Source organism: Alosa pseudoharengus, unplaced genomic scaffold, assembly GCF_046254945.1.
Source record: "Alosa pseudoharengus isolate Yale_2024_CS ecotype anadromous, Long Island Sound unplaced genomic scaffold, YU_APseudo_1.1 YU_APseudo_1.1_scf_15, whole genome shotgun sequence".
Taxonomy (NCBI): Eukaryota; Metazoa; Chordata; class Actinopteri; order Clupeiformes; family Clupeidae; genus Alosa; species Alosa pseudoharengus.
The window spans coordinates 534010-1687442 of NW_027468620.1; the positions used below are offsets into that span (position 1 = coordinate 534010).

The following is a 1153433-nucleotide window of genomic DNA, read 5'->3' on the forward strand; positions in this document are numbered from 1 at the left end:
CTCAAAGCACTTCATGATGATGGGTGTCAGTGCCACAGGGCGGTAGTCATTGAAGCAGGATGGAGCAGTTTTCTTCGGCACAGGTATGATGGTGGCAGCTTTGAAACAAGATGGGACGATGGCTTGCTTCAGGGAAGTGTTAAAGATGTCTGTGAAGACATCCTTAAGCTCCCCTGCGCAGTCCTTCAGCGCACGACCAGGGATGTTGTCTGGACCTGTTGCTTTACGGGTGTTGATAGCAGCAAGTGTCCTCTTCACGCTGTCGGCAGAGAGGCACAGGGGCTGCTCATGTAGAGGGGGATGGGTCTTCTGTGGGCAGGTGCTGTTTTGTGCTTCAAAGCGAGCAAAGAAGCGGTTCAGGTTGTTGAGCAGAGGGATGTTGCTCTCGCAGCTCTGTGGCGCGGGCTTGTAGTCCGTGAGGGCCTGAATGCCCTGCCATAGGCTTTGTGCGTTCCTGCTGTCTTTGAAGTGGGTGGTTATCTTGTGAGTGTATTCCTTTTTTGCTTCCTTGATGCCACGGGACAGGTTGGCTCTCGCTGTTCTCATGCCAGCTTCATCCCCAGCTCTGTAGGCTTTGTCTCTGGCCCTCAGCAGCCTGAGGACATCCCCTGTCAGCCATGGCTTCCAGTTAGCCCGAGTGATGATGTCTTTTGTGTGGGTCACATCATCAATGCACTTGGTGATGTAAGAGGTTACAGTGTCTGTATACTCCTCTATGTCTGTCTGGTTGTTGTAAGTGGCTGCCTGCTTAAACATTTCCCAGTCTGTTGTGTCAAAGCAGTCTTGAAGAGCATCGGAGGCTCCCTCAGGCCACACTTTTACCTGCTTACGAACCGGTTTGTTCACTTTTACCCTTTGTCTGTATGCGGGCATTAGCATAACAGTGATATGGTCTGAAAGTCCAATGTGGGGGAGGGGGGTGGCTTTGTATGCTCCTTTGTGTGTAGTGTAGACCAGGTCCAGGATGTTATCTCCTCTTGTTGGAAAATCAACATGCTGGTGAAGCTTTGGAAGTACAGTTTAAGGTTAGCATGGTTAAAATCTCCAGTGAAGATGGTGAAACCGTCTGGGTGTGCCGTCTGTTGTTCACTGACAGCCTGGTACAGTTCACTAAGAGCCGCGTTCTTATCGTTGTTGTTGTTGGTAGGCGGGATGTATACTGCGACTAGCAGAATCGCAGTAATTTCCCTTGGCAGGTAAAAAGGACGGCACTTTATGATCATAAACTCTGCCAGTGGTGAGCAGTGTTTGCATACTACTACAGTGTCTCGGCACCATTCATCACGGATGTAAACACAGATTCCTCCTCCTCGTGATTTACCTCCCTTTACAATGGCCCGGTCTGCTCGATAGCATGCTAGCTGCTCCAGTTGTACAGCAGAGTCCGGAATGTTGTCATTTAACCAAGTCTCAGTGAAGACAAGCACACAGCAGTTACTTACTGTCCGGTTCGTTGATCTCAGCAGTCGTATGTGATCCATTTTGTTGTCCAGTGATCGTACATTTGCCAGGAGAATGGATGGTATGGCTGGGCGAGTTGGGCTGGCCGCTAGCCTGGCCCGGACGCCTCCGCGCTTGCCCCTCTTCTGCTTCCTCGCACACCGCTTCCGACGCTTTCTTTCCGGGGGAGGAGTAGCAGGCGAGTCCGGTGTTGTTGCAGGCCGGAGTAGTCCGAGTTCCTTTAGCGTCTCTGTTGCAAAGTCCAGAACGCTGCAAAACTTGCTTTTGCAGATGTCAATTAAAAACTGTCTGCTGTACTTGTAGTACGACGTAGTAAGACGAGACAAACACGTAAAACTTTCGGACAAACACTTTTTAAACGAACAAAACACCGTACGGTTGGGACAGAGAGAGGTCGCTGCGTGTGTACGCGCCGCCATCTTGGATCTAAAGTGTCACACTTCCATGGCACATGGTAATTATTGTCTATTAGCTGCGTAAAGACCTGACAGCACACATAAAATCACCCCTACTCTCTATTTTTTTTATTTGATATGTTTGCAAACACAGTTACTCAAATGTTGTATGTATGAATTCAAGGTATCTTTGAGGATGGGGCATTCACAAAGAAAATTACCTTTTTCCATGGAAAATGTAATATTTAACTAAACTGAGGGTTGTGCAACTCTGAACTGTATATATCAATATATAACACTTCCATAATGTTGGTACATAATCTTTTATCTTCATAATTACAAGAAAGGGTGGGTTGTTGTCCATATTTACAAAACTAAATATTCTCCAAATACTGTATGGTACATTATCAGAACAGAGGTAAGATGTTTGAGGTAAAGTTTAATCTCAAATGAAAAGAAACTTCCACTCATTTACAAATATAAGAACAACTTGAGAGAACAGTGCCCCCCCCCTCTACACACACACACACACACACAAATACAGAAACACTACCCCCACCCCCACACACACATGCTGGGAATTAGCCACATTGTTTATAAACCACAGTGTTTTATGCAATATATTGTTGCTAAAATAAGTGCTCAGTTTGATGAACCTATAAGGAGGGCTTTGCCTTGTGTTAGTATGACAGCATCATTTGACTCTTTCTCTCCTCTTGATGAGGAAGCAGTCTCTCAATTGCTTCAGCGAAGTCGTCCAACAACATGCCCACTGGATCCTGTCCCGTCCACTCTTCTACAGTCTATTGCACCCGCTGTTCTACCAGCAGTCACACATGTATTTAATGCTTCACTCAGTTCTGGAATAGTTCCTTATTCTTTTAAACAGGCTAGGGTCACACCTCTGCTAAAGAAAAGTACACTTAATCCAACTGAGGTGAAGAACTACAGACCTGTCTCCCTTCTTCATTTCTTGTCAAAGGTTTTGGAGAAGGTGGTCTTCAAGCAAGTACTGTATGTGACTTTCTTCATCAGAATAATCTACTAGACCCTATGCAGTCTGGTTTCAAGAGTGGTCATTCTACCGAAACTGCTCTTCTGTCTGTGACTGAAGCATTGAGAGTACAGTAGCTCTGCTCAGTCATCAGTATTAATTCTACTAGATTTATTTACAGCCTTTGATACTGTTAACCATGACATTCTATACTATCTGAACTGGGAATTTCTGGAAAAGCTCTTGACTGGTTTGAATCTTACCTTAAAGGGCGTTCTTTCAAACGTGTCTTGGCAGGGACAGATATGTAAGTCTCATGACCTTACCACAGGTGTGCCTCAGGGATCAGTATTAGGACCCTTGCTTTTCTCTATTTACACCACTTCCTTAGGTGAGACCATTCGCTCCCATGGATTTGACTATCACTGTTACGCAGATGACACTCAACTGAGTTTTTGGTGTTTCCAGCTAAAACAACTATTCCCCAACAGATTAACATCCAGCTTGACTAAACTTCACTGACCCCAACTAGATCGGCACGTAACTAGGGCGTTGTAATTGAAGACCGACTTAACTTCTCTGAGCATGTAGCTTCTATTGCAAAATCATGTCGGTTTATGCTTTACAACATTAGGAAGATCAGACCTTATCTGACACAAAATTCCACACAACTTCTTGTTCAAACCATGGTCATCTCCAAGCTGGACTATTGTAATTCACTATTAGCTGGCTTACCCGCTTGTGTAATAAGATCATTACAGCTGATTCAGAATGCTGGAGCACGCCTGGTCTTCAATCAGCCAAAGAGGACACAACTCCTCTCCTAGTTACCCTCCATTGGCTCCCTATAGTAGCTAAAATTAAATGTAAATTTCTCACTTTGGCCTATAGGACACTGACTGGATCTGCTCATAGTTATTTTAACTCAATAATCAAGGCGTACATCCCTAACCGCCCACTGCGGTCTTCTGATGAGCGTCTGTTATGTCGACCAGTCTTAAACACTAGGTCTAATTCAAGACTCTTTTCATCAGTGGTTCCATGTTGGTGGAATGAGTTGCCCAGTGCTCTCCGTTTCTTTGGTAGTTTTGTGTCGTTTAATAGGGGTCTAAAGACATTCCTGTTCAATATGCACTTAGTTCTTTACGCTTATGGTTTTTATAATATTGTTTTATTTCCATTAGGCTGTTGATTAATTTGACATTATTGTTTATTATTATGACCGCCGCGAAATCATGTTTTTTCTTTTTCGCATGCCCAAATTTCCGTCAATGATTCCCGGGACACTGAAAGACCGGGGTACACGAAACTTGATGGGCATGTAACCCCACATGGATAGCATGGAACCATCATTTTTCGTTTTGATCTGTAGCCCCCCCCGCTGGACTGGACCCCCCAAAAGGAGGGTAGGGCAGACACAGTTTTCTGTGAATATCTCGAGAACCGTAGGGTTTAGGAGGACCTTTTTTTTTTGTATGTTGATCTCAAGGGGCCATGTCAACCCATTCCATAACCACTCATTTCATGTATAGCGCCACCTAGTTAAAGGGGTGGTTCAGGATTTTGGACATAAGACCTCATTTCCAAGTAAGCAAGTGTGATATTTATCAGTGGAGACCGTTTTCAACACGTTTCATCCAGTCCTTCTAATTGCAGAGTTCGCAGGTGCTAGGCTAGCGCAAGTCAACGGTATGTGCTAGCCTGCCACTAAAGACAGTCTTACCCACTCTAAACTACACCTGAGGCAAATTCCAGACAATCGATGTAAATGTCTGTGTTGATAGAATAGTGTAAGAAATACAACTACCCTTGCATCGCGTTGCAATAGTTATACTTTGGTCCCTGAAGTTGTTAGTAGTCATTTTGCAACTCAGCGGCGGACTGCTATTACCAAGGCTACTACTAGGTATCCCCATTGGAGTGCGCTTTATTGTTTACTTTTCGGCGCAGTACTACTAACCGGAGAAGTATAATTCCGCCGCTGCTAAGAAACTAGTCCCTCAAAATGTAATGCGATCGTTGAAATGCAAGGATAGAATAACGTTAGAAATAACACTATCAATACAGACATTTACATCGATAGTCTGGCGTTATAATTTGTTTGCCTCGGGTGTACTTTGGAGTGGGTAAGACTGTTTTTAGTGGCAGGCTAGCACATACCGTTGACTTGCGCTAGCCTAGCACCTGCGAACTCTGCAATTAGAAGGACTGAATGAAACGTGTTGAAAACGGTCTCCACTGATAAATATCACACTTGCTTACTTGGAAATGAGGTCCTATGTCCAAAATCCTGAACCACCCCTTTAAACACAAAAAAGTAAAAATGAGGTGTTGTAATTGAAGGTATCTGTGACCTAACATAGTCAAAACTACACGAAATTGGAAGTGTAGGATCATTATGACACCCTCTGTATGCACGCCAAGTTTTGTGGAATTCCGTTCATGGGGGGCCACACAAAAAATTAATTTATGTTACTATATACCAACTGGCCTGTAGGTGGCCGGAGACAGTTTTCTGTGAATATCTCGAGAACCGTAGGGCCTAGGAGGTCCATCTTTTTTATGTATGTTGGTCTTAAGGGGGCATGTCAACCCATCCCATTACCACTTATTTCATGTATAGCGCCACCTAGTTAAAAATTAAAAAGCAAAAAATTAGGTGTTTTCATCACAATATCTCTGGCTGACAAGGTTAAAACTGCACGAAATTAAAAGTGTAGGATCATTATGACACCCTCCGAATGCATGCCAAGTTTTGTGTACTTTCGTTCATGGGGGGCCTTACAATAAAATAATTTATGTGTACATTTAGTGACGTACACCAACAAGGATTCCCGGGACACTGAAAGACCGGGGTACACGAAACTTGGTGGGCATGTACCCCCACATGGATAGCATGGAACCGTCATTTTTCGTTTTGATCTGTAGCCCCCCCCGCTGGACTGGACCCCCCGAAAGGAGGGTAGGGCAGACACAGTTCTCTGTGAATATCTTGAGAACTGTAGGGCCTAGGATGACCATTTTTTTCCGTATATTTGCCTCCAGGGGTCATGTTAACCCATTTCATGTGCACACATGTGCACAAACAGATACACACACACACACACATTCACAGTAATCATACGTATGACACATACTCACACAGTAGACATATGTACGCTTGCTTGCACAGGCACATACGCAGGCACACACACAAGCACGCACACACACACACACACACACACACACACACATAACATAAACATAACACAAACAATCAAGAATTTCTCAGAATTATGAACAGGCAAGATGGAGGTGGGGTTGTAAAAAATGAATTTTACATGTGAAATCTATGAAATCTATCATGTTTTGGTATTTGTTGTCTAGCAGATACCAGTGAGAATATAGTGTGGATAATGCAATTTAGTGAGACAGTTAGAATCATATAGGCCTTTCAGCGTGATTTCTTTTTGTGGAAAAAATGTGCTGGACTGGGCGGCGGTCATATTTTGTACCGCTCTGCGGTACATCTAGTTGATATTCTCCTTAAAGGGATATTCCACCATTTGGGGAATTACACTCATTTTCCACCTCCCTTTGAGTTAAAGAATTGATTTTTACCTTTCTCCAGTTCATCCAGCCGTTCTCTGAGTCTGGCGACAGTGTTGTGCCTGAATGCGTTCATTGAACTCGTTCATATTTTGGGCGAACGTGAACTGAACGGACTGTATTACTGCCTGATGAACGTTATTGTGAACTTGTTCATTCTGGTGTCTGTGAACGGCACGCTCTCTCAGTTCAACTTCGTTCAATAGGTTGCCAAATTTCTATAGAGCCCTCCAGGCGAAACCCCGGTTAAATCACACCGTAAACAGGCCTTAATATGTAACAGGAAAAACACCCAATCTGCCAACACCAGCTACCAGTGTCGTAGCCTACAGCCGCATGCGTCATCAAAACAAAATGCAGCATGGAAGCCACAGCAGCATAGCCTGGCGAGCCAGACCCACATTAAAATGTAGGGTCTGGGCACTCACCGTTCGCAGTGCTCAGTCCGAGGGGCTGGATAATCAGTTGTCTTTCAAATTCCCTCTGCACGCAATAGGACTCAATAGGATATTTGTTTTCAAGTAGCAGGGAATTCAAGCCAAACCTTTGCAACTCTGCCATCAATCATTATGTTAAGCCCACCAAACGACTCTATACACGATTTCAATTATTTCTGAAATCTTCCCCGTAATGCTGACAACATAATTGGACATGATTGGTTAAGGGGTTTATGGCGCGAAATGTTTTGGATACTTGAAGATAAGTCGTGAAAAAAACTTTTCACTTCAGTCGTACATTTTGACATGGACCGCCAGATGCCACCTGCACTTCGTTGGAGTTTACCTCGACTGGAAACCACACAGCTGGATAAACTGAGGTAATATATGTTTTTACATAGTTTCTAGTTATGGTTAATCTTAATTTGTAGTCATAAAATCATGTTATTTGACATCAATATGCTTTCTCATCAGCGTCAACATTATGGCATAGCGGGGGCTAAGTGCATCGTCATGTAACTTTAGCTAGCTGCATTACTCTGAACTGCTTGCAGTATTCTCGTTTGCTTTTGATATCAGTTATTTTCATTTGACAATTTCATTTAAAAACCTGTTAGTATATAACCTGTAAGTAAGTTTGTTTTCTAGTACCACTTTGCTTGTTAGATAAGCATTATATTGGCAAGTCAGTATAGCATACCAAAGCTGAATAAATCAATGGGCGCCGCGTTTCTAAGTTGCGTTCTCTTACATGAAATAAGTTGAGCGATATTTTTACTCCTCTCAATATGTAGTTGTAGAAAACAAGATGTGAAATCACGGATTCTGTCAGAAATGTAGTGCTAATTAACGTATTGCCTCTCCTCGGGTTGTTACCTCGCTAGGCAGTTTGTAGTGAACTGTTTTACCTTGCTAACTTCTAAATGACAAACATCAGACGTGCTTGTCTCAACATTTTCTAAGATGGCATGACTTGATATTCTACTCTTCTCAATATGTAGCAGCTAGTTATAGAAAACATGATGTGAAATCACATATTACTGTATGTCAGAAATGTCATTATTGCATTTCAGCAGTTAGTTACTAGGTGAAATGTAATCTGTCTTTATCTTAATGCCAGCCAGGCAATCAGATTTAGGGTAGCTAAACCCATGTGTAATAAAATGACTTTTCATACTTCTAAATATTTTTGAGTTACTCAGAATGCTTCAATAGTTTAGGCTACCTCTTCTTGTGTATGTATGTGCACACACGCACGCATCTGTAGTTTTGTGATTTTATTTTTTTAATTAATAAAGGTATTCCATTTGTATGATTTTACTGTTTCAGATGGAGGATGACAAGACCTACACAGACCTCCTTGCAGGCCTGAAGAGGTAGCTGACTGCTGATGAGCTTGCGCTCACAATGTGAGGATGGAGGAAGAAGGTATAGATTTAGGTGGCGTGCGTAGGGTGGTGTAGACTGCCACTAAAATACTGTGAAATAGACTTGTTATGTTGTTTTTTTATATGTTGTTGTCCCAGGCATATGTGGTTTTACCAACCGGAACGGGTGGGAGGTTGTGCTTAGTAGGCCGTCGTATGCAAGAGTTTCAAAGTTTTCTGGGATTGATCATTGACATGGGACTTCACTTCCCTCCCTAATATCCATTGCTACTGGGGAACCAAGTCTCTGAAGGGATCAGGGAGCGTTGACCAAATGAGAAATACATATTGTGTACACTTTTTCTCCATTGACATTGCCGTTGTCAGTAGTTTCTTATTATTTCAAGTAGGGCTGCACAATATCTAAAATCTATCGTTATCGCGATATCAACATTTGCGATGGACATACCGCAAAGATTACTTCATTTTCGATAAATATCGATACATTTTCTGTGCCGTGCGCATTCCATACAGTCTATGGTGTATTCACATTCTGAATGTCAACATATTTTACCAAACCGATGCTGTCATGCTGCGCTAGAAGCCCGTCCCCTACCAGTTTAGGTGTGTGGTGTTTTAGGTGTTGAGGCGGGAGCTAATGTCGTGATGGCTGAAGATCAAGCGAGGTAGGTTACACTTAGGTGAAGAGGAATTGGTGACTAAAAGGAAAAGCATGTCTGTTCTATGGAAATATTTTGGTTTTATTAAGGATGACGTGTTACAAACATAACGCCAAATGCGTCCTTCTCCACTGTGTTAAAATAAACAATTTCTTTCGTTATCGTTATAGGATCAGAAGATATCTGTCTTTCACTGTAAGGCTTGTATTTCATGATTTGCATTTAGCAAAAGCCCCAGGCAGCAGCAGAGAGGTAATCAGGATTCGTTATTTGTAAAAGTTGTTTAGCCTACTTTGTTGGACTGTGCGATGTGCCCCTTACTTTCACTTTCCGCTGCACTTGGCATGCCGGTAGCCTAATAACGTGGGATGCGCAGCGTATGAGGTTGGAGAAAAACATAAAATATTTAAATATCGCAAGTTATATCGTTATCGCAGTACTCAATAATGTTATCGCATACCGCATGTTTTCCTAATATCGTGCAGCCCTAATTTCAAGTTTGGCAATGCAGGATCTGGTGTTGAACCTAGGTTTGGTAGCTACAGCCAGAAAGACTTTGGAGAAAATCTATCACAACAGCTGGCAGGCATTTCCGTCAAAATTTCAGCCTCGCCTTCAGCTGCTCCAACTACTACTTTGTCGTCTTTTCATCAAGTACATATTCCTGTACAGCAGGAGCCAAAGAAAAATTGTTGCCTTTGTTATAAAAACAATACACAATAACAAGTAGCTTGTATGGCCTGGAGTTTAGCGGTAGGTGACTTTGTTTTTTTGGTAAACAAAATTGCTGTCAGATTTGGCATTCTACAGAAGGGGATGCGTTTCGTTATGAGTCATAGGTCTTATGTGTTCAACCTTCAGGTTCCCCACCCCACCTTTCCCTATCCTCCTCTGCGTGTGTGTGTGTTTGTGTGTATATGTGGCAGGCTTGTTCTATGTAATCCACTTTCAAATGTTTAGAACACATTGATTTTTGAGTGTTGTTGAAGTTGATTGTATTCCTAGCTTTTCATAAATAATACATTTTATAGATGTGTATCATTTTCATATTACACTAATTTATATAAGGAAGTTGTATCTGTTGAATCAAATGTATTTTATGTCTCTATTCAGAATTGATCTTCAATAAATATACAGTATACTTACTTCCTGTATTACTGGTAAGGTACATGTTTTTCTTTTATATATCATTATTATTGACTGTAGCATTTGCTTATATACAAATAAATGGTTTATTCTTATGGACCAAATAAATCTAAACCATTGTGTCTGACTTCATTATTAGTTTTTATGCATACTTTTATGTTTTTGGTGAGAAAGAGAATGTGAATTCTGTCAACATTCTAAATCCCGTTTCCTGCATTTTTTTACACTGATTACTAAATTTATCATAACTTTTGAAAGGTTAATGATATTTAAATTCAGTCTTTTTTGTTAAATAGCCCACAACTTGCTGAACATGTCATACACTCTATATTTTTTCTCTATCTCGTATAGAAATATGATGAAAATAATTTTTTATGTGAATGAAATTAAATTTTAACAAATTTCGGTATACATTTGGAGAGGATTTTCAAAGACTGTTCATTACTGTATCAACATTACCATATGTATTTTACATCATTTGATAGAACTGATCCTTCTGATTACAATGGTATGTATATCCCATTGATGGTATGTATTATACTCAAGTAATAAGGTTTTTTGTGTAAGGAGGTCATCCAGCACCAAAAATGGAATGTTCGGCACGGGCACGAAAGGGTTAAAACAGTTTTATGACCAGGTGGTCGGTGAGGATGATTGGAACAATCTTACATTTCTCTGCAAACTTTGCCCGCCGGCTTTCAGTAAAAAAATCCGCACTTCAGTAACATCCAAAGAAAATCTGAAACAGCCTATAGAACTAAAGCACCCGACCAGCCTCTCAAGGTATGTGCAAGCAACTAAAAAAACAAAAGACAGTCAGAACAGATCCTCGAGCCAAATTCCAATAACTGCGTACAGTAGCGGCTCCGTTGTCATCTCCCAGCCGCAGCTGAACAACCTGGTGGTACAGTTTATTGTTGGAGACCTGCAGCCTTTGAGCAAAGTGGAAAGCCCAGCGTTCATAAACTTAGTTAAGGGGTTGCAGCCATCCAGACAGGTGCCATCAAGAAAACAAGTACTGTATGAGTGTGAATGTTATATATTCCACCCCCTAATTCTGTTTTACTGGTTTATTTGACAAATAATCTACATGGATTTGCTCTATAAAGACCTTATCTCTGTTTAGGATTGTTTTGAGAGCCTATTGATGTATCTCAGAATAAAGTAATGTCCACAACATTAGTGATGTTTTTTTTGTGTGTGAATGTATTTTACTTAACTCATTAAATGTAGATGAATACTCATGAACGCATGTCTCTAATAGCCACAATAGGAGTAATTTTAGCAACACCGTATTTTGTGTGGCCCATAACGACCCAGTGGATCATGAAAACGTGCCAAAATTCACATTCCTTGCTTGATGTTGGTACATTAATCCCATTCAGATTGCCACTTATCTGTGATGTAAGAGTTCAGTATAGGTTTAAGGTCTGGGGCACGGATTTGTCTTTCTGTGACTTCTTCATTGAGGACTTGCTTAGCAGCACTGTCCGCTTTCTCATTTCCCCTCAGACCAACATGGCCTGGGACCCAGCAAAAAACTACACTGAAGTTCTGGTTCTTTAGACATTGTAGTTGATCAAGCTCAGCTTTGGTTGTACTTTTTGCGTGACATTAAAGCCTACTGGAAAGATTTAATTTAATGCAATTTACTTTTACGATTAAATAAAATTAATTTATCCTTCTCACCCATAGTTTTCTATTTATTTACAAATGTACATAGGCCTACTGTAATTACATTAATACATAGTTATTCTACTGATCTTCATACTATTCATCCTGCACATTATTCTTACTACTCTTATGATGTTGTTTCTGCACTACAATGACACTGTTTCCACACTGCACATAGCTGTATGTTATGTACATATCTGTTATATATTTGTCATATTGAATATCCATAATTATTCTGTTTTATTATATTCTGTTAATAAACTGCATATATCTATATTATTATTTCTACTATTATACAGTTACTGCTACATCTACATACATTATTCTACTTATTGTATGAGGTAACTGCTAATACACTGCACATATTTATATTTAATTCATATTACTCTAAACCACCTTCTGTAAATCAACTGTATACCACTGTCTACATTGCACTATATTTCTTGACCTGTCTCTGTATATTTCATCACCTTTCTATACTTTGCATCACATTGAATGCATAGGCTACTGTACTGTAGGCTACATGAATCACAGCTAAGATCTTTGGTTGCTTTGAAGGCCAGTCGTTCTAAATGGATGGTTGCTATGACCAAAGGCCAGTTCTATCTCTGCCGTTGTCAAGCGGGCATATCCTAACCTTATCTTATTTGAAGCATCTCTATTTTACGTAGCCTACTTCCATACAGCGAGTCCCATTAAGAAGTGGCCACTTCATTCACACTTACCGTGATCCACGCAGCAACATTATTAAATTAATCTATCACCATATGCCTATGCCAACATTTGCAAGGAGAACATTTTAATTTGATTCACAATGAAACGTTACATTTAATGTACATGTTGACAATGAGTATGCTAGTTTTGGTTGTTGTTGGTGGGGTTACTGCATCCCTTAGTTATGCCTACAATGCAAAATTGTTCCCTCGCGATTGTTAGCTCCTGCAGACGCATTTCAAAACATCGCGACGTGAAATGCCACCACAAAAAATTGTTCGGTCTTAGTGAGTTAGGAGTCTTCGCGACTTCTTTTAAGCTGTCACAGACTCAGGCGCTACTTTTAGGGCTAAAATGCTTCCTGAATTACTCTTAGTAAAAAAAAAATAGGAGTCCTAAAGTTACTAGTACAAGCATCTCATATCAAATGACCATGCATCACACTAAGCAACATAAATCCCATACAGCAACATCTCCTCATAGCTTCTAGCCACACAAGAAATGAATAATGTTAAATCTCTGCTTAGCATGCTTCTCCGCTTAGCATTCTAATAACAGAAGGGGCACATTTATGTTGACCACTACCATATGACTCATTATATCTGTAACTGTATAAAACACTTACTTTCATAAAGGACGCACACCATCCAGCACATACAGATGGAAACCGATATTTTAGGCACTTGGCCACAAACTCAAAACGTGTCTCTCTGAAGCTCTGTTCTAGAATCTTTGCTCTGTTGTTCCCAGAGTTGCTAGGCAACAACAAATAAACGAAATACCAATGGTATCAAAAGTGTACGAGTGATTACGAATGGATGTGTGTGGTTTGCAATTAGAATAAACAAGAAATAACATTTCCAATAATTTCCCATGATAAATTACATATTTGCACCTTCCTTACTTATGAAGCTCACTAATGCCACCGTATTTAGTAAAATGTAATACAACGTTGCCACCTATAGCGTTCAGATGTTTTTTAACATTAACGTGACATTGCTTGCATATTCTTTCGTCAACTCCATGCTTTTAGGAAAACAATCTTTTTATCATAGTTCCCTCTTCAATGAGCGATTACCAGCTCGTTTTTGTAACAGAGATAGCTGTTTATTGTCCCTAGGTTTACAGAAACACCTATTCATATTAATACGTAGCCTATAGTGCTGCCGACCACTGTTCATTACGGCTCAGAATGCCTTGCATGTCTTTACAACAAAACAACACAGTAAAACCTAAATGCCCGTAAACATATGCATTTGCATACTTGCAGTGTTGGGAGTAATGCATTACAAAAGTAATGTAATTACTGTAATATATTGTAACGATCTGCAAGGTTGTCTCAAAATGGTCTTTATTGGTTATGCACCAAAAACACACGAACACATAATTCCGGGCCAGACCTGACCCTTATGCTCCAGCACTAAACATCTATATTAGGCTGTATCTAAAACACACACCAATCAACCCTAGTTATGAACAATGTGAACAGGTGCAAACATAAATACAACAGACAGAACATACAACGTTGTCAACCCACCTGGTTTAGAACATAAACATTACACACATACACACACCGCACAGCATCATGGGAGCACAGTCCTGAACAGCTAGGCTCAGATCATTACACATCAGAAAGCTTCTCTAAGACATCGCACGGCCCGACCCACTGGCTAGTGAGTTTCGGGGAAATGCCTTTCTTTCTCTCCGGGCAGTACACCCACACTTTATCGCCGGTCTGGAACTCCTGGCCGCGACAGCGCGTATCGTAAGCTCGCTTTTGACGTATTCCAGCTTTACTTATAGCCTGCCGGGCCAACTCATGTACTCCTTTCAGTCTCTCGCGTAGCTGCTTGTAGTATTCCAGCCCTGGCTTACCTCCAATCTCCGCTTCCGGAGGCGAACCGAACACCAAGTCCACCGGCGTGCGTAGCTCTCGCCCGAACATCAGAGCTGCCGGTGTGCATTTCGTTGACTCTTGCACCGCTGTGCGATATGCCCAGAGCACCAGGGGCAAGTGTAAGTCCCAGTCCTTTTGTCGGCGGTCGGCCAATATGGCCAGCTGCACTGCTAGCGTCCGGTTAAATCGTTCCACCAGCCCGTCGCTTTGTGGATGCAGAGGTGTTGTTCTCGTTTTCCGGATGCCCATGCGCTGGCAAACCTCAGCAAACACCTCTGCCTCGAAATTCCGCCCTTGGTCGCTGTGGAGCTCTTCTGGTGCCCCGAACCGGCAGAACATCTCAGTGACCAGTCTGTCCGCTGTCGTGTGGGCGTCTTTGCAATGCCGAAATGAGCCGCCCCCACTGCCCCATGCACATATTCCAGTACACAGGCTCGTAATCTAGCAGGAACCAGCAACTGGAAAATGTCAGATTGTCTATCGGGAGCTCGCCAGTGTCTATACAACAGTCCTTGACGTGCTACTATTCCCGGCCACTGTGAATAAATCGCTTTGGTCTCTGGATCGAGTGCTGATACATCAGTCCATGGCGGTCGCTGACCGGCTTCGATCCATGACCACACCCGGCCGAGCGTGGCGTCTTCTGATTGCGCCTTCCGGATCTCCTCCCTCGACATCACGTCCACCGGCGACTGCGCGTCTGTGACCCCAGCTGCCGCTCTGCAGTGCTGCGTTGTGGTGTTGGGCTGCGGTGCGTTGTCTCCGGTCTCTCGATCACTGTAGCTGGTAGCGGAAGGCGGCGAGACGACCTCGGGGTGCTGCTGGCGAGCGTTGACTCTCTCGCTGGCGTGAAGCTGGCGAGCGGTGGCTCTCTTGATGGCGCGGCGCTGGCGAGCGCTGAGTCTCTCACTGGCGTGCTGCTGACGAGTGTTGGCTCCCTCACTGGCGTGCTGTTGGCGAGCGTTGACCCTCTCGTTGGCGCGACGCTGGCTAGCGTTGAAAACAGCGACTCTCTCTCTCTCTGTCAGCGGTGATGCAGCCTGTAGCCGACGAGCGGGCTCCGTTTGAGCCGCGGCCAAGCTCCTCTCCTCCCTCCGGTGGCAGTGTTGGCACTGGTCTGCTGCACACGGACGCCTGGACAGGGCGTCCGCGTTGCCGTGAAGGCGACCCGCTCGGTGTCGAATCTCCATGTCGTAGTCCTGGAGCGCCTCCAACCAGCGAGCCAGCTGGCCCTCTGGTTCTTTGAAGTTCAGCAGCCAGGTGAGCGATGCATGGTCCGTTCTCAGCAGGAACCGTTTGCCGTAGAGGTAGGTTCGGAAATGGCGCACTGCCACCACCACAGCCAACAGTTCTCTGCGGGTCACGCAGTAATTCTTCTCCGCTCGGTCCAGTGAGCGGCTGAAGTATGCGACCACTTGCTCGCCCTGCTCGCCTGCTTGTGAGAGGACGGCGCCGACGCCCACGTCGCTGGCGTCGGTGTCCAGGATAAACGGCAGTCCAGGGTCAGGGAAAGCGAGCACTGGGGCCTCACATAGCGCCCTCCGCAGCCGCCGGAATGCCGCGTCGCACTCCCGTGTCCACTCGAAGAGTTGGCCTTTGTGCGTCAATCGATGCAGCGGGCTGGCGACTGTAGCAAAGTCCCGAATGAAGCGCCGGTAATATGACGCCAGGCCCAGGAAGCTCCGCAGCTCAGCACCATCGCGTGGAACAGGCCAACGTCTCACCTTCTCCACCTTAGCTGGGTCGGTGGCCACTCCGGCAGCCCCCACGACATGGCCCAGGAACCCGGTTTGCCTCCGGAACAGGTGGCACACCTTCTCCAGATGTCCTATGGCACCGGTGAAGTCCGTTGCATGACACAGGATGTCGTCCAGGTAAACCACGCAGCATGTTCGTGGAATGCCCGCCAGGACACGCTCCATCAGCCGCTCGAAGTTCGCTGGCCCGTTGCATAGGCCGAACGGAAGTACCCGGAACTGCCACAGCCCTTGCCCGATGGTGAAAGCTGTCTTCGGCCGAGCTTCCGGGGCTAGCTCAATCTGCCAGTAGCCACTGCGCAAGTCCAGCGAGCTAAACCAGCAGGAGCCGGCAATGCTGTCCAGCGCATCGTCAATGCGGGGGAGCGGGTAGGAGTCTTTCCGGGTTACCTGGTTGAGGCGCCTGTAGTCAACACAGAACCGCCACGAGCCGTCCTTCTTCCGGACGAGTACAGCTGGCGCAGCCCAGAGACTACGGCTTGGCTCTATTACTCCTGCCGCGGCCATCTCCTTTATCTTTTTTTCAGCTGCTTGTCGTTTGGCGAACGGTAAACGATGAGGTTGAAGTCGGATGGGCCGGGCATTTCCGGTGTCGCTATCGTGTTGGACCAGGCTCGTTCGGGTGCAGTCCTCATCTCTTGCTGCAAAGATGTCGGTGTACGCTGCTAGTAGCCTCCGCACCTGGCTACCCTGTGCTTCACTCAGCCCCTCACAGCTACGAGTGCAGAGTTCATTTACGGCTTGCTTTGTCTCTACAGAGGGCCGCGCTCTCTGAGCGGAGAGTGGTGATTGCTCAACCTGCTCTCCTGGCTCCTCTCTAGTGGGCGTGAGCTGAGCAGTGGCGGACTCAGCAAGCGGACCTGGATGAGGCCTGTTGTTTTCGCGGGCTTGAGTTTCGCGGGCTTGTGTGGGGAGGGGCGGAGACTCAGCAAGCGGACCTGGATGAGACCTGTTGTTTTCGCGGGCTTGAGTTTCGCGGGCTCGTGTGGGGAGGGGCGGAGTCTTGGATGGCGAGCACTCTTTGCGAGTTGGCTTTCTGCGGGCTTGTGTGGAGCGAGTTGGAGGGTTCTTCGTCGCGCCAGCTCTCCGCACTTCGTGCTCTTTCCCGCCGTGTGCAAAACTACGCTGCTCGTCCCTAAGTGTAGTGTGGACCGGGAAATGTCCACCACAGCCCCCCATTTCTCTAGCACGTCCAGGCCGAGAATGCAATCATCCTGAATGCTAGCCAACCAAAGCCGGCGGCTCGCCGTCTCACCGTTGATGCACACGCACACCACTTTTTGTCCATACAGTTCCGCTCGCTCTCCGGTAACTGTTGTGATGCGTGTTTTTGTCTCTTCCCAGCCTCTGGGTCTGGCTACCAGGGTGCCGGGTAAGAGACCGGGGCGCACCAGCGAGATGGTGGAGCCAGTATCGATCAAGGCACGACACTGAGTCCCGTCTAGCGTACAGTCCACATAGAGTCCTCTTGTTTGGCCGAGCCGGCCCAGTCGTATGCAGTCCATAGCCAGGGAGGTAGTGAAACTTGAAGGTGGCATCCCTCCCGCCGTGCCACCCCCCTCTAGTTTGACTGGGGCGCGCGCGTGAGGGGTGCTGGGGCGGGACAGTACCTCGCGATGTGCCCCGGTTCGCCACACCGGTAGCATCCGTCTCCGCTAGCCGGCCTCTTCCACTCGCGTGGGCGGCGTTGTGGTGGCTGTGCTGTGGTCTGTCGCGTCGTCTCCAACTCCTCCCCGTCTTCCTCCATCGATGTCTGGCGTACGCAATGCCTCGACTCCGTTGTGTGGAAGATGTTTTCCACCCGTTCGGCCTCCGCGAGCGCCACGGCCAGCGAGCTGGGGGCGCTCAGGCGAAGATGTTCTCTCAGCCGCTCCGGGTGGATGCCTCGCACAAACGCTTCCAGTGCCATTTCTTCATGTAGACTCTGGCTGTACGTTGGGTAGCCCCGCCGGGCATACAGCTGCAGGTCAGCCGCGAACTTGCCCAGTCTCTCGCCCTTGTGCCGCCGTCTGGACGCGAGTTGTTCTCGAGCATCGCTGGTGAAGATCCTCTGGCCGAATCGTCGTTGCAGAGCGGCCTCGATGGCAGTCCAGCTTGCTTGCTCTGCCGGTGGCAGGTCTTCTAATACTTGTAGCGCTTCTCCCTCCAGGGCCAACGCCACCTGTACGCCCGTTCTCTCCGCCGACCAGCCATTCAGCTCGGCTGCCAGCCGGACCTGCACCAGGTATGTCGCCAGCGGCCTTTCACCATTGTAGCGGGGCAATTTGGCGTTGGAGCGCCCTTCTGCCGCCGTCGCACCGGGGACCAGCCGATTTCCATCGCTCCCGTGTGGAGCGGGTTCCAGTGGCGGGATGCTGCCATTAGCCCGGTTCGTCTCCTCCTGTGGCCGGGGGCGGGTTTCTTCGTTACGGTCACGCTGCAGGCTGGCTCCGTCTGCTGGGCCCAGCAGGTGGCCATGGGCGAGCGCACTGTCGAAGAGCCGTCTTGGCAGGAAACTCATCATCGCCGGGGTATCGGTCGCAGCTTTCTCCTCCCGTCCAGTAGGGGTCGGCATCCCACTTCTGACACCAATGTAACAATCTGCAAGGTTGTCTCAAAATGGTCTTTATTGGTTATGCACCAAAAACACACAAACACATAATTCCGGGCCAGACCTGACCCTTATGCTCCAGCACTAAACATCTATATTAGGCTGTATCTAAAACACACACCAATCAACCCTAGTTATGAACAATGTGAACAGGTGCAAACATAAATACAACAGACAGAACATACAACGTTGTCAACCCACCTGGTTTAGAACATAAACATTACACACATACACACACCGCACAGCATCATGGGAGCACAGTCCTGAACAGCTAGGCTCAGATCATTACAATATTGCTGTTTGCGGTAACGCGGTAATGTAAGGCATTAAAAAAAAAAAATTGGGTAATATTTACTCGGTACAAACTTCAGTAACGCGCGTTACAATGCAGTTTAACCCAAAATTAAGTGCTTGTTTTGTTTTGATACATATTCGCAAACACCACGCGAGAACAAAAGAGGAGAAAAAATCCGCGCAAAATAGTAGAACGTTATCTCCTGATCAGGCCCGTCGCTAGAAGGCAAGCAAACCAAGCAATTGCTTGGGGCCCCGAGCTGGACAGGGGCCCCAAGACAACGACTGGTTAAAAATAAAATGCAACGACAAACTGTGAGCGCCCCTTTGATAGTCAATGCAGTAAAGTGCAACGACACTGATCCCCCTCAAGGGGGCCCCTCTCAGTAGTCGCTGACAGCAGCCAGCCAGCCAGGTTTGTGGTCTCTGCTGCTGCCGCAAAAATATAAAACAGGCAGTCATGATGAAGCGGAGTTATGCGTCCGGAAGCCAGAAGAGAAAGGAAGAGGATGACAAGAAAAAACAAGATAGTGGTAAGTGATAAATTACACTGGATAAAATAACTCTACTTGTCTTGTACAAATGGTGTAATGTCGCAGCAGGAAGGCTAGCCTAGCAAAAAATGTTTATGTTAACTACCTGCCTGACGGCCCATGCTGCTTGTAACAAACTAGAACAGTTAGCGCAACTTTTTTTCCCGAACGGACGGAATATGGTTACACAGTGGCGCAAAAAGTGGGTATGCCCTATATGCGGCGCATAGTGGCGCCAAAGTGATGGTAAAAAAATATATATATATATATATTTGGTATTTTCTATATGTAGCTACTGCTGTCCGTTTCTAAATCATTTCAACATTTTATCAATGTTCTATAACATTTTAGGGGACTAACAGGCTAGAGTAGGCGCCCTATCTCATAAGATTCCATCATAGAATTTTGACATAGAAGAGGGAGTGGGGGCGCGGTGAGCGCTGGGCGAGCAGATAGGCCTACAAATAGTGAGTTGCCGTCTATGGAAAAAGATGGATACAGCAAGAAAGAGTGAAAAAGAGATGGCATGTCAAGGGATGCAACAGCAGGCAAATAAGTGGACGGTGAAAGGCAACAGGTAGGATTTAAAGTGATGACGTCTGTACTTGGAGGCTTGCAAATATGAATGTTAACAGACTAAGTAGCGTTTGTTAAGCAATGCCGATTGAAACATAGCCTATTCCATTCAGATAGCTAGGTGGCTACCATGCTCATACTGCACTTTTAATGGCCAACTGCAAACAGAAATGTCATGCTCGCAGCAACTCATTACATGTTTCCATATCCTAACAATTAAGGCTCCTTGTAATAACTTAATATTGTGTTGTCAATGTGGTGCAAACAAACAAGGCTACAGTGCCTATCAGCCTTATCCATTGTGAGCCATAGCTGGCAAAAGGACGTTATGAGAACCGTTTAGACTCTCCTAAAGTGACAATGCACCATTTATCAATACTTATCAAGTATAACATCAAGTTAAACATTGGCAGCATTTCTTTAAAAACATATTCAATAGACACTAATGCACATTAATAGTGTAAATTATTGGCCCTTTGTTTTGCTTTAGTTGTTTGTGTTTTTTTGGGGGGGGGGGCGCCAATATTGTTGTTGCATACCCCTCAAAAATCTGTAGCTGCGCCCCTGTGGTTACATACTGTAATATGTTTATTAACAGGATAAGGAAGACGCAGATCTGTTCCAGAATCACTGTTTATCGTATTTAATGACATAACATTGCTATAGCTTTGTAATAGGTTTTGATGAAAGTGGCATAGCTTCTCTGCTATACTAACTATTCGACCGTGATAATCTATTTACCACATGAGGGTTAGGAAAACCACACGATAAATTTCGTGCATCAAAGCAGACTGGAACATTCATATCTAGTAGTATTCATGCACGCCAGCTGTTTACTGTCTTTAAAGCATCAGGTGCGTCTGTCTAATTCTCAAACAGCAGAATGCTTAAATGCTATGTTAAGCTACAAGTAGGCCTAGGTCAATGTATAACATTAGCTTGGGATGTTTTTACAGTAAGCATTGGTAGTTGTGAAAGCAGCTGCATCCCTTCTAAATATCAAAATATGGAAATGCTAACATATCTTTTCTTTCTCCTAAATTTCTCAGCCCTCAGGCTCTTCCTAAGGATACCTCCACTGATGAAGATGGCCTGAAAGGTTAATCTTATGTGTGTGTGTGTGTGTGTGTGTGTGTACTTGTATTTATGTTGGATTTTCAAATTGCTATACAACCTGCACTCTTTATAGTTTGAACAATGCATCCTTTTTCTGCATAAGATGGCAGTGTTTTATTTTCTCACTTTGTGAGAACTGAAAAATGTTAATGTGTGTGTGTGTGTGTGTGTGTTTAAGTATGTTGGATGTAGTTATTGTGCACTTTTTTACATTTATATTGGATTTTACGGTGGTGTTTTTGCAAATGTTCAAAACTAATGCACAGTATATATATATATATATATATATATATATATATATATGCAGCTGCAGTATTGCACTGTCAAAATTTTGTATTTATATAAACTGTGGGTGAACTTAAACTGTATGGCTATGCGGTGGTTCCTGTAGGCTTTGGGGGAGGGGGGGGCCTCCATATCCATTTTGCTTGGGGCCCCCAAATTCCTTGAAACGGCCCTGCTCCTGATACTGGTTGAATATGACTGTGGCTGCAGCAGACTCGCAGGCGGACTCTATTTGCTGGATGGACATAAGCCTACGCTCATTATTTTCAGCTTGTCAGAGACAAGGCTATGAAGAACATAATAGTTAGTGCACTTTGTGTGCGAAACCGAAAGATCTCTCAGCTCGCGAAATAGCACAAGTAAATTAATGAAACATCTAAAGTAGTGCCACGCTAATCTTTTTGATTCTTGATAAAACACAAACTATGCTGTTGTGCATGCCAGCTTTGTGCTGTGAACTTGAATTGAAGAGAATAAAGGGATAGAAATGCAGAAAAAGATTGTGTAGCCTGGCAGTGCCACCGCTCCCACCACGCGCATCACGCACTTTGCGTTGGGCACCAAAGGACAGAGGGGGCACCCAAATGTAACCAATGAATAGTAGCTTTACTGCAAACTGCGTTTCACTCTTCATCAATAACGTTTACAATGTCAAAATGCACTAACACGATGTTACATGCAATTTTGATACCTTTTGGGTTCTCTCAATCACCACGTAGTACTAGAATTGGTGGGTCTTCAATCATTCGTTTTCCAAGCATTTAGGCTTCAGTCGACTGAAACGCATTCCATTCAGATAGCTAGGTGGATACCAGGCTCATAATTCACTTGTATTCATGAAATGTGAAGCCACATGTCATCGCATACTTCCATTTCCAAAGCAATGAAGGTTGCTTAAAACAACTTAACATTGTGCATATTATTGTTAATATTGTGCTATCAATGTAACTCAAACAAATAAGGCTTGTAAACAAGAGCTAGCAAAAGGGCATTATGACAACGTAAAGATCAATGCTCTTAAAGTGACAGTGCACCATTTATAAGTAAAACAGCATTTCTTCAGAAATTAATGTTTAAAAATACACAGTAATGGTCTGTAAATAATAGGCCTTTTATTTTACTTTAGGTCTTTAAGTTATCATTTAAATGTCACTCACTCAAAGCCACTCACTTAGGGCACCGAAATGGCCAGCAGGCCACCATCTTGACATGTCTTTATTAAAGGAACCGTATGTAAAAAATGTATTTCAATTAATCATAAAATTGCCCTGATATGTCACTAGACATTAAGAAATCATGTTCATTTCAAATACTTATATCACTGACAACAGTAGTCTGGCCAGGATATTGTCATTTAAAAAGTGAAGTTGCAGCCCTCAACTGATGTTGATGTTGTTATGTTGTGTTTTGGCCTAATGCGCCACCCTCCACCTATCTACTAATCACAAAGTCAGTAGTGTTTCGTCATCCGGTTGCCAACACTGCCAGTCAGAGGGGAGGGGAAGGGGATACACTGCTCTACAGTAATTTGAAAGTGATTGTAGTACCTGTTTTGGCCACAATCTTACATACGGTTCCTTTAAGCTTTGATTTACAATATAGTAGGCTCTCTATTGATTTTAATGAGTAGGCCTAGGCCTTAAAGTTACAGTATTTCTATCACAATTTACCAGACTTTGACCTTTTGTCGGTTTTTAACAAAATTCTGACTATGATTGTTCCTTGTATTGCATTATGAGCACTGCGCCTATTGCATTCTACTGTTGCCTTAAGCCTAGCTCAGTCATTATGCTATACCACATCTCCCTCCATTGGAAGAGCAAGCTGCATTGAGTGTAATAAACTGCATTTAGAATGGCAAATCCATATTTCTAGATATTTTGGTGAAAGTAACTTAAAAGTAATGCAATAGTAGTGTAATGCCTTACAATTCAGAGACAGTAATATTATAATGTAACAAATTACTTTGAAATTACAGTAATAAGAAATGCATAGTACATTACGATTTTGAAGTAACTTGCCCAACACTGCATACTTGTAACATTTTTAATAATACTCTCCCATCATGATATTTAACAATAATGAAAAATTTAATTTGAATACCGTCAATGTGAAAACAACTCTATTATGTAAGCTATATATAGCTACTGTTCTCCTTGCTATTTCAGTTCGTAAGTCCATACTATCCCATGGCAGAGCAAGGATTTCATGATTGGGCAAGGTTGCCCGGAGACATTGTGGCTGCCCAGAGACATTGATGTAGGTTACATTTTATGTGTAGGGACCCTGAGCAAGCTACTGATGAGGTTTGGTGATGTTTTGAACAATATTACTGGTTAAAAAATGCTATTTGGGGAGCGTTTTGCTCACCGCCCCTAGCTGTTCCACTGTTTGCAATTTGGGGCAATAGCGTATACTGGGGAAGGCTCAACAATGTGGAGTGTAGTGGATCAACGATGATCAATGAAAAATACTGTCTTTATGGCTTATTTGATGTGTTTTCATGCAGAAAAAGACCCTGGGGTCAATTTTTTAAGCTTTACTACTGGGCCACCAATTTGAATGTACTACTTTACTGGCGTAATGGTTTGCCAATGGCCCACTACAATCAAGATGTACCCTCTTGGCCTCAGATTAAATTATCTACATGTGGTGCTACCACCCTCCCAGCACTCCTTAATAACCCAGCAAAAAAAGACACCTTTATATATATTTAAAAAAAATCAATTATACTTCACTCCTTAAGAATGATGGATCCAGTTTCCATCTGGAAAGCCAAAAATATTTTTCATACAGGACCTGTACCTTGAAGGAAACCATAATGTCATTTCAACACCTCCAACAGACATACATTATGACTTACCATCCACACACTTATTCAGGTTCTTACAGATTAGGCATTTCATCAGCACTCATAATAATACAATTTAAAGTTGTCCACAGGCTTCATTACTCTAAAGCCAGGCTCCATGGCATACTCGTTATAAGTTAACTCTTTTCTGATCTCTTATATTTCACTATATTTCAAAGGCCTTTCACAAAAGTATTGCACCTGACCCACTCCTTGCCATCTTTGGTTCAGTGGTGTTTAATCCCAATATCACAAACTATAAAGGGCAAGCCATGTCCCTCTGTAGCCTACTCTATTGGCCAGACACCTCACAGTGGAAATCAGCAGTGGCTGAGAGAGTTAGGCAATGTATTACACATGGAAAGACTCAGCTATAAGATTTCTAACAAAGAAAGAATCTTCCAAAAATATGACAACCTCTGCTGGTCAAATGGGCAGAAGCGTGTGAGACAAATAATGCCCAGGGTGACACCCCTAGCATTGAGTGTGCGGCTTTTCTCTCTCTCTTTCCTGAATTTATCTTGTGCACAGTATGTTGACTGTCATTATTTAATTATTCTCTCTGGCTGGCTTTTCTTTTTTAGTTTTTTGTTTTCTGAGAGGGGTGGGGGGTGGATGTGGCATAGGCTTGGTAGGCTTTTGTTGTTCTGTTGCTGAAAATTTCAGAAAAACCCTGAGGGAAAGCTCTTGTATTGTTATCCTGTATAACTGCATTGATTCCTTCAATAAATATATATATAAAAAAAACTTGACCCTAAAATGGAGAAATTCTAGGCCTGGGAACAACACAGAAAATTATTGTTTACAATTATTTGCATAGGACACTTCCCGCCTGTAAACTAAACTGTTACACTTATTTGTGATATCATTAGGCTACATTGTATTGGTGGTCTAATTCCCTGCCACTTTAAGACTGTGAGAGAGGCTAATTGAGCGCCTGTTACTTTAAGATTGTCTGTGAAAGGGCTGAGTCTCACAGTTTTAGGCAACTGATATGTGGATGCAGTTCATTATGTCTTCTATGTCATTAGTTAAAATACAAGTTCAAAAACCTGGATATAACATCTATTTTGGATCATAGGAGATAATTCTCTTGCAATGAGATGGATAGTTGCATAGCCCATTGCGACGGCACATATTCTAGCAGCGGCGGAAACACTGTGCAGGATTCGGTTTGGTTGATAAAACAAGGTTCAGGAGAATCCGAACCCCATCAAAAGGTTGAAGATTCGCCTGAAACCGAACCTTGATCAAATCACATAAACTAGTGGAAAACCTTAATTTTTTAATGTTGAATGTCTTGTATTATGTCTTCATATGTTAGGACCATGTTTGGGATGAAAGTGAAAGTACTTTCCACTTTAACATGTTATCACTTGGATTTTGCTCCATTTCAAATCTGACAATAATATTAATGAGAACAACAACAACAACAACAACAATAACAATAATAATAATAATAATAATAATAATAATAATGATGAGAAACAATTGCCCCACATGTTACGAAAAAATGACATGGGCAAGTAATTAATGGCACACCAGCTGGATATCATAAAAAAGTTGTTAAATAATTTATTTGTGATACAAAGCTCTAGCCTGTTACTTTTTCTATTCAACAATCCATATGCAGTCCTGTTGTGGAGTTGGCACATTGCAGGCTTGAAATGAGAGTAGAATTCACTTCTGTGAAAACTAACCTTGTTAAAATACTTATACACATTATTTAGCTTAGCACAGCCAAGGATTTCAAATAGTCAAGAGGCAGGCTACGGATAACCCATGTTAGACAGACAACATGACTAGACTCTTACAGATAGCCTAGCTCTTTTGGTTTTAGAATTATCTCATTGCCTATGGGCTGCTGGTAATGAAGACCTACAAGAAGCATCATCGTAAAAAACTGTACACATGTATTCACATTCTCTCTCTCTCCCTCTCTCTCTCTCTCTCTCTCTCTATATATATATATATATATATATATATATATATATATATATATATATATATATATATATATATATAGGCTATATATATAAACACACATACATATTTCTGTATATTTTAGCCTATAGCCTACCCTGTTGAAATCGGATTATTCAGGACGTTGCTATCACGTTTTCGAGTTATTGCGGCATGGGCTGATGCGAGGTAGTCTTGTGTTTTTTCAGCAGTCTAGTAATTTTCTCATCATCTGAGTTTGGGTCCAGAGGCTTGTTGTACTCATCATCGTCCTCGATGTCCGAAGTCTCATTCATTTTCTCCGTTTCAGAGTCCTGTTTCTTTTTGGCAGTTGCCATTTCTGCAGCATGTCTTTTTCGCCATTTGGTTCTCCTGTTTTGAAACCAAACCTGATACAGAAATAGTGTTATTAGCGCAGGCATTCGCTGCAAAGTGAATGACACCTTAAATAACTGAAAGTGAAATTAATGCTAGTTCTAAGAAATGGGTGAAAAAGTGGAGGCGTTCATGTGGCTGTAGGCTAGACTATGTAATGTTAAGGTCTTCTCGGTTCTCAGTTTTCTCGGAGTGTTTAAGGCCTAGGCTACATGAAACGCTACGTCCGTGCATGTAGCCTAACTATTGCCCTATTTGTCCCAAGACATATGATAGCCTATGTGGTTATTCACAAAATAATGGCTTGTGTTGTTCGTCCAGACACTCCCATATTCATTATCATTATTGATGTGACTTAATGCCTAAATAGCATGGCAATCATTGTTAGGCTATATGTTACGTAGGCCTTAAATGTCCATAGCCCATCCATATTTTTACAATTAACCCATGAATCAACGCCATACAAAATGTCCAAAAGTCCAATTCTGACTAAAATTCGGACATAGGCTATAGGTTATCCCTAACATTTGAAATAATATTAAGGGGTTTTATAATCAAATGTCTTTAGGCCTACTTTCGTTTAGATGTAAATTTCAAAATTAGCCTAGGCTACTCTATTTAAAAAAAAAAAAAAACACTTGTTGATGGTTTGGTAGGCTATGCTCGATATTTTCAGGGGGAAATGGTAGGCTATGGGTTAAGTTAGGCTGCATTATGTTTCATAGGCTCATGGGGGTTCAGAAAATATGCGTAGGCTAGCAGCTTCTTTAAAACAAGTCTCAGGTTTTCTCCAACATATAGAATAGCCAAAAGCAGGAAAAGTCACATAGCCTAGGCTACTACTGTTCAAAAGTTTGGGGTCACGGAGGAATTTCTTTGTTTCGAATAAAAATATAGCCTAGGCCTGCGTTTGAATAGCAAAACATAGCAACATTAACATGACATGTTGAAAAAGTTATCGAACATGTTTAGGCTACTTGAAATTAATTAGCTAAAATAACCAGTCCTTGAAATATTGCGTCAAAGAATCCTCTAATCTCTTTTCTTTAAATAAATATAAATACATAAATAAATAAATGATAAGATAGACAATTATATTCTAAGTGTCCTGAAACTTGTGAATGTATTTGCCATACCTACCTACACAAAGAATGTGTAGCATAATGTTAATAATAATCGTACTATTTTCACCTTGACTTGACTTTCTGTCATGCCCAGGGAATAAGCGAGACGAGCCCTCTCTGGACCGGCAAGGTACTTTGTCTGTTCGAAAGTTTTCTCCAAAGCAAATATCTGTTGTCCTGAAAATGTTGGTCTTGAGTGCTTCTTCTTGCCATCCTTGTCCAGCAGCATATTAGCTTGAGCTAAAAAGACATTTTAATGTTGAGTCAGATGTGTTCTAGTAGCAGGGCAATTCACAAAATAAAAAAACGCTCCATTTAGGAAAGGCTTAGTTCACCTTACCCTAGGCTACTCAGTTATTTGGGCATTGACCAGTTTTCACCGTAAATTTATTCATCACAACTCCATGTAATTAAGGGCCAATCAACAGGTTGGGCTGTCTAGGCTACTTAACAATGTAGGTAGGCTATGATGACAAAATAAAAGTAGCATGTTTCCAAACTGAGAGCCGCAATACACAATATCCATATTAATTAAATATGAGAAGTATAGGCATAATGACTTTTAAAGACTAACATTAAGGGGCAAATCTGAAAGACATTTATCAGATGTTTTTTTCCTTTATATGGCCAAGAACGCAAACACATATTACAAAGAAATTAAGGTCAGTCTATAGCCTAAAGCATTATAAAGGATTACATTAAGGGGTTCGGTTGCATAGTAGACCTACACTACATGTGGAAGGCTATATTGATCTTAATGCGTTTTACAATTTGAGATCAAAGTAGGCCTATGATTGTGGTTTTGTCAAGGTCTTTCTTGACATTATAAAACCCTACAGACAAGGAAACTCAAATGTATGCACACATTTAGCCAACATTATCTTTCTAAAAAACTAGGCTATAGGCACTGGCATCTTGACCTCAAGTAGCCTATTCACATGATGTCGGCTCCGCTACTTTCAGGGAATACAATTTACCTGGGCATGTCACCCGTGAATCCCTCCAAGGGGTGTTCTGCATGACTCCTGACCAGAAGATGGGTGCTCTTCCTGGTAGCTCCGTCAGTGGTTTCGTATAACGAGACACGGGATTAAAGTACATTCCAGCAGAGGTGGCCAATCCATTTATCCTTGGAAAACCCGATAGCAGTTGCCCTGCTGCGGTGATGGGTCTTCCCAGGATGTCACTAATTCCATGTGGTGTTCCCAGGGCAATCTGGGCGTTCATGCTGGTGAGCGGGGGTGCTTTAAACCCCGTGGGATTTTGTAAGGAGTAGGGGAATAAAGAAGTCTTCATCTCGGTCATGTTATGCAGCGCTGCCAGTGGCGTACTGCCTACTACGAAAGCAGTCTGTCGATTAGCTTCCATCTGCCCAACAGATAACATTTGTAAGTAGGTTATTAAGGAGATTTCCTTTATGAACAAAGTCAAAGAAAAACGCTTTGAATGTAGGCTACATAGGCTACGCAAAGTGAACTATTGGGCTATTTAGGCTACCCCATATGCCTAAGACTATCTGAAACACCAGAACGGAAAAAGTAAAACAAATAAACTTTTTGTGCTCATATCACAGCCTGACCAATGGCTGGCGGTTTGCGAAAGTATCCGAGATCATGAGAGCAGCACAGGAATGCATTGCAGTAGCCTATAGGTAAGACGATGCCTAATGTCGGGTGTTGTGGTTGAGCAGAACTGCGTGCTAAATCGTCTATTGCTATGAATGAGTCGGGAGAGAGTAGGCTACAGTGATATCGGTCCAGCCTGCATGTGCTTACTCTCCATTGGATAATGTTAAGTTATAGTGGCCTTTGATTGGCCGGTAAATACTGGGACGCTCTAGACATAGGGTAGGTTTATGGAAGCGATATCAGGTGTTGTTTAAGTGCTGATAATAACTGATCTTTTTATGGAAAATTGCCTATTTTCATTAACCTACTAGTGTATTCACCCAGATCTTTGTGGAACAGCCATGACGCACCTACAGTAGCGTTGGAATAACAAATTTGACCCATCACTGCTCTTAATTTCCTTGAGTGCTTTGAGCGTCAGCGCATTCTGTTCAAAAGGCCTGATTCTGATACGAAAATCCTCGTGAAAAGTGCATGGAGGACTGCCATCGATAAGGATAGCCTATGCGAACACGTGAGTTCGTCTTGAAACTAGTTATTTTGTTGTTGTTTGGACAAATGAAACGAACCATGAATATTTCTTGATGGCACCTGCCCAGTAGGCTAGAAGAGCGACAATAATCCGATAGAAGGACTATGGGCATATTTTGATCGGGCTTCTTTGACCATGGGGAATAGACTGTTTCAACGTTGTAGCCTACGTGTTTTTGGTCAGTCTGTTTGTAGACTACAATCATAACTTGTTATTGTCACGTTGCCAGGTGTGGTTGTGGGTTAAGAGATACCAGCAATGCAGTATAGGCCTACCAAACAGTCTGCTGCATGGCTACAGAAAAGACAGTAGCCAACGTGCAACTAAGACATAAAACACAAATAGGCTAAATATCGTAATAAACAGCTAGAATAAAATATAGTTATGCATTGCTTATTAAATACTCTACACTGTCTTCGGTAGTTTCTTTGAGTCGGCTATTTCCCTTGGCAAGGAGGGAGCAAAGTTCGACCTATTTGGTTTCTGCGCGCAGATAAAAAAAATCCTATAGGAGAATTCGTTAAAAGCTCTTAATCCTTCTCTTGTTCGTCTTCTTAATAATAACAAAAATGTAGTTTCCTAATAACACAGTGAAACGTTGAAGTAACATTGACGGTATAAAGCATGTCAAATGGACCTAGGCAATGGGCTCTGTCAGAGAAATTAAGTGTGTCTCTACAAAATAGCCTAGGCCTAACCACATAGGCCTAAGCCTAAACTCAAAAATAAAACTTTATTTATACACAATAAGACGGAGAGATTCAAGAGACTTTTTTTTAACAATTGAGTCTTTCCAGCTAGGGCAGTGTAGGAACCATTTATCTGTGTTTTTTTTTGTTGTTGTATGAAGTTACATTAAATCATAGGCTTAACGCATCTACCACAAACAACGGAATTTCTGGTTGGGCAAACTTGAAAAATATTTTGAAGTTCTCAGTTGAATAGCCTATAGGCCTATCGTGTGCATAAGCTTTTATAGCTAAGAAAGCAAACAAACAAAAACACAACCAGAGTTTCATTTTTTGTTCCTGTTTAGGGCAAAGATGAGAACTTATCAAAATAATTATTTTGGCATTCAAATAAAAAGGCTATGAAACTATGACGTTAAGGACGGGCATAATGCTGTAGTCTACTTTTTCGAGGTAAAAAAAAATATAGAAACCAAAGCCTATTGGGACATAGCCTAGTCTTTGGGAGACATCTGGTGGACATAAGCTACAATATTTAAACCATGAGATGACGTGTTAACCTACGCACTATTCTTTATAGTTATGCCTACTATTGTACGAGGATAATTTTGTATAGCGCGAAATCTTTACGTGAACATCGAGCTAAAACGTGCATAGACCAAATATTTTTCTAAGATACAAAGATATTATCCTAAGCCTCATTTTAGCCTATGTAACCCCGTGGCATTCTTAGAACGACAGAATCAAACAAACATTTTAGAAAACATATGTCAAAATATAGGAATGTGCGAAAGAGATCGAAGTAGATTTGTCAGACTAGTTCAACTAAAGGATCAGAGATAGGCTTAAGGAAATAGCGGTTTGTTTAAGAAGTGTTTTGACACCAATTAGAAGAACTCTAAGTGCTTGTTAAACTTTATAATCGAGTGTTAGCCTAAATAGGCATACAGCATTGAACATTCGAACGTGAAAGTGGAAATAAGGAATAAGGAAAGTGTTTACTTCACGCTGTCAATTTACACCTTAATGTTAACCAACGCAAACACATTCTAAATAAGTTTTGAATTGGCTACAACGTTTAACAGGCCAAATGGGAGGCATCTATGTTTTATGGAGGAATAATAATAGAATGCATTTTAACAACAATAACCCTCATCTGTTTAATTTATATTACTGATATTATTTATATTATTAATTCAACTATTTTCCTTTGTTAATACATGTATGTAGGCCTACATATTACATTATATGGGTAAGATTGTGGGGTTTTATGCTTTTTAGCTCATCAAACATTCTTTTAAATGTTGTAAATGTAGGCAACATAAAGGGCAGCTGTCAGGACCACTTGCCACAATCATTATAGGCTACTTATTTCCTGTGTCACAACCACAGTATGTAAAAATCACAGCAGATTTCTGAGGGATTATTTGTATTTGTATTTTTAGGATAACTTCAATTACTTACAAAGAAAGCTGGGAGGGTTTATCAACACATACTGTGGCCTCCACATTTATAGACACCTCTGGTAAATTTGAATGAAAAGAGATATAAAAACAATCCTTTGGAAATGTCTGACCATGAGGAAACAAGGAAAGGAAGCAAATGTATTCTTCTTCTTCTTCTTCTTCTTCTTCTTCTTCTTATTATAACAAAAATAGCTCATAAAGAATTATCCAATGACATTCCATCAAATTGGACAAAGACAAAAAAAGACAATAAATAAAATAAAAAGACAAAGCAAGGGCAAAGCAAGGGATTTGACACTTTCTCTTCAGATCACCCTGGGCTGAGTATCCTGAACACATTATAAGTTCAAGTAGTTGGTAAAGTCCCTCTTACAAATGTTTTACACTTTTGGACCATTTAAATGATTATTAAGAACGTTGTGAAAACACTTCTAAATGTATGTCTGCTCTAGACTCGTAGACAGCTAACAGATCCCTAACACAAATGACTCAGTGGAGTTATCAGTTGGGTGTTAAGACAACACATTTATGTTGACCTAATGTAGTGGGCAATTATTGTATTGTTGGTTGGTGCAGGCTGTAGCCTTGTTAAATAAAAAAACTTAACTAATTATAGTAGGCTTAGTGGTTTAGAGTAATTTGCAATGGGGCCAGGGAACAATAAAAGCAAAGTTATAAGGCGACCCCTCTATAAAGCATGGAGAAAAAAAAGTGTGCTGAGATTTGTCCAGAGACAGGAAGGGGAAAATTGTTTGAGGAGCAGGCAATAAAGGGGCCAAAAGTGGCAGGATGAATAAAGTGATGATTGGTGACACTTAGAGGGGCAATCAAAAACTTCGCCCCTGTTACCCATGGGCCTTCTTTTCTTTTCTTCCTTTGTTTTCTTTTTTTTCTCTGATTGTCTACACTCTGTAAAACGCCATGATATATGTGGAATGTTTTGGCGCTCTATAAGCACAATAAATTGAAATTGAATTGAATTAAAAAGAAATGGGTGACACTTTAGTAATGGGCCAACAATATAATCATGTTAATGTAATAAATCCAATAATGTAATAACTTGCCAATAATGTCATAACATATCTGAACCAATAACGTAATATTTTTTTGCCAATAATGTAATACGTTTTTACATTATTGGATAGTTATTACGTTATCGGCTGGGTTAACAAATTGTAAAAAGTAATAATCACCTTATTGGAGGCCAAGCAGCGAAGGTACCCATTGTATTAAAAAAACCAGGGGGCTACTCAGACTGAGCTGAATCTTGTGTATGTGTGCGTGTGTGTTGGGGGGGGGGGGTGTTGAACCTGTGGCAGTGTATGAATGTGTGATGTGTGTCTGTGTGTGGAGGGTGGTGTGTGTGTTTGTGTGTAAGGGTAAGTTGTAATGTTTGTGTGTGTGTGTGTGGGTGAGGTGATAATGGGGTGTGGTATATGTGTGTGTGTGTGGGGGGGGGGGGGTACCTGTGGCAGTTTACGAGTGTGTGTGTGTGTGTGTGGAAGGGGGGGTTAGTGAGGAGGTGTAATGGTGTGTGTGTGTGGGGGGGGGGGGTACATTTCAACATCCACAACATCCCTTACCAGCAACCCTTCACTCAACACCACCATCTACAGGCCGAGGGGTGTACAGTCACTAAATGTACAAATAAATGAATTTATTGTATGGCCCCCCATAGATGGAATTCCATGAAACTTGGCATACCCCCAAAAGACCTCTTAAATACAGACTACATTTACACAATTCAAATATTCTTTTTGCAATCAGTGCAGATTGTATGGTCTTTTATTTCAGATGAATCCGTTCCGCAAGCAAGAAAGCATTCCAGGATGGTGTGTGTGCCTGGAAGCCCTGTCTGTAAGTTAACATTTATACATGTATTTAAGAAACTAGTTGAGTCATATTTCCTACCATGGAACTACTGACATTCATGTTTATTAACCTAGTGCATATCATGTGACTGTTCTGATGTATTTGTCTCTTCCTGCCTTTTTTTAGGTCAGCAGATGTCACTGCCTCCACCACCTGCATGTGAGTTTTTCTTTTTAGCGATTGTTTAATGTAACAGCATAGGTTTATCTTTTGCAAATGTCATGTGCAAGAAACCTACCATAAATGAACTGATTCATATTTACTTTCTTTTTAGATGAGTCAACACCACACAGGCAACCAGCTCATTGCCCAGAGCTGGATGGGTCTATTATAACACCTGCCACTTCATCTTGGGACCCAGTTGAAGGTACAGTGTCTTTGAATTTTCCATTTCCAAGTAAATACAATTTCATGACCAGGAACTTGAGAGTAACTAACTTTTTTTTGTTGTAAACAGCACAAGTGACTCATCACACAAAGGGAGGTGGCTTGGCCATGGTGATGGAAATAAGAGGTAAGAAGACTCACTTAATTTGTTCACATATGCAAGTATATAATGTATTTAACAACTAAAACTAACACCATCCATTTTTCCATAGCAATAAGGACAACCATTACCGTATGTCACAGCGAATGGACGCATTTGAGGAGAAGATGGATGAGCTGCTCATGGTCTTAAGGAGCTCCCAGTCACCTCCCTCTGTTCCAATCGATGACATGTTGCTGTCGTCCTGCTCGACAGTCACTGAGCTGCAGGAGAGGAGGAACAAAATGCCCTCCCTCCAGGGCCCAGTTCCCCGAAAGCATCTTAAGCCTAAGAGCGTCGTAAAGTCCCTCTTACGAACGTCTTAAGATTTGCAGACTGTTTCCCGAAACCATTGTAGCTTAAGAGCATCGTGAAAACACTCGTAGATCTACGAGTGCTCCAGAGTACTCGTTACCGGCTAAGAGCGTCTTAACAGTACTTCTCACTGAGGTCACCAACAGGACATACAGAGGAATTACAACTTAGAATACATAATCCAACTTACGTTCCCATTCTTTATTGTGTTTACCTGTGATGAATCAGATTTTAGCCAGAATAGTTTGACATTATCTTTGTTAAGTGAAGGCTATATTTTATTAGGCCTATGAGGTAAAAAGCAGAGAAAGCAACATGTGGTTTAGTCTGTAGCCTACTGCATCAAAATCTAAGCCTACACATTTCCTCTCTTTCTTACTCGACTTCTTTCTTATCTTCAAACGTGTTTTTAAGTTACACCGCGAAAAATTATTGCATGGTGCAACAATCTAATCTTAAAATAATTACAATTATTTATGTCTCTGTGTGGTATATAACCTACTTGGGATGCTTACATGCAGATGTCAAAGTGTTTCTATTTTCGTACTGATGTGAATTAATGTGTAGATCCGAAGTTTAAATGGTAGGCCTATAGCTGTGACGTGCAGTCACCTGACATCACCGTCAAATCAGAAGATATTTCAGAACTATTAACGTGGACAGCTCCCCTTAAGAGCATCTTAAGAGCAGTGCACGCGCGTTCAAGCTACGAGCATGTTCGGGAAACAGTCGGAAAAACCAAACGAACGATCGTAAGATGAATCGTAGAAAACCCTCGTAAGAGCGTGTCTCCGTCGTTATCGGGAAACTGGGCCCAGGACTTGTACTCTGGGACCTAAGTGGGCAGAGACCATTACCAAAGACTCCACATATCCTGCACACACACTCTTTAACTTCCTCCCCTCTGGCAAGCGCTACAGATCCCTGCACACAAAAACAACCAGACACAAGAACAACTCTTTTCCCACTGCCGTCACTCTCCTGAACTGCAGATAAGTGGGGTCATCCCACTTTGACCATGCACCTGACCATTACATACTTTATCATTCCAATATGTGTCTTGCACACTACATTTGCACTATTACTTTGCACTCTACATCACACTCCATGTGTACTTATATTGGTATAATGTCTTATTTGTATAGTTGTTTTGTATATTGTGTTGGTATCTGCCACAATGTATATTGTTGTCTCTATTGTACAGTATGTCTGTCTATTTGTTAAATGTATAGAGCACCTACCAAAGTCAAATTCCTTGTTTTAGTATACTTGGGTAACATGGAGTCTGATGTTTATATATATTTTTAGACCTTTTATATTTTTTTGTATTTTGATTATTTTATATTAAAGTTATAAATCCCATCAATTTGCCTGTTTATTCATATTTTCAAAAGCCTGATATTTTCTACATTTTTTACCAAAACACCTGACTCTAAATAGTATTTTCTAATGTATGTCCCTTCACAGGCCCTTCTTTAAAGGATCCATATGTAAGAAAAATATTTCAATTAATCATAAAATGGCCCTGATATGTCACTAGACATTAAGAAATCATGTTCATTTCAAATACTTATATCACTGACAACAGTAGTCCGGCCAGGATATTGTCATTTAAAAAGTGAAGTTGCAGCCCTCAACTGATGATGATGTTGTGTTTTGTCATGTCATGTTGTGTTTTGGCCTGATGCGCCATCCTCCACCTATCTACTAATCACAAAGTCAGTAGTGTTTCGCCATCCGGGTTGGCAACCTCGAGTCAGGGGGGAGGGGGAGGGGATACACCGCTCTTCAGTATTTTGAAAGTGATTGCAGTACCAGTTTTGGCCACAATCTTACATATGGTTCCTTTAATCTTGTATTTCTGTATTGTCTCAACCAGAGTTTCCGCTTGAAGAAAATGGTGCTGGTCAAAGTGACCGGCAGAGCTTTCGTTTTCCGGACATTTTGATGATATGCTGTTCAAATATCCTATTATCACTTCTTAATTAGTCAAGTTGAGGAAAACTGGAGACAGGCTATGTAACTTAAAGAATAACATAATCAGGCCGCATAGAATGCAACATGTTCATTAGCCTAACTTAAACATGCTTAACTAGTGTCAATTTAAAGATCTAGCCAGTCTCTATGCTGTTTTCTTGGACGTGAGTGGGGTATACTACGAAGCACATTAGACATACAGTATCTAGGCTATCTAGATATATCCAGGCTACACAAAGCCTTGACTCAGGGGTATAAGTTAAGTGATAACATGATAGCAGTTACGTACATGTTACATGATATATTTGTCAAACTAGGCTTTCATTTCAGATCTGTGCGCATTCTCAGTGTCTAGCCTATAACATCAAATAAATCGATTGTCATCAGATGTTGTATGGTATGCACGTCCATAGTGGCATATTTGCACGCACAACACTATTAAAGCGCATTTGAGATCCAAAATGTTTGTAGAGACGGAGCTCCACCTATAAGATATATGACAAAATCCTACACGTGAGAACTTCGTTTTTCAAGGTAATTGATTGGTCAGTGGGCGGTAGTTTTACACGATTTGAGCTATAACTTGCACATACTAAGAACATAACCTGCTCCCGACCAGGTTTGGTTGACAGCATAAGACACCATGGTGATACAGCGACACTGAAACAGAGCCACTTTTGTGTCACAGTTCCGGTTCCGGCACCGACAAGAGTGGCAGCATGTCGATGTAGCTCCGTGTCTTTGTGTTTTTTTTACCGTCTTTTGTTTACTTTTTACTAAGCAACTTTTTTGGATTACGCACTTTGAGGAGTGTTTTCATTCTATCCTATGGATATGGATCTATTACAATGCTCCAGTGGCAGCAAACTTGTGTACACAAGGAATCAGCTGCTTGCAATACGACGAAATGCTGGTAGGGTTCACGTAAACATCCCGGAGGAGCTGTGGTGCTTTCGGGGGTGCAGAGCAGGAGTTAAAGTGAGGACTAGGCGTCGGGAGAAGAAGTGGCAACACAAGCCCTCAGTTCCTTCGATGGTTATGGGAAACGTGAACTCACTGGCCAACAAGACTGACGATCTGGCTGCCCTGGTAAGAAATCAGAAGTTGTACAAGGATTGTAGTTTGCTATGCTTTACGGAGACGTGGCTAACAAGCACGGCTAACCCCGGCTAACGTTGAGCTGCCCGGCTTCAGTGTAGACAATAAACTTTCTGGCAAAAAGAAGGGAGGCGGACTGGTGCTATACATAAACAACAGATGGTGCAATCCCGGACATGTTACAGTGAAGGAGACTGTATGCTGTAAGGATGTGGAGTTACTAGCGGTCAGTCTACGACCATACTACATGCCGAGGGAGTTCTTGCATGCCATTGTTGTTTGTGTTTACATTCCGTCTCAAGCCCTCCCGGACACAGCGTGTGACGTCATTCACTCTACAGTCGCTAGGCTCCAAACTCAGCACAGTGATGCCTTCTTTGGATTACATGCTGCTATTCCGACATGCCGCTACTTAGACATTGGCGTCTAATTGTCGAAGTGGCAGCATTAAAGGGGTGGTTCAGGATTTTGGACATAGGACCTCATTTCCAAGTAAGCAAGTATGATATTTATCAGTGGAGACCGTTTTCAACACGTTTCATCCAGTCCTTCTAATTGCAGAGTTCGCAGGTGCTAGGCTAGCGCAAGTCAACGGTATGTGCTAGCCTGCCACTAAAAACAGTCTTACCCACTCCAAAGTACCCCCGAGGCAAATAAATTATAACGCCAGACTATCGATGTAAATGTCTGTTTTGATAGTGTTATTTCTAACGTTATTCTATCCTTGCATTTCAACGATCGCATTACATTTTGAGGGACTAGTTTCTTAGCAGCGGCGGAATTATACTTGCTCCGGTTAGTAGTACTGCGCCGAAAAGTAAACAGTAAAGCGCACTCCAATGGGGATACCTAGTAGTAGCCTTGGTAATATCAGTCCGCCGCTGAGATGCAAAATGACTACTACCAACTTCAGGGACCAAAGTATAACTATTGCAACGCGATGCGAGGGTAGTTGTATTTCTCACACTATTCTATCAACACAGACATTTACATCGATTGTCTGGAATTTGCCTCGGGTGTACTTTGGAGTGAGTAAGACTGTCTTTAGTGGCAGGCTAGCACATACCGTTGACTTGCGCTAGCCTAGCACCTGCGAACTCTGCAATTCGAAGGACTGGATGAAACGTGTTGAAAATGGTCTCCACTGATAAATATCACACTTGCTTACTTGGAAATGAGGTCTTATGTCCAAAATCCTGAACCACCCCTTTAACATTAATTTTCAGGCGTCCCACTACTGCGACATTTTTTTTTTCATTGTCGGAGTAGCGGCACTTGACCTTTTTTCAAGCGTCCTGCCATTCCGACACGAGGTCATTAACAGTGCCATAGCCAGGATTTTTCAACGGAGTGGACTTTTGCGAAGTAGGCCTAGGGTGGGAGTATTTTTTTTATTCCAATATGGGCAGTATAGCCTAGGCCTACAGTAATCCAACTTTAAACAACACACGATTTCATCACAGCTCAGACGATTCATGGCAATAAAACAATAAAAGGCTACATTGATAAATAGCAGGGGCATCGACAGAATTGGATTCTATAATAGCCTACGCACAAGAACTTTAACCGAATGAAACCAAAAGGTTAGTCGCGTCTTTAAGAGTGCGCCTCACACACACCAGCTCCGTTTACATTGTATTTTTCTTGTTTAAGAGCTAAAACAAGTTGATTAGAGAGTCACATTTGAAATGTCGGGTAGTCTAAATTATAGCCTATAGCGCGTGCATCTCAGAGGAAGAGATTTTGGAGAGAGAGAGAAGATTTAACCTAGGTGATGATTATTTGTGTCTGGTGGTAATTAGACTTGAGTATAGACACCTACGAATTGTTTTGAATAAAAAAAGATAAGACAACAAATGAAATGTGACCCTGCAAGGCGAAACCAGTCGTTTTGGTAAAATTTACAAAATTAAGTTATTGTACTCACACGAACGGCCATAAACTAAACTTTCCAATAATATGCATATCGAGGGTATTGCAAATAGTATTGGGTATTGGATAGTCGCCGACCCTCATTAGATGTGGGTATTTGGAGGTTAGGATAGCCTTCAAGAAACAAGGTTATCGCAGTTGCTGTGAGACATACGGCCCTTCTCCAGTCTCTCTCAAAATCAAAACACACCCAATTCACGCTTGGACTTTTCGATTATGTTTCTAAATGTTGGGACTGATGGACACTGAACTCTGGGGGTTATTTGAACGTTCGTTGTGAAGTGGTTTACTGTAAAAGGAGCGTCGGATATCCCGCCTGTCGTTGCACAATTATAGGGCCATGATAATGCATGCGCTAGCCTAGAGTCGAGAGAAAGAAGACTAAACTAGATGTACCGCGTAGCGGTACAAAATATGACCGCCGCTCAGTCCTGCACATCCATTCCGCGAAAATAAATCATATTAATGAATTTGTCTCCATCTTCTACTCCATCCCCCACTCTTGAAACTTTTGTGTATGCTTGTTTGGAATGTGTGTTTGCACACATTCCGCACACAAAGTAGCCTACTGGCGCTGCAAAGGTGAATAGATTTGTTTCTGGGCCAAAAAATCTGTAACATTGTTATAAAACCTTTAAAATCTCTAAACAATCACAAGTAGGGCAGTTCATCATAGTCCATCCATTGCAACTGGACTGATGAAAGGTACACCTGTAGGCTACATTGTATTTGGGAAAAGCAGAAGGTAGCAGCATAATGTATTTATTTATTTATTATTAAACTAAAACAATCCCTGTCAGTTCCATGCAGTTTTCAACAGCTATCAAGAAGAGAGGTCATGTCATGGATTTTTGTGAATGTTTCTTCTTCTACATATGCATAGGTTTAGTCATCTAGTTCAAATTATATTCAGCTTTATTGTCAATGCACAAATTAAATACCAGTAGTCTAAAACAAAATGCCGTTTTACCCAGTGGTGCAAATAACTGACATGTCCAAAAGGGCCTTCATGAAATGCGTTGCGAGACTGTTCATACACATTTTAACGGGCAAAGTTGAAGAGCTACTCTCCGTTATTGTTTGTGCAAATAATATGCTGATTCATGTTCCCTTGCATTTTGCAACCATGAGGTCCATGGTTAAGCTCAATCTTTTGACGCAATCTTTTGATTTTCACCCAGCCTAGTCCATGGTAGGCGCCCGATAGAAATATTGTTTAATTTTGCGATTGAGATATCCACGCACTGGCGCCCCCCCTGCGACGTGTTCGCCCCCCGGTTTTAGAGCTATTCTAAATGCAAAAATGCATAGACATTGCATGACAAAACCGTGACTGTTAACAAACTATAAGCTATATAAGGTAGGCCCTATGCTAGGCCTATTACACAACACAAATTGTCACCAGGCTATGCTGGCGACCCAAATAAAATCTCCGTTGGAACCAATGGCTTACACCTTACAGTATCAAGCTGCCACCTCTTGGCGAAAAGTTAATAGTTTTGCATATCAGTAGTAATAAATTTCACGTAGCTGTGAATCACGGAAAGGGCGAATGAAGTGGACACTTCTAAATGGAACCCAACCCACTGTACAGTAACTCAAGGTCTGTGGCTAAAGCAGCCATAATGAAAGCGTTATCATTGTTTGGATACTTCACACACACGTGTTTTTTAATCGCATAGACTACAACTACCAAGCTGGAATCAAAGCACATCGACTCCCCTCTCACACCCTAAACACGCACTTCGAACAAACAAAAAGCGCCTCAGTCTCACGGAATAGCCATAGGCAAAACTGTATCTGACCGGTGTAACGTTGGTACTAAATCATCCATCGCAAAGAATGATTTTTGTAGCACGTGCAACAAATATGTGTAGGTACAGCCCTGCCCTGAATACATCTCAACGTGCGCTCTAAAACATCTGGTTTAAATGGAGATGTAGATCATCACAGGATCATAGACAGGTTATCTTTCAGGTAGCCTAGGCCTATATATTTTCCATTAAAAAACCATCACGTAGCGAACGTGTTGTGGCTAACTCACTTAGCTCCTGTTAGTAGCCTAGGTTATGGTCATAAGCAAATGAGATGACAGTCGAAAGATACAATTAGTGCTGTTATCGATTTGCTTGGTAGCCTATAAACGCATTTATGGTTTTCTACAAATACATCAATAATCAAATTGGCCTCCATCACTCAACCATGCTAACGGTAACATTATTTTACCTACGTTCTGCTATTGATAGGATTAACGTAGCCTACCTGCAGTAAAAAACAAGCATGTCCGATAAACATTCTCAGATTTATTTCGGCTTCAAGAGGAAATGGGAATTACATTTCATGCAGAAATCATCCTACCCTTAGACGTTCTCTGCGGTAAACTACTGTAGCCTACAGTCTTGTCCTTGTAGGAAGCATAGTGTCTTTCTAACCCACTTTAGATTAACTTCCAACAAAATTACGTCTCACTGCAACGATGCGCCATCTAGTGGACAAACGACTACTTATCGCCAATACTGGAAATGCAGCCATGATGATGATGATGAATATTTATTTTGGCTTTCTTTTAATCCTACTGAATTTGTAATTATGTATCAGCCGTTCTAATACCGATAGTATGTGGGTGCCTGTGTGTGTGTGTGCATGTGTATATGTGTGCACCACCATCTACAGGCCAATGAGTGTAGAGTCACTAAATGTACACATAACTTAATTTTTTAGACCCCCCCATGGATGAAATTCTACGAAACTTGGCATACCCCCAGAGAATGTCAGGTTAATCATACACATAAAATTTGGTGCAGTTCTGAACGTCTTTACTGAAGAGAGGGGCGATTAAAGCAGAATGATATTGCATTTTCATTTTTTACCGGGGGGGTGCAAATCACAAATGAGTGATTATGGGCTAAGTTGATGTGGGCCCTTGAGACCAACATACCATAAAAATTTCTTCATCCTCGGTGCCACGGTTCAGGTAGTTATTTAGGAAAAACTGCATTTTTTGGGTTTCGGGGGGCCCAGCGCGGAGGGGGAGTGGCCCCCGGGGACCAAACGAAATTTTTCCGTAAAAGTCTAGTGGGGCTACATACCCACCAAATTTCATGTGCCCCGGTGTTTCGGTGCCCCGGGTATCGTTGACCAAAATTTCAGGAAGTAGATGACGGGAAAAAAATAAAAAATAAAAAAAATAAAAAAAACTTTGACAATCCCTATATGACCGCTTCGCTAGCTTCGCTAGCGGCGGTCATAATAAATATGCAGACATGTTATGTGCAATTCAACAACTGCACGCATGACATATAAAATATATATGAACTCTGGGGGTTAGGCTATTTGAACGTTCACTGAAGTGGTTTAGGCTACTGGAGCAAGAATTCCGCCCGTCTTTGCGCAATTGGCCATTGATTGACTGCCATTAATGAATTAATATAGGTGGCCTCCACGCACAGTTTGTTTGATGCATGGAGTTTCCGACCGTTTTCCCCTGAGAGCTTAGAGAATAACATGAGGAGAGCTACCTGTGTTTTACATATAATGTGTAAAATTTATTCACATGGCCAGTTCAAAATCACCTAAGGTTTTGACTGAAATGTGTGCCGATATTATTGGGAAAAACATTGTTTGGAGTGGATGGCGGGTGGATTGTTGATGTAGCTGCAGGTGCAGATGACATGACTACAGCTCATCCATGCATCTAGGATTTTGGAATTTGATGGAGTAGGGGCATGGAGTAGGGGCATGTCTAAATAGAGGCATGTCGTAATAACTGTATGTCGGAATAGAGGGTTGTCGTAATAACGGGATGTCGTAATAAAGAGTGAACCCCCCTTCTTTGCGATCTCTGGTGATTTCAACCACATTACACTGGATTCCACCCTCACAAACTTTTACCAGTTTGTTGACTGCCCAACTAGGAAAAACAGGACAATAGACCTCATGTATGCAAACGTGAGGGATGCTTACAGTGCCACCCCCCTTCCCCGACTGGGGAAGTTGGACCATAACAAGTTGGTAAACTAGTTATTAGCCGTAGTGGGTAGTGGTAGTTGATATCAGGGCCGTTTCAAGGAATTTGGGGGCCCCAAGCAAAATGGATATGGAGGCCCCCCCCTCCCCCAAAGCCTACAGGAACCACCGCATAGCCATACAGTTTAAGTTCACCCACAGTTTATATAAATACAAAATTTTGACAGTGCAATACTGCAGCTGCATATATATATATATATATATATATATATATATATATATATATATATATACTGTGCATTAGTTTTGAACATTTGCAAAAACACCACCGTAAAATCCAATATAAATGTAAAAAAGTGCACAATAACTACATCGAACATACTTAAACACACACACACACACACACACACACACACACATTAACATTTTTCAGTTCTCACAAAGTGAGAAAATAAAACACTGCCATCTTATGCAGAAAAAGGATGCATTGTTCAAACTATAAAGAGTGCAGGATGTATAGCAATTTGAAAATCCAACATAAATACAAGTACACACACACACACACACACACACACACACACACATAAGATTAACCTTTCAGGCCATCTTCATCAGTGGAGGTATCCTTAGGAAGAGCCTGAGGGCTGAAAAATTTAAGCAAAGCACCTTGAGGGAGAAAGAAAAGATATGTTAGCATTTCCATATTTTGATATTTAGAAGGGATGCAGCTGCTTTCACAACTACCAATGCTTACTGTAAAAACATCCCAAGCTAATGTTATACATTGACCTAGGCCTACTTGTAGCTTAACATAGCATTTAAGCATTCTGCTGTTTGAGAATTAGACAGACGCACCTGATGCTTTAAAGACAGTAAACAGCTGGCGTGCATGAATACTACTAGATATGAATGTTCCAGTCTGCTTTGATGCACGAAATTTATCGTGTGGTTTTCCTAACCCTCATGTGGTAAATAGATTATCACGGTCGAATAGTTAGTATAGCAGAGAAGCTATGCCACTTTCATCAAAACCTATTACAAAGCTATAGCAATGTTATGTCATTAAATACGATAAACAGTGATTCTGGAACAGATCTGCGTCTTCCTTATCCTGTTAATAAACATATTACAGTATGTAACCACAGGGGCGCAGCTACAGATTTTTGAGGGGTATGCAACAACAATATTGGCGCCCCCCCCCCCCCCAAAAAACACAAACAACTAAAGCAAAACAAAGGGCCAATAATTTACACTATTAATGTGCATTAGTGTCTATTGAATATGTTTTTAAAGAAATGCTGCCAATGTTTAACTTGATGTTATACTTGATAAGTATTGATAAATGGTGCATTGTCACTTTAGGAGAGTCTAAATGGTTCTCATAACGTCCTTTTGCCAGCTATGGCTCACAATGGATAAGGCTGATAGGCACTGTAGCCTTGTTTGTTTGCACCACATTGACAACACAATATTAAGTTATTACAAGGAGCCTTAATTGTTAGGATATGGAAACATGTAATGAGTTGCTGCGAGCATGACATTTCTGTTTGCAGTTGGCCATTAAAAGTGCAGTATGAGCATGGTAGCCACCTAGCTATCTGAATGGAATAGGCTATGTTTCAATCGGCATTGCTTAACAAACGCTACTTAGTCTGTTAACATTCATATTTGCAAGCCTCCAAGTACAGACGTCATCACTTTAAATCCTACCTGTTGCCTTTCACCGTCCACTTATTTGCCTGCTATTGCATCCCTTGACATGCCATCTCCTTTTCACTCTTTCTTGCTGTATCCATCTTTTTCCACTATTTGTAGGCCTATCTGCTCGCCCAGCGCTCACCGCGCCCCCACTCCCTCTTCTATGTCAAAATTCTATGATGGAATCTTATGAGATAGGGCGCCTACTCTAGCCTGTTAGTCCTCTAAAATGTTATAGAACATTGATAAAATGTTGAAATGATTTAGAAACGGACAGCAGTAGCTACATATAGAAAATACCAAATATATATATATATTTTTTTTTTTTACCATCACTTTGGCGCCCCTATGCGCCGCATATAGCGCATACCCACTTTTTGCTCCACTGTGTAACCATATTCCGTCCGTTCGGGAAAAAAAGTTGCGCTAACTGTTCTAGTTTGTTACAAGCAGCATGGGCCGTCAGGCAGGTAGTTAACATAAACATTTTTTGCTAGGCTAGCCTTCCTGCTGCGACATTACACCATTTGTACAAGACAAGTAGAGTTATTTTATCCAGTGTAATTTATCACTTACCACTATCTTGTTTTTTCTTGTCATCCTCTTCCTTTCTCTTCTGGCTTCCGGACGCATAACTCCGCTTCATCATGACTGCCTGTTTTATATTTTTGCGGCAGCAGCAGAGACCACAAACCTGGCTGGCTGGCTGCTGTCAGCGACTACTGAGAGGGGCCCCCTTGAGGGGGATCAGTGTCGTTGCACTTTACTGCATTGACTATCAAAGGGGCGCTCACAGTTTGTCGTTGCATTTTATTTTTAACCAGTCGTTGTCTTGGGGCCCCTGTCCAGCTCGGGGCCCCAAGCAATTGCTTGGTTTGCTTGCCTTCTAGCGACGGGCCTGGTTGATATTGTTTTCATTACGGCTGTCTGTTTAATTGCGCTTAGACTGGCCTTGGTGTCGTGAGTTTTTAGAGGGGGTGGTGTTTTGAAGTGTAGCTGGACTAAGTAGATTCTTAACGTTAGCTTTACTGAACTCAACTCGTGTTTTTTCTGGAGCTGCGTCCACACTTGCTGTAAGTTTTATAGTAATTGTATGGGAGTCTCGTGTTGTTAAGGGATTTGTTTATGTAGTTGTCATAGTTACAAGTTGGTAAACTAGTTATTAGCCGTAGTGGGTAGTGGTAGTTGATATTGTTTTCATTACGGATGTCTGTTTAATTGTGCTTAGACTGGCCTTGGTGTCGTGAGTTTTTAGAGGGGGTGGTTTTCCGCGTGATCAATTAGGAGTAGCATTTAAAGTGGTTATTGTGCTGGAGCGTCAGCGGAGGCGTCAGCGCTCGTGTGCAGCTGTCCTCGTGTGAAGACTTACTCGTGTACTACCTGCGACGAGTCCACCGAGCAAGGACACAAGCAAGGCACCTCTCAGATAAGTTTCACTCTTGTCTCCCCTTTGTCTTGTTAGCTGACAATCCTTCTAATAATGTGCCTTCAACATATCCCTGTATCCGGTCAGGGCCCAGTTTCCCGATAACGACGGAGACACGCTCTTAAGAGGGTTTTCTACGATTCATCTTACGATCGTTCGTTTGGTTTTTCCGACTGTTTCCCGAACATGCTTGTAGCGTGAACGCGCGTGCACTGATCTTAAGACACTCTTAAGGGGAACTGTCCACCGTGCTGAATATATCGCGACTCGTGTTCGTAGGCGGAAGACACGTGTCTACGGAAGAAAGTGTCCTAAATAAAACAGTAATTTCCTTCTGAAATGAATACATATCTCCGTTATCACATGTCCTTTCACAACAGCATGCTAAAATAAAACATTATTTTGGGATTAAATGTAGGTGATTTAATTAACCTTCGTTGTAATTGCTCACGTGGGATGACTTGTCTATATAATGGCCACAATCAACACGGACGGTGTTGGAGACGAGAAAATGGAAAGGAGACGTAAACAGAGCTTCAGGCCCGATGAGGTGCGTCTCCTCATAGAGGAGATAGAGGCGCACAAAGGAGTCATCTTTGACCGCTTCAAAGGTGCCCACACCAACCTGCAAAAGCAGAAGGTGTGGGCACAAATAGCGGAGAAGATGGCCGCTGTGTCGGGGACCAGGCGATCTGGAGCAGACCTCCGGAAAAAGTGGCAGGACTTTGCCAGTTTGAGCAAAAAAAAGGCAGCTGCGATCCGACAACAAATAACAGCAACAGGTGGAGGCAGCAGCTCTGCACCACCCCTTACCCCCGAGGAGGAGATGGCCCTTGGTATCCTGGGGACAACTGCGTCATCAGGCATCCCTGGGGGGGTCGATGTAATGGAGGGCATAGACCCACAGCCAGGGACCTCGACGGAGCCACTACCCCCATCCCAGGAACCCAGGAGCCCCCTCACTCCTGCTGCTGCTCCTGCTGCTGCTGCTGCTGCTGCTCCTGCTGCTACCAGCTGCCAGTGCAGCCAGGACCTGGTGCAGCTGGAGAGGGAGAAGCTGGGCCTGCTGAGGGAGGTGTGTGGCCTGACCAGGGAGGCATCAAAGAGGGATGCTGAGTACCAGCAGCAGGTCCTATATATAAAGAGGGCCAAGTTGGACCTGCTGGCTCGACAGGTGGCACTGGAGGAGGAAAAGTTGGCTCGACCCACTATTTCTGTGCCCATCATCCTCCCTGATCAGCAAGGTGATACGTAATTATGTAATGTATTGAGAATGTGTGAATGACACATCAGACATGAGCAAACTGTTTGGAGTAATTGGTCTTTACTTTGTGAATGTAATTTCACATGCATACTCTTCATCTTTTTCCAGGTGGTCCCAGTGAGCCCCAGTAGGCCTAATACATTTTGTCTTGCACCACACACTGTGCCTTCCATGTCATCATTCTATATTCCAGAATATTACATAGTTGTTATGAACCTACAAGGTGTAAGGACATCAGTGTGGAATTTTATGACTAAATCACATTGAAATGTCGAAATGCTTAAACTGTGCCAAATGCTTGCCCATTTCCACTGTGTCACATCTATCTATAAAGCAAGAAGCGTCTGTGTGTCCGTGTGTGTGTGTGTGTGTCTGTGGCATGCATATCTCGCTGACCGTTTGTCAGACTGACCTAAGATTTCGTATGTGGCTCGCTCGTGGCACTAAGGTGTGCACTCTCGATTTTGAAGATTTTTGAATGCATATTACAAAATATGCTTATTTACGTAGGACGTTTATCGCTGCACTGCACTGTTTCCAAGGGGACCAGTTTCAGGGGAGCTCCACCCCATGGATCGTGTACTGACAGTAGCTAGGTCCAGAGAACGGGCTCCGCTAGGTCTCACTTTGATTATAGCAGAGAATGTCTAATAAGGGGAGAACTGCCACTCTCGGAAAACTTCCGGTTTCTGAACTGGTTGCAGTTCCTTCTGTGGTTCCACATGAGGGCGCTCGTCCACGAGTGCAGAATGCATGGAGGTCTATGGAGCTGTACCCCTCAAAATCCACTTTTCTCTGGATATAATTTTTTTCCAAGTTATTTGAATATTGTTTTCGAAAGGGGAGGCAAAGAAAATACACTTGGTTGAGTATTATATTTTTTAAAGTCACTTAATTGTTCTAAAAAGCCTTTCAAACGTGTCAATGACGTCATTCATAAACTATCTGCTACTACAGGTTCCAAGATGGCGGCGCGTACACACGCAGCGACCTCTCTCTGTCCCAACCGTACGGTGTTTTGTTCGTTTAAAAAGTGTTTGTCCGAAAGTTTTACGTGTTCGTCTTGTCTTACTACGTCGTACTACAAGTACAGCAGACAGTTTTTAATTGACATCTGCAAAAGCAAGTTTTGCAGCGTTCTGGACTTTGCAACAGAGACGCTAAAGGAACTCGGACTACTCCGGCCTGCAACAACACCGGACTCGCCTGCTACTCCTCCCCCGGAAAGAAAGCGTCGGAAGCGGTGTGCGAGGAAGCAGAAGAGGGGCAAGCGCGGAGGCGTCCGGGCCAGGCTAGCGGCCAGCCCAACTCGCCCAGCCATACCATCCATTCTCCTGGCAAATGTACGATCACTGGACAACAAAATGGATCACATACGACTGCTGAGATCAACGAACCGGACAGTAAGTAACTGCTGTGTGCTTGTCTTCACTGAGACTTGGTTAAATGACAACATTCCGGACTCTGCTGTACAACTGGAGCAGCTAGCATGCTATCGAGCAGACCGGGCCATTGTAAAGGGAGGTAAATCACGAGGAGGAGGAATCTGTGTTTACATCCGTGAGGAATGGTGCCGGGACACTGTAGTAGTATGCAAACACTGCTCACCACTGGCAGAGTTTATGATCATAAAGTGCCGTCCTTTTTACCTGCCAAGGGAAATTACTGCGATTCTGCTAGTCGCAGTATACATCCCGCCTACCAACAACAACAACGATAAGAACGCGGCTCTTAGTGAACTGTACCAGGCTGTCAGTGAACAACAGACGGCACACCCAGACGGTTTCACCATCTTCACTGGAGATTTTAACCATGCTAACCTTAAAACTGTACTTCCAAAGCTACACCAGCATGTTGATTTTCCAACAAGAGGAGATAACATCCTGGACCTGGTCTACACTACACACAAAGGAGCATACAAAGCCACCCCCCTCCCCCACATTGGACTTTCAGACCATATCACTGTTATGCTAATGCCCGCATACAGACAAAGGGTAAAAGTGAACAAACCGGTTCGTAAGCAGGTAAAAGTGTGGCCTGAGGGAGCCTCCGATGCTCTTCAAGACTGCTTTGACACAACAGACTGGGAAATGTTTAAGCAGGCAGCCACTTACAACAACCAGACAGACATAGAGGAGTATACAGACACTGTAACCTCTTACATCACCAAGTGCATTGATGATGTGACCCACACAAAAGACATCATCACTCGGGCTAACTGGAAGCCATGGCTGACAGGGGATGTCCTCAGGCTGCTGAGGGCCAGAGACAAAGCCTACAGAGCTGGGGATGAAGCTGGCATGAGAACAGCGAGAGCCAACCTGTCCCGTGGCATCAAGGAAGCAAAAAAGGAATACACTCACAAGATAACCACCCACTTCAAAGACAGCAGGAACGCACAAAGCCTATGGCAGGGCATTCAGGCCCTCACGGACTACAAGCCCGCGCCACAGAGCTGCGAGAGCAACATCCCTCTGCTCAACAACCTGAACCGCTTCTTTGCTCGCTTTGAAGCACAAAACAGCACCTACCCACAGAAGACCCATCCCCCTCTACATGAGCAGCCCCTGTGCCTCTCTGCCGACAGCGTGAAGAGGACACTTGCTGCTATCAACACCCGTAAGGCAACAGGTCCAGACAACATCCCTGGTCGTGCGCTGAAGGACTGCGCAGGGGAGCTTAAGGATGTCTTCACAGACATCTTTAACACTTCCCTGAAGCAAGCCATCGTCCCATCTTGTTTCAAAGCTGCCACCATCATACCTGTGCCGAAGAAAACTGCTCCATCCTGCTTCAATGACTACCGCCCTGTGGCACTGACACCCATCATCATGAAGTGCTTTGAGCGGCTTGTCATGTCACATATCAAATCCATTCTCCCCCCCACCCTGGACCCCTTCCAGTTTGCATACCGAGCCAAACGGTCTACAGAGGATGCAATCTGCTCTGCCCTCCACCCAGCCCTCACCCACCTGGAAAAAAGAGACTCATATGTGAGATTGCTGTTTATAGACTTCAGTTCTGCATTCAACACCATAATACCACAACAACTCATCTGCAAACTTGACAAACTGGGACTCAGTACCTACCTCTGCAACTGGCTACTGGACTTCCTCTGTCAGAGGCCTCAAGTAGTACGTGTTGGCAACAATACCTCAAGCAGCATCACACTGAGCACAGGGGCCCCCCAAGGCTGCGTGCTCAGTCCGCTGCTCTTCACCCTGCTGACGCATGACTGCACTGCAACCTACAGCAACAATCACATAGTGAAATTTGCTGACGACACAACTCTGGTGGGTCTCATCACCAAGGGCGACGAGACTCAATACAGGTTGGAGGTCGACCATCTGACCACGTGGTGCAGGGACAACAACCTCCTGCTGAACGTCAGCAAGACCAAAGAGATTGTTGTTGACTTCCGGAGAGGTCACACCCAACACCTGCCACTGACCATCGACGGTGCTGTGGTGGAGAGAGCGAGCAGCACCAAATTCCTGGGGGTGCACATCAGTGAAGACCTCTCCTGGACCACCAACACAGCATCACTGGTGAAGAGAGCTCAGCGCCGCCTGTACTTCCTGCGGAAACTCAGGCGAGCAAGTGCTCCACCAGCCATCATGACCACATTCTACCGAGGCACCATTGAGAGCATCCTCTCCAGCTGTATCGCTGTGTGGGGCGGAAGCTGCACTGAATACAACAGGAAAGCCCTGCAGCGCATAGTGAACACAGCTGGAAGGATTATTGGTGCTTCACTCCCCTCCCTGAAGGACATTTACACCACCCACCTCACCCGCAAGGCGACCAAAATTGTGAGTGATGCAAGTCACCCCGCTCACAATCTGTTTGATCTACTGCCCTCTGGGAAGAGGTACAGAAGCCTGCGCTCCCGCACTACCAGACTCACCAACAGCTTCATACACCAAGCTGTTAGGATGCTGAACTCTCTCCCTCCTCTCCCCCCTCCACCCTCAGCTACATAACATCCTGGACATTGGACCCACAATGGCCGCCTGCACCACTCCACTTGCACACTTGTACACTTTGCAACTTGTTGCTGTTGTCCTGAAAACACAACACTTCTGCTGCTCTTACATAACTTGCACCACTATGCCACTTTATTTCTTACTTAGGTCAAACAGAACTACCTCAGCCTCTTATTGGCCTGACTTTGCACTAGTATTTTATTTTATTGACTGTCTATGCACAATTTCAACCAAATTTTGCTGCTCTTATTTTTTCATTATATGTGCCCTCTTATTTACTTATTTACTTACTTTTTTGTTTACTTGAATGTTATGTTTGTCTGTGGACTTAAAATTGGTAAAATATGTCTTGTCTCCACCGTGGGATAGTGAGAAACGTAATTTCGATCTCTTTGTATGTCTGGAACATGTGAAGAAATTGACAATAATGCTGACTTTGACTTTGACTTTGATTCATTAGCACAATGCTAGCGTGTTATGGGCAACAACTACCCAACCTGTAAGAAATCAAAAGGACATAAGTACTCGTTCATTCAACTTTTGACCTATAACCCATGTTGAAGTTATACAAACTACAATCAAATCTGAGATTTGTCAACGACAATCAGGTGAAAGAGGCAAATTTAGCCGTCTAGCTCCATTGACTCCCATTCATTCTGAACTCATGGCGATCGCCCCCAGTGGAAATCTAGTGGAACTGCAACCAAAATTCGGTACAATGGGACTTAATACGGAGTGGCAAGGCTCTCCGTAGACGGGCTCTGATTATAGTCAGTCGCAATTTAAACGGATTACTCGGGAACCGCTTGTGGGTTAAGATGCAAGATGATTCTCATGTCTCTCCTCAACAATAAAGACTCCCTGTATGCAGTTTGCTTGCATAAGATGATTACTTGCAAAAACACGACAACAAACACGGGTATGTAGTGACCACTCGAATAGCCCAGGCTACTTTGGACTTTCAAGAGACTTTGACTAAAACGACAATTCCGACTGCAAGGTCCCAAATTGAAACAAGCGATAGGCTAATGCCACATAGCTAACGTTAGACAAGTTGCAGACTGAGCGACGGCACTTATCACGCCATCAAACACGGGTATGTAGTGACCACTCAAAATAAAAGTATGTGCAAGCTTCGAATAGCATTAGGAAGTTATTCAGTAAGCTATACACATTTAGCCTTAACTCAAAACAGTTGTCATTATGTCATTCTGATCTGTAGAAATGTCACATGCAGCCATGCCTAAATTTATTAGAGGCCACATTAATTATAGGCTAATATATTATAATATTCAGTATTAATTATTGAATGCTTAGCTGGAATGATGTTTCCCTATCATCCTATTTTTTAAAGCAGGCATACCTGTGGGCATGTAATTGAGCTACGGGTTTTCTTTAGGAATGGCATGTTTGAACGGGCACTGCACTAGTGTGATCAATCAGTCCTGAACAATCAGCTGTAGACATGAACCCTCACATATAAGGCAGTGTGTGTAATTACTCCTAATTGTTGTGTATCTGATGACATCCATGTGATGCATCACAGCCTCAACATCAATCATCGTTAATCATCCACATGTTTTGCTGATTACAATATGGACCTATATATACTTACAGTCAATGTAGGCTGGCAGAGCAAACCATGGCTGCGAGACAGCGAGTGCTCGCGCTCCGTGCGCAAGAGAGACAGAGAGAGAGAGAGAGAGAGAGAGAGAGGCAGAGGCGTCCCCGGAGTGGCCTTGTGCTACTTAACGCCGCACTTCGGGTGAACCACGATCCCCTCAAGGTGTACAATGATCGGACGATCATCGAGAGGTACAGGCTGCCGAGGGAGGTCATCCAGCAGCTCCTTGAGACCGCCAGCGAGGACCTGAGGCGCGCAACCAGGAGGAACTTTGCGCTCACAGCGCAAACGCTACTCCTGGCCACCCACAGGTTCTATGCAACAGGGAGCTTCCTGCAGGTCGTCGGCGATGGGCATGGCTTATCCAAGGCGTCCGTATCACGGGCTGTGCAGGCAGTGACGGACTGCCTGCTGTGACTGGTGCCTCTACACATCGGCTTCCCTACCAGAGAGGAGATGACGGCGATCCAGGGGCATTTCTTCAGAGAGCATCACATTCCTCAGGTGGCCGGAGTGGTGGATGGCACGTTAGTGCCCATACTGACACCCCACGATGATGGTCACATATATATCTGCAGAAAGGGGTACGCGGCCATCAATTGCCAGCTGGTGTGTGACCACCGGGGCAGGCCCGGAGTGGGTAATCGGGAGAATCGGGAGAATTCCCGGTGGGCCACTTCACTTTTGGGCCGGTCGAGGGAAAAATATTGGCATTTGTCACGTTAATCTATCTTCTCTTAAAGTTGGCTACACACGTTCGCATTCTACAGTATGCCTAACACCGCAACCTCTGCATGGGTTGTTCTCCCCTCCCAAGAAGAGTTAATTGGTTGGGTCCATATAGCCCGTCTTTCCTAAAAAGTTTTCTCAGATACCAGCCGGGCCGGCCCTACCGTAGTGATAAGCGTCAGGGAGGATGGATAGTAGAAAGATGCCATGAGGGACTGAAAAGGCCAGGTAAAAAAGACGAAAAGTATTGGAGGGAAATGCTGCCAAATGTGCCATGCTTCCAATTTTTTTTGAAGAGGACAGACATAAGTGGCAACTGGTAAAGAGAGATAGCCATGATTATAACGGCGTAATTGGGCTAATAACCTACTGGACGTTTTAGCGTTGTCAACCTATTCGCAAGTAACATATTAAATGAATTAAAATATTAGCATTTTGGTATCATCCAATATGGCTATTCATAGACTAGAAATATGCAAATATTGATAACAAAACTCAAGCTTGATCTGTGTATGCAGTAGCCTATAGGCCTAAAAACAAAAGTAGCCTGAGCAGCAGATAAGCCAGTCCCCCGCTGAAAATGATGAGCCCGAAATTAACTATGACTATAGGGACAAGTAGAAAGGATAATAGAGTTAACCATATGAATTAAAGTTATTTTATGGAAGAAAGAACAGTAGGCTATGACAGCAGTAGGCTACATGATCAACCTATATGGCTTGTTTGCTCAGAAGTGGATGTAGTAAAGGAGCAAATCACCAAACAACATGATAGCTGACCCATGCAGAAAAAAACATGTAAACAATACAGTAGTTCAATATGCCTCTTAGTGGAATTGTGGGATACATTTCAAATGCTTTATTTCTTCCTTCCTGTTTTTGTTAACTTATCAACCTATCCTTGTGGAATAGTGGAATATTAGCCTATAATAAAAACTACAGGATAGTAAGAGCTGAAATGTTGCCTTATTTATCCAATTTCCACCACCACTAAAAAAGTGGGCCGGTCTTGGGCCTGAAACTCCCGGGCTGAAAAGTGGCCCCACTCCGGCCCTGCACCGGGGTATCATCCTTGACGTTGTGGCGAGATGGCCGGGCAGCACGCACGACTCCTTTGTTTTCAGGGAGTCCCCTGTTGGTCTGGAGGCAACTGCGTCCAGGGGTGAGTGGCGACTTCTGGGCGACAGTGGGTACCCCCTCCGGCCATACCTCTTCACACCTGTGGCCAACCCTGAGGACAACCATGAACGTGCCTACAATGAGGCCCATCGTCTGGCCAGAAGTGTGGTCGAGCGCACCATCGGGTGGTGGAAGTTGCGCTTCCGGTGTGTGCATAAATGTGCCGGGGGACTCCTCTTCAGTCCGGCAAAGGCCTGCGTGGTGATCTGTGTCACTGCAATGTTACACAATATTGCAGTGCGGGCAGGGCTTCAGCCGGATGGGCCAGACGAGGAGGAGGAGGAGGCTGATGCTGATGAGGGGGGCCGTGGTCCGGACGACCAACCTCAGCACTACATGGCTGGTTTTGAGGCTCCCCGTGACGTGATCCAGGACTTTTTTTTAATGTTTTGGGTTGCTCCTTTCCCCACAGTCACAGTGTCACCAATCACCACCAGCACACTTTGCATCCTCCCTATGTTGCTTTTGCCACTGCCCCTCCAACTTCTCTCCTACACCGTCTGCACAAATCTCTCCCTTCATATTTGGTTCTCCGTGACATTCTCCTGTTGCCTGTTTTGTGTTTTTTTTTCCTTTTTTTTTTACATATATAAAATTATATATATTGGCCGATCGGAATATAGGCCAGCGTTTTTTTCCCTGCAACACACTATGACTTTAACAACATTGGTATGAATGATTTCTGCACCAACCACCTAGGCCTACCTAAGAAGAACATATATTAGGTCACACAAGTGAAGTCAGTTTAGTTATGCAGCGGATTTTATTTCAATTTCAATTTAATTCAATTTATTGTGCTTATATAGCGCCAAAACATTACACATGTATCATGGCGCTTTACAGAATGTAGGCAATCAGAGAAAAAGAAAAGAGGGAGAAAAGAAAAGGAAGTAAGAAAGAAGGAAGGAAGGAAGGCCCATGGGTAACAGGGGCGAGGAAAAACTCCCTAGAATTGGAGATACATATAGGAAGAAACCTCGAGCAGATCCACAACTCAAGGGCCTGACCCATCTGCCTAGGGTCAATACGGATAGTAAGGTCTATAAACAATGACAAATGCATATGACAGTCAGGTGTGGAGAGAAGGACATGGTGTTTAAAGCACCTGAGGTGAAGGTTACAGAAGGTGGGATGATTACGTGTCCGGTATGATAAAGCATAATCATGATTTAGTGAGAGAAGGTGCAATTGTCCGGCGTCGGAATTGTCCAGGAAAGAAAGTTGTGATGGGGCCAGTGGTGGGTCAGCAGACAGGCCAGAATCCGGGCAGAGTTGTCATAGGCAGGTGATGGGGCTGTACGGGCCAGGAATCCAGGTAGGGGGACAGTAATACAGCAGTCAAGGATGGGACTTCAGGTGGGATGGGTAAGAGGAGGGCCAGGCACACGGATGGTTGATGACTGGTGATGATATACCTCACAAGTGAGGTACAGTAAGGGAGAAGAAAGAGAAATGTAGAATGGGTTAGTATTACTTGAAATCAATGTGGTTAATGTCAAGAAGTGATCAGTAGTGCTATATATTGTTACAGTAAATCATAGTGAGAATGGGCAAGAGAGGGAGAGTTGAGAGAAAGAGGGTAGGAGAGAGAGGAGAGGGGAGGGGGTTGTATATGCGTTAAGACGCTCTTAGCCAGTAACGAGTACTCTGGAGCACTTGTAGATCTACGAGTGTTTTCACAATGCTCTTACGCTACGACGGTTTCGGGAAACAGGCGGCAAATCTTAAGACATTCGGAGGGACTTTATGACGCTCTTAGGCTTAAGATGCTTTCGGGAAACTGGGCCCAGGTTAATAAGTGCACTGGTGTTGAAAGGCAACAATCAGTTCAGCAGGCTTGTCCTACTTTTTCTGTAGGGTTGTGGAATTGCCAATCTGCAGTGAATAAAGCTGACTTCATTCCTGCTCTGGCCTCACAGTTATCGCTTCAATTGCTTGCACTTACAGAGACGTGGATTAGGCCACACCTGAATAGAATACTGCCACACCTGCAGCGTTGTCGACCAATTATGCTTTTTCGCATACCAGTCGTTCGTCTGGTAGAGGAGGCGGGACAGGCTTTCTCGTCTCTGATGATTGGAGGTTTACACAGTTGCTGCCTGCTCAGGTCCACAACTCGTTTGAATATCATGCCATCATGATAACTGAGCCATACAAATTATACTTGGTGGTTATTTATCGCCCTCCAGGACAACTTGGGAACTTTGTGAATGAGTTGGACATTCTACTGTCTGCTATTCCAATGGATGCATGCCCATTATTAATCCTTGGCGATTTTAATATTCATTTGGATAACTCGTCTTCAATTGACTTCCTGTCCTTACTCTCCTCATTTAATATCACACGTGTCCACAGTCCTCCTACTCACAAGGCTGGTAAAGATCTTGATTTAATTCTGATACGTAACTATAATACAGACAACGTTTTGGTTAATCCATTACATGTATCGGATCATCACTTTATCAATAGCAAAAGCAAGATTGAGAGCGCCACTGACAGTAGAAAACTTTTTTCTACTTTCAAATCTCTTCTCAATCCTCCACCACCACCATCAACTACTTCACTGTCAGCAGATGACTTTGCAACATTTTTCACTGAAAAAGTTGCTAAAATTAGTGCTCAGTTTGGAGGGCTTTGCCTTGTGTTAGTATGACCGCATCATTGGACTCTTTCTCTCCTCTTGATGAGGAAGCAGTCTCTCAATTGCTTCAGCGAAGTTGTCCAACAACATGCCCATTAGATCCTGTCCCGTCCACTCTTCTACAGTCTATCTCACCCGCTGTTCTACCAGCAATCACACATGTATTTAATGTTTCACTCAGTTCTGGAATAGTTCCTTATTCTTTTAAACAGGCTAGGGTTACACCTCTGCTAAAGAAAAGTACACTTAATCCAACTGAGGTGAAGAACTACAGGCCTGTCTCCCTTCTTCCTTTCTTGTCAAAGGTTTTGGAGAAAGTGGTCTTCAAGCAAGTTTGTGACTTTCTTCATCATAATAATCTAATAGACCCTATGCAGTCTGGTTTCAAGAGTGGTCATTCTACTGAAACTGCTCTTCTGTGTGTGACTGAAGCATTGAGAGTAGCTAAGTCCTCTGCTCAGTCATCAGTATTAATTCTACTAGATTTATCTGCAGCCTTTGATACTGTTAACCATGACATTCTCCTATCTATACTATCTGAACTGGGAATTTCTGGAAAAGCTCTTGATTGGTTTGAATCTTACCTTAAAGGGCGTTCTTTCAACGTGTCTTGGCAGGGACAGGTATCTAAGTCTCATGACCTCACCACAGGTGTGCCTCAGGGATCAGTATTAGGACCCTTGTTTTTCTCTATTTACACCACTTCCTTAGGTGATACCATTCGCTCCCATGGATTTGACTATCACTGTTATGCAGACAACACTCAACTTTACCTGTCTTTCCCACCTGATGACTTTAGTGTTTCCCACCGGATTTCTGCATGCCTTAAGGATATTTCAGCCTGGATGAAAGATCGGCACCTTCAGCTTAATCTCTCAAAAACAGAGTTTTTGGTGTTTCCAGCTAAAACAGCTATTCCCCAACAGATTAACATCCAGCTTGACTCAACTTCACTGACCCCAACTAGATCGGCACGAAACTTGGGCGTTGTAATTGATGACCGACTTAACTTCTCTGAGCATACAGCTTCTATTGCAAAATCATGTCGGTTTATGCTTTACAACATTAGGAAGATCAGACATTATCTGACACAAGATTCCACACAACTTCTTGTTCAGACCATGGTCATTTCTAAGCTGGACTATTGTAATTCACTATTAGGCTTACCCGCTTGTGTAACAAGATCATTACAGCTGATTCAGAATGCTGGAGCACGCCTGGTCTTCAATCAGCCAAAGAGGACACATGTAACTCCTCTCCTAGTTACTCTCCATTGGCTCCCTATGGTAGCCAGAATTAAATGTAAATCTCTCACTTTGGCCTATAGACCTCTCCAGAATATATCCCACCTCCTAACTTCCGTATCCATCCAACTTCCGGGCGTGGATTGTCTATGGGAAATAACATGGCGTTTTGAAAGATCGTACCTGTCAAACTCTGTAGGTGACAAAGTAGAAAAACTGCTGGGCAGATTGGCCTACACACTTCTGCCATCTAGTTTCCACTGGATTTTTTGATTTTCGGTGCCGTTTGAGTAGTATAGTCTATAGTATACTACTTAAACGGCACCGACAATCAAAAAATCCAGTGGAAACTATATGGCAGAAGTGTGTAGGCCAATCTGCCCACCAGCTTTTTCAACTTCGCTACCTACAGATGTTTTACCGGTATGATATTTTGAAACGCCATGTTATTCCCCATAGACAATCCACGCCCGGAAGTTGGATGGATACGGAAGTTATGGAGGCGGGACTTATTCTGGAGAGGTCTATTCACCCCTTGCAGACACGTGACTTAAGTCACGTGACCGCTCCATGCTGGACGGCAAAAAGATAGGAGACGGACGGCAAATTACATTATGTCATAACGATTATCATGAACTGAACACCATTACTATAACATCTTTGTAGTTCAATGTATTGCTGTTTGGAGTCTGATAGTCAAAGAAAGATGCCAGTGGTGTTGTTAGATGAAATGGGTCATGATCGCAAATGTAAAGTTATTAAAACTGGTGGTAACAGCAAGGGGAGATAACGTTAGGTCGTAACGTTAGGCTACTGTAATTAACATTATGGTAAATGAACACCCATAAGTATTTCTGGACTAAAATATTGCAAAGCGATTTGGTTACTTTATTTGTCTTGCTTTTATCAGTTGTAACATAGTGAAAATGTTAAGAATGTCATATCAGAACATGAAATAATAACTTAGCTGCCACACTTAGAAGCTAGAATGCTAGCTATTCTAGCTAACGTTTATCGTTGCTCAGGGCTAATGTAACTCGTCAGTTTGTACGTTGCCCAGCGAATAAACTTACTTCTTACATGTCTTAAGTTAAAGAATTGAAAGAAATAGGAAATTAAAAAAAACTTGAACGGTATTATCTGTTTACATTCAGATCTTGCCAAAGACTTTGCCTAAGTGCTATCTGCCGTCCTGTTCAGAGTCTATGGTTGCTATTGCAACCGCTGCTGTGCTTCATACACTGAGGAGATAAGCATGCAATTGTGGTTGAAATACTCCCGAAACACAAAGAAAACAAACCAAAATATATCAACCGTAAAACTTCAAATAATCGCTGAGTCCCTAAGAGACGCCTGTCTCTTTACGAGGCTGAACTTGGCACCACATTCATTTCCGCGGGGTAAGACCACTTTCAGATCGCGGGGGAGTTAAGTTTCCGTTCCACCATAAATAATGCAATTTTCTACCTCGTCCACAAGGGGCCAGTGTTGACCGCAAATCCGCGATAACACAGGCATGTGCCTGTTGCAGATGAACAGGCATTGTTCACAGACGTTCAAAAGCCTGTATATCTTTTTTCTGTTAACTCTACTGCCGAATGTTTTGAGAAATGTTGCCTTTTGTGTTCTATTAAATAATTTGGTCATTTAGAGGGGGGGTTTATGTAGAGGGTGGCAGATTATGTAGTTTTTTCTTTATTTTCTGTGCTGGATCTTTTGATACATGTTGTGTTATGTTTTTTTCTATTAAACAATTTTGTTCATTTTACACTGGGGGGGGGGGGGGGGGGGGTGGTGGTATATAGTTGGTAGCAGATTTTGAAGTTTTTCTACAGTAAATGTATTCCCTACGGCCTACATGTCATTTTGCATCGGACTTTTCAACACATTCTGAAACTACACTCTCTCCTCTTTCCAATGACACCCCACTTGTGAAATTCTATGGTTGAAAATGCCCTTTTTTGCCCCTCTGAAAATATAATATGTATTTGTGAAATTGCAGAATCTCAGCACTTGAACAGGGACAGATAGCCCATGAAGGATTTTGCAAGGGATATTTCACCACATTCTATATCTACACTTCCTCCCCTTTCCAATGACACCCCACTTGTGAAATTCTATGGTAGAAAATGCCCTTTTTTGCCCCTCTGAAAATACAGTATATATTTGTGAAATTGCAGAATTTCAACACTAGAACAGGGACAGATAGCCCATGAAGGATTTTGCAAGGGATGTTTCACCACATTCTATATCTACACTTCCTCCCCTTTCCAATGACACCCCACTTGTGAAATTCTATGGTAGAAAATGCCCTTTTTTGCCCCTCTGAAAATATAATATGTATTTGTGAAATTGCAGAATTTCAACACTTGAACAGGGACAGATAGCCCATGAAGGATTTTGCAAGGGATATTTTACCACATTCTATATCTACACTTCCTCCCCTTTCCTATGACACCCCACTTGTGAAATTCTATGGTGGAAAATTGGATATTTAGCCCCTCTGAAAACATAATATGTATTTGTGAAATTGCAGAATTTCAGCACTTGAACAGGGACAGATAGCCCATGAAGGATTTTGCAAGGGATGTTTCACCACATTCTGAAACTACACCTCCTCCTCTTTCCAATGACACCCCACTTGTGAAATTCTATGGTGAAAAATGGGATATTTAGCCCCTCTGAAAATACAGTATATATTTTGTGAATTTGCAGAATTTCAGCACTTGAACAGGGACAGATAGCCTATGAAGGATTTTGCAAGGGATATTTCACCACATTCTAAAACTACACCTCCTCCCCTTTCCAATGACACCCCACTTGTGAAATTCTATGGTGGAAAATTGGATATTTAGCCCCTCTAAAAACAGTATATATTTTGTGAAATTGCAGAATTTCAGCACTTGAACAGGGACAGATAGCCCATGAAGGATTTTGCAAGGGATATTTCACCACATTCTATATCTACACTTCCTCCCCTTTCCAATGACACCCCACTTGTGAAATTCTATGGTGAAAATGCCCTTTTTTGCCCCTCTGAAAATACAGTATATATTTTGTGAATTTGCAGAATTTCAGCACTTGAACAGGGACAGATAGCCTATGAAGGATTTTGCAAGGGATATTTCACCACATTCTATAACTACACTTCCTCCCATTTCCAATGACACCCCACTTGTGAAATTCTATGGTTGAAAATGCCCTTTTTTGCCCCTCTGAAAATATAATATGTATTTGTGAAATTGCAGAATCTCAGCACTTGAACAGGGACAGATAGCCCATGAAGGATTTTGCAAGGGATATTTCACCACATTCTATATCTACACTTCCTCCCCTTTCCAATGACACCCCACTTGTGAAATTCTATGGTAGAAAATGCCCTTTTTTGCCCCTCTGAAAATACAGTATATATTTGTGAAATTGCAGAATTTCAACACTAGAACAGGGACAGATAGCCCATGAAGGATTTTGCAAGGGATGTTTCACCACATTCTATATCTACACTTCCTCCCCTTTCCAATGACACCCCACTTGTGAAATTCTATGGTAGAAAATGCCCTTTTTTGCCCCTCTGAAAATATAATATGTATTTGTGAAATTGCAGAATTTCAACACTTGAACAGGGACAGATAGCCCATGAAGGATTTTGCAAGGGATATTTTACCACATTCTATATCTACACTTCCTCCCCTTTCCTATGACACCCCACTTGTGAAATTCTATGGTGGAAAATTGGATATTTAGCCCCTCTGAAAACATATGTATTTGTGAAATTGCAGAATTTCAGCACTTGAACAGGGACAGATAGCCCATGAAGGATTTTGCAAGGGATGTTTCACCACATTCTGAAACTACACCTCCTCCTCTTTCCAATGACACCCCACTTGTGAAATTCTATGGTGAAAAATGGGATATTTAGCCCCTCTGAAAATACAGTATATATTTTGTGAATTTGCAGAATTTCAGCACTTGAACAGGGACAGATAGCCTATGAAGGATTTTGCAAGGGATATTTCACCACATTCTAAAACTACACCTCCTCCCCTTTCCAATGACACCCCACTTGTGAAATTCTATGGTGGAAAATTGGATATTTAGCCCCTCTAAAAACAGTATATATTTTGTGAAATTGCAGAATTTCAGCACTTGAACAGGGACAGATAGCCCATGAAGGATTTTGCAAGGGATATTTCACCACATTCTATATCTACACTTCCTCCCCTTTCCAATGACACCCCACTTGTGAAATTCTATGGTGAAAATGCCCTTTTTTGCCCCTCTGAAAATACAGTATATATTTTGTGAATTTGCAGAATTTCAGCACTTGAACAGGGACAGATAGCCTATGAAGGATTTTGCAAGGGATATTTCACCACATTCTATAACTACACTTCCTCCCATTTCCAATGACACCCCACTTGTGAAATTCTATGGTTGAAAATGCCCTTTTTTGCCCCACTGAAAATACAGTATATATTTTGTGAAATTGCAGAATTTCAGCACTCGAACAGGGACAGATAGCCTATGAAGGATTTTGCAAGGGATATTTCACCACATTCTGAAACTACACCTCATCCCCTTTCCAATGACACCCCACTTGTGAAATTCTATGGTAGAAAATGCCCTTTTTTGCCCCTCTGAAAATATAATATGTATTTGTGAAATTGCAGAATTTCAACACTTGAACAGGGACAGATAGCCCATGAAGGATTTTGCAAGGGATATTTTATCACATTCTATATCTACACTTCCTCCCCTTTCCTATGACACCCCACTTTTTTGAAATTCTATGGTGGAAAATTGGATATTTAGCCCCTCTGAAAATATAATATGTATTTGTGAAATTGCAGAATTTCAGCACTTGAACAGGGACAGATAGCCCATGAAGGATTTTGCAAGGGATGTTTCACCACATTCTGAAACTACACCTCCTCCTCTTTCCAATGACACCCCACTTGTGAAATTCTATGGTGAAAAATTGCATATTTAGCCCCTCTGAAAATACAGTATATATTTTGTGAAATTGCATAATTTCAACACTTGAACAGGGACACATAGCCCATGAAGGATTTTGCAAGGGATGTTTCACCACATTCTGAAACTACACCTCCTCCCCTTTCCAATGACACCCCACTTGTGAAATTCTATGGTGAAAAATGCCCTTTTTTGCCCCTCTGAAAATACAGTATATATTGGTGAAATTGCAGAATTTCAACACTAGAACAGGGACAGATAGCCCATGAAGGATTTTGCAAGGGATGTTTCACCACATTCTGAAACTATACCTCCTCCCCTTTCCAATGACACCCCACTTGTGAAATTCTATGGTAGAAAATGCCCTTTTTTGCCCCTCTGAAAATATAATATGTATTTGTGAAATTGCAGAATTTCAACACTTGAACAGGGACAGATAGCCCATGAAGGATTTTGCAAGGGATATTTCACCACATTCTATATCTACACTTCCTCCCCATTCCAATGACACCCCAATTGTGAAATTCTATGGTGGAAAATTGGATATTTAGCCCCTCTAAAAACAGTATATATTTTGTGAAATTGCAGAATTTCAGCACTTGAACAGGGACAGATAGCCCATGAAGGATTTTGCAAGGGATATTTCACCACATTCTATATCTACACTTTCTCCCCTTTCCAATGACACCCCACTTGTGAAATTCTATGGTGAAAAATTTGATATTTTGACCCTCTGAAAATACAGTATATATTGGTGAAATTGCAGAATTTCAGCACTAGAACAGCGACTGATGTCCCATGAAGGATTTTGCAAGGGATGTTTCACCACATTCTGAAACTACACCTCCTCCCCTTTCCAATGACACCCCACTTGTGAAATTCTATGGTGAAAAATGCCCTTTTTTGCCCCTCTGAAAATACAGTATATATTGGTGAAATTGCAGAATTTCAACACTAGAACAGGGACAGATAGCCCATGAAGGATTTTCCAAGGGATGTTTCACCACATTCTGAAACTATACCTCCTCCCCTTTCCAATGACACCCCACTTGTGAAATTCTATGGTAGAAAATGCCCTTTTTTGCCCCTCTGACAATATAATATGTATTTGTGAAATTGCAGAATTTCAACACTTGAACAGGGACAGATAGCCCATGAAGGATTTTGCAAGGGATATTTCACCACATTCTATATCTACACTTCCTCCCCATTCCAATGACACCCCACTTGTGAAATTCTATGGTGGAAAATTGGATATTTAGCCCCTCTAAAAACAGTATATATTTTGTGAAATTGCAGAATTTCAGCACTTGAACAGGGACAGATAGCCCATAAAGGATTTTGCAAGGGATATTTCACCACATTCTATATCTACACTTCCTCCCCTTTCCAATGACACCCCACTTGTGAAATTCTATGGTGAAAAATTGGATATTTTGACCCTCTGAAAATACAGTATATATTGGTGAAATTGCAGAATTTCAACACTAGAACAGGGACAGATAGCCCATGAAGGATTTTTCATGAGCAATTCCATCCAAGAAAATAGGCTTTTTTAATTTCAAAATCCTCAAGCTATTATTCTGATTGTGGCTTTCAACACTACATTTTCTCCCTATCACTCAAGTCATTTGGCACATTTCGGTCATTTTGGGGGCCAAGCAGTGAAGCTGCTAAGCATCATTACTGTTTCTACCTTTTCTTATTGGGGGCCAGTAGCAAAGCCCAATTGTATATTTACGCTTTCCTATTATTCGGGACCAAGCAGTGTAGGCACCCATTGTGTTTGTACATTTTCCTATTATTGGGGGCCAAGCATCGAAGCTGCAAGGCACCCACTGTGTTTATATGTTTTCCCATCCTAAGAACACACAATAAATGTGGACTCTTTTTACCACTGTGGGGGCGCTATAATCACAGGATGTAGGCTCATATATCAGCAATGCTTTCGCGTACCGAAACAAAACTTGGTATATGGACTTAGGACCCCATCCCGAGGACACACAATATATTTGGTGACCTTGGACCACTAGGAGGTACTAAAGTTACAGGAAATGAGCTCATATCTTGGCAATGCTTTCTCGTACCGAAACCAGACTTGGGTCATGGATTCGCCTCACAATAATGTTGGTGATGTTTGGTCACTAGGGATAGATTAGATTAGATTGGACTCAACTTTATTGTCATTGTGCAGAGTACAAAGTCAACTAAATTCAGACACTGCTCTTGCTTGCTTGCCTGCCAGTTCACACTTCACCCCTCACTCTCAGTGCAACATGCACCTCCACCATCAAAGGCTGATGCACCCCTCCCCCACAACGTGATCATGAACAATGCGACTACACTAACGCTGTTCACAAGCCACCAGTCTACAGCCACCAAATACCCCTCATCCCCCCTCCTCTGGACAAGGGGAAGAGTGCTGTGAGTATCATGTTCCTTGACTTCTCCAGTGCTTTTAACACCATCCAACCCCTCAGACTGGGTGAAAAACTCCTGCAGATGATTGTGGATGCTCATCTGGTATCCTGGATTGCAGACTACCTGATAGAGCAGCCACAATTCGTCAGACTGAAGAACTGCCTCTCCGACACCGTGATCAACAGCACTGGAGCTCCACAGGGAGCAGTGCTCTCTTCAGTCCTTTTCAACCTGTACATGTCTGACTTCTGCTACAACACAGAGTCATGCCACATGCAGAAATTTTCAGACGATACTGCAATTGTGGGGTGTATCAGGGATGGGCAGGAGGAGGAATATAGGAGCCTGGTGAAGGACTTTGTGCAATGTCCGGAGGTCCAAGCCCGCTCTGCTCCCAGTTACCATTGAGGGGGTGAATGTGGAGGTGGTAAGTACTTACAAGTATCTGGGGATACATCTGTACAATACACTGGACTGGTCAGTCAACACTGAAGCACTCACAAAAAATATGAACACAATTCCCCCATCCTAGCATCTTTACACTGGCTACCTGTTAAAAGTCTCATTGACTTAAAAATATTACTTCTAACATACAAAGCCATAAATGGCTGGGCACCTATATTAAAGATCTTTTAGTACCATATTACCCACCTAGACTGCTACGATCACAGAATACTAGACTTCTTGTAATCCCAACAGTAGAGGCAGAGCTTTCTGCTACAGCGCACCCCTCCTCTGGAAATAACTCTCTCCATCAATTTTATTAGCAGACACCCTCCCTATTTCCAAGTCTAGACTTAAAACATACATCTTTAGTGCCTCCCATAGTTAGGTATGGTGTAGTGTGGAACTTCCGCGTTTTTATTGGAATGGACCACCTCTGCTGTGTCCTCATGTGACTGGCGCCCTAGTCATGCGTGTCATGGTGGCAACTGACTACCCTTCACCATGCCTTAGGTATGCTGCTGTAGCATAGCGCTGTCATGGACTTTTCATGTGTCACGCCGTACAACTCTGCTTCTTTCTCTCTCTCAACTCCCCCTCTTACCTCTTGTCTTTGTCTTGCCATTCAACTCCCTCTTCTCTCCTAGGCAAGTTCAACTCCCTCTTCTCTCCCTCTCTTGCCTTTTGTCTCTATAATATAACACTATATAATACCATTGATATACTTATTAATACTAACCATCATGACTTATAGTAATACCTACTATTTATCTCTCTTTCTTCCCTCTTACCTCACTTGTGAGATAAACTATTACCAGTCATCAGCCATCCTTGTGTTTGGCCCTCATCGCACCTGAAGTCCCATCCCTATGATGACTGCCCTATGTGATGACCCTGTGCCCCTTCAGGCCTTCTCCTGTCAGTGCAAGGGCAGGGCTGGGCTTGGTTGGGCTAATACCCTCATTGATTACACCTATGGTTAGGGTGGGGCTATATTAGGGGTTCCCTATCTTTCTGATTAGGCATTTTTCTTACTTCTTGCAGGCACTCACTTTGATTCTCTCACACTTTGCTCTCTCCCCTCATTTTTAACTCTACATCTCTTTCTCTTTCTTTGTCTTTAGGCCTACTTCACTAGCTTCTTTGCATCCATACATCCATACACTCATAAACGCACGCCACCACTCCCATTCATTTCCCCCTAGACATTTTGCTATTGGTAACCTTGTGCTTTACTTTAATAAATTAATATATTTGGTTTGAACCTTGTTGTCCGTGTCCCTCTTTATGTTTCGGTCTGGGAACGAGCTGGCCGTAACACTTACCATTGCCTATTGCAGTCCCCTTGTCTGGATTCCTGGCCCGTGCAGCCTAGCTACCCAGTACTTGACATATGACAATTCCTAATCCCTATGGACAATACATGCCCTACATTGGACTATTTGAATTTCCTGACACTAAATAGGATTCATGCATACATCATACTGGTTATGTAACCATTTTAACTCTTTGTAACATACCTCAGGTTGTTGTGTTCTATTCTGTACACCTAACTAACCTATTCATTTATTATGTATACAGTACAGACCTTACTGCCCTGTAACTGATCCTAGGCAGATGGGTCAGGCCCTTGAGTCTTGTATCCACTCAAGGTTTCTTCCTATATGTATCTCCAATTGTGGAGATACATATAGGTGTGAAAAGTGGCCTGAAGTGAATAAGTGGCCTGAGTAGAATAAGTGTGCAAAGTTTGAGCATTTTACTATGTACATTTGTATGTGCTGCCATGGACTCCCATGGCACTAGAAAGAAGCATAATAACAAATCCTACTAGCCCTATAGGGTCCCTATGCAGCTTCAATGCTTGCCCCCCAATAAGACAAGGTAAAAACACTAATGGCCCAAAAAATGACAGAAATGTGGCAAATGACTTTTGGACCAAATGTAGTGCTGAAAATGTATAATCAGAAAAATAGGCCAAAATAAATTTCTAGACCAAATCTAGTGCTGAAAATAATACATTTCTCAAATACATTTTATTTTCAAGGGCCATTTTTAACGATAGAATTTCATATAGGGGGTGTCATTGGAAAGAGGAGAGGGTGTAGTTTCAGAATGTGGAGAAACATCTCTTGCAAAATCCTTCCTGAGATGAGTATGGCTGTTCAAGTGCTGAAATTCATCAATTTCACAAAATATATACTATATTTTCAGAGGGGCAAAAGAGGCCATTTTCCACCATAGAATTTCACAAGTGGGGTGTCATTGGAAAGGGGAGGAAGTGTAGCTTCAGAATGTGGTGAAATATCCCTTGCAAAATCCTTCATGGGACATCAGTCGCTGTTCTAGTGCTGAAATTCTGCAATTTCACAAAATATATACTGTATTTTCAGAGGGGCAAAAAAGGGCATTTTCAAACATAGAATTTCACAAGTGGGGTGTCATTGGAAAGGGGAGGAAGTGTAGTTATAGAATGTGGTGAAAGATCCCTTGCAAAATCCTTCATGGGCTATCTGTCCCTGTTCAAGTGTTGAAATTCTGCAATTTCACAAAATATATACTGTTTTTAGAGGGGCTAAATATCCAATTTTCCACCATAGAATTTCACAAGTGGGGTGTCATTGGAAAGGGGAGGAAGTGTAGATATAGAATGTGGTGAAATATCCCTTGCAAAATCCTTCATGGGATATCTGTCCCTGTTCAAGTGTTGAAATTCTGCAATTTCCACAAATATATACTGTATTTTCAGAGGGGCAAAAAAGGGCATTTTCAAACATAGAATTTCACAAGTGGGGTGTCATTGGAAAGGGGAGGAAGTGTAGTTATAGAATGTGGTGAAAGATCCCTTGCAAAATCCTTCATGGGCTATCTGTCCCTGTTCAAGTGTTGAAATTCTGCAATTTCACAAAATATATACTGTTTTTAGAGGGGCTAAATATCCAATTTTCCACCATAGAATTTCACAAGTGGGGTGTCATTGGAAAGGGGAGGAAGTGTAGATATAGAATGTGGTGAAATATCCCTTGCAAAATCCTTCATGGGACATCAGTCGCTGTTCTAGTGCTGAAAATCTACAATTTCCACAAATATATACTGTATTTTCAGAGGGGCAAAAAAGGGCATTTTCAAACATAGAATTTCACAAGTGGGGTGTCATTGGAAAGGGGAGGAAGTGTAGTTATAGAATGTGGTGAAAGATCCCTTGCAAAATCCTTCATGGGCTATCTGTCCCTGTTCAAGTGTTGAAATTCTGCAATTTCACAAAATATATACTGTTTTTAGAGGGGCTAAATATCCAATTTTCCACCATAGAATTTCACAAGTGGGGTGTCATTGGAAAGGGGAGGAAGTGTAGATATAGAATGTGGTGAAATATCCCTTGCAAAATCCTTCATGGGACATCAGTCGCTGTTCTAGTGCTGAAAATCTACAATTTCCACAAATATATACTGTATTTTCAGAGGGGCAAAAAAGGGCATTTTCAACCATAGAATTTCACAAGTGGGGTGTCATTGGAAAGAGGAGAGCGTGTAGTTTCAGAATGTGGTGAAATATCCCTTGCAAAATCCTTCATGGGACATCAGTCGCTGTTCTAGTGCTGAAATTCTGCAATTTCACAAAATATATACTGTATTTTCAGAGGGGCAAAAAAGGGCATTTTCAACCATAGAATTTCACAAGTGGGATGTCATTGGAAAGGGGAGGAGGTGTAGTTTCAGAATGTAGTGAAACATCCCTTGCAAAATCCTTCATAGGCTATCTGTCCCTGTTCAAGTGCTGAAATTCTGCAATTTCACAAAATATATACTGTTTTTAGAGGGGCAAAAAAGGGTATTTTCAACCATAGAATTTCACAAGTGGGATGTCATTGGAAAGGGGAGGAGGTGTAGTTTCAGAATGTAGTGAAACATCCCTTGCAAAATCCTTCATGGGCTATCTGTCCCTGGTCAAGTGCTGAAATTCTGCAATTTCACAAAATATATACTGTATTTTCAGAGGGGCAAAAAAGGGCATTTTCAACCATAGAATTTCACAAGTGCGGTGTCATTGGAAAGGGGAGGAAGTGTAGTTTCAGAATGTGGTGAAATATCCCTTGCAAAATCCTTCATGGGACATCAGTCGCTGTTCTAGTGCTGAAATTCTGCTATTTCACAAAATATATACTGTTTTTAAAGGGGCCAAATATCCAATTTTCCACCATAGAATTTCATACGTGGGGTGTCATTGGAAAGGGGAGGAGGTGTAGTTTCAGAATGTGGTGAAACATCCCTTGCAAAATCCTTCATGGGCTATGTGTCCCTGTTCAAGTGTTGAAATTATGCAATTTCACAAAATATATACTGTATTTTCAGAGGGGCTAAATATGCAATTTTTCACCATAGAATTTCACAAGTGGGGTGTCATTGGAAAGAGGAGGAGGTGTAGTTTCAGAATGTGGTGAAACATCCCTTGCGATATCCTTCATGGGCTATCTGTCCCTGTTCAAGTGCTGAAATTCTGCAATTTCACAAATACATATTATATTTTCAGAGGGGCTAAATATCCAATTTTCCACCATAGAATTTCACAAGTGGGGTGTCATTGGAAAGGGGAGGAAGTGTAGATATAGAATGTGGTGAAATATCCCTTGCAAAATCCTTCATGGGCTATCTGTCCCTGTTCAAGTGTTGAAATTCTGCAATTTCACAAATACATATTATATTTTGAGAGGGGCAAAAAAGGGCATTTTCTACCATAGAATTTCACAAGTGGGGTGTCATTGGAAAGGGGAGGAGGTGTAGTTTCAGAATGTGGTGAAACATCCCTTGCAAAATCCTTCATTGGCTATCTGTCCCTGTTCTAGTGTTGAAATTCTGCAATTTCACCAATATATACTGTATTTTCAGAGGGGCAAAAAAGGGCATTTTTCACCATAGAATTTCACAAGTGGGTGTCATTGGAAAGGGGAGGAGGTGTAGTTTCAGAATGTGGTGAAACATCCCTTGCAAAATCCTTCATGGGACATCAGTCGCTGTTCTAGTGTTGAAATTCTGCAATTGCACAAAATATATACTGTTTTTAGAGGGGCTAAATATCCAATTTTCCAACATAGAATTTCACAAGTGGGGTGTCATTGGAAAGGGGAGGAGGTGTAGTTTCAGAATGTGGTGAAAGATCCCTTGCAAAATCCTTCATGGGCTATCTGTCCCTGTTCAAGTGCTGAAATTCTGCAATTTCACAAAATATATACTGTTTTTAGAGGGGCTAAATATCCGATTTTCCACCATAGAATTTCACAAGTGGGGTGTCATTGGAAAGGGGAGGAAGTGTAGATATAGAATGTGGTGAAACATCCCTTGCAAAATCCTTCTTGGGCTATCTGTCCCTGTTCTAGTGTTGAAATTCTGCAATTTCACAAATATATACTGTATTTTCAGAGGGGCAAAAAAGGGCATTTTCTACCATAGAATTTCACAAGTGGGGTGTCATTGGAAAGGGGAGGAGGTGTAGTTTCAGAATGTGGTGAAACATCCCTTGCAAAATCCTTCATGGGCTATCTGTCCCTGTTCAAGTGCTGAAATTCTGCAATTTCACAAAATATATACTGTATTTTCAGAGGGGCAAAAAAGGGCATTTTCAACCATAGAATTTCACAAGTGCGGTGTCATTGGAAAGGGGAGGAAGTGTAGTTTCAGAATGTGGTGAAATATCCCTTGCAAAATCCTTCATGGGCTATGTGTCCCTGTTCAAGTGTTGAAATTCTGCAATTTCACAAAATATATACTGTATTTTCAGAGGGGCTAAATATCCAATTTTCTACCATAGAATTTCACAAGTGGGGTGTCATTGGAAAGGGGAGGAAGTGTAGATATAGAATGTGGTGAAATATCCCTTGCAAAATCCTTCATGGGCTATCTGTCCCTGTTCAAGTGTTGAAATTCTGCAATTTCACAAATATATACTGTATTTTCAGAGGGGCAAAAAAGGGCATTTTCTACCATAGAATTTCACAAGTGGGGTGTCATTGGAAAGGGGAGGAGGTGTAGTTTCAGAATGTGGTGAAACATCCCTTGCAAAATCCTTCATGGGCTATCTGTCCCTGTTCAAGTGCTGAAATTCTGCAATTTCACAAAATATATACTGTTTTTAGAGGGGCTAAATATCCAATTTTCCAACATAGAATTTCACAAGTGGGGTGTCATTGGAAAGGGGAGGAGGTGTAGTTTCAGAATGTGGTGAAAGATCCCTTGCAAAATCCTTCATGGGCTATCTGTCCCTGTTCAAGTGCTGAAATTCTGCAATTTCACAAAATATATACTGTTTTTAGAGGGGCTAAATATCCGATTTTCCACCATAGAATTTCACAAGTGGGGTGTCATTGGAAAGGGGAGGAAGTGTAGATATAGAATGTGGTGAAACATCCCTTGCAAAATCCTTCTTGGGCTATCTGTCCCTGTTCTAGTGTTGAAATTCTGCAATTTCACAAATATATACTGTATTTTCAGAGGGGCAAAAAAGGGCATTTTCTACCATAGAATTTCACAAGTGGGGTGTCATTGGAAAGGGGAGGAGGTGTAGTTTCAGAATGTGGTGAAACATCCCTTGCAAAATCCTTCATGGGCTATCTGTCCCTGTTCAAGTGCTGAAATTCTGCAATTTCACAAAATATATACTGTATTTTCAGAGGGGCAAAAAAGGGCATTTTCAACCATAGAATTTCACAAGTGCGGTGTCATTGGAAAGGGGAGGAAGTGTAGTTTCAGAATGTGGTGAAATATCCCTTGCAAAATCCTTCATGGGCTATGTGTCCCTGTTCAAGTGTTGAAATTCTGCAATTTCACAAAATATATACTGTATTTTCAGAGGGGCTAAATATCCAATTTTCTACCATAGAATTTCACAAGTGGGGTGTCATTGGAAAGGGGAGGAAGTGTAGATATAGAATGTGGTGAAATATCCCTTGCAAAATCCTTCATGGGCTATCTGTCCCTGTTCAAGTGTTGAAATTCTGCAATTTCACAAATATATACTGTATTTTCAGAGGGGCAAAAAAGGGCATTTTCTACCATAGAATTTCACAAGTGGGGTGTCATTGGAAAGGGGAGGAGGTGTAGTTTCAGAATGTGGTGAAACATCCCTTGCAAAATCCTTCATGGGCTATCTGTCCCTGTTCAAGTGCTGAAATTCTGCAATTTCACAAAATATATACTGTATTTTCAGAGGGGCAAAAAAGGGCATTTTCAACCATAGAATTTCACAAGTGCGGTGTCATTGGAAAGGGGAGGAAGTGTAGTTTCAGAATGTGGTGAAATATCCCTTGCAAAATCCTTCATGGGCTATGTGTCCCTGTTCAAGTGTTGAAATTCTGCAATTTCACAAAATATATACTGTATTTTCAGAGGGGCTAAATATCCAATTTTCTACCATAGAATTTCACAAGTGGGGTGTCATTGGAAAGGGGAGGAAGTGTAGATACAGAATGTGGTGAAATATCCCTTGCAAAATCCTTCATGGGCCATCCGTCCCTGTTCAAGTGCTGAAATTCTGCAATTTCACAAATATATACTGTATTTTCAGAGGGGCAAAAAAGGGCATTTTCTACCATAGAATTTCACAAGTGGGGTGTCATTGGAAAGGGGAGGAGGTGTAGTTTCAGAATGTGGTGAAACATCCCTTGCAAAATCCTTCATGGGCTATCTGTCCCTGGTCAAGTGCTGAAATTCTGCAATTTCACAAAATATATACTGTATTTTCAGAGGGGCAAAAAAGGGCATTTTCAACCATAGAATTTCACAAGTGCGGTGTCATTGGAAAGGGGAGGAAGTGTAGTTTCAGAATGTGGTGAAATATCCCTTGCAAAATCCTTCATGGGACATCAGTCGCTGTTCTAGTGCTGAAATTCTGCTATTTCACAAAATATATACTGTTTTTAAAGGGGCCAAATATCCAATTTTCCACCATAGAATTTCATACGTGGGGTGTCATTGGAAAGGGGAGGAGGTGTAGTTTCAGAATGTGGTGAAACATCCCTTGCAAAATCCTTCATGGGCTATGTGTCCCTGTTCAAGTGTTGAAATTATGCAATTTCACAAAATATATACTGTATTTTCAGAGGGGCTAAATATCCCATTTTTCACCATAGAATTTCACAAGTGGGGTGTCATTGGAAAGAGGAGGAGGTGTAGTTTCAGAATGTGGTGAAACATCCCTTGCGATATCCTTCATGGGCTATCTGTCCCTGTTCAAGTGCTGAAATTCTGCAATTTCACAAATACATATTATATTTTCAGAGGGGCTAAATATCCAATTTTCCACCATAGAATTTCACAAGTGGGGTGTCATTGGAAAGGGGAGGAAGTGTAGATATAGAATGTGGTGAAATATCCCTTGCAAAATCCTTCATGGGCTATCTGTCCCTGTTCAAGTGTTGAAATTCTGCAATTTCACAAATACATATTATATTTTGAGAGGGGCAAAAAAGGGCATTTTCTACCATAGAATTTCACAAGTGGGGTGTCATTGGAAAGGGGAGGAGGTGTAGTTTCAGAATGTGGTGAAACATCCCTTGCAAAATCCTTCATTGGCTATCTGTCCCTGTTCTAGTGTTGAAATTCTGCAATTTCACCAATATATACTGTATTTTCAGAGGGGCAAAAAAGGGCATTTTTCACCATAGAATTTCACAAGTGGGTGTCATTGGAAAGGGGAGGAGGTGTAGTTTCAGAATGTGGTGAAACATCCCTTGCAAAATCCTTCATGGGACATCAGTCGCTGTTCTAGTGTTGAAATTCTGCAATTGCACAAAATATATACTGTTTTTAGAGGGGCTAAATATCCAATTTTCCAACATAGAATTTCACAAGTGGGGTGTCATTGGAAAGGGGAGGAGGTGTAGTTTCAGAATGTGGTGAAAGATCCCTTGCAAAATCCTTCATGGGCTATCTGTCCCTGTTCAAGTGCTGAAATTCTGCAATTTCACAAAATATATACTGTTTTTAGAGGGGCTAAATATCCGATTTTCCACCATAGAATTTCACAAGTGGGGTGTCATTGGAAAGGGGAGGAAGTGTAGATATAGAATGTGGTGAAACATCCCTTGCAAAATCCTTCTTGGGCTATCTGTCCCTGTTCTAGTGTTGAAATTCTGCAATTTCACAAATATATACTGTATTTTCAGAGGGGCAAAAAAGGGCATTTTCTACCATAGAATTTCACAAGTGGGGTGTCATTGGAAAGGGGAGGAGGTGTAGTTTCAGAATGTGGTGAAACATCCCTTGCAAAATCCTTCATGGGCTATCTGTCCCTGTTCAAGTGCTGAAATTCTGCAATTTCACAAAATATATACTGTATTTTCAGAGGGGCAAAAAAGGGCATTTTCAACCATAGAATTTCACAAGTGCGGTGTCATTGGAAAGGGGAGGAAGTGTAGTTTCAGAATGTGGTGAAATATCCCTTGCAAAATCCTTCATGGGCTATGTGTCCCTGTTCAAGTGTTGAAATTCTGCAATTTCACAAAATATATACTGTATTTTCAGAGGGGCTAAATATCCAATTTTCTACCATAGAATTTCACAAGTGGGGTGTCATTGGAAAGGGGAGGAAGTGTAGATATAGAATGTGGTGAAATATCCCTTGCAAAATCCTTCATGGGCTATCTGTCCCTGTTCAAGTGTTGAAATTCTGCAATTTCACAAATATATACTGTATTTTCAGAGGGGCAAAAAAGGGCATTTTCTACCATAGAATTTCACAAGTGGGGTGTCATTGGAAAGGGGAGGAGGTGTAGTTTCAGAATGTGGTGAAACATCCCTTGCAAAATCCTTCATGGGCTATCTGTCCCTGTTCAAGTGCTGAAATTCTGCAATTTCACAAAATATATACTGTTTTTAGAGGGGCTAAATATCCAATTTTCCAACATAGAATTTCACAAGTGGGGTGTCATTGGAAAGGGGAGGAGGTGTAGTTTCAGAATGTGGTGAAAGATCCCTTGCAAAATCCTTCATGGGCTATCTGTCCCTGTTCAAGTGCTGAAATTCTGCAATTTCACAAAATATATACTGTTTTTAGAGGGGCTAAATATCCGATTTTCCACCATAGAATTTCACAAGTGGGGTGTCATTGGAAAGGGGAGGAAGTGTAGATATAGAATGTGGTGAAACATCCCTTGCAAAATCCTTCTTGGGCTATCTGTCCCTGTTCTAGTGTTGAAATTCTGCAATTTCACAAATATATACTGTATTTTCAGAGGGGCAAAAAAGGGCATTTTCTACCATAGAATTTCACAAGTGGGGTGTCATTGGAAAGGGGAGGAGGTGTAGTTTCAGAATGTGGTGAAACATCCCTTGCAAAATCCTTCATGGGCTATCTGTCCCTGTTCAAGTGCTGAAATTCTGCAATTTCACAAAATATATACTGTATTTTCAGAGGGGCAAAAAAGGGCATTTTCAACCATAGAATTTCACAAGTGCGGTGTCATTGGAAAGGGGAGGAAGTGTAGTTTCAGAATGTGGTGAAATATCCCTTGCAAAATCCTTCATGGGCTATGTGTCCCTGTTCAAGTGTTGAAATTCTGCAATTTCACAAAATATATACTGTATTTTCAGAGGGGCTAAATATCCAATTTTCTACCATAGAATTTCACAAGTGGGGTGTCATTGGAAAGGGGAGGAAGTGTAGATATAGAATGTGGTGAAATATCCCTTGCAAAATCCTTCATGGGCTATCTGTCCCTGTTCAAGTGTTGAAATTCTGCAATTTCACAAATATATACTGTATTTTCAGAGGGGCAAAAAAGGGCATTTTCTACCATAGAATTTCACAAGTGGGGTGTCATTGGAAAGGGGAGGAGGTGTAGTTTCAGAATGTGGTGAAACATCCCTTGCAAAATCCTTCATGGGCTATCTGTCCCTGTTCAAGTGCTGAAATTCTGCAATTTCACAAAATATATACTGTATTTTCAGAGGGGCAAAAAAGGGCATTTTCAACCATAGAATTTCACAAGTGCGGTGTCATTGGAAAGGGGAGGAAGTGTAGTTTCAGAATGTGGTGAAATATCCCTTGCAAAATCCTTCATGGGCTATGTGTCCCTGTTCAAGTGTTGAAATTCTGCAATTTCACAAAATATATACTGTATTTTCAGAGGGGCTAAATATCCAATTTTCTACCATAGAATTTCACAAGTGGGGTGTCATTGGAAAGGGGAGGAAGTGTAGATATAGAATGTGGTGAAATATCCCTTGCAAAATCCTTCATGGGCTATCTGTCCCTGTTCAAGTGTTGAAATTCTGCAATTTCACAAATATATACTGTATTTTCAGAGGGGCAAAAAAGGGCATTTTCTACCATAGAATTTCACAAGTGGGGTGTCATTGGAAAGGGGAGGAGGTGTAGTTTCAGAATATGGTGAAACATCCCTTGCAAAATCCTTCATGGGCTATCTGTCCCTGTTCAAGTGCTGAAATTCTGCAATTTCACAAAATATATACTGTATTTTCAGAGGGGCAAAAAAGGGCATTTTCAACCATAGAATTTCACAAGTGCGGTGTCATTGGAAAGGGGAGGAAGTGTAGTTTCAGAATGTGGTGAAACATCCCTTGCAAAATCCTTCATGGGCTATCTGTCCCTGTTCAAGTGCTGAAATTCTGCAATTTCACAAAATATATACTGTATTTTCAGAGGGGCAAAAAAGGGCATTTTCAACCATAGAATTTCACAAGTGCGGTGTCATTGGAAAGGGGAGGAAGTGTAGTTTCAGAATGTGGTGAAACATCCCTTGCAAAATCCTTCATGGGCTATGTGTCCCTGTTCAAGTGTTGAAATTCTGCAATTTCACAAAATATATACTGTATTTTCAGAGGGGCTAAATATCCAATTTTCTACCATAGAATTTCACAAGTGGGGTGTCATTGGAAAGGGGAGGAAGTGTAGATATAGAATGTGGTGAAATATCCCTTGCAAAATCCTTCATGGGCTATCTGTCCCTGTTCAAGTGTTGAAATTCTGCAATTTCACAAATATATACTGTATTTTCAGAGGGGCAAAAAAGGGCATTTTCTACCATAGAATTTCACAAGTGGGGTGTCATTGGAAAGGGGAGGAGGTGTAGTTTCAGAATGTGGTGAAACATCCCTTGCAAAATCCTTCATGGGCTATCTGTCCCTGTTCAAGTGCTGAAATTCTGCAATTTCACAAAATATATACTGTATTTTCAGAGGGGCAAAAAAGGGCATTTTCAACCATAGAATTTCACAAGTGCGGTGTCATTGGAAAGGGGAGGAAGTGTAGTTTCAGAATGTGGTGAAATATCCCTTGCAAAATCCTTCATGGGCTATGTGTCCCTGTTCAAGTGTTGAAATTCTGCAATTTCACAAAATATATACTGTATTTTCAGAGGGGCTAAATATCCAATTTTCTACCATAGAATTTCACAAGTGGGGTGTCATTGGAAAGGGGAGGAAGTGTAGATATAGAATGTGGTGAAATATCCCTTGCAAAATCCTTCATGGGCTATCTGTCCCTGTTCAAGTGTTGAAATTCTGCAATTTCACAAATATATACTGTATTTTCAGAGGGGCAAAAAAGGGCATTTTCTACCATAGAATTTCACAAGTGGGGTGTCATTGGAAAGGGGAGGAGGTGTAGTTTCAGAATGTGGTGAAACATCCCTTGCAAAATCCTTCATGGGCTATCTGTCCCTGTTCAAGTGCTGAAATTCTGCAATTTCACAAAATATATACTGTATTTTCAGAGGGGCAAAAAAGGGCATTTTCAACCATAGAATTTCACAAGTGCGGTGTCATTGGAAAGGGGAGGAAGTGTAGTTTCAGAATGTGGTGAAATATCCCTTGCAAAATCCTTCATGGGCTATGTGTCCCTGTTCAAGTGTTGAAATTCTGCAATTTCACAAAATATATACTGTATTTTCAGAGGGGCTAAATATCCAATTTTCTACCATAGAATTTCACAAGTGGGGTGTCATTGGAAAGGGGAGGAAGTGTAGATATAGAATGTGGTGAAATATCCCTTGCAAAATCCTTCATGGGCTATCTGTCCCTGTTCAAGTGTTGAAATTCTGCAATTTCACAAATACATATTATATTTTCAGAGGGGCAAAATATCCAATTTTCCACCATAGAATTTCACAAGTGGGGTGTCATTGGAAAGGGGAGGAAGTGTAGATATAGAATGTGGTGAAACATCCCTTGCAAAATCCTTCATGGGCTATCTGTCCCTGTTCTAGTGTTGAAATTCTGCAATTTCACAAATATATACTGTATTTTCAGAGGGGCAAAAAAGGGCATTTTCTACCATAGAATTTCACAAGTGGGGTGTCATTGGAAAGAGGAGAGAGTGTAGTTTCAGAATGTGTTGAAAAGTCATGTAGGCCGTAGGGAATACATTTACTGTAGAAAAACTTCAAAATCTGCTACCAACTACATACCACCCCCCCCTCCCCCCCCAGTGGAAAATGAACAAAATTGTTTAATAGAAAAAAAAATAACACAACATGTATCAAAAGATCCAGCACAGAAAATAAAGAAAAAACTACATAATCTGCCACCCTCTACATAACCCCCCCCCCCCCCCCCTCTAAATTACCAAATTATTTAATAGAACACAAAAGGCAACATTTCTCAAAACATTCGGCAGTAGAGTTAACAGAAAAAAGATATACAGGCTTTTGAACGTCTGTGAACAATGCCTGTTCATCTGCAACAGGCACATGCCTGTGTTATCGCGGATTTGCGGTCAACACTGGCCCCTTGTGGACGAGGTAGAAAATTGCATTATTTATGGTGGAACGGAAACTTAACTCCCCCGCGATCTGAAAGTGGTCTTCCCCCGCGGAAATGAATGTGGTGCCAAGTTCAGCCTCGTTGTCTCTTTCAACGCCTGGCGTGGCTACAGGTTTGGGTTAAAGGCCGGTCTCAAGTAGATGCCTGGTCTGTTTTTTAGTTTCGGGTTGTATTTAATCTTCTAAAACCCGTCAGATCGTCTGTTTAAAGATTCGCAATGACACCAAACCGTTACAGAAAGGAGGTTACAGCAGTGTGAATTAGATGTTGCACGCAAATTGTATAACTTTTTTCCCAATATGAACTATGCCTATATGTCCGACTTCGTCATCGTTCAATTAATCCCTTGTGTTTAAAATTTGCGGATAGGCAGATGGTAAGCTTGTTTTTATGCTGGCAACAAAACCAGAACGGTTCGTGAACGTTATTCTTTATTCTAAATGCCATGGCGATAAAGAGAAAGAAGTCCGAAAAGGAATTTACCTTAGACTAGGCTATATCAGAGCCCGTCTACGGACATTCTCTGGCTATATAACCTACTGAAATAGGTTTATGATGTAAAGTCAAGTGCGCTTCTAGGGACTGGTGTGTGCGCGCACAGTTTTTATTGATGAGTCAGAGTGGCAAGTGCTGCTATTCACCGTCTGCTCGAAAATATTTCTCAGGACAGCTAGCCTCTGCGAGAGATCTGCCGCTGCCGCGACCAAGGAACTGCTGCTGACCTGCGAGCTGCCATGATAGCAGCCTGCCCTGCAGTCTGGATTGAGTAGCCTAGCTAACGTCGAAGAACTCTCACGAAACAACAAACTGTCGCTGTCGAAGTCCACTGACCTGCTGATCTGCAGGATCGCCCAACTGTTCTGTGCTTTCAGTGCTCACCAGACTGCCAGTAATCTTCCTCCGACACAGCTGAGCGCCATCGTCATCATCATCGGGACATCAGCCGGTTAGATGCAACGGACTATGTTAACATGACATTTTCTTTCAGTGCGTTTAGCGGAGTTTGTTTATCAACATAAGCCTTATATTTCACATATTGGTTTGTGTTATGTTGTAGGCCTAGGCCTAAGCTTAGGCTAGCTGACACAGTGTTCTCTTTTGCCTTTTTAAAATAAAAAACTATTTTGAAAATTACAAATTGTGTGGGTCTTAATTCTCTGATAGCTTAAATATGAATCACAGACCAGGGCCAGATGAGCCCCAGATGTAGAATATGAGTCTGGGCCAGATCCGCACCAAATGCCATGGCAATATTAACTGTACTGGGCCAGTTCTGGCCCAGATCTGTCTCTGATCCGTAATTCCAACCTGTTCCGGTATTGGCCCGTTGGAAGAAATGACCCCGGGGCAGGTCCGTTTAGTAGATCTGCGCCAAATGCTAATGACGATCTGGACCAAATCTGGCCCAAATATATTTTGCTGTCTGGGTTGTATAATGTTGTTTTATTTCAATTGGGCTGTTAATTAATTTGACATTATTGTTTATTATTGATATTCTCCTTAATGTAATCTTAGCATGTCATTGTTTTTATATTATTGATTGAATGGACATTATTGTTTTATTATTGCCTTTCCCCTTTTTTCCATTGCTTTTTATTAGGCTATTGATTGAATTTATATTATTGTGTATTATAACTATTCTCCTTATTATATTTGACCTACATTCTAATCTGTTCCCTGTTCAATTTTAAATATTATTATGTTGTTTGTATTTATGTGTCGCTTTGGACAAAGGCGTCTGCTAAATCCATAACCATAACCATAACCATAACCTCATTTATCTTCAGCCAATGTACAAGCCAAAAGTTCAGAGGCTACCAGTTGCCACGCGCACCTTCAGGAAGTGGACACCAGAAGTGGATGAGGCTTTGAGAGACTGCTTTGAGTCCACTGACTGGAGTGTGCTACTGAATGTAGAGGACTTAGAGGAGGTCACACATTGCACTACTGACTATCTGAACTTCTGTATGGACATTGTTGTTCCCACAAGGACTGTACGCTGCTATCCAAATAACAAGCCTTGGATAACCAGTAATGTCAAGACCCTTCTCAATAGGAAAAAGATGGCGTTTAAAGAGGGAGACATGGCAGAGCTGAGGCGAGTACAGGGGGAACTCAAGAATAAGCTGAAAGAGGCTAAGGAGGACTACAGAAGGAAGATGGAACAGAAGTTGCAAGAAAACAACATTAAGGAGGTGTGGGACTGTATGAAATCCATCACTGGCCTTAAGAAGAGCAGCAGCTCTGTGGAGGGAGACCTGGACAGGGCGAACCAGCTGAACCACTTTTACAACAGATTCTATTGCATTGCACCAGCTCCAAGTACTGCTCTCCCAGTCTCTCCAGCTTTGTATCTCGGGGACATCCAGCGACCTAGCCCCCTTCACCCCCCCTGCCCCCGCCTGATGCCTCCTTGCCTGTGCCTGTTGAGCTGTCCAAGACTCTGGCAACCTTGACAGTAATATCAAGGAGGTGGTCATCCCCCAGCCCCCACCCCACCTCATTACCAGTGCAACACTCACCCCCACCATCACTGGATATTGCACCCCTCCCCCACATGGCGACCACGAACAATGAGGTGACAACGACTTCAGTCAACAGCCATCAGACACACAGACCCCAGATGCACTCCCCCTCCCCTCCCCCCCTCCACCATCACTGCAGATCAGGCACCTCTCCCCCACATGGTGACCACGAGCAGTGCGGCAACAATGGCCTCAGCCAACGGCCATCAGTCTCTAGCCACACGACAACCCTCTCAACCCTCTCAGTTTGCATACCAGGAGAAAGTGGGCGTGGACGATGCCATCACTTATCTTCTACACAGAACACATTCTCACCTAGACAAGGGGAAAAGTGCTGTGAGAATCATGTTCTTTGATTTCTCAAGTGCTTTTAACACCATCCAACCCCTCAGACTGGGAGACAAGCTCTTGCAGATGGGTGTGGACGCTCACCTGGTAACCTGGATTACAGACTACCTGACTGAACGACCACAGTTCGTCAGACTGAAAAACTGTCTATCTGACACTGTGATCAGCAGCACCGGAGCACCACAGGGAACTGTGCTCTCTCCAGTCCTGTTCACCCTGTACACATCTGACTTCTGCTACAACACCGAGTCATGCCACATGCAGAAGTTTTCTGATGATACTGCAATTGTGGGGTGTATCAGGGATGAGCAAGAGGAGGACTACAGGAGCCTGGTGGAGGATTTTATGCAATGGTGCAAACTCAATCACCTTCAACTCAACACTTCAAAGACCAAGGAGATGGTGATAGATTTCCGCAGGTCTAAGCCCGCTCTGCTACCAGTCTCCATTGATGGGGTCAATGTGGAGGTGGTAATCACCTACAAGTATCTGGGTCTCCACCTGGACAATAAACTGGACTGGTCAGCCAACACTGACACACTCTACAAGAAAGGGCAGAGCAGGCTGTACTTCCTGAGGAGGCTGCGGTCCTTCAATGTGTGCAGCATGCTCCTCAGGATGTTCTACCAGTCTGTTGTGGCCAGCGTCCTCTTCTATGCAGTGGTATGCTGGGGAGGAAGCACAAAGAAGAAGGATGCTGGGTGACTTGACAGGCTGGTAAGGAAGGCTGGCTCTGTAGTGGGAGCTGAACTGGAGTGCATCACTTCAATATCTGACAAAAGGACCCTGAACAAACTGATCAACATCTTGGACAATGAATGCCATCCACTCTACAGCACTATTAAAAAGCAAAAGAGCTTGATCAGCTGGAGACTTCACTCACTGCCATGCACAACTGAAAGGCTGAGGAAGTCTTTTGTCCCCAGGGCCATTGAACTGTTTAATGCTTCACTAAAGGGAAGAGGAGAGATACACTTCTCTGCTTAGTCTGTCTGCCTCTCCACCCTCTCCATGTTTGAGTACTGACTGCCCACTACTGCTTTATTACACTTACTTGACGGGTGAGTTTATAACACATTCATAGCAGCTGTCACATTTATAACACATTCATAGCAGCACATAAAGCATTCATGACTGTTTCATGAGACATGACTCAACATTCATACCAAACCTTTCATGAATGTGGAAGACAGAACAACGAGAGCTTGTCAAAATAAAAGTCAAAAGTCGCAAAGCAGCATTGTCGTTTTTGGTCCAAACCTCTTACCTGATCACGTCACATCTGAGTCAATGGTCTACCCCAGTGCCAAAAAGACAGAACATGGTCAAGCAAATCGTTTTTGTTTCAGAAAAATTTATTTGTTTTATGATGTAACCTTTGCAGATGATTTCTCATCTTTTGCTACTGGGAATGTCCAACCGAATACGGGTCAGCTGAATGTAGGCTAGTTTACCTCCCAGTGTTAAACTCAGTGATTATGAATGCTTCACAACTTTTATAGAAAAGTGACATTCGATATAGACTTCATAAGATACTCATGAAATATTTACAAAGGCTGGAGAGATTAAATTAATGGTATCCAGGTAACACAAATACGATGTTGGACTTTTATTTATTTTATTAAGTTGTCGTCGTTCTGTCTACCACATTCATAAAAGGTTTGGGATGAATGTTGAGTCACGTCTCATGAAACATTCATGAATGCTTTATGTGCAGTTTATGACAGCTGCTATGAATGTGTTATGAACTCACCCGTCAAATAAAGTGTTACCCTGTTTTACTACTGTTTTACTAATGTCCACAGCCTAATGTTTTTACTACTGTTTTCATGCTACACTGTTTTTCATGCTATATTAGCACACATGATCAATGGCTTCTGCTACAATACTGAATGGTTGTAACCCTATTACCTCAACCTGTTCTTGCACTGACATAGTTTTTTATAGTTTTTTTTATATTACCTTGTCTACATTATACTTTACTCTCCTATTTGTCCATATTATTTATGCTGGTCTCTAGACCTTATTATTGCACTGTTGGACTAATGTTGGATTACTTTTTGCACCTTCACCATGACACTCACTCTCTTGAGCACCTTACCATACACACAGAACTACAGGACTACTGTTGGACTACTTTTGCACCCTCACCATGACACTCACTCTCTTGAGCACCTCACCATGCACACAGAACTACAGGACCTGTCACTACAAGCGTCTCATGCTTGATCACCCTCAAGCACACTAGATTTTTTTTATATTTAATTTATATAGTATATTTAGTATTTAGTTTTGTTAGTTTTTCTTATCTCCTACTGTCTCTATTGTACAGTGGAGTTTGGTTATATGTTTATACTTATACTTATATTTACCATTTCTGCTGTAAGTGCATGTTGTGTGTGATGTCTGTATGCTACTGAGACCCTTGAATTTCCCCTTGGGGATCAATAAAGTATCTATCTATCTATCTATCTATCTATACCCTGGCTCTGAGCGCAACATACCTCGCTAACCCACTAATCGAGATTCGTAGTATAGCCCACAAGAATCCGCTTTGTTCGTTGATTTAAATAGGCTTGTTTGTTGCTCCCACGTTATCTCCAGTGGTTCAACAGTTTCACTAGCGCAGATGCGCTCACACATTAAATGAGCACTCGCACCATTACTCCCTAATAGTAATAGTCAAGTTTATTTATATAGCAAAATTTAAAACAACCTGTGGTTGACCAAAGTGCTCAAAATAAATAAATAAATAAATAATAGAAGACAAAATGAATAAAGACACAACAAAAAAGCACAACAGGAAAATAAAACTAAAATAATATGTACATATATATACGGTGCTTTAAGCAATGCTGGGTAACGTCACTTCTTTTGACTTTCAAACAAAACAGAGAGGTAGCTCACTACTTCCTTCCCCTCCCTGCCGTGCTGCTCTCGTGCAATTGAAACTCTCCTAAACGCGCATCTCGTCTGTGATTTGCTGGAACAGTTTGATATGTTTTATGGGCAAGGTTTGCTCAGGTTGTTTTTGTTGCCGTTTTTTGTGGAACACCATAAGATAAGGGGGCAGATGAAGATGAAGTATTATTGAAAGAAACTGAAAAGGCTTTTCCCTCTAAGATGGAAGCAAAACATTTCAGTGCAGTACCTGAATTTTACCGCATTATGTAATAAGTTATTACAGTTCATGAAAATGCACTGTACTGTTCATCATTGGAGAATTCATTGGAGGAGAATTCCGGTGTGACATTGACCTAAAGTGTGTTGAAACATGATACCGAGTGTGACTCATGTCTCATAACTAATCTCGGCTTGTCCCCTGCACTCAGAAATCTGGCGCTAGTTAGCCAATGCTACCAACAGTTTTTCAATGGGGGTGCCTCGGGCATCGGCCTAGCCATGCAAATAAATCACTGTTTTACACCATTTACGAAGCTTAAAGTAGCTCCATACATCATTGGTAGACTTCCGAGGGCCTTGGCATTTAAAACGAGACATTGAGAACTTTGAAAAAGCACTAGGGTATCCAAAGTATTCTTATTACAGTGCATGGTAATGCACCAGGCGCGCGGGAACCTATTTTTGACCAGGGGTGCTGAATAACAAAAATAATAGATGTCCGACGATCCCCCCCCCCCCCCCCCCCTCCCCTCCCCTGGGCATGTTTTGGATTTTGACTGCTAAATAGCCTACGTCATTTTAGTGCGGTGTGCGGCGAATAGCGAGAAGTTTTAGAAAAGTCCTGGGCAGCCACAAATTCCAATGTTCCGCGACAGCACTCCGAGTCCACTGCGCCCACCCTAACCCCACAGAAGCGCACTTGACATCATTAGCTAAGGAAAATGGAAGGAAAATTACTTTTCTGATCGTCAAAACCACACCAGAGATGTTAGGTAAGGGATAATGCCCGACGAGGTGTCCATTATCAGAAATAAATGGACGACGCGGAGGCGTGAACTGTCCGACGCGAAGCGCAGGACTGTTGCTTCTGCGAAGTCCATTTATTTCTGATAATGGACGCATCGAAGGGCATTATCCCGTTTATACTACTACTAAATGAGTTTTAGAGTTAAAATCGTTCGTTTTTTCAGCTGTTTTTGCAATGCTGTGGAATGTTGATAAGTCACAGCTGAGCGGACTAACTCAGGCGTTGTTAAGCAACGTCATAATAATTTTATAGGTGTAGTATATCACTTTTTAAATGACACCCTTTTCAACCTAGACCATGGTATAAGCTTTAAATATAGGCTAATAATCAGGCTGCAATGATCTCGCAAATAATTTCTGAATAGCCTAAAGTGTGTCGTCTCCACAGCAAGTATGTGTCCTAATAATTTCTATCTTAGCGACTAGGATAGTGAAATGATTTCACTAGCTATACATTTATTAGTTTCTTTCAGCTTATCCATGTTTTTTTGAACGTGTAAATCGCATAGAATATGTAGGCCTATATCAACCGTAGGCCTACACACTTGATCGCTATCACATAGCTGAAACCACGCTACGGTTCTTACAGTAATTGACTCACGTTCACGTTGATCTCTATAACTGTAGCCTATATTCGAACCTATCCATAACCCTTTTTTGCTATTTGACTCATCATTTCACATACAAAAATATAAATAATGTCAGACAGCGAATTAGTAATTATTTAAAAAAAAATATAATCATTTTTAAAAATCTATCTCCTGCCAGCAGGGGGTGCTGCAGCACCCCCCTTCCCGCGCCCTTGAAATGCACTGTACTGTTCTTCCTAGGCTTCTTCTTCTTCTAACGCACTTAATGCAGCTTCAACCGTTTAACGTAGAAACTTCATTCAAACTGCGTTACGTAGGTCTTATTTGTGACATCTGGGCTTTGTATTTTTCATCTTTGTAACTTTTATAGTTTTTAAAATAGTAATTAAAAACTAGTAAAAATTTCCCCATAGACTTAACATTGGGCTGATGACAATAGGGCCATTACGCAATTAGAATCCTGGGCCAGGTATTCTGGCCACCAGCACCAACTGTCAGTTTCTCAGGCTTTAAGCATACGATCTCATTCTCTTAAGACTACACATCCTGTTCCACTGCTTCCTCTGTCCACAACTGTTTCAAAACCACAATCCTCACCACAATAATTCACTGTTCAACTATCCACTTATTTAACTGTTCAGCCATTCCAACTATATTAAACCACCACCTACCTAGCAACCAACATAGCAACCACCTTAAGTACCCTAGCAACAGCCTAGCAACCATGTCAAATACTCTAGCAACCACTTCCACAGTTACAACCTAGCAACCAATATAGCAACCAATGAGTTTAACCTAGAAACCAGCATAGCAACCACCACAACTAACCTAGCAACAGCCTAGCAACCATCTCAAGTGCCCTAGCAACAGCATAGCACCCATGTCAAATACCCTAGCAACAGCCTAGCAACCATGTCAAATACCCTAGCAACAGCCTAGCAACCACCTCAACTACCCTAGCAACAGCCTAGCAACCATGTCAAATACCCTAGCAACAGCCTAGCAACCACCTCAACTACCCTAGCAACAGCCTAGCAACCATGTCAAATACCCTAGCAACAGCCTAGCAACCACTTTCATAGTTACAACCTAGCAAACAATATAGCAACCAATGAGATAAACATAGTAACCAGCATAGCAACCACCACAACTAAGTTAGCAACAGCCTAGCAGGTGAATGGAAGGGGTGTGTTTTTATACTAAATTACAAAGAGTGCCCTCTACTGGCATGTAACAAAAAACAGACGACAGAATGTTAACCCAAAATATACATAAGGCAAAATACAGTTACTTGGCTCATACATTTCTGGCCCCTAATTGTTTATCACAAAACACTAAATAAACAATTACATTCAATTTGGCTCAATACAAGTTTTTTTTCTTTCTTTCTTACTTTCAGTCTTTACAGCCCCAGGGCTGCTCAACCAGCAGGCAGACCTTTGAAATAGGCCTGAGGAGCTCACTGGTTTTAGTCTTTACTTTAACGCTTCTTATGAGACCATGTTCGTCTGTACCGACCTGGGTGATTCTGCCAACGACCCAGGAGTTTCGGGGCGCCGACTCATCCACCAGCAGGACGATGTCACCAAGAGAAAAGTTTCTTTTGATCTTGGACCACCTTTGTCGTGTTTGGAGCTCCGGCAAGTACTCCCTAAGCCACCTCTTCCAGAAGAGATCCGCCATGTATTGGACCTGCCTCCATCTGCGGCGAGCATAGAGATCTTCTTCTTGAAACACGCCAGGGGGTAATGATGGTTTTGAAAAGACTATTGAGAAAGACTAGGCAATCAAGGACATGGGTAGATAGATGGAGGAGAAATCAAAAATAATAAATAAAAAGTTCTATGGAGATGTGCAAAAGTTGGAGAAAGTCAGATATGTGTGTGTGTGTGTGTGTGTGTGTGTGTGTGTATGTGTGTGTGTTTGTGTGTGTTTTGACGTGTGATGAAATAAGAAAATTAAAAAAGGTCTGTAGCATAGGGAGAGGGATGTAAAACTAAGTGCTAAAAGTCATGTAAGTGTGTGTGTGGTGGGGGGGTCATGAGTGCTGAGGAGTGAATGAGTGCAAAGTCAGTCTAGTGTGAGTTCAGAGTTGGGAAATGTTTGAGAGTGCTGAGGAGTGAATGTGTGCAAAGTCAGTATAGTGTGAGTTCAGAGTTCGGATGGCCTGGGGGTCATTCCGTGTCAAATCACCCAGTGGCTGGCAGGTCACCCTCTCCCAAAAAATCTGAAAAAAATCACAGGTGTTTGTAGACCAAACCTATGCATAAATCTTAAATAGTATATCTGTATCACTAATGATTCCAAAACTACAGCCATTTGAAGTTTCAAGTCATTTTAAGCATCGTGGTGAACAATTATTTTTGTTCAACTTCCAACATTATTGGCTCTTTTGGTATTTCACACACATTAGTGAAACTATGTGAATAGAAGTACATTTTCCTGTTGAATTAAACAATCCAATCAAATCAGGTGTATCTTGTGTAATTTCCCCTCTGCAAAGCTCTGAAAATGGCTATAAAATCATTATGTGAAAAAACATCACCACCTTTGAGGGCTTGTCATTCAAAAAGTATGTGACACAAATTCATCAGATTTTTTTCCCACTCATGTATGGATTATAAGGTCATGTCCATGCATTAACTTTGGTTGTTAACATTATCATATTGTCAGAGCATTTTTATTAAATTGGGCTTGATTTTCAAAAAGCCCGTTTTCATCTTCTCATTTCACCACGTGGACAGTTAACAGGATTTCTTTTTATTTTACCATATATCATTCTGTATGTGAGGATCATCTGCCCAAAATTTGGGCTTGTTGCTGAGTTTCTTCATTGAGATAAGATTTTTTACAAATATTGTCTATAAATCCACTGAATTTGTATTTTATCTGCAGTATCACTTTGCACCACATGTGGTGCTCTTTTAATACAATCAAGTATTACTACAGATATACAATACAGATATACTATTTAAGATCTATGCATGGATTTGGTCTACAAACACTTGTGATTTTTTTCAGATTTTTTCAGAGAGGGTCACCTGCCAAATTGTGCTGAAATTGGGTGATTTCACACGGAATGACCCCTGGGGATAAAAACTTCTCCTGAGTCTCTCAGTTCTGGCTTTGTGACTACATAGGCGTCTTCTTGATTTCAGCGGTAGGAATAATCCATTGTTAGGATGAGAAGAGTCCTTCAGAATCTTTTGGGCTCTTAGGAGTACTCTTCTGGAATAGATATCTTGTAGAGCAGGGAGTTGAGTTCTTATAGTATGTTCAGCTGAGCGCACTACTCTCTGCAGAGTACTACAATCTCTAACTGTAGAGTTCCCATACCAGGTGATGATGCTACCAGTTAGAACACTCTCAACCGCTGAAGGGTAGAAGGCCTTCATGATGGATGTAGAAACTTTGAATTTCCTTAGCTGACGAAGGAAGTAGAGACGTTGTCTGGACTTCTTCAGAACATATTGAGTGTTAACAGTCCATGTTAGTCTTCAGTAATGTGGACACCAAGGTATTTAAAACGTGTGACTCTCTCTACAGGTTGCCCGCTGATCATTTGTGGGGTGTAACTGTAGTTCTGCTGCTTCCTTCTGTAATCCACTACCATTTCCTTGGTTTTATTGATATTATATAGGTTTAACCTAACAGTTTTGTTACGATAACCCAAGGTTTGGGTTAGACTATCAACCCAACTCATTGGATTGACCGAACAACCCAATTTTCGGGGATAATATAACTCAGTGCTGGGCTCGACCACTATTTACCCAGTGGTTGGGTTGAAATTGGGTTGTTTTTAACCCAATGTTTTTTAGAGTGGAGGTACCGAAAACGCAGTGATTCCTTGTGAAGGCCTGATGCGGGCCTTAACAAGGGAATACATGCGATTGGATAAAAATGTATCGCACGCCCTCACTATTTGTTCACACAATCTGTCAATCAAATATAGCGGACAGCGGTAGGATGTGGTAGTAGCCTAGTCGAGAACGATCGGGAAGGAGAAGAAGAAGCGAATAATAAATGGTAAAGTAAATTGTTATTAAAGACACTATTATTTTTCATTCGTTTGAAGGCCCTGACGGTCCGCCACTGCCGCACATTCCATACAACTTTATCTATTTATCCTCTTCAAACCATTCACTCATCCACCCATTAAACTATCTATCAACATCCATTAAACAATCTGCTTATCAACATCCATTCAACTTTCTGTCTATCAACATCCATTACACTATCTACATTCAACTTTTAAACTACAGTACACTACAGGCTCTGTCTCAGGCTTTGAGCATACAATCTGGCTCTCTTAAGACTACAGATCCTGTTCAACTATTTCCTCTGCCCACAACTGTTTCAAAATAAATGTCCTCACTACAATAATTCTCTGTTAAACAATTTAACTATTTAAACTACTCAACTATTTAACTGTTCAGCCATTTCAAACTATCTGTCTATCAACATCCATTAAACTATCTACCTATGCACATCCATTAATTCACTATTAAATAACTGAACTATTTAAACCTCAATTACTCAATAGTGTTGCACGGGTTAAGGTTTTTTAACATGCGCACCCACCCGACCCATCAGGAGAGTCGATCCGCACCCACCCGACCCTCAAAAATATGCGCTGATTAACGACCCGAACCTGACCCGACAAAAAAAAAAAACAATGTGCCTTTAGCCTAGGCTATCCTTTGTAGTTCATACTGAGGTAGAGACAATGCTTTCTTATTAACTAAACACTGAAACAAGAAGAATTTGCACTGTAGGCTATATGCTTCAACAAAGAGTTGTTGCTCTAGGCTGGGCTCAATAGCATGTTGGATTAATTGAATCTGAATCTAGCTTCATGGACATAGGCCAGGCCTACTAAATAAATAAACAAACTGAAAGATCCTTAATTGTTTATTGATGTATTTAAAGGTAAAACACAAGTAATAGGCTACATCATGCCCACGGCTGCTTGTTGCGGGAATGCAGGTTGCAGCGCACCCTCTGTCACGCGCCTGTGTGAGAGGGAGAAGGGAAGAGAAGATGGAAGGTCTTGTAGACTAATCATATCTTACCTACCTGTTTTATGCAGTTAAGAGAGAATGCAAGAAGGTTTGTTGCACTTCATTTTCTGTAGCCTACAATATTAATAACTAAGTGAGAACTTTGTGAGAAGAAGTGCTTTGTCAATTTGTGACCCGCCCACACCCGCAATATTTTCCGATCAAGCTTACCCGCACACCCGCCCGGGTGTCCGCGGGTAACGGGTTGACCCACGCAACACCACTACTCAACTGAACAGTTCAGCCATTCCAACTGTCACTTGTCATCAACTATGACTCCTGCCAACTGTTTTCTCTGCCTAAAACTGTTTCAAAATAAAAGTCCTCACTACAATAATTCCCTATTAAATAGTTTAACAATGTAAACTATCCAACTGTTTAACTGGTCAGCCATTCAAACTGTCAGTTGTCATCAAGTGTGACTCTTGCCAACTTTTTTCATCTGCCCACAATTGTTTCAAAAGTTCTCACTACAATAATTCACTATTTAAGTAATTTAAAACTATTTAAACTACTCAACTATTTGACTGTTTAGCCATTCAAACTGTCAGTTGTCATCAAATATGACTGCCCCCGACTGTATGCATTTTATGTTAATATATTTGCATTGTCATGCACTGTTAATTCCTCGGAATTACATTTTCTAGTTTAGTCTCAGTTTTCAGTGTTTGGGCCAGGTTTTGGCTAAGGACCCAGCAAGAAGTGGGCCATAACTGAAGTGTGCAGCCAAGTGTGGGGCTGGCTATATTTGCAGTCACACAAAAATATGAGCAGTGAGCAGGTGCTTCAGGATTAGGCTACATGTAGGTTTAAGGTTTAGATTATGTAGGCCTTGCTGAAACTGTAGATCAGCCAACTTCCTCCAATTTTGGTGATTGTCATTTGGCTATATTTGTTATAGACTTTTCCTCGTTTTATTCGTATTATTTTCGAAATATTCTAATGATAGGCATTTTGACTCGATCTAATGGCAATTATATAAAAATCGTGACCCAAGGCTTAGTCAGTTACACAGTGTTTTTAACTGATGTAATATGTGGTAGAGACAAAATAGGCTACTTTCGCGACTGGCACTTCATTACTCGTGGAGGGGCGGCGGCAAAGTGTGTTGCAACGCATGGTAAGCAGAGACCTACTTCTCGCAGAAGTCAGCCAAGCGAATCAAGGACACGGGAGCCAAACTCGTATGTGAAAGTCGAGTTTGCACCATCGATGCAAATTTTGTTGGATGAAAATGAATTCATGAAAGCACAATCAGAGCAAGAAATGATACAATGCCGACACTGGGCGTGCGGCGTTAAGTAACAATCGTGCCATATTTTGCGAGGAATGCTATCTCATCTTGTGCGCAAATGTTTCATTGGGGAAAGTGGAAGAAGAGGATGGGGGCTAGTGCTTCTGCCAAAAGGCCAGTGTTCGATGATAAGGAAGATGGTGAGTATTTCTCGCTGTCACTGTTGTTACACTATTGTATCGATCATGTGCTAGTTTCACTGGTCGATCAGCTTAAGGTTTCAACCATATGCGCGTGATTGTGGCAATTACGCGAGGAAGGATATCATATCACGTCTTTTTAAAAGCTACCGTCTAGATCGACACAGCAATAGTTTATTTGTCTAAAGCCTGCGGTCTTTTTACGGGATGTTGAAACCATTGTGGACTATTTCGCTTGCACGAATGCGCTTGCACGTCAGTTTCACCCGTCTGCGTAGCCTGCAGTAGCCTAAAAGTAACATTGAAATATTTATGGGGTGTAGTATACTGTATTTGCAGTAGCCTACAGTGGCTATTGGAGCTCACTCCAACGTTCTTTGCCCAAATTGCTCGTTGGCTAGAACTACTTGTAATTGAAACTCTGGTAGCCTACGCAGCCTATGAACAGTTAATTTGCTTGTCAGTTCTTGTTTTTGTGCAGAAATTCCTTGCACAGAAATTCTAAATTTGATGCAGCTGTCATTCCTGTTCATCCCTCACTGACAGTTTTATTTAGCAGGTTTTTATTTATTTATTTTAGCTTAATTTGTATCGTTGGGAGGTTGGGGCACCTTCTTATCTATCTGTAGCGTAGACCTATCTGTAGCGTATAGGTCTAGTTACAACAGTTTTACATTTAGTGTAGGATGATTTAAAATGCATCTTCACCTTATACCTTTCTAATTAATGAGAGCCATAAAAATAGGCTGCTTTAACCTGTCAGTTTAAGCAGATTAAGTTGTGCTTCATAAAATAAAAATAAAACCCCCCACAAAAGTGAAAAAATATATTATTAGATTTGAACTTTGTGTTATAGGCCGATATATGATTGATTGCTTGCCAGTGTTACGTGGTATTCTATTGACTAACTGATTAAATCATACACAAACAGTGGTCCCTACTGGTGAAACATGTGCTTTGGGCTCTGTTTCTTTATAATGGGTGTACATTTGATTGGTCAACTGGCCACTGGTTTGGGGTTTTGAAGCACTGCAATATAAACATATTGGTGATTGACAGAAGGTCTGACAAATTATAGGGCAGGGACAAAAGAAACACTGAGGATTTTAAGCGATCATACTAGATTGCGGTATTTTGTGATGTACAACCTACATCTCTCCTCATTTCCGTTATTGCATTCAAAGACATGTATGTATGTATGTAATGTTCAAGTATAATCTGAAGAACAGTTGATCAACAGCAGTAATAGGGTGGATGAAACATCCAGGATGAATGAACATAGTTTAAACTCTGTAAACCTTTCTGCCATGAGTGTTTAAAACATGTTGTGAGAGAGTACTGTTGGGCTTTATTTCTTACAGTGGTTCTCAAAGTCTGAGGCGGGCCCCACTAGTGGACAATACAGACATGACAAGTGGGGTGTGACAAACAGGAGGAAATAAGTCTTTTTGCGCATATCTTTATAACGCCTTTATTTTTTGACAAGGAAGATCATCCATTCAAAACAAAATAGCTACTGTACACAAACACAGGCGTGATAAACAGGCCTAAATATAATATAAATGAAAACAACATCAGATCTAGAGGGCCGAGACAGGAAATGTAAAGTGTAACCAAAATATGAAAATAATATTTTCGGAAAAAGTTTGAGAACCATTGTCTTAGTGTATGTCTGCACAGATTTAACAGTCTCCACATTTGTATTATGTTTCCATTTTGCAAAATGTTACACATCAAAATAGGTGCACACTATGACTGTTACATCCTCCTGCGTCCACGGCAGCCTGACCTAGTGTGCTTTTACTGCAGAAAGCCTGGTCACAGCCGGGGCTACACCGGGTGCACAGCTAATATGTTTTGTTCATTGAGCGTAAACATAGAAGACTGGTGTAATTTATTTGAATGTGTGCACTGCGATCACATGCTGTGCCAGTTCCATTAATTAACCTCAGTGTGATGGCCTGGTAGGAAGCATAGATATTCATGGGTTGAAATGTGGTATTGAGAAGACTGTGTATTCCCGGAGGTACAGCATATTTTTGGTGGATGTTTGTGTCTGTCTAGGCTTGAGGTGGAGTTTTTACTGGGGAATTACTTGACTAGGGCAAATGTGTGAGAACACTCTGTTTGCTCCATCACCACTGCCAGTTGTAGTAACTGCCCAACTGTCTTCTAAAGGGGAAAGACATTTCCTCATGCTTTTTGTGTTCCTCTGGTGTTACTAGAGTTTGGACGGAAGGAAGAGTTACGGGAAAGTGTGGCCAAGAATTATTATTCAATTATCAATAAGTTTGATAAGTTCGATATCGACTTGCTTATCGTACGATAGGGGTATCACAATTTTCCAAATCCTTGATTCGGTTTAATTTTTTATTTTAGTCATGATTCCATTCCATCTTTTTTCGATCTTTTTTTAAATTATATTACTATTTCTTAAGTTGTTTACTACAAACTTGACTTAGGTTAGTTCCTACTGTGACTAAACAGAACATAGACATGAATGAGACACAATGAGGGCAGATGGCATACATATATTAAATATATTATAGGATCCATACATATATTAAATACATCCATCTAGACAATACAGTAATAAAAACAATATCTAAGCCATTTTTTCAGTGCCAGCTTAAAACCTCCTCAACTTCTGACCATCTTTATATTTCCTGGCAACCTGTTCCAAAGGCTTGTTGTTACATACAAAAAGGACTCCTTAAAGATGAACTGAACTGGAATTTGAAGTAAAGGTGATATAACAGATGTATTTTATTTCTTCTCATTGGTACAATGATTAAAATGGCTGAATTTATTAAAAGGGATAAAATTGTACGTTGAAAGTGTTGTTGTTGTTACACGGGCGCCGCCATGTTGGATTTCGGCTACGTCACTGGCATGGTAAGCTACTCCGCACTAGCACTAGCAGCCATAGCAGATAATGAGTCTGAGGCTAGCTGACATGGCTGAGGAAACATTAGGCCTAGCTGAGTTACATATTGGCCATAAGCCGTTTATCATAGGCTAGCCTACATCACAAAAAATCTAATACAAAATGAAACCAAACTAGTGAAACAAAGGTGAACACTTTAACAGGGGAAACTAGAAAAGCATTTCCTGAAGGAAATACAGTGCATGAAAATGCAAAAATTATGATGTAAAATATCATACAGAGTAAAAACAAACTATATTGGTTGCTAGGTAGATGAGGTTTAATATAGTTGGAATGACTGAACAGTTAAAAAGGTGGATAGTTTAAAAGGTTAAACTATGTGCTAGATAGATGAGGTTTAATATTGTTGTAATGACTGAACAGTTAAATAGGTGGATAGTTTAAAAGGTTAAATTATTTACTAGGTAGATGAGGTTTAATGTAGTTGTGTAACGGATGCCAGCTAGCTTAGCTGTGCTTGTGGAACGTTGGTAAACCTCACTCCCCGTTAAATTATTTGCTAGGTAGATGAGGTTTAATATAGTTTGAATGACTGAACTAGGTAGATGAGGTTTAATATATTTGGAATGACTGAACTAGGTAGCCTAGATGAGGTTTAATATAGTTGGAATGACTGAACTGGGTAGATGAGGTTTAATATAGTTGGAATGACTGAACAGTTAAATAGGTGGATAGTTTAAAAGGTTAAATTATTTGCTAGGTAGATGAGGTTTAATATAGTTGGAATGACTGAACTAGGTAGATGAGGTTTCATATAGTTGGAATGACTGAACATTTAAATAGGTGGATAGTTTAAAAGGTTAAATTATTTGCTAGGTAGATGATGTTTAATATAGTTGGAATGACTGAACAGTTAAATAGGTGGATAGTTTAAAAGGTTAAATTATTTGCGAGGTAGGCCTAGATGAGGTTTAATATAGTTGGAATGACTGAACAGTTAAATAGGTGGATAGTTTAATATAGTTGGAATGACTGAACAGTTAAATAGGTGGATAGTTTAAATAGTTAAATTATGTTGTGGATAGAGGAAACAGTTGAACAAGGTGTGTAGTCTTATTAGAGTGCATGAAAATGCAATCTACTGTTATCCGATTTCTTCTTATTACAGTGCATGAAAATGCACTGTACTGTTATTCCAAATCTTTTTCTTCTTCTTCTTCTGATTATTCTTCTTCTTCTAACGCATTTAATGCAGCTTCAACCGTTTAACGTAGAAACTTCATTCAAACTATGTTACGTAGGTCTTACTTAGGACATGTGGGTTATGTATTTTTCATCTTTGTAACTTTTATACTTTTTAAACTATTAATTAAAAACTGTTCAAAATGTCCCCATAGACTTAACATGGGCTGATGACATCACAATAGAGCCGTTAAGCAATTAGAATCCTTTGGCAGGTGTTCGGGCCAGCTGCATCAACTGCCAGTCTCAGGCTTTAAGCATACAAACTGGCCCTATTAAGACTACACATCCTGTTCAACTGCTTCCTCTGCCAAAAACTGTTTCAAAATAAAAGTCCTCACTACAACACACTTTTTAACTGTTCAGCCATTGTAACTGTTACTTGTCATCAACTATGACTCCTACCCACTGTAGCTAGTTAGCTAAGTTAGCTAAGTAACTTGGTTAGCATAGTTAGCATGCTAGCATATTAGCATGCTAGTTAGCATTTTTAGCAAAACTGCTAAAAATGATTAGCTAAGTTAGCTAAGTCACGTGGTTAGCATAGTTAGCATGCTAACATGTTAGCATGCTAGTTAGCATTTTTAGCAAAACTGCTAAAAATGATTAGCTAAGTTAGCTAAGTAATGTGGTTAGCATAGTTAGCATGCTAGCGTGTTAACATGCTAGTTAGCATTTTTAGCAAAACTATTAAAAATGATTAGCTAAGTTAGCTAAGTAACATGGTTAACATAGTTAACATGCTAGCATGTTAGCATGCTAGTTAGCATAGTTAGCATAACTGCTAAAAATGATTAGCTAGGTTAGCTAAGTCACATGGTTAGCATAGTTAGCATTTTAACATTGTTAGCCTACTAGTTAGCATAGTAACTTGGTTACCATTATTATCTTTGTTAACATAGTTAGCATAACTGCTAGCAAACATTGGAGCCATTCCAACTGTTAGTTATCGTCAACTATCTACCTAAATAATTTAACCATTTAAATTATCAACCTATTTAACTGTTCAGTCATTCCAACTATATTAAACCTTATCTACCAAGCAAATAATTTAACCATATAAACTCATCATATTTTTGCATTTTCATGCACTGTATTTCCTTCAGGAAATGCTTTTCTAGTGTTAACTGTTAGCCTACCTTAAAACCTTGTTGATATCCTATCCACCACCACAGATCTTATAATCCAAGAGTCCACATAAATATAAAAGTCATGTTATGCTGTTTTGGCTGACTAACTAATTATTAACTAAAAAAAAAAAAAACATTACAATGATATATTGAGAGGAAAGGGCCCTTTCCATAAGTGTGTTAATCAAGCACCATGCAGTCTGCATTCATAATCTAGGTGCTTGATTTTATGCACCTGTGTAAAGGGGCCTGATGAAACCTATGAATAATCTTGCTAAATTACAAAATTAATATAATTTAGAAACGCCTATGTCAAGATGTTAATGCATTCCTTCTAAAATACCCTTGTATCATGATGACTGGCCATACTGTAATTATATCATAATATTATGTATATTATAGTATAAGATATTCTATATATTTGTCACACAGATGAGATCAGGGAAGAGGAAGGAGAATAGCAATAATAAACAATAATGTCATATCAAACAATAGCCTAATGAAAATAAACAAATACTATAATATACAAACCATAAGAAACGCTTAATTAACTAAGTACATGCTAAACAGATATGAACAGATATTGCCTCTTGAAAGACCCAAAACTATAATTTTACACAGTGTTGTGCCAGTCAGATACCTTGAATCTGTTGAATGTTAGTTTCACATTTTTTAAGTCTCAATGTGTCCATTAGTTTACACAAAATTCACTAGAAGTCATTATTTAGGGGGTTATTTAAAAAAAAATTAAATGGGCTAAGCCCCGAATGTTTACAATGTCTGGCTCCGCCCCTGCTCCTGAACTCGGCTTACTGCCCTTTCTAGTACACAAAGCTTATTTTTCCCTAAAACCTACTCTTTGATTTTATACAATTTTTAATGTTAAATGTTTCAAATCTATTATGCGGCTTGCCCTTTTGACCTACCCATGTCAAAACACATCTGGTGAACTCGGATTACTGCTCTATATAGTACACAAAGCTTCTTTTTCCCAAAAATCCATTCTTTGATTTTATAAATATTTTTAATGTAAAAAAAATGCTTTAAATGCTTTAAATCTATTATGCGGCTTGACCTTTTGACCTAACCATGTCAAAACACATCTGTTGCACTCAGCTAACTGCCCTTCATAGTGCACAACGCTTATTTTTTCCAGAAACTCACTCTTTGATTTTATATTAATTTTTTACTATTAAAAAATGCTATAAATCTATTATGCGGCTTGACCTTTTGACCTACCCATGTCAAAACACATCTGCTGCACTCGGCTAACTGCCCTACATGGTACACAAAGCTTCTTTTTTCCAAAAATGCACCCTTTGATAAATAAATCTATTATGCTATAAAGCTTATTTCTTTCCAAAGCCCACTCTTTGATTTTATAGATGTTTTATTATCAAAAAATGCTATAAATCTATATTATACATTTATTGAAAATCTAAAAAAATCCAGTTGATTTACACAGCCAAATGGAACTTTGGATGGAAAACAAAATATAGTTAACTTAATAAATATAAATGATGTATGTCTACCTACAAAGAGGTAGCTTGTTTTTTTTGCATTTTTGAATAGTAAAAAAATAATATAAAATCAAAGAAAGAGTTTTTGAAAAAAATAAGCCTTGTGTACTATGTAGGGCAGTTACCTGAGTGCAGCAGATGTGTTTTGACATGGGTAGGTCAAAAGGTCGATTCGCATAATAGATTTATAGCATTTTTATAAAGTAAAACATTTATATAAAATCAAAGAGTGAGTTTTTGGAAAAAATAAGCTTTGTGTACTATGAAGGCCAGTTAGCTGAGTGCAACAGATGTGTTTTGACATGGGTAAGTCGAAAGGGGAAGTCGCATAATAGATTTATAGCATTTTTTAATAGTAAAAAATTAATATAAAATCAAAGAGTAAGTTTTTGGAAAAAATAAGCTTTGTGTATTATGTAGGGCAGTTAGCTGAGTGCAGCAGATGTGTTTTGACATGGGTAGGTCAAAAGATCGATTCGCATAATAGATTTATAGCATTTTTGAATAGTAAAAAAATTATATAAAATCAAAGAGTGAGTTTTTGGAAAAAAGAAGCTTTGTGTATTATGTAGGGCAGCTGAGTGCAACAGATGTGTTTTGACATGGGTAGGTCAAAAGGTCAAGCCGCATAATAGATTTATAGTATTTTTGAATAGTACAAAATGTATATAAAATCAAAGAGTGAGTTTCTGGAAAAAAGAAGCGTTGTGCACTATGAAGGGCAGTTAGCTGAGTGTAACAGATGTGTTTTGACATGGTTAGGTCAAAAGGTCAAGCCGCATAATAGATTTAAAGCATTTAAAGCATTTATTTTACATTAAAAAATATTTATAAAATCAAAGAGTAGGTTTTAGGGAAAAAGAAACTTTGTGTACTAGAAAGGGCAGTAAGCCGAGTTCAGGAGATGTGTTTTAGTATGGGTAAGTCAAAAGGTGAAGCCGCATAATAGATTGAAATCTTTTATCAGCCTAAAAAATTCATAAAATCAAAACATGGGTTTTTGGACAAAAGAAGCTTTGTGTAATAGAGCTGCACAGTCCCGCCCACAGCCGATGCCGGATGTAAAAAGTCAATGCAATTTCTCCATTGACAATTGCGGTGTAAGCCATAAAAACTTAACTGCACGTGGTAGACTTAAAACCAGCTACGGTTTTACTAAGCGATTGTATATGCTCCTATAGACACCAAGAGTTCGTGGGGCACTAACCTTGTTTTGAGATAAATGCCTTTTATTCGCGATCTCTTGGATAAGTACTTCATTACCCACAATCCTGAACAATCCCACAATCCCACAGTGATGCCTCTGATTGGTGGAAAGGCCGTTATGGTCATAGTTTGAAACTTTCTCAGCGGAAAAATATTGACAAAGATGGAGGAGTTTTTTACTGCCTATGGCGAAAATCTTAATGTGATTAAAAACTTTCTTGACGAATATTGGTACTTGTATCAACAAGGATTGGGGTTTATACATCACACAAACTTAGTCAGGGCCAATACACTATCAAATAGACCACTGTAAATGTTAGTTTAAACACTCAAACTTTTCAGGTAGGCTAGCACTAGCCGACAGGCTAACCTTTAGCATTTCCGACATTGTATGTCATTACATAATGCAGCTAACATTAGCCAACATGCTGCAACACAGGTATGAATATTATGTTTTAGTGAGTGTCCAAAGGGGTGAAAGCCACTTTAAATCGGGTCACATTATTGACTGTTGTGTGTCCGAGAGTCAGTTTGTGGGTTTTGTAAGGGTCAGCAGCATGAGGGACAAGACCTACAAAGTTGTGGTGAGTTAGCTAAGCAGGGAGGTTGTAATGTTAATGCTGCTAGCAGTGCTAGTTAACATTAGCTAGGCTACTGTAGCCTTCATACTGTATGATTCATATTAATCATTAACCTAGGAATACTTCGTGCATTTAATGAACATTTTGTGTAATAATTGACGGCAAATTAATAAACTGAATATGGTGGTCCAAGAGCAGACCATGCATCAGCCCGACTGAGCAGTGATGACAGCATAGGATGAGTCAGGTAACGTTACGAAGCACTGCCGTTAACGTTAACCGCTTTCACACACACGATATAAAATACACGATGATAAATATAAAATTCAATATCAAAACACTATTATTTACACGATTACTCCTGAAATAACTGCTATTAACTGCACATTCACTATATAAAAATCACTGTTTGGAGGAAAGGGTTCGCTGCTGTCGCCGGTTGGAAATGAACGATTTCGCGCTGGTTCGTGCTGCTTATATATTTTTAAGTGAGGCCCGGTGGTTTATGGGATGAGTAGTTCCTTCGCTCGGAAATGAAAATATGTACACAGTCTTGTACCTTTGACTTTTTTTGGATTTTCTCTTCGTTTTTTCACTCGAAATGATATGTTGTATGCTTATGAGTTATGCCGTAGCTGGTTAGCCTAAGACATGCTGTAAAACTCTTTAGATACGGATTTTTCCAAACGTCAATGGGACAAATGAATGGGAATCTTACATCCGGCACCTAACCGCGTTTTGGCTGTGGGCGGGACTGTGCAGCTCTATATAGGCAGGCCTTGTTTAAACACATTAAAGTTGGTTTGACACAAACTCGACCCTCGTAGTCAGTGCTAAATAGATTTTTCGAATGTGTCAAATATCCAACGTCCAATATAAAACCAACTTTACCACGGTTGCAAAACCACTTTCTAACTGTAGGCAGTGAGTGTGGTCGAAATGATTGGAACACAGAACTAATGTTGCACTACTTCGGTCGTGGTGTTCCAACGATAAATCCGAACCATTTCTTCCTCAACTCTTGTTTCTAAGGCAAGACATGCAACATTGATGTGTTATTGCCACAAATAACACAGGCACGATTTTTTTCCGCCATGTTAGCAACTTGCTGTTAGCTCCTACTAGCTGCAGAGAGACAATCCCCTAGCCGCAAAATCTTCCAGTCTTCCTGTAGGCGGTCACAAGCCAAGGTGGGCGAGGCCATGAATAATCAGTTTCCCTTCGGTGTCATTGGGAAGGGCTCTTTCTGATTCACTTGTTTTTCCGTGTATTTTCTTTCATTGGCTAATGCGGGCAATGGGGATAGAAGATCATTTTCACGTGCAGCATGCATATGCAACTTGGAGTGAGCTATAGTATTTCGAAAGTAACAAATATTAAACGGTTTCTCAGTGAATGACACCTTTAACCATTCAATCATTCCAACTATATTAAACCTTATCTACCAAGCAAATCATTTAACTATATAAACTATCCACCTATTTAACTGTTCAGTCATTCCGACTATATTAAACCTCATCTACCTAGCAACCAATATAGTTTGTTTTTACTCTGTATGATATCTTACATCATATTTTTTGCATTTTCATGCACTGTATTTCCTTCAGGAAATGCTTTTCTAGTTATTCTTCTTCTTCTAACGCTTTTTCTGCGTTTAATGCGGCTTCAACTGTTTAATGTAGAAACTTCATTCAAACTGTGTTACGTAGGTCTTACTTAGGACAGGTGGGGAATGTATTTTTCATATTTGTAACTTTTATACTTTTTGAACTATTAATTAAAAACTATAAAAATTTTCCCCATAGACTTAACACTGGCGATTATGGCATCACAATAGGGCTCTTAGAATCCTATGCCAAGTGTTCCGGCCAGAGCCATTTGGTTCCGGCCACCTCCAGCAACTGTCTGTCTCAGGCTTTAAGCATACAATCTGGCTCTCTTAAGACTACAGATCCTGTTCAACTGTTTCCTCTGCCCACAACTGTTTAAAAATAAAAGTCTCCACTACAATAATTCCCTATTAAATAATTTAACCATTTAAACTATCCAACTATTTAACTGTTCAACTATTCCAACTGTCAGTTATCATCAACTATGCCTCTAGCCTACTATATTAAACCACCACCTACCTAGCAACCAATTTAGCAACCATTGAAATTAAGCATCTATGTCAGTTTCCATAGCAACCAAGATGATTATACAAGCAAACCACTGTAGTAACTCCTTTATTTCTGATAGTAGCCACCATGGACACCCTAGCAACAACCTAGCAACGACTTCAAGTACCCTAGCAACAGCCTAGCAACCACATTCCATTAAAACCTAGCAACCAACATCATTAACCTAGCAACCAGCATAGCAACCACCATAACTACTCTAGCAACAGTCAGTTGTCATCAACTTTGACTCCCGTCAACTGTTTCCTCTGCCCAAAGCTGTTTCAAAATAAAAGTCCTCACTACAATAATTCCCTATGAAATATTTGAACCATTTAAACTATCCAACTATTTAACTGTTCAGCCAATCCAACTGTCATCATCAGCTATGACTCCCGCCAATTGTGTCCTCTGCCCACAACTGTTTGGCAGCCTGGGCTTTTCAGTCAACTAGTGTGATCAACTCCCAATCTACATTCAACTTTTAAACTGTCTACTTTTAAACTATCAACTTTTATTAAGCTGTGCAACCACCATGTCTGTCCTAGCGTCATTTTCATGCACTTGTAATTCCCTGGAATTACATTCTCTAGTTAACCCTTAGAACCCTAAGCTGTTTTTAGGGCATTTTCACTACCTTTATTCATAAGGATTTATTCTGGTCATTGTAAGTGCCACACACATATATTATATATTGTTTGTTTCAGGAGAGTTTAGGCTATTCAGATCTGCCATCATTTCATGTATTAATACTAGCATTGATTTTATTTAGATTTTTAAAAAATTTAAATATAAATAAAGTATTATAAAAATTCTTATATTTCGACATGTATCTCACCACTGCAAGCTCACAGCTCTACATGCATTTCATGTGTGTGTAGAGCAGACTGTCCTGAATCAGGCAATATAATTGCCATGTTGGAGGGATACTCTGGGGCTGAGCAATTTACAGAAATATTTGCTGTGTGATTTACGGAAATAAATGCCATTTTTTATTTAGTGATGAAAAATGACCTTTCTGCGCTCCATATCTGTGACACGAACTGGTCTGACCTGACTTGACCCGAGGTTGCGTGTTAGCCTGCGTGCCTGTGTGTATGCAGTCATAATAATTCTCAACTCTTTACTGCATTGCCATGAACAAAGTAAAGGCAAAAAAGGTGTTTATTTGTTGAACAAATTGGGATGCAATGTGAGCCTTGAATTGGATGCCATGCATGAATTTGCTAGGATCTCAAAACCGGAATATGAACATGCTTTGCCATAGAGAAACACATGATAGCATTGGATTATAAACATGCTTTGCCACAAGAACAGACACAAACGTGGGGTAAGTCCAGCTATATGAAGTTATTATTTTGCTGTCACTTCGTCTGTTTTATAACCCAGAAGGATGTACTTGGTATCAAATGATAGCTCTGAGTCTCCTCTTTCATCTGACATGCGTGGCATATCTATGCGATCACGGGTCCGCGAGTAATTCAAACGAGAGTAATGAGTGTGCAGCGTTGGTTTGTGTACATGACGTTATTATTTTGCAGTCACTTCGTCTGGTTTTATAAGCCAGAAGGATCGATAAACATGGTACCAATGGATAGCCCTGTGCCCCCTCTTTCATCTGATATGCTTGCCATATCGATGCGATCACGGGTTCGCGAGTAATTCAAACTAGAGTAATGTGTGTGCAGGTGAACGCAGAGAAGTATAGACTGTAAATATGATGCAATTTGATTTAATTTCATGATTTTTTTTAATTTTCATACTTGATCGTACAGACAAGTGTGTAGTCTCGTTGGAAAGCCTCACTTCTGCTCTGTCGTGCAATAAAGGTTTCATCTCGCTGCGATGAACCGTTCCGGAGCAATGTAACAGAGAAGAAAGGGTGTGTTTTTTGACGCACTTTACGTCAATCGGGTTCTAAGGGTTAAGAGAATGAGACTGTATGTTTAAAGCCTGAGAAACTGACAGTTGATGCAGGTGGCCGGAACACCTGGCCTAGGATTCTAATTGCTTAAGTGCTCTATTATGATGTCATCAGCCAATGTTAAGTCTATGGGGAAATTTTGAGTAGTTTTTAATTAATAGTTTAAAAAGTATAAAAGTTACAAAGATGAAAAATACAAAGCCCACATGTCCTAAGTAAGACCTACGTAACATAGTTTGAATGAAGTTTCTATGTTAAACGGTTGAAGCTACAAAAATGCAAGAAATATGATGTAAAATATCATACAGAGTAAAAACAAACTATATTGGTTGCTAGGTAGATGAGGTTTAATATAGTTAGAATGACTGAACAGTTAAATAGGTGGATAGTTTAAATGGGTAAATTATTTGCTAGGTAGATGAGGTTTAATATAGTTGGAATGACTGAACAGTTAAATAGGTGGATAGTTTAAATTGTTAAATTATTTGCTAGGTATGAGGTTTAATATAGTTGGAATGACTGAACAGTTAAATAGGTGGATAGTTTAAATGGTTAAATTATTTGCTAGGTAGATGAGGTTTAATATAGGTGGATAGTTTAAATGGTCAAATTATTTGCTAGGTAGATGAGGTTTAATATAGTTGGAATGACTGAACAGTTGAAACAGTTGAACAGGATGTGTAGTAAGAGAATGAGGCTGTATGCTTAAAGCCTGAGAAACTGACAGTTGAGGCCTGGCCACCTGGCACAAGATTCTAATTGCTGTGATGTCATAAAGGCCTAATAGATTTTTAATTAATAGTGTAATCAATCAATCAATCAGTTTAACTGGCTCTTTGATGGGGCTTAGTTAAGCAGCTGGAAGTTTATACTGGTGCAAATCAAGTTAATTAGCCCATTGTGATGTCATTAGCCCAATGTTAAGTCAATGGGAAAATTTTGAATAGTTTTTTATTAATAGTTTAAAAAGTATAAAAGTTACAAAGATGAAAAATACAAATCCCACATGTGCTAAGTAAGACCTACGTAACATAGTTTGAATGAAGTTTCTACGTTAAATGGTTGAAGATGCATTAGCTGCGTTAAAAGAATAACTAGATGTACCGCATAGCGGTACAAAATATGACCGCCGCTCAGTCCTGTACAGCTGTTCCGCGAAAATAAATCACACTTCAATTTGTCTCCATATTTTACTCCATCCCCCACTCTTGAAACTTTTGTGTATGCTTGTTTGGCATGCCTGAGTGTGTGTGTGCGGCTGCACAGAAAGTAGCCTACTGGTGCTGAAAAGTTGAATAGATTGTAGAATAGCCAAAGAAGATGTAGCATTGTTATAAAACCTTTAAAATCTCTAAACAATCACAAGTAGGGCAGTTCATCACAGTTCATCCATTGCAACTGATTGATTAAAGGTCATTTACACCTGTAGGCTACATTGTATTTGGGAAAAGCAAAAGGTATCAGCATAATGTTATTTATGTATTTATTTGTTTGTTTGTTTGTTTGTTTATGAACAAAAACATCTCTGTCAGTTCCATGCCGTTTTCAACAGCTATCAAAAACAAAGGTCATTTTTGGATGGATGGATTTTTTGTGAATGTTTCTTCTTCTACATAAGATTTTAGTCATCTTTAGTTCATGTAATACTTCATTGTCAATGCACAAATTAAGTAACAGTAGTCTGAAACGTTATTGTTAATGCACAAATTAAGTAACAGTAGTAGAAATGCTGTTTTACATGTAACCAGTGGTGCAAATAACTGACATGTCCAAATGGGCCTTGATGAAATGCGTCGCTAGACTGTTCATACACATTTTAACGGGCCAAAGTTGAAGAACTGTTGTCCGTTATTGTTCGTGCAAATATAGGCTGATTCATGTTCCCTTGCATTGTGTAACTGAGGTCCATGGCTAGTCTGGCTTTCACCAGACCAAGCTCAATCTTTTAAGAAATCAAAAAATAAATAGCGGGCAGATCAGGCTGGGTTCACCTGGCACCCGATATTGTTTAATTTTCCGATTGAGATATCCACGCTCTGGCTATTCTAAATGCAAAAATGCATCAGGGAGTTATGACAAAACTGTAACTAACAAACTAGATCCTAATAGAAAGCTGTTAGCTTCCCTAAGCTACAGGTAGGCTTATAAGGTAGGCCTATTTACAACATAAATTGTCAATAGGCTATGCTGGGGACACAAATAAAATCTCCTTTGGAAACCAATGGCTTACGCCTTACAGTATCAAGCGGACTTAAACTGCCATATTGTGGCGAAAAGTTGTAATAAAATTCATGCAGCTCCATGAGTTAAGGAAAGCGCGAATGAAGTAGCCACTTCTAAATGGGACCCACTACACAGTAGCTTAAGGTGTGTTGCTAAAGCAACCATAATGAAATGAAGGTGTCATTGTTTGGATACTTCACACACACGTGCTTTTTAATTTCACAGACTACAACTACCAAGCTGGAATCAGAGCACATCGATTCCCCTCTCACCCACCCTGCACGCACTTAAAACAAAATAAACAGGCGTCTTAGTCTCACGCATGTATAGGCAAAACTGTATCAGTAACGTTGGTAAATCTTCCATTGCACAGAATGATTTTTGTAGCACGTGCAACAAATGACAGTCGAAAGATACAATTACAGTGCTGCTATCAATTTGCTTTGTATATCCGCATTTCTAGTTTTCTACAAATGCAATCAATCAAATTGGCCTCCATCACTCAACCAACGCTAACGGTAACATTAGGTCCTTATTGATATTATAAGATTAACGTACCTGCAGTAAAAACCATCCTCAGATTTATGTCGGCTTCAAGAAGAAATGGGAATTACATTTCATGTGAACATCATCCTATCCTTATTAGACGTTCTCTGCGGTAAATTACAGTCCTTGTAGGAAGCGTCCATTGTTTTTTTCAACCCACTTTTAACTTCCAACAAAATTACGTCTCACTGCAACGATGCGCCATCTAGTGGACAAACGACTACTTATCGCCAATACTGGAAATGCAGCCATGAGGATGGTGATGAATATTTATTATGGCTTTCTTTTAATCCTACTGAATTTGTAATTATGTATCGGCCGTTCTAATACCGATAGTATGTGGGTGCCTGTGTGTGTGTGCATGTGTATATGTGTGCACCGCCATCTACAGGCCAATGAGTGTACAGTCACTAAATGTACATATAACCTAATTTTTTTAAGACCCCCCCATGGATGAAATTCTACGAAACTTGGCATACCCCCAGAGAATGCCAGGTCAATCATACACATACAATTTGGTGCAGTTCTAAACATCTTAATTGAAGATAGGGGCAATTAAAGCAGAATAATATTGCATTTTCATTTTTTACCGGGGGGGGGGTGCAAATCACAAATGAGTGATTATGGGCCAGGTTGATGTGGGCCCTTGAGACCAACATACCATAAAAGATTCTTCATCCTCAGTGCCACGGTTCAGGTAGTTATTTAGGAAAAACTGCTTTTTTTGCGGTTCGGGGGGCTCAGCACGGGGGTGGAGTGGCCCCCGGGGACGAAACAAAATTTTTCCGTAAAAGTCTAGTGGGGCTACATACCCACCAAATTTCATGTGCCCCGGTGGTTCGGTGTCCCGGGTATCATTGACCAAAAATTCAGGAAGTAGATGACGGGGAAAAAAAAAAAAAAAAAAAACTTTGACAATCCCTATATGACCGCTTCGCTAGCGGCGGTCATAATAATAAGAACTAGAAAAGCATTTCCTGAAGGAAATACAGTGCATGAAAATTCTAAAATATGATGTAAAATATCATACAGAGTAAAAACAAACTATATTGGTTGCTAGGTAGATGAGGTTTGATATAGTTGGAATGACTGAACAGTTAAATAGGTGGATAGTTTATATGGTTAAATTATTTGCTAGGTAGATGAGGTTTAATATAGTTGGAATGACTGAACAGTTAAATAGGTGGATAGTTTAAATGGTTAAATTATTTAGGTAGATAGTTGACAATAACTGACAGTTGGAATGGCTCTAATGTTTGCTAGTAGTTATGCTAACTATTTTTCTAATCGTTTTGTCAAAAATGATAACTATGCTAACAATGCTAACTAGCATGCTAACTATGCTAACCATGTGACTTAGCTAACTTAGCTTATCATTTTTAGTAGTTATGTTAACTATGCTAAATATCATGCTAACAATGTTAAAATGCTAACTATGCTAACCATGTGACTTGTAACAGTTACAATGGCTGAACAGTTAAAAAGTTCAGTAGTTTAAAGAGTTAAACAGTGAAATGTTGAACAGGATGTGTAGTCTTAATAGGGCCAGTTTGTATGCTTAAAGCCTGAGACTGGCAGTTGATCCAGGTGGCCTGACCACATATGTATAACACACAACATAAGTACAAGTTACCAGTCACAAATGAAAAGCATGAAAATATTCTTTACACAAAGAAACAAACATAGGGGGTAAATTATGCATCATATATACACAGTATATACCCACACAGAAACCAGACAAGACCACGACAAAAATAAAATAAAAGTAAAATAACAACAGCAACAACAAAAATAAAAAAACATAGGGAGGAGGCCTGCGCTAGATGTGAAGAGAAGCTCTTGTATGGTGTGAGGAGGGGGCTAAGCCTGCAGTTCACCCCTGAGGGTCCTTTATAAATTGAAGAAAGTTTTGCCATTTGAAGTAGTACCAATCTAACCTATCCAGCAGGGTAAATGATACTCGTTCATATGCAGCGACTGTAGTCAAAGCATTGTACCAATCTGTGATTGATGGGGCATGGGCTGACTTCCACTGTTGGACAAGTAGTTTCCTACCAATCATAATAGCTGTCTGGACCCATTCTGCATAGACAGACGCAATGCCATCTTTTAGTGTAGATGGGTCTCCTAATAGATATAATCGAATGCAAAAGGGAACCTCTGGGCCCACGACTTTCTGAATGCACTCATGAATTGATGACCAGAAGTCTTGCACTTTTGGGCAGTGCCACAACATATGGGTTAGTGTGCCATCATCTGAGCACTTCCAGCACCCTGGGTTAGCAGTAAGCTTAAGCCTGTACAATTTAGAGGGAGTCCAGTACATTCTATGTATTATCTTGAACTGAATAAGTCTAGTGCGAAGATCACGTGCCATTTTCTTTAAGTTGCGAATTATATTGGTCCATTCTTCCTCTGTTAGCGTAGTTTCAAGGTCTCTGTCCCATACTTTCTTTAATGAGGCCATGGTGCCGTGTCTCTGCAGCAGCATTGAGTAATAAAGAGATGCCTCATGACCCCTTCCATATGTTTTTATAATGAGGGAAGGAGTCTCTGCGCTAAGTGGAGCTGTGGGAGGTTGAAATGTTTTCTTTAAGAGACTATGAATTTGTATGTATCGCCAGTAATTGTTCTTATGCAAGTGGAATTCCGCCTGTAGATCATTGAAAGTTTTGAGGTCTCTTCCTTCATAGAGATTGCCTAGTGTTAAAATTCCTCTCTGTACACATTGTTTCCAATAGAAAGAAGATTTCCCAATTTTCAAGCAAGGATTGTACCATATGCTAGATGTCATATTTAAGAAGGGGTCAAAATTTAAATTGTTTGCAGTTTTTCTCCAGATTCCCCTAAGACATGAGAGAACAGGATGGTCCTGCGCAGCGGGGGGAAGTGTGGCTGTAAGATGTGCAGCCAATGGGAGATCAGGGCAATAATGACCCTCTGCAGTGAACCATGGTGGAGCCCGTTCTGGGGGGAGGTACCACTGTGCCAGGTGTCGTAGACAAAATGCGTAGTGGTATAGCAGTAGATTTGGAATTCCTAAGCCTCCCTGATCACATTTTTGTTGAAGTTTTTAAGGTGAATTCTTGCTCGCTTTCACATTCCATTCCACAGGAACAGGTTACATAATTTATCAAACCTTCGAAAAAAATTCACAGGCACATCTACTGGAAGGGACTGCAAGATATAATTGAATTTAGGGGCTACACTCATCTTCAAAACATTAGCCTTAGCCCATAAGGACAGGTGAAGGGGTGACCACCTTTCTATGTCTAATTTAAATGTTTCAAGTAATGGTTCTATATTTACTTTCATAATATCTGACAAGTTAAATGGAAACAATACCCCAAGATACCTAATGCCTTGAACTGGCCACCTGAAGTTGCCTGATTGGAATAGCGTTTTTGGACAGTATGTTGTTAATGCCAGGGCTTCACACTTGGACCAATTTATCTTATATCCTGAGAGTTTGGCAAAAGAGCTGATCAGGGATAACAGCGCTGGGATGGAGGTATCAGGGCGGCTAACAAAGGTCAAGATATCATCTGCATAGCATCACCTTATGTGTAATGGGCCCCACACGTATGCCAGTGAAGTTAGGGTCTAAGCGAATGGCAGCCGCCCCAAGGGCTCTAGAGCTAAGGCAAAAATGGCTGGGGAGGCAGGGTCACCCTGGCGGGTGCCTCTGTGCAATTTAAAATATGGGGAGGTGAGACCATTAGTTGTCACAGCTGCAGTGGGCTCCTTATAAATTAAGCGTAGCAGATCCAGAAAAACTCCCCCAAAACCCAGATGTTCGAGAACCAGAAATAAATACTCCCACTCGACCCTGTCAAAGGCCTTTTCAGCATCCAACGACAATGATGCAGCGGGAGCTGCATCATTCCTGACCGCCCATATTATGTCTATCAGACGGCGTAGATTATCTGAGGAGTGTCGATTTCGTATGAACCCAACCTGGTCGGGGTGAACCAGGGAGGGCACGACCTTATTCAGTCTACTAGCAAGGATTTTAGAGAAGATGCGGCTGTCATAATTAGTTAAGGATATAGGTCTATAGCTACGACAATCTGTGGGTTCCTTATCTGTCTTCAGAATGAGTGTAATGACAGCCTGTGAGAGTGTAGGTGGTAATGTTCCCCTTTTAAGAGAATCCATATACATTTCTAGCATCAATGGAGCTAGTTCGGGAGCAAAGCACTTGTAGAAGTCTGCAGTAAAACCGTCAGGGCCAGGTGCCTTGCCTGTGGTCAGGGACCTAATAACTTCCTGAATTTCTAAAGCAGTTATTGGTCTATTGAGCTGTTGTTTTTGTTCAGGTGACAAAGTTGGGAGATCTAAGTTTTGTAGAAAAGCCTCAGTCTCAGCCTTACTCGCCACTGATTCTGAGCTGTATAGATTCTCATAAAAAGCCTTAAAAGTGCTGTTAATGTCTGCAGGGCTCGTATGCAGCACACCCTGTTGGTCATATACTGCTGGAATAGCCATATGTTCTTCTTGCTTTTTAATATAGTTGGCTAGCATACGCCCAGCCTTATCACCTCCTTCAAAAAAACGTTGTCTAGCCCTAAAAAGTGAGAATTCTACTCTCTCAGATAATAAGGTGTTGTATTTGTATTTGAGCTGGGAAAGTTTGCGCAAGTTGTTTTCAGACATATTAGCTTTAAAAAGCTCTTCTGCCTCCTTAACCTCTTTTTCTAGATTTAGGAATTCTGCTGCTTTTTCTTTCTTTTTACGGGAGGCATATTGAATTATGAATAGGGCTGTCACTTTACGTTCGAAAATCGATTGCACAATCGATTGGACCAAACAACACAAGTTTCGAAAACTAAAACACTGGAATCGATTTTAACCAAATATGAACACTATTAATTTTAAACGAATTAAACAAAATTCACAAACAAGAATATAAGAATATAAAAGAATTCCGAAGTGCAGTAAGCATTGCGAAAGCTAAAAAGAAAATTCCCACCAATTTTACGCACCGGAAACAGCTGTTTCAATCAGCTGCTGTGCTGCTCCGGTTTTGCCAAAAATGGAGGACAACGCGATCAACCTGTGCGACATGAGAGAGAGGAGTGATAGGCCCTAATAACTTGAGGAGTTCGGTGTGGAAGTACTTCGGATTTTTGGTATATCAAACTATGGAGAAGAACAAAGCGGTAGGCTATGCAAACTGTGCAATGGAGTTCTACGTAGGCGAAATTTGTTTGACATTTCTAATCGTAAACACAGCTACGTTGAAGCCTGCAGTAATGTTTGTCACTGATGTAATGGCAGGATACTCGGCTTATTGTTTTTCGAAAATGTAGCACTCCTGTTTGTCATTGTGCACGAATCTTCACGCCAATAAATCATCAGAAATATTGCTGGCTTGCGTCTACAAGCACCCTCTTTACGTTCGTCCTAATGCCTGTTATTTTTTTGTGGATTGGCCTATATTTGGCGTTGAAAATGGAAACGTCTTTAGACATGAAAAATCGATTTTACAATCGATTCCATGAACACTTATGTCTCAATAATCGAACAGGATTTTTTCACAAAAGTGACAGCCCTAATTATGAATCCCCTCAAAAAAGCCTTCAACGCTTCCCAGGCTACCCCTGGAGAGGGGGCTGTTGGAATATTGGTGTCTTTAAACAGTGCAATCTGTTCCTGTAATAATGATCTGAAATTAGAATCTTTAAGTAAGGAGGAGTTTAAATGCCATCTTCGTGATTTGTTTGTATTGGTTGGATGCTGCATGCGGAGGGCAATCTCTGCATGATCTGACACCAAAATAGACCCTATGGTACATGAGCTCACATATGGGATTAAGGGAATGAGACATCAAGAAGTAGTCAATCCTAGTATAGATGTGGTGACAAGCAGAGTAAAAAGTGTAGTCCCTGCCATTAGGATTCAGTAATCGCCATATATCCACCAGGCCCAAGTCTTTACAGATGTTTATTAAGATCTCCACAGATCTGCGCTGCTTGAAATTAGAGTGGCGGCTACGATCTAGAACCATATAAAATACTTGATTAAAATCCCCTCCAATTATAATAGGGTAATTCTGACCATTTTGAATTTCAGCTATTTTGCATTCCATAGCGCTAAAGAAAGAGGGCTCATCTAAGTTGGGGGCATATATGTTAACAAGAATGTATGGATGACCTTCAATTTCAGTCTGTAGAACAATCATTCTCCCATTATTGTCTGTGTAAAGTTTGTTTGTCTTAAATTGTAAATGCTTATGAACTAAAATTGATACACCCCTACTGGCAGTGGAGCCCACTGAGTAGTAAACATGGCCCACCCAATCTCGACGTAGCCTCTTATTGTCTAGCTCTGAGAGGTGAGTCTCCTGGAGGAAAACTGTCATATTTCTTAACTTTCAATGTACTGAGTATTTTCTTCCTTTTAACGAGCTGACCCATCCCTTTTGTGTTCCAACTACAGACCCTCATCCCCCTGCCACGGTCACTTCTGCTCATGTAGGTTTAAACTTTGGTATAGCACAGCCTCCAAATAAAACAAAAAACTAAACAAACCATACAAATAATATACTCCCTCATAGGAGTACTCAAAAACAAAACTGGAGTTAAAGTACTCCATCAAGAGTGCTAAGCGAATCACACTCTAAACACTAAGTTATATGTCCGTGAACCACTCACTTTCAAGGCTACACAGCGACACCATCGAAAAGACGCCTGCTATGCATTCTACATCTACAACATTAAGTTTCGCAACTTGTCAACTGCTATCATATGAAATGAAACTAAAATACCTCATACATTTAGAACAAACAACCCTGATAGCACAGGGGCGTTGAATCCACGTTGAATCAACCTCCGCCGCTTCAAACAAACGTGGATTCAACGCCCCTCAACGCCCCTTTGCTATCTGGGAAGTAGCCTAACAATGGGAACTCTGCAAACGTAGCCACATTTTTTTCCGATTTCTTAAAGTTAAACAGAATTTACACCACACGTCAAAGAAAGAAGACTCAGAATGGCTCGACCCTTCATAGAAGTCACTCAGTTAAAGTCCAGAAAATGAAACGTAAGGGTCTTTGTATTACTGACTGATCGGCTATACGTCCTTTCAGTGTCCAAAAAAAACAGTATGGCTTAGCTACAATCATTATCAGTTAGCTTTAAGTGAAAAATACAACCACTTCGTGCAGTCTATTCACTTCCATCCAGAATCTTACAGCTTGTTGATGAATTCCAAGGCTTTGTCCGCATCACTGAAGCGACGCTCCGGTCCATTGTCAGTGCGAACTTCATGTGCCGGTCGTTCAATTTTTTCTTACATTCCTTAAACTTCTGACGCTGCGCTTCTACCATTTTGGCGTAGTCAGGGAAGATGCTAATTTTGTTGTTATCCCATAGAATCTCCCCCTTAGTTCTAGCGGCACGTTGAATCTGTGACACGTCCTGAAAGCACAGGAACTTTGCCACGATAGCTCTCGGCGGGCGACCCTCCTGGTGTGGTGCCAGAGTGCGATGTGCACGTTCAATGACAAGCCCTCTTGTAAACTCCACTTCCAAGAGCTCAGGTAGTACACTCTCCAAAAATTCAACAGGATTCCTCCCCTCGCATCCTTCAGGAAAGCCACGAATTCTCAGGTTGTTACGTCTGCTCCTAGCCTCTAGATCATCAACCCATGTTTGCATTCTCGCTAGCTCAGACATTGGAGCAGGGGGCAGTGGCGTAACTATAGTAGGTGCAGCAAGTGCAGTCGCACCAGGGCCCGTGACCTCCCGGGGCCTGTCGCTACCCCCGCCCTGCCTCCTTTTTTTTTTTAGAACTTTAGAATGTTAGAGCACAGAGAGTGAAGCGTCACTTTGACGATCTATCGGAAGATGAGCGCTTAACCGATGCAGAGAGATACTTCAAAGTGCAGGTATTTAATGCAACTGTGGACATCATAATCAGTCAGCTCTCCCAAAGATTTGCAAGTATGCGGGAAACTTGTCATGTGCTTGAGTCTTTACCTCCTATGACCCTTCAACTCGCAGGTGATTGCACCGACATTCCCAACACAACTCCTCTCATTCAGGTCTTGCTTTAAAGCAGAGATTTCACAGAAGTCATCTATTTTTCAACTTGCCAAAATGCTGGTGGTAGATTATGACAGTGTAACATCCACATTCGGGGAAGTGTGTACTCATGTTGTTTCTGACAATGCCTGTGACTGTGGCAACAGCTAAGCGATCTTTTTCCAAACTCAAATTTATTAAGACCTATACCTAAGGAGCAGCATGGGGCAGGAGAGGCTCCATGGGTTAGCTATCCTGTCCATTGAAAATACGAGAGCCAGAGCATTAAATATTGGGAACATCGTTGACGATTTTGCACAACGAAAGGCTCGTAAGATGGCTTTCTTCTAATGGCCTAATTCACGCATATTGGGGATTGTATGCATATGAATGATTTTATTTGGTTTCTGGACGGTTAAATAAGTTAGGTTACATTAAGTTTTGTTTCTGCGCAGTGCGAGTTTATAAGCAAGCAATTTACGCTTGCAGTTTCAGCAGAGGGTTGAAGAGGCGCATTGAGTGTTCCCATAATTCCATGCGAGTTGATGTTAATGCAGTAATATTAGATTACCCTGGCCTGCAGGCTGTTAATAAAATAATTTTTTAATGTTTTCACATGTAATGGATATGTAGTCGTGTGTTTCTTATTTGAAATTGTAATCTGTAACTACTAAACTACTTCGGTGCCTCAGGCCCTTTGCATAAACAATTGAAGTCACCCTTAATGTGTATTGCATGTATCAGAGCTAATTCATCCTGGGCCAAAGTTCGTCGATATGGGGCCCGCGTAGCGCTCTCGCACCTGGGCCCACCATTGGCTTGTTACGCCACTGGCAGGGGGGTTAGCCCTTGCTTCTTCCATAGCTTCCTCAAGCATGGCAGTGTGAGTCTCTACATTTTCTAGTCGTTCCGAAAACCCATCCAGTTTCTCGCTTATTGCTGTAGTTGCCTGTTTGATTTCAGCCAGGGCTGCCTTCTGGCTCGCATCCAACTGCTTCAGAAGTTGGTGCATGCTCGCTACTTCGTTAGCAAGTGGATCAGTGATGGGAGCGCCATCTTTATCGCTAGCTATCTTCTCAGCAGCATGGTCAGTGTTTTTAGCCTTGGCGTTTTGTCGTCGCGTCTCTTTTGCTGGTTGAAGTGACATGATAGATGTCAGAAGTTGGTCAAAGTATATTGCCGTCGAGAAATTATCAGGAATTAAACTTTAACAAGTAATTTGCAGGATGGTGTCAGGAGCTCACGGTCTAAGCAGCCATTCCCCAGCGAGCGTCACGTGACCCCCGCCATATCCTGACTTCTTGCTTAGCTACTTTATCGCAAACTTGGTGGGGCAGCTTGTAGTCTTTTTCAATTCATAGAAGGGCGAGCCCACAGTCTATGTGCCATGGAGCCTAAGTTTCAACTTCGGCTTCGTTTACCCAATGCAGTCAGTGGTCGCAATTACAAAGTCCGGGAAGGTTCATTCAATCTTTTAAAGTTTTAAGTGCAGTGGCCTATCTGTCCCCTTTGGAATAATATCTCGAAGTAGCCTCAGATGAGGTCCAGTGTTAGATAGGCTACCATACGATCCAACCTAGAAAAGGGCTAGCAGCTAGCTGCTAAACACCTTGGAAACACTCTTATGTCAAACTCCACAAGCTAGCACTCCGACCATAGAGAGTATAAACCATGACTCCGACGATATCACAGATCGATAATAATGCGTTTACTAGCTGGTAACTAAACCACAGCGGGTCTGTAAACAGAATCCAATGTCCCTTTCTACTCACCATGAAGCCAGTTGTTAACCGTCTCAGGGCAGATTGTTGAACCGTGGTAAAGTTGGTTTTATATTGGACGTTGGATATTCGACACATTCGAAAAATCTATTTAGCACTGACTATGAGGGTCGAGTTTGTGTCAAACCAACTTTAATGTGTTTGAACAAGGCCTGCCTATATTACACAAAGCGTATTTTGTCCAAAAACCCATGTTTTGATTTTATAAATTTTTTATGCTGATAAAAGATTTCAATCTATTATGCGGCTTCACCTTTTGACTTACTAATACTAATACCCATACTAAAACACATCTCCTGAACTCGGCTTACTGCCCTTTTTAGTACACAAAGCTTCTTTTTCACTAAAACCTACTCTTTGATTTTATAAAATTTTTAATGTTAAATGTTTCAAATCTATTATGGGGCTTTCCCTTTTGACCTACCCATGTCAAAACTCATCTGGTGAACTCGGATTACTGCTCTATATAGTGCACAAAGCATCTTTTTTCCAAAAACCCTCTTTGATTTTATATAAATTTTTTACTGTACAAAATGTTATAAATGTATTATGTGCCTTCCCCTTTTGACCCACCCATCTCAAAACACATCTGCTGCACTCATCTAACTGCCCTACATAGTTCACAAAGCTTCTTTTTTCCAAAAACTCACTCTTTGATTTTATATAAATATTTTACTATTCAAAAATTCTATAAATCTATTATGCGGCTTGACCTTTTGACCTACCCATGTCAAAACACATCTGTTGTACTCAGCTAACTGCCCTACATAGTACACAAAGCTTATTTTTTTTTAAAAACTCATTCTTTGATTTTATATAAATTTTTTACTATTCAAAAATTCTATAAATCTATTATGCGACTTCCACTTTCGACCTAGCCATGTTAAAACACATCTCTTCCACTCCGCTAACTGCCCTTCATATTACACAAAGCTTCTTTTTCCCAAAAACTCCCTCTTTGATTTTATATAAATTTGTTACTGTAAAAAAATGTATAAATGTAAAAGAGTGAGTTTTTGGAAACTATATAAGCTTTGTGTGTTATGTAGGGCATTTAGCTGAGTGCAGCAGATGTATTTTGACATGAGTAGGTCGAAAGGGGAAGTCGCATAATAGATTTATAACATTTTTAATAGTAAAAAATTAATGTAAAATCAAAGAGTGAGTTTTTGGAAAAAAGATCCATGCAAAGCTTATTTGTATGCACCGTAGCCTTCGCATAGGCCTAATGTAGTGGTGGTGAGTGAGTATGCAGATGTGTGCAGGATGTACAGTAGGCAATGTGTGTGTGTGAGGGATGGAGGGAGACAGAGAGACAGCGTGCATGTTGCTGTCTCAAGCGCCCCTCGTCCAGTTTTCTACATGACCTGTAGGCTAGGTCTACTGTAGCCTATGTTGTGCCGCTATACATTGCACAAAATATACCCCCGAAATAAACACATACATAAATAAACATATTTTTCCCGTCACTTTGGCTTCCTCGAACATTTTCCCTACGTTTCGCCACTGCTTTGCAACAGATAGATTCCAGTGTCCATCCATGCTCCGGCAGCGCCCACACAGTCATTTTCACCCAAATGATCCTACTGAAGATTGAGCTGGAGCCTGAAACCGATCGTCCCCCATCTAGTGGTAGTCAAGACACTACAGGCCTGTCCCTCACAGGCTCAAATGTGCAACCCATGCCATTAAAATTACAAATTTTCGTGTATACATAATATGCTGCAGCTGTTGCCTATAGAACTTCTCAGGTCCTACCATGCCAGTGACGTCATTGAAACTGGCAGCATTCTAATACTAACAAACGCAATTTTGGTGTTGCTTAAAAAAGGCTACGTATTGATTTTTTTTAATACATTTTTTTAGTGTAATTTATTTTTAATTGTCATAATCAACACATTATCAATGTTGATTCTTTCAGTTCAGTTCATCTTTAACTCTAGGGCAGGGGTGTCCAAAATGTTTCTCTCAAGGGCCACATTGGGTTTTGAAAATTGGCTGGCGGGCCACACAAAAAAAAAAAGTGTCACTGCTTCTAGTGTTCTATTTTATTCTAATATATTTTAGCTCTCCTTAGTGTTGTTGTCTCTGACTCTGTGTCCTCTGTGTTAGTGTGTTGTTGTTAGTGTGCGTTGTTGTCTCTGACTCTGTGTCCTCTGTGTTAGTGTGCTGTTGATGTCTTTGCTCTGTACCTATGTCCCATGTTGTATTTTCTTTGTCTTTCAAATAATTGCTGCCATCTTGACCAGGACTCCCTGGCAGAAGAGACATTGTGTCTCAATGGAACCTTCCTGGTAAAATAAAGGTTTAAATAAAAACAAATAAAAAAGGCCTTCTGTAGGTCTAGCATGACCATACCACAAAAATTACCTTTATCTACTTCCCTCCTGATCTAGTCGGTTAGATACAGTAAACAAGTGTCGGTGGAATGTGATTTACGAAAGCCAGACTGGACAGAATAGAAACAAGTCTATAGTTTCCATGGTCTAGTTTACTTCCTTTCTTATAAAGTGGAATCACTCTGGCAAGCTTGAGATCATTTGGGAAACGTCCTTGCACTATAGACATGTTTATGATATGGATGATACATGGGGTGATAACCTCAGCAGCATCTCTTAAGAATCTAGATGGAATATTGTCAAAGCCAGTGGCTTTAGAGATATTTAGGTTTTTAAGCTTCTCGAGTACAACTGCCTCTGACACCTTTTCAAAAGAGAAGCCTTCTACTCTGACCTCTTGCTGAGAATAAAAGTCAATGATGTGACTTTCACCGTACTGCCCTGACTGGTCAGGTAGTTTTTCCACCAGTTTACTAGCAACTGATGAGAAGTAGTTGTTAAAACTATCTGTCACTGTCACCTTTTCTACTGTAACATTATTCCCCAGATCAAGAGTTATGTTACTGGTTTTTCTTTTCAACCTGTTACTGTAGCCAAGCTGCTTGAGGGACTTCCATAACTTACTTGGATCATTTTTATATTCCACAATTTTCTCATTGAAATAGGCCTTTTTAGCAATGACCACTAATCTGCCCACTTCATTTCTCACCTTTTTGTACTCTGACAAATTCTGATCATCCTTATTTCTCTTAAATGTGTCATACTTCTTATTTCTCATCCTAATTGCCTCAAGAATATCATCATTTATCCAGGGTTCTGTCCTCTGTTTAATTATTTACTACTTTAAATGGGGCTAATTTGTCTACAACTTTTAAAAACAAACATTTAAAAGAGCACCATGCTTTATCCACATCCATCATAATCTCCAAAAGGATATTCTCCTTCAGATTTAGAATAGGTGAATAACATACCCTACCTAAGACTTCATCACACATAAACATTTTTCAACATTTGGTGTAGGCCTATTTCTGCTTCAATTTATGCAACACTATGGCCTGCATCGCTTCCGCGTCATTACAAATGCACGTCTTTGTGTTTCTCGCGTGTAATACAAGTATTTCCTGAAATAACTTTAGCCTAACACCTGTTTTGAGTCCGTGACCCCGACCACAACATCCACGTCCACTAGTGAGGATTCTGCCTGTTGCTAATATGCCTGATGACTGCACTACGAGAGATACCTTCTCAGTGTCTGGTGAGAGATAACATCTGTGGGACCTGACTGCGAGCTTTTGAGTGTTTAGTTGAGCTGAACTCTCATCCAACGTCTGGATGTCGACATAGTGATGCTAGCTAGCTAACCAACTAGCTAACCACTAACGTCAACCATCAACAGACGTCAACGCACGAGCTGTGCAAGGATTTCACCTTGAGAAGTTGCTGGTATGAACTTTTACATCGTCTGCCAAGGGAACTCAACTCACCGTCTGCCACCGCCTGCTAACTTTCACACCTCTGCCATCTAGCTGCAGGCCTACGTTTTGCCACTGGACTGTCCAGGAGCAACATACGGGAACATCATGCAAGCGACTTTTTAATCACCATGCTGGAGAGAAGAGAGAGCCGCCAACCGCCACGGCCACCGCCCCCTAATCTGCTGGCTGATCTGCTCACCGGAGCCGAAAGGGGACTTGTGGACTAAACTGCTGGCGAAGCACTATCACCTGCCTGTGGACTTATTGAGTGTTTTTTTGTTTGTCTTTGTCTGCGTGAGCGCTGAGTCTGTTTGTTTTATGTCTGGGCTTGTTCTGTAAGCCTACTGTCTTTGTAAAGACAGGCTTGCTTTACTGTCACTGTCTATTTGTCTGTCTGTTTATTTGTGTCTTGGTGTGATGTCACAGGTACGCTGGCGATTACGCCGCTCTGTCCAGCATCGTTTGTCTTTGTGTCAATGTCTTGTGTGTGGAGCGATTTGGATTGTACTAAGTACATGTTAAATGCGCTTTATAAATAAAAATGACTTGACTTGACTTGACTTGACTTTAACTTTGATACTTGAATGGAACGGAATGGCAATATTTTACTTCACATATTTTAAAAAGAATAAAGGCCCATTCACACCAAGAACGATAACGATAAATAAATATCGTTCTCGTTAATATGAATGACGACGTTCACACATAAACTGGGCTAGCCTCCAGAGTCCAGAAGATGGCCAGATCCTCTGAGCTATTCATCTATTCAACTGGTGTGAGCATAGTGTAAAGAATATGTTCTTCTTCATTCCAAATGAGTTAATGCCTTATGAAAGGAGCAAAATGCTATGTTGTGTTTCACCTGAGGGGGCGCTATTTTTTTTTTATTATTATTGTAAATGCTTATTTTGGTGTTCTCAAAACACCTGTAACTACATGCATGCATTCTGTGAATGGGACTTGGGACAATATTGGTACTTTACACACTAAATGTCCATATACCTATTTCCACAATATTTTTATGGTCCTACCAGCTACTCCACATACCATTTCAGTTGCTTGAAAATGACACAAAAATATAAACACGCCTTGTTTTATCGTTATTATTGTCATGGTCATTTGATGTGAAGACTTTAAATTGTGGGAAAACATTAATAAACTGATGTATTTGAAGAGGAAATAGTGACTGATACCAAATTTGGGGCAGCTATGGCCTACTGGTTAGTACGGAGCCCGGATATGTCATGGGGAAAAAAAATAATAAGTTGTGGCCACGAAATAGCAATTCGTTCCCACAAAATAATAAGTTGTGGCCACAAAATAGCAATTCGTTCCCACAAAGTACTAATTTGTGGCCACGAAATATTAATTCGTTCCCACGAAATAGTAATTCGTTCCCACGAAATAGGTAATTTGTGGCCACGAAATATGTATAGTCTAACGTGCACTGGACAGCAAATCGAGCGCCAGTAGAAGCCTGTCGTGTCTTTTCTCATCACTCCCCACCAGCTCTCAATTCTCTGGTTTGCAGTATAGGGTACAACCGGGACGATTGAAACGAAACACCCAGTTTTCTCCGAGTGCAACGATGATAGACAGACATCATTTGGACAAAACATAGAGCATATTAACCTCCGTTGCTCAGCCAAATGCCATCCTGTTACGTCCTGTTATCACGGAGTTACAGGCGATAAACGATTTCTGATGGTCACCAGTTTACTTCATTAGCGTTTTATTTTTTTGATTATTAAAGAGTGTTTTTCATTTAAAGTTTTGACTTCATGCTTATTCAGTAGAGCATTAGTGCTCTCCCCAATCCCAGACGTTCACATTGCATGTTTGTTTGTAATGGATGCAAAACAGCCTATAATGCTAAATGTCTATGGGGGGACGATTGAAACACCTATTTCATTTGTCCCGACCAGGCAGTAAACCCCATTTATTCTAAGTCAATGCACACGTATCTGTGTTTATACTATATTTTATGCAGGTGAGACATGGAAAAGCAGTTTTAGAAAGATGCAAATATATTTGGGGCTATCAGGTAGGGGGTCGAGTTTTGCCATGTTAACCTATGGAGACTGACGGCCTGTGGTTCATGGAGGGCACTTATTTGGATGTGTGGTGGCTTTAACCACATAAAAACAGAGTAATAACATTTTGTACTATAGAAACATTATATAATTCGAAACATGCATTATTCTAGCTATATTAATGGCATAGTGCATGCTATTTCCATAACCGTGAAATACGCGAATCACCATGACGGCAATGAGTTGTTAACCCATAGAACCCGATTGACGCAAAGTGCGTCAAAAAACACACCCCTTCTTCTCTGTTACATTGCTTCGGAACGGTTCATCGCAGCGAGATGAAACCTTTATTGCACGACAGAGCAGAAGTGGGGCTTTCCAACGAGACTACACACTTGTCTGTACGATCAAGTATGAAAATTAAAAAAAATCATGAAATTAAATCAAATTGCATCATATTTACAGTCTATACTTCTCTGCGTTCACCTGCACACACATTACTCTAGTTTGAATTACTCGCGAACCCGTGATCGCATCGATATGGCAAGCATATCAGATGAAAGAGGAGGCACAGGGCTATCCATTGGTACCATGTTTATCGATCCTTCGGGCTTATAAAACCAGACGAAGTGACTGCAAAATAATAACGTCATGTACACAAACCAACGCTGCACACTCATTACTCTCGTTTGAATTACTCGCGGACCCGTGATGCATAGATATGCCACGCATGTCAGATGAAAGAGGAGACTCAGAGCTATCATTTGATACCAAGTACATCCTTCTGGGTTATAAAACAGATGAAGTGACAGCAAAATAATAACTTCATATAGCTGGACTTACCCCACGTTTTTGTCTGTTCTTGTGGCAAAGCATGTTTATAATCCAATGCTATCATGTGTTTCTCTATGGCAAAGCATGTTCATATTCCGGTTTTGAGATCCTAGCAAATTCCTGCATGGCATCCAATTCAAGGCTCACATTGCATCCCAATTTGTTCAACAAATAAACACCTTTTTTGCCTTTACTTTGTTCATGGCAATGCAGTAAAAAGTTGAGAATTATTATGACAGCATACACACAGGCACGCAGGCTAACACATAACCTCGGGTCAAGTCAGGTCAGATCAGTTCGTGTCACAGATATGGAGCTCAGAAAGGTCACTATAAAAAATGGCATTTATTTCCGTAAATCACACAGCAAATATTTCTGTAAATTGCTCAGCCCCAGAGTATCCCTCCAACATGGCAATTATATTGCCCGATTCAGGACAGTCTGCCCTACAACCACATGAAATGCATGTAGAGCTGTGAGCTTGCTATGGTGAGATACATGTCAAAATATAAGAATTTTTATAATACACTTTTTATATTTTAATTCTTTAAAAATCAAAATAAAATCAATGCTAGTATTAATACATGAAATTAGCCTAGACTCTCCTGAAAAAAACAATATATAATATATGTGTGTGGCACTTACAATGACCAGAATAAATCCTTATGAATAAAGGTAGTGAAAATGCCCTAAAAACAGCTTAGGGTTGTAAGGGTTAACAGACATGAACCAAGACATATAACCCAGCAGCAATCTATCTAAAACTAGATGTACCGCAGAGCGGTACAAAATATGACCGCCGCCCAGTCCAGCACATTTTTTCCACAAAAATAAATCACGCTGAAAGGCCTATATGATTCTAACTGTCTCACTAAATTGCATTATCCACACTCAATTCTCACTGGTATCTGCTAGACAACAAGTACCAAAACATGATTAGTGCATAGATTTCACATGTAAAATTCATTTTATACAACCCCACCTCCATCTTGCCTGTTCATAATTCTGAGAAATTCTTGAATTGTGTGCATGTGTGCATGTACATGTTTATGTTATGTGTGTGGGTGTGTGTGTATGTGTGTGTGTCTGTGTGTGTGTGTGTGCTTGTGTGTGTGCCTGTGTATGTGCCTGTGCATGCAAGCGTACATATGTCTACTGTGTGAGTATGTGTCATACGTATGATTACTGTGAATGTATGTGTGTGTGTGTGTATCTGTTTGTGCACATGTGTGCACATGAAATGGGTTAACATGACCCCTGGAGGCAAACATACGGAAAAAATGGTCATCCTAGGCCCTACAGTTCTCAAGATATTCACAGAGAACTGTGTCTGCCCTACCCTCCTTTCGGGGGGTCCAGTCCAGCGGGGGGGCTACAGATCAAAACGAAAAACGACGGTTCCATGCTATCCATGTGGGGTTACATGCCCACCAAGTTTTTTGTACCCCGGTCTTTCAGTGTCCCGGGAATCCCTGTTGGTGTACGTCACTAAATGTACACATAAATTATTTTATTGTAAGGCCCCCCATGAACGAAAGTACACAAAACTTGGCATGCATTCGGAGGGTGTCATAATGATCCTACACTTATCCTATCCTATTTTCGTGCAGTTTTAACCTTGTCAGCCAGAGATATTGTGATGAAAACACCTGATATTTTGCTTTTTAATTTTTAACTAGGTGGTGCTATACATGAAATAAGTGGTAATGGGATGGGTTGACATGCCCCCGTAAGACCAACATACATAAAAAAGGTGGACCTCCTAGGCCCTACGGTTCTCGAGATATTCACAGAAAACTGTCTCCGGCCACCTACAGGCCAGTTGGTGTATAGTAACATAAATTAATTTATTGTGTGGCCCCCCATGAACGGAATTCCACAAAACTTGGCGTGCATACAGAGGGTGTCATAATGATCCTACACTTCCAATTTCGTGCAGTTTTGACTATGTTAGGTCACAGATACCTGCGATTACAACACCTCATTTTTACTTTTTTGTGTTTAACTAGGTGGCGCTATACATGAAATGAGTGGTTATGTAATGGGTTGACATGGCCCCTTGAGATCAACATACAAAAAAAAATGGTCCTCCTAAACCCTACAGTTCTCGAGATATTCACAGAAAACTGTGTCTGCCCTACCCTCCTTTCGGGGGGTCCAGTCCAGCGGGGGGGCTACAGATCAAAACGAAAAACGATGGTTCCATGCTATCCATGTGGGGTTACATGCCCACCAAGTTTCGTGTACCCCGGTCTTTCAGTGTCCCGGGAATCATTGACGGAAATTTGGGCATGCGAAAAAGAAAAAAAAGAAAAATTCTGACTAAACCTATATGACCGCCGCTTCGCTGCGCGGCGGTCATAATAACACATACTTGAAGTACCATTCATGGTATGTTGTCAAATATTTAAGTTGTGGGAAGTTTACATAATTTAAGCTGTATGTTTCATTCATCCCATGCTGTTTGTCCCAGCCAGGAGGGACGAATGAAACATAACGCACGTTCGACTTCTCCTTAAATAACTCTTGAACGGTTTTGTTCAGAGCTGTAAATGTAACTGTATTTGACAGAGGACAGATGTAGGTTGCTAGTGACAAAATATTTACTTTCAGTGTTTTACAATGTCTTTGTAAATTACGTTTCATTAAAAAGTGTTTCATTTGTCCCGGTTCTCCATCAGCCTCGGCGTTGCTGCTGACCGTCCATCTATCTCGGCACAGGTCCTCGGGTCAGCGCACCTCTGTGACGCGACGTTTTACAAAAGATAGAAGTGCCAGAGATGCAAATAATAACAAAGAAATGGAACAGTGGGGTGTGTGGGTAGAAGGCGTGAGATGAGATGAGGATGGGGAAAAAGTGAGAGTGAGGAGGGGGCTAGCTATCTGATTCATGTTTTAATGGAAATGTTCACGGCCGCCTTATAAAAAAACGCATACGAGAGAGACACGTTCAAGTCGTACCTACGCCGGTGCAGCGACCTGGCTCTTAATAGTCTGTGGAGATGCCTCTCGCTAATAATGAATCTCTCCAATGCCAGGCTTTTCAAAATGTCTTTGTATTTCATTCCCAGCCTAAAATAGCACTCTACCATACTATCCCTGTCCATTGTGTGACAGCGACTGTTCCTGATTGAGGAGTTGCGCTTGATTTGCTCATCCAGCTGTCCAGTGCACAGCCTATAGGCCTACCTATTTCGTGGCCACAAATTACTATTTCGTGGGAACGAATTAATATTTCGTGGCCACAAATTACCTATGTCGTGGGAACTAATTAATATTTCGTGGCCACAAATTAGTACTTTGTGGGAACGAATTGCTATTTCGTGGCCACAACTTATTATTTTGTGGGAACGAATTGCTATTTCGTGGCCACAACTTATTATTTTTTTTCCCCATGACATATCCGGGGCTCCGTAGGTTAGGGCTTGTAACCGAAGGGTTGCCGGTCAAAAGCATCGTTGCTAACTACATTATCAACTAACATGGTTGAAACTATGTAAGTACGACACAACTGTTTCCCAAAACGATAGTTTGAACTATGGTGGTAGAACTTACATAGTCTGATGCATCGCTACACTACGTTAGTGTTTCCCAAAAGCCTAGTAGTAAGGAACATTCGCAACCACTATCGTAAAGTTGTGTAGTTACAACTACACCTCTCGACCTGTGGTAGAATGATAGTAGAAGCATAGTTCCGGCGACATTGTCACTGACGCCAGTTATTTGTTTGCAAATTAATAATTATAAATAGATTTAGGTTTCTAATTGATATTTACACTTCTAACCACCATACATACTTTAAAATACTTAAAGCAGAACAGTTAAAAGTCAATTTGCATGTAACTTGCCTGTAAGTCAAAGTCACACACCTGCAGATAATAAGGTGCACACTTTTTGACTAGTCAGTTGAGCATATGTAGCCTTTGATTTTCATGGAGTGGGGACTTCCTTGTTAGTTTACGCAAACCAGGCCAAAAAGGCTGATTCTGATTCTGATAATATGATCTGCACAAAAGATAAACTTAGGTAAACAACAATGTGTACGACAGTTTTGGGAAACAGTTGTAACTTACATGTTGGTTAGTTGAACGATGCATCGTACTACGTTAGTAAAAAGCTAACCTCCGTAGTTGTACGGGAAACACACTCCAGTAGGAAAAATGTGGGCAGGGGAAGGGCTCCCATGGCCACTTCCATGGCTGAAGTGCTCTTGAGCAAGGCATCTAACCCCTCACTCTTCCGGGTTAGTGTGTGCTTCACCTCACTGTGGGCCAGATGTGCTAACGCTTTTGCGCCCACTTAAGGCGTATTTGTTTCGCAATGTGCGTGTAAAATCATTGCGAGGTATGTACAAACAGGCCGCAATGATGTAAAAGCGCAAACTGCCTGTCGCGGGAGCTGAAAGTGGCAGATTGCGTTTTTCATGTCATGCATATGCATTCATGGGAGGATCCAGGGGAGAGTTTAGCGTAAAAATATGGGAGGGGAAGAGTAAAGAGCGCCTAATTATGTATTCCGCGGTATGTACAAAGACTGCTCCTGAAAGCGCACGTCTATTCTGTGCCTAAATACTTCCGCCTTGTAAAAGCAGGTGTTAATCCAAATTGCAGTTCAATGCGTCAATAAGAGAGAAATCTTCCATAGCCTACGTGCACAAGTAGTTAGAGTATAACTACTGATCTTCATTATCTCCCTGCTTGTTCACATCTTATCATGTATGGTATTATTTCATGATCGCGAAACGTTTGATTCTTTTTAATGTTGTCATCAGTTAACTTCATTTAACTGCGTTTGTATGTAGGCGCTGCCATTCAGTTGTGGACGTTCGTAAATTGCGTTTATGGGCGGAGAAAGGCAGAGAAAGGCACAGTTTACACTAAGGATTGAACGATTGATAAATACGACGGAAACTTGGGTCTGACAGCGTTCACAATCTGCTGTTTGTCCATGACGCTACGTTCGCAAATGTACGTACATCTGGCCCTGAGTGTTCACTGTGTGCTGTTTGTGTTTCACTAATTTACGGATTGGGATAAATGCACAGACCAAATTTCCCTCACGGGATCAAAAGAGTATATATACTTTTATACTTATACTTATACTAAACTTATACTGTACTCTTGCTCGTCCCTGATACAAAACTATTTTTAATACCCTTAATATCACACTTAATGCACATTTTTCCGAAATCTAGGGACTTTTTAAAAGTCAGGAAATATTTAGTACATGCATTAAATTGTTTACACATGCTTTTTATGAGTTGGTCCACCCTAGAAAATGTGAGGAGGCTAGGGAAAATATTTGTCAAAATATTAATGCCCAAACATGGCACATGTTTTCAAGCTGTAAAAATTAATGAATTTCGAGGTCTGAAAAAGATAAGCGGACATAAGATTTGCACAAAAATATTTCACAGGCCTTGGTTTAGGACCCATTGATGATATGGGCAAGGTTTGAACAAAATCTGAGACAGTGCAGCATAATTTTGAATATTTGATAGTCCTAGACTAGGCCTAGATATTGCACAACAGTGTTCACTTTCACAGCATTGGTCTTCATCATACATTGTAGATGTGCGTGTTTAAGATGTGTCTTAAATCTCAACAAACCATTCATGCACCATGCCATGACATCTCTCTGCAGTCACGGTAATTGAGGGTCCTCTGCTTTCAGTTTGTGCTGTGTTGACATAATCAGCCATTCCATGGCCCCACAGGTAGCTTGTGAATCTCCACACAGAACGATCAGTGACGTGAAGACGTGTTGCTTGAGATTGTTTTGCCATGATTGCATGATTTCAGCCAGAAGGTTTGGAAGAATAAGGCTGAATGAAGTTGGTTTCAATGCTCAATTGCACAGCTCTGGTGTGTGAATATTTTGGCTTTAAGCCAAATGAGAGAGAACACATGAACGTCAATGAAGCGGTATGTCAACTTTGTTAAAGGAACACGCCACCCAAAATCAGTAGTGATATATGTTCTTACCGTAACTTTCACGAGTTGAGTCGTACCTCTCCCGCGTCGGTAGGTGCACTCAAACGCTCTGTCGCGCGGCGCGAATGTGTTAGCATGTTGCTATGCTAGCGGGCTCTGCCGTGGCCGTAGAGAGAGGCACATAGCAGTATTCAAACACCTCCACGTTTTACCTACTTAAATACAGTTGCAGGAGTAGTTGATGAAAAATGTTAGGGCACACAACATGAAACGTGACGATTTTCCAAGCGAATAAACATGAGAACTACAATGTGTGGCGCAATAGCACTTGGGAGTACTTCGACCTAGCGTGGTAATATTATTAACACCTAATTGTAGATCCTATCCACCACAGAGTTTAGAATCCATGCTGGATCGACCCTCAGCCTCTCCCTCCCCTCTGAGCGAGAGAGGCACACACACTAGAGGTGGTGGCTGGTTGTTTTAATGTAGGCTATATGGGTGATGCAGCGCTGCTGACGTGAGGCTAGAAAGCCCTTGCCTGTTCTAGAAAGACTGATCTAATGCAGCAAATATATTAAAAGGCAAAAGTCGTACATTGGCTAGGCCTATCCCCAGAATATCAGCAGCAAACTCAGTCTCTGTCGCGCAAAACAGTCTCCAAATAAAACGCACATCGGCCTGTTGCCTATTCTGCCAGCTAGTGACAATATATCGTCCAAAATGCTTGATTGCATTGCATTCTCCACATTTTTAGCTACATTTTCATGTACCACATCAGCATTTTTGTTCAGTGAATCTTTTGTAAATTGCTTTACAATTACCGTCGGGCCTATAGGCCTATTGCCTGGCTTGCCTCAGCTTCGGTCACGTCCTTTTACAATTTTATCATTGTAATAAAAAACGCAATTTGCCACATAATTTCAGCATGCTCCTGGCCTACTAATTAATGCCTATTGTACTTTATTTTTTGCAAAAAGAAAGAAATCCTTGATAAAATAACAAGTCATTCACATTATAGGCTACTTTACACACTGTTATGTCAGGTTGACTGACAAGCCTGTTCTGAAGACTCCCATTCATTTTGACTGCACGAGCGCGTCTTTTTCAGACAGACATCGCAATTAATTTTATAGCAGGCCATCGGACAAATATGACGCCTCGATATTAAAGAAACTCCGACTCCATTCATTCTGAAAGTCCACCGCACAACAATGCAACGTGCATGTTCACATTTTTAGTAACAACCGCCAAACTTGCTTGCTTGCCTTACACATCTAAGTTTTCCGACTATTTTTCTTACCTTCTTTTTCCGCTGTGGATGTTAGTGAGTTTGTAGAAGTTTTAGCTCTTACGTTCTGAACATCTCGCACTGCCATCGCCCGATGTCATTTCTTAGTCATATCACTCTCTGTCTCTCTTTTAAATGCCTATTCCCTGAATGGTAGGCTACAATTATGTGTTTTATATATATAGGCTAATATCTAAACAAAATAACCCAGGCAGTCTCATCTAGGATATAACACAGGTTGAAGTTGGTTCTATTTAGGGAGGTGAACATCTGTAGATGACTCAGAAATGACATCGGAAGACAAGGAGTGAATATGGCAAGAGGCAAGCCGAAGTCTGCTGACAAGGGCCCGACGGTAATTGTAAAGCAATTTACAAAAGATTCACTGAACAAAAATGCTGATGTGGTACATGAAAATGTAGCTAAAAATGTGGAGAATGCAATGCAATCAAGCATTTTGGACGATATATTGTCACAAGCTGGCAGAATAGGCAACAGGCCGATGTGCGTTTTATTTGGAGACTGTTTTGCGCGACAGAGACTGAGTTTGCTGCTGATATTCTGGGGATAGGCCTAGCCAATGTACGACTTTTGCCTTTTAATATATTTGCTGCATTAGATCAGTCTTTCTAGAACAGGCAAGGGCTTTCTAGCCTCACGTCAGCAGCGCTGCATCACCCATATAGCCTACATTAAAACAACCAGCCACCACCTCTAGTGTGTGTGCCTCTCGCTCAGAGGGGAGGGAGAGGCTGAGGGTCGATCCAGCATGGATTCTAAACTCTGTGGTGGATAGGATCTACAATTAGGTGTTAATAATATTACCACGCTAGGTCGAAGTACTCCCAAGTGCTATTGCGCCACACATCGTAGTTCTCATGTTTATTCGCTTGGAAAATCGTCACGTTTCATGTTGTGTGCCCTAACATTTTTCATCAACTACTTGTGCAACTGTATTTAAGTAGGTAAAACGTGGAGGTGTTTGAATACTGCTATGTGCCTCTCTCTACGGCCACGGCAGAGCCCGCTAGCATAGCAACATGCTAACACATTCGCGCCGCGCGACAGACCGTTTGAGTGCACCTACCGACGCGGGAGAGGTACGACTCAACTCGTGAAAGTTACGGTAAGAACATATATCACTACTGATTTTGGGTGGCGTGTTCCTTTAAAAAAGAATTGGCAGCGAGGCAATATGACCAACTTAAGAGTTAATTTGAGACATAACCATCCCATGCAGCCTTCCGTGCTAAGAACAAAAACTGCAGTTGCAGGTGGAGAGGGACCTGATGAAATTGAAATGTAAGGAAATTTAGAAATATGCTGTTCACTTTTGACAGGCAGTATGAATTGCCAAAAAAGATGTACATTTCACAAACTGCCTTTTTAGATTTACAACAAATGACAACATTTTGAACACAATAAAAAATTCAGGACCCAAGTTTGAGAACGAAATATATCCCTGCGGTAATAGGAGCGCATGCACACTCTGGCCAGAAGTGAGCAGAGCCAGGCTGAACATTGTTTATTACTCGCTAGATTTTGACAAATCTAAGCAAAACAATTGCAAACAAATGACATTTCAGCACAATCAAAAGCTGTTACGAGTGTCATCCGCCATTTTTTGTTTACTTTTGACAGCTGTTTCAGATGTTGCCGCATAGATTTGTGGGAATTAGGCAGCTTCATCGATGCTGCCTTCAAATATGACTGTTATGGGGGTAGTTCTAAGATTCAAAAAGCGTTATTGTCTAATATGTTGCCATGTTAGAAAATGTGCCGTCACACAAGATATCTTGTATACGGTAGCCACGATGCCCATGACAGCCAGAAGACAAGGCAAGAAATGTAGGTATTAGGTAACTTTGGGAAGCAATAGTTTAATGTCAGCTGAAAATGATCCATTCCCTTGTGTTGCTGTAGTGAAGTAATGTTTTCTGTGACTTGATAATGTGTTGTTGGTAATGTTAACGTTAATTTACCCGATTCTCTCACATTAATCCGAGAAGTAATTCATTAAACACTACCCTAGCGTAGTGTAAATGTTATGATGAGATAGCCTTGCCTAACGCTAGAGTTAAAACCAAATTAGTTTGCCATAGTTTACATAGGCCTATGGGATGATTAATTTGCTAACAGATTGGGACCCGGCTGCATACTACTACATCTACAGGAACATCTACATTGACATCTTCACGGAACACTGTGATGCTGCTATTTAGCACTGTAGGGCAGATAGATACAAAGTGCGTCCAAATTCACCCATTCTTTTCTGTTGAACTACTGGTGAAGTAGCTTACTAATCACACAGACAACACTTATAGCCTATCACATCACATGAAAAAGGCTGTAAACAGTTCGCAAGAAAAGTAACTTTCATTTAATCATATTATCAGAGCCCGTCTACGGAGAGCCTCCCCACTCTCTATTAATCCCGTACAAACCGAATTTGGCTGCAGTTCACCAGAGTTCACCTAGATGGCGATCGCGGGCGAGTCCAAAATACATGGGGTCCTATGGAGCTACATGGCTACATTTGTTGTTTTCACCTATTTAACAACTGAAACCCTCAGATTTTATTTTATTTTTCGCAAAATGGATATGGATTATCAATCAAAAGTGAAATAATCCGGGAGTCATGTCCTTTCGTTTTCTTACAGGTTGGGTCGTTGTTGCCCATAACACGCTAGCATTGATGCTATGCTATGCTATGATCATGCTAATGAATGACGTCATTGTCGCCCGCGAGCGCCCTTAGATGCAGTACCACACCGGAAGCGTTCCGAGAGTGAAGGTTCTCCCCTTATTAGACATTCTCTGATATTATTCTACATACAGTTATGCGCCCATCTCCCCACACATTCATCTTGGTGGAATATTTCACGAACTCTTCACTCAACACATGACAAACCAAATATCAGAATAAACAACCGACCTTACCGAACACAAAGGAGTAAAGCATTCCCTTGTACAATTAGTTCCGGAGTAATCTGGTTTTGAATTTCCAGCAAATTTCTACATGCCTCCAACTTTTGGCTTTAAGTTTTACAATTTGTTTAAATTGTGTAAGTCTGCTGTGGCGTTCCACGGTCGAACCTGACGGAGCGTTCGAAAGCAAGGGCTGTGATTGGCCGAGTTTTCAGTGTGTTGTTTCTCTGTGTTTTTAGCAGCCCCTGCAACATGCTAGTCCACTGTAGCCTATAAGCTTTGTACATAATGTCAAACATAGTTTTGGATTCAGTGGCAGGATTTCATGATTGTGCAGTGCCTCTGTCTCTCAGTAATTAAGTTCTCAGTTTTAAAATGAGAGCTTCGTCAGCTGGCAGTAGGCTACTTTGTCGGCAGTCATGAGTCAGTCAAGTTTGCTTGCTAACCGAACATAAATATGCTGCCCAGAAACCTCGTGAATAGTTCTGAATTTTTTTTACTACACTAACAAGGTTGAAATATAGCCTTTGCCTACAGCATCTCCTTAACAGTAATGTTAACAAAATGACAGCATTCATATGCAGTGGCGCAAAAAGTGGGTATGCGCTATATGCGGCGCATAGGGGCGCAGAACCATGGGGGCGCCAAAGCGATGGTAAAAATAATAATAATAATAATAATAATATATTTGGTGTATTCTATATGTAGCTACTGTTGTACGTTTCTAAATCATTTCTGCATTTCCCCAATGTTAAATAACATTTTAGAGGACTAACAGGCAGGCTAGAGTAGGCGCCCTATCTCATAAGATTCCATCATAGAATTTTGACATAGAAGAGGGAGTGGGGGCGCCGTGAGCGCTGAGTGAGCAGGTACGAGTAGTGAGTTTTCGTCTATGGAAAAAGATGGATAAAGCAAAAAAGCTGTCGGGGGCTAAAATAGAAAAAGAAAGGGAAAATGAGATGGCATGTCAAGGGATGTGACAGTAGTTAAATAAGTGGATGGTGAAAAGCAACAGGTAGGATTTAAAGTGTGACGTCTTTGCTTAGAAGCACACGTTTCATGTTCATGTTATTCATGTTACCAGACTAACTAGCGTTTGCTAAGCATATGCCGATTGAAACAGCCTATATTCCATTCAGATAGCTAGGTGGCTACCATGCTCATACTGCACTTTTAATGGCAAACTGCAAAAAGAAATGTCACACTAGCAACAACTCATTACATGATTCCATTTCCTAACAATGAAGACTCCTTGTAATAAATTAATATTGTGCTGTCAATGTGGCGGATAAGGCTAGAGTTGAATCAATCAGCCTTATCATTTGTGAGCAAGAGCTGGCAAAAGGACATTATGAGAACCGTTTAGACTCTCTTAAAGTGACTGCGACATGTAACAATACTTCAAGTTCAAATCGGCAGAATTTCTTAAAATATGTAATACATTATTGGCCTTTTGTTTTACTTGTTTTACTTTTACTACTTTTTTTGGGGTGGGGGGGCGCCAATTTGTTGTTGCATACCCCTCAAAAAATGGGTAGCTGCACCCCTGTTCATATGACAAAGGAAAACGAATTCGGTCACTCAAGGCTGTGCCAAAGCAACCAGTGTACAGTCCTACCCAATACTCAATGCACGTTTCTCCAGAGCAGGTCTGGTCTCTCAGGCAGTACTGAGTTTGAATCCAGGAAGGACTAATGATGCGACGTTTTTCTTTAGAAATCTTTTTATTGAATCATAGTTGTAGCCTACTACAGACAGTCGATGAGGTGTTCTGAATAGGCTTAGGCTGGGTGTAGGCTACTTTGAAACTTCTGCGGGGTAACGGGAGCATTTGTTTTTAAAACATAACTTGCATCTTTCCATTCCAACCATTATTAGGCCTAGGCCTATTATAATTTTTTGCAAGGTGTTGCTCCTGGCAAGACTTGTTTATAAGACGTTTGGTGATTAATTGATAGCTGTTTTTGGGACACGTTAAACATTCTTTATAATGAGCGCATACGGGGAGTAAAACGACTTGTTACCGTTTTGGGACATAAGCTACGTTAAGCTTTTTCACGTTAAGGTGGTATTTGTTGTTACATTAGCTTCAGAAACACCGCTTCAGAAAGCTGCAGGGGAGCGCGGGGCACAAAGTAACGCGGGGTTAAATGTAACATGGACTTTTTTCCTAGTTGCAGAGGGTTGATCGGGGCATGCTATTGGTCAGTTAACCACATTACTATGAGACAGTGTTCCACAAATTTTCAGTCAGTATGGACGTGATTTCACGTAGATCTACAGCAAAGCGTCTTTTGAAGGCATCAAAGTAAATAGGTGGTAGGCTACTTGTCTTTCGATTACTGATCTTATCTTGTATCATCTAATAATCGTCTTGTAGGCTATAAATGAACACTTTCACTTTTGATTGATAATCCATATCCATTTTGCGAAAAATAAAATAAAATCTGAGGGTTTCAGTTGTTAAATAGGTGAAAACAACAAATGTAGCCATGTAGCTCCATAGGACCCCATGTATTTTGGACTCGCCCGCGATCGCCATCTAGGTGAACTCTGGTGAACTGCAGCCAAATTCGGTTTGTACGGGATTAATAGAGAGTGGGGAGGCTCTCCGTAGACGGGCTCTGATAATATGATTAAATGAAAGTTACTTTTCTTGCGAACTGTTTACAGCCTTTTTCATGTGATGTGATAGGCTATAAGTGATGTCTGTGTGATTAGTAACATCTAGTCAACACATAGCAGGAGCTATCTTATCTTATAACAAATGTTGCTTGTTAAAACATATGACTAGTGAAACTCAAATGATTTTAGAAATATTTAGCCAAAGCCAAAAAGTGTTAGGCCTACTTTGTGCCCCGCGCTCTCCCACTGCTTGTGAAAGAAGTTCCTGACACAAGGAAAAGTGCGTGGTCCACCATGAAAGCCTTATCCCTCACCCGCGCATCCTAAATGGAAAACAGACTATACCATTATGTCATCATAAGACTTAGTTTTCTGTCTTTGACAGCCTATTTTATGGAAACGATTGGGAAGAACATTTGTGCTATTTAGAAAGCATATCTTCTATCGTCTTTCCAGGCACACAGCTCGTTACCATATAGCCTACCGACTGATATATTTTTAGTTGTCGTTTGAACATCGGCAAGCAGACATGTTGCGGTTGCAATTTAAGTGAAATTTCTACAATATCCCAACTTATCCCACTCTGATATTTAGAGTTGTTTCGTTCAATTTTAGGTTCGGCAAAGGACGTTTTTTGCCTTTTTTATTCATGCCCTTTATCTGCCCTGGCAAACTTTGGCCACTGCTTGATGATACTCCTTTTATTACACAACTGAGAAATAGGCGATTGGGCTCGTCCTTTACAGCAACAGGACACAATATATACCTCCAACTCTAGCCTCGCCCGCCACTTTTGTTGCCTTCATATTTTTCCTTTCAAATTTGTGATATCACTCAAGTCTTGCTTTAGTTAATTAGCAAGTTACTACCAGAAGCCAAAAATCTGACTCTCTCACTAGCTCAAAAATGCCGTCATGTAGGCTACTTTCTAAATATTCAACAATCAGAAGCAGCTGTAATTGTAACAGGACATTTTGAATGAGACCTTTATAGAAGCGCTGCTGCCCAGCTCGCGCACCCTCCTTCACAATGTTGAATGGTGACACGCACACAACTTGCAAAACATTGAACTGCTTTGAGTGAAGTGCGCTTGCGAGTTGCGTTCCTTCTGTAATTAATTATACTAGATGCTCTTCTTCACACTGAAAACAGTGGCAGTCCTAGCTTGTAGCCTATAGCCTAACATATTTTTTGGAATCAATTCGTGGTGTGATTGACATCAGACTAGTCATTAGCTAGTTAGTTGTGCACTGTTTCCCACTCAGTAGTAAGGTAACAAACAGCCTACTCCGATGAATTCTATTTTTTTGCCAATATTCTTGTCGCCCTCCCAGAATTCTGAATATCTTCGCTCGCACACTGTAGGAACTGTAACGTGATTAATGACATGTTACACCCAACTCTGCTCAGCTACAACTAGAGAAAGAATCTCCCGTGTGTAAGTTCACTCCAAGTTGGCTTACCCCATAAACTGCATGACAGTAGGCTATTTCTATTTATCTATAAAATTACCACATGTGTTTGTTCAACTTTATGAAGCAGAATTACGCAGGCTATTTGCACACATTTTGTTTGCGCAAGAAAGAAAAAATAAAGCGCATGCGATTTTGGGTTGCACTTTGAAACTCGTTCTGGCGCCCCTGCCTTGTTGCCTTTATGATTTCCTTATAACTTTCTTATACTAAATAGGAAATGCAAACAATGACATGCCCAACCCTGGAACTGACTGACTCTGTCTCTCTCTCTCTCTCTCTCTCGTGCATGTGCGCGCTCTAAGCAGCCTACATTTCAAATGATGGTAGCCTAAAGTAACGTTCAAGTTAGATCTGCTGCATGAAGGAGAGTGAGAGGAAACCCGTGTCCTGCTTTTATATATGATAAATAGGTCCATCTCTTCTCACAGTTCCAATACATGATCCGAAAAATGGTTTTATATGTGTTAGTCAACTTTGCAAAATACATTCGGGGCTACACTTGAAACATTCGGGGCTGAAGCCCTGGCAAAATCGGCTGGCGACGCCCCTGATAAGATATATAAACTCACGCTATTGTATTATCATATATGTTTGGTAATGGCTCAACTGTCTCTGATTGTTCTACTGACTTGGAAACTGGATGCGTCATGGAAGCAGTAAGTCAAGTCGCATCAAAAATAGTAGTGGCAGAACTCCCAAGAGCCACCTGGTGGTTGTTTGGGTCAACTGCAGTTTGTGCCATTTCTGCGAGAAAATGGGGTGCGTGATTCATGCAGGAACCAGTCCAAACTTAACTGATACCCACTACATGATTACATGAGTACATGATTTCATAACAGGCCAAATACGAAATAAATGTTACAAATATCGCTTAGATATCTGTAAATATAAAAATCAGTGGATATACAGCTCATGACTAATTTGTCAAAAGTAGCCTATATGTATCTACTTTGTAGGCTATATATTTCATGTTCAGGGTCATACACACACACTGTTCCCCTGATCTGGAAGTAATGTCTGTACAGTGTAGACCCTTTTACTTGCCCAGAGAGCTCACAACGGTGATCATCACTGCTGTGTATATCCCACCAGATGTTAATGTTAGCACAGCACTCTCTCAGCTGTACGCAACCATAAACAATGCAGAACATCTGGCCTGAAGGAACTCTCTCTCAGCTTCAAGATTGCTTTGAGCGCACTGAGTGGAGCATATTTGAACATCTTGATTTACAGGAGCACACAGAGACTGTTCGTTTCTACATCAAGAATTGCACTGACAGTGTTACTGTGGAGAAGCGCATCCATATTTACCCCAACCAAAAACCTTGGATGACCTCGGATGTCAGGACACTCCTGAGAACCCGGAACTCTGCCTTCAAGTCAGGTGACAAAGAACAGTACAGCGTGGCGAGGGCAGAGCTGCGGAGAGGCGTCAAAACTGCCAAGGCGGCTTATAAGAGGAAAGTGGAGGACCATTTCACCAACAGAAACCCGGGGCTGGTGTGGCAGGGGCTAAGAGCATCACCAACTACAAAGGCTCCACACCCGTCACTACCGTCGCTGACACATCGCTGGCTGAAGAATTGAACACTTTCTTTTCCCGCTTCGAGACAAAGGCTTCACACACAGCCGCACGGCCACCACAGACCTCCAGTCACAGGCCACTCACACTCCAGGAACATCAGGTGAGGCATGTGCTAAAGACTGTGAACACCAGGAAAGTAGCCAGTCCGGATGGTGTACTCGGGAAAGTACTCTGCACCTGTGCTCACCAGCTAGTGGGAGTCGTGACCAGGTTGTTCAACCTCTCACTGTCACAGGCTACCATCCTCAGCTACTGTGCCATCATCCCTGTCCCAAAGACTCCTGCCCCAAAGTGCCCCAATGACTACAGACCTATTGCCTTAACATCAGTAGTCATGAAATGCTTTGAGAGGCTCATCCTACACCACATCAAGTCCTATCTCCCCTCAAACCTGGACCCACATCAGTTTGCCTACAGAGCTACAGAGGACACCGTCGCTACAGCTCTTCACACAGCACTCAGCCACCTCGAGCAGCCAGGGAGCTACGTCAGGATGCTGTTCATAGACTACAGCTCGGCATTCAACACCATTATCCCTGACATCCTGATGGACAAGCTGACCAACATTGCTCTCCCCCCTCCATCGGTGCCTGGATCAAGAACTTCTTGACTGACCGCCCTCTAACGGTAAAGGTAGGCACCATCTGCTCCTCCACCCTGACCCTCAGCACAGGTTCTCCCCAGGGCTGTGTGCTGAGCCCTCTCCTGCACTCCCTGTACACGCATGACTGCACACCCATCCACCCCTCCAATACCATCATTAAATTTGCCGATGACACTACGGTCATCGGCCTCATCAGTGGAGGGAATGAGACTGCATACAAAGATGAGGTCAATAAGCTGGCAGGTTGGTCCTCTGACCACAACCTGCTGCTCAACACCAGCAAAACTAAGGAGATGGTCATAGACTTCAGGAAACACAGGGGGGAACCAGCCCCACTGAGCATTAATGGGGACTGTGTTCAACGGGTGTCCTTCTTTAAATTCCTTGCGACACACTTAGTCGAGGACCTCTCATGGACTGTCAACACATCCGCGGTGGTAAAAAAAGGCCCAACAGCGACTCCACTTCCTGAGGATACTCAGAAAGAACCATGTGTAGGAGAAACTGTTAGTGGCATTTTACCGCAGCACTATTGAGAGTGTCCTTACGTACTGCATTACAGCTTGGTATGCCAACTGCACTGTGGCGGACAGAAAGAACCTGCAGAGGGTCATAAAGATGGCACAACACTTCACTGGAAGTCCCCTACCCTCACTAGAAGACATCGGCAGCATGTGGTGTCTCAGGAGAGCTGGGGCAATCACTGCCGACCCCTCACACCCAGGACAGCACCTGTTCAACCTCCTGCCCTCTGGCAAGAGATACAGGTGCTTCAAGAGCAGGACAAATAGACGTATAAACAGTTTCTTTCCCTGGGCCATCAGGTCCCTGAATTCATAAAGTGTGTGTGCGCTATGAGGGCAAATGGTGTAATATTGCTTATTTCTCTCCTTTTATTCTCCACTATTTATTTAAAGAAGCACTATGCAACAATTTTAGCAAAAATGACCTTAATTATGCAGGTTAAGAGTCGTTTTGATGGTTCTACAACACTTTCTGGGTCATTTGGTGGGTGCTTCGTCTCCCCCTATCGCTTCTCCGTGGAAATCCGGATGTGACTCAGCGGAAGTATCCAATCGCGTCAAATCAAATGTAGTCAGATTATAGTTTCGAAAATGCTTTACGGCAGACACACCCCCAAACATGGGACCGGCTAGATATAAACAGCCAGTTGCAAGGCAATTGTTGCATTCATCATGGATCAATCGACAAATAAGAGACTCAAGAATTGACTGTCGGAGGAACAGAAGAAGAAGAAAAGGGAGTTTGACAAAAAAAGACACCAGACACAAGTGAACATAGGACGAGCTTTTGAGGAATGGCGTCAAAGTGAGAGACTCTGAAGACTGCCAAACGGACGACGACTTGGCTTTGTTGCTGTTGAAATTGTAAGTAGCCTACCCTTAGGTAAACTTTGTCTTTGTAATGTGGTTTGATAGTCTCTTGAACCATGTGTTTGCTCGACCATTTTATTGTGAGCCCTGTATGTGTTTAGCTTGGTTTCTTGATGGCTAGCTCGCTAGCTAGTGGGGGTTTAGCGTAGCAGTCACTTGCTACCGAAGCTGCAGGGGGAGCTGTGTAGTGAAAAATGCGAGCCTAAATCCGTCAAAAACTCAGAAACAGCAAAGGAATAACCAAGGATACAACAAGGATTCAAGGAGGTTTATTTGTCACATACATAGCAATACTAACGTAAAGCATGTAGTGAAATTTCGTTTGGTGTTCAGCTTTTTCTGTGCAAGTGTGAAGAAAGAAAGATCAAGAAATATTTGAATAAATAGCAAGAGAAAATAAAAAGTGCAGTGTGTACAGTCCATGTGCAAGTGTGTAAGAAAACAAAACAAAAAAAGTTTATATAGTCTTGTGTGTGTTCAGGATACGGATTGCTTGAGGATAGAAGCTCCTCCTCAGTCTCTCTGTTCTGGTCTTGTAGCAGCAGAGATGTTTGCCTGACCTCAGTCTTTTGAAAAGTCCATGATCAGGATGTGACGAGTCCTTTGGGCCCTGGTACATAGTCTTTTCTTGTAGGTCTCCTGCAGGGTAGGGAGAGGTGCTCTGATGGTACGTTCGGCAGATCGCACCACTCTCTGTAGGGCACGTCAGTCACGGGCTGTACAGTTCCCATACCAAGTGATGATGCTACTTGTCAGGACACTCCACAACTGAGGAGTAAAAGGCCTTCAAGATGGGTGCTGATACTTTGAACTTCCTCAGCTGACGTAGGAAGTACAGTCTTTGCCTAGATTTCCTCAGTGTGTGCTGGGTGTTAACAGTCCATGTTAGATCGTCAGTGAGGTGTACTCTCTCCACTGGCAGCCCACTGATCTTAAGTGAAGTGTAAGCTCTGTTCTGTTGTTTCCTGTAGTCCACTACCATTTCCTTTGTTTTGCTGACATTCAAAGTGAGTGGTAAAGATGAGCAAATGAAATTCTTCACAAGCTTTTCAAAGCACTTCATCACTGTTGATGTCAGGGCCACTGGGCGGTAGTCATTTAGGCATGATGGGCCTTCCTGCACTTCGCCTTCTTAACCTGTTGAGGAGTACGGTCACAAATATGTGATCAGATGCAGCTGGGCCCCTGGAAGTACGATCACAAATATGACATTAGAACGTTTTCAAAAAAGGTTCTATAACATGACGCAACAATTACCCTCAGGGACTTTTCTGCCATTAAACAATTTTAAGAACACTGAAACTATAGAACGTTCTCGTAGAATTCTAGAAGGAGCCAGGAAAATAATTCACTCTCTGGGGAATGGCATTGTCTTAAAGAATTCACTCCTCAACAGGTTAAACATGTTTCTCACATCATACTCGGAGACAGTGAATGGAGTTTCCTCACTATTGTTCTCATCCGCTTCTATAGTAAGGGTGCATGAGTCTTCAAATCGTGCATAAAAAGCATTTAACTCATTGGCAAGGGAGTTACTCACTTTCATCACTGAAGGAGACTTGCTGTCAAAGCCTGTGATGGTTCTCAGTCCTTTCCCTACATGAGCTGGATCACCCTCACTGAAGTCGGCTTCCACTCTGTCCATATAGCGCCGCTTGGCCTCTTTAATGGTCTTCCGTAGGTTGTATGATGCTGCCTTGTAGTCTGACATTTCGCCCGTGATAAGTCCTGCATTCTATGCGGTGGTACGCGTTGTTAATGTGCGGACTTGTCTATCGACCCATGGTTTCTGGTTCGGAAAGATCTTAATCTTCACAGTTGGAATGATGTTGTCAGTAAGCAGATTGATGTAGCTCAATGCTATTTCAGTAAACTCGTTGACGTCAGATGACGACGAGCAAAACATTTCCCAGTCCACGTTGCTATGGGCATCCTGCAGCAGGGCTTCGGATTGGTCAGTCCAGCGCTTGACCTCCTTCGTCATAGGGGGCTCCCTCTGACTTCTCTGTAGATACTTGGGGAGGAGAAAAACAGCGGCATGGTCCGATTTGCCAAAAGCCGGTAAAGATGGTGAACCAGACCTGCATAGTGCTTTTTTAATTAATTTATGCGTTTTACTTTTTTTTTATTATTCTGCTATGCACTGGCTGAAAAAGCACGCGGAATAGGGAATCCGAACTTCCGGTCGTTGCTAGTACTCTTCTGGTGACGATAACAACAATGGCCGCCTCCAAACGCAGTTGTTCTTGCAGTGTACCGGGTTGCTCTACATCAGGACGTAGAAAGCCATATCTCAGCTTCCACGCTTTCCCGAAGGAAGAAACACTCTGCAAGTCTTGGGTGAGATTAATAAGGAGAGATGAGGGGCCTTCTTTTAATATTCTCCGGGGCAGCACTTTCGTTTGCAGTTTGCATTTAGATAAGGAGAGCATCTACGTCTTGGAAAGTGGTCGAAAGAAACTGAAAGCCAATGCAACACCAACCCGGTTTCCCTGGAATAACTGGGGGGATAATCAGCCCCGTCGCCGGTCAGTTTATGACCATGTAAACACACGTCTAGGAGTAGCGGAGGGCGTTCAGGCTGGGGCTGTTTGCGGTGGATAATAATAAGCTTTATTTGTATAGCACCTTTCATACACAGAATGCAGCTCAAAGTGCTTTACATTTGAAGCATGTAACACAATAATAGTCAGTCAGTCATTATCAATCACTTTTGTTCATTGCTGGGGCCGTTTATGATCCACTCAGCAACATATCAAAAATATAGAAAACTAGATGTACCGCAGAGCGGTACAAAATATGACCGCTGCCCAGTCCAGCAAATTTTTTCCACAAAAAGAAATCACGCTGAAAGGCCTATATGATTCTAACTGTCTCACTAAATTGCATTATCCACACTCAATTCTCACTGGTATCTGCTAGACAACAAGTACCAAAACATGATTAGTTCATTAGTTCATTTCACATGTAAAATTCATTTTATACAACCCCACCTCCATCTTGCCTGTTCATAATTCTGAGAAATTCTTGATTGTTTGTGTTATGTTTATGTTATGTGTGTGGGTGTGTGTGTGTGTGTGAGTGTGTGTGTGTGCCTGCGTATGTGCCTGTGCATGCAAGCGTACATATGTCTACTGTGTGAGTATGTGTCATACATATGATTACTGTGAATGTATGTGTGTGTGTGTGTGTGTGTATCTGTTTGCACATGTGTGCACATGAAATGGGTTAACATGACCCCTGGAGGCAAAAAAAATGGTCATCCTAGGGCCTACAGTTCTCAAGATATTCACAGAGAACTGTGTCTGCCCTACCCTCCTTTCGGGGGGTCCAGTCCAGCGGGGGGGCTACAGATCAAAACGAAAAATGACGGTTCCATGCTATCCATGTGGGGGTACATGCCCACCAAGTTTTGTGTACCCCGGTCTTTCAGTGTCCCGGGAATCCTTGTTGGTGTACGTCACTAAATGTACACATAAATTATTTTATTTACAAAACTTGGCATGCATTCGGAGGGTGTCATAATGATCCTACACTTTTAATTTCATGCAGTTTTGACCTTGTCAGCCAGAGATATTGTGATGAAAACACCAAATTTTTTGCTTTTTAATTTTTAACTAAGTGGCGCTATACATGAAATAAGTGGTAATGGGATGGGTTGACATGCCCCCCTTAAGACCAACATACATAAAAAAGGTGGACCTCCTAGGCCCTACGGTTCTCGAGATATTCACAGAAAACTGTCTCCGGCCACCTACAGGCCAGTTGGTGTATAGTAACATAAATTAATTTATTGTGTGGCCCCCCATGAACGGAATTCCACAAAACTTGGCGTGCATACAGAGGGTGTCATAATGATCCTACACTTCCAATTTCGTGCAGTTTTGACTATGTTAGGTCACAGATACCTTCAATTACAACACCTCATTTTTACTTTTTTGTGTTTAACTAGGTGGCGCTATACATGAAATGGAATGGGTTGACATGGCCCCTTGAGATCAACATACAAAAAAAAATGGTCCTCCTAAACCCTACGGTTTTCGAGATAGTCACAGAAAACTGTGTCTGCCCTACCCTCCTTTCGGGGGGTCCAGTCCAGCGGGGGGGGCTACAGATCAAAACGAAAAACGATGGTTCCATGCTATCCATGTGGGGTTACATGCCCACCAAGTTTTGTGTACCCCGGTCTTTCAGTGTCCCGGGAATCATTGACGGAAATTTGGGCATGCGAAAAAAAAAAAAAAAAAAAAAATTCTGACTAAACCTATATGACCGCCGCTTCGCTGCGCGGTGGTCATAATGACATGTCATAAGACTGGCAGCCTTAACCCTCTTACCCCCCACAAGCACGCCATATGGCAACTGTGGCAAGGAAAAACTCCCATATTCCAGGAAGAAACCTTGAGCAGAACCTGACTTAATAGGGGGAGCCCATCTGCTTCTGGCTGGCTGCGCCCTCCAATAGCAGCAGATGTAGAATAATCTGAAAAATTAGTCTACAGGATAAGCTGAGTTAACTAAAAGCTTTCCTGTACATAAGGAAAAGGATAAGGACATACAGTCTGACGTAATCACGAACCTGCCGCTGCCGGTAATCACGCACCTGTCTCAGACCACAACTATGCCTGCGCGGGTGTGAGAGTGAGAGATTTAGAAAGGCAACTAAGGTACCTGTCCTGTACACTCAACATTAACAGGTACTGTGCGACGGATGACGAATTCCGGTTCTATACCCACTTTCCGTCTGAGAAAGTGTTTTGGTCATTTTGGAAATCCGTCCCCCCCTCAGCTTCCAGGTTAGTCTACTGGAGTAAAGCCCAGAGGGCAGCTGATGTCATGGCACTGGAGAAACCCAGCCCTAACAGGAGACTGCAACTGGTTGATGAACTCTTTCTGTACTGCTGTCGCGTTGCTGTTGGGATGAAAGAGAAGGTGATAGCAGACATATTTGGCATCAGCACCACCACTGTGAGCAGAGTGATCATCACATGGGCCAACTATCTGTTCCTTGTCTTGGGGTCAGGGCCAATTTGGATGACAAAGGAACGAGTGCAAGCAACAATGCCATCAAAGTTTGCCTAGTACTGTCCTAACGTGAGAGTGATTATAGACTGCACAAAAATCAGGTGTGAGGCACCATCATCACTCACCCTCCAGTCTGAAATATTCTCCAATTACAAGAACACCAACACCCTCAAAGGACTGATTGGCATTGCCCCATGTGGAGTTATCACCTTCGTCTCAAAGTTGTACACTGGTTCCATATCAGACAAAGATATCACACAGCAGTCAGGAATCCTTTGTCTACTTCAGCCTGGAGATGCATGCATGGCTGACAAAGGCTTTGTCATCGACAACATTCTTTCAGAAGTTGGGGCCACCCTCATAATCCCCCCATTTAAAAGAGGTGGCAGGTTCAGCAGAGAGGACACCGAAAAAACACAAAGTATCGCCCGACTTAGTTAGCTAACGTAGTTAGCTTTTGGGAAACGCACCTCTGATGTGTGATCAGTGGAATATGGGGAGGGAAGTTTTTTTGCGCGTCTGCAGAAGTCAGCCAAATATGAATGTAATTCTGCGGCATAAAGCAGATGTATCGAAAAACAAGTCCATCATGTCTGAATGACTACCGCCCAGTAGCCCTGACGTCTACAGTGATGAAGTGTTTTGAGAAGCTTGTGAAAAACATTATCTGCTCATCCCTCCCTGCCTCCTTCGACCCCCTCCAATTTGCTTACAGAGCCAACAGGTCTACAGAGGATGCCATCTCAAACCTCATGTACACCACCTTAACTCACCTGGAGGAGGGGAATGGGAATTATGTGAGGATGCTGTTCATTGACTTTAGTTCAGCATTCAACACGATAGTACCTCTCACCTTGGTCACAAAGATGAAGGCCTTAGGACTGAACACCACCCTGTGTCACTGGATATTTGACTTCCTCACCAACCGTTCACAAGTGGTTAGAGTCGGGGGTCTGACATCTGACTCATTAACCATCAGCACTGGTGCTCCCCAAGGCTGTATTTTGAGTCCACTGCTGTACAACATCTACACACATGACTGCAAAGCCAACAGTAGTCTTACCTCCATCATCAAGTTTGCAGATGACACAGTGATCTTGGGCCTGATTAGTAACAGCAATGAACAGCTCTACTTGGATCAGGTTGATGAGGTGGCACAGTGGTGTCAATCTAACAGCTTGACACTGAATATCAATAAAACCAAGGAAATGGTAGTGGATTACAGAAGGCAGCAGCAGAACTACAGTTACACCCCACTAATGATCAGCGGGCAACCTGTAGAGAGAGTCACAAGTTTTAAATACCTTGGTGTCCACATTACTGAAGACTTAACATGGACTGTTAACACTCAATATGTTCTGAAGAAGTCCAGACAACGACTCTACTTCCTTCGTCAGCTAAGGAAATTCAAATTTTCTACATCCATCATGAAGGCCTTCTACACTTCAGCGGTTGAGAGTGTTCTAACTGGTAGCATCATCACCTGGTATGGGAACTCCACAGTTAGAGATTGTAGTACTCTGCAGAGAGTAGTGCGCTCAGCTGAACGTACTATAAGAACTCAACTCCCTGCTCTACAAGATATCTATTCCAGAAGAGTACTCCTAAGAGCCCAAAAGATTCTGATCCTAACAATGGATTATTCCTACCGCTGAAATCAAGAAGACGCCTATGTAGTCACAAAGCCAGAACTGAGAGACTCAGGAGAAGTTTTTATCCCCAGGCCATCCGAACTCTGAACTCACACTATACTGACTTTGCACACATTCACTCCTCAGCACTCTCAAACATTTCCCAACTCTGAACTCACACTATACTGACTTTGCACTCATTCACTACTCAGCACTCATGACACCCCCCCCCCCCCACACACACACACCTACAAGACTTTTAGCACTTTTACATCCCTCTCCCTATTCTACAGACCTTTTATTTATTTTCTTATTTTATCACACGTCAAAACACACAAACACACACACACATATCTGACTTTCTCCAACTTTTGCACATCTCCATAGAACTTTTTATTTATTATTTTTGATTTCTCCTCCATCTACCCATGTCCTTGATTGCCTAGCCTTTCTGCCCCCCCCACCCCCATCCCCAACACACACACTTACATCATCACTGTCATCACTTCACATACATACAGCACACTGCTTGCTACAGTAAGCCTCCTCTACATACTTGCTGCACACTGCCCCCCCACCCTACATACACAGCACATTGTCTTCAGGATCTTCTCCAACACACATCCTCTACATACAGTGTGACAATAAACTTCCTTGTATCCTTGTATCCTTGTATTTGTTTATTGTACAGAAAAATAAAAATGACATGTCAAGCAGTTGACATGTCACTTGACATTGCAGTCAAGAAGTAGGGCAAATTAATTTACGAAACCAAAATGTGGGTCATAGTTGTCTAAGCCTCTATAGTGCCTGTTAAAAACGTCGCTAGATAGTATTAAATCGCCAACAACATTGTTTTCTGCAGAAGCCTACCCAAGGCTACAGATTAATTCTGAACAGTTATTTCTCTACTGGCTCAATTATCACACAAGACACTGTTTTGATTTCCGTAGTTGCATTACCCCCAACCCTGACAATAATGTAGACAGCAAATTAAGATATTTTTTCGTTTTGTGGAGCGGCACCGGTAGGCTATCAAAAGCAGTTTTTGATTTTCGTTACCACCGTGTAGTCAAGCCTTAAGCCAGGGGTTTCCAAACTTTTCAACCCGCGACCCCCAAAATAACCGTGCCAGAGACTGGCGACCCCCACTATCCCTGGATGGGACTCAAAAAATAAAATAAAATGTGCACACCGGCCATACGCACTAGGCTTATCCAAACACGGGCTTAACGACAACACAAAAGAACAGAGCAGCCTGTTATGATTTTACATATAGAAATTTACTATATGATAAAAGCAGAATACCTTAGTCAAAAAATAATATCCATGTAACATGAGTGCACATTATTGCTGTCGTGCAAACTTAACTTAAACATTACTTTAATTTCCATTAGAATATCTCAGTCAGGGTAATATCCACAAACTGTTGTAAACATATGTACATTGTTGCTGCGCAAATTTACATTTAGGCAACTATGTTTCAGCATTAATCTCATATAATGAGATGGATGCGCCCTATGCGCGGAACACAGCAAGTCCATTCTTGGTTTAATTGTGGAGACGGCCACACATCATCCTCCACATTTAGATGCGATCTGTATTTGTTTTTAATATATGTCAATGCAGAGAAAGTCTTTTCGCACAGGTATGTGGAGCCAAACGGCGTCAGTACGTCCATTGCGGCCTTGAATAGCTGTGGATATTCCCTCTCGACTGAAATCCAGAACTCAGCAAGCGTCTTGGAATTAAAATCTGTCTTTAAAGTGCGGTCAAGTGACAGCTCTCACCCCCCCCCAAATTTATTTGATTTATGGAAATCATTTCGCGACCCACTCCTCGGCGTCCGGCGACCCCCCGGGGGGTCCCGACCCCCACTTTGGGAACCCATGCCTTAAGCCATACCCAAGTAGCCTAAATCGAGGTTATGTTTAATTATGCATGATTTATTTTGTTATTGAATTCGTAGACTGGGATTCCTCTCGGCAACAATTATGTTTAATGGTAGCCTCCTGCTTTTTCAGAGGGGGCGGCAGGCAGGCTGACAGTGGTACTAGCGATGTACAGTGGCAGAGCAACGCACAGTGGCTGAAAGTGGTACTAAAGGTTCACGCAGCTTCACGCCGCGTAATGCGCGACTGAAGTGGCCATTTGAAAGCTACGCCCACTGTATGTGTCCATGTATGTGTTGAAGTAAAACAGATCAAGTTTATCCTTCATTGCAGTGATTAAGGATTCATCCTGCCAGATTCTTTCCACTGTCAAGTCACTTTTTGTTGAGGTTATAAAATCACACCATAACAAACCAGTGATGGTTATATCCAACCTTGCTATTATCATTAGAATGTTAAAGTGAAGAATACAAAACAACAGGTTTATTCCCTGTGTTGCAAGGTAAGACTTTCACAACAGAGTCCAGGTATGGGGATAATGATGAGACCTCATTCTATACTAATAGCCTCCCTTGCATTTGCAGTACTTGCAACAACAGATACCAGCTACCCGAGTTCGACAGGGACACCCAGTCTTGTGTGCACACTTGCCACATGAGCAGGGATCTGGTAAACCTTCAGGTTTTCAATCTCAGGGACTAATAAACTGCCCTTTCTTACAAAACCATAAGCATCTGCATTTAAGATCAAGGTGGTATCTGTAAATGGTGTTTGGACCCAAAGCTGCTGTTGAATAGGCTCTTTGTATATGTTTTCTTGCATTAGTTGAGGTGCAAGCGGCTTAAGGGCATTACTATCGAACGCAGCAATGCGGAGGTTGTCAAATGTCTCCATTTCCGTTGATGGTTTGAGATATTTGACCAAGAATGTTTCTGCCATTTGTATTGCACTCTGTTAGCTGTGGACAGTTGACATTGAGAATCAGAAAAGAGTTGTCTGGTTTGTGGACAGTTTTCAGAGCTGCAAGTTTGGTTGATATTTTGCTGGTTATATCGCACCCAGTCAGCACATGTAGTGCTGGGAGACACTGTGTGAGCTTGTTTCCCAGCGCTATGCAGATATCACATGAAGTGGTAATATTGATCTTTTCACTCCTGAGTTGCGGATGAGCTAGAACAATTGTTATGTGGTAAAATAGGCACACAAAGACATCTGTGTCACCTGATGACAGTGTCAGTGATGTAGATCCATAAGTTGTTCTCTCACTTTCTCCAGATCTTTTCCCCACACTGCCTCTACGTTCCCCCCTAACTATCCTATGAGCACTTCGACCTCGTCTAACATACCCAGTGGCATTAGACAAAGGCTCCACCACGTTACTGTCGCCGCGATTGCGGAGAAGCACACGGTCAGAAGACAGAAGCTAGCGCTACATGGACATTACCTCCAGCCTCGTTCGCCACACCACTAACACCCTGCTAACTTCCCGATGAACACTCCAACCCCGTGAAACATTATTCCCACCACTGACATTGGGCAAACGATTCAACGTTTGTGCTTGGTGTAAGCTAAACTCTCACTTTGTCCAGCTGCATCATTGCAAGGCAGGGACGCATCTGAAGCCTCACTAAACGAATCACCGTCATTTTCTGAAGGCAGATATTCCCCTTCAGAATCAGGGTCCGCGAATAGAAGATCCAACACTTCATTTCGGGTAAACTTTTTTGATGCCATTAGACGATAATCTAATGCAAATACTCGCTGACGTTGACAATATCGCTGTGATAAAGTGGCTCACACGCACACTAGCTCCGGTATTGCACGCACTGATTCAATGCGCTGTAGCTAGAAAGTTTTGTTTAAAGCATGACCTTTTTTGGACTCGGGGATGACGTATGACATGTCTGCCATCTAGTGGAGTGGAGGTCGAACGAAATATGACACCCTATTTGACTAAATCGGCTGTTTTATTCAGTACCGCATCTTGTCGAGTAAACTCGACCGTGGCGCCTAGAGAGTTTAAAGATTCAAGATTGTGGGCCCTATCATGACATTCTAAAGTGCATCGTCACTCGTCAAGTCTATTCAAATTTAGTAGGATGTCCAGTTCACATTGGGAGGGGTTTCGTTATCAAACGTGGTGCGCATGGCGCAACAAGGTGTTCCTAGGTTTTTTAATCAGTCATATGGGTGTGTTTTGGGCGTAACATCATTTTAAACCAATGAGAATGACATCTGTCATTACCTTTAACGGCGCAACACGCGATATGTCAAATAAATGCATCGGTATTTTGGCATTCAACGGCGCATTTGAAGGGGGCTGCTTGCGAGACCGTATTGAATAGTCATTCTTAAACCATGCTTTACTAAAACCTAGCATAGCCTTTACGCATTTGCACTCGTCTATTATTTGAACTCATTGGCAAAGTGAAACTAACTTCACCATGGAGTCAGTCAACGACAAGACAGTTATATGCAGTTACTTTCACTATTGACTGACAATGGGTTACCACCGAAAACATAGGCTGGAAAAAGCAACACTTACCCTAATATTGCTCAAATGACTGAATAAAACAACATTTATCCTGCAGAGGAGTTGCTTATATCTCGTGACAGTGCGTCTTCAGATGTGCTCCATACGTGTCTCTCGCCTCTCCCCTAATCACTTTTAACCGTCATTACCAATTTGCAAATTATGGTGAATAACTACTCATCATGAGATGTACAGTATTTCGTAATATATTTATTCTAATTATGTTTCCCATTGTAATCGTGCAATTTGTAATGCTTTGCATGGACGTGCGCTGGTGTGCGTTCATGAATGATAGAAGGATGGTGCGTGCACCTGCCAATATGACTGTTGACATGCGCTCTTAAAATAGCATATGAACAACTCGCCATTGACTTCTGACAACGCGCCAGGCCCCTCCCTAGGTTGTTAATTGCCACAACCCTGGTCGCAATGTTTAAAAAATAAACGTGCAAAAAACCGAATTAAGCTTTGCACGGGTGAATAATGAGCTTTACGCCATGCGCTGGAGCCCAAAATACAGCCCTGTGTCTTTAGTTTATTATGGTTTTATTTCCCAGTATTTTTTCAATGCTTCCAGGGACTTTGAAAGATGTATGCATGTAGCCCCATAAAGATGACACGGAACCATTGATTTTGATTCATCACCCGTCCGTGATCGGACACATACACACACAAATGCACATAAACACACACACACATATAAACGCACTCACACATATGCACACCCCATTATCCCCCCCCCCCCCCACACACACACTCACAAGGAACACGCACGCACAACACATACATACACACACACACACACACACACACACACACACACACACACACACACACACACACACACACACACAGAAGCACAAACACAAAAGCATATATCATATATCATATATCATATATCCACACACTCATATACATGCAAAAGCTGCAAGAGTAGGGGACATAATATTGACTAGTGTCATTTATTTTTGCGGAGAGAATGTGCAGGACTGAGTGTTGGTCATATTTTGTACCGCTATGTGGTACATCTAGTTTTGATTTAGTTTATTCATTCGAGGTTCCAAAAAAAATAGTTTCAACTGGAGTATTTTCCGTCAAATGCTGCCAATCAATGGATACTGTTACTTTCAACTCTCAAATTTAAAAAGGCTATTTGTGCACATGAATTTGTGCACTTACCTGTCTTTGCATCTTCATCACTCACATTTTAATGCAGGCCCGGATCTAAGCTGCTCAGATTGGGGGGGGCAAATAGAAATTTGGGGTGGGCACAATGAATAGCCCGCTCAGTTTCACCTACAAATGCATTACCTTTCACCTTAAAACCCTTATTTAATAGCTTTTAAGTACAAGTGGTACTGTCACTGCACATACTGTATCTGTAAATGTTGTTCATACATTGTTCATATTACATAGCCATATTTATTCTGGTAAGGTAACTGCTAATAGGAACACTGCATATATTTGTATTTCATTTATTACTCTAAACTACGGCTGTCAAAATTAATGCATTATCGCCGTGATTCATTTTGAAATACATAATGCGTTATAAAAATATTAACACAATCAACACATTTGTGGTGTACCGATTTCCTTTGTGGGGGGCTGATGTCATATAACAGAAGCCACCAAACCTGAAGTCGCAAGCCTGAGAGTTTATTTTACTGTCTGGAGTTAACTGAAGATGGAGAGGAACCGTGAGCTTGTAGGCGAAAAGGTCCAGTTTAATAAGTTGCCTGATGTTAAAAGGACAGTGAGTGTCAAATGCTATGCTTATAACCAGGCTTGGAATTTCGTAATTTTAGGGGCAGGCCACCTGGCCTTCAGTTGGGCATATTTGGTTGGGGGCACAAAGGCCACACATCAGGCCACTAAGGCCAAAGTTAACTAGGCTACATAAAATGATAAAAGTTATATTTAGCCTATTCACAGCAGTAAACCTGCATCAAAGTATGAAACATGACATATTACATAGAACTGTAAATCATAGAACTGATTTTAATCAGATATCTAGACTACAGTTAACATTTATTTTCTATTTGGCCTGTTATGAAATCATGTATTGGTGAACAATTTAAGCACAGTTCAGCTTTAAGAAACTCAAATAGTCTACATGTTTAGCAGTTTGTGATCATTAAAGGAACACGCCACCCAATGTCAGTAGTAATATTCTTACCTTAACTTTCACAAGTTGAGTCATACCTCAACCGTGTCGGTAAGTGCACTCAAACGTTCTGGTGCACGGCTGGACTGTGTTAGCATGTTGCTATGCTAGCGGGCTTTGACGGGGACTAAGCGTAGAAGTAATCAAAAACATCCACGTTTTCCCGACTTAAATACAGTTGCACGAGTAGTTGATAGAAATGCTACGGCCACACCACGTGAAACGTGGCGATTTTCCAAGCGAATAAACCGGAGAACTACAATGTGTGGCGCAATAGCACTTGGGAGTACTTCGACCTAGCGTAGTAGTATTGTTAACACCTAATTGTAGATCCTATCCACTACAGAGTTTAGAATCCATGCTGGATCGACCCTCAGCCTCTCCCTCCCCTCTGAGCGAGAGAGAGGCACACACACTAGAGATGCGCTAATGGGCTATTATTTCAACCATAACTGCATAGCAAAACTTATCATCCATCAGCACCAAAGTTTTTTGACCAATTTTCAAAACCGCACCCGCCCACCATCCGCTGGTTGTTTTAATGTAGCCTAGGCTATAGGCTATGGGTGATGCAGCGCTGCACTCAAACGCTCTGGTGCACGGCTGGACTGTGTTAGCATGTTGCTATGCTAGCGGGCTTTGACGGGGACTAAGCGTAGAAGTAATCAAAAACATCCACGTTTTCCCGACTTAAATACAGTTGCACGAGTAGTTGATAGAAATGCTACGGCCACACCACGTGAAACGTGGCGATTTTCCAAGCGAATAAACCGGAGAACTACAATGTGTGGCGCAATAGCACTTGGGAGTACTTCGACCTAGCGTAGTAGTATTGTTAACACCTAATTGTAGATCCTATCCACCACAGAGTTTAGAATCCATGCTGGATCGACCCTCAGCCTCTCCCTCCCCTCTGAGCGAGAGAGAGGCACACACACTAGAGATGCGCTGATGGGCTATTATTTCAACCATAACTGCATAGCAAAACTTATCATCCATCAGCACCAAAGTTTTTTGACCAATTTTCAAAACCGCACCCGCCCACCATCTGCTGGTTGTTTTAATGTAGCTTAGGCTATAGGCTATGGGTGATGCAGCGCTGCTGACGTGAGGCTAGAAAGCCCTTGCCTGTTCTAGAAAGACTGATCTAATGCAGCAAATATATTAAAAGGCTAAAGTCGTACATTGGCTATGTTGTAGCCTATCCCCGGAATATCAGCAGCAAACTCTCTGTCTCGCAAAACAGTCTCCAAATAAAACGCACATCGGCCTGTTGCCTATTCTGCCAGCTTGTGACAATATATCGTCCAAAATGCTTGATTGCATTGCATTCTCCACATTTTTAGCTAAATTTTCATGTACCACATCAGCATTTTTGTTCAGTGAATCTTTTGTAAATTGCTTTACAATAGCGTCGGGCCCTTGTCAGCAGCCTTCGGCTTGCCTCTTGCCACTATTCACTCCTTTGTCTTCCGATGTCATTTCTGAGTCATCTACAGATGTTTACACACATTCACCTCCCTAAATAGAACCAACTTGACATTGACTTCAACCTGTGTTATATCCTAGATGAGACTGCCTGGGTTATTTTGTTTCGATATTAGCCTATATATAAAACACATAATTGTAGCCTACCATTCAGGGAATAGGCATTTAAAAGAGAGACAGAGAGTGATATGACTCAGAAATGACATCGGGCGATGGCAGTGCGAGATGTTCAGAACATAAGAGCTAAAACTTCTACAAACTCAATAACATCCACAGCGGAAAAAGAAGGTAAGAAAAATAGTCGGAAAACTTAGATGTGTAGCAAGCAAGCAAGTTTGGCGGTTGTTACTAAAAATGTGAACATGCACGTTGCACTGTTGTTCGGTGGACTTGCAGAATGAATGGAGTCGGAGTTTCTTTAATATCGAGGCGTCATATTTGTCCGATGGCCTGCTATAAAATGAATTGCGCTGTCTGTCTGAAAAAGACGCGCTCGTGCAGTCAAAATGAATGGGTGTCTTCAGAACAGGCTTGTCAGTCAACCTGACATAACAGTGTGTAAAGTAGCCTATAATGTGAATTACTTGTTATTTTATCAAGGATTTCTTTCTTTTTGCAATAAATAAAGTACAATAGGCATTAATTAGTAGGCCAGGAGAATGCTGAAATTATGTGGCAAATTGCGTTTTTTATTTTACAATGATAAAATTGTAAAAGGACGTGACCGAAGCTGAGGCAAGCCAGGCAATAGGCCTATAGGCCCGACGGTAATTGTAAAGCAATTTACAAAAGATTCACTGAACAAAAATGCTGATGTGGTACATGAAAATTTAGCTAAAAATGTGGAGAATACAATGCAATCAAGCATTTTGGACGATATATTGTCACAAGCTGGCAGAATAGGCAACAGGCCGATGTGCGTTTTATTTGGAGACTGTTTTTGCGAGACAGAGACTGAGTTTGCTGCTGATATTCTGGGGATAGGCTACAACATAGCCAATGTACGACTTTAGCCTTTTAATATATTTGCTGCATTAGATCAGTCTTTCTAGAACAGGCAAGGGCTTTCTAGCCTCACGTCAGCAGCGCTGCATCACCCATGTAGCCTAGCCTACATTAAAACAACCAGCAGATGGTGGGCGGGTGCGGTTTTGAAAATTGGTCAAAAAACTTTGGTGCTGATGGATAAGTTTTGCTATGCAGTTATGGTTGAAATAATAGCCCATCAGCGCATCTCCAGTGTGTGCCTCTGTCTCGCTCAGAGGGGAGGGAGAGGCTGAGAGTCGATCCAGCATGGATTCTTAACTCTGTGGTGGATAGGATCTACAATTAGGTGTTAACAATACTACTGAGCTAGGTCGAAGTACTCCCAAGTGCTATTGCGCAACACATTGTAGTTCTCCGGTTTATTCGCTTGGAAAATCGCCACGTTTCACGTTGCGTGGCCGTAGCATTTCTATCAACTACTCGTGCAACTGTATTGAAGTCGGGAAAACGTAGATGTTTTTGATTACTTCTACACTTAGTCCACGTCAAAGCCCGCTAGCATAGCAACATGCTAACACAGTCCAGCCGCGCACCAGAGCGTTTGAGTGCACGTACCGACACGGGAGAGGTATGACTCAACTCGTGAAAGTTAAGGTAAGAACATATATTACTACTAACATTGGGTGGCGTGTTCCTTTAAGGTTACTTTGACAAACTCTTAGTCAGCTGATTTTAATATTTACAGATATAGGATCGAGGTGATATTTGTAACATTTATTTGGCCTGTTATGAAATCATGTATTGAACAATTTAAACACACTGTGAAACCTGAAGCCCAAAGTTGGAGACATGTATAGACATTGCTGCAAATGTAAAACCGGATTACTCTGGAATGGCTAACTGTACAGGGGAATGCACCTTGTGTTCGGTAAGGTCTGCTGTTTCTTCTGATATATGGTTTGTCATGTGTTGAGGGAAAAGTTTGTGAAGTATTCCACCGAGATGAATGGGTAGGGAGATGGCGGGGAATGTAATATGATTAAATTAAGTTACTTTTCTCGCGAACCGTTTACCACAACAACAACATCGGTTAAAAGCTGAGAAAAAGCTCTTTCGTGTGATGTGATACATGTGATATCTGTGTGAGGAGTAGTCTACTTCGGGAGTAGTTCAGCAAAGAATGGGTGAATTTGGACGCGCTTTCTTTCTTGCCGTGCGCTGTCACTTTCTCCACTGCGTAAAAGACTTAAATTAATTTGCGTTGTGAACGCTAAGCTTAATTTGACAGGCCATAGGCTAAATAAAAATCGCTAGTCGGACACAAAGCAGAATATCGAAAGGGGCACCAAGGCCACAGTGGCCTTACTATCTATGACAGTGGCCTGTGAACCTCCGTTTTTCAAAATAGCAATGACGTGGCCGCCGTAAAATTCCCACCCTGCTTATAACACGGGATGACCAATGTTAACAAACTAACTGGCTTAGAAAGCTAAAATGCACATTAGCTAAAAAACGAACCTTATTCAAAACAAGAATTATACAAACAGTAACACTACAGTTAAAACCAGTAAGAATCTATATTATAGCCTATCTAGTAGGGTCTATAACCTCTATGGAAATATGATAACCCTCTCTACTGAAGTATGTAACAGCAAGTGTTATGCACGCAGTGTGGAATAGGGTACGTTGCTGCTCCAATATTTATACCATCCAACCAGCAAATCAGCAGCCTCAAAATTCAGCCTGGGCTAATTAGAAAAGTGCCAGATTCAATAGCTGTCAAATAAAATTGACCAATTAGCTGGGGCAGAAGAAATATTTGGGGGGGGGGGGGGGGCATTGTCCCTCCCAGCCCTATTCTAGATCCGGCCATGTTTTAATGTGTACATTTCTGAAACTCCATTTGCTCCCCTGCCTCACTTGAAACTTGTTAAATGTAAAGTTTTAAAATGGCCTACCTGACATTATGCTCTCTCACATTGAATAATTGGAATATTTACATTAGTTATTACTTGCGGTGATGGTGGGGTTGTGATATCTTTACTTCTATAATGTCTCTTGTCCAATCAAAAATTAATAAATCCTTCGACCAGACCTAACTCTTACATTTTATTAACTGCATAATGCTGCTATTGCAGAAGTAGGGGATGGGGGACTTAGGAGACGTGCTTTAATTTCTTAAATTGGTAGATGGCAACACCACGTGGCATGCATAATATATACCCTTCTATGCGGTACATCTTATTTGTTGTCCATATCCTGTTTGATTTTCAAGCCCATATGACCTGTTCCACAATGACCAGCTTTATCTCTGAGCAGATGTTGACCACACATATTGAGTAAAAACTCAAAACTGAGAGTGTCAGGTCAGAGAACTACAATAAAGCATGGATAGACAGTATTTAGCAAATCACCAAATGTGTGTCTGCATTGGATAACAGCCTCTCCTTTTTTCTTTGCAGTGAATTTTGACCATTTTCAAATTCTCCGTGCCATTGGGAAAGGGAGCTTTGGAAAGGTGAGAAAGGAATCATAATCACTCCAACTCTTATTTTAATTAAACCTTACTTTACTGACATAGTGCCCTTAATTTGACTGCAGTCTTAGTGGCTTCTCTCCATTCGCATATGCCAAAACACACATGCCACCAATTAAAGCTGATTCTACTCTTCCATGCTTCCATTAACAAAAAATATACATATGATATAGGTTAATTTGTCTTTAATTAGCTGTTTTGTGCTGATGAATTGGCATGACACCAGCTCTGTCTTCTGTACTGCTTGCTCAAAACTTCTTGAATACAAATGCAGAATGAGGTCTAACTGAATGTGCTCTGTAGGACTTTTGTCCATTCACCTGTGAGTACTGGGCCATCAGCACAAGCTCATATAGCGTACAAATGTGCACACATTTGTTGATACACTTCCCCACAAAAGAAGAACCTACAATTTTCTCAGAAATATCTTGAAACTGTCAAGTAATTGATATCCATAATCAGTTTCTCCACATGTAATACAGATCTTTCTCTTTGACCTTTCATTCATGATATTGTGGGGGAGCATAACTATATTCCCAGGTTCCTATCTTCCTAGGGTCCTATGTTCCCAAGGTCCTATGTTCCCAGGGTCCTACTGTATGTTCTCAAAGAGTGGATTGTCCGCACACATGCTCCCATCAGGAATTTTTATTGATTTTCACCCGTGTGTAACGTTTCGAGCTAAACGCTCTTCATCAGACTTGAATATCAGACAGAGCCACAAGAGCACTCAAAACCAGGATAACAAAACACAGATCCGCAATTCGTAATCAGGATATGAAAAGTTCAGTGGCAGTTCACTTCAAAGAGGCTAGACATAATGTGGCTTCTCTAAAATACATCGGAATAGAATCTATTAAGAGTCCCCGGAGGGGGGGGCATATTGACACTCTACTTCTTAAACGTGAACTGTATTGGATTTACACACTGGATACAATGGCACCTAAAGGTTTAAATTAAATGAAGACTTCAGTATTAGGCCTTTTCTGTAACTGATTTTGTGATGTTGTGTCTCAACTCGACGGTGTGAAGTGCTCTTTGGATATGGTTATTTTCTAAATGTGAATGTAGTCTCCTTTATAGAAATGTATGATTAGTAACCTGTAGACTGAATAGACGCCAATATCATGTTTACTTATTATGACAGCCTAATGCGGCCTGATACACAGCCAAGTACTCTGATAGGGTGGAAGCTTGTACTTATTTAAAAAAAAAAAAAAAAAATTGATTTTACAAAGTATAGTATATAAATGTTTTTCTATAAGTGCATGTTTTTTGTAGATATTATGACGTTGTGTATATATAAGTGTTTTGTAAATCTATTTAAATCTATCACTCTGATGGGTCATGTGACCTTTTGTACTTGTTTAAATATGGTGACTGTCTGTCTGATATTCAAGTCTGATGAAGAGCGTTTAGCTCGAAACGTTACACATGGGTGAAAATCAATAAAAATTCCTGATGGGAGCATGTGTGCGGACAATCCACTCTTTGATAGCCTAGCACTTTTTGTCCAGCACCTGCCTTGGATGTGCGCACCAACATACTACTTTTCCTACTGTATGTTCCCCAGTTAAATTTTCTGCTTACACAGAGTGGCTGAATCTCAATGTCCCCCCTCACAGACTTTGATGTGCATTCCCATGAAAGTCTTTGAGGGCTTAGTGCTGTCCCAATGTATAATTGTGAAGTGCATGAGGGCTCACTCTCACCCTTTCCATGCCCTTTCCATAAGTCGGGATTTATGCACTTTACCCAAGAAAATTAATAACAAATCATAATTTTGTGACGTGAAACACACAGTTATCCAAAGGGAGGCTACACATTTTTGGTGTTGTCAATTTAACAATATGTCATTCAAGATATCTGTAACGTAATTGTGACTAGGCGAAACGTCAGATAGAGATATCTGTAATTTAGTTTTGACTAGGCAAAACTAAATTACAGATATCTGTCATCACGTCATTGAAAACAACATTCAACTCGTCACACATCTTAAATGGCAATTGCAGATATCTTTAATTCAGTTTTGACTAGGCAGAATGAAAGGTGAAGATATCTCAAACGTCATTATGACTAGTGCAAATTATTGTGCAAGACGTTGCTCTTTAGTTCCGTAGCAGAGCCCATCTACTTATTAGACGTTCTCTGTCAGCTAATTTCCCCTCCCCAACATAATCGAAGAAAAAGTGGGCTTATTTCCTTATTTCTATGAATGGAAGAAGAATAAGCAGGCTGTAATGTCTTGTTGACATCTAAAATAACTAAAACTCAGGGACACCGTGCAGGTTTATTAGACTCTCACGTTATCAACTGGCTTGATCTCTGTTTCGTAGCCTACATAAATTAGTAGGCCTAGGCTACTAAATGCACCAGCACCATCTACAGGAAATTCCATTCATAATGGTGTTGGCTGTAATCGAAAAAATCAAAGCAACATTGAATCATCAATTCTTGCTGCCAGCTCCTGTCTTGCATAGGCTGCAGCATTAAAAAGACGATTAAAAACTCCTTCGCCCTCTGGCTGCTCTGACATGGTGCTAATTAGTGCTAATTACAAAGTTAACAGGTGCTATGTGATTTGATGATTTGAACAACAACATGCTCTTCTCCCGCCTAAAGTGGGATGCGGGCCTAATTTGCATAGCAATACAGATATCTCTAACGTAATTTCGCCTAGTCAAAACTCTAATTCAAGATATCTATAATTACATTTTGAATAGGCAGAATGAAAGTTATAGATATCTCCAATTTCAGATATCTCTAATCAAAACTCATTCAAGATATCTATAACTTGATAATAGATATCTACAATCAAATTATGACTATCCCTAACTCCAGTTTGAAATATCTACAACGTCATTTTGACTAGTCAAAATTCCATTTACAGATATCTACAATGTCATTTCGCCTAGTCAAAACTTAATTCAAGATATCTGAAAAGGAACATGTAGATATCTTGAATTGAAGTGAATTAAATATATCTTCAACTGGAGTTATGACTAGTCAGAATCAAATTGTAGATATCTCTAACTGGAATTACAGATATCTACAATTCAATTGCAGATATCCGTAATTCACATAGTGGATATCTGCAACTGAATTGTAGATATCCGTAATGATAAACCCCATAGAAATGAATGGCAAATGTGGCGTCATTTGTCCTAGGAAGAATGTCTTTGTGGATATCTGAAATGACAATTATGGATAGGAAGAATTCAATTGCGGATATCTAAAATGTTCGTTTTGACTAGGCAAAACTGAATTACAGATATCTGCAATACATATCCAGTTTAGCGGGTAAATGTTAAAATCGCTTGCCATAGCGGGCTCCCTGGCAACAACACAAGAGGCAAGTCTCACTCTCATTACAAAAAGGCAAGGTAATTTATCACAAAATTAACACTACAGAAAGAAACATTCGCTGAGACATTTTCCTTATTCCTCAACCATAGTAAGCAATTCTTATAACTTATTTATGCGTTTCCTGTATTTGTTTTCCGACCTGATGTCATGAACACACTTTTTTCGGAGGTCAGGATTTTTGAAGTCGGGTCCTCTGAGTTTACAGTCAGCGTGAAGGTAGTATTATAAATGGATATCAGTTAACCCTTTGCAGACTGCACACTCTAGATTCAGTACCCCACCGATGACGTTCAGTCTAATAACTCTGCCATACCCCAAGCAATTTTATCAATTGAACTTCCTCAAAAACGTCACATCATAGGCTTTCTGGCGATATGATTGGTTAAGGGATTTGTGCCTGAATTTCTTTTACTACATGAAGGAAAAATTAAGAGTTCACGTCTCCCTCTACTAGAGGAAAAACAGCAGGAAGCACTATGCATCATTCATCTTGATGTCGTCTAAAGGAGAAACTACTGGATCATCTGAGGTAAAAACAAGTCTTTTTATGTTATAATTACTTGTTATCCATGTTATTACTTCAAAGTCGTTTTTAAAAGTTATTTTTGATGGTAATTACACCGTGTATGCATGGCCGTAATATAATGTGTGTGTGTGTGTGTTCAGCTGACAAAGATAAGCTGGAATTTTAGCACACTGTAATCTAGTAAACGCATTATTTTCAGTCATTTTTGGGGGGTTACTATATGTCAACCAATATTACAGACCTACTAGGACTGACACTTTAACGATTTGTTCTATTTTGAACGATGTTGCTTGCTTGTCATGTGATGATACAGAAAACTAGCTGAAAGTTAGGTAGTGCTAATGTTAGCACCAGAAAAGGCTGCAACATGTCCTTGACGCATACATGGATTTCTATGGAACGTCACGAAAACATGCGTGCACAACCAAGAGGCAGAAAGCACCACAGAACAGCATACATGGATTTCTATGGAACGTCAGGAAAACATGCGTGCGCAACCAAGAGGCAGAAAGCACCACAGAACAGCATAGAGCAATGCAAAAGAGCAAAAGAATAAAATGAGTTTTTGTGCTGAAAACTGCACCAATTCGAAATCACGATGGCTAGAGAATGTTAAATATGTTCAATATCCCTAACGGAATGCATGTCTTCGCCAAAAATGACAAAATACGATGTTATATTAATAATCCAAATGAACGTCAAACTTTGAAATATAGTCTGAAATGAGATGTTATTATCATTGAGACAACAGGGGTATACAAAAAAATCCGATTGTAGCTTACATCAGCCGACTATTTAGGTTAAGTTTATAACGTTGTGGACGGCCACCAAGCGTCTTCTGCCTCGCGGCTGCGCGCGCATCTAGTTTTGTTGGTAAACGGGAAACCCGTGTATAGAGCAATGCAAAAGAGCAAAAGAATAAAATGAGTTTTTGTGCTGAAAACTGCACCAATTCGAAATCATGATGGCTAGAGAATGTTAAATATGTTCAATATCCCTAACGGAATGCATGTCTTCGCCAAAAATGACAAAATACGATGTTATATTAATAATCCAAATGAACGTCAAACTTTGAAATATAGTCTGAAATGAGATGTTATTATCATTGAGACAACAGGGGTATACAAAAAAATCCGATTGTAGCTTACAGCAGCCAACTATTTAGGTTAAGTTTATAACGTTGTGGACGGCCACCAAGCGTCTTCTGCCTCGCGGCTGCGCGCGCATCTAGTTTTGTTGGTAAACGGGAAACCCGTGTATAGTCCTGTCATTACGTCGAAATATGTAGCACAATTTACAGTTGTTTGTAGCCAAACTAGAAACACCTGACATGAATGACAACATTAATGTTACATTACCGACGTGAAGATTGTGTTGATCACCGATGGTGTAACGTGTAAGGATTTTATTAATTGACTGCTGTTTTCATGAATACATGACTAAAGATTTGTTATAAATGTCTTAGTATTGTTTAGTTTTTAGGCTGTCAGGTTGTCTGCTAAGATTATGAGGTTTTTTTTTGAGGGTTACTAACTATGATGGGAGCTCATATACCCAAGTCTACTCGTCGACACATTATTTTCTAAGGGGGTGTTTTGTCTTCACGCAACTGCAGTAAAATGCACGGTGTGTATGTGTTTGCATATGCTGTTTAGATGTTTTCTGTCATATCTCCTGACTAATGTTCATGAATCAATGTTTGCTTGTAAGCTGGTATTCTATGTATGGTTTAGCCAAGGCAATAACACTTAGTAGTGAGCTCTGAGACTAATGTTACCTCTCCAAGCAATATTGGAGTCCTCCAGTGACCATACTTTTAGTGAAAAGAGTCATAATTTGTGGTGATTTAAGAGTATGTGGAAGTAATGTCAAATAAAACTAAACAATCTATTCACTATCAGACCTGTGATTTTTGTTATTTTAGATGGAGGGAGAGAAGTACGTGCAACTGGGGTGAAAGCAGTCAACTGCTGATGGCAAACCTGACCCCAAGGACCACGATGGCATGGACATGGAACATGGATGGGTAGCTTCTGGATGAAGAGGAAGACAATGATGTGCTAGAGGAGGAGAGTAATCTCCCATCATCCTCAGCTGGGTAAGCATGTTTGTGTGTGTGCGCGCCCAACTGGGCGCATGGACATTTCTGGTTGTGATAAGAGTGTTGCTAAATAACAATAATGACAGGGATTATAGCGATATAGTTTGGTTAGATTTGTAATTCAATTTCTACTTTTTTATCTGACAATTTCTTTATTTTGAGTTTGGTCAAGTCCCATGTCAGGTAGAAAGCATACACTTTGCCTATCCTTCTAACACAGACACAGACAGAGACACCAACTCCAATAGCATTTACACCTCATCGTCTGCTAGGCTTAGATGGACACACATACACACACACACACACACACACACACACACAACCATGCCACAGCTGTGACAACACACACACCACGGATTTGGTGTGAATGTGCCATTAGTGTATCACCTTATGTGTAGGGAAAATGATATCGATGAATTCTATATTGTATCAAATTATATGCTGTATGGTTGTTAAATGTACTGAATTTCTTCTAATGTTTTAATTGTTTATACTGTATGTGTGTGAATGTTAATATGAATGGATGTTTTAGTTCACCATGTTACATTATTTTGTTGATCTTTGTTATGCTGTGTCTTGTCATTCTTGTAGTTCTAATAGTTACTGCTTGTTTGTAAACATATGTTTATGTGTTGATATTAGCAAACAGGCAAAGACATTTGTGGAGCACAACATAAATTACTGTTTGCTCAACTACAACGTTTTTTTGTGCTCGAGTTTCATTTTTCCTCAAAATATAATCTGTGTGCTCGCTCAAAATATTTTTCTGAGCTCAAATTGTGCTACTGCTCGCTCATAAAAGTGGAACAAATGTAACTCCATAGTTATTTACCTGAAATTGTTGTTCCTGGTTATTTAATTAAATTGCTAAAAAGACTTTTCTAAATAAACACGTGCCAGTCACTCTATATTCTTGTTTTCATAGTAGAATTAAGCACACGGAGAAGCAGTTGCCATCAGCTAGTCTGTATTTCAGCCTTTACCTGTCCTTCCCACAATTGATTTAGCCTCTTCAGAGTACAGTAAGACATCCCATATTGAGCTATGCATCTTGTTTTGATGGTAAAACATCTTATTTGTGTTACATGACCATTATATCTGTGTATTTTTGGGTCAGATGTCAAACCAGGAAATGAAAAAATCCTACTCTTTAAAAATTTTACTTGTTACTGCGACTTGCAGTTATAAGTAAATTAATCATAACTTCTGAACCAAAGGTGATAAATTGATTGTTTTTTTTTCACTGAGGAGAACACAACACTGTCTGTCTTTCACATACTATATCTACGATAGACATTAGGTGAAAAGTAAGATTCATCTTGACAAATTGATATGAATGAGTCAATTTGTCATCGAGTATGAAAAAATTGAATGTTTGGCGCGGTCTGCTGTGAGGTTAATATATATTATGATTATGATGACACCCAAAGGGCCTTTGCATTGTGCCCCCACCTGGCCAAGCAAGTAAATGTGCCAGAAAATAGAATGCAAAAATGAATAGCACACGCATCAAATATGTACATTTCACAAACGCATCACGTTGGTGCTTTGTTGGATTCCGAAATGTCACGGGTTCCGGCCCGCATGTGCTCGGGCCCGCCATTGCCGCTTACGGCTATATTTCATACTTGGTCTTTACAAAAAGTTGCTGTGAAATAAGGCATTTTCAGCCAATTTGAAAAAAACCCGCGACAATCTGAAAATGGCCCGCGAGACACCCCCGAACCCCCTGTAATATGATCAGCACCACCTCTCACAAAATACTATCAACGTCCTTGCTACCGGTCCGTCAGAAATATGACAACTGTTGTCCGGTCCGTTTAATGAAAAATGTTGGGAACCCTTGCTGTAATCTCCCAGCAAAGGGAGATTACAGCCTAATAATAAAAACAGCTGCTGAAATTAATTTCTGTATATGACATAATGACATAATGTACTACATTTTCATTGTGTGAAATTGTGTATATTGTGTGAATTAATTTCTGTATATGACATAATGACATAATGTACTACATTTTCATTGTGTGAAATTGTGTATATTGTGTGAATTAATTTCTGTATATGACATAATGACATAATGTACTACATTTTCATTGTGTGAAATTGTGCACCATGCAGCCTGCACAGCGACAGCAAATAGAGACGCGCTGGCACGTGCGCATCGCAGTCAGGGGGGGGGGGGGGGTGGCGGGGCTTTTTTGATATTGTGCACAGGGGGTCATATCTGTTTAATCCGTCCTTGCATACACACATAAAGACACACATGCAGGCAAGCAGGCGCACACACATTTTTTGGAAGTCCAAGTCAAGTCTCAAGTCTTTGAGGGGCAAGTTCAAGTCAAGTCTCAAGTCTTTTGTCACGAGTCCAAGACAAGTCTCAAGTCTTTGCCCATCTGATTTCTCCCTAGAACTGTATTGTTAAATCTTATGTAGCTACCATCCAGACAGTACAGTATCAAAATCAGTTGTAGGATCGGGACGGTTACCACCTTCCCCCAACATTCTAAATCAATTGAATGCACCATATTGCTATGTAGCATAGTAATGTTATACACCATTTTAAAGCTTTGACTCTTGGGAATCTAAAAATTACAACTTTTTTCATGTACAATCTGTATAGTGCTTTACATTCTCAGATTAATTTTATTATGTCTCAATTAAATTTGATTCAAAATGCCCCCTCCTCCGCTTTTGGTGATACCCTGACTTCTGGCTGCAATGTAGCTGCAGCACAATAAGTAGATGCCTCATATTGGGTACTGAAATATTCACAAGAATCCATAGAAATTGAATCTTCATGTTGTATTATCCAATATTAATTGTACAGATGTATAGTATATCTTATACACACTCATTGGACCAACAAAGTAAATGCAAAAATAGAGACTTTTTTGTAATTATTCCATATTTTGTGTAGTCAGTCTATATCAGAACACCTGACATACAAGAAACCTCAAAGTGTTACCTTTCATTTGAGACAAGGATTATGCTTCTACACAAAGGGGTTCATGTGCAGTAAGCATTTGATTGTCAGTATGCATTTTGGATAACAAAAAGTCCTATGGGGAGTATCCATAGGCATTTTACAAAACGCATGGGCATACCTTGGCAAATAATAGTCTAAAGCACTCATATTTTCATTCTATATGGATCAACTTTTGCACACAGCTTCACAAGACCTGGTGCTAGGGCTCAGTTGTGTTTCTAAGGGATATCAAGTGACCTAGAGGGCTGAAATGTGGTCAGTTCAGAGATGCTTGTAATCCGGCAGAAAGAAAAAACTATATTCTAGCCTCTGTAGCTCTTTGTCAGTACATCACACAGTTATCTTGACTGCTTCCTATGAAAGCTACAGGTTCTCAGCTTTCTATAGAGGTCCAGCACTTGATGGTTGACCCCAAAAGAGGTGGGAACAATGCCCTTGTAAATAGGCACAGTGCAATTTCAGGCAAAAACTGAGAACTATGTGGTTAAGAACTCTGTTTATTTTGCTTGCCACTCATAAAATCTGCATGATACAACTGACATATGTGTAGTGTTCTGTGGGGAAATTATTCTAATACTGCAATGTGCAAGCTTGGAATTTCATAATTTTATGGGCAAGGCCTGTAGCCTACATGCATGCTTAACATTTTGTGATCATTGGCTACTTTGACAAACTCTTAGTCAGCTGTATATCCTCTGATTTGAATATTTACAGATATCTAGGCGATATTTGTAACATTTGTTTTGTATTTGGCCAGTTATGAAATAATGTACTGAACAATTTAAACACATTGTGCCTGTGAAATTTAAAGCCCAAAGTTGGAGACATGCATGTAGAAATTTGCTGCAAATTCAAAACTGGATTACTCTGGAATGGCTAACTGTACTGGGGAATGCTTTACATGTAATGCCTGTGTGATGAGTAGGCTACTTCGCGAGTAGTTCAACAGAGAAGAATGGGTGAATTTGGACGCACTTTCTTGTGTACGCTGTCACTTTCTCCATTGCGTAAAAGACTAAATTAATTTGCACTGTGAATGCTAAGATTATTTTGACAGGCCATAGGCTAAATAAAAATTGCTATTAGTCGGATGCAAAGCATAATATTGAAAGAAAGGGACACCAAGGACACATTGACCTCCGAACGTCCGAGGGGCATCATGGACAATGCAAGGGGCAATGACGGCCATGGCCGTCGTGAAATTCCAACCCTGGCAACATCTATTATATTTTTTCCTGAAATAAAATGTGTGCAGCCAAGAGTGGGTGTGAAGCTGAAAATATCACGTATGCTTTAATGGAGTTAGCTTAATTTTCTTTACATCCAGAACTAACATTGGGTCTCCAATTTAGGACATTGTATAGTCTAATGCTAACACATCCCTCTAGCCCTCGGACCTGGTGAAATATTAACCTAAGTCTGTCACATCATATGGCCAACTATAAATATGCAATCTTGCTGTTCCCAGCATTAGCATAACACTTTGTGATTTTTAGCTTGTCACGTGTTACGATATTTGCTAAGTTTAACGTCTCTTTCACATCAGTAAGTGACTGACCTATCTGGGTGCATATTGAGATGATGGCTGATGAAATAGTTGTTAAGGAGTTACAGTTGTCATTGTAGGCTACAGTTCTTTGTCAGAAACAACAGGTAAAATAGTCCTTCAAAAAGGCTAGGATACTATTTACTTTTAAACTTTAAGTACATTTCAGAGCCTGTACTTTGTTACTTTTACTTGAGTAAAGAAGTTGAATCACTACTTATACTTTTACTAGAGTCTTTTTTACAGAGGTATCTGTACTTCTACTTGAATATGGAAAGTGTGTAATTTTACTATCTCTGGTAAGGACACAGGGATACAGGTGGATGCTATCCTTTGTTGAAATATAATATCCCTATGCATATATATATATTATCGTTATGACCTGCTGCGTCTGAGGTTTAAGGCAGAGTTGTAATTGAAGAACTACCTGTCCATTGATGCATGCTGCCAATAAGTCGGTTGTCAGTGCTTCATCTCACCGAGCCTGCCTGTGGTTGGCAGTTGATTGAGAGAAAGGCGGTCCTGGCACTCTGAGATACTTTGTGATACAGTGGGATTACACTGGATGGAGAAGTGACTGTACCTCAGAGGTGAAGGAAGAAAAAAAACAGAGGAATACAAGCTGCGGCTCCAAATAGACACACAGGCTCCAAATAGCACACAGGCCTCCTCTGCCTACCACCCTCCAATGTCCAGTCTTTTGAGAATAAGATGGATGATCTGGAACAGTACTGGACTGTCGAGTCACTCCAGCTGAGTTCTTCTCTACTGCCCGTTCTGACAGGATGGAGGAGTCAGGCAAATCTATAGTCTGAGGAGTCTGCCTCATGATGGATATGACGGTGCTTACCAAAGGAAAATTATTGTTCTCTCCCTGTCCTGCTCACCTCACCTGGAACATCTGACCATCACGTGTCAACCTTTCTACCTGCCCCGTGAGTTCAATCATCACAGTTGTCTACATCCCTCCACAAGCCAGTACAGACATTGCTGTATTGGAGCTGCAGGAAGTGATAAATAGGCAACAACACCAGCACCTGGGGGCTACCCTTATTGTGGCTGGAGATTTCAACAATTTATACCTCACTCAGATCATGCCTGAATTTATTCAACATATCCACTTACCCAGAAGAGGAAAGCACACACTAGATCACTGCTATACATAGTTCAATGAGATCTATATCTCTATATCTCATATAACACTCTTAGGCCCCTATTTTAACGATCTGAAACACAAGTATCAAACACAAACGCAAGTAGCTTTGTAGGCGGATCTCTGGTGCAGTTGCTGTTATACTGCCGGGATAAATGACACTTGCACCTGACACAAATCTAAAATGGGTCGGTCTGAAGTAGCTACATTACTCATAGGTGTCAGGATCTGGACTGGACTAAGGATTTTGTGCCACCCTGGTGGCCATTTTGTGTTGTGTCCTGTGTTTTGGTCTTGCCTGTTCCCCATGTGCTTTGTGTTTACCTGCCTGTCACCTCTCTTTGTCTCCGCCCCATCTCCTTATTTGGTCTGTGCTTCCTGTCTTGTTAGTTTTCCCTCCGTTTCTGCCTCCTCACCTGTTCCCTGTTATTGTCTTGTTGGTTTCGTCCAGTCCTCTGTCTTTCTGTTAATTGGTATGTGTATTTCTATCCTCCTGTTTCTCTGTTCCTTGTCGGCTTGTCTCCCTGTTTCACCAGGGGTCCGTTGCACAAAAGCAGAATTAAGACATCCGGGATAAGTTACTGAGCTGCGCTCAATGAATCCAAAACAAGAGCGTACAGGCTTAATTGGTTGCACAACGAGCAAGCCAGGATGAGCAGACACGGATTCACCAAGCCAGGTGAAACCTATCCTGGATAAGTGCGCGCTCACGGCTCCCTCAAATAGACCCCGCCACCGATCACAGATTCACCATGGCAACTAGAGGGGCTTCATTGCTTCTACGATGTGAAGTAGGTAGCGATAGCCTTTTCACCACAGCAACAAACAGCAACACCTCTGTTTAGGAGAATATTGCAACTAGTGCCACGACCACCACGCGCAAAATGGTTAGGCACTCCTGTGACGTCACATTGTCGCATGACAGGTCGGGAATGGCGAGTATGTAAAAGTTATTTAATGATCACAAACGTTTAAATAATGACAGTGGGTCTAGGTATATGTGATAACAATGTGTAGTGGGCAGTGGAATAACTATTGGTTTCCGTTTGTGGTGACTGCTGACTGAGATAAGGGATGAGATTAAATAGATCCTGGAACTTAGCCTGGTCTGGAGCAGGCTAGCTCCACAGAATAAATCGCCATAGTAACTTATACCATAACATATCCTGCTGCCCCCTATCCCGCTTTTGTGCAACTGGATCACGGATAAATTGAGCCAGGATAACCAAGATATCCCGGCTTAATCCCTTATCCTAGTTTTGTGCAATAGGCCCCTGGTCTAGCCCAAGTCCTGTTTGTATGTAAGTAAGTCTTTGTAAGTTTGTGTTAAAATAAATTGTTTTGGTCCGTTATACTGCCTGGTGGAGTCTTGCATTTGGGTCCTACTGCACATCCCTGACAATAGGTGTAGTTTTGGGGCGTAACATGCAGTAAACCAATCAGGGGGTCGTTTCTAGAAAAGTTAGCAACGACGTTGCTCAACCACCATGGTACGACGCAACTTGCGACCAAACAACGACATTGTTACACCTGTTTCCAGAAAGCATCGTACCTGTGTCGCAATTCGCTACCTCCGACGTTCGAACAGTGTAGTTCCAACAACGTTGTTGATGATGCAGCGATAGATATCATTGGTGGAAACAGTGGCAACGTGTAATACCCCACCCCCTAGAAATTCTCTGGCACAGCCTATGTTGACATTTTTCTCATTTAGCCCTTAAGAACGTAGGTTTTATTTAAACCAACGTACTCCACTGGGTGAGTTTTTTGGGCTGCGTCACTAGCGTTCTACACTGACATTCTATAGTCATTATTAGGTGGCCTACAATCTATGCAGTGCAGCATGGCCTGATCTGTTTTATTTCACGTGAATATTGCAAAGTACCACACACACACATGCTTTCATCATGTGATCACATCATAGCTGTCAACCCTCCCGTTTTTTCCGGGTTTCTCACGTATTTTAACTTTTTTCCCGCTGTCTTCCCGTTTTAATATTTTCCCGTAAATATCCCGTATTTTAACAATCTCATAACATTAGCTCTACCATCGGACTTGTCAGTCTCTGTACTGTTGTCCTGTTGCTACACCCTTGCCCTTCCAACGAAACAGATGTTTTCAAAGCATCGTTTTGCTTGCTTGAAGGCGACAGTGAGACTATTTAAGATGCACGAGAGCACGATTCAGTGGCATCTGCATAGGCTACGGCCGAACGCTGTGTGTATCGGCCTACCACTCAGCTACGAGTAGGGAAAGAATTCCCCTGTTTGTATATTCACTCCAAGTTGGCCTACCATAACTTCCCAACTCTGCACTAAAGCCCATAAACTGCATGACAGGCTATTTATATTTTCTCTCTAAAATATCTAAAATAACCAAATGCATTTGTTCAACTTTATGAAGAAGAATTACGCACTATAGGCTACTTGGAACGCACACATTTTGTTTGCGCAGGAGAGAGAATGACAGTGCACAGGGCCATCGATTAGGCTACAGAACTTTAGCCTTGCTAGGGCTGTATAAAGTTGACCAAATTAATATAGGGGGACGAATGTTGACATTTTCCCGTATTCTGCGTGAGAAACCCGGGAAATCTCCCTTATTTTCAAAGCTCAATGTTGACAGCTATGGATCACATGTGTTGCATGCATGCACCTGATTACGCAAATGAAGTCGCGCTGACAACGTGTTACAATTGTCACGAGGATAACAGGACACGCGAATATCTCTGCTCTTACCTCAGACGGATGTTCAATGTCCACACCAGAGTCGTCATTAGATGTAAAAATAACCCTGATCTCTTCATCAGTAAACTGACGCCTTTTCAAATGTGCCATGACTAATATTATCGATGAAATTGTATAGCGTCTGTAAATACTACGATTGTTTTCTGAATGAATGAACTTCGAGATGCCGGTCGCTGTAATGTTTTGCATTGACGGACTTGATGGATGCACTGCTATTGCGCAAATAAAGCTGTGATTATAATGGGACAAGATAAAGATGTATGCGCATTTCTTGTGCGAGTTTTAATGTCATGAATGTAGCAAACTATGTTTCCTGAGCCGCGTGCGTTACTCAAAGCTACATAGCTCGTGAATGAACGATGTTTGTTTCCAGCATTCCGTACATTTCGCGGTCATTTTGATTTTCTTCTTATCAGTGGCCATGAGATTTGACTAAACACTGAATAACATCATCATTTATTTTTTTAAAAAGCACTAATTTTGCTTGTTTTATTGTGCTTGGTGTAATGACTGACATTCAGAAATATGGCAATAAATGGCAGTGAAGCTAGCAACATTTGTAGCCTCCTGTAAATAAACGTCTTCCCAATACTTGCCACTTCCGTGGATTTTGTCATGTATAGCCCGACCACACAATCATAATATAAACTAGATCTGCAAAATGTGGACATAACCAAATGGTAGTGGCAAAGTGATTTGCGAGAGATCTTTGACTTTGAGAATGTACAATGTCAGCCCATGTTAGCCAACAAGTGGTAGCCCATTGTTAAGCAGCAATTAGAATACTTATGTAGCAACATTCCAAACACAAAAGTGTGACGGTACGCTTTTACGGATAGTTAACGGCCGTCACACCAGTGTGACGGTACGTTCTTAAGGGTTAGGGACCGTTCGTTATTTATAAACGGGATCACCGGAGGGATTTTAAGTGCTTCGATCAAAAGTTGCATGACCCTCCCCTGCCTGCAATATAATTTTCAACGTCCCTCCAGCAGCATATTCAAAAATGACATGACGGATGTCTTCCGCCCACGCTCTTACGCGCTATGATAACACATCAACATATGCTACCGTCCTAATATCAACCTCTGCTTTCTGATCTTACACATCACACTTCACCAAGATGGTGGCCATTTCAGTAGATTTACTCCCTAACATTGTTGTGGAAACACAATAAGCATGGAAACTAAATGCACACTTCCTGCAACTGCATTAGCCTACTTGAAAAGTTACTCCTCTAGTAAGTAGGCTATTCACATGAAATAAAACAATAAAGCAAGACCATTCAACAAAGCACACTAGGTAATAACAAATTCAACACATGAACTTGTTGCTATGGACTCGTCTCTAGGCTTCCTCAGTCATTGTATAGCTGCCGAAGCTGAACATTATCCAAAACTCAATTTCTCAGATGAGCGTCAATTTGGGAGCTTATCATTTTAACGTTTCCCTGCTGTCTTGCCGTTTTAATATTTTCCCGTAGAATATCCCATATTACTGTAATACTCATAACATTAGTCCTGCATTCTGGCCTGTCTCTGTGTTGTCCTGTTGTTACCCCTTGCCCTTCCAGTGAAACAGATGTATTCAAATCATCGTTTTGCTTGCTTGAATGCGAACTCAGAGTGATGTTAACCTAGGCCTATTTAAGTTAACGACGTGGTTGTCGTGAGAGCAAGATTCATTAGCGCTTACGGTGTTTGGCCGTAGGCTATGCCTACGTGCGCACCCGCCAGGCTACTCAGCTAGACAAAGAATTCCCCCTGTATATTCACTCCAAGTTGGCCTACCATAACTTACCAACTACACTGTAGACCATAAACTGGCTATTTATATGACCAAATGTATTTGTTCAACTTTATGAAGCAGAATTACGCACTAGGCCTAACACGTTTTTGTTGGCAGGAGAGAGAATGACGGCGATTAACAAATTGCACTTGTTGCTGGTTACCAATAAATACTATATATTTTTTTGCAAACAACAAAAACAGAAAGGATGGAGACAGCAAAGCTAGAGATGGGCAGGAACAAGGTCAATTGGTAGAAATGCTTGTCAAAACGTTTGGAGCTGGATGTGTGGATGAATGAAGCACAAGTATGCTTTGTGTTAAGCATGCACACTGTTTAAAGTTAGGCTACACGGTAAACTACAAGTAAACCAAAGTTAAATTTAGCTTTTTTAGGGCTGGATAAAGTTGACCAAATGGATATAGGCTGTTTGGCGTGAATAAAGTAGGCTACTTTGTTGCTCCAACCCTTCCAACGTTAATGGGGACGAATGTTGACATTTTCCGTATTTTGCGTGAGAAACCCGGGAAATCTCCCTCATTTTCATTGTTCAATGTTGACAGAGCTATGGAACGAAAGAGAACGTTATATGGCGACAGAAATCAACAATCAAACAAGCCACTTTGATTTTTTGCTGTTTTCATTAATACAAAAGATGGGTGACCCTCCCTCCTAGACAAAAAAAAGTTAGGTGACCCTCCCCTCAACAATGAATAAAAAGACATGACCCTCCCCTATTTTCCTCCGGTGACCCCGTTTATAAATAACGAACGGTCCCTTAAACCGAGTGATTATTGCTGGCATTGCCATTATAATCTGCAAAAATCTAAACCTATTAATATAGTATAAGTATATAAGACATTTTACTGAAGCCGACCAATATGTGCCATTATTTGTGTTAAATATCTATGTTGGAAAAAATATATAGCCTGACGAATGTCTGGGTATCCCATAGATTATCAACTGTCCCGTGGCTTAACGGCAGCGCGTCGGTGCACTGCGCGCTCGGCCGGAGTTCGCATTCTATCTCTTCTTTTCATCTCTAAGTAAGAGTAGGCCGACGAGACAATAGGTTTTGACCATACATATTTATGTATATAATTACTCTACATCGAGAGACCATAGGTACAATATATCAGTCAAAAACAATTGAATCTACGTGTCACACCAGTTCACCTGCAGGTAGCGAGAAGCAAGAGGAAAATCTCACATCAGAAAATCGAACGTTGGGATAATAAGTCATCTGCTTTAGCCACTACACCATTTAGCACTGCTGATATAAGGGTCTGTGAAGATTATAATACTAAAAGCAAGGCAATACTTAAATTAACACAAATAGCAAGAATGACCCAAGTAGGGGAGTCCGTGTCTTAATCAAAATTAAGCTACAGGATAGATCACTCATTGAGTCACAAGATAAACATCCACTTCGCAAATTTTGGTTAGGCGGTTGTGATTTTTGGTTAGGCGCTCCGGACATCAACAGGAACTACCAAGGAATGACACAAGTGCGACTGCCTAGGGGCAGTAATTCAAACGACCAAACTTTGCGTCCTTTTTTGCGATTGAGAGTTCGAACTACCTTTTCTAGAAACACCAAATCCAAGAACGATGGAGCGTACTACCAAGGTTGCGACGCAAGTTAGCAAACGATGCTTTCTAGAAACGACCCCCAGAGCGTCATCTCACATTCCCTTTAAAAGCAGGCACACTTGTTCCATGGCAGATTGCTATTATAATGGTGGATTTGCCAGGCGCACGCCAGGAGCTTCACAGCCGAGGAGACCGACGTTCTCGTCAGTGCCGCAAGCGCTACAATGACGTCAGAAGACAGGGAAGGCTAAGCTTGCTGGCAACAAATAAATACAGAAATGTCACAAAGACATACTTTCCAATGTTTTGGGCTCACTCTCACTGAATCATGAAGTTATGAATGCATGGTGATATTCTTGCAATGTAGTCCAACATTAGACCGAGATTACTTTGCTTACCTCACTATAGACGATGCATCTTGGGGATCTATCTATCTATCTAGATAGATGGATAGATGGATGGATGGATGGATGGATATACGTTATTCATCTCCAAAGGGAAATTACAGTGTTCCAGCAGCACAGACAAACACAGTATTCTCAAGCATAGGCCTACATACATACATACATACATACATACATAAATTATTCAAAAAATATTATTGCTCTCTCTCTGCTCAGGGGGGAGTCATTATTAAGTGCTATTGGTGTGGGTAAAAAAGTATTTCTGTATCTGTCCTTCTTACAGCTTAGTTGGCGTAGCCTCCAACTGGAAAACACTTTTTTGTTTGACCAGTAAGTTGTATAGTGGATGTGAGGTATTGTCCAATATAATTGACAGTTTGTGCAGCATTCTTCTCTCCACCACCAACTCCAGGGGCTCTAGAGCTTTCCCCAACAGAAAGCCAGCCTTCCTTATGATTTTATCCAGTTTCTTAGTGTCCCTGGCTGTAAAGCTATTGCCCCAACAGATGGCAGAAAATAAAATTGCACTTGCAACAACACTTTGATAAAACATCTGCAACATTTTGCTGCACACATTAAGTCTGCTCTGACCCTTCTTGTATACAGCCTCAGTGTTGTACATCCAATTCAGTTTATTGTCTACAGTATAACAACCCCGCAAATATTTGTAGTTTTCAACAACTTCTACTTGCTCACCCAGTATTGAAATGGTATTTAGCTCAGGCCTGGCCCTGCTAAAGTCCACCACCATTTCCCTTGTCTTAGCCACATTCAAGACAAGGTGTTTTTTTCTTCACCATGTCACAAAGTGGTCCACCACTTGCCTGTACTCCGTCTCCTCACCATCACTGACACACCCCACAACTGCAGGTGACATGACTCAGAGTTGTACTGGAAGTCTGAGGTGTACAGTGTGAAAAGAAAAGGAGACAGCACACACCACAACTTGTGGTCTGTCAGTCAGGTAATCAGTAATCCATGAAGTTATGGAGGTGTCTTCCTGCATCCTTCGCAGCTTCTCATGTAGCAGCATAGGCTGTATGGTGTTAAAAGCACTTGAGAAATCAAAGAACATGATCTGCACAATGCTGCCAGCCCTGTCCAGGTGAGAGTGTGTTCTATGAAGCAGGTAGATTAAGGCATCCTCCACACCCACCTCTGGATGGTATGCAAATGTCAGAAGATGACCAACAACAGTGCTTAGCCAACTACTTCCTTTCCTACCAACTTCCTTCTTAACCAGGTGTACTTTTTTCTACAAGTGTTCTTGTTCTTATGACTACAATTGTGAGAGAAACCATGAGAATGAGAATTCATGAGAGAGACCATGACAATTCACTGTTGTATTTTTATGTTATTGCTGTTTTTTTGTAATGCTAAGCAAACCTTTAAGAGTTTTGGACAAATTGACTATATTATTATTTTAACAATTTGACATAATATAAATATTGCCTTGCAATAATAATTTTGTCTTATTCTTTCTTATATGATTACACTTCAAAATGTATTCACCTGTGGTACACTGAAAGCATTTTACTTTTATAAGGAAATTAATCTACATTGAGAACAACCTTCAAAGTTGTGGTAAAAAAAGGATTTTCAACCAGTCTTGAAAAGAAAACAGGTTCCAGACTTACATAAGCATACATATAAATATGCCAAAGGACTTCCTGTGGTCAATTAACATAAAATAGACACAGCATCCTCATTTGTAGCGCATTTGGTTAAAAATTTGTAGCCAAAACTCTTTTTCGGACAGCAGCCATATTGAATTTAGGGAATTTGGGGGGGGGGGTCCTGATATGTTTTCCAAGACTTTGGAAAAATTTGACATGGAACTATACTCTCATTTAGGCATAATAATCCAGTCACTAACCAATTTGTCTGCTGCAGCTCAACCTTGTTGCTGGAAGTTAGCCTACGGGGATCATTGTGCTGCTGCGCCCATGGTGTTCTTTGATTATTACACTGGAATGAGAGTATAGTTCCATGTCAAATCAGCCTAGAAAATCGCCACATTTCATTTTCCTTTGGTCTTATTACACTTTCTAACTTGAGAGGAGACAAGTTTTAAATAGGAAAATTACCGGAAATCTCAGTCACTTTTAAACGTGATGCTAGCAGGCGAGATGCTAATGGTCTTATCCGATTCAATGATCTATGCTAGGCTGGACCTAAAAGTAGTATCACCAGAAACAGAGAACGGCTGGATGAACTGGAGAAAGGTAAAAATCAATTGTTTAACTCAAGAGGATGTGGAAAATGAGTTTAATTCCCCAAATGGTGGAATATCCCTTTAACAATGCATATATAAGTTGCACCACCATAGTTCAAACTATCATATCAACTATCAAACAGTTGTCATACTTACATACGGTACTTCCAACCATGTAAGTTGCTAACATAAATCCCTTTTGAACCAGAGGGATTTTTGCAGTTCCTAGAAGATTAACGTTCCTAGAACCCATTTTTTATCGGTTTCGGAACCGACCAATTTGGGGATTATTAAGTTCCTCTGACCGCAGTTCCTAACTCTTTCAGCTCCTAACTCAGGGCAGAGTCTTTTCCCTTTTCTCGCATAAGAACCCTTAGTGACCTAGGTCTACGTGATTGGTCCAACTCATAAGACAAACCCACTTTCAAACCGTACCGTATTTAAAATCTGCGTTGCCTGTGTAAGCAAAATACAGAAATATACTACTGTCAGAGACTTTATTAATGAGAATGGACGGCATGCAGAACGCATTCTGCTCCAGTCCAGACGCAAATGGATGGTGAACAGTCTTGTGCAATGACATAACATCATTGTAGAGCCACTGGCTCATTTTCTTTAACCTTTATTTACTTACTGGCACTGTACCTAAAATGACAAAAATGTATAAGATAATTCCAATTTTTAAATCGGGTGACAGAAATTATATGAGCAACTACCGGCCCATATCAATCCTACCCACTTTCTCTAAAGTAATGGAGAAAGTAGTATACAATAGACTCAGTGGCTATCTTCTTGTTCCCCAGCGTCAAGGCAAGGGCGGGCCTTAGGGGCCCAGGCCCGCCCAAACAGGCCAGTGTGCCCCCCCAACTGAGTTCTCTCCCTCACATGAAAAAAATCTAAATATTATTATGCCTATGATTGAAATTGAATCCATATTGAACACTGATGTTGAACACTTAGCCTAATCAAAATGAAACATGACACGGACTGACAGGTGTGTCAACTGATTGTGTGTGCAAAATGCGCGATGAAGAGAGATTCTGCACACTCGGATACCGTTGCAGTGAGTGCCACCGATACATTTACCACCACTCCTGCAACGCCAAATAAGCATAAATCTCGACCAGTAGGGTTTTTAGGAACTGCTGCATAAGGAATTCAGTAAAATGTCTCAAGATAGATCTGGGAAGATAATGGAAAATACAAGGTTTCCTGTCAGTGCTCATAGCCCCCCCACCCGCTGCTCTCTGGCGCCGACCCTGTTGTTCCCTCTCAATACGGTTTTAGAAAAAACAGCACAACCTGTATGGCAATACTTGACTTAATAGAACAAATTAATGGCTGCACTGAAGAGAGAAAATGTGGTGTTGGTATTTTCTTGGACCTGACTTTGATACCATTGACTTTGATATTTTGTTGGATAAATTGCATCACTATGGTGTCAGAGGTCTAGTACTTGAATGGTACAGAAGTTATCTATACGAGAGGGAACAGTATGTCCATGTCAATGGTCATAACTCTACCTGTAAATGATTTTGGAAATTTCTCCAAAATATTTCATAAAATTATTTTTGCTGGCAACATGAATTTGTTCACATCAGGAACCCACTTATTCTACAAGACATAGTAAACTCAGAGTTAACCAAAGTGGACTCCTGGTTTAAATGTAACAAACTGTCATTAAATGTCAGCAAAACAAATTTCATCTTATTCAAATCGAACAAAAACACTGATCACTGCCTGATTAAAATTAATGGACAGGAAATAAAAAGAGTGCATGCCACTAAATTCCTAGGGGTCCACATTGACGACTCTCTCAACTTTAAATGTCATATTGACCATCTTGTAAACAAACTGTCCAAGTATGTTGGCTTGTTCTATAAGATCAGGCATTTCCTTCCTCTGTGTGCCCTTCTCAAGTTGCACAAAACTCTCTTTGAACCTCAACTTAACTACTGTAATGTGATAGGGTGCAACACCTTCACCAGCCATCTTAAAAAACTTGTATCCTTGGAATGTTGTATCCTCTATTTCACCGCTTTGAGTTACTAAGAGTGGGTGAGCTAAATGATTATCATAATGCCTGCCTTATATTTCAAATTGTCGATAGGCTCAACCCTAGATTGAATAGTCTTGTTCCCATCTCCAGCCCCCAGCACACATACGAAATGAGAATCAAACCACTCATATCAGAAAAATTTCGCCGACATGTGCACGCCAGTTATGAGTGTTGCCTGTAGGGGGTCGCAGATTTGGAACAGGATTGATGATGGCCTCAAGGTGTTGCCCTCTATCTCCAACTTCAAAAGACAACTAAAAAATAATTTCCTACTACCCTATATCTAATATAAAACTGTTTCCTCGTGGACTATTGGGATGTATGTGTATGATTGTATGTGTATGTAATGTTAAGTATATACACTGTATGTTATGTGTTTTGATGCGCTTTGCGTGCATTTATTCATCAGCATCTGGTTACAGGTGGTAACTGTGTATACCATTGTCTGTACCACTACCCTTTCATGAACCATGGGCCGAGGCCCCCACATATAAGCTTTCATAGCTTCCTTGGGGGACCCATTCACTCTACCCAATTGATTCTGTACCCATACTGGATTATTGTAATGTTTAAAGTGGTATTGTGAATAAACTCAAATCAAACATAACCACGCAAACGATACATCACTTTCTGTTGCAATTCACCTGAACGTGGGCCTATACTACACACGAATGCAACATGCTAATGTTAGAGCTAGTTAAACTTCTCCATCGTTTCAGTTTCATTTGCCCTTGAATTGAATACATGGGAACACTTCCTGTTATAGTTATACAAATAGCAAAATCATTCATATGCATGATATTTCCACTCACTAAAACGTATAACCCAACAGCAATCTATCTCAAATAAAAAAAATTAAGTACCATTCATTATTACAATATATTACTTATTGTAAAATATTGAAGTTGTGAGACACTGCTGGCTTCATTAGTCCATCATGCCTGTTACATTCGTCCCGACCGCGGAATGCTTGAAGCGACAGTAGACCGTGAGGGTCATTCAAATCATTTCGAAATGTAGGCTAGTTAGTTAATCTACTCACATTTGGCAAGGCGAGTGGGTGCCTATTTTAAACCCTGTAGCAAGTGACGACGTGTCACTCCTTACGCCCTCCTATCAGTTCCTATGGCCACTTGGCCAGTGCGAATACAAATGAAAAAACAGTTTTTAGAAGTGGACTGTTCCTATAACTACGTTCCTGTAACTACGAAACAGACTATAGTTGCTACTATGCTTTTGGGTAACCCAGCCCTGTACCACAGAGCTGACAACATGCTTGTGTGAATAGAGGGTAAATGACGATAAAGTGCACAACTGTTTCACTGCACATTTAAAGCAGCACCAATGTAGTGCAGTGTTCCTACCCAAACAGCAACTTCATATGGCTATTTTTCAAGCAATAAGACCTACCGGTACTCTGAGTGATGTTTGCCCTATTAAAAGTTTGTGCCATCAAAATGTTTTTGGAAACGTTATTTTAAGGTAAATATAAATACTCTTTAGGGGGGCTTTAAATGACACATACATGTTAATTCAAGCCAGTCATCAGGCTGTAAATGCTATTAGAGCTGGTGTCTCCCTATGTCGGTGTAGAAGTAATAGGACAGTGTCAGAGAAGCACCTACACTTTCGATCTGTCAGGGACCTGAAATGTGCATGTGCACTCATGCACACACATACACAAACATTTTTACCCAGTTGAGGTTGATGGGAGATCACTTTCCGCATCTTCTTTCTGTAGCCTGTAACTGCCTATCCAGGTATTTCTTTTCAATGTCCATCCCTTCATGGTCCTTGAGGTCATGTTTGCCAATATCCTGGAGCTCATCAGGTTGCCTCATTATGTGTCTCCACCAGCTGTGCTTAATCATTATTCTCTCTTTCCTTCTAAAATAATGAAGATTAGATTAGATTCAACTTTATTGTCATTGTGCAGAGCACATACAGGTACAGTGCAGTGTAGACAGTAGTATACAGTTAAGAAAGTGGTATGGTTTACAGTAATATAAATTAAATATAAATGTGTGCAGTGTATTAGTAGTAGCCTTATAAGAGCAGAATAGATATGGATATACAGTGTGAATTGTGTATGAACAACGTACGGATATGTGCAGTGCAGTTGCAGTAACATTATATGAGTAGCGAAAATAATATAGATATACAGTATTCAGTGTATTAACAGTTATATTATAAAAACATAATAAATTTGAATATTCAGTATGAACAGATATATAGACAGAGATGTACAGTACAGATATGTGCAGTGTAGTAACAGTCAACATTATAAGTAAGTGTATGCACATTAAGAACAGTAAGGAGCTGTAGAATATAGATGTATAAGTGCAATTACAGTATGTACATTTATAAGTATAAATAGAATACTATGGATGGTATAGGGTAGTGTAATTGAAGATAAAAACATAATGTTAATAAATCATAGGGCTTAATTATACCACATATAATATTATTATAATATATTCCACATCCACATAATCTTAATTTACACCATAAGACTTCTCACGAAAAGCATGCTCACTTGAGGACTGATGGCATGAGGCATGAGCTCACTTAGCAAGTGTGTGATAAAAAACTTAGCTAAGATTAAATGTAAGGCATACCAGCTTGCAAGCCAGCATTGATTATGGGCAGTCTGGATGGATAGATAGATGGATGGACAGACAGATACTTTATTCATCCCGAGGGAATTTTAACTATTTCATTCAAAATCAATCTTTGCCCTTTCTTGTTTGTCAAATAGTCTAGTAACACGAACTAAGAAACTTTATTTCTTATTCAAATAGTTTAGATTGTCTTAAAAACAGACTAACATTAACCTATCAACACGACTAGCAAACAACAAAAGTCACCAAGTAACAAGCATGGCAAATGTTACGGTCAAATGCACACATTGTGGAATTGCTGATAGGCCTAATAACGCCGTAATAACCAGAATAATTTGCAATAGCAACAAATAAAATGACTTTTTTAACTGAGCTGATCCACGAACATGATGTTATGTCTATGAAGACATTTTCAAATATAAAATCGGTGCCTGAACGGCAGAAGTATTACACTGAACCTAGGTAGGTAGGCCTTCTCCTGTAACGCAAAGCGTGCTGCCAAGCAAGCCATGCAACCCCTTTTTGCTGAAGGACTCCTTCACGCGTTTACCTCAGTAGGATTCGGTAGTCACAAAGGGGTAAATGGATCATCCCGTGACAGCAGCCGTCATAGCAACAACACCAATATTCTATGAGAAACATTTAGGCGAATTAGCCAGCGGCAAGCGGCAGCGGCAAACAACGCAACGCTCAGACCATAATAAGTTTTGTCTCGTTCCTAAGCAACACAAACGGTTTGTCAATTGAATACTTTGAAAGTTGAACCAAGTTCAACGCTCAGCTTGCTCAATGCTAGTGTTTCGCCAGCGTTGCCACCGTTCCGCTGCCGAACCGTAGAGAACAATAGGAAACCTGCCGCTTGCCGCTAGCTAATGTGATCCCCGCCTTAATGTGAGAATATAATTATTACGTCATCCGGAACTTTTTTGCAAGCCGGAACAAATTGTTCATGACAGAGCCACACATGCTCCCGCCCGTCTGATGGCTTCTTAAGAAACTACAGGGTATCAGCTTTCCAAAGAGGTCAAGCATTTGATTATAGGCCACAGTGCAATTTTGGGCAAAAGCCTAGAAATTGGTTTACTAGCCATGTTGATATTACTTTCAGTAATTACCCAATAATGCTTTATATTACATGGGTAATAGTTGAGATGTTTCTTAGGATTTCACATAGTTTTCCTGTATTTACCTTCATGTTACCTGTGGTAATTACAAATAAATATACTGTAATTTACCACATATTTACTAGATAAATACTTAGTAATTAGTGGATGTCAAAGGAGGGGTTACCCATTTCTTCACAATTCTCTGAAACAGATTAATCAACTATGAAAAATAATTGTGTTGCAGCCCTAGTTAATGGACTAACTGTTAATTGACAGATGAGCTTGCAGTTAAGCACACAGACTAGCCAAATTTGTTTGCTAGTTCCTCTTTAATGACTCACATCTTTAGGTACAAAGTGGTGTGAGAAAAGATAGCTGCCTTGCTAACTTTAGCAGCCTATCTTGGCCATAGAATACCATATCATGTGGGTTGTGATTTTAATGCCACTTTTATGTCTTCTTTACAGGTATGCATTGTTCAGAAGAAGGACACAGAGAAGATGTATGCCATGAAGTATATGAACAAACACCAGTGCATAGAGCGAGATGAGGTCCGAAACGTCTTTAGAGAGCTAGAGATCCTACAGGAAATTGAACATGTTTTTTTAGTAAATCTCTGGTGACTATCTTGTGTTTTTCACTTAATACTTTTTGTGTTCTGCATGTGTTGTAAAACAGATTGTGGAAGAAGTATGCATGTATCAGAGGTAGGAGAAGTAACTACTGAGCATGGACTGATACATTCATTCCTGTCTTTGCATGTCTTTTTAGGGAGTATACTTGTAGCACATTATTTCAAAAAGGCTTTTTCCAGACTAGATCAGCCTCAATTGATCGCAAGCCCTGTTCTGATTGTTTCTGTTAGTGTTTAAATGATGCGCGGCGCGCAAGGAACACCTCCTATTATGTTGACTACGGGTTAAATAAAAAAATAATGATTACAATCTGTTAATATTTTAGAAAAATATTATATAATATATTACATAAATTTAAATATTTTTACATATTATTACAATGGATAAAACTCACTGGGTTACGCCATAGTCAGCTGACTATGATCTGTGTAACAATTAGCCCCTCGAGGCCATAGGTTCCAATGATTTCAGAACAGTAAACCTTTACTAAAATCACTGGAATCTATGGATTCTTTTGAATTATTACTTAAATGCAGGGTTAAATGCAGAGACCAAATTTCCCTCACGGGATCAAAAGTACTTATACAGTGTTCTGATTAGCCCGGGAACTACTCTGGGAGCTTAACGAGCGCAGCTGGCTTTAATGACATCACAGCCAATCAAGTCTAATTGCTTCTCAAAACAACAGCAATTATATGGGTGCTGTTGTTTTGGGATGTTTCCCTCATACAAGCATCATACACTGATAGAATATATATGCTATTTAATTATATTTCATTTGAATGCCTGAATGTAAGAATTCAGGAAACACAATACCAGCTTTTGTGAATGGTAAATGGCGGATCAGATCATGCGTAAATCAATGATCTGGAGACCTTTAAAGGTGCCCTGCCACACAAAACCGTTTTTACTTGATTTTTTTTTTTAACATAATAGGTCCATATGTGTTTGTGCTATGTTGTGAATGTGAACATAAACAGCTACCTCCTCTGTCAGCTCTAGCCACTGAAAAGAAATAAGCAGAGAAATTAGGCCAATTTCAAAAGCTCTTCAGATTGACGTGGAATTGATGAGCTCATTACTATTCATGAGCTTGCCCAGTTGGGGCCATGCCCACAAAATTTGTTTGCCTCTGTGACAGTTTTAGTAGGCCTATGCAAGGATGGCTAAATGTGAACGGACTTGTGCGCTATGCACGAATAGAACTTCAACAATGCATTTTGACCAAGAACCCAGACTTAAGGATCAAATGGCTTCAGTTTATTTTTTGGAACAATGCTACAGGCTTTGCAAAAAGCCTGAAGCAGTATAGGCTACCATCGCAGCAGTCTACGACCAGTGCCCGTAAGTAAAACTCAAGGAAGGGCTATGTTATACAGGTTTAATGAACTCGCTAGCCTAGCAGGTTTTATTTATGCACATTTGGACAATGCTAGCACTCGGTAGCCAAGCTAAGTTCATGCCATGAAGCTAAAATTAGTTGATAACGGCTGTCATGTTATGGACGAAACCTAGCTGTTAGCCAATCAGAGTCAAGCAGTTGAATATTAATGAGAACTGGTGCAAATCGAGCTGAGTCTTCATGCAGGCTTTCAATACCAAGCTAGAATGGCTTGAAACAAGGTAACCAAGGCATGTTTTCCACAAAAAATGTTACAGAGTCCATGGTAGAACTTCAGACATTACCACAAAGTAATGAAATACGTGTGGCAGGGCATCTTTAACTATCTTTAACTAAGACTATAATAGCTTTTGGCTGACTTTAATACTTAATGCTAGACAGTGTTTTATATAGTCTGTTCTCTGTTTTTATGGAAGTTGCATAAATCTACGTTGTTCTATTAAATGTAGTTTCATAATTAAATAGCCTTCCAATAAGTTGAAGCTTAGCTTTGCTACCAACGTGCACACGCATGCATTGAATAAACGCTCATACCACGACTTAATTCTATGCCTCTATGTTTGATGACAACAAATTAACAAGTATTTCCTACTAATTGCAGAAACGTTTGTTTTCTTAATACAGTAGACTACGTTCAGTTCACGTTCGCTCAAAATATGAATGAGTTCATGAACCGTTCAATGAACGCGTTCAGGCACAACACTGGTTATCCGGTGTTCCAGTTTAGATGGTGAGCAGATTAACTGATGATATTTGCATAAAATCAGTGAATATTCAACAAGACCCTGCCTACTTCTTAAGAGCGTTCTGCTCTGCCTCCGCCTAGTGCAGGTTCACATTTTCACGAAGTGTTTGCAAGTGAGACAATATAACAGATATCGCTGAAAACATCACCAGTGTATGTCTAATACATGTCTCCATTATCCACACAAATATGACATATACTGAATGAATGGACAAAAATAAAACTAGCGATCTAGCTGGGATTCGAACCACGCATGGACAAGAAAGTTGATTGGATTAGCTTCTACATCAGCTTCTACATACCACTATACTATGAGCCGCTGAAATTGATGCCAGATTTCTATGTATATATTGAACTGTTAGTCAAAGTTAACACAGGTTAACATATGTGAGAAATATACGCCCATGTTAACTGGTGCTATCACAATTTAACATGGGCATATGCAAGCCTCAAAACAACAAAATAGGTTCATAGGCCTCACATACCAAAACCTAACTGATGTACAACAAACTGGCATGTCCCACTAACACTTTATTCCGTTTTGGGGGTTAATAATATGAAACACGTGAGTCATGTGCAAAAATTATCATACCTTAGTGTCATGTCTCGGTAAAGTTATGCAGTGAGCTGTCTAGTGATTTGAAGTGAACACATGAAACTTATTTTCTCCGAGTTAAATATTATTAAATTTGTTGGTCCTAATTTGACGACACAAAATGGTTATCATGGTAGCATACAGGGGCGTCGCTAGCTATTGAAAACATTCGGGGCTAGAGTCCAGAAGTTGGAGACCTTTTTGTCCGGGGGTTCAGGGGTTTCTCCCCCTGAGAGATTTTGAAAATCGGGCTGATGAACATGCAATTTTAACCTACTTTGAGAATGAAAAGGAAGGCTTATTCAGAATTGTAGTGACTCACGTCACGGCATTCTGAATATTTTGATGTTTAAATACCGTGTAAGGAGAACGTCTCTTCTGCCAAAGTGCACCACATACAACACCCAAAATATGACATTAAAATAGCCTGTAGAATAAACATCGTCATGCACCTCTGTCAAGTGCACAGGTGTGAGCGTTCGTCTCGGGATAAACATTTGGACGTCATTCCCTTCAATTAATGGGCTATGGGTGCCTTGAAAGCAATGCATTTGGGTTGTGTATCACAAACTTTTGCCCCAAAAAAAAATTCCATTCTGTCAAAATCAAGCCCAACATGCATTGCTTGGAAGCCCCCTCAAACGAGGTCAGGTTTACTATATTTACTGCGCATGTGATTCAATAGTAAATCACGATATATTGAAACTGAGCTGATCGAAATGTCCTCCTGGGTTGCGGGAGATGATGACACACTGTTAGTTTCCACTTCTTGTCCCTGCTCTGCCCTTATTTTCTCTAAAGAAACGTCTAATATCCATTTGTCCTTCTGTACACTTATTTCGCTAAGGCTAGTTAGTAGGCTAGAAGAATGAAACAGCAATGCGTAATAGCGTAGAGGAGAATTGAAATTGCAACATTTTGCAACAAATGATTCTAAACCTGCCCAGATCACGTCAGATTTTCTTGCGCTGCTGTTAATGCACACAATGGACACAAAACACAAAAGTCTCTTCTACAGGGCTATTTATTTCATTCACGATTAGAGTTTTTGTTGTTGTTGTTGTTGTTGACGACGGCCTATACAGTGGGCAGTGCTTCGACTTGGCCAGCTTCACTTGCGGTCCGCGCGTGGGATCACGCGGTATCACGCGACTTTAATTTGTATTTTCCCAGCTAGACGCTGCAACAACCCAAACAACCAGTAGATGGCTCAAGTGAGCAGGGTGTCTCGTAAAAAGAAATGGAGCCTGGAAAACCCTACACAGACTTCACTACAGACTTTAGCAGACTGGTTTAGAAATAATTTAATAGCCAGAAATATGCCTGCCCTGCCCTAATAAAGAAATATTTGGTTAACTGCGAGTGAATCCCGTTTGCAGCCGTAGAAGAAACGCAGGACAAATGAAACATTCTGGTTCATCATTTGGACAAAATATAGAGCATATTAACCTCCGTTGCTCAGCCAAATGCCTTCCTGTTACGTCCTGTTATCACGGAGTTACAGGCGATAAACGATTTTTTAAGGTCACAAGTTTACTTCATTAGCGGTTTATTTTTTTGATTATTAAAGAGTGTTTTGTCATTTAAAGGTTTGACTTCGTGCTTATTCAGTAGAGCATTTAGTGCTCTTCCCAATCCCAGACGTTCACATTGCATGTTTGTTTGTAATGGATGCAACCGCGAGATAGGCTACGCGTTTGACGGCAATGAGTTGTGAACGGACATAAACCAAGACATATAGCCCAGCAGCAATCTAGGGACTGTTCGTTATTTATTGAAGGGGCCACCGGAGGAATTTTGAGTGCTTCAGTCAAAAGTTGCATGACCCTCCCTTGCCTGCTAGAAACTGTTCAATGACCCTCCGACAGAATTGTTAAAAAAAGACATGACCCTGACATGATGATGTCTTCCGCCCGCGCTGCTTTGCGCCACAGCCACACACTGTGATAACGTTCTTAAATCAATCTTTTGTGAGCTTGCATGCTACCAGTCCTTCCTTTTCAAATGTGTTGCGCCTGTTTGCACAATTTCACAAATAATCATGATTAATAATATGACAAATAATCCCTGTGCATGGGGACCGAAACAATGCATGCCAACTTTCCCCCGCTGTCTTGCCATAGAATAGGCTATCCCAGATTTTAATACTCTCATAACAACCCTGCCATCGGGCCTGTCTCTGTGTTGCCCTGTTGCTACCCCTTGCCCTTCCAACGAAACAGATGTCTTCAAATCATCGTTTTCCTTGCTTGAATGTCATAAACATACAACTTTATGCAGCAGAATTACGCATAGGCTACTTGGAACATAACACATTTGACAAAGGACAGATGTATCGTAACACCCCCAATTATCACCACTTTTGTTCAGAAATTCTAAAACAACGATGTTTTTTAACACTTCAAAATAACATTTGCTAAATTAATCTTACATTTTTCAGTAGCCATAGGTGTGTAGATTTGAACAAAATCTGGTTTGGTTCTTAACGGCACATGGACGGTTAGACCGAGAATTCTTGTCGTGAAATTAAAATTCCACTGGAGCTCCTAGCGGTTGTGTACACGCAGCCTTACAACACTGTTTACAGCTCTTTGAGTCATGGTAAAATGTCATTTTTGGTACATAGCTAATTTAGATACACCTATGGTGTGGGTGGTTGCGTCTCTTTAGGAGTCCGCTGTCTTGGTTTGTATAGAAATGGATATAAGTGACACGTACACGCAAGACGGTGGAAATACGGGACCGACGGTAATAGGGGGAGTTCCGATATGTTGCTAGTGACAAAATATTAACTTTCAGTGTTTTACGATGTCTTTGTCATGGGGAAGTGTTTTTCCCCATGCATTTATTCTAGGCTACTGTCAGTGACTGACGCGAGAGAAGCGGTGTCTGTATTGTGTTGCATTGCGTTGCGTTAACTAAAGCAGTTTAATTAAATGGAATGTTAGTTGTGAACAAACAAGCTACTTGGTGAGGCTTGGCCTCACAGATGCGCTCGTGCCTTAGATCAGGGTCCCCAACCTTTTACGTACCATGGACCGGTTTGATTCCCATTTTTTTTTCACGGACCGTGGGGGGGGTTGGGGGTTCCATGTTCCATATGTGTTGTGCATGCATTACTTGAAAAGAACTAGCTCCAGTTATGTATGAACAGTGACTGTAACAAACTCTTAAAACGTGAAAAACGTGCTTGAAGAAGTGAAAATGGAACAATATGAACTATGAAAATTTAACAATTTGAAGCTACATCTATCAAGTGTGAACATGCTTAACAAAATATGGGAACAAAACATGGGAACTAAACGTGCATTACGAATATAATCAGTGGGAGCCCTGTGCTTGTTTCCCTGCAACAAGACAGTGACACCCTCTAAGACCACCGTCATTTGCAATTTCGATCAACTGCTCTTCCTCCTGCGCTGACATGTTAGGACTATTCGGGATATTGAAAAATGGGTTGCGGACCCACTCATTGGTTTGCCGTGGATCTTTGGAGGATGGGAAGTAGCCTAACGCTCAAACTCATTTGAAAGCGCAACAAGGTGATCGCGCACCAGCTGCAAGAGAAAGGGCCCTGCCTCAGTCTCTCCCAAAACCCCCACTACTGTTTGGAACATATCAAATACACCCCGTCCCCATTTGTCCCCACAAATCAAGCTTGGCTTTAAATGCAGCGACTTTATCTGTCGTCATTCTCCCCTGGAGAGGCAGGTTGAGGTCATTAAGCAACCCGAATATGCCACATAGGTATAGCGAGTTTTGACACCCAGTCCTCATCACTAAAATGTGCAGCTAACGGTGACTTTTTTTCTGTAAGAAATCTCTGCAGCGGCTCTCGACACTTAAACACCCTGGCCAGTGTCTGCTAAAAGATGCTTGTTTTTTGTTGCTCATTCTAGCAGTTTAGCTAACTTCGTGTGACACTACCGTTAGCCAAGAACTGATCAAGTGAAGTGAGCTGACCTGAGGCTGCGCAGCGCTGAAGGCAATATGTAAAGTGTTGAAGGCGGGACAGACGTAAGAAAATAGACCTTGCCAAATGCAAACATGCGTGCAATCAAACAACTGCATATAGGCCTATGCCATGTAAAAACGTGACATTATTGCGAATTAAATTGAGTTTAGTTTGCATGCATTTTTTTAAAACTCATGTCGTAGGCTACGCCCGGTTAGGAATGTACGGGCCGCGGCCCGGTGGTTGGGGACCGCTGCCTTAGATGGCAGGAAAAATCTTCAGCCTATTAACTGACCACCCGATTCACGTTGGCTGGGGGGGAAGGGGGGCCATCAGACATTTGTGACCAGTTAATCCGGCCCTTCCCCCCAACAAATCACACCTTCCCACCTCTGACAGTTTAAAAGAACTCACAGACCTATTCACAAACCTGCGGCATTTTGCCGTGTTTTGAAATCCTATGCAGCTTTCAATAGTGAGGAAGCAATTTTGCATTGTAGGCATAACTAACATGCAATAACGCCACCAACAACAACCAAAACTAGGCTAATCATTGTCAAAATGTAAATTAAATGTAACATTATTGTGCATCAAATTAAAATGTTCTCTTTTGCTAATAATGTTACAAAGATACTACATCAATCCGTATGTTTCATTAGGCTACTAGGCTATTTGTTTTGCCTTATTCTTGATTCATTTAGGCTAGGCCTTTTTATTCAGGGGCCGTATTCACAAAGAATTTTAAGGCTAAAAGTAGCTCCTAACTGGCGAATTTAGGAGCCACTCCTAAAAATAATGGGCGTATCACTCCTAACTTTAGGACTCCTAATTTTTTTCACAAAAAAGTAATTCACGAAGTATTTTAGACCTAAAAGTAGCACCTAAAAGTCTGGGACAGCTTAAAAGAATTCGAGAGGACTCCTAACTCACTAAGACCTATTCATAAACAGCTTTTTGTGGCATTTTACGCTGCGATGTTTTGAAATGCGCTATGCGGCAACATGAGCTTCCAATCGCAAGGGAACAATTTTGCATTCATAAAAGGAATGCAATAACGCCACCAACAACAACCAAAATGTTAACATGTAAATTAAATGTAACATTTCATTGTGAATCAAATTAAAATGTTCTCTTTGCAAACGTAGCCTAGGCATATGGTGACAGATTAATTTAATAATGTTGCAAAGGTACTGCATCAATCCATAGGCCTATGTTTCATTAGGCTACTACGCTATTTGTTTTGCCTTACTCTTTATTCATTTAGGCTAGGCCTTTTTATTCAGTTATTAATCATCTTCCGTCCTTCTCACTACTTGTGTAGCGCACGCATTCTCCGGCCTGTCACCTGTCACTCATCATCGGAAGGGAGGTGTTTGGAATCATTCCCGCGTTACAATCGTCAGCCAATCAAGGTGGTCACTTCAGTCAAGCTCGTGCATGAGTAATGACGTCATCTATAGCAACGAAGACTCACTCCTAGTTTAGGAGTTGTCTGAAAGGCTTTGTGAATAACTTTTAAGAGAACTCCAAGCTAAAATCTTTTAGTGCGATTTAAGCCCTCCTTACACTGACAGACTTTGGAAAGATTTGCAAAGATTTGGAAAAGATTTTTGAAAGACTACAGTCTCAGACCCTCTCACATCTAAAGACAAGTAGTAGAGGTTTTAAGTCACAGACTATGATTTTGCAATGACTAGGGATCTTGCAGGGTCACTATTTACAAGACTGCAACTAGATTCCTTTAAATTATTACCCATCGTGCAATAGATAAACAGGAACTGAAATGATAGCCTACTAAACTCAAAGTTGTATTTTCGTGTTTCTGCAGTATTGTTTCATGCGTGACATCCCTAACCGATATAGAGTTGTTCTGTCACGTGGAAGAGCCAAATAAAAATGTATAAGAAATGACAAATATTGTAAGAATAACAAATAATTATAGGCTACAGCTGTCGCCTATATTTGCCCCTTCCTGTTTGGTGTTGGAGAGAGGTCACTATTGGTTTTTATAGTTCACGTCACTATTTGCATGAGCCACGACTAGAAAGACTTGCGATAATATCAAACATGTTTGATATTGTCGTAACGGCAAAACTAGAAAAGGACTGACTCCGACTGACTTAAAACCGCTAAGATTGGCACCTTACACTTAACGATCTAGTTGACGGGAGCGAGCCGCGATTCCAGTACAACTCCCATGATTTCTGTACGACTTTGGAAATTTAGTCGCCGACTGTGAAAACAGGCCAAAATCGTACAATGTAAGGCCGCCATAAGGAGTAGCCTACTCCTAGTGGTAAGATAAAAGCCTTTCTGAATAGCCTACGGCCCCAGTTATTCATCATCTTCCGTTCTTGTGTAGCGCACGCAGGGCTTAATTTGAGCCGGAACACGCCGGAACATGTTCCGGCACCTCCGACGTTGGATCCGGAACCTTTTTTTATTGGATCCGTCAACTCTTACGTCAATATAAAAAATAAATCGCCTAAAATAAATAAATAAATAAATTACTGTTTGTGTAGTGTTCAATGTTAATATCTTTCTTATTAGTCTTTAGAAATAGGGGAAAGACCAAACAGGATACAACAAGCTAATCGAGGATTAGAAAGTGCTTTATCCACAATATTGGCCACAGGAGGGTGACGCGCTGTTCGGGGAGAGAGAAGTTGAGATGCTATGCCAGCAGTTTTGCATCGATAGCCCGCGGAATGTCATCAGGGCTTTCAGGGAATACCACCTCTACCATCTCCTCCCCATTTGCCTTGTCGGCCCACCGCTTGCCCGGTTCAACCCCTTTCCTTACGTGAGGTCATGGGTGTCAAGGACATAGGTGTAGAGAAAGAAGCAGGGTAATGGAGGCCGGGGGTCTGGATGCTGTATGGGCCATTTTGGACAAGTAGGCCTAGGCTACAGTAGGAAGAAATTGCGCTTCCACGCTGTATCTAGTTGATCATTGATTAGGCCTACTGGGTGTGGGTGGTCATGATTGCAATATATAGCATACTTTATCGCCGAGGCTATTGGCCCCTTGTTGGACTGTTTTGTTGGTTCCCCTGTATCTCCTGTTTTCCCGGTCTGTGTGCGCGCTTGTGTGTGCGCGCGAGTGTTTGTGTCTCCCGCTCCCTCTCTGTGTCATATTATGTGTCAGTTCCGATGTGTTTTGATTAGGGGGAGGTGTCCGGGGGGGAATAGGGGTTCAGATAGGTATTCAGATGTGTCAATCAGAAATTATTAATCATTCCACGCTGTATCTAGTTGATTATTGATTACTGGGTTTTCATCATTGCAATATATAGCATACTGTAGCCCATATGTTTTTATTTCGGCCTATGCGTAGAATGTTTGTCTAGTTTTTTCCGATAATTTGATAATGGATAATTGCTGTTTTTTTATTTAAATTTTTTACATTTTACACCCATGAAGTGCAGTGTTGCAAGTTCTGAAGTTAATAAACATTGCCCTGGTGTACACACCGCGTTGTTTAGTTTTTTTTAGTCAGAGCTATGTACGCAGGTTTTTTTGTTGTTGGTCCATAACCTCAAATCCCCGTTTTGAGTCGCCGGATCCACCCCCCCTATGCGCTCCGGCACCTCCCACTTTAAAAATTAAGCACTGAGCGCACGCATTCTGAGACCTGTCACCTGTCACTCATTATCGTAAGGGAGGTGTTTGGAATCAAGCCCGCGTTACAATCATCAGCCAATCAAGGTGGTCACGCTTGCCCATTTACACAAATGAATGGTCGAATATTACTGATGATCATTGTTATTTAAGAACATGCAGTGTGCGTAGGGCACCAAAAACATCTTGCTCGTAAAAAAGCATCATACCGCACATTGTGGCGGGTCTGTTATTTACTGTAGGCTGCGCAAACCACAGGGCAAGCCTGCATTCGAGGCCTTCTGTTGAAGAATTTTATATAAAGCCTGCGCTAACAGTAATCCTCCTGCCCCTGATAGGCCTACCACAGCTGTGGATATGTGTGGAATGTTCAAGTAATAACACAATCCAATGTGTGTCTCAATTGTCCCCCGCTGACCACCTCACACATTTCTCTAGATTTTGCAACGAATTTAGATGACACAATGCCATACAATATGCCAGTTTTAGGACACAGAATAATGTTTGTAATGATACCAGTTAGGCCTACGTTTAACAGTAACAAGTGTAATGAGCTATTCATTGTCGAAGGTGCATGGTCAAGTGAAATTCTTACTTTGGAAAACAAACATTTGCCAATATCATCGCCGATCATCAGAATATTGCTCTGGACTGCAGGTAACTTGTTAAGCCAGTGGTTCTCAAACTTTTATTTAATTCCCCACTTTGATCAAGGGGCATGACTGATGATAGTGGAGATAACGTGTTATCCCGAGGCCTTTGCCAGTCAGCATCTCCGACGGTAGTCTACCCTATTAAAAATATAAGTTTTCGATGTCCCAAACGGAGAGACATAGGCTACTTTATTGTTTTTAACGATCTCTATGCTACTCACAAAAATGTAGGCATGGGGACATGATGAAGTAGGCTATCCAACTGTCGTGTGTTAAATTATTGTGATTACGAGCCAGTGGTTTTCAAACATGCGTGACTCGGACATCTAACTAAATGCAACAGGCTCATATCGTCCTCGCATTCGCAAAATGAGGACCAGTGTTTTGTCAAATTGCAAATAGCTATTCGTTTTAACGAATTTTTTATGATAGTATGCTTTTTGTATAGGCTACTATCTTAATCTTGGAATATCGGGAGGGAAGTGGCGCGTCTGCAGTCAGCCAAATATGAATGTAATTCTGCGGCATAAAGCAGATGTATTTGTTTATTGTACAGAAAAATAAAAATGACATGTCAAGCAGTCAATTGACTACATTGCAGTCAAGAAGTAGGGCAAATTAAGACACTGTTTTGATTTGCGTAGTTGCATTGCCCCCAACACTGACAATAACATAGCAGATTTCGATTTTCGCTACCACCGTGTAGTCAAGCCTTAAGCCATACCCAAGTAGCCTTAATCGAGGAAATGTTTAATTATGCATGATTTATTTTGCTATTGAATTTGTAGGCTGGGATTCCTCTCGGTAACAATTATGTTTGGTAGCCTCCTGCTTTTTCAGAGGGGGCGGCAGTCAGGCTACTGACAGAGCGATGTATAGTGGCAGAGCGACGCACAGTGGCTGAAAGTGGTACTAAAGCATCACGCAGCTTCACGCCTCGTAATGCGCGACTGAAGTGGCCATTTGAAAGTGATGCCCACTGTAGATCCGGGGCTATTCCCAGAGGATCCGGGGCTATAGCCCAGAATGCCCAGGTCTAACGACGCCACTGGTAGCATATATTACAAAACTTCGATGTAGCCTAGCTAGAGAGTTTGATGACAGATGTTGCTGTTTCAGATTCCCACGTAGCCTAAATTAGAAAAAGCAGCCTGTTGCAAAACATTCACTTAGCCTAGATGTTTGCTATAATGAATATCTTGATTCATTGACAAATAAGCTGTCACAAGACAACATAGACCTACATTCATTTAATAGGAACACCATGCTATTGCATAGATACAAAATAACCAGTGGTGCAATTGGTTAGCAGGGTGGACTACTACTGCAAGCTTGCTATTTTAGTGAGCAGTTCGAGGCCCAAGTGATCTTCATAATTTTTGCGCATTATAATCACGATGTGTGTTTCTGCACAAAAAACGAGCAACGTTACTGTTACTGTTGTTACTGTTTGTGATGCAAAATTACTGAGGCAAAATTCATCTGCATTATTCAAGGCATGCATTCGCTGTGTTTGCTCATGTTATAGGCTATCACCAGTTAACATGGACATCAGGATAGCTAGTAAGCTAGTAGACTATTTTACTAGACTAATGATAAGCGTTGCTCTCTGTGGTAGTGGTGATAGTGCTTACTGCTTGGAACATTTTGCCTCAGTGAGACTCATGTTCGAAACCCAACAAAACCTTCGCTGATTTATTTTGACACATTTCCTGTTTGCACAGCATTTTGATGCTTAAGCAGACATGCATTATACATAGCGATTCCCGCGTGTTTTCGGCAAGATCTTGCTTCATATTCTGTCGTGCACTGTAGGCTTGTGAAAATGTGAATCTCCAGCACTGGAAGGGCGGAGGCAGAGCAAAGCGTTGTTAACAAGTAGGCAGGGTCTTGTTGAATATTCACGGATTTTATGCAAATATCACAAGTTAACCTGCTCACCATCTAAACTGGAACACCGGTCATACAAAGCAGATGCTATTGCTAACTCATTCATTTTTAATGCTTAGCATGTTAGCTAACATTAATAGGTTTGTATGTGCTAACACTTACTTGAATGTTCCCACTGTGGCTTGTGGGGTAGAATCTAACTTGATGACACGTTTAACATTTCTGTTGTTTACTAGTTTATGTAAATCACATAACACATGAACTGTTTACATACTACTGATAGCCCATTACTGTACACAATAATACTGTGCCCATTCAGTAGCGTACATTAAACATCAGGCGTCCTGTTTACACATTTAACATGTTATTAAGCACTAGTAAGCGAGACTATGTTGCGCATAAAGCATGAAGTGGGCATATTGACAGATATAAGCGAACGTCCCGACCCGGTGGACTTTTTTCTTCGACGTTTTAGATCTGAATGGTGTTGTTTGGATACTAAGTTGTTCGTTTTAAACTGAACTAAAAGTACAAAGCATGTGTTATTTTCCATTTTCGAAATGGTGGCTGCATGGGCTCTGGCTCCAGTCATTATTGTGGCTAGGCTGGCTATTATTGGCTTGATTTGGTCATGAGCACTGGATCATAGAGCACTGGATGAGATGGCAAACAATAAAATAAAATAAAAAAACTACCGTAAAACTTCAAATAATAGCCGAGTTCCAAATGGACGCCTGTCTCTTTTAAACGCCTGGCGTGGGTACAGGTTTTGGGTTAAAGGCCGGTCTCCAATAGACGCCTGGTCTGTTTTTTAGTTCCGGGTTGTATTAAAACCCGTCAGATCGTCTGTTTAAAGCCCGTTGCAGAAAGGAGTTCCCAGTCAGCACACATACCTCTCCAAGACGCATGGAAAATAACTGAACAGCTTAATTACATCGCGTTCCATTTAGAACGTCTTATTTTGATCTTACAAACAGCGGCGGCATCTCTCTGTCAATGCGTGTCGTAGTTTTACATCTACTGGAGATCTTCTTGTCTTAATTATGATCGCGTTCCATTTAGAACGTCTTATTGGGTGTGAATTAGATGCTGCACGTCGTTGCAAGCTGTCGCAAAGCATTCACCATGTCTGGTCACATTTGCAAGGTTTTAGAATGTTGCATCAAGTTGCTGTAATAGAATGTTGCAGCTCATCTCGTTGCTAATCTTTGGTGTGATTTGGGCTTGAGTATGGTGTAGACTGCGCACGCTAACGTTATGATTAGATGCAATTAAAAGACTGCGGTGGGAAAAAAGCTAGGGTTCCAAATTTTATAACTTTTTTCAATATGAGCTATGCCTATATGCAGGGGCGGAGCCAGACATTGTAAACATTCGGGGCTTAGCCCATTTAATTTTTTTTAAATAACCCCTTAAATAATGACTTTAAGGTGAAAGTGAATTTTGTGTAAACTAATGGACACATTGAGACTTAAAAAATGTGAAACTAACATTCAACAGATTCAAGGTATCTGACTGGCACTACACTGTGTAAAATTATAGTTTTGGGTCTTTCAAGAGGCAATATCTGTTCATATCTGTTTAGCATGTACTTAGTTAATTAAGCGTTTCTTATGGTTTGTATATTATAGTATTTGTTTATTTTCATTAGGCTATTGTTTGATATGACACAGTGTTTCCCACAGAATTTGATTCAATTTGTGGCGGTAGCTGACTTGGACAACGGGGGGGGGGGGGGGGGCTATTAAGATCGTCTTGGTAGTGTATAAACTAGGTCTAATTGAGTGCCTGTCACTTTAAGATGTTCGTGATTAACACAGTTAACGTTAAAAGGCTGCTTGATGTGTGGATCGATGCAATTCATAACGTTTTCTACAAAGTTAAAATAAAGGTTCCTACCTTTCCTTGGGACAAGCACTTTTGAATTTTGGAAAACATTTTCCATTTACATCAAGATTTTGCAAACATTCAGAGTCAATAAAATGAGCCCTTCAACGAAATTGACAAGCAGCTGTAAGTAGGCTAAGCATGCTAAATTCTACATCCAAACAGTATTCTAACGTTAGCTTTGAGATACTGCCTGATTGCATAACTTAACTTTAAGTTTAGTCTCTTCAATGTAGCCTGCTATGTTGTGATAAGACCTTAGCAGAGTTAACTTCAATGCAGCAGTTTTGAACAAATTTGCGCAGCATGGTCACGATGCTAAGCGGATTTAATAGCAATTTAGCCAGACGTCTTCTATGCAATGCTTCAACAATCGTGATTATTTTGTTAAATGCACATGCAGAGGAGGGGCAGCAGGCTACGACAGAGAGCGGGGCGGGGTAAGGAAAGGCTGCGTGCGTAAAAAGCGCAGCTCAATGGCAATGCAAGGATTTGATCTTATATTTAAATTAAATTAAACATAGAATATTCATCTGTGGCGGCCGATTTTGATTTTGTGGCGCCCCGCCACAGATTAGTCAATGTATGGGAAGCACTGTGACATTATTGTTTATTATTGCTATTCTCCTTCTTCCTCTTCCCTGATCTCATCTGTGTGACAAATATATAGAATATGTTATACTATAATATACATAATATTATGATATATTTTACAGTATGGCCAGTCATCATGATACAAGGGTATTTTAGAAGGAATGCATTATCATCTTGACATAGGCGTTTCTAAATTATATTAATTTTGTAATTTAGCAAGATTATTCATAGGTTTCATCAGGTCCCTTTACACAGGTGCATAACATAACACACTTATGGAAAGGGCCCTTTCCTCTCAATATATCATTGTAATGGGTTTTTTTTTAGTTAATAATTAGTTAGGCAGCCAAAACAACATAACATGACTTATATTTATGTGGACTCTTGGATTATAAGATCTGTGGTGGTGGATAGGATATCAACAAGGTTTTAAGGTAGGCTAACAGTTAACATTCTTTTGTGCAACATAGGAAAAAGTTGACATGGGCAGATAACTGTTAATGGGTTTTTCTGACATTTCAACACAGTGTAGCCTAATTTATTACAAGACGAGGATCACTTTGTTTTGGGAGCTGGAATTTCTTATTCTGCAGTAGGCTTAGCTAGCCAATGAGAGTACTGAATTTGCCTTTTCCGCCGACGAACGAGGACATTTAACGTTAACGTTAAGCATTTAGGGAGCTAGCCAAGTAGCCTAACGTTAGCCTGCCTAACTGACTGAAAGCTCTTAACGTGAAATCACCAACCTGAAACAACACTATCCGTCAGTTCACTGGGCGATGCTGTTGCTTGAACGGAGCTGGGTGGTCTTTTGAAAAACTTTAAACTCTAATATCCATAACGTTTCAACAACATGTACACAAAGTGTTTTATCACAGACTGTAAAAGTGACAGACTTCTGACAGAGGCTTTTTGGAACACCGAAGCCATGACGTAGCGTTGTCAAGGCAGCATTTTCACTGGATCTAAACAAATCAATCTAACCATTGAAATCACCATAGCGGATAGCCCAGAGACCTGGCATAGATCGTGTAGCAAGTCAAATTATTTTTCAATATTGGGCTTTGAAAATAAGTGATATATTTCCTCAGTAATAGAGCATTTTGTGACATTTATAGAGAAACCGAGGGGAAGTTATATTGGAAATAAGAATTGCCGGGAATTTAAAACACTAAAAAAAGATTAAGCCCCCTAAGCCATAGCCTCGTGAGACCATCCTGATCTCGCGAGCTTCAGGGTTTCACTCGCAGATCAGTCTGGATACTTTCCGTTAAAGAAAATTTGGAGCAGTTCACCAAACGAACGTCCAATCAGCGTTGGCTTTGAGGCGGGTTGAGGTGTGACGCAACGAACAACATGACTGCATCCACAGAGATGAGCATAGCTATCGCGCAAGTTTTATTCAAATTAGAAAGTATTCCTGGGTAAACTGTGAAGCTATGAGTCTCAGCCATGCACCTGGGAAGAATGAACGACACAGACATCCTCCACGGCTGATTCCAGTTCATAATGGAGGAATATACTATCTTCAGAAGTGTAGGGCCTACCGTGAAAACTTGATGGGAATTGTCGTTGATTAGGTTCATAAATGGTAAGTTAAAACATCTTAACGTTTGTCACGTTACCTAACTTAATTGTATGTTAAACGGCATTAGAAGAATACTTTGTTCATCTAATTGGTTGATTTGGCCCGTCGATAACCAACAAAGGTGGTGATAGACAGATGGTTTATCCAATCAGCTAACCAGTATGTCCGCCCCTTCCCAAAAGTTCTTCAATGAAAAGTTCCCAGATGGATATAGAGCTGCACAGTCCCGCCCACAGCCAAAACGCGGTTAGGTGCCGGATGTAAGATTCCCATTCATTTGTCCCATTGACGTTTGGAAAATCCGTATCTAAAGAGGTTTACAGCATGTCTTAGGCTAACCAGCTACGGCATAACTTATAAGCATACAACATATCATTTCGAGTGAAAAAACGAAGAGAAAATCCAAAAAAAGTCAAAGGTACAAGACTGTGTACATATTTTCATTTCCGAGCGAAGGAACTACTCATCCCATAAACCACCGGGCCTCACTGAAAAATATATAAGCAGCACGAACCAGCGCGAAATCGTTCATTTCCAACCGGCGACAGCAGCGAACCCTTTCCTCCAAACAGTGATTTTTATATAGTGAATGTGCAGTTAATAGCAGTTATTTCAGGAGTAATCGTGTAAATAATAGTGTTTTGATGTTGAATTTTATATTTATCATCGTGTATTTTATATCGTGTGTGTGAAAGTGGTTAACGTTAACGGCAGTGCTTCGTAACGTTACCTGACTCATCCTATGCTCTCATCACTGCTCAGTCGGGCTGATGCATGGTCTGCTCTTGGACCACCATATTCAGTTTATTAATTTGCCGTGAATTATTACACAAAATGTTCATTAAATGCACGAAGTATTCCTAGGTTAATGATTCATATGAATCATACAGTATGAAGGCCTAGCTAATGTTAACTAGCACTGCTAGCAGCATTAACATTACAACCTTCCTGCTTAGCTAACTCACCACAACTTTGTAGGTCTTGTCCCTCATGCTGCTGACCCTTACAAAACCCACAAACTGACTCTCGGACACACAACAGTCAATAATGTGACCCGATTTAAAGTGGCTTTCACCCCTTTGGACACTCACTAAAACATAATATTCATACCTGTGTTGCAGCATGTAGGCTAATGTTAGCTGCATTATGTAATGACATACAATGTCGGAAATGCTAAAGGTTAGCCTGTCGGCTAGTGCTAGCCTATCTGAAAAGTTTGAGTGTTTAAACTAACATTTACAGTGGTCTATTTGATAGTGTATTGACCCTGACTAAGTTCGTGTGATGTATAAACCCCAATCCTTGTTGATACAAGTACCAATATTCGTCAAGAAAGTTTTTAATCACATTAAGATTTTCGCCATAGGCAGTAAAAAACTCCTCCATCTTTGTCAATATTTTTCCGCTGAGAAAGTTTCAAACTATGACCATAACGGCCTTCCCACCAATCAGAGGCATCACTGTGGGATTGTTCAGGATTGTGGGTAATGAAGTACTTATCCAAGAGATCGCGAATAAAAGGCATTTATCTCAAAACAAGGTTAGTGCCCCACAAACTCTTGGTGTCTATAGGAGCATATACAATCGCTTAGTACAACCGTAGCTGGTTTTAAGTCTACCACGTGCAGTTAAGTTTTTATGGCTTACACCGCAATTGTCAATGGAGAAATTGCATTGACTTTTTACATCCGGCATCGGCTGTGGGCGGGACTGTGCAGCTCTATGCGGAGCAAATCCATCTGGCGGAGTCAGGTTACCTAAGCCACCCCCTAGCTCCGCCACTGCCTATATGTCCGACTTCGTCATCGTCAGGCCCGTCGCTAGAAGGCAAGCAAACCAAGCAATTGCTTGGGGCACCGAGCTGGCCAGGGGCCCCAAGACAATGACTGGTTAAAAATAAAATGCAACGACAAACTGTGAGCGCCCCTTTGATAGTCAATGCAGTAAAGTGCAACGACACTGTTACTGGCAATACCGGGATCCCCCTCAAGGGGGCCCCTCTCAGTAGTCGCTGACAGCAGCCAGCCAGCCAGCCAGGTTTGTGGTCTCTGCTGCTGCCGCGAAAATATAAAACAGGCAGTCATGATGAAGCGGAGTTATGTGTCCGGAAGCCAGAAGAGAAAGGAAGAGGATGACAAGAAAAAACAAGATAGTGGTAAGTGATAAATTACACTGGATAAAATAGCTCTACTTGTCTTGTACAAATGGTGTAATGTCGCAGCAGGAAGGCTAGCCTAGCAAAACATTTTTATGTTAACTACCTGCCTGACGGCCCATGCTGCTTGTAACAAACTAGAACAGTTAGCTCAACTTTTTTTTCCGAATGGACGGAATATGGTTACATTCTATATTATATCGCATAGCCATACAAGAATGATTTCATTCGAGTTATCCCTCTATACCCCGTAGCGGCCGTCGACGGCCGTTCTGTATTCTCCTGTAACGGCCGCAATTCTTAAAGAGACATCTGCTACAGTATAACCTTTATACATGAAATAATACAGCGTTAGTGGATAAATAAACACCAGACTTTTATTTTGACACACTTAAATGGCTAGGTCGCTATTGACATTTCTCCGGTATTTTTGAGTTTAGCCTGTTGACTGACCGGCTGAGGACTTACGGTGCCTCTGGAGTTATGGCTTCTAACAAGCGTCCGCGTCTTTTCTCATTAGATGAGATAGTATTGATGTGCATCCACCATGTTTTGATGTAAGTGACGATCATATTGATGTAAGAAAATGACAAAATAAAAACATGAAAGTGTAATAAATTTAACGTTAGCATCCTCCCGTTTGTCATGACTGACTTAGCTGCCTCTCTGGCATAAAAAAAATCGTATGGCTGTCACTGTGAAAGTCAGTTTGAGTTTAGCTAGCACCAGCAAAATATAGTCATAATTCAATGATGGGTCATGGCCAGGCTTGGAATTTCACCATTCTGGGGGCAAGGCCACTTGGCCTTCAGTTGGGCATATTTGGTGGGGGGCACAAAGGCCACATGTCAGGGCACCAAGGCCAAAGTTAACTATACAGTAGTAGGCTATACAAATGATCAAAGTTTCACTGCAGTAGACCTGCATCACTGTATGAAACATTACAAAAACATGAAACATGACATATTACATATAACTGTAACTCATCTGATCATCTAATATTTACAGATATCTAGGCTATATTTAACATTTATTTTATATTTGGCCTGTTATGAAATCATGTATTGAATTTAAGCACAGCTCAGCTTTAAGAAACTCAAATAGCCTAGATGCATCCTTAGCATTTTGTGATCATTAAGGCTACTTTCACAAACTCTTAGTCAGCTGTCCTCTGATTAACCTATATCTAGGCGACATTTGCAATATTTATTTTGTATTTGGCCCGTTATGAAACAATGTGGAACAATTTAAACACAGTGTAAAACTCCAATCCCAAATTTGGAGACATCCATGTATGTTGAAATTTACTGCAAATTCAAAACGGGATTACTCTGGAACGGCTAACTGTACAGGGGACTGCTTTGCACCTTTCTGTTCGGTAAAGTCTGCTGTTTATTCTGATATATGGTTTGTCATATGTTAAACGAAGGGTTCGTGAAGTATTCCACCGAGATGAATGGGTAGGGAGATGGACGCAAAACCTTCAGTAGAATTTATGATTAAATTGAATATTATTTACTTTTCTCGCGAACCGTTCATCACAGCAATTAGCGGCTAACATCGTTTAAAAGCTGAGAAAAAGCTCTTTCATGTGATACTTGTGATGTCTGTGTGATGAGGCTACTTCGCGAGTAGTTCAACTGAGACGAATGGGTGAATTTGGACGCACTCTTTCTTGCGCTGTCACTTTCTCCACTGCGTAATTTGCGCTGTGAATGCTAAGATTGTTTTGACAGGCCATAGGTTTAATATATATCGCTATTAGTAGGACGCAAAGCAGAATATTTAAAGGGGGCACCAAGGCCACCGTGGCCTGTGCACCTCTGATTTTCAAAGGGGCGTCACGGCCAACGCAAGGGGCTACGACGGCCATGGCCGTCGTGGCCGCCGTGAAATTCCTACCCTGGTCATGGCCTAATTAACAATAAAGTTTATGATAAACCCATGCCAGGTTTATTTGCAGTTATATCTTAACACATAACATTAACATTACCCCTTTCTGGCATGTATAGTAAAGCTAACATTATCGTTATCCCACTTACATATAGTTATTGCAAACTACTACATGTATGTCTCTCTATGAGTTTTTGTTGACTAATAACCAAAGCGGGAACCACCGTTGTGTTTTCTGCTTATGGATGTCAGGAAAATGTATTTGTATACAAGTAGGCCAATGTCTCGTCATCTTCGTGATTACAAAAAAGCCTGCTAATTTGCTACCTTCACTGATGTAACGTTAACGTTAGTCTGACGGTGTGTTTCCACACAACGAAATTTCGCGTCGCTCTCATTGAGGTTGAATGGAGACGAAATTCGCCCTAGTTGGGCGAAATGAAAGCGAATCGCAGAGGCAGGCGAAACAAAGTTGGCCAAAGTTTAACTTTATTTAAATGAGGACCATTCGAGAACCAATCAGGTCCGCGTCTTTGTGTTTGGAGGCGGGAGTTACAAAAAAGTCTGACCAAGATGGCGGAGACTACCTGAGCTGTAACACGAACATTTGTATGTGATTAAAATGTTTCTACACGAACATTGGCACTTGTATCAACACGAATTGTGGTTTATATGCCACACGAACTTAGTCAGAGCACATACACCACTAAATAGACCACTATATATGTTAGTTTAAGCACTCGATCTTTTTTAGCTAGCTGACAGGCGAAATGCTAGTATTTTAGGACATTGGATTGCATTGTAAACCTAGCTAGACAGCTAGGCTACATGCTGCAACACAGGTATGAAATATATTATGTCTTATAGAGTGGTGCCCCGCCCCTTCCGTTTGCCTCCATGGGACCTATCTTTCAAAAAAATTTGAACGGCAGTCTATGGCGAAAAATAAATTATTTTCTGGTCCCGGTTGACTTGTGCCTTGAATTACCCATATGATGTTTGTCAATTTTAAAGAAAATTTTTCATGTAAAGACATTTGCAGTTTGTTTCGTAACTATTGAATTACAACATTGTGAAAGATCGTAATTCCAACGACTACAAACCCATAAGTCGCGCTAGTGACGTTAGCTCATTCACAGCCACACTAGATTGTACAAGCATACCAGCAACAGGTCTTAATTGGGCTTTCCTTGCCGAAGAAAATACCATGAGTCAGAGGATTAAACACATCAGGTAAGTTGTATTCGTCCATAGACTGTACATTACATACTGTTAAGTGACATAGCAGGCAGCAAGATGCAACCGTTAACTAGCATAACAGCTCTTATCGTTTCATTACGTTGGTGACGTACATCGTTCGAGACGAGAGATGTAGTCCACTGAGTGAATTTGCACAAAACCAACATAACTTTTGAAGTCTATCGAACAACAGTACTTTCTTGACGTGAAAAATTATCTTTTAAATTCACACACATCATATGTGAAATTTGTGGCACAATTCAAACTGGACCAAAAAATAATTGTTATCTCTCCATTAACTCCCGTTCATAATTTTTTGAAAGATGGACCGGAAGTAGAAGGGGCGGGACTTCACCACTCTATTGACCTTGTTGTTTCTATGAACATGAATTGTTGTTTATAGGCAACATCAACTTAGTCGAGGCATAAAGACCCCTGGATATCTTCATTAAGTACTTAAACGTTTGAATTAGCTGATTAGCCTAATTAGCTCGCTTGCCACCACTGGCTAGACACTGCAGTCAAAAGGTTAGCGGTTTCGCTGTCACGCCCCCGAGGCGAAATTTCGCTGGCCGAAAATCGCGAGGTGTTTCGCTGTGTGGAAACACACCGTGAGACTCGTAATGTTAGCACAGGATAGGTTGAAGGTTAGTGAACGAGTGCAACAGGTTCATTATCATCAACTGATTAAGTTTAGATAAATTATATAACATGATGTGCATATAAAACAAAACGTATATCCATGTCAGGATTAACAGTCCCTGTTGTTGGTGACATGCTTATCAAATGAGTCATGATTTCATGCGCTATGCTTCATGGCCTACGTTAGTTCATATCCTCATCATTTTTTAGCTGTAAGGCTCACTGTCCAGCTAAATCCCAAATAAGTGCAAGATATGCCAGTCTATTTCAATGAAATCAGTACTCATATAGTATCTTGTTTCCCAGCTTCTAATACAGAAATATGTGAACCATATTTATAACTTTTTGTTAGTGAAAAACTTTGAGACTGTAAGTGAGTAGGCCTATGGCCGTCTATGGGAAACATGAATATATAATTCTTAATGGATCATATATCATTTGAAAGAGCAGTTTCTAATCTTTAAACTGAAAGAAACTTACAATTGACACTTTTCATTAGATTTTTAGTTATTCTTGGTTATTTGAAATGTTTCTCAAATTGCCCTTTTCTCTTAGAATTCCCAGGAATCTGGGGCATTGTTGTAGCATTCCACTGGGGTATAGAGGGTTATTTTGTAACATTTATTTTAACTAATGACAGAAGACATCCCGAATTGCATCCACATATCGCAATGCACTAACGCAAAAAGTTATTTACACTCGTAGCCGAACACAGTGAGATGCAAGCCTTCCAATCCACTCAGAAATGTAGGCTGATTATACTCTCACGTAGGCTACTTAAAGTGGCAGGCAGTCAATTAGACACACCACCAATGTAATGACATTAAATGGCGTTTGTAACAAACGGAAGTTCGGGAGTAGCATGATGGAATTTGCCACGCCTCCTTCAATCAGACAGGTTATTTATTCGCAGTCTGCCTCTATCTGCCGAAGTTGCCCCTCTTTCCCTGGATTGGTGCCACCACCCTATAGGCTACCGTATCGGTATCTCATCTGAGACCATGTCTACATTAAATAGTAATACAATTTAATCTATGTGGTGATCACAAAATGTATTTAAGGGAGCATCGCTTTAACTCAATGCCGGCGTTGGCCGTAAGACAGCTGATACACAGGAGCTGTTGCTCTGTCGCTTATTGCCAAGAGGGCAAGGAAGGAATTTTTCTCCTTTAAATGTCTGAGTTTTTCGCCTTCCTCTGTGTTCATTGAGTGTCAGCATATTAAAGCCCTTCCCTATCTGACCAAGGGAGCACCTGCACCTGCGTGTAGCTCTGCCCTGTTCCTCGGAATCCTCTCTAATAATGTGTTGCTGCTCATCACTTCTCTTGCCGTTATAGCTACCGCAGTTAGCTACAGCAGCCTATTTTAATTGCTTAAGCCTTACTAGCCTACTAAACATTGGGGTGCATTAGATGTTGAACTTCACACCGCGCGTGTTTGGGCTGTCATTTTCAACATCTACTCTCTCCTGCAGCCCTATACAATTTGGCAAATTAGTTTTTCCATCGCATGGAAAGATCCCCCCTCCAGACTACGGACGCTCCGTTACTCGCTTTCAAACGCAGCTCAACGCTGTTCTAACGCAAATCGGAATCCCAGCAGGCCGTTACATATTTTATGGTGCAGCCACCAACGCGGCAAATAACGGCCTGTCCGATCAAGCGCTCAAAATTCTCGCCCGTGGTCCTCCGACGCCTATCACTCTTATATCAGATCAAGTCTCTCTGATCTGAGGGAATTAGCGCACCTCGCGCTCTCACGTCGAATTTGTTTGCCTGGTCCTGGCTATAGGGTCCCTCTTCTTTAACACATTTTTTGGGGTGTATTGCGGAATCCTGCACGACTCCTGCCTGCGCAGTTGACTCCTGCACGATCCCGCAAATCACTTCAGGACCCTGGCCAGAGACTTCGCCAAACATGCTTTTCTATTATGCTATTATATCTGTTTGCAAATTACGGATGTGAACTAGTGAAATGGCGTTTGTAACAAACGGAAGTTCGTGAGGAGCATGACGGAATTTGCCACGCCTCCTTCAATCAGACAGGTTATTTATTCGCAGTCTGCCTCTATCTGCCGAAGTTGCAGCATCGGCGTCACTCCGCTTGCAACCCACCACCTCCCCTTACGCCTCCCGTCTTCCATAGTTCAAGAATAAGGGGGTGTATTGTGGAATCCTGCACGACTCCTGCCTGCGCAGTTGACTCCTGCACGATCCCGCAAATCACTTCAGGACCCTGGCCAGAGACTTCGCCAAACATGCTTTTCTATTATGCTATTATATCTGTTTGCAAATTACGGATGTGAACTAGTGAAAGAGAAGTGTAGTCAAATAGTTTAAATCAATATGAAATTACTAGATACTTACTTGGCTATTAGTAATTATGCAGGTCACAGACTATGCAATATTAAAAAGATATGAACATGAATTACCAAATACTTTACTACTTTGATTTTCTGTAATCCTTATTATTTACCTTTTTTTATCCTTTTTAATAAGCATCAAGATGATCAGTGTGATTTTGGTCGTACTAACCTTAATTGCTCTCAATTAAAAAAAAAAATCGCAACTATTTTTGGAATTTTCACTTTCTCCGCAACAAACAGCTAAAAACACCGCAACTTCCATCGCAATTTTTTAGAAAAGTTTCCACAAAATCAGGCATTTTAGGTCGCAACAATCTCAAAAAATCCTCGCGAAATCCTGGAGGGACTGAAAGATAAGGGGTTTGCTAGACCCCAAACCATCATGGCTAAGGTGCCATCTACACCTCATAAACAGGGATACATTAAACCTGCGAACACAAAGTCCAGTACAATAGACTGAAAATACTGAAACTTCTCCCCCTTAAAGGGAAGTATACAGTATGATGAGGGATATACTTGTAGAAAGGAAACTTATCAAACAGACTGTATAACGAGAGCTTGCTGACTAAAGAAAACTTGAAAAACTTGAAAAAATGCCTACACAGTAAATATACGGTAAGTAATATACAAAAAAAAAAACTCTAGTGGTCTCCTCTAAAAAAAAAGACTCCGCACCCACTGAGCAGACATAGTCTGTATAAGTCTTTTCACTGGTTTAATCACTCTACCACGCCTTGTGCGTACGCCACCCCTATGGCGACCAGGAGATGCAGCCATACCAGTGTGGGAAGAAGAATCGAAATCGAAGTGTCTCGCCAGCACACATGTCCGACACAACACACACAGGACTGTTACAGACTGAGGGCGCTGAGGCACTCTCTAATTCCACTCTGACTGAGTGGAATTATTACATTCCCTCCGTCTACAGTCACCGTCCCAAAATCCCCTGAGTGACCACTATGCGTGTCCGAGCAACCAGAAAGACCAGCAACCCATCTAACCGTCCTGTCATCAGTATCATCGTCCAGGCTAGACTGTAGGCTGCCAGCCACACTAATACTACCTCCAGAGAAAGACAGGTGTTCGTCAGTGTCAATTGTGTCATCCACTGGCAAAAAATTCACTGGCATGATTAGGTTTCTGTGCACTGTTTTTATACTACCAGCTAGGCTCTTGATTTGAAAAGTATGGATGGTGTCATTCTTAGCCACAACCGTGTACAGTGTGCCCTCCCACCTATCTGCCAGCTTTTTCTTCCCTCGTTCCCCTTTGTTGGCCAGTAAGACCCTATCACCAACATTAACAGGTAGACCCTTTGCTCTCCTGTTCTAGACCTCTGTCTGCCTACACTGCTGTCTCTCAGCGTTCGACTGCGCTATGGCCATGGCTTCTCTTAAGTCCCTCCCCAAAGACTCAACATATGCATCCATGTCCACTGTATCCCCATCTAGCAGAACAGTCTTAAACATTAAATCTACGGGCAACCTGGGAGCACGGCCATACATTAAAAAGAACGCGGCGAAACCCGTGGTCTCATGCACCGTGCAATTGTATGCAAAGGTGAGGTTGTTCAGCATCTGAGGCCACTTGACCTTTGACCTGGGCGGCAGGGCTCTAATCATGTTTCCTAGGGTGCGGTTCATTCTCTCTGCTTGGCCATTCCCCATGGGGTGATACGGAGTGGTATGAGACTTCTCCACCCCAGCTAACAAAAGCAGCGGGCAGAGGGCAGAGCTTTCTCCTCTGCACAGGTCTACTCACACCTTTACCCCTGCGTGGTCGCTTAGACCCACCTGTGAGTGCAAAAAGTGGCCTGCAATCACAGAACAGTTTTCAATAAAATGCTGGTAGTAAACCACCATGCCTAAAAAGGAGCGGATCTTGCTTGCAGACGGTGTGACGCCATCAGCCTCCATCAAATCTGACTGTGAAACATTCACAATAGTCTCAACCTTATCTGGATCACTAGCCACGCCATCCTGAGAAATGATATGCCACGTCACAGATCTCCAAGAAAATTGCACTTAGCAGGCGACAGCTTCAAGTTGTGCTCTTTCAGCCGTTCAAACACCATAAGCGCTGCAAACTTTCCCCTTCAGACCTGCCAAATACAAGGACATCATCCAAATAGCACAGGAGACTTAAGAAATTTGGATCACCAAAGACAGAGAGCATCATCCTCATAAATGTAGCTGGGCTATTGCAAAGGCCCTGAGGGAGCCGGTTATATTCATGCAACCCTAATGGCGATGAAAAGGCTGTATATTTCTGGTCATCCTCATGTAACGGCACATTGTAATAACCCGACGTGAGATCCATGGTGGAGAAAAACACATTGCCACCTAAAGCTGCAAGGACATCAGCCTGGTGGGGGAGTGGGTGGGCGTCTTTCACAGTGCGCGCATTAAGCCACCTGAAGTCAGTGCATATCCGCAGATCTCCGTTTTTCTTCCACACCAGCACCAGTGAAGAAGCGTACTCACTACTAGACTTTCTAATAATTTCCTTCTCCTCCATCTCATCCAAAGTCTCTTTCAACTTCTGGTAGTGGGCCGGGGACAATCTGCGATATGGCAATCTGAATGGACGGTCATCAGTCAACCTAATCCTGTGGCAGAACCCATGCGCCTCACCACAGTCAAGATGGTGACGAGAAAAGACAGACTCATATTCTTTTATTAGGTCAACTAACTTATCCTTCCAATAAGAGGAGACCTGACAACTGTCAATGGGTATAGAGCACCCAGTCCAAGACCCTGCAGCGAAGAGTCACCATTAGCAACACTGCTGCCAAGATCACTCAACAGATAAGCTGCCATGAGAGCCACCTGCACTCACTTTAGCTGCATGCTGCGAAACAAAGTCCTGATCAAAATCCTCCAGTGCAACGCATGGATATACATCAGCTACCTTCGCATTTTTGCGTAAGGTTACTGCAGCTGACGTGGGATTAAAAACCTTGACTGGAAGCCACCCATCTCCCCACATAGGAGAGACAACACGCCCTACTAGCATCTGCCTATTAATACAGCGCGACGTGCTGGGCTCCACAGCAACCGTGCTGCCGACAGAGATGCGCGTCTTAGGTGGTAACCTACCCCACACAAGGTGTTCAGTCATGGGCTGTAGCGTGACTGCACTTCTCAGCCTCAGTGTGCCCACTTTATCTGGGATGGACCCCCCCTCTCCATCTCTCCAGACTGGATAACAGACGCAAAAACTGACTATCATCATTCTGACCTGCAACATCAGGCTGGCTCACAACCCGCCAGAAAGCATCACTGGATTTAAACTGCCTGATCAAAGGCTTCAAAACATTTGTGCCGACAATCAAGGGATCCACCTGTCCCTCAACAATTAACACTGGGACCTCAAAACTGAATCCATACATCTCAATAGCCAAATCGCATACACCCAGAGGACTAGTCTGCTTACCCCCACAGCCAACCAATACAATATCAACAGGGGCTGGAGACTCGCCTGGCAACACACCGGCTTCCCTCAGACGCGGTACAATGTCTGCACTAAGCGTGGTCGCCATTGACCCAGTATCCAACATCACCTTCAATTCAACTTTGCCCTGCACCAACACAGACGTGTAAAACAGACTGTCACTCTGCGCAGCTTTCATGGTGTTTTGCATGACTATTTTACTTGATTTTGGCAATTTCTCACACAAATATGAATACACAGACTCAATATCATCATTTAAGTTGGAGGGTAAACTCAGATGCCTGCCACTGCCCTCCTCCGAATGGAGGCTCTCTAGTTTCCCTGAGGTGGCCTTGGCTTCTGCGCAGTCCCCTCTACAGCAGGACCAACAGCTCGCCTCACATTCTGAGACCTTCCCTGACACTGTGAGCGTGTGTGCTCCAGACTGAAACACAAAAAGCACAATTTATGCAACCTACAGTGTGCATGGGTGGAATGATCAGCACTCTGACACACATCGCATTGGAAACTGCGCTTCAAACTCTGCTTAACCCGGCCCTGCTGAGTAGCTTGAGCATTACACACTAATGCCTTCTCCAGCATGCCCATTAGCCTGTCCAGTGTGGTACCCTCTGCAGCTGCGTTATCTGGCTTGCCCACCCCCACTGAAGAGTCACCAATGGACATATTGCAATTATCAGCCTCAACTACAGGCATACAGTAGAAACAGTGTGCTGCAATACATGGCCCCTCTGTACCTTGTGATTTCTTAAATACTCATCCAGCGGCGCCTGGACGTCACAGGCAGTCGACTCACTCTGAGGTTTACTTCTACAGTCTTCTACTTCTACAGTCTGCAGCCGCAATGCCCTTCCGTCATTCATCATGGACTGCTCCGTTACCTCAGCCGCTTTATTCAGCCGTATCCAGTAGTCAAGAGGCTGCTCCTTGACATATGGTGTAGTAGCATAGAAATCAGCAAGTGGCATGCCTGAATGCACAACAGCGGTCTAAGTATGCGAAAGACCGCATCCACATCACCTGAGTCAGACACTTGGATATTACTGCGAAGCCAGATTTGTATCACATCTCTAGCAATGCCCATCAGTCTGCTAACCAGCTCTTCCACACACTCCCTCCCAATGTAGCCACTCTTATTCAAATACGTCCGCATTAACCCTCTAGGCGCCACTGTCGAGTTTACTCGACAAGATGCGGTTCTGAATAAAACGGCCGATTTAGTCAAATAGGGTGTCATATTTCGTTCGACCTCCACTCCACTAGATGGCAGACATGTCATACGTCATCCCCGAGTCCGAAAAAGTTCATGCTTTAAACAAAACTTGAGCTACAGCTCATTGAATCAGTGCGTGCCGATTCATACCGGAGCTAGTGTGCGTGTGAGCCACTTTGTCAGAGCGATATTGTCAACGTCAGCGAGTATTTGCATTAGATTATTGTCTAATGGCATCAAAAAAGTTTACCTGAAATGAAGTGTTGGGTCTTCTATTCGCGGACCCTGATTCTGAAGGGGAATATCTGCCTTCAGAAAATGACGGTGATTTGTTTAGTGAGGCTTCAGATGCGTCCCTGCCTTGCAATGATGCAGCTGGACAAAGTGAGAGTTTACTCCATAGTTTAGCTTACACCAAGCACAAACGTTGAATCGTTTGCCCAATGTCACTGGTGGGAATAATGTTTCACGGGTTCGGAGTGTTCATCGTGAAGTTAGCAGGGTGTTAGTGGTGTGGCGAACGAGGCTGGAGGTAGCCTAATATCCATAGCTCTAGCTTCTGTCTTCTGAATGTGTGCCTCTCCACAATCGCGGCGACAGTAACGTGTTGGAGCCTTTGTCTAATGCTACTGGGTATGTAGACAAGGTCGAAGTGCTCATAGGACAGTTAGGGGGGAACGTAGTGGCAGTGTGGGGAGTCGCAATGAGAATGACAGTAGGCCTAGTCCGAGCTGCGCAAATTCTCTCCACTCGGCGCGCGCGAGGCAGATCTGGCCATGCTGCTCGCATGGTGGAGGTGGTGACACGCTCTCTCCCTCTCCTCCCCCCCCCCCCCCCCACACACACACACATTAGGTCATGCATAGTCTATCACAAGATGATGGGAATGCCGGCCCTGTATGGATAGGGATAGGGAGTCATTATCTCTACAGCAAAAGGCCTGCTACATAAAAAAAAAATGTCAGCCATTTATTAGTAATGATTTACACTGTTGATTTGCTATCTATTTCCCTGATCATTTAGGACATACACTATGTGTTCCTTTTTGTGTGTTCATGTCCTTGTGATGTGTGTGTCTGTCAGCTAAGAAAAGAAAACAAAAAAACATCAACAAAAACAACAAAAAGAAAAAGAATACTAACATTGTCTCTTGTCTTGTCTCGTCATCTCACTCCTGATCTGTGCCTTGCCGTGGCAAATGAGCTTTTGAACTAAACAGGTCTTGTCTACTTGTGTTTGTGTGTCATCTGAATAATATATATGTGCCCCATACATGGAATCAGAGTGCCAACTGTATCTAGTAAATGGAAAATCTCTACAGCAAAAGGCCAGTCTACCGCTACATGCATTTGGTTTGTTTCTGCCATTTATTAGTAATGATTTACACAGTTTGTTCACTACTTACTATTTACCTGAGCATTCAGTATTGTGCAATATAGCATACAGAAGGTGAGGGACATTTTGGGGGGAAAGAAGTGGTGCATTTTATCATTCAAACATGCGACTTTTCATGAAAATTCTATAATCCAAGATGGCCGCCACCATATGACGTCATAATATGCAAATTAGATATAAACATTTAATCTCTACATAAACTTTAGGTCATCCTTAATATTTCTCTAATTTACAGAAAGTCTTTATCTCTTATCACTTTTAAGATATAGCCTTTTGAAATGAAGATGTCAAAATTGATCGTTTCGGAAAAAAACCTCTGGCGCCTAAACATAACTTTCAGTGTCCCGCCGGCGGGACGGTTACCCCCCTCCCCCACCTCCCCCCAACATTCTAAATCAATTGTATGCACCATATTGCTATGTAGCATAGTAATGTTATCCACCATTTCAAAGCTTTGACTCTTGGGAATCCAAAAATGACAACTTTTTTATGTACAATCTGTATAGTGCTTTATATTCTCAGATTAATCTTATTATGTCTCAATTAAATTTGATCCAAAATGCCCCCCTCCCCCCCTTCCGCTTTTGGTGCTACCCTGACTTCTGGCTGCAGTGTAGCTGCAGCACAATAAGTAGATGCAACATATTGGGTACTGAAATATTCACAAGAATCCATAGAAATTGAATCTTCATGTTGTGTTATCCAATATTAGTTGTACAGATGTATAGTCTATTTTATACACACTCATTGAACCAACAAAGTAAATGCAAAAATAGAGACATTTTTGTAATCATTACATATTTAGTGTAGTCATTCCATATCAGAACCCCTGAAGTATTATCCAAATACAAGCATGAAACCTCAAAGTGTTACCTTTCATTTGAGACCAGGATTATGCTTCTACACAAAGGGGTTCATGTGCAGTAAGCATTTGATTGTCAGTATGCATTTTGGATAACAAAAAGTCCTATGGGGAGTATCCATAGGCATTTTACAAAACGCATGGGCATACCTTGGCAAATAATAGTCTAAAGCACTCATATTTTCATTCTATATTGATCTACTTTTGCACACAACTTCACAAGACCTGGTGCTAGGGCTCAGTTGTGTTTCTAAGGGATATCAAGAGACCTAGAGGGCTGAAATGTGGTCAGTTCAGAGATGCTTGTAATCCGGCAGAAAGAAAAAACTATATTCTAGCCTCTGTAACTCTTAGTGAGTACATCACACATTTATTTTGACTGTTTCCTACGAAAGCTAGAGGTTCTCAGCTTTCTATAGAGGTCCAACATTTGATGGTAGGCCCCAGAAGAGGTGGGAACAATGCCCTTGTAAATAGGCACAGTGCAATTTCAGGCAAAAACTTGAAATTCTTTTTGATAGTTAAGCTGATAACCATGGCCAGTAAAATCCATGATAACGGTCTCTTACTAATAGCTAAAATGTCGAGAAATGTAAAAAAAAACTGAAAGCAACAAAAACGAAATCTAAACATACAGTGATACACAGTGTTTACATACAAGCTGTTGCATTACTGACAGCATAGCCTACACATAGAAAAAGACCATTAGTTCATGCAAAAGATACATAGCTCAGGGAGAGCTGTAGGGACCCGATGACGACTGCAGCAGCAGGGAGACAGGATCTGGTAAACGCAGACGCCCACGCAGGTTCCAGGTTCATGCACTCAGTCCATGCAAAGTCCAAGCACATTGACGAAGTTCCACAGAGAACGCACGTTGGAGACAGTCACAGAAGGCAACGAGAAGCAGTGCACGCTAGCACTCCAGTGGTAAGCTAGCATTCCATAACCTCAAGCCCAAACTACGCATGCAAATTTCACACTGCATTCCGGATGACAGGCCGCAGACATCAAAGTTCATGCGAAAAGCCCACTAGACTCTGAAGCTAAAAATAATGTAAAAAAATATATATGCTACTACCAAAAATTCCAAAAACTCACACAGGTGATGACATGCAAGCGAGTAGCCCGTGTAAGTCCAGCAGTCCAGATAGCCACGTCGAGCCGAGCAACTCCGGTGTTCGAGATGCACTCAAACTGACGATGGGTCACGGCACCAGTTGTAACGGGAGTGTTTCGACCTCCCTTAAATCTACTCTGCGTTGTGTTTTGTTGTTAAATCAATATAAAAGGCTATGTGACAACTGAATTGGATCTTACAGCATTTATTGCTCAGTGTAACATGCGTGCTCTCCAGATGCACAATCCAAAAAGCCAGAGCGGGGGGGGGGGGGGGGCGGACTGCCCCAAGTTCAAGTTCATTTTCCCGGGCCTGAGCCCCACGTCACTTTTACTCCACACCCCCTTCTCCCAACACAACCGTTGGAAAATATAGCAGAACAGAGACACACAGAAATCATGGGGGAAATTCAGGGAAACACAATCACTCATGCTACATCTGCATAAAGAGGCGTGTCGATGACGTATTGACGAGCGTAAGTTGCAACCTGCCAACAGCAGCGGCATAAATAACCGCTGCACACCTGATATAAGGTTGATTTTGTCCAGACTGGATTGCTCAAAAATGCTAAAAATGTACCTGAAATGTTCAGAAGGGTTTGAGGATCATGAAAATGTGCCCGAAATTCACATTCCTAACTCTATAGAACCAAGACCTTAGGATATGTGGTGAAATTCTGAGCTATGCCCATAGACTTCAATGGAGCAGTCGCTGCCTCTGCTCTGCATAAAGGGGGATTTTGACCCCCCCTCGTGTGATCCGGGTTCCCGGAAGTGGCTCCTGATGAAATATCTTGCTCCGCCTTAACAATCTTTGTCCCACGTTCTTCTTTTCTTCAGGCTTCTTTGGTGGTTGTGTCCTACTTTCAGGCTCGACGTACCGCCCCCAGTTGGTGGGGCAGAGTATCACAGTTAATCCGTAGTGCGCAGGCGCTAACCTTAATGATTTAACGTGCATTCAGAACAACATAAATTGGAGTATGCTTCGTGTAAGCGTCAAAAATGACGCACGTCTTCCACACGCGCAAATGTAACGGAAGAGCCGTTATCACAGCCTTAAGCATTCAGTGAACAGAGTAGGCTACCCAATATATTGCGGACACGCACCTGAACAGCAGTCGTTTTGGATGCGTATAGCCTAGTTCCAAGCCTATTTAAAAAAATACTTAATCTCAAAAATTTTGGGAGCACCAAAATAATGTGCTGTTGTACCTACCTTAAAAACTGTTTCAGATGGGAGCCACCAACCCCAGTGCTGGAGCCTACCATCCCCCAAGAGCAGCTTGTGGGCCATTAGCAATCTTTTTTTATATATACTGCTGCATAAATATATTATGCAGTATATCACCTGCCATAGACATTCTTTTTTGGCATAAAAAAAAAATTTCTTGGGTTCCGGTTTCCGACCGACCCTGTCAATTTATGTGCGACCCAAATTTATTTTATGAGCTTGGGGAAGAAATAACACTAAATATATTAAATAAATCCACAAATAAAAGGCGAACTATAATTACATTAATTACCCCTTGCGTTATGTATAGGGATGAGCGTATTCTCTCTTTTACAAAGTAGCCTATGCACAGCTGTTCACGAAGACGATTGACCACACTTCACTGAAAGCAGTTCCAATTTATACAAGTTGTCTGTGTGACTAGAACAGCCATTTCTCATACTATTTTACCAGTGAGCCATAATGGGGATTTGCTTTCAATTTTTGTCAAGCAGACATGCTGTTTTATCAAAATGTTTTGTTGGTCTTTCAGATCTGATCTTGTCTTTGACAGTTTTAAATTACATTTAAATAACTTCATTTAGATCCTCTTTGTTGAGAGGAACCCATGATTGTTAACTATTACCACAGTCAGAGGACTTATCATCCTGTGAAATTTCTATAAGTTCTGAAAAGTTAAAGAACATTGAATCATCACATTGATCTGCATGTACAGTTTTTATACTTCAGAGTTTGAATGATTCCACTAAAGGTAGAAATAGTCCCAGTTTCCAGCAACTTTGCCAAAATTCAAGGTCAGAAAGTGTGAACCTGCAAAAATAAGGCCAGCAGAGAGATGATGCTGTGTGTGTGTGTGTGTGTGTGAGAGAGAGAGAGAGAGGGGTGGGGGGGTATGTGGAATGGGGATTGGGTTTTACAGATACATACACAGCAAGAGATGGAGATAAACACTGATGGGAATTAGATGTGTCTTGTGATAAAGTCCAGTTTCAAAGTCTATGTAGGGCACTGTCAACTTTCAAACAAATATCCAGTCTCCCCCTTTTTTCTCACCTTACCTCTATTTCCCTGAGATAATTTGTCATCCTGGCCTGATTATTTCAGTACAGCTCTACGCAGCTCTTTAGGTTACACAGTACCAAGTGACCTCTACCTGTAGTCTGACTTTCCATGTTTTCTAAAAATCAGATCACATTGGCATTGTATGCCTTTCCTAAGTCATTAGTTGTGTATGTTTAAAGTAGGTTAGGTAGGTTTTTATTCATATAATACATTTAAAACCAAGGTGCAACGATAGAGAAGGCACAGTTCTCTTTTTGTAAGCCAAGACCATAGGACAGTCAAAACAGTCATTAAGGCACAGACATTAAAGATTTCGAGAGAGTGTATGCGCACCTGCTGGAGCATGATCACTTAAAGCTTTAAAAAGCATGTATGCCACTGGATTCTGTAATGCACTGGGAGCCAGTGCAAGGCTGTTAACACTGGGGTGATGTGCTCTTTCTTTCTCATCCTGGTCAGTAATCTGGTAGTTGCAATCTGCACTAGCTGTACATTTTAATTAATTTGTTAATTGTAAATGTAAAATTACAGTAATCCAGTCTAGATGTATGACTTTCTCAAGATCTGATGCATTTGCCAGTAATGATACCCAATTGTGCTTTCCCCTCGCACTTTACTCTGTTGTAATCGGTGACAGTAGTGGGCAGCTTGTGACCAGAGAAATTGATGGGGCTACTAAGTTTAGTCAAACACAATTTTATATGTTGCAATACTTGCTGCAGATGCAAATGTGCAGACAAAATGCTGTTATGACTTATTTTCACAAAAAACTCAGCCAGGACTGTTAAACTGAGGGGGGGGGGGGGGGCTATTAAGATCGTCTTGGTAGTGTATAAACTTAGGTCTAATTGAGTGCCTGTCACTTTAAGATGTTCGTGATTAACACAGTTAAAGCCTGTGTTGCAGGTTAAACACCACTGTTAATGGGTACATAAAGCACTCAATATATGTATATCATTTTAAAAATGTCTCCAAATGGTGTTAAATGCCAGTTTTGGATGTTTTTAGCATTAGCGGGTTTTTTGTACGCAATTCGGTGATGACGTCACTTTGGGGACTACTTGATCTGCGCTTCATTAATTTCAATGCATTTCAATGGACATCGCGGTTACACTTTCAACATAAAGTTTGTATATTTACACTTCGAATTTCGTCACAGCATTTATATCACAGCTACCCTATGATCTACCAATGGTAATAACGGTGCCTGATATCAATTTAGTATTTTTTCTGAATTTCGGGAGGTGTCGTTTTGGAGGGTATTACATTCATTCCAATGGGAAACGGTCACGGTTACACTTTCAACATAAAGTTTGTATATTTACACTTCGAATTTCGTCACAGCATTTATATCACAGCTACCCTATGATCTACCAATGGTAATAACGGTGCCTGATATCAATTTAGTAATTTTTCTGAATTTCGGGAGGGCTCGTTTTGGAGGGTATGTTTTACATTCATTCCTATGGGAAACGGTCGCGGTTACACTTTCAACATAGTTTGTATATTTACACTTCGAATTTCGTTACAGCATTTATATGACAACGACCCTATGGTCTAACAAAGATAACAATGTCTTCCGATTTTAGTTTAATGCAATTTTCTGAATTTGAGAGGCCTCGTTATGAGGCTACATAATGCACCTATTCAGTTCAATGTATTATGCTTATAACGTTACGACACTTTTTTTGTTACTGTCAGTGAACAGCACCGAATGAGTCAACATGTTCTTTATATCTAGTGATAGTGATCATGTCGTTAGTTCAGATAAGTAGGCTACTGGGCAAACTTAGTCAGAAGATCAGAATATGAAGCATCATGATAGCTAGCTGGGCTAACTTTTTAGTCCCACCTGTGAGTAGGGTTACCAACTTTCTGATATGAAAATAAGGAACGGGGGGGGGGGGTAATACACTTCAGTACACCGGCATCTACTTCAGTTAGTGAGGGGGGGGGGGGGGGGTATTGAAATTATGTATGTATTATTGTACTAAATAGTGCATCATTTTACAAAATTGTGAGCCATTATTTACTAAAATGCGTACATAATATACTACATTTTATCCACAATCTAGTAAAATGAGATCATAATTGAGTAAAACAAGTGCACAATTTGGTCAAATGAGCGCACATTCTCATAATATATTTAAAAAAAAAATCTTGCAATGACGCCTCCAGGGCTCCATATTGAATTAATGTAACCTACTAGCCTACTCATTTTCTATCTGGTGCAAAACAAGAATAATTTCGATGCTAAAACACTTGATAAAAAATAACTGTTTGTAGCCTATTATACTCAAACCAAACAACTCTGAAAACTGAACTGGCAGATATGCTGTCATAGAAAAAAATATATTTTGAACATCACAAGCAGCTGTAGAAGCTCTGAATTTGGTGAAGCCTTATTTTATTTCTGGCTTTTTTCTGTCTCTGCAGCAAGTAGGCTAGCCTATCTTGCACAGATGCACTGTAAACCTCTGAGCAAGACATGTCATCTCATGCTATTACTATATACTAGGCTATTAGCGTAATATACGTGACTCACAGTGGCTCAAACGAAAAGTGCATTCTCTGTTGGGATAGTGATGACAGACAAACTGAGAGGGATAAATAACAGCAGCAAAGTTTCCCTTTATCACATACAAATCGTGAATTTTTCATTCAGTCTAACTTATAATACTGATCTGTCCAGTGGCGGAACAAGCCAATGATGGGCCCAGGTGCGAGAGCGCTTCGCGGGCCCCATACCAACAATCTTTGACCCAGGATGAATTAACTCTGATACATGCAATACACATTAAGGGTGACTTCAATTGTTTATGCAAAGGGCCTGAGGCACCGAAGTAGTTTAGTAGTAGTAACACACGACTACATAGTAGTAACACACGACTACATAGGATCCATTACATGTGAAAACATTAAAAATAATTTTATTAACGGCCTGCAGGCCAGGGTAATCTAATATTACTGCATTAACATCAACTCGCATGGAATTATGGGAACACTCAATGCGCTCAATGCGCCTATTCAATCCTCTGCTGAAACTGCAAGCTTAGGTTGCTTGCTTATAAACTCACACTGAGCAGAAACAAAAGTTAATGTAGCCTAACTTATTTAACCGCGCAGAAACCAAATAAAAGCATTCATATGCATACAATCCCCAATATGCGTCTTCTTACGAGCCTTTCGTTGTGCAAAATCGTTAACGATGTTCCCAATATTTAATGCTCTGGCTCTCGTATTTTCAATGGACAGGATAGCTAACCCACTGAGCCTATCCTGCCCCATGCTGCTCCTTAGGTAGGTCTTAATAAGTTTGAGTTTGGGAAAAGATCGCTCAGCTGTTGCCACAGTCACAGCCGATGTCAGAAACAACATGAGAGCAGTACACACTTCCCCGAATGTGGATGTTACACTGTAATAATCTACCACCAGCATTTTGGCAAGTGGAAAAATAGATGACTTCTGTGAAATCTCTGCTTTAAAGCAAGACCTGAGAGGAGTTGTGTTGGGAATGTCGGTGCAATGTCCCTACTATAATGGTCTGACAAACGTCTTGCCTTTTCAAGCAGTTCATCATCACCTGCGAGTTAAAGGGTCATAGGACGTAAAGACTCAAACACATGACAAGTTTCCCGCATACTTGCAAATCTTTGGGAGAGCTGACTGTGATGTCCAGAGTTAAATATATACCTGCACTTTGAAGTATCTCTCTGCATCGGTTAAGCGCTCATCTTCCGATAGGCTAGTTCGTCAAAGTGACGCTTCACTCTCCGTGCTCTAACATTTTCAAATGTACTCTGAACCCCCCATTTATTTGCGAGCGTCTGCGCTGTAGCCTTGGCCTGGTCAAAGGCACGCCGGTAGTCAGAAAGGACCTGTATAGAATTTTCCAACAATTGCATTGCGGGGGTAGCGACGGGCCCCGGGAGGTCACGGGCCCTGGTGCGACTGCACTTGCTGCACCTACTATAGTTACGCCACTGGATCTGTCATGGATTTGCACCAGTTGATTCTCAATAATACGGAACAAAATGCGTTCCGTATCAGTTCAATACGGAACACATCTTTTTCCTTGCAAATACGGGACGATTCCGTATTTTACGGAACGGTTGGCAACCCTACCTGTGAGCCACCCCAGTTACTGCTACTTAACTTCTAGCCGCCGCCGATTAGGCTGGTCGTGTCTTCAGCATGAATATTTTCGATAACTACTGCTCGTGATTGATTGCCATTGACATCGTCAGGGTACGGCTTACCAAAGAGGGAGATAATATGGGCAAGTCGCAGTTTTGCAGGTGCTTGTGTGGGCTGTGCCGTCCCGATGGAAACTGTGGTGGAGAGCTGCAGTAACTACTGTAGGGAAGCGAGTGCATTTTGGCCGCTGGTCGAGGAGCTCCCCTGTGACCAGCATAATGACATGATCTATCTAGCTATCTACCTGTCTATATACATATCTAGGCTAGCCTATCTATTTATCTATAATCTGCGCTATCTACTGCTGAACAATCCCTTACTCGTCTCTCTTTACTCCTCTCTCGTTACTCTCAAGGGTCTCAAGGTGGGCTTTGGTCTGTAGTCTCCCCAAGGTGACGTAATGCAATGCATTGTGGGGGAAAGGAGAATCACTTCAAATGCTGTGAAATAGTACCTGCTTTTTCGTATTATATTCCGTTTTGTGATACCCAACAACATCAAATACAATGGATAACAGTTTAAATGTTTATTATCAACAAGCAAATTGTGCAAATTCGTTGGAAAATGAACCCTGCAACACGGCCTTTAACGTTAAAAGGCTGCTGATGTGTGGATGCAATTCATAACGTTTTCTACAAAGTTAAAATAAAGGTTCCTACCTTTCCTTGGGACAAGCACTTTTGAATTTTGGAAAACATTTTCCATTTACATCGGGATTTTGCAAACATTCAGAGTCAATAAAATGAGCCCTTCAACGAAATTGACAAGCAGCTGTAAGTAGGCTAAGCATGCTAAATTCTACATCCAAACAGTATTCTAACGTTAGCTTTGAGATACTGCCTGATTGCATAACTTAACTTTAAGTTTAGTCTCTTCAATGTAGCCTGCTATGTTGTGATAAGACCTTAGCAGAGTTAACTTCAATGCAGCAGTTTTGAACAAATTTGCGCAGCATGGTCACGATGCTAAGCGGATTTAATAGCAATTTAGCCAGACGTCTGCTATGCAATGCTTAATGTGACAACAACAATCCTTCAACAATCGTGATTATTTTGTTAAATGCACATGCAGAGGAGGGGCAGCAGGCTACGACAGAGAGCAGGGCGGGGTAAGGAAAGGCTGTGTGCGTAAAAAGCGCAGCTCAATGGCAATGCAAGGATTTGATCTTATATTTAAATTAAATTAAATTAAACATAGAATATTCATCTGTGGCGGCCGATTTTGATTTTGTGGCGCCCCGCCACAGATTAGTCAATGTATGGGAAGCACTGGGCATAGGTGGTGAACAGGTGAATGTGGTGGAGTTAATTTTATCCAGGAGAGTGTTCTAGAGGAATGCTCTATCACTCTATCTTAAGTTTGCAGGTGGGTACAGGGAGTGGAGAACAAACCAATGACTATGCTTCCATACACACCATTTTCCGGTTTATTTTGGAATAATGGCAATATTCCGATTATGGATGAGTCATGTAAACACCTTATTCCAGATGCCATAACCCGAATAAGGTCATTTATCACCCGGAGAAGAAATACTCTTTTCTGATTGGCTGACGGGGTGGCTTTAAATTCTGAATAACGGGACACCTATGAAGTAGATCTGGTAAAAAAAAAGTTTAATCGCCGTTCCAAATCAATGCTTATGAATGGTAACTATAACAACGATAGTAGGACAATGGTTGAGCCTGGAGGGAGGCTTCACAACAATGGAATCAACTGTAAACAATGCTCCATGCTATCGCTGTTATAGGGAAAACGAAAGTTGTAGCCTACAACAAGCTGAACTAGTGAGCTTCTTTTTAAATGGAACCATGTGTTTCCTTTGCTTTACAGTGGCAACCGGGTGATAAGCGGGATAACGGCCTTCGAGGTGTGTCCAGTTATACAGAATTAATTGACTTGGGCGGAGGCAACTCCCCTCCGCTGTGAGGCGGCCGTTATCCCTTACAGACACCCAGACACATGATGACATTGAACTGTCTACAATGGCATAAACAAAAGCTATGTTGTTTGATCAGTCAGAGAGCTAGACAGAGTAATTTGTTGAGAAATCAAGACCTGTTTACCCCCATCTCAAAGTACAGGCCACACATGAGGTGTAGTAGGCCTACAGTAATACTGGACAAGACAGTAAACAAGGTTTATGTATTATTATTATTATTATTATAAGTTTGCATATTTTTGTTAGACATATTGCTTGCAAAGACTAGGCTATCTATGGTCATGCCCCCAAAAAAGAGCATCTCCACTTTAGCACTAATTAGTGACAAGGTAAGTCTCTATACTGAAAACAATACCAACTTTATTTTCTGATCATGATATAAGATGAATAACATTTGGTTAGACTGTATTAGATAAGCAGTTTTTGCAGTGTATTAATGACAAGTTGTTGATGTCCACAACATCTTGAAACAACAACCTGGGCAGCCGTGGCCCACTGGTTAGCACTCCGGACCTATAACCGCAGGGTTGCTGGTTCGAGCCCCGACGAGTGGGAACGGCTGAAGTGCCCTTGAGCAAGGCACCTAACCCCTCACTGCTCCCCGAGCGCAGCTGTTGTAGTAGGCAGCTCACTGCGTTGGGATTAGTGTGTGCTTCACCTCACCGTGTGTTCACTGTGTGCTGAATGTGTGCTGAATGTGTTTCACTAATTCACGGATTGGGATAAATGCAGAGACCAAATTTCCCTCACGGCATCAAAAGAGTATATATATATTAAAAAAAACTTCCAATATTCTAAGCTACTAATTATGCCACATAAGGCATAGTGCAGGCTCTAAGCAATGTCAAATTCAGTAGCCTATTACAGTAAGAGATACATTCTTGCCTTTGGGATACCAGCTCCTTGACACTAGATTGAACCGTTATGCATACAACAAAGAATAAACTGTGCAGCGTTCACTTAAGAAATTCACATTAAGAAATTATACCATGACTGCTGCTCTGGCATTTAACTTTTGACCAACCAGTTTGTTTCTGCCACTGCCTTCCTTCTCTGCAAAACTAAAAATCCACTTGGCATTTGCTTCATGGGTGGGACCAATAAGGAACCCAATAAGGATTGAACCAATTGAAACAGGAAAAATCAACGAGCCGCCTGGGGTTTCACTCCATTGAAGTCAATGGGGAAAGATATCTATGGTAGTGAAGCAAAACGAAAAGTTGGTGAAGCAGTCTGATTCACTGTAATTCCAAACTAATCCAAACTAACTGATGACCTCAAAAACTACCAGACACTCCTGGCCTCCTTCTCAGCCAGCATCACTGCTGCTAAGACGGCTTTCTACAATGACAAAATCAACAGTGCTACAGACACTCGAAAACTTTTTTCAACCTTCAAATCGCTACTCAACCCTCAGATGCCTCCTCCTCCATCCAGCCTTACTGCAGATACCCTCGCCTCATTTTTTACAAACAAAGTGGCGGCAATCAGCAGTCAATTCTCTACAGGCCCACTCAACGCATCGGACTCAGATACCGCACTCCTACAACCTCTACGGACTGCTAGATCATCTTTTTCAGCATTCACGCCTCTCTCCGAGAATGAAGTATCTAGACTCCTGACATGCAGCCGTCCTACCACATGCTCGCTGGACCCTATACCTACGAGCCTACTTCAGTCCATCAGCCCGACCATCGCACCAGCTATCACACACGTGATCAATGCCTCGCTAACCTCCGGCACATTTCCAACAGCGTTCAAAACGGCCCGGGTAACACCGTTACTTAAGAAAGCTTCTCTCAACCCTGCTCAAGTCGAGAACTACCGCCCTGTCTCACTCCTGCCTTTCTTATCCAAAGGCATTGAACGAGCAGTCTCCAAACAGGTCTCTGACTTCCTTTCACAGAACAACCTTCTGGATCCAAATCAGTCTGGGTTCAAAAGCGGCCACTCTACCGAAACGGCTCTGCTGTCTGTAACAGAAGCCTTAAAAGAAGCCAGGGCGACCGCTCGGTCATCAGTACTCATTCTGCTTGACTTATCGGCTGCCTTTGACACGGTTAATCACCGCATCCTTCTCTCTATACTCGCTAACATGGGAATCTCCGGTTCTGCTCTCTCCTGGTTTGAATCCTACCTCACAGGACGCTCATTTAACGTATCATGGCTTGGTCAGCTATCTGCACCTCACCATCTCACCACAGGGGTCCCCCAGGGTTCAGTACTGGGCCCCCTTCTCTTTGCTATCTACACCACCTCCTTGGGACAGATTATCCGTTCGCATGGCTTCTCATACCACTGCTATGCAGACGACACACAGCTCTATCTGTCCTTTCCACCTGATGACCCCTTGGTTTCAGCACGGATCTCGGATTGCCTCTCAGACATAGCTACATGGATGAAGGCACACCACCTCCAGCTGAACCTCTCAAAGACTGAACTGCTGGTCCTCCCAGCTAAACCTACCATACACCCCGACATCAACATCAAATTTGACTCTCTGTCTGTTTCACCTACCAGGACTGCAAGAAATCTAGGAGTTGTTCTCGACAACCAACTAAACTTCTCAGATCATGTTGCCTCAGTCGCCCGGTCATGCCGTTTCGCACTCTACAATATACGGAAAATCAGGACTTACTTAAATCAAGATGCCACCCAACTTCTGGTTCAGGCAATAGTCATCTCACGACTCGACTACTGCAACGCCCTCCTGACAGGTCTCCCAGCCTGCGCAGTGAAACCACTTCAGATGATCCAGAACGCGGCGGCGCGCCTGGTCTACAACCAACCCAAGAGGGCACATGTTACCCCGCTACTCATCCAGCTACATTGGCTACCTATGGCGGCCCGCATCAAATTCAAGGCTCTAACGCTTGCCTACAAAGTAGTCTCCGGTTCTGCTCCCACCTACTTGAATGCCTTCATACAGACATACGCTACCTCCAGACCACTGCGCTCCTCAGACGAACGATGTCTAGCTCCACCTCCGGTACGCTCAGGCCAATCCAAACTTTTCTCATCTGTTGTTCCTCGCTGGTGGAACACACTGCCAGTTCCTACAGGGGCAGGGACATCCCTCTCCATTTTCAAAAAACTCCTGAAGACCCAGCTCTTTAGAGAACATCTCCTCTCATAGCAACACTTACAACAAGTCTTGCTGATCCTAGCACTCACCAGCCGTCTTAAACTGACACGTAACTGTTAAAAACTGCACTCACTGATGCACTTATTCTTACTGTACTCTAATGTTTTTTAAATTGTCCTAATATTGTTGAGAATTGCTCTAAACTTAAACTGTTTACCATGTTGTTAGTCGCTTTGGCTAAAAATGCGTCAGCCAAATGTAATGTAATGTAATGTAATGTAATGTAATTCTCTGTTCCACCACGGGTGATTGATGGCGCTGTTGTCACTCACAGAATTGATTTCAGGAACAGCTCGTGTTAGTGACTGTATTTCTTTTTCAAAGGAGTAAAATTGGGATTATTGTAAGATTTTTTTTGTGTTTTGTTTTTTACTTTTTTTGGTGAAGCACTGCTGTAGTCTTATAGAAGCCTCCTCTGCCACATACACACCATTTCATCCCCCCCCTCCCACACACCCCATTACCCTTGATCTAGCAAGCCCACTATTGTTCTTCTTAAAGGGATATTCCACCATTTGGGGAAATACACTCATTTTCCACCTCCCCTTGAGTTAAACAATTGTTTTACCTTTCCCCAGTTCATCCAGCCGTTCTCTCTCTCCTATAAGCTAACAGTCTAATCTGATTCAATGAGCTGGAGCTAAAAGTGTTACTGTCAGACTCGGAGAACGGCTGGATGAACTGGGGAAAGGTAAAACTCAATTGTTTAACTCAAGGGGAGGTGGAAAACAAGTGTATTTCCCCAAATGGTGGAATATCCCTTTAAGTTTTCTTATTTATTTATTCCCGTTCACCCACTTTTTGGAGCGACTACTGCTGATCCTAGAGCATTTGAGCTATCAATGCGGTTCCAACTCTAAAAATAAAAAAAAAACCCAAGCCGGTGTATTCTGCTTGTCAATTTCGTGTGTCTGCCACTTGTCCTTTTTGTGTTATTCCTGTTTTTTGTTGTTTTTTAGCCCCATTGAAATGAATGGCGGAACCTTCGGTCACAGGTCTAACTGCCTCTAAAGGCCTACGCACACGGCCGGTGACCCGACGGCAATTTATGGCAGGCGACCGGCAAAATGGAATAGAATCTATTGAAGTGAATGGTGCAACGCACACGGCAAGTGGAATGACAGGGCAACCGTCGCCGTTGTTCAACCTCTTTCTTTTTTCAGGGCGATTTTTATGCCGTAATAGAAAACAGCTGTCTGGTGAGTGTATCTCCACTGAATCGATGGGTGATCGCGTCGCCAACAATGTATGTAAAGTAGGGCACTCAATCGATTAGAAAAAATTATCTAATTAATTACATACTCTGTGATTAATCTAAATTAATTGCATATATAATTTTTGCTGTGAAAGTATTTTAAATATTTAAATTCAAATGAATCATTGAATAATCAGCATTAGTGACATTAAAGTTAAAAAACTCTTTTATTATTATTTTAATAAAGGCCATAATAATCTATGATATGACCTAATATGCTGAGGAAATAAATTCAAAAGTGCTTCAGGAAGAAGTTTTTTTCACATACAAGGTATTTCCGGCCACAGATATAACCTAGGGGACACAATGAAAATAAATAAACACTCCCCTCAATGTCAACACTATTTCTTTGCATTGATGTGTGACTTTAGAGTTGATGAACCCAGGTGATATGCAAATTTTTATCAACACCATCAGGCTCTTTTTTAAATGTTCCAATCAATGATCTAGGCAGCAATTTTCTTCTCTCTTCTTAATTTTACAGTCTAATGCAGGGGTCTCAAACACCCGGCCCGCGGGCCAAATCCGGCCCGCGACGTATGTCAAAATAATAATGTAATCCGGCCCTTGAGACTATTTTTAATTGCGACAAACAACGATACTGATTAAAATAGACAATAGTTCCAAGTACGGTGACAAACCTCATTTGTACTCTGCTCCACTATGTGCTAGACATCCAGAGCTTCATTCAAACCCAAAATTGCTGCGCAAAGTTTTCAGGAAATACTTGTATTACACGCGAGAAACACAAAGACGTGCATTTGTAATGACGCGGAAGCGATGCAGGCCATAGTGTTGCATAAATTGAAGCAGAAATAGGCCTACACCAAATGTTGAAAAATGTTTATGTGTGATGAAGTCTTAGGTAGGCTATGTTATTCACCTATTCTAAATCTGAAGGAGAATATCCTTTTGGAGATTATGATCGATCATCTATTGAATGGAGGTGCGTCTGCGTGTATACGACGGTGTCCACTAAGCATACCATGCTTATTTCGACCCTCTGCCCAACATAGCTTGGAGGTTGCAGTGGTAATCGTGATGATAGTGTCCGTAATGGACGTGGTACAGACAGCAGGGCTAGTAGAAATAGGGCTCTAAACTACAAACTAAAGTCACCCGCAATATGATGCGAACTTCTGGGTACTCAGATTACCCGCGATAGGAACTGATTTGACCAGAATACTTTATTGTAGGCCTTGTGGTTTAGAAACCATATAGGTGTTGGTATACATCTTAGGTGTTTTCCTGTTAATTTATTATGTGGGTGAATATGAAAAAAGGAAAGTAAACCTGCTCAAATATGTTCATCCAGTATTTACTGAAAGGTGCATAATTTGAGGTGCTTGCCATCCAGTGGTAGCCTGGCTAGCGCCACCACTTCTCAATGAGACGTGGTCTGGGAACCAAACGTTAATTTTCTCGTATTTGAAAAAAATGCCCAGATCCGTTTATTGGGTGCCACGGATGTCTATCAAATGCGTATGTGCATAGCTCATCATCGTCTTGCTTTACCCCTTGTTCTGTGATTGGTTCCCTATCTGAGGCAAAAATTAGTGCGGTAGTTTCCAGGCTGCCTTAACAGCGTGAATCAAATCGCGCGCAAGGCAGCATGGGAACACCCAGGCTAATCCAGTGGCAAATTAGATGGGTAAATTTACCCCCTTCATAAACTTGTTTTACTCAAAGATTTTTACATTTACAGTAGGACTTTATCTCTGACCACTTTCAAGCCATGGCCTTTTGAAATTTTGATATAAAAATCCAATGGTGTTGCTTTCTTAACCCTGACACCTATAGTTTGCCAGGTTTAAAAAAGTTATGAGGAAAATATTTTTATATTTTAGCTGAGACTCGTAGCAGCAGATTCAAGCAGTTGTATTGATTGACTTGTGCTCGTGTAAGAAAATGATCATAGCAATCTATATAATTTACGTGTGAGAAAATATTTCACAGATGTGCATTAGTTCACACATTTGGTTTTACGAATGCACACATTTTGTGCATGTTTTATCTTGTGTGGGTTGTGGCAAAGTCCTTTAAATAAATGGAGGTTGACAGGCAGGGGGATCATATGCCCCGTAAATTAGAAGATGTAACAGAGTGGAAATATAGTCTCTTCACAAGGCTACGAAGCAGGGACGTGCACAGGAATTTTGAGGGACAGTTGCTCTGACCTGAAAAAAACCCCACCAATTTTTTCCGACAACGTTGAGACAATCTCCTTCTAGGGCCGCTCATGCAGGCTCAGCTCAGGTGCCGGTGTCGCGTGCAGCCACGTAAACAGAGTGCCCTTCCCCTTTCACTTTCGGTGCCTGAATGGAAGTGAATGAGGCTTTGCGATTTTTTTTAAATCTAGGCCTACGTGAAATTCTGCATCCTTTGTACGATTTATTTATTTATTTTCCCCTCGGAAGGGCAACGTGAGTCGAGAAGGGCATATGGGCAGTTGCCCGGGCAACCTGAGCAACCCCCCTGTGCACGTCCCTGCTACGAAGTAACCAACCATTCAATTGAGCCCTTTTTGTGTGGTTATGTGTTAAAGGATCATGAAAAATCTTGTTTAAATGCATGTTCATGACTGAAAGTTTTTTGGTGTGTCTGTGTTTGTCTTTGTACACATGCATGAATGTGTGGGTGCTTTGCCATGGTCCTCTGTCACAGGTACTCATTTCAAGATGAAGAAGATATGTTCATGGTGGTGGATTTACTGCTGGGTGGGGATTTGCGCTACCATCTGCAGCAGAATGTGCAGTTCAGTGAGGATGCAGTGAAGGTCTACCTCTGTGAGATGACACTAGCCCTTGATTATCTGCAGAGCCAACACATCATCCACAGGTATATGCACTTACTGTACATTTTCATTTCTTGGAAGTTGATAATTCTTTAATAAAGTCAAAGTAAAGTATGTATAAAAAGAGGTTATCTGACCTACGTCAAGTCAAGTGAACTTTTATTTGTATTTCTAGGTACAGTGTTTCCCCTAGAAAAATTTCCAGCAGTGGTGCTGTTGATCATAGGAAGCCCCCCCCCCCCCCCCAAAAAAAAAGAGAAAAATGTGAAAAAATTATTCCTGAAATGGTGACTTCTGGTGGATTTTGTGAAAGAAATGGACATTGACATAACCATCATTTACAAAGCATGATTATTGCAGTACTTGAACAGGATTATTCATGTTTTTCTTTCACCTTTTTCATTTACATTATTAGTAATTAGCCACTGTACAACGGTACACTGTAGGCCACTGTACAAACTATTACTATTTAGAATATACAGTGCTGTGCATAAGTTGACATTTATTTATATAATAACATTTGTTTATTTATGATACATGATACATTAAAAAATAATTGATGTCCTATTTTTTTTTTAATTAAGGCATTAAGACAAAAGGCAAAGTATTTTTTTATTCCTCCCTTTAGTCAATTTCAGCATGGGTGTCTTAACTTTTGCACAGCACTGTATAAACTATATAGACTTCTCTTTCATGTCAGGTGCTGTGCAAGTCGAATTGAGTGCCTGTCACTTTAATGCCGTGACGGCTTGCTTGATTCTCAAGGTTTTAAGCTAACTTAGTAGTGTTGTTGTGCATGGTGCATATGTGGATTAAATTAATTATGTTTCCCATGTCATTTGGTAAAATAAATGCTCAAAAACTCGAAGAAAATCTATCTTGGATTATAGAAGATAAGTGTCTTGTATCATATCTATAATTTTGGTGAGCTGTACAGGAATTACAAACTATCTCAGATGTAAATGGTTGCGTATCCTATTACTCAAATTCAATTAAACCCACCAGTAGGCTAGCTAGACCTTAGTTTCACAGCCTAGGTATTAGCAACACGGCTTGAAATCATTGCCTGTATCACAAACAAAAACGAAACAATGCGTGGAACTTATCTGGGAATAGGCTACTGAAGGTAGGGGCAGCTATTTCGCTGGCGTGTTTAATTTGGTTCTTGGTTAACATAATGTAGGCTACGTTTTCTTGCACAAAAATGCGTCTGCTAATAAACTTAAACAAGCGTGATCTCCTGTGGAATCCTGACTGCGCCTTCAACGTTAGCCTACTATTATTTGTTGACATGAAACCTGAACGAACGGCAGCTGTTCCTGAAGTTCACTTGCGTCTTTTTTTTTTTTTTTTTTAATTAGCCAACTTTTTTTTGCAGTGGCGCTTGATTTCCAGCAGCGGCGCTGGAATTGTTTGTATTGTAGGGGAAACACTGAGGTAAATACATTGTGATATGGACAAGACTGAAAGGAATTAAAAGGGTAAAAGAAGTAAAACTAACTAGACTGAATTTCCGGCGGGAACTGCGAAAGTGTGCTTGCCCTGGTCCGGTCACCAACGTGAGCAGACAGTGACATACGCTATGCTGAACCTGGCTTGATCCAAGCATTCTAACAGTGCCTTTCAGTGTTGGAGCAGTGGCAATACCTCAAAAGCTCTATTCAACTATTGCCTTGCGGGCTGAATGCGGTTCGTTGGATTTTACCTGTGGCCTGCCTTCGAATTTAGCTTCTATGACTAAAATCAAATCAATAAAATAAAACAACAGCCGTGATTGGCTGCAAAAATAAATAATGTCACTCGTCTTGCACCTCTCAAACTGGGCTATCAGGTAACCTACAGAGGAATTGAAATTATGAAATATGACTAAGGCATTAAAAAGCTGCTTGTTTGTCAGGATACTTTTTCACTGATTTATTTTAAAAAAATATGAGCTATGAGTGTGAATGTTATATATTCCATCCCACAAATTATGTTTTACTGGTTTATTTGACAAATAATCTATATGGATTTGCTCTATAAAGACCTTATGTCTGTTTGGGATTGTTTTGTGAGCCTGGGGTTGTTTTGAGAGCCTATTGATGTAGCCTATCTCAGAATAAAGGAATACTTCATATTACTCTAAACCACCGTCTGTAAATCAACTGTATACTACTGTCTACATTGCACTATATTTCTTGACCTGTCTCTGTATGTTTCATCACCTTTCTATACTTTGCCTCACATTGCAACACAGCTCAGATCTTTGGTTGCTATGAAGGCCAGTCGTTCTAAATGGATGGTTGCTATGGCCAAAGGCCAGTTCTTTCTCTGCCGTTGTCAAGCGGGCTTATCGTAGAATTCTGATTAACCTTATCTTATTTAAAACATCTCTATTTTACTTAGCCCACTTCCATACAGTGGGTCCCATTAAGAAGTGGCCACTTCATTCACGCTTACCGTGATTCACACAGCAGCATTATTAAACTAGAAATGCAATTCCAAGGAATTACCAGTGCATGAAAATGCTAAAGTTGTGATGTAAAATATCATGTATAGTTAAAACAGATAATACAGAGATGCTAGGATAGACATGGTGGTTGCATAGCTTAATAAAAGTTGATAGTTTAAAAGTAGACTGTTTAAAAGCTGAATGTAGATAGTTTAAAAGTTGTTGATAGACAGTAGATAGTTTAAAAGTTGTTGATAGACAGCTAGTTTAATAGATAGTTTAATGATAGTTTAAAAGTAGACAGTTTAAAAGTTGAAGGTAAATAGTTTTAAAGTTGTTGACAGACTGGAAGTTGAATGAATGTTGATATTCAAATAGTTTAATGGCTGTGTATAGGTAGATATTTGACGATGCTAACCATGCTACTTAGCTAATGTTTTATAGCAGTACTAGCAATGCTAACCTGCTAACCATGGTACTTAGCTAACATTTTCTAGCAGTTTAATGAATGTTGATATTTAAATAGTTTAATGGCTGTGTATAGGTAGATATTTGACGATAACAGAAAGTTGGAATGGCTCTAATGTTTACTAGCAGTTATGCTAAGATTTTAATTCTGCTAACCATGTTACTTAGCTAATGTTTTATAGCAGTGCTAGCAATGCTAACATGCTAACCATGCTACTTAGCTAAGTTAACTAATATTTTCTAGCAGTTTTGCTAAACATGCTAACTATGTTAGCAATGCTAACTATGTTGACCATGTGACTTAGCTAACCAAGCTTATCATTTTGGTAGTTATGCTAACTATGCTAATTAGCATGCTAACTATGTTAACCATGTTACTTAGCTAACTTAGCTAATCACTTTTAGCAGTTATGTGAACTATGCTAACTAGCATGTTAGCATGCTAACTATGCTAACCATGTTACTTAGCTAACCTAGCTAATCATTTTTAGCAGTTTTGCTAAAAATGCTAACTAGCATGCTAACATGCTAACTATGCTAACCATGTGACTTAGCTAACCTAGCTAATCATTTTTAGCAGTTTTGTTAAAAATGCTAACTTTGCTAACCATGCTAACTAGCTACAGTGGGTAGGAGTCATAGTTGATGAAAAGTGTTGACATAGTTGATGACAAGTTAAAAGTTGTTGATAGACAGCTACTGAATGTATATAGTTTAAAAGTTTAAAAGTTGAATGTAGATAGTTTAAAAGTTGTTGATAGACAGCTAGTTTAATAGATAGATAGTTTAATGATAGTTTAAAAGTAGACCGTTTAAAAGTTGAATGTAAAAAGTTCAGTAGTTTAATGGGTTACATTGTTTAACAGTGGATTATTGTAGTGAGGACTTTTATTTTGAAACAGTTTTGGGCAGAGGAAACAGTTGAATAGGATGTGTAGTCTTAATTGACCCAGATTGTATGCTTAAAGCCTGAGGCTGCAGGTGGCCTGAACACCTGCCATAGGATTCTAATTGCTTAACGGCCGTATTATGATGTCACAATCGGCAATGTTAAGTCTATGGGGATTTTTTAAAAGTTTTTCTTTAATAGTTTAAAAAGTATAAAAGTTTCAAAGTTGAAAAGACATACCAACCCGATCTGTTTGAAGACCTACGTTACAAAGTTTGAATGAAGTTTCTAAGTTAAACTGTTCAAGAGAAATTGCGTACGGAAAAAGTGGTAAGCGGAATAATAAGAAGTAGAAGTTGCCTAGGAAGAACAGTACAGTGCATTTTAATGCACTGTAATTAATCTGTCACCATATGCCTATGCTTATGTTTGCAAAGAAAACATTTTAATTTGATTCACATGAAACGTTACATTTCATGTACATGTTGACAATGAGTAGGCTAGTTTTGGTTGTTGGTGGTGTTATTGCATCCCTTAGTTATGCCTACAATGCAAGTTCCCTCGCGATTGGAAGCTCCTGTATACAATAGTAGACGCATTTCAAAACATCGCGTTAGGAGTCCTTGCCACTTCTTTTAAGCTGTCACAGACTTAGGTGCTACTTTTAGGGCTAAAGTGCTTCGTGAATTACTGTTAGTAAAAAAAATAGCAGTCCTAAAGTTACAAGTGACGAAGTTACGAGTGCAAGCATCTCATATCAAATGACCATGGCATTACGCTAAACAACATAAATCCCAATTAGCAACATACATCTCCTCCCTATAGCTAGCCACACAAGAAATTAATGATACTAAATCTCTGCTTAGCATGCTTCTCCCATAGCTTCTCCGCTTAGCACAACATGACTCATTATGTCTGTAACGTTAACTGTATAAAACACTTACTTTCATAAAGGACGCACACCATCCAGCACATACACATGGAAAGCGATATTTTAGGTTTTTGGCCACAAACTCAAAACGTGTCTCTCTGAAGCCCTGTTCTAGAATCTTTGCTCTGAATGCTGTGTTGCTAGGCAACATCAAATAAACAAAACCAGGGCCATATAAAGGTTACCTTTATATGGCTCTGAACGAAATGATAGTCTTTCAGTATTAAATGTGTACGTGTGCTTCCGACTGGATGTGTGTGGTTTGCAATTAGAATAAACAAGAAATAACATTTCCAATAATTTCCCATGATAAATTACATAATATTTGCACCTTCCTTACTTGTGAATCTCACACCGTATTTCAAGTAGGCTACACTAGTGAAATGTAATACAACGTTGCCACCTAGCGTCCAGATGTAGGCTATTTAACATTAACGTGACATTGCTTGTTTATTCTTTCGTCAACTCCATGCTTTTAGGAAAACAATCTTTTTATCATAGTTCTCTCTTCAATGAGCGATTACCAGCTCGTTTTTGTAACAGAGATAACTGTTTATTGTCCCTAGGTTTACAGAAACACCTATTCATATTAATACGTAGCCTATGGAGTGCTGCCGACCACTGTTCATTACATGGCCCAGAATGCCTTGCATGTCTTTACAACACAGTAAAACCTAAATGCCCGTAAACATATGCATTTGCATACTTGCAACATTTTTAATAATACTCTCCCATCATGATATTTAACAATAATGAAAAATGAATACCAACTCTAATAATATGAGTTAATAATGTGAATAATGTGAAAACAACTCTATTATGTAAGCTATATATAGCTACTGTTCTCCTTGCTATTTCAGTTCGTAAGTCCATACTATCCCATGGCAGAGCAAGGATTTCATGAGTGGGCAAGGTTGCCCGGAGACATTGTGGCTGCCCAGAGACATTGAGCATACTTGGAAGGCATTGTGATAGAAGGTGAATGGTGAGAGTTACCGAATACCTGTGGGTGGTTTGCCAAATGATGGAAACTTTTGGAATGTTTTCTTTTTTTTTTTAGCTTATGCACCCTCACATTGGAGTCCCGAGTTCAAATACAAAATTTGGTATCGATATGTGACAGTGTTCCTGAGATATGGACGACTTCCTGTTTCGGAATGTATGCAAATTAGTGCATATTTAATTAGATAATGCCTAATTTGCATATGTAAACATTAAATTACAGCAAACTTGTAATACATTTTTTCTCATATTAATGTAAGTAATCAACTGGGGAAGTTTCATAGTGATATCTGCTTGTTAAAAATTTTACCCTATTCACCTGTAGTGTCTCGCCTTAATTACAGTAATAAAAGACCATGCCCGGTTGCATATACCACCTGAAGTTTTCCGCTTAAGTGTGACACGTATGCAGGGGTGGGAAGTAATGCACTGCTTGCAGAGGCGGGTGGTCATGGGCCAACAGCCTTACAGAGCAAAGTTAACACATAGTAACATACTAACATAGCAGCCATTGAACTACCAAACATATCATTGCATAAGACAACGTCCTTATAACAAGTGAACACCAAATAGGCCTACTCACATCAGGCAGCATCCTTTAAAAACAGCAATTTTCTTACAGCAACAACATAAAACAAAACCACATGATATCATATGTTAGCAGTTTATAATTATCAACATCAAATGCAATAATGCCACAGCAGTTATGAACATAGCCTAGGCTACATATTCCTCCTTTAGAGGCTTTTCTTCTCAGAGAGAAAAATCCAATCCAGTCACAGTTTTGAAAAAGAGCGCTCCCTGCTAGTATTGGTTACAGACAAAGTCATCTCCTTGGAATGAGCTGAATTTGAGGCATGAACATTGTCGCTGTCGTTGGCACGGCTAGTGTTCTTACCAGATTATGAACATGAACATTAATATTCTGACTGTTGACCTTTTTCAGAATAATACAATATTGTGATTATGGAGTTTATGGGATGCATCCCTTAAACTCTTGCCTTGTTAGCATCCCTTGCATGACAGTTCTCTGTCTCTTTCTCATATGGTCTACTCAAACACTGTGTTGAAGCAGTGTTGAAATATCCTGCCAATTTAGGAATCTTTTTAAGTATATTTTGGTGCTGTGCCCTTTGTCTTCGTACTTTTCTTTTTTGTGTTTCTTTCATGGGCTATTATCTTTCCAACATTTTGCTGTGGTAACCTACCTACCAGGCATATAATTTGGAAACCAATTTACCTCATGAACTTTGCCATTTCTATCCAATCAGCTGCTTAATAGTTCATTCATTGCTTTTTTTCCATTGATGACCAATCCAGGGGCCCTGGCACAGGTGGGGCCCCTAGACTGCAGCTTTTAATGCCTGTGCGTGAATCCATGCCTGACTATTTGTAATGCACATTATTAGTGAGAACTCCTCAAATTCCCTTTTTAAGCCTACCTGCTTACACATGCTAGGGATACTAGCTAGCTACATAGCAGAGCACATAGGCACCATTTCTGTGGGACATTCTTCACAAAAAAGGCTATTTAAAAACATACTGCTACATAGGGGTGGGCGATATAGCCTATATCGTCTGCGATAATATCGTGATTGTTATTTTAACGATGTGCAAATTGACATTATCGAGTATTTAAATTACTTATGGGGAAAAAACATTCGAAATCACGCACTGAAGACTTATACATTCCCAGGAGGTGTATGCGGGAGAAGTGCAGCAGAGCAAGTGTCACGTGATCACTAGTGGGTCACAATGTTGTCCCACGCACGCCTAATGTTTATTTTATGCAGCGAAAGTAGCCTACTTGGGATTTTATGCGGCTACTTCTGTTCAAGTAGCATTGATGAGACAGTCACGTTTTTTCCTACACGGTATTATATGGAGAGAAAACATTAGCCTTTGAGTATTTTAATAGTCAGTTGTAAACAAATAACTATTCTCATGTAACTCTTCAGGGCTCCAGACTAACTTTTTGCACTGGTTGCACTGGTGCGCCTAACTTTTTTTCTTAGGTGCACCAGCACATAAGTTAGGTGCACCCAAATTTTCAACCACATCGCATTTAACACCGCAGCAGGTTCACTTTTTTCCCTTTATTACTGTCCTATATAGGTTGTCCTATGACTTATGATTTACAATACAAGAAAAGTAACTTAATGAAGTGTTGGTGCTTTAAGAGCTTCACTGAGCTGAAATGTAAACTTAAAACATCTCAAGATTAAATAAAAATAACAGTGAGTAAATTAACAGTGCATGTCTTTTATTGCTTGGCTTCAAATCTCATGGCTCAATGTCTTACATACTATCCTTCATGATCTTTAGGCCTTGGCTAAACCAGCTTGCCATGCTAGCATCTTCCATAGAAATGTATTTGAGCACAATTTAAAGAGATGTTCCAAGTAGCCTGGGGGATTTTTATGTGATTTTGCAATGATGATTGCAATAATCATTTGACAGCCCCACAATGCAATTTACTTTTTAATTTTAGTATTTTTAATATTTCAATAAGAACATCACTATGGTTAATGCAGTAACGAAATGGTAGGCCTATTATTATAGGCTATTGCAATGACTTGCCATGCTCGATCTAAATGTGTCCATTCGATTCACCGTACACAATGACCACAGTTATACATGCAGGGAATATTCGGGCTTTAAATGTAGCAGCGATATTCGGTTTGCGCCAAATACCGGATTGAATTGATTGGTGCCATCAGAATGAGTTTACACAACTCGCGCGCAAAACGAATATTGCTGTTGAAAACCGGGTTACTCCCTGCATGTAACTGCGGTCAATGACGCACTCCTTTTCGGCGATATCTGTATCTCTCTCGTTCGGGAAGGCCTTGTATGCATTGTTCGCAATTTTAAGACGTCTTTTCATCTGCAATGACTCCTATAAATTTGGCGCAAGTGGCATTCCTGTACGTTGGGTTTACGTGCAAACTATTTTTCTGATGAATAATTATTTCGGACTGAACTTGGTGAAGGGAAGTTTCATTAGGCCTATCGTAGGCAATGATAAACTTGACCATCATCTCGGGCTCGTCTGATCGGTTTGCTGCTGCCAGCCGCCGAAAGGCAGTGGGGAGAGGGTACATTTATCTCGGCCTATGTGACCACACTGTAATGCACATATACAACTACATCCACACTGTTTATCTGACGGGTCACTGACCTCTCTCTTTCGCTCTCTCTCTCTCTCTCTCTCTCTCTGCAGCACACGCATTTTCAAATTTACACACAGGCACTGGGCCACGGCCAATCAGAGGGGAGGTCCCGCCCTTCTCTATCTGTGATTTGTTTAAACCACGATATTGGCCAAATATGTGTCTGTTATTGAACCAAAGGTAGAGAGTTTCAATGCAGACACGTTTTCCTCTCTCGAATAGCTGATCGCACCGGTGCGACCTCCGATTTTTTTTAGTCGCACTTTTGAAAAATTAGGTCGCATATGCGACCAAATTGGTCGCACTCTGGAGCCCTGCTCTTTTGTAAATGGACTTAAGTTCGCTCTAAATATCTACGTTTACCGATTATTCTAACCGTTAGCATGTCTATGGGATTTCTCATATACATCGGCCATAAGCTAACGCATTAGTTTCTATTCTGTAACTTGGAATGCTAGCCTACGTGATAGCTCTTAAACAAAACATAGAAGGAAATAACTGAGATGTACTCTGTTGATCTGCTCTTAGTTTTACAGTGAATCCTATTTAAAGGTTTGAAAGGAACTTCAGCTTCAGACTTTCTCTTGGGAAACTGTTAGGCCTATTCATCTTCTCTAATGTAGCTGGCTAGACCATGTCATTGCCACACACACAAGTGGGGGCAGAATTGGAAATGTGTCATAGAGTGACAATGCATTGGTTGATTTGGTTAAAAATTCACAGATTAGGTTATTGGTTATTATTGTAATGATGCTATATTAATAAATAATGATCTGTAAAGTAACTCAGACTTTAACAAAAACAATTTTTTAAAGGATATCGACTAATTATCGTTATCGTCAAAATCACAAAAAATATCGAGATATTATTTTTTGTCCATATCGCCCACCCCTACTGATACATTGTAGAGCCATAACTTTCAGACAAGCAGCTTGTTGGTCGAAGACATATGGCACATTGTCAGCATTTAAAGCATCTAGGCGACCAATAATAATAAAATAATAATAAAAACATATTGACAATTGCTCTCAGATCATGACAGCATTTGCACATACAGTATTTATTACAGGTACAGTAGGTTGTTTGCAATTTTAATTTATGGGGTGTCTATTTGCACCCCTGGTACGAATAGCCTTGGCCACACAGCTGAGCTATTCACACCCTGTGACATAACAACAAAATCACGTTCCTCGCGTGCACAAAATAATGGTGGACATTATTTTTTTTTCGTCAGCAGAAAGTAAAGAATTCTGAAAGGTTTCTGTACTAATATCTGTTCAAATTCAGTTTCAGGTGGAAAGTTGTATTATATTTGCATAATCTTTGTTAATACATACCACCATCAGTTTGTTAGTTAACAGAAATTTTGTGATTATGACGCTCAGGCCTATGAACGATACAGTAAGTTCGCCTGCAAACTCTTATCTGGGCATGGAAGTAGATAGGTCAGTGGTGAATGTCATGGTTTAATACGTGGGAGACCGGGGTTCGATTCCTGTGTAAAGCATTTTGGCAGAGATAAGTAGAAGTGTAAGTGTGCATGTGTACCAACGTCTCTAATAATAATAACACAAAATTTTATTTAAAGCGCCTTTCAAGTCACCCAAGGACACTGTACAATAAGACAAGAGGACATACACATAAGAGTAGCATAAAAACATCAAACAGAGAGAGTATACAAGAGAACATAGACATAAAAACAACATATACAGGGACAATACAAGTAGACAGTACACTTAGTAAAACACACTATACATTCAGCAGGAGACAGACATTGCCAACATTGCTCTACAGAGAAGGCGCACAATTTGAAGAAGAAATCAGTTCTCAAATGGAAGTTTTGATTGCAACAATTAGCTAGTTCACACACCAGGGTGTAAATAGCACACATTACTATATACACCAGGGTACAAATAGCATCCACTTCTAATTATACAGTGATGCAAACAGCATAGCTTATTCAGGGTGTCTATTTGCACCCCTGGTACAAATAGCATAGTCCACACAGCTGAGCTATTCACACCCTCAGGAGTTTCTCAGGCATTTGTCATGGCAGAGCCAGCGAAAAGAAGCAGAACGCGAATAAACCGTTGTTGGAGGAACAGGGAAAGAGGGAACGGCAGACTGACCAATTGATTAATGTCGTAAAATATATACTCTGAAACTGTAGAGGGAGCTCTGCAGAGAAACCTGTGAGCAAAAAGCGAGAAAACAGCGAAGAAATTGCCAAAACTGCATAGTTTCTCTTTAATAGAACACATTGCTCTTGGCACAGCATGGAGGTATTATATATAACTGGAGAGAGTGACTAAGTCCCGCCCCCATTCATTTCAATGGCCCATGCTAGGCTAGCTACTTCAGCCAAAAAAGCATGAAATTGACCACAGCCATCTTTACGAAAATGGCGTTTCATGGGTGTTCGTTTCTGGCACCAGCTAGAATTAGCCTATTAGATTCCTCGTTACAGACGGAGACAACGTAAGGTACAACGGTATGTCGTTGATGAAGATTGGACATTCCCTCAGAGGAAAAGAAGTTGTTCGGGAACGCGCTTCACCTCGTTATAAGCGCAAATTCATTTAATTGGTTGGGATAACATTTTGCGAATGGTGGTAAAGTTTGCCCTGTCTCTGAAGTCCTAGGTTATTTAATGTGATGTTCATATGTGATAATAAACGATGCGAATCAATATTGTGTCACTTTAGGCTTCACAAATAATAATCCCTAAATACTATATTTGGACAGGTTGTAGGCCTATTACGCAATAGGCTATCCAACGAAAATTACTATTAATTAAGTAGACATGGTATGTAAGAAACGTGTGGATAGCTGGGATTTTTGCTGCACCCAGTGTGAATTTGCAGCTTGTTAAGCCTAGGCTACATTTGCAGGCAGACGAAATGATGCCAACGCAAGTTAAACTTCCGATAGAAGCGCACATCCCTCGGGTATTGTGGTTCGAGCAGGCATAGAGTCTGCAACTGTTGTTGGACATTTGGCTTTTGCCTCGACTGGCAGCCTGAACATTTAAATCAAATGCATAGCCTAATCATGTCAATGTTGCAAGAAAACAAACGAAATAAGTCATTGACATTTATTTCGTTTTAAATCACTTGGGGAGACAGGTTATATGATCCAGATGTTGCGTTCTACAGAACTACAGCCTGTGCTTAAAATAGTCTTCATACACAACGCAATGAGTAGGCTAATAATTGGATATAGGTCATTGCTATGCATCTGCCAAAGTGTATGGTCATAGTCAGTTACTTTAAGGTAATTACTTGGCATATACGGCAAATATAGCCTAATATGACAACATTAACATTTTTCTTTTATTTACCAAAAAGTCCGGTAATACAGCCTAAACCATGTAGGCATTAAGTCAAGTATCAGTAGCTTAATCCCAAGTAGTTAGTTGTTTTATTTGTCGTCTTCCAGAAATGCAAACCAACATGGACGCGCGAGGACGCTCGTGCCCAACACTAAACTCGTGCATGAGCTGTCATCTACCAATCAGCATGTAAAAACTGGTGCCGGAAGTTGCAACCATGTAACGCCATGTTTCCAAAAATGTCGGCGGCCAAATGCCATGCTAAGTGGCTGAAGCTAACCGATCAAATCCTGACCCCCTGGTGCACAGGTGTACAAATAGCATTCACTTCTAATTGCAGACAGAGACTGAGTTTGCTGCTGATATTCTGGGGATAGACTACAGCATAGCCAGTGTAGGACTTTAGCCTTTTAATATATTTGCTGCATTGGATCAGTCTTTCTAGAACAGGCATAAGCTTTCTAGCCTCACGTCGGCAGCGCTGCATCACCCATATACATTAAAACAACCAGCGGAGGGTGGGCGGGTGCGGTTTTGAAAATTGGTTAAAAATCTTTGGTGCTGATGGATGATAAGTTTTGCTATGCAGTTATGGTTGAAATAATAGCCCATCAGCGCATCTCTAGTGTGTGTGCCTCTCTCTCGCTCAGAGGGGAGGGGGAGGCTGAGGGGTCGATCAAGCATGGATTCTAAACTCTGTGGTGGATAGGATCTACAATTATGTGTTAATTAATATTACTACGCTAGGTCGAAGTACTCCCAAGTGCTATTGCGCCACACATTGTAGTTCTCCTGTTTATTCGCTTGGAAAATCGCCACGTTTCATGTTGTATGACCGTAGACATTTTTATCAACTACTCGTGCAACTGTATTTAAGTCAGGAAAACGTGGATGTTTTTGATTACTTCTACGTCTGGCTACGTCTGAGCCCGCTAGCATAGCAACATGATAACACATTCGCGCCGTGCACCAGAGCGTTTGAGTGCACGTACCACACGGGAGAGGTATGACTCAACTCGTGAAAGTTAAGGTAAGAACATATATTACTACTGACATTGGGTGGCGTGTTCCTTTAAGTATTTTTTGCTTGAAACTAGGCTATATGCATCCAAAACGACTGCTGTTCGGGTGCGCGTCTGCAATATATTGGGTAGCCTACTCTGTTCACTGAATGCTTAGACAGCACTGTGCAAAGAATTACACAAATAGGCCTACATAAATTGGCTTTATTACTGCTTCTTCATAAAAATTCTTCATTAAAATGTAGGGTCTGGGCACTCACCGTTCACAGTGCTCAAACTGAGGGGCGGGATAATCAGTTGTCTTTCAAATTCCCTCTGCACGCAATAGGACAGCGGCAGCGCTATGAGTCCCATGCGTTTCCCACCAGCTGAGCTAGTTGGCTAGTTCAAACGTTTGCCAACTTAATAAAAGCTTAACTTGTGTCACACTGTTCGCCAACAGCAACATCCATCTTATTTGTTTTCAAGTAGCAGGGAATTCAAGCCAAACCGTTGCAACTCTGCCATCAATCATTATGTTAAGCCCACCTAACGACTCTATACACGATTTCATTGGCCTGATTGAGTTTCGATTTCTGGAGCTCACAAGCCAACGGAGAGTTGCTAGACTAGCCCTGGCAGCGAATGTAATTTGCTGCCGCTAGGGGCGCGTCTAGATTTCTAGGCTAGCTTCTTCAGCTTCTCTGTTCAGGATATAGAGTGAACATAGTGGCAAATATTAAATAGGCTAAAACTTGGCTGTTTGTAAAACAATGTCCACAAACATCACTCAGTAACACGCACAAAGCCAAGGCAAAAGAAGGTAAGAGTTTGAAGAAGGCACCATGGTCATTAGGCTATGTTATTTTGTGCGCAACTGACGCTATAGCTAATGCATGGGCATAACATTGTTCAATCAGCCAATATTTCAGGTGGCCTAGCGATTTTTGGGATTAATTAGAAAGCTTGCTGATCACCACAGCTTGCATCTAAATCTGTAGGTATTTTGGTAGGCCTATTGAGTCGGGCATCCTGCTTGACAAATTATGCACTCAATCTCCCAAAATAAACACAGGCAGGAGGACATGAACGGACCGAGATACGGGAGCGAGAGAAACAGATGTGCACTACACCTGCTTGTCATCCTCACAGCAAAATCGTAGCCTTGAATGGAAAAGACTGACTCTATATCAGGAATGTTAATTGTTTTTTTTTTCTGACCAATCGCACCCTGCATGCATTTGGATAAAGACGGTGAATGATTCATGACGTTTTTCCTAGCGTATTAGAGGTGCATTTAACTGTGCTCATATGTTTAGCCTGTGCTTCAGCCCTGCACTTTATTCATGTGAGTAGTCTGAGATGGTAAAATTGCTGCTCTTTCCTTCTCACGATTGCGTATTCAACAGCTCATTTTTTTAGATATACTCGGGGAGAAACCCTCAATTTATAGTCCTACAACTTGACACTTCTGGCCTAAAAAAATGTAAAAACCCCCCCCCTTCAAAGCAATAGGGTGTGGTGTGTGAGTCAGTGACCTGGGCGGTTTTTCCGAGTGAAAACATCATCATTCCGCGTCATTCACATCACCTAATGTGAGTCAGAGGTCGATTTTGCTAACAGAGTTGCCCAGTTAGGGGCTCGTCATCACTTTTGTCGTCACGTTGTAGTTCGTTTGTAGTCCATGTGGCCTTTCATGTCCAACAGTAAGTTAATGTGAACTTGGGAATTTGCCGTTTTTGTCATTTGAAAGCTGCATATCTTTCTTTCACAAGCGTCCTACACTATATTTTAAGCAAATACAGTTGTTTATTTAGGACTAGTGAGTGTATGTTTTAAGCTTTGTTATGGCATCTGTGTTTGTCACACATTCCGACGGCAAAGCACATGAACACTTGCTGTGGGAAAAACAAAGTAGCCACGGGGGCGGTCCTTGTCATTCTGAAGTGCCATGAAAGCACCATGAGTGTGTGAATGGATTGAAATGCGTGTATCTCACGCATAGAACATCACAGTCCCGCCCACAGCCGAAATGCGGTTAGGTGCCGGAAGTAAGATTCCCATTGACGTTTTGGAAAAATCCGTATCTAAAGAGTTTAACAGCATGTCTAGGCTAACCAGCTACGGCATAACTCATAAGCATACAACATATCATTTCGAGTGAAAAAATGAAGAGAAAATCCAAAAAAAGTCAAAGGTACAAGACTATGTACATATTTTCATTTCCGAGCGATGGAACTACTCATCCCATAAACCACCGCGCATCATTGACTAATATAATGGCATGCAATTGCCATTTGAACAATTTCCAACCGGCGACAGCACGTGAACCCTTTCCTCCAAACAGTGATTTTGATATAGTGAATGTGCAGTTAATAGCAGTTATTTCAGGAGTAATCGTGTAAATAATAGTGTTTTGATATTGAATTTTATATTTATCATCGTGTATTTTATATTGTGTGTGTGTGAAAGCGGTTAACGTTAACGTTAGCAACATGGTGCAGTGCTTCATACCTGACTGTCATTCTATGCTGTCATCACTGCTCAGTCAGGCTGATGCATGGACCGGTACATGGTCTGCTCTTGGACCACCATATTCAGTTTATTAATTTGCCGTGAATTATTACACAAAATGATCATTTAAATGCACAAAGTATTCCTAGGTTAGTGATTGATATAAATCATACAGTATGAAGGCTACATTAGCCTAGCTAATGTTAACTAGCAGCATTAACGTTTCCAACCTCCCTGCTTAACTCACCACAACTGTGTAGGTCTTGTCCCTCATGCTGGCCCTTACAAAACCCACAAGCTGACTCTCGGACACACAACAGTCAATAATGTGACCTGATTTAAAGTGGCTTTCACCCCTTTGGACACTCACTAAAATATAATATATTTCATACCTGTGTTGCAGCATGTAGGCTAATGTTAGCTGCATTATGTAATAACATACAATGTCGGAAATGCTAAAGGTTAGCCTGTCGGCTACCTGAAAAGTTAAAGAGTATTTAAACTAATATTTACAGTGGTCTATTTGATAGTGTATTGGCCCTGACTAAGTTTGTGTGATGTATAAACCACAATCCTTGTTGATACAAGTACCAATATTCGTCAAGAAAGTTTTTAATCACATTAAGATTTTCGCCATAAGCAGTAAAAGACTCCACCATCTTTGTCAATAATTTTTTGCTGAGAAAGTTTCAAACTATGACCATAACGGCCGTTCCACCAATCAGAGGCATCACTGTGGAATTGTGGGATTGTTCAGGATTGTGGGTAATGAAGTACTTATCCAAGACATCGCGATTAAAAGACATTTATCTCAAAACAAGGTTAGTGCCCCATGAACTTTTGGCGTCTATTAGTGTTGTCACGATACCAAAATTATGACTTCGATACGATACCTGCCATAAATATCACGATGCTCGATACTAAAACGATACTACGGCGAAATCCTAAGATATCTGGAGAAGAAAGGACTCATACCTCCTCCAAGTGTATTGAGTCATTTGTGTTGAATTTGGTGCACTTTTGTAGTGTGTAGGTCAATTCTGGGTTCTAAACTTCTAAACTTCCTACATAATGATTATTTTTTTATAGTCAGTAAAATAGTAGGCCTACTTTCTGTGATTAAGTCCTTTATTGTTTGTTATAGTTAATTTACATTGTGTTGTGTTTTGGCAATAAAGTAGCTTTCAATAGCCAAACTAGGCTAGATCAAGGTCAGTGTTCAAATTACTGCATGCAAATCACTGAATGCTATGCAGAGGGGCCTAATCTTTAGGCCATCTGATGTACAGTATAGGCTACCCTAGGCCTTCCCGTGTTCATGGGATTTCTTTGACAGTTGCAAAGGGGAAAATGTGAGGATAGTCTTCTTTGCGCCCAGTGTACAAGTACGACGTTCCAACCACTCAGGTCTTCGTCAGATAGGCCTACACCATTACCTGTTGCAATATATCTGTGTGCATTACTACATTACGTCTATTTCTTTGATAACATGATTTGCTAGCACGTACTGTAACAATACGCCGCTATTATTATTAGGACTCAACACGCTTATTATGCTGTGGGCTTTAATTAGCGCATTTCGGGTAGCCTATCCTACATCTGGGCAATAATTATTGAACAAATTGCAGTCTACATGCCATGACAAATATTACCAGTAGTAGGCTACTGACCGAACATGAAATAGATTGTTTACAAGTTATGGTAATGTTATTCTGGCGTGAACATTGCGCTTTCATCACGTTAGCACCCTATGATTACAGCTCGTTATGTCTCGTCAAAATGATTACAGCTCGTTATGTCTCGTCAAAATTCATTGATGAAGGAAGGTTCGCTTTATCCCAGAGAACCATACTCGTTTCACGTAGGCTAGACTAAAACATAAGAGAAGAACTTGGCACTAACCATCTAGTCGTGTTTTCTATAGCATATTCGTTAACCTGTCGTTCTTTGAACTCTTTAAAAATGTTGGGATATGTCTGCGAGGTGTTTTGCCAAGTTCTATGCGTAGCAGGGGCGCAGGAGGCACGGGAGACGTGGGGGATATGTCCCACGCAGTTCTGAAGAGACAGCCGTCGTCCCCCTCACTTTTGATAAGGAAAAAAAGCCTTATAGGTACGCTAAATAAATAATAACATATAGGATTTGCGCTAACTGTAAAACTCCCCATTAACAGCATCACATCACTAACCACAGCCATCTACAGCACTGTAAGACTGCACAATCTCATATTCACTCTGTTGGATATCTGAAGCCAGTTTGTCTACTAACAATCATAAAATAATCCAGGCTACTTGCTTAGCATAAATCATTTATCATAATCTTTATTTGAGGCAGGCTGGTATTCGAGGCAGGCTTTTTTAAATATGTCTAACCTGCATTTAGACATGCATTTCGTTTGGAGCGGCATGCATACCGGTAGGCTATCAAAAGCATTTTCGGTTTGGTTTGGGATTTAATTTACTTTTGGACTGTTTGATTATATTGCTAAATGTTGGGACTGATGGGCACTGAAATCTGGGAGATATTTGATGGTTCACTGTTAAGTTTCATGCAGTTGAAAAAGTGTCGGGATTTCCACTGCTGTTTATTGCGAGACAAGGCAGCCCTTCATTGAATAGGGGTTGTGCTGTAATGGAAACCTTTTTGCGTAGACAAGTAGCCTAAATTGAGTTATTGTTTAATTATGCATGATTTAGTAATTTTTTTAAATAAAATTCGTAGGCTGGAATGCCTTGAGTCGCAACAATTGTGTTTAATAGGCTTCAGCCTCTGGCAATTAGCTCGAAAGGGGCGGCAAGAGAATGAGCTTGAGAACGTGTGTTGTAGAGATGCGCGGATGGGCTATTATTTCAACCGTAACCGCATAGCAAAACTTATCATCCATCCGCCATCCATCCGCACCAAAGTTTTTTGACCAATTTTCAAATCCGCACCCGCCCGCCATCCGCTGGTTGTTTTAATGTATATGGGTGATGCGGTGCTGCTGACGTGAGGCTAGAAAGCTCTTGCAGAAAGACTGATCCAATGCAGCAAATATATTAAAAGGCTAAAGTCCTACATTGGCTATGTTGTAGCCTATCCCCAGAATATCAGCAGCAAACTCAGTCTCTGTCTCGCAAAAGTCTCCAAATAAAACGCAATTTAGCACATAATTTCAACATGCTGCTATGTAGCCTACTAATTAATGCCTATTGTACTTTATTTTTTGCAAAAAGAAAGAAATCCTTAATAAAATAACAAGTCATTCACATTATAGGCTACTTTACGCACTGTAACCCACCGCACAGCAGTGCAACGTGCATGTTTACATTTTTAGTAACAACTTGCTTGCTTGCCTTACACATCTAAGTTTTCCGACTATTTTTCTTACCTTCTTTTTTCAGCTGTGGATGTGACTGAGCTTGTATAAGTTTTAGCTCTTACGTTCTGAATATCTCGCACTGCCATTGCCCGATGTCAGTTCTGAGTCATATCACACCATAATCTGTCTCCCTTTTAAATGCCTATTCCCTGAATGGTAGGCTAAAATGACTATGTGTTTTATATATAATATCGAAACAAAATAACCCAGTCAGTCTCATCTACGAGATGTTTAGGCCTCCTCCAATACTGGCAGCTGGGCTCATAGGTTGCAGATTTGCTTAGTGGCCTACCAAGGCTCTGCAACGAGACGCGACATGGGAGATGAATCATCGGTCAACTTGCACTGTAGCCTATTCTACTTTCTTATTGCACACTGGAGAGAAAAACAGGCTGGTAGGCTACGATAGGCTACTTAATTTAAACTTTGTTACCTTTAGTGTGTGTGTGTGTGTGTGTGCGTGCGTGAGGGGTTGCTCAGTGAAACATCGGAATACACCAATTCCGCAACACCGTCTCTGATAGATAAACAAAGCAGCATGCATAGAAGCAACTAGGCCAAACTGCCTGATGAAAATTTGACTATTTTAAAGTGTGCTCGTTTTTTTCGGATGTAGGTAACACAATTTAACAATGTAGGCCTATAGGCTATATTTTTTTCATTTGATTGGTTCAACCGCCACCCGCCCGAATTTAATTAAAATATTATATTTCTTCACGTCATCCGCCCGATCCGCGGTTTAACCGCGGAGTCCGCGGCTGTAACCGCGAACCGCGCATCTCTAGTGTGTTGGAGACCCATGGTAGGAAAACGACTTTTCTTTGCCAACCGTAGGCTATTAATCCAACCAACATAATACAATACAATACAACATATAATAAAATATTAAGAAGAGGTTATTTAATTGACTTAAATCGAACAATGTCTTCTAGTGGACTAATGGCAATTGTTGGTATGGTAGGCAATTTTTACCCCGTCTTGTATGGGAACCTGCCTTTATTTGTCCTGCTATAAACAGAATCAATCCCGGGCATGAGGATTTATGGTAGCCTAGTGCTCAACTTCTCCTGCTCAACATGACGTTAGCTGTTATGTTTATGATAACAAACTTAACTAGCCTATACTTATCAACTCGTTTTCACTACCTAGTCTATCAACGTTTTTGTTCTAAGACATTTATTTCAAACATAATTTCAAGACACAAATTGGATACTTCAGTTACCTTGGTGCATAAATCCCAGAGAGTAGGCTACCACACCCCATAGTGATAGGCCTAGCGTTCTTATACGTTCAGTGTGGGGTATAAACAAGCTGAGAATTTAGCGGTGTCATGTCTGCCCGTCACAGACGTGGGGAGCTCTTTGAAGCATGGGATAATGTGATACAGTCACTACAGTACCAGTATTTTATTTATACAGTAGTATATTATATGTATTTTTTTTTCCAATTTTATAAATTCTTTGTTTAAATGCTGTTGGTACAAATAGTTGATTATAAAGGCAACTTTCTGTTGCAATTTTCTGTGTGTTCTGGACTGGTAAACCAACACTTGTTAAGTTCTAACATTGCATAAATATTAACTGCAAACACACAGTGGAGAGTTGATTTGGTTTATACCAGACAATTTAAGTAGGCCTAACTAGGCTATTTGATCATGTAGTCTATGTTTGGATCATAGGCATGATGATCTGGAAATCTGATCTCACTATGGGTTTGTGTTCACAATTTGGTCCCCCTCACTTTCAAAATATCTCCTGCGCCCCTGATGCGTAGCCTACTGCTTTTAAATGACTTTGTGTACCTGATGGCTTGCCTTAATTCGCGATGTATCCGAAATAGTTGCAGATTTCACTGCACCTTTTGTTTTATCCACAAGGCCTAGAACTGTCGGCAAAGAACTATGACGTTGGCTGCGCACTCACTCACTGTGAGAACAGCCGTTCACACAGACACAGAACGTTATTATTTTAATAAAGTATCGATTCTAAAAACGTCTGAAATCGTATCGTTTTTTGCGTGAAGGCATCGCGATACCTTTTTAGTATCGATACACCGTGCAACACTAGCGTCTATATGAGCATATAATCACTTAGTACAGCCCTAGCTGGTTTTAAGTCTACCATGTGCAGTTACGTTTTTATGGCTTATACCCCAATTGTCAATGGAGAAATTGTATTGAATTCTTACTTCCGGCATCGGCTGTGGGCGGGATTGTGATGATCTATTGGGCGCCCTGTTTATGCCTATCAATATCTTCATATAGATAGATAGATAGATAGATAGATACTTTATTGATCCCCAGGGGAAATTCAAGGTCTCAGTAGCATACAGACAACACACACACATTCACTAATAGCAGAAAAAGTAATTAAAAGTATATAATATAAAAACACAACTAAGCAATAAGGACAGTAGAAGATAAAGAATATACTAAATATACTAAAATACAAATTATACTAACACTTAATCTAAATCAATTCTAAAAACAGTATCCACATAGTGGTAATTAATCAATCAAGAGGCGCTTGCAATGACTGAGGCAGGGACTGAGCCCAGGGGCGGAGCTACGTGGTGGCCAGGGGGGGCCACGGCCACCACTGGTCAAAGCTTGGCCACCCTGCTGGCCCCCCCAGCTCCGTTCAGTGAAAAGTAAAAAAAAAAACACTTTGCAAAGCAGGGACTGAACCAATTACTGCACTCTATCTACGACCATTGGCCCAGTCAGGAAGTGTAGCCCACGGTTGTGATCAAATCGTGAGTAGGCCTAGTGCAGCAGCAGCACCGGGACAATTCAAGTCATCTGTTAAAAAACACTTGACAGTAGACTACTACTTAACCTCAGTAACAACAGGTGAGTTGATGATGAGTTGGAACATTAATGCTAATAAGATGTTAGAATGTGTCACGAATCATAGCCAAGTGAGCTGCGTTAGGCTGTCCTTGTTAGGTAGGCTCTGACATTGACTTGTGGGGCTGATCAGAAATAATTGGATGCCCGCGGTAACGCTGTTACAAAAATATTTCGATAAAATTTGGGTGAAATGCAAGCATATTAGGCACATATCTCCGGATGGCTCCAATAAAAGTAGCCTAATAGGGCCTAGCCTAGGCTACTTTATAAAAAACATAATTGGCTGACTGCGTGGTTCTTGCCATACAGTAGCTGGTCAGGCAGAGGCAGGCTGCTTTGCCTGAGTTCTTTGTTACATTGCTCCAGAACTGTTCATCGCAGCGAGATGAAACCTTAATTGCGTGACAGAGCAGAAGTGGGGCTTTCCAACGAGACACAACACTTGCCTGTGCGATCAAGTATGAAAAAAAAAATCATTCAAATTCATATTTACAGTTCACCTGCGCACCCATTACTCTCGTTTGAATAACTCGCGAACCCGTGATCGCATAGATATGGCAAGCATATCAGAAGAAAGAGGAGACACAGGGCTATCTATTGGTACAAAGTATATCGATGCTTCCTGGCTATAAAAACAGACAACGTGACTACAAAATAACATCATGTACAAAAAACAACGCTGCACACTCATTACTCTCGTTTGAATTAGGTTCTACTCACGAACCCGTGATCCGATCGGATAGATAGGCCTATGCCACGCATGTCAGATGAAAGAGGAGACACATAGCTATCATTTGATACCAAGTACATAATTCTGGGTTAAAAAACAGACGAAATGACATCAAAATAATAACTTCATATAGCTCGACTTACCCCACGTTTTTGTACGTATGTTCATAATCCAACGCTATCATGTATTTCTCTATCGCAAAGTATGTTCATAATCCGGTTTTGAGATCCTAGCAAATTTCTGCATGGCATCTAATTCGAGACTCACATTGCAACCTAATTTATTCGACAAAGAAACACCTTTTTGCCTTCACTTTGTTCATGACAATGCAGTAAAAAGTTGTTTTAGAATCATCATGAGTGTACACACAGAACATGCAAACTCGGGTTCAGTCAGGTAAGATCAGTTCGTGTCACAGATATGGAGCGCAGAAAAGTCATTTTTCATTACTAAATAAAAAAAATGGCATTTATTTCTGTAAGGCGCACACCACATGTCTGTAAATTGTCAGCCCCAAAGCCCCCCTCCACCATGGTTCTTATATTGCCAGATTCAGGACAGTCTGCCCTACACATACATGAAAGTCATGTCCAGCTGACAGACATTTCAAAATAAGAATGGTATAATACACTTTTTGTCTTTGTATTATTTAAAAATCAAAACCAAATCAATGCAAGTATTAATATGAATTGGTGGCAGATTTGGGTAGCCTAGACTGTTCTGAAAAATATAGCATGTGTAAATGGCACTTACAATGACCATGCTTAACTAAAGGTAGTGAGAATGGCCAAAAATAGAGTAGGGCTCATAGGGCTAAATAAAAAAAATGGCATTTATTTCCGTAAGGCACACACCACATATTTTTCACATTTGCTCAGCCCCAGAGAATGATATTGCCAGATTCAGGACAGTCTGCTCTACACACACATGTGCCAGCTGACAGTTTGCAGTGGTGAGATACATGTCAAAATATAAGAATTTTTATAATACACTTTTTGTATTTTGATTATTTAAAAATCAAAATGAAATCAATGCATGTATTAATACATGAAATTGTGGCAGGTCTGGGTAGCCTAGACTCTGCTGAAAAAAACAATGTATAGCATGTGTGTATGGCACTTACATTGACCAGGATAAATGCTTCTAACTAAAGGTAGTGAAAAAGCCCTTATCAGGTCTAGGGTTCTAAGGGTTAATTTCTTATTTCAGAGCCATGTTACTTACAGCCAAGTACTTGGAGTGGATATCAGAAAGAAATATAGTTTGGCCATCAGTATAAGATTAAATATCTGCATACAATATTTGTAGTAGTTTAGTATTGTTCTTTAACATCATTTGAATAAGACTGATTAAGTAAGGTGCATTATCATAATGTACTTTTTTATAGCATTGGCCTATTTATGGAACATGTGTTGGAGTGGACAACAAACTGACCTGTGTATCAGTGTTGGCTTTACACAATTTATTGCCATTATTAAAATAGGCTATCCAAATCTTCAAAACTGTTTGAGTAGTTTTCAAATAGTAGTTTTGATTTCCAAGTGCCACCCCAATAAAAAGTCTGGACCCAGCTGGCCCCCCCTATAAAATAATCCTGGCTACGCCCCTGACTGAGCCTGTGATTCTCTGTGCGTAAGGTAAGGTAAGGTGCTCTGTGTGAGTGAGTGTCATGGTGATAGTGCAAATGAGTAAGTCCAACAGTGCAAGAATAAAGTCTATATATCTATATATATATATAACTATTTTAAGAAAAGGTATAAGTGTGGCCACAGTTCGGCTGTGGCATGGAGCGAGGGGATATGCTATCCCTTAAGTGAAGCATTGAACAGTTCAATGGCCCTGGGGACAAATGACTTCCTCAGTCTGTCTTTTGTGCAAGGCAGTGAGTGAAGTCTCAAAATATCAGAAAATGGTTTTGCATTAGGCTTGTAGCCTAGCATAAGACTACAAGAAAACTGCATGCGTCTTTCTTTCCTCCGATTGGGATGAATGCAATTACTGGAAAGGAAAAAAAGTGTGAGATTTCGCCAAAATTGGTTTCATTTTGAGTAGGCCTAAACTGTTTGCCAAAGGCCATCATCTCTGGCCCCAGCTTGATAAAAAAAAGTAGGCTCTGATTTAGCCTAGTCTACTGTATGACTTCAACGAGGTGATCTTTAGTATCGTTCTGTGGGGTTCCCAACCATTTTCATTACACGGACCGGACAACAGTTGCCATATTTCTGACGGACCGGTAGCAGGAACGTTGATAGTATTTTGTGAGAGGTGGTGCTGATCATATTATCGGGGGTTCAGGGGTGTCCGTGAAATTTTCAAAATTCTGGCACCATTTTAACGCAGTTTGGAAGAGGCAGAAATTACAACCCCCAAACAGAAAAAGTTGGGACGTTGTGTAAAATGAATAAAAACAATGTAATAATCTGCAAATCTCATATTTACTTGCAAAAAGGACACAGACAACATATCAAATGTTGAAAATGACAAATTTGACTATTTCATGGAAAATATAATATTATGTGAATTTGATACCAGCAACATGTTTAAAAAAAGTTGGGACAGGGATGCTGGAAAAATGCTGGAAAAGGTGTGTAATTATAAGTATAAGTATATATACTCTTTTGATCCCGTGAGGGAAATTTGGTCTCTGCATTTATCCCAATTCCAATGAGGAACCTGCTGATCCGTCAGAGCTGGGCTGCTCTGCCCATCCACTCCCGATAAACTTGATTTTATGTGCCAACAGGGATCTCTCTGCCCCTGAGATCTTGGTCTTAGGAGACTGTATTATAAGAGATGTCCAACTCCCTGCTGCCATCTGTTACTGTGTTAATGATGGTAAGGTTGGGGATTTCATTAACATCATTCCCCTGCTTATAGATCAACACCCCTCAGTTAAACATGTCATTATTCATGCTGGGGTAAATGACGTCATGGATACAGTCTGAAAAGCTGCACCAGGACTTTGAAATGCTTTGTTGTACCATCCAGACCTTAGGAAAGAGTTGTATAATCTCTGGTCCCATTCCATCTCCGTCAAAAGGCTCAGAATGTTTCAGCCGTCTCTTCAGCCTCCACCAGTGGCTGCGTACTTTTTGTCTGGCAGCTGGTTATAATTTTATAGGAAATTTTGATTATTTTTGGACCCGACCTGATCTGTATGAGCGAGATGGTATTCGTCTGAGTAAGGCAGGTGTCATGCAATTACTGTCAAATTTGATACATTTTATAGCCTTTGGCTTATGACTCACTCCACTTGTGCCCCCCTTCTCTCCCCCTTATCACTACCAGTTAAAAGATATGAATAAATGTGACCATAGCCATATATCTACTATTGAGGTTTTAATTCGTAACCCATGCTCTTACCTTCATGCTCACCGCTCATTTCAGAGTGGGGCTAATCTATCAAATCTCATTCACATCCCTTGTCGCACATCACTCAACAACTTTCCTGCACCTCTTTCAAACTCCTCTTATCAGCCTCCTGACTCTCCCTTAATTAACCCTCTGGCATTTAGTGCTAGAAAAGGCCTTGGTCTTATTTAGGGATGTAACGGTATTAAAATTTAACCTCACGGTTATAGTGACCAAAATTTTCACGGTTTTCGGTATTATCACGGTATTTTAAAAAGTGTGTTCAATATGTTCAGAAAGCACTGATAGGCCTACACAAGCTGAAATAGTTTCAAAAAGTGTCCCGTTCATGTTTAATTGGCTATGTGCTTATAGCTTCACTTACCCTAACATTACTTGGAGGTTGCTATTACTGTTATTTGGATCCAATGAGTGAGACCAGGCTTGGAATTTCACCATTCTGGAGGCAAGGCCACTTGGCCTTCAGTTGGGCATATTTGGTGGAGGGCACAAAGGCCACATGTTAGGGCACCAAGGCCAAAGTTAACTATACAGTAGTAGGCTATAAAAATGATCAAAGTTGTAGCCTATTCACTGCAGTAGACCTGCATCACTGTATGAAACATTACAAAAACATGAAACATGACATATTACATAGAACTGCAAATTATCTGATCATCTAATATTTACAGATATCTAGGCTATATTTAACATTTATTTTATATTTGGCCTGTTATGAAATCATGTATTGAACAATTTAAGCACAGTTCAGCTTTAAGAAACTCAAATAGCCTAGATGCATGCTTAGCATTTTGTGATCTACTTTCACAAACTCTTAGTCAGCTGTCCTCTGATTTACCGATATCTAGGCGATATTTGTAACATTTATTTTGTATTTGGCCCGTTATGAAATCATGTGGAACAATTTAAACACATTGTAAAACTTAAAGCCCAAATTTGGAGACATCCATGCATGTCGAAATTTACTGCAAATTCAAAACTGGATTACTCTGGAACGGCTAACTGTACAGGGGACTGCTTTACACCTTTGTGTTCGGTAAGGTCTGCTGTTTATATTGATATATGGTTTGTCGTGTGTTAAACGAAAGGTTCGTGAAGTATTGCACCGAGAGGAATGGGTAGGGAGATGGACGCAAAACCTTCAGTAGAATTTCTGATTAAATTGAATTATATTATTTACTTTTCTCGCGAACCGTTCACCACAGCAATTTGCTGCTAACATTGTTTAAAAGCTGAGAAAAAGCTCTTTCATGTGATAGGATACTTGTGATGTCTGTGTGATGAGTAGGCTACTTCGCGAGTAGTTCAACTGAGAAGAATGGGTGAATTTAGACGCACTTTCTTTCTCCACTGCGTAAAAGACTAAATTAATTTGCGCTGTGAATATTTTGACAGGCCATAGGCTAAATAAAAATCGCTATTAGTAGGACGCAAAGCAGAATATTGAAAGAAGGGCACCAAGGCCACCGTGGCCTGTAAACCTCTGATTTTCAAAGGGACATCACGGCCAACGCAAGGGGCAATGACGTGGCCGTAGTGAAATTCCTACCCTGAGTGAGACCAAATTAAGTGTTCGAAATAAAACTTTAGGCTACTGTGTTCTTCTGATAACGTGAGTGGAATGGATTTAATGTGGACGTGAACATAAAAAGACGCAGAGTGGCTAAATGATACAGTGCAAGTTTTGCGGTGAAAATGTTCCGCCTTTTAAAATCAGTTGTAGCCTAATCCAAATAGCAGTTAAAACCATCAATTAGACAACAGAATCAGTAGGGTACCAATTTTGCTTCATTGTACCAGGCCTACTGTATGTCAAAAGCAGGCTCGGATGAAGCTGGGAAGGATTAAACACACGGTTTCAACACTGTGGTAATCAACCGTGATAATTATGATATTTCAAAAGAAAACGGTAATTGTTATCGTCAACATCCTTGGTCTTATTCATTGGAACATTAGAAGCCTAGCCTAGAAATCTAGACGCACCCTAGCAGCAGCAAATTACATTTGCTGCCAGGGCTAGTCTAGCAACTCTCCGTTGGCTTGTGAGCTCGAAAAATTAAACTTCTATCAGGCCAATCAAATCGTGTATAGAGTCATTAGGCGGGATTAACATAATGATTGATCGCAACGGTTTGGCTTGAATTCCCTGCTACTTGAAAACAAATAAGATAATGTTGCTGTTGGCGAACAGTGTGACACAAGTTTAGCTTTTATTAAGTTGGCAAAAGTTTGAACTAGCCAACTAGCTCCGCTGGTGGGAAACGCATGGGACTAGCGCTGTCCTATTGCGTGCAGAGGGAATTTGAAAGACAACCGATTATCCCGCCCCTCGGACTGAGTACTGCGAACGGTGAGTGCCCAGACCCTACATTTTAATGTGGGTCTGGCTTGTCAGGCTATTAGAAGCCTGCTTAACCCACAGAAACTGGACCATGTAAAGCTTCTTGTCTCCCAAGCTGCTCCTGATATCTTGGTCCTCTCCGAGACCTGGCTGAAGAGCGACATAAATGACTCAGAGGTGGCATTGAATTATTTTAATATTTTTAGAATTGATAGACCTTGTAGAGGTGGTGGTGTTGCTGTCTATACGAAGTCTTGTTTTAGTTCACATTCCCTTTATTCAGTCTCAGTGAAAAATAACTTTGAGTTTATTGCTTCTTACAGTCTTATATGGGCAGAATAACAATGCCTTGGTTATTATAGGGGTTTATAGACCACCCTCAGCCACTATCAAGTCACTTGATCAGTTGGCTGACCTAATATCCTCCTATGCTGAAAGTGAAACTATTATTTTAGGGGATTTTAATATTGACTGGTCCTCGGCTGCCTCAGGACACTTGAAAGAGGTCGTCACTAGACTTAATCTCACCCAACTCATCTCTGAACCTACAAGACCTAACCTCCTAAACCCCTCCAAGTCAACTACTATAGACTTAATTTTCTCTAATAGACCTGATAAAATTACTGCAGGTTCTACAGGTTCTTTATGGTTTATGGTTCAGTCCACATCAACGGGACGGACCGACCTAGCCAACGTAGACCATGCCTGGGCTGGTTAAGAGTATTTTGAGTATTGGATATTTCAATGTGGTAATATGGTGGTAGCATGGAGGGGAGTGTCTCCAGGACGCTGGTTTCACTGTTAAGCCTTCATGAGGTGTCGTGGGCCTAACTTAACGAAACATCGGTGAATGAGGGTGCCCACTTGATAACCCCAATGACATGCCGCATACTATATAGGCTACTGCTGTTGGATAGGCCATTTGCATTGTGCTTGTGACCATTTGTTGGCGGATTTGTGGGTAGTGTGCTTTTTAAAGTTAAACTTGAGCAGGGGCTTCTGAATGTGTTTTTACCTTGGATTTTGGCACAAGGGATTTTAACATCTAATCCTGTGTATTAATGTAATGCTGAAGCTGGCGTAGGCTAGTGACTGCTGTGAATAGGGCAGCTGGCAACTAGGGAAAGACCTTGTGACAGCACGGAAAGACGGCTGACAGGAGGGAATAGACCCCGCCGGGGCTACAATGGGTTAGCAGCTCATTGTGGCAGTAGCCCAGGCTTCACTAAGCTATGGGCTGCACCCTACTAAGCTACAGTACGACATAATGAAAAAATACCCCTAGAGTCAGCGAGAGCAGGGGCGGAAGACTCACTTGTGATAGACATGGTTACTGACCCTGGAACGAATTTGATTACGAGTAAGGAAAACATGTTTGTGGAAGCCACTAGTTCAGAGAAAACTGAGAAAAAGCTGCAGATGTGTGTGTGTGGTTGGCAGAAGGTTACAAGTCTAAAGGGCCTGAAAATTCATCAAGGGAAAAAGAAGTGCTTGGTAGAGGGAACACAGGGTCCCCGCATTGATAGCTATTTCTTAAGAAGTGCATCAAGTCAGTCGGTTGAAGTCCAGCGACAGGAAGAAACCCACAGTTCGCAGGACATCAGTACCCCTGTTGTTGAGGTAAGTTCTAGCACTGAGGCAGAGAGAGAGGCCAGTCAGCCAAGGAGGGAGAAGATTAATGGTCATAGGCCTGGGGTTAGATGGCCAGGCGCAGTAGAATGTGGGAAGATGTTAATAGTGATTTGGTCAGTATCCTGGGTCAGCTCAAGGGGACGGCTGAAAGCAAATTAGAGAAAATGGGAGACATTATTTATAGCTATGGTAAGGAAAGATTTGGGACTATTGAGAGAAGGACAAAACGGCTACATGAGGTAGTTAAATCTAGGCGCCAACAGGAGATAGATAAACTTATCAAGGAGAGGAGGCAGCTTAAGAAGCAGTGGAGAAAAGCTACAGATGATGAGAAGGAAGGTATTGACTGTCTACAGGCAGATGTGAGGGAGCGGTTAGTAGTGCTAAGAAGAGCTGAAAATATTAGGAAAAATAGGAAGAAGAAATCACGAGACCGACTAGCATTCTATAAAGACCCATTTAAGTTTGTTAAGTCTTTATTCGTAATGCAGAAGAGTGGTAGTCTTTTGGAACCTAAGCAGAAGCTTGAGGAGTATTTAGAGGGAGTGCACAAAGATAGGGAGAGGTTCAGGGAGATGGTACTTCCTGCTGATATCCCACCTATTGGTGAATTAAGTAGCCAATGCGACGATAGTCCACCAAGGTGGAAAGAGGTGCAAGAAGTAATAAAACGTGCAAGGGCCTCTTCAGCCCCGGGACCTAATGGAGTGCCCTACCGGTTGTATAAGAGTGCACCAGATGTTTTAAGATTTTTATGGCAATTAATGAAGATAGTTTGGAAAAAGCAGAGTATTCCCAAGGCTTGGCGGAGGGCTGGGGGAATATTTATTCCCAAAGAAAAGGACGCAGTGGAGATTAATCAATTTAGGCCAATTAGTCTACTGAATGTTGAAGGGAAGGTTTTCTTTAGTGTGGTGGCACGGAGACTGACAAATTACCTTGAAAGGAATAAACTAATTGATACCACGGTGCAAAAAGCTGGAATTCCTGGCTTCTCCGGGTGCTTAGAGCATACCAGCATGATTTGGCACCAAATTCAATTAGCAAAGCGTGAGAAGAGAGACCTGCACGTTGTGTTCTTGGATTTGGCTAATGCTTTTGGGTCTGTGCCGCATAGTCTGTTGTGGGAGGCCTTTGATTATTTCAGAATCCCAGGTAGCATTAAAAGCCTAGTAAAAGCATACTTTCTGGATATTCAATTATGTTTTACTACAGCTGATTACACCACAGGTTGGCAACAACTTGAGATAGGAATCATGGCCGGATGTACCATCTCCCCACTTGCTTTTACAATGGTAATGGAGGTCATTATTAGGGCCTCAAAATGGGTAGTGGGCGGGGAGAAGTTGCAGGGAGGGCCACGCCTCCCCCCGATTCGGGCTTTCATGGACGACATGACAACCTTGACGACAACCGTTCCATGCACCAACAGGTTGCTGGGTAAGTTAAATAGTAATCTGCAATGGGCCAGAATGAAGGTGAAACCAAGTAAGTCTAGGAGTCTCTCAATTATTAAAGGGAAGGTAACAGATAAGAAGTTTGCTATAAATAAGGAGGTGATTCCCACAGTTCTGGAGAAACCAGTGAAGAGCCTGGGAAGGTGGTATGATGCAAGCCTTAGTGATAAATCACAGGTTGAAGACTTGATACAGGTCACTAGGCAAGGTATTGCAAAAATTGACAAGTCGGGGCTGCCAGGTAAGCTCAAGCTGTGGTGTTTGCAGTTTGGTTTGTTGCCTCGGCTAATGTGGCCATTGACAGTTTATGAAGTTCCTCTGTCAAAGGTAGAGAGGTTGGAAAAAATGATCGATCAACTCCTTTGTCAGAAAATGGCTCGGAGTCCCACGCTGCTTAAGCAGTGTAGCCTTGTATGGGAAGGGTATTGTAGAGTTGCCAATATCTAGTCTGACAGAGGAATTTAAGTGTGCTAAGGCTAGATTGGAATTGACTCTTACTCAGTCCAAGGACCCAGTGGTGAGGAAAGTTGCACCCTCAGTTAATGCAGGGAGGAAGTGGAACCCAGAGCAGGCAGTTAAGCAAGCTCAATCAGCATTGAAGCATAGAGATATAATGGGCCATGTGCAGCACGGGCGGGGGGGTCTAGGGGTGGGTGCAAGTAAACCCTTGTGGAGTAAGGCTTCTGCAGGAGAAAAGAGGAAAATGGTAGTGGAGGAAATGCATAGACAGGAGGAGGCTGTAAGATGTACTAAGGCAGTGTCGCAGGCAAAACAAGGGCAGTGGGTGAACTGGGAAGGGGTGGAAAAAAGACAGATTAAATGGAAAGATCTATGGGGCATGGAAGCTAGTAAGATCAGATTTATGTTAGGTGCTACATATGATGTGCTCCCATCTCCCAAGAATTTAAGTCAATGGTTTGGTGAGGATGATAAATGCATACTTTGCTCGTGTGTGGGCAGTCTCCACCATATCCTATCAGGATGCAAGGTAAGTCTCACCCAGGGGCGGTATACGTGGCGTCATAACCAGGTATTGAAATGTGTGGCAGCGGCAATAGAGGATAAAAGAAGAGAAGTCAATTCATTAGCAGCTAGTAAAGGGGTAAGGCAAATTAACTTTGTACGTCAGGGGGATAAAGGCCAGGTGCAAAACCGGCCAGTTGAAAAATGGGGCGGGCTGGGAAATGAAGGTTGATCTTGGCCAGCAGATGGCGGTACCTCCACATATAGTGAGTACTAAGCTACGTCCTGACGTAATTCTATGGTCGGATTCAGAGAAGATAGTTTACTTCATTGAACTCACTGTTCCTTAGGAAGACAGAGTGGAAGTGGCCAATGAGCTGAAGAGAGCTAAATATACTGAAATAGCAGAGGAGGCAGCTAAGCGAGGTTGGAGTGCACGATTAAGGCCTATTGAAATCGGTGCACGTGGGTTTGTGGCCAGATCTGCTATTGGCTTGCTGTCTGAATTGGGCATTTGTGGTCGAAGTCTAAGGCAGGTGGTTAGTAACATGTCCTTAGCAGCAGAACGGGCAAGCGAATGGTTGTGGGTAAGGAGAAGTTACCCTTCCTGGGGCGCAAGCTAAGGTAAGCTAACTGGCTCATTTGTTTTGGTCGTGGGTAAGGAGAAGTTACCCTTCCTGGGGCGCAAGCTAAGGTAAGCTAACTGGCTCATTTGTTTTGTGTTTGTGATGGACTGTGCCTAGGTTGATGGTACTTGGCTAAGGTTCTTTATGGTTTATGGTTCAGTCCACATCAACGGGACGGACCGACCTAGCCAACTTAAACCATGCCTAGGTTGGTTAAGGGTATTTGGATGCTTGTTGTGGTAATATGGGGCAGCATGGGGCGTAAGCTAACTGCTAACTACTGGCTAATTTGTTTTGTGTTTGGGATGGGGCCTAAGATAATGGGCTAAGCTAACTGGCTAATTTGTTTTGTGTTTGTGATGGGCTGTGCCTAGGGTGATGGTACTTGGCTAAGGTTCTTTATGGTTTATGGTTCAGTCCACATCAACGGGACGGACCGACCTAGCCAACTTAGACCATGCCTGGGCTGGTTAAGAGTATTTTGAGTATTGGATATTTCAATGTGGTAATATGGTGGTAGCATGGAGGGGAGTGTCTCCAGGACGCTGGTTTCACTGTTAAGCCTTCATGAGGTGTCGTGGGCCTAACTTAACGAAACATCGGTGAATGAGGGTGCCCACTTGATAACCCCAATGACATGCCGCATACTATATAGGCTACTGCTGTTGGATAGGCCATTTGCATTGTGCTTGTGACCATTTGTTGGCGGATTTGTGGGTAGTGTGCTTTTTAAAGTTAAACTTGAGCAGGGGCTTCTGAATGTGTTTTTACCTTGGATTTTGGCACAAGGGATTTTAACATCTAATCCTGTGTATTAATGTAATGCAACTGGGGTCTTTGACCCAGGGGTCAGTGATCACTGCCCCATTATTTGCATCAGAGATACCCATCTCAAAAAAGCACCATCTCGTTTTGTCATTAAAAGGTCCCTGAGACACTTCAATGAACAGGCTTTTATAAATTACCTGTATAATAGCAATATCAATTGCATAACTGAGTTCATGGATGTTGACCTAGCTCTGGATTGTTTTATAACTACTTTTAACTCTATTGCCAATACTCATGCCCCCCTTAAAAAGTTTAGGGTAAAGAACAGATCCTTGGTTTACATCAGAACTATCTATCTTGCTTATTGCCAGGAATAAAGCTTGGGCACACGCAAGGCGCACTAATGGCTAATCGCACTAGGCAAATTAGAAATAAATTCTCAGCTATGGTGAGACAAGCTAAATCTAATTACCATCTTAGTATGCTCTCCAGTTCCTCCTCAAATCCTAAGCTTTTCTGGAAATCATTCAAGTCTTTAAATGGTAGTACAATCTCTATTTCCACCTCTGTGATCTCTGATACCTGTACTCTTGTTGACCCTATTGATATTTGCTCAGCCTTTAACAAGCACTTTTCAGTAGCTGGGCTCATTTTTAATGAGAATTTATCTGGGCCTTTTAACCTTCATCCCAGCTCTGATGATGCCCTCTCTCTCAATATCAACCCCTTAGACTTCTCCTTATTAGTGGGTTTGATCCAGCAAGCCCACTATTGTTCTTCTTAAGTTTACTTTATTTATTAGTGGGTTTGATCCAGCAAGCCCGCTATTGTTCTTCTTAAGTTTACTTTATTTATTATTCCTTTTCACCCACTTTTTGGCCGAACTACTGCTCCTAGACCGTTTGAGCTATCGACGCGGTTCGAACTCCAAAAATTCAGGCCCGAACCGGTGTAACTTGCTTGTTAATTTCGTGTCGCTGGCCCTTGTCGTTTTCGCGGTATTCCCGTTTTTCTGCGTTTTTCGGCCCCATTGAAATGAATGGCGGAATGTTCAAGGATTCTAATTCGATTGTGACATCACAGCTCTAATTGCTTAAGCTTGCACCTGGAAGAGTTCTAAGCCACCTGGCAGAGCTCTAATGGGCTGGGCTGGGCTGTCTGTGTATATGAAGGTGTGTGCATGTAACTTTTGACCCGTATGTCCGATTTTCATGAATGAGGTACCGTTGGAATCCTTGAATGAAGCCCAGTTCAATGCCTTGCCAGCACTAAGTGTAAAGGTAATGTAAAAAAAGATGAGACAGCGCGAAGCGCTGTCTCATCTTTTTTTTAAAGCCAAACCATGTTGATACAGGTCATTAAAAAAAATAAATATATATATTTTCCAAATCCATTCAGCCCAGTTCAATGCCTTGCCAGCACTAAGTGTAAAGGTCATGTAAAAAAAAATTTTACATGATTTTTTTAAAGCCAAACCATGTTCATATAGGTCAGTAAAAAATAAATAAATAAAGTATTTCACCAATCCATTCAGCCCAGTCCTATACCCAGCTAGCTCCATTTGAACTTAGTCATGTGTACAGTTGTATAGATTATTACATTGAGAAACACACTTTCATACAGATATCATGCATATCCACGCAGCATTACTAATCAAGTTACTCATCGTTGCCCAGCAAGAAGTCCACAATCAATTCAATTGTCTTCCCACGATCTGTGGAGCTTACAGACAACGTTATATTACTATTGGTTCTGTATGCTATTTAAAGCCGACCTAACGCTGAGTCCCTTCTAGACGGTGTGTTGCAATGCATTCTGGGTGCTGTGCTGTGATTCGACGGCTCGTCACCTGACCCACCAAACAACAACTCTCTGGGATGTGGCGTAAATATCGCGTAAAAACCTTGTTGCCGGTGTTGTGTGCCTTCTGGTTTCTCCACCTACTGGTTTCCTTGCGCGTGCATGCGCTGCAGCAGTTGTAAGACATTCACAAACAAGTTGTTTTTAGGCGGTTTGAAGTCGCTTTTCATATACGCCATGAGCGCTCGGCTACATTACAGCCACTCGGACAAAAGACGTAAAAAAATATATGTTTTGAAAACTAGCATTAAACTGGATTCGATACCGCAAAAGCAATACATGCACGACTCTCTCCAGCCTGATTTCCTACTCCTTGAGCCAACTAATACCTGGCTGTTACGCGATACAATTAACTATTGTAGGCTACCATCAATTAAGAACGTAGGCAACACAGGTAACATGTTGTCCAGGCTATCTGAAACAAGTGGTTGCCTTTCATCTAAAACAACTGGTTACCTTAGGCTGCTACGGCCGTCAGTGCACTGTGCACAGTAGCCTATGCTACTCTTTGTGGTTGATCAAATAAAAATAAAATATGTATTTGGTGATGACGTTATTGTAGGTCTAGTAGTAGTAGTAGTAGTCTAGTAGACCTAAATTCTTAGAAATTAAATGGTAGCCTACGACAGAAGAAACGATCTACATTTTAGCGCACCAGACCGCGATGTCTTCAAGGGTTGAATGAAGGGAGTTTGCAAAAAATAGCGTATTTTTCAAGTCAATAAACATTCTTACGAATGTCTTTGTCAGGGAACATTTGACTTTTCAAAACCATAGGCCTGATAGTCGCTCAGACAAGGAGTTATAAGATAAAGGCAATACCATTTGTGTCACCTAATGCAAGACAAAATGTTGCTTGTGTGGTTAATTAATAGGTGATTGATGACGGTTTTCAGCGAATTGGAGTGGCTCAAAGAGATAATGCGCTGAATAGGTCGGTCTGGTTCATAGGTGTGCGTATTTATTGCAGGTTCGAATCCATTTTAATGCTATAGCCTAAAGTGCAAAATTATAGCCTTTATTTTACATGTATTTTGTACGAGTGATTGTAGTGTAATGATAATGGGATAGATATGAAATGCGACTTCAAATCCGCCGAAAACAACTTGTTTGCGAATGTTTGACAACTCCTGCAGCTGTGGTGAGCAACGCGAGCACGCGCAAGGAAACCAGTAGGTGGGAAAAACCAGAAGGCACACAACACCGGAACAACAGGGAAGAGGCAACAGGATAGCAGCACGAAAGATACACAGGATACACACGGAATTTTGATGGACGTCCTTATCAGTCTATGGTCTAACTTATAAACGTGTCGGGTCAACGTCAACGATAAGTAAGTTAGGCTAACGTAAACGTTAGCTATTTGCTGTTGTCATATGCTAGTGCTATATGCTTTAGGCTACGTGATGGCCATTTATCACACTCATTTTAGGTACTACTTTTACGAGGTCTGTAGTTCTGTCAAAATGTATCTTATCGTTGAACAGACTACAAGGTTATCTTCCTTAGACATCGTAGATGTAGTTACTACAATTTGGAAGCGAATTTCGAAGTGTAAATATGGTTTTAGTGTGTAAACAGACCAACCGCGATTTTGCAATGAAGTTAATGGAGCCTTTTATGTAGGGCTTCTAGGCTACTTTCACGAAGTCTGTAGTTCTGTCTAAATGTATCTTATCTATGAACAGACTACATGATTATCTTCCTTAGACTTCGTAGATGTAGTTTTCGCAGGGCACAAATTTCAGCGGATCCTTACCAAAATTGGCAGAGACCATCTTCAGACCATGCCTTATCAGTGCATTGCTTTCTGGACCAATTGACAGAAGCATTCGGCTGTAACAGCCAATCGAAATTTGCGGCGAAGCCGCCAAACAGGAAGTGAGCTCATATCTCAGCAACCCATTGATCTATCATAACCAAACTTTGTACATGGACTCAGGACCCCATCAGGGGGACGCTCAAGAAATCTGGTGACCTTTGACCTGTAGGGGGTGCTGCAATTAGCAATTGCCTTTTGATCAGTAGTTGCTGATGTGTTTTATCAATCTTTTATTTTTTGATGTGAAACTGATGACAACATGTTCCATCCAGTTCATTCTAATGTGTCCGTGCAACAGCGGGGCGGGGCGGGACGGGGTGGGACTGGCAGGGGTGATTAGGTGGGGGGGCTGGCTGGCGGAGGCGGCAGCGGCAATACTCAGCCCTGTTTCAGCCCTACAAAGTCAGTTATATTTTGATGTGACACTTGTTGAAAGTGTTGATGGCGGGTATCTGCTGAGTTTAATCTTGTCACCGTGGCTACTCTGGCCTATTCTGCTTGGCCCCCTCATTGCTGCTTGCAGCTATATTTGGGGGCCAAGCAGCGAAGCTGCGAGGCAACAATTGTGTTTCTATCTTTTCCTATTATTGGGGGCCAAGCAGCGAAGCTGCGAAGGCACCCATTGTGTTTCTATCTTTTCCTATTATTGGGGGCCAAGCAGCGAAGCTGCGAAGGCACCCATTGTGTTTCTATGATTTCTTATTATTGGGGGCCAAGCAGCGAAGCTGCGAGGCAACCATTGTGTTTGTTAGTTTTCTTATTATTGGGGGCCAAGCAGCGAAGCTGCGAGGCAACCATTGTGTTTCTATGATTTCTTATTATTATTATTATTATTATTTAACATCTTTCTTCCGCCATTGAAGTCAATGGCAGCCCATAGAACCGTCTGGTGAAAAGTTGTGAAATTTGGCACACTGATTGGGGACAGTCCAATGATTAATTTCACCAAGTTTCATGTTGGCACCTTGACCGCTCTAGCGCCACCAACAGGCCGAAGTTGGACGTGCGTTCACGCAAGTAACTTTTGACCCGTTAACCCGATTGTCAAAAATGAGGTATCGTTGGATTCCTTGGGCCAAGCCGAGTTCAACGCACCCTATGACATCATTTTCCGCCATGATGGATTTTCCGCCATTTTGGATTTTATCAAAAACACTAAAACGTCTTCTCTGGTCACAAATTTTGTCCAATCGACACCAAACTTAACACACATCATCTACAGAACACGCTACATTATGAAATTACTTTTTGTCTTCGGAAATAAAACCGTTCGCCCGTAACAGCCAATCAAAATTTGTGGCGAAGCCGCCAAACAGGAAGTGAACTCATATCTCAGCAACCCTTTCTTGTATTATAACCAAACGTAGTAGATAGACTACTGACCCCATCAGGAGGACGCCCAAACATTTTAGTGACCTTTGACCTCTAGGGGACGCTGCAATTAAGAAATATGCCTTTTGGCCTGTAGCTGCTGTTGTGTTTAGAATTAAAACGCACTAGTGGTGTCTGACAATACTGTGGAAGGTCCTTTGGTCAACAGAGGACAACTTGTGACATCAACATAATTGATTTGGCCGCCATATTGGATTTAATCAAAAACACGAATAAGTATTCGCAAGTCACAAATTTCAGCTGATCCTCACCAAAATTGGCAGAGACCATCTTCAGACCATGCCTTATCAGTGTATTTTTTTCTGGAACAATTGACAGAAGCATTCGCCTGTAACAGCCAATCGAAATTTGCGGCGAAGCCGCCAAACAGGAAGTGAGCTCATATCTCAGCAACGCTATCATGTATCAAAACCAAACTTAGTACATGGTCCTCAGGACCCATCAGGAGGACGCTCAAGAAATTTGGTGACCTTTGACCTCAAGGGGGTTCTGTAATTGGCAAAAATTTATTTTGGCCTGTAGTTGCTGCATTATTCTGCAATTGAGGTCAATGGCAGCCCATAGAACTGTCTGATTAATCCTGATGATGCACAAATAATTTGGTGACCTTTGACCTCTATGGGGGCATTGAAATCACAGCAAGCATGATCATATCTCAATCGATCTTTTATTTTTGATGTAAAACTGATGACAGCGAGTTCCATCCAGTTAATTCTAATGCGTGCGTGCAAGGGTGGGGCGGGGTGGGACGGGCAGGGGCGATTGCGGCGGTGGGTTGGCTGGGTGAGGGGGCGGCAACACTCAGCCCTGGTTCAGCCACACAAAATCAGTTATGTTTTGATGTGAAACTTGACCTTGTAAATCAGCCAATCTTTTGTTGTTTGACATGGAAATTGCTGTGACTGCTTAATGCTATATGCCTAATGCCACAGCATTGAGTTGCATGGCAAATCTGGCCTGCTGAACTGCCTGCTTGGCCCCCACATTGCTGCTTGCAGCTATATTTATTATTATTATTCCGCCATGGAAGTCTATGGCAGCCCATAGAACCGTCTGGTGAAAAGTTGTGAATTTTGGCACACTGATTGGGGACAGTCCAATAATTAATCTCACCAAGTTTCATGCCGGCACCTCCAGCGCTCTAGCGCCACCAACAGGCCAAAGTTGGACTTGCGTTCACACACGTAACTTCTGACCCGTATGGCCGATTGTCAAAAATGAGGTATCGTTGGAATCCTTGGGCCAAGCCGAGTTCAACGCACCCTATGACGTCATTTTCCGCCATGATGGATTTTCCGCCATTTTGGATTTGATCAAAAACACTATAACGTCTTCTCTGGTCACAAATTTTGTCCAAACGACACCAAACTTCACACACATCATCTACAGAACACGATACTTTCAGGAATTACTTTTTGTCTTCGGAAATAAAACCGTTCGCCCGTAACAGCCAATCAAAATTTGCGGCGAAGCCGCCAAACAGGAAGTGAACTCATATCTCAGCAACCCTTTCATGTATCATAACCAAACGTAGTATATGGACTACTGACCCCATCAGGAGGATGCTCAAAAATGTTGGTAACCTTTGACCTCTAGGGGGCGCTGCAATTAAGACACATGCCTTTTGGCCTGTAGCTGCTGTTGTGCTTAGAATTAAAACCCACTATTGGTGTCTGACAATACTGTGGAAGGTGCTTAGGTCAACAAAAGACAACTTGTGACATCAACATAACTGATTTGGCCGCCATATTGGATTTAATCAAAAAAATTAATAAGTATTCGCAAGTCACAAATTTCAGCTGATCCTCACCAAAATTGGCAGAGACCATCTTCAGACCATGCCTTATCATTGTATTTTTTTCTGGAACAATTGACAGAAGCGTTCGCCTGTAACAGCCAATCGAAATTTATGGCGAAGACGCCAAACAGGAAGTGAGCTCATATCTCAGCAACGCTTTCATGTATCAAAACCAAACTTAGTACATGGCCCTCAGGACCAACCAGGAGGATGCTCAATAAATTTGGTGACCTTTGACCTCTAGGGGGCTCTGTAATTGGCAAAAATGTATTTTGGCCTGTAGTTGCTGCATTATTCTGCAATGGAGGTCAATGGCAGCCCATAGAACCGTCTGGTTCATCCTGATGATGCACAAATAATTTGGTGACCTTTGACCTCTATGGGGGCATTGAAATCACAGCAAGCATGATAATATCTCAATTGATCTTTTATTTTTGATGTGAAACTGATGACAGCGAGTTCCATCCAGTTAATTCTAAAGCGTGCGCGTGCAAGGGTGGGGCAGGGTGGGACGGGCACGGGCGATTGCGGCGGTGGGTTGGCTGGGTGAGGGGGCGGCAACACTCAGCCCTGGTTCAGCCACACAAAATCAGTTTTGTTTTGATGTGAAACTTGACCTTGTAACTCAGCCAATCTTGGGTTGTTTGACATGGAACTTGCTGTGACTGCTTAATGCTATATGCCTGATGCCACGGCATTGAGTTGCATGGCAAATCTGGACTGCTGAACTGACTGCTTGGCCCCCACATTGCTGCTTGCAGCTATATTTGGGGGCCAAGCAGCGAAGCTGCGAAGGCACCCATTGTGTTTCTATTTGTTCTTATTATTATTATTATTGGGGGCCAAGCAGCGAAGCTGCGAAGGCACCCATTGTGTTTCTATTTGTTCTTATTATTATTATTATTGGGGGCCAAGCAGCGAAGCTGCGAAGGCACCCATTGTGTTTCTAGCTTTTCCTATTATTGGGGGCCAAGCAGCGAAGCTGCGAAGGCACCCATTGTGTTTCTATTTGTTCTTATTATTATTATTATTATTATTCCGCCATTAAAGTCAATGGCAGCCCATAGAACCGTCTGGTGAAAAGTTGTGAAATTTGGCACACTGATTAGGGACAGTCCCATGATTAATGTCACCAAGTTTCATGATGGCACCTAGAGCACTCTAGCGCCACCAACAGGCCAAAGTTGGACGTGCGTTCACGCACGTAACTTTTGACCCGTATTGCCGATTGTCAAAAATGAGGTATCGTTGGAATCCTTGGACCAAGCCGAGTTCAACGCACCCTATGACGTCAATTTCCGCCATGATGGATTTTCCGCCATATTGGATTTCATCAAAAACACTAAAAAGTCCTCTCAGGTCACATATTTTGTCCGATCGACACCAAACTTCACAGATATCATTTACAGACCATGCCTCATTAATGCATTGCTTTTTGTCTTAGGAACTAAAACCGTTCGCGCGTAACAGCCAATCGAAGTTTGCGGCGAAGCCGCCAAACAGGAAGTGAGCTCATATCTCAGCAACCCATTCACCTATCATAACCAATCTTAGTACATGGACTCAGGACCCAATCAGGGGGACGCCCAAGAAATCTGGTGACCTTTGACCTGTAGGGGGCGCTGTAATTAAGAAACATGCCTTTTGGCCTGTAGCTGCAGTTGTGCTTAGAATTAAAACGCACTAGTGGTGTCTGGTAATACTGTTGGAGGTCCTTAGGCCGACCCAAGTCAACTTGTGATGTCATCGTAATTAATTCGGCCGCTATATTGGATTTAATCAAAAAGACGTACAAATTTTCGCAGGTCACAAATTTCAGCGGATCCTCACCAAAATTGGCAGAGACCATCTTCAGACCATGCCTTATCAGTGCGTTGCTTTTTGGAACAATTGACAGTAGCATTCGGCTATAACAGCCAATCGAAATTTGCGGCAAAGCCGCCAAACAGGAAGTGAGCTCATATCTCAGCAACCCTTGCATGTATCAAAGCCAAACTTGGTGCATGGACTCGGGACCCAATCAGGGGGACGCTCAAGAAATCTGGTGACCTTTGACCTCTAGGGGGCGCTGTAATTAAGAAACATGCCTTTTGCCCTGTAGCTGCTGTTGTGTTTGGAATTCAAATGTACTAGTGGTGTCTGGTAATACTGTTGGAGGTCCTTAGGCCGACCCAGGCCAACTTGTGATGTCATCGTAATTGATTAGGCCGCCATGTTAGATTTAATCAAAAACATCAAAAAGTTTTCACAGGTCGGAAATTTCATCTGATCTTCACCAACATTGGCACAGACCATCTTCAGACCATAACCTATTAATATATTGCTCTCTGGAACAATTGACAAAAGCATTCGCCCGTAACAGCCAATCGAAATTGGTGGCGAAGCCGCCAAACAGGAAGTGAGCTCATATCTCAGCAACCCTGCCATGTATCATAACCAAACTTACTACATATATTCATGACCCCATTAGGAGGACGCTCAAAAAATTTGGTGACCTTTGACCTGTAGGGGGTGCTGCAATTAGCAATATTGCATTTTGATGTGTAGTTGCTGTGATTTATCAATCTTTTATTTTTTGATGTGAAACTGATGACAACATGTTCCATCCAGTTAATTCTAATGCGTGCATGCAAGAGCAGGGCAGGGCAGGACGGGGTGGGACGGGCTGGGGTGATTAGGTGGGGGGGGGCTGGCTGGCGGAGGCGGTGGCAATACTCAGCCCTATTTCAGCCGTGTTGATCCCGGGTGTCTGCTGAGTTCTATCTTGTCACCGTGGCTACTCCGGCCTAACCTGCTTGGCCCCCTCATTGCTGCTTGCAGCTATATTTGGGGGCCAAGCAGCGAAGCTGCAGGGCAACCCTTAGTGATTCTATGTTTTCTTCCCTATTATTATTACGCTTCCGCCATTGAAGTCTATGGCAGCCTATAGAACCGACTGGTGAAAAGTTGTGAAATTTGGCACACTGATTGGGGATATGCCAATAATTAATTGCACCAAGTTTCATGCCGGCACCACCAGCGCTCTAGCGCCACCAACAGGCCAAAGTTGGACGTGCGTTCACGCACGTAACATTTGACTCGTATGCCCAATTGCCATTAATGAGGTATCTTTGGAATCCTTGGACCAAGCCGAGTTCAACGCACCCTATGACGTCATTTTCCGCCATGATGGATTTTCCGCCATTTTGGATTTTGTAAAAAACCTTTAAAAAGTTTCACGCCTCACATAGTTTGTCCGATTTTAACGAAACTTAGTACATATGATCTTCAGACCAATCCGCACAAAAGTTATCGATTTTTGTCTTCGGAACTAAAACCGTTCGCCCGTAACAGCCAATCGAAATTTGCGGCGAAGCCGCCAAACAGGAAGTGAGCTCATATCTCAGCAACCCATTCATCTATCATAACCAAACTTAGTACATGGACTTATAACCCCATCAGTAGGGCACTCAAAAAATCTGGTGACCTTTGACCTCTAGGGGGCGCTGTAATTAAGAAATATGCCTATTGGCCTGTAGCTGCAGTTGTGCTTAGAATTAAAACGCACTAGTGGTGTCTGACAATACTGTGGAAGGTCCTTAGGCCGACCCAAGCCAACTTGTGATGTCATCGTAATTGATTTGGTCGCCATATTGGATTTAATCAAAAACATGAATAAGTATTCGCAAGTCACAAATTTCAGCTGATTCTCACCAAAATTGGCAGAGACCATCCTCAGACCATGCCTTATCAGTGTATTTTTTTCTGGAACAATTGACCGAAGCGTTTGCCTGTAACAGCCAATCGAAATTTGCGGCGAGGCCGCCAAACAGGAAGTGAGCTCATATCTCAGCAATGCTTTCATGTATCAAAACCAAACTTAGTACATGGTCCTCAGGACCCACCAGGAGGACGCTCAAGAAATTTGGTGACCTTTGACCTCTAGGGGGCTCTGTAATTGGCAAAAATGTATTTTGGCCTGTAGTTGCTGCATTATTCTGCAATGGAGGTCAATGGCAGCCCATAGAACCGTCTGGTTCATCCTGATGATGCACAAATAATTTGGTGACCTTTGACCTCTATGGGGGCATTGAAATCACAGCAAGCATGATAATATCTCAATCGATCTTTTATTTTTGATGTGAAACTGATGACAGCGAGGTTCCATCCAGTTAATTCTAAAGCGTGCGTGCAAAGGTGGGGTAGGGTGGGACGGGCAGGGGCGATTGCGGCGCTGGGTTGGCTGGGTGAGGGGGCGGCGACACTCAGCCCTGGTTCAGCCAAACAAAATCAGTTATGTTTTGATGTGAAACTTGACCTTGTAACTCAGCCAATCTTGGGTTGTTTGACATGGAACTTGCTGTGACTGCTTAATGCTATATGCCTGATGCCACGGCATTGAGTTGCATGGCAAATCTGGCCTGCTGAACTGCCTGCTTGGCCCCCACATTGCTGCTTGCAGCTATATTTATTACACATCTTTCCTCTGCCATTGAAGTCTATGGCAGCCCATAGAACCGTCTGGTGAAAAGTTGTGAAATTTGGCACACTAATTAGGCAGTGCCCCCTGATTCATTTCACCAAGTTTCAAGTCCGCACCCCAAGCGCTCTAGCGCCACCAACAGGCCAAAGTTGGACATACATTCACGCACGTAACTTCTGACCCGTTAGCTCGATTTTGAAAAATGAGGTATCGTTGGAATCCTTGGACCAAGCCGAGTTAAACGCACCCTATGACGTCATTTTCCGCCATGATGGATTTTCCGCCATTTTGGATTTCATCAAAATCACTTAAAACGTATCAGAGGTCACAAATTTTGTCCGATCGACACCAAACTTCACAGATATCATCTACAGACCATGGCTCATTAATGCATTGCTTTTTGTCTTCGGAACTATAACCGTTCGCGTGTAACAGCCAATCGAAATTTGCGGCGAAGCCGCCAAACAGGAAGTGAGCTCATATCTCAGCAACCCATTGATCTATCATAACCAAACTTAGTCCATGGACTCAGGACCCAATCAAAGGGACGCTCAAGAAATCTGGTGACCTTTGACCTCTAGGGGGCGCTGTAATTAAGAAACATGCCTTTTGGCCTGAAGCTGCAGTTGTGCTTAGAATTAAAATGCACTAGTGGGTTCAGGTAATACTGTTGGACGTCCTTAGGCCAACCCAGGCCAACTTGTGATGTCATCATAATTGATTCGGTCGTCATGTTGGATTTAATCAAAAACATCAAAAAGTTTTCGCACTTCGCAAATTTCATCTGATCTTCACCAACATTGGCACAGACCATCTTCAGACCATAACCTATCAATATATTGCTCTCTGGAACAATTGACAAAAGCATTCGCCCGTAACAGCCAATCGAAATTGGTGGCGAAGCCGCCAAACAGGAAGTGAGCTCATATCTCAGCAACCCTGCCATGTATTATAACCAAACTTACTACATATATTCATGACCCCATTAGGAGGACGCTCAAAAAAATTGGTGACCTTTGACCTGTAGGGGGTGCTGCAATTAGCAATATTGCATTTTGATGTGTAGTTGTGTTTTATCAATCTTTTATTTTTTGATGTGAAACTGATGAAAACATGTTCCATCCAGTTAATTCTAATTCGTGCGTGCAAGAGCAGGGTAGGGCAGGGCGGGGTAGGACGGGCTGGGGTGATTAGGTGGGGGGGGGCTGGCTGGTGGAGGCGGTGGCAATACTCAGCCCTGTTTCAGCCCTACAAAGTCAGTTATGTTTTGATGTGAAAGTTGTTGAAAGTGTTAATCGCGGATGCCTGCTGAGTTCTATCTTGTCGCCGTAGCTACTCCGGCCTAATCTGCTTGGCCCCCTCATTGCTGCTTGCAGCTATATTTATTATTATTATTGGGGGCCAAGCAGCAAAGCTGCGAAGGCACCCATTGTGTTTCTATTTTTTCTTATTATTATTGGGGGCCAAGCAGCGAAGCTGCGAAGGCACCCATTGTGTTTCTATGATTGGGGGCCAAGCAGCGAAGCTGCGAAGGCACCCATTGTGTTTCTAGCTTTTCCTATTATTGGGGGCCAAGCAGCGAAGCTGCAGGGCAACCCTTAGTGATTCTATGTTTTCTTCCCTATTATTATTATTATTATTATTATTATTATTACGCTTCCGCCATTGAAGTCTATGGCAGCCCATAGAACCGACTGGTCAAAAGTTCTGAAATTTGGCACACTTATTGGGGACAGTCCAAAGATTAATTTCACCAAGTTTCCTGTCGGCAACTCGAACCCTCTAGCGCCACCAACAGGCCAAAGTTGGACGTGCGTTCACGCACGTAACTTTTGACCCGTTTGCCCGATTGTCAAAAATGTGGTATCGTTGGAATCCTTGGACCAAGCCGAGTTCAACGCACTCTATGACGTCAATTTCCGCCATGATGGATTTTCCGCCATTTTGGATTTTGTCAAAAACCTTTAAAAAGTTTCATGCCTCACATAGTTTGTCCGATTTTCACGAAACTTAGCACATAACATCTTCAGACCAAGCCGCACAAAATGTATCGATTTTCATCTTCGGAACTAAAACTGTTTGCCCGTAACAGCCAAACGAAATATGCGGCGAAGCCGCCAAACAGGAAGTGAGCTCATATCTCAGCAACCCTTTCATCTGTCATAACCAAACTTAGTACATGGACTTATAACCCCATCAGTAGGGCACTCAAAAAATCTGGTGACCTTTGACCTCTAGGGGGCGCTGTAATTAAGAAATATGCCTATTGGCCTGTAGCTGCTGTTGTGCTTAGAATTAAAACGCACTAGTGGTGCCTGACAATACTGTGGAAGGTCCTTAGGCCGACCCAAGCCAACTTGTGATGTCATCGTAATTGATTTGGTCGCCATATTGGATTTAATCAAAAACATGAATAAGTATTCGCAAGTCACAAATTTCAGCTGATCCACACCAAAATTGGCAGAGACCATCATCAGACCATGTCTTATGAGTGTATTTTTTTCTGGAACAATTGACCGAAGCGTTCGCCTGTAACAGCCAATCGAAATTTGCGGTGAAGCCGCCAAACAGGAAGTGAGCTCATATCTCAGCAACCCTTGCATGTATCAAAGCCAAACTGGGTGCATGGATTCAGGACCCAATCAGGGGGACACTCAATAAATCTGGTGACCTTTGACCTCTAGGGGGCGCTGTAATTAAGAAACATGCCTTTTGGCCTGTAGCTGCTGTTGTGTTTGGAATTAAAATGTACTAGTGGTGTCTGGTAATACTGTTGGAGGTCCTTAGGCCGACCCAAGCCAACTTGTGATGTCATCGTAATTGATTCGGCCGCCATATTGGATTTAATCAAAAACACGTACAAGTTTTCGCAGGTCACAAATTTCAGCGGATCCTCACCAAAATTGGCAGAGACAATCTTCAGACCATGCCCTATCAGTGTATTGCTTTCTGGAACAATTGACAGAAGCATTCGCCCGTAACAGCCAATCAAAATTGGTGGCGAAGCCGCCAAACAGGAAGTGAGGTCATATCTCAGCAACCCTGCCATGTATCATAACCAAACTTACTACATAGATTCATGACCCCATTAGGAGGACGCACAAAACATTTGGTGACCTTTGACCTGTAGGCAGTTCTGCAATTAGCAATATTGTATTTTGATCGATCTGTAGTTGCTTGTGTTTTAGCAATCTTTTATTTTTTGATGTGAAACTGATGACAACATGTTCCATCCAGTTAATTCTAATGCGTGCGTGCAACGGCGGGGCGGGACGTGGTGGGGGGGGGATAGGGGTGATTAGGTGGGGGGGCTGGCTGGCGGAGGCGGCAGCGGCAATACTCAGCCCTGTTTCAGCCCAGAAAGAACGTTTTGATGTGAAAGTTGTTGAAAGTGTTGATCGCGGGTGTCTGCTGAGTTCTATCTTGTCGCCGTAGCTACTCCGGCCTATTCTGCTTGGCCCCCTCATTGCTGCTTGCAGCTATATTTGGGGGCCAAGCAGCGAAGCTGCGAAGGCACCCATTGTTTTTCTATTTGTTCTTATTATTATTATTATTATTATTATTATTATTATTCCGCCATTGAAGTCAATGGCAGCCCATAGAACCGTCTGGTGAAAAGTTGTGAAATTTGGCACACTGATTAGGGACAGTCCCATGATTAATGTCACCAAGTTTCATGATGGCACCTAGAGCACTCTAGCGCCACCAACAGGCCAAAGTTGGACGTGCGTTAACGCACGTAACTTTTGACCAGTATTGCCGATTGTCAAAAATGAGATATCGTTGGAATCCTTGGACCAAGCCGAGTTCAACGCACCCTATGACGTCAATTTCCGCCATGATGGATTTTCCGCCATATTGGATTTCATCAAAAACACTAAAAAGTCTTCAAAGGTCACAAATTTTGTCCGATCGACACCAAACCTGACACACTTGATCTTCAGACGAAGCCTCACAAAAGTTATTCCTTTTCGTCTTCGGAACTCAAACCGTTCGCGCGTAACAGCCAATCGAAGTTTGCGGCGAAGCCGCCAAACAGGAAGTGAGCACATATCTCAGCAACCCATTCACCTATCAAAGCCAAACTTGGTGCATGGACTCAGGACCCAATCAGGGGGACGCTCAAGAAATCTGGTGACCTTTGACCTGTAGGGGGCGCTGTAATTAAGAAACATGCCTTTTGGCCTGTAGCTGCAGTTGTGCTTAGAATTAAAACGCACTAGTGGTGTCTGGTAATACTGTTGGAGGTCCTTAGGCCGACCCAAGTCAACTTGTGATGTCATCATAATTAATTCGGCCGCTATATTGGATTTAATCAAAAACACGTACAAATTTTCGCAGGTCACAAATTTCAGCGGATCCTCACCAAAATTGGCAGAGACCATCTTCAGACCATGCCTTATCAGTGCGTTGCTTTTTGGAACAATTGACAGTAGCATTCGGCTATAACAGCCAATCGAAACTTGCGGCAAAGCCGCCAAACAGGAAGTGAGCTCATATCTCAGCAACCCTTGCATGTATCAAAGCCAAACTTGGTGCATGGACTCAGGACCCAATCAGGGGGACGCTCAAGAAATCTGGTGACCTTTGACCTCTAGGGGGCGCTGTAATTAAGAAACATGCCTTTTGGCCTGTAGCTGCTCTTGTGCTTAGAATTAAAATGTACTAGTGGTGTCTGGTAATACTGTTGGAGGTCCTTAGGCCGACCCAGGCCAACTTGTGATGTCATCGTAATTGATTCGGCCGCCATGTTAGATTTAATCAAAAACATCAAAAAGTTATCACAGGTCGCAAATTTCATCTGATCTTCACCAACATTGGCAAAAACCATCTTCAGACCATAACCTATCAATATCTTGCTCTCTATAACAATTGACAAAAGCATTCGCCCATAACAGCCAATCGAAATTGGTGGCGAAGCCGCCAAACAGGAAGTGAGCTCATATCTCAGCAACCCTGCCATGTATCATAACCAAACTTACTACATATATTCATGACCCCATTAGGAGGACGCTCAAAACATTTGGTGACCTTTGACCTGTAGGGGGTGCTGCAATTAGCAATATTGCATTTTGATGTGTAGTTGCTGATGTGTTTTATCAATCTTTTATTTTTTGATGTGAAACTGATGACAACATGTTCCATCCAGTTAATTCTAATGCGTGCGTGCAAGGGCAGGGCAGGGCAGGGCAGGGCAGGGCAGGGCAGGGCAGGACGGGGTGGGACGGGCTGGGGTGATTAGGTGGGGGGGCTGGCTGGCGGAGGCGTTGGCAATACTCAGCCCTGTTTCAGCCCTGTTGATCCCGGGTGTCTGCTGAGTTCTATCTTGTCACCGTGGCTACTCCGGCCTATTCTGCTTGGCCCCCTCATTGCTGCTTGCAGCTATATTTATTGGGGGCCAAGCAGCGAAGCTGCGAAGGCACCCATTGTGTTTCTATTTGTTCTTATTATTATTATTATTATTATTATTATTATTATTCCGCCATTGAAGTCAATGGCAGCCCATAGAACCGTCTGGTGAAAAGTTGTGAAATTTGGCACACTGATTAGGGACAGTCCCATGATTAATGTCACCAAGTTTCATGATGGCACCTCAAGCACTCTAGCGCCACCAACAGGCCAAAGTTGGACGTGCGTTCACGCACGTAACCTTTGACCCGTATGGCCGATTGTCAAAAATGAGGTATCGCTGGAATCCTTTGACCAAGCTGAGTTCAACGCACCCTATGACGTCAATTTCCGCCATGATGGATTTTCCGCCATTTTGGATTTCATCAGAAACACTAAAAAGTCTTCACAGGTCACAAATTTTGTCCGATCGACACCAAACCTGACACACTTGATCTTCAGACCAAGCCTCACAAAAGTTATTCCTTTTCGTCTTCGGAACTCAAACCGTTCGCCCGTAACAGCCAATCGAAGTTTGCGGCGAAGCCGCCAAACAGGAAGTGAGCACATATCTCAGCAACCCATTCACCTATCATAACCAAACTTAGTACATGGACTAAGGACCCAATCAGGGGGACGCTCAAGAAATCTGGTGACCTTTGACCTCTAGGGGGCGCTGTAATTAAGAAACATGCCTTTTGGCCTGTAGCTGCAGTTGTGCTTAGAATTGAAACGCACTAGTGGTCTCTGGTAATACTGTTGGAGGTCCTTAGGCCGACCCATGTCGACTTGTGATGTCATCGTAATTGATTCGGCCGCCATATTGGATTTAATCAAAAGCAAGTATAAGTTTTCGCAGGTCACAAATTTCAGCGGATCCTCACCAAAATTGGCAAAGACCATCTTCAGACCATGCCTTATAAGTGCCTTGCTTTCTGGAACAATTGACAGTAGCATGTGGCTGTAACAGCCAACCGAAACTTGCGGCGAAGCCGCCAAACAGGAAGTGAGCTCATATTTCAGCAACCCTTGCATGTATCAAAGCCAAACTTGGTGCATGGACTCAGGACCCAATCAGGGGGACGCTCAGGGAATCTGGTGACCTTTGACCTCTAGGGGGCGCTGTAATTAAGAAACATGCCTTTTGGCCTGTAGCTGCAGTTGTGCTTAGAATTAAAACGCACTAGTGGTGTCTGGTAATACTGTTGGAGGTCCTTAGGCCGACCCATGTCGACTTGTGATGTCATCGTAATTGATCCGGCCGCCATATTTGATTTAATCAAAAGCACGTACAAGTTTTCGCAGGTCACAAATTTCAGCGGATCCTCACCAAAATGGGCAGAGACTATCTTCAGACCATAACCTATCAATATATTGCTTTCTGGAACAATTGACAAAAGCATTCGCCCGTAACAGCCAATCGAAATTGGTGGCGAAGCCGCCAAACAGGAAGTGAGCTCATATCTCAGCAACCCTGCCATGTATTATATCCAAACTTACTACATATATTCATGACCCCATTAGGAGGACGCTCAAAAAAATTGGTGACCTTTGACCTGTAGGGGATGCTGCAATTAGCAATATTGCATTTTGATGTGTAGTTGCTGATGTGTTTTATTGATGTTTTACTTTTTGATGTGAAACTGATGACAACATGTTCCATCCAGTTCATTCTAATGCGTGCGTGCATGCAAGGGCGGGGCAGGACGGGGTGGGACGGGCAGGGGTGATTAGGTGAGGGGGGCTGGCTGGCGGAGGCGGTGGCAATACTCAGCCCTGTTTCAGCCCTACAAAATCAGCTATGTTTTGATGTGACACTTGTTGAAAGTGTGGATTGCGGGTGTCTGCTGAGTTCTATCTTGTCGCCGTGGCTACTCCGGCCTATTCTGCTTGGCCCCCTCATTGCTGCTTGCAGCTATATTTATTACAGTGCATGAAAATGCACTGTACTGTTATTCCAAGGCATTTTATTATTATTATTCTTCTTCTAACGCACTTAATGCAGCTTCAACCGTTTAACGTAGAAACTTCATTCAAACTATGTTACGTAGGTCTTACTTAGGACATGTGAGCTTTGTATTTTTCAACTTTGTAACTTTTATACTTTTTAAACTATTAATTAAAAACTAATCAAAATTTCCCCATTGACTTAACATTATGATTATGACATCACAATACGGCAGTTAAGCAATTAGAATCCTATGGCAGGTGTTCGGGCCACCTGGACCAACTGCCATTCTCAGGCTTTAAGCATACAAACTGGCCCTATTAAGACTACACATCCTGTCCAACTGCTTCCTCTGCCAAAAACTGTTTCAAAATAAAAGTCATCACTACAATATTTCACTGTTAAACAATTTAACCCTTTAAACTAATAACCTTTTTAACTGTTCAACCATTGTAACTGTTACTTGTCATCAACTATGACTCCCACCCACTGTAGCTAGTTAGCATGGTTAGCATGTTAGCATGCTAGCATGTTAGCATGCTAGTTAGCATTTTTTACAAAACTGCTAAAAATGATTAGCTAAGTTAGCTAAGTCACATGGTTAGCATAGTTAGCATGCTAACATGTTAGCATGCTAGTTAGCATTTTTTACAAAACTGCTAAAAATGATTAGCTAAGTTAGCTAAGTCACATGGTTAGCATAGTTAGCATGCTAACATGTTAGCATGCTAGTTAGCATTTTTTACAAAACTGCTAAAAATGATTAGCTAAGTTAGCTAAGTCATATGGTTAGCATAGTTAGCATGTTAGCATGCTAGTTAGCATAACTGTTAAAAATGTTTAGTGAAGTTAGCTAAGTCACATGGTTAATATAATTAGCATGTTAGCATGCTAATTAACATAGTTATCATAACTAATAACAATGATTAGCTAGGTTAGCTAAGTCATATGGTTAGCATAGTTAACATTTTAACATTGTTAGCATGCTAGTTAGCATGGTTACTTGGTTAACATTATTATCTTTGTTAACATAGTTAGCATAACTACTAGCAAACATTGGAGCCATTCCAACTGTTAGTTATCGTCAACTATCTGCCTAAATAATTTAACCATTTAAATTATCAACCTATTTAACTGTTCAGTCATTCCAACTATAGTAAACCTTATCTACCAAGCAAATAATTTAACCATATGAACTCATCATATTTTTGCGTTTTCATGCACTGTATTTCCTTCAGGAAATGCTTTTCTAGTTATTATTATTATTATTATTCCGCCATTGAAGTCAATGGCAGCCCATAGAACCGTCTGGTGAAAAGTTGTGAAATTTGGCACACTGATTAGGGACAGTCCCATGATTAATGTCACCAAGTTTCATGATGGCACCTAGAGCACTCTAGCGCCACCAACAGGCCAAAGTTGGACGTGCGTTCACGCACGTAACTTTTGACCCGTATTGCCGATTGTCAAAAATGAGATATCGTTGGAATCCTTGGACCAAGCCGAGTTCAACGCACCCTATGACGTCAATTTCCGCCATGATGGATTTTCCGCCATATTGGATTTGATCAAAAACACTAAAAAGTCTTCAAAGGTCACAAATTTTGTCCGATCGACACCAAACCTGACACATTTGATCTTCAGACCAAGCCTCACAAAAGTTATTCCTTTTCGTCTTCGGAACTCAAACCGTTCGCCCGTAACAGCCAATCGAAGTTTGCGGCGAAGCCGCCAAACAGGAAGTGAGCACATATCTCAGGAACCCATTCACCTATCATAACCAAACTTAGTACATGGACTCAGGACCCAATCAGGGGGACGCTCAAGAAATCTGGTGACCTTTGACCTCTAGGGGGCGCTGTAATTAAGAAAAATGCCTTTTGGCCTGTAGCTGCAGTTGTGCTTAGAATTAAAATGCACTTGTGGTGTCTGGTAATACTGTTGGAGGTCCTTAAGCCGACCCAAGTCAACTTGTGATGTCATCATAATTGATTCGGCCGCCATATTGGATTTAATCAAAAACACGTACAAATTTTTGCAGGTCACAAATTTCAGCGGATCCTCACCAAAATTGGCAGAGACCATCTTCAGACCATGCCTTATCAGTGCTTTGCTTTTTGGAACAATTGACAGTAGCATTCGGCTGTAACAGCCAATCGAAACTTGCGGCAAAGCCGCCAAACAGGAAGTGAGCTCATATCTCAGCAACCCTTGCATGTATCAAAGCCAAACTTGGTGCATGGACTCGGGACCCAATCAGGGGGACGCTCAAGAAATCTGGTGACCTTTGACCTCTAGGGGGCGCTGTAATTAAGAAACATGCCTTTTGCCCTGTAGCTGCTGTTGTGTTTGGAATTAAAATGTACTAGTGGTGTCTGGTAATACTGTTGGAGTTCCTTAGGCCGACCCAGGCCAACTTGTGATGTCATCGTAATTGATTCGGCAGCCATGTTGGATTTAATCAAAAACATCAAAAAGTTTTCACATGTCGCAAATTTCATCTGATCTTCACCAACATTGGCACAGACCATCTTCAGACCATAACCTATCAATATGTTGCTCTCTGGAACAATTGACAAAAGCATTCGCCCGTAACAGCCAATCGAAATTGGTGGCGAAGCCGCCAAACTGGAAGTGAGCTCATATCTCAGCAACCCTGCCATGCATCATAACCAAAGTTACTACATATATTCATGACCCCATTAAGAGGACGCTCAAAACATTTGGTGACATTTGACCTGTAGGGGGTGCTGCCATTAGCAATATTGCATTTTGATGTGTAGTTGCTGATGTGTTTTATCAATCTTTTATTTTTTGATGTGAAACTGATGACAACATGTTCCATCCAGTTAATTCTAATGCGTGCGTGCAAGGGCAGGGCAGGGCAGGACGGGGTGGGACGGGCAGGGGTGATTAGGTGGGGGGGGCTGGCTGGCGGAGGCGGTGGCAATACTCAGCCCTGTTTCAGCCCTACAAAATCAGTTATGTTTTGATGTGACACTTGTTGAAAGTGTTGATCGCGGGTGTCTGCTGAGTTCTATCTTGTCGCCGTGGCTACTCCGGCCCATTCTGCTTGGCCCCCTCATTGCTGCTTGCAGCTATATTTATTATTATTATTACGCTTCCGTCATTGAAGTCAATGGCAGCCCATAGAACCGTCTGGTGAAAAGTTCTGAAATTTGGCACACCGATTAAGGACAGTCTCATGATTAATTTCACCAAGTTTCATACCGGCACCTTGAGCGCTCTAGCGCCACCAACAGGCCAAAGTTGGATGTGCGTTCACGCACGTAACTTTTGATCCGTTGATCCGATTGTCAAAAATTAGGTATTGTTAGAATCCTTGGACCAAGCCGAGTTCAACGCACCCTGTGACGTCATTTTCCGCCATGATGGATTTTCCGCCATTTTGGATTTCATCAAAAACACTTAAAAGTCTTCACAGGTCACAAATTTTGTCCGATCAAAACCAAACCTGACACACATAATCTTCAGACAAAGCCTCACATAAGTTATTCCTTTTTGTCTTTGGAACTAAACCCGTTCTCCCGTAACAGCCAATCAAAGTTTGCGGCGAAGCCGCCAAACAGGAAGTGAGCTCATATCTCAACAACCCTTGCATGTATCAAAGCCAAACTTGGTACATGGACTCAGGACCCAATCAGGGGGACGCTCAAGAAATCTGGTGACCTTTGACCTCTAGGGGGCGCTGTAATTAAGAAACATGCCTTTTGGCCTGTAGCTGCAGTTGTGCTTAGAATTAAAATGCACTAGTGGTGTCTGGTAATACTGTTGGAGGTCCTTAGGCCGACCCAAGCCAATTTGTGATGTCATCGTAATTGATTCGGCCGCCATATTGGATTTAATCAAAAACACTAAAAATTTTCGCAGGTCACAAATTTCAGTGGATCCTCACCAAAATTGGCAGACATCATCTTCAGACCATGCATTATCAGTGCTTTGCTTTCTGGAACAATTGACAGAAGCATTCGGCTGTAACAGCCAATCGAATCTTGCGGCGAAGCTGCCAAACAGGAAGTGAGCTCATATCTCAGCAACCCTTGCATGTATCAAAGCCAAACTTGGTGCATGGCCTCAGGACCCAATCAGGGAGACACTCAAGAAATCTGGTGACCTTTGACCTCTAGGGGGCGCTGTAATTAAGAAACATGCCTTTTGGCCTGTAGCTGAAGTTGTGCTTAGAATTAAAACGCACTAGTGGTGTCTGGTAATACTGTTGGAGGTCCTTAGGCTGACCCAAGCCAACTTGTGATGTCATCGTAATTGATTCGGCCGCCATATTGGATTTAATCAAAAACACGTAAAAATTTTCGCAGGTCACAAATTTCAGTGGATCCTCACTAAAATTGGCAGACATCATCTTCAGACCATGCATTATCATTGCTTTGCTTTCTGGAACAATTGACAGAAGCATTCGGCTGTAACAGCCAATCGAATCTTGCGGCGAAGCCGCCAAACAGGAAGTGAGCTCATATCTCAGCAACCCTTGCATGTATCAAAGCCAAACTTGGTGCATGGCCTCAGGACCCAATCAGGGAGACACTCAAGAAATCTGGTGACCTTTGACCTCTAGGGGGCGCTGTAATTAAGAAACATGCCTTTTGGCCTGTAGCTGAAGTTGTGCTTAGAATTAAAACGCACTAGTGGTGTCTGGTAATACTGTTGGAGGTCCTTAGGCTCACCCAAGCCAACTTGTGATGTCATCGTAATTGATTCGGCCGCCATATTGGATTTAATCAAAAAAACATATAAGTGTTCGCAGTTCACAAATTTCAGCGGATCCTCACCAAAATTGGCAGAGACCATCTTCAGACCATAACCTTTCAATATATTGCTCTCTGGAACAATTGACAAAAGCATTCGCCCGTAACAGCCAATCGAAATTGGTGGCGAAGCCGCCAAACAGGAAGTGAGCTCATATCTCAGCAACCCTGCCATGTATCATAACCAAACTTACTACATATATTTGTGACCCCATTAGGAGGACGCTCCAAAAATTCGGTGACCTTTGACCTGTAGGGGGTGCTGCAATTAGCAATATTGCATTTTGATGTGTAGTTGCTGATGTGTTTTATCAATCTTTTATTTTTTGATGTGAAACTGATGACAACATGTTCCATCCAGTTAATTCTAATGCGTGCGTGCAAGAGCAGGGCAGGGCAGGATGGGGTGGGACGGGCTGGGGTGATTAGGTGGGGGGGGCTGGCTGGCGGAGGCGGTGGCAATACTCATCCCTGTTTCAGCCCTGTTGATCCCGGGTGTCTGCTGAGTTCTATCTTGTCACCGTGGCTACTCCGGCCTATTCTGCTTGGCCCCCTCATTGCTGCTTGCAGCTATATTTATTATTGGGGGCCAAGCAGCGAAGCTGCGAAGGCACCCATTGTGTTTCTAGCTTTTCCTATTATTATTATTACACACTCTTTCCTCTGCCATTGAAGTCTATGGCAGCCCATAGAACCGTCTGGTGAAAAGTTGTGAAATTTGGCACACTAATTAGGCAGTGCCCCATGATTAATTTCACCAAGTTTCAAGTCCGCACCTCCCGCGCTCTAGCGCCACCAACAGGCCAAAATTGGACTTGCGTTCACGCACGTAACTTCTGACTTGTTGACCCGATTGTCAAAAATTAGGTATTGTTGAAATCCTTGGACCAAGCCGAGTTCAACGCATCCTATGACGTCATTTTCCGCCATGATGGATTTTCCGCCATTTTGGATTTCATCAAAATCACTTAAAACGTATCAGAGGTCACAAATTTTGTCCGATCGACACCAAACTTCACAGATATCATCTACAGACCATGCCTCATTAATGCATTGCTTTTTGTCTTCGGAACTAAAACCGTTCGCGCGTAACAGCCAATCGAAATTTGCGGCGAAGCCGCCAAACAGGAAGTGAGCTCATATCTCAACAACCTATTCATCTATCATAACCAAACTTAGTCCATGGACTCAGGACCCGATCAGGGGGACGCTCAAGAAATCTGGTGACCTTTGACCTCTAGGGGGCGCTGTAATTAAGAAACATGCCTTTTGGCCTGTAGCTGCAGTTGTGCTTAGAATTAAAATGCACTAGTGGTGTCTGGTAATACTGTTGGAGGACCAAAGGCTAACCCAAGCCAACTTGTGATGTCATCGTAATTGATTCGGCCGCCATATTGGGTTCAATCAAAAAAACGTACAAATTTTCGCAGGTCACAAATTACAGCGGATCCTCACCAAAATTGGCAGAGACCATCTTCAGACCATGCCTTATCAGTGCATTGCTTTCTGGAACAATTGACAGAAGCATTTGGCTGTAACAGCCAATCGAAATTTGTGGCGAAGCCGCCAAACAGGAAGTGAGCTCATATCTCAGCAACCCTTGCATGTATCAAAGCCAAACTGGGTGCATGGGCTCAGGACCCAATCAGGGGGACACTCAATAAATCTGGTGACCTTTGACCTCTAGGGGGCGCTGTAATTGAGAAACATGCCTTTTGGCCTGTAGCTGCTGATGCGCATTATTTTGCAATGTAGGTCAATGGCAGCCCATAGAACCGTCTGGCAAAAAGTTCTGACATTTGGCACACTGATTTAAGACAGTCCATTGATTCATGTCACCAAGTTTCATGTCGGCGCCTCCCGCGCTCTAGCGCCACCAACAGGCCAAAGTTGGACTTTCGTTCACGCACGTAACTTCTGACCTGTTGACCCGATTGTCAAAAATGAGGTATCATTGGAATCCTTCGACCAAGCCGAGTTCAACGTACCCTATGTCGTCATTTTCCGCTATGATGGATTTTCTGCCATTTTGGATTTCATCAAAATCCCTTAAAACGTATCAGAGGTCACAAATTTTGTCCGATCGACACCAAACTTCAAAGATATCATCTACACACCATGCCTCATTAATGAATGGCTTTTTGTCTCCGGAACTAAACCCGTTCGCGCGTAACAGCCAATCGAAATTTGTGGCGAAGCCGCCAAACAGGAAGTGAGCTCATATCTCAGCAACCTATTCATCTATCATAACCAAACTTAGTCCATGGACTCAGGACACGATCAGGGGGACGCTCAAGAAATCTGGTGACCTTTGACCTCTAGGGGGCGCTGTAATTAAGAAACATGCCTTTTGGCCTGTAGCTGCAGTTGTGCTTAGAATTAAAATGCACTAGTGGTGTCTGGTAATACTGTTGGAGGTCCAAAGGCTAACCCAAGCCAACTTGTGATGTCATCGTAATTGATTCGGCCGCCATATTGGGTTCAATCAAAAAAACGTACAAATTTTCGCAGGTCACAAATTACAGCGGATCCTCACCAAAATTGGCAGAGACCATCTTCAGACCATGCCTTATCAGTGCATTGCTTTCTGGAACAATTGACAGAAGCATTTGGCTGTAACAGCCAATCGAAATTTGTGGCGAAGCCGCCAAACAGGAAGTGAGCTCATATCTCAGCAACCCTTGCATGTATCAAAGCCAAACTGGGTGCATGGGCTCAGGACCCAATCAGGGGGACACTCAATAAATCTGGTGACCTTTGACCTCTAGGGGGCGCTGTAATTGAGAAACATGCCTTTTGGCCTGTAGCTGCTGATGCGCATTATTTTGCAATGTAGGTCAATGGCAGCCCATAGAACCGTCTGGCAAAAAGTTCTGACATTTGGCACACTGATTTAAGACAGTCCATTGATTCATGTCACCAAGTTTCATGTCGGCGCCTCCCGCGCTCTAGCGCCACCAACAGGCCAAAGTTGGACTTTCGTTCACGCACGTAACTTCTGACCTGTTGACCCGATTGTCAAAAATGAGGTATCATTGGAATCCTTCGACCAAGCCGAGTTCAACGTACCCTATGTCGTCATTTTCCGCTATGATGGATTTTCCGCCATTTTGGATTTCATCAAAATCCCTTAAAACGTATCAGAGGTCACAAATTTTGTCCGATCGACACCAAACTTCAAAGATATCATCTACACACCATGCCTCATTAATGAATGGCTTTTTGTCTCCGGAACTAAACCCGTTCGCGCGTAACAGCCAATCGAAATTTGTGGCGAAGCCGCCAAACAGGAAGTGAGCTCATATCTCAGCAACCCATTGATCTATCATAACCAAACTAAGTACATGGACTCAGGACCCAATCAGGGGGACGCTCAAGAAATCTGGTGACCTTTGACCTCTAGGGGGCGCTGTAATTAAGAAACATGCCTTTTGGCCTGTAGCTGCAGTTGTGCTTAGAATTAAAATGCACTAGTGGTGTCTGGTAATACTGTTGGAGGTCCAAAGGCTAACCCAAGCCAACTTGTGATGTCATCGTAATTGATTCGGCCGTCATGTTGGATTTAATCAAAAACATCAAAAAGTTTTCGCGGGTCGCAAATTTCATCTAATCTTCACCAAAATTGGCACAGACCATTTTTAGACAATAACCTATCAATAAATTGCTCTCTGGAACAATTGACAAAAGCATTCGCCCGTAACAGCCAATCGAAATTGGTGGCGAAGCCGCCAAACAGGAAGTGAGCTCATATCTCAGCAACCCTGCCATATATTATAACCAAACTTGCTACATATATTCATGACCCCATTAGGAGGACGCTCAAAAAATTTGGTGACCTTTAACCTGTAGGGGGTGCTGCAATTAGCAATATTGCATTTTGATGTGTAGTTGCTGATGTGTTATATCAATCTTTTATTTTTTGATGTGAAACTGATGACAGCATGTTCCATCCAGTTAATTCTAATGCGTGCGTGCAAGGGCAGGGCAGGGCAGGACGGGGTGAGACGGGCTGGGGTGATTAGGTGGGGGGGGGCTGGCTGGCGGAAACGGTGGCAATACTCAGCCCTGTTTCAGCCCTGTTCATCCCGGGTGTCTGCTGAGTTCTATCTTGTCACCGTGGCTACTCCGGCCTAATCTGCTTGGCCCCCTCATTGCTGCTTGCAGCTATATTTATTACACACTCTTTCCTCTGCCATTGAAGTCTATAAATTTGGCACACTAATTAGGCAGTGCCCCATGATTAATTTCACCAAGTTTCAAGTCTGCACCTCCCGCGCTCTAGCGCCACCAACAGGCCAAAATTGGACTTGCGTTCACGCACGTAACTTCTGACTTGTTGACCCGATTGTCAAAAATTAGGTATCGTTGGAATCCTTGGACCAAGGCGAGTTCAACGAACCCTATGACGTCATTTTCCGCCATGATGGATTTTCCGCCATTTTCGATTTCATCAAAATCACTTAAAACGTATCAGAGGTCACAAATTTTGTCCGATCGACACCAAACTTCACAGATATCATCTACAGACCATGCCTCATTAATGCATTGCTTTTTGTCTTCGGAACTAAAACCGTTTGCGCGTAACAGCCAATCGAAATTTGCGGCGAAGCCGCCAAACAGGAAGTGAGCTCATATCTCAACAACCTATTCATCTATCATAACCAAACTTAGTCCATGGACTCAGGACCCGATCAGGGGGACGCTCAAGAAATCTGGTGACCTTTGACCTCTAGGGGGCGCTGTAATTAAGAAACATGCCTTTTGGCCTGTAGCTGCTGTTGTGCTTAGAATTAAAAGACACTAGTGGTGTCTGGTAATACTGTTGGAGGTTCTTAGTCCGACCAAAGCAAACTTGTAATGTCATCGTAATTGATTCGGCCGCCATATTGGATTTAATCAAAAACACGTACAAGTTTTCGCAGGTCACAAATTTCAGCGGATCCTCACCAACATTGGCAGAGATCATCTTCAGACCATGCCTTATCAGTGCATTGCTTTCTGGAACAATTGACAGAAGCATTCGGCTGTAACAGCCAATCGAAATTTGCGGCGAAACCGCCAAACAGGAAGTTAGCTCATATCTCAGCAACCCTGCTATGTATCATAACCAAACTTACTACATGGATTCACAACCCAATTAGGAGGACGCTCAAAAACTTTGGTGACTTTTGACCTGTAGAGGTTGCTGCAATTAGCAATATTGCATTTTGATCTGTAGTTGCTGATGTGTTTTATCGATCTTTTATTTTTTGATGTGAAACTGATGACAACATGTTCCATGCAGTTCATTCTAATGCGTGCGTGCAAGAGCGGGGTGGGACGGGCTGGGGTGATTAGGTCGGGGGGGCTGGCTGGCGGAGGCGGTGGCAATACTCAGCCCTGTTTCAGCCCTGTTGATCCCGGGTGTCTGCTGAGATCTATCTTGTCACCGTGGCTACTCCGGCCTATTCTGCTTGGCCCCCTCATTGCTGCTTGCAGCTATATTTTTCGAATGTCTTTGTCAGGGAACATCTGAGTTTTAAAAACCATAGGCCTGGTAGTCGCTCAGACAAGGAGTAATAAGATAAAGGCAATACCATTTGTGTCACCTAATGCAGTTCAGTGAATTAGCAAGATACCATCAGAAGCCAACAATCATAAAGCACAGTGCGCGCGCGCGCGCTCTCTTCCCTGCGCATGAAGCTGTCTGCGTGTTGTAGGCTAGATTTGCGTGAGTTCTTTCTATCTGCTTTACTTTTGTGAGTTGCGGCCACCTAGGCGATGTTATAGACGTTCTATGAGGGGGAGACCGGGTATGGTTGTAACACATTTTTCTTCAGCACCTAAAACTACCATTTCTTTTAACCCTTTCGTGCCCGTGCCGAACATTCCATTTTTGGTGCTGGATGACCTCCTCACACAAAAAAACTTATTTCTTGAGTATAATACATACCATCAATGGGATATACATACCATTGTAATCAGAAGGATCCGTTCTATGAAATGATGTAAAATACATATGGTAATGTTGATATAGTAATGAACAGTATTTGAAAATCCTCTCCAAATGTATATCCGGAATTTGTCAAAATTTAATTTCATTCACATAAAAATGAATTTTCATCATATTTCTCTACAAGATAGAGAAAAATATAGAGTGTATGAAATGTTCAGCAAGTTGTGGGCTATTTAACAATAAAAACTGTATTGGAATATCATTAACCTTTCAAAAGTTATGATATTTTTAGTGATCAGTGTAAAAAAAATGCAGGAAACGGGATTTAGAATGTTGACAGAATTCACATTCACTTTCTCACCAACAACATAAAAGTATGCATAAAAACTAATAATCAAGTCAGAAACAATGGTTTAGATGTATTTGGTCTATAAGAATAAACCATTTATTTGTATATAAGCAAATGCTACAGTCAATAGGAATGACATTAAAAAAAAAAACATACTGTACCTTACCAGTAATACAGGAAGTAAGTATACTGTATTCATTGAAGACCATTTCGGAAAAGAGACATAAAATACATTTGATTCAACAAATACAACTTCCTTATATAAATCAGTATAATATGAAAATTATATACATATATAAAATGTATTATTATTCATAAAAAGCTAGGAATACAATCAACATCACTCAAAACTCAATGTGTTCTAAACATTTGAAAGTGGATTACATACTTAGAACAAGCCTGTAGAGAATAAACACATACACACATATACACACAAACTCATACCCACACACACACACACTTACAGAGGAGGATAGGGAAAGGTGGGGTGGGGAACCTGAAGGTTGAACACAGAAGAGCTATGACTCATTACTAAACGCATCCCCTTTTGCAGAATGCCAAATCTGACAGCAATTTGTTTATCAATAAAACAAATTCGCCTACCGTTACACTCCAGGGCCATACAAGCTACTTTAGTTTTATTATGTACTTTGTTTTATAACAAGCTCCTGCTGTACAGGAATACAGTATGTACTTGATGGAAAGACGACAGAGTAGTAGTTGGAGCAGCTGAAGGTGAGGCTGAAATTTCAACGGAAATGCCTACCAGCTGTTGTGATAGATTTCCTCCAAATTCTTTCTGGTTGTAGCTACCAAACCTAGGTAGATTCTGCATTGCATTGTCAAACTTGAAATAACAAGAAGCTACTGACAACGGCAATGGAGAAAAAGTGCTTTCTGGTATTCTACGTTTTTTGGAGTACACAATATGTATTCATCATTTGGTCAATGTCCCCTGATCCCTGCCCAGACTTGGTTCCCCAGTAGCAATGGATTTTAGGGAGGGAAGTGAACCCCATGTAAATGATCAATCCCAGAAACCTGTGAAACTCTTCTGGGGTCTTTGTCCCATGCCCCTGCACTGTTTGCATACGATGGCCTACTAAGCACAAGCTCCCATTCCTTCCGGTTGGTAAAACCACATATGCCTGGGACAACAATGTGAGTAAAAAAGAACATAACAAGTCTATTTCACACAGTTTTTTAGTCTGCACCATCCTACGCATGGCACATAAATCTATACCTTCTTCCTCCATCCCCTCATGGTCTTCAGCATTGTGAGCGCAAGCTCATGAGCAGTCAGCTACCTCTTCAGGCTTGCGAGAAGGTCTGTGTAGGTCTTGTCATCCTCCATCTGAAACAAGAGCGAAATCATACAAATACCTTTATTAATGTAAAAAATAAAATTACAAAACTACAGATTTGTGCATGTATGCACACAAAAGAAGAGGTAGCCTAAACTATTGAAGCATCCTCAGAATATACTCGAAATATTTCTAAGTAGGCCTATGAAAAGTCATTGTATTACACATGGGTTTAGCTACCCTAAATCTGATTGCCTGGCTGGCATCAAGATAAAGACAGATTACATTTCACCTAGTAACAAACTGCTGAAATGCAATAATGACATTTCTGACAGAATATGTGATTTCACATCATGTTTTCTATAACTAAATATTGAGGAGTTGTGCTTCATCTATTTCAAGTCATGCCATCTTAGAAAATGTTGAGACAAGCACGTCTGATGTTTGTCATTTAGAAGTTAGCAAGCTAAAATAGTTCACTACAGACTGCACTACAGATAACAACCGGAGGAAAGGCAATAAGTTAATTACATTTCTGACAGAATATGTGATTTCACATCTTATTTTCTACAACTAACGTTACATATTGAGAGGAGTAAAAATATCGCTCAACTTATTTCATGTAAGAGAACGCAACTTAGAAACGCGGCGCCCATTGATTTATTCAGCTTTGGTTTGCTATACTGTCTTGCCAATATAATGCTTACCTAACAAGCAAATTGGTACTAGAAAACAAACTTACCTACAGGTTATATACTAACAGGTTTTTAAATGAAACTGTCAAATGAAAATAACTGACATCAAAAGCAAACGATAATATTGCAAGCAGTTCAGAATTATACAGTTAGCTAAAGTTACGTGATGATGCACTAGCCCCCCGCTAAGCCATAATGTTGACGCTGATGAGAAAGCATATTACTGTCAAATAACATGATTTAAGGACTTAAAATTAAGATAAACCATAACTAGAACCGATGTAAAAACAATATTACCTCAGTTTATCCAGCTTTGTGGTTTCCAGTCGAAGTAAACTCCAACTTAAGTGCAGGTGGCATCCAGCTGTCCATTTTAAATGCACCGACTCAAGTGAAAATATTTTTTCAAGACTCATCTTCAAGTATCCAAAACATTTCGCGCCATAAACCCCTTAACCAATCATATCAAATTGAAGCTTATGTTGTCAGCATTACGGGGAAGATTTCAGAAATAAAATCAGTCATTGGACAGCTGAGATATTAGATGATTGGTCATCGTTAAAATTTTAACGAAATTAGAACGGTCAGGCTTGTAAGGGTTAAAGCTACAGTTCTGGAACTTTTTGGCAAAGTACCCACATTTGTCTACTACAAGTTGCAACCATTTAAATCTCTTCAACTATATTACAGAATTTGTGAGATTATGACAAATACAGTGTGTACCTTTGTTACAACCTACCCCACTACTGGGGTAGATTGTAACACCTATTGGGGTAGATTAACAGGTAAAAAAAAAATGCAGAATAACAATGGAATTCCATTTGATATACTGATTTATTGCATAAACAGGGTACACAGGGTGTGAAAATAGATTCACCAACATTGTATACCATACAATACGTTCTTCACATAGAGAATGGAGATCATATTAACGTTTTAAACTAAATATAAAAACCACAATGTTTATACTTTTGTGTGTGTATGTATTTGTGTCTCTCATGGAAAGAGAGAGAGGGCTGAACAGTCACACACACAAAGATGAAATTAAACAGACATAAAATGGGTCTACTAGCCCCATTCCACATGTTGTAACATATTCAAAAAATGTGTTACAACCTACCCCACCACTGTCATCCATTGTTTAGCTAGCTGTATTAGCATGGTGCTTTGACATTAGCAAGAGAGAGCTACACCATTCTTTACTAGAGAAACTATAGTTTGACCTGATGTAACTCATACAACTGTATCTACAAAGGTAAAAGCACTAGAAAAAAAATAAATCTAAAAAAAAAAAGTTACTTTCTTACCTCAGATGTTGAATTTTTCTCCTTACTCCGGGATAAATGGCACTAACAACTTGAAAATGTCCATGTGTGATCGTTAAGGAAGTATGAGGAGTCAGAAACTGTCACATGGCTCATATCTTATCCCTAATTGGTGGAATTGGTGATGTTACAACTCCCCCCATGTTACAACCATACCCGGTCTCCCCTACCAGTGTTTAGCTGTGTCACAAAACAATAAGCTTTGTCAGACTACTTTTAAAATGATATTCAGGGCTATATACATTTTAAACATTCGGGGCTGAAGACCCGACAAAGCCTTGCGTTAATTCTTCAGGTAGGAAGTGTCAGGAATTTTCATACGAGAGACGCTCTCATTGGTGTTTAGTATATGGAGTAAGGAATTGACAGCAACATATCCAATCACATTATGAGAGATGCTGAATTTAACATAAACTGCGATGTTTGATTTTAAATTAATGTAAATTTAGCCTGGACTGTAAGCTGGCACACGTGGGTGCTCGATGTTTTCAGTGGGTGCCCGAGAGATGGAGCACCCATGGTATCGGCGCCTATGACGAGTATATCTCGCGGTTGCATCCATTACAAACAAACATGCAATGTGAACGTCTGGGATTGGGGAGAGCACTAAATGCTCTTCTGAATAAGCACAAAGTCAAGCCTTTAAATTAAAAACACTCTTTAATAATCAAAAAAATAAACCCTAATGAAGTAAACTTGTGACCATCAAAAATCGTTTATCGCGTAACTCCGTGATAACAGGACTTATTATACGGCTCTTCACAATGCTAGTAGAATGCTCCATTGACTTGAATGGGATTTCCCAAAGTTCTAGCGGTAAGATATATTCATGTAATAGAGCTGGTAAGTCCCGCCCATCCGCTAAACCCCCAGTGGACCTCTAGATTGAAAAATCGTCAATGCAAGTGAATGTGAGAAAATAATTATTTTCTGGTCCCGTTTGAATTGTGCCATGAATGTGAACATATGTTGTCTGTGAATTTTTAATATAATTTTTCATGTTACGAGTTTGACAGTATATTATATGATTCTTCGGCTATCAGTTGTGGAAAAGACATAACGAGAAAGACTACATGTCGCCTGTGACGTGAGCTAGCTCTAATCGCTAACATTAACTGAGATGCTAGTTTTTGTAACGGCAGGAATAAACACACATGGTAACAAAAATATTCGAAATATGTCTAGCTTCACTCAACACATTAACACTATGATACAGTGTGATTGTAAAGTTGTATGGTTCACTGTGTTCAAAGTCGATCTTAATAACCCTCTACATCTCGACCAACTGATGGTTGTTATGGGAAACTAGTTAGCTGTCGTCTAGCGGAAAGTTGTAGTCCACAAAGTGCTCTCATACAAAGTTTAACCGCATCAAACTTCTACCCGCTCAATTGTAGCATTCTTTACACGAAAAATTATATTAAAAATTCACAGACAACAGACAACAGACAACACATGGCAAAATTCAAACGGGACCAGAAAATAATTATTTTCTCACATTCACTTGCATTAACAATTTTTCAATCTAGAGGTCCAGCGGGGATAGCGGAAAGGGCGGGACTTACCAGCTCTATTACCGCTGCAAACATATAATTACCGCTGTCAATGGCAATGGGTTTTGTGCTTCTGATACGTCTTTCATATCACTACGCAACGACTGGAACTTCATTCAAACGTGAAAGCAGTCGGTTGATCAGCTGTGTTCTAAAGAATGTTTGATTCAAGTTCAGCAGCGTGTGTTGTTGCGAACTATTTGTTTCTCAGCAAATGCCACGATGAACGGTAACAATTAGGCTAGGTTATGTAGGCTAAAGTGATGTGGGGAGTTTATTATTTCGTTTTGGCAAGTAGCCGTATAATAAGCGGGATAATGTATAGAACACCGGTCATTACTGTGAAAATAAGTCCCTTCAGGGCGGAACAAGACCCCTCCGCTGCGCGTCGGGGTCCGGTTCGCCCTGTCGGGACTTATCTTCCCAGTAATGACCAGCGTTCTATACATTATCCCTTACGTAACAGGAAGGCATTTGGCTGAGCAACGGAGGTTAATATGCTCTATATTTTGTCCAAATGATGTCTGTCTATCATCGTTGCACTCGGAGAAAACCAGAATGTTTAATTTGTCCTGCGTTTTTTCTAGGCTGCAAACATATTCACTCGCCGTTAACCAAATAGGCCTATTTCTTTATTAGGGCAGGGCAGGCATATGCGATCAGTGTGCCAGATTGTATGCTATGCCGGCTTATTTTTCATTTATTTATTTAAATTGCTTACATGCTTTATTTTTGAGTTATTAAAAAGTAGTTTTACATAGTGTCTTTTTAAATGAATACAAACTAGTGCCTTTTCAGAACATGCTATTCCTGTAGAAAATCTGTAGCCCAATTGTATTCCTGTAGGTAGGCCCGCTTAAAAGTAGGACGATAGGGACAACATTCCAGATAAGTATTTTTATTCATGTTTGCTGAAAGATTTAATAAGTATAATCCCTTTTTCATTCCCTACGTCGATGCAGCGCCATAGGTTTCCATTCAATCCAACTGTCTGCTTTCCCCCCAAAAGGGGGCGGAAACGTACTGCAAAGTTCCCGGATGTGCCGGTGATGCATTTATCATTTGAATTCAATAAAAAACGAATTATAGCATTGCTATTGGTTGGCGTGACAGTGTTTCAATGTTGCAAATCCTCTTTTTATAAGAGGCAATGCAAAGTATCCCACTTTGACCAACTGTTCGTTCAGACATTGCATGATGTAAAACATTGTTTTTCAAGGCTGCTCTTATATATTGTATAATAATTCTATTTTTGTTGACGTTGTTCATTAAAGACATCCTTGTCGCTGAACATGACCATAAACCAGATGCAAACCTAAACTAAAGTAGGCTTTACCAACCTTACCCCAAATTTAAAGATTTGAATGATCTAAATATACACTATAGCTTCTGTGATAATTATTCTACTACTTCATCTAAAGAGGCGTTGCGAAATCCATGGCGAAAGCCGCAAATGCCCATGTCTGCGACGACGACGCTGCATTCTTGTGACATAACATGAGGCACGTATATTTTTTCTTCTGACCATATCAATGTGTATTTCTGTCGTATTACCAGCTGTGGCTCCCATTACATTCCATGGACTCGATTCCTCCTCTTGCCCTCCACTAGGCTATTTTGCTGTGGTGAGAAAAAAAAAAAAACATGAAACACAAAACTTAGGCGTCTTTATACATACATTTTTTACAGAATTTGGCTTGGAGGGCTTCTAATGTTTGTCCCTTCTGTCAAAACCCAATATTTCACTTCTATATAAAATAATAGGTAAAATTCCGATGTCAGATATTTTGGACCAGATATTAAAGGAGAAATACGGCAACTCGGGGGGCATGTGGATGGGGGCTCATGGACATGCCCCTAGAGTGAATTCGAGAAGCAGATCTAGGTGAAAATTCACCAGATTTCTCCTTTAACTGGGATTTCAATATGATCAATATTAAATTCTTCATAATTGAATAAAATTGTGTCCTTGTTTTTTTCCTTCCATCTTTTAGTGTGTGATCAAACTTTCCAGAAACATTAGTTTTTAAACTAAGATAGTTTAGATCTTTGGACATAACAATGCATATGAGGTATAGCTAAAACAGTTTTTTACAATTGGACTACAGATTGGACAAGAGCATGTTAGTGATGAAAAGTTCAGCCAGTTTAGTGATCTCTCAGAATGGCCTATATTTCAAATACTTAATTTCCAGTTAAAATTACACCTATTCAATATTGGTGAAAATGTAACATTTGAAAGGGAGGAAGCACACTGTATTCATCCTGACACTACATATCTCTTTCTTTCAGGGATATCAAACCTGATAATATCCTACTGGATGAACAAGGTAAGGCTGTCCAAATCCAAGCTGAAAGTGTTTGCAGTCTGTTTGTAAACTGTATTGGAATCACAATCCAGATCTGTAATGCAATGTGTGACAAATGTTGTAATTGTATGTTCTTTTATCATTGTCAGTGGTGTGCACAGACATTTTGGGGGGCAGGTGCTCAGGAGGGGGGGGGGGGGGATGGGCACTTTTTAGCGCACATGGAACACTTAATTATAAAAAAAAAATTACACGCACATGTTGAATGAAATTAGTAAATCAATATACAATTAAGACCCCGTTTACACGAGCATGTGTATTTTTATAAACGAAGACATTTCCCTACGTTTGAGCCTTTCATTTAGACGCAAACGGAGAATTTGCCCCGTAAAACGGTTATCCAAAAAAACTCCGGCCAAAGTGTTTTTTTGGGAAAACTCTGTTTATGCAGTTTTATTTGCAAACGTAGATGGCTCGATATTCGTTTAGGAAAATACCCTGCTTCGTGTAAACGTAGTCTAAGACAATAAAGAGACCAAAATGTGTTAATTTATGTTACCTAACAAAACCTATACAACAGAAAACGTTCGTCTTAACACATAGATTTGCAATTGCAAACTCTACCGAAATTATTTGTAGCCTATGTGGTTGTCCTCACGTTATCTGTCATTGACTTGGGCTACAGCGTAAAACTTTATCAGGTGACCAGTCGGCTAAAAATGCTTAGTTGTTTGATGCTGTATGAGACATTTTACTGCACAACAAAATGATTACACGTTGGGCTTAGAGGGCAAACTGTACGATTTTACTTGATCTGTAAAACAATAGAGACCAAACAGTGCGAGAAGGAGTTATAGTGGGCTACTGACTGTTGTCATTACATGAATGCAGATGGGCATTTTTCACAGGTAATGGGGAACTTCCCGTTTCTTCTGTCACAAATGAATGTGTTAATACATGTTGCCTAACAAAACATATACAACAGAAAACGTTCTTCTTAACTAGTGCTGTCAAACGATTAAGTCCATATTAACAATAAAGCAATTATTGTGTATCTTGATTGGGATTCAAATGAAAGCAAAGCAAGTTACTTTATTTACTGAACGTTAAGACGGTAGGTCTATTTGATTATTTCAAATCAAATTTCAAAAGATGTGCAGCAGACCTGAGGCAACACAATATATTCTTCAGAAATATAGCTGATATAAACTGAAATAAATGCTACCGCAGAAGTGCATGCACAAAATGTAGGTCTACACACATTATAAAGGGCATACCAAACAGAAAATATTATATTCATACTATATTCATTATCTTTGAGATCAGTTGAAAATAAGGAACTTTTCAACATGAGTGCATTGCCATTTTATAGGCCTACAGTCTATGGTGCACTGTCACTTGCCACACACATCAACGCCGAAGTTTTTTGTTGTATATAATGCATGTCTGCTTAAGCATCCACACAAAATGTTGTGCAAACAGGAAATGTGTCAAAGTAAATCAGCGAAGGTTTTGTTGGGTTTCAAACATGAGTCTCACTGAGGCAAAATGCTCCAAGTAGTAAGCACTATCACCACTACGCCACAGAGCAACACTTGTCATTAGTCTAGTACAGTGTTTTTCAAACTTTTTCAGATGAAGGACCACTTAACCAATAAAAAAGAAACTCACGGACCACCTAGCTAAAAAAAAAAACTTCAATAGTATTAGCCTACACGATAGGCCTGCTCACTGAGCCACCTTGCTTATTGTCTTTGCAATTTGCTATTGTGTCAGAGGGTTCATATGATTTAAACTGGCATATCTTACATAGATAGTGTTGCAAAACTGTTCGGATTTACATACAAGTTGGTTCAATATTGCAAACATCTCATATATATTATATTTTACCACATCTGCTCGCGGACCACTTGGGATAGCTTGCGGACCACCAGTGGTCCCCGGACCACACTTTGAGAAACACTGGTCTAGTAGACTAGTCTACTAGCTTACTAGCTATCCTGATGTCCATGTTAACTGGTGATAGCCTATAACATGAGCAAACACAGCGAATGCATGCCTTGAATAATGCAGATGAATTTTGCCTCAGTAATTTTGCATCACAAACAGTAACAAATGACCCCATCAGACGTTGCTCGTTTTTTGTGCAGAAACACACATCGTGATTATAATGCGCAAAAATTATGAAGATCACTTGGGCCTCGAACTGCTCACTAAAATAGCAAGCTTGCAGTAGTAGTCCACCCTGCTAACCAATTGCACCACTGGTTATTTTGTATCTATGCAATAGCATGGTGTTCCTATTAAATGAATGTAGGTCTATGTTGTCTTGTGACAGCTTATTTGTCAATGGATCAAGATATTCATTATAGCAAACATCTAGGCTAAGTGAATGTTTTGCAACAGGCTGCTGAACGAGCAGTAAGTAGGCTAAACTATTTTCTAATTTAGGCTACGTGGGAATCTGAAACAGCAACTCTCTAGCTACATCGAAGTTTTGTAATATATGCCACCATGATAACCATTTTGTGTCGTCAAATTAGGACCAACAAATTAAATAATATTTAACTCTGAGAAAATAAGTTTCATGTGTTCACTTCAAATCACTAGACAGCTCACTGCATAACTTCACCGAGACATGACACTAAGTTATGATAATTTTTGCACATGACTGACGTGTTTCATATTATTAACCCCCAAAACGGATAAGTGTTAGTGGGACATGCCAGTTTGTTGTACATCAGTTAGGTTTTGGTATGTGAGGCAAAGATGAACCTATTTTGTTGTTTTGAGGCTTGCATATGCCCATGTTAAATTGTGATAGCACCAGTTAACATGGGCGTATATTTCTCACATATGTTAACCTGTGTTAACTTTGACTAACAGTTCAATATATAGGCCTACATAGAAATCTGGCATTGATTTCAGCGGCTCGTAGTGTAGTGGTATAGACGATGTACAAGCTAATCCAATCTACTTTCTTGTCCATGCGTGGTTTTATTTTTGTCCATTCATTCAGTATGTGTCATATTTGTGCGGATAATGCTTAAACAGACATGTATTAGACATACACTGGTGATGTTTTCAGCGATATCTGTTATATTGTCTCACTTGCAAACACTTCGTGAAAATGTGAACCTGCACTAGGCTGAGGCAGAGCAGAACACTCTTAAGAAGTAGGCAGGGTCTTGTTGAATATTCACTGATTTTATGCAAATATCACCAGTTAATCTGCTCACCATCTTAACTGGAACACCGGCTCGTAAGCCCAACCAAGTGTGTGCAACATGCCTTTACGTAGCCTACTAACGGCGCATCATCATAAAGATACATTTAATCTGCATCACGCCCCATTTTAGCGGAAAACATGTTCACATTATATCATTGATTCCAATGGGAAAGTAATCACACGTTGACGTTACATCTAGTTATTAATTCACAGGACATTCAATCGTTTTACGTTTAAGAATTAAGAATTATGTTTATGTAACTTACTCCTGTACATTACCAACCTAATTCGTTTGCAATGCCCCATGTATTGTACAAATGTTGCTACACTTACCATAATATCAGTTAGCTTGCTAGCTAGCTAACTGTGGAATAGCCAACTGTAACATAGCCAATTATCTCACCTAGTTGTGGGAAATAGGCTACGTTCATATTACAAGTGATAGAATGAATGTGTGACTTATGTTTAGTTGATGTTATGACATGTAAAGTTAAGCTTGCTGAACTTAATTATAGTCAGCCATAGGCAGTTTGACTGTGCCTATCGATACATTCTTGACACTCACTCCTGTTAGTAAACTGGAAAGAGCAAAACATAGGAACATGGTCACATTAATCCCATAAACACACAGATAACTCTTACACCAACCTTATTTTGTGCCTTTTATTCACGTTTGTTTCAAGATTAAGTAAGTATACTATAAGCCCTTTTCGCTCCCCACTTTGATGCAGCATAGGTATCCATTAAATCAGTCAACTTTCCCTTAAAAGGGGGCGTGTATGTGCAGCACATACAACGTTCCATTCCATTCGTCAGTGCATATTGTTTAGTTTCTGGTCTAGCGAGATCTGGTGTGGTGTTGTAGTTGTTCTAACGTTACTAGTTGTTGCAACAGCATGTGAAAAAACGACAAAGTTTGTTACACCAAAAAGAACGTTAATCTCGCGATAAAAAAATTTACGCCGTTAAAATAGGTTTACGTTAACGCCGTTAATAACGCGTTTAACTGACAGCACTATTCTTAACACATAAATTTGCAAAATCTACCAAAATTATTTGTATGTCGTCGTCACATTATCTGTCATTGATTTGGGCTACAGCGTAAAACTTGATCTAGCTTTATCTAACTAGTTTATCAGGTGACCAGTTGGCAAAAATGCTTGTTTGGTGCTGAATGAGACATTTTACTGCACAACAAAATTATTACATGTTGGGCTTAGAGGGCAAACTGTAAGATTTTGCTTGATCTGTATGTTACCTGGCTGATGGGGCACGGGATAAGCAGCCTGTCAGCGACCATGCCTGCTATCTGAAGACGCTTACTGAACTGCTATGGTGCTGCGCATTTGGCGTGCCCTGCGCGCGATCGCGCGAGTTCACGTGACAAAGGAAGAGAGATAGGCTGGTCGGGTGTGCGCAAGGAGGTGGCTCATTTCGGGGCATTGTTTCAGTCGTTTTTAATGGCTCAGGTTTTCAAAAGATCATTTCAAAACCGACCTCAGGAAAATCTTAATAATATTAATAATTAAACAAAAAAAAAAACAAGTTTCAAAAGGGCATTTTCGTTGATAAAGGGCAAACTTTTCTTAGTGCTTTAGCACCACTTAGTGTCTATTTATGCACGCCTATGATCATTCTAAATAGCTGTCAACTTAATAATTAGACAACAACAACTAGAATGCATTCTATACATAAATGCGCCGCAAACTTTATGGACACCGCCATCTTGCCTGCCGCCATTACTGTGTGCCTGCGGAATGTGACGGTGTGACACTTGCCGGTGCCCTCTAATGGCTTTTCAATGGAAGCATCCTGTCAGAGAATGTCTAATAGGAGATCTTGCTCATGAAAGAAAATGTCAGGCTGTGGCCAAAACTTACCGATGAAGGTAATTTATTGACAACATAATGTATTAAGAGTGTATTAATTGATGACAACAATAAAACCGAACGCTGCCATTACTAGCTGTGTTGCTAATATGTTCACAAGCTTCACAAGTTACAAATAACTATTAGCCACGACCAGTTGTAGTAGTAAAATACATGTTCTTACAGGTATTCAGGATTATTTTATTAATCGTATGGCATGTGATGAGCTTCAGAACGCAAACTACAGGGCACTGATTGAAGGTCAGAAAAACATGAGCTCTGGATGGATTAGCCAGATACTGCATGCCATCGCAGATGAGCTCATCACACTAAAAGGTGTTGTGAGGCTTTCACAGGCAGTGAACTCGTACTATAATGTGTCAGTAATTCTTGTTTGGCTTGAAGCCATCTCGGTTTATGTTTTTCATCCACTTTTGACGCACATCTTGGTACCATATTTTCCGGATTATAAGTCACACTTTTTTTCATAGTTTGCCTGGTCCTGCGACTTATTAGTCAGGTGCGACTTATATGTGAAAATATATGTAATTGAACATGTTTTTAAATGTTAATTCATATTAACTGACTTGAACCCTACATGAAACATTACCATCTACAGCCGCAAGAGAGCACTCTCAAATGCACAAGTTCTGTGCATTTTCAGTCAGAGATTAGTGCTTGCACTATGCCTGAAACACACGTGCATACCTAAATCCTCAGGTTATGGCCAGGATTCTATTTATAGCCGGGCCTCAGATTCGGACAAATAAAGGGCAGTACCGGTAATAATTGTACCGGTAATAATTGCCTACAGCTCTTCTTAATATTTTATATTGTTGGTTGGTTTAATATTGTTGCCAATGAAAAGTCATTGTCCTACACCATGAGTCTCCAACACGTTGCTCTCAAGCTACCAGTCGCTTGCCGCCCCCTTCTGAGCTTGGCTGAAGCAGTAACCTACATTTAAACACAATTGTTGCTGCATCAGCAATATGCATCAGCCTATGAATTTTATAAAAAAGTAAATCATGCATAATAATAACAAATAATTAAATTTAGGCTATCGTAGACCTCTTTGGCTATACGGAATAAGGTTTCCATTACAGCACAGTACACGTTCTATGAATGAATGAAAGCGGATGAAAGCTGCACAGAAAGTAGCCTGGCGCTGCAAAGGTGAATAGATTTGTAGCACTAGCCAAAAAATGTGTAGCATTGTTATAAAACCTTTAAAATCTCTAAACAATCAGAAGTAGGGCAGTTCATCACAGTTCATCCATCGCAACTGGACTGATGAAAGTTCATGTACATCTGTAGGCTACATTGTATTTGGGAAAAGCAGAAGGTATCAGCATAATGTTTTATTTATTTATTTATCTATTTATTTATTGATGTATTAATAAACAAAACAATCCCTGTCAGTTCCATGCGGTTTTCAACAGAAGAGAGGTGAATTTCTTCTAAATATGCAAGATTTTAGTCATCTTTAGTTCATATGATATTCAATTGTATTGTCAATGCACAAATGAAGTACCAGTAGTCTAAAACGAAATGCAGTTTTACATCTAACCAGTAGTGCAAATAACTGACATCAGTAGCGGCTCCTGGGTTGACAAATAGGCGGGGCAGAGTCTGATGATCAAGTTTAGAAAAAAAATGTGGCATAATTCCTGGTCACCGGCAGCTGGACGCACACTAAGGGCGGTCCACGGAGATTTTGTTCATTTGTACGGCTCTTTCTTTCTATGGCTAGGCTATGAGCGAAATCTGGAATGGAATCCCATAATGTTACCACTTGCGGTCAAAATACCGCTTTGTTAATGCATTATTAACATATGGTTAGCCTACTTAATGTTATTTTATTCATAAAATTTTGAGATTCCAGACAAATAAAAGCTACAATGTAGGTACCGTAATCAGCTCATTAGCTCAGATCAGTGGAGAACTACTTTGGGGGGAAAACTCAAGAGGGAAACAATTTAACCGAGAATTCGTTGCGAAATCAAAATTCCACTGGAGCTCCAAGCATAGGCTTCACGCCGCCTTACACCACTCAGCTCTCATAGTCAAGTTCACGTTGTTTATTGTCATGTAGGCCTACTCATAAAATAAATTATAAGTAACAAAATGATTGTGTTCAAGAGCCAGCTCAACTTTAAAGAGTAAATTAAAAGTAGGCTATTCATTAAAAAGGTAAATATTCTGTGTGTATGGGGGGGGGGGGTATACCATGGAATGAGTGCTTGCGTGTCCACCGTGGTTTGTATAGAAATTAATATTAAGTGACACATACACGTAAAGGGCAGTTTTTTTCAAGAGCTCCTTGGGGAATGATTTGGAAAATTTGAGGAAGCTTGAACTATCAAATAGGATGGCGGCAGAAAAATGGCTAGTGAATGAAAATCTGTCGGTGGCGGTAACTATGATTGTCACACACTTCATAGGCAATTTGAGCAAAGTTAGAAGCGGTCCTGCGCTTATCCTGGACACCGGTATGTTTTGCACAAAGGCACGGGACATCACGTAGGCCTATCGTTCTCATGTTGGCCACAGACTTGTCTGTAACCCTGTGTGCCTCCACTGCATCAATTGCTCTTTTCTGCAGCTGTGCATAGAGCACATCTGCACGGGGCATGATCTTGTAGAACAGGCAGAGCCGGACAGTAACGGAGTACATTTACTTGAGTACAGTACTTAAGTACAATTTTGAGGGATCTGTACTTTACTTGAGTATCATTTTTGGGGAGTACTCATGACTTTACTCAAGTACATTTGAGAGGCAAATATTGTACTCTTTACTCCACTACATTTCTTTCCATAACCGTGAGTACCCGTTACTACTTCTAAAAAAAAAGGAAAAAAGAAAAATCTCGGAAACCCTCAATTTGTTGTTTCCCTCTCAAACGTGATTGGATTGTGCAGGCGCCACTGATTGGGACAGCCTATCAGCAATCACCTTCAGCTTTCCGCCAAAGTCAACTCCATGGTCAGATTTAGATAAGAGACGAAACCATGGATGAAGACGCAGCAGGTCCATCCCGGGAACGTGCCAACCTGTGGCCCCACCTCGCCAGACTATTTCAATTTTCTGAACAAGTTAATGATAGTTTTCGCTTCAAGTGTTTCAATTACAAAATAGCATTTTGTATTTGAAAAATGTATTTTAAATACATGTATTAGAAATACTGCCCATCCCTGGCAACATGGTAAAAAGATGAAAATGACTTTACTTTTGACTTGATTTTCCTTTTTCATTCTCCAAGGTATTAACATTAACATTTTTCATAACTCCATGTAGGACGTTTCTGTACATAAATGTAAGCACTGTGGCAGTAGTAATGCAATATTTAGAAAATGTAGGCTACTCTTGTACTCTTGATACTCAAGTACTTTTAAAAACAAGTACTTCAGTACTTTTACTTAAGTAGACATCTGATTGTTGTACTTTTACTTGTACTTGAGTAAAATTTAGCAAAGGGTATCTGTACTTTTACTCAAGTAATGAAGCTGTGTACTCTGTCCGCCTCTGAGAACAGGTCTAAGGAATAAAAACTCGGGATCTAAGAGCATTCAAGAAAACCCTTTAGCCTCTCTAACTGAGATTGTATTAATATCTCCAGATGTTTCAATTATTTCGAAACACTTCAAAATAAGCTTTTAAATCTTTTCGGAGATCTTGTGAAAAAAGCGGAGAATCCGAGAAGACACGCACTGAGGATGCGGCTGACGCAGCCTTTTCCATCACCTGGTTCAATTGATGTGCATAGCAATTAGGGTACATGTCTTGCACTTTCTTGCGCACTCCACGCGATGCTCCTCTCATGACACTAGCCCCATCAAATGTCTGTGCAATCAGCCTTACTTTATCACTCAGGTGAACTCGTACACAATTTCACACTTACACTGTAGCCCTCATCGAGTTGTGCTGCATTTAGCTTTCCCCAGCATGGCTAATTTGCATAACTTAGATGCTAGCCTCATGTTTTTTGCCTTCTCTGATAAATGTTTCATGTCACACACACCTACACTAGCCTACTCCAAACATCCCCTTGTCCCCCAGAAGATCGTAAAAGCAAGCATGGAAAACAGAACATTTTATTGTGTTCAGGACAATCAGAGCTTCTTATCAGAAATATGGCCTACCACAAACGTGAAAATGTCCGATTAAATGACTGACTTTTGTCCTTTGTTTGTTGGTATACGATGTTAATGTCGGGCTGATCAGGTCCTAGGTATTTGATAGCTAATTTAACTACAAACTCAAGTCTTTCGAATGAGTTCTTTAAGAGAAACTCCACACTATTGCACACACGCTGTTCACTCGCCATTTTTCAACTGTCTGCCTGACCTCATCAAACTTTGTGCGAACTAATACAGTAGGCATAGGCTACTACAGTACAGTAGGCAGTAAGTTCTGACGTCGTATAGGGTGGGCAGTGGCATGATCTGCCCACCCGACCTTCTACTAACCGCGCTCTAGCTGCAGTTCCATTATCGGTCGACAGATTTACATAGACAAACAGCAGGCGCTGTTCAATTTCTTTAGGGCAGTGACGTCACTGCCCTACCAGAAATTAAATGTAACGTTACAGTAGGCCTACAACAACTACGGATATGATCAACGAGATCTTTGCGATCTTTGCGAAATTTCTTTGCAAATCATACAAAAATGTAACATGTTTGAGTACTTTGCCACTGATTACAATAATGAACAAACAACATTTTATTTAAAAAAAATATTTTGTGGATCTACTTTTCTATTGGATGAATCTTTAGTAGGGCTCTGCCCCTCCTGCCCAAGTGAACGAGCCACGTCTGACTGACATGTCCAAAAGGGCCTTCATGAAATGCGTCGCTAGACTGTTCATACACATTTTAACGGGCCAAGTTGAGCTGTTGTCCGTTATTGTTCATGCAAATAGGCTGATTCATGTTCCCTTGCATTTTTCAACTGAGGTCCATGGTTAGTCTGGCTTTCACCACACCAAGCTCAATCTTTTAATTAATCGAAAAAGAAATCGCAGGCAGATCAGGCTGGGTTCACCCAGCCTAGTCTATGGTAGGCGCCCAATATAAATATTGTTTAATTTTGCGATTGAGATATCCACGCTCTGGCGTACCCTTTGCGACGTGTTCGTCCCCCCAGTTTCAGAGCTATTCTAAATGCAAAGATGCATAGAGGGAGTTATGACAAAACCGTGACTGTTAACAAAGATCCTAATAGAAAGCTGTTAGCTTTTCTAAGCTACATAAGGTAGATAGATAGATAGATACTTTATTGATCCCTAGGGGAAATTCAAGGTCACAGTAGCATACAGACAACATACACACACATTCACCAACAGCAGAAAAAGTAATTAAAAGTATATAATATAAAAAACACAACTAAGCAATAAGGACTGTAGAAGATAAAGAATATACTAAATAAACTAAAATACAAATTGCAATGACTGAAGCAGGGACTGAGCCTGTGGTCCTCTGTGCATAAGGTAAGGTAAGGTGCTCTTTTTGAATGAGTGTCATGGTGATGGTGCAAATGAGTAAGTCAAACGAGTAAGTCAAACAGTGCAACGGTGCAAGAATAAAGTCTATATATCTATGTATAAATAACTATATTAAAAACGGTATAAGTGTGGTCACAGTTCGGCTGTGGCATAGAGGGAGGGGTTGTGCATATGTGCTAATAAAGCATGCAAACAGTGATGCAGAAAACAATGGTAAAGTGGCTAGTGGACAGACAGTTTAAGACATGGTGGTGAAGAGGCAGACAGACTATGCGGAGGTCTATTTCTCCTCTTCCCTTAAGTGATGCATTGAACAGTTCAATGGCCCTGGGGATGAATTACTTCCTCAGTCTGTCTGTTGCGCAAGGCAGAGAGCGAAGTCTCCAGCTGATCAGGCTCTTCTGCTTAACAATAGTGCTGTGGAGTGGATGACACTCAGGGCCAGATGTACGTACATTTGCGAACGTAACGTTATCAGCGCCATGGACAAACCGCAGACTGCGAACGCTGACAGACCCAAGTTTCCGTCGTATTTATCAATCGTTCAATCCTTGGTGTAAACTGCGCCTTTCTCTGCCTCTCTCCGCCCATAAACGCAATTTACGAACGTCCACAACTGAATGGCAGAGCCTACAAGCGCAGTTGAATGAAGTTAACTGATGACAACATTAAAAAGAATCAAACGTTTAGCGATCATGAAATAATACCATAGATGATAAGATGTCAACGAGCAGGGAGATAATGAAGATCAGTAGTTCTACTCAAACTACTTGTGAACGTAGGCTATGGAAAATTGGTCAAATCTAGCAAGTAGGAAAGTTTAAGTGAATGACGTGAAAGTGAAAGTAAGACATTCGAAAGGCCAACGAAAGTTAATGTTGCTTTTGATAGTAGCCTACAAAGACTTGCAAAACTGGTGCTCTAAATAGCGATTCTGTTGTCTTTGAAAGGTTCTCTTATTGAAGCATTGAACTTCAATTTGGATTAACACCTGCTTTTACAAGGCGCAAGTATTTAGGCACAGAATAGACGTGCGCTTTCAGGAGCAGTCTTTGTACATACCGTGGAATACATAATTAGGCGCTCTTTACTCTTCCCCTCCCATCTTTTTACGCTAAACTCCCACTTTCCCCTGGATCCTCCCATGAATGCATATGCATGACATGACAATCGCAATCTGCCACTTTCAGCTCCCGCGACAGGCAGTTTGCGCTTTTACATCATTGCGGCCTGTTTGTACATACCTCGCCATGATTTTACATGCATGTTGCGAAACAAATACGCCTGAAGTGGGCGCAAAAGCGTTAGTACATCTGGCCCTCATTGTCCAAGATGTTGATCAGTTTGTTCAGGGTCCTTTTGTCAGATATTGAAGTGATGCACTCCAGTTCAGCTCACACTACAGAGCCAGCTTTCCTTACCAGCCAAGTCGCCCCACATCCTTCTTCTTTGTGCTTCCTCCCCAACATACCACTGCATAGAAGAGGACGCTGGCAACAACAGACTGGTAGAACATCCTGAGGAGCTTGCTGCACACATTGGAGGAGCGCAGCCTCCTCAGGAAGTACAGCCTGCTCTGCCCTTTCTTGTAGAGTGCATCAGTGTTGGCTGACCAGTCCAGTTTATTGTCCAGGTGGACACCCAGATACTTGTAGGTGCTTACCACCTCGACATTGACCCCATCAATGGAGACTGGTAGCAGAGTGATCCACCACCATCTCCTTGGTCTTTGAAGTGTTGAGTTGGAGATGATTGAGTTTGCACCATTGCACAAAGTCCTCCACCAGGCTCCTATACTCCTCCTCCTGCCCGTTCCTGATACACCCCACAATTGCAGTATCGTCAGAAAACTTCTGCATGTGGCATGACTCAGTGTTGTAGCAGAAGTCAGATGTGTACAAGGTGAACAGGACTGGAGAGAGCGCAGAGAGCTCCGGTGCTGCTGATCACAGTGTCAGAGAGACAGTTCTTCAGTCTGACAAACTGTGGTCGCTCCGTCAGGTAATCTGTGATCCAGGTTACCAGATGAGCGTCCACACCCATCTGCAAGTGCCCAGTCTGAGGGGTTGGATGGTGTTAAAAGCACTTGAGAAATCAAAGAACATGATTCTCACAGCACTTTTCCCCTTGTCCAGGTGAGAATGTGTCCTGTGTAAAAGATAAGTGATGGCATCGTCCACGCCCATTTTCTCGTGGTATGCAAATTGTAACAGGTCTAGTGCATGGCGTACCTGGGGTCTGAGCATACCTAAGACGAGTCGCTCCATTGTCTTCATCACATGTGATGTTAGAGCGACAGGTCTATAGTCATTAAGCTCACTAGGATGTGGCTTTTTAGGGACAGGGGTGAGACATGATGTCTTCCACAGTGTTGGAACTTGTCCAAGGCGTAGACTTAGATTGAAGATGTGCTTCAGTGGCTCCCCCAGCTCAGCAGCACAGGCCTTGAGTAGCCTTGGACACAGTCTGTCAGGCCCCGCTGCCTTTCTCGTGTTCAGTTTCTTTAGTGATAGCCTGTGATGGTGGAGGTGAGTGTTGCACTGGTATTGAGGGGGTGTGGGGGTGGGGGCTTGGGGATGACCACCTCCTTGATGTCCCTGTCCCTGTCAAGGTCGCCAGAGTCATGGACGCCTCAGCAGGCACAGGCAGGGCGTGAGGTGGTGATGGTCGTTGATTTAGGTCGTTGGGTGTCACCAGGATGCAGAGCTGGAGAGACTAGGAGGCTGGGAGGTGGGGATAGGGCAGGCACGCAAACAAGAGCAGTGCCTGAGTCTGCAGGGGGTGGTGGACAGACCACTCCCATTGGAGCTGGAGCAGGGCAGTCAAACCTGTTCTAGAAGTGGTTCAACTGGTTCGCCCTGTCCAGGTCCCCTTCCACAGAGCTGCTGCTCTTCTTCAGGCCAGTTATAATTTTCATGCCATCCCATGACTCCTTCATGTTGTTTTCCTGCAACTTCTGTTCCATCTTCCTTCTGTAGTCCTCCTTAGCCTCCTTCAGCTTGACTTTGAGTTCCCCTTGCACGCGCCTCAGCTCTGCCATGTCCCCCTCTCTGTATGCCACCTTTTTCCTATTAAGAAGGGTCTTGACATTGCTGGTATAAGCTAGGCCTATTACAGGGTCTGCGCCAGAGAGCAACGGGGGGGGGGGGGGGGGCCCTCCCTTTTATTAGTTATTTTTTTCCCAAAATTGCCATATAAAGAGCATCCTTCAAGCCTTTTGGATAACTGAAACAATATGATCATGGGGGAAAATAGTGCAAGAACATAGCGGTCATAGCCTATAGACCGGTTTCAGGTCCCTAACAACCGTCGTTAAGGACGAACTCGGAGGACAAGCAAACCCAGAGCCGTATAGCAATACATTGAGAGAAAGTCGCAAGGAGCTTGAAAATTGTTAACTTTTGGCAGAGAAAAGCAGACGGAAATTCCCCTGTGTGGTACAGGAGACATTTCATTTTTTTGTGATGTGTCCGTTCAAAGCTAAAAATGTTTAAAACGCCAATAAAGTAGGCAGGCCTAGGTGCTGGACATTTGGATACGAAGCATGCATTATGAAGCTACGAAGTTATGCCACAAATGTTATCTTCATGCTCAAGAGGAAAAACTCAAGTCATGTAGGCTAAATAACATAGGGGAGTGACGTTAACAAAGTGTTTTTTTTTTAATCATATTCCTCAGCATATCATTTTAATGAGAGACTTATGATCCATGAGAACGGAGGCTAACGTTAGCCTATATTTCACGCAAATGACAATATGCAGGGTAGCTTCTAGCCTAAAGTTAAAGTTGACACTCCATTTGAGTTGTTTGTTTTAAAAAAGAAGACATGGGCTTGCAAGTAACGTTATTGCATAGGCCTACTATAAGGTAGCCTAACTTATAGCTAATCCGTCATAGGCTCCTGTCCTGTCAGTTAACATCCAGCACAATGCATTTTGTGCATTCTAACGTTATTTCAGTCAATCGTTCAATGTGTGGCCAGCATAGGCTACTTTATCAAAGTAATTATCCTCTGACCTCAGGGGGAAATGATTGTCCACCCCTGTCATTATGTACCCTTTGAGTAGGTAATATTTTCACTAAATCTAAACTAATTGTTTGTGCAGTCGAAGCCCTAACGCTAACATTAGCTTAAGCCTAACCTAACTTTACAGTGACTGGCCACATGTTTACCTTTCGTAAAATCCGCTACACCTCTAGATGAAAACAATCCAGACTCGGCTACACCGAAATATTTCGGCAATATGTTTTTATTCTTCATCTTATATCAAGTTCAGCCAGCTTGTTTTCCATGCGCTGTCAGTGTAAACAACTAGTGCTTGTCCTCCGAGTTCGTTCTTGACTTAGGTTGTTAGGGACCTGAAACCGGTCTATAGTGTTGAATAGACTAGCACACAACATTTGGAATAATAGAATTTTAATAGAATAGCGTAGGCTACAATCCAAGTAGCCTAAATAGGCTATTACAGACCATCACCACTAGCAAGCCTAGGCTACACTAGGCTTCACTGTGCAAGAGCATAGCGGTCATAGCCTATAGCATTGAATAGACTAGCACACAACATTTAGAATAATAGAATAGCGTTGCATAGGCTACAATACAAGTAGCCTAGCCTGACGAGCCAGACCCACATTAAAATGTAGGGTCTGGGCACTCACCGTTCGCAGTGCTCAGTCCGAGGGGTGGGAAAATCAGTTGTTTTTCAAATTCCCTCTGCACGCAATAGGACAGCGGCAACGCTATGAGTCCCATGCGTTTCCCACCAGCGGAGCTAGTTGGCTAGTTCAAACGTTTGCCAACTTAATAAAAGCTTAACTCGTGTCACACTGTTCGCCAACAGCAACATCCATCTTATTTGTTTTCAAGTAGCAGGGAATTCAAGCCAAACCGTTGCAACTCTGCCATCAATCATTATGTTAAGCCTACCTAATGACTCTATACACGATTTCATTGGCCTGATTGAGTTTCGATTTCTGGAGCTCACAAGCCAACGGAGAGTTGCTAGACTAGCCCTGGCAGCAAATGTAATTTTCTGCTGCTAGGGGCGTGTCTAGATTTCTAGGCTACGAGTAGCCTAAATAGGCTTACAGACCATCACCAATAGCAAGCCGGAATGTTCTTGTAAGATCCTGCTCAAAAGCAAATCAAAGTGCACATACTGTTAATATCGCAACATTGCACGTAGGCTATGTGATTGCTCAAAATGTTCTTTAAAGTACAAATTACAAATACAAAACACATTTACGAAGTGGCTAGGTAGACGCTCCAACTGAGGGAAAGTTTAAGAGCGAACAGGACACTCGCCATGGCTTTAATGTTGTGCTGCTCTGACAGTCCACTTTAATTGACTGTTAGTCTACTGTTTTTTAGTTTGAAGATGTACTGTTTTGCAGCATCAGGCGAATGCCGACTCCTGTTAGAAAGGCCACTGACAGCGACAGAAGGCCCTGCAGTTGCGCATGTGCACGACGTGCAAGTTCATATGTTCACGGGTGATTCAGCAAGTGGAGGATCTCTGAAGTTGTTCCTGGCCATTAAGTCTTCATAGTAATAAATTAGCCTAGCAGTTTATAACATTATCATTTACTTACCTTTCATTCCAAATCGATATTGTGCCTCCATGACGAACTGTAAGTTGATTTCGTTGGTCTTTGAAAGCATTCCATGCTGTAGAAAGTTCGTTTGTAATATAATCCTGTTGGTTAGCCCATAGCCATGTGTAAATGGAGATGATGCCTATATCTGCTTAATCGAATTGTATTAGAAGTCTAACTTTAATAATTTGCATCCAAATGCTTCCAATTTCTATAGTAGATGGGTAATCCCATTAATATGTTAATGTAGTAGCTGTTATCTTCGTGAATCATTTCTTTGTAAGCATGATGTTGCCCATTAGCACCTTAAGTGTACGACTAGCAATGTGCATTTAAAGGGACACCAGGCAAGCTTGATGCTTTTTCTCTACGAAACTCCCCCTCTCTCAGGCTGAAGCTCTTTTACTTTTCTTTGTGTCTTCCGTCAAGGGTTTTCGCTGCTTCTTCGCCGGCTCTGCCATTATACACACGTTTGCAACAATCTCTAGCGTTTCGTTAGCCTGCCTCTGTGCTGTAAACTGATCCTGCTTCGGCCGGCGGGTAGGATACACCGAACTTGCAAGTGGGATATTCTTCCTACAGGCAGTAGGGGCGGGTGAGAGAGCCTTCATTCTCCCCGTAATGAGTCATTTAACCATATACCGACTTACGAAGATGATTAATTAACACGAAAACGTTGCCTGGTGTCCCTTTAATCCTGCATACGTAAATTACTTGTGTTTGACCTGTAGAGGGCAGTATGGTAACAGAGTTAGAGTTCTCAACGGGTCGGGTCGGCCCGACAAACCCGACGGGACCCGCAGGTTCGGGCCGGGTTCGGGTCGAAAATATAAGCAAATGACTCGGGTCGTGTCGGACCTCGGGCTTAATCTTTTCTGCTCAGTGAAAACATTTTTTTTATTAATCATCGCAGCTGTTCACCGTGAAGAAAGTCTGCTGCTGCGTGCAACGTGCATCATGGAGAGGGGCATGGGCAGACGCTGCGTGCACGCCTTTAGCCTGGAGAAGAAGATGGAGTTGGTGAAAAGTAGGCTGAACTTGCCGCAGGTGAATTCACCGTCGCTACTACAGGAGTGGGGAAATCAGAGGTCTGGAAAGTGTTTGGAGTGGTGCTGGATTCTGATGAAAATTCTGCAGGTTATGTGCAATGCTCAAAATGCAAGGTGCTAATTTAAATATGTGACCCTGCAAGGCGAAACCAGTCGCTTTGGTAACATTTACACAATTAAGTTATTGTGCTCACATGAACGGCCATGAACTAAGCTTTCCAACGAGGGTAGGCCTATTGCAAAAAGTATCGCTAAGATAACCGCATCCAAAGTTGGCATGGTTCTTCCGTCACGATACGCCAGAAGAGGAGAAAATAACCGTTTTAAGTAAATTGTCACGCTAATGTGTTGAATCTTCACCTAAATAAAGTCAGGGTTTAACAGTCAAAACGTAGCCTATGTTTACGTCGGGCCGCGGGCCGGGTTCGGGCAGATAATTCATGTTGATGTGTCGGGTTACATCGGGTCCGGGCTTTAAAAGCCACGGGCCGGGTCGAGTCGGGTTGTAATTTTCAGGCCCGTTGAGAACTCTAAACAGAGTCTTGCCTGAGAATTTGTTGAGTTGAGGAAATATTTAGTACTAGTAGTAGTTTTATTACACAGAGATGTCATATGTATGCATATTTGTGTAAAGTAAGTGATTTGTGTTATTTATGTTACACAATATGTTTGTGTAATTTATGCCAACCAGGTTATTATGACCGCCACTAGCGAAGCGGTCATATAGGGATTGTCAAAGTTTTTTTTTTTTTTCCTGTCATCTACTTCCTGAATTTTTGGTCAACGATACCAGGGACACCGAACCACCGGGGCACATGAAATTTGGTGGGCATGTAGCCCAACTAGACTTTTACGGAAAAATTTTGTTTCGTCCCCGGGGGCCACTCCCTCCCCGTGCTGGGACCCCCGAACCGCAAAAAAAGCAGTTTTTCCTAAATAACTACCTGAACCGTGGCACTGAGGATGAAGAATCTTTTATGGTATGTTGGTTTCAAGGGCCCACATCAACCTGGCCCATAATCACTCATTTGTGATTTGCACCCCCCCGGTAAAAAATGAAAATGCAATATTAATATTATCATCATGGGTGCATTTCCAGTATTGGCGATAAGTAGTCGTTTGTCCACTAGATGGCGCATCGTTGCAGTGAGACGTAATTTTGTTGGAAGTTAAAAGTGGGTTGGAAAAACAATGGACGCTTCCTACAAGGACTGTTTACCGCAGAGAACGTCTAATAAGGATAGGACAATGTTCACATGAAATGTAATTCCCATTTCTTCTTGAAGCCGAAATAAATCTGAGGATGTTTATCGGACATGCTTGATTTTTACTGCAGGTACGTTAATCTTATAATATCAATAAGGACCTAGGTAATGTTACCGTTAGCGTTGGTTGAGTGATGAAGGCCAATTTGATTGATTGCATTTGTAGAAAACTATTAATGCGGTTATACCAAGCAAATTGATAGCAGCACTGTAATTGTATCTTTCGACTGTCATTTGTTGCACGTGCTACAAAAATCATTCTGTGCAATGGAAGATTTACCGACGTTACACCGGTCTGATACAGTTTTGCCTATACATGCGTGAGACTGAGACGCCTGTTTATTTTGTTTTAAGTGCGTGCAGGGTGTGAGAGGGGAATCGATGTGCTTTGATTCCAGCTTGGTAGTTGTAGTCTGTGAAATTAAAAAGCATGTGTGTGTGAAGTATCCAAACAATGACACCTTCATTTCATTATGGCTGCTTTAGCAACAAACCTTAAGCTACTGTGTAGAGGGTCCCATTTAGAAGTGGCTACTTCATTCGCGCTTTCCTTGACTCATGGAGCTGCGTGAATTTTATTACAACTTTTCGCCACGATATGGCAGTTTAAGTCTGCTTGATACTGTAAGGCGTAAGCCATTGGTTTCCAAAGGAGATTTTATTTGTGTCGCCAGCATAGCCTATTGACAATTTATGTTGTAAATAGGCCTACCTTATAAGCCTACCTGTAGCTTAGGGAAGCTAACAGCTTTCTATTAGGATCTAGTTTGTTAGTTACAGTTACAACTCCCTGAAGCATTTTTGCATTTAGAATAGCCAGAGCGTGGATATCTCAATCGGAAAATGAAACAATATCGGGTGCCTATGGACTAGGCTGGGTGAACCCAGCCTGATCTGCCCGCTATTTATTTTTTGATTTCTTAAAAGATTGAGCTTGGTCTGGTGAAAGCCAGACTAGCCATGGACCTCAGTTACACAATGCAAGGGAACATGAATCAGCCTATATTTGCACGAACAATAACGGACAACAGTTCTTCAACTTTGGCCCGTTAAAATGTGTATGAACAGTCTAGCGACGCATTTCATCAAGGCCCATTTGGACATGTCAGTTATTTGCACCACTGGTTACATGTAAAACAGCATTTCTACTACTGTTACTTAATTTGTGCATTAACAATAACGTTTCAGACTACTGTTACTTAATTTGTCCATTGACAATAACATTATGCTGATACCTTTTGCTTTTCCCAAATACAATGTAGCCTACAGGTGTAAGTGACCTTTCATCAATCCAGTTACAATGGATGAACTGTGATGAACTGCCCTACTTGTGATTGTTTAGAGATTTTAAAGGTTTAATAACAATGCTACATCTTCTTTGGCTATTCTACAATCTATTCACCTTTTCAGTACCAGTAGGCTACTTTCTGTGCAGCTGCACACACACACTCAGGCATGCCAAACAAGCATACACAAAAGTTTCAAGAGTGGGGGATGGAGTAAAATATGGAGACAAATTGAAATGTGATTTATTTTTGCGGAACGGATGTACAGGACTGAGCGGCGGTCATATTTTGTACCGCTATGCGGTACATCTAGTTATTTCTATCTTTCCTTTTAACCAGGTTATTAAGTGTGCTTGCAAAGCAGCACACTTATTGTTCTTCTTAAGTTTTATTATTAAGTGTGCTTGCTGCAAAGCAGCACACTTATTGTTCTTCTTAAGTTTTATTAAGTGTGCTTGCAAGCAAGAGATGGTCCGCCGAGATGGTCCTGATGATAAATTGTGAAGCGTTTTTTTGATATGTTGTAATTTGACAAAATGGCGAAATTATTAATTTTAATACCTTTCCACATAAACAATAAATGTGTCATAATTCACCATGCATGGCATGAAATGTTTTAAATTTCACAGGTCATGGAAGACCATGTTAATGATGGTATTCACATGCCCATAATGCATGTTTGGCATAGCGCCACCAACTGGCAACAGAAAGAATGACAATTATACTGATGTCATATGATCAATTTGAACATACTCCTCCTAGACGGTTTGTCAGATTCATTTGAAATTTGGCAAATATTATGCCAAGATGTCGCTGATGTTAAATTGTGAAGGGATTTTTGATAACTTATATATTTGATATGATTTTAATATCTCACCACATAAACAGGAAATGTGTCATAAATCACAGTGCATTGAATGAATGGTCTGAAACTTCTCAGGTTAATAGATATCATGATTATGATGATATCCAGACACCCAATGGGCCTGCCTGACATAGCGCCACCACCTGGCCAAGCAGGAAATGTGCCAGAAATGGACAATGCCTTAAGTGATTGATCTGAAACTTTATAAAATATCAGACATTATTATTGTGATGATATTCACATTCGTATTTCACAGGCCTAGCATTGCGCCACCATCTGGCCAAGCAGGAAATGTGCCAGAAATGCTTTATGCTTTGAATAAATAGTCTGAAACTTCTCATGTTAATAGATATTATAATTATGATGATATCCAGACACCAAATGGGCCTGCCTGGCATAGCGCCACCACCTGGTGAAGCAGGAAATGTGCCAGAAAATGGACAATGCCTTAAGTGATTGATCTGAACGTTTACAAAAAATATGGATATCATTATTGTGATGATACTCACATGTGTAATTTCCATGCCTAACATAGCGCCACCATCTGGCCAACCAAAAATTGTATCAGAAATGTTCTTTGCTGAAAATGAATGGTCTGAAATTTCTCAGGTTAACATATTATGATTATGATGACACCAAATGGGCCTGCCTTGCATTACGCCCCCACCTGGCCAAGCGAGTAAATGTGGCAGAAAATAAAATACAAAAGCAAATAGCACACGCATCAAATATGTACATTTCACAAACGCACCACGTCGGTGCTTTGTTGGATTCCGACATGTCACGGGTTGCGGCCCACAGGTGCTCGGGCCCGCCATTGCCGCTTGCGGCTATATTTATTATTAGGGCCCGAGCACCGAAGGGCGCAAGGCCCTATTGTTTTTGTAAGGATTATTATTAGGGCCCGAGCACCGAAGGGCGCAAGGCCCTATTGTTTTTGTAAGGATTATTATTATTGGGGGCCTAGCAGCGAAGCTGCGAAGGCACCCATTGAGTTAGTAGTTTTTCCTATTATTGGGGGCCTAGCAGCGAAGCTGCGAAGGCACCCATTGAGTTAGTAGTTTTTCCTATTATTAGGGGTCCGAGCAGCGTAGCTGCAGGAACCCTATTGTTTCTGTACCGTTCATTTTTTGGCCAAAATTCTGTAAAAGTCATACTGCAGCCTAAACCGTAACTCCAAAACTCTTGAAATTTTCAGGTATGGTTACCAGTACCCGCCTCTACCCATAACCCAAAATTTGGGGTACTGCACCCAAAGGTGGCGCTATTGAAAAAAAAAGTTAATTATGCTTATTTCTCCTTACCAGATTCACCTAGACTCAAAATTCTTTCAGAATATTAATCTCTAAACTCAGATGCATCTTTTTGGCCCTGGTCTTATGGTCTACAAATGTTTACTTTTTCCACAATTTCATGGAAAAGCCAAACATTATAAAAAGTTTCACACTCTTCAAAAATAATCGAATCTTCACCAAAATTCTCACAGACAATGTTTAGACCAAGCCTCACAAAAGTTATCGCTCAGAATTTTGATATTTTGTTCCATTTCAGAGATATAGGCCAATAAAGTTAGACCACTTAGGCCTTTTTTCCTAGATCACCTATATTCCTATAAACCGTAAGTCCTAGAAACTTGACATTTTCAAGTATTGTTACCAGTACCCCCCACTACCCATAACCCAAATTTGGGGTACTGCACCCAAAGGTGGCGCTCTTGTCAAAAACGCTTATTTCTCCTTACCAGATTCACCTAGACTCAAAATTCTTTCATCATATTAATCTCTACATTCAGATGCATCTTTTTCACCCTGGTCTTATGCTCTAAAAATTTTTACTTTTGCCACAATTTCAGAGAAAAGCCAAACATCATAAAAAGTTTCACAGGCTTCAAAAATTATCAAATCTTCACCAAAATTCTCACAGACAATGTTTAGACTAAGCCTCACAAAAGTTATCAAAAGAATTTGGATACGTTGTTCCATTTCAGAGATATAGGCCAATAAAGTTCGACCACTCAGCCCATTTCTCCTATATTCCTATATGAGTAATTTTTTTTCTTGGATAACAACCATACAACCATCATTAGGTGGATACCATTAACAGTGCACATTTTCAGATATGTACTCTTTTTTATAAAGCCCTTAATTCTATTGTCAAATGTATGCTAGGAATTTTCTTGATGTTGTGTGTTTGCCAACACACATTTTCACCCTGTGAATGTGACTGCTCAATGTGTATGATTGTCAGTGGCTGAGTGGGATAATGCCTAGTGCTGGTGTTTGTTAGGTTGAGAGTTCGAATCCTGCTAGAGCTTTAGGCTCAAGATGCACATGCTATTGGTTATTGAAGATTCACACTATTGAACAGCACCTGAATGACATCAGACAATTAACATTCACACTCATTAGTTGCCAAGAATCAGAATGCCGACACACTCTATGACATATAGGGGAACTTCTTTGTTTACTATTTTTCCTTCATCATTAAGTCTATCATATTTATATTTCATCCATTACTGTTCTTCTCTATAAATGTCTAATTGCCCCAGAATATCCAAAAGTTTTCAGGTGTACTCTTTCAGGAAAGCCCTTCATTTTATTGTCAAATATATACTTGGAGTTTTTCTTGTGTGTTTACCAACACACATTTTCACCCTGTGAATGTGACTACCCAATATGTAGGATTGTCAGTGGCTCAGTGGGATAATGTCTAGTGCTGGTGTTTGTTAGGTTGAGAGTTTGAATCCTGCTAGAGCTTTAGGCTCAAGATGCACATGCTATTGGTTATTGAAGATTCACACTATTGAACAGCACCTGAATGACATCAGACAATTAACATTCACACTCATTAGTTGCCAAGAATCAGAATGCCGACACACTCTATGACATATAGGGGAACTTCTTTGTTTACTATTTTTCCTTCATCATTAAGTCTATCATATTTATATTTCATCCATTACTGTTCTTCTCTATAAATGTCTATTTGCCCCAGAATATCCAAAAGTTTTCAGGTGTATTTTTTCAGGAAAGCCCTTCATTTTATTGTCAAATATATACTTGGAGTTTTTCTTGTGTGTTTACCAACACACATTTTCACCATGTGAATGTGACTACCCAATATGTAGGATTGTCAGTGGCTCAGTGGGATAATGCCTAGTGCTGGTGTTTGTTAGGTTGAGGGTTCGAATCCCCGGTAGTGCTTTAGGCTCTAGCTCGAATACTATTGGTTATTGAAGATTCACACCATTGAACAGCACCTGAATGACATCAGGCAATCAACATTCACACTCATCAGTTGCCAAGAATCAGAATGCCGAGACACTCTATGACATTCAGGGGAACTTCTTTGTTTACTATTTTTCCTTCATCATTAAGTCTATCATATTTATATTTAATCTATTAGTGTTCATCTCTACAAATGTCTAATCGCCCCTCCATGCTTGGAGTTTTTCTTGTGTGTTTACCAATACACATTTTCACCATGTGAATGTGACTGGCCAACATGTAGGATTGACAGTGGCTCAGTGGGATAATGCCTTGTACTGGTGATCCTTAGGTTGAGAGTTCAAATCCCACTTGAAGCATTAGTGGGTTGTGGATGTTAGCATACTACAATAGAATGCTGTTGGGTTGTGGAGGATAACACACTATAACATTACAGCTACTTGTCAATATGGACTTGTAGTGCAAGGCAAGTATTACTGTATAATTATAAGCTGTAGCCTATAATTATTTGTTATTCTTATAATATTTGTCATTTCTTATACATATTTAGTCGGCTCTTCCACTTGACAGAACAACTCTATATTGGTTAAGGATGTCACGCATGAAACAATGCTGCAGAAACATGAAAATACGACTTTGAGTTTAGTAGGCTATAATTTTCAGTTCCTGTTTATCTATTGCACAATGGGTAATAATTTAAAGGAATCATGTTGCAGTCTTGTAAATAGTGACCCTGCAAGATCCCTAGTCATTGCAAAATCATAGTCTGTGACTTAAAACTCTACTACTTGTCTTTAGATGTGAGAGGGTCTGAGACTGTAGTCTTTCAAAAATCTTTTCCAAATCTTTGCAAATCTTTCCAAAGTTTACCCGCTGGGAAACCCTGTAGCTCCGGAGCAGGGGCTCAGACCAGGATAAATTGTTTGCTCGCCCTCAGTTCGCTCTTTTGTTCATCTCAACCCAGCACTCCAGTGTGTCCTGCTCTGTGTGCGTCTTTGAGTTAACGTAAGTCATCACTTTAATCACCCTCACTATGACTTTTGTGATGTTTATCAGTTTGTAGAGTAGCTCTGCCATCATGTGTAAAGTTAAGGTCTTTGTTTGTTGGTTTGGTGTGTTGGAGTCCCATGTGAGAGATGATTAGGTGATGTTGGTTGACTTGGGATGTCAAGTATTGTTTAGTTGTACCTTATATAGCCTTATGATTTCAGTTTATTGTTCAAATGTCAATTGGTTTGTTTGTGAGTTGGGATCTGTACTGATTTACCCCATTTCACTGATTACTCCATTTTCTGTTTGTTTCCTCTTTGATGCAGCACACATACAAGTCATCACTCCATACCATTGAGCCTTCTGAGTCACACCATTGAACAGCACCTGAATGACATCAGGCAATTAACATTCACACTCATTACACACTGCTGGTGTTTGTTAGGTTGAGAGTTCGAATCCTGCTAGAGCTCGAAGCTCAAGATGCACATGCTATTGGTTATTGAAGATTGACACCATTGAACAGCACCTGAATGACATCAGGCAATTAACATTCACACTCATTAGTTGCCAAGAATCAGAATGCTGAAAGTAATTGTAGGTGACTAATTACTTAATATTAATCTTAGACTGGCGAACTTCAGGAAAAACTCAGGAATCAAGTTTATTCTATTACAAGCAGAGAGGGTACAAAAAAGGTCTATATGTAGGCCTAGCCCAGGCCTGAAAGGCCTAGGTTGGCCTGTAGCCAACTCCTCTCTTCCGCTCTACATCCTTAGTCTGACAATCCAAAATCTGATCTCACAAACATTGCAGTTTAGTTACTTTTAAATGGTTTAAACAAAGAACAAAAATGGCGCCAAGAACAAGCCCACTTGATTGGTTCTACAGTTGGTATCAGACACACCTACTCACACCCACTTCACACCTATGAATTCTTGTCAGAATAGCATGAGGAGAGATATCTTATATATCAGAAATATCACTTATAGAATGTTCCAAACATTCCCACAATCACATCATTACAATCCTTGTAATGAGACTATCAAAATGATACCAGACATGAATACATTTACATTTCATGATACATGGATACATTATATCAAGGAAGCATCCTTTGTCTTGTGTAAGTGATAGGCCTTAAACCAGCACATTAGCATTCCATTGGGGGAGGGGATAGTGTCTTTGTTTAAAACCAAGATGGGTTACATGGCTAACTAAAAGTAGTCTTGAAGTTAAATTATTATCCATTTTAACCATACATTTTATTGCTATCAATTCCCCCTTTTCAAGTCTGAATGACTTGAAGTTTAAAATAAGATTCCATAACATGAGCCTTCTTGAACAATTTTACAATTTTTTTTTTTTTTTTTTTTTTTTTTTATAAAGTCCATAATCAGTCCATAATCAATGTAAGTGTGTGCGTGAGCAAGGAAAGCAGCGTTCAGCATACATCCTTTCTTGCGTTTCTCTTCCGTTGAAGAAGGGTCCTCTTATGAAACTTGAATGTGTCTGCATTGTTTCAGTGTAAGTGTATGCGAGTGCAAAGGGTGTGCATGCAGGCCGCGTTCGGCGTGCACCCTTGTGTCAGTCCAAACAGTCCATGAACAATGGGCCATGAGTGTCTTTGATGATGCGGAGTGCGAGGCTGCTTTCGGCACCCCCTTTCGTTGCTTTCAGTCAGTCCAGTTTTGTTGCTTCCAGAGTCATGGCAGTTGCTTCTGCCAGAGGTTCCGTTGGACCTGTGGTTCCTGAGCCTCGTCCAGTTTCGTCTCATGACTGGCCTGGCCCCCACCGCTGCTGCTGGCTGTACCTGAGCCCAGGGCAGAGTTGTCTGGTCCACCAATCTCGTCCAGTGGCATGGCCTGGTCTCCACGGCTGCTGCTCTGGCGTGGTAGCTGAGCCTGGTTGGTGGAGCCATTCGCCATCTTGAAAGGATCTTCTTGAGATGTTTGCGTAGTGGTAGTCGAAGACAAAGGCATGTCACACCTCCCTTTGTCCCTTCTGGCATGAAAGAGATTCTGGAGAGTGGATTCACAACAACTTTGAGAGACATTAGCATGAGTGTAAACAGAGTCAAACAGTGTCTCGTGAATGCAGATTCACAAGTCAACAACAGTATGCTAATGTATTCAGTTTCTCAATTGGAGACAGTCACACCTACAGTATGGGTCTTCTAACATAGCAGGGCTATTTATCTCCAAACAGAGACTACACATTTGCATCTATTGGCAAAAGGCCAATATAAAGAAAATAAATAAACTTTGGTTAAGTTTAGATGTTTAAAAGAAAAATAATCCACAGACTCACGTGGGTAGGGTACCCCTGCATGTCTTTTAAAGAGATTTTGCATTAGAAGTGAGGGACAGTAAAACAAAACAGTAGGCATTTAAAAAAATGACCATTTGAGCAATAAAACCAGTAAACTTAAAGAAAGTATTTCAAGTCCATCTATCCATCTCCCCCTTTTTATAGTTTCTTAACTATAACAGATTGTGATCCCAATATGAATGAAGAAAAGAAAATACACCACTAAAAACAAATAAAAAGTAATTTCAAACATAAAGAAACTCAAGTTGTGGGTATGAATCCATTCAATTGAACATTTGCCCACATCAAACAAGGCGTAAACATGTAGCAAACATTTCCCATTGGCATACAAGCAAAAATAAAAAAAAAATATGTCTTAACATGTTAAACCCCAAAATGTGTCCCTTAAAAGATAAATTAAATGAAAGAAAGAAAATGGTTGAAATCAACAATGGTTTCCCATTATCACTCCTCTTAGGTTCATATCTCCCCAGTGAAGTTCCTTTTGTGTCCATGGGGGAGAAGCTGGGGGGTTGGTTATAGAATACAGTGCTGCTAGAACAAAGGCAGTGAGATAAGATAGCAAAAGGTGTGAAAACTTTTGACCCAAGAAAACAAAGAAGGACTTGAAACAAAAAATGGAAACAAACACATATAACGAAATAAACAAATTTCACACACACAGGGCCGGCCCACACGCGCATTCATTCATACTGGACACACAGACACACACAGCTCCATGGAGCTGGAGGACAACTTTAAACGGGCTGCAGGAAGAATTTCCTGCTTAAAAGAACAAAAGAAGTTTAGTCAAGCCTTTTCAGTTAGCTCATATTAGCTCACAAAGACATCTAGACGCCCCTAGCGGCAGCTAGTTAGCTCAGGCGTACTTAAAAGAGGCCTAACCATGCTCCCTTGAGCTTAGGCCTATGCTGTTTGAGCTTATGCTGTTTTCACACTTGAAAAATATTACGACATGAAATCCTGGATTCAGATGTAAAACAAAACACCACATCTATTCAAAAACAAAACAAGACTAGTGTTAGCTTAACACTTTGGATTCTAGCCGCTCATACGCTCTTGGTGATAAAAACAAAAACAGCAGTGCCAAGTTCTGTCTAATATTCTGTTTTGGTAATGAAGGAATAAAAATGTTCTGTAAACAAAGAGGGGCATAAGCTACGTAGCTTCTTAGGACCTGACGTCCCTAAAATCGCGGAAAATAGATCGCTCACTATACCACAGTGATTAATATTGAGTTGCCTAGCACACTCGCTAATCTATTTACTCTTTATATACAATAAAGAGGCACCATTGGACTTCAATCCAACACATATATCGACGCTTTACAAAATATGGATCAATTCGTCTTGTGCGACGTTTTGCCAAAATCGGGGAAGCACAAATTTATGTCCACTATTAAATTACGGTTTTGCCAAAATATTGCCAAAATCGGGGAAGCACAATTTTGTGTCCACTATTAAGTTACGGTTTTGCCAAAATGTCTACTCACTCAGAATGCCTTTTCCGATATCTTAACGCCCGTTCCAAACTGTGGTTAGCAGGAACCGCCCGGGTTTACAGATCCACCTTCGTTCATCACCAAAGAAGAAATGCAGATAAAAAGCGTCCTTACCTGGGAGCTGACACCAAAGCGATGAGAAAAAGAAAAAAAACAAAAAAAAACTGCGGCATCTTAGAATCAGCGACAAAAGTATATTATCTCTGCGGTTGGAACCTCCATGAAAGTAATTGTAGGTGACTAATTACTTAATATTAATCTTAGACTGGCGAACTTCAGGAAAAACTCAGGAATCAAGTTTATTCTATTACAAGCAGAGAGGGTACAAAAAAGGTCTATATGTAGGCCTAGCCCAGGCCTGAAAGGCCTAGGTTGGCCTGTAGCCAACTCCTCTCTTCCGCTCTACATCCTTAGTCTGACAATCCAAAATCTGATCTCACAAACATTGCAGTTTAGTTACTTTTAAATGGTTTAAACAAAGAACAAAAATGGCGCCAAGAACAAGCCCACTTGATTGGTTCTACAGTTGGTATCAGACACACCTACTCACACCCACTTCACACCTATGAATTCTTGTCAGAATAGCATGAGGAGAGATATCTTATATATCAGAAATATCACTTATAGAATGTTCCAAACATTCTCACAATCACATCATTACAATCCTTGTAATGAGACTATCAAAATTATACCAGACATGAATACATTTACATTTCATGATACATGGATACATTATATCAAGGAAGCATCCTTTGTCTTGTGTAAGTGATAGGCCTTAAACCAGCACATTAGCATTCCATTGGGGGAGGGGATAGTGTCTTTGTTTAAAACCAAGATGGGTTACATGGCTAACTAAAAGTAGTCTTGAAGTTAAATTATTATCCATTTTAACCATACATTTTATTGCTATCAATGCCGACACACTCTATGACATATAGGGGAACTTCTTTGTTTACTATTTTTCCTTCATCATTAAGTCTATCATATTTATATTTCATCCATTACTGTTCTTCTCTATAAATGTCTAATTGCCACAGAATATCCAAAAGTTTTCAGGTGTACTCTTTCAGGAAAGCCCTTCATTTTATTGTCAAATGTATACTTGGAGTTTTTCTTGTGTGTTTACCAACACACATTTTCACCATGTGAATGTGACTGCCTAATATGTCGGATTGTTAGTGGCTCAGAGGGATAATGCCTAGTGCTGGTGTTTGTTAGGTTGAGAGTTTGAATCCTGCTAGAGCTTTAGGCTCAAGATGCACATGCTATTGGTTATTGAAGATTCACACCATTGAACAGCACCTGAATGACATCAGGCAATCAACATTCACACTCATTAGTTGCCAAGAATCAGAATGCCGACACACTCGAAGACATATAGGGGAACTTCTTTGTTTACTATTTTTCCTTCATCATTAAGTCTATCATATTTATATTTCATCCATTACTGTTCTTCTCTACAAATGTCTAATTGTCCCAGAATTTCCAAACGTTTTCAGGTGTTCTCTTTCAGGAAAGCCCTTCATTTAATCTATTAGTGTTCATCTCTACAAATGTCTAATCGCCCCTCCATGCTTGGAGTTTTTCTTGTGTGTTTACCAATACACATTTTCACCATGTGAATGTGACTGGCCAACATGTAGGATTGACAGTGGCTCAGTGGGATAATGCCTTGTACTGGTTTGTTGAGTGTTCAAATCCCACCTGAAGCATTAGTGTTAAAATACTGTTGGGTTGTGGAGGTTAGCATACTAGAATAGAATGCTGTTGGGTTGTGGAGGTTAGCACACTATAACATTACAGCATTACAGCTACTTGTCAATATGGACTTGTAGTGCAAGGCAAGTATAACTGTATAATTATACGCTGTTTATCTTATTGACTCCGACACAGAACCCACCACCACAAATACAATTCAATTCTGTGGGAAACACTGCCTTCCATTATCAAACCCTTCATCTTATCCACAACAAATAAATAGTCCTGTAGAATCAAGTATTGTTAGAATACTGTTGGGTTGTGGAGGTTAGCACACTATAATGTTACAGCACAGGGTAATCCTAATTTTATGCATCAAATTTATTCCAATCCAACTCAAAAGTTTTGAACGACACAAAGTGAAGGTTTTATCCAGATCAAAACCAAGAATAGATTATGTGATCTAATCCAATTTCAGGATCCTTGTTTCCCTTTGAACAACCCATTTTCAAGATTTGATCCAATCCGATAGCTGAAATCCGGTAACTGAAATCCGATAACCGAAATCCGATCACGTTTCTTTTGAACAATTGTGCCCAAACAATCAAAGCATATGTAAAACTAAAAAGCTATGCCATCATGTTCGTTTTGCTCGGACCCCGTAAATCACCGCTTGCGGTTATATTTGGGGGCCTAGCAGCGAAGCTGCGAAGGCACCCATTGAGTTAGTAGTTTTTCCTATTATTGGGGGCCAAGCAGCGAAGCTGCGAAGGCACCCATTGAGTTACTAGCTTTTCCTATTATTGGGGGCCTAGCAGCGAAGCTGCGAAGGCACCCATTGAGTTAGTAGTTTTTCCTATTATTATTATTATTATAAAACTTCTGCCATTGGAGTCTATGGCAGCCCATAGAACGCCTGGCTAAAAAGTTCAGATTTTTTGGCAGAAAGTTTCGGGACACTCCACTGACCATTAACACTCATTTACGGACCTCTAAACCCAGCCATCTAGTGCCACCAACAGGTCAAAATCTGGCCGAAAATTGAACCGCTGGGTCTAAAGTTATGAAATTAGGCACACTGATTCAGCACTGTCCCATGATCACTCTCACCAATTTCCAGAACTCTATGCCCAACACTCTAGCGCCACCAATGGGTCGAACCTGGATTGCATTCATGCATGTGACCATTGAATGGTGCGTCCGATTTTCACATATCAGGCACCGTTGGAATCCCTGGACCGACCTAATTTCAATGACCCCTATCCCATCACTTTCCGCCATATTGGACCTCCGCCATATTGGATTTAGTCCAAACTCTACGAAAAGTTTCAGCGGTTACAAATTTCATCCGATTTTCACAGAACTTGGCGGAGATGATCTTCAGACCGAGCCGCACAAACGATACTGGTCAGATTTTTTAATTTCATTTTTGTTTGCTCGTGACAGCCAATCCAATATGGCAATGAAGCCACCAAACAGGAAGTGGTAAAACATCTCGGCTACGCTTTAATGTATGAAGTCCAAACTTAGTACAGGGACTTGGTATCTGATTGTGAGGACGCCCTAGGAAATTGGCATCATTTGGCCTCTATAGGGGGCGCTGCAATACAGGAAGTGAGCTTGTATCTCAGCAACGCTTTGATGTACGAAGTCCAAACTTGGTATAGAGACTTGGTACCTGATTGTGGGGATGCACTAGGAAACTGGCGTCATTTGGCCTCTACAGGGGGCGCTGCAATACAGGATGTGAGCTTGTATCTCAGCAATTCTTTGATGTATGAAGTCCACACTTGGTACAGGGACTTGGTATCTGATTGTGAGGACACAGTAGGAAATTGGCATCATTTGGCCTCTATAGGGGGCGCTGTAATACAGGAAGTGGGCTCAAATCTCAGCAACGCTTCGTTGTATGAAGTCCAAACTTGATACATGGACATATTAGCTGATTGTGAGGACATGTAAGGAAAGTGGTCTCATTTGACCTCTAGGGGTGCTGTAATAAAGAATGTGAGCTCACATCTCAGCAACACTTTGGTGTATGAAGTCCAAACTTGGTAGAGGGACATGGTAGCTGATTGTGAGAACACACAAGGACATTGGTGTAATTTGGCATCTAGGGGCGCTCTAACAAAGTAAATGAGCTTATTTCTCAGCCGTTCTTTATCCAATTGCAATCAAACTTGCTGTGAGTGCTTGCTCCTGCCATGGCAACGTCATTCCTGCTATAGCGCACTGCTTGGCCCCCGCATTGCTGCTTGCAGCTATATTTATTATTGGGGGCCTAGCAGCGAAGCTGCGAAGGCACCCATTGTTTTAGTAGTTTTTCCTATTATTATTATTGGGGGCCTAGCAGCGAAGCTGCGAAGGCACCCATTGTTTTAGTAGTTTTTCCTATTATTAGGGGTCCGAGCAGCATAGCTGCAGGAACCCTATTGTTTCTGTACCGTTCATTTTTTGGCCAAAATTCTGTAAAAGTCATACTGCAGCCTAAACCGTAACTCCAAAACTCTTGAAATTTTCAGGTATGGTTACCAGTACCCCCCTCTACCCATAACCCAAAATTTGGGGTACTGCACCCAAAGGTGGCGCTATTGAAAAAAAAAGTTAATTATGCTTATTTCTCCTTACCAGATTCACCTAGACTCAAAATTCTTTCAGAATATTAATCTCTAAACTCAGATGCATCTTTTTGGCCCTGGTCTTATGGTCTACAAATGTTTACTTTTTCCACAATTTCATGGAAAAGCCAAACATTATAAAAAGTTTCACACTCTTCAAAAATAATCGAATCTTCACCAAAATTCTCACAGACAATGTTTAGACCAAGCCTCACAAAAGTTATCGCTCAGAATTTTGATATTTTGTTCCATTTCAGAGATATAGGCCAATAAAGTTAGACCACTTAGGCCTTTTTTCCTAGATCACCTATATTCCTATAAACCGTAAGTCCTAGAAACTTGACATTTTCAAGTATTGTTACCAGTACCCCCCACTACCCATAACCCAAATTTGGGGTACTGCACCCAAAGGTGGCGCTCTTGTCAAAAACGCTTATTTCTCCTTACCAGATTCACCTAGACTCAAAATTCTTTCATCATATTAATCTCTACATTCAGATGCATCTTTTTCACCCTGGTCTTATGCTCTAAAAATTTTTACTTTTGCCACAATTTCAGAGAAAAGCCAAACATCATAAAAAGTTTCACAGGCTTCAAAAATTATCAAATCTTCACCAAAATTCTCACAGACAATGTTTAGACAAAGCCTCACAAAAGTTATCAAAAGAATTTGGATACGTTGTTCCATTTCAGAGATATAGGCCAATAAAGTTCGACCACTCAGCCCATTTCTCCTATATCACCTATATTCCTATATGAGTAATTTTTTTTTCTTGGATAACAACCATACAACCATCATTAGGTGGATACCATTAACAGTGCACATTTTCAGATATGTACTCTTTTTTATAAAGCCCTTAATTCTATTGTCAAATGTATGCTAGGAATTTTCTTGATGTTGTGTGTTTGCCAACACACATTTTCACCATTTGAATGTGACTGCTCAATGTGTATGATTGTCAGTGGCTGAGTGGGATAATGCCTAGTGCTGGTGTTTGTTAGGTTGAGAGTTCGAATCCTGCTAGAGCTTTAGGCTCAAGATGCACATGCTATTGGTTATTGAAGATTCACACTATTGAACAGCACCTGAATGACATCAGACAATTAACATTCACACTCATTAGTTGCCAAGAATCAGAATGCCGACACACTCTATGACATATAGGGGAACTTCTTTGTTTACTATTTTTCCTTCATCATTAAGTCTATCATATTTATATTTCATCCATTACTGTTCTTCTCTATAAATGTCTAATTGCCCCAGAATATCCAAAAGTTTTCAGGTGTACTCTTTCAGGAAAGCCCTTCATTTTATTGTCAAATGTATACTTGGAGTTTTTCTTGTGTGTTTACCAACACACATTTTCACCATTTGAATGTGACTGCTGAATGTGTATGATTGTCAGTGGCAGAGTGGGATAATGCCTAGTGCTGGTGTTTGTTAGGTTGAGAGTTCGAATCCTACTAGAGCTTTAGGCTCAAGATACACATGCTATTGGTTATTGAAGATTCACACTATTGAACAGCACCTGAATGACATCAGACAATTAACATTCACACTCATTAGTTGCCAAGAATCAGAATGCCGACACACTCTATGACATATAGGGGAACTTCTTTGTTTACTATTTTTCCTTCATCATTAAGTCTATCATATTTATATTTCATCCATTACTGTTCTTTTCTATAAATGTCTAATTGCCCCAGAATATCCAAAAGTTTTCAGGTGTACTCTTTCAGCAAAGCCCTTCATTTTATTGTCAAATGTATACTTGGAGTTTTTCTTGTGTGTTTACCAACACACATTTTCACCATGTGAATGTGACTGCCTATTATGTCGGATTGTTAGTGGCTCAGAGGGATAATGCCTAGTGCTGGTGTTTGTTAGGTTGAGAGTTCGAATCCTGCTAGAGCTTTAGGCTCAAGATGCACATGCTATTGGTTATTGAAGAGTCACACCATTGTACAGCACCTGAATGACATCAGGCAATCAACATTCACACTCATTAGTTGCCAAGAATCAGAATGCCGACACACTCGAAGACATATAGGGGAACTTCTTTTTTACTATTTTTCCTTCATCATTAAGTCTATCATATTTATATTTCATCCATTACTGTTCTTCTCTACAAATGTCTAATTGTCCCAGAATTTCCAAACGTTTTCAGGTGTTCTCTTTCAGGAAAGCCCTTCATTTTATTGTCAAATGTATACTTGGAGTTTTTCTTGTGTGTTTACCAACACACATTTTCACCATGTGAATGTGACTACCCAATATGTAGGATTGACAGTGGCTCAGTGGGATAATGCCTAGTGCTGGTGTTTGTTAGGTTGAGGGTTTGAATCCCCCGTAGTGCTTTAGGCTCTAGCTCGAATACTATTGGTTATTGAAGATTCACACCATTGAACAGCACCTGAATGACATCAGGCAATCAACATTCACACTCATCAGTTGCCAAGAATCAGAATGCCGAGACACTCTATGACATTCAGGGGAACTTCTTTGTTTACTATTTTTCCTTCATCATTAAGTCTATCATATTTATATTTAATCTATTAGTGTTCATCTCTACAAATGTCTAATCGCCCCTCCATGCTTGGAGTTTTTCTTGTGTGTTTACCAATACACATTTTCACCATGTGAATGTGACTGGCCAACATGAGGATTGACAGTGGCTCAGTGGGATAATGCCTTGTACTGGTGATCTTTAGGTTGAGAGTTCAAATCCCACTTGAAGCATTAGTGGGTTGTGGATGTTAGCATACTACAATAGAATGCTGTTGGGTTGTGGAGGTTAACACACTATAACATTACAGCTACTTGTCAATATGGACTTGTAGTGCAAGGCAAGTATTACTGTATAATTATAAGCTGTAGCCTATAATTATTTGTTATTCTTATAATATTTGTCATTTCTTATACATATTTAGTCGGCTCTTCCACTTGACAGAACAACTCTATATCGGTTAAGGATGTCACGCATGAAACAATGCTGCAGAAACACGAAAATACGACTTTGAGTTTAGTAGGCTATAATTTTCAGTTCCTGTTTATCTATTGCACAATGGGTAATAATTTAAAGGAATCGTGTTGCAGTCTTGTAAATAGTGACCCTGCAAGATCCCTAGTCATTGCAAAATCATAGTCTGTGACTTAAAACTCTACTACTTGTCTTTAGATGTGAGAGGGTCTGAGACTGTAGTCTTTCAAAAATCTTTTCCAAATCTTTCCAAAGTTTACCTGCTGGGAAACCCTGTAGCTCCGGAGCAGGGGCTCAGACCAGGATAAATTGTTTGCTCGCCCTCAGTTCGCTCTTTTGTTCATCTCAACCCAGCACTCCAGTGTGTCCTGCTCTGTGTGCGTCTTTGAGTTAAAGTAAGTCATCACTTTAATCACCCTCACTATGACTTTTGTGATGTTTATCAGTTTGTAGAGTAGCTCTGCCATCATGTGTAAAGTTAAGGTCTTTGTTTGTTGGTTTGGTGTGTTGGAGTCCCATGTGAGAGATGATTAGGTGATGTTGGTTGACTTGGGATGTCAAGTATTGTTTAGTTGTACCTTATATAGCCATATGATTTCAGTTTATTGTTCAAATGTCAATTGGTGTGTTTGTGAGTTGGGATCTGTACTGATTTACCCCATTTCACTGATTACTCCATTTTCTGTTTGTTTCCTCTTTGATGCAGCACACATACAAGTAAAGAACAAAAGAACAGATGAATTGAAACTCAAATAAAGTTAACTTGTGTTGCACCGAAACCTGCCATCTCCGTGTCATCACTCCATACCATTGAGCCTTCTGAGTCACACCATTGAACAGCACCTGAATGACATCAGGCAATTAACATTCACACTCATTACACACTGCTGGTGTTTGTTAGGTTGAGAGTTCGAATCCTGCTAGAGCTTGAAGCTCAAGATGCACATGCTATTGGTTATTGAAGATTGACACCATTGAACAGCACCTGAATGACATCAGGCAATTAACATTCACACTCATTAGTTGCCAAGAATCAGAATGCCGACACACTCTATGACATATAGGGGAACTTCTTTGTTTACTATTTTTCCTTCATCATTAAGTCTATCATATTTATATTTCATCCATTACTGTTCTTTTCTATAAATGTCTAATTGCCCCAGAATATCCAAAAGTTTTCAGGTGTACTCTTTCAGCAAAGCCCTTCATTTTATTGTCAAATGTATACTTGGAGTTTTTCTTGTGTGTTTACCAACACACATTTTCACCATGTGAATGTGACTGCCTATTATGTCGGATTGTTAGTGGCTCAGAGGGATAATGCCTAGTGCTGGTGTTTGTTAGGTTGAGAGTTCGAATCCTGCTAGAGCTTTAGGCTCAAGATGCACATGCTATTGGTTATTGAAGAGTCACACCATTGTACAGCACCTGAATGACATCAGGCAATCAACATTCACACTCATTAGTTCCCAAGAATCAGAATGCCGACACACTCGAAGACATATAGGGGAACTTCTTTTTTACTATTTTTCCTTCATCATTAAGTCTATCATATTTATATTTCATCCATTACTGTTCTTCTCTACAAATGTCTAATTGTCCCAGAATTTCCAAACGTTTTCAGGTGTTCTCTTTCAGGAAAGCCCTTCATTTTATTGTCAAATGTATACTTGGAGTTTTTTTTGTGTGTTTACCAATACACATTTTCACCATGTGAATGTGACTGGCAAAGATGTAGGATTGACAGTGGCTTAGTGGGATAATGCCTTGTACTGGTCATCCTTATGTTGAGAGTTCAAATCCCACCTGAAGCATTAGTGTTAAAATACTGTTGGGTTGTGGAGGTTAGCACACTATAACATTACAGCATTACAGCTACTTGTCAATATGGACTTGTAGTGCAAGGCAAGTATAACTGTATAATTATACGCTGTTTATCTTATTGACTCCGACACAGAACCCACCACCACAAATACAATTCAATTCTGTGGGAAACACTGCCTTCCATTATCAAACCCTTCATCTTATCCACAACAAATAAATAGTCCTGTAGAATCAAGTATTGTTAGAATACTGTTGGGTTGTGGAGGTTAGCACACTATAATGTTACAGCACAGGGTAATCCTAATTTTATGCATCAAATTTATTCCAATCCAACACAAAAGTTTTGAACGACACAAAGTGAAGGTTTTATCCAGATCAAAACCAAGAATAGATTATGTGATCTAATCCAATTTCAGGATCCTTGTTTCCCTTTGAACAACCCATTTTCAAGATTTGATCCAATCCGATAGCTGAAATCCGGTAACTGAAATCCGATAACCGAAATCCGATCACGTTTCTTTTGAACAATTGTGCCCAAACAATCAAAGCATATGTAAAACTAAAAAGCTATGCCATCATGTTCGTTTTGCTCGGACCCCGTAAATCACCGCTTGCGGTTATATTTATTATTGGGGGCCAAGCAGCGAAGCTGCGAAGGCACCCATTGAGTTACTAGCTTTTCCTATTATTATTACACTTCCGCCATTGGAGTCTATGGCAGCCCATAGAACGCCTGGCTAAAAAGTGCAGATTTTTTGGCAGAAAGTTTCTGGACACTCCACTGATCACTCACACTCATTTACGGACCTGTAAACCCAGCCATCTAGCGCCACCAACAGGTCAAAATCTGGCCGAAAATTGAACCGCTGGGTCTATTCGGCACACTGATTCAGCACTGTCCCATGATCACTTTCACCAATTTACAGAACTCTATGCCCAACACTCTAGCGCCACCAATGGGTCAAACCTGGATTGCATTCACGCATGTGACCATTGAACGGTGCGTCCGATTTTCACATATCAGGCACCGTTGGAATCCCTGGAACGACCTAAGTTCAATGACCCCTATTACGTCACTTTCCGGCATATTGGACCCCCGCCATATTGGATTTAGTCCAAACTCTATGAAAAGTTTCAGCGGTCACAAATGTCATCCAATTTTCACGGAACTTGGCGGAGATGATCTTCTGCCCGAGCCGCACAAACGATACTTGCCAGATTTTTCAATTTCATTGTTGTTTGCCCGTGACAGCCAATCAAATATGGCGATGAAGCCGCCAAACAGGAAGTGGACTAACATCTCTGTGACGCTTTGAGTTAACATAACAAAACTCGCTACCATTAGTCAGGACACAGTCCCAATCTCTCACAGCAATTTTTATGCATATACATTGAACACTCTAGCGCCACCACCAGTTCAATGCTGGACATGCGTTCATGCGTGTGATCCTTGACTCTTTTGTCTGATTTTCACAATTGAGGTAGCGCCTGAATCCTTGGACCATCCCGAGTTCATCGACCCCTATCCCGTCACTTTCCGCCATATTGGATCTACGAAAAGTTTCAGCGGTTACAAATTTCATCCGATTTTCAAGGAACTTGGCGGAGATGATCTTCTGACCGAGCCGCACAAACGGTACTTGTCAGATTTTTTAATTTCAGGTTTATTTGCCCGTGACAGCCAATCACACATGGCCTTGATGCCGCCTAACAGGAAGTGGGCTAACATCTCGGCTACGCTTTAATGTATGAAGTCCAAACTTGGTACAGGGACTTGGTATCTGATTGTGATGATGCAATAGGAAATTGCCATCATTTGGCCTCTATAGGGGGCGCTGCAATACAGGAAGTGAACTCGTATCTCAGCAACGCTTTGATGTATGAAGTCCAAACTTGGTATAGAGACTTGGTACCTGATTGTGGGGACGCACTAGGAAATTGGCATTATTTGGCCTCTATAGGGGGCGCTGCAATACAGGAAGTGAGCTTGTATCTCAGCAACGCTTTGATTTATGAAGTCCAAACTTAATACAGAGACAAAGTAGCTGATTGTGAGGACATGCAAGGAAAGTGGTCTCATTTGGCCTCTAGGGGTGCTGTAATAGAAAAATTGAGCTCACATCTCAGCAACTCTTTGGTGTATGAGGTCCAGGGACATGGTAGCTGATTGTGAGAACGCACAAGGACATTGGTTTAATTTGCGCCTCTAGGGGCACTATAACAAAGTAAATGAGCTTATTTCTCAGCCATTCTTTATCCAATTGCAATCAAACTTGCTGTGTGGTTGCTTATGCCATGGCAACACCATTCCTGCTATAGGGCACTGCTTGGCCCCCACATTGCTGCTTGCAGCTATATTTGGGGGCCTAGCAGCGAAGCTGCGAAGGCACCCATTGAGTTAGTAGTTTTTCCTATTATTATTATTATTATTATTATTATTACACTTCTGCCATTGGAGTCTATGGCAGCCCATAGAACGCCTGGCTAAAAAGTGCAGATTTTTTGCCTGAAAGTTTCGGGACACTCCACTGACCACTCACACTCATTTACGGACCTCTAAACCCAGCCGTCTAGCGCCACCAACAGGTCAAAGTTTGGCTGAAAGTTGAAAAGCTGGGTTGAAAGGTATTTGCAAGTCATTATTATTATGAAATTTAGCGCCCTGATTCAGGAATGTCCCATGATCACTCTCACCAATTTACAGCACTCTATGCCGAACACTCTAGCGCCACCAATGGGTCGAATCTGGACTCACATTCACGCATGTAACAATTGAACGGTGTGTTCGATTTTCACAAATCAAGCACCGTTGGAATCCCTGGACTGACTTGAGTTGAATGACCCCTACTACGTCACTTTCCGCCATACTGGACCTCCGCCATATTGGATTTAGTCCAAACTCTACGAAAATGTTCAGCGTTTATACATTTCTTCCGATTTTCATGACACTTGGCTGAGATGATCATCAGACCGAGCCGCACAAAAGATACTTGGCAGATTTGTCAATTTCAAGTTTGTTTTCCCGTGACAGCCAATCAAATATGGTGACGAAGCCGCCAAACAGGAAGTGGACAAACATCTAGGTGACGCTTTGAGTTAACATAACAAAACTCGAGACCATTAGTCAGGACACTGTCCCAATCACTCACACCAATTTTCATGCATATACATTGGACACACTAGCGCCACCACCAGTTTAATGCTGGACATGCGTTCATGCGCGTGATCCTTGACTCTTTTGTCTGATTTTCACAATTGAGGTAGCGTCTGAATCCTTGGACCATCCCGAGTTCATCGACTCCTATCCCATCACTTTCCGCCATATTGGACCTCCGCCATATTGGAATTGGTCTAAACTCTACGAAAAGTTTCAGCGGTCCCAAATTTCATTTGATTTTCACAGAACTTGGCAGAGATGATCTTCAGACCGAGCCGCACAAACGATACTTGTCAGATTTTTTAATTTCATTTTTGTTTGCCCGTGACAGACAATCAAATATGGCGATGAAGCCACCAAACAGGAAGTGGGCTAACATCTCGGCTATGCTTTAATGTATGAAGTCCAAACTTGGTACAGGGACTTTGTATCTGATTGTGAGGACACGGTAAGAAATTCACATCATTTGGCCTCTATAGGGGGCGCTGTAATACAGGAAGTGTATCTCAGCAACAGTTCGGTGTATGAAGTCCAAACTTGGTACAGGGACTTCGTATCTGATCGTGAGGACACAGCAAGAAAATTGGCATCATTTGGCCTCTATAGGGGGCGCTGTATTACAGGAAGTGAGCTCGTATCTCAGCAACACTTCGGTGTATGAAGTCCAAACTTGGTATAGGGACATATTAGCTGATTGTGAGGACATGAAGGAAAGTTGTCTCATTTGGCCTCTAGGGGTGCTGTAATAAAGAAAGTGAGCTCACATCTCAGCAACACTTTGGTGTATGAAGTCCAAACTTGGTAGAGGGACATGGTAGCTGATTGTGAGAACGCACAGACATTGGTGTAATTTGGCCTCTTGCTGTAAGTGCTTGCTCATGCCATGGCAACGCCATTCCTGCTATAGCGCTCTGCTAGGCCCCCGCATTGCTGCTTGCAGCTATATTTGGGGGCCAAGCAGCGAAGCTGCGAAGGCACCCATTGAGTTACTAGCTTTTCCTATTATACTTCTGCCATTGGAGTCTATGGCAGCCCATAGAACGCCTGGCTAAAAAGTGCAGATTTTTTGGCAGAAAGTTTCGGGACACTCCACTGACCACTCACGCTCATTTACGGATCTCTAAACCCAGCCGTCTAGCGCCACCAACGGGTCAAAATTTGGCCGAAAATAGAACCGCTGGGTCTAAAGTTATGAAATTCGGCGCACTGATTCAGAACCATCCCATGATCACTCTCACCAATTTACAGAACTCTATGGCCAACACTCTAGCGCCACCAATGGGTCGAACCTGGATTGCATTCACGCATGTGACCATTGAACGGTGGGTCCGATTTTCACAAATCAGGCACTGCTGTAATCCCTGGACCGACCTGAATTCAATGACTCCTATTACGTCACTTTCCGCCATATTGGACCTCCGCCATATTGGATTTAGTCCAAACTCTACGAAAAGTTTCAGCGGTTACAAATTTCTTCTGATTTTCACGAAACTTGATAGAGATGATCTTCTGCCCGAGCCGCACAAACGATACTAGTCAGATTTTTCAATTTCATTTTTATTTGCCCATGACAGCCAATCAAATATGGTGACGAAGCCGCCAAACAGGAAGTGGACAAACATCTAGGTGACGCTTTGAGTTAACATAACAAAACTCGATACCATTAGTCAGGACACTGTCCCAATCACTCACACCAATTTTCATGCATATACATTGAACACACTAGCGCCACCACCAGTTTAATGCTGGACATGCGTTCATGCGCGTGATCCTTGACTCTTTTGTCTGATTTTCAAAATTGAGGTAACGTCTGAATCCTTGGACCATCCCGAGTTCATCGACCCCTATCCCGTCACTTTCCGCCATATTGGACCTCCGCCATATTGCATTTGGTCCAAACACTACGAAAAGTTTCAGCGGTTACAAATTTCATCCGATTTTCACAGAACTTGGCGGAGATGATTTTCAGACCGAGCCTCAAAAACGATACTTGTCAGATTTTTTAATTTCAAGTTTATTTGCCCGTGACAGCCAATCACACATGGCGACGATGCCGCCTAACAGGAAGTGGGCTAACATCTCGGCTATGCTTTAATGTATGAAGTCCAAACTTGGTATAAGGACCTGTTACCTGATTATGATGACGCACTAGGAAATTGGAATAATTTGGCCTCTATAGGGGGCGCTGCAATAGAGGAAGTGAGCTCCTATCTTAGCAACGCTCAGATGTATGAAGTCCAAACTTGGTACAGGGACTTGGTACCTCATTGTGAGGACACAGTAGGAAATTGGCATCATTTGGCCTCTACAGGGGGCGCTGTAATACAAGAAGTGGGCTCATATCTCAGCAACGCTTCGTTGTATGAAGTCCAAACTTGATACATGGACATATTAGCTGATTGTGAGGACATGCAAGGAAAGTGGTCTCATTTGACCTCTAGGGGTGCTGTAATAAAGAAAGTGAGATCACATCTCAGCAACACTTTGGTGTATGAAGTCCAAACTTGGTAGAGGGACATGGTAGCTTATTGTGAGAACGCACAAGGACATTGGTGTAATTTGGCCTCTAGGGGCGCTGTAACAAAGTAAATGAGCTTATTTCTTAGTCATTCTTTATCCAATTGCAATCAAACTTGCTGTGAGTGCTTGCTCATGGCATGGCAATGCCATTCCTGCTATAGCGCACTGCTTGGCCCCCGCATTGCTGCTTGCAGCTATATTTATTATTATTATTACACTTCTGCCATTGGAGTCTATGGCAGCCCATAGAACGCCTGGCTAAAAAGTTCAGATTTTTTCGTCGAAAGTTTCGGGACACTCCACTGACCACTCACACTCATTTACGGACCTCTAAACCCAGCCGTCTAGCGCCACCAACAGGTCAAAGTTTGGCTGAAAGTTGAAAAGCTGGGTTGAAAGGTATTTGCAAGTCATTATTATTATGAAATTTAGCGCCCTGATTCAGGACCGTCCCATGATCACTCTCACGAATTTACAAAGCTCTATGCCGAACACTCTAGCGCCACCAATAGGTCGAATCTGGACTCACATTTACGCATGTAACAATTGAACGGTGTGTTCGATTTTCACAAATTAAGCACCGTTGGAATCCCTGGACTGACTTGAGTTGATTGACCCCTATTACGTCACTTTTGGCCATACTGGACCTCCGCCATATTGGATTTAGTCCAAACTCTACGAAAAGTTTCAGCGGTTACAAATTTCCTCAGATTTTCACGAAACTTGTTGGAGATGATCTTCTGCCCGAGCCGCACAAACGATACTGGTCAGATTTTTCAATTTCATTTTTGTTTGCCCGTGACAGCCAATCAAATATGGTGACGAGGACGCCAAACAGGAAGTGGACAAACATCTAGGTGATGCTTTGAGTTAACATAACAAAACTCGAGACCATTAGTCGGGACACTGTCCCAATCACTCACACCAATTTTCATGCATATACATTGAACACAGTAGCGCCACCACCAGTTTAGTGCTGCACATGCGTTCATGCGCGTGATCCTTGACTCTTTTGTCTGATTTTCACAATTGAGGTAGCATCTGAATCCTTGGACCATCCCGAGTTCATCGACTCCTATCCCATCACTTTCCGCCATATTGGACCTCCGCCATATTGGAATTGGTCTAAACTCTACGAAAAGTTTCAGCGGTCCCAGATTTCATTTGATTTTCACAGAACTTGGCAGAGATGATCTTCAGACCGAGCCGCACAAACGATACTTGTCAGATTTTTTTATTTCATTTTTGTTTGCCCGTGACAGACAATCAAATATGGCGATGAAGCCACCAAACAGGAAGTGGGCTAACATCTCGGCTATGCTTTAATGTATGAAGTCCAAACTTGGTACAGGGACTTTGTATCTGATTGTGAGGACACGGTAAGAAATTGGCATCATTTGGCCTCTATAGGGGGCGCTGTAATACAGGAAGTGAGCTTGTATCTCAGCAACGCTTTGGTGTACAAAGTCCAAACTTAGTATAAGGACCTGTTACCTGATTATGATGATGCACTAGGAAATTGGAATCATTTGGCCTCCATAGGGGGCGCTGTAATACAGGAAGTGAGCTCGTATCTCAGCAACACTTTGGTGTATGAAGTCCAAACTTGGTACAGGGACATATTAGCTGATTGTGAGGACATGAAGGAAAGTGTTCTCATTTGGCCTCTAGGGGTGCTGTAATAATGAAAGTGAGCTCACATCTCAGCAACACTTTGGTGTATGAAGTCCAAACTTGGTAGAGGGACATGGTAGCTGATTGTGAGACCGCACAAAGACATTGGTGTAATTTGGCCTCTTGCTGTAAGTGCTTGCTGATGCCGTGGCAACGCCATTTCTGCTATAGCGCTCTGCTAGGCCCCCGCATTGCTGCTTGCAGCTATATTTGGGGGCCAAGCAGCGAAGCTGCGAAGGCACCCATTGAGTTACTAGCTTTTCCTATTATTACACTTCTGCCATTGGAGTCTATGGCAGCCCATAGAACGCCTGGCTAAAAAGTTCAGATTTTTTGGCAGAAAGTTTCGGGACACTCCACTGACCACTCACACTCATTTACGGACCTCTAAACCCAGCCATCTAGCGCCACCAACAGGTCAAAATCTGGCCGAAAATTGAACCGCTGGGTCTAAAGTTATGACATTTGGCACACTGATTCAGCACTGTCCCATGATGACTCTCACCAATTTACAGAACTCTATGCCCAACACTCTAGCGCCACCAATGGGTCGAACCTGGATTGCATTCACGCATGTGACCATTGAACGGTGCGTCCGATTTTCACATATCAGGCACCGTTGGAATCCCTGGACCGACCTAATTTCAATGAACCCTATTACGTCACTTTCCGCCATATTGGACCTCCGTCATATTGGATTTAGTCCAAACTCTACAAAAAGTTTCAGCGGTCAGAAATTTCATCCGATTTTCATGGAACTTGGCGGAGATGATCTTCTTCCCGAGCCGCACAAAAGATACTTGTCAGATTTTTCAATTTCATTTTTGTTTGCCCGTGACAGCCAATCAAATATGGCGATGAAGCTGCCAAACAGGAAGTGGACTAACATCTCTGTGGCATTTTGAGCTAACATAACAAAACTCGGTACCATTAGTCAGGACACTGTCCCAATCTCTCACAGCAATTTTTATGCATACATTGAATACTCTAGCGCCACCACCAGTTTAATGCTGGACATGCGTTCATGCGCGTATTCCTTGACTCTTTTGTCTGATTTTCACAATTGAGGTAGCGTCTGAATCCCTGGACCATCCCGAGTTCATCGACTCCTATCCCGTCACTTTCTGCAATATTGGACCTCCGACATATTGGATTTAGTCCAAACTCTACGAAAAGTTTCAGCGGTTACAAATTTCATCCGATTTTCACAGAACTTGGCGGAGATGATCTTCTGCCCGAGCCGCAAAAACGATACTTGTCAGATTTTTCAATTTCATTTTTGTTTGCCTGTAACAGCCAATCAAATATGGTGATGAAGCCGCCAAACAGGAAGTGGACTAACATCTCCGTGACGCTTTGAGTTAACATAACAAAACTCGATACCATTAGTCAGGACACTGTCCCAATCACTCACAGCAATTTTTATGCATATACATTGAACACTCTAGCGCCACCACCAGTTCAATGCTGGACATGCGTTCATGCGCGTGATCCTTGACTCTTTTGTCTGATTTTCACAATTGAGGTAGCGTCTTAATCCTTGGAACATCCCAAGTTCATCGACCCCTATCCCGTCACTTTCCGCCATATTGGACCTCCGCCATGTTGGATTTAGTCCAAACTCTACGAAAAGTTTCAGCGGTTACAAATTTCTTCCGATTTTCTCAGAACTTGGCGGAGATGATCTTCAGACCGAGCCGCACAAACGATACTTGTCAGATTTTTTAATTTTAAGTTTATTTGCCCGTGACAGCAAATCACACATGGCGACGATGCCGCCTAACAGGAAGTGGGCTAACATCTCGGCTACGCTTTAATGTATGAAGTCCAAACTTGGTACAGGGACTTGGTATCTGATTGTGAGGACGCACTAGGAAATTGGCATCATTTGGCCTCTATAGGGGGCGCTGCAATACAGGAAGTGAGCTTGTATCTCAGCAATGCTTTGATGTACGAAGTCCAAACTTGGTATAGAGACTTGGTACCTGATTGTGGGGATGCACTAGGAAATTGGCGTCATTTGGCCTCTACAGGGGGCGCTGCAATACAGGAAGTGAGCTTGTATCTCAGCAACGCTTTGATGTATGAAGTCCAAACTTGGTACAGGGACTTGGTATCTGATTGTGAGGACACAGTAGGAAATTGGCATCATTTGGCCTCTATAGGGGGCGCTGTAATACAGGAAGTGGGCTCATATCTCAGCAACGCTTCGTTGTATGAAGTCCAAACTTGATACATGGACATATTAGCTGATTGTGAGGATATGCAAGGAAAGTGGTCTCATTTGGCCTCTAGGGGTGTTGCAATAAAGAAAGTGAGCTCACATCTCAGCAACACTTTGGTGTATGAAGTCCAAACTTGGTAGACGGATATGGGAGCTGATTGTAAGAACGCACAAGGACATTGGTGTAATTTGGCCTCTAGTTGTGCTTTAACAAAGTAAATTAGCTTATTTCTCAGCCGTTCTTTATCCAATTGCCATCAAACTTGCTGTGAGTGCTTGCTCATCCCATGGCAACGCCATTCCTGCTATAGCGCACTGCTTGGCCCCCGCATTGCTGCTTGCAGCTATATTTGGGGGCCAAGCAGCGAAGCTGCGAAGGCACCCATTGAGTTACTAGCTTTTCCTATTATTATTATTACACATCTGCCATTGGAGTCTATGGCAGCCCATAGAACGCCTGGCTAAAAAGTGCAGATTTTTTGGCAGAAAGTTTCGGGACACTCCACTGACCACTCACACTCATTTACGGACCTCTAAACCCAGCCGTCTAGCGCCACCAACAGGTCAAAGTTTGGCCGAAAGTTGATAAGCTGGGTTGAAAGGTATTTGCAAGTCATTATTATTATGAAATTTAGCACCCTGATTCAGGACCGTCCCATGATCACTCTCACCAATTTACAGAACTCTATGCCGAACACTCTAGCGCCACCAATGGGTCGAATCTGGACTCACATTCACGCATGTAACAATTGAACGGTGTGTTCGATTTTCACAAATCATGCACCGTTGGAATCCCTGGACTGACTTGAGTTGAATGACCCCTACTACGTCACTTTCGGCCATACTGGACCTCCGCCATATTGGATTTAGTCCAAACTCTACGAAAAGGTTCAGCGGTTACAAATTTCATCCGATTTTCACGAAACTTGTTGGAGATGATCTTCTGCCCGAGCCGCACAAACGATACTGGTCAGATTTTTCAATTTCATTTTTATTTGCCCGTGACAGCCAATCAAATATGGTGATGAAGCCGCCATACAGGAAGTGGACAAACATCTAGGTGACGCTTTGAGTTAACATAACAAGACTTGATACCATTAGTCAGGACACTGTCCCAATCCCTCACAGCAATTTTCATGCATATACATTGAACACTCTAGCGCCACCACCAGTTCAAAGCTGGACATGCGTTCATGTGCGTGATCCTTGACTCTTTTGTCTGATTTTCACAATTGAGGTAGCGTCTGAATCCTTGAACAATCTCGAGTTCATCGACCCCTATCCCGTCACTTTCCGCCATATTGGACCTCCGCCATATTGGATTTAGTCCAAACTCTACGAAAAGTTTCAGCGGTTACAAATTTCATCCGATTTTCACAGAACTTGGCGGGGATGATCTTCAGACCGAGCCGCACAAACGATACTTGTCAGATTTTTTATTTTCAAGTTTGTTTGCCTGTGACAGCCAATTACACATGGCGACGATGCCGCCTAACAGGAAATGGGCTAACATCTCGGCTACTCTTTAATGTATGAAGTCCAAACGTGGTACAGGGACTTGGTATCTGATTGTGAGGACGCCCTAGGAAATTGGCGTCATTTGGCCTCTATAGGGGGCGCTGCAATACAGGAAGTGAGCTTGTATCTCAGCAACGCTTTGATGTACGAAGTCCAAATTTGGTATAGAGACTTGGTATCTGATTGTGAGGACACAGTAGGAAATTGACATCATTTGGCCTCTATAGGGGGCGCTGCAATACAGGAAGTGAGCTTGTATCTCAGCAACGCTTTGATGTACGAAGTCCAAATTTGGTATAGAGACTTGGTATCTGATTGTGAGGACACAGTAGGAAATTGGCATCATTTGGCCTCTATAGGGGGCGCTGTAATACATGAAGTGGGCTCAAATCTCAGCAACGCTTCGTTGTATGAAGTCCAAACGTGATACATGGGCATATTATCTGATTGTGAGGACATGCAAGGAAAGTGGTCTCATTTGGCCTCTAGGGGTGTTGCAATAAAGAAAATGAGCTCACATCTCAGCAACACTTTGGTGTATGAAGTCCAAACTTGGTAGACGGACATGGGAGCTGATTGTAAGAACGCACAAGGACATTGGTGTAATTTGGCCTCTAGGGGCGCTGTAACAAAGTAAATGAGCTTATTTCTCAGCCGTTCTTTATCCAAACTTGCTGTGAGTGGTTGCTCATGCCATGGCAACGCCATTCCTGCTATAGCGCACTGCTTGGCCCCCGCATTGCTGCTTGCAGCTATATTTGGGGGCCAAGCAGCGAAGCTGCGAAGGCACCCATTGAGTTACTAGCTTTTCCTATTATTATTATTATTACACATCTGCCATTGGAGTCTATGGCAGCCCATAGAACGCCTGGCTAAAAAGTGCAGATTTTTGGCAGAAAGTTTCGGGACACTCCACTGACCACTCACACTCATTTACGGACCTCTAAACCCAACCGTCTAGCGCCACCAACAGGTCAAAGTTTGGCCGAAAGTTTAAAAGCTGGGTTGAAAGGTATTTGCAAGTCATTATTATTATGAAATTTAGCGCCCTGATTCAGGAATGTCCCATGATCACTCTCACCAATTTACAGAACTCTATGCCGAACACTCTAGCGCCACCAATGGGTCGAATCTGGACTAACATTCACGCATGTAACAATTGAACGGTGTGTTCGATTTTCACAAATCAAGCACCGTTGGAATCACTGGAGTGACTTGAGTTGAATGACCCCTACTACGTCACTTTCCGCCATACTGGACCTCCGCCATATTGGATTTAGTCCAAACTCTACGAAAATGTTCAGCGTTCGTAAATTTCCTCCGATTTTCATGACACTTGGCTGAGATGATCATCAGACCGAGCCGCACAAAAGATACTTGGCAGATTTTTCAATTTCAAGTTTGTTTGCCCGTGACAGCCAATCAAATATGGTGACGAAGCCGCCAAACAGGAAGTGGACAAACATCTAGGTGACGCTTTGAGTTAACATAACAAAACTCGAGACCATTAGTCAGGACACTGTCCCAATCACTCACACCAATTTTCATGCATATACATTGAACACACTAGCGCCACCACCAGTTTAATGCTGGACATGCGTTTATGCGCGTGATCCTCTTTTGTCTAATATTCACAATTGAGGTAGTGTCTGAATCCTTGTACCATCCCGAGTTCATCGACCCCTATCCCGTCACTTTCTGCCATATTGGACCTCCGCCATATTGGATTTGGTCCAAACTCTACGGAAAGTTTCAGCGGTCACAAACTTCATTTGATTTTCAGGGAACTTGGCGGAGATGATCTTCAGACCGAGCCGCACAAACGATACTAGTCAGATTTTTTTATTTCATTTTTGTTTGCCCGTGACAGCCAATCAAATATGGCGACGATGCCGCCTAACAGGAAGTGGGCAAACATCTCGGCTACGCTTTCATGTATGAAGTCCAAACTTGGTACAGGGACTTGGTATCTGATTGTGAGGACGCACTAGGAAATTGGCATCATTTGGCCTCTATAGGGGGCGCTGCAATACAGGAAGTGAGCTTGTATCTCAGCAACGCTTTGATGTACGAAGTCCAAACTTGGTATAGAGACTTGGTACCTGATTGTGGGGATGCACTAGGAAATTGGTGTCATTTGGCCTCTACAGGGGGCGCTGCAATACAGGAAGTGAGCTTGTATCTCAGCAACGCTTTGATGTATGAAGTCCAAACTTGGTACAGGGACTTGGTATCTGATTGTGAGGACACAGTAGGAAATTGGCATCATTTGGCCTCTATAGGGGGCGCTGTAATACAGGAAGTGGGCTCAAATCTCAGCAACGCTTCGTTGTATGAAGTCCAAACTTGATACATGGACATATTAGCTGATTGTGAGGACATGCAAGGAAAGTGGTCTCATTTGACCTCTAGGGGTGCTGTAATAAAGAATGTGAGCTCACATCAAAGCAACACTTTGGTGTATGAAGTCCAAACTTGGTAGACGGACATGGGAGCTGATTGTAAGAACGCACAAGGACATTGGTGTAATTTGGCCTCTAGGGGCGCTGTAACAAAGTAAATGAGCTTATTTCTCAGCCGTTCTTTATCCAATTGCCATCAAACTTGCTGTGAGTGCTTGCTCATGCCATGGCAACGCCATTCCTGCTATAGCGCACTGCTTGGCCCCCGCATTGCTGCTTGCAGCTATATTTGGGGGCCAAGCAGCGAAGCTGCGAGGCAACCCATAGTGATTCTACGTATTCTTATTATTATTATTATTATAACGAAACGCTAATTTGCCATTAAACCATACAGTAAAAAGTTGGGATATTCGGCACATTGATTCGGTTCAGTCATATCTTTAATTTATCAAAGTTTCAAGTCTGCACTTTGAGTGCTCTAGCGCCACCAACATTTCAAATTTTTTATTACATCTATGCACATAACGTTTGAATGGTACACCACATTTTGAACATTAAGGTATATTTGGAATCCTTGGATGAGACCGAACTCAACGCAGATGTCAATTTATGGGGTAAACGTAATTGATCAGGCTGCCATATTGGATTTAATCAAAAACACCTAAAAGGCATCAAAGTTCGCAAAGTTTGTCCGATTTTCACGAAACTTGACGCAGATGATCTTCAGACTATGACTCACAAATGTTATTGCTTTTCGGAGCCATATTCAAAACCCATCGCCCGTCGTGACCAATCAAGTTTGGCGGCGAAGCCGCCAAACAGGAATTGAAGTGATCTCAGCAAGGCTTTCGCGTATCAACACCAAACTCAGTACAGGGTCTCAGGACCCAATTAGGAGGAGGCTCAATAAATTTGGTGACTTTTGACCTATAGGTGGCGCTATAATTACCAAAATTACGTTTTAGCCTGTAACGGGTCATGTGTTTGGAATTAAAGCATATTAGTGATATCTGTTAATACCTTGAGAGGTCCTTAGGCCGCCACATGCCAACATGTGACGTCAACATAAATGATCCAACCGCCATATTGGATGTCATCAAAAACACTTAAAAGGCATCAAAGGTCACAAAGTTTCTCCGATTTTCACGAAACTTGACGCAGATGATCGTCAGACCATGTCTCATAAATGCATTGCTTTCTGGAACCATATTCAAAACCTGTTGCCCGTGACAACCAATCAAGTTTGGCGGCGAAGCCGCCAAACAGGAAGTGAAGTGATATCTCAGCAATGCTTTCACATATCAAAACCAAACTAGGTATATAGGTTCAGGACTCAATCAGGAGGACACTCAAGAAATGTGGTAAATTTTGACCACTATGTGGCGCTATAATCACAGGAAGTGGGCTCATATTTCTGCAATGCTTTCACGTATCGAAACCAAACTTGGCTCATTGACTCGGGACCACATCCTGAGGACATACAATAATTTTAGCGACCTTTGACCACTAGGGGTGCTATAATTTGCAACACTTTCTCGTATCAACACCAAACTTGATATATGGACTCGTGACTACAACCTGAGGACGCACAATAAATGTGGTGACTTTTGACCACTAGGGGTGCTATAATTATCAACACTTTCTCGTATCGACACCAAACTTGGTATGTGGACTTGTGACTACAACCTGACTATGCACAATACATTTGGTGATGTTTGAGGTATGCATATGTATGGGGGGTTATTGGGGTGTGTGGGAGAGGAAGTTTATCTTTGTATATGTGTGTGTGTGGGACGGGTGGTTAATTGGGTGTGTGTATAATGTAGCAACATTGGGTTGCCATGACAACTCCTGCTCAACTGCTTGGCCCCCACATTGCTGCTTGCAGCTATATTTATTATTATTATTACACTTCTGCCATTGGAGTCTATGGCAGCCCATAGAACGCCTGGCTAAAAAGTTCAGATTTTTTGCCAGAAAGTTTCGGGACACTCCACTGACCAGTAACGCTAATTTACAGATCTCTAAACCCAGCCATCTAGCGCCACCAACAGGTCAAAGTTTGGCCGAAAGTTGAAAAGCTGGGTTGAAAGGTATTCACAAGTCATTATTATTATGAAATTTAGCGCCCTGATTCAGGACCGTCCCTTGATCACTCTCACCAATTTACAGCACTCTATGCCGAACACTCTAGCGCCACCAATAGGTCGAATCTGGACTCACATTTACGCATGTAACAATTGAACGGTGTGTTCGATTTTCACAAATTAAGCACCGTTGGAATCCCTGGACTGACTTGAGTTGATTGACCCCTATTACGTCACTTTTGGCCATACTGGACCTCCGCCATATTGGATTTAGTCCAAACTCTACGAAAAGTTTCAGCGGTTACAAATTTCCTTCGATTTTCACGAAACTTGTTGGAGATGATCTTCTGCCCGAGCCGCACAAACGATACTGGTCAGATTTTTCAATTTCATTTTTGTTTGCCCGTGACAGCCAATCAAATATGGTGACGAGGACGCCAAACAGGAAGTGGACAAACATCTAGGTGACGCTTTGAGTTAACATAACAAAACTCGAGACCATTAGTCAGGACACTGTCCCAATCACTCACACCAATTTTCATGCATATACATTGAACACACTAGCGCCACCACCAGTTTAATGCTGCACATGCGTTCATGCGCGTGACTCTTTTGTCTGATTTTCACAATTGAGGTAGCATCTGAATCCTTGGACCATCCCGAGTTCATCGACTCCTACCCCATCACTTTCCGCCATATTGGACCTCCGCCATATTGGAATTGGTCTAAACTCTACGAAAAGTTTCAGCGGTCCCAAATTTCATTTGATTTTCACAGAACTTGGCAGAGATGATCTTCAGACCGAGCCGCACAAACGATACTTGTCAGATTTTTTAATTTCATTTTTGTTTGCCCGTGACAGACAATCAAATATGGCGATGAAGCCACCAAACAGGAAGTGGGCTAACATCTCGGCTATGCTTTAATGTATGAAGTCCAAACTTGGTACAGGGACTTTGTATCTGATTGTGAGGACACGGTAAGAAATTGGCATCATTTGGCCTCTATAGGGGGCGCTGTAATACAGGAAGTGAGCTTGTATCTCAGCAACGCTTTGGTGTACAAAGTCCAAACTTAGTATAAGGACCTGTTACCTGATTATGATGATGCACTAGGAAATTGGAATCATTTGGCCTCTATAGGGGGCGCTGTAATACAGGAAGTGAGCTCGTATCTCAGCAACACTTCGGTGTATGAAGTCCAAACTTGGTACAGGGACATATTAGCTGATTGTGAGGACATGAAGGAAAGTGTTCTCATTTGGCCTCTAGGGGTGCTGTAATAATGAAAGTGAGCTCACATCTCAGCAACACTTTGGTGTATGAAGTCCAAACTTGGTAGAGGGACATGGTAGCTGATTGTGAGACCGCACAAAGACATTGGTGTAATTTGGCCTCTTGCTGTAAGTGCTTGCTCATGCCGTGGCAACGCCATTTCTGCTATAGCGCTCTGCTAGGCCCCCGCATTGCTGCTTGCAGCTATATTTATTATAAAACTTCTGCCATTGGAGTCTATGGCAGCCCATAGAACGCCTGGCTAAAAAGTGCAGATTTTTTGGCAGAAAGTTTCGGGACACTCCACTGACCATTCACACTCATTTACGGACCTCTAAACCCAGCCATCTAGCGCCACCAACAGGTCAAAATCTGGCCGAAAATTGAACCGCTGGGTCTAAAGTTATGAAATTAGGCACACTGATTCAGCACTGTCCCATGATCACTCTCACCAATTTCGAGAACTCTATGCCCAACACTCTAGCGCCACCAATGGGTTGAATCTGGATTGCATTCATGCATGTGACCATTGAATGGTGCGTCCGATTTTCACATATCAGGCACCGTTGGAATCCATGGACCGACCTAAGTTCAATGACCCCTATCCCATCACTTTCCGCCATATTGGACCTCCGCCATATTGGATTTAGTCCAAACTCTACGAAAAGTTTCAGCGGTTACAAATTTCATCCGATTTTCACAGAACTTGGAGGAGATGATCTTCAGACCGAGCCGCACAAACGATACTGGTCAGATTTTTTAATTTAATTTTTGTTTGCTCGTGACAGCCAATCCAATATGGCAATGAAGCCACCAAACAGGAAGTGGACAAACATCTAGGTGACGCTTTGAGTTAACATAACAAGACTTGATACCATTAGTCAGGACACTGTCCCAATCACTCGCACCAATTTTCATGCATATACATTGAACACTCTAGCGCCACCACCAGTTCAAAGCTGGACATGCGTTCATGCTCGTGATCCTTGACTCTTTTGTCTAATTTTCACAATTGAGGTAGCGTCTGAATCCTTGAACAATCTTGAGTTCATCGACCCCTATCCCGTCACTTTCCGCCATATTGGACCTCCGCCATATTGGATTTAGTCCAAACTCTATGAAAAGTTTCAGCGGTTACAAATTTCATCCGATTTTCACAGAACTTGGCGGAGATGATCTTCAGACCGAGCCACACAAACAATACTTGTCAGATTTTTTAATTTCAAGTTTATTTGCCCGTGACAGTCAATCACACATGGCGACGATGCCGCCAAACAGGAAGTGGGCTAACATCTCGGCTACGCTTTAATGTATGAAGTCCAAACTTAGTACAGGGACTTGGTATCTGATTGTGAGGACGCCCTAGGAAATTGGCATCATTTGGCCTCTATACGGGGCGCTGCAATACAGGAAGTGAGCTTGTATCTCAGCAACGCTTTGATGTACGAAGTCCAAACTTGGTATAGAGACTTGGTACCTGATTGTGGGGATGCACTAGGAAACTGGCGTCATTTGGCCTCTACAGGGGGCGCTGCAATACAGGATGTGAGCTTGTATCTCAGCAATTCTTTGATGTATGAAGTCCAAACTTGGTACAGGGACTTGGTATCTGATTGTGAGGACACAGTAGGAAATTGGCATCATTTGGCCTCTATAGGGGGCGCTGTAATACAGGAAGTGGGCTCAAATCTCAGCAACGCTTCGTTGTATGAAGTCCAAACTTGATACATGGACATATTAGCTGATTGTGAGGACATGTAAGGAAAGTGGTCTCATTTGACCTCTAGGGGTGCTGTAATAAAGAATGTGAGCTCACATCTCAGCAACACTTTGGTGTATGAAGTCCAAACTTGGTAGAGGGACATGGTAACTGATTGTGAGAACACACAAGGACATTGGTGTAATTTGGCATCTAGGGGCGCTCTAACAAAGTAAATGAGCTTATTTCTCAGCCGTTCTTTATCCAATTGCAATCAAACTTGCTGTGAGTGCTTGCTCCTGCCATGGCAACGCCATTCCTGCTATAGCGCTCTGCTAGGCCCCCGCATTGCTGCTTGCAGCTATATTTGGGGGCCAAGCAGCGAAGCTGCGAAGGCACCCATTGAGTTACTAGCTTTTCCTATTATTATTACACTTCTGCCATTGGAGTCTATGGCAGCCCATAGAACGCCTGGCTAAAAAGTTCAGATTTTTTGGCAGAAAGTTTCGGGACACTCCACTGACCACTCACACTTATTTACGGACCTCTAAACCCAGCCGTCTAGCGCCACCAACAGGTCAAAATCTGGTCGAAAATTGAATCGCTGGGTCTAAAGTTATGAAATTTGGTACACTGATTCAGCACTGTCCCATGATCACTCTCACCAATTTACAGAACTCTATGCCCAACACTCTAGCGCCACCAATGGGTCAAAACTGGATTGCATTAACGCATGTGAAGATTGAACGGTGCATCCGATTTTCACAAATCAGGCACTGTTGGAATCCCTGGACCGACCTAAGTTCAATGACTTCTATTACGTCACTTTCCGCCATATTGGACCTCCGCCATATTGGATTTAGTCCAAACTCTACGAAAAGTTTCAGCGTTCACAAATTTCATCCGATTTTCACGGAACTTGGCAGAGATGATCTTCTGCCCGAGCCGCACAAACGATACTTGTCAGATTTTTCAATTTCATTTTTGTTTGCCCGTGACAGCCAATCAAATATGGCGATGATGGGCCAAACAGGAAGTGGACTAACATCTCTGTGCCACTTTGAGTTAACATAACAAAACTCGAAACCATTAGTCAGGACACTGTCCCAATCACTCACAGCAATTTATATGCATATACATTGAACACTCTAGCGCCACCACCAGTTCAATGCTGGACATGCGTTCATGCGCGTGATCCTTGACTCTTTTGTCTGATTTTCACAATTGAGGTAGCGTCTGAATCCTTGAACGATCTCGAGTTCATCGACCCCTATCCCATCACTTTCCGCCATATTGAACCTCCGCCATATTGGATTTAGTCCAAACTCTACGAAAAGTTTCAGCGGTTACAAATTTCATCCAATTTTCACAGAACTTGGCGGAGATGATCTTCAGACCGAGCCGCACAAACGATACTTGTCAGATTTTTTGTTTTCAAGTTTGTTTGCCTGTGACAGCCAATCACACATGGCGACAATGCCGCCTAACAGGAAGTGGGCTAAATCTCGGCTACGCTTTAATGTATGAAGTCCAAACTTGGTACAGGGACTTGGTATCTGATTGTGAGGACGCACTAGGAAATTGGCATTATTTGGCCTCTATAGGGGGCGCTGCAATACAGGAAGTGAGCTTGTATCTCAGCAACGCTTTGATGTATGAAGTCCAAACTTGGTACTGGGACTTGGTATCTGATTGTGAGGACGCACTAGGAAATTGGCATTATTTGGCCTCTATAGGGGGCGCTGCAATACAGGAAGTGAGCTTGTATCTCAGCAACGCTTCGTTGTATGAAGTCCAAACTTGATACATGGACATATTAGCTGATTGTGAGGACATGCAAGGAAAGTGGTCTCATTTGGCCTCTAGGGGTGCTGTAATAGACAAATTGAGCTCACATCTCAGGAAATCTTTGATGTATGAAGTCCAAACTTGGTACAGGGACTTGGAATCTGATTGTGAGGACACAGTAGGAAATTGGCATCATTTGGCCTCTATAGGGGGCACTGTAATACAGGAAGTGGGCTCATATCTCAGCAACGCTTCATTGTATGAAGTCCAAACGTGATACATGGACATATTAGCTGATTATGAGGACATGCAAGGAAAGTGGTCTCATTTGGCCTCTAGGGGTGCTGTAATAAAGAAAGTGAGCTCACATCTCAGCAACACTTTGGTGTATGAAGTCCAAACTTGGTAGAGGGACATGGTAGCTGATTGTGAGAACGCACAAAGACATTGGTGTAATTTGGCTTCTTGCTGTGAGTGCTTGCTCATGCCATGGCAACGCCATTCCTGCTATAGTGCACTGCTTGGCCCCCGCATTGCTGCTTGCAGCTATATTTGGGGGCCTAGCAGCGAAGCTGCGAAGGCACCCATTGAGTTAGTAGTTTTTCCTATTATTGGGGGCCAAGCAGCGAAGCTGCGAAGGCACCCATTGAGTTACTAGCTTTTCCTATTATTATTATTATTACACATCTGCCATTGGAGTCTATGGCAGCCCATAGAACGCCTGGCTAAAAAGTTCAGATTTTTTGGCAGAAAGTTTCGGGACACTCCACTGACCATTCACACTTATTTACGGACCTCTAAACCCAGCCATCTAGCGCCACCAACAGGTCAAAATCTGGCCGAAAATAGAATCGCTGGGTCTAAAGTTATGATATTTGGTACACTGATTCAGCACTGTCCCATGATCACTCTCACCAATTTACAGAACTCTATGCCCAACACTCTAGCGCCACCAATGGGTCAAAACTGGATTGCATTAACGCATGTGACCATTGAACGGTGCATCCGATTTTTACAAATCAGGCACTGTTGGAATGCCTGGACTGACCTAAGTTCAATGACCCCTATTACGTCACTTTCCGCAATATTGGACCTCCGCCATATTGGATTTAGTCCAAACTCTACGAAAAGTTTCAGCGTTCACAAATTTCATCCGATTTTCACGGAACTTGGCGGAGATGATCGATCTTCTGCCCGAGCCGCACAAACGATACTTGTCAGATTTTTCAATTTCATTTTTGTTTGCCCGTGACAGCCAATCAAATATGGCGATGATGCGCCAAACAGGAAGTGGACTAACATCTCTGTGCCACTTTGAGTTAACATAACAAAACTCGAAACCATTAGTCAGGACACTGTCCCAATCACTCACAGCAATTTATATGCATATACATTGAACACTCTAGCGCCACCACCAGTTCAATGCTGGACATGCGTTCATGCGCGTGATCCTTGACTCTTTTGTCTGATTTTCACAATTGAGGTAGAGTCTGAATCCTTGGACCATACAGAGTTCATCGACCCCTATCCTATCACTTTCTGCCATATTGGACCTCCGCCATATTGGATTTAGTCCAAACTCTACGAAAAGTTTCAGCGGTTACAAATTTCATCCGATTTTCACAGAACTTGTCGGAGATGATCTTCAGACCGAGCCGCACAAACGATACTTGTCAGATTTTTTAATTTCATTTTTGTTTGCCCGTGACAGCCAATCAAATATGGCGATGAAGCCACCAAACAGGAAGTGGGCTAACATCTCGGCTATGCTTTAATGTATGAAGTCCAAACTTGGTACAGGGACTTTGTATCTGATTGTGAGGACACGGTAAGAAATTGGCATCATTTGGCCTCTATAGGGGGCGCTGTAATACAGGAAGTGAGCTTGTATCTCAGCAACAGTTCGGTGTATGAAGTCCAAACTTGGTACAGGGACTTCGTATCTGATTGTGAGGACACAGCAAGAAAATTGGCATCATTTGGCCTCTATAGGGGGTGCTGTATTACAGGAAGTGAGCTCGTATCTCAGCAACACTTCGGTGTATGAAGTCCAAACTTGGTATAGGGACATATTAGCTGATTGTGAGGACATGAAGGAAAGTGGTCTCATTTGGCCTCTAGGGATGCTGTAATAAAGAAAGTGAGCTCACATCTCAGCAACACTTTGGTGTATGAAGTCCAAACTTGGTAGAGGGACATGGTAGCTGATTGTGAGAACGCACAAAGACATTGGTGTAATTTGGCCTCTTGCTGTAAGTGCTTGCTCATGCCATGGCAACGCCATTCCTGCTATAGCGCTCTGCTAGGCCCCCGCATTGCTGCTTGCAGCTATATTTGGGGGCCAAGCAGCGAAGCTGCGAAGGCACCCATTGTGTTTCTATTTGGGGGCCAAGCAGCGAAGCTGCGAAGGCACCCATTGTGTTTCTATGATTTCTTATTATTATTTAACATCTTTCCTCTGCCATTGGAGTCTATGGCAGCCCATAGAACCGTCTGGTGAAAAGTTGTGAAATTTGGCACACTGATTGGGGACAGGCCAATGATTCATTTCACCGAGATTCATGCCGGCAGCTTGAGGGCTCTAGCGCCACCAACAGGCCAAAGTTGGACGTGCATTCACGCACGTAACTTTTGACCCGTTGACCCGATTGTCAAAAATGATGTATTGTTAGAATCCTTGGGCCAAGCCGAGTTCAACGCACCCTATGACGTCATTTTCCGCCATGATGGATTTTCCGCCATTTTGGATTTAATCAAAAACACTAAAAAGTTTTCACAGGTCACAAATTTTGTCCGATCGACACCAAACCTGACACACATGATCTTCAGACCAAGCCTCATAAAAGATACTCCTTTTCGTCTTCGGAACTAAAACCGTTCGCCCGTAACAGCCAATGGAAATTTGCGGCGAAGCCGCCAAACAGGAAGTGAGGTCATATCTCAGCAACCCTTGCATGTATCAAAGCCAAACTGGGTACATGGACTCAGGACCAAATCAGGGGGACACTCAATAAATCTGGTGACCTTTGACCTCTAGGGGGCGCTGTAATTAAGAAACATGCCTTTTGGCCTGTAGCTGCTGTTGTGTTTGGAATTAAAATGTACTAGTGGTGTCTGGTAATACTGCTGGAGATCCTTAGGCCGACCCAGGCCAACTTGTGATGTCATCGTAATTGATTCGGCCGCCATATTGGATTTAATCAAAAACATGTACAAGTTTTCGCAGGTCACAAATTTCAGTGGATCCTCACCAAAATTGGCAGAGACCATCTTTAGACCATGCCTTATCAGTGCATCGCTTTTCGGAACGATTGACAGTAGCATTCGGCTGTAACAGCCAATCGAAATTTGCGGCGAAGCCGCCAAACAGGAAGTGAGCTCATAGCTCAGCAACCCTGCCATGTATCATAACCAAACTTACTACATATGTTCAGAACCCCATTAGGAAGACGCTCAAAAATATGTTGACCTTTGACCTGTAGGGGGTGCTGCAATTAGCAATATTGCATTTTGATCTGTAGTTGCGATGTGTTTTAACGATCTTTTATTTTTGGATGTGAAACTGATGACAACATGTTCCATCTAGTTCATTCTAATGAGTGCGTGGTAGGGCGAGGCGGGGCGGGACGGGGTGGGACGGGCAGGGGTGATTAGGTGGGGGGGCTGGCTGGCGGAGGCGGTGGCAATACTCAGCCCTGTTTCATCCCTACAAAATCAGCTATGTTATGATGTGACACTTGTTGAAAGTGTTGATCACGGGTGTCTGCTTAGTTCTATCTTGTCGCCGTGGCTACTCCGGCCTAAACTGCTTGGCCCCCTCATTGCTGCTTGCAGCTATATTTGGGGGCCAAGCAGCGAAGCTGCGAAGGCACCCATTGTGTTTCTATGTTTTCTTATTATTATTACGCTTCCGTCATTGAAGTCAATGGCAGCCCATAGAACCGTCTGGTGAAAAGTTGTGAAATTTGGCACACTGATTGGGGACAGTCTCATGATTAATTTCACCAAGTTTCATACCGGCACCTTGAGCGCTCTAGCACCACCAACAGGCCAAAGTTGGACGTGCGTTCACGCACGTAACTTTTGACCCGTTGACCCGATTGTCAAAAATGAGGTATCGTTGGTATCCTTGGACCAAGCCGAGTTCAATGGAATCTATGACGTCATTTTCCGCCATGATGGTTTTTCCGCCATTTTGGATTTAATCAAAAACACTTAAAAGTTTTCACAGGTCACACATTTTGTCCAATCGACACCAAACCTGACACACATGATCTTCAGACCAAGCCTCACAAAAGATACTCCTTTTCGTCTTCGGAACTAAAACCGTTCGCCCGTAACAGCCAATCAAAATTTGCGGCGAAGCCGCCAAACAGGAAGTGAGCTCATATCTCAGCAACCCATTCATCTATTATAACCAAACTTAATACATGGCCTCAGGACCCAATAAGGGGGAGGCTCAAGAAATCTGGTGACCTTTGACCTCTAGGCCTGTAGCTGCAGTTGTGCTTAGAATTAAAATGCACTAGAGGTGTCTGGTAATACTGTTGGAGGTCCTTAGGCCGACCCAAGCCAACTTGTGATGTCATCGTAATTGATCCGGCCGCCATATTGGATTTAATCAAAAACACGTACAAGTTGTCGCAGGTCACAAATTTCAGCGGATCCTCACCAAAATTGGCAGAGACCATCTTCAGACCATGCCTTATCATTGCATTGCTTTCTGGAACAATTGACAGAAGCATTCGGCTGTAATAGCCAATAGAAGTTTCCGGCGAAGCCGTCAAACAGGAAGTGAGCTCATATCTCAGCAACCCTGCCATGTATCATAACCAAACTTACTACATATATTCATGACCCCATTAGGAGGACGCTCAAAAAATTTGGTGACCTTTGACCTGTACAGGGTGCTTAATTAGCAATATTGCATTTTGATATGTAGTTGCTGATGTGTTTTATCAATCTTTTATTTTTGGGGGCCAAGCAGCGAAGCTGCGAAGGCACCCATTGTGTTTCTATTTGTTCTTATTATTATTATTATTCCGCCATGGAAGTCAATGGCAGCCCATAGAACCGTCTGGTGAAAAGTTGTGAAATTTGACACACTGATTAGGGACAGTCCCATGATTAATGTCACCAAGATTCATGATGGCACCTCAACCGCTCTAGCGCCACCAATAGGCCAAAGTTGGACGTGCGTTCACGCACGTAACTTTTGACCCGTATGGCCGATTGTCAAAAACGAGGTATCGTTGGAATCCTTGGACCAAGCCGAGTTCAACGCACCCTATGACGTCATTTTCCGCCATGATGGTTTTTCCGCCATTTTGGATTTCATCAAAAACACTAAAAAGTTTTCACAGGTCACAAATTTTGTCCAATCGACACCAAACCTGACACACATGATCTTCAGACCAAGCCTCACAAAAGATACTCCTTTTCGTCTTCGGAACTAAAACCGTTCGCCCGTAACAGCCAATAAAAATTTGCGGCGAAGCCGCCAAACAGGAAGTGAGCTCATATCTCAGCAACCCATTTATCTATCATAACCAAACTTTGTACATGGACTCAAGACCCAATCAGAGGGACGCTCAAGAAATCTGGTGACCTTTGACCTCTAGGGGGCGCTGTAATTTAGAAACATGCCTTTTGGTCTGTAGCTGCAGTTGTGGTTAGAATTAAAATGCACTAGTGGTGTCTGGTAATACTGTTGGAGGTCCTTAGGCCGACCCAAGCCAACTTGTGATGTCATCGTACTTGATTCGGCCACCATATTGGATTTAATCAAAAACACGTACAAGTTTTCGCAGGTCACAAATTTCAGCGGATCCTCACCAAAATTGGCAGAGACCATCTTCAGACCATGCCTTATCAGTGCGTTGCTTTCTGGAACAATTGACAGAAGCATTCGGCTGTAACAGCCAATCGAAATTTGCGGCGAAGCCGCCAAACAGGAAGTGAGCTCATATCTCAGCAACCCTTGCATGTATCAAAGCCAAACTGGGTGCATGGACTCAAGACCCAATCAGGGGGACACTCAAGACATCTGGTGACCTTTGACCTCTAGGGGGCGCTGTAATTAAGAAACATGCCTTTTGGCCTGTAGCTGATGTTGTGCTTAGAATTAAAATGCACTAGTGGTTTCAGGTAATACTTTTGGACGTCCTTAGGCCAACCCAGGCCAACTTGTGATGTCATCATAATTGATTCGGCCGCCATATTGGATTTAATCAAAAACATCAAAAAGTTTTCACAGGTCACAAATTTCATCTGATCTTCACCAAAATTGGCACAGACTATCTTCAGACCATAACCTATCAATATATTGCTTTCTGGAACAATTGACAAAAGCATTCTTCCGTAACAGCCAATCAAAAATGATGGTGAAGCCGCCAAACAGGAAGTGAGCTCATATCTCAGCAACCCTGCCATGTATCATAACCAAACTTACTACATAGATTCATGACCCCATTAGGAGGACGCACAAAACATTTGGTGACCTTTGACCTGTAGAGGTTGCTGCAATTTGCAATTTTGCATTTTGATCTGTAGTTGCTGATGTGTTTCATCGATTCTTTATTTTTTGATGTGAAACTGATGACAACATGTTCCATCCAGTTCATTCTAATGCGTGCGTGCAAGGGCGGGGAGGGGCAGGACGGGGTGGGATGGGCAGGGGTGATTAGATGGGGGGCTGGCTGGCGGAGGCGGTGGCAATACTCAGCCCTGTTTCAGCCCTACAAAGTCAGTTATGTTTTGATGTGACACTTGTTGAAAGTGTTGATCGCGGGTGTCTGCTGAGTTCGATCTTGTCGCCGTGGCTACTCTGGCCTATTCTCTTTGGCCCCCTCATTGCTGCTTGCAGCTATATTTTGATGTGAAACTGATGACAACATGTTCCATCCAGTTAATTCTAATGCGTGCGTGCAAGGGCAGGGCAGGGCAGGAAGGGGTGGGACGGGCTGGGGTGATTAGGTGGGGGGGGGCTGGCTGGCGGAGGTGGTGGCAATACTCAGCCCTGTTTCAGCCCTGTTGATCCCGGGTGTCTGCTGAGTTCTATCTTGTCACCGCGGCTACTCCGGCCTATTCTGCTTGGCCCCCTCATTGCTGCTTGCAGCTATATTTGGGGGCCAAGCAGCGAAGCTGCGAAGGCACCCATTGTGTTTCTTAGTTTTCTTATTATTATAAATCCTCTGCCATTGAAGTCTATGGCAGCCCATAGAACCGTCTGGTGAAAAGTTGTGAAATTTGGCACACTAATTAGGCAGTGCCCCATGATTAATTTCACCAAGTTTCAAGTCCGCACCCCGAGTGATCTAGCGCCACCAACAGGCCAAAGTTGGACATGCTTTCAGGCACGTAACTTCTGACCCGTTGGCTCGATTTTGAAAAATGACCTATCCTTGGAATCCTTGGACTATGCCGAGTTCAACGCACCCTATGACGTCATTTTCCGCCATGATGGATTTTCCGCCATATTGGATTTTAGTGAAAGTGAAACTAATTTTTCACAGGTCACAAATTTTGTCCGATCGTCACCAAACTTGACACACATGATCTTCAGCCCAAGCCTCACAAAAGATACTCCTTTTTGTCTTCGGAACTTAAACCGTTCGCCCGTAACAGCCAATCAAAATTTGCGGCGAAGCCGCCAAACAGGAAGTGAGCTCATATCTCAGCAACCCATTGATCTATCATAACCAAACTTGGTGCATGGACTCAGAACCCAATCAGGGGGACGCACAAGAAATCTGGTGACCTTTGACCTCTAGGGGGCGCTGTAATTTAGAAACATGCCTTTTGGCCTGTAGCTGCTGTTGTGCTTAGAATTAAAACACACTAGTGGTGTCTGGTAATACTGTTGGAGGTCCTTAGGCCGACCCAAGCCAACTTGTGATGTCATCGTAATTGATTCGGCCGCCATATTGGATTTAATCAAAAACACGTACAAGTTTTCGCAATCACAAATTTCAGCGGATCCTCACCAAAATTGGCAGAGACCATCTACAGAGCATGCCTTATCAGTGCATTGCTTTTTGGAACAATTGACAGTAGCATGCGGCTGTAACAGCCAATCGAAACTTGCGGCGAAGCCGCCAAACAGGAAGTGAGCTCATATCTCAGCAACCCTTGCATGTATCAAAGCCAAACTTGGTGCATGGACTCAGGACCCACTCAGGGGGACGCTGCTATTGTCCTTAGAATTAAAATGCACTAGTGGTTTCAGGTAATACTGTTGGAGTTCCTTAGGCCGACCCAGGCCAACTTGTGATGTCATCGTAATTGATTCGGCCGCCATGTTAGATTTAATCAAAAACATCAAAAAGTTTTCACAGGTCGCAAATTTCATCTGATCTTCACCAACATTGGCACAGACCATCTTCAGACCATAACCTTTCAATATATTGCTCTCTGGAACAATTGACAAAAGCATTCGCCCGTAACAACCAATCGAAATTGGTGGCGAAGCCGCCAAACAGGAAGTGAGCTCATATCTCAGCAACCCTGCCATGTATCATAACCAAACTTACTACATATATTCATGACCCCATTAGGAGGATTCTCAAACCATTTGGTGACCTTTGACCTGTAGGGGGTGCTGCAATTAGCAATATTGCATTTTGATGTGTAGTTGCTGATGTGTTTTATAAATCTTTTATTTTTATTGATTTGAAACTGATGACAACATATTCCATCCAGTTAATTCTAATGCGTGCGTGCAAAGGCAGGGCAGGGCAGGACGGGGTGGGACGGGCTGGGGTGATTAGGTGGGGGGGGGGGGCTGGCTGGTGGAGGCAGTGGCAATACTCAGCCCTGTTTCAGCCCTGTTTATCCCGGGTGTCTGCTGAGTTCTATCTTGTCGCCGTGGCTACTCCGGCCTATACTGCTTGGCCCCCTCATTGCTGCTTGCAGCTATATTTGGGGGCCAAGCAGCGAAGCTGCGAAGGCACCCATTGTGTTTCTATGATTTCTTATTATTATTATTGGGGGCCAAGCAGCGAAGCTGCGAAGGCACCCATTGTGTTTCTAGCTTTTCCTATTATTATTATTACACACTCTTTCCTCTGCCATTGAAGTCTATGGCAGCCCATAGAACCGTCTGGTGAAAAGTTGTGAAATTTGGCACACTAATTAGGCAGTGCCCCATGATTAATTTCACCAAGTTTCAAGTCCGCACCTCCCGCGCTCTAGCGCCACCAACAGGCCAAAATTGGACTTGCGTTCACGCACGTAACTTCTGACTTGTTGACCCGATTGTCAAAAATTAGGTATTGTTGGAATCCTTGGACCAAGCCGAGTTCAACGCATCCTATGACGTCATTTTCCGCCATGATGGATTTTCCGCCATTTTGGATTTCATCAAAATCACTTAAAACGTATCAGAGGTCACAAATTTTGTCCGATCGACACCAAACTTCACAGATATCATCTACAGACCATGCCTCATTAATGCATTGCTTTTTGTCTTCGGAACTAAAACCGTTCGCGCGTAACAGCCAATCGAAATTTGCGGCGAAGCCGCCAAACAGGAAGTGAGCTCATATCTCAACAACCTATTCATCTATCATAACCAAACTTAGTCCATGGACTCAGGACCCGATCAGGGGGACGCTCAAGAAATCTGGTGACCTTTGACCTCTAGGGGGCGCTGTAATTAAGAAACATGCCTTTTGGCCTGTAGCTGCAGTTGTGCTTAGAATTAAAATGCACTAGTGGTGTCTGGTAATACTGTTGGAGGTCCAAAGGCTAACCCAAGCCAACTTGTGATGTCATCGTAATTGATTCGGCCGCCATATTGGGTTCAATCAAAAAAACGTACAAATTTTCGCAGGTCACAAATTACAGCGGATCCTCACCAAAATTGGCAGAGACCATCTTCAGACCATGCCTTATCAGTGCATTGCTTTCTGGAACAATTGACAGAAGCATTTGGCTGTAACAGCCAATCGAAATTTGTGGCGAAGCCGCCAAACAGGAAGTGAGCTCATATCTCAGCAACCCTTGCATGTATCAAAGCCAAACTGGGTGCATGGGCTCAGGACCCAATCAGGGGGACACTCAATAAATCTGGTGACCTTTGACCTCTAGGGGGCGCTGTAATTGAGAAACATGCCTTTTGGCCTGTAGCTGCTGATGCGCATTATTTTGCAATGTAGGTCAATGGCAGCCCATAGAACCGTCTGGCAAAAAGTTCTGACATTTGGCACACTGATTTAAGACAGTCCATTGATTCATGTCACCAAGTTTCATGTCGGCGCCTCCCGCGCTCTAGCGCCACCAACAGGCCAAAGTTGGACTTTCGTTCACGCACGTAACTTCTGACCTGTTGACCCGATTGTCAAAAATGAGGTATCATTGGAATCCTTCGACCAAGCCGAGTTCAACGTACCCTATGTCGTCATTTTCCGCTATGATGGATTTTCCGCCATTTTGGATTTCATCAAAATCCCTTAAAACGTATCAGAGGTCACAAATTTTGTCCGATCGACACCAAACTTCAAAGATATCATCTACACACCATGCCTCATTAATGAATGGCTTTTTGTCTCCGGAACTAAACCCGTTCGCGCGTAACAGCCAATCGAAATTTGTGGCGAAGCCGCCAAACAGGAAGTGAGCTCATATCTCAGCAACCCATTGATCTATCATAACCAAACTAAGTACATGGACTCAGGACCCAATCAGGGGGACGCTCAAGAAATCTGGTGACCTTTGACCTCTAGGGGGCGCTGTAATTAAGAAACATGCCTTTTGGCCTGTAGCTGCAGTTGTGCTTAGAATTAAAATGCACTAGTGGTGTCTGGTAATACTGTTGGAGGTCCAAAGGCTAACCCAAGCCAACTTGTGATGTCATCGTAATTGATTCGGCCGTCATTTTGGATTTAATCAAAAACATCAAAAAGTTTTCGCGGGTCGCAAATTTCATCTAATCTTCACCAAAATTGGCACAGACCATTTTTAGACAATAACCTATCAATAAATTGCTCTCTGGAACAATTGACAAAAGCATTCGCCCGTAACAGCCAATCGAAATTGGTGGCGAAGCCGCCAAACAGGAAGTGAGCTCATATCTCAGCAACCCTGCCATATATTATAACCAAACTTGCTACATATATTCATGACCCCATTAGGAGGACGCTCAAAAAATGTGGTGACCTTTAACCTGTAGGGGGTGCTGCAATTAGCAATATTGCATTTTGATGTGTAGTTGCTGATGTGTTATATCAATCTTTTATTTTTTGATGTGAAACTGATGACAGCATGTTCCATCCAGTTAATTCTAATGCGTGCGTGCAAGGGCAGGGCAGGGCAGGGCAGGGCAGGGCAGGGCAGGACGGGGTGAGACGGGCTGGGGTGATTAGGTGGGGGGGGGCTGGCTGGCGGAAACGGTGGCAATACTCAGCCCTGTTTCAGCCCTGTTCATCCCGGGTGTCTGCTGAGTTCTATCTTGTCACCGTGGCTACTCCGGCCTAATCTGCTTGGCCCCCTCATTGCTGCTTGCAGCTATATTTGGGGGCCAAGCAGCGAAGCTGCGAAGGCACCCATTGTGTTTCTAGCTTTTCCTATTATTATTACACATCTTTCCTCTGCCATTGAAGTCTATGGCAGCCCATAGAACCGTCTGGTGAAAAGTTGTGAAATTTGGCACACTAATTAGGCAGTGCCCCATGATTAATTTCACCAAGTTTCAAGTCCGCACCCCGAGTGATCTAGCGCCACCAACAGGCCAAAGTTGGACATGCTTTCAGGCACGTAACTTCTGACCCGTTGGCTCGATTTTGAAAAATGACCTATCCTTGGAATCCTTGGACTATGCCGAGTTCAACGCACCCTATGACGTCATTTTCCGCCATGATGGATTTTCCGCCATATTGGATTTTAGTGAAAGTGAAACTAATTTTTCACAGGTCACAAATTTTGTCCGATCGTCACCAAACTTGACACACATGATCTTCAGCCCAAGCCTCACAAAAGATACTCCTTTTTGTCTTCGGAACTTAAACCGTTCGCCCGTAACAGCCAATCAAAATTTGCGGCGAAGCCGCCAAACAGGAAGTGAGCTCATATCTCAGCAACCCATTGATCTATCATAACCAAACTTGGTGCATGGACTCAGAACCCAATCAGGGGGACGCACAAGAAATCTGGTGACCTTTGACCTCTAGGGGGCGCTGTAATTTAGAAACATGCCTTTTGGCCTGTAGCTGCTGTTGTGCTTAGAATTAAAACACACTAGTGGTGTCTGGTAATACTGTTGGAGGTCCTTAGGCCGACCCAAGCCAACTTGTGATGTCATCGTAATTGATTCGGCCGCCATATTGGATTTAATCAAAAACACGTACAAGTTTTCGCAATCACAAATTTCAGCGGATCCTCACCAAAATTGGCAGAGACCATCTACAGAGCATGCCTTATCAGTGCATTGCTTTTTGGAACAATTGACAGTAGCATGCGGCTGTAACAGCCAATCGAAACTTGCGGCGAAGCCGCCAAACAGGAAGTGAGCTCATATCTCAGCAACCCTTGCATGTATCAAAGCCAAACTTGGTGCATGGACTCAGGACCCACTCAGGGGGACGCTCGAGGAATCTGGTGACCTTTGACCTCTAGGGGGCGCTATAATTAAGAAACATGCCTTTTGGCCTGTAGCTGCTATTGTCCTTAGAATTAAAATGCACTAGTGGTTTCAGGTAATACTGTTGGAGTTCCTTAGGCCGACCCAGGCCAACTTGTGATGTCATCGTAATTGATTCGGCCGCCATGTTAGATTTAATCAAAAACATCAAAAAGTTTTCACAGGTCGCAAATTTCATCTGATCTTCACCAACATTGGCACAGACCATCTTCAGACCATAACCTTTCAATATATTGCTCTCTGGAACAATTGACAAAAGCATTCGCCCGTAACAACCAATCGAAATTGGTGGCGAAGCCGCCAAACAGGAAGTGAGCTCATATCTCAGCAACCCTGCCATGTATCATAACCAAACTTACTACATATATTCATGACCCCATTAGGAGGATTCTCAAACCATTTGGTGACCTTTGACCTGTAGGGGGTGCTGCAATTAGCAATATTGCATTTTGATGTGTAGTTGCTGATGTGTTTTATAAATCTTTTATTTTTATTGATTTGAAACTGATGACAACATATTCCATCCAGTTAATTCTAATGCGTGCGTGCAAAGGCAGGGCAGGGCAGGACGGGGTGGGACGGGCTGGGGTGATTAGGTGGGGGGGGGGGGCTGGCTGGTGGAGGCAGTGGCAATACTCAGCCCTGTTTCAGCCCTGTTTATCCCGGGTGTCTGCTGAGTTCTATCTTGTCGCCGTGGCTACTCCGGCCTATACTGCTTGGCCCCCTCATTGCTGCTTGCAGCTATATTTGGGGGCCAAGCAGCGAAGCTGCGAAGGCACCCATTGTGTTTCTATGATTTCTTATTATTATTATTGGGGGCCAAGCAGCGAAGCTGCGAAGGCACCCATTGTGTTTCTAGCTTTTCCTATTATTATTATTACACACTCTTTCCTCTGCCATTGAAGTCTATGGCAGCCCATAGAACCGTCTGGTGAAAAGTTGTGAAATTTGGCACACTAATTAGGCAGTGCCCCATGATTAATTTCACCAAGTTTCAAGTCCGCACCTCCCGCGCTCTAGCGCCACCAACAGGCCAAAATTGGACTTGCGTTCACGCACGTAACTTCTGACTTGTTGACCCGATTGTCAAAAATTAGGTATTGTTGGAATCCTTGGACCAAGCCGAGTTCAACGCATCCTATGACGTCATTTTCCGCCATGATGGATTTTCCGCCATTTTGGATTTCATCAAAATCACTTAAAACGTATCAGAGGTCACAAATTTTGTCCGATCGACACCAAACTTCACAGATATCATCTACAGACCATGCCTCATTAATGCATTGCTTTTTGTCTTCGGAACTAAAACCGTTCGCGCGTAACAGCCAATCGAAATTTGCGGCGAAGCCGCCAAACAGGAAGTGAGCTCATATCTCAACAACCTATTCATCTATCATAACCAAACTTAGTCCATGGACTCAGGACCCGATCAGGGGGACGCTCAAGAAATCTGGTGACCTTTGACCTCTAGGGGGCGCTGTAATTAAGAAACATGCCTTTTGGCCTGTAGCTGCAGTTGTGCTTAGAATTAAAATGCACTAGTGGTGTCTGGTAATACTGTTGGAGGTCCAAAGGCTAACCCAAGCCAACTTGTGATGTCATCGTAATTGATTCGGCCGCCATATTGGGTTCAATCAAAAAAACGTACAAATTTTCGCAGGTCACAAATTACAGCGGATCCTCACCAAAATTGGCAGAGACCATCTTCAGACCATGCCTTATCAGTGCATTGCTTTCTGGAACAATTGACAGAAGCATTTGGCTGTAACAGCCAATCGAAATTTGTGGCGAAGCCGCCAAACAGGAAGTGAGCTCATATCTCAGCAACCCTTGCATGTATCAAAGCCAAACTGGGTGCATGGGCTCAGGACCCAATCAGGGGGACACTCAATAAATCTGGTGACCTTTGACCTCTAGGGGGCGCTGTAATTGAGAAACATGCCTTTTGGCCTGTAGCTGCTGATGCGCATTATTTTGCAATGTAGGTCAATGGCAGCCCATAGAACCGTCTGGCAAAAAGTTCTGACATTTGGCACACTGATTTAAGACAGTCCATTGATTCATGTCACCAAGTTTCATGTCGGCGCCTCCCGCGCTCTAGCGCCACCAACAGGCCAAAGTTGGACTTTCGTTCACGCACGTAACTTCTGACCTGTTGACCCGATTGTCAAAAATGAGGTATCATTGGAATCCTTCGACCAAGCCGAGTTCAACGTACCCTATGTCGTCATTTTCCGCTATGATGGATTTTCCGCCATTTTGGATTTCATCAAAATCCCTTAAAACGTATCAGAGGTCACAAATTTTGTCCGATCGACACCAAACTTCAAAGATATCATCTACACACCATGCCTCATTAATGAATGGCTTTTTGTCTCCGGAACTAAACCCGTTCGCGCGTAACAGCCAATCGAAATTTGTGGCGAAGCCGCCAAACAGGAAGTGAGCTCATATCTCAGCAACCCATTGATCTATCATAACCAAACTAAGTACATGGACTCAGGACCCAATCAGGGGGACGCTCAAGAAATCTGGTGACCTTTGACCTCTAGGGGGCGCTGTAATTAAGAAACATGCCTTTTGGCCTGTAGCTGCAGTTGTGCTTAGAATTAAAATGCACTAGTGGTGTCTGGTAATACTGTTGGAGGTCCAAAGGCTAACCCAAGCCAACTTGTGATGTCATCGTAATTGATTCGGCCGTCATTTTGGATTTAATCAAAAACATCAAAAAGTTTTCGCGGGTCGCAAATTTCATCTAATCTTCACCAAAATTGGCACAGACCATTTTTAGACAATAACCTATCAATAAATTGCTCTCTGGAACAATTGACAAAAGCATTCGCCCGTAACAGCCAATCGAAATTGGTGGCGAAGCCGCCAAACAGGAAGTGAGCTCATATCTCAGCAACCCTGCCATATATTATAACCAAACTTGCTACATATATTCATGACCCCATTAGGAGGACGCTCAAAAAATGTGGTGACCTTTAACCTGTAGGGGGTGCTGCAATTAGCAATATTGCATTTTGATGTGTAGTTGCTGATGTGTTATATCAATCTTTTATTTTTTGATGTGAAACTGATGACAGCATGTTCCATCCAGTTAATTCTAATGCGTGCGTGCAAGGGCAGGGCAGGGCAGGGCAGGGCAGGGCAGGGCAGGACGGGGTGAGACGGGCTGGGGTGATTAGGTGGGGGGGGGCTGGCTGGCGGAAACGGTGGCAATACTCAGCCCTGTTTCAGCCCTGTTCATCCCGGGTGTCTGCTGAGTTCTATCTTGTCACCGTGGCTACTCCGGCCTAATCTGCTTGGCCCCCTCATTGCTGCTTGCAGCTATATTTGGGGGCCAAGCAGCGAAGCTGCGAAGGCACCCATTGTGTTTCTAGCTTTTCCTATTATTATTACACATCTTTCCTCTGCCATTGAAGTCTATGGCAGCCCATAGAACCGTCTGGTGAAAAGTTGTGAAATTTGGCACACTAATTAGGCAGTGCCCCATGATTAATTTCACCAAGTTTCAAGTCCGCACCCCGAGCGCTCTAGCGCCACCAACAGGCCAAAGTTGGACATGCATTCACACACGTAACTTCTAACCCGTTGGCTCGATTTTGAAAAATGAGTTATCCTTGGAATCCTTGGACTAAGCCGAGTCCAACGCACCCTATGACGTCATTTTCCGCCATGATGGATTTTCCGCCATTTTGGATTTCATCAAAATCACTTAAAACGTATCAGAGGTCACAAATTTTGTCCGATCGACACCAAACTTCACACAAATCATCTACAGACCATGCCTAATTAATGCATTGCTTTTTGTCTTCGGAACTAAAACCGTTCGCGCGTAACAGCCAATCGAAATTTGCGGCGAAGCCGCCAAACAGGAAGTGAGCTCATATCTCAGCAACCCATTGATCTATCATAACCAAACTAAGTACATGGACTCAGGACCCAATCAGGGGGACGCTCAAGAAATCTGGTGACCTTTGACCTCTAGGGGGCGCTGTTATTAAGAAACATGCCTTTTGGCCTGTAGCAGCAGTTGTGCTTAGAATTAAAACGCACTAGTGGTGTCTGTTGAAGGTCCTTAGGCCGACCCAAGCCAACTTGTGATATCATCATAATTGATTCGGCCGCCATATTGGATTTAATCAAAAACATCAAAAAGTTTTCGCGGGTCGCAAATTTCATCTGATCTTCACCAAAATTGGCACAGACGATTTTTAGACCATAACCTATTAGTATATTGCTCTTTGGAACAATTGACAAAAGCATTCGCCCGTAACAGCCAATCGAAATTGGTGGCGAAGCCGCCAAATAGGAAGGGAGCTCATATCTCAGCAACCCTGCCATGTATTATAACCAAACTTGCTACATATATTCATGACCCCATTAGGAGGACTCTCAAAAAATTTGGTGACCTTTGACCTGTAGGGGGTGCTGCAATTAGCAATATTGCATTTTGATGTGTAGTTGCTGATGTGTTTCATCGATCCTTTATTTTTTGATGTGAAACTGATGACAACATGTTCCATCCAGTTCATTCTAATGCGTGCATGCAAGGGCGGGGCGGGGCAGGACGGGCAGGGGTGATTAGGTGGGGGGCTGGCTGGCGGAGGCAGCAGCAATACTCAGCCCTGTTTCAGCCCTACAAAGTCAGTTATGTTTTGATGTTACAGTAGTTGAAAGCGTTGATCGCGGATGTCTGCTGAGTTCTATCTTGTCGCCCTGGCTACTCCAGCCTATTCTGCTTGGCCCCCTCATTGCTGCTTGCAGCTATATTTGGGGGCCAAGCAGCGAAGCTGCGAAGGCACCCATTGTGTTTCTATGATTTCTTATTATTATTTAACATCTTTCTTCCGCCATGGGAGTCTATGGCAGCCCATAGAACCGTCTGGTAAAAAGTTGTGAAATTTGGCACACCGATTAGGGACAGTCCCATGATTAATTTCACCAAGTTTCATGTCGGCACCTCCAGGACTCTAGCGCCACCAACAGGCCAAAGTTGGACGTGCATTCACGCACGTAACTTTTGACCTGTTGACCCGATTTTGAAAAATGAGGTACCGTTGGAATCCTTGGACCAGGCCGAGTTCAACGCACCCTATGACGTCATTTTCCGCCATGATGGATTTTCCGCCATATTGGATTTTAGTGAAAGTGAAACTAATTTTTCACAGGTCACAAATTTTGTCCGATCGTCACCAAACTTGACATACATGATCTTCAGACCAAGCCTCACAAAAGTTGTGGTGTTTTGTCTTCGGAACTAAAACCGTTCGCGCGTAACAGCCAATCGAAATTTGCGGCGAAGCCGCCAAACAGGAAGTGAGCTCATATCTCAGCAACCCATTCATCTATCATAACCAAACTTAGTCCATGGACTCAGGACCCAATCACGGGGACGCTCAAGAAATCTGGTGACCTTTGACCTCTAGGGGGCGCTGTAATTAAGAAACATGCCTTTTGGCCTGTAACTGCAGTTGTGCTTAGAATTAAAACACTCTAGTGGTGTCTGGTAGTACTGTTGGAGGTCCTTAGGCCGACCCAAGCCAATTTGTGATGTCATCGTAATTGATTCGGCCGCCATATTGGATTCAATCAAAAACATCAAAAAGTTTTCGCAGGTCACAAATTTCAGCGGATCCTCGCCAAAATTGGCAGAGACCATCTTCAGACCATGCCTGATGACTGCTTTGATTTCTGGAACAATTGCCAGAAGCATTGGCCCGTAACAGCCTTTCGAACTTTACGGTGAAGCCACCAAACAGGAAGTGAGCTCATATCTCAGCAACGCTTAAATGTATCAAAACCAAACTTGGTACATGCACCTCTGAGCCCATCGGTAGGACGCTCAAGAAATTTGGTGACCTTTGACCTCTAGAGGGCTCTGTAATTGACAAAAATGCATTTTGGCCAGTAGTTGCTGATGTGCATTATTCTGCAATGGAAGTCAATGGCAGCCCATAGAACCGTCTGGTAAAAAGTTTTACAATTTGGCACACTGATTGGGGACAGCCCAATAATTAATTTCACCAAGTTTCATGCCGGCTCCTCAAACGCTCTAGCGCCACCAACAGGCCAGAGTTGGACGTGTGTTCACAGACGTAACTTTTGACTCGTTGACCCAAATGTCAAAATGAGGTATCATTGGAATCCTTGGGCCAAGCCGAGTTCAACACACCCTATGACGTCAATTTTTGACCTTTGTGTTTAAATCACAGCAAGTGTGATCATATCTCAGTCAATCTTTTATTTTTGATGTGAAACTGATGACAGCAAGTTACATCCAGTTCATTCTAATGCGTGCGTGCAAGGGTGGGACGGGATGGGATGGGCAGGGGCGGTTGCGGCGGTGGGCTGGCTGGGGGAGGGGGAGGCGACACTCAGCCCTGGTTCAGCCACACAAAATCAGTTATGTTTTGATGTGAAACTTGACCTTGTAACTCAGCCAATCTTGGATTGTATGGCATGGAACTTGCTGTGACTGCTTTAGGCCATATGTCTGATGCAACGGCATTGACTTACATGGCAAATCTGGCCTGCTGAATTGTCTGCTTGGCCCCCTCATTGCTGCTTGCAGCTATATTTATTAAACATCTTTCCTCTGCCATTGGAGTCTATGGCAGCCCATAGAACCGTCTGGTAAAAAGTTGTGAAATTTGGCACACTGATTGGGGACAGTCCCATGATTAATTTCACCAAGTTTCATGTTGGCACCTTGACCACTCTAGCGCCACCAACAGGCCAAAGTTGGACTTGCGTTCACGCACGTAACTTTTGACCCGTATGCCCGATTGTCACAAATGAGGTATCGTTGGAATCCTTGGACCAAGCCGAGTTCAACGCACCCTATGACGTCATTTTCCGCCATGATGGATTTTCCGCCATTTTGGATTTCATCAAAATCACTTAAAATGTATCAGGGGTCACATATTTTGTCCAATCGACACCAAACTTCACAGATATCATCTACAGACCATGCCTCATTAATGCATTGCTTTTTGTCTCCGGAACTAAAACCGTTCGCGCGTAACAGCCAATCGAAATTTGTGGCGAAGCCGCCAAACAGGAAGTGAGCTCATATCTCAGCAACGCATTCACCTATCATAACCAAACTTAGTCCATGGACTCAGGACCCAATCAGGGGGACGCTCAAGAAATATGCTGACCTTTGACCTCTAGGGGGCGCTGTAATTAAGAAACATGCCTTTTGGCCTGTAGCTGCAGTTGTGGTTAGAATTAGAACGCACTAGTGGTGTCTGGTAATATTGTTGAAAGTCCTTAGGCCGACCCAAGCCAACTTGTGATGTCATCGTAATTGATTCGGCCGCCATATTGGATTTAATCAAAAACACGTACAAATTTTCGCAGGTCACAAATTTCATCTGTTCTTCACCAAAATTGGCAGAGACCATCTTCAGACCATGCCTGATGAGTGCAATGCTTTCTGGAACAATTGACAGAAGCATTGACCTGTACCAGCCAATCGAAATTTGCGGCGAAGCCGCCAAACAGGAAGTGATTTTATATCTCAGCAACGCTTTCATGTATCAAAACCAAATTTAGTACATGTACCTCAGACCCCATCGGGAGGACGCTCAAGAAATTTGGTGACATTTGACCTCTAGGGGGCACCGTAATTGACAAAAATGCATTTTGGCCAGTAGTTGATGATGCGCATTATTTTGCAATGGAAGTCAATGGCAGCCCATAGAACCGTCTGGTAAAAAGTTATACAATTTTGCACACTAATTGGGGACAGTCCAGTAATTCATTTCACCAAGTTTCATGCCGGCACCTCAAGCGCTCTAGCGCCACCAACAGGCCAAAGTTGGATGTGCGTTCACGCACGTAACTTTTGACCCGTATGGCCGATTGTCAAAAATGATGTATCGTTGGAATCCTTGGACCAAGCCGAGTTCAACACACCCTATGACGTCAATTTCCGCTATGATGGATTTTCCGCCATATTGGATTTCATCAGAAAAACTTAAATGTCTTCACAGGTCACACATTTTGTCCAATTGATACCAAACTTCACAGATATCATCTACAGACCATGCCTCATTAATGCATTGCATTTTGTCTTCGGAACTATAACCATTCGCGCATAACAGCCAATCGAATTTTGCGGCGAAGCCACCAAACAGGAAGTGAGCTCATATCTCAGCAACCCATTAATCTATCATAACCAAACTTAGTATATGGACTCAAGACCCAATCAGGGGGACGCTAAAGAAATCTGGTGACCTTTGACCTCTAGGGGGCGCTGTAATTAAGAAACATGCCTTTTGGCCTGTAGCTGCAGTTGTGCTTAGAATTCAAACGCACTAGTGGTGTCTGGTAATACTGTTGGAGGTCCTTAGGCCGACCCATGTCGACTTGTGATGTCATCGTAATTGATTCGGCCGCCATATTGGATTTAATCAAAAACACGTACAAGTTTTCGCAGGTCACAAATTTCAGCGGATCCTCACCAAAATTGGCAGAGACCATCTTCAGACCATGCCTTATCAGTGCATTGCTTTTTGGAACAATTGACAGTAGCATGCGGCTGTAACAGCCAATCGAAACTTGCGGCGAAGCCGCCAAACAGGAAGTGAGCTCATATCACAGCAACCCTTGCATGTATCAAAGCCAAACTTGGTGCATGGACTCAGGACCCAATCAGGGGGACGCTCAAGGAATCTGGTGACCTTTGACCTCTAGGGGGCGCTATAATTAAGAAACATGCCTTTTGGCCTGTAGCTGCTGTTGTCCTTAGAATTAAAATGCACTAGTGGTTTCAGGTAATACTGTTGGAGGTCCTTAGGCTGACCCAGCACAACTTGTGATGTCATCGTAATTGATTCGACGGTCATGTTGGATTTAATCAAAAACATCAAAAAGTTTTCGCGGGTCGCAAATTTCATCTGATCTTCACCAACATTGGCACAGACCATCTTCAGACCATAACCTATCAATATATTGCTCTCTGGAACAATTGACAAAAGCATTCGCCCATAACAGCCAATCGAAATTGGTGGCGAAGCCGCCAAACAGGAAGTGAGCTCATATCTCAGCAACCCTGCCATGTATCATAACCAAACTTACTACATATATTCATGACCCCATTAGGAGGACTCTCAAAACATTTGTTGACCTTTGACCTGTAGGGGGTGCTGCAATTAGCAATATTGCATTTTGATGTGTAGTTGCTGATGTGTTTTATAAATCTTTTATTTTTTGATTTGAAACTGATGACAACATGTTCCATCCAGTTAATTCTAATGTGTGCGTGCAAAGGTAGGGCAGGGCAGGACGGGGTGGGACGGGCTGGGGTGATTAGGTGGGGGGGGGCTGGCTGGCGGAGGCAGTGGCAATACTCAGCCCTGTTTCAGCCCTGTTTATCCCGGGTGTCTGCTGAGTTCTATCTTGTCACCGTGGCTACTCCGGCCTATACTGCTTGGCCCCCTCATTGCTGCTTGCAGCTATATTTGGGGGCCAAGCAGCGAAGCTGCGAAGGCACCCATTGTGTTTCTAGCTTTTCCTATTATTGGGGGCCAAGCAGCGAAGCTGCGAGGCAACCATTGTGTTTGTTAGTTTTCTTATTATTATTATTCCGCCATTGAAGTCAATGGCAGCCCATAGAACCGTCTGGTGAAAAGTTGTGAAATTTGGCACACTAATTAGGGACAGTCCCATGATTAATGTCACCAAGTTTCATATCGGCACCTCCCGCGCTCTAGCGCCACCAACAGGCCAAAGTTGGACTTGCGTTCACGCACGTAACTTCTGACCTGTTGACCCGATTGTCAAAAATGAGGCATCATTGGAATCCTTGGATTAAGCCGAGTTCAACGCACCCTATGACGTCATTTTCCGCCATGATGGATTTTCCGCCATTTTGGATTTCATCAAAATCACTTAAAACGTATCAGAGGTCACAAATTTTGTCCGATCGACACCAAACTTCACAGATATCATCTTCAGACCATGTCTCATTAATGCATTGCTTTTAGTCTTCGGAACTAAAACCGTTCGCGTGTAACAGCCAATCAAAATTTGCGGCGAAGCCGCCAAACAGGAAGTGAGCTCATATCTCAGCAACCCATTCATCTATCATAACCAAACTTAGTATATGGACTCATGACCCCATCAGGGGGAAGCTCAAGAAATTTGGTGACCTTTGACCTCTAGGGGGCGCTGTAATTAAGAAACATGCCTTTTGGCCTGTAGCTGCTGTTGTGCATAGAATTAAAACGCACTAGTGGTGTCTGGTAATACTGTTGGAGGTCCTTAGGCCGACCCAAGCAAACTTGTGATGTCATCATAATTGATTCGGCCGCCATATTGGATTTAATCAAAAATACGTAACAATTTTCGCAGGTAACAAATTTCAACGGATCCTCACCAAAATTGGCAGAGACCATCTTCAGACCATGCATTATCAGTGCATCGCTTTTCGGAACGATGGACAGTAGCATTCGGCTGTAACAGCCAATCGAAACTTGCGGCGAAGCCGCCAAACAGGAAGTGAGCTCATATCTCAGCAACCCTGCCATGTATCATAACCAAACTTAATACATAGGTTCAGGACCCCATTAGGAGGACGCTCAAAAAATGTTTTGACCTTTGACCTGTAGGTGCTGCAATTAGCAATATTGCATTTTGATCTGTAGTTGCGATGTGTTTTATCGATCTTTTATTTTTGGATGTGAAACTGATGACAACATGTTCCATCCAGTTCATTCTAATGCGTGCGTGGTAGGGCGGGACGGGACGGGGTGGGACGGGCAGGGGTGATTAGGTGGGGGGGCTGGCTGGCGGAGGCGGTGGCAATTCTCAGCCTTGTTTCAGACCTACAAAATCAGTTATGTTTGATGTGACACTTGTTGAAAGTGTTGATCACGATGTCTGCTGAGTTCTATCTTGTCGCCGTGGCTACTCCGGCCTATTCTGCTTGGCCCCCTCATTGCTGCTTGCAGCTATATTTGGGGGCCAAGCAGCGAAGCTGCGAAGGCACCCATTGTGTTTCTATGATTTCTTATTATTATTCAACATCTTTCCTCTGCCATTGAAGTCTATGGCAGCCCATAGAACCGTCTGGTAAAAAGTTGTGAAATTTGGCACACTGATTAGGGACTGTCCCATGATTAATATCACCAAGTTTCATGATGGCACCTCAAGCACTCTAGCGCCACCAACAGGCCAAAGTTGGACATGCGTTCACGCACGTAACTTTTGACCCGTCAGTCCGATTTTCAAAAATGACGTATTGCTGGAATCCTTGGACCATGCCGAGTTCAACGCACCCTATGACGTCATTTTCCGCCATGACGGATTTTCCGCCATTTTGGATTTCATCAAAATCACTTAAAACGTATCAGAGGTCACAAATTTTGTCCGATCGACACCAAACTTCACACAAATCATCTACAGACCATGCCTAATTAATGCATTGCTTTTTGTCTTCGGAACTAAAACCGTTCGCGCGTAACAGCCAATCGAAATATGCGGCGAAGCCGCCAAACAGGAAGTGAGCTCATATCTCAACAACGCTTTCATGTATCAAAGCCAAAATTGGTACATGGACTCAGGACCCAATCAGGGGGACGCTCAAGAAATCTGGTGACCTTTGACCTCTAGGGGGCGCTGTAATTAAGAAACATGCCTTTTGGCCTGTAGCTGCTATTGTGCTTAGAATTAAAACGCACTAGTGGTGTCTGGTAATACTGTTGGAGGTCCTTAGGCCGACCCAAGCCAACTTGTGATGTCATCGTAATTGATTCGGCCGCCATATTGGATTTAATCAAAAACACGTACAAGTTTTCGCAGGTCACAAATTTCAGCGGATCCTCACCAAACTTGGCAGAGACCATCTTCAGACCATTCCTTATCAGTGCATTGCTTTCTGGAACAATTGACAGTGGCATTCGGCTGTAACAGCCAATCGAAACTTGCGGCGAAGCCGCCAAACAGGAAGTGAGCTCATATCTCAGTAACCCTTGCATGTATCAAAGCCAAACTTGGTGCATTGACTCAGGACCCAATTAGGGGGACGCTCAATAAATCTGGTGACCTTTGACCTCAAGGGGGCGCTGTAATTAAGAAACATGCCTTTTGGCCTGTAGCTGCTGTTGTGCTTAGAATTAAAATGCACTGGTGGTGTCTGGTAATACTGTTGGATGTCCTTAGGCCGACCCAAGCCAACTTGTGATGTCATCGTTATTGATTCGGCCGCCATGTTAGATTTAATCACAAACATCAAAAAGTTATCACAGGTCGCAAATTTCATCTGATCTTCACCAACATTGGCACAGACCATCTTCAGACCATAACCTATCAATATATTGCTCTCTGGAACAATTGACAAAAGCATTCGCCCATAACAGCCAATCGAAATTGGTGGCGAAGCCGCCAAACAGGAAGTGAGCTAATATCTCAGCAACCCTGCCATGTATCATAACCATACTTACAACATAGATTCATAACCCCATTAGGAGGACGCTCAAAATTTGGTGACCTTTGACCTGTAGGGGGTGCTGCAATTAGCAATATTGCATTTTGATCTGTATTTGCTGATGTGTTTTATCAATCTTTTGTTTTTTGATGTGAAACTGATGACAACATGTTCCATCCAGTTAATTCTAATGCGTGCGTGCAAGGGCAGGGCAGGGCAGGGCAGGGCAGGACGGGGTGGGACGGGCAGGGGTGATTAGGTGGGGGGGGCTGGCTGGCGGAGGCGGTGGCAATACTCAGCCCTGTTTCAGCCCTACAAAATCAGCTATGTTTTGATGTGACACTTGTTGAAAGTGTTGATCGCGGGTGTCTGCTGAGTTCTATCTTGTCGCCGTGGCTACTCCGCCCCATTCTGCTTGGCCCCCTCATTGCTGCTTGCAGCTATATTTATTATTGTTATTCTACTTTTTTGCTTTCCTGTTTTTGAGGTAGTTAACATGGTCGAAAATTCTTGAAATTTGGCACACACACGTCAGGTGTCACGCAACGCAGTTAGGTACAAGAGCTTGACCCCGGGCGTGGCCCAGGGACTCGCTAGCGCCCCCTTAGGTGACTGATTCCATGGTTGGTATATATTTTGAGGTGGTTAGCATGGTCGAAAAGTCTTGAAATTTGGCACACACATCAGGTGTCACACAAAGCAGCTAGGTACAAAAGCTTGGCCCCGGGCATGGCCCAGGGACTCGCTAGCGCCCCCTTACGCCCCATTAGGTGACTGATCCCGTGGTGGGCAGAGACTTTCAGCTACACACACCAAATTTGGTAGGTGTCTGTATCTCCCCAAGATGAACAACTTTCGTATGTACAATGCATTAGCCACGCCCAACAGGAAGTGAGATATTTGGGATTTTGTGCAGACTAATATGTGATGAAATATGTGATGAATCATGATGTCAAAAGAGGTGTTTCCCATGGGTGAAAACGCATGAAATTTGGCACACACATCAAGTGGTACAGTGAATAGACAGGGAAAAAAGCTGGGCACCGGGCGTTGCCCAGGAACTCCATAGCGCCCCCTTATGTCACTGTGACTTGTGGTTGGCATATAGTTTTAGATACACACACCAAATTTGGTGGGTGTATGCAGCTCCCAAAACCAAACAACTTTTGTGTTAACATGCCATTAGCCACGCCCACAGGAAGTGAGGTAATTGAGAATTTGTGCGTTGTGGACATGATCAATTTTAACGTACTCCTCCTAGACGGTTGATCCGATTCATGTCAAAGTTGGTATACATGACGCTGAGATGTTCCTGATTATAAATTGTGAAGCTTTTTTTTGATATGTTGTAATTTGACGCAATGGCGAAATTATTAATTTTAATACCCTTCCACTTGAATACCATGGGAGTGATGATATTCACATGCCCATAATGCATATTTTGCATAGCACCACCACCTGGCAACAGAAAGAATGGCAATTACACTGATGTCACATGGTCAATTTTAACATACTCCTCCTAGACAATTTGTCAGATTCATGTCAAATTTGGCAAAAATGATGCCAAGATGTTGCTGATGTTAAATTGCGAACGGATTTTTGATATGTTGTAATATGTCATGATTTTAATATCTCACCCTATAAACAGGAAATGTATCATAAAGTCACAGTGCATTGAATGAATGGTCTGAAACTTCTCAGGTTAATAGATATTATGATTATGATGATATTCTGACACCCAATGGGCCTGCTTGGCATAGCGCCACCACCTGGCCAAGTAGGAAATGTGCCAGAAATGGACAATGCCTTAAGTGATTGATCTGAAACTTTATAAAATATTGGATATCATTATTGTGATGATATTCACACATATAATTCACATGCCTAGCATAGCGCCACCATCTGGCCAAACAGGAAATATGCCATAAATGCTTTATGCTTTGAATGAATGGTCTGAAACTTCTCAGGTTAATAGATATTATAATTATGATGATATCCAGAGACCCTATGGGCCTGCCTGGCATAGCGCCACCACCAGGTCAAGCAGGAAATGTGCCAGAAATGGACAATGCCTTAAGTGATCGATCTGAAAATGTACAAACATTTTGAATATCTTTATTGTGATGATAATCACAGTTAAGCAAATGTAATTTTCATGCCTAACATAGCGCCACCATCTGGCCAACCAAAAAGTGCATCAGAAATGTTCTTTGCTTAAAATGAATAGTCTGAAATTTCTCAGGTTAATATATATTATGATTATGATGACACCCAATGGGCCTGCCTTGCGTTGCGCCCCCACCTGGCCAAGCAAGTATATGTGCCAGAAAATTAAATACAAAAACAAATAGCACACGCATCAAATATGTACATTTCACACACGCACCGCGTCGGTGCTTTGTTGGATTCCGAAATGTCACGGGTTGCTGACCGGAGGTGCTCGGGCCCGCCATTGCCGCTTGCGGCTATATTTATTATTATTATTATTAAGTGTGCTTGCAAAGCAGCACACTTATTGTTCTTCTTAAGTTTTCTTATTAATATTATTATTATTCCCGTCTGCCTAATTTTTTTCCAGCTCCTGTGCCTAGGCCCTTTGAGACAGAGACACCGTTCCAACTTTAAAACGTCCGGGCAGTACCGGTGTAACTTGCTCGAGAAGATGACGTCAAGTGAGCGTGTCGTTCGTCCGCCATATTGGATTGAATAGAAAGCGAAACTAAATTTTCACAGGTCACAAATTTGGTCCGAACGCCACGAAACTTGACGTACATTATCATTGGACCAAGCCTCACAAAAGTTATTAGAAGGATTTTTGATTTTCGAAAGCGTTTGCTCGTCACAGCCAAACGAAATCGGCGGCGAAGCTCCGAAACAGGAAGTCGTCCATTTCTCAGGAACACTGTCACATATCGATACCAAATTTTGTATATTAACTGGGGACTCCAGTGTGAGGGTGCATAAGCTAAAAAAAAAAAAGAAATATTCCAAAAGTTTCCATGATTTGGCAAACCACCTACAGGTATTTGGTAACTCCCACCATTCACCTTTGCACCATTCACCTTCTATCACAATGCCTTCCAAGTATGCCTCTGGGCATCCACAATGTCTCTGTCATACCATGCTCTGCCATGGGATAGTATGGACTTACGAACTGAAATAGCAAGGAGAACAGTAGCTATATATAGCTTACATAATAGAGTTGTTTTCACATTGACGGTATTCAAATTAAATTTTTCATTATTGTTAAATATCATGATGGGAGAGTATTATTAAAAATGTTACAAGTATGCAAATTCATATGTTTACGGGAAATTAGGTTTTACTGGGTTGTTTTGTTGTAAAGACATGCAAGGCATTCTGGGCCGTAATGAACAGTGGTCGGCACCACTCCATAGGCTACGTATTAATATGAATAGGTGTTTCTGTAAACCTAGGGACAATAAACAGCTATCTCTGTTACAAAAACGAGCTGGTAATCGCTCATTGAAGAGGGAACTATGATAAAAAGATTGTTTTCCTAAAAGCATGGTGCTGACAAAAGAATAAGCAGGAAATGCCACGTTTATCTTAAATAGCCTACTGAACGCTAGGTGGCAACGTTGTATTACATTTCACTAAATGCGGTGGAATTAGTGTGAACTTCACAAGGAAGGAAGGTGCAAATATTATGTAATTTATCATGGGAAATTATTGGAAATGTTATTTCTTGTTTATTCTAATTGCAAACCACACACATCCATTCGTAATCACACGTACACATTTAATACTGGAAGACTGTCTATTCGTTTATTTGATGTTGCTTAGCAACGGGGACAGACTTCAGAGCAAAGATTCTAGAACAGAGCTTCAGAGAGACACGTTTTGAGTTCGTGGCCAAGTAGGCTACCTAAAATATCGGTTTCCATGTGTATGTGCTGGATGGTGTGCTTCCTTTATGAAATTAAGTGTTTTATACAGTTAACGTTACAGACATAATGAGTCATGTTCTAGTGGTCCACATAAATGTGCCCCTTCTGTTATTAGAATGCTAAGTGGAGATTTTAAATCATTAATTTCTTGTGTGGCTAGAAGCTAGCTCGCTAGGTCATAGGGAGGAGATGTAACGTTATGAGATTTATGTTGCTTAGCGTAATGCCATGGTCATTTGATATGAGATGCTTGTACTCGTAACTTCGTCACTCGTAACTTTAGGACTCCTATTTTTTTTACTAAGAATAATTCAGGAAGCATTTTAGCCCTAAAAGTAGCGCCTGAGTCTGTGACAGCTTTTTTTCACGTCGCGATGTTTTGAAATGTGTCTAACAATCACAAGGGAACAATTTTGCATTGTAGGCATAACTAAGGGATGCAGTAACACCAAAAACAACAACCAAAACTAGCCTACTCATTGTTTACATGTACATTAAATGTAACGTTTCATTGTGAATCAAATTAAAGGATTCTCCTCTTTGCAAACGTTGGCATAGGCATATGGTGACAGATTAATTACAGTGCATGAAAATGCACTGTACTGTTCTTCCTAGGCTTCTTCTTCTTCTTCTTCTTCTTCTAACGCAGTTAATGCAGCTTCAACCGTTTAACGTAGAAACTTCATTCAAACTGCGTTGCGTAGGTCTTACTTAGGACATGTGGGCTTTGTATTTTTCATCTTTGTAACTTTTATACTTTTTAAACTATTAATTAAAAACTATTCAAAATTTCCCCATAGACTTAACATTATGATTATGACATCACAATACGGCCGTTAAGCAATTAGAATCCTATGGCAGGTGTTCGGGCCACCTGCATCAACTGCCAGTCTCAGGCTTTAAGCATACAAACTGGCCCTATTAAGACTACACATCCTGTTCAACTGCATCCTCTGCCAAAAACTGTTTCAAAATAAAAGTCCTCACTACAATATTTCACTGTTAAACAATTTAACCCTTTAAACTACTGAACTTTTTAACTGTTCAACCATTGTAACTGTTACTTGTCATCAACTATGACTCCTACCCACTGTAGCTAGTTAACATGGTTAACATAGTTAACATGTTAGCATTGCTAATATTGTTAGCATTTTTAGCAAAACTGTTAAAAATGATTAGCTAAGTTAGCTAAGTAACATGGTTAGCATAGTTAGCATGCTACTAAAAATTATTAGCTAAGTTAGCTAAGTCACATGGTTAATATAGTTAGCATGCTAACATGTTAGCATGCTAGGTAGCATAGTTCACATAACTGCTAAACATGATTAGCGAAGTTAGCTAAGTCACATGGTTAGCATAGTTAGCATGCTAGTTAACATAGTTAGCATAACTGCTAAAAATGATTAGCTAGGTTAGCTAAGTCATATGGTTAGCATAGTTAACATTTTAACATTGTTAGCATGCTAGTTAGCATAGTAACTTGGTTAGCATTATTATCTTTGTTAACATAGTTAGCATAACTGCTAGCAAACATTGGAGCCATTCCAACTGTTAGTTATCGTCAACTATCTGCCTAAGTAATTTAACCATTTCAATTATCAACCTATTTAACTGTTCAGTCATTCCAACTATATTAAACCTTATCTACCAAGCAAATAATTTAACCATATGAACTCATCATATTTTTGCATTTTCATGCACTGTATTTCCTTCAAGAAATGCTTTTCTAGTTGAATAATGTTGCTGCGTGAATCACGGTAAGCGCGAATAGAGTGGCCACTTCTTAATAGGAGTCACTGTATGGAAGTAGGCTAAGTAAAATAGAGATTTTTAAAATAAGATAAAGTTAGGATATGCCCGCTTGACAACGGCAGAGATAACTGGCCTTTGGCCATAGCAACCATCCATTTAGAACGACTGGCCTTCATAGCAACCAAGGATCTTAGCTGTGATTCATGTAGCTACAGTATGCATACAATGTGATGCAAAGTATAGAAAGGTGATGAAATATACAGAGACAGGTCAAAAAATATAGTGCAATGTCCCCTGGACAATCCCAACGCTGGACTATTCAACTTTCTGTCACTAAATCAGGAATAACGAACTACCATAACGGATACGTAATCATCCCACCTCTTGTAACTTTCAGCTCAAGTGCTTAACACCATGTCTTATTCTCTACACCCGACTATCATATGCATTTGTCATGTATACAGACCTTACTGTCATGTACTGACCCTAGGCAGATGGGTCAGGCCCTTGAGTCGTGGATCTGCTCGAGGTTTCTTCCTATATATATCTCCAATTCTAGGGAGTTTTTCCTCGCCCCTGTTACCCATGGGCCTCTCTCTTGCTTTTCTTTTCTTCCTTTCTTTCCTTCTTTCTCTGATTGCCTACATTCTGTAAAGCGCCATGATACATGTGTTATGTTTTGGCGCTCTATAAGCACAATAAATTGAAATTGAATGTAGACAGTAGTATACAGTTGATTTACAGAAGGTGGTTTAGAGTAATATGAATTAAATATAAATATGTGCAGTGTATTAGCAGTTATCTCATACAATAAGTAGACTAATGTATGTAGTAGTAACATTATAATAGTAGAAATAATAATATAGATATATGCAGTGTATTAACAGAATCAGTGGCGATTGCTGCTCTTTGGAACAGGGGAAGCTCTGATAGAACTGGTCAATTATTAAATTAATATTATTAAGGTGCTATATTGTTCTTTGAGGGCAAACATTATCCCAAAACCCAGAATAGGCCAAACAGTAGGCTATAGAGTTGGCATGGCATCATGTAGCCTACACCGTTATATAGCGCGCTATACCTAACTTAGCCTAAATACACAACTGAAACAAAAGCAAGTCACAAACTCTGTAACTCCACATTAAGGTTTTATTTACAGTATGCTATTTACAAAGACAATAGAAACCGACTGTATTACTGCCAAATTATGAGAATTTGAGCTGCAACTTGCCTTGCCTCTCGACTTCACCTGTCAACACTAACGTTAACGCATCCCTTGAACTTGAACCACTTCCTGTCAGATCGCGACATATGCTGTCAATCAAAAAGAGTCCAGCCTCTATGACGGTTCCTCCAATCATCATACAGAAGCTCGGCTTCCAGGCCATCCCACTGTCCCATTCACTCCCAGAGACGCCGGGCTTCCCTGGAAATGACGATTTTGTGGCGCTTGTCCAATAAACGTGTAGCTTTTCTGCACTGAGATCAGCCCACTCTGTAAGTGCCATTGAAAGTCCAGTGAAGCCGAGCGTCTATGGGTTTTTTGCATGGTTTTTGATGGATCGTGTCGTCACAGCAATGTATTACGGGTGCGAAATCACGATAAATGACCGACAAAACCTTATTGCAGAACAAACTAGCCATGAAGATGAACATGTTTTCAGCATGTTCTAGTTGGAATAGTAGGCTAGAAGCTAATGTAATAGTGTTATTTGATGCGATTTTCCGTGGTATTTTAGAGGAGGCTGAGCTTCCCCTGTAGTCTTAGAGCAATCGCCTCTGAACAGAATATAATAAAACAGAATAAATATGGATATTCAATATGACAAATATATAACAGATATGTACATAACATACAGCTATGTGCAGTGTGGAAACAGTGTCATTGTAGTGCAGAAACAACATTATAAGAGTAGTAAGAACTAGATGTACCGCAGAGCGGTACAAAATATGACCGCCGCCCAGTCCAGCACATTTTTTCCACAAAAATAAATCACGCTGAAAGGCCTATATGATTCTAACTGTCTCACTAAATTGCGTTAGCCACACTCAATTCTCACTGGTATCTGCTAGACAACAAGTACCAAAACATGATTAGTTCATAGATTTCACATGTAAAATTCATTTTATACAACCCCACCCCATCTTGCCTGTTCATAATTCTGAGAAATTCTTGAATTGTGTGCATGTGTGCGTGTACACGTTTATGTTTATGTTTATGTGTGTGGGTGTGTGTGTGTGTGTGTGTGCGTGCTTGTGTGTTTGCCTGCGTATGTGTGTTTGTGCATGTGCATCTTGCCTGTTCATAATTCTGAGAAATTCTTGAATTGTGTGCGTGTACACGTTTATGTTTATGTGTGTGGGTGTGTGTGTGTGTGTGTGTGTGCGTGCTTGTGTGTTTGCCTGCGTATGTGTATTTGTGCATGTGCATGTATGCGTACATATGTCTACTGTGTGAGTATGTGTCATACGTATGATTACTGTGAATGTATGTGTGTGCGTGTGTATCTGTTTATGCACATGTGTGCTCATGGAATGGGTTAACATGACCCCTGGAGGCAAACATACGGAAAAAATTGGTCATCCTAGGCCCTACGGTTCTCAAGATATTCACAGAAAACTGTGTCTGCCCTACCCTCCTTTCGGGGGGTCCAGTACAGCGGGGGGGCTACAGATCAAAACGAAAAACGACGGTTCCATGCTATCCATGTGGGGTTACATGCCCACCAAGTTTCGTGTACCCCGGTCTTTCAGTGTCCCGGGAATCCTTGTTGGTGTACGGTCACTAAATGTACACATAAATTATTTTATTGTAAGGCCCCCCATGAACGAAAGTTCACAAAACTTGGCATGCATTTGGAGGGTGTCATAATGATCCTACACTTTCAATTTCGTGCAGTTTTGACCATGTCAGCCAGAGATATTGTGATGAAAACACCTCATTTTTACTTTTTTGTGTTTAACTAGGTGGCGCTATACATGAAATGAGTGGTTATGGAATGGGTTGACATGGCCCCTTGAGATCAACATACAAAAAAAAAATGGTCCTCCTAAACCTTACGGTTCTCGAGATATTCACAGAAAACTGTGTCTGCCCTACCCTCCTTTAGGGGGGTGCAGTCCAGCAGGGGGGCTACAGATCAAAACGAAAAACGATGGTTCCATGCTATCCATATGGGGTTACATGCCCACCAAGTTTCTTCTACCCCGGTCTTTCAGTGTCCCGGGAATCATTGACGGAAATTTGGACATGCGAAAAAGAAAAAAAAAAAAATCTGACTAAACCTATATGACCGCTGCTTCGCTGCGCGGCGGTCATAATAAGTCTATGTGCAGGATGAATAGTATAAAGATCAGTAGAATAACTATGTATAAATGTAATTACAGTAGGCCTATGTACATTTGTAAATAAATAGAAAACTATGGGTGATAGTGATAAATTAATTTTATTTAATCGTAAAAGTAAATTGCATTCAATTAAATTGCAATTAAAAATCTTTCCAGTAGGCTTTAATGTCACGCAAAAAGTACAACCAAAGCTGAGCTTGATCAACTAGAACGTCTAAAGAACCAGAACTTGAGTGTAGTTTTTTGCTGGGTCCCAGGCCATGTTGGTCTGAGGGGAAATGAGAAAGCGGACAGTGCTGCTAAGCAAGCCCTCAATGAAGAAGTCACAGAATGTCAAATCCCTGCCCCAGACCTTAAACCTATACTGAACTCTTACATCTCAGATAAGTGGCAATCTGAATGGGATTAATGTACCAACAACAAGCAAGGAATGTGAATTTTGGCACATTTTCATGATCCACTGGGTCGTTATGGGCCACACAAAATACGGTGTTGCTAAAATTACTCCTACTATTGTGGCTATTAGAGACATGCGTTCATGAGTATCCAGCTACATTCAATGAGTTAAGTAAAATACATTCACACACAAAAAACCCCCCATCTCTAATGTTGTGGACATTCCTTTATTCTGAGATACATCAATAGGCTCTCAAAACAATCCCAAACAGACATAAGGTCTTTATAGAGCAAATCCAGTAATAAACCAGTAAAACAGAATTAGGGGATGGAATATATAACATTCACACTCATAGCTCATATTTCTAAAATAAATCAGTGAAAAAGTATCCTGACAAACAAGCAGCATTTTAATGCCTTAGTCATATTTCATAATTTCAAATTTTTCTCTAGGTTACCTGATAGCCCAGTTTGAGAGGTGCAAGACGCGTGACTATTAATTTTTGCAGCCAATCACTGCTGTTGTTTTATTTTATTGATTTGATTTTAGTCATAGAAGCTAAATTCAAAGGCAGGCCACAGGTAAAAGCCCACGAACCGCATTCACCACGCAAGGCAATAGTTGAATAGAGCTTTTGAGGTATTGCCACTGCTCCAACACTGAAAGGCACTGTTAGAATGCTTGGATCAAGCCAGGTTCAGCATAGCGTATGTCACTGTCTGCTCACGTTGGTGACCGGACCAGGGCAAGCACACTTTCGCAGTTCCCGCCGGAAATGCAGTCTAGTTATTTCTATCTTTACTTTTAGACCACAATTTCTACTTCATAATTCAACTAAACTAATTTACAAGATAATACCACGTGCCACAACGTGTGTGAAGTGCTTCAGATTTATGTGCCTGTCTGACCCCTGTGTATCACACAACTGTCACATTTCCCAGCCAGGTCCATGATAAAGCAGGTTAAGACCCGTGCTGTGATGCGCTCACTAAAGGGCGATTCCATCTCCCCTTCAAGTAGCCTACAACATGATCCAAAGCACTATACACGGGTTTCCCGTTTACTAACAAAACTAGATGCGCGCGCAGCCGTGGGGCAGAAGATGCTAAGTGGCTGTCCACAACGTTATAAACTTAACCTAAATAGTCGGCTGCTGTAAGCTACAATCGGATTTTTGTGTATACCCCTGTTGTCTCAATGATAATAACATCTCATTTCAGACTATATTTCAAAGTTTGCCGTTCATTTGCATTATTAATATAACATCGTATTGTCATTTTTGGCGAAGACATGCATTCCGTTAGGCAGGGGTCTCCAACCTTTTTGGGAATGAGGGCTACCTGAAGACCCGAAATCATTTGGAGGGCTACTCATTTGAAACAAACATACCGTCACCCCTTTTTTGCGAAGGTAGTCCTCCTAAATAATAGGCCTATGAGATTTGTACTTTTAAATTATCAATATTGTGTAGGCCTATGCAACACTACCAACAGTTTTGTTCAGTTTGTCCATTTCAAAGTTTGCATGGGGAATCTAATCTATTTTTTTTAACAAAAAAAACAATCGTTTTGTGCAATTAGTAATTTGGGTTAAAATTTGTACCCAATTTATACCCACCCACCATTGTGAATTTAGGGGTTGTTTAAGTTCTGATTTCAGTGGACAATTCAGTTTTAACATTTCAATAGTAATCGCCAACACCACCCTAACATATGAAAACTCCTTTTAAAGTTATTGCACACCTGAAATCTCTCCATGATCTGACAAAAAAGGTAATGCACAGTCCTGCTCAGTCATGCATGCCACAACATTTTCAGCGCTATTATACGGCAGTAGCCTACCCAGATAGCAAACAAACACTGGAACGGAACTGGGCCACACCTACCACAACGTCCGGCACGGATCTGCATAATGGACCTGATCCGGCGTCCAAACGCACATCGGTCCAAAATTGGTCTGGATCCGTTTGACGGATAGGCTAAGACTGGCCCAGTTCCGTATGGTAGTCTGTGTTACTGACGTGTTCCAGATCTGCGTATCATATGCAATACGGGTCCGCTTATTGTGTGTGGTACGTACCCGTTTATCAGACATCAGCTGGCTTTATTTGACATGTGAAATGTGATTGGTAATTAGGCCTAATTATCCTGAAAAATCTGTTTGCTACACATTTGCTAACAGGTTCGTTAGGTTCACCCAGGCTAAAGTTCGTAACGTTTTCCCAACAGCTCAACTGATAAACATAAGCTAGGCTACAAACACAAGAGGAGGGTAAACAAAACTTTACACATAAGTGTCTAATTATTTTTTTATTCAACAACCTGGCTGTAGAAGTGCAATCCCAGACAAAGTTTAAGTCATGTTAATTCCACTGTTCCCATCGATATTCAGGCTGTCTTCCTCAGTCATCTCCATGGTCAATCTGAAACAACACAAAATAAACATTAGCCATTTATTCCTTTTTGAAAATAGGTAGTCACAATTACACTCGTTTTTTATCATCAGTGATCTTTTTAGCGTTATCAATGTTTTTTCCAAAATAGTTATTGTGATGGCTGTTTTGCTTAAGCTAAGGTAGTAGGCTAGCCCATATTGCTGGAAAATAATAGTATAACCTTAAAGTTATCAATCGCTCGGTTGCTTGTTGTTGTCTCTGAATAAAACAGAGATAAAAAGCAGATAACCTACCTTGAAAAGTTGGGCTGTCCTAGTCCAACCCCAGGCTGGCAAATCATGTCAAAAGATTGATAGTGAGCAAACCAAAGATCTGTGGAAATTGCAGTAAATCGCAAGAGACAATTTCTCACGTTGAGCACACGAATGCGTGTGTCGTTTATTTAGATAGGAAAAAAACACTGAAATCAAAAATGGCGCTGTCCAGCAACAAAACCGGCATGGGGCTACACGTCATCACACATTCATAACATTTAAAGGGACCGCGATCCCTGAACAGTTATACTTACATGAAGTAACTACAGACAGAACAAAGTGCTGTGTTTAATATGAACGGTGTGTAGAACCACACTTAATAACAAAGGTGAATTATGCCGGTCACATTCACTACAGATCCTTGATTAATGTTACTGCTTGGACTTCTGCATGCGTGGAAAGAATATGGGGTTGTCTCATAGCACGGTTAGATCTGACACAAACAACAATTGACTACTTTTACCACTGCTAGGTAATAATAAAAATAATGAAACGAACATATGATCAATATTGAGCCAACTATATCTTCTTTTCCAGCCTTACTGTAGAAATGAAGTGGCCATGGGAACATAGTGCACCCCCATGCATGGTTTCTAAATTTGTGCCATTCCAAAATACCTTTTTTTTCTTTAGCAGCCAGTTGACAATGAAGTAGGGAAAGGACAGTCAATTTAGCAGAATCAGCACCTTAATTAATATCATTACCACCTGGGTCTGCTGTGAAAAAATGGTCCTTCGGCTCATATCCGTATCACAGGTTTGGGCCAAATCAGTGTTTTGTATTTTAAAAGCATCTCCTGACTTCCAGTTGAGTTGCGGAAATTGGACCTGGGACAAATCTGTAAACCGGTGATAAAACAGCATTGCTAGCAGAGCTGAAACCTGTATCAGGAGCAGACCTGGCCCACAGTCAGATACCGTATGTCCGCTACAGGCGGATCTAAAGGCTTTTATGCGGATCCGGCCCAAAGGAAATTGCTATCTGGGTACGGAGGAGAAAAGGCCTGTGAGCTAAAGCAATTGTTTTTCAGTTCTTAAACAATCATGCAAGAACCGTATTTGACGAACATGGAATGGCCACAGAACTTTTGCAAAGATATGCTTCCATTGGCTACACCAGACGAGCTAGTTTTTTCCCCTTTACTGTCTATGCGTGCGAGCAGCGTGTATGCGCTCCGCTTCTGTTGTTGTTTAAAGACTGAATGGGAAACGGATTTGTAGCCAAAGGCTAAAATTTAACGCAGCTACAATTTGTAAGATATCACCAATATCAATGTAATGTTACAGATGTATGGCTACATACATTCTTAAAATGGTTCTGGTCTAGACTTAAATATCGATTGAAAACTTCACAATAGAGCGTGTTTTTAGAGCGTGATCTGCAGGCGACCTGTTGGCTATTTTTAGAAGGTGCGCTGGGGGCGCCTCATAGCCGTCCCGCGGGCTACCTGGTGCCCGAGGGCACCGTGTTGGAGACCACTGCCGTTAGGGATATTGAACATATTTAACATTCTCTAACCATCGTGATTTCGAATTGGTGCAGTTTTCAGCACAAACACTCATTTTTTTCTATTGCTCTTTTGCATTGCTCTATGCTGTTCTATGGTGCTTTCTGCCTCTCGGTTGCACACGCATGTTTTCGTGACGTTGCATAGAAATCCATGTATACATCTCCGTTGCTCGAGTTTATCATTAGCACCGGACAATCTTTTGGATGTGAGACCTGTCAGTTTGGCCCTTCATTTTCGGTATCTGCAATTTAGATTAACAGCTCTTACATTCAGCTTGGGTGCTTGGGTCATCCTGTGGTCAGAAACGCGAAAAACCTTGTATTTTCCATCTATCTTGAGACCTTTTACTGAATTTTTTATGCAGCAGTGTCCAGTGTTGGGAGTAATGCGTTACAAAAGTAATTTAATTACTGTAATGTATTGCTGTTTGCGGTAACGCGGTAATGTAAGGCATTACCAAAAAACAATTGGGTAATATTTACTCGGTACAAACTTCAGTAACGCGCGTTACAATGCATTTTAACCCAAAATTAAGCGCTTGTTTTGTTTTGATACATATACGCAAACACCACCGCGAGAACAACAGACGAGAAAAAATCCACGCAAAATAGTAGAACGTATCTCCTGATACTGGTTGAAGATGACTGTGGCTGCAGCAGACTCAAAGTCGGACTCTATTTGTGGGATGGACATAAGCCTACGCTCATTATTTTTAGCTTGTCAGAGACAAGGATATGAAGAACATAATAGTTAGTGCACTTTGTGTGCGAAACCAAAAGATCTCACTATGCCTCGCGAAATAGCACAAGTAATTTAATGAAATCTAAAGTGGTGCCACGCTAATCTTTTTTATTCTTGATAAAACACAAACTATGTTCTTCTAGTGCATGACAGCTTTGAGCTGTGAACTTGAATTAAAGAGAATAAAGGGATAGAAATGCAGAAAAAGATTGTGTAGCCTGGCAGTGCCACCGCTTCCACCACGCGCATCACGCACTTTGCGTAGGGCACCAAAGGACAGAGGGGGCACCCAAATTTAACCAATGAATAGTAGCTTTACTGCAAACTGCGTTTCACTCTTCATCAATAACGTTTACAATGTCAGAATGCACTAACACCATGGTACATACTTTTTGGGTTCTCTCAATCTCCACCACGTAGTAGGCCTACTAGTAGAATGGAATTGGTGGGTCTTCAATAATTCGTTTCCCAAGCATTTAGGCTACATGAAGCACATGATATGCCAAGTCGACAAAAAATCCATTCAGATAGCTAGGTGGATACCAGGCTCATAATTCACTTTTATTTGCAAAACGAAATGTGAAGCAACATGTCATTGCATACTTTCCAAAGCAATGAAGGCTGCTTAAAACAACTTAACATTGTGCATATTATTGTTAATATTGTGCTATCAATGTAACTGAACAAACAAGGCTTGTAAACAAGAGCTGGCAAAAGGGCATTATGAGAACGTAAAGATCAATGCTCTTAAAGTGACCGTGCACCATTTATAAGAAAACAGCATTTCTTCAGAAATTAATGTTAAAAAACACACAGTAATGGTCTGTATAATAGGCCTTTTATTTTACTTTAGGTGTTTGAGTTACCATTTAAATGTCACTCACTCAAAGCCACTCACTTAGGGCACCGAAATGGCCAGTAGGCCACCATCTTGACATGTCTTTATTAAGCTTTGATTTACAATAGGCTCTCTATTGAGCAGGCCTAGGCCTTAAAGTTACAGTATTTATATCACGATTTACCAGACTTTGACCTTTTGTCGGTTTTTAACAAAATTCTGACTATGATTGTTCCTTGTTTTGCATCATGAGCACTGCGCCTATTGCATTCTTACTGTATGTTGTTAGCCTTAAGCCTAGCTCAGTCATTATGCTATACCACATCTCCCTCCATTGGAAGAGCAATGAGCTGCATTGAGCGTAATAAACTGCATTTAGAATGGCAAATCCATATTTCTAGATATTTTGGTGAAAGTAACTTAAAAGTAATGCAATAGTAGTGTAATGCCTTACAATTCAGAGACAGTAATATTATAATGTAACAAATTACTTTGAAATGACAGTAATAAGTAATGCATAGTACATTATGATTTTGAAGTAACTTGCCCAACACTGGCAGTGTCTAAAAACCCTACTGGTCGAGATTTATGCTCATTTGGCGTTGCAGGAGTGGTGGTAAAAGTATCGGTGGCACTGACTGCAACGGTGTCCGAGTATGCAGAATCCCTCTTCATCACACAGTTTGCATTGCGCACACAATCAACAGTAGCATAGTTGACACACGTGTCAGTCCGTGTCATGTTTCATTTTGAGTAGGCTAAGTGTTCAACATTAGTGGTGGGTCGGTCACGAACGAATCAGTTAGTTCGAACGGGTCTTTAAAATGAACGACCTGAACTGATTCGCCTTTCCAGTCAAACCAATCGTATGCTGTTGTCTGTATTGTTTCTAAAATGTTCTCATCGAATTAGCCAATGAGGGGCATGAAAGCATAGCAACCGTTTCCATGAAAAAACCCCAAATGGGCTAGTGACACTAGTGGGAGAGCATACGATACAAAAAATAACAATAATGGTTTACATTAACAATTCCATTTTACATTTCAATATTGGCATTTACATTTAAATATCTGTCTAATGGTAAATGCATGCTGTCTTTGTATTTTCTGTGCCAGGTTAATAAATGTCTCTTCAATCTGTCTCGTTCGTTCGTTCATTCATTCGTTCTCACGCCAAGACCCCACCTGTTTCACTTCGGTCTGTCGTTCTCATTCAGTCAGTCACTCGTTCTTGGCTAGAAGCAGAGTGATTATGGCTCTGTAGCCTAGGCAAATGGGGACTTGAAACCTTTTCCTGAATATAATCTTTCTGCTAAGCCTTTAAACATGTTTGTCGGCATACTGGGTCTTTGTTCCTTTATGAATGAACACATTTTTCAAAAAGAAATTAGCTGATCTAGCTGTAGTCTCTAGCTGTACTCTATTTCAGTGTTTCCCAAAGTCTGGGTGGGTCGCAGGAGATTTTATTTGGGTCGCCAGCACAATTTATGTTGTGTTATAGGCCTAACTGATACCATTTGTCAATTGATACCAGGAAAGCTAACAGTTTTCTATTAGGATGTAGATTGTTAACTACCACAGTCACGGTTTTGTCATAAAAGCTCATGAAACTGGCGCAAGAAACTGGGGGACGAACGCATCGCAGAGGGGATGCCTGAGCATGGATATCTACCTCTCAAAATGAAACCGTTCTGTGGGGCGCCTGCCATGTACCTCGCAGTTGCAAACTGCAAGGGACATGAATCCGCCTATTTGCAACATTAATAGATACCAGTTCCTCAACTTTACCGATTAAAATCTAGTGACCGTGCTGTCAACTAAAGCAGACATCCATAGACCGGACATAAGGCCATTCAATTTGCATAGTTTTGATTGCAGATGCAATCTTTAAAGTTAATAGCAACCTCCTCACATTCTTATTTCTGATTTAAAATGCACAACAGTGCATTATATTAGTTTACAATTTAAATGGGCATTTTAAACACTATTCCTCTCGTTTTCTACCTCGCTAACTCCAAAGTAAAGGCGCATTCTTCCGGCTATTGCCCAAACACCTCTTGTTCTGATATAACGACTATACAATATAATATAATACAACAATACAATATAACGACTTGAGTTATTTGCTGTTTACATTGGAATTGACATCCACAGTGTTATGGACCCATTTGTCTGCAACGCAATGTAGCCTACAACATTTTTTTTTTAGAAATACAGGAACAGCTTACTATGCTGACGAATGACGACTGCGCAACTTGCGAGAATTTCCCCTACTCTCGGATGCACATTAAAACGTATCTTTTCAGTAGTCATTTCCAACTTTTCACGCTGATGGTGCTCAAAATGCAACACAACCGTGTTCAAAGCAGAGATCCTATAGCAATGTATGGTTGGGGGAGGCATAGAAAAGTTGGAGAACCTGTGGCCTAAAACAATATTGGTGGTTGCAGGGTAGATTTGAAGTGAAATGGGTCGCGATGGTCTGTCATTTTTAAAATGTGGGTCGCCAGAAAAAAAGTTTGGAAACACTGCTCTATTTACCTTCAATACGTCAATTTAATGTCAAGGTGAATGAACACATTAGCTACTGCTGCTTTGTCTAAAAGTACACATAATCATGAAGTTGCAGCTATATATTTGCCGCTACAATTACAGTGTTGTGTTGACCGTTTGCACAAACGAGGAGCTAAGAACCTGTATTCCATGATTCACTGCTGAACTATGTTGTACCGGAAATGTGACTGAACGAACGAACGAAAGATTCAGAACGAATCATCTTGGTGAACTGAACGACGCAAACTGTGTCACGAGAACGAACGATAAAATCCACCACTATTCAACATCAGTGTTCAATATGGATTTAATTTCAGACCAAACAAAAGTTGTCTGTAAAAGTCTAGTGGGGCTACATACCCACCAAATTTCATGTGCCCCGGTGTTTCGTTGTCCCAGGTATCGTTGACCAAAAATTCAGGAAGTAGATGACGGGAAAAAAAAAAAACAATCCCCATATGACCGCTTCGCTAGCTACGCTAGTGGCGGTCATAATAAAGGCCTAGCCGACTCAAATACAAGCCTTTCCCAAATAACTACAACCGATTTAAAATATATTTTACCTCAGTTTTTATTACATTTTATCCAGCTGTATGGGTATCAGTCGATGTAATCTCCCAAGGTGTACAGACGGCGTCCGCAGCTGTCCACATCAAATGAAGCGACTGAAGTGACATTATTTTTCACGACTCATCTTCAAGTATCCAAAAAAGTTTGCGCCATAAACCTCTTAACCAATCATATCAAATTGAAGCCTATGTTGTCAGCATTACGGGGAAGATTTCAGAAATAAAATTCGTCATTGGACAGCAGAGATATAAGACGATTGGTCATCGTTAAAATTGTAACGAAATTAGAACGGTCGGGCTTGTAAGGGTTAACGCCTGTGGAACATTTTGATGTGTCAAATAGTGGAACAGACGTTTTACAATAATATTAGTGAGTAATAACATTATTTTTATAATATTACCGTTTCTATTACAGCTCTATAAACTGTCAAATGATTTGCTATAACAACATGCACATTCACAATGTAAACTATAGCGAGATGGCCCGGCAGTGTGCATGATGCATGCATTTTCAACAGCAGTCTAAGAACCACACCACAAAGGGCAAGCAACATAATAGTGACCTAGCCTGGGTGTTCCCATGCTGCCTTGCGCGCGATTTGATTCATGCTGCTAAGGCAGCCTGGAAACTACCGCCCTAATTTTTGCCTCTGATAGGGAACCAATCACAGAACAAGGGGGAAAGCAAGACGATGATGAGCTATGCACAGACGCATTTGATAGACATCCGTGGCACGGATGTGGGCATTTTTTTCAAATACGAGAAAATTAACGTTTGGTTCCCAGACCACGTCTCATTGAGAAGTGGTGGCGCTAGCCAGGCTAATAGTGACCTGTGCAGTCCTCCACAATTTGGCAATCGACTGGGATGAGCCCCGTTTCCCTCAGCCACAAGGCCTTGGAGGACTTTAATAGACTACTTCTGGCCTAATGCTGCTGATCTAGCAGGCAGGCAGTGCATTCGCCAAGCCATTATTGTTAACCATTTCCATAGACTACATAAATATGAATTTACCTTTTATGTTTCGTATAACAGTACGATCTACATTTATTTAGTTAGGCATTTGCCTATTTAAGCAACAATTTTGTAGCCTTTATTGTAGGCTACTGTATCTGGGTAATAAGACCAAATGTAGTATAAGTGAGGGAAATTTGGTCTCTGCATTTATCCCAATCCATGAATTAGTGAAACACACTCAGCACACAGTGAGGTGATCGAAGCACACACTAATCCCAAGGCAGTGAGCTGCCTGCTACAGCGGCGATCGGGGACCAGTGAGGGGTTAGGTGCCTTGCTCAAGGGCACTTCAGCCATTCCCACTGGTCGGGCTTCGAACCGGCAACCCTCGGTTACAAGTCCGAAGCGCTAACCAGGAGGCCATGGCTGCCCCAACGTTATTATTAATAACACAAATAATTCTAGCCAACAGTGTGTGTAGCCTATCTGTCGGTTATAATGGAGCCTATATTATAATATAATATAGGTCTCATCCTGCAAACTATGGTTTAGTCTCTCCTAAAACCACGTCTGTTTCGAGATAAAAACATGCTAAATACGCCCTCATTCGAGATACTAAAACATGCTAAATACGCCCTCTAGGGTTTGATGTGAATTTCCTTGAAGACACAGCAATTGAGATCAAGGTAAAACGCAGCAGCAGGTAAAGCACTGGTACATATGACACAGCAATGGAACTTAAGACGTCATGTGACTTCTTGCGTCACTGGCGAGTTTAAAACTGTGTTAAACTCTAGCTAGTGACTGAGCATTGCCACATGGGGTGAAAAAGGTCGGTTTGTTGACTAATGTGAAACACACACACACACACACAAATAGTTGCCTTGTATGGGAAAGTTGGATATGGAAATGGTTGACTAATGTGAAAAAAGCAGAAAAAACAACAAAATGTATAATAGTAGCATATGTTGTAATAAATAGGTGCCTTCTAGAAATCAGGGTTGTGCACAATTCGAATAGCAATTCTGCTTCCTGTTTGCTACCTCAATTGAAATGCAAGTGAAATTCAAGAATTGAATTGGAATTTAAGAGCCCGTTTCAATTCAATTCTGGAATTTTGCACAAGCCTGCTAGAAATGGTTTCTTTTCTAATGCTATTCCCCACTAATGTTACCCCGATTCTGTGTGTGTCCTCACTTTTGGACCATTGTCCTAACTTTGTCCTCTTTGTTGGTAGACAAACTTAAGACGGGAGGCGATTCACTGATATTAATATTAGCTGTGCTAGATAGACTTGCATGCTATAAGCATGGGCAATGTCAAGTAAGGAGCATGATACTGCAAAAAAACGGAAACATAGCCTACATTGCAAAGCCACTTTAACTTTATTAATTTATGGTGAATAAATGTTACACTACTGTGCACAGCCCCATATTTTTCTGATGTGACGATGCTAGCACGTTAGCAGCGGTTAGCTAACTGTGCTAACATTAGTTATCTACTAAGTCTCCTCAAAGTGACAATCATATTATACACAATGCTGAGAACAATTAACATCCTTGTTTATCTTACTTACATGGAGTTGACTGTGTGGCTTAATCCACAGATGTGGTGGAGCACTGTTTCTTTATGGTTTGCTAAGGAGTAACCCTTTGCTTAAAATAGTGGAGAGCTGGGAGGCGAGAATTTAATCTAATTTAAAGGAGAATTCCGGTGTGATTTTGACCTAAAGTGTTTTGAAACATGATACCGAGTGTGAACGTATGTCTCATAGCCCATCTCGGCTTGTCCCCTGCACTCCGAAATCTGGCGCTAGTTAGCCGATGCTACCAACAAGGCGGTCAATGGTGGTGCCTCGGCATCGGCATAGCCATGCAAATAAATCACTGTTTTACACCATTTACGAGGCTCAATGTATCTCCACACTTCATTGGTAGACTTCCGAGGGCCCTGACATTTAAAACGAGACATTGAGAACTTTGAAAAAGCACTGGTAGTTTACTTACAAGACGATTTATCCAGACAGTACCTTCACAAAGTTTAGCGTTTGCAGCCATCTTGAATTTAGTCACGATAAGTCGAGCGATGAGTAAGAATGAACAGGTATGATAAGGGATCAGATTCCAAAAATAATTCTGTGGAAATGCATGGATTACAGTTTCTTCCAGTAGCAGCAACTGGAATCCATGCATTTCCACGGAATTATCACTATAAAACTCCTAAAGCATTTCTATGGAGCCGTAAACTGAAGTTGACGGAGTATGTCTACCTGTGCGGAGCTACTGGACTGCTATTGGCTCATCTGCATTTGATGGGCGGGGTTTTGCGATCGGTCAATTCATTTACATGCTATAATGACGTCCGCCCAAAGAAAGTGTCCAAAATCGCCATTTTGGCAACCATTTTGTTTATGTTAATTAGATGGTCAAAATCTCAAAATTCAGCTTGGGAACAGGGCTAACGGAATTCAGCACACCTTAATTATGTTAAAAAGTCCTGTTCCCAACTTTTACTAAAAATGCCTCTAGGATGCACATATCTCAAAAATAGCACTTGTCTAGTAAACTTGCAATATATTTATTTTAATCTTAGCATCTTTAGGGTACATGCAGACTAGGCATATTTTTTGCAGCTGCTGGTGTCCATTTTACATTATAATCCTATGGAGTAGACTGTGTTTTCAAAAAAGTCCTCGGCTTCTTTTAAAACGTGAATGCAGGCATCTTTTTTCTGTAGCTCAGGGCTGCTTTTAAAGTTGAGAAATGTTCAACTTCTAGCGGAAAAACGCCCTACGTCACATTGTTTTTTTTACAGCTGACCAATCACAAGCGGATAACTGAGACCTGTGGTCCGGCTGCTTTTTGGAACAACGATGGCAGATTTTAAAAAAAAACTGAAAAAGTGGAAAAAGAAGTCTGAACATACCCTTTTTCTCTCTCCCTCTCTCTCTTTCTTGTCTCTCAGGGCATGCTCATTTAACAGATTTCAACATTGCTACTATCATCAAAGATGAAGAAAGAGCTACAGCTTTAGCTGGAACTAAGCCCTACATGGGTCAGTTGTGATCTACATACAATACTTTTGTTCTGTGACTTCATATTCATACTCTAAATATGCTCTTTCCCATTTGGATTAATTCAGCCCCTGAGATCTTCAGGTCTTTTGTGAGTGGAGGGACTGGCTACGCCTTTGAAGTAGACTGGTGGTCTCTAGGTGTGACAGCCTTTGAGGTTCTCAGAGGATGGGTAAGACCAATTGCCACCATCTCTCTCATTGTTTAACTGTCTGCTGTGCTACACACTCTTAATCACTCACACTGTCTTTATTACAGAGACCTTATGAAATCCATGCCAGTGATTCAGTGGAGTCTCTAATGCAGCTCTTTAGTACGGTTAGTGTGCAGTACTGTCCAACCTGGCCAAAGGACTTGGTGTCATTGCTGAGGAAGGTGAGTAGAGAAACTGGTTAAGGAATAGGAAATGAACAGTGACAGGTGCAAACATGATTTCCAGACAAATCCTGCCATACATATACAACCCAATTACGATTCTAATACTCTATGGAGAATAAAAGTGCATTGCCATTTCCTATCGACATAAAGCGCAGTCTATGGACTACACTCCATGTGGTTGCATTTGTTCATTGGCCCTAACCCTTAAAATGGGAAACCGTTTTTACCTTGGCATTGTTGAAAAAAGAGAGTTTGGTGCATGGCCACAAAGCTACCGTGAACCAGAAACACGATTATTTTCTCCTTCAAATGCAAATCTCAAACTCTGAAATGAATGAAATGAATGAAAATGGCCGCTGTTTATAAACACTTACAAGCTGCATGTTAACAGTTAGTTAATGTTATTAACCCATTTACTCCTAAAATGCCTGCTAAAAATGCCTATAGAATCCTATGGCATTCTAGACTAAATAACCTTATTTCCTGAGGGTTTTCTGAAAACATACTAAAAATTGTCAACGTCTACCAAAATGTAATATCTAAGCCTCTGTAGCACCTAGAAACATGAAATAAAAAGCATGCTGCGCTACGCAGCATCCAGCGGGAGGGTCAATGTTGCGTCATGCAGCATCCAGCGCGAATGGGTTAAAGGATAACAACAGTTAACTAACTGTTAGTAATGAATTGTTAACTGCTTATTATGCACTGTTAATACCTAATAAGCACATGTTATTCTAAAGCGTTACCACATATGTTACTGAAAAAAAATTCACCGGACATTAGTAAACCAAACATTAACTCATTGAATGCCAAGCTGTTTTTGGGAGCTTTGTCCTAGAGTGCCAGCAATCTAGACCATTGTTGATGATTTTTGTACAGCCACAGCATATTCTGTGTTATAGCTATGAACATGTAGAATAGCTCGATTAAAAGGTGAGACTTTAAGCTCTCGGTGGGTGCCAACCGTGTATTTCTACACGCCTCTGTTCCTGAGAAATCCCAAGCTAAACAGTGGCTAGTTTTCATCAAAATCGCTGTTTTTTTCTAGAAATGGAGATATAACGTCTTTCATGAAATATGAAGTGTTGCCTGTTACTTACTTGTGTAAACATTCCGGGAAGTGATCAGCGAGACCTGGCGAGATTGCCACCTAGTGATAGACCCACGAAAATGGCCTGGTTTTGACACGACGTGCATGCGTCACTGATTCGACCCAAAGCGGCAACCGAGTTATGATAAAATGTCCAGATTGTGCGTTTTCATGAGTTTCACGATCGTCATATATTTCATTTCCATTCATCAAAGAGTTCCCAAAATCACATATAAGGTGTATTAGAGTGTCTAGTTTCGTAATTAAAAAAAAAAAGCTAAAAACGTAATATTACGTTTTTGGCACTCAACGCATGGGAAGGAAAAACGTAATATTACGTTTTTGGCACTCAATGAGTTAAAGTCCCCCCCCCCCCCCCAATAAAAATGATAATAACGGTAACGGATAATAATGTATTTTTTAAATTTCAATGATAACAAAAGTAATTTTGCTTTAAATACCACCACTTTTGATGCTCTTTAAAGGTGCTCTGAGCGATGTTACACGGTTTCTAAGCTAAAACATTTTTTGTCACATACAGCAAACATATCCTCACAATATGCTCGTTGCCTGTCCCCTGAATACACCAGGCTCCAAAACCTGCAACAAAAACAGCCTGGTGCAGCCTGGACAAATGGTGTACTGTGACTTTAAGGGCTTTAAGAGTCTACACGGTTCTTATAATGACCTTTTGCCAGCTCAATTCAAATATAGCCTATATGGCTAATCCACAAACTCTAGCATTGTTTGTCTGTGCCACATTTATAGCACAGTAAAGGTACGATATGCAAGATTTTCCTGTTGCTCTCACCTCTGTTGTTATGAAGTGCTTTGAGCGGTTAGTTAAAGATCATATTACATCCTCCCTGTCTTCTACATTAGACCCTCCAGTTCCTCCCTGTGCAGTTGGATCCTTGACTTCCTGACTGACAGGACACAGGCGGTACGGCTGGGTAACATCACCTCCTCCACTCTAACCCTCAGCACTGGTGCCCCACAGGGATGTGTGTACCCTGCTGTACTCGTTGTACACTCATGACTGTATGGCAACTCACACCTCAAACACCATCATTAAGTTTGCTGATGACACCATCATAATCGGCTGTATTACGAGTAATGATGAGACAGCTTACAGAGCAGAGGTGGCAACCCTTGACATCTTGGTGCCAGGACAATAACCTGCTGCTCAATGTACGCAAAACCAATGAGCTGATAGTGGACTGCAGGAAGAGAAACACACACCCATCTACATAGGGGGCACAACAGTGGAGAGAGTCAGCTGCTTCAGATTCCTTGGAAGCAAAGATCCACCATATATTCATGGTCAGAAAGTCAGCAAGACAACGGCTCTTCTTTCTTCGGTGGCTGCGGTAGTTTGGTATAACATTGAAATACTGACCAACTTCTACCGCTGTACCATTAAGAGTATCCTGACTGGCAACATCACAGCATGGTATGGTAACATCACTGCCCATGGCTGCAAAGATCTGCAAAGGGTGGTCAGGTCAGCACAGTGCATTACAAGGACTGAGTTACCAACTATTCAGGACCTTTACAGCCCCCGCTGCAGGAGAAACACCAAGGGGATCCTCGTTAACCCCAGTCATCCCTGACTCTTCACCCTCCTACACAGCAAATTGGACAGTGTAAATGATACTCTGTAGGAGTACATTTTACACCCGTTTCGGGGTATATATGGGTCCAAGTGTCCAGTGTTCTCCCAACACTGGACACCAGAGTTAAAATATTAACACTATCACAGAGTTAAATTTGTAACACCACAAGTGTTCAAATGCATTCTTTCAGAGGCATCATTTGACACTACTTTGAGTAACTTCAACACCTGTAATAGTAACTTCTGCAACACTGAAATAATACAATGAAAACTCTGATTCAGTGTCCTTTCAGCACCTGATAAGGTCAAATGTACCACTTTAAAGATAATATTTATCCCCAAAATATAAAGAAATACAGATTGAGAGTACCACTTACTCTTATAGTCTGAGCGAATTAGGGTTGAAGGTGGAAGTAAATACAGCAAAAGGATATTTGGTATTAATCGAATCGTAATTTCATGTAGATTAAGAATTTCAGGTGCCTACAGCGCAGATTTGTACCAGAAAAAAGATATACAGCTTTGAATGGACCATTGTATAATGATTATTGGGCCAAAATCGTATATTATCACATATAGATATTAGCTGATATCTCCCATACTGGTAAAAGGATCTTTACCAAACTTGTACTTACTCACAATAAGTTCTTGATGAAATTAGTAGGTGTTTAATGTCTTGGGGTCAAAGGTCAAGGTCACGTGAGGTCATACTTGACATGAAATGTTTGTTTTATACCGCTCAAGCAGATTGAAGGATCCTCATTAAACCCAACACAGTTAATTAAGCCTAAAAGCATTAAAGGCATTAAAGATCATGGGATCACAGGTAGAGGTTGAAGGTCATGAGGCTATAGGTGGCTGAGGCATAGAATCAACTATCTGAATTGACATTAAAAAAGATTAAGACATTTATTAAAGCAAAACACGCTTTATTTTCTGTATAAAAACAGTTGTTTCAACCTCCACATCTTATTTTAATATTGTAGTAGCCTCTCTGAATTGTTTCAGTTCATAAATGATATTGGAGTAAAAAACAAAGTACTATTACATAACATTCAGTACATCAATAACACCATTGTAGTTCATTTAGACAAGCTGAATAGCAGAAGTTTTAGATTAAATCCAAACCATTTCGGTCAAACATCTGATAAACATTGTCATCTTGAGCTATTTCCTTCAACTTAAATTATAAAGCCAGACAATCGATGTAAATGTCTATGTTGATAGAATAGTGTTAGAAATAAAAACTACCCTTGCATCGCATTGCAATAGTTATACTTTGTTCCCTGAAGTTGGTAGTAGGCATTTAAGCAACAGCAGCAGCGGACTGATATTACCTAGGATTCTACTAGGTATTATGGTGGGTTTTCAGGATGTGAAGGGATGTAATCATGGATTTCATAAAGGTTTATACTATTGCATGTGTGACCAGAGCAGTAAGGAGGGAGAGAGAGAGAGGCTATAAGCCACTCCCAGTAGCCTGACTACGCCACCCTGGGCTTAGTACCCAGGGACTTCTTTAAGAGAATTTGCTAAGGAAGGTTTGACACAGGTCCGAAAGCACCAAGCAGACAACGTGAATTCCAGTCAAATCATAAAAGTTTATTAAATAACCAAAGGGGGGGGAAGGGAGGAGCGTCCTGCAATAATACCTGAAATGAGTCAGAGGTTATGAAAGTACAAAAATATTTATTATTGTTATCTTTTATTATGATACAATATGAACAGGTGATTTCTAAGTGGGGCCAAGGCTCCACTAGAGCTAAAAAGATACAGCAGATGGGGGCTTACCTGAGGGAGACAGGCTAACTGGAGGTGTGTTCTAAGTTCCAGCAATCACACGTGCATACACACTGCAAGAAAGTGACTTACCAGTGACACAGCAGCCCACCGCAAGCAACAATGACACCACAAATGTGCAGCTACAGGGTACCACCACCAGGTGACTAGCCTCCCTCAAAGAGGGCCCCACATCTGCTAAACAAACAAATAAAACAGCACCACAAGGGAGCAAAAATACAGTAAGCCTATACAGACGTTATGGTAGATAATGCAGGCACACCAGGACAAAAAGAAATACAAACACACACAAATGACAACCAGCACCAGACCGACACTAAGCAGTTACCAGGTTGAAGCATATGCCACTTATGCCCCGCTCCTCTACTAATGCGGCAAGCAACATGTAGGCTGACAAACGCCAAATAAACCCAAAGAATACAGGCAGACGTAGACATTAAGTTAATGCCCACAAAAAGAAACAAAACAGACACGGACCTTACTTGAAAACGGCACAAAATTAGGCTACACCAAAATAAACTAACTACAGACAAGACAGCAGCACGACCCACGCTATGCACCCCACGTAGATGGAAAAGGCCACGCTACCTGGACAGGACAGAAAAGACATTGAACATAAAGCCTTCTACTGCAGCCTAGAAAGTTACCCATTAAAGCAAGCATCGTACATACCTATGTTCGTAACTATGATTAGTGCACAAAGCGCCGCATGGAGAGCACTCACCCACGTTCAGCTACAGGCATTCAAGAGAAAATGTTACGACTCAAAAACAGGAAATAAACTATGAGAGATTTAAGACAAACATAGGTGCATACCTGTAGAATGAATAAGGGATGGTGTCTAAAACACGGGCAGCAGGAGTAGACTAGCCAGTGACCGCGAAGCTACAGGTGAAGACAAACATTAAATAAACCATGTTATTAGTCCGGCAGCAAACGGGAGTATTGCAACATACCTGATGACTGAATCCGACACGCTAGGGGGTTAAACAGGCAGAGCTTACAACGCTTCTTCATACCTGGGTGGTTTTATACTGTCCGGCCAGTAATCAGTGCGAACAAACTCCGGTGTGTAACTAATCACCACGCCCCCCTAGTTAGCGGGAGCAGGCCAGTGTGGGACATGTAGGGAAAACAGACAAACATGGGGAAAAGACAGAGAAACAAGGTGAACTGGCTACACATGGGTTTTCATGTTTTAGAAGAATGTAGTCATGAGTGTCATAAGTCTTAATGCCACTGCATTTGCTGTGAGCAGTGTGAGGTCATTGTATCTTGTGTAGGCTAGATAGATATATAGATAGATAGATAGATACTTTATTGATCCCCAAGGGGGCTAGACCAACTGTCAGAGGAGTGGGGTGAGTGGAAAAGTACTGGGAGTACCAGGATGAGAGGATCTCCTCCTTACATGGTTAAGGGAGATGGGGTGTTATCAAGCTGGTGAGGACTGGACAGGACAGGGATGAGGAGGCCACTGTGCCTTATGAGTTAGGTCTGTCCAGCTAGGAAGAGAATAAGATAACTGGAAACCAAACTGGAAGGAACCAGAAAAACTTAGGGTTACACTATTTTACATATGTTACCTATGCATTACATAGGTTTGCATATAGTTTTATGCATGATGGGAAGATGGTTTCCACCAATGTAAGCGACCCTGCTTGGTACTGATTGGTGAAGGGTGTTGATGGAGATGGCGTGAGAGGGTGGCACTTCTCAAGGGCTGAGGAGTATAAAATATAGTGTATAAGCCTAGCCATCCGTAGGGGAGATATTGTCGGGGGCCCCAGCTGATGACATCTCCTCCCTATTGCTTTGATGGTTGGTCTGGACTTTGGTTGGGCTGTACTATCATTGCAATACGGTAAATAAAGATCAACAGTCTTCGGAAAATCTTCTATCTACATTGTCTCCTTAGGACACCTTGTTCCAGAGTGCTAAATTACTACAGTAAATAGTCAAGTGGTAATTGTTAATTGGACAATTGGATTTGGAAGTGGACATTTTCTAGCCTGGAAAATCCAGACCCTGGTAATCTAGAAAGATTAAGGGTCTGGCCACGAGCAATGTAATGGCTCAACTCGAGGGGCGGCACCAAGCATGCATTTGAAAATCTCACTGCACGCAATTGGATAACACTAGACCAATGTTTACTCTGAATGATTCCGGACTTCGACACAATTGGATAACTCTATGACCGATGTTTACTGACCTCCAACGTTGCAGCGATGTCGTCATCAGTTTAGCTCGCCTCTGGCCCGCATATATCAGATACGCCGATTTCATTGGTTCCCCGGGATGCAAGGGGTAAAAGTAACATGCTCATTGCTCATTCCATTGTGCTCTCGCGAGAGATTTCCAGGGTAGACATTTTCCACGACAGTATCCTGATTGGAGTGCGCTTCTCTGTTTACTTTTTGGCACAGTATTACTAACCACTGCTAAGAAACTAGTCCCTCAAAATGTTATGCAATCATTGAAATGCAAGGATAGAATAATGTTAGAAATAAAACTATCAACATAGACAATTGACAGTCTGCCGTTATAATTTATTTGTCTGCCGTTATAACGTATTTGCCTGGGTGTACTGTGGAGTGTGTAAGTTTTTAGTGGCAGGTTAACACATACTGATGACTTGCGCCAGCTTAGCACCTGCGAACTCTGCAACTAGAAGGACTGGATGAAACGTGTTGAAAATGGTCTCCACTGATAAATATCACACATGCTAACTTGGAAATGAGGCCTTTTGTCCAAAATCCTGAACCACCCCTTAAAAAATGTGTTGGTGCCTATAGCTTTTGCAAGCCAGTGCTACAAGATGACAGTTCACCTCCACATTGGCAGATAACGCAAAGATCGATCTGTGCATATGCCAGGTTCCTCTTCAAGTGCTGTCTCATCATCCATTGCAGTGAAATTGAAAATAATGAATCAAGACAGTACTGAGCACAACTAAATACTGATATTCATCCCAGGGGAAAATATTGCTTCTTACAACAGTCTCATCTTTCAGAAACAAAATTTAGAAAATGAACTGCTATCCTAATACTTTGTGTCCCTTAATGTGCTTTGTAAGAAATTATAAGGTGGCTTGTAACTCATACAATTAAATCCCATTTTTTAAGAGATTGACAAATTCGTATTTAATTATATTATTGATATCTACCTACAAAATCTTCCAAAATATTTAGATATTATTTTTTGCCCACCCGTCATGCCACATTACTAACATCAAAACTGGAAGACAATGCTAGTCTTCAGGGTCACAGAAATTGCCAGGAGAAAGTGGACAACACCTTGTCCATGAAGGGAAAAATAGTAAGGGCCATAGTTAACAGTCATACTAACTTATGGAAAGTCACAACGGCACAGAAAGCTATAATGTACAGCTGGAAGTAGCACTGCTTGTACTGTGGAAAGGACTGCATGGGCAATATTGAAAGAGATATTGGTCAGGTCATGACTATGCTAGTGGAAGTATTTCACTGTTGTAACTGCTAAGCACATTTGCCTACAGTAATCGCAATCAGATTCTTGATTCTTATATACAAAGGAGGGATATTAAACTCATTGTGCTGTAGATAGGGACTCCCCATGTCAAAAACAACCAAGTCTATGTTGTGCAACAAAAAATGGCTATATTTACAGTAATTGAATTGAACATGGCATGTTGATTAGCATGTCTCCCACCATCTATAACCTTGTATGTCAGGGGATGAAACTGACCTTAGCCTTTGACCCCATGGCCCTGAGTCCCTAAGTTCATCTAACTCAGTGTTTCCCAAACTTTTTTTCTGGCGACCCACTTTTTAAAAATGACAGACCATCGCGACCCATTTCATTTCAAATCTACCCTGCAACCACCAATATTGTTTTAGGCCACAGGTTCTCCAACTTTTCTATGCCTCCCCCAACCATACATTGCTATAGGATCCCTGCTTTGAACACGGTTGTGTTGCATTTTGAGCACCATCAGCGTGAAAAGTTGGAAATGACTACTGAAAAGATACGTTTTAATGCGCATCCGAGAGTAGGGGAAATTTTCGCATGTTGTGCAGTCGTCATTCGTCAGCATAGTAAGCTGTTCCTGAATTTCTAAAAGAAAATGTTGTAGGCTACGTTGCGTTGCAGACAAATGGGTCCATAACACTGTGGACGTCAATTCCAATGTAAACAGCAAATAACTCAAGTCGTTATATTGTATTGTTGTATTATATTATATTGTATAGTCGTTACATCAGAACAAGAGGCGTTTGCGCAATAGCCGGAAGAATGCGCCTTTACTTTGGAGTTAGCGAGGTAGAAAACGAGAGGAATAGTGTTTAAAATGCCCATTTAAATTGTAGACTAAAATGCACTGTTGTGCATTTTAAATCAGAAATAAGAATGTGAGGAGGTTGCTATTAACTTTAATGATTGCATCTGCAATCGAAACTGTATGCAAATTGAATGGCCTTATGTCCGGTCTATGGATGTCTGCTTTAGTTGACAGTACGGTTACTAGATTTTAATCGGTAAAGTTGAGGAGCTGGTATCTGTTAATGTTCGTGCAAATAGGCGGATTCATGTCCCTTGCAGTTTGCAACTGTGAGGTACATGGCAGGCGCCCCACAGAACGGTTTCATTTTGAGAGGTAGATATCCATGCTGGCACCCCCTCTGCGATGCGTTCGTCCCCCAGTTTCATGCGCCAGTTTCATGAGCTTTTATGACAAAACTGTGACTGTGGTAGTAAACAATCTATCCTAACAGAAAACTGTTAGCTTTCCTGGTATCAAATGACAAATGGTATCAGTTAGGCCTATAACACAACATAAATTGTGCTGGCGACCCAAATAAAATCTCCGGCGACCCACCCGTGGGTCGCGACCCAGACTTTGGGAAACACTGATCTAACTTGTATAGACAATAAATGTACTAGAGTTAATGAAGATCCATCAGTCTGCTTTGGAGATATGAACCAAATACTGCATGTGAGTTATTTGTGTGACTCCTTGTAACCTTGACCTTTGACCTCAAGACCTAAATTGTCTTGCCAGCTCTTTGACAACTTATAGTGGGTAAGTAGACCAAGTTTGATGAATATCTTTTAATTGGCTTAAGAGATATCAGCTAATATCAAGATGTACTAACATACGTTTTTGGCCCAAAATTCATTGTGCCATGCTCCATTCAAAGCCCTATATATTTTTTTCGGTACAAATCTGCGCTGTAGGCACCAAAAATGCTTAATCTACAGAAAATTACGATTCAAATGATACCAAATATGCTTTTGCTGTATTTACTTCCACCTTTGACCCTTTTCTAGGCTAATTCGCTCAGACTATTATGCAGAAATTATGCAACACTGTTAGGTTTGTACGCTCACCAAAATAACATTTAACACCTATGACTACAAAACAATATTAACTCATTTAGAAATGATTTTACCCCAATAGATTTAGACAACAACTCACGGTTCAACATATTTAATTTCAAACCTGTCAAGACAGTGTCAAAAAAGCATTTCAATGTTTGGATAAAATCCACAATCTAGTTTGAAACAATACAGCTGACATTCATAAAAAGCAATATACTAAAGGCATTACATTTGTTCCTCATTGTTACAATTCATGAATGGATTTAAATAATCATATCTAAACATCAGGAAGTTCTGGCAAAATATAAAAACATGTATACATACGTACTGGACTGGCGTAATTATGTGATTGTCTAGAGTGCTCTGGGGTAGTGTATCCACATCTCGGCACCTTCCGTGGCCAAAAGACGACATGTGAATTGTGTCAATCACGTGATGTGTTGTGAATACACTGTACCAATCATGTGTTGTGATCTCGCCGCTGGAGCGAGGCCGGTGTTGTGAAGCCTTGCACATGCGCAGTTCTGCCAGTTCTGCCCAAAATGTGTTGCAATATGGCCGCAGAGTGGAGGGACTTGCCTAAAGGACTTTGGTGTATCATAAAGTGGTGTTTGGGAATCAAGAGTCCAACATGGGTGTCTTGGTGAGGTTCTTGGATCCTTTGATGATTTCTGGCTTCAGAAAAATTCCCCACTTCCATAAATTGAGAGGAAATATCTTCTCCAAACAGTAGCTGGAAGTCCTGCAGCACCTACAATCATCACCATGACCGACAAAACAAGAGTTAAGTCAAAACAAGGTCATTTGAAATAATAATACAGTGATCAAATGTTTTATACATCACTTCCATCCAAGCAGTCACTTGGACTCAAATAATAACTTGTAAGATTTTGATAGTCAAAGGTCAAGGTCACTGTGACCTTTTGTACATCCCATTGTGGTGAATAAACCTCTAAAAATCCCTGACATAATTGCAAATGTGATACAAACATTCACACTGGCCCTTTCTGAAACCAATCCCTACCAACTCCCCTAAGTTAGGGTGTGCACTCAGGTGGGAATCAACCTTACAGCTAAATCGAGTTATACATGTAAATTGGAAAATGTTGGAGTTCTTTTATCACTTTTGGGTGCTATAGGCTAGTTGGAACTGCTCACCTGGGTGTTAGTATATAGCAAGTCAGTCAGTACTCTCCTGGGCTTTACTTGTTTTGTAGCCTACTGTACCTCAATGTCCATCCATCGTAAAAACATGTCTGTAGACCCTGCTTATTAGTACAAGTTGTTTTAAAGCAGAGACTCTGATATGGTATAACCACCTAGCTTCATGTTAGGGTCCCACAAGGAAATCTGTCTGAAACATTGAAAACATGATAATGTACATTACTTGTGAATCTGTTTCCATTGCATGCCACATGACCTGTGGTTAAAGTGGGATTTGGCAGGTGGGGGAACCCTAAAATCCAGTGTCGGTGCAACGGGGAAAAATGACTCACTGTTGGACAACATATTGAGTATCGTGGTGTAGCAATACTTTTTGGACAAGAATTGATAGCTTTTCGGGTCACCTCTGTACACACGAAAATTAACTCCCCAATTATTTTAACAATATATTTATAATCGCGCTGTATCGTTGGTATGAAAGAATATATTTATTATTAAATTATCCGAGGCGGCGGAACTGCGTTCCTCCCACTTTAATTCCTGCATATGACCGCTGTCTGCTGTGTTGGGCTAATGGAACAGTGCTAATGGAGTAATGCCAAGCTAGATTAACATTTTCCAATGTTAAAACCATTTATCACATGAAAAATAACAATGTTATTATCATGTGATAATAACAATAATAACAATACTCTGTGTTTCCAGGATTTCATGTTCAAGTTAATAGTGAAATAGTTCACAAATATCAGCCACAAAACTTCTGTTAGACTTTTTTTGAGGACGGTCACTGAAAGGAGCTGTAACAAATATCGGAGGCTGCTGAAAAGGCAAGCCAATGGCTATGGCACTCACATGCTATTTGGGGTCATGTTGTAACCTGAATTGACTCTGAGACGCTGCTGCTGTGTTTCTGGAGTGGTAGTGGTTGGTGCCTACATCAAGGGCTTGCGTGTCGGCTGTGTATGTTGTTGATCAGATCATAAGTGTCCACAGTACTGAAGAGGAATGACTGGAGAATTTATGATATTGCTTGGTATGTTGGTATGTTGCTGATCGGATCATAAATGGCCATAGCAACAAACAGGAATGACTGAAGAATTTGTGACAATGGTTGGTAGTTTGTATCTAAATATTTGTTGGTATTTGTTGGTGTCTGCAACAAAGGCTTGCGGTTTGACTGGGTATGTTAATGATCAGATAATAAACCACCACAATGAAGAGGATTGACTGAAGAATGTGTAGGTATTTGTGGGTGCCCACATCAAGGGCTTACAGTTGGTCTGGTTATGTTGCTGATTGGATCAGAAACTGTGGGAGCAAAGAAGAGGAATGACCAAAGACTTTGGTGGTACTTCTTGGTGCCCTCATTAAGGGTTGGTGTTTTGTTTGTTGTATAGTTGCTGATGGGATTATAAATGGCCACAGCAAAAAAGATGATTAACTGAAGAATTTGTTGGTATTTGTGGGTGCCCACATCAAGGGACTGCAGTTTGCTTGGCTGTGTTGCTGATCGGATCATAAACGGCCACAGCAAAGAAGACAAATTACCAAAAAATGTGTCTGTATTGGCTGGTAGACAACCTATCATGAGTGTGGAGGGAGCTGGGTCTGAGATGCCAGATACCACTGTTGAGCCTTCTGGAGGTCACCGATGAATGACGAAGACAAAAGTGCAAGTGAATATTTGTACCAAATTTGAAAAAACATCCCTACAGGCATTTATGATATACAATTTTCTCAAGAATGCAAGGTTCTTGACCTGGACCTTTGACCACCAGATTCAAATATTTGTTATCTGTGAGTCAAAGTGAATATTTGTATCACATATGAAATTATGTCAGGGATTTTTTGAGATTTATCCACCACAAAGGGATATACATTGACCTTGACCTTTGGCTACCAAAATGTTACAAGTTATTATTTGAATCCAAGTGACTGTTTCTAGCCCTGAGATATGTTGGAGATATCACATTTGCAAATATTGGACCTACGGGTATACTGGTGTATGTCACCCAATGATGTCATTTTGAGCTACCTTAAGGAATATATTGCACTTAGGACATTAAATCTAGCTTGGATTTGATCAGTAGACATGATTGATGATAATATATCTCCATTTGTCCACCATAAATGACCTAAACATTATGTTTCAACCAATCATTGAAATAGATATTTATTTGAAATCACTGGCTGGATCACACTATTTAGGCGGTTACAACGACAAAAATAATAAAAAGGCCGAGCATTTTTCTTTTGATTTATGAAGTCCACAAAAGGCCCTTTCATGTGCAGAAAGAATTTTGAAAAAAGGAGGTTGCTCATCGGAGATATTCAGGTCTGAATATTGCTATTTTTGGGGTATTCGCCAGTCCTGGACTGACACCCGTCACACCTTACGCCTTGTAACTCCAGTTTTAAACTAACCTTGGATGGACCTTTGATGGCATGGATTGTTACTTTGCTGTGTTTAAATCTGACAGCAGGAGGGATGTCAACATTTTATGCAATTTTGGGCCTTTTTTTGAGGTTTTTTGGCCTAAAACAAGGACGGGGGCCTGGGTTGTTTCAAATTTTGTACTATTTTGGCTTTTTGAGTTTTTAGGTGGACCCTTCAAACTGTCCAAGTTTCATCAAAATCGGTGACGTAGCATGTGTCACCCCCGCCTGGTCCTCTCATGGACACACTCTTAAAGGAACACGCCACCCAAAATCAGTAGTAATATATGCTCTTACCTTAACTTTCACGAGTTGAGTCATACCTCTCCCGCGCCGGTAGGTGCACTCAAACGCTCTGTTGCGTGGCACGAATGTGTTAGCATGTTGCTATGCTAGCGGGCTCTGCCGTGGCCGTAGAGAGAGGAACATAGCAGTAATCAAACACCACAATTTTTTCCCTACTTAAATACAGTTGCACGAGTAGTTGATAAAAATGTGTACGTCACACAACATGAAACGTGGCGATTTTCCAAGCGAATAAACAGGAGAACTACAATGTGTGGCGCAATAGCACTTGGGAGTACTTCGACCTAGCGTGGTAATATTATTAACACCTAATTGTAGATCCTATCCACCACAGAGTTTAGAATCCATGCTGGATCGACCCTCAGCCTCTCCCTCCCCTCTGAGCGAGAGAGGCACACACACTAGAGATGCGCTGATGGGCTATTATTTCAACCATAACTGCATAGCAAAACTTATCATCCATCAGCCATCCATCAGCAAAGTTTGTTGACCAATTTTCAAAACGGCACCCGCCCACCATCCGTTGGTTGTTTTAATATAGTCTATATGGGTGATGCAGCGCTGCTGACGTGAGGCTAGAAAGCCCTTGCCTGTTCTAAAGACTGATCTAATGCAGCAAATATATTAAAAGGCTGAAGTCGTAGCCTACATTGGCTACGCCTATCCCCAGAATATCAGCAGCAAACTCAGTCTCTGTCGCGCAAAACAGTCTCCAAATAAAACGCACATCGGCCTGTTGCCTATTCTGCCATGCAGCTTGTGACAATATATCGTCCAAAATGCTTGATTGCATTGCATTCTCCACATTTTTAGCTAAATTTTCATGTACCACATCAGCATTTTTGTTCAGTGAATCTTTTGTAAATTGCTTTACAATTACCGTCGGGCCTAGGCTATAGGCCTATTGCCTGGCTTGCCTCAGCTTCGGTCACGTCCTTTTACAATTTTATCATTGTAATAAAAAACGCAATTTGCCACATAATTTCAGCATGCTCCTGGCCTACTAATTAATGCCTATTGTACTTTATTTTTTGCAAAAAGAAAGAAATCCTTGATAAAATAACAAGTCATTCACATTATAGGCTACTTTACACATATGTCAGGTTGACTGACAAGCCTGTTCTGAAGACTCCCATTCATTTTGACTGCACGAGCGCGTCTTTTTCAGACAGACATCGCAATTCATTTTAGCAGGCCATCGGACAAATATGACGCCTCGATATTAAAGAAACTCCGACTCCATTCATTCTAAAAGTCCACCGCACAGCAGTGCAACGTGCATGTTCACATTTTTAGTAACAACCGGCAAACTTGCTTGCTTGCCTTACACATCTAAGTTTTCCGACTATTTTTCGCTTTTTTTCCGCTGTGGATGTTATTGAGTTTGTAGAAGTTTTAGCTCTTACGTTCTGAACATCTCGCACTGCCATCGCCCGATGTCATTTCTGAGTCATATCACTCTCTGTCTCTCTTTTAAATGCCTATTCCCTGAATGATAGGCTACAGTTATGTGTTTTATAGGCTAATATCTAAACAAAATAACCCAGGCAGTCTCATCTAGGATATAACACAGGTTGAAGTCAACGTCAAGTTGGTTCTATTTAGGGAGGTGAATGTGTGTAAACATCTGTAGATGACTCAGAAATGACATCGGAAGACAAGGAGTGAATGCAAGAGGCAAGCTGAAGTCTGCTGACAAGGGCCCGACGGTAATTGTAAAGCAATTTACAAAAGATTCACTGAACAAAAATGCTGATGTGGTACATGAAAATTTAGCTAAAAATGTGGAGAATGCAATGCAATCAAGCATTTTGGATGATATATTGTCACAAGCTGGCAGAATAGGCAACAGGGCGATGTGCGTTTTATTTGCGCGACAGAGACTGAGTTTGCTGCTCATATTCTGGGGATAGGCCTAGCCAATGTACGACTTTTAATATATTTGCTGCATTAGGTCAGTCTTTCTAGAACAGGCAAGGGCTTTCTAGCCTCACGTCAGCAGCGCTGCATCACCCATATAGCCTACATTAAAACAACCAACGGATGGTGGGCGGGTGCCGTTTTGAAAATTGGTCAACAAACTTTGGTGCTGATGGATGGCTGATGGATGATAAGTTTTGCTATGCAGTTATGGTTGAAATAATAGCCCATCAGCGCATCTCTAGTGTGTGTGCCTCTCTCGCTCAGAGGGGAGGGAGAGGCTAAGGGTCGATCCAGCATGGATTCTAAACTCTGTGGTGGATAGGATCTACAATTAGGTGTTAATAATATTACCACGCTAGGTCGAAGTACTCCCAAGTGCTATTGCGCCACACATTGTAGTTCTCCTGTTTATTCGCTTGGAAAATCGCCACGTTTCATGTTGTGTGACGTACACATTTTTATCAACTACTCGTGCAACTGTATTTAAGTAGGGAAAAAATGGAGGTGTTTGATTACTGCTATGTTCCTCTCTCTACGGCCACGGCAGAGCCCGCTAGCATAGCAACATGCTAACACATTCGCACCGCGCGACAGAGCGTTTGAGTGCACCTACCGGCGCGGGAGAGGTATGACTCAACTCGTGAAAGTTAAGGTAAGAACATATATTACTACTGATTTTGGGTGGCGTGTTCCTTTAATACTGAAAGACTCTCATTTCGTTTATTTGATGTTGCCCCTAGCAACCCTGGGTGCAGCCTACAGTAGTCCAGTTTCAGAGTGACGAGTTCGTGGCCAAACAAGTGCCCAAAATATCGGTTTCCATGTGTAGAACTGTGCTGGATGCTGTGCGTCCTTTATGAAAGTAAGTGTTTTATAGAGTTACAGACATGAGTCATGTTGTAGTGGTCAACATAAATGTGCCCCTTCTGTTATTAGAATGCTAAGCGGAGAAGCATGCTAAGCAGAGATTAAGTATCATTAATTTCTTGTGTGGCTAGCTATAGGGAGGAGATGTATGTTGCTAATTGGGATTTATAATAATAATAATAATAATAATCTTTATTTATATAGCACTTTTCAAAACAAAGTTACAAAGTGCTGTACAATATCAACATAAATGAAAATGCAAATAAGACATAATAATATAACAATCAAATAATATATACTAATTCAATTAAATTCAATTCGTTAGGAGCTGGATGTGTGGATGAATGAAGCACAAGTATGCTTTATAAGCATGCACACTGTTTAAAGTTAGGCTACACGGTAAACTACAAGTAAACCAAAGTTAGTCTCCTATCTCAGGCGAAAATTTGCTCCATGGTCTCCAGACTGCCTTAGCAGCGTGAATCAAACCACGCGCAAGGCAGCATGGGAACACCCAGGCTAGAGAGACCCGGGAAATCTCCCTTATTTTCATTGTTCAATGTTGACAGAGCTATGGAACGAAAGAGAACGTTATATGGCGACAGAAATCAACAATCAAACAAGCCACTTTGATTTTTTGCTGTTTTCATTAATACAAAAGATGGGTGACCCCTCCCCCCCCAGACAAAAAAAAGTTAGGTGACCCTCCCCTCAACAAAGAATAAAAAGACATGACCCTCCCCTATTTTCCTTCGGTGGCCCCGTTTATAAATAACGAACAGTCCCTTAGTGCTTAGCTGGGAGCCAACTTTACGTTACGTCTGATTGTCGTTAGCTATCGAAACCTACAGCTAACCAGTCATTGTAAATTTGATGACATATTAACATTGATTAACAGTGGATTTCCTTACATACTAAATATCAATGTAGCAAGGCGTAGCATGGTGCTAACGTTAACTATTTCACTAATGTTAATGTTACCTAACGTTATAATGTTAGTTTAGCCATCATTTCATACATATATAACGCTAACGTTATATGACATAATGTTTGACGACATAAATGACTCAAATACCAAAAACCTGAACACTTACCTTGTCTGTAATTAGAGAAATGTGCCTCTAAAGGAGAGTTTCACGAGCAAATGTGACCCTGCAAGGAAAAAACCAGTCGCTTTGCGCACGGTGCTATTTTGAGAAAATCCATGATAAACAAACGTATAAGTTAAAATGTCGAATTTCACATTTTCGCATAATTTGACAGTATGTGTCTACACTTTAATATTGTGAACAAATTTCATGGGAAAACATATGTTTTGACTGTTTAACCCTCTCTGGGTAACACTTTACGGTAAGGGTACATGAATTATCATGAATTCATTCATGATTTATGCATTACTTCATTCCTTTATATCTTCGAATCATCAGGAATGTACGTGAGTTCATAGTCTCTCATAAATTACCTCATTCATGAACACATCAACTAAAGCATTAGGTACGATGGGTACATCATTGTGATTTATAATTTATTAAGCATGATCATCATGATTACATGTATGTCAGGTTAATTACTCATGTGGCCCCTAAACTAAAGTGTGAACAATGGCATGTGTTTAGAGAACTGCACAAGTTGTGTTCAAGAATTTGAGTAGTGATGACTACATTTTTGGCAGAAAAAGAAATCATCATGATCATTCTTAATAAATCATAAATCATAATGATGTGCTCACCATACTTAATGCTTTAGTTGATGTGTTGTTAATGTATGAGGTCATGAATGACAGACTATAAACTCATGTAAATTCCTGATGATTCATGAGATATTAACTCATTGAGTGCCAAAAACGTAATATTATTTTTTCCTTCCCATGCGTTGAGTGCCAAAAACGTAATATTACGTTTTTAGCTTTTTTTTTAATTACGAAACTAGACACTCTAACACACCTTATATGTGATTTTGGGAACTCTGTGATGAATGGAAATGAAATATATGACGATCGAAAACTCATGAAAATGCACATCTGGACATTTTATCTAGACATTTTATCATAACTCGGTTGCCGCTTTGGGTCGAATCAGTGACGCATGCACGTCAGCTCAAAACCAGGCCATTTTCGTGGGTCTATCACTAGGTGGCAGTCTCGCTAGGTCACTTCCCGGAAACTTTACAGGCAACACTTCATATTTCATGAAAGACGTTATATCTCCATTTCTAGAAAAAAAAACAGCAATTTTGATGAAAACTAGCCACTGTTTAGCTTGGGATTTCTCAGGAACAGAGGTGTGTAGAAATACACAGTTTGCACCCACTGAGAGCTTAAAGTCTCACCTTTCAAACGAGCCATTGTATGTGTTCATAGCTATAACACAGAATATGCTGTGGCTGTGCAAAAATCATCAACAATGGTCTAGATTGCTGGCACTCTAGGACAAAGCTTCCGAAAACAACTTGGCATTCAATGAGTTAAGGAATGAAGTAATACGTAAATCATGAATTAATTCATGCATGGATTCATGATAATTCATGTACCCTTACCATAAAGTGTTACCGCAATAAGTAACATAACATAAGTGGGGAAAATAAGTATTGAACACGTCAACATTTTTCAGTAAGTATACTTCCAGTGAGGCTATTCGCATGAAATTGTCACTGGACATTAGTATTAACTTAGGTAATCCACACATATATAAAAAATGATGGTTGAAATGATGAACCGATCCCCTTTATAGTGCATTAATTAGATTATCCTCATGGGAATCCATACTTTAGCAATGGGAAAGTACTAGCATAAGTACAAGTAATGTTGTCTTGGTACTGTAGTTATGTTAGATGTTTGGGAGGGAGTAAATCATGTTGCGTGTCTATGTCTCGGCTCATCTCGTTTGTGCTGAATGACCTAAGTGCAGGACCCTGAACTCAACTGAGTGAGAACCGATCCCAAAAGACATTGCAATGTGATTGTGTATAATGTCAATCTAGCACCCACCAAAGCAATCAGCATGAGCAACCACAATGACTACCCTAGCAATACCATAGCAACATTCTAGCAACCACTTTGCATGCACAGATATTTCCTTCAGGAAAGGTATATCTTTCAGGAAATGCATTTCTAGTTATTATTATTATTGTTATTGTTGTTCTTTTAATTTTTTCAGCTGCTGACTGTGAACCCTGAACATCGCTTCTCTAGCCTGGCCCAAATGCAGACTGCCCCCTACCTCTCAGATATAGACTGGGATGCTATTTGCGAGAAGAAAGTGGATGCTGGCTTTGTTCCTAATGTAAGCACAATCTAGAGACCTTTTCTCAGCTCTCTCAAAGATATAACTTATGTATAAGGTGCTTACCTGTAAATGCCTTATTGTTAACTTAGCCAAGACAAAGATTACAGCACCACAGAGATATTTCTGTTTAAAGTTGATTTCACACTACATCACCACCCAAATGGAGTTCTGGAGAGCATACAGTGGGCAGCAGAGGAGGCTCCTTCATTGAGGAAAGGGAGGAACACACTCCCTAAAATTTCAGAGAAAAAAAAAATATATAAAGTGAATTACTAATCTGATAAATTACTGTTAATATTACTATTTTTAACACTTTGAATAAACAAAATCGTTCCCCTAGGTCAAAATGCCAACAGCACCCGCTATCGTAATTGAAAATTACTGTACGGAGGACCTTTCTCCTCAAGCCCCTCATTGAAGTCCATTATAAACACCTCGGACCCTAGCGGCTCGTGAATCACGTCGTTTTCAATGGCCAAGGGAGGAAGCTCCTCCATACAGTAATTTTCAATTGTGATAGGGGGTGCTGTTTTAGAGGCAACGGTGCAAGAACGTTATCTGCAGTCTAACAGCTAATCTTGTGTTGAATGGGAAGCTTGTTTTTTGCTCGTGAAATAAACAGTACAATCAGAGGACAATCTCAAATCTTGTATACATTCAAATACACTGCGAAGGTTAGGATTAAAGCAGGAAGACCAGTTCCAAAAAATCATATTCCAAAACAAGATGGTAAGGCTAGTGTAGGCTACTGAATGCTACATAGTCAGACAAATATTGCTAACTGGTAACGTTAGCACAGAAAACAGCCTAGGCTACTGTTGGCCTGTCACATACGTGGACAGTTCACTTGGTGATAAAACATTTTTGGATAGTTATGCGTTGTTATAATCATCCAAGTTATGCCTTAACTAAACAATTGTTAAAAAATGTTCTTGTTGTTAATATGTTCTTGTTTTCACCGTTCTAACTGTATCTTTGGATGGTAACATTGTTAATGAATGTTTCAGACCATGATGCATTCCTTTAATGACGTCTTCAATAACATTTGCCTTTCGAGTATGCTTTCATAAATTCCCACTTAGCCTTTACAACCTGTCTTTAAATTATAGCGATTTGGCTTTAAAAACAATAGCATGTTACAAATATCCACATTTAAGGTCTATTTTTTAATGGTAAATAGTTATATGGTTTTATAAAACAGGTGTCTATTTTTAGTATTATAGACTTTTCTGCCAACATTGAGCAAAACCTCCAGACTTTCCATAATTTTGCATAATAAATCTGGAAAACAGTATTTCATAACTAGACCTACATATCTTCCTTGACTTCCCAGATCTAAATGTACATTTATTTACATTTGCATTTATTAATTTAGCACTATTATCCAAAGTGAAATTATATTACAAAGTCTATTGTCCCTGGAGGAATTTGGGGTTAAGTGCCTTGCTCAAATGCACAATGGTGGAAGCCAAGAATTGAACCCACAACTTTTCTGGCTGCTGCATGCTAGCCTACCTCCTTAGGTCAGACCCCCCCTGAGAATGTCAGAACAGCATTTATTGCACAACATTGCCAGTTTAAAATGCTACATAGTACATACAGTGGGCATCGCTTTCAAATGGCCACTTCAGTCGCGCATTACGAGGCGTGAAGCTGCGTGAAGCTTTAGTACCACTTTCAGCCACTGTGCGTCGCTCTGCCACTGTACATCGCTCTGTCAGTAGCCTGACTGCCGCCCCTTCTGAAAAAGCAGGAGGCTACCAAACATAATTGTTACCGAGAGGAATCCCAGCCTACGAATTCAATAACAAAATAAATCATGCATAATTAAACATTACCTCGATTAAGGCTACTTGGGTATGGCTTAAGGCTTGACTACACGGTGGTAGCGAAAATCGAAATCTGCTATGTTATTGTCAGTGTTGGGGGCAATGCAACTACGCAAATCAAAACAGTGTCTTAATTTACCCTACTTCTTGACTGCAATGTAGTCAGTTGACTGCTTGACATGTCATTTATATTTTTCTGTTTCTGTACAATAAACAAATACATCTGCTTTATGCCGCAGAATTACATTCATATTTGGCTGACTGCAGACGCGCCACTTCCCTCCCGATATTCCAAGATTAAGATAGTAGCCTATACAAAAAGCATAGGCTACTATCATAAAAATTCGTTAAAACGAATAGCTATTTGCAATTTGACAAAACACTGGTCCTCATTTTGCGAATGCGAGGAAGATATGAGCCTGTTGCATTTAGTTAGATGTCCGAGTCACGCATGTTTGAAAACCACTGGCTCGTAATCACAATAATTTAACACACGACAGTTGGATAGCCTACTTCATCATGTCCCCATGCCTACATTTTTGTGAGTAGCATAGAGATCGTTAAAAACAATAAAGTAGCCTATGTCTCTCCGTTTGGGACATCGAAAACGTATAGCCTATTTTTAATAGGGTAGACTACCGTCGGAGATGCTGACTGGCAAAGGCCTCGGGATAACACGTTATCTCCACTATCATCAGTAATGCCCCTTGATCAAAGTGGGGAATTAAATAAAAGTTTGAGAACCACTGGGTTAACAAGTTACCTGCAGTCCAAAGCAATATTCTGATGATCGGCGATGATATCGGCAAATGTTTGTTTTCCAAAGTAAGAATTTCACTTGACCATGCACCTTCGACAATGAATAGCTCATTACACTTGTTACTGTTAAACGTAGGCCTAACTGGTATCATTACAAACATTATTCTGTGTCCTAAAACTGGCATATTTTATGGCATTGTGTCATGTAAATTCGTTGCAAAATCTAGAGAAATGTGTGAGGTGGTCTGGTCAGCGGGGGACAATTGAGACACACATTGGATTGTGTTATTACTTGAACATTCCACACATATCCACAGCTGTGGTAGGCCTATCAGGGGCAGGAGGATTACTGTTAGCGCAGGCTTTATATAAAAGTCTTCAACAGAAGGCCTCGAATGCAGGCTTGCCCTGTGGTTTGCGCAGCCTACAGTAAATAACAGACCCGCCACAATGTGCGGTATGATGCTTTTTTACGAGCAAGATGTTTTTGGTGCCCTACGCACACTGCATGTTCTTAAATAACAATGATCATCAGTAATATTCGACCATTCATTTGTGTAAATGGGCAAGCGTGACCACCTTGATTGGCTGATGATTGTAACGCGGGCATGATTCCAAACACCTCCCTTACGATAATGAGTGACAGGTGACAGGTCTCAGAATGCGTGCGCTACACAAGGACGGAAGATGATGAATAACTGGGACCGTAGGCTATTCACAAAGGCTTTTATCTTACCACTAGGAGTAGGCTACTCCTAAATCGCACTAAAAGATTTTAGCTTGGAGTTTTCTCTTAAAAGTTATTCACAAAGCCTTTCAGACAACTCCTAAACTAGGAGTGAGTCTTCGTTGCTATAGATGACGTCATTACTCATGCACGAGCTTGACTGAAGTGACCACCTTGATTGGCTGACGATTGTAACGCGGGAATGATTCCAAACACCTCCCTTCCGATGATGAGTGACAGGTGACAGGTCGGGGAATGCGTGCGCTACACAAGTAGTGAGAAGGAAGATGATTAATAACTGAATAAAAAGGCCTAGCCTAAATGAATAATGAGTAAGGCAAAACAAATAGCCTAGTAGCCTAATGAAACATACGGATTGATTAAATTATTCTGTTACTATGCCTACGTTTGCAAAAGAGAACATTTTAATTTGATGCACAATAATGTTACATTTAATTTACATTTTGACAATGATTAGCCTAGTTTTGGTTGTTGTTGGTGGCGTTATTGCATGTTAGTTATGCCTACAATGCAAAATTGCTTCCTCACTATTGAAAGCTGCATAGGATTTCAAAACACGGCAAAATGCCGCAGGTTTGTGAATAGGTGTGAGTTCTTTTAAGCTGTCAGAGGTGGGAAGGTGTGATTTGTTGGGGGCAGGGCCGAATTAACTGGTCACAAATGTCTGATGGCCCCCCTTCCCCCCCAGCCAACGTGAATCGGGTGGTCAGTTAATAGGCTGAAGATTTTTCCTGCCATCTAAGGCAGCGGTCCCCAAACACCGGGCCGCGGCCGGTACATTCCTAACCGGGCCGTAGCCTACGACATGAGTTTTAAAAAAATGCATGCAAACTAAACTCAATTTAATTCGCAATAATGTCACGTTTTTACATGGCATAGGCCTATATGCAGTTGTTTGATTGCACACATGTTTGCATTTTGCCAGGTCTATTTTCTTACGTCTGTCCCGCCTTCAACACTTTACATATTGCCTTCAGCGCTGTGCAGCCTCAGGTCAGCTCACTTCACTTGATCAGTTCTTGGCGAACGGTAGTGTCACACGAAGTTAGCTAAACTGCTAGAATGAGCATCAAAAAACAAGCATCTTTAGCAGACACTGGCCAGGGTGTTTAAGTTGCGAGAGCCGCTGCAGAGATTTCTTACAGAAAAAAAGTCACCGTTAGCTGCACATTTTAGTGATGAGGACTGGGTGTCAAAACTCGCTTACCTATGTGGCATATTTGGGTTGCTTAATGACCTCAACCTGTCACTCCAGGGGAGAATGACGACTGTATTTAAACTGGCAGATAAAGTCGCTGCATTTAAAGCCAAGCTTGATTTGTGGGGACGAATGGGGACGGGGTGTATTTGATATGTTCCAAACAGTAGTGGGGGTTTTGGGAGAGACTGAGGCAGGGCCCTTTCTCTTGCAGCTGGTGCGCGATTACCTTGTTGCGCTTTCAAATGAGTTTGAGCGTTAGGCTACTTCCCATCCTCCAAAGATCCACGGCAAACCAATGAGTGGGTCCGCAACCCATTTGTCAATATCCCGAATAGTCCTAACATGTCAGCGCAGGAGGAAGAGCAGTTGATCGAAATTGCAAATGACGGTGGTCTTAAGAGTGTGTATGAGGAAACCTCTCTGGCGGGTTTTTGGATCAAAACCAAAGCAGAATATCCCGAGATAGCCGTAAAAGCGCTGAAAACGTTGCTACCATTTCCCACCACGTATCTATGCGAGGCCGGGTTTTCTGCAATGACTGCAACTAAAACCAAATTGCGCAATCGACTGGACATTTCAAACACACTGAGGATGTCACTGTCTTGTTGCAGGGAACAAGCACAGGGCTCCCACTGATTATATTCATAATGCATGTTTAGTTCCCATGTTTTGTTCCCATATTTTGTTAAGCATGTTCACACTTGATAGATGTAGCTTCAAGTTGTTCAATTTTCATAGTTCATATTGTTACATTTTCACTTCTTCAAGTTCACGTTTTTCACGTTTTTAAGAGTTCGTTACCTTCACTGTTCATACATAACTGGAGCTAGTTCTTTTCAAGTAATGCATGCACAACACATATGGAACATGGAACCCCCGAACCCCCAATACCCCCCCCACAACAACCCAAACAACCGGTAGATGTCTCAAGTGAGCAGGGTGTCTTGTACAAAGAAATGGAGCCTGGAAACCCCTACACAGACTTCACTACAGACCTTAGCAGACTGGTTTAGAAATAATTTAATAGCCAGAAATATGCCTGCCCTGCCCTAATAAAGAAATATTTGGTTAACTGCGAGTGAATCCCGTTTGCAGCCGTACAAGAAACGCAGGACAAATTAAACATTCCGGTTTTCTCCGAGTGCAATGATGATAGACAGACATCATTTGGACAAAATATAGAGCATATTAACCTCCGTTGCTAAGCCGTTTTTTTTCTCGTTTTCTGGCCTACCTGTTACGTCCTGTTATCACGGAGTTACAGGCAATAAACGATTTTTGATGGTCACAAGTTTACTTCATTAGCGGTTTATTTTTTTGATTATTAAAGAGTGTTTTTCATTTAAAGGTTTGACTTCATGCTTATTCAGTAGAGCATTTAGTGCTCTTCCGAATCCCAGATGTTCACATTGCATGTTTGTTTCTAATGGATGCAACCGTGAGATAGGCTACTCGTTTGACGGCAATGAGTTGTTAACAGACATGAACCAAGACATATAGCCCAGCAGCAATCTAGTGACTGTTCGTTATTTATTGAAGGGCCCACCGGAGGAATTTTGGGTGCTTCAGTCAAAAGTTGCATGACCCTCCCTTGCCTGCTAGAAATTGTTCAATGACCCTCCGACAGAATTGTTAAAAAAGACATGACCCTTTAAAAAGTGAAGTTGCAGCCCTCAACTGATGTTGATGTTGTGTTTTGTCATGTCATGTTGTGTTTTGGCCTGATGCGCCACCCTCCACCTACCTACTAATCACAAAGGCAGTAGTGTTTCAGCATTCCGGGTTGGCAACCTCGAGTCAGGGGGGAAGGGGAGGGGATACAATGCTCTACAGTAATTTGAAAGTGATTGCAGTACCAGTTTTGGCCACAATCTTACATATGGTTCCTTTAAGTTTAAGCGAAGTCCCTTAACTGCTAGTAACTTGTTAGCGCATAACTGTAGCTAGCCATCCACTTGTATTGAGAATAAGGAGATGTCGTCAAGACACAGCGCCCCACCCCCGATATCACGGCATCCGCCATGTTGTCAGGATACCCGCTAGAACCTATGGTTAGAACGCGTTCATTGTCTGTGTTGTTAGCAGAAGAAGTTGTTGTGATTCTGCACTACTTTAAGATGCCTGGAAGACACTGCAATGTGGAAAAACTGCTCCAGTGCGTCACACTGATTGTCGTGGAAACCTTAGAAACCATGGCTTGCAGTTTTTTTTGTTTCCCCACATTGAAAAAGATGAGGCTACAGTTGATGTCTGCCAAGCTTTTGCCAGGTGCGACGGCACAACACTAGTGCTGCATAAGCAAAGGGGGAAAGACTTTAGGACCCTCAACGCTAGCCTATATAATATACATAAGCCTAACATGTAAAGTAGGCTAAAACCTTTCTATGCTGATTGCTGGCGGTTTACTTAGCCTATGACTGATGTAGCCTAACTTATGGACGTGTTTAGGGAGGGAGAAAGAGAGCGGCTTAGGCTAGGCTTGCCTTTCATTGCCAACGTTTTTTCTAGCATAAATCAGGATTATACGTGACAAGAAAATGTTTCAAACTGCATAATCGATTCAAAGCAACTCTTAACATGCCTTAAACTTGATGTTACTTTGTCTCTATTACAACTAACTTCTGATGGATGAAAGTCGACGTGGTGGTGGTTATGTTGCTTTATTATACGGCTCTTCACAATGCTAGTAGAACGCTCCATTGACTTGAATGGGATTTCCCAAAGTTCTAGCGGTAAGATATATTCATGTAATTACTGCTGCAAAAATATAATTACCGCTGTCATTGACCTCTCCAGAATAAGTCCCGCCTCCGTAACTTCCGTATCCATCCAACTTCCGGGCGTGGATTGTCTATGGGAAATAACATGGCGTTTCGAAATATCATACCGGTAAAACATCTGTAGGTAGCGAAGTTGAAAAAGCTGGTGGGCAGATTGGCCTACACACTTCTGCCATCTAGTTTCCACTGGATTTTTTGATTGTCGGTGCCGTTTAAGTAGTATACTATAGACTATACTACTTAAAGGTGCGATTTGTAGGATTGTTTACGAACGTTCTGTGGGCCAAAATCAAAATACTGGTGAACGTTCTCAAGACTACCAGACGCGAGCCTCTACTGGGTTGCCAGATGTAATGAAGACTTAGCTAACGTTAGTTGACCTGCAGCTGCTTTAACGTTTCTCCAACCATGACCCAGCTACACATTACGGAAACAGTGAAAACAAAAAATACCTCTCCAACCAACGTAACATATTTAGCTGAAGTTAGCGATGCAGATGAAGTTTAGCATAGGCTACCTGTTGTGGAGAAATATGGCCAGCTCTGCGTCAGACTTGATATTCTTAGTTTGACGAAGACGCCACCATCTCAGGAAGCTCCTCCGATGTCCACTTAATTTGTTTCTTGTTTTAATTTTGAAAATTTGCCTGCCTCTTGTAGGCGTTCATGACTACAACTGACAGCTGTTGACAGTTGGCCTTTGCTAATTTGGCAACCCAAATAGGAGGACGCGCTAGCCCATTATTAATACTGCTATTCTAGAATTAATCGTTCAAAACATAAACGAAAATTCCAAGAGATTCCGCCCCGTAACTGATTTTTTTCATGGGTTTTACGGGGTTTCACGGGTTAGAGTAATGTTGTCAAATAAGCCATTACTTCAATTCATCGTGTTTCCTCACTCTCTGACAACATATGGTGATAATTTTTGGAATGGTTACAGTTTATTTTCCATTATTTCCTACATACTGGACCTTTAAACGGCACCGAAAATCTAAAAATCCAGTGGAAACTAGATGGCAGAAGTGCGTAGGCCAATCTGCCCAGCAGCTTTTTCTACTTTGTCACCTACAGAGTTTGACAGGTACGATCTTTCAAAACGCCATGTTATTTCCCATAGACAATCCACGCCCGGAAGTTGGATGGATACCTAAGTTAGGAGGCGGGACTTATTCTGGAGAGGTCTATTGGCAACGGGTTTTGTGCTTCTGATACGTCTTTCATATCACTACGCAAGGACTGGACCTCCGCTGCGCGTCGGGGTCCGGTTCGCCCTGTCGGGACTTATTTTCCCAGTAATGACCGGCGTTCTATACATTATCCCTTACATTATGCACACTGCAGACTGCGCTGTTTTTGCATTGTCAGCTAAATCATCTGTGTACCCCAAACTTTATTATTTTTTGTATAGAGCCTTCCATTCTTGCAAGTTACCTCAGTCAGTCTCATCTGAGTCTGTCACTTGTTCCTGCACTGCCGCGTCATTTAACAGACAGGCTCTCTCATTCACCTTAGCGTGTGTAGTCACGTAATGCCACCGCTGCTGTACGTGTGTGATATTTATTTTACTTACTGACAATGCTGAGCCTGTCCTGCTTGTGTGAGTCTATAGTATCCTACATTACATCGTAATAAACGAAGAATAGCATTGCTCATCCGTGTTCGGCTGAGTTCAGCTGTGTCTGGCTAGCTTCTACTTTCATGAGGAAACCGTGAGGATTACTAGCATGATATTTACAACAGTGACTAATCACCTAAGCAGATTTTCTAAAATGGTAAACTTAACTCCTCAATATCTATGGGGGGGAAAGTCAAGGCAACTTCTTAACTTCCTTTTAATTTCTCAGTTTAAACACCATGATAACTTCTCAAGCCGTCTTTCCTGCTCTGTGTCACTGTCTTTGTGTCGCTGTTGCCCATGGCAACCGATAGCGTAGGATGACAACATGGCGGATGAGCTCTGAAACCTCCCAAATCGTCACGTGATTGGTATCATACATGATTATAGACAATAATACTGTAAACACAATTATGTTTATCTGCTCTTATTGCTTGTTAAGAGAGAATGTTTATTTAGTGACATAAGGTGACAATCCCACTTATGCAGACTAGAACTGTCCCGTTTTGCTCCCATAGTAACGAATGATGCTCTATCTTGTTAGTAATCAAGGACCTTTGGTATTATTGTTTCCAGCAGGTATCCAAAATGCTGCTACACAAAAATTAAAAGTGGCCTCTATGCTAATTTAGTCAGACTCGTCAGTCATGCTGGCTACAGCTGGATACTTCTCTTCTAGTTTAGATTTTTACTTTGACGAATATCGTGATATGTTTGTATTGCGAGATCTCGTGGCCCACGATATCTTGTCACATCCCTAATTTGGTATAAAGGAAGCATCCATGACTCAGCAGTGCTCCATCAGTGTTTTTTAAGTATATTTTTGGGCTTTTTATGCCTTTAATCAGATAGGACAGTAGAGAACGACAGGAAGTGAGTGGGAGAGAGAGTCGGGGTGGGATCCGGAAAGGACCACGGGGCGGGAATTGAACCCGGGTCACCGGCATACGGTGCAGGTGCCCCAGCCAGTTGCGCCACAGCTGGGGCCTAAATATAAAAAAAATTGCTTAAATAAAGATGCATTACTTACTGTTATGTCTTATGTCTTATTATTCCATACAATTGTTTTTTGTGGAGAAAAGTTATGGGAGTCACATAACTTCCATGCTAAGAGAGCTTGTTGATAAAAATGCAGAATGTGTTATCGGGAGTGTGGCGAGACTATATAATTACAAGAGAGTAAGAAGTGAAGACCTCCTAGCCTCAAAAAAATATTATATAAAATAAAATAAGAAATAAAAAAACAAATAGATTGTGGAGCTTTGAGACATTCCTTCAACCATTTATGGTTATGGTTATGGTTATGGATTTAGCAGACGCCTTTGTCCAAAGCGACACAGAAATACAAAACAACATAATAATATTTAAAATTGAACAGGGAACAGATTAAAATGTAGGTCAAATATAGTAAGGAGAATAGTTGTAGTACACAATAATATCAATTCAATCAATAGCCTAATAAAAAAGCAATGTAAAAAAGGGGAAAGGCAATAATAAAACAATAATGTCAATTAAATCAATAATATAAAAACAATGACATGCTAAGACTACATTAAGGAGAATATCAATAATAAACAATAATGTCAAATTAATTAACAGCCCAATTAAAAATAAAACAACATTATATAAACCATAACACATAAGCGCTTAAACAACTAAGTATGTTGAATAGGAATGTCTTTAGACCCCTCTTAAACGACCCAAAACTACCACTACACAACTAGCACTGGGCAGTTCATTCCACCAACATGGAACCACTGAAGAAAAGAGTCTGGAATTAGACCCAGTTTTCATGACTGGTCGACACAACATACGCTCACCAGAAGACCGCAGTGGGCGGTTGGGGATGTAAGGCTTGATTATTGAATTAAAATAACTAGGAGCAGATCTAGTTAGTGTCCTATAGGCCAAAGTGAGAGATTTAAATTTAATTCTGGCTACTATAGGGAGCCAATGGAGAGTAACTAGGAGAGGAGTTACATGTGTCCTCTTTGGCTGATTGAAGACCAGGCGTGCTCCAGCATTTTGAATCAGCTGTAATGATCTTGTTACACAAGCGGGTAAGCCAGCTAATAGTGAATTACAATAGTCCAGCTTAGAGATGACCATGGTCTGAACAAGAAGTTGTGTGGAATCTTGTGTCAGATAAGGTCTGATCTTCCTAATGTTGTAAAGCATAAACCGACATGATTTTGCAATAGAAGCTATATGCACAGAGAAGTTAAGTCGGTCATCAATTACAACGCCCAAGTTTCGTGCCGATCTAGTTGGGGTCAGTGAAGTTGAGTCAAGCTGGATGTTAATCTGTTGGGGAATAGCTGTTTTAGCTGGAAACACCAAAAACTCTGTTTTTGAGAGATTAAGCTGAAGGTGCCGATCTTTCATCCAGGCTGAAATATCCTTAAGGCATGCAGAAATCCGGTGGGAAACAGTAGAGTCATCAGGTGGGAAAGACAGGTAAAGTTGAGTGTCGTCTGCATAACAGTGATAGTCAAATCCATGGGAGCGAATGGTATCACCTAAGGAAGTGGTGTAAATAGAGAAAAGCAAGGGTCCTAATACTGATCCCTGAGGCACACCTGTGGTGAGGTCATGAGACTTAGATACCTGTCCCTGCCAAGACACGTTGAAAGAACGCCCTTTAAGGTAAGATTCAAACCAGTCAAGAGCTTTTCCAGAAATTCCCAGTTCAGATAGTATAGATAGGAGAATGTCATGGTTAACAGTATCAAAGGCTGCAGATAAATCTAGTAAAATTAATACTGATGACTGAGCAGAGGACTTAGCTACTCTCAATGCTTCAGTCACAGACAGAAGAGCAGTTTCAGTAGAATGGCCACTCTTGAAACCAGACTGCATAGGGTCTAGTAGATTATTCTGATGAAGAAAGTCACAAGCTTGCTTGAAGACCAGTTTCTCCAAAACCTTTGACAAGAAAGGAAGAAGGGAGACAGGTCTGTAGTTCTTCACCTCAGTTGGATTAAGTGTACTTTTCTTTAGCAGAGGTGTAACCCTAGCCTGTTTAAAAGAATAAGGAACTATTCCAGAACTGAGTGAAGCATTAAATACATGTGTGACTGCTGGTAGAACAGCGGGTGAGATAGACTGTAGAAGAGTGGACAGGACAGGATCTAATGGGCATGTTGTTGGACGACATCGCTGAAGCAATTGAGAGACTGCTTCCTCATCAAGAGGAGAGAAAGAGTCAAATGATGCGGTCATACTAACACAAGGCAAAGCCCTCCTTATAGGAGCATCAAACTGAGCACTTATTTTAGCAACTTTTTCAGTGAAAAATGTTGCAAAGTCATTTGCTGACAGTGAAGTAGTTGATGGTGGTGGTGGAGGATTGAGAAGAGATTTGAAAGTAGAAAAAAGTTTTCTACTGTCAGTGGCGCTCTCAATCTTGCTTTGATAGATTGCCTTTTTTGCAAGTGTAACAGTGGATGAAAAGGATGACAGCAAAGACTGGTAGTTACTAAGATCATTTCCATCTCTGGATTTACGCCATTTCCTCTCAGCAGCTCTAAGTTCCTTTCGTACTGAGACTATACTGTTCGTCAGCCATGGATGGCGAGGTTTAGAACGAGTAGGTCTTGAGCAGGGGTGTCAAACATGCGGCCCGCTAGATGGTTTAATCCGGCCCAGACTTGTAGAGAATAAATTTCTGACGATGTCAACAAAAAAAAAATCTCTAGCCCATTCCTGTGAGGAGTTATGAATTTTCAAAGAAATAACCGAAATGCTCAATTCAGCCACTAGGCGCAGCCAAAAAACAAAAAAAAAGTTCGGAGTTGACTGGTCCTGTGCTGTCAGTTTGGCTACATTGTCGGGAGAAAAGCAGGCGTTGCGACAAAATTTAGAGACAAAGTGCAGCCTGCAAACGGAGGACAAGATGTTTGGGCATTTTATTGTATTTTGCACCAGGAAGTGTTGTGTTGTAAAACACTAAACTTGGATCATGTTAAAGTGTGGTTGTGCAAACTGTAAATTTAATCAGGTCGCGAGGTCTGACTCACCGTCAGTTTGACTGTTTTCTTAGTGATAATGGCATTCTGTCTGGCTTACCATACCACGCTGTAGAACGGTGGTTAAGCCGAGGTGCCGTACTCAAGCGTTTCTTTGAACTACAAGAGGAAATTGGACAGTTCTTGGAGAAAAAAGGCAGACCAGTAGCAATTTAAATGCCCTGAATGGGTGCAGGATCTGGCCTTTATGGTGGATAGCCTATTACACAGCACCGCCACCTAGCCTACAAAATTATTTGATCTGATGTAACCTAATCGTATCAGTTGATCGTATTGCTCATGCACTGCTAACTTATGTTTGTTAAATTCATTTTATTTTTCATACATTTGCACATTTACATTTTTAAGGCAGGATGTTAACTTTCTTCATAGCTCCCACTTGAGTTTAGTGTGGTGAGTTGGTTCAGGTGGTCAGATGTAAAAATGTAGGCCTATCCACTCAACTATAAAAATAAACCAGTTGTTTATGAGAGTGAAATGCATTTTATTTCAATTTCATTGGCCTTGTGATTATGTAGGCTACAAATGTAGGCTAAAGGGTAAAGCATAGCCTACTGAAAAAAACTAAGCTGGAGATTTGGAGTTGTCAAAGGATGTTTTGCAATTATTTCACTGGTCCGGCCCACTTGAGATCAGATGGGCTGTATGTGGCCCCTGAACCAAAATGAGTTTGACACCCCTGGTCTTGAGGAAAGAGGACATGCTGCATTCAGACAAGATGCCAGTGTAGAGCAGAGAGTCTCTCTAGCGTCATTAACCTCAAGTGCCAAGAATGAGCTAGGAGTAGGTAAAGCAGATGTTACTAATGTTGCAAAATGGTCGCTTGAGAGGCTTCTGAGATTACGCCGGAACGAAATTATCGGAGGAGGAGCTGCTGGGTTATCCAGGAGACGCACAGAGAATCTGATAAAGTGATGATCCGATACATGTAATGGATTAACCAAAACGTTGTCTGTATTACAGTTACGTACCAGAATTAAAGCAAGATCTTTACCAGCCTTGTGAGTAGGACTGTGGACAGGTGTGATATTAAATGAGGAGAGTAAGGACAGGAAGTCAATTGAAGACGAGTTATCCAAATGAATATTAAAATCGCCAAGGATTAATAATGGGCATGCATCCATTGGAACAGCAGACAGTAGAATGTCCAACTCGTTCACAAAGTTCCCAAGTTGTCCTGGAGGGCGATAAATAACCACCAAGTATAATTTGTATGGCTCAGTTATCATGATGGCATGATATTCAAACGAGTTGTGGACCTGAGCAGGCAGCAACTGTGTAAACCTCCAATCATCAGAGACGAGAAAGCCTCTCCCGCCTCATCTACCAGACGAACGACTGGTATGCGAAAAAGCATAACTGGTCGACAACGCTGCAGGCGTGGCAGTATTCTCCGGCCTAATCCACGTCTCTGTAAGCGCAAGCAATTGAAGCGATAATTGTGAGGCCAGAGCAGGAATGAAGTCCGCTTTATTCACTGCAGATTGGCAATTCCACAACCCTACAGAAAAAGTAGGACAAGCCTGCTGAACTGATTGTTGCCTTTCAACACCAGTACGCTTATTAACCTGACCGGATACAGGGATATGTTGAAGGCACATTATTAGAAGGATTGTCAGCTAACAAGACAAGGTGAGACAAGAGTGAAACTTATCTGAGAGGTGCCTTGCTTGTGTCCTTGCTCGGTGGACTCGTCGCAGGTAGACTCGATTCGTCTTGACACGAGTAAGTCTTCACACGAGGACAGCTGCACACGAGCGCTGACGCTCCAGCACAATAACCACTTTAAATGCTAGTCCTAATTGATCACGCGGGAAACCACCCCCTCTAAAAACTCACGACACCAAGGCCAGTCTAAGCGCAATTAAACAGACAGCCGTAATGAAAACAATATCAACTACCACTACCCACTACGGCTAATAACTAGTTTACCAACTTGTAACTATGACAACTACATAAACAAATCCCTTAACAACACGAGACTCACATACAATTAAAACTTACAGCAAGTGCGGACGCAGCTCCAGAAAAAAAAACAGTTGAGTTCAGTAAAGCTAACGTTAAGAATCTACTTAGTCCAGCTACACTTAAAAACACCACCCCCTCTAAAAACTCACGACACCAAGGCCAGTCTAAGCGCAATTAAACAGACAGCCGTAATGAAAACAATATCAACTACCACTACCCACTACGGCTAATAACTAGTTTACCAACTTGTAACTATGACAACTACATAAACAAATCCCTTAACAACACGAGACTCCCATACAATTAAAACTTACAGCAAGTGCGGACGCAGCTCCAGAAAAAAACCAGTTGAGTTCAGTAAAGCTAACGTTAAGAATCTACTTAGTCCAGCTACACTTAAAAACACCACCCCCTCTAAAAACTCACGACACCAAGGCCAGTCTAAGCGCAATTAAACAGACAGCCGTAATAAAAATCAATATCAACTACCACTACCCACTACGGCTAATAACTAGTTTACCAACTTGTAACTATGACAACTACATAAACAAATCCATTAACAACACGAGACTCCCATACAATTAAAACTTACAGCAAGTGCGGACGCAGCTCCAGAAAAAAAACAGTTGAGTTCAGTAAAGCTAACGTTAAGAATCTACTTAGTCCAGCTACACTTAAAAACACCACCCCCCCTAAAAACTCACGACACCAAGGCCAGTCTAAGCGCAATTAAACAGACAGCCGTAATGAAAACAATATCAACTACCACCATTTAGCCTTAAAGGTGCTCTAAGCGATGCCACGCGTTTTTTAGACATTCACATCACCTAACCAACCGCTAGCTGTCTGTGTCCTAAATACACTGTAAAAAAGCGCAATCTCTGTGGACAGCCCAGGCTCCAAAAACGGAACCAAAAACAACCTGGGCAAACCTAGCCCATAAAAACATAACAAACTGTTCCAGCAAATGAGAGATGCGCGTTAAGGAGGGTTTAGGAGAGTTTCAATTGCACGGGAGCAGCACGGGAGGGAGGCGGAGGAAGTAGCGAGTTAGCTCTCTGTTTTGTTTGAAAGTCAACAGAAGTGACGTTACCCAGCATCGCTTAGAGCACCTTTAAATGTATTATTTAAGTCAATGAAATTTAACAATTAAAACCCTCCTTCTTTTCTGGGTCCTGACAGTATCTTCTAAGTGTTTCTTATTTTTCCATGTGAAATTAACAAGCATTACGTTGATTTCTTTAACCAGAAGCCTTGGAGAATTCATTAATCAGTTCTATGGCTGGTCCAAATTGATATTTATCTTTTAGAAACAAAGCAGCGTCATCCGCCAGTTATTTGTATTCCTCTTTGAAATATAGATAGACCTCTTATATTAGGACTATTTACAAGCTTAGTCTGAAAATTAACTGTTCCAAATTTCGTGAAATGTACTATATGACCTGGGTATGACCTGGAAGTAGAATGTTGTTTTCAATACAAACAAATCATTGGGTATTTGCAAAAACACATTCCTGCTTATTGCAGAACCCCCCAGACACAAAATGATGCAAAGTCTGCATCCTCACAATCAGTAATACTTAAAAGTGTTGCTGAGATATGTTGCTGATTGACTGTATTGGTATTTTGTGAGGCTTAGTCTGAAGATCTGTGCCAAAGTGCCAAAAGAATGGACAAAATTAGTGACCAGTGAAAACAATGTTTTTGATGTTTTTGATCAAATCCAATATGGCATATATATACTGTATGTGTGTGTGTGTATAGACTGGTGCGGTTGAACTACAGAAAAGCAGGCATATTGTATCAATATAGTAGTGCTGGGAGTATACTGTTTTCTTCATGGAAAAATATGGGGTATGGAATACTTGCATCTACGAAACTGTGGGTAACAAAGTAGCCTGAAATTTTGACTTTTTGCCCTACATACTTATTTAGTCAGATTTTGAGCGGATACTGTGACCTTTGATGTTGTTAAGAAGTTGACTGCATGGGTTTTGCTACATGGGAACTATCTAGAGCTAACTTCTCCGTGCACACCTCAGACATTACCAGTTAAAGGCTCTGGGCAGGTAAGAGTTACCTGATAGCAGTAATGGTGGCACCTAAATGACTATTGATATACAGCGGGGAAAATAAGTATTGAACACGTCAACATTTTTTTCAGTAAGTATACTTCCAATGAGGCTACTTGCATGAAATTTTCACCAGACACTAGTATTAACTCAGATAATCCACCCATAAACAAATCCAAACATTAAAGTCCATAGGTAGAGTTATGTGTAATAAAGTGGAATGACACAGGAAAAAAGTATTGAACACGCCTGCTGAAATGTCTTAAATACTTTGTGGAAAAGCCTTTATTCGTAATGACAGCTTCAAGGCATTTCCTGTATGATGAAACTAACCAGTTACAGTATTCTGGTGTGATTTTGGCCCATTCTTTTCAACAGATAGTCCTTTAATATTGAAGATTCCAGGGGTCCCTCTTGTGAATCCTGATCTTTAGTTTACTTCTAAAACTGTTCAATTGGATTGAAGTCAGGGCCTTGATTTCCTTTCTCTGAAACCAATTGAGAGTTTCCTTTGCTGAATGGTTTGGATCATTGTCCTGCTGGAAGGTCTAGCCATGTCTCATCCTCATCATCCTGGTGGATGGTCAAGATTCTCCCGGAACAAAATGACTCAATTCATCATTCCTTCAACTGTATGAAGTCTGCTAGTACCATGAGATGAAAAACAGCCCATACCATGATGCCACCACCTCCAAACCTCACTGTTGGTAGGGTATTTTTAGAGTGATGCACAGTGCCATTTCTCCTCCAAATATGGTGTGTAGTATGACATCCAAAAAGTTCAATTTTGCTCTCGCCTGACCAGAATACATTCTCTCAGTATTTCATAGGATTGTCCAAATGTTGTGTAGCAAACTTTCAACGAGCTTTGACATGTTTTTCTTCAGCAATAGAGTCATGCGGGATGAGTGTGCATAGAGGCCATGGCGGTGGAGTGCATTACCTATGATTTTCTCTGTAACAACTGCACCAAGTCTTTTTGGAGCTTTCTCCGAGTGGTCCTTGGCTCTTGGGCTACTCTTCTGACTATCCTTCTGACTTCCTGGTCAGAAATCTTGCAAGGAGATCCTGTGCATGGCCAGTGATGATGCAGTGATGTTCCTTCCACTTGCAGATAATGGCTCCAATACTGCTTGCTGGATGCTTCGGAAGTTTTGATGTGCATCTGTAACCAGTTCCATTGATATGTTTTGCAACAATAAGGTTGCAAAGGTCTTGGGAGAGCTCTTTGCTTTTACCCATTATGAAATGCTTCTTGTTTGACACCTTGGTAAGAAAAAACCTTTTTATAGCCCACCAGTATGTATTAACCCAGCTTATATCAATTTGGACAGATAGGAGGGATAATTTCTCTAACTACTTATAGATTCCAGTTTGTTCCTTGCCATTTCTTGCCTTTGTGTACTGCTTTTTCTTAGTGTGTTCAATACTTTTTCCCTGTGCCATTCCACTTTTTTACTCATAACTCTACTTTTAGACATTAATGTTTGGATTTTTATATATGTGTGGATTACCTAAGTTAATACTAATGTCCGGTGAAGATTTCATGCGAATAGCCTCACTGGAAGTATACTTACTGAAAAAAATATTGACGTGTTCAATACTTATTTTCCCCGCTGTATTAAAAAAAAGAAAAAATATGAAATGCCATAAAGTATAATTCAAATGGTCTTGTGTCAATAGAGAGGATATGCTTTCCACAAACTGTTTATCGGTCATAGGATTCTGATTATGTGTTTTGCCTCTGCAGAAAGGTCGCCTGCATTGTGATCCAACCTTTGAACTTGAAGAGATGATTCTGGAGTCGAGACCTCTTCATAAGAAGAAAAAGCGTCTGGCTAAAAACAGATCAAGGGACAACAGCAAAGACTCACAATCAGTGAGTGTTGTCTCCACTTGACGAAATGAAATAGGGTGGGATGGGGTGTGAGTCATGTGGTATTATGTTTGACACTTTAATGAGTCTTCACATTTGAACTAGAATGTAATGCCAGAGGAATTACAATAGTGGATGGAAAGCTGCTAAAGTTGGTGGGGAAATTCCTGGAAATTCCTTTGAGTTCATACAAACCCTCGTACCAAAAGACCTTGTGTGGCAAGGCGTTATATAACACTCAAGGTGTTTTTGACCTTGACATTTGACCTTTGACATCCAACATCAATTCACTTCATCTTTGACTCCATCCAAATACTCATACCAAATGTCAGGCACGTATGTCAAGGAATTCTTGAGACATTGCACTCAGAGTGTTCATTGACTTGACATTTGACCTCCAACATCAACTCACTTCATCTTTGAGTCCATACAAACACTTGTACCAAATTTGAAGCATATGCGTCAAACCGTTCTGGAGATATAATGCGCAACGCATGAGATACGGCTGTGACTTTTATTTTGACACACGGGAAACACTTAAACAGGATGTGTAGTTTTAGAGAGCGCCAGATTGTATGCATTAGAAGCTGAGACAGTTGAATTCACAGCTGACACCTGTGCCAGTGTTCTAATTAGCCCAGGAACTACTCTGGGAGCTTAACGAGCGCAGCTGGCTTTAGGCCATTATGACATCACAGCCATACAAGTCTATGGGGGAAAAATGAGCTTTTTGACATTTTTAATCCCCTATTTCTCAAAAAGTATAAACTTTTAAGAAAATCTGAAAAAGTAACTCTCTTGTCCAACTCCAGACCTACAAAACGGTTATTTCAACATGTCTGTACGTTAAGCGGTTAGAGTCGCATTAATTCTTGAAAAGGTAAAAAGAAAAAAAGGTTATAATAACTAGAGAATGTAATTCCAGGGAATTACGAGTGCATGAAAATGAAGCTAGGACAGACATAGCATAGCTTGATAAAAAGTTGATAGTTTAGACGTAGACAGTTTAAAAGTTGAATGTAGATAGTTTAACAGTTGTTAATAGACAGATAGTTTAATAGACAGATAGTTTAATGAATGTTGAAAGTTTAAAAGTTAAATGTAGATAGTTTAAAAGTTGTTGACAGACTGATAGTTTAATGAGTGTTGATAGACAAATAGTTTAAGGGCTCTATATAGGTAGATAGTTGACGATAACTGACAGTTGGAATGGCTCTAATGTTTGCTAGCAGTTATGCTAACAAAGCTAATTATTTTGACCAAGTTACTTAGTTAACTTAGCTCATGTTTTCTAGCAGTTTTGGAAAAAATGCTAACAATGTTAACATGCTAACTATGCTAACCATGTGACTTAGCTAACTTAGCTAATCATTTTAGCAGTTATGAGGTAGATGAGGTTTTAAAAGGTTAAATTATTTGCTAGATAGATGAGGTTTAATATAGTTGGAATGACTGAACAGTTAAATAGGTGGATGGTTTAAAAGGTTAAATTATTTACTAGGTAGATGAGGTTTAATGTAGTTGGAATGACTGAACTAGGTAGATGAGGTTTAATATAGTTGGAAATAGTTGGACTGAAAAGTTAAATAGGTGGATAGTTTAAAAGGTTAAATTATTTGCTAGGTAGATGAGGTTTAATATAGTTGGAATGACTGAACAGTTAAATAGGTGGATAGTTTAAATGGTTAAATTATTTGCTAGGTAGATGAGTTTTAATATAGTTGGAATGACTGAACTAGGTAGATGAGGTTTAATATAGTTGGAATGACTGAACAGTTAAATAGGTGGATGGTTTAAAAGGTTAAATTATTTGCTAGGTAGATGAGGTTTAATTTAGTTGGAATGACTGAACAGTTAAATAGGTGGATGGTTTAAAAGGTTAAATTATTTGCTAGGTAGATGATGTTTAATATTGTTGGAATGACTGAACTAGGTAGACGAGGTTTAATATAGTTGGAATGACTGAACAGTTAAATAGGTGGATAACTTAAAAGGTTAAACTATTTGCTAGATAGATGAGGTTTAATATAGTTGGAATGACTGAACAGTTAAATAGGTGGATAGTTTAAAAGGTTAAACTATTTGCTAGATAGATGAGGTTTAATATAGTTGGAATGACTGAACAGTTTCTCAGGCTTATAGCATAGAATGAGCCTGTATGCTTAAAGCCTGAGAAACTGACAGTTGATCTAGGTGGCCTGGCCACCTGGCACAATATTCTAATTGCTATGATGTCATAAAGCCTGAGAAACTCAGTTGATCCAGGTGGCCTGGCCAGAGCCATATATGGTGATCCAGGTGGCCTGAACACCTGGCATAGGATTCTAATTGCTCTATTGTGATGTCATAATCTAATGTTAAGTCAATGGGGAAATTTTAGTAGTTTTTAATTAATAGTTTAAAAAGTATAAAAGTTACAAAGTTGAAAAATACATAGCTGAAGTCACATAAGTAAGACATACGCAACGCAGTTTGAATGAAGTTTCTAAGTTAACCGGTTGAAGCTGTATTAAACGCACAAAAAGCGTTAGAAGAAGAACTAGAGAATGTAATTCCAGGGAATTACGAGTGCATGAAAATGAAGCTAGGACACACATAGCATAGCTTAATAAAAGTTGATAGTTTAGAAGTAGACAGTTTAAAAGTTGAATGTAGATAGTTTAACAGTTGTTAATAGACAGATAGTTTAATAGACATATAGTTCAATGAATGTTGAAAGTTTAAAAGTTAAATGTAGATAGTTTAAAAGTAGTTGACAGACTGATAGTTTAATGTATGTTGATAGACAAATAGTTTAAAGGCTCTACATAGGTAGATAGTTGACGATAACTGACAGTTGGAATGGCTCTAATGTTTGCTAGCAGTTATGCTAACAACGCTACTTATTATGACCAAGTTACTTAGCTAACTTAGCTCATGTTTTCTAGCAGTTTTGGAAAAAATGCTAACTATGCTAACCATGTGATTTAGCTAACTTAGCTAATCATTTGACTGAACAGTTATATAGGTGGATGGTTTAAAAGGTTAAATTATTTGCTAGGTAGATGAGGTTTAATATAGTTGGAATGACTGAACAGTTAAATAGGTGGATAGTTTAAATGGTTAAATTATTTGCTAGGTATATGAGTTTTAATATAGTTGGAATGACTGAACTAGGTAGACGAGGTTTAATATAGTTGGAATGACTGAACAGTTAAAATAGGTGAATGGTTTTAAAAGGTTAATTTATTTGCTAGGTAGATGATGTTTAATATAGTTGGAATGACTGAACTAGGTAGATGAGGTTTAATATAGTTGGAATGACTGAACAGTTAAATAGGTGGATGGTTTAAAAGGTTAAATTATTTGCTAGGTAGATGATGTTTAATATAGTTGGAATGACTGAACTAGGTAGATGAGGTTTAATATAGTTGGAATGACTGAACAGTTAAATAGGTGGATAGTTTAAAAGGTGTAATAATTTGCTAGGTAGATGAGGTTTAATGTAGTTGTAATGACTGAACTAGGTAGATGAGGTTTAATGTAGTTGGAATGACTGAACTAGGTAGATGAGGTTTAATATAGTTGGAATGACTGAACAGTTAAATAGGTGAATAGTTTAACAGGTTAAACTATTTGCTAGATAGATGAGGTTTAATATAGTTGGAATGACTGAACAGTTAAATAGGTGGATAGTTTAAAAGGTTAAATTATTTGCTAGGTAGATGAGGTTTAATGTAGTTGGAATGACTGAACTAGGTAGATGAGGTTTAATATAGTTGGAATGACTGAACTAGGTAGATGAGGTTTAATATACAGTAGTTGGAATGACTGAACAGTTAAATAGGTGGATGGTTTAAAAGGTTAAATTATTTGCTAGGTAGATGATGTTTAATATAGTTGGAATGACTGAACTAGGTAGATGAGGTTTAATATAGTTGGAATGACTGAACAGTTAAATAGGTGGATAGTTTAAAAGGTTAAACTATTTGCTAGATAGATGAGGTTTAATATAGTTGGAATGACTGAACAGTTAAATAGGTGGATCGTTTAAAAGGTTAAATTATTTGCTAGGTAGATGAGGTTTAATATAGTTGGAATGACTGAACTAGGTAGATGAGGTTTAATATAGTTGGAATGACTGAACAGTTAATTAGGTGGATATTTTAAAAGGTTAAACTATTTGCTAGATAGATGAGGTTTAATATAGTTGGAATGACTGAACAGTTAAATAGGTGGATCGTTTAAAAGGTTACATTATTTGCTAGGTAGATGAGGTTTAATATAGTTGGAATGACTGAACTAGGTAGATGAGGTTTAATATAGTTGGAATGACTGAACAGTTAATTAGGTGGATATTTTAAAAGGTTAAACTATTTGCTAGATAGATGAGGTTTAATATAGTTGGAATGACTGAACAGTTTCTCAGGCATGTAGCATAGAATGAGACTGTATGCTTAAAGCCTGATAAACTGACAGTTGATCAAGTGGCCTGGCCACCTGGCACAATATTCTAATTGCTATGATGTCATAAAGCCTGAGAAACTCACAGTAATCCAGGTGGCCTGGCCAGAGCCATAAATGGTGATCCAGGTGGCCTGAACACCTGGCATAGGATTCTAATTAGAGTGCATGAAAATGCACTCTACTGTTCTTCCTAGGCTTCTTCTTCTTCTTATTATTACAGTGCATGAAAATGCACTGTACTGTTATTCCAAGGCTTTTTACAGTGCATGAAAATGCACTGTACTGTTCTTCCTAGGCTTCTTATTACAGTGCATGAAAATGCACTGTACTGTTCTTCCTAGGCTTCTTCTTATTACAGTGCATGAAAATGCACTGTACTGTTCTTCCTAGGCATTTTATTACAGTGCATGAAAATGCACTGTACTGTTATTCCAAGGCATTTTATTATTATTACAGTGCATGAAAATGCACTGTACTGTTATTCCAAGGCATTTTATTATTATTACAGTGCATGAAAATGCACTGTACTGTTATTCCAAGGCATTTTATTACAGTGCATGAAAATGCACTGTACTGTTATTCCAAGGCATTTTATTACAGTGCATGAAAATGCACTGTACTGTTATTCCAAGGCATTTTATTATTATTATTACAGTGCATGAAAATGCACTGTACTGTTATTCCAAGGCATTTTATTATTACAGTGCATGAAAATGCACTGTACTGTTCTTCCTAGGCTTCTTTCCCCATAGACTTAACATGGGCTGATGACATCACAATGGACTAATTAACTTGATTTGCACCTGGTATCATCTTCCAGCTGCTCATCTAGGCCCCATCAAAGAATCAGTTCAACTGATTGCACCTGTATCAACTGCTTTCTACTGAACTAGACAAACTCTCTTTGTCTCTCCATTCTACAAGGATATAAGACACATTTCATCCAACTTTCTATCCATTCATCCTCTTCAAACCATTCACTCATCCACCCATTAAACTATCCATCAACATCCATTAAACAATCTGCCTATCAACATCCATTCAACTTTCTGTCTATCAACATCCATTACACTATCTACATTTAACTTTTAAACTATATACTCTGTCTGAGGCTTTAAGCATACAATAAATATGGCTCTATTAAGACTGCCGTTAAGCAATTAGAATCCTAGGCCAGGTGGCCAGGCCACCAGCATCAACTGCCAGTCTCAGGCTTTAAGCATACAAACTGGCCCTATTAAGACTACACATCCTGTTCAACTGCTTCCTCTGCCAAAAACTGTTTCAAAATAAAAGTCCTCACTACAATATTTCACTGTTAAACAATTTAACCCTTTAAACTACTGAACTTTTTAACTGTTCAGCCATTGTAACTGTTACTTGTCATCAACTATGACTCCTACCCACTGTCGCTAGTTAGCATGGTTAACATAGTTAGCATGCTAGCATGTTAGCATGCTAGCATGTTAGCATGCTAGTTAGCATTTTTTGCAAAACTGCTAAAAATTATTAGCTAAGTTAGCTAAGTCACATGGTTAGCATAGTTAGCATGCTAACATGTTAGCATGCTAGTTAGCATTTTTTGCAAAACTGCTAAAAACGATTAGCTAAGTTAGCTAAGTCACATGGTTAACATAGTTAGCATGCTAGCATGTTAGCATGCTAGTTAGCATTTTTAGCAAAACTGTTAAAAATGATTAGCTAGGTTAGCTAAGTCACATGGTTAGCATAGTTAGCATGCTAGCATGTTAGCATGCTAGTTAGCATAGTTAACAAAACTGCTAAAAATGATTAGCTAGGTTAGCTAAGTCACATGGTTAACATAGTGCTAGTTAGCATAACTACTAAAAATGAAAACATTAGCTAAGTTAACTAAGTTAAGTATTATCCACCTATTTAACCGTTCAATCATTCCAACTATATTAAACCTTATCTACCAAGCAAATCATTTAACCATATAAACTATCCACATATTTAACTGTTCAGTCACTCCAACTATATTAAACCTCATCTACCTAGCAACCAATATAGTTTGTTTTTACTCTGTATGATATTTTACATCATATTTTTTGCATTTTCATGCACTGTATTTCCTTCAGGAAATGCTTTTCTAGTTATTATTATTCTTCTTCTAACGCACTTAATGCAGCTTCAACCGTTTAACGTAGAAACTTCATTCAAACTATGTTACGTAGGTCTTACTTAGGACATGTGAGCTTTGTATTTTTCAACTTTGTAACTTTTATACTTTTTAAACTATTAATTAAAAACTAATCAAAATTTCCCCATTGACTTAACATTATGATTATGACATCACAATACGGCAGTTAAGCAATTAGAATCCTATGGCAGGTGTTCGGGCCACCTGGACCAACTGCCATTCTCAGGCTTTAAGCATACAAACTGGCCCTATTAAGACTACACATCCTGTCCAACTGCTTCCTCTGCCAAAAACTGTTTCAAAATAAAAGTCATCACTACAATATTTCACTGTTAAACAATTTAACCCTTTAAACTAATGAACTTTTTAACTGTTCAACCATTGTAACTGTTACTTGTCATCAACTATGACTCCCACCCACTGTAGCTAGTTAGCATGGTTAGCATGCTAGCATGTTAGCATGATAGTTAGCATTTTTAACAAAACTGCTAAAAATTATTAGCTAAGTTAGCTAAGTCACATGGTTAGCATAGTTAGCATGTTAGCATGCTAACATGTTAGCATGCTAGTTAGCATTTTTAATAAAACTGCTAAAAATGATTAGCTAAGTTAGCTAAGTAACATGGTTAACATAGTTACCATGTTAGCATGTTAACATGTTAATTAACATTTTTAGCAAAAATGCTAAAAATGATTAGCTAAGTCACATGGTTAGCATAGTTAACATGCTAACATGCTAGTTAGCATAACTACTAAAAATGAAAACATTAGCTAAGTTAAGTAACTTGGTTAACATTATTATCTTTGATAACATAGTTAGCATAACTGCTAGCAAACATTAGAGCCATTCCAACTGTCAGTTATCGTCAATTATCTACCTAAATAATTTAACCATTTAAATTATCCACCTATTCACCCGTTCAATCATTCCAACAATATTAAACCTTATCTACCAAGCAAATCATTTAACTATATAAACTATCCACCTATTTAACTGTTCAGTCATTCCAACTATATTAAACCTCATTTACCTAGTTCAGTCATTCCAACTACATTAAACCTCATCTACCTAGCAAATAATTTAACCAGATGAACTCATCATATTTTTGCATTTTCATGCACTGTATTTCCTTCAGGAAATGCTTTTCTAGTTACAGTGCATGAAAATGCACTGTACTGTTCTTCCTAGGCTTCTTCTTATTCTTCTTCTTCTTCTAACGCATTTAATGCAGCTTCAACCGTTTAACGTAGAAACTTCATTCAAACTTTGTTACGTAGGTCTTACTTGGGATAAGAGTGCTATGTATTTTTCTTCTTTGTAACTTTTATACTTTTTAAACTATTAATTAAAAACTATCAAAATTTCCCCATTGACTTAACATTGCCCTTTATGACATCACAGCAATTAGAATCCTGTGGCAGGTGTTCGGGCCACCTGGATCAACTGCCACTTTCAGGCTTTAAGCATACAAACTGGCCCTATTAAGACTACACATCCTGTCCAACTGCTTCCTCTGCCAAAAACTGTTTCAAAATAAAAGTCCTCACTACAATATTTCACTGTTAAACAATTTAAGCCTTTAAACTACTGAACTTTTTAACTGTTCAGCCATTGTAACTGTTACTTGTCATCAACTATGACTCCTACCCACTGTAGCTAGTTAGCTAAGTTAGCTAAGTAACTTGGTTAGCATAGTTAGCATGCTAGCATGTTAGCATGCTAGTTAGCATTTTTTTCAAAACTGCTAAAAATGATTAGCTAAGTTAGCTAAGTAACTTGGTTAGCATGCTAACATGTTAGCATGCTAGTTAGCATTTTTTACAAAACTGCTAAAAATGATTAGCTAAGTTAGCTAAGTCACATGGTTAGCATAGTTAGCATGCTAACATGTTAGCATGCTAGTTAGCATGTTTTGCAAAACTGCTAGAAATGATTAGCTAAGTTAGCTAAGTCACATGGTTAGCATAGTTAGCATGCTAACATTTTAGCATGCTAGTTAGCATTTTTTGCAAAACTGCTAAAAATAATTAGCTAAGTTAGCTAAGTCACATGGTTAGCATAGTTAGCATGTTAGCATGCTAGTTAGCATAACTGTTAAAAATGTTTAGTGAAGTTAGCTAAGTCACATGGTTAATATAATTAGCATGTTAACATGTTAATTAACATAGTTATCATAACTAATAACAATGATTAGCTAGGTTAGCTAAGTCATATGGTTAGCATAGTTAACATTTTAACATTGTTAGCATGCTAGTTAGCATGGTTACTTGGTTAACATTATTATCTTTGTTAACATAGTTAGCATAACTACTAGCAAACATTGGAGCCATTCCAACTGTTAGTTATCGTCAACTATCTGCCTAAATAATTTAACCATTTCAATTATCAACCTATTTAACTGTTCAGTCATTCCAACTATAGTAAACCTTATCTACCAAGCAAATAATTTAACCATATGAACTCATCATATTTTTGCGTTTTCATGCACTGTATTTCCTTCAGGAAATGCTTTTCTAGTTATTATTCTTCTTCTTCTAACGCAGTTAATGCAGCTTCAACCGTTTAACGTAGAAACTTCATTCAAACTGCGTTGCGTAGGTCTTACTTATGACATGTGGGCTTTGTATTTTTCATCTTTGTAACTTTTATACTTTTTAAACTATTAATTAAAAACTGCTCAAAATTTCCCCATAGACTTAACATGGGCTGATGACATCACAATGGACTAATTAACTTGATTTGCACCTGGTATCATCTTCCAGCTGCTCATCTAGGCCCCATCAAAGAATCAGTTCAACTGATTGCACCTGTATCAACTGCTTTCTACTGAACTAGACCAACTCTCTCTGTCTCTCCATTCTACAAGGATATAAGACACATTTCCTCCAACTTTCTATCCATTCATCCTCTTCAAACCATTCACTCATCCACCCATTAAACTATCCATCAACATCCATTAAACAATCTGCCTATCAACATCCATTCAACTTTCTGTCTATCAACATCCATTACACTATCTACATTTAACTTTTAAACTATATACTCTGCCTCAGGCTTTAAGCATACAATATGGCTCTATTAAGACTGCCGTTAAGCAATTAGAATCCTATGGCAGGTGTTCGGGCCAGCTGCATCAACTGCCAGTCTCAGGCTTTAAGCATACAAACTGGCCCTATTAAGACTACACATCCTGTTCAACTGCTTCCTCTACCAAAAACTGTTTCAAAATAAAAGTCCTCACTACAATATTTCACTGTTAAACAATTTAACCCTTTAAACTACTGAACTTTTTAACTGTTCAGCCATTGTAACTGTTACTTGTCATCAACTATGACTCCTACCCACTGTAGCTAGTTAGCATGGTTAACATAGTTAGCATGTTAGCATGCTAGTTAGCATTTTTAGCAAAATTGCTAAAAATGATTAGCTAAGTTAGCTAAGCCATATGGTTAGCATGTTAGCATGCTAGTTAGCATTTTTAGCAATACTGCTAAAAATGATTAGCTAAGTTAGCTAAGTCACATGGTTAGCATAGTTAGCATGCTAGCATGTTAACATGCTAGTTGGCATAGTTAGCATAACTAATAAAAATGATTAGCTAGGTTATCTAAGTCATATGGTTAGCATAGTTAACATTTTAACATTGTTAGCATGCTAGTTAGCATAGTTAATTGGTTAACATTATTATCTTTGTTAACATAGTTAGCATAACTACTAGCAAACATTGGAGCCATTCCAACTGTTAGTTATCGTCAACTATCTGCCTAAAAATGTAACCATTTCAATTATCAACCTATTTAACTGTTCAGTCATTCCAACTATAGTAAACCTTATCTACCAAGCAAATAATTTAACCATATGAACTCATCATATTTTTGCATTTTCATGCACTGTATTTCCTTCAGGAAATGCTTTTCTAGTTAGTCCATTGTGATGTCATCAGCCCATGTTAAGTCTATGGGGAAATTTTGAGCAGTTTTGAATTAATAGTTTAAAAAGTATAAAAGTTACAGATGAAAAATACAAAGCCCACATGTCATAAGTAAGACCTATGCAACGCAGTTTGAATGAAGTTTCTACGTTAAACGGTTGAAGCTGCATTAACTGCGTTAGAAGAAGAAGAAGAAGAACTAGAAAAGCATTTCCTGAAGGAAATACAGTGCATGAAAATGCAAAATGATGAGTTCATATGGTTAAATTATTTGCTTGGTAGATAAGGTTTACTATAGTTGGAATGACTGAACAGTTAAATAGGTTGATAATTGAAATGGTTAAATTATTTAGGCAGATAGTTGACGATAACTAACAGTTGGAATGGCTCCAATGTTTGCTAGTATGTTTGCTAGTATGTTTGCTAACTATGTTAACAAAGATAATAATGCTAACCAAGTAACCATACTAACTAGCATGCTAACAATGTTAAAATATTAACTATGCCAACCATATGACTTAGCTAACCTAGCTAATCATTGTTATTAGTTATGATAACTATGCTAATTAGCATGTTAACATGCTAATTATGTTAACCATGTGACTTAGCTAACTTCGCTAAACATTTTTAATAGTTATGCTAACTATGCTAACTAGCATGTTAACATGCTAGCATGCTAACTATACTAACCATGTGACTTAGCTAACTTAGATAATTATTTTTAGCAATTTTGTTAAAAATGCTAATTAGCATGCTAACATGTTAGCATGCTAACCATGTGACTTAGTTAACTTAGATAATCATTTTTAGCAGTTTTGCTAAAAATGCTAGCTAGCATGCTAACATGCTAGTATGCTAACATGTTAGCATGCTAACTATGCTAACTAGCTAAAGTGGGTAGGAGTCATAGTTGATGACAAGTAACAGTTACAATGGCTGAACAGTTTAAAAGTTCAGTAGTTTAAAGGGTTAAATTGTTTAAAGGACAATTCCGGCGCAAAATGAACCTGGGGGTTAATAACACATTTGTACGAGTTCGACCGTTCGCTGGGATTTATTTTCATGCTAGTCGAATGTGACCAGTTTTATTGCAAACCGCTAATTAGCTTTTAACGCTAGCCTTCGGGGCACACGTACAGTAGAAAGAAATCGCTATTTCTATACCACTAACAAGGCTCAAAATAGCACCACACTTAAACAGTAGCATAATGAGGGTCTCTACATGTAAACCGAAGCATTGAGAACTTTGTAAATGTACAGGCAGTTTATTAAAAAGAAACACATTACCGTTCACGTCTGGTTGTTCACATATACAGGCAGGCGATGTGAACTAAAATCATGTAATTTGCTCAATATAGGCCTATCAGAAATAAGCTCCGATGTAACATAACTTGTATAGTGTACTTACTTAGTGGATGTCCATCTGGTCTCTCTGGTATGGATCGCCGCCTCCAATTTATTTTCGGGACATGGAAAAAAGTTTCAACTACAGCCCTGTTTATCAATGAGGGGGAATCTTCAGACTCTACAAAACACTGCGTCTCTTGGGGGTCGCGACGCAACAGGTCCCACTCCAAGCAACACAGGCACTCCTCTTCGGTGGCTATAGCTTCACAATGTCCGCAGGTAGCCTACAGTTTCTAGAAGTGCGAGGCTGTGTGCAGCAGGTAGCTCTCTCTCTTTCATAGCCGTTTCACGGAGCTCCGCAGCTCTTCGTTGGTAGGCTATATTCCGACGTCCAATAAGGGTTCATCCTTGATGTCTTCAAATTCGTTCAAATAGCCTGCCATCTCTTATGTCTCCTGTTGCGTTCAGTGCTTCTCTTTTGCACAGTCCTTTCTTTCAGCAACAACGTTTCACATGAGATTCACTTCACATCCCAGAGTTTCGTTTTCCCAAGGCGCCTGCCTGTATGTGACCCAGACGTGAACGGTAATGTGTTTCTTTTTAATAAACTGCCTGTACACTTACAAAGTTCTCAATGCTTCGGTTTACATGTAGAGACCCTCATTATGCTACTGTGTAAGTTGTGGTGCTATTTTGAGCCTTGTTAGTGGTATAGAAATAGCGATTTCTTTCTACTGTACGTGTGCCCCGAACACTAATTAGCGGTTTGCAATAAAACTGGTCACATTCGACTAGCATGAAAATAAATCCCAGCGAACGGTCGAACTCGTACAAATGTGTTATTAACCCCTAGGTTCATTTTGCGCCGGAATTGTCCTTTAAATTGTCTAACGTTAGCTTTATATACAAGCGGCACAGCCAGTGATGTAACTTACAAGTAGCTAACATTAACTAGCTAGCTAACTTTATGTGCTGCTTCGTCAGGTTGTTCAATGATATATTTAGTCTAAAAATATGCAAGAACGTTAGCAAATTACCAAAATGTTAATGTACCTTCTCTGAGTTTTCGTGGTGGCACAATCCTTCATACCCACACACCGTTTCACTTGGTTTCACTGGGCGCCAAATCTAGACAGTCTTCTGCACGCGAGTTTGTCACGTCCGACCATCATAGACCTCTGGAGTCTAACTTGATTTCTCCAACTTGCTAACAAGTCGCAAGTTAGCTCTGGGGTAGGAAAAAAATCAAATTGTGCCGCCTTCACGTACCATTGATTATAATATCTACTCGAAGGTTGAAGACAAAAGTGCGTTCAGGAAAACGTCTGCATCAGTGCATCTCCGATTTCGTCATCTCCCTGGCCTGCGCGAGAATTTAATAGGTGATCTCCTTATATGGGCATAGATGGTACCTTTTTGGTAGGTGAACTTCAGAGCATAGCTGTCAGCTTTGAAAATATGGGAGATTTCCCGGGTTTCTCACGCAGAATACGGGAAAATGTAGTAGCCTACTTTATTTACGCCTAACAACAGCCTATATTAATTTGGTCAACTTTATACAGCCCTATAGCAAGGCTAAAGTTCTGTAGCCTAATCGATGGCCCTGTGCGCTGTCATTCTCTCTCCTGCGCAAACAAAATGTGTGCGTTCCAAGTAGCCTATAGTGCGTAATTCTTCTTCATAAAGTTGAACAAATGCATTTGGTTATTTTAGAGATTTTAGAGAGAAAATATAAATAGCCTGTCATGAAGTTTATGGGCTACAGTGCAGAGTTGGGAAGTTATGGTAGGCCAACTTGGAGTGAATATACAAACGGGGAATTTTTTCTCTACTCGTAGCTGAGTGGTAGGGTAGTGGTAGTGATATGGCAAGCAATTTTATCATTTACCCGCTAAGTTTGACCATCTGGAATTAACATTGTAGATATCAACAACGTCTTTCTGACTAGTCGCAATTACATTTTGGATAGTTGGAATTGTCATTCAAGATATCTGTAACGTAATTGTGACTAGTCGAAACGTCAGATAGAGATATCCAGGCTTGGAATTTCACCATTCTGGGGGCAAGGCCACTTGGCCTTCAGTTGGGCATATTTGGTGGGGGCACAAAGGCCACATGTCAGGGCACCAAGGCCAAAGTTAACTATACAGTAGTAGGCTATAAAAATGATCAAAGTTGTATTTAGCCTATTCACTGCAGTAGACCTGCATCACTGTATGAAACATTACAAAAACATGAAACATGACATATTACATAGAACTGTAAATCATCTGATCATGTAATATTTACAGATATCTAGGCTATATATAACATTTATTTTATATTTGGCCTGTTATGAAATCATGTATTGAACAATTTAAGCACAGCTCAGCTTTAAGAGATTGATCAAATGCTTTCACAAACTCTTAGTCAGCTGTCCTATGATTTACCAAAATCTAGGCGATATTTGTAACATTTATTTTGTATTTGGCCCGTTATGAAATCATGTGGAACAATTTAAACACATTGTAAAACGCAAAGCCCAAATTTGGAGACATCCATGCATGTCGAAATTTACTGCAAATTCAAAACTAGATTACTCTGGAACAGCTAACTGTACAGGGGACTGCTTTACACTTTTGTGTTCGGTAAGGTCTGCTGTTTATTCCGATATATGGTTTGTTATGTGTTAAAAGAAGGGTTCGTGAAGTATTCCACCGAGATGAATGGGTAGGGAGATCATGGGACGCAAAACCTTCAGTAGAATGTATGATTAAATTGAATTATATTTAGGCCTACTTTTCTCGCGAACCATTCAACACAGCAATTATCGGCTAACATCGTTTAAAAGCTGAGAAAAGGCTCTTTCATGTGATACTTGTGATGTCTGTGTGATGTATAGGCTACTTCGCGAGTAGTTCAACTGAGAAGAATGGGTTAATTTGGACGCACTTTCTTGCGCTGTCACTTTCTCCACAGCGTAAAAGACTAAATTAATTTGCACTGTGAATGCTAAGATTATTTTGACAGGCCACAGGCTAACTAAAAATCGCTATTAGTAGGACGCAAAGCAGAATATTGAAAGAATGGGGCACCAAGGCCACCGTGGCCTGTAAACCTCTGATTTTCAAACGGGCTTCACGGCCAATGCAAGGGGCTACGACGGCCATGGCCGTCGTGGCCGCCGTGAAATTCCTACCCTGGAGATATCTGTAATTTAGTTTTGACTAGGCAAAACTGAATTACAGATATCTGTCATCACGTCATTGAAAACAACATTCAACTCGTCACACATCTTAAATGGCAATTGCAGATATCTTTTAATTCAGTTTTGACTAGGCAGAATGAAAGGTGAAGATATCTCAAACGTCATTATGACTAGTGCAAATTATTGTGCAAGACGTTGCTCTTTACAAGGCCGTAGTCATGATGTCAACATTGGGGGGGACCAAATCTGTGGTGGGGTCTGAGGGACCCCCAAACAGAATTTCAATACATTTCCTACCATGCAAAAATATTATTAAAAATCACAAACAAGTCGTTAGTTAGGTCAGTCAATTAGGGTATTCCAAACTTTTGACGGACATAGGCATGGGATGGATGGATTATGAAACCCTGGGCACAGATGCCCCCCCCCCCCTTCAGATAGAGGGGTCCTGAGGCATTCTCCCACGGAAGATTTTTTTATTTTTTTAAAAATGACCCACCAGATGACTTATGGTGAGTTTTGTGAAAAGAGAAGGGTGGAGAAGAAGCAACTTCACACAGAGGCTTGGGCTTCAGGGCCCCCTGAGCTCTTGGGCCCAGTAAGCCCATTCAGTAATCCATCCCTGGACCCGTGACTCCATTTGTGTTCAAAATGTATACTTTAAAATAAATTACAAACTAGAGTATCTTATGATAACCTCTATATTACACAGAATGTGGTTCTTTGACTTTTTACTTACACCTGAAGATTAAACTAAGGCTTAGACTCATAGGGCCTAAATAAGATTTTGTCTTTTAATTTAGATTTTATTATGCTGGCGGCTAATCGCACAATTTTAACAGTTTGAAAGGGACAGGATTCAGGAATAGGCTACTAAGACAGGCCCCTCTTCTGTCTGACTCACTTCATGTTACCCCTGTATGCATTATAGACTGGCTTCTGACAGAAATGACGTTTTGTGCCAACATGTAGAAACACTAGGCCTACTACAGCCTTTAATTGTTGAATGGAGGTGCAAATTCCTTTCTTTGGTTATTGTTCGCGATTCACATTAACTGTAGGCTATCATCACATTGTAAACATTTTTTCCAACTTGTGTGCTGTCGCCACATTTGATCACGTTTTGCCTGCATAGATGCGCGATTGAGTGCGCATCTAAATAATATGCAAGATGCAACAATAATTTCTAAGAGGCCTATAAACGGTAATTTCTGGCATTACTACTAGCATATGAATGCATTATTTATGTTGAAAGACGTGAAAGAAATGACACAGGCTTGCACAAATTCATCATTTAAAATAAAAAGTTTCATTTTCGCTATCATTACGAGAATAGGTTACAATATGGAAAATGTTCCCTTTCAGTCTGATCGGCTCCAAAGATGTATGGAATTTCCCAGTGGCGTAACAAACCAATGGTGGGCCCAGGTGCGAGAGCGCAACGCGGGACCCATACAGACGCACATTGGCCCAGGATGAATTAGCTCTAATACATGCAATACACATTAAGGGTGACTTCAATTGTTTATGCAAAGGGCCTGAGGCACCGAAGTAGTTTAGTAGTTACAGATTACAATTTCAAATAAAAAAACACACGACTACATATCCATTACATGTGAAAACATTAAAAAATAATTTTATTAACAGCCTGCAGGCCAGGGTAATCTAATATTACTGCATTAACATCAACTCGCATGGAATTATGGGAACACTCAATGCGCCTCTTCAACCCTCTGCTGAAACTGCAAGCGTAGATTGCTTGCTTATAAACTCGCACTGCGCAGAAACAAAACTTAATATAGCCTAACGTATTTAACCGTCCAGAAACCAAATAAAATCATTCATATGCATACAATCACCAATATGCGTGAATTAGGCCATTAGAAGAAGGCCATCTTACGAGCCTTTCGTTGTGCAAAATCGTCAACGATGTTCCCAATATTTAATGCTCTGGCTCTCGTATTTTCAATGGACAGGATAGCTAACCCACGGAGCCTCTCCTGCCTCATGCTGCTCCTTAGGTATAGGTCTTAATAAGTTTGAGTTTGGAAAAAGATCGCTTAGCTGTTGCCACAGTCACAGGCAATGTCAGAAACAACATGACACACTTCCCCGAATGTGGATGTTACACTGTCATAATCTACCGCCAGCATTTTGGCAAGTTGAAATATAGATGACTTCTGTGAAATCTCTGCTTTAAAGCAAGACCTGAATGAGAGGAGTTGTGTTGGGAATGTCGGTGCAATGTCCCTGCTACAAACGTCTTGCCTTCAAGCAGTTCATCATCACCTGTGAGTTGAGGGGTCATAGGACGTAAAGACTCAAAAACATGACAAGTTTCCCGCATACTTGCAAATCTTTGGGAGAGCTGACTGATTATGATGTCCAGAGTTGCATTAAATACCTGCACTTTGAAGTATCTCTCTGCATCGGTTAAGCGCTCATCTTCCGATAGATTGTCAAAGTGACGCTTCACTCTCCGTGCTCTAACATTCTAAAGTTCTTAAAAAAAAAAAAAGGAGGCAGGGCGGGGTAGCGACGTGCCCCGGGAGGTCACGGGCTCTGGTGCGACTGCACTTGCTGCACCTACTATAGTTACGCCACTGGGATTTCCTTAGCCTGTGCTACACCTTTCCAATAAGTTTTGTGAAAATTGTACCGGTAGCTTTTGCGATATTGTTGACAGCCCTACCTCACCGCAGTAGAGTGCAGTAAATGGAAGCTTTTGATAGCGCACGCCACTAACGAAAAACGGAAAATCACCAGGACAAACCACTCGGGGATGTAGGGTACTCTGGAACCATAGGTCACTAATTTGTGCGTTAGTTACGTTTGATTACATTTCTGATGCGTATTGGTTTCCTGTAGGCCTAGTATAGCGCTTTATTCTTTCTTTCTTTTTCTATGTAAGTATATTGGGGGGGACATTTTGGTCATATTTGAATATTGGGGGGGACACGTCCCCCTCAATGTCTATGGTGACTACGGCCCTGGCTCTTTAGTTCCGTAGCAGGGCCCGTCTAGATTTCTAGAGCCCATCTACTTAGACATTCTGTCAGCTAATTTCCCCTCCCCAACATAATCAAAGAAAAAGTGGGCTTATTTCCTTATTTCTATGAATGGAAGAATAAGCATGCTGTAATGTCGTAGCCTACATAAATTAGTAGGCTACTAAATGCACCAGCACCATCTACAGGAAATTCCATTCATAATGGTGTTGGCTGTAATCGAAAAAATCAAAGCAACATTGAATCAATTCTTGCTGCCAGCTTGTCTTGTATAGGCTGCAGCATTAAAAAGACGATTAAAAACTCCTTCGCCCTCTGGCTGCTCTGACATGGTGCTAATTAGTGCTAATTACAAAGTTAACAGTTAACAGGTGATTTGATGATTTGAACAACAACACGCTCTCCTCCCGCCTAAAGTGGGATGCGGGCCTAATTTGCATAGCAATACAGATATCTCTAACGTCATTTCGCCTAGTCAAAACTCTAATTCAAGATATCTATAATTACATTTTGACTAGGCAGAATGAAAGTTATAGATATCTCCAATTTCAGATATCTCTAATCAAAACTCATTCAAGATATCTATAACTTGATAATAGATATCTACAATCAAATTATGACTATCCCTTAGGCCTACTCCAGTTTGAGATATCTACAACGTCATTTTGACTAGTCAAAATTCCATTTACAGATATCTACAATGTAATTTCGCCTAGTCAAAACTTAATTCAAGATATCTGAAAAGGAACATGTAGATATCTTGAATTGAAGTGAATTAAAGTTATCTTCAACTGGAGTTATGACTAGTCAGAATCAAATTGTAGATATCTCTAACTGGAATTGCAGATATCTACAATTCAATTGCAGATATCCGTAATTCACATAGTGGATATCTGCAACTGAATTGTAGATATCCGTAATGATAAACCCCATAGAAATGAATGGCAAATGTGGCGTGATTTGTCCTAGGAAGAATGTCTTTGTGGATATCTGAAATGACAATTATGGATAGGAAGAATTCAATTGCGGATATCTAAAATGTTCGTTTTGACTAGGCAAAACTGAATTACAGATATCTGCAATACATATCCAGTCTAGCGGGAAAATGTTAAAATCGCTTGTCATAGATACACACAGCGTTCAGGTGCCACTGAATCGTGCTCTGACGACAACCACGCCATCATCATTAGTCTCACTGTCACCTTCAAGCAAGCAAAACGATGCTTTGAAAACATCTGTTTCGTTGGAAGGGCAAGGGTGTAGCAACAGGACAACAGTACAGAGACTGACAAGTCCGATGGTAGAGCTAATGTTATGAGATTGTTAAAATACGGGATATTTACGGGAAAATATTAAAACGGGAAGACAGCGGGAAAAAAGTTAAAATACTTGAGAAACCCGGAAAAAACGGGAGGGTTGACATGCTTCAGAGGTATGTCAGAGCATCATCATGTGTGGTGGTCACATCACATGGTTAGGCCTACTGTTTGCTAATGTGAACTTGAAAATATGTTCAATTAAAACAAATAAGCCAATGAAAATCATTTGAGAGAGCTCTTACAGATCAGACTAATTTATAAAAGAAATATAGGTCCGAATGAGCATTACATGAGTTAACTTAGAGAGCTCTCTGATGGATAAGCCTGAGTAAATTATGAGATACATAAATTGAGCAAGTCTGAGTATTGTATAAGCCTTTGCTGAGATCTCTTTTGTAAATCAAAAAAGGACTAAACTGAGATAACTAGAATGAGAACGGTTCAAGCTTGTGAAGAGATCTCTTTTACAGAACTGATGGAGCCTAATCTGAGATTTACCAAAAAGATCTGAAATGAGAATTGCATAAGTTTGCAGAGAGAGCTCTCTGGTGGATCAGCCTGAGTAAAATATGAGATGTATAAATTAGACAACACTGAGCATTATTTAAAATATTGATGAGATCTCATTTGTAGATTAAAGGGAGTCTACACTGAGATAACTTAACTCTTTTGCTCCAGAGACAAACCTGAGAAGCGGGAGACAAAAGCAATTATCTCATTTTTATATCCCTGTAATCTCATTATTGTCTAGGAGAAGCAATTGAGATAGAGAAGAGCTCTCATTTTAACATTTTCTTTCCTCTGGGGATTTCCTAATGTCTAGTGACATATCAGGGCCATTTTATGATTAATTGAAATACATTTTTTACATACGGTTCCTTTAACAATTCTGTCGGACGGTCATTGAACAATTTCTACCAGGCAAGGGAGGGCCATGCAACTTTTGACTGAAGCACTCAAAATCCCTCTGGTGGCCCCTTCAATAAATAATGAACAGTCCCTAGATTGCTGCTGGGCTATATGTCTTGGTTCATGTCTGTTAACAACTCATTGCCGTTAAAAACATATTTTGTCCAAATGATGTATTTCTATCATCGTTGCACTCGGAGAAAACCAGAATGTTTAATTTGTCCTGCATTTCTTCTACGGCTGCAAACGGGATTCACTCGCAGTTAACCAAATATTTCTTTATTAGGGCAGGGCAGGCATATTTCTAGCTATTAAATTATTTCTAAACCAGTCTTCTAAAGTCTGTAGTGAAGTCTATGTAGGGTTTTCCAGGCTCCATTTCTTTTTACGAGACACCCTGCTCACTTGAGACATCTACCGGTTTGGGTTGTTGCAGCGTCGTTGCAGTGTCACTGGGAAAATACAAATTAAAGTCGCGTGATCCCGAGTGAAGCTGGCCAAGTCGAAGCACTGCCCACTGTATATTGTGAAGAGGAAAGGAGAGAGTACAGTCCCCTGCGGTGCTCCTGTGCTGCTAACCACCTTCTCGGACACACATCCTCCCATCCGTACAAACTGTGGTCTTTCCGTCAGGTAATCAACAATCTATGATGTTATGGATGTCTCCACATGCATCCTTTGTAGCTTCTCTCTTAGCAAAACAGGTTGTATGGTGTTGAAGAACATTATTCTCACTGCACTACCAGCTTCATCCAGGTGGTTGTGGGCTCGCTGAAGCAGGTGATGATGATGGCATATTCAACACCAACTTCACGTTGGTAGGCAAACTGCAGTGGGTCCATTGAGGTGGTCACCTGAGGTCTGAGGTGTGCCAACACCAATCTCTTCAGCACTTTCATGCAGTGTGATGTTTCGGATGTGTAGAGTTGTAGGCCTAGGTGCACTTAGTTGTTAGCGATTGACCAGGTTGCTTTTTGAAATGAAATGCGTTTGTTAGGCTAGCCGATTGTAAAAATAGGGAAATTAAAGTGCGTGCCGTGCCTATACATTACACAAACAATCTTAAATCGCGGAGATAACATTCGTTAGACAGGCAAAGCTGTCAGCAGCAACATGCATAAGAGCCTTAATAATGTAAGAGGGTCTCGCATTAGGCTATAGGTTATTAATTCAACTGTGACATATAATGTTTGCTTGATAACTTTAAATTCTTAGTGGAACATGCACAGCACAGACAAGTGGGATGCTGGACAGGTCGCTAGGTGTGCTGAAAAACGCGGACCGGATTTGGGCGGAAAACCTGAAAAAAACTGTAATGGATTAGCCTACCTACATCAGTGCGCTGGAAAACACGGACCGGAGTTTTGAAAATAAACTGGATCGGGAGTCCGGATCGGGATTTTCCCGTGTAGGCCGATCCCATATTGATATGCATTTTTTTGCTATATCAGCGGCCGATCCGATCCAAATATCGGATCGGGACATCCCTATAGCGAAGTGGTCATATAGGTATTGTCAAAGTTTTTTTTTTTTTTTTTTTCCCCCCGTCATCTACTTTCTGAATTATTGGTCAACGATACCCGGGACACCGAAACACCGGGGCACATGAAATTTGGTGGGTATATAGCCCCACTAGACTTTTACAGAAAAAAATTGTTTGGTCCCCAGGGGCCACCAATGTAATTCCCATTTCTTCTTGAAGCCGAAATAAATCTGAGAATGTTCGGACACAAATATCGGACATGCTTGGTTTTTACTGCAGGTAGGCTACGTTAAGGCGAGACACGGCAGGTGAATCTCAATTTTGAGATTTTGAGCTAGTCTGTTACCTTAGCATGTATTCTATCACACTACTACAACAAAAAAGTCCGATTTACACATTTAGGTGTTTATTTCATTATATTGTGTCTACTCGCGCCTGTATATTTTTCCTAAATTCAGCAAAAGTTAGCATTCTAACCTTGCATGCACTCCCGCGACTGTGACCCAAAACATATCGTGTGTAGTACCGTTGGAAAGCTCTGTTTTTCCTGTATCACGCTATGTGATCCATATATGGACACTTCCTTTGTATCAGCAACCAATCGCGAAAGTTCAAAGACGAGTCTAGGCTGAGAACGGAATCTCATTGGCTGTCTTTCAAGGCTGTTTTCTCAAAACGAGTTTCCGCTCCCACTCTGAGCAAGGAAACTCCACTTCAGAAGCACTTACATACACCAAACTTTCTAGACTTATGCCTAACTATATTTCGAAGATATTTACAGAGGGGTTTGTTGATATATTATTCCTAGCCTGACTTGCATGACATTTTATACCTAAAAACATGGCAAAAATCGATTTTTTAGGGCTATTGACATTATATTCTGATTTACAGGATAACTAAAGTAGATATTCATTAATCCCTCTGTACATTTTTCAACATCTATTATCTGAACACAATGAAAACATAATTTTGAACCTGGCTGTATCCAATGCTCAGGTTTCTTGTTTTAAAATGTATGCAAATTAGCGCATATTTAATGAGATAATGCCTAATTTGCATATGTAAACATTACATTACAGAAAACTTGTAATACATTTTTTTCTCATATTAATGTCAGTAATCAACTGGGTAAGTTTCATAGTGATATCTGCTTGTTAAAAAATTTACCCTATTCACCTGTAGTGTCTCACCTTAATCTTATACAAGTTATAGCCTAGGACGTAGGTAAAATAATATTACCATTAGCATTGGTTGAGTGATGGAGGCCAATTTGATGTATTTGTAGAAAACAATAAATGCGGTTATAGGCTACCAAGCAAATTGATAATAGCACTAGGCTAATTCTATCTTTCGACTGTCATCTCATTGTCTTCTGACCATAACCTAGGCTACTAGCAGGAGCTAAGTGAGTTAGCCACAACACAATTCGCTAACGTGATGGTTTTTCTAATGGAAAATATATACCGACTATAAGTCGCTCCGGAGTATAAATCGCATTAGTCAAAAAATGCGTCATGAACAGGAAAAAAACATATATAAGTCGCACTGGACTATAAGTCACATTTATTTAGAAATGTATTTCACTAAATCCAAAACCAAAAACAGAGACTATGTAACTGGACTATTGAGGCCAAAAAGATTAATGTTAATGAAGATGAAGAAGGAGTGAAGGCAGCCAAGAAGAGGGCTGGATAGGCCTAATTGTAAAGCAAAAGATTCACTGAAAGAAAATGCCATGTGATACACCAACATTTAGCTAAAATGTGGATAATACAATGCAATCAAGCATGTGGAGGCACAAGCTGGCAGCAGATTAAATGCTCACGAGAGAGAAAAAGATGGTTTTAAAAAGACGTGATCGAAGGAAGCCAGGCATAGATCTATAGGCCCGAAGGTAATTGTAAAGCAATTTACAAAAGAGTCACTGAACAAAAATGCTTATATGGTACATAAAAATTTAGCATGCAATGCAATCAAGCATTTTTTGGCAATGTGGAGTCACAAGCTGGCAGCAGATTAAATGCTCAGGAGAGAGAAAAAGACTGCTTTAAAAGGATGTGACCAAAGCGCAACCCAGGCGATCGGCCTATAGGCCCGACAGTAATTGTAAAGCAATTTACAAAAGATTCACTGAACAAAAATGTTGATGTGGTACAGTACATGAAAATGTAGCTAAAAATGTGGAGAATGCAATGCAATCCAGCATTTTGGCCGATGTGGAGTGACAAGCCAACAGCAGACTAAATGCCCATGAGAGAGAAAAAGATGCGTTTTAAAAAGACGTGCACAGACCGGTTTTCATAGGACGTGCAGACCAAAGCTGCAGCAAGCAGGTGATATTTAGAAATGTATTTCACAAAATCCAAAACCAAGAACAGACAGATGTAACTGGACACATAGAGGCCAAAAATATTGAGAATTCTACAGGGAATGTTAATGAAGACGAAGGAGTGAATAGTGGCAAGAGGCAAGCCGTCGTTGCTGACGAGTGCCCGCGCTAATTGTGAAGCAATTTACAAAACATTCACTGAACAAAAATGCTGATGTGGTACATGAAAATTTAGCTAAAAATGTGGAGAATGCAATGCAATCAAGCATTTTGGGAGATATATTGCCACAAGCTGGCAGCAGAACAACTACTCGGCTGGCCACCTCCATGAGAGCGAGAGAAAAAAATATGCACATTTAAAACCAGGGCCTAAATTTCAGCGCGGGATTGCGGGTATTGCGCATAAGTTATTAAGTATTGAGCATAATAATAAAAGTCCCACAACTTCATCATAATTACAGAACTTGTGTATTTGAGAGCGCTCTCTCGTGGCTAGACAGTAATGTTTCATGTAGGGTTCATGTCAGTTAATATGAATTAACATTTAAAAACATGTTTAATTATATTTTTTTTCATATAAGTCGCACCTGACTTTAAGCCAGCCAAACTATGAAAAAAAGTGTGACTTATAGTCCGGAAAATACGGTACCTGAAAGATAACCTGTCTATGATGCATCCTAAACACCCGGCTGGGACATTTCTGCTCAAAGTCTCAAAAAGCATGAGTCAACGTTCGTTCCCAAACACTAATGTATGTAATGTATCCAGGGCAGGGCTGTACCTACACATATTTATTGGACGTGCTACAAAAATCATTCTTTGCGATGGATGATTTAGTACCAACGTTACACCGGTCCTATACAGTTTTGCCTATGGCTATACCGTGAGACTGAGACGCTTTTTGTTTGTTCGAAGTGCGTGTTTAGGGTGTGAGAGGGGAGTCGATGTGCTTTGATTCCAGCTTGGTAGTTGTAGTCTATGCGATTAAAAAGCCTGTGTGTGTGAAGTATCCAAACAACACTTTCATTATGGCTGCTTTAGCCACAGACCTTCAGCTACTGTACAGTGGGTCCCATTTAGAAGTGTCCACTTCATTCGCGCTTTCCGTGATTCACGCAGCTGTGTGAAATGTATTACTGATATGCAAAACTATGGACCTCACCATGGACCTAACCATGGACCTCACAGTTGCAAAATGCAAGGGAACATGAATCAGCCTATATTTGCACAAACAATAACGGACAGCAGCTCTTCAACTTGGCCCGTTAAAATGTGATTGAACAGTCTAGAGACGCATTTCATGAAGGCCCTTTTGGACGTGTCAGTTATTTGCACCACTGGGTAAAACTGCATTTTGTTTTAGACCACTGGTATTTAATTTGTGCATTGACAATAAAGTTGAATATCATATGAACTAGATGACTAAACTCTTGCATACAGTATGTAGAAGAACAAACATTCACAAAAATCCATGACATGACCTCTCTTCTTGATAGCTGTTGAAAACTGCATGGATCTGACAGGGATTGTTTTGTTTAATAATAAATAAATAAATACATTGTGCCGCTACCTTCTGCTTTTCCAAAATACAATGTAGCCTACAGGTGCATCAGTCCAGTTGCAATGGATGGACTGTGATGAACTGCCCTACTTGTTTAGAGATTTAACAGTGTGTCCATGAGAGGACCAGGCGGGGGTGACACATGCTACGTCACTGATTTTGATGAAACTTGGACAGTTTGAAGGGTCCACCTAAAAACTCAAAAAGCCAAAATAGTACAAAATTTGAAACAACAACGGGGGAGTTAGGCCCCCGTCCTTGTTTTAGGCCAAAAAACCTCAAAAAAAGGCCCAAAATTGCATAAAATGTTGACATCCCTCCTGCTGTCAGATTTAAACACAGCAAAGTAACAATCCATGCCATCAAAGGTCCATCCAAGGTTAGTTTAAAACTGGAGTTACAAGGCGTAAGGTGTGACGGGTGTCAGTTCAGGACTGCACATGTCCACTATGTCACATGCTTTTTGGCGAATACACAAAAAATAGCAATATTCAGACCTGAATATCTCAGATGAGCAACCTCCTTTTTTCAAAATTCTTTCTGCACATGAAAGGGCCATCTGTGGACTTCATAAATCAAAAGAAAAATACTCTGCCTTTTTATTATTTTTTTCGTTGCAACCGCCTAAATAGTGTGATCCAGCCAGTGATTTCAAATACATATCTACTTCAATGATTGGTTGAAAATAATGCTTAGGTCATTTATGGTGGACAAATGGAGATATATTATCATCAATCATGTCTGCTGATCAAATCCAAACTAGATTTAATGTCCTAAGTGCAATATATTCCTTAAGGTAGCTCAAAATGACATCATTGGGTGACATACACCAGTATACCCGTAGGTCCAATATTTGCAAATGTGATATCTCCAACATATCTCAGGGCTAGAAACAGTCACTTGGATTCAAATAATAACTTGTAACATTTTGGTAGCCAAAGGTCAAAGGTCAAGGTCACTGTGACCTTATGTATATCCCTTTGTGGTGGATAAATCTCAAAAAATCCCTGACATAATTTCATATGTGATACAAATATTCACTTTGACTCACAGATAACAAATATTTGAATCTGGTGGTCAAAGGTCGAGGTCAAGGACCTTGCATTCTTGAGAAAATTATATATCATAAATACCTGTAGCCATGTTTTTTCAAATTTGGTACAAATATTCACTTGCACTTTTGTCTTCGTCATTCATCGGTGACCTCCAGAAGGCTCAACAGTGGTATCTGGCATCTCAGACCCAGCTCCCTCCACACTCATGATAGGTTGTCTACCAACCAATACCGACACATTTTTTGGTAATTTGTCTTCTTTGCTGTGGCCGTTTATGATCCGATCAGCAACACAGCCAAGCAAACTGCAGCCCCTTGATGTGGGCACCCACAAATACCAACAAATTCTTCAGTTAATCATCTTTTTTGCTGTGGCCATTTATGATCTTTGAAGTCTTTGGTCATTCCTCTTCTTTGCTCCCACAGTTTCTGATCCATTCAGCAACATAACCAGACCAACTCTAAGCCCTTGATGTGGGCACCCACAAATACCTACACATTCTTCAGTCAATCCTCTTCATTGCTTTGGTGGTTTATTATCTGATCATTAACATACCCAGTCAAACCGCAAGCCTTTGATTCAGACACCAACAAATATTTAGATACCAACTACCAACCATTGTCACAAATTATTCAGTCATTCCTGTTTGTTGCTATGGCCATTTATGATCTGATCAGCAACATACCAACATACCAAGCAATATCATAAATTCTCCAGTCATTCCTCTTCAGTACTGTGGACACTTATGATCTGATCAACAACATACACAGCCGACATGCAAGCCCTTGATGTAGGCACCAACAACTACCACTCCAGAAACACAGCAGCAGCGTCTCAGAGTCAATTCAGGTTACAACATGACCCCAAATAGCATGTCAGTGCCATAGCCATTGGCTTGCCTTTTCAGCAGCCTCCGATATTTGTTACAGCTACTTTCAGTGATCGTCCTCAAAAAAAGTCTAACAGTCTAAAAAAGTCTAAGTTTTGTGGCTGATTATATTTGGGTGGTGAAAGGTCAATATTACTCTGACCTCACAAAAAAAAACTATTTCTCTATTCACTAAAAAATATTTTTACAACTTGAACATGATATCCTGGAAACACAGAGTATTGTTATTATTGTTATTATCACATGATAATAACATTGTTATTTTTCATGTGATAAATGGTTTTAACATTGGAAAATGTTTATCTAGCTTGGCATTACTCAATTAGCACTGTCCCATTAGCCCAACACAGCAGACAGCGGTCATATGCAGGAATTAAAGTGGGAGGAACGCAGTTCCGCCACCTCGGATAATTAAATAATAAATATATTCTTTCATACCAATGATTCAGCACGATTATATTGTTAAAATAATTGGGGAGTTAATTTTCGTGTGTACAGAGGTGACCAAGAAGCTATCAATTATTGTCCAAAAAGTATTGCTACACCACGATACTCAATATGTTGTCCAACGGTGAGTCATTCTTCCCCGTTGCACCGACACTGGATTTTAGGGTTCCCCCACCTGCCAAATCCCACTTTATCCACTGGTCATGTGGCATGCAATGGAAACAGATTCACAAGTAATGTACATTATCATGTTTTCAATGTTTCAGACAGATTTCCTTGGGGGACCCTAACATGAAGCTAGGTGGTTATACCATATCAGAGTCTCTGCTATAAAACAACTTGTACTAATAAGCAGGGTCTACAGACATGTTTTTACGATGGATGGACATCGAGGTACAGTAGGCTACGAAACAAGTAAAGCCCAATACCCAAAGTAACCATCACATCCTTGTCCACGGAGGCAGCCGTGGCCTACTGGTTAGTGCTTCGGCCTTGTAACCGAAGGGTTGCCGGTTCGAACCCCAACCAGTAGGAACGGCTGAAGTGCCCTTGAGCAAGACACCTAACCCCTCACTGCTCCCCGAGCGCCGCTGTAGCAGGCAGCTCACTGCGTCGGGATGTGTGCTGTGTGTGTGTTTCACTTATTCACGGATTGGGATAAATGCAGAGACCAAATTTCCCTCACGGGATCAAAAGAGTATATATACGTATATACTTGTTCGTAAAAATCTCCATTTTGGATGTCCACAGATCCAAGTAAACCAGCATTCTCTTTAGAAAGTTTTAAAAAAAATATCTGTGTGGGCTAAAACACTGTTTATGTGTGGACGAAAGACCCAAACATAAAATATCTGGTTATGTGTGTACAGGGCCTAAGTTGTGCTAAATTTGAAATAACTCCCTCAAGGTGTTTCCAGGATATTGTGTTCAAGGTGTAAAAATACAGTAGGCCCATGTTGTTTTGAGAGGTCACAGTAACATTGACCACTCACATCTAATCATTCATCTTTGAGTGTAAGTGACTGTGTGTACCGAATTTGAAAGAAAAAAAAAACTTCCTATAGGCATTCCTCACAAGAATGTGAGGTCACAATGACCCTAACCTATGACCATCAAATTCAAATGAATTTGTTATCTGTGAGTGAAAGGCCCTTTCCGAAACTAGCTACACTCTCTCCCTAGCCACTTGCACTCCTAACCAAGTGTTAAAGGAACACGCCAACATTTTGGGAAATTATCTTATTGTCTCTGCCAGAGTTAGATAAGATGATACATACCCTTCTCATCTGTGTGTGTGCAGTACCTCAGTCTGAAGCACCCACTGTTAGCATAGCTTATCATAGTTCATTGAGGTGAGCAGTTCCAACTAGCCTATAGCACCCAAAAGTGATAAAAAAACATTTTCCCATTTACATGAAGAATTCGATTTAGCTGTAAGGGTGATTCCCACCTGAGTGCACACCGTAACTTAGGAGAGTGGGTAGGGATTGGTTTCAGAAAGGGCCAGTGTGAATGTTTGTATCACATTTGCAATTATGTCAGGGATTTTTAGAGGTTTATTCACCACAATGGGATGTACATAAGTTCACAGTGACCTTGACCTTTGACTATCAAAATCTTACAAGTTATTATTTGAGTCCAAGTAACTGTTTCTAGCCCTGAGATATGTTGGAGATATCACATTTGCAAAAATTAGACCTACGGGTATACTGGTGTATGTCACCCGATGATGTCATTTTGAGCTAACTTAAGGAATATATTACACTCAGGACATTAAATGTAGCTTGGATTTGATCAGCAGACATGATTGATGATAATATATCTCCATTTGTCCACCATAAATGACCTAAGCATATGTATTTGAAATCACTGGCTGGATCACACTATTTAGGCGGTTGCCACGAAAAAAATAATAAAAAGGCCGAGCATTTTTCTTTTGATTTATGAAGTCCACAGATGGCCCTTTCATGTGCAGAAAGAATTTTGAAAAAAGGAGATTGCTCATCGGAGATATTCAGGTCTGAATATTGCTATTTTTTGTGTATTCGCCAAAAAGCATGTGACATAGTGGACATGTGCAGTCCTGGACTGACACCCGTCACACCTTATGCCTTGTAACTCCAGTTTTAAACTAACCTTGGATGGACCTTTGATGGCATGGATTGTTACTTTGCTGTGTTTAAATCTGACAGCAGGAGGGATGTCAACATTTTATGCAATTTTGGGCCTTTTTTTGAGGTTTTTTGGCCTAAAACAAGGACGGGGGCCTAACTCCCCCGTTGTTGTTTCAAATGTTGTACTATTTTGCCTTTTTGAGTTTTTAGGTGGACCCTTAAAACTGTCCAAGTTTCATCAAAATCAGTGACGTAGCATGTGTCACCCCCGCCTGGTCCTCTCATGGACACACTCTTAAAGGTTTTATAACAATGCTACACATTTTTTGGCAAGTGCTACAAATCTATTCACCTTTGCAGTGCCAGTAGGCTACTTTCTGTGCGGCCCGCAAACACACATGCCAAACAAGCATACACAAAAGTTTCAAGAGTGGGGGATGGAGTAGAAGATGGAGACAAATTGATTAATGTGATTTATTTTCGTGGAATGGATGTACAGGACTGAGCGGCGGTCATATTGTGTACCGCTATGCGGTACATCTAGTTTGTTACATTATAATATTACTGTCTCTGAATTGTAAGGCATTACACTACTACTGCGTTACTTTTAGGTTACTTTCACCAAAATAACTGAAAATATGGATTTGACATTTTAATGTAGCTTATTACGCTCAACGCAGCTCATTACACATCCAGTGGAGGGCAATTTGGTATAGCATAATGAATGACTAAGCTAGGCTTAAGGCTAACAACAGTAAAATGTAATAGGCGCAGTGATGGTTCATGACCCAATACAACGAACAATCATAGCCAGAAAAAACAGACAAAAGGTCAAAGTCTGGTAAATTGTGATAGAAATACTGTAACTTTAGGCCTACTCATTAAAATCAATAGAGAGCCCTAACCTAAAGCCTAAAGACGTAAAAAGTCTACACAATCCTTTTTTGCATTTATATATCCCATTATTCGATTTCACAGCACAAAGCTGGCATACATTAGAAGAGCATAGTTTATGCTTTATCAAGAATCAAAAAGATTAGCTTGGCACCACTCTAGATTTTTTGTTAAATTACTTGTGCTATTTCATGAGGTAGAGAGATTTTTCAGTGTCGCACACAAAGTGCACTTAACTATGATGTTCTTCATATCCTTGTCTCTGACAAACTGTAAATAATGAGCATAGGCCTATGTCCATCTCGCAAATGTAGGGTCCAATCTTCACCCAGTAACAGGAGATAACATTCTACTATTTGCGCAGAATTTTTCTCCTCTGCTGATATTGCAGTGTTGTTGGCGAAATTGTATAAAAACAAAAGACCACTTCATTTACAGTAATTACATTACTTTTGTAACGTGTTATTCCAAACACTGCTAACTTGCTTGGTTGTTTTGCTACTTTGTTTGGAACATTGATCAAGGATTAACCCACATGAGATCATCATGGGTAACAAGTTTGATTCTAAGTTTATTTTTACATAGCTAGATTGTAATAAAGAATCTGATACGTTACTTAACATAGGGGTTTTCATATTTTTTATGTAATGTATATTTTATGTAATATACTGGTCAATTGTGAGATAAGACTCCAAGATTGGGAAACGATGGTTTAGCCGCTAATAATATAATTGGAAGGTGTAGGTTCTGCTGTTTCACATGATGTGCTGTGATGTGATATCTGTATAAAGAGTACTACATGAGCAAATCCACAGAGGGGTGTGAATTTGGCCATCGGCCATTTAAGGCAGGAGATGTGGGCTGTCTAAGCAGCCACCAAAATTCTCCGTAGGCCTAATGAAAAAGCTTTGTATGCCCCTTTTTTCTTTGGTTCTACAAAGCACAAAAAGGGGCAATAATGTACATGCTGAAGGGCAAAGGCAATATTAAAATGTTTTAGCCTGGCCTTTTTTGGGATATGTATTGGCAGACAGCCCTGGTAACTTATTCTAACCTTGTCATCAACTCACCCGCTCGCTTGTCTGCTAGTGGCACCACAAAGCGAAGTATTCTATGCTTTGACACTCACACGTGTGTGTCAGAGAACCCCCCTTCGGTTTCAGCCGATTAAATTACAGAGTTTATTTTACTGTCACCCTGGCCGTCGGAATCAGTCGAAATAGTACAAACGAGTTAAAAAATTCAAATATTGGTGGGGACAATTTTGCCATCTCAAAATATTGATGGGGACTATTCATCATTGTCCCCATCTAAACCTACGCCCATGATTGTATCTAACAACTGTAACTGCTCTAACACCAATTTAATTTGGTGTTTACAACCTTATGCTTATATTTCACTTATACTGTTGTCTATTACAGTACAAATTCTTTCAAATATATTTTTGTCACTTTAAAAAACAAATAGTCTACTCTAAACTCTAGGATTTTTTATTCCAATGAGGTAGAAAATCAGTGTGGCCATCGTTGCTATGATGGTGACATCACATGATTCATTGTGCCATCATTGGTGTCTTTCAAGGTATGACCTGGAAGTAGAATGTTAATTTCAATACAAACAAATAGAGTCCCGAAGTGTGACGTAGCGTTTCCATGACAGCAGAATCACTGGATCTAAACAAACTTTCGAAGTGGCATAAATAGCATTGAATGTAGACATGTGGCATCATTTCTAGCTAATAAAAATAAATATATCCATTTAAACGTGTTTTACCTGCTAGGCAGCAGCTTAGCCACATAACACGGATTCCCTGGCAGGTGTAATAGAAAGAAACAAAATTCCAGTGGATATTTCACGTCTTCTCAAAGACTGGCAGCTGTTAAGAGCGACGTTTTTTGCCAAAAAAATAAAGCCAAAACACGTCCGTGAATTTAAGGATTTTAACCGCATGCTGTGAAGTTACATGCAGGTCTCTTTTAAAGGAACACGCCACCCAAAATCAGTAGTAATATATGTTCTTACCTTAACTTTCACGAGTTGAGTCATACCTCTCCCGCGCCGGTAGGTGCACTCAAACGCTCTGTCACGCGGCTCGAATGTGTTAGCATGTTGCTATGCTAGCGGGCTCTGCCGTGGCCGTAGAGAGAGGAACATAGCAGTATTCAAACACCTCCACGTTTTCCCTACTTAAATACACTTGCACGAGTAGTTGATAAAAATGTGTATGTCACACAACATGAAACGTGGCGATTTTCCAAGCGAATAAACAGGAGAACTACAATGTGTGGCGCAATAGCACTTGGGAGTACTTCGACCTAGCGTGGTAATATTATTAACACCTAATTGTAGATCCTATCCACCACAGAGTTTAGAATCCATGCTGGATCGACCCTCAGCCTCCCCCTCCCCTCTGAGCGAGAGAGGCACACACACTAGAGATGCGCTGATGGGCTATTATTTCAACCATAACTGCATAGCAAAACGTATCATCCATCAGCCATCCATCAGCACCAAAGTTTGTTGACCAATTTTCAAAACTGCACCCGCCCACCATCCGCTGGTTGTTTTAATGTAGGCTATATGGGTGATGCAGCGCTGCTGACGTGAGGCTAGAAAGCCCTTGCCTGTTCTAGAAAGACTGATCTAATGCAGCAAATATATTAAAAGGCTGAAGTCGTACATTGGCTAGGCCTATCCCCAGAATATCAGCAGCAAACTCAGTCTCTGTCGCGCGAAACAGTCTCCAAATAAAACGCACATCGGCCTGTTGCCTATTCTGCCAGCTTGTGACAATATATCGTCCAAAATGCTTGATTGCATTGCATTCTCCACATTTTTAGCTAAATTTTCATGTACCACATCAAGCATTTTTGTTCAGTGAATCTTTTGTAAATTGCTTTACAATTACTGTCGGGCCCTTGTCAGCAGACTTCGGCTTGCCTCTTGCCATATTCACTCCTTGTCTTCCGATGTCATTTCTGAGTCATCTACAGATGTTCACCTCCCTAAATAGAACCAACTTCAACCTGTGTTATATCCTAGATGAGACTGCCTGGGTTATTTTGTTTAGATATTAGCCTAGCCTATATATAAAACACATAATTGTAGCCTACCATTCAGGGAATAGGCATTTAAAAGAGAGACAGAGAGTGATATGACTAAGAAATGACATCGGGCGATGGCAGTGCGAGATGTTCAGAACGTAAGAGCTAAAACTTCTACAAACTCACTAACATCCACAGCGGAAAAAGAAGGTAAGAAAAATAGTCGGAAAACTTAGATGTGTAAGGCAAGCAAGCTAGTTTGGCGGTTGTTACTAAAAATGTGAACATGCACGTTGCATTGTTGTGCGGTGGACTTTCAGAATGAATGGAGTCGGAGTTTCTTTAATATCGAGGCGTCATATTTGTCCGATGGCCTGCTATAAAATGAATTGCGATGTCTGTCTGAAAAAGACGCGCTCGTGCAGTCAAAATGAATGGGAGTCTTCAGAACAGGCTTGTCAGTCAACCTGACATAACAGTGTGTAAAGTAGCCTATAATGTGAATGACTTGTTATTTTATCAAGGATTTCTTTCTTTTTGCAAAAAATAAAGTACAATAGGCATTAATTAGTAGGCCAGGAGCATGCTGAAATTATGTGGCAAATTGCGTTTTTTATTACAATGATAAAATTGTAAAAGGACGTGACCGAAGCTGAGGCAGCAGGCAATAGGCCTAAAGGCCCGACGGTAATTGTAAAGCAATTTACAAAAGATTCACTGAACAAAAATGCTGATGTGGTACATGAAAATTTAGCTAAAAATGTGGAGAATGCAATGCAATCAAGCATTTTGGACGATATATTGTCACAAGCTGCATGGCAGAATAGGCAACAGGCCGATGTGCGTTTTATTTGGAGACTGTTTTGCGCGACAGAGACTGAGTTTGCTGCTGATATTCTGGGGATAGGCCTAGCCAATGTACGACTTCAGCCTTTTAATATATTTGCTGCATTAGATCAGTCTTTCTAGAACAGGCAAGGGCTTTCTAGCCTCACGTCAGCAGCGCTGCATTACCCATATAGCCTACATTAAAACAACCAACGGATGGTGGGCGGGTGCAGTTTTGAAAATTGGTCAACAAACTTTGGTGCTGATGGATGGCTGATGGATGATAAGTTTTGCTATGCAGTTATGGTTGAAATAATAGCCCATCAGCACATCTCTAGTGTGTGTGCCTCTCTCTCGCTCAGAGGGGAGGGGGAGGCTGAGGGTCGATCCAGCATGGATTCTAAACTCTGTGGTGGATAGGATCTACAATTAGGTGTTAATAATATTACCACGCTAGGTCAAAGTACTCCCAAGTGCTATTGCGCCACACATTGTAGTTCTCCTGTTTATTCGCTTGGAAAATCGCCACGTTTCATGTTGTGTGACGTACACATTTTTATCAACTACTCGTGCAAGTGTATTTAAGTAGGGAAAACGTGGAGGTGTTTGAATACTGCTATGTTCCTCTCTACGGCCACGGCAGAGCCCGCTAGCATAGCAACATGCTAACACATTTGAGCCGCGCGACAGAGCGTTTGAGTGCACCTACCGGCGCGGGAGAGGTATGACTCAACTCGTGAAAGTTAAGGTAAGAACATATATTACTACTGATTTTGGGTGGCGTGTTCCTTTAAGGAGGAAACCCATACTAAAATAAAACTCTGTAGTCACGAATTTGATCGTGATATATGTTGTAGTATGTGATTCCTACAGTGTAAAAAAATATACTAACGTCTTAGAAACGTAAAATTATTTAAATAGATTAAGAAAGCCACCGCTAGGGCGATTTCAATGGTTAGATTGATTTGTTTAGATCCAGTGAAATTGCTGCCTTGGCAACGCTACGTCATGGCTTCGGGACTCTATTAATGGGTGCAAAAACACATTTTTTGTGTGTCCTCACAATGGGGAATACATCAATGTATACATCAATCAACATCATTTTTTAATGTCATACAAAATTAGTTTTTACGGTTTCGAACCGCACTTGCTGCCTCTGGTAGAAGGTACAAGAGCATGCAGACCTGTACCACCAGATACAGAGACAGTTTTTATCCACAAGCCACCAGGATGCTGAACTGTTATTCTCTTCCTCATACCTAATCAACCTTACACCTCCTCAGGGTTTGTTGTATTTGTAATTTATTTATTTATTTATCTATATATTCTCTCTATCTCTCGTCAATTGCCCTCACCCCCTACATACAGGTACACCCTCCTCACACTCACACACCATTACACAGGCCTTATAGCGCTCTGGTGCCACGTCGGATTTCCGGCGTAGGCCTACTGACATGTCTGCGAAAAAATTCCCAAGATCTGAGAGGCCTACTTAGGCCGGTACTACTTAAATCGGTAATAGGGTAGGAGGGGGTCTTGGGTTTTGGCCAATCAGATTAATTCAGCAGTCACTCCACGTGCAAATTTGTTTTGTGTTTCCCATACACTACGAATGTGTTTCCCACACTGGCAACGCAAAACGTAGCCAGAGTCATGAAGCCAAGGGAAGACACCAAATTTGTCGATAAAGGTATAAAGAATAAATGGTGCTGGTCTTGGATAGAGGAGGTGGGTAGAGACGAAAAGCCCTTTGGAGTGTAAAATAAAGTGCTGCCACGGCACGAGTTAGACCCTAAGCAGCTGTCCTAGCAATTCAACACACCTCACGTTTGCCGGGGGCAACAGCCACAGAAGATCCTCAATAACCCTCAATAACCGATCCTCAATAACCGATCGCATGGCTGATTTAAAAATTTGCTTGTGCTCCTTCATTGCCGAGTTTGATCTGTCGTTTACAATCGCTCATCCACTCGTCACTTTGTGTATAGCATGCGGGCTATCTTTTGGCATCTCACCAGAATTTAAAAGAAATCTGTCTGACAAGCTTAAGAATAACTTGTTTTCACTTAACATGGATGAGGCCACAGACAAAAGCATGGATAAGATTCTAAAAGTACTGGTCCGATTCTATGACGAGGATGCAGGCAGTCAGTGTGCACCTTGCCAGCAAAAAGGTTAATGTTGCAAATGCCTCAGCACTGTTTTAAAAATATTTAAAATAAATGATGCATATTTTGCAGAAAAATGAATGTCTCCTTGTTCATGCCCTTTAGTCAATGGTTAGGCTACTAATTAATTCCTAGTTTACTTTGGAGTATTATAATTGCCACCCACTGAACTTTCTTAGTATGGCTGTAGTATCTGTAGTCTATGTATGCTATACAAGCAATAAGTATACAGGTAAATGACTAGTTAAAAGCAGGGATGGATTAATGAACAGGCCTACCAGGCCCAGGGTCCCAGGAGCTCTGGTGCTCTACACAAAGATGCTACTGTAATATAGGCTTGTCTGAATGATGGCTGAATGATGGCTCATGTCTGAATGATGTCCATTTATATCCATAGAAGTCACCAAAATCTATCATTTAAGGGACTATTTATCAAAATGTTCTCCCAGGGGAGCACGCCCCTTGATCCCGCTTGAAAAAGTTCAGGCTCTAAATTTCACTGGTAACCATTGCAGAGATTTCAAAACTGGAGAAATTTGCTGTGTCTTTCTAGACTTGGTGAGCAGCTGCATTTTGCACCATCTGAAGTCGGGATAGAGTGGACTGAGTGACACCATAATAAAGGGAGTTACAGTACAGTAGTCCAGGCGGGATGAAATAAAGGCATGAATCAATATCTCAAAGTCTTTGAAAGAAAACATAGTTTTGGCTTTACTTAAGATTCTAAGTTGGTAAAAAGATGACTTGACAACAACATTAATCTGTTTATCCAATTTAAAATCAGGGTCAAGTAGAAAGCCAAGATTTCTTGCATAAGGTTTTACATATCTGGCAAAATACCCTAGTTCACTAATTGCATTATTTGCAGCTTCATGTGAAACAAAAAATAGAATTTCTGTTTTGGTAGGTAGGCTACAAATTCTATATATGATTTGTTAACACTTCAGCAGGGCAGTTTTGAACATTTCCACAACAAAAGAGTACTGAAGTATGACCTACCATTTCCATGACGGAAGTTTTACTGGATCTAAACAAACTTGGCATCAATAGCATTGCATGTAGACATATGTCATAATTTATACCTCACACGTTGTTTTTAAATGTAAGCTAACATGTTTACACATGTTTCACCAACTAGGTAATAGTTCAGCATAATACAGATTTCCTGTCAAAGTCAAAGTCTGCTTTATTGTCAATTTCTTCACATGTCAAGACATACAAAGGGATCGAAATTACGTTTCCCACTATCCCACGGTGGAGACAAGACATATTTTACCAATTAGTTCCACAGACAGACATAACATTCAAGTAAACAATATAAAAAGTAAATAAGAAGGCACATACAATGAAGAAATAAGATCAGCAAAATTTGGGTTGAAATTGTGCATACAGTAGACAGTCAATATAATAGTGCAAAAGTCAGGCCAATAAATGGCTGAGGTAGTTCTGTTTGACCTAAGTATGCAAGTGGCATAGTGGTGCAAGTTATGTAAGAGCAGCAGAAGTGTGTTCAGAAGTGTTTTCAGGACAACAGGACAACAACAACAAGTTGCAAAGTGTGCAAGTGGAGTAGTGCAAGGCAGCCATTGTGGGTCCAATGTCAGGTGTAATACTAATAAACAAAATCCCAGTAGATTTTTTTTTTTGACTCAATAAAGCCAAGACACATCAATGAATTAAAGGATTTTGAACACAGGCTATGAAGTTAAATGCAGGTCTCTTTTACGGATGAAAATATTCTAACTTCATAGAAACGTTTAAATAGATTAAAAAATCCACTGCTATGGTTGCCACTATAGTTAGATTGTCAGTGAACAGTGACAGTGAAATTGATGCCTTGGCAACACCATGTCATGGCTTTGGTACTCTATTCCATGTATTGATATTTTTCAGAGCGTTAATTTTCCAACATTCTCGTCACCCTTGTGTGACTTACCTTCTATAAAACAAATTGCAGTATTTGCATTACTTGTGACAGCCTACCCTATTCCTAGATGATAATCTAATCTGTCACATCAAAATGTTTTCAAGGTATGCTATCAAAAAAAAGGAATTGGAAATATCTATATAGATATTTGTGCCTTAGTTTTGAAACAGAAATGTTGGTATTGTGACACAACACTATTTGCATTGGTTGTATGGATATGTTGTCACGGTTTGGAGTTTGTGTTTTGGTTTTTGTGACTCTTAGTTTGTAGTTTGCTGTGTTCTCTTGTTTACTTCCTGTTGTCTTTGTTACTTCCTGTGTCCTGTGCCATGTGTTCCTTTGTTTATATTGCCATGTGGCTTTGTTCCCTGTCTCGTGTCTCCGCCCCTCACCTGAGTCTTGTTAAGTTATTAGTCTGTGTCCTTTAATTACCTTCCTGTGTATTTAAGGTCTTGTGGTTGTCTTTGTCTTTGGTTCGTCATTATTTTTTTGTCATGTTGCCCATGTTTCCTGGATTCTGGAAAGTAAAATCGTGTTTGGATGTATTCTCAAGCCTCTTGTCATGCATTTGGGTCCCAACCTACTCAGCAGCCTGACATTGAGATGTACTTAATTGTCAATCAATGAATTATTTAGCAATGCTGAGTAATTTGCTTTCTCTGTCTTCGGCCTTCTCCATCTCTCTCTCTCTCAGATTAACTTTGTCTGTCTTTTGCTGTCTGTTCAGGAGAGTGACTACCTTCAGGAGTGCCTTGAAGTTGTGCAGCAAGAATTTGTGATCTTCAATCGGGAGAAGTATGAACACCTCAGACATCGCTTGCTGTCAGACTCTGCCATTCTTGTCTCTCCATCCTTTATGTTACTCCACCTAACTTGTCTCAACAACTGCCTTTGGGTTTAGGGCTGGGTATCTTCACTGATTCACAAGGCCTCAATTCGATATCAAATCAGTCAGAAATATTTCAGATGGGCCTGTATTACCAATTTTGTTTGGATATGAAATTATTTTCAGAGAATGATGTAAACTGTTGGCTTCACAGGACACTCAGCCTTAATGAAAACAATGCTAACATGCATTAATGCTTAAAGGGATATTCCACCATTTTGGGAATTACACTCATTTTCCACCTCCCCTTGAGTTAAACAATTGATTTAACTCAAGGGGAGGTGGAACATTTTTCTTTCTCCAGTTCATCCAGCTGTTCTCTGAGTCTGGCGATACCAGTTTTAGCTCCAGCCTAACATAGATCATTGCATCTGATTAGACCATTAGCTGCTCGCCTGCTAGCATTAAAAGTGACTAAGATTTCCAGTTATTTTCCTAATTAGAACTTGTCTCTCAAGTTAGAACGTGTAATAAGACCAACAGAAAATTAAACGTAGCGATTTTCTAGGCTGATCTGACATGAAACTATACTCTCATTCCAGCGTCATAATCAAGGAACACCATGGGCCACCACAGCAGCACAATGATATTATGCAGCACCTGAAAATAGTCCCGGTAGGCTAACTTCCAGCAACAAGGTTGAGCTGCAGCAGACAATTTGGTTAGTGACTGGATAATTATGCCTGAATGAGGGTATAGTTCCATGTCAAATCTGATCTAAAAATTCTTTCCAACCAGGCGTCACATGCAGCAGTGGAAAAGGTATCATCCTTAATTACGATCGGGGATGGAAATCACAATCAGGGACAGGTTATCAGCAACAAAGTTTCAGCAGCAAATCCAAAGTTTTCTGGGGCGAGGCCCCATCTTATACAGGTTCATCTTATACATTTACATTGTTTACAGACAAAACCATTACATACAGACATATGAGAAAACCCATGACCCTCATGCTGTAGTTCCAGCAGAGACAACTTAAGCATTAAGCACAATAACCCATATGCATCCCTCTGTCTTTCCTGCTCTTGGAGACTGCATCATATGATATTAAGTATATGTCAGCACTATTCTCTTGTCTGCCTCAGGGAATGCCCTCACTATTCTAACAATGCATAATCTTTATTGGAGAGCCATTCGTGAAGAGCAAGTGGGATGTATAGAAATGTACAGTATGTTGCATTAGTGAAATACTGAAGAAGAACACCAGTTCTTACCAAACTTCATACATTTTATGTAAATCATACATTATACAAAATATAATTTCTCCCACACATATACAACATTTAGCTGCATATCAGTGCAGGAGTAGATTCACTAGCAGTGAAGAAATTCTGCATACTATATTTACATGTGCCAGTAGACAAGAGTGTTCTGTAGCAGTTCCTTGGCAATTGGAATTGGAATTCCAATTGCCAATTGGAAAAGGGTAGCTGAACAGCTATCTCTGGAAATATTTTGGATTACAATAAGGTACGCCATTATACCCATTTCCTGGTTTAATAACGGTTTAGCTTTAGCCTGCCCTGCCATGGTTGATTGCCGTCTCTGTGAGCTATATGGAACTATAGGTACAGTGAGGAGAGGTTTCACATTAAGATTCATCCACACATCTAATTAGACAAAGAGGAGACTATGTTTAATGAGGCTACTCTGAGACAGAAGAAACAGTACAATATCTGGTCAAATCCACTGAGCATAGCAGTCTTGCTAAATGATCTTGCAGGAGAGTCACAGTCTGAAAAAAACTATGATCACCTAGAACCAAAAAAAATACAGATTATAGTTTGAACCTTTTGCTATTATGAGACACCATACATAAGAATAGAACAAAAAATTATAAAATAAAACGATAAGATAAAAAAAGACATGAATACCATCAATTAACATACAAAATTAATGTTTCTGATTCACACACCCCTGGTGTTTCATTATCTTGGCAATATTTGAACAAGTGTATCAAGTCAAGAAAAGCAAAGAGTAATAGTAAACTAGAAATGTAATGCCAGAGTGAATAGAATATGGAACAATAGTGAATGGAAAGCTGCTGGCTTAAAGCAATGGTTCGGAGTAATTTCACCCTAGGGTCCTTTGCACCATGACCCCGAGCCAAACACCCTCCCAGAACCTTTTTTCCCTTGGTCGAGCCCTGGTCAACGTTTCTTCCGTGATTTAGGAAAAGCCTGTAAAAGTCCTTGCAGGAAGCGATTGCATCAACGTTTTTTGGTATATCCAGTTTTAAATATTTTTTTTCCCGAAGTGTTTACAACTTAGTGTTAACTAATAATTGTTGCAAACTGGACTACGAACAAAATATTAGTGCGATCCACATCCCGCAGCTCCAATTACACCTCCGCATCTGGGCGGTCACTGACTCAGACATGCTTTTTTGATTTACAAGGATACAAGGCTACAAGGAAGTTTATTGTCACATGCATATAGTTACTGGAAGTAAGAAATACAGTAAAATTATGTCTGGTGTCAGCCTATTTGTGCATTTATGGGGGGGGGGGGGGTAAAAAGTGCAGTAGAAGAGGGGTTTAGTAGATTAAGTGGCAAGGGCTGCATAAGAAAGATGGGGGAGGATTGGGATTGGGGGGGGGCACCAACAAGGAGCACCCAAGAGCAACAGGGGCAAGGAAAAACTCCCTTACCAAGGAAGAAACCTTGGGCAGATCCACGGCTCAAGGGGCTAACCCAACTGCCAGGGGTCTTGGTGTGTGTGTTGGGGGGATGACAGGGGAGATGGGATAGTGATAGATAGATAGATAGATAGATAGATAGATAGATACTTTATTGATCCCCAGGGGAAATTCAAGGTCTTGTGTGTGTGTACAAGGTAGTGTGCTGTGTATGTGGGGAGAGGGCAGTGTGCAATATGTGTGTTGGAGAAGCTTCCTCATGAGACAATGTGCTGTGTATTGGGGGGGGGGCAGTGTGCTGTAAGTATGTTGGGGATGTGTGTTGGAGAAGCTTCCTGATGAAATAATGTGCTGTGTAGGTAGGGGAGAGGGGGGGGGGGCGCAGTGTACTGCAAGTATGGTGAAGGGACTTACTATTGCAACTGTACTGTGAGTACTGTATGTATGATGTATGTGAGTGATGACATTTTTTTTTTTTAGAACCTCTATTGAAAAAGCAAAAAAAAATAGAGAGGTATAGAAGGAAAAAGAGAGAGTCGGCGGCAGTTGTCTTCCTCCCCGGCAAAGGCTGAAGCCGATGATACCCGTCTCCCCTGTTCCGTATACTTCTCCCTATATCTGCGCCTTTCTTCTTGCTCGCAAGACTGTATTTTTCTTGTGGGAAACTTCAAGTGACATCGCTGAAGAATGAAAGAGTGATTGTGGTTGGCCTCGGCGGCTTATTATAGCCGAGCCGTTTTTGCACCAACAGAACCTATGAGAGGACTTCAGTTGCGATCACATGATCGTGGAATGTATTCCCATTGCGTCCCCTTAGAATTATAAGGTTCTATCTGACATTTTTGTCAAAATTGAGTTATTGACATATTCTTATTCTGTGACACCTTAAGAAGATAAGGTGAGGTGTTTCTTGTAGCTGTATGCATTTTTGGACATTATATCTAAAGAGGTTTGTTCCACTTATCAGTATAACTCTATGGAATTCTAAAACTTTGAAGCTCAATATCTCAGAACTACTCAGAACGTATATAGAACCCTATAATTCTAAGGGGACGATTGGGTAACGCCGAGTAGTTCTACTGAAAGAGAATGGCAGCTTGCTTGCTTAGGCTACTTGTCTAGCCGAGTCGTTAAAAACATACACTGAAAAAAAGGTCTCTTTGGGGTTGTTGAAATTGCATGAATTTATTGAAAGAACCTCACATGATTTATTAGTGGTCCTTCTGAAATTAAAAAAAATCATGTGAGCCTAAGCTATTCCTTGAGAATGTCAAATTCACATAATTTTGTCATGTTGGATGGTAAGAACTATAGCCTACGTGACGTGACCACGCCGGTAGCTCGTGCACCTAACCTGAGTCTAAGCGGGAAGGAGGAATCAACTGGCTTTCCACACAATTGCTTGCTCTGAAGACATTACGAGCGGCATGCAAGATCTACAATGTGAGGTAAATATTAATTGATTTTTAATCTTCGGTAACTTTTCTGAATGTTTGCCAAGCTATTGCGTTTTTACAAACAGATAGTTGCACTAACTTCTTACATCTAATCATACCAGCTATGGGTTAGCTGCTACTGTTGTGGCGTTGTCGTCGTATTCAAGTGGTGTGTGTTTTACTATTTCGACACATGTTTCATAGCGAATTCATTTCATTTTCGGGAACCTGTTGTGGTCACTGCTGTACGTCAATTGCTGATTTAGTGCGGATTTAGAACCTAGAAAGTGTACATCAAGCTAAGCTAGCTGGGTTTTGATGGCGCCAAGGCATGACTGGCTACTAAAGGGTAACGCGTGCGTGCATTGAAACCCATCTGACAACTGGTGAATAAATGCTGAAGCTTTTTGATGATGATATTTGAAAAATGGTCTTGTGAAATCCTGCTTCAAACAGCCAAAGGAGCATTTTGTTTATCTGGCAGTCACTGGTTAGCATTGCATATGGACAATACATTTAGATAACTGAACCTTTCACTGTTTAATGCTACATGGTCATAAATCTTGGTGCACTTAATGTGCTTTTGTACTTTTTAAGACGAGTAATGCTGAGTTTGTATCATGTGATTTGGGTGTTGCAGAAGAGGATTTACCACCTGTAGAGCAAACGGTCCCTCACAGTTCCAAATACACTTCAGAAGGAGCTTGCTGCAGCATTACTGAAATTGGAACATTTGGTGCATGTGCCAGGTAAGTTACAGCAATTGATTATTTTTTTACACACACACACACACACACACAGCCCTGTTCTCTAGGTCACTCCCTTCTTTCTTTTGTCTCCCTCCCTCATACTTTCTATACATCCTTTCTCAGGTTAATCTTGTATTCCTACTTCCCTCTTCTTTTCTTCTCCATCGGTTTCTTACTTTTTTTCTAACTCTTCCACTTTCTCTCTCCCTCCTTCTTTTTGTTATTGTGTTGTACTTCCCTCTCTTTCTTCTCCATCAAACTGAACCTTTTATAACTGTTCAATGCTACATGGTCATAAATCTTGGTGCACTTAATGTGCTTTTGTACTTTTTTAAGACGAGTAATGCTGAGTTTGTAAAGCTGTACACAGGACAATACATGGTAAATTTGATTCACGAAGTGTTATACATTTTTAAATGTGTGTTGTGATCATAATGTTGTGTGTCTGTATTCATATTCTGTATTGGTATATCAACCTCCCTTTCTGTGTTCTCTTTCACAGTAAATGTGGCAGTGCAAGAGATGTGAATCAGCGGTTCAAAGTAGGTCTGATCTACTTGCTCATTACAAACTCCACCATCCCCACTTTGGCCGCACCACAAACTACCCCTGCACATATACAGATGTAGCTGCTGCTGTCATGATTTTTTTTGTATTTTTGTTCAGATTTGGGGGAAACTACAGAAGCTGCAGCCTTTTAAGTTTTTTCCCTCGTTTGCGTTGTTCTAAAGGCACTGCACTGTCTTTGACCACTGTCTTTGACCTTGATTTCATTTGTCTGCAATGTCTGGAAATGTGAAATAAATGTGTAAATGTGTACTCAAATTCTAGTTGTGGTTGATTGCTTGAGGTTATTGAAGATGCTTTTTAAAATAACATGCTAATTTGACATGCAATAGTTTTTAAAATATGACATGAAAAAATCTTGTACATCGGTTGCATCAAAAAAATTATGTCCATCAAACAAGAAAAAAATCATGTTTGACTGATAAGAAACAATTTCTTCACATACACATGAAAAAATCATGTTAATTTAACAGAATACAATTTGCCACTTTTAACATGAATTAATTGGACTTCGTGGACATGATTTAATTGATGCAACCGATGTACAAGATTTTTTTATGTTAATTTAACAGCCCATTTTTTTCAGTGTACTTCACATAAATACTCCATTCGAATAGAAAAAATATAAATTAATTGTAACTTACATTGGATGTGGTAGGAAAACATTTGTTTCGTCATAGTTTGTTGGACGAAGCAGACACCGTCTTGAAGAGAATTGAGCAGTGTGGTTCAAAAGCGATTAATTACAGGATGTGTAGAAATAGTTTAGGGAGCGCCTGATTGTATGCAGCTGGACCCGCACCTGATTATTTTACGACCCTTCTAAATGAGCCTCCTTTGTGATGTCATAACGAGAAAAATACGTTTTTTAGCATTTTTAATCCCCTATTTCTCAAAAAGTATAAACTTTTTTAAAAATCTGAAATAATAATCTCTTGTCCAACTCCAGACCTACACAACGGTTATTTCAACATGTCTGTACGTTAAGCGGTTAGAGTCGCATTCATTCTTGAAAAGGTAAAAAGAAAAGGTTTATAAGAAGAAGAAGCCAGGAGATTTCAAGATAGTGGATTCCATCCAATCTATTCCATCTAAGCGATGCTGGGTAACGTCACTTCTGTAGACATTCAAACAAAACAGAGAGCTAGCTCGCTACTTCCTCCCCCTCCCTCCTGTGCAATTGAAACTCTCCTAAACGAGCATCTCATCTGTGATTTGCTGGAACAGTTTGTTATGTTTTTATGGGCTAGGTTTGCCCAGGTTGTTTTTGTTGCCGTTTTTGGAGCCTGGGCTGTCCATAGAAATCGCGTTTATTACAGTGTATTCAGGATACAGACAGTTAGCAGATGGTGAGGTGATGTTTGCTGTAAGTGACAAAAAATGTTTTAGCCTAAAAAAACGTGTGGCATCGCTTAGAGCACCTTTATGTCTAGATTTAAATCGGTCTACAGTTGGGGCCGAGCTGAACCGCATAGCAACTGGGTTTTACTAACAAGTTTTGTTTCTGAGACCTGAGAGGTCTGGGAGGTTTGTACTGAAGAAGCATGTCTGATACGTAATTAGGACCCGTTCCATTTAGGGATTTATAAACAAACAGTAGTGCTTTTAAATCAATTCTGTGACTTACTGGAAGCCAGTGCAGGGACTTAAGTATTGGAGTAATGTGGTTGGTGTTTTTAGTTTTCGTGAGAACCCTAGCTGCTGCATTTTGTATCATGTGAATCTGTCTTTTTAGGAAGGCCTGTGAAAAGCCCATTGCCGTAATCAACCCTGCTGGAGATAAATGCATGAATTAGTTTTTCTGTCATGTTTTGACATCAGACCTAAGATTGGAAATATTTTTGAGGTAATAAAAAGCTGATTTAGTTATTGCTTTCATATGGCTGCTATGCATATGGCATATTGGCAACCCTAAGTCTTTCCTTTTTTTACCAAATATACTGTTTTTTTTTCTTTGTTCACCATCTCAATACACTGACATAGAGATTCAAGGGGGTCATAGTCATTTGGCGAAAGAGCACAAAGTGCATTTGGGTGTCATCAGCATAGCTATGATAGGAAATACAATTATTTTTGATGATTTGTCCAAGTTGGAGCATATAAAGGTTGAATAATAATGGCCTCAAGATTGACTCCGGGGAACACCACAGGTCAAGGATGTTGGTGTTGAGGTACAGTTGCCGATGGCAACAAAGAAGCTCTTTTCTTGTAGATATTATTTGACCCAATATACCTATAATTCCAACCCAGTGTTCTAGTCTGTGTAGTAATATGTTGTGATCAACAGTGTGAAATGCTGCACTAAGGTCCAATAGCACTAGGACAGATGTTTTGTCTGCATCTGTATTGAGAGGTAGGTAATTTTACCTTAATAAGAGCTGTTTCAGTGCTGTGATTTGCCCAAAAGCCTGGTTGAAAGTAGTCAAAATACCCATTTGATGTTAAGAAGGTGGTTAGTTGATAATTTTGCCAATAATAGATTGGATATGGGACTGTAATTGTTTAGCACAGAGGCATCCAGGTCTTGAGAAGTGGCTTTTTAACAGCTTTTTTCAGGGACTTAGGAAATGTGCCAGGCAGCAATGATACATTTACAATGTGAGGCACTTCTACTGTTATGAGGTGAAAAACAAGGTAACACTTTACAATAACATATCTAAAGCATTTATAATACATTAGTTAATATGAACTAATTATGAACAAAACATTTACCGTATTTTCCGGACTATAAGTCGCACTTTTTTTCATAGTTTGGCTGGTCCTGCGACTTATAATCAGGTGCGACTTATATATGAAAAAAATTATATAATTGAACAAGTTTTTAAATGTTAATTTATATTAACTGACATGAACCCTACATGAAACATTATCGTCTACAGCCTTGAGAGAGCGCTCTCAAATGCACAAGCCATGAAACACACGTGCATACTTAAATCCTCAAATTACTGCCGGGATTCTATTTATAGCTGGGCCTCAGATTCGGACAAATAAAAGCCAGTATAATTTTGTTTCAATTTAACTCATAAAATAGCTCTTCTTAATATTTTATATTGTTGGTTGGTTTAATATTGTTGCCAACGAAGTCATTGTCCTACACCATGAGTCTCCAACACATTGCTCTCAAGCTACCAGTAGCACCCAGCCCCAGGTTAACCTACATTTAAACACAATTGTTGCTGCCAGGCATCAGCCTATGAATTTTATAAAAAAGTAAATCATGCATAATTTAAAAAATAATTAAATTTAGGCTATCTTAGACCTCTTTGGCTATACGGAATAAGGTTTCCCTTGCAGCACAGCACACGTTCCATGAATGAATGAATGAAAGCGGATGCCTTATCTCGCAATTCATACATGAAACTTAATAGTGACCCAATGCCATTGATAGCCTACCGGTATGCTGCTCCAAACGAAAAGTATAGGCCTATGTATCACAGTAAAACGCAAGAAATGAAGGCCTATAGCTGAATCGAATAGGCTACAAGCCATGGTCCAATAAAGGTGCTGTGCTTTGCCCAGCCATAAATTCAGGATTCACGATAGTCTGTCCCCTAAACATTCCTCACCCGTTATCTGGACATGCATGAAAACATTTGAAAACAAAACTCACTGCCATGTAATATTTGATCGCTGTTTTGCTACTAATTATCTTTCACGTGAATACGCACAGAAAGTGAAAGTAGGCCTACTATGCGCTCCGTGTCTGTAGCTGTCTGTTCACGTCCGCAATCGATTATAACGTTCCTCAAATGGAGAACACATCCATGTTCTCTCGCGTTATATTATAGGCGGTCATGCTTCTGTGTTTGCGGTTCCTGATCGCTAAACGTTTGTTTTCCTTTCCTGTCGATAGCGGTTGATGAAGAAGCACGTAATAGGCTATAATAATTTGACTTTAGCGGTGACAAATCCTGCTGAGAGAGAGAGGCACCCCCAAAGTGGTCCTGCACGCGCGCGCGTGTGTGTCTCTGCATGGGGTTCAATTGAAGTCAGAGTTGGTCCGCTTTCAGGCCGCTCCATTATTAGATTAACGTCAGACAGCGCTGTAAAATGTGTGGGAATTTCTCGCATTATGATGGCTAGCGTTGCGGGACTTTTATTAGTATGCTCAATACTTAGTAATAATTTATGCGCAATCCCGTGCTGAAATTTAGGCCCTGGTTTTAAATGCGCATCTTTTTTTCTCTCGCTCTCTCGGCGAGCATTTGTTCTGCTGCCAGCTTGTGTCAATACGCTATATCGTCCAAAATGCTTGATTGCATTGCATTCTCCACATTTTTAGCTAAAATTTCATGTACCACATCAGCATTTTTGTTCAGTGAATCTTTTGTAAATTGCTTTACAATAGCGTTGGGGACTTGTCAGCAGCCTTCGGCTTGCCTCTTGCCACTATTCACTCCTTCATCTTCAAGATTCCCTGTAGAATTCTCAATATTTTTGGCCTCAATGTGTTCAGTTACATAGTCTGTCTGTTCTTAGTCTTGGATTTTGCTAAATAAATTTTTAAATATCGCCTGCTTGCTGCAACTTCGGTCTGCACGTCCTTTTAAAACCGCATATTTTTCTCTCTCGAGCATTTAATCTGCTGCCGGCTTGTCTCTCCACATCGTCCTAAAATGCTTGATTGCATTGCATTCTCCACATTTTTAGCTAAATTTTCATGTACCATATAAGCATTTTTGTTCAGTGGATCTTTTGTAAATTGCTTTACAATTACCGTCGGGCCTATATGCCTATTGCCTGGCTTGCCTCAGCTTCGGTCACGTCCTTTTAAAACCGTCTTTTTCTCTATCGTGAGCATTTAATCTGCTGCCAGCTTGTGACTCCACATCGCCCAAAATGCTTGATTGCATTGCATTCTCCACATTTTTAGCAAAAATTTCATGTATCATATCAGCATTTTTGTTCAGTGAATCTTTTGTAAATTGCTTTACAATTACCGTCGGGCCTATCCCCTGGCTTGCTTCAGTCACGTCTAAAACTGCATCTTTTTCTCTCTTGTGAGCATTTAATCTGCTGCCAGCCTGTGACTCCACATCGCCCAAAATGCTTTTTTACACATTTACATTTTAGATACTGTAACGTACTGTACCAATGAAGAGACCGTTTATCATAACCGGGTTTAATGTTGACTGTTGTCGGCCACAGTCACGCCACAAGAACAAGTTTTACACTCACGAATAGGAGCCCAACTCACACACCTCATTGTAATCTTCCTACTCTTTTTCCCCCCAAAACTACACACATTACCCCCGGAAGGGGGCGGTACCCCAACCCTGGCCCAGGTAACAGAGCCTATCATAACCATATACACATTAGAACTTAGACCACTACTTTAAGAACTTAAGACACGCTACAATACATTTTGGTGTACCACATGGTATTTTCTTTCAGTGAATCTTTTGCTTTGCAATGACCCTCCTGCCCTCCTCTTGGCTGCCTTCACTCCTTCGTCTTCATTAACATTAATCTTTTTGGCCTCAATAATCCAGTTACATAGTCTCTGTTTTTGGTTTTGGATTTTGTGAAATACATTTCTAAATAAATGCGACTTATAGTCCGGTGCGACTTATATATGTTTTTTTTCCTGTTCATGACGCATTTTTTGACTAATGCGACTTATACTCAGGAGCGACTTATAGTCCGGAAAATACGGTATATATGTAAATAATATAGTAATGTTAAGTCACAGATTAACATATGATTTGTAAATGTTTTAAAGTTGTTAATAGAACATGCTACGCAAGATAGCCTACATGACAATTGAGCGCTACACAGACATCTTATTTGAGCCACACTAGTTTAGGTGTTAAGGCAGAAAAAATGCTCAGTTATAGTTTAATTAAATATTTCAAGTAACAAAGACAGGTCAAAGTCTGTTGTGAATTTGATACGTTTCATCATTCTCGTTTTTCATATCAAGCACCATAATGTGCCTTGATAGGCGTTGTGTTCTGACATAGCACTTGGACATGGATGTTTAACTGCTTCATTATCCTCTAGGCCACAGCAACACATACTTGCATATGGTCTAGGGTCACCTAGTGAATACCGTCAGTGTAAAACATCACACTCAACAGGAAGTGAGTAAGTGCTTTCAATGTATAAATATTGCAAAATAAAATAGCACCCATATCAGATGTGTCCATTTCACACACACACTCACACGCCACATGTGAGTCAGAACAGAAGTGTATTGTTGGATTAGGCTACGAAAGGTCGCAGAACCGTAGGTGCTCGGGCCATAATCGCCGCTCGCGGTTACAGAGACTAGGCTAGATGGAGATTGTCTAATTTTAAAGTTATGACATGATTATTAGTTACTTAGATGCAATGAAGGATTCCTGTCACAAGGACAAAACATTGTGATTGAAAAAGCAAGGAAGATTTCGAAGAGGACGTTCTTAATTTGAAGGAAGCTATCCTGGTGAGTTGAAAGCTAACGTCAGCTATCCTATTAAGTTATGAACATGTAAACACATAGCTATTTTGTTCATTTGCAGTTTGCACATGAACATTACAAAATGGAATATAAACCAGTCAGTATGCTTCATTGTTTTTGTAAGTGTAACATGTCACTGTGGTAAAGCTACTAAACCTGATGTAACAGTTAATGTGTTTTATGTTCATGTAACATTAAAGCAGCAGTAAAAAAGATTTGCTCTCTGAGCCCCTTACAGTTGAGAAGAGCAATAATAAATTAAATGTGCGTCTTTGCAACAAACTATAGACATAACTCCAATACAATATAGAGGGAAAGAGGGAATGCACCAACAGCAGTCTGTAGAAAGATAGCTCCGAATTCCTGTAAGTAGCAGATCTTTTCCATTTTGATTTTGGTGATCTCTTCAGAGTAGTGCAGAAATGTAGTATTTATGTGGCATCAAAATTATTTTGGAAATGTTATTTTAAGGTAAAACAAAACTTTAGGGTGGCTTTAAACTACTACGTTTAGCTACAGTATGCTAACTGCATGGCTAACGTTATGGTTGTATGGATGGATAAACTAGTTGAAGTTTTTAGATCAGCAATAGTGCCTTTAAAACATACACATTTGCTGTATGTTCTTTTTTAGATACGACATGAAAAAATGTAGCGATTTAGCCGCAAGTGCAAATGAAGTTTGCAGTTCCATAATTTCGTTTTGCTAATCCTTTGTGTGCAGGCTGACCCCTCCCCTGTTTGAGTGCTATGCAATGTGCATCAAATCATGGATTCAAAGTGCCCCTGTCATCACCGACAGGAATCATAGGATAAGACACTCAATAGTGAATTTATTTCAGGTTTACATAATACTAGAATCTTACCAGGGTAGACAGTGTTACATGTAAATATCAGCCTGTGATTTGTGATCATACTTCAGTTCTAACAATTCTGTAGGCTACTGCATGTAAATGTACAAATATCTTGTGACTTGAAGTAAAAGTAGGCTACTATGTTACTGAAACCCTCTGGTTTAATTTTATACAATTTAAATTTTAACACAACACAGTAAATTGTTCATGTATTGCTTTGATATTCTAGTCTCCACACAAAGATTTGCTCATGATCAGTTAAAACATATAGTTTAAAGTATTTTATAACTGATGAGGGACAGTGGAGATGTTATTGGTATGAGGCAGGGTAAGTTACACTTTAGATTAAAGGTATGCAATAATGTTTGTAAATTACTTGTATACATGGACAGATCATTTGTAAAAAGCATTAAAGGTCTACAAATAGTGTGGGAACAACTTGTGTATAATTAATTGTTGACACTTTAGACACTTTTGGGGCATGCAAAAAGCTTTATTAAAGTGTTGCATTATTTCTCGACATATTTACAAATGATTTATAACAGGTGAGGCCAACTTGTGCTTAATGAAGCACTGTAAATGCTAAACTGGGGCGTGTTTCCCAAAAGCATAGTTGCTAAATACGATGCATCCTCTGTGGTAGCGTCACTGCCAAATCTGAGTTGACAGTATTTGAGTCACACATTACAGATATGTTAACGATACAGAAATACGGTGTTGTTATTCGGTCATATTTCATGAACATTTTAGTAAGAGCTAACAAATATGCTTTTATTTTTTAACTTTCCAAAATTAAAAACATGATATGTGACTATATTAAGCTTAAGTGTTTGTGCATATGTAACTCAAAACTTCGGACTAACATTTGGCAGTGACACTACCAAGGTAGTTGCTATCGTAGTGAGCAAATATGCTTTTGGTTAACGGACCCCTGGTTGGTTTTGATATACAGTAAAAATTCAGTAATGTATTCATAGTTAGTTCATTTCAAATATACACTGTTAAATTCCTAGTGCTATAGGTTGGGGATCTCACACAGTGGCCAGTCAACAACCAAGTCTATTTACTGTCAAAATCAAAATCACTAACAAATCACAAATCACTAACAAAAACATCACCAACAGAGTAGCTTTCAAGAGCATTTCAATGGGGTTATCAAGCAGACACCTTCCTTCATAGGCATTTCATTGAATTAGGCACACGACACCTCCAGAAGGCTCACCAGTGGTATCTGGCATCCCAGTAACATATAAACATACCAAGCAATATCAGAAATACTTCAGTCATTCCTCTTTGTTGCTGTGGCCATTTATGATCCTATCAAGTCAAGTCAAGTCAAATTTATTTTTAAAGCGCATTTAACATGCACATAGTGCAAGACAAAAGATGCCGGATGGAGCGGCGTAGTCGCCAGCGTACCCATGACATCAAGACATGACAAATACATTTAAAAAAATAACAAATACATACTAGAAAAGCATTTCCTGAAGGAAATATAGTGCATGAAAATGCAAAAATATGATGAGTTCATATGGTTAAATTATTTGCTTGGTAGATAAGGTTTAATATAGTTGGAATGACTGAACAGTTAAATAGGTTGATAATTGAAATGGTTAAATTATTTAGGCAGATAGTTGACGATAACTAACAGTTGGAATGGCTCCAATGTTTACTAGCAGTTATGCTAACTATGTTAACAAAAATAATAATGTTAACCAAGTTACTATGCTAACTAGCATGCTAACAATGTTAAAATGTTAACTATGCTAACCATATGACTTAGCTAACCTAGCTAATCATTTTTAGTAGTTATGCTAACTATGCTAATTAACATGCTAATTATGCTAACCATGTGACTTAGCTAACTTCACTAATCATTTTTAACAGTTATGCTAACTATGCTAACTAGCATGTTAACATGGTAGCATGCTAACTATGCTAACCATGTGACTTAGGTAACTTCGCTAATCATTTTTAGCAGTTATGCTTACTATGCTAACTAGCATGTTAACATGCTAGCATGCTAACTATGCTAACCATGTTACTTAGCTAACTTAGCTAATCATTTTTAGCAGTTTTGCTAAAAATGCTAACTAACATGCTAACAATGCTAACCATGCTAACTAGCTACAGTGGGTAGGAGTGATAGTTGATGACAAGTAACAGTTACAATGGCTGAACAGTTAAAAAGTTCAGTAGTTTGAAGGGTTAAATTGTTTTACAGTGAAATATTGTAGTGAGGACTTTTATTTTGAAACAGTTTTTGGCAGAGGAAGCAGTTGAATAGGGTGTCTAGTCTTAATAGGGCCAGTCATAGACTGTATATATAGGGAGGGAAAGTGAAAACCAGCGCCCCAAGTGGTTGCGTTCCTATCGAAGAGCAGCTCCAATGTTAAGTCCCATAGACCTATTTTAAAAAAAATACTGTGAAGCCAAATCAGCCACCAAAAATATTTTTGTGCCGTCTGTTAAGAGTGATGCGAGCGCTAGTCCAGAGCCCCCTGGTGGCTGGCTGCAGTACAATGTGTAACTCCGCCCACCCCCATGTATTTCAATGGCCAAGTAGCCAACTTTCCGTGTCACTTTTCTCACCTAAAACAATTTTTGTATCAACAACTTTTTATTCGAAAAAATTGTTTTCAAGATGCTTCAATACACACAATTTTTCTTTTCTCGCTGAAATTTTTTTTTTTTATGTTATATTAACAAATTTAAAAAGGGCGTGTTTACACCTATGATTGACAGCTGGCTGGCTGCAGACACGACGCTTTGTCCATTATGTTTTACCGTCTAGGCTGCAGACACTACCACGTCATCGCTCACTTATTTTAACGACACCTGATTTCGACACATAATCTAACCTAAAGAAGTGTTGCTGTTATTATCATTAGGCTATATCTTATCACAGTCTGACTAAATACATATTTATAGTCATACATTGTGTAGTTGTTTGTAAGAGACATCGTTGTTAGTTGTGACCGATTCTTTGTGAAAAAAGATATGTGCTGTTCTTTCGTAGATGCTAAGTATATTAGCTCATAGCATGCTACATCATGCTAGCATTAGCCAGTTGATAGGTAAAGTAAAAGGGCTCTGCTTGCTATATTGATCCTAAGTGACGTTAGCCATAGTCACCATCATTTACAGTCCTACTTGTTTCAAATGGTATAACGTAACCAGTGATTGCCGCCATCATCGTTGCAACTTCATTTGAATACACTTTGTCACTGGAGAAGGCGATGTTAAGTTTCATTAACGTTAACTCTTGCGAATGGCAATAAACGCCACCTAGCCTGCTAGGTCGACAACCTCGGTATGCCCATTTATGAATCAGCTCGACAAATAACGTTACTTGTGTTTTAGTGAACACATTATTGGACCATAGCTTAACGTGAGGAGGGATTCAAAGTTACAAATGCCCAATTTGCTTAGTATGCTCAGAACAGCGGTATCTGAAAATGCGTTAAAGTATCGTTGTTACCTGCAATTGCACTGCTGGAGAAGCATTTTGCATTGGTATGATTTGATCAGGTCTTGCCAGTGATGTGTAAATCCTCCCGTAGACGTACATCATTTCAAAATAATACATCTAAATTGAAAACTGTGACAACTCATTGATAGGCTCTCTCAATATGTCTGTAATCGTATGCCTCTACCACATGCTTGCTAGTCTTTCACCAGAGAGGGTGCTCCATTATAAATCAAAAATGTAATACTGCAGCCTTCATGTCAGCTGTAAAAATATAAGAACATGGATCTACTACATCAGGATACTCTGTAAACATTTTACACATAATCAGGAAGCTACTTTGCTGTTCAGTGTGTGATGTGTTTAAAGTGGTACTACGTTTAAAGAAACATTTTTATTCTTTGCTTCAAGTGCATAAGAAAATACCACATTATGATGATGGTTATGGTTAACCTTAACAAATACAAAACAATATAATACTTAAAACAGGGATCAATCAATAGCCTAATGAAATAAACAATGAAAATGAGGGGGGAAAGCAATAATACATGATTATGCCCATTCAATCAATAATATAATAACAAAAACATGGTAAGACTACATTAAGGAGAATATCAATAATAAACAATGTCAAATTAATCAACAGCCTATAATGAAAATAAAACAGTACTACTGCATACAAACCATAATGTATAAGTGCTTAAAAGACCAAAAACTATCACAAGAACGAAGAGCACTGGGCAACTCATTCCACCAACATGGAACCACTGAGGAAAAGTGTCTTGAATTTGACCTAGCGTTTAAGACTGGTTGACACAACAGACGCTCATCAGAAGACCACAGTGGGCGGTTGGGGATGTATATCTTGATCATTGAATTAAAATAACAAGGAGCAGATCCAGTCAGTGTCCTATAGGCCAAAGTGAGAGATTTAAATTTAATTCTGGCTACTGTAGGGAGCCAATGGAGAGTAACTAGGAGAGGAGTTACGATGTGTCCTCTTTGGCTGATTATAGACCAGTCATGTTGCAGCATTCTGAATGATAGATCACACAAAAGAAATAAAAAAAACATTCAATATTGATTTAGTATCAACCAATAATTATTCTGATATTAATATTATTGTAATGTCTACATCTTTGTGTAGGCTACAGTTAAATACTAAGCAATGGCCTCTGACTTAAATACCAAGGCAGTTAAATGACCGTGGTATGGTATAGTCTACGTGATACACAGGACTACACAGTAAACCCATTTGAAAAGCATCATCTCAGTATACCCATTTAAAATAGGCAAGGATACGTATTTAATAACATTTGGGGTTGCTCACAGTATACCCACCACTACAACTAACTAACTAGACTACACCACTGGTTAAATGGCGCATTGCAATTTACAATTTGTGTGAGTTCAGGGGCATACAGAAAGTTGAAGTTTGGGTGACATCAATAAAGAAAATAGAAACAAAGGGATGTGTACAGCCTCAAGTATGAATGATGTCACATTAACAGAAAGTTCAGAGCAGCGGCAGACCTTTCTTGGTGCCACGCAAGTTATTGAAAGTCATGTGTTTTCAGAACGTAGTGGTGCTGTGCCATGTCCCATGTATAAGGGGCTTCAGGTTGATCCAGTGACGGTGGGTGATGATGTCAGGGAGATGGATGTCAGGGGACTTGGAGAAAGGGGGAGGACATGCCACCTCAGACCACCCCAGCCAAACCACTTCACGTAGGCATTCCCTTGCTTGCAGAGTAATGTAGACCATGGAGACCACCTTGCCGCCACCTCCAGTACATTCACTCAGCCATCACCCATATCTTACCTGCAAAAAGGAAAGTTACAATAAAGTTAGTCAGACAATTTTACAACATTACAAAGCATCTAATCAGGCACTCAACACCACTAGTAATACCAATTAATTAAATATATGTGTGCAATAAACTTCACAGCCTACCTAATGTTAACTACACATTTAAATATGCGGTGTGAATGTTATTAACTTGCGTCAGCTTGAAAAATAACGTTATCAGTATGACTGATCATGGACGTTAGATGACAAACTAAGGTCTTTCTCAAATGTTCACCGATATCCCTGGGAAGTGACTGGTTGTTGGCGTAGTGTTTAATGCAGGCGTTTCATTTATCGATCATTCACTTATGCGGTCTACAACTACCGACCTATTTTTTACAGTCTATGCTACCGACCTACCATTACAGAAGTAGCTCTAACAGAGGTGTCTGTCGTTAACGTTAGAAAAAATGCAACGCTGGCAAACTGGCTAGTAGTTACATTAACATGACAGGTTGATGAGGTCCATGCTTCACATTAAGTTAACGTTAACTTGCGTTGCTTTATCACATCATACCGTTGTTTTATCACACACTGTACTGACTGTCTACTGTGATTAATCCCCATGTACAGTCAATGGTTACTCCATGTTGAGATGGCATACATTGAGATATTTGAAAACAGCAACAACTAATAAAACCAAGTATATCATGCATCGACTGTTACGGGAGCTGTGTGCTAATCTTCACTTCAACGACTAACTTAGCCTCCCGTTAACGGTAACGTTAATGTAGCTGCTAACGTTAGCATGTAATTCGCTGTCCGTATTTCTGTTGTTAGCTCATTAGTATTCACCATACTAAATTGTCACAGTCTATAATCAACATAATAAGCTCTCTTAGACGTATTTAAGAACACCAATAGACAAAAAAAAAACTTTTCAGTTGATACGCAACACTTACCAGACAAGAACAAACCGATTGTTGTTTGTACTGTTTAGCTAACTCACAGCCGCAAAATTCATCCAGCCAGCTAGCCTTCGGCGCCGAGTCGACCTGCGTTGTGGAAAGGAGAAGGGGACTGGTTTCACTTGACAAGGGGCGTGTTTAACTCGCTGAGTGACAACTGAGTGGGCGTGCCTGACCGCGACTCCTCTTCACTGCGCATGCTTCAACTTTTGCTGCGCAGCCGCACTTCAAATTGGCTCCAAATTTTCCAAGATGGCGTCGCCTCGGCGGCTTCAATTCCATAGAACACTGCAGAATGCAGCCACACTGTCCAGTTCTATATATAGTCTATGGGGCCAGTTTGTATGCTTAAAGCCTGAGAATGGCAGTTGGGACAGGTGGCCTGAACACCTGTCATAGGATTCTAATTGCTGTGATGTCATAAAGGGTAATGTTAAGTCAATGGGGACATTTTGATAGTTTTTAATTAATAGTTTAAAAAGTATAAAAGTTACAAAGTTGAAAAATACATTGCCCGGGTGTCCTAAATAAGATCTACGTGACAAAGTTTGAATGAAGTTTCTACGTTAAACGGTTGAAGCTGCATTAAATGCGTTAGAAGAAGAATAAGAAGCATAAGAACTAGAAAAACATTTCCTGAAGGAAATACAGTGCATGAAAATGCAAAAAATATGATGTAAAATATCATACAGAGTAAAAACAAACTATACTGGTTGCTAAGTAGATGAGGTTTAATATAGTTGAAATGACTGAACAGTTAAATAGGTGGATAGTTTAAATGGTTAAATTATTTAGGTAGATAGTTGACAATAACTGACAGTTGGAATGGCTCTAATGTTTGCTAGCAGTTATGCTAACTATGTTATCAAAGATAATAATGTTAACCAAGTTACTATGCTAACTAGCATGCTAACAATGTTAAAATGCTAATTATGTTAACCATGTGACTTAGCTAACCTAGCTAATAATTTTTAGTAGTTATGCTAACTATGCTAACTAGCATGCTAACTATGCTAACCATGTTACTTAGCTAACTTAGCTAATCATTTTAGTAGTTTTGCTAAAAATGCTAACTAGCATGTTAACATGCTAGCATGCTAACTATGCTAACCATGTTACTTAGCTAACTTAGCTAATCATTTTTAACAGTTTTGTTAAAAATGTTAACTAACATGCTAGCATGCTAACTATGCTAACCATGTTACTTAGCTAACTTAGCTAATCATTTTTAATAGTTTTGCTTAAAATGCTAACTAGCATGCTAACATGCTAGCATGCTAACTATGCTAACCATGTTACTTAGCTAACTTAGCTAATCATTTTTAACAGTTTTGCTAAAAATGCTAACTAGCATGCTAGCATGCTAACTATGCTAACCATGTTACTTAGCTAACTTAGCTAATCAATTTGAGCAGTTTTGCTAAAAATGCTAACTAGCATGCTAACTATGCTAACCATGCTAACTAGCTACAGTGGGTAAGAGTCATAGTTGATGACAAGTAACAGTTACAATGGCTGAACAGTTAAAAAGTTCAGTAGTTTAAAGGGTTAAATTGTTTAACAGTGAAATATTGTAGTGAGGACTTTTATTTTGAAACAGTTTTTGGCAGAAGAAGCAGTTTAACAGGATGTGTAGTCTTAATAGGTCCAGTTTGTATGCTTAAAGCCTGAGACTAGCAGTTGAGATCCAGGTGGCCCGAACACCTGCCATAGGATTCTAATTGCTTAACGGCTCTATTGTGATGTCATCAGCCCATGTTAAGTCTATGGGAAATTTTGAACAGTTTTTAATTAATAGTTTAAAAAGTATAAAAGTTACAAAGATGAAAAATACAAAGCCCACATGTCCTAAGTAAGACCTACGCAACGCAGTTTGAATGAAGTTTCTACGTTAAACGGTTGAAGCTGCATTAACTGCGTTAGAAGAAGAAGAAGAAGAAGAAGAAGAAGAAGCCTAGGAAGAACAGTAGAGTGCATTTTCATGCACTCTAATAAGAAGCCTAGGAAGAACAGTAGAGTGCATTTTCATGCACTGTAAAAATGCCGGACGGAGCAGCGTAGTCGCCAGCGTACCCGTGACACCAAGACATACAAGACAGACAACAAAACAAATAAAAAAAGAAAATATATTTAAAAAGGGGAAAAGTGATGTTAAAATTAGTCCAATTTCCAAACCAGCTGAAAATGTCCAAGGGCAATGATGATCCGTGAAAACTGCGCACAGAGCTGTGTCTTAACAACCGATGCAATGCCAACAAAGTTCTTTAGCAACTGACCAACCCGGTGAATTCACTGGCAGTCTGGAGATAACGTTAACGTTAGAAGTTAGGCCTGCTAGACTGCAGTCTGGAGATGATGGAAGCACAGTCCAAAGTACTGAGCGATCGTGTAGATCCGCAATTCGGTGGACTTAACAGCGCCCGTTTGTTGCTCCGTGAGATTGCAGCTCTTCACCGTTAACGTTAGTCTGCAGTTGGCAAGGCAGCTTGCAGGTCAGCAACAGCTCGGCGGCCACGGTAGATCTTTCGCAGAGTAGCTAGCCTAGGTCCAGCTGTCCCGAGAGATCCCCTCGACCAGACAGTGAAGTGCACTGTTCACGGATGGATGGAAGGATGTCAGAGGCCCAGTTAGTCTGCAGTTATCAGCAACATACCCAACTACAACTACTACAAACTGCAACTACTAAAAACTACATCTACTACAAACTGCAACTACTAGAAACTACATCTACTACAAACTCAACTACTACAAAACAACAAAGTCAATTCCGGCTACAACATGATCCCGAGTAGTCTGTGAGCACCTCAGCCATAGCCATTGGCTGACTTTTTCAGCAGCATCCAATAACTGTTTTACAGCTCCTTTCAATGACCGTTCTCGAAAACCAAAGTCTAGCAGAAGGGTTGTGTCTGACTTCGCTACAAAGCCTCTAGCACCTACCTCCATACTTTGATTTCTTCCTTTCAAAGGGTTCCTCAATCACATCTTCAAAGGGAATAGTTAGCTCGATAAGGTAAACAATGCGCTCACTCTCCAAATATGCCACATCTGGTCTCAAAGCAGTCACGACAATACAATGTGGAACTTGCAGTTGCCTTCCAACATCAACCAGAAGTTTCCATTCTTGTGCTTTGCTCTGTTTTCTTGCATTGCTTGTATTTGCCCTATGGCTACTTTTCTGCTCCTCATGCACAAGCAAATTTCTACAGCCCCTGTCATTTCCTGATGTGACCGGATCAATCGTGGAGACTGTTTGTGTCGACTACGCCACCCTGGACCTAATGCCCAGGGACCCCAGAACAATACACCAAGTATCCTGATACCAGTTTAGTCATCAATATGCACAGGTTCAAATACAAAAAGGCAGACACGTGAATTCCAATCAAACCAAATGTCCATTTATTGAAAGCACTGTTGGGGAGGGGGAGAGGGGAGTGTGGTGTGATATGCTGCTGGAACTAAAATAACTGGCAGGGGTTAGAAAAATATAAAAATCTACTTTATTATCGTGTTCTTATTGTATCTACTATCAGTATTGTATTACTGTCGTTTAGGATGCATGACATTAGTTAAGTAGCAAAACCAATTCTAACACATCAGCTGGCAGGCGGGGCTTACCTGGATAGGGGGAAGCAGACTATCAGGGAAGGTGTCCACACGTGCACTCTCACTGCAGAAAAGTGTTACACCACTGTCACAGCAAGCCACCACCGACATTCCATAGTACACTCCAAAGTAAAGTTCACAAGCCCGCCACCAGGTGCCTAGCTACCCCCCGCCGAAGATAACCCACAGGCCTGCCAACACATAAACTGATCAAAAGAAGCACAGTAACCACAAACACCAGCATGTAGGTTATACAAATTAGATATACAAACTGTGGATGTAAAGCTATTTAGCCAGGGAAATAATCATCGCTGTGATAGAGGCTAGGCATGCAGATACACTACAAACGCAACACGCAAAAGTAACACGCAAAAGTAAACACGCAAAAGTAAAAGCAAAACAGACCAGCAAACAAACAAACCAACCCGCCTGGGAAATCCCAAACAAACACAAAGAGCAGCGCAAACAGGTCACCTACTGCGACGCAGAGGAGCTGTGATGACGTAAACACAAAAATGAGTGAAAACTAATACTATGGACAAGATAGCAGCCTGACCGCACTAAACAAGCAAACTTGACGAAGCCATGCTACCTGTAACATAAATAGTCAACACTTAGATCTGCAGTGTATCAAATGCCACAGAAAAAGCTACAACATTCTGGTTTCATACATACCAACACTTGTAGTCACTGATTAGCCAGTAGGCCTAAAGAACGCTTTCTTTAGCCAGTAGGCCTAAAGAAACAGACATGCCGTGCCGTCGTCATAAGCTGCAGGCATACATAAACAAAGAGCAATTAAGACTCCGTAAGGCTAATAAAGGGAGATGATAAATATTTTGAAATGCATACCTGCAGGGGAGAGTCAACTAATGCTACGGACAGGTCAGGTTCCATACAGCCACGGCACAGTAAGGGAGACGCAGAACTACAGATGGAAAGGGTAAAGTATTAAGACTAGGCATGAATAGCTTGACCAATGCAGCGAAATTGCAACATACCTGGCGATAGGCTCCTGCGTGAAACCCAGGGACAAACCGAGAGAGAGACAGAGGAAGATAGTCCGACCTACTAGGCTCCTTTATACCATGGCCTAATACCAGGATCTGAATGAATGGATAAGCTACGTGCCTGCCCCGCCCCCTTCGTTAGCAGAGACCAGTGTGTAAGGGAAGCAGGAGGAGACAGACAGAGCCAGAATGCAACTGGCTACACTGACATAGAATTAATCTCAACTCTCTTGTTCTCAAGCTAACCCACAGTAATTTTAAAACCTGATTATGTCTCCAGGTGTAGCGTCCTTGGGTCAGGCTGGTTTTACCACCAGAAAGAATATGCTATATAGAGTCATGCCCCATACATAGCTTACAGCTTGCGTCTTCACCCACCCATTGACTGAGGTTCTGTGGAGAACATCATAAGTGGCTCCTACAATGAATTTAATTTGGTTAGCATCCATGGCTCATAGCTCCTTCCAGATGATTTTTCTCTTCTCAACACCATGCCAGTTCATCCATTGTCTTTGGTTCACTTGAGATTCCACTGTTGGAATGTTTAGTTTGCTCTTCATGTTCGTGAACCAAGCTGGTCATCATCTGTATCTTCTCTTGTGCTGTGGACTTGCCCAATGCTTTGCAACTGGTACCAAGTCCAAGCCCAGCTCTTCCATTCCCTTTCTATTCTGCACCTGCCCAACAATATCCTGATGTTGCAGTGCATCTTGAGCATGATTCACTGCTTCTCGTGGACTCCACTTTCGACCTGTTTTAATTGCAGGGGCAGCGTTCCTGATGACTGGATCCTTGGACTGTGAAAAAGGCATCTCTAAGCTGGTCTAGCACCAAGCTGATCATTGGTAATTCCAACATTCCCTTTCCAAATAATGCTGAAGTACTTAGACAACGTGGCACCCCAAGCCATTTCCTTGATGTGGGCCACTTGATGTGTAGCAAGAGCCCAAACTGTAAGCACTACAACTTAAGCTTGCCAGGCAAGAAGGTTTTATTGATGGAATGGGTAGCCTCAATAATTAATTGTTTAAGCTCCACAACCTGTTCTCGGTCACTTAATGTGGAATTGTACCACCTGCCTAAACTCTTTACAGGTTTTTCCACAATAGGTAGAATCACCTCTTTATCAATGTAAAACTTTTCTTCCACGAGCTTCCCCTTCTTAATAGATACACTTCTACATTTACTAGGTTTCCCTTTCATCCTTGCCCATTTCAGACTGTCATTCAACTTGGCTAACAATCGATGGGTACACGGAGCCGTTGTTGTCAGCGTTGTCATGTCATCCATGTAAGCTCGGATGGGAGGTAGCCGAGTGCCATTCTGCAGTTTTTCACCTCCAACAACCCATTTTGATGTCCTTATGATTACCTCCATCACCAATGTAGAAATCTTCTCCGGAACCTGAAATTAGCTGAATGCCTTCCACAACAGACTAATTCTTATTATATTAACTAATGTAATATACATGCTTTGCTATCATACATTATTCTTAAGTGTTACCAAAAAAAGTTTTAAAGAAATTGGTAGGCAGAGTGTCTAAGCTATGTGAAAGAGTTGAGATTCTGTACCGTTCTTTCCATAGTTTCATAGTCCAATCTAAACGCTTAAGTCAAGTTATGCTTCCCTCCCTTTGGAACTGGAAGTTCCAGATGTTGAGTTAGTATTTGAGAAGATATATTTGGTCTGATTTGATCACTTACCTTTGAAGAAAGATGCTCATTGCATTTATTAGTTGAAATAAGTTCAGGTGCTAATTGAGGGGATTTGTTAACTTCTCAACTGTTAAAAACAGCACACCAGTGTTCAGTACTCTTCAGCAGTGGAGAGTGTTCTATCAGGTAGCATCATCACCTGGTATGGGAACTGTACAGCTCGTGTCTGCAGTGCTGTACAGAGAGTGGTATATTCTGCCGAACGCACCATCAGAGACTTGCCACACAATTTTGTATCCTCTTTCTCAATCTATTAAGTTCTTAAACCTTTCTAAATCTTTTTTCTTTACTGTATACTTATAAATGGTTAGTAATACCTCTGCACAGGAAAGTTGAGCAGCTAAATGCCATTTCACTACATGTTTTACAAAGTACTGTATCTCTATGTAAGTGACAAATCCAATCGTTGTATCATTGTAAGACAAGCTACTTACAAGTTTAAGACAACTCCATTCAAAAGTTTGATATCAGTGGCCGAGGCCCTGGTCTGCAGCCCATGCTGCCCAATAGGTTAACGCGGCCCTGGCCATTAGTGCAGCCATTGGTTGTATTGAACGCACTGCTCTATCTGTCATTATATAAAGCCCGCCCCATGCCAGATAAGTGATTGTAATTGGTTCATGGGTTTTTGGAAAACTGGAATGGTGTCAATGGCCTCCTTGCCAGACTGACCAAATTCATATTTGCTAACAGGTTCATCTGGGTTCTCCCAGGCTACCTCCGCCCACTTAAATAGTTAAAATCTTAGCCTTGGCATCTCCCGTTGCCAAGCAATGCAACATTTGAGAGCCAAGTTCAGTGAGAGAGGCTATAGGCCAAGGGTGGCCAACCAGTCCAATATGAAGAGCCAAAAAAACACTCAAAAGAGCCGCACAACAAAAAAGATGCCCACACTACAACAGCAACTTATACTGTAGGCCTAATGAGACATAGGGCCCTATCATGACATTCTCAAGTGCATTGTCACTCGTCAAAAGTCTATTCAAATTTAGTAGGATGTCCAGTTCACATTGGGAGGGGTTTCGTTATCAAAAGTGGAGCGCATGGCGCAACAAGGTGTTCCTAGGTTTTTTAATCAGTCATATGGGTGTGTTTGGGGCGTAACATCATTTAAAACCAATGAGAATGACATCTGTCATTCCCTTTAACGGTGCAAAGCGCGATATGTCAAATAAATGCATCGGTATTTTGGCATTCAACGGCGCATTTGAAGGAGGCTGCTTGCGAGACCGTTTGGAATAGTCATTCTTAAACCATGCTTTACTAAAACCTAGCATAGCCTTCACGCATTTGCACTTTATTCTCTATTATTTGAACTCATTGGCAAAGTGAAACTAACTTCACCAAGGAGTCAGTCAACGACAAGACAGTTATATGCAGTTACTTTCACTATTGACTGACAATGGGTTACCACCGAAAACATAGGCTGGAAAAAGCAACACTTACCCTAATGTTGCTCAAATGACTGAATAAAACAACATTTATCCTGCAGAGGAGTTGCTTATATCTAGTGACAGTGCGTCTTCAGCTGTGCTCCATACGTGTCTCTTGCCTCTCCCCTAATCACTTTTAAGCGTCATTACCAATTTGCAAATGATGGTGAATAACTACTCATCATAAGAATGTACAGTATTTCCTAATATCTTTATTCTAATTATGTTTTCCATTGTAATCGTGCAATTTGTAATGCTTTGCATGGACGTGCGCTGGTGTGCGTTCATGAATGATAGAAGGATGGTGCGTGCACCTGCCAATATGACTGTTGACATGCGCTCTTAAAATAGCAAATGAACAAATCGCCATTGACTTCCGACCAGGTTTAGGTGGTGTACGATAGCGATTTTTAGACAACGCGCCAGGCCCCTCCCTAGGTTGTTAATTGCCACACCCCTGGGCACAATGTTTAAAAAATAAACGTGCAAAATACCGAATTAAACTTTGCGTGGGTGGAAAACGAACTTTACGCCATGCGCTGGTGCCCAAAATACAGCCCATAGGGTTATAGTCTAAATAGCTCTTCTCTTTTTCATATAAAGCGGGACATGTGACAGATGTGTTCTTTTCATATAAAGCGGGACATGTGACAGAAGCATTCTCTGAAGGCACTAATAGTAAACAAACCCTTCAATGTCATTTGACCAGGGCAGAGGGATCAAGAAAACAGAGTAAATGGCTTGAATTTATTATTTTCTTCTTGCAGGGTGCTACAGGCAGGGGTTAAAGTGGGGGGGAACAGGGATGAACGCAGTTCCGCCACCTTAGATAATAATAATAAATATATTCTTTCATACCAATAATATAGCGCGATGATATTGTTAAAAATAAACGGTGCCCTGCTGACAGTCAGGATAATATCTAACTAGTATTGTTCAGTTCATGTCTATATCAGGCTTTACTTGATGAATAGATAAATTTGGTGCATTTACAATCGCACTCAGTGGAATATTTTGGAATATTTTTAGTTTCGAAAAAAGCTGGGGGAGCGCGAATTAGCAAGTGATCACTATTATGAAATTTTCACTGGACATTAGTAAAAATCCAAACATTAACTCATTGAGTGCCAAAAACGTAATATTACGTTTTTCCTTCCCATGCGTTGAGTGCCAAAAACTTAATATTACGTTTTTAGCTTTTTTTTTAATTACGAAACTAGACACTCTAATACACCTTATATGTGATTTTGGGAACTCTGTGATGAATGGAAATGAAATATATGACGATCGTGAAACTCATGAAAACGCACAATCTGGACATTTTATCTGGACATTTTATCATAACTCGGTTGCCGCTTTGGGTCGAATCAGTGACGCATGCACGTCAGGTCAAAACCAGGCCATTTTCGTGGGTCTATCACTAGGTGGCAGTCTCGCCAGGTCTCGCTGATCACTTCCCGGAATGTTTACACAAGTAAGTAACAGGCAACACTTCATATTTCATGAAAGACGTTATATCTCCATTTCTAGAAAAAAAACAGCGATTTTGATGAAAACTAGCCACTGTTTAGCTTGGGATTTCTCAGGAACAGAGGCGTGTAGAAATACACGGTTTGCACCCACCGAGAGCTTAAAGTCTCACCTTTTAATCGAGCTATTCTACGTGTTCATAGCTATAACACAGAATATGCTGTGGCTGTACAAAAATCATCAACAATGGTCTAGATTGCTGGCACTCTAGTACAAAGCTCCCGAAAACAGCTTGGCATTCAATGAGTTAATATCTAAAAGTAGAGTTATGAGTAAAAAAGTGGAATGGCACAGGCAGGGGCGGACTGAGACCAAAAATCGGCCCAGGCAAATTTGGTCCAAGTGGCCCTCAAATCAGTCGGGCACATAGCCTGGCTAGCGCCACCACTTCTCAATCAGACGTGGTCTGGGAACCAAACGTTCATTTTATCGTATTTGAAAAAAATGCCCAGATCCGTTTATTGGGTGCCACGAATGTCTATCAAATGCGTCTGTGCATAGCTCATCATCGTCTTGCTTTCCCCCTTGTTCTGTGATTGGTCGCCTATCTCAGGCGAAAATTTGCTCCATGGTCTCCAGGCTGCCTTAGCAGCGTGAATCAAATCGCGCGCAAGGCAGAGTGGGAACACCCAGGCTATCGGGCACACCTAATTAAATACAAAATCTTTGCATTACCCTTAAATATGCATATATTTTCAGCTGTCATGGAGAGTGATGTAGGCCTCATTGGTTATCTCTCTGACTGATCAGAGGTAGGCATGGAGCATATGATCTCCATATTCAAGTATTCAAGTATACAAGCAATTATTAAAGAAGAGTTTCTGCTTGAATTCAAAGTATCATTTCAAATTATTCAATGGGCTACAATTGACAGCAGCACCAAAAATTACTGAAGCCTATGTGTAAAGAGTTAAATTACCCAGATTGTTTAGACATTAATGTAATTTATACCAGTTATCACTGTAGGACAACTGAAACAACACAAAATAAACAGGGCTGTTGCTGGAAATATTTTATTCCTGTAGGCTATACTACCTACCTACATTGCTGGTACATTTTGGAACAGTACAGCTACATGAACTAATTATCTTTAGTGTCTTCCAGTAGCCTATCGTAGGCCTATACTGTAGCTTAGTTGGCTTGTGCATGACGTGACGTTTTGTAAACTACATTTCCGTCAGTCTACAGTCTTTTAGCCCTTCTTTACCATGATAACCCTTCCAAGATAGAACCCTTCTCTACTTTGAGAGACCAACCACCACTCATGCCATCGATGTTGAATTTTGGGCATCTGACAGAAACTGATCAATCTGACCAACAATTAACGTCGATTTGACACTATTTTGCTGTCCGGGTTTGCAAATCATTCATTTAGAAAATTTAAGTTATTTGTTATTATAATCACAGCACGGCCTTACTATGTTATCAGTAGGCTACCATATCATTACATTATCGCAATTAATAAGTCATCATAATCATCATAGTCAGCATGGCATGTCACAGCCTACCTGCTCCACCACTGAGTTCTTATCATGTAGCCTAGGCTCGCACTCTCCACCTGCTCACTGTCCCTTGCTCTGTATGCTTGCTTACATCCTCGTTCAAACTCAACGAACTTCAACATGTTGCTGACATATGCTAGCCTACTTGCAATATTGTATTTTTGAAGCTTCTACATTGGTGTTAATTTTGCAAAATTGTCACTACCGGCACCCGCCGCAATTTTGTGTAGGCAACTTCGATTAACTTTTGATACGCTCACAGAATCCTGGCTCTGAGCCAAAATGGGAGGGGTGGGGCCTGGCGTGAGCTGTTATCGGATCAGTCCAGTGTCAATATTGAAATGTAACCAATGGGCCGCTGATTGTCCTTCCTTTGGGCCGATCGTTGGCCAAAATGCTTAAATTATATATTATAGCCTATTCTATCGGCCCAAAAGGTGCGTCGGCCCACCGGGAAAATGCCCGGTATGCCAGATGGCCAGTCCGCCCATGGGCACAGGGAAAAAGTATTGAACACACTAAGAAAAAGCAGTACACATAGGCAAGGAATGGCAAGGAACAAACTGGAATCTATAAGTAGTTAGTCACACAAGAAACATTTCATGATGGGTAAAAGCAAAGAGCTCTCCCAAGACCATTGCAACCTTATTGTTGCAAAACATATCAGTGGAACTAGTTACAGATGCACTTCAAAACTTGAACAATTAACTAAAGATCAGGATTCACAAGAGGGACCCCTGGAATCTTCAATATTAAAGGACTATCTGTTTAAAAGAATGGGCCAAACTCACACCAGAATACTGTGACTGATTAGTTTCGTCATACAGGAAAGGCCTTGAAGCTGTCATTATGAATAAAGGCTTTTCCACAAAGAAATTTCAGCAGACGTGTTCAATACTTTTTTTCCTGTGTCATTCTTCAGTATTACACATAACTCTACATATGGACTTTAGTGTTTGGATTTTTTTATATAGGTGGATTATCTGAGTTAATTTCTGGTGACAATTTCATGCAAATAGCCTCAGTGGAAGTATACTTACTGAAAAAAATGTTAAGGTGTTCAATACTTATTTTCCCCGCTGTACATTCTCAAGGAGGTTTCCGGAAAAGTTGGATGTCTGCTCCTTTTTGCCTAGTTTTAAGTAAAAAGTCGTAGTGGCGTACTTTGATGTGAAAATGCGTGGTTGCTACGCAAAATGCGTACAGGTTGGTAGGTCTGCGTATTTGACCAACATCTGCTGCACCCTCAGAAAAGCAAGCACAAATTAACAAACAAACAATCTCTGTGGTTGATACCTGTTAATACGTGGTTCCCTAAAGGTAGTTTTGGGCAACCATTAGGGAACCTTTAGGGAACGTTCCCTAAAGGTTCCCTAATAGTTGCACAAAACTATACCTTTAGACATGGTCCCTGAACACATGGCCTATGTGTTCATTGCACAAATATTATGAAAACAAAACACAACTTTTCCATCTAAAACTTAATTTGAACAGATATTAGCGCTGAAACCGTTCAGAATTCTTCACTTTCTGCTGACGAAAAAAACGAATGTCCGCCATGTTTTTTGTGCAAGCGAGCAACGTGTTTTTGTTGTTATGTCACAGGGTGTGAATAGTCCAGCTGTGTGGCCAAGGCTATTTGTACCAGGTGTAGACACTCCGATTAATTAAACAAGAAAACTGCATGTGTCTTTCTTTCCTCCGATTGGAATTAATAAAATGACTGCGCAAATTGGAAAGGGAAAAAAGTGCGAGATTTCTCCAAATTTGGTTTTACTCATTTTGAGTAGGCCTAAACTGGGCCAAAAAGGCCATCACCTCTGGCCCCAGCTTGATAAAAAAGTAGGCTCCGATTTAGCCTAGTATACTGTATGACTTCAACGAGGTGATCTTTAGTATCGTTCTATAGTTTACAGTATCAGTCACACTGCCACTTACAACGCGTTTGAATGCAGTCTGCTGCCCTGTTTACCGGCAATGCTACAGCGGACTTAAGCTGCCACCTCGTGGCGATAAGTTGTAATACATTTCACGCAGCTGCATGAATGCGCAAATGAAGTGGCCACTTGAAAATGGGACCCACTGTATTTTTATTGACTTACGCAAAACCTTTGATACTGTAAACCACCAGATTCTGTTAGATAAACTCATTTCATTTCAATTATCTTCTTCTGTGATCACAATCCTGTCTTCATATCTCACTAACAGGTCACAAGTTGTTAAGATTGGTCATGTAACATCTAACTCTTTAGAGTGCAATATGGGTGTCCCCCAAGATAGTATACTTGGTCCCTTGCTTTTCCTCAGAAAGAAAAAACAGATTTTTTTCTTTCTGAGCCCGATCTTGACACCATAAATTCAAAATTGTCGGTAACACTCCATAATAGGTGCCATAATAGATAGCAAAGTAGTAATTACCTAACCCTTTGTTAATATTTGTTAATTGTTACTAAAATATCTATTTGGCACAAGTTAATAGTTTTTTTCATCATTAATCAAATATTAGTTGTTTGCATAAAATCTGTATGTTAATGTTTTAACAAATCGATTAACTAATATTGCATTAATATTTGTTAATAGTTAACTAAATGTCTTTTTGGCACTAATTAACAGTTATTTCTTACATCATTTAAATGTTAAATGTTTATTTACAAACTATAGTATAGAGTCTTTATTGTCCTATAAGGATATTCTTTTTCACACATATCATTATATTCCATGCAGGATATCCACAGCCTCATACATATAACATATAACATAACACAATAGGGGGGATGGATGATTGTCACAGGAGTTTGTTAAGTGCAGTGATTGCTGAGGGTACAAAACTTTTCTTAAAGTGCGCTTTTTTTCCAGTCCAGGACTCTGTATCTGTGGCCAGATGGGAGTAGGGTGAAGAAACGGTTCAGGGGATGGTCAGGGCTGCTTACTATGGTGCGTGCAAGGCGTGTGGTGGCTGTGTCATTTGCATCAGTGAGGCTGGGGGTGGGAAGCTGTATTATCTTGGATGCTAAGTGGGAGATTTTAATGAGTTTGTTCTTGCTGGTGACATTTAGTATGGTGAAGAAACAGGGGGAGCAGTAGAGTAGAAGGGGTTGGATGATGCTTTTGTAGAGTAGCAGAAGGAGATGGGGGGCAACAACTTAGTTTGCGTATTGCATACAGTCTCTGTTGTGCACGTTTCTGTGTGATGGTGACATGTTCATTGAAGTTAAGCTTATTGTCAATGGTGAGACCAAGATATTTGAAAGTGCTGACCTGTGCAACTGGTTGGCCATGGATGGTGATGTGAGTGAGTCCAGGGGGTGATTTTGATGTAAGAATGACCAGTTCTTTTGTCTTGTCAATGTTAAGTTGGAGGTACTGTAGTTATCAGAGCACCATATTGCAAAATCTGTGATGGACTAGTGGTAAGCTGTGATGGAACTGTTGTCTGTAAGTAGTCCTACTATGGCTGTGTCATCTGCATATTTGTAGTAAGTGGTGTTGGGTAGTGAACTCTGGCAGTCATTTGTGTAAAGTGTGTACAGGAAGGGACTGAGTACGCAACCTTGGGGGGTTCCAGTGTTGGTGATGATGGTTGATGATGATGTTGTCCGTATTTTCACTGTCTGTGGCCGGTTGCTGAGAAAATTGTTTATCCAGTGGATGAGGGGAGGGGTGACATTCAGGTGCTGTAGTTTCTTGATGAGTTGATGCCGCTGGATTGTATTGAATGCGGAGCTGAAGTCAACAAACAGAACTGAGGCAAAGTTATGGGGAGTCTGATGGTGGTGAAGGAGGGAGTGGAGAAGGCATGCCACTGCGTCCTCTGTCCCCCTTTTCGGCCGGTATGCAAATTGGTATGGGTCCAGTTGTGTGCTGACAGTAGGTAAGATGCATTTCATGATTATTGGGGTGAGTGCGACTGGACGGAAGTGGTTAGGCTCTGAGGGGCGTGGCTTCTTGGGTACAGGTGTGATGGTTGATGTTTTCCAGAGGGTGGGTATTGTTGCTGTCCTGTAGGATTCCCAGAAGATGGAGTGGAAGATGGGGGAGAGCTCCATTGCGCAGCACTTCAGCACCTTTGCCGGGATTCCGTCTCGCCCTGGTGCCTTGCCAACTTTGCACCTGGCCAGCTGCTGCTGCACATCCTCCTCTGTGAAGGGCGGGTGGTGAGGTTCATGGGAGGGGAGGGTTCTGAGAAGTTCCTCACAGGTGGGGGTGTGGTCATGGATGTCGAACCGATTGAAGAAACTGGTCAGGGTGTTTGCAAGATGAAGAGGGTCCGAACTTGGTTGGTGATGGTAGTTATGTTCTTGACCTGTAAGTTTCTTGATTCTCTGGAATGCTTGTTTTGTGTTCATGTTGCTAAACTCCTGCTCCAGTTTGTTTTCATATTGCATTTTGGCTCTGATGATGTCATTCTTTATTTGTCTGTTGAGTATTTTGAGAGTGGCCCAGTCCTTATTCCTGAATGCTGTCCGTTTTTCTTGAAGTGCATGTTTTATGTGGGGGGTAATCCAGGATTTGGAGTTGGGTTATCTTTTGACAGTTCTGGTGGGGATGATGGTGTGGATACAGAACTTGATGTAGTCAGTGATGGTGGATACCCTCTCGTCCAGGGTGCCCTGAAAAATACCCCAGTCTGTGCAGGCTAGAGAGCCCTGTAATTGCTCAATTAGCGTCCTCCGACCAGAGGGTGACGCTGTGGGTTGTTGGTTTGATCTGCGGGAGGAGGAAGATGACGTTGTGGTCAGAGAAACCGAGTGGCGGGAAGGCACGTGCGGTAAAGGCATCAGCAACATTGCCGTAGCACAAGTCCAGAGTGTTCTCCTTCCTCGTTGGAACATCCACGATCTGGTGGAAGGATGGCAGAACATCGCTGAGTCTGCAGTTGTTAAAATCACCCAGGATAAACGCCTATGTTTAAACGTATATGTTAATAGAAAAGTTAATGACATATTATTATTTATCTATTTGTTATTAAACTGTGCTTCTGCCTATCCCATTATGAACCACATCTCATAGGACCCTTACAATAAAGTTGGTTAAGCTTAATTAATATATGAGTAATATATAGCTATCAGTGTGGGGCCCCTTATAATAAAGTTGGTTAAGCTTAATATATTAGTAATATAGTAATATACACAGACAGATTATAATACTATATCTACACAGATTAGTAATATACACAGACAGAAAAAGCTAATCACATGAACAATGTTGACACAGTAGCTTATGTCTCAGCTACACAACACAGCTTATGTAAAATCCTAGTACATCCGCACAGGTGAGGTCTAGATTTGGTCGCATTCTCAAGCCAGCTGACAGACTGATTCAAACTATGTCAAGACAAGATATTGTTCACACACATCCATCTATGTAGGCTATCTGCAGGTCAGTGTTTCAGGTTTTTCATGATCAGACATCTAGTTGAGGTCATACACATGTTTGGTAACATGGTTATGTGGTCCAAGCTTTTCTGATTAGCTTTATGGAGAATTTATAGAATTTATGGTTTATGGCTTTATGGTCTTGTGGGGTGTATAAGGCACCCTACTGCCAGTGGTTGGTTGTGTGAGAGTTTGCGCACCTCTTCTTCCACTTCATCCTTATTGGATACCTTTTCCCTCACGGGATCAAAAGAGTATATATACTTATACTTTGTGGTTGCTGTCCTGTAATTGGTGACCCTCTGTCTAGTGTTTGAAAGTAGTTACTTTTTGCCTTTGGAAGTACTATTTGGTTGCTGCTCGAATTTGGTGAAATTCAGGGGAGGTGGGTGTAACAGAGTTAGAAATGTAGTTTAGTGTTTGTATGTGATTTTCACCGTAATTAAGCAGCTTTATTGAGATTGGTGTTTTGGAGCCCCCTTTGGAGAAACGGTATGCTGCAGCTCTGCTGCGTTTTGTCCTTGTATTGTTGCCGTACCCGTTCAGAACTCGAAGCGGTATGCTTTGCATTGGGTAGGTTGACTGTGTAAAGCACTCCCCACTTTGTTTTAATTTTGTAACTGTAAAATGTTGTTTAAGTTGAAAACTTCGATATATCACCTGTATTATATTACTTTAAATGTATTGTTAGGATTTGGGTGCAATTCTAGCAACTTAGAGAACATTTATTAATGTTTTCATTATGACCATGAGTTCATACACACTGAGTCTTACGTGACTAGCTGTAAACTCCGCTAGCAACTTTTCATGCATTCAGTGTAGTTTAGTTTAGTGTGCATGGAAAGTGCAATTCAGTCTAGCAGGAAATGAATGTACATTTAGTTTAGCATTATGTTTATGTCCGTATGGTCTACGTTTGTGAATGTTTAGTGAGTCTCAGAATATTAATTAACTCTCGTTTTGTGCACCTGGACATTCCATGTCGCATGTCCCCTGACAGTGATGGTATAGGAATGATGCATGTAATATGTAGCCCATTCAACTACTTTTTATTTTGCTTGTGCAGATGCTGTTTTATGTATGCCAGTGCCTGAAGGCATGTTTTGTTTGAACTTTTCCTAAAGGAAAAAATGTGATCACAGTCCCTTCACTGTCTGACTAATAGTTATATATTACTAATATATTAATAACGCTTAACCAACTTTATTATAAGGGTCCCCCATACTGAGAGTTATATATTACTAATATATTATTAAGCTTAACCAACTTTATTATAAGGGGCCCCACACTGATAGCTATATACTACTAATATATGAATTACAGTGGGCATTATTTCAAATTGGCCAGCTTCCCTCACGGCCCGCGTGTAATATCGCGTGGGATCACGCAACTTTAATTTGTATTTTTCCATCGACGCTGCAACGACGCTGCAACAACCCAAACAACCGGCAGATGTCTCTTGTGAGCATTTGTGAGCTCTTGTGGGTGTCTCGTAAAAAGAAATGGAGCCTGGAAAACCCTAAACAGACTTCACTACAGACTTTAGCAGACTGGTTTAGAAATAATTTAATAGCCAGAAATATGCCTGCCCTGCCCTAATAAAGAAATATGGTTAACTGCGAGTGAATCCCGTTTGCAGCCGTAGAAGAAACGCAGGTTGAATGAAACATTCCGGTTTTCTCCGAGTGCAACGATGATAGATGGACATAATTTGGACAAAATATAGAGCATATTAACCTCCGTTGCTCAGCCAAACGCCTTCCTGTTACGTCCTGTTATCAAGGAGTTACAGGCGATAAACGATTTTTGATGGTCACAAGTTTTCTATCTAAAATAACACATACTTGAAGTACCATTCATGATATGTTGTCAAATATTGAAGTTGTCGGAAGTTTACATAATTTAAGCTGTAGGATGTTTCATTCGTCCCCCATGCTGTTTCATTTGTCCCAGCCAGGAGGGACGAATGAAACAAAACACGCGCTCGACTTCTCCTTAAATAACTAAATAACACGGTTTTATTCAGAGCTATACATGCAACTGTATTTGACAAAGGACAGATGTATATTGCTAGTGACAAAATATAAACTTTCAGTGTTTTACGAAGTCTTTGTAAATTATGTTTAATTAAAAAGTGTTTCATTCGTCCCGGTTCTCCCCTATGCTCTGGCTCATAGGCGCCGATACCGTGGGCGCTCGAGCACCCACGTGTGCCAGCTTACAGTCCCGGCTAAATTTACATTAATTTAAAATCAAACATCGCAGTTGATGTTAAATTCAGCATCTCTCATAATGTGATTGGCTATGTTGCTGTCAATCCCCTACTCCATATCCTAACCACCAATGAGAGCGTCTCTCGTATGAAAATTCCTGACACTTCCCACCTGAAGAATTAACGCAAGGCCTTCTCGGGTCTTCAGCCCCGAATGTTTAAAATGTATATAGCCCTGAATATCATTTTAAAAGTAGTCTGACAAAGCTTATTGTTTTGTGACACAGCTATACACTTGTACCTCATAGAATGTCTATAACATACGGTGGCGCATTGCATTCACATCACAAAAAAAATAATCAGGTTATCTCGTAATTATGAGATAATTATCTCATAATTACAGTGCATGAAAATGCACTGTACTGTTCTTCCAAGGCAACATCAACAACTTATTACAGTGCATGAAAATGCTAGTGATGTAGTACTCGAGTCCGGTCTCGGACTCGAGACCGGTCTCGAGACCAATTTCTGCTTTCTCGGTCTCGTCTCGAACTCGTTCCTTCAAAGACTCGGTCTTGACTCGGACTCGGCATAGGCGGTCTCGTCCCCATCAGTAGAAAATGCACTGTACTGTTCTTCCTAGGCAACAACTTCTTATTACAGTGCATGAAAATGCACTGTACTGTTCTTCCTAGGCAACAACTTCTTATTATTATTATTCCGCTTACCACTTTTTCCGTACACTATTTCTCTTGAACAGTTTAACTTAGAAACTTCATTCAAACTTTGTAACGTAGGTATTCAAACGGACAAAGCTGCTATGTCTTTTCAACTTTGAAACTTTTATACTTTTTAAACTATTAAAGAAAAACTTTTTAAAAATCCCCATAGACTTAACATTGCCGATTGTGACATCATAATACGGCCGTTAAGCAATTAGAATCCTATGGCAGGTGTTCAGGCCACCTGCAGTCTCACGGTGTGTTTCCACACAGCGAAACACCTCGCGATTTTCGACCAGCGAAATTTCGCCTCGGGGGCGTGACGGCGAAACCGCTAACCTTTTGACTGCAGTGTCTAGCCAGTGGTGGCAAGCGAGCTAATTAGGCTAATCAGCTAATTCAAACGTTTAAGTACTTAATGAAGATATCCAGGGGTCTTTATGCCTCGACTAAGTTGATGTTGCCTATAAACAACAATTCACGTTCATAGAAACAACAAGGTCAATAAGACATAATATATTTCATACCTGTATTGCAGCATGTAGCCTAGCTGTCTAGCTAGGTTTACAATGCAATCCAATGTCCTAAAATACTAGCATTTCGCCTGTCAACTAGCTAAAAAGATAGAGTGCTTAAACTAACATATATAGTGGTCTATTTAGTGGTGTATGTGCTCTGACTAAGTTCGTGTGGCATATAAACCACAATTCGTGTTGATACAAGTGCCAATGTTCGTGTAGAAACATTTTAATCACATACAAATGTTCCTGTTACAGCTCAGGTAGTCTCCGCCATCTTGGTCAGACTTTTTTGTAACTCCCGCCTCCAAACACAAAGACGCGGACCTGATTGGTTCTCGAATGGTCCTCATTTAAATAAAGTTAAACTTTGGCCAACTTTGTTTCGCCTGCCTCTGCGATTCGCTTTCATTTCGCCCAACTAGGGCGATTTTCGTCTCCATTCAACCTCAATGAGAGCGACGCGAAATTTTGTTGTGTGGAAACACACCGTCAGGCTTTAAGCATACAATCTGGGTCAATTAAGACTACACATCCTATTCAACTGTTTCCTCTGCCCAAAACTGTTTCAAAATAAAAGTCCTCACTACAATAATCCACTGTTAAACAATGTAACCCATTAAACTACTGAACTTTTTACATTCAACTTTTAAACGGTCTACTTTTAAACTATCATTAAACTATCTATCTATTAAACTAGCTGTCTATCAACAACTTTTAAACTATCTACATTCAACTTTTAAACTTTTAAACTATATATATTCACTAGCTGTCTATCAACAACTTTTAACTTGTCATCAACTATGTCAACACTTTTCATCACCCATGACTCCTACCCACTGTAGCTAGTTAGCATGTTAGCATTTTTAACAAAACTGCTAAAAATGATTAGCTAGGTTAGCTAAGTCACATGGTTAGCATAGTTAGCATGCTAACATGTTAGCATGCTAGTTAGCATAACTGCTAAAAATAATTAGCTAAGTTAGCTAAGTAACATGGTTAGCATAGTTAACATTTTTAGCAAAACTGCTAAAAATAATTAGCTAGGTTAGCTAAGTAACATGGTTAGCATAGTTACCATGCTAGTTAGCATAACTGTTAAAAATGATTAGCTAAGTTAGCTAAGTAACATGGTTAACATAGTTAGCATGTTAGCTTGGTTAGCTAAGTAACATGGTTAACATAGTTAGCATGTTAGCATTGCTAACATAGTTAGCATGTTTAACAAAACTGCTAGAAAATGTTAGTTAAGTTAGCTAAGTAGCATTGTTAGCACTGCTATAAAACATTAGCTAAGTAGCATGGTTAGCAGAATTAAAAATCTTAGCATAACTGCTAGTAAACATTAGAGCCATTCCAACTTTCAGTTATCGTCAAATATCTACCTATACACAGCAACTATTTGAATATCAACATTCATTCAACTTTCTGTCTGTCAACAACTTTTAAACTATTTACCTTCAACTTTTAAACGGTCTACTTTTAAACTATCATTAAACTATCTATTAAACTAGCTGTCTATCAACAACTTTTAAACTATCTACTGTCTATCAACAACTTTTAAACTATCTACATTCAGCTTTTAAACAGTATACTTTTAAACTATCAACTTTTATTAAGCTATGCAACCACCATGTCTATCGTAGCATCACCGTAGTAACCATCTCTGTATTATCTGTTTTAACTATACATGATATTTTACATCACAACTTTAGCATTTTCATGCACTGGTAATTCCTTGGAATTGCATTTCTAGTTACGAGATAGTATCTCATAATTATGAGATAATTATCTCATAATTACGAGATAATTATCTCGTAAATACAAGATAATCATGATTTATGACACATTTCCAATTCTGCCCCCACTTTTGTGAGGCAATGACATGGTCTATTAGAGAAGACCTAACAGCTTCCCAAGAGAAAGTCTGAAGCTGAAGTTCCTTTCAAACCTTTACTTAGGATTCACTGTAAAACTATGCAGACCAACAGAGTACATCTCAGTTATCTCCTTCGATGTTTTGTTTAAGAGCTATCATGTAGACTAGCATTTCAAGTTACAGAATAGAAAATAATGTGTTAGCTTATGGCTAATGTATATGAGAAATCCCATAGAGATGCTAACGGTTAGCATAATCAATAAAAGTAGATATGTAGATCCAACTTCAGTCCATTTACAAAAGGGTTACATAAGAAGAGTTCTTTGTTTACAACTGACTATTTTCTCTCAATATAATACGTGTAGGAAAAATGTGACTGTTTAACTCATCAATGCCACTTGAACAAGTAGCCTAGCTGCACAAAATAAACAATAGGTGTGCGTGTGACAACGTGGATGGAGGTAGCCCTAAGCGTAGTAGTACCTCCACCTACTGGTGAGGACTGTAACGTGCAACATTGTATTGCCTTTGGGCAAAGAGTAGCCTATAGAAGCTTACTCTTTGCTTTGGGGTTGTTGGCGATTTGACAGGCTTATTTTTCATGCCACTTAAAGACATGTTAATCACTCAAAGTACGAAAGTCATTCAAAGCAGCAAATCAGTAGGAAATATGTGCTTGCTTTTATTGAAAGGCTGTTTAGATCCTCAGCACAGATCCTATCCTTATCTCATAATTACGAGATGATTATCTCGTAATTATGACGAGATGATTATCTCGTAATTATGAGATAATTATCTCGTAATTATGAGAGTTATCTCGTAATTACAAGATAATTATCTCATAATTACGAGATCTCGTAATTATGAGATAATTATCTCGTAATTGAGATAATTATCTCGTAATTATGAGATAATTCTCGTAATTATGAGATAATTATGAGATAACCCGATTCATTTTTTTTTGTGATGTGAATGCCATGTGCCACCGTAATAACATAGCCTAGGTGGTCGCAACTCGCAAAAGTAAAGCAGATAGAAAGAACTCACGCAAATCTAGCCTACAACACGCAGACAGCTTCATGCGCAGGGGAGAGAGCGTGCGCACAGGTGTTTTATGATTGCTGGCTTCTGATGGTATCTTGCTAATTCACTGAAGAAAGATTTATGATTATGGATAGAAATAACATTCTGAATAAAAATATTAAACCCTACAGCAAGTAGCCTGCCTTGGTAGGGACGTTTGAATAATGTAAATCTGACATAAAATCAACTGAAACACTTCAAAATAAACGTTCAAATAAATTCCAGAGTTCGGTTTCGTTAATGGTTGCATTATTTACCTAATTTACATCTGCATTGGATTACTTTTTTACTGGAAAGGACAGAAATCCTATTTTTAATCTATTTCCTAATTTTTCAGGCCTACCCGTGCGCGTCCTTTTCCTCCTCTCTCAGGTTTAAAGGGTAACCGTGACTGGTGGTCTATTTTAAGCAAAGGATGAAGCAGAGGTTGGTGTGAAAAGGAAGAGGACTTTTATTTGGTCCAGTAAACAATACAAAAGTAGCCTACAAAAGTGTCAATAAACAATGCAAAAGTACAAATGTCAATAAATGCCAATAATAAAGTGTCCACAATAATAAATGTCCATAAGGCTACCCACTGAGCAAAGAGACGTTGATACGACGTCTTTTCTAAGTCATTTTTGGACGTCAAATGTAAGTCACCTGGACGTGCAGACTGTTACTCCAGGCGTCCATTTATGACGTCCACAGTCTTCATGGACATTTTTTCGACGTCATTTTGTGGACAGTTTGACGTCATCTTTGTGGACGTCTTTTTAGACGTTGTGGACTCATTTTAGACATTGATTTTATACTGTACTGCTTATAGTTTCTATACATAACTGTAGTCCTGTCACGGCCCTTTTACTACTGCAGGTAAACGGTAATTCCCCAGACTCACAAACACACGAGGCTCAAGAACAGTTTAGGCTTTTATTGCACAGTTACTAAAATTTACATAGAGGACTCACAGCAGCCCAGCTATAAACATTGCAGTCCCGTCGCAAGCACCCCCAAATGGCAAGCAGAAACAGATTAATAATGCAGGTAAATAAGTTATCTAGGTGAATATACATTCAAAATACTGAGGGCACAGCAATTCATAATTAAACCCACACACAATGATCAGATTACGCTACACCTTAAATTCAGTCCCGCTCACCCAACGTCTTCTGTCCACTCTGCGTTTACAGCTGGGCTGACGAGTCACGTAGACAACAGACACAACACATAAAGGAATGTCCGAGTTTTAAAAGAATAGTCCACAGGACGCGCTCCGATGTAGCCGGTACTGCACTGTCGGCGCCAGGTCATCCACAAGTCCAAATCAGGGCGGATCCTTCCCTGAATGTACTTCGGTTGTTCAGCAGACACAGTCAACGTTACATCCGGCGGTGTTCATTGGCACTTCCAGCATTCCCCCAGATCGCGTTGTTGCTCGGCTTATGTAAACCTGAGCTGCAACGGACAACAAACATTTATGAGCCACCAGCCACTTTGTCTACCAACTTACTAACGCATAGCAAGTAGGGCTACAGAAATATAACTTCCCTTAACGGGGTACTTAGCTTGCATTGATGGTGGGCTCTCTGCCGTTGTGCCAGTTGCTGTCGCATCTCCCTCTCAAGGCCCCCTCCTGCCGGTCACCTCGCAAGCTCATATAAAGCACCAGGCCAGGTGAAAGCAAGTGGTTAATCAACCAATGTGAATGAACCCCTCCCCCTTCACAGGTGCACAAAATCAGTCTATTACATCCCCATCAGTCCTCTCCAGGTGTCCCTAGTCAGTCCAATACACAGCCACTCAAGGAGTCCATTAACCCAAATGTTAAAATACACAGCAGGTAACAGCAAAAACAGTGTAACATGCATAGCAATAAGCTGCACATACACCATGCATACACGACAGTCCCATTTCAGAAGGTGGCATGCTGTTCCAGTTCATTTTCCTATAGCTTTATTTTACTTTCTCACCAGCAGATGGTAACTGGAAATGCATACCAAGACATACATTTCCACTTCAAATCTGCTGCCGAGCCAAATGAAGCTTCAGTAAAATTAACTGGAACAGGTTCCTACCTTCTGGACACCTTACAGTCAGATTAACAATAAATCACAATCCAATCCCGACTGTTGTTTCACCCATCTTTACTGCAAACATGACCAGATTATTGCAAACATGACCAGATTCACCTAATGAAAATAAAAACTAATTCTGGGCTCTTTTTTTTTACACATATGCACTCAGCGTTCTCAGGGCAGCAGTCCTCACATCATAACGCCTGCAAACAGAGGGAACAGAGGGAGACTAAAATTAATAAGTTGCAAACAGTGTTGGGACTAATGCGTTACAAATGTAATGTAATTACTGTAATATATTGCTGTTTGCGGTAACGCGGTAATGTAAGGCATTACAAAAAAAAAAAAGGGAAATATTTACTCGGTACAAACTTCAGTAACGCGCGTTACAATGCTTGTTTTGTAAAAAATTAAGCGCTTGTTTTGTTTTGATACATATTCGCAAACACCACGCGAGAACAACAGAGGAGAAAAAATCCGCGCAAAACAGTAGAACGTTATCTCCTGATATTGGTTGAATATGACTGTGGCTGCAGCAGACTCGCAGGCGGACTCTATTTGCGGGATGGACATAAGCCTACGCTCATTATTTTCAGCTTGTCAGAGACAAGGCTATGAAGAACATAATAGTTAGTGCACTTTGTGTGCGAAACCGAAAGATCTCTCAGCTTGCGAAATAGCACAAGTAAATTAATGAAACATCTAAAGTAGTGCCACGCTAATCCTTTTGATTCTTGATAAAACATAAACTATGCTGTTGTGCATGTCAGCTTTGTGCTGTGAACTTGAATTGAAGAGAATAAAGGGATAGAAATGCAGAAAAAGATTGTGTAGCCTGGCAGTGCCACCGCTCCCACCACGCGCATCACGCACTTTGCGTTGGGCACCAAAGGACAGAGGGGGCACCCAAATGTAACCAATGAATAGTAGCTTTACTGCAAACTGCGTTTCACTCTTCATCAATAACGTTTACAATGTCAAAATGCACTAACACGATGTTACATGCAAGTTTGATACCTTTTGGGTTCTCTCAATCACCACATAGTACTAGAATTGGTGGGTCTTCAATCATTCGTTTTCCAAGCATTTAGGCTACATGAAGCACATGATATGCTGAGTCGACTGAAACGCATTCTATTCAGATAGCTAGGTGGATACCAGGCTCATAATTCACTTGTATTCGCAAAACGAAATGTGAAGCAACATGTCATTGCATACTTCCATTTCCAAAGCAATGAAGGTTGCTTAAAACAACTTACCATTGTGCATATTAGTGTTAATATTGTGCTATCAATGTAACTCAAACAAATAAGGCTTTTAAAACAAGAGCTGGCAAAAGGGCTTTATGACAACGTAAAGATCAATGCTCTTAAAGTGACAGTGCACCATTTATAAGTAAAACAGCATTTCTTCAGAAATGAATGTTTAAAAATACACAGTAATGGTCTGTAAATAATAGGCCTTTTATTTTACTTTAGGTGTTTGAGTTATCATTTAAATGTCACTCACTCAAAGCCACTCACTTAGGGCACCGAAATGGCCAGCAGGCCACCATCTTGACATGTCTTTATTAAAGGAACCATATGTAAAAAATGTATTTCAATTAATCAGCTCACACAAGCAGAAAAGTAATAGTTGAAGTTACTGGATTTGAAAACGTTGTCAGGGGTGGGAGGCAGGGGATGAACGTTAGAAATCGCCCCACAATGCTGTGCGGTTCAAGTGCAATTCAAATTGCTGTCAGAGGGTTAAAAGCAGAGCAAGACTGAGAGGCAAACGTTTAACAACTTGTTGAAAGTGTCTTTTTTATCAGCAATCACCAAATGAAAGCTAGACAAAGCCAAAACGATTTCTTTGCAACTAGTAGACACAGGAGTTGCATAGCCTACACATGCTCATTCCTTATGGTATTTAACTCTCAAAGAATTTGTTGCAGTTCGCAATTTTCAGTAAAAAGTTAATGTGCCTGACATTTTTATTGTAGTCTACTCTTGAGATGTTGACCTTAAAATACTCAGTAAGTTAACCCATTACTTAGGCTACCAATGACCCAGACAGTGGGTAGAATACCATGTTGGAGATTGAGTTCCAAACCACCAACCCTGTGGCTGGATTATGGAAAATAACCCAGCATGGGCTAACATAACCCAATAAATGTAAATAAATAAACTGCCACAACCCAGTAATTGGGTGCAGAAATAACCCAGCATTTTTTAGAGTGTACGAGGCCTATTACTACTACTAATAATAATAATGATCACATTCATCATGTTGGTAAGAACAATGTTGGTATTTTACATTTATTTTGTATTACTACTAGCCTACTGCTACTAGGCTACTACTACTAATAATAATAATAAATTACTTAAATCATGTTAATACCCTGCACCTGTTTTAGACGTCCAAAAAAGTGACCTACACCGACGTCCAAATGTTCAACTACATATTGACGTACAAATGGGGTCATTATTAGACGTCCAAATAGTGGACCTAGTTTGCACGTCGTTCTAAAGTTCAGAATTGGTCATGGACCGACGGACGCAATATAGACATCATCTCAACGTCCATATGACGTCCAATGTTTAGTGGGTAAAGGCTCTTAAATTTACAGCAGAGAGAATCCTTGGGATTGGGAAGTCTTGCATGTTGTACGCAGTAATTCGTTGATCTTGTCAACACAGTCTTTAATTTCCTTCCTGTCCACATCCTGTCCATTTTGGGTAGGCCTAGGAGTTGCGTGACCAACTTTTAAACATTTCTCGGGGGAGAAACCCCTGAATCCCCTCTTACATAGGACATTTCATGTCTGGGCTTAAGTCTCCAATGTGTTGAGCTCCTAGCAACGTGCCTGCCTAGTCCTACCATACTCAAAAGCTCAATTTAATTGTAAATTCTGTGCAACATATGCATACTTTGCTATTGTTTCAACCAGCCTGTTGTCCATAGCCTATCAAGAGAGTGGCGCCGGAACGATTTTAAGGCTATTTCGCATAGGCTACTGTGGTGCTATTTCACACGCATTATAGCGACCCCCACTCAGGTGGAAGGTGTTAATAGATGATTGGCGTAGCCTACAGTGGACTAGGGCTGTCAAAATTGCTCAAAAATGACGTTCGAATTTTCCCTCTAAAATAAACACATGTATTCAAATATATTGGAATATCTAGGCTATATTATTTGCGCATTATGTCAGTGACGTGCATCATGTCATCTGTTTTTAACTTTTTGGAAACTTTTGAATTAACTGAAAGGAGATAAATATTTTTCGTTACTTTTGGAAGTTTATTTTTACATAGCCTACAATGGCCAGTTCCAACAAAGCCGAAATTACTCCTTTTGAAACAATGAGTGAGCAGGCCGCGCGTTTGTATGGTTATATTGCTTGACGGGGGATCCCAAGCAGCTTTCAGCCATAAGGCTACTTTGAGAACATTTCCTAATTCACCCGACACTGATATTCAAAATGTTGAAAACTATTTCGGCATAGCCTATAAGCAGTTTAATTAAATGTAATGTTGTAACTGAAAAGTAAAGTTGTTGTAAATTGTAAAGTTGTAAACAAACGGGCTACTTGGTGAGGCTTGGCCTCACAGATGCGCTCGTGCCTTAGATGGCAAGATCTTCAGGATATAGGCCTATTAACTGACCGCCCGATTCACGTTGGCTGAGGGGCAGGGGGGGCCATCAGACATTTGTGCCCAGGGGTCTATGAATTGTTAATCCGGCCCTGTCCCCAATGAATCCCAACTTTCCACCTCTGGGACAGCTTAAAAGAAGTCGAGAGGACTCCTAACTCACTAAGACCTATTCACAAACCTATTTTCAAAGCGATGCTTTGAAATCCTATGCGGCTACAAGAGCTTCTAATCGCGAGGAAGCAATTTTGCATCGTAGGCATAACTAACATGCAATAACGCCACCAACAACAACCAAAACTAGGCTACTCATTGTCAACATGTAAATTAAATGTAACGTTATTGTGAATCAAATTAAAATGTTCTCCTCTTTGCAAACGTAGGCATAGGCATAGTGACAGATTAATTTAATAATGTTACAAAGATACTGCATCAATCCGTATGTTATAGGCTACTAGGCTATTTGTTTTGCATTATACTTGATTCATTTAGGCTAGGCCTTTTTATTCAGTTATTCATCATCTTCCGTCCTTGTGTAGCACACGCATTCTCAGACCTGTCACCTGTCACTCATCATCGTAAGGGAGGTGTTTGGAATCATTCCCGCGTTATAATCATCAGCCAATCAAGGTGGTCACTTCAGTCAAACTTGTGCATGAGTAATGACGTCATCCATAGCAACGAAGACTCACTCTTAGTTTAGGAGTTGTCATTTTTCCTTACTAAAGGTGATGATACACGGGGCAACTTTTAGGGCAATATCGCCGGGAAATGTTGCCGGCCACAGGCAACCAGGTGAGACACACAGCAACTAATCAGGGCAACACACAACTGGCAACAACCAATCAGATGAGAGAAATCTGTCTCCAAGGAGACAGACACAGCAGACATGGACACTGAGACATTTGCAGCTGTCACTCTTGTCTTGGCTTCAGCATTTATTTCTCTCAAGTAAGTATAAGTTAAAATGTATTAGCAGATGTTTTTAGCTAAAAAAACACATTATATTTTAGCCAGAGACCGTTTTTTAGTAATAATAAGAATAATTGTAGTAGTAATCAGTGGTGTATTCTAGTCAGCTGTAGTGGGTATACTGTGATGTATTAGTTAGCTATAGTGAGTATACTGTGATCAACCCCAAATGTTAATATGTATCCTTGCCTATTTTAAGTGGGTATACTGAGATGGTGATGCTTTTTAAGTGGGTATACTGCATAGTCCTGCGTATCACAGACTACACCAGCGGTAGTAATAGGTTGAATGGTAGGGCTAATGTTATGAGAGTATTAAAATATAGGATATTGACGGGAATATATTACAATGGGAAGGCCGTTTAAAAAAGCAAATGTATGTGTGAAACGGGAGGGTTGACAGCTATATAGGCCAATAATGATGACTGGCAAAAACATCAACATTATTTCTATCCATTTCAGCAACAAAAAAAAAAGAACATGGACAAGGAGATGGATGCTGAGAAGGAAACTAGAGTGTTACAGCCAGTTACTAAGGGAGCTGGCAGATGAAGATCCTCCTAGTTACAAAAACTGGTTAAGAATGGATCAGCACACCTTTAACATCCTGCTCAGCCTAGTGGAACCATCATTAAGTAGAGAAGACACAGTAATGAGGGAGGCGATACCAGCAGGGGAGAGACTGGCTATAACACTGCGATACCTGGCCACAGGGCATAACTTCTCCTCACTGGAGTACGTATCCGGGCTAGTAGACACAGCATCTCCAAAATTGTCATTGAGACCTGTGAAGCTCTTTATAAAGCATTGCAACCAGTGTTGCGCGGTCTGCCCGAAATTAAGCGGTCGCCCGCGGATGACCGCGGTCGCCCGCGGTTATGAGTCATAAACAAAATATTTTAATGATATTCGGGTCATTTGCGGGCGGGTCAGTTAAAATTAATTAAATATATATTTTCTACAAATAGGCCTACTTAAAATATCACGAGAAAGCTAGCATCAATACAGTAAAGCATCAATACAGTAAAGTCAACAGTAAAGAAGCAAGACGCGAGTTAAAATAATAAAGACACCCCTTCAGGAAAAGCGATATAGGCTATGGTTATGGTCTAGGCCTACTTCTTGCGAAGCCATTTAAAAGTATGACAGCCAAAACGGGCAGCCTGCAGGAATAAATGTTATGGCACAGACTACACAGCCATATCTACCGGTATGTATAGGTTCGCGCATGCATAAAAGTTACCTTAGTTCGTTGTGTTTGTGACTTTAAACAGTGGATGTGCTTTAGTAAAGCTTTGTGTTTCATTCAGCATTATAAACCAGTTCTTACGCTAACGTTTTGACCAGCAATGTATCTCTCTTGCCTACCTCGCCTCACCATTTCTGTTTTCGAAAGAAAGATGTATGTCCATGGCCTTCAAATCTTATCCTAGTGTTCTTATCCTTTGTGCGTTGCGTGCGTGCTTGCGCTCTTATTCTCATTCTTTCTCCTGCGCAAACATTATGTCCTGCATGCTTACTGCGTGTAGTTCTACTGCATCACGTTTCGTAAATAAATTAGTTTGTTTTTACAGAAATGGCCTACTGTCACACTGCATGCAGCCTATAACCAAAAGCACACATTTTGTAAATAAGCGGGTCGGATCGCGGGTCGGGTATAATTTTGTCCTAATTAATATTCGCGGTCCGAGTTGCGGTCGGGTTGATTAAAATATCGGGCGACCGCGGGCCGCTTGTGACCAAACCCGCGCAACACTGATTGCAACCCAATTACCTCAGAATACCATCCACAGAGGAAGAATGGAAACGGATCGCCAAAAGATTTGAGGAAAGATGGAACTTCCCCCATTGCATCGGTGCCTTAGATGGGAAGCATATCAGCATACAGCCTCCTCCAAATTCAGGATCCCACTACTATAATTACAAAGGCTTTAATTCCATAGTATTGATGGCCCTAGCAGATGCAGACCTGAAATTTATTTACATAGATGTGGGAACAAATGGCCGGATTAGTGATGGGGGGGTTTGGGCCAAGTGTGGGCTGAGTCAGGCACTGGAAGACAACACACTAAGCATACCACCACCAAAAGGACTGCGTGGGCGTCAACTCCCTGTGCCTTATGCGGTTGTGGCAGATGAAGCCTTTGGTTTGAAGCCATGGATAATGAGACCATACCCAAGAACACAACTTGATAACAGCAAGCAAATTTTCAACTATAGGCTTTCTCGTGCACGTCGGTGTGTTGAGAATGTTTTTGGAGTTTTAGCCAATAGATTTAGAGTTTTTCGTCAATCAATTCCACTGGAACCTTCCAAAGTTGTAACCATAACTAAAGCGGCATGTGTTCTCCACAATTACCTGCGAACTGGATCCCTTACCCGTTACACCTATACCCCGCCCAGTCTGGTGGATCAAGAAGACACAGAAACAGGTCAGATAATTCATGGGGCATGGAGGCAGGAACCAGAGTGTTTGAGTCCTATTGCAGCCTCCTCAGACAGAAACCCATCTTTACAAGCAAAACAAGTGAGAGAGGAGTTCTGCAGCTACTTCAACACAAATGGAGCAGTAAGCTGGCAAGAGAATGCAATTTCTTAGTTTAGCATTCTTTTTCCATGCTGCCACTACTCAGGAATGGTTACTACTTGATAATAAATTGAACGATACAAATCAAATACATGTTGTTTATTTTATTCTCAGCCAGTCTGGCAAATGTGCATTGACACAGTTAAATATAATTGAACACAAAAAAAATACTGTAAAGTTACTCTTCATCCAATACAGTGTGAGCCAATTCAATTACTTGCCTTTTCAGCTTTTTTGCTTTGCTCTCTGGCATGTCATCCAGCACATTCTCTAAGTAATGCAAAAACCCTGCATGTGATGAGGAGGCCTTTCTTTTGAGCACACCAATGGCATAGTCCATGGCCTCAGAAGCCTTGTCTAGTTTTTTTTTTTATCTGTTTTTTTGCTTTTAGAGTCAGACACAGCCTTGTGATCATCAGGGCGAGATGACATTGGAGTAAGAGGTGCCGTGTTCTCTGGGGTCTGGGAGGTTGTTGGAACAATCAACTCTGACGACCTAAATGAATTTAAATTGTCTGAACTTTCATCAGGGTTGCAGGTATCACGGAGAAAGGACAAGACCTGATAATATTTCCACTTCGGGACATAGACATCGTCAGCTCCAGCCCCAGACTTGTTGCTCTTAAGCACCAAGCTGTGCTCCCGTATGAATACAGTCCTAAGATTCTTTAACTTCTTCTTCACATCTTCCTCTGAGAAGAAAAAAAAAAACCCCAGGATTATTATCAAATGTAGGCTATCAGGCGTTTAAAAGAGACAGGCATCTATGTGGGACTCGGCTATTGTTTGAAGTTTTACGGTAAATTGACAAATGTATGGTTATGGATTTGGCAGACGCTTTTGTCCAAAGCGACACACAAATACAAAACATAATATTTAAAATTGAACAGGGAACAGATTAGAATGTTGGTCAAACTATAATACAAGGATACAAGGATAAGGAAGTTTATTGTCACATGCATATAGTTACTGGAAGTAAGAAATGCAGTGAAATTATGTCTGGTGTCAGCCTATTTGTGCATTTATGGGGGGCGGGGGGGGGGTAAAAAGTGCAGTAATAAGGAGAATAGTAATAATAAACAACAATATCAATTCAATCAATAGCCTAATAAAATAAGCAATGAAAATGAGGGGAAAAGCATAATTATTTGGGTTTGCGTTTTTTTAGTGCAGTATTGTATGTTTATGAAGCACATTTGAAAAAATATATTGGCTGTGTTGCCACATAGCTTACAGTGGGTCCCATTTAGAAATGGCCAATTCATTCGCGCTTGCTGTGTGAAATGTATTACAACTTATCGCCACGAGGTGACAGTTTAAGTCCGCTGTAGCATTGATGGTAAACAGGGCAGCAGATTTTGCAATAAAAGCTACATGCTCAGAGAAGTCGGTCATCAATCTGCTACAATGCCCAAGTTACGTGCCGATCTAGTTGGGGTCAGTGAAGTTGAGTCAAGCTGGATGTTAATCTGTTAATGTAGGCCAAACTAGTTATAAGAATCATAATAATAAATACTGATGCCTACCTTACAATAACGTTAGGTTAACGTTACATGAGTTGCCGTAAACATACAACTGAAACGCATAACGTTAAAAGTCGACTCACCATGTATCACTTGCTGCTCATCAGTGAGCTGCTGACAGAGCTCCTTGTAGGCGTTTTTCTTAACGTCTCGGTCCTTGTACTGTTTCGCCCCTGGTTTCCACAAGTACTCATGTTCTGGTGTGAATCAATTCATACAATAAGTCATTAAATACATACAAGTCATTAAATAAATAAAAATAACATACAACAGCTAGAAGATAAAGTTATCCCTGCAATAACTTTGTTAGCAAAACGAAGGCTAGCTAGTTAGCCAAATCCCATTCAATCTCAATGGCGCAATGGTAGCTACCATAGATATATACACTAGATGTCGCCTTGACTACTGCTGTTCATTGGAACGAATGCGTCAATCGAGACGCCATCTTGCTTCAGTGATCCACTCCTCTATAATGCATTAGTTTCAATCTGGGCAAAGATCTAGCGAAAATAAAATCACCATAAATCGTCAAAATCTCAAGCAATCATCTAGTTTTTTGGGTTGTTCCAACTGACAGGCATGTATTTATGGTTGAGTCTAGAGTAAACTAAGCTTAAGACGATAATAAAGATACATTTTACCCGTCTAGCCCCATAGACTCCCATTCATTCTGCACTAGCTAGCGGCGGCCCCTAGAGGAACAATGAGTAAACTGCAACCAGGTTCGATACAATGAAAGTAAACAGGTTCTTCGTAGACAGGCTCTGGTTGAGGCCACATACCCCTCGTCTCGTTTACTCGTGTAAGTTGTAATCTCACCAGAAGTTGCTGTAGATCTGTAGAACATTTACCTCTGCTACTACATAGGCTACGCCAGTCGTTACTTTTATAATCATGTCAGTGATTCAGTGCCATGGGCAAACGAGATGTAGCTGAATTCATAAATGACAAAGCCATGAGAAAGGTGATTTTCTTACGTTTCAACAACAAAGAAGCCGATCTGCCATCGTTGTGAGAAGTTCCCAAATTTGTCGCTAATCGCTAAAAAGGTTTTCTATCACTGGGGATGGCCAAACGTCGCTAAATAGGTAACGCTGACAATACAGGAGAACTAGTTTAGCGCTTCAGATCCCTGTACCAAGATGGCGGCGGTGTTGACGCATGCTGAGAAGCAGAAGGCGACATCTAGTGTATATATCTATGGGTAGCTACTAGCTAGCAGTTTACTAGGGGAAAAAACGATGTCTTCTTAACAACCTCGGCACATAAAAATTGATGTTAGTTGCTTTGTTAAGTATTTGATGAGGTAAAATGTCTAGTTTTGGTTTCAACATGTCAACTTACCGCTGTAAAAAGATATCAGCAGCCTCTCTTTTTCGTCACAGATGGTCATGTGACTCATTGCCAGCATTCTGATTGGATGATCTCAAAAGTTTCCGTTAAAGTATCCAAAGTGTTCAGATACAAAATAGTTGCCCAACCTCAATGAGAAAGTATTTCTCGTCAACATTGCCTTGTCAACATTGCCTTAAAAGTTGCCCCGTGTATCATCACCTTAAGAGTAGGTCTGTATGGAGCCTGTGAAGGTGACATGAAAAAAAAAAACCGAAGGTAAAAAAAAAACTGAGAAAAGGTATGTACTTGGGACAAACACTGACTAGGTTTGCGAGATCTTGAGTTTCTTTTGCGAGATCTTGACTTTCTTTTGCGAGATCTCGAGTTTCTTTTGCGAGATATTGACTTTCTTTTTGCGAGATCTCGAGTTTCTTTTGCGAGATATTGACTTTCTTTTGCGAGATCTCGAGTTTCTTTTGCGAGATCTTTATGGAGGGGGATAGCTGTCAAAATATTCGTGTCCATAGATTTGATACACGTGCGTATTTGTCTGTAGTTGTGCATAAAATAAATATTTGTGAATTCTCGAATGAGTCCAGTCGTGCATAAAATATATTGTGCGTATTTTATTCATCAGAATACGGATGAAAAAAAAATATGAATTCAAAATTTACAAGTACGAAATCAAACTTTACAGTTGGCTTTCTTTGGTATGAGTACGACTTCGCACAAGTGACTCAACTGTCAAAATACGTAATCACCGCATTCACAGGCATTACTTGTTGAGAAAAGAAACATAGATCGAGATCAAGACTGCGCATGCGCTGAGACGAATCCGGCGGGGGCAGTGCCATTACTGCGGGTTAGGCGCGTCGGCGCTAAAGTTTGTGATAGCTAATAGCTACCTGTGGAGTTGAACAAATCGTCTTTTTCCCCCTTCGTTTATTGGCTTACGATGTCGGGAAGAACCTGTTGTGTGTTCGGCTGTTACAACAGCAGTGGGAAAATACAGATATGGAACAAAAATATATAAGTTCCCCCGCCGGTATTACACAGCCTGCCCCTGTGTAACACCATACATAAGCACTACACAGATTCCCAGGGCGAGCCGAAGACCAAGCTGTTTGTCAGAAGTGGATTGTGAACATCAACCGAAAGGATTTTGTTCCGAACAAACATATCACGGTAAGTTTTGTTTAACAGTATTAATCTTAAATCTTGCCAGTTGCCACAATGACTAGCATGCTGTTGTCTAGTCTTGCATGGCGATACTTTAACGCTATCTATGTTGGTGTGTTAAGATAATTTGGCATTACAAACAGAAAACGTATGATGGAGTTCGGGGGCAGGCGACACTATGCTAGTTGCAAGATTGCTTTCCTTCTTTGGTAAGGTTAACCATGAAAACATCAGTCATTTGGAAAGATCTTTGTGCGTTTTCCCCCGATTCGTAATAAACAGTTTTTGGGTAGCACTCACATTTAAAACTCACTTGGATATTTGATGTAGATGTTTGTTTTTGGGTTAAATTTGTTGTGCTGAGTTATAGTCTACATGTAAGTCAATGTCCTTTTCTCTATATTTGTGTTTTATCAGGGGTCAATGTCATCTGGAAGAGCACCTCCCAAAAGATGTCTTCAGCCCTCACAAGAGGACACATCATGTGCTTGGAACTTGTGCACAATGGAATAAAGAACAGTTGTTGATGTATTAATTACAGTTTATTTGAACTTGACACTTCATTTAATTTATACAATACATGTATCACACATACAAATTGTTGTTATATTATTATTACTACAATTACATTAGGCTGACACTTTTTAGCCAAAGCGACTTGCAACATGGTAAAAACATTTAAAGCTTTTAAGAGCAATTGTAACAATAAAAAAAAAACACAATAAGTGCATCAATGAGTGCAATTGTCTGTAGTAGTGCTATGAGAGGAGATGATCTCTGAAGACCTGGGTTTTCAGACATTTTTGAAGATGTTGAGGGATGTCCCTGCTCTAGTAGAAACATGTAGTGCTTTCCACCAACGAGGGACGACAGATGAGAAAAGTTTGTATCGGCCATATGTACAAAAAGGTTCAAATATGCTACTAGGCCGAGGTCAAATAGAATGGACCAGGTCAGTCTGTGGAAAATATTTAGACAGGATATCAACAGTAATGGCTCAAATTTAAAGTAATGATTCAAATATAATTCTCTGTGTGGATATACTGTAAGGGCCAAAAAGGTACACGAAAAAGTAGTGGTTCAAAAGGTAGGCATAGATTAATCAATAAATCCCTGTGTGGAAATATGGGTAAAAAGATACACTAAACAGTAGTAATTCAAAAGGTAAGTATAGATTTATCAACAAATCCCTGTGTGGAAGTATGGACGGAGCCTCATTAGAACAAGCAACAGTTGTTCAGGGACAGCTAACTTGATGGTCCTTAGTTGTGAGTGAAAAGCCATAATGGTGTACAAAAATTGCCAAAAACTGTCCATGCCCAAGCCTGTGTAAATTTTGAGTCTTTGTCATCCAAATCATAGGCCTACACTGATCAGTTTGTGTCACAGTCTTTTGTTGACTTAAAACTGTAGTTGTGGTCTGCAGTATCTGGACACTGGATGCCATCTTCTTTTGGGAGGTGCTCTTCCAGATGACATTGACCCCTGATAAAATACAAATAGAAAAGGACATTGACTTACATGTAGACTATAACTCAGCACAGCAACAAATTCAACCCAAAAACAATCATGAACATTTTGCACAACATCTACATCAAATATCCAAGTGAGTTTTAAATGTGAGTGCTACCCAAAAACTGTTTATTACGAATCGGAGGAAAACGCAAAGATCTTTCCAAATGACTGATGTTTTCATGGTTAACGTTACCAAAGAAGGAAAGCAATCTTGCAACTAGCATAGTGTCGCCTGCCCCCGAACTCCATCATACGTTTTCTGTTTGTAATGCCAAATCATGTTGATTTGATGGCCACCATGGCTGCCCTAACGTTAGTAGTTAAAGCGAATATTTTTTTTTAATAGTGCCACTTAGTTGATGGAGATAATTATTCTGGCGACTACCGAAGTTCCTAGCAAACACTTACTTTACAGTTTTGCTTCTACGTCAAATATTTGGTGCCATGTCTTAACACACCAACATAGATAGCGTTAAAGTATCGCCATGCAAGACTAGACAACAGCATGCTAGTCATTGTGGCAACTGGCAAGATTTAAGATTAATACTGTTAAACAAAACTTACCGTGATATGTTTGTTCGGAACAAAATCCTTTCGGTTGATGTTCACAATCCACTTCTGACAAACAGCTTGGTCTTCGGCTCGCCCTGGGAATCTGTGTAGTGCTTATGTATGGTGTTACACAGGGGCAGGCTGTGTAATACCGGCGGGGGAACTTATATATTTTTGTTCCATATCTGTATTTTCCCACTGCTGTTGTAACAGCCGAACACACAACAGGTTCTTCCCGACATCGTAAGCCAATAAACGAAGGGGGAAAAAGACGATTTGTTCAACTCCACAGGTAGCTATTAGCTATCACAAACGTTAGCGCCGACGCGCCTAACCCGCAGTAATGGCACTGCCCCCGCCGGATTCGTCTCAGCGCATGCGCAGTCTTGATCTCGATCTATGTTTCTTTTCTCAACAAGTAATGCCTGTGAATGCGGCGATTACGTATTTTGACAGTTGAGTCACTTGTGCGAAGTCGTACTCATACCAAAGAAAGCCAACTGTAAAGTTTGATTTCGTACTTGTAAATTTTGAATTCATATTTTTTTTTTTATCCGTATTCTGATGGATAAAATACGCACAATATATTTTATGCACGACTGGACTCATTCGAGAATTCACAAATATTTATTTTATGCACAACTACAGACAAATACGCACGTGTATCAAATCTATGGACACGAATATTTTGACAGCTATCCCCCTCCATAAAGATCTCGCAAAAGAAACTCGAGATCTCGCAAAAGAAAGTCAATATCTCGCAAAAGAAACTCGAGATCTCGCAAAAAGAAAGTCAATATCTCGCAAAAGAAACTCGAGATCTCGCAAAAGAAAGTCAAGATCTCGCAAAAGAAACTCGAGATCTCGCAAAACAAACTCAAGATCTCGCAAACCTAGGGTGCGATTTGTGAAAAAAGCCGAGGGGGGGCGGGGGCGTCATCGCTCCTACACATCACTCCATCCTAAACCTCGATTTCAATAGTCAATTTGATTTTAGAGGCTTTAAAAATATGAAGTTTCGTTTCCCTTTCTTTAACTTGTTTAGCTGTATTCTCCAGTGCAGTGAACAAGCCGCTGCATTCTGCAGTGAGTCAAGACCAGAAGTTAACGTTACCGGCACACACGCATGTCTTTTGATTTTAGACAGGGCCGGTTCTACGTTATTCTGTGCCGGGGAGCAACACGCCCACGACCGCAACAGCCATTATGGTCTAGGTATACGCACGCAGCACAGGCGAGCACAGGCTACCAGGAGAAACATCAACCAATTCAGATCAATTAGTTAAAATAATATAGATGAACCATACAATTGCAAGCGACCATGCCACAGCGGGCTACTGTATTAATGTCATCATTGTCCTACCGTATCCTCAAACTCGTCTATTGCCCGAATGTGAAGCCAAGAACCATAGGCCTACCTTCTTTGCGTTCTCTCCCTCCTTTTTTGTATTTTATATCCTCTGTTTATGTTCTTTTTTCTGGCTACCAAATTTGTTTACAGCCATTTTCCCACTAGTTTTGCCTACCAAGCATACGCGTAGCCACGGCCAGGCCTGTCTACTTGTCAGTCTTCCCTTCCAATTAGGCTTTCCTTCACCATCTAAAAAAGACGCGCAAGTCAACACTGCGCTGATAGTTCAAGAATCAGTCAAATCGCGTAGGCTACAGCCGGCAGCTCCGTAATTGTCAGGTGTGATGAAATGCGTTCATATTCCACTTTTTATGTCATAAACGCTGCATGCCTATGAAAAGGCTTTGCAGTAGGATTGTCCGATGGTCAAGCTGTTGCTTCAATTTGTTTTAATTTATGCAACGCACCGATGCTGGGTTCATGCAGTTTTGCGCAAGTTTAAAATGTTTAGCCGACAGCATAATGTGTCATTTTTGCAGTGGTGGAATGTAACTAAGTACAAATACTTCGTTACTGTACTTAAGTACATTTCCCACGTATTTGTACTTCACTTAAGTAGAATTTATAGTGCATACTTTTGACTTTTACTTCGTTACATTTTACAGCAATTATCTGTACTTTTACTCCGCTACATTTCTACAACACCATCGTTCCTTTTTACGATACATTTTATGATCAGATTTTTTTTTCTCTCTGACAAACACGTTTGTTTTACCAGGGGGCGGGGTTGCTATTCTGGAGCGCTACGTGCCCAGCTTATAAATCTTTGAAACATAAGCTTCTAGTCTAGACCAGGCAAAGCGTGAGCTTGTAGCCATCTGCATTCGGTAGGCTATATTCACCGGACCCATGGCTACACTGGACATGCAACTGTGTTCTGTGCCTTTTTCTTTCTGTTATCTGCAGCGTTAGGGCCTCCTCTCCGATGAGATTGCTATCCGCGGATCAGCGAAGTTACAGGCTATGCCCATGCTTCTGTCACACGTCTGATTATTTGCGGCACAAATTAATGGTAGACTATTATAGAACCGCTGGCGGAAAAAAAACGTAGCATTTTCCAGATTAGGAAATATTTCTTAATTGTGTGTGATCAAATAAAAAGGCATAGCCTACAATTGGGGAGTAGAAATGTGAGCGCTCATTCAATGTCTATGTGCGTCTGCGCAAGTGAAACTGAACCTAATCATAAAGACACTTTTCTCAGCAACTTTTCTGTTCAATCAGCATTACGATCCACCCGACGTTTCCCTGGTCTACCCCGTTAAACTTCAGGCTCTCGTGTTTTGCTGAATGATATACTCAGCAGATCACCCTAGTAGATAACCAGAATTACAGTCTCTAGAATTGTAGGTCAGAATGTAAACTGGGCCACAGATGGTAAGCACAATTGCATTAGCTTAAAACTACTGTATCTAGTCGAGTATAACCTAAAACTAGCGTAATTAAAATGCCACAGCCCATACTAATTTTTCTTTTAGAATATAGATATTAAGAGAATAAATCATTATCCAAATACTTTTACTTTTAATACTTAAAGTACATTTAAAAGCAGGTACTTTTTACTTTTACTTAAGTAGGGTTGTCATTGTGGTACTTTTACTTTTACTAAAGTAAATATTTATCTGTGTATTTGTACTTTTACTTAAGTACTGAGATTCAGTACTTCCTCCACCACTGCATTTTTGTACAATAAGTTCCACTTTTCATGTCATGAATGTAACATGCCTATGATAAGGCTTTGAAGTTGTCCAATATGGTCAATCAATTGTGTTTCATGTGACGCACCGAAGCTACATTCATGCATTGTTTTGCTCCAGTTGGAAATGTTTTTGCGTAATTTGTCAGCTATGATCAAATAGACCTCTCCAGAATATATCCCGCCTCCTAACTTCCGTATCCATCCAACTTCCGGGCGTGGATTGTCTATGGGAAATAACATGGCGTTTTGAAAGATCGTACCTGTCAAACTTTGATTTTTTGATTTTCGGTGCCGTTTGAGTAGTATAGTCTATAGTATACTACTTAAACGGCACCTACAATCAAAAAATCCAGTGGAAACTAGATGGCAGAAGTGTGTAGGCCAATCTGCCCACCGGCTCTTTCAACTTCGCTACCTACAGATGTTTTACCGGTATGATATTTCGAAACGCCATGTTATTCCCCATAGACAATCCACGCCCGGAAGTTGGATGGATACGGAAGTTACGGAGGCGGGACTTATTCTGGAGAGGTCTATGCCTTCAATAAATTCCACATAAATATAACATGCCTATGATTAATGTTTGTATGGCCACCCATTTGAACATTTCTGGCTACGCTACCGAGAACAGAATCTCTCAATCTCACATCTTGACAGGTCTAACGTAGCCTACTACTCCCCATGGGGAGGGGTAGCCTAACTTTTGATACATTTTTAAAAATAAATCAGCCAATAGGGAAACTGCCAGAAACAACAAGCAACAACGCTTTAAGCTGGTAAGTGAGACACATCGATGAATGCACACTTAATGCAGAATCACCACAGAAAGCGTTTATTTGATTATTTATTTTTCTGCCCCCCACCCCCCTCCCCTCCGGTGCTGTTGCTCCCGTTGCTTCCCGTTGCGTTTCTTTCAGTGATTTCGCCGACAATGACACTGCAGCCTGGCCTGCATTTATGCGCGAAGCCCGTTAGTTTTGCTCTTGTTCGCCGCATGCTGGCAAAACAAGGCACTGCAACGTAATTTCAGTGACTGAAGCTCTCCAGAACGTTTGTGGTTCTGCATTGATGGATTTGCGAGATCTCGCAAAACAAACTCAATATCTCGCAAAACAAACTCGAGATCTCGCAAAAGAAAATCAATATCTCGCAAAAGAAACTCGAGATCTCGCAAAACAAACTCAATATCTCGCAAAACAAACTCAATATCTCGCAAAAGAAACTCGAGATCTCGCAAAACAAACTCAAGATCTCGCAAACCTATTCAATGTTTGTCCCAAGTACATACCTTTTCTCAGTATTTTTTTTTTTTTACCTTCGTTTTTTTTTTTTTTCATGTCACCTCACGGGCTCCGTAGGTCTGAAAGGCTTTGTGAATAACTTAATAAGAGAAACTCCTAGGAGTACTCCTAGTGGTAAGATAAAAGGCTTTGTGAATATAGAGGGAGAGCAGCTTCACAGAAGAGAACTTCTGACGGCAAATTTGAGGAAAAGTTGGTAAACCACCCTTCTTACCTAATTTGAGGGTGCTGATTCTGAATATTTTGTTTACCAAGCTCAATTCTGAGTTCTAAGCCACATAATCAGCATTTTAACATAAAATAGCGATTATTTTTGCTTATTTTTCCCTAAATTGGGTTGATTTCAAAAGTAATCACTAAAACCAAATAAAAGTGTTGTCTAAATACATGTTTGAGCATTAAAGAAGCCATACTATAGTTTATTAACATATTTAATGGGAACATGATTACAGTTAACATGTAATAAACTCGGAAATTCTAATCAAAACACAACCATATTTTTATTGCTAACATAGTGAGTCACTCGTGGTGTTTAATGCATTTCATCACAATAACAAATTGCACAGATAACCTTCAACTCAGAATATATCCTACAGTACATATGAATTTAGATAGTGGGAATAAGCCTAATGCAGAACAGCATCTACCGTCAGCAACAACCGACAAGTAAAAACATTTTACTTCTAGTAATTTTGGTATGTGTGCTTGCCTCCATACTAGAGCTTGATAATGTGCTCTTCTAATATGCCATTGAGCAGCACCACTTGTTGGTGGTAGAGCCTCCGATCCTCGACATCTAGAAAACAGAGTGGCTCTGGCATAGTGTTGTCACGATACCAAAAGTATGACTTTGATACAATACCTGCCATAAATATCTTGATACTCGATACTGAAGCGATATCCAAATCCCAAAAATATCTGGAAAAGAAAGGACGCAGGCCTCCTCCAAGTGTATTGAGTCATTTGTGTTGAATTTGGTGCACTTTTGGTCAATTCTGGGTTTCAAACTTTAAACTTCCTACATAATTATTATTTTTGTAGTCAGTAAAATAGTAGTTTGTGTGTGATTAAGTCCTTTATTGTTTGTTATAGCTCATTTATATTGTGTGATGTTTTGACAATAAATTACCTTTAAATAGCCAAAGTAGGCTAGATCAAGGTCAGTGTTCAAATTACTGCATGCAAATCACTTAATGCTATGCAGAAGAGCCTAATCTTTAGGCCATCTGATGTAGGCTACCCTAGGCGTGTTTATGGGATTTCTTTGACAGTTGCAAAGGGAAAAAAGTGAAGATAGTCTTTTTTGCTCCCAGTGTAATTTAATAAGTACAGTACGTTTCAACCACTCTTTGGGTCTTAATCAGATAGGCCTACACCATTATTACATTACATTACATTTGGCTGACGCATTTTTAATCAAAGCGACTAACAACATGGTAACAGTTAAGTTTTAAAGCAATTCTCTCAACAATTTTAGGACAATTTAAAAACGGTAGAGTACAGTAAGAATAAGTGCATCAGTGAGTGCTGTTTTTGTGCACAGTTCAAGATGGGTGGTAAGTGCTAGGATCAGCAAGACTTGTTGTAGGTGGTGCTATGAGAGGATATGTTCTCTAAAGAGATGGGTCTTCAGGAGTTTTTTGAAAATGGAGAGGGATGACCCTGCCCTTGTAGGAACTGGCAGTGTGTTCCACCAACGAGGAACAACAGATGAGAAAAGTTTGGATTGGCCTGAGCGTATCTGTTGCAATATCTGTGTGCATTCCTACATTAGGTCTATATCTTTGATAGTCAACATCATTTGCTACCACATAACAAATACCAAATAACAATACAAAAGTTTCTTACAAACTTTCCTGCATACTTCTTAAATGTGCTGCAGTCAGATGGGTGCCCTAAAGACATAACTAGATCTTGAGCATCTATTACCAGTGTTTAATTGAGCAGTTTTTGCAGTGATCACTACTGGACATTCCACATTGCTAGACAGCACTTGAGTGAGGATGACTTATTTCCACTTCACAAATAACCATCGCTATCTGCAATAGCTACAGTACAGGGACATTAATCAGTTCATAGCTGAGGATTTGTCCTAGGTCCACTTCCCTTTCAGCATCATATGCAGTAATGATGCACTGGAGAATGTTTCTTTTTGTTGCATTATAAAGGATATCTTGTCTAAATTTGTTGCAAATAATGCAATCTCTATAGCACTCTTCAGCAACCCTCAAACATGCACACTCTTCCATTTTTTTGCATGGCTGGGATTTGAATGATAGGAAAGAGCACCAGTGAGATGTTTTAACTAGGCAAGCACAGTCGCAAAATACAGTGTAAATCCTCTGTAAAGACTGACAACTGTTCATAATAGTTAGTGACAAAATACTTTCTACAAAATGAGCAGTCACCTACTATTCTATCAATTTATTATCAAGGAATCTATTTTGCTTCTAAACGTCATACTGAATTTTAGCTATTATTTCAATTTATATTTTATTTTTAGCTTATTTTCATTTGCTACTTGAGGGTCATTGGGGTAATTCCTGTCCTGTCCCACAACATATCTGATACATAAAGAGTATATTAATGCCTTATTTTTTGCAATTCCTATGATATCTGATGGCAAAACCAAAAAGTATGTGAATTATGCTAATTATGCTAATTAGCAAGCTTAAAACTCAAAATTGAGCTTGGTAAACAAAATATTTGAATTTAGCACCCTCAAATTGTGTGAAATAGCCCCTTTACCGACTTTTCCTCAAATTTGCCAACAGGACTTTTTCTGAACGTTTGTTAGCTATCTGCTCTCCCTCTAATATGGCCCCTGGTGTCTAACCCAATGCATAGCCCATTTACACAAAATAATGGTCGAATATTACTAATGATCATTGTTATTTAAGAACATGCAGTGCACGTAGGGCACCAAAAACATCTTGCTCGTAAAAAATCATCATACCGCATATTGTGGCGGGTCTGTTATTTAGCCTACTTACTGTAGGCTACGCAAACCACAGGCCTTTAGCCTATTTTGGGCAAGCCTGCATTCGAGGCAGGCCTTCTGTTGAAGAATTTTATATAAAGCCTGCGCTAACAGTAATCCTCCTACCCCCGCTACCACAGCTGTGGATAATGTGGCATACGCGTTATGTCTCCTTCTTGCAAACTTGACTACGCCTATATATAGTGTAACCATTTACGTCTTCATAAAATAACAACTTGCCAGCCAGATATGCCTTCATATCTTTGGGCTTCATTCAGCATTTTGTTCTTCCACTGGAAATGACTCTTCTACATTTGCTGCCTGCTGCGTTTGACGTCTTGAGTTAATGCATTAAACATTGTTTGCTGGTAACCCGCCACAAATAGCCTACAGATTCTTGCCTGCGTACATTCTCTATTCTCTCCCAAATGTGCCCGTTCTATAGGCTGGCCAAGTGCATAATTCTGCGGCATAAAGCAGATGTATTTGTTTATTGTACAGAAAAATTAAAATAACCTGTCAAGTAGAGATGCACCGATAGATCGGCTGGTGACCGGAATTGGCCGATTTTCACGTGATCGGCCATGACTGGCGACCGGCCGGTCAGTCTGAGACGTGCCGATTTTATGGGTCAAATGCATTCGCGCGCTGCAATTGTAACAACACCCAGCTGAGTTTGCAGAAGTTTGATGAAGCTAGCAACCAGGCCAACACTCAGGGCTGGATGTAGGGCTACAAAGAAAGCGCTAATAGCCTACTGAGTTTTTCTATGCAGCAAACGCTGTGCTTTGCCATACTGCTTGGAATGCTTTACTAAGCTGTCACTTCATTAGGCTACGTAAACATCGCTCATCACCGCCTGTCACTGTCGCTAATTGCGCCCACAGCTGAACCACAAGCGCTGCTGAACGGAGATAACCGATTGCGACATTAAAAATAATCAAAGTTTAGAGATCATAGGCAACAAGCAGCGACATACAGTAGCCCTAGTAGTTCTACTCCACTTAAAAAAAATACTCAAACTAAATACTCAAACTATTTACTGCAGGTAGACTAGGGCTATGCTTTAAAATACCCTAGTCTAGCAGACTTGAGAAGTGGATGTTGTGAAAGTGAACAAACGATAGCCTATTAGAAAGGCAAACAAACGTTAAAGTTGCTTTTGACATAGTAGCCTACAATGAAGAAAACTGATGCTCTGAATACTGAATCAGCTGTCTCTTAAAGTTTCTATAGCCTAATTGATGCATTTAACCGGAATTTGGATTGAACTTTTTCACCGCAAAACAGATGTGCGCCATTTTCATGTGGTGGAGCACCTAATCACTATTAGCACTTCTCCTCCCCTGTGTTTGCATGATAGCCTACTCCCACTTTTCCCTCGCCCTACTATAAATTCATCAATGCATATAAAAATATGTTCCATGGTAGCATGTTCAAATGTATCATGAAAATTGTTCTTATATCTTTAGTTGGATATTGGATGTGAGAAGAAAAAAAATGGGTGTTCCATAACTTAACTTAATTTAACTTAATCCATAATTTGATACTGCAGCTGAAGTTAGACTTGAAGAAGAATCTGTCTGCTCACCGGTTCCATTTTTTTAACAGCCATTTCATTATTGATAAGTTGATTACATTTTTATATTAACATGTTCCATCAAAGAAAAGATAGAAAATAACTATTTGTGTGTGTGCTGTAAAATGGTTAGAAGAAATGAAATTGGAATCGCCTAAAATCGGTATCGGCAGGTCAAACTCTATGAAAAATCGGAAATCGGTATCGGCCCAGAAAATTGCAATCGGTGCATCTCTACTGTCAAGCAGTCAATTGACTAGATTGCAGTCAAGAAGTAGGGCAAATTAATTTACAAAACCAAAACGTGGGTCATAGTTGTCTAAGCCTATATTGCGTAGCCTGTTAAAAACGTTGCTAGATAGTATTAAATCGCCAACAACATTCACTGGGTGAAAAGGCTCTGAATCAGGGAATATTCATAGTGATATATTTCCTGATATGTGTAATATCAGGAAATATATTGGTTGATATGCTCCTGATATTTTAGTGCCAATTGCCATATCAGGAGCATATCAAAAGTCCTGAATGGGACTGCGACGACATGCAAGATATCCAGACTTCATATTCTCACCTGATATGATCCATGTTTCAAGTATTAGCTACTTATATGACCCCGGACACCTCTTGTTCTTGTTCCCATATATCCCCTGATATGTCAAACATGGGACTACGCATATACTGCCCATATACTGCCAGGCACAGTTAATTTCGCAGGCATTTATGTGTATGCCTTTATTTGCTTTTCCATAGGCTTTATGCCTTTATTTTTTTAATTAATCCTGTGATTTATGTATGGTGATTTATGTAATTTTTTTAAACGTGAGATAGTCCTACATAACCAACACTGAGCTTATTGTGCAACTTTAACTTAAATAATATTTCATATTAATTTTACATACACTTAATTACATTATTTACTTTGAATTATACCTGCTAAATCCCAATGACTTATTTTACTTTACCATGAAAATTCATATAAGACAGGCAATAAAATTTGTTACATGGCCTTTATTGTATTTATCAATCAATATTCAAATCAACATGGCTTTCTCGCCTGCAGTAGGGGGATTACGCAGTGACACTCGCCCCCTGTCAATGACCTGCCTCAAGTGAGAACAGAGACTTCTGCTTGACTACAGTGGTTTAAACAGTCCATGGTCTGGGTGTGAAATGTCCTTTAAAACATTTTGGGCCCTTGTCCGTACTCTTCTGGTATACAGTAGATGGTAGGGAGAGGTGCTCTGATGGTCCTTTTGGCAGTAAAAAAAACTGCGGTGCAAAAGTGAGGTGTCTGTAAAAAGAGAAAGAAAGTATATGTTACAATTGACCCTGTCCATGAATATAATTAACTCAGCTTGTGTGACAAATAAAAGCAAACCCACAATAGCAGCCTAGACGTCAGGTGCAATAGTTAGAAGTAATGGAGATATGTATTACAGTTGTGCTCATAAGTTTACATAACCTTAGCATACACATACATTTAAAAATCATCTGATCTTAATGCCTTAATTTTAAAAAATGAGGACAAATCCAACCTTTAAGGAACACTTATTTATTTACAATACATTATTCATTCACAAAGAAAATTGTTGTCCTTAAAGGTTGGATTTTTCCTCATTTTTTTAATTAAGGCATTAAGATCAATTTCCAAAAGTATCATACCTAATTGCAACACTGTCTGCAGAAGCTCTTGCCTTCTTGCTTAAACCACCTTTCTGATGCCTAACATAGATCCTCCTCCATCTGACGTGCAGTGCCAGCCTCTGGCTCCAGGCTGGGACTTGCTGGATGGCACCTAAAAAAATAAAACAGCAATTGCTATACATTATGTTATTGTTGATTAAGATAAAAATCAAACATTAAAAAATAAGTTGGTAAGTCAATCAGGTGTTAAAACAAAAATGATAATTACCTTATGAAGGCACCCTTTCCACCATCACCATCAATGTTAATTCTTGATATCAGTTTATTTGTGAGGGTTTCAGTTTCTGTAAATAGAAAATAAGATTTAACTCAATTATGATTATGCTCAGTTTGGCATATATTCATCACATTATTTACATTACCACCAACATAATGGTAAACATGGCTAAACTTCAAAATTCAAGACTATTATTAAAAGCTACAATAATGATGATTAGTTTCTGTATTAATGCATTACATTGCACATTTGTCAAACAAATTAGAGTGCACACATTTGGAATATTCCAGAATGCACTCAGTGTTCTCAGGGAAGCAGTCCTCACAACTCACTGCCTGATTATCTGCTACTATACCGCTGCGTCGACGTTTCTTCCGTGATTTGGGAAAAGCCTGTAAAAGTCCTTGCAGGAAGCGATTACATCAACTTTTTTTGGTATATCCAGTTTTAAATATTTTTTTCCAAAGTGTTTACAACTTAGTGTTAACTAATAATTGTTGCAAACTGGACTATGAACAAAATATTAGTGCATTCCTGGATCTACATCCTTATGCATGCTTCCTGCCAGGACTTTTACGGGCTTTTCCCAAATCACGGAAGAAACGTCGAGGTAGCGGTATAGTAGTAAATAATCAGGCAAGTCTTATTTAAATAAACTCCTGGTGCACTTACAAACTTTCTAATGCCTCGTTATTGGACTAAAGGTCATAGTTGTACTACTGCAGAAGTTTCGCACCATTCAGGGCATTATTAGTGGGGTAATTTACGAGATAAAAGTTGGTTCCATCACGACTGCAGAACGTCATTAGTTTCTGACAGCGCTACTTGACCAGGGTTCGACCAAGGGAAAAATGGTTCTGGGAGGGTGTTTGGCTCAGGGTCATGGTGCAAAGGACCCTAGGGTGAAATTACTCCAAACCATCGCTTTAATGCAACATTTTACAACGCACTGACAGGGCCACCAAGGACTGTGAGCGAATCAAACAGCAGAAAAACCTATTTAGCAAGCAGAAATGTCCCAGCCTGTTTAGGATGCTTCATAGACAGGTTATCTTTTAGGTAGGCCTATATTTTCCATTAGAAAACATCACGTTAGCGAACGCGTTGTGGCTAACTCACTTAGCTCCTGTAGGCTATTGTCAGAAAAGAAGATGACAGTCGAAAGATACAATTACAGCGCTGATATCAATTTGCTTGGTAACCGCATTTATGGTTTTCTACAAATACACTGGTCAATAATCAGATTGGCCTCCATCACTCAACCAATGCTAATGGTAGACCTAACATTATTTTACCTAGTTCGTAGGCTATTGATACAACTTGTATAAGATTAACGTACCTGCAGTTAAAACCAAGCATGTCCGATAAACATTCTCAGATTTATTTCGGCTTCAAGAAGAAATGGGAATTACGTTTCATGTGAAATCATCCTACCCTTATTAGACGTTCTCTGCGGTAAACTACAGTGTTGTCCTTGTAGGAAGCGTCTTTCCAACCCACTTTAGATTAACTTCCAACAAAATTACGTCTCACTGCAACGATGCGGCATCTGGTGGACAAACGACTACGTAACGCCAATACTGGAAATGCAGCCAGATGATGATGATGAATATTTGGTTTTCCTTTAATCCTACTGAATTTGTAATTATGTATCGGCCGTTCTAATTGCCGATACCGATAGTATGTGCGTGCCTGTGTGTGTGTGCGTGTGTATGTGTGCAACACCATCTACAGGCCAATGAGTGTACAGTCACTAAATGTACACATAACTTCATTTTTTTAGACCCCCCCCCCCCCCATGGATGAAATTCTACGAAACTTGGCATACCCCCAGAGAATGTCAGGTTAATCATACACATAAAATTTGGTGCAGTTCTAAACATCTTAACTGAAGAGAAGTCAAGTCAAGTCAAGTCAGATTTATTTGTATAGCGCATTTAACATGCACAGAGTGCAACCCAAAGCGCTCCACATATAAGACATTGTCATTCACACAGACTAACAAAGACAATAGATGCCGGACGGAGCGGCGTAGTCGCCAGCGTACCCGTGACACCAAGACATACATTTAAGAAATAACAAACACAAAAGATGCCGGACGGAGCGGCGTAGTCACCAGCGTACCCGTGACACCAAGACATACAAGACATACAACAAACAAATTAATAAATAAAATAAATAAAAATTAAAAATAAAATTAGTCCAATTTCCAACCGGCTGAAAATGTCCAAGGGCAAAGATGACCCGCGTGAAAACTGCGCACAGCTCTTCACGATGCAACACCAACAAAGTTCTTTATAACTGACCAACCCGGAGAATTCACTGGCAGTCTGGAGAGCACTGGGAGGACAAAACAGTCCGAATTTGTGATGGGCGACCCTGCTGATTGTCAGCTCGGTGGTCCTAGACAGTGACCGAGAGGGGCGATTAAAGCAGAATGATATTGCATTTTCATTTTTTACCGGGGAGGGGGGGGGGTGCAAATCACAAATGAGTGATTATGGGCTAGGCACTTGAGACCAACATGCCATAAAAATGTCTTCATCCTCGGTGTCACGGTTCAGGAAAAACTGCATTTTTTGGGTTTCGGGGGGCCCAGTGCGGAAAGGGAGTGGCCCCCAGGAACCAAACTAATTTTTTTTGTAAAAGTGTAGGGGGGCTAAATACCCACCAAATTTCATGTGCCCCAGTGTTTTGGTGTCCCGGGTATCGTTGACCAAAAATTCAGGAAGTAGATGACGGGTAGCGGCGGTCATAATTATTCGTTCAACATTATCCTACTGTCTCCCAATTTGGTCTCTCACTAAAAAAGAAATAACTGAACCAATAGCTTGATTATATAATAGAGCATTCAAGATTCACCATAAACTTCCTAGACACATCATTGTACCACACTTACTCACTCAAATGCTATGACTTCTCAGAACTATATTAACAACCATGTCATGACATTTTACTTTCAGATCCAAACTGTCCCACACCAACTCTTACTGTACTCCAGCTTCCAACACCAAACATGTTGGGGGCATGGGGCAGCGTGGCCTACTGGTTAGCGCTTCGGACTTGTAACCAGAGGGTTGCCGGTTCGAACCCCGACCAGTAGGCACGGCTGAAGTGCCCTTGAGCAAGGCACCTAACCCCTCACTGTTCCCCAAGCGCCGCTGTTGTTGCAGCTCACTGCGCCAGGGTTTAGTGTGTGCTTCACCTCACTGTGTGTTCACTGTGTGCTGAGTGTGTTTCACTAATTCACAGATTGGGATAAATGCAGAGACCAAATTTCCCTCACGGGATCAAAAGAGTATACTTATATACTAACACTTACTTATACTTACATACATCGGGGCGGACTACAAGATCAGTAACTCAGGGACTTCTTTCAGTGCCAGCCTTTAAAGACACCTATGGCCAGAGATCATTTCTCCACACATACACCAAAATTTGGAATGACATTCCATACCACATTAGATCAACACCATCTATCACACACTTATTTGTTCAATAGTTACATCTGCAACCATTAAACCCCTTTATAAATGCTAGGTTACACCGATACTGTCTCAAACTTTTATTTTTTTATTTTAATGTCTATACAATGTTGTTAAGTATTTTGTCTACTTTTGTCTGTGTCCCAAGTTGTCGTTGCTGTTGTACTGTGGTGTCTGCATCTGTCTATCCTGTGTCAGTGTCTTGTAAACTTGATCTCTGTTTAATGTGCTGCAGTGCTAGCCTGGCGAGCCAGACCCACATTAAAATGTAGGGTCTGGGCACTCACCGTTTGCAGTGCTCAGTCCGAGGGGCGGGATAATCAGTTGTCTTTCAAATTCCCTCTGCACGCAATAGGACGCAATAGGATATTTGTTTTCAAGTAGCAGGGAATTCAAGCCAAACCGTTGCAACTCTGCCATCAATCATTATGTTAAGCCCACCAAACGACTCTATACACGATTTCAATGTCCTGATTAAGTTTCGATTTCTGGAGCTCACAAGCCAACGGAGAGTTGCTAGACTAGCCCCGCTAGTGGACTGCAGTTCAGGAACCTGCTGAAAACCAGCTTAAGCTGAGTCAGGCCCACTTAAACTGTAACTGACTATTACTTTTAAATATCCCTGTATAATACATGATTGAAATGAAATGACAGAGTGGGGATGTCTTGAGATATCGCCACTCATGATGGAATATGGAATGCCACTCATCTAATCAAATGTATTAATTGTTTGTCCTGTTGCTGTTGTGTGTGTGTGTGTGTGTGTGTGTGTGTGAGAGTGTGTGTGTGTGTGTCAAAGTCAAAGTCTGCTTTATTGTCAATTTCTTCACATGTCAAGACATACAAAGAGATCGAAATTACGTTTCCCACTATCCCACGGTGGAGACAAGACATATTTTACCAATTAGGTCCACAGACAAACATAACATTCAAGTAAACAATATAAAAAGTAAATAAGAAGGCACATACAATAAAGAAATAAGAGCAGCAAAATTTGGGTTAAAATTGTGCATACAGTAGACAGTCAATATAATAGTACAAAAGTCAGGCCAATAAATGGCTGAGGTAGTTTTGTTTGACCTAAGTATGCAAGTGGCATAGTGGTGCAAGTTATGTAAGAGCAGCAGAAGTGTGTTTAGAAGTGTTTTCAGGACAACAGGACAACAACAACAAGTTGCAAAGTGTGCAAGTGTACAAGTGGAGTAGTGCAAGGCAGCCATTGTGGGTCCAAAGTCCAGGATGTTATGTAGCTGAGGGTGGAGGGGGGAGAGGGGGGAGAGAGTTCAGCATCCTAACAGCCTGGTGTATGAAGCTGTTGGTGAGTCTGGTGGTGCGGGAGCGCAGGCTTCTGTACCTCTTCCCAGAGGGCAGTAGATCAAACAAATTGTGAGCGGGGTGACTTGCATCACTCACAATTGTGGTCGCCTTGCGGGTGAGGTGGGAGGTGTAAATGTCTTTCAGGGAGGGGAGTGAAGCACCAATAATCTTTCCAGCTGTGTTCACTATGCGCTGCAGGGCTTTTCTGTTGTATTCAGTGCAGCTTCCGCCCCACACAGCGAGACAGCTGGAGAGGATGCTCTCAATGGTGCCACGGTAGAATGTGGTCATGAGGAGCACACTGGTGGAGCACTTGCTCGCCTGAGTTTCCACAGGAAGTACAGGCGGCGCTGAGCTTTCTTCGCCAGTGATGCAGTGTTGGTGGTCCAGGAGAGGTCTTCACTGATGTGCACCCCCAGGAATTTGGTGCTGCTCACTCTCTCCACCACAGCACCGTCGATGGTCAGTGGCAGGTGTTGGGTGTGACCTCTCCGGAAGTCAACAACAATCTCCTTGGTCTTGCTGACGTTCAGCAGGAGGTTGTTGTCCCTGCACCACGTGGTCAGAAGGTCGACCTCCAACCTGTATTGAGTCTCGTCCCCCTTGGTGATGAGACCCACCAGAGTTGTGTCGTCAGCAAATTTCACTATGTGGTTGTTGTTGTAGGTTGCAGTGCAGTCATGCGTCAGCAGGGTGAAGAGCAGCGGACTGAGCACGCAGCCTTGGGGGGCCCCCATGCTCAGTGTGATGCTGCTTGAGATATTGTTGCCAACACGTACTACTTGAGGCCTCTGACAGAGGAAGTCCAGTAGCCAGTTGCAGAGGTAGGTACTGAGTCCCAGTTTGTCAAGTTTGCAGATGAGTTGTTGTGGTATTATGGTGTTGAATGCAGAACTGAAGTCTATAAGCAATCTCACATATGAGTCTCTTTTTTCCAGGTGGGTGAGGGCTGGGTGGAGGGCAGAGCAGATTGCATCCTCTGTGGACCGTTTGGCTCGGTATGCAAACTGGAGGGGGTCCAGGGTGGGGGGGAGTCGAGAATGGATTTTATGTGTGACATGACAAGCCGCTCAAAGCACTTCATGATGATAGGTGTCAGTGCCACGGGGCGGTAATCATTGAAGCAGGATGGAGCAGTTTTCTTCGGCACAGGTATGATGGTGGCAGCTTTGAAACATGATGGGACGATGGCTTGCTTCAGGGAAGTGTTAAAGATGTCTGTGAAGATATCCTTAAGCTCCTCAGCGCAGTCCTTCAGCGCACGACCTGGGATGTTGTCTGGGCCTGCTGCCTTACGGGTGTTGATAGCAGCAAGTTTCCTCTTCACGCTGTCGGCAGAGAGGCACAGGGGCTGCTCGTGTGGAGGGGGAGGGGTCTTCTGTGGGCAAGTGCTGTTTTGTGCTTCAAAGCAAGCAAAGAAGTGGTTCAGATTGTTGAGCAGAGGGATGTTGCTCTCACAGTTGTGTGTGTGTGTGTGTGTGTGTGTGTGTGTGTGTGTGTGTGTGTGTGTATGCGTGCGTGCATGCGTGTGTGTGTGTGTGTGTGTGTGTGTACATATACAGTATATATTAGACTAGATTAGATTAGATTAGACTAGATTCAACTTTGTCATTGTGCAAAGTGCAGAGACAACTAAATGCAGTTTACGTCTCACCAGAAGTGCAAAAATGCAGAAAAGATAATGTGATGTGATATACAGTACCCTCCAGAATTGTTGGCACCTTTGGTAAAGTTCACTAAAAACAGGTATTAAAAAATAATCTTTTGCCAATTTACTGTAATCTTACAATGAAAAGAATGAGGAAAAATCCAACCTTGAAGTGAAGCAATATTCTGAGAAAAAGGAATATCTCATAAAGAAAAACATATTTTTAACAAAAACTCATTACCCACAATTATTGGTACCCCTAGAAAATCTTGTATACAAAATGTAACAGAAGCATTTCAACTTCATTAAGTCAATCAGTGTGTCTGTGAACTTTCAGAAGTAGTTCATGACATTCTTATTCACTAAGGTATGAAAATAAAGTGACACAAGGGCGAAATCTCCCGAATCACTTTATTTTCAACATCGGAAAGACAAGACATGACGTGGGGTTGTCAAGGCAGCAATTTCACTGGATCTAAACAAATCAATATATGCATAGTAGTCACCGTAGTGGTGGCTTTCTTAATATATGTAAATCATTTTACAAAGTTTCCAAGATGTTAGTATGTTTTTTTACACTATAGGAATCACATACTACAACATATCAAATGACTACAGAGTTTTATTTTAGCATGGGTTTCCTCCGTAAAAGAGACCTGCATGTAACTTCACAGCATGCGGTTAAAATCCTTAAATTCATGGACGTGTCTTGGCTTTATTTTTGAGGCAAAAAACATCACTCTTAACAGCTGCCAGTCTTTGATAAGACGTGAAATATCCCCTGGAATTGTGCTTCTTTCTATTACACCTGCCAGGGAATCCGTGTCATGTGGCTAAGCTGCTGCCTAGCAGGTAAAACACAAAATTACTATAGCCTACATTTAAAACAATTATTAGCTAGAAATGATGCCACATGTCTACATTCAATGCTATTTAAGCCACTTCGATAGTTTGTTTGGATCCAGAGACACTGCCGTCATGGAAACGGAACGTCACACTTCGGTACACCAAATTTAAATAAAAAGAAAGTGTGTTGATATTAAGTCAGGGAATGGCTATAAAAACTAGGTACATTGTTAAAAATGCCTTTATTCACAATAACAATAATTAAAAGGTTTTAATCAAATGGAAATGTGACAAACATGCTTGGACAAAGACCCATGGTTATATGCAGTGCCGCTGCTGGCAGAACTGCTTTGTGGTGCCCCACCTCCCCCCCTCCCTCCCTATATTGTAATATATATTATTTCAATGATAATAATGACAGTCATTTTACTTAAAATATTCATTTCTTAAAAAAATACTACTAATTTGATGCAGTTTAACTCATTTATAAATGGTGCGCTGTCACTTTAAGAGCGTCTACACAACTCTCATAATGATCTTTTTGCCAGCTCCATTCAAATATTTCCTATGGCTAGTCCACAAACTCCACATTTAGCACAATATTAGCAATAGGCATGGCATTAAGTTGGTATAAACAGCTAGCTAGACATTTTCTGTTTGCTCAGACCCCAGGTACGCCATGCACTAGACCCGTTACAGTTTGCATACCAGGAGAAAGTGGGCGTGGACGATGCCATCACTTATCTTCTACACAGGACACATTCCCACCTAGACAAGGGGAAAAGTGCTGTGAGAATCATGTTCTTTGATTTCTCAAGTGCTTTTAACACCATCCAGCCCCTCAGATTGGGAGACAAGCTCTTGCAGATGGGTGTGGACGCTCACCTGGTAACCTGGATTACAGATTACCTGACCGAGCGACCACAGTTCGTCAGACTGAAGAACTGTCTCTCTGACACTGTGATCTGCAGCACCGGAGCGCCACAGGGAACTGTGCTCTCTCCAGTCCTGTTCACCCTGTACACATCTGACTTCTGCTACAACACCGAGTCATGCCACATGCAGAAGTTTTCTGATGATACTGCAATTGTGGGGTGTATCAGGAACGGGCAGGAGGAGGAGTACAGGAGCCTGGTGGAGGACTTTGTGCAATGGTGCAAACTCAATCATTTTCAACTTAACACTTCAAAGACCAAGGAGATGGTGGTAGATTTCCGCAGGTCTAAGCCCACTCTGCTACCAGTCCACATTGATGGGGTCAATGTGGAGGTGGTTAGCACCTACAAGTATCTGGGTCTCCACCTGGACAATAAACTGGACTGGTCAGCCAACACTGATGCACTCTACAAGAAAGGGCAGAGCAGGCTGTACTTCCTGAGGAGGCTGCAGTCCTTCAATGTGTGCAGTAAGCTCCTCAGGATGTTCTACCAGTCTGTTGTTGCCAGCGTCCTCTTCTATGCAGTAGTATGTTGGGGAGGAAGCACAAGGAAGAAGGATGCGGGGCGAATTGACAGGCTGGTAAGGAAAGCTGGCTCTGTAGTGGGAGCTGAACTGGAGTGCATCACTTCACTATCTGACAAAAGGACCCTGAACAAACTGATCAACATCTTGGACAATGAGTGTCACCCACTCCACAGCACTATTGTTAAAGGAATACGCCACCCCTAGGTGAAATTGGGTCTCTCCCCGCAGTCCCTAGAGTTGGATGAGTGAGCCAAAGCGTTTTATAGCCGACCCAGCCATTGTCCTAATCTAGAAACGGCCCGGTTAGCTTTAGCTTAGCGTAGTCGCTGTAATCCGGCGCTGCCAGCTAGCATGTCGTTGCAAAAGTGAATCAAATAACTCAAGATTTTTTATAATTATTGTATATTATACCTGTACATTCACATCGAGTACAAATATCAATGCAAATTAACACGAAGGGATTTACTAGACCAATTTAGATTTGGAACTATTTTCGGGCATAGCACCGGCAAAGCACCGCTGCCAGGCGCAAAGACATCACGCAGCATCTGTAAACCCTCAACTTCCGGCAATACACCAGCGTGACTACCAAGTTCTCTGCTACTAGGCTGGCTGACACTGACAGGTGGGCTTTCTCTAAGAGTTCTAATGGCGATGAATATGGAAGATTACACGATAGACGAAGATGATGACTTCGACTACCAAGATCCAAGACCCTACCTTTTCGAACCTGAGTTCACTGAAGAGGAGTTGCGAGCTTTGGATCTGGGAAGAGAGGACGTTGCGACTGGTCAAGGCGAGTCGGATGAGCGAACGAGAGCAAACACGAACTGGTGGTGTGAGTGTGGAGTGTGCCAACCCATGCCGACTGACAGGTAACGGTAAAAGGTAAAGTCGTCATATTGTCAATAGGGTGAAACGGCAGCCTAATGAAGTTATACAATAAAACTGGAAGCGACAATGTGAGTCGGACTAACGTTTCAGTTATAACGTTACAACGTATAACCTAAGGAAGGATAGAAATTATACTGGATGGATGATGAACACTGTTCTGCCTCTGTACTGAAAATGGATGGGACGGCCGTATCTTTCAGATGTAACAGCATTTTTCTCGTAGCATAGGCCTACTGCATTTTCTCTTTGTAGTCCTCCGGTTTGAAATGCTCCTCGCAAACACGATACTGATTGATTTTATCCACTGGAGTTGTTGCAGGAATGCCGAGGGCAGCAAGCCAAAGATTTCTTCGTTCCACTGGGTTTGGAATTCTGTGAAACATTATGTTCGTGTATGTCCTCTGCTTGTTACCGCAGCCCTTCACACAGCAAGTAGCCATTTTTCCCCAGTAGTCCTTCGGTGAAACTAACTTCAAAATACTAACACTGGTGTATTGCGTGAAGTTGAGGGTTTTCAGATGCTGCGTGATGTCTTTGCGCCTGGCAGCGGTGCTTTGCCGGTGCTATGCCTGAAAATAGTTCCAAATCTAAATTGGTCTAGTAAATCCCTTCGTGTTAATTTGCATTGATATTTGTACTCGATGTGAATGTACAGGTTACGAGAAATAATTATAAAAAATCTTGAGTTATTTGATTCACTTTTGCAACGACATGCTAGCTGGCAGTGCCGGATTACAGCGACTACGCTAAGCTAAAGCTAACCGGGCCGTTTCTAGATTAGGACAATGGCTGGGTCGTCTATAAAACGCTTTGGCTCACTCATCCAACTCTAGGGACTGCGGGGAGAGACCCAATTTCACCTAGGGGTGGCGTATTCCTTTAAGCAGAAGAGCCTGATCAGCTGGAGACTTCGCTCACTGCCTTGCACAACTGACAGACTGAGAAACTCATTTGTCCCCAGGAACTGAACTGTTCAATGCCTCACTTAAGGGAAGAGGAGAGATAGACTTCTCTGCATAGTCTGTCTGCCTCTTCACCCCCTCCATGTTTGGATACTGTCTGTCCACTAGCCACTTTTACCACTGTCTTTATGCCTCACTGTTTGCGTGCTATATTAGCACATTAGCACATATGCATAACCCCCCCCCTCCATGCCACAGCCGAACTGTGGCCACACTTATACATTTTCTTTAAATAGTTAAATATATAGATATATAGACTTTACTTTACTTTATTTCTGCATTGTTGCACTGTTGGACTTACTCATTTGCACTATCACCATTGCACTACCACCATGACACTCATTCACACAGAGCACCTTAGAGCACCTTACCATACCTTACTATGCACAGAGAATCACAGGCTCAGACCCCGTTTACACGAGCATGTGTATTTTTATAAACGAAGACATTTCCCTACGTTTGAGCCTTTCATTTAGACGCAAACTGAGAATTCGCCCCGTAAAACGGTTCTCCAAAAAAACTCCGGCCAAAGTGTTTTTTTGGGAAAACTCTGTTTATGCGTTTGGTTCTAAACTGTGGTAAACGGAGTTTTGGGCAGCCCACGTCACAGTATGCGACAGAAGTACACCAAATGTGCGACCAATGTTTACATTTACATGTTCTCACGTGCGACTTTTCAGGGTTCTGATTGGTTAATGTGAGCTTGAGTTTATCGTTAGACTGCCACTGTGGTTTGGCGTGCTCATGACAGCATGTACACGGGTTCGTGTAAACACATTTTAAAAATAAACTGTCTCGTGTAAATGCAGTTTTATTTGCAAACGTAGATGGCCAGATATTCGTTTAGGAAAATACCCTGCTTCGTGTAAACGTAGTCTCAGTCCCTGCCTCAGTCATTGCAAGCGCCTCTGATTGATTAAACACCACTATGTGGATACTGTTTTTAGAATTGATTTAGATTAAGTGTTAGTTAGTATAATTTGTATTTTAGTATATTTAGCATATTCTTTATCTTCTACTGTCCTTATTGCTTAGTTGTGTTTTTATATTATATACTTTAATTACTCTTTCTGCTGTTAAAGAATGTGTTTGTGTTGTCTGTATGCTGCTGAGACCTTGAATTTCCCCTGGGGATCAATAAAGTATCTATCTATCTATCTATCTATCTATCTATCTATCTATCTAAAAGTGATATACAGTATGAGCCTGGTAGCCACCTATCTAAGTGGAATGTGTTTCAAACGGCATACTGTGCTTCATGTAAATGCTTAATTTAAGGGAAACAAATTATTGAAGACTTCAAGACTCACCAGTCCCATTACAAAAAGGCAAAGATCACATTATATTTTTGTCCATTTTCCAAATCACAGTGAATGCAGCCAAAATATCAAAATGCCCTGGCTCTCACAGTTTGTAACGGGCCAGTAGGCTAGAGCAGTGGTTCTCAAATGGGGGTACGCGTACCCCTGGGGGTACGTGAAGGCACTCCAGGGGGTACGTGAGATTTTAACCCTTAGAAGCCGATTGACGCAAAGTGTGTCAAAAAACACCCTTTCTTCTCTGTTACATTGCTCCGCAACTGTTCATAGCAGCGAGAAGCCTTTGTTGTGTGACAGAGCAGAAGTGGGGCTTTCCAACGAGACCACGCACTTGTCTGTACGTTAAAGTATGACGATTAAAAAAAATCATGAAATTAAATCAAATTGCATCATATTTACAGTCTCTGCCACCTGCGCACCCATTACTCTCGTTTGAATTAGGCCTACTCCCGAACCCGTGAACGCATAGATATGGCAAGCATATCAGATGAAAGAGGAGACACAGGGCTATCCATTGGTACCAAGTATGTCGATCCTTCTGGCTTATGAAAACAGAAGAAGTGACTGCAAAATAATAACGTCATAAAAACCAACTGCAGACGCAGTTGAAAGAGGAGACACAGAGCTATCACAGCAATATAATAACTTCATATAGCTCGACTTACCTCACGTTTTTGTCTGTTTTTGTGACAAAGCATGTTTATAATCCAACGCTATTGTGTGTTTCTCTATGGCAAAGAATGTTCATAATCCGGTTTTGAGATCCTAGCAAATTCCTGTATGGCATTCAATTCAAGGCTCACATTGCATCCCAATTTGTTCGACAAACAAACACCTTTTTTGCCTTTACTTTGTTCATGGCAACGCAGTAAAAAGTTGTAGAGAATCATGAGTGCAGACAGGCACACACACGTAAACTTGGGTCAAGTCAGGTCAGATCAGTTCGTGTTTCAGATATGGAGTGCAGAAAGGTCATTTTTAATCACTAAATAAAAGAAATGGCATTTATTTCTGTAAGGCACACACCACATATGTCTGTAAATGCTCAGCCCCAGAGAATCCCTCCACCGTGGCAATGATATTGCCAGATTCAGGACAGTCTGCCCTACACACACATGAAATGCATGTAGAGCTTTGAGCTTGCTGTGGTGAGATACATGTCAAAATATAAGATTTTTTAATTCTTTAAAAATCTAAATAAAATCAATGCTAGTACTAATACATGAAATAGCCTAGATAGCCTAGACTCTGCCGGAAAAAAAACAATATATAATATGTGTGTGTGGCACTTACAATGACCAGAATAAATCCTTATGAATAAAGGTAGTGAAAATGCCCTAAAAAAACTAAGGGTTAAAATATACATATTTTTAAAAAGTAGAATCCATGCAAAAATACTTAAAAAACAATTATTTAATAAATATTTCTGGAAAATATAAGTTGTATGTGTATGTGTTTATTAGTTCCAAAGTTTAATAAATTAGACACTGATGGCACAGTGCTCTGTTTTAAGTCTTTTTTCTCAACTAAAAATGCTTTGCGCTGGTTAGGGGGTACTTGGCTGAAAAAATATTTCACAGGGGGTACATCACTGAAAAAAGGTTGAGAACCACTGGGCTAGAGGGAACTGGATAACTGCGCAATCTCCTCCAGCCTAGTCTTTGTTGCCTTAATGATTTCCTTTTCAAAGTTTCTTATATTAAAAATTAGATATAAATTATCAACAATGACAAGCCAGTCAAAACCTTTCACTCTCTCTATCCCTCTCATGCGCGCTCCCAATTAAAGGGGAACTTGGCAGCGATTTCAACGTAATAAACCCGTTTAGAAATCATTTGGATGGTTAAATGACCTGTTCTGGTGAAAATGGTGACTTTCCCCACTGTGCCTAGCGTCCCCAGGCGGAAAACCAACCTTGCAACATTGAGACTACCATCCCGGAAAGAGAAGTTAGAAACAAGAAACTCGTTTTAAATTGTGTTTCTTACCTTGTAACATCCACATAGTTCTGCCAAACGTATGCTAACCATTCGCTAGCTTGTAAACAAATCCATGTGCTTTATCATTACCTTTTCCCACAGTTTGAAATAGCATAATGCACAATTTCTCCAGCAGAGGGTGAAATCCTGCCAAGTTTCCCTTTAAATGGAGCAACTTTCAAGTCAGACCTGCCGAGAGTAAAGTTTCATCCTTATGTAGCCTAACATGCTGTTTTAACATTGACATTGTAAACATTCTCTTGGAAGAGTGAAAAGCAGTTTGCAGTAAAGCTAACCAAAATGTCGTCTATCGCAGGAAAAAATAGCGAGCAGCCTACTGTATAATAACCTAAGCTCGGTAGGCAGGATTCGGCTGGTGGGCCGTATAGTTTGCCCACCTCTGGGCTAGAGGGAGTCGGATAACTCCGCAATCTCCTCCAGCCTCGTCTTTCTTGCCTTCATGATTTCCTTTCTTATATTAAAAAGTAGCTATCAATTATCAACAATGACAAGCCAGCCAGAACCTGCCACTCTCTCATGTGTGCTCAGACGCATTCCCAATTAATGGATTTAGCATAACATTGAAGTTAGATCTTAATGGAGATTGAGAGAGAACCCGAAAAGTATTGTTATGTAGCATGCTGTTGGTGTATATTGCCATTGTAAACATTATCTAAGAAGATTAAAAATCAATTTACAGTATAGCTATTTATTGGCTACATTTTGGTGCCCCCTCTGTCCCTTGGTGCCATACGCACAATGCGTGATGCACGTGGTGGTAGCGGCGGCACTGGTTATACACACAGTATGGAGGATGGTAAGATTCAAAAAATTCCATAAGAACCAGAGAGTTACAGAAAGGGTAACCCAAGTCCCCCCAAAAATCTTCAAAAGTGACCTCACTGCTAATAGATTATTTAGAGGGCATGCCAGGTAAAAGCCTAAGATTGGAAAGTGGAAGAGTTGAATTCATGGAATATCTTGGACCTAAGACTTTTCCTGCACATTTGTAGCCTACTTGCCATAATGTAGTCTGTTATGTTGACACATTTGATGGCTTAGGATAGCCATAGGCTATGTGGAGAGAATTACTTTCTGTTTTGAAAGCACAACACAACAGTCATACAGTAAATTAATTATTTTTTCAACGGACAAATGGCAGGTGTCGTATGATTTTGTAATGAATGTATTTACCAACAAACGTTTATTCTTATGCTGAAATTGGAGTGATACAAAGGTTTCATGAGTCACACGTGAACCCCATTGGAAAATTATTTCTGCACTCAGATCTACGCTGGTTTCAACGCTCAGTTGATAAATGAGGGCCTTTATCCCTGCAAAAGCACTTATTAACTACAGTAAGCAAAATCAAATCCCCAAACCTTCCATTTTTCCATTCCATTTCCATTTTTTTCTAACCATACAAACCTTTGCCAAATTTGGGATTTGCTCTGCAGGTCCGTCTGGTCAAGAGGCCATTGATGCCCATTTCCAATGTCTCTAAACATAATTACAATCGCTAAGCCGCATGGACATGTATTTTCTTTGGAACTGAGTAAACAACTGTATTTAAAACCTTTGTTTACAAAATTGCTGCACTTCGGTAACAATTTGGTAAGAGTTTAATGCACCAATTTAAGTTTAATTTAACTGCTAGTTACACCCCTGCTGGAAGTCAATGAACCCTTTCCAGACCCACTCTCAATCTCAATGGAGAAGGGTCTGGTGTCAACGAAGCTATTTTTTTTTTCATTTTCCAAAAACTAATTGTGCATGTGTGTATATGTAATTTCCCTTAGGCTGAAGAAGAGGCAAGAGGATCTGTCAGAGAGTGGACCAGAAGGTGAAGCTGATGGAAATGATTATGTAGATGTGGGAGCCACAGAGGATGAAGAGACAGAACTGGAACCTGAGGCAGAGACCTCCAAACTCAACATTTGTGGATCTGTTTGTTCCTCTACTGGTAGCTGCTAGCACCCTGCACAGTTCACCACCCAGCCTTCCAATCATGTGTTTTCTATGCCTCCTACCAATTTCTCAGTAGACAAACTGTAGAGTATAGAGTGCACTAACATAACATGTCCTATCTCAGTAGCATTATCATGTTATGGCGGAAACCCACACTGACCATTTATAGCAGTATGCTTGAATTTCTATGCAATACAGTTTGATGTATATTCAAAAATAGTATAAAGTGCTATGCAGGATACCAACACCTGGGCAGCATGACATATTATGGTGTAGTGCCATGCAGCTTTAGGTTTAAAGAATGAGGTCCTGTTTTTTATAAAGGCATGGCAGTTCAATTATTAAACTGTTGAACAGTTTTTTGCAGTGATAGCCTAGTATTAGTATGTCCATATTTCCTGCTTTTTTGCATTGTAATTGGATGTATTTTTATCAAAATCTAATACATGTTTGTAAAGGGGTCACATACTGAAGCAATATTGAGACAGACATTTCAATTATGTGACCTGCATGAGGTCCACCTTGCATCTGAACAATGCACTTTCTTTGCAGTCACTGTGTGCAGTCCCAACGTTTTCTTTTTCTTTATTTTTTTAAATGATCAATGTTTTAATCTCAAGTCTGTGCAAGCTCAGTGTAGATGGGAGAGAGTTGCACTCCTGACAGTATTGTAGCTTATATAGCTGTCTGCTTTTTCTATAAGAATTTGATAGGAATATTGTTGAGATATGCATGTAACCACTATACATACATAGGCTTTGCTTGGATATATGGAGGCCCTAAGATGCTAAATGTTAACATTACATTTAATAGGTAATTTGTCATTATCTTGAGATAACAAAACATTTTCCTGAGATAATGACATAAATTATTTAATATCTAGGGAAAACTTATTGTCTTCTTAAGGGGCTGATCAGCTACGCAAGGTCTTTGGGAGACTGATATTAAACTGAAATTAAGAAATTCAAGTGTTATAAACCCTGTTAAATGTTTTGTTTTATTCCAAAAAGTAAAATAGCCTGGTAGCCTAGCTTAGTTTTATGCTGCTTTGGGTTGTACTTCAAAGCCTTCTGAGCCTTTGTCCCGCATCTCGCATTTCATACTCGCATATCGTACATATATTGTTCTGCCTTCCATTGGTCATTTGGACTTAATTGTTAGGAAATTAACTATGTTAGCATTTGCCTTTCCAAAACAATTGAAGTGAATTTTGGGGGCTTTTTTGCAATTATTATGACATGACAGTGAGGAGAAAAAGCGAGTGGGAAAGAGAGATGGGGTGGCAACGGGAAATGAGCCAGTCGTGGGCACTTGGGGCTGTATGTGGTGTGGGCCCTGTAGCCAGTTGCTCCACAGCTCCCCCAATTTAATGTATTTTTCAATGTATTTTCAAAGCTATGTCTTCTCTCTGAAGGACATTACAACAAGTTTCGTAATGCATCTTAGCAGTTAGTTGTCTCCAAATATGGTTAATTAAGGTAGGATCAATATGTACATTATGAAAATGACTTTCATGACTCCAAAATATCTTGGGTAATGCCACATTATTTGTATACTAGGTTTCTTAAGCCAACTGTATAGCACCCTCCATTTATTACTTCACCCCCAGTGAAGTTGAAGTATAAAAAAACATATTTTGGTGATTTATCATTTATACAATGGGGTCATTCTGTGTCAAATCAGATTTGCACCTGCTCAGACTTTTTTTTCTCACATTTTCTGAGAGGGTGACCTGTTAACCTCTAGATGATTTGTCATGGAATGACGCAGTAACAATGGCCCACATTTCTCATCCAAACAACATCAAACTCGACACTGCATTCACTTTTACCCTTAGCAAGATACCTGCCAAGTATCAATATTAGTCCGGCGAATGGTTTTAGAGATATGAGACAGACAGACACACAGACAAATACACATACAGACAGATGTTTCTGGAATTAATATAATGAATATAATTGTTAGATGACAAGAAAGGCTTTTGGGTTACAAATAATCTATTATTGAGGTCACTTCTGAAGTTTTTTTTAGATTTATTGTATTTCCATTGCTAGCACACCCACCTCCCAATCTGTGGTGCTGGAAGTTTGCTGATTCAAGCCCAGGCTGGTGTGGAACTGAACTGTATAGTCAACATAACACAGAGCACACATACTAAATGTATACAGAGCCCTCCACATTTATTGGTATCCCTGGTGAAGTTGTGTAAAATCCAACCCTAGAGGGAAGCAGAGTTATTCTGAGAAAAAAATATAGCTCATATAGAAATAAATATCTTTACCAAAGGCACATTTGCCACAATTATTGGAATCCCAGTGTTTTATACTTTGTAATGCCTCCTATGATATACCTTAAAGTTGGAGAATACAAAAAAGAGATTTAAGGCCATTTCTCTCTACATAATCTCTTCAGATTGTACAGATTCCTAGGTTCGTTCTTCTGCATTTTTCTTTTTCTAAGGGGTAATGGCAGAAGCATTTTGTATTCAGTAAACCATTTTTGTGTTGATCTGAATGCATGGTTTGGTTCATTGACCTGCTGGATGATCCAATCATAACTCCATTTGTTTTCTTGGCAGACAGATGGATTTTGATTGATTTAAAATATCCAGGTATATCATGGTGACCATGATATCTTGCACCCTAGGTCGCCAGGGCCTTTGGAATGAAAACAGCCCCAGAACATCAGAGACCCACTAGCATACTTATCAGGCATTACATTTCTTTTCAGTAGTCATCTCTAGCCATCCATCTAAACACAAAATCCACCTTAGGGTTTTTAGATAAAAAGCTACATTTTAATTTTATCTGATCATACAACATGATTCCAGGCAAAATCCCAAGAGCATTTAGCAATTCCAGTCATTTACACTTCTAATTAAATTAGAAGAAAGTATTTTCCCTGGCATATCTTTTAGATCATCTATTAGAGTAAGGCCACCCCTGAAGTTTTGGAGACTGACATGTTGTCTCTCTTACCATCATAATTTGCAATGTAATAATTCAACTCTAACTGTAAACTAGAAATGCATCTCCAAGGAGCTGCAAGAGTGGGCTTGATCAGGTGCAGGCCGCCAAAAGAACAGTAATATTTTAAAAAATTTGGGCACACAAATCAAAAGTTGTCTGCATTAACGCAACATCCAATAAGCCAAAACACATAAATAAAGTGGTTGCTATGTTGGTTGCTAGGGTAATCATGCATGTTCGGGTCCCATTATAGTGGTGGTTGGTAGTTTATTGCTAGGGTAATTAATTAAATAGGGTAATAAGCATAGTTGCTAGGGCGTTGTTAGGGTAAATAAGGTGGTTGCTAAGGTGTTGCTATGGTGCTTATGGGGGTTGCTATGCAAAATAACAGTTGTTATGGTCGTTGCTAGGGTAATCATGTTGGTTGCTATGGTGGTTGCTAGGTTGATATTATAGAGGTGGTTGCTAGGTTGTTGCTAGGGTAATTAAGATGGTTGCTAGGGTACATATGGTGGTTGCTATGCTAAATAACGTGGTTGCTATGCTGTTTGCTGAGGTTAAAGCCAAACCATGTGTATACAGGTCATGTACATGGTCTACTGTGGATCTACAAAGATCTGTTTGACATAGATTGGCTTTTAAAAAAAAGATTGGACATGTTTTACATGACCTTTACAACTGGTGTTGGCTAGGAACGGAACTCTGCTTCATTCAAGGATTCCAATGGTACCTCATCTTTGAAAATCGGACATACGGGTCAAAAGTTACATGCACAGCTCTTCACAGACACAGACAGCCCAGCCTAGCCCAGCTTCATAATTAGGCAGCTGCCATATGGCTTAGAACTCTGCCAGGTGCAAGCAATCAAGACTTACAGCGTGTCCTAACTGGATCCAAGCGAGCGAATATCTTGTAGCATTCGGTGTTATTTGTCTACACTGAATCCGCAGATATTATATATTTTTACTAAGGAATATGACAAAAATAGTAAAGCACAGTGACTTGGATAAGTAACTTTAATCTGATTACTGGTTTGGAAATAGTAGCATGTTAGATTACTCGTTACCGAAAAAAGAGGTCAGAATAGAGTAACGCGTTACTAAGTAATGCATTACTGGCATCACTGAACAGGATACACCGGTTCGGGCCTGAACTTTTGGAGTTGGAACCGTGTTGATAGCTCAAACGCTCTAGGAGCAGTAGTCCGCACAAAAAGTGGGTGGATAGAATAATATGTGGGTCATTCTTTAAATCAGGGTACATTTCCCATCTCCATGATAAAGATTTAGTTATTATTAAAAAAAAAAAATCTTTATGGAATCAATTTTGAACAATTATGCTAATAAAACACCGTTTCACCAGTAACAATGCTTTATATTTATTTTAGACCCAATTTATCCACAAAATATTAACTAAATTACTTATACACCCCATATTATTGACTGTCTCCGACTACAGAGTCATGCATTCAACTTGACTAAACATGATGTTATCAAGTCTAACAATCTATTTTTTGGAGATTAATTTACTAACTGTTATAACATCAGTTATATACAATGTCTATTTTCTGTATTATGCAAGATATAAGTTTAAAAAATATATCAATTTGGTCCGTCTCAAAGTTCTTGTAAACTTTGTTATAAAACTGCTTAAAATCTACACAGACTTTGAATATGAAGCATGATGCCTACACAGAGAGATGTCAATTCCTCGGACAGGAAACTTTGGAAAGGCAGTGAGATATGTTAAGCTTCTTCTGTCATTAATTTGAACAAAATGTACAAAATGATTCGTCAACTCTGTTATGCGTTATTGGAGTGAAACTCTCACTCAATTTTTAAAAAACAATAATATGATTCAAAGCCATTCTGGTTTTATACATACCATGCAGTAACTAGTTTGAGGTTAGGATGTGGAGCTAAGCCACAAAATGATGTGAAATGTCAACTCTGTTATCGTCAACTCTGTATGCACCTCTTGGAAACTTGCCAGTGGAATGTGTTTTTTTTTTATTATTTCAGGACAAAAAGTAGCAATCTTATCAGATTCAAAGTTGCTATAGTGGCTGTAGAGACAAAAGTTCTCATAGGGAAGGCATAATTTAAAAATGTATCACATTTGCTAAATATATACTGTAATTTAACGAGTTTGTCTCTAACAGAGTTGACAGATTTTTCTGTTATTACATATTTTTTTCAAATAAATACTTGAAGTCTTTACATGAATTAGTTTACTCAGCAAATACTTGTCATGTTAACTTTGAAGTGTGTTCTGACTATAAAAAAGTTTAATTATAAAAACTCATTAAATTTTTTTGGTTTCTTTCTACACTTGAAATGTACCCTGAATTATAGAATAACCCATGTATACTTAAAGGACAATTCCGGCGCAAAATGAACCTGGGGGTTAATAACACATTTGTACCAGTTCGACCGTTCGCTGGGATTTATTTTCATGCTAGTCGAATGTGACCAGTTTTATTGCAAACCGCTAATTAGCTTTTAACGCTAGCCTTCGGGGCACACGTACAGTAGAAAGAAATCGCTATTTCTATACCACTAAAAAGGCTCAAAATAGCACCACACTTAAACAGTAGCATAATGAGGGTCTCTACATGTAAACCGAAGCATTGAGAACTTTGTAAGTGTACAGGCAGTTTATTAAAAAGAAACACATTACCGTTCACGTCTGGTTGTTCACATATACAGGCAGGCGATGTGAACTAAAATCATGTAATTTGCTCAATATAGGCCTATCAGAAATAAGCTCCGATGTAACATAACTTGTATAGTGTACTTACTTAGTGGATGTCCATCTGGTCTCTCTGGTATGGATCGCCGCCTCCAATTTCTTTTCGGGACATGGAAAAAAGTTTCAACTACAGCCCTGTTTATCAATGAGGGGGAATCTTCAGACTCTACAAAACACTGCGTCTCTTGGGGGTCAAGACGCAACAGGTCCCACTCCATGCAACACAGGCACTCCTCTTCGGTGGCTATAGCTTCACAATGTCCGCAGGTAGCCTACAGTTTCTAGAAGTGCGAGGCTGTGTGCAGCATTGACTACAGGTAGCTCTCTCTCTCTCATAGCCCTTTCACGGAGCTCCGCAGCTCTTCGTTGGTAGGCTATATTCCGACGTCCAATAAGGGTTCATCCTCGATGTCTTCAAATTCGTTCAAATAGCCTGCCATCTCTTATGTCTCCTGTTGCGTTCAGTGCTTCTCTTTTGCACAGTCCTTTCTTTCAGCAACAACGTTTCACATGAGATTCACTTCACATCCCAGAGTTTCGTTTTCCCAAGGCGCCTGCCTGTATGTGAACCAGACGTGAACGGTAATGTGTTTCTTTTTAATAAACTGCCTGTACACTTACAAAGTTCTCAATGCTTCGGTTTACATGTAGAGACCCTCATTATGCTACTGTGTAAGTGTGGTGCTATTTTGAGCCTTGTTAGTGGTATAGAAATAGCGATTTCTTTCTACTGTACGTGTGCCCCGAAGGCTAGCGTTAAACACTAATTAGCGGTTTGCAATAAAACTGGTCACATTCGACTAGCATGAAAATAAATCCCAGCGAACGGTCGAACTCGTACAAATGTGTTATTAACCCCCAGGTTCATTTTGCGCCGGAATTGTCCTTTAAGAAGAACAATAGTGGGCTTGCTTGATCAAACCCACTAATAACTGAATATGGGCATTTTACCCATATACCTATATTTTATTACAATCTCCTGACTTAAAGAGGTCAAAGCACTTCCCCATTTATTTGAATTTTGTCTTTTCCATGTTGAAAGTTCATGGACACTCTTCATTAAAAACAAGCTTCAATTCCATTTTGCCAATATTTATTTTCTCAGTTGGATTCTTACTCATTGTTTTCATTTTGAGATTAACATAAATCACCAAATGGTGTTTTTTTATATACTACACATCTTTTCACTGAATTGTACCATGATTGCCAGTAAATGTGGAGGATGCTGTATGTGTAACCATTCTCATCCTCCATATTTGGATCATCTAAACTCCTGTCTTACACCAGCAGTTCTAATTGGCATGCATTTTATTATAGTCCATATCCAATATAGTGTATTTGTTTATTGTAGACTCCTGAATAGGCATACTTTCAATACAACATTCTACTTGATAAATATTATTGTCGCTTTGTTACTCAAACAGAGGGGTATTCCATCAACCCAGTCAATGAAGGATATGAATACAGGATTTCTGTTTGATTTACAATCTACAGGATTGTCATCGAAAGTCATCAAATTGAACATCAAGAGAAAAAAAATAGATTATTGCCTACATTAATTGGAAAATAGACCTGAAAGCAAATTTCAACAACAATGATCAAGGTTTGAAATCAATTGCGAGTTTGTCTTCACTCTTGAACAAAACAAGTGAATAAATAGTATAAACTCAAAACAAACTTGGCATAGGCTATTCAAAATTATAGGCTATAGCCTACGTTCTTAGATTAAAAGGGTTCACTCCAAATTATTGTCTAGGTGTAGGGGGTCATAAAAGAAATTGGTATCAACGTAATATAGCCTATTGTCTCCTATGAGTCTCATAGTTCTGCCAAAGTGTTTGTGAAATATAATTATCTAAAATGCAATTGCTTTTAATCTGTTTTTTTTTATATATTTAATCTGTGTAGCACACAGTTGATTTTACATTCATGAACAATCATCAACACATGAAGCTATTTTAATTATTAGTAGCCTATACAGGCTACATAATTATACCTTTGGCTTGCATCAGATATATAATGTAGCCCACTGGCATAGCCTATTTACTGTCACTGAACAGGCTACCAATTGTGCATGACCCTTTATCAATAGTAGGACATGTCTTTCATGTCTTTCAAGAGTATAACTAAAAATGCCATTATCAAGGTTATAAGCTATGTAAATGCTCTGTGTGAGAAGCGAACCTGAGAACACGCAGAGTAGCAAGATTCCTAGGTAAAAAGGGTAAAAAACACATGTCAAGTTTAAACATTTTAAGTTGCATAATTTTCCTAAATTCTTTGGAATTAGTGAATATGTAAATCAATGCTTGGTGACACTGTAGGGAAAAAAAAATTCTACTTACTCTACTACTTTAATAGAATAGTTAATGTAACCATCTTTTTGGACTCGTTTTCCGACTGATGGGATTTTTTTGCAACACAGCTTGATTAAGCTTGAACGTTAACCTGCTACGGACCAGGTTAGTTCTGTGGCATAAGTTCCCATAGTTACCATAGATTCACGTAAACCACACTAATGGAACGGAACTCTCACTAAAATTAGCGAGACTTAACGAAATAAGCCAGGTTTAGCCTTTAGCGAGGTTGATGGAATACCCCTCAGGAAAATCAGTTGAACATTCTCAATGCAACCTGGGAGAGCAGAGAGCATACTCTGTAGACTGTTAATGTGAGTTTAGGGTACCATGGTCTGGTCACTAATAAATAAGCCTAAAGCTTCTCCAACAAATGACAGAAAACACACTGGCTGACATAAGCATAAAAATGCTTTGCCATAAAAAAATTACCTACACCATGATGAAACAAAATAGTATCAGCATCTTCAACATACAGAACAAAATGATTCATACCCCTGGAAAATATTGATTTAATGTTGTTTGTTCTGACTGAAAATGACACTGTCACATGGCTAAAGGTTATAAGACAATGTGGTAGAAGCCTCTCCATGTCCCCACAATTATTCTATACCACACCTTTTTAGCAGCAACCTGAGTTTTGAGTAATGAACAATTCTTTGCCATCACTCTGACAAGGGGCTACATTAAGATTTTTGGATGAATAGATCTGGCAGTCTGCCGAGAGACCTGCATTGGACCATTAAACCACACAATGATCCAAAACATACAGCCAAACAAGGCAAGAAATGGTTAACAGAGAATAATATCAACATTTTAGAGTGGCCCAGCCAGAGTACAGACCTCAATCCATCAAAAAAGTGAGCACAAAGTTAATGTTAATGTTAAATGGTAAATGTAGGGAGAACCAACGTTTAATGGTTAAATATGGTAACTTACCATGGTAACTTGAATTTGGCCCAAAGCAGCCGGGCATAACCACACAAATCACATGCTGCTGTCCTCCTAACCATGCTATGAATTGGATCATGTTAATATTTGCTGTTTCTATTGTCTCATCATCTATGCTTTTTAAACAACATCAATGTAAAGTTAATGTGTAAGGTGATTGATGAAGTGAAGCAGTTTATTATTAAGGAACAATTAGCATGCTAGTAATGGTATTTTACACACTAACACAAGGTTAACTTCACTGCAAGTTTATAACTATTGACCAATCTCGAGACTAGGCCACCTTATCAGGGACGTCAGGGGAGGAGCAGGAGGTGGGGGTCACCAGTCTTTTCTAATGAAAATATGTTATGAATGTAAAATAAAAATATAAAATAAATTTGTCCCAATAAAACTGTCCCAACTGTCTTACTCATCTGTACTTCCTTTAATTGCGCAATCCTACTGAAACTGAATTAAGCGCAGGCAATGCTGTCTCTCATTGGTGTCACCAATATATGTTTTTACACCCATTATTTGTACGTCCTCGCCTTCCATGGTTGGCATTGCACAACGGCCATATCTTTTAATCTCGTTTGGTATATTCAGAATGTCTTACAGTCATAGAGTGAATGACAGTGGAATGAATCTGTTTCAAATTTAATTAGAAACCATTGCAAGAATGTTTTGCTAAATTGTTCAAATGTGCATAGGTAGTCCAGAGGTTTAAAAGCCATTTCCAGGGGGGCTAGGGAGAGCTACGGAAAAGTAGCCAACTGCCCTGATGTTAGCTGAATTAATGTATTAGCTAATAAGAATGTATGGTATTTGTAGCGGCTGTAGCCTAATGTCATGAGTCAATATGATGTTAAGTTGTGAAAACTTTAAGTAATAAACTAATTCATGTAAAATTGCAAGTGAGGGCCCCAGCCGTGGCGCAACTGGCTGGGGTGACCCGGGTTCGGTTCCCGCCCCATGGCCCTTTCCGGATCCCACCCCGACTCTCTCTCCCACTTACTTCCTGTCACTCTCCACTATCCTGTCGCATTAAAAAATAAAAAAAAATTGCAAGTGAGCAATACACCAAAAAACTCACACACACACACTCATCTCTCTCTCCCTCTCTCGCATACAGGCACCCACGCACACACGCACCCGGCGTTAGGTTAGGCTACCTCACCAAATACAGTGGGCATTACTTCAAATTGGCCAGCTTCACTCGAGTATCCGCACGTGACCTCACGCGGGATCACACGACTTTAATTTGTATTTCTCCAGTGACGCTGCATCGACGCTGCAACAACCCAAACAACCGCCAGATGGCTCTGGTGAGCAGGGTATCTCGTAAAAAGAAATGGAGCCTGGAAAACCCTTCACAGACTTCACTACAGACTTTATCAGACTGGTTTAGAAATAATTTAATAGTCAGAAATATGCCTGCCCTGCCCTAATAAAGAAATATTTGGTTAACTGCGAGTGAATCCCGTTTGCAGCCGTAGAAGAAACATGGGACAAATGAAATATTCCGTTTTTTCTCCGAGTGCAAAGATGATAGACATCATTTGGACAAAATATAGAACATATTAACCTCCGTTGCTCAGCCAAATGCCTTCCTGTTACGTCCTGTTATCATGGAGTTACAGGCGATAAACGATTTTTGATGGTCACAAGTTTACTTCATTAGCGGTTTATTTTTTTTCATTTAAAGGTTTGACTTCATGCTTATTCAGTAGAGCATTTAGTGCTCTCCCCAATCCCAGACGTTCACATTGCATGTTTGTTTGTAATGGATGCAAAACAGCCTATAATGCTAAATGTCTATGGCGGGACACTATGTCTATGGTGCATGCTATTTCTGTAACCGCGAGATACGCGCTTCACCATGACGGCAATGTGTTGTTAACATACATGAACCAAGACATATAGCCCAGCAGCAATCTATCTAAAATAACACATACTTGAAGTACCATTCATCATAGGTAGGGTTGGGTATCGTTTGAATTTGAACGATTCCAATTCCGATTTCTTATTTCGATTCCGGTTCCTAACGATTCTCGATTCCGATTTTTTTAAGAGGCAAGATCAAAAAAAGTTTAGGATATTTTAAATGAGCTAGCTAACCAATGGTCTTTCTCAGGGTATCTGCACATTTTCCAAGTGCAAATTTAAAGACTTTTAAGACCTTTTCAAGACATCTAAATGAAACTTAAGGCTTTACCACGGCAAAAAGATATACATGACTGTTTATGCAATAGTTTTTTTTTTCCTTCTAATTTTAACCCCCACCCCATTTTGGATGTCTACAGAAGTTACCAAATATATTTTGGCGAAAGAAAAATAATTATGTGTGAATTACCTTCAAAGCTATAAATGCCCAATGTTAGGGTCTGGGCTGCTTGCTTTTGAAGCTGGCTGTACATATTTGGTTTTGCTTACTGTTCTTCACCTGTGTCTGTAGTAGCCTAGGCTACTTGCCAGAGACATATGCACTGGACTGGATTCCCTTCAATATTTTTTTCAAAGTTAGACTAAACTATTTACATATTTTAATAAGCCTACTTTATATAATTTACAATGTGCATCTATTGTTCAATATGCAGCACAGCAAATTAAAGTTAATCCACTACTTTACATTTTGCATACCAGTTGTATCTAAACCAACCAAAGCTTGACTGAAACACTGTAAAACCATTGACTTGTTTTAAATTAATTAAGAGACAGGTCCTCCTCGCATGATCCTGCTGAAAACTGCTGGTTTCATCTCAAGCACGCACGTATTATGAACGCACGTTTTTTTTATGTAGCCAGTCGCCGACATTCAAAAAAATATGCGGTTATATTTCACAACTTTTGCGAAGTAGGCCTAGCCTACTGGGACACGCTGGCAAGCAAGCTGCTGGCAGATATTTCAGGTAGGCTATTATAACTTAAGAGAGATTTTCTTCCCTAGGCTAGGCCAGCAACAAACGCTGGAAAGATGCAAACAGATAAACTTAACATATACAGTATTTCCTACTGATTACGAAGCACTGCACATAATTTGACCAGCAGTCTTCGCGTCCATAGTTTGTGAAACGATGCTGCGTCCGAGCAAAGATTTTAGATGCCCAGCGCAACTCCAAAAAGGAGAAAAAATGAGCGTCCGGCTTGAGGTTGCGCCGGACGGGCTTTTAAAATCCATATGTCCGGCCTAAATTCGAACGTATGACCAACCTATCGCTAACTGGCTTACAAACTCTTTCTCCCGCTCATTCTACCGTAGGCTTCCTCATTCCACGTAGGCTAGGCTACCTGTCTATCTCTCAGGCCTCTGCTACACGACGAAAACATCAGGCATATTATTTTGTACATAGGCCTACTGTATTATTACCGTTTTCAGACCTTTAACCACACCCGTGAAAAACATCTTCACTCTGCAACCAAGGGCGTCGTAGTGGGGGGACAAGTGGGAATAAATTACCCGGGCCCCAAGTGGGGGGAGGGCCCCTAAGGAGTTGAATTTTATTTTCCTTAATAATAAATAATTTCCTTAATTTAAAGATCGTAATAAATGTTATTAACTAATATAGATGCAAATATTTCGGGTAAATGCATCAGTTGATTGATGTATTAAATTGTGTCCAAGCCAACATTGTTTGAGGGCAGGCACCCTCTCCCTTGCACGAAATGGTTCAGTCCGCCTTCCCCTGCTAGGCGCATTTTTGAAGTAACGTTCATTCTGCCGAAGCGGCAATGCAGACGGTCACGGTGTGAAGATGTCTAAGTCTAAGAAAGCTAAATCCGGTTCCCAGAAAAGAAAGGCAAGAAAGGGAGAAAAAAAGAAATGATGGAAAACAAGTGTTAAGCCTTCTTTCCCAAGAAAGGTGAGCCCAATGTGAAAGCAATAGTCTACAAATGAAATAAACTCCTGAAGGTTACAAAACACTTCAATACCACCACGAATCCGCGATTATCAGTGCTAAAACAGCATTAACACAAAATTAGAAATAACATGATGCCTGATTTATAGCCTACCACAACATTTCAATAGCCTACTAATTCGAAAATTATTATGAGCTAATAGCTTAACTTAGTAGGCTCAATGTTATATAGGTTCATGAGGAAAGGCTGTCAAATTAGTAGCAAAGCTAACTTGTGAAACACATCACACTCAGTTAGCTATAGATAGCTGTTCTCTCAGCCAAAAGTGTTCAATTTGTATAGATAGCTGTTCTCTCAGCCAAAAGTGTTTTCATTCATTTCATGTTCTAGCTTTTAAACATTCTTTAAACATAAGAAATTCAGTCAAGTCTTGGGTAATAAGATTATTTTCTGTTATACAGTACATATAAGAGTTGTTAGATTAATTCAATGTGTGATTAGATGGTAGGCCTAGTTAGTTGTGAACCTCATGCGTCATGCTTACAGCCGGTGGTTGGTTGGTTGGGGGCCCATGGCCACCACTTGTGCATAGGGCCCAGAATTTGGTGCTACGCCCCTGTCTGCAACCATTACACTTCCACCCGTAGCCTAATAGCCCAGTCACTTATACAATTGCGTTTTAAATAGCCTACACGAAACTGGATGGAGACATCACTCGCTCTCTTGCACTCGCTGGCGGTCCCATACGCACATTTAATACCTCTCTTTCGAAAATTCAGTTGTATTTAAGACTTTTTAAGGATCCGCGGGAAGCCTGCTTTCTGAATGAAATAGTCTGACCTTCTCTATGAATTTTAATTCTATGAACTATGCGCTTCTTCGTTGGTGTTCAGCCATTTGGTCGGCGGACTGGGAATCGAAACTAGGAATCGAAATGTAAACTTTTGAACGATTCCGGGAAAATCGCAAAGATAGTCCCGGTTCCAAACAATACTCGATATTCGATACCCAAGCCTAATCATAAGTGCCGATTTATGTTTGTTGTAGGTCTACCCCACACATTATTGCCCTTACAAAAAAATAACTGCATTAGTTCATGTGTCAAAACTGCAGTTTTCTGAGTTTCAAAACTTCAGTTTAGGAGGAAATATGTGCAGTTCTAATGCTGGAAATGCAGTATTTTAGACACGAAAAAACTGCATAGTACTGCATAGTAGCCTACAGTACTTTATTGCAGAAATGCAGTATTTTGGACATGAAAATACTACTGTAATGCACTGTTCGGTAGTATAACTGCACTATAATTTACTTTTAAGTGACTAGGGCTAGTTTACAGCATGACATTTGTTGTGCTTATTAATACATTGCTCTTAACTCATTGAATGCCAAGCTGTTTTCGGAAGCTTTGTCCTAGAGTGCCAGCAATCTAGACCATTGTTGATGATTTTTGTACAGCCACAGCATATTCTGTGTTATAGCTATGAACACATACAATGGCTCGTTTGAAAGGTGAGACTTTAAGCTCTCAGTGGGTGCAAACCGTGTATTTCTACACGCCTCTGTTCCTGAGAAATCCCAAGCTAAACAGTGGCTAGTTTTAATCAAAATCGCTGTTTTTTTTCTAGAAATGGAGATAACGTCTTTCATGAAATATGAAGTGTTGCCTGTAAAGTTTCCGGGAAGTGACCAACGAGACTGCCACCTAGTGATAGACCCACGAAAATGGCCTGGTTTTGAGCTGACGTGCATGCGTCACTGATTCGACCCAGAGCGGCAACCGAGTTATGATAAAATGTCCAGATAAAATGTCCAGATTGTGCGTTTTCATGAGTTTTCGATCGTCATATATTTCATTTCCATTCATCACAGAGTTCCCAAAATCACATATAAGGTGTGTTAGAGTGTCTAGTTTCGTAATTAAAAAAAAAGCTAAAAACTTAATATTGCGTTTTTGGCACTCAACGCATGGGAAGGAAAAACGTAATATTACGTTTTTGGCACTCAATGAGTTAATAACGCAAAATTATTTTGTATCCGATTACTTGATTAATCGATTAAATAATCACTAGAATACTCGATTTAAAAAAGAATCGATAGCTGCAGCCCTATTTGACATATGTCAAATATGAACAAGGATGTCATGTATGGATTCCTAAGACTCAAAGCTTTGAGATGGTGTATAATATGACTATGCTACATAACAATAAGTGCATAAAATTGATTTAGAATGCTGGGGGAGGTGGGGGAGGCGTCCTGTGGGTATTCCAGTGCAGCCAGACCGGAAGACTATTTGCTGTTTATGGACTATGATTATATCGGTTACTAATGCTGTCACCATTGGGGATACATATTAAGCAGAGACAGGGATATGAAGACCAGAAGGGGCGAGCTCCCCCCCATCCCCCCCCAGTAAATCTCACCCTGCTCATGTCTGGAGAAATCCTGTAAGCTGTCTAACTGCTAGTCTGCTGTAAGACTCCTAAATAGATGTCATTTTCCTTTAACAGCACTGCTTTCATGACCTTTACCCCATTTTTTTCTTTCAAAAACCACAATACTATAAATACATCCCAAATGATTAACTAATTCAAATCATGTAACTGAATTAAACAGAACAGACAGAACTAGATTTAGACCCCTTGAAAATTAATCATTTTTGTTCTATAAGCTTTATTTGAAGACATTTTAGTTGAATTGTGTACTATAAATTAATGAGCTTGGTGCAAAACAGAAACTGATAAATTGCAATGATGCTAAGGAAATGTTCAATTAAAGACTCAGGAATCAGGTTTGAATATAACAAGGGAATACAAAGGACAACTAATGCCATTGTCCTTAAGCACGGCCTTTAAGCCTGTTAATCCTAAAACTGCTCCAGTGGCTTTGCCCCTTCAGCTATCTCTGTGTACTTGCAACCTGTCAATATGTTCCTTCGAAGCATTGCTAGAATGTGGGCTTCAGTTGATGATACAAACTACTGGAAATCTATTGTACTAATCTAATGTTGCCACAATATGTAGTATTGTTGGATTTATTATTAAGAAAAAAATCCTACTGAGAATGCCTATGTGATCTAGATTGATTTATAAACTTTAAAAGTCAGTTCACATCTTTAAGTTGATTTGGAGGTAATAAAAGTCACTAATAAAGTTAATAATAAAAGTTTGGAACTTTAAGCTGATTTGGAGGTAATAAAAGTCATGACAATATTTTAATTAACCGATTTGATATTTCAATTACAGGTTCTGCTCAAAATCTACAGTATGTACTACGTTCTCCAGCCTCAGTGGTCTCATCTTTGATCCTGTTGCATTTCTGCCAGTAGCTGTAGGTCATTGTTCCTTAGATAAACATTAAGTCCCAATCTATCCCCTTAGAGAGTCTGATTAACACACGTCAGAGGTTGTAAAACCGGGGTATAATCCAAGTCTGGGATAAAAATATCTGTGGATAGAAGTCAAGAGGACCAATTGGACTAGGACTCCGACTAGCAAGTACCTATGAGTAATCCCTCCTTAAATAGTGTTACACGGGGACCGAGGCAACACAGTGAAAGTGTGTTCACTCCAACTGCTCGCAACTGTGGTACTCATACACGACAGTTAGTCAGAGAAACATACCACAGTGTAAATCCAAGGACAACAACAGTATAACAGGACAGTCGGCACTCCAGGATGAATTTCGCTGCTCAGATTTTCTATGCAAATTATATCGGTGATGGGTCACCAAAGCGAATGGATTTCAGCAACAATGAAGAGTATGACCCCTTCTGGCAAAGGTGGGAGAAAACAGACACAGAATCCTTTCTTCTTGTCTTCTACTCCAAATCTAAATGTTTTATAGTTTGCCGGAGATTACATAATCAACATAGAAACCTCCTTTTTAGTTTCTTTAGTACATTTTCCCCAGTGTCCTCTTCCTCCCTCTCTTCTTATTCTTATTTGAAGAATAAGAACCACCACTTCCTAAATATCTGTATAAACCAAGTCTGTTGTATCCTTTGCTGAACATCTTACCCCTCCCAAACCCCTCAAGGGTACTGGCCAGAGGCCAACACATCTCTGTTAATAGTACCCCAAAACAATTACTGCGTTCCAGAGTGCAAAACTCTTTTATTGACTTGTATAGTAGATGTGTTTAATTTGGTTATGTACCATTATTGCCTTTCTATCCAGACACCCAGACAAAACATGATCAGACAGTTTGGGTAAAACAAAGATCTGTACATTGATGTGTAGAGGAAGTGATAACAATATTCAGTATCTAAGACACAGGTCAAAATAAATGAATGATACGAAAGTGAGACTTTGAAGATAGGAAACCAGAGATCTCTCAGAGTGGCAACTGAAAAGTCCAATCATCCATGGTGTTCTGAGTGTTCTGAGATAGACTATAAGGCTCCTCAAATGGTTCACTTACCGGAGCTAACAATGTAGTTCTCTACCGATGTACATACAAACTCAGCTGTCTCTCAGCTGTACATACATTTGTAACTAAATGTATAAAGCCTCATTGACCAGCGATGGTAAAACATTTTTAAATTAGAATGATGATGAATTCTGGAATGATGAGCAACTAGTTGCAAGGGTTATCCTGTATTGTAAGCAGTTAAACTTCATATAATTATAGACAATAGAAGGACACCAGTCTACTAAGCATGTGTATTCAGACATCCTCTTTTGTAGTGTAGTTTTCGTTAGCCCAGTAGATTTTGTATTTCCTCACAATTATATGGGTCACTTTACAACAGCATTTATGGTATATTATTTCATTTTTAAATTAGGTATAATGCTTTATACCCAAGATTCTCCTTTTTCTCATGCATTCTACAGGCTGTCAAAGTAGCATACTGTTTGTTACTTGGTACAATACTTTGAGAGGTAACGGTTGTGTGTATACTATAGTGTACATTGTTGTCTACACAAAGCATATGCATTTAGCAAATATGTGTCATAAATTTTAATATCTCTATATTTCAAAATCTCACAATCACAGCAAGGAAGAGCGTTTAAGCCCCAAGAAAATAACTAACTCAGCCCAAGATGGTCATTGTGAGAAGAAATGCCCTGTCAGCAATGGTGCTGTGGGCCGTCGACCTACACTCATCTGTCCTGAACGTCTTAAGGACTTTGGTGCAGAGGAATACCTCAATGGGGATGTAAAATTTTCTGAATCTAAGGTGGCGAAGGCACCAGAGATACAACTAATGTGCCCAGTCAAGCCGAGCAAAAAGTGTGGCAGTGTGTGCACATCCACAATCAACCTTCCTGCCGAGTACCTTCGCTTTGAAGAGATTAGCATGGCAGCATTTAAAATTCAGCCAGGGGTGCAAAAGACGCCATGCACAGTAAGTCAACCTCTGATTCAACTATACTGTGATCCCTTAACAATATGAATGTAAATACAACTAAAAGCAGCCTATATCTAAAGACCACGAGAAAAGCATAACATGCATGCTATTATATCAGTGATACAAGCAAATACGTCAAACAAGCTTTTCTTTCAGCTTTTGAGCCACTTACTATCTGAACCTCTCTAAACTCATTTGAGCATATAACTTCAAATGCAGCAAATGACATAATAAAAAAGCCTCATAGTATGTTATTCTGTTTTACAGTACTCTAGGTTGTCCAAGCAATATGGCATGGAGATCTTCATGAAAAAGGAACACCTGAACTATACTGGATCTGTGAAAGAGAGAGGAGTACTTCACCTCCTTACCTCCCTAAAACCAGTAAGTCAGTTGTAAAGTATTGACCTTTCAGGTAAATTGACAAGTCTCAGCTCCAGAATCAGCAGCCAAATGACTACCTAGCTAGAGTTGTTTGTGTCCAAATAGGCTTATGCCATCACCAGCCAGGATTAAGAGATTGCCTACTCGTTTTATTTATTTGCAGAACATAGTGATTGGAAAAGTCGACAGCTCTATGAAGCCATCTTGGATGAAAAAAGCTGTATCACTTAACTGTTATATTTTTTAGTTTAATGAAGCACATGGAATAGGTAGGCTACACACAAACTTCTTCTTAAATCATTGTCAATTTCTGAATATAGCTGGCACAGACTACAAGTCTAGTAAATATGGTAAATATCTTATGCACCTCCACTATTATTATTATTGGAAAAATGTAACCTTTACTTCATCAAGAAACAACTATGCATTAGAGAAAAAATTATATACCATTGTTGTTGCCACCCCTAGAAAATCTTATAAAAAATGTAAGTGAAGCTTTTTCCCCCCATTCATCTTTATTATGGAATATTCATTGAGCACAGACAGACTTTTTGTAATGTTTTTTAGAGGGGTTGGAATTTTTAATATTTATTAGCGCAAGGATGTTAGATTCCATTGAGCTTCCGTAACTTGTGGTTTTTGTGGAACTGTGTCTACTGTACATAGCATTGTACAAGACTGCTGTAGGTTTACTTTCAATCCCACTAGTTATTGTGAAATTTTGTGTTGTTGTATTACTAATGTTTACTGAAGTTGTCATTAGTCAATGTCCAAAGTCCTGTAAAATAAAATGATAGTAAAATAGTAATATAAAATAATAGTAATAACAACACAAAGTAGATCCTAAATTAAAATAATAATGATAAACTAGAAAATGTAATTTCGAGGAATTACCAGTGCATGAAAATGCAAAAGTTGTGATGTAAAATATCATGTATAGTTAAAATAGATAATGCAGAGATGGTTACTAAGGTGATGCTAGGATAGACATGGTGGTTGCAAAGCTTAATAAAAGTTGATAGTTTAAAAGTAGACAGTTTAAAAGTTGAATGTAGATAAAGTGGTTGATAGACTGGTAGTTTAATGCATGTTGATAGGCAAATCGTATAATGGATGTTGATTGGCAGATAGTTTAATGGATGTTGATAGACAGATAGTTTAATGGCTGTGTATAGGTAAATAGTTGGTGATAATTGACAGTTGGAATGGCTGAAGTTATTTTTTTAACTAATGTTGCTAATTAACTAACTATGCTAACAGTGTGCTAACAGTGTTATGCAAATTAACTTAGCTACAAAGCTAACTATGCTAACTTAGGCAGTGTTTGCTAGCAGTTATGCTAACAATGTTAACTATGTTAACCATGTTACTTAGCTAACTTTTGGTAGCAGTTATGCTAACTATGCTAACAATATTAACTAGCTAACTAGCTAGTGAGGACTTATTTTGAAACAGTTTTAGGCAGAGGAAACAGTTGGCAAGAGTCATAGTTGATGATAACTGACAGTTGGAATAGCTGAACGGTTGAAGATAAATTAGATGCAGAAATTTTGGTTAGAAAAATAATAATAAGAAGAAGAAGACGACTTCAGATAACAGAACAGTGTATGCGCTGTAACTGGAAAATGTAATTTCGAGGAAATTACCAGTGCATGAAAATGCTATTAACATAAAATGCAAAACAAACTTCTAGTTGGAAACAGTTGTGGGCAGAGGAAACAGTTGGCGGGAATCATATTTGATGACAACTGACAGTTGAAATGGCTGAACAGTTAAATAATTGAGTAGTTTAAATTATTTAATAGTGAATTATTGTAGTGAGAACATTTATTTTGAAACAGTAGGCAGAGGAAATAGTTGAACAGGATCTGTAATCTTAAGAGAGCGAGATTGTATGCTTAAAGCCTGAGACAGAGTTTAAAAGTTGAATGTAGATAGTGTAATGGATGTTAATAGACAGAAAGTTGAATGGATGTTGATAGGCAGATTGTTTAATGGATGTTGATAGATAGTTTAATGGGTGGATGAGTGAATGGTTTGAAGAAGATGAATGGATTGGAGTTGGATGGAATGTGCTTTATATCCTTGTAGAATGGAGAGACACAGAGAGAGTTGGCCTAGTTGAGCAGAAAACAGTTGATACAGGTGCAATCAGTTTAACTGCCTCTTTGATTGGGCCTAGTTGAGCAGCTGCCTGTTGATACAGGTGCAAATCAATTTAATTATCCCAATTGTGATGTCATAGTGCCAATGCAAAGTCTATGGGGAAAAATAAGCTTGTTTTTTGTTAATATCTCAAAAAGTATAAAGTTTACAAAAGTGAAAAATACATTGCTCAAGTGTCCTTTTCAAGACCTATGTTACAAAGTTTGAATGAAGTTTCTACGTTAAACGGTTGAAGCTGAATTAGACGCAGACATTTGGTGGGAAGAAGAAGAAGAAGAAGAAGAAGAAGACTTTGGATAACAGAATAGCGCATTTTCATGCACTGTAATGAAACCAAAAAACAAAAACAAAATCAAACAAAACCAGAACAAAAAGAAAAGAAATACAAGGCAATAATCTAAAATCTAAAATATGGTAGTGGTAGTGGTGGTGGTGGTGGGGGGGGGGGGGTAAAGAAAGCTTAAACTGAGTTAAAAGCTATAGAATAGAAGTGGGGTTTGAGATGGGATTTAGTAGAGAAGGGGCCAGTCTAATGTGTGTGTGTGTGGGGTGGGGTGGGTAGTCAGTAGAAAAAGATCAGAAGATCTGAGACTTCTTACAGCCGAGTATTTATGTAATAGGTCAGAGAGATAGCTGGGGGCTTTGCCATTCAAGCATGTAAAGGTCAAAAACTTAAAGTTAATCCTATGGTGAACAGGGAGCCAGTGAAGGCTAAGATGGGAGAGATGTGTTTGCTCTTGTACCAGAAAGGTACCAGTTAGGAGCAGTGTTGGGGAAGTTACTTTTAAAAAGTAGTGTTTGCTCGTTACTCGTTACTTCTCAAAAAAGTAACCCATTACTTACTTACTTACTTAGTTACCCTCTATGGAAAGTAACTTTTTACGTTACTCGTTACTTTTACGTTACTTTTACGTTGCTCGACTTTGGGCAGAACCCAACATCTGTTCCTATATGTGTAGGCCTACATAAAGTTCTACTATGGAGGACATAACAGGTATTTCTTTTGTGCTCTTTATTATAAAAAATGCCACAAACAGAGCACTTGACAAGAAAACATTGGGCTTATAGGCTTCAACACCACCACTAAAGTCCTATGAAACAATATCAAATAGCATAGCCTCACTACATCTTGGGCATATAGGTGAACACAAAATATATGAGGGCTTATTTTATAGCCTTATACTCTTTCATTAAACAGGCGCTCCTCCGAAATTTGGTGCAAAGCTAGTGCAAATCGTATCAATAGGCTGGCAGTTGAGTTAACGGCAGTAGACAAAATCAGGGGACAGTGTAGGCTAGGCTACAACTCACATACTAACACTCACATTCCTCCCCTTAGTTTCAACGAGTTCGAAGTAATGTCAATAGGCTACCTCCATCCCTCAGAAGTTAGCGTTGGCTGCGTCTCGCTTGCTATGATTGCTCTTCATTGCCACCAGCCTCTGTCACGTAGGCTGCCGTGTGGAGCTTGTGCCTATTGCGCAAGCGCACAGCTGAGAAAGCAGCGTCGCTGTCAAATCTGTCCCTGGGAAAAGTAACGTTGCGCCGATATGAAAAAGGAACTACGTTACGTTACCAAATTTTCAGTAGTAACGTGTTACACTACTTTTTACTCGAAAAAGTAGTTACGTTACTGTAACTCGTTACTTTGTTACTGTAACTCAGTGGTCCCCAAACTTTTTCTTCCGAGGGCCAGCTCACTATGCCTGGCTCTAAGAGAGGGCCAGAGACTCGGAGTATATCAGTAACCATAAATAGCTTAGTGCTGTGAACAACAACAGTCTACCTTAGTTGAATATTCTATTACATTTAATCATTGGCTACTACAATTTAATACCATTGTTAGCTGTGTTTATATTGCCATCATACCATGTAAAATGTAGCTCAAATGAAATAATACTAATAAAACTACTTTAGCATTCCCAAAAGTAGGCTATTAGCAGGGAGTCCCAAAAGTATATTTTATTTAAAATGTGTGAACTCTGTGCCTTTGCATACACAGCTCAAGTTGTGAACAAGCAATATCCTACAAATAATTTAAAGTTCTCAAACTATGAGAGTTTTATGAAGTGCTGGCAAAAACATCTGAAATGACTACCATTCTAACTTTCCCTCACCTGAACATTTAAAGAGTGAATACAAAATAGAAATAATTATCCCAGAAAGTACCAGAAATATGACTTGAATTGAAGTTAGTTAGTTATTAACAATTCATTGATAAACTTTTAGAATACTTTGAGCACTGATGCAGTCAGCATAGGCCTCTTACATTGTTTGCAGGTACTGTAGGTTCATTCCGTTTTCGATGGCAAACGCGAAACAGCGCCAAAACAACCACCAGTGGACAAAAAGAGTATTGCATGTGTATTGTTAGACTCGCCATAGAGAATGAATGGGGGAAATTGCGGAGGTTATAGTTTGACGATGTCGTACTCCCGTGCGAGCCAGATGCTATATACCACAGACATGTTTTGGGGGGCCACCCAAAATGAGGTGGAGGGCCGTAGTTTGGGGACCACTGCTGTAACTCGTTACACACAACACTGGTTAAGGAGGCGAGCTCCAATTGACCAATTGCAAGCGGGAAAGGGAGGCCTGGCTGAGACCAACATATAAACAGTTACAGTAGTCCAGCCTACAGTAGTTGTTATGAAGGCAGGCAGTCCACAAATGTCAGGAAAGGCTTGAAGGACAACCATCCGTGCAGCACTCCTCCAATCAGGCCTTTATGGTAGAGTGGCCAGATGAAAGCCTTTTTTGCCAGAGGCAGGGTTGCCAACTTTGGGTGTTTGGCTGGAGTGAGATTTTGTGAAGTCATAGTGAGTTTGTGTAAAACCTAATTTAAAAAATGTCTGTCCCCTGACTCTTTTGCTATGTATAATTCCTGATTTATGTAAAAAAAACTAATAGAATGGAAAAGTTTCTTCAAATTGTACAATTCATTTATTGATTGCACTTGAAAACAAGACCAGTGTTTTTACCCCGTGGCATGGAAGGATTATGAGCCACTGGGCCCCTGGGCACAGACATAAAAGGGTCCCCCTGCCCGCCTGAAAAAGATAGTAGCTCAGCAATTCTAGGGGGGTCCGCGGGCATGCCTAGCTGGTAGAATTTTTTTTTAAATTACCCCTTAAATGATGAAATGGACAGATTGAGACTTACAAATATGAATGTGTGTATTGCAAAATCTACCAGCCACTCAACTTTTTTTAGCCTATATCATCTAATTTTAATATTACATTTAGGCTATATTTAACATTTAACATTTATTTTCTATTTGGCCTGTTATGAAATCATGCATTGGTCAATTTAAGCACACTTTTTTTAAGACACTTAAATACATGCATGCTTAGCATTTTGTGAAAATAAATCATTATGGCTACATAGACAAACTCTTAGCCATGAGCTGTATATCCTCCTCCTCGATTTTAATATTTACAGATATATAGGTATTTAAGCACAGCTCAGTTTTAAGACACTTAGGGCTGTATTTTGGGCACCTGCGCATGGCGTAAAGTTCGTTATTCACCCGCGCAAAGTTTAATTCGGTATTTTGCACGTTTATTTTTTAAGCATTGCGCCCAGGGGTGTGGAAATTAGCAACCTAGGGAGGGGCCTGGCGCGTTGTCTAAAAATCGCTATCATACACCACCTAAACCTGGTCAGAAGTCAATGGCGAGTTGTTCATATGCTATTTTAAGAGCGCATGTCAACAGTCATATTGGCAGGTGCACGCACCATCGTTCTATCATTCATGAACGCACACCAGCACACGTCCATGCAAAGCATTACAAATTGCACAATTACAATGGGAAACATAATTAGAATAAAGATATTACGAAATACTGTACATCTCATGATGAGTAGTTATTCACCATCATTTGCAAATTGGTAATGACGGTTAAAAGTGATTAGGGGAGAGGCGAGAGACACGTATGGAGCACAGCTGAAGACGCACTGTCACGAGATATAAGCAACTCCTCTGCAAGATCAATTGTTTTTTCTTTCAGTCATTTGAGCAATATTAGGGTAAGTGTTGCTTTTTCCAGCCTATGTTTTCGGTGGTAACCCATTGTCAGTCAATAGTGAAAGTAACTGCATATAACTGTCTTGTCGTTGACTGACTCCTTGGTGAAGTTAGTTTCACTTTGCCAATGAGTTCAAATAATAGAAGAGTGGAAATGTGTGAAGGCTATGCTAGGTTTTAGTAAAGCATGGTTTAAGAATGACTATTCCATACGGTCTCGCAAGCAGCCTCCTTCAAATGCGCCGTTGAATGCCAAAATACCGATGCATTTATTTGACATATCGCGCTTTGCGCCGTTAAAGGGAATGACAGATGTCATTCTCATTGGTTTAAAATGATGTTACGCCCCAAACACACCCATATGACTGATTAAAAAACCTAGGAACACCTTGTTGCGCCATGCGCTCCACGTTTGATAACGAAACCCCTCCCAATGTGAACTAGACATCCTACTAAATTTGAATAGACTTTTGACAAGTGACGATGCACTTTAGAATGTCATGATAGGGCCCTTAAAGCCCAAAGTTGGAGACCATATAGAAATTTGCTACCATTTCAAAACCGGATTACTCTGGAACGGCTTATTGCAGGGGTCCCCAACCTTTTATGTACCATGGACCGGTTTGATTCCTATTTTTTTTTCACGGACCGACGGGCGGGGGGGTGTTCGGGGGTTCCATGTTCCATATGTGTTGTGCATGCATTACTTGAAAAGAACTAGCTTTAGTTATGTATGAACAGTGAAGGTAACGATCTCTTGTGAAAAACGTGAACTTGAAGAAGTGAAAATTGAACAATATCAACTACGAATATTGAACAACTTGAAGCTACATCTATAAGTGTGAACATGCTTAACAAAATATGGGAACAAAACATGGGAACTAAACGTGCATTACGAATATAATCAGTGGGAGCCCTGCTTGTTTCCCTACAACAATTAAGAAGCTTCCATCTGGGGGTGATGGAAGACAGTGACACCCTCAGTGTGTTTTAAATGTCCAGTCGATTGCGTAATTTGGTCTTAGTTGCAGTCATTGCCGAAAACCCGGCCTCGCATTGATACGTGGTGGGAAACGTTTTCAGCGCTTTTACGGCTATCTCGGGATATTCTGCTTTGGTTTTGATCCAAAAACCCGCCAGAGAGGTTTCCTTATACACACTCTTAACACCACCGTCATTTGCAATTTCGATCAACTGCTCTTCCTCCTGCGCTGACAAGTTAGGATTGGGATATTGACAAATGGTTTGCTGACCCACTCATTGGTTTTTCCGTGGATCTTTGGAGAATGGGAAGTAACGCTCAAACTCATTTGAAAGCGCAACAAGGTGATCGCGCACCAGCTGCGAGAGAAAGGGCCCTGCCTCAGTCTCTCCCAAAACCCCCAATACTGTTTGGAACTTATCTGGTCCACTCGTCGTCCCCACAAATCAAGCTTGGCTTTAAATGCAGCGACTTTATCTGCCAGTTTAAAGACAGTCGTCATTCTCTCCTGGAGTGACAGGTTGAGGTCATTAAGCAACCCGAATATGTCACACAGGTAAGCGAGTTTTGACACCTAGTCCTCATCACTAAAATGCGCAGCTAATGGTGACTTTTTTTCTGTACGAAATATCTTCAGCGGCTCTCGCAACTCAAACACTCTGGCCAGTGACCTGCTAAAGATGCTTGTTTTTTGTTGCTGTTTTTGTTCGCCAAGAACTGATCAAGTGAAGTGAGCTGACCTGAGGCTGCGCAGCGCTGAAGGCAATATGTAAAAGTGTTGAAGGCGGGACAGACAGACGTAAGAAAATAGACCTTGCAAAATGCAAACATGCGTGCAATCAAACAACTGCATATAGGCCTATGCCATGTAAAAACGTGACATTATTGCGAATTAAATTTAGTTTAGTTTGCATGCATTTTTTTTAAACTCATGTCGTAGTCTACGGCCCGGTTAGGAATGTCCTGCGGCCCGGTACCGGGCCGCGGCCCGGTGGTTGGGGACCAAAGGCTTATTGTACAGGGCATTGCATTACACATTTGTGTTCGGTAAGGTCTGCTGTTTATTCTGGTTTACGGTTGGTCATGTGTTGAACGAAAAGTTTGTGAGATATTCCACCTATATGAATTGAGATGAGTGCAGAGCTGTAGAGTAATATGATTATTTCTTGAAAGTACATTTTCTCGCAAACCGTTTATCACAGCAAATAGCGGCTATAGCACCGTATAAAAGATGAGAAAAAATTATTTAATGTGATGTCTGTGTGATGACTAGGCTACTTCACGAGTAGTTCAACAGAGAAGAATGGGCGGCCACACTTTGTGTCCGTCTGCCTCATAGATCTAAATAGCAGCATTCTGTGAAGGTGTCGCGGACCAGATTAACTCATTGAATGCCAAGCTGTTTTCGGGAGCTTTGTCCTAGAGTGCCAGCAGTCTAGACCATTGTTGATGATTTTTGTACAACCACAGCATATTCTGTGTTATAGCTATGAACACATACAGTGGGTCCCAGTTAAAAATTGACACTTCATTCATGATCATGGTGAATGGTGAAATGTAAGTACAACTGCAGCCGCTTGGGGGCAGCATAGTCCGCTGTGGAGTTCCACGGTCGAACCAGACGGCGCATTCGACAGCAAGGGCTGTGATTGGCCGAGTTTTCAGTGCGTTTCTCTGTGTTTTTAGCAGCCCCTGCAACATGCTAGTCCACTGTAGCCTAAGCCTTTTACATAATGTTAAACATAGTTTTGGATTCAGTGGCAAGATTTCTTGATTGTACAGTGTCTGTCTCTCAGTAATGTTTTAAAATGAGAGCTTCGTCAGCTGGCAGTAGGCTACTTTGTCGGTAGTCATGAGAAGTTCGCTTGCTAACAGAACATAAATATGCTGCCCAGAAACCTTGTGAATAGTTCTGATTTTTTTTACTACACTAACGAGGTTGAAATATAGACTTCGCCTACAGCATCTCCTTAACAGTAATGTTAACAAAATGACAGCATTCATATGACAAAGAAAAACGAATTCGGTCACTCAAGACTGTGCCACAGCAACCAGTGTAGGCTACAGTCCTACCCAATAGGCCTACTCGAAGCAGATAGCGTTGTCTGACGGTCGAGTGGGTTAATGCACGTATTTCCAGAACAGGTTTGCAACTTTCAGGCAGTTCTGAGTTCGAATCTAGGCAGGAGCAGAGCCATATAAAGGCCTTGGCCTATTGTTATCATTTTTTGCAAGGTGTTGCTCCTGGCAATACTTGTTTATAAGACGATTGGTGATTAATTGATAGCTGTTTTTGGGACACGTTAAACGTTCTTTATAATGAGCTCTCTCTAAAATATCTGTCCTGGCCTGGTTGCAACGGATTGTGGCCAAACGACAGAAGCGCGCAGAACCCTCCTTTGTCTACCAAAAAGTGTTACTTTCTGCCCCGCGCTCCCCCACTGCTTGTGAAAGAAGGGGATGGGGGAGGGGGGCTTAACGTGAAAAAGCTTAATGTCACAAAACGCCAACGAGTCGTTTTAGGCTACAGGCCTTCATAATGGTAGGCTACAGGAAGTGGGGGGAGGGTATGGGATGACCAGAGCCGTCATCTATCGTCTTTCCAGGCACACAGCTCGTTATATAGCCTATCGACTGCCTTAACAGATAGGCTTTGCTCTTGGGTTTGGCCTTACAGCGAACTCAATGCTCTTGTTGCTTGCAGTTTGTTAAATAAAGCGATGCAGATTACATTATTTATTTCTGATTAATTGCGTCTTTTGATGTATTTTGCAACATTTGCTTGTTAGGCTGGGCTACTGTCAATGTCCTGTACAGGTCAATGTTCAACAATTGCTGGTGTAGGCCTAGGCTATTAATCAATTAGGGACTGTTCGTTATTTATTTAATTAAGGGGCTACCGGAGGAGTTTTGGGAGCGTTAGTCAAAAAAGACGTGACCCTCCCTCGCCAGCAAGAATTTTTTCTATGACCCTCCAAAGTGATTGAGAAAAAATGCATGACCCTCCCCACTCCCAACAATTTATTGATGCCTTAGGCTACTGGGTCAATTTGGGAGCTTGCATGCTACGACTCCTTCCTTGAAATGCCTTGAAAAGGCTGTCGTTTGCACAATTTCACAAATAATCACCGGGACCGAAACAAACCTGTCAACTTTTCCCGGGTTTATCGCGTATTTTAACTTTTTCCTCGCTGTCTTAGGAGGAGCTGCAGGGCCGTCGCAAGGGGATGCGAGGCCCTGTGCGAACTTGACAGATGCAAGGCCCTTTTCACTTACGTGCATGAAATCATGCGATAGCTTACTTTACACATAGCCAAGGCTACCATCGGTGTATTTTAATAGTAGCCTAGTCTAATAAGCTACACCAGCTTGCCTTTAAGAGGGGAAATTCAATTGTATAGCCTATAACATTAGCTGAGTCACATATTTGGCCATATGGTGTTTATCATAGGCTACATCACGAAACCAAATAGTGTAACAAAGGCGAACACTTTAACAGGGGGAATTAATTGGGCATGAATCATTGTGCTGAACGGTATTTGTCAATGAGCAGAAACACACACGACATTCAAACTATTGATAAGATGTACTGGTATGTATCTATAGGCTAACATTGGACAAATAAATGACACTGACTCGCCATATCCTGACTCAGGAAAAAAAACATTTCCTTGCTTTGCCGCAAACTCAGCAATGAAATCATAGGCCAGTTTGCAGGTAGCCTAACGTCTTTTTCATAGAAGGGAGAGCCCAGTCTCTCCTGTGACATGGAGGTGCGCAAATAGTTTTTAATAGCCTGTTCAACTTCGAAAAGCTTCGTTCACCCGATGCCAGTCACTGATCGCAATGTCAAAGTTCGGAAAGCTTCATCTTTTTAAGTTTTAAGTGCAGTGGCCCCTATCTGCCCCCTTTGGAATTATATCTTGAGCCTATTATAAGGTCCAGTGCGTTATGTCCTGGGATTCGGATGTGCTCAAAAAGAAAAGAAAAAACACTTGTTTATAGATGGTTATGAGGAGCAATGTGAGAGAGAAATTTGATGATCATTGGTCGTTGTTTTGGGACGTTAAGCCTTTTCCATAGGCGTCAGTGAAGGAGATTGAAGAATGACCATTTTTTTATACGAAAATATTTCTTAACTACAAAAACTCAGTGTCTAAAAACTCAGTGTCATTCAGACTCAACCCTCTTGTTGTTTTATTATCTTTTTCGTTGTCGTTTGAACGTTGGCAAGCAGGCATGTTGCGGTTGCAATTTAAGTGAAATTTCTACAGTAGGCCTACAACATGCTGTTAGGCTGGGCTACTGTCAATGTACTTGTACAGGTAAATGTTCAACAATTGCTGGTGTACAGGTTATATAATCAATTAGCTAAATCATTTGTCCAGCTGTTTAAACATTTTTTCGTGCTACATTCAAACGCAAAAGGTGCTTTGATATATTTTTCGTTTGAACATCGGCAAGCAGGCATGCTTTGGTTGCAATGAATGAGGATAATTGCTTTTTTTTGCATTATTTTGAATATGACTCGCTCCAGTCTCAACAGCACGTACTTTTTCCACACGCTAAGTTCTAACACACATAGGCCTATCCCCTCTCGCATTCTCTCTCTCCATCCCTGCACACGGTGCTTTCTTAAAGGAGCTGCACCATTTTACAACAATTGCATCTACATTTTCATATTAGAATGTTTTGTCAAGTGTAAGCTTAAACTACCGTGATCCAGGGGCATCACTAGACCTTATTCACTGGGGCACGTGCCTTAGTAAAAGTCTCCAGTGCCCCAGTAAAAGTCTAGCGCTGCTCTCGCTGGAAACTATGGAGTGGGATAGCTGTCAAAATATTCGTGTCCATAGATTTGATACACGTGCGTATTTGTCTGTAGTTGTGCATAAAATAATTATTTGTGAATTCTCGAATGAGTCCAGTCGTGCATAAAATATATTGTGTGTATTTTATCCATCAGAATACGGATGGGAAAAAAATATGAATTCAAAATTACAAGTACGAAATCAAACTTTACAGTTAGGCTTTCTTTGGTACGAGTACGACTTCGCACAAGTGACTCAACTGTCAAAATACGTAATCGCCGCATTTACAGGCATTACTTGTTGAGAAAAGAAACATAGATCGAGATCAAGACTGCGCATGCGCTGAGACGAATCCGGCGGGGGCAGTGCCATTACTGCGGGTTAGGCACGTCGGCGCTAACGTTTGTGATAGCTGATAGCTACCTGTGGAGTTGAACAAATCGTCTTTTCCCCCCTTTGTTTATTGTCTTACGATGTCGGGAAGAACCTGTTGTGTGTTCGGCTGTTACAACAGCAGTGGGAAAATACAAATATGGAACAAAAATATATAAGTTCCCCCGCCGTTATTACACAGCCTGCCCCTGTGTAACACCATACATAAGCACTACACAGATTCCCAGGGCGAGCCGAAGACCAAGCTGTTTGTCAGAAGTGGATTGTGAACATCAACCGAAAGGATTTTGTTCCGAACAAACATATTGCGGTAAGTTTTGTTTAACAGTATCAATCTTAAATCTTGCCAGTTGCCACCATGACTAGCATGCTGTTGTCTAGTCTTGCATGGCGATACTTTAACGCTATCTATTGGTGTGTTAAGACATGGCACCAAATATTTGACGTAGAAGCAAAACTGTAAAGTAAGTGTGTGCTAGGAACTTCGGTATAGTCGCCAGAATAATTATCTCCATCAACTAAATGGCACTATTGAAAAATGATTCGCTTTAACTACTAACGTTAGGGCAGCCATGGTGGCCATCAAATCAACATGATTGGCATTACAAACAGAAAACGTATGATGGAGTTCGGGGGCAGGCGACATTATGCTAGTTGCAAGATTGCTTTCCTTCTTTGGTAACGTTAACCATGAAAACATCAGTCATTTGGAAAGATCTTATTGCGTTTTCCTCTGATTCAGTATTGTAATGAACAGTTTTTGGGTAGCTTGGGTAGAGTTATTGTCTACATGTAAGTCAATGTCCTTTTCTATTTGTATTTTATCAGGGGTCAATGTCATCTCCCAAACCTCAATGGCACCTCCCAAAAGAAGATGGCATCCAGTGTCCAGATATTGCAGACCACAACTACAGTTTTAAGTCAACAAAAGACTGTGACACAAACTGATCAGTGTAGGCCTATGATTTGGATGACAAAGACTCAAAATTTACACAGGCTTGGGCATGGACAGTTTTTGGCAATTTTTGTACACCATTATGGCTTTTCACTCACAACTAAGGACCATCAAGTTAGCTGTCCCTGAACAACTGTTGCTTGTTCTAATGAGGCTCCATCCATACTTCCACACAGGGATTTGTTGATAAATCTATACTTACCTTTTGAATTACTACTGTTTAGTGTGTCTCTTTACCCATATTTCCACACAGGGATTTATTCATTAATCTATTCTTACCTTTTGAATAACTACTGTTTAGTGTCTTTTTTGCACATACTTCCACACAGGGATTTATTGATTAATCTATGCCTACCTTTTGAACCACTACTTTTTAGTGTACCTTTTTGGCCCTTATATCCACACAGAGAATTATATTTATATTTGAATCATTAGTTTAAATTTGAGCCATTACTGTTGATATCCTGTCTAAATATTTTCCACAGAGACTGACCTGGTCCAGTCTATTTGACCTCCGCCTAGTAGCATATTTGAACCTTTTTGTACATATGGCCGATACAAACTTTTCTTATCTGTCGTCCCTCGTTGGTGGAACGCACTACCTGTTCCTACTAGAGCAGGGACATCCCTCGACATCTTCAAAAATGTCTGAAAACCCAGGTCTTCAGAGATCATCTCCTCTCATAGCACTACTACAGACAATTGCACTCATTAATGCACTTATTGTGTTTTTTTTTTATTGTTAGAATTGCTCTTAAAAGCTTTAAATGTTGCAAGTCGCTTTGGCTAAAAAGCGTCAGCCAAATGTAATGTAATGTAATTGTAGTAATAATAATATAACAACAATTGGTATGTGTGATACATGTATTGTATAAATTAAATGAAGTGTCAAGTTCAAATAAACTGTAATTAATACATCAACAACTGTTCTTTATTCCATTGTGCACAAGTTCCAAGCACATGTGTCCTCTTGTGAGGGCTGAAGACATCTTTTGGGAGGTGCTCTTCCAGATGACATTGACCCCTGATAAAATACAAATATAGAGAAAAGGACATTGACTTACATGTAGACTATAACTAAGCACAACAACAAATTTAACCCAAAAACAAACATCTACATTAAATATCCAAGTGAGTTTTAAATGTGAGTGCTACCCAAAAACGGTTTAGTACAATACTGAATCGGAGGAAAACGCACAAAGATCTTTCCAAATGACTGATGTTTTCATGGTTAGCCTAACGTTACCAAAGAAGGAAAGCAATCTTGCAACTAGCATAGTGTCGCCTGCCCCCGAACTCCATACGTTTTCTGTTTGTAATGCCAAATCATGTTGATTTGATGGCCACCATGGCTGCCCTAACGTTAGTAGTTAAAGCGAATAATTTTTCAATAGTGCCATTTAGTTGATGGAGATAATTATTCTGGCGACTACCGAAGTTCCTAGCATACACTTACTTTACAGTTTTGCTTCTACGTCAAATATTTGGTGCCATGTCTTAACACACCAATAGATAGCGTTAAAGTATCGCCATGCAAGACTAGACAACAGCATGCTAGTCATTGTGGCAACTGGCAAGATTTAAGATTAATACTGTTAAACAAAACTTACCGCGATATGTTTGTTCGGAACAAAATCCTTTCGGTTGATGTTCACAATCCACTTCTGACAAACAGCTTGGTCTTCGGCTCGCCCTGGGAATCTGTGTAGTGCTTATGTATGGTGTTACACAGGGGCAGGCTGTGTAATAACGGCGGGGGAACTTATATATTTTTGTTCCATATCTGTATTTTCCCACTGCTGTTGTAACAGCCGAACACACAACAGGTTCTTCCCGACATCGTAAGACAATAAACAAAGGGGGGAAAAGACGATTTGTTCAACTCCACAGGTAGCTATCAGCTATCACAAACGTTAGCGCCGACGTGCCTAACCCGCAGTAATGGCACTGCCCCCGCCGGATTCGTCTCAGCGCATGCGCAGTCTTGATCTCGATCTATGTTTCTTTTCTCAACAAGTAATGCCTGTGAATGCGGCGATGACGTATTTTGACAGTTGAGTCACTTGTGCGAAGTCGTACTCGTACCAAAGAAAGCCTAACTGTAAAGTTTGATTTCGTACTTGTAATTTTGAATTCATATTTTTTTCCCATCCGTATTCTGATGGATAAAATACACACAATATATTTTATGCACGACTGGACTCATTCGAGAATTCACAAATAATTATTTTATGCACAACTACAGACAAATACGCACGTGTATCAAATCTATGGACACGAATATTTTGACAGCTATCCCACTCCATAGTAAACGGCATTCATGAGCGCATCTCCGTGCGTGCTTTAGTCATGAGTCACTTACCAGCCAATAACAATAAAAAAGGAAAAAAAGAAAGGGGCTATAATAGCCAATCAGAAAATAGCACCTCTGTAGCTGGGTAAGATTGAACGCAACAACCAATGAAAATCGTTCACATGATTCTTCCGAGTGTTTCGTTGTATTGTGGAAACTGCTGGAGCTCATCACATCACTTTGAGCGCAGAATAATTCGTCCCCTGTTTTAATGTTACAACAAATTCACAGCTTGTTTGACAGAAAAAAATGACAAGTTGATCGCTGTTAGAGAATGTTGCCCACATAATTAGCATCTGTTTTTCAATGCTTAGTCATTGTAGCCTAAATTTAGCAACAGTTTACCAGCTTGTGCTCTCTCCCTCACACACACACTCACACCATGCGTAGGCTGCATGCACACATGCGGAGAATTAATAATGATTTACGTATACTGTAGAGAGAGTCCTGTAAAAGTAGCGTATACTGTTTGTGAAGCTGTCCTACTGTAAAACTAAACATAGCCTTCTGATAAACTATTCAGAGATGGACATTAGAAAATTCTTCCTGAACAGAGGCAGAGGGAGAGGAACAGTGAGGAGGATGAGGGAGGTATGATAATTGCCCACATTAACGGTAACATTAACATTTATGTTGGTAGCCAGTGCTGTGATTTGATATATGGTTTAATGGCAACCTTAAATAAGTTTGCTGCATTTGCAAATGTAGCCTATACAGTGTTTTTCAACCACTGTGCCGGGGCACACTAGTGTGCCGTGAGAGATCATCAGGTGTGCCGCAGAAAATTACCCAAATGTCACTCACTGGTCCAGAAAAGCAACTGTTGCATCAAAGAATTTATAACCACATGCTCTAATTGATTGTATGATTGCACTATTTGTGGTATGCAGGCGTTGTACAACGGGGCCCCCATATCCAGTATTCACAGAATCATCACATATCCAGTTCATAACAACAATTAAAATAGATATAGTCACCTACAAATGAAACAGAGGGCGCTTGTTTTATTGAGCAGGTCTTGCATAGAAGCCATAATAAGGCCATATCGTGTATTTTTTTAAATTTTAGGCTATGGTATGTTTATTTTTTCTTCACACAGGATGTTAGTGTGCCGTGGGACATTTTAAGTGTCAAAAGTGTGCCGTGGCACAAAAAAGGTTGAAAAACACTGGCCTATAATAATCTACACAGAATCAGAGTCTGATTATAGGCTAAATTTGGAAATTATCACCAAGTCAGTATGAAGGCTTTAGTAGGCTATTTAAGCTACAAAGAACTGCAGTATTGCCAGGATGACTATACCCTTGCCTGGGAGGGAAGTATATCTCAATTTTGACAAAAAAATAAGCTTCCCTTGTGTTAGTAAGAAAGCCTATTAAATTCATGCAGTGAGTTTAGGCCTACTTATACCTATGTGTTTCAATGTTGCTGGATAGTGGCTGCTACAACAATTGAGGGAGAGTGCTGGTCCTACAGTATGACAGTGACAATTATGATTTTGAAGCTTGTAGCCTACCCGTAGGCTAGCCATTTATTTCATATTGCGCGCACATTTTTTTTATTATGTAGGCTGGGAGTTGGGGGCCTGAGCCCCAGCAAAGCTCTAGATCTAGAATCGCCCCTGCCGTGATCAATTTAAGTTCCTGTGCCCCCGCTGCGTCATGGAAGCAGTAAGTCAGTCGCATCAAAAATAGTAGTGGCACCCAAGTGACACCTTGTGGTTGTTTGTGTCAACTGCAGTTTGTGCCATTTCTGCTGAGAAAATGGGGTGCGTGATTCATGAAGGAACCCGTCCAAACTTAACGGGGACCCACTGTACAATAGCTCGATTAAAAGGTGAGACTTTAAGCTCTCGGTGGGTGCAAACCGTGTATTTCTACACGCCTCTGTTCCTGAGAAATCCCAAGCTAAACAGTGGCTAGTTTTCATCAAAATCGCTGTTTTTTTCTAGAAATGGAGATATAACGTCTTTCATGAAATATGAAGTGTTGCCTGTTACTTACTTGTGTACACTTTCCGGGAAGTGATCAGCGAGACCTGGCGAGACTGCCACCTAGCGATAGACCCACGAAAATGGCACTGATTCGACCCAAAGCGGCAACGCGAGTTATGATAAAATGTCCAGATAAAATGTCCAGATTGTGCGTTTTCATGAGTTTCACGATCGTCATATATTTCATTTCCATTCATCACAGAGTTCCCAAAATCACATATAAGGTGTGCTAGAGTGTCTAGTTTCGTAATTTAAAAAAAAAGCTAAAAACGTAATATTACGTTTTTGGCACTCAACGCATGGGAAGGAAAAGGCACTCAATGAGTTAAAATACTGTAGTCAGCGAATCAACAATCAGAGAAAACTGCGCTGAGAACGTTGTAGGCAGATATTAGACCTACCTGCTGTTGGTCTAACTCCTGTCATTTAGAAATGCTGTGGTCTAGTCTAGTCATCAACAAAAAATGAACGGATTGCAAAAAAAAGAATGGTTTTGACGTGACATTTCTTGCGTGTGCGTGAGATTGGTGCTGAAAGCGTGAGTGTCACGCCAGATGCGTGAGAGTTGGCAACCCTGCAGAGGCCAAAAAGCACCTGAATGACTCTCAGACCATGAGAAGTAAAAACATCTGGTCTTATGAAACGAAGAGTGAGCAAGGACCAAAGAAAAAAGGACAAGGACAAAGAAACAAAGGAACAGATGACAAACATAGGGACAGGAAGTAGAACAAAGCACATGGAAACCAGGAAGTGAACAAACCCCTCAATAAACTAAAAGACCTAAAAGAAGACACCAGAAACAGAGTAGTGTCTTCAAGAATTTTTTTGAAGATAGAGAGGGATGCCCCTGCTCAGTTGGGACTTGGCAAAACGTTCCACCATCGGGGGACCACAGATGAAAAAACGTCTGGTTTGCCGTGGGTGTGAGGGTGGCAGTGCCAGATGGCATTCCTTGGAGGACCGCAGCGGCCGAAGGGTAACATAAAACTTTATGAGAGCATTTAAAGGAAAATTCCAGTATTTAGCACTTTGAGTCCCTTTTCTGGTTTGTTTTGGATGAACTAGAGTTGATGATTGGTCCTGTCTCGACTTTTCTGGCTCGTTTTGAATTGCCTTTGACTACTCAGAGTGGCTGCCAACAGGCATACTCAAACATGTCCTAAAACAACCTCTAACGTTCGTTTTCAAAACTGTGCAACTCACTGAGGTTAGTGGTGTTCGTTGATTATTAAAATCAAATATATCGGCGCAATGTATGATTTCCAGCCGTCTTATTTGCTATTGTGGAACTATTTTTTCAGACACCTCACAACCGCGTATAAACTTCCGCTCAATATTTGAACCTGAAGCATAGACGGTGGCGCAGTAATATCAACGAGTCTTCCAACAGAAATCAATGAGATTTTACAAAATGCCACGCTACTTGTTTTGGAACATCAACGAACACCACTCATTGTTTTCATTGGGAGATTACAATAAATTACCAAACGAGTTTTAGTGAACTTTACCAAAGGTGCCAATAATTCTGGAGGATACTGTAAGTGGGCTCAAATCCATCATATTGCATCTGTAATACTGCACTGGATAAGTGCAGAACAAGTCATTATTCTTGCTCCTCTATGCATTATTTTCCCATTCTTTTCACACAGGATCAGCAGAGGAAAGGTGTTATTGTGGCCACAGACTGTAACTTCTCCCTGGCAGTTGCATATCATGCTGCTGAGCTGCGGATTCCTGTGTTTGTCATCATGCCAGCGAACAGCTCCCAGTCTCGACTACGAATGTACCGTGAATATGGGGCCATGGTGATTTCATATGGCAGCACAGCGCATGACTCCCAGCACCATGCGCACCATTTGGCAAATGAGAATGGTTACCTTTGCCTTGAGGAGTGAGCCCATCATATTCACGCACTACCATACACTGATACACACTACCATTATACAATGCAAGATGTGATCATCTCTAATTCATTCCTGTAGGGATGACAGCGCAGTGTACTTGGCAGGACTGGGCACAGTGGGTATGGAGATCTATGAGCAGGTGCCCAAACTGGATGCAGTTATCATACCTGCAGGTGGGCAGTGTGGCCTCCTGGCAGGTGCAGCTGCAGCAATCAAGCATCTAAATCCCAACATATCAGTCATAGTAAGTGTGCTTGCTTCTTATCATTACGGGTATGAAAACTAAAACATTTCTTTTTTATAAAATGTATAATGGAGATATAGATTGATATAACACATGAGATATTTTACATTTTGTAAATTAGAAAAGTACAGGTAATATCTTTCAGAATTTCATGGATCACACAAAGGTACTACAGTATTGTGTGAAGGATATACAAAATGTCATTTCTGTCATTCTGTTCAGTCGAACATGTAATTATGCTCATGATTACAATTCTGCTTTATAATGTCATAACTAACAGGGAGTAGAACCAGAGGAGTTTCCCCTCTTACTCCAATCTCTTAAAACGGACTCTCCAATTAAGGATCTCTATGGCAACCCAAACAGAAAGCTCTATAGAGGTATGTGTTCATGTGTTTGTTGTTGTAATGCAATCCTTTGTGAATTATTTACTATGTTAAATGTCAACACTTGTATTAACATTTTGTTTCCAAAGTCTGTGCCATAAAGGTATCAAAATTCAATTTCAATAAGCAAAGCAGGACCCCCAGTCTTTTAACTTTCTATTCATGTGTCACCACATTCTTTTGGTGTCAAACTTTGGTGTTCACTTAAATACATAGCATTTATTTATTTACCATACATTATTCAAGAAGATTGGTGTCCTTAAAGGTTGGATTTTTCCACATTTTTTTTAATTGAGGCATTAAGATCAACTTTAGCAGGGGTGTGTAAACTTATAAACACAACTGTACATTCCCTATGGGATTCATATATTTCGTTGATCTTATTGGTTAGATCTATCCAAGTGACCCTTCACTATGTTCTGCCCCCTTATTCACTATTGCTCCGACAGAGTCCGACAAAGTCTGATTTGACTAGAACTCTAATGGTAGCCCAAGAGGCTCTTTTGGACATCCAAGGACCTGATTTCTTTAGATTCCCGTATCTATGGAAGCCGATTTTTGCATTTTCTTTTTTATATATTTCCATGTCTGATGCTGTTGTACGTTTTTGAGTCGGCTAGTTGGGGCAGCCGTGGCCTACTGGTTAGCGCTTTGGACTTCGAACCCCGACCAGTAGGAACGGCTGAAGTGCCCTTAAGCAAGGCCCTTGAGTGCCGCTGTTGTAGCACTGTGCCGGCCCGGGATTGGTGTGTGCTTCGCCTCACTGTGTGTTCACTGTGTGCTGAGTGTGTTTCACGATCTTATTAGCGCTTCGGACTTGTAACGGAAGGGTTGCCGGTTCGAACCCCGACCAGTAGGCACGGCTGAAGTGCCCTTGAGCAAGGCACCTAACCCCTCACTGCTCCCTGAGCGCCGCTGTTGTTGCAGGCAGCTCACTGGGCCGGGATTAGTGTGTGCTTCATCTCACTGTGTGCTGAGTGTGTTTCACTAATTCACAGATTGGGATAAATGCAGAGACCAAATTTCCCTCACGGGATCAAAAGAGTATATATACTTACATAAGTCACTTTTATTTATATAGCGTATTTCACAAAAGTGCAACCCAAAGCGCTCCACACAAGACATTAACACACAAGACAAAAGATGCCAGACAGAGCGGCGTAATTGCCAGCGCAACCATGTCATCAAGACATACAAGACAGACAGACAAACAAAATTAACAAATAATAAAAAGTAAAATAAATAAATAAAATTATATATATATATAAAAATGTCCAATTGCTGGCATCCAACCAGCTGAAAAATGCACATGGGCAATGATGATTTGTGTGAAACAGAGCACAGCTGTGTCCATATAACAGACCAACCCGGAGGATTTACTGGCAGTCTGGAGAGCACTGGAAGCACAGAACAGTCTGAAGTCATGGGCGATCTCGGTGGGCTTTGACACTTTGTTGTTTCATTACTTCATTGTTATCAGAGTTCCTTCCTCAATCCAGACTCCAGACACCTAAAGTTAAATGCTAGCATGGAAGCTTGCAGGTCAGCAGCAGATCTCCCGCAGAGTAGACCCAGTGGCCTGAGCAATCTTTCAGACCAGACATTGGAAGTGCAGCGTTGTTCACAGACAGATGGAAGGATTTCAGGGGCCCAGCGACTTTTGCCCAAGTTCTTAACCAGTCAAAGCTCTATGGGTGAGTGGCAAAGCTCTTATTAAATCTCGATTAAAGATCGCCCAAAGACATGTGGGAGACTCCAAGGTCAAAAGGAAGAAGGTTTGTTTTGAAATTGAAACTGAGCTTTTTGGCCATCAGACTAGATGCTATTTTTGGCAGACACCGCACTGCACATCACCAAAAACACACCATCCCTAATTTGAAGCATGGTGGTGGTAGCATCATGCTGTGAGGATACTTCTCAACAGCAGGACCTGGAAGGCTTGTAAAGGTAAAAGTAAAATTAATTCAGCAAAATATATGGAAATCCTGGAGGACAATCTGAAGTCTGCAAGAGAAACGACTTGGGGGAAGATTTACTCTCCAGCAAAACAAAGAGCCTACAGCGAAAACTATACAGAAATGGTTTGAATGTTCTGGAGTTAAAAAGGGCTGTTCACACCCAATCCCCCTCCAACCTGGCAGAGCTTGAGTTTTGCAAAGAAAAATTGAGTAAAATTGCAGTATCCACATGTGCAAACCTAATTCAATTTCAATTTAATTTCACTTATAAAGCGCTAAAACATTACACATGCCTCATGGCGCTTTACAGAGTGTTAATTGAGACCTATCCACGGAGACTCCCCGCAGATGCTTTAATTGAGGTCAAAGGTACATCTACTCAATGCTGACTTGAAGGGGGTGAATATGCAATCGCTTGTTTTGCATTATATATTTTTAATGAATTAACATTTCTTTATAGAAATCTGCTTTCACTTTGACATTAAAGAGGGGATTTTTGTAAATGATTGAAAAAATTACATTGATCAAGATTCCATGTATAAAAGCAGTAAAAGTGGAAATATCCAAGGGGGGGGTACTTTTTATAGGCACTGTATGTGTATGAACTCATCTGCCTGCTTTTGAATCTCTCTTCTTCTTTTCTTACTTTCCTTCTACCCAAGAGATAGGGTTATATCTCTATCTTTCTACCTGGGTGGTCCCAAGCAAGCTGATGTTCTGCTCCCGATCCTCCTTATAAGGATGTTTTTCCTTGCCCCTGTCATCGTAGTGCTTGTCTTAGGGGCTTCAGGCTCTAGGCGGTGCAAAGCACCTTCAGACAATCGCTATAAATTGCTATAAATACACTTGAATTAAATTGAATATTAGTACAAGCATTGACATTCATTTGAAATAAAACAATTTAAATTGAATTAAGGATTTCATGGCCATTTTGAATATTACATTGTATGTGATATCATTGACGAATCTTCTGCTCCTCAGATCTGGTAGCACATTCCATGGGGACAAACTCTTTCCAGCTTGCCAAGAAGCTTGTGAACAAAGTTGTCACAGTGAGGTATTACATATTCAGTCATTTACTCTGACTTTCCACTGTTTATGCAACAGGTGATAGAGAAAGCAATATTAAAGCTGTGTTTGAAAAGTACATACACCATGAGTTACCTTACCTTATCCTAAGCGACCCACAATTGAGTGCAAGGCCAGACTGGCCATCTGGATGTTCTGAAAAGTCCAGAATGTCCAACACCTGTCGGCCCGGCTCAATGGCTCATCTGCCAAGAGGTGTCTTGCTTTCAAAATTAATGTGCTTCACTTGTAACCTGACCCTAGCCAGATGAATGTCGTTCCGTTTAGCTCCGCCTAGCTTCACTCACATCCATCTGGGACCTCTTCCATTGAGAGTGATTTCTGCAACCGATTTTATGGTACAGCCAATCAGGACGCAGGGCGGGAGTTTCATAGATGTGACATAGCGTAGAAGCGACTGTGAGACTGTTATTAGCGTCACGGGTTGGCTTTGATGTGAGTGGTTGAAGTAGCACGTCAATAGATGACGGACAAGTGGCTTATTCAATCATATGCAAGCATTTTTTGATTAGGCCCAACCTTCTGAAGCAACACTTAAATGGATCGGTTCCAGATGGATGAGTGGAGCTAGGCGGAGCGAAATTCATCTGGCTAGGGTCAGGTTACTTCACTTGGGCCTAATGAAATATATCACTAGTTCTACAATGCCAATTATCATCATAAAAAACTATCAACATTTGCACCATCACGTTTTCAATAATGCTGTATAGGCACAAGGAACAATGGAAAGGCTACAATATTGCCATTAATGCAACATGCTCTCCAATGAACTCTTACTGCAACAGATTAGCATATTCTCCTAGAAAAACGTCAATGTTACCTTCCTGTCTGCTAAAATAGTAAGTGGCCTGCTAATGCTTATCTCAAAAACAAATCTGGCAAAGAATGCTATGTTTAGTGGTGTTACTCTTCTTAATTATTTTTATAGTTTACAGTATACTTAATGGAAGAAGAAGCAAGGATAATGCTTGCTCACTTCGGTTACTTTGCCTTTTTGGCTTTTCAGTATTTCTGTTGTGTTTAATCATTTCATTGACATTAGCTAGTTTTTTTAAACAGTCATATAATGCAGATACAGCTGGGTTGTGTGTGCACCGTAGAAGGACTATTTGGAAAAAGTCCAGAGCCTCTTTTTCATCCCAGTCCATCCCTGAAAGAGTGTAAACTTATAGAATGTAGTTGAATTAGATTGGTGTAGACATAAGTGACTTGAATTTAAAGCATTTAGGTATGGGTGTGGAGGGCAATGAGCAGTGAAGGGATATGTGCTTTTTGATTGATCAAAAAACGGACATGCCACTGCGTTCTGGACCATCTGTAAGGATGGGAGCCAGGTTTCTCACAAGCAGTCAAGGTGAGAGATGGAAAGACCATGTTGATATTATGTTGGATTTGGCCAAGATGACCAGGATATCAGTCTGACTGACTATCGATCTTATTTTTTTCTAGATGTGGTTAAACTGAATCTTATACCATTAATAGTACTTCTAGTCAACTTATAAAATATGACTCATGCATCGGAAGCAAACTATTTTTAGTCATGCTTAGGCTTGCTTCTTCATCGAGAAACTAGCGCTTGTGTAACTAGCGCTTGTGTAACTGTGGATCATGTTGGATGATCCACAAATCCGCATTCATCATTTCACACAAAAAACGACACAAAGAAAAGCAGAGTACAAGTGCGAACAGAAATGTAATGTGTGAAGTTATTGGAATGGTAATACATGTAACCACCTTCAACATACTTGTGAAGACATTTTGTTTCAAGTGTGCAACAAATGTAGTCGATTTAGTAAGGGAGTTCATCGGTTAGTTGGTTAGTCGGTCATAGGGTAGGCTAAGCAGCCTAAACAATATGTTTGCAAAGTTAACTTTGCACAAGGCCATGGCATCTAGCATTATTATCATCAAGAGGTGTACTAACTTGTAGCCTACCTCCGGATTGCTTTGCATTGATGTGATACTTCAGACTTGACAAACTACTATGGTAGGCAACGGAAATTCCTTAGCCTACTGCAGAAAATAATAGAGAATGATTCTCCTGTGAACAGGAGTGGTCTGGGTGTAGGCTAAATGTTTCATTCACAGGACCAAGCAATGCTTTCTCATCTGCTACCCTCAGTCACTGTAGGCAGACTGCGCTGGGTCAAATGTCACTACGAAATGTTATTAATCAGGGATCATTTTTTAACATGTTTTTCTTTCTGTAATTAATTAATCGAAATTAACACATTATTTTGACAGCCCTAATATATATATATATATATATATGAGAATGTGTGTGTGTGTATTTAAAGTTGAAAAGCCTACATTAAGCATAATAATAATAATAATAATAATAATAATAATAATAATAATAATACTAGTTAGAACTAGAAAATCAATTCCAAGAAATTACCAGTGCATGAAAATGCAAAAGTATTATGTAAAGTATCATACAGAGTAAAAACAGATCATGCAGATAAATACAATGGTGTTGCTAGGGTACTCATGTTGGTTGCTATGGTGGTTGCTAGGTTGTTGCTAGGGTACATATGGTGGTTGCTATGCCAAATAAAGCAGTTGCTATGCTGGATGATAGGGTAATCATCTTGATTGCTATGGTGGTCGCTAGGTTAACATTGTAGTGGTGGCTGCTAGGTTGTTGTTAGGCTGCTAGGTTGTTGTTAGGGTAATTAAGATGGTTACTAGGGTGTTGCTATGGTACATATGGTGGTTGCTATGCCAAATAAAGTGGTTGTTAGGATGATCATATTGGTTGCTATGGTGGTTGCAAGGTTGACATTATAGTGTTGGCTGCTAGGTTGTTGCAAGGGTAATTAAGATGGTTGCTATGGTAATCATGTTGGTTGCTATGGTGGCTGCTCAGTTCACATTACACACTGACATTATAGTGGTGGTTAATAGGTTGTTGCTGGGGTACATATGGTGGTTGCTGTGCTGGTTGCTATGGTAGTCATGTTGGTTAATATTGTGGTTGCTAAGTTGACATTATAGTGGTGATGGCTAGGTTGTTGCTAGAGTACATATGGTGGTTGCTATGCCAAATAAAGCAGTTGCTATGCTGGTTGCTAGGGTAATCATGTTGGTTGCTAAGGTGGTTGCTAGGTTGACATGGTATAATTGATGTTGATAGACAGATAATTTAATGAATGTTGATAGACAAATGGTTGAATGGATGAATGAATAGTTTGAATTGGATGGATGGGAGACAGTTGGATGGAAGGTATTCTTGTTGAATAGAGAGAGACACAGAGAGAAATGGAGCCTAGTTGAGCAGATGGCTGTTGGAACAGCTGCAAATTAGTGTTAACAGCTCTTTATGATATTTTATAGAATGTCGATGGGGAAAATAAGCTTGTTTTTTGTTTATATCTCAAAAAGTATAACGTTTATAAAAATGAAAAGCTATAGAAACCTGGTCCATTAGAAGACCTACGTTACACAGTTTGAACAAAGTTTCAAGTGAAATAGCTTACAGAAAAAGTGGTCAGCGGAATAATAATTGAGCATTGTACATTGATTGATGAATAGATGAATGGATGCAGATAAATACATTGGTGGATATTGGCAAATAGCCAATCCAGCATAGAACCTTAAGAACAGTTGAAAACTACCAGACAAATTGTGTCAAGCAAGCATTGAACCTCCAACCTTCTGATTACAACTCATTTGACTTACCAACTGAGCTACTGTGTAATCTATGAATGCATGTCAGGATGTGCATCAAGAAAATTGAGCTTTAGGCAAACACAACATAAATGTGCTAATCATAAAGGAAGCTGATTGGCAAGACATGTGAGAAGAGGGAGACAGTGGTAACAGAGCTCAGGTGTATTTGGAACATACAGTAAGTTAGGAAATAAATTATACTGTATGTGTGTGTTTTTGTGAAATGTCTGTGAGGGTTTGTGTCATTTAATCATGAGATATTAGCTGCAAAGGGGAATTTAGAATTAGGAATCTAAAACAGGGGGATGATCCTCATTAATGTGTTGGCTTAGTACTGCAGACTCTTATATAACAATGCAGTCTGGCTACCTGGCTAAGATTGAAGTAAAAGTGTGCGCTGTATGCACACAGCGGCACCAACGTGAGTGCGGCGCACTCTGCTTTCGTCATTTAATTACATTAGATTCCATTGTTGTCAATACAACTCGCACTACGATTGTAAGCTACGATTCAGTTCTATTTTGTTGGCGCTGCTCAATGCCTCAATGTTCCTCAGGTATGAGCCAAAATGCAAAGTTGATCATTTCAGCTCCACTATAGGTGCAGTACTTTAGGTTTGGGGGTTTGAGTAGTGAGGGGTCTCTGGGATCATTTTGTGAATTTCCAAATTCTTTGGGCTTACAGTTTTGGCTCCACAAACTCTTTAACGGGGAGAAAATCTGATTCATAACTACACATGCAACTCCAGGGAATTACTAAATTGCATGAACATGCGGAAAATACAATGTAAAATATAATATATAGTTAAAACAGATAATACAGGTATAGTTACTATGCTGTTGTTAGTGTAGACATGGTGGTTGCTATGCCAAATAAAGTGGTTGCTATGCTGGTTACTAGAGTAATCATGTTGGTTGCTATATCAGTTGCTAGGGTGACATTATGGTAGTGGTTGCTAGGTTGTTGCCATGGTATATGAGATGGTTCCTAGAGTGTTGCTAGGGTAATCAAAGTGGTTACTATGTAGGTTGCTCGGGTAGTCGTGTTGGTTGCTATGGAGGTTGCTAGGTAGTAATTAAAGTGGACATGGATGCTTAATGGATGTTGATAGACAGGTCGTTTAATGGATGTTGATAGGCAGATAGGTTAATTGATGTTGATAGACAGATAGTTTAATGGATGGATGAATGGTTTGAAGTAGATGGATGAAGAGAAAGTTGGATGGAAGATGCCTTGTATCACTATTACTAGTTCAATGGAGAGAGACACAGACGGCCCATTTCCACTATGGGGTAAAACCTTGGAAAGCCTTGGACTTCTTCTATTTCCATGATTAAGGCTGAACCAACAACCTCAGGTTGTCCCTGGAGTAGAGCAGGGCCGATTTGGTGCTGGTTAGAATTGATTATTTGTATCTATGGATAGTGTTACGGCCTAGCTCAAAGGCCATAACCAGAACAAAGGAGGACAAGGGTCAACTTGTACTTATTTTATTTTACAAAAAACTTAATCAAAAACGAACAAAGATGTCCAAGTCATTATTTTAAGGAGTCAGTGTACCAGCGAAGTGCATGAGTGTGATATGGACTGAGAAGTGAAATTTGTGGATGCAAAAACAGACAAAGGAAAACTAGGCCATCCAAAAAAGCCCACGAAGGCCCAAAAAACAGCCCCGCAGCAGGGGAACGCCCGTGCCCTTTATGCATAGGCCAGTTAGCACCGACAGGTGCGCTGGCCACGCCGCTAATACCTGTAATGACAGAGACAACCAGCAGCAGTTTGGTGCAGTAAAACCTGACCTGGCTTGTATGTCAACTGGTAACAGCACCCTTACATCCAGCAACTTGTTTTTTTCTCTGCTCGACATGTGGCATGTGGCTGTACATTTTTCAACAAGTCGTCAAGCTTTCTTTGAGAAAAGACTGAAGGTGGCAAGGAGAAAAAAATATGCACAAATCATGTGTTTGTTACACAAACTACAACAAAACCGTTCGAGATAACAAATAAACATAATGGTAGCATCTTGCTAGTTAGTGTCAGCTAGTAAACAATGGGATGCTAACTATCCTATCGGAACGTCACATATTACCAACCGTCCCGTATGTCCAACCTTTTATGTGTATGTGTCACTTAATATTCATTTCTATACAAACCAAGATGGCGGATTCCTAAAGAAACGCAAGCACCCACACCTTAAGTGTATCTAAATGAGCTATGTACCAAAAATTACGTTTTAACTGTGACTCAAGAGCTGTAAACAGTCTTGTAAGGCTGTGTGTACAAATCCGGTTGGAGCTCCAGTGAAATTTTGAATTGCGACAACCATGAGAAAGGTTGGGAATAGGCACCCACCAGGCCACCACTTAACTCCGAGTGTGGTACACAAAATCAGATATTTCAGGCAGTGAAAGCCCCGGTAAGAACCAAACTAGATTTTGCTCAAATCTACACACCTATGGCTACTGAAAAATGTAAGGTTTATTTATCAAATGTTATTTTGAAGTATTAAAAAACATTGTTGTTTTAGAATTTTCGAACGAAATGGTTGGTAATTAGCACGTTTACGATACCTAGTTAGCTAACAGACTTCCAAATAATTTATAGTATTCAAATGACCAACAGTGTTATCCAGATATTATTCAGTTATTCACATTGCCAACACTGCTATTTTGATGGTGCATTATCAAGGGCATAAGGTGGGTCTGCGTCTGGTCTTTCTAGCATGGTGTGCTTAGCAACAAGTCTAGCAATGCAATGCAAATTAGAGACACTGGTGAGCCTTTTTGATCAGGGTAGATGTGTTGAGGGTCCAAGAGAGGTCCTCAGAGATGTGGACACCCAGAAACTTGAAACTGGTGCCAGCTCCACCTCAGTCCCGTTGATGAGAATGGGTGTGTGTATGTGCCAGCTTTAGACTTCCTGAAGTCCACAATGAGCTCTTTGGTCTTCTTGGTGTTGAGAGCCAGGTTGTTGTCAGTGCACCACGATGTTACAGTAGGTGCTGGACCTCCTCCCTGTAGGCCGTCTCATCGTTGTTGCTGATGAGACCAATCACCGTAGTATCATCTGCAAACTTGACAATGATGTTAGAGCCATGTACAGGTGTGCAGTCGTAGGTGAAGAGGGAGTAGAGGAGAGGGCTCAGCACACATCCCTGTGGAACGCCGGTGTTCAGGGTGATAGTTGAGGAGGTGTGGTTATCTAATATAACAGACTGAGGTCTGTTGGTTAGGAAGTCCAGAATCCAGTTACAGAAGGAGGTACTGATGCCCAGTTCACTGAGTTTGGTGATCAGTTTGGAGGCGATGATGGTGTTGAATGCTGAGCTGAAGTCAATGAACAGCATTCTTACATAGGTGTTGCTATTGTCAAGGTGGGACAGGGCAGAGTGAAGTGCCGTAGAGATGGCATCCTCTGTTCTCCTGTTCTGACGGTAGGCGAATTGGAAGGGGTCCAGTGAGGGTGGTGAAACGGTCTTGAAGTGGGCCAGGACCAGCCTCTCAAAGCACTTCATGATGATGGGGGTGAGTGTGACTGGACCGAAGTCATTAAGGCTTAATGCAGTGGAGTGTTTTGGCACCGGCACGATGGAGGTGGTTTTAAAGCACCCGGGGACAGCTGCCTGGGCTAGTGACAGATTAAATATGTCAGTCCAAACCTCAGTCAGCTGCACTGCACAGGCCCTGAGTACGCGTCCGGGGATACCATCAGGACCAGCAGCCTTACGTGCATTAGCCCTGCTCAGTGCCGCACACACATCGGTGGTGAGGAGTGTGAGGGGCACTGGTGATCTGCAGAGACCACAGCCTTGATGGCCACCTCCTTGTTGTCCCTATCAAAGCGGCCATAGAAATGGTTCAGCTCATCAGGCAGGGAGGTGTCGGTGACAGGGGGGGTGGAGTTAGTAGTTTTGTAATCTGTGATGGCCTGGATGTACCCCTATCACACACCCATTACTCTCCCCCCACCTAACCCCCATACACACACACACCATTTCATCACCCCCCCCACCACACACACTCCATTACCCACCCCCTCAACACCCCCCCCACACACACACCCATCCCCTCACACACCCCCATCCCCTCATCATCCCCCTCCCACACACCCCATTACCCCCCCCCCCCCCCCCCACACACACACACACACCATACACCCCCCCATACACACACAATATACCTTTTTAATTACTACTTTTAATGTATTCTTTAAAGTTGAGCTGCAGCTAGTGTGCTAGTGCCAGTGCTACAGTGTCACAGTCGGATGATGATTCAGAGTCAGAGGTTTGTGTGGTGAAAAAGGCTCGAACCCACCATTTTCCAAAAGACTGTTTGTGAGAATTCCGCTGGTTGCTTTTAGAAGACAGGAGGCTGTAAATAAGAGTGCAGATGAGGCAGAGATAATGTTGAAATTTAACACGGCCTACTTTGTTGCTAAGCAGGAACTACCATTCACCAAATTCAAAAGCCAGCTCGATTTATTAGTATTACAGTGGAAATTAGTAGAAATATTTGGTTAGCAACATTTTCTGGTTGCGCCCCTAAAATTTTCAGTTGGGGGCCACTGTGCTCCTAGTGAACAAAGTTAGTCTGGAGCCCTGGTACAAATAAACTACTTGAACTTGATTTTGAACTTAAACTTGGATACTGTTAGTGAGCCATGAATGACAGGTTTTTTTAAAAAAAAAAGTAGATCTTGTGGAAAGAGGACATGCTGTATTCAGACAAGCAGCCGTGGCCCACTGGTTAGCACTCTGGACTTGTAACCGGAGGGTTGCCGGTTCGAGCCCCGACCAGTGGGCCGTGGCTGAAGTGCCCTTGAGCAAGGCACCTGCTCCCCGAGCGCCGCCGTTGTAGCAGGCAGCTCACTGCGCCGGGATTAGTGTGTGGTTCACCTCACTGTGTGTTCACTGTGTGCTGTTTGTGTTTCACTAAATCACCAATTGGGTTAAATGCAGAGACCAAATTTCCCTCCCGGGATCAAAAAAGTATATATACTTATACACTGCCAGTGTAGAGTATGTCATCATCATGTCATCATTATGCTCTAGTGACAAGAATGAACTCAGAGTAGATAAAGCAGATGCTACCAAGGGGACAGTCATTGCTTGTGAGGCTTCTGAGATTGCACAGGACCAAATGGATAAAATGGGTCTACTTATCCACATGGTCAAGTTATTGACTTATCATACATGCCTTCAATTAGAAATGTAATTTGTTAGCAATGATAGTGTTAAAACTGTAATGAAAAACTACCCTGGAAATCCAGAGTTCTCACCAGAGCACAATTTGAATTTGCTCAGCGAGTCACTCTGACAATCAGTAATGATGCTCATGCTCTTGGAGCAGAGCTGCACCAATAACATCAGTCTATATGATATAGGTGCGCCAGAGGCGAGCTAAACAGATGATGACAGCGCTGTGACGTCGAAGTCCGGAATTAGTCAGTAAAAATTGGTTGTAGTGTTATCCAATTGTGTCAAAGTCCGGAATCAGTCAGTAAACATTGGTCGTAGTGTTATCCAAGTGCCAGTGATATTTTCAAATGCATGCTAGGTGCCGCCCCTCGAGTTAGGCCATTTTCATTACTCATAGCCAGACCCTAATAGCCTGACGAGCCAGACCCACATTAAAATGTAGGGTCTGGGCACTCACCGTTCGCAGTGCTCAGTCCGAGGGGTGGGATAATCAGTTGTCTTTCAAATTCCCTCTGCACGCAATAGGACAGCGGCAGCGCTATGAGTCCCATGCGTTTCCCACCAGCGGAGCTAGTTGGCTAGTTCAAACGTTTGCCAACTTAATAAAAGCTTAACTCGTGTCACACTGTTCGCCAGCAGCAACATCCATCTTATTTGTTTTCAAGTAGCAGGGAATTCAAGCCAAACTGTTGCAACTCTGCCATCAATCATTATGTTAAGCCCACCAAACGACTCTATACGATTTCATTGGCCTGATTAAGTTTCGATTTCTGGAGCTCACAAACCAACGGAGAGTTGCTAGACTAGGGGCGCGTCTAGATTTCTAGGCTAAGACCCTAAATATTTCTAGATGGGTCTGGATTTCCAGGCTAATGAAAAACAGTTATTAGAGGGGATGCATCCCTTCTATTGAAATCCAGTGGCTTACTAAGTGTGCTTGCTTGCAAAGCAGCACACTTATTGTTCTTCTTAAGTTTTATTATTATTTTTCCCGTCTCCCTAATTTTTTGTCAGCTCTAGCGCCTAGGCCCTTTGAGACAGAGACACCGTTCCAACTTTAAAAGGTCACAAATTTGACGTACATTATCCTTGGACCAAGCCTCACAAAAGTTACCAGAAGGATTTTTGATTTTCGAAAGCGTTCGCCCGTCACAGTCAAACGAAATCGGCGGTGAAGCTCCGAAACAGGAAATCGTCCATATCTCAGGAACACTGTCACATATCGATACCAAATTTTGTATTTGAACTCGGGGCTCCAATGTGAGGGTGCATAAGCTAAAAAAAAAAGAAAACATTCCAAAAGTTTCCAGCATTTGGCAAACCACCACCCGTATTTGGTAACTATCACCTTCCACATTTGCAGTTGTACATCTATGACAATGCCTTCCAAGTATGCACAATGTCTCTGGGCAGCCACAATGTCTCCGGGCAACCTTGCCCAATCATGAATTCCTTGCTCAGCCATGGGATAGTATGGACTTACGAACTGAAATGGCAAGGAGAACATTAGCTATTTATTGCTGATGTAGGACAGTTATTCTCACATTGACGGTATTCAAATTTAATCTTTCATTATTGTTAAATATCATGATGGGAGAGTATTATTAAAAATGTTACAAGTATGCAAATTCATATGTTTACGGGCATTTAGGCATGGCATTCTGGGCCGTAATGAACAGTGGTCGGCAGCACTCCATAGGCTACGTATTAATATGAATAAGTGTTTTTTGTAAACCTAGGGACAATAAACAGCTATCTCTGTTAAAAACGAGCTGGTAACCGCTCATTGAAGAGGGAACTATGATAAAAAGATTGTTTTCCTAAAAGCATGGGGTTGACGAAAGAATACATGGATTTCTATGCAACGTCACGAAAACATGCGTGCGCAACCAAGAGGCAGAAAACACCATAGAACAGCATAGAGCAATGCAAAAGAGCAAAAGAATAAAATGAGTTTTTGTGCTGAAAACTGCACCAATTCGAAATCACGATGGTTAGAGAATGTTAAATATGTTCAATATCCCTAACAGAATGCATGTCTTCGCCAAAAATGACAAAATACGATGTTATATTAATAATGCAAATGAACGGCAAACTTTGAAATATAGTTTGAAATGAGAGGTTATTATCATTGAGACAACAGGGGTATACAAAAAAATCTGATTGTAGCTTACAGCAGCCGACTATTTAGGTTAAGTTTATAATCTTGTGGACGGCCACCAAGCGTCTTCTGCCCCACGTCTGCGCGCGCATCGTTTTGTTGGTAAACGGGAAACCCGTGTATAAGCAGGCAATGTCCAAGGGGGCAGGCGAATTCCCGGAAGTAGAAGCATCGATGTAGCGGTGGTTATCAACTCTCTGCTAACCCCATAGAACGCCCATCCATTTAGGATTTTTTTGAACTCCCATAACTTCATATAACATATATCATGTGCCGATATTTTAGCTTCTGTGTTATCTACATAAACAATAAAAGGCAAAACAAGACTCGACTACCTCGTACGTAACGTTAGGTTCCCGTAAGAAGAATGTTTAGCATGTCCGGTTGAAGGGAAGCTAACGCACTGAAGGGAGATAACCGTATTGTTTGGATAAGAAGCGTAGTCCAGCCAGCACGGAAACTCGTGAACAAAGCTATGTAGCCTACAATAGCATTGTAGCCTATGTTAAGGTAAAGCATAGAGGCAAGTAAACCTAATGGAAAAACAGTAGTTTTACCGTTAGGTAGTCTAACGATAATCATTTCAGAGGTTTTCGATGGATTGACGTAGGTCAGAAAAGTGGAAAGAAGATTAGCCTCAAGGCTATAACTTTTTTGTTTTGTTTTACCATGTTTTTGAAGATGATCATGTGTGGTAGTTTCAACATTAACACGACTTGATATCACTTGTGAGGATGATATTAATAATAATACATAAATAAATGTTTAACTTTGATGACTTTGAAGGCGAAGGAAGTGTGAGAAGAATTTCTGTGTAGCCTATCTATCATATGAGTTACAAGATTCAGTTCTATGGCTAACGTCACGAAGTTAAGTGCGAGTCTGCGCAGTACTGGGGGGACCAACTGAAAAATGACTCAGTACCCTCCCATTGAGAACGACGGAGTCTGTTCGTCCATTTCTTTTACTGTCTATGGCAATGTCACGTTAATGTTAAATAGCCTACATCTGAACGCTAGGTGGCAACGTTATATTACATTTCACTAGTGTACTTGAAATACGGTGTGAGCTTCAAAAGTAAGGAAGGGGCAAATATTATGTAATTTATCATGGGAAATTATTGGAAATGTTATTTCTTGTTTATTCTAATTGCAAACCACACACATCCATTCGTAATCACACTTACACTTTTAATACCTTGAAAAGACTCTCATTTTGTTTATTTGATGTTGCCTAGCAACGCAGCGTTCAGAGCAAAGATTCTAGAACAGAGCTTCAGAGAGACACATTTTGAGTTCGTGGCCAAGTACCTAAAATATTGGTTTCCATGTGTATGTGCTGGATGGTGTGCTTCCTTTATGAAAGTAAGTGTTTTATAGAGTTACAGACATAATGAGTCATGTTGTAGTGGTCAACATAAATGTGCCCCTTCTGTTATTAGAATGCTAAGCGGAGAAGCATGCTAAGCGGAGAAGCATCCTAAGCAGAGATTTAGTATCATTAATTTCTTGTGTGGCTAGCTATAGGGATGTTGTATACATATATATCAGAGGCGATTGCTCTAAGACTTCAGGGGAAGCTCAGCCTCCTAAAATATCACGGAAAATCGCATCAAATAACACTATTACATTAGCTTCTAGCTTACTATTCCAACTAGAACATGCTGAAAACATGTTCATCTTCATGGCTAGTTTGTTCAGAAATAAGGTTTTGTCGCTCATTTATCGTGATTTCGCACCCGTAGTGACGACACTATCCATCAAAAAACCCATAGACGCTCGGCTTCACTGGGCTTTCAATAGGCGAGTTCGTCTTGAGGCAGATCTGACTTGATGTGATGCATGCTGGGTTGAACACAATGCATACAGGGATGGACGCAATGCTTGCTGGTTAGAAATTTTGTCCGACTTCTGTCAGCCGGGGAGGGACTTACCACTGTGACACCATGTCACATTACCTTAAAATATCGCGGGAGTCTTAGCCTGCAGACAGATCTTGCAGTTGCTTTCCACGAGCTGCACGAGCTAAAACACACCCTCATGACGTCAGTTCAAAGACGTGATAGGGCCATTAGGCTTGTTCGTCTTGACTGACCTAGCGTTCATGGGCTTCGTAAAAACCTTTCTCCGAGTGAAAACATCATCATTCCGCGTCATTCACGTCACTTAATGTGTGAGTCAGAGGTCAGAAACTGGGGCTAGATTTTGCTAACAGAGTTGCCCAGTTAGGGGCTCGTCATCACTTTTGTCGTCACGTTGTAGTTCGTTTGTAGTGCATGTGGCCTTTCATGTCCAACAGTTTTAATGTGAACTTGGGAATTTGCCGTTTTTGTCACTTGAAAGCTGCATATCTTTCTTTCACGAGCGTCTTACACTATATTTTAAGCAAATACAGTTGTTTGTTTAGGATTAGTGAGTGTATGTTTTAACCTTTGTTGTGGCATCCGTGTTTGTCACACATTTCGACGGCAAAGCACATGAACACTTGCCGTCGGAAAAACAAAGTAGCCATGGGGGCGGTCCTTGTCATTCCGAGGTGCTCTGAATGCACCATGAGTCTGACTTTCGTCTGGCTTTCTACGTAAACGTGATCTTCAGAGGCTAGCCGGGAGGAGCTACAACAGAGGGCAGCTCATCCCGGACAGAAAGGCTACAGTCTGCCTGACGTGACTCGCGGGAGACATCGCGGGAGATATCGCGGAATTTTGTTGGCAATAAATACAGCAGAACTTTCATTCTTACTCATTAAAATGAGCATGATGACTGGCGAAATTAATTCTTATGATGTAGTGTAAATAAACCACTGTTGTCATACAGTTAACAGGCCTGCTTTGTAGCACATAAATTCAATATCAAGTGTTTTCCCTATATGTGTGTCTATTTATTTAGCCAACAGCAGAAAATAACAGAATATCCAAAAGTTTTCAGTAGGCTAGCCTACCATTGTTGCAGAAATCACGTATAAGAAGGTATCCCTTCGATTTCTGTTTATTTTCGCATATTCCAACATAAGGAAGCAGCATGAGCCTCCAGTCATAATCGTCATGAGGACATTCCTCCCAAATGGCCCTATCACGTCTTTGAACTGACGTCATGAGGGCGTGTTTCAGCTCGTGGAAGGCAACTGCAAGATCTGTCTGCAGGCTAAGACTCCCGCGATATTTTAAGGTCATGTGACATAGTGTCACGGTGGTAAGTCCCTCCCCGGCTGACAGAAGTCAGACAAAATTTCTAACCAGCAAGCATTGCGTCCATCCCAGTATGCATTGTGTTCAACCCAGCATGCATCACATCAAGTCAGATCTGCACAGATCTGCCTCAAGACGAACTCGCCTATTGACCTCTCCAGAATAAGTCCCGCCTCCGTAACTTCCGTATCCATCCAACTTCCGGGCGTGGATTGTCTATGAGAAATAACATGGCGTTTCGAAATATCATACCGGTAAAACATCTGTAGGTAGCGAAGTTGAAACACACACTTCTGCCATCTAGTTTCCACTGGATTTTTTGATTGTCGGTGCCGTTTAAGTAGTATACAGATCTGCGGCAGATCTGTGCAGATCTGACTTGATGTGATGACTATACTACTTAAACGGCACCGAAAATCAAAAAATCCAGTGGAAACTAGATGGCAGAAGTGTGTAGGCCAATCTGCCCAGCAGCTTTTTCTACTTTGTCACCTACAGAGTGTGACAGGTACGATCTTTCAAAACGCCATGTTATTTCCCATAGACAATCCACGCCCGGAAGTTGGATGGATACGGAAGTTAGGAGGCGGGATATATTCTGGAGAGGTCTATTTGGGAGGAATGTCCTCATGACGATTTTGACGGCAGTCTCATGCTGCTTCCTTATGTTGGAATATGCGAAAATAAACAGAAATTGAAGGGATACCTTCTTATACGTGATTTCTGCAACAATGGTAGGCTAGCCTACTGAAAACGTTTGGATATTCTGTTATTTTCTGCTGTTGGCTAAATAAATAGACACACATATAGGGAAAACACTTGATATTGAATTTATGTGCTACAAAGCAGGCCTGTTAACTGTATGACAACAGTGGTTTATTTACACTACATCATAAGAATTAATTTCGCCAGTCATCATGCTCATTTTAATGAGTAAGAATGAAAGTTCTGCTGTATTTATTGCAAACAAAATTCTGCGATATCTCCCGCGATGTCTCCCGCGAGTCACGTCAGGCAGACTGTAGCCTTTCTGTCCGGGATGAGCTGCCCTCTGTTGTAGCTCCTCCCGGCTAGCCTCTGAAGATCACGTTTACGTAGAAAGCCAGACGAAAGTCAAGCCTAATGGCACTTACAGAGTGGGCTGATCTCAGTGCAGAAAAGCTACACGTTTATTGAACAAGCGCCACAAAATCGTCATTTCCAGGGAAGCCCGGCATCCAGTAGGGGTTAGGTCAATAGGCGAGTTCGACTTGCGGCAGATCTGTGCAGATCTGACTTGATGTGATGCATGCTGGGTTGAACACAATGCATACTGGGATGGACGCAATGCTTGCTGGTTAGAAATTCTGTCCGACTTCTGTCGGCCGGGGAGGGACTTACCACCGTGACACCATGTCACATGGCCTTAAAATATCGCGGGAGTCATACCTAGCGTTCATTGGCTTCGTAAAAACCTTTCTCCGAGTGAAAACATCATCATTCCGCGTCATTCACGTCACTTAATGTGTGAGTCAGAGGTCAGAAACTGGGGCTAGATTTTGCTAACAGAGTTGCCCAGTTAGGGGCTCGTCATCACTTTTGTCGTCACGTTGTAGTTCGTTTTGTAGTCCATGTGGCCTTTCATGTCCAACAGTTTTAATGTGAACTTGGGAATTTGCCCTTTTTATCACTTGAAAAGCTGCATATCTTTCTTTCACGAGCATCTTACACTATATTTTAAGCAAATACAGTTGTTTGTTTAGGATTAGTGAGTATATGTTTTAACCTTTGTTGTGGCATCCGTGTTTGTCACACATTCGATGGCAAAGCACTTGAACACTTGCTGTCGGAAAAACAAAGTAGCCATGGGGGCGGTCCTTGTCATTCCAAGGTGCTCTGAATGCACCGGGCATAAAAAAAAAAAAGTTTGGTTCCTGTTGGTTGTCAGTTGAGGCCATGGGTCGGTAGGGAATTTTTTTATTTTTTTTTTTATTCCAGTGGCAGTAAGGGATAGGTAGAAAATCAATCCCACCAGGATTTCGCGAGGTTTTTTGAGACTGTTGCGACCTAAAATGCCTGGATGGAAGTTGCGGTGATTTTAGCTGTTTCTTGTGGAGAAATTGCGGGAGGAAGTGAAAATTGCAAAAATAGTTTAAATTTAGGGCAATTAAGGTTAGTAAGACCAAAATCACACTGATAATCTTGATGCTTATTAAAAAAAGGATAATCAAAGGTAAACAGTAAGGATTACAGAAAATCAAAGTAGGCCTACTTTATTTGTGAAAATGCTTTGATTTGAGGTAATTCACAAAGCATTATAGTAGAACTGTCCAAAAAAGACAGTCACCTAAAGAGATGGCATCATGTCATATGTTTCAATACATTCATATATTTTGTAATTCATATTAAGTTCATATCTTTTTAATAATTCATAGTCTGTGGCCTGCATAATTACTAATATCCAAGTAAGTATCTAGTAATTTCATATTGATTTAAACTATTTGACTACACTTCTGTTTAATGTCATTACATTGGTGGTGTACGTCTAATTGACTGCCTGCCCCTTTAAGGACGTGAGAGTAGCCTAATTACATTTCTGAGTGGATTGGAAGGCTTGCATCTCACTGTGTTCCATAGATGTATATATCTATGACTGTGTTCGGCTACGAGTGTAAATCACTTTTTGCATAGTGCATTACCATATGTGGATGCAAGTAGGAATATAAATGTTAAAAAAACAACTCGAATGAAATCATTCTTGGATCATAGAAGAGGTAAATGTCTTGCAATTTTATTAATTTTTATGATTTTGGTAGCACTACTCAAACTAAGCCCACAAGTTAGCAAACATAAGCTTGACATAAACATGACATAAGCTAAAAGAAAATATCCAGGTAAACGTTTGCCAATGGGTTGCATAGCCTACTCAAATGTCAGTAAAACAAGTATGCCTTAATTAACTTACTTTCATAGCCTAGGTAGGTTAGCAACACCAGGTTGAGAGATGCAAGTAAGCAGATAGCAGCAGACGTTAGCCTTCTATTTATTGTCATCAAAACTGCAGAGGAACGAACACTTAGGGCAGTCTTTGGTGTCATATGCAGAAGGTGCAGAAGTAAGTGTGCCATCTGGCTCAATATTCTGCGCGAGGGACTGTTGCGGTAGGTGACATTTCACAGTGAAACTACGATGACAAATTTGCGAAAAAGTTGCGGTGTTTGGACAAAATTGCGAGTGCCTTGGTAAGTGACGAAAACAATCGTGTTCGTGAACTGTGCATAGGCTACTTTGTAACAGAGAGAATACGCTCATCCCTATACATAACGCAAGGGGTAATTAATGTAATTATAGTTCGCCTTTTATTTGTGGATTTATTTAATGTAGCCTAGACTATTTAGTGTTATTTCTTCCCCAAGCTCATAAAATAAATTTGGGTCGCACATAAATTGACAGGGTCGGTCGGAAACCGGAACCCAAGAAATTTTTTTTTTATGCCCCATTAGCCTGCAGACAGATATTGCAGTTGCCTTCCACGAGCTGCACGAGCTGAAACACGCCCTCATTACGTCAGTTCAAAGACGTGATAGGGCCATTTGGGAGGAATGTCCTCATGACGATTATGACTGGAGGCTCATGCTGCTTCCTTATGTTGGAATATGCGAAAATAAACAGAAATCGAAGGGATACCTTCTTATACGTGATTTCTGAAACAATGGTAGGCTAGCCTACTGAAAACGTTTGGATATTCTGTTATTTTCTGCTGTTGGCTAAATAGATAGACACACATATAGGGGAAACACTTGATATTGAATTTATGTGCTACAATGCAAGCCTGTTAAGTGTATGACAACAGTGGTTTATTTAAACTACATCATAAGAATTTATTTCGTCAGTCATCATGCTCATTTTAATGAGTAAGAATGAAAGTTCTGCTGTGTTTATTGCAAACAACATTCCGCGATATCTCCCGCGATGTCTCCCGCGAGTCACGTCAGGCAGACTGTAGCCTTTCTGTCCGGGATGAGCTGCCCTCTGTTGTAGCTCCTCCCGGCTAGCCTCTGAAGATCACGTTTACGTAGTAAGCCAGACCAAGTCAGACTCAGCCGAAGACTTGCGGCAGATCTGTGCAGATCTGACTTGATGTGATGCATGCTGGGTTGAACACAATGCATACTGGGATGGACGCAATGCATACTGGTTAGAAATTCTGTCCGACTTCTGTCAGCCGGGGAGGGACTTACCACCGTGATACCATGTCACATGGCCTTAAAATATCGCGGGAGTTTTAGGGTGCATTCAGAGCACCTCGGAATGACAAGGACCGCCCCCATGGCTACTTTGTTTTTCCGACAGCAAGTGTTCATGTGCTTTGCCATCGGAATGTGTGACAAACACGGATGCCACAACAAAGGTTAAAACATACTCACTAATCCTAAACAAACAACTGTATTTGCTTAAAATATAGTGTAAGATGCTCGTGAAAGAAAGATATGCAGCTTTTCAAGTGATAAAAAGGGCAAATTCCCAAGTTCACATTAAAACTGTTGGACATGAAAGGCCACATGGACTACAAACGAACTACAACGTGACGACAAAAGTGATGACGAGCCCCTAACTGGGCAACTCTGTTAGCAAAATCTAGCCCCAGTTTCCGACCTCTGACTCACACATTAAGTGACGTGAATGACGCGGAATGATGATGTTTTCACTCGGAGAAAGGTTTTTTCTGAAGCACATGAACGCTAGGTTAGCCTGCAGACAGATCTTGCAGTTGCCTTCCACGAGCTGAAACACGCCCTCATGACGTCAGTTCAAAGACGTGATAGGGCCATTTGGGAGGAATGTCCTCATGACGATTATGACTGGAGGCTCATGCTGCTTCCTTATGTTGGAATATGCGAAAATAAACAGAAATCGAAGGGATACCTTCTTATACGTGATTTCTGCAACAATGGTAGGCTAGCCTACTGAAAACTTTTGGATATTCTGTTATTTTCTGCTGTTGTCTAAATAGATAGACACACATATAGGGGAAACACTTGATATTGAATTTATGTGCTACAATGCAGGCCTGTTAACTGTATGACAACAGTGGTTTATTTAAACTACATCATAAGAATTTATTTCGTCAGTCATCATGCTCATTTTAATGAGTAAGAATGAAAGTTTTGCTGTGTTTATTGCAAACAACATTCCGCGATATCTCCCGCGATGTCCTTGTCATTCCGAGGTGCTCTGAATGCACCATCAGACGAGTCCAGGAAGTGACGTCAATTCCGGAAATAAGTACATAATTTACTTTACTCTTTATGGAGAATACAGTGCGAAAAAACGTGTTTTCTTTTACAGTTCATGGAAAAAATAGTCACATTAGGTAGAAGCTTTTTATTATTATTCGTAATTCACATGTATTTATTAAATAATCGATCGCGACTGACTGTCCACGTGATCTGCCAGAGTCAGCTGGGAGGAGCTTGTGACTCACGCATAGGGACTCACGGCAGATATTGCACGAAATGTTGGTTTATGGCTATCGTTTAGATGTCCTTCCTATTCATTAACATGAACATGATGACTGACTAAATAAATGACTATGATGTTTAATAAACCATTGTAGGCATACACGTTATCATTATATCACATCAAAGTGTTTTCTGTAGGCCAGGCTACTGTGTGACATGCTTTACACTAGGCTACAGCATAAAAACAATAGGCTATCAACACGTTTGCAGTATCACTGTTACAGAAATCACATACAAGAAGGCCTCCTCTTGATTGTTTGTACATTTTTGCATATTCCAACATAAGGAAGCAGCATGAGGAAACTTGTCGTTTTTCTGCCTTATTTTCCAACTACTTTTACGAGTCTGCAGTATCACTGAGTACAGCTGTACAGTTGTTACAAGAGGGTCTGGCGTCCCTTTGTTATGATGCACTTACTGTGACGCGGTCATTCGTCTCTAAATGACTTAACTCCCTCTCCCAGCGTCTCTGGGAGTGAATGGGACAGTGGGATGGCCTGGACAAAGATTGTTAAGGCGGAGCAAGATATTTCATCAGGAGCCACTTCCGGGAACCCGGATCGCACGAGGGGGGGTCAAAATCCCCTGCTCCATTGAAGTCTATGGGCATAGCTCAGAATTTTACCACATATGCTAAGGTCTTGGTTCTATAGAGTTAAGAATGTGAATTTTGGGCACGTTTTCATGATCCTCAAACCCTTCTAAACATTTCAGGTACATTTTTAGCATTTTTGAGCATTCCAGTCTGGAGAAAATCGACTTTATATCAGGTGTGTGCCGGTTATTTATGCCGCTGCTGTTGGCCGGTTGCAACGTACGCTCATCAATACGTCATCGACACGCCTCTTTATGCAGACAGGATTCGATCCCCATTTCGCGCCCATAGACATGAACTACAACGAAGTATCTTGCTTCGCCTTAACAATCTTTGCCTTGGACGCCGAGCTTCTGTATTATGATTGGAGGAACCGTCATAGGGCTGGACTCTTTTTGATTGACAGCATATGTCGCGATCTGACAGGAAGTGGTTCAAGTTCAAGGGATGCGTTAACGTTAGTGTTGACAGGTGAAGTCAAGAGGCAAGGCAAGTTGCAGCTCAAATTCTCATAATTTGGGAGCAATACAGTCGGTTTCTATTTGTCTTTGTAAATAGCATACTGTAAATAAAACCGTAATGTGGAGTTACAGAGTTTGTGACTTGCTTTTGTTTCAGTTATGTATTTAGGCTAAGTTATAGCCTAGAAATCTAGACGCACCCTAGCGGCGGCAAATTAATTTGCTCAGCCTGTACGTCTAGTATCAAACCATAGGAATTTCTATTGGCTGACGCCGTGGACGTCATCCAATCACAGCGCTCTATTTTGTTAGAGAGTCTTAAGGCGGGCTTAACAGGATGATGACAGTCCTACGACGGTGAACAACAAGGAAGGTGGCTATGGCGAACGAAGAGCGGTTGTTTGAATCAGCGTTGGCGTCAACTTTGGAGGAGTTGGACTTGTGCTTTTCTTTGAAAGTTGAGCAACACAATGCACTTAAGTCATTCCTTTCGAAGAAGGATGTATTTGCCGTTTTGCCGACCGGATACGGATATGGTCGTAGCGCTGGCCTATTGCATGCCTAGGCAGTTTGAAAGACAATTCTCTGCCCGCCCCTTGGATTAAGCGAGGTGAATGGGTCGATTCCAGACTATACATTTTAATGATATAGGATGGCCCGCCAGGCTAGCTAAGTTAGGTAGCGTGCTATATAACGGTGTAGGTTACATGATGCCATACCAACTCTATAGCCTACTGTTTGGCCTATTCTGGGTTTTGGGATAATTTTTGCCCTCAAAGAACAATATAGCACCTTAATATTAATTTAATAATTGACCAGTTTTATCAGAGCTTCCCCTGTTCCAAAGAGCAGCAATCGCCACTGATATATATGTATGTTGTTATTGGGATTTATGTTGTTTAGCGTAATGCCATGGTCATTTGATATGAGATGCTTGCACTCGTAACTTCGTCACGTGTAACTTTAGGACTGCTATTTAGCACTTTAGCCCTAAAAGTAGCACCTAAGTCTGTGACAAGAAGTGGCGAGGACTCCTAACTCCTAACGCGATGTTTTGAAATGCATCTACTATTGTGTACAGGAGCTTCCAATCGCGAGGGAACTTGCATTGTAGGCAACTAAGGGATGCAATAACACCACCAACAACCAAAACTAGCCTACTCATTGTCAACATGTACATTAAATGTAACGTTTCATGTGAATCAAATTAAAATGTTTTCTTTGCAAACGTAGGCATAGGCATATGGTGACAGATTAATTTAATAATGCTGCTGTGTGAATGAAGCGTTATCGGCGGCCGATATATTATTGGCCGATAAGTGAAAAAATGAAAATATACTGTCATTTTATTTTATTGATTTGATCTCAGTCATAGAAGCTAAATTCGAAGGCAGGCCAAGGGTAAAATCCAACGAACCGCATTCAACCCGCAAGCCAATAGTTGAATAGCCCTCTCATAGAGCTTTTGAGATATTGCCACTGCTCCAACACTGAAAGGCACTGTTACAATGCCTGGATCAAGCCAGGTTCAGCATAGCGTATGCCACTGTCTGCTCACGTTGGTGACCGGACCAGGGCAAGCACACTTTCGCAGTTCCCGCCGGAAATGCAGTCTAGTTATTATTACAGTGCATAAAAATTAGGGATGCACGATATATCGGCAGCCGATATATTATTGGCCGATAACTGAAAAAATTAAAATATTATTATCGGTCCGATAACAGAATTCTGGCCGATAATTTGCGCCGATATTTTTTAAAGTCCTAATTTAGGCCTACGTAAGGTCCGTCTGGCTACACTGAGCTACTTGAGCTTGGTTGGCTATACTTTTTCCTCAATATAATGTCAGCGGTGTGAATGTATTTCACCACTCTAACAAAATCTGTGGATATGCGTTCATTTGGGAATCTGTGCATCTCAAAATCCTCTCGTGAATGATCCGCCATTTAACCTTACCAGAGCGGAGCTCAGCCCTATCTAGAGTCGTCTTGTGCTGATGTGTTTGCACTTTACCGCTCTGGTCGGGGAAACAAATAAACAAACTCGTTAGTGGGACGAGTACATAAGTAGGCCTAGTTCTAAGTTGTGTTTTAGTATTATATTTGCATTACTTTAGCTTGGGTTTTGTATTATTACCTAGAAATATGCTAACCATTCCTGCTTCAGTTCCAGACAGGTCATCATAATAAGTTATTAAAACCTTCGGGGCTAACCCCTTTCATTTCTGCTGCAGCAGGTTGTGCGCATCAGAGTAGACGGACATAAGATACAGTCTGAGGAGTTTTATTCAGTTTTATTCAGTTACCCGCAGTTGAAACTAAACCTAAGTTTCCCTCACAAACTCTGATTTGGTCGCTATACTGTAGCTTATTCCCAGCTGAGCCGTTTATGAGTGTTTAGTCCTAAATGAAAACGATTCATACTCTCTAGCCACTCACTCGCGATTCACTGACGTCAGGTTCACTTAAAGGAGCCACACATACTGTAGGGCTAGGCTACTGTTATGTTGACTGCTGTACTATTGAGGACTATTATGAGTTCTGTACATCATTTGGTGGTAGGTAAAATTACTGAAATAAAATTATGCTTATTAAATGCTTTCCCCAAATCGCTTTTCACTATTTTTTTTCAAGAGTAATATTATCGGTTATCGTATCGGTATCGGCCACAACAAACCAATAAATATCGGTTATCGTTATCGGCCCTAAAATTCCATATCGGTGCATCTCTAATAAAAATGCACTGTACTGTTCTTCCTAGGCTTCTTCTTCTTCTTCCGCTGACCACTTTCGGTTTTTGCTATTCAGCTTGAACTGTTTAAGGCGAGACACGGCAGGTGAAAACATCGTTTTTTCATGCACTGGTCAATTTTGAGATTTTGGGCTAATTTGCTACATTAGCATATATTCTTTCACACTTCTACAACAACAAAGCCCGATTTACACATTTAGGTGTTTATTTCATTACATTTTGTCTACTCGCGCCTGTATATTTCTCCTAAATTCACCAAAAGTTAGTCTTCTAACGTTCCATGCTCTACCGCGACCGTGCTACAAAACATAACATGTGTAGTACCGTTGGAAAGCTCTGTTTTTCCTGCATGACCTTGTGCTATCCAAATATGGACACTTCCTTTGTAACCGCAAACAATAGCGAAAGTTCAAAGGCGAGTCTAGGCTGAGAACGGAATCTCTTGGCTGTGTTCCAAGGCTGTTTTCTCAAATTGAGTTTTTCTCATTTTCCAGTAGAAACATCTCAGCCTATGTAGCACCTATGTACACCAAACTTTCCAGATATACACTTAGCAGTGTTCTGAAGATATTTACAGAGGGATTTGTTAATAAATCATTTCTGGCCTGATTTATGTGACATTTTATTCAAAAATATATGGCAAAAATCGTTTTTTTAAGGCTATGGACAGTATATTCTGATTTCCTAGGTAATGAAAGCAGATATCCTGAAATCCCTCTGTAATTTTATTTTTATCTTGTATGCAAACAAAATGAAAAAATTATTTTGTACCTGGCTTTATCATATGTTCAGATCTATCTACCGAAAATATATGCAAATTTGCACATATTTAATGAGATAATGCCTAATTTGCATAATTAAACATTCGAATTTCAAAAACTTGTAATACATTTTTTGTTCATACTTGTGTAAGTAATCAACTGAGGAAGTTTCATGGTGATGTCTATTATTTTAACATTTTACCCTATTCACCTGTAGTGTCTCGCCTTAAAGCGATGGTTCGGAGTAATTTCACCCTAAGGTCCTTTGCACCATGACCCCGAGCCAAACACCCTCCCAGAACCTTTTTTCCCTTGGTCGAACCCTGGTCGAGTAGCTCTGTCAGAAACTAATGACGTTCTGCAGTCATAATGGAACCAACTTTTATCTCGTAAATTACCCCACTAATAATGCCCTGAATGGTACGAAACCTCTACAGTAGTACAACTATGACCTTTAGTCCAATATCGCGGCATTAGAAAGTTTGTAAGTGCACCAGGAGTTTTAAGGAGTTTATTTAAATAACACTTGCCTCTGCATCTGCTACTATACCGCTGTGTCGACGTTTCTTCCCTGATTTGGGAAAAGCCCGTAAAAGTCCTGACAGGAAGCGATTACATCAACGTTTTTTGGTATATCCAGTTTTTAATATTTTTTTCCGAAGTGTTTACAACTTAGTGTTAACTAATAATTGTTGCAAACTGGACTACGAACAAAATATTAGTGCATTCCTGGATCTACATCCTTATGTATGCTTCCTGCCAGGACTTTTACGGGCTTTTCCCAAATCACAAGCAGATTCCTTCTGCAGAGATATGCTAATTGGTCATTAAAATACCAACACTTACCAACGCTCCTTGCTCGTGTCACTCTCATTGGTTTAATGGATGTTACACCCAATATACACGCATGACTAATTAAGAAGCATATGAACAACTCTTTTGAACTGTGTGCCTAGCGCAGAGACAGTTGTCACTGTTGTCAAGATAGCATATTTTGATTCAGACACGCCTTTAATGATCATGCACTGATTATCATGCACTTGATCATGCTTCAGACTTTGCACTAAGAGACCTTAGTTTTTTTCAAAACCCTCGCTGCTGCATTTTGTACTATCTGGAGCTTCTTAATTGGGTCATTCTATGAAATGGGTGCCTTTTCCACTATGCAATTTTAAAAAATTTCTTCAAAAGTAAACTTCTTTTCAATTTATCCACAGCATTAAAGACATGATCACCCTCCAAAAAAATCATCTTTTTCCACCTTTTTGAATGTTGCGTGCTTCCGATCAAAGAAAAGATTATCGGTTGAGATTATCTTTATGTGTGTGATGAATCGTAAACGATTTAAAAAGGCATACATTTGTTTTTTCACTTTGAAATATAATTGAGACATCTGACAGGGTGGTATAAGACGGGGTGGTACATTTCATGATAAAATGGGTCTAGTTATCCACGTAGTCAAGTTATTGACTTAACATACATGCTTTCAATTAGAAATGAGCTTAGCAATGCTTAGCAATGATAGTGTTAAAACTGTAATGAAAAACAGTTATTCCTGTCTAATGTGCGTGACGGGGTGGTTCGGTTAAGCTTGATGGGCCCCCTCATATAATGAAAAACCAACAAATTAACAATATAAAAGAATGTCAGTATTTTTCAGCTTAGGTTCTTGGGTGCTCTACAAGCAGATATTATTAAAAAATGTGATTTCATTTCAAGTAACAGTATGCTATTTACAGACAAAACAAGTTCATGTGACAGGGTGGTAAGTCAAACCAAGGGACCAAACCAAGGGAAAAAAACAAACCAAGGGAAATCATAAAATATTTTATCATCTATTTATAATATAATCCAAAACATGATTTTATTATGTCATCCTAAAATATAATTAAATCTGAAAATAACAAAAGTTTGATAAGAATATAACATTTGCATGATATTTTAGATGCTAATGTCATGTCGGTCAACCCGGACACATTGACATGGCCATGCACAAAAATGGTTAAACATAGTGTGATACTCTTTAAAAATAGCATTGTCTAATGTTTACAAGAACCCTTGAATTATTAGCTTTAGGCTTTAGAAACACACTTTGGCTCTAGTTTGTGCCTTATGCATCTCATCAAATGTTGTGGATGCAAATTGCACCTGTTTCATACATGACCCAATTGCCTTTTTGGGAAGGCATTAAAGGGAACGGCATTCATTGGTTTAATGGATGTTACATAACATCCATAGCCTTCAACAGCTGTTTTTGCATATCTGTGTGGATGAAATTATTTTGCGATACAAAGGAACAATATTTTTTTTTTTTTAAATATTTATTTATTTATGAGATTTTCCTTTTTCTCAAAATATTTTTTTTCCCTTCAAAGTTGGATTTTTCCTAATTGTTTTCATTGTGAGATCACAATAAATAAGATTATTTTTTATACCGGTTTTTAGTGAACTTTAGCAGAGGTGCCAATAATTCTGGAGGGTACTGTAAGTCAAGATGGATGTTAATCTGTAGGGGAATAGCTGTTTTAGCTGGAAACACCAGAAGCTCAGTTTTTAAGAGATTAAGCTGAAGGTGCCGATCTTTCATCCAATGACAATTATCCACTGTATGTATGTACAAATACTTCACACATTTCTATCTACATACAGTATACCTACTGTTGCCAGCTATTACTGCTCTAAAAACATTGACAATCTTATTTCGCACACAGAGAGGAAGATGCCCTGGTCGCTATGCTGAGGTTTCAGGAGTATGAACGATCCATGGTTGACATGGAGGGAGCCATGGGATTGGCAGCTATCATAGCTGGGCTGCTGCCAGAACTTAAAGGTAAAAGGTAAGACTATCAGTCTGGAAAATTCAGTCTTTTTAGCAGTCTTGATAGATGCCAGAATCCATTGTTGGACTGTACCCATGGACGTCAACAGGCCATTTTGCCGGTGCTTCAGCCCCGGATGTTTTAAGTAGCCCTGAATAGAATTTTAGAAGTATACTGACAAAGCCTATTGTTTTAGTGGTGCAGCTAAACACGGATCTCTCTCTAAACCCTCTATAAACCCTCTCTATATAAAGTCAATAACATATTGAAGTGATGAGGTCACGAAAGGAAAGCAGAAAGTAGGCTACTACAAAGAAATCTACAACACGCACACAGTTTTCATGCGCACAGGAGAGCGAGCGTACACAGTAGAGCCCGACCGATTTATCGGCGGGCCGATATTATCGGCCGATATTAGGCATTTTCCAAACTATCGGTATCGGCATTTATAATGGCCGATAAATGAACATTTTAAAAATAAAATAAAAACGTACGAAACACCCTTCAACCATGTCATGAGTGTTGGCGTTGTATAGTTTGTCCACCAGAGGGCACTCTACACCGTCCCTGCTGGCAACACTCGTGTATAACGCGCCACACATCCTGCAACCTGCTGATCCAGCCAGAGTCGGGCAGAAAGAACCAGTTATCCGCGAGTGAGATCATCAGTGAAGTGTGTTCATGGTGATTTGGTCACGAGACATACATTGCTTGAAATAACAATTAAAAGAACATTCCCATCAGTTCTCTTGACTCAAATAAGCATGACAAAATTCGTGAAAACAATGTCCAGTTTTGCTGCTGTTAAATAAGCCGAGAGTGAAGCGGAATTAGCTAGTAATTACGTTACGTTGTTACAGTGTAGTTGACTGTCTGTCCTTTTAACTTTTGACAATGTGACTGAAAATGTATTTCTTTAATAGCGTGACAGTTATAGCAGTGAGACGTATCATCTCTCCCCGGCCTGTTGTTTTGAAAGCGTATGTTTTACAATTTGCAGTATGACGTTATCCATTGCTAAATTAGGGCTCATCATAGACTAGCTAACCACAAAGCTAGCTAATGCCATGAATATCAGTGGAAGACCGCTAACGTTAACATTAATGAGCTTGGAAACCACAACGAACTTATTCTGCCTAAATAAAGTAATGATTTATAACTAGTATATCTGTAGTTACAGTCCCTGCATTGTAAAATGTAAGTTAGACGTGCAATTATTACACACGCACACTCAAACCTTTATCTTGTTTAATGATAATACAAATGATGATGATAGTAATAATGTCATCATTATTTTTTGTAATTATTAAGTCTTAGTTCAAAGTTATATTTATGAAGCTTACTAAGTCTTTTAATACTGGTAACTTTGATTTGGTTGTTGTTGTTATTGTGTTTTTGTTCAAAAGACTAAGTTTCATATCTTAAATTTATTTATATTTTGATGTTCCTCTGTGACAATATTATTTAAAAATAAACAAGTTTGTTTTTGAAATGCATTATCATATTATTTTAGTCAATAATCATAAATAACTACAAATAACTAATGTTAGGGAAATCTGTTAATGTTTTGTTGCGCGTTTCTGAAAAAAAAATATATATATCGGCCGATATATCGGAATATCGGATTTTTAAATCAACAAATATTTGTATCGGTATCGGCCTTCAAAATCCTTTATCGGTCGGGCTCTAGTACACAAGTCTTACTCATTGAAGAAAGACTTCAACACTAAACACATATGGCTCTTACCCACCCAAGCACACCAGTGTTTGTGATGGCACAGTTTCCGAATCACTGCCTCCATGCACTGTCGACTAATCAATGTGCTGATACATTTTGGGGTTTTTAACAATATGTCCACACAAAATGTAATTTCTGTTTATAAAAACGTCTTTTTTCTACTTTGTGAGTTAAATGTTTTCATGCAGATGGAAGTTGATTAGTGCTACATTTAGCACCTGTGCTGACGTGTGACTAGTGTTTTAAATTGATCGACACACGTCTCCGAGCAGCACTGAGGTGAAGAGATGAATCACACTTGGTCCCTTTCAGCCTTCTAAACGAACTCAGATTGAGAGTTCGTTTAGTATAGAGAGTGTTGTCCACCAATTTCTGACCTTTATTGTCCATGCCATGATACTGCTAACATCACCTCATAGGCATAGGCTGAAGGCAACACAACGTCAACCTAGCCTACATTTGAATGATTTTGTGACATCGCAGGAACAGTACAGGGGTTTTTAACATCATTACCCCATTGTGACTATATGAAATATACAGTTTCCATCAAGTCTACACATTATGCGCGCTAGCAAACCTATACTAGCCTACCCCATGCAGCAGGAGCAGGCTAACATTAGCTCTGGAGTTTGTTCGAGGCGCCTGAACTACTGATTAAGGAAACCAACGAAAAATGCTGATAAACATCAACAAATGCCATTCGTTTCTTAACATTACGTGTTGGTAAACATCACGGTTCTGACAACACTCTCAATACAGTGGTTCTAAGTAAATAACTTACATTAAGAATTCACAATAACGAGATACTATCTCACAATAACAAGATACTATCTCACAATAGCGAGATACTATGTCAGAATAATGAGATACTATCTCACAATAACGAGATACTATCTCACAATAACGAGATACTATGTCAGAATAATGAGATACTATCTCACAATAACGAGATACTATCTCACAATAATGAGATACTATGTCAGAATAACGAGATAGTATCTCACAATAATGAGATATCATAGATCAGATTTTTTTTTTTATGTGGCGCAAACGGGCTTCCATAGGTACGGAACCCGGGAGGTGTCATTGCAATATATTTTTTAATATATTGAGAATGTTCACTTATTTTATTAAATTGTGCGCTCATTTTTATTAAATGGTGGTCTCATTTTACTAGATTGTATATATAATGTGCTTGTTTTACTAGTTCTCTCTTTTAGTAAATTGAGGTCTCATTTTATTAGATTGTGCGCTTTTAGTAAATTGTGCCCAAATTTGTCAAACATTTAAATGAGAGCACAATTTAGTGAAATGAGCGCACTTTAGTAACACGTGTGCACGATTTAGTAAAATGAAAGCATGATTTCTGGATATACAATAAAAATATCTTGCAATGACCTCTCCAGGGTTCCATACATACAAGAAAAACTGTACAGCACATTTAACAGGCTGCTGTTCACTTGAGCTAAACTCAACTTGTGACGTTAGCTAAAGGTTGTTAGACATAGCAACAGTAACCAAATCAGTCTACCACTGAATTAGAAAATGTATTTGGCTGGCATGTTGACTGACAGTTCAAAAGGATCTTTGCAATAACTTCAGATCAGAATTCATTCTGAAAATATTAGGCTATTATATTTCAGAAAACAATATACAGCGGGGAAAATAAGTATTGAACACGTCAACATTTTTTTCAGTAAGTATACTTCCAATGAGGCTATTTGCATGAAATTTTCACCAGACATTACTATTAATAATAGTAATCCACCCATATAAAAAATCCAAACATTAAAGTCCATAGGTAGAGTTATGTGTAATAAAGTGGAATGACACAGGAAAAAAGTATTGAACACGCCTGCTGAAATTTCTTAAATACTTTGTGGAAAAGCCTTTATTCGTAATGACAGCTTCAGGGCATTTCCTGTATGACGAAAACTAATCAGTCACAGTATTCTGGCTGATTTTGGCCCATTCTTTTAAACAGATAGTCCTTTAATATTGAAGATTCCAGGGGTCCCTCTTGTGAATCCTGATCTTTAGTTAACGTCCAAAACTGTTCAATTGAATTGAAGTCAGGGCCTAGATTTCCTTTCCCTGAAACCAATTGAGAGTTTCCTTTGCTGAATGGTTTGGATCATTGTCCTGCTGGAAGGTCTAGCCATGTCTCATCCTCATCATCCTGGTGGATGTAAAGATTCTCCCGGAACAAAATGACTCCATTCATCATTCCTTTAACTGAATGAAGTCTGCTAGTACCATGAGATGAAAAACAGCCCACACCATGATGCCACAACCTCCAAACCTCATTGTTGGTATGGTATTTTTAGGGTGATGCACAGTGCCATTTCTCCTCCAAATATGGTGTGTATGTAGACATCCGAAAAGTTAAATTTTGCTCTCACCAGACCAGAATACATTCTCTCAGTATTTCATAGGATTGTCCAAATGTTGTGTAGCAAACTTTCAACGAGGTTTGACATGTTTTTCTTCAGCAATAGAGTCATGCGGGATGAGCGTGCATAGAGGCCATGGCGGTGGAATGTATTACCTATGATTTTCTCTGTAACAATTGTACCTGCTGCCTCCAAGTCTTTCTGGAGCTTTCTCTGAGTGGTCCTTGGATCTTGGGCTACTCTTCTGACTATCCTTCTGACTTCCTGGTCAGAAATCTTGCAAGGAGATCCTGTGCATGGCCAGTTGATGATGCAGTGATGTTCCTTCCACTTGCAGATAATGGCTCCAATGCTGCTTGCTGGATGATTCAGGAGTTTTGAAGTGCATCTGTAACCAGTCCAATTGATATGTTTTGCAACAATAAGGTTGCAAAGGTCTTGGGAGGGCTCTTTGCTTTTACCCATCATGAAATGTTTCTTGTGTGACACCTTGGTAACAAAAAACCTTTTTATAGCCCACCAGTATGTACTAACCCATCTTATATCAATTTGCACAGATAGGAGGGATAATTTCTCTAATTACTGATGAAATCCAGTTTGTTCCTTGCCATTCCTTGCCTTTGTGTACTGCTTTTTCTTAGCGTGTTCAATACTTTTTCCCTGTGCCATTCCACTTTTTTACTCATAACTCTACTTTTAGACATTGATGTTTGGATTTTTATATATGTGTGGATTACCTAAGTTAATACTAATGTCCGGTGAAAATGTCATGCGAATAGCCTCACTGGAAGTATACTTACTGAAAAAAATGTTGACGTGTTCAATACTTATTTTCCCCGCTGTATGTTTATGAAACAAACCACCATACCAATCATGGATTGTGCTAATTATTTCAACCTGATAATAATGATGATGAAAATACATAACTAACCCAGAGCAACTACATAGCCCATAATCCAAAGCAGTAAGGTCTGAGAGAAGCTATAGTGTAAACAGGAAGAAAACTGAGGCCTCATCAGAGCTGAAGTGCACCAGAAAGAGATCAGAGTCCTTTCTCAAATGAACTCACAATGTGAATACAAGATGAACTGAGTCCCTTTTGTTTTGGTCCACTTTCTGGTCCCCTTTTAGTGAATGAGTTTGGTTCTTTTAAAAGGGACTCTATATGAAAACACCCTCAATCTCATCCCTAAGGTCTAAGCCCTGAACCCTCAAAGACTTAACTGACATCCATCGTAAGTGATCAAGTTTGCGAGGGTGTAAGGGTTCAAAATGCTAATGGAACAGGGATGGGACAGCACCTGTGACCTATCATTGAAAACAGTTGCAAACACGTTTCTATATCCGTTTTATGCCAGTTGTTTACTGATGTTTTTTCAAGGTCCCAGCCTCTGTGTTTCACGTCACAATGCTATGAATGCTAATATAGGTAATTCCCTTGAGTAAAGTGTGCATAGATGCAGACTTACAGAAAGGGCACAAAAAGGGTGTGAGCGAGCCCTCAAGGACTTCACAATTTCGCAGTGGGACAGCCCTAAACACTTGCGAACGCGCATCGAAGTATGTGAGTCCGTGAGGGGAGAGATTGTGATTCAGCCATAGTCTCTTCACTCAAAGGTTACAATGTAGCCGAACATTCCATCATAGAATATTCCATATGTACGAGGAGCTTCTGTAAGACACAGACCAAGCATACTAGTAGACAGATGTATGCACCCCTAGGCCAGAGTGGTAGAGAAAACAGAGTGACAAGACAACACTCCCATAAGAGACCGTGGAAAAAGATGGCAGCGCTTTTCCACGCCAGTTTCCAGATTATGGGAGTTTTGGAACTGAATCACTTGGTCAGTAGTCAATGAGTTACTAGATTAAGCCCTCCGGCATCCAGAAATACATCCCACCCTCCTGCGATACAGCCATTAAGCACAGGTTTTTTGGAACTTTTGATCGCGTGGCGGTGATATAATCCTCACCGAGAGCCCCGCTAATGCTACAATTCTTTGGTCATTTACCTTCAGTGTGTCCACTGAACTCTATAGCGCCCACTAACATTTCTGAATGAGTTGTTTTGCTGTGGTGACCATATTTGAATTCATCAAATATTCACAATATCCGGTAGCCTGGCTAGCGCCACCACTTCTCAATGAGACGTGGTCTGGGAACCAAACGTTCATTTTCTCGTATTTGCCCAGATCCGTTTATTGGGTGCAACGGATGTCTATCAAATGCGTCTGTGCATAGCTCATCATCGTCTTGCTTTCCCCCTTGTTCTGTGATTGGTCCCCTATCTCAGGCGAAAATTTGCTCTATGGTCTCCAGGCTGCCTTAGCAGCGTGAATCAAATCGCGCGCAAGGCAGCATGGGAACACCCAGGCTAAATATCTGGTGGGGACATTGCCAGACATAATACCCATTTGGCTTGCATTAGCTCTGCTCAACAGAAAGACGGACAATTTGAAATGTTTGCATTTTTTACATATTTTTTATAACCTCTTATAACTTTTGAACTCATACTGGACCAAGAGTTCAGCAGATGTCCTTGGACTTCAGTTGATATGAAATTCAGACATATGTGATCTTTCAGACTCCTCAGAAAGTTCATTGGAAGTCAATAAAATTTGGTTGGAAGAAACTTCAGACAGATGTGATTGAGACAAATTGTGAAGAAATAGTGGGTGTTATATTCTGCTCCTGTTCACTAAAAAGGACTACGGAATATCTATTCTGAGCCCAACTGGGCAATGCTTTATTACATATAGCAGTCTAACCTGCTCAGTCTCAGCCTCAGGGTGCAACACACAAACAGGTCTGAGTAAACAACAATTTCCATTGTTACATCCATTCTCTTATTTCTCTTTTCTTCCTCTGTTACTCTTTTAATAAACTGTTAACATTCAAATATATACGCTGCATTTGAAACAAAAAATTAAATCACAGTTCTGCATTCTAAATTCAAAATATAAATTCTGGAGGGTTGTTCAAATACATTAACATTTGAGCATGAGCAGCCTTGTATCCACACATACAGTACATTACCAAAAGAACATGTTGTATACATCAACATTAGATTTTGTTTTCATACATTCAATCAACCTTGATTTTTTTCATACATGAACATTCCCCTTTTTTGTTTTCTATGTTGTATTAATTATTAAGTCACAAAGTCCTTGTAGCGTTATGGCTTCACCACTGTGCGACCAGCTCTAGTGATCACAGGTGAGTCCTTGTCACCAGGTATGTCTGTCACTTGTGTCTGTGGTTTTGTATGTCTCAGGGACAGTGTGTGGAGGCATAACAGTCTCTACTTGCTTTTACTTACTCTACTTGCTGCTGAATATTGTATACTCTTGCATTTACAACCCTCAGTACCTTGCCTAGTCTCCGGACTGTGTGGGATTCAAATGGCTATGTTTGCACACAGTCCCCTGGGTTCAGTGCATCTAGGTCTCTGGCTGATCTGTTGTAGCAGGCACACTGGCACTGTTGGTTACTTTCCAGACCCTTCTGCGCCTGTTCCACTTTTGGCTGTAGAAGGCTTGCTTTTGTGGGCAGCAGTGTTCTGGTGCGGCGGCTGAGAAGTATTTGTACTGGACTGGTGTCCAGGCCTTGTGACGGTGCATTACAGTGTTCAAGAAGAGCAAGGTAAGAATCCTGTCTGGCCATTTTAGCTTTGAGCAAAAGCCTCTTGACTGTTTTGACAGCTGATTCTGCTTTGCTGTTGCTCTGAGGGTGGCCAGGTGACGAGGTCATGTGCAGGAATCCCCAACGTTGGCTGAATTGAAATTCATATGGGGTGTACAGTGGTCCATTGTCCGAGATGACAATGTTAGGGATACCTTGTCTTGCAACTGCCTTGTTAGTTTTCTTATCACAGTTGTAGATTTTGTGTCTGAGAGAGAATCTATTTCCCAAAAAATTGAATAGTAATTTACAGTGATGAGATGAGTCCCTACCATCAAAAGAAAACAGATCTGTCCGTACCTTAGCCCATGGTCTGTTAGGCATATCATGTATGATCAGTGTTTCTTTTTGTTGCTTATAATCTGCTGACCTGCAAATATCGCGCTTGGCTACATAAGTCTTGATCTGGTCATTCATGCCCAGCCAGTATACACACTCTCTAGCATTCTGTAGGCATGCTTTTACCCCAAGATGAGAGGAATGTAAGCGGCAACTGATGTCTCTCCTTAGTGCATCAGGTATTACAACCCGTTTGCCCTGGAACACTATTCCATCCTAGTAGCTCAGCTCATCCTGAAAAGAAAAGTATGGCCTAATATCACTTGACATTTTTGTCTTGTTCTTTGGCCATCCCAGTTGTATGATATCAATGAGACCCTGCGGTGTCTCACCCTCTTTTGTTGCAGAACGGATGTCACTGAGGCAATCTGCTGAGATGGGCACATGCTGTAACATAGGAATTATCCGGAGTAAAATGCACTTTAGATCAATTTACGGATGATTGGGAGTACATACGTTGAGTTGACATCCAAATCATGTCATTCGGATGTGTTTTAAGAAAGTTCGATGTTACCGTTTTTAGTCAAAACTCGTTAGCGTGGAAGTGAGAAGGGCATATTATTTCGCCACTACAAAACGCTATTTTTATACCTCTTCTACAGTTCCAAACAACATTACACTTACGTGGTAGTGAGTAGAGGGTCCCTAAAGCCAAACCGAAGTATCCCGAGGTCTTTATGTGGTCGGATAGAGTCCAGAATGAATTTCATCAAGCCAGTACCTTTCCGGAAATGTTGTTATCTTTGCTGCCATCTTTAGGGGAAAGTTCACAATTTCTTTCGCCGTTTAAAAAAAAAAAAAAAAAACATAGTCCAGTCCATACAACTTCATTTCAATTTCAAAAGAAATACTGGACTATGTTTTTTTTTTTTAAACGGCGACGAAATTGTGAATTTCCAGAGCACACTTGGCAATTGACTCCTACGGACTTTCCCCTAAAGATGGCAGCAAAGATGACAACATTTCCGGACATCCGAATGACATGATTTGGATGTCAACTCAACGTATGTACTCCCAATCATCCGTAAATTGATCTAAAGTGCATTTTACTCCGGATAATTCCTTTAACAGCCTTTATTTCTGCTTCCACTGAGCCATAGGATGAACACTCAGAAAGATAAGCTCGGCTCAAGGTGTCTGCTAACACCATGTCTTTTGCTGGTAAGTAAACAATATCAACATCATACTTTTGTATGTGCATCATCATTTCTTGAAGCTGCTTCGGAGCACTTAGTAATCAGCTCTCACAATGTTTTCTAACGGTTTGTGATCACTCTATACAGTTACTTTGCGACCATAAGTGTACTGGTGGAATTTCTCCAAACTGAAGATTCCTGCTATGAGTTCTTTCTATTTGGGCATAGCCCCTCTTTCTTTATGAGTGCTCTTCTTGTGAATGCTATGAACTTACCCCTCTGAACCAGTGCCACGCCCAGACCTGTGTCTGAGGCATCACACTACGCAGTCAGTTCTTCATCTGGACTGTAGTGTTTCAGTACTAGTGTTGGAAATAGTCTCTGAGTTTGCAGAGTGCTTCCTCATGCTGTTATTTCCATTCTATGTTTTTGTTTGTCAGTTTGCTGAGTGCCTGACATTGGTCTGGAAGATGAGGTCAAAATTTGGCCAGGTAATTCATCAGCCTCTGAACAGATTTCACATCTGTAGGTTTTGACATTTGTTCGATTGCACGCACCTTCTCTGGGTCTATCTTAAGTCCATCCACCGTGAGGATGTGTCCTATGTACGTAGCCTCCTTTTGTCTAAGCTTGTCTGCATTCAGTTTGATGTTTTTGTGTTTGCATCTATTGAGAAAGAGTCTCAACTTCTCATCATGATCACGCTGCACCTTGTCTGGTGTCTCACCTTGTCCAGTGATCAGCACATTGTCTGCAATGATGTACAGACCCGACAGATCCTTCAACGCTTGTGTGAGCTTTTGCTGAAATACTTCAGGTGCTGGACTTATTCTCATTGGAAGCCTCAGCCATTGGTATCGTCCGAATGGTGTAGCAAATGACTCTTCATCTAACTTGACATGTCAGAAGCCGCTTTTGACATCGCATACAGTATTGTAAACACTTTGGCTTTGGGCAGATCTGGGAGTATGTCCTCAGTATTTTGAAGTGGAAAGTGAATGCGCTTCAGGGCCTCGTTCCAAGGTGTCGGATCAATGCATACCCGTAGCTTCCCAGTCTGCTTTTGGACGACTACCATCCCATTAATCCAGTTTGTGCTACACTCTACTTGTGCGATGATTCCCCTGCGTTGTAGGTCCTGCAGTTCTCCTTCAAGGCAGCAATCACCAGTGAAGATGTAACTATACTCTGCTTTTATCTGTTACATGCTGTGAGACTTTTAAATGGGGAAAGGATGATTGTATGTTGTTCCCCAAATTTTGTGTCACAAAAAACGAACTTGCAGAAGTGGTGTCAAAATATGTAACTATCAAGCGCATCATTGTGCATGTTGGAGCAAATTACATTTACAAAGAACAGCTGTATGTCCAAGAAGATTTCAAGGAACTTTTCTCGGCCCTATATGAGCTTGGAATACAAATGTTCATCAGTGGCCCACTCCCAGCATAGGGAAGCTTTGTGTACCAGACTATTCAGTTTAAACACCTGGATCCCAAGATCTTAACCGAAAACTATCACCTGCACCCAACATTTTTTCTGCCAACCTTGAGCCGAGCCTCTGATAAGCGCTCAGTAGCCATGCAGACGGAACAAGGTGATGAAATGAACAACTCAGCTAAACCAAAACACTCTGCACAGGCTGAAACAGAGATATACCCAACGCCTCCTGCTGTGGGGCCCTCTGGTAACCACCCGCTAGCCTCCACTGAAATGCAGACCTTGGAGAACCTGCTCAACAATGCCCAAGCCATGTCCACTGGACAAGATAAGATGGCATCAAACTCCCTGGAATCTCATCAAACAAATGGATGTAATGAGATAGCACCTATCACTAAGCTGCTGAGAGGCTATCAGAAAGGAAGGATCATTATGCAACACCAGTACCAATACCCCTCCCCACCTCCGTCAACTCCTTGCCACCACAAAGACACAACAACATGGAATACACTACTGGAATACCTGCTGAAAGTGGAGTGTCCGCAACAAACTTCCCAGAACCTCAGCAGGCATATAGAGACTCTGGATCAACATTCAACCCCAACCTCTTTGATTTCCCATCACCACCCACACCCAATCACCTCCCCACCCAATCAAACTCCCCAGGCCACACAAACCCCCCTAAACTCCCATCACCATCCCCACCCCATCATCCCACCACCCAATCAAACTCCGCAGGATCCCCTGAATACCCATCACCATCCCCACCCAAGCACATGATGTTCCCTGCAAGAATAGAGAGACTGCTACCAGTAGCCATGCAGTGTTTTACTAGCCCAAGATCTTTAGCACCAAGCCCAGGGCACCTCCACCCCTTTGCCCTCCCCCTCCCCGTTCAAAAGGATCACTTAAGCAGCAGCACAGAATGTGCAGTGGAAAATACTGATGGCAGCAGCAGGGGACAATTATATGATGACAGTGTTGTATGATATTCACAGGGTCCCTGCAATAGAAATGGTACTGACAGTAGTAGTGAGAACATGTCAGGACCCAGTAAGCCCATGACATTCTCTATTCATGTATTGACAAGTAATAGAAGACAAATGCATTGAGCTTACAGGGTAAACCAGTCAAATCTCCTACCTGTACCACAACAACCTCAGATTTCCCCGGTGGATCATATTTCCCCAACACTTACAGCAAAACTAGCACTCTTAAATATCAGATCACTTTCAAACAAATCATTCTTAATTAATGAACTGATTTGCACACACAACCTTGATTTTTTACTTTTAACTGAGACATGGTTAGATCAACAGTGCTACTACTCTCATCGAATCAGCTCCCCGAAATTTCAGTTTTTTGAGTGATACCACAGCAAATAAAAGAGGTGGCCTCCAAAACATTCAGCTAAAAGTTTTTTTTGAAGAGCTAGGTGACCTGCTATCATTTATTTGCATAGAGTTTGACTGTCTTATTATATCAGGGGCAGAGTTTCCGCTAGAAAAAAAAGGTGCAAATATCCTATTATCCCTTCTTAATTAGTCAAATTGAGGAAAACTGGATACAGGCTATGTAGCTTAAAGAATGACATAATCAGGCTGTATAGAATGCAACATGTTCATTAGCCTAACTTAAACATGCCTAACAAGATCTAGCCAGTATCTTTTCATGGACAGCAAGAGTCCTTTTCGTTCGTTGTTTTAAAAAGGCTACGTTGTTTGTTGCTGCTACCCACGTTATCTCCAGTGGTGACTGTTTAACTTACACAGATGCGCACACACAAGAATGAGCGCTCACACCACTACCCCCTAATGCTATGCCTCTTTATTCGATAACAATAAATTAAGACATGTTTCCTATTCTGGGAAATGTTTAGTTTCTTTTTCTTTCGGCCGCGGTTCAATGATACCGTTTAATTGTGCCAGAAATTATCCGCAGACCAGTAATCGCCTCGTCGAGGAGGCCCTAACCCTGCAGATCATAGACAGAGAACGCATAGGCCTACTGTATGCTTTGGGTAAAGAACACTTTGCATGTCCAGTGTACACGGAGAATGACAGTGTCTTGGAGCGGCCGCAACCCTTGCAACTCCACTTCCAATGTCACTGATTCCGACAGATACGCCCGACACTTCTGCTTTTTATCTGGTGGTGGTGGAGTTGACCGGACATCTGAGGCTTCAGATGTTACCAATTTATTATCATCCAACTTTTAAGGCTAGTCTGCCTGTGCCTGGCCATGTTTGAACCGCCTCACACATTTGTTCGTTGTTTAACATGGACGTTTTAAGCGTGTGCTTCCTATTTGAAATGCAGCATAGGGCTTGTTGCGTGTTGTTTAATAGCTTACTTTTCAAACGAGCCTGTTCATTTAAAAACATAGCCAGAGGACGTATAATATAGGCTTACATATTAAGGCTTATTCTCAAATTCAGATTGCGTTAGGGGACGGGATTATTAGCCAATTTCAATTGGACAATTTGACCGGAGAGATTTAATTTTGTCGGACATTTCATTTTTTTTCCGGCCAATGTCCGGTATTTACCGGACAACGGAAACCCTGATCAGGGGATCTGAACTTGCATGTGGATAATCTTGAAAACAATTATGCCAAGGAATTAATTGCACTAATCGATACTTTCTCCCTAACACAGCATGTATAGGGGCCAACACACTCTCTCGGCCATACCCTCAACCTTGTTATCACAAAGGGTCTCAATGTCCCTACAGCTGTTAAAGACTTGGCGTTATCCGATCATTTCTGTGTGTTCTTTCATGTGTCTATGTCCCCACACACTCAAAACAGAGCTATGATGGTAAAAAGGAGAATCATAAATGATCAGACAAGTGCTCTCTTTGAGCAAGAACTTTCACAGATGTCAGGACAACTGTCAGACTCGGTAGACGACTTATTTGATCACTTTAATGCAAAAATGGCAAACATTGTGGAAGACATTGCTCCATTACAATTCAAGTTAAGGACAAACAGAAAGCACCATGGAAGCAAAATCCAGCGGTTAAACTCCTAAAAAGAGAGTGTACAGAATCTCAGCTCTTCTACATGTTCCACATTTGGGGCAGCCGTGGCCTACTGGTTAGCACTTCGGACTTGTAACCGGAGGGTTGCTGGTTCGAACCCCGACCAGTAGGAACGGCTGAAGCAAGGCACCTAACCCCTCACTCCCTGAGCGCCGCTGTTGTAGCAGGCAGCTCACTGCCCCGGGATTAGTGTGTGCTTCACCTCACTGTGTGCTGAGTGTGTTTCACTAATTCACCGATTGGGATACATGCAGAGACCAAATTTCCCTGACGATCAAAAGAGTATATATACTTATACTTATGTGTCTTAGAACCTGCCTACCTTCAAAACTGTTTTTCACCTTATAGCGACAGAAGTCCTTCAAATTGTAAATGTATCACTGCTGTCTGGCACTTTTCCTAAGACAATGAAAACAGCTGTTGTAAAGCCACTTCTCAAGAAGAATAACCTGGATGCCTCCATACTAAACAACCTGTGGTGTTCCCTAGGGATCGATCTTGATGCCAATATTATTCAACTTCTATATGCTCCCACTTAGACAAATCATCCAAAATAATTTGATTTTATATCATAGCTATGCAGATGACACACAAATTTACTGAAATCCATGCATTTCTACTGAATTATTTTTGGAATCTGATCCCTTATCATACCTGTTCATTCGTACTCGTCACTAAATTCGTGGCTAAATTCAAGATGGCAGATTTCTGAGTGCAGGGGACAAGCCAAGATGTGCTATGAGACATACGTTCACACTCGGTATCATGTTTCAACACACTTTAAGTCAATATCACACCGGACCAAACTGTTCTCAGATGCTTTCTGCTAACTGCGAGTTACAAATTTTTACTACTTTTGCTTTTTTTGTCGTATTAATTATTCTTTATTTTTAAATTATTTTACCTTGTGCATTTTCTTTTTATTATGATCTTTACCTTTTGAACTATTCTTTGACTATATTGCCCTTCTATGCTTTTATTTGTTATTACTGTTTGCTTTTGTTTATAGAAAGCACATTGAATGACCTCTGTGTATGAAATGCGCTATATAAATAAACTTGACTTGACTTGACTTGACAATGGCCCCTCGTAGGTTTAATTTCTGGTGATGCTGTAACAATGCTGTCAATTGCCAGAATGTTCTTGTAATGCATTTTGATCAGTTTCATGGCCTCACTGGCTCTTTTGCCTAGTAGTGGCACAGTACTACTTTTGTCCACCACCTGGAATTCCAACTGGTACAGTTTCTGGTTTCTTGGGTTTCTCAGTTTCAGTTTACATTTCCCCAGTGGCCTCAGTTTTGTGTTTGGATCAAGCAGATCAATCAGAATGATGTTGCACCACAGTCTGTTTGGAATTTCACAATTTTTTTTCATAAGAGCATGCCAGCAAAAAGCTGTGTGTTCTGGGGCCTCATTTATAAAGCGTTCTTACGCACAGATTTGACGGTGCGTACGCTCAAATCCATGCCAACGCTCAGATTTATAAAAACCGTCTTTGACGTGGAAAAGTGCTTATCTCCACGTCAGGTTCAAACTTGACGTACGACCATTTCCTTGTGGTAATGCCGGGGTACTGCAAGTAATCTGAGGTCTAAGTGCGATGCATTTTCAAAATTCCAAGACCAACGATCTCATGTCTTTGTCATGTCATATGCCATATGCATAGTCAATATCAGAAGATTTTTAAAGACGTTTTTGGACGCAGCTTATTGTTTCATGGTTTGGCATACAACTGCTAATGAGAACTATAGCCCACTTAGGAAAGTGAAAAGACGTATAGCTTACTTATTTAACAATATCTAATCAAAAAACACCAAGACCTACGATAGAATAATTGAAACATTCTTACAGGTGATCTAGTATATTTAGTGTTTTCACCAATCTAATATTGACCATCAAATGTCCAATTGCCCTCGTTTAGGAAAGGAAGGCATTCAAAAAGGCATTCGAACAGTTTGATAATGTTGGAGGTTATTGTGCAGTATTGGGAATATAGGATAGTATTTGATCATACAGTTTTGAATGTTAAAAGTGAATAAACTTTTTTGAGAGGTGGATAAACTCTAATAAGAGGTGGGTAGGCCTAAACTCTATTTATGAAATTTCAGAGGTGGATAAACTGCGTTTACTCGCGTTTAGCCTCCACTACATCCTAATTTGCGCTCATAGGCCTATTCCCAGCTTCGTAACAGAAAGGTAATATTTGACTGTAAGCTATACAATGTAGGCTATAGATATTTTATATCATATATAGCCTACACAACCAAGGGACGGAAGTCATCCTCTGAAAGCAGGGCATCTTCATATTTAGTGGTGCGTCGGAGTTGCGTAAAGAGGTGCAGAGCGCGCACCTGTTTTTTTTGACTGGCAGTGCCCAAGATCAGATGACAATACGTGAGTTGAATAATGTAGGATAAAATATAAAGGTAAGCCTAAAGCAAACAATAAAGGACAATGTTTAAGCCATTGGACATTATTGAAAGAAAATGATAGCAAAGATATGCAGAATGAATGAAAAATGACCGGCGAACTATAGGCTACTTTTTCAGCAAAAACATAGCCTACCCTAAAAGAAACGTTAAGCCTACATGACATATCACGCTTATAATTTAGTCCTCTGTTTTGTAGGCTAAATCAGCATATTACCGTGGGTCATATTGGATACATACAGTAGCCTACTGTACCATAACGTACAGGATTATATAGGCCTAGAGGTCTTTCCTTCATAAGCTAGGCCTACCCTTTTTTTTTCTTCTCAGTTTTTTTAGATATTGTGAAATAAGTAAGCTATACTGTACGTCTTTTCACTTTCTTAAGTGGGCTACAGTTATCATTAGCAGTTTTATGCCAAACCATGAAACATTAAGCTGCGTCCAAAAACGTCTTTAAAAATCTTCTGATATTGATCATGCATATGGCAAAGACAGACATCGTTGGTCTTGGAATTTTGAAAATGCATCGCACTTAGACCTCAGATTACTTGCAGTACCCCGGCATTACCACAAGGAAATGGTCGTACGTCAAGTTTGAACCTGACGTGGAGATAAGCACTTTTCCACGTCAAAGACGGTTTTTATATATCTGAGCGTTGGCATGGATTTGAGCGTACGCACGGTCTAAGATCAAATCTGTGCGTAAGAACGCTTTATAAATGAGGCCCCTGGTGTTGTACTGGAGTCCACTGCACTCACATTCTTTATATCTGCTGCAGTAACACTGAGAACATCATGTATATCGCTCTCAAACTCTGCTACATTGTGCACCTTTGTCTTTTTCCTTTCTTCCTGCTGCTTACTTGCTTTACATTTTGCTGCAAAATGATTTTTGTTTGCCACATTTTTTGCACTTATGCTTGGCATTTCAGTTTGCTTTTCTCACGTAATTTCCCACAGAACTTACAGTCCACTGTGTTTTCAGTCTTTCTGTTGCGCACTGGTCCTTGCAATGCATGTACCTCCTCCACTTTTGGTCCGGAGATCTTCACATTCTCCCGCGACAACTCTGCACAACTGTATCGCCCTTATCACATGTATGTAGTGGAGGCTTCGACGTTGCCGCTTCTCATTCACTTTTCATCGGCTGACATCAGGCTTTGCCGAACAGAATTGTGGGAGTGTGGCGTCGCTTTGCTCATGTTACTCCAGTCAAAAGTTGAGAAATGTATAACGTTTCAAGCAGCAGCAAGCAAGTGCCAGCTAATCAAATTGTGGTTATGCTAATGAGCAAAGAAAGACTGTTCTCAAAATAAATCAGATCATCAAATAGATGGTCCTAGATGGCTGTAATTTAAGATAAACGTCATTTATTTACCTTTTTTATGCTTGGATTATGTGAAAGTAGCAAAAAATAGACACTGTACATTCTAAAAACGCTGTTATTGTAACCCCAAAACTCACAATTCTGTGTGATTTACGTTATCTAACGTTAGCAAGTTAGCTAGCTGTCCTCCACTGCTAGTTAACAGCAGTGATTAGTTATTGACCTGTAAAGCTCCCTTCAGTGCCTACACAGTCGCAAGCTTCGGAAAAATCCTCCGCCAAGTTTTGACTGACGCATACGTGCATATGGGTGCATGATGGATTTAAATTATTTTCTTACAAAGCAGTCAGCAAAGCCAATTTAGTACGGTGATAGATTATAGTCATATCAAGTGATCACTTGTTTTTTTTCTGATTCCACACAAAAGGATATTGTGTACTGTATCTACAAAATGACTGCAATATACAACGATTGGGTTATCTTTTGATCTTCCTCTTTATTTGCTAACCAAGGTAACATGTATATAACGTGTAGCTACAGCAGACACTGGAACTCATAACAGTGACCTCTCGCTTGGTCTTTTCTTAAGAGGGCGCACCAGAGTGGCGCGCTTACATTTTATGCAACAGCAGCATCAAATGAACACATGGGGTCAGGGGTCACATACATTTAAATTAAAATACACCATTTACTTATTAGTGTATCTCCATACGCAGTCACAAAGTCAATCATATTGGAGGGAATGCAGGAGTTTTGCATTTTCACACTATTTTGAAGTGCTTGCAGTTGCAGAGAGGTAATTACAGTGCATGAAAATGCACTGTACTGTTCTTCCTAGGCAACTTCTTCTTATTATTATTATTATTCCGCTTACCACTTTTTCTAGACGCAATTTCTCTTGAACAGTTTAACTTAGAAACTTCATTCAAACTTTGTAACGTAGGTCTTCAAACAGATCGGGTTGCTATCTCTTTTCAACTTTGAAACTTTTATACTTTTTAAACTATTAAAGAAAAACTTTTTAAAAATCCCCATAGACTTAACATTGCCGATTATGACATCATAATACGGCCATTAAGCAATTAGAATCCTATGGCAGGTGTTCAGGCCACCTGGATGTCAACTGCCAGTCTCAGGCTTTAAGCATACAAACTGGCCCTATTAAGACTACACATCCTGTTAAACTGCTTCCTCTGCCAAAAACTGTTTCAAAATAAAAGTCATCACTACAATATTTCACTGTTAAACAATTTAACCCTTTAAACTACTGAACTTTTTAACTGTTTAGCCATTGTAACTGTTACTTGTCATCAACTATGACTCCTACCCACTGTAGCTAGTTAGCATAGTTAGCATGCTAGCAAGTTAGCATGCTAGCATGTTAGCATGCTAGTTAGCATTTTTAGCAAAATTACTAAAAATGATTAGCTAAGTTAGCTAAGTCATATGGTTAGCATAGTTAGCATGCTAACATGCTAGTTAGCATTTTTAGCAAAACTGCTAAAAATGATTAGCTAAGTCACATGGTTAACATAGTTAGCATGCTAACATGTTAGCATGCTAGTTAGCATTTTTAGCAAAATTACTAAAAATGATTAGCTAAGTTAGCTAAGTCACATGGTTTACATAGTTAGCATGTTAACATGCTAGTTAGCATTTTTAGCAAAACTGCTAAAAATGATTAGCTAAGTTAGCTAAGTAACATGGTTAACGTAGTTAGCATGCTAGTTAGCATAGTTAGTATAACTGCTAAAATTATTAGCTAAGTTAGCTAAGTAACATGGTTAACATAGTTAGCATGCTAACATTGTTAGCATAGTTAGCATGTTTAGTAAAACTGCTAGAAAATGTTAGTTAAGTTAGCTAAGTAACATGGTTAGCATGCTAGCACTGCTATAAAACATTAGCTAAGTAGCATGGTTAAAAGAATTAAAAATCTTAGCATAACTGCTAGCAAACATTAGAGCCGTTCAAACTTTTAGTTATCGTCAAATATCTACCTATGCACAGCCATTAAACTATTTGAATATCAACATTCATTAAACTGCTAGAAAACGTTAGCTAAGTAACATGGTTAGCAGGTTAGCATTGCTAGCACTGCTATAAAACATTAGCTAAGTAGCATGGTTAGCATAGTTAAAAATCTTAGCATAACTGCTAGCGAACATTAGAGCCATTCCAACTTTCAGTTATCGTCAAATATCTACCTATGCACAGCCATTAAACTATTTGAATATCAACATTCATTCAACTTCCAGTCTGTCAACAACTTTTAAACTATTTACCTTCAACTTTTAAACGGTCTACTTTTAAACTATCATTAAACTATCTATTAAACTAGCTGTCTATCAACAACTTTTAAACTATCTACTGTCTATCAACAACTTTTAAACTATCTACATTCAACTTTTAAACAGTCTACTTTTAAACTATCAACTTTTATTAAGCTATGCAACCACCATGTCTATCCTAACATCACCGTAGTAACCATCTCTTTATTATCTGTTTTAACTATACATGATATTTTACATCACAACTTTAGCATTTTCATGCACTGGTAATTCCTTGGAATTGCATTTCTAGTTATGTATTATTATGCATCAGATCATGAAGACCAGATGTCACAAGATTTTTCGTTACATAATGCTATATGCATGTGAAAAGTGTGTCTATGCCATAGTGGCATGATGTAGAAAAAAGAGAAATGTGCTTCCAGTGCGTATAAACTCTTTTGTGCATACAGAAGGCATACACATGTGCCTACATCAGACATACTGTACACATCAGATGGTAGTGAATTGTTGTATGACACTTGCAGCTATATTATTGGGGGCCAAGCAAAGAAGCTGTGAAGGCACCCATAGTGCTTCTACTTTTTCTCCTTCTTCTTCTTATTATTAGGCATCATCTTTCTTCAGTCATGGGAATCTATGGTAGCCCATATAATTATCTGGTATTTCACCATGTTTCATGTCTACAACTCGAGCGCTCTAGCACCACCAACAGGTTGTGCATTCACACACAGAACACAGAACCTGTACAGTATGCTTGATTTTCAAAAATGTGTTATTATTGGAATCCATGGATCAAGCTAAGTTCAATGATGTCAATCCTAGCGTATGTTGTGATGTATAAAAGATTTTCCTTTTGTGTTTCTCCTATAGGGTAACAATAGTTGTCAGCAGTGCTAACATGGAGCTGGACCTTATGAGACATTGTGTGGACCGGGCCTTGTTCTTAGATGATCGTGTCAGCCGATTCACAGTACATATTGGTGAATGGCCTGGAGAATTGGCCAAATTGCTAGATATGCTAGCTCGTGAAGATATTAGGTAAGTGTACCAATGCAGTCATTAAAAAAAGAAAGCATTTGTCTCATACACATTAAATAGTTGTGTTATAATACTATAAAGCTAAAGCTGAGTGCCACATAAAAGCTAAACTAAAGCTGAGTGCCACATGCAATCACAGCCAAGAGAATATCCTTTACCGATCCCAAAAACACAGGTGTCTTATTGCTACCAACTACAACCCCAAAACAGAAAAAGTTGGGATGTTGTGTAAAATGCAAATAAAAACAGAATGTGACAATATACAAGTCTCGTAAACCCAAATTTAGCAGCAAAAAGGACATAGACAACATATCAAATGTTGAAAATAAAAATTTGGAGTATTTCATGGAAAATACATGTTAATTTTGAATTTGATACCAGCAACATGTTTCAAAAAAAAGTTGGGACAAGAGCATGTTTACCACTGTGCTACTTCACCTCTTCTTTTAACAAAATTCTGTAAATTAGGAACTGAGGAGACCATTTGCTAGAGTTTTGAGAATTAAATGTTGTCCCTTTACTCCCCGATATAGGATTTCAGTTGCTCAACAGTATGGGACATTCTTAGTCATGTTTTTCATTCCATTATGCATTTGACACATCTGGACTGCAGACAGGCCATCTTAGCACCTGGACTCTTCTTCTATGGAGAAATACTATTTAAATATGTGCAGAATTCATTTTGGCATTGTTTTCCTGAAATATTCAAGGTCTTCCCTGGAAAAGACATTGCCTGGATGGCAGTATATGTTATTTAAAACCTGTATACATTTACATCATTCAGAATTGATTATGCTTTGCCAAATGTGCAATATGCCCATGCTTTAGGCACTAATGCTCCTCCACACCGTCATAGATGTTGGGTTTCGAAGTGAGCACTAAAACAAGTTGGATACTTGGCCCTCTCCTATTTAGCCCAGATGAGTCCATGACTTCCAAAAATAATGGTACATTTTGATTGGTCTAACCACAGGACCTTTTTCCATGTTACCTCAGTCCATTTTAAACAAGCTCAGGCCCTGATAAGACGGTGGTATTTTCTGTGTCATGCCTCAATACAATTTTAGCTGTTACAATTTTGGCTGCAGTTTTTGAATTGAGTATCAAACTGTGCACATAGACAATGGTTATCAGAGGTTTTCCTGAGCCCATACAATGACAGGTCTGGAAACAGGTCTGGTGTTGATGCAGTGCCATCTGAGGTCCAAAAGACCACAGCCATTTGTTTTTCAGCTCTTTCTCTTGTTTGCAAAGATTTCTCTGGATTCTCTGAATGTTTCAATAATATCATGTCCTGTAGATGATGAACTCCCCAAATACCTCACAATTTCATGTTAAGAAGCATTAAAATGACATTGTTTCATCATTTGTGCACACAGGTTTACAATGAATACTCCTACATCTTTACTTCTAAGAGACCCTGCCTCTCTGGGATGCTCTTTTTAATTCCCAATCGTGTTGCCAGATACCCTAATTAGTTGTGAAACATTCCTCCTTTGGTTTTCTTTATCATTACACAATTTTTCCAGCATGTTGTTATCCCCGTCCCAACTTTTTTTGAAACATGTTGCTGGTATCAAATTAAAAATTAACATATATTTTCCATGAAATAGTCAAATTTGTCATTTTCAACATGAGCTGAACTGTCACATGACTGTTTTCCCAAGATGGCACCCACTTGTACAATAATCATGTAGCATACTTGTGTGAAGAGACCTAAAGTCGTTGGCGTTTGGCTGTCTAACATAATGTTACAAATTCTAGGGCTCTCTTGAAAAAGAGACACCGGAATAAACATTTTTAACCAAGCAGTGGAATAAGATATCACAATACGACAATTAAGCAATTAGAATCCTGTGCCAGGTGTTCAGGCCACCTGCAGCAACTGCCAGTCTCAGGCTTTAAGCATACAATCTGGCTCTCTTAAGACTACATATTCTGTTCAACTGTTTCCTCTGCCCAACACTGTTTCAAAATAAAAGTCCTCACTACAATAATTCACTGTTAAACAATTTAATAAATGACAACTTTTTAACTGTTCAGCCATTCCAACTGTCAGTTGTCATCAACTATGACTCCCACCAACTGTAGCTAGTTAGCATTGTTAGCATATTAGCTAAGTTAGCTAAGTAACATGGTTAACATAGTTACCAAAGTTACCATTGCTAACATAGTTAGCATTGTTACAGTATGCTCTTCAAATGTTTAATCTTCATATGGTACATCACCTAGCTCAGCATCACCTTTTTCCAAACTCCAAAAGAGGGCTCTCAGATCTGTGAATAGCTTCAGGGTTTAAATCTCTTAATTGTGTAGGGGATGTGTTTTCTCCATCTATGCGTGTAGAAAGCTCCATATAGATTTGTTTGGTAAGAGCAACCATTAAACATACAACTGATAGTCTTTGCATTTCCACATAAATGGATAACTAAGGAAACATGATACAGAAATACAGAGGTATCTTTAGTTTGCGGATTGGAGCACAACTCAAATTTAAAATCTGTTAGGATGTGGTAGTAAATGGCCAAATTCACCAGCACATAATTAATTAGACCTAGTTCTTCCCAGTCCACTATGAAATTGTCATCTTTTCATCACATAAGGAGCATTACATTAGGCATGTCTTGTATAAGGAAGACTCAGAACTAATCAGTGCAATCAGTATTGAATGTCATGCATGAATCACCCTACCTACTGACATTTAATAAATTGTGCACACGAGGCACACAAAGTCTCATTCTCACTCCACTGCTGCTGCATTTAATTTCAGCGCCTGCAGGAACGTTATGGCGGCCTTTCTAACAGTGTCCGAACCTTACGTTAAGTTAGCGTTAGCATGTTCCTTGCTATTATTTAACGTTAGCTATAAAATGGCGCCATGACGCTATACCGCTAATGTCAAAATGAACGTTATAATAACTTCTAATCTGCATGTCTGTTCATTAAAATGATATGACGTTATTCAAGTATTTAAATGCTAAATAAGTTTCCACATTACATTATGCTATATAGGTCGCGCTAGCCTGTAAACGCTTATGTTAACGGTCACTGCCATTAGCTAACCTGTCTATCAGTAAAGGAAGTCACCTTATAAAAACTGAACTAGTCACCTTATAAAAATGATCGTGTGTGTGCTGAAATAAAGGGCAAGGATAACACAGATGTGCAATTTTGGTTTATTCCTCTCTTACCTGACAAACATGTCCTGTTCGCACAGTTCAGCAGATCGCCACCCTCAACGACCACGACTGCCTTCGGTCTCTTCCAGAACTTTCTCTCAAGTTTTCATGTGTGCGCATGCGCAAATCATGCTTCGAATAAAAGTCCTTTGATCTAATATATCATTTGAATTTCATTGTTATAATTTTATATTGTATCAATCTAAGAAAATAGATTGAAAGACACATACAAATTGCAAAATGTAATAACAATCTAATAATTTTAGGCTATTGGAATGAAAAAAAATATATCAAACGAAAAACAGCAATGTTTTACTTTTTACAGTGTAGTTTATCATCTTTTACATTACATTACATTACATTTGGCTGACGCATTTTTAATCAAAGCGACTAACAACATGGTAACAGTTAAGTTTTAAAGCAATTCTCTCAACAATTTTAGGACAATTTAAAAACGGTAGAGTATAGTAAGAATAAGTGCATCAGTGAGTGCTGTTTTTAAACAGTTGAGTGTCAGTTCAAGACGGCAGGTAAGTGCTAGCATCAGCAACACTTGTTGTAAGTGGTGCTATGAGAGGAGATGTTCTCTAAAGAGCTGGGTCTTCAGGAGTTTTTTGAAAATGGAGAGGGATGTCCCTGCCCTTGTAGGAACTGGCAGTGTGTTCCACCAACGAGGAACAACAGATGAGAAAAGTTTGGATTGGCCTGAGCGATGGTAGAGCCAGACGTCGTTCGTCTGAGGAGCGCAGCGGTCTGGAGGTAGCGTATGTCCGTATGAGGGCATTCAAGTAGGTGGGAGCAGAACCAGAGACTACTTTGTAGGCAAGCGTTAGAGCCTTGAATTTGATACGGGCCGCCATAGGTAGCCAGTGTAGCTGGATAAGCAGCGGGGTAACGTGCCCTTTTGGGTTGGTTGTAGACCAGGTGCGCCGCCGCGTTCTGGATCATCTGAAGGGCTTTCACTGCGCAAGCTGGGAGACCTGTCAGGAGGGCGTTGCAGTAGTCAAGTCGTGAGATCACTATTGCCTGAACCAGAAGTTGAGTAGCATCTTGAGTCAAGTAAGTCCTGATTTTCTGTATGTTGTAGAGTGCGAAACGACATGACCAGGCGACTGAGGCAACATGATCTGAGAAGGTTAGTTGGTTGTTGGTTGTTGGTTGAGAACAACTCCTAGATTTACTGCAGTCCTGGTAGGTGAAACAGACAGGGATGTTGATGTCGTGGTGTATGGTAGGTTTAGCTGGGAGGACCAGCAGTTCAGTCTTTGAGAGGTTCAGCTGGAGGTGGTGTGCCTTCATCCGATCAATAAAGTATCTATCTATCTATCTATCTATCTATCTATCTATCTAGCTATGTCTGAGAGGCAATCCGAGATCTGTGCTGAAACCAAGGGGTCATCAGGTGGAAAGGACAGATAGAGCTGTGTGTCGTCTGCATAGCAGTGGTATGAGAAGCCATGCGAACGGATAATCTGTCCCAAAGAGGTGGTGTAGATAGCAAAGAGAAGGGGGCCCAGCACTGAGCCCTGGGGGACCCCTGTGGTGAGATAGTGAGGTGCAGATAGCTGACCAAGCCATGATACGTTAAACGAGGGTCCTGTGAGGTAGGATTCAAACCAGGAGAGAGCAGAACCGGAGATTCCCATGTTAGAGAGTATAGAGAGAAGGATGCGGTGATTAACCGTGTCAAAGGCAGCCGATAAGTCAAGCAGAATGAGTACTGATGACTGAGCGGTCGCCCTGGCTTCTTTTATGGCTTCTGTTACAGACAGCAGAGCTGTTTCGGTAGAGTGGCCGCTTTTGAACCCAGACTGATTTGGATCCAGAAAGTTGTTCTGTGAAAGGAAGTCAGAGACCTGTTTGGAGACTGCTCGTTCAATGCCTTTGGATAGGAAAGGCAGGAGTGAGACAGGGCGGTAGTTCTCGACATGAGCAGGGTTGAGAGAAGTTTTCTTAAGTAACGGTGTTACCCGGGCCATTTTGAACGCTGTTGGAAATATGCCGGAGGTTGGCGAGGCATTGATCACATGTGTGATAGCTGGTGCGATGGTCGGGCTGATGGACTGAAGTAGGCTCGTAGGTATAGGGTCCAGCGAGCATGTGGTAGGACGGCTACATGTCAGGAGTCTAGATACTTCACTCTCGGAGAGAGGTGCGAATGCTGAAAAAGATGTTCCAGTAGCCCCTAGAGCAGGGGTATTCAATTAATCTTCAGCGAGGTCCAGTTACGGAAAATTTCCTCAAGCAAAGGTCCGGACCATAATGTTTAACGTGCGTGTTTAGGCTATGTATATGTAGGACTATGTGTATAATATTAGGATGGATGGATGGAGCCTAGTTGTAGATAGATAGATAGATAGATAGATAGATAGAGTATTGATCCCCAAGGGAAAATTCAAGAAATAGAAGATTGTAGGCCTAGGCCTAATGTTTAATGTGAAATAAAATAAGTAGCCTAAAAGGCAACATTCGAAATGAGGAGAAATAAGGCAAGATAAGAGTATTGGGGAGAAAAACTGAGTAGCCTTGGTTATTTTTAAGATCTTAACGTGAACTTAAAATAAAATTTGAGGACGGATATTCCACAGCTGGTTCCTTGAACCCATTAATCAGCAAGTTTAATTTCATTTTTTTTGTTTTTTTTATATTGACGCGAAATCCTGGAAACCCAGGAATATCACGTTGTTGGGCAGTGATGCATGTAGGCTTAACTAGATTGTGGTGGATCAATCTTGCCTTCTTAAATCATAAAATATTCTGTGGTCTCAGTTCACTGTTGAATGGGCCTAGCCTACCCTATGCTTGCTCAAAATATATGCTTTGTCTAGTAGAGGTGCTTAAAATTGGCGATTAAAATCGCCTGTCTCAGAATATATAGAAGAGGTCCAGGGCAATTCCGCGCAAAACTGTCACATCCATTTAGTTGGCGTTACGGACGTGACAGTTTTGCGTGGTATTGCCCCCGTATCGTTATATAAAGCTCTGTTCTCGCTGTCTAGCTTTCTCCTCTTTGAGCAATCGATGATTTGAAAATAACTTACTTATCGTTAACTTAGATATCCATCTGATTGTTTCTCGTCCCGTCTCCTCTCCTCGCTCGTTTCAAGCTATCAGTCTCTTCTCCATATATAGGCTACTTTACTCACTGACTCGACTTTATCAGAATTCACAGATTTCACTGGCTGAGTAGCAGCAAGCGAAATGATGGTTCCTGAAGCTCCTGAAGTAGCCTAAATGCTGTTATCCTAACCAACGAAACATTTAGCGCAGCTTTGAAATCTTACGTGAAAATTTAAATTAGGATTATGGTCTGGGTCCGGATAGGATCACGTCACGGTCCGGACTCGGACCGCGGTCCGCCATTTGGTGATGGCTGCCCTAGAGGTTGTAGGAGTGCGGTATCTGAGCCTGATGCGTTGTGTGGGCATGTAGAGAATTGACTGCTGATTGCCGCCACTTTGTTTGTAAAAAATGAGGCAAGGGTATCCGCAGTAAGGCTGGATGGAGGAGGAGGCAGCTGAGGGTTGAGTAGCGATTTGAAGGTTGAGAAAATTTTCGAGTGTCTGTAGCGCTGTTGATTTTGTCATTGTAGAAAGCCGTCTTAGCAGCAGTGATGCTGGCTGAGAAGGAGGTGTGAGATAGTTGTGGGTGTGAGGCTTGTGGTTCTCACACCTTAAGATTACAGTGTAGTTTTTAATCTACAACTAAGCACAAATACATAAAATTTTGATGAGACCATGATCAGACTGTTGCCCACATTACAAGTATTAATTTAAGACCAAACATGGATGTATTATTTTCACAACATACATTTACAGAGATTTGATCGGTGACCATCAAGTTTCCACACTATGTAGAAAGGAGAGGAGAGGTTGCTTGGCAAGGGGTGCACTGTATGTGTAACTGTATGTCAAACTGAGCTAGCATGCTAGTTGCCCGTGTAAATCCTCACACCCCTAACCTTAAGAACACTTCTAACCGCTGAGTTGGGAGCCTAGGTTTTTCGGCTCAGTGGTTCGAGCGTTCGACTCCCATGCCGGTGTGTGTCGAGGTGGCGGGTTCGAGGCCTGAGAGCGGCGAACGAACCGACCTTGTGACATAGCAAAAGTACCCACAAAGATGTAAATTGACTGCAAAAGGCATTCTTTAGAAATGCAAAAGGATTGGCCAAAAAGCTGGTCCTTACACCAGCAACTTTTTTTTTTTTTTTTTTTTGGCCTTTTCATGCCTTTTAATGACAGACAGTGGAGAATGACAGGAAGCGAGTAGGAAAGAGAGTCGGGGGTGGGATCCGGAAAGGACCACGGGGCGGGAATCGAACCCGGGTCACCGGCATACGGTGCAGGTGCCCCAGCCAGTCGCATCATGGCTGGGGCCAGAAACTTTATTTTTAAAGCAGGTAGTGGTAATAGGCCAACTCATAATAATAATAATAATAATAACAAATAATCGACACCTTCAGTTTGATCAAGTAAGATACATCATTATGCATACCTCAGTAAGAGCAAATTGGGGCCTGGAGCTGACTTCTCTTCTTTTTTCTCTTGCCAGAAAAATTAGAGAAACATTTGAAGAGAATGTTACTGCATTAGGCACAATATTCCATTACTCACTTGTATATACATAACTATTACTCTAACAATTTTTTCTCCCTGATATCCTCGTAGGTTGTTGGATATTTGTAACAGGAGATACAGTGACAAAGCAGATCTCTTTAAAACCCAGGTAAGACCTTTTTAAGCACTACAGCTTTTGAAGTTGGTTTCAGATGGGTTCACATTTTACAAGTGTAGTTTTAGTGTCAAATTACATTTAATATTGTCTTGTTCTTGTACAGTGGTGGAAAAGACCAAATATTTGCCATTTAGATTTATTTGTACTATGTATGTACATATATTTATTTTCCAGAATTAATTTAATTTATAAATAAATAAATACGGTTTAGGTCATTTTTAAGCAGCTGTTTTTTGTCAACTAATGAGCAATTGGCTAAAAGAGTTCCGGCACTAGGTACCGGTCCATGTAATCCAGGTAGGATGTTTAATGTGTATGATGAAATTTCTAGGCAGCAGTATGGAAAGTTGACTTCATTACACTGAAAGCATCCATTTTTAACCATTGTTGAGTGGGTGTGGAATTAGGCCCTTAAACATCTCCTGATCTGAGCCCGTATTCACAAAGCATTTATCGTACCTCTAAGAATACTCCTAAATCACAATTGAGTTTTCTCTTAAAACCTATTCACAAAGCTGCTGAGACCAACTTTTATTAAGGAATATGACAATGGTTGGACAGGGGCGCCTGCAGGAATGAATGCAATGGTATGCAACCCCCCCCTCCACGCAATGAAACATTCAAAGCGTAGTATTTGTTCGTTAGCCTAACGGTGGTGATCCACTGGTACTACGCGACATTCTGTCGTGTTACATTCCACTCTAAGCTTTGAGAGACTGTTTTGAGTCCACTGACTGGAGTGTGTTACAGAATGGAGAGGACTTAGAGGAGGTCACACACATTGGACAACTGACTACCTGAACTTCTGTATGGACATTGTTGTTCCCATGAGAACTGTACGCTGCTTTCAAAATAACAAGCCTTGGATAACCAGCAATGCCAGGACCCTTCTCAATAGGAAAAAGATGGCGTTTAGAGAGGGGGACATGGCAGAGCTGAGGCGCGTACAGGGGGACCTCAAAACCAAGCTGAAAGAGGCTAAGGGGGATTACAGAAGGAAGATTGAACAGAAGTTGCAGGAGAACAACATGAAGGAGGTATGGGATGGAATGAAGACCATCACTGGCCTCAGGAAGAGTAGCAGCTCTGTGGAAGGAGATCTGGACAGGGCGAACCAGCTGAACCACTTCTACAACAGGTTTGACTGCCCTGCTCCAGCTCCAATGGCAGTGGTCTGTCCACCACACTGCTCTTGCTTGCCTGCCCAACCCAAACCTCCCCCTTCACTCTCAGTGCAACACTCACCCCCACACTCAAAAGCTATTTTACATGTCGACTCTGCCACCTGGATGAGTTATGTGGGGTGAGCGTGCATAGAGGTCATGGTAGTGGTGGTTTTCCGGAGCTTTTTCCTTATAGTCCTTGGCTCTCGGCTACTCTTCTAATATAACTATCCTTTTGTCACACTGGTCAGAAATCTTGTGAGGAGCTCCTGTGCATGGCCTGTTGATGATGCAGTGCTGTTCCTTCCAGTTGCAGATAATGGCCCCAATGCTGCTTAAGATTCTGAAATTTTGAAATGCACCTGTTAACCATTGATATGAACAATAAGGTTGCGAAGGTCTTGGGAGAGCTCTTTGCTTTTACCCAACATGTGTTTCTTCTGTGACACCTTGGTAACGAAAAAGCGTTATGGTACTAACCCAGCTTGTTTTTTATTTGCACACATAAGAGGGATAATTACTCTCTAACTACTTACAGATTTCAGCTCGTTCCTTGCCTTGGTGTACTGCTTCTTCTTGTGTTCAATACTTTTTTTCCTTTGTTATTCCACGTTATTACACATAACTCTACTTAAAGACTTTAATGTTTGGATTTTTTTATATGTGTGGATGACCTGAGTTAATACTAACGTCTGATGAAAATTTCATGTGAATAGCCTCACTGGAAGTAGACCTACTGAAAAGAATGTTGACACGTTCAGTACTTATTTCCCCCCTGTATACCTTCTGTAGAAAACCACTGATATACACAAGCTGCCACCCACAGGAGCACAGAACGGGAAGGAGCGAACAAGGGAACAAAAATGCGAGACAAACAATCCAAACATCCTTAGTCTTGCTGCTTACCTTGCCATCACAGACACCAAACTTTCAAAAGTCCAGCCTCCTCACTAATTAAAATTGCATCCGTTGCAGCACTGATGTGATGGTTCACTTTAAAGATACAGGCATTCCATTACAACCCATTACACACACTCAAACAAAACATACCAGTGTGTTCAATTAGACTTTTTCTACAAGAACTGCTTTCTACTACTGCTGTCATGCGTTATCAGAGTTGTATTTTGTGTTTTGTCACTAGCAATGTGAGAAACATGCTGGGATTATTGCTCAATCGTCAGTATTTATGTGTGTGATAATGATTTTCATGTGTTTGTAGGTGGAGTGTGTGGTGGAAACCAGGGATAAGACACAAAATTGCCAGCTAAGACGAACACTCTCAGAACGCTACCCTACACTGCGTTGGATGGATCGGTGACCCCAATTATAGAGCCACTGCTAAACATAGAGCTAAACATATTCCTTTACACAGACACAGAACCGGAGTGCAAGAAAAAGAGGAGTTGCAAGTTTTGAGTCACAACATGTATGCACTTAGTTCACTGTATACCTTCTCTGAGAATGAAAACAGCTGGCAGAGACTACAAACATTTCTGCAAAAACATGTAGGACACTACTTTCCATCAATGGTCATTCAAAGAGTCATTAAAAACATCAAATGTAAAAAAATAATATTAATTTATCAAATGAATATCTATAAAATATTAATTTATCAAATTAATTAAGTTATTATACTGTAGTTTTCTATTATCAGTTTTTGATTCTCAGCATTATAATTTGTCATAGAATTTTTCTTTGTTTTTGTTAAAACAAACTTCAAGCCAAAACGTTAACAACAAGCTAAAAGGTCAATAACTGGTCTACAAAAGGTATGTAGGTGGCAGAAAGGTTTCCATTGTAATTACTAGCCTAGTGATTGGAAATTTTTCTGACTGAATGAGGTAAAAATAGAGTAACACTTTCATTCTTAATTTGTGACAATTTATTGCAGTTTGTCTAAGAGACAGCCTCAGCTTGAAAGGCTACTATTCAGTTTTCCGGTTTACTGCTTAGATTTTGACAACAGAATATCATATATGTCACAATCGATATGGGTCATATTAATCACCTTTCATTGGCACTGTTATCTGAAGGATACTTTTTGTTTGAAACAATCAACATCATTAACAGCTCTGTAAAGAATTATATGGAATGCAGTCATGATAGACACAGGAAATAATTTTAGACAATTATGCTCCTATTACGCTGGCAAAATTTCTATGGAGATGAAGTTTTCGATGAAGAAGTGTGATACGCCTACAGCGTACATTTGCGCCACAGTGTCCCCCTTTTACAAGGAGTTTTTATTTTAGATTATTATGGGAACACAATTCTTACAATCGGATCTTGGCACATCCAGAACCCCAAGAGAACCAAAGCCTGTTTAGCTGAGCACTGGATCAGCAGGACAGAGAAGAGACAGAGGTGCAAGCATTTTCCAAGATCTGCTTGTGATATCCATGCTGTCTCTCTGAAGGTACTGCTCACACCAAATAGGCTACTAGTGATTTGGGATATTCCGTGGGCAGAAAAAAAACACCTGATGCATAAAAAGGAAGAACAAATGGTACTGCTGAAGGGACTTTGCAAACTCTGTTTGTTTACAAAATTAAACACTTGGCTGAAACTAAATGCAATCTCTACAGACTACAATATGTGAAATCAAAAGAAATGGCATGATTGTCACCCATTACATAAATGCATATTTGTTTATTGTTTAAGTAAGCAGTAGCCAGAAACATTTCAGGGTTCAGTCCCCAGCTGCCACAGTTGTGCCCTCGAGCAAGGCACTTAATCCTAAATTGCTCAGGGGAAACCGGCCCTTGTAAGAATTGACATTATGTAATGCACTTAAAGCATCAGCCAAATAAATATGAAATATGTAGGCATAACAAAGAAATATGAGATACGATGGCATTTTTTCCCAGACTTGGGTATTGATTTTGTTTGTGTCAAGCGCATTCAAATGCTCCCTGTAAGAAAGGAAAATACTGTCACGACTGTCATCTATGCTTCCGGCAGAAAGTTTGAGTTTTGAGATAAATAAGCCACCCAGGCTGATTAAGGGAGATTCCGCTTGGAGAAATTGGCAACAAAATATGTTCCTCTGCAAAATAATTTAGAATAGGCTGTTTGCTTTTTTGCTACCCACTATTTTTCCGCTTTTGTTTTAAAACTGTCTTATCCTTCAGTTGTTTGTATCCTCAAACTAGGGGCCTTTTCTACTTCAGATTTCCTTATCCATCTACATTCAATCCAACATATTAGACATTCACGAAAACTGAAAATTCTGGACGTTAACCCACACTATGTTCTCTATTGAAATGTTCATACATTCATGGCAATTGTGACCACGAATTAAATCTTTGTTTGAAACTAAAAGTGGACACCACACACTATTTATCTTGGTATGTAAAGAGGAGTATACAGGTATGAGAAAATTTTGGGTTTCATTACATGTTAAGGCAGTGCACAAGTTGTAACTATTATTATAATTGATATTGACATGATAAATAAACCAGGACAACTGGACCATACTGTAGTTAATTGGCTTCATCCTTTTAGAATAGAATACTTTGAGAAGACACTGATAATGAATTGTCTCTGCCATATTGTCACTCTTTCCTATCCGTACAAATCAGTACAAAAATCCAAAACTAGTCAAAAAGATAAAACAGTGGTACATGTTTAATCAGAGAACAGGTATACTATATATGTGTGTGTGTGTGTGTTGATTTCATGATATAAACATAATGTTTGAATTAAGAGCATGTTGAGCAAAAACATTATGACCACCTTTCTAATAAGTTGTACCTCTGTGTAGTGCAATATCAATTTGTCAACAAGACACACTGTGACTTGTTGCCCTGTGGGACTTCCTGGAGAAATAATTCAATTGTAAGGTGGTACAGGTCAATGGTGCACATTCCAAAGTCCAGTTATTATGCTTGTGTGTTTTGTGGGGTCTTTTAACTATACCCTGGTGCTGACAAGTGTACTCTGACCATTTCTCACTACAGAGCCCTATATGTAGCGGTATGCAATGCACTCACACCTTGTAACAATAAAATGTAAAAAAATGTAAACACTGACTCTTGTAACAATGAAATAAAAAATTATATGATTTGCATCGCAATATTGTTGGTCTGTACCAAGATAGAGTTTATTGCCCACACATATACATGAGCCTTAAACACCATTGTGTAATACTCACCATCAGATTCATGAACATAAACCCCCCCCACCCCGGACAACAATCGGTTCTACCTAGCTTGAGTTGCTGCAGCCAACGGCTAGTGATCAAAAATTTAAATGGACCCCAACACATAGCGCCCCCTAGTGGCCCCTATCTTGACTTCAAATATGGCCACCAAAATATGTCCTTTTTTCTACATTTATAATGCTATGCTGCTTTTAACACATAATATGACGTGTCTATAGCCATCTTTCAGCATTATGAAATACATAATGAGACAAATCTGCAAAATTAAAATGGCAGACATGTTGGATTTTAAGGAAGTAGCCATACATTCTTAACCTGACTCCGCCAGATGGAGTTATTTGCTCCGCATATCCATCTGGGAACTTTTCATTGAAGAACTTTTGGGAAGGGGCGGAAATACTGGTTAGCTGATTGGATAAACCATCTGTCTATCACCACCTTTGGTGGTTATCGACGGGCCAAATCAACCAATTAGATGAACAAAGTGTTCTTCTAATGCCTTCGTTTAACATACAATTAAGTTAGGTAACGTAACTAACGTTAAGATGTTTTAACTTACCATTTGTATGTGACATGAACCTAATCAACGACAATTCCCATCAAGTTTTCACGGTAGGCCCTACACTTCTGAAGAAAGTAGCCTATATTCCTCCATTATGAACTGGAATCAGCCGTGGACAGTGTTGGGAACGTTACTTTAAAAAAGTAATTAGTTATAATTACTCACTACTTGTTCCAAAAAGTAACTGAGTTAGTAACTGAATTACTCTATGATAAGAGTAACTCGTTACCAGGGAAAGTAACTATTTGCGTTACTGTTAAAAAAAGTTGCTATATGTCAAAGAATTTGGATTTTTTGAGCAGTTTTGAAAAGCCAGTTGAAATTAGTAGAACAGACAGGTGTTTGTAGGCTACATAACTTTCGATATTTATTAGATAGATAGATAGATAGATAGATACTTTATTGATCCCCAAGGGGAAATTCAAGATATTGCACATTGACAGACCTACGGTTGACTACGGTTGTGTCATAGGTTTTTGTTGTGAGGCAGAAAGATCTAGCTTTTGCTGCTTGGAGGACTTTGCTCCGAGCCCTTTTTTGCAAGTGGATGGCGAGCTATCATCTGTGGTGGAGGTAGGCTATCGGTGTTTTTGGCCACTAGCTTTAGATACGTGTGTGAGATGCCTCGTTAAATTAGAGTTGCTTACAACGGATGTCGTCAAAGTCTTCGCTCCTGGACATAATGTAGCCTACACATTACATGCACGTTCTTCTTGCCTTTGACCACAATGAATTGAAAATGCCACCTTGAAAATGCCAACTTTTCATCGGATTGCTCCTGGCCTGCTGTTTCGTCGAATCTCTACTTAAGCTGTTGCGTGTGTGTGTGGCGCGTGTGCTGGCAAGTGTGTAAAAACACTGGCTTTGATTGGCTATCATGAAACATGACTCGCTTACGTCTTTATTAACCCACCTCCTCACTAGCTGTGAGCCAGGGGTGCGTTCGGATTACACAGTTTATGCAAATGCAAAGTAAGTAACGCACCGCATTTAACGTTCAGTAACTTTAACGGCGTTGTAACGTTGTAAAAAGTAATTAATTAGATTACCCCGTTACTGAAAAAATAACGTCGTTACCTAACAGCGTTCTTTTAAACGGCGTTATTCCAAACACTGGCCGTGGAGGATGTCTGTGTCGTTCATTCTTCCCAGCTGCATGGCTGAGACTCATAGCTTCACAGCTTACCCAGGAATACTTTCTAATTTGAATAAAACTTGCGCGATATAATAGCTATGCTCATCTCATCTGTGGATGCCGTCATGTTGTTCGTTGCGTCACACCTCAACCCGCCTCAAAGCCAACGCTGATTGGACGTTCGTTTGGTGAACTACTCCAAATTCTCTTTAACGAAAAGTTGCCAGACTGATCTGCGAGTGAAACCTTGAAAGCTCGCGAGATCAGGATGGTCTCACGAGGCTAATACATTCTGACACGGAGTCAAAAACTGGGGTGCGTTTTAGGCTATGTGTGAAGTGTGACTAAACCCTGCACTTGCCTGGGCTCACTCCTTCTAAGTTGCCCCCTAGAGGTTGGCGTGCTAGCAAGGAGGCTAAAACCCATGGATGCTAGCGTTTGTCAAGTCTCTTAAAGAAACATATGCTGCCTTTTGGGAAATGAGCTATTTTGTCTTCTATCCTAGAGTTAGATAAATTAGTACATACACACAGTCAGTTAGATAAATTAGTACATAACCAGTCCAACACATCCAACTGTCCTACAGCCTAATCCACTTGAGGTGGGTGGGGCCAATTAGCATACTAAAGTTTCTTTTAAGGCTCATAGTGATTGTTTGAAAAGATCCATTTTGTTTTATTGTAGTTTAACATTTTGCATCCCATAAAATGGTTATGCCTGTCAATGAAGCTAATTTAAATACATAATACCTTATGAGTTTAGCTCCCTCCTGACCCATTAGGGCTCATGCTAGTCAGTGAACCAGCACTTTTAGGACACTGGCTAGTGCGTTCAGCGCCCAGTCCTTGGGTGTGCTTTGTGGTGGAAACACCAAAAGCTCAAGACAGGTAAAGTTGAGTATCATCCGCATAGCAGTGATAATCAAATTCATGGGAGTGAATGGTCTCACCCAAGGAAGTGTGTAAATAGAGAAAAGTAGGGGCCCTAGTACTGATCCCTGAGGCACACCTGTGGTGAGGTCATGTGCCCTTTAAGGTAGGATTTAAACCAGTCAAGGGCTTTCCTAGACATCCCAGTTCAGATAGTGTAGAAAGGAGAATGTCATGGTTAACAGTATCGAAGGCTGCAGATAAGTCAAGTAGAATGAATACTAATGACTTAGCAACTTAGATGAAGACTTTGCTACTCTCAATGCTTCGGTCACAGACAGAAAAGCAGTTTCAGTAGAATGACTCTTGAAAACAGGCTGCATAGGGTCTAGCCGGTTGTTCTGATATAGTAAGTCCAAGACTTGCTTGAAGACCACTTTCTCCAAAAACTTTGACAAGAAAGGAAGAAGGGAGATAGGTCTGTAAAAACAGGAATGGTTTTAGAGGTGGTGGCAAATTATACATTTTCCATCTTTATTCTCCTTTACTGATTTTTCTCTAGTTTCACATTTGGCTAGGGTCAGCATAAGCCAGTACCTAGAGTTGAATGTCTCGAGACCGGTCTTGGTCTCGAGACCGGTCTCGAGATCACTTTTACGTGGTCTCGGTCTTGTCACAGTCTCGACCGTCTTTGGTCTTGGTCTTGTCCTCGGATCCCTCGGTCTTGTCTTGGTCTTGCGGTCTCAGGTCTAGTGTTGCATGGTGTATCGATACTAAAAATGTATCACGATGCCTTCACGCAAAAAAACGATACGATTTCCGACGTTTTTAGAATCAATACTTTATTAAAATAATAACGTTCTGTGTCTGTGTGAACTGCTGCTCTCACTGCTCCTTGCACGCATCTAGGCAAGTGGGCGCGTCAAGTAGGCAGCTCTGAGTGAGTGAGTGCGCAGCCAACGTCAACATAGTTTTTTGCCGACAGTCCTCGGCCTTGTGGATAAAACAAAAGGTGATATGAAATCTGGAACTACAGTATTTCGGATACATCGCGAATAGTGCAGGCAAGCCATCAGGTAAACAGAGGCCCGTTTGTAAAATATGTTTCAAAGTCATTTAAAGCAGGCTACACATGGAACTTGGCTAAACACCTCGCAGACATATCCTAACATTTTTAAAGAGTTCAAAGAAGGACAGGTTAACGAATATGCTATAGAAAATACGACTACATGGTTAGTGCCAAGTTCTTCTCTTCTGTTTTAGTCTAGCATAAGTGAAACGAGTATGGTTCTCTGGGATAAAGCGAACCTTCCTTCATGAATAAATTTTGACGAGACATAACGAGTTGTAATCATTTTGACGAGACATAACTAGTTGTAATCATAGGGTGCTAACGTGATGAAAGCGCAATGTTCACGCCAGAATAACATTGCCATAACTTGTAAACAATCTATTTCATGTTTGGTCAGTAGTAGGGCCTACTGGTAATATTTGTTACGGCATGTCGACTGCAATTTGTTCAATAATTATTGCCTAGATGCAATGCGCAAATTAAAGCCCACATCATATACCACAAAGCGTGTTGAGGCCTAATAATAATAGCGGCTTATTGTTACGTGGTAGCAAATCATGTTAAAGAAATAGACTTAATGTAGGAGTGCACACAATTTGCAACAGGTAAACGTGTAGGCCTATCTAACGAAGACCTGAGTGGTTGGAACGTCGTATTTGTACACTGGGCCCAAAGAAATCTATCCTTACATTTTTGCCTTTGCAACTGGCAAAGAAATCCCATGAACACGGGAAGACCTAGGTAGCCTATACTGTACATCAGATGGCCTAAAGATTAGGCCCCTCTGCATAGCATTCAGTGATTTGCATGCAGTAATTTAAACACTGACCTTGATCTAGTCTAGTTTGGCTATTTAAAGCTACTTTATTGCCAAAACACAACACAATGTAAATGAACTATAACAAACAAAAAAGGACTTAATCACACAAAGTAGGTCAACTATTTTACTGACTAAAAAAATATCTTAGGATTTTCTTGTAGTATCATTTCAGTATCGAGCATCGTGATATTTATGGCAGGTATCGTATCGAAGTCATAATTTTGGTATTGTGACAACACTACTCAGGTCGACATAGTGGTCGGGAGATTTGCAACAAATAATGTCCATGATACAAAACATAACATTCGATAATGCAACATTAAATTATTTTGCCTTTCACGCACTTCAAATGTAACCTTTCAAATGCAACCAATCAATGACATACATGTATTTTGTTGTGATTAAGAAACTGGCGCTCATTCAATCAAAAGACGCAAGTGTAGCCAGCGCGAAATGTTAGGTTTACGTCGTAGCTGTCAGTCTCAGTCAGACCTAGTAATAATAATGTCAGCGAATTCCGGCATCATTAAATTTGCATTCACGGAACATAAAGAAATTTGCAGTCCAGGGGCAAGAAAGATGCATTCTGCAAAATGCAAGTTTTGCAAAGTCTCTCTCACCGAAACCAGTCTACGAAAACATTTACAGTGAGTGAGCTCACAGTCACACACATTCATGACATGCTCTGTCTCTGCATTGTTCTGTCTGTAGTTGAAATAATACCTTCTTAAATTGAATTTAAGAAGGTCTCGTCTCGACTTTGTCTTGGTCTTGACTCAGTCTGTCTTGGCCTTGGTCTCGTCTTGGTCTCGGTCTTGATACCCTCTGGTCTTGGTAGTGTCTTGGTCTCGGTTTAGGCGGTCTTGACTACAAGTCTACCAGTACCTGGAGCCTACAAACGTTGCACAGGTAGTCCAACTCCTCCAGAATGGCACACCAATACGTCCCATTGCCAGAAGGATTGCTGTGTCTCCCAGCGCAGTCTCAAGAGCATGTAGGAGATTCCAGCAGACAGTTGCTCTAGGAGAGCTGGGCAGGATGGTAGAGGGTCCTTAACCCAGCAGCAGCACCAGTATCTGCTCCTTTGTGCAACAACAAACAGTAGGAGCCCTGCCAGAGCCCTACAAAATGACCTCCTCCAGGTCGCTGGTGTGAATGTCTCTGACCACACTGTCAGACTTCATGAAGGTGGCCTGAGGGCCCGATGGCCTCTGGAAGGACCTATGCTCACTGCCCAGCACCGTGCAGCTCAATTGGCATTTGCCATAGAATAGAAAATTGGCAGGTTCACCATTGACGCCCTGTGCTTTTCACAAATGAGACCAGGTTCACCCTGAGACATCTGAAAATGTCTTGGAGAATGTAATGCTGCCTGCAACATCATTCAGCATAACTGGTTTGGTGGTGGGCCAGTGATGATCTGGGGAGGGATATCCTTGGAAGGACGCACACACCTCTACGGGCAAGACAACTGCACCCTCACTGCTCTTAGGCATCAGGATGAAAACTTCAGACCCATTGCCTGACCCTGTATTGGTGTAGTGGGCCCTGAGTTCCTCCTGGTGCACAGAAATGGCTGGACACATGTAGTGAGAATGTGCAGGCAGTTCCTGGAGGATGAAGGCATTGATACCATTGACTGTCCCCCCACACTCCCCTGACTTAAATCCGATTGAACACATGCTGAGACATTATATTTTGGTCCATCCAACAGGTTGCACCACCGACTCTCAAGGAGCTCAGTGATGGCCATGTCCACATTTGGGAGCAGATCTCCCAGGACATCATCTGCCGTTTCATTGGGAGCATGCCCCGATGCCATCAAGCATGTCGGGGCCATACGAACTACTGAGTACCATCATGAGTTGCTGCGCTGAAATTCAAGCAAAATGGAAGAGCTTGCCGCATAATTTTTTCCACTTAGATTTTCGGGGGTCTTTGAATTCAGTCCTCTGTGTATTGATAATTTTCATTCACAAATAACGAAGTAGTATCCTTTTGTTCTTAACATATTACCCAGTCCATATCAGTTTGAATCCTGCCTCACAGGATGCTCGTTTAACATATCATGGCTTGGACAGCTGTCCGCACCTTACCATCCCACCACAGGGGTCCCCCAGGGCTCAGTACCCCGGGGGTAAAACGGAGATCTATGTGACAATCACAGGAATTCTCATTTAATAGCACCTACACTTAACCTTATATGTACTGAGGGAGACAAATAGAAAATATCCCCAGATAACCAAGTTGTGCTGTGTTTTTGGAGAGCATTTGTGGTACATTCATCTATGGTCTGCCAATGAATCATGGTTTGAAAAAAAAAGGGTTCCCTTTCATATGACAACTCACACAGCATGCAGCCAGCTAGATCTGTAGTGACAGTTGCTGGACAGATAACATCTCCTTAGTAAAGAGAAATACGTTTGACAGCTCTGAGCGATGGACAGATAAATCAGACAGGCTAATTCTTTAAATCCATTAGCAAAGGACGCAGTGACCCATAAAGCTTTGCAGTGCCCATCCCACAGGGTGTTTACACATTGAGCACCATCAGTATCTAAAACTACTCAAGAGATCTGGGGATTTGTCATCCTGGCCCAACCTAAATGTAATGTTTATTTTATATGTCATCTTTTACGGTCCAACATCATTTCTCACCACGACCAGTGTTGACTGCCTGGCACACACAGGATCAAATCTTGCATCACCCTGAAGTCATTTTCTACAGGGTGACTGGCTGGGCTGACTGTAGTGCCTCTAATATTTTTTTTTTTACATTTTACAAACATTTACATTTTGTAAAATGGCCTGCAAGTTAGCAGAAAACCCGTTGTAACTGCATCCAATGTCTTTTCTGTGCTTTCATGTGTTTGACCTGTCCAGTGTTGACTAAAGGTCCAGTGTAGCAAAACCATCTCTTGAAAACATACTCGACAACAACAATTCATTAACCTCTAATTATGACACTGCACTGAGATCTAGTTAAAGTAGCTCACAGTAGGCACAGTAAAGTAGGCACAACATGAAGAGACTGTATCAGACAGACACACCTCAAACTCAAGAAAGATTAAGGATTAACTATTGTTGCTCATTAATGTCAGTGCAGAACAGCTTGTGTGTGTGTGTCTGTATGACCATTTCATGGTTACCTGAGGTAAAGCTGTTAGAAAGGGTTATTTCCAAGTGTCATTTATTCAAGTTTGACATGCCATTCTTGTCATTCATGTCAGTCTTAAACCATTAATACTCAGTCCTTCATCATTACATTTACTCGTTTAGCTGATGCCTTCATCACTTCAAACGTACTACTAACATTTAAAGGAACACGCCACCCAAAATCAGTAGTAATATATGTTCTTACCTTAACTTTCACGAGTTGACTCGTACCTCTCCCGCGTCGGTATGTGCACTCAAACGCTCTGGCGCGCGGCGCGAATGTGTTAGCATGTTACTATGCTAGCGGGCTCTGCCGTGGCCGTAGAGAGAGTAAGATGGCATTAATCAAACACATCCACATTTTCCCTACTTAAATACAGTTGCACAAGTAGTTGATTAAAAATGTTAGGGCACACAACATGAAACGTGACGATTTTCCAAGCGAATAAACAGGAGAACTACAATGTCTGGCGCAATAGCACTTGGGAGTACTTCGACCTAGGTAGTAATATTAATTAACACCTAATTGCATTGCATGTAAATGCAATGGACTATTATCACTGTTCTTCTTAATATTATTGTTATTCTTCTTCCGACCAAATTTGACGTTCAAAGGCTCTAAAACCACTGAACCGTTCGATGTCATTCAACCACTCCTACAAAGGTCTTGTAACGGAGATTTGTTCTATGTTTTTTCACATTTGTGAACTTTATACTTTTTTAGATATTTATGATAAAAGAGCAAGAAATTCTCATAGAGTTAACATTGACCGCCTTGGCGGCAACTTTTAGCATTATGACATGATCTACAGCTGAAAACAATCAACAGCTGAACGCGAGCTACTAGGCTACTACCACCACTGGAGCTGTGAATCTTCTGAATGTCATCGCCTGCTGTGCCGTGTTCACTTTATTTGCTCGTAAAACTCTCATTCAGAGGACCATTTCTCTAATTACAGACGAGGTAAGTGTTCCGGTTTTTGGTATTTGAGTCATTTATGTCGTCAAACATTATGTTATGTAATGTTAGTGTTGTATGAAATGATGGGTCACAAATAGCTAAACTAACGTTATAACGTTAGGTCACGTTAACGTTATAACGTTAGGTAACGTTAACGTTAGTGAAATAGTTAACGTTAGCACCTTGCTACGTTGATATTATGTAAGGAAACCCACTGTTAATCAACGTAAATATGTCGTCAACTTTACAGTGACCGGTTAGCTGTAGGTTTCGATAACTAACGACAATCAAACGTAACGCACTAACGTTACATTTGTTATTAGGCTAACCAGCAGCGTTTTAAGTAGAACCAGAGCCCGTCTGTCTTTAGACATTCTCTGCTAGAACGTTAACGTAGGCCTACAGATAGGCCTGATCTGGTTCTATTCAACATTAGGTCACTTTCCACAGGTGTATAGAATCAAGCACCTAATAGATTATGAATGCAGACTGCATGGTGCTTGATTATACTGTGTGAAGGGACCTGATGAAACCCATCATGTGTTTCATGGCATGAATAACGTGACTCATTGTTGATGGTCATAACGTTATAGCTTCCACCGTTCACATTTTAGTTAAAGCTAACAAATATGCTCCTGTTTTTATTTTTACCAAATTTGTAACGTTGTTTACTGCTTGTTTGTGTATCAAATAGGCCATGGCTACGTTTTCATTCTATGCTCCTGATTCTTACGTAGCCTAACTAAACACTATCACGGTATGCTATCATAGTTCGTCTATTGATGGGTTTCATCAGGTCCCTTTCCACAGGTGTATACAATCAAGTAGCCTACCTAGATTATGAATGCATTTGATGCTTGATTAATACTCCTGTGGAAAGGGACCTTATGAAAGCCATGAATATTGAATAGGCTACTGTTAGGACAATTGCAGACATTCCTTGTATTGTTTTGGCATAACTGTTAAACTTGTTTGCTTTTGTCTTTTAGATTCCAGACCAGACCAGTGGTGATGACCATGTATGACATTACGTGTGTGCCTGTCTGTGTGCACACCTGTCTAACATACATTCTTACAAACATGTGACCATATCTCAACATATCTGTGCACATACCATTTAACCATACTGAGACTTATCCGAGATCTACACTGAGACATTCTGAGAACTATATTGTTGTGTGAGGACTATACTAACTATATGGAACTTGTATACTTGTGAATCATATTTGTCAACCAGTCATACCTTTGAATCATACTGGTGCTGTAACATCTGTGAAACTTAGCTGTGCTGTTAGACCTCTGTTTTTATGTGCTGTGTGAAAATTAAGATTCTAACCTAAGTTCTGTGTAAAACTGATCATCTGAAGGGCTGACTCTTTTATTCTTCAGTATATATCACCATCAAATTTGACCTATTATCATTAACTGAGACCTCTAGCTGTTGCTGCCAGTTCAGAATTGAAACTGATAAATAGATCTGTTTAAGGATAATATGATTGGCGTCATCAAGTTATGTAAGAATGCAAATATAGTAGACATCTTGTTTCTCCCTTATCATTATTGGTTAACTTTAAAATTGGTTTCAACAACTTTGATTTTTTGACTTCAAGCTTGCATTGGTTGTTAAGTGTTCATTAGTGTGTTCTGAGTATCATTCTGCTGTATCTGCAGTACTATATTAAAACAAATGTTGATCAATATTGAATTGACCATTTATTTGTACTGACTGTAATATACTCTCAGTTAACATCTAACCAAGTGAGTGGTTTTCAAGAATACTGTAAGTCTATGTAATCTGAATAATCATACTGTAAGTAATGGTATACACAGCAGTTTTACATTAACATGCAATGGTAATTCCCTGGAATTACATTTTCTAGTTGTAGATCCTATCCACCACAGAGTTTAGAATCCATGCTTGATCGACCCCTCAGCCTCCCCCTCCCCTCTGAGTGAGAGAGAGGCACACACACTAGATATGTTAATGTAGCCTATATGGGATGCGGCGCTGCTGACGTGAGGCTAGAAAGCTCTTGCCTGTTCTTTCTAGAAAGACTGATCCAATGCAACAAATATATTAAAAGGCTAAAGTCCTACATTGGCTATGTTGTAGCCTATATCCCCAGAATAATAGCAGCAAACTCAGTCTCTGTCTTGCAAAACAGTCTCCAAATAAAACGCACATCGGCCTGTTGCCTAGCCTATTCTGTGTGCCAATATAGCCTATCGTCCAAAATGCTTGATTGCATTGCATTCTCCACATTTTTAGCTACATTTTCATGTACCATATCAGCGTTTTTGTTCAGTGAATCTTTTGTAAATTGCTTTACAATAGCGTCGGGCCCTTGTCAGCAGCCTTCGGCTTGACTCTTGCCACTATTCACTCCTTCGTCTTCAACATTCCCTGTAGAATTCTCAATATTTTTGGCCTCAATGTGTCCAGTTACATAGTTTGTCTGTTCTTAGTCTTGGATTTTGTGAAATAAATGTCTAAATATCACCTGTTTGCTGCAGCTTCGGTCTGCACGTCCTTTTAAAACAGCATCTTTTTCTCTCTCGAGCATTTAATCTGCTGCCGGCTTGTCTCTCCACGTCGTTCAAAATGCTTGATTGCATTGCATTCTCCAATTTTTAGCTAAATTTTCATGTACCAAATTTTCATGTACCACAACTTGTCAGCAGCCTTCGGCTTGCCTCTTGCCACTATTCACTCCTTCTTCCGATGTAATTTCTGAGTCATCTACAAGATGTTTACACACACACACACACATTCACCTCAGTAAATAGAACCAACTTGACGTTGACTTCAACCTGTGCTATATCCTAGAGGGTTATTTTGTTTCGATATCAAACACATAGTAATTGTAGCCTTCAGGGAATAGGCATTTAAAAGAGAGACAGAGAGTGACATGACTCGTATGACTTCTACAAGCTCAATAGCATCCACAGCTGAAAAAAGAAGGTAAGAAAAAAAGTCGGAAAACTTAGAAGGCAAGCAAGCAAGTTTGGCGGTTATAATGTGAACATGCACGTTGCACTGTTGTGCGGTGGACTTTCGGAATGAATGGAGTCGGCGTTTCTTTAATATCGAGGCGTTTGTCCGATCATCATGAATTGTGCTGTCTGTCTGAAACTCCCATGCAGTCAAAATGAATGGGAGTCTTCAGAACAGGCTTGTCATAGTCACCCTGACATGCCAGTGCGTAAAGTAATGTGAATGACTTATATTATCAAGGATTTCTTTCTTTTTGCAAAAAATAAAGTACAATAGGCATTAATTAGTAGGCCAGCAGCATGTTGAAAGTATGTGCCAAATTGCGTTTTTTATTACAATGACAAAATTGTAAAAGGACGTGACCGAAGCTGAGGCAAGCCTGGCAATAGGCCTAGGCCCGACGGTAATTGTAAAGCAATTTACAAAAGATTCACTGAATAAAAACGCTGATGTGGTACATGAAAATTTAGCTAAAAATGTGGAGAATGCATTTTGGACGATAGGCTATATTGGCACACAGAATAGGCTAGGCAACAGGCCGATGTGCGTTTTATTTGGAGACTGTTTTGCGAGACAGAGACTGAGTTTGCTGCTGATATTCTGGGGATATAGGCTACAACGTAGCCAATGTAGGACTTTAGCCTTTTAATATATTTGCTGCATTGGATCAGTCTTTCTAGAAAGAACAGGCAAGAGCTTTCTAGCCTCACGTCAGCAGCGCCGCATCTCATATAGGCTACATTAAAAACATCCCGTATACATTATAAACACAGCAGATGGCGGGTGGGTGCAGTTTTGAAAATTGGTCAAAAAACTTTGCTGATGGATGGATTAAGTTTTGCTATGCAGTTATGGTTGAAATAATAGCCCATCAGCGCATCTCTAGTGTGTGTGCCTCTCTCTCGCTCAGAGGGGAGGGGGAGGCTGAGGGGTCGATCAAGCATGGATTCTAAACTCTGTGGTGGATAGGATCTACAATTAGGTGTTAATTAATACTACCTAGGTCGAAGTACTGACACAAGGGTGCACGCCGAACGCGGCCTGCATGCACACCCTTTGCACTAGCATACACTGAAACAATGCAGACACATTCAAGTTTCATAAGAGGACCCTTCTTCAACGGAAGAGAAACACAAGAAGGGGTGTATGCTGAACGCTGCTATCCTTGCTCACGCACACACTTACATTGATTATGGACTGATTATGGACTTTATAAAAAATAAAAAAAATAAATAAATAAATAAAATTGTAAAATTGTTCAAGAATGCTCATGTTTATGGAATCTTATGTTAAAATTCAAGTCATTCAGACTTGAAAAGGGGGAATTGATAGCAATAAATGTATGGTTAAAATGGATAATAATTTAACTTCAAGACTACTTTTAGTTAGCCATGTAACCCTTCTTGGTTTTAAACAAAGACACCATCCCCTCCCCCAATGGAATGCTAATGTGCTGGTTCAAGGCCCATCAGTTACACAGGACAAAGGGTATTACCTTGATATAATGTATCCATGTGTCATGAAATGTAAATGTATTCATGTTTGGTATCATTCTGATAGTCTCAGTACAATGATTGTAATGATTTGATTGTGAGAATGTTTGGAACATTCTATAAGTGATATTTCTGATATATATGATATCTCTCCTCATGCTATTCTGATAAGAATGGATAGGTGTGAGTAGGTGTGTCTGATACCAAATGGAGAACCAACCAAGTGGGCTTGTTTTTGGCGCCATTTTCTTCTTTGTTTAAAGCATTTAAAAGTAACTAAACTGCAAGGTTTGTCAGACTTTGGATTTTTAGACTTGGACTCATAAGATGTAGAACTGAAGAGAGGAGAGGTTGGCTACAGGCCAACCTAGGCCTTTCAGGCCTGGGCTAGGCCTACATAGACCATAGACCTTTTATTTGTACTCTCTCTGCTTGTAACAGAATAAACTTGATTCCTGAGTTTTTCCTGAAGTTCGCCAGTCTAAGATTAATATTTAATAATAATTATTCACCACAATTACTTTCACGCTGTATCACCCATATAGCCTACATTAAAACAACCAGCAGATGGTGGACGGGTGCCGTTTCGAAAATTGGTCAAAAAACTTTGGTGCTGATGGATGGCTGATGGATGATAAGTTTTGCTATGCAGTTATGGTTAAAATAATAGCCCAATAGCACACGTTTAACTCGAGAGGAAAATGCGGATTTCACTTACCAAATAAAGAAATCTCCACAAATAGCCTACAGCGAATTGAGTTATTTGCACTGGTATGTTTACATCGGAATTGAGGTTCACTGTGTGTTATGGATTCATTTGTCTGCAACGGAACATACAACTTCTCTCTGGAACACCTTATTTAGATGAAGAGTAACAACAAGTTGAGCACCACAACCTTCTGCATGTGTGCGACAATACCCCCAAACCCTCGGGTGCGCATTAACTTATTTCGGTAGGTCAGTCACTTGTGCAGCGAAGGCTTTTCCCAAAAGGTGCTTAAAATGCTATACAACTGTGTTCAAAGCAGGATGAGGATAACCTAAGGTTGTGTGTGTGTGTACAAAATTGAGCAGGGGGGGGGGGGGGGGGGCTTAGCCTCAAGGGTTGTAGGTAAAATTTCATCACACCTTAAAAGGGCTTGTAGGTACCGTTTGAGGCCTGGGCTATTTTCAGTGTAATTTTACTATTACAGTAAGCTCATTGTAAGGCTATAAAGTTTATATAGTTTTCAAGACAGTATAGGCTACCCATATCTGGGAAAGTATAATGGGATCATGTTTGTAATAATAATATATAATACAAAATACTAAAAGATTTCTATTTTTTGTCAGGTGTTACTCAGTTAAGTGAAGTGAAACCTGACTAAGAGAACACTGACTAGACTTGCACAATAATCCTCTCTTGAGCCATCGCTGACTGGATGTGAAAGTTGCAGAATACTATGGAATTATAAAAGCAGATCTACAGATTCAGAAATTTCACACTGCCTTTTCTCTCGCCCTTCCTCTCCTGTAGCATTTGATCAGTGCTCTTTTTAAGTTGAAATAGGGTAGTGCTTAACTAGCCTACTACAAACTACTGTTAACTTATGTGATCATTCAATAACAAACAATCCGCTCAGTTCCGCTCTTTCATGTGACATCTGTCATTCAAATTACACCAATGTCCTTGTGCGTTCTCACAATCAGCTACCATGTCCCTGGACTTCATACACCAAAGAGTTGCTGAGATGTGAGCTCACTTTCTTTATTACAGCACCCCTAGAGGGCAAATGAGACCGCTTTCCTGGCATGTCCTCACAATCAGCTACTTTGTCCCTGTATTAAGTTAGGACTTCATACATCAAAGCATTGCTGAAATACAAGCTCACTTCCTGTATTGCAGCGCCCCCTATAGAGGCCAAATGATGCCAATTTCCTATAGTGTCATCACAATCAGATACCAAGTCCCTGTACCAAGTTTGGACTTCGTACATCAAAGCGTTGCTGAGATACAAGCTCACTTCCTGTATTGCAGAACCCCCTATAGAGGCCAAATGATGCCAATTTCCTAGTGCGTCCCCACAATCAGGTACCAAGTCTCTATACCAAGTTTGGACTTCGTACATCAAAGCGTTGCTGAGATACAAGCTCACTTCCTGTATTGCAGCACCCCCTATAGAGGCCAAATGATGCCAATTTCCTAGGGTTGATGCTAGAATGGATCAGCCGGACGGACAGGGGGCGGTCGTTCCGAACGTTCGATGCAGATGCCGATTGTTGCGTTGCACCTCAGTTAACATTCTAATGGCGCGGTAAAAGTGTTGCTTTCGCACCAGAGAAAAACCTATGAGAAAAACAGACCGACAGTGTGAAAAGTTCAGACAATATTATAGCCTAAAATAAATCTGCGTCATTGTGTTTAAATAAGCCTAGTTTTACTGTTATTTTCCTGCGTCGATGTCATCCGAGCAGTGTAAAATTGGTGTCAGTTTGCTATGATTTATATTAATATTATATATAATATAATACTTTTGTTTAACTATGAAACCCCAGAAGATAAGAGACTCTCCTGAAGAGGTGTTAATGAATTGTATGCACCAACATAAGGCCCTATCGCTTGCATCACCAGCCAAAACAAAACGACAACTAAAGTTAGCAACTCCACAGGCTAATATTTATAATAAGGAGTAGACTAACGTTAGTTGGCTACCACGATATATTAACGAAAACTGTTGTCGTACAACTACAAGCATTTAATTATTGAGAGGGCATGAACCTTCAGAAGCTTTCAGAAAATATATGGTTTGATTAGGTGAAATTGCTTTGTTTGAGTTGGAGCTCAAAACGTAGCCTATCATAGGCTACGTGCATTTCGTCCGCCAATATACAAATAATCGTAGGCTATGTGACTTCAGTTGGTTTAGTCTACATTAGAAAAGTACACTTGATTTGATAACAGTTACAGGAGCAAGTCAGGGCAGTTTATTTATATAGCACATTTTACGCAACAGGACTGACCCAAAGTGCTTTACAAATGATTACAATGTTATTTACAAAATACCAAATAATAATACAATACAGAATACAAAATGCCTATATTAGCCTACACACACACACACATACACACACACACACACACATATATATATATGAGAGACAAAACCGTTGCAGAAAGAGTTGCAGTGGTGTGAATTAAATGTTGCACGTCCTTGCCAGCTGCTACATAAATAGGGTGAGAGAGGGGCCCACCATTGCTAGTGTCCGTCCTCTTGAGGGTGGGGTGTTGGGGGAGAGGGGTGCACCATGGCTAGTGTCCGTCCTCTTGAGGGTGGGGTGTGGGGGGAGAGGGGCGCACCATGGCTAGTGTCCGTCCTCTTGAGGGTGGGGTGTGGGGGGAGAGGGGCGCACCAAAAATAGTGTCCGTCCTCTGGAGGGTGGGGTGTGCACCAAAGTTAGCCTACAGTTTAGGGACTTTGTGGGCTGCCCTCATCCTCTCTGCGTGTTCCCCCACTCTTCCAGTGAACCTGGATTTTGGCCTTCCAGTTCCAGTCCCTTGTGGCAGTTCTACTGGAGTGACCGAGGACATTCTGACCCTCTTCGTGTCAATATGAAGTGGCATGCCGTCATCATTGGTGGTCAGAGGCGTCACCTCTTTTAAAAGGTCACCTAATCTTTGAGACAAATTTTCAAGGGCATCTTCATCATTGATTAGATATATTTTGTCCATGACTTGTTTTGTCAGGCTGATGCACGTCTTCCTCAAATTTGTCTTTCTGGCACGTCTGCGTGGAGGCAAAGGTAAACTTTCCTCTGAAGGTGCATATGTCTCTGCAAAGAGAGAAAATAGCATCCATTTTTCTATGATTAGAAGTCTAACACTCAGCTATACATAATTCAGGTAGTCAGTCAACTTACCCTCACAAGGGACTGGCTCAGTAACTTCACTCCTCTCATCACATTCAGTTCCTGGAACCAAGTATGTTGCATCCAAGTTGAGAAGCGGAAGTTCCCTGTATTTTTTGGACAACTGTTGCCACGTCCAGCCAGGAATATATTTAAATATTGTGCAAAAATGTTTACATGGCAACTTGTGTCTCTTTGTACCCCTCCAAGTACTTGTGTTTGAAAGTTTCATTTTGTCTCTCGATGCCATTGTTGGTGGTGATGGCAGTCAAAAGGGTCTCATTTTTAAACACAGCAACCCATCTCTGGATAAAAAAGAATGAGGAAATAAGTAAATAAATAAACAGTGTTGGGGTCATTACTCAAAAAAAAGTAATGCGTTAGAAGTTACTCGTCACTTTTTTAAATTGTAATGAAATTACTTTACTCGTTAGTCATTTTGGAAAGTAATTATGGAAAGTACTTTTATGTTATGTGTGATGTGTGAGGGTAATTAAGGTGGTTGCTTGGGTGTTGCTAGGGTACATATGGTGGCAAAATAACAAAACAGTGGAATTGCTAACGCTTAGCCATTTTTCAATTTTTAGCCAAAAAACTCACTTATGTTGGTCCAATCAGTATGAAATCAGAATATGTTGAACAAGCCAGGCTCAGTTTGGAGTCGGTGGATTATTCCCGGAAAGGAGATAAATGGTTCGAAACGTACAAGGTTTCCCTCTTCTGGCGCGGTAACGCTAGGTGCTAGAGGGTCGGGACCGAAACGCACGGCACCGCCTTGAGGCCCCTGACAACTGTTCCAAAGGTGGGATATCTGAGACACCCACAAAAAAAACTGTGAAGGAAAAACTTTAAAAAAGTTGACCACTCCCACTTCAGAGGTGGAGTTTTGGGTGGTAGCATGGAGCTACGAGGCTGAAATTCAAGTCAGACCTTCTGCACATGACCCTCATGGAGCGTGCACAGTTTCATCAGCTGTAATTCAAAGCATTGTGCCTGCAAAAACTACTTTTTTGTTGTTTAGAAAACGTTTGAGGTCTTGAGTTAATGCATTAGGTAAACATTGTTTGCTGGCCACAAATAGCCTACAGATTCTTCCTTACTTTGTTACCCAATAAAGTAACGAAATTACGCGTTACCTCAAACACTGTAAATAAATATGCAAAACTTGCCTTTGCCTCTGACAGCCAGGTGTCGGTGAACCAATTTTGGAGGGCACGGTTCTCTTTCCAGTTCTGGCTCTCAGTCAGGGCCTTCACTGCCTCTTCATACTGATCAGTGGTGCCAGCTCTGGCAATTGCCCTCATTTTGGCCAGAACATCCTCTTTCTGTACAACCTGATGGTCCTGCTTTCTCACCCACTCACCCCATGCTTTTTCCCTATGAAAATCGCACAACAGTGCCCTGGTCCCTGAACATAAGACAGAAATAAGACAAAAGACACCATAAAAGACTTCTCAGCTTAATTTAGTCTACAGTGCATTTCATAATTGAGGCAGTTCAATGTTCTTCACCAAAAACTACATTTTAGGGATTTGGCCCCTTCTGAGTCACTCAACTGATCAGGGTGTGAGGGGCACTTGTCAGTATCGCCAAATTGCCGACTGTGAATCAGCCAAGTTGTGATTTAGTCATGAATGTGTGTAGAATGTACTGCAAAGCATCAAAAACTGAGTATGGAAAAAGTATGGAATTTCGAAATAGAAGATGTGTACACCATACCTTCAAAAACAGACTCAACAGCCTTGATCTCTGGCAGACTGTAGTCCACCATAAAGTGGGCTGGTTTCCATCCCACATTCCATCCCTTAAAAACCTTCAGTCCCTCTCTGATGGCCTCTGTGGTTTCTTCTTGCACAACCATAACTCCCACAACCACATAACACACATTTGTCCGTACACACAAAAAGAATAGGGGAAGGGCATAGCGGGTAGTACGGTATGTTGCGTCGAATAGACAAATGTCGCTGCCATACATATTCAACAGCCTTTTCTGCCAGTCTGTCTGGTGGCAGAGGAGAAAAGATGTTCCCTCTATATGTAGGCGCAAATGAAAAGAGTCCTCAGGTTTTTCATTTTTGAAACAAGGCCTGCAACAGAATCCATACGTTATTGTTATTATTACACCTCTACAATAACAGATCATCACAGCAAACAAGTATGACTGTGCTCACCTCTAGGTTCACCTGATCTATTTTTGAGTACCTCGTCTGGTCTCTGGCCCTAGCCATAGTATTTCGTAGGTCCTAATCTGAAGGAAAATATCGCCGTCTGGAGAGAGGTGGTGGGCTGGCCCCCCTAAATAACTCAGCCTTAACAAATTGTGTGAGATGCCTTCTGACCTCACTCACTTTCCTCACACCCTGCTTAGTGAGCTCTATTACGTGTTGCTCTACTCTCATGTCCACAGGCTCACGGATTGCTGTCTCCTTTAAAAGCATCACATTTATAGTTTTAGAATCAAAGTACCATGAATCACACACCATTGCGCTTTAAATAAAATTCTCTAGATAAGACTGCAAATTACCATGTCACCCGTTGCATGGCCAGCATGTTCAGTTGGCTGTGTGACTGCATACCATGTCTGCCATACCATTGGATCTCTCTCCAAAGCCCTTCGAAGCAGTTTGGAGGCTGCTTTTCTAGCCCGTTCCCTATTTTCAGTAACCTAGCATGCAGTGTAAAGGTGATCATGCTCAAAAATACATTGTGCATACATTCAAGTTACACATACATTGTGCTCACATAATCCTAGCAGAAAAGTTTGCCGCAGACCAACCTTGAATTTAGGGAATACTGCAATCTTAGTTATGGCGATGGCAGCTGGACACCCCACCTTTTTGGAGTCTTGCCAGAGAGACCTCTGGCTGTTAAAGCTGTGGTCCACCATCTGTACAATGTAAGGGAAAATGTAAATGAATGCAATAAAGATAATTTTGTTAATTGATTATCAAAAAAGTAAAATTTTTACTTAAGTGAAAGTACGCAAGTACTTGTTTTTAAAAAGTATTCAAACTCTATGTTATATATTTTCTTATTGTGTTACTTTTGCATTTTATTTTATTATACACATAGACCTTAGGTCAAAAGGTCAGAGGTGCATAGGAAGCATAAACACAATGTTTCCCTGTCATGATTTACTTTCCCCACATTTGAATGCTCATGAGGCATTTGACACTGATAATGATATCACTGATATACACTGATAATGTATATTGGCACGTGACATTTCTGAATAAAGCCCACCCGCTGCAGATTCACATAGCTATTGTGTAGCCTAGTTCAACACTGACCTGAAGTTAAGCTGCTGATGAAGTGGTCTTGTTTTATTTAATGACTGTGTTTTATACATGTAACATTTCTCTATCTCTCTCTCCCTCTCAATATAGGCTATTGAGAGCCCTGTGTACGCTATAGCTTAGGCTACTTTACAGAGGCGACAGATCGGCCTGACAGACTTTTAGCAGGTCGAAGTAGCTCTCGTGCGTGTCGTCTCTTCATGAGTGACTTGGCACTTACCGTCTTTCTAGTCTTCTCCTCTGAATATTTCTTCTTTTGGGCAATAGCGAGGTCTTTGCCTTGATGACAGACCAGCCTTTTCGACCCAACAAACATGAATGGGAGTCCGGTGTAAGGAATGGCTGGCATACCCGATCCCCCTGTCCACTCCCAGTATACACGGCTGACGTGCGAAGGTGCCCATTCTGTGTTGACAAGCACCGGCGGTGTTATTAAAAACATGTAGACCTACTTGTACATCGTCTCAAACAAACTATGTACCTTTACCTTTGTTATTGAAGTTACAGTCAACAGAAAAGGTTATGAACTTTGATCTCGACTCGTCCTCCACTCCCTGTACAAAAGTATTTAAGTCGGAGAGATTTTCAAAAGTCGTCATTTTGCTGATTTGCCGCGCTGCAACGTCATCGGTTGCTTAACAACGCAACAATCGGCAACTGCATCGAACGTTCGGAACGACCGCCCCCTGTCCGTCCGGCTGATCCATTCTAGCATCAACCATTTCCTAGTGCGTCTGTAACGGATGCGAGCTAGCTTAGCTGTGCTTGTGGAACGTTGGTAAACCTCACTCCCTGACGCCTCAAGAGTGCTGTTGGCATGCGAGCCAGTAGCCTCAATTGTTAGCGCGCTCGCCTCCCGATCCGAGGTGCTGCTGTTCGCGGATTCGAGTCCGGGCATGTGCAGGGCTGAATCGCGCAGGTTCAACACAACGCAGGTTACATTGGTGCCATGACCCGGATCGGGAGTGAGGTTTAGGGGGGTGAGTGTAACGGATGCCAGCTAGCTAAGCTGTGCTTGTGGAACGTTGGTAAACCTCACTCCCCGACGCCTCAAGAGTGCTGCTGGCATGCGAGCCAGTAGCCTGGGCTATTGGCTCAATTGTTAGCGCGCTCGCCTCCCGATCAGAGTCACGGCACCAATGTAACCTGCGTTGTGTTGTTACACTGGTGCTGTTTGACCCGTCGTCAGTTCAGCTGTAGCCGAACACCGGGGTTGCTGCATGTTGATGTGATATCTCCACTGGATCGGATCTGTTGCTGCTGTGCTGCCTCAGTCTACTGTCGCCGCGCCTCTTCTGCTTTTATCGTCAGGAACGCCAGTGTCATCTGACGTGTATCTTTTGCACGGACTCTGATATCACGCGTTTTAATGTGTGTGTTGCAAATGAGCATTGTATATATGTGTATATAGCATTATATGATTTGTGTTATTTCTTTTCCCTGCATTTTTACATATTTGAATTAACATGGATTTCACTAGTGAGAGTCATGGGTACTTTAGTGTGGGGAGAGGAAGGGGCCTTCTGACATTTAGTACTCCGGGTAACCCTGGTTTGGCCAGTGGTGGCGTAGTTAGAGATAGGACAACATTTCCCACGCCTGTGCATCAGGATTTGCCACCACTGGAGTTCACGGAGTCGGACATCCCTGTTAAACTGACTAGAGAGCAGGTTAGGGAATTCAGTTCTAACGTTAGTCAGTCTGTTAGCGCAAACCTTAGCTGCATAATGTCTGTCTAGGTTCACCAGCTCTTTCTGCCGGCCATTCCCTGGGGGGTGGTACTCTTATTGATGCGTCAAAATTGAATCTCGTTCTCAAGTCTGAGAGGAAAGAGCCGCCTTTCTTTAGAGGTGATGGTAGTGATAAATTCTCTCTGTGTGAGTGGGAGGGATTAATGAGATTGTATCTGAATAAGGGTGGCTACACTGGGAGGGACTGTGTGGATGAGCTGCTTAGCAGACTGATGGGTCGTGCCAGGGATGTGATTCGGATCTGGCTGCGTAATAATGTGCAGGTGTCTGATTCAGGTAACGTGGATGCTGTCTTTTGCATTCTCAGACAGCATTTCGACAGTGCGGTGCATTCGGGTATGCCTCTTGCTGATTTTTACTCCACTACGCCGTATGTCAACGAGCAACCTCTTGACTACTGGATCAGGTTGAATAAGGCAGCTGAGGTAGCAGAACAGTCTTTGGGACATGACAGCAGGGGGTTGCAGCTGCAGACTGTAGAAGTCGCCGCCATGTTCATTAGGCATTGCCCTGATAGAGAGCTCTCACTGATGTTTTTAAGTAAGCCTCAGAGTGAGTGGACTACCTGTGAGGTCCAGACACGCCTGGATGAGTTTCTAAGGAATCACAAGGTACAGAGGTGTAACGTCTTACAGAACACTGATTTTATGGTCACACTTGTAATGGAAGCTGTGAGTCGCAGTGTGTCACCTGGTGAGTCTTCAGTGGGGGTGGGCAAGCCAGATAGCGCAGCTGCAGAAGGTACCACATTGGACAGGTTATTGGACATGCTGGAGAAGACACTAGTGTGTAATTCCCAAGCTACTCGGCATAGTCAGCCTAAGCGAGGTGAGAGGCGCAGTTTCAAGTGTGACGTGTCAGAGTTTGGACCACTCTACGCAGTCACACTGTAGGTTGCATAAGTTGTGTTTTCTGTGTTTTAGTCCTGAGCACATGCGCTCTCAGTGTCAAGGTAGGTCACAGGGTGTGAGACGTGCTGTGGATTCTGCTGCGGTGGGGACTGCGCAGAAGCCGAAGCCGTTTCAGGGAAACTGAAGAGCCTCCATTCGGAGGAGGGCAGTGGCAGGCATCTGAGTTTACCCTCCCATTTGAATGATGATATTGAGTCTGTTTATTCGTATTGCCAAAGGTTGTCATGCAAAACACCATGAGAACTGCACAGAGTGATGGTCTGTTTTACACCTCTGTATTAGTACAGGGCAAAGTTGAGTTAAAGGGGATGTTGGATACTGGGTCAATGGCCACCACGCTTAGTGCAGACACTGTGCCGCGTCTGAAGGAAGCAGGTGTGTTGCCAGGTGAGTTTCCAGCCCCTGTTGATATTGTTCTGGTTCGCTGTGGAGGTAAGCAGACTAGTCCTCTGGGCGTGTGTGACTTGACCATTGAGATGTATGGATTCAGTTTTGAAGTCCCGGTGTTGATTGTTGAGGGGCAGGTGGATCCATTGATTGTTGGAACGAATGTCTTAAAGCCATTAATCAGACAGTTCAAGTCCAGTGATGCTTTCTGGCGGGTTGTGAGCCAACCTGACGTTATAGGTCAGGAGGATAGCAGTCAGTTCCTCCGTCTTTTGTCCAGCCTGGAGAGATGGAGAGGTGGGTCCATCCCAGATAAAGTGGGAACTCTGAGGCTGAAGAGCGCAGTCACGCTCCAGCCCATGGCTGAGCATCTCGTGTGGGGTAGGTTAGCACCTAAGACACGCATCTCTGTTGGCAGCACGGTTGTTGTGGAGCCCAGCACTTCGCGCTGCATTAATAGACAAATGCTAGTTGGACGAGTTGTCTATCCTATGTGGGGGGACGGGTGGCTTCCGGTTTAAGATTGTTAATCCGACGTCAGTGGCAGTAACCCTACGCCGGAATGCAAAAGTAGCTGACGTGTATCCCGCCATTCCATTAGAAGACTTTGATCAACATTTTGCCTCGCAGCATGTGGCTAAGGTGAGCTCAGGCACAGTGCCAGCCCGAGCCTTTTGGGGGCCCTAAGCAGAATTTGATTTGGGGGCCCCCTCCCACAACGCAGAGTCACCTGTGCTTGGCGATAATTGACAACTTCACACTATAATGTCATATTATAAATTAATACAGTGAGGTTATGTATTAATACAGTGACTGATTATGAACTACTGTCCCCCTGGACACAGATGCATAAGGACTCGGTAGGCTCATTCAGTAATCCATCCTTGCTCACATGCCAAAAATGTTTTGGGGCTCCGCTCTAGACTTCTGGCCCCATGTGCTTGGTAAACCAATGTATTAGTTGTTATTTACACCAACCCTGTCACCTTTTGATCTTAGAGGGTACTAAAATCACAGATTTATTTGAAACATTCATATTCAAAGTGAAGCACTAAGGGTGGTTTACTGAAGTTGAATTGACAAATAACAAAATACAACAGCATTTGTATTTGTTGTAAACAAGTACATCCGTTTAATGACTTGTTTTTCAACAGATTTGCAGAACAAATCCGCAAATGTGCATTAAATGAGCAATCTTCAACTACAAAATAAAACCAAAATAGGCAAACATTAATAATCAAAAATAAAATGTCCCAAAAAATAGATACTTATTCCTACTTCATTCCTGGCTTTCAGGTATCTGCAACTCTGCAGTGGACGAACCTGCAATGATTAAATAAATACATAAATAAATAAAACAAAAACTATGTTAAATGTGTCATGTCATATTAACAGGCTATGTAACCATTTGCCATCAAGAAAACCTCACCTTTTGTGTCATCAGCCATGGAGGCAGACACTTGATGAGGTAGAGTTAGGTAGAGGTAGAGATGTGCTCCAAAGTACTTCAACAGTGTCTCTGAAAAAAAAAATATTGCATAAGTGCATATTTGATCGAGCAGAATGAGTTTATTTTGGTATCATTACTTACACTCATCAACAAGCAATTCCACATGTAACAATTCATATTCTGTTGGCAAATGAGGCATAATCAAAAGTATACTTAATTGCAGTGGTGAACGCTTAACATGGTGATCTACTGCAGCCTAAATATTAGGGTAAGTTAGCACCGCTACATCACTTGCCACTATCTTAATCAAATGTAAGTTTATTTCCATCACAGAAGTCTCCCCACCCAACATGGTATATTTTCTCAAACACTACCATCTCTCTCCAAAGATCTTAGAGCAGAGCGCACGTACTGTTCCATCTTTGCCTATGAAGCTGGAACGTTACCGATGCCCAGAGTCGCGCTCGTCAGTGGGTTGGGTTGGGACTGGGAGCCTGGGCTTAGCCTGCTGTTGCTATCAGACTTACCACTATGTCACATATTATAGAACAGTAATAAACTATCAACACTTTCAGGTGCGAAATCGGAAACAATCCCTCTGTGGTAAATTTGCCTTCAGCTACATTTTCATGTAGCTACTGTAGTGCTAATGTCCACTTCAGTCAGCTAGCTAACTTTAATTTACAACATAAGCCCACCTATGGCTAGGGTACATGCTTGATTGAACATCCAAAACAATCCCAATATCCTTGACATCTGAAATACACCTAGATAAATATATATTAATATATGCTGCCAAATTTGCCATGCTTCCAATTTTTTTTGAAGAGGACAGACATAGGTGGCAACTGGTAAAGAGAGCTAGCCATGATTTTAACGGCGTAATTGGGCTAATAACCTACTGGACGTTGTAGCGTTGTCAACCTATTCGCAAGTAACATATTAAATGAATTAAAATATTAGCATTTTGGTATCATCCAATATGGCTATTCATAGACTTTGCAAATATTATGCAAATATTGATAACAAAACTCAAGCTTGATCTGTGTATGCAGTAGCCTATAGGCCTAAAAACAAAAGTAGCCTAAGCAGCAGATCAGCCAGTCAAATGATGAGCCCGAAATTAACTATGACTATAGGGACAAGTAGAAAGGATAATAGAGTTAACCATATGAATTAAAGTTATTTTATGGAAGAAAGAACAGTAGCCTATGACAGCAGTAGGCTACATTATCAACCTATATGTCTTGTTTGCTCAGAAGTGGGTGTAGTAAAGGAGCAAATCACCAAACAACAACATGATAGCTGACCCATGCAGAAAAAAAACAAGTAAACAATACAGTAGTTCAATATCCCTCTTAGTGGAATTGTGGGATACATTTCAAATGCTTTATTTCTTCCTTCCTGTTTTTGTTAACTTATCAACCTATCCTTGTGGAATAGTGGAATATTAGCCTATAATAAAAACTACAGGATAGAAAGAGCTGAAATGTTGCCTTATTTATCCAATTTCCACCACCACTAAAAAAGTGGGCCGGTCTTGGGCCTGAAACTCCCGGGCTGAAAAGTGGCCCCACTCCGGCCCTGTCCCCAGCACATTATCAGAAGTTGAAAGAGACTTTGGATGAAATGGAGAAGGAGATTATTAGGAAGTCTAATAGTGAGTACGCTTCTCTATTAGTGCTAGTGTGGAAGAAGAATGGAGACCTGCGGATTGCACTGACTTTAGGAGGCTTAATGCGCGCATGGTCAAGGATACTCACCCACTTCCCCACCAAGCAGACATTCTGGCTGCTCTGGGTGGTAATGTATTTTTCTCCACCATGGATCTGACATCTGGCTATTACAATGTGCCATTGCATGAAGAGGATAAGAAATATACAGCTTTCTCGTCTCCACTAGGGTTGCACGAATATAATAGGCTCCCTCAGAGCCTATGTAATAGTCCGGCTACCTTCATGAGAATTTCTTAAGTCTCCTCTGCTATTTGGATGATGTCCTTGTATTTGGGAGATCTGAGGCAGAGAGTTTGCAACGCTTGCGCATGGTGTTTGAGCGTTTGAAGGAGGACAACCTGAAGCTGTCTCCAGCTAAGTGCAACTTTCTTAGGTCTGTGAAATTTCTTGGTCATATCATCTCGCAAGAGGGTGTTGCTAGCGATCCGGATAAAGTTGAGGCTATTGTGAATGTTTCGCAGTCAGACCTGCAGTCACTCCATCAGCGAGTAAGATCCGCTCCTTTCTTGGCATGGTGGTTTACTACCAGCATTTTATTGAAAACTGCTCTGTGCTGGCAAGGCCATTGTTTTCCCTGACAGGTGGGTCTAAGGCCACGGTTGTCAAACTGGGGTACGTGGACCAGTGTTGCGCGGGTTTGGTCACAAGCGGCCCGCGGTCGCCCGATATTTTAATCAACCCGACCGCAACTCGGACCGCGAATATTAATTAGGACAAAATTATACCCGACCCGCGATCCGACCCGCTTATTTACAAAATGTGTGCTTTTGGTTATAGGCTGCATGCAGTGTGACAGTAGGCCATTTCTGTAAAAACAAACTAATTTATTTACGAAACGTGATGCAGTAGAACTACACGCAGTAAGCATGCAGGACATAATGTTTGCGCAGGAGAAAGAATGAGAATAAGAGCGCAAGCACGCACGCAACGCACAAAGGATAAGAACACTAGGATAAGATTTGAAGGCCATGGACATACATCTTTCTTTCGAAAACAGAAATGGTGAGGCGAGGTAGGCAAGAGAGATACATTGCTGGTCAAAACGTTAGCGTAAGAACTGGTTTATAATGCTGAATGAAACACAAAGCTTTACTAAAGCACATCCACTGTTTAAAGTCACAAACACAACGAACTAAGGTAACTTTTATGCATGCGCGAACCTATACATACCGGTAGATATGGCTGTGTAGTCTGTGCCATAACATTTATTCCTGCAGGCTGCCCGTTTTGGCTGTCATACTTTCAAATGGCTTGCAAGAAGTAGGCCTAGACCATAACCATAGCCTATATCGCTTTTCCTGAAGGGGTGTCTTTATTATTTTAACTCGCGTCTTGCTTCTTTACTGTTGACTTTACTGTATTGATGCTTTACTGTATTGATGCTAGCTTTCTCGTGATATTTTAAGTAGGCCTATTTGTAGAAAATATATATTTAATTAATTTTAACTGACCCGCCCGCAAATGACCCGAATATCATTAAAATATTTTGTTTATGACTCATAACCGCGGGTGACCGCGGTCATCCGCGGGCGACCGCTTAATTTCGGGCAGACCGCGCAACACTGACGTGGACTGATTTCAGGGGGTACGCGAAAAAAGATCTAAGTCATATGCCTTTTCAAACGTTTTCTCTATCCCACGTTGGTAACTTACTTCCGCATTTGCACAGCGCATTAAAAACTTATTTTCTCCGCATTAACAAAATATTCGAGAGTGGAGACAGAGAGGGTAAAACAGCGTTTCTCAAACTGTGGGTCGCGGAGACATGCAAGGTGGGGCGCGAACTGACGTGAATAACAGGAGTTTTTTAATTAAATTTTTTATCTAGGCCTAGCACCCGATGCGCAATGGATGCACTGTGTTATTCATAGGAAAGCGTTCGTGTCAAGGCAGCTTAGTTAGTCCCGACCTGGGGCTCGTTTCTAGAAAGCGTTGTTTGCTAACTTGCGTCGCAACCTTGGTAGTACGCTCCATCGTTCTTGGATTTGGTGTTTCTAGAAAAGGAAGTTCGAACTCTCAATCGCAAACAAGGACGCAAAGTTTGGTCGTTTGAACTACTGCCCCTAGGCAGTCGCACTTGTGTCGTTCCTTGGTAGTTCCTTGGTAGGAGCGCCTAACCAAAAATCACAACCGCCTAACCAAAAATTGCGAAGTGTATGTTTATCTCGTGATTCAATAATTGATCTATCCTGTAGCTTAATTTTGATTAAGACACTGACTCCCCTACTTGGCTCATTCTTGCTATTTATGTTAGTACAAGTATTGCCTTGCTTTTAGTATTATAATCTTCACAGAATCATACAAAAGCAGTGATACATGGTGTAGTGGCTATGACTTGTTATCCCAACGTTGTAGGTTCGATTTTCTTATGGTGTGAGATTGTCCTCTTGCTTCTCGCTACCTGCAGGTGAACTAGTGTGACACGTAGATTCAATTGTTTTTGACTGATGTCTTGTTCCTATGGTCTCTCGATGTAGAATAACTATATACATAAATATGTATGGTCAAAACCTATTGTTGTGTCTCGTAGGCCTACTCTTACTCAGAGGTGAAAAGAAGAGACAAGATGCGAACTCCAGCCGAGCGTGTAGTGCACTGACGCGCTGCCGTTAAGCCACGAGACAATTAATACTACTTGCTATACCCAGACATTCGTCCAGGCTATATATTTTTCCAACATAGATATTTAACACAAATAATGGCACATGGTCGGCTTCAGTAAATTTTTTTATATAGGCCTACTTACAATAGGTTTAGTTTTTTGCAGATGACGATGACAATGCCAGCATTAATCACTCGGTTTAAATTAGAAAAATGTCAACATAGGCCGTGGCAGAGAATTTCTAGGGGGTGGGGTATTACACGTTGCCACTGTTTTCCACCAATGATATGTATCGCTGCATCATCAACAACGTTGTTGGAACTACAGTGTTCGAACGTCGGAGGTAGCGAATTGCGACACAGGTACGATGCTTTCTGGAAACAGGTGTAACAATGTCGTTGTTTGGTCGCAAGTTGCGTCGTACCATGGTGGTTGAGCAACGTCGTTGCTAACTTTTCTAGAAACGACCCCCAGAATGAGATTTTGAACGAGGTTGTGAGAGTGGTGAATTTCATCAAGACCCGGCCCTTAAAAGCGTGTCTATTCTTGCACTTTGAGAGGAGATGGGAGCTGACCAAAAGGCTGTACTGTTTCACAGCGAGGCAAGGTGGCTTTCCCGAGGTAAAGTGCTGCCGCGTGTTTGAGCTCTGAGTCGCCTCTTCTTGGAGGAAAAGCGTTTGAATCTGCAAGCACGTTCACTAATGAACATTTCTTCACGAAGCTGGCCTATCTTAGCGATATATTTGGAAAGCTCAATGAGTTAAATCTCCAGTTACAAGGCAAAGACGCACCTAGTAGATAAGATCACTGCATTCAACAAGACGATTGTGTATAGGTGCAGATCTATTTAAAATCATTATATTCAGCACATTTGTAGGCCTATCATATGTTTACTATTGATGAGATTTGTATCATATGTTTATGATCCTATTCACTATTCTCGACAAAATTGATAACAAATAAATAGGTAATAAAACAATTAAAAAAAAACTTAACAATTGGTGGTGTTGGGGGTACTCCGGAAGATCATAATGTCTCAGGGGGTACATGCCTGTTAAAAGTTTGGGAACCACTGGTCTAAGGTAAAGTTGTAGCTAAGCCTGTGCAGAAGAGAAAGCTCTGTCCTCAGGACTGGTCCCCTGAGTGTACAGAGGCTTTTCAGAATCTTAAATCTGCACTGGTGAGTAGTGTGCCTTTGGCTCATCCAGACTTCACAAAGCCTTTCCTTTTGTCTGCTGATGCATCTACTAGTGGTCTTGGAGCTGTTCTGTCTCAAGTGCAGTCCAATGAGGACAAAGCTAGGCCCATTGCTTTTGCCAGTAAGTCATTGAATCATGCCCAGTCCAAGTATCCTGCTCATAGGCTTGAGTTCTTCGCTATGAAGTGGGCTATTTGTGATAAATTTAGTCACTGGTTGCGGGGTCAGAGGTTCACTGTATGGACTGACAATAACCCCCTTAAGTATGTCTTGACTAAGCCAAAGCTGGACGCGTGTGAGCAGCGTTGGGTGGCTAGGTTGGCCCCGTTTGATTTTGACATCCTGTATATTCCAGGTCCTAAGAATGGGGTAGCGGATGCCCTTAGCAGAGAGCCTTTTGTGAGGCCCAGGATTATGCATCGCTTGACCAGAACTTCTTATGCTGAACTGCTTAAAGAAGCTGAGAACCTGCAGGTGGACTCAGTCCAAGACATGTTTCGCCTGTCGTCTGAGCTTTCTGAGGCACGGGAACAGCGGGCGACCTCCATGGCTGACGGTGTGTGTGTTGGGGCCACACATGTCGTTCAGGACGAGGCAGAGAACCTGCTGACGAGAGGGCGGTCAGCGGTCTCCTTGTCTGACAGCGTGTGTGTTGGGGCCACACATGTTGTTCAGGATGGGATGGGAGGCTGGGTCTCACGTGAGGAGGTTTCGGCTGTGTTGCAGTCCTCTCGTCACTGGGAGGACGGTGCTAAACTTAGGGCTATCGCAGATGTTCAGCACTTAAAATCAGGGCTTTGAACCGATTTGTTTTCCCAATCGGTTCGTTCCGAACAGAAACGGAATTATAACGTTTCCGGTTATGAGTTCCCGAACCGGTTAGAACAAAAAAATACTGTTCCCGGAACGGTTAATTTCGTTCCTGTCAGCTGTTTAATGCTATAGAATTATGTCACATCTTTCTCATCCAGCTTAAACCAAATGTAATAATATTACAACCATTATTACATAATAATAATTATATTATTATAATAATAATTAAATAGGCCTACAATTATTTCAAATGTGTAGTTTATTGTTAAAAGAGAAAATTTCCACACAAACGTAACGACATTATTAAGACACATGGTTATGTCACTCGGGCAACAACAAATTGCAACTGTCGGCGGGAGAAAGGCCATCCAGTAGGCCTAATCAGGGGCGCCTGCAGGAATTAATGCTATGGTACACACACCCATCACCCATCAATATTTGTCCGTTTTAGGTCCGTGCATTGGTCAGCAAAAAAGTAGCCTACATAGCATAACAACATCCACATGCAATAATACAACGACAATGTCTACAATGACCTATTCATTTGGACAACTTGATACAGCCCTATACAAGCTAAAGTTACCTTTAGTTTTGTTCTAGCGTAACGTGACGTCTGGCTTTAGCGCAGTCTAACGTTCTGACAAGCACACCAATTGCCTACCTTGCCCATCTGGAATAACTCCTAGCTTTGCTGCCTCCATCCTTTCTGTTTTCGTTGTTTAAACTTGTGATATCCATGATGAGTATTGAGTTAGTGAATTAGCTCAACATTGTGTGCTGTTAACCATATATAGATAGCCGAGTAAAAGAAAACAACAAGTAGCCTATTGCGTGTCTGCGTGCGTATTCTCTCTCCTGCTCAAACAAAATGCGTGCACGTTAATTTTGATAACGTGTTCACTAACTTTACGTAATAGATGGTAAATAGCCCAATGGCATGCAGCTAAAGGGATACTGTGCATATTTGGGAAGGTATGGTAGGCCAATTTGGTGTGAATACACGCACACAAGGGAAATGTTCTGTTGTTGAGTAACGTTAGCTTGATGGTAGCCTACGCACAGTGCGTACGGACGTACACCTGCAGGCGCGCCTGGGCCTAATGTTCGCTAGTCCATTAACGTGGAGTCGACAAATATAGCTATTGATATTGTGTTTGGAATGAGCGTTTTAATTAACGATGGATCGTAATTCACCTCTTATATAAGATGTGGAGTGGAGACTTTGTAATCCATCGCTCTCTCTCCATTCAGTCAGCGAATGTCTGATGTGATGTCACACAGGAAGTGAACCTCAGCCGTCATGGTAACGTGCGCAGGAAAATAATTACTTTTTTTTTTTAGTTAATTAGGCAACGAAAACTTTGAGGAACGAAATAAAACCGGTATTAACCGGTTACCATTATTTTAAATAAGTGTTCCTGTTCCAGAACATAAAAAATAATAACGTTTCCGGTTTCGTTTCTGTTCCCTGTAAAATACAAAAAGTTCCCGGTTTTCGTTTTCGTTCCTTGAACCGGTTCAAAGCCCTGCTTAAAATCTATGTCTATGACTGGTCAGAATCCTTTGCCTGTCCTTAGTCATGATGAGCTGTATGACAAGCAGTGTACGGACTCCACTATCAGCAGAGTTAGGGTCTTTGTTGACCGGGGACCATCCCGGCGGGAAAGGGTGCATGAGTCTCGGGAGACGCTTAAAACGTTGAGGCAGTGGAGTAAACCCACTACGCGGTTGGGTGTGCTGTACAGGGTGTCTAAGAATCCTGTGTCTAAAAAGAATACCTTCCAGTATGTGGTACCTGAGGCACTGAGGATCATGGTTCTAAAAGGGCTTCATGATGAGGCATGGCACCAGGGCCAGCAACGTATTCTGTGGCTGGCCAGACAGAGATTTTACTGGGACACGCTTGAAAGGGACGTCAGGGATTATGTTCACAGGTGCAAAAGGTGTGTAGTAAGCAAGGCTCCGGAACCTGAGGCTAGGGCCCCTCTTGTTTCCATTGCTACTTCAGCTCCTTTGGAATTAGTCTGCATTGACTTTTGGTCTGCGGAAGATTCGCACAACAAGTCCATTGATGTTTTAGTGGTCACTGACCACTTCACTAAGCTGGCGTGTGCATATCCCTGCCCTTATCAGTCTGCTAAGTCTGTAGCTCGGGTTCTATGGAATAACTTCTTCTGTGTGTATGGTTTTCCTGCGTGCATTCACTCGGATCAGGGGGCTAATTTTGAGAGCTCTTTAATCGCAGAGCTGCTCCTGTTAGCTGGGGTGGAGAAATCTCACACCACTCCGTACCACCCCATGGGGAATGGTCAGGCAGAGAGGATGAACCGCACTCTGGGAAGTATGATCAGAGTCCTACCACCAAGGTCAAAGGTCAAATGGCTTCAGCTACTCAATAATCTCACCTTTGTGTACAACTGTACTGTCCACGAGACCACAGGGTTCCCCCCTTTCTTTTTAATGTATGGCCGCACTCCTAGGTTACCCGTGGACTTAATGTTTGAAAGTGTCCTGTTGAACGGGGATACAGTAGACATTGACACCTATGTTTCATCCTTGGGGAGGGACTTACGGGAGGCCATGGCCGTAGCTCAGTCTAATGCTGAGAAGCAGCAACGTAGACAGACTGAACTATATAATAGAAGAGCTAAAGGGCAACCAGTCAATGTGGGTGACAGGGTACTGCTGGCCAACAAAGGTGAACAGGGAAAGAAGAAACTGGCAGATAGGTGGGAGGGTCTGTGAATGTCACCACGCACACCTTTAAAATTAGGAGTCCAGCAGGCAGTGTTAAAACTGTACATAGAAACCTCATCATGCCAGTGAATTTTTTGCCGCTCCCTGACACTGGTGAGTATGACGAACGTCTGTCATGTTCTGGTGGCAGTGTTAGTGAGGCTGGCAGCTCACAGTCCAGGGGGGATAGCGCCACTGTTGACAGGACTGTTACGTGGGTTGCTGGTCTCCCAGGTAGCTCTGACACACGGTAGTGACACAGGAGATTTTGTGTCAGTGACGGTAAACAGAGGGAATGAGATGCTTCCGGTCTCAGCTGGAGTGGAATCAGAGAGGACCTCGGTACCTTCAGCTGGAGTGGAATCAGAGGGGACCTCTATCTATGGGTTGCACTACCTGCAATTTATTTTTCAATACGGGTTGTTTTCTATTTATTTCTATATTATATTGGTGTATGTATAGGTAAACCTTTCTGATTTTTTTTTTTTTTTTTGTATGGCTTGAATAGTTGAAATTCAGTCAGTGGGGGTGAGTGTAGCAGGGTTAATTATGCTTCCCTGAATTTCCCCATCGTTTCTACAAGTTCTATGGACATATTTTGTAGTTTCCCACGCCTCTGAGGTACTGTTTTTATGTTAGCTCGTTACACAATGCATATTACCTCAGTTTTACATGCTACAGTCTGCTAACGTGGCTGCAGGTGTAGCGGCGTTAACTAGTTAGCTTACAGACCTTCATACTGGTGAATTGACTGAATGTATTTAAACGTGGGTTACCTGTTTGATTGGCAGGAGCTGTGACGCGACTGGCTCGCTCTCTGCCTGATTTGTGTTTGTTTTGTCCTATATTCCAGGTATGCCATGTTTTATGTACTTTTGTTATTGTCTTTTCACATGTACTTTTATGGCGATTCACGCCGTTAACTGCGTGTCTCGTGGTCTTGCCGCTCTCTTTTGCTACTGTCCTGAGGCAGAGGAGCTGTGATGCGACTGGCTCGCTCTCTGCCTGATTTGTGTTTGTTTTGTCCTATATTCCAGAGAGCAATAAACAGTAAAATCAAGGTCGGTTGTGGCGTCCATCCTTTATACACAATGCAGAGTGATCGAGGGAGGGGAGAGACGACCACTGTTACATTGGTGCCGTGACCCGGATCGGGAGTGAGGTTTAGGGGGGTGAGTGTAACGGATGCCAGCTAGCTTAGCTGTGCTTGTGGAACGTTGGTAAACCTCACTCCCCGGCGCCTCAAGAGTGCTGCTGGCATGCGAGCCAGTAGCCTGGGCTATTGGCTCAATTGTTAGCGCGCTCGCCTCCTGATCCGAGGTGCTGCTGTTCACGGGTTCGAGTCCGGGCGTGTGCAGGGCTGAATCGCGCAGGTTCAACACAACGCAGGTTACACGTCATCATAATCAGGTAACAGTTCCTTATACCAAGTTTGGACTTTGTACATCAAAGCGTTGCTGAGATACAAGCTCACTTCCTGTATTGCAGCGCCCCCTATAGAGGCCAAATGATGCCAATTTCCTAGTGCGTCCTCACAATCAGATACCAAGTCCCTGTACCAAGTTTGGACTTCATACATTAAAGCATAGCTGAGATGTTAGCCCACTTCCTGTTAGGCGGCATCGTCGCCATGTGTGATTGGCTGTCACGGGCAAATACATTTGAAATTAAAAAATCTGACATGTATCTTTTGTGCGGCTCGGTCTGAAGATCATCTCCGCCAAGTTCTGTGAAAATCGGAAGAAATTTGTGAACGCTGAAACTTTTGGTTTGGACTAAATCCAATATGGCGGAGGTCCAATATGGCAGAAACTGACAGGATAGGGGTCGATGAACTCGGTATGGTCCAAGGATTCAGACGCTATCTCAATTGTGAAAATCAGACAAAAGAGTCAAGGATCACGCACCTGAACGCATGTCCAACATTGGGCTGGTGGTGGCGCTAGAGCGTTCAATGTATATGCATAACAATTGCTGTGAGTGATTGGGACAGTCCTGACTTATGGTATCAAGTTTTGTTATGTTAACTCAAAGCGTCACCTAGATGTTTGTCCACTTCCTGTTTGGCGGCTTCGTCACCATATTTGATTGGCTGTCATGGGAAAACAAACTGAAATTGAAAAATCTGGCAAAAGTATCTTTTGTGCGGCTCGGTCTGATGATCATCTCCGTCAAGTTTTGTGAAAATCGGAAGAAATTTGTGAATGCTGAAACTTTTCGTAGAGTTTGGACTAAATCCAATATGGCGGAGGTCCAATATGGCGGAAAGTGACATAATAGGGGTCATTGAACTTAGGTCGTTCCAGGGATTCCAACGGTGCCTGATATGTGAAAATCGGACGCACCGTTCAATGGTCACATGCATGAATGCGAGTCCAGTTTCGACCCATTGGTGGCACTAGAGTGTTGGGCATAGAGTTCTGTAAATTGGCGAGAGTGATCATGGGACAGTGCTGAATCAGTGTGCCGAATTTCATAACTTTAGACCCAGCGGTTCAATTTTCGGCCAGATTTTGACCCGTTGGTGGCGCTAGACGGCTGGGTTTAGAGATCCATAAATTAGTAAGTCAATAAGTCAAGTCAATTTTATTTTTATAGCGCATTTAACATGCACAGAGTGCAACACAAAGCGCTCCACAAAACAAGACACTTAACAAAAAGACAAAAGATGCCGGACGGAGCGGCGTAGTCGCCAGCGTTCCAGCGACATCAAGACAAACAAACAAATTTACAAAATAACACTTGACGCACAAGACAAAAGATGCCTGATGGAGCGGCGTAATCGCCAGCGTACCCGAGACACATAACGGTAGACATACAAGACAGACAACAAACAAAAATGAACAAGTAATAAAATAAGAAATTAAAATAAAGAAAAGTCCGTGTTAACTTAGTCCAACTCAGTCCAATGGCAATGACATGGCGCACAGCTGCGTCTTCAGACCAACCCGGAGGATCCAACGTAACATGCCTTCTGTAAGTGACGTTAGTAGGCCTACTTGTAGACTGCAGTCTAGAGATCACTGGAAGCTAGGGATGTAACGATTACCGGTATAATGGTAAACCGCGATAAAAATGTTGACGATAACAATTACTGTTTTCATTTCAAATATCATGATTATCACTGTTGATTACCGCGGTGTGGAATTTAAGTGTGTTTAATCCTTCCCAGCTTCATCTGAGCCTGCTTTTGACATACAGTACAATGGTACAATGGAACAATCTGGTACCCTACTGATTCTGTTGTCTAATTGATGGTTTTAACTACAATTCGGATTAGGCTACACCTGATTTTAAAAGGCGGAACTTTTTCACCGCAAAATGTGTACTGTTTCATGTACTGTAGCCACTCTGCGTCTTTTTATGTTCGCGTCCACATTAAATCCATTCCACTCACGTTATCAGGAGAATACAGTAGCCTAAAGTTTTAATTGAACACTTACTTTGCTTTGAACACTCATTGCATCCAAATAACAGAAATAGCAAATTCCAAGTTATGGTAGGGTAAGTTAAGCTATAAGCACATAGCCAATTAAACAAAAAGTGATCGGGACACTTTTTGAAACTATTTCAACTTGTGTAGGTCTATCAGTGCTTTCTGAACATATTGAACACACTTTTAGGAATACCGTGATAATACCGAAAACCGTGATAATTTTGGTCACTATAACCGTGAGGTTAAATTTTCATACCATTACATCCCTACTGGAAGCATAGAAGCTAACCGTCTGAAGTCATTGGCGATCCCGCAGCAACTCGGTGGACCCCTGACAGACAGCCTGATGCTCAATGGTAGTTTCGAACGTTAGTAGCTGCTAGCTAGAAGCTAGTCTGCTCAATCCAGACACAGTTAACGTTAGTCTTCACCAAAAACTTTGGTCTGCACAATCCAGACTCCAGGCAAGGCAGATGGCAGCTCGCAGGTCAGCAGCAGCTCGGCGGCAACGGCAGATCCCTTGCAGAGTAGGCCCAGGTCCAGCTGTCCCAATAAAACTCCTCGACCAGACAGTGAAGTGCAGCACCGTTCACGGCTGGATGGATGGAAGGATGTCAGTCCAGGGCAAAAGCTAGTTCTAGCCCTAGCCATAGCACCCAATGGACCAACGACATCAGCCGACTTGGAAGCAGTAAAAGGGACACGACAACTATTAAAAAAGAAAATAACATATAAATGAAGAGATAATACATTTAACTAGACAAAACAATACAAAAAATGAACATGACATTACATAAAATTACGAACATTACATAAAAACAAACAAAAACATGATGCCAGACGGAGCGGCGTGTCTCGCCAGCGTACCCGTAACCTAGCAACCTTAGTGTGGGTGGTCAGTGGAATGTCCTGCCAAATTTCAGCACTTTTTAGCCAGGCGTTCTATGGGCTGCCATAGACTCCAATGGCAGAGGAATAATAATAGGAAAAGCTAGTAACTCAATGGGTGCCTTCGCAGCTTCGCTGCTAGGCCCCCAAATAGCACAAACAATGCACAGTCATAGTATCAGCCTAATACTCACTTACTCAGCCTCACAACAGGAGAGTCTTTCAACTACCACACACCAGATGGGAACTGAGCTACTTATAGCCCCAGCTATTACCCCAAATTGGCCCGTATGGGGATGATTGAGGCACACCATTAAACTAGGGAAGCAAAATATGTCTCAATAGTTTACAACATAAATCAACATAACAAACAACATATAGGAACGTCACATATTACCAACAGTCACGTATGTCCAACCTCTTACGTGTATGTGTCACTTAATATTAATTTCTATACAAACCAAGACGGCGGATTCCTAAAGAAACGCAAGCACCCACACCATAAGTTTATCTAAATTAGCTATGTACCAAAAATTACATTTTACCGTGACTCGAAGAGCTGTAAACAGTGTTGTAAGGCTGAGTGTACAAATCCGCTTGGAGCTCCAGTGGAATTTTGATTTGCCGACAAGAATTCTCGGGCACCCACCAGCCCAGCACTAACCTCCGAGCGTGGTAAACAAAATCGGATATTTATGGCAGTAAAAGCCCCGGTAAGAACCAAACTAGATTTTGTTCAAATCTACACACCTATAGCTGCTGAAAAATGTAAGGTTCATTTAGCAAATGTTATTTTGAAGTATTAAAAAACATAGTTGTTTTAAGAATTTTCGAACAAAATGGTTGGTAATTAGCACGTTTACGATAACAATTTACACAACAGAAAAGTATGAACAAAATGTATGTTTGTTATAAATACATACATAACCCCTTGGGGATCAATAAAGTATCTATCTATCTATCTATCTATCTATCTATCTATCTATCTAACCAAAAGGCATAAAGAAACAATACAACCAAAATAATGATCCACCCCTGTAGCATAATGCCCTGCTCCCTACCCCTGCAGGATGGCCGGTCCCGGTGCGGAGCAACAATGAAACCCACTGTACATCCCCTGAATAACTGAGCTATCACAGAACATGAAACATCACTTTACACCACAAACAAAACATTTTACGATCAAAGAGGGACACAGTGGGGGAGTGTGTGCGTGTGTGTGCGAATGAATGAGTCTCTCTCTCTTGTCTGCAAAGCGAATGAGACAGTGAGAACGGTAAAGTTCAGTTTCTCACAAGCTGTATAGCATAGCACTGTGAAATCTCTATATTCAACCAGACTTTTATACAGGAAGCACCAGTGACACAGATCAGTCAGTCAATGTGTATACAAGTACCATCCATACTGTACATTGCAATAGTTGTCAATTCAGTGTCTTGCCATGTCCGTAGAGCTTACAGACAGTAATTACTAGTTAAACTGTAAGTTGGCTATTTATAGCTGACATTACATCAATTTCCACAGCCATGGTGTGTCCTTATAATTATTGTTTAATTGTCATGATAGGAAAGTAATATTCAAAATGTTACAAGTAAACAAGTATGCAAATTCATATATTTACGGAAATTATGTATTATTTTGTCTTCTTGTGGTGTTGCAATCAGTGCATAAGGAGTTGTGAGGCCCGGGGCTATGTGCCAGGAGGGGGTCTATCCCCTAGACCAGCCTTTCTCAAACTTTTTTGACCTGAGGCCCGGTCATGGCAGACTCTGGGGTCATAGGGCCCACCTACACGAACATCCCCACCCTCCCAATCATTATGATTATCATTATCACAATTATTATTGTTATGCTATATTTTATAGGACAGCTTTACTAATGTAAAACATAATTGTAGTATGTTGAAGTATGATGCTTGCATGAGAAATACTTCTCAAAACAACAGCAATTATGAGTGCCATTATTTTTTCTTCCCTCATGGAAGCATCATACACTGGTTGGCAAAAGGAAAAAATATTGACATGCTTTTCAGTGAAATTTCATTCAAATGCCTGAATGTAAAGATTCAATAGCATAATATTCAACACAATACCAGCGTTTGTGTATGGCAAATGACGGAGTAGATAGGCGTAAATCACTGATGGAGATCTTTAACAGGAAGACTAATTATGTAAGGGATAACGGCCGCCGAGGTGTCCTGTTATACGGAATTAATGGACGAGGGCGAGGGGCAAAAACTCCCCGACGCGCAGCGGAGGGGAGTTGCCTCCGCCCAAGTCCATTAATTCCGTATAACTGGACACACCTCGAAGGCCGTTATCCCGCTTATCACCCGGTTGCCACTGTAAACACTGTAAACACGCGGTTCTGTTTAAAAAGAAGCTCACTAGTTCAGCTTGTTGTACAACTTTAGCATGGACAGTTAGCTTGTTTACAGTTGATTCCATTGTTGGGAAGCCTGCAACCAAAAGATTCTAGAGCGCTGCAACCGTCGTCCTACTATGGTTGTTATAGTTACCATTCATAAGCATTGATATGGAACGGTGTCCTGTTATTCAGAATTAAAGGCCACCCGCCAGCCAATCAGAAAAGAGTATTTCTTCTCTCCGGGTGATAAGCTACAATAGCTTTTGGCCACGTTATATTCAAATTTGACTATAGACCGGTTTCAGGTCCCTAACAACCGTAGTCAAGAACGAACTCGGAGGACAAGCACTAGTTGTTTACACTGACAGCGCATAGAAAACAAGCTGGCTGAACTTGATATAAGATGAAGAATAAAAACATATTGCCGAAATATTTCGGTGTAGCCGAGTCTGGATTGTTTTCATCTAGAGGTGTAGCGGATTTACCTATGAAAAAGCAACGGATTTTAAGGAAGGTAGGCTAAACATGTGGCCATGCAGTCACTGTGAAGTTAGGTTAGGCTTAAGCTAATGTTAACGTTAGGGCTTCGACTGCAGAAACAACTAGAATTGCGGTTCCGAGGAACTGCAAGAGTGGGTTTGATCAGGGGCATGGAACTCGGCCTTATCCAAGGATTCCAACGGTACCTCATTTATGAAAATCGGACATACGGGTCAAAAGTTACATGCACACACCTTCATATACACAGACAGCCCAGCCCAGCCCATTATAGCTCTGCCAGGTGGCTTAGAACTCTTCCAGGTGCAAGCTTAAGCAATTAGAGCTGTGATGTCACAATCGAAATTTGAATTCTGAACATTCCGCCATTCATTTCAATGGGCCCAAAAAACGCAGAAAAACGGGAATACCGCGAAAACGACAAGGGCCAGCGACACGAAAGCAACAAGCAAGTTACACCGATTCGGGCCTGAATTTTTGGAGTTCGAACCGCGTCGATAGCTCAAACGGTCTAGGAGCAGTAGTTCGGCCAAAAAGTGGGTGAACAGGAATAATAAATAACTAGAATTGCGGTTCCGAGGAACTGCAAGAGTGGGTTTGATCAGTGGCACGGAACTCGGCCTCATCCAAGGATTCCAACGGTACCTCATTTATGAAAATCGGGCACACGGATCAAAAGTTGTCTGCATTAACGCAACATCCAATAAGCTAAAACGCATAAATAACATGGTTGCTATGCTGGTTGCTATGGTGGTCGCTAGGTTGACATTACAGGGGTGGTTTCTAGGTTGTTGCTAGGGTAATTAGTTAGTTGCTAGTAAGCCATCTTAAGCTGACTGCATAAAGTGATTATTTTAAGAGATACATTTTCAAACCAGAACTGTGTATAGGTCATGGTTAAAAACGTATCAGAATCAATAATCACGTAATGCAGCCAGTTTAAGATTTTTTAAGAAGTCAGATTTTTTAAAGGCAATCAAATTTCTGCTGACTCTCTTCTGGCTGCGGTTAAAGGCCAGCGCCTCCTGAGAGGCCTGAAGGGTCAGTTCTGAGGTTGTTGGCTGCTGGAACCGAAAAAAGGACTGCATTTTCTTAAAAGACAATGTGACTGAAGTGCGGGCAAAGTTTGCACAGAAATGTACGATTTTTCCCACCCTCATCGACCTCGTCATAAAACTTGTTTAAATGATCACACGACGCCTCCTTGCTGCTTTGTTGTCTACATCAGCATTTCTCAAACTTCTTTGACCTGAGGCCCAGTCAAGGCATACTTTGGGGTCATAGGGCCCACCTACATGAACCCACCCCCTCCTCCCAACCCCTATCAAATTGTAATGATATCACAATTATTATTTTTATACTATATTGCCTACATGCACTTCAAAACAGTCAATGTTTAAAGTGCTAAGATTGTTTACAAAAGTTTGTGAAAGCATGCACATCAGAGTACTGCTTTACTAATGTAAAATATAATTAGGCCTACACTAGTTTCATTGTTTTTGCATTGTTGCATGATTGATATGCTATTTAATTACATTTCATTTGAATGCCTGAATGTAAGAATTCAGGAAACACAATACCAGCTTTTAACATGTTTGTTGTTTACTAGTTTATGTAAATCACATAACACATGAACTGTTCATACTACTGATAGCCCATTACTGTACACAATAATACTGTGCCCATTCATTAACATATATTAAACATCAGGCGTCTTGTTTACACATTTAAACCATATTTACACTTCGAATTTCGCTTCCAAACTGTAATAACTACATCTACAAAGTCTAAAGAAGATAACCATGTAGTCTGTTCATAGATAAGATCAATTTTCACAGAACTACAGACTTCGTGAAAGTAGCCTAGTAGTCCTACATAAAAGGCTCCATATTCACTTCATTGCAAAATCGCGGTTGGTCTGTTTACACACTAAAACCATATTTACACTTCGAAATTCGCTTCCAAATTGTAGTAACTACATCTACGAAGTCTAAGGAAGATAATCATGTAGTCTGTTCATAGATAAGATACATTTTGACAGAACTACAGACTTCGTGAAAGTAGCCTAGAAGCCCTACATAAAAGGCTCCATTAACTTCATTGCAAAATCGCGGTTGGTCTGTTTACACACTAAAACCATATTTACACTTCGAAATTCGCTTCCAAATTGTAGTAACTACATCTACGAAGTCTAAGGAAGATAACCTTGTAGTCTGTTCAACGATAAGATACATTTTGACAGAACTACAGACCTCGTAAAAGTAGTACCTAAAATTAGTGTGATAAATGGCCATCACGTAGCCTAAAGCATATAGCACTAGCATATGACAACAGCAAATAGCTAACGTTTACGTTAGCCTAACTTACTTATCGTTGACGTTGACCCGACACGTTTATAAGTTAGACCATAGACTGATAAGGACGTCCATCAAAATTCCGTGTGTATCCTGTGTATCTTTCGTGCTGCTATCCTGTTGCCTTTTCCCTGTTGTTCCAGCAACAAGGTTTTTACGCGATATTTGCCACATCCCAGAGAGTTGTTGTTTGGTGGGTCAGGTGACGAGCCGTCGAATCACAGCACAGCACCCAGAATGCATTGCAACACACCGTCTAGAAGGGACTCAGCGTTAGGTCGGCTTTAAATAGCATACAGAACCTGTACTAATATAACGTTGTCTGTAAGCTCCACAGATCGTGGCAAGACAATTGAATTGATTGTGGACTTCTTGCTGGGCAACGATGAGTAACTTGATTAGTAATGCTGTGTGGATATGCATGATATCTGTATGAAAGTGTGTTTCTCAATGTAATAATCTATACAACTGTACACATGACTACATGACTAAGTTCAAATGGAGCTAGCTGGGTATAGGACTGGGCTGAATGGATTGGTGAAATACTTTATTTATTTATTTTTTTAATGACCTATATGAACATGGTTTGGCTTTAAAATGACCTTTACACTTAGTGCTGGCAAGGCATTGAACTGGGCTGAATGGATTTGGAAAATATATATATATATTTTTTTAATGACCTGTATCAACATGGTTTGGCTTTAAAAAAAAGATGAGACAGCGCTTCGCGCTGTCTCATCTTTTTTTACATTACCTTTACACTTAGTGCTGGCAAGGCATTGAACTGGGCTTCATTCAAGGATTCCAACGGTACCTCATTCATGAAAATCGGACATACTGGTCAAAAGTTACATGCACACACCTTCATATACACAGACAGCCCAGCCCAGCCCATTAGACATTGCCAGATGGCTTAGAACTCTGCCAGGTGCAAGTAATCAACTCTAGCAGCAGAGCTCTACCAGGTGCAAGTAATGAGGTGCTGTGATGTCATAAAGCCCCAGCATTCCGCCATTGATTTCAATGGGCCCAAAAAACGCAGAAAAACGGGAATACCGCGAAAACGACAAGGGCCAGCGACACGAAATCAACAAGCAAGTTACACCGGTTTGGGCCTGAATTTTTGGAGTTCGAAACGCGTCGATAGCTCAAACGGTCTAGGAGCAGTAGTTCGGCCAAAAAGTGGGTGAATAGGAAGATATAATAATAAGAAAACTTAAGAAGAACAATAGTGGGCTTGCTCCGCAAGCCCACAGCATGGCAAAGCTGTGCTTGCCATGCTGTGGGCTTGCTGGATCAAACCCACTAACTAGAATTGCGGTTCCGAGGAACTGCAAGAGTGGGTTTGATCAGTGGCACGGAACTCGGCCTCATCCAAGGATTCCAACGGTACCTCATTTATGAAAATCGGGCACACGGATCAAAAGTTGTCTGCATTAACGCAACATCCAATAAGCTAAAACGCATAAATAACATGGTTGCTATGCTGGTTGCTATGGTGGTCGCTAGGTTGACATTACAGGGGTGGTTTCTAGGTTGTTGCTAGGGTAATTAGTTAGTTGCTAGTAAGCCATCTTAAGCTGACTGCATAAAGTGATTATTTTAAGAGATACATTTTCAAACCAGAACTGTGTATAGGTCATGGTTAAAAACGTATCAGAATCAATAATCACGTAATGCAGCCAGTTTAAGATTTTTTAAGAAGTCAGATTTTTTAAAGGCAATCAAATTTCTGCTGACTCTCTTCTGGCTGCGGTTAAAGGCCAGCGCCTCCTGAGAGGCCTGAAGGGTCAGTTCTGAGGTTGTTGGCTGCTGGAACCGAAAAAAGGACTGCATTTTCTTAAAAGACAATGTGACTGAAGTGCGGGCAAAGTTTGCACAGAAATGTACGATTTTTCCCACCCTCATCGACCTCGTCATAAAACTTGTTTAAATGATCACACGACGCCTCCTTGCTGCTTTGTTGTCTACATCAGCATTTCTCAAACTTCTTTGACCTGAGGCCCAGTCAAGGCATACTTTGGGGTCATAGGGCCCACCTACATGAACCCACCCCCTCCTCCCAACCCCTATCAAATTGTAATGATATCACAATTATTATTTTTATACTATATTGCCTACATGCACTTCAAAACAGTCAATGTTTAAAGTGCTAAGATTGTTTACAAAAGTTTGTGAAAGCATGCACATCAGAGTACTGCTTTACTAATGTAAAATATAATTAGGCCTACACTAGTTTCATTGTTTTTGCATTGTTGCATGATTGATATGCTATTTAATTACATTTCATTTGAATGCCTGAATGTAAGAATTCAGGAAACACAATACCAGCTTTTAACATGTTTGTTGTTTACTAGTTTATGTAAATCACATAACACATGAACTGTTCATACTACTGATAGCCCATTACTGTACACAATAATACTGTGCCCATTCATTAACATATATTAAACATCAGGCGTCTTGTTTACACATTTAAACCATATTTACACTTCGAATTTCGCTTCCAAACTGTAATAACTACATCTACAAAGTCTAAAGAAGATAACCATGTAGTCTGTTCATAGATAAGATCAATTTTCACAGAACTACAGACTTCGTGAAAGTAGCCTAGTAGTCCTACATAAAAGGCTCCATATTCACTTCATTGCAAAATCGCGGTTGGTCTGTTTACACACTAAAACCATATTTACACTTCGAAATTCGCTTCCAAATTGTAGTAACTACATCTACGAAGTCTAAGGAAGATAATCATGTAGTCTGTTCATAGATAAGATACATTTTGACAGAACTACAGACTTCGTGAAAGTAGCCTAGAAGCCCTACATAAAAGGCTCCATTAACTTCATTGCAAAATCGCGGTTGGTCTGTTTACACACTAAAACCATATTTACACTTCGAAATTCGCTTCCAAATTGTAGTAACTACATCTACGAAGTCTAAGGAAGATAACCTTGTAGTCTGTTCAACGATAAGATACATTTTGACAGAACTACAGACCTCGTAAAAGTAGTACCTAAAATTAGTGTGATAAATGGCCATCACGTAGCCTAAAGCATATAGCACTAGCATATGACAACAGCAAATAGCTAACGTTTACGTTAGCCTAACTTACTTATCGTTGACGTTGACCCGACACGTTTATAAGTTAGACCATAGACTGATAAGGACGTCCATCAAAATTCCGTGTGTATCCTGTGTATCTTTCGTGCTGCTATCCTGTTGCCTTTTCCCTGTTGTTCCAGCAACAAGGTTTTTACGCGATATTTGCCACATCCCAGAGAGTTGTTGTTTGGTGGGTCAGGTGACGAGCCGTCGAATCACAGCACAGCACCCAGAATGCATTGCAACACACCGTCTAGAAGGGACTCAGCGTTAGGTCGGCTTTAAATAGCATACAGAACCTGTACTAATATAACGTTGTCTGTAAGCTCCACAGATCGTGGCAAGACAATTGAATTGATTGTGGACTTCTTGCTGGGCAACGATGAGTAACTTGATTAGTAATGCTGTGTGGATATGCATGATATCTGTATGAAAGTGTGTTTCTCAATGTAATAATCTATACAACTGTACACATGACTACATGACTAAGTTCAAATGGAGCTAGCTGGGTATAGGACTGGGCTGAATGGATTGGTGAAATACTTTATTTATTTATTTTTTTAATGACCTATATGAACATGGTTTGGCTTTAAAATGACCTTTACACTTAGTGCTGGCAAGGCATTGAACTGGGCTGAATGGATTTGGAAAATATATATATATATTTTTTTAATGACCTGTATCAACATGGTTTGGCTTTAAAAAAAAGATGAGACAGCGCTTCGCGCTGTCTCATCTTTTTTTACATTACCTTTACACTTAGTGCTGGCAAGGCATTGAACTGGGCTTCATTCAAGGATTCCAACGGTACCTCATTCATGAAAATCGGACATACTGGTCAAAAGTTACATGCACACACCTTCATATACACAGACAGCCCAGCCCAGCCCATTAGACATTGCCAGATGGCTTAGAACTCTGCCAGGTGCAAGTAATCAACTCTAGCAGCAGAGCTCTACCAGGTGCAAGTAATGAGGTGCTGTGATGTCATAAAGCCCCAGCATTCCGCCATTGATTTCAATGGGCCCAAAAAACGCAGAAAAACGGGAATACCGCGAAAACGACAAGGGCCAGCGACACGAAATCAACAAGCAAGTTACACCGGTTTGGGCCTGAATTTTTGGAGTTCGAAACGCGTCGATAGCTCAAACGGTCTAGGAGCAGTAGTTCGGCCAAAAAGTGGGTGAATAGGAAGATATAATAATAAGAAAACTTAAGAAGAACAATAGTGGGCTTGCTCCGCAAGCCCACAGCATGGCAAAGCTGTGCTTGCCATGCTGTGGGCTTGCTGGATCAAACCCACTAACTAGAATTGCGGTTCCGAGGAACTGCAAGAGTGGGTTTGATCAGTGGCACGGAACTCGGCCTCATCCAAGGATTCCAACGGTACCTCATTTATGAAAATCGGGCACACGGATCAAAAGTTGTCTGCATTAACGCAACATCCAATAAGCTAAAACGCATAAATAACATGGTTGCTATGCTGGTTGCTATGGTGGTCGCTAGGTTGACATTACAGGGGTGGTTTCTAGGTTGTTGCTAGGGTAATTAGTTAGTTGCTAGTAAGCCATCTTAAGCTGACTGCATAAAGTGATTATTTTAAGAGATACATTTTCAAACCAGAACTGTGTATAGGTCATGGTTAAAAACGTATCAGAATCAATAATCACGTAATGCAGCCAGTTTAAGATTTTTTAAGAAGTCAGATTTTTTAAAGGCAATCAAATTTCTGCTGACTCTCTTCTGGCTGCGGTTAAAGGCCAGCGCCTCCTGAGAGGCCTGAAGGGTCAGTTCTGAGGTTGTTGGCTGCTGGAACCGAAAAAAGGACTGCATTTTCTTAAAAGACAATGTGACTGAAGTGCGGGCAAAGTTTGCACAGAAATGTACGATTTTTCCCACCCTCATCGACCTCGTCATAAAACTTGTTTAAATGATCACACGACGCCTCCTTGCTGCTTTGTTGTCTACATCAGCATTTCTCAAACTTCTTTGACCTGAGGCCCAGTCAAGGCATACTTTGGGGTCATAGGGCCCACCTACATGAACCCACCCCCTCCTCCCAACCCCTATCAAATTGTAATGATATCACAATTATTATTTTTATACTATATTGCCTACATGCACTTCAAAACAGTCAATGTTTAAAGTGCTAAGATTGTTTACAAAAGTTTGTGAAAGCATGCACATCAGAGTACTGCTTTACTAATGTAAAATATAATTAGGCCTACACTAGTTTCATTGTTTTTGCATTGTTGCATGATTGATATGCTATTTAATTACATTTCATTTGAATGCCTGAATGTAAGAATTCAGGAAACACAATACCAGCTTTTAACATGTTTGTTGTTTACTAGTTTATGTAAATCACATAACACATGAACTGTTCATACTACTGATAGCCCATTACTGTACACAATAATACTGTGCCCATTCATTAACATATATTAAACATCAGGCGTCTTGTTTACACATTTAAACCATATTTACACTTCGAATTTCGCTTCCAAACTGTAATAACTACATCTACAAAGTCTAAAGAAGATAACCATGTAGTCTGTTCATAGATAAGATCAATTTTCACAGAACTACAGACTTCGTGAAAGTAGCCTAGTAGTCCTACATAAAAGGCTCCATATTCACTTCATTGCAAAATCGCGGTTGGTCTGTTTACACACTAAAACCATATTTACACTTCGAAATTCGCTTCCAAATTGTAGTAACTACATCTACGAAGTCTAAGGAAGATAATCATGTAGTCTGTTCATAGATAAGATACATTTTGACAGAACTACAGACTTCGTGAAAGTAGCCTAGAAGCCCTACATAAAAGGCTCCATTAACTTCATTGCAAAATCGCGGTTGGTCTGTTTACACACTAAAACCATATTTACACTTCGAAATTCGCTTCCAAATTGTAGTAACTACATCTACGAAGTCTAAGGAAGATAACCTTGTAGTCTGTTCAACGATAAGATACATTTTGACAGAACTACAGACCTCGTAAAAGTAGTACCTAAAATTAGTGTGATAAATGGCCATCACGTAGCCTAAAGCATATAGCACTAGCATATGACAACAGCAAATAGCTAACGTTTACGTTAGCCTAACTTACTTATCGTTGACGTTGACCCGACACGTTTATAAGTTAGACCATAGACTGATAAGGACGTCCATCAAAATTCCGTGTGTATCCTGTGTATCTTTCGTGCTGCTATCCTGTTGCCTTTTCCCTGTTGTTCCAGCAACAAGGTTTTTACGCGATATTTGCCACATCCCAGAGAGTTGTTGTTTGGTGGGTCAGGTGACGAGCCGTCGAATCACAGCACAGCACCCAGAATGCATTGCAACACACCGTCTAGAAGGGACTCAGCGTTAGGTCGGCTTTAAATAGCATACAGAACCTGTACTAATATAACGTTGTCTGTAAGCTCCACAGATCGTGGCAAGACAATTGAATTGATTGTGGACTTCTTGCTGGGCAACGATGAGTAACTTGATTAGTAATGCTGTGTGGATATGCATGATATCTGTATGAAAGTGTGTTTCTCAATGTAATAATCTATACAACTGTACACATGACTACATGACTAAGTTCAAATGGAGCTAGCTGGGTATAGGACTGGGCTGAATGGATTGGTGAAATACTTTATTTATTTATTTTTTTAATGACCTATATGAACATGGTTTGGCTTTAAAATGACCTTTACACTTAGTGCTGGCAAGGCATTGAACTGGGCTGAATGGATTTGGAAAATATATATATATATTTTTTTAATGACCTGTATCAACATGGTTTGGCTTTAAAAAAAAGATGAGACAGCGCTTCGCGCTGTCTCATCTTTTTTTACATTACCTTTACACTTAGTGCTGGCAAGGCATTGAACTGGGCTTCATTCAAGGATTCCAACGGTACCTCATTCATGAAAATCGGACATACTGGTCAAAAGTTACATGCACACACCTTCATATACACAGACAGCCCAGCCCAGCCCATTAGACATTGCCAGATGGCTTAGAACTCTGCCAGGTGCAAGTAATCAACTCTAGCAGCAGAGCTCTACCAGGTGCAAGTAATGAGGTGCTGTGATGTCATAAAGCCCCAGCATTCCGCCATTGATTTCAATGGGCCCAAAAAACGCAGAAAAACGGGAATACCGCGAAAACGACAAGGGCCAGCGACACGAAATCAACAAGCAAGTTACACCGGTTTGGGCCTGAATTTTTGGAGTTCGAAACGCGTCGATAGCTCAAACGGTCTAGGAGCAGTAGTTCGGCCAAAAAGTGGGTGAATAGGAAGATATAATAATAAGAAAACTTAAGAAGAACAATAGTGGGCTTGCTCCGCAAGCCCACAGCATGGCAAAGCTGTGCTTGCCATGCTGTGGGCTTGCTGGATCAAACCCACTAATAATAATAAGAAAACTTAAGAAGAACAACACAGCATGGCTTCGCCATGCTGTGGTCTTGCTGGATCAAACCCACTAATTAGTTTAGATTTAGTGAGAACATTACCTACTCAAAGGGTACATAATGACAGGGGTGGACAATCATTTCCCCCTGAGGTCAGAGGATAATTACTTTGATAAAGTAGCCTATGCTGGCCACACATTGAACGATTGACTGAAATAATGTTACAATGCACAAAATGCATTGTGCTGGATGTTAACTGACAGGACAGGAGCCTATGACGGATTAGCTATAAGCTAGGCTACCTTATAGTAGGCTTATGCAATAACGTTACTTGCAAGCCCATGTCTTCTTTCTTAAAACAAACAACTCAAATGGAGTGTCAACTTTAACTTTAGGCTACCCTGCATATTGTCATTTGCGTGAAATGTAGGCTAACGTTAGCCTCCGTTCTCATGGATCATAAGTCTCTCATTAAAATGATATGCTGAGGAATATGATAAAAAAAAAAAACTTTGTTAACGTCACAACCCTATGTTATTTAGCCTACATGACTTGAGTTTTTCCTCTTGAGCATGAAGATAACATTTGTGGCATAACTTCGTAGCTTCATAATGCATGCTTCGTAGCACCTAGGCCTGCCTACTTTATTGGCGTTTTAAACATTTTTAGCTTTGAACAGACACATCACAAAAAAATGAAATGTCTCCTGTACCACACAGGGGAATTTCCATCTGCTTTTCTCTGTCAAAAGTTAACAATTTTCAAGCTCTATGCGTCTTTCTCTCAATGTATTGCTATACGGCTCTGGGTTTGCTTGTCCTCCGAGTTCGTCCTTAACGACGGTTGTTAGGGACCTGAAACCGGTCTATACTGTACCGGGCATAATTTCACTCCGCGGCCCAAAGTTTTGAACTTCCATTTGCTATTTATGGCCTGCAGGCCTCATTGATCTGAGCTCATGCAAGTCAGAAAGGGGAAGATTCTATTGGGGAAAGGTTCCACTGGGGGCTGGCATAGAAGCAAAGAGCGGGGGTGGAGGGGTGGGGGGGTTTATGTGAACTATGGATTTATGTGACCGAACGATGACCGTCACCACGATCTTGATGGCATCCTTCAACCTATCCTCGAGACGACATATCAAAAAGTCATGTGACTGACCTCAGGAGGTTTGACTCACCTCAACATAAGCATCCGGGTGAACATTCTCTTGCCTGGGATGCCTCAGCTCGTTCCAAGCGACAAGAATTGGTGACGTCATCATTCAGTCTCATAGATCCATAGATCCAAGATGCTGCTGCACAGATCTTTGAGACACCAATGAATGTCTCCCGATGGACACGCCTGCTACTGTGTCAACAGCTAATGGCTGATGCATACACTTTAATCATGCTGGATGCTCTCCCTGCATCCAGGACCGTAGAATAAAATCAATAGGACATGTGGCTGGGTCCAGCTGCTGATTGTGACACCAGTCAGAGAACACTCTCCATTTCTGGCTATAGCTAGCTCGAGTGGAATTAGCTCTAGCACTGCGCACAGCGTGCAAGACTGCCTCCTCTAACTCCTGAGAGAGGGGCTGCATAGTGGCCATGCCCACAGCTGCAGAGTTGCTGGTTTGGGGTGCCAGATCTGGCCCCCTATCTGAGAGAGGAGATCCACCCTGACTGGCAGGGGCCACGGATGGCCTGGGTTAGGCTGAGCAGAGCAGGAAACCATTGCCTCCCTGGCCACCTGGGAGCTATTAAAAGGACTCTGTAATGCCCCACAGCAATCCTGCGAAGTACATGGGAAATAATTGCCAATAATTGTGAGCAACGTGTTTTTGTTAAAAATATTTATTTTTTTGTGAGATTTTCCTTTTTCTCAAAATAAATTTGCTTCCCTTCAAGGTTGGATTTTTCCTATTTTTTTCATTGTGAGATTACAATAAATCACAAACAGATTTTTTTTATACCGGTTTTTAGTCAACTTTAGCAGAGGTGCCAATAATTCTGGAGGGTACTGTATGTTGTTGTCAATAACTGTCTATAAAACACGGGAATCAGGCTTTTAATTTCACCATTTTAGGGGCAAGGCCACTTAGCCTTCAGTTGGGCATATTTGGTGGGGGGCACAAAGGCCACATGTCAGGGCACCAAGGCCAAAGTTAACTATACAGTAGTAGGCTATAAAAATGATCAAAGTTGTATTTAGCCTATTCACAGCAGTATACCTGCATCACTGTATGAAACATTACAAAAACATGACATATTACATAGAACTGTAAATCATCTGATCATCTAATATTTACAGATATCTAGGCTATATTTGACATTTATTTTATATTTGGCCTGTTGTGAAATCATGTATTGAGCAATTTAAGCACAGCTCAGCTAGCAAGCGCAATTTTATTCTTGCTGCTAGGCAGCCTGGATTCTATGGACTTCGTTTTCACCTCAACGAAGGAACCAATCAGTGTTGCGCGGGTTTGGTCACAAGCAGCCCGCGGTCGCCCGATATTTTAATCAACCCGACCGCAACTCGGACCGCGAATATTAATTAGGACAAAATTATACCCGACCCGCGATCCGACCCGCTTATTTACAAAAGGTGTGCTTTTGGTTATAGCCTGCATGCAGTGTGACAGTATAGGCCATTTCTGTAAAACAAACTAATTTATTTGCGAAACTTTATGCAGTAGAACTACACGCAGTATAACCTGACTCCGCCAGATGGATTTGCTCCGCATATCCATCTGGGAACTTTTCATTGAAGAACTTTTGGGAAGGGGCGGACATACTGGTTAGCTGATTGGATAAACCATCTGTCTATCACCACCTTTGTTGGTTATCGACGGGCCATATCAACCAATTAGATGAACAAAGTATTCTTCTAATGCCGTTTAACATACAATTAAGTTAGGTAACGTGACAAACGTTAAGATGTTTTAACTTACCATTTATGAACCTAATCAACGACAATTCCCATCAAGTTTTCACGGTAGGCCCTACACTTCTGAAGATAGTAGATTCCTCCATTATGAACTGGAATCAGCCGTGGAGGATGTCTGTGTCGTTCATTCCTCCCAGCTGCATGGCTGAGACTCATAGCTTCACAGTTTACCCAGGAATACTTTCTAATTTGAATAAAACTTGCGCGATAGCTATGCTCATCTCTGTGGATGCCGTCATGTTGTTCGTTGCGTCACACCTCAACCCGCCTCAAAGCCAACGCTGATTGGACGTTCGTTTGGTGAACTGCTCCAAATTTTCTTTAACGGAAAGTATCCAGACTGATCTGCGAGTGAAACCCTGAAGCTCGCGAGATCAGGATGGTCTCACGAGGCTACACGCAGTAGGCATGCAGGACATTTGCGCAGGAGAGAGAATGAGAATAAGAGCGCAAGCACGCACGCAACCAGGGGCGATTCTAGACCTAGAGCTTTGCTGGGGCACAGGCCCCCAACTCCCAATACATTAAAAAAAAATTATAATAACTGTGCGCGCAATATGAATAAATGGCTAGCCTGATTTGGACCATCACATATCTCCCCTAGGTCACAGACATCCTCCTCCATACTCTGAATAATTTTACGCCTAGCCCCCATTATGTCCTCATCCGTTTCTTGCCTGTCTCTCCTCCTCCTCCTCCTCCTGCCTGGTATTGGACTGCCCAGCCTGTGCTCTTTCTCCCCTCTCTTCTCCCTCTCTTCGACCTTCTCCTCCTCCTCCTCCTCCAGCACTCTCTCCCTCAATTGTTGTAGCAGCCACTATCCAGCAACATCCAAACACATAGGCATAAGTAGGCCTATACTCACATGCATTAATTTAATAGGCTTTCCTACTAACACAAGGGAAGCTTATTTTTAGTCAAAAGTGAGATATACTTCCCTCCCAGGCAAGGGTCCTATATACATCCTGGCAATACTGCAGTTCTTTGTAGCTTAAATAGCCTACTAAAGCCTTCATACTGACTTTTGGTGATAATTTGCAAATGTAGCCTATAATAATCTACACAGATGGCTATTCTGATTCTGTGTATATTATTATAGGCTACATTTGCAAATGCAGCAAACTTATTTAAGTTTGCCATTAAACCATTGCAAAATTATCATACCTCCCTCATCCTCCTCACTGTTCAGGAAGAATTTTCTGATGTCCATCTCTGAATAGTCAGAAGGCTGTGTTTAGTTTTACAGTAGGACAGCTTCACAAACAGTATAGGCTACTTTTACAGGAGTCTCTACAGTATACGTATAAATCCTTATTAATTGTCCGCATGTGTGCATGCAGCCTACGCATGGTGTGCGTGTGTGTGTGAGGGAGAGAGCACAAGCTGGTAAACTGTTGCTAAATTTAGGCTACTATGACGCTAAGCATTGAAAAACAGATGCTAGTTATGTTATGTTACCCTAACACTCTCTAACAGCGATCAACTTGTAATTTTTTCTGTCAAACAAGTTGTGAATTTGTTGTAACATTAAACAGGGGACGACTTACTCTATGCTCAAAGTGATTCCACAATCCACAGTGTATGTGTGTGCAGTACAACGAAACACTCGGAAGAATCATGTGAACGATTTTCATTGGTTGTTGCGTTCAATCTTAGCCAGCTACAGAGGTGCTATTTCCTGATTGGCTATTATGGCCCCTTTCTTTATTCCTTGTTTTTTTTTATTATTGGCTGGTAAGTGACAGACTCGAGCCATGATTAAAGCAGGCACGGAGATGCGCTCATGAATGCCGTTTCCAGCTAGAGCCGCGCTAGAATTTTACTGGGGCACTGGAGACTTTTACTAAGGCACGTGCCCCAGTGAATAAGGTCTAGTGACGCCCCTGCACGCAACCACCAAGGATTAGAACACTAGGATAAGATTTGAAGGCCATGGACATCTTACATACATCTTTCTTTCGAAAACAGAAATGGTGAGGCAAGGTAGGCAAGAGAGATACATTGCTGGTCAAAACGTTAGCGTAAGAACTAGTTTATAATGCTGAATGAAGCACAAAGCTTTACTAAAGCACATCCACTGTTTAAAGTCACAAACACAACGAACTAAGGTAACTTTTATGCATGCGCGAACCTATACATACCGGTAGATATGGCTGTAGTCTGTGCCATAACATTTATTCCTGCAGGCTGCCCGTTTTGGCTGTCATACTTTTAAATGGCTTCGCAAGAAGTAGGCCTATAGACCATAACTTGTACTGTCATCTTCTTTAAGAACTTTTCCCAATATTTCCCATAGCCTATATCGCTTTCCCTGAAGGGGTGTCTTTATTATTTTAACTCGCGTCTTCAGCTTTACTGTTGACTTTACTGTATTGATGCTTTACTGTATGGATGCTAGCCTTCTCGTGATTTTCTAAGTAGGCCTATTTGTAGAAAATATATATTTAATTAATTTTAACTGACCCGTCCGCAAATGACCCGAATATCATTAAAATATTTTGTTTATGACTCATAACAGCGGGTGACCGCGGTCATCCGCGGGCAACCGCTTAATTTCGGGCAGACCGCGCAACACTGGAACCAATCACAGAACGGAGGGAGGGCAGCAAGACGAGGACGACACACCGAAGCCGTTATGAGCTACGTACAGACGCATTTGATAGACATTCGTAGCGCCCAATAAACGGCTCTGGACATTCGTAAACCACGTTTCAAATACGAGAAAATTAATGTCTAGTTCCCAGACCCCATCTCAATGAGATGAGGTCTGACGCCATGCTAGATATCTAGGCGATATTTGTAACATTTATTTTGTATTTGGCCTGTTATGAAATCATGTAGAAAAATGTTTTGTGAAACTTAAAGCCCAAATTTGGAGACATGCATGTCGAAATTTGCTACAAATTCAAAACCGGCAACGATAAGTCGAGCGACAAGTAGGAATGAACAGGTATGATAAGGGATCAGATTCCAAAAATTAGGGGTTTGCACGGACGTCACATTCTGGCCGGTAACCATGGTAATGGCGCGGCCATATTGGCGGTACTCTGTGAATGAAGTACAATGGAGTATTATGCACTTTGGATATCTTACGTGATTGTAGCCGTGTCTAAACAACAGAAAAGCTAATCAAAATCCGTCTAAGATGCAAAGGCATATAGGGCAGGACTTGGACCACAAGAAAAGGTGCGATATTTCGAGAAATTACGGTTTATTGGCAGCGCAGATCCATATGAGTTGGGTGAGGGAGACGAAGTACCAAGTTCAACCGCAAGCGCCCCCCTTCCTCCGATAACTTCTGGCATTATTCTCCTTTCTCCCTGTTTTTTTAATAACTTTTGGAAGTCGAGACCTACACCAGATGTTTTTCTCAGTCGGACCTATTGGTACAACCTAAAACACGGCAATAATTAACCATTTTCCTTGACGATGTTAGGGATTTACTTCAGTGCCTAATGCTTTCTAATGAGGCGAGTATCTCCAATATGGCAACGTCCAGATCTGATGACACGCCGTGCAAACCCCTAATAATTCAGTGGAAATACATGGATTCCAGTTTCTTCCAGTAGCAGCAACTGGAATCCATGCATTTCCACGGAATTATTTTTGGAATCTGATCCCTTATCATACCTGTTCATTCTTACTCGTCGCTCGACTTATCGTGACTAAATTCAAGATGGCTGCAAACGCTAAACTTCATGAAGATACTGTCTGTATAAATCATCTTGTAAGTAAACTACCAGTGCTTTTTCAAAGTTCTCAATGTCTCGTTTTAAATGTCAGGGCCCTCGGAAGTCTACCAATGAAGTGTGGAGATACATTGAGCCTCGTAAATGGTGTAAAACAGTGATTTATTTGCATGGCTAGCCCGATGCCGAAGCACCACCATTGAAAAAGCTGTTGGTAGCATCTGCTAACTAGCGCCAGATTTTGGAGTGCAGGGGACAAGCCGAGATGGGCTATGAGACATACGTTCACACTCGGTATCATGTTTCAAGGTGTACCTCAGGGATCAGTATTAGGGCCCCTGCTTTTCTCTATTTACACCACTTCCTTAGGTGAGACCATTCGCTCCCATGGATTTGACTATCACTGTTATGCAGACGACACTCAACTTTACCTGTCTTTAGCCGTGGCCTACTGGTTAGGGCTTCGGGCTTGTAACCGAAGGCTTGCTGGTTCGATCCCCGACCAGTGGGAAAAATGTGGGCGAGGGAAGTGTTTGAGCACTGCTCTCCCATGCCCTTGAGCAAGGCACCTAACCCCTCACTGCTCCCCGAGCGCCGCTGTAGCAGGCAGCTCACTGCTCTGGGTTAGTGTGTGCTTCACCTCACTGTGTGCTTCACCTCACTGTGTGCTGTGTGTGTTTCACTAATTCACAGATTGGGGTAAAGGCAAAGACCAAATTTCAAAGAGTATATAATACTTATACTGTCTTTCCCACCTGATGACTCTAGCGTTTCCCATCGGATTTCTGCATGCCTTAAGGATATTTCAGCCTGGATGAAAGATCGGCACCTCCAAAAACTGAGCCCAACAGATTAACATCCAGCTTGACTCAACTTCACTGACACTGAACTTCACTAAATAGGCACGTAAAATGGGCGTTGTAATTGATGACCGACTTAACTTCTCTGAGCATGTAGCTTCAATTGCAAAATCATGTCGGTTTATCCTTTACATTTACAACATTAGGAAGATCAGACCTTATCTGACACAAGATTCCACACAACTTCTTGTTCAGACCATGGTCATCTCCAAGCTGGACTATTGTAATTCACTATTAGCTGGCTTACCTGCTTGTGTAGTAAGATCATTACAGCTGATTCAGAATGCTGGAGCACGCCTGGTCTTCAATCAGCCAAAGAGGACACATGTAACTCATCTCCTCGTTACTCTCCATTGGCTCCCTATAGTAGCCAGAATTACATTTAAATCTTTCACTTTGGCCTATAAGACACTAACTGGATCTGCTCCTTGTTATTTTAATTCAATGATCAAGATGTACATCCCCAACTGCCCACTGCGGTCTTCTGATGAGCGTCTGTTATGTCGACCAGTCATAAACGCTAAGTCAAATTCAAGACTTTTCCTCAGTGGTTCCATGTTGGTGGAATGAGTTGCCCAGTGCTCTATGGTCCTGTAATAGTTTTGGGTCTTTTAAGAGGGGCTCAAAGGCATATCTGTTCAACATGCACTTAGTTCATTAAGCGCTTCTTATGCGTTATGGTTTGTATAATATTATTTTATTTCCATTAGGCTGTGGATTAATTTGACATATTGTCCTTAGTAGTCTTACCATGTCATTGCTTTTATATTATTGATTGAATGGACATTATTGTTTATTATTGCGTTTTCCCTCATTTTCATTGTTTATTTCATTAAGCTATTGAAGACATGATCTACCATAGCAACAACCTAACAACCTGTCAAATTAGATGCATCATGGAATAAAAAACATCATTAAGAATACCTCATACTGTTGAGCAACTGAAATCCTATATCAGGCAGGAATGGGACAACATGTAATTCTCAAAACTCTAGCAACTGGTCTTTTCAGTTCCTAAACATTTACATAATTGTGTTAAATGAAGAGGTGAAGCAGCACAGTGGTAAACATTTCTGCCCGACAAAGCCAAAGAGCAGTATCTGCAAAAATGCCAAACTGAGAAAAACAGCTTTTTGTGTTTTTCTTAAACCAAGTATAAGCATCAAATTATATTCAACAACAAGGGGTATAATTAGATAGATCAAAGTGAGGTGAATATTAAACATTTTGTTTTTTGACATTTAGGCAAAATTTGGTAGTTTTATAGGCTATACTGCGCTTTGTCTGTGCATTACTGCTTATACTTGGCCATACAATAACATTTTGCAGTAAGTGTAGCAAGTGATCATAATCACTCAGTTTTTATATTAATTGAGGAGGTACTTACTGCATTTTTAGTGAAGATATGCTGCTTGATGCCTTAACAATGGCACAACTCTGTCATTTATAAACATTTATGTAAAATTGGAACAAAATCAATTGGGTAGACTTTCATGTCAAGCAATATTGCATTGCTGCACACCAAAACCTAACCCTTGACACCTTAGTTTGGACACTGCTGCTTATATTTGTCAAAGTATATGTTAATTACTTTTTGTAAAATCTGACTGACTATTTTGAATATGATTCTTTCACTGGCATTTAATATTGTGAGACTGTATCATGAATAATAGACACCTAATGTGTGTGTGAGTGTGAATGGTAGTGTGCCTTTTTAGAAGAAAGTCCAGGGGCTTTTTTGGTCCCAATCTGTCCCTGTGCACACATATATACACACACACACACACACACACACACACACAAACACACACAACCTATTAGAGTAAGGGCAAGTAAAACCAAGGTAGAATGCAGTAATGCGCTCTGCTTTGGTTTCACTCAACTTTTCTATACAAACTGCAAACTAAAAATGTAAATTTAGCTAAGAAATTTATTAGGTAGCCATATGAAATTTTAACAGATTGAAGAGCAGATCATGTACTTCTTATTTGTGCACATTTTTTTTTTGAAAAAGTGCAGATACTGCTCTTAGCTAGCCTGACATAGTCATACTCAATTCTAGCCAGAATATGAGTCTGATACTGCTCCATTGGGACGTAATTATGGGCCTTGTTTCAACCGATACGGGGGGAATGCCTCTGCACTCAATTGGATAGACCTAACCAATCAGAGCAACGAAATAGCTTACTGTGAGGTGTAGGAAGAAAACACACGAACCATCCTTCTTCTCCACAAATGCCTTAACATTGTTTTCTGGTCTTTTGTAAAAGTTAGTGCCGTCAATAACTCCTAGCCTACAACACTCATTAGCGAAATCTAAAAGATACGTAGTAGGGTAGGCTATTAGGAAAAAACTGATCCTATATTCCCTCCGTTTTTAAAAATAATTCTGTTGAACACTGATATGCTATACAAACAGCTGGGAAAGGCTGTCGCAAATCCCTAGAACAGGTGGTCAATCAGAGATTTCAAACGAACGAGGGAACATGTCGCAATGCAACAGTGCTGTTTTCCCTTGATGAAAGTAAAACCACGAGTTTTCCCACACTTTGGCCAAAGTTTTCAGAAATAATCGTTTTCAGTGATAAAACCTCATTAAATAATATGCATTTTCCATATGGGGTCTTAAAAGCCATGTATCCTTCTAGCCACAGCGTTTTTGTTTCAAACATAAGCCTAATCTAAGCGTGCTCAGATGACGTGATAGACCAGGCGCTGATGCTCACCTGTCCATCATTGTAAAGCCCGATTTGATTGGTCCGCCCAATCTAGGGCGAGCATACTTGCTCCATAATGGAGCAATGCCAGACCGAACTTCCCAACCTCAAATGTTGTGGGCGGGACTAAATTCGGAATGGCACCCAAGCTAGCTCTTAGCCTTTGTAGGGCAGATTTCCTGTCCCAACTTTTTCATAAAACATGTTGCTGACATGAAAAAAGATCATACATTTTCCATGAAATAGTCAACATTTTAATTTTCAACATTTGATAAGTTGTCTATGTATTTTTTGCTGCTAAATATGTGTTCACAAGACTTGAAGATTATCTAGAAGACTAGACTAGAAGATTATCACATTCAGTTTTTATTTGCATTTTAAACTGTCCCAACATTTTCTGATTTGGGGTTGGGGTTTTCTACATTTTTGCTAATCTATCCCTCTTATTTACTCTTTTATTTCTTTCTGACAAATTAGGTGTCTATGACTATCTGTTGAACTGGCATTTTGCACAAATGGTTTCAAGCTATTCAATCATGAGGGTAGTGTAGTTATATACGTGTATAGCACAATAAACAACAATAAACTGGACTGGTCAGCCAATACTGAAGCACTCTAGAAAGGGCAGAGCAGGCTGTACTTCCTGAGGAGGCTGCGGTCCTTCAATGTCTACAGTAAGCTCCTCAGGATGTTTTACCAGTCTGTTGTTGCCAGAGTCCTCTTCTATGCTATGGTATGCTGGGGAGGAAGCACAAAGAAGAAGGATGCTGGGGGACTAGACAGGCTGGTAAGGAAAGCTGGCTCTGTCGTGGGAGCCAAACTGGAGTGCATCACTTCAAAATCAGACAAAAGGACCCTGAACAAACTGATAAACATCTTGGACAATGAATGTCATCCACTCCACGGCACTATTACAAAGCAGAAGAGCCTGATCAGCTGGAGACTTTGCTCACTGTCATGCACAACTGACAGACTGAGGAAGTCATTTGTCCCCAGGGCCATTGAACTGTTCAATGCTTCACTTAAGGGTAGAGGAGAGATGCCTCTCCACCTTCTCCATGTTTGTGTACGTACTGTCTACTAGCCTACTGTTTTACTGCTACACTGTTTACATGCTATATTAGCACATATGCATATCCCCTCCCTCCCACAGCCTGGATTGTGGCCTAGTGTTCATTTTGTCACGTATTTTTAATTTAGTCTTAGTCTTGTGACGAAATGTCCTTTTTAGGCTTTGTCATATTTAGTTATTCAAATATCATTTTTGTTAGTCAAGTTTTAGTCGACTAAAAGTCTCGTCATTTTAGTCTAGTTTTAGTCAAAAGAAAACTAAAGGTATCTTAGTCAGTTTTAGTCAACACATTTTAGTCTTTTTTTATAACAAATTATTTCTGATTACCATTTGAGTCAAATAGTGTTTCACACATCTCAATTTTCCAACAATCTTGTGTGTCCACAGGGCTACTCGTCTGTTATAATTACTCATTCTGATTTTTTGTCAGTCAGTATGTTTACATGCGCAGGTAAGTCGAGCTACAGTTATATAGCTCGGCTGGGATTTGACCATAGACAGTAAAAGATTTGACTGGACCACTGTTATATTCGTAGACCAGTGTTTCTCAAAGTGTGGTCAGGGGATCACTGGTGGTCCGCAAGCTATCCCAAGTGGTCCGCGAGCAGACGTGGTAAAATATAATATAGATGAGTTGTTTGCAATATAACTTTTATGTAAATCCAAACAGTTCTGCAACACTGTCTATATGCCAGTTTAAATCATACAGTATGAATCCTCTGACACAATAAGCAAAGTGCAAAGACAATAAGCAAGGTGGTTCAGTGAGTAGGCCTATTGTGTAGACTAATTATAGGCTAGGCCTACTGTTGAAGTAGGTCTAATCTTTTTTTTTTTTTTTTTTTAGCTAGGGTTAGTTAAGTGGTCCTGAAACTGAAAAAGTTTGAGAAACACTGTCGTAGGCCAAACTATGTAATGTTTTACTCCGCCTTGCTAGATGGCGAAATGCGCCCAAACACAACACATTCCCCAAACAGACTCTCCATCTTAGCCATAGCTAACTTGCTAACGAACTTTCCATATTAGCTTACTTGCTAGCAAACTTTGCATCATCAGTCTAACTAGATGAATAGTTGACATTACATGCTGAACATTTTCGTATGGACATTCTGGGGGATGTTAATTTGTATGAGAGAAGCTTCAACTTCTGGGTATGTAGCATTGTGGCATAAAGCTTAGGTAGTTAGCTTGCTAACTCTGGCAGAAATCTCCAGTGTTCTTGTTCCATGTAGTTTCGTGTTGCAGCCACAGGGTTGCAGCAGCAGCACGTAGACTAGCCTACAGGAAAGCTGTTGCGTATGAACTCATTCGGAATATTTTTAAAACGTAACAGCTAGATATTCTGTCTTCTCATTTTGTAGACGAACATGAAGGGAGATTTTATCTTAGTTTTTATTTCATGCAAAACATTTTAGTCTCGTCTTTTTTCGTCTACAATAATGCATCTGAAGATAGTCTTAGTCCATACATGGGCAACATACGGCCCGCGGGCCACATCCGGCCCGTGGGCTTTCCCTGACCGGCCCGCGTAAGGTCCGTGAAAGAACAATAGTCAAGAGCCTAGCATAGAGATAATGCATGCAAATCAATATCGTTGTTTTTATTTTGAAAGCGACTGCTATTTGTACGCCCATACATTTGTGCGTGGATGCATACGACGTAAACACTCTCACTGATGTGCTGGTGAATAGAATTTATGCTTCTGCGTCGACACAATGCAGTTGCCTTTACGTCGGCGTAAAGCTTTCAAAGTTTTGTGTCTCTTATGTCTGCGTCGCTCACCACCGCAAAGGTTGTTAGAACGAACTCCTACTGCTGCTCGTTGGCGATACGAAGTGTTCATTTCAAAACGTTACTGGCAGATAGACAGTTTACAATCGGATAACCCCGTAATTGTAACCAAAATATGTCTGAGTTTATTTGCAAAGCTTATGTTAGCGAACTAGTATGATGCTACTACCCACAGGTTGCTTGAAGCAGCCGGCTCAACACACAGAGCGAGTTGACCAATCACAGTTATGTGCATAAAGTTAAAGCAAAAACATAGCCTACATTTTTTAAATAGTTTTCTTTGTGCATGTTGATTAACTAATGACAGCCTACTATTGTCTGCTCCACATTTTCGTAGTCTAATTCTGCATAGAGTTAATTTAATGATGGTAATGATTTAATGATGAAATATTGCTGAGTGTTGATGAAATGGTGTCACAGGCCTATCGGTTGTACTGACTCCTTCACATTTTCATGACCTAGCCTAATTATATAGATATTGTAGTACTTTTTTATATCAGTCTTTGAAAACTGAAAAAAATGTAATGAAAAAAATTTAATTTTCGAGAATGAGGATTAAATACTGGACATAGACTAAATATTGCTGTTTTTCCTTTGTCTCCCTCACATTTTCATCTGTTCTTATGACTAGTAAACAAAACCATATGATTTACTTAATGTTATACAAGAACAGAATAGAATTGAACAGAATTGAGTTCAGACTTGAGTTCGGTATTTTGGGTCCGGCCCTCCTCAACAGTCCCAGTTTGTCATGTGGCCCCTTGGGGAAATTAGTTGCCCACCCCTGTCTTAGTCAGTGTTTCAGGACATTACTGCCGTCTCGTCATCGTCTCGTCTTAGTCATGAAAAAAAAGGTCGTTGACGAACATATTTCCTCTCGTCTCGTCTGACGAAATTAACACTATTGTGGCCGTACTTAATACTTTTTATCTAATACTTGACCAATGGCTGTAACCCTATTACTTCAACCTATTCTTGCACTGATATAGTTTTTATATTACTTGTCTACATTATTCTCTTATGTCCATATTTATTTTATGCTGGTCTCTAGACTTTATTCTTGCACTGTTGCACTGTTGGACTTACTTATTTGCACCATCACCCAGGGATGGATTACTGCACGAGCCTACTGGGCCCAGGGACCCAAGGGGTCAGGGGGCCCTGAAGCCCAAACCTTTGCATGGAATCATTGCCTCAATATCAATACATCAGGTTGTAGGCCATGAATCTGATTGAATTAAAGTATTGGCCATCCCCAAAATGCACCAGAATACAGGAAATCACATCAAACAAATAAAAAAATTTCACCCCCCTCCCACATATGCAACAATTAGTGGGGGGCCCTTAATACATCTGGGCCCAGGGGCCTGAAAGTTCATGATCCATCCATGCTATCACAATGACACTCACTCTCATAGAGCACCTTACCATGCATACGGAACTACAGGCTCAGTCCCTGCCCTATCACTGCAAGCGCCTTATGCTTGACCATCCTGAAGCACACTATGTGGATGTTTGATTTAGGTTTTTTTTAGTATATTTAGTATTTTTTTTAATCTTCTACTGTCTCTATTGTGCAGTGGAGTTTTTTTATATTTATATACTTATATGACTTTTTCTGCTGTAAGTGCATGTTGTGTGTGATCCTGAGACCTTGAATTTCCCCTTGGGGATCAATAAAGTATCTATCGATCTATCTATCTAGACACACATGCACATTAACTCTGACCTTCTCTCTCTCACTCTTTTTGTATCTCCATCTCTCATTTTTCACACACACACACACACACACACTGTTCTTAAATTGTTCATATTCATTTTCTATTTCGGGAACCATCACAATGTTTTAAGATAGAACATGTATGTTACATACAGTATATGAGTTGTTCACATTTAATGAAATTCATTGTTTGTTCACATAAATAGGTATGCACTTTCTTCCTAAATCACACTGGTCTTGAATAAGGACACAAGCATTATGTTGTCAAACTGTAAAAATGTATATCTGTATTCATTGCTTAATACATGCAAAATACTAATTATTGACACAGGTTGTATGTCAATAAGCTTAATCACAATATGAGGGTAATTCTCCAATTATTATCACCACCATCATCAACATTCTTCTTCTTCTTATTATTATTAGTAGTAGTATTAGTCCAAAGATAATATATGTTGACTTGTAGAGGTGTACAGAAGTGCTTTGTTCACAAAGACTCTTCAACAGCATCCAATGCGAGTCAGTCTTCCTTTGATAAATGGTCAGGCTTGTACTTAATTAGCAAGCCGAGAGAGGCAAACCCAAACAGGAATGTCTGTACAAACCACATGCAACGTGCTTTGAGGCTTCCCACTCCTTTATCACTGTAACGATACAAAGACATTGACATTAAACAACAACCTCAAAAAAATGATCAAACAAATCACATACTTCAAACTTCAATACATCACACGCACTATCGTTCATATATACATTCATCATTAGTATAGTATTCATCAATGTCATTATTCAATACAGTGATTCAAATAGTAATGGGCAAGAGAGGCTGATGCAACAACAATGATTAAAACAGACGATAGATCCTTGCAGAAAGTGGTGTGCACTGCTCACCTTTCTCTAGGACTCCTCTCCCCTCCCTGCATGACATATACATCAGCTGATGCAGCATAGAGCTATTCAAATGATAAAGGACTCCACCCATCCCAGTTTGCTGAGAGCTATTCAAATACTGTTTGCTGAAACCAGGCTACTCCTTATGTAGTTTCATGGCCCAAACTGAGGGACTATGGAAGAGCTATTTCCCTCAGCTCATTAGGCCCTTCAACATGGACATTCCTGCCACCTTAATGAAAACCTTGCATTCTATAAAATGCAATGAATATAAAATCTGTTAGAAATTAATCTTAATGCCTTAATTAAAAAAATGAGTAAAAATCCAATCTTTAAGGACACCAATCTTCTTAGTGAATGAAGAATGTATCGTAAATAAATAAATGTTCTTCCTTAAATTACAGGGGCAATAAGTATTTGACCCCTATGTTAATTTCCCATAGAGGCAGGCAGGTTTTCTATTTTTAAAGGCCACTTATTCCATGGATCCAGGATAATATGCATCCTGATAAAGTTCCCTTGGCCTTTGGAATTAAAATAGCCCCACATCATCATATACCCTTCACCATACCTAGAGATTGGCATGGTGTGTTTTTCAGTTAGCCTATTAGCTGGTTTGATGCTCATTGAGTTCAATGCAAATCACATAGGGGTCAAATACTTGTAATTTAAGGAAGAACATTTATTTATTTACAATACATTCTTCATTCACTAAAAAAAAATAGTGTCCTTAAAGGCTGGATTTTTACTATTTTTTTAAATTAAGGTAATAAGATAAATTTCTAACAGATGATTTTATATTCCTCTTTTTAGTCAACTTTAGCATGGGTTCAAATACTTATTCTCCCCACTGTATGTCATGCTAAGGACATTGATCTGAAAACTGTTGTCACTGGCAGTCATTTTGAAAAATGTCTGCCACAGCCGCCATATTAAAATTCACAATGGCTCAATATCCAATTTATTGACTGCCTTTGGCTAGAAGTTGCTTTTATAACAAAGTCAACGATTTATCAGGTTATCTGCCCTCGTAGCATTCTTTTTTATTCACATTTTACAAAGCCTGCCAACTTTTTTAGGAATTCTAGTTGCAATTCCCTAAATTACAACTAGAACTTTTAAAACACCTGCCCTTTAGAATTCCCACATTACAAGCAACAGAATACATTTTTACTCAATGTACTAACGCCGAGGTTTGACGGTCGTTGCTTCACACAGACCTTATTTGAACCATATTACCAAAGCCTCCATTCATTTTCCAATAGAGATTTTTTCTCACTAACCAGGAAGCGTTAAAATGCAAACGCTAAAAACTGCAAGCTTCCGTGACTACCAACCTCCATACTTTTAGCAGTTAATTTGCTGCATCATTGCGTGTGCTATTTTTACAGTAGGGGTTAAGTCATTTAGAGACCTCAGACCAGCCTCAGACGAGTCCAGGAAGTGACGTCAATTACGGAACTAAGTACATAATTATGACCGCCACTAGCAAAGCTAGCGAAGCGGTCATATAGGGATTGTCAAAGTTTTTTTTTTTTTTTTTTTTTCCCCGTCATCTACTTCCTGAATTTTTGGTCAACGATACCCGGGACACCGGGTATGTAGCCCCACTAGACTTTTATGGAAAAATTTCGTTTCGTCCCCGGGGTCCACTCCCCCCCGTGCTGGGCCCCCCGAACCGCAAAAAAAGCAGTTTTTCCTAAATAACTACCTGAACCGTGACACCGAGGATGAAGAATCTTTTATGGTATGTTGGTCTCAAGGGCCCACATCAATCTGGCCCATAATCACTCATTTGTGATTTGCACCCCCCCGGTAAAAAATGAAAATGCAATATTATTCTGCTTTAATCGCCCCTATCTTCAGTTAAGATGTTCAGAACTGCACCAAATTTTATGTGTATGATTGACCTGGCATTCTCTGGGGGTATGCCAAGTTTCGTAGAATTTCATCCATGGGGGGGTCTTTAAAAAAATAGATTATGTGTACATTTAGTGACTGTACACTCATTGGCCTGTAGATGGCGGTGCACACATATACACATGCACACACACACAGGTACCCACATACTATCGGTATTAGAACGGCCGATACATAATTACAAATTCAGTAGGATTAAAAGAAAGCCAAAATAAATATTCATCATCATCATCATGGCTGCATTTCCAGTATTGGCGATAAGTAGTCGTTTGTCCACTAGATGGCGCATCGTTGCAGTGAGACGTAATTTTGTTGGAAGTTAAACGTGGGTTGGAATAACAATGGACGCTTCCTACAAGGACTATAGTTTACCGCAGAGAACGTCTAATAAGGATAGGATGATGTTCACATGAAATGTAATTCCCATTTCTTCTTGAAGCCGAAATAAATAAATCTGAGGATGTTTATCGGACATGCTTGGTTTTTACTGCAGGTACGTTAATCTTATAATATCAATAAGGACCTAGGCAATGTTACCGTTAGCGTTGGTTGAGTGATGGAGGCCAATTTGATTGATTGCATTTGTAGAAAACTATAAATGCGGTTATACCAAGCAAATTGATAGCAGCACTGTAATTGTATCTTTCGACTGTCATTTGTTGCACGTGCTACAAAAATCATTCTGTGCCATGGAAGATTTACCAACGTTACACCGGTCTGATACAGTTTTGCCTATACATGCGTGAGACTGAGACGCCTGTTTATTTTGTATAAGTGTGTGCAGGGTGTGAGAGGGGAATCGATGTGCTTTGATTCCAGCTTGGTAGTTGTAGTCTGTGAAATTAAAAAGCACGTGTGTGTAAAGTATCCAAACAATGACACCTTCATTTCATTATGGCTGCTTTAGCAACACACCTTAAGCTACTGTGTAGGCTAGTGGGTCCCATTTAGAGGTGGTTACTTCATTTGCGCTTTCCTTGACTCATGGAGCTGCGTGAATTTTATTACAACTTTTCGCCACGATATGGCAATTTAAGTCCGCTTGATACTGTAAGGCGTAAGCCATTGGTTTCCAAAGGAGATTTTATTTGTGTCGCCAGCATAGCCTATTGACAATTTATGTTGTAAATAGGCCTACCTTATAAGCCTACCTGTAGCTTAAGGAAGCTAACAGATTTCTATTAGGATCTAGTTTGTTAGTTACAGTTTTGTCATAAGCCGCCATATTAGGCTACTTTCTGTGCAGCCGCACACACACACTCAGGCATGCCAAACAAGCATACACAAAAGTTTCAAGAGTGGGGGATGGAGTAAAATATGGAGACAAATTGAAGTGTGATTTATTTTCGCGGAACGGATGTACAGGACTGAGCGGCGGTCATATTTTGTACCGCTATGCGGTACATCTAGTTTACTTTACTCTTTATATTATGGAGAATACAGCGGGAAAACACATATTTTCTTTTACAGTTAATATGAAAAATAGTCATATTAGGTAGAAGCTTTTTATTATTATTAGTAACTCACATTTATTTATTAAATAATCGATTGCGACTGACTGTCCACGTGATCTGATAGTCGGCTGGGAGGAGCTTGTGACTCACGCATTGGGACTCACGGCAGATATTGCGCGAAATTTTGGTTCATGGCTATGGTTTAAACGTCCTTCCTATTCATTAACATGAACATGATGACTGACGAAATAAATTACTATGTTTAATAAACCATTATAGGTATGCATTTAACAAGTCATCATTATATCACATCAATTAAGTGTTTTCTGTAGGCTAGGCTACTGTGTGACATGCTTTACACTACAGCAAAAAAAAAAAAAATCAGGCTATCAACACGTTTTCAGTATCACTGTTGCAGAAATCACATACAAAGGTATCCTTTTGACTGTTTGTACAATTTTGCACATTCCAACCTAAGGAAGCAGCATGAGGAAACTTCGTTTTTCTGCCTTATTTTCTAACTTATTTTACAAGTCTTATTTTATCCTAAGATCGGTCACTTGTTTCTAAATGACTTAACTCCCTCTCTATTTTTAGCTCGTAGGCTCCGGCCAGCTTTAAAAGGGAGTTCGTATGGAGATGGAGGGAATATGAGACGGCTTAACCCCATCTTTATAACTGTTGCTACTTGCTAGGTTTGACTGTAGATGTAGGAAGCATTAAAACTCATAATTCTGAGTCAACAAGTAGTCAACAAGAATAGGCACAGTAGAGGGGGTGACTTTGCTGATCATATCGGTATGGTCCAAGTGACATTATGGGAACAGCACTTAGCATTGCAAGCCTTCTTGGATCAGCTAGCCTACTAAAGTCCGGCGTCATCGAACTTCCGGTGAAGGAGTGTGAAGCTGGAAGTGGGCTAATGTGTGTGTAAATGTTGGGGGCGTTACAAAGGTACAAACCAGAGCCAAATAAGAGACACCACCAGAATTTACGTCAGGCATTTTCAGGGCCCAGGGCACTGGTATGGTTTTAAAAGTATCAATTTAGCAACAACATTGAATAAAAAACAAACAATACCCAACCCTAGGTAAAAGGGTTATTTTTTGGGGAATTTTGGGAAATTGCTGGCACAATCATGGACTGTAAATAGAATATGACAGAAGCTTAAGCTTACCTGCATATTTTCATGGCAACAACTGCTTCAAAAAAATGTATAGCCCAGGCAAGCCACCAACTGCAATAGTTTCCAAATTACACATTATTAGTTTCCACCAACAGTATGTTTTTGACGCATTAACAGGAATGTGACGAAATATGAGCTTCAAACAATCGAGAAACTTAAATGAAGTATCAAGCACAACAGTAAATACCAATCATACTCACCCATAGTGCAGAAGAGGGTAATGGTTATCCACAAGATACTTTGTCAAGGAACCGAGTGGGCCTAAGCGTTCATATGGGATAGCTTCAGACCAAAAAACAGTCCACTGAAATATAGATAAGTAAAATAACACATAAATATTGCAAAAGAGTATCTTCTCCAAGCCTGATAATATGCCTAAAGGTACTTGAATAGGCCTAGGTCAGGAAATGGGAAGTTGTCACGGGAGGGGGATGACCTGTGACTAATCCAGGTTCAGCATCCCAACCACATCAGTGTTTGATTGAATTTGGGGGGGGGGGGGGGGGGGGGGGGACATTTTACTTCATCAAATGTTTAAAAAACCAACTAACATCTTTTTTTACTTGCTAAAGTTGTTATGAAGACATTGTTTTTTCCAAGTAAACTATTAGGTGCCATTACTCCATTGAGATTGAATGGGATAGCTAAATAGCGGTGGTTTTGCTAACAAAGTTGCTAGTTATCTGCTGCTGAGGACATTAGTTGCACTGTTGCCCAAAAATTGCCCGGTGTATCATCAGCTATACAGTTAACAATCACAGCTTGAATATGGATGAAATATCTCATAGCCTATCTAATGAGGTCGTCTGACCCTGGTGAGTGGCACAGATTCTGGGGTAGATGGACGTCACTTGTTTTGGTTTTGACGCAAGATAACATATGTTCCCACAGTGACATGATTGCATGAAGACTCATTATGTAGCCTACGTTCTTTTTATGTTTATGTAGCTTATAGGTTTTTTTTTAATTTTTCTGAAGAGGAAAAAAATGCTTCAGATGAAATAATTTGGCTGACCCCCTAGGGGTCGCGGACCCCCGGTTGAATATCACTGATTAGATGAATGTGATAATTTATGTTTGGGCCTTTTTTGGGCCTGAAATCGCTGATACAACCTTTAACTTCAAAACAGGCATTTTACTTTGGGTAGACAATAGCAAAACATCATAGGAGTGATAGTGAGTCACACCTCCGATATGTTTACTGTTCTAAAGACGTCAAATAGCCTGTTATCAAATTAATAGCCAAGGAGCCAGAAGTGAACACGCATGTATGGCTATAAAAACTGTGCCTTCATTTTACCAATAAACACTAGAAATTATTTTATAACCCTTGAGCCAGCTCCTTGCTATGTTCTCTCAATGGCAATATTGCGCTTGTTTGCATCTCCAACAGCATGGCGTACCTGGTTACCTCCAAAAACACCCTTAAATGCCCACAAATAGCCGTATGTTTGTGTGAAAGAATAGGCTTGTTGGAGATTAACTGCAGCTACCTTTGGCTGACTTTCTACGTCAACGTGAACTTCAAAGGCTAGCCGGGAGGAGCTACAACAGACAGCAGCTTATCCCGGACAGAGCGGCTGCAGTCGGCCTGACGTAAATCACGGGAGAATTTTTTTTGCAATAAATACAGCATAACTTTCATTCTTACTCATTAAAATATGAGCATGATGACTGACGAAATAAATGGCTATGATGTAGTTTAATTAAACCACTGTTGTCATACTGTTAACAGGCCTGCATTGTAGCACATAACCGACAGCATAAAATAACAGAATATCCAAACGTTTTCAGTAGGCAAGCCTACCATTGTTGCAGAAATCACATATAAGAAGGTATACCTTCGATTTATGTTCATTTTCGTTTATTCCAACATAAGGAAGCAGCATGAGAAACCTGTCAAAATAGTCATGAGGAGATCCCTCCCAAACGGCCCCATCACATCTTTGAACTGACGCCATGAGGGCGGGTTTCAGCTCGTACAGTCCGTGGAAGGACAACTGCAAGATCTGGCTACAGGAAAAAGGGCACTTTGTAACTCAAAATGCCCCACTACTTTAAACCAGGGCTTTGAACCGGTTCAAGGAACGAAAACGCAAACCGGGAACTTTTTGTATTTTACAGGGAACAGAAACGAAACCGGAAACGTTATTATTTTTTATGTTCTGGAACAGGAACACTTATTTAAAGATAATGGTAACCGGTTAATACCGGTTTTATTTCGTTCCTCAAAGTTTTCGTTGCCTAATTAACTAAAAAAAAAAAAGTAATTATTTTCCTGCGCACATTTGTGGTCGCTTTATTTGTTGACCCTAGGTATAGGCTATTTTTGACAGATAATCAGGCTGAGATGGCGAAATTACACCTGTGCCGCACTTGGGACATGATCCAAAACCTGTCCGCCGCCCCCAACACAGACAGCGTAGCTGAGCGTTCATCATCTTCATCTGAAGATGATGATGAAATTGAGAAGCTGCTGGTGGCTAAAGAAAGAGAAACCACTGTCATACAAAAGGGCCGAGTTCCCATTGCATCATTGTTAGATGCCTATTGCAGAGAAGCGCGTTTAAAGCGCACCGAGAATGTTCTTCGTTATTGGGCGTCCATGGCCGCTTCAAATGCAGATATGCACAGACTCGCAATGTCCGTCATATCGCTCCCCGTGACCCAAGTCAGCGTGGAGCGCGCATTTTCATCTTTGAAGTTTATTCTTTCTCCGCTTAGGTCGTCCCTGAATGACAAAATTCTGGAGGATATTCTTTTCATCCGCTTGAATAAACAGTTTGGAATGTAGGCTGACCCATTTGCACTTCTGTCTTTCTTGGTTAATTAACGTCAGATATGGGAAGTAATCTGCTTTTGTGACTGCATGATTTCTTTTATTTTTATTATTATTGGCTGTTAGGCATATTTTTTGCATCGTGGAAGGCAATTTACTCTCGTTAGGCCTAATGTCAGTCACAAATCTTTGTTTTTTTGTTGTTTGTTTAAAAATGTCAGGTTGGTATAGCCATTTTTTTAGTTTTTGCGAACTGTTAAATGTGAGCCACTGTTATTACAGGCTATAATTAGTAGGCTATGTTTGTTGATAAACAATAGGCCCTACCTGATGAAACAGGCCTAATTGCAAGTAGGCCTAAGCAAGACAAAACAAAAGACTTGTTACGGTATGAGTAGGCCTACTGGATGGCCTTTCCCCCCGACAGTTGGAATTTGTTGTTGCCCGAGTGGCATAACCACATGTCTTAATAATGTGGTTACGTTTGTGTGGAAATTTTCTCTTTTAACAATAAACTACACATTTGAAATAATTGTAGGCCTATTTAATTATTATTATTATTATTAATTTGGTTTAAGCTGGATGAGAAAGATGTGACATAATTCTATAGCATTAAACAGCTGACAGGAACGAAATTAACCGTTCCGGGAACAGTATTTTTTTGTTCTAACCGGTTCGGGAACGTCAATTTATTGGTGGAACTCATAACCGGAAACGTTATAATTCCGTTTCTGTTCGGAACGAACCGATTGAAAAAAAAAATCGGTTCAAAGCCCTGCTTAAAACTAGCCTACTTTTTGGAGATTCTTGTTTTATTTTACATTCTAGAGCATTTAGCCTACCATCGTTAGCACACATCTCCACTGAAGGATGGCTACATGATGGTACGGTGCTTGATGTTGCGCTCTCTCATTGGTGAGAATTTATTGCAGCACTTTTTGAATGGTGGGACTGCACGTCTGCTTGAGGCTGCTGACATTTGTGTCTGGGAATGGGACTGCTTGCAATGTTTCAAGAAACTGACATAGTGGTATGTCATCTTCTGCACACATTTCAACAATCTTCCACAAACTCATCCACATCTACTGATTTTGTCATTGTCTTGGCTGGAGGGATTTGCCTGCAGTGGATTTAACTTTGTTTTTAAGTTGCCCTTTTGATTTCTGTGGTCGCTATACATGTATTTGAAGCCAGGTCAATTATGTGTTGTAAACTTGCCAACTAGTTGTTTTCAGACTCATGGTAGTCATTGGGGTATTGTTTAGCCCCATTATCTAGCAACCAAGCAGTTCAGTGTTTTGCCACCGTTGTCGGGATCCCTAATTTTCTTTGTCACGCACCAATCAACAAATTCAACGCAGGTGAAAATTCGAGATATACTAGGCTACGGAACGCTGAGTTATTTTCTCAACCCAAACGCTGGGTTGAAACTGTTGGGTCATTGTGTGGGGTTGTTTTTACTCATGTTGGGTTATTTTCTGTAACCCAGCTTGGTGGGTTGATAGTTTAGGACAGCGCCCCTCCTCTCCCCCACCTGACGTGAGTACACTACCCAGCACCAGGGTAACTTTAACACAGCTGCATAGTTATTTGAGCGTTCGGGGGAAATAGTTATTCTTTCAACCGTCCATGCAGTCCAGCAACTGTCAAAATGCAATGGTAATGAGGCGATTTTGGAAGGTGTCTGCTTTTAACTTTTTTTTATTTTATTCAAACGGATTTTAAAAGTCCACCCAGAGATAACCTTTGTGATATGAATGGATATTTTGCCTGCCAATTTCGTTCAGCCTCAAGCAGGTTAAGAATTGTGTCATTCAAGCCAGCTAACGTTAGCTAACATTAACTTAGTTACTGCTCATGTTAATGTTAAATCTACACAAAGACAGACGCTTAAAAACATAGTTCTGTGTTCACTGGGTATGAACTGCTGAACAGTAACAAAACAAATGTTTACAACGAACTAAAATTAGCATACCAACAGCTGGCTAGGTTAACGTTAGCAGACGGTTGGTATGCTAATGTTAATTAAATATGCTTCGTGGTAGTGCAGCATGTGTGTGTCAGCTAATGTATATGGTCGAAGTAGTCTCTCACACGTAGCCTACGGTAATCATCATGCCAAACAACATCATTAATTCAGGGTAGCATCATATTATAGCTATGTAACTTACTGGGTGTTTTTTGGTGGTAACATTAACGTTACACACAACTTGGATTTAACTAACTGAATAATGGGTTAACATGAGCTAGCTAACAGTATCACTGCCACTACATTAACATTACTGAACGTTTGTCAGTCTGCTGTTAAACAACTCCATGAGGTGGTCATGGTTTCCGAGTGTGTTGCGCTAATATTTTGTCTCATGGGGGATTTTTAATGTTTGTCAATATCATTCACTGATGATGGTTTGTGAAAGTCTTGATACAAAGTTCTGTAAATAGCAGTGATTAATTCACTCTTTTTCTTTCTTTGATTGACATGGCTGACCCCCAAATGGACCGTGGAATCTAGCTGCCTTCATGGAAGTAACTTGCATGCTGCTTTTAGAGTAGGCTATCCGTTCAAAAATAAAGTAAACTGTCAAATAAATAATTATGTCGAACTGTTATATTTCATTGCATGGCTATTGTTGCCCATTTTCTCTCAATGCAACCCAAATACTGGGTTTGGAAAACCCGACAACTGGGAATTTTAACTAGCAGTTCTGTTGATGTAACCCAGTGGTTTGGGTTGAATCTATACCCAATATACTGTGTGAATTTTACTCAACATTTATATAGTTATAACCCGGCACATTGGTTACCTTTACCCAGTCTATTGTGCCAATTTAACTAACGTTGTGTTGATATAACCCAGCGTTTTGGGTTAGAATCATACCCAATCTGCTGGGTTTAATAATGTACCCAGACCATTGGGTTAGGATAACTCAATGTGGTGTTGGTCCAATAGTTAACCATGTTAACCATAGTTAGCCTGGGTTATATTAGACTCTCTAATTATTTTTTAGAGTGTGTTCGTAGATAAATGTGATTTCATATAAACAGCACTTGCCACATTCACAGCCTACTGTCAATCCATCAAAACTTTGCTGAAATGTTGTGGTCCGATGCTTTCGTTCTCATCCAGAGAATACGGTTATTTTGCTCCTTTGCAACGCTTTAACCCTCTCTGGTCGCATGCTCATTACGTAAATTACGTCATTGGTTCCCAAAGACTGGGTCGCGACCCACAGGTGGGTCGCAGGAGATTTTATTTGGGTCGCCAAAATGCAAGGGACATGAATCAGCCTTTTTGCACAAACATTAACGGACACCATTTCTTCAGCTTGACCGATTAAAATCTAGTCAACTAAAGCAGACATCCGTATACCGGACATGGCTATTCAATTTGCGTCATAGGCTGTAGATATGTTCGATTGTAGATACACTCCTTAAAGTTAATAGCAACCTCCTCACATTCCTTAATATTTCGGATTTAAAACACAGATGTTGCAGCGGTAATTACATGAATTAATTTTACCGTAGAATGTTGGGAAATCCCATTCAAGTCAATGGAGAGTTCTACTAGCATTGTGAAGAGCCGTATATAGGCTAATAAATTAATTTAATTACCGCTGCAAACATATAATTACCGCTGTCAATGGCAACAGGTTTTGTGCTGCTGATCATATCACTCCGCAAGTATTCCGGTCACTTCTTGCATTGGAACTTCATTCAAAAGTGAAAGCAGACGGTACCGAGGTGAAGTTAGTTTGATATTTGATATTCGGATTTTGGACAGATTCATTTTTTTCAATGCGGCCGGTTTTACCCCGTGTTTGCAGACAATGTACAAACAGATGACCTGTCTACTTGCTCCCAGCACACCTACTTAGGGGCCGTCTATAAAGTACCTTCTGAATTACCTTCATATTTTTTTTTGTCAATAGCTTTGACATCCTGTGACATAGTGACTCCAAACCCATGCAGAATAGATATGGGACTCATCAGACACACCTCTTTTTATAGTGACTGTGTGCACGCTGTATTTTATATGAATTTTTTAAATAAAATATATTATTTTATATAGGAAACAGACTCCTTTTTTCAATACCTCCCAAGCCATTTGACCTAGTGACTCCAAACCACTGCAGAATAGTTATCCTATATGGGACTCATCAGACACACCTCTTTTTATAGTGACTGTGTGCACGCTGTATTTTATATGAATTTTTTTCAAGAAAATACATTATTCTATATAGGAAACAGACTCCTTTTTTCAATACCTCCCAAGCCATATGACCTAGTGACTCCAAACCAATGCGGAATAATTATCCTATATGGGACTAATCAGACACACCTCTTTTTATAGTCACTGTATGCACACTGTATTTTATATGAATATTATAAAGAAAATACATTATTTGCCATCATGAATGGTCTACTTTTTTCAATACCTCGAAAGCCATGTGACCTAGGGACTCCAAACCAATATAGAATAATTGATTCCAAACCAATGCAGAATAGTTATCCTATATGGGACTAATCAGAGACACCTCAAATTAATATGATTTTTGCACATACTATTTTATATTAATTTATCAAAGAAAACCAATTTGTTTCCTATGGAAGCTGCTTTGTGCTCAATACCTTCAATATACTGGTTCCTAGACATTCCAGATCAACATAGAACCATTCTGCTATGTGATACTAATCAGACACACCTCAATATGAAAACATATTTGCCATCTACTATTATATGGAATGTATTGAGGAAACAAATGGGTACTATAAAATAGTATGTGCAAAAATTATATTAATTTGAGGTGTGTCTGATTAGTCCCATAAAGGATATTCTGCATTGGTTTGGTGTCCCTACGTCACTTCCCTTTTTATTGAAAAAAGGAGACCATTCCTTATAGGAAACAATGTATTTTCTTTAAAATATTAATATAAAATAGGGTGTGCATTCAATGGTTATAGGAAGAGGTGTGTCTGATGAGTCCCATGTAGGATAACTATTCTGCATTGGTTTGGAGTCACTAGGTCACGTGGCTCGGGAGGTATTGAAAAAAGAGGACCATTCATATAGGAAATAATGTATTTTCTTAAAAATATTCATATAAAATACAGTATGCATACAGTGGCTATAAGCAGAGGCGTGTCTGATGAGTCCCATATAGGATAACTATTCTGCATTGGTTTGGAGTCCCTAGGTCACATGGCTTGGGAGGTATTGAAAAAAGGTGACCATTTCTTATGGGAAATAATGTATTTTCTTTAAAATATTCATATAAAATACAGTGTGCATACAGTGACTATAAAAAGAAGTGTGTCTGATGAGGCCCATATAGGATAACTATTCTGCATTGGTTTGGAGTCACTAGGTCACATGGCTTGCGAGGTATTGAAAAGAAGGAGACTGTTTCTTTTATGAAATAATGTATTTTCTTTTAAAAATTCATATAAAATACAGTGTGCATACAGTGACTATAAAAAGAGGTGTGTCTGATGAGTCCTATATAGGATAACTATTCTGCATTGGTTTGGAGTCACTAGGTCATATGGCTTGGGAGGTATTGAAAAAAAGGTGACCATTTCTTATGGGAAATAATGTATTTTCATTAAAATATTAGTATAAAATACAGTGTGCATACAGTAGCAATAAGAAGAGATGTGTCTGATGAGTCCCATATAGGATAACTATTCTGCATTGGTTTGGAGTTCCTAGGTCACATGATGACAAAAAAGACTATGAAGGTATTTCAGAAGGTACTTTATAGACGGTCCATAAGTAGGTCGGCTGGGAGCAAGTAGACAGGTCATCTGTTTGTACATTGTCTGCAAACACGGGGTGAAACCGGCGGCATTAAAAAAAAATTGAATATCTGTCGAATATCTGAATATCAAATATCAAACTAACTTCACCTCGGTGCAGACGGTTGATCAGCTGTGTTCTAAAGATTGTTTAATTCAAGTTCAGCGTGTGTTGCGAAGTATTTGTTTCTCAGCAAAAGCCACGACGAAACGGTAACAAATAAGTGTAAAGAGACATATCGTGGAGTTTATTGTTTCGTTTTGGCAAGTAGCCGTATAATAAGCGGGGTAATGTATAGAACGCCGGTCATTATGGGAAAATAAGTCCCTTCAGGGCGAAACAAGACCCATCCGCTGGCGCGTCGGGGTCCGGTTCGCCCTGTCGGGAATTATTTTCTCCATAATGACCGGTGTTACCAGATATACGGTTTCTGATAGAGATGCACCGATATGGAATTTTAGGGCCGATAACGATAACCGATATTTATTGGTTTGTTGTGGCCGATACCGATACGATAACCGATAATATTACTCTTGAAAAATTGTGAAGTGATTTGGGGAAAGCATTTAATAAGCATAATTTTATTGCAGTAATTTTACCTACCACCAAATGATGGACAGAACTCATAATAGTCCTCAATAGTACAGCAGTCAACATAACAGTAGCCTAGCCCTACAGTATGTGAGGCTCCTTTAAGTGAACCTGACGTCAGTGAATTGCGAGTGAGTGGCTAGTATGAATCGTTTTCATTTAGGACTAAACACTCATAAACGGCTCAGCTGGGAATAAGCTACAGTATAGCGACCAAATCAGAGTTTGTGAGGGAAACTTAGGTTTAGTTTCAACTGCGGGTAACTGAATAAAGCTGCAACTCCTCAGACTGCATCTTATGTCCGTCTACTCTGTTGCGCACAACCTGCTGCAGCAGAAATGAAAGGGGTTAGCCCCGAAGGTTTTAATAACTTATTATGATGACCTGTCTGGAACTGAAGCAGGAATGGTTAGCATATTTCTAGGTAATAATACAAAAGTAATGTAAATATAATACTAAAACACAACTTAGAACTAGGCCTACTTATGTACTCGTCCCACTAACGAGTTTGTTTATTTGTTTCCCCGACCAGCGCGGTAAAGTGCAAACACATCAGCACAAGACGACTCTAGACTCTATCAGCACAAGACGACTGAGCTCCGCTCTGGTAAGGTTAAATGGCGGATCATTCACGAGAGGATTTTGAGATGCACAGATTCCCAAATGAACGCATATCCACAGATTTTGTTAGAGTGGTGAAATACATTCACACCGCTGACATTATATTGAGGAAAAAGTAGCTCAGTGTAGCCAGACGGACCTTACGTAGTGAAAAAATGAAAATATTATTATCGGTCCGATAACAGAATTCTAGCCGATAATTTGCGCCGATATTTAGGCCTAAATTAAGTCCTAATTTAGGCCTAAATATCGGCGCAAATTATCGGCCAGAATTCTGTTATCGGACCGATAATAATATTTTCATTTTTTCACTTATCGGCCAATAATATATCGGCCGCCGATATATCGTGCATCCCTAGTTTCTGAGATTCTGAGTTTCCATGGGTGGAGTCGGGTGGAGTTTAGCGTGAATATTTATAAACGGAGGTTGACGTGCGCTTGCGCCTAGAGAGCATTCATGAAGCGTGACTCAAATGGAACTGAAAATGTTGGTAAAGAAGCTAGAAGACTACAGTAATTTTAACACGTTTTTAAATGTTGATATGGGATATTGTGGAAAAACGTGACAATTTCGACGACCACTGGTGGTCGAGTAAGTGTACGATTAGGCAATTTGGCGTCTATGTTTTGATCTTGTGTAGCCTGGACAGGCTAGCCTACAGCCTATCAAATTGTCATTACTTTTATTTAGCCCTGTTTAAATGGGCTATTTAGCACTTAAGGTTGTAATGTCAGTAGAACATCATGGTAGTTGTCTTGAAAGTGTTAGTACATCATCTGTTTTTGTGTGTGATGTCCAATGAGTTGAGGTTTGGTCATGCATGCTTGCCTACACAAACATGTTAGCCTAGTTTGACAAATTTACTTGTGCTGCATTACTAGGGATGTAACGGTATGAAAATTTCACCTCACGGTTATAGTGACCAAAATGATCACGGTTTTCGGTATTATCACGGTATTTTTAAAAGTGTGTTCAATATGTTCAGAAAGCACCGATAGGCCTACACAAGCTGAAATAGTTTCAAAAAGTGTCCCGTTCAGTTTTTCATGTTTAATTGGCTATGTGCTTATCGCTTAACTTACCCTACCATGACTTGGAGGTTGCTATTACTGTTATTTGGATCCAATGAGTGAGACCAGGCTTGGAATTTCACCATTCTGGGGGCAAGGCCACTTGGCCTTCAGTTGGGCATATTTGGTGGAGGGCACAAAGGCCACATAGGCTATATCAAAGTTGTATAGCCTATTTACTGCAGTAGACCTGCATCACTGTATGAAACATTACAAAAACATGAAACATGACATATCATATAGAACTGCAAATCATCTGAACATCTAATATTTACAGATATCTAGTCTATATTTAACATTTATTTTATATTTGGCCTGTTATGAAATCATGTATTGAACAATTTAAGCACAGTTCAGCTTTAAGAAACTCAAATAGCCTAGATGCATGCTTAGCATTTTGTGATCTACTTTCACAAACTCGTAGTCAGCTGTCCTCTGATTTACCGATATATAGGCGATATTTGTAACATTTATTTTGTATTTGGCCCGTTATGAAATCATGTGGAACAATTTAAACACATTGTAAAACTTAAAGCCCAAATTTGGAGACATCCATGCATGTCGAAATGTACTGCAAATTCAAAAGTGGATTACTCTGGAACGGCTAACTGTACAGGGGACTGCTTTACACCTTTATGTTCGGTAAGGTCTGCTGTTTATTCTGATATATGGTTTGTCATGTGTTAAACGAAAGGTTCGTGAAGTTTTGCACCGAGAGGAATGGGTAGGGTGATGGACGAAAACCTTCAGTAGAATTTATGATTAAATTTAATTATATTATTTACGTTTCTCGCGAACCGTTCACCACAGCGATTCGCGGCTAACATCGTTTAAAAGCTGAGAAAAAGCTCTTTCATGTGATACTTGTGATGTCTGTGTGATGAGTAGGCTACTTCGCGAGTAGTTCAACTGAGAAGAATAGGTGAATTTAGACGCACTTTCTTTCTTGCGCTGTCACTTTCTCCACTGCGTAAAATAAATTAATTTGCGCTGTGAATGCTAAGATTATTTTGACAGGCCATAGGCTAAATAAAATTCGCTATTAGTAGGATGCAAAGCAGAATATTGAAAGAAGGGCACCAAGGCCTGTAAACCTCTGATTTTCAAAGGGACATCACGGCCAACGCAAGGGGCAAAAACGTGGCCGCCGTGAAATTCCTACCCTGAGTGAGACCAAAGTAAGTGTTCGAAATTAAACTTTAGGCTACTGTGTTCTTCTGATAACGTGAGTGGAATGGATTTAATGTGCACGCGAACATAAAAAGACGCAGATTGCAAATGATACAGTGCAAGTTTTGCGGTGAAAATTTTCCGCCTTTTAAAATCAGGTGTAGCCTAATCCAATTCGCAGTTAAAACCATCAATTAGACAACAGAATCAGTAGGGTACCAATTTTGCTTCATTGTACCAGGCCTACTGTATGTCAAAAGCAGGCTCGGATGAAGCTGGGAAGGATTAAACACACGGTTTCAACACCGTGATAATCAACCGTGATAATTATGATATTTCAAAAGAAAGCGGTAATTGTTATCGTCAACATTTTTATCACGGTTTATCATTATACCGGTAATCGTTACATCCCTATGCATTACAATGCCCAGCTACCTCTGTTGCCAAAAATGCTTTATTGGACATTCTGATATCTTGGAGTCTTGTGAAATAATAAAACTTGTTTTATACAATCATGTTGTTATTGTACCATTAGGGAAGCAGGGCATCAGATGGGCCATGCACTTACAGTATATTGGTTATGTTTATCCATTAAGGTCATAACTGCATTAAGTCAATATGCTTTATTACCTTACAAACACTGTCTAGCTTTACATGGATGATGCCTTCTGTAAGAGAAGTCCTTCAGATACACAAGATGAATGGGTTATGGTGTGGTGAATGGGTATGAATGGCTAATGGTTACAAATCAGTGGCGGACCGTCGGGGCCTTCAAGGCCTTCTCTGAAGGCCTAACTATTTTCAAACGAATTAAAAACAATAGTGTCTTTAATAACATTTTACTTTACCATTTATTATTCGCTTCTTCTTCAACTCCCCGATCGTTCTTGACTAGGCTAAACATATCCTACCGCTGTCCGCTATATTTGATTGACAGATTGTGTGAACAAATAGTGAGGGCGTGCGATACATTTTTATCCCATCGCGTGTCTTCCCTTGTTAAGGCCCGCATCAGGCCTTCACAAGGAATCACTGCGTTTTCGGTACCTAAGCAACCATTAGAAATCATTATGTTTGGATTCGGGTTGATTGATGGCTACATCTGACTGATTAGCCAATCAAATCGACCTATTATGGCGAGGAAGGTAGGTCTGACTGCAGCTGGGCCTGCAATGTTCTAAAAGAATACCCGGAACCGTTCATCACCAATTTTGACGCTATCTATTTGACTTGAGGAACTTCGTGAGCATCTTCTGTCAGTCAGACTGACATTCACTGGAAAAGTACATGTCACACTGGCATGGCTTTGGTTATAGCTATGGACAGTATATTGACCGTTTTTGTTTAAAAATATATATATTGATAAGCCTTCATTAAGCAAAATTATATCATGTAAAGTTACAGTGTCAACTGGACTACATGTTAGCAAGATGCACATAATGTCAGCTAGCTCTGCACGTAGCTGGTCAGTAGCCTATGCAGGAATTGGTAAGTTTTGTTTCATGTTTATTTGATAACATAGTACATGCTTGTAATCTGGCCCTTTTCTTTATAAAAAGTTTTTTTGTGCTGCTTGCAAACCGCAGTGCTTGGTTACTATACTAGATTGTATGCTAGCTTGAAGTTGTGTGTGAGTTGATGTGGCTTTGGTGAAGCTGTCTGGATCGGCATCTATGTGAAAATTGTCATTTGGCTTGGTTTCCTGCCCTGCTATAGTCTGACTATTTATATATATGTGTTTTGTGGACATTATTGGTGAAATCAATGGCGTGGCCATCAGACATTATGAAATAGGCAACAAGCAGTAGTAGCAGCATAGGGCATTACATTAGGCCTACATTACAATACATTTTCTGACTTTTATGTTTAATATCATGGTGGTGTGCTGAGAAAATGTCTCAGCATTTTCTGTTGAGACACTTTCTCATAAATACGTTTGGCAAACACTGTAGGATAGCCTACTGTAGTTCCACATTAGCTTTTGAGTAATCAGAGCAGCAGCACAACCTAAAACAGTTGCACTGTAACGTTAACGTTAAAGCTAGAGCTAAGTAGGAGAGCCCTACAAACAGTCTGAAGCAAGTTTGCTGATGTCAGATTAAACTATTAAATGAACACATCATTGTAGACCTGTGGCAGTGCCATATATGCGTGCAAGTCATGAACATAAGTTAGACAACCGATAGCCTAAATATTTCAAAATAGTCTGCACAAACCCATACTTGAGCGCACTTGGTGTTCACTTTCAATATGACATGGACTAAATTGCACGTCTTCACCAGACAGTAGCAGGCAGCAGATTAATGAATACGGGTGATAAATAAGCAGCCTAGCCTAGCAGCCTATTCACTTTGCTGCTGATAAGGACGATGGTCGGGTGCTATTCGCCTAATAAAGATCTAAGCAATGCGGAATTCAGCTCGGAACATTAATTGTTTGTCTAACGAAGATTCTAGAGTGGTAGGCCTACACAGATTTGCGTGAGAAAGAGAAAACTTTCCCCCCCCACCGTGAAATTGCACATTTTAACGCTGAAATGCAAAAGAAATCTTCGGGGGGTATCCCCCCCCGGAACGCCCCCCTATTATTATTTTTTTGTCAAAAAATTGTCATCATTAAAGTTCATCAGTCATCAGATTGAGGTGAATGACTACATATGGGCTGATTATAACAGGTAGTAATCTGGCCTTTCAAACCCCAAATTAGTCATGTGATGCATAAAGGACCCCAGAGGAGTTTTTACCTTAAAATAATGTTTCCAAAATCATTTTGAAAGCCCATGAACTCTTAATAGAGTTAATGGCATTTTGAGCAGGTCTTATCGCTTTGAAAGTTTACTGTTCAGGTAGGAACAGAGAAACACACCACTCCACTCGTGTATTTGATGCCAGACAGGCTCATATCATGCTGTTCTATATGCATGCCTATTAATTTACATTTTCGACCAAATCTGCTTTTATGTTCTATTCCCTAAGAATATTAGGCTAACTAGGCCAGACTCCCTCTTACTATGTAAAATTAAAATTTAAAAGAATAAACTGCTCTACAATAGACAGGGCACCCCATTTCTGCCCCTTGAAGGCTGATTACCCAAACTTTATTGTGTATATCCTTATCCTTGCACACAATACTCTGTGGGTATTTTGGTATGATAATATATATATTTGTACAACTTTGGCTTGACATCAGTATTAAGCTTAACTCAATGTTCTTTGTCTTGAAGATAAAATGTGATTGCTGCCAGGGCTGGCAGGCCTACCACTGAATGTGTAAACTGGCCTGATACTGAAGGACAGTTTATATGCCCTGGCTGTAAATAACTAATACAATAAATTGTTTTCACAACTTTTTGTGTGTTTAGTTATGTGTAGTAATTCCTATAGATTATGTCTCAGAATAACATATCACATGTGCATGAGAGCAATGACAGGATGCCATTTGTTCAGAGTTAGGACACACACAGGCGTGTATAACATGCTATTTATTGCACAGACATTTGTGTTGTAGGCTATACAGTGGGTCAATTTGATGTAGGCTATGTTGCTGCCTGGGCTAACATGTCACTACAGTGGCACAGAGCCTAGGCTACAATCAAAACGATAAAAAAAACATAATAGCCTAGCTAGGCTAAGACTACCATCAAGGCCTATTGCATCTAAACTCGAACACGACATATTCATACTTTCCATTAATAACACATGACAACATCCAAAAACGTATTAAAAGGCCGTGGACTTCTACTTTCTTTGACAACATTTTCAGTTCCATTTCATTCACGCTTCAGCGTCTAGGCACTCGCGCACGACATCCTCGTTCATAAATATTCACGCTAAACTCCGCCCTGGAAACTCAGAATCTCAGAAACCGTATATCCGGTAACACCGGTGGTGTTGCACCAAATTCTGTGACCTGTCGAATTTTGTGACTCTAGAGGGCGCTGTTTTATTGGAGTCTATGAATGTACTGAGCTGTACTGACACACTGATGAGGCAATTCTGTTATGTGTATAATTCATCTAATAAACTTTGTAAATTTTTGAAACATGGAACATTGTCTGGGTGTGGGTGTATTACTCCACAGGCCTGCCTGTGTATCTTCCTCTCTATACTATCTCTATAGAGTAGAGCTAAAGCCTACCCCACCACTCCAGCGAAGAGGTGGACTTCAGCAGGACAGGTCACATATGTTGATAGGCCTACTGTCAAATTATGTTACCCCACTATAACTCTGCAGAAATAGACTGATATTGTACATTGTCATTGACATCAGCAAACACTTTATTTTACATTATTGACAAACTCCTTGTCATTGTCTGTTAATATACTTTTTGGCACCTCAAACTGATATACAAACTTAAGGAGGCAGTTAGTGACCTCCACAGCATTTTTTCTGCAGTTACAGTGACATAATTTGACAGTAGCCTATCAAAATATGTGACCTGTCCTGCTGAAGTCCATCTGTTCACAGGAGTGGTGACGGGTAGGCTTTAGCTCTACTCTAGAATAATACACCCACACCCAGTTAATGTTCCATGTTTCAAAAATGTACTAAGTTTATTAGAAGAATTATAGACATAACAGAATTGCCAGTTATGTGCCAGAATTGTCAGTACAGCTCAGTACATTCATAGACTCCAATAAAACAGCGCCCTCTAGAGTCACAAAATTCGACAGGTCACAGAATTTGGTGCAACACCGGCGTTCTATACATTATCCCTTAGCCTAGGCTACTTAACGTATACCCCTGAGTCAAGGCTTTGTGAAGCCTTGATATGTCTAACGTGCTTCGTAGTATACCCCACAGCTCTTCATGTGATGAGCACAACAAGTTATATAACATAAAGGTAATCACAACGCGGTTTACATCGCTCTCGGTCATTAGGCTCCAAACATATCAACCCATTCTGCATAGCCATTTTGATCAGTTAGAGATGAGGCGCCCAAATCGGTCTCATCAGAGAATGTCTAATAAGGAGAGAACCTTCACTCTTGGAACTCTTCCGGTGTGGTACTGCATCTAGGGGCGCTCACGGGCGAGTCCAGAATGAATGGAGGTCTATGGAGCTGTACCCCTCAAAATCCACTTTTCTCGGGATATAATTTTTTTTCAAGTAATTTGAATATTGTATTCAAAAGGGGAGGCAAAGACAATACACTTGGTTGAGTATTATATTTTTTAAAGTCACTTAATTGTTCTAAAAAGCCTTTCAAACGTGCCAATGACATCATTCATTAGCATGATCATAGCATAGCATATGGTCTGTATACATGACAAATGCATATGATAGTCGGGTGTAGAGAATAAGACATGGTGTTAAGCACTTGAGCTGAAAGTTACAAGAGGTGGGATGATTACGTATCCGTTATGGTAATTCGTTATTCCTGATTTAGTGACAGAAAGCTCAATAGTCCAGCGTTGGGATTGTCCAGGGGAAGGGAGTTTTCGAGGGGCATGTGGTGGGTTGGTGGATGGGCCAGTAATCCGGGCAGAGTTGTCATAGGCTGGTGGTGGGTCGCTAGGCTGTACGGGCCAGGAGTCCAGTTAGGGGGCAGTAATAGGGCAGTCGAGGATGGGACTTCAGGTGAGATGGGTGAGAGGAGGGCCAACACACGGATGGTTGATGACTGGTGATGATATACCTCACAAGTGAGGTACAGTAAGGGGGAAGAAAGAGAGATGTAGAGTGGGTTAGTATTACTGAAAATCAAAATGGTTAATGTCAATAAGTAATCAGTAGTACTATATATTGTTACAGTATACCATGGTGGGAATAGGCAAGAGAGGGAGAGTTGAGAGAGAGAGAGAGAGAAGGGGGGAGAGGAGAGGGGGGGGGGTTGTACGGCGTGACACATGAAAAGTCCATGACAGCACTATGCTATAGCAGCATAACTAAGGCATGGTGAGGGGTAGTCGACACCAGCGCAGGTATGGTCAGTGACCACCATCGCACGTGCGACTGGGGTGCCAGTCACACGAGGACTCAGCAGGGTGGTCCATTCCAAAAAACCCTGAGGTGGGTGAATTTCCACGCACCATACCTAACTATGGGAGGCAGTAAAGAGGTATGTTTTAAGTCTAGACTTAAAAATAGGGAGGGTGTCTGCTAGTCGAATTGAGGTAGGAAGATTATTCCAGAGGACGGGTGCGCGATAGCTGAAAGCTCTGCCTCCTACTGTAGTTTTTGAGATTCTTGGAATTACAAGAAGGCCAGTATTCTGTGATCGTAGCGGTCTGGGTGGGTTATATGGAACTAGGAGATCTTTAATATATTCTGGTGCCTGGCCATTAATGGCTTTGTATGTTAGAAGTAATATTTTGAAGTCAATGCGACTTCTAACAGGCAGCCAGTGTAGAGATGCCAGGATAGGGGAAATATGTTCATATTTTTTAGTTCTAGTGAGTGTGCGAGCAGCTGCATTTTGTATAAGCTGTAAGCTCTTTAGACAGGTGTTATTGCAGCCAGCGTATAGAGCATTGCAATAATCAATCCTTGAGGTGACAAAAGCATGGATTAATTGCTCAGCGTCTGGTAGGCAATGATTGAGGGTGCCACATTTGTAAGGGCACAACACACATGGACTACTTTGTCTAAAACTGTTGTTCGGCCTCCCCATCCCTTAGATATGAATATGACTGTTCCTTGTGGGGATATGCCTATTAGGTATTTTATGGTGTGATGATGTTTATAGGTTGAATATGTTTGTGCTCTTGCTTCTAAGTCTTTGGGTTTTTCTATAAAAATTTTGAAACAATCAATTATGCAGGCACATCTAGGGTAAGTTTGTCTAAATATCATGGGCATTGACAGCCGAAGCTCTTCTCTCTGTGGCCAAAATACAAATGATGGGACAAGCTTTCCATGTCTTTCTCCCTTTTCCTCCTTTTGGTGGCAGCGGTGTGAGAGAAGACAGACGGAACCCAATCAGGGGAGCGGGTCATCAGATTTGGCACCTGAAATAATAAAATAAGATAATATAATAGATAAAACACGTTATTGCCACACAAAGTTTTGGGTATTTTCAACATTGAGTCCTGTAACGTTAGTTCCAGGTCTTTCTAGTAACTATCAAGTCTGTTAGCAAGCTAGCTGCATAAGGGACTGGGATTACTGTAACTAGCTAAATTGTGTGAAGCAGACAAGACGAGCAGTAATAATTCCTCCGTAAATAATCTAGCTCTACTGTTGTTGGGTCATCTCTGGTTCTTATTGAAAACCATAGATATCACAAACCTCAAAACAACCTATCACACAACTTTTGTTGTTGTTTGCAAAAGACGACAGCTCTTAGCCTAGCTTAGACTCATAACACAAACAGCTGACTCGCGGAACCAGCTGGTGGTGTTGATTAACGAAACTACAGGGTAATTTAAGACACGATTAATTACATGATCATACACCCATTGTATTCAAACAAATGTTGAAATTACCTTTGATGAAATGATCACTGCACAGACGTGTAGGGCCTATACTGTGAAGGTTGCCATGTCCCATTCCTGAAACGATTTCACGTCTGATAGCCTGTATCCATAGTTGTCTTCTCTCTGAATTCTTCTTATCAGAACCGGTAAAAACAACCCCGGCTTAATCTCCTCGGCGGCTAGTGCATCCAATCGCACAACAACTATCTGGCATGTTATTTACACCTCAAAACACCAACTTTTGTATAGTAAAACTGGCGACGTCCTGGCCAGATCCTAGACTAATTTACTGGATTTCGATGCTGGAGAACGACGTTTTTGCCCGCCAGCCAGTGGTTGTGACGTCACGTGCAAAGTATGAATTGTAGTTTGTGATCACCATTAACAAAAAACTCAAAACACATGGTCCTCAAAATAAGTATCATATATTCAACTAAGTTCAAAGATGAGATTAGGCTACTTTCCCACACGTGTGAGACACCATGATGATAATTAGGCTAATGGAGCGAACCCCGTATCTGCGTTTTTGTTACGCCAACAAAACCAACTTACTGTGTAGTAGCTCATGGACAGAGTCACAGTTACTATCCAAAAAAGTCCGCTTCTTTGGAAATAGAAGCTTCCATCGGTCTTCGCCATTGTTGACCTGTAAAAGGAATCTACATTATGTTCGAAGTCAAAGTCCTTCCGTGACAACCCTTTGCCTACTTGTTGCGTTCGAGATGGACTTTGCGGCTATAACTTGATGGTTGGTTTCATAGATAAGCCTATGGTTGTTTCCCATGTTGGTTTGGTCAGAGCCCATCTACGGAGAGCCTGACCACTCCGTATTAAGTCCCATTGTAGGCTACCGAATTTTGGTTGCAGTTCCACTGGGGGCGATCGCCATGAGTGCAGAATGAATGGGAGTCAATGGAGCTAGACGGCTAAATTTGTCTCTTTCACCTGATTGTCGTTGACAAATCTGAGATTTGATTGTAGTTTGTATAACTTCAACATGGGTTATAGGTTAAAAGTTGAATGAACGAGTACTCATGTCCTTTTGATTTCTCACAGGTTGGGTCGTTGTTGCCCATAACACGCTAGCATTGTGCTAATGAATGACGTCATTGACACGTTTGAAAGGCTTTTTAGAACAATTAAGTGACTTTAAAAAATATAATACTCAACCAAGTGTATTTTCTTTGCCTCCCCTTTCGAATACAATATTCAAATTATTTGAAAAAAAAATGATATCCCGAGAAAAGTGGATTTTGAGGGGTACAGCTCCATAGACCTCCATGCATTCTGCACTCGTGGACGAGCGCCCTCATGTGGAACCACAGAAGGAACTTCAACCAGTTCAGAAACCGGAAGTCTTCCGAGAGTGGCAGTTCTCCCCTTATAGACATTCTCTGGTTTGGTTCCCCACCGAATCCCTGTTTCCTGATTCTTCTTCTTCTTCTTCTTCTTCTTCTTCTTCTTCTTTGATTTATTGACGGATTACAACTCTTTGGTGCATACCGCCACCTACTGTACAGGAGTGTGCAGGGACTTAACAGACTATCCTGGCTAAAGTTTAAAGGGTGGGCAAAGGAAAATAAACAAACAAATAAATAAATAAATAAAAGGATCCTAGATCCTTTTAATTAAACCTGTTTCATTCAGGAAAATAAATAGGGATTTCATTCTATCACTCTGCATTCCTTCTTTAAGGATGTTCTCTATCCCAATATCCCATTTTCAGCCTCTCTTTCTTTCCATTGCTGCCTATATCCTGTGTATCTGTTGCAATTAAATAAAATATGATTAACGTCTTCAATAACTTGACATTCATTACATAAACCATTACTTTTCCCATTACTTTTCCCAACTAACCGTAGCGTGCCATTAAGACCTGTGTGACCAAATCTTACTATAAACCACATCTTCCCTTCTATTGAGACCTAATGCAATTCTTTTCCTCCATACATTTTCTTGGACCGTGTGATAATGCCTTGCATTGTACTCTACCTTCCATTCATTTTGCCATTTCATAACAACTTCTGATTTAATTTTAGATTTAGCTTCTCCCCTCCCCATTGAAATATTAATTCCTATATGTTCTTTTCCCAGCATTTCCTTAGCAATTTTGTCTGCCACTTAATTTCCTTTAATCCCAACATGTGCTGGAACCCAACAAAACTGAACTAAAATCCCAAGGTTCTTTAGATTCAATAAAATATGCCTTGCCTCTAATATCAAATCCTCTCTTATTGAGTTACCTTTTTCAAAACTGAGTAATACTGCCAATGAATCCAGATCGAAGTGGCTTGATTTCTTCAATCCACCTCAAAGCCGTTATTATTCCAGCTATTTCTATAGAATATACTGATAAAAAGTTGCTCAGTCTATATGTATTTTCTGTTAAATTCAGGAACATATACTACTCCAATTCCACAATGACCACTTTGTGGATCTTTTGACCCATCTGTAAATATTTTAATAAAACCATAATATTTAGACAGAAGATGTCTTTGGCTACATTGTGCAAGGCTTAGTTCATTAGGCTGTTTTGCTTTTTCATTCAGCAACTCTATATCTATGGATGAAACAGGCAATATCCATGGAGGAACTAAACTTAACACAAGAGCAGGGCTAAAATTCAAATCTCTAATTCCATATATTTCCCCTGCGTTTTTAATATGCCACCCAAAACCAGATCTCTTTGAATGGTATTCCCAACATTCATTTAGGACTGATAAGGCAGATTATTTATGCTCCCTTTTAGTCTCACCCATGTTAAGGACAGTTGATCAAATCTTAATTTAGGTGGGGTTTCTTCAGCTTCTACTAATAGAGCACAGGTAGGAGTTGTTTTAATCGCTCCTAAAGTAATCCTTAAACCTTTAAACTGAATTCTATCTAGTTTTCTGAGAGATGTTAGCAGAACTATACACTATGCATCCATAGTCTATGGTGGATCTGATTAATGCTTTGTATAATATACCACATACATATAAGTGTATGTCCGCCATCTACTGGACTGAGGTGCAATCGATTAGATGTCATTTCAAAAAAATAAACAAAAAGGAAAACAACACAAAACAACAAACTAAATCCTATTTGCTAATTTTGTTTCTTTGATAAATGTTATAGCACTGTGATGTTTCCTGATCTAGGCTCACCTAAGGTGTAGCTTAGAAGCTTTCTTGACTGCATTCACTTCCCTCATAGCTTTTCTCACCTGGAGAATCAAGCACCTTAACATGATCTACCTCTCTCACTCCACAAAGCTCATTTCCAGATGGAAGTTTGTTTACAACATGTATACACTATTATTTAAACCAGTATGGCCTATTCTCATTCTTGTAAACCAAACCTCCTCTTGTGTGTTTGGGTAACTAGGTTTGTTATTTAAGATATTCTTTTGTAAATGTCTTTCTTCTCCTTCTCAGCTTGCCATATTAAGTTAACTTTGTGTTTGATGATTACCTTAACTTCTGATCTGCTGAGTGGAATGCACCTCATCTTCTTTGGTTGCCTCTTTTGCCAGCTTGTCTGCTTCCTCAACACCAACTCCTTTATGAGCAGGAACCCATACAAACTGGATTGATATTCCCTGTTGACTGATTGCAAATATGATATTATTAATTTCATTCAATAAATCCTGTCGGCATGATGATTCTCCATTTTGTATAGATGTAAGAGATGACATTGAATCAGAACAAATAAATGCTTTAGGGGGCCTAGCTTCTTCCACTGTAATGCAATAATAGCTGTCATTTCAGCTGCAAATATGGACAGATGATCTGATGTTCTCTTTTTAATAGAGGTTTTGTGATCAGGGATATATGCTGCAATAATTTGTTATGTTACATTGGAGATTATTCCAGGAAGTAGGGGCACCATAACAAAAGGCCGTGAAAGGTATTATACCTACTTTCTAGATATTGCTCTACGTTCTGATATACTCCTCCAGATTTATCTCTTTGGTTTCCATAAAACCATAGGGGAGCAAAACAACCAAGGTGGAGTTCCTACCAGGGGCACAGTCTTGCTACAAGTGATACCATCTATTTCCAATTGGTTACCATCCCAACCAAATCTGGGATCTACCTTATTCCCAACACTTGTTAAGAACTTTCTTAGTAGGGTGTGATGCATCATATCCATTTAAATTAATCTAGTAAGCCATAGGCTACTCAATTTAATACGTCTAAGGCTTAAGGGCATTTCCCCTGTTTCTATTTGCAACGCTAATATTGAAGATGTTCTAAATGCACCACAACATATCCTCAGACTTTTAGCCTGCATTAATGCTAATAGATGCTAATTCTATTGATTTCATTAAGCAATGTCTAAGATGCACAATACACCCATAGTCTAAAACTGATCTTATCGGTGCAATATAGCCTAAATTATTTAAGGGACATCCCTGAAGCTCCCCAGTTGTAGCCTATCCTGACTAACATTTCAAAACATTAATGCCTTTTTTGCACAAATTATTTTATGAGTGTGTTCACTGCATTGAGACTGGTTGACAAAATTGTGGTAGCCGAGTGATGAAATTGCTGCTGCAATCGCCTTATCTAATGCTATTAGATTTTACACTAGGTTAGGCTACTCCGAATGGAATGAGACATATGCGCACCACGTCATTATTAAAATGAAATCGGTCGAAAAAGTTAGGCTACCATATTATTATGCTTAGTTGACTCCCAAAATGGCAAACACTAGAATTCTCGCGTCTGTAACATCAGCTAGGAATCCATCACAACGCAAAAAGGCGGAGCCTATCTACTTTCCATGGACTTTCTTTGACGCAGCTGTTCAGTCAGCGTTGCGCAGAGCAACAACATCGAACTCCTCCAGGAAGTGGATTGTCAGAAGTGTCTGTGGTTTCACCTAGAACTAATCTAGCTATATCCGGACAAACTGTTCCGCCAGTCATTGATACAAATTCCGTTGAACTGAACATAATATAGAAAATCAATTTTCTTGGATTAAGGCTTCGCATTGTTGGAGATTTCCACCCTTTCTACCCTTCCGCTCCATTTCACGATACTGGCCAAATGGCGGGACTTTAACAGTAACTTTCTGTGCATTGACAAGTAAGTTATTTTACTAATGTAATTTTTAAAAGCACCAAACATCAAATAATGTAAACAGTTATTATACCGCAAAAAATAAAGAAAAGAAAATGAAAATAATCAAATCCATAACGTTAGCAGCCAAGATCACTAGCTAACATGTCGCTACAAGTTAACGTAACGTTATGCTACAATACGACCTATTCCCAAGTTAGAAACAACGTTGTTCCTAACCTGTGACTATTATACGGATTGTATGCTGTAAAGTAGGCCTATGATTATATTCAGCCGTGGTCTACCTGGGGTGGGGTATTCCTTCAACGTCGCTATTGGTTGACTGTGTAAAAACAGATGGTCTTAGAAGCGTCACATATTTTGTTAAAACATATCCATCCATCATGAATGGGATCCAAAACCAAGGCCTGTAGCCTAATGTTCACATCATCAGGGCTGCCAACTTTTCAAAAAACCTTCGAGTGAGATTTGGTGGGGCCAACCAAAATTCTGCTGCATACACAGGACATTTTTCTTTGGCTCATTCAACATCATTACAGAAATTATAAAGATTTATAATTTTTTGTAATTATTACATATTTAGTGTAGTCATTCCATATCAGAACCCCCATATCAGAAGTATAATCCAAATACAAGCATGAAACTTCAATGTGTTACCTTTCATTTGAGACCAAGATTATGCTTCTACACAAAAGGGTTCATAAGCATTTGATTGTCAGTATGCATTTTGGATAACCAAAAATCCTATGGGGAGTTTCCATAGGGCATTTTACAAAACGTATGAGCATACCTTGGCAAATAATGGTGTAAAGTAAGTAGTTTTAATTAGAGTGCATGAAAATGCAATCTACTGTTATCCGATTTCTTCTTATTATAGTGCATGAAAATGCACTATACTGTTCTTCCAAGGCTTCTTCTTATTACAGTGCATGAAAATGCACTGTACTGTTCTTCCTAGGCAACTTCTTATTACAGTGCATGAAAATGCACTGTACTGTTCTTCCTAGGCAACTTCTTCTTATTATTACAGTGCATGAAAATGCACTGTACTGTTCTTCCTAGGCAACTTCTTCTTATTACAGTGCATGAAAATGCACTGTACTGTTCTTCCTAGGCAACTTCTTCTTCTTATTATTCCGCTTACCACTTTTTCCGTACGCTATTTCTCTTGAACAGTTTAACTTAGAAACTTCATTCAAACTTTGTAACGTAGGTATCCAAACGGACAAAGCTGCTATGTATTTTTCATCTTTGTAACTTTTATACTTTTTAAACTATTAATTAAAAACTGCTCAAAATTTCCCCATAGACTTAACATTATGATTATGACATCACAATACGGCCGTTGTCATGTCGAGTTAGGCTCCTTTGTCGAGATGAGCTACCGTAGCGTAAATCGATAGCATGGACATATCGAGTTGCGCTGCCTATCGAGCTGCGCTACTGTACGAAGTTACACGCTAGTGCCTACGTAGCCTAGGCTACTGCTTTGCCTTCCTGCTTTTCTCCAATGACCGTGGTGTTTGGAATTATTCGGGCTTTTCTAATTGGGGGCCAAGCAGCGAAGCTGCGAAGGCACCCATTGAGTTACTAGCTTTTCCTATTATTATTATACTTCCGCCATTGGAGTCTATGGCAGCCCATAGAACGCCTGGCTAAAAAGTGCAGATTTTTTGGCAGAAAGTTTCGGGACACTCCACTGACCACTCACACTCATTTACGGACCTCTAAACCCAGCCATTTAGCGCCACCAACAGGTCAAAATCTGGCCGAAAATTGAACCGCTGGGTCTAAAGTTATGAAATTTAGCACACTGATTCAGCACTGTCCCATCATCACTCTCACCAATTTCCAGAACTCTATGCCCAACACTCTAGCGCCACCAATGGGTCGAACCTGGATTGCATTCACGCATGTGACCATTGAACGGTGCGTCGGATTTTCACATATCAGGCACCGTTGGAATCCCTGGACCGACCTAAGTTCAATGACCCCTATTTCGTCACTTTCCGCCATATTGGACCTCCGCCATATTGGATTTAGTCTAAACTCTACGAAAAGTTTCAGCGGTCAGAAATTTCATCTGATTTTCACGGAACTTAGCGGAGATGATCTTCTGCCCGAGCCACACAAACGATACTTGCCAGATTTTTCAATTTTGTTTGCCCGTGACAGCCAATCAAATATGGTGATGAACCCGCCAAACAGGAAGTGGACTAACATCTCCGTGACGCTTTGAGTTAACATAACAAAACTCGATACCATTAGTCAGGACACTGTCCCAATCACTCACAGCAATTTATATGCATATACATTGAACACTCTAGCGCCACCACCAGTTCAAAGCTGGACATGCGTTCATGCGCGTGATCCTTGACTCTTTTGTCTGATTTTCACAATTGAGGTAGCGTCTGAATCCTTGAACAATCTCGAGTTCATCGACCCCTATCCCGTCACTTTCCGCCATATTGGACCTCCGCCATATTGGATTTAGTCCAAACTCTACGAAAAGTTTCAGCGGTTACAAATTTCATCCGATTTTCACAGAACTTGGCGGAGATGATCTTCAGACCGAGCCGCACAAACGATACTTGTCAGATTTTTTTTTTTCAAGTTTGTTTACCCGTGACAGCCAATTACACATGGCGACGATGCCGCCTAACAGGAAGTGGGCTAACATCTCGGCTACTCTTATTAATGTATGAAGTCCAAACTTGGTACAGGGACTTGGTATCTGATTGTGAGGACGCCCTAGGAAATTGGCATCATTTGGCCTCTATAGGGGGCGCTGCAATACAGGAAGTGAGCTTGTATCTCAGCAACGCTTTGATGTACGAAGTCCAAATTTGGTATAGAGACTTGGTACCTGATTGTGGGGATGCACTAGGAAACTGGCGTCATTTGGCTTCTACAGGGGGCGCTGCAATACAGGAAGTGAGCTTGTATCTCAGCAACGCTTTGATGTTTGAAGTCCAAACTTGGTACAGGGACTTGGTATCTGATTGTGAGGACACAGTAGGAAATTGGCATCATTTGGTCTCTATAGGGGGCGCTGTAATACATGAAGTGGGCTCAAATCTCAGCAACGCTTCGTTGTATGAAGTCCAAACGTGATACATGGGCATATTATCTGATTGTGAGGACATGCAAGGAAAGTGGTCTCAATTGGCCTCTAGGGGTGTTGCAATAAAGAAAATGAGCTCACATCTCAGCAACACTTTGGTGTATGAAGTCTAAACTTGGTAGACGGACATGGGAGCTGATTGTAAGAACGCACAAGGACATTGGTGTAATTTGGCCTCTAGGGGCGCTGTAACAAAGTAAATGAGCTTATTTCTCAGCCGTTCTTTATCCAATTGCCATCAAACTTGCTGTGAGTGGTTGCTCATGCCATGGCAACGCCATTCCTGCTATAGCGCACTGCTTGGCCCCCACATTGCTGCTTGCAGCTATATTTTAAGTTGTCTTACAAAGGCAGCACAGACACTTACGTTTCATGTTTGTTTTTATAAATCACGGCGAGACACGGCAGGTGAAAAAAAAAAACAATTTACACATTTAGGTGTTTTTTTTACAGAAGATAGGCTATTGCTGCCACACTAAAATAAATAAAAAGGCCCAGTATCACGTAATTACGTGAAACGTTTCATGTTATAAAAATATATTTTTCACGTTTTAACATATTTATCTTATTAGCCTACATGAAATTATCACGTTATTTCAAGGCTAGCCTACGAAACGAGGCCACGAGAGCTAATGCCTGGCATTTAAATGATAACTAGTAGTGAACTTGCGCCCTGACTGCTATTACACAATAGCCTACTGCTTGATGAGTGTTTGTTTTTGTGCATAGGCCTACTGTGTGTAGGCTACGTGTGTGTGGTCTCTTCCCAGCTGACTGAGGAGCAGCGAAGAGGATTGTGTGTTTATCGGAGAGCCGCTGAAAAGGAGGCCGATGTTCTGTGCAGGAGTAGCCTGCTCACACATAGTCCTGCTTCATCTTCTTATCAACACAATAAATAAAACTTTCACTAACTTGACGCAAGAGGGGAAAAGGGCTTTTATAAATATGCTAATCCTAATGCTACGTTACATGCACCTTAGTGACCCGTGATCCGAAACATAATTTCCAATACCGTTGTAGGCTAAAGTTCTATCTTTCCTGCATTAGGCCTACGCTATGCAATCCTTATGGACAACTTCCATTCTATCAGTAACCAAGCGCGAAAGTTCAGAGGCAAGTCTAGGCTGAGAATAGGATTAGAATCACTTACCTACATCAAACTTTCCAGGCCTACATATTGAGAAAAGCCCTTATAGTTACTGTGGTAGAACTGTAGGCTAAGGTCACTACGTAGTGTGATTAAATCAGCGTTCATTTTATACGCATTCTTTTTTTCTGTAAACAATGAATCGAAAGTCAAGCATTATCTTGACAGCCCTAATCTATTACTAACGGGTAGCTAGACAAAATAATATGGATCAGTCTGTATCCCATCTGTTGCATTATTTTCATTTACTGTAGCCTTGGACTACCCAACTGTAACTGTTTATTTAACTTCATGTTAAGACTATCTTGCTCTGCAGATGCAAACACAACAAGCTCTCAAAGGGGTCACTCACAGTCATCTTTCTGGAGATAAATACATTTGTGGTAAAAAATTTAGTCAATTTTGTATCACTCCCTTTGACCCGAGGATCACAATAATTTAACAAGCAGAGGATCTTTGAAGTACCAATATATTTAGAAAACAATGACAAATAAATAATTATAAACAAAACACATTTAAATCACAATGAATCACAAGCACACAGCCAGTCATGTCTTCATCAAAAATGTCCACCTGCTGGGGTGTTTTTTTTTACATCTGCAAACAGTAAAGGACTGACATAGGTTAAGCTCTTGTGAGCACACTAACAGCAGAGACCAGTGTTGTGCCCAGGGAGTAACCTATATGTGGCCACAATACTCATGTTCTCTGTGATTAATTTCCTATTTTGCCTTTGAAAACACATTGGATTAGATCCATGTTTCATTTGAGTATACAGCTATACATGTAATAACTGTTGAAGAGAACAAAAAAGGACTCTGAACATCTTTTGGAAACTAGTGTACTACTAGCCAGCTACTTGCTAGCCAGCTATCAGCCAGTTCAAGTTTTGTATAGATTTCTAAAAACGAACAGCAAAACCTCTACACTGGTAGAGATTTAAACAAACATTAAATATCAGTTCAAGTTTTGTATGCATCTCTAAAAATGAACAGTAAAACCTCTACACTGGTAGAGATTTGAACAAATAAACAATATCAGTTCAAGTTTTGTATATATTTCTAAAAATGAACAGTAACTGATTGGAAGAACTGATCATTTGAACTGATTGAAAGAACTGATCATTTGAACTGATTGAAAGAACTGATCATAAGATAAAAGAACTGATCCTTTGAACTGATTGAAAGAACTGATCATTTGAACTGATTGAAAGAACTGATCATTTGAACTGATTGAAATAACTGATCATAAGATAAAAGCACTGATCCTTTGAACTGATTGAAAGAACTGATCATATGATAAAATAACTGATCCTTTGAACTGATTGAAATTGATTGTAAGTGCTCATAGACGACCTAGGCTGGTAGTGGTGGATGCCTGAGATGGAGGACAGCATTCTGTAAAAGAACAAAAAAACTATATTTAGAGAAGAAAAATCAAACAAAATGGAACATTTTGGCAAATGTCTACATTTGTAGTTATTAGCAGTGTAATTTAACGTGCATAAATAACTTTAATATAGCCAATAGTAGTCATTATTACGTTGTATGAAACAGGGAAAATGCATATCAACATGTGCAAATTAAAATGAATGTAATTTACCAGATACTAGCAGATACGCATACTAGATAGCCTACTATAATAAGCATAGGTTACATTCCATGATGTTTCAGCTCTATTCAGTATTCAATGCCACTGACCTTTGCCCTGAAGCAGGGCACAAGCCACTTTAATGCGTGCCGTTTGGACCGCATGCACTGATGTTTGTACATCAGATATTATTATAATATCTCCCCCTTCTGAAGATAGTTTTCTGCAAACTGCAAATAGCATTTTAAGCTTATAGCAATTGTGTAACAGTATAGCTATTGCAATGCCTAACAATAATACTAGGGTAGTAAGTAGGGGTGTAACGGTTCATGTATTCGTATTGAACCGAAACGGTACGGGCGTCACGGTTCGGTGCATGCATTTACATGGAGAATACACGGTATAAAAATACATAAAACTCGTGTGTGGATTAATTAATGTCATGCGCAATTACTGTTAAGTAGCGAGAGTTACGGGAGTTCTTTAGCGACACCTAACGCTAATCTGTAGCCTCGCCTTAGCTCTGAAGCTCTGATTGGCGCCTATGTTTTTTTTGTCAGGTCGTCGGTCGAGTCCGTCAGTCATTAGCAGCACTAAGGTTAGACCCACAAGAGTTAGAGGATCCGCTGGTCTCTTTAAGATCGCAAGTTTGAGAACTTCAGTTACAGTAACGTTAGTACAGGCGAAAGAGTGGTGGATAAGATGAAACTGTGTGTCGGCGTTGTTCAGCAGTTGTTGGGTATGTGAGTGGAAAAAATGCTACACATATTCGAAGCCATCACCCAGATGATGTAGGCTACCAATCACTGAAACGAGGGGAAAAAACTTCCCCTGCGCTTCAGCAGCCTTTGGATACAAATGGGGCCAAAACCTATGGCTTACATTAAATGATTTCGTAATGACAGAAAGCTATGTAAATCGCGTGGTAATTACCTTTATGTTGGGGTAACTTGTAACTTCTCACATGAGGTTCTGGTAGTGTTAAGTGCATAGACAGTAAAATAAAGTGACAACGCTAACCAGGCTAATAAACAAACCATGCTACGGTGAGTTAACGTCAAAGGGCAAAGTCACGTGACTTCTAGTTGTAGTCTGTTTATGAAATGAAAGGAGCCATTTCGTTTTTTAAAAAAAGGCAAAATAGTGTGATATTTTCACAGTTAGTAGGCTAGATTATTACTTTACACACAATAAAAAAAATATTGAGGCAAATTGTAGACCCTTCCATATACAACTAAACACAGATGTTGAAGGTCTTGCTTAAGTGGATTTTTAAAAATCATTTTTCTATGTAATTTGCACTTTCAGAAATAAGAGATGCTGTAGGCCTATTTTCAGTTTTATAGCTGATTGTCTTATTTTGTTTACAAGTTACAGATGGAGTCTGGGTACTTTTTGTACTGTTTAGCCTACATCTTACACACTTCAGGCTGTTGCAGATGGCTCAGGGAAGAGACTGTATGACACTAGGTGGTACAGCCTGAGACGTGTAAAAAAAAAAATGCTTTCTGCATTTTTGTTTTGCTTTTCCCTCCATTGTACCGAACTCGTACCGAACCGTGATGTCCGAACCGAGGTATGAACCGAACCGTGACTTCTGTGTACCGTTACACCCCTAGTAGTAAGTATTTACCATCAATACTAAAATGCCGCAGCTGCAGGAATCTTCCTGCTTGTTGTGCTGCATAGTCTGCACTGTCCATCCCTGGTCTCCACAATCAACAATCTTCTTTAAGAAAGTTCTTTGTTGTGACCAAAAAATAACACAAAATATGGTATTTAATAGCAGCAAGAAAATGTGTTTAACAATTTAACAATTAGCAGGTGTAAGATAATAGGTACAAAGAAAGCTTAAGAAGAACTTATATTAGTCATGATAAACTTGATCATTTTAAACTATCACAAACATTACCTCCAGTTGTGTAGCAGGCCTTGCTGATAGGCACCTTCGTTTGCCAATGGATCGACACATACTAGGACCTTGGCAGGCATGTTGACAATCTAAGACATGTATAAAATACTTTGTGTTATTCTGTCATAGACATTATATTTATTCAATAATTGCCTTTCTACAATTAGACCATGAGCTCTGCTCGCACACAGATTGAACCCAAATCAGTGTAATTCATGCATGTGAAGTTAACTTTGATTATAAAATGGATAGTTCCAGTCCTTGATTATGATTGGTTGAATCGCTTCGTGCCTAACACCCCTCTTTGTCTCTTTTATTTCATTTGCGTACTCACACATGCTGTTGAATTTCTTAAACACTAGGTGGCAGTATAAACTAGGGGATAATGCAGTTTGAGCTACAATATTAGCAATAGAGAAACACTTACACAGAGAACAAAGAACATGTAACATGTAACATGTAAGTTTGAATAGACAAGTGTCTTTCACTGTAGACTTTAGGACATTGAGAATATTGATATTTTTTTAAGTGTGCAACATGAAAGACAACCGACCACTAAAATCCAGTGAGCTCCGACGTTCACAGGGCACAACCACAGGTTTTCCACGGGAAACTTCATCTATGAGCAATGGTTTCAATGTCAAATTATTAGTAGTTTATTTCTTATTTCTTATGGTTGATCAGGACCTTTAGATAACATCTGTTACAAATAAGGTACCTTTCCGAGTTTCTGCAGCTGTCCAGAAAACAATGCAGTGGCAACCACTGCACTTAAGTGGTGAACATGTTTCTGTTAAAAACAATTAACATGTACAATGTTTAAATGTATTGCAAGACACACCTGATAACGTTTACATGAGTGTAACTCCCACTTGCCTGTTGTTTTCCAGTCAGCAAGTGCAAGTATGCATCAATAACCTGCATTACACCGGAATATACAATTAGAGGGGTCATTACTAAAATTGTCAACATTGTAATCAAAAGTAAACTTCTTTTTCTTCTTTTGATTGCACTTGTTGAAAACTGTTAAAAACTAGTGTGATACTCTGTAAGAACAGCATTTTCTTGTTCATCATGTTAACAAGAACCCTTGAATTATTGTCTTTATTTTTTAGAACCACACTTTGGCTCTAGTGTGTGCTTTCTGCATCTCGTCAAATGTTCACCTCATCAGACAGCCACTCATTTCCATGCAGAGTCCTGAAAGATGAGTCATACAATGTGTATGGTCCAACAACTGCTTCCACTTGGTCCTGATCTTCTGCAGCCCACATCATTTGAACTGAAAAACAAAACCATGTTAAACCACAGTTTCTTTCAATATCTAAATCCCTGCCTGTACTTTTAGTATTATATGGCCAAAAGTGGATGGACACTTGAACGTCATATTGATTGTGCCTTAATATTTACATTCAAAATGGTTGTACATAATTCCTTTATGTCATTGCAGTTGTGATTTCCTCTCAATGCAATGGGAATGCCTATCAAAACCAACAGACGGGGTATCCACATACTTTTGCCAAAATGCATTAGACAACCAGTGACCAACGGGTCAAAATGGCCAACGGGCCAACACATAATGTTTGAACAGGCCAATACCCCTTTGTGCAAACCAGGGTTCCAAGTCCCTGAAGGACAGTATATGGAAATTAGAACACTTTCAATGACCCATGACCTATTTATGTCTAATTTTTAGACGCTTTCAAGGTTTTGTCCCCCCCCCTCAAACTTAAACCTTTAAATACTTTCAAGGATCTGTGGGAACCCTGGTAAACAATAAAGTGAAATTAGGCCAAATAAATGACCAACAGGTCAAACTTTCAGAACTTTATACAACCTCTTTCTTGTATGTTTTCCTGTACTGATGCAGAACCTTGTGGATGCTTCAACATGCAAAACAGACTATTCGTCACATACGTAATACAATTTGTGATGGAAGGCAAACTACGTCTGTTATTAAACATCATGTTGAACTACAACAAAAGGTAATACATTGTATGAAGGAAGAAGAAATTATACATGTTAAGCTGCACATCTTGCGGGTAGTGCTGTTACCTCTCTGACATCGTGGTCTTGAATAACAGATGTTAACTTAATGACCGAAGGTCTCGTTGGTGTGGAGTTGTCGTCATTTTGGGTCCTCATGTAGGGCTTTATGTGATCCACATTATATTTGTTTTTTAAAGTAATTCCTACAGAATTTGTCAATGTGACAAGTTTGCCACGCAGTGTTGCGATTACATAAGGTCCGGAGAAATCCGGCTCAATTCTCCCTCCCTTCCTTCCCTGCTTCCTCATGTTGTATAGCAGCACCTCATCGCCAACACGGTACACAATTTGTTGGTGCTTTTTGTGTACCTTTTTGGCATACGCCTCTTGTTGTTTTTCTTGTGCCTTGGCAATGTTTTCTGCGGCCTTTGCTTCTGTTGCCTCCTTTGCCCCCTTCTTCTTGTTGACATATGCCCCATAACTTGTTTCCCCAGGAAGAATAATGTTGGAAAGCTGGAAAAAAAAATAGCAAAATACATAGCAAGTCAAAAGTGTAACTAATTGAATGTCAGCGTGCACATTGAAATACAAAAGACGAGGATCATTTTCAGTTGTGAAGGTACTTATATATGCTCTAGAAAGACACTGACCGGCATGTCTACAGGCACTTCTGAGGGGAATACTGCCTCCCTCCCATACATCAGTTGAAAGGGAGAGTATTTTGTTGTGGTTTGCACTTTTGATCTAAGTGAAAACAATGTTGCTTCCAAAAACACATCCCAATCGTCTTGTTTGTCATTGACCAATTTCTTCAGAGCTCTAGACATACAACAAGGAACACAAAATATACAAACACAAATGCTTTCTTAAGCATGTGTAGTTTTAATTTCATGCTCCACCCACCACAAGGAGTTTTGTTATTGAAAAATACTGATGTACTGAATTCATTTCTTTATTTTGTTGGTGAATAACTACTGAAATGCTTAATAACAATCAATCGATGATATTATATTGTGATGCAATGTTTACTGTAATAGACTCTGTCATGACTACTCTGACATCAAAAGTGGAATGTGAAACGTAATTTAATGTGACAAGCCTATCGAAACTTACCGCTTGATGTTATCGTTGGTCTTCTCATCGAGGCCATTAGTTTGGGGATGATATGCAGCCGTGACACTCCTCGATCCCCAACAAATTACAAAGGGTTGTGTTGAGCTGGAAAAAGAAAACACATTTTAAAAAAAGACAGAACCAAGCAGAAATTGGTGTTTTACATGTGAACATACAGATACATAATTTACGAATTCCCTTCCTCTGTCCGAAAGAATTCTTTTGGGGCAGCCATGGCGGTATATCATGCTGCAGAGATGCCTTCCCACTTCAGCTGCTGACTTATTCCTTAAGGGGTAAGCCTCTACCCATTTAGAGAAATAGTCAGTGACTGTCATGATGTATTCATGGCCAGCCTTGGTTTTTGGTAGTTGGCCCGTTAAGTCAATGACTACCAACTCCCAGACAGCAGACACCTGTGAATTGACGTAAATTAAATCTATTTACTCGTTAAACATTATTTGATTGGTTGTGTTGTTGTATAATCTGAAGAACAAATAAATTTACCTTTATACACTGTAAGGGTTGCACAGAGGTCAGAGGCTTCCCAACCTTCTGGCATTTGTCACATTCCAGTGTCTTTGAGAAACAAACTGTTAGTTTATTGGCTACAGCTTCGACAATAGTTCAAGACAAAAAAATGCTCAAGCACATGTTGTTCAATGTCAACAGACATGCCATGCCAGTAAAACCTTGAACACATCGCCTTCAATGTCCTTACGATCCCCCCATGGTCACCCAATGGTGAGTCATGAAACTCTATGAAGAGCCGCCTGGTTTCCGCAAAGAGCTGTCCTTCTGCAGATATGTAAACATTAATTAAACACATGGTGAGACTGTTTAACAAAACAGTTATGCAATTATGGAATTGTTAGGCCTAATAAACAAGTATGGTGCCCTTATGGTGCCTGCCTATGGTGCCCCCCCCCCCCCCCCAAGGATTTCCCACTACTTTGTTTTAGTACAAGAACTTTATTTTGAATGACATATACAACAATGTTATATTACGAAAACAGGAAGGGGCAGTACAACAGTGTCCCTATCTAAAAAAAAAAAACAGGTTAACAATTAAGAAAAAGAAAACATTTTAAGTCACAGAGAATCAGAACATTTAAAGTGAACAAGTGTGTGTGTGTGTGTGTGTGTTTGTGAACATTTTAACTTGAGTATGCTGATGCTGTTGGGGTTCTGTTACAGTTATTTTTTTCCGTCTGGGGTTTTCATTCTAAGTAGAAAAAATGGAAATTCATGTTTATTAATTTCAGAGAACAATTTAATACTTTCATGTCATAGGTAGTGGCTCATGATCATCTTCATGTGAAACATGTGTATGCCTATTACAATGTCAGGGTGGGTTAGCCTACAACACGCTATTTTGTGCTTTACGTAAACAGTCTAGTTCATGAAGAGGAATGAGCTTACTTGCTACCCAGAATGCATTGCATGATTAGGTTGCCTCACTTTAGGCCAAATATAAGAATATTGGCTTACATTATGCGAAATATAACTCATTATTCATCTTTTCTTGATTTTCAATCAGTGATGACAGTAATACTAACCGAATGTGGGCTTAATCAATCTGTATTATTAAACAATGAAACGCCAGACCCGTATCGTGAAGCATAGTCATAGAGTATAAAACTCACAAGGAAGCGCAAAAAAAATCAATTTTGTAGGTAGCGCGACCACAATCTATCTCGTGAGAACCTAATGTAGCTGGACTCTAGAGAAAGCATGCCCGCGGCGCGGATTTTCTTCATGCAGTTGTAACTCTGGGTGATCAGTAACAAGTATGCTCTCGCTCGACTCGATAGTGGTTAACAATATTACATGAATCAAAAGAAGTTACATAGTAGAGTTGGGTGGAATAGTTGTTGTCCTACTGATTAAAGTGCTTCTCCGTCGCATTCGTGGATAGATATAAATGTCTCACTACATTAGTTGCGTGGTTAGGCCTGTGAGCAAAACATCCATCGAAGTAGGCTACCGTGTTCTACGCCATATATCTATCGTAGGCCTATCATCAGTAGGAACATTGCCTGTAAATTGCACACAGTCACAAACGGGCTGTTGCTTAACCTCAACGTTGTCAACCTAACGTATTACCACCCGCCAGTTAGCAGGTTCGTGGCTAGCTACCGGTTGCTAGTTAAAGGGACCCCGTGTGGGACCCCGTGTGGGACCTTTTTTTGACTGATTGATCTTGCTCGACACACTTTTTTCATAGATTGGGAAACTAGTTTTGAGTAGGTGGTACATAACTTTGGCTTGCATTTATGTAAAATTATGAAACAATAATGGTTGGCACTTACCTCAATAATCGCAGGATTGAAAAGGAGGTGTCTAGGCAGGATAATGGCTTTTTCTCAGGCAACATTGTTACAAATAAGCACGTCATTACACTGTTTTGTATAAACCAGTAGATTAACACAAACTACATAATTTACAGTAAATCACCACAATTTGCATAACAACAATCCCATGATTCAGTGCAAAATACAGAAACACATTTAAATGCAACAGTAGCACTACTGTAGGCTACTTTTGTAAACAGTAGACTACCACAATTTCCCCCAATAAGTTACCACAAATTGTATGAACTTTTATTTTAATGCCCACAGTGCAAAGCTAACTACAGTAAGACACTGCTTATTAATGACATGGTATTTTACTGGGTATTTAGTGTAAAATAACTGGGAATGTACAGCTAACAGTGTATAGTACAGTTTATGAATGTACTCACCCCTCAAGGTAAATTTGGAGGCATACCTCCTAAGACTTAACCTCTGAGTCTTGTTGCTCCCTATTGGATATGATCCATGGTGGATGAAGTTGAAAACCTCATCGTACCGTTTGTCCATAGCTATAGAGACGTAATTAATTAGGATCCCTTCATTGACCCCCACCACCTCCCCCCAATCACAAACACATCAAACATGATGGACACATTCTGACAACACAGGAGGGAGCGGGAAACACAGACACTCGCGCACACCCACACGCACGCGCTCAGACCGGGAAAACAGAGGGAACACTGAGAACGGAGAGTGATACAGGGTAGCCTCGCTAAGATATGTCATTGCACTAACATTAACTTAGCGATTATGGATATTTCTAATATAAACTTAACACAAAATAACACTGACATCAAATTAATGATCTATGAACCTGTAATTATTTAAAACAGTGAATAAATGCATACCGATGTTACTCTAGGCATAAATGTGAGCAAATGTAACATTAGCTGTTGGCTTGCTAACGTTAACGTTACACTAACTTACAACCATAAATCACTGAACTGTTAACGTTAGTTTGTAGCGTTCGTCAATAAAGTCAAAAGCCCATGACCTAAAGTCAATGGTAGTTAAAGTTAGTAGCCTAGTCTATCGTTACATTTAAGTTGAGTAGTTAACCTCACTGATTCATAAGCTTAGGTTAATTTATTTATTTCCGTAATTTAGGTTTAAATGAACAGTTTTCAGCTTAAAAACGATTAATGTTATTATACCCTATAGGTTATTACAATACACTGTAAATAAGGACACTTACGGTAAGTTAATTTTGCTGAATTAGATTTAACTTACTGTTATTTCTAGAGATGCGTCTTTCCTCTTCGACAAATTGCCACAGAATGAATTTGACAACTTTGTCACGCGACAGAAGTTACAGTGCAGTTGCTAGGGAAACACATCTAAAGCATTTAAGTTGCTAGGGAAACACATCTGAGCATTTGAGGTAGCTCAAAATTACAGTCATTCTGTCAACAAGCGATTGTGACGCTTTTTTCTCCAACTGTGCTTGCGTGGTAGCATAACTCGACGGGTAGCCCAGTTCGACACGACACCGTTAAGCAATTAGAATCCTATGGCAGGTGTTCGGGCCACCTGCATCAACTGCCAATCTCAGGCTTTAAGCATACAAACTGGCCCTATTAAGACTACACATCCTGTTCAACTGCTTCCTCTGCCAAAAACTGTTTCAAAATAAAAGTCCTCACTACAATATTTCACTGTTAAACAATTTAACCCTTTAAACTACTGAACTTTTTAACTGTTCAGCCATTGTAACTGTTACTTGTCATCAACTATGACTCCTACCCACTGTAGCTAGTTAGCATGGTTAGCATAGTTAGCATGTTAACATGCTAGTTAGCATGTTTAGCAAAACTGTTAAAAATGATTAGTTAAGTTAGCTAAGTAACATGGTTAGCATAGTTAGCATGCTACCATGTTAGCATGCTAGTTAAAATTTTTAGCAAAACAGCTAAAAATTATTAGCTAAGTTAGCTAAGTAACATGGTTAGCATAGTTAGCATGCTAACATGTTAGCATGCTAGTTATCATAACTGCTAAAAATGATTAGCTAAGTCACATGGTTAGCATAGTTAGCATGGTAACATGTTAACATGCTAGTTAGCATAGTTAGCATAACTGTTAAAAATATTAGCGAAGTTAGCTAAGTCACATGGTAAACATAGTTAGCATGTTAGCATGCTAGTTAGCATAGTTAGCATAACTATTAAAAATGATTAGCGAAGTTAGCTAAGTCACATGGTTAATATAATTAGCATGTTAGCATGCTAGTTAGCATATTTAGCATAACTAATAAAAATGATTAGCTAGGTTAGCTAAGTCATATGGTTAGCATAGTTAACATTTTAACATTGTTAGCATGTTAGTTAGCATAGTAACTTGGTTAACATTATTATCTTTGTTAACATAGTTAGCATAACTACTAGCAAAAATTGGAGCCATTCCAACTGTTAGTTATCGTCAACTATCTGCCTAAATAATTTAACCATTTCAATTATCAACCTATTTAACTGTTCAGTCATTCCAACTATATTAAACCTTATCTACCAAGCAAATAATTTAACCATATGAACTCATCATATTTTTGCATTTTCATGCACTGTATTTCCTTCAGGAAATGCTTTTCTAGTTACAGTACATGAAAATGCACTGTACTGTTCTTCCTAGGCAACTTCTTCTTCTTATTACAGTGCATGAAAATGCACTGTACTGTTCTTCCTAGGCAACTTCTTCTTATTATTATTCCGCTTACCACTTTTTCTAGACGCAATTTCTCTTGAACAGTTTAACTTAGAAACTTCATTCAAACTTTGTAACGTAGGTCTTCAAACAGATCGGGTTGCTATCTCTTTTCAACTTTGAAACTTTTATACTTTTTAAACTATTAAAGAAAAACTTTTAAAAAATCCCCATAGACTTAACATTGCCGATTATGACATCATAATACGGCCATTAAGCAATTAGAATCCTATGGCAGGTGTTCAGGCCACCTGGATCTCAACTGCCAGTCTCAGGCTTTAAGCATACAAACTGGCCCTATTAAGACTACACATCCTGTTAAACTGCTTTCTCTGCCAAAAACTGTTTCAAAATAAAAGTCCTCACTACAATATTTTACTGTTAAACAATTTAACCCTTTAAACTACTGAACTTTTTAACTGTTTAGCCATTGTAACTGTTACTTGTCATCAACTATGACTCCTACCCACTGTAGCTAGTTAGCATGGTTAACATAGTTAGCATGCTAGCATGTTAGCATGCTAGTTAGCATTTTTAGCAAAATTACTAAAAATAATTAGCTAAGTTAGCTAAGTCATATGGTTAGCATAGTTAGCATGCTAGCATGTTCACATGCTAATTAGCATTTTTAGCAAAACTGCTAAAAATGATTAGCTAAGTCACATGGTTAACATAGTTAGCATGCTAGCAAGTTAGCATGCTAGCATGTTAACATGCTAGTTAGCATTTTTAGCAAAATTACTAAAAATGATTAGCTAAGTTAGCTAAGTCACATGGTTAGCATAGTGCATGCTAGTTAGCATTTTTAGCAAAACTGCTAAAAATGATTAGCTAAGTTAGCTAAGTAACATGGTTAGCGTAGTTAGCATGCTAGTTAGCATAGTTAGCATAACTGCTAAAATTATTAGCTAAGTTAGCTAAGTAATATGGTTAACATAGTTAGCATGCTAACATTGTTAGCATAGTTAGCATGTTTAATAAAACTGCTAGAAAATGTTAGTTAAGTTAGCTAAGTAAAATGGTTAGCATGCTAGCACTGCTATAAAACATCAGCTAAGTAGCATGGTTAAAAGAATTAAAAATCTTAGCATAACTGCTAGCAAACATTAGAGCCGTTCAAACTTTTAGCTATCGTCAAATATCTATTATGATTATGACATCATAATACGGCCATTAAGCAATTAGAATCCTATGGCAGGTGTTCAGGCCACCTGGATCTCAACTGCCAGTCTCAGGCTTTAAGCATACAAACTGGCCCTATTAAGACTACACATCCTGTTAAACTGCTTTCTCTGCCAAAAACTGTTTCAAAATAAAAGTCCTCACTACAATATTTTACTGTTAAACAATTTAACCCTTTAAACTACTGAACTTTTTAACTGTTTAGCCATTGTAACTGTTACTTGTCATCAACTATGACTCCTACCCACTGTAGCTAGTTAGCATGGTTAACATAGTTAGCATGCTAGCATGTTAGCATGCTAGTTAACATTTTTAGCAAAATTACTAAAAATAATTAGCTAAGTTAGCTAAGTCATATGGTTAGCATAGTTAGCATGCTAGCATGTTCACATGCTAATTAGCATTTTTAGCAAAACTGCTAAAAATGATTAGCTAAGTCACATGGTTAACATAGTTAGCATGCTAGCAAGTTAGCATGCTAGCATGTTAACATGCTAGTTAGCATTTTTAGCAAAATTACTAAAAATGATTAGCTAAGTTAGCTAAGTCACATGGTTAGCATAGTGCATGCTAGTTAGCATTTTTAGCAAAACTGCTAAAAATGATTAGCTAAGTTAGCTAAGTAACATGGTTAGCGTAGTTAGCATGCTAGTTAGCATAGTTAGCATAACTGCTAAAATTATTAGCTAAGTTAGCTAAGTAATATGGTTAACATAGTTAGCATGCTAACATTGTTAGCATAGTTAGCATGTTTAATAAAACTGCTAGAAAATGTTAGTTAAGTTAGCTAAGTAAAATGGTTAGCATGCTAGCACTGCTATAAAACATCAGCTAAGTAGCATGGTTAAAAGAATTAAAAATCTTAGCATAACTGCTAGCAAACATTAGAGCCGTTCAAACTTTTAGCTATCGTCAAATATCTACCTATGCACAGCCATTAAACTATTTGAATATCAACATTCATTAAACTGCTAGAAAACGTTAGCTAAGTAGCATGGTTAGCAGGTTAGCATTGCTAGCACTGCTATAAAACATTAGCTAAGTAGCATGGTTAGCATAGTTAAAAATCTTAGCATAACTGCTAGCGAACATTAGAGCTATTCCAACTTTCAGTTATCGTCAAATATCTACCTATGCACAGCCATTAAACTATTTGAATATCAACATTCATTCAACTTCCAGTCTGTCAACAACTTTTAAACTATTTACCTTCAACTTTTAAACGGTCTACTTTTAAACTATCATTAAACTATCTATTAAACTAGCTGTCTATCAACAACTTTTAAACTATCTACTGTCTATCAACAACTTTTAAACTATCTACATTCAACTTTTAAACAGTCTACTTTTAAACTATCAACTTTTATTAAGCTATGCAACCACCATGTCTATCCTAGCATCACCGTAGTAACCATCTCTTTATTATCTGTTTTAACTATACATGATATTTTACATCACAACTTTAGCATTTTCATGCACTGGTAATTCCTTGGAATTGCATTTCTAGTTATTATTATTATTCCACTTACCACTTTTTCTAGACGCAATTTCTCTTGAACAGTTTAACTTAGAAACTTCATTCAAACTTTGTAACGTAGGTCTTCAAACAGATCGGGTTGCTATGTCTTTTCAACTTTGAAACTTTTATACTTTTTAAACTATTAAAGAAAAACCTTTTAAAATTCCCCATAGACTTAACATTGCCGATTATGACATCATAATACGGCCATTAAGCAATTAGAATCCTATGGCAGGTGTTCAGGCCACCTGCAGCCTCAGGCTTTAAGCATACAATCTGGGTCAATTAAGACTACACATCCTATTCAACTGTTTCCTCTGCCCAAAACTGTTTCAAAATAAAAGTCCTCACTACAATAATCCACTGTTAAACAATGTAACCCATTAAACTACTGAACGTTTTACATTCAACTTTTAAATGGTCTACTTTTAAACTATCATTAAACTATCTATCTATTAAACTAGCTGTCTATCAACAACTTTTAAACTATCTACATTCAACTTTTAAACTATATACATTCACTAGCTGTCTATCAACAACTTTTAACTTGTCATCAACTATGTCAACACTTTTCATCAACTATGACTCCTACCCACTGTAGCTAGTTAGCATGGTTAGCAATGTTAGCATGTTAGCATTGATAACATTGTTAGCATTTTTAACAAAATTGCTAAAAATGATTAGCTAGGTTAGCTAAGTAGCATGGTTAACATAATTAGCATGCTAGCATGTTAGCATGCTAGTTAACATTTTTAGCAAAACTGCTAAAAATGATTAGCTAGGTTAGCTAAGTAACATGGTTAACATAGTTAGCATGTTATCATTGCTAACATAGTTAGCATGTTTAACAAAACTGCTAGAAAATATTAGTTAAGTTAGCTAAGTAGCATGGTTAGCATGTTAACATTGCTAACACTGCTATAAAACATTAGCTAAGTAGCATGGTTAGCAGATTTAAAAATCTTAGCATAACTTCTAGCAAACATTAGAGCCGTTCCAACTTTCAGTTATCGTCAAATATCTACCTATACACAGCCATTAAACTATTTGAATATCAACATTCATTAAACTGCTAGAAAACGTTAGCTAAGTAGCATGGTTAGCAGGTTAGCATTGCTAGCACTGCTATAAAGCATTAGCTAAGTAGCATGGTTAGCATAGTTAAAAATCTTAGCATAACTGCTAACATTAGAGCCATTCCAACTGTCAGTTATCGTCAATTATCTACCTAAATAATTTAACCATTTAAATGATCCACCTATTTAACCGTTCAATCATTCCAACTATATTAAACCTTATCTACCAAGCAAATCATTTAACTATATAAACTATCCAACTATTTAACTGTTCAGTCATTTCAACTATATTAAACCTCATCTACCTAGCAACCAATATAGTTTGTTTTTCGATTAGTCGACTAATCTAAACGACTAATTATTTTTTTTAAATCAAGTGTTTGTTATTTTGTTGTGTCTGTTTTATTTTGAACTCAACTAAAGGGAAAACGTAAAATATATATCACCCTACTTTTGTTAGAAGCTGTATTACTGTAAGTAAACTGTTATTTTTATGCACTGTATTTCCTTCAGGAAATGCTTTTCTAGTTATTCTTCTTCTTCTAACGCTGTTTCCGCGTTCAATGCGGCTTCAACCGTTTAATGTAGAAACTTCATTCAAACTGTGTTACGTAGGTCTTACTTAGGACAGGTGTGGAATGTATTTTTCATATTTGTAACTTTTATACTTTTTGAACTATTAATTAAAAACTATTAAAAATGTCCCATAGACTTAACATTGGTGATTATGGCATCACAATAGGGCACTTACAATCCTATGCCAAGTGTTCCGACCAGAGCCATATGGTTCCGGCTACCTCCAGCAACTGTCTGTCTCAGGCTTTAAGTATACATTCTGGCTCTCTTAAGACTACCGATCCTGTTAAACTGTTTCCTCTGCCCACAACTGTTTCAAAATAAAAGTATCCACTACAATAATTCCCTATTAAATAATTTAACCATTTAAACTATCCAACTATTTAACTGTTCAATTATTCCAACTGTCAGTTATCATCAACTATGCCTCTAGCCTACTATATTAAACCACCACCTACCTAACAACCAATTTTGCAACCAAATTAAGGATCTATGTCAGTTTCCATAGCAACCAAGATGATTACACTAGCAAACCACTGTAGTAACTCCTTTATTTCTGATAGTAGCCACCATGGACACCCTAGCAACAACCTAGCAACGACTTCAAGTACCGTAGCAACAGCCTAGCAACCACGTTCACAGTTAACACCTAGCAACCATTATCATTAACCTAGCAACCAGCATAGCAACCCCCATAACTACTCTAGCAACAGTCAGTTGTCATCAACTTTGACTCCTGTCATCTGTTTCCTCTGCCCACAACTGTTTCAAAATAAAACTCCTCACTACAATAATTCCATTTTAAATAATTTAACCATTTTAACTATCCAACTATTTAACTGTTCAGCCTTTCAAACTGTCAGTTGTCATCAACTATGACTCCTGCCAACTGTTTCCTCTGCCCACAACTGTTTCAAAATAAAAGTCATCACTACAATAATTCTATATTAAAAAATAACCATTTTAACTATCCAACTATTTAACTGTTCAGCCTTTCAAACTGTCAGTTGTCATCAACTATGACTCCCGCCAACTGTTCCCTCTGCCCACAACTATTTCAAAATAAAAGTACTCACTACAATAATTCTCTATTAAATAACCTAACCATTTTCACTATCCAACTATTTAACTGTTTCATACTCCCGCCAATTGTGTCTTCTGCCCACAACTGTTTGGCAGCCTGGGCTTTTCAGTCAACTAGTGTGATCAACTCCCAACTCCTAGTGTGATCAACTCTATCTATTACTAACAATGATAATAGGCCTAAGATGTGATCATCTTCATTTTGTCATCTTATTTATTTATGGTTAGCCTGTTGCTATTATTTAATTATTATGATTATGACGATGATGATGACAGTGATTATTATTATTATTATTACTATTATTATTATTATAGGCCTATTATTATTTTATTTTGCACTTTGGGTCAACTGTGTAAATTATTGAATAACCTATACTGACCACATTTATTTTTATTTTATTTTTATTGCAAAAGGGTGCAGGTAGGCTACAAATGCAAATATATAGTAGGCTGTAAACTGTACCCAGTCAAATAACAGTAGCCTACATTCATTTCTCATTGCAACCACCATGTCTGTCCTAGCGTCATTTTCATGCACTCGTAATTCCCTGGAATTACATTCTCTAGTTCTATATTGATCTACTTTTGCACACAGCTTCACAAGACCTGATGCTAGGGCTCAGTTGTGTTTCTAAGTCATCTCAAGTGACCTAGAGGGCTGAAGAGATGCTTGTTATCCGGCAGAATGAGAAAATAATATTCTAGCCTCTGTAACTCTGTGTCAGTACATCACACAGTTTTTCTGATTGTTGTCCAAGAAACTACAGTGTCTAAGCTTTCCAAAGCGGTCAGCCATTTGATTATAGGCCAAAGTATGTAGGAGCAATGATCTCCTAAGTAGATGATGTACAATGTCGGGCAAAACCCTCAAAATGGGGCGTATGCATAATAATTTTTAAGAAAATGTTGTATATTTTAACGTTTAAATGGATCAATCTGGTGCACTTTAAAAAAAATAATTCAGAGGTTAGACTTGCTTATTTTTATCTATGCATGGAAATATTTGTGCTGTAGCCTAAACTATTTTGCACTTCAGAATTATAACCATGCAGATACAGGTGAAATAGTTAGGGTGATATTGCAATAAGTTCACAACCACAAAACATGTGTTATTCAGCTAGCTAGTAGATATTGGTCATTGTAATGGCCATCTAGCCTATACGTGCACTTCCTTTTTCAGGACAGTCCGGGCTACCCATATCTGGGAACGTATGATGTGATAATGTTTGCATGGCTTTTGTCAGGCTTTATAGCAAGAAATATTTGTGTCTCATTGTTTTTCTTCATATTTTTGCATTAATGTTACTAGGAAGCATGCCAATACAAATATATATTCATATCTGTAAGTGGGATTGGCTGGAATCTGGCAATATAAGAACCATGATAGTGGGATGATCTATGGCTGAGCAATTTACAAAAAACATGCACTGACATAAATAGTTTACATTAGAATCAGGGCTTTGAACCAATTTTTTTTTCCAATCGGTTCGTTCCGAACAGAAACGGAATTATAACGTTTCCGGTTATGAGTTCCACCAATAAATTGATGTTCCCGAACCGGTTAGAACAAAAAAATACTGTTCCCGGAACGGTTAATTTCGTTCCTGTCAGCTGTTTAATGCTATAGAATTATGTCACATCTTTCTCATCCAGCTTAAACCAAATGTAATAATATTACAACTATTATTACATAATAATAATTATATTATTATTAATAATAATAATTAAATAAGCCTACAATTATTTCAAATGTGTAGTTTATTGTTAAAAGAGAAAATTTCCACACAAACGTAACGACATTATTAAGACACGTGGTTATGCCACTCGGGCAACAACAAATTCCAACTGTCGGGGGGAAAGGCCATCCAGTAGGCCTAATGTTCGCTAGTCCATCATTAACGTGAAGTCGACAAATATAGCTATTGATATTGTGTTTGGAATGAACGTTTTAATTAACGATGGATTGTAATTTACCTCTTATTTAAGATGTGGAGTGGAGACTTTGTAATCCACCACTCTCTCTCCATTCAGTCAGCGAATGTCTGATGTGATGTCACACAGGAAGTGAACCTCAGCCGTCATGGTAACGTGTGCAGGAAAATAATTATTATTTTTTTTAGTTAATTAGGCAACAAAAACTTTGAGGAACGAAATAAAACCGGTATTAACCGGTTACCATTATTTTAAATAAGTGTTCCAGAACATAAAAAATAATAACGTTTCCGGTTTTGTTTCTGTTCCCTGTAAAATACAAAAAGTTCCCGGTTTTCGTTTTCGTTCCTTGAACCAGTTCAAAACCCTGATTAGAATACATTATAATTTCGCCCCACTGAGACTATGTAGAAATGTGTTGCAAATTCAAAACCAGATTACTCAGGAACCACTTATTGCAGAGGCATGCTTTATATCCTCGTATTCGGTAAGGTTTGCTGTTTATTGTGATATTGGGTTGTTGAGTGAAGAGTTAGTGTGCAAAATGCAAATATGATTAAATTTCATACACACAAGTTCAATATCAATATCATTGGAAAGCTTAGATTCCGCTCTTTCACATGATGCGTGATATCTGTATTAGGTTTAGTGTAGTTGAACCTCATCTGGCAGGTATTTGACTCACCGGGTTGTAGTGTTAATTTCGTCAGATGAGACGAGAGGAAATATGTTCGTCAACAACCTTTTTTTTCATGACTAAGACGAGACGATGACGAGATGGCAGTAATGTCCTGAAACACTGACTAAGACTATCTTAAGATGCATTATTGTTGACGAAAAAAGACGAGACTAAAATGTTTTGCATGAAATAAAAACTAAGATAAAATCTCTCAGAATATCAGAAGACAGAATATCTAGCTGTTACGTTTTCAAAATATTCCGAATGAGTTCATACGCAACAGCTTTCCTGTAGGCTAGTCTACGTGCTGTTGCTGCAACCCTGTGGCTGCAACACGAAACTACATGGAACAAGAACACTGGAGATTTCTGCCAGAACTACCTAAGCTTTATGCCACAATGCTACATACCCAGAAGTTGAAGCTTCTCTCATACAAATTAACATCCCCCAGAATGATACGAAAATGTTCACTATTGTAGCACAACTATTTAACTAGTTAGACTGATGATGCAAAGTTTGCTAGCAAGTAAGCTATGGCTAAGATGTAGAGTCTGTTTGGGGAATGTGTTGTGTTTGGGCGCATATCGCCATCTAGCGAGGCGGAGTAAAACATTAATACTTTGGCCTACGACAGTGTTTCTCAAACTTTTTCAGTTTCAGGACCACTTAACTAACCCTAGATAAAAAAAAAAAGATTAGACCTACTTTAACAGTAGCCTATAATTAGTCTACACAATAGGCCTACTCACTGAACCACCTTGCTTATTGTCTTTGCACTTTGCTTATTGTGTGGATTCATACTGTATGATTTAAAATGGCATATCTTACATAGACAGTGTTGCAGAACTGTTTTTACATACAAGTTGGTTCAATATTGCGAACAACTCATCTATATTATATTTTACCACGTCTGCTCGCGGACCACTTGGGATAGCTTGTGGAACACCAGTGATCCCTGGACCACACTTTGAGAAACACTGGTCTACGAATATGACAGTGGTCCAGTCAAATCTTTTACTGTCTATGGTCAAATCCCAGCCGAGCTATAACTGTAGCTCGACTTACCTGTGCATGTAAACATACTGACTGACAAAAAATCAGAATGAGTAATTATAACAGACGAGTAGCCCTGTGGACACACAAGATTGTTGGAAAATTGGGATGTGTGAAACACTATTTGACTCAAATGGTAATCAGAAATAATTTGTTATAAAAAAAAAAGACTAAGATGTGTTGACTAAAACTGACTAAGACTAAGATACCTTTAGTTTTCTTTTGACTAAAACTAGACTAAAATGACGAGACTTTTAGTCGACTGAAACTTGACTAACAAAAATGATATTTGAATGACTAAATATGACAAAGACTAAAAAGGACATTTCGTCACTAAGACTAAGACTAAATTAAAAATAGGTGACAAAATTAACACTACCGGGTTGACAGCGTGAGAAATACTCAATAAATACTCAGCATAGGCCTACATACCTGAAGCAGTGAAAATGTGAGGGGAAATGCACCTGTGATGGCTTGAGAAGTCGCATCGCAAATGTGAGAAAATTTCAAAAATTCCACAGACAGGGTGCTCTTGAACCCCCTCACCGTCTCTGAAAGCATAAGGGTCATTCCACGTCAATTGAACCAGGGCCCACGCACTTAGGTCTCAAAAAATTCTGAAAAAATTACCAGGTGTACCTATGTTATCCAGGAGACACTGTAAAATTACTCTTATGAAAAATCTATACTTTCCAAGATACAGCCTATTTTACAGGGGGAGGGGGTGTCAATTTTGGTCGGCCTTAAATTTTGCTTGCTGGTACATAAATAAGAATAGTATGTAGCAAAATTGTCACGCTTGGTCTGGATGATCCTGCATGGTCATAGTTGTCTCTCAAAGTTGATCAAAATTTTATTGGAGTTTTTGGCTGGGCTCTGTTTAGGCCTTCAGAAGACATATTTGTACTTGATTTATTTACCTTACTGAGATAAGTATAAACACTCTCACAAAAAGCAATGAACAGAAAATAAATCCCTTCAGGGTCTGAACAGCAGACCTCACAAGTCTGAAAAATCATTTTGGTTATCATTTTCAGAGCACCCAAACACCTTGTGGGAATATGCAATTTTATATTTTTTTCTTTATTCTCCATTTTAAAAACACCAATTTGACTTGTCTTATGCAAATCTTTCTTTTTCACTTTCCACCCTGAACATGGGCAAAATGCACCATTGAGATCAATATGTTTTGTATAGAGCTACCACAGGTTACTCTATACAACCACAGTATTGATCTTACCTAAGAGTAATTTTACAGTGTGTCTCCTGGGTAACATAGGTACACCTGGTCATTTTTTCTGAATTTTTTGAGACCTAAGTGCGTGGGCCCTGGTTCAATTGACGTGGAATGACCCATAACTAGTTGATCACGAGTGGCTCAACAGGTAGATCTATAAATAAACTCATCTTTCAGGCATTTGACCGACCAGGTTGACACTTCAGTGTGAGAAATCGGGGGTGTGGCGTGTGACTGTGAAACCAAACAAATGTGTGTCTCACAGCCAATGTGTGAGAGTTAGCAGCTCTGAATCATGTATTTGTATTTTTCCAGCCCTCGATAGTTTTACAGCCTGAAAACATATTATCTGGGAAGCAATGTGTGGACATTAATATCATAAACAGTAACGTTATGAGGCTTTCATAGTCAGCTCAAACTTTGTATGTTACGATGGGGGGCAACACTATTTTCAGAATGAAGTAAGTTATGGCACTATATTCTCACTGATTTTCTGCAAGATCCTATGTTTTGGATGTTACAGTGTTCTAGTGCCACTAGGTGGCACTCTAAGGAAAAATCTATATACAGCCTACCACTACAGAGCAAGCAAGTTTTTAGATAACGCGGGAGAGCAAGCAAGCTGTAATTGTACGTGTTGTAAGTTATCTGAATAAAGCTCACGGAATTCTTCTATATCTGCCTCATGACTGACATCTTTCAACATGGTGTCAGAAGTCTAACCCGGACACATGAACGAACGGTGAGCAGACTAGAAATCCGACTTAAACCACAAGAAAGAAAGCAACTTTCAGAATGGCGTATCACATCCCAGTCCCGGAGCCCATGGACATGAAGGGCGATGTGTTCAACAATTGGATGTTTTTCCGCGCGCAAAAACTACGAAATCGCAACTGGATTAGACGAAAAAGACAACAACATTCGCTTGGCCACACTGCTATCAGTAATGGGGAAAGAATGCCATCAACTGCAGCGTCACATTCATATGCCTGACGCGGACCGGGCAGATCCGAAGAAAGTCCTAGATGCACTACAAAAAACACTTTGAACCGACCAGAAACGTGATCTACGAAAGGTTTGTGTTTAACAATTGCAAACAAAGCCAAAATGAAATTACAGACCAGTACATAGCCAAGCTAAGAAAGCTAGCGGACACTAGTGACTTTAGCTGCCTGAGAGATGATTTACTCCGAGACAAACTTGTCATAGGCACAAAAGATACGAACGCACAAGCTCGGATGCTGCGCGAGCCAAAACTGACATTGACTCAAGCTGTTGATATGTGCCGTGCAAGTGAACAAACTTTAGCTCAACTTAAGAAAATTGTCGGCGAGGATCAGCAAACCGTCAACTATGCGTCACGAGACGGTCGCCAGGGGCAAAGGGGAAGTAAACTGCCAAATGTGCCAGAACACACCAGGCAAAAATCATCGCATACAAACACATGTCGTTATTGTGGAACTGTCCACGGCAAGGCCAACTGTCCAGCTTATGGTGTACTATGTAAAGCATGTGGGAAACGGAATCATTTTGCAAGAGTCTGCAAACAAGCACAGCGCAAGCCACAACTGAATCTAGTTGAAGAGGATGAGGAGAGGGAAGATGAAAATGATTCAATGCTTTACCTCTCTCACATACATTTCATGCAAGCCAACAGGAAAAAGTGGTTCATACACCTGAAATTAGCCCCACACAATGACGAAATGCTTCAGTATGACCCCTCACATGTCATAAAATGCCAACTAGACACTGGTTCCACTGTCAATGTCATTGGTTTCTGAGACCTCCAGCGCCTGCTCCAAGATGGCAATCTGCCCCTGTCACCAAGCAAAGCCACTCTCAAGCGATATGATGGGACACTGATACAGCCAAAAGGGGAATGCAGTCTCAAGGCAGAACATGATGGCAACGCATACGTCCTGAAATTCCATGTAATGGAGACATCACAAACCCCTCTGCTCTCAGCAGACACCTGCCTACGACTCAACTTACTCCAGATTACCAGCGGCCACGTCGTACACAGTATTGATGCAGGACAAGCAGACGGCGCCACCACACCAAAGACAACAGTGGAGCTCATAGCCTCATATGATGACGTGTTCGATGGCCTGGGATGCCTCCCTGGTGAGCTCCATCTGAAGGCTACCCCACCATAAGACCTGTGCAGCAACTCCCTCACAGGGTCCCAATTCCCATAAAAAACAAAGTCACAAAGGCCATAGAAGACATGGAAACAAGGGGCATCATTGCCAAAGTCACAGACCCAACTCCATGGATCAGCAATATGGTGGTGGTGGAAAAGAAGGACAAGCTCCGCATTTGCATCGACCCCACAGTACTGAACAAAGCTCTACTTCGATCGCACTTTCAGATGCCGACAATAGAGGAGATTCTACCTGAAATGGCCAAGGCAAAGACATTTTCAGTCTTAGATGCGAAAGACGGCTACTGGCAAATACAGCTGGACGAGGCAAGCAGCTATCTCACTACATTCTGGACACCTTTAGGGCGCGGCTCAGGATGCCTTTTGGGATTAAGCCAGCGGCCGTAGAGTATCAGCGAAGACAACAAGAAGTGTTGCAAGGACTTAAAGGTGTGGCGGTGATTGCTGATGACATCCTTGTTTATGGATGCGGTGACACCAATGAAGCAGCAATGATGGATCATGACAACAATCTGGCAGCCCTCCTCCAACGAGCCAGGGCAGTCAACCTAAAGCTCAAGAAAACGAGGAGCAACATTCAGCGACCTGCAAGATTCACCACTGACTTTATCTAAAAAAAAAAAAAACAGGGCATGACAGTTATAGTACCTGCAGACACTGGGTACTGGACATTTAAAACTAATGCATTTGTGTTTTGTTAATTGTGTGCTTTTCTCAAGAGTTTATATTAGTTATGTTCTTTCATAGCCAGTGCTTTAACACAGGAGCTACACTGGTAAAGGGTTTTGGCTCCAGTTATATGTAAAGGGAGATGTTACAGTGTTCTAGTGCCACTAGGTGGCACTCTAAGGAAGAATCTGTATATACAGCCTACCACTACAGAGCAAGCCAGTTTTTAGATAACGCGGGAGAGCAAGCAAGCTGTAATTGTACGTGCTGTAAGTTATCTGAATAAAGCTCACGGAATTCTTCTATATCTGCCTCATGACTGACATCTTTCAACATTGGACAACTAGAGTAACATAAACTGGGTAGTATGACTCATTTGGAATCAACCCCCCCCCCCCCCCATTAAATACAGTAGGCTGTTTCATCAACAGGGCTACCAACTTTAAAAAAAAAAAAATTAGGTGGGGCCAACTAAAATTTAGCTGGGTACTAGTGTTGTTTTTGACGGCCTGCTTTAATTTTAGTTTTTATTAGTTTTAGTCACGAATACTCTTTTTAGTCTAGTCAAGTTTCAGTCGACTAAAGTCTGAGCATTTTAGTCTTAAGCCCTCCTTACACTGACAGACTTTGCAAAGATTTGGAAAAGATCTTTGAAAGACTACAGTCTCAGACCCTCTCACATCTAAAGACAAGTGATAGAGTTGTTGAGTCACAGACTATGATTTTGCAACAACTAGGGATCATGCAGGGTCACTATTTACAAGACTGCTACTAGATTCCTTTAAATTATTTCCATCGTGCACTACATCAACAGGAACTCATATGGTAGCCTACTCATATCAAAGTAAATTTTTTGTGTTTCTGCAGCATTGTTTCATGTGTGACATCCCTAACAGATATAGTGTTCTGTCACGTGGAATAACCGACTAATAATTTATAAGACATGAAATAACAAATAATCATATAGGCTACGGTTGTCGCCTACTTTGCCCCTTCCTGTTTGGTGTTGGAGAGAGGTCACTATTGGTTTTTATATTGTTCACGTCACTATTTGCATGAGCCATGACTAAAAAGACTTGCGATAATATCAAACATGTTTGATATTGTCGTAACGGTAAAACTAGAAAAAGACTGACTCCGACTGACTTAAAACCGCTAAGATTGGCACCTTACACTAAACAATGTAGTTGACTGGAGCGCGCCGCGATTCCAGTTAAACTCCAATGATTTCTGTCCGACTTTGGAAATTCAGTCGCCGACTGTGAAAACAGACCAAATCGTACAATGTAAGGCCGCCATTAGTTTAATCAGAATTGACCGTTCGCAAAACCCCGCCCATCGAACGCAGATGAGCCAATGGCAGTCCAGTAGCTCCGTGCAGGCAGACATGGCCCGTCAACTTCACTTTACGGCTCCATAGAAATGTATTCGGAGCTTGATTTTTGTCCGGTTTTATGGGATTTTATAGTGATATGGACAGTCAAATGTAGGATTAACGCAACACCAATACACAGGAAAATGTCATTTAATCTTGATTACGTTTTCTGTAATTATGTTTAATTAGATTAAATTCTCTCGTCCCAGATCTCCACTATTTTAAGCAAAGTGTTACTCCTTAGCAAACCATAACGAAACAGTGCTCCGCGACATTTGTAGATTAAGCCACACAGTCAACTCAATGTAAGTAAGATAAGGATGTTTATTGTTTTCAGCATTGCCAACATTGTGTGTAAAATGGTTGTCACTTGGAGGAGACTTGTATAACTAACGTTAGCATAGTTAGCTAACCGCTGCTAATAACATGCTAGCTTCGTCATGTCAGAGAAGCATGGGCCTGTGCAACATTTATTGACCATAAAATAATAAAGTTGAAGTGGCTCTGCAATTTAGGCTATGTTTCTGTTTTTTGGCAGCACCACATTCCTTACATGACATGGCCCAGTGTCCTTGTAACATGAATGCAAGTCTATCTAACACAGCTAATATTATTATCAGTTAATCACACTCGCCTCCCGTTTAAGTATGTCAACCAACAAAGCTAGATATTAATTTTTATACATGTGTCTCCATGTCATACTGCAGTCTTTCAACGGATTGTAAATGATTGTAAATTAATTTAGGTCTGTGGCTTTCTAAAAGAGCCTCTTGTGATGTAACTTTTACACAGTCTTAACAGCTACCATTGAATTTCTAGACAACTCCGATCTGAGTTTGACGGGCGTAGTAACAATAACTAGGGGGCGCAGCTTTTGCGATCGGTCAATTATCTATGACTATTTTAGTCTAGTTTTAGTCTAGTCTAGTAAACCTACAGTCTAAAGCCTATTTTATGCTTCTGCGTCGAATCGACGGCGTACCTCCGCAGACCCCTCTGCGTCGCCGCGAACCCCTCTCCGACCCCTCTGCCGTAGCTCGACGTGCTCCAAAAAATTGTAAGTTTGCGTCGAGGCGACGCAGACCGTAAGGACTGTGATTGGTCAACTCGTCCTGTGTGTTGCTAGTCTGTGTTTCAAGCAGCCTACTGTGGGGATTAGCAACATTCTAGTTCACTGACATAAGCTTTGCAAATAAACTCAGACATGGGTCATTCCGTGTGAAATCACCCAATTTCAGCACAATTTGGCAGGTGACCCTCTCTGAAAAAATCTGAAAAAAAATCACAGGTGTTTGTAGACCAAATCCATGCATAGAAACTATGTGAATAGAAGTACATTTTCCTGTTGAATTAAAAAATCCAATCGGATCAGACGTATCTTGTGTGATAATGTGAAAAGACATCATCACCTTTGAGGGCTTCTCATTCAATAAGTATGTGACACAAATTCATCAGATTGTTTTCCTACTCATATATGTATTATAAGGTCCTTTATCAAGTAAATTATACACTCATAAGACTGACTGGTTATCATACATGCAGCGATAAGTCGAGCGACGAGTAAGAATGAACAGGTATGATAAGGGATCTATGGAAGCCCGTTTGCGCCACATAAAAAAATATTCTGATCTATTATATCTCATTATTGTGAGATACTATGTCATTATTGTGAGATAGTATCTCGTTATTGTGAGATAGTATCTCAGAATAATGAGATACTATCTCACAATAATGAGATACCTATCTCACAATAATGAGATACCTATCTCACAATAATGAGATACTATGTCAGAATAATGAGATAGTATCTCACAATAATGAGATATCATAGATCAGATTAAAAAAAAAAAAAAAATCTGATCTATGATATCTCATTATTGTGAGATACTATCTCATTATTCTGACATAGTATCTCGTTATTGTGAGATATTATCTCGTTATTCTGACATAGTATCTCATTATTGTGAGATAGTATCTCATTATTGTGAGATACTATCTCGTTATTGTGAGATAGTATCTCACAATAACGAGATACTATCTCACAATAATGACATAGTATCTCACAATAATGAGATATAATAGATCAGAATTTTTTTTTATGTGGCGCAAACGGGCTTCCATAGGGATCAGATTCCAAAAATAACCATGACCATACCTGGTCATTCTTACTCATCGCTTGACTTATCGTGACTAAATTCAAGATGGCTGCAAACGCTAAACTTCGTGAAGGTACTGTCTGTATAAATCGTCTTGTAAGTAAACTACCAGTGCTTTTTCAAAGTTCTCAATGTCTCGTTTTAAATGTCAGGGCCCTCGGAAGTCTACCAATGAAGTGTGGAGATACATTGAGCCTCGTAAATGGTGTAAAACAATGATTTATTTGCATGGCTAGCCCGATGCCAAAGCAACACCATTGAAAAAGCTGTTGGTAGCATCGGCTAACTAGCACCAGATTTTGAAGTGCAGGGGACAAGCCGAGGTGGAATATGAGACATACATTCACACTCTGTATCATGTTTCAACACACTTTAGGTCAATATCACACCGGAATTCTCCTTTAAAGTGCTCAAATAGGCACTGATAGGTTGAAGCTGGTGTAGAAAACTCGTTACAAAGATGGTAATTATGCTAAATCCTCTTGCTACATGTATGATGACCAGTCAGTCTTATGTGTGTATAATTTACTTGATCAGTTTATTTTCTCTAGATAAGATGTATGTATGAGTAGTATGTTGTTAATGTTGCAATAATTATTTAGAGAAATTCAACTATGAACCATAAACTGTGTGTTTAGATTGGATATGTGCAGCAAACAAGTGACTCTTTTACTCTTCCATTGACTTCTATTGTATTAAAAGAGCACCACATGTGGTGCAAAGTGGTACTGCAGATAACGTACAAATTCAGTGGATTTATAGACAATATTTTTCAAAAATCTTATCTCAATAAAGAAACTCAGCATCAAGCCCAAATTTTGGGCAGATGATCCTCACATACAGAATGATATATGGTAAAATTTTTAAAAAATCCTGTTAACTGTCCACGTGGTGAAATGAGAAGATGAAAACGGGCTTTTTGAAAATCAAGCCCAATTTAATAAAAATGCTCTGAGAATATATGATAATGATGATAACCAAAGTTAATGCATGGACATGACCTTATAATCTGATGAATTTGTGTCACATACTTTTTGAATGAGAAGCCCTCAAAGGTGATAATGTTTTTTCACATAATGAATTTATAGCCATTTTCAGAGCTTTGCAGAGGGGGAATTACACAAGATACACCTGATTTGATTGGATTTTTTAATTCAACAGGAAAATGTACTTCTATTCACATAGTTTCACTAATGTGTGTGAAATACCAAAAGAGTACAAAAAAGAACGCGTGGTGATTAAAATCTTTTAAAAAGGAGTTCTCAGTGTGCGGACTAACGTCATTTTTTATTTCTGAAATACCAAAAGAGCCAATAATGTTGGATGTTGAACAAAAAGGATTGTTCACGATGCTTAAAATTACTTGAAACTTCAAAGGGCTGCAGTTTTGGAACCATTAGTTCCAAAACTGTGAAAGTGATACAGATATACTATTTAAGATTTATGCATAGGTTTGGTCTACAAACACCTGTGATTTTTTTCAGATTTTATGGGAGAGGGTGACCTGCCAGCCACTGGGTGATTTGACACGGAATGACCCACATATGTTGGTTACAATGACGGGGTTTTCCAAACAAGTGTTTATACTGTATGTCAGTAATGTTTTGAAATTAGCACTTCGCCAGCAAGCAGTACTTTGTGGGCAGTTGTGCTAAAGTTCACCGGCTAACATAACTTAAACTGGCGGGCAGACACCTCGCAAATAACCTCAGACTTATTTGCTGGTTTACTGTGTCTATTTTATCGATACTTTGTACAAAATCTAAGCAAGAAAAGGCCAAACAAATAAGATTAATATTTTAGCACGACACGACAGTCTATGGGGTTTGCCATTCTAAGTAGGCTACCGTTTCGGTCATACAGTCTTGTTTCGGTGAGCGACGCAGACACAGCCGACACCGAGTGTTATGGCGATGAAATGCACGGCGATGCAAAGCAACCCGACACAGAACCATAAAATGGTCATGACGCCGTAGGAGTGCCGGCGTAGCTACACCGTGGAGTTGACGCAGAAGCATGTTGAGCCCTTAAGGATAGGCCCAGAAATCTATGGTATTGTTCTTACACATTTGACACGAAAACAGTGAGTGAAAACATGCACATCAGTGGACTGCTTTACTAATGCAAAATTGCAAACTATTACAATGATTTCATTGCATTACTCAATGGTTACACAATACTTGCATGAGAAATACTTCCCAAACCAACAGTAAATATAGCTGCAAGCAGCAATGAAGGGCCAAGCTGTTGAGCAAAGGTTGTCATGGCAACACAATGTTGTTACATTATACACAGATAACAGTTTCTATCCACAAGCCATCAGAATGCTGATCTGTCATACTGTTCCTCATACCTAATCTCATCAACCTCACACTTCATCAGGGTTGTTCTTTTTTCTCTCCCTTTTTTGCATTTTCCACTTGCACACACCCTATTACCTCCCTCCCCCCCACACACAGACCCCCTCCACCGTCACACATATAAACCCCCTCCCCCACACACACCATACCCCCCCACCACACACAAACCCCCTCCCCCACACACCCCATAACCCCTAACCCACACACACCATTAACCCCCTACCCACCCCCATCACACATTCCCCAGGCCCCCCCCACCCCCACCACACACACAGATAAACCTCCTCCCCCCACACCCCATTACCCTACCACACACACACACACATACCCCCCATACACTTACATAGTTCTGTATTGATATGTAAAAGCCTTGCTGATATATGAGCTCATTTCCTTAACTCTAGCGCTGGTCACAAGTGAATTTTTTGTGCATCCTCAGGATTTGGTCACAAGTCCTCATACCAAATTTGGTTTTGATTGGTGAAAGTGTTGCTAATTATGGCACCCCTAATGGTCAAACGTCACCAAATGTATTGTTCGTCCTCAGGTTGTGGTCACGAGTCCACGTACTAAGTTTGGTATCGATATGAGAAAGTGTTTCTAATTATAGCGCCCCTAGTGGTCAAAGGTCAATAAATGTATTGTGCGTCCTCAGGATGTGATCCCGAGTCCATGAACCAAGTTTTGTTTTGATACGTGTCAGGAATTTTGCAAACACAGAAATATGACAGCCTTGAGTGGCCATGAGACGCGAGGGAACATCTGGGATGTGTTCTCTATTTGAGGAACGTTCTAATCAATTGCGGACGTGAACAGACAGCTACAGACACAGAGCGCATAGTAGGCCAACTTTCACTTTCTAGAGTGCGCATTCATTACACGAAAGATGCTTTATACCTTAACAGCGATCAAATATTACCAATTTATCATGGCCCCCCCAACTGTATTAATCCCCCCTATGTGAGGCACTGAAGGGGGGAATTCCCCCCCATTTTGAAAGATGAATTTTTACGAGTATGTTTATTTTTGTTTTTGTTTTACAGAACAAGACAGGAACATGCATTACTACCGCTATGAGAGTGCTGAAGTCAGCTGCTGTTACAAATACCTTATGTTCAGCTATAATATTGTATTTTGGGTAAGTATGTTGATCTATGACCTTGATACTGGAGTTTATCACACAGTACCACCCTATGACCCTAGACCCTGGTAATGTCATTATCAAGACATTAATATATTATCTTAAATTTCATATCTATCTCGATTAAGATGGTTAAATAAAACTTGCCAAGCCAGCCAGGAGCGTGGTTTGTGACCAGAAACACACCCAGAAACTCAGAAAATACACTTTCATTTTACATATTCTAAACACACACATTGTTACAAAATGGAGCTTATTGATAAGTTAAGTGGTAAGATTCTACATAGCTTTTATTGTCAATAGGGGCAGAGAAAGATGAAGAAATTCTAAACTACTTGGACAAATATGGTTAAATAAATAAACTGTAGCGTAGATCAGTGGTTCTTAAACTGGTGGTCGCCAAACATTTTGGAGGGGTCACAAAATGATTTTTCTAAAGGTTTTTATTGAAAGGCTGCCATTGACATAATGTCTTTGGTGTAGACATAGCCATTTTCTGCCTCTGCTTCCAATACCCATCTCGCAACATTTCGAAACCAAATTCCGCCAGTTAGAGAGAAGGGGGATCGCGAGACTTGGCTCACGGTAACACTTTATTTTAATGTGTAGCTGTTACAGTGTACTTACCTAATTAGGTACAGTGGTACAACCTGTGTAACAACATGTACTATCAGGTACTATCATTGTACTTGCATAATGTATTTGTGGGTACCTACATATAGTTACATTGTAATACTGAGTGCTTTTACAAAACTTTGCCAATTTGCCTAAATTTTCATCAGAGGCAAAGAGCTGACCTGAGACCTGCTGGATGGGGTAAATCTGGTCATGATAGATTTGATATACAAAGCATGCTTAGCTCCAGTCAAGGCCTCATTGTCTTCAGTGTACATGTAACAGCTGTGCTGCTACAACCTTGTTACTCTTTGACTCTTCAACAAAAAAGTAAAAATGAGGTGTTGTAATCGCAGGTATCTGTGACCTAACATAGTCAAAACTGCACGAAATTGGAAGTGTAGGATCATTATGACACCCTCTGAATGCACGCCAAGTTTCATGGAATTCCGTTCATGGGGGGCCACACAATAAATTAATTTATGTTACTATACACCAACTGGCCTGTAGGTGGCCGGAGACAGTTTTCTGTGAATATCTCGAGAACCGTAGGGCCTAGGACATACATGGGCAACATACGGCCCGCGGGCCACATCCGGCCCGTGGGCTTTCCCTGACCGGCCCGCGTAAGGTCCGTGAAAGAACAATAGTCAAGAGCCTACCATAGAGATAATGCATGCAAATCAATATCGTTGTTTTTATTTTGAAAGCGACTGCTATTTGTACGCCCATACATTTGTGCGTGGATGCATACGACGTAAACACCCTCACTGATGTGCTGGTGAATAGAATTTATGCTTCTGCGTCGACACAATGCAGTTGCCTTTACGTCGGCGTAAACCTTTCAAAGTTTTGTGTCTCTTAGGCCTATGTCTGCGTCGCTCACCACCGCAAAGGTTGTTAGAACGAACTCCTACTGCTGCTCGTTGGCGATCATTTCAAAACGTTACTGGCAGATAGACAGTTTACAATCGGATAACCCCGTAATTGTAACCAAAATATGTCTGAGTTTATTTGCAAAGCTTATGTTAGCGAACTAGTATGATGCTACTACCCACAGGTTGCTTGAAGCAGCCGGCTCAACACACAGAGCGAGTTGACCAATCAGTTATGTGCATAAAGTTAAAGCAAAAACATAGCCTACATTTTTAAAATAGTTTTCTTTGTGCATGTTGATTAACTAATGACAGCCTACTATTGTCTGCTCCACATTTTCGTAGTCTAATTCTGCATAGAGTTAATTTAATGATGGTAATGATTTAATGATGAAATATTGCTGAGTGTTGATGAAATGGTGGCACAGGCCTATCGGTTGTACTGACTCTTTCACATTTTCATGACCTAGCCTAATTATATAGATATTGTAGTACTTTTTTATATCAGTCTTTAAAAACTGAAAAAAAATGACAATGTCAAAAAGTCATTTTCGAGAATGAGGATTAAATACTGGACATAGATTAAATATTGCTGTTTTCTCTTTGTCTCCCTCACATTTTCATCTTACAACTAGTAAACAAAACCATATGATTTACTTAATGTTATACAAGAACAGAATAGAATTGAACAGAATTGAGTTCAGACTTGAGTTTGGTATTTTGGGTCCGGCCCTCCTCAAGAGTCCCAGTTTGTCATGTGGCCCCTTGGGGAAATTAGTTGCCCACCCCTGGCCTTGGAGGTCCACCTTTTTTTTGTATGTTGGTCTTAAGGGGACATGTCAACCCATCCCATTACCACTTATTTCATGTATAGTGCCACCTAGTTAAAAATTAAAAAGCAAAAAATTTTCATCACAATATCTCTGGCTGACATGGTCAAAATTGCACGAAATTGAAAGTGTAGGATCATTATGACACCCTCCGAATGCATGCCAAGTTTTGTGAACTTTCGTTCATGGGGGGCCCTACAATAAAAAAATGTATGTGTACATTTAGTGACCGTACACCAACAAGGATTCCCGGGACACTGAAAGACCGGGGTACACGAAACTTGGTGGGCATGTAACCCCACATGGATAGCATGGAACCATCGTTTTTCGTTTTGATCTGTAGCCCCCCCGCTGTACTGGACCCCCCGAAAGGAGGGTAGGGCAGACACAGTTTTCTGTGAATATCTTGAGAACCGTAGGGCCTAGGATGACCAATTTTTCCGTATGTTTGCCTCCAGGGGTCATGTTAACCCATTCCATGTGAACACATGTGCATAAACAGATACACACGCACACACATACATTCACAGTAATCATATGTATGACACATACTCACACAGTAGACATATGTACGCATGCATGCACATGCACAAACACACATACCAGGCAAACACACAAGCACGCACACACACACACACACACATACACACACACACATAAACATAAACGTGTACACGCACACATGCACACAATTCAAGAATTTCTCTGAATTATGAACAGGCAAGATGGGGGTGGGGTTGTATAAAATGAATTTTACCTGCGAAATCTATGAACTAATCATGTTTTGGTACTTGTTGTCTAGCAGATACCAGTGAGAATTGAGTGTGGATAATGCAATTTAGTGAGACAGTTAGAATCATATAGGCCTTTCAGCGTGATTTATTTTTGTGGAAAAAATGTGCTGGACTGGGCGGCGGTCATATTTTGTACCGCTCTGCGGTACATCTAGTTACATTATTGGCTGGTTATTACATTATCAGCTGGGTTAAAATAATAATCTTTATTATCTGCTTTGTCCCATTTCTATGTCAAACATGTGTGATATTCACGTATTATATAGCCTAGATAGATAGATAGGGCATAAAAAAAAAAAAGGTTTGGTTCCTGTTGGTTGTCAGTTGAGGCCATGGGTCGGTAGGGAATTATTTATTTATTTATTTATTTATTTTTCCCAGTGGCAGTGAGGGATAGGTGGAAAATCAGTCCCTCCAGGATTTCACGAGGTTTTTTGAGACTGTTTCGACCTAAAATGCCTGGATGGAAGTTGCGGTGTTTTTAGCTGTTTCTTGTGGAGAAATTGCGGAAGGAAGTGAAAATTGCAAAAATAGTTGCGATTTTTTTTTTTTTTTAATTTAGGGCAATTAAGGTTAGTAAGACCAAAATCACACTGATAATCTTGATGCTTATTAAAGGATAATCAAAGGTAAACAGTAAGGATTACAGAAAATCAAAGTAGGCCTACTTTATTTGTGAAAATGCTTTGACTGAGGTAATTCACAAAGCAGTATAACCTTTCGTAGAACTGTCCAAAAAAGACAGTCACCTAAAGAGATGGCATCATGTCAAATGTTTCAATACATTCATATATTTTGTAATTCATATTAAGTTCATATCTTTTTAATAATTCATAGTCTGTGGCCTGCATAATTACTAATAGCCAAGTAAGTATCTAGTAATTTCATATTGATGTAAACTGTTTGACTACACTTCTGTTTAATGTCATTACATTGGTGGTGTACGTCTAATTGACTGCCTGCCCCTTTAAGGACGTGAGAGTAGCCTAATTACATTTCTGAGTGGATTGGAAGGCTTGCATCTCACTGTGTTCGGCTGCAAGTGTGAATCACTTTTTCCATAGTGCATTACGATATGTGGATGCAATTGGGAATGTCTTCTATGTCATTAGTTAAAATAAATGTTAAAAAAAAAACAACTCGAATGAAATCATTCTTGGATCATAGAAGAGGTAAATGTCTTGCCATTTTATTAATTTCTATGATTTTGGTAGCACTACTCAAACTAAGCCCACAAGCTAGCAAACATGACATACTGTAAGCTAAAAGGATATATCCAGGTAAAAGTTTGCCAATGGGTTGCATAGCCTACTCAAATGTCAGTAAACCAAGTAGGCCTTAATTAACTTACTTTCATAGCCTAGGTAGGTTAGCAACACCAGGTTGAGAGATGCAAGTAAGCAGATCATTAGCGTTAGCCTTCTATTTATTGTCATCAAGACTGCAGAGGAACGAACAAGTTAGGGCAGTCTTTGGTGTCATATGCAGAATGTGCAGAAGTAAGTGTGCCATCTGGCTCAATATTCTGCGCGAGGGACTGTTGTGGTAGGTGAAATTTCACGGTAAAACTACGATGATTGGTCAAATTTGCGAAAAAGTTGCGGTGTTCGGACAAAATTGCGAGTGCCTTGGTAAGTGACGAAAACAATCGTCTTCGTGAACAGCTGTGCATAGGCTTTGTCAGAGAAAGAATACGCTCATCCCTATACATAACGCAAGGGGTAGGCTAATTAATGTAATTATAGTTCGCCTTTTATTTGTGGATTTATTTAATGTAGCCTAGACTATTCAGTGTTATTTCTTCCCCAGGCTCATAAAATAAATTTGTGTCGCACATAAATTGACAGGGTCGGTCGGAAACCGGAACCCAAGAATTTCTTTTTTTATGCCTAGAGATAGATAGATAGATACTTTATTGATCCCCAAGGGGAAATTCAAGAGAATTCAAGAGAATCCTGTTCACATTGGGGAAATTGTGTGTACTTCTGGTCATCTGGTCATTACAATGTATCATTTTTATCCTTGAACTGAAATGCTATTTTGCATCATCACTTTTATCATTTAACCTCATTACATCTGTATGTGTCTTCCTAACCAGCTGGCAGGGGCTCTCTTCATTTGTGCTGGATTTTGGGCCTGGAGTGAAAAGGTGAGATATTATGTCCAAACAAATACATGTTACTCAAGGTGCTTATTGTAGAATAATGGTAGGCAGGGAAACAGGGGAAACCCCATACAAAAAAGAAATATAAAACTAAAACTAAAAGCAGTTGCGTTAAAATAATAATTCAAATACAATGATGATACAAATGTGTAAAGGTGATTTTTAAAAATATTAGAGACACTGGCTCTCACATTGGGTAATCATTTTCACTATAGAAGGATGTTGCAGTAGATATTGCCTATGTAGTATAGTGTTTATGTTGGAGAAAGTCATATTTTCTTTGTTCCAAAAGGGAGTGCTGTTGGACCTGACACAGGTGACCAGGCAGCATGGCTTCGATCCAGTGTGGGTGGTGCTGTTAGTTGGTACAGTTACCTTCATCCTGGGTTTTGCAGGCTGTGTCGGGGCACTGAGGGAAAACATATGCCTCCTTAAGTTTGTGAGTTCTCTTTTGAGGCATTCATAATGCATCCATGGCCACATCATGAAAATAAATTCAGTTATGGTTTTCACTCTAAATCTTTCTCTACAAAGGTTCTGCCATTGACTTTTTTCTTCTGTGTGTCTCTAATGCAGTTTTCAGGAATCATTGTCTTAATCTTCTTCCTGGAGCTAACAGTGGCAGTGCTTGCATTTATGTTCCAAGACTATGTGAGGGAGTGGGTCAATGATTTTTTTCTCCAGAATGTCAAAGCCTACCGTGAAGACATAGACCTTCAGAATCTGATTGATTCATTGCAACGAGTGGTGAGGAACTCTGATTCTAATGGCAAAGCCGTTTTGTGTGTGTGTGTGTGTGTGTGTGTTTGCGTGTGTGTGTGTGTTTTTGCGTGTGCATGCGCATGCATGGTTTATATAGTACTGTATATAACATTGTGTAGTTGAGGAGGTGGCTGCATTTTCTTATTATGTAATTCTCGACTTCTCCCAATAACAGAACCATTGCTGTGGTGCCAAGGACCCCAATGACTGGAATCTAAATGTTTACTTCAACTGTAGCCAGGCGAATAGTCAGCAGAAGAGCAGGGAAAGCTGTGGAGTCCCTTTCTCTTGTTGTGTTAGTGACCCTGCTGTGAGTTCCACACATCTCTCCCTTCCTAATAGAATTTTTTTGTTTGCTTTGCCTGCATTTCTTCTGTTTCCAGTTGGTGTAGGGCAGCTTAATTAAGGCCCAGTCCCAATACTATCACTTCACCCTTACCACCGTTTGCTCATTCACGTTTGCTCATTTACATTCACAATTCTTTTGGGACCAAGAGGTTGTTCAACCCTTCAAACAAACATTGCTAAAAACGTAGTGTGATCAGGTGCAAACTATGGGATGAAGTGGAAGATGAATGTCCTAGGATGCACAGGTCACACTGGAAAAACTAGACAGTATAAGCACACCGAGAGGATCATTATTGTAAAATATGTAACATTTTGGCATTAATAAGGATTTTAAAATGAAAACAATCATTGTGTTATGTTAGTTTCAATGTTGTGGCCATATACTTTGGGTCCTGTTCTTCATATTGTCATTATTGTCGATTTGCGCGATAGTCACACATTTTTACATATATAGTTGACAGCATACCATGTCCAAAATTAAACTAATGTCCAGCCACAGCTAAATTTGTTCAACTGTTTTACTACTTATGTGATATGCATACAGCTGCCGACTGCATCCTAAAAGTTTGTTAGGATAAACACTCGTCGCATCTACTAGGCTGCAGGTAGGCTAGCGATATGACTTTTTATGCCATCTATGACCATTCAATGATTTGTTATAAAATATTGAGTTTTGAAAACAAAAGTTAAGGGTTGTTTTAATTACATGTTTCTGCATGCCTGTCGCCAGCCACTCTGAAGCAGTCAAAGGCCTGTGTCCACCACTCTAGTTCATCCAAAACAAACTAGAAAAGGGACTCAAAGTGCTAAATACCAGAATTGTCCTTTAAGACATACAGACAAACAGCACTGGGAACAAACATAGATAGATAGATAGATAGATAGATAGATAGATAGATACTTTATTGATCCCCAAGGGGAAATTCAGGGGGTCTCAGTAGCATACAGACATCACACACAACATGCACTTACAGCAGAAATGGTAAATATAAGTATAAACATATAACCAAACTTCACTGTACAATAGAGAATAACAAAACTAAATACTAAATATACTATATAAATTAAATGTAAAAAATCCAGTGTGCTTGAGGGTGATCAAGCATGAGACGCTTGTAGTGATAGGGCCTGTTACTACAAGCCCAGATACTTGTAGGTGCTTACCACCTCCACATTGACCCCATCAATGGAGACTGGTAGCAGAGTGGGCTTAGACCTGCCGAAATCCACCACCATCTCCTTGGTCTTTGAAGTGTTGAGTTGAAGGTGATTGAGTTTGCACCATTGCACAAAGTCCTCCACCAGGCTCCTGTACTCCTCCTCTTGCTCGTCCCTGATACACCCCACAATTGCAGTATCGTCAGAAAACTTCTGCATGTGGCATGACTCGGTGTGTCAGGGTAAACAGGACTGGAGAGAGCACAGTTCCCTGTGGCGCTCCGGTGCTGCTGATTACAGTGTCAGAGAGACAGTTCTTCAGTCTGACGAACTTTGGTCGCTCGGTCAGGTAGTCTGTAATCCAGGTTACCAGGTGAGCGTCCACACCCATCTGCAAGAGCTTGTCTCCCAGTCTGAGGGGTTGGATGGTGTTAAAAGCACTTGAGAAATCAAAGAACACGATTCTCACAGCACTTTTCCCCTTGTCTAGGTGAGAATGTGTTCTGTGTAGAAGATAAGTGATGGCATCGTCCACGCCCACTTTCTCCTGGTATGCAAACTGTAACTGGTCTAGTGCATGGCGTACCTGGGGTCTGAGCATACCTAAGACCAGTCGCTCCACTGTCTTCATCACATGTGGTGTTAGAGCGACAGGCCTGAAGTCATTAAGCTCACTGGGGTGTGGCTTCTTAGGGACGGGGGTGAGACATGATGTCTTCCACAGTGTTGGAACTTGTCCGAGACGTAGACTCCAGTTGAAGATGTGCTTCAGTGGCTCCCCCAGTTCAGCAGCACAGGCCTTGAGTAGCCTTGGACACAGTCTGTCAGGCCCGGCTGCCTTACGAGGATGAAGTTTTTTTAAAAGATAACTTACTTCGGAAGCTGTAATGATGGGGGGGATGAGGGGAGTGGAGGGGGAGGAGGAGGAGGGGTGCTTCTGAGAGGGTTGTCGTGTGGCTAGAGACTGATGGCCTTTGGCTGAGGCCTTTGTTGCCGCAATGCTCATGGTCACCATGTGGGGGAGAGGTGCGATAGCCTGATCTGCAGTGATGGTGGAGGGGGGGAGGGGAGGGGGAGTGCATCTGGGGTCTGTGTGTTTGATGGCTGTTGACTGAAGTCGTTGTCACCTCATTGTTCATGGTCGCCATGTGGGGGAGGGGTGCAATATCCAGTGATGGTGGGGGTGAGTGTTGCACTGGTAATGAGGTGGGGCTGGGGGATGACCACCTCCTTGATGTCCCTGTCAAGGTTGCCAGAGTCTTGGACAGCTCAACAGGCACAGGCAAGGAGGCATCAGGCGGGGGCAGGGCGTGGGGTGATGGGGGCTTAGGTCATTGGATGTCCCCGAGATACAGAGCTGGAGAGACTGGGAGAGCAGTACTTGGAGCTGGTGCAGGGCAATCGAACCTGTTGTAAAAGTGGTTCAGCTGGTTCGCCCTGTCCAGGTCTCCCTCCACAGAGCTGCTGCTCTTCTTAAGGCCAGTGATGGATTTCATACAGTCCCACACCTCCTTAATGTTGTTTTCTTGCAACTTCTGTTCCATCTTCCTTCTGTAGTCCTCCTTAGCCTCTTTCAGCTTATTCTTGAGTTCCCCCTGTACTCGCCTCAGCTCTGCCATGTCCCCCTCTTTAAACGCCATCTTTTTCCTATTGAGAAGGGTCTTGACATTACTGGTTATCCAAGGCTTGTTATTTGGATAGCAGCGTACAGTCCTTGTGGGAACTACAATGTCCATACAGAAGTTCAGATAGTCAGTAGTGCAATGTGTGACCTCCTCTAAGTCCTCTCCATTCAGTAGCACACTCCAGTCAGTAGGGTTGGGTATCGTTTGAATTTGAACGATTCCGATTCCAATTCCGATTTCTTATTTCGATTCCGGTTCCTAACGATTCTCGATTCCGATTTTTTTTAAAAGGGAGGGTCAAAAAAAGTTTAGGATATTTTAAATGAGCTAGCTAACCAACGGTCTTTCTCAGGGTATCTGCACATTTTCCAAGTGCAAATTTTAAAGACTTTTAAGACCTTTTCAAGACATCTAAATGAAACATAAGACTATACCACGGCAAAAAGATATATATGACGGTTTATGCAATAGTTTTTTTTCCTACTAATTTTAACCCCCACCCCATTTTGGATGTCTACAGAAGTTACCAAATATATTTTGGCGAAAGAAAAATAATTGTGTGTGAATTACCTTCAAAGCTATAAATGCCCAATTTTAAGGGCCGGGGCTGCTCGCTTTTGAAGCTGGCTGTACATATTTGGTTTTGCTTACTGCTGAGGCTGATTGTTCTTCACCTGTGTCTGTAGTAGCCTAGGCTACTTGCCAAAGACATGTGCACTGGACTGGATTCCCTTCAATATTAAGTTAGACTAAGCTATTTACATATTTTAATAAGCCTACTTTATATATATTCTATATATATTTACTATGTGCATCTATTGTCCAATATGCAGCACAGCAAATTCAAGTTAATCCACTACTTTACATTTTGCAAACCAGTTTTATCTAAACCAACCAAAGCTTGACTGAAACATTGTAAAACCATTGACTTGTTTTCAATTAATTAAGAGACAGGTCCTCCTCGCATGATCCTGCTGAAAACTGCTGGTTTCATCTCAAGCACGCACGCATTATGAACGCACGTTTTTTTTTATGTAGCCAGTCGCCGACATTCAAAAAATATGCGGTTATAGTTCACAGCTTTTGCGAAGTAGGCCTAGCCTACTGGGAAACGCTGGCAAGCAAGCTGCTGGCAGATATTACAGGTAGACTATTATAACTTAGACAGATATTTTCTTCCCTAGGCTAGGCCGGCAACACACGCTGGAAAGATGCAAACAGATCAACTTAACGGTAACACTTTATTTTAAGGTTCACATGTTAGCCACCAATACATGGAGCGCTTTGGGTTGCACTATGTGCATGTTAAATGCGCTTTAAAAATAAAACTGACTTGACTTGAGTTGACATACCTAATTAATACCTGTATTAGTGACTTGTAAGGCATGTGTTAGGCAACATTAACCATTTGTTAGGTGTGTATTCACAAATTTCTTGTTCATGACGAATTAGGCCTTTATTATTGATATAATCTTAATAATGACCTTGTAAGCCTTGATCTCTACATACTTATTAGTAGTAAGTACCAAAATAGAATATGCATAACCTACTTGTATACTGTCTGAATAAATCCCAAATAGTAGGAGAACAGTTGTAGAATAAGCAAGTGTATGGCTCAACCTCATTGCTGCATTTCACTGCCCAGGTTGCTGTGTGAAATAGCACTTAATAACTGGGAGATTGGCAAATGGTTAATGTTGCCTAACACATGCCTTACAGGTCACTAATACAGGTATTAATTAGGTATGTATTGGTGGCTAACATGTGAACCTTAAAATAAAGTGTTACCAACTTAACATATACAGTATTTCCTCCTGATTGCGAAGCACTGCACATAATTTGACCAGCAGTCTTCGCGTCTATAGTTTGTGAAACGATGCTGCGTCCGAGCAACGATTTTAGATGCCAAGCGCAACTCCAAAAAGGTGAACAAATGAGCGTCCGGCTTGAGGCTGCGCCGGACGCCGGACAGGGCTTTTAAAATCCATATGTCCAGCCTAACGTATGGCCAACCTATCGCTCTTTCTCCCGCTCATTCTACCTTAGGCTTCCTCATTCCACGTAGGCTACCTGTATATCCCTCTGGCCTCAGCTACACCACGAAAACGTCAGGCATATTATTTTGTACATAGGCCTACTGTATTATTACCGTTTTCATACCTTTAACCACACCCGTGAAAAACATTTTCACTCTGCAACCACTACACTTCCTCCCGTAGCCTAATAGCCTAGTCACTTTTTTTTTTTACGCAGAGCCGGCGAAGAAGCAGCGAAAACCCTTGACAGAAGCCGCAAAGAAAGGGAAAAGAGCTTCAGACCGAGCGAGGGGGAGTTTCGTAGAGAAAAAGCATTAGGCTTGCCTGGTGTCCCTTTAATTAAGTTCCTTTGGGAATAAAAACAGCCCCACAATTAGCACATCCTCTCCACCATTATTCTCATTAGGCATGGGGTTCTTTTCAGTATAGTCATTCTTCTGTGTATGCCAAACACACCTAAAGTGTTTCTAGCCTAAGAGCGCAATTTTTTATTTCATCTGACAATAGACCACACTTTCAGACAAAGTCACTGTACCATTCAGTAACTCCTGCCGTTTACATTGGTAATTAAATGACTGGGCAGGCTTTTACCTAGCATGCCCTCTAAATAATCTATTAGCAGTGAGGTCACTTTTGAAGATTTTTTGGGGGACTTGGTGACCCCAAGATGATACCTTTGACTGTAACTCTCCAACAGTTGTTCTTATGGAATTTTTTGCCTATCTTCCCATCCTCCATACTGTACGTGGGGGCTAGATAACCATGGGTCTTTGTCCAAGCATGTTTGTCACATTTCCAGATGAATAGAACCTTTTAGTCATTGTTTTAACTGTAAATATAGGCATTTTCAACACCTTTCAAGTACCTGGTTTACATAGACATTCTCTGACTTACAAATGTCAACACACTTTCTTTTTATTTAAATTTAGTGTAATTCCTTGTCTTTCCGATGTTGAAAAATGACTAGAGGATTTAGCCTCTGTATGACTTTATTTTCATGCCATAGTGAAAAAGAAAGTCATGAACTACTTCTGAAACTTCACAGACACTCTGATTAACTTAAATAAGTTGAAATTAGAAAATGCTTCTGTATATAATATGTTTCAGGGGTGCCAATAATTTTGGGCAACATGTTTTCGCTAAAAATATTTATTTATTTTTCTTCTTCTTTTTCTCAGAATAAATTTGCTGCCCTTCAAGGGTAGATTTTTCCTCATTGTTTTCATTGTGGGAGTACAATAAATCACCGAAAGAGTATTTTTATACCTGTTTTTATTCAAATTTACCAAAGGTTCCAATAATTTTGGAGGGTACTGTAGCTAACACAAATAGTCTCCCATGACATTTTTAAATCTACTTTAGCATCCTTCCAGGCAGCCGCCAAAGCAGCCAGAGCTAAATACTTCTCTGATATTATTAATCAACATGCTAACAGACTCAAAATTCTGTTATATTAATCAAATCACCAACCCTCCACTCTCACCTGCTCCCTTCACAAGTGCTGATGCTTGTGAGAAATGTAAGAAATTTTTCATTGATAAAATCGAAAACATCAGAGCACTGTTCTCTCCCCCTCCTCTGCCTTCCCCCCCAGTTAAGGTGTCTTCAGGCCCTTTATCTACTTTCAGTCACTTTGCTGATGTATCGCTAGCAGATCTCAAGGACATAGTCCTCTGTATGAAACCCACATCTTCCCCTGGTGATGTTGTCCCCTCTCCTATCTTGAAAGATGCTTTTGATGTGTTGGGCCCTACCATACAGCTAGTTATCAACTCCTGTTTGACATCTGGTGCTGTCCCTGCCTGCTTTAAGCATGCGGTGGTCCAACCCCTGCTTAAAAAGGCCAACCTGGATGCAAATTCTTTGAATAATTACCGCCCCATCTCTAAACTCCCTTTCCTTTCCAAGGTACTGGAGAAAGTAGTGGTGGCCAAGTTGCTTCCCTTTCTGACTGAGCATAACATCCTTGAGCCCTTCCAGTCAGGTTTTAGAACACTCCACAGTACTGAATCGGCTCTGCTAAAAGTCACCAATAATCTGCTTCTCACTCTAGATTCAGGTCAAAATGTAATCCTGGTTCTATTGGACCTCAGCGCAGCGTTTGATACTGTGGACCACAACACCCTCCTTACCCGTCTTGAGGACTGGGTAGCATAAAGGGGACAGCACTACTTTGGTTCAGCTCCTACCTCAGACACAGAACCTTCTCAGTATCCCTTGGTTGCTCCTCTTCCTCCTCAGCTCCTGTCTCCTATGGGGTCCCGCAAGGCTCCATTTTGGGCACTTTGATGTTCTGTTTATACATGCTCCCCCTTGGTGATATCATCTGGCGATATGACATCTCTTTTCACTTCTATGCTGATGACACCCAGTTATACCTGCCCTTAAAATCTGATAACTCCATTCAGCCTCTTCTGGATTGTCTCCAGGATATTAAGTGCTGGATGAATAATAACTTCCTTCAGCTAAATGATGATAAGACAGAGGTCATAATTGTTGGTCCTTCTAAAGCTAGACCCCTGATTGAAGGAAAATTAGCCCACCTCTACTCTTTTGTCAAGACACATGCCAAAAATCTAGGTGTCATCCTTGATTCAGAGCTCTGTTTTAAAAGGCAGATTAGCTCTGTTATCAAGAGTAGCTTCCATCAGCTGAGAATTATTTCCCATCTCAAACCCTCTTTGTCTCCCAAGGACTTAGAAACAGTAATTCATGCATTTGTTACATCCCGGTTAGATTATTGCAACTCCCTCTATCTTGGTCTCCCCCAGTCCCAACTTTCTCGTCTGCAATTAGTACAAAATGCTTACTGGCACCAAGAAATACCAACACATCACCCCTGTACTGGCCTCCTTACACTGGCTCCCCATTAGTTTTAGGGTCCACTTCAAAGTCCTTCTGATTGTTTATAAGGCACTGCATGGGTTGGCTCCCTCATATATTTCAGACCTCCTCCATCCCCTCTCAGCATCCAGGTCCCTTAGATCTGCCGACAAGGGTCTTCTCTCTGTGGCCCGCACCCGCCTCAAGCAAAGAGGCGATAGAGCTTTTGCGGTAGCAGCCCCACGTCTGTGGAATTGTCTGCCCCCAGATGTTAGACTGTCTCCCTCCATCACCACTTTTAAATCAAGACTAAAGACCCACATTTACTCCTTGGCCTTCCCTGCTTCCTATCTGTTTATCTCTCTCCTTTTCTTCATATTCAAGTGTCTTCTGTACTGTTGCTAATTATTTGTTTACAGTGGGTCCCCGTTAAGTTTGGACGGGTTCCTTCATGAATCACGCACCCCATTTTCTCAGCAGAAATGGCACAAACTGCAGTTGACACAAACAACCACAAGGTGTCACTTGGGTGCCACTACTATTTTTGATGCGACTGACTTACTGCTTCCATGACGCAGCGGGGGCAAGGGAACTTAAATTGATCACGGTAGTTTAAGCTTACACTTGACAAAACATTCTAATATGAAAATGTAGATGCAATTGTTGTAAAATGGTGCAGCTCCTTTAAGAAAGCACCGTGTGCACTGATGGAGAGAGAGAAAGCGAGAGGGGATAGGCCTATGTGTGTTAGAACTTAGCGTGTGGAAAAAGTACGTGCTGTTGAGACTGGAGCAGTCATATTCAAAATAATGCAAAAAAAAGCAATTATCCTCATTCATTGCAACCAAAGCATGCCTGCTTGCCGACGTTCAAACGAAAAATATATCAAAGAACCTTTTGCGTTTGAATGTAGCACGAAAAAATGTTTAAACAGCTGGACAAATGATTTAGCTAATTGATTATATAACCTGTACACCAGCAATTGTTGAACATTTACCTGTACAAGTAGCCTACATTGACAGTAGCCCAGCCTAACAGCATGTTGTAGGCCTACTGTAGAAATTTCACTTAAATTGCAACCGCAACATGCCTGCTTGCCAACGTTCAAACGACAACGAAAAAGATAATAAAACAACAAGAGGGTTGAGTCTGAATGACATTGAGTTTTTAGACACTGAGTTTTTGTAGTTAAGAAATATTTTCGAATAAAAAAAATGGTAATTCTTCAATCTCCTTCACTGACGCCTATGGAAAAGGCTTAACGTCCCAAAACAACGATCAATGATCATCAAATTTCTCTCTCACATTGCTCCTCATAACCATCTATAAAAAAGTTTTTTTTCTTTTCTTTTTGAGCACATCCGAATCCCAGGACATAACGCACTGGACCTTAGGCTCGAGATATAATTCCAAAGGGGGCAGATAGGAGCCACTGCACTTAAAACTTAAAAAGATGAAACTTTCCGAACTTTGAAATTGCGATCAGTGACTGGCATCGGGTGAACGAAGCTTTTCGAAGTTGAACAGGCTATTAAAAACTATTTGCGCACCTCCATGTCACAGGAGAGACTGGGCTCTCCCTTCTATGAAAAAGACGTTAGGCTACCTGCAAACTGGCCTATGATTTCATTGCTGAGTTTGCGGCAAAGCAAGAACATGTTTTTTTTCCTGAGTCAGGATATGGCGAGTCAGTGTCATTTATTTGTCCAATGTTAGCCTATAGATACAGACCAGTAGGCCTACATCTTATCAATAGTTTGAATGTCGTGTGTGTTTCTGCTCATTGACAAATACCGTTCAGCACAATGATTCATGCCCAATTAATTCCCCCTGTTAAAGTGTTCGCCTTTGTTACACTATTTGGTTTCGTGATGTAGCCTATGATAAACACCATATGGCCAAATATGTGACTCAGATAATGTTATAGGCTATACAATTGAATTTCCCCTCTTAAAGGCAAGCTGGTGTAGCTTATTAGACTAGGCTACTATTAAAATACACCGACGGTAGCCTTGGCTATGTGTAAAGTAAGCTATCGCATGATTTCATGCACGTAAGTGAAAAGGGCCACAGGGCCTCGCATCCACTTGCGACGGCCCTGCAGCTCCTCCTAAGACAGCGAGGAAAAAGTTAAAATACGCGATAAACCCGGGAAACGTTGACAGGTTTGTTTCGGTCCCGGTGATTATTTGCGAAATTGTGCAAACGACAGCCTTTTCAAGGCATTTCAAGGAAGGAGTCGTAGCATGCAAGCTCCCAAATTGACCCAGTAGGCATCAATAAATTGTTGGGACTGGGGAGGGTCATGCGTTTTTTCTCAATCACTTTGGATGGTCATAGAAAAAATTCTTGCTGGCGAGGGAGGGTCACGTCTTTTTTGACTAACGCTCCCAAAACTCCTCCGGTAGCCCCTTAATTAAATAAATAACGAACAGTCCCTAATTGATTAATAGCCTAGGCCTACACCAGCAATTGTTGAACATTGACCTGTACAGGACATTGACAGTAGCCCAGCCTAACAAGCACATGTTGCAAAATACATCAAAAGACGCAATTAATCAGAAATAAATAATGTAATCTGCATCGCTTTATTTAACAAACTGCAAGCAACAAGAGCATTGAGTTCGCTGTAAGGCCAGTGTTCGAATTACCCCGTTGTTTCCGGGGGGGCCCACTTGGGGGGGGATGAAATCTATGACATTATGAAATTCAGCCTAATAACAAAGGCTACTGTCGATTCAACATCCAATAGATTATAATAAGCAGGGTAGCCAGTTTATTAAAATGAAATATATGACATTATGAAATTCAGCCTAATAACAAAGGCTATTGCCAAAAATCTGAATCTGAGCAGAGCTAATTGTCAAATATTTTACGTGCACAACTGAACATCGCACAACTGAAAAAACTGAAAGTTAACACAAAACAGCTGTCTTTATCACATCTCGGCTAAGCCTACTGGATATAGTCCCAAAGTGGCCTATTGGTCTCTTTCTGGGCATTTTTTCCCGTTTTCCACGCAGTTGATGGACAATGCCCAGCCTTGAGCCATGCTTTCACGAATGGCTGGTTGAACTGGACCAGGGGAGGCGCATTGATGCTCAGAAAAAGAAGCGCATTTAAGCTGCGCTCCCTTAAACGATTTCTGGCTTTGTCATCAATGTCATTAAGCGCAGAGAATCCTCTCTCGCATTCTGCTGAAGTAGGCTAGGTAAAAACGTGTTGCCTGCGATGACGAGTTTCTTCAGGCAGGACCCTTCCCTTACCCCTTGCATTTTAAAGTCCCGATACTCCTCGACATACATTCCTTTTAACTTTTTCCACTGCTGCTAATTGCTCAATCGCTAACAACGCTCTAGCAAAATTAATAACAACTCGATTCAGAGGAGGGTGAGATCGGACAGGACAGGGGGCTATTATGCAGAGCAGTGCACCTGCAGTCTGTGGGGGAAATACACATTGCAACCAACGGGGAAAATGTAGATTATCGTAGTTACGGGTTGGCAACTTGACAATGAATGAGTGGGCCCCCTCTGACAGTGATTTCGAGCAGAACTATAGTGCCCTGGCCAGAACTAAGGGGGCTGGGCACTACCGGGCCCTATGGTAATTCGAACACTGTGTAAGGCCAAACCCAAGAGCAAAGCCTATCTGTTAAGGCAGTCGATAGGCTATATAACGAGCTGTGTGCCTGGAAAGACGATAGATGACGGCTCTGGTCATCCCATACCCTCCCCCCACTTCCTGTAGCATTATGAAGGCCTGTAGCCTAAAACGACTCGTTGCCGTTTTGTGACATTAAGCTTTTTCACGTTAAGCCCTTCTTTCACAAGCAGTGGGGGAGCGCGGGGCACAAAGTAACACTTTTTGGTAGACAAAGGAGGGTTCTCCGCGCTTCTGTCGGTTGGCCACGATCCGTTGCAACCAGGCCAGGACAGATATTTTAGAGAGAAGGAGAGACGCCGGTGCAGCTCAGATGTCTTCTTAATTTTCTTTATTCTTTAGTAAAAGGTGCAGAACATTATTAAACTTTGACTAACATTTCGATGTGTCGATGTTTTTGACTAACGAACATCGAAACGTTAGTCAAAGTTTAATAATGTTCTGCGCCTTTTACTAAAGAATAAAGAAAATTAAGAAGACATCTGAGCTGCACCGGCGTCTCTCCTTCTCTAACACTTTTTGGCTTTGGCTAAATATTTCTAAAATCATTTGAGTTTCACTAGTCACATGTTTTAACAAGCAACACTTGTTATTGAACTAATAACAGACGTGTGTCGAAAATTGACTTTATTTTCCATACGGAGAAATAACATATGCAGAGTCTAACCAAGGTCAATCTTGCCAAAAAAGCCCTCAAACCTGAAAACACATGAGGCAAAAGTGCAAAACATCACAAAACTAACTAAACTAACACGCGCATATTTTTGTATTGCAATCATTGTAGCCTACAGTTGTAACAGCGCGTAACAGTCGTTTTACTCCCCGGATGCGCTCATTATAAAGAACGTTTAACGTGTCCCAAAAACAGCTATCAATTAATCACCAAACGTCTTATAAACAAGTATTGCCAGGAGCAACACCTTGCAAAAAATGATAACAATAGGCCTAGGCCTTTATATGGCTCTGCTCCTGCCTAGATTCGAACTCAGAACTGCCTGAGAGTTGCAGACCTGTTCTGGAAATACGTGCACTAACCCACTCGACCGTCAGACAACGCTATCTGCTTCGAGTAGGCCTATTGGGTAGGACTGTAGCCTACACTGGTTGCTGTGGCACAGTCTTGAGTGATCGAATTCGTTTTTCTTTGTCATATGAATGCTGTCATTTTGTTAACATTACTGTTAAGGAGATGCTGTAGGCAAAGTCTATATTTCAACCTCGTTAGTGTAGTAAAAAAAATCAGAACTATTCACAAGGTTTCTGGGCAGCATATTTATGTTCTGTTAGCAAGCGAACTTCTCATGACTACCGACAAAGTAGCCTACTGCCAGCTGACGAAGCTCTCATTTTAAAACATTACTGAGAGACAGACACTGTACAATCAAGAAATCTTGCCACTGAATCCAAAACTATGTTTAACATTATGTACAAGGCTTAGGCTACAGTGGACTAGCATGTTGCAGGGGCTGCTAAAAACACAGAGAAACGCACTGAAAACTCGGCCAATCACAGCCCTTGCTGTCGAATGCGCCGTCTGGTTCGACCGTGGAACTCCACAGCGGACTATGCTGCCCCCAAGCGGATGCAGTTGTACTTACATTTCACCATTCACCATGATCGTGAATGAAGTGTCAATTTTTAACTGGGACCCACTGTAGGGCTGTCTATTTGTCTATTGTATTTCTGTATTTGTCTTGCTTACTTTCTCTGTGCTTGCCTTTTATATTTAGCTTGTTCTGATTTGCTTTTATTTTCTATTCTTACTTACTTACTTACTTTACTTACAAACACTTCAAGATAAGGTTAAAGCAGAGGGGTGCACCACATAGGCTAGTGGACCGTGTTTGACACCTTGCGTGAACCCATGCCATTGCCAAGTAGTCTACTTTAAAGCAATGTCACGAGCTCTTGTTGAAATCTAGCAAATAACTACACACAAGCAAAAGGCTATGAAACAACACCAACAGCCTAGTTTACACAAAAAACTTGATAATGCGCTAACTGGCATCTATTTGAAATGTTATCAGCAAAGTTGTAATGTGTTCTGCAGTAATTTAATATTCTTAATTACTTTTAAATAAATATACTTTGGTTGACCAAACCACCGTTGTCCACCTCCCTCTTTTATGTATGGTCCCGAGCAGGCGTAACAAATTGTCGCCCATGTCCATCTCATTCATCCCGACCAGGAGGACAAATGTAGGTTGCTAGTGACAAAATATTGTCTTTCAGTGTCATACGATCTCTTTGTAAACTAGACTGCATTTCCGGCAGGAACTGCGAAAGTGTGCTTGCCCTGGTCCGGTCACCAACGTGAGCAGACAGTGACATACGCTATGCTGAACCTGGCTTGATCCAAGCATTCTAACAGTGCCTTTCAGTGTTGGAGCAGTGGCAATACCTCAAAAGCTCTATTCAACTATTGCCTTGCGGGGTGAATGCGGTTCGTTGGATTTTACCTGTGGCCTTCGAATTTAGCTTCTATGACTAAAATCAAATCAATAAAATAAAACAACAGCAGTGATTGGCTGCAAAAATAAATAATGTCACGCGTCTTGCACCTCTCAAACTGGGCTATCAGGTAACCTAGAGAAAAATTTGAAATTATGAAATATGACTAAGGCATTAAAATACTGCTTGTTTGTCAGGATACTTTTTCACTGATTTATTTAAAAAATATGAGCTATGAGTGTGAATGTTATATATTCCATCCCCTAATTCTGTTTTACTGGTTTATTTGACAAATAATCTATATGGATTTGCTCTATAAAGACCTTATGTCTGTTTGGGATTGTTTTGAGAGCCTATTGATGTATCTCAGAATAAAGGAATGTCCACAACATTAGTGATGTTTTTACTTAACTTATTGAATGTAGCTGGATACTCATGAACGCATGTCTCTAATAGCCACAATAGGAGTAATTTCAGCATCACATTCCTTGCTTGTTGTTGGTACATTAATCCCATTCAGATTGCCACTTATCTGAGATGTAAGAGACAGATGTAACATAGACTTATTCTTACTACTCTTATAATGTTGTTTCTGCACTACAATGACACTGTTTCCACACTGCACATAGCTGTATGTTATGTACATATCTGTTATTTGTCATATTGAATATCCATATTTATTAATTTATTAATCTGTTAATACACTGCATATATCTATATTATTATTTCTACTATTATAATGTTACTGCTACATCTACATACATTATTCTACTTATTGTATGAGATAACTGCTAATACACTGTACATATTTATATTTAATTCATATTACTCTAAACCACGTTCTGTAAATCAACTGTATACTACTGTCTACACTGCACTATATTTCTTGACCAGTCTCTGTATGTTTCATCACCTTTCTATACTTTGCCTCACATTGCAACACAGCTCAGATCTTTGGTTGCTATGAAGGCCAGTCGTTCTAAATGGATGGTTGCTATGGCCAAAGGCCAGTTCTATCTCTGCCGTTGTCAAGCGGGCATATCGTAGAATTCTGATTAACCTTATCTTATTTAAAACATCTCTATTTTACTTAGCCCACTTCCATACAGTGGGTCCCATTAAGAAGTGGCCACTTCATTCACGCTTACCGTGATTCACACAGCAGCATTATTAAATTAATCTGTCACCATACGCCTATGCCTACGTTTGCAAAGAAAACATTTTAATTTGATTCACATGAAACGTTACATTTCATGTACATGTTGACAATGAGTAGGCTAGTTTTGGTTGCTGGTGGTGTTATTGCATCCCTTAGTTATGCCTACAATGCAAGTTCCCTCGCGATTGGAAGCTCCTGTAGACAATAGTAAACACATCGCGTTAGGAGTCCTTGCCACTTCTTTTAAGCTGTCACAGACGTAGGTGCTACTTTTAGGGCTAAAGTGCTTCGTGAATTACTGTTAGTAAAAAAAATAGCAGTCCTAAAGTTACACGTGACGAAGTTACGAGTGCAAGCATCTCATATCAAATGACCATGGCATTACGCTAAACAACATAAATCCCAATTAGCAACATACATCTCCTCCCTATAGCTAGCCACACAAGAAATTAATGATACTAAATCTCTGCTTAGCATGCTTCTCCGCTTAGCATTCTAATAACAAAAGAGGCACATTTATGTTGACCACTACAACATGACTCATTATGTCTGTAACGTTAACTGTATAAAACACTTACTTTCATAAAGGACGCACACCATCCAGCACATGGAAACCGATATTTTAGGTTCTTGGCCACAAACTCAAAACGTGTCTCTCTGAAGCCCTGTTCTAGAATCTTTGCTCTGAAGGCTGTGTTGCTAGGCGACATCAAATAAACGAAATGATAGTCTTTCAGTATTAAATGTGTACGTGTGATTCCGAATGGATGTGTGTGGTTTGCAATTAGAATAAACAAGAAATAACATTTCCAATAATTTCCCATGATAAATTACATAATATTTGCACCTTCCTTACTTGTGAATCTCACACCGTATTTCAAGTAGGCTACACTAGTGAAATGTAATACAACGTTGCCACCTAGTGTTCAGATGTCTGTTCTAGGCTATTTAACATTAACGTGACATTGTTTGTTTATTCTTTCGTCAACTCCATGCTTTTAGGAAAACAATCTTTTTATCATAGTTCCCTCATCAATGAGCGATTACCAGCTCGTTTTTGTAACAGAGATAGCTGTTTATTGTCCCTAGGTTTACAGAAACACCTATTCATATTAATACGTATAGCCTATGGAGTGCTGCCGACCACTGTTCATTACGGCCCAGAATGCCTTGCATGTCTTTACAACAAAACAACACAGTAAAACCTAAATGCCCGTAAACATATGCATTTGCATACTTGTAACATTTTTAATAATACTCTCCCATCATGACATTTAACAATAAGGAAACATTTAATTTGAATACCGTCAATGTGAAAACAACTCTATTATGTAAGCTATATATAGCTACTGTTCTCCTTGCTATTTCAGTTCGTAAGTCCATACTATCCCATGGCAGAGCAAGGATTTCATGATTGGGCAAGGTTGCCCGGAGACATTGTGGCTGCCCAGAGACATTGAGCATACTTGCAAGGCATTGTGATAGAAGGTGAATGGTGCAAAGGTGAATGGTGAGAGTTACCAAATACCTGTGGGTGGTTTGCAAAATGATGGAAACTTTTGGAATATTTCTTTTTTTTTTAGCTTATGCACCCTCACATTGGAGTCCCCAGTTCATATACAAAATTTGGTATCAATATGTGACAGTGTTCCTGAGATATGGACGACTTCCTGTTTCGGAGCTTCGCCGCCGATTTCGTTTGGCTGTGACGGGCAAACGCTTTCGAAAAACAAAAATCCTTCCGGTAACTTTTGTGAGGCTTGGTCCAAGGATAATGTACGTCAAGTTTCATGGCGTTCGGACCAAACTTGTGACCTGTGAAAATTTAGTTTCGCTTTCTGTTCAATCCAATATGGCGGACGAACGACACGCCCACCTGACGTCATCTTCGCGACCAACTTACACCGGTACTGACCGGACGTTTTAAAGTTGGAACGGTGTCTCTGTCTCAAAGAACCTAGGCACTAGAGCTGACAAAAAATTAGGGAGACGGGAATAATAATAATAATAATAATAATAATAATAAATATAACCGCAAGCGGTGATTTACGGGGTCCGAGCAAAACGAACATGATAGCATAGCTTTTTAGTTTTACATATGCTTTGATTGTTTGGGCACAATTGTTCAAAAGAAACGTGATCGGATTTCGGTTATCGGATTTCAGTTACCGGATTTCAGCTATCGGATTGGATCAAATCTTGAAAATGGGTTGTTCAAAGGGAAACAAGGATCCTGAAATTGGATTAGATCACATAATCTATTCTTGGTTTTGATCTGGATAAAACCTTCACTTTGTGTCGTTCAAAACTTTTGAGTTGGATTGGAATAAATTTGATGCATAAAATTAGGATTACCCTGTGCTGTAACATTATAGTGTGCTAACCTCCACAACCCAACAGTATTCTAGCAATACTTGATTCTACAGGACTATTTATTTGTTGTGGATAAGATGAAGGGTTTGATAATGGAAGGCAGTGTTTCCCACAGAATTGAATTGTATTTGTGGTGGTGGGTTCTGTGTCGGAGTCAATAAGATAAACAGCGTATAATTATACAGTTATACTTGCCTTGCACTACAAGTCCATATTGACAAGTAGCTGTAATGCTGTAATGTTATAGTGTGCTAACCTCCACAACCCAACAGTATTTTAACACTAATGCTTCAGGTGGGATTTGAACTCTCAACATAAGGATGACCAGTACAAGGCATTATCCCACTAAGCCACTGTCAATCCTACATCTTTGCCAGTCACATTCACATGGTGAAAATGTGTATTGGTAAACACACAAGAAAAACTCCAAGTATACATTTGACAATAAAATGAAGGGCTTTCCTGAAAGAGAACACCTGAAAACGTTTGGAAATTCTGGGACAATTAGACATTTGTAGAGAAGAACAGTAATGGATGAAATATAAATATGATCGACTTAATGATGAAGGAAAAATAGTAAAAAAGAAGTTCCCCTATATGTCTTCGAGTGTGTCGGCATTCTGATTCTTGGCAACTAATGAGTGTGAATGTTGATTGCCTGATGTCATTCAGGTGCTGTTCAATGGTGTGACTCTTCAATAACCAATAGCATGTGCATCTTGAGCCTAAAGCTCTAGCAGGATTCGAACTCTCAACCTAACAAACACCAGCACTAGGCATTATCCCTCTGAGCCACTAACAATCCGACATAATAGGCAGTCACATTCACATGGTGAAAATGTGTGTTGGTAAACACACAAGAAAAACTCCAAGTATACATTTGACAATAAAATGAAGGGCTTTCCTGAAAGAGTACACCTGAAAACTTTTGGATATTCTGGGGCAATTAGACATTTATAGAGAAGAACAGTAATGGATGAAATATAAATATGATAGACTTAATGATGAAGGAAAAATAGTAAACAAAGAAGTTCCCCTATATGTCAGAGTGTGTCGGCATTCTGATTCTTGGCAACTAATGAGTGTGAATGTTAATTGCCTGATGTCATTCAGGTGCTGTTCAATGGTGTCAATCTTCAATAACCAATAGCATGTGCATCTTGAGCTTCAAGCTCTAGCAGGATTCGAACTCTCAACCTAACAAACACCAGCAGTGTGTAATGAGTGTGAATGTTAATTGCCTGATGTCATTCAGGTGCTGTTCAATGGTGTGACTCAGAAGGCTCAATGGTATGGAGTGATGACACGGAGATGGCAGGTTTCGGTGCAACACAAGTTAACTTTATTTGAGTTTCAATTCATCTGTTCTTTTGTTCTTTACTTGTATGTGTGCTGCATCAAAGAGGAAACAAACAGAAAATGGAGTAATCAGTGAAATGGGGTAAATCAGTACAGATCCCAACTCACAAACAAACCAATTGACATTTGAACAATAAACTGAAATCATATGGCTATATAAGGTACAACTAAACAATACTTGACATCCCAAGTCAACCAACATCACCTAATCATCGCTCACATGGGACTCCAACACACCAAACCAACAAACAAACACCTTAACTTTACACATGATGGCAGAGCTACTCTACAAACTGATAAACATCACAAAAGTCATAGTGAGGGTGATTAAAGTGATGACTTACGTTAACTCAAAGACGCACACAGAGCAGGACACACTGGAGTGCTGGGTTGAGATGAACAAAAGAGCGAACTGAGGGGGAGCAAACAATTTATCCTGGTCTGAGCCCCTGCTCCGGAGCTACAGGGTTTCCCAGCAGGTAAACTTTGGAAAGATTTGCAAAGATTTGGAAAAGATTTTTGAAAGACTACAGTCTCAGACCCTCTCACATCTAAAGACAAGTAGTAGAGTTTTAAGTCACAGACTATGATTTTGCAATGACTAGGGATCTTGCAGGGTCACTATTTACAAGACTGCAACACGATTCCTTTAAATTATTACCCATTGTGCAATAGATAAACAGGAACTGAAAATTATAGCCTACTAAACTCAAAGTCATATTTTCGTGTTTCTGCAGCATTGTTTCATGCGTGACATCCTTAACCGATATAGAGTTGTTCTGTCAAGTGGAAGAGCCGACTAAATATGTATAAGAAATGACAAATATTATAAGAATAACAAATAATTATAGGCTACAGCTTATAATTATACAGTAATACTTGCCTTGCACTACAAGTCCATATTGACAAGTAGCTGTAATGTTATAGTGTGTTAACCTCCACAACCCAACAGCATTCTATTGTAGTATGCTAACATCCACAACCCACTAATGCTTCAAGTGGGATTTGAACTCTCAACCTAAGGATCACCAGTACAAGGCATTATCCCACTGAGCCACTGTAAATCCTACATGTTGGCCAGTCACATTCACATGGTGAAAATGTGTATTGGTAAACACACAAGAAAAACTATAGAAAAAGTATACATTTGACAATAAAATGAAGGGCTTTCTTGAAAGTACACCTGAAAACTTTTTGAAATTCTGGGGCAATTAGACATTTGTAAAGAAGAACACTAATGGATGACATATAAATATGATAGACTTAATGATGAAGGAAAAATCGCAAACAAAGAAGTTCCCCTCAATGTCAGAGTGTCTTAGCATTCTGATTCTTGGCAACTAATGACTGTGTATGTTATGTTGATTGCCTGATGTCATTCAGGTGCTGTTCAATGGTGTCAATCTTCAATAACCAATAGCATGTGCATCTTGAGCCTCAACCTCTAGCAGGATTCGAACTCTCAACCTAACAAACACCAGCACTAGGCATTATCCCACTCAGCCACTGACAATCATACACATTGAGCAGTCACATTCAAATGGTGAAAATGTGTGCTGGTAAACACACAAGAAAAACTCAAAGTATACATTTGACAATAAAATGAAGGGCTTTCCTGAAAGAGTACACCTGAAATCTTTTTGAAATTCTGGGGCAATTAGACATTTGTAGAGAAGAACACTAATGGATGAAATATAAATATGATAGACTTAATGATGAAGGAAAAATAGTAAACAAAGAAGTTGCCCTAAATGTCAGAGTGTCTCGGCATTCTGATTCTTGGCAACTAATGACTGTGTATGTTGATTGCCTGATGTCATTCAGGTGCTGTTCAATGGTGTGAATCTTCAATAACCAATAGTATTCGAGCTAGAGCCTAAAGCATTACCGGGGATTCGAACTCTCAACCTAACAAACACCAGCACTAGGCATTACACCACTGAGCCACTGACAATCCTAAATATTAAGCAGTCACATTCACATGGTGAAAATGTGTGTTGGTAAACACACAAGAAAAACTCCAAGCATACATTTGACAATAAAATGAAGGGCTTTCCTGAAAGTACACCTGAAAACTTTTTGAAATTCTGGGGCAATTAGACATTTGTAAAGAAGAAGACTAATGGATGACATATAAATATGATAGACTTAATGATGAAGGAAAAATCGCAAACAAAGAAATTCCCCTCAATGTCAGAGTGTCTTAGCATTCTGATTCTTGGCAACTAATGACTGTGTATGTTGATTGCCTGATGTCATTCAGGTGCTGTTCAATGGTGTGACTCTTCAATAACCAATAGTATTCGAGCTAGAGCCTAAAGCACTACCAGGGATTCGAACTCTCAACCTAACAAACATCAACACTAGGCATTATCCCACTGAGCCACTGCCAATCATAAATAATGGGTAGTCACATTCACATGGTGAAAATGTGTGTTGGCAAACACACATCATCAAGTAAATTCCTAGCATACATTTGACAATAGAATTAAGGGCTTTATAAAAAAGAGTAAAGATCTGAAAATGTGCACTGTTAATGGTATCCACCTAATGATGGTTGTATGTTTGTTATCCAAGAAAAAAAAAATACTCATATAGGAATATAGGTGATATAGGAAAAATGGGCTGAGTGCTCGAACTTTATTGGCCTATATCTCTGAAATGGAACAACATATCAAAATTCTTTTGATAACTTGTGTGAGGCTTGGTCTAAACATTGTCTGTGAGAATTTTGGTGAAGATTTGATAATTTTTGAAGACTGTGAAACTTTTTATGATGTTTGGCTTTTCTCTGAAATTGTGGCAAAACTAAACATTTTTAGAGCATAAGACCAAGGTGAAAAAGATGCATCTGAATGTAGAGATTAATATGATGAAAGAATTTTGAGTCTAGGTGAATCTGGGAAGGAGAAATAAGCGTTTTTGACAAGAGCGCCACCTTTGGGTGCAGTACCCCAAATTTGGGTTATGGGTAGTTGGGGGTACTGGTAACAATACTTGAAAATGTCAAGTTTCTAGGACTTACGGTTTATAGGAATATAGGTGATCTAGGAAAAAAGGCCTAAGTGGTCCAACTTTATTGGCCTATATCTCTGAAATGGAACAAAATATCAAAATTCTGAGCGATAACTTTTGTGAGGCTTGGTCTAAACATTGTCTGTGAGAATTTTGGTGAAGATTTGATTATTTTTGAAGAGTGTGAAACTTTTTATAATGTTTGGCTTTTCCATGAAATTGTGGAAAAAGTAAACATTTGTAGACCATAAGACCAGGGCCAAAAATATGCATCTGAGTTTAGAGATTAATATTCTGAAAGAATTTTGAGTCTAGGTGAATCTGGTAAGGAGAAATAAGCATAATTAACTTTTTTTTTCAATAACGCCACCTTTGGGTGCAGTACCCCAAATGTTGGGTTATGGGTAAGAGGGGGGTACTGGTAACCATACCTGAAAATTTCAAGAGTTTTGGAGTTACGGTTTAGGCTGCTGTATGACTTTTACAGAATTTTGACGGTACAGAAACAATAGGGTTCCTGCAGCCGAGCAAAACGAACATGATGGCATAGCTTTTTAGTTTTACATATGCTTTGATTGTTTGGGCACAATTGTTCAAAAGAAACGTGATCGGATTTCGGTTATCGGATTTCAGTTACCGGTTTTCAGCTATCGGATTGGATCAAATCTTGAAAATGGGTTGTTCAAAGGGAAACAAGGATCCTGAAATTGGATTAGATCACATAATCTATTCTTGGTTTTGATCTGGATAAAACCTTCACTTTGTGTCGTTCAAAACTTTTGAGTTGGATTGGAATAAATTTGATGCATAAAATTAGGATTACCCTGTGCTGTAACATTATAGTGTGCTAACCTCCACAACCCAACAGTATTCTAACAATACTTGATTCTACAGGACTATTTATTTGTTGTGGATAAGATGAAGGGTTTGATAATGGAAGGCAGTGTTTCCCACAGAATTGAATTGTATTTGTGGTGGTGGGTTCTGTGTCGGAGTCAATAAGATAAACAGCGTATAATTATACAGTTATACTTGCCTTGCACTACAAGTCCATATTGACAAGTAGCTGTAATGCTGTAATGTTATAGTGTGCTAACCTCCACAACCCAACAGCATTCTATTCTAGTATGCTAACCTCCACAACCCAACAGTATTTTAACACTAATGCTTCAGGTGGGATTTGAACACTCAACATAAGGATGACCAGTACAAGGCATTATCCCACTAAGCCACTGTCAATCCTACATCTTTGCCAGTCACATTCACATGGTGAAAATGTGTATTGGTAAACACACAAGAAAAACTCCAAGTATACATTTGACTATAAAATGAAGGGCTTTCCTGAAAGAGAACACCTGAAAACGTTTGGAAATTCTGGGACATTTGTAGAGAAGAACAGTAATGGATGAAATATAAATATGATAGACTTAATGATGAAGGAAAAATAGTAAACAAATAAGTTCCCCTATATGTCTTCGAGTGTGTCAGCATTCTGATTCTTGGCAACTAATGAGTGTGAATGTTGATTGCCTGATGTCATTCAGGTGCTGTTCAATGGTGTGACTCTTCAATAACCAATAGCATGTGCATCTTGAGCCTAAAGCTCTAGCAGGATTCAAACTCTCAACCTAACAAACACCAGCAGTGTGTAATGAGTGTGAATGTTAATTGCCTGATGTCATTCAGGTGCTGTTCAATGGTGTGACTCAGAAGGCTCAATGGTATGGAGTGATGACACGGAGATGGCAGGTTTCGGTGCAACACAAGTTAACTTTATTTGAGTTTCAATTCATCTGTTCTTTTGTTCTTTACTTGTATGTGTGCTGCATCAAAGAGGAAACAAACAGAAAATGGAGTAATCAGTGAAATGGGGTAAATCAGTACAGATCCCAACTCACAAACAAACCAATTGACATTTGAACAATAAACTGAAATCATATGGCTATATAAAGGTACAACTAAACAATACTTGACATCCCAAGTCAACCAACATCACCTAATCATCTCTCACATGGGACTCCAACACACCAAACCAACAAACAAAGACCTTAACTTTACACATGATGGCAGAGCTACTCTACAAACTGATAAACATCACAAAAGTCATAGTGAGGGTGATTAAAGTGATGACTTACGTTAACTCAAAGACGCACACAGAGCAGGACACACTGGAGTGCTGGGTTGAGATGAACAAAAGAGCGAACTGAGGGCGAGCAAACAATTTATCCTGGTCTGAGCCCCTGCTCCGGAGCTACAGGGTTTCCCAGCGGGTAAACTTTGGAAAGATTTGCAAAGATTTGGAAAAGATTTTTGAAAGACTACAGTCTCAGACCCTCTCACATCTAAAGACAAGTAGTAGAGTTTTAAGTCACAGACTATGATTTTGCAATGACTAGGGATCTTGCAGGGTCACTATTTACAAGACTGCAACATGATTCCTTTAAATTATTACCCATTGTGCAATAGATAAACAGGAACTGAAAATTATAGCCTACTAAACTCAAAGTCGTATTTTCATGTTTCTGCAGCATTGTTTCATGCGTGACATCCTTAACCGATATAGAGTTGTTCTGTCAAGTGGAAGAGCCGACTAAATATGTATAAGAAATGACAAATATTATAAGAATAACAAAAAATCATAGGCTACAGCTTATAATTATACAGTAATACTTGCCCTGCACTACAAGTCCATATTGACAAGTAGCTGTAATGTTATAGTGTGTTATCCTCCACAACCCAACAGCATTCTATTGTAGTATGCTAACATCCACAACTCACTAATGCTTCAAGTGGGATTTGAACTCTCAACCTAAGGATCACCAGTACAAGGCATTATCCCACTGAGCCACTGTCAATCCTACATGTTTCTGGATTTTCACATGGTGAAAATGTGTATTGGTAAACACACAAGAAAAACTCCAAGCATGGAGGGGCGATTAGACATTTGTAGAGATGAACACTAATAGATTAAATATAAATATGATAGACTTAATGATGAAGGAAAAATAGTAAACAAAGAAGTTCCCCTGAATGTCATACAGTGTCTCGGCATTCTGATTCTTGGCAACTGATGAGTGTGAATGTTGATTGCCTGATGTCATTCAGGTGCTGTTCAATGGTGTGAATCTTCAATAACCAATAGTATTCGAGCTAGAGCCTAAAGCACTACCGGGGATTCGAACCCTCAACCTAACAAACACCAGCACTAGGCATTATCCCACTGAGCCACTGACAATCCTACATATTGGGTAGTCACATTCACATGGTGAAAATGTGTGTTGGTAAACACACAAGAAAAACTCCAAGTATACATTTGACAATAAAATGAAGGGCTTTCCTGAAAGAGTACACCTGAAAACTTTTGGATATTCTGGGGCAATTAGACATTTATAGAGAAGAACAATAATGGATGAAATATAAATATGATAGACTTAATGATGAAGGAAAAATAGTAAACAAAGAAGTTCCCCTATATGTCATAGAGTGTGTCGGCATTCTGATTCTTGGCAACTAATGAGTGTGAATGTTAATTGTCTGATGTCATTCAGGTGCTGTTCAATAGTGTGAATCTTCAATAACCAATAGCATGTGCATCTTGAGCCTAAAGCTCTAGCAGGATTCGAACTCTCAACCTAACAAACACCAGCACTAGGCATTATCCCACTCAGCCACTGACAATCATACACATTGAGCAGTCACATTCAAATGGTGAAAATGTGTGTTGGCAAACACACAACATCAAGAAAATTCCTAGCATACATTTGACAATAGAATTAAGGGCTTTATAAAAAAGAGTACATATCTGAAAATGTGCACTGTTAATGGTATCCACCTAATGATGGTTGTATGGTTGTTATCCAAGAAAAAAAAATTACTCATATAGGAATATAGGTGATATAGGAGAAATGGGCTGAGTGGTCGAACTTTATTGGCCTATATCTCTGAAATGGAACAACGTATCCAAATTCTTTTGATAACTTTTGTGAGGCTTTGTCTAAACATTGTCTGTGAGAATTTTGGTGAAGATTTGATAATTTTTGAAGCCTGTGAAACTTTTTATGATGTTTGGCTTTTCTCTGAAATTGTGGCAAAAGTAAACATTTTTAGAGCATAAGACCAGGGTGAAAAAGATGCATCTGAATATAGAGATTAATATGATGAAAGAATTTTGAGTCTAGGTGAATCTGGTAAGGAGAAATAAGCGTTTTTGACAAGAGCGCCACCTTTGGGTGCAGTACACCAAATTTGGGTTATGGGTAGTGGGGGGTACTGGTAACAATACTTGAAAATGTCAAGTTTCTAGGACTTACGGTTTATAGGAATATAGGTGATCTAGGAAAAAAGGCCTAAGTGGTCTAATTTTATTGGCCTATATCTCTGAAATGGAACAAAATATCAAAATTCTGAGCGATAACTTTTGTGAGGCTTGGTCTAAACATTGTCTGTGAGAATTTTGGTGAAGATTCGATTATTTTTGAAGAGTGTGAAACTTTTTATAATGTTTGGCTTTTCCATGAAATTGTGGAAAAAGTAAACATTTGTAGACCATAAGACCAGGGCCAAAAAGATGCATCTGAGTTTAGAGATTAATATTCTGAAAGAATTTTGAGTCTAGGTGAATCTGGTAAGGAGAAAAAGGCATAATTATTTTTTTTTTTCAATAGCGCCACCTTTGGGTGCAGTACCCCAAATTTTGGGTTATGGGTAGAGGGGGGTACTGGTAACCATACCTGAAAATTTCAAGAGTTTTGGAGTTACGGTTTAGGCTGCAGTATGACTTTTACAGAATTTTGGCCAAAAAATGAACGGTACAGAAACAATAGGGTTCCTGCAGCTACGCTGCTCGGACCCCTAATAAAACTTAAGAAGAACAATAAGTGTGCTGCTTTGCAAGCACACTTAATTACTTCTAAATGTTTCAATCGTCCCGGCTGTCCCCTGTCTGGCTAGCGGTGTTCCATTTCTAAGGGAAATATATTCACCCCCTATGGCTCCGGGACAAGAGGTAGCGGAAAGGGTAGGGGAAGGGAAATAATGAGAATTGGGACAGGGCCTAAGTCTCTAGTCATTTATGTATTGACTCACCAACTTACTAGCTTTTTTGTGTCTATGCAGGATAATGTTGTGAACACGCAGTGTGGCTATGATGTCAGGTCCTCTGGAACACTGGTGAGTATTTTTGTTTGAGGTGTTTTGCCTCCATCGACTGTGTTCATGTGTTTAATTGGAATTCATTGTGTGGAGAGGGGGGATCTGTGTGGTTTCTTGGTTCAAGGTGCATATTACCATTCATGTAAAAATGGACATAAAAAAGTACAAAACTCCTGAAAGGGTGTCGAACACAATGTGTCTTTAAAATAAGTTTGTTACTATTTTGTGGCTTCCGCTGAGAGACAAATAATTCGTCACACAAATAGAAGTTTCAGATTTTGCATAGCAACATATTACTTGCTGACACTTACTTTCCATGAAGTTCCATTGCACTTCAATTACCCACAGAATGATATGAAAGATCAGGAGCACAAAACCTGTTGCCCTTAATAGTCATCATTAATTTTTTGCAGCGGTCATTATAGAGAGTTATTGACCGTCCAAATGTTGGCATGGTCCGTTCATATTACCAGAACTTTCTGCTGCATTATACATGTATTTATTGAGTAGTTGGTATTTTTACCACACTGTAAATGAAATAAAACAGGTGAGGCAACCCACTGACTTCTACCCCAAACCACTAATCACATTGACCCGGCCGATACATCAGCATGTTGCAGAGCACAATGATTTGCCTCTGTGTATGAAATGTGCTATGTAAATAAACATACTTTGTAGCCTGGCGAGCCAGACCCACATTTACATGTAGGGTCTGGACACTCACCGTTCGCAGTGCTCAGTCCGAGGGGCGGGATAATCAGTTACCTTTCAAATTCCCTCTGCACGCAATAGGACAGCGGCAGCGCTATGAGTCCCATGCGTTTCCCACCAGCGGAGCTAGTTGGCTAGTTCAAACGTTTGCCAACTTAATAAAAGCTTAACTCGTGTCACACTGTTCGCCAACAGCAACATACATCTTATTTGTTTTCAAGTAGCAGGGAATTCAAGCCAAACCGTTGCAACTCTGCCATCAATCATTATGTTAAGCCCACCTACCGACTCTATACACGATTTCATTGGCCCGACGAAGTCTGGAGATCTGGAGCTCACAAGCCAATGGAGAGTTGCTAGACTAGCCCTGGCAGCAAATGTAATTTGCTGCCGCTAGGGGCGCGTCTAGATTTCTAGGCTACATACTTTGCCTTTTATCTGTTAAAGTGCCCATATTATACTTATTTTTCAACAAGTCAAAATAGACCTATGGGTTGCATAAAACATGTCCCTGAAGCTGTTTGCAAAAAAATCCCCTTAGATTACAAATTATCAGCAGCTCCATTCTTGCCAGTTTCAGTCCCTTTCAGAATAGGCTGTTTCTGTGTCTGGGGCCACTCCGGAACTGATTCCATGTTTACGTCAATGGGTAGCATAGTCGTAATGTTACTGTCTGATGGTGACACGGTGACAGAGGTTTCTCCACCAGAAAGTCTCCGACTGCCAGTGATAAAATGCAATTTGTTATGCAGGAATAATAAAGAATGTGTGACAAACATCACTGACGGTTCTGTTTGAATTTTCGTAGTAAAGTAATAGTCAAGTTATTGGAGTATAATCATAGCAGACGTACCTACGGCCGAATTAGTCACAGTGATATCGTTTACCAACCCTGCTCCCACTCGTGTCATATTACTTAAATACTTGCCAACAAGAACGAGACGTGTCCTGGGGAGTTTCTGTTTTTATACTTGAAATATGGATATCAGGTGCATAAAAGACATTTAGATATTTTGTGTAGCCTCGCCGACTGTTGGAAATGATAGTCTACGACCAAAATGGAGGATCTTTGACAGGAAGTTCCTAACCTAGTGGATGGGAATATTCAAAGGGTCATTCCATGTCAATTCAACCAGGGCCCACGCACTTAGGTCTCAAAAAATTCTGAAAAAATTACCAGGTGTACCTATGTTATCCAGGAGACACACTGTAAAATGACTTTTATGTAAGATCAATACTTTCCAAGATAGAACCAGTTTTACAGGGGGAGGGGGGTGTCGATTTTGTTCTGCCTTTTTTTTGTCAAAGTTCACAAGCCCATAGCACAAGAACTAAACCATGTAGGAGGCTCAAATTTTGCATGCTGGTACATAAATAGGAATAGTAGGTAGCATAATCTTCACATCTGGTCTGGATGATCCTGCATGATCATAGCTGTCCCTCAAAGTTGATCAAACTTTTTTTTCAAAGAGTTTTTGACTGGGCTCTGTTTAGGCCTTCAGAAGACATATATGTACTCAACATAGGCTTTTCATTTATTTCCCTTATTGAGATAAGTAGAAACACTCTCACAAAAAGCAATGAACAGAACATAAATTCCCTCAGGGTCTGAACAGCAGACCTCACAAGTTTGAAAAATAATTTTGGTTCTCATTTTCAGAGCGCCTTAACACCTTGTGGGAATATACAAAGATTTTTTTATATTGTTTCCTTCACTCTCCATGATCCCTTCTTTTTAAAGATACCAATTTGACACATGTCTTTCTTTTTTATTTTCCAATTGTTTTTAAAAAGAAGGGATCATAGAGAATAAAGAAAAAAATATTTAAAAAATCTTCCCACAAGGTGCTTGGGTGCTCTGAAAATGAGAACCAAAATGATTTTTCAGACTTGTGAGGTCTGCTGTTCAGACCCTGAAGGGATTTCTTTTCTGTTCATTGCTTTTTGTGAGAGTGTTTGCACACACAGGTGGTAATTTTTTCAGACTTTTTTGAGACCTAAGTGCGTGGTTGAATTGACGTGGAATGACCCCAAATGTTTCGGCCGATGACATAGAGGGCCCTGCTCATTTTGACCAGCTCCCCCGGAGACTGAAGACAGGATACATTCAGAAACCCGTATCTCACTCAGAACAGCATGGATATTTTTTCCCCAAGTTTGTATGTGTGTGGAAGCACCAGAGACACAAAATAACACCCCAAATCCCAGAAAAGTGATTTTTCATAATACAGAATGGGCACTTTAATCTAATTACCTTTTTTATTTTTGTATCAGCATTTATAATGGGCTAAAAATAAAAAAGCAAGTAAAGGGAAGCTGAAGATGATTATTTGGTTATATTACCAGTGTGTACTTTGGCCACACACTTGTTTTTGAGACAGGGATCTTGACTGTAGTGAAGTTGTCATGAAAGTTGATCTTCACCTGACATTCACCACATAGTTGGATCTCTGTTTCATTAAAAGTTAGGAAAACAGGGTTTGAAATCAGATGAAAGTTGCGTGAAGTTACCTCATTAGCTGCAAGCAAAATAGGTGCCAACCTTTTTGTCTGCATGTCTAGGAATATATTAGATTAGATTAAATTTAACTTTGTCATTGTGCAGAGTACAAGTACAGAGACCACAAAATGCAGTTTGCGTCTAACCAGAAGTGCAATGTAATATAAGCAGGTAGTGCATAAATAGTATATCTCGTAGACAACATTATACAGTTAAGAAGGTGGGATGGTTTACAGTGTAGGGCTTAACATTAACGTTTGCCTGGTTGCTCTTGACAACCAAATTGTGGCAAGTGGCAACCTGCTCATCACCCCAGGTTGCCTCTGTGGCAGCCACATATTGTAGCCCACTTTTTTGTTTTTTTAATATAATTTTCTAGCCTGGGTTTTCTCATGCTGCCTTACGGGCGCGATTTTATTCATGCTGCTAGGCAGCCTGGATTCCATGGAGCAAATTTTCGCCTCAGTTAGGGGACCAATCACAGAACGGAGGGAGGGCAGCAAGACGATGACAACACACTGAAGCCGTTATGAGCTACGTACAGACGCATTTGATAGACATTCGTAGCGCCCAATAAACGGCTCTGGGCATTCGTAAACCACGTTTTAAATACGAGAAAATGAATGTCTAATTGCCAGACCCCATCTCAATGAGATGAGGTCTGACGTTAGCCAGGCTAATGATTTTCATTACAATAAATAATTCGCTGGTATTTGAGCATATGCATTGCTGATGTTTAAATTATGCGCAGGGTTGTGATACAGGAATGCATTTTTCACTCGCAATGGCAAAGCAGATTAAGCTAATTTAACAAAATATGTTCAATTTGGCATTAAAACAAATCAGACTTCATCTGTAAGCAACCCTAACATTAAAGTGAAAATGAAATGAAGGTGACGATGGCTCAGAGCTTGAAGTTCAGCCCCAAAGAAAAAGCTTTTTGCCTACTCTGGAAACCTTCAAAAGAGACAGAAAATTAAACTTGCAACCATGCACAACATACCCATCAATAAATGACAGAAGTTCTCTTGTATTGGGAAAAACTTCATTCATGATGTAAGGACTAAAGGATAAACACTGGCGATTGAGTCAGCATAAAAGAGCTGCAAAAAGATTTGCTGAGGTCGCGAGACAGTCCAATAGACAGTGCCATGCGGAGAATGAATGATGCCAAACACGCAATTTTTGCAGCCTCACATTGTGTGACTCCTTACAAAAAACAATTAATAGGAGTTTTCTAGTATTTTGAGAACAATTATTATAGTTATTTTATAGGAATACTATAGCATTTTTGGAACATAGGCTGCTTCTAGAAGTATTAGACTAGTATTATGGGAAACTAGCCCAATATAGGAACACTAGAGGGTAAGGATTAGGGATCGACCGATATATCGGCTGGCCGATATATCGGGCCGATATTTACGTTTTTTACGTGTATCGGCATCGGCCGATAAGCGGCTGCGTTCGCCGATAGTTTTTCCCCCGCATTATTTACATACAGGCGTCCACAGGCAGCTCTGTGTTGCTGGAGAAGCTGCAATTCACGTGCAGACTGCCCCTCCCCCACAAGTGCTGAAAGCCTGCTCTTCAAGACAACAGTAAAATGTAAACTTTCAAAGCATCTTTTAACTGTTTGACTTAGCTAAATATTGCCATACACTTTGAAGGTGGAAGCAAGTTTGTGGGTCCAAATGGAAAACACGAATGATAGATAGATAGGTACTTTATTTAATGCTTAATGCCTCATTTATAGAACTGCTTGCCATTGTATTTAGGGAGCTGCAAATAGCTAAGTTGTAGGCTAGGCTAGCGGTAGCTGTTACAAACACTGGTCATTAAGTAATGCCAACGTTGTTCCGTGGTATTTGTGGGAGTTTTATTCAGCGACCACCTGACTGAGTTTTGGACGCGTGTGGTGTGTGTGTGTGTGTGTGTGTGTCTCCCTCCCTGAATGCCTCTTCTATAAAACTGCTTGCCATTGTATTTAGGGAGCTGTAAATAGCTAAGTTGTAGGCTATCCGTATGGTAGCGGTAGCTGTTACGAACACTGGTCAATCATATGATTAAGTAATGCCGACATTGTTCCGTGATATTTGTGGTAGTTTTATTCAGCGACCACCTGGCTGAGTTTTGGACGCGTGTAGTGTGTGCGTCTCCCTCCCCTTCTCCCTTCGAGCTGGGCGGAGTTGCCATCACAGTGATAAAAGCTTTAATAATGAGAGACGTGTTATATGTAGTTAACTATTAATTCGTGTTAACGTTTACCATGTACCAGACATACCGTGTATGCCTTACTTGTTTAGAGCCGTTTGCTAACGTTATCATTATCAATCCAGTTCAATAGTTGTTCGTCAGCTACCAAACAGACGTTTGTGTGTGCGTCTGTGAGACACACGCATCACAGCAATATGAGAGTGCTGCGCTACCGGAAGAAGAGATTTTAAAACTTTGAGAGATATGTTTTATACCTTTTGACGTTGATGCCGTTTAGAACAGAAACATCTGACACCACGTTATTTTCTTCGGCTGATTTATGTTCTGTGATTGACAAATCTTTCAGCTTTTTTTTAGAAAAATATAGACATAGAAAAAATGAAACCATGCAGTCTTAAATTACAAATCAAGCACTTTATTTCAATAGCTTTTCAGGCTTATTGTTTTCTTAAAGTATTTAAATGTGTTGACAAAGGACATTTTGTGATGACCTGAATTATGTCTTATAGTCAGCAAGCAATGCATCATCAAGGCTGTAAGATGTTGATGAAAGCATTTTGCACAGTTAACCATATCCAGTGCACCCATCCATAAGTTCAATAAATGTTCCTTTTTTAAATTGAGACTTATAACATTTGTTATCATAATTTGTGTAATTATGTGTCATTTTTATGATGTAAATTGAGGGAGCAAAATAAAAGCAGTATCCGCTCCAAATATCGGCTCAAGAAAATCGGCAGCCTGTATCGGTCATCGGCTAAGGCTGAGGGAAAAAAATCGGTATCGGCACTAAAAAATCCATATCGGTCGAACCCTAGTAAGGATGTTACAGAACCTCACAGAAGTATTATACAATACCATAGAACTACTATAGAAATCTGACTATACTATAGTTGCAAATTTACCCTCTATTTCTGTCATGTGAAATAAATCTAAATGTGTGTCTGAAGACTAAGAAGTGTTATAATTATTTTAGTATGCAAACAAATAACATGCCATTAATGATGACAACCATTTTGTTGGCATTGGCCACCAAAACCTCATGCCTGGTTGCCAAGCTGGCAACCACTTTTAAAAGTTAATGTTGAGCCCTGGTTTACAGTAATATAAACTATAAATATGTGCAGTGTATTAGCAGTAACCTTGTAAGAGCAGAATAGATATGGATAGATATATATATTGATTTGTGTGAACAAAGTATGAACTGCATAGATATATGCAGTGTAAACAGTAATATATAGGAAAAAACTAATAAATATGGTTATTCAGTATAAACCGTAGAACACTCCATTGACTTGAATTGGATTTCCCAAAGTTCTACTGTAAAATATTTTCATGTAATTACCGCTGCAAACATATAATTACCGCTGTCAATGGCAAATAGAACGCTGGTCATTATTGGGAAAATAAGTCCCTTCAGGGCGAAGCAAGACCCCTCCGCTAGCGCACCGGGGTCCGGTTCGCTCTGTCGGGACTTATTTTCCCAATAATGACCGGCGTTCTATACATTATCCCTTACTTACATGTAGTGTAGTAACCGTCCCATTGCAGTGTAGTAACAGTAACATTATAAGAGTGGTAAAAATAGTGTATGAGGGGCAAAATAAGAGGGGCAAATGTCTGCCTCCTTGTTATCCCTGTCAAGGTTGCCATGGTTGTTGACACCTCAACAGACATACTGTAGGTGAGGGTGGAGGAGGTAAGTTTATCTGCCCTAACAGACTGCAGTCTATTGGTTAGGAAGTTGGAGGTATTGATGCCTTGTTCACTGAGTTTGGTGATCAGTTTGGAGGGGATAATGGTGTTCTAATGTAAAGTAAAATGTGTTTCTTAAACTATGGATTTAATTGAATTATATACATTTACAACTGAAAGCAAAGTGCGCTGGAGCTCACGACCAACCAAGAGCATCATTATAGAATGGAGTGCGGCCAAATATCTCAATCTCGTTGTTTTCATAATCAATTGAAGTCGATAACTGATATTGGAATTGCACAGCCCTACTTTTTTGTTATCAGTCTTATGTAATGAATTTATACATGCAGACACAAATATGACATGCATACCTACATCACTTTGCTATTTTTTGTAGACTAAATGGGCAGAAACCATCTACATTAAGGGTTGCATTACAGCTCTGGAAGACTGGCTGCCAAGAAATATCTACATTGTAGCTGGAGTCTTTATGGTCATTTCTCTGCTACAGGTAGGTACCGTGTTAAAATGCAATTTGTGTACTCCTATACCTCTTGAAAAAGCTTCATGCCACATGTATGCTTCAGGCCACATTCTAGAGTGAAGCCCATACAATCTTATATGACAGCATGACAAAATCATTAGCTTTGCCTCTTCCATAGTGGGAACCATATGAAGGGAAAATGCACATTGAATCATTTTCCAATACGTTGATTTATTTACTCTTTGATTAAATCTGTTTTTTTTTCTCTGGAGGTAATGGTTTCCTAAAGTACTCATGGATTTGTATGTGTGGTAGTGATCAGAAGCTTAAGAACAGCCTTGAGTACATTGTTTTCTTCTGAATGCATTGATTGCATCAGACATTTGATTGATTAAATGATATCATCCTTGGCTCCTTGTAGTCTCTTTCCAAACCAACAATCATGCAGTAATCACTTCATTTCACTGCATTTCACTGTTTTGCCTTTTCTAATGAATTTGCGAAAATGTGTAAAAAAAATGTTACAATGTTACAAATTAGACTGGAATAACTGTTTTTCATTACAGTTTTAACACTATCATTGCTAAGCAAATTACATTTCTATTTTTTTATTTTATGAGCCATTTTATCATGAAATGTACCACTTGTCACATTTCCCCATTATATTTCAGTGTGAAAATAATGTATGTCTGAGGTGGGCAAATATGGTTTTCTGGGGGGTGATCATGTCTTTAATGCTGTGGATAAATTGAAAAGAAGTTTTCTTTTGTTGAAAATGTTATAGTGTAAAAGGCACCCGTTTCATTGAATGACCCAAAATCACATCCTGACAAAAATCATGGCTTCTACTGTATGGTAATATTGATATATTAATGAAAATCCAACAATTATTCAAATAAAAATGAATTTTCATCCTATTTTTCTACAGGATAGAGAAACTCATGGAGTTCATAACATGTTCAACAATTTCTGGGTTATTAAACAAACAAAAAACTAAATTGGAATATTCTTAACTTTTCATAAGTTATGATCAATTTAGTGATTAGTGTAAATGCAGGAAACAGGATTTATAATGTTGAAAATTCACATTCTCTTTCTCACCAACAACATATAAGCAAATGATAGTCAATAAGAATGACATAAAAAAAAATGATATTATGAGTAGTAAAGGGAGTAAATATAGATTTATTTATGACCATTTCGGATTAGAGATATAAAATATAAGGGATAATGTATTGTCCGCCGGTAATTATTGGAAATTGTGGGCAGCCGTGGCCCACTGGTTAGCACTCTGGACTTGTAACTGGAGGGTTGCCGGTTCGAGCCCCGACCAGTGGGCCACAGCTGAAGTGCCCTTGAGCAAGGCACCTAACCCCTCACTGCTCCCCGAGCGCCGCTGTGGTTGCAGGCAGCTCACTGCGCCGGGATTAGTGTGTGCCTCACCTCACTGTGTGCTGTGTTTCACTAATTCACGGATTGGGTTAAATGCAGAGACCAAATTTCCCTCACGGGATCAAAAGAATATATATACTTATACTTATACTTGAAAATAAGTCCTGACAGGGCGAACAGAACCCGACCTGAAGGGACTTAGTTTCCAATAATTACCGGGCGGACAATACATTATCCCACTTATTATACAGCTACTTGCCAAAACGAGAAAAGAAACTTAACACAATGGTTCTTTAAAAATTATTTTGCTACAGTTCTGTGGCTTCCGCTGACCAAATAAATAGTCACAGCTATTTTTATGCATATACATTGAACGCTCTAGCGCAGGGGTGTCCAAACTTTTTGACTCCAGGGTTTTGAAAATTGGCCGGCGGGCCACACAACAAAAAAATAATGTGTGTGTGTGTGTGTGTGTATATATATATATATATATATATATATATATATATATATATACTGTGTATATATCATGTTTTGTATCATTTAAATTTTGTTGTAGAAAATTAATTTCTTAAGAAATACTGTTCATTTGATGTTGTTTAATTCATTTATAAATGGTGCACTGTCACTTTAAGACTCTTAAAGTGACAATAACAACAATATCAACAATAACCAGCTGGAACCTGTCACACTCTCTCCCTCTTGTGCACGCTCAAATGTGTTCCCAATTAAATAGAGTAGCCTAGCATAACGTAGTTAGATCTGCTGCAATGGAGATACTATGTATCTCGATGTAACAAGCTGTTTTGACATTGACATAGTAAACGATCTGTAGCCTAAAGTTAATCACAACGTCGTCTATGCTGGAAAAAAATAGCGAGCGGCCTATGATAACCTAATTAATTAAATGCACGGCAGGCCGGATTAAAGTGCGTGGTGGGCCGGATCTATGATAAACTAATAAATGCTCGGCGAGCCGGAAGTGCGTGGCGGGCTGCAGTTGGCCTGCAGGCCGTAGTTTGGACACCCCTGCTCTAGCGCCACCACCAGTCCAATGTTGGACATGCGTTCATGCGCGTGATCCTTGACTCTTTTGTTTGATTTTCACAATTGAGGTAGCGTCTGAATCCTTGGACCATCCCGAGTTTGTTCGACCCCGATCACGTCACTTTCTGTCATATTGGACCTCCACCATATTGGATTGATCCAAACTCTACGAAAAGTTTCAGCGGTCACAAATTTCACCCGATTTTCACAAAACTTGGCGGAGATGATCTTCAGACTGAGCCGCACAAACAATACTTGTCAGATTTTTGTCAGCCAATCAAATATGGTGATGAGGCCGCCAAACAGGAAGTGAACTCTTATCTCAGCAAGGCTTTGATGAATGAAGTCCAAACTTGGTAAGGGGACTTGTTAACTGATTGTGATGATGCACTAGGAAATTGGCATCATTTGGCCTCTATAGGGGGCGCTACAATACAGGAAGTGAGCTCATATCTCAGCAACACTTTGATGTATGAAGTCCAAACTTGTTATAGGGACTTGGTACCTGATTGTGAGGACACACTAGCCTCTATTCGCCTTATTCACCCGGCGGCCAGAACGAGGCTAAAGGGTACACTTGCCATTACACCTAAGTCCAGCAGATGGTGGTGGTAATGCCCTCCGTTGGCAAACTGCCAAAAAAACTCACTGAAGAACAGGCCAGGCTCCGAGATCTGTACACAAAAACAATTGCTACCAACAAGGGTTGGCAACCCACTCAAAGGCAAAATAAAGTGTTTCAACCAATAACCGACGAGATGCGCTTTTAGGAGAGTTTTAATTGCACAGGAGGGAGGGGGAGGGAGTAGCGAGCTAGCTCTCTGTTTTGTTTGAACATCAACAGAAGTGACGTATCCCCGCTATCGCTGATACAACCTTTAACCAATCATATAAAATTGTAGCATATGTTGTCAGCACTACAGGGAAGAATTCAGAAATAAAATTCATCATTCAAGTCATTGGACAGCTGAGATGTTTGGTCATTGTTAAAATTTCGACAAAATTAGAACGGTCGGGCATGTTAGGGTTAAGTCTTTTCTATTGTATGTTATGTCATTTGTGACACACTTTTCATCAATATTTTTTAAATGTCTAAATGTCTATTTTTGTTTGTTTTGTCTTATCAGATGGTGGGCATATACTTGTCACGGACTTTAATTGGAGACATTGAGAAGGTCAAGTTGAGCTATTAATGTATCTAAAGTGGAGAAGGAGGAAGAAATTATGGCCATGGGACTTGTGAAGCTTAAGTTGGATGCCCTCATCTTTAATGTCCCTTTTCCATGATTGATATCTGAGGGACCACATAGGAGATTTTTGGCTTTTGTCTGGGTATTGTGTTTCCATGCATTCATATTTTAAGGTATTCTTGGATTTTTAGATTATTTTACAGATGAGACAGATAATATCATGATTTTGTCCTGCTGACAGCAAGCATAAAAAATTCAAAGATCAATACAATTTCACTTTAAAGTGTGTACATAATTGTGAGTCATTTCCATGAAATCATTGTTATTCCAAAATCTTTGTTTGCTTGTTTCTTTTTCATTCAGATATCAACATGGCCTCTTAGCTTGTTATAATTTTGTGTTTGTATGTTTAGGCTCCTGTTGAGTAGCACTATGCAAGCGTTTGTTTAAAATTAGTGATCTAGCTATCTAAAATGCATACAGAATCCTTGCAAACACCAAACATAGACTTATTGGCACTGCTGTAAGCATGATAACATGCAACTGGTGTCTTTTGGTGGTATAATCAAAAATGTCGGGATGTGAAAGGTTTTCTTTCTTTTTTGCAATGTGCTCCACACAAGAACACAAAACTGCACAGTGCATATCCTAGAAGGCTGGTGGGAACAGCACAGGTTGACTGGTATTTAGCAGACAGGTTTACTCAAAGCAACATAGACTCGCAATGCCGGGTTTGAGAATTAAACCTGGGCCAACCAATTGCCAGACGGTGACGTTACTGCTGCTCCACCACAAAGCAGTTGATCTGTTCTTAACATGAAACTGAGAGTTTCCTCTCGCAGGTGGACCATCCCTTTCTTAACAATTACAGCTTTGTCTTTTCTGAGCTTAAGACAAAATAGCGTACAGTAAGACTTAAGCAATGTGACACGAGTGGAGGGTGAGGTTGGTAAAGGATATCGCCTCAGCCGTACAATAGGCCAGTCAATCTAGCACAAAGAGACAAAAAAATTGCAACAGAAATGCCTCATAGTTTTTATTGGTCTTAATACCCTCCTGAATCATATACTAAAAGTCTTCTTCCGAAGATGGAGTGGAACATATTTTTATTTTAGATTAAAGGCCAAAGTTCTGCCCAACATTCTAAGTAATAGGGAAAAAAATAGATTAATAGCTATCACTATGAAACTTCTCCAGTTGATTAGTGACATCAAACTGAGATTTTATGTTTATATATGCAAATTAGGCATTTATTCATAAAATGTACCATCATTTGCATAGAAAACACACAATCTGAAAATTGGATGAAGCAAGATTAAACATGTATTGTTTCATTATGTTAAGACAATACAGAAAGACACAATTAAAGAAGGGACTGCGGCTCTGTTTCTCCATCCTCCCATACATTAGAAAATACTATTTAGAAGATATAGAAAATATCAGGCTATTGAAAATATATCAACATAACTCCTCCCTAATCAAACACAACATATAGATAGGAAGAAATCTGTAATGAATAGTTTATGATAGTTTATAATAGTGTTACTGAAGTTGATATTTCTCCTCCACAGTGTACGGAAACGGAACACTACGGAAATTTTGAGAAAACACCCTTTAAAGATTACAGTGAAAGGGAATACATATTTTAGCGGAAACCACTATTAACAGACAAGTCATTGATATTGAAATCTGTAAATAGACAATATGTACCCAAAACCACAACTCAAGAGACAGATAGAAGAGAAAGACCAGTAGGCACTTTAATACAAAACAGGAGGTACAGTAGGCCATAACTGTGGCAACAACAAAAAAAGTTCAATCAATGTTCTCATCCAAGTTTGCTGACATATTTGCACATACGTATTGGGGCAGCCATGGTCTACTGGCTAGCGCTTCGGACTTATAACCGAAGGGTTGCCGGTTCGAACCCCCGACCAGTAGGAACGGCCCTTGAGCAAGGTACCTAACCCCTCACTGCTACCCCAGCTGTAGCAGGCAGCTCACTGTGTCGAGATTAGTGCGTGTTTCACCTCACTGTGTGTTCACTGTGTGCTGAGTGTGTTTCACTAATTCATGGATTGGGATAAATGCAGACCAAATTTCCCCTCACTGGATCAAATGAGTATATATACTTATAGATGCCCCTCTGCACTCTGTGCAAGCTAGGGAGCAGTTGAGGTCTTGACGACGGCAATTGCAGCGCATTGTGCTGCAACCAGACAAGCTCGAACAAAGATTGAGGTGCAGGTCATTATGGACAGAGTCTTGGATCCTCCATCCCCATTCCTCTGATGGTAGCAAGTTTCCCATCCATTCTTGAACTTGATGGTACACTCTGAAGCTATGAAACATAGCAGATGAAGCTGTTGTTGGCAAGTTGCGAGGGTGGATAGCCGTTTTGCTGTCAGTCACCTTACTATAAAAAACGTTTCAGTCTGAGGTCATTGAGAGAATCTGCTTCTTTGCCTTTGTCGATCTGTATCATTGCTTTTTCCCCTGCAGCAGCAATTTCCTCTTTATAGTCAGGGGGCCTATGTGGTTTCTGTGGGATTGAAATGTTAATTTTTGGAGAGTGGTTTGACTGTCTTTAGAGGTCATTGAACATGGAGAAAAAGTATGTCATTTTTTCTACCTGTTTTAACCCTATTTTTTGTGAAATTGTATATTTCACTATAATTAACACCATAAATTTCACCTTAATCACTGGCTATGTTGAATAAAGTTCACAAAACAGTTATTATCTTATTTTCAACAGTATGATTGTATGTCAGTATTATGATTGTATGTCAAACAATTAGAGATAAGAAGATCAATAACCAATCAGTTTCACCAAATACACATACTCCATTGCTGAAAGATAGCAAAATCACATAATCACAGATGAGACCTCAAACAACATTTAATTCATTTACATATACACAACATATTAGATATCACCTCCACAATTTCCTCATCAAAATCTACAACTAGTCTACTAAACCCTATTTGTACTCACCTTCTTAAGACTGGTCTCCCCTTCCTGGATAATGTTTTGTTCTAGATTATAAATAATTCTATCAGGGCATGTAGTTACCGCAGTTCTTTAAGACATCTGTTATTAAGCCCTCCCTCAAAAAAACCTAGCCTTGTATCGATACTGGTCCTCCTGGACCTCAGCGCTGCCTTTGACACCATAGACCATGACATACTACTTAGGCTTGAAAATTTGATAGGCATCAAAGACTCAGCACTCGCTTGGTTTATATCATACCTTCCTAACTGTCAACAATTTGTACAGGTCCTTAAAAAAACATCTATCCAGATTATGGTAAAAGTGCCTCAAGGCTCAGTACTGGGGCCCCTGTTGTTTAGCAGATGATACATAACTATACCTCTCCATAAAACCTGATGAATTAACCCCGTTAGCCAAACTGGACACATGTATAAGAGATATAAAGACATGGATGACGAATAATTTCCTGCTTTTGAACTCAGATAAAACAGAAGTCATGGTTTTAGGTTCCAAAAAGATGAGGGATATCCTATCCACATAACAGGCTACATATAGTGATCTTCCCCTGACCTCATCCACAAGTGTTAAAAACCTGGGAGTTATAATTGACCAGGACCTAGCACTAAGTAATCACATAAAACAGATCACCAAAACTCAATTTTACCATTTAAGGAACATTTCAAAGATAAGGAAGTCATTATCCTTACCAGATGCTGAGAAATTAATGTTTTGTCATCTCAAGGATAGACTATTGCAATGCTATTGCAATGCTATTATGCTGACTGTAATAATACCTGTCTAAAGAGCTTACAGCTTATTCATGTGCAGCTGCTCACACACACAAAAGCTGCTTACACACAAAAAGAATATGAACATATTTCCCCCATCCTAGCATCTTTACACTGGCTACCTGTTAAAAGTCATTGACTTCAAAATATTACTTATAGTTCTTGGTTGGTTGCCTGGATTGAGAGGACACCTCATGAAGACACTCTTTTGTCTGCTTCTGACAGAAGAAGCACTTATCTATGCTGGCAGCAGCTGCTGCTGAACAAGTGTACAAAGTCCCTCTAGATGGACTTGATGCAGTTGCAGGTGTTGCTGCATGTTCAGAAGATGGTCTACCATGGCTTTTTTTGAAGACACTGAGTCCTGCCTGCTTCACATGATTTCTAGTAGCGAATATTAGCATGCTGCAGATGATCACTGTTACAGGTGGATTTGTAGCAGTTCCTGTGCCAAACTGCTTTGTTCTGTTGTAAAATAACTGCACTGTAACAATGTAATCGTTGGCTGATCTGTGATCCCCATCTCCATACTCTCTCATGGACAAAAACAAGAAATTTGGCATATGTCTCTAGTGATGGGTCATTCACCAGTCCACACATATCTGCCACTGGATACATAACCCAAAATCTGTTTCTTTTAGAATATGTGTGCCATCACCTGACTAACAGAAAGACACACCTCAGAATATAACCTAACTAGACTGTGCCACCATGAACTATGAAAATGTGCTTGCTCAAATGTAGGAGTCTAGAAGGTCACTAATATCACCAACCATGAAGAACAGAGCACTATGTGCTTCAGGTTATTCGATATTCTAAATTCTATCACTGCCAGCTATCATCAGCCAACTGTCACTGGTAGTCAGGGATGGATTACTGCACGGGCCTATCGGGCCCAAGCCCAGGGGCCCAAGAAGTCAGGGGGCCCAAGCCATTGCATGGAATCATTGCCTCAATATCAACACATCATATCAACACATAGGCTATGAATCTGATTGAACTAAAGTATTGGCCATCCCCAAAATGCACCAGAATACAGGAAATCACATCAAATAAATTTAAAAAAATGTCCCCCACAACAATTAGTGGGGGGCCCTTAATACATCTGGGCCCAGGGGCCTGAAAGTTCATAATCCGTCCATGCTGGTATCTCTCTTTCTCTTTCTCTCTCTCACACACACACACACACACACCTGTCTGTTTGTCTATCTGATCCTTTACCCTTTCTTTTCTTCACACTTACATAGGCTACGGAAGGCCTTACAGACTTCAGCTGATACTATGTAAAAGTCTATTAAATTTGATTTAACAGAGATCTCTGCACTTTGTTCTCTGAACGGGTGTAGACAAGAACTGACAGAGCAGGCTAGGCCTACACTCAAGCACACCAATAGACATGAATTGATAGTATTGATATTGAAGTATTATTTTTTAAGGACAATTTCGAGAATTTTAGGCACAATTTCTTGTTAGAGATCAATCATCAGCCTAAAAATGTTTTGTAATGTTGTATTGTTTATGTGGCCCACTTTTGCACACTACCTTGTAGAATATATTTGCTTTTTGGCACCAAACCCTATGCTATAATACCAGCAATGTGAGGTTTATGGACAAAACACCAAATTTGACCTTTTCTGAATTTGACCTTTGATTTGGGTCCTTCAAAACCTTCAAAAAAGACATGTCTAGAACCCCTAGAACAAAGATATAATACTCTCCAAAAATTAACATGCGAATCCCACAGGCCCCCAAATTAGACACATAGGCCCCCCTACTATTAGTAGTACATATGGCACAATGTTGACGCGTCCAACCTTTTCCAGGTCTTTTGCTGTAATCTTGACAGGTGGAATCACTGATGCTCGTTTGATTCTGAGGGTTATGCATGCAAGAATTCCCATGCCCATCAGTCTTCCGGGTGTTATGGTCAGCATTATCAGCAACGTATTGAATGAAGTGCCCTGGTGTTCATCCATCAACCTCTGTTTTCTGTGCTACTGCAGCACTTCTTTCGTACTTCTGTACCTCAATTGGGGCAGCCGTGGCCTACTGGTTAGCGCTTCGGACTTGTAACTGAAGAGTCGCTGGTTCGAACCCTCGAACAGTAGGAACGGCTGAAGTGCCCTTGAGCACCTAACCCCTCACTGCTCCCCGCTGTAGCAGTGTGTGCTTCACCTCACTGTGTGCTGAGTGTGTTTCACTAATTCACGGATTGGGATAAATGCAGAGACCAAATTTCCCTCACCTATACTCAAAAGAGTATATATGCTATACCACTATACTACTTGTATGAAAATAAAGGGGCTGCAGGATCTCCGCTTACAACCAACTATCACTGCTTGCTGCTATTTGCATTGTTGACTGGCTCTGTGGATACCTTCACATCCCCTCTGAGTTAATTTGACTGTCAGTGCTTCATCAGACGTTTGGTTCCCACAAAACACACACTCAGCCACTCAAAAAATAGTATTTTCTAATGTATGGGATGATGTAGAAACATAGCCACAGTCCCTTCCTTTAATTTTGTCTTTTATCTAATGTGTAAAGAATGAAACAACACATTTTTCATCCAATTTTCAGATTGTGTGTGTTTTATGGTACATTTTATGAATAAATGCCTAATTTGCAAGTATAAACATAAAATCTCAAAAACTTGTAATACATTTTTATATTCCCCCCCCCCCCCTATTACTTAGAGTTTTGAGTACAACTTTGGCCTTTAATCTAAAGAAAAATATATGTTCCACTCCATCTTCGGCGGAAGACTTTTAGTATATGATTCAGGAGGGTATTAGGACCAATAAAAACTATGAGGCATTTCTGTTGCAATTTTTTTGTCTTTTTGGGCTAGATTGACTGGCCTACAAGGCCGAAGGCAATTACAGCTGTGGGGATGACCTTTACCAACCCCACGACCACAAGTGTCATATTGCTTTTATACAGTTACATACAGTTAACAGTTACATTACCAACTAGCAGTTAAGTCTTGAGTGGTGTTGTGCTGGGATATTGCCACTCGAGATAACTCTCGTCCAATCAAAAATTAATAAATAGCTCGACCAGACCTAACTGTTGTATAAAATGAAATATGACTTTGAACTGATTGTCTAAATATCTGTTCTGTTCTGATCTGTCTAAATAAGACATGAGTGATTCCACATATTGTCCTCTCACGACTACTGGGAACCCTAGTAAAGATGAGGTAAAGAGCACCTTTTGGTGCATTCTGGAGAAAAAACCATCAAGTAATTATTTTAATAGAAACCTTATCTTGCTCATCTTCACAAGATGTTCCAATAATTGTAGAAGTGACCATTTTGTACTTTTGTATTACCGTGTGCCTTTAACATACTTAGATTTCTTTTATATCTTATGTCTTTGATATTTTACATGTTTTTACAAATAAAATGGGGAAAAAACAAAGTTGCTGTGTTGTCAAAATTCATCCCCTATTGGGCATGTCTGTTCGACCCAGCTGGGAGAAATAATAACAGGCCATTATATTTTCAATAGAGTAACTGTTGAGTTAGGGGGAAAGATGTAATTAAAGATGTTTTCCTTTAGTGGGTCCTTATTACAGTGGACCTTTTACAAGGTTTTTTTTTGTGGCTAATATTCAAATGACTTGTGTTTGTTTAATAGATAGAGTCAGCTAGAGGTTGGACATAATAGTTTAATTTTAAAGATTTAAAATTTATCACAGCACTACACTGAACTGGTTGCGTTAGAGATTCTAGGTTGTGTCCAATTGTTCAACTAATGGGCTCAAGTCATTCCACGTTTCCATAGAATTGTAAAGCAATGTAGTGTCTGACAAAACCTGTATCCAATCAGTTCTTCTACACATTTCCAGGGTTTCTGCTTGACCTTCCCTTTTTCTGTCATTTCCATTTTGTCTGTATTTCATTCTCATTCTCTTGCACTTAGTCAGCAAAGCTAATGAACCTGACATAGATATTGCACTTCAGTGATTAATTAAATTAATCAAATTACGTTCCTTCACCCAAACATCAAGCCGCTTTGGAAATTGGGCTGGGCATCATTTCATTGAAAAGTGAAGAACAGAAAGCCAGATCGCTTACTTCACTATCAATGGATTGGGATCAATAAAGTATCTATCTATATACCAGTATATGTTTGCTATTTAGGGTGTATTTAGTGTGCTTTAAAAAGGTATGACTGCAATTTACATCAGAGGGATGGTTGCAAATGTGTGACTTCCTGTTATGCTGTCATTTTGATGTCTCCGTTTTCATCTGCTCCGCCTGACGAGTAAGTATCAGTATTGTCAAGATATCCACAAGATTTGCATGCCCAGAAAAAAATTAGGCCTATTTTCCAGACTAAAACATGGGGCCTCTTGAATTTGCCCAAATTGCACATTTTTACACACTTTTGGCTATGCTATAGGGCAGTGTTACTCATTGCGCGGCTCGCGAGCCACATGCAGCTCGTCAAGCTATAGTTGGTGGCTCGCATGGTAGCTTTGGCGAGATTTCGCCAAATTTGGTTTTACTCATTTTGAGTAGGCCTAAACTGTTTGCCAAAGGCCATCATCTCTGGCCCCCACCTTGATAAAAACTAAAGTAGGCTCTGATTTAGCCTAGTCTAGCCTACTGTATGACTTCAACAAGGTGATCTTTAGTTTCGTTCTGCTTTCAGTATCTCACTGCCACTTGCAACGCCTTTGAATGAAATCCGCTGCCCTGTTTACCGGCAATGCTACAGCTGCCACCTCGTGGCGATAAGTTGTAATACATTTAACGCAGCTGCGTGAATCACGGAAAGTGCGAATGAAGTGGCCACTTCTAAATGGGACCCACTTTAGGCTATGTGGCAAATGTGCCATAAACATACAATCAATCATTTCAACAATCAAACAATTCAAATGTGCTTCATAAACATACAATACTGCACTACAAAAACGCAAACATCTGAATTATACTTCTCCCTTCACCCAAATAATGAAGGTGAAAGGAAGGTATTAAGCCTTAATGATGCTTCCTGAAGGGGGTATTGTCAAACCTGCTACTACTAATAACCTACTACAAATACAACATGAAAGTCAAGGACATGCATGCCAGCTTCCACTCATCCCAGTATTAAAGTAAATCTGGTCTTAAATGAAAATGTATGGCTGTGTTATTTCTTTTTTTGTGGAATGTCCAATTTATATGTAGAAATGCACATTTGCAAAGGTGACAGTATGTTGTCGTAAAAGTGGCTCTCCTTTTGATTTTGAACTGCCAATGTGGCTCTTGTGAAAAAAATAGTGAGGATCACTGCTATAGGGACTTTAAAAACAGAATAATTTTACCAAAAAACTGCCCTCTTCTATCAAATACATATTTACAGAGGTTAACTGATTATTTTAAAACCCTAAGTATTTTTAAACAATTAATGACAATTTTGTTAGATTTTTGTCAAATATCAGAAATCAAATTTCCTTCGGACATAAACCTCCTACAGGTTAAAGCTGCATTTGGCAAGATTTTTTTGATCATATTCACTGGAACCGACACTATGCTCCGACAGAACAACATAAATCAGCCGGTTTTAGAAAAAAACCTGCTCTTCTACCTCCACCTAGAGCAGACCCAGCGGTACCCCCTCAAATAAAATCTGTGCCCTCTCTATTGTGACCACCATACAGGCTATTACAGTACGTTTCTATTTCGTTGTTATTTCATGTAGATATGGTCTTCTTTCGTTAGTTAGGCTACATGCAGCGGCATAAAACTCACACAGCCTCTCCTTGCCCCGCTCTCACACACACACACAACGGAGACTCCCCTCCGTGGCCTAGCCTCATAAGCGGAGGGAGCGGGGGTGTGGTCGCTCCGGGCCCACGGCTGCCACGACCACAAAGGGGGCCCACCCATCTATCTTGCTGAATTGTTGTATAACGATGCGTATTTGTACTGATTGCTGGGGGGGAAAATGCTACTAAAGATGTTGCTGGTCCAGTGCGCTCACAAAGGGAGCTCTTATGTCATGCCTATATGCTGTAAATTAAATAGCCTGCAACAGGCACTCTCACGCTCGACCGTTGCGTTTCAAAAGCAAAACTGATGCCACAGCTGGTCTGGGTTTGCTGAAGTAACCTAGGCTACAGGCTACATGTATTACAGAAAATCAAGTGACATAACAAGTAGCCTAGGCCTAGTCTATTTAGAGCCAGGAGCTTAAGTTTACTGCGACAACAGCTGTCACTAGTTCACATCGTGGTAGGCTGCGCCGATGCACAGACTAAACGGTAAAAAAGTTATGATACTGGAAGCCTCTACCCTTTTGGATGTGTTAGAGCTGTAGGTGCACTTAGGCTAGTTGTTAGCGATTGACCAGGTTGCTTTTTGAAATGAAATGCGTTTGTTAGGCCAGCCGATTGTCAAAATGGGGAATCTTAAATCGCGGAGATAACATTCGTTAGTTATCAGCAGCAACATGCAAAAGAGCCTTAATAATGTAAGGCATACTCGCGGCTATATTAATTCATCAACTGACATTAAATGTTTGCGCCGCCAACAACCTCTCCCCCCCCAATACAAAAATTGTGCCCCCTTGGAAATTGCAAATGCTCCCTCTGTCACTGTACTCTGCAGCCGGGTCTGACCTAGAGCCTGTTATTTGTTTTGCAAAAATCCACAGCTCCCGATTCTTCTGGTCCAATCAGAGCAGGGCTGTGTGAGATCTGACTGTCAATCACAGTCTGGTGCGCACTGACGAGCTAAGTCCCCTCAATCTGTCAGACTTGCCAACTGCAGCTTTAAAGAAGCATTATGCAGGTGTGGTTATTCCTTCGCTATTTCTGGGTTTTCGCCGGATTTGGGACACAGCTCCCCCTGCAGCTTCGGTAGCAAGTGACTGCTACACTAAACCCCCACTAGCTAGCGAGCTAGCCATCAAGAAACCAAGCTAAACACATACAGGGCTCACAATAAAACGGTCGAGCAAACACATTGTTCAAGAGACTATCAAACCACATTACAAAAATGAAGTTCACCCAAGGGTAGGCTACTTACAATTTCAACAGCAACAAAGTCAAGTCGGTGTCTGTTTTGCAGTCTTCTTAGAAACTACAATCTGACTACATTTTCGAGGCGCGATTGGATACTTCCGCTGAGGCCACGGCCACCTCAACAGAAACTCTGGCCTTATATGTTATCCAACTTTGGGCTGAAATTCTAATATATTGTAGTAGCAGCCCAAAATAATGAACTTGCTTTCCAAATCAAAGAATCAAAATTTGGTCATGGCATCCACAGATTAACAGTGCTTTTGAATAGATATTTCTACCAGCATGCTTCAGGTGGCATGGATGCAGCACAAAGTAATTTTACCTAATATATCCATTTTTGTGGAAAAATTTGTGTTTTTCAGGTAATATCAATAAAAGGGCAGCAGTTGTGTTGTTTTGATTAAATAACAATTTCCCAATTGCAGTTCCAATAACAAAATAATCATTTAAAAAATGATTTATGAAAATGCATTAAAATGGAGGATATAGTGTTTTGGAGCCAAATTCTTTGTGTCCTAATGTATTATATATTACTATTAATTTAAATGCCAAAACACCAAAATAAAAAATAATTTCTACGGATGTGTCGAACCTTTTGTATACAGCCATTTTTTTCTTTCTAACTAAAAAAATCTTTGTTCCTATACCTTGCTATTTTTGTTTGCAAAGTGTGGATCATCTGCCAGAAGTTCATCACAGGAATATGGCATAACGAGAAAAAATAAAGACCTCTCCCTGGCTCACCCTAATACAGGTATCTGTATAATATTTTATTGCAGAAATATGTAGGTATAAAAGTTGAAACAAAACATGCGTTAAAGCCATTTTAAGTATTTTTGAGACCAGAGGCTCTATACATCTTGTAAACATTTAAGATTTATTACACATCTTACACTAACCTCCATAACCTTTAATGAAAACAGTCATGATGGTATACACACACTATGAAATACTGCAAATGGGATATGAAGGAATGTTGATACATATACGAAAGTTTCTAATGTTTTAATTAGCTCAAACAATTAGAACGGCTGTTATCTCTTTGTTTCAGGCAACAGTTTTATAGAGAATACAATAAATCACAACACAGTGTTCTGCTACAGGTTGGAAATATTCATGGCTTTCAATTGTTTTAAAAATTATCAATAGGTAATGAGCTGAACGGAGACATTTTTAATAAATGTATCAATCTTAAGAAATGTGAAAAATGTTATTCACTGCCAATGTCCACCATGCCCAGATGCTCTGAAAGTGTTGCAATCATTATCCAACATTATTTATTTTGTCCAAAGACAGCATCCACAAGTAGTTGGTCATTGTTGGACAAAATTAATATTTTCATATGCTTGGATATCTGGGAGTAAACTTAAGTGAAAAAAGTAAAAAAAAAGTAATTGTTTGCCTATGCACTCTTCATCTATACGAGTGTGTCTCTGTGTGTGCTTGAGAGTGATTTAAGCACTTAACCACTTAAACATTTTCTAATCAGATTGTGGCAAAAACCTTGGATGTCTCACCAACTATTCCATAAAGTGAAATTATGTTGCATACATTGAGCATGGTTGTCCATAGGTCCATACACTAGTCTAAATCCTGTAAATTGGGGAAACTAATTCCGTGGCTGGGTAGGGTGAGGATGATGGACAGAGGGTGACAAAAGACTGTAATAGACCATAAAAAGGTAGTGGTGGAAAATTGTATTCGTTGACTATTTTTGATCATTACTACTGAGCCTGGTGTTGGTTGACACAAAAAGTACAGCAACTTTACAACAGTTCAATATTCCCCTGGTACCTTTTCAATTTCACATAATCATATATTTGTATATATCCATATATATTTTTACAGTTAAAACACCATGGTCATGACAGACTATTTGTTTTCATTATATAAATGCAAATAAACAATAAATATTTTTGATAATTTCAGACTGCCTCCCATATTAATCCATATATGCATTTATGATTTAGTATTTAGATATTTATTGAAAAACATATTTCCCCACTGGTCCTCCTTAGACTTAGTTTAAAGACACAAGTGAGTATCAGTTGGTCCTTAACACTGCCAGTTTTCATTTGCAATATTGAGCAAAGTCTTTTTTTGTATCTCTTGAGCTCAATAGTTGGGTCTCAATAGGTCCATTTAAGGCCAAACTCCCTGAACTTGTCCCATTGCCAAGTAGGATGCAAACAGTCTCTCTGGCCCATGAGGTGGCAGTATCACCACTGTTGTGTTTTCTGTGAGCATGGACTAATGCTTGGAGCTGTTCTTGAGCTTCATCGAGCAGAAGTGCCATCTGGGTATGTTTTCTGGGGGAGGTGCTTAAGGATGGTGGAAGGTGCTGTTCCTTGACCACTGTGATAGAGCCTTCATGTGGTGTGAAGCTGATTCTGCCTGTATCTGTGTTACTGCTTTGCATACAAGAAGTGTCATCTTCATTTTTTAGCACAGAGGGAATTATGGGAACAGTGCTGGTGTAGAAAAGATGTGAGGAAAGAATGGTAGGTGATGAGTCCTTGACCATGCAAGTGCTTCGGTTCAGCTGGCATGACTGTGTTTCTGTCTTATTTCCACCACCCGGTTTCACATTGAGAAGAGAATTTTGTCTTTGGTAACTTCTTGGTCTTCCTATATGCCTACAGGAAATCAGAGAAAAAACAGAGAAATTGTTAAGATAAGTTAAGTCACATGGTAAAGAAACACTGATTGACAGACAAGGCTTCATTGGGCTTTGTGCTATCTGTAGTTAATCTGTAGTATCAGGGAAAAGTGCATTTTGTGACAAAAGCATGGAATTTCAATTGGTGTTAATAAATACCATAAGGTTTATTTTCAGTTGTGGAGATAAACCAGATATCACCTTTGATGATTATGAGAGATCAGGACAGCTGCGGTTCATTGTGTTGCCAACAGAGAGGGCATTGTAACCTACCAACGCGGTAACATTACAAAGCCCTGTTGATGTTTGTTTGGCGTGTGCTAGCTACATTGATTATTATATTTAACACAGACAGTTTTGTACGATTGCCTGCACAGTGGTATTGGGTTAATATTGTCTGCCTGTTCAGTGCATCTATAAGCTTGTTTCAGCAGATAGTCCTGTTGTAGGCTATTGGTTGGGCTAGTTTGTTTTGCTAACGTTACCTATATAGGTAGGCTACAATAGCTTTTCCGCAATAGCTTCTCTGTGTGATACCTTCACACCCCCTGTTCGCAGGTGATGTTGTCATAAGTTCACTACATGGTCACAGCTTGTGTTTACAAGTTTGGTGCATTTCGTTTATTATTCTGAAAATAAATTGCTACATATTTCCTTTGTCTGTTGGACAGGTTGGCAATTGCCTATTGAATTTGATCTGCCCGTTTTACTGCCGTTCACGGTAGCTGGGATTGTTGTGAACTATCCTCATAGCCCACTCCTGCTGGCCTCAGTACAGCAGGTTAGGGTCAAATTGATTCGGGTGTCACTTGGCGTTCGCGCTTGAAATTGTTCTCACCCTTGTCATGGCTTCATGTGTATTCTGTGGGAGTAGCATGGACCCTCTTGATGGTCATCGGGAGTGTCCAGCATGTTTGGGCATGGCTCATCTCGGGAATGATATTGATAATCCATGTCCGGCTGCAGTGAGTTTGCCTTTAGAAGAGAGGGCTCGGAGAGCAGGCAGGCCAGGAGCTACTCAAACAGCAAAGGGGGCCTTACGTGCTCACACTAGCAGGCATGCTAAGAGCCCTGATGAACACACTCTCAAGCGTAAGCATAAAAACCCGCATAAGTCTAGTAAGAGAAGGACTTCAGGGGACACTCGTTCTCAAAAACACGGGTCTGATGACGATCTTCGGTTAAAACTTTTGACTGCCATTCGTGGCCTGTCAGATACACTAACGGACTGGGATGCTCCTGTCGAGCCAGCCCCAGCCTCACATGCCACCCTTGGTGAAGCAGGGTCTGCTACTTCTCCTATAACAGAGTGTTCGAAAGAGACCTCTCCTGCACATCTGCCGTCGTATCAGGGGACGGGGAGTCTGCTTGCTGATGTAATTTTGCTGCATGCACAGGACTCTCTTCTAGGAGGGGACCAAGAGGACTCACATAGTGTTCTTTCTTCTGGTCAGGCTGAGGGTTCAGCTTCAGTAGATGATGGTGAGGAAGTCGGTGGCAAGGACTTGGTGTCCACGGTGTTGTCTGCTGCTAAGATTGTGGGTCTCAGAATTCCCACTGATGCCCCAATCACCTCTGAGGGAGTTTGGGCTGGCATTTCTCAGCCAAGGCCAACAACCTCACTGCCTGCCACTGAGGACTATTGCCAGATGCTGAGGAGGGCTTGGAATGCTCCAAGCAGGACCCCTTAGTATAATGCAGGGTGTAGGAAGCTGGCCAAGGCAGCTTACCCACTGGAGACTGGATTGGGTGATGTACCACCAGTTGAGAGGGACATGGCAGCCCTGACCTCTCTGTGCCCAACCAGGGTAACTACTGACCCTCACTGCCCTAACAAGGAATGTGACCGGTCAGATCGCTTAGTGTGTAGAACCTACAATTCTGCTGCCCGTGCTGCGCGCTCGGGAAATGTGTTGGCCGTTCTTTTAGTGGCAATGAGGAAGACTTCCTTTGCAGAATGCCAAGATACCAGAGATCTGGTGGATGCTGCTCTTTCTGCTCATGCACAGCTCACCCGTGATATCGGTGCAACCATGTCTTCAGCTATCCTCACTCGGAGACAGATCTGGCTTGCCCAGACCAGTCTCCCGGATGGTATCAAAAGAGAGCTCACAAACATGCCGGTAGAACCGGGGAGAGTCTTTCATGGGGAGTCTCAGGCCTTCCTGGAGAGGGCTCAGCACTCAGTTCGGGCACGGGAGAATGTGAACAGGACATTTCGACCCCTGTATCTAGACCAAGACGCCAACAGCAGGCATATCCTACTCTGCCAGGGCAAGGTGTTGCAGACCAGAGGACCAACATTCAGACCTTTGACAGGCCTGCCACAAGTTCATGGCGTGGGCAGCCGAGGTCATCAACGAGGCGCAATGGCCGAGGCCGCCCTCCCCCCAGGGGTCCAAGGACCCAGGGGGATCGGGCATAGGATTTCGGGGGAGACTGCCGAGGTCCACTCCCAGCTACGCCTGGACAGCTGGGAGCGGGAAACCTCAGACTCCTGGGTACTGGACACAGTTGCCAGGGGATACAGGCTCCAGTTTCGGCAGCGCCCCCCTCCCTTTACCCGCGTCCGAATGACGATGGTCAAAGATCCAGTCCAGGCAGACTGCCTTGCAGAGGAAATAAGTACTCTGCTAGAGAAGAGAGCCATTGCCAAGGTAAGTTTGAACGAACAGCAGGCTGGGTTTTATTCAACATATTTTCTTATCCCGAAGAAAGATGGCGGGTTGCGCCGCATCTTAGATCTCCGTCTTCTAAACACCTCCTGCCATTCAAGATGTTACATACAAAACACATTTTGGAGGTGATCGAACTAGGCGAGTGGTTTGCCACTCTCGATTTAAAAGATGCCTACTTCCACGTCCCAATTTGCAAGGACCACTGGAAGTTCCTTCGTTTCGCCTTCCAGGGACAGGCTTACGAATTCCGAGACCTCCCATTTGGTCTTTCCCTATCTCCCAGGGTCTTTACTCGGGTTGTGGCAGCCGCCCTGGCGCCGCTACAACGAAGGGGCCTGAAGATATTGCCCTACCTAGACGACTGGCTGATCGGTGGTTCATCCCGCCAGCAGATTGTGCAGGACACGCAAGTTGTCTTAGCCCATGTTCAGGCCCTGGGCTTCAGAGTGAATTTGAAGAAGAGCGACTTGAATCCACGACAGATAGTGGCTTTCTTAGGTATCCGCCTGAATTCTTGTACAATGAGGGCATGCCTCACAGTAGACAGGGTCTCCAAGATTCAGAGAACCCTTCATTCCTTTCGCAGAGGCAAGCGCTTGAAGCTGCTGTGCTTTCAGAAGCTTCTGGGGTTGATTTCTGCTGCCAGCATGCTTGTTCCTTTGGGCCTCCTCAGAGCTCGCCCTCTCCAGCGGTGGCTGAATTCGTTCAGACTTCACCCAAGAAGAGACAGGCACAAAAACCTCAAGGTCACTCAATCATGTTTGAAGACCCTTCTGCCATGGCGCAACAAGGGGTTACTTCTACAAGGAGTCCCGCTGGGCTGCATACCATCCAGACGGACACTAGTGTCAACAGATGCCTCCCGGACAGGCTGGGGAGCAGTCTGGGAGGGCAGAATGGTAAGAGGTCTGTGGCAGCCTCCATGGGACACAGAACACATAAATGTTCTAGAACTTCGAGCAGTGTATCTTGGCCTCAGGGCTCTGTGGCCCTTCATTCAGGGCAAGCATGTCCTTGTGCGAACCGACAGTACAGTGGCTGTCTGCTACATCAATCATCAAGGAGGGACGAGGTCTCTCCGCTGCCTCAAGATGGCCCAGAGACTACTCTTTTGGGCACTTCCGCGCATCGCCTCACTCAAAGCCATTTACGTTCCCGGGGTTCTGAACCAGGCTGCAGATCTTCTCTCCAGGTCGGGCCCTCACCCGGGAGAGTGGAGGTTACACCCAGCAGTGGTAGCTGGCTTATGGGCACACTTCGGTGTAGCCCAGACAGATCTCTTTGCTTCGCGGGAGACCGCCCATTGCATGAGGTGGTTTTCTCTGAATCATCCCAGGGGCCCACTGGGTCTGGATGCACTCTGTCCTAGACACCCTTGAGAATGGCAGGGCTCCTTCAACACGGTTGAACTACCAACAGAGATGGAAGGTGTTTACTGCATGGTGCCATGATCGGAAAGTAGAACCCGCAAAGTGTTCTGTGGAGGTTATCCTTTCTTTTCTCCAATCTCTTCTGAATACAGGGAAGGCTGCCAGCACCTTGAGAGGTTATGTCGCAGCCATCTTCTGTTTTCATGACATGGTAGGAGGCCTTTCGGTTGGGAAACAACCAGTGGTGTCCCAGTTTCTGAAGGGTGCAAAGCGCCTTCGCCCTGGTAGGTGTTTAAGAGCCCCGTCTTGGGATCTACCCTTGGTGCTGAGGTCTCTAACCAAGGCACCATATGAGCCGCTGCAGCAGTCCAGCCTCAAGCTCCTCACACATAAGACTGTGTTCCTCATGGCCATGTGCTCTACTAAACAGGTAAGTGAATTGCAGGCGCTTTCTGTAAGCCCTGACTGCATGAGGTGGAAACCAGAGAATGCAGGGGTCGGACTATGGCCCAATCCATTTTTTCTTCCCAAAGTGTTAACCTCTCAGTCAATAAACTCGGCTATTGACCTGCAGGTTTTTCAGCCAGAGCCTTCCTGTTCAACAGAAGTGGATCTTGGGACTCTGTCCAGTTAGGGCATTAAAGGAATATGTAACCCGTACACAAGAACTGCGTCAAGCTCACACACAGCTATTCGTGTACTATGGGGAGTCACAAGTGGGCCTCCCAGTGTCCAAACAAAGACTGTCTCACTGGTTGGTGGACTCCATCTCTCAGGCATATTTAGATCAGGGGTTTCCGATCCCAGATGGCCTGGTGGCTCATTCTACACGCAGCATGGCCCATCGTGGGCTGCATTGAAAGAGGTTGCCCTTGGAGATATCTGTGCAGCAGCATCGTGGAGTACTCCATGTACATTTGCCAGGTTCTACAGAGTTAATGTGGCCTCTGACTCTGTCAGTTCTACGGTGCTTATGTCTGCTGCCTTGCGGGCTGGGGAAGATTCCTCTGTTCCTCGCGACGCTTTTGGTACTGGTCATCCGCAGTAAGACCGTGGTGACGGTCAGAGAGAGGTTGAAATAGATCGTAAGTTATGTTAATAACTATGGATCTATGAGACCGAACGATTACCGTCACCATCTCTTGTCGCTCGGAACGGACCACGGCGTTCAAGGCAAGAGGATGAGGCAGGTTACCGGAGGCACTATATGCTGTGGACATGCCTCCGGTCAGTCATGTGACTTTGTTGATATTCAGGTCTCGAGACAGGTGCCAGGATGGCATCATTCGCAGTAAGACCGTGGTGACGGTCAGAGAGAGGTCGAAATAGATCCATAGTTATTAACATAACTTACGTTATGTTCAAATAATAAAAGCGCAAACCATGCCTTTGACGCCTTTGATCTCCAAGTTACACAGCAAAAAATGAAATCTAACCAAGTGTTATTAATCTTATAATAAGATCAAAAAATCTATTTGGTATTGTTTTTAGTATGAAAAGACTTACCTAGCACTCTCTCGAAAGATAATTTTGACTTAATTCATTTAAAAAGACTTTGACTTATTTTAAGGAGTCTTATCAAGAAAAATTTACTTAACGCACTGGCAGAAAAATTTGCTTGTTTTCAGGATGAGATGTCTTAAAATAAGTCAAACCTTTCTTAAATTAAGTCAAATGATTTCACGAGAAAGCGCAAGGTAAGTCTCTTTATACTGAAAACAATACAAACTAGTTTTTTTTTATCTTGATAATATAAGACTAATAATCTTGGTTAGATTTTATTAAGCAGTTTTTGCAGTGGGTTCCAACTTGACGTACAACAGTTTCCTTGTGAAAAAATCCAAAAACAAAGATCTCACATATTTCTTTGCCATGTGTATGAACAATATCAGCAGAGGTTTTTGAAGTCGTTTTTAAAGACTGCACGCAACTTAATGATAGCATTAAAGTGCAAGTGAAAAAACTTGGGCCTATATCTTATTTATGTCATAATATCTTTAAAGGGATTCAGGGATTGTGAAGGAAGTCACATTTGTTTGTGTTTATGTATATATCGAAATGTATTAGCATTTATTGCAAACAATATCCTAGTCAAAGTCATATCTTGAAATATTGTCAAGATACACTATTTTGAACTATGGCCTACCGCCATCTTTTTCCAAAAACTGAGAAAATCGTTTTTTAAGTTACGGGTTACAGGCAGGTACAGGAAGGATTTGCCCACTTGAATAACATTTTTTGTAACATTACATACTTGTCTTGACTATGAAACTTAGGAAAATTAACACACCAAAAAAGAAAAATCGATATTTCCAATGGTTTTTCAAATAATCGGCATATATCTCAAAATTATAATGTGCGAATTGTGACTCATTTTGTCAGATTGGGTCACATATATTTTCCCTTGTGAAAATTGCATGTGTCATCCATTACATTTTTATCCAGTAAATCATCAACAAAAAATATGAGCAACTTTTCATAACATATCATAACATATGAAAAGTGGACACTTAGTACAAAAAACTGCATGTTACCCTGAGGCAACATTGTACCATAACGGACTCGCATATGGCCATACCAACTATACTGAGTAGGGAAGCAAGTGCATTATATTTGTAAGTAAATTGGCAAGGCAAAAACAAATATATTGCCTATACCTGTAAGTAAACTGGCAAATGTATTGCCTGTATTCGTTAGAAACAGAGTTATAATTTTTCATGTTGCGAACAGAGTGCAGGTTTTGTATGAGGTTTAAGGCCAGGTGGGGTAACTGCCTTCTCCTTCTGCTACATGATGCCAGAAGTGAAAAGGCTTGCTGTGATGCCAAAGGAAGTGTGCTCAAAGAGTTGTATGAGGGACCCCTAGGTCAGGTTGACCCCTGTATGAAGCCCCCCTATGAAAGGCGATGCACTAGTGAGGTACCCTGTGATATACAGTAGACAGATTGATGTACAGGGGTGTATGTGTGAAGTGCATGCGTGTGCTTCATGAAGTTTTACAGAATGCCATCATTATGGTTGAGTATGTGCCCTGACTACCATACCAACATCCATGGCTTTTTGATGTTGGGGTCAAGCTACACACTTGGTACCCCATAGGCCCAAGTTTGAGGCCTGACTGCTTCTCATATTTGCTAGAGTGTTTCTCTTGCGAGACAAATTGCTTACTAAATTTTCAAAAAGTCAGGTGCAGGTCTCAGAGGGAAAGTGGATGTTGTTATGTGTGTGTGCATGAGTGTGCATCAGTACGCATACATGGGTAACTCATGGATGTGTGTGGGTGCTTGTGTGTGTATGTGCATACCTGAGAATGTTGGGGGACATTTATGGAGCTTTTAACTAGTAAATAACAGTGATTTTGATGAATTCATATGATAATTTGTATGTTTTAATCAGGGCTTTGAACCAGACTTTTTTCCCAATTGGTTCGTTCTGAACAGAAACAGTATTTTAACGTTTTCGGCTTACATTTTGATGATATGCCGGTAAAATATCCTATTATCGCTCCTTAACAGGGTTGGGTAGTAACGGATTACATGTAATCTGGATTACGTAATCAGATTACAAAAATCAAGTAACTATAATCAGCCCAGATTACAATAAAAAAATTGTGTAATCAGATTACAGTTACATTGTTCGGGATTACCTGATTACATTTTATCATGCAAGCAATGCAACTTTTTAATGGTAGCCTAGTTATCTTTTAATTCGACAAGCTTCGGGCTTGCCGGTTCGATCCCCGACCAGTAGAAAAAATGTGGGCGGGGGAAGTGGTTGAGCACTGCTCTCCCATGCCCACATCCACGACTGAAGTGCCCTTGAGTAAGGCACCTAACCCCTCGCGCTGATCCCCGAGCGCCGTTGTAGCAGACAGCTCACTGCTCCGGGTTGGTGTGTGCTTCACCTCACTGTGTGCTCATTGTGTGCTTCACCTCACTGTGTGTTCACTGTGCTTCACTAATTCGCGGATTGGGAGACCAAATTTCCCTCACGGGATCAAAAAAGTATCTATACTTACTTACTAACTTATTTACTATTGGGGCAGGTCTCTTGGCACACTGCCTGATCTTTTCCTCCTAATCTTAATGTAGCCTCTTGTTTTAGTGTTACTGTTTACTTTGAGAAAGTCACCAGGTCCCCCTGGTTGAAAAACATCCCAAAGGAATAATTTTCTCCCCCCCACAATTGAAATGGACATGGTGTCATTCAATCTCAGGCCATGTCCCTGGGTCAAAAAAATCCAGCGAAAGCTAAATTCATTGTCTAGGTGTGCCCTTATAAAGGTTAAGATGAGTTGTGCATGTTTGGAGAATAGTGATCCATGATCACATCCATGATGACTAAGTGATCAATTTTTGGGGAAATTTCAACCACCAAAATACCACCCCCAAAGTGAAGAATAGTTATAGAAATGTATTAGTTTTAGGTGTTTTTCAGACAATGGGACCTGGTGACCTCAAAGTAAATGGTAACACTAAAACAAGGGGCTACATTAAGATTTTTGGAGGAAAAGATCAGTTAATTCACACAGGAATGCTTTACTCAGAGCAAAGAGATTTCTTAGATGTAATAAAATGATAAACAGAAAAATAGAATGAGAATTCTTTTATCAATTCAGTGGTGGTGTCTTTTACTTAAGGGACATATTTATTGATGTAATCTAAAAGTAATCCTAAAGTAATCAGATTACGTTACATGTTTTTGGTAATCCTGATTACGTTACTGATTACAAAAATTGCCATGTAATTTGTAGTCAGTAATGGATTACATTTCAAAGTAATCTGACCCAACCCTGCTCCTTAATTAGTCAAGTTGAGGAAAACTGGAGACAGGCTATGTAGCTTAAAGAATTACATAATTAGGCCGTATAGAATGCAACATGTTCATTAGCCTAACTTAAACATGCTTAACTAGTGTCATTTTAAAGATCTAGCCAGTTTCTATGCTATTTTCATGGACAGGAAGAATCCCCTTCGTTCATTGTTTTAAATAGACATTGTTTGTTTCTGCTACCCATGTTATCTCTAGTGGTTCAAGAGTTTTACACAGATGCGCACACACATTTGAGCGGTTCAATGATACCATTTGATTGTGCCGCAAATTATCCGCGGACCATCAATCTCTCGTCGAGGAGGCCCTAACCCTGTAGATCATAGACAGAGAAAGCATGCTTTGGGAACAGAACATGGGTTTGTCTACACCAGGGGTGTCAAACTCAGTGGGCCGGATTTGTTGGAATGAGACCCTATGGGGGCCTTCGTTGTCATGATCATTATCATTTTTCTGCTTGGGTATCAGAGTGTTATTTGATGATATACTCCTTTACTGTACAAATCATGTATTGCTGTCATATACTGCTCTTTTTTTCGTGAAATTCCCTACTTCCATGTCAGTTTTTGTTGGCCTATTCCTTTTCGAGGATGGTTTGTAATGCTAGGTATAATCAGTTTATCATCATAGAGATCTTTCTTATTACCCATTGTTGAAGACAACTGGATGTGAATGTCTTTATTTTATCCTAATTTTCCCTTCCTACCCAAAACATCTGGGGGCGGGCCTCATCTGGCCCCCGGGCCTTATGTTTGACACCTGTGGTCTACACAGAGAATGACAAGTGTCTGGTGCGGCCGCACCCCCCGCAACTCCACTTCCAACGTTACTGATTCCAACAGATATGCCCGACACTTCTGCTTTTTCTCTGGTGGTGGTGGAGCTGACCGGACATCTGAGGCTTCAGGCATTACCAATTTATCACCATCCATCGCGTCTGGCCTCTAAAAAAACGTTTAAGGCTAGTCTGCCTGGGCCTGGCCATATTTGAACCGTTGATCACTCATTCGTTTGTTGTTTAACAGACGTTTTAAGCGTGCGCTTCCTATTTGAAATGCAACATGCGTGTTGTTTAATAACTTTCAAACGGGCGAACCTGTTCCTTTAAAACATAGCCAAAGGACATATTCTTGCTTTAGCATAGGCCTACATTTTAGGCTTATTCTCAAATTCAGATTGTGTTAGGGGGACGGGATTATTAGCCAATTTAAATCGGACAATTTGACCGGAGAGATTTAATTTAATAGAATAAATCAGCAGCAGTGCTATACAAGTTTACTGATGTGTAAAATAATACATGCTGGTGTACTGGTGCACTTAAATCTTTCATTGATGAACAACTTCAACAGATTAAATAATTAATCATGATTAACTATACAATTGCATGTGATTAACCTTGTTAAATGTTTAATCACTGGACAACCCCAAAAAAATAAAAAATACAAACCTCACATTTAATACAAAGACAAGATCTTATTTAAATTAGCTTCTTTTTCTGTCTGTTAGCAGTCCTGAAAACATATTTGTTGGTGGACACCATTTGATCACTGAAGGTGTGCTGTGGTATCTGGCACCAATAAGTTTATCAGCAGCTTCTTTAAGTCCTATAAGGGAGGTGGGGCCTCCATCGATCGGACTTGTTTGTCCAGAGGTATTTGGAGGCTAAGTTATCTTTTTGAACTCATTGTAATCCTCAAACCATTTTTGCTGTCCATGTCCATCTTGTTTCCATGAGAGGGTGTACATGGTCTGCAACAATGCTTAGATAAGTGGTACATGTAAAAGGAACGTCCATATGAAAGGCAGGACCAAATGTTTCCCAGCAGAATATTGTCCAAAGCATCATACTGCCTCTGCCAGCTTGCCTTCTTCCCATAGTGCATTCTGGTGACATGTGTTGACCAGGTAAGTGACACACAAGGCCATCCACGTAATGTAAAAGAAAACCTGGACCAGGTCCCCTTCTTCCATTGCTCTGTGGTCCAGTTCAGATTCTGATCCCATTGTTGGCGCTTTCGGCAATGGACAGGAGTTATCATCCCTGACTGGTCTGTTCATATGCAGCCCCATATGCAACAAACTGCGATGCAGTGTGTGTTCTGACTAGGGCTGGGCGATATGGCTGAAAACTATATATCACAATATAAGTGTTTCATATCAGTCGATATCAACAATTATTGATTTTTTTTTTACCTATTTCAGATAAGGACCAGAAGAAAAAAAGTTCAATTTAAACACTTTTATTTTAAACTTAACCTTCCTCTGATTGGAATCACCTCAGTTACCAATCAAAGCAAACAGGAAAAAAGAAATGTCAACAGAATCATGAAAAACACTCAAATAAATAAATGTGCACTTAAGTCTGAATGAAAAGCAGCACTGGTTGAAGCCTGGAAATATTGTAAACAAAGTAGCTTAATTGGCTATTTTGTCATAGTTTACTGTAGTTTATAGTTGGACTGTTCAGTTCCCCCACGTGTGTTTACGTTTCAAATGAATACTTTTTCTCCTTGGGACAGGCCCGTTTGAGTCTTGGAGAGTACTTTTCCATTTCCATAAAGTGCCAAAAATACATTTAGTTAACTATTAACACATATTAATACAATATTAGTTAATAGATTTGCTAAAACATTAGCATACAGATTTTATGCAAACAACAAATATTTAATTGATGATGAAAAAACTATTAACTTGTGCCAAGTAGATATGTTAGCAACAATTAACAAATATTAACAAAGGGTTAGATAATTACTAGTTTGCTATTTATTATGGCACCTTATTATGGAGTGTTACCCCATTCAGTTGTGGACGTTCGTAAATTGCGTTTATGGGCGGAGAAAGACAGAGAAAGGCGCAGTTTACACTAGTTTGATAAATATGACGGAAACTTGGGTCTGACAGCGTTCGCAATCTGCGAGTTTGTCCATGACGCTGATAACGCTACGTTCGCAAATGTACATACATCTGGCCCTGAGAGTCTGTGTTAAGGTAGGCCAACTTCTATCGCCTACTCTGGTAGAGTTGCACATACTAGCTACAATGCAAGATAGCCTATTTATTTATGGACAACTTAAGGCGGGAGGTGTGTGTTGCTTTTAATTATCAAATGTTCTATCAAACGTATTTTTTGATTGATATGGATTACATGTCTATCGCGATATATATCGCTATCGTTTTATCGCCCAGCCCTAGTTCTGACACCTTTTTTTTGGTATTAACTTTTTCAGCAATTTGAGCTACAGTAGTTCGTCTGTTGGATTGGACAACCTTCACTCCCCGCATGAATCAATGAGCCTTTGCTGACTATGACCCTGTCGCCAGCAGTGTTTTTCCTTCTTTGGACAACCTTTGATAGGTACTGACCTCAGCAGACCGGGAACACCCCCACAAGAGCTGAATTATTCACAATATCAATTTTATTTCAGTTCCCAAATAAGTCTTTTAAGCTTATAAAAATCTCAATACCTTATAATGAAATGTCCAAACATTGGATGCTGAACATGTATTCCTTTAACTTTGTGCAAAAGTTTAGAATGATTGAAATGTTGTTGCATCTTAATTGAATTCAGTAAATTAGCTAAAACTAAATGAGTAAAAAAACAATTCAACATTTGAAAGCCTAAGCAAAATTGCTAAATATTTTTTATTTAATTCAGCTCCTTACACCAGCCTACATTGGACTTAGCTATATTTGCTGGGCCTTAACACTGTCACTATGTCTTCATCTATTGCTGTGTCCCATGGTAACATCAGGTCCGAAAATCTTGGGGTTGCTTGTTGTTTTCATTTGCACACTATTTTAGCCTACTTTCTACTTAAAGGAACCATATGTAAGATTGTGGCCAAAACTGGTACTGCAATCACTTTCAAATTACTGTAGAGCGGTGTATCCCCTACCCCTCCCCCTGACTCGAGATTGCCAACCCGGATGCCAAAACACTACTGACTTTGTGATTAGTAGATAGGTAAAGGGTGGCGCATTAGGCCAAAACACAACATGACATGACAAAACACATCAACATCAGTTGAGGGCTGCAACTTCACTTTGTAAATGCCAATATCCTGGCCGGACTACTGTTGTCAGTGATATAAGTATTTGAAATGAACATGATTTCTTAATGTGATGTTGTATATTGTATACCTGTAATCACTGACCATGAAAACATAGGGGTAGACATGATCCTTTCTGTGCTATCATGTTTTGTTCAGGAGATAGATATAATGCAAAATATATAATTAGGCTATGGTGGTAAGCAAAATAGCTGCCATGGCTGCTAGGAAGCATGCAACATATTGTATATAGTATCACAGTAATCCTTAACCATGAAAACATGGGGGTAGGCATCATCCTTTCTGTGATATCATTTTTTATTCAGTATATATCATGCAAAATATATAATTTGGCAATGGCAGAAAGTAAAATGGTTGTCGCGGCTGACATGAGGGTATTTAACGATGGCTAACATACTGGAAAGATGGAAAGATTATTTACCACTTACCCCATCACTGATTCAACTTCTCTGTTAGAGAACTCTGGATCATGGAGATATTGGTAGGTGGAACCAGAATGTCTCTCTTCCTCAGTGGGATTCAGCATTCCTCTAGATAGGGGTGGAGTCTTACCACTGACAGCAATGGTACTCTTTTCAGAGCTGAAAGAAAGAGAGTCCCCGCTGAAAAAGACAATAGAAATTGCTGTCAGATTATGAAATTAAAGGTGCAGGCAGCAATTGACCTATCGCAAGCCCCGCCTATCGAACATGGATGAGCCAATGGCAGTCCAGTAGCTCCACACATGTAGGCAAAGTCCGACACCTTACAGCTCCATAGAAATGTATTGGTAGCCGTGATTTCTTTCTGGTTTTATATTCTTTCACACAAACATACGGGTATTTGTGGGTGTTTAAGGGCGTTTTTGGGAGGTAACCAGGTACGCCATGCTTTTGGAGGTGCAATCAAACGCTGCATTGCCATTGAGATCACATAGTAAGGATCACATAGTAAGCTGGCTCAAGGATTATAAAAGTTTTTTCTCTTGTTTAGTTGTAAAATGAAGGCACAGTTTTTATAGCCATACATGCGCACTTCTGGCTCCTTGGCTATCAATTTGGTAACGATAACGGGCAATTTGGCGTCTTTAGAACACTAAACATATCAGGTGTCAAATGTTGAGTTACTCCAGTCTAGATTTTTTGATGTTAATCACTCCTATGATGTATTGCTATTGTCTATCCAAAGTAAAATGCTTGTTTTGAAGTTAAGTGATGGTTAAATAACCAAAAATCTGATTGTTTGCACCTCCAAATGGGCGGTGACATACGTCTGTGACGCGAGTTTGTGTGGAAGAATAGTGATGGAAATTGAAAAAGGACGGGCAAACGATATGTGTGGGATTAACACAACACCGACACACAGAATAATGGCTTTCAATTTTGATTATGCTTTTTTGTGATTATGTTAAATTAGAATAAACTCTCAGCTCTCCCCTATTTTAAGCAAAGGGTTACTCCTTAGCAAACCACAATGAAACAGTGTTCCACCACATCTATAGATCACGTCAAACAGTTAACTTAATGTAAGTAAGATAAACAATGTTGTTTGTTGTTCTCAGCACTGCCAGCATTGTGTATAATGTGATTGTCACTTAGAGGAGACTCGTAGCATAGTTAGCTAACCGCTGCTAGCATCACCTCATCAGAAAAGCATGGGGCTGTGCACAGTAGTGTAACATTTATTTACCATAAATTAATAAAGTTGAAGTCGCTCTGGAATGTAGATTATGTTTCTGTTTATTTGCAGTACCATGTTCCTTACATGACCTGGTGCCCTTGTAATATGCATGCAAGTCCCACTCACCCCACGTCTAAGTTTGTCACCCAACAAACCTAGGTATTAATTTTTATACATGTGTCTCCATGTCATACTGGAGTTGTTCAACGGATTCTAAATTAAATCAGATCCGTGGCTCTGTAAAAGAGCCTCTTGGGTTGTAACTTTTACAGACAGGCTTACAGCTGCCATTGAAGTTCTAGCAGGGCTCCAGACTAACTTTTTGCACTGGTTGCACTGGTGCGCCTAACTTTTTTTCTTAGGTGCACCAGCACAAAAGTTAGGTGCACCCAAATTTTCAACCACATCGCATTTAACATCGCAGCAGGTTCACTTTTTTTCCTTAATTACTGTCCTTTATAGGTTGTCCTATGACTTATGATTTACAATTCTACAAGAAAAGTAACTTAATGAAGTGTTGGTGCTTTAAGTGCTTCACTGAGCTGAAATTTAAATCATCTCAAGATGAATTAAATAAAAATAACAGTGAGTAAATTAACAGTGCATGTCTTTTAAGGGCTTCAAACTGCACATGTCATGGCTCAGTGTCTTACATACTATCCTTCATGATCTTCAGGCCTTGGCTAAACCAGCTCGCTATGCTAGCATCTTCTATAGAAATGTATTTGAGCACAACTTAAAGAGATGTTCCAAGTAGCCTGGGGGATTTTTATGTGATTTTGCAACTGCGTGCAGTGAGAGTTTCAAATGCATGCTTGGTGCCGCCCCTCGAATTGGGCCATTTTCATTACTCGTGGCCAGACCCTTAATCTGAAAGATTCCAGGGTCTGGTTTACCAGGCTAGGAAAAAGGCTACGTTCATATTACATGTGATAGAATGAATGTTTCACTTATGTTTAGTTGATGTTATGACATGTAACGTAAATGACATGTAAGCTTGCCGAATTTATAGTCAGCCACGGGCAGTTTGACTGTGCCTACATTCGTGACACTCCTGTTAGTAGGCTATAAACTGGAAAGAGTATAATGGTCACATTAATCCCATAAACACACAGATAACTCTTACACCAACCTTATTTTGTGCCTTTTATTCACGTTTGTTTCAAGATTTAGTAAGTATAAGCCCTTTTCGCTCCCCACTTTGATGCAGCATAGGTTTCCATTATCCAAACAGCCCTTTCCCCTAAAAGGGGGCGTGTACATGCAGCACGGTCTAGCTAGATCCAGTGTAGTGTTGTAGTTGTTCTAACGTTACTAGTTGTTGCAACAGCATGTGAAAAAACTACAAAGTTTGTTACACCAAAAAGAACGTTAATCTCGTGATGAAAAAATTGACGCCGTTAAAATAGGTTTACGTTAACGCCGTTAATAACGCGTGTAACTGACAGCACTAATTTTAAACATTTATATTTTTATGAAACACACCAAAGAAGTAGCTCACCCCTCCCTTCAGTAGAATACCCCAACACCCCCCCACTCACACAAACACCCCCCCCCCCCACATATAGGTACATGCCTCCCCCACACACCCCATTATCCCATATGTTACTGAAATATGAGCCTACATCCTGTGATTATAGCGCCCCCATAGTAGTCAAAAGTCACCAAATTTCTTGAGCCTCCTCCTAATTAGGCCATGAGCTCATGTGCCAAGTTTGATTTTGATACTTGAAAGCCTTGCTGAGATATGAGTTCACTTCCTGTTTGGTGGCTTCATCGCCAATTTCGATTGGCTGTGACATGCGAACAGTTTTGCATATGACTCCAAAAAGCAATGTGTTTGTGAGGCTTGGTCTGAACATCATCTGTGCCAAGTTTCATGAAAATCAGACAAAATTTGTAAACTGGGAAAACGTTTTTGTCTGATGGTAAAAAGAAGAATCATAAACGATCAGACAAGTGCTCTCTTTGAGCAAGCACTTTCACAGACGTCAAGTCAACTGTCAGACTCGGTAGAAGACTTATTTGATCACTTTAATGCAACAATGGCAAACATTATGGGTGACATTGCTCCATTACAATTCAAGAAAGTTAAGGACAAACAGAAAGCACCATGGAAGCAAAACTTGACTTGACTTGACTGAGTTTATATAGTATATTTAGTATTTAGTATTTTAGTATCATGTTTATCTTCTACTGTCTCTATTGTACAGTGGAGTTTTTATATGTATATTACTTTTTCTGCTGTAAGTGCATGTTGTGTGTGATGTCTGTATGCTACTGAGACCTTGAATTTCCCCTTGGGGATCAATAAAGTATCTATCTATCTATCTATCTATCTATCTATCTAAAATCCAGCAGTTAAACACCTAAAAAGAGTGTAGGAAGACCAAAAGAAAATGGCGTAAATACAAACTTCAGATCCACTATGAAATCCATAAAGAGATGCTCCGCACATATAACTCCGAAATATGCAAAGCAAGACAGTCTTTCTTTTCTAACATCATCAGTTAAAGTTGAAATAACACTTGTGTTCTATTTTCAACTGTTGATAAGTTAACAAATCCCCCCTCACAATTAGCGCCTGAACTTCTCTCAACTAATAAATGCAATGAGTTCTCATCCTTTTTCAAAGGTAAAAATCAGACTCAACATATCTGCTCAATTACTAATTCAACATCCGGAACTTCCAGCTACAAATAGAGGGAAACTTAACTTGATGTCAGAGGTCAGCTTGATAGACCACGGCACACTTGAAAAAACGGTACAGAATCTCAGCTCCACATGTGGCTTAGACATTTTGCCAACCAATTTCTTTAAAACTGTTTTTCACCTTATAGCAGCAGATGTCCTTCACATGAATGTAAATTCATCACTGCTGTCTGGCATTTTTCCTAAGTCACTGAAAACAGCTGTTTTAAAGCCACTTCTCATGAAGAATAACCTGGACGCCTCCATGCTAAACAATTACAGGCCCATATCCAATCTACCTTTTATTGGCAAAATGATTGAAAAAGTAGTCTTTAATCACCACCTTCCTAACATCAAATGGGTATTTTGATTACTTTCAGTTGGGTTTTCGGGCAAATCACAGCACTGAAACAACTCTCATTAAGGTTTTCAATGACATACGCCTCAATACAGATTCAGGTAAAACATCAGTCCTAGTGCTACTTAGTGCAGCATTTGACACTGTTGATCACAATATTTTATTACACAGACTAGAACACTGGGTTGGATTTACAGGCATAGTTATCAACTGGCTGAAATCATATCTACAAGAAATGAGTTTCTTTGTTGCCAATGGAAACTGTGGTCCCCTTGAATCTCTGTGTCAGTGTATAGAACAAATCAACACCTGGATGTCTCAAAATATTTTCTTCAGCTGAACAAAGAAAAAACTGAAGTAATTATATTAGTGATAACTAAATCAGCTTTTTACCACGTCAAAACTTAGAGGGCTGATGTGAAAAGATGATTTAGAAAACTCATTCATGCATTTATCTCCAGCAGGGTTGATTACTGCAATGGACTGTTCACAGGCCTTCCTAAAAAGACTATCAAACAGCTTCAGGTGATACAAAATGCAGCAGCTAGGGTTCTCACAAAAACTAAAAGAACTGACCACATTACTCCAATTCTTACGTCCCTGCACTGGCTTCCAGTAAGTCACATAATTGGCTTTAAAGCACTACTGCTTGTTTATAAATCACTAAACACTGGAGCAGGATCTAAATACCTCTCAGACATGCTTCAGCAGTACACACCCTCCAGACCTCTCAGGTCTCAGGAGAAAAACCTGTTAGTAGAACCTACTGTTAGAACCAAACATGGTGAAACAGCTTTTAGCTGCTATGTGGCTCAGCTCTGGAACCAACTTTCGGATGACACTAAAAAGGCCCCAACTGTAGCCAGTTTTAAATCTAGACTTAAGACCAAACTGTTCTCAGAACAGTACCCATTGGTGGCACACGACTGCCTGTGGCTAGGGTGACTACCTGCTAATAAGCCCAAGGGGGGACAAGGGCTATGTTTCTGAGGGACAATCTGGGACACTGCCTGGCGCGGCGGTGCCCCAACCTCACGGGCAGACTCACTGATAGTGGTTTACCCATTTCTAGCACATACCACCTTACATGGTGTATTAATGCCCTATTCCCCTAAACATGTGTAATTGCTGATGTATGCTCATGAATAAGCCAACCAATGTGTATTTTTTTCTAAATAAAGATTCATAATACTTTGAACATAATGAATTGACAGATGCACTTCCACTTACGATTTACTTTAGCTATTTAATTTTATTTATTTTTCATTACAATTTATTCACTTTACCACATAATCTTCAGTGTCCCGCCGGCGGGACGGTTACCCCCTCCCCACCTCCCCCCAACATTCTAAATCAATTGTATGCACCATATTGCTATGTAGTATAGTAATGTTATACACCATTTCAAAGCTTTGACTCTTGGAATCCAAAAACGACAACTTTTTTCATGTACAATCTGTATAGTGCTTTACATTCTCAGATTAATCTTATTATGTCTCAATTAAATTTGATCCAAAATGCTCCCCCTCCCCCTCTTTCACTTTTGGTGCTACCAAAAAACTTATTGTGTAGCTGCAGCACAATAAGTAGATGCAACATATTGGGTACTGAAATATTCACAAGAATTGAATAGAAATAGAAATTGAATCTTCATGTTGTATTATCCAATATTAGTTGTACAGATGTATAGTCTATCTTATACACACTCATTGAACCAAAAAAGTAAATGCAAAAATAGAGACTTTTTTGTAAGTATTCCATATGTTGTGTAGTCAGTCTATATCAGAACACCTGACATACAGTCTAAATAGTCCACAAGAAATCTCAAAGTGTTACCTTTCATTTGAGACCAGGATTAAGTATAAGTATAAGTATAAGTATATACTCTTTTGATCCCGTGAGGGAAATTTGGTCTCTGCATTTATCCCAATCCGTGAATTAGTGAAACACACACAGCACACAGTGTACACACAGTGAGGTGAAGCACACTAATCTCGGCGCAGTGAGCTGCCTGCATCAACAGCGGCGCTCGGGGAGCAGTGAGGGGTTAGGTGCCTTGCTCAAGGGCACTTCAGCCGTGCCTACTGTTTGGGGTTCGAACCGGCAACCCTAAAAGGATTATGCTTCTACACAAAGGGGTTCATGTGCAGTAAGCATTTGATTGTCAGTATGCATTTTGGATAACTTCACAGCTTCACAAGACCTGGTGCTAGGGCTCAGTTGTGTTTCTAAGTGATATCAAGTGACCTAGAGGGCTGACATGTGGTCAGTTCAGAGATGCTTGTAATCTGGCAAAAAGAAAACAATATATTCTAGCCTCTGTAACTCTGTGTGAGTACATCACACAGTTATTTTGACTGTTTCCTACGAAAACTACAGGTTCTTAGCATTCTAGAGAGGTCCAACATTTGATGGTAGGCCCCAAAAGAGGTGGGAACAATGCCCTTGTAAATAGGCACAGTGCTATTTCAGGCAAAAACTTGAAATTTGTATTGAGATTAATATAATGTAAAATTGTAGGATTAACAGAAATTGTAGTTGCTCAACACCACGGGAACAGTTAAAAAAAAAAAAAAAAGTTTTAACTCACGACTCCAGAGGTTCACGGAACGAGAAGGGGGAGGAAGGATGGCAAACTTGCATGTTAGTAAAGGCAGGCGCAGGGGGAAAAAAACTGTTCAGTGTTCTGGGTAACGTTAACGTTCGCTGTAATGTTGTATGATAAAGCCACATTTAGGTTTGACTTCCTCCGCAATTACTTTGTTGTATGGAATAAAATAACACTGTATTTGTAAATAATTTTGTTGTTTGTTAAGTAATACATGCAATCAAGCTGAATGATCGAGAATAGCAATTTCCGATCTACTTTATAGGTATCCCGTTATTCAGAATTAATAGCCACCCCACCAGTCAATCAGAAAAGAGTATCTCTTCTCTCCGGTGATAATAATAAATACTGTAAATAAATAATGATTACATTTTCATTTCAGTTTAGTTGTGTTTAAGAGTCGTATTGCTGAAGGGTAGAATCTGTTTTTAAAACGGGTGGTTTCAGTTCTTATAGATCTGTAACGTTGTCCAGAAGGGAGAAGCTGGATTCTGGAAGCATGGATTAAGGTGTGCTCAGAGTACAGAGTGTGGACTGTAGGAAGGTCACATCCAATTATGTCAGAGGCTTTGGTGACAACTTGCTCTAATTTCCTTTTGGTGCAACAGTCTGAACTCCCATACCCATAGTGATGGATGATGTGATGATTCTCTCTATGATGGCTTGTAGAATTGCACCAACAGATGTTTGCTCACATGAAACATTTTAAGTTGTCTAAGGTATAGTCTTTGTTCATAAAACGTTGTGTGAGTTGGTTAGTTAGAGTGTCATTTAGTTGTGAACAATAATATGGATGGTTTTAAACCAATCTTGAGATATCTAGTACTGTAAATATGGCAAATGTGTGACTCCAAATGACAAATGAGTTGCAATCAGTTGTGACACAAAGCAATTGAACAAATACCGTACAGTAGATGCTACAGTTAAGAACAAAATTGGGTAACACTTTATAATAACTACACACAATTCATCATTTATTAAGCCTTTGTTACTTATTAGTTAATGGTTTGTTCATCATTAGTCATTTCTTGTTCATACATAATTTATCATCAGTAAAGCATTTGTTCACACAGTTATAAATGGTTTGTTGTAACCCCCACACTTGAAATGGACATGGTGTCATTGGAATGTAATGCTTATTTTTTATGCCAATCTCAGGCCATGTCCCTGGGTCAAAAAGAAATCCAGCAAAAGCTAAATTCTTTGTCCAGTTGTGCCCTTATAAAGGTTAAGCTGAGTTGTGCATGTAGTTTTGGGTGTTTTTCAAACAATGGAACCTGGTGAACTTCTCAAAGTAAACGGTAACACTAAAACAAGGGGCTACATTGAGATTTTTGCCGAGAGACCTGCCCCAATGGGCATAATTGGACTATTAAACCACACAATGATCCAAAACATACAGCCAAATAAGGCAAAAAATGGTTAACTGAGAACAATATCAACATTTTAGAGTGGCAGAGCCAGAGTCCAGACCTCAATCCATTAAAAAAGTGAGCACAAGGCCAGAGTGATGGCAAATAATCGTTCCCGACTGAAAACCCAGATTGCTGTTAAAAAGGTGTGGTCTAGAATCATTGTGGAGACATGGAGAGACTTGGTATATTATAAGAACCATTTTGAGAGTTGTTAATGCAAATAAAGATGTTTCCATTGATTATTTAAAAAGGGTATGAATCATTTTGGACTTTTATTGTCACATGCATATAGTTACTGGAAGTAAGAAATGCAGTGAAATTATGTCTGGTGTCAGCCTATTTGTGCATTTATGGGAGGGGGGGGGAAGTGCAGTAGAAGAGGGGTTTAATAGATTAAGTGGCAAGGGCTGCATAAGAAAGGTAGGGGAGGATTGGGATTGGGGGGGGCACCAACAAGGAGCACCCAAGAGCAACAGGGGCAAGGAAAAACTCCCTTACCAAGGAAGAAACCTTGGGCAGATCCACGGCTCAAGGGGCTAACCTGCCAGGGGTCTTGGTGTGTGTGTTGGGGGGATGACAAGGGAGATGGGATAGAGTGCTGTGTATGTGGGGAGAGGGCAGTGTGCAATATGTGTGTTGGAGAAGCTTCCTCATGAGACAATGTGCTGTGTATTGGGGGGGGGGGGGGTGCAGTGTGCTGTAAGTATGTTGGGGATGTGTGTTGGAGAAGCTTCCTGATGAAATAGTGTGCTGTGTATGTAGGGGAAAGGGGTGGGGGGGGGGCAGTGTACTGCAAGTATGGTGAAGGGACTTACTATTGCAAGCAGAGTACTGTATGTATGATGTATGTGAGTGATGACAGTGAAGATGTGTGTGTGGGCAGGAGGGGAGTGGAGCAGTGACTTTGTGTGTGTGTGTGTGTGCAGTGTGTGTGTGGGTAGGTGGGGGCAGTGTGCTGTAAGTGTGTAGAGCAGCGGTTCCCAAACTTTTCCTCCCGCGTACCACCGCCTACATTCCGACTCGCCTCGCGTACCCCCACCACACATAAACACATAAAAATGTAACGCATTCTATAACCCCCCCCCCCCCCCCCCCCCCGCGTGTTGACAATATTTGTCCGTTTCCCGGTTTTAGGTGCGTGCATTTGGTCAGTTAAAAAGTTATGAAAATTAGCCTGCATAGTAGCCTAACTACATCCACATACAATATCTTATAATAGGCCTATAACAACGCATGACAAGGATGTATTCGTTTGGACAACATTAGGCTATACAGCCTAGAAAGGCTAAACTTAGGCTACCTTTAGTTTGTTAAATGTAAAGCCTAGCTTAATGTTACCTTTCTTGCCCATCTGAAATAACTCCTAGCTTTGCTCCTTCCCTCCTTTCTGTTTTTGTTGTCTGTTATATCCGTGAAACTTTCCCCCCACGGACCATCCAACGCATTCAAAAGTAACGCATTCTAGCTATTCCAGGCGTCATGTTTAATAAGCTGCCCTTTTTTTGATGAACACACAGAGTTTATAAATAATATTCTTTTATTTTAATGTTTCCATATAATTATGACCTGATTCGAAATTATGTATTTATTCATGAATTAATTACAAAAGATTTAAAATGTTCATTTTATACCTGTCCGCCATTGCCCTTTTCATCTCGCGTACCCCCTAGAAGCAGCTCGCGTACCACCGGGGGTACGCGTACCACAGTTTGGGAATCCCTGGTGTAGAGGATGTGTGTTGGAGAAGATCCTGAAGACAATGTGCTGTGTATGTAGGGAGGGGGGGGCAGTGTGCAGCAAGTATGTAGAGGAGGCTTACAGTGTGCTGTATGTATGTGTGGTGATGACAGTGAAGTGTTTGTGTGTTTTTTGTGTGTGTGTGTTGGGGATGGGGGGGGAGCAGAAAGGCTAGGCAATCAAGGACATGGGTAGATAGATGGAGGAGAAATCAAAAATAATAAATAAAAAAGTTCTATGGAGATGTTCAAAAGTTGGAGAAAGTCAGATGTGTGTGTGTGTGTGTGTTTTGACGTGTGATGAAATAAGAAAATAAATAAAAGGTCTGTAGCATAGGGAGAGGGATGTAAAAGTGCTAAAAGTCATGTAGGTGTGTGTGTGTGGAGGGGGGGGGGGCGGGGGGGAGGGTCATGAGTGCTGAGGAGTGAATGAGTGCAAAGTCAGTATAGTGTGAATTCAGAGTTGGGAAATGTTTGAGAGTGCTGAGGAGTGAATGTGTGCAAAGTCAGTATAGCGTGAGTTCAGAGTTCGGATGGCCTGGGGATAAAAACTTCTCCTGAGTCTCTCAGTTCTGGCTTTGTGACTACATAGGCGTCTTCTTGATTTCAGCGGTAGGAATAATCCATTGTTAGGATGAGAAGAGTCCTTCAGAATCTTTTGGGCTCTTAGGAGTACTCTTCTGGAATAGATATCTTGTAGAGCAGGGAGTTGAGTTCTTATAGTACGTTCAGCTGAGCGCACTACTCTCTGCAGAGTACTACAATCTCTAACTGTGGAGTTCCCATACCAGGTGATGATGCTACCAGTTAGAACACTCTCAACCGCTGAAGTGTAGAAGGCCTTCATGATGGATGTAGAAACTTTGAATTTCCTTAGCTGACGAAGGAAGTAGAGTCGTCATCACACATTTATTTTATTTTATTTAGAGGTTCTCAGCTTTCTATAGAGGTCCAACATTTGATGGTAGGCCCCAGAAGAGGTGGGAACAATGCCCTTGTAAATAGGCACAGTGCAATTTCAGGCAAAAACTAGAAATTATTTTTGAGATTTAAAGAGTTGAATTTGATGCCAGCAACATGTTTAAAACAAAAGTTGGGACGAGGGCATGTTTACCACTGTGCTGCTTCACCTCTTCATTTCACAACATTCTGATAATGTTTAGGAACTGAGGAGACCAGTTGCTAGAGTTTTGAGAATGAAATGCTGTCCCACACCTGCCGATATAGAATTCCAGTCTCTCAACAGTATGGGGTATTCTTAATCATGTTTTTCATTCCAGATTACACTTAATTTGAAAGGTCTGGACTGCAGACAGGCCATTTTAGCACCTGGACTCTTCCTAATGGAGAAATACTGTTTAAGTATGTGCAGAATTAATTTTGCCATTGTTTTCCTGAAATATTGAAGGTCTTCCCCGAAGAAAACATTGCCTGGATGGCAGTATATGTTGCTCAAAACCTGTATACATTATCAAGAATAGATTGTGCCTTGCCAGATGTGCAAGATGCCCATGCTGTAGGCAATGCACCTCCACATTATCATAGATGCTGGGTTTTGAATTGAGCGCTATAACAAGTTGAATAGTTGGATAGGCCCTCTCCTCTTTAGCCCAGAGGTGTCCTAGTCTGGGTTTTCCCATGCTGCCTTACGCGCGCAATTTTATTCAAGCTGCTAGGCAGCCTGGATTCTATGGACTTCATTTTCACCTCAACGAAGGAAACAATCTCAGAACGGAAGGAGGGCAGCAAGACGATGACGACACACCGAAGCCGTTATGAGCTACGTACAGACACATTTGATAGACATTCATAGCACCCAATAAACGTCTCTGGGCATTCGTAAACCACGTTTCAAATACAAGAAAATGAATATCTAGTTCCCAGACCCCATCTCAATGAGGTGTCCATGATTTCCAATAAGAATGGCAAATGTTGATTGATCTCACAACAGGACCTTTTCCCACTTTTCCCACCTCAGTCTATTTTAAACAAGCTCAGGCCCAGATAAGACGGAGGTATTTTTGTATCACGTCTAATTACATTTTTCTTTGCAGGACATTTTCCCACTTTACCTCAGTCTTTTTTAAACAAGCTTGGGCCCAGATAAGACAGTGGTATTTCTGTATCACATCTAAATACCAGTCCCTCCAGGATTTTGCGAGGATTTTTTGAGATTGTTGCGATCTAAAATGCCTGATTTCGCGACGATTTTTCTAAAAAATTGCGATGGAAGTTGCGGTGTTTTTAGCTGTTTGTTGCGAAGAAATTGCGGGAGGAAGTGAAAATTGCAAAAATAGTTGCGATTTTTTTTTTTTTTTTTTAAATTGAGGGCAATTAAGGTTAGTAAGACGAAAATCACACTGATCATCTTGACGCTTATTAAAAAGGGTAAGTAAAGGTAAATAGTAAGGGTTACAGAAAATCAAGGTAGGCCTACTTTATTTGTGTAAATACTTTGACTGGGGTAATTCACAAAGCAGTATAACCTTTCGTAGAACTGTCCAAAAAAGACAGCCCCCTAAAAAGATGGCATCATGTCATGTTTCAATACATTCATATGTTGTAATTCAAGTTCATATATTTGTAATAATTCATATTCTGTGACTTGCATAATTACTAATAGCCAACTAAGTATCTAGTCATTTTATATTGATTTAAACTATTAGACTACACTTTTATTTAATGTTATTACATTGGTGGTGTGTACGTCTAATTGACTGCCTGCCACTTTAAGGACGTGAGAGTAGCGTAATTACATTTCTAAGTGGATTGGAAGGCTTACATCTCACTGTGTTCGGCTACGAGTGGAAATAACTTTTTGCATAGTGCATTACGATATGTGGATGGAATTCGGGATGTTTCTATGTCATTAGTTAAAATAAATGTTAAAAAAATAACTTGAATGAAAGCATTCTTGGATCACAGAAGAGGTAAATGTCTTGCAATGTTATTAATTTCTATGATTTTGGTAGCACTACACAACTGAGCCCACAAGCTAGCAAACATGACACGAGCTAAAAGACATCTCCAGGTGTAAACGTTTGCCAATAGGTTGCATACTCAAATGTCAGTAAAAGTAGGCCTTAATTAACTTACTTTCATAGCCTAGGTAGGTTAGCAACACCAGGTTGAGAGATGCGCAAGTAAAGCAGATCATTAACGTTAGCCTTCTATTTATTGTCATTAAAACTGCAGAGGAGTGAACATAGGGCAGTCTCTGGTGTCTGCAGAAGTGAGTGTGGCATCTGACTTAATATTCTGCACGAGGAACTGTTGTGGTAGGTGAAATTTCACGGGGAAACCATGATGATTGGTCAAATTTGCGAAAAAGTTGCGGTGTTTGGACAAAATTGCGAGGTCGCCCAGAATTCACGAGGATTTGCTGAATTTGCGTTAATTGTTGCGATCGCAACATCGCGAATTCCTGGAGGGACTGAAATACAATTTCTTTTTTTGCATGGAAAAGTTTACATAGCATTTCTGTATTGAGTATTAAACTGTGCTTATACAGTAGACAATGGTTATCAGTGGTTATCCAATAGCAGCACTGTCCGCTTTCTCATTTCCTCTCAGACCAACATGGCCTGGGATCCAGCAAAAAACTACACTCAAGTTCTGGTTCTTTAGACGTTCTAGTTGATCAAGCTCAGCTTTGGTTATACTTTTTGCGTGACATTAAAGCCTACTGGAAAGATTTTTAATTGCAATTTAATTGAATGCAATTTACTTTTACGATTAAATAAAATTAATTTATCCCTCTCACCCATAGTTTTCTATTTATTTACAAATGTACATAGGCCTACTGTAATTACATTTATACATAGTTATTCTACTGATCTTTATACTATTCATCCTGCACATAGACTTATTATGACCGCCGCGCAGGTTTAGTCAGATTTTTTCTTTTTCTTTTTTTTTTTCTTTTTCGCATGTCCAAATTTCCGTCAATGATTCCCGGGACACTGAAAGACCGGGGTACACGAAACTTGGTGGGCATGTAACCCCACATGGATAGCATGGAACCGTAGTTTTTCGTTTTGATCTGTAGCCCCCCCGCTGTACTGGACCCCCCGAAAGGAGGGTAGGGCAGACACAGTTTTCTGTGAATATTTTGAGAACCGTAGGGCCTAGGATGACCAATTTTTTCCGTATGTTTGCCTCCAGGGATCATGTTAACCCATTCCATGTGCACACATGTGCATAAACAGATACACACGCACACACATACATTCACAGTAATCATACGTATGACACATACTCACACAGTAGACATATGTACGCATACATGCACATGCACAAACACACATACGCAGGCAAACACACAAGCACGCACACACACACACACACACACACACACACACACACCAGAGGAGGCTCCTTCATTGAGGAAAGGGAGGAACACCCTCCCTAAAATTTCAAAGAAAAATAAAAAATATATAAAGTGAATTACTAATCTGATAAATTACTGTTAATATTACTATTTTTAACACTTTGAATGAACAAAATCGTTCCCCTAGGTCAAAATGTCAACAGCACCCCCTATCGCTATTGAAAATTACTGCATGGAGGAGCTTCCTCCTCAAGCCCCTCATTGAAGTCCATTATAAACGCCTCGGACCCCAGCGGCTCGTGAATCACGTCGTTTTCAATGGCCAAGGGAGGAAGCTCCTCCGTACAGTAATTTTCAATTGCGATAGGGGGTGCTGTTTTTAGCGGCAACGGTTCAAGAACGTTATCTGCAGTCTACGAATCTTATGTTGAACGGAAAGCTTGTTTGTTGTTTGCTCGTGAAATAAACTGTACAATGGAATCAGAGGACAATCTCAAATCTTTTATACATTCAAATACACTGCGAATACACTGATGTATGATGAATGTTTATCAAAGCAGGAAGACCAGCTCCAAAAATTCATATTCCAAAACAAGATGGTAAGGCTAGTGTAGGCTACTGAATGCTACATAGTCAGACAAATAGGCTAATCATGGCTAACTGGTAACGTTAGCACAGAAAACAATCAGCCATAGCCTACTGCTGGCCTGTCACATACGTGGACAGTTCACTTGGTGATAAAACATTTTTGGATAGTTATGAGTTGTTAAAATAATAATAATAGGAAAAGCTAGTAACTCAATGGGTGCCTTCGCAGCTTCGCTGCTTGGCCCCCAATAATAATAATAGGAAAAACTACTAACTCAATGGGTGCCTTCGCAGCTTCGCTGCTAGGCCCCAAATAAAACTTAAGAAGAACAATAAGTGTGCTGCTTTGCAGCAAGCACACTTAATAAAACTAAAGAAGAACAATAAGTGTGCTGCTTTGCAAGCACACTTAAAGGAGAATTCCGGTGTGATTTTGACCTAAAGTGTTTTGAAACATGATACCGAGTGTGAACGTATGTCTCATAGCCCATCTCGGCTTGTCCCCTGCACTCCGAAATCTGGCGCTAGTTAGCCGATGCTACCAACAAGGCGGTCAATGGTGGTGCCTCGGCATCGGCATAGCCATGCAAATAAATCACTGTTTTACACCATTTATGAGGCTCAATGTATCTCCACACTTCATTGGTAGACTTCCAAGGGCCCTGACATTTAAAACGAGACATTGAGAACTTTGAAAAAGCACTGGTAGTTTACTTACAAGACGATTTATACAGACCGTATCTTCTCGAAGTTTAGCGTTTGCAGCCATCTTGAATTTAGTCACGATAAGTCGAGCGACGAGTAAGAATGAACAGGTATGATAAGGCAGGGGTCCCCAACCTTTTATGCATCATGGACCGGTTTGATTCCCATTTTTTTTTTCACGGACCGGCGGGGGGGGTCGGGGGTTCCATGTTCCATATGTGTTGTGCATGCATTACTTGAAAAGAACTAGCTCCAGTTATGTATGAACAGTGAAGGTAACGATCTCTTGTGAAAAACGTGAACTTGAAGAAGTGAAAATTGAACAATATGAACTATGAATATTGAACAACTTGAAGCTACATCTATCAATGTGAACATGCTTAACAAAATATGGGAACAAAACATGGCAACTAAACGTGCATTACGAATATAATCAGTGGGAGCCCTGTGCTTGTTTCCCTGCAACAACAACAAGTGTGTTTGAAATGTCCAGTCGATTGCGCAATTTGGTCTTAGTTGCAGTCATTGCCGAAAACCCGGCCTCGCATATACGTGGTGGGAAATGGTAGCAACGTTTTCAGCGCTTTTACGGCTATCTCGGGATATTCTGCTTTGGTTTTGATCCAAAAACCCGCCAGAGAGGTTTCCTCATACACACTCTTAAGACCATCATTTGCAATTTCGATCAACTGCTCTTCCTCCTGCGCTGACAAGTTAGGACTATTCGGGATATTGACAAATGGGTTGCGGACCCACTCATTGGTTTGCCGTAGATCTTTGGAGGTTGGGAAGTAACGCTCAAACTCATTTGAAAGCGCAACAAGGTGATCGCGCACCAGCTGCGAGAGAAAGGGCCCTGCCTCAGTCTCTCCCAAAACCCCCAATACTGTTTGGAACATATCTGGTCCACTCGTCGTCCCCACAAATCAAGCTTGGCTTTGAATGCAGCGACTTTATCTGCCAGTTTAAAGACAGTCGTCATTCTCCCCTGGAGTGACAGGTTGAGGTCATTAAGCAACCCGAATATGTCACACAGGTAAGCGAGTTTTGACACCCAGTCCTCATCACTAAAATGTGCAGCTAACGGTGACTTTTTTTCTGTAAGAAATCTCTGCAGCGGCTCTCGCAACTCAAATACTCTGGCCAGTGACCTGCTAAAGATACTTGTTTTTTGTTGCTCATTCTAGCAGTTTAGCTAACTTCGTGTGACACTACCGTTCGCCAAGAATTGATCAAGTGAAGTGAGCTGACTTGAGGCTGCGCAGCGCTGAAGGTAATATGTAAAGTGTTGAAGGCGGGACAGACAGACGTAAGAAAATAGACCTTGCAAAATGCAAACATGCGTGCAATCAAACAACTGCATATAGACCTATGCCATGTAAAAACGTGACATTGTTGCGAATTAAATTGAGTTTAGTTTGCATGCATTTTTTTTTTTAAACTCATGTCATAGGCTACGGCCCGGTTAGGAATGTCCCGCGGACCGGTACCGGGCCGCGGCCCGGTGGTTGGGGACCGCTGTGATATGGGATCAGATTCCAAAAATAATTCCGTGGAAATGCATGGATTCCAGTTGCTGCTACTGGAAGAAACTGTAATCCATGCATTTCCACAGAATTATTTTTGGAATCTGATCCCTTATCATACCTGTTCATTCTTACTCGTCGCTCGACTTATCGTGACTAAATTCAAGATGGCTGCAAACGCTAAACTTCGAGAAGATACTGTCTGTATAAATCGTCTTGTAAGTAAACTACCAGTGCTTTTTCAAAGTTCTCAATGTCTCGTTTTAAATGTCAGGGCCCTTGGAAGTCTACCAATGAAGTGTGGAGATACATTGAGCCTCGTAAATGGTGTAAAACAGTGATTTATTTGCATGGCTATGCCGATGCCGAGGCACCACCATTGACCGCCTTGTTGGTAGCATCGGCTAACTAGCGCCAGATTTCGGAGTGCAGGGGACAAGCCGAGATGGGCTATGAGACATACGTTCACACTCGGTATCATGTTTCAAAACACTTTAGGTCAAAATCATACCGGAATTCTCCTTTAATAAATAGGAAAAATCCAACCTTGAAGGGAAGCAAATTTATTTTGAGAAAAATGAAAATCTCAAAGAATAAAATATTTCTTACAAAAACACGTTGCTCACAATTATTGGCACCCCTGCCTGTAATACCTTCTTAAGCCTCCCTTTGCCAATAAAACAGCTTGTAATATTCTCCTATGACACCCCATAAAGTTGGAGAATACAAAGCAAGGGATTTAAGACCGTTCGTCTTTACAAAATCTCCCCAGATTGTCCAGATTCCTAGTTCCACACTTGTGCATTCTCCTCTTTGACTCACCCCACTGTTTTTCTATGAAGTTTAGATCAGGGGACTGAGATGGCAATGATTTTGTGTTCAGAAAACCATATTTGTTTTGATCTGGACGTTGGTTTTGGTTCATTGACCTGATGAATGATGCAATCATGACCAACATTTAGTGTCTTGGCAGAGATTGACAGATTTCCTTTGAAAATGTTCAGTTTTTTCTTGGTGTTTTTGATGATACCATGCACCTTAATTATTCATCATTCAATCATTTTCAACATTTTATATGTTGTCTGTGTCCTTTTTGCAGCTAAATATGAGTTTACAAGATTTGTATATTATCACATTCTGTTTTTATTTGCATTTAACACAATGTCCCAACTTCTTCTAATTTGGGGTTGTACAAGGGATTGCATTGTCCCCGGAGCAACTTGGGGTTAAGTGCCTTGCTCAAGGGCACAAAGGTGGAAGCCGGAAATTGCACCCTCAACTTTTCAGGCTTCTGCAATCTAGCCCAGCTCCTTAACTACTACACTATCACCGCTGTCATGTCAGAGGGAAGCGTACACCAGAGTGAAGGCCTCGACTAACTAATGGGAGCTATATCTTGTGTAATATGCGTGTTTGTTCAGTGTAGGTGTGCAGTGCTCTCACCAGGGAACTGGGGCCGGCTGTAGCTTTCTCTCCCTGTGAAGGGGGGACAGCCACCTCACCATCTGCCTCACTGTCCAGTACGAGGAGCAACATGACATCGCTATGAGCAACTGCACATGCCAGAGACCAAGAACACATAGGTGGTGACTGTTGCCAGCTGAGGAGGATTAGGGCTAGCCGTTGTAGACTCCATGGTGACAAAGTACAGTGCATGAGGCTCCATCTCAGTGCAATAGGGCCAGAAGGATGGTGAGCAGAGAGCCACCTGAGCGGGGTTCACCAGTCGTGCCCATCCAATATGGGCATAACTCGGCTGGATGGAGATGCGCAGCAATGAAAATCTGCTGCTATACTCACCTTTATTTGAAATATTTGCTGCCTTGAAAAAGACTGAAATTTGCTTTTGGTTTCAACTGAGTGTGGCTTGTAAGGACTTCAAGTCCAGTGGGCTTAAACTCGCTAGCATGTCGGGCTTTATACTTCAAATTGCTGAAGAACAAAAAGAGGAATAGTCTATTGACTGCAAATAAATTCCCTGAGATAGTTCATAAGAGTGGGAAGCAGGGATTACTTCCCATTGGCTAACATCGAGTGAACTTACCTGAAAGAGAGCCTAGTAGATTTATAGGTGTCTAATTGCAAAGGCATATCATATAAAAAGGGCAAGATTAATCTTAGGCTAGAGCCCAATATATAAAAACATCCACTAATTTTAAGAAAAACAGCTTTTTCTTCTAGGATTAGAGGGGTCTTTCACACATTGGATAACAACACATTGGATAACAACAAGCCATACCAATTATGATTTCCTGCAGGGTCTTTGGATTGGGTGAAGGGAACTCTTGTAACCTCTGTAGAACTGGATTGACTCTTCACTCCAACATGTGCTTGGCTGTGAGTATTGTTTCTACAATACTGTAAAAATACAAACAAAAAGTAAACAAATGAAACAACTTTTCACTGATATATGATGGTTCTCAGAAAACATCATGCTGTAAAAATGGCATAACAAGGGCAGAATGATTTCCACTTCATCCCACCACGTTCAAATGTATAAAACGGGGGGCACGGTAGTCCTGTTTTATGCCAGCAGCAACGGTATACCATAATCCACAAGTGGTTGAAATCATTTTGAGGTTAAGAGTGTCAGATGTTTAGCCAATGCAGCTGTCTGTTTTGTATTTTGTTAGGCTGTAATAGCATATTTCTGGTGCCATATTTTTGCATCCTTTACCCATCCACGACAGCGTAGCCTAGCCTACTGCTAGGTACTGGTGTGCACAGATAATAATAATAATAATAATAATAATAATAATAATAATAAGCTATATTTGTATAGCATAGATACAACAACACATACTGTATAATACAACTAGTGCAGTGAAAATAGGAAGACCCTTTAAATAGTAGCAGTAGAATGTCAAATAATGTGAATAAATAGGCTACAAGATAAAAAGAATGAGTTGACATAAAGCTCTCATACAGGTTTTCAGGTCTTTTTTAAAGTTATTTACTGAACTCGCCTGTTTGATGTACAAGACTCTTTCTTTCACAAGAGTTTTGCTGGTCTAGTAGGTCAACCATCATAGGGTGGTCAAACAAGCTGGTTAACAAGCTGGTCAACCAGCAAACCACCTTTAGCTGGTCAGGCTGTTTTTTCATTCAGCAGGGTTTGTAACCTCTACCTTAAGCTCTACCTTAACATTTTCACGCATTTCCCGAAAGGTACTCTCTTAACTGCACCTAAGCAATGTTTCAGCTTGCGAAGATAGTCGCTGCCACTGTAGCCTACAGAAATCTTTAGAAATCTCTGTTGCACATGCAACTCATGGTACAATGGTACAATATCACTGTTTTGGTTCACCAATGATTTTATGTAAGTAGGCTAATTAAGAAAATAGTTTCTGGAAATGTTTTTACACAAATAATAATGTGCACGCATTTGAAAATAGCGAAACGATTTATTCTCTTAAATCTTGCTTTTCCCCCACCATCTACAATGGTTAATATGGGGGGTTGCTTTTTTATTTTTTTTAAGTATATTTTTTTGGGCTTTTTATGCCTTTAATTTGATAGGACAGTGGAGATTGACAGGAAGCGAGTGGAGAAAGAGAGTCGGGCAGGATCCGGAAAGGACCACGGGGCGGGAATCGAACCCGGGCCGCCGGCGCACAGCGCAGGCGCCCCAGCCAGCCGCGCCACGGCCGGGGCCTTTATGTTTAATGTTAATGTGTCAATGGCACGGAATACAATTAATACGGAATTAAATGGGGCTACTGGTCAATCAGCTGTGATTAAAAAACAACTAAATAATATTATTCAAATAAGTTCTTCATATGGAGTGATGAAAGATGGCGTAACGTGTAAAGGTGGTTAGGGGGTTATAGCTGGTCAGGCCGACGGATTGTGGATCACTTCCCCACAGACCATGTGAAAACTTTGTTAATTAAAGGTAGATCATTTAATTTCTACTTTTTATTATTGTACGTTATGGTAACACTTTATTTTAATGTGTCGCTGTTACAGTGTACCTACCTAATTAGGTACAGTGGTACAACCTGTGTAACAACATGTACTATCAGGTACTATCATTGTACTTGCATTATGTATTTGTGGGTACCTACATATAGTTGTTACATTGTAATACTGAGTGCTTTTACAAAACTTTGACAATTTGCCTAAATTTTCATCAGAGGCAAAGAGCTGACCTGAGACCTGCTGGATGGGGTAAATCTGGTCATGATAGATTTGATATACAAACCATTCTTAGCTCCAGTCAAGGCCTCATTGTCTTCAGTGTACATGTAACAGCTGTGCTGCTACAACCTTGTTACTCTTTGATACAGTGGAATAAACCTATTAAGTGTACCAGTTAATTACCAGTTAATGGTTTGTATATCAAATCTATCATGACCAGATTTACCCCATCCAGCAGGTCTAAGGTCAGCTCTTTGCCTCTGATAAAAATTTAGGCAAATTGGCAATGTTTTGTAAAAGCACTCAGTATCACAATGTAACAACTATATGTAGGTACCCACAAATACATAATGCAAGTACAATGATAGTACATGATAGTACATGTTGTTACACAGGTTGTACCACTGTACCTAATTAGGTTGGTACACTGTAACAGCGACACATTAAAATAAAGTGTTACCTATGTTATTAATAAGTTCATCCATGTTAAAGTACTATGAATGTTAGCCTACTGGAGGTGATATTGGAGCAATGTTTTTGTTGTGCAAAGAACGTCTTTCATAACGTTGTCATGCCTCCGTGTAAAGTGAAAAATCAATTTCTGAGCAATCAATGTCAACCAATTCAGCACCTTCAGGGTGGACAGTGCCTTGTACGTCAGTCGTAAGGAGCTTTTCGTAAGAAGACTACTAAGGGACAGTTCGGGAACCACGACTATAAAGGTAAACAGCTTTGGTAAAGTTTACCTTTGGAATCTTCATAGCTCGCTAAGAGTGTTATGGGAAAACCGGCCCCAGAACCTTAAAATCAATTGACCCTTCGCTAAGTCCCGCCCCCCCCTAGTTACTGTTGCTAAGTCTGACAACCTCAGACTGGAGTTAACTAAAACTTCAATGGTAGATTTTAGCTGTAAGTCTATCTGTAAAAGTTACATCCCAAAAGGCTCTTATGGAGAGCCACTGACCTGATTTCACTTAGAATCCGTCGAAAGTCTCCAGTATGACATGGAGACACATGTATAAAAAATCATATCTAGCTTTTGTTGGGTGACAAACTTAGACGGGAAGCGAGTGTGATTCACTGATATTAATATTAGCTGTGCGACATAGACTTACATGTATGTTTCAAGGGCACTGGGTCATGTCGTGTAAGGAACATGGTACTGCAAATAAACGGAAACATTTCGATGTGGGTCTGGCTCGTTAGGCTGGAATGATAGACTAGTGTGGACTAATCACAGTCACCTGTGGATAAGGGCATAGAGGGGGCTGGAAGTGCTCGATCTTGAGACATAGAGAGACTGTGGCCCTGTTTACACGACAACACTCGCGGGTGAAAACAACAAAATATTTTATCAGACATGCCTTTTGTTTAGATGGCGTTTTTGGGGCTTAAAACGAAAGAAAAAGTGAAACCCTCCAGAGTGGAAATCCCCACTGTTGGGTTCCCATCTAAAGGGTAAAACACAAAAGTCTGCTCATGGTGGCTCGTCACAGGCATGCGCCAGTACAGGAAAATAACATCATGTGTGCTTCACACTACCACCTAGCCACCTGGCATACATCGAATTTCATACACTTTGGCGTCACCGCATGCATGCAGATTTCCCCCAAAAAAGGCTTGTCTAAATGCGGAATAAAAAGTGAAAACGCAATGCCACTTTTGTGTTTTCTCTTCAGATTGTTTCTGTCTAAACATAGCCTGTGTTTGCGGCTGGCCCTCAGGGGGTCATGACGAATGTCTGAGAAACTCCATCGCTACCTTTTTCTAGCTGGTGCCTGGCGTGTATGTGTATTTGAATGCAGTAAAGCAATTCGTTACACTCGTTATACTTCCTGACACTGAGGCCTCCGGCCCGTCGGCCCACAGTTGCAAGGGTGGTTTTTCCGCTCACAGGCGCTAGGGGGAAGCGAGACGGCCACCATTCACCCCGAAAAAAGTCATATAACCATTCCAATGACTCTGAAGCTGTTAAATTAAGCTAAATTAAGCTAAAAAACTAGCATATTAAGCTAAAAAACCTGCATAGTGTGCCTTTAACTTCCTGGTCTTTTGCAGCCTTAAATGTTCAACAAAGTTGAATGTTGTTGTTTTACCTTGTAATTTTGGTCCCCCATAATGTTCTGAGACCAAGAGCAATAACCAGAGCCTATTATCTTGTCTATGTGTTTAAAGGCATTTCATAAGATAACCAAAGATGTGTGTCTTCAGTAGGGTTGCAAAAGTCCGGGAATTTTCAAAGTTGGAAACTTTCCATAGGAATTAACGGGAATATATGGGAATTAACAGGAATAAACGGGAATGAATGGGAATAAACTGGGAATTTTTAATACGGCAAGTTAGTCTATAACAGGGAACTTAAAAGTAGTGGACAAAACCCCATCTTGAGCATAATATTAGTTAAAACAACCTGATTTAATGCAATTTCAGTCGAATTTCTACCCTGCACATCAGTCAATCACATGCACACAGCAATCAGCATAGGTTTCCTTTATGTCTAGCCTATGGTGCGTTCATGTGCATGGGAAAAAAAGGTTTAACCAATCGGATTTTGTTGTTGAGTGGTGTGGTGTATCTTGGGCAGTTCAGTGTTGCTAGTTTAGCACGCTAGTAAACAATAGGCAGAGAATGGGATTCCCGCTAGCATGCTAGCTAGCTTTGTATGCTAAGCTAAGCGAAAATACGAACATACAAATCATATTGCTTATTACGAAACAAAATGTTAATGTTTGTATATGAAACAGTTTGTATGAATTACCCAAAATTTCCAGTTAATTCCCGTAAATTCCAATTAATTCCCATAATTTGCTTTAATTCCATTAAAGTTTCCAATTTGGAATATTTCCAAAATTCCCCAGCTTAACTTCCCATGGTAAGTTTCCGGAAATTTACCCGAAATTTTCCGCCCCTTTGCAACCCTAGTCTTCAGTTAACAAAGGCCATAAGGCCGAAACGTGTTTACTTACCCCTGTTGCTAGTGAAAATAAATCAGCGAGAACAAAGTAATTTTTTTGAGTGCGACCAATCTTTGATCACGCACCCACAGAAAACAAACGGGAGAGCGCTGTGTTTGCAAAAAAGAATTTCATAAGATAAATAAATATTTTTATCTATGAAATATGTCAAGCCAGTAGAAGTCAAGTCCTTTTCTTGTGATTATTGCAGAATCTTTATATAAAATCCTACTGAGAGAGTGAAGCACAGTGAAACATGAATAAACGTGGAACTGGCATTCAATTGGTGGCAAGAGATCTGTGATTTAATTTAATGGCTGCAAGGCAGTCTGCCTTTTTTTCTACTGGAATGGTAGAAAGAAAGTGGCATTAGTTATATTGGTAGTTGAAATGGTTAAAGTATTTGTTTTCAATGAATTTTCCAAAAACGCATGTTATAACAATCCAATTGTATGTTTCTTTTGCATGAGAATATACAGTAGCCTATACTGACATTTATAAGCTTTATTCCAGAGGTAGCCTTGAGGTAGCCAGAGGTAGCCTTGTTCCACGTGTAACCTACATACAGCGGGGAAAATAAGTATTGAACACGTCAACATTTTTTTCAGTAAGTATACTTCCAATGAGGCTATTTGCATGAAATTTGCACCAGACATTAGAATTAACTCAGATAATCCACCCATATAAAAAAATCCAAACATTAAAGTCCATAGGTAGAGTTATGTGCAATAAAGTGGAATAACACAGGAAAAAAGTATTGAACACGCCTGCTGAAATTTCTTAAATACTTTGTGGAAAAGCCTTTATTCGTAATGACAGCTTCAAGGTATTTCCTGTATGATGAAACTAATCAGTCACAGTATTCTGGTGTGAGTTTGGCCCATTCTTTTAAACAGATAGTCCTTTAAAGGACAATTCCGGCGCAAAATGAACCCAGGGGTTAATAACACATGTGTACCGAGTTCGACCGTTCGCTGGGATTTGTTTTCATGCTAGTCGAATGTGACCAGTTTTATTGCAAACCGCTTATTAGCGGTTAACGCTAGCCTTCGGGGCACACGTACAGTAGAAATAAATCACTATTTCTATACCACTAACAAGGCTCAAAATAGCACCACACTTACACAGTAGCATAATGAGGGTCTCTACATGTAAACCGAAGCATTGAGAACTTTGTAAGTGTACAGGCAGTTTATTAAAAAGAAACACATTACTGTTCACGTCTGGTTCACATATACAGGCAGGCGATGTGAACTAAAATCAAACGTAATTTGCTCAATATAGGCCTATCAGAAATAATAGCTCCGATGTAACATAACTTGTGTAGTGTAGGCTACTTACTTAGTGGATCCATGTCCCTCTGGTAGCCTATGGATCGCCGCCGCCTGTGTGTGGTATTGACTACAGCTTCTAGCTCTCTCTCTCATAGCCCTTTCACGGAGCTCCCGCAGCTCTTCGTTGGTATTCCGACTCGAAAAGATAAGGACGTCCAATAAGGGTTCATCCTTGATGTCTTCAAATTCGTTCAAATAACCTGCCATCTCTTATGTCTCCTGTTGCGTTCAGTGCTTCTCTTTTGCACAGTCCTTCTGCAACAACGTTTCACCCGAGATTCACTTCACATCCCAGTTGTAACCAAGGCGCCTGCCTGTATGTGAACCAGACGTCAACGGTAATGTGTTTCTTTTTAATAAACTGCCTGTACACTTACAAAGTTCTCAATGCTTCGGTTTACATGTAGAGACCCTCATTATGCTACTGTGTAAGTGTGGGGCTATTTTGAGCCTTGTTAATGGTATAGAAATAGCGATTTCTTTCTCTGTACGTGTGCCCCGAAGGCTAGCGTTAACGCTAATAAGCGGTTTGCAATAAAACTGGTCACATTCGACTAGCATGAAAACAAATCCCAGCGAACGGTCGAACTCGGTACACATGTGTTATTAACCCCTAGGTTCATTTTGCGCCGGAATTGTCCTTTAATATTGAAGATTTCAAGGGTCCCTCTTGTGAATCCTGATCTTTAGTTAACTTCCAAAACTGTTCAATTTAATTGAAGTCAGGGCCTTGATTTCCTTTCTCTGAAACCAATTGAGAGTTTCCTTTGCTGAATGGTTAGGATCATTGTCCTGCTGGAAGGTCTAGCCATGTCTCATCCTCATCATCCTGGTGGATGTAAAGATTCTCCCAGAACAAAATGACTCCATTCATCATTCCTTCAACTGTATGAAGTCTGCTAGTACCATGAGATGAAAAACAGCCCACACCATGATGCCACCACCTCCAAACCTCACTGTTGGTAGGGTATTTTTAGGGTGATGCACAGTGCCATTTCTCCTCCAAATATGGTGTGTAGTATGACATCCGAAAAGTTACATTTTAAACCAGAATTCATTCTCTCAGTATTTCATAAGATTGTTCAAATGTTGTGTAGCAAACTTTCAACGAGCTTCGACATGTTTTTCTTCAGCAATAGAATCATGCTGGATGAGCGTGCATAGAGGCCATGGCGGTGGAGTGCATTACCTATGATTTTCTCTAACAATTGTACCTGCTGCCTCCAAATCTTTCTGGAGCTTTCTCAGAGTGGTCCTTGCCTCTTGGACTACTCTTCTGACTATCCTTCTGACTTCCTGGTCAGAAATCATGCAAGGAGATCCTGTGCATGGCCAGTTGATGATGTAGTGATGTTCCTTCCACTTGCAAATAATGGCTCCAATACTGCTTGCTGGATGATTCGGAAGTTTTGAAGTGCATCTGTAACCAGTTCCATTAATATGTTTGGCAACAATAAGGTTGCAAAGATCTTGGGAGAGCTCTTTGCTTTTACCCATCATGAAATGTTTCTTGTGTGACACCTTTCTAACCAAAAACCTTTTTATAGCCCACCAGTATACCCAGCTTATTTCAATTTGCACAGATAGGAGGGATAATTTCTCTAACTACTTATAGATTCCAGTTTGTTCCTTGCCATTCCTTGCGTTTGTGTACTGCTTTATCTTAGCGTGTTCAATACTTTTTCCCTGTGCCATTCCACTTTTTTACTCATAACACTACTTTTAGACATGAATGTTTGGATTTTTATATATGTGTGGATTACCTAAGTAAACACTAATGTCCGGTGAAAATTTCATGCGAATAGCCTCACTGGAAGTATACTTACTGAAAAAAATGTTGACGTGTTCAATACTTATTTTCCCCGCTGTAAAGCTTTCGGAAACAGTTCTCAAAACCCTCTGTTTAAAGTGTCCCCCTGAAAAATCTTTGTTTCAATGGCCATTTACCCCTAACAATTTGACTTACCTCTCTATCCCAAAGAAAACTGGAACACCCCAATGAATGAATGAAACATGAATGTGCAAAATAGAGGGATGGGGCGAAGGGAGAAATGGGATTGCGCCTTACACTACATTACAAGTCTGTTGCACTGTCTTTATGTGTGAATACTTACAAACATGCTCTTACAATCTCCCTTGCAAAAGATCCTGCTGTACATAAAACAGTCAAGATATGGCTAGGTAATACTCACATTTTGTGGCTGCAAACTTGCATGAGGTCTCAAGCAGAGTTTGTGGCTGGGGTCATTTACAAAGTAGTTCTTCAGGCTGTGGCCTTCCTTCAAATGGACTTGGAGCTTTTCCCTGCGTCGTCTGTGGGAGATCATGAGCATGAGTACATCACAAGCGACTCAACAACTTTTAATTGTGAAATGAACACAAAACACTGATATTCACAAGTAATAAAGTTGCTGAGTCTACATACAATATAGACAAGTTGTAGTAAACTGCTCAGGCCACCACCTAGAACCAACAGATGCATATAATAAATCTCCACTGACAAACATTTGTGGTGGAACGGCTCATGGTCACACTATGCTAACTGACATGGCGACTTTAAACGTGGCAGCGATAGAGCTTGCTATCTTTCCGGAAAGTCAGTTCAGAAATGTTTTCCCTGCTAGATTTGCTTCTGGTAATAGTATCAGCTCTGAATGTGAACTGTAAAAAAACAAGAAAACCATGTCCAACGGTGGTTCATGAACAGAAAAAAAAGGGGGTGTGGACCCTACAAAAGTAAACAAAACAGTTGACATACAGCTGATGTATGTAATATTAAGAGTCCTATTGACATTTTTCAACACTGAAACCAGAACATTAATGGTTCACTGTCTTGGGTAAGGTCACTGTTGTTACTTCTGAACCTTAAGAATTACTCTTATTTACATTTAATGGCCAGCAGTCAAAGTGGTTAAATTTACAGAGAATTGAATATTGAGAAAGTGATAATCAGTCATACCAGAAATAGTACATCAGAAATAGTACATAATATCTTTATTGTCATTGCACATGCACAATAGGATTAAGACAAAGCAACTTTATTTATAAAGCACCTTTCAAACAAAAGATAATTGTTATATATTCAACAGTATGTAGGACAGATCACCTGTAAAGATAAGTTCACCATTCCAGGCTAATAGGTCCCTACAAATGGGTTCTAACATTTATAAAATGTTATCAAAGGCATTGATTTTCTCAAGCTTTATATTCTGTGTCCTATCTCTGTTTGTGGGTTGGAGGGGTTGTACCCCCTCCATTCAAATGTAATTTAGTGTCTAGCTATAAAGAGGAAAAGGCAATGGCCTGTTAGGAAGCTGAGAAACTGGAGTCATTAGAACCTGAGAGTATACCAAAATACCATCTGTGGGAGAGGGCTGAATAATAAAGTCATATGTCTTGGAGATGTTGTCAAATAAGGACCTATTTGGGAATAACCATGCCAGGTTATTAGAAAAATCAGCAGATGTAGCACTTTCAACTGTATTACACCACTGCTTTGTTGAATTTCCCATTGTCATGCGTTCTTTAGAATTAAGCAATATAGCACGAGTGAGAGTGGGGTTGGTCATGGATATTCCCACGGGTGTTGTTAGGCCGTAGCCACCATAGACAGTAAAAGAAATGGACGAACAGACTCCGTCGTTTTCAATGGGAGGGCACTGAGTCAAATAGAACGATTTTTCAGTTGGTCTCCCCCAGTACTGCGCAGACTCACACTTAACTTCGTGACGTTAGCCATCGAACTGAATCTTGTAACTCATATGATAGATACACAGAAATTCTTCTCACACTTCCTTCGCCTTCAAAGTCATCAAAGTTAAACATGTATTTATGTATTATTATTAATATCATCCTCACCAAGTCGTGTTAATGTTGAAGCTACCACACATGATCATCTTCAAAAACAGTCATGCTAAAACAAAACAAAAAAGTTATAGCCTTGAAGCTAATCTTCTTTCCACTTTTCCGACCTACGGTCAATCCATCGAAAACCTCTGAAATGATTAGTGCCTTTTTATAAAAAATAGGTTTACTTTTTTATTATTATAAGCCTCTGTGTAATGCTTTACCTTAACATAGGGTCGTGTATGCTAGGTTTTGCTTATGAGTTACCGTCATAGACAGTTAGGTGGACTGAGCTTCTTATCCAAACAATACGGTTATCTCCCTACGGCGCGAAAGAGAGATTACGTCAAAGCTAGCTTCCCTCCAACCGAACAAGCTAACCATTCTTCTTACGGGTAACCAACGTTACGGACGAGGTAGTGGAGTCTGTTTTGCCTTTGTAGTGTTTATGTGGATTACACAGAAGCTACAATATCGGCACAGGATATATGTTATATGAAGTTATGGTATTTCAAAAAAATCCTAGAATGGATGGACTTCTATGGGAGTTAGCAGAGAGATGGTCCCTCCAGCCTACGTCGATTCTTCTACTTCCGGGAATTCGCCTGCCCCCTTGGTAGCCACGAGGCCGGAGGCCCTTTTCAAAAGACAGCGTCTTGGTTGCTAGGTAACCAACATTCCAGACCCGTCTCGTTACGGGTCTTTGTGGTTTACATGTCTTCTTACGAGCCGTTCTTACATGCCGTAACGAGACGGGTCTGGAATGTTGGTTACCTAGCAACCAAGACGCTGTCTTTTGAAAAGGGAACTATTTTTTGATGAGTAAGGACGATGTCGAAATTAACATTTTTAAACAATAATGGGGTGTTTTCAGATTATTTAGTTTGTGGCAGAATTGTTGTATAAAAGCAATATAGCACTCGTGATCGTGGGATTGGTCATGGATATCCCCACGGCTGTTGTTGCCTGCGCCACTCGGCCTCCGGCCTCGTGGCTACGGCCTAACAACACCCGTGGGAATATCCATGACCAACCCCACTCTCACTCGTGCTATATTGCTTAATTGACCAATGACACCCAATGACGCCTATCCTTGCACTGCTGCTATAATTCTTATATTACTGTTTACATTTTCTCTTATATTGTCCATATAATTATACTATAACTGCTATATTACTAGTATGCTTACATTTTTTCTCTTATATTGTCCATATTTAATGCTGGTCTCTTATTGTCCATATTTATTGCTGGTCGTTAGACTTTAACCCTGCACTGTTGCACTGTTGGACTTATTTGCACTACCACCATGACACACCTCATTTTGCACCTTACCACTGCATACTGAATCACAGGGCCAGGCCCTGTCCTGTCACTGCAAGCGCCCCATGCAGGGCATGAAATTGGCACCCGCCCACACGCCAAATGCGGGTAACTTTTGTGATTGGCGGGTGAAACTGTCAATCTACCTGCCACGTTGGCGGGTAGCCAATAAGACAACACAACACTGAGCAAGGAGATGCACTGTCGGGATTGCCAATTTTTGAGCCAATAATCTACTCTTTACTCCACTACATTTTCAATTGCCTTTCGTTACGAGAACAAGTTTACAAGTTGGAGAAAGTATCTCAAGGGAGAAAAGAGCACCTCTCCCCTGGTACACAACGGCGTGGGAGAAAAGAAACAGGGCTTCAGAATGCATTGCTACGTTTCCCCGCGATTATAAAAGTAATGGCTGGCCTATGTAGCCTAGCCTACTATACAGAAGTAAATAATGTTCTATATAGCTAACAACTCAGTTAACGCAATGACGTCCTGCCAGAGTGCCAACGAGACTAGAGGTATGACATGACACGGAAACTTCCACATATATTAATTTCTGGCCAGCATCGTTCAACAATCACATTGGACAAGGAAAGTAGGCCTACAACTTAATTTACAAGCAAAGCAAATGCACTGGAAATCGAGCATACAAGTTAGAAAAAGCCTAGCATTAATTTATGTAGGCTCAATGTTGCAGGACATGACATGAGACGGTCGGCTGAGAAAACAGATAGCCTGCTCTGTCGCTCTGCCCTGCCCGAGTGGATATACCTAGGCTATAGCCTAAATATAGGTCTACTCATAATATAGCCATTGTTTTTAGGTTACATTGTCTGTATGGTGAAGTTATAACCAGACTTCTAGCAATGCAAAGCAGAAGAAGATCAGCTGCAATGTGTTGGAAGACTGCTTTTCAATCCATAGCCACATAGCCTAATGCTTATTCTGGCTATGACAAAGTATATTAAATAAAATATATTTGAATTGGGCTTTTAAAATATGTTTGACTATATGATTAGCTTACAGAGGAGGAGAAAAGCAAATAGGCGTAAAGGATACTTTTGTATCCCTTTAAAGGTCCATCAAAAATATAAAAATGTAGGCCTACAAAAAAGTAACTTGTTAGGCCTACTTGAGTAATTTATTAACAAAGTACTTTTTTACTTTTACTTGAGTACTGTAATGTGTATTCTGTACAAGTTCAAGAACCATTCTTATGCATTTTCTGAGTCGTTCGCCTTTATTTTGGGCACAAAATAATTTTGGCTGGTAAAAAACCACTGTGGCAGGTGGATTTCAAAATTCACCTGCCACAGTGGCTGGTGGCCAAAAAAGTTAACTTCAGGCCCTGGCCCCATGCCTATACATCCTTAGTACATTCAAGTGGATCCTTGTTTTAGTATTTTTAGTATATTTTACTGTTCTTTTTAGTCATGTGGATTTGTTATTTTATTATCCTGTTTATGCTGTAGTGTATTTTGTATGTGTCAATGAGAGGACCTATGTCTAGCCTGGGTTTTCCCATGCTTCCTTGCGGGCGATTTTATTCACGCTGCTAGGCAGCCTGGATTCCATGGACTTTGTTTTCACCCTTAAAGAAGGAACCAATCACAGAACAGAGGGGGGACAGCAAGACGATGGCGACACAAGCGGTTATGAGCTGTACAGTACAGACGCATTTGAGAGTGAATCCCGTTTGCAGCCGTAGAAGAAACGCAGGACAAATTAAACATTCTGGTTTTCTCCGAGTGCAACGATGATAGACAGACATCATTTGGACAACATATAGAGCATATTAACCTCCGTTGCTCAGCCAAATGCCTTCCTGTTATGCCCTGTTATCACGGAGTTACAGGCGATACACTATTTTTGATGGTCACAAGTTTACTTCATTAGCGTTTATTTCTTTGATTATTAAAGAGTGTTTTTCATTTAAAGGCTTGACTTCGTGCTTATTCAGAAGAGCATTTAGTGCTCTCCCCAATCCCAGACGTTCACATTGCATGTTTGTTTGTAATGGATGCAACCGCAAGATACGCTTGTCATAGGCGGCGATACCGTGGGTGCTCCGTCTCTCGGGCACCCACGTGTGCCAGCTTACAGTCCCGGCTAAATTTACATTCATTTAAAATCAAACATCGCAGTTTATGTTAAATTCAGCATCACTCATAATGTGATTGGACATGTTGCTGTCAATTCCCTACTTATACTAACCACCAATGAGAGCGTCTCTCGTATGAAAATTCCTGACACTTCCCACCTGAAGAATTAACGCAAGGCTTTGTCGGGTCTTCAGCCCCGAATGTTTAAGGGCCCTATCATGACATTCTAAAGTGCTTCGTCACTCGTCAAAAGTCTATTCAAATTTAGTAGGATGTCCAGTTCACATTGGGAGGGGTTTCGTTCTCAAAAGTCGAGCGCATGGCGTAACAAGGTGTTCCTAGGTCTTTTAATCAGTCAAATGGGTGTGTTTGGGGCGTAACATCATTTTAAACCAATGAGAATGACATCTGTCATTCCCTTTAACGGCGCAATGCGCGATATGTCAAATAAATGCATCGGTATTTTGGCATTCAACGGCGCATTTGAAGGAGGCTGCTTGCGAGACCGTATGGAATAGTCATTCTTAAACCATGCTTTACTAAAACCTAGCATAGCCTTCACGCATTTGCACTCGTCTATTATTTGAACTCATTGGCAAAGTGAAACTAACTTCACCAAGGAGTCAGTCAACAAAAAGACAGTTATATGCAGTTACTTTCACTATTGACTGACAATGGGTTACCATCGAAAACATAGGCTGGAAAAAGCAACACTTACCCTAATGTTGCTCAAATGACTGAATAAAACAACATTTATCCTGCAGAGGAGTTGCTTTTATCTCGTGACAGTGCGTCTTCAGCTGTGCTCCATACGTGTCTCTCGCCTCTCCCCTAATCACTTTTAACCGTCATTACCAATTTGCAAATGATGGTGAATAACTACTCATCATGAGATGTACAGTATTTTGTAATATCTTTATTCTAATTATGTTTCCCATTGTAATCGTGCAATTTAATGCTTTGCATGGACATGCGCTGGTGAGCGTTCATGAATGATAGAAGGATGGTGCGTGCACCTGCCAATATGACTGTTGACATGCGCTCTTAAAATAGTATATGAACAACTTGCCATTGACTTCTGACCAGGTTTAGGTGGTGTATGATAGCGATTTTTAGACAATGCGCGAGTCCCCTCCTTAGGTTGTTAATTGCCACACCCCTGGGCGCAATGCTTAAAAAATAAACGTGCAAAATACCGAATTCAACTTTCCGCGGGTGAATAACGAGTATTACGCCATGCGCTGGTGACCCAAAATACAGCCCTAAAATGTATATAGCCCTGAATATAATTTTAAAAGTAGTCTGACAAAGCTTATTGTTTTGTGACACAGCTAAACACTGGTACCTTATAGAACGTCTATAACATAGCCAAGGTGGTCGCAACTCACAAAAGTAAAGCAGATAGAAAGAACTCACGCAAATCTAGCCTACAACACGCAGACAGCTTTATGCGCAGGGGAGAGAGCTCGCGCGCGCACACTGTGCTTTATGATTGTTGCCTTCTGATGGTATCTTGCAAATTCACTGAACTGCATTAGGTGACACAAATGGTATTGCCTTTATCTTATAACTCCTTGTCTGAGCGACTACCAGGCCTATGGTTTTCAAAAGTCAGATGTTCCCTGACAAAGACATTCGAAAATTAAGAATGTTTATTGACTTGAACAATACACTAATTTTTGCAAACTCCCTTCATTCAACCCTTGAAGACATCGCGGTCTGGTGCGCTATGTAGATCGTTTCTCGTACCATTTAATTTCTCAGAATTTAGGTCTACTAGTCCTACAATAACGTCATCACCAAATACATCTTTTATTTTCAGTTGATCAACCACCTTCATCTAGTCCTTTAGACATTTAGCAGCCACTCTTCTCAAAAAAGTGTTTAGTGCTATAGGCCCTAGTCTGCTATCAATCTTAAATAATTCTCTTTCGTCAGGGTGTGTCCCTGACCTTTTCAAGACAGCCAGTGTCCAGCCCCTCCTAAAAAAAACCTGGCCTTGATCCTTCCATTCTAAAAAACTTTCGTCCAATCTCTAAATTGCCCTTTATCTCCAAAATTCTGGAAAAGGTGGTCTTGATGCAACTTTCTTAAGTGTTAAAGGGCAATAGCATCCTGGAGAAATTTCAGTCAGGTTTTCGTCCTATGCATAGCACTGAAACTGCTCTTATCAGGGTAACCAATGATCTACTAATGGCAGCTGATTCTGGTGAGCACTCTGTTTTGGTGTTGCTGGATCTCACCGCTGTTTTGATACCATTGATCATGCTATTTTAATTAGAAGACTAAGAGAATGGGTTGGCATAACGGGTCCTACTTTGTACTGGTTCGTATCCTATTTATCCAACAGGACATTTTTTGTTTCAATAGGTAATTTTACTTCCTCTACCGCAGCTATTACTTGCGGTGTTCTCCAAGGTTCAATTTTAGGACCAATATTGTTTTCCCTGTATATGTTACCTCTAGGCCACATAATTCGCCGCCATAACATATCATTTCACTGCTATGCTGATGACACACAGCTGTACCTCTCAGTCAAACCAAACATGCTTAACAAGCTAATTGTACTGCAGGATTGCATAGCTGATGTGTCAGAATTTCCTACAGCTTAACTCTGACAAAACAGAAGTCCTTTTCATTGGCCCTGACAAAGTCTATAATCAAGCTAAGACTTTTCTTGGAAATTTAGCCTCAAATAACAAGACTACTTCTAGAAACTTAGGGGTTTTATTTGATACAGATTTAAAATTTGACCAACATGTAAAACTCCTTGTGCAGTCCTGTTATTATCAACTGAGAAACATTGGCAAAATCAGATCAATGCTTTCTTTAAAGGACACAGAGAGAATTATACATGCATTTGTCATCTAGACTTGATTACTGCAACGCCTTATTCACCTGTTTAAATCGTCATTCCATCTCTCGTTTACAAACTGTTCAGAATTCAGCAGCCACACTTTTGACAAAGTCTAAATTTAGGGAACACATCACCCCAGTTCTGGCCAATCTTCACTGGTTGCCAGTGAGTTTTAGGATTGATTTTAAAATCCTCCTTATTACTTATAAAGCATTACATGGTTTGGCACCTGACTATTTAACAGATTTATTAACCCCCTACTGTCCAGCTCGGCCCCTCATATCCTCCAGCCTGGGACTTTTAGTTGTTCCAGAAAGTAAACTGTCAACTAGGAGTGACCGATCATTTGCAGTTAGAGCACCCAAGCTTTGGAACAGCCTCCCTTATAACATCAAATCTGCACCATCTGTGGCTGTTTTCAAATCTAGTCTAAAGACCCACTTATATAAAATTGCTTTCCTTAAATAGTGAATGATTCCACTCATGTCTCTGCTAATTTATTATCATTATTATCATTTCTGTTTGTTTATTTTGTCTTGGGTACTATACTGTATACCTCTTCTATTTTCTTTTTTATATTTAGTTAAGTTTGTGTTGGTTTGGTAGTTTGGTAGTTTACTATTTTATCATTTTTATTAGGGCCCGAGCACCGAAGGGCGCAAGGCCCTATTGTTTTTGTAAGGATTATTATTATTATTATTATTAGGGCCCGAGCACCGAAGGGCGCAAGGCCCTATTGTTTTTGTAAGGATTATTATTAGGGCCCGAGCACCGAAGGGCGCAAGGCCCTATTGTTTTTGTAAGGATTATTATTATTAGGGCCCGAGCACCGAAGGGCGCAAGGCCCTATTGTTTTTGTAAGGATTATTATTATTATTTATTAGGGCCCGAGCACCGAAGGGCGCAAGGCCCTATTGTTTTTGTAAGGATTATTATTAGGGCCCGAGCACCGAAAGGGCGCAAGGCCCTATTGTTTTTGTAAGGATTATTATTAGGGGTCCGAGCAGCGTAGCTGCAGGAACCCTATTGTTTCTGTACCGTTCATTTTTTGGCCAAAATTCTGTAAAAGTCATACTGCAGCCTAAACCGTAACTCCAAAACTCTTGAAATTTTCAGGTATGGTTACCAGTACCCCCCTCTACCCATAACCCAAAATTTGGGGTACTGCACCCAAAGGTGGCGCTATTGAAAAAAAAAGTTAATTATGCTTATTTCTCCTTACCAGATTCACCTAGACTCAAAATTCTTTCAGAATATTAATCTCTAAACTCAGATGCATCTTTTTGGCCCTGGTCTTATGGTCTACAAATGTTTACTTTTTCCACAATTTCATGGAAAAGCCAAACATTATAAAAAGTTTCACACTCTTCAAAAATAATCGAATCTTCACCAAAATTCTCACAGACAATGTTTAGACCAAGCCTCACAAAAGTTATCGCTCAGAATTTTGATATTTTGTTCCATTTCAGAGATATAGGCCAATAAAGTTAGACCACTTAGGCCTTTTTTCCTAGATCACCTATATTCCTATAAACCGTAAGTCCTAGAAACTTGACATTTTCAAGTATTGTTACCAGTACCCCCCACTACCCATAACCCAAATTTGGGGTACTGCACCCAAAGGTGGCGCTCTTGTCAAAAACGCTTATTTCTCCTTACCAGATTGACCTAGACTCAAAATTCTTTCATCATATTAATCTCTACATTCAGATGCATCTTTTTCACCCTGGTCTTATGCTCTAAAAATGTTTACTTCTGCCACAATTTCAGAGAAAAGCCAAACATCATAAAAAGTTTCACAGGCTTCAAAAATTATCAAATCTTCACCAAAATTTTCACAGACAATGTTTAGACAAAGCCTCACAAAAGTTATCAAAATAATTTGGATATGTTGTTCCATTTCAGAGATATAGGCCAATAAAGTTTGACCACTCAGCCTATTTATCCTATATCACCTATATTCCTATATGAGTATTTTTTTTTCTTGGATAACAAGCATACAGCCATCATTAGGTGGATACCATTAACAATGCACATTTTCAGATCTGTACTCTTTTTTATAAAGCCCTTAATTCTATTGTCAAATGTATGCTAGGAATTTTCTTGATGTTGTGTATTTGCCAACACACATTTTCACCATGTGAATGTGACTACCCAATATGTAGGATTGTCAGTGGCTCAGTGGGATAATGCAGAGTGCTGGTGTTTGTTAGGTTGAGAGTTCGAATCCTGGTAGAACTTTAGGCTCAACCTGCATATGCTATTGGTTATTGAAGATTCACACCATTGAACAGCACCTGAATGACATCAGGCAATCAACTTACACAGTCATTAGTTGCCAAGAATCAGAATGCTGAGACACTGACATTTAGGGGAACTTCTTTGTTTACTATGTTTCCTTCATCATTAAGTCTATCATATTTATATTTCATCCATTAGTGTTCTTCTCTACAAATGTCTAATTGCCCCAGAATATCCAAACGTTTTCAGGTGTACTCTTTCAGGAAAGCCCTTCATTTTATTGTCAAATGTATACTTGGAGTTTTTCTTGTGTGTTTACAAACACACATTTTCACCATTTGAATGTGACTGCTGAATGTGTATGATTGTCAGTGGCAGAGTGGGATAATGCCTAGTGCTGGTGTTTGTTAGGTTGAGAGTTCGAATCCTGCAAGAGCTTTATGCTCAATATGCACATCCTATTGGTTATTGAAGATTCACACCATTGAACAGCACCTGAATGACATCAGGCAATTGACATTCACACTCATTAGTTGCCAAGAATCAGAATGCCGACACACTCTATGGCATATAGGGGAACTTCTTTGTTTACTATTTTTCCTTCATCACTAAGTCTATCATATTTATATTTCATCCATTACTGTTCTTCTCTATAAATGTCTAATTGCCCCAGAATATCCAAAAGTTTTCAGGTGTACTTTTTCAGGAAAGCCCTTCATTTTATTGTCAAATGTATACTTGGAGTTTTTCTTGTGTGTTTACCAACACACATTTTCACCATGTGAATGTGACTACCCAATATGTAGGATTGTCAGTGGCTCAGTGGGATAATGCCTAGTGCTGGTGTTTGTTAGGTTGAGGGTTCGAATCCCCGGTAGTGCTTTAGGCTCTAGCTCGAATACTATTGGTTATTGAAGATTCACACCATTGAACAGCACCTGAATGACATCAGGCAATCAACATACACAGTCATTAGTTGCCAAGAATCAGAATGCCGAGACACGACATTTAGGGGAACTTCTTTGTTTACTATTTTTCCTTCATCATTAAGTCTATCATATTTATATTTCATCTATTAGTGTTCATCTCTACAAATGTCTAATTGCCCCTCCATGTTTGGAGTTTTTCTTGTGTGTTTACCAATACACACTTTCACCATGTGAATGTGACTGGCCAAAATGTAGGATTTACAGTGGCTCAGTGGGATAATGCCTTGTACTGGTGATCCTTAGGTTGAGAGTTCAAATCCCACTTGAAGCATTAGTGGGTTGTGGATGTTAGCATACTACAATAGAATGCTGTTGGGTTGTGGAGGTTAACACACTATGACATTACAGCTACTTGTCAATATGGACTTGTAGTGCAAGGCAAGTATTACTGTATAATTATAAGCTGTAGCCTATAATTATTTGTTATTCTTATAATATTTGTCATTTCTTATACATATTTAGTCGGCTCTTCCACTTGACAAAACAACTCTATATCGGTTAAGGATGTCACGCATGAAACAATGCTGCAGAAACACGAAAATACGACTTTGAGTTTAGTAGGCTATAATTTTCAGTTCCTGTTTATCTATTGCACAATGGGTAATAATTTAAAGGAATCGTGTTGCAGTCTTGTAAATAGTGACCCTGCAAGATCCCTAGTCATTGCAAAATCATAGTCTGTGAATTAAAACTCTACTACTTGTCTTTAGATGTAAGAGGGTCTGAGACTGTAGTCTTTCAAAAATCTTTTCCAAATCTTTGCAAATCTTTCCAAAGTTTACCTGCTGGGAAACCCTGTAGCTCCGGAGCAGGGGCTCAGACCAGGATAAATTGTTTGCTCGCCCTCAGTTCGCTCTTTTGTTCATCTCAACCCAGCACTCCAGTGTGTCCTGCTCTGTGTGCGTCTTTGAGTTAACGTAAGTCATCACTTTAATCACCCTCACTATGACTTTTGTGATGTTTATCAGTTTGTAGAGTAGCTCTGCCATCATGTGTAAAGTTAAGGTCTTTGTTTGTTGGTTTGGTGTGTTGGAGTCCCATGTGAGAGATGATTAGGTGATGTTGGTTGACTTGGGATGTCAAGTATTGTTTAGTTGTACCTTATATAGCCATATGATTTCAGTTTATTGTTCAAATGTCAATTGGTTTGTTTGTGAGTTGGGATCTGTACTGATTTACCCCATTTCACTGATTACTCCATTTTCTGTTTGTTTCCTCTTTGATGCAGCACACATACAAGTAAAGAACAAAAGAACAGATGAATTGAAACTCAAATAAAGTTAACTTGTGTTGCACCGAAACCTGCCATCTCCGTGTCATCACTCCATACCATTGAGCCTTCTGAGTCACACCATTGAACAGCACCTGAATGACATCAGGCAATTAACATTCACACTCATTACACACTGCTGGTGTTTGTTAGGTTGAGAGTTCGAATCCTGCTAGAGCTTGAAGCTCAAGATGCACATGCTATTGGTTATTGAAGATTGACACCATTGAACAGCACCTGAATGATATCAGGCAATCAACATTCACACTTATTAGTTGCCAAGAATCAGAATGCCGACACACTCGAAGACATATAGGGGAACTTCTTTGTTTACTATTTTTCCTTCATCATTAAGTCTATCATATTTATATTTCATCCATTACTGTTCTTCTGTACAAATGTCTAATTGTCCCAGAATTTCCAAACGTTTTCAGGTGTTCTCTTTCAGGAAAGCCCTTCATTTTATTGTCAAATGTATACTTGGAGTTTTTCTTGTGTTTACCAATACACATTTTCACCATGTGAATGTGACTGGCAAAGATGTAGGATTGACAGTGGCTTAGTGGGATAATGCCTTGTACTGGTCATCCTTATGTTGAGAGTTCAAATCCCACCTGAAGCATTAGTGTTAAAATACTGTTGGGTTGTGGAGGTTAGCATACTCTAATAGAATGCTGTTGGGTTGTGGAGGTTAGCACACTATAACATTACAGCATTACAGCTACTTGTCAATATGGACTTGTAGTGCAAGGCAAGTATAACTGTATAATTATACGCTGTTTATCTTATTGACTCCGACACAGAACCCACCACCACAAATACAATTCAATTCTGTGGGAAACACTGCCTTCCATTATCAAACCCTTCATCTTATCCACAACAAATAAATAGTCCTGTAGAATCAAGTATTGTTAGAATACTGTTGGGTTGTGGAGGTTAGCACACTATAATGTTACAGCACAGGGTAATCCTAATTTTATGCATCAAATTTATTCCAATCCAACTCAAAAGTTTTGAACGACACAAAGTGAAGGTTTTATCCAGATCAAAACCAAGAATAGATTATGTGATCTAATCCAATTTCAGGATCCTTGTTTCCCTTTGAACAACCCATTTTCAAGATTTGATCCAATCAGATAGCTGAAATCCGGTAACTGAAATCCGATAACCGAAATCCGATCACATTTCTTTTGAACAATTGTGCCCAAATAATCAAAGCATATGTAAAACTAAAAAGCTATGCTATCATGTTCGTTTTGCTCGGACCCCGTAAATCACCGCTTGCGGTTATATTTAGGGGTCCGAGCAGCGTAGCTGCAGGAACCCTATTGTTTCTGTACCGTTCATTTTTTGGCCAAAATTCTGTAAAAGTCATACTGCAGCCTAAACCGTAACTCCAAAACTCTTGAAATTTTCAGGTATGGTTACCAGTACCCCCCTCTACCCATAACCCAAAATTTGGGGTACTGCACCCAAAGGTGGCGCTATTGAAAAAAAAAGTTAATTATGCTTATTTCTCCTTACCAGATTCACCTAGACTCAAAATCCTTTTTAGAATATTATTCTCTAAACTCAGATGCATCTTTTTGGCCCTGGTCTTATGGTCTACAAATGTTTACTTTTTCCACAATTTCATGGAAAAGCCAAACATTATAAAAAGTTTCACACTCTTCAAAAATAATCGAATCTTCACCAAAATTCTCACAGACAATGTTTAGACCAAGCCTCACAAAAGTTATCGCTCAGAATTTTGATATTTTGTTCCATTTCAGAGATATAGGCCAATAAAGTTAGACCACTTAGGCCTTTTTTCCTAGATCACCTATATTCCTATAAACCGTAAGTCCTAGAAACTTGACATTTTCAAGTATTGTTACCAGTACCCCCCACTACCCATAACCCAAATTTGGGGTACTGCACCCAAAGGTGGCGCTCTTGTCAAAAACGCTTATTTCTCCTTACCAGATTCACCTAGACTCAAAATTCTTTCATCATATTAATCTCTACATTCAGATGCATCTTTTTCACCCTGGTCTTATGCTCTAAAAATGTATACTTTTGCCACAATTTCAGAGAAAAGCCAAACATCATAAAAAGTTTCACAGGCTTCAAAAATTATCAAATCTTCACCAAAATTCTCACAGACAATGTTTAGACAAAGCCTCACAAAAGTTATCAAAAGAATTTGGATACGTTGTACCATTTCAGAGATATAGGCCAATAAAGTTCGACCACTCAGCCCATTTCTCCTATATCACCTATATTCCTATATGAGTAATTTTTTTTTCTTGGATAACAACCATACAACCATCATTAGGTGGATACCATTAACAGTGCACATTTTCAGATATGTACTCTGTTTTATAAAGCCCTTAATTCTATTGTCAAATGTATGCTAGGAATTTTCTTGATGTTGTGTGTTTGCCAACACACATTTTCACCATTTGAATGTGACTGCTCAACGTGTATGATTGTCAGTGGCTGAGTGGGATAATGCCTACTGCTGGTGTTTGTTAGGTTGAGAGTTCGAATCCTGCTAGAGCTTTAGGCTCAAGATGCACATGCTATTGGTTATTGAAGATTGACACTATTGAACAGCACCTGAATGACATCAGACAATTAACATTCACACTCATTAGTTGCCAAGAATCAGAATGCCGACACACTCTATGACATATAGGGGAACTTCTTTGTTTACTATTTTTCCTTCATCATTAAGTCTATCATATTTATATTTCATCCATTACTGTTCTTCTCTATAAATGTCTAATTGCCCCAGAATATCCAAAAGTCTTCAGGTGTACTCTTTCAGGAAAGCCCTTCATTTTATTGTCAAATGTATACTTGGAGTTTTTCTTGTGTGTTTACCAACACACATTTTCACCATTTGAATGTGACTGCTGAATGTGTATGATTGTCAGTGGCAGAGTGGGATAATGCCTAGTGCTGGTGTTTGTTAGGTTGAGAGTTCGAATCCTGCTAGAGCTTTAGGCTCAAGATGCACATGCTATTGGTTATTGAAGATTCACACTATTGAACAGCACCTGAATGACATCAGACAATTAACATTCACACTCATTAGTTGCCAAGAATCAGAATGCCGACACACTCTATGACATATAGGGGAACTTCTTTGTTTACTATTTTTCCTTCATCATTAAGTCTATCGTATTTATATTTCATCCATTACTGTTCTTCTCTATAAATGTCTAATTGCCCCAGAATATCCAAAAGTTTTCAGGTGTACTTTTTCAGGAAAGCCCTTCATTTTATTGTCAAATGTATACTTGGAGTTTTTCTTGTGTGTTTACCAACACACATTTTCACCATGTGAATGTGACTACCCAATATGTAGGATTGTCAGTGGCTCAGTGGGATAATGCCTAGTGCTGGTGTTTGTTAGGTTGAGGGTTCGAATCCCCGGTAGTGCTTTAGGCTCTAGCTCGAATACTATTGGTTATTGAAGATTCACACCATTGAACAGCACCTGAATGACATCAGGCAATCAACATTCACACTCATCAGTTGCCAAGAATCAGAATGCCGAGACACTCTGACATTCAGGGGAACTTCTTTGTTTACTATTTTTCCTTCATCATTAAGTCTATCATATTTATATTTAATCTATTAGTGTTCATCTCTACAAATGTCTAATCGCCCCTCCATGCTTGGAGTTTTTCTTGTGTGTTTACCAATACACATTTTCACCATGTGAATGTGACTGGCCAACATGTAGGATTGACAGTGGCTCAGTGGGATAATGCCTTGTACTGGTGATCCTTAGGTTGAGAGTTCAAATCCCACTTGAAGCATTAGTGGGTTGTGGATGTTAGCATACTACAATAGAATGCTGTTGGGTTGTGGAGGATAACACACTATAACATTACAGCTACTTGTCAATATGGACTTGTAGTGCAAGGCAAGTATTACTGTATAATTATAAGCTGTAGCCTATAATTATTTGTTATTCTTATAATATTTGTCATTTCTTATACATATTTAGTCGGCTCTTCCACTTGACAGAACAACTCTATATCGGTTAAGGATGTCACGCATGAAACAATGCTGCAGAAACATGAAAATACGACTTTGAGTTTAGTAGGCTATAATTTTCAGTTCCTGTTTATCTATTGCACAATGGGTAATAATTTGAAGGAATCATGTTGCAGTCTTGTAAATAGTGACCCTGCAAGATCCCTAGTCATTGCAAAATCAAAGTCTGTGACTTAAAACTCTACTACTTGTCTTTAGATGTGAGAGGGTCTGAGACTGTAGTCTTTCAAAAATCTTTTCCAAATCTTTGCAAATCTTTCCAAAGTTTACCCGCTGGGAAACCCTGTAGCTCCGGAGCAGGGGCTCAGACCAGGATAAATTGTTTGCTCGCCCTCAGTTCGCTCTTTTGTTCATCTCAACCCAGCACTCCAGTGTGTCCTGCTCTGTGTGCGTCTTTGAGTTAACGTAAGTCATCACTTTAATCACCCTCACTATGACTTTTGTGATGTTTATCAGTTTGTAGAGTAGCTCTGCCATCATGTGTAAAGTTAAGGTCTTTGTTTGTTGGTTTGGTGTGTTGGAGTCCCATGTGAGAGATTATTAGGTGATGTTGGTTGACTTGGGATGTCAAGTATTGTTTAGTTGTACCTTATATAGCCATATGATTTCAGTTTATTGTTCAAATGTCAATTGGTTTGTTTGTGAGTTGGGATCTGTACTGATTTACCCCATTTCACTGATTACTCCATTTTCTGTTTGTTTCCTCTTTGATGCAGCACACATACAAGTAAAGAACAAAAGAACAGATGAATTGAAACTCAAATAAAGCTAACTTGTGTTGCACCGAAACCTGCCATCTCCGTGTCATCACTCCATACCATTGAGCCTTCTGAGTCACACCATTGAACAGCACCTGAATGACATCAGGCAATTAACATTCACACTCATTACACACTGCTGGTGTTTGTTAGGTTGAGAGTTCGAATCCTGCTAGAGCTTGAATCTCAAGATGCACATGCTATTGGTTATTGAAGATTGACACCATTGAACAGCACCTGAATGACATCAGGCAATTAACATTCACACTCATTAGTTGCCAAGAATCAGAATGCCGACACACTCTATGACATATAGGGGAACTTCTTTGTTTACTATTTTTCCTTCATCATTAAGTCTATCATATTTATATTTCATCCATTACTGTTCTTCTCTACAAATGTCTAATTGTCCCAGAATTTCCAAACGTTTTCAGGTGTTCTCTTTCAGGAAAGCCCTTCATTTTATTGTCAAATGTATACTTGGAGTTTTTCTTGTGTGTTTACCAATACACATTTTCACCATGTGAATGTGACTGGCAAAGATGTAGGATTGACAGTGGCTTAGTGGGATAATGCCTTGTACTGGTCATCCTTATGTTGAGTGTTCAAATCCCACCTGAAGCATTAGTGTTAAAATACTGTTGGGTTGTGGAGGTTAGCATACTAGAATAGAATGCTGTTGGGTTGTGGAGGTTAGCACACTATAACATTACAGCATTACAGCTACTTGTCAATATGGACTTGTAGTGCAAGGCAAGTATAACTGTATAATTATACGCTGTTTATCTTATTGACTCCGACACAGAACCCACCACCACAAATACAATTCAATTCTGTGGGAAACACTGCCTTCCATTATCAAACCCTTCATCTTATCCACAACAAATAAATAGTCCTGTAGAATCAAGTATTGTTAGAATACTGTTGGGTTGTGGAGGTTAGCACACTATAATGTTACAGCACAGGGTAATCCTAATTTTATTCATCAAATTTATTCCAATCCAACTCAAAAGTTTTAAACGACACAAAGTGAAGGTTTTATCCAGATCAAAACCAAGAATAGATTATGTGATCTAATCCAATTTCAGGATCCTTGTTTCCCTTTGAACAACCCATTTTCAAGATTTGATCCAATCCGGTAACTGAAATCCGATAACCGAAATCCGATCACGTTTCTTTTGAACAATTGTGCCCAAACAATCAAAGCATATGTAAAACTAAAAAGCTATGCCATCATGTTCGTTTTGCTCGGACCCCGTAAATCACCGCTTGCGGTTATATTTATTAGGGCCCGAGCACCCGAAGGACCCAAATTTGGTGGGTGTATGTAACTCCCAAAAACAAACAACTTTTGTATTAACATGCCATTAGCCACGCCCACAGGAAGTGAGGTAATTGAGATTTTGTGCGTTGTGGACATGATCAATTTTAACGTACTCCTCCTAGACGGTTGATCCGATTCATGTCAAAGTTGGTATACATGATGCCGAGATGTTCCTGATTATAAATTGTGAAGTTTTTTTCCGATATGTTGTAATTTGACGAAATGGCGAAATTATTCATTTTAATACCCTTCCACATAAACAATAAATGTGTCATAATTCACCATGCATGGCTTGAAATGTTTTAAATTTCACAGGTCATTGAAGACCATGTTAATGATAATATTCACATGCCCATAATGCATGTGTGGCATAGCGCCACCAACTGGCAACAGAAAGAATGACAATTATACTAATGTCACATGATCAATTTGAACATACTCCTCCTAGACGGTTTGCCAGATTCATTTGAAATTTTGCAAACATTATGCCAAGATGTCGCTGATGTTAAATTGTGAATGGATTTTGGAATGTTGTAATATATTTGATATGATTTTAATATCTCACCACATAAACAGGAAATGTGTCATAAATCACAGTGCATTGAATGAATGGTGTGAAACTTCTCAGGTTAATAGATATCAAGATTATGATGATATCCAGACACCCAATGGGCCTGCCTGGCATAGCGCCACCACCTGGCCAAGCAGGAAATGTGCCAGAAATGGACAATGCTTTAAGTGATTGATCTGAAACTTTATAAAATATTGGATATCATTATTGTGATGATATTCACATGCGTAATTCACAGGCCTAGCATAGTGCCACCTTCTGGCCAAGCAGGAAATTTGCCAGAAATGCTCTATGCTTTGAATAAATGGTCTGAAACTTTTCAGGTTAATAGATATTATGATTATGATGATATCTAGATACCCAATGGGCCTGCCTGGCATAGCGCCACCACCTGGTCAAGCAGTAAATGTGCCAGAAATGGACAATGCTTTAAGTAATTGATCTGAAAGTTTACAAACATTTTGGATATCATTACTGTTATGATATTCACATGTGTAATTTTCATACCTAATATAGCGCCACCATCTGGCCAAAAAGTGTATCAAAAATGTTCTTTGCTTAAAATGAATAATCTGAAATTTCTCAGGTTAATATATATTATGATTATGCTGACACACAATGGGCCTGCCTTGCATATTGCCCCACCTGGCCAAGCAATTAAATGTGCCAGAAAATAACATGCAAAAACAAATAACACACATATCAAATATGTACATTTTACAAATGCACCACGTCGGTGCTTTGTTGGATTCTGAAATGTCATGGGTTGCGGCCCGCAGGTGCTCGGGCCCGCCATTGCCGCTTGCGTCTATATTTATTAGGGCCCGAGCACCGAAGGGCGCAAGGCCCTATTGTTTTTGTAAGGATTATTATTCACTATTATTATTGTTATTCCACTTTTTTGCTTTCCTGTTTTTGAGGTGGTTAACATGGTCAAAAACTCTTGAAATTTGGCACACACGTCAGGTGTCACGCATCGCAGTTAGGTACAAGAGCTTGACCCCGGGCGTGGCCCAGGGACTCGCTAGCGCCCCCTTAGGTGACTGATCCCGTTGTTGGCAAATATTTTGAGGTGGTTAACATAATCGAAAAGTCTTGAAATTTGGCACACACATCAGGTGTCACACAAAGCAGCTAGGTAAAAAAGCTTGGCCCCGGGTATGGCCCAGAGACTCGCTAGCGCCCCCTTACGCCCCCTTAGATGACTGATCCCATGGTGGGCATATACTTTCAGCTACAAACACCAAATTTGGTAGGTGTGTGTATCTCCCCAAGATGAACAACTTTCGTATGTAGAATGCATTAGCCACGCCCACAGGAAGTGAGGTAATTGAGATTTTGTGCGTTGTGGACATGATACATTTTAACGTACTCCTCCTAGACGGTTGATCCGATTCATGTCAAAGTTGGTATACATGATGCCGAGATGTTCCTGATTATAATTTGTGAAGTTTTTTTTTATATGTTGTAATTTGACGAAATGGCAAAATTATTCATTTTAATACCGTTCCACACAAACAATAAATGTGACATAATTCAACATGCATGGCTTGAAATGTTTTAAATTTCACAGGTCATTGAAGACCATGTTAATGATAATATTCACATGCCCATAATGCATGTTTGGCATAGCGCCACCAACTGGCAACAGAAAGAATGCCAATTACACTGATGTCACATGATCAATTTTAACATACTGCTCCTAGACGGTTTGTCAGAATAATGTGAAATTTGGCAAACATTATGCCAAGATGTTGCTGATGTTAAATTGTGAAGGGATTTTTGATATGTTGTAATATATTATGGTTTTAATATCTCACCACATAAATAGGAAATGTGTCATAAAGTCACAGTGCATTGAATGAATGGTCTGAAACTTCTCAGGTTAATAGATATTATGATTATGATGATATCCAGACACCCAACGGGCCTGGCTGGCATAGCGCCACCACCTGGCCAACCAGGAAATGTGCCAGAAATGGACAATGCCTTGAATGAATGGTCTGAAACTTCTCAGGTTAACAGATATTATGATTATGATGATATCCAGACTCCCAATGGGCCTGCCTGACATAGCGCCACCACCTGGCCAAGCAGGAAATGTTCCAGAAATGGACGATGCCTTAACTGATTGATCTGAAACTTTATAAAATATTGGATACTATTGTGATGATATTCACATGTGTAATTCACATGCCTAGCATAGCGCCACCACCTGGCCAAGCAGGAAAATGTGCCAGAAAATAACATGCAAAAACAAATAGCACACGCATCAAATATGCACATTTCACAAACGCACCACATCGGTGCTTTGCTGGATTCCGATATGTCGCAGGTTGCGGCCCGCAGGTGCTCGGGCCCGCCATTGCCGCTTGCGGCTATATTTATTATTATTATTATTATTTGTTCACCTTTTTGCTATTTTTGAGGTGGTTAGCATGGATGAAAAGTCTTGGAATTTGGCACACACATCTGGTATCACAATGGCTACACAGGCATAAAAGCTTGGCCCCGGGCGTGGCCCAGGGACTCAGTAGCGCCCCCTTAGGTGATTGATCCAGTGGTTGGCACATACTTTCAGCTAGACACACCAAATTTTGTAGGTGTGTGTATCTCCCCAAGATGAACAACTTTTGTATGTACAATGCATTAGCCACGCCCAACAGGAAGTGAGGTATTTGGGATTTTGTGCGGACTAAAATGTGATGAATTGTGATGCCAAAAGAGGTGCTTCCCATCGCTGAAAACGCATGAAATTTGGCACACACGTCAAGAGGTACCGTGAACACACAGGGGAAAAGCCTTGGCACCGGGCGTTGCCCAGGAACTCCATAGCGCCCCCTTATGTCACTGTGACTTGTGGTTGGCATATAGTTTTAGATACACACACCAAATTTGGTGGGTGTATGTAACTCCCAAAAACAATCAACTTTTGTATTAACATGCCATTAGCCACGCCCACAGGAAGTGAGGTAATTGAGATTTTGTGCGTTGTGGACATGATCAATTTTAACGTACTCCTCCTAGACGGTTGATCCGATTCATGTCAAAGTTGGTATACATGACGCTGAGATGTTCCTGATTATAAATTGTGAAGCTTTTTTTTGATATGTTGTAATTTGACGCAATGGCGAAATTATTAATTTTAATACCCTTCCACATAAACAATAAATGTGTCATATTTCACCATGCATGGCTTGAAATGTTTTACATTTCACAGGTCTTTGAATACCATGGGAGTGATGATATTCACATGCCCATACTGCATATTTTGCATAGCGCCACCACCTGGCAACAGAAAGAATGGCAATTACACTGATGTCACATGGTCAATTTTAACATACTCCTCCTAGACAATTTGTCAGATTCATATGAAATTTGGCAAATATGATGCCAAGATGTTGCTGATGTTAAATTGCGAACGGATTTTTGATATGTTGTAATATGTCATGATTTTAATATCTCACCCTATAAACAGGAAATGTGTCATAAAGTCACAGTGCATTGAATGAATGGTCTGAAACTTCTCAAGTTAATAGATATTATGATTATCATGATATTCTGACACCCAATGGGCCTGCTTGGCATAGCGCCTCCACCTGGCCAAGTAGGAAATGTGCCAGAAATGGACAATGCCTTAAGTGATTGATCTGAAACTTTATAAAATATTGGATATCATTATTGTGATGATATTCACACATATAATTCACATGCCTAGCATAGCGCCACCATCTGGACAAACAGGAAATATGCCATACATGCTTTATGCTTTGAATGAATGGTCTGAAACTTCTCAGGTTAATAGATATTATAATTATGATGATATCCAGAGACCCTATGGGCCTGCCAGGCATAGCGCCACCACCAGGTCAAGCAGGAAATGTGCCAGAAATGGACAATGCCTTAAGTGATCGATCTGAAAATTTACAAACATTTTGAATATCTTTATTGTGATGATAATCACAGTTAAGCAAATGTAATTTTCATGCCTAACATAGCGCCACCATCTGGCCAACCAAAAAGTGCATCAGAAATGTTCTTTGCTTAAAGTGAATAGTCTGAAATTTCTCAGGTTAATATATATTATGATTATGATGACACCCAATGGGCCTGCCTTGCGTTGCGCCCCCACCTGGCCAAGCAAGTATATGTCCCAGAAAATTAAATACAAAAACAAATAGCACACGCATCAAATATGTACATTTCACACACGCACCGCGTCGGTGCTTTGTTGGATTCCGAAATGTCACGGGTTGCTGACCGGAGGTGCTCGGGCCCGCCATTGCCGCTTGCGGCTATATTTTTTATTATTATTGTTATTCTACTTTTTTGCTGTCCTGTTTTTGAGGTGGTTAACATGGTCGAAGACTCTTGAAATTTGGCACACACGTCAGGTGTCACGCAACGCAGTTAGGTACAAGAGCTTGACCTCGGGTGTGGCCCAGAGACTCGCTAGCGCCCCCTTAGGTTACTGATCCCGTGGTTGGCATATATTTTGAGGTGGTTAACATGGTCGAAAACGCATGAAATTTGGCACACACATCAAGTGGTACAGTGAATAGACAGGGATAAAAGCTTGGCACCGGGCGTTGCCCAGGAACTCCATAGCGCCCCCTTATGTCACAGTGACTTGTGGTTGGCATATAGTTTTAGATACACACACCAAATTTGGTGGGTGTATGCAACTCCCAAAACCAAACGACTTTTGTATTAACATGCCATTAGCCACGCCCACAGGAAGTGAGGTAACTGAGAATTTGTGCGATGTGGACATGATCAATTTTAAGGTACTCCTCCTAGACGGTTGATCCGATTCATGTCAAAGTTGGTATACATGACGCCGAGATGTTCCTGATTCTAAATTGTGAAGCCTTTTTTTGATATGTTGTAATTTGACGAAATGGCGAAATTATTAATTTTAATACCCTTCCACATAAACAATAAATGTGTTATAATTCACCATGCATGGCTTGAAATGTTTTAAATTTCACAGGTCAAGACCATGTTGATGATAATATTCACATGCCCATAATGCATGTTTGGCATAGCGCCACCAACTGGCAACAGAAAGAATGACAATTATACTGATGTCACATGATCAATTTGAACATACTCCTCCTAGGCGGTTTGTCAGATTCATTTGAAATTTGGCAAACATTATGCCAAGATGTCGCTGATGTTAAATTGTGAATGGATTTTTGAATGTTGTAATATATTTGATATGATTTTAATATCTCACCACATAAACAGGAAATGTGTCATAAATCACAGTGCATTGAATGAATGGTCTGAAACTTCTCAGGTTAATAGATATCATGATTATGATGATATCCAGACACCCAATGGGCCTGCCTGGCATAGCGCCACCACCTGGCCAAGCAGGAAATGTGCCAGAAATGGACAATGCCTTAAGTGATTGATCTGAAACTTTATAAAATATTGGATATCATTATTGTGATGATATTCACATGCGTAAATTCACAGGCCTAGCATAGCGCCACCTTCTGGCCAAGCAGGAAATGTGCCAGAAATGCTCTATGCTTTGAATAAATGGTCTGAAACTTTTCAGGTTAATAGATATTAAGATTATGATGATATCCAGACACCCAATGGGCCTGCCTGGCATAGCGCCACCACCTGGTCAAGCAGTAAATGTGTCAGAAATGGACAATGCCTTAAGTGATTGATCTGAAAGTTTACAAACATTTTGGATATCATTATTGTGATGATATTCACATGTGTAATTTTCATGCCTAACATAGCGCCACCATCTGGCCAACCAAAAAGTGTATCAGAAATGTTCTTTGTTTAAAATGAATGGTCTGAAATTTCTCAGGTTAATATATATTATGATTATGATGACACCCAATGGGCCTGCCTTGCATTACGCCCCCACCTGGCCAAGCGAGTAAATGTGGCAGAAAATAAAATACAAAAACAACTAGCACAAGCATTAAATATGTACATTTCACAAACGCACCACGTCGGTGCTTTGTTGGATTCCGACATGTCACGGGTTGCGGCCCGCAGGTGCTCGGGCCCGCCATTGCCGCTTGCGGCTTGTTGTTATCATTACTATTGTTTTGTTTGTTGCTTTGTTTTGTTTGTTTGTTTGTAGAGCACTTTGTGCTTTGTGCTTGAAAAGTGCTATATAAATACATTTTATTATTATTATTATTTTATTAAGGTAACCAGTTGTTGTAAATGAGAGGCAACCCCTTGTTTCAGATAGCCTAGACAACATGTTACCTGGGTGTTGCCTACATTATTAATTAATGGTAGCCTACAATAGTTAATTGATTCGCGTAACATATTAGTTGGCTCAAAGAGTAGGGAATCAGGATGGAGAGAGTCACGCGTGTGTTGCTTTTGCGGGATCGAATCCAGTTTAATGCTAGTTTTCAAAACATATATTTTTTACATGTCTTTTGTCCGAGTGGCTGTAATGTAGCCCAGCGCTCATGGCGTATGAAAAGCGACTTCAAACCGCCTAAAACAACTTGTTTGTGAATGTCTGACAACTGCTGCAGCGCATGCACGCGCAAGGAAACCAGTAGGTGGAGAAACCAGAAGGCACCGGAACGATTTTAAGGCTATTTCGCATAGGCTACTCAATGGTGCTATTTCACACGCATTATAGCGACCACTCACCGGGGTTAGGTGGAAGGTGTTAATAGACGATTGGCATAGCCTACAGTGGACTAGGGCTGTCAAAATTGCTCAAAAATGACGTTCGAATATCCCCTATAAAATAAACACATGTATTCGAATATATTGGAATATCTAGGCTATATTATTTGCGCATTATGTCAGTGACGCGCATCATGTCATCTGTTTTTAACTTTTTGAACGGTTATTGCTTGACAGGGGGGATCCCAAGCAGCTTTCAGCCATAAGGCATTTCCTAATTCACCCGACACACATTCAAAATGTTGAAACTATTTCGGCATAGCCTATAAGCAGTTTAATTAAATGTAATGTTAGTTGTAAACAAACGGGCTACTTGGTGAGGCTTGGCCTCACAGATGCGCTCGTGCCTTAAATGGCCATACAAATCTTCACGATAGGCCTATTAACTGACCGCCCGATTCACGTTGGCTGGGGGGCAGGGGGGGGCCATCAGACATTTGTTCCCAAGGGTCTATGAATTGTTAATCCGGCCCTGCCCCCAACGAACGCAGCTTTCCACCTCTGAGACAGCTGAAAAGAAGTCTAGATGACTCCTAACTCACTAAGACCTACTTACTGTGCAAACCACAGGCCTTTTTTTTGGGCAAGCCTGCATTCGAGGCAGGCCTTCTGTTGAAGAATTTTATATAAATCCTGCGCTAACAGTAATCCTCCTACCCCCCGCTACCACAGCTGTGGATAGTGTGGCATGCTCACGCTTTATGTCTCCTTCTTGCAAACTAGGCCTATAGCCTAACCATTTACACCTTCAAAAAATAACAACTTGCCAGATATGCCTTCATATCTTTGGGCTTCATTCAGCATTTTGTTCTTCTACTGGAAATTAGTCTTCTACATTTGCTGCCTGCTGCATCCTTTCTGTTTGTATTGTTTAGAAAATGTTTGACGTCTTGAGTTAATGCATTAAACATTGTTTGCTGGTAACCAGCCACAAATAGCCTACAGATTCTTGCGTGCATACATTCTCTATTCTCTCCAAAATGTGCCCGTTCTATAGGCTGGCCAAGTGCGTAATTCTGCGGCATAAAGCAGATGTATTTGTTTATTGTACAGAAAAATAAAAATAACCTGTCAAGCAGTCAATTGACTACATTGCAGTCAATAAGTAGGGCAAATTACGAAACCAAAACGTGGGTCATAGTTGTCTAAGCCTCTGCTGTGAGGCCAAACCAATGAACAAAGACGCATTGATATCTGCAATAGTTTTTTTTTGGCGAAACAAGCTCACAGCCGAACGAGTCATAGCACTGAAGAGAGAGGCAACTTGCATGTGATCTCCCCACGGGCCAATGGATTTTCTCCTGTGCCTACGATATTTAATCCAGTGTTTTGTCAAGTTGCAAAATGCTATTCGTTTTAACAAATTTTTATAATAGTATGAAGTACTTTTTGTATAGAGTACTATCTTAATTGCTTTATACTCAATACTTGACCAATGGCTATTGCATCTGTCTATTGAAAGTGAGAATGTGGCATGTGATCTACTGTGTAGGCTTCATAAAATAAAATAAACAGATTGCTAATGGCCTACAAGCTGATCTGGGGTGCGTTTCCCGTACAACTACGGAGGTTAGCTTTTTACTAACAGGATGCATCGTTCAACTAACCAACATGTAAGTTACGACTGTTTCCCAAAACTGTCGTACTTACATAGTACTGTAACTTTGGAAATTGATAGTTTCCAAACTTCAGTAGTCTGGACTAAGGTGGTTAATGACATTTAGTAGCACGTAAACGGGCACCTGCACATACTTCTGTGGCGCATTGCGTTAAAGCCGGCAGATGACAGCCGCTGTTGCACAGCAGTTACCAGTCCCCTGTCCAAGAATTTGAATCTGGGTTAAGATTTTGACAACAATATTGACATCGTTGTTTACCTAAGTTTATCTTTTGTGCAGATCATATTATCAAAATCAGAATCAGCCTCCTTGGCTTGGTTTGCGTAAACTAACAAGGACCCCCCCCCCCCCCTCCATGAAAATCAAAGGCTACATATTCTCAGCTGACCCGTCAAAAAGTGCGCACCACCTTATTATTATCTGCAGGTGTGTGACTTTTACTTACATGCACATGGCTGTAAATTGACTTTTAATTTATGTATTTTCTGCCTTGGGCATTTCAAAATATGGATGTATGGTGGTTAGATGTGTAAATATCAATTAGAAACCTAAATATATTTTTAATGATTAATTTGCAAACAAATAACTGGCGTCAGTAACGTCTTTGACATGAAGATCCCTGGAACTATGCTTCTACTAGCATTCTACCACAGGTCGAGAGGTGTAGTTGTAACTACACAACTTTGCGATAGTGGTTGCGCACGTTCGTTGCTACTATGGTTTTGGGAAACACTAACGTAGCTAGTGTAACGATGCATTGGACTATGTAAGTTCCAAATATGAATGTAATTCTGCGGCATAAAGCAGATGTATTTGTTTATTGTACAGAAAAATAGTAGTATAGTAATGAAAGTTTAAATTTTGTATATATAGGTCTCCGTTTTTCTATAAAGTTACTTTGAAGTGTTTTTGGACACATTCCTCTTTTTAAAGAGGATAGGGTTTTATTTTACTTGGGAGTTAAGTTTAGCAGCTAACGTTAGCTATGAACGTTCAGATTCTCCGCTAGCTAGCTGCTAACGTTTTACACTGCTACTACGTGGATCGCCCACCATCGCGAAGGAGGAACTTGAATGTGAACCCGACTTCAGTAAAGTAAACCGGATTGAAGGGAAGACGACGGGAAGGGACAGCATTCAGACCGGTGCCTCTGTTGGAGGTGTTTGTGTTTGAGGAAGCAGCGATTTGGGTAGGCTAGTGCTAGCCTTATCTACTGGTGCTACCTGGCTTACTGTCCACCATCAACGGCTACGTGAGTAGGAGAACAACATTTCATTTGTTACGAGCTCCAACACGCGCACCAACGAATGGGTACCCCAAACTGTCTGTGAATGTGTTTTACACCCGGGTGTTATTTTTCTTTTAATTTTATGTCATGTGTATGTGGGATTACCTTGACAGGTATTTACGTGTTTTGTCAAATAAATGCCATCCTTGGCATTTAATATAACCTCTGTCTGTGGGTTTTCCTCATGACTGTGCACATTTAGTTTTACAGTAGTATGCTAGCGTTTACAGGTAAAGCTATTAAGGTGGTGTTTTTGTGTGATACCAGGATATACCATTTTTACATACAGGTGTAATCTACAATTCAGTTAATAAGCTAATGGTAATTATTAAATGTTTGCCCTTCAGTATTTAGAGATAATTCTTTGAGGTGTGACTCAAAGTGGGGGCTCATACTGTTAATATTTCTTATTGCAAGGGAGGTTTAATAATCCAACATTCCAAAGTAGCCATTTCCATAGGCTACCCCAGGCCTCTTTTGACACCCTTTGCGAGAGCGTAACCTTAGACATATCCTGCCTGGTACATCCCATTAAGTGCCTTCCTGTGGTTACGAATTGCTTGGGCCTGATAGTGGGCTACAATACATGGTTTTAATAGTCTGCTTAGTGGGAGTGTTACACGTAGTTGCGTTAACCCAACAGAGGTAGACAGCAAATTTCGATTTCCGTTACCACCGTGTAGTCAAGCCTTAAGCCATACCCAAGTAGCCTAAATCGAGCTTTTTCAGAAGGGGCAGCAGGCAGAGCGATGTACAGTGGCAGAGCGACGCACAGTGGCTGAAAGTGGTACTAAAGTTTCACGCAGCTTCACGCCTGTAATGCGCGACAGAAGTGGCCATTTGAAAGCGATGCCCACTGTATGTACATCCCTAAAATGTTAACAATTTCTTGCCTTGTTTGGCTGTATACTTGGCTACCATATAGAATGGTAGATGGGTGGATGACAAATAAGCCTGAAAAAAGGAATTTTTAAAAACTTCAAATATCATCCCTAAAAAGTGTTTATATGTGTTGCTGTATCTCTAAACTTGACTAATATACATTTTTTTCAAAAAAAAAAAAGTGAAATATATATTTATATGTGAATTTGTCATGTTAGTGCCTAAAATTGTCATATGGTGTGACGTGACAATAATTTGAAATAAAATGAAAATTAGATACTTTTTTCTACTTTAATTTATGTCACTGTACATTTTAATCATGTTTGCTTTGATATGCAACATTTCCTTGTGAATATTTAGAAGAAAAACCTAACATTTAACAAGTTATTTTGTCAAGGTGGAGAATGCTCCTAAGTGTAACCAGATATTTTAGCTTAATTCTGATATTTCTTGTAAGAACTCACTCAAAATTCTTGAGGTTCTTGCAGATACCATTTCCTTTGTGTGCTATTGATGTTTTAATGATTTTTCAATTATAAAGTCTTTTTTTGTGACATTATTTAATGTCACACCAAATGACATGGTGTCACGCCATACGATGAACTGCACCACTCCACCATGTGTCAGAGCAAAACAGGGTTTTTAATGACTATAAAATCATTAACAATGAATTTTAAAGTCACTGTATGAATGGTGTATGCGTGTAACAGCAAAATAGATGAAAGTTTAGTATTTATTTTTTAAACTTACATCGCATGGTAACATAAAAGAAAAAAGTATGAGAAATATGAATTGTACAGATACATTTTTTCCCAATTATCACAGATTTAACAAAAAAACATATAATATCTGAATTTAAAACATGTTTTTACAATAACTTTTATGTAAAAATGCAATTTGGTCATAGGGTGTGACAGAAATATCATATAGTGTGACTTTTTTTTGTGTGAAAAAAGCTGTCACACCATATGATGCAGCGTCACACTATATGACATTTTGACAGTTAAGCTAATTTTCTAGACAGTTATATACAGCTAACTATTATTTAGCATGCAACTGACCAAATGGCCGCAGTGCTTTTTAAGAATTCATGAAGAATATTTGTGAAAAATAGCTACTTTTTAGGCAAATGATGTCACACCATAAGACACTAAAATTTGGCCACGATTGATGATGTCCAATTCAAAGCTTTTTATATAAAAATCTAAAAAGCAGAACTCCCCTCTTGACCATGCCAATTACTCCTGACATTCTATTGTTACTTCCTGGTTAAGCAGGGTCCTCTTCACAATAATAATGTCCAAATGAATGCCCGGTCAAAATATACAATATAGTGTCACACCATATGACAACCATTTTATGGACAAAATATATTTGATTATAACTTAGTTGGACAGCATGCATAAACATCAAAACTTTCTGTGGTTGTAAAAAACATCCAATTATTTTATATGCATGGTAAAACTTTAAAGTAATTATACTTTTTATGGATATACGTGCTTTTTAGGAAGTTCGCACACATGGTGGACAGTCACACCATATGACATTTTTTATGTTTGGATGATTATTTTAAGTCAAAAGTTAAATACAAATCCAATACATTTTATATGACAGAACTTGAACCTACCAGACCTACAACATTTCCATATCAATTCTTAACAATTGCCATTTTTTATAACTGTGTGACACATGGACAGTCTGAATTCTGCTATTTGTCATCTACCCAGATGCCATTTGACCAGGTGGACACCTGGACACCTGCCTCTGCCACTTACCATCGCACTCCTTCCTGCCTGGCCACCGGTATGAGATCTTTGCAGTGTTTTCTGCCTCTCTTGCGCTACTGTTTTGGTTTATCCAGTGTTAATGTCTCCTATTGTCTGGTTCAGAGTGGCGAGCTGCTGCCTAATTGGTAAGTAGCCCGCCGGGGTATTAAGTTCAGTTCCTCTTGATTTTACATTGTTTTAATCTTGTCTGTGTTCATGTCCCGTAGGAATCGCAGGCCTGCGTTGGCATCTACCGCTGCCTGGGCTAACTCACTGCTGCTTTGCTGTATCGAGTATTTCCCTGTAAACCTGTTTGCTACTTTCTGCTTCACCGTTCTTGCAACTAGCGTTGTTTTGGCGCATAAGCTAGCGCGGTGGCGGGGGCAGACACCTGATCATTTTACTGTGTGTTAATGGTGTAATTGTGGTGTGCTTTATTGTCGTGGCCATAGCCACTAGTCTCGTTCTGTTTCCTATATGTCTGAATGTATGTGTAAACATTGAACTGTAGGGTATGTGGTGATTTGTGTTTTTATGCCTTTTATTTCTTTCTTTTGATTTACGCACTGGTGGGAGGCTGTTCAGTCTTGCTGCGGATCACCAGTGATCACAGTAGCTGGCTTCTGAATCCTGTTTTTACATTTTAATTTTTGTTGATTTATGGTTTTGTGTCTTGTCTTTCTTTTTTCTTTTTGATTTATGCACTGGTGGAAGGCCGTTCAGTCTTGCTGCAGATCACCACTGTTCAGTAAGTACCTGGCTACTGATGGTACGTGTGATAGTCGCCATAGCGGCTACACACCGAATGCAACTCTCCCTTTTTCATTAAATCTTCATTAAATGTTGCTTTTTCATAATTATATGCTCACACATTTTGATGTCTACATACAGTATCTATATTCATATTTACACACACTTTACGTTTAGCAACACTGTGGCAACTAGTGATGGGCAAATGAAGCTTTGGTGAACCACTGAACCACAGCAGTGTGAACCTAGCGACACTTGCTGAAAAGCAAAAAGATGGCTGCCACACATACATTTTTCAACATAAAAGTCCTTAGCAAACCAATATTTTTGGTTACATATACTGGTTTGGGTAAGGACTTTTATGTTGAAAAATCTACATGTGGCAACCATATTGGATTTTTTCATTAGTGTTGCTAGCTTCACACTGCTGTGGTTTAGTGATTCACCAAAGTGTGTGTGAATATGAATATAGATACTGTAGAAACTCGGCCTCCGGCCTCGTGGCTACGGCTGAACAAAACCCGTGGGAATATCCATGACCAACCCCACTCTCACTCCGGCTATATTGCTTAATTAAGTGTTTGATTTACCCTGTATCATGTTGGTGGCGTTCCTGAATGAGTGCGGCCAGAGCCCGTCTACGGAGAGCCTCCCCACTCTCTATTAATCCCATACAAACCGAATTTGGCTGCAGTTCACCAGAGTTCACCTAGATGGCGATCACGGGCGAGTCCAAAATACATGGGGTCCTATGGAGCTACATGGCTACATTTATTGTTTTCACCTATTTAACAACTGAAACCCTCAGATTTTATTTTATTTTTCGCAAAATGGATATGGATTGAAAATGAAATAATTATTTGAAATAATCCGGGAGTCCGGGAGTCATGTCCTTTCGTTTTCTTACAGGTTGGGTCGTTGTTGCCCATAACACGCTAGCATTGATGCTATGCTATGCTATGATCATGCTAATGAATGACGTCATTGACACGTTTGAAAGGCTTTTTAGAACAATTAAGTGACTTTAAAAAATATAATACTCAACCAAGTGTATTGTCTTTGTCTCCCCTTTCGAATACAATATTCTAATTATTTGAAAAAAAATTATATCCCGAGAAAAGTGGATTTTGAGGGGTACAGCTCCATAGATCTCCATTCATTCTGGACTCGCCTGCGAGGGCCCCTAGATGCAGTACCACACCGGAAGAGTTCCGAGAGTGAAGGTTCTCCCCTTATTAGACATTTTCTGGTGCGGCCGATTCTTAAAGGAGCAATTTGCGTCACACTGTTTAGTCCGGGCGGATCCTCCTGACTACCAAGACGGAGCAGAACGTTCCGGCTGCTTAACACCGCTATGGCCATATTCATCTGCATCTTTGCCGTGGGGGAATGGAGGGATCTTTTGGTGTTTTTGTTTGGAGCTTTCTGGGGCCTGTACTACGAAGCGGGGTTACTGGCTTATCTGGGTAACTTCGAGAGTAACTTGATCACGTGTGGCGTAACTTCCCGATTAACCCGTACTACGAAAGGTGGATAGGTTTTAACCAAGGTATGCTGCCATGGCAATTTACGCTGCATCTCAAACCTGCTCCGAGCAGGTTATGTTCTTGGTTAACCCGAGGTTTCCGTTAACCACACCCTTTATAAGTACCACCCCTCCACTAACAATTTCTCCCGAGACATGTCGGCGTACATGGATGATCCATACGACATTGGAGCGCAAATCGTGACGGACTCTCTTCGCAGGGCGAGGGGTTTTAGAGACCGCCAGATTGTCAGCCGAGGGAATTCGTTATCTTTGTCAGATGATCTAGGAAGACGTCTCATAGCAATGCCCGTACGTGGACATTCATGTATTCCATTGGTGATGCTGAACATCTGAGCAAGAATAGCCTACTGTATGTCCGAAAATAAATCAGACATAGGCCTACAGTATGCTGAACATCTGAGCAAGAATAAATCGGACATATAGTAGGCCTAATAAATTAATATCACCATTTTAACAAACGTATTGAATTGAATGTCATATTACTGTACCCTGCACATAAAGGCTACACATTTCCACAGCACCAGAATCCGACCGAATGCCTCCCTCAACCCCCTCCATAATCGGCCTTCCACTATTATTTGCGATGGCCAACTCCTCTGCTACTGTAAAACACTCTGGTGCCTTACAGTAGTGTTCAAAGACACCTTTTTCTTGTTAGCTGTAAAACAGAGGCCAAGTGAAGGCTATAAGCATAGGCCTACATGTTTTCATAATTAAGAAATATTTGACATTATATATGTCTGCAATGCACGTTCAATATGTTCAATATGTATATCCAATTTATGACAGCCAATTTTTAGGCTCATCACTTCATAAACCTAGAAGATAAGTCAGGCCAAACACAGTTACAGTATATGTCAAGTTGTCATGACAATATCATGCCAAACACTTTGCATTTCTTTCTTGGCTACTGTTGTCATGACAATATTGTAAACGGGTTACATTTTCTTGGCTAATGTGAAGTTGTCATGACAAAGATACCATCAAATAATGTCATTTTGGCTAATGTCAAGTTGTCATAATGATGACACCAAAACAATGTCAACTTGACATTCCAAAAACCGAATGACACATTATGACAACAGTCATAAACATCAACTAGATGTACCGCAGAGCGGTACAAAATATGACCGCCGCCCAGTCCAGCACATTTTTTCCACAAAAAGAAATCACGCTGAAAGGCCTATATGATTCTAACTGTCTCACTAAATTGCATTATCCACACTCAATTCTCACTGGTATCTGCTAGACAACAAGTACCAAAACATGATTAGTTCATAGATTTCACATGTAAAATTCATTTTATACAACCCCACCTCCATCTTGCCTGTTTATAATTCTGAGAAATTCTTGATTGTTTGTGTTATGTTTATGTTATGTGTGTGTGTGTGTGTGTGTGTGTGTGTGTGTGAGTGTGTGTGTGTGTGCGTGCGTGCTTGTGTTTGTGCCTGCGTATGTGCCTGTGCATGCAAGCGTACATATGTCTACTGTGTGAGTATGTGTCATACGTATGATTACTGTGAATGTATGTGTGTGTGTGTGTGTATCTGTGCACATGTGTGCACATGAAATGGGTTAACATGACCCCTGGAGGCAAACATACAGAAAAAAATGGTCATCCTAGGCCCTACAGTTCTCAAGATATTCACAGAGAACTGTGTCTGCCCTACCCTCCTTTCGGTGGGTCCAGTCCAGCGGGGGGGCTACAGATCAAAACGAAAAATGACGGTTCCATGCTATCCATGTGGCGGTACATGCCCACCAAGTTTTGTGTACCCCGGTCTTTCAGTGTCCCGGGAATCCTTCTTGGTGTACGTCACTAAATGTACACATAAATTATTTTATTGTAAGGCCCCCCATGAACGAAAGTACACAAAACTTGGCATGCATTCGGAGGGTGTCATAATGATCCTACACTTTTAATTTCGTGCAGTTTTGACCTTGTCAGCCAGAGATATTGTGATGAAAACACCTAATTTTTTGCTTTTTCATTTTTAACTAGGTGGCGCTATACATAAAATAAGTGGTAATGGGATGGGTTGACATGCCCCCTTAAGACCAACATACATAAAAAAGGTGGACCTCCTAGGCCCTACGGTTATCGAGATATTCACAGAAAACTGTCTCCGGCCACCTACAGGCCAGTTGGTGTATAGTAACATAAATGAATTTATTGTGTGGCCCCCCATGAACGGAATTCCACGAAACTTGGCGTGCATTCAGAGGGTGTCATAATGATCCTACACTTCCAATTTCGTGCAGTTTTGACTATGTTAGGTCACAGATACCTGTGATTACAACACCTCATTTTTACTTTTTTGTGTTTATCTAGGTGGCGCTATACATGAAATGAGTGGTTATGGAATGGGTTGACATGGCCCCTTGAGATCAACATACAAAAAAAAAATGGTCCTCCTAAACCCTACGGTTTTCGAGATATTCACAGAAAACTGTGTCTGCCCTACCCTCCTTTCGGGGGGTCCAGTCCAGCGGGGGGGCTACAGATCAAAACGAAAAACGATGGTTCCATGCTATCCATGTGGGGTTACATGCCCACCAAGTTTCGTGTACCCCGGTCTTTCAGTGTCCCGGGAATCATTGACAGAAATTTGGGCATGCGAAAAAGAAAAAAAAAAAAAAAAAAAAATCTGACTAAACCTATATGACCACCGCTTCGCTGCGCGGCGGTCATAATAATGTGTCATTAATGTGCATGACATGTGTCATGTCATTCTTATGACGATTACATGTCACCCTTATGTAGACCCCTTCAAATAAAGTGTTACCGAAATATTAATGCAAGCTATGACTATATAAACCACTATTCTGAATAATGTGTTTGTGTTTCATTTTCACCTGCTGCCGTGTGCGTTTGGCAATGGTGTTGCATCTGAAATGTTCACAGGATTAGGCATACACTAAATCAGTCAATGGGGCTACTTAAACATTCAATTATCCTTATTACTGTAATCTATATGCCTACTTCTAAATTGTGTTGCATCTGTAGGCATTTCTATGAACTCAAAATAAATAAGCAATTTAATTATTTAAACTCATTAAATACATTCCGCAAGCTATTAATCCTCCGTATTTGAAGAACATGTGGACATAAAACTTTACTTTTAGACATTTAGGCTACCCGATCTGCAATACGTTGCCAACAGCCTTGCCTTGCTTTGTTCACTGCCGACGTATTTGATTTTTGTTGTAGAGTGGGTTTTAATTCCTCATAACTTGTCATAATAATTGTGCATTCCTCATCCGTAAAATAAAGTGAAGGTCATCACTGAAAGTGGTGATTTGCGCTGCAACCCGCCCCTTTTATGTGAACGCGCACAAACTCCAATGGGGTTAACCCCGGCTCAACAAATCAACTTCATAATCAGCGTCGTAGTACCGATTAACACCACTAAAGATAACCAGGTTTTGTCAATCCCGGTTTAACAAAGTAACCCTGGGTTACATCTGGGTAGGTTAAGCTCCCTTCGTAGTACAGGCCCCTGGTTGGGATTACTTTGTGTTTATGCACAAATATCTTTGTGTTTATTTATTGCTACCAAATGTGTGGTTATCTTTTTGAATGTTTTGGTAATGTCTGAAAGTTAATTGATTTTGTCGTGTTATTCATGTTAAGTTCCCTTTTGTCTCCTTTTGTCAGTTCTTGTTGTGTGTTCATGTCGGAGGTTCGCATCGGAGGTTAATGTTCGCATTGGAGGTTCCCCCTTATTTTAGGCACAGAACTTTATTTAAAAAAGTAATTCATTGATTTTTGGTAATAAAACCATTTTTGCGGAATTTGCAATCCTGTATCCCTGTGTCATCTGCTCGATCCCTCACAGTTTATGTTTTGATTAAGTTTACTATACAGCTGGCAAGACATCTAGCTGTGGGCATTCCGTGTCCCATTGTACAGCCTTGGTTACATTGTTGTTTGCCTGTAGTTATTCTGGTGTTGGATTGTGTGTGTGTGTGTGTGTGTGTCTGTGTGTGTCCACCCTTTTCTATTGCTAATTTCCTTTTCTCTATTCTTAGGAGGGTCATTCTACGAAAACGTGCCATTTTATGTCCGTCAAACAAAAGTGTCTTGCAAAGCTGAATTAACAATATTTTTTTCATAATTATTTTATATTTTAGGAAATATAATAATGGTAAAAATAAATTATTTACTTTTTAAGAATTTTAAGCACTTTTTGTATTAGGAATATTGCAAAAGCTGTAAAAATGGCTTGTCCCTCGGTATGACTTGTCTAGTATCACTGGCTATTTAGGATTAAAAAAGTCAAATTATCATAAAAATAAATACATGTACAAAAAGCCTCAAGTGTTTGTTCATGGATCATTAAACAATTTTAAAATTATGAAAAAATCAACATTTTACATTTGTCCCCATGTTGTCGTCAACCCTGTTACTTTTGGATAAAAACCCCTTTGGAGAAAATGAACTGTGCCAAAAGTTACATCATTTTCAGGAAGTGATATCCCCTGCCTTCCAGGAAGTTAATGGTGGAAAGACCAGAAAAGTGTTTTGTCAACCCTGTTACCACAAAATCATGCATTAAAAAATAATTTGATTGAAAATTTAAATGTAAATATTTAACAGCATTTTAACCTCTCTTGAATGCACACCATGTGGTGTCCTGGTGTCCACCACATGGCTAGTAATGGCTGCCGATAACAATATTTCATCAACCCTGTTACTGTCAACCCTGTTACTGTCAATCCTAAAATCTAGTTTGACTTTGAGAAGTTTGAGAAACACTGCACTAAAGCATGGGTCGGGAACCTGGGGCTCGCGAGCCACCAGTGGCTCTTTTGCTGCATGGCTGGGGCTCTCGGACGAAATGGGTTGGCGAAAGATGAACAAAAAAAAAAAAAAAATGACAAGGCTTCGTGGCAAATATGTAGGTCTATCTGAGTAATTTAATATAACTTTCCACCTCACTTGACTCCGTAACTGTAGCTTGCACAATATTGTTACATTCGTGGTTCGTTGCCATGTCAATATTAAACAAAATCACCATTTTCCCTCCATTTCAGTCAACGAGAACACTTTAATTGTTATTGTTGATGTGTGCGCTTGCTGTAGGCTAGATAAGGAAAATGTCATAAAGGAAACGTCAGCAAGCATAGCTTGCGAGCGAGCACAAGTGGGCTGAAATGGGAAAGTTTCCATCCGAAGACTGATTCTGAAAACGCGAAATGAACTGCCCGTTATATATCGCACACTGCAATGAGTTAGTATTGCTGTGCTAACCCTGTTCGGTTCCACTTGCATGTGAGAAATCTTTCTCACATATGAAAAATATAAAGACAAACCTGCGGTCACGTTTAAGGGCAATTCTGAGCAAAACTGTACTTAGTTGGCATTATGGATATGACAGTTTTGCATGGAATTGCCCTTAAATGATGACAGCCTCAATTCTTGCATGAAACTTCACCTCACTGAATATGAGCCAGTCAGACTACAAGGCCATCACCAAATCTAATCTCTAGTAGGCCTAATGTTCAATTTCGCCAATGACATGTCAACAAAAATTGAGTGTTGTGTTGTTAACTATGATACTTTGCATACCAAAGGACACTGGGAAAATAGGTGGTGGTGTATAGCCTACATGGGAAACCTAAAGGCCTATACTTCTGTCATTCCACTTTACATTTCAAGTTACTTGCACATTACTTTTAAAACTAGTAGAAAATGTATTAAAAAATCCTCTGTTGAATGAAAGTAACTGTAAGTTAAATATCCAAACTTCTTCTTGTAACCGTCTTTATGTGGCTCTTCTGAGATAAAAAAAAAAGTAAATTTGGTAAAAGTGGCTCTCCAGGCAAAAAAAGTTCCTACTAAAGCATTAAAGTTTCAGATGTAAATGTACAGTTTTCACTGTCTTTGCTAATCTAGCTTGTAAATTAAATAAAAAAAATGAAAAAGAGTGGAAATTGCTAGAAAGGATAGGTCAAGAAGGAGCAGTGTGAAATGCGTCCTACTAGCTTGAGTAGGAGGAGTGGGGATGGTGATGAGTATTCAGGGGATCCTGGGGAGTTTGATTGGGTGGTGGGGTGGGGATGGTGATGGGAGATTAGCCTCTCAATGTCTCCACAATAATTGTAGACCGCAATATTTTTAGCAGCAATCTGGGTTTTGAGCCAGGCATGATTCTTTGCCATCACTCTGGCCTTGTGTCCATGTTTTATTAATGTACTCTAAAATGTTGATATTGTTCTCTGTTTACCATTTCTTGCCATTTGGCTGTACAGATGAACTACAAACGTTGGCTGAGTATGAATAATTTTGTTCCTAACTATATATAGTTTTAGAAGATACCATTGAATTGGAATAATTTTTGTGAGAGGATTTAAGCAGATTTGTTACTTGGGTCCCAATAACATGTCCGTGCATGCCTCCCAAAATTATTTTATATAATGAAGATCCAGCTTGATAATAAGATGATGCCATTATGCAAGGTCCAATAATATATGTGTAGTGATCAGTAACGTAACTACTTTTTTCGGGTAAAAACTAGTGTAACTCGCTACTACTAAATTTTTTTTACTGAAAACATAGTTCCTTTTTCAATTTGGCACAACGTTACTTTTCCCAGGGACAGCTTTGACAGCGACACAGCCTTCTCAGCTGCGAGCTTGTGCAATAGTCACAAGCTCCACACCATACGTGGTAGCAGAAGAGCAATCATGGCAATCAGGAAGCAGCCAACGCTAACTTTTAAGGGGTGGAGGTATTCCCATTACTTCGAAATCGTTGAAACTAAAGAGAGGAATGTGAGTGTAAGCTTTGCACCAATTTTGGGATTTAATGAAAGAGTATACTGTAAGGCTATAAAATAATCCCTTATGTATTTTGTGTTCACTGATATGCCCATAAGATATATCGAGGCTATGTTATTGTTTCATAGGGCTTTAGTGGTGGTGTTGAGGCCTAAAATAGCCCAATGTTTTCTTGTCAAGTGCTCTGTTTATGGCATTTTTTATAATAAAGAGCACAAAAAAATACCTGTTATGTCCTCCATAGTAGAACTTTATGTAGGCCTACACATTTAGGAACAGATATTGGGTTCTGCCCAAAGTCGAGCAACATAAAAGTAACGTAAAAGTAACGAGTAGCATAAAAAGTTACTTTCCATAGAGGGTAACTAAGTAAAGTAATGGATTACTTTTTAAAGAAGTAACGAGTAACGAGCAAACACTACTTTTTAAAAGTCACTTCCCCAACACTGGTAGTGATACAACATACGTACTTGTTTCGGCAGTAGAGAGCCATGCACACTGTTCCCAGAAGGCTGATCCCTGTGGTGATGCAGGTGATAGAAAGTACTTGTCTCTTGTAAACTGCTTTACTCTCTGGAGGGAAAATAAATCATAAAACATACTTCAATCCACATATTAATGTCCACATCCACATGCCCTTGATCAAAGCACCTAACCCGCCAACTGCTCCCTGGGCACCACAGCAATGGCCGCTGCACACTGCTTCAGGTGTTTATGTGTGCTTACTACTCACTGTGTGTTCACTGCTTCGAGTGTTTGTGTGTGTGTTCCCTGACCACATACAGGTCAAACGCAGAGGAAGAATTACCCTCGGGATGAATAATATAATCTATCTAGCTTACATGTCTTTCTGTCTGTCTGTCTGTCCAGAAACTTCAACCAGGGTTCGTCCCTGGCTAATGTTTGATCTGAAAGGGTTAACTTGGGTTGTCCGAAGAAACACACTAAAAATAGAAACCATGGACCCATCTAAAAACACAAAACACAAACATATTTACAGTACATCATGGAAAAATAATGCTCTAGCCTGGTTGACACCAGACCACTTCTCAAATCGAGGAAATAGAGGTATGGTGAAGGGTATGTGATGGTGTGGGGCTATTTTAATTCTAAAGGCCAAGGGAACTTTATCAGGATGCATAGTATCCTGGAACCATGAAATAACTGGCCTTTAAAATTCAAATCTGCCTGCCTCTATGGGAATTTAACATAGGGGGTGTATACTTATGCCCCCTGTATTTTAATGAAGAACATTTATTTATTTATGATACATTATTCATTCACAAACAACTAGATATACCGCATAGCGGTACAAAATATGACCTGTACATCCTCTCCCGCTTGTCAATTTGTCTTCATCTTCTACTCCATCCCTATACTTGCAACTTTTGTGTATGCTTGTATGTGCGTGCCTGTGTTTGTTTGTGTGTGTTTGTGTGTGTGTGTGTGTGTGTCCGACACTGTGATCAGCAGCACCGGAGCTCCACAGGGAACAGTGCTCTCTCCAGTCCTGTTCACCCTGTACCAGAGTTTCCGCTAGAAAAAAATGGTGCCGGTCAAAGTGACCGGCAGAGGTTTCGTTTTCCGGACATTTTGATGATATGCCGGTCAAATATATTATCGCTTCTTAATTAGTCAAATTGAGGAAAACTGGAGACAGGCTACTTAAAGAATGACATAATCAAGCTAGAAGGCAACATGTTCATTAGCCTAACTTAAACATGCCTAACAAGATCTAGCCAGTATCTTTTCATGGACAGCAAGAGTCCGCTTCGTTCTATGTTTTAAAAAGGCTACGTTGTTTGTTGCTGCTACCCACGTTATCTCCAGTGATGACTGTTTAACTTACACAGATGTGCACATACAAGAATGAGCGCTCACACCACTACCCCCTAATGCCTCTTTATTTGATAACAATAAATTAAGAAATGTTTCCTATTCTGGGAAATGTTTAGTTTTTTTTTTCTTTCGTCCGCGGTTCAATGATATAGGCTACCGTTTAATTGTGCCAGAAATTATCCGCGGACCAGTAATCTCCTCGTCGAGGAGGCCCTTAACCCTGCAGATCATAGACAGAGAACGCATAGGCCTACTGTAGCCTATGCTTTGGGTAAAGAACACTTTGCATGTCCAGTATAGGCTACACGGAGAATGACAGTGTCTTGGAGCGGCCGCATCCCCCGCAACTCCACTTCCAATGTCACTGATTCCGACAGATACGCCCGACACTTCTGCTTTTTATCTGGTGGTGGTGGAGTTGACCGGACATCTGAGGCTTCAGACGTTACCAATTTATCATCATCCATCGCGTCTGGCCTCTGAAAAAACGTTTAAGGCTAGTCTACCTGGGCCTGGCCATGTTTGAACCGCCTCACTCATTTGTTCGTTGTGCATGGACGCTTTAAGCCGCGTGCACTTCCTATTTGAAATTCAGCATAGGCTATGCGTGTTGTTTAATAGCTTACTTTTCAAACGGTAGAGCCTGTTCATTTAAAAACATAGACAGAGGATGTATAATATAGGCTTACGTATTAAGGCTTATTCTCAAATTCAGATTGCGTTAGGGGACGGGATTATTAGCCAATTTCAATCGGACAATTTGACCGGAGAGATTTAATTTTGTCGGACGTTTCATTTTTTTTCCGGCCAATGTCCGGTAATTACCGGACAACGGAAACCCTGCCCTGTACACGTCTGACTTCTGCTACAACACAGAGTCATGCCACACGGAGAAGTTTTCGGACGATGCTGCAATTGTGGGGTGTATTAGGGATGGGCAGGAGGAGGAATACAGGAGCCTGGTGAAGGACTTAGTGCAATGGTGCAAACTTAACTTCCTGCAACTCAACACTGCTAAGACCAAGGAGATGGTGGTGGATTTCCTGAGGTCTAAGCCCGCTCTGCTGCCAGTCACCATTGAGGGGGTCAATGTGAAGGTAGTAGATACTTACAAGCAGACATGTGGACTCGAGTCACATGACTTGGACTCGAGTCAGACTCGAGTCATGATTTTAATGACTTCAAGTCAAGTCAAGTCAGATTTATTTGTATAGCGCATTTAACATGCACAGAGTGCAACCCAAAGCGCTTCACATATAAGACATTGTCATTGACACAGACTAACAAAGACAATAGATGCCGGACGGAGCGGCGTAGTCGCCAGCGTACCCATGACACCAAGACATACATTTAAGAAATAGCAAACACAAAAGATCCCGGACGGAGCGGCGTAGTCGCCAGCGTACCCGTGACACCAAGACATACAAGACATACAAGAAACAAATTAATAAATAAAATAAATACAAATGAAAAATAAAATGAGTCCAATTTCCAAACGGCTGAAAATGTCCAAGGGGCAAAGATGACCCGCGTGACAACTGCGCACAGCTGTGTCTTCACGATGCAACACCAAAAGTTCTTAATAACTGACCAACCCGGAGAATCCATTGGCAGTCTGGAGAGCACTGGAAGGACAAGACAGTCCGAATTTGTGATGGGCGACCCTGCTGATTATCAGCTCGGTGGTCCTAGACAGTGAGCGTTTGTTGTTTCATGGTTGACGCGGTCATCAGAGTTTCTTAGCACTCAATCCAGACTCCAGGCACCGGTAGATGCTAGCATAGCAGCTCGCATGTCAGTCGCAGCTCGGTGGTCGTGGCAGCTGCAGATTGAGGCACCCTTGCTGAGCAATCCCTCCGTCCAGACATTGGATGTGCAGCGTCACGGATGGATGAGGGACTTCAGAGACATAAGGCAGGCTAGCCAAGGCGCTCATCAGCCCAATGGAAGCTGGTTAACGTTAACTTGACGTTGATGGTGTCAGCCGAGTTTGATCAGAAAAAAAAGGACTAAGAATAAAACAAAAACGATCGAAAATAACATAAATAAAGAGTGATTACATTTAACTTGAAAAATAAATACAAAAAATGAACAGAACATTACATAAAATTACGAACATTACATAAATACAAACAAAAACATGATGCCAGATGGAGCGGCGTGTCTCGCCAGCGTCCCCGTAACCTAACTTCAGACTCCACTTGATAAAATTCGGCATGACTTACGACTCGACTTGGACTTGAATACTATTCACTCAAAACTTGACTCGGACTTTGCCTCTTTGACTTGTAATGACTTGACATGTCTCGAGTCAAAAACTACATTTCCTGATCGTGGACCAGTCACCCCAGAGACGCTTTCACTTCACTTCCACGACGGAAAAAAAACTAGGCTAAATAAAATATCACATCGATCACAGCCAAGATTGTCCTATTTTGCCACCCGGTTCAACGCAGTTCATTTTGAAATACATAACGTGTTACAAAATATTAGCGCAATTAACGAATTGTGTTTCCCTATTTCCTTTTTGGGGGGGTTGATGTCATGTAACGGAAGCCGCAAAACCTGAAGCCACAAGCCTGAGAGTTTATTTTACTGTCTATGGAGCTAGCTGAAGATGGAGAGGAATTGTGAGGAGCTTGTAGCCAAAAAGTTTCAGTTTAAAAAGTTGCCTGATGTTAAAAGCACAGTGATCAGTGCTGCCACCACACGCATCACACACTGTGTGTAGGGGACCATTTAATTGAGAACGCATCTGAGCGTGCACGAGAGGGAGAGAAAACGAGTGGCAGGTTCCAGCTGGCTTGTCATTGTTGATGATGATTGCATATTAAAAGGAACGTATTAAAAGGAAATCATGAAGGCAACAAAGATGAGGTTAGAGGAGATTGCAGATTTATCCAGTTCTCATTACTGTTATAAACTGTGAGAGCCAGGGCACTTTGACATACAAAAATATGAAGCATTGTCTTTGCCTTTTTGTAATGGAAATGGTCAGTCTTGAAGTCTTTAATAATTCGTTTACATGGAGCACGTGATAGGCCGATTCAAACGCATTCCACTCAGCTATAGCTAGGTGGCTACTGGCTACCAGGCTCATAATTCACTTCACACTCAAAAAATTAAGGGAACACTTCAATCATACACTGGATCGGTACTCTGACACTGTTTGGTTCTGAGCACAAGTAAAACTTTTGAGGCGAGTGTTTTATTTTGCAAGAACTGTCAGACATTCTGTGAATGTAGTTTGAGAATGGAGAAAAGGGTGGAAGGTTTGTGGAAAACTGTGTTTCCTTAATTTTTTTTGAGCAGTATATTTCCAAAGGAATGAAAGCTGTTCATACCAACTTAATATCATGCTTATCATTTTTAATATTATGCTATACATGTGGCACAAACAAAGTTTGTGGACTATAGGCTATATTTGAATGGAGCTGGTAAAAAAAGATCATTATGAGAACGTGTGGACACACAATGGGCTTAAAGTGCACCATTTACAAATGAGTTAAACAGCATCAAATGTGTAGTATTTCTGAACAAATTAATACTTAATACAAAATTACTGTGTAATTATTATCGATTAAATGGCAAAACACTTTATTTTAAGGTTCACATGTTAGCCACTAATACATACCTAATTAATGCCTGTATTAGTGACTTGTAAGGCATGTGTTAGGCAACATTAATCATTTGTTAGGCATGTGTTCACAAATTTCTTGTTCATGACGAATTAGGCCTTTATTCTTGATATAATCTTACGATGGAGTATTAGGGCCAAACATGAAGAAAATTTTTTTTTGTCATGACGAGATTAAACTCAACATTTCGAGAATAAAGTTGAAATGTAATGTCGACTTTAATCTCGACGTATCGACTTTAAAGTCGCCATGTCGACATTAAACTCAACATTTTGAGAATAAAGTTGAAATATAATGTCGACTTTAATCTCGACGTGTCGACATTAAACTCAACATTTTGAGAGAGGCTAACGTTAGTTTGGAGCCAGAATGACCGCTCGGGACAATTGAAAGGGAGGATGAATAAAACATTCCAGTTGCAACAATTAGATAGGCCTATATCATGTGGACAAAACATAGAACATTAAGCCTATTAACCTCCGTTACTCAGCCAAATACTTTCCTGTTAGGTCCTTATCACGGAGTTACAGGCGATAAATTCGATGGTCAAAAGTAAACGTCATTAGCGGTTTATTTATTTATTGTAGGCCTATTATTAAAGAGTGTTTTTCATCTAAAGGTTCAACTTCATGCTTATACACTAGACTAGGCATACTAAGCGCTCTCCCCAATCCTAGACTTTCACATTGCTTGTTTGTTTGTAGGCCTAATGGATGCAAAACAGCCTAGGCCTATTGCTGAATGTCTATGGAGGGACGAATAAAGCTGTCCTCCCGACCAGGCAACCCCATGTACTAGTAGCCTACATGCGCACATATGCACACATAGTGCATAAATAAAGTACATGCACACATATTCCCTCACGGGATCAAAAGATACATATCTGTGTTTATAGCCTTCTATATTTATTGCAGGTGAGACATGGAAAAGCAGTTTTAGAAAAATGAGTTTTGCCATGTTAACCTATGGAGAGTGACGGCCTGTGGGTCATGAAGGGCAGTTATTTGGATGTGTGGTGGCCTTACCCACGTAAAACAGAGTGAAATAACATTTTGTATAGAAACATTATATCATTGGATACATGTATTATTCTAGCTATATAAACGGCATAGTGCATGGTATTTCCATAACCGCGAGATACGTAGCGCTTCACGATGACGGCAATGAGTAGGCCTAGTTAACAGACGCAATCTATCTGAATATCTGCTATCTAGCAATCTATCTGAAATAACACCTATTTGAAGTAGGCCTATTATTTATGTAACATATTGTGTGTTAGTGTAGGCTACATAGCTTAAACTGTAGGCTATGTTTAAACTGTATTTCGAGTTTAATATCGGCATGTCAACTTTAAAGTCGACACGTCGAGATTAAAATAGATATGATATTTCAACTTTATTCTCGAAATGTCGAGTTTAAAGTCGACATGACATTTCAACTTTAGTCTCGAAATGTCGAGTTTAATCTCGCTATGGCAAAAATATTTTTTTCCTTCGTAAGCCTTGGGGCCATATTTTGCACCCTGGCGCATGGCGTAAAACACATTTTCCACCCTGCCAAAGTTTATTTTCTTATTTTGCACGTTTATTTTTTAAACAATGCGCCCAGGGGTGTGGCAGTTAACAACTTAGGGAGTGGCTTAGCATTGTCTAAAAATCTCTATTGTACACCTGGTCAGAAGTCTATTGCGAGTTGTTTATATGTTATTTTAAGAGCGCATCAACAGTCATATTGGCGGGTGCACATATCATCCATGAACGCACACCAGCGCACGTCCAAGCAAAACATTACAAATTGCACGATTACAATGGGAAACATAATTAGAATAAAGATATCACGAAATACTGTACAACTCATGATGAGTAGTTATTTACCATCATTTGCAAATTGGTAATGACGCTTAAAAGTGATTAGGGGAGAAACGAGAGACACGTATGGAGAACAGCTGAAGAGGCACTGTCACGAGATATAAGCAACTCCTCTGCAGGATAAATGTTGTTTTATTCAGTCATTTAAACAATACTAGGGTAAGTGTTGATTTTTCCAGCCTATGTTTTAGTGAAAGTAACTTACTGCATATAACTGTCTTGTCGACTGACACCATGGTGAAGTTAGTTTCACTTTGCCAATGAGTTCAAATAATAGACGAGTGCAAATGCGTGAAGGCTATGCTAGGTTTTAGTAAAGCATGGTTTAGTGGAATGACTATTCCATAAGGTCTCGCAAGCAGCCTCCTTCAAATGCGCCGTTGACTGTCAAAATACCGATACATTCTTTGACGTTGCGCTTTGCGCCGTTAAAGGGAATGACAGATGTCATTCTCATTGGTTTAAATTAGTGGTGGATTTTATCATTCGTTCTAATGACACAGTTCGCGTCGTTCAGTTCGCCAAGATGATTCGTTCTGAATCATTCGTTCGTTCAGTCGCATTTCCGGTACAACGTAGTTCAGCGGTGAATCATGGTATGCAGGTTCTCAGCTCCTCGTTCACAAACAATCGGTAATCGGTTGGTATGCAAACGGTCAACACAAGACTGTAGTTCTAGCGGCAAATATATAGCTGCAACTTCATGATTATGTGTACTTTTAGACAAATCAGCAGTAGCTAATGTGTTCATTCACCTTGACATTAAATTGACATATTGAAGGTAAATATGAGTAGACTACGGCTAGATCAGCTAATTTCCAGACCCAGTATGCCGACAAACATGTTTAAAGGCTTGGTTACTTAGTCCCCATTTTGCCTAGGCTACAGAGCCATAATCCCTTTGGGTAACACTTTATTTTAATGTGTCGCTGTTACAGTACAGATATATGTACTACAGATATATGTACTATGTAGTGAATTAGTAGACCTGTTCCAAGACATCGAAGACACAACATACATGTCATATGTACATGTAAGTAATTAACTGGTACACTTGGTTATTAGCTTTGATACAGTAGGTTTATTCCACTGTATCAAAGAGTAACAAGGTTGTAGCAGCACAGCTGTTACATGTACACTGAAGACAATGAGGCCTTGACTGGAGCTAAGAATGGCTTGTATATCAAATCTATCATGACCAGATTTACCCCATCCAGCAGGACTCAGGTCAGCTCTTTGCCTCTGATGAAAATTTAGGCAAATTGGCAAAGTTTTGTAAAAGCACTCAGTATTACAATGTAACAACTATATGTAGGTACCAACAAATACATAATGCAAGTACAATGATAGTACCTGATAGTACAGGTTGTACCACTGTACCTATTTAGGTAGGTACACTGTAACAGCGACACATTCAAATAAAGTGTTACCAAAGAAACCAATTTTGTGTGCAGTCCACCTCACCATTATTTACTTTCAATTAAAGGTTATCCAGCAGAAAAGCATAATAGATTCATTCAGGGTAGGAATTTCACGGCGGCCACGACGGCCATGGCCGTCGTAGCCCCTTGCGTTGGCCGTGAGGCCCCTTTGAAAATCAGAGGTTTACAGGCCACGCTGGCCTTGGTGCCCCCTTGTTTCAATATTCTGCTTTGCGTCCTACTAATAGCGATTTTTATTTAGCCTGTGGCCTGTGAAAATAATCTTAGCATTCACAGCGCAAATTAATTTAGTCTTTTACGCAGTGGAGAAAGTGACCGCGCAAGAAAGAAAGTGCGTCCAAATTCACCCATTCTCAGTTGAACTACTCGCGAAGTAGCCTATTCATCACACAGACATCACAAATATCACATGAAAGAGCTTTTTCTCAGCTTTTAAACGATGTTAGCCGATAATTGCTGTGTTGAACGGTTCGCGAGAAAAGTAAATAATACAATTCTTAATCATACATTCTAATGAAGGTTTTGCGTCCCATTATCTCCCTACCCATTCATCTCGGTGGAATACTTTACGAACCCTTCTTTTAACACATGACAAACCATATACAGGGTTGGGTCAGATTACTTTGAAATGTAATCCATTACTGACTACAAATTACATGGCAATTTTTGTAATCAGTAACGTAATCAGGATTACCAAAAACATGTAACGTAATCTGATTACTTTAGGATTACTTTTAGATTACTTCAATAAATATGTCCCTTAAGTAAAAGACACCACCACTGAATTGATAAAAGAATTCTCATTCTATTTTTCTGTTTATTATTTTATTACATCTAAGAAATCTCTTTGCTCTGAGTAAAGCATTCCTGTGTGAATTAACTGATCTTTTCCTCCAAAAATCTTAATGTAGCCCCTTGTTTTAGTGTTACCATTTACTTTGAGGTCACCAGGTCCCATTGTCTGAAAAACACCTAAAACTAATACATTTCTATAGCTATTCTTCACTTTGGGGGTGGTATTTTGGTGGTTGAAATTTCCCCAAAAATTGATCACTTAGTCATCATGGATGTGATCATGGATCACTATTCTCCAAACATGCACAACTCATCTTAACCTTTATAAGGGCACACCTGGACAATAAATTTAGCTTTCGCTGGATTTTTTTGACCCAGGGACATGGCCTGAGATTGAATGACACCATGTCCATTTCAATTGTGGGGGGGAGAAAATTATTCCTTTGGGATGTTTTTCAACCAGGGGGACCTGGTGACTTTCTCAAAGTAAACAGTAACACTAAAACAAGAGGCTACATTAAGATTAGGAGGAAAAGATCAGGCAGTGTGCCAAGAGACCTGCCCCAATAGTAAATAAGTTAGTAAGTAAGTATAGATACTTTTTTGATCCCGTGAGGGAAATTTGGTCTCCCAATCCGCGAATTAGTGAAGCACAGTGAACACACAGTGAGGTGAAGCACACAATGAGCACACAGTGAGGTGAAGCACACACCAACCCGGAGCAGTGAGCTGTCTGCTACAACGGCGCTCGGGGATCAATGAGGGGTTAGGTGCCTTACTCAAGGGCACTTCAGTCGTGGATGTGGGCATGGGAGAGCAGTGCTCAACCACTTCCCCCGCCCACATTTTTTCTACTGGTCGGGGATCGAACCGGCAAGCCCGAAGCTTGTCGAATTAAAAGATAACTAGGCTACCATTAAAAAGTTGCATTGCTTGCATGATAAAATGTAATCAGGTAATCCCGAACAATGTAACTGTAATCTGATTACACAATTTTTTTATTGTAATCTGGGCTGATTATAGTTACTTGATTTTTGTAATCTGATTACGTAATCCAGATTACATGTAATCCGTTACTACCCAACCCTGACCATATATCAGAATAAACAGGAGACCTTACCGAACACAAAGGTGTAAAGCAGTCCCCTGTACAGTTAGCCGTTCCAGAGTAATCCAGTTTTGAATTTGCAGTAAAGTTCGACATACATGGATGTCTCCAAATTTGGGCTTTCAGTTTTACAATGTGTTTAAATTATTCCACATGAATTCATAACGGGCCAAATACAAAATAAATGTTACAGATATCGCCTAGATATTGGTAAATCAGAGGACAGCTGACTAAGAGTTTGTAAAAGTAGCCTTAATGATCACAAAATGCTAAGCATGCATCTAGGCTATTTGAGTTTCTTAAAGTTGAGCTGTGCTTAAATTGTTCAATACATGATTTCATAACAGGACAAATATAAAATAAATGTTATATATAGCCTAGATATCTGTAAATAGATGATCAGATGATTTACTAACTAAATATACTGAAATAGCAGAGGAGGCAGCTAAGCGAGGTTGGAGTGCACGATTAAGGCCTATTGAAATCGGTGCACGTGGGTTTGTGGCCAGATCTGCTATTGGCTTGCTGTCTGAATTGGGCATTTGTGGTCGAAGTCTAAGGCAGGTGGTTAGTAACATGTCTTTAGCAGCAGAACGGGCAAGCGAATGGTTGTGGGTAAGGGGAAGTTACCCTTCCTGGGGCGCAAGCTAAGGTAAGCTAACTGGCTCATTTGTTTTGGTCGTGGGTAAGGAGAAGTTACCCTTCCTGGGGCGCAAGCTAAGGTAAGCTAACTGGCTCATTTGTTTTGGTTGTGGGTAAGGAGAAGTTACCCTTCCTGGGGCGCAAGCTAAGGTAAGCTAACTGGCTCATTTGTTTTGTGTTTGTGATGGACTGTGCCTAGGTTGATGGTACTTGGCTAAGGTTCTTTATGGTTTATGGTTCAGTCCACATCAACGGGACGGACCGACCTAGCCAACTTAGACCATGCCTAGGTTGGTTAAGGGTATTTGGATGCTTGTTGTGGTAATATGGGGCAGCATGGGGCGTAAGCTAACTGCTAACTGCTGGCTAATTTGTTTTGTGTTTGGGATGGGGCCTAAGCTAACGGGCTAAGCTAACTGGCTAATTTGTTTTGTGTTTGTGATGGGCTGTGCCTAGGGTGATGGTGGGTTGGCCAAGGTTTTTTATGGTTATGGTTCAGTCCACATCAACGGGACGGACCAACCTAGCCAACCTTGACCATGCCTGGGCTGGTTAAGAGTATTTTGGGTATTGGATATTTCAATGTGGTAATATGGTGGCAGCATGGAGGGGAGTGTCTCCAGGACGCTGGTTTCACTGTTAAGCCTTCATGAGGTGTCGTGGGCCTAACTTAACGAAACATCGGTGAATGAGGGTGCCCACTTGATAACCCCAATGACATGCCGCATACTATATAGGCTACTGCTGTTGGATAGGCCATTTGTATTGTGCTTGTGACCATTTGTTGGCGGATTTGTGGGTAGTGCGCTTTTTAAAGTTAAACTTGAGCAGGGGCTTCTGAATGTGTTTTTACCTTGGATTTTGGCACAAGGGATTTTAACATCTAATCCTGTGTATTAATGTAACAGTTCTATGTAATGTGTCATGTTTCATGTTTTTGTAATGTTTCATACAGTGATGCAGGTCTACTGCAGTGAATAGGCGAAATACAACTTTGATCATTTTTATAGCCTACTACTGTATAGTTAACTTTGGCCTTGGTGCCCTGACATGTGGCTTTTGCCCCCCACCAAATATGCCCAACTGAAGGCCAAGTGGCCTTGCCCCCAGAATGGTGAAATTCCAAGCCTGGATTCATTATAAAAAAATCACTTACCCATGAACTCAATGCCCAAATGTTCAGCTGCACAAATAAAGAGAACGGAAAATCAGAATGTAAATAATACAAAAGAAAATAAAGAGAAAAGGAAATCATTAAAGCATGACACTTCAGCAAATTGTTGATGCTTTAAACTAAGGTGTGTTATAACAAACAATTTACAAGGTAGTTTATAAGACACCTAAAACTTGTATGCAATATTTAACTTAAAACCTAACTGCTTAACAAACATATTTATTCATTGTAACTGAGTCTATATTGAAGAATCTGATACATGTTTCGAACAGAAGAAAACAAAAGGCTATATCATACACTTGGCGCAACCTGGTGCCAAGCACAATGCAAGGTTTGTTCTTATCTTAGACCCAATTCAGTGATGGACATTTCGTCATGCGCTCCACTGAACATTACGCACACAAGCGTGTCAATTAAAAAATAGGTTTGGTCAGGAGCATGATCCAAAAATCACTATCTTTCACCCATGTAAAATCATTACGTCACTGACCAAGAAAAACCTGGTTGATAGCACAGCGGTGAAGAATCACTGTCACAAGATGTAAGCAACCCTTAGCAGTGGGTCCCAGGCAACAACTCATTTTCAGGAAGAATGTCCTTAGGATTTTTATTCAGTCATTCGAACATTATTCGATCACTCAAGTTTACCGTTCGCCGCCATCTTGAATTTAGTCATGATAAGTCGAGCAACGAGTACGAATGAACAGGTATGATAAGGGATCAGATTCCAAAAATAATTCTGTGGAAATGCATGGATTCCAGTTGCTTCCAGTACCAGCAACTGGAATCCATGCATTTCCATGGAACATACTTAGGTCAATATCTATCATAAGATCAATAACATACTTTAGGTCAATATCACACCGAACTTCCTTTAAGCCAGCTAGTGAACACTTGAAATATTTTCAATAGCTAAAGTGGAAGATGTTTTGAAATGTGGTGGATAATCAGTTTTGACTTTTCAAACATTCAGGCACAACAAAGCATAACTAAATTTTTCTTGGTCAGTGGCATAATTATTTTTTAGTTGGTGTAAGAAAGCGATTATTTGGATCGTGCCCCTGACCACACCTATATTTTTTAATTGACACACCCGGGGGTGCAATATTCAGTGGAACTGGAGCACATGGCGAACAATTCATCACGGTCTTGGGTGTAAGATGGAACAAGAATTGCAATGTGCTTGGTGCCACATAGCACCGGGTGTACGATAGAGCCTTTTGTGTCATTAAATTAGTCAAATGTTAGTTACGTATAGATCAACTTACTTGGATCTGACAAAATTGAGTCTGTTTTAGGGAGAAACTGGTCACAGCGTATACCCTGGAATCCTTCTTTACATCTGTAAACAGACAAAAGATTAATTTGTCAACTACTAATTAAGACACATAAGGAGCTATCTCAAGGTAGTCAAAGATTTCTGTGCATGATGCTGTGAAGAAACTTTTAAACTCCTTATGAATTACCTGCAGTGTTTATGTGATCCACTCAGTGTCTCAATGACAAAACACTCCCCATCATTCAGGCAGTATGTCAGGTCTTTTTCATGGCACTGTTTGAAGTGCTCTGAGCGCAGAGGTGGCAGAGTGGGTGATGCTGTGGATTAGAACAAAAAATGGAAGACAAAAGGGACAAGAAGGGATGCAGTTATTCATTTCAGAAAATAATTGGACAGTATTTTGCAAATTCATGTAGTAAAACTAGATATGCATTTCCCGTGCCATGTGATCTTTAACAACCATGGTGAGTCAGGACCTCAGTTTAACATTCATGCAAAGGAAAACATCTCCTGCAGTACAGTGTCCCTGTCACTGCAATAGGACATTGGGATAGATATTTGTTTGGTGGCTTTTGGCCACAGGGAAGAGTGCCACCTACTGGCCAGCCACCAACACCACTACCAGCAGGAACCTACTCTTCCAAGGATGTTTCTAATCCAAGTACTAACTAAGCCTGCTTAGCTTCAGTAATTCAGCAAAGTCAGGGTATCTGCTGGCTGGCTAAAAGGGCTGCTGGCTAAAAACAAAAGGTGAAAGGCATATATAATTCTAACCATCTCACTGAATTGCATTATGCACACTCAATTCTCACTGGTATCTGCTAGACAAAGTACCAAAACATGATTAGTTCATAGATTTAAAATACATTTAAAATACATTTTATACAACCCCACCCCCATCTTGCCTGTTCATAATTCTGTGAAATTCTTGAATTGTGTGCATGTGTGCGTGTATGTGTTTATGTGTGTGTGTGTGTGTGCTTGTGGGTGTGCCTGTGTGTGTGCATGTACGTGTGCCTGTGTGTGTGCATGTGCATGCATGCGTACATATGTCTACTGTGTGTGTATGTGTCATACGTATGATTACTGTAAATGTATGTGTGTGTGTGAATATCTGTTTATGTACATGGGTGTATATGGAATGGGTTAACATGACCCCGGGAGGCAAACAAAATGGTCATCCTCGGTCCTACGGTTCTCAAGATATTCACAGAAAACTCTGTATGGTCACTAAATGTACACATAAATTAATTTATTGTATGGCCCCCCATGAACGGAATTCCACGAAACTTGGCGTGCATTCAGAGGGTGTCATAATGATCATACACTTCCAATTTCGTGCAGTTTTGACCATGTTAGGTCACAGATACCTGCGATTACAACACCTCATTTTTACTTTTTCGTTTTTAACTAGGTGGCGCTATATATGAAATGAGTGGTTATGGAATGGGTTGACATGGCCCCTTAAGATCAACATACAAAAAAAAAGGTGGTCCTACTAAACCCTACGGTTCTCGAGATATTCACAGAAAACTGTGTCCGCCCTACCCTCCTTTCGGGGGGTCCATTCCAGCGGGGGGCTACAGATCAAAACGAAAAACAATAGTTCCATGCTATCCTTGTGAGGCTACATGCCCACCAAGTTTCCTGCACCCCGGACTTTCAGTGTCCCGGCAATCCTTGACGGAAAATTGGCCATGCGAAAAAGAAAAAAAACCTATATGACTGCCGCTTTGTTGCGCGGTGGTCATAATTAGATGTACTGCATTATGGTGCATGATAGTATGCTTCCCAAGTCTCCATTCCCTATTCCTGCAACTCTTTGTAAACCTCTAGTCTTGACCATCCTCTCTCATTAGTTACTCAACAATTGTTAAACAATGCAGTACATATACACAGTCTGAACTGCTTTGAGTGCTTGAGCTGCAAAAATAACACAAATATGGGAAATTGTTACCCTGGAAATCCAGAGTTCTCGCGAGAGCACAATTTGAATTGTGTCTGCAAGAGACTCTGGCAATGAGTAATGATGCACGTTACTTTTGCCCCTTGCATCGCGGGGAACCAATCACATCGGTGTATCTGATATAGGCGGGCCAGAGGCGAGCTAAACAGATGACGACAGCGCTGTCCGGAATCATTCAGAGTAAACATTGGTCTAGTGTTATCCAATTGCGTGCAGTGAGATTTTCAAATGCATGCTTGGTGCCGCCCCTCGATGAGCCATTACATTGTTTGTGGCCAAACCCTTAATCTTTCTAGATTACCAGGGTCTGGATTTTCCAGGCTAGGAAATTGTACCATAGTCTGCCAATGTGTGTGTGTGTGTGTTTGTTTGTTTGTGTGTGTATATGTGTGTTACCACTACTTCTACTGGTAACGAGCATGTAACAAAATCTTTTTTAATAAAGTTATTTGCATTACTCTGTTTATCTTGTCTGAAAATTGAACGACTGCTGACAAGATGACGTATGCACTTTTGTTGCTTCCTGACCGTATCAGTATTTTCCCGCCTTAACAACATTGTCCAATATATATATATATATATATATATATATATATATATATATATATATATATATATTGTTATATATATATATATAACAATATTGTTTATTGTTAAAAGGATCAAAGGATCCCCATTAGCTGTGACCAAAATGGGACGAGCTAGACTGCCTGGGGTCCACAACAAGAAAAGATCACTTACTATAACAATGATAATTTAAAAGCAGTAAAACATTGTAGACATCATCATAAACATCATCAACAATTCATCAACATCAACAATTCAAATTAAATTACAGTATTCCATCCATTATTACATTCATACAGTAAATATGTCCATTCGCTACTAACAAATTTAGATAATGTATTCTCAGTCGGCACTTAAAAGATACTTTGCTATTCATTTTACGTATATTCAGTGGGCAATTATTCCAATGATTGATGGCACGATAAATAACTGTTCTCTTTAAAACATTTAATTTTCATTCGCTAGTAACAAATTTAGATAATGTATTCTCAGTCGGCACTTAAAAGATACTTTGCTATTCATTTTACGTATATTCAGTGGGCAATTATTCCAATGATTGATGGCACGATAAATAACTCTTAAAACAATCTTTAAAACATTTAATTTTGGGGATGGTAACAACTGGCCATTATCAGCTGACCTAGTCATGGGCGTAGGTTTAGGATGGGACGCCAAGGAGTAGTCCCAATCAATATTTTGAGATGACAAAATTGTCCCCACCAATATTTTAGCGAACTCCTATGTGCTATTTGGACCTTTCGGACGGCCAGGACGACAGTAAAATAAACACTGTCGTTTGATTGGCTGAAACCGAAGGGGATTTATCTGACACACACAACAGCGTCAAAGCATAGCCTAGGTCTACTTCACTTTGTGGAGTGTGTCGGTAGCCTATAGGCTGTTATCAGGGATATCTACCCCCAGATAGCAAGGGGCTGGCGACCCACTGGGGGCAGATCTGGCGTCTGCTGGCATTTTGGTCATCGGTTCTCTGGCTGTTCGCTGGCGGGTTGCAGACCAATTGCCCAATATTTTGCCACTATTGGTCTAAAATGTTTTTCATTTGTTCAGTTATACTCCATATATCAGTTTAATAACTTTTCTTAATATTCATGACAAGTTAAATTTAAAGAGATGGTGGTCCAACGGCGGACCACAAGTGGCACACCACCGGCAGCATACCACCAGCGGTCCGCTATCTGGTAAATCTGGTAAAATTTTGCTATCTGGGCCAATACATAACCCAAAAAAAAGCCAGTGTAAAAACATTTTAATATTTCCTTAAAATTATTTTGCTTGCTCATTTTGCCCCTTTTTGTGCTTTGTCGATCAGCTATGCTACCAGGGAAGAAAAGGAACATTCAAAGCTTTTTCATTATGCAGACGATAAGTAGGAAAAATAACTAGCCATACAAACTGGCAACTGGTGACCAGGCTTTCAAATGCGGATTTTATTGTGTGAATAGCATTAGCTGTTAGGATATTACCCAGAATATTGTCACAGCTAAACCTAGCTTCTGTAATCTTTCAACCAAATAAGGGTGTGTTGAATCCACATATACTTGCACTTGCGAAACTATTTTCCACTAGCCTACAACCATGAGACTGAAAGCTAATTGCGTTCACGTTCTTCTTAAATTGACAGGCACTCAATTAGATTTACACACCACAAATGTGATAACTCATGCATAAAGTGGCCATTTGCTCTTTGTTCTGGCCCCTCTGCTGAGAGGTTAACTCCGTCCTGGGCCTACTTGATGTCTTATGGTGAGATGTTCCACACCCCTCATTATCATATTGGTCTATAAATGTATGTTGTGAATAATACACTCATGTTTGGTCTTGAAAATATACCTGTAATATGGGCATGGTTTCATTACAATTTAATGTATCTATGCATAGTTGTAGAGAAGGTCAAAAAAAATGTGTTTATTGGATATTTATAATCCACAGACCTTAGGGTTTAAATCAAGGGGTCATTTGTTCAATTCCGTTTAGCCAACCCAGAGATATTGGCCAAAATGTGAATGCTATCCTCATCTCAGCAAAAAAAAAAAGATTTGAGAAAATCAGCTTTAAATAGAGATACAGCGCAGCTTCTAAATGCTCCATTCACGCAGATGGTAAAACTTGAGACATTTGTAGTTAACTATAACTTGTGAGGTAGCCTATAATGTTTAATCAACTTCTAAAGACGACAAGGCCAACAATAGCCTGATGCTTGATGCATAGCCTAATGTTTTTGTTATGTTTAAATGAGAAATTGAAAATGTTGTCTGCAATTCTGAGAGGTTGTTAATATTTGAACTCGGCAGCCAATCAAATTTGAACCTTTCTTCCATGCTCCTAAATCTGAGTGTTGATTGTCTGGAAATGCTTATGACTCAGCCAGAACCACTATATTTGTCAGTGCAAGTGCAAACCGACACACACTTTTTTGATCAGACATACACAATGATTTAAAATACCATGTGAAATTAAGCAATATTTTTGTTTAATGGACTCATCAGTGTTATGAAGCTGAGTTTAATGTGAATATTATCAGTTGTTATGATGCAGGATTAGGCTGTTGTTCATGCGCACCTTTAGTTAGAGCTGTGATATACTGAGGTTGAATTGTTGCTCCTTTACGAGTCAGCCTCATGACTCTGTTGCAAGTAAAAAGGACAGATGCTGGCACACCACATAGTGTTAGCATTAACCCAACAAATGTCCCTAAAACCCTACATTTGTATGCAAGGAGGTTTCAACCTTCGTTTTTACTGTACCTGTACATCTACCTCCTGATAATTGTCTATGTACTGTTTATTTACCAGTGAATCTCTCCATCTTCTGGTTACAGCAACAACCTATTTAGACTGTTATCACAGTTGTGAGTGATATGAGGGCTAGAGGCTGGTCTGTCTCTAAGACAGCTCTAATTTTAGCTCTGCTGCAATGCAGGTGACACCACAGGAAGAGTGCCAGAACAAAGCATGAAGATGCACATTTAGGACTTAGTGTGTTTTATGGGTGTTTCTATAATAAATCTAATACTGGTTTTATATTTCAAATATACATAGGAGAGATGTTAAATTTCTCATGCTATAGGTAGGGGATTTCACACAGCAGCCAATCAACAACGAAGCCTATTTACCATCAAAACCAAAATCACCAATGAAGCAACCTTTGCAGGCAAAAACACATCAGCAACAGAATAGCCTTGGAGAGCATTTCACTGGGGTTTTCAAGCAGGCAGCTTCCTTCATCGGTGCTTTGTTGAATTAGGCCCACAACACCTCCAGAAGGCTCAACAGTGGTATCTGGTGTCCCAGACCCCCTCCAAACTCATCATGGGTTTTCTACCAACAAATACTGTTAACGACAATGATATAGTATATCAATCGCTATCAACAATAGCAATTGTATATAATAACACAAAACACAAAATCATTTTTGTTAAACGTAGTTATATGATAACCCCACCCCCACTCACCCATGTCTGTGTGAAGATTTTAGTCACACTAGTTTTATTGGCTCCCTGTTGCAGGATTCTAATCCAGTAGCAATTTTATGTGAACCGACTCTCACAGCAGACTTTTCACTGAATTTTCTAGCAGTCAGTTTATTAGCCAGGTAAATGTTATCTGGGGGTTTATCTGGCAGTATGACTGCATCCTATGGTGCATCTGAAGCATTTGCCTGCCTGCCTACAGGCCTGTTTTGCCTTTGTGAAAGGGAACTTTGCTATGAATAAATCAATTGTGACTTTGCATATTGCCCGTGTCATGGGGAAGTATTAGTCCCTCGGCACGACAACAGTGTAATTAGCACAATATATTTTGTCATCTTCCTTTGGCCTTATTTGCTTCCCAGCATGCATTGCAAGATTTTGATGGCTGCATCAAATATTGTAATATCTCCTTTTACATACAACTGAAGCCAGACCCTCTCACTGTAGCTATATTCTTATGGCAGACATTCTATATTTGATATTCAGATAACTACTGCAAGAGAATAACACTGTTCATTGTCGGTTCTTCACAATGCAAGTAGAAAGCTCTATTGATTTGAATGGGATTTCCCAACGTTCTACTGGTCAATTATATTTGTGTAATTACCGCTGAAAACATATAATGATCGCTGTCAATGGCAATGGGTTTTGTGCTTCTGATTCACATAATTACTTTCATATCATTCCGCAAGAAATCCGGTCACTTGCAATGGAACTTCATTTAAAAGTAAAAGCAGACCGTTGATCAGCTGTGTTCTAAAGAATGTTCAAGTTCAGCGTGTGTTGTAAACTATTTGGAGCGTGCCATGACGAAATCCAGTTCAACAAAAGTCCAGTTCAACAAAATTAAAACATATATTTATTGTTTATTGGATATTTATAATCCACAGACCTTAGGGTTTAAAACAAGGGGTAATTTGTTAAATTCCGTTTAGCCAACCAAGAGATATTGGCCAAAATGTGAAAGCTATCCTCTTCTCAGCAAAAAGTTTTGAGAAAATCAGCTTTAAAGTTTGTGTGTAAATGAGCATATTATGTATATTTCCTCTCAACCAATCACCACAAGACTATGGATCCTGATAAAGTTCCCTTTGCCTTTGGAATTAACATAGCCCCAGTGCTGTTGCTGTCAATCTCTGTTGTCCGTTCTCCGTAGACAAAGATCGAATTGCTTCAGAATCCGAAAACCTCCGAACTACACAGTGCAGCTTCTAAATGCTCCATTTACGCAGGCGGTAAAACTTGTGAGACATTTGTAGTTAACTATAACTTGTGAGGTAGCCTATAATGTTCGATCAACTTCTAAAGACGACAAGGCCAACAATAGCCTAATGCTTAATGCATATTTTTTATGTTTTAATGTTTTTGTTTTTAAATAGGCCGCCAACTCCAAAACAAATTGAATCGGACCAATCGGGTGCCATCTCTGTGAAGAATCTCAGAATAAATAAATAAAATAAAAATCTCAGAATAAATAAATAAAAAAAAGTGGAAAGCCTATTTATGATGAATACAAAATATTACTGCCGCCCAGACCTGCACATTCTATCCACAAAAATAAATCACGCTTGTCAATTTGGCTACTTTTACAACCTTTTGTGTTGGCATGTAAAAATCCAGTCCAAAACTAACATTGGCAGAATGATTAATGCTGGATTTGAACCAATGATCCTTAGACCAAAGCTCGCTCCTCTAACCACTGTGCTAAGGCACATCTTGTATATGGTGAAACTGCCATAATTTTTAACACTTAAAGCCTCGGTTGCTAGGTAATGATAAACAAACTCAAAGATCGTAATTCTTGATTTCTATTCTTGATTCTTCTTGCTTATAAACTGAAGGTTTTATGTGTTCACTAAACAAAGATTATGGAAATTAAACACCACTTTTCCATCAAAAAGCTTGTTGTAAAAGGCATAACTTGTTAGAAGACCTAAGTTCGCTAGCTCTGTGCCTGATCCTGGCCGAGAGATGTGACGCAGGACGTCCCCTGATTGGCTAGTCAGTAGGCGATGCAATGTGCTGATTGGCTCTGCAGAAACAACGACAAAACACTGCCAAAATTCATGCCTGTAAAAAAAGTTTTGTAGCTTCGTAGATCCAGTTTGCACACAAAAGATAGATGTCGCACTTCTCCCAATTGCTGCCTAATTGTATGTGCAAAGACATAAGTTCCTTTATTGCCTGTTGCTACTGTATAAAGCTGTTCCACACACAATAAATCCCTATGGGCAAATGTTTTTCACAAAATATTTCTGCAGATACGCATTTTTTTTTGCACACAGACAAATTAATTCCACAGCTACAAAACGGTTCTACACTTGTGCAAATCCTCAAAGACAATTTTTTTTCACACATGCATAAAATATATAAGTACAAAGTTTCTGTGCACAAGCACAAATATTTTATACAGCTGCAAAACTCTGTTACACATGTGAATATCTTTTCGCGGGCACAAAATCTTTATGGCGATGTTTTGATTCCATATATATCGGCCAATTGTCATTTTTAACAAACACAATGTAAAACTGTTTTCCCATTACAAGGTTCTAATCAAGGTGGGCCATTATGTATGCTTTATCAAGCAAGCCCACTTCTTCTTAAGTGTACTTTATTTATTAGTGGGCTTGATCAAGCAGGCCCACTATTGTTCTTCTTAAATTATTCTTCCTACTTCCACTTTTTGTAGTGACTACTACTCCTAGAGTGCCTGAGTGTCTTGAACAGTGGTTTGGCATTAAGGATACAGCTCTAAACTGGTTTCACTCCTACCTCCACCAAAGATCTTTTTCAGTATCCATAGGCCTATCCGTAACCTGGATGTTATTTTAGACTCCCATCTCAACCTGGACAAACAAATCTCATCTGTTGTAAAGACCAGTTTTTACCCATTAAGAATAATTTCCAAACTCAAGTCTGTTTCGTCATACAATGATCTGGAAAAGTTATCCATGCCTTCATAACCTCCCGTCTAGACAATTGTAACTCTCTCTACTTTGGTCTCCTTCTGATACTGGTGGCATGGCTTCAGATGGTCCAAAATGCAGCAGCTAGGCTGCTCACAAACCCCAAAAAAGCATAAACATATACCTGTCCTAGCATCCTTGCATTGGCTTCCTGTCCAGTCTAGGATACAATTTAAAATACTGCTGATGGTTTTCAAAGCTCTTTATGCCCCCGCCCCCAGCTACATAGCTGGTATCATTCATCCCCATGTAGCCCCCAGGTCCCTCAGATCCTCCAGTCAAAGTCTCCTCCATGTCCCACGGTCCCGGCTTAAGCAAAAAGGTGACAGAGCCTTTTGTGTTGCTGGCCCTCAGCTGTGGAACCAACTGCCACCTGACATCAGAAATGCCTCTTCAATTACAGTATTCAAAACCAGGCTCAAAACACACCTATTTACATTGGCCTTTCCTGTGTTTTAATTGTCTTACCCTGTTATGTCTGTAATTAAGTGTTTGTCACTTGATGTTGTCTTAGCTTAAAGTGCTGATGCATTATGACATCACCGCTGTAACTGCCAAAGTCTTGATTGAGTACACCTGGCAGAGTTCTAAGCCATCTGGCAGCTGCATAATTGACCTGTCGCTAAGCCCCACCCCCCATTGTTACCGTGTAAAACTCGGACAAACATACCAGACTTGATTAGAAATACATTATGGAGAATGGCGGCTGACAGTATATCAAAGCAGGCTTTGAGGACGTTTGGTTGATAAAGGATTTTCCTCCAGAAGCAATCAAAAGTACGACGGAGTTTTAGGGCCACACATGAAGAAAAAAAATATTTTTTCCATGGCGAGATTAAACTCGACATGTTGACTTTAAAGTCGCCATGTCAACATTAAACTCGACATTTCGAGAATAAAGTTGAAATATCATATCTACTTTAATCTCGACGTGTCGACTTTAAAGTCGATATGCCGACATTAAACTCGAAATACAGTTTAAACATAGCCTAGGCCTACAGTTTAAGCTATGTAGCCTACACTAACACACAATATGTGACATGAATAATAGGCCTACTTCAAATAGGTGTTATTTCAGATAGATTGCGTCTTGTCTGTTAACTACTCATTGCAGTCATCGTGAAGCGCTGTATCTCGCGGTTATGGAAATTCCATGCACTATGCCATTTATATAGCTAGAATAATACATGTTTCCAATGATATAATGTTTCTATAGTACAAAATGTTATTTCACTCTGTTTTACGTGGGTAAGGCCACCGCACATCCAAATAACTGCCCTTCATGACCCACAGGACGTGGCAAAACTCATTTTTCTAAAACTGCTTTTCCATGTCTCACCTGTAATAAATATAGGAGGCTATAAACACAGATATGTGTGCATTTAGAATACATGGGGTTGCGTGGTCGGGAGGACAGCTTCATTCGTCCCTCCATAGACATTCAGCAATAGGCTGTTTTGCATCCATTACAAACAAACATGCAGTGTGAAAGTCTGGGATTGGGGAGAGCACTTAGTATGCCTAGTCTAGTGCATAAGCATGAAGTTGAACCTTAAGAGGAAAAACACTCTTTAATAATAGGCCTACAATAAATAAATAAACCGCTAAAGACGTTTACTTTTGACCATCGCATTTATCGCCTGTAACTCTGTGATAAAAGGACCGGAAAGAACAGGAAAGTATTTGGCTGAGCAACGGAGGTTAAATTATATGTTTTGTCCACATAATGTAGGCCTAATCATTGTTGCACTCGAACAAGGGCGCGGGAAGGGGGGTGCTGAGGGTGCTGCAGCACCCCCTGCTGGCAGGAGATAGATTTTTTAAATTTGTTATATATATTTTTAAATAATTACTAATTCGCTGTCTGTCATTATTTATATTTGTGTATGTGAAATGATGAGTCAAATAGCCAAAAAGGGTTATGGATTGGTTGGAATATAGGCTACTAAAAATGAACAGTTAAACTGTAAATGGGCTCTGGTGATAGCGATCAAGTGTGTAGGCCTACGATTGATATAGGCCTACATATTCTATGCGATTTACACTTTCAAAAAAGCATGGATAAGCTGAAAGAAACTTTAATTGTGTTGTACAATTTTGCAAAATTAATAAATTATAGCTAGTGAAATCATTTCACTAGTCGCAGATAGAAATTACACATTCTTGCTGTGGAGACGACACACTTTAGGCTATTCAGGAATTATTTATTAGAAAAGTTAGAAACTAACTTTATTCTCAAAATGTTGAGTTTAATGTCGACATGTCGAGATTAAAGTCGACATATTTCAACTTTATTTTCGAAATGTCGAGTTTAATGTCGACATGGCGACAATATTTTTTTCTTCATGTGTGGCCCTAATACTCCGTCGTACAAAAGGAACTTAATTAGGCTATGGAGGGGTATATTCAAAACTTTCAAATGTATACAAGGTGACAAGCTTAAAGTGGAGGCGAGTAGCCAGATCACTGCGCAAAAAACACTGATGTTAATGCTAGCTAGCTAGCTAGTTGAAGATTGAGAGTAAGTGTTAGGCTATATTAACATTTGATGTAGTAAGAATATAGTAGTTGGCTAATGAGCATTTTCATCTTTAACAGGGAACCTGGTTACTGTGCCCACGTTGTTGGCTTAGTAGCCTACATTACGTCGAGCTGTTGCAAATGCGAGAGACGTCCTGTAGGCTACTGTTGATGAAATATACAAGGATACAAGGATACAAGGAAGTTTATTGTCACATGCATATAGTTACTGGAAGTAAGAAATGCAGTGAAATTATGTCTGGTGTCAGCCTATTTGTGCATTTATGGGGGGGGGGCGGTTTAGTAGATTAAGTGGCAATGGCTGCATAAGAAAGGTGGGGGAGGATTGGGATTGGGGGGGGGGCACCAACAAGGAGCACCCAAGAGCAACAGGGGCAAGGAAAAACTCCCTTGCCAAGGAAGATAGATAGATAGATAGATAGATAGATAGATAGATACTTTATTGATCCCCAGGGGAAATTCAAGGTCTCAGCAGCATACATACAACACAAACACATTCTCTAACAGCAGAAAGAGTAATTAAAGTATATAATATAAAAACACAACTAAGAAATATAATAAGGACAGTACAAGATAAAGAATATGCTAAATATACTAAATACAAATTATACTAACTGAATCTTAATACAATATATAAAAATATACTAAAATACAATTTACAAAAATACAAATTATACTAACACTTAATCTAAATCAATTCTAAAAACAGTATCCACATAGTGGTGATTAATCAATCAGAGGCGCTTGCAATGGCAATGACTGAGGCAGGGACTAATCCTGTGATTTCCTGTACATAGTAAGGTATGGTAAGGTGCTCTGTGTGAATGACTGACATGGTGGTAGTGCAATGGTGATAGTGGTCATGGTGATAGTGCAAATGAGTAAGACCAACAGTGCAACAATGCAGAAGTAAGTAAAGTAAAGTCTATATATCTATATATTGAACTATTAAGAAAAAGTATAAGTGTGGCCACAGTTCGGCTGTGGCATGGAGGGGGGGGGGGGTTATGCATATGTGCAAATGTGCTAATATAGCACGCAAACAGTGAGGCATAAAGACAGTGGTACAAGTGGCTAGTGGACAGACAGTGCCAAACATGGAGGGGGTGAAGAGGCAGACAGACTATGCCGAGAAGTCTATCTCTCCTCTTCCCTTAAGTGAGGCATTGAACAGTTCAATGGCCCTGGGGACAAAGACTTCCTCAGTCTGTCCGTTGTGCAAGGCAGTGAGCGAAGTCTCCAGCTGATCAGGCTCTTCTGCTTAACAATAGTGGTGTGGAGTGGGTGACACTCATTGTCCAAGATGTTGATCAGTTTGTTCAGGGTCCTTTTGTCAGATAGTGAAGTGATGCACTCCAGTTCAGCTCCCACTACAGAGCCAGCTTTCCTTACCAGCCTGTCAATTCGCCCCGCGTCCTTCTTCCTTGTGCTTCCTCCCCAACACACTACTGCATAGAAGAGGACGCTGGCAACAACAGACTGGTAAAACATACTGAGGAGCTTACTGCACACATTGAAGGACCGCAGCCTCCTCAGGAAGTAAAGCCTACTCTGCCCTTGTAGAGTGCATCAGTGTTGGCTGACCAGTCCAGTTTATTGTCCAGGTGGAGACCCAGATACTTGTAGGTGCTAACCATCTCCACATTGACCCCATCAATGTGGACTGGTAGCAGAGTGGGCTTAGACCTGCGGAAATCCACCACCATCTCCTTGGTCTTTGAAGTATTAAGTTGAAGATGATTGAGTTTGCACCATTGCACAAAGTCCTCCACCAGTCTCCTGTACTCCTCCTCCTGCCCGTTCCTGATACACCCCACAATTGCAGTATCATCAGAAAACTTCTGCATGTGGCATGACTCGGTGTTGTAGCAGAAGTCAGATGTGTACAGGGTGAACAGGACTGGAGAGAGCACAGTTCCCTGTGGTTCCCTGAGGAAGAAACCTTGGGCAGATCCACGGCTCAAGGGGCTAACCCAACTGCCAGGGGTCTTGGTGTGTGTGTTGGGGGGATGACAGGGGAGATGGGATAGTGTGCTGTGTATGTGGGGAGAGGGCAGTGTGCAATATGTGTGTTGGAGAAGCTTCCTCATGAGACAATGTGCTGTGTATTGGGGGGGGGGAGGGCAGTGTGCTGTAAGTATGTTGGGGTTGTGTGTTGGAGAAGCTTCCTGATGAAATAATGTGGGGAGAGGGGGGGGGCAGTGTACTGCAAGTATGGTGAAGGGACTTACTATTGCAAGCAGAGTACTGTATGTATGATGTTTGTGAGTGATGACAGTGAAGATGTGTGTGTGGGCGGGAGGGGAGTGGAGCAGTGACTGTGTGTGTGTGTGTAGTGTGTGTGTGGGTAGGTGGGGGCAGTGTGCTGTAAGTATGTAGAGGATGTGTGTTGGAGAAGATCCTGCAGACAATGTGCTGTGTATGTAGGGAGGGGGGGCAGTGTGCAGCAAGTATGTAGAGGAGGCTTACTGTAGCTAGCAGTGTGCTGTATGTATGTGAGGTGATGACAGTGATGATGTAAGTGTGTGTGTTGGGGGTGGGGGGGAGGGGGGGCAGAAAGGCTAGGCAATCAAGGACATGGGTAGATAGATGGAGGAGAAATCAAAAATAATAAATAAAAAGTTCTATGGAGATGTGCAAAAGTTGGAGAAAGTCAAATGTGTGTGTGTGTGTGTGTGTGTGTGTTTTGACGTGTGATGAATTAAGAAAATAGCATAGGGAGAGGGATGTAAAAGTGCTAAAAGTCATGTAGGTGTGTGTGTGTGTGGGGGGGGGTCATGAGTGCTGAGGAGTGAATGAGTGCAAAGTCAGTATAGTGTGAATTCAGAGTTGGGAAATGTTTGAGAGTGCTGAGGAGTGAATGTGTGCAAAGTCAGTATAGTGTGAGTTCAGAGTTCGGATGGTCTGGGGATAAAAACTTCTCCTGAGTCTCTCAGTTCTGGCTTTGTGACTACATAGGCGTCTTGTTGATTTCAGCGGTAGGTATAATCCATTGTTAGGATGAGAAGAGTCCTTCAGAATCTTTTGGGCTCTTAGGAGTACTCTTCTGGAATAGATATCTTGTAGAGCAGGGAGTTGAGTTCTTATAGTACGTTCAGCTGAGCGCACTACTCTCTGCAGAGTACTACAATCTCTAACTGTGGAGTTCCCATACCAGGTGATGATGCTACCAGTTAGAACACTCTCAACCGCTGAAGTGTAGAAGGCCTTTATGATGGATGTAGAAACTTTGAATTTCCTTAGCTGACGAAGGAAGTAGAGTCGTTGTCTGGACTTCTTCAGAACATATTGAGTGTTAACAGTCCATGTTAAGTCTTCAGTAATGTGGACACCAAGGTATTAAATATACCCTCGTTATAGCCACTCGGGGTACCGACTAATAAACTCCATAAATAACCATTAATTTGTCACTTTATGCCTCCTCCCTGTTTTTTCCTATGGAGTTGTTCGAGCTGATGTCCGAGTCTGTTGAGGTTGGACTGTCATTGGCTCATCTGTGTTCTAAGGGTGGCACTTAGCGACAGGTCAATTATGAGCTGGGCTGGGCTGTCTGTGTCTGTGAAGGTGTGTGCATGTAACTTTTGACCCGTATGTCCTATTTTCAATAATGAAGTACCTTTTCAATAATTCAATAATGAGGTCCTTTTGTATTACGGAGAGGAATCCTTGGATGAAGCCAAGTCCATGCCCTTGGAAACACACAATTAACATAGAGATTTACAGTGCGAATTGCTGTGAAATCTCTATTTTAAACCAGATTTTTTGTATCTAGCCAGCACCAGTTATACAGGTCCGCACTGTCACATTTTTTTTGAAGCCAGTTTATGTCAAACAAGTCTTTGTAGATCCACAGTAGACCATGTGCATCAGGGGCGCCTGCAGGAATTAATGCTATGGTACGCACACCCATCACCCCCCCCCCCCCCAAAAAAAAAAGAATAATTCCCTCGCGAACAAATATTGTCCGTTTTAGGTCAGTCAGCAAAAAAGTAGCCTACATACATAACAACATCCACATGCAATAATACAACGACAACGTCTACAATGACCTATTCATTTGGACAACTTGATACAGCCCTATACAGGCTAAAGTTACCTTTAGTTTTGTTCTATCGTAACGTGACATCTGGCTTTAGTGCAGTCTAACGTTCTGACAAGCACACCAATTGCCTACCTTGTTCTTGTCCATCTGGAATAACTCTTAGCTTTGCTGCCTCCATCCTTTCTGTTTTCGTTGTTTAAAACTTGTGATATCCATGATGAGTATTGAGTTAGTGAATTAGCTCAACATTGTGTGCTAATAACCATATATAGATAGCCAAGTAAAAGAAAACAACAAGTAGCCTATTGCGTGCCTGCGTGCGTATTCTCTCTCCTGCTCAAACAAAATGTGTGCACGTTCATTTTGATAACGTGTTCACTAACTTTACGTAATAGAAAATGGTAAATAGCCTGATGGCATGCAGCTAATGGGATACTGTGCATAGTTGGGAAGGTATGGTAGGCCAATTTGGTGTGAATACACACACACACAAGGGAAATTTTCTCTCGCTGTTGAGTAGCCTGGTGGTACGCACAGTGCGTAGACGTACACCTGCAGGCGCGCCTGATGTGCATGACCTGTATACACATGGATTGACTTGGATTGGCTTTAAAAAAAGATGCGCAACACCCTAGCAACCACCTTGATTACCCTAGAAACATCCTAGCAACCACCATTATAATGTGACTCTAGCAACCACCATAGCAACCAACATGATTACAAACACTATAGCAACCACATTATTAAGCATAGCAACCACCATACAGTATGTAACCTGGCAACCATCTGAATTACCCTAGCAACAACCAAGCAACCACCACTATAATGTCAACCTAGCAACCAATATCATTACCCTAGCAACCATATTATTTAGCATAGCAACCACCATATATACCCTAGCAACACCCTAGCAACCACCTCAATTACCATAGCAACACCCTAGCAACCATCTTAATAACCCTAGCAACCATCTTAATTACCTTAGCAACAACCTTAGCACCCACCTCTATAATGTCAACCTAGCAACCACCATAACAACAAACGTTATTTGTTAGCATTTGTTAGCCTAGGCATTTATCAGCAAAGCCTTTATATATCCATAGTAGTATAATAGTATTTCTGATATGTTGCTGATTGGATCATAAACGGCCACAACAACAAAGGGGAATGACTGACTCTTCTCTAATAACTGTGTTACATGTTATTTTCTATATTTCTGATATGTTGCTGATTTCATTCTGTGCATGAAAGGTGCTATACAAATAAAGCTTATTATTATTATTATTATTATTACCCTTGCAACCATCTTAATTATCCTAGGAACAACCTAGCAACCACCTCCATAATGTCAACCTAGCAACCAACATAATTACCCTAGCAACCACCATTGCAGTTCCTCGGATATGCAATTCTAGTTTAAACTACATCATAGCAATGTATTATGTCAATTATCATGCTCATTTTTATTAATGATTAAGAAGGAAAGTTAAACTCTATTTATTGCACACAAAATTCTGTGATATCTCCTGCAATGTCTCCCATGAGTCACGACAGCTGATCTGTTCGTGACAGGCTGCCATCTGTTCTAGCACCTCCCGGCTAGCCTTTGAAATTCAAGTTGATGTATGAAGTCAGCCACAGCTAATCTCGAATGAGCCTAGTTTGGAAGTTATCAGAACATACCGTGAAACAAAGTTTTCACATTACAACTTTGGTGATAACATTGATGCTAGTTAGCTTATTAGCAAGTTTTTGTGTAAACCAACACAACCAACAACCTAGCAACCATTCATACCTACCATAACAACACCCTAGCAACCATCTCAATTAACCTTGTAACACCCTAGCAACCACTATTACAGCATAGCAACCAATTTATTTAGCATAGCAACCACTATGTCTACCCAAGCAACTATCTCTGTCCTATAACTATTATCAACCACAAAGGAACATTAGATGCTAATCTTTTAAATGTTCCCAAAGTGCTCCACAAGCAAAGCGGAAAAGCTGCTTTTATCCAATATGCACCGAAGCTGTGAAACACCCTGCCTCTGCGCATCAAACAGACAAATTCTGTAAACATCATACAAAATTCCATGATATTCCCTGACTTTGCCACAAAAATGATTCTTAGACTATTAAAATTCCACGATATTCCAATGGTTTTCTACGATTCATCTTAAGATCGTTCGCTTGGTTTTTCCGGCTGTTTTCTGAACATGCTCGTAGTGTGAACGCGTGTGACGCTCTTAAGGGGAGCTGTCCACGTTAATAATTCGGAAATATCCTCTAATTTGATGGTGATGTCAGATGACTGCACGTCACAGCTAGGCCTACCATTTAACCTTTGACATCTGCATGCAAGCATCCCAAGTAGGCTAAATACCACACATAGACTTAAATAATTGTAATTATTTAAGATTAGATTGTTGCGCCGTTTTTATGTTTTATATGAACATATTAGAAATAGGCTACTCGGTACATCAGTCATGCCAGTTCTTTGCTACTTGTGAGAATCCTACTGTGTGTGCTGCCTGTGCAATAATGTTTCGGGGTGTCACTTAAGAAGATGTTTGAAGATAAGAAAGAGGTCGAGTAAGAGCATGAGGAAATGTGTAGGCTTAAATAACATAGGTTTAGATTTTGACGCAGCACAGACTAAACCACATGTTCCTTTCTCTGCTTTTACCTCATACAGGGTTCTTGCAGGTTTCAGTAAGTCAAATTTAAGAACTTTTTAAGACAATTTAAGACCATAACGATTGAAATTTAAGACCTACACGACACATTACCAAAAAAATATTAAAATCAAAGAAATTCTGAAAAAATCATTGAAAAGTCATTGAAAAAGCATTACTTTAATTTACAGATAAAGCAATAATTAGTAACCTTCCACACCCAATGTCTACAACCCAACTGCTTTTGACATTGCTCACTCAAGAAAAAACATCCATGTCATGTGCCAAATGCCCTAAACCTTTATTAAGCCCAAAATGAAAATAGGCTAAAACAAACTTGCCCTCAAATAAAATAGATTTTATCAAGGAAGTCAAAAATGAGACTGGAGTTGAAACTGGGTGTGAAAATGTGTTTTGGCAGGACATACGTCTCTCTGCACCTGTGTGTGTGTGTGTGTGTGTTTGCATGAGAACATGTGCGGGTGTAGGTATGTGTATGAGCGTTGTCAGGGACGTCATTAGGCTTACAGTATTTTTGTGGGGCTGAATGATATTAGCGGCTAAGTGCTGTTAAAGGGTTCGCATTATGGGGCTAGCTTATGTTTCTCTGCTCTGGCATGTGACTCCAACACCTTCACACCCAGAGCAGGGATGGATTACTGCACGGGCTTACCTGGCCTGGGCCCAGGCCCAGGGGCCCAAGGGGTCAGGGAGCCCTGAAGCCCAAACCTTTGCATGGAATCATTGCCTCAATATCAATATGCTGATGTTCATAAAGCCCTAAAACAATTAAAGCCCTAAAACAATTAAATCCTCGTAAACATGCAGGCCCTGATCACTTAGAACCTTTCTTCTTGAAATTAGCTGCAGATATCCTAGCTGAACCTCTGACACATCTTTTTAATCTTTCACTGGTCACAAACAAAATCCCCAAGGTATGGAAGTCTGCTTATGTTTTACCACTTTTAAAAGGAGGTGACCCAAACTTGCCTAATAATTACAGACCCATTTCAAAACTTTCAGCATTGGCCAAAATGTTGGAATCCTTGGTTAGTGAACAAGTGAAAGAGTATTTAAACGCTCAGTCAATTTTATCTAAGCATCAATCTGGTTTCAGGACTAAACACAGCACTATCACTGCTGCTACAAAAGTAATTAATGACATAGTCAAAGCGCTTGATGATAAGAAACACTGTGTGTCTCTATTCATTGATCTGTCCAAAGCGTTTGACACTGTTGACCATAACATACTAGTTAATAGACTGATCAGTATAGGTATGTCTCAGCACTCTGTGGGCTCGTTTGTCAACTACCTCACTGATAGGACTCAAGCTACGCAAGTTGCAGGCCTGACGTCAAAATATGCATCAATCTGTAAAGGGGTCCCCCAGGGCTCCGTTCTGGGCCCACTTTTATTCACTATTTATATAAACTGTCTGGGGGACAATGTACAACATGCATTTTTTCATTTTTATGCAGATAACACTGTTATTTATTGTTGTGCTGCTACCATAAGGAAGGCATTTGAGCATTTGCAAACTGCTTTTCACAGAGTGCAAGCACAGCTTTATCAATTAAAGCTTGTGCTTAATGCTGAGAAGACCAAAGTAATGGTCTTTTCAAACTCAAGGAAAAATAAGTTAGACCTGAATATTGTTACCAATCAGGGTAAAATAATTGAGATAGTTTCATCTTATAAATACTTAGTATTTTTAATTGATGACCACCTTTCTTTTAAGCTTCATATACAGAACTTAGTGAAAAAGTTGAAATTGAAGCTAGGTTTTTTCTTTAGGAACAAATCTTGTTTTACTTTTTCTGCCAGAAAAAGGCTAGTCGATGCCACATTCCTTCCTATTATTGATTATGGTGATCTGTTGTACATGAATGCCCCATCAAAGTTTCTTCAGATGTTGGATGCTGTGTATCATGGAGCTTTAAGGTTCATTTCAAATTGCAGACCCCTAACTCATCACTGTAAACTTTACTCCACAGTGAATTTGCCCTCTCTGTCAAATCGCCGACTTACTCACCTCTATATCTTCATATATAAGGGCATTATAGGCAGGCTTCCATGTTACATATCTGAATTTCTTTCTTTTACACTTATGCCTTAAGGTCTCAGAACACTATTTTATTGAATGTACCTCAAGCCTGGACAGAGTTGTTCAAGAAAGCTTTCATGTTTGCTGCACCTTCTGCTTGAAATGAACTACAGAAAACACTCAAACTACAGTGTCTAATTTCCTTAAATGATTTTAAAGGTGTTGTTAAAGCCATAGAACATGAGTCCATCCAGTGCAAATGTTTTAATTAATGGTACTTTTATTTAATCTGGAATGCACTTGAGTTGTCTTGCCTCTTTTGTGTTTGTTTTGTGATTGTGATGTATAACTATTTGTTCTGCTATCTTGGCCAGGTCTCTCTTGAAAAAGAGATTTCATATCTCAATGAGACTAACCTGGTTAAATAAAGGTTATAATAATAATAATACATCAGGATGTAGGCTATGAATCTTTTTGAATTAAAGTATTGGCCATGCCCAAAATGCACCAGAATACAGGAAATCACATCAAACAAATTAAACATTTTCTGGGGGAGGACCCCCAAACCCCCCCTCCCACATATGCAACAATTAGTGGGGGGCCCTTAATACATCTGGGTCCAGGGGCCTGAAAGTTCATGATCCGTCCATGACCCAGAGTCCTTAATTGAATATTTTTTTGCGATATTTGCAGCTGTGATCTAGCCATATCTCGTTGAAAGTACACTTTCCCATTTTCCACACATAGCCAAACTTTAACAAACTCTGAGGAGATGCAGAGGTAGGTATTGCATTCATCACGGAATTTGTAGATTTATCACCGCGTCCGTACCAACACCAATATCCACCAGAAAGAACTACAACACACCGAACCAAGGTTCTGAGAGCAGCGTTTAGCTGGTTTTGTTACAACTTGTAGCAAAGACGGTAGAGCTCCTCTTTGCATGGTACAACTCAATACTTTTTTGTTACTTTGTAATAACTTTCTGCTGCCAGCGTGTCTGGAAATGAACAATGGTAAAATATTTTTTAGACCTGACTAAATGAAATTTAAGACCTCGGATGAAAATCTGGCCGTTTTTAAGACGTTTTAATTTAAAGTTCAGAATTTTAGACTTTTTAAGACCCCGCAGGAACCCTGCTCATAGGCCTAATAAAAAATAGCCTACACTTACACAAAGATGGCAAACTATTCTGGCAACGTCTCGTTTAATAACTTAATACTTTAATAAAGGCGCTCTAAGCGATGCTGGGTAACGTCACTTCTGTTGACGTTTAAACAAAACAGAAAGCTAGCTCGCTACTTCCTCCCCCTCCCTCCCGTGCAATTGAAACTCTCCTAAACGCGTATCTCAAATGTGATTTGCTGGAACAGTTTGTTATGTTTTTATAGGCAAGGTTTGCCCAAGTTGTTTTGAGGCTGTTTTTGGAGCCTGGGAGATCGCGTTTTTTTACAGTGTATTCAGGACACAGGCAGCTAGCGGATGGTGATGTTTGCTGTAAGTGACAAAAAAATGTTTTAGCCTAAGAAACGTACGACATCGCTAAGTTAACCCTTTAATTTTATTTTTGTCGGCTTTTAATCACATTGTTATGACCCATACATGTATGCTAATTTGCATGCTAAAATCTGATTCATCACAAGTAAATACAATAAAGAATGGGAACGTAGCTGGAAATTGTATTCTAGGTTGTAATTCCCCTGTATGTCCTGTTGGTGACCTCAGTGAGAAGTACCTGTTAAGACGCTCTTAGCCAGTAATGAGAACTCTGGACCACTAGTAGATCTACGACTGTTTTCACGACGCTCTTAAGCTACGATGGTTTCCGGAAACAGTCGGCAAATCTTAAAGGAAAATTTCGGTTTTTAGCACTTTAAGGCCCTTTCCTGGTTTGTTTTGGATGAACTAGAGTGGTGGACACGTTTTCTGACTCGTTTTGAATCGCCTTTGACTTCTCAGGGTGGCTGGCAATGGGCATACTGTAGGCTACTCAAACATGTCCTAAAACAACCCTTAACGTTCGTTTTCAAAACTGTGCAACTCACCGAGTGGTTAGTGGTGTTCGTTGATGTTCCAAAATAAGTAGCGTAGCGAAATACAGTTTCTGTCGTGTTTTATTTGGCATTTTGTAAAATCCCATTGATTTCTGTTGGAAGACTCATTGCACGTTGATAGCTGCGCCACCGTCTATGCTTCAGGTTCAAATATTGAGCGGTTGTGAATAGTTATAGCAAATAAGACGGCTGGAAATCATACATTCCGCTGATATATTTGCTTTTAATAATCAACGAACACCACTAACCACTCGGTGAGTTGCACAGTTTTGAAAACGAACGTTCAGGGTTGTTTTAGGACATGTTTGAGTAGCCTACTACAGTATGCCCATTGCCAGCCACCCTGAGAAGTCAAAGGCGATTCAAAATGAGTCAGAAAAGTCGAGACAGGACCAATCGTCAAAATTTCGGTGTCCACCACTCTAGTTCATCCAAAACAAACTAGAAAAGGGCCTTAAAGTGCTAAAAAACGGAATTTTCCTTTAAGATGTTCGTAAGAGGAACTTTTACAACCATATTAGGCTTACGATGCTTTTGGGAAACCCGGCCCTGTCACATTGGGTCAAGGACGGACTGGGACTAAAAAAAGGCCCTGGACTCTCTTCCAAATAGGCCCACACACACACCCTTGCTGTCTCATAGACTTTGCCAGTCAAGGTATCACATTCAAAAATAGGTGGTCACATTTTACAAAAATACTAATTATTGATTGGATGCTGCTGGAGAACTTGGGCCCCATGTGATAAAAAATGTTTGCGCCAGCATGCTCCCCCCTGACGGAAATTTTGAAAAATAACCCCTTAGATGACTTCTGGGTAATTTTACTTATATATTACTATACAGCCTTTAAAAATCTACACAGGTTGTTATATCAAACAAATTTTAAGCAAGTCTATTGGGAGTTTAATCTCATCACATACTACATCAAGGGAGTAAGCCTAGCTCCTGAGCAAGCTTTGAATAATGTAAAGGTCATACCTGTTAAACTAACCTCAACATGACATTTACTGAGGGTAAAAAAATGAAATATTATAGCCTAAACAAAGCAACACTGTCAGGCCTATGTTTAACCTCTATTCTGTAGGCAAGGCAGGGGTAGCTCATTGCGAATAACCCCTTATAACATGTAAATGATCTGTTTACATGTTATATTCATGGTTTTTTTATTCATGTTTTTTTATTTTCATTTAACTATATATTTGTTTAAATGAAGAGGCCTTCTTCCTTTATTGGGACTTTTCATTTGAAAAGGGGTTATTGTGATACTGTATGTAGGCCTAGTGTATGTCTGCTGCTCTTACAGTTATGTTTTGCCAATGTTTTATGAATACGTAGGCTACCATTTTGTTGAACTGAAGAAAATAAACGGTAATGCCTAGATGTGCAGCACGCCCATTCGTAGCTCCTTTAAAAAAAAAAAAAACATTTTTCATATTCTAGAATCACGCTTAAAACTGGACAAAGGGTAGGTTTAAGTCACACTAAATGCACTATAGGCTATGATAAATTATTTGAGTGGTAAATATAGGGGGGGAAACTGGTTAAATGTCGCTGTTTTCCCACTCAGTTTTCTGTTGCCTTGTTTTTCGTTTTTGATAGGGCTAACCTTACCCGACACACACAGAATTTAATTGCGCTTCAGAAACGCAAAGCTATTATAATAATAATAATAATACATTTTATTTAGAGCGCCTTTCATATCACCCAAGGTCACTTATTATGAGCAAGAATGAACCATAGAGAGGGGGGGGGGGGAATAAAGGCTGCATCATCTTGCCTGTGTCATTGAAAACGTGATGACTATTTTGGATGACAACTGGTAGTGTAGACATACTGATAGCTTTGATCAAGCCTCAATGCTGCATATTTATGTGGAGAGACAGTAGCCCTACGTGGCCGATGAGCCACTGAGCCAGGCAGTCGACGGCCGTCGGATGGACTGCCGTTCTGGACTTTTCTCGAACGCACAGACTGCCAGTCCGTCCCTGCATTGGGTGCATTATGGGATGAAAAACATGGTTATGAAGATGGCAGACTGTTGAGCAGCTGAAATTCTATATTGGACATTTCATTCTCAAAACTCTAACAACTGGCCTCCTCAGTTCCAAAACATTTACAGAATGTTATTAAATTAAGAGGTGAAGCAACACAGTGTCAAACATACCCCTGTATTTTTGAAGAGTTATTGCTGGCATGCAATTAAAAATGTCAAATTTCTTGTTTTCAACAATTGATGATTCTGTCTGAACTGTTCTCAATTTTATAGGGTAACCATATAAACCATAGCATTCTATTTCAATTGACATTTTCCACAGCGTCCCAACTATTTTGGAATTGGGGTTGTAAAATATTGTTTTACACATTCTGCAGGCAATTAAGATTAATTTTCTCATCATTGGTTGGACAATAGAGTCTGCTACAAAACTAAACTATTAACCACCCAAACAAAACAATTGAAAATATATTGTGATGACTTTATTGGCAAAATGAATTTATTTATGCTAGTGTTATCATCAGTATAATTAGAAGTAAATCTAATGCAATTATAATATGTGTTATAACACATGTCACAGGTAAAGACATGTTTTGATAAAACACATTATACCTTGCAAACTAAGAAGATCTCACAAAGTACTGTGTAGGAAGAAAATAAGAATAATGTATTTTTTCTTTCCTGTTATAAATAAGACCTGAATGTAACTGTGCTCTATAGCAGCTGTGTAGGTTCTGCAGTTACCATAGATACCATTAAAGACGATGGAGGTGTCATGTGTGAAATATTACCATGGTGATCAGTGCAATAGCAATACTTGGTAATCAGTGCCTCCCTATGAGGTACCTGGTTTACATGTGATTCTGTGAGGTTAGTTATTCTAAGTACCAGGTTATAGCCTTCATTTTCAGTCTAAATAAAATCATTCTTTAGACTGTCTGATAGGCCATGATTTATATTTGCTGCATAACTCAACTTAAACTCAAACATCACACTGCCTGATTGAACTATGATGAGTGATAGGGGATAATAGAACAACAGCCTTCTTTCACCGATTTGTCTCTTCATCATACACAGGTAAAGGGACACCTGATATTGACTGACTTCCTCTGTCAACAACCAACTGTTGAAGCAATCCTTAAAGTAATTATTAAAAACTACAGTACCATGCGGTCATGTTTTCACTACAGAAACCCAACAACAAATTGAATGATTCACAATGTATTAAAAACAAATAACGGTTGACCAGCATGCATAAAATATTTAATTTGAATCAGATTTAGGGACCTATTTTGAGGGTCAAATGGGCTATTTTGACAGTGTTATAAGTGATCAGACACCAGGCGCATTGTTCAAAGGGCTGTTCTTATGCTTCTTAATTAGTTGTGGGTGTGTTTTGGGCATAACATCCTTAAACCAATGAGTGACATTTTGACGACAAGTGAGGGTAACGCTTTAGAATAACATGTGCTTATTAGGTATTAACAGTGCATAATAAGCAGTTAACAATTCATTACTAACAGTTAGTTAACTGTTGTTATCCTTTAATAACATTAACTAACTGTTAACATGCAGCTTGTAAGTGTTAATAAGCAGCCTTTTAGGTTACTTACAAGCATATTTGTTAACAGTTGTAAGTGTTAACAAGCAGCTTGTTAATGTTTGTTAATGGTGTATAAGACAAAAAGGTGGATAACTAATACGCTTATAAGACCTAAAGCGAGGACCATGTAGCCTAAAGTTCCACAAGCCCAACCTCCTATCTCTCTATATAATGTATCTATCTATCTAGCTTGGTTTAGCTGTGAGAAATGCACCTTTAAAATTGTTGCAGTGAGCAGGAATCGAACCCTGGTCTCCTGCTTCATAGAGTGCATCGCTACTTACTGAGCTACAGTACTTTTCCTGTATAGCTGATGAAATTGTTTATTTTGATTCTATATTCCGAAGTGCTATATCACACTAGCTATGCTTTTTACAAATATGTTTCTGATGGAAAAGTGGTGTTTAATTAATGCAGAAACAGACCACGAATGTTCGCCTCTGTTCAAGGCAAACTGAAACATGTTTCAAATCGATCACGAACGTTTGCCTATGTTTGAAACTTTAAACCAGAGCTTTGAACGCACCCACTTATCGTCTTTAACCCTTAAAGGAGTACCGTCACACCGGTGTGATGGGAATGTTGAGAAATGAACGTTCTAAAGAATATCTGGGTTCATTGAATTCAACATAGAATTTTAGAACCTTCAATTGTTGCGGAACTTAGAATGTTCAAAAACCTACACCTTTAAGGGTTAAGCCTCGGTTGCTAGGTAACCAAACTATATACAAAGCTGGCATATCTTTAGACTGCTGACAAACTGACAAACTGTTTTATGCGTTCACTGAACAAAGATTATGGAAATTAAACACCACTTTTCCATCAGAAACATATTTGTAAAAAGCATAGCTAGTATGATATAGAACATCGGAATATTTTCCATCAGCCAATTAGGAACAGTAGTGCAGCTCAACAAGTAGCGATGCACTCTTTGACGCGGGAGACCGGGGTTCGATTCCTGCTCACTGCAACAATTTTGAAGGTGTATTTCTCACAGCTAAATCAAGCTCGATAAAGAGATACAGTATAGAGAGATAGAAGGTTGGGCTTGTGGAACTTTAGGCTACATGGTCCTCGCTTTAGATTGGGGGGCTGCAAAATTCACTACAAATAGGTAAGAAAGGTCTTATAAGCGATTATCCACCTCTTTGTCTTATACATCATTAACAAGCATTAACAAGCTGCTTGTTAACACTTACAACTGTTAACAAATATGCTTGTAAGTAACTTAAAAGGCTGCTTATTATCACTTACAAGCTGCATGTTAACAGTTAGTTAATGTTATTAAAGGATAACAACAGTTAACTAACTGTTAGTAATGAATTGTTAACTGCTTATTATGCACTGTTAATACCTAATAAGCACATGTTATTCTAAAGCGTTACCCAAGTGAGCACATCTCTGCAGAAGGAATCTGCACGCCAGACTGTGTATGCAATACCAGGATTCAACTAAAGCTTGCTTTACTAAAAGGTGTTTGTCATAAGCAGAGTATAGTCTACATGCATCTGCACTCGCCTAGTATTCAAATTCATAGGTAACGACAAAACAAAGTTTTACACTTAGTTATTTACTTTCACTATTGACTGACAAAAACATAGCCTTGAAAAAGAAGGAAAAAAAAAACACTTACCCAAATAATTTGAATGTCTGAATAAAAATCAAAATAAGGACATTCATTGAAGCAGACCAGCTGTTGTATGGGACTCGTTGCTAAGGGCTCACTCACATTTTGTGACAGGGCACCTTAGCTGTGCTTTACATGTGCCTTTCACTTTAAACCAGGTTTTTCTTGGTTGGTGGCATCATCATTTTTAGTGGCATTAAAATAGCGTTTCTATGCACAAATTTTGACGACTTATAAACTTGAGTGCTTGGTGAAAAAAATCACTGCATTGGGTTTAAATAGGAACAAGACTTGCATCGATCTTGGTGCAATGGTGCGCTGGGTTTAAGATGAGGCCTTAACAGTTCATTTTTTATCAGTTAACTTTTATGATGAAATGCCATATACTAATGTCATGGTGGAATCCCTTTCCTACATTTTTCTTTGTCTTGGCATAGTAGTTCATAGTCTTTTCATCTATAGTCAGGTAAATCATACAGTAGATGTAGTTGTAACATGTATAGATCATATAGATGTTACATGCAATTTGCTGATGTAATAAACATTTCTTTTCATGGCATCAAAGTAAAATGAAAAGGCTTACGGAACTGAAAAGAATAAATCATGTAGGCCCTCAAGACTGGTGTCTTGACTGGGTCTTCTGTCCTGTTTTAATATTAGAGGGAGATAATTGCACTAATTGACAGTATTCAGTATTTCATAATGTGCAAGATGTGTGACATTTGACTTAATTCACACTAACCTGACAAAGTATAGCATGAATGTGTAAATACTCCAACGCAAACCAACGTAGATTGAGGTTGGAGTTAAGTCATAAACATTTCCATAGCAATGGTGATATCTACTAATTAAGACACTCTTACACTTAAGGACTTTTGGTGTGCTTTTCTGTGAAATTTCAAATAAAACATATCATATGAACTTGTGGTGTCTACGTAAGGGATAATGTATAGAACGCCGGTCATTATTGGGAAAGTCCCGACAGGGCGAACCAGACCCCGACGTGCACCAATAATGGCCGGCGTTCTATACATTATCCCGCTTATTACACGGCTACTTGCCAAAATGAAATAATAAACTCCCCACGATATGACATAGCCTAGCCTATTTGTTACCGTTCATCGTGGCATTTGCTGAGAAACAAATAGTTTGCAATAACACACGCTGAACTTGAATCAAACATTCTTTAGAACACAGCTAATCAACTGTCTGCTTTCACTTTTGAATGAAGTTCCAGTCCTTGCGCAGTGATATGAAATACCTGAATTAGAAGCAAAAAACTCCGTTGCCATTGACAGCGGTCATTATTTTTTCCAGAGGTCCTTTTCTCGGAATTATTATACGGCTCATCACAATGCTAGTAGAACGCTCCATTGACTTGAATGGGATTTCCCAACGTTCTACGGTAAAATATTTTCATGTAATTACCACTGCAAACATATAATTATCAATGGCACTTCTTGCATTGGAACTTCATTCAAAAGTGAAAGCAGACGGTTGATCAGTTTGATTCAAGTTCAGCATGTGTTGCGAACTATTTGTTCGTTTTGGCAAGTAGCCGTATAATAAGCGGGATAATGTATAGAACGCCGGTCATTATTGGGAAAATAAGTCCCTTCAGGGCGAAGCAAGACCGGTTCGCCCTGTCGGGACTTATTTTCCCAATAATGATCGGCGTTCTATACATTATCCCTTACATAATGACCGCTAGAACTTTGGGAAATCCCATTCAAGTCAATGGAGCGTTCTACTTGCCTTGTGAAGAGCCGTGTAAAAAATTATCATATACAAGCTCTTCATCATCACATAGCTGGTTTAAAGTCTGTCTACCTTGGATGGTTATGATATTATGGCTTAAAATCAAATTCTCAATGGAGAAAATGAATGGGATTTTCTACTTCCAGCCCTGGAGTGGGCGGTCACTATTGAGCTTTATTCAGAATCTAAAAACATAAACTATGTTATATCCTAGCATTGAAATGCTAACAATACTGTTGTTTCACACTAACAAGGCCAGCACATCAACAATGATGTTGGCTTAGTGGCTATCCTGTACATAATTACTGATCACAAACACAATCATTACTTTTGCTTAGGTAAACAAACACAATGGTATCTCTGTATCAGGGCTTTGAACCGGTTCAAGGAACGAAAACGAAAACCGGGAACTTTTTGTATTTTACAGGGAACAGAAACGAAACCGGAAACGTTCCTGCGCACGTTACCATGACGGCTGAGGTTCACTTCCTGTGTGACATCACATCAGACATTCGCTGACTGAATGGAGAGAGAGGTGTGGATTACAAAGTCTCCACTCCACATCTTAAATAAAAGGTAAATTACGATCCATCGTTAATTAAAACGCTCATTCCAAACACAATATCAATAGCTATATTTGTCGACTCCACGTTAATGATGGACTAGCGAACATTAGGCCTACTGGATGGCCTTTCCCCCGACAGTTGCAATTTGTTGTTGCCCGAGTGGCATAACCACATGTCTTAATAATGTTGTTACGTTTGTGTGGAAATGTTCTCTTTTAACAATAAACTACACATTTGAAATAATTGTAGGCCTATTTAATTATTATTATTATTATTAATCATATAATTATTATTATTATGTAATAATGGTTGTAATATTATTACATTTGGTTTAAGCTGGATGAGAAAGATGTGACATAATTCTATAGCATTAAACAGCTGACAGAAACTAAATTAACCGTTCCGGGAACAGTATTTTTTGTTCTAACCTGTTCGGGAACGTCAATTTATTGGTGGAACTCATAACCGGAAACGTTATAATTCCGTTTCTATTCGGAACGAACTGATTGGGACAAAAAATCGGTTCAAAGCCCTGCTCTGTATGGATCCTACAAATGTTGGCCATCACAATGACGTAAAGCCAAGTTGGTGGTCAAAAAAGTAGTCTACTTTGATGTTTGAAGACATGCCCTACAGGATTGCATTGCTGTTAGTAATAGCATTTTAAATTGAAATTGCACAAATTACCATATTTTTTGTACCTAATGACAGTTTGTGAATAAAACATCTAAAAATAGGCCCCATGTTGAAAAGATATCCCTTTATGTTAATTCATTTAAGATTGCACAATCTCTTAAATGAACCCACATAAATAGTACACATTGGAAAAAAAGAAGCTTAGAAGCTTAACATTAGGTTGTGGTCAGCTACTGTTCTGCATACAGTAGTAACTCTTCCTTTTACCCAACATGTATTTATTATGACAAACACAATTAAACTCAATACAGAGGAACACACCTGATATAAAAAAACTCCACTATTACCAATGAATTATAACATATTATATATGTATGTGGTACTTATAGGTAGGCAAATACAGGAAAACTACAGCTCAAATACAATACAAATACAGAGAAACTACTACTGTGGAAACTACAGCTCATTAACATTTTGTCAATTTAACAATATTCAACTGTAACTGTTACATAGTTTTTAACATATTTGCACTTTCGGAGTAAACATATCAGGACATTTTAAATTTAAGTATTTCTTAATACAAATCCTATCTTACACCCGGCACAATTGCTATATTAATGCCACTAAAAATGATAACGCCACTGACCAAGAAAAACCTGGTCTAAAGTGAAAGGTGCATGTTAAGCAGGGTTGGGTAGTAACGGATTACATGTAATCTGGATTACGTAATCAGATTACAAAAATCAAGTAACTATAATCAGCCCAGATTACAATAAAAAAAATTGTGTAATCAGATTACAGTTACATTGTTGGGGATTACCTGATTACATTTTATCATGCAAGCAATGCAACTGTTTAATGATAGCCTAGTTATCTTTTAATTCGACAAGCTTCGGGCTTGCCGGTTCGATCCCCGACCAGTAGAAAAAATGTGGGCGGGGGAAGTGGTTGAGCACTGCTCTCCCATGCCCACATCCCATGACTGAGGTGCTCTTGAGTAAGGCACCTAAACCCTCATTGATCCCCGAGCGCCATTGTAGCAGACAGCTCACTGCTCCGGGTTGGTGTGTGCTTCACCTCACTGTGTGCTCATTGTGTGCTTCACCTCACTGTGTGTTCACTGTGCTTCACTAATTCGCAGATTGGGAGACCAAATTTCCCTCACGGGATCAAAAGAGTATCTATACTTACTAACTTATTTACTATTGGGGCAGGTCTCTCGGCACACTGCCTGATCTTTTCCTCCTAATCTTAATGTAGCCTCTTGTTTTAGTGTTACCATTTACTTTGAGAAAGTCACCAGGTCCCCCTGGTTGAAAAACATCCCAAAGGAATAATTTTCTCACCCCCACAATTGAAATGGACATGGTGTCATTCAATCTCAGGCCATGTCCCTGGGTCAAAAAAATCCAGCGAAAGCTAAATTCATTGTCCAGGTGTGCCTTTATAAAGGTTAAGCTGAGTTGTGCATGTTTGGAGAATAGTGATCCATGATCACATCCATGATGATTAAGTGATCAATTTTGGGGAAAATTTCTACCACCAAAATACCAGTAGTAATCTAAAAGTAATCCTAAAGTAATCAGATTACGTTACATGTTTTTGGTAATCCTGATTACGTTACTGATTACAAAAATTGCCATGTAATTTGTAGTCAGTAATGGATTACATTTCAAAGTAATCTGACCCAACCCTGATGTTAAGCACTCAAAATGTAAGCAGTCCTTAGCAACGAGTCCCAGGCAACAACTCATCTGCTTGGATGAATATCCTTAGGATTTTTATCATTTGTTATTTGAATATTATTGGGGTGTTATTTTTTTAGGCTATGTTTTCGATTGTAAACCCTTGTCAGTCAATAGTGAAAGTAAATGTAAACTAAGTGTAAACTAAGTGTTTTGTCTTTGACTTGATTTTTTTGACTTAGTTTTGTCGTTGGCTGTGAGACTGAGGTGAAGTTTAAGTTGGACTTTCAACTGTTGAAACCGGCCACAATGAATATATTGAATATCTGTCGAATACCTGTCGAATTATCCAACCTGAAACTAACTTCACTGCAGGTTTTTGCGGGCCACCCAAAATATGGTGTTTCTAAAATGACTATTGTGGCTATAAAAGACATGCGTTCATGAGTATGTTAATTATATTCACAAACACTGGAAGTGGTGGACATTCCTTTATTCTGAGATGTATCAATAGGCTCTAAAGAGACATAAGGTGCATATAGAGCAGATCCATATAGATTATTTGTCAAATAGACAGTATCATGGGATGGAACCCAACTTCTGTCAAAGCTCATATTTTTTAAAAAGAAATCAGTGAAACAGTATCCTTACAAACAATAAGCAACATTTTACTCCTTTCCTTACCCACTTACGGCTCCCACACACAGCAGCGTTCCGTCAATGCATGCCAGTGGGTGTTCCCGACGGTAGCTATGCAAATGACTTGAAGTAAAACCGTAATGTGATTGGTTGGTGCCGTCCGTAGATTGGCTTGATTGGCCGGTGCCGTCTGTCGGTGCAGCAACAGCTGAACTCCTCAACGCGAGCGGCGGGAGAAACGCGACGCGACGGACCCACAATTCAGTTCGGCAACGGATCACGTGAGCCCATGTAAAGTGAATGGGATGCGTCTCCAGCAACGCGAAGCACGCAGCTGTGTGTGGGAGCCGTTAGCATTATATTCCTTCAATAACAAAATACATTAATTGCAGAGTAAACACTTTGGTTTATTATGTGATGTTGATGGCTATGTAAACATATACTTGTCAGTCCATTCCGACTGGAATTGCCGATTTTCATCTTCAATTTTACGTTGAAAGCCAGATTTGAAGGCTTGCGGGCGGACTGCAAGTAAAATCCAACGGGCCGCATCTGGCCCGCGACCTGCTAGTTGAATAGCCCTGATGTAGTTTTTTACCAGACTTTCTAATGAGGAGACACATTAGTCAAAGAATCCTCCATAGAAATGCATGGGTTCATAACGCCAATATGGCAATAGTCTCTACACATATCTGCCCCTTCATGTATGCTACCCCTTTCCCTTGAATAGGAAATAGGCTGCCCGATAACTGCCCAAAGTGCGTTGCAAGATGCCGCCGAGTGGGGGGGCTTGCCTAAAAGGACTTTGGCTATACTCTGTGACTGCTAGTCACACACACATTTTAGGAAAGCAACGATTAGTGGAATCCTGGTGTTGCATACATGGTCTTGCATGTAAGCAGATTTCTTCTGCAGAGGTGTGCTCACTCATTGTCAAAATTCCAACACACCGTTTGATGTTGCGTTCCTTGCTCTTAAAGGAAAGGACAGATGCCTCTCTCATTGGTTTAATGGATGTTATGGCCAAAACACACTTGTGACTAATTAAGAAACATACGTACAACCCTTTTTAAACAATGCGCCTGCCGATCAAATTACACCATCAAGATAGCAATTTCGGACTGGACACAACCTATGCTTAAACCATACATCTCAGACCATGTGTTTCAGACCGTCAAGATAGGGCCTATTGTCTGTGAGTTTCATCACAGCATTTTAGACAGTACCTGAGAAATTATGCGAATTACAACTGTCCTCAGTCTTCCCCAATAAATTAACTTGCAAAACAGAGGAGACCCAGAGCAGTAAAGGGGGGGTTTGCGCTTGGGGCCGAAATTCTTAATTTGTACAGGTGCACTGTTTCATGTGTCAATACCATTGTCCAGGTATTGTTTACCAAATGAAATGTGAAAAATGATTCATATTTAATAATAATTCAAGTCAAAATTATTATTTTTGCCCTACTGACTAACTTGCCCTACTGACTTACTGTAATCATCATTTGTACTACCTTCATTAACATATGCTCTATCAAGGTGTATAATGCATTGCTTTCACTGATATACACTATCATAGTGACAGCATTCTATATTTACTCTGGAGGATATAATATCACTTTACCATTGATTTATTTTCTTGGATGTTTTTTCTTGATTTTGTATGTGTCGTATTTAAACCACTGAATGCCTATATCCCTGGGATCAATAAAGTATCTATCAATGTGTTTCTGTATTTATAACCAACAAATGACAGATCATGCCATGGGTAAATATTTGATAGCAGAAATCAGGGAAGTGAGTACATGACATGAAAATAAACATCATAAAGTCGCTGTTACTAATTCCGACAACATAAATATACAAATTTGACTAAGCCAAACAGTGACCAGGACCTCTTCTTTGAAATTCTTATATTACCTCAATAATAAAATCTACAAAATCTATGTTCTATAAAAATACATACATCCAACTCAATTTTAAAAGGTACTGTACTGTACTGTACTAATTTAAAAGTGCATTTTACTATGTCAAGCTTTTTCAAGGACATTGTTATCCCATGATACTAGTATGTCATGTCATTTTTAAACCTCATGTTAACATGTGCAGACAGAGCCCCCAAACACACATGTGAGTAGTGACTGGGCTGACAACATTCCAAATGGTGCCCACAATCATTAGCTTTTTTAGCATTAGAGCTAGTTAAACTAGTAAGTTAGTTCCCCTGTCCAGTGCCCTAGCAGCGCTGTTGATATATTAATCAGAGGCCAGGCCTATGTTTATGTAGTAAAAAGTAGACTAAATTTTAGGCTTGGTACGGTGCGCATGTGAATAAAAATAATTGAGCATCCTAATGTAACATGGTGTTGGTGCATTTTGAAAATTGTAGATGCTCTTGAGTAAGAGTGAGAAGCAGTTTGCAGAAGCCTAAAGCTACTCCTATTCATTGGGGAAATGTTGGTGCCCTCTCTGACACTTGGTGCCCTATGCGAAAGGTCAGTATGAGCTCAACATTGGTTCCTATTTGGGCACCCATTGGACTTGCACCAAGTATCCTAGTAGTTCATTATTTTAACCATTGTCTTTAACATAGCAGTTATATTTTAGATATATGCCAGCAAGTACATCTGATTTTTAGATACATTGGTATACTGCCTTAATCTTGATTTCTTTCTTTTTTTTTTGGGGGGGGGGGTGTCTTTTCCCATGCTCTTTCGACCCTTCCTTCCTGCATTCCCTGGTATTTAATTTCATATGAATGAATTTTGATAGGAGGAGACCCTATAACAAAACCTCTAAATCATTGCTGAACAATGAACGTTGGTCCAAGGTATATCATAAGTAATAGTTTTGATATCAGAAATCAGAGTGATCTTGTTGCATTATAATCAGAACTACAGAATAAATAGGTAACATGTTAAATTAATTTCATATTGATGAAGGTATGGCTTTTACTTTAGGCCAGAGCAAGTGAATTGACCTTTAATGAGGTATTAAAATCATACTGGCATTCTGAAGTTGTGTTGGTAGTTCAAGCTCAAACAAGAGTTAATGCCACAGTGTCCATATTCTAGTCACAATAGCCTACTTCATAATTTGGATTCAGCCATCCATAGTGATCAAGACATGCCCCACTGTACAGTCAATTTGAAGGCTAGAATCAGATATTCATCTAACTGGAATAATCATGAACTCAGACTTGCTCATCAATCTGAGAAAAGTACAATTAAGGGGAGGCTTCAAATGATTATTGTTGCCATTTTCCCTCTAAATAAGTGAGGGAATAAGTAAGTATTGCTGAAATATGTGAAAGAATTTGCAAGTATGCTTATATATAATACAAAAAGCTATCTATCTATCTATCTATCTATCTATCTATCTATCTATCTATCTAAAAATAAATGCCAATAACAGAATTCGTCATATGCCTTAACAAAGCTAAAGAATGGACTGAAATATTTGTAGGTGCAAACATGTGTGACACATATATGATCATCCATCCTATATTTATTTCAAATCCCATTTAGAATGCAAACTCACGTGTTGTTCCTCTGTTGTGTGTTGGTGTGGACGTGATGGCCAACAACTTGGTGTTTTGATTATGTGTCCATAGTTGTGTGGAGTCATGTAGCACTGTTGGGTTGGAGGTCTTCGTACTGGAAGTTGAGATGCCCTCATTGGAGTTGGTGCTAACTGCACTGGTGGTGGTGAACATGGGGGTGTGAGGTCCATGACGCATGGTAGTGCTCCCTTGTGTAGCTTGTTTGCCTGGCATAGTACCCTTGCTCGTGGTGGAGCTTACTGGGTGAACACCAGGCCTTGTTCTGCTTCGCACCACAGTAGCTGTAGTGGTATACGACATTGTCGAGCTGACTAAATGTGTGACAGCAGTGGTGGTAGTAGTATCGAAGCTCTTTGGGAAGGTACTGGGCTTTGACAGGAAAATAGGATCCTGCCCGATGCCCTTGGCATTAACCAGATCTGTGGGCACATAATCTCGCACTGAGCCCACCACAATCCACTTGAGAAGCATCAAGCTCAGTCCAAGGCCAATGAATCCGATGAAGAGTGGTACTACACACAACCATGTCTGCTGCCGGGGCCACAGGGCACAGGGACCACAGCGCAGGTGTCTCTGTCCCCTGGCAGGAGCTTGCTGGTTGCTCCCAGGTCTCCTGTTTTCTTCTGGTTCCTCCAGAATCATGGCCCCGGAGGTAACACCCACACCAGAACTCTCACTCATCTTTCCAGCAGTGCAGCATGGGTTAAACTCATTTGCTAGTTGGAATTATGGATGTTAACATCAAATACTACAATTATGGTGATGCAGTGCTGTCCAACAGCTGCAATCCGTAAACCAGCAACAGACATTTACTCACAGAATTTATATATATATATATATATATATATATATATATATATGCACCGCACACCATACACACCCTCACAGACATAGACATTTGGCAGTGTCGCAATGGTGGATTAATCCTTTGTCCAATATCCAGCTGCAAAGGTGTGTCAAACCTAAAATTGTAACATCTCAGTAGAAAGGACAGATACAAAGTAAATGAAAGAACCTTTCATTATAATCTAAAAAAAATAATCCTTTTGTGGATCCTGTTGTCGCTCCTTGACCCTGCTACACCCAAGCAGATTACACATCCCCATGTATTTCTGAGTGCTATATTTTCCTGAATTGAATTAGCCCCACAATTTGACCCAAAAGCATGACATTATTTCCATTTCTTGGCTATACAGTAGCCCGTTTAAAAACCTGTTTGGATCAAATTGATTTGCAGCCCATTCTCGGTGTTGCTACTGCTCCTAACGCTGAGTCAGCTCACCAGGTCCTGGAAAGCCTCTTCTTTTTGGCTGGAGAATACACCACCTCATTTGATCACCATTCTGGACTAGACCACTTAGCTGTGGTATATCTTCATATCCAATATCCGCTTTTCATGAATATAAAATGCAAGCGTCGCAGAAAAGACACATATACAACAGTCTTCGGTTTGACATTCAAGCGGAAAAAAAAAAATCAAAAGGGAGCAGAGAAATGGACAGACAATGTGTAACCAAACCAATCTCCAGAGTAATCCTGTCACATCTGTCCACTAAAAGCTATGGTCCCCTGGTGCAGTTAGGTCAGTGAAGCAGTGCTTTTCCAATGCCTGCTAATGCAGCCTTTGGTGGGTAGCTTGTGTGCATCCGCTTGCGACATTCCGCCACAGAGGGAGAAAAAGAGAGAGAGGAAAAAGGGAGGGGTAGGACAGGGAACAGCCCATTGAAAATAGAGGGGGAGAGAGGAAAATAGAGTGAGAGAGCGGGGGATGGTTGATGGTTCTTTTCTTTAGGACAAAAAGCTGCAGTCCAGTTCATGATTTGGGGTATCATTTGGCTCCCCTCACTCACAATAATGACAGGTCAATGACTAAGCCATGTCTGGATTTTGCAGCAATGGCACTCCCCGATCCCTTGCAGTGTTTATCTAGTGTTCCAGCCTTCCTGTAGCTATGATGATACTCGGAAGGAGACAGCTGCTTCCCTCTGCAGCTTATGCTGGGTGGAAAAAGGAGAGAAAATGGGCGCCACGAAGCAGGGATGGATCAGGCTGTGTGTGTGTGGGGTGAGGGGGATGGGGGTTGGGGGCTCTGCACCTGCTCCTTCCACCAGCTCAGAAAATATTCTCCGCCTCCATCATGGGAGGGGCTGTGAGTGTGTATATGTGAGAGACATGTGTGCTCAGAATAATAAAGTGAGAGAAGGATAGATCAGTTAAAATGGAAAGGATATGAGAGAAGGATAGATCAGTTAAAATGTCAGTGCACCAAGGCAGACAGAGGAGATATGTACAGATGGGAGACAATTTGCTCAGACTGAATGAGGTTGAAAGAGACAGAATCAGAAAAAAACACGAGGTATTGCATGGTGGCAACATGAGCAAACGAGAAACTCTTGTTATGATGCATTAGATGTCTTCAACAGTTCATAGGCTAGCACAGTCTGCCTCAGTGTCCCTCCAATAAAGGAACCCCTTTCTGCCCCTCCCTCTGTTTCACATACAAACAAGAATAAAGGATGGGAGACTCACTTCCTAAACGTGATACATGCCTATTCTCTGTTTCTCTTTTTTTTACTTCATCATGCTGCAGTTTTGCTATTGCAGTCACCTACACATTTTCATTGGAATAGAGCAGATGCAGGTTTATTAATGACAGGGCTTTCCAATAGGCCATTTGTTTGTATGCGGGCTGCTATATATCAGCGTGTTTAAATAATACAAATTTTGCATACATTCATTTGCATTTTGTAACATGATTGTACTGAGGTTGTCTATTATACTAGTTCAGTGTCCATACAAATATTGTCTGATCCTGTAGAAAACCTACAAAACACGCCCATGGGCACTGTGAAAATGAAATTATGCTCTGTAGTTAAACAACAATAATAGTGGGCATGCTCGCTCTATGAAGTAAACATTTTCTACAGATGGAAAAGGACATATGACGGCTCACATGAACAATGAGAATAAGCATGACTGAATTTGGAGTTCAAACTGTTGACAAGGAAGAAAAGTTTAATGCTGATGATGGCCTGCATCAAGTTGTATGTTTTTTTGCATTTGCACAGCCCTGGAGACAACAAGCTGACATCACTTGTGCCTGACAAAACAGGTGAATAGTACTGTTTTCATATTGTCATTTATATTGTTATCACCAGAATACCATGAAAATGTTGTGATATATTTGTAAGTCTATATCAATCCTTATTGCAAATATGCGCATTTTCAGACGAGTAAACCGATCATGAGAAAACTGGTTAAGTGAAGCTGATATATTCAAGGAAAATAACCTATACCTTTGTCCAACTGAATTGATCTGCAAAATAAGTTAATTATATGGAAGACTGTGCGTAAGTAGACTGGTCCTTCTACATTTGTGTACTTACATAAGAATTACATTGCAAGAAGTGACGGGACTACTTGTGGAGTATTATGAAAGACAAGCACAAAACTCGTTGCCATTGACAGCGGTAATTATACTGTATGTTTCAGCGGTATTTACATTGTGCATATTTTACAGAACGTTGGGAAATCCCATTCAAGACAATGCAGCATTCTACTAGCATTGCGAAGAGCCGTATAATAAATAAAAATATTTAGGCTAAAATAGGAAGGACATAGAAAGATGCTGTGTGTCAACAATAACAGTGAAAGTAGTACATTTTAACAACTTGCTGAAATGACTGACCCTTTGGTAAATGCTTTACATATGTAATATTCAATGGAATCCATATTTTGACATTGTGGCCACGCCATTTCCTCTTGACATACAGCACATATGGGCTGCACTTGGTGAAAAAAAAACACATGGTTGTATTTGTTCACTGAAAATGTATAGAATTGTTCTGGGTTTTGTTTCTAGAAAGGGTTGCTGGCTTACTTCCACCACAATCTTGGTAGTTGGAACTGTCGTGTGGTGTGGTGTTTCTAGAAAGGGTAGTTCTAATAATCAATCACAAAAATAGACAGAAAGCTTGGTGTTTGGAAGAACAATGGTAAACTAGAAAATGTAATTTCATGGAAGGAATTACCATTGCATGTAAATGCAAAAAGGTTGCTGTGTAAAACATTGTATTAGTTAAAAAGACAATATATGACCCAATTACAGTTCCACTGAAATTACTTGGAAACCCACATTTAAAAAGTGATTTATGAAAATGCATTAAAATTGTGGATAGTATTTTGGAAAATAATTCTTCATTTATTAAAACTAAAAGTTAAAATAAGAGTTGCAAGCGCTGACACTTTGTTTAGTACTGAAGTTCACCTACAGTGCAGTTTCAAATTATTAAAGTTAAATATACGCACCAGACATTGTCAAAGTACATATAGCACATTCGGTCGTGGGTCGCTATATTCATGCAAGATTCTGTCCAGTCTTCCACCAAACACACTATTGAATTTGTTGTATTCAATTTGCTAAAGAAAGAATACTAAGCCGAAAAGATGCTGTAGCCTAGTTGTTGTTTGGACAGATACTGAAGTTTAGGCCTACCGACAGTGCAGTTTCAGCTTATCAAAGTTAAATGTCTGACATTCAGCACGCACACCATCTGACACCAAAATATCCCATACCGAGACGGCGCCTACCCCGAATCGGCGAGTGCCATACTCTTTTTACTGGCCATTCCAATGCACTACACATCAACTTACATAGTCTACTCCTCTGTCGCATGTGGTGCCTGTCTGGCCTGATAGCCTAAAACAGAGGTAGGCCTGGTATAATATACAGTACCCTCCAGAATTATTGGCACCCCTGCTAAAGTTGATTAAAAAACGGGTATAAAAAATAATCTGTTGGTGATTTATTGTAATCTCACAATGAAAAAAAAAATAGGAAAAATCCAACCTTGAAGGGAAGCAAATTTATTTTGAGAAAAAGGAAAATCTCATAAATAAATAAATAAATATTTTTAACAAAAACACATTGCTCACAATTATTGGCACCCCTGCTTATAATACCTTCTTACATAGCTCTCAATACAAATTTCAAGTTTTTGCCTGAAATTGCACTGTGCCTATTTACAAGGGCCACCTCTTCTGGGGCCTACCATCAAATGTTGGACCTCTATAGAAAGCTGAGAACCTCTAGTTTTCGTAGGAAACAGTCAACATAACTGTGTGATGTACTCACACAGAGTTACAGAGGCTAGAATATAGTTTTTTCTTTCTACCGGATTACAAGCATCTCTGAACTGACCACATTTCAGCCCTCTGGGTCACTTGATATCCCTTAGAAACACAACTGAGCCCTAGCACCAGGTCTTGTGAGGCTGTGTGGAAAAGTAGATCAATATAGAATGAAAATATGAGTGCTTTAGACCATTATTTGCCAAGGTATGCTCATGCGTTTTGTAAAATGCCTATGGAAACTCCCCATAGGACTTTTTGTTATCCAAAATGCATACTGACACTCAAATGCTTACTGCACATGAACCCCTTTGTGTAGAAGCATAATCCTGGTCTCAAATGAAAGGTAACACTTTGAGGTTTCTTGTGGACTATTTAGATTGTATGTCAGGTGTTCTGATTTAGACTGACTACACAAAATATGGAATAATTACAAAAAAGTATCTATTATTGCATTTAGTTTGTTGGTTCAATGAGTGTGTATAAGATAAACTATACATCTGTACAACTAATATTGGATAATACAACATGAAGATTCAATTTCTATGGATTCTTGTGAATATTTCAGTACCCAATATGTTGCATCTACTTATGGTGCTGCAGCTACACTGCAGCCAGAAGTCAGGGTAGCACCAAAAGCGGAGGAGGGGGAGGGGGGCATTTTGGATCAAATTTAATTGAGACATAATAAAATTAATCTGAAAATGTAAAGCACTATACAGATTGTACATGAAAAAAGTTGTCATTTTTGGATTCCCAAGAGCCAAAGCTTTGAAATGGTGTATAACATTACTATAGCAATATGGTGCATACAATTGATTTAGAATGTTGGGGGGAGGTGGGGGAAGGGGGTAACCGTCCCGCCGGCGGGTCATGAGGGTTAAACTGTTAAGCCTCCCTTTGCCAATAAAACAGCTTGTAATATTCACCTATGACACCCCATAAAGTTGGAGAATACAAAGCAAGAGATTTAAGACCGTTTGTCTTTACAAAATCTCCCCAGATAGTCCAGATTCCTAGGTCCACACTTGTGCATTCTCCTCTTTGACTCACCCCACTATTTCTCTATGGAGTTTAGATCAGGGGACTGAGATGGCAATGGCCGAAGCTTGATTTTGTGTTCAGTAAACCATATTTGTTTCGATCTGGACGATTGTTTTGGTTCATTGACCTGATGAATGATCCAATTATAACCAACTTTTAGTGTCTTGTCAGAGATTGACAGATGTCCTTTGAAAATGTTCAGGTTTTTCTTGTTGTTCCGGATACCATGCACCTTAATTAGATCCCCAAGGCCTTTGGGAATAAAAACAGCCCCACAATAGCACAGCGCCTCCACCATAATTCTCATTAGGTATGGGATTCAGTCTAGTAATTCTTCTATATATGTCAAACACACCTAACGTGTTTCTAGCCAAAGAGTGCAATTTTCATTTAATTTGACAATACACAGGGATGGATTACTGCACAGGCCTACCGGGCCCAGGCCCAGGGGCCTAAGGGGTCAGGGGGCCCTGAAGCCCAAGCCTTTGCATGGAATCATTCCCTCAATATCAGCACATCAGCATTTAGGCTATGAATCTGATTGAATTTAGTATTGGCCATCTCCAAAATGCACCAGAATACAGGAAATCACATTAAACAAATTAAAACATTTCTGGGGGAGGACCCCCAACCCCCCCCTCCCACATATGCAACAATAAGTGGGGGGCCCTTAATACATCTGGGCCCAGGGGCCCGAAAGTTCATAATCTGTCCATGACAATACACCACACTTCCAGACAAAGTCACTGTACCATTAAGTAACTCCTGTCGTTTACATTGGTAATTAAATGACTGGACAGGTTACCTAGCATGCCCTCTAAATAAGCTATTAGCAATGAGGTCACTTTGAAGATTTTTTGGGGGACTTGGTGACCCCAAGATGACACCTTTCTGTGTAACTCTCCAATAGAGGTTCTTATGGAATGTTTTGCCTATCTTACCATCCTCCATACTGTACGTGGGGGCAAGATAACCTTGGGTCTTTGTCCAAGCATGTTTGTCACATTTCCAGTTGATTAGAACCATTTAATCATTGTTTTAACTGTAAATATAGGCATTTTCAACAAAGTACCTAGTTTTTTATAGACATTCCCTGACTTACAAATGTCAACACACTTTCTTTTTATTTAAATTTAGTGTATTCTCTTGTCTTTCTGATGTTGACAAATGACTAGAGGATTTAGTCTCTGTGTCACTTTATTTTCATATACCTTAGTGAAAAAGAAAGTCATGAACTACTTCTGAAAGTTCACAGACACTCTGATTAACTTAAATATGTTGAAATTAGATAAGAAAAGACTTTTGTATATAAGATTTTTCTAGGGGTGCCAATAATTGTGAGCAACGTGTTTTCATTAAAAATATTTATTTCTTTATGAGATTTTCCTTTTTCTCAGAATAAATGTTCTTCCCTTCAAGAGTTTGAATTGTGAGAGTACAATGAATCATCAAAAGATTATTTTTTATACCTGTTTTTAGTCAACTTTACCCAAGGTGGCAATAATTCTGGAGGGCATTTGTATCTTTGTATTAATGGTTACTTAGGATACTATTTGACACTTTATCATTTGGAGAGCCATTTGTGAGGGAGGCAGTTGATAACCTAAAACTACATTTGATTACTTTTTTAGGGCTGTCAAGAGATTAAAAAATAAAAATTAATTAATTACATACACTTTAAAAAAGGAAAAGTCAGGGCTGTCCAATTTATCAAACCATATAATGTTACAATTACATGCAGCAGTCTAGTTTTGAATGAAACACAACCATATTGTGTTCAAATAGTAATGTCAATTGAGCAATCCATGTTTTCTAATTGAATCAAGTTGGTAACCGTATGGGGAAAAGGGAATAGAGGGTTTGTCACATTTACTAAACACAAAACATGAAATTAAACAAACTCATCTTTCTTTCAAATATTTTCATTAAAAATATTTATTTCTTTATGAGATTTTCCTTTTTCTCAGAATAAATGTTCTTCCCTTCAAGAGTGGATTTTTCCTCATTGTTTTCATTGTGAGAGTACAATGAATCATCATATTACGTTGAACTGACATATCTTGCCACAGCAATAGATTTATTCAACATAATCATGTCAGATAAATGTGAAGCACCTAAGTAGGCTACTGAACCAGCAAGGCAAATAGGGAGGGAAAGTGAAAACCAGCGCCCCAAGTGGTTGCGTTCCTATCGAAGAGCAGCTCCAATGTTAAGTCCCATAGACCTATTTTTAAAAGAATATTGTGAAACCAAATCAGCTAAGTTATCCACCAAAAATATTGTTCAGTGTGTATACAGTAATAATCTTCTAACTGTGAAAATGTCAGGCCCTGTTTTGCCTTATTTTAAAAAATCGAAATTGCTCCTTTTGTTTAATAAACGGATTACAAAAGAAGTCACGTGACTTTACCCTTCGACGTTACTCACGGTAGCATGGTTTGTTTATTAGCCTGGTTAGCATTGACATTTACTGCCAGCTCTACTTAGGTGCTTCACATTGATCTGACATGATTATGTTGAATAAATCTATTGCTGTGGCAAGATATGTCAGTTCAACGTAATAACATTGTGTTTCTCTTATATGTCCATATTTATTTTATGCTAGTCTCTAGACTTTATTCTTACACTGTTGGACTTTCTTATTTGCACCATCACCATGACACTCAGGGCTCTATCGTGCGTCCCAGCGCAATTGACTTTGTATACTCGCGCTTTTGTCTTTCCTATTTTGCAGTCAGCGCATATTGGAATTTTCCCTCCACAGGTACGTGCCTGTAAATTGGGGAATTCGATTGCGCCCACCGGGGCGGTTCAGCGAAAAGTGTTCCGGCGCAAACGTTCACTGTTGATATTTTGCAGTTTCAGAAAACAATTCCGCCACAGACCAGGAACTCCCTGGTCTAAAGTCTGTGGCGCAAATACAGATGCTATTTTAAGGGCGCATGCATGACCACAGGCCTGCATGAATGAATGCGTTGCACACCAATCTACAGACACCCCCGTGCACAGACGGAAACATTCAAAGCCTTGATAATATTTGTCCATTTCCCGGTTTTGTTCGTGCATTGGTGACCTAAAAATTTAGTAGCCTATATAGTACAACCATCTACATGCAATATCTTTACAACAACAACGCCTAATTATGACCTATTAATTTGGACAACTTTATACAGCCCTATAAAGGCTAAAGTTACCTTTAATTTTGTTCCAATTTACCGTTGTGTATGGTTTTAAACATCACGTGCGCTTTAACATCAGCCTAAGCATTATTCCAGCTGCGCTAAGGTTTTAAGCACCACAATTTTGTCTACCTTGTTGTAGCCCATCTGAAATAACTCCAAGCTTTGTTATGTTACCTCCATCCTTTCGTTATTTTCAAAAAACGTTTTATATCCATGATGGCCTTAAAGTCTTGAGTTAGTGAATTAGCTTAAATCAGCTTTTATGTGCTGTTAACCAGCAAATAGTACAAGAAAGCAGCAAGTATGGCTACAATTTCTGTAGTTGCTGCATCCATTCATTGTTACTCTCTCCTGCTCAAACGAATGTTGTGCGTGCATTAAGTTGATGATAAAGTGTTTACAAACTCTACTTAAAGGGGTGATAGAATGATGATATAGGGTATTTTGTGCTGGTCCTTAAGGTCTCTGAATAGGGTGTGTAACATTGGTTGGGCTGAAAATGCCATATGTGCTGTTCTATGTGCCCTAATGCAAGCCTGGTTGAAAGCACTAGAATGAAACGAGAGGTTTTCTTCCTTGTATGGTATGCTCATGAATATTTAGATGAACTGCGTGCTGATTGGTTGGTTTACAACGAGCGAAGCTCCCGAGCAAAGACGCAAACATGGCCGACAGCACTCACTGAAACAGCCAAGGTGGAAATACTATGGAGACATAGGTGTTGAACAGCATATTTGACCCTGAATCAGAGGAAGAATCTGAAATAGAGGAGCAACCAGTCGCCCATAGATTGGAAATGACTACTTCAGAGTGGTAAGTTGTGTCATTTAGCCTACTTTTTGCCACACGTAGCCCAGTTAGCTAGCTGTAATACTAATGCACGTTAGTGTCGTAGACTAAGCTAAACATTCATTTTTAGCATTGTAAGCAACATAAGTTATTTATTTGCACACAAACAAATGTTTTACAACTTGTGCAATTTTTGTCAAGATGTCCAGTTAGAAGCTAGCTGAAAAGTTCGTAGCCAGTCGTGGGCAGTTCAGGCTATGCTGTAGTGAAAGGAGTGCTGCTTGCAAGGAAAGTAGCTGCTACTCGTTTTAGTCAGTAAGTATTCTCCTGCTGAATAGGTAATCTGATTAGGAGTTACATACATTATTGTAGTGGTAATATGCGATCTTACAACAGGACGTCCAGTTAACTGGGCAGGAGCTCTGTGCAGTTCGTAGGCTATATGGCTGAAGTAAAACGAGTAGCCTACTGCTCGCGTCAATGAAAATATTACGTTTGTGTCAGCAGGTCTAATGTACTCGTGTAACTATCCTGCTGATTAAGTCATCTGATTATCGAGATTTTTACCTTCTTTCCATGTAGTAATGTATGATCTTACAACGGGACGCCCAGTTAGCTGGGCAGGAGCTCTGTGCAGTTTGTAGCCTATGGCTGAAGTGAAGGTCAACGAAAATATTACTAGGCCTACTCTCGTTTGTGTCAATTCAAAAACACTTTTATTTATCCCCATTTACATACCATGGAGTAGAGTACAATACTCAAAAATCCTATAAATATCACTGTTTAAAATACAGTAGGTACAGTCAGTAGGTCTAATGTAATCTTGTAACTATCCTATTGACATCTGATTGAGATTATTACCTTCTTTCCATGTAGTAGCCTAATATGTGATCTTACAACTCTGGTAACTAAAACTGGAGACATTTACTTAAGCTACTTTGTGCTTCCTGCTCATTCAAAATTACGAAATAACAGCAGGGAAATTGGGGGCCAAGCTGCGAGGCAACCATTGTGTTTCTATGATTTCTTATTATTATTATTGGGGGCCAAGCAGCGAAGCTGCAGGGCAACCCTTAGTGATTCTATGTTTTCTTCCCTATTATTGGGGGCCAAGCAGCGAAGCTGCGAAGGCACCCATTGTGTTTGTTAGTTTTCTTATTATTGGGGGCCAAGCAGCGAAGCTGCGAAGGCACCCATTGTGTTTCTAGCTTTTCCTATTATTATTGGGGGCCAAGCAGCGAAGCTGCGAAGGCACCCATTGTGTTTCTACTGTTTCTTATTATTGGGGGCCAAGCAGCGAAGCTGCGAAGGCACCCATTGTGTTTCTATGTTTTCTTATTATTATTATTATTGGGGGCCAAGCAGCGAAGCTGCGAAGGCACCCATTGTTTTTCTATTTTTTCTTATTATTATTATTATTATTATTCCTCTGCCATTGAAGTCAATGGCAGCCCATAGAACCGTCTGGCAAAAAGTTCTGAAATTTGGCACACTGATTGGGGACAGTCTCATGATTAATTTCACCAAGTTTCATACCGGCACCTTCAGCGCTCTAGCGCCACCAATAGGCCAAAGTTGGACGTGCGTTCACGCACGTAACTTTTGACCCGTTGACCCGATTGTCAAAAATGAGGTATTGCTAGAATCCTTGGAGCAAGCCGAGTTCAACGCACCCTGTGCCGTCATTTTCCGCCATGATGGATTTTCGGCCATTTTGGATTTCATCAAAAACACTTAAAAGTCTTCACAGGTCACAAATTTTGTCCGATCGACACCAAATCTGACACACTTGATCTTCACATCAAGCCGCACAAAAGTTATTCCTTTTCGTCTTCGGAACTCAAACCGTTTGCCCGTAACAGCCAATCGAAATATGCGGCGAAGCCGCCAAACAGGAAGTGAGCTCATATCTCAGCAACCCATTCACCTATCATAACCAAACTTAGTGCATGGACTCAGGACCCAATCAGGGGGACGCTCAAGAAATCTGGTGACCTTTGACCTCTAGGGGGCGCTGTAATTAAGAAACATGCCTTTTCGACTGTAGCTGCACTTGTGGTTAGAATTAAAATACACTAGTGGTGTCTGGTAATACTGTTGGAGGTCCTTAGGCCGACCCAAGTCAACTTGTGATGTCATCGTAATTGATTCGGCCGCCATATTGGATTTAATCAAAAACACGTACAAGTTTTCGCAGGTCACAAATTTCAGCGGATCCTCACCAAAATTGGCAGAGACCATCTTCAGACCATGCCTTATCAGTGCATTGCTTTTTGGAACAATTGACAGTAGCATTCGGCTGTAACAGCCAATCGAAACTTGCGGCGAAGCCGCCAAACAGGAAGTGAGCTCATATCTCAGTAACCCTTGCATGTATCAAAGCCAAACTTGGTGCATTGACTCGGGACCCAATCAGGGGGACGCTAAAGAAATCTGGTGACCTTTGACCTCTAGGGGGCGCTGTAATTAAGAAACATGCCTTTTGGCCTGTAGCTGTTATTGTGCTTAGAATTAAAATACACTAGTGGTGTCTGGTAATACTGTTGGAGGTCCTTAGGCCGACCCAAGCCAACTTGTGATGTCATCGTAATTGATTCGGCCGCCATATTGGATTTAATCAAAACACGTACAAGTTTTCACAAGTCACAAATATCAGCGGATCCTCACCAAAATTGGCAGAGAACATCTTCAGACCTTGCGTTATCAGTGCACTACTTTCTGGAACAATTGACAGAAGCATTAGCCCGTAACAGCCAATCGAAATTGGTGGCGAAGCCGCCAAACAGGAAGTGAGCTCATATCTCAGCAACCCTGCCATGTATCATCACCAAACTTACTACATAGATTCAGGACCCTATTAGGAGGAAGTTCAAAAAATGTGGTGACCTTTGACCTGTAGGGAGTGCAGCAATTAGTAATATTGCATTTTGATCTGTAGTTGCTTGTTTTATCGATCTTTTATTTTTTGATGTGAAACTGATGACATGTTCCATCCAGTTAATTCTAATGCGTGCGTGCCATGGCGTGTCGGGGCGGGACAGCGTGGGACGGGCAGGGGTGATTAGGTGGGGGGCTGGCTGGCGGAGGCAGCAGCAATACTCAGCACTGTTTCAGCCCTACAAAGTCAGTTTTGTTTTGATGTTACACTAGTTGAAAGTGTTGATCGCGGATGTCTGCTGAATTCTATCTTGTCGCCCTGGCTACTCCGGCCTATTCTGCTTGGCCCCCTCATTGCTGCTTGCAGCTATATTTGGGGGCCAAGCAGCGAAGCTGCGAAGGCACCCATTGTGTTTCTATGATTTCTTATTATTATTATTATTATTTAACATCTTTCCTCTGCCATTGGAGTCTATGGCAGCCCATAGAACCGACTGGTCAAAAGTTGTGAAATTTGGCACACTGATTGGGGAAAGTCCAATGATTAATTTCACCAAGTTTCATGCCGGCACCTCGAGCGCTGTAGCGCCACCAACAGGCCAAATTTGGACGTGCGTTCACGTACGTAACTTTTCACCCGTAGGCCCGATTGCCAAAAATGAGGTATCGTTGGAATCCTTGGACCAAGCCGAGTTCAACGCACCCTATGACGTCATTTTCCGCCATGATGGATTTTCTGCCATTTTGGATTTTAGTGAAAGTGAAACTAATTCTTCACAGGTCACAAATTTTGTCCGATCATCACCAAACTTGAGACAAATGATCTTCAGACCAAGCCTCACAAAAGATACTCATTTTCGTCTTCGGAAATCAAACCGTTCGCCCGTAACAGCCAATCGAAATATGCGGCGAAGCCGCCAAACAGGAAGTGAGCTCATATCTCAGCAACCCATTGATCTATCATAACCAAACTTAGTACATGGACTCAGGACCCCATCAGGGGGACGCTCAAAAAATGTGGTGACCTTTGACCTCTAGGTGGCGCTGCAATCAGAAAAAATGCATTTTGGCCTGTAGCTGTTGATGAGTTTGGAATTAAAACGTACTAGTGGTGTCTGGTAATACTGTTGGAGGTCCTTAGGCCGACCCAAGCCAACTTGTGATGTCATCATAATTGATTCGGCCGCCATATTGGATTTAATCAAAAACACGTACAAGTTCTCGCAGGTCACAAATTTTAGCGGATCCTCACCAAAATTGGCAGAGACCATCTTCAGACCATATCCTATCAATATATTGCTTTCTGGAACAATTGACAAAAGCATTCGCCCGTAACAGCCAATCGAAATTGGTGGCGAAGCCGCCAAACAGGAAGTGAGCTCATATCTCAGCAACCCTGTCATGTATCATAACCATACTTAGTATATAGATTCATGACCCCATTAAGAGTAAGCTCAAAATATTTGGTGACCTTTGACCTGTAGGGGGCTCTATAATTAGCAATATTGCATTTTGATCTGTAGTTGCTAATGTGTTTTATCGATCTTTTATTTTTTTATGTGAAACTGATGACATGTTCCATTCAGTTCATTCTAATGCGTGCATGCAACGGCAGGGTGGGGCGGGACGGGTGGGACAGGCACGGGTGATTAGGTGGGGCGGGGGCTGGCTGGCGAAGGTGGAAGCAATACTCAGCCCTGTTTCAGCTCTACAAAGTCAGTTATGTTTTGATGTGACAGTTGTTGAAAGGGTTGATCGCGGGTGTCTGCTGAGTTCTATCTTGTCGCCATGGCTACTCCGGCCTATACTGCTTGGCCCCCTCATTGCTGCTTGCAGCTATATTTGGGGGCCAAGCAGCGAAGCTGCGCGGCAACCCTTAGTGATTCTACCTTTTCTTATTATTAGGGGTCCGAGCAGCGTAGCTGCAGGAACCCTATTGTTTCTGTACCGTTCATTTTTTGGCCAAAATTCTGTAAAAGTCATACTGCAGCCTAAACGGTAACTCCAAAACTCTTGAAATTTTCAGGTATGGTTACCAGTACCCCCCTCTACCCATAACCCAAAATTTGGGGTACTGCACCCAAAGGTGGCGCTATTGAAAAAAAAAGTTAATTATGCTTATTTCTCCTTACCAGATTCACCTAGACTCAAAATTCTTTCAGAATATTAATCTCTAAACTCAGATGCATCTTTTTGGCCCTGGTCTTATGGTCTACAAATGTTTACTTTTTCCACAATTTCATGGAAAAGCCAAACATTATAAAAAGTTTCACACTCTTAAAAAATAATCGAATCTTCACCAAAATTCTCACAGACAATGTTTAGACCAAGCCTCACAAAAGTTATCGCTCAGAATTTTGATATTTTGTTCCATTTCAGAGATATAGGCCAATAAAGTTAGACCACTTAGGCCTTTTTTCCTAGATCACCTATATTCCTATAAACCGTAAGTCCTAGAAACTTGACATTTTCAAGTATTGTTACCAGTACCCCCCACTACCCATAACCCAAATTTGGGGTACTGCACCCAAAGGTGGCGCTCTTGTCAAAAACGCTTATTTCTCCTTACCAGATTCACCTAGACTCAAAATTCTTCCATCATATTAATCTCTACATTCAGATGCATCTTTTTCACCCTGGTCTTATGCTCTAAAAATGTTTACTTTTGCCACAATTTCAGAGAAAAGCCAAACATCATAAAAAGTTTCACAGGCTTCAAAAATGATCAAATCTTCACCAAAATTCTCACAGACAATGTTTAGACAAAGCCTCACAAAAGTTATCAAAATAATTTGGATACGTTGTTCCATTTCAGAGATATAGGCCAATAAAGTTCGACCACTCAGCCCATTTCTCCTATATCACCTATATTCCTATATGAGTAATTTTTTTTTCTTGGATAACAACCATACAACCATCATTAGGTGGATACCATTAACAGTGCACATTTTCAGATATGTACTCTTTTTTATAAAGCCCTTAATTCTATTGTCAAATGTATGCTAGGAATTTTCTTGATGTTGTGTGTTTGCCAACACACATTTTCACCATTTGAATGTGACTGCTCAATGTGTATGATTGTCAGTGGCTGAGTGGGATAATGCCTAGTGCTGGTGTTTGTTAGGTTGAGAGTTCGAATCCTGCTAGAGCTTTAGGCTCAAGATGCACATGCCATTGGTTATTGAAGATTCACACTATTGAACAGCACCTGAATGACATCAGACAATTAACATTCACACTCATTAGTTGCCAAGAATCAGAATGCCGACACACTCTATGACATATAGGGGAACTTCTTTGTTTACTATTTTTCCTTCATCATTAAGTCTATCATATTTATATTTCATCCATTACTGTTCTTCTCTATAAATGTCTAATTGCCCCAGAATATCCAAAAGTTTTCAGGTGTACTTTTTCAGGAAAGCCCTTCATTTTATTGTCAAATATATACTTGGAGTTTTTCTTGTGTGTTTACCAACACACATTTTCACCATTTGAATGTGACTGTTGAATGTGTATGATTGTCAGTGGCAGAGTGGGATAATGTCTAGTGCTGGTGTTTGTTAGGTTGAGAGTTCGAATCCTGCTAGAGCTTTAGGCTCAAGATGCACATGCTATTGGTTATTGAAGATTCACACTATTGAACAGCACCTGAATGACATCAGACAATTAACATTCACACTCATTAGTTGCCGAGAATCAGAATGCCGACACACTCTATGACATATAGGGGAACTTCTTTGTTTACTATTTTTCCTTCATCATTAAGTCTATCATATTTATATTTCATCCATTACTGTTCTTCTCTATAAATGTCTAATTGCCCCAGAATATCCAAAAGTTTTCAGGTGTACTTTTTCAGGAAAGCCCTTCATTTTATTGTCAAATATATACTTGGAGTTTTTCTTGTGTGTTTACCAACACACATTTTCACCATGTGAATGTGACTACCCAATATGTAGGATTGTCAGTGGCTCAGTGGGATAATGCCTAGTGCTGGTCTTTGTTAGGTTGAGGGTTCGAATCCCCGGTAGTGCTTTAGGCTCTAGCTCGAATACTATTGGTTATTGAAGATTCACACCATTGAACAGCACCTGAATGACATCAGGCAATCAACATTCACACTCATCAGTTGCCAAGAATCAGAATGCCGAGACACTCTATGACATTCAGGGGAACTTCTTTGTTTACTATTTTTCCTTCATCATTAAGTCTATCATATTTATATTTAATCTATTAGTGTTCATCTCTACAAATGTCTAATCGCCCCTCCATGCTTGGAGTTTTTCTTGTGTGTTTACCAATACACATTTTCACCATGTGAATGTGACTGGCCAACATGTAGGATTGACAGTGGCTCAGTGGGATAATGCCTTGTACTGGTGATCCTTAGGTTGAGAGTTCAAATCCCACTTGAAGCATTAGTGGGTTGTGGATGTTAGCATACTACAATTGAATGCTGTTGGGTTGTGGAGGATAACACACTACACACATTACAGCTACTTGTCAATATGGACTTGTAGTGCAAGGCAAGTATTACTGTATAATTATAAGCTGTAGCCTATAATTATTTGTTATTCTTATAATATTTGTCATTTCTTATACATATTTAGTCGGCTCTTCCACTTGACAGAACAACTCTATATCGGCTAAGGATGTCACGCATGAAACAATGCTGCAGAAACACGAAAATACGACTTTGAGTTTAGTAGGTTATAATTTTCAGTTCCTGTTTATCTATTGCACAATGGGTAATAATTTAAAGGAATCATGTTGCAGTCTTGTAAATAGTGACCCAGCAAGATCCCTAGTTATTGCAAAATCATAGTCTGTGACTTAAAACTCTACTACTTGTCTTTAGATGTGAGAGGGTCTGAGACTGTAGTCTTTCAAAAATCTTTTCCAAATCTTTGCAAATCTTTCCAAAGTTTACCCGCTGGGAAACCCTGTAGCTCCGGAGCAGGGGCTCAGACCAGGATAAATTGTTTGCTCGCCCTCAGTTCGCTCTTTTGTTCATCTCAACCCAGCACTCCAGTGTGTCCTGCTCTGTGTGCGTCTTTGAGTTAACGTAAGTCATCACTTTAATCACCCTCACTATGACTTTTGTGATGTTTATCAGTTTGTAGAGTAGCTCTGCCATCATGTGTAAAGTTAAGGTCTTTGTTTGTTGGTTTGGTGTGTTGGAGTCCCATGTGAGAGATGATTAGGTGATGTTGGTTGACTTGGGATGTCAAGTATTGTTTAGTTGTACCTTATATAGCCATATGATTTCAGTTTATTGTTCAAATGTCAATTGGTTTGTTTGTGAGTTGGGATCTGTACTGATTTATCCCATTTCACTGATTACTCCATTTTCTGTTTGTTTCCTCTTTGATGCAGCACACATACAAGTAAAGAACAAAAGAACAGATGAATTGAAACTCAAATAAAGTTAACTTGTGTTGCACCGAAACCTGCCATCTCCGTGTCATCACTCCATACCATTGAGCCTTCTGACCGAGGCTCTGCCTGCTCGCCACACACTCACTCTACCTCGACCCACATCGCCCCCTAGTTCCTTCAGTTGGGTTGTGGAGGTTAACATACTAGAATAGAATACTGTTAAAAATACTGTTGGGTTGTGGAGGTTGGCACACTATAACGTTACAGCTACTAGTCAGGACTTGTCGTGCAAGGCAAGTATAACTGTATAATTAAGTGTGCTTGCAAGCACACTTATTGTTAAGTTTTATTAGGGGTCCGAGCAGCGTAGCTCAGAATTTTGATATTTTGTTCCATTTCAGAGATATAGGCCAATAAAGTTAGACCACTTAGGCCTTTTTTCCTAGATCACCTATATTCCTATATGAGTTTTTTTTTCTTTTCTTGAATAACAACCATACAACCATCATTAGGTGGATACCATTAACAGTGCACATTTTCAGATCTGTACTCTTTTTTTTTATAAAGCCCTTAATTCTATTGTCAAATGTATGCTAGGAATTTTCTTGATGTGTGTTTGCCAACACACATTTTCACCATGTGAATGTGACTGCCTAATATGTAGGATTGTCAGTGGCTCAGTGGGATAATGCCTAGTGCTGGTGTTTGTTAGGTTGAGAGTTTGAATCCTGCTAGAGCTTTAGGCTCAAGATGCACATGCTATTGGTTATTGAAGATTCACACCATTGAACAGCACCTGAATGACATCAGGCAATTAACATTCACACTCATTAGTTGCCAAGAATCAGAATGCTGACACTCTATGGCATATAGGGGAACTTCTTTGTTTACTATTTTTCCTTCATCATTAAGTCTATCGTATTTATATTTCATCCATTACTGTTCTTCTCTACAAATGTCTAATAGGCCTTTATCACGGCAGCCAAAGTAGGAAGTGAACAGCCCTGCTCCTGTGTGAGCACAGGTGTTTCTAATTAAGTGTCAGATTCGGCCACAGTTACTTCAACCAGAGGCCTCGTTAATGTTTTTAGGAACACCTGTGGTTTGCCTGCCAACAGGAAACTGAACAGCCCTGCTTCAGCTACTGTGATAAAGGCCTATTGCCCCAGAATATCCAAAAGTTTTCAGGTGTACTCTTTCAGGAAAGCCCTTCATTTTATTGTCAAATGTATACTTGGAGTTTTTCTTGTGTGTTTACCAACACACATTTTCACCATTTGAATGTGACTGCTCAATGTGTATGATTGTCAGTGGCTGAGTGGGATAATGCCTAGTGCTGGTGTTTGTTAGGTTGAGAGTTCGAATCCTGCTAGAGCTTGAGGCTCAAGATGCACATGCTGTTGGTTATTGAAGATTGACACCATTGAACAGCACCTGAATGACATCAGGCAATTAACTTTCACACTCCTTAGTTGCCAAGAATCAGAATGCCGACACTCTATGACATATAGGGGAACTTCTTTGTTTACTATTTTTCCTTCATCATTAAGTCTATCGTATTTATATTTCATCCATTACTCTTCTTCTCTACAAATGTCTAATTGCCCCAGAATTTCCAAACGTTTTCAGGTGTTCTCTTTCAGGAAAGCCCTTCATTTTATTGTCAAATGTATACTTGGAGTTTTTCTTGTGTGTTTACCAATACACATTTTCACCATGTGAATGTGACTGGCAAAGATGTAGGATTGACAGTGGCTTAGTGGGATAATGCCTTGTACTGGTCATCCTTAGGTTGAGAGTTCAAATCCCACCAGAAGCATTAGTGTTCAAATACTGTTGGGTTGTGGAGGTTAGCATACTAGAATAGAATGCTGTTGAGTTGTGGAGGTTAGCACACTATAACATTACAGCATTACAGCTACTTGTTAATATGGACTTGTAGTGAAAGGCAAGTATAACTGTATAATTATAGGCTGTTTATCTTATTGACTCCGACACAGAACCCACCACCACAAATACAATTCAATTCTGTGGGAAACACTGCCTTCCATTATCAAAACCTTCATCTTATCTACAACAAATAAATAGTCCTGTAGAATCAAGTATTGTTAGAATACTGTTGGGTTGTGGAGGTTTGCACACTATAACATTACAGCACAGGGTAATCCTAATTTTATGGATCAAATTTATTCCAATCTAACTCAAAAGTTTTGAACAACACAAAGGTTTTATCCAGATCAAAACCAAGAATAGATTATGTGATCTAATCCAATTTAAGGATCCTTGTTTCCTTTTGAACAACCCATTTTCAAGATTTGATCCAATCCGATAGCCGAAATCCGGTAACTGAAATCCGATAACCGAAATCCGATCACATTTCTTTTGAACAATTGTGCCCAAACAATCAAAGCATATGTAAAACTAAAAAGCTATGCCATCATGTTCGTTTTGCTCGGACCCCGTAAATCACCGCTTGCGGTTATATTTGGGGGCCAAGCAGCGAAGCTGCGCGGCAACCCTTAGTGATTCTACCTTTTCTTATTATTATTATTATTACACATCTTTCCGCTGTCATTGAAGTCTATGGCAGCCCATAGAACCGTACAGTAAAAAGTTGTGAAATTTGGCACATTGATTCGGGACAGTATAAAAATTAATTTGAGCAAGTTTTATGCCTGAACCACAGAGAGTCTAGCGCCACCAATGGGTCAAAGTTGACATTGCATCCATGCAATTAACTTTTGAACCGTATGCCCGATTTTGAATATCGCAATATCTTTGGAAGTCTTGGATGAGGCCAAACTCAACGCACCCCATGACGTCAATTTCCGCCATGTTGGATCTTCCGCCATATTGTATTTCATCAAAAACACTTAAAAGGCATCAAAGTTCGCAAAGTTTGTCCGATTTTCACGAAACTTGACGCAGATGATCGTCAGACCATGACTCATAAACGCATTGCTTTTTGGAGACATATTCAAAACCGGTTGCCTGTGACGACCAATCAAGTTTGGCGGCGAAGCCGCCAAACAGGAAGTGAAGTGATATCTCAGCAAGGCTTTCGCGTATCAACACCAAACTCAGTACAGGGTCTCAGTACCCAATTAGGAGGAGGCTCAATAAATTTGATGACTTTTGACCTATAGGTGGCGCTATAATTAGCAAAATTATGTTTTAGCCTGTAACGGGTCATGTGTTTAGAATTAAAGCATATTAGTGATATCTGTTAATACCTTGAGAGGTCCTTAGGCCGAAACATGCCAACATGTGACGTCAACATAATTTATTCGACCGCCATATTGGATGTCATCAAAAACACTTAAAAGGCATCAAAGGTCAGAAAGTTTCTCCGATTTTCACGAAACTTGACGCAGATGATCGTCAGACCATGACTCATAAACGCATTGCTTTTTGGAGACATATTCAAAACCGGTTGCCTGAGACGACCAATCAAGTTTGGCGGCGAAGCCGCCAAACAGGAAGCGAAGTAATATCTCAGTAAAGCTTTAACGTATCAAAACCAAACTCAGTACATGGGGTCATGACCCAATAAGGAGAAGGCTCAATAAATTTGATGACTTTTGACCTATAGGTGGCGCTATAATAAGCAAAATTACATTTTGGCCTGTAACGGGTGATGTGTTTGGAATTAAAACTTACTATTGGTGTCTGTTAATGTTAATGTTAATATACTAGTGATGTCTCTGGGAGGTCCTAAGGCTGACAGATGTGATTTTGTGATGTCAACATAATTGATCTGGCCGCCATATTGGATTTAATCAAAATCACTTAAAAGGCATCAAAGGTCACAAAGTTCATCCGATTTTCATGAAACTTGGTTCAGATGATCTTCAGACCATGACTCACAAACGCATTGCTTTTTGGACCCATATTCAAAACCCATCGCCCGTCTTGACCAATCAAGTTTGGCGGCGAAGCCGCCAAACAGGAAGTGAAGTGATCTCAGCAAGGCTTTTGCGTATCAACACCAAACTCAGTACAGGGTCTCAGGACCCAATTAGGAGGAGGCTCAATAAATTTGATGACTTTTGACCTATAGGTGGCGCTATAATCACAAGAAGTGGGCTCATATTTCAGCAATGCTTTCACATATTGAAACCAAACTTAGTATATGGACTTGGGACCTCATCCTGAGGACAGACAATAATTTTAGCAACGTTTGACCACTAGGGGTGCTATAATTTGCAACACTTTCTCGTATCGACACCAAACTTGGTACCTGGACTCGGGACCACATCCTGAATAAGGACAATACATTTAGTGACCTTTGACCACTAGGGGCGCTATAATTAGAAAAACTTTATCGTATCGACACCAAACTTGGTACATGGACTCGGGAACACATCCTGAAGACGCACAATATATTTAGTGAGCTTTGACCACTAGGGGTGCTACAATTATCAACACTTTCTTGTATCGACACCAAACTTGGTATGTGGACTTGTGACTACAACCTGACTACGCACAATAAATTTGGTGATGTTTGAGGTATGCATATGTGTGGGGGGTTATTGGGGTGTGTGGGGGAAGAAGTTTATCTGTGTATATGTGTGTGTGTGGGACAGGGGGGGTTAATTGGGTGTGTGTATAATGTAGCAACATTGGGTTGCCATGACAACTCCTGCTCAACTGCTTGGCCCCCTCATTGCTGCTTGCAGCTATATTTATTATTATTATTATTACGCTTCCGTCATTGAAGTCAATGGCAGCCAATAGAACCGTCTGGTGAAAAGTTCTGAAATTTGGCACACTGATTAAGGACAGTCTCATGATTAATTTCACCAAGTTTCATACCGGCACCTTGAGCGCTCTAGCGCCACCAACAGGCCAAAGTTGGATGTGCGTTCACGCACGTAACTTTTGACCCGTTGATCCGATTGTCAAAAATTAGGTATTGTTAGAATCCTTGGACCAAGCCGAGTTCAACGCACCCTGTGACGTCATTTTCCGCCATGATGGATTTTCCGCCATTTTGGATTTCATCAAAAACACTTAAAAGTCTTCAGAGGTCACAAATTTTCTCCGATCAAAACCAAACCTGACACACATAATCTTCAGACCAAGCCTCACAAAAGTTATTCCTTTTTGTCTTCGGAACTAAACCCGTTCTCCCGTAACAGCCAATCAAAGTTTGCGGCGAAGCCGCCAAACAGGAAGTGAGCTCATATCTCAACAACCCTTGCATGTATCAAAGCCAAACTTGGTACATGGACTCAGGACCCAATCAGGGGGACGCTCAAGAAATCTGGTGACCTTTGACCTCTAGGGGGCGCTGTAATTAAGAAACATGCCTTTTGGCCTGTAGCTGCAGTTGTGCTTAGAATTAAAATGCACTAGTGGTGTCAGGTAATACTGTTGGAGGTCCTTAGGCCGACCCAAGCCAATTTGTGATGTCATCGTAATTGATTCGGCCGCCATATTGGATTTAATCAAAAACACGTAAAAATTTTCGCAGGTCACAAATTTCAGTGGATCCTCACTAAAATTGGCAGACATCATCTTCAGACCATGCATTATCATTGCTTTGCTTTCTGGAACAATTGACAGAAGCATTCGGCTGTAACAGCCAATCGAATCTTGCGGCGAAGCCGCCAAACAGGAAGTGAGCTCATATCTCAGCAACCCTTGCATGTATCAAAGCCAAACTTGGTGCATGGCCTCAGGACCCAATCAGGGAGACACTCAAGAAATCTGGTGACCTTTGACCTCTAGGGGGCGCTGTAATTAAGAAACATGCCTTTTGGCCTGTAGCTGAAGTTGTGCTTAGAATTAAAACGCACTAGTGGTGTCTGGTAATACTGTTGGAGGTCCTTAGGCTCACCCAAGCCAACTTGTGATGTCATCGTAATTGATTCGGCCGCCATATTGGATTTAATCAAAAAAACATATAAGTGTTCGCAGGTCACAAATTTCAGCGGATCCTCACCAAAATTGGCAGAGACCATCTTCAGACCATAACCTTTCAATATATTGCTCTCTGGAACAATTGACAAAAGCATTCGCCCGTAACAGCCAATCGAAATTGGTGGCGAAGCCGCCAAACAGGAAGTGAGCTCATATCTCAGCAACCCTGCCATGTATCATAACCAAACTTACTACATATATTTGTGACCCCATTAGGAGGACGCTCCAAAAATTCGGTGACCTTTGACCTGTAGGGGGTGCTGCAATTAGCAATATTGCATTTTGATGTGTAGTTGCTGATGTGTTTTATCAATCTTTTATTTTTTGATGTGAAACTGATGACAACATGTTCCATCCAGTTAATTCTAATGCGTGCGTGCAAGAGCAGGGCAGGGCAGGATGGGGTGGGACGGGCTGGGGTGATTAGGTGGGGGGGGCTGGCTGGCGGAGGCGGTGGCAATACTCATCCCTGTTTCAGCCCTGTTGATCCCGGGTGTCTGCTGAGTTCTATCTTGTCACCGTGGCTACTCCGGCCTATTCTGCTTGGCCCCCTCATTGCTGCTTGCAGCTATATTTATTATTCCTCTGGCATTGAAGTCAATGGCAGCCCATAGAACCGTCTGGTGAAAAGTTGTGAAATTTGGCACACTGATTGAGGACAGTCTCATGATTAATTTCACCAAGTTTTATACCGGCACCTTGAGCGCTCTAGCGCCACCAACAGGCCAAAGTTGGACTTGCGTTCACGCATGTAACTTCTGACCCGTTGACTCGATTGTCAAAAATGAGGCACCGTTGGAATCCTTGGACCAAGCCGAGTTCAACGCACCCTATGACGTCATTTTCCGCCATGATGGATTTTCCGCCATTTTGGATTTTAGTGAAAGTGAAACTAATTTTTCACAGGTCACAAATTTTGTCCGATCGTCACCAAACTTGACACACATGATCTTCAGACCAAGCCTAACAAAAGTTGTGGTGTTTTGTCTTCGGAACTTAAACCCTTCGCCCGTAACAGCCAATCAAAATTTGCGGCGAAGCCGCCAAACAGGAAGTGAGCTCATATCTCAGCAACCCTTGCATGTATCAAAGCCAAACTGGGTGCATGGACTCAGGACCCAATCAGGGGGACGCTCAAGAAATTTGGTGACCTTTGACCTCTAGGGGGCGCTGTAATTAAGAAACATGCTTTTTGGCCTGTAGCTGCAGTTGTGCTTAGAATTAAAACGCACTAGTGGTGTCTGGTAATACTGTTGGAGGTCCTTAGGCCGACCCAAGCCAACTTGTGATGTCATCATAATTGATTCGGCCGCCATATTGGATTTATTCAAAAACACATACAAGTTTTCGCAGGTCACAAATTTCATCTGTTCTTCACCGAAATTGGCAGAGACCATCTTCAGACCATGCCTGATGAGTGCATTGCTTTCTGGAACAATTGACAGAAGCATTGACCTGTACCAGCCAATTGAAATTTGCGGCGAAGCCGCCAAACAGGAAGTGATTTCATATCTCAGCAACGCTTTCATGTATCAAAACCAAATGTAGTACATGTACCTCAGACCCCATCGGGAGGACGCTCAAGAAATTTGGTGACATTTGACCTTTAGGGGGCACCGTAATTGACAAAAATGCATTTTGGCCAGTAGTTGCTGATGCGCATTATTTTGCAATGGAAGTCAATGGCAGCCCATAGAACCGTCTGGTAAAAAGTTATAAAATTTTGCACACTAATTGGGGACAGTCCAATAATTCATTTCACCAAGTTTCATGCCGGCACCTCAAGCGCTCTAGCGCCACTAACAGGCCAAAGTTGGATGTGCGTTCACGCACGTAACTTTTGACCCGTATGGCCGATTGTCAAAAATGATGTATCGTTGGAATCCTTGGACCAAGCCGAGTTCAACGCACCCTATGACGTCAATTTCTGCTATGATGGATTTTCCGCCATATTGGATTTCATCAAAAAAACTTAAATGTCTTCACAGGTCACAAACTTTGTCCAATTCATACCAAACTGAACAGATATCATCTACAGACCATGCCTCATTAATGCATTGCTTTTTGTCTTCGGAACTATAACCATTCGCGCGTAACAGCCAATCGAATTTTGCGGCGAAGCCGCCAAACAGGAAGTGAGCTCATATCTCAGCAACCCATTAATCTATCATAACCAAACTTAGTATATGGACTCATGACCCCATCAGGGGGAAGCTCAAGAAATTTGGTGACCTTTGACCTCTAGGGGGCGCTGTAATTAAGAAACATGCCTTTTGGCCTGTAGCTGCTGTTGTGCTTAGAATTAAAACGCACTAGTGGTGTCTGGTAATACTGTTCGAGGTCCTTAGGCCGACCCAAGCCAACTTGTGATGTCATCGTAATTGATTCGGCCGCCATATTGGATTTAATCAAAAACACGTACAAGTTTTCGCAATCACAAATTTCAGCGGATCCTCACCAAAATTGACAGAGACCATCTTCAGCCCATGCCTTATCAGTGCATTGCTTTCCGGAACAATTGACAGAAGCATTCGGCTGTAACAGCCAATCGAAATTTGCGTTGAAGCTGCCAAACAGGAAGTGAGCTCATATCTCAGCAACCCTGCCATGTATCATAACCAACCTTACTACATGAATTCATGACCCCATTAGGAGGACGCTCAAAAACTTCGGTGACCTTTGACCTGTAGGCGTGCTGCAATTAGCAATATTGCATTTTGATCTGTATTTGCTGATGTGTGTTATCAATCTTTTATTTTTTGATGTGAAACTGATGACAACATGTTCCATCTAGTTCATTGTAATGCGTGCGTGCAAGGGCGGGGGGGGCGGGGAAGGACGGGGTGGGACGGGCAGGGGTGATTAGATGGGGGGGCTGGCTGGCGAAGGCGGTGGCAATTCTCAGCCCTGTTTCAGCCCTACAAAATCAGTTATGTTTTGATGTGACACTAGTTGAAAGTGTTGATCGCGGATGTCTGCTGAGTTCTATCTTGTCGCCATGGCTACTCCAGCCTATTCTGCTTGGCCCCCTCATTGCTGCTTGCAGCTATATTTATTACACATCTTTCCTCTGCCATTGAAGTCTATGGCAGCCCATAGAACCGTCTGGTAAAAAGTTGTGAAATTTGGCACACTAATTAGGCTGAGTCCCAGGATTAATTTCACCAAGTTTCGAGTCCGCACCCCGAGCGCTCTAGCGCCACCAACAGGCCAAAGTTGGACATGCGTTCATGCACGTAACTTCTGACCCGTTGGCCTGATTTTGAAAAATGAGGTACCATTGGAATCCTTGGACCAGTCCGAGTTCAACGCACCCTATGACGTCATTTTCCGCCATGATGGATTTTCCGCCATTTTGGATTTTAGTGAAAGTGAAACTAATTTTTCACAGGTCACAAATTTTGTCCGATCGTCACCAAACTTGACACACATGATCTTCAGACCAAGCCTCACAAAAGTTGTGGTGGTTTGTCTTCGGAACTTAAACCGTTCGCCCGTAACAGCCAATAAAAATTTGCGGCGAAGCCGCCAAACAGGAAGTGAGCTCATATCTCAGCAACCCATTGATCTATCATAACCAAACTTTGTACATCGACTCAGGACCCAATCAGGGGGACACTCAAGAAATCTGGTGACCTTTGACCTCTAGGGGGCGCTGTAATTTAGAAACATGCCTTTTGTCCTGTAACTGCTGTTGTGTTTAGAATTAAAACGCACTAGTGGTGTCTGGTAATACTGTTGGAGGTCCTTAGGCCGACCCAAGCCAACTTGTGATGTCATCGTAATTGATTCGGCCGCCATATTGGATTTAATCAAAAACACGTACAAGTTTTCGCAGGTCACAAATTTCAGCGGATCCTGACCAAAATTGGCAGAGACCATCTTCAGACCATGCCTGATGAGTGCAATGATTTCTGGAACAATTGAAAGAAGCATTGGCCTGTACCAGCCAATCGAAATTTGCGGCGACGCCGCCAAACAGGAAGTGATTTCATATCTCAGCAACGCTTTCATGTATCAAAACCAAACTTAGTACATGTACCTACGACCCCATCGGGAGGACGCTCAAGAAATTTGGTGACATTAGACCTCTAGGGGGCTCCGTAATTGACAAAAATGCATTTTGGCCAGTAGTTGCTGCTGCGCATTATTTTGCAATGGAAGTCAATGGCAGCCCATAGAACCGTCTGGTAAAAAGTTACAAAATTTTGCACACTAATTGGGGACAGTCCAATAATTCATTTCACCAAGTTTCATGCCGGCACCTCAAGCGCTCTAGCGCCACCAACAGGCCAAAGTTGGATTTGTGTTCACGGACGTAACTTTTGACCTGTTGACCCGAATGGCAAAATGAGGTATCATTGGAATCCTTGGGCCAAGCCGAGTTCAACACACCCTATGACGTAAATTTTTGACCTCTCTGTTTAAATCACAGCAAGTGTGATCATATCTCAGTCAATCTTTTATTTTTGATGTGAAACTGATGACAGCAAGTTCCATCCAGTTCATTCTAAAGCGTGCGTGCAAGTGTGGGGCGGGGTGGGATGGGCAGGGGCGGTTGCGGTGGTGGGCTGGCTGGGGGAGGGGGTGGCGACACTCAGCCCTGGTTCAGCTCCACAAAATCAGTTATGTTTTGATGTGAAACTTGACCTTGTAACTCAGCCAATCTTGGGTTGTATGGCATGGAACTTGCTGTGACTGCTTAAGGCTATATGTCTGATGCAACGGCATTGACTTACATGGCAAATCTGGCCTGCTGAACTGACTGCTTGGCCCCCACATTGCTGCTTGCAGCTATATTTGGGGGCCAAGCAGCGAAGCTGCGAAGGCACCCATTGTGTTTCTATGATTTCTTATTATTGGGGGCCAAGCAGCGAAGCTGCGAGGCAACCATTGTGTTTGTTAGTTTTCTTATTATTATTCCTCTGCCATTGAAGTCAATGGCAGCCCATAGAACCGTCTGGTGAAAAGTTGTGAAATTTGGCACACCGATTTGGGACAGTCCCATGATTCATTTCACCAAGTTTCATGTTGGCACCTCAAGCGCTCTAGCGCCACCAACAGGCCAAAGTTGGACTTGTGTTCACGCACGTAACTTCTGACCCGTTGACCCAATTTTCAAAAATGAGGTGTCGTTGGATTCCTTGGACCAAGCCGAGTTCAACGCACCCTATGACGTCATTTTCCGCCATGATGGATTTTCCGCCATATTGGATTTTAGTGAAAGTGAAACTAAAACTTCACAGTTCACAAATTTTGTCCGATCGTCACCAAACTTGACACACATGATCTTCAGACCAAGCCTCACAAAAGTTGTGGTGTTTTGTCTTCGGAACTATAACCGTTCATCTGAAATATCCAATCGAAATTTGCGGCGAAGCCGCCAAACAGGAAGTGAGCTCATATCTCAGCAACCCATTCATCTATCATAACCAAACTTAGGACATGGACTCAGGACCCAATCAGGGGGACGCACAAGAAATCTGGTGACCTTTGACCTCTAGGGGGCGCTGTAATTAAGAAACATGCCTTTTGGCCTGTTGCTGCAGTTGTGCTTAAAATTAAAACGCACTATTGGTGTCTGGTAATACTGTTGGAGGTCCTTAAGCCGACCCAACCAACTTGTGATGTCATCGTAATTGATTCGGCCGCCATATTGGATTTAATCAAAAACACGTACAAGTTTTCGCAGGTCACAAATTTCAGCGGATCCTCACCAAAATTGGCAGAGAGCATCTTCAGACCATGCCTTATCAGTGCATTGCTTTCTGGAACAATTGACCGAAGCATTCGGCTGTAACAGCCAATCGAAATTTGCGGCAAAGCCGCCAAACAGGAAGTGAGGTCATATCTCAGCAACCCTTGCATGTATCAAAGCCAAACTGGGTACATGGACTCAGGACCAAATCAGGGGGACACTCAATAAATCTGGTGACCTTTGACCTCTAGGGGGCGCTGTAATTAAGAAACATGCCTTTTGGCCTGTAGCTGCTGTTGTGTTTGGAATTAAAATGTACTAGTGGTGTCTGGTAATACTGTTGGAGGTCCTTAGGCCGACCCAGGCCAACTTGTGATGTCATCGTAATTGATTCGGCCGTCACATTGGATTTAATCAAAAACACGTACAAGTTTTCGCAGGTCACAAATTTCAGCGGATCCTCACCAAAATTGGCAGAGACCATCTTTAGACCATGCCTTATCAGTGCATCGCTTTTTGGAACGATTGACAGTAGCATTCGGCTGTAACAGCTAATCGAAATTTGCGGCGAAGCCGCCAAACAGGAAGTGAGCTCATAGCTCAGCAACCCTGCCATGTATCATAACCAAACTTACTACATAGGTTCAGAACCCCATTAGGAAGACGCTCAAAAAATATGTTGACCTTTGACCTGTAGGGGGTGCTGCAATTAGCAATATTGCATTTTGATCTGTAGTTGCGATGTGTTTTATCGATCTTTTATTTTTGGATGTGAAACTGATGACAACATGTTCCATCCAGTTCATTCTAATGCGTGGGTGGTAGGGCGGGGCGGGACGGGGTGGGACGGGCAGAGGTGATTAGGTGGGGGGGCTGGCTGGCGGAGGCGGTGGCAATACTCAGCCCCGTTTCAGCCATACAAAATCAGTTATGTTTGATGTGACACTTGTTGAAAGTGTTGATCGCGTATGTCTGCTGAGTTCTATCTTGACGCCGTGGCTACTCCGGCCTATGCTGCTTGGCCCCCTCATTGCTGCTTGCAGCTATATTTATTATTTAACATCTTTCTTCCGCCATGGGAGTCTATGGCAGCCCATAGAACCGTCTGGTAAAAAGTTGTGAAATTTGGCACACCGATTAGGGACAGTCCCATGATTAATTTCACCAAGTTTCATGTCGGCACCTCCAGGGCTCTAGCGCCACCAACAGGCCAAAGTTGGACGTGCGTTCACGCACGTAACTTTTGACCTGTTGACCCAATTTTGAAAAATGAGGTACCGTTGGAATCCTTGGACCAGACCGAGTTCAACGCACCCTATGACGTCATTTTCCGCCATGATGGATTTTCCGCAATATTGGATTTTAGTGAAAGTGAAACTAATTTTTCACAGGTCACAAATTTTGTCCGATCGTCACCAAACTTGACATACATGATCTTCAGACCAAGCCTCACAAAAGTTGTGGTGTTTTGTCTTCGGAACTAAAACCGTTCGCGCGTAACAGCCAATCGAAATTTGCGGCGAAGCCGCCAAACAGGAAGTGAGCTCATATCTCAGCAACCCATTCATCTATCATAACCAAACTTAGTCCATGGACTCAAGACCCAATCAGGGGGACGCTCAAGAAATCTGGTGACCTTTGACCTCTAGGGGGCGCTGTAATTAAGAAACATGCCTTTTGGCCTGTAACTGCAGTTGTGCTTAGAATTAAAACACTCTAGTGGTGTCTGGTAGTACTGTTGGAGGTCCTTAGGCCGACCCAAGCCAATTTGTGATGTCTTTGTAATTGATTTGGCCGCCATATTGGATTTAATCAAAAACACGTACAAGTTTTCGCAGGTCACAAATTTCAGCGGATCCTGACCAAAATTGGCAGAGACCATCTTCAGACCATGCCTGATGAGGGCATTGATTTCTGGAACAATTGAAAGAAGTATTGGCCTGTACCAGCCAATCGAAATTTGCGGCGAAGCCGCCAAACAGGAAGTGATTTCATATCTCAGCAACGCTTTCATGTATCAAAACCAAACTTAGTACATGTACCTCCGACCCCATCGGGAGGACGCTCAAGAAAGTTGGTGACATTTGACCTCTAGGGGGCTCCGTAATTGACAAAAATGCATTTTGGCCAGTAGTTGCTGATGCTCATTATTTTGCAATGGAAGTCAATGGCAGCCCATAGAACCGTCTGGTAAAAAGTTATACAATTTTGCACACTAATTGGGGACAGTCCAATAATTCATTTCACCAAGTTTCATGCCGGCACCTCAAGCGCTCTAGCGCCACCAACAGGCCAAAGTTGGACTTGCGTTCACACACGTAACTTTTGACCTGTTGACCCGATTGTCAAAAATGTGGTATCGTTGGAATCCTTGGACGTAGCCGAGTTCAACGCATCCTATGACGTCAATTTCCGCCATGATGGATTTTCCGCCATTTTGGATTTTTTCAAAAATCTTTAAAAAGTTTCACGCCTCACATAGTTTGTCCAATCTTCACGAAACTTAGTACATTTGATCTTCAGATCAAGCCGCACAAAAGGTATCGATTTTCGTCTTCGGAACTAAAACCGTTTGCCCGTAACAGTCAATCGAAATATGCGGCGAAGCCGCCATACAGGAAGTGAGCTCATATCTCAGCAACCGATTCATCTGTCATACCCAAACTTAGTACATGGACTTATATTCCCATCTGTAGGGCACTCAAGAAATCTGGTGACCTTTGACCTCTAGGGGGTGCTGTAATTAGCGAAAATGCATTTTGGCCTGTAGCTGCTGTTGTGCTTAGAATTAAAACGCACTAGTGGTGTCTGGTAATACTGTTGGAAGTCCTTAGGCCGACCCAAGCCAACTTGTGATGTCATCGTAATTGATTCGGCCACCATATTGGATTTAATCAAAAACATGAATAAGTATTCGCATGTCACAAATTTCAGCTGATCCTCACCAAAATTGGCAGAGACCATCTTCAGACCATGCCTTATCAGTGTATTTTTTTCTGGAACAATTGACAGAAGCGTTCTCCTGTAACAGCCAATTGAAATTTGCGGCGAAGCCGCCAAACAGGAAGTGAGCTCATATCTCAGCAACGCTTTCATGTATCAAAACCAAACTTAGTACATGGTCCTCTGGACCCACCAGGAGGACGCTCAAGAAATTTGGTGACCTTTGACCTCTAGGGGGCTCTGTAATTGGCAAAAATGTATTTTGGCCTGTAGTTGCTGCATTATTCTGCAATGGAGGTCAATGGCAGCCGATAGAACCATCTGGTTCATCCTGATGATGCACAAATAATTTGGTGACCTTTGACCTCTATCGGGGCATTGAAATCACAGCAAGCATGATCATATCTCAATCGAACTTTTATTTTTGATGTGAAACTGTTGACAGCGAGTTCCATCCAGTTAATTCTAATGCGTGCGTGCAAGGGTGGGGCGGGGTGGGACGGGCAGGGGCGGGCAGGGGCGATTGCAGCGGTGGGTTGGCTGGGTGAGGGGGCGGCGACACTTAGCCCTGGTTCAGCCACACAAAATCAGTTATGTTTTGATGTGAAACTTGACCTTGTAACTCAGCCAATCTTGGGTTGTTTGACATGGAACTTGTTGTGACTGCTTAATGCTATATGCCTGATGCCACGGCATTGAGTTGCATGGCAAATCTGGACTTCTGGACTGCTGAACTGCCTGCTTGGCCCCCTCATTGCTGCTTGCAGCTATATTTGGGGGCCAAGCAGCGAAGCTGCGCGGCAACCCATAGTGATTCTACGTATTCTTATTATTAGGGGTCCGAGCAGCGTAGCTGCAGGAACCCTATTGTTTCTGTACCGTTCATTTTTTGGCCAAAATTCTGTAAAAGTCATACTGCAGCCTAAACCGTAACTCCAAAACTCTTGAAATTTTCAGGTATGGTTACCAGTACCCCCCTCTACCCATAACCCAACATTTGGGGTACTGCACCCAAAGGTGGCGCTATTGAAAAAAAAAGTTAATTATGCTTATTTCTCCTTACCAGATTCACCTAGACTCAAAATTCTTTCAGAATATTAATCTCTAAACTCAGATGCATCTTTTTGGCCCTGGTCTTATGGTCTACAAATGTTTACTTTTTCCACAATTTCATGGAAAAGCCAAACATTATAAAAAGTTTCACACTCTTCAAAAATAATCGAATCTTCACCAAAATTCTCACAGACAATGTTTAGACCAAGCCTCACAAAAGTTATCGCTCAGAATTTTGATATTTTGTTCCATTTCAGAGATATAGGCCAATAAAGTTAGACCACTTAGGCCTTTTTTCCTAGATCACCTATATTCCTATAAACCGTAAGTCCTAGAAACTTGACATTTTCAAGTATTGTTACCAGTACCCCCCACTACCCATAACCCAAATTTGGGGTACTGCACCCAAAGGTGGCGCTCTTGTCAAAAACGCTTATTTCTCCTTACCAGATTCACCTAGACTCAAAATTCTTTCATCATATTAATCTCTACATTCAGATGCATCTTTTTCACCCTGGTCTTATGCTCTAAAAATGTTTACTTTTGCCACAATTTCAGAGAAAAGCCAAACATCATAAAAAGTTTCACAGGCTTCAAAAATAATCAAATCTTCACCAAAATTCTCACAGACAATGTTTAGACAAAGCCTCACAAAAGTTATCAAAAGAATTTGGATACGTTGTTCCATTTCAGAGATATAGGCCAATAAAGTTCGACCACTCAGCCCATTTCTCCTATATCACCTATATTCCTATATGAGTAATTTTTTTTTCTTGGATAACAACCATACAACCATCATTAGGTGGATACCATTAACAGTGCACATTTTCAGATATGTACTCTTTTTTATAAAGCCCTTAATTCTATTGTCAAATGTATGCTAGGAATTTTCTTGATGTTGTGTGTTTGCCAACACAGATTTTCACCATTTGAATGTGACTGCTCAATGTGTATGATTGTCAGTGGCTGAGTGGGATAATGCCTAGTGCTGGTGTTTGTTAGGTTGAGAGTTCGAATCCTGCTAGAGCTTTAGGCTCAAGATGCACATGCTATTGGTTATTGAAGATTCACACTATTGAACAGCACCTGAATGACATCAGACAATTAACATTCACACTCATTAGTTGCCAAGAATCAGAATGCCGACACACTCTATGACATATAGGGGAACTTCTTTGTTTACTATTTTTCCTTCATCATTAAGTCTATCATATTTATATTTCATCCATTACTGTTCTTCTCTATAAATGTCTAATTGCCCCAGAATATCCAAAAGTTTTCAGGTGTACTCTTTCAGGAAAGCCCTTCATTTTATTGTCAAATGTATACTTGGAGTTTTTCTTGTGTGTTTACCAACACACATTTTCACCATTTGAATGTGACTGCTGAATGTGTATGATTGTCAGTGGCAGAGTGGGATAATGCCTAGTGCCGGAGTTTGTTAGGTTGAGAGTTCGAATCCTGCTAGAGCTTTAGGCTCAAGATGCACATGCTATTGTTTATTGAAGATTCACACTATTGAACAGCACCTGAATGACATCAGACAATTAACATTCACACTCATTAGTTGCCAAGAATCAGAATGCCGACACACTCTATGACATATAGGGGAACTTCTTTGTTTACTATTTTTCCTTCATCATTAAGTCTATCATATTTATATTTCATCCATTACTGTTCTTCTCTATAAATGTCTAATTGCCCCAGAATATCCAAAAGTTTTCAGGTGTATTTTTTCAGGAAAGCCCTTCATTTTATTGTCAAATATATACTTGGAGTTTTTCTTGTGTGTTTACCAACACACATTTTCACCATATGAATGTGACTACCCAATATGTAGGATTGTCAGTGGCTCAGTGGGATAATGCCTAGTGCTGGTGTTTGTTAGGTTGAGGGTTCGAATCCCCGGTAGTGCTTTAGGCTCTAGCTCGAATACTATTGGTTATTGAAGATTCACACCATTGAACAGCACCTGAATGACATCAGGCAATCAACATTCACACTCATCAGTTGCCAAGAATCAGAATGCCGAGACACTCTATGACATTCAGGGGAACTTCTTTGTTTACTATTTTTCCTTCATCATTAAGTCTATCATATTTATATTTAATCTATTAGTGTTCATCTCTACAAATGTCTACTCGCCCCTCCATGCTTGGAGTTTTTCTTGTGTGTTTACCAATACACATTTTCACCATGTGAATGTGACTGGCCAACATGTAGGATTGACAGTGGCTCAGTGGGATAATGCCTTGTACTGGTGATCCTTAGGTTGAGAGTTCAAATCCCACTTGAAGCATTAGTGGGTTGTGGATGTTAGCATACTACAATAGAATGCTGTTGGGTTGTGGAGGATAACACACTATAACATTACAGCTACTTGTCAATATGGACGTGTAGTGCAAGGCAAGTATTACTGTATAATTATAAGCTGTAGCCTATAATTATTTGTTATTCTTATAATATTTGTCATTTCTTATACATGTTTAGTCGGCTCTTCCACTTGACAGAACAACTCTATATCGGTTAAGGATGTCACGCATGAAACAATGCTGCAGAAACATGAAAATACGACTTTGAGTTTAGTAGGCTATAATTTTCAGTTCCTGTTTATCTATTGCACAATGGGTAATAATTTGAAGGAATCATGTTGCAGTCTTGTAAATAGTGACCCTGCAAGATCCCTAGTCATTGCAAAATCAAAGTCTGTGACTTAAAACTCTACTACTTGTCTTTAGATGTGAGAGGGTCTGAGACTGTAGTCTTTCAAAAATCTTTTCCAAATCTTTGCAAATCTTTCCAAAGTTTACCCGCTGGGAAACCCTGTAGCTCCGGAGCAGGGGCTCAGACCAGGATAAATTGTTTGCTCGCCCTCAGTTCGCTCTTTTGTTCATCTCAACCCAGCACTCCAGTGTGTCCTGCTCTGTGTGCGTCTTTGAGTTAACGTAAGTCATCACTTTAATCACCCTCACTATGACTTTTGTGATGTTTATCAGTTTGTAGAGTAGCTCTGCCATCATGTGTAAAGTTAAGGTCTTTGTTTGTTGGTTTGGTGTGTTGGAGTCCCATGTGAGAGATGATTAGGTGATGTTGGTTGACTTGGGATGTCAAGTATTGTTTAGTTGTACCTTATATAGCCATATGATTTCAGTTTATTGTTCAAATGTCAATTGGTTTGTTTGTGAGTTGGGATCTGTACTGATTTACCCCATTTCACTGATTACTCCATTTTCTGTTTGTTTCCTCTTTGATGCAGCACACATACAAGTAAAGAACAAAAGAACAGATGAATTGAAACTCAAATAAAGTTAACTTGTGTTGCACCGAAACCTGCCATCTCCGTGTCATCACTCCATACCATTGAGCCTTCTGAGTCACACCATTGAACAGCACCTGAATGACATCAGGCAATTAACATTCACACTCATTACACACTGCTGGTGTTTGTTAGGTTGAGAGTTTGAATCCTGCTAGAGCTTGAAGCTCAAGATGCACATGCTATTGGTTATTGAAGATTGACACCATTGAACAGCACCTGGATGACATCAGGCAATTAACATTCACACTCATTAGTTGCCAAGAATCAGAATGCCGACACACTCTATGACATATAGGGGAACTTCTTTGTTTACTATTTTTCCTTCATCATTAAGTCTATCATATTTATATTTCATCCATTACTGTTCTTCTCTATAAATGTCTAATTGCCCCAGAATATCCAAAAGTTTTCAGGTGTACTCTTTCAGGAAAGCCCTTCATTTTATTGTCAAATGTATACTTGGAGTTTTTCTTGTGTGTTTACCAACACACATTTTCACCATGTGAATGTGACTGCCTAATATGTCGGATTGTTAGTGGCTCAGAGGGATAATGCCTAGTGCTGGTGTTTGTTAGGTTGAGAGTTCGAATCCTGCTAGAGCTTTAGGCTCAAGATGCACATGCTATTGGTTATTGAAGTCACACCATTGAACAGCACCTGAATGACATCAGGCAATCAACATTCACACTCATTAGTTGCCAAGAATCAGAATGCCGACACACTCGAAGACATATAGGGGAACTTCTTTGATTACTATTTTTCCTTCATCATTAAGTCTATCATATTTATATTTCATCCATTACTGTTCTTCTCTACAAATGTCTAATTGTCCCAGAATTTCCAAACGTTTTCAGGTGTTCTCTTTCAGGAAAGCCCTTCATTTTATTGTCAAATGTATACTTTTTTTTCTTTTCTTTTCTTTTTCTTGTGTGTTTACCAATACACATTTTCACCATGTGAATGTGACTGGCAAAGATGTAGGATTGACAGTGGCTTAGTGGGATAATGCCTTGTACTGGTCATCCTTATGTTGAGTGTTCAAATCCCACCTGAAGCATTAGTGTTAAAATACTGTTGGGTTGTGGAGGTTAGCATACTCTAATAGAATGCTGTTGGGTTGTGGAGGTTAGCACACTATAACATTACAGCATTACAGCTACTTGTCAATATGGACTTGTAGTGCAAGGCAAGTATAACTGTATAATTATACGCTGTTTATCTTATTGACTCCGACACAGAACCCACCACCACAAATACAATTCAATTCTGTGGGAAACACTGCCTTCCATTATCAAACCCTTCATCTTATCCACAACAAATAAATAGTCCTGTAGAATCAAGTATTGTTAGAATACTGTTGGGTTGTGGAGGTTAGCACACTATAATGTTACAGCACAGGGTAATCCTAATTTTATGCATCAAATTTATTCCAATCCAACTCAAAAGTTTTGAACGACACAAAGTGAAGGTTTTATCCAGATCAAAACCAAGAATAGATTATGTGATCTAATCCAATTTCAGGATCCTTGTTTCCCTTTGAACAACCCATTTTCAAGATTTGATCCAATCCGATAGCTGAAATCCGGTAACTGAAATCCGATAACCGAAATCCGATCACGTTTCTTTTGAACAATTGTGCCCAAACAATCAAAGCATATGTAAAACTAAAAAGCTATGCCATCATGTTCGTTTTGCTCGGACCCCGTAAATCACCGCTTGCGGTTATATTTGGGGGCCAAGCAGCGAAGCTGCGCGGCAACCCATAGTGATTCTACCTTTTCTTATTAGGGGTCCGAGCAGCGTAGCTGCAGGAACCCTATTGTTTCTGTACCGTTCATTTTTTGGCCAAAATTCTGTAAAAGTCATACTGCAGCCTAAACCGTAACTCCAAAACTCTTGAAATTTTCAGGTATGGTTACCAGTACCCCCCTCTACCCATAACCCAAAATTTGGGGTACTGCACCCAAAGGTGGCGCTATTGAAAAAAAAAGTTAATTATGCTTATTTCTCCTTACCAGATTCACCTAGACTCAAAATTCTTTCAGAATATTAATCTCTAAACTCAGATGCATCTTTTTGGCCCTGGTCTTATGGTCTACAAATGTTTACTTTTTCCACAATTTCATGGAAAAGCCAAACATTATAAAAAGTTTCACACTCTTCAAAAATAATCGAATCTTCACCAAAATTCTCACAGACAATGTTTAGACCAAGCCTCACAAAAGTTATCGCTCAGAATTTTGATATTTTGTTCCATTTCAGAGATATAGGCCAATAAAGTTAGACCACTTAGGCCTTTTTTCCTAGATCACCTATATTCCTATAAACCGTAAGTCCTAGAAACTTGACATTTTCAAGTATTGTTACCAGTACCCCCCACTACCCATAACCCAAATTTGGGGTACTGCACCCAAAGGTGGCGCTCTTGTCAAAAACGCTTATTTCTCCTTACCAGATTCACCTAGACTCAAAATTCTTTCATCATATTAATCTCTACATTCAGATGCATCTTTTTCACCCTGGTCTTATGCTCTAAAAATGTTTACTTTTGCCACAATTTCAGAGAAAAGCCAAACATCATAAAAAGTTTCACAGGCTTCAAAAATTATCAAATCTTCACCAAAATTCTCACAGACAATGTTTAGACAAAGCCTCACAAAAGTTATCAAAAGAATTTGGATACGTTGTTCCATTTCAGAGATATAGGCCAATAAAGTTCGACCACTCAGCCCATTTCTCCTATATCACCTATATTCCTATATGAGTAATTTTTTTTTCTTGGATAACAACCATACAACCATCATTAGGTGGATACCATTAACAGTGCACATTTTCAGATATGTACTCTTTTTTATAAAGCCCTTAATTCTATTGTCAAATGTATGCTAGGAATTTTCTTGATGTTGTGTGTTTGCCAACACAGATTTTCACCATTTGAATGTGACTGCTCAATGTGTATGATTGTCAGTGGCTGAGTGGGATAATGCCTAGTGCTGGTGTTTGTTAGGTTGAGAGTTCGAATCCTGCTAGAGCTTTAGGCTCAAGATGCACATGCTATTGGTTATTGAAGATTCACACTATTGAACAGCACCTGAATGACATCAGACAATTAACATTCACACTCATTAGTTGCCAAGAATCAGAATGCCGACACACTCTATGACATATAGGGGAACTTCTTTGTTTACTATTTTTCCTTCATCATTAAGTCTATCATATTTATATTTCATCCATTACTGTTCTTCTCTATAAATGTCGAATTGCCCCAGAATATCCAAAAGTTTTCAGGTGTACTCTTTCAGGAAAGCCCTTCATTTTATTGTCAAATGTATACTTGGAGTTTTTCTTGTGTGTTTACCAACACACATTTTCACCATTTGAATGTGACTGCTGAATGTGTATGATTGTCAGTGGCAGAGTGGGATAATGCCTAGTGCTGGTGTTTGTTAGGTTGAGAGTTTGAATCCTGCTAGAGCTTTAGGCTCAAGATGCACATGCTATTGGTTATTGAAGATTCACACTATTGAACAGCACCTGAATGACATCAGACAATTAACATTCACACTCATTAGTTGCCAAGAATCAGAATGCCGACACACTCTATGACATATAGGGGAACTTCTTTGTTTACTATTTTTCCTTCATCATTAAGTCTATCATATTTATATTTCATCCATTACTGTTCTTCTCTATAAATGTCTAATTGCCCCAGAATATCCAAAAGTTTTCAGGTGTATTTTTTCAGGAAAGCCCTTCATTTTATTGTCAAATATATACTTGGAGTTTTTCTTGTGTGTTTACCAACACACATTTTCACCATGTGAATGTGACTAGCCAATATGTAGGATTGTCAGTGGCTCAGTGGGATAATGCCTAGTGCTGGTGTTTGTTAGGTTGAGGGTTCGAATCCCCGGTAGTGCTTTAGGCTCTAGCTCGAATACTATTGGTTATTGAAGATTCACACCATTGAACAGCACCTGAATGACATCAGGCAATCAACATTCACACTCATCAGTTGCCAAGAATCAGAATGCCGAGACACTCTATGACATTCAGGGGAACTTCTTTGTTTACTATTTTTCCTTCATCATTAAGTCTATCATATTTATATTTAATCTATTAGTGTTCATCTCTACAAATGTCTAATCGCCCCTCCATGCTTGGAGTTTTTCTTGTGTGTTTACCAATACACATTTTCACCATGTGAATGTGACTGGCCAACATGTAGGATTGACAGTGGCTCAGTGGGATAATGCCTTGTACTGGTGATCCTTACGTTGAGAGTTCAAATCCCACTTGAAGCATTAGTGAGTTGTGCATGTTAGCATACTACAATAGAATGCTGTTGGGTTGTGGAGGATAACACACTATAACATTACAGCTACTTGTCAAAATGGACTTGTAGTGCAAGGCAAGTATTACTGTATAATTATAAGCTGTAGCCTATAATTATTTGTTATTCTTATAATATTTGTCATTTCTTATACATATTTAGTCGGCTCTTCCACTTGACAGAACAACTCTATATCGGTTAAGGATGTCACGCATGAAACAATGCTGCAGAAACATGAAAATACGACTTTGAGTTTAGTAGGCTATAATTTTCAGTTCCTGTTTATCTATTGCACAATGGGTAATAATTTAAAGGAATCATGTTGCAGTCTTGTAAATAGTGACCCTGCAAGATCCCTAGTCATTGCAAAATCATAGTCTGTGACTTAAAACTCTACTACTTGTCTTTAGATGTGAGAGGGTCTGAGACTGTAGTCTTTCAAAAATCTTTTCCAAATCTTTGCAAATCTTTCCAAAGTTTACCCGCTGGGAAACCCTGTAGCTCCGGAGCAGGGGCTCAGACCAGGATAAATTGTTTGCTCGCCCTCAGTTCGCTCTTTTGTTCATCTCAACCCAGCACTCCAGTGTGTCCTGCTCTGTGTGCGTCTTTGAGTTAACGTAAGTCATCACTTTAATCACCCTCACTATGACTTTTGTGATGTTTATCAGTTTGTAGAGTAGCTCTGCCATCATGTGTAAAGTTAAGGTCTTTGTTTGTTGGTTTGGTGTGTTGGAGTCCCATGTGAGAGATGATTAGGTGATGTTGGTTGACTTGGGATGTCAAGTATTGTTTAGTTGTACCTTATATAGCCATATGATTTCAGTTTATTGTTCAAATGTCAATTGGTTTGTTTGTGAGTTGGGATCTGTACTGATTTACCCCATTTCACTGATTACTCCATTTTCTGTTTGTTTCCTCTTTGATGCAGTACACATACAAGTAAAGAACAAAAGAACAGATGAATTGAAACTCAAATAAAGTTAACTTGTGTTGCACCGAAACCTGCCATCTCCGTGTCATCACTCCATACCATTGAGCCTTCTGAGTCACACCATTGAACAGCACCTGAATGACATCAGGCAATTAACATTCACACTCATTACACACTGCTGGTGTTTGTTAGGTTGAGAGTTCGAATCCTGCTAGAGCTTGAAGCTCAAGATGCACATGCTATTGGTTATTGAAGATTGACACCATTGAACAGCACCTGAATGACATCAGGCAATTAACATTCACACTCATTAGTTGCCAAGAATCAGACACACTCAGGCATCATGACATATAGGGGAACTTCTTTGTTTACTATTTTTCCTTCATCATTAAGTCTATCACATTTATATTTCATCCATTACTGTTCTTCTCTATAAATGTCTAATTGCCCCAGAATATCCAAAAGTTTTCAGGTGTACTCTTTCAGGAAAGCCCTTCATTTTATTGTCAAATGTATACTTGGAGTTTTTCTTGTGTGTTTACCAACACACATTTTCACCATTTGAATGTGACTGCTGAATGTGTATGATTGTCAGTGGCAGAGTGGGATAATGTCTAGTGCTGGTGTTTGTTAGGTTGAGAGTTCGAATCCTGCTAGAGCTTTAGGCTCAAGATGCACATGCTATTGGTTATTGAAGAGTCACACCATTGAACAGCACCTGAATGACATCAGGCAATCAACATTCACACTCATTAGTTGCCAAGAATCAGAATGCCGACACACTCGAAGACATATAGGGGAACTTCTTTGTTTACTATTTTTCCTTCATCATTAAGTCTATCATATTTATATTTCATCCATTACTGTTCTTCTCTACAAATGTCTAATTGTCACAGAATTTCCAAACGTTTTCAGGTGTTCTCTTTCAGGAAAGCCCTTCATTTTATTGTCAAATGTATACTTGGAGTTTTTCTTGTGTGTTTACCAATACACATTTTCACCATGTGAATGTGACTGGCAAAGATGTAGGATTGACAGTGGCTTAGTGGGATAATGCCTTGTACTGGTCATCCTTATGTTGAGTGTTCAAATCCCACCTGAAGCATTAGTGTTAAAATACTGTTGGGTTGTGGAGGTTAGCATACTCTAATAGAATGCTGTTGGGTTGTGGAGGTTAGCACACTATAACATTACAGCATTACAGCTACTTGTCAATATGGACTTGTAGTGCAAGGCAAGTATAACTGTATAATTATACGCTGTTTATCTTATTGACTCCGACACAGAACCCACCACCACAAATACAATTCAATTCTGTGGGAAACACTGCCTTCCATTATCAAACCCTTCATCTTATCCACAACAAATAAATAGTCCTGTAGAATCAAGTATTGTTAGAATACTGTTGGGTTGTGGAGGTTAGCACACTATAATGTTACAGCACAGGGTAATCCTAATTTTATGCATCAAATTTATTCCAATCCAACTCAAAAGTTTTGAACGACACAAAGTGAAGGTTTTATCCAGATCAAAACCAAGAATAGATTATGTGATCTAATCCAATTTCAGGATCCTTGTTTCCCTTTGAACAACCCATTTTCAAGATTTGATCCAATCCGATAGCTGAAATCCGGTAACTGAAATCCGATAACCGAAATCCGATCACGTTTCTTTTGAACAATTGTGCCCAAACAATCAAAGCATATGTAAAACTAAAAAGCTATGCCATCATGTTCGTTTTGCTCGGACCCCGTAAATCACCGCTTGCGGTTATATTTATTATTATTACACATCTTTCCGCTGCCATTGAAGTCTATGGCAGCCCATAGAACCGTACAGTAAAAAGTTGTGAAATTTGGCACATACATTCCATACATTCCCATATTCCATTTCACAAATTTTCAAGTCTGAACCCCAGGCAGTCTAGCGCCACCAATGGGTCAAAGTTGCCATTGCATCCATGCACTTAACTTTTGAACCGTATGTCCAATTTTGAACATCCAGATACAGTTGGAACCCCTGGACTGACCTGAGTTCACTAACTCCTATTACGTTACTTTCCGCCATATTGGACCTCCGCCATATTGTATTTCATCAAAAACACTTAAAAGTTTTCACAAGTCACAAACTTCATCCAATTTTCACGAAACTTCACACAGATGATCTTCAGACCATGCCTCATAATTGCATTGCCTTTGACACCCATACTCAGAACTGGTCGCCTGTCACGACCAACCAAAATTGGCGGCGAAGCCGCCAAACAGGAAGTGAACTCAGATCTCAGCAAGGCTTTCACATATCAAAACCAAACTCAGTACATGAACTCAGGACCCAATTAGGAGGAGGCTCAATAAATTTCATGACTTTTGACCTACAGGTTGCGCTATAATTAACAAAACTACGTTTTGGCCTCTATGGGGTGATGTGTTTGAAATTAAAACATATTAGTGATCTCTGTTAATACTTTGGGAGGTCCTTAGGCTGACACATATCAACTTTTGACATTAACATAATTGATTGGACCGCCATATTGAATTTCATCAAAAACACTTAAAAGTTTTCACAGGTCACAAACTTCATCCAATTTTCACGAAACTTCACACAGATGATCTTCAGACCCTATCTCATAATTGCATTGACTTTGACACCCATACTCAAAACTGGTCGCCAGTCACGACCAATCAAAATTGGCGGCGAAGCCGCCGAACAGGAAGTGAACTCAGATCTCGGCAAGGCTTTCACATATCAAAACCAAACTCAGTACATGGGCTCAGGACCCAATTAGGAGGAGGCTCAATAAATTTGATGACTTTTGACCTACAGGTGGCGCTATAATTAACAAAAGTATGTTTTGGCCTCTATGGGGTGATGTGTTTAAATTAAAACATATTAGTTATCTCTGTTAATACTTTGGGAGGGCCTTAGGTTGACACATATCAACTTTTGACATTAACATAATTGATTGGACCGCCATATTGGATTAAATCAAAAACACTTAAAAGTTTTCACAGGTCACAAATTTCATCCATTTTTCATGAAACTTGGCACAGATGATCTTCAGACCATGTCTCACAAACGCATTGCTTTTTTGACCTTTATTCAAAACAGGTCGGCCGTGACGACCAATCAAAATTGAAAAGCCGCCAATCAGGAAGTGAACTGTTATCTCAGCCAAGATTTCATGTATCAAAACCAAACTCGATACATGGGCTCAGGACCCAATTAGGAGAAGGCTCAATAAATTTGGCGACTTTTGACCACTATGGGGGCGCTATAATCACAGGAAGTAGGCTCATATCTCAGCAACACTTTCACATATCAAAACCAAACTTGGTATATGGACTTGGAACTCCTCCCTGAGGACACACAATCAATTTGGTGACCTTCGACCACTAGGGGGGCGCTAGAGTTACAGGAAGTTAGCTCCTATCTCAGCAACGCTTTCACATATCAAAACCAAACTTGGTTCATAGACTTGGGACCCCATCCTGAGGACACACAAAACATTTGGTGTACTTTGACCACTAGGGGCGCTATAATTAGCAATACTTTCTCGTATCAACCTCAAACTTGGTACGTGGACTCGTGGTCACAACCTGAGGATGCACAATACATTTGGTGACTTTTGACCACTAGGGGTGCCATAATTAGCAAGACTTTCTCGTATCAACACCAAACTTGGTACGTGGACTCATGAACACATCCTGAATAGCTACAATACATTTGGTGTCTTTTGACCACTAGGGAAAACTATGACATGAATTAGGCTCAAATCTTACGCTTTCATGGATTGAAATCAAACTTTGTACATGGACTCAAGACCCAATCCCAATCCAGTCCAATTCAATCCAATCCAATCAACAATCACATGAAGTAGGCTCATATCTCAGCAATCCCAATCCAATCCAGTCCAATTCAATCCAATCCAATCAACCATCACATGAAGTAGGCTCATATCACAGCAATCCCAATCCAATCCAATCAAATCCAATCCAGTCCAATCCAATCCAGTCCAGTACAATCCAATTAAATCCAATCCAATCGACAATCACATGAAGTAGTCTCATATCTCAGTAATCCCAATCCAGTCCAATCAAATCCAATCCAGTCCAATCCAATCCAATCCAGTCCAATTAAATCCAATCCAATGAACAATCATATGAAGTAGGCTCATATCTCTGCAATCCCAATCCCAATACAGTCCAGTCCAATCCAATCCAGTCCAGTCCTGTCCAATTCAGTCCAGTCCAATCCCAATCCAATCCAATCCAGTCCAATCCAATCCAGTCCAGTCCAGTCCAGTCCAGTCCTGTCCAATTCAGTCCAGTCCAATCCCAATCCAATCCAATCCAATCCAGTCCATTCCATTCCATTCCATTCCATTCCAATCCAATCCAATCCAATCAACAATCACATGAAGTAGTCTCATATCTCGGATCACGGATCTCGGATTGCCTCTCAGACATAGCTACATGGATGAAGGCACACCACCTCCAGCTGAACCTCTCAAAGACTGAACTGCTGGTCCTCCCAGCTAAACCTACCATACACCACGACATCAACATCAAATTTGACTCTCTGTCTGTTTCACCTACCAGGACTGCAAGAAATCTAGGAGTTGTTCTCGACAACCAACTAAACTTCTCAGATCATGTTGCCTCAGTCGCCCGGTCATGCCGTTTCGCACTCTACAATATACGAAAAATCAGGACTTACTTAACTCAAGATGCCACCCAACTTCTGGTTCAGGCAATAGTCATCTCACGACTCGACTACTGCAACGCCCTCCTGACAGGTCTCCCAGCCTGCGCAGTGAAACCACTTCAGATGATCCAGAACGCGGCGGCGCGCCTGGTCTACAACCAACCCAAGAGGGCACATGTTACCCCGCTACTCATCCAGCTACATTGGCTACCTATGGCGGCCCGCATCAAATTCAAGGCTCTAACGCTTGCCTACAAAGTAGTCTCCGGTTCTGCTCCCACCTACTTGAATGCCTTCATACAGACATACGCTACCTCCAGACCGCTGCGCTCCTCAGACGAACGACGTCTAGCTCTACCTCCGGTACGCTCAGGCCAATCAAAACTTTTCTCATCTGTTGTTCCTCGCTGGTGGAACACACTGCCAGTTCCTACAAGGGCAGGGACATCCCTCTCCATTTTCAAAAAACTCCTGAAGACCCAGCTCTTTAGAGAACATCTCCTCTCATAGCAACACTTACAACAAGTCTTGCTGATCCTAGCACTCACCAGCCGTCTTAAACTGACACGTAACTGTTAAAAACAGCACTCACTGATGCACTTATTCTTACTGTACTCTAATGTTTTTTTAAATTGTCCTAATATTGTTGAGAATTGCTCTAAACTTAAACTGTTTACCATGTTGTTAGTCGCTTTGGCTAAAAATGCGTCAGCCAAATGTAATGTAATGTAATGTAATGTAATATCTCAGCAATCCCAATCCAGTCCAATCAAATCCAATCCAGTCCAGTCCAGTCCAATCCAATCAAATCCAGTCCAGCCCATTTAAATCCAATCTATTCAACAATCACATGAAGTAGGCTCATATCTCTGCAATCCCAATCCCAATCCAGTCCAGTCCAATCCAATCCAGTCCAGTCCAGTCCAGTCCAATCCAATCCAGTCCTGTCCAATTCAGTCCAGTCCAGTCCAATCCCAATCCAGTCCAATCCAATCCAATCCAATCCATTCCAATCCAGTCCAGCCCAATTAAATCCAATCTAATCAACAATCACATGAAGTAAACTCATATCTCTGCAATCCCAATCCCAATCCAGTCCAGTCCAATCCAATCCAGTCCAGTCCTGTCCAATTCAGTCCAGTCCAATCCCAATCCAATCCAATCCAATCCAGTCCAATCCAATCCAGTCCAGTCCAGTCCAGTCCAGTCCTGTCCAATTCAGTCCAGTCCAATCCAATCCCAATCCAATCCAATCCAGTCCATTCCATTCCATTCCATTCCATTCCAATCCAATCCAATCCAATCCAGTCCTGTCCAATTCAGTCCAGTCCAATCCAATCCAGTCCAGTCCTGTCCAATTCAGTCCAGTCCAATCCCAATCCAATCCAATCCAGTCCAGTCCAGTCCAGTCCAGTCCAATCCAATTCAGTCCAGTCCAATCCCAATCCAATCCAATCCATTCCATTCCATTCCATTCCAGTCCAATCCAATCCAATCCAGTCCAGTCCAGTACAATCCAATCCAATCCAGTCCAGTCCTGTCCAGTCCAATCCAATTCAATCCAATCCAATCCAATCCAATCAACAATCACATGAAGTAGTCTCATATCTCAGCAATCCCAATCCAGTCCAATCAAATCCAATCCAGTCCAGTCTAGTCCAGTCCAATCCAATCCAATCCAGTCCAGCCCAATTAAATCCAATCTATTCAACAATCACATGAAGTAGGCTCATATCTCTGCAATCCCAATCCCAATCCAGTCCAGTCCAGTCCAATCCAATCCAGTCCAGTCCTGTCCAATTCAGTCCAGTCCAGTCCAATCCCAATCCAATCCAGTCCAATCCAATCCAATCCAATCCAATCCAATCCAATCCAATCCAGTCCAGCCCAATTAAATCCAATCTAATCAACAATCACATGAAGTAAGCTCATATCTCTGCAATCCCAATCCCAGTCCAGTCCAATCCAATCCAGTCCAGTCCAGTCCAGTCCAGTCCAGTCCAATCCAGTCCAGTCCAGTCCAGTCCAGTCCAATCCAATCCAGGCCTCTCCAATTCAGTCCAGTCCAGTCCAATCCCAATCCAATCCAATTCAATCCAATCCAATCAACAATCACTTGAAGTAGGCTAATATCTCAGCAATCCCATTCCAATCCAGTCCATTCCAATCCAGACTTGTCTAGTCTATCTTAGTTTAGTCCAGTCCAATCCCAACTTCTGCTTATTTGCTTGGCCCCCACATTGCTGCTTGCAGCTATATTTGGGGGCCAAGCAGCGAAGCTGCGAAGGCACCCATTGTGTTTCTATTTGGGGGCCAAGCAGCGAAGCTGCGAAGGCACCCATTGTGTTTCTATTTGTTCTTATTATTATTATTATTCCGCCATGGAAGTCAATGGCAGCCCATAGAACCGTCTGGTGAAAAGTTGTGAAATTTTGCACACTGATTAGGGACAGTCCCATGATTAATGTCACCAGGTTTCATGATGGCACCTCAAGCGCTCTAGCGCCACCAACGGGCCAAAGTTGGACGTGCGTTCACGCACGTAACTTTTGACCCGTATGGCCGATTGTCAAAAACGAGGTATCGTTGGAATCCTTGGACCAAGCCGAGTTCAACGCACCCTATGACGTCATTTTCCGCCATGATGGTTTTTCCGCCATTTTGGATTTCATCAAAAACACTAAAAAGTTTTCACAGGTCACAAATTTTGTCCAATCGACACCAATCCTGACACACATGATCTTCAGACCAAGCCTCACAAAAGATACTCCTTTTCGTCTTCGGAACTAAAACCGTTCGCCCGTAACAGCCAATCAAAATTTGCGGCGAAGCCGCCAAACAGGAAGTGAGCTCATATCTCAGCAACCCATTGATCTATCATAACCAAACTTTGTACATGGACTCAGGACCCAATCAGAGGGACGCTCAAGAAATCTGGTGACCTTTGACCTCTAGGGGGCGCTGTAATTTAGAAACATGTCTTTTGGCCTGTAGCTGCTGTTGTGCTTAGAATTAAAATGCACTAGTGGTTTCAGGTAATACTGTTGGACGTCCTTAGGCCAACCCAGGCCAACTTGTGATGTCATCATAATTGATTCGGCCGCCATATTGGATTTAATCAAAAACATCAAAACGTTTTCACAGGTCACAAATTTCATCTGATCTTCACCAAAATTGGCACAGACTATCTTCAGACCATAACTTATCAATATGTTGCTTTCTGGAACAATTGACAAAAGCATTCTTCCGTAACAGCCAATCAAAAATGATGGCGAAGCCGCCAAACAGGAAGTGAGCTCATATCTCAGCAACCCTGCCATGTATCATAACCAAACTTACTACATAGATTCATGACCCCATTAGGAGGACGCACAAAACATTTGGTGACCTTTGACCTGTAGAGGTTGCTGCAATTTTGCATTTTGATCTGTAGTTGCTGATGTGTTTCATCGATCGATCCTTTATTTTTTGATGTGAAACTGATGACAACATGTTCCATCCAGTTCATTCTAATGCGTGCGTGCAAGGGCGGGGAGGGGCAGGACAGGGTGGGATGGGCAGGGGTGATTAGATGGGGGGCTGGCTGGCGGAGGCGGTGGCAATTCTCAGCCCTGTTTCAGCCCTACAAAATCAGTTATGTTTTGATGTGACACTAGTTGAAAGTGTTGATCGCGGATGTCTGCTGAGTTCTATCTTGTCGCCGTGGCTACTCCAGCCTATTCTGCTTGGCCCCCTCATTGCTGCTTGCAGCTATATTTGTTCTTATTATTATTATTATTCCGCCATGGAAGTCAATGGCAGCCCATAGAACCGTCTGGTGAAAAGTTGTGAAATTTGGCACACTGATTAGGGACAGTCCCATGATTAATGTCACCAAGTTTCATGATGGCACCTCAACCGCTCTAGCGCCACCAATAGGCCAAAGTTGGACGTGCGTTCACGCACGTAACTTTTGACCCGTATGGCCGATTGTCAAAAACGAGGTATCGTTGGAATCCTTGGACCAAGCCGAGTTCAACGCACCCTATGACGTCATTTTCCGCCATGATGGTTTTTCCGCCATTTTGGATTTCATCAAAAACACTAAAAAGTTTTCACAGGTCACAAATTTTGTCCAATCGACACCAAACCTGACACACATGATCTTCAGACCAAGCCTCACAAAAGATACTCCTTTTCGTCTTCGGAACTAAAACCGTTCGCCCGTAACAGCCAATCAAAATTTGCGGCGAAGCCGCCAAACAGGAAGTGAGCTCATATCTCAGCAACCCATTTATCTATCATAACCAAACTTTGTACATGGACGTAAGACCCAATCAGAGGGACGCTCAAGAAATCTGGTGACCTTTGACCTCTAGGGGGCGCTGTAATTTAGAAACATGCCTTTTGGCCTGTAGCTGCAGTTGTGGTTAGAATTAAAATGCACTAGTGGTGTCTGGTAATACTGTTGGAGGTCCTTAGGCCGACCCAAGCCAACTTGTGATGTCATCGTACTTGATTCGGCCACCATATTGGATTTAATCAAAAACACGTACAAGTTTTCGCAGGTCACAAATTTCAGCGGATCCTCACCAAAATTGGCAGAGACCATCTTCAGACCATGCCTTATCAGTGCGTTGCTTTCTGGAACAATTGACAGAAGCATTCGGCTGTAACAGTCAATCGAAATTTGCGGCGAAGCCGCCAAACAGGAAGTGAGCTCATATCTCAGCAACCCTTGCATGTATCAAAGCCAAACTGGGTGCATGTACTCAAGACCCAATCAGGGGGACACTCAAGAAATCTGGTGACCTTTGACCTCTAGGGGGCGCTGTAATTAAGAAACATGCCTTTTGGCCTGTAGCTGCTGTTGTGCTTAGAATTAAAATGCACTAGTGGTTTCAGGTAATTCTTTTTGACGTCCTTAGGCCAACCCAGGCCAACTTGTGATGTCATCATAATTGATTCGGCCGCCATATTGGATTTAATCAAAAACATCAAAAAGTTTTCACAGGTCACAAATTTCATCTGATCTTCACCAAAATTGGCACAGACTATCTTCAGACCATAACCTATCAATATATTGCTTTCTGGAACAATTGACAAAAGCATTCTTCCGTAACAGCCAATCAAAAATGATGGCGAAGCCGCCAAACAGGAAGTGAGCTCATATCTCAGCAACCCTGCCATGTATCATAACCAAACTTACTACATAGATTCATGACCCCATTAGGAGGACGCACAAAACATTTGGTGACCTTTGACCTGTAGAGGTTGCTGCAATTTGCAATTTTGCATTTTGATCTGTAGTTGCTGATGTGTTTCATCGATTCTTTATTTTTTGATGTGAAACTGATGACAACATGTTCCATCCAGTTCATTCTAATGCGTGCGTGCAAGGGCGGGGAGGGGCAGGACGGGGTGGGATGGGCAGGGGTGATTAGATGGGGGGCTGGCTGGCGGAGGCGGTGGCAATTCTCAGCCCTGTTTCAGCCCTACAAAATCAGTTATGTTTTGATGTGACACTAGTTGAAACTGTTGATCGCGGATGTCTGCTGAGTTCTATCTTGTCGCCATGGCTACTCCAGCCTATTCTGCTTGGCCCCCTCATTGCTGCTTGCAGCTATATTTATTATTACTCCTCTGCCATTGAAGTCTATGGCAGCCAGTGATGCCAGTAACGCGTTACTTAGTAACGCGTTAGTCTATTTTTACCACTTTTTTCAGTAACGAGTAATCTAACGCGCTACTATTTACAAACCAGTAATCAGATTAAAGTTACTTATCTAAGTTACTGTGCGTTACTATTTTTGTCATGTTCCTTAATAAAAAGATATATCCTTTGCTTTCTTCTTGTCTTGGGTATTAATGTCATGTAGAGGCTATGCTCACGTTTTCAGCATGAGGACAATTCACGACACAGCGACACAAACATAAACAACAATGGAGGGAGAGAGAGAGAGATGCACATTTCATCAGTCATTACTTTGAGTTTGTGTCAGTTAAACATGACAACATTAAGGTACATTGTATATTCTGTGCTGGCGACAAAGTGCTGTCTAGCTAGACATCCCAAGTCTCCCGAAGTTTTGGGAGTCTCCCACATATTGATAGCGGCTTCCTGACGCCCGCAAATTACATAAAATCTCCCGGAACCTAGAGCGAACAAGAGCACGCAAGCCAGACCGGACTTCGAATCAAAGATTCTAGAATCTTTGCTTCAAATCGCGTGTGCATAGCTTAATGCGCACACAACGGAGAGGGAGAGAGGAGTGTTGCGTTTGTGCCTGAAGCGCATCCAAGACAGAGAGCATCCTGGTCTGTTTTGCTAAATCAACCAATCCGTTTTCAGTGTAAGTGCTTATATCTCTTTTCTCCCAAACATAATTAATCAGTTCAGTCAGTGTATCTAGGAACAGAAGCGTCATGGCAGCGTCAGTGCCCTTTAAAAAGGAAGATTTAAGACCCATTTCACATCAGACTACACAAAAGTGTACCCAATTGTCTCAAAAGATTAAAACATAATGATAATCTTGCACACTGCACTGTTTGTAACAGCAACTTTAGCATTGCTCACGGCGGGTTAAATGATTGCAAAAGACTTGTTGAGGTGAGTTTAACAAGTGTAATTTCATTTGCATATTATTCAGGCCTATAGGCTACAAGATGGCTAGTTGCCAAGGCTACATGAAAAAAAATCTACATATTTTACTATAACAGTTTCTATCAATAGGCCTTCCTTATTTGGTTAGACATTATTGAACAAACATCTGAATTTCAGTATCTAAGTAGGTTAGGTTGGGATGTCTGCTATACATTGCTGTTAAAATGCACTTCCAGTATATTGAGTATTGACAAAACCGTTATCATTTTTATGTTGAGGCGTTGGGGGTGTTGTCGGCAGCTGCTGAAAGTAACTAATAAAGTAACTTGTAATCTAACTTAGTTACTTTTAAAATCAAGTAATCAGTAAAGTAACTAAGTTACTTTTTAAAGGAGTAATCAGTAATCAGTAATCAGATTACTTTTTCAAGGTAACTGTGGCAACACTGATGGCAGCCCATAGAACCATCTGGTGAAAAGTTGTGAAATTTGGCACACTAATTAGGCTGAGTCCCATGATTAATGTCACCAAGTTTCATGTCGGCACCTTAAGCGCTCTAGCGCCACCAACAGGCCAAAGTTGGATGTGCGTTCATGCACGTAACTTTTGACCCGTATGGCCGATTGTCAAATATGAGGTATTGTTGGAATCCGTGGACAAAGCCGAGTTCAACGCACTCTATGACGTCATTTTCCGCCATGATGGATTTTCCGCCATTTTGAATTTCATCAAAAACACTAAAAAGTTTTCACAGGTCACAAATTTTGTCCGATCGTCACCAAACCTGACACACATGATCTTCAGACCAAGCCTAACAAAAGTTGTGGTGTTTTGTCTTCGGAACTTAAACCGTTCACCCATAATATCCAATCGAAATTTGTGGCGAAGCCGCCAAACAGGAAATGAGCTTATATCTCAGCAACCCATTCACCTATCATAACCAACCTAAGGACATGGACTCAGGACCCAATCAGGGGGACGCACAAAAAATCTGGTGACCTTTGACCTCTAGGGGGCGCTGTAATTGAGAAACATGCCTTTTGGCGTGTAGCTGCTGTTGTGCTTAGAATTGCAACGCACTAGTGGTGTCTGGTAATGCTGTTGGAGGTCCTTAGGCCGACCCAAGCCAACTTGTGATGTCATCATAATTGATTCGGCCGCCATATTGGATTTAATCAAAAACACATTCAAGTTTTCGCAGGTCATAAATGTCAGCGGATCCTGACCAAAATTGGCAGAGACCATCTTCAGACCATGCCTGATGAGTGCATTGATTTCTGGAACAATTGAATGAAGCTTTGGCCTGTACCAGCCAATCAAAATTTGCGGCGAAGCCGCCAAACAGGAAGTGATTTCATATCTCAGCAACGCTTTCATGTAACAAAACCAAACTTAGTACATGTACCTCTGAGCCCATCGGTATGACGCTCAAGAAATTTGGTGATATTCGACCTCTAGGGGGCTCCGTAATTGACAAAAATGCATTTTGGCCAGTAGTTGCTGATGCGCATTATTTTGCAATGGAAGTCAATGGCAGCCCATAGAACCGTCTGGTAAAAAGTTATACAATTTTGCACACTAATTGGGGACAGTCCAATAATTCATTTCACCAAGTTTCATGCCGGCACCTCAAACGCTCTAGCGCCACCAACAGGCCAAAGTTGGATTTGTGTTCACGGACGTAACTTTTGACCTGTTGACCCGAATGGCAAAATGAGGTATCATTGGAATCCTTGGGCCAAGCCGAGTTCAACACACCCTATGACGTCAGACCTCTATGTTTAAATCACAGCAAGTGTGATCATATCTCAGTCAATCTTTTATTTTTGATGTGAAACTGATGACAGCAAGTTCCATCCAGTTCATTCTAAAGCGTGCGTGCAAGGGTGGGGCGGGGTGGAATGGGCAGGGGCGGTTGCGGCGGTGGGCAGGCTGGGGGAGGGGGCAGCGACACTCAGCCCTGGTGCAGCTCCACAAAATCAGTTAAGTTTTGATGTGAAACTTGACCTTGTAACTCAGCCAATCTTGGGTTGAATGGCATGGAACTTGCTGTGACTGCTTAAGGCTATATGTCTGATGCAACAGCATTGACTTACATGGCAAATCTGGCCTGCTGAACTGACTGCTTGGCCCCCACATTGCTGCTTGCAGCTATATTTGGGGGCCAAGCAGCGAAGCTGCGAGGCAACCCTTAGTGATTCTATGATTTCTTATTATTGGGGGCCAAGCAGCGAAGCTGCGCGGCAACCCATAGTGATTCTACGTATTCTTCTTATTAGGGGTCCGAGCAGCGTAGCTGCAGGAACCCTATTGTTTCTGTACCGTTCATTTTTTGGCCAAAATTCTGTAAAAGTCATACTGCAGCCTAAACCGTAACTCCAAAACTCTTGAAATTTTCAGGTATGGTTACCAGTACCCCCCTCTACCCATAACCCAAAATTTGGGGTACTGCACCCAAAGGTGGCGCTATTGAAAAAAAAAGTTAATTATGCTTATTTCTCCTTACCAGATTCACCTAGACTCAAAATTATTTCAGAATATTAATCTCTAAACTCAGATGCATCTTTTTGGCCCTGGTCTTATGGTCTACAAATGTTTACTTTTTCCACAATTTCATGGAAAAGCCAAACATTATAAAAAGTTTCACACTCTTCAAAAATAATCGAATCTTCACCAAAATTCTCACAGACAATGTTTAGACCAAGCCTCACAAAAGTTATCGCTCAGAATTTTTATATTTTGTTCCATTTCAGAGATATAGGCCAATAAAGTTAGACCACTTAGGCCTTTTTTCCTAGATCACCTATATTCCTATAAACCGTAAGTCCTAGAAACTTGACACTTTCAAGTATTGTTACCAGTACCCCCCACTACCCATAACCCAAATTTGGGGTACTGCACCCAAAGGTGGCGCTCTTGTCAAAAACGCTTATTTCTCCTTACCAGATTCACCTAGACTCAAAATTCTTTCATCATATTAATCTCTACATTCAGATGCATCTTTTTCACCCTGGTCTTATGCTCTAAAAATGTTTACTTTTGCCACAATTTCAGAGAAAAGCCAAACATCATAAAAAGTTTCACAGGCTTCAAAAATTATCAAATCTTCACCAAAATTCTCACAGACAATGTTTAGACAAAGCCTCACAAAAGTTATCAAAAGAATTTGGATACGTTGTTCCATTTCAGAGATATAGGCCAATAAAGTTCGACCACTCAGCCCATTTCTCCTATATCACCTATATTCCTATATGAGTAATTTTTTTTTCTTGGATAACAACCATACAACCATCATTAGGTGGATACCATTAACAGTGCACATTTTCAGATATGTACTCTTTTTTATAAAGCCCTTAATTCTATTGTCAAATGTATGCTAGGAATTTTCTTGATGTTGTGTGTTTGCCAACACACATTTTCACCATTTGAATGTGACTGCTCAATGTGTATGATTGTCAGTGGCTGAGTGGGATAATGCCTAGTGCTGGTGTTTGTTAGGTTGAGAGTTCAAATCCTGCTAGAGCTTTAGGCTCAAGATGCACATGCTATTAGTTATTGAAGATTCACACTATTGAACAGCACCTGAATGACATCAGACAATTAACATTCACACTCATTAGTTGCCAAGAATCAGAATGCCGACACACTCTATGACATATAGGGGAACTTCTTTGTTTACTATTTTTCCTTCATCATTAAGTCTATCATATTTATATTTCATCCATTACTGTTCTTCTCTATAAATGTCTAATTGCCCCAGAATATCCAAAAGTTTTCAGGTGTACTCTTTCAGGAAAGCCCTTCATTTTATTGTCAAATGTATACTTGGAGTTTTTCTTGTGTGTTTACCAACACACATTTTCACCATGTGAATGTGACTACCCAGTATGTAGGATTGTCAGTGGCTCAGTGGGATAATGCCGAGTGCTGGTGTTTGTTAGGTTGAGGGTTCGAATCCCCGGTAGTGCTTTAGGCTCTAGCTCGAATACTATTGGTTATTGAAGATTCACACCATTGAACAGCACCTGAATGACATCAGGCAATCAACATTCACACTCATCAGTTGCCAAGAATCAGAATGCCGAGACACTCTATGACATTCAGGGGAACTTCTTTGTTTACTATTTTTCCTTCATCATTAAGTCTATCATATTTATATTTAATCTATTAGTGTTCATCTCTACAAATGTCTAATCGCCCCTCCATGCTTGGAGTTTTTCTTGTGTGTTTACCAATACACATTTTCACCATGTGAATGTGACTGGCCAACATGTAGGATTGACAGTGGCTCAGTGGGATAATGCCTTGTACTGGTGATCCTTAGGTTGAGAGTTCAAATCCCACTTGAAGCATTAGTGGGTTGTGGATGTTAGCATACTACAATAGAATGCTGTTGGGTTGTGGAGGTTAACACACTATAACATTACAGCTACTTGTCAATATGGACTTGTAGTGCAAGGCAAGTATTACTGTATAATTATAAGCTGTAGCCTATAATTATTTGTTATTCTTATAATATTTGTCATTTCTTATACATATTTAGTCGGCTCTTCCACTTGACAGAACAACTCTATATCGGTTAAGGATGTCACGCATGAAACAATGCTGCAGAAACACGAAAATACGACTTTGAGTTTAGTAGGCTATAATTTTCAGTTCCTGTTTATCTATTGCACAATGGGTAATAATTTAAAGGAATCGTGTTGCAGTCTTGTAAATAGTGACCCTGCAAGATCCCTAGTCATTGCAAAATCATAGTCTGTGACTTAAAACTCTACTACTTGTCTTTAGATGTGAGAGGGTCTGAGACTGTAGTCTTTCAAAAATCTTTTCCAAATCTTTGCAAATCTTTCCAAAGTTTACCTGCTGGGAAACCCTGTAGCTCCGGAGCAGGGGCTCAGACCAGGATAAATTGTTTGCTCGCCCTCAGTTCGCTCTTTTGTTCATCTCAACCCAGCACTCCAGTGTGTCCTGCTCTGTGTGCGTCTTTGAGTTAACGTAAGTCATCACTTTAATCATCACTTTAATGACCCTCACTATGACTTTTGTGATGTTTATCAGTTTGTAGAGTAGCTCTGCCATCATGTGTAAAGTTAAGGTCTTTGTTTGTTGGTTTGGTGTGTTGGAGTCCCATGTGAGAGATGATTAGGTGATGTTGGTTGACTTGGGATGTCAAGTATTGTTTAGTTGTACCTTATATAGCCATATGATTTCAGTTTATTGTTCAAATGTCAATTGGTTTGTTTGTGAGTTGGGATCTGTACTGATTTACCCCATTTCACTGATTACTCCATTTTCTGTTTGTTTCCTCTTTGATGCAGCACACATACAAGTAAAGAACAAAAGAACAGATGAATTGAAACTCAAATAAAGTTAACTTGTGTTGCACCGAAACCTGCCATCTCCGTGTCATCACGCCATACCATTGAGCCTTCTGAGTCACACCATTGAACAGCACCTGAATGACATCAGGCAATTAACATTCACACTCATTACACACTGCTGGTGTTTGTTAGGTTGAGAGTTCGAATCCTGCTAGAGCTTGAAGCTCAAGATGCACATGCTATTGGTTATTGAAGATTGACACCATTGAACAGCACCTGAATGACATCAGGCAATTAACATTCACACTCATTAGTTGCCAAGAATCAGAATGCCGACACACTCTATGACATATAGGGGAACTTCTTTGTTTACTATTTTTCCTTCATCATTAAGTCTATCATATTTATATTTCATCCATTACTGTTCTTCTCTATAAATGTCTAATTGCCCCAGAATATCCAAAAGTTTTCAGGTGTACTCTTTCAGGAAAGCCCTTCATTTTATTGTCAAATGTATACTTGGAGTTTTTCTTGTGTGTTTACCAACACACATTTTCACCATGTGAATGTGACTGCCTATTATGTTGGATTGTTAGTGGCTCAGAGGGATAATGCCTAGTGCTGGTGTTTGTTAGGTTGAGAGTTCGAATCCTGCTAGAGCTTTAGGCTCAAGATGCACATGCTATTGGTTATTGAAGAGTCACACCATTGAACAGCACCTGAATGACATCAGGCAATCAACATTCACACTCATTAGTTGCCAAGAATCAGAATGCCGACACACTCGAAGACATATAGGGGAACTTCTTTGTTTACTATTTTTCCTTCATCATTAAGTCTATCATATTTATATTTCATCCATTACTGTTCTTCTGTACAAATGTCTAATTGTCCCAGAATTTCCAAACGTTTTCAGGTGTTCTCTTTCAGGAAAGCCCTTCATTTTATTGTCAAATGTATACTTGGAGTTTTTCTTGTGTGTTTACCAATACACATTTTCACCATGTGAATGTGACTGGCAAAGATGTAGGATTGACAGTGGCTTAGTGGGATAATGCCTTGTACTGGTCATCCTTATGTTGAGAGTTCAAATCCCACCTGAAGCATTAGTGTTAAAATACTGTTGGGTTGTGGAGGTTAGCATACTAGAATAGAATGCTGTTGGGTTGTGGAGGTTAGCACACTATAACATTACAGCATTACAGCTACTTGTCAATATGGACTTGTAGTGCAAGGCAAGTATAACTGTATAATTATACGCTGTTTATCTTATTGACTCCGACACAGAACCCACCACCACAAATACAATTCAATTCTGTGGGAAACACTGCCTTCCATTATCAAACCCTTCATCTTATCCACAACAAATAAATAGTCCTGTAGAATCAAGTATTGTTAGAATACTGTTGGGTTGTGGAGGTTATCACACTATAATGTTACAGCACAGGGTAATCCTAATTTTATGCATCAAATTTATTCCAATCCAACTCAAAAGTTTTGAACGACACAAAGTGAAGGTTTTATCCAGATCAAAACCAAGAATAGATTATGTGATCTAATCCAATTTCAGGATCCTTGTTTCCCTTTGAACAACCCATTTTCAAGATTTGATCCAATCCGATAGCTGAAATCCGGTAACTGAAATCCGATAACCGAAATCCGATCACGTTTCTTTTGAACAATTGTGCCCAAACAATCAAAGCATATGTAAAACTAAAAAGCTATGCTATCATGTTCGTTTTGCTCGGACCCCGTAAATCACCGCTTGCGGTTATATTTGGGGGCCAAGCAGCGAAGCTGCGAGGCAACCCATAGTGATTCTACGTATTCTTCTTATTATTATTATTATAACGAAACGCTAATTTGCCATTAAACCATACAGTAAAAAGTTGGGATATTCGGCACATTGATTCGGTTCAGTCATATCTTTAATTTATCAAAGTTTCAAGTCTGCACTTTGAGTGCTCTAGCGCCACCAACATTTCACATTTTTTATTACATCTATGCACATAACGTTTGAATGGTACACCACATTTTGAACATTAAGGTATATTTGGAATCCTTGGATGAGACCGAACTCAACGCAGATGTCAATTTATGGGGTAAATGTAATTGATCAGGCTGCCATATTGGATTTAATCAAAAACACCTAAAAGGCATCAAAGTTGGCAAAGTTTGTCCGATTTTCACGAAACTTGACGCAGATGATCTTCAGACCATGACTCATAAATGCATTGCTTTTAGGAGCCATATTCAAAACCCGTCGCCCGTCACGACCAATCAAGTTTGGCGGCGAAGCTGCCAAACAGGAAGTGAAGTGATCTCAGCAAGGCTTTCGCGTATCAACACCAAACTCAGTATAGGGTCTCAGGACCCAATTAGGAGGAGGCTCAATAAATTTGGTGACTTTTGACCTATAGGTGGCGCTATAATTACCAAAATTACGTTTTAGCCTGTAACGGGTCATGTGTTTGGAATTAAAGCATATTAGTGATATCTGTTAATACCTTGAGAGGTCCTTAGGCCGACACATGCCAACATGTGACGTCAACATAATTGATTCGACCGCCATATTGGATTTCACCAAAAACATTTAAAAGGCATCAAAGGTCACAAAGTTTCTCCGATTTTCATGAAACTTGACGCAGATGATCGTCAGACCATGACTCATAAACGCATTGCTTTTTGGAGACATATTCAAAACCGGTTGCCTGTGACGACCAATCGCGTTTGGCGGCGAAGCCGCCAAACAGGAAGTGAAGTGATATCTCAGCAATGCTTTCACGTATCAAAACCAAACTAGGTATATGGGCTCAGGACCCAATCAGGAGGACACTCAAGAAATGTGGTACATTTTGACCACTATGTGGCGCTATAATCACAGGAATTGGGCTCATATTTCAGCAATGCTTTCACGTATCGAAACCAAACTTGGCTCATTGACTCGGGACCACATCCTGAGGACATACAATAATTTTAGCAACGTTTGACCACTAGGGGTGCTATAATTTGCAACACTTTCTCGTTTCGACACCAAACTTGGTACCTGGACTCGGGACCACATCCTGAATAAGGACAATACATTTAGTGACCTTTGACCACTAGGGGCGCTATAATTAGAAAAACTTTATCGTATCGACACCAAACTTGGTACATGGACTCGGGAACACATCCTGAAGATGCACAAAATATTTAGTGAGCTTTGACCACTAGGGGTGCTACAATTATCAACACTTTCTTGTATCGACACCAAACTTGGTATGTGGACTTGTGACTACAACCAACAAATTTGGTGATGTTTGAGGTATGCATATGTGTGGGGGGTTATTGGGGTGTGTGGGGGAAGAAGTTTATCTGTGTATATGTGTGTGTGTGGGACAGGGGGTGTTAATTGGGTGTGTGTATAATGTAGCAACATTGGGTTGCCAGTGCAACTCCTGCTCAACTGCTTGGCCCCCACATTGCTGCTTGCAGCTATATTTAGGGGTCCGAGCAGCGTAGCTGCAGGAACCCTATTGTTTCTGTACCGTTCATTTTTTGGCCAAAATTCTGTAAAAGTCATACTGCAGCCTAAACCGTAACTCCAAAACTCTTGAAATTTTCAGGTATGGTTACCAGTACCCCCCTCTACCCATAACCCAAAATTTGGGGTACTGCACCCAAAGGTGGCGCTATTGAAAAAATGCTTATGCTTATTTCTCCTTACCAGATTCACCTAGACTCAAAATTCTTTCAGAATATTAATCTCTAAACTCAGATGCATCTTTTTGGCCCTGGTCTTATGGTCTACAAATGTTTACTTTTTCCACAATTTCATGGAAAAGCCAAACATTATAAAAAGTTTCACACTCTTCAAAAATAATCGAATCTTCACCAAAATTCTCACAGACAATGTTTAGACCAAGCCTCACAAAAGTTATCGCTCAGAATTTTGATATTTTGTTCCATTTCAGAGATATAGGCCAATAAAGTTAGACCACTTAGGCCTTTTTTCCTAGATCACCTATATTCCTATAAACCGTAAGTCCTAGAAACTTGACATTTTCAAGTATTGTTACCAGTACCCCCCACTACCCATAACCCAAATTTGGGGTACTGCACCCAAAGGTGGCGCTCTTGTCAAAAACGCTTATTTCTCCTTACCAGATTCACCTAGACTCAAAATTCTTTCATCATATTAATCTCTACATTCAGATGCATCTTTTTCACCCTGGTCTTATGCTCTAAAAATGTTTACTTTTGCCACAATTTCAGAGAAAAGCCAAACATCATAAAAAGTTTCACAGGCTTCAAAAATAATCAAATCTTCACCAAAATTCTCACAGACAATGTTTAGACAAAGCCTCACAAAAGTTATCAAAAGAATTTGGATACGTTGTTCCATTTCAGAGATATAGGCCAATAAAGTTCGACCACTCAGCCCATTTCTCCTATATCACCTATATTCCTATATGAGTAATTTTTTTTTCTTGGATAACAACCATACAACCATCATTAGGTGGATACCATTAACAGTGCACATTTTCAGATATGTACTCTTTTTTATAAAGCCCTTAATTCTATTGTCAAATGTATGCTAGGAATTTTCTTGATGTTGTGTGTTTGCCAACACAGATTTTCACCATTTGAATGTGACTGCTCAATGTGTATGATTGTCAGTGGCTGAGTGGGATAATGCCTAGTGCTGGTGTTTGTTAGGTTGAGAGTTCGAATCCTGCTAGAGCTTTAGGCTCAAGATGCACATGCTATTGGTTATTGAAGATTCACACTATTGAACAGCACCTGAATGACATCAGACAATTAACATTCACACTCATTAGTTGCCAAGAATCAGAATGCCGACACACTCTATGACATATAGGGGAACTTCTTTGTTTACTATTTTTCCTTCATCATTAAGTCTATCATATTTATATTTCATCCATTACTGTTCTTCTCTATAAATGTCTAATTGCCCCAGAATAATCAAAAGTTTTCAGGTGTACTCTTTCAGGAAAGCCCTTCATTTTATTGTCAAATGTATACTTGGAGTTTTTCTTGTGTGTTTACCAACACACATTTTCACCATTTGAATGTGACTGCTGAATGTGTATGATTGTCAGTGGCAGAGTGGGATAATGCCTAGTGCCGGAGTTTGTTAGGTTGAGAGTTCGAATCCTGCTAGAGCTTTAGGCTCAAGATGCACATGCTATTGTTTATTGAAGATTCACACTATTGAACAGCACCTGAATGACATCAGACAATTAACATTCACACTCATTAGTTGCCAAGAATCAGAATGCCGACACACTCTATGACATATAGGGGAACTTCTTTGTTTACTATTTTTCCTTCATCATTAAGTCTATCATATTTATATTTCATCCATTACTGTTCTTCTCTATAAATGTCTAATTGCCCCAGAATATCCAAAAGTTTTCAGGTGTATTTTTTCAGGAAAGCCCTTCATTTTATTGTCAAATATATACTTGGAGTTTTTCTTGTGTGTTTACCAACACACATTTTCACCATGTGAATGTGACTACCCAATATGTAGGATTGTCAGTGGCTCAGTGGGATAATGCCTAGTGCTGGTGCTTGTTAGGTTGAGGGTTCGAATCCCCGGTAGTGCTTTAGGCTCTAGCTCGAATACTATTGGTTATTGAAGATTCACACCATTGAACAGCACCTGAATGACATCAGGCAATCAACATTCACACTCATCAGTTGCCAAGAATCAGAATGCCGAGACACTCTATGACATTCAGGGGAACTTCTTTGTTTACTATTTTTCCTTCATCATTAAGTCTATCATATTTATATTTAATCTATTAGTGTTCATCTCTACAAATGTCTACTCGCCCCTCCATGCTTGGAGTTTTTCTTGTGTGTTTACCAATACACATTTTCACCATGTGAATGTGACTGGCCAACATGTAGGATTGACAGTGGCTCAGTGGGATAATGCCTTGTACTGGTGATCCTTAGGTTGAGAGTTCAAATCCCACTTGAAGCATTAGTGGGTTGTGGATGTTAGCATACTACAATAGAATGCTGTTGGGTTGTGGAGGATAACACACTATAACATTACAGCTACTTGTCAATATGGACGTGTAGTGCAAGGCAAGTATTACTGTATAATTATAAGCTGTAGCCTATAATTATTTGTTATTCTTATAATATTTGTCATTTCTTATACATGTTTAGTCGGCTCTTCCACTTGACAGAACAACTCTATATCGGTTAAGGATGTCACGCATGAAACAATGCTGCAGAAACATGAAAATACGACTTTGAGTTTAGTAGGCTATAATTTTCAGTTCCTGTTTATCTATTGCACAATGGGTAATAATTTGAAGGAATCATGTTGCAGTCTTGTAAATAGTGACCCTGCAAGATCCCTAGTCATTGCAAAATCAAAGTCTGTGACTTAAAACTCTACTACTTGTCTTTAGATGTGAGAGGGTCTGAGACTGTAGTCTTTCAAAAATCTTTTCCAAATCTTTGCAAATCTTTCCAAAGTTTACCCGCTGGGAAACCCTGTAGCTCCGGAGCAGGGGCTCAGACCAGGATAAATTGTTTGCTCGCCCTCAGTTCGCTCTTTTGTTCATCTCAACCCAGCACTCCAGTGTGTCCTGCTCTGTGTGCGTCTTTGAGTTAACGTAAGTCATCACTTTAATCACCCTCACTATGACTTTTGTGATGTTTATCAGTTTGTAGAGTAGCTCTGCCATCATGTGTAAAGTTAAGGTCTTTGTTTGTTGGTTTGGTGTGTTGGAGTCCCATGTGAGAGATGATTAGGTGATGTTGGTTGACTTGGGATGTCAAGTATTGTTTAGTTGTACCTTATATAGCCATATGATTTCAGTTTATTGTTCAAATGTCAATTGGTTTGTTTGTGAGTTGGGATCTGTACTGATTTACCCCATTTCACTGATTACTCCATTTTCTGTTTGTTTCCTCTTTGATGCAGCACACATACAAGTAAAGAACAAAAGAACAGATGAATTGAAACTCAAATAAAGTTAACTTGTGTTGCACCGAAACCTGCCATCTCCGTGTCATCACTCCATACCATTGAGCCTTCTGAGTCACACCATTGAACAGCACCTGAATGACATCAGGCAATTAACATTCACACTCATTACACACTGCTGGTGTTTGTTAGGTTGAGAGTTTGAATCCTGCTAGAGCTTGAAGCTCAAGATGCACATGCTATTGGTTATTGAAGATTGACACCATTGAACAGCACCTGGATGACATCAGGCAATTAACATTCACACTCATTAGTTGCCAAGAATCAGAATGCCGACACACTCTATGACATATAGGGGAACTTCTTTGTTTACTATTTTTCCTTCATCATTAAGTCTATCATATTTATATTTCATCCATTACTGTTCTTCTCTATAAATGTCTAATTGCCCCAGAATATCCAAAAGTTTTCAGGTGTACTCTTTCAGGAAAGCCCTTCATTTTATTGTCAAATGTATACTTGGAGTTTTTCTTGTGTGTTTACCAACACACATTTTCACCATGTGAATGTGACTGCCTAATATGTCGGATTGTTAGTGGCTCAGAGGGATAATGCCTAGTGCTGGTGTTTGTTAGGTTGAGAGTTCGAATCCTGCTAGAGCTTTAGGCTCAAGATGCACATGCTATTGGTTATTGAATAGTCACACCATTGAACAGCACCTGAATGACATCAGGCAATCAACATTCACACTCATTAGTTGCCAAGAATCAGAATGCCGACACACTCGAAGACATATAGGGGAACTTCTTTGATTACTATTTTTCCTTCATCATTAAGTCTATCATATTTATATTTCATCCATTACTGTTCTTCTCTACAAATGTCTAATTGTCCCAGAATTTCCAAACGTTTTCAGGTGTTCTCTTTCAGGAAAGCCCTTCATTTTATTGTCAAATGTATACTTTTTTTTCTTTTCTTTTCTTTTTCTTGTGTGTTTACCAATACACATTTTCACCATGTGAATGTGACTGGCAAAGATGTAGGATTGACAGTGGCTTAGTGGGATAATGCCTTGTACTGGTCATCCTTATGTTGAGTGTTCAAATCCCACCTGAAGCATTAGTGTTAAAATACTGTTGGGTTGTGGAGGTTAGCATACTAGAATAGAATGCTGTTGGGTTGTGGAGGTTAGCACACTATAACATTACAGCATTACAGCTACTTGTCAATATGGACTTGTAGTGCAAGGCAAGTATAACTGTATAATTATACGCTGTTTATCTTATTGACTCCGACACAGAACCCACCACCACAAATACAATTCAATTCAGTGGGAAACACTGCCTTCCATGATCAAACCCTTCATCTTATCCACAACAAATAAATAGTCCTGTAGAATCAAGTATTGTTAGAATACTGTTGGGTTGTGGAGGTTAGCACACTATAATGTTACAGCACAGGGTAATCCTAATTTTATGCATCAAATTTATTCCAATCCAACTCAAAAGTTTTGAACGACACAAAGTGAAGGTTTTATCCAGATCAAAACCAAGAATAGATTATGTGATCTAATCCAATTTCAGGATCCTTGTTTCCCTTTGAACAACCCATTTTCAAGATTTGATCCAATCCGATAGCTGAAATCTGGTAACTGAAATCCGATAACCGAAATCCGATCACGTTTCTTTTGAACAATTGTGCCCAAACAATCAAAGCATATGTAAAACTAAAAAGCTATGCCATCATGTTCGTTTTGCTCGGACCCCGTAAATCACCGCTTGCGGTTATATTTATTATTATTATTATAACGAAACGCTAATTTGCCATTAAACCATACAGTAAAAAGTTGGGATATTCGGCACATTGATTCGGTTCAGTCATATCTTTAATTTATCAAAGTTTCAAGTCTGCACTTTGAGTGCTCTAGCGCCACCAACATTTCAAATTTTTTATTACATCTATGCACATAACGTTTGAATGGTACACCACATTTTGAACATTAAGGTATATTTGGAATCCTTGGATGAGACCGAACTCAACGCAGATGTCAATTTATGGGGTAAACGTAATTGATCAGGCTGCCATATTGGATTTAATCAAAAACACCTAAAAGGCATCAAAGTTCGCAAAGTTTGTCCGATTTTCACGAAACTTGACGCAGATGATCTTCAGACCATGACTCATAAATGCATTGCTTTTTGGAGCCATATTCAAAACCCGTCGCCCGTGGTGACCAATCAAGTTTGGCGGCGAAGCCGCCAAACAGGAAGTGAAGTAATCTCAGCAAGGCTTTCGCGTATCAACACCAAACTCGGTACAGGGTCTCAGTACCCAATTAGGAGGAGGCTAAATAAATTTGATGACTTTTGACCTATAGGTGGCGCTATAATTAGCAAAATTACGTTTTAGCCTGTAACGGGTCATGTGTTTGGAATTAAAGCATATTAGTGATATCTGTTAATACCTTGAGAGGTCCTTAGGCCGACACATGCCAACATGTGACGTCAACATAATTGATTCGACCGCCATATTTGATTTCATCAAAAACACTTAAAAGGCATCAAAGGTCATAAAGTTTGTCCGATTTTCACGAAACTTGACGCAGATGATCGTCAGACCATGACTCATAAACGCATTGCTTTTTGGAGACATATTCCAAACCGGTTGCCTGTGACGACCAATCAAGTTTGGCGGCGAAGCCGCCAAACAGGAAGTGAAGTGATCTCAGCAAGGCTTTCGCGTATCAACACCAAACTCAGTACAGGGTCTCAGTACCCAATTAGGAGGAGGCTCAATACATTTCATGACTTTTGACCTATAGGTGGCGCTATAATTATTAAAATTACGTTTTAGCCTGTAACGGGTCAAGTGTTTGGAATTAAAGCATATTAGTGATATCTGTTAATACCTTGAGAGGTCCTTAGGCCGCCGCATGCCAACATGTGACATCGACATAAATGATCCAACCGCCATATTGGATGTCATCAAAAACACTTAAAAGGCATCAAAGGTCACAAAGTTTCTCCGATTTTCATGAAACTTGACGCAGATGATCGTCAGACCATGACTCACAAATGCATTGCTTTTTGGAACTATATTCAAAACCTGTCGCCCTTCATGACCAATCAAGTTTGGCAGTGAAGCTGCCAAACAGGAAGTGAACTCAGTAGATGGTCTCAGGACCCAATTAGGAGGAGGCTCAAGAAATTTGGTGGCGCTGTAATTAGCAAAATTAAGTTTTAGCCTGTAATGGGTAATGTATGTAGATGATCTTCAGACCATGATTCACAAATGCATTGCTTTGAGCCATACTCAAAACCGGTCACTCATAACAACCAGGAAATAGGTTCATAATTCAACTATGCTTTGACATAAAAACCAAACTTCTTACATGGGGTGAGGACCCAAAAAGGACGAGGCTTTTCACCACTGTGGTGGTGCTATAATCACAGGAAGTAGGTTCGATTCATATGTCAGCAATGCTTTCACGTATACAAACAAAACTTGATATATGAACTTGGTGACCTTAAACCACTAGGGGGTAGCTAGAGTTAGAGGAAATGAGCTCATATCTCAGCAAAGCTTTCACTTATCCAAACTTATGTTTTGGCATAACTGTTGATGTGTTTGGAATTAAAATATACTAGTGATGGTGATGAAGTCCCAAGGCTGATACATGCTAACTTGTGATGTCAACCATATTCATCACACTGCCATATTTGATTTTATTAGAAATCATAATATTTTCACGTCACACATTTTGACTGGTCTTCATGAAACTTCACACTTGATCTACTTTATCAAGCCTTAAAAAGTTGTGGAATGGATTTTTGATTTATCAACTGGACACATCTTACGACAACCATGACACATTACCAGATCAGTAGATACAGCTCTTTAGAGATAGTCTTTGCCTGTTGTTAGAACAAGAGCACCATCATTGTGTACAGAGGGAAGGACTCAAGCCTCAAGCTATGTGAACTATTTACAAGAGCATCGCCAATAATAGCCTAAACTATTGACTAAAGAGAGATAAACAAAATACAAATGCTCTTTTGTTGTATTGATCACATTTTGGTATATTTAATTACATGACATATTGGTTAGATGGTAAATCTGAGTGTGGTTACTCTGGTATCCTTCAGGATATTTGTGGACTGAAAAGCATTATTGCAGTGATTGCATTATTGCATTATTGCAGTGATAATCTGCTACAACTCTATAGTAAACAAAACAATCTTTAAACTTTTATTCAATTCAATTAATTCAATGTGCTTTATTGGCATGACTGCATTGTGGAATATTGGCAAAGCATTACAAAACACTCAAATAAATAATAATAAGAGTCATGTATACATAACGGACAGTGTTGTACATGTAATAGTAATAACAAAATAATAAATAAAAGAAAAAAAAAGAAAAAGATTAGAGGAAAAACTTAAAGCAAAAAAAGGAATAACTTCCCAAAGAATGAAATAAATGAATGGCATTCAATAATAAACATACAACTCGTTTTCTTTTTTCCATGTGATATTCATGACAATTATTTTCTAATGTATTGCATAAGAAAATGAACACACATTTTCAGAAATAACCTGGTTTGTTATCAAAACATTATTAACAGTAAGTGTTACAATCCTTTAGACATTTACTGTAGCTGAATTTTTGTATCAAATTTAAGGTAAGGAATAGAAAGTTGCTCACTAAAAAGAATAACAAAACAAAAAGCAAATATGCATATAATATGCTCAAATACTAAAATAAGAAGAAAACAAACAAAAATGCAACATCATATCAATATTTCACATTCCAAGGGCAAAAGTTTAAGCCCCAATTACTACTGAACAAGCTTTATCAACCACAGGTGAACATGGATAAATTTGAGCACTACCAATGAAGAAAACATGGGTATCAGCAGACTGTCCACCTAGTACAGGTTGTTTGATCAACTGTGTGGCTTGTGGAGGTCCATGAGCTTCAGCAAGCTCTCCAACTGGTCAGGTCACTCAGAAAGCTGCATGGCTGGTGAATGTTCCTGAGCCTCAGTAGGCTCTATGGCAGAACAGGTCCCTCAGTAGGTTGCATGATGAATGTCCCTGAGAGTCAGAAGGCTGTGTGATTGGTTCAAGTCTCTCAGTAGGGTCTATGGCTGATGAATGTCCATGGGCATCAGCAGGGCTCATCACTGGTACATCCCATGAAACTGATGCATGAACAAGCTCTGCATACCTGTGGCCACAACACAGCTCGCAGCTCAGCAGGAAACAGTAGATTATTTGCATTGGGCAAACATTATCTATAAGTAATTTGAGAGCACATTTAAATTTGCACAAATGTAAGACAACAAAATGTGTATTCATTAACAGTGTATAGAAATGTACATCCTGCCAAATATGTATAAGTAACATTTTGATTGCAACTTTTAGAAGAAAAAAAATATGAATACTGACATAACCTGAGAAGATTTTGATAGGCTGTGTGGCTTGTAGAGATCCATGAGCCTCAGCAGGCTCTGACTAGTGCATGTCAATCAAGGCTACATGGCTGATCAATGTTCCTGAGCATCAGCAAGTAGAAGTCAGACATAGAAAAGACACATGAACAAACTGTGTGGAATTGTTGGTGTAGCCACACATGAACTTTGGAGCATTTTACTATAAATGCTTTGAGACTTGGAAGGTAATTGCAGAACACATGTGTAAGAAAGCATGTCTCTTCAAATATACACACTGCCAAATATGCATAAATAACATTTCGATTTCAACTTTTAGAAAGAGAAAAACATGGATACTCACATAACCTCAGAAAACTTTGATAGACAGTCTGGCTTGTAGAGGTCCATGAGCCTCAGCAAGCTCTGTGATTACTGCAGATCACTCAGAAGACTGAATCTCTGAGCCTCAACAACTACAAGTGGGATGTGAAAGACACACATGGACAATTGTAGCCATGCATCAGCTTTGGAGCATCTTAACATATATGCTTTGAGGTTTGGAAGGTAATTGAACAGCAGATGTAAATATGCAATAATACTAAACATGCAGCTATTGCAAGTAAAAGAAAACATGTATATTCATTAGATTACATCCTGTCAAATGTGCATATATCCAAATTAATATGCCCATCTTTGAAAATAATGTGTAGTTAATTAAATATAATGGGTACTCACATAATGTCAATATGTCTATGACACAAGACCTCATGACAGAATTTCCAACTCCACACCTCTGAAGTGGTATGTTCTTTTGTTTCAGAAGCTTATAGCTTTCAATAGTTTTGTCTTACAAAGTAAAACTTTTTGCCCTTCATATTCAGTCCATTGTTTTGAGATGGTTAATTTTACAGATCCAGCAGTGAAATTCAGAAACAGGTCAAAACAGATGCCATATATGAACAATGAAATACCATTACAGATATGAAATAGAATATATATAGCATTAGTAATTGTTTTTAAGACCAAAACTATAAACACCTTTTCCTTCTTTGTAAAAAAACAAAAATACTTAATGTGATTGTACAGTATGAACAGTAATGTTATGGCTCTCAGTTTTAGCCACAACCATAATTCATGAAAATGTTGAAAAAAAAGTTAAGTCCCCAATATAGGGGCCATTTTCAAAAACAAATTGCACTAAAAAGGTGCCATCAGGAATTTTAAGCAATTGAAATTGAGCAATGGGCTTAACCCATACAATTTGTTGTCCCTGACTTCACCTAGATACATCAACTAAATTCATTTTTAATATTTATATATTCATCTCTATGTATTTACCATTATTTGCAACTTCTTTTGGAAAATGACCCCCACAACCCTCCCATCCACTGCAAGGAGCCGTCCAGTTTTGCTCTCTCCTTGCCACCACCCACCCAAACCCCACTTGGTGGACGGAATAATGTAAAGAAACTCATAATAATGTCCTATAGAACATAGCCAGAACATAAATACTTACCAATTCAAAGATAAATGTCATTAATCACAAAACAATATTACAACAGTGAGATCAGTATTGCTTCATGAAAACTGTAATATGTCTGCACAACTTCAACAACAACATCTACTGTGTCTTTAACCCTTAAAGGAGTACCGTCACACCAGTGTGACGGGAATGTTGAGAAATGAACGTTCTAAAGAATATCTGGGTTCATTGAATTCAACATAGAATTTTAGAACCTTCAATTGTTGCGGAACTTAGAACGTTCAAAAACCTACACCTTTAAGGGTTAATATAGACATGATCTATTAATGTACCTTTTTCTGTTGTAGCTGCTTGCACACATTGAGTATATCCATGCCGTTCCAGTAACTTGAGAATTGTGGACGATACAAAGATATCCTCATTGAAGTCTCCCATTATGATTTTCCTCCCTGGATGCTTTTCAAGTTCAAAGATGACCTGTAATAAATGTTCTCGAAACATGTCAATTTTATATGAACTAGGCCTATACAACACAACAGCAGACAAATTTGCATGAGGTATTTGAAAATATAGACATTCTAAATTGCATTTTTCTGGAATTGACACCTGCATGTCAATATTTTCAGAACAATATACACCAACTCCACCTCTTTGTTGTTGTTTCAGAGCTGCAAAAGCTGGCTCGGAGTCATCGTAACAGTTTACTCTTGGATTGTGTTTCAAGACGTATCCTGGAAGTTGTGGTTCTCCTTCAGTGTCCACATTGAGCCACGTCTCTGTTAAGCAAATACAGTCAGCGTTCATGAGGGCTTTGTGAGATTGAACATCCTGAATGTGAGCATTCAAACTCTGTACATTGTGAAGCATTACTGTGCACACAGGATTCATCTTTGATGAAATAGACATTCCAAAGTTAAACTCAGGCAAGCTTTTCATAGCCAGATCTACTTTGTCATCACAGAATATGGCAGATTCTTTAAAGTCCTCAATTGTCAGCCCACCTAGAGTTCTCACACGACTCAATGCAACATATGCTTGCCCTGGAGCAAAGATCTTCTTGAGTGATACAACAGCCCTTTCAACAGTAAGCCCTTGACATTTATGTACAGTTACTGACCAGGCCAGGCTGATTGGCAGTTGCCTTCGTACTCCACCATTATTTGCCACTTGTTCCTCTTGTACTTCCACTATTGTTGAGCGCTCGGAAACCCTTTTTGCTTTTGACCTCTGGATCTTTCCAACGTTAGGGTTTTCAAACTCCACATGGATAGCTGCAGGGATGTCATCCTCTTGTTGACTTTGAATGATTTCCATGACTGTACCACATGCTCCATTAACAAGGCCATCAGACACGTCTAGGTTTTTCTTCAACATGACCCTTGCTCCAACACCCAACGAAACACATCTTGGCAAACATGAATTAAAAACTTTTGTGTGAAAGCCAACTTTCCGCTCCATTCTTCCAGTTTTAGGATTTCGAACAAAGTCTTGAGCACGTATGCTGATTGCGTCTGGGCAGGTCTCTTGCAGTCTCTTCACGTTATATTCATCAACCTCTGCATTTGTAGCATATACATGAATGTCCGTAGATTCCTCTCCAGTTTCACACTGCTTCAATGTGAGAACATCATGATCAGTGAGAGGTTCATTCTTTTTACGGACTCTGAGACGATTAAGCATTTCTGCAAATGCTGCATTTTCTTGTCTAACAACTTTGGTGAGCTCAGCAACTTCAAAATTGTTCTCCCACATATTGGCTCCTTTGTTTTCAGCAAAAAGAGGTGTGCCTTTCACTGGTTTCAATTGGAAAAAATCACCAACACAAATCACAGATACTTTTGCAAACAAAGAATAATCACCAGTCTGCTTGATTTGACGCAGCCTACCATGAATGTAGGCCATAATACGGTGGTCAACCATTGATACTTCATCTATGATCAAAATTTGCAAGCTGCCCATTTTGGTTCGTAAAGAATTGACTTTCTCATCACCTAGTGGTTGATATGGCAATCTAGCATTTGCACCAATGGAGAAAGTATTGTGAATGGTTGCAGCACCGATGTTATATGCAGCCACTCCTGTAGGTGCTGTTAGAAGCACAGTGAGATCCTCAGGATTTTCAGCAATCTGTGACAACAGCCTGGTAGATTCGTAATGTATCGCTTTGATTAAATGGCTTTTCCCTGTTCCTGCTCCACCAGTAATGAATAATCGCAATGGTTCAGGATTTTGTCCAAACAGTTTCTGCAAACACCACTGACGAACAGCATAGAATATGGCAGACTGTTCTTCATTTAATGATCGCAATAAATGCAATGCATCCTGTCTGAGCATTGACACATGATTTGTTTCCAAAGTGCATGTAGTCTGTGGGTTTGCAGTCAGGTCAGGAATGAGTTGGTCATCATCACCTTCATCGTCTACAACTTTTTCTTTCATCAGATCCAAACAACGAAGACGCTCCCTTTCTGTTTCAGGACATATCTGAGCCCAGGCATCTTCTAAATCAATGTTGTCCTGCAGCAACTGTTTAGCTCGGTCAATCTCATCGCTTTCTTTTTCAAATAAACCTTTGTTAGTATCCACAATCGACTGTACTCTTTGGACATCAATACCACATTTCACTGCACCATTTTTATAGAAATGCTCATATGTATCAAACTGGGGCGGTTTCAGATGATAATCTTCATAGTAAGGCAAAAACAGTTGCAACAGCGAATGGAAGTACTTTTCTGGATTTTTTGTGGGAGAAAATCTGGGATACCTCACAACAGCAGGTTCCGTTCGACTCCTTCGTTTCACAAAGCCACAGTTGTTGTTGTTGAGCTGTATTATGTCATGAGAAACTCTTTCACTCGAAACCTGTGACTTTGATAGAACTCTGTATTCAGAACAAAAACTGGCAAGACATAAATCTTCAAATTGTGCATTCTGGGGTCTGCTCTTATACCTCTCGATCACATTGGTCATCCAAATGCTGCTTTCGTCATTACACTGTTGGAACTTAGCTTTATTTTGGAGTATGTGCAAAGGTAAACTCATCCGAACAGGATTCTCACCAACTGGAATGAACTGTACGTCACGAGAACATTCTTTCAAGTGCATTTGTGTTAATCGATAGACTGCCTCTTGGGCTGAAACTTCTCTGTTGTGCAAGTATACACTTCCAAGCTGTTTGAATGCTGCTTTTGCATCAAGGTTGCCATTCATGGACTCATCTTGTGCACGTTGTAAGAGCAAACCCATTTCCTGTTCTGCTTTTGTGATATACGACAGTATATAGACCACAACAGAAAAAGCATCTGTGACATACTGGATATCCATATTGCCTTGCCAAGCACGGAGTAAGTCTTTGTTGTACTGGTTCACCCATATGTCTCCAGGATTTCGTTTCAGGACAATGCTTTTCTTTTTGGAACATATGTTGTACACCTTTTCAAACAAACCTTGATCTATTCCAAGAGACTCAAAAAATGCATCAGTTGTATCAAAATTCATGTCAGGCATGGTCAACGCAGTTTTAACTTTCTTCATTATTGCACTTGCACTTGTATTGTCATCGTTGTCATTGTTGTCATTAGAATCCTCACAGTTACCGCCTCTTGTGATGAAAGTACAGCTTGATGGTGGTCGTGGGAAATTGAACCTGCACACTGTGTTTTTCTTGCGGCAAGTCTTAGAGTGTCTTGTGCTGTGCCTCTGTACGCTGCTCACAACCTCGTAAAACTCTGCATCAGTTTCTGGTGGAATCTCACAAGTGATGTACGTATCTATGAACTGTGCCACTTCATCATCACTCTCTTTATCAATCTTGGGAGCATTTTCAACCCAAAAAAGACAGTGGACATGAGGAGAACCACGCTGTTGAAATTCAACACGGTAAAAGTAGTCCTTTATTTTCCCTATGGGTTCTGCTGGCGACATGATTACATCACGGAGAAAACAATGCCATCGATGATCAAACATTCTTGCCACTGTGACAGGGTTTCGACATATAAGTCCACATTTGTCAGACCAGTCAAGATCATCAACAGGTGTTTGTTTACCTTCTATTCTTAGAATAGAGTTCAGCATTTCAGGCCATCTCAAATCTGCAGAGCTAAAAGATGCAAAGAACGTGGGTATGGAGAGTTGTCTTATCATGGCAAATAAATCTTTCTGAACGGACATCCAGTATGGAGGAGTGCCACGAATTCCACGTAAGAACTTGTATCCTTCATCATTGCGCAATATTTTACTCAATGAGTCAGAGTTCAACAACATATCTGCTGATGCATCTTTCAGAGAGGACTTGCCACCACCTTTGCGTAATGCCACTGATACACCAGATACAACTTGCTGCACCTCTGATATGTATTGTGCGTAAAAAATGAAGTCTGTGTTCTGTGCAAAACGCCCATCAGCATTGAGAATGCGTGTGTTTAGGTACCGTGCCAGAGTTATTATGGACTCTCTTTCATCATGGAATGTAGGTCCACCAGATGGATACAAAACAGGGAAACATTTTGCCTCGTTGGTTTTATCAGACAGCAACCTCACTGGACTGTTACCTTCACCTGGTGCCACATTAAGTATATCTTGAAAATTTTGATCAATGATCTCTGAACCCAAATCAACAGGTTGTAATGATGTATCTGACAAAAGCCCATTCTGGTCTTTGATATAAGTCAAATCTTCCTCAGCTTGCTCATCAGGAACATTATCATCACTATTATCAGTTGTTTCCTGTTTGGTACTTTCCTCATGCTGGTCAGTGCCATTTAGAGAGTTTACCCATTCATCATTCAAAGTCACATCACTGTACCACTTATTGTTTGCCATCAAATACTGAAGAGCATTTCTAACACGATCTGTATGGACATACATATACTCGTAATGACCTTTGAATGTCAACTTCCGTTTTAGTTTGACTCTTATCATCTTGTCATCACTTTCATTTCTTGGAAGTATATTTGTGACATCTGTATTATTAATAGGAACAGAAACACATGGACCATGGCAAGCTCTCTGGCGGCCTCGAGGCAAACACAACAGCTTCATAAAGGGAATGTGACGTGCAATGAGATGCTTTTCCAAAGAGTTCAAACATTTCAATTCTGCTGGAATTTCATTCAAATGCATGTTGTTAGTAACACTCTCCTCAGGAAGCTTTCCTCCAAGTATTTTTCGTTGACATGTAAAGCAAATCCATAATTTGCTTGATGGACTGTCAGACAAATAGCATCCTTGCTCACACTGGATATCACACACATGCAAATATTGCAATGTTATGCATCTTCTAGCCAATGCAGCCACTTCTGCTCCTTTGCTTTCATAGCAATGTCTTTTACATTCGATCACCTGCTTCCTGAAGAGTAAACGGTGACATACTGCACATACATATTCAGGACCAACACTAACCTCCTGACGAAAATGATCAATAGCTAAATCAATGTCTTCCTGTTTCTTCTGCCATGTTGAATAACTCTCACTACTTTTTTTCACTTTATTCCCACGGATGGTTTCATTTTCTTGGTACTTCCTTTTGTTATGGTCTTTGGTTTTGTTCTGGAATCCAATGTTTGTCTTGTATTTAATATGACTATAATCACGTACAAGACTTCGGAAATGTCTATTTGTCATGTATTTGGTTTTGGAATAATCACGAACAACATTCTGATGTTTCTGGTTTATCTTGTATTTGTCCTTAGAATATTCTCGTACAGCATTCTGATGTTTCTCATCTCTCTTGTATTTGTCCTTAGAATATTCTCGTACAGCATTCTGATGTTTCTCATCTCTCTTGTATTTGTCTTTAGAATATTCTCGTACAGCATTCTGATGTTTCTCATCTCTCTTGTATTTGTCCTTTGAATATTCCCGCACAGCATTCTGGTGTTTCTGGTTTCTCTTGTATTTGTTCTTAGAATACTCTCGCACCCTTGCTTTGTCATTCTGAAGTTTTTTCTGTCTGTAATCATCATTGTCATACCATTGGCACTCTTTCTTAGCATTCACATTGTCTGATTTATCTTCCAACTTTCTTTTTCGTGTTGATCGCAAGTTGTCGTCAATCTTGACTGGCTGGCATGTTCCTGCACAAGGCTTTCCTGCATCTTTGTGTTGTACACATGCAACAACTTCATAATGATTACCAGTGTGATTCAAATAGATACAATTCTCTCGACATGACTGTGACTCACTAGGTCTGTGCATATTCCATCTTCCATCATTAAAAGTAACGATAGTTGTTTGCAATAAGTCAGCAGCAGCAAAAATATCAATTTCTTTTGCCCATGAACCACAGTAGTAGATTCTTGATTTAGTGACATAGTCCTGCACAGATGTGTATTCATCCCTCAAATACGTTTCAAATTTGGTGCTGTTTGTCTTAAGGTGTCGCACAACAGCCCGTCTGATTTTCAGATGCTTGTCTTTATTGTGACATATGGTAAAGGCCAAGCTACGGTAAAAACAATTCCCATCTGGCTTTATGCTTTCTGTCTTACAGGGACATCCCATGTCATCAAGATCAGTTGTTGCCATTAGGCCCACATCAACATTAACATTTTGAAGATCTAAACATTTGCACAGTGCATCCTGGTCCTGACGAGTTAAAGGTTTAAAAGCCTGTTTCTGAACTCTTACGTCACTTATAATAACATCACTTGCCTGCAAATTACACATCAAAGGTTGAAAAGACTGTTCATATGATTCCACGTCAACAACAATGACATCTGTTTCAAGGTTATGAGGTATTTTCGATTGTCTGCTGTTTACATTACAACTAGCATTTGTATTTAGTTTATGCTTACCCTTCACCACATCACTGTAGCCTGGAAGGCAGTTTGCAGAGCTCATTGTACAGCTGGATGCATTGTTCATCTGCATGCTGCCTTCGATTACTCTTACGTTGACGCCAGTTAATTCAAAGCGTGGTGTGCCTACACCAAAAGATCGTGCAAAGTTATAGACAAAAGTGAACAAAGACTCTACAGAGCTAAAGTAAGCAACACAACTTGCATCTTGACCTTTTTGATTAACTCTCCCATTGGCATGTGAATCAATACAAGCAAACCTGGATCCTTCCTTCACAATAGCACATGTATTAGCACATATGGTTAACAGGCAGGCATCATTACTCAACAGTGTCCGCTGTATTGCTACATCAAAAGGCATAGCAACATCACGTAATGCATGGTCATAGTCATCAACATGAACAATACCAGTGAAAGACTCAGCAAAGTCTATTGTAAAAACACAATTCCACAATCTGTGCCGTCTTGGCAGTTCAGACACTGCAATGTAACCCCTTCCGTCAACATGGTCTCTTATTTTACCTTGAGCTCTCATGGACCTGTACAGAACAGTACCCTGATCCAAAACATCATCTAAATCTTCAGGTTCCCAGTTCAACACGCTCTTCATCTTGCACATCAAAAGTGCAGTCAGACTGATGGCTCCACACTGCCTGTTACGTGCATTTCCAAACCGTGCATGACCTTGATGAAAAGACCCCATCAGCACAGATCTCTCTGGAACACAAGGCTCAGTTATACAGACACAATCATCAGATGCAACACTTGTTACAATACTTGATGTTTGGTTTGTAGGACAGTATGGCAAGTTTGGTAGACATTCAGACTCCATCAGTGCAGATCTCTCTGTAACACAAGATTGACTTACATAGACACAATCATTAATTGCACTTTCTTTCACACATGTTGTAACAGTATTTTTAAACACATTTGTTGTTTTTTTTGACAAGTTTGTTTTCAAGTTTTTTGACAAGTTATTTTCAAATCTTTCGGACAAGTTTGTCAGCTCATTTCCATCATTCAAATCGTTCAAATCTTTCAAATCGTTCAAATCTTTCAAATCTTTCAAATCTTTCAAATCTTTCAAATCATTTCCGGGTTCACCGGTAATAAAAGGTGTTTGGGCTTTTTTTATACAAGGACGCCCAACCTTGTCACTGGAACCATGAGCAAGAGAGCTCTTATTCTGCAACACAGAAAACTCATCATAAACAATCAACTTAACATACCATATTTCCTTAACCTTAATGTCATACACTTGCATTGTAATCATTGTAATCATTCAAGCAATTCTAATATACACATACTTTCAGCACAACAACGCATATATTTTCAGCATAAAAGCTCTTCAACAACTTATTAATTTAGACATACCTGTAGGCCTACAGTCCTTCATTTACATCAAATACATTCAAAATGTAAACACTACATTTTCAAGAAAAAAATACTGCAACCTCCTGACTGTAAATAAGAGCTGAATGCAACAATTAAAATGTGTTCACCATTACATAATTCCTATTGAAATCACAATCATAATTCTTCAGGACAAAAAATAAACTGATGACACCTAACCTTTGTGGACCTCAATTCAGCCTGTCTTTTCTTGGCCGCCATGGACCGTTTACTGGGTTGCGGCATCTGCAAAGCACAGAGAAAACAGATCAATAACTGTCAAATCTAACATACAGTACTCATTTCCTTAAGCATCATAGATAGTGACACTAATAATTGAATCAATTTTAACACACAACATAATACACATAAATACATATATTAAGACATACACATTTCTATTCTATTTCAAGTATACTATACAGTACACATGTTATACCAAATGTAACAATGTACTCATTCAATTCAAGCAGCATTACTTTTACTTTAAAGCAGCTACTGTATTATATATAATAATCAAATTGTCCCTCATACTATATGATATTGTAGAAATGAAATCATATGTCTGATTTCAATTTGTGCAGGCTACTAAAGACATTGCAGTATACATGAACCTATTGAGGACTGAGATTGTATTTATATTTTAATGAAGAACATGCATTCATTTTCAACTCAAATGGGTAAATGAAACTATGAACAAGCATGTAGTTTAAAAATACCTTTGGAAATCGACTTAAGTGGTTTGATATCACCTTTTTAAAATATTAAGAACAATCAGATCAGTTAATTCACCTTATTCACCTAGTGGCCAGAACGAGGCTAAAGGGTACACTTGCTATTATACAGTACAGCAGATAGTGGTGGTAATGCACTCCGTTTGCAAACTGCTAAAAAAAAAACAGGCCAGTGAACCCTTCTTTTTCAGTGAGCTTTTTGTCATTTTTGCAGTTTGCAAACAGACTGCATTACCACCACCATCTGCTGAACTTCGGTATAATAGCAAGTGTAGGCCTACCCTTTAGCCTCGTTCTGGCCGCATGTGAATAAAGCGAATAAGGCCCATGGTGAGCTTTCAGTGTTCGTCAGAAAATCAGGCTTACACAAATAATACACTGAAGAACAAGTGATTTGCATACACAACAATTAAAAATTCATGTAAAAACATAAAACATCAACTTACTTCAACTTTAACTCTTACTGCTTGTATTCACCCTATCAAAGAAAAAGAGGGAAACGTTCAAAGACTCTGATACAGAAGAAATGGTAAAAAGTATTTTTATATAACCAAGACAACAATATCAGTTTAATAACTCCATGAGAAGTGGAAAGAGCAAACGTATTCCGAAACGTATTCGGAGGTCCTAATTCAATCAACAGTCTAACGTCCTTACCGATAAGATGATAGCAATTCCTAATCGAAATAATAGTTCACTTCTTCTCCTTCTCCAAATAACAGTGCGAGTTATTTAACCACTTATAAAGGCCAATGATTTCAAAAACTATTCGCATACGGGAGCAGAAACAGACTTGTGGTTCGCACAAGATCACAACGTAATTCCGCAGAGACTGCTCCACAGATCTACACTACTTAAATACAGCGACTGATTCAATCAGCTGATTTCACTCATCATCTGCAGGTGCATCGATAGCAGACCATGCAGAGTGAAAGCAGGGGGTGTTGCACACGCACAACACAGAGTGACAGGTAGGCAGAGAAAACACGGCTCAGGATCTGCAAGAGTCAAGTCGTCCTGTCACTGTAATAACAAATGCATCTGTTAATCATTTCTTTAGAAATTCAACAAGCTGAATCCACAGATGCAATAGTTCCACTCAAAGTCTATATTTTTGTCTGTTGTTTTATAGCCAAGGACAACAGCAAAGAAAGATCCATGCTCATTCTTTCACGCAAACATACGGGTAGGCTATTTGTAGATATTTTGGGGAGGTGACCAGGTACGCCATGCTGTTGGAGGTGCAAACAAACGCTGCATTGCTATTGAGATCAGTAAGGAGCTGGCTCAAGGCTTATACATTTATTTTGTCGTGTTTAGTTGTATAATGAAAGCACAACTGTTATAGCCATCCATGCCTGTTGACTTCTGGCTCATTTGCTATGAATTTGGTAACTATAGCGGACTATTTGACCTCTTTAGAAAACTAAACATATCACAGATGCCAAATGTTGACTTACTCCAGTGTAGATTTTTAATGTTAATCACTCATATAATATATTGCTATTGCCTATCCAAAGAAAAATGCTTCTTTTGAAGTTAACTGATAGCTAAATAACCAACAATCCGATTGTTTGCACCTCCAAATGGGCGGTGATATACGTCTGTGACGCGAGTTTGTGTGAAAGAATAAGGTTGTAGCGTAACTTTACCAGAGGGGGGAATTCTCCCATTGCGCGTAAATCGCGCGTAAGCTTTTTCTTTTTTTTTTTTACGTAATTCAATTACACACTTCTGTGTTATGCGCATACTCTCCCATTCCCACTTCTATCACACCCACAGTGCGCAAGTTCGAAATCAAAGTAGCCTTATAAAAGAAGCGTGATGTAGGCCTATTTAAAATAGAACCAGACTGACACCTGCAGTTTCAAATACAGTAGAGAGACTAGCATAAAAATACCAGCCTCTATTCCAAACGAATCAAGAGAGAAACGAATATAACCGCTGCTCCACAGTGCAGACGTCTGTACAAATGTATGGATGACTTCGGTCAAATTGGAAAGAAATGGAAAGATTCGAACTAAGTACGCTATGGGATTATAGCTTCACATGCACAGTCAGTAAAGCTCCAATATCCAAAGTGAGTGATTATAACAGGGTTTTCACTATTTAACAATGTAACATAATGAATTAGGTAATGTCAGGAAATATGCCACCATGTGACACTGTGGAACACATGAAGCTATATCAGCATATTAAGCACCAAATTTGATACTGTAATGTTAATTTGTAACGTTCTGTGTAATCTACATGTATTTAGAATTAGACCTACTGCCGACATCAAGTAATATGCTGTTTCACCTTGTAGTGGCGCTCGACCTTAATACAGCCCTCTGGAGCGCGTAGCTGAAAAGGTGCTTAAGCCACGGCAGAATGCACGCAAGAGTTGTAAGAAACGCCCAAATGTTGTGACTGCTCCTCCCAAAACCCGTAACTCCCTCTCGAAGGGGAGAATTCGCACACAGTGAACGCACTTTTTTTTTTTTACTTATGCACCATTACGCAGATGGGAGAATTCTCCCTTAAGAATTTAGGCCTAGATCTAGAACTAAAAGTTTTTCAAATATCTTTCAAATATGTATAATTCATCTTTCAGAAATGTACATTCAAGTCTAACACAGCAACCATTCCCAACAAAGAGACTTAAGAAAACGAATAATGTTGTTATATAGCCTATATTAAAATACTTAAATGTCAATAGTTTAGGCCTACACTACACGTTAGGCTACTCTATTGTAGCATGTATTGTAGTCTGTACATAAACACTTCTGCCAAATGAATACATCTAATATTAGCCTACCAAAACCATAGGCCTACTCGTAGAAACAAAATAATTAAGATGGAGTTTAAAACCTTGATGAACTAATGTTAATATAACTATTGAAATTAACGGGAAAGCAGCGAACATTTTGAAACATGGACTCAAAAAAAAAAACAATAACTTTTCAAACAAATCCAAACGCTGAGTAATGGAAAAAGTAAAGTTTCAAATCAGTTAGATGATTCTGCGTACATTCTTTTACATTCTTTGACCATCACTAATATGGCATAATCTCATAAAGTAAAATCCATCCATGCAAACCAAAGAATCCGAATCTGCAAACACTCACTATTGTTCATTTTGAATCACTAGGCTAGATCTAAATTATGCCCATCTCAATCTGCATGTTCTCAATGGACACTCTTCACAGACACACGTTCTTCTTTAACAAATATGCCTAGAAGCCTTTTCTTACAGGTCGCAAACTCCGCCTATGACTTCAACATTCAACAATACTTTGTCACATCTTACTCTGAAATAGAACATTCTGAATATCAGAATTAATTCAATATTAAATGTAAGAACTTAGAGGTTGTAAGCTAGCCCTTTGAAAGTCAACTATCACATCAAATCATTCACTATTTGCAGCAAAAGTTTCAATATAAAATAGGCCTAGAAATTACGTTAGGCTATTACTACAGAAAATTAGATCAATCCAATAACAACAAAAACAAACACATTAAAATTAGTAGGCTAAACAAATTTTAGTTCAGATTTATTGTGTCCAAGAGTCTATTGCTGAAAGAAAAAAGACGTCCTATTGTTCTACTTTTCTGGACCTCTACAATTTATTCTATTCAATATCCACCATGAATTTAATATTTTCAGTTCAATTTGTCGATATAAGGATCACAGAAGAAATTATCAAACCAATGTTCTATATAGTATGTTGATTAGGTGGTAGCCTATTGCAAACCTAGATGTAAACTAACAAGAACAAAAACACTCTTGTCATTTTAAGCCTACTTTAAAAACTGTGTATTATTGAACTTTTGGACTCTATAGAATGTTGTCAAAAGTTCATAAGAAACTGCACACAACATTCAATGATGGCAGTACCTGTGAAAAACAATTAGGCCTACAAACAAACTTCAATTAGGCTACTTCAGCATAAAATGACCAACTCAGTAAAAGTTTGAATTATACAATTGTGTTTTAGAACTTATACATTATAATAATAAACATGACAAATATAAGGACTGTTCACAAACTACACAGACTACAATCTTCCAACTCATTCGTGGGACAATCACCCAAACCAAGAAATGTGCACAAGGTGTATTTCTGCGTCCCTTTGCGTGACTTTGCATTGCATATGTCGCACATAATGAGAGGGAACTTTTCACTTGCAATTTTAAAGTTAAAGTCAAAAGTGACAACAGTATGTTAGATCATGGAATATATTGTGTAATATGTAAGCCTACACATTTAGAATATTTTAATGAATACAATGGCTGCAACATTGTATATTTGACAGTTAAGTTAAAATAATCTAATTGATGTAAGGCTAGAATTTTGAATACCTAAATGTCTCATGTTGAGAAAAGCCTTTGTAATCAACAGTACTGTTTATATATAGGCCTACTGTGAAGTAGAAAGTCTCTGGTTTCAGCTACCATTTGGTCTGTTCTCACCACCCTACAGAGAGCTTAACTCAGTCCTGGGCCTCTCTTGGACCACGGGGAAATACCAAAGTCTAACTTTGCCAAAGGGGAAATTATAATCTGCTTCTTTATCATTTTTAAGGTTTCCATGTGAGAAATGTATTGTCAGTTGAACAGTAAAGTTTGAACAGATAGCCAACATTGAAAGTTGGACAGCCAATGCAACTCTCATGTTGTAGCATATTGTGCCCTCTCTTCATATTGATGCTTTATATTAAAAATAATCAAGTATAGATTGTTCATGTAAAAAGAAGTTTAAAATGACTTGACACATACTTATTGCAATGAAAAGAAAAACAAAATATTGTAAGTAATGAACACAACACTGTATGTATAATATGTATAATATGTGTTTATTTCAACAAACCAATATCTTAAACATAAAATGGAAATAAAAAAACTTATGTAAATTAAAAAAAAAAATCAAAAGGAATATCAAAAAATATGTATGTATGTAATGAAATGTAATGTATTTAAGAGGCTATGGACAAAGATTTGAAGGGATCTGTTGGTTCCAAATGTGTGATGTGTTTGTCTGCGTTGAATGTGATAGTGACTTTGGTGAGGTCTAAGAGGTGCTCTTCTAAATCCTGTGTGTCGTTGGTGAGGGTGAATTTGTGCTCTGTGCAATATCTTTGAATGGCCGTGTCGGTGATGGTAAGTGTATTGTTGTTAATGATGATGTTGCCGGTGTATTTTTTTATGTAAGACTGTGAAGGAAAGAGAAAGTGACATGATTGGCAGCGGTGTCTGTGTGTTGTATGTAAATCAGTCTGTGTTGTGTTGCAGTGTGGGCAATATGTTTTAACTTGTATGTGTATGCCGGTTATTTTGTCTTCTATGGTCTGTGTGATTGGTGGAATAATGTGTGGTGGCATGTTTGCAATTGTATGTGTTTCTGTAATGGTTGATGTGGTTGTCAGTGTTAAATATGTTTGTGCATTGTGTTTGCGTGTTGACAAATCAGTAAAAGTGTATGTATTGTGCAGAGTGATTAGTGCTATCTGTGATTCCCATATGTGTAGTGAAATGAAATCAGTTGCGTCACCCAAAGTGCATTTTAACAGTGTTTTTTGTGCCCCATTCACCGTGACAGTTTCAGTGTCACCCATGTGAATAATTTGGCCTTGTAGTTTTGGGATCTGATGAGACCAAGAAACAAAAGGTAGATTTAGTACTTTACATATATGAAATACAATTAGTTCAATTGGTTGCATGGATTTAAACATAGTTTAAAAGGCAATGCAAACTGCTAGACTGATGTAGTTATAATCACATTTCTATTCAGTTCAATTTATGCAATTATGGGTGTGCTTTAAGTAACTGTGTGTGTGTGTGTTTGCTAATATTTTATGTGATTTGATATAGATCTGATATAGATAGATTTGATAGTCTATTTGTTGGGTATTTACTCAAAGTTAGCATGCAAATCAAGTAGAGATGGGGTTCTTCTCATTATACTAAGTGCAATGCCAGTAAATGGAAAATTATTATCATGGATGTAATGTGTGCAAGACTAAATGAATTGCAAATAAGACTACAAACATTCTAGTAGTCTAGTTCTTAGCATTAACTAAAATGCACATGGCTATCAAGACATTTGATAATCAATGTCTTACAAACATACATTCTATTTCACTTGATTATATTGTAACAAATCACACTTACTTGGAGTTTGGCTTCTAGCTGTTTAATTTCTGCAATTGTTTTCGCTTCTGTAGTGACTGGTGGGGGTGTTTTGTGGGGAAATGGGAGGTCAGTGACTTGAAGTGATGAGGTGGTGTTGTACAGTATATCAAACAGCGTTCCTCCGGCGTGGTCTGAGAGTACATAATTGATATTGCAATTAATTTTCAATATATTGAGTCATCTGAAACTGTACACTGAAATGAACAAAAAAACTTTAAAGTCTGTGATTGTGGATTGTTATGTATATTTATCAGATGTGATAATTTGTACTCAGAAAGTAAAAGTCTGGTCATATTTTTGTTGCAATGATTCAATTAATCAGTTGATTTTACATTTCTGATATTTAACTCATATGAACACATGAAGCAGTTATGGTGGTAAAAATGTAATAAATGCATTAAACAGTAATAAATACATTCAAACAGAACTTACTTAGTGATTTTGTGATGTTGGTTAAAGTTATGCCATTTTGCTGTTGTGCTGCTTGTAGAAAGTTTTGATGGTGTTCTGCCCTGAAGATAATGGTTTTATGGAAGTCTTGTCTTGTGGTCTGGGTTATTGCAGTGAAGAATCTGTGGTTTTTTCTGGATAGCTTTATGTCCGACACACAGTGTATGTATCCGTTGATGTTGATCTCTGTTTTACGCATTTTTGTTGGTGGCTCCATGATTGCTGAGCTATTGTGTATTTGGTGGCACTTTTTATAGTCATAGCATGACTATCAACTTGATTTTCTACCTGACATCAATGAACTTGACTCCACCCATTTCAATTATCCCTTCTATCACTGACTACATCTTTTGCATGTCATCCAGTGCAGTTCTCCTTTCGACAATCATACTGCTATCCCAATCACATGATCTCAGACTGCCCTTTCAATTCTATACAAACTTTGTATTTATAAATACCAGTTTCTGAGCTGTTTCGATTTATTAATGCCATTTCCATTATTCCATTCCATTTAATGAATAATAATAATGTTATAACATTATAATGACATGTCTCATACTAATCAATCAAGTCCTACCAATAGATACCAAAGTTATCTTAACAATAGCTAATTGGACAAACCCTAGCAACCAACCACAGCCATGCACAAGCTCTTTACAGCAATGACTATCAGCTTGTTAAATTAATTTTCTACCTGACACTAATTAACCTGACTCCACCCCATTTAAATTATCCCTCCTATCACTGACTACAACGTTAAACAACACAACTATAAAAAGTGCCACCAAATGCACAATAGCTCAGCAATCATGGAGCCACCAACAAAAATGCGTAAAACAGAGATCAACATCAACGGATACATACACTGTGTGTCGGACATAAAACTATCCAGAAAAAACCACAGATTCTTCACTGCAATAACCCAGACCACAAGACAAGACTTCCATAAAACCATCATCTTCAGAGCAGAACACCATCAAAACTTTCTACAAGCAGCACAACAGCAAAATGGCATAACTTTAACCAACATCACAAAATCACTAAGTAAGTTCTTTTTGAATGTATTTATTACATTTTTACCACCATAACAACTGCTACATGTGTTCATATGAGTTAAATATCAAAAATGTAAAATCAACTGATTAATTGAATAATTGGAACAAAAATATGACCAGACTTTTACTTTCTGAGGCCAAATTCTCACATCTGATAAATATACATAACAATCCACAATCACAGTCTTTTTTTGTTCATTTCAGTGTACAGTTTCAGATGACTCAATATATTGAAAACTAATTGCAATATCAATTATGTACTCTCAGACCACGCCGGAGGAACGCCGTTTGATATACTGTACAACACCACCTCATCACTTCAAGTCACTGACCTCCCATTTCCCCACAAAACACCCCCACCAGTCACTACAGAAGTGAAAACAATTGCAGAAATTAAACAGCTAGAAGCCAAACTCCAAGTAAGTGTGATTTGTTACAATATAATCAAGTGAAATAGAATGTATGTTTGTAAGACATTGATTATCAAATGTCTTGATAGCCATGTGCATTTTAGTTAATGCTAAGAACTAGACTACTAGAATGTTTGTAGTCTTATTTGCAATTCATTTAGTCTTGCACACATTACATCCATGATAATAATTTTCAATTTACTGGCATTGCACTTGGTCTGAGAAACCCCATCTCTACTTGATTTGCATGCTAACTTTGAGTAAATACCCAACAAATAGACAGTTTATCTATATCAAATCATATAATATCAGCACAAACACACAGTTACTTAAAGCACACCCATAATTGCATAAATTGAACTGAATAGAAATGTGATTATAACTACATCAGTCTAGCAGTTTGCATTGCCTTTAAACCTATGTTCAAATCCATGCAACCAATTGAACTAATTGTATTTCATATCTGTAAAGTACTAAATCTACCTTTTGTTTCTTGGTCTCATCAGATCCCAAAACTACAAGGCCAAATTATTCACATGGGTGACACTGAAACGGTCACGGTGTATGGGGCACAGAAAACACTGTTAAAATGCACTTTGGGTGACACAACTGATTTCATTTCACTACACATATGGGAATCACAGATAGCACTAATCACTCTGCACAAAACGTACACTTTCACTGATTTGTCAACACGCAAACACAATGCACAAACATTTTTAACACTGACAACCACATCAACCATTACAGAAGCACATACGATTGCAAACATGCCACTACACATTATCCCACCAACCACACAGACCATAGAAGACAAAATAACCGGCATACACATACAAGTTAAAACATATTGCCCACACTGCAACACAACACAGACTGATTTACATACAACACACAGACACCGCTGCCAATCATGTCACTTTCTTTTTCCTTCACAGTCTTACATAAAAAAATACACCGGCAACATAATCATTAACAACAATACACTTACCATCACCGACACGGCCATTCAAAGATATTGCACAGAGCACAAATTCACCCTCACCAACGACACACAGGATTTAGAAGAGCACCTCTTAGACCTCACCAAAGTCACTATCACATTCAACGCAGACAAACACATCACACACCTTACTGCTCTCCCAGATTTTGACCCCATAGACCCCGCTGAACTAGCCTCATTAATCCCTTAAATACATGCATAGAAATTTGATATTCCTTTTCATTTGCATTTGTTTTTCATTTCCATTTTCATACATTTTATTTTTAGAATATTGCTTTATTGAAATAAACAAATATTACGTTGTACATGTACAGTGTTGTGTTCATTACTTACAACATTCTGTTTGCTTTTCATTGCAATAACTGCTTATCAAGCCAAGTCATATTTAGCTTATTTTTTACATCTATGCTTGATTATATAAAACGTTAACAATATCTCAGTAAGATTTTAACTTAATTTAATGTACAACCTATCAGTTTAAGATGGATTATGAAAACAAATGTTTCATATACTAGCAACCAGTATTGCTTATTCAAAATAACAACCTTCTTAACATTGTAATAATCAACCTATATGTTGGAATGAAAACTAGATGATTGGGTAGGAGAAAGTGACAGGGGTGAATATCAGAGAATTTAAATAAAATATTTCTCCAATAAATTTTCAAAAATGGTAACACTAAACAAAATACTCTTCCCTAACAAAACCAAAAATGAACGCAGAAATCGCACAATCAATTCACATTCACGGTACTCTACCTCACAACAAGAGATTTAGTCTTTCACCCACAACTCAAAGGGGAACTAAGCTACGCTATTAAATGGTACCACCTATCACCACAAATTGGCCCTACTGGGCTGATTGGGTCAAACTAATAAGCCAGGGAAACCTTGAAATACATCTTAATATTTCACAACATACATCAACACAATTATAAATAAAACGATAGAAAAGCAAATTATGAACAAAACGTAGCCTATGATTGTTCTAAATGCAGACGTGACCAAAATGCATAAAGAAACAATACAACAAAAAGAATACCACAAACACCCCTGTATCAGAATGCCCCTCTCCCTCAGAAAAGTTCAAATGTCCTGTCACAGCGTGGAGCGCGCTTCCGCTATGGGACAGTGACACTGTCGGCAGTGTCGAAACACTAGGAAGTGTTGTAAGTAAATGTATGCTTAAACCCAGTGTTGTGCCTGAACGCGTTCATTGAACGAAAGTTCATGAACTCGTTCATATTTTGAGCGAACGTGAACTGAACGTACTGTAAACCCGGCTAAAACACACCGTAAAAAGGCCTTAATATGGCAGCATGCAGGTCACCATTTCTCAAACTATGGGCCGGGGTCCGCAACATGGACAATGCTGGTCTGCAGAGCGAAATTATTCCCGGGGCATCGTCTGATAATTTGCTGCGCAATTGATCAAGGAAACGCGGACAGAAAAAGAAAACAAACGTTTCTGCAATTAGTAGGAATTATCCTACTTGTTAAGTTGGTGTCATCAAACATAGAGGCATAGAATTAAGTCGTGGTATGACCGTTCATTCAATGCATGCGTGTGCACGTTGGTAGCAAAGCTTAGCTTCAACAATTGGAAGGCTATTTAATTATGAAACGACATTTAATAGAACGACGTGGATTTATGCAACTTACCATTCACAGAAGCTGCTATTGTGTTTCCTGAATCCTTACATTCAGGCATTCAAATGAAATAGCATATACATATTATATCAGTGTATAATGCTTGCATGAGGGAAACATCCCAAAACAACAGCACCCATATAATTGCTGTTGTTTTGAGAAGAATTTCTCATGCAAACATCATGCAACAATGCAAAAACAATTAAACTATTGTAGACTTAATTATAGCTATTTTACATTAGAAAAAGGGTACTCTGATGTGCATGTTTTCACAAACTTTTATGAACAATCTTAGCACTTTAAACATTGACTGTTTTGAAGTGCATGCATCATTATGATAATTTGAGGGGGGGGGGGGGCAGTGGGTTCATGTAGCCCTATGACCTCAAAGTATGCCTTGACTGGGAGGGCCTCAGGTCAAAGAAGTTTGAGAAAGGCTGATGTAAACACCTAAATGACGCGTCATATGATCATTTAAACAAGTTTTATGACAAGGTCAGTGAGGATGGGAAAAATCGTACATTTCTGTGCAAACTTTGCCCGCACTTCAGTCACATCCACAGCAAACCTGAAACAAAGCATTGAACTGAAGCACCTGGCTAGCCTTTCAAGGTATGTGCAAGCCAATGAAAAATCAAAACACTGTCAAGACAGATCCTCAACCCAAATTAACTGCATTCTATATGGGCTGTGGCAATAATTTTGAAAAATAATAGCTCACAGCAACATATGAAAAAAAAGAACTATGAGCTTGTTCATTTTTGGAAAATGTGAACTTAGTTCAACATTTTGAATTATGAATTATGATCTGAACTAGGTCATTTTAAAATTTGTGAACTGAACATTGAACTAGTTCACGTAGAAAGTGAACTTTCCCAACACTGCTTAAACCAAATTGTAAGCAATATATAAACAAAACAATATGCCAGATTGGAAATAAGCTAGTAAGGACACCACTATACAATTGTTATTGATAAGAAAAACGTTTGTAATGACATCGTAAAACAATTAATGAATGACTGAAATCGCAGCAACCCAAACATGCACAAAATACTCTCAGTGCGCTCATTTGTTTTCCAGTGATGTTTAATTGTCTTGTGACAACATTTTCTGTTATATTCTGCTCCTTACATCTTCACTACACACTCACATCCTTCTTTATCGTAACATAGTGATATAGTGCAACTCTCAACCGAGTCACTAGCATCAGGTCATCTGGAAAAATAATCTTTGGTCACCGCCATTTACTGATTTACAGCTCCCATTGACTTCCATTCAACCCATGTAAACGTTTAGGCCTATGTGCTTAAACTAATGCTGCTGACTTATGCCAGCAACCATTTCACTTTCATAATAAATCACATTTTCGTACAACTTTGCCTATATACAGCAACAATAGCAGAATTTGGATCAACCAATGTGGACAAATGTCAGAACAGGGAGTTCATTACATTCTCCCTTGTCCATGACATAATTCATGTATAACAGGTCACCTCAATGGCCATTATCCCTCATATGTCAGAGTAAATACATTAAAAAATGTACCTTTATATTACAGCCCAATTTATAAAGGAATGAAGTTTAAAAAGAAAAATACAATATATTAGATGGATTACGCAAAAGATTACACAAAATTATGTCATCGCAAATGACACCATTGCACTGCACCTCAGACCTAATAGTTGCTCTTACTTATGAGACCAACCATAAACCTTGAGATTTTATGGGCATTGTTAGCCATGACACACAATCTGGGTTTAAAAGTAGTCTATTCACCTTATTCACCAACAGCCAGCTACAGAGTACACTTGCCATTTAAACCTCAGTCCAGCAGATGATGGTAATGCACTCCATTTGCAAACTGCCAAAAAAAATATATTACCAGTACCATCTGCTGGACTGAAGTGTATTAGTGTACCCTGTAGCCTCGTTGTAGCCACCAGGTGAATAAAGCGAATATTCACGTGTGCCTGTTCATTTATTCCATATTGTTAGAAATAACCAAATTACAATAGTAATGCACATAGAACAGTATTGTAATTTGGTTATATATATATATATATATATATATATATATATATATATATATAGTATGCATGTATCATTAAACATATACCCACTAAAAAGACTACATCACAGTATAGGCTACCGACTACAGCTATAAATGATCAGGTAGAAGTGTGGACCTTTAAACAAAGTTGTTTATTGAAAGGACACATACACAACTCCAACAGTCAGAATGTATCAAGCAGAAAGTCAACTCTAAATCATTAAGTGAATTCCATAGAAATACTGAAATGAAACTTCACTCTTGAAACTTTTAATTAGTGTATTTGTGTACATATAGGATTACAAGTAATCAGCATAAAAAAGACAATAATACAACACAGTAATACAAAACATTCATATACAGGAATCACTGAAGATCAAGAGACCCCCCTTTACATCCTCCACTAATGTGAAAGTGAAGACACTAGGCAATCTAATTTAGGAGGCTCAATAAATATGATGACCTTTGACCACTATGTGGCACTATAATCACAGGAAGTGGGCTCATATTTCAGCAATGCTTTCACGTATCAAAACCAAACTTACTGGACTTGGGACCGTATCCTGAGGACACAAAATAAAATTGATGACCTTCAACCACTAGGGCAGTGCTAGAGTAACAGAAGATTAGGTCATATCTTAGCAATGCTTTCACGTATCAAAACCAAACTTAGTTCATGGACTCAGGACCACATCCTGAGGACACACAATACTTCTAACAACCTTTGACCACTAGGGGTGCTATAATTTGCAACACTTTCTCGTATCGACACCAAACTTGGTACGTGGACTCGGGAACACATCCTGAAGACGCACAATATATTTAGTGAGCTTTGACCACTAGGGGCGCTATAATTATCAACACTTTCTTGTATTGACAACAAACTTGGTATGTGGACTCGTGACTACAACCTGAGGACGCACAATACATTTGGTATTGTTTGAGGCATGCGTATGTGTGGGGGGCTATTGGGGTGTGTGGGAGAGGAGGTTTATCTGTGTACATGTGTGTGTGTGGGATGGGGTGTTAATTGGGTGTGTGTATAATGTAACAACATTGGGTTGCCATGACAACTCCTGCTCAACTGCTTGGCCCCCACATTGCTGCTTGCAGCTATATTTATTCAACATCTTTCTTCCGCCATGGGAGTCTATGGCAGCCCATAGAACCGTCTGGTAAAAAGTTGTGAAATTTGGCACACTGATTGGGGACACTCCAATATTTTATTTCACCAAGTTTCATGTCAGCACCTTTAGCACTCTAGCGCCACCAACAGGCCAAAGTTGGACGTGCGTTCATGCACGTAACTTTTGACCCGTTTGCCCGATTGTCAAAAATGTGGTATCGTTGGAATCCTTTGACCAAGCCGAGTTCAACGCACCCTATGACGTCATTTTCCGCCATGATGGATTTTCCGCCATTTTGGATTTTGTCAAAAACAAAAGTTATCAATTTTCATCTTCGGAACTAAAACCGTTTTCCCGTAACATCCAAACGAATTATGCGGCGAAGCCGCCAAACAGGAAGTGAGCTCATATCTCAGCAACCCTTTCATCTGTCATAACCAAACTTAGTACATGGACTTATATCCCCATCAGTAGGGGATTTAAAAAATCTGGTGACCTTTGACCTTTAGGGGGCGCTGTAATTAAGAAACATGCCTTTTGGCCTGTAACTGCAGTTGTGCTTAGAATTAAAACACACTAGTGGTGTCTGGTACTACTGTTGGAGGTCCTTAGGCCGACCCAAGCCGATTTGTGATGTCATCGTAATTGATTCGGCCGCCATATTGGATTTAATCAAAAACACATACAAGTTTTCGCAGGTCACAAATTTCAGCGGATCCTGACCAAAATTGGCAGAGACCATCTTCAGACCATGCCTGATGAGTGCATTGATTTCTGGAACAATTGAAAGAAGCATTGGCCTGTACCAGCCAATCGAAATTTGCAGCGAAGCCGCCAAACAGGAAGTGATTTCATATCTCAGCAACGCTTTCATGTATCAAAACCAAACTTAGTACATGTACCTCTGACCCCATCGGGAGGACGCTCAAGAAATTTGGTGACATTTGACCTCTAGGGGGCTCCGTAATTGACAAAAATCCATTTTGGCCAGTAGTTGCTGCTGCGCATTATTTTGCAATGGAAGTCAATGGCAGCCCATAGAACCGTCTGGTTCATCCTGATGATGCACAAATAATTTGGTGACCTTTGACCTCTATTGGGACATTGAAATCACAGCAAGCATGATCATATCTCAATCGATCTTTTATTTTTGATGTGAAACTGTTGACAGCGAGTTCCATCCAGTTAATTCTAATGCGTGCGTGCAAAGGTGGGGCGGGGTGGGACGGGCAGGGGCGATTGCGGCGGTGGGTTGGCTGGGTGAGGGGGCGGTGACACTCAGCCCTGGTTCAGCCACACAAAATCAGTTATGTTTTGATGTGAAACTTGACCTTGTAACTCAGCCGATCTTGGGTTGTTTGACATGGAACTTGTTGTGACTGCTTAATGCTATATGCCTGATGCCACAGCATTGAGTTGCATGGCAAATCTGGACTTCTGGACTGCTGAACTGCCTGCTTGGCCCCCTCATTGCTGCTTGCAGCTATATTTGGGGGCCAAGCAGCGAAGCTGCGAAGGCACCCATTGTGTTTCTATTTGTTCTTATTAGGGGTCCGAGCAGCGTAGCTGCAGGAACCCTATTGTTTCTGTACCGTTCATTTTTTGGCCAAAATTCTGTAAAAGTCATACTGCAGCCTAAACCGTAACTCCAAAACTCTTGAAATTTTCAGGTATGGTTACCAGTACCCCCCTCTACCCATAACCCAAAATTTGGGGTACTGCACCCAAAGGTGGCGCTATTGAAAAAAAAAGTTAATTATGCTTATTTCTCCTTACCAGATTCACCTAGACTCAAAATTCTTTCAGAATATTAATCTCTAAACTCAGATGCATATTTTTGGCCCTGGTCTTATGGTCTACAAATGTTTACTTTTTCCACAATTTCATGGAAAAGCCAAACATTATAAAAAGTTTCACACTCTTCAAAAATAATCGAATCTTCACCAAAATTCTCACAGACAATGTTTAGACCAAGCCTCACAAAAGTTATCGCTCAGAATTTTGATATTTTGTTCCATTTCAGAGATATAGGCCAATAAAGTTAGACCACTTAGGCCTTTTTTCCTAGATCACCTATATTCCTATAAACCGTAAGTCCTAGAAACTTGACATTTTCAAGTATTGTTACCAGTACCCCCACTACCCATAACCCAAATTTGGGGTACTGCACCCAAAGGTGGCGCTCTTGTCAAAAACGCTTATTTCTCCTTACCAGATTCACCTAGACTCAAAATTCTTTCATCATATTAATCTCTACATTCAGATGCATCTTTTTCACCCTGGTCTTATGCTCTAAAAATGTTTACTTTTGCCACAATTTCAGAGAAAAGCCAAACATCATAAAAAGTTTCACAGGCTTCAAAAATTATCAAATCTTCACCAAAATTCTCACAGACAATGTTTAGACAAAGCCTCACAAAAGTTATCAAAAGAATTTGGATACGTTGTTCCATTTCAGAGATATAGGCCAATAAAGTTCGACCACTCAGCCCATTTCTCCTATATCACCTATATTCCTATATGAGTAATTTTTTTTTCTTGGATAACAACCATACAACCATCATTAGGTGGATACCATTAACAGTGCACATTTTCAGATATGTACTCTTTTTTATAAAGCCCTTAATTCTATTGTCAAATGTATGCTAGGAATTTTCTTGATGTTGTGTGTTTGCCAACACACATTTTCACCATGTGAATGTGACTGGCCAACATGTGGGATTGACAGTGGCTCAGTGGGATAATGCCATGTACTGGTGATCCTTAGGTTGAGAGTTCAAATCCCACTTGAAGCATTAGTGAGTTGTGGATGTTAGCATACTACAATAGAATGCTGTTGGGTTGTGGAGGATAACACACTATAACATTACAGCTACTTGTCAATATGGACTTGTAGTGCAAGGCAAGTATTACTGTATAATTATAAGCTGTAGCCTATAATTATTTGTTATTCTTATAATATTTGTCATTTCTTATACATATTTAGTCGGCTCTTCCACTTGACAGAACAACTCTATATCGGTTAAGGATGTCACGCATGAAACAATGCTGCAGAAACATGAAAATACGACTTTGAGTTTAGTAGTTAATTTTCAGTTCCTGTTTATCTATTGCACAATGGTTAATAATTTAAAGGAATCATGTTGCAGTCTTGTAAATAGTGACCCTGCAAGATCCCTAGTCATTGCAAAATCATAGTCTGTGACTTAAAACTCTACTACTTGTCTTTAGATGTGAGAGGGTCTGAGACTGTAGTCTTTCAAAAATCTTTTCCAAATCTTTGCAAATCTTTCCAAAGTTTACCCGCTGGGAAACCCTGTAGCTCCGGAGCAGGGGCTCAGACCAGGATAAATTGTTTGCTCGCCCTCAGTTCGCTCTTTTGTTCATCTCAACCCAGCACTCCAGTGTGTCCTGCTCTGTGTGCGTCTTTGAGTTAACGTAAGTCATCACTTTAATCACCCTCACTATGACTTTTGTGTGATGTTTATCAGTTTGTAGAGTAGCTCTGCCATCATGTGTAAAGTTAAGGTCTTTGTTTGTTGGTTTGGTGTGTTGGAGTCCCATGTGAGAGATGATTAGGTGATGTTGGTTGACTTGGGATGTCAAGTATTGTTTAGTTGTACCTTATATAGCCATATGATTTCAGTTAATTGTTCAAATGTCAATTGGTTTGTTTGTGAGTTGGGATCTGTACTGATTTACCCCATTTCACTGATTACTCCATTTTCTGTTTGTTTCCTCTTTGATGCAGCACACATACAAGTAAAGAACAAAAGAACAGATGAATTGAAACTCAAATAAAGTTAACTTGTGTTGCACCGAAACCTGCCATCTCCGTGTCATCACTCCATACCATTGAGCCTTCTGAGTCACACCATTGAACAGCACCTGAATGACATCAGGCAATTAACATTCACACTCATTACACACTGCTGGTGTTTGTTAGGTTGAGAGTTCGAATCCTGCTAGAGCTTGAAGCTCAAGATGCACATGCTATTGGTTATTGAAGATTGACACCATTGAACAGCACCTGAATGACATCAGGCAATTAACATTCACACTCATTAGTTGCCAAGAATCAGAATGCCGACACACTCTGACATATAGGGGAACTTCTTTGTTTACTATTTTTCCTTCATCATTAAGTCTATCATATTTATATTTCATCCATTACTACTGTTCTCTATAAATGTCTAATTGCCCCAGAATATCCAAAAGTTTTCAGGTGTACTCTTTCAGGAAAGCCCTTCATTTTATTGTCAAATGTATACTTGGAGTTTTTCTTGTGTGTTTACCAACACACATTTTCACCATGTGAATGTGACTGCCTATTATGTCGGATTGTTAGTGGCTCAGAGGGATAATGCCTAGTGCTGGTGTTTGTTAGGTTGAGAGTTCGAATCCTGCTAGAGCTTTAGGCTCAAGATGCACATGCTATTGGTTATTGAAGAGTCACACCATTGAACAGCACCTGAATGACATCAGGCAATCAACATTCACACTCATTAGTTGCCAAGAATCAGAATGCCGACACACTCGAAGACATATAGGGGAACATCTTTGTTTACTATTTTTCCTTCATCATTAAGTCTATCATATTTATATTTCATCCATTACTGTTCTTCTCTACAAATGTCTAATTGTCCCAGAATTTCCAAACGTTTTCAGGTGTTCTCTTTCAGGAAAGCCCTTCATTTTATTGTCAAATGTATACTTGGAGTTTTTCTTGTGTGTTTACCAATACACATTTTCACCATGTGAATGTGACTGGCAAAGATGTAGGATTGACAGTGGCTTAGTGGGATAATGCCTTGTACTGGTCATCCTTATGTTGAGTGTTCAAATCCCACCTGAAGCATTAGTGTTAAAATACTGTTGGGTTGTGGAGGTTAGCATACTAGAATAGAATGCTGTTGGGTTGTGGAGGTTAGCACACTATAACATTACAGCATTACAGCTACTTGTCAATATGGACTTGTAGTGCAAGGCAAGTATAACTGTATAATTATACGCTGTTTATCTTATTGACTCCGACACAGAACCCACCACCACAAATACAATTCAATTCTGTGGGAAACACTGCCTTCCATTATCAAACCCTTCATCTTATCCACAACAAATAAATAGTCCTGTAGAATCAAGTATTGTTAGAATACTGTTGGGTTGTGGAGGTTAGCACACTATAATGTTACAGCACAGGGTAATCCTAATTTTATGCATCACATTTATTCCAATCCAACTCAAAAGTTTTGAACGACACAAAGTGAAGGTTTTATCCAGATCAAAACCAAGAATAGATTATGTGATCTAATCCAATTTCAGGATCCTTGCTTCCCTTTGAACAACCCATTTTCAAGATTTGATCCAATCCGATAGCTGAAATCCGGTAACTGAAATCCGATAACCGAAATCCGATCACGTTTCTTTTGAACAATTGTGCCCAAACAATCAAAGCATATATAAAACTAAAAAGCTATGCTATCATGTTCGTTTTGCTCGGACCCCGTAAATCACCGCTTGCGGTTATATTTATTGGGGGCCAAGCAGCGAAGCTGCGAAGGCACCCATTGTGTTTCTATTTGTTCTTATTATTAGGGGTCCGAGCAGCGTAGCTGCAGGAACCCTATTGTTTCTGTACCGTTCATTTTTTGGCCAAAATTCTGTAAAAATCATACTGCAGCCTAAACCGTAACTCCAAAACTCTTGAAATTTTCAGGTATGGTTACCAGTACCCCCCTCTACCCATAACCTAAAATTTGGGGTACTGCACCCAAAGGTGGCGCTATTGAAAAAAAAAGTTAATTATGCTTATTTCTCCTTACTAGATTCACCTAGACTCAAAATTCTTTCAGAATATTAATCTCTAAACTCAGATGCATCTTTTTGGCCCTGGTCTTATGGTCTACAAATGTTTACTTTTTCCACAATTTCATGGAAAAGCCAAACATTATAAAAAGTTTCACACTCTTCAAAAATAATAGAATCTTCACCAAAATTCTCACAGACAATGTTTAGACCAAGCCTCACAAAAGTTATCGCTCAGAATTTTTAATATTTTGTTCCATTTCAGAGATATAGGCCAATAAAGTTAGACCACTTAGGCCTTTTTTCCTAGATCACCTATATTCCTATAAACCGTAAGTCCTAGAAACTTGACATTTTCAAGTATTGTTACCAGTACCCCCCACTACCCATAACCCAAATTTGGGGTACTGCACCCAAAGGTGGCGCTCTTGTCAAAAACGCTTATTTCTCCTTACCAGATTCACCTAGACTCAAAATTCTTTCATCATATTAATCTCTACATTCAGATGCATCTTTTTCACCCTGGTCTTATGCTCTAAAAATGTTTACTTTTGCCACAATTTCAGAGAAAAGCCAAACATCATAAAAAGTTTCACAGGCTTCAAAAATTATCAAATCTTCACCAAAATTCTCACAGACAATGTTTAGACAAAGCCTCACAAAAGTTATCAAAAGAATTTGGATACGTTGTTCCATTTCAGAGATATAGGCCAATAAAGTTCGACCACTCAGCCCATTTCTCCTATATCACCTATATTCCTATATGAGTAATTTTTTTTTCTTGGATAACAACCATACAACCATCATTAGGTGGATACCATTAACAGTGCACATTTTCAGATATGTACTCTTTTTTATAAAGCCCTTAATTCTATTGTCAAATGTATGCTAGGAATTTTCTTGATGTTGTGTGTTTGCCAACACACATTTTCACCATTTGAATATGACTGCTCAATGTGTATGATTGTCAGTGGCTGAGTGGGATAATGCCTAGTGCTGGTGTTTGTTAGGTTGAGAGTTCAAATCCTGCTAGAGCTTTAGGCTCAAGATGCACATGCTATTGGTTATTGAAGATTCACACTATTGAACAGCACCTGAATGACATCAGACAATTAACATTCACACTCATTAGTTGCCAAGAATCAGAATGCCGACACACTCTATGACATATAGGGGAACTTCTTTGTTTACTATTTTTCCTTCATCATTAAGTCTATCATATTTATATTTCATCCATTACTGTTCTTCCCTATAAATGTCTAATTGCCCCAGAATATCCAAAAGTTTTCAGGTGTACTCTTTCAGGAAAGCCCTTCATTTTATTGTCAAATGTGTACTTGGAGTTTTTCTTGTGTGTTTACCAACACACATTTTCACCATTTGAATGTGACTGCTGAATGTGTATGATTGTCAGTGGCTCAGTGGGATAATGCCTAGTGCTGGTGTTTGTTAGGTTGAGGGTTTGAATCCTGCTAGAGCTTTAGGCTCAAGATGCACATGCTATTGGTTATTGAAGAGTCACACAATTGAACAGCACCTGAATGACATTAGGCAATCAACATTCACACTCATTAGTTGCCAAGAATCAGAATGCCGACACACTCGAAGACATATAGGGGAACTTCTTTGTTTACTATTTTTCCTTCATCATTAAGTCTATCATATTTATATTTCATCCATTACTGTTCTTCTCTACAAATGTCTAATTGTCCCAGAATTTCCAAACGTTTTCAGGTGTTCTCTTTCAGGAAAGCCCATCATTTTATTGTCAAATGTATACTTGGAGTTTTTCTTGTGTGTTTACCAATACACATTTTCAGCATGTGAATGTGACTGGCAAAGATGTAGGATTGACAGTGGCTTAGTGGGATAATGCCTTGTACTGGTCATCCTTATGTTGAGTGTTCAAATCCCACCTGAAGCATTATTGTTAAAATACTGTTGGGTTGTGGAGGTTAGCATACTAGAATAGAATGCTGTTGGGTTGTGGAGGTTAGCACACTATAACATTACAGCATTACAGCTACTTGTCAATATGGACTTGTAGTGCAAGGCAAGTATAACTGTATAATTATACGCTGTTTATCTTATTGACTCCGACACAGAACCCACCACCACAAATACAATTCAATTCTGTGGGAAACACTGCCTTCCATTATCAAACCCTTCATCTTATCCACAACAAATAAATAGTCCTGTAGAATCAAGTATTGTTAGAATACTGTTGGGTTGTGGAGGTTAGCACACTATAATTACATATAGTTACAGCACAGGGTAATCCTAATTTTATGCATCAAATTTATTCCAATCCAACTCAAAAGTGTTGAACGACACAAAGTGAAGGTTTTATCCAGATCAAAACCAAGAATAGATTATGTGATCTAATCCAATTTCAGGATCCTTGTTTCCCTTTGAACAACCCATTTTCAAGATTTGATCCAATCCGATAGCTGAAATCCGGTAACTGAAATCCGATAACCGAAATCCGATCACGTTTCTTTTGAACAATTGTGCCCAAACAATCAAAGCATATGTAAAACTAAAAAGCTATGCCATCATGTTCGTTTTGCTCGGACCCCGTAAATCACCGCTTGCGGTTATATTTGGGGGCCAAGCAGCGAAGCTGCGAGGCAACCATTGTGTTTCTATGATTTCCTATTATTGGGGGCCAAGCAGCGAAGCTGCGAAGGCACCCATTGTGTTTCTATCTTTTCCTATTATTATTATTATTACACATCTTTCCTCTGCCATTGAAGTCTATGGCAGCCCATAGAACCGTCTGGTGAAAAGTTGTGAAATTTGGCACACTAGTTAGGCTGAGGCCCATGATTAATTTCACCAAGTTTCATGTCCGCACCCCGAGCGCTCTAGCGCCACCAACAGGCCAAAGTTGTACATGCGTTCACGCACGTAACTTTTGACCCGTATGCCCGATTGTCAAAAATGAGGTATCGTTGGAATCCTTGGACCAAGCCGAGTTCAACGCACCCTATGACGTCATTTTCCGCCATGATGGATTTTCCGCCATTTTGGATTTCATCAAAATCACTTAAAACGTATCAGAGGTCACAAATTTTGTCCGATCGACACCAAACTTCACAGATATCATCGACAGACCATGCCTCATTAATGCATTGCTTTTTGTCTTCGGAACTATAACCGTTCACCCGTAATATCCAATCGAAATTTGCGGCGAAGCCGCCAAACAGGAAGTGAGCTCATATCTCAGCAACCCATTGATCTATCATAACCAAACTAAGTACATAGACTCAGGACCCAATCAAGGGGACGCTCAAAAAATCTGGTGACCTTTGACCTCTAGGGGGCGCTGTAATTTAGGAACATGCCTTTTAGCCTGTAGCTGCTGTTGTGCTTAGAATTAAAACGCACTAGTGGTGTCTGATAATACTGTTGGAGTTCCTTAGGACGACCCAAGCCAACTTGTGATGTCATCGTAATTGATTCGGCCGCCATATTGGATTTAATCAAAAACACATACAAGTTTTTGCAGGTCACAAACTTCAGTGGATCCTGACCAGAATTGGCAGAGACCATCTTCAGACCATGCCTGATGAGTGCATTGATTTCTGGAACAATTGAAAGAAGCATTGGTTTGTACCAGCCAATCGAAATTTGCGGCGAAGCCGCCAAACAGGAAGTGATTTCATATCTCAGCAACGCTTTCATGTATCAAAACCAAACTTAGTACATGTACCTCCGACCCCATCGGGAGGACGCTCAAGAAATTTGGTGACATTTGACCTCTAGGGGGCTCCGTAATTGACAAAAATACATTTTGGCCAGTAGTTGCTGATGCGCATTATTTTGCAATGGAAGTCAATGGCAGCCCATAGAACCGTCTGGTAAAAAGTTATACAATTTTGCACACTAATTGGGGACAGTCCAATAATTCATTTCACCAAGTTTCATGCCGGCACCTCAAGCGCTCTAGCGCCACCAACAGGCCAAAGTTGGATTTGTGTTCACGGACGTAACTTTTGACCTGTTGACCCGAATGGCAAAATGAGGTATCATTGAAATCCTTGGGCCAAGCCGAGTTCAACACACCCTATGACGTCAATTTTTGACCTCTATGTTTAAATCACAGCAAGTGTGATCATATCTCAGTCAATCTTTTATTTTTGATGTGAAACTGATGACAGCAAGTTCCATCCAGTTCATTCTAAAGCGTGCGTGCAAGGGTGGGGCGGGGTGGGATGGGCAGGGGCGGTTGCGGTTGCGGCGGTGGGCTGGCTGGGGGAGGAGGTGGCGACACTCAGCCCTGGTTCAGCTCCACAAAATCAGTTATGTTTTGATGTGAAACTTGACCTTGTAACTCAGCCAATCTAGGGTTGTATGGCATGGAACTTGCTGTGACTGCTTAAGGCTATATGTCTGATGCAACGGCATTGACTTACATGACAAATCTGGCCTGCTGAACTGCCTGCTTGGCCCCCACATTGCTGCTTGCAGCTATATTTGGGGGCCAAGCAGCGAAGCTGCGAAGGCACCCATTGTGTTTCTCTTTGTTCTTATTGGGGGCCAAGCAGCGAAGCTGCGAAGGCACCCATTGTGTTTCTATGATTTCTTCTTATTGGGGGCCAAGCAGCGAAGCTGCGAAGGCACCCATTGTGTTTCTTAGTTTTCTTATTATTATAAATCCTCTGCCATTGAAGTCTATGGCAGCCCATAGAACCGTCTGGTAAAAAGTTGTGAAATTTGGCACACTAATTAGGCAGTGCCCCATGATTAATTTCACCAAGTTTCAAGTCCGCACCCCGAGTGATCTAGCGCCACCAACAGGCCAAAGTTGGACATGCTTTCACGCACGTAACTTCTGACCCGTTGGCTCAATTTTGAAAAATGACCTATCCTTGGAATCCTTGGACTAAGCCGAGTTCAACGCGCCCTATGACGTCATTTTCCGCCATGATGGATTTTCCGCCATTTTGGATTTTAGTGAAAGTGAAACTAATTTTTCACAGGTCACAAATTTTGTCCGATCGTCACCAAACTTGACACACATGATCTTCAGCCCAAGCCTCACAAAAGATACTCCTTTTCGTCTTCGGAACTTAAACCGTTCGCCCGTAACAGCCAATCAAAATTTGCGGCGAAGCCGCCAAACAGGAAGTGAGCTCATATCTCAGCAACCCATTGATCTATCATAACCAAACTTGGTGCATGGACTCAGGACCCAATCAGGGGGACGCTCAAGAAATCTGGTGACCTTTGACCTCTAGGGGGCGCTGTAATTTAGAAACATGCCTTTTGGCCTGTAGCTGCTGTTGTGCTTAGAATTAAAACACACTAGTGGTGTCTGGTAATACTGTTGGAGGTCCTTAGGCCGACCCAAGCCAACTTGTGATGTCATCGTAGTTGATTCGGCCGCCATATTGGATTTAATCAAAAACACGTACAAGTTTTCGCAGGTCACAAATTTCATCTGTTCTTCACCAAAATTGGCAGAGACCATCTTCAGACCATGCCTGATAAGTGCATTGCTTTCTGGAACAATTGACAGAAGCATTGACCTGTACCAGCCAATCGAAATTTGCGGCGAAGCCGCCAAACAGGAAGTGATTTCATATCTCAGCAACGCTTTCATGTATCAAAACCAAACTTAGTACATGTACCTCAGACCCCATCGGGAGGACGCTCAAGAAATTTAGTGACATTTGACCTCTAGGGGGCACTGTAATTGACAAAAATGCATTTTGGCCAGTAGTTGCTGATGCGCATTATTTTGCAATGGAAGTCAATGGCAGCCCATAGAACCGTCTGGTAAAAAGTTATAAAATTTTGCACACTAATTGGGGACAATCCAATAATTCATTTCACCAAGTTTCATGCCGGCACCTCAAGCGCTCTAGCGCCACCAACAGGCCAAAGTTGGATGTGCGTTCACGCACGTAACTTTTGACCCATATTGCCGATTGTCAAAAATGATGTATCATTGGAATCCTTGGACCAAGCCGAGTTCAACGTACCCTATGACGTCAATTTCCGCTATGATGAATTTTCCGCCATATTGGATTTCATCAAAAAAACTTAAATGTCTTCACAGGTCACAAATTTTGTCCAATTGATACCAACCTTGACAGATATCATCTACAGACCATGCCTCATTAATGCATTGCTTTTTGTCTTCTGAACTATAACCATTCGTGCGTAACAGCCAATCGAATTTTGCGGCGAAGCCGCCAAACAGGAAGTGAGCTCATATCTCAGCAACCCCTTAATCTATCATAACCAAACTTAGTATATGGACTCAGGACCCAATCAGGGGGACGCTCAAGAAATCTGGTCACCTTTGACCTCTAGGGGGCGCTGTAATTAAGAAACATGCCTTTTGGCCTGTAGCTGCTGTTGTGTTTGGAATTAAAATGTACTAGTGGTGTCTGGTAATACTGTTGGAAGTCCTTAGGCCGACCCAGGTCAACTTGTGATGTTATCGTAATTGATTTGGCCACCATGTTAGATTTAATCAAAAACATCAAAAAGTTTCCACAGGTCGCAAATTTCATCTGATCGTCATCAACATTGGCACAGACCATCTTCATAACATACCCTATCAATATATTGCTCTCTGGAACAATTGACAAAAGCATTCGCCCCTACCAGCCAATCGACATTGGTGGCGAAGCCGCCAAACAGGAAGTGAGCTCATATCTCAGCAACCCTATCATGTATCATAACCAAACTTACTACATATATTCATGACCCCATTAGGAGGACGCTCAAAAAATGTGGTGACCTTTGACCTGTAGGGGGTGCTGCAATTAGCAATATTGCATTTTGATGTGTAGTTGTTGATGTGTTTTATCAATCTTTTATTTTTTGATGTGAAACTGATGACAACATGTTCCATCCAGTTAATTCTAATGCGTGCGTGCAGGGGCAGGGCAGGGCAGGACGGGGTGGGACGGGCTGGGGTGATTAGGTGGGGGGGGCTGGCTGGTGGAGGCGGTGGCAATACTCAGCCCTGTTTCAGCCCTGTTCATCCCGGGTGTCTGCTGGGTGTCTGCTGGGTGTCTGCTGAGTTCTATCTTGTCACCGTGGATACTCCGGCCTAATCTGCTTGGCCCCCTCATTGCTGCTTGCAGCTATATTTGGGGGCCAAGCAGCGAAGCTGCGAAGGCACCCATTGTGTTTCTATTTGTTCTTATTGGGGGCCAAGCAGCGAAGCTGCGAAGGCACCCATTGTGTTTCTATGATTTCTTATTATTATTATTATTATTTAACATCTTTCCTCTGCCATTGGAGTCTATGGCAGCCCATAGAACCGACTGGTCAAAAGTTGTGAAATTTGGCACACTGATTGGGGAAAGTCCAATGATTAATTTCACCAAGTTTCATGCCGGCACCTCGAGCGCTGTAGCGCCACCAACAGGCCAAATTTGGACGTGCGTTCACGTACGTAACTTTTGACGCGTAGGCCCGATTGCCAAAAATGAGGTATCGTTGGAATCCTTGGACCAAGCCGAGTTCAACGCACCCTATGACGTCATTTTCCGCCATGATGGATTTTCCGCCATTTTGGATTTTAGTGAAAGTGAAACTAATTCTTCACAGGTCACAAATTTTGTCCGATCATCACCAAACTTGAGACAAATGATCTTCAGACCAAGCCTCACAAAAGATACTCCTTTTCGTCTTCGGAAATCAAACCGTTCGCCCGTAACAGCCAATCGAAATATGCGGCGAAGCCGCCAAACAGGAAGTGAGCTCATATCTCAGCAACCCATTGATCTATCATAACCAAACTTAGTACATGGACTCAGGACCCCATCAGGGGGACGCTCAAAAAATGTGGTGACCTTTGACCTCTAGGTGGCGCTGCAATCAGAAAAAATGCATTTTGGCCTGTAGCTGTTGATGTGTTTGGAATTAAAACGTACTAGTGGTGTCTGGTAATACTGTTGGAGGTCCTTAGGCCGACCCAAGCCAACTTGTGATGTCATCATAATTGATTCGGCCGCCATATTGGATTTAATCAAAAACACGTACAAGTTCTCGCAGGTCACAAATTTTAGCGGATCCTCACCAAAATTGGCAGAGACCATCTTCAGACCATATCCTATCAATATATTGCTTTCTGGAACAATTGACAAAAGCATTCGCCCGTAACAGCCAATCGAAATTGGTGGCGAAGCCGCCAAACAGGAAGTGAGCTCATATCTCAGCAACCCTGTCATGTATCATAACCATACTTAGTATATAGATTCATGACCCCATTAAGAGTAAGCTCAAAATATTTGGTGACCTTTGACCTGTAGGGGGCTCTATAATTAGCAATATTGCATTTTGATCGATCTGTAGTTGCTAATGTGTTTTATCGATCTTTTATTTTTTTATGTGAAACTGATGACATGTTCCATTCAGTTCATTCTAATGCGTGCATGCAACGGCAGGGTGGGGCGGGACGGGTGGAACAGGCACGGGTGATTAGGTGGGGCGGGGGCTGGCTGGCGAAGGTGGAAGCAATACTCAGCCCTGTTTCAGCTCTACAAAGTCAGTTATGTTTTGATGTGACAGTTGTTGAAAGGGTTGATCGCGGGTGTCTGCTGAGTTCTATCTTGTCGCCATGGCTACTCTGGCCTATACTGCTTGGCCCCCTCATTGCTGCTTGCAGCTATATTTGGGGGCCAAGCAGCGAAGCTGCGAAGGCACCCATTGTGTTTCTATGTTTTCTTATTATTATTACGCTTCCGTCATTGAAGTCAATGGCAGCCCATAGAACCGTCTGGTGAAAAGTTGTGAAATTTGGCACACTGATTAGGGACAGTCCCATGATTAATGTCACTAAGTTTCATGATGGCACCTCAAGCACTCTAGCGCCACCAACAGGCCAAAGTTGGACATACGTTCACATACGTAACTTTTGACCCGTATGGCCGATTGTCAAAAATGAGGTATCGTTGGAATCCTTGGACCAAGCCGAGTTCAACGCACTCTATGACGTCAATTTCCGCCATGATGGTTTTTCCGCCATTTTGGATTTAATCAAAAACACTAAAAAGTTTTCACAGGTCACAAATTTTGTCCAATCGACACCAAACTTGACACACATGATCTTCAGACCAAGCCTCACAAAAGATACTCCTTTTCGTCTTCGGAACTAAAACCGTTCGCCCGTAACAGCCAATCAAAATTTGCGGCGAAGCCACCAAACAGGAAGTGAGCTCATATCTCAGCAACCCATTGATCTATCATAACCAAACTTTGTACATGGACTCAGGACCCAATCAGGGGGACGCTCAAGAAATCTGGTGACCTTTAACCTCTAGGGGGCGCTGTAATTTAGAAACATGCCTTTTGGCCTGTAGCTGCTGTTGTGCTTAGAATTAAAACGCACTAGTGGTGTCGGGTAATACTGTTGGAGGTCCTTAGGCCGACCCAAGCCAACTTGTGATATCATCGTTATTGATTCGGCCGCCATATTGGATTAAATCAAAAACACGTACAAGTTTTCGCAGGTCACAAATTTCAGCTGATCCTCACCAAAATTGGCAGAGACCATTTTCAGACCATGCCTTATCAGTGCATTGCTTTCTGGAACAATTGACAGAAGCGTTTGGCTGTAACAGCCAATCGAAATTTGCGGCGAAGCCGCCAAACAGGAAGTGAGCTCATATCTCAGCAACCCTTGCATGTATCAAAACCAGACTTAGTACATGGACTTATGACCCCATCAGGAGGACGCTCAAATAATGTGGTGACCTTTGACCTCTAGGGGGCGCTGCAATTAAGAAACATGCATTTTGGCCTGTAGCTGCTGTTGTGCTTAGAATTAAAATGCACTAGTGGTGTCTGGTAATACTGTTGGAGTTCCTTAGGCCGACCCAGGCCAACTTGTGATGTCATCGTAATTGATTCGGCTGCCATATTGAATTTAATCAAAAACACAAAAAAGTTTTCGCAGGTCACAAATTTCAGCTGATCCTCACCAAAATTGGTAAAGACCATCTTCAGACCATGCCTTATCAATGCATTGCTTTCTGAAACAATTGACAGAGGCGTTCGGCTGTAATAGACAATCCAAATTTGTGGCGAAGCTGCCAAACAGGAAGTGATCTCATATCTCAGCAACCCTTGCATGTATCAAAACCAGACTTAGTACATGGACTTATGACCCCATCAGGAGGACACTCAAAAAATTTGGTGACCTTTGACCTCTAGGTGGTGCTGCAATCAGCAAAAATGCATTTTGGCCTGTAGCTGTTGATGTGTTTGGAATTAAAACGTACTAGTGGTGTCACCGCCAAACAGGCAGTGAGCTCATATCTTAGCAACCGTTTCAGGTATCAAAACCAAACTTTGTACATGGACTAACAAACTAATTAGGAGAAGGCTCAAGACATTTGGTGATCTTTGACCTGCAATTAGCAAAAATGCATTTTGTTTTGTAACTATTGATGTGTTTGGAATTACAACTTAATATTCTTGGAGTTCCTAAGGCCAACACATACCAACTTGTGACCTCAACATAACTGATCTTACAACCATCTTGGATTTTGTTCAAAAAAGTGAAAACAGCAACCCTTTCATGTATCAAAACCAAAGGCCGAAAGCTCAAGAAATTTGGTGACCTTTGACCTATATATATATATATGGCACTGCAATTAACAAAACTGCATTTGGCTTATAAGTCTTCATGTGTTTGCATTTCACCCTTACTGGCTATTGAAAAAGGTCCTGTCGTTGACATGTGCCAACGTTTGATGTCATGCAATTTAGTTTGATAACAGTTTATGTATAAGGATGTAAAACTTAAAATATTTAGGTTCATTCATTTAAAAATTCACTGAGTAATCTTTTTTCAGTAAAGAAAGATAAGGCAAACAAATTGTACTTTATTTATCATAATTTCATTATAGCATAGCTAGTGATATGTAATTAAATTGTACATAGATTTTACAATCTTACAATCTAACATTAAGGTTAGTTAATCCTTGAGTGTGGTTAGTCTGTTAACTTTCAGGCTATTTATGGACTAAAAGTCATTACTGCAGTCATTGACAATCTGCTACAACTCTGTGGTAGACAAAACCTTCTTTAAACATGTGTCCTTTTTGACATGTGATTCACATCATCACATCTTTTCTATGCTTAGTTAATATAATCATCTTAACATATTTTCTGAATTATTCTGGTTTGTTATCAAAACATAAACAATAAGTGTTCCAATTGAAGAGGTAGAAATTGCATGATGTTGCAAAACAAATACCTTAAAAACTATCCTCCTTGATAGTATGACATTTATTTAGAATTATTGTATCAAATGTAATGTAAGAAATAGAAACATCCACATAAAACAATGATAGAACAAAAAGCAAAGATGTCCAAGATGGTAAAAAATAAAAAACATGAAGTCATTACAGCCCCAATTACTTCTATTTCTTATGTATTACTAAATGGTCCTATAATAATCTACAGCACAAAGACAATCTTCTTAACTGGGCTTGTCATCCCTTAGTCAGTAGATTGGCACATCTACAGCTCATTGCCCTTTGTAATGCTGTCCTGTAGTGCTGTTGTAGATTGCCAAGATCAGCTGCATGAGCCTCAGCAGGTCCCAAGGCTGGTGAGGGTCCATGAACCTCAACAAGCACTCTGACAAGTACAAGTCCGTCTGCACCACCACAACCACCAATGGAAAAGGAGGATGAGTCTCAGCAGGCTCTCTGTCTGCTACAGGTAGTTTGATAGGCTGTGTGGCTTGTGAATGTCCATGAACCTCGGCAGTCCTCACCATTGGTGTGTCTTATGGAACAGACGTATGGACCAGTTCTGTGCATGCCTGTGGCAGTGGCCACACCACAGTTCTGAAGCATCTCAGCAGGTGTATTCTTTGAAACTGGGCAAACATTATCTGTAAGGTAATTTTAGAGCAGATGTAAATTTACAATAAAAGTATACATTCTTTTGTTCTACAGATGTAAGAAAGCAAAATGTTTATTCATTAACAGTGTATAAAATGTACATCCTACTAAAATATGCACAAACATTTAGATTGCATCTTTTGGAACAAGAAAAGCACGGATAATCACCTAACCTGATAAGATCTTAAAAGGGTGCGTTGTTGGTGGATGTATGTGATCCTCAGCAGACCCTGTGATTGGTGCAGGTCCCTCGCAAGGCTGCATTCCTGGAGGATGTCCGTGATCCTCAGCAGGCCCTGTGTCTGGTGCAGTTCATTGGGAAGGCTACGTTGCAGACGGATGTCCGTGATCCTCAGCAGGCCCTGTGTCTGGTGCAGGTCACTCAGAAGGCTGCATGGCTGGCAGATGTCCGTCATCCGCAGCAAGCTCTGTGTCTGGTGCAGTTCATTGGGAAGGCTACGTTGCTGACGGATGTCCATGATCCTCAGCAGGCCCTGTGTATGGTGCAGGTCACTCAGAAGGCTGCATGGCTGGCAGACGTCCGTCATCCGCAGCAAGCTCTGTGACTGGTGCAGTTCATTGGGAAGGCTGCGTTGCTGGCGGATGTCCGTGATCCGCAGCAGGACTGGTGCATCTCGCTCAGAACGCTGTGAGACTGGCAGATGTATGTGATCCTCAACAGGCCCTGTGTCTGGTGCAGGTCACTCCAAAGGCTGCATTGCTGGCGGATGTCCATGATCTACAGCAGGACTGGTACAGGTCACTCGGAAGGCTGTGGGTCTGGCGGATGTCCGTGATCCACAGCAGGCCCTGTGTCTGGTGCAGGTCACTCAGAAGGCTGCGTTGCTGGCGGATGTCCGTGATCCGCAGCAGGACTGGTGCAGGTCACTCGGAAGGCTGCGTTGCTGGCGGATGTCCGTGATCCGCAGCAGGACTGGTGCAGGTCCCTCGCAAGGCTGCATTCCTGGAGGATGTCCGTGATCCTCAGCAGGCCCTGAGTCTGGTGCAGGTCACTCAGAAGGCTGCATGGCTGGCAGATGTCCGTCATCCGCAGCAAGCTCTGTGACTGGTGCAGTTCATTGGGAAGGCTACGTTGCTGACGGATGTCCGTGATCCTCAGCAAGCTCTGTGTCTGGTGCAGTTCATTGGGAAGGCTACGTTGCAGACGGATGTCCGTGATCCTCAGCAGGCCCTGTGTCTGGTGCAGGTCACTCAGAAGGCTGCATGGCTGGCAGATGTCCGTCATCCGCAGCAAGCTCTGTGACTGGTGCAGTTCATTGGGAAGGCTGCGTTGCTGGCGGATGTCCGTGATCCGCAGCAGGACTGGTGCATCTCGCTCAGAACGCTGTGAGACTGGCAGATGTATGTGATCCTCAACAGGCCCTGTGTCTGGTGCAGGTCACTCCGAAGGCTGCATTGCTGGCGGATGTCTGTGATCCTCAACAGGCCCTGTGTCTGGTGCAGGTCACTTGGAAGGCTGCGTTGCTGGGCCTTGGCCAACATTTTCTGTATTGTCATTTGAGAGCAGATGTACATTTACAATAAAAGTCTACATGCTATTGTTACATAGGTGAAATAAAGCAACATGTATTTTTCTTAAAGTTTATATCCTGTCAAAAGTGCATGAATCAGAATTAGGATGCCTGTCTTTGAAAAAATTTACAGCTAAATATAATGGGTACTCACATAATGTCAATATGTCAGAAGATCTCATGACAGCATTTCCAACTCCAAACCTCTGTAGTGGTTGGTTCAGTTTTGTCTTACAAAGTGCACTCCATATTCAGTCCATTGTTTTGTGGTGGTTAATTGTACAGATCCAGCAGTGAAATTTAGCAATATGTTAGTGAACAGATTCCATATATCCCATTATGAAATGAAATTCATAGAGCATCAGTAACTCTTCTGATATAATATCAATAACTCTTCCTTCTTTTTCATTATCCATGCCAAAACATACTTCACAATAATTGACAATAACATAACAAAACAAAACATAATAATATATAAATAAAATAAAATAAAAATTGTTCATTCAATGTATCAACAAGTAAAGAAACAAGTTACACACCATCTAAATTACAGTCCTTGGTGTGATAACAAAATGCTTTTAGTACAGTTGAAGCTAAAACAAATCAGTCCCACACAAAAGAACAGTCTAATACAAAATCAGGCCCAAATCAAAAACAAACAACACATCACACAGGCATAAAAAATTAAAACTTAAACAATTAAATATGTCTTATTTCAAGTAGCTGTATAGGACTAATGGCTGAAAATTGTCCTGGGTTGATTTAAGCAGCCAACTGAATTGTCCTCACCCAATCTAAAACTTAGAAACAAAAACAAACTTTCTTCTCAGAATTCTTCATGTCAAAACATAGCATTTTTACATAAACAAAATAATTATCTAAAGTCTGCCAATATATTGTAACACATTTGTAAATTAAATGATAACTGATGCATATTTAAAATACTTTAACAATGCAATTTAGAATTGTGTAATACTAAATTGTGTAATCATGTGTATTAGACCCTGTTTACAGAACTGCATACCAAGTGGACAGTGCTAACTAAATATGTAAATATCTTCTAACATGCATTTTCATCACTCAAACAAAAATGGTAAGGTGTTCAGTTCAATTGGTATGAAAGATATACAGTACACATTGCTAAGACGCACCTGTCAGTCTCGGTAGACATAGAATACACTGACATACACTGCTTAGAACAGCCGTGTAGTCCCACACAGACATACACTGCTTAGAACAGCCGTGTAGTCCCACACAGGAATAATGGCTGCTGTTGCTGTCTTTTTTTTATTAATCCAAATAGTATTCTTCTGAATGTGTCCTTGAATTTGACTCATTTACACATCACCTGTCTCCAGCAAGCATGTTTACTCACATGCTTCTCTCAGCAGATTGCATTGCTGTCCATGGCTTTCATGTCCTTCAAATGCCCTGGTACTGGTGGCAACTCCACCAAACAGAATGTCCTTGGAGATCCTGCCCTTTTCCAAGAAATATTGGTGTTGCAGCGAGATGTAGGCTGGGCCTCTGACCTGTGTTATCTTAAAGGCAACATAACTGATTCCACAGTGAATGACAGAAATTGTCTGTAATCAGCACTATTTAAGTGATCTTGTTCATATGGTATCATGACTTTACTGTGTCAAAGCATATATCACAATAAATACTTTTTGTGTCACACTACTGTATGTGTTGAAAACTGTGAGTTGGCTGTCCACTTGGTATAATTCCATAATTCATGAATATGTTGAACAAAAAAGTTCCCTGTATAGGGGCCATTTTCCAAAAGAAGTTGCACTTTTAAGATTTGTTTTCTTTGTTTGTTTTCAGCATTCTTACACAATCTCGAGACAATTCATTCATACACAATTTATTCTTTCACTTCAATGAAGATTTATGGTATTGTTTTCCTTCAACTCAGTGTTGCAATAATAATACCAGTCTTCAACTGACTGTAATATCTGTGTAAAATAATATGGCTGATTTTTATTTTACTGGACTAAAATTCAACAGCTGTGTTTATTGTCCTTAACTGTTATCGTCTTAACTCTAATTCACTGATAATGTTAAGGTTTACTATAATGGTAAAGATATAAACATTCAATACGCTATGTCTGTCCATTCATTATAACTTTAATTTGGATTCTTGTTAGCATTTAAAGCATTACACATAACTTGGTATAATGGTGGTGTAATACAACCAAAATGAAATAATTCAACCAACATTAACAAGGAATAACCTAAAATGCTTGAGACAATTAAGGAACGATCCACTGACTTAAAACAAAAATCACCTAGATAATAAATCAACTGTATTGTTTTCTGATATTTACACATTCATCTGTATATCTTTACCGTTATTTGCAACTTCTTTTGGAAAATGGCCCCTATACCCCTCCCATTCCCTGCAAGGAGCCGTCCAGTGTATGCTCTCTCCTTGCCACCACCCACCCACCCATCATAACCCATTTAGCGGACGGAATATGGAGTAAACTCATAAAGACATCTTAACCAGAATATAAATACTTACCTATTCAAAGACAAATATCATTAATCACAGATAACATTATTACAACAGTGAGACCAGTATGGCTTCATGAAAACTGTAGTATGTCTGCACAACTTCAACAACAACATGTTCTGTGCCTTTAGTGTAAACATGATCTATTAATGTACCTTTTTCAGTTGTAGCTGCTTGCACGTGCTGATTGTATCCATGCCGTTCCAGTAACTTGAGAATTGTAGAAGATACGAAGATGTCCTCATTGAAGTCTCCCATGATGAGCTTTCTCCCTGGATGCTTCTCAAGTTCAAAGATGACCTGTAATAACTGCTCTCGAAACATGTCAATCTTATAAGAGCTGGGCCTGTACAACACAGCAGCAGTCAAATTTGCATGAGGTATTTCAAAATACAGACATTCCAAATTGCATCTTTCTGGAATTGACACCTGCACATCAATGTTTTCTGAACAATACACACCAACTCCACCTCTTTGTTGTTGTTTCAGCGCTGCAAAGGCTGGCTCGGAGTCATCGTAACAGTTTCCCCTCGGATTGTGTTTGAAGATGTATCCTGGAAGTTGTGGCTGGTCATCAGTGTCTACATTGAGCCACGTCTCTGTTAAGCAAATACAGTCAGCATTCATGAGGGCTTTATGGGATTGAACATCCTGAATGTGAGCATTCAGACTCTGTACATTGTGAAGTGCTACTGTGCACACAAGGTTCATGTTGGATGAAACAGACATTCCAAAGTTAAACTTAGGCAAGCTTTCCATAGCCGAATCTACTTTGTTATCACAAAATATGGCAGATTCTTTGAAGTCCTCAATTATCAGCCCACCGAGAGTTCTCACGCGACTCAACGCAACGTATGCTTGCCCTGGAGCAAAGATCTTCTTGAGTGATACAACAGCCCTTTCAACAGTAAGCCCTTGACATTTATGTACAGTTACTGACCAGGCCAGGCTAATCGGCAGTTGCCTTCGTACACCACCATTATTAGCCACTTGTTCCTCTTGCACTTCCACTATCGTTGAACGTTCGGAAACCCTTTTTGCTTTTGACCTCTGGATCTTTCCTACATTAGGGTCTTCAAACTCCACATGGATAGCTGCAGGCATGTCATCGTCTTCTTGACTTTGAATGATTTCCACGACTGTGCCACATGCTCCGTTGACAAGGCCATCAGACACATCTATGTTTTTCTTCAACATGACCCTTGCTCCAACACCCAACGAAACACATTTAGGCAAGCAAGAGTTGAAAACTTTTGTGTGAAAGCCAACTTTCCGTTCCATTCTTCCAGTTTTGGGATTTCGGACAAAGTCTTGAGCACGTATGCTGATTGCGTCTGGGCAGATCTCTTGCAGTCTCTTCACGTTATATTCATCAACCTCCGCATTTGTAGCATACACATGAATGTCATTAGATTCCTCACCAGTTTCACGCTGCCTCAATGTGAGAACATCACGGTCAGTGAGAGGTTCGTTCTTTTTACGGACTCTGAGACGATTAAGCATTTCCGCAAATGCTGCATTTTCTTGTCTAACAACTTTAGTCAGTTCTGCAACCTCAAAGTTGTTGTCCCACAGGTTGGCTCCTTTGTTTTCAGCAAAAAGAGGGGTGCCTTTCACAGGCTTGAGTTGAAAAAAATCACCCACACAAATCAGGGAAACTTTTGCAAACGAGGAATAATCACCAGTCTGCTTGATTTGACGCAGTCTACCATGAATGTAGGCCAAAAGACGGTGGTCGACCATGGACACTTCATCAATGATCAGAATTTGCAAGCTGCCCATTTTGGTTCGCAAAGAATTGACTTTCTCATCACCTAGTGGTTGATACGGCAGTTTGATATTTGCACCAATGGAGAAAGTATTGTGAATTGTTGCAGCGCCAATGTTATATGCAGCCACTCCTGTAGGTGCTGTTAGAAGCACAGTGAGATCCTCAGGATTTTCAGCAATCTGTGACAACAGCCGGGTAGATTCATAATGTATCGCTTTGATTAAATGGCTTTTCCCTGTTCCTGCTCCACCAGTGATGAATAATCGCAACGGTTCAGGATTTTGTCCAAACAGTTTCTGCAAACACCACTTACGAACAGCATAGAATATGGCAGACTGTTCTTCATTTAATGACCGTAATAAATGCAATGCATCCTCTCTGGGCATTGACACATGATTTGTTTCCAAAGTGCATGTAGTCTGTGGGTTTGCTGTCAGGTCAGGAATGAGTTTGTCATCATCATCACCTTCATCATCTACAACTTTTTCTTTCATCAGATCTAAACAGCGAAGACGCTCCCTTTCTGTTTCAGGACATATCTGAGCCCAGGCATCTTCTAGATCAATTTTGTCTTCCAGCAACTGTTGAGCTCTGTCAATCTCATCACTTTCTTTTTCAAATAAAGCTTTGTTGGTATCCACAATCGACTGCACTCTTTGGACATCAATGCCACATTTCACTGTACCATTTTTATAGAAATGTTCATATGTATCAAACTGGGGCGGTTTGAGGTGACAGTCTTCATAGTAAGGCAGAAATAGTTGCAGCAACGAATGGAAGTACTTTTCAGGGTTTTTTGTGGGAGAAAATCTGGGATACCTCACAACAGCAGGTTCAGTTCGGGTCCTTCGTTTCACAAAGCCGCAGTTGTTGTTGAGCTGTATTATGTCATGTGAATCTCTTTCAGTTGGAACCTGTGACTTTGATAGAACTCTGTATTCAGAACAAAAACTGGCCAGGCATAAATCCTCAAATTGTTCATTCTGGGGTCTGCTCTTATACCTCTCGATCACATTGGTCATCCAAATGCTGCTTTCGTCATTACACTTTTGGAACTGGGCTTTATTTTGGAGTATGTGCAAAGGTAAACTCATCCTAACAGGATTATCACCAACTGGAATGAACTGTACGTCACGAGAGCATTCTTTCAAGTGCATATGTGTTAATCGATACACTGCCTCTTGGGCTGAAACTTCTCTGTTGTGTAGGTATACACTTCCAAGCTGTTTGAATGCTGCTTTTGCATCAAGGTTGCCATTCATTGACTCGTCTTGGGCACGTTGTAAGAGCAAACCCATTTCTTGTTCTGCTTTTGTGATGTACGACAGTATGTAGACCACAACTGAAAAGGCATCTGTGACATACTGGATATCCATATTGCCTTGCCAAGCACGGAGTAAGTCTTTGTTGTACTGGTTCACCCAAATGTCTCCAGGATTTCGTTTTAGAACAATGCTTTTCTTTTTGGAACATATGTTGTACGCCTTTTCAAACAAACCTTGATCTATCCCAAGAGACTCAAAAAATGCATCGGCTGTATCAAAATTCATGTCAGGCATGGTCAACGCAGTTTTAACATTCTTTATTATGGCACTAGCACTTGTATTGTCATCATTGCCATTCAAGTCCTCACAGTTACCGCCTCTTGTGATGAAAGTACAGCTTGATGGTGGCCGTGGGAAATTGAACCTGCACACTGTGTTTTTCTTGCGGCAAGTCTTAGAGTGTCTTGTGCTGTGCCTCTGTACGCTGCTCACAACGTCATAGAGTTCTGCATCTGTTTCTGGTGGCATTTCACAGGTGATGTATGTATCTATGAACTGTGCCACTTCATCATCACTCTCTTTATCAATCTTGGGAGCATTTTCAACCCAAAAAAGACAGTGGACATGAGGAGAACCACGTTGTTGAAATTCAACACGATAAAAGTAGTCCTTTATTTTCCCTATGGGTTCTGCTGGCGACATGATTACATCACGGAGAAAGCAATGCCATCTGTGATCAAACATTCTTGCCGCTGTCACAGGGTTTCGACGTATGAGTCCACATTTGTCAGACCAGTCAAGATCGTCAACAGACATCTGTTTACCTTCTATTCTTAGAATAGAGTTCAGCATTTCAGGCCATCTTAAATCTGCAGAGCTAAAAGATGCAAAGAATGTGGGTATGGAGAGTTGTCTTATCATAGCAAATAAATCTTTCTGAACTGACATCCAGTATGGAGGTGTGCCACGAATTCCTCGTAAAAACTTGTATCCTTCGTCATTGCGCAATATTTTACTCAACGACTCTGAGTTCAACAACATGTCTGGTGATGCGTCTTTCAGAGAGGAGTTGCCGCCACCTTTGCGTAATGCCACTGATACACCAGATACAACTTGATGCACCTCTGATATGTATTGTGCATAAAAAATGAAGTCTGTGTTCTGTGCAAAACGCCCATCTGCATTCAGAATGCGTGTATTCAGGTACCGTGACAGAGTTATTTTGGACTCTCTTTCATCATGGAATGTAGGTCCACCAGATGGATACAAAACAGGGAAACATTTTGCCTCGTTGGTTTTATCGGACAGCAACCTCACTGGACTGTTACCTTCACCTGGTGCCACATTAAGTATATCCTGAAAATTCTGATCAATGATCTCTGAACCCAGATCGACAGGTTGTAATGATGTATCTGACAAAAGCCCATTCTGGTCTTTGATATAAGTCACATCTTCCTCTGCTTGCTCTTCAGAAACAATGTCATCATCACTGTTAGCAGGTGTTTCTTGTTTGGTACTTTCCTCATGCTGGTCAGTGCCATTCAGAGAGTTTACCCATTCGTCATTCATAGTCACATCACCGTACCATTTATTGTTTGCCATCAAATACCTCAGTGCATTTCTGACACGATCAGTGTGGACATACATGTACTCGTAATGACCTTTATATGTCAACTTGCGTTTCAGTTTCACTCTTATCATCTTGTCATCACATTCATTTCTTGGGAGTATATTTGTCACATTTGTGTTATTAACAGGAACAGAGACGCAAGGACCATGACAAGCTCTCTGGCGGCCTCGTGGCAAACACAACAGCTTCATGAAGGGAATGTGACGTGCAATGAGATGTTGTTCCAAAGAGTTCAGACATTTAAGTTCCACTGGAATATCATCCAAATGCATGTTGTTGGTGACACTCTCTTCGGGAAGTTTTCCTCCAAGTATTTTACGATGACATGTATGGCAAATCCATAATTTGCTGGATGGACTATCAAACAGATGACATTTCTGTTCACATTCAACATCACACACATGTAAATATTGCAATGTTATGCATCTATTAGCCATTGCAGCCACTTCTGCTCCTTTGCTTTCATAGCAATGTCGTTTACACTCAACCACCTGCTTTCTGAAGAGTAAACGATGACAGACTGAGCATACATATTCAGGACCACGGCTGACTTCCTGACGAAAATGACCAACAGCAGAGTCTATGTCTTCCTGTTTCTTTTGCCACTTTGCATAACTCTCACAACCTTGTTTTATTTTATTTGCACGGATGTTTTTGTTTTCTCTGTATTTCCTCTTGTTGGCCTCTTTGATTTTCTTCTGAAAGCCAATGTTGTTCTTGTATTTACCATGACTATAACCACGGACAAGCATCTGAAATGTTCTGTTTGTCTTATATTTGGCTTTGGAGTAATCACGGACGAGATTCTGAAATGTCTTGTTTGTCTTATATTTACCTCTAGAATACATGCGTACCATTTTTTGAAAGCTCAAAGTGTTGTTATATTTCATTTGAGAGTGGGCACGCTTCAGTTTCTGATATTCAGGATCAGAAATGTACTTTTCCCGAACACATTCACGCTTTTTCTCTCTGTAATCGCTGTCATTGTGGTATCGCTGGCGATGTTTCTTTGCTCTCACATTTTCTGATTCATCGTTTAACTTTCTTTTTCGTGTTGACCTCAACTTGTAATCAATCGTTACTGGCTGGCATATTCCTGCGCAACGTCCTGAATCTTTGTGTTTAACACATGTTACAACCTCATAATGATTGCCAGTGTGATTTAAATAAACGCAATTCTCTCTCCATGTCTGTGAGTCTGCAGGTCTGTGCATATTCCATCTTCCATCATTGAAAGTAAAGATAGTTGTTTGCAACAAGTCAGCAGCAGCAAAAATATCAATTTCTTTTGCCCATGAACCACAGTAATATATCCTTGATTTAGTGACATAATCCTGCACAGATGTGTATTCATCCCTCAGATATGTTTCAAATTTGGTGCCGTTTCTCTGAAGGTGTTGCACGACAGCCCGTCTTATTTTCAAATGCTTGTCTTCATTGTGGCAAATGCTAAAGGCTAGGCTGCGGTAAAAGCAATTCCCATCAGGTTTTATACTTTTTATCTTACAGGGACATCCCATGTCATCAATATCAGTTGTTGCCATTAGGCCTACATCAACATTTCCATTTTGAAGCTCTAAACATGTGCACAGTGCATCCTGGTCCTGACGAGTTAAAGGTTTAAAAGCATGTTTGGGAACTCTTACATTACTTATAATGACATCATCAGTTGCCTGCACATCACAGTTTAAAGGTTGAAAAGACTGTTCGTGAGCACCTGCATCAATAAGAATGACATCGTCTGTTGCTATTTTGTTTTGCTCAACACCCTTACTGGGAACTTGTCTCAAAACGTCACTGTAGAGTGGTCTACTGTTTACATTAGAACAAGCATTTGTGTCTGGTATGGTCTGTGAACATTCTGTGCCACTTGTGAAATTCGCTGCAACTGTAGACGACCCACTTACAACTCGTTCACACATGTTAGGCTTACGCTTCACCACATCGCTGTAGAGTGGACGGCAACTTGCAGAGCTCGTTGAACAGCTGGATGAATCGTCCATCTGGGCATCGGCATCAATTACTGTGACTCCAGTTACCTCAAACCTTGGTGTGCTTATGCCAAAAGATCGTGCGAAGTCGTAAACAAATGTGACCAGGGAGTGTATAGAGTTGAAGTATGCAACACAACTTGTCCTCTCACCTTTCTGGTTGACGTTTCTGTTAGCGTGTGAATCAACAAATGCAAACCTTGCTCCTGCATTCACTACAGCACATGTGTTAGCACAAATGGTTAACAAACAAGCATCATTGCTAAACAGCGCCCGCTGCAGTGCAACATCAAAAGGCATGGCAACATCACGTAAAGCATTGTCATAGTCATCAACCAGAATAAATCCAGTGTAAGAATCAGCAAAGTTTATTGAGAAATCACAATTCCACACTTCATATTGTCTAGGCAATTCAGACACAGCAATGTAACCCCTTCCTTGGTCTCTTATTTTACCCTGTGCACTCATTGACCTGTAAAGAACAGTTCCCTTAATCAAAACATCATCAAGATCTCGAGTTTCCCAACTCCACACGTTCTTCATCTTGGACTTCAAAACAGCAGTCAAACTGATGGCACCACACTGCTTGTTGCGCACATTTCCAAACCGTGAATGACCTTGATGAAAAGAGCCCATCAGCACAGATCTCTCTGGGAAGTCAACAGATTCATTCAAAGAACAACAATCAGTAGCATTATTTTCTTTCACATTATTTGACAATGAGTTTACAACAGAGTCATGGCACATATTCAGAGAGTTGGTAGAGTTTGTTTGAGAGTTGGTAGAGTTTGCTTGTATTGCGTCCGAAGACTGTAACTGGCATTGTAACTGGCATTGTAACTGGCATTGTAACTGGCAGTCCGAAGACTGTATAGCGTCCGAAGACTGTGTGTGGGCTTTTTTACGAGGACGCCCAACCTCGTCACAGGAGACCAAGTCAACCTGCGCCACCGGGGACCTCTTGCTCGGCACCTGTAACACAGAAAACCAAACATACGGTTACCAAGTCTAACATATCATACTTAATTTCATCATTAAAGCAACTAATATACACATACTTTCAGAACAGTAATGTATATATATCATAAATATTCAGCAACTTCTTAAAAGGAAATATGGCGAGTTTTCATATAGATCTCCGTTTCTCATGGGTCACTGAGTACTGTTATGAAAATGACATGTTTCTATTATACACACAATCATAATACATCAGGACAGAATGAAAAGTTCACCAGCCTGACCTTAGTGGACCTTAAATCAGCCTGTATTTTTTTGCCTGCCCTGGAGCGCTTGCTTGGACGCGGCATCTGCAAAACACACAGAACAAGCATCAGAAACAGGCAAGTCTGACATGCTACATTTCCTTAAGCATCTCATAAGTTACACTTTACTAATTTCATCAGTTCTGATAAACAGGCAACAACAATGTACATATTTACATCATAAATATTCTTTAACTTATTTACATTCAAAAGTGAAACTATACAACACTTAACAGCATGAGCAAAGCATACTGAAATCAAAAAATACTTTGAGACTAATAACTGAGTCTAGCATCAGCTGTTTTCAACAAATAGCCCAATAAAATCATACACATTCACACACACAATGATTAGTGTTTATATAGTCTGCAAACCCTGACCAGATGTTCAAAACATTTTCAATAATTGAAAAACAAGGTGTCGAATCACTGCCAACTAGGTCACAAGTGCAAATTACCGTCAACTCACACAGCCTTGAACTGTCGCTGACACCCTGATGGCAATGCCAAAGAGCCAGTGTTGTGTCAAATTAGGCTGCCCATCAAGTTGTGCTATAGCGCAAGTAGGGTTTCAGTAGAAGTACTGTAATTTTTGCTATCTCAACACACATTTCATATATAATATTTGTTAATCAATATCCTAAACCAAACAAACAAAACAAAACAAAAAATCAGGATTGTTAGTCTATTTCGCCTATCTGTTTTGATAAGATGGTGCTGCTCCTAAATCGAAACATTGGATACTGGTGGCTAAAAGCAACATTTTAGCCTGCATCCTTAAACAGTGTGCTACAGTATCTAAACAAAGCAGTATACCTTGACACAACACCAACATCGTTGATAAGGAACCTTATATTATAATGTGGATACTGTACATTTAATTACAACAATACTGCTTGTTTTCAAAACCTACAATCTTGTTTCTTTAATTGCATATGCAAGGGTCGACCACACTGAATTAATAAAAAGGGGTGGTCTGTAACTTTAAAGCCATTATTAACCTTCAATTCATACATCCCCCTATATGTGTACATTTACCTGACACTTGCATGCACTGACACAAAGGGTAAAACAAATTTGACATCAGGATTGTTATACCATTAGGCCTATGCACAAGTACCATGAAACGTATGATACAGCTATACCTTAATGAGGCATACACTTTGTTGACCTACAGCAAAAGGCATATGAGACAGGAATAAAACTAATGCAAGCAACCCACTTCAACCAAGACCCCGGCATAGGAATCACTACTAAACTAAGGTTGGGGTTAACTTAATGTTTCCCTCTACGACTCTTAAATCCTACTTGCTTGCTTTCATATGCATGACACACCACATTCATCCATAACACAGGTAATGGCACACATCACCCCTGAAAACTACTTAAAACTACAGCTGGAGTCCCTGCAGTGATTCTCATGACTTTATACTCTGAGGCCATCAGAACTATTCTGAATAAAGCAGAGCAGTATATCTGGACCAGGACTGTAAGGCACCTCAGAGTTGTACACAATTATAAATATTCCAAATATCAACATGACATTTATTACTAGTATTACTGTTTTGCAGTCAGTACAGCAAACATTTTTTTCAATTCCCCTTCAAGTTGTACTGTTTATGTGAAGGTATGTGAAAAAAGCTTTGAAACATTTCATGCTTACCTTTACAATACAACTTCACTCAAATATCCAGATTCTGGAAAACAGTTTAAAACAAAAATATAGATTATGAAAGATACATACTTAGCATTTACAATTTGTACTTTGAACTTGTAGTCATTCTTAATCTACCAATACACTCCCAATTTACAGAAAAGGATTTTGGTGTAAAACCAGCAAATTAGCTACATAAACGGTAGAACCTCTTGACATTGCCACATTCTAGAAGTAGACATTCTATTTGTATTGAGCCAGGGAAAAATCTGTATATTATGCATTCACAATTTACATTTACAAATATAATTCCTATCCCCAATGAAATCTATTCCCATATCAAAAACCATGATCTAAACCAAGACATCTCATAGCAGGAATTGGTGGTCATACAAAAAAGGTTAGGCTTATTAATTTTATAAAACAATTGTCAAATTAAGGTTACGTTTAATTTATGAAGTAATTGGTACAGTATATGAACCCATTTGAGATTAGGTAATCCAAAACAGTCCGAAATAGGCTACTGTTTGGCCGTCTGCCACCTATATAGCCAACAGAAATTAATAATTTAGACCAGTCATGTACAACACAATGTTTGTCGCCTTATGTGAGCTTAATTGTGCCCTCATAGTTCAAGACTATTTTAGCCATGACCTAACATTACATTCATCCACGATTTTAACCTCACAGTCCACCCTGACGTTTGAATGCACTCTGCCAAATCAGACCAATTTAAATTAGGCCAACATTACATCCTCTGATTATCATTACTTAAATGACTTATTTGCTAAGAACTGCACATGCTTGTCTGCCTTCAACCACGTGCCTGACAACGTTAGCCTCAATCATGGCGTGAAGCATCGTGCCAGCGTTAGCCTAACGTAACCTTAATTCGACGATACAACGTATTTCATGAGATAACGGCCTGTTCTCAACACACTGCCTGCTTAAATCTGATAATAACATTTTAAAGTATTAACGTTACGAATCCACACTTCCACAATCGCTAACGTTACCTTTCCTGTCTGTCTAACTGTAGAGTTTATCGTTCATAGAGTGACACTAATACGTTAACAAATCTAAACTAACTCTCCAGATGTACATCCGCTAAACATAGTTTCATATTTTCGTTTTTCTGTGTGTTTATTCTGTTATAAATGGCTCAAAGCCAAAGACATATCATTTACTTTTCTCGACACATTCAAACACGTCTTTACCTTTTGACAGCAGTCAGCGAAAAGAAATATGGCGCGTGGTCGTAGTCGAATTATTGGATGTTAGGACCTACTCGTCAAAATAAAAGTCCATAAACTTTTTCAACTTCATTTGTCACCCCCTGATATCAAAATATTCAAAATATAACCAAATTCACCATCCACACAATGGATTAAATGCAATGACTGAAAATGAATAATTCAGTTACCAGCTGAATAAAACCACCACATTTTACATTAGGCTGCTATTCTTTACAACATACTAAATGTTTTAGCCCATGAAGCCCAAAAGAGATTTAGAAAATGTCCACACACCACAAAATACATTTGATGTGAAGGGTAAATTACAGGTGAATAGAGTGAAGAAAAAAATAATACATATCACCATACAACTTGCCTACCATGAAACTTACTATCATAAAAAACAAATCATTGTGTTGTAAGATTTCTGAAATCTTATATTCAGACTAAAATTAGGCAATGGCTGTTTCTCAAAGTCAAGGAGCCTCAAGGATTCGTGCTTGGTAGAACCAAGCCTGCCAAGTCAAATCCTTCGAAGATGATGACATCTTCAGATCAAGCATCACTTCGCTTTATTGTGTTCAGATCTACAACCGTTCACCCGTAACAGCCAATCAAAATTGTTAGCTCATATCTCAGCAACCCTTGCATGTATCAAAATGTAGTACATGGACTCATCACCCAATTAGGAGGACACTCAAGAAATTTGGTGACCTTTGACCTCTAGTGGGTGCTGAATTATCAAAACTGTATTTTGGCCTGTAGCTGCGGATGTGTATTATTCTGCCATGGAAGTCTATGGCAATTATAAAGCCATCTAGTATAAAGTTGGGAAATTTGGCATTAGACAGTCCAACAATTAATTACATCAAGTTTCATGTCGTCACCTTGAACACTCTAGCACCACCAACAGGTCAAAGTTGAATATGCGTTCACACACATAACTTTTGGCACAGACCATCCTCAGACAATTCCTTACATTACTTTTCTAGACCAATTGACAGAAGCGTTTGCACAACACACAAAATCCGCTTTGATGCCGCCAAACAGAAAGTGATCTTATATCTCAGGCAATCTTTGGTTGCTAGAAATGAAACTTGGTCTGACAGCTTACGGCCATATGTCTGATGTAACAGCATTGAGTTGCCATGGCAACTCCGGCCTATTCTGCTTGGCCCCCTCATTGCTGCTTGCAGCTATATTTATTATTATTATTATTTAACATCTTTCCTCCGCCATTGGAGTCTATGGCAGCCCATAGAACCGTCTGGTGAAAAGTTGTGAAATTTGGCACACTGATTGAGGACAGTCTCATGAATAACTTCACCAAGTTTCATACCGGCACCTTGAGCGCTCTAGCGCCACCAACAGGCCAAATTTGGACATGCGTTCATGCACGTAACTTTTGACCCGTATGGCCGATTGTCAAAAATGAGATATCATTGGAATCCTTGGACCAAGCCGAGTTCAACGCATCCTATGACGTCATTTTCCGCCATGATGGATTTTCCGCCATTTTGGATTTAATCAAAAACACTAAAAAGTTTTCACAGGTCACAATTTTTGTCCAATCGACACCAAACCTGACACGCATGATCTTCAGACCAAGCCTCATAAAAGATACTCCTTTTCGTCTTCGGAACTAAAACCGTTCGCCCGTAACAGCCAATCGAAATATGCGGCAAAGCCGCCAAACAGGAAGTGAGCTCATATCTCAGCAACCCATTGATCTATCATAACCAAACTTAGTACATGGTCTCAGGACCCCATCAGGGGGATGCTCAAAAAATGTGGTGACCTTTGACCTCTAGGTGGCGCTGCAATCAGCAAAAATGCATTTTGGCCTGTAGCTGTTGATGTGTTTGGAATTAAAACGTACTAGTGGTGTCTGGTAATACTGTTGGAGGTCCTTAGGCCGACCCAAGCCAACTTGTGATGTCATCATAATTGATTCGGCCGCCATATTGGATTTAATCAAAAACACGTACAAATTCTCGCAGGTCACAAATTTTAGCGGATCCTCACCAAAATTGGCAGAGACCATCTTCAGACCATAACCTATCAATATATTGCTTTCTGGAACAATTGACAAAAGCATTCGCCCGTAACAGCCAATCGAAATTGGTGGCGAAGCCGCCAAACAGTAAGTGAGCTCATATCTCAGTAACCCTGCCATGTATCATAACCAAACTTACTACATGGATTCATGACCCCATTAGGAGGACGCTCAAAAACTTTGGTAACCTTTGACCTGTAGGGGGTGCTGCAATTAGCAATATTGCATTTTGATCTGTAGTTGCTGATGTGTTTTATTGATTTTTTATTTTTTGATGTGAAACTGATGACAACATGTTCCATCCAGTTCATTCTAATGCGTGCGTGCATGCAAGGGCGGGGCGGGGCTGGACGGGGTGGGACGGGCTGGGATGATTAGGTGGGGGGCTGGCTGGCGGAGGCGGTGGCAATACTCAGCCCTGTTTCAGCCCTACAAAATCTGCTATGTTTTGATGTGACACTTGTTGAAAGTGTTGATCGCGGGTGTCTGCTTAGTTCTATCTTGTCGCCGTGGCTACTCCGGCCTATGCTGCTTGGCCCCCTCATTGCTGCTTGCAGCTATATTTATTATTATTCCGCCATGGAAGTCTATGGCAGCCCATAGAACCGTCTGGTGAAAAGTTGTGAAATTTGGCACACTGATTGAGGACAGTCTCATGAATAATTTCACCAAGTTTCATACCGGCACCTTGAGCACTCTAGCGCCACCAACAGGCCAAAGTTGGACATGCGTTCACGCACGTAACTTTTGACCCGTATGGCCGATTGTCAAAAATGAGATATCGTTGGAATCCTTGGACCAAGCCGAGTTCAACGCACCCTATGACGTCATTTTCCGCCATGATGGATTTTCCGCCATTTTGGATTTAATCAAAAACACTAAAAAGTTTTCACAGGTCACAAATTTTGTCCGATCGCCACCAAACTTGACACACATGATCTTCAGACCAAGCCTCACAAAAGATACTCCTTTTCGTCTTCGGAACTAAAACCGTTCGCACGTAACAGCCAATCAAATATTGCGGCGAAGCCGCCAAACAGGAAGTGAGCTCATATCTCAGCAACCCATTGATCTATCATAACCAACCTTTGTACATGGACTCAGGACCCAATCAGGGGGACGCTCAAGAAATCTGGTGACCTTTGACCTCTAGGGGGCGCTGTAATTTAGAAACATGCCTTTTGGCCTGTAGCTGCTGTTGTGCTTAGAATTAAAACGCACTAGTGGTGTCTGGTAATACTGTTGGAGGTCCTTAGGCCGACCCAAGCCAACTTGTGATGTCATCGTAATTGATTTGGCCGCCATATTGGATTTAATCAAAAACACTAAAAAGTTATCACAGGTCACAAATTTTGTCCAATCGACACCAAACCTGACACACATGATCTTCAGACTAAGCCTCACAAAAGATACTCCTTTTCGTCTTCGGAACTAAAACCGTTTGCCCATAACTGCCAATCAAAATTTGCAGCGAAGCCGCCAAACAGGAAGTGAGCTCATATCTCAGCAACCCATTAATCTATCATAACCAAACTTTGCACATGGACTCAGGACCCAATCAGGGGGACGCTCAAGAAATCTGGTGACCTTTGACCTCTAGGGGGCGCTGTAATTTAGAAACATGCCTTTTGGCCTGTAGCTGCTGTTGTGCTTAGAATTAAAACACACTAGTGGTGTCTGGTAATACTGTTGGAGGTCCTTAGGCCGACCCAAGCCAACTTGTGATGTCATCGTAATTGATTCGGCCGCCATATTGGATTTAATCAAAAACACTTACAAGTTTTCGCAGGTCACAAATTTCAGCGGATCCTCACCAAAATTGGCAGAGACCATCTTCAGACCATAACCTATCAATATATTGCTTTCTGGAACAATTGACAAAAGCATTCGCCCGTAACAGCCAATCGAAATTAGTGGCGAAGCCGCCAAACAGGAAGTGAGTTCATATCTCAGCAACCCTGCCATGTATCATAACCAAACTTACTACATGGATTCATGACCCCATTAGGAGGACGCTCAAAAACGTTGGTGACCTTTGACCTGTAGGGGGTGCTGCAATTAGCAATATTGCATTTTGATCGATCTTTTATTTTTGATGTGAAACTGATGACAACATGTTCCATCCAGTTTATTCTAATGCGTGCGTGTGTGCAAGGGCGGGGCGGGGCAGGACTGGGTGGGACGGGCTGGGGTGATTAGGTGTGGGGCTGGCTGGCTTAGGTGGTGGCAATACTCAGCCCTGTTTCAGCCCTACAAAATCAGCTATGTTTTGATGTGACACTTGTTGAAAGTGTGAAAGTGTAAGTGTGTCTGCTGAGTTCTATCTTGTCGCCGTGGCTACTCCGGCCTATACTGCTTGGCCCCCTCATTGCTGCTTGCAGCTATATTTGGGGGCCAAGCAGCGAAGCTGCGAAGGCACCCATTGTGTTTCTATGATTTCTTATTATTGGGGGCCAAGCAGCGAAGCTGCGAAGGCACCCATTGTGTTTCTATGATTTCTTATTATTATTATTATTATTTAACATCTTTCCTCCGCCATTGGAGTCTATGGCAGCCCATAGAACCGTCTGGTGAAAAGTTGTGAAATTTGGCACACTGATTGAGGACAGTCTCATGAATAATTTCACCAAGTTTCATACCGGCAACTTGAGCGCTCTAGCGCCACCAACAGGCCAAAGTTGGACATGCGTTCACGCACGTAACTTTTGATCCGTATGGCCGATTGTCAAAAAGGAGATATCGTTGAAGTCCTTGGACCAAGCCGAGTTCAACGCACCCTATGACGTCATTTTCCGCCATGATGGATTTTCCGCCATTTTGGATTTAATCAAAAACACTAAAAAGTTTTCACAGGTCACAAATTTTGTCCAATCGACACCAAACCTGACACACATGATCTTCAGACCAAGCCTCACAAAAGATACTTATTTTCGTCTTCGGAACTAAAACCGTTTGCCCGTAACAGCCAATCAAAATTTGCGGCGAAGCCGCTAAACAGGAAGTGAGCTCATATCTCAGCAACCCTTGCATGTATCACAGCCAAACTTGGTGCATGGACTCAGGACCCAATCGGGGGGAGGCTCAAGAAATCTGGTGACCTTTGACCTCTAGGGGGCGCTGTAATTAAGAAACATGTCTTTTGGCCTGTAGCTGCAGTTGTGCTTAGAATTAAAATGCACTAGTGGTGTCTGGTAATACTGTTGGAGGTCCTTAGGCCGACCCAAGCCAACTTGTGATGTCATCATAATTGCTTCGGCCGCCATATTGGATTTAATCAAAAACACGTACAAATTTTCGCAGGTCACAAATTTCAACGGATCCTCACCAAAATTGGCAGAGACCATCTTCAGACCATGCCTTATCAGTGCCACGCATTTCGGAAAGATTGACAGTAGCATTCGGCTTTAACAGCCAATCGAAACTTGCAGCTAAGCCGCCAAACAGGAAGTGAGCTCATATCTCAGCAACCCTGCCATGTATCATAACCAAACTTACTACATGGATTCATGACCCCATTAGGAGGACGCTCAAAAACGTTGGTGACCTTTGACCTGTAGGGGGTGCTGCAATTAGCAATATTGCATTTTGATCTGTAGTTGCTGATGTGTTTTATCGATGTTTTATTTTTTGATGTGAAACTGATGACAACATGTTCCATCCAGTTCATTCTAATGCGTGCGTGCAAGGGCGGGGCGGGGCGGGGCAGGACGGGGTGGGACGAACAGGGGTGATTAGGTGGGGAGCTGGCTGGCGGAGGCAGCAGTAATACTCAGCCCTGTTTCAGCCCTACAAAGTCAGTTATGTTTTGATGTTACACTAGTTGAAAGCATTGATCGCGGATGTCTGCTGAGTTCTATCTTGTCGCCCTGGCTACTCTGGCCTATTCTGCTTGGCCCCCTCATTGCTGCTTGCAGCTATATTTGGGGGCCAAGCAGCGAAGCTGCGAAGGCACCCATTGTGTTTCTATGATTTCTTATTGGGGGCCAAGCAGCGAAGCTGCGAAGGCACCCATTGAGTTACTAGCTTTTCCTATTATTACACTTCTGCCATTGGAGTCTATGGCAGCCCATAGAACGCCTGGCTAAAAAGTGCAGATTTTTTGGCAGAACGTTTCGGGACACTCCACTGACCACTCACACTCATTTACGGACCTCTAAACCCAGCAGTCTAGCGCCACCAACAGGTCAAAGTTTGGCCAAAAGTTGAAAAGCTGGGTTGAAAGGTATTTGCAAGTCATTATTATTATGAAATTTAGCGCCCTGATTCAGGACCGTCCCATGATCACTCTCACCAATTTACAGAACTCTATGCCGAACACTCTAGCGCCACCAATGGGTCGAATCTGGACTCACATTCACGCATGTAACAATTATACGGTGTGTTCGATTTTCACAAATCAAGCACCGTTGGAATCCCTGGACTGAACTGAGTTGAATGACCCCTACTACGTCACTTTCCGCCATACTGGACCTCCGCCATATTGGATTTAGTCCAAACTCTACGAAAAGTTTCAGCGTTCGTAAATTTCTTCCGATTTTCATGACACTTGGCTGAGATGATCATCAGACCGAGCCGCACAAAAGATACTTGCCAGATTGTTCAATTTCAAGTTTGTTTGCCCGTGACAGCCAATCAAATATGGTGACAAAGCCGCCAAACAGGAAGTGGACAAACATCTAGGTGCCGCTTTGAGTTAACATAACAAAACTCGAGACCATTAGTAAGGACACTGTCCCAATCACTCACACCAATTTTCATGCATATACATTGAACACACTAGCGCCACCACCAGTTTAAGGCTGGACATGCGTTCATGCGCGTGATCCTTGACTCTTTTGTCTGATTTTCACAATTGAGGTAGCGTCTGAATCCTTGGACCATCCCGAGTTCATCGACCCCTATCCCGTCACTTTCTGCCATATTGGACCTCCGCCATATTGGATTTAGTCCAAACTCTACGAAAAGTTTCAGCGTTCACAAATTTCATCCGATTTTCCTGGAACTTGACGGAGATGATCTTCTGCCCGAGCCGCACAAAAGATACTTGTCAGATTTTTCAATTTCATTTTTGTTTGCCTGTGACAGCCAATCAAATATGGCGATGAAGCCGCCAAACAGGAAGTGGACAAACATCTAGGTTACGCTTTGAGTTAACATAACAAAACTCGATACCATTAGTCAGGACACTGTCCCAATCACTCACGGCAATTTTTATGCATATACATTGAACACTCTAGCGCCACCACCAGTTCAACGCTGGACATGTGTTCAAGTGCGTGATCCTTGACTCTTTTGTCTGATTTTCACAATAGAGGTAGCGTCTGAATCCTTGGACAATTTCGAGTTCATCGACCCCTATCCCGTCACTTTCCGCCATATTGGACCTCCGCCATATTGGATTTAGTCCAAACTCTACGAAAAGTTTCAGCGGTTACAAATTTCATCCGATTTTCACAGAACTTGACGGAGATGATCTTCAGACCGAGCCGCACAAACGATACTTGTCAGATTTTTTATTTTCAAGTTTGTTTGCCCGTGACAGCCAATCACACATGGCGACGATGCCACCTAACAGGAAGTGGGCTAACATCTCGGCTACACTTTAATGTATGAAGTCCAAACTTGATACAGGGACTTGGTATCTGAATGTGAGGAAGCACTAGGAAATTGGCATAATTTGGCCTCTATAGGGGGCGCTGCAATACAGGAAGTGAGCTTGTATCTCAGCAATGCTTTGATGTACGAAGTCCAAACTTGTTATAGAGACTTGGTACCTGATTGTGGGGTTGCACTAGGAAATTGGCATCATTTGGCCTCTACAGGGGGCGCTGCAATACAGGAAGTGAGCTTGTATCTCAGCAACGCTTTGATGTATGAAGTCCAAACTTGGTACAGGGACTTTGTATCTGATTGTGAGGACACAGTAAGAAATTGGCATCATTTGGCCTCTATAGAGGGCGCTGTAATACAGGAAGTGGGCTCGTATCTCAGCAACTCTTCGATGTATGAAGTCCAAACTTGGTACAGGGACATATTAGCTGATTGTGAGGACATGCAAGGAAAGAGGTCTCATTTGGCCTCTAGGGGTGCTGTAATAAAGAAAGTGAGCTCACATCTCAGAAACACTTTGGTGTATGAAGTCCAAACTTGGTAGAGGGACATGGTAGCTGATTGTGAGAACGCACAAGGACATTGGTGTAATTTGGCCTCTTGCTGTGAGTGCTTGCTCATGCCATGGCAACGCCATTCCTGCTATAGCGCTCTGCTAGGCCCCCGCATTGCTGCTTGCAGCTATATTTATTATTATTATTATTTAACATCTTTCCTCTGCCATTGGAGTCTATGGCAGCCCATAGAACCGTCTGGTGAAAAGTTGTGAAATTTGGCACACTGATTGGGGAAAGTCCAATGATTAATTTCACCAAGTTTCATGCCGGCACCTCGAGCACTCTAGCGCCACCAACAGGCCAAAGTTGGACGTGCGTTCACGTACGTAACTTTTGACCCGTATGGCCGATTGTCAAAAATGAGATATCTTTGGAATCCTTGGACCAAGCCGAGATCAACGCACCCTATGACGTCATTTTCCGCCATGATGGATTTTCCGCCATTTTGGATTTAATCAAAAACACTAAAAAGTTTTCACAGGTCACAAATTTTGTCCGATCGTCACCAAACTTGACACACATGATCTTCAGCCCAAGCCTCACAAAAGATACTCCTTTTCGTCTTCGGAACTCAAACCGTTCGCCCGTAACAGCCAATCGAAATATGCGGCGAAGCCGCCAAACAGGAAGTGAGCTCATATCTCAGCAACCCTTGCATGTATCACAGCCAAACTTGGTGCATGGACTCAGGACCCAATCGGGGGGAGGCTCAAGAAATATGGTGACCTTTGACCTCTAGGGGGCGCTGTAATTAAGAAACATGTCTTTTGGCCTGTAGCTGCAGTTGTGCTTAGAATTAAAATGCACTAGTGGTGTCTGGTAATACTGTTGGAGGTCCTTAGGCCGACCCAAGCCAACTTGTGATGTCATCATAATTGCTTCGGCCGCCATATTGGATTTAATCAAAAACACGTACAAATTTTCGCAGGTCACAAATTTCAACGGATCCTCACCAAAATTGGCAGAGACCATCTTCAGACCATGCCTTATCAGTGCCACGCATTTCGGAAAGATTGACAGTAGCATTCGGCTTTAACAGCCAATCGAAACTTGCAGCTAAGCCGCCAAACAGGAAGTGAGCTCATATCTCAGCAACCCTGCCATGTATCATAACCAAACTTACTACATGGATTCATGACCCCATTAGGAGGACGCTCAAAAACGTTGGTGACCTTTGACCTGTAGGGGGTGCTGCAATTAGCAATATTGCATTTTGATCTGTAGTTGCTGATGTGTTTTATCGATGTTTTATTTTTTGATGTGAAACTGATGACAACATGTTCCATCCAGTTCATTCTAATGCGTGCGTGCAAGGGCGGGGCGGGGCGGGGCAGGACGGGGTGGGACGGGCAGGGGTGATTAGGTGGGGAGCTGGCTGGCGGAGGCAGCAGTAATACTCAGCCCTGTTTCAGCCCTACAAAGTCAGTTATGTTTTGATGTTACACTAGTTGAAAGCATTGATCGCGGATGTCTGCTGAGTTCTATCTTGTCGCCCTGGCTACTCTGGCCTATTCTGCTTGGCCCCCTCATTGCTGCTTGCAGCTATATTTGGGGGCCAAGCAGCGAAGCTGCGAAGGCACCCATTGTGTTTCTATTTGTTCTTATTATTATTATTATTATTATTCCGCCATTGAAGTCAATGGCAGCCCATAGAACCGTCTGGTGAAAAGTTGTGAAATTTGGCACACTGATTAGGGACAGTCCAATGATTAATGTCAGCAAGTTTCATGATGGCACCTCAAGCACTCTAGCGCCACCAACAGGCCAAAGTTGGACTTGCGTTCACACACGTAACTTTTGACCCGTATGGCCGATTGTCAAAAATGAGGTATCGTTGGAATCCTTGGACCAAGCCGAGTTCAACGCACCCTATGACGTCATTTTCCGCCATGATGGATTTTCCGCCATTTTGGATTTAATCAAAAACACTAAAAGGTTTTCACAGGTCACAAATTTTGTCCAATCGACACCAAACCTGACACACATGCTCTTCAGACCAAGCCTCACAAAAGATACTCCTTTTCGTCTTCGGAACTAAAACCGTTTGCCCGTAACAGCCAATCAAAATTTGCGGCGAAGCCGCCAAACAGGAAGTGAGCTCATATCTCAGCAACCCATTAATCTATTATAACCAAACTTTGTACATGGACTCAGGACCCAATCAGGGGAACGCTCAAGAAATCTGGTGACCTTTGACCTCTAGGGGGCGCTGTAATTTAGAAACATGCCTTTTGGCCTGTAGCTGCTGTTGTGCTTAGAATTAAAATGCACTAGTGGTGTCTGGTAATACTGTTGGAGGTCCTTAGGCCGACCCAAGCCAACTTGTGATGTCATCATAATTGATTCGGCCGCCATATTGGATTTAATCATAAACACGTACAAGTTCTCGCAGGTCACAAATTTTAGCGGATCGATCCTCACCAAAATTGGCAGAGACCATCTTCAGACCATGCCTTATCAGTGCGTTGCTTTCTGGAACAATTGACAGAAGCGTTCGGCTGTAACAGCCAATCGAAATTTGCGGCGAAGCCGCCAAACAGGAAGTGAGCTCATATCTCAGCAACCCTTGCATGTATCAAAGCCAAACTGGGTGCATGGACTCAACACCCAATCAGGGGGACACTCAAGAAATCTGGTGACCTTTGACCTCTAGGGGGCGCTGTAATTAAGAAACATGCCTTTTGGCCTGTAGCTGCTGTTGTCCTTAGAATTAAAATGCACTAGTGGTTTCAGGTAATACTGTTGGAGGTCCTTAGGCTGTCCCAGCACAACTTGTGATGTCATCGTAATTGATTCGGCCGTCATGTTGGATTTAATCAAAAACATCAAAAAGTTTTCGAGGGTCGCAAATTTCATCTGATCTTTACCAACATTGGCACAGACCATTTTTAGACCATAACCTATCAATATATTGCTCTCTGGAACAATTGACAAAAGCATTCGCCCGTAACAGCCAATCGAAATTGGTGGCGAAGCCGCCAAACAGGAAGTGAGCTCATATCTTAGCAACCCTGCCATGTATCATAACCAAACTTACTACATATATTCATGACCCCATTAGGAGGACGCTCAAACAATTTGGTGACCTTTGACCTGTAGGGGGTGCTGCAATTAACAATATTGCATTTTGATGTGTAGTTGCTGATGTGTTTTATCAATCTTTTATTTTTTGATGTGAAACTGATGACAACATGTTCCATCCAGTTAATTCTAATGCGTGCATGCAAGGGCAGGGCAGGGCAGGACGGGGTGGGACCGGCTGGGGTGATTAGGTGGGGGGGGGGGCTGGCTGGCGGAGGCGGTGGCAATACTCAGCCCTATTTCAGCCCTGTTGATCCCGGGTGTCTGCTGAGTTCTATTTTGTCACCGTGGCTACTCCGGCCTATACTGCTTGGCCCCCTCATTGCTGCTTGCAGCTATATTTGGGGGCCAAGCAGCGAAGCTGCGAAGGCACCCATTGTGTTTCTATGATTTCTTATTATTATTATTTAACATCTTTCCTCCGCCATTGGAGTCTATGGCAGCCCATAGAACCGTCTGGTGAAAAGTTGTGAAATTTGGCACACTGATTGGGGACAGTCTCATGATTAATTTCACCATGTTTCATACCGGCACCATGAGCGCTCTAGCGCCACCAATAGGCCAAAGTTGGACGTGCGTTCATGCGCGTAACTTTTGACTAGATGACCCGATTGTCAAAAATGATGTATTTTTAGAATCCTTGGACCAAGCCGAGTTCAACGCATCCTATGACGTCATTTTCCGCCATGATGGATTTTCCGCCATTTTGGATTTAATCAAAAACACTAAAAAGTTTTCACAGGTCACAAATTTTGTCCGATCGACACCAAACCTGACACACATGATCTTCAGACCAAGCCTCACAAAAGATACTCCTTTTCGTCTTCGGAACTAAAACCGTTCGCCCGTAACAGCCAATCAAAATTTGCGGCGAAGCCGCCAAACAGGAAGTGAGCTCATATCTCAGCAACCCATTTATCTATCATAACCAAACTTTGTACATGGACTCAAGACCCAATCAGAGGGACGCTCAAGAAATCTGGTGACCTTTGACCTCTAGGGGGCGCTGTAATTTAGAAACATGCCTTTTGGCCTGTAGCTGCAGTTGTGGTTAGAATTAAAATGCACTAGTGGTGTCTGGTAATACTGTTGGAGGTCCTTAGGCCGACCCAAGCCAACTTGTGATGTCATCGTACTTGATTCGGCCACCATATTGGATTTAATCAAAAACACGTACAAGTTTTTGCAGGTCACAAATTTCAGCGGATCCTCACCAAAATTGGCAGAGACCATCTTCAGACCATGCCTTATCAGTGCGTTGCTTTCTGGAACAATTGACAGAAGCATTCGGCTGTAACAGCCAATCGAAATTTGCGGCGAAGCCGCCAAACAGGAAGTGAGCTCATATCTCAGCAACCCTTGCATGTATCAAAGCCAAACTGGGTGCATGGACTCAAGACCCAATCAGGGGGACACTCAAGAAATCTGGTGACCTTTGACCTCTAGGGGGCGCTGTAATTAAGAAACATGCCTTTTGGCCTGTAGCTGCTGTTGTCCTTAGAATTAAAATGCACTAGTGGTTTCAGGTAATACTGTTGGAGGTCCTTAGGCTGTCCCAGCACAACTTGTGATGTCATCGTAATTGATTCGGCCGTCATGTTGGATTTAATCAAAAACATCAAAAAGTTTTCGAGGGTCGCAAATTTCATCTGATCTTCACCAACATTGGCACAGACCATTTTTAGACCATAACCTATCAATATATTGCTCTCTGGAACAATTGACAAAAGCATTCGCCCGTAACAGCCAATCGAAATTGGTGGCGAAGCCGCCAAACAGGAAGTGAGCTCATATCTTAGCAACCCTGCCATGTATCATAACCAAACTTACTACATATATTCATGACCCCATTAGGAGGACGCTCAAACAATTTGGTGACCTTTGACCTGTAGGGGGTGCTGCAATTAACAATATTGCATTTTGATGTGTAGTTGCTGATGTGTTTTATCAATCTTTTATTTTTTGATGTGAAACTGATGACAACATGTTCCATCCAGTTAATTCTAATGCGTGCATGCAAGGGCAGGGCAGGGCAGGACGGGGTGGGACCGGCTGGGGTGATTAGGTGGGGGGGGGGGCTGGCTGGCGGAGGCGGTGGCAATACTCAGCCCTATTTCAGCCCTGTTGATCCCGGGTGTCTGCTGAGTTCTATTTTGTCACCGTGGCTACTCCGGCCTATACTGCTTGGCCCCCTCATTGCTGCTTGCAGCTATATTTGGGGGCCAAGCAGCGAAGCTGCGAAGGCACCCATTGTGTTTCTATGATTTCTTATTATTATTATTTAACATCTTTCCTCCGCCATTGGAGTCTATGGCAGCCCATAGAACCGTCTGGTGAAAAGTTGTGAAATTTGGCACACTGATTGGGGACAGTCTCATGATTAATTTCACCATGTTTCATACCGGCACCATGAGCGCTCTAGCGCCACCAATAGGCCAAAGTTGGACGTGCGTTCATGCGCGTAACTTTTGACTAGATGACCCGATTGTCAAAAATGATGTATTTTTAGAATCCTTGGACCAAGCCGAGTTCAACGCATCCTATGACGTCATTTTCCGCCATGATGGATTTTCCGCCATTTTGGATTTAATCAAAAACACTAAAAAGTTTTCACAGGTCACAAATTTTGTCCGATCGACACCAAACCTGACACACATGATCTTCAGACCAAGCCTCACAAAAGATACTCCTTTTCGTCTTCGGAACTAAAACCGTTCGCCCGTAACAGCCAATCAAAATTTGCGGCGAAGCCGCCAAACAGGAAGTGAGCTCATATCTCAGCAACCCATTTATCTATCATAACCAAACTTTGTACATGGACTCAAGACCCAATCAGAGGGACGCTCAAGAAATCTGGTGACCTTTGACCTCTAGGGGGCGCTGTAATTTAGAAACATGCCTTTTGGCCTGTAGCTGCAGTTGTGGTTAGAATTAAAATGCACTAGTGGTGTCTGGTAATACTGTTGGAGGTCCTTAGGCCGACCCAAGCCAACTTGTGATGTCATCGTACTTGATTCGGCCACCATATTGGATTTAATCAAAAACACGTACAAGTTTTTGCAGGTCACAAATTTCAGCGGATCCTCACCAAAATTGGCAGAGACCATCTTCAGACCATGCCTTATCAGTGCGTTGCTTTCTGGAACAATTGACAGAAGCATTCGGCTGTAACAGCCAATCGAAATTTGCGGCGAAGCCGCCAAACAGGAAGTGAGCTCATATCTCAGCAACCCTTGCATGTATCAAAGCCAAACTGGGTGCATGGACTCAAGACCCAATCAGGGGGACACTCAAGAAATCTGGTGACCTTTGACCTCTAGGGGGCGCTGTAATTAAGAAACATGCCTTTTGGCCTGTAGCTGCTGTTGTGCTTAGAATTAAAATGCACTAGTGGTTTCAGGTAATACTTTTGGACGTCCTTAGGCCAACCCAGGCCAACTTGTGATGTCATCATAATTGATTCGGCCGCCATATTGGATTTAATCAAAAACATCAAAAAGTTTTCACAGGTCACAAATTTCATCTGATCTTCACCAAAATTGGCACAGACTATCTTCAGACCATAACCTATCAATATATTGCTTTCTGGAACAATTGACAAAAGCATTCTTCCGTAACAGCCAATCAAAAATGATGGCGAAGCCGCCAAACAGGAAGTGAGCTCATATCTCAGCAACCCTGCCATGTATCATAACCAAACTTACTACATAGATTCATGACCCCATTAGGAGGACGCACAAAACATTTGGTGACCTTTGACCTGTAGAGGTTGCTGCAATTTGCAATTTTGCATTTTGATCTGTAGTTGCTGATGTGTTTCATCGATTCTTTATTTTTTGATGTGAAACTGATGACAACATGTTCCATCCAGTTCATTCTAATGCGTGCGTGCAAGGGCGGGGATGGGCAGGGGTGATTAGATGGGGGGCTGGCTGGCGGAGGCGTTGGCAATTCTCAGCCCTGTTTCAGCCCTACAAAATCAGTTATGTTTTGATGTGACACTAGTTGAAACTGTTGATCGCGGATGTCTGCTGAGTTCTATCTTGTCGCCATGGCTACTCCAGCCTATTCTGCTTGGCCCCCTCATTGCTGCTTGCAGCTATATTTGGGGGCCAAGCAGCGAAGCTGCGAAGGCACCCATTGTGTTTGTTAGTTTTCTTATTATTATTATTATTATTATTACGCTTCCGTCATTGAAGTCAATGGCAGCCCATAGAACCGTCTGGTGAAAAGTTCTGAAATTTGGCACACTGATTAAGGACAGTCTCATGATTAATTTCACCAAGTTTCATACCGGCACCTTGAGCGCTCTAGCGCCACCAACAGGCCAAAGTTGGATGTGCGTTCACGCACGTAACTTTTGACCCGTTGATCCGATTGTCAAAAATTAGGTATTGTTAGAATCCTTGGACCAAGCCGAGTTCAACGCACCCTGTGACGTCATTTTCCGCCATGATGGATTTTCCGCCATTTTGGATTTCATCAAAAACACTTAAAAGTCTTCAGAGGTCACAAATTTTCTCCGATCAAAACCAAACCTGACACACATAATCTTCAGACCAAGCCTCACAAAAGTTATTCCTTTTTGTCTTCGGAACTAAACCCGTTCTCCCGTAACAGCCAATCAAAGTTTGCGGCGAAGCCGCCAAACAGGAAGTGAGCTCATATCTCAACAACCCTTGCATGTATCAAAGCCAAACTTGGTACATGGACTCAGGACCCAATCAGGGGGACGCTCAAGAAATCTGGTGACCTTTGACCTCTAGGGGGCGCTGTAATTAAGAAACATGCCTTTTGGCCTGTAGCTGCAGTTGTGCTTAGAATTAAAATGCACTAGTGGTGTCAGGTAATACTGTTGGAGGTCCTTAGGCCGACCCAAGCCAATTTGTGATGTCATCGTAATTGATTCGGCCGCCATATTGGATTTAATCAAAAACACGTAAAAATTTTCGCAGGTCACAAATTTCAGTGGATCCTCACTAAAATTGGCAGACAACATCTTCAGACCATGCATTATCATTGCTTTGCTTTCTGGAACAATTGACAGAAGCATTCGGCTGTAACAGCCAATCGAATCTTGCGGCGAAGCCGCCAAACAGGAAGTGAGCTCATATCTCAGCAACCCTTGCATGTATCAAAGCCAAACTTGGTGCATGGCCTCAGGACCCAATCAGGGAGACACTCAAGAAATCTGGTGACCTTTGACCTCTAGGGGGCGCTGTAATTAAGAAACATGCCTTTTGGCCTGTAGCTGAAGTTGTGCTTAGAATTAAAACGCACTAGTGGTGTCTGGTAATACTGTTGGAGGTCCTTAGGCTCACCCAAGCCAACTTGTGATGTCATCGTAATTGATTCGGCCGCCATATTGGATTCAATCAAAAAAACATATAAGTGTTCGCAGGTCACAAATTTCAGCGGATCCTCACCAAAATTGGCAGAGACCATCTTCAGACCATAACCTTTCAATATATTGCTCTCTGGAACAATTGACAAAAGCATTCGCCCGTAACAGCCAATCGAAATTGGTGGCGATGCCGCCAAACAGGAAGTGAGCTCATATCTCAGCAACCCTGCCATGTATCATAACCAAACTTACTACATATATTTGTGACCCCATTAGGAGGACGCTCAAACAATTCGGTGACCTTTGACCTGTAGGGGGTGCTGCAATTAGCAATATTGCATTTTGATGTGTAGTTGCTGATGTGTTTTATCAATCTTTTATTTTTTGATGTGAAACTGATGACAACATGTTCCATCCAGTTAATTCTAATGCGTGCGTGCAAGAGCAGGGCAGGGCAGGATGGGGTGGGACGGGCTGGGGTGATTAGGTGGGGGGGGCTGGCTGGCGGAGGCGGTGGCAATACTCATCCCTGTTTCAGCCCTGTTGATCCCGGGTGTCTGCTGAGTTCTATCTTGTCACCGTGGCTACTCCGGCCTATTCTGCTTGGCCCCCTCATTGCTGCTTGCAGCTATATTTATTATTATTATTTAACATCTTTCCTCCGCCATTGGAGTCTATGGCAGCCCATAGAACCGTCTGGTGAAAAGTTGTGAAATTTGGCACACTGATTGAGGACAGTCTCATGAATAATTTCACCAAGTTTCATACCGGCAACTTGAGCACTCTAGCGCCACCAACAGGCCAAAGTTGGACATGCGTTCACGCACGTAACTTTTGACCCGTATGCCCGATTGTCAAAAATGAGGTATCGTTGGAATCCTTGGACCAAGCCGAGTTCAACGCACCCTATGACGTCATTTTCCGCCATGATGGATTTTCCGCCATTTTGGATTTAATCAAAAACACTAAAAAGTTTTCACAGGTCACAAATTTTGTCCAATCGACACCAAATCTCACACACATGATCTTCAGACCAAGCCTCACAAAAGATACTCCTTTTCGTCTTCGGAACTAAAACCGTTCGCCCGTAACAGCCAATCAAAATTTGCGGCGAAGCCTTAAAACAGGAAGTGAGCTCATATCTCAGCAACCCATTGATCTATCATAACCAAACTTTGTACATGGACTCAGGACCCAATCAGGGGGACGCTCAAGAAATATGGTGACCTTTGACCTCTAGGGGGCGCTGTAATTTAGAAACATGCCTTTTGGCCTGTAGCTGCTGTTGTGCTTAGAATTAAAACGCACTAGTGGTGTCTGGTAATACTGTTGGAGGTCCTTAGGCCGACCCAAGCCAACTTGTGATGTCATCATAATTGATTCGGCCGCCATATTGGATTTAATCAAAAACACGTACAAGTTCTCGCAGGTCACAAATTTTAGCGGATCGATCCTCACCAAAATTGGCAGAGACCATCTTCAGACCATGCCTTATCAGTGCATTGCTTTTTGGAAAAATTGACAAAAGCATTCGCCCGTAACAGCCTATCGAAATTGGTGGCGAAGCCGCCAAACAGGAAGTGAGCTCATATCTCAGCAACCCTTGCATGTATCAAAGCCAAACTTGGTGCATGGACTCAGGACCCAATCAGGGGGACGCCCAAGAAATCTGGTGACCTTTGACCTGTAGGGGGTGCTGCAATTAGCAATTGCCTTTTGATCAGTAGTTGCTGATGTGTTTTATCAATCTTTTATTTTTTGATGTGAAACTGATGACAACATGTTCCATCCAGTTCATTCTAATGTGTCCGTGCAACAGCGGGGCGGGGCGGGACGGGGCGGGGCGGGGCAGGGGTGATTAGGTGGAGGGGCTGGCTGGCGGAAGCAGCAGCAATACTCAGCCCTGTTTCAGCCCTACAAAGTCAGTTATGTTTTGATGTTACACTAGTTGAAAGCGTTGATCGCGGATGTCTGCTGAGTTGAGTTTATCTTGTCGCCCTGTCTACTCCGGCCTATACTGCTTGGCCCCCTCATTGCTGCTTGCAGCTATATTTATTATTTAACATCTTTCTTCCCGAATGGGAGTCTATGGCAGCCCATAGAACCGTCTGGTAAAAAGTTGTGAAATTTGGCACACCGATTGGGGACAGTCCCATGTTTAATTTCACCAAGTTTCATGTCAGCCCCTTGAGCACTCTAGCGCCACCAACAGCCCAAAGTTGGACATGCGTTCACGCACGTAACTTTTGACCCGTATGCCCGATTGTCAAAAATTAGGTATCGTTGGAATCCTTGGACCAAGCCGAGTTCAACGCACCCTATGACGTAATTTTCCGCCATGATGGATTTTCCGCCATTTTGGATTAAATCAAAAACACTAAAAAGTTTTCACAGGTCACAAATTTTGTCCAATCGACACCAAATCTGACACACATGATCTTCAGACCAAGCCTCACAAAAGATACTCCTTTTCGTCTTCGGAACTAAAACCGTTCGCCCGTAACAGCCAATCAAAATTTGCGGCGAAGCCGCCAAACAGGAAGTGAGCTCATATCTCAGCAACCCATTGATCTATCATAACCAAACTTTGTACATGGACTCAGGACCCAATCAGGGGGACGCTCAAGAAATCTGGTGACCTTTGACCTCTAGGGGGCGCTGTAATTTAGAAACATGCCTTTTGGCCTGTAGCTGCTGTTGTGCTTAGAATTAAAACGCACTAGTGGTGTCTGGTAATACTGTTGGAGGTCCTTAGGCCGACCCAAGCCAACTTGTGATGTCATCATAATTGATTCGGCCGCCATATTGGATTTAATCAAAAACACGTACAAGTTCTCGCAGGTCACAAATTTAGCGGATCCTCACCAAAATTGGCAGAGACCATCTTCAGACCATAACCTATCAATATATTGCTTTCTGGAACAATTGACAAAAGCGTTCGCCCGTAACAGCCAATCGAAATTGGTGGCGAAGCCGCCAAACAGGAAGTGAGCTCATATCTCAGCAACCCTGCCATGTATCATAACCAAACTTACTACATGGATTCATGACCCCATTAGGAGGACGCTCAAAAACTTTGGTGACCTTTGACCTGTAGGGGGTGCTGCAATTAGCAATATTGCATTTTGATCTGTAGTTGCCAATGTGTTTTATTGATGTTTTACTTTTTGATGTGAAACTGATGACAACATGTTCCATCCAGTTCATTCTAATGCGTGCGTGCATGCAAGGGCGGGGCAGGACGGGGTGGGACGGGCAGGGGTGATTAGGTGAGGGGGGCTGGCTGGCGGAGGCGGTGGCAATACTCAGCCCTGTTTCAGCCCTACAAAATCAGCTATGTTTTGATGTGACACTAGTTGAAAGTGTTGATCGCGGGTGTTTGCTGAGTTCTATCTTGTCGCCGTGGCTACTCCGGCCTATTCTGCTTGGCCCCCTCATTGCTGCTTGCAGCTATATTTATTATTATTATTTAACATCTTTCTTCCGCCATGGGAGTCTATGGCAGCCCATAGAACCGTCTGGTAAAAAGTTGTGAAATTTGGCACACCGATTGGGGACAGTCCCATGTTTAATTTCACCAAGTTTCATGTCAGCCCCTTGAGCACTCTAGCGCCACCAACAGGCCAAAGTTGGACATGCGTTCACGCACGTAACTTTTGACCCGTATGCCCGATTGTCAAAAATGAGGTATCGTTGGAATCCTTGGACCAAGCCGAGTTCAACGCACCCTATGACGTCATTTTCCGCCATGATGGATTTTCCGCCATTTTGGATTTAATCAAAAACACTAAAAAGTTTTCACAGGTCACAAATTTTGTCCAATCGACACCAAATCTGACACACATGATCTTCAGACCAAGCCTCACAAAAGATACTCCTTTTCGTCTTCGGAACTAAAACCGTTCGCCCGTAACAGCCAATCAAAATTTGCGGCGAAGCCGCCAAACAGGAAGTGAGCTCATATCTCAGCAACCCATTGATCGATCTATCATAACCAAACTTTGTACATGGACTCAGGACCCAATCAGGGGGACGCTCAAGAAATCTGGTGACGTTTGACCTCTAGGGGGCGCTGTAATTTAGAAACATGCCTTTTGGCCTGTAGCTGCTGTTGTGCTTAGAATTAAAACGCACTAGTGGTGTCTGGTAATACTGTTGGAGGTCCTTAGGCCGACCCAAGCCAACTTGTGATGTCATCATAATTGATTCGGCCGCCATATTGGATTTAATCAAAAACACGTACAAGTTCTCGCAGGTCACAAATTTTAGCGGATCCTCACCAAAATTGGCAGAGACCATCTTCAGACCATAACCTATCAATATATTGCTTTCTGGAACAATTGACAAAAGCATTCGCCCGTAACAGCCAATCGAAATTGGTGGCGAAGCCGCCAAACAGGAAGTGAGCTCATATCTCAGCAACCCTGCCATGTATCATAACCAAACTTACTACATGGATTCATGACCCCATTAGGAGGACGCTCAAAAACTTTGGTGACCTTTGACCTGTAGGGGGTGCTGCAATTAGCAATATTGCATTTTGATCTGTAGTTGCCAATGTGTTTTATTGATGTTTTACTTTTTGATGTGAAACTGATGACAACATGTTCCATCCAGTTCATTCTAATGCGTGCGTGCATGCAAGGGCGGGGCAGGACGGGGTGGGACGGGCAGGGGTGATTAGGTGAGGGGGGCTGGCTGGCGGAGGCGGTGGCAATACTCAGCCCTGTTTCAGCCCTACAAAATCAGCTATGTTTTGATGTGACACTAGTTGAAAGTGTTGATCGCGGGTGTTTGCTGAGTTCTATCTTGTCGCCGTGGCTACTCCGGCCTATACTGCTTGGCCCCCTCATTGCTGCTTGCAGCTATATTTGGGGGCCAAGCAGCGAAGCTGCGAAGGCACCCATTGTGTTTCTATGATTTCTTATTATTGGGGGCCAAGCAGCGAAGCTGCGAAGGCACCCATTGTGTTTCTATGATTTCTTATTATTGGGGGCCAAGCAGCGAAGCTGCGAAGGCACCCATTGTGTTTGTTAGTTTTATTATTATTGGGGGCCAAGCAGCGAAGCTGCGAAGGCACCCATTGTGTTTCTATTTGGGGGCCAAGCAGCGAAGCTGCGAAGGCACCCATTGTGTTTCTATTTGTTCTTATTATTATTGGGGGCCAAGCAGCGAAGCTGCGAGGCAACCCATAGTGATTCTACGTATTCTTATTAGGGGTCCGAGCAGCGTAGCTGCAGGAACCCTATTGTTTCTGTACCGTTCATTTTTTGGCCAAAATTCTGTAAAAGTCATACTGCAGCCTAAAACGTAACTCCAAAACTCTTGAAATTTTCAGGTATGGTTACCAGTACCCCCCTCTACCCATAACCCAAAATTTGGGGTACTGCACCCAAAGGTGGCGCTATTGAAAAAAAAAGTTAATTATGCTTATTTCTCCTTACCAGATTCACCTAGACTCAAAATTCTTTCAGAATATTAATCTCTAAACTCAGATGCATCTTTTTGGCCCTGGTCTTATGGTCTACAAATGTTTACTTTTTCCACAATTTCATGGAAAAGCCAAACATTATAAAAAGTTTCACACTCTTCAAAAATAATCGAATCTTCACCAAAATTCTCACAGACAATGTTTAGACCAAGCCTCACAAAAGTTATCGCTCAGAATTTTGATATTTTGTTCCATTTCAGAGATATAGGCCAATAAAGTTAGACCACTTAGGCCTTTTTTCCTAGATCACCTATATTCCTATAAACCGTAAGTCCTAGAAACTTGACATTTTCAAGTATTGTTACCAGTACCCCCCACTACCCATAACCCAAATTTGGGGTACTGCATCCAAAGGTGGCGCTCTTGTCAAAAAC

At 40.7% G+C, this 1153433-nt stretch overlaps 8 protein-coding genes and 3 long non-coding RNA genes across 12 annotated transcripts; 5 read left to right on the forward strand and 6 right to left on the reverse strand.

Moving 5' to 3' along the window:
* Nucleotides 1-26464: 26464 nt before the first annotated feature.
* Nucleotides 26465-29202, reverse strand: nkx6.2 (NK6 homeobox 2). Its single transcript, XM_076286492.1, has 3 exons — nucleotides 28794-29202; nucleotides 27884-28056; nucleotides 26465-26706 (listed from the first exon to the last, which is right to left on the reverse strand). Exons 1-3 carry the CDS (start codon nucleotides 29200-29202, stop codon nucleotides 26482-26484), a joined length of 807 nt encoding a protein of 268 aa, XP_076142607.1. The 3' UTR covers nucleotides 26465-26481.
* Nucleotides 29203-33924: 4722 nt separating this feature from the next.
* Nucleotides 33925-34530, forward strand: LOC143124793 (uncharacterized). Its single transcript, XR_012987087.1, has 4 exons — nucleotides 33925-33988; nucleotides 34130-34162; nucleotides 34278-34370; nucleotides 34461-34530. It is a non-coding gene; the product is annotated as an uncharacterized LOC143124793 (long non-coding RNA).
* Nucleotides 34531-95004: 60474 nt separating this feature from the next.
* stk32c (serine/threonine kinase 32C) lies at nucleotides 95005-579211 on the forward strand. The gene is made up of 12 exons (XM_076286494.1): nucleotides 95005-95108; nucleotides 163033-163088; nucleotides 189785-189936; nucleotides 238712-238885; nucleotides 309590-309627; nucleotides 415107-415196; nucleotides 415284-415387; nucleotides 415474-415590; nucleotides 435308-435433; nucleotides 454189-454317; nucleotides 494090-494157; nucleotides 577704-579211. Exons 1-12 carry the CDS (start codon nucleotides 95027-95029, stop codon nucleotides 577876-577878), a joined length of 1311 nt encoding a protein of 436 aa, XP_076142609.1. The 5' UTR covers nucleotides 95005-95026; the 3' UTR covers nucleotides 577879-579211.
* LOC143124794 (uncharacterized) lies at nucleotides 498217-499829 on the forward strand. Its single transcript, XR_012987088.1, has 3 exons — nucleotides 498217-498335; nucleotides 498964-499072; nucleotides 499575-499829. It is a non-coding gene; the product is annotated as an uncharacterized LOC143124794 (long non-coding RNA).
* Nucleotides 579212-594414: 15203 nt separating the features above from the next.
* Nucleotides 594415-678092, forward strand: LOC143124796 (L-threonine ammonia-lyase). The gene is made up of 11 exons (XM_076286493.1): nucleotides 594415-594518; nucleotides 595736-596087; nucleotides 596358-596474; nucleotides 615804-616045; nucleotides 616137-616302; nucleotides 616583-616682; nucleotides 619628-619703; nucleotides 646733-646858; nucleotides 667531-667698; nucleotides 675545-675602; nucleotides 677994-678092. Exons 1-11 carry the CDS (start codon nucleotides 594415-594417, stop codon nucleotides 678090-678092), a joined length of 1608 nt encoding a protein of 535 aa, XP_076142608.1.
* A 68630-nt stretch (nucleotides 678093-746722) lies between these two features.
* tmem254 (transmembrane protein 254) lies at nucleotides 746723-772464 on the reverse strand. The gene is made up of 4 exons (XM_076285261.1): nucleotides 772055-772464; nucleotides 752254-752357; nucleotides 752045-752104; nucleotides 746723-747246 (listed from the first exon to the last, which is right to left on the reverse strand). Exons 1-4 carry the CDS (start codon nucleotides 772139-772141, stop codon nucleotides 747123-747125), a joined length of 375 nt encoding a protein of 124 aa, XP_076141376.1. The 5' UTR covers nucleotides 772142-772464; the 3' UTR covers nucleotides 746723-747122.
* Nucleotides 772465-776312: 3848 nt separating this feature from the next.
* tspan14 (tetraspanin 14) lies at nucleotides 776313-864333 on the forward strand. Of its 2 annotated transcripts, none has more exons than XM_076285262.1 (9): nucleotides 776313-776574; nucleotides 812599-812693; nucleotides 817909-817959; nucleotides 818267-818413; nucleotides 818551-818721; nucleotides 818912-819046; nucleotides 845862-845915; nucleotides 853415-853528; nucleotides 857068-864333. In XM_076285262.1, exons 2-9 carry the CDS (start codon nucleotides 812613-812615, stop codon nucleotides 857131-857133), a joined length of 819 nt encoding a protein of 272 aa, XP_076141377.1. In that variant the 5' UTR covers nucleotides 776313-776574; nucleotides 812599-812612; the 3' UTR covers nucleotides 857134-864333. The 2 variants fall into 2 exon arrangements, with proteins under 2 accessions (XP_076141377.1, XP_076141378.1); XM_076285263.1 differs by having other exon boundaries at nucleotides 818659-818721.
* On the reverse strand, nucleotides 784082-784912 carry LOC143124798 (uncharacterized). Its single transcript, XR_012987089.1, has 3 exons — nucleotides 784895-784912; nucleotides 784342-784430; nucleotides 784082-784171 (listed from the first exon to the last, which is right to left on the reverse strand). It is a non-coding gene; the product is annotated as an uncharacterized LOC143124798 (long non-coding RNA).
* A 4451-nt stretch (nucleotides 864334-868784) lies between the features above and the next one.
* On the reverse strand, nucleotides 868785-1003231 carry nrg3a (neuregulin 3a). Its single transcript, XM_076285265.1, has 9 exons — nucleotides 1002419-1003231; nucleotides 966210-966339; nucleotides 966012-966085; nucleotides 964726-964752; nucleotides 952708-952810; nucleotides 911772-911892; nucleotides 903391-903509; nucleotides 883964-884137; nucleotides 868785-870564 (listed from the first exon to the last, which is right to left on the reverse strand). Exons 1-9 carry the CDS (start codon nucleotides 1003119-1003121, stop codon nucleotides 870000-870002), a joined length of 2016 nt encoding a protein of 671 aa, XP_076141380.1. The 5' UTR covers nucleotides 1003122-1003231; the 3' UTR covers nucleotides 868785-869999.
* Nucleotides 1003232-1074475: 71244 nt separating this feature from the next.
* Nucleotides 1074476-1086125, reverse strand: LOC143124724 (uncharacterized). Its single transcript, XM_076286433.1, has 8 exons — nucleotides 1086105-1086125; nucleotides 1083899-1083964; nucleotides 1083431-1083512; nucleotides 1082849-1083043; nucleotides 1082324-1082452; nucleotides 1076172-1081624; nucleotides 1075862-1076006; nucleotides 1074476-1074519 (listed from the first exon to the last, which is right to left on the reverse strand). The coding sequence occupies exons 1-8, from the start codon at nucleotides 1086123-1086125 to the stop codon at nucleotides 1074476-1074478; spliced, it is 6135 nt and encodes a 2044-aa protein (XP_076142548.1).
* A 34036-nt stretch (nucleotides 1086126-1120161) lies between these two features.
* Nucleotides 1120162-1125627, reverse strand: LOC143124725 (uncharacterized). The gene has a single exon (XM_076286435.1). It carries the CDS (start codon nucleotides 1125625-1125627, stop codon nucleotides 1120162-1120164), a length of 5466 nt encoding a protein of 1821 aa, XP_076142550.1.
* Between the last annotated feature and the right edge of the window lie 27806 nt (nucleotides 1125628-1153433).

What these genes read in the sequence shown, in the direction of transcription:
- nkx6.2 (XM_076286492.1), bottom strand. Translation starts at nt 29,202, where the DNA reads ATGTTATCTGTTGGGCAGATGGAAGCTAATCGACAGACTGCTTTCGTA. An exon ending in TTCACGGGTGACATGCCCAG is followed by an intron (nt 28,057 to 28,793) that starts GTAAATTGTATT and finishes ATGTCTTTTTAG; the next exon opens with CTCAAGCTAATATGCTGCTG. An exon ending in TGACAGAAAGTCAAGTCAAG is followed by an intron (nt 26,707 to 27,883) that starts GTGAAAATAGTA and finishes TTTCTGTATCAG; the next exon opens with GTTTGGTTTCAAAACAGGAG.
- LOC143124725 (XM_076286435.1), bottom strand. Translation starts at nt 1,125,627, where the DNA reads ATGTATTCTAGAGGTAAATATAAGACAAACAAGACATTTCAGAATCTC.
- tspan14 (XM_076285262.1), top strand. Translation starts at nt 812,613, where the DNA reads ATGCATTACTACCGCTATGAGAGTGCTGAAGTCAGCTGCTGTTACAAA. An exon ending in ACATATGCCTCCTTAAGTTT is followed by an intron (nt 818,414 to 818,550) that starts GTGAGTTCTCTT and finishes TCTCTAATGCAG; the next exon opens with TTTTCAGGAATCATTGTCTT. An exon ending in GTTGTGTTAGTGACCCTGCT is followed by an intron (nt 819,047 to 845,861) that starts GTGAGTTCCACA and finishes GTGTCTATGCAG; the next exon opens with GATAATGTTGTGAACACGCA.
- stk32c (XM_076286494.1), top strand. Translation starts at nt 95,027, where the DNA reads ATGTTTCATTGGGGAAAGTGGAAGAAGAGGATGGGGGCTAGTGCTTCT. An exon ending in GTTTTTTTAGTAAATCTCTG is followed by an intron (nt 189,937 to 238,711) that starts GTGACTATCTTG and finishes CCTCTGTCACAG; the next exon opens with GTACTCATTTCAAGATGAAG. An exon ending in ACAGCAAAGACTCACAATCA is followed by an intron (nt 454,318 to 494,089) that starts GTGAGTGTTGTC and finishes CTGTCTGTTCAG; the next exon opens with GAGAGTGACTACCTTCAGGA.
- nrg3a (XM_076285265.1), bottom strand. Translation starts at nt 1,003,121, where the DNA reads ATGAGTGAGAGTTCTGGTGTGGGTGTTACCTCCGGGGCCATGATTCTG. An exon ending in GCTCTCTACTGCCGAAACAA is followed by an intron (nt 911,893 to 952,707) that starts GTACGTATGTTG and finishes GATCTCCCACAG; the next exon opens with ACGACGCAGGGAAAAGCTCC. An exon ending in CAAGTTTGCAGCCACAAAAT is followed by an intron (nt 903,510 to 911,771) that starts GTGAGTATTACC and finishes GTATTTTTACAG; the next exon opens with TATTGTAGAAACAATACTCA.
- tmem254 (XM_076285261.1), bottom strand. Translation starts at nt 772,141, where the DNA reads ATGGCGAAGACCGATGGAAGCTTCTATTTCCAAAGAAGCGGACTTTTT. An exon ending in TACCCTCTTCTGCACTATGG is followed by an intron (nt 752,105 to 752,253) that starts GTGAGTATGATT and finishes AAACTATTGCAG; the next exon opens with TTGGTGGCTTGCCTGGGCTA. An exon ending in GTTGCCATGAAAATATGCAG is followed by an intron (nt 747,247 to 752,044) that starts GTAAGCTTAAGC and finishes GTATCGTTACAG; the next exon opens with TGATAAAGGAGTGGGAAGCC.
- LOC143124724 (XM_076286433.1), bottom strand. Translation starts at nt 1,086,125, where the DNA reads ATGGGAGAATTCCCCCCTCTG. An exon ending in CTACAGTGATGTGGTGAAGG is followed by an intron (nt 1,081,625 to 1,082,323) that starts GTAAGCATAAAC and finishes TACAACACAAAG; the next exon opens with ATGCAGGAAAGCCTTGTGCA. An exon ending in AGCAGCTACAACAGAAAAAG is followed by an intron (nt 1,074,520 to 1,075,861) that starts GTACATTAATAG and finishes TCCCACTTGTAG; the next exon opens with TTGTTGAGGCTCAGAGATTC.
- LOC143124796 (XM_076286493.1), top strand. Translation starts at nt 594,415, where the DNA reads ATGAATTTCGCTGCTCAGATTTTCTATGCAAATTATATCGGTGATGGG. An exon ending in CTAGCTCGTGAAGATATTAG is followed by an intron (nt 667,699 to 675,544) that starts GTAAGTGTACCA and finishes ATATCCTCGTAG; the next exon opens with GTTGTTGGATATTTGTAACA. An exon ending in CAGATCTCTTTAAAACCCAG is followed by an intron (nt 675,603 to 677,993) that starts GTAAGACCTTTT and finishes ATGTGTTTGTAG; the next exon opens with GTGGAGTGTGTGGTGGAAAC.